General features: G+C 51.9%; 19 protein-coding genes, 3 long non-coding RNA genes and 1 pseudogene across 66 annotated transcripts; 8 read left to right on the forward strand and 15 right to left on the reverse strand.

Moving 5' to 3' along the window:
- Positions 1-46,878: 46,878 nt before the first annotated feature.
- Positions 46,879-70,990, reverse strand: ABHD5 (abhydrolase domain containing 5, lysophosphatidic acid acyltransferase). Of its 2 annotated transcripts, none has more exons than XM_084754223.1 (7): positions 70,828-70,990; positions 61,960-62,045; positions 59,018-59,390; positions 50,194-50,348; positions 48,878-48,989; positions 47,678-47,864; positions 46,879-47,207 (listed from the first exon to the last, which is right to left on the reverse strand). In XM_084754223.1, exons 1-7 carry the CDS (start codon positions 70,869-70,871, stop codon positions 47,118-47,120), a joined length of 1,047 nt encoding a protein of 348 aa, XP_084610349.1. In that variant the 5' UTR covers positions 70,872-70,990; the 3' UTR covers positions 46,879-47,117. The 2 variants fall into 2 exon arrangements, with proteins under 2 accessions (XP_084610349.1, XP_084610350.1); XM_084754224.1 differs by lacking the exon at positions 70,828-70,990 and adding an exon at positions 62,301-62,321.
- Positions 59,406-461,235, reverse strand: GASK1A (golgi associated kinase 1A). 2 transcript variants are annotated; one of them, XR_014773851.1, is made up of 6 exons: positions 461,015-461,235; positions 447,303-448,568; positions 435,633-435,755; positions 433,757-433,860; positions 432,703-433,382; positions 59,406-61,151 (listed from the first exon to the last, which is right to left on the reverse strand). XR_014773851.1 is itself a non-coding variant. In XM_084754209.1 (5 exons), exons 1-5 carry the CDS (start codon positions 461,015-461,017, stop codon positions 433,172-433,174), a joined length of 1,707 nt encoding a protein of 568 aa, XP_084610335.1. In that variant the 5' UTR covers positions 461,018-461,235; the 3' UTR covers positions 432,533-433,171. The 2 variants fall into 2 exon arrangements, 1 of the variants encoding a protein (XP_084610335.1); XM_084754209.1 differs by lacking the exon at positions 59,406-61,151 and having other exon boundaries at positions 432,533-433,382.
- On the forward strand, positions 108,805-243,288 carry ANO10 (anoctamin 10). 3 transcript variants are annotated; one of them, XR_014773850.1, is made up of 14 exons: positions 108,805-108,916; positions 119,580-119,732; positions 124,457-124,654; positions 125,514-125,648; positions 138,381-138,500; positions 141,951-142,520; positions 143,571-143,626; positions 144,286-144,360; positions 145,697-145,879; positions 149,539-149,730; positions 153,010-153,138; positions 213,680-213,796; positions 236,504-238,772; positions 240,555-243,288. XR_014773850.1 is itself a non-coding variant. In XM_084754207.1 (13 exons), the coding sequence occupies exons 2-13, from the start codon at positions 119,594-119,596 to the stop codon at positions 236,567-236,569; spliced, it is 1,980 nt and encodes a 659-aa protein (XP_084610333.1). In that variant the 5' UTR covers positions 108,880-109,031; positions 119,580-119,593; the 3' UTR covers positions 236,570-237,016. The 3 variants fall into 3 exon arrangements, 2 of the variants coding, with proteins under 2 accessions (XP_084610333.1, XP_084610334.1); XM_084754207.1 differs by lacking the exon at positions 240,555-243,288 and having other exon boundaries at positions 108,880-109,031; positions 236,504-237,016; XM_084754208.1 differs by lacking the exons at positions 108,805-108,916; positions 119,580-119,732; positions 124,457-124,654; positions 125,514-125,648; positions 240,555-243,288 and adding an exon at positions 136,087-136,289 and having other exon boundaries at positions 236,504-237,015.
- Positions 110,403-111,858, reverse strand: LOC311581709 (large ribosomal subunit protein eL42-like). The gene has a single exon (XM_084754228.1). It carries the CDS (start codon positions 111,775-111,777, stop codon positions 111,457-111,459), a length of 321 nt encoding a protein of 106 aa, XP_084610354.1. The 5' UTR covers positions 111,778-111,858; the 3' UTR covers positions 110,403-111,456.
- LOC311581707 (nucleolar protein 16-like) lies at positions 215,062-216,178 on the reverse strand (annotated as a pseudogene). Its single transcript has one exon. The product of its transcript is annotated as a nucleolar protein 16-like (transcript).
- On the reverse strand, positions 242,687-277,402 carry SNRK (SNF related kinase). Of its 2 annotated transcripts, XM_084754205.1 has the most exons (6): positions 277,348-277,402; positions 273,525-274,219; positions 254,065-254,206; positions 250,309-250,521; positions 248,050-248,184; positions 242,687-246,072 (listed from the first exon to the last, which is right to left on the reverse strand). In XM_084754205.1, the coding sequence occupies exons 2-6, from the start codon at positions 274,111-274,113 to the stop codon at positions 244,905-244,907; spliced, it is 2,247 nt and encodes a 748-aa protein (XP_084610331.1). In that variant the 5' UTR covers positions 274,114-274,219; positions 277,348-277,402; the 3' UTR covers positions 242,687-244,904. The 2 variants fall into 2 exon arrangements, with proteins under 2 accessions (XP_084610331.1, XP_084610332.1); XM_084754206.1 differs by lacking the exons at positions 273,525-274,219; positions 277,348-277,402 and adding an exon at positions 272,245-272,957.
- Positions 292,132-334,949, reverse strand: LOC311580358. The gene is made up of 4 exons (XR_014773439.1): positions 334,744-334,949; positions 333,725-333,801; positions 292,987-293,105; positions 292,132-292,677 (listed from the first exon to the last, which is right to left on the reverse strand). It is a non-coding gene; the product is annotated as an uncharacterized lncRNA (long non-coding RNA).
- On the forward strand, positions 316,742-341,484 carry LOC311580357 (uncharacterized protein). The gene is made up of 5 exons (XM_084751848.1): positions 316,742-316,843; positions 317,252-317,441; positions 320,702-320,790; positions 325,675-325,969; positions 340,792-341,484. Exons 3-5 carry the CDS (start codon positions 320,772-320,774, stop codon positions 340,826-340,828), a joined length of 351 nt encoding a protein of 116 aa, XP_084607974.1. The 5' UTR covers positions 316,742-316,843; positions 317,252-317,441; positions 320,702-320,771; the 3' UTR covers positions 340,829-341,484.
- POMGNT2 (protein O-linked mannose N-acetylglucosaminyltransferase 2 (beta 1,4-)) lies at positions 420,528-430,832 on the forward strand. 2 transcript variants are annotated; one of them, XM_084752830.1, is made up of 4 exons: positions 420,528-420,676; positions 423,994-424,101; positions 426,332-426,625; positions 428,595-430,832. In XM_084752830.1, the coding sequence occupies exon 4, from the start codon at positions 428,703-428,705 to the stop codon at positions 430,443-430,445; it is 1,743 nt and encodes a 580-aa protein (XP_084608956.1). In that variant the 5' UTR covers positions 420,528-420,676; positions 423,994-424,101; positions 426,332-426,625; positions 428,595-428,702; the 3' UTR covers positions 430,446-430,832. The 2 variants fall into 2 exon arrangements, with proteins under 2 accessions (XP_084608956.1, XP_084608955.1); XM_084752829.1 differs by lacking the exon at positions 426,332-426,625.
- A 2,542-nt stretch (positions 461,236-463,777) lies between the features above and the next one.
- KRBOX1 (KRAB box domain containing 1) lies at positions 463,778-485,288 on the reverse strand. 3 transcript variants are annotated; one of them, XM_084754227.1, is made up of 4 exons: positions 485,188-485,288; positions 468,109-468,191; positions 464,786-464,912; positions 463,778-463,949 (listed from the first exon to the last, which is right to left on the reverse strand). In XM_084754227.1, exons 1-4 carry the CDS (start codon positions 485,198-485,200, stop codon positions 463,876-463,878), a joined length of 297 nt encoding a protein of 98 aa, XP_084610353.1. In that variant the 5' UTR covers positions 485,201-485,288; the 3' UTR covers positions 463,778-463,875. The 3 variants fall into 3 exon arrangements, with proteins under 3 accessions (XP_084610353.1, XP_084610352.1, XP_084610351.1); XM_084754226.1 differs by having other exon boundaries at positions 485,112-485,271; XM_084754225.1 differs by lacking the exon at positions 485,188-485,288 and adding an exon at positions 468,959-469,022.
- CYP8B1 (cytochrome P450 family 8 subfamily B member 1) lies at positions 483,035-518,761 on the forward strand. 10 transcript variants are annotated; one of them, XR_014773852.1, is made up of 5 exons: positions 483,035-484,380; positions 485,265-485,664; positions 507,581-507,947; positions 513,197-513,551; positions 513,812-514,796. XR_014773852.1 is itself a non-coding variant. In XM_084754210.1 (2 exons), exon 2 carries the CDS (start codon positions 487,884-487,886, stop codon positions 489,399-489,401), a length of 1,518 nt encoding a protein of 505 aa, XP_084610336.1. In that variant the 5' UTR covers positions 485,528-485,664; positions 487,685-487,883; the 3' UTR covers positions 489,402-491,802. The 10 variants fall into 10 exon arrangements, 2 of the variants coding, with proteins under 2 accessions (XP_084610336.1, XP_084610337.1); XR_014773853.1 differs by lacking the exons at positions 483,035-484,380; positions 485,265-485,664 and adding an exon at positions 503,829-506,307 and having other exon boundaries at positions 513,409-513,551; XR_014773854.1 differs by lacking the exons at positions 483,035-484,380; positions 485,265-485,664; positions 513,812-514,796 and adding exons at positions 505,369-506,307; positions 516,565-518,761.
- On the reverse strand, positions 495,302-537,948 carry ACKR2 (atypical chemokine receptor 2). Of its 11 annotated transcripts, XM_084754216.1 has the most exons (3): positions 537,927-537,948; positions 514,157-514,248; positions 495,302-498,337 (listed from the first exon to the last, which is right to left on the reverse strand). In XM_084754216.1, exon 3 carries the CDS (start codon positions 498,325-498,327, stop codon positions 497,179-497,181), a length of 1,149 nt encoding a protein of 382 aa, XP_084610342.1. In that variant the 5' UTR covers positions 498,328-498,337; positions 514,157-514,248; positions 537,927-537,948; the 3' UTR covers positions 495,302-497,178. The 11 variants fall into 11 exon arrangements, with proteins under 11 accessions (XP_084610342.1, XP_084610340.1, XP_084610344.1 ...); XM_084754214.1 differs by lacking the exons at positions 514,157-514,248; positions 537,927-537,948 and adding an exon at positions 510,820-513,190; XM_084754218.1 differs by lacking the exons at positions 514,157-514,248; positions 537,927-537,948 and adding an exon at positions 510,062-510,813.
- Positions 537,949-550,998: 13,050 nt separating this feature from the next.
- On the forward strand, positions 550,999-560,066 carry HIGD1A (HIG1 hypoxia inducible domain family member 1A; the record flags this gene model as incomplete). 2 transcript variants are annotated; one of them, XM_084754229.1, is made up of 4 exons in its annotated part: positions 550,999-551,113; positions 555,646-555,764; positions 558,265-558,399; positions 559,023-559,176. In XM_084754229.1, 3 exons carry the CDS (start codon positions 555,668-555,670, stop codon positions 559,070-559,072), a joined length of 282 nt encoding a protein of 93 aa, XP_084610355.1. In that variant the 3' UTR covers positions 559,073-559,176. The 2 variants fall into 2 exon arrangements, with proteins under 2 accessions (XP_084610355.1, XP_084610356.1); XM_084754230.1 differs by lacking the exon at positions 550,999-551,113 and having other exon boundaries at positions 555,668-555,764; positions 559,023-560,066.
- On the reverse strand, positions 551,152-571,658 carry LOC311581711. Its single transcript, XR_014773861.1, has 3 exons — positions 571,524-571,658; positions 556,395-556,484; positions 551,152-555,451 (listed from the first exon to the last, which is right to left on the reverse strand). It is a non-coding gene; the product is annotated as an uncharacterized lncRNA (long non-coding RNA).
- A 1-nt stretch (position 571,659) lies between these two features.
- On the forward strand, positions 571,660-615,090 carry CCDC13 (coiled-coil domain containing 13). Of its 7 annotated transcripts, none has more exons than XM_084754198.1 (16): positions 571,660-571,768; positions 574,366-574,591; positions 577,929-578,077; positions 582,398-582,540; positions 585,859-585,979; positions 587,422-587,627; positions 588,554-588,658; positions 591,939-592,100; positions 598,011-598,187; positions 599,078-599,284; positions 602,298-602,425; positions 603,451-603,534; positions 604,341-604,463; positions 612,414-612,565; positions 613,704-613,846; positions 614,525-615,090. In XM_084754198.1, the coding sequence occupies exons 2-16, from the start codon at positions 574,371-574,373 to the stop codon at positions 614,711-614,713; spliced, it is 2,310 nt and encodes a 769-aa protein (XP_084610324.1). In that variant the 5' UTR covers positions 571,660-571,768; positions 574,366-574,370; the 3' UTR covers positions 614,714-615,090. The 7 variants fall into 7 exon arrangements, with proteins under 7 accessions (XP_084610324.1, XP_084610326.1, XP_084610327.1 ...); XM_084754200.1 differs by having other exon boundaries at positions 613,704-613,818; XM_084754201.1 differs by having other exon boundaries at positions 587,422-587,534.
- A 5,826-nt stretch (positions 615,091-620,916) lies between these two features.
- Positions 620,917-629,668, reverse strand: LOC311581937. Its single transcript, XR_014773938.1, has 3 exons — positions 629,533-629,668; positions 629,087-629,329; positions 620,917-621,461 (listed from the first exon to the last, which is right to left on the reverse strand). It is a non-coding gene; the product is annotated as an uncharacterized lncRNA (long non-coding RNA).
- Positions 629,550-638,715, forward strand: HHATL (hedgehog acyltransferase like). 2 transcript variants are annotated; one of them, XM_084754475.1, is made up of 12 exons: positions 629,550-629,682; positions 631,131-631,249; positions 631,921-631,988; positions 632,397-632,510; positions 632,641-632,835; positions 633,078-633,287; positions 633,449-633,617; positions 633,947-634,091; positions 634,206-634,241; positions 637,708-637,909; positions 638,169-638,310; positions 638,514-638,715. In XM_084754475.1, the coding sequence occupies exons 2-12, from the start codon at positions 631,144-631,146 to the stop codon at positions 638,636-638,638; spliced, it is 1,512 nt and encodes a 503-aa protein (XP_084610601.1). In that variant the 5' UTR covers positions 629,550-629,682; positions 631,131-631,143; the 3' UTR covers positions 638,639-638,715. The 2 variants fall into 2 exon arrangements, with proteins under 2 accessions (XP_084610601.1, XP_084610602.1); XM_084754476.1 differs by lacking the exon at positions 629,550-629,682 and adding an exon at positions 630,646-630,666.
- KLHL40 (kelch like family member 40) lies at positions 638,631-644,897 on the reverse strand. Its single transcript, XM_084754474.1, has 6 exons — positions 643,552-644,897; positions 642,494-642,654; positions 642,081-642,188; positions 641,807-641,992; positions 639,900-640,046; positions 638,631-639,343 (listed from the first exon to the last, which is right to left on the reverse strand). Exons 1-6 carry the CDS (start codon positions 644,701-644,703, stop codon positions 639,232-639,234), a joined length of 1,866 nt encoding a protein of 621 aa, XP_084610600.1. The 5' UTR covers positions 644,704-644,897; the 3' UTR covers positions 638,631-639,231.
- An 8,322-nt stretch (positions 644,898-653,219) lies between these two features.
- Positions 653,220-663,121, reverse strand: ZBTB47 (zinc finger and BTB domain containing 47). 3 transcript variants are annotated; one of them, XM_084754470.1, is made up of 6 exons: positions 662,640-663,121; positions 658,253-659,749; positions 656,290-656,437; positions 655,402-655,517; positions 654,895-655,039; positions 653,220-654,762 (listed from the first exon to the last, which is right to left on the reverse strand). In XM_084754470.1, exons 2-6 carry the CDS (start codon positions 659,666-659,668, stop codon positions 654,488-654,490), a joined length of 2,100 nt encoding a protein of 699 aa, XP_084610596.1. In that variant the 5' UTR covers positions 659,669-659,749; positions 662,640-663,121; the 3' UTR covers positions 653,220-654,487. The 3 variants fall into 3 exon arrangements, with proteins under 3 accessions (XP_084610596.1, XP_084610595.1, XP_084610597.1); XM_084754469.1 differs by lacking the exon at positions 662,640-663,121 and adding an exon at positions 661,919-662,129; XM_084754471.1 differs by lacking the exon at positions 662,640-663,121 and adding an exon at positions 661,836-662,122.
- Positions 663,122-665,900: 2,779 nt separating this feature from the next.
- On the reverse strand, positions 665,901-704,803 carry NKTR (natural killer cell triggering receptor). 4 transcript variants are annotated; one of them, XM_084754466.1, is made up of 17 exons: positions 704,668-704,803; positions 704,419-704,511; positions 696,084-696,158; positions 695,060-695,167; positions 694,136-694,180; positions 692,354-692,441; positions 682,698-682,727; positions 682,063-682,208; positions 680,797-681,019; positions 679,607-679,762; positions 677,449-677,536; positions 676,701-676,846; positions 671,916-674,762; positions 671,010-671,111; positions 670,364-670,420; positions 669,721-669,816; positions 665,901-668,303 (listed from the first exon to the last, which is right to left on the reverse strand). In XM_084754466.1, the coding sequence occupies exons 2-17, from the start codon at positions 704,474-704,476 to the stop codon at positions 668,216-668,218; spliced, it is 4,353 nt and encodes a 1,450-aa protein (XP_084610592.1). In that variant the 5' UTR covers positions 704,477-704,511; positions 704,668-704,803; the 3' UTR covers positions 665,901-668,215. The 4 variants fall into 4 exon arrangements, with proteins under 4 accessions (XP_084610592.1, XP_084610591.1, XP_084610593.1 ...); XM_084754465.1 differs by having other exon boundaries at positions 669,721-669,819; XM_084754467.1 differs by lacking the exons at positions 696,084-696,158; positions 704,419-704,511; positions 704,668-704,803 and adding an exon at positions 693,789-693,816 and having other exon boundaries at positions 669,721-669,819; positions 695,060-695,126.
- Positions 704,804-710,056: 5,253 nt separating this feature from the next.
- SS18L2 (SS18 like 2) lies at positions 710,057-712,684 on the reverse strand. The gene is made up of 3 exons (XM_084753407.1): positions 712,528-712,684; positions 712,322-712,398; positions 710,057-710,455 (listed from the first exon to the last, which is right to left on the reverse strand). The coding sequence occupies exons 1-3, from the start codon at positions 712,594-712,596 to the stop codon at positions 710,368-710,370; spliced, it is 234 nt and encodes a 77-aa protein (XP_084609533.1). The 5' UTR covers positions 712,597-712,684; the 3' UTR covers positions 710,057-710,367.
- Positions 712,685-716,717: 4,033 nt separating this feature from the next.
- SEC22C (SEC22 homolog C, vesicle trafficking protein) lies at positions 716,718-737,466 on the forward strand. 4 transcript variants are annotated; one of them, XM_084753404.1, is made up of 7 exons: positions 716,718-718,913; positions 724,336-724,544; positions 726,845-727,008; positions 729,283-729,462; positions 731,269-731,387; positions 734,977-735,042; positions 735,606-737,466. In XM_084753404.1, the coding sequence occupies exons 2-7, from the start codon at positions 724,363-724,365 to the stop codon at positions 735,804-735,806; spliced, it is 912 nt and encodes a 303-aa protein (XP_084609530.1). In that variant the 5' UTR covers positions 716,718-718,913; positions 724,336-724,362; the 3' UTR covers positions 735,807-737,466. The 4 variants fall into 4 exon arrangements, with proteins under 4 accessions (XP_084609530.1, XP_084609529.1, XP_084609532.1 ...); XM_084753403.1 differs by lacking the exon at positions 716,718-718,913 and adding an exon at positions 719,072-719,206; XM_084753406.1 differs by lacking the exon at positions 716,718-718,913 and adding an exon at positions 719,072-719,206 and having other exon boundaries at positions 735,759-737,466.
- Positions 737,467-747,312: 9,846 nt separating this feature from the next.
- Positions 747,313-777,255, reverse strand: VIPR1 (vasoactive intestinal peptide receptor 1). Its single transcript, XM_084754477.1, has 13 exons — positions 777,061-777,255; positions 766,088-766,193; positions 762,088-762,195; positions 759,996-760,102; positions 759,158-759,261; positions 758,752-758,884; positions 755,444-755,597; positions 754,921-754,981; positions 754,640-754,706; positions 754,273-754,364; positions 751,770-751,899; positions 751,522-751,563; positions 747,313-750,985 (listed from the first exon to the last, which is right to left on the reverse strand). The coding sequence occupies exons 1-13, from the start codon at positions 777,139-777,141 to the stop codon at positions 750,794-750,796; spliced, it is 1,377 nt and encodes a 458-aa protein (XP_084610603.1). The 5' UTR covers positions 777,142-777,255; the 3' UTR covers positions 747,313-750,793.
- Between the last annotated feature and the right edge of the window lie 60,245 nt (positions 777,256-837,500).

Genomic DNA, 837,500 nt, shown 5'->3' on the forward strand with positions numbered 1-837,500 from the left:
TGGAAGATTTATCATTTTACTTTCACACTTAGGTCTTTAATAAATCAGAAAATTATTCCCTGTACTGTAGGGTCCAACTTTATTTCATTTCTAATGCATAACAAGTGGTGACATTTTAATTTATCAAGGCACCATTGGTTAATCTAGACAGCACTGGCCCTGCACACTAAACCGCAGTGCATGCTGGGATGTATCTCTACCTTCCACTTCTGATTCACTCTTCCTGTCCATCACTACCCTGCTTTGACCACTGACGGCTTGTGGTATATTTTACCATCAAGTGAGGCAAGTGCAGCCTTCCCAGCTCTCATTCTTCTGTGGTACACATCCTCCTTGTGAACTGCGAGCCCTTGTGTTCCGAAGGTTAGCTGTAGAAGCCTGGACTCGGGCTGAGTGGCTTCACAAAGGTGAGCTGAGTCTTCTTGGCACTGGCCCGGTGGATGAATAATTCAGCTTTGGAGTCACAGGCCGCAGATGTCCCTTCTGTTCGTGTGTCACAGACCAAATCAAATTAGACGGAGAGGAAACTCCTACCCCGAGGGGAGGACAAAGGGAGGCTGGGATATTAACACCTGCAGGCGACCAGGTGTCTGAACAAGTCACCTGTTTCTTCACAGTCTAGAAGCTGAGAGTTTAAGATCAAGGTGCCAGGTGTGTTTCTGATGAGGCCTTCTCCCTTCCCTTCCCTTCCCTTCCCCTCCCCTCCCTTCCCTTCCCTTCATCTTCTCTTCCCTTCTCCCTTCCCTTCCCTTCCCTTCCCCTCCCCTTCCCTTCTCCCTTCCCTCCCCTTCCCTTCTCCCTTCCCTCCCCTTCCCTTCTCCCTCCCTTCCCCTCCCCTCCCTTCCCCTCCCTTCCCCTCCCTTCCCTTCACCTTCTCTTCCCTTCTCTCTTCCCTTCCCTTCCCTCCTCCCTTCCCTTCCCTCCTCCCTTCCCTTCCCTCCTCCCTTCCCTTCCCCCTTTCCCTCCCTTCCCTTCCTCCTTCTCTCCTCTTTTATTTCTCTTTCTCTTTCTTCTTTTCTTTTCAGACAAAGAATCAGAAGAGCTGAGGCCTCAGCGTCTGACCCTGGAGGGCTCTGCTGCAAACTCATCGTCTCTAGGACACTGTCTTAGGTTCTTTTTCGTGGCTTAAATTAAAATACCCCAACAAAAGCAACTTGGGGAAAGGGGGTTATTTGGCTCACAGATCCAGGATACCACTGGCCATGGCAGGAGAGATGGCTCAGAGGCTAAGAATACTGGCTGTTCTTCTGAAGGTCCTGAGTCCAATTCCCAGCAGCCCCATGGTGACTCATAACCATCTACAATGAGATCTGTTGCCCTTTCTAGCTTGCAGGCACACATGCGATAATAAATAAATAAAATCTTAAAAAAAAAAAAAAAGAAAGAAAGAAAGAAAAGAAAAGAAAGTCTAAAATTGGCCTCTTTCCTCAGGTGGGCAGGCATACTGAGGAATGCCTCACTGAGTCCACATCTATGCCTGTTTGGACTTGGAGAACATCTCCTGGGAAGAAGTCTGAACTGAAGCCGTCTCCTTAGCTACCTAGACAACAGGGAAACAGGAAGGTGGGTACTCTCCCATGGTGTCTGTGAAGATAGGTGCTGCATGTCTTATCAACTCAGACTCAATGAAATGAAAGGCTCAGAGGCCTCACGGCCCATGATTGCAGCATCCTCACTACCCAGAACCCTTAAGGCCAGAGCTGACCTCCCATGATTCCAGTCACATCATTGAAGTTTGTTGTGCAGCAGCCTGAAGTCAGAGAGTGTGATCCACCCCTGATAACCGTGAAGACTGAAGAGAAGCGGTGGCGGGCTGGAGTAGCGGTGACTGGCTGGAGTAGCAGTGGCTGGCTGGAATAGCAGTGGCGGGCTGGAGTAGCGGTGACTGGCTGGAGTAGCAGTGGCTGGCTGGAGTAGCAGTGGCTGGCTGGAGTAGCAGTGGTGAGCTGGAGTAGCAGTGGCGGGCTGGAGTAGCAGTGGTGGACTGGAGTAGCAGTGGCAGGCTGGAGTAGCGGTGGTGGGCTGACACTTACTGGCTTTGCATGTATCCCAGGAGTAGCTCAAAGCCCTTGGCGGCATTAATTTGTCTTTCTCTCACCCTGTGACTCTAGTCTTTTATCTCATACTGCAAAGGAGGAAACTGAGGCACAGAGAGGCTGAGTGAGTTGCCAAAGTACACCCCAATACTAAGTGGGGTTTGTGGGATGGGACTAGCACCGAGCTTTTAGCCTAGAGCTCTCTGTTTCAGAGTCCGTCCACAGCCATCCTAACTCATACCTTTCTTTTACAAAGAACTCGGGGTCTGAGGGACAGCTGTGCCAGCTGTGCCAGCCATGCTTAGGAGCTTTCTCTGACATGAGAGTTTGGTCAGAGAAATGAGTGTGAATGGCAGAATGCCATGGCGAGAGTCAACTTTCACCTGGTCAGGAACAGAGATAAAGGCTCCAGCCTCCCCTTCTCCTGGGAGGGAATTCTAGGTGGAGTCCCCTGGTGTGCCTTTGGGTTCCCAGGAGCCACTACACACTACACAGAGGATCCTGCTCGCTGCTTAGCACATTCCCATTGAATCCTCCTTCATTGATCCTACCCCACTGACCCCCAAAACCCAGGATGATGACTTGGGCACAGTTGGCTTGTCATGAAGAAGCCAGGAAAAGAAGAGAGGAGTGTGGCAACAGGTACACCGATGACGGGTGTCCTTTAGTGGGGCAGAGCCATTGGGGAGATGTTTTGAGCACCGTCAGTACTGCCCTGGAGAGGGGCGAGGAAGCTAAGGGGTTCATGTAGCCCCTCCATCCCTTGTTGGTGGAGGTGCCCCGTTACAGGAACACTACATTCCTGCTACCTCCCAAATCTGCTCCATGCTTGGAAAACCCTGGAGAAAAAAAAACACAAGAAGTAGGAACCATCTGCAGTAACATCCGGGGTGTTGCCTACAAGGTGTGGGCGTGGGGCCAGGGGCATCCATGGCTTTCTGGAGCCGTCCGTGAAGCTGGAGCTAAGATGGATGGCAGAGGCTGGCCTTTCCTTGGGAGCTTAACCTCTGCGCTCCGCTTCACCTCCAAACGGCTCTACTCTGCTTCACATGCTCACCCCAGGAATCTGTCCTGGATTTTGGGTGCTCTAGAAGTGGAAGCAACCCCTGCTTAGATGACAAACGCCCCTTCTCAGCCTTACTTCGGGTTACAGATGATGGAGTTGGGGTGAAAGGAGTTTGAGAAGCAGAATCCTTGGTTCCAGCATCGTAGGCTCTCGCATCGCATCTTTCGCTGGTGAATTATTAATAAGCCCTGTTTTTTGTTTAATGCCTGATAATAATTGCTAAAAACAGATCTACAACTTCAGCTGTAAATGTACGCCCATGAATCACTCGACTGAAAGATCAGTTGTACAGTTGGGGGTGGGGTGAGACAGCCAAAGCCTCTAGCAATGAAATAACCTTATTTTAAAACCTTCTGCCTTGCAATCCATACAAGTGGCAGGTGGGTCAACATGAGACCCTAGAGGCAGGTTGGGGGCTGAGAAAGTGCTCTGGAGAGTTTCGCCTAGCTTGCTTAAGGAGTGGCGCAGAGAAAGGACCTAAAAGCAGACCGCTACAACAAATGACTTTCTCACTGCTGACTTCAAGTCAGGATGAATTGGCCAGCGCCCCAGCTTCCATCCAGCTCCCCCAGAGGTCCGGCTTCCCACTCCTGCTCTCCCTAAGAAGCCCCTGGGTCCCTACAGGACTGTCCTGAGTATGTGCAACATATCCCCCGCAGTGTCTCCACCAATCCTGACAGCAAGTTGCTTGTTAGTGCCTTCTTGACCCTTGGAGTCCCATTCCTGATGATGCGGCAGGAGACTTAGCACACTGGCAAGTGCCAGAGCCAGGGTGTGAACCCAGCACAGTGTGGTGCAATCAATGAAATGGCTTTGAATTTCGTTTTCCCGTGGAGGGAGAAATAAAAAGTTCCTCCTCCAAGAATAAAATCAGGGATCAAAAGACCCCTTGCAGAGGTGCTGATGCCTGTGCCCCGCCCCCCCCACCCCTGTTAAGAACCATCATCTTTCCGGTGAGCCCACTGACCCGACCCCAGTGTCACAGGACTGGATTGTGCTCACGTGGAGTCATTCATGGGTGGACATTGATTTAGCATCTGTGGTGGCCAGATGCTGTATTAAACAAGGATCCAATGGCTGTCCGAACCAGATGTCACCCTTACTCACAGGCTACGTCAGGAATAAACATGAATCAGAACTGAAATTACATGCAGTACATCCTGAGTTCATCTCTGGAAGTGAGGCCTTCGGGAAATTGTCATCAAAGAGTGAATCAGAGCTCACAAGGGAAATGCGGGAGAAAGAGCATTCCTGGCAGAGGACACAGCGTGGGTAAAAGTGCGGTGCTGGGTGCTGCGCACAGACTCACGAGGCCACAGAGGGAAGGCGAGCCCCTGTGGGAGGTGGGTGAAGGCAGGCGGACTCTGGGCCTTCAAGGTCTCCCACCCCATGCCAGGATGGCAGTGAGAACACAGGATGAAAAGCAGAGGTGGGACACTTTGTATGGTGTCACCGCGATGTGGGAGGTGTGGCTGAGAAGGCAACTGGAGCCAGACAGGACACAAGCTCAGGGGTGGTAGTGAGCATCTAAGACAAGCGAATGGCAGCTTAGACCTGTGTGGGTGATGGAGACAGAGTCAGGGCTGCCGTGGGGACGATGTAGGTGGTAAATTCATCTAGACCTGGGCATGGGCTGGACAGTGCCAGGGTCTGAGGGAGAAGATGAGAGGAAGGCGCCAAGGATGTCTCCAACTGTTGCACCTGCGCGTGTGACCTGGAATAGGACAAAGGTCCAGATGTGGTGTTTGGGGGAAGGGGGAATCATGGGTACATTTCCGGTTTCCCAGAGGAAAGTGTCAAATAAGTAGCTGGGACGATTCAAGACTCACAATGTCTGTGAATCATGTCCTTCGCAGTGGAAGCTAAAGGTGTGGGCCTCTGTGGGAAGGAATGAAGATGCTTAGGGGCCCTCTGTGCCCTGTGAAGTCACCCCAACGGCCTCTACATTGTCAGAAAGCACATCCTCAGTGAAGTAGGAGTGATGTGGAAAACAGGTAACGCCATCACTGCAAAAGAATGAGTGGAGAGGGGGAGGTGGACAGCTACGTCCCCCGGTGTGGCAGGGTCAGCATGCTGAGAGCTGAGAGTGATCTAGTGGACTGACCAATGTGGGGCCCAGAGGGACAGGCCAGGCCAGCAACTCAGCAGGCTTGAGATGCCCGTGGGAGGGAGGCATGGGGGTAGTGACCACAGGGAGTGTGAAGGGAAGACATGGAGAACAGAAACGTGGATGGTGAGGGGACTCAGAGCGTGGAGATGACTGCCCTTGGTCCTCCAGAGCCTGCCCATCTTTAGTCCCCACGGGAATTGCTGTGTCTGGGCAGCTTGTGTTGTGAGGCCAGGATATGCAGGCACTGCTACTGGGGCAACACTCAGGCACAGAAGGGTGAGGGGCAGAGTGTAAACACCTCAGGCTGCAGATTCTCAAGCAGGATGGGCCTTAGCTGTGCCCCAGGCGGCTTCACAAAGGGCTCTGTCCTCCTCACTCCCTGCCACCGCCACCCCCAGATCACCAAGGAAGACAATAACCATCCTGAAGCTTCCAGAGGGACAGAAGAGGGATGGTAGAGATTGTGCTTGAGGCAGTGGGTGCCAGGCGGCAGCTGAGCGACTTGTCCCACTAATGACAGAGACAGAGATAATCTCCTTCTAGACCCAAAGAAGGTAAATACATTGTACAAACACTTCCATCCTCCCCCATTCCCAGCAAGGCTATCTGACCTCCTCTCCTCTGGACACAGAACCTTCCGTGGCTCACCACTGCCAAGGAGCATCCCACGTCTCTCTCCAACCTACTCTTCTAGTGCATTTCCCATCATGCCTCCCTCTCTGACTTCTGGTATGACATGACCCTGCTGGGACAGTATGACATCCACCCTGCTGGGACAGTATGACATCCACCCTACTGGGACACTATGACATCACACTGCTGAGACACTATGACATCACCCTGCTGGAACACTATGACATCACCCTGCTGGGACAGTATGACATCACCTGCTGGGACAGTGTGCCAGATGCTCCTTTCACCAGTCACCTCAGTAGAAGACACTCTTGGTCCACGATGGAGCAGTAAGGATCCAGGTAAGACTCCTACCTATAGGAACTGAATGTGTGATGTTCCTTAGTGCCTGACATTCTTAAACTGTGTTTTAACACTAGGGGTGGCGTACAGAAGGTGGGGGACACAGTCAGCAACACATCGCAGCCCCTGAGCAGACACGCCTAGGCGATGCTCTGGCACACAGCCTTGTGGATTCCCCAGTCCCCACACTCTCCATCTCGGACTGTGCCTCACCTATGCAGCCTTTCTTAAAGGACCTCTCATAGGCACCATCTTTTCCTTCCTCTTTCCCTGTGACTTGTCCCAGTATTAGATCTCTGGTTCTCCACCCTGTCTTACTTTGACTCCCGCTCCCAAGTGCTGAGGTTTGGGGCTGCCTACCTTTTACATTTTATGTGTCTGTGTAATGGTCCTGTGAGAGTGTGGGTGGCCAACTGTGACTTCTCCACCTGCCCCATCCTCTTGTCCCGCCCCCCCACCACACCACGGATCATGCTATGGATATGGAAGGACCCGCAGAGCTGACTCCAGGAGAAGAAAGAAGAACGCTGGGGCTTTGGGGGCCTGAGGAGCACGGCACTGGGTCCAGCATGGTAGTCCACAATGCCATCAGGGTAGCAGATGCTGCCAGGAAGCCTCACCTGGGCTTCTGTGGAGGCTCTGCCAAGATGGAGCCCAGCACTGGCACAGTCCTCACGGGAGCCCCAAGGTCATCATTCTTGGTCCCAGTCTCTCTGCATTCAGGAAGTGGGGAGCCGAGGGTCCAGCACTCCCGACTCTGTAGCCCTGCTCCCTCCCAGAGGCCCCTCAGAGGGAGCCAGACCCAAGGAGGAGAGCTTCCTACAATAGTCGGACCCTTCCACCTCGCCTCCTGTGGCAGTTCCCCATCTTGAAGACCCAAAACACTTCTTGTGGATGTGAACACTCAGGGCAGGGCCGGCTCCCTTCTCTTGGACTGGAATAATACGGAGGTACCCACAGGACCAGCACTGCTCATCACTTCTACATCTTCCTGAAAATGTACTTTTAAATGCCTTAATTGCATTTCAGAGATAACCCTGTAAGCAAAGTGGCCGGAAGAAAGACCGTGGAGAGAGCTTGGTGGTCAGGCTCTTTGTTTTAAATCAATCCAACATCTGCGACTAATGCAGCCTTGGGCTGCTCCTCCGGAAGCATTAGCTCTATTAGCGGGGGCTGGCAGGAACACAAAATAAGATATTTATGGGCTGGGCACGTGTGCATTGCCGTGGGGGACTGGGGCTGGGGAGGGCTTGTGAGGGGAGTACGCAGGTCAGCATGTTTGTGGAGCTTGCTTGGGTTCCACGCCAGGTTGACGGCAGAGAGCACAGGGTTGCTCTGTCCTCACACATTCTCACATTCTCACTGTCCCTGTGCAGAGGAGAGGACTGTGCTGCGCCCTCATCTGTCCGACCACAAGCAAGGGGAGGGGACCACAGGGTGAGGAGTAGCGAGAGATGTGATTCCATCTCCACCACAGCCTTGAAGCCATGCTCAGGACAGAGCGCCCACCAGAGCCTTAGTCCTTTCGCTGGGCTTCTCTGCCATCCTAGGGTGCGGCCCCTCATTCTTCTCTCAAAGATGGCTTCCTGCATACGGCTATTTCTGCCAGGAGGAAGTAGGAAGGGGAGATGTCACTCCTCATTAAGTGACATGACCCAAAGGCATGTGCTGCTGGCCAGGCTTAGCCTCGTGGATGACCGCACTTGGCTGCTGGGAAGTAGCTGAAAATGGCACACCATAGAGAGGCCAGGACGAAAAGTGACGTGGCGCTTTGTTCAGTCTCTCCCCACGAGGAGCTGTGGGCCAGGCTGGGAGGAAATGCATGTCTAATTTCAGACCCAGAACTAGGGAGCTAACAGAAGCAAGGGAAAGGATGCCCTGGCTAAAGGTCTAGGTGGGTTCCCCGGACCACATACACTCAGTTAGTCTCCAGCCCTGCCAATCTCCCCTCCTGAGAGCAACATCTGATCTTGCCCCCACCATCCAGTGGTCAGGCCAGCATCACTGCTCGTTTGGACACAGCGCAGGATCCTGAGTACCTCCAACCTTTCTCTCACTTCCACCGGGCCCCCTGCAACTCAGCCTGTGTCCACTAACCCATGCCTGCCACCTCCCAGCAGTGGACTCTCCAGTGCCCACCTCTTCCCCAAACGAGTCAAGCCCACTCTCCCCACCTACTTTTTGTGACTTCCAAGGCTCACTTGTCTGACTTCCAAGTGCTAATTTTTATGTTGTACTACAAATCACTGCAGCACACAGCTTTAACACGCCCTGGTCATCTCAAGAGTCTGTAGGGCAAGAGTCTGGTCACCATTGATCCGGAGCCTCTGCCTAGGTCTCACCAGATTGAAACCGGGGGTACAGTCATGGTGGGGTTCTATCTGACTCACCGTGGAAGAAACTGCTTCCAAGCTCACACAGGCTGGTGACGGCAAACGCGGAGATGGAGCTGAGGACCCCAGCTTCCCTAGGCTAGTGAGTGGAGCTGGCCCCCAGTTACCCATCACGTTCTGTCCCATCATGGGCCATCCCTCTGCAAGGCTCCATAGGGTGACTCGGCTCAAGCAGTGAACACTAAGCGGAGGGTATCGTGGCCACCTCCTTGCCAGGCTTCTCTGGGCCACTAGACTACTTGTGTGCCTGGCTCAACTGCCACACATGCCTCACCACAAACTCTCACGGGGTCAGGCCTATGTCACTCTGTCTGGACCTCCAGGGGTTGGAGTTGGGTCCTGGCATGCAGTGGGTATCCAGGAAATACATATATAGGGGAAATGTCTGAACGAAGGCTGCTGGGAGTCGAGGCTCTGGAGGTTAGACTGCTCGGGTCTCTTTCCTTTAGTAAAGTACAACAAGATGTTAACCCTGCCCTGTGTATACTGGACAGTAGATCCTGGCCAATGCATGAGGGCTTGTGGGAAGGACAGAGTTCCCAGCCCCACCTCGCCCCTGAATCCTCACCTGCTTTTTAAAGACGCTTGCAGTGTGATTTGCAACATGTGTGCTGAAGTTTCAGACGAGGTGGTCCAAACCACAAGCTTTCCTGCTGGTCTTGTTTTGTAGGACTCTGAGAGTTCCATCACTCCGCCCCCAGTACCCAGGGCTGGCCTTGCTATACACTGGGTGTCTTCTCTGGCTACATTCCTCGGGAGCCTTTCATAACTGTTCTCACTATGAAGAGATTTCTGCTGATCTGCATCCGAGTCCACGTCCAGCTACAGGCTACATATGACTTTCAGCAAGAACTGAAATCCAACGGGCAATCTTGCTCATCTACGGATCTGCGTGGGCAAGTCACCCCATAAGCAGGAGTGTGTGGTGCTGCTGGTCCTGGCTTTTGGGTTCTGTGAATTGAGGTGCCAAGAGCTCCTGGGATGAGTGTGTGGGTAAAGGGAAGAGTGAAGTGGCCACAGTGTCGCCATCTGTAACCCCAGCAGCACTGTTGTGAGGCAGAAGCCAGAGGATTAAGAGTTCCAGGCTAGCCTGAACCAAACAGCAAGACTGCGTGCTAAAAGAGGGGTGGGTTTAGAGAGATGGCTCAGTGGTTAAGAGCACTTGTCCTTGCAAAGGCCCCAGCTTGGTTCCCAGCACCCATCTTGGTTGGGCTTTCATAGGCACGGTCTTTTCCTTCCTCTTTCCCTACGAATTGTGGCAGCCTTCTTTCAGCCTCCTTAGGTACCTTAATGTACTGCACACATATAAATAAAATTAATACTTTTGAGAGAGAGAGAGAGAGAGAGAGAGAGAGAGAGAGAGAGAGAGAGGAAGGAGGAGGAGGAGGAGGAGGAGGATAACATCAAGGGCTCTTTCTACAGCATCTGTGGGGGATGTTTTTGCCCTCAGTGATCTGTGTCTCCCTGTTTGACGTCCGCTCTAATTCACTAGGCTATGTGAGCCCTTGACTTCTTGGCCATGGTTCTTTATGGGAGAAGCAAAGAGAAAACTATATTGTCAAATGCTATTGGAATTTGACTCAGGGGAGGGTTTCTTGTCGTCTCTTCTGGAAGGAGAAGCACCTTTAGAGCCGTGGGCAGCAGTGCAGGCAAAAGAAATGAGCAGCCATAAACTAAGCATGCCAGAGTGGGGCTTTGATAGCCACCAGGTCACTTCCAGGTCACACACCAGGAGACCCCACCCCCACCCCCCACCCCCCCCACCCCCCCCCCACCCCCCGCATCATCTCAGCCGCCTGGGAGAGCCCTAGCCGCCTGGGAGAGCCCTAGCCGTGGGAGAGCCCTAGACGCCTGGGAGAGCCCTAGCCGCACCTCACATGCTGCCTCTCTAAACCCTTGTCCCAGGGCTGAGATGAAATACCTAACAAACGCGACCTAAGGGATGGTTTATTTATCTTGGCTCACAGTTTGAGGGTGCAGGCCGTTGAGGCAGGGAAGTGGTGTCCCCAGAACTGCTGACCTTCCAGAAGCTGAGACCTGCATATAAAAGTGTCCAGAATTCGGAGGTTGGGACCAACTTCATCAAACTCACAAGGTCATTCAGCCAATTGGCTCTACTCAAAGTACAGCCTCTCTCTCTCTCTCTCTCTCTCTCTCTCTCTCTCTCTCTCTCTCTCTCTCTCTTTCTCTCTCTGTGTGTGTGTGTGGGGGGGTGTGTATGTGTGCGTGTGTGTATGTGTGTGTGTGTATGTGTGTGTGTGAGTGTGTGTGTGTGTGTGTATGTGTGTGTGTGTATGTGTGTGTGGTGTGTATGTGTGCGTGCGTGTGTGTGTGTGTATGTGTGTGTGTGGTGTGCATGTGTGCGTGTGTGTATGTGTGTGTGTATGTGTGTGTGTGTATGTGTGCGTGTGTGTATGTGTGTGTGTGTGTATGTGTATGTGTGTGTGTGTGTGTGTGTGTGTGTGTGTGTCTAGGTGCCCCTGCCCGCGGAGGTGAGTGCAGGGGTATTTATATGGGGAGAGTCGCCTACTTGTCTGGTGGATATGGCCCTTGGGGAGTGGTGTGCAGGTCGGAGTTAACTGATGGATAAAACTGCTTTGAAATCTTGCCAGAAAGTTTCATCCCAAAGCAAAATGCTGTGAGAGGCAGCCCTCCTCTGCATGCCTCTCCCTGACGCCGCCAAGGCTGGATCTCTGCAGACCAGCAGCTCGGAGGGGTGGAGGGCGGGGTGACTCGCAGCTTCTTCTGGCACAGCCATCTCCCTCCTAGCCAGATTGGGCCAGAAAACAGTGTCCCTGGGCCCTGCTGACTTGACCAAGCTTCAGGAGCCCTGTGGTGGTGGCTTGGGGCGCTGGTCTGGCTAGGAAAGGGGCTGTGAGTCCAGCTCTCACGCTTAGGGTGTATATGCCCCCAGCTCCCCCTTGGCAGACAGGCCTCCTTCCCCAGCGGCCCCAGCTGGAGACACGGTCTGTCTCTGTGGCAGATATTGGTTCATCGATTGGGTTTTTGTTGCACTGGGTCCAAAGCCTGTCGGGAAAGTCCTCAGCTTGTCTTTGAAGGGAAAGACGACGCGATGAGGGTGGGAGGCTTTCGCGTTGTCCTAAATTAAGCCCCTGTGGAATTGGGAGGGGCTTCATCGCGTTCTGCCCGCCCCCCACCCCACCCCCAGCGTTCTCCACCCCGCCCTCCCTCCTTCAGACCCTCTTGAGATCACCCAGATGAACAGGGCTCGCAGCATCAAGGTAAAACCACTCCTCTCTCTGCTTCCCCTAGAGAGAGCCTCCTGGACTGGGGTCTCCTCTCAGCAGCGACCACAGATGGGAAAAGCCCCCTTCCTTCACCTAACAGGCACTTACTTCTCCTTTTAGAATATGAATTAAAAAGGCCATTTCACAGCTTAAGGAAAAAAAAAACAACTTGTAATTGGAGGATCAAGAGGCTTTTAAGAAGGCTCTGTTGATTCGTCAGAGGGTTGAAAAAAATGGTGGCTAAAGTCAATGGTGCAGGAAGGGACAATTTGGATACCAAGTCTTTCTAAATCTGCGAGCCATGGAGTTTGCCCTACCATGATCTTTGTTTTTGGTTTTGTTTTTTGGACTCCAATCGGCTATAGCGAATAATGGCCTCGAGCTCCTAACCGTTCTGCCTCTGTCCCCCAAGTGCTGGGATTACAGGTGTGGTGTGCGTCCCAGTTTATGCAGGGCAGGGGGTGGAGCCCACTGAGCCACATCCTCCGGGCGTCCTCTGAGGCCCCGCACCCACACAAGTGAAAAAGCATGCACGCACACACTACACATCACACACACATGGAAAGGAAGGCTCCTTCCCAAGTGTGGGCATTAAGATGCTCAGACTGGAATTCTGTCCTGCTGTGATACTTGAGCAGACCTGGAGAGGTCACATGACCTAAATCCCAATTTTCTTTTAGTAAATGGGCTTCAGACAATGGGCCTTATGAACAATTAGGGGGCTGTGTGCCTACAATGGGAACACTTCTCTGCTCATATGATACGCTTTAAAGGTTTCCTTTTCAGTTTTCATTACATGAGTCTGTGTGGATTTCTACATTGGAGTGCAGTGCCTGAGGAAGTCAGAAGACGGTGTAGGATTCCCAGGAGTTGACATTGCAGGAGTGGGCTGCCCACCACGGGCACGGGAAGCCCACGTGGAGCAGTCGTCTCTCCAGCTCTGAGTTTACGCTCTAACAAGCTCATTCCTGAGGCTGGGGGTGTGGCTCAGCCCTGAGCCTGGGGGTGTGGCTCAGCAGTGGCCCGCCTGCCTGCCCAGCATATGCAAAGCCCTGGGATCCATCACTAGAACTGAAACAGAATTAAGAAATTAAGGCCGGGCGTGGTGGCGCACGCCTTTAATCCCAGCACTCGGGAGGCAGAGGCAGGCGGATTGCTGTGAGTTCGAGGCCAACCTGGTCTACAAAGTGAGTCCAGGACAGTCAAGGCTACACAGAGAAACGCTGTCTCGAAAAACCAAAAAAAAAAAAAAAAAAAAAAAAAAGAAATTAAGTTTGTTTTTCTTTCTCTCTCTCTCCACACACTCAGAACTGCCTTTGCCTCAGTGCACTGCAAGAGTCAAATGGGCTGACAGAGTTGATAAGGATCTCTAAGCTACCACATGTCAGCAGAGGACAGCCATTGCCATGGGACAGCCACCCACACCGTCAAAGGCAGTGTGACAGAATCAGAGAAGGACCTGGAAGATGTCACTCCACACCAGCTGGGCCACAGAGGCAATTCTCCTCACCCCAAGCTTATCCACTCACAAGGCAGACACAGTGACCTTCACCTCGCCTGGCAAACGCCCACAAGATGTCGCTAACTGTGCCGTAAGCCGTAAACCCTAGATCTGTGAATGAGACCTGCTGCTGCCCCCGCCCCGCCCTGCCCCGCCCCCCGCCCCGCCCACACACGAACATCTAGCTAATCTGAAGGGCTGTGCTCCGAGGAGCGAGCCCAGCCGCAGTCGGCTTGCCCTTACTATGCTCCTGCTGGCTGGTCATGGAGCCTTGAAGCTAAGCAAGATTGAGTGGAGACAGCAAAGCACCCTTGGCCTCCACGGGTCCCTCTGGGGTCCGGGGTCCAGCCTCCCCAGGGCCCCACTCTCCCTCCCCTTGGTACAGTCACGTGCGTGTCTCTCTCTCTCTCTCTCTCTCTCTCTCTCTCTCTCTCTCTCTCTCTCTCTCTCTCTCTCTCTCTCTCTCTCTTCCTTAAGGAGCTTTTCTTCCGCAAGCCTCCCCTACTCTCACGTGTGAAATAAAAAGCGACAGGCTCAAGAGAGCTGGCAGTAGGTGAGGACACAGGGACAGGCAAGAGGCTCCACCTTGGGAGCACCTTCTCCAGAGCCACAGAGAGCCCAAGCGGCCTGACCCCATAATCTTGTCTCTCTCTCGGTGTGGCTGTAGGGTGGCCACATGAGGATGCTAAACAGTCACAGGTTCCCATGGGCAGAAACACAGGGGCTCATGAGGTCCTTTTCCGAGGACCCCACAGATGGCAGAGCACAAGAGGTGAACTAATTCAGTGGCTCGGAGGTGGGCGCGTCAGGACACAGACCGGAGCCTCGGTTGGCGCACCACCTCTGTGCAGCGGCGTGTGCGTTGTCTCTGTAGCTGGTAGACTCTTTGGAGCAGGTCACCTCTGTGGAACACGTTACCCACGGCTGAGCACGTGTCACCCGTCTCCAGCATGCCACTTCCTCGGAGGATATTATATTTCCAGGCTTTGTGTCATCCCCGGAAGGTGGCAGGGACATCAAGGCACATGTTCTCCAGCCTAGAAGGAGACTTTGTCCTGATCTTGCCCGTGATGGTTTCTTGCAGGTCTCTAAACCTTGACCAATGTGGGAGGAGAGAGAAACAGGAACCTTTAGCTCAATGTTTGGGAGGTCTGACAAGGGTGGGGAGCCAGGGAGCCCTGTCAGTATTCTGGAAACGGACACAAGAGGAGGTTGCCCCCTGCTGGTCACAGCTGGGAAAGGCATATCAATAATCCTGCTCTAAATCAGGAGGATGGAGGGCGAGGGATTGCAGGGGTTATGGGCAGGCATCTACTTGCTGCTTTGAGTGTCAGTCACCCAGCTGCATGATTCTGTATGATCCTGTGTGACTCAGGGTCAAGAAGGTCCAGACAAACAGCAGTGTTTATTCTGGAACTGTGTGTGTGTGTGTGTGTGTGTGTGTGTGTTGGGGGAAGCTTCCTAAGATTGTGCAAATATGCGGAAGTAGTGTCACCAACATCTTCCCCACATGCCACAGTGCCAGCTGTGGGCTGAGACAAGAGCCGGGTGGGAAGGAAGGTGCTGGGCAGTGCCCAGAGTCTCATCCACAGACTCCTACATCATAGCCCCCTACATCCTACATGGCACACCCCGCAGGGTGGCCATGCACTGGCGGCACGCGTACCTCCTCACCGAGCAGTTGCCCTGGGCTCACTGGACACACGAGGAGACAGAGTCTGTGGGAATGACACGTCGAAGTAAGTTCTGAGCCAGGATCATAACCAGGTTCTAAAGAATCACACTTTCAGTCATGTCACTAGCCACCTCTGCATCTGGGAGCATTCTGTGTGAGGGGGCGGGGAGCTGCTATCCTACCTTCATGTGGAGCAGGCTTTGGGGGCAGCCCATGGTCTTGCCACACGGCCTTGGCTCCTCTGACGTTCAAATGGGGAGCAAGGTCAGATTTTTCCACATTCTCAGTATTCCGGCTCGTCTTGTGCATGTGCATTCTGGGACCTGAGCTCCCCTCACCCCTGCCTCTTGCCTAACTGTTCCCTAGATGAAATTTTAGTCTAGGCCAAGAGGGCACAGCTCCTACTGAAGCCAGAAGTCAGGGCCTCCTCCCCTGTGGCCTCGGCCTGGTTCCTTCAGAGCCCTCACAGATAGCCTGCTGCCTGGCCCATCAGCAGGGCTGCCTGGAACTCCACCAGCCACCCAAAGTGACACCGATCTTCACAGCTTTTCTGCAAGCTCCCTGCTCCCTCCCCAGTGTATGCGCTAGAAAGTTAACAGGAGAGCAAGAAGAGGAGCCCCCAGCCTTCGTCTTCGTCGTTGTAATTACCATGCAGAATGCTTTCCTGGCACCACACGGGCTGTGGTAAATCGGGAAACTTCTTAGCACAGCATATATTTAATCTGTGGCACTCGCTTCCACATGAAAGTCAATCAGATATTTTAAGGGAGCTAACAAGGACGCTCAGATTGAACTAGGAGCAAACGTAGGTGCTGCAAACACACCTGGTTCTATTTTTCTAGGACTTTTCTCTTAAAGATATGTCTCATGCAGGCCGGGCTGGCCTTGAATCCATGTAGCCCGGATGGGCATTGCATTTCCAGTCCTCCCTAACTCTGGGATTACAGGTGTGCACCACAACGCTCAGGTTTATAATGGCTGCGGTAGAACCCAGGGCTTCATACACTCTACCCTCCGGGGAATGCTGTGTGCCAGGCACCAGGGAGGCCATGGCAGTCTCCTAATGGGGTTTGGATGAGCATTTCCCAGTTTGACATGGAACTTGCATTCTGTGGTGGGTGAGACACCGGTGACCAAAGAGAAAACAAGGAAGGAAGCAAAGTAACAAAATCTCCAGTTGTGTGACGTAATAAGGAAGAACGTTCAGGCATGTCCCTTGTGAGGCACACCTGTCCGGGTGAAGCTTGAAGCTCCTGACGAGGAGGCTATGTGCCACAGAGGTGAGAGGACCTGGTCACACCCAGACAGGCAAACAGGAAGCCGCCAGCCGCATAGGTCGCTGAGGTGAACCTTCCTACAGATCCTTTTTCCAGAATTAAAGGTTTGGTTTGCTACAGGCCTGGGAGGAAAGGTTGTTTGGCCACTGGGGTGAGAAAAATAGCTCACTACAGGGAAAAGAAGCAAGCTGCACCTCACCTCACAGACAAGTGGAAAGATCCAAGACCTCACAGCATGAAAGCCAACAGAAATGGAAGCTAACCAGAAAGAAGTGAGGGGAAGAGAAGAGGATCGTCACGTGATCCGAAAACCCGCAAGCCACAGTCCCAGATAAAAATCGGATGACTTGCACTACGTTGAAATGAAGGATTTTGGTCAGAAATAAAGCTGTTGGCCAATATCTGAATGGGCTTGTGGGGACTACATTGCTTAAAAAGCAGGAGGTTTATGTGTAGAATAAAAGCAGGATACAGGGACAAATCCTGGTTGGTTGTTTTTATAAATAAAGTTTTATTGGAACGAATTTGCACTCACTCACACCTGTGCTACCTCTGCAAAGCTGCAGAGCTCTGATACAGAGCCACAAAGCCTACAGTATTTACTACATGGCCTCTTATGGAAAAAAAAATTATCATCCCCAACCTAGATGGTAAAGAGTAATGAGTAGGAGATACACCATAAAAAAAAAGTGGCAGCTAGGTGCTGAAGATATGGCCCAGCTCTTAAGAGCACTTGCTGCTCTTCTAGAGGACCAGGATTCAGTTCCCAGCACCCACATGGGGGCTCACAACCATCTCTAACTCCAGTTTCAGGTGACTGATGCCCTCTTCTGGCCTCCATGAGCACCAGGCACGCAGGTGGGGCATGTACATACACACAGGCAAAACACACACACACACACACACACACACACACACACACACACCAACAACCAAATATAAAACAAAACAAAACAAGGCAGTGATATCTTGGTGGTGTGTGACAAGGGCAGCTTCAAATTGCTGACACTGAACCTGAGTCCCTCAGAAGGTGGCTGTGTGCTCTCCACCCCCAGGCAACTGGTCAGTGAGGTCAGACCCTCGCAGGTTTAAAGCCAGCAGATTAGAACCGTACAGAATCATTCATCTTAGAGCTGCTGCCGGGCCGGGCCAAGGTCTGAGCCTTGTTCGCTTTGACAGAAGATGGATAAGGATACCATGGAGAGATTGCTGGGGAAGCAGAGGACGGCTGCCTTCCAACTTGCCCCCAAAAGCCACCCCACCTTCGGCCTCCCAGCTGAGTCATGTAGAGTGCTGTGAGGCAGTTTGGTTTTTGTGTATAAGTTGAGGCATCGGAACCAACAGAAACTTCTTTCGTTTTTCTTTTCTTCTCTTCAGTCCTAGAGACTGAAGCCCAGGTCCTGCACACTAGGCAAGAACTCTACCCCTGAGCGATATCCCAGGAGAAAATGTGGAGCGCTTTTGAGGACTTGAGGGCTGCTGTAGTTTCTTTCCTCATCTCTGTGACTTAAGCATCCGACAAGAAGCAACTTACGGGAGGAGGGTTCGGTTTGGCTCACAGTTTGAGGAATCACAGTCCTTCATGGTGGAAAAGCATGGAGGCAAACAAAGAACTTTGGGGCAGAGATGATGTGAAAGGAAAAAACAGAGTAGTCTCTTGCCCGTATCCCTGTGGACCAGGAACACAGGTGGGGCAGGAAACGGGACAGGTTATAAACCTGGACATGTCCCCCCTCTGCAGAGATCCACTCCCCCCAGCACCCGCCCACTAGGTCCCTAGCTCCTAAGTGCTCCTCGACCTTCCAAGCGAACACTATCAGCTGGAGACTAAGGGTACGAGTGGATGAGCCTGCAAACCACAGCAAGGGGTGATGGTGTCTGTACCCAAATGGAGGGAGGAAAGTGACAAGCATTGAGAAGAGCTTGCCCTTTTACTCCAGTCATGTGTATAGTCACACACATGCCTGCCAGCCCGGGGAGGGAGAGACCAGGGTTTGGGGTGCCTCACAGCCTCAGAGACATCCCAGCATGCTCTGCTTCATGGGATAAAACACTAGCTTAGGGCAGGTCCCTAGAAGCTGAGGCTGAGACAGAGGGTGCTGCGGAAGGTCATGTCTCCATAAGCACCTCCCTACCACCTACAAAAATACAGGAGTAAAAGGTAAAGAGTGAAGGAAGCAAGACAGAAGAAGGAGCCAAGTGATGACGCGGTCACCATCGGAGCGCCCAGGCCTTTCAAGGGTCCTGCAGTCTGTAGGGTCACACAGTTGCTCACTGTGAAGCAGGGACACTGTCTTTTACACACTACCAAACCAGTTGTTAGCCACGGACAACCCCAGGGAACAAGACTGACTTGCTTTCCTCCCATAGAAAGTTGGCATTGCTGGTTGACCAGAACAGTTGTTGACAGGGCAAGTTACAAACAGAGGCCCAGAGAGAGGGTATGGGGGAACCCAGGGAAAGGGTACGGGGGAACCCAGAGAGAGGGTATGGGGGAACCCAGGGAAAGGGTACGGGGGAACCCAGAGAGAGGGTATGGGGGAACCCAGGGAAAGGGTACGGGGGAACCCAGAGAGAGGGTATGGGGGAACCCAGAGAGAGGGTATGGGGGAACCCAGGGAGAGGGTACGGGGGAACCCAGAGAGAGGGTACGGGGGAACCCAGAGAGAGGGTACAGGGGAACCCAGAGAGAGGGTACGGGGGAACCCAGAGAGAGGGTACAGGGGAAACCCAGAGAGAGAGTATGGGGAAACCCAGAGAGAGGGTATGGGGGAAACCCAGAGAGAGGGTACGGGGGAACCCAGAGAGAGGGTATGGGGGAACCCAGAGAGAGGGTATGGGGGAACCCAGAGAGAGAGTATGGGGGAACCCAGAGAGAGGGTATGGGGGAAACCCAGAGAGAGGGTATGGGGGAACCCAGAGAGAGGGTACGGGGGAACCCAGAGAGAGGGTACGGGGAACCCAGAGAGAGGGTACGGGGGAACCCAGAGAGAGGGTACATGGGAACCCAGAGAGAGGGTACGGGGGAACCCAGAGAGAGGGTATGGGGGAACCCAGGGAAAGGGTACGGGAGAACCCAGAGAGAGCGTATGGGGGAACCCAGAGAGAGGGTACGGAGGAAACCCAGAGAGAGAGTATGGGGGAACCCAGAGAGAGGGTATGGGGGAACCCAGGGAGAGGGTACCGGGGAACCCAGAGAGAGGGTACGGGGGAACCCAGAGAGAGGGTATGGGGGAACCCAGAGAGAGGGTACGGGAGAACCCAGAGAGAGGGTATGGGGGAACCCAGAGAGAGGGTACGGAGGAAACCCAGAGAGAGAGTATGGGGGAACCCAGAGAGAGGGTATGGGGGAACCCAGGGAGAGGGTACCGGGGAACCCAGAGAGAGGGTACGGGGGAACCCAGAGAGAGGGTACAGGGGAACCCAGAGAGAGGGTATGGAGGAACCCAGAGAGAGGGTACAGGGGAAACCCAGAGAGAGAGTACGGGGGAACCCAGAGAGAGGGTATGGGGGAAACCCAGAGAGAGGGTACAGGGGAACCCAGAGAGAGGGTATGGGGGAACCCAGAGAGAGGGTACGGGGGAACCCAGAGAGAGGGTATGGGGGAACCCAGAGAGAGGGTATGGGGGAAACCCAGAGAGAGAGTATGGGGGAACCCAGAGAGAGGGTATGGGGGAACCCAGAGAGAGGGTATGGGGGAACCCAGAGAGAGGGTATGGGGGAAACCCAGAGAGAGGGTACGGGGGAACCCAGAGAGAGGGTATGGGGGAACCCAGAGAGAGAGTATGGGGGAACCCAGAGAGAGGGTACGGGGGAACCCAGAGAGAGGGTACGGGGAACCCAGAGAGAGGGTACGGGGGAACCCAGAGAGAGGGTACGGGGGAACCCAGAGAGAGAGTATGGGGGAACCCAGAGAGAGAGTATGGGGGAACCCAGAGAGAGGGTACGGGGGAACCCAGGGAGAGGGTACGGGGGAACCCAGAGAGAGGGTATGGGGGAACCCAGAGAGAGGGTATGGGGGAACCCAGAGAGAGGGTATGGGGGAACCCAGAGAGAGGGTATGGGGGAACCCAGAGAGAGGGTATGGCTAACCCAGAGAGAGGGTATGGGGAACCCAGAGAGAGGGTATGGGGGAACCGATGCACCAGCTGTCTTTTACTCCCTCTAGTGAAGCAAAGAAGGAAGTGACAGGAGGAGTCGGTGGCCCAGACAAGAACAGTGGGTATACAGGGTGACATAAACAGTGGCAGAATGTCAGCAGACCCTACCACATCAGAAGGCCATGAGGGCAGCAGCATAGGAGCCAGGTGCCCTGCTAAGCTCCCCTGAGGCCTGAGCATCCTCGTGGACACGGACAAGGGCGAAGAGTAAAGCCTATAGCTAACCAGAATGGAGCGTTCCACCAGAACGGAAATGTTGTACAGAGGGAAGGTTCCGTGGACCCCCATCCTGCCAGTGTGAAATCATCACACGAGCTCCACTCAGGACATAAAAGAATGCCATCAGCAGGACAGACTGTTAGCAAGCTCATTAACCATGGTCCCTTTCACAGTTCCATGGTCAAGGGCAACCCTGGTGGCTTAAAGGGAGGCCTCCCCACTTGATTACAGTGCGTACGACCACAGCCCTTCCCTGGCTTTCAGTAAAAGGCAAGGGGCCTGAATTGCAGGACTGCTCTCTTCAGGGGTCTGCAGCTCGGGCAGAGAGCCATGCTTGGTGTGAGTAAAGATGATCATATTTGTTGTCAGCAGAGCAGTTAGGTCACAGCCTAACCCCTACGTAGTGCGGGGGGGGGGGGCTCTTCTCTCTGACAACAGAGAATTAGATTTGAAGGTTTGTTCTGCAGCACCCCGTGTTCCACCTGTTGCTGAATGGACAGGTCCGTTTTTGTGGGTGTTGCTAACGGCTTAGACCCAGCCTCAAGGTAATAAAGACCATAAGCCACTGATTATTCCAGGTGACAAACAGGGCAGCTGAGTGACCCGATAAATTGTCCCTTACTGTCAACCAACCAACCAACCAAAAACAACCAAAGGACACCCTGCACGTGAGGTACCTTGGGGACCCCAGCCTGTGACACATGTGATAGACACTCTGAGGTGAAGGCTCAGTCAGCAAGATGCTTGCCAGACGGCGTGAGGACCCAAGTCTAATAACCAGATCCACATAGAAAACAAACTTGCTGTGCAGACTGCCATATTGTTCTGCTGACAGTGTCCTTAGCCTGACAGAAGCTTTTCAGTTTGGAGGTCCCAGTTAGTAATTAATTGAGCTTAGAGTCTGAGCTGATGGTGTTCTGTTCAGGAAGTTATCTGCTATGCCAATGAGCTCAAGGCTCTTCCCTACTTTTTCTTCTAGCAGATCTAGTGTGTCTGGTTTTATGTTGAGGTCTTTGATGCACTTGAACTTGAGTTTTGGGCAGGGTGATGAATATGGATCTATTTGCATTTTTCTACATGCAGGCCAGCAGTATTAGTTGAAGATGCCATCTTTTCCCCATTGTATGGTTTTTGCTCCTTCATCAAAAATCAAGTGTCTGTAGGTATGTGGCTTTATTTCTGGGTCTTTGATTTGATTCCATTGATCAGCCAGTCTGTTTTTATGCCAATACCATGCTGTTTTTTATTACTATTGCTCTGTAGTACAGCTTGAGGTCAGGGATGGAGACACCTCCTGAAATTCTATTATTGTATAGGATTGTTTTAGCTATTCTGGATTTTTTGTTTTTCCATATGAAGTTTAGAATTGTTCTTTAAGGTCTATAAAGAATTGTGTGGGTTCTTTTATATATATGTGTATATATATATATACGTATATATACATACATACAGTATTCTGCCCACATATGTGCCTGAATGCCAGACAAGGGCAGCAGATCTCACTGTAGATGGTTTGAGCCACCATGTGGTTGCTGGGAATTGAACTCAGGACCTATGGAAGAACAAGTGATCTTAACCTCTGAGCCAGCTCTCCAGCCCATGGGTTGGTTTTTTTTTTTTTTTTTTTTTTAAACAGGAATTGCATTGAATCTGCAGATTGCTTTTGGTAAGGTGGCCATGTTTACTATGTCGATTCTCCTGATCCATGAACATGGGAGACCTTTCCATATTCTGATGTCTTCTTCAGTTTCTTTCTTCAGATGCTTAGGTTTTTGTTATAGGGGTCTCTAACTTGCTTGGTTAGAGTTACTCCAAGATACTTTATATCATTTATGACTATTGTGAAGGGTGTGGCTTCCCTAATTTCTTTCTTAGTTGTTTATCATTTGTATGCAGGAGGGTTGCTGTTTTTTAAATTTAATTTTGTATTCAGCCACTTTTCTGAAGGAGTTTATCAGCTGTAGGAGTTCTCTGGTGGAATTTTTGGGATCACTTCTGTATACTACATATTATCTGCAAATAGTGATACTTTGACTTCTTCTTTTCCAATTTGTATCCCCTTGATCTCCCTTAGTTGCCTTGTTGCTCTGCTGAGGACTTCAAGTACTATATTGAGATGCAGTGAGGGTGGGTGGCCTTGTCTTGTCCTTGATTTCAGTGGGATTGCTTTACGTTTCTCTCTTTAATTTGACAGTCTACAGATTGGAAAAAGATCTTCACCAATCCTGCATCTGACAAAGGGCTAATATCCAAAATATATAAAGAACTCAAGAAATTAAAATACCAACAAACAAAATAATCCAATTTAAAAATGGGGTACAGAGCTAAACAGAGAATTTGCAACAAAGGAATCTTGAATGGTCAAGAAGCACGTTATGCTTTAAAAAATGCTCAATGTCCTTAGTCTTCAGGAAAATGCAAAAGGACTTTGAGATTCCATCTTACACCTGTTGGAATGGCTAAGATCAAAATCTTAAGTGACATCACATGCTGGAGAGGATGTGGAGAAAGGGGAACACTCCTCCATTGCTGGTGGGAGTGCCAACTTGTACAACCATTTTGGAAATCAATCTAGCGCTTTCTCAGAAAACTGGGAATAGGGCTACCTAAGACCCAGCTATTCCACTCCTGGGCCTATACCCAAAAGACGCCCCACCATACAACAAGGACATTTGCTCAACTATGTTCATAGCAGCTTTATTCATAATAACCAGAAACTGGAAAGAACCCATATGTCCCTCAACCAAAGAATGGATAAAGAAACCGTGAAATACATTTACACAATGGAATACTACTCAACTATTAAAAACAAGGAAATCATGAATTTTTCAGGCAAATGGCTGGAACTAGAAACGATCATCCTGAGCGAGGCAACCCAGACCCAGAAAGACACACATGGTATGCACTCACATATAAGTGGATTTTAGCCATATAGCATAAGATAAACAACATACTACAATTCCCAGACCCAAAGAAGATAGATTAAGTAATAAAGAGGAGCCAAGGGAAGATGCTCAAATCTTACTCAGAAATTGTCTCAGAGGCTTGTCTGCAGGCTGTAAGGTGAAGACATTATCTCAACAGAGGCTTCTTCTCAGACAACTCTGGCTTGTGTCGAGTTGATGAGGAATCAGATTCGTAGCCACAGAAGCACGTGGCTGGGGCCCCTCCCCCATCCGAGCAGAGAGAAATGAATGCCAGCACCTAACGCCCTTTCTCCTTTGTCTCTATTTATTTGGTCTGGGACCCCAGCCCGTGTGGTGGTACCATCCACACCCAGGGAGGATACGCCCTCCTCAGCAAGGCCCTCCCGAAACGTCCCTGAGCATGCCCAGAGCTGTGTCTCCTAGGCGATTCCAAGTCCAGTAGGGCTGACTGTTAAGATGACGTCATGTTACCTTTTCGTAAGGGTTTTGTTTTATTTGACTTCTGGATTTAGGAAAATATGCCCAAGGCAATAAAATATACAATCATTTGCCCCCTCTAGATGGCCTGTTCCATCCCCATCATTTCAGAACCTGCATGAAGGCTGGAGTGCTGGATGCTGCCAGGATCCGTACTGCTTTCCTGGAGAATTTTCTTTGCCTTGGCATAAGCTGGAAGTTCTGGGTGTTGGACCCTCCCTTGTGTCTCAGACAGTGCATCTCTGAGCATAAGCTCCACAGTGGCTCCCAGAATTCCCTGCAGGTTTCCAGGGTTAAGGTTTAGGCAGTTGGCCTGGTAACTTGTTTGACTGATAACATGTCATTTACTAGCTTGGCCCCACTCCACAGGTCACTTCCCCACAGCCCTGACGTGTTGCCTTCACTAACCAAATAAACCTCTCATGCCAGTATCTTTGTGTCAGGGCCAGCTTCAGGGGTCACGAGATTAAGACAAATAGTCCTAGTGCAGCAAAGACATGCAGCGTGTATTCAGCTAAAACTTAGATTGTGATTGTGATTGTGTGTGTCTGTGTGTGTGCATGCACACGTGTGCATGCACATACATGTACATACGCACTTGCTTGCTTCAGTGAAGGTGACAGAGAAAAATATAGCACCCGAGGAGACTTCTGTGGTATCAAAAAAATCCAAGTATGCAAGTCTATCAAATTAGCCGTTTCCAACTGGAGACAAGTAGAAATTGGTCACAAGGCAGTGTGCAAAGGGACAGACCAACCAGGCAAGTGCATGGGCAGGAGCAGCCACAGGACTCCAGAGGACAAAAGGAGAAGCATGGGTGAGGGGGTGGAACCCACCCTCTGCAGAAGTTCCCCGTGGCATCAAGTTCTATCCAGAAGCCCCTGGTCCCGACTTCCCACACACGTGCTCACAGGGCACCAGGGCTCACTCTGAGGTTTTACCCTGGATGCTACATTGGTGCGTTTCCTGAGGCGGTAATTCGAAAGCTGAGACGGTGCCGCCTGAACAATACACAGCACCCGGGAATAAAACAAGAGTGCGGAAAAACAGGAGCTGGAGTGAGACGTACAGAAAAATCCCATTATGTAAAGTGAAAACAGACGCAAGGCAGAGCATGCTTAAGGCTGGGGGGCAAACAGATCTGAGAGAACCGTGGGCAGGGGGGTGGGAGGGCGTTGTAGAACGCAAGGGAGTTACAGCTTGTGCCCCAAATCAGGTCTGCTCACCTGCCCTCAATCAGCCAATCAAAAGACCCCGGTTGTTAATAGCAGAAAAAGATGTATTCAGTGTGGCCATAGCAAGAAGAGGAACAGAGACAGCAAACCTCCAAGTCCATCTTCAGGGCCCTGAAGTGAGATCAAAGTTGAGGGCCAAGGATGTGCATCCCAGCACTCCTGGCGGCAGTGCCGTCCTGCCCGCGCTGACCGCTGCCTGCACTTCAGTCTCGCCTGTCCCGTGCACTGACAAGTTCTTAGAGCTGCGTGAAGTGTGTTTCCAGGAGACACGCTCCCCCTCTGGCCGGCACACTTTCCTTCTCTCAGTATGAGAACCCTAGTAGAATTATGGAGGTTTTTTTGGGGGGGTTCATTGTTTCAGTTGTCTGATACTGTCTTCAGAAATGTCTTCATTTCTGCCCGGCCTGTTAAAAGGGCACCTAGAGCAGCTCAGAAAAGGTCACTGGCAGAAGCAAATGACCATACAGTGGGAAAGAGTTCTTACCTGACCTGTGCAAAGCTGGGCAGGAGCATAGCTCCAGGACAGGACACCTGTCTGGCACATGCAAAGCCTTGGATTAAAATCACAGCATGTTGGTGGGGGTGGGGGGGTGGGGTGTAGGTGTGGGAGGTGGGGGTGGAGGCAGGGGTGGGGGTGTGGTTATGGGGGCAGGGGTGGGGGAGATGGAGGTGGGGGATATGGGGGGGGTGGGGGGAATCCCAAATTATAAGTATATACACATGTACTATAAAATACCCACACAACACACAGCGCTATCTTTATAATGATAAAAAAAAAAGCACAAATCTTAAAGGAAAAGATTTCACTGATCTGATGTCAGAACACGAAACATTTCTTAAAACACACACAAAAAAAACAACCATGTAAAAATGAAAGATGAGCCAGGTGTGGTGGCGCACGCCTTTAATCCCAGGACTCGGGAGGCAGAGGCAGTGGGATCTCTGTGAGTTTGAGGCCGGGCTGGTCTACAAAGCGAGTCCAGGACAGCCAAGGCTACACTGAGAAACACTGTCTGGAAAAACAAAACAAAACCAAAAAAAAAAAAAGAGGTGAAAAGATAAGCCAGGGCTGGGGAGCCCTTGAGAGGTTCGATAAACGAATCGTCTCCACACAACAGTGACTGTTCAAGGAGGGCATGCAGAGGGCAGGCACAGCTGAAGGCTGGTCATGTGGACAGTCACTGTCAAGTGATGACTGGCTGTGGGTCTGCACAGGCCCTCAGTTGGTCACCTTTGTGCCACCCCTGAACTCTGAGGGAAACCAAAATGGAAACCCAGCAGGCAGGCGTGGCTCACAGTGCTCCGCGGGGCTTAGCAGACCGTACATGCCTTGAAGTTGCTAAGCAGCAGCAGCTCCTGTGTGGCAGAGAGCTCTCACTCCACAGACGTGCCACTAGGCATTTTGCAGATAAAGAAATTGAACCTTGAAGCGGTTGGAAGGTGGTTCAGGCCACACAGCGGGATGGGAAGCCAGGTTCACATTCTGGGCCGTGTGTGTGTGTGTGTGTGTGTGTGTGTGTGTGTGTGTGTGTGTGTGTGTGTGTGTGTGCATGTGTTTGTGTGTATATGTGTATGCATGTGTGTATATGTGTGTGTGTGTATGTGTGTGTGCATGTGTTTGTGTGTATATGTGTATGCATGTGTGTATATGTGTGTGTGTGTGTGTGTGTGTGTGTGTGTGTGTGTGTGTGTGTGTGTGCTTACATGCACATGCATGTCTGGGGGTAGGACGGAGGTTTTAAAGCCCAAGCTGGCCTTGAACTCACTATGTAGCTGATCTTCCTGAAATGACAAGCTTATGCCACAGTGCCTGGCTCCTTCCTTTCTTATTATGAAGGCCACCTTACCCCTGAAATTTTGCAGAGAAGGCAGAACATGTCTCTGAAGGAGCTCTCCACTTTAACGAGGAGGGGAAGCTCATGGCAAGGTAGAGGCCCACTCCTGCCGCGCGCACTGCTGGGAGGCCGCAGAGGCTGCGCATCGTCCTCTCTGAACTCAGGCAGTCCCGTGGCTCTGGCTCTGCACCTCTCACCGTAGATCTGCTTCTAATGACCTCTGGCCCGGACATTACACATGAAGGAGGCGTGTTGCGATCTGTGTGGTGATCATGAGCTCAGCATTTGTATTTGTGAACAACAGGGTACTCTGTGGGCTTCAAAGGACAGCATGCTACACACATATACACACACCACACACACCCCTCCACAATACACAAACATACCACATATGTACACACACCCCATGCCCCCACACTACCAAATACACATAGTTACACCACATACCTACACACTACACATACCACATGCACCACACACATACACATACTACATAATGCCCTCACCACACAAACACACATACATACACCCACACCACACATACACCTCACATACCACACACATACACCACATAAACACCACACACCATACACACAGGTACAAATTCAGGCACACACACAAAGAGGCGTGTGCACACTTACATGCACAAGCACACATAGGCACACATGCAGACACACCCACAGACATACACACACATACACCGCATAAACACTACACACAGGCACACTCACACACTCACACACAGTGGAGACAGACTTCACCACACCAAGGCAGACTGGCACCAGGCTCCTCCGATGTCAGTCAGGACTTCCCTGGACTCTGCCCAAGTGTTATCAGCGGAGTCCCAGGTGGAGTGATGTGGCCTGCCTTGGCTCACCTCTCCCCTGCAGCTGCCAACAGGGAAGGTGTGGGGAGTTCAGGCACTGAGCCCAAGGTGTCTCCTCATCAGGGCCTTCCGGTCAGCTGAGGAGGAGGGGCTGGCTAGTCAGGGCAGACAGCGCACAACCAAGGCACTCCTCCAGGCCTCCCAACTGCTCTGCAGGCTGGCCTGACTATGTCGCCCCTTCACGTGTCACACTGGCCACCGACGCTGCGTCGGTGTACGTATGTGTATAGCATGTATGTGTATGTGTGGGTGAGGTGGCTTCATGCGAGCGGCTGGAACATGTCAGAAAACCTGTGGCTTCTGCTCCTCTGCGTTTCCAGCCAGGCATCATGTCCTTCTTTTCACCTGAACGCTTTTAAAGCCTCCCCATTTATCAATGGGCCAATATGGCTGACATGTGGACATGCCCCAGCTCAGCACAACAGCAAGGAGCGCCCAGGTTCCAGTGCAGGACCAGACCCTTCTCCTCAGCCATTGTGTCTCCACAGCCTCAGCCAAGCAAGCCGTCACCACCTCACGCCGAGGCCCCAGCTCTTGGCAACACCTTGACAACGGCAAAATGCATATGGACGGGGCAGATTCAGCCCAGGTCAGGGCAGATAAAGCTATCTCCTAGAGGGAGAGTTTTTGTTCCTACCCAGCAGTCGGGCAGACCCAGAGGAGTCTGTTGAGCATCACTAGGGATCCAGGCCTTGGCAGCAAAGCCATGAGTCTCCACTATCCCTGCATTGCTCAGAGTGCTTGCTAAGATGTGAGTGGTCCACGCTAAAGTAGATCTGGATTTTGAAACAGGTTCCCACTCTGCTAGAATATTTAAATGGTGATGATGTTGCCTGGCTCATACGAGGCTATGAACATTGAGTGATTAATGCTTTCCAAGCCCTTAGCAGACCGTGTGGCATGTAGTGTATGCTCAATAAACGGTGAACATGCTAGGAGTCTTCCACAAGCCAGGTGGGCTCTGAAGGAAAACAAGGAGGAAAGTTCCAAAAACAGTTGTTTGTTAAAGACAGGGTCTCACTGTGAAGCCCTGGCTGGCCTTGAACTCACAGTTATCCACCTGCCTCTGCCTTGAGGATGCTGGAATTAAAGAAATACGCCACTTTGCCCGGCCAAAAGATGTTTTGAGCAGTCTCCGCATCTTCAATGCAAGCAGCTGGCCTCTCAGTGTAGAGCATTCGGAAAGAGGCGCCCTTATAGGTGTGGGGATGGGGTGAGGGTGGGGGAGTGGGGGGTCTGGGGCGGAGTCACGTCAGAGGTCTCAGAATGGAGCCATCAGTCTTGGATGGGATTCTGTCTCTTTAAAGCCAGAAAACAACAACATTACCACCAACCCAGCCCAGGGTGGCTGACCATGGCTTCAGCTCCCACAGGACAAAGAGAGTAAGGATCCTTCAGCACAGAGTTGCCGGGATCTACATGGGCCATGTGTTCCACGCTGGAGGAGGGAGGAGAGGACTCGTCCACTACCTGAGTTCCAAGGCTGGCAGATGAGTCCAGAAGTCAGGCAGACCCAGAATTCACGTCTGTGCTGATCGGCGCCTTTACCCACTAAGCCGCCTTCCTGGCCCTGGTGAAATACTTTTATGAAAACAATGCTGACCTCCTGGTCTGCTTCTGCACCCAGACGCAGAGCATTGCTTGGTTGTCGGCAGCAGGCCTGTGTCTAAATTCAAGCTCAATCGTTTGCTGTAGCAATGTCCTCTAGAGGTCCAGAGGCCCAGCACCCAAGCGGGAACAGCTGAAGGACAGACAACAGAGCCCTGGCCTGGGATTACCGGCTTCCGTCTCCAACCCCTAACCCCCACTGAGGGGCTCTGGGGCTCAGACCCAAGCATGGTGTAGCTGTGAGATCTGCCTGGGGGTTCAGGACCCCTTCCAAAGTCCAGCAGGGAGCAGCGCTGTGGCCCTGGGAAGTACAGCCAGGCCATATGGCAGAGAAGGCCCTTTGAGCTGCAGAAGCCTGGTGAGTTTTCTTTCTTCTTCTTCTTTTCAGACCCCTCTGAGGAGGAGGTAAGTTGCTTGATCATATGAAGCCAGATGAAAGTGAACATCTTTGATGTGTGTGAATTTATCACCTTCCTTGGCTCCTCCCTCTCTCCCACAGCAGAGAAACTGCCGTGGCACTTAATAGCTGCAAGAACTGCTTTGGGGGTGCAGGTCGGAGCAGGAGGAGCGCTCTCTGCCTCTGGTACTATTTCTGGGGCGTTCATCCCAGAATAGGTAAAGCAAAATAGTATCCTAATTAATATGCAGGCTCTTGGAGACAGGAAACAGCTCTTTTGCTGCTAGTGTTTCCCTGCTAGGCTGAACTCCAGGACTGGCCCCACCCACTCTTGTCCATCCTCCACCCTCCCCAGCCAGCTTCACCCCTTCACAGCAAGGCCACACACTGGAGAGGGTCTGTGGGGAGGACTTGAGCTTCACCCCTTCACAGCAAGGCCACACACACTGGAGAGGGTCTGTGCGGAGGACTTGAGCTTCACCCCTTCACAGCAAGGCCACACTCACTGGAGAGGGTCTGTGCGGAGGACTTGAGCTTCACCCCTTCACAGCAAGGCCACACTCACTGGAGAGGGTCTGTGCGGAGGACTTGAGCTTCACCCCTTCACAGCAAGGCCACACACTGGAGAGGGTCTGTGGGGAGGACTTGAGCTTCACCCCTTCACAGCAAGGCCACACACTGGAGAGGGTCTGTGGGGAGGATTTGAGCTTCACCCCTTCACAGCAAGGCCACACACTGGAGAGGGTCTGTGCGGAGGATTTGAGCTTCACCCCTTCACAGCAAGGCCACACACTGGAGAGGGTCTGTGCGGAGGATTTGAGCTTGTCCTGGATGCATGGCCAGGGATCCAGGGATGAGGGTGGGGTGGCCGATGACTACGATAAGCCTGCTAACAAGGAGGAGGGCTTGGGACACCCCTTGTTTGTTTGTTTGTTTGTTTGTTTGTTTAAGATTTATTTATTGTGTATACAGTGTGCATCAGATCACATTATAGATGGTTGTGAGGCACCATGTGGTTGCTGGGAGCTGAACTCAGGACCTCTGGAAGAGCAGTCAGTGCTCTTAACTGCTGAGCCATCTCTCCAGCCCCATACACTCCCTGCTTTATTTGGAGAAGTTCCTCGGCTGTGCTGATGCTAGGCTGATCTGAGCTTGCTAACCTGGAAGCTGGACCTTCCCGGAGACCATGTGGCTCCATCAAGAGGTAACATCTCCAAGTTGGCTGATTGAGTTTCAACTTCCGGGAGCCGGGTCCCTGCAGTGTCAGAGCTGAATTCTGAGCTAGTCGGACCCGAGGTCCTTCCTCCAGCCCACTCCCACCCTGGAGCATCCTCACCTGCCCTAATCTCCTCCGCCTACAGATTCTGCATGTTCCAGGCCCAGCCAGCTGCCTCTCACTTCTTGGGGACCCTGAGGCCACAAATGGGGTGCTCAACCCTTTGCCTTCATCCCCCTAAGTCAGCTCAGAATTAGGTTGCTGTCACCAGATGGTAGTGAGGGAAGTCAGCCACCCTCCCTCCTGGATGGAGTTACTTCTCGCTTACTAGGTGGGTCACTCTCCATCTTCTTCCACAGGGTTACCTGTCCCAGGGCACACACATGCACACTTACTCACACGTTTGCAGCTTTTAGTAGAACCATTGGCACACTGATACTTGGAATCTGAGAGAACGCTGTTCTAGGGAAACCATCACCCTCCTTGGACCTATTGAAAGGAGCAGGGTCCCTTGATTCATGGTCATAGAGCTCAGGGTGTGCCCTGTGTGGTGTGTTCGAGGCATATTTACGAGCATTCTCCTGTTCCATCTCTCAGAAGCCCTAACAGGAGGCAGAGACACAGCCAGGGTCACCATCTCCCCTCGACAGCTGAGGAAGTTGAGGCAAAAGGCACGTGGTTTACTCAGAGTCCTTCCTAGTGTAGTCTGGGCTCCCTCAGGGCTCCTGTTCAGTGCTGGCTTCCCCTGACGTAGGGTCTTCCCACCATAGCTCCAGCCTCCCAGGAGTGACTGTATCTTGGAGGCTGCTCTGCCCCAGACCTGGGGATGGGGGGGGGGGGGAGGGAGAGACAGCTCCTGGGAGCTGCCAAGGTACTGGCCATCTCTGAGTCACAAGTGCAGAACTAAGATATTTGATTTCTCCACCAGCAAAAGAAGCACAGGCCTAGCCTCTCTGCAGCCCTGTGGGAGGCAGGCCAAAAGCTAGTCCCGGACAATGTGTTTTGGTAAAAGATTTGGGGCACTTGCAAAGGGGTCATGAGCACCAAAAAGCCCTACAATCTGAGAACTAAGTTCCATGTGGGGATGGTCAGCCCAACAGTCTCCTCTGCAGCAGCCTGGAGAGCAGCCAGGAAGGCGGGTCTTGGTATGAAGACAAACCTATTCCAGCAGTCAGTGACTGTACCGACCTGGGTGGTGATTACCAGTTCCTGGAGATCCCCAACGCTGGGCGCAGGGCGTGGTGGCAGAGGCAGGAGGATCTCTGGGCGTTCAAGACCACCCTGGTCTACAAAGTGAGTCCAGGTAGCCAGGGTTGTTACACAGAGAAACTCTGTCTCAAAAACCAAAAACAAAAAGGAAACAAAACAAAGCACTGGCTACTCTTGCAGAGGACCCAAGTTTGGTTCTCAGAACGCACTTGGTGGCTCACAACCACCTGTACCTCCATTTTTAGCAGATATGACGCCCTCTTCTGGCCTCTGCATGGTGCAATGTGCGTGCACATATGCAGCCAAACACTTATAAACTGAAAATAAATCTTTAAAAAGAAAAATCCATCTCTCTCTCTCTCTCTCTCTCTCTCTCTCTCTCTCTCTCTCTCTCTCTCTCTCTCCCTACACACACACACACACACACACACACACACACACACACACACGTTTTACATGGGCTAATTTTCCATTCCTATAGTGTTTCCTCTCATTAAACTAATAATTTTCTCTGTATACAGAACATTCATAGTAGTCTTAGCACTTTTTTAAAAATTCAATGACTTTTCTTTTTCTTATCAATTTAATTATTTCAACACATTGTTCAAGTTAATTAACTTTTCAGAGTTGATTTAATTTTGTAGTCACAGAGGATTTTTAAGCTCAAGAAAAGTGTTTTTTAAAGTCAATAACACAAAATGAGTGTGTTTGTCTGATCTGTAAAAAAAGAAAAAAAAAGATATATCTGCATTTTCCAATCAGTGCGCCAGCCACCACCCACATGTCGATCTCTTAATGTTTTGTGTACCTCTTTTTGTTGACTTTTTAAAAATATAAGTGAATGTATGCGATTAATACAAAAGTGTATCTTTTTTCCTCTGACATCATGAATATGTTGCAATACTATTGAAATCCGCACTGTAATTTCAAAGGCTCCTTAGCATTCATTTTCATATTCTGTGAGTTGTTTAGGCAACCCTCACTCGCCAACGTTTAGCACATTCTGCTTCTTCCTTATCACTGGGGCACAGAGACAAACAAGTCTGGGTGAACCTTTGACCCCAGTGTGTCTATTTTCTCCAGACAGCTTCTTAAAATGGAGGCTCCTGGGTGAAAAGGGCCCAGGCTTGCATTTTGGAGTTTCTCGATACCAGTTGCTAAATAGCCTTCCAAAAAGGATGGAAGAGCATAGTAGCCACCATGGTGGCTGCACGTGTCTCTGCTGGGCAAGAGCTTCGAGAGGCCTTGCTGGTTTCTCTGCTTCTTTTGGTGAGCTGAGAACCCTTCCCCACTGTTTCAAGTGTGTTGATGGTCTGTCCCCACACCCTCTGTGAGCCTGGTGTCATCGGCTTGCCTGACCGTAACTTGCTCACCCGTTACTAGGCATATTTTCATCTGTTGTATCACTTAAATTTATATTTATTTAATTTTTGTGCTTGTGTGTGAGAGTGTATGTGAGTGCTCCATGCATGTGTGGGTGCTGGGAATCAAACCTTCATCCTCCGCAAGAGCAGCAAGTGCTCTTAGCCACAGAGCCATCTCCAGAGGCCCTGCATGCTACGTCTTTGACAAACGTTCTCTGTCATTCACCCTTTGCCTCTTACTTTGGCTTATGATGTTTTTGGTGAATGGACAGTAGCTTATCGATCTTTTTCTCTGAAGTGAGCCAAACAGCAAAGATCAACATAAAAGCCGCAAATCAAAGCTTCAGATAAAAAACATAGAGTGCAGGAAGGTGCAGGTAAACGTTTTATTCTGGTTTGTCTGGGAGGCATTTGGGAATCCAACTGCACCTATGGCTCCTTGTGGGGTTTTCTTCTCAAGTAACTTTAAGATTTTTAATCCGGCAGAAGGATTCTTCACTTTTACATTGATGTGATAAGCTTTGCATGGATTGTGTCCTGCTGTGTGCTGAGGCTGTCTTGTAAGCGCAGGAAGTGTCTGGATTTCTTTCCCATTGCTGTGATAGAGCACCTGGCAACTTAAGGGAGAAAGGTCTTGTTCTGACTTAGATCTGGAGGGAGATAGCATCACGTCTGGGAGGTTAGACCGCAGGCAGGGAAGGCACAGTGGCAGGGGTAGCAAGCTGACTGGTCACATCACATCGCACTCCAGAAGCAAAGGGGAGTGGGGCCCACCCCTGGTAACACACCTCCTCCAGGGAGGCTCCACAACCCTGCCAAACAGTGCTGCTAGCTAGGGACAAAGTGCCCAAACACCTGTGCCTAAGGGACATTACACCTTCCAACCATGGTAAGTGTCTCCACTCTCAAAATCTACTCCTGAGAGTTCCCTTTTCCCTGATTCTCAGGAGGAATGGTCCAGTTCTGTGCTGCTGTCAACATTTTGCTAGGTGGGTGCTGGGAATTGAACCCAGGTCCTTTGGAAAAGGGCCAGCAGCCTTAACCACTGAGCCATCTCTCCAGCCCTCTGCCAACATTTTGCAAGACTGGCTTTTATGTTTAATATATAAAAATGACAAAAAGATAATAAGATGTCAGATAACAAGATATTAGATTATATGAGGAGTTTATTAAATGAGCGTGGGCAGAGAAGGAAAGGGGGAGGGGTACCCCAGAAAGAGGGGGGGGAGAGAAAGTGAAAGTAAGAGGGGGGATAGAGACTGAGACAGACAGAGGAAGAGAGGGGAAGAGTAAGAGAGAGAGGAGAGAAGAGCCAGGAGGAGGGTCTGTCTTTTTATGTAGCCCTGGGCGGGGCCACGCCCCCATGGCAGGTAGGCAATGACATCACAGGTAGGCAATGACATCACAGGTAGGCAGTGACATCACAGGTAGGCAGGCTGAAGGAGAATGCTAACTGTTGGGTGTGCGTGCTTCCCAGGGCTCTAGCCTGGGTGTGGCATCCCTCCATCCACTTCCCTCACTCTCAACACCCCTACCGCCTGACTGGGAGCTGCCACCTTTTTCCTAACAGATCTGTTTCTATTTTGGCTGTGCTGGGAGGATGACCCAAGGGCCTTATAACATACTAAGCAAGCAGCTGCCTGTCTGCCATTGACCTGCACTCCCAAACCACTGCGCAAGTCTTGTGTTCGTCCCATCCCTTCACCGTCAGCCTTAGATCAACCGCCTCCCAGGGGCCTGTGTGAGGCGAGATCTCAAAATCCACCATTACATGGCTGAGCAGTCACCTACTTTGCCTCAGCTCCTATGGCTCAGGGGCTATTTCCTCAGTCTGTATTTTGCTTATCATTTGACAGTGCTGGGGATCGAACTCAGCCAGCCAGGCTACCCTGAGCTACGTGCTCAGCCCCTAAGTGTGAGCCTTTGGTCTTTCTTTTCTTTCCAGGTTTTGCTGTTTGCTCTATGACCCCAAATCTTTATCAAAGCAAAGAAAAAGCTACTGTTTCTTTTTTCAATTATTCTTATTTTTTTTCTCTTTGAGAGGAAAAATGATAATTTCCAGCTCTTAAATGTCAGGTCTAAAGTTTTTTTTTTTTAAAGATTTATTTTTGTAGGGAAGTTAAAAAAAAATCTGTATTCAGTTTGCTTAATGGTCACAGGATGAGCAACCATTAAGGAGGTTGGATTTGTAAAGTCTCCTTAAAAAGCAAGCTCTGTGTGCCGGGGAGGATCAGGATCGTCAGGGGATTTTACCAAACCCCAAGCAGTCCTGAAGGAAGCTTTGATATTTGTAAGATGCTCTCTCTGGATGGGTTTGAGGCGTAATCCTCTTTACTTTTACCGCTGTAGCCTAAACTGCACTCCCACTTTGTGTATCTATATACTTTTGTCTTCAATATTGAACTTTAGAATATTCCGGGCTCGTGTGCTCCTTAAATAGTTACAGTATTCACTTTGTATTCAGCTGTATTCTTACCAGCAGCTGTGTTTCAGCTCACTTTCCTATTGTTCTCCTTGAATGGTATCTCCGCCCCCTCCCCCCCTCCCCCCTCCCCTTCTTCCTCCCCCCTTCCCCCTCCCCCTCCCCCTCTCCCCCCTTTCCCCTCCCCCTTCCCCACCCCCACCTCCTGGGGCTTTGTGGATGGACTTGAGGCATGAAAAGGGACATGGAGGGTCCTCTGGGCCTCTTGCCTGTGAGAGTAGCACGGCATCAGACCCAACAACAGCACAATGAAATCGAGACAGTAAAGCATGTCGCTGTGGGTGGGATTCCTCACAATCCCAGCACAGGAGAGGCAGAGGCGGGAGGATGGAGAGCTGAAGGCTTGTGATACCTGGCAGGTTCAAGGACAGCCTAAGATGACAAATCTGATTTTGCCGAATACGGAAGAGAGGAGACTGTAGGAAGACTTCCTGAACTTTTTCTTATACGTTCATTCAGTGGTTGGTGTCGTCTGTGGATGTGTGTGCCATGGAGCACGTGCAGGGGTCAGAGGACAACTTGTGGGGTGGGGGGGTCAGCTCAGCTCAGCTCTCTCCTTCCACCATGCAGTTCCCAGGGGTCACAGAGTCAGGGTGATGGACTTGTCATCTGTACCCACCGAGCCATCACTCTCACACGGTCATGTTGACCCGTGAGGGTCCCTGTGTGGCAGGAGCGGGGTCAGGAGGATCCTTGCTCTGTTCTCTCAGCCATCACAGAGCGAGGCAGCAGCTGGAAGCTTGGAGCGCCACAGCAGCTTTGTTCCAGGGCAGCAGAAGTCTGGTGCATCCCAGGGCAGTGCCTTCAGATCAGAACACAGGTCCACCTCACCCAGGAAATGTTCTCCCGCAGCCTGGGGGAGTTGAACTCATGCAGCTGGGGCCAGGTCACGTGACTGCACGGACCCCAGAGCAGGCCTCCTGAGACAACTCCTGAAGCCACGGGAAGGCTTCCCAGAGTAGGCCTCCTGAGACAACTCCTGAAGCCACGGGAAGGCTTCTTCTGTGTGTCTTTGTAAAACATCCTCTCTCTTGCCCTTTACTGGAAAACAGGAACCAAGGGTTTATCTCTGTCTATTATTTCCTGCTGAGCAGCATGGGTCCTCAGCTCCATCCACAGCCAAGACAGGGAGTCTGAAAGGCCAATGGAGAAGCTGCTGTTTCTCCCTAGAGCTGGGCCTGGCACCTCCCAGAGCAGCAAGCTAGACCCTGAAGAAGCAGTGTTTTTCTACTTAAAAATGTTTGTGTGTGCATGTGTGTGTGTGCGTGTGTGTGTGCATGCGTGCCTGTTTGTATGCATATAAACATGTGGACATGCACATAGACATTAGCTGTTGGTATCAGGTTTTTTAAAAAGATGTATGTATAAGGTTATCTGCCCACACGTATGTCTGTGCACCACATGCATACAGGTGCCCACAGAGGCCAAAAGAGGGTGCTGGATCCCTTGGAGCTGGATGGTCTTAAGCCATCATGTGGGCGCTGGAACTAACCCTGAGTCTTCCGCAAGAGCAACGACTTTCTTAACCTCTGAGCTGTCTCCATCTCCTCTCTACCTTTTCCACCTTTTGGGGGTGGGGGTGGGGGGTGGGAGACAGGGTCTCACTGAATGCAGAGCTAGGCTAGGTGACAAGAGTGCTCTAGACCCTACTCCCAGAACACAGCTTCTGTGTGGGGACAGGGGATTGGACTCAGACTCTCGAAGTATATGGCAAACACTTTATTAACTGAGCCATCTCCCCAGCCCCCAAAATGCCTTTTCTGTCCCTGACTGCCACCTCCCTGGCATGTCACTTCCTGCCTCCAACTCTATTTATCCAGTTTTGTCTCCTTTTACCTCCCTGTGTAAAGCAGATGCTCTGCCAATGTTCTGGAGCACATCTGGGGATGGGTTTCCCGTCTTACCTAACGTTGACAGTGCACACTGCCGACTCTCACATCTGGGGATGGGTTTCCCGTCTTACCTAACGTTGACAGTGCACACTGCCAACTCTCACCTGCACTTTGTTCAGTCCTTGTTCTGTTAATGCAGCCTATGGTGAGACAGTGGCCAAAGGTTAACTGACTTTGTCATGGAATTGCACTTCCAGCTGATCAGAGAAGCCAGGAATGGAGTTATGAGGAGGCAAGACCCGTCATTTGCCAGGTCCATACTTAGACAGAACATTCTTCTGGCTCTGCCCCGTGACAGCTTGTGATGTTATGTCAACATGGCCAAGTGCCATGAGATAAGGTGAATAAATTCTACAGAGCCAGATCAGCAGGTAGTGGGCCCACCTTCCTCCCCTTCTGGAAAATAGGACATCACAAGACCCCGTGATCTTCTGATGACCACGGGAGCTCAGATGTCCAGGAGATGAGTGGTCCTCACACTTTCTTCTCTGAGGCCTGTTTATAATCTGTCACCCTGCCACAGAGCAGGGTCCTTTCTGGGCCAGGGGTAGCCATTCCCAGATAGAATATTCTAGACTGTCATGGTAGTCTGAGGAACAACATACAGATTGTATACTGCACAGTATGGAGGCAGGGATGCAATGCACACAACCAGAGATGAACTGTAGTGCAATGTCTTTTTTTTTGCAGAAAGAGTTTATGGGTGTGGAGCTTTCTCGCTTTGGGGTCAGCCTCCAAGGCATATGACTTGTGCATACCTGGACTACCAAGCCTCTTTCAGGAGGTTCTACACTCACTCTCGTGCTCTGCAGCGGCCGTCTGGACACTCCTTGCACTTGTTCAACAGAGGTCTCTCCCATCTTCATTTGCACTGGGCTCCATCACCTCACGTACCATACTGAGTTTTGTATGCCCACGCTGCCCGGTCTTTCCTCCCCGTCTTAGGTGTTATTTATTTTGCTTTTTCTGTAACCAGCACTCTACATAGACAGTTTATGAAGGGTTTGTTTTGGCCGCTTCAGTCCATCACTGAGAGGAAAGGCACGGTGGGCCAGCCTTCCTCCCCGGCAGACAGAGCCACTTGCATGGTGATCAGCGAGCCTGGTACACCTGCAGCCGACTTCCGCCAGCTAGGTCCCCACCTCTCAGCATCCCCAAGGAGCAACACCCACCGGAGACCGTGCTCTCAAGACACAAACCTGCAGTGGACCGTCACGCAGAAAACACAACATGGGGGTCTAGGCTCAAATCCTCTTCCTTGAAAAGGGTTTCAAACTTTTCAGACAATCACTGCTTTTGAAGGCAATGCACCACCAGGCACTCTGCCTACTGATAGCGTGTGGCCTCTGGCTCTGGAGAGCTCATCAGCTCTAGCCAGAGACCCCCGGCACCTTTGCTATATTGTGACGATGCCTATTTGACCTCTCCGCCACTATCACCGTCCACCTCTTGAGAGCATCTCAGAGTAATTTGTTTTTAAAATGGGCAGTTTCCTATTCCCCCACTTAAATAAAAAAAGGAGGGAGGGTTCCCACCTCTCTATTTGGAACACCCGTCATGCAAAATGCAAACCAAGGCAGCCTAGTATCCGCCTCTCTTGTTGGGGAACCAGCCTGCCTCCATCTTAGGCTTAGGAGCTACCTTATAGTAAAGACAAGCTAGGTTCACCTCGTTTATGATTAAATCTGTTTCTTAGCAGTTGGTTCACCCGTAACCTTAGCTACAAATGGTTCCGTGCAGCCTGTTCCAGGAAACGAGGACCATGCCTTTGTTTCAAAGAGTTGCTATGCCCATCTTCCACTTTGCCTTTGTATCAAAAGGTTATTGTAACCACCTGTTGTTATGACTACCTTATGACCGACCATGACTAGCTTATTGTGCTATGTTCTGCCTCTGTGACGCAGCCTATTTGCCTACTAAATCCTCCATTTGGAACCTCCTTACCTCTGAGCTATAAAAACCTTATCTTCCCCAGGTCTAATGCTGACTGACCTCTTGAACCCCAACATAGGGAGAAACAGCCCGTGCACATGAATAAAAATGCTAGCTTTAAGTAATTAATTCAGTCATGATGGTTTGGGTCAGTGGTCTTTCTCCTCGAGTCTGTGGGATTGACATTGTCTCAGCAGGCAGGTGCTTCTCACCTTCTGTCTCTGTCAGGAAGGAGGTTTCCTTGATTCTGTCTTCAGATAACATCTTCAAACAAGACTCCCTTCAGAATATTCCAGGAGCCACCCTTGGAAGTTAGGTGGAGGCTGCCATCAGCTGGCTCAGGAAAGGCCGTCTGCCTCCACCCGCCCACGCCAACATCTGCTCCCAGCCAACGCTGTCTGTGCTTCTGGTCCTCTCCACTCACATAAGCTTACCTTCCTCTGCAGCCGCTGCTAGGACTAAAGGAAGCCACGTGGGAAGTTTGAGGGTGGGTGGCTCGTCAATATTGCTCCTTAAAGCCGGTCGCTTACTCGCCAGCTCCCTCCGTTCCTCGGCTCTGCCAGTCACCGGGTCAGATGCAGTCTTTGCACCTCCACAGCGGAGTTGACAGAAAGCACCCAAGGGAATTCGGAGCAGCCGTCTGCTTGTCAATTGGCTGTAATCCTGCAGGACGGTGTCCACATCTTGTTCGTGCTCTTGAGTAAAGGCCGTGGCACAGACAGTGCTGTGCGCGGCTGTGCTGCCTGTTACAGTTCCCAACGCAAGCTCCGGCACTCAGTCTGAACAGACCTGTTCTACCTTGCTGTGGCGCTGGCAGTTTTGTAAGATCTTGATCAAGACTTGGCTGAACAGTGAAGCTATCCATCTTCGCCATGTCTATAATTTTCTGCCTCCTGCAACCCTTGGCACACCCACCTGACCCTGCTATTTGCCGTCTCTGAGGATAATAGCACACAGTGTTGTACAGAATGGTACCCAGGCCCTAGACATGTGCTGTAGGTCTCACTGCCCTTCGAGAAAGGGAGGCTGACAGTTCAGAAATGTGCCTGGTCCCCTACCTCTCCTTATCTACAAATACATGTTACCCCTGGGATGAAATCCAGAATTTATGAGGTCTCAAGATGGATGGTAAGAGGAGGCATCAGTGGCAGCCTTCCCCTCAGCCTGCGCTCTCCTCCATCGTCAGGGTTTCCTGTCAATCTCAGATAAGCTGATCACTCCTCGCCTGGTCATTCCAGCCATGTATGCTGTTGTCTGCTCATTCTGAGGTCACGGCTACTGTACGACGTCATATCCCAAAAGGGGTCAGTTGCCATGTGAACTTCGACCGGCTTGTTGTCAACTGTCTCCTAGTGAAGAGATGCTAACCCACCATGCAGATGGCATTGCAGAAGTGCGAGGAGAATGCAGGTCCTCACGGGCTGGAGGAGAGTCTCCTGGCCCTCAGGGGACACAGCTGCATACCGAATGGCTGCTGCACTCACACTGGGCCTGTGGCCTCCCTTGTTCTTTCCTCCTCAGTCCCCAGATATGTCTGATAGCAAAGCTGCTGGGCAGGTCAGCATTTAATGCCTGCGCTCCCTGATGACAGGCTTCTGGAACCACAGGTCAGAAAGGCACGAGGAGGAGGCAAAATGGAGGGTGGCAGCTCCTGGGTCACAGGACGGTGATTACAGATCCTACTCTACCCGTCTCTGGGCATCAAGAAAAACTGGCACCAGTCCCACGTTGGTTCAGGTGTGGAGGAAGCCTTTGAGGAGCATTGCCTCGAGCTTCTGCATGAGGGGATGGGTTCAGGGGGTCATGGATGGTTTGGGTAGAATAGCAACCTGTAGGCTGAGGACTCTGCCCCTCAGAGACTAGCACTCATGTCAAACTGGGAGCTTGCTTTTACCACAGAAAGGGATTCAGGGGAGCTCAGAGTGAGGCTGACCTGGGTAACCCATGATGTGGAAATAGAAACAAGGCAGTTCATCCTTTCCACCATGGGGGAGGGGCTCCTGTGAGAGTCTGAACCATCAACAGTATCCTATGGTATTGACAGGATTTATGGGCTCAAGTGCTTAGGGAAGCATAATTTACAATCAGGTTCGAAGACTGAACAGAGTTTAAGGATTAAATAAAAATATATGATCTGGATTATTTCATTCAAATAATTTTGTTTGTTTTCCAACATTATAGAGAATGTTGGAGCATCATCTTCAGCCTTCTGTGCCAGTAGAAAACTCAGTTTTGAGTTCGGCCAAATGAACTGATAGAAATCTGCACAGTCCCATGTCCCCTGCCTGGGGAAGGACCCTGCTAAGGGCAGGCTCCCAGGCCTCACCCACCAGCTCCAGAGTGACACCTTTGTAGGAGCAGCACTGGTCTCTGCATCAATACCAGACTGCACAAGGACGCTCGGGTGCTCCAAGAGCAAGCATCACACGCAGGCCATGCTCAGACTTCTGCTGAGGAAGCTGTGTGGAGGCTCTTTCGTCAGCTACTGAAACACTGTGATATGAAAGGGCCCCAGAGGGAGGCGGTTGTGCTCAGCTCTCTCCTGTAGCCCGTCACCTTTCCTGTTGTCCTGACTTCTTAAGCGCCTTTAACTGCCCACATGCCCTTGCACTGTCAAGCCTTGAACAGATACCTGTGAAAGACCTGTCGGACTTTAGTCAGCAGAAACCTGTTCCGCTGGTTAGTTCCGCAGAGGGAAACACCTTCTGTCACTGGTGTCTGGCACCCAAGACTCAACACCCAGTTGTTTTTGTTGCTGTAGCATCTAAGTGTGGAGGCTGTCAAACAAGCTCCTGTGAGCACTGTAAACACTACAGTAGTGTGAGGGCACTGTCTCACCTTGCCGTGACTAACTCCTGCCTCACTCTACCTCACTGGACCACAAAAGAGGCTGTTCAGCTGGCTTTTCACACCCAGCATTAAACAATGTGACAAAGTGACAAAGAATGTTGCCTTCTCGGCTGTGTCAACCAAGGGACTCTTCCCTCAAAAACATATATTAAAAGAAAAAGCAGGCCTACTTTATTCTAAATCTTCAATTACCAGGCACTTTGTGGAAACATTTTAAGCCCTCAATGAATACACAAGTCTTTAAGGATTAAATATGTGCTGTAATAAAATGTCTTATCTAAACCACTTAGAAAAAAACTGATAAGGACACTCTTAATTAGCTTAGCTCCCAGATTTAAAACTTAAGTGACCATAAAGTCAGACCATTGCCTGTAACCAGGCAAGTAAATTCAGCCAGTTCTAAATTAATATATTGTTAAAAAAAAAACTTTTAAGGAGAACTTTTAGGGAAAAAAGCATGAGAAATATGCTAGCTTACATGAGATGAAGAAAGAGATGTGTTTTTTTATTTTCTGAGCTGTCTTATGCAGCTTTGGTTGGTGTCTGTCTTCCTCATATACGCTAAGAATGATCTCAAATTCTGCTCCTCCCTGCTCTGTCTCCCAAGTGCTGGGATCATGTGCCATTGTGTCTGCTTTTATGCAGTGCTGGAGATCGAGCCCGTGTCAGGCAAGCCTTCTCCCTCTAGTGAGCTACGTCCCCAACTCAGGAAATAAATCATAATATAGAGAAAAGTGGATTCTAGTGCCAGGAACCCTTTCAACAAGTTTAAGGCAAGGAAGAGGGCATGTTAGCACATGCTTGCCATCCCAACGTCTGGGCGATAGAGGCAGAAGGATCATGAGTTTGAATCTAGCCTGGTGACACAGCAAGGTCCCAATTCAAAACAACCAAGTACTCTGTGCTTCCAAGTCAGGCAGCGTAGCTCACGTTTCAATAACTGGTGTGCACACACTGAGTCTGACCCTGGCCACACAGAAGTCAGCACAGACGGTGAAACCCTGCAGCTGCTTTCTTACCTGCTTTACAGGAACCAGGATTTCTTCTCTGTACTGCATGTGGCTCTTATTAAAACACAACGAATGCACGAGGCTCCAAGGTTTGTGTATACACACACGCACACATACACACAAGCATCCTTTTTCAAAACCAACCAGTGTTAACAAACTCAAGTGCATGTTTCTCTCCCAAAAACTGTGTCTACATATCTATGAGCATATGTGTTGTAAGCAGAACTTTAAGAAACTTTACTCACTATTCTGCATGCATGCACGTATTTCTGCGTTCCTGCGTACACATACATGGAACATTCTGCATTTTCCTAGTTTTCAAAACTTGATGTTTCCATATCAGATCTACCTCATTTGTAAGGCTATGTAATACTCCAGTGTACCCTATCAGTGCTACTGATACGGATGTGAGCTTGGTCCCCAGCTGGCTACTGTTTTGGGAGGTCGTGCAAGCATTTAATCAAGGGGCCTAGGGCGGCAGATGCAGGCCAGGGATGAGGGATGTGGGCTAGCCTAGATTCCTGCCTGAGTGCTCTGCTCCCTGGTTGGCCAGTGACAAGCTAGGAACAGGTGGCCTGCCACTCCTGCGACCCTGAATGCTGCTGTGCCTTGCCTACAGCAAAGCTGAGGTGAAAGCATTCCTCCTTCTCTCAGCCGCTTCTGTCTCTTACTTTGTCCCAGCAGCAGGGGCATCGATACAATGATCGTGCTGGGGTCGAGTCACCGTGCTCCAGACCTTTAACTTCACAGTGCTTGGAGGCTTTCACTCTTCTAATCGGGTTATTGATCCATTCAGATCGCATCTCTGTACCCAGAGAAATGGACTCAGCATTACTTTTCGCATTGTCATGCACGCTTGGACCATTTTACGTGTCTTGGCATCAATGAGATGCCTCCTCCTTCAGCACTGTTTGCACTTGCTGTTTGGCTGTTCCGGAATCAGTCACTCCTCCTCCTCTACGGCTCTTACTTCCTGTACTGGGTACAAGAGTATGCTGGGGCGCGGCGTGGCTGCGCAACCAACAGCACATGTGAATAAAGACACTTCCAAAGAGTTCCGACGTTGTGAAATGAACCTACAGTGCAGATAACAGGAGCCTCTCAAGGACCTGCATGGCCATGAGTGAAGCCGTGTGCAGTGGCCACAAAACTGGCACCACACAGAGCAGCCGTCCCTCACAGGACATTCACTGGACCATGGTCCCGTCATAACCGTTCTAACTGATGGCCCCATGCCAAAGACTCAAGAAAACACACAGCTAACCCTGCTGGAGCCAGCGCTGTCAAGTTTATTCTGTAAAATAAGGCGAAGGTACAAATAACTTAGCAAAGACCAAATACTGCTTCAACCTTTACAAAATCACATACAGCAAGGAAATTTTAACTTTTACGAAGCCTCATGATGCTTCCAATAAACCAAGTCAGTAGGAGGGTCAGTCTCACTTAGCTCTGGAGTGGACCTTCAGCTGGCAAAGGCCAGCTGTGGCTGCTGAGTGTGACACTCTGAGCACTGCCCAAGCTCTGTGCCACTCCCAAGCCTGAATCTGGCCATCCAACACACTAACCTCAAAGGAAAATCTATTTTTATTCTCAAAGTGGAAAAACGAGCACTTGTGGTCTCATGTTGGCTTCTTCTACTTAATCTAGTTCATTTAATTAGTAGGATAAAGGGTCACATTATCCTATAGGTAAGGATGCTGAAAACACAAGAGTCCACCTTTCTGGCAGTTAAGTAACTGCGATGTAATTTTATATTTTCCATATAATTAGTAGATTTAAATTTTCCTAATTAGCCACTAAAGCTGACAGCCCAAATCATCAAGCAGTGACTTGTGCTGGTCTAGTTATTTGTGCCTCTGCCTTTCTCCTGGACAGACAATGCTGGTGACAGTCCTCTCTTCCCAGCTCCCAGCGGCCACATGGAGCTTTCACGTCGTTTCAAATCTTCCCTTATTTAAAAACTGTCAGAAAGTTATAATTCATTGGTGGTTTTTGACAAACAGTTCAAACAATATTATAGAAATTTATATAATCTTACTTCAAGTATATAAATGATTAGATTAACATAATAGTCAATGAACACAAGGAACTCCTGGTGCTAAGAGACATAACAGCACTGAGTACTTTTAAATGTGAGTGGTAAAGAGTAATCTAGCTTAAGCACCGTGTACATTGGATGTTCATGAGAGCACAGTGTGACGGAGTTCACTGGAGGAAACAGTCTTAAGATCCCCGTAAGTGAGGAGACCTGTTCGTTTGTTACACCCTGGCTCCTGGGAAGGAAGAGACCGACTTTGGGTTCGGGCCTCCCGGTACTTAAATCACTGAGTGCATGTATATGGTGTTTTCACAGAACCTAGAACTAGATCATACAGGCAGTTTCCAAGGAAGCTAAGTGCTGCAGGGCACACACTTGACGTGCCACGCCCAGCTCCGCAGCCTCAAACATCACACAGGAGAGCCAGAGAAGTTACTGCTGGTGACTGACCCCCGTCAACTGACTAGACTCCCGCCTACTGACCCCCACCTACTGACCCCTGCCTACTGACCCCCACCTACTGACTCCCGCTGACTGACTCCCACCTACTGATCCCCCCTTTTAAACCAAAACTTATCCTTCTACTACATTTCAAAATGAAATATTCTAAACTCCATTTCAAAATGAAGTGTTCTAAATTGAATTTTTTTTTTTTTACATAAAACATACTTGGGTTAACTGTGTTAGTTGTTAGACGGTAAATCCATGCAAAGACAGTAAAGTGCACCTCCCCAGCATTTAACATGATAGACCAGAAGTCGTTTAGTTAAATTGGCATATAAACCACACTATGAATAGCACCTAACTAGCAAAGTTAAAAAAAAAAAATCTCAGCTGAAAAATCACAATTTTTCAGTACATCAGAAGGAAAAATAACCTTTATTGGGCTGCTATTAAATTGAGAGACTCTTGTGTATTTCAATTTTGTGCAGGAGAAAGGAAACCTCTCTCCTAGAAGGCACTACTTGGTTTACATGTGGACATGACCTCGTAAGAAAACTGCAGAGTCCAGTCCAGGAGGTGGCCTGGTTCTAGGGTTGAACTTCCTGTTTCCTGTGGTTGTGGGGTGCTGCTCAGGAGCAGCGTCAGCTCCAGGGGCTCAGTCTACTGTGCGGCAGATCTCCTTGACTTTCTGGTTGAACTCTTCTGGCTGATCTGCGTACACATAGTGCCCTGCCCCGAGGATGGCCTGGGAAGGAAGAACCAGTGAGCGACAGTACAACTGAGTATAAACAGAGAGCACTGCACCCTGGGAGACAACGCCAGTGAGACTCATCCGAAACCCACCACTGATTTCCATCAAACGGCTCTGAGATAAACAGGAAAACCTCCTGAATCCTAACCCCACCACACAAGAGCCAACACAAATACCCTCTAGCCCGATGGGCAAACGCAGGAGCCAATAAAAACTGAGTGTGCCTCAGCAGTGGGTGGGTGTGAGCCTGTGTGATACTGGACCAGCCTTTCAGTATCGCCAGGGAGACTGGGAAGGCCCTCCCTCAAGAAGGTGATTCACACTGGGACATACAGGTGTGCGTGGCTCAAACCTCGCCCACATCGCCATGGACCACGGGACTATGCTGGGGAGTCCAGTCTGGAAACCTCAAGGAAGCAATCAGACGTCACCATGCATGAAAAACACGCCAGCTGCACACTCACGATTGTCTTCACATATGACTTCGGCCGCAGTGACTGGATGCTGGTGCCAGAGTTGCCATCTATGCAGGACCGGGCGCCGAAGATCACTGAGACGGGAATGTCCGGGTGCAAGCCCCCTATCCGCTGGAGCATCGGCCGCTTTGCCCACCCGTAAGGGATCGTCATGTTTTTGAAAGCTGTCTCACCACTGTTGAGAGATGGAGAGGAGCACACTACATGACCTGTGTCCGTGCTGCAGTCTCACCTGTTAGAACACACTCACGCCTGGCTGTCCCAGCATTTAAGAACATCTGTTTAGTTAAAGCTCTAAGCAATTTACTAGATAATGTGGGGGGGAAATCCACATGTAGGGGCTGCTCAGTAAGGAGGGCGGGGCTCTCCCAGAGGGCTGGAGAAGTATTACACAGATTTCTCACACGCACACGCCTACAAGGTTCTAGAAGCCCCTCTAAGCAGATCACTTCCTCTGTTTAATCTGGCACCTTTGTTGGGCAGCCTTCACACTCAGTTTGGGAAATACGCTTGAAGTGAAATTCTTTCATCTTTCACCCTAGACCTCCTCTTTGAGATTCCGACGCCTGCGTCCTCCTCAGATGAGACACACGCATGTAGGGGAGGAAGTGTATCTTATTTGCGATACTCGTTAGAACACATAGTGTCTACACAATGTCACTTTATGAATAGACAGGGGTGTATGGACTGGAAATATGTCTTTTAAAAATACATGTAACTACCAATAAACACATCCTTACAAAAGGAAAACATTGAAGCATGAGCAGCAGATTTAGAGCCTTAGTTTTCTAGGCACAGCAGGTCACATGTGAACTCACGGCGCCTGCGGCAGCAGGACCTACACAAGCTCACACAGACAAATCCCAGCGTGAGGGAGGAGGGGCTGAGGAGCCATGGTGACTGACTGGCAGCTGCTGGGAGAGGGAGGCCTGGTCTTCCTTAGGGGTGTGGTCCCTGGGGTCACCCGCCCTCTAGTAGGTCACACCCAAGAATATATGAGCAGCACCAACTGTATTTGGTGGGTTAGATAGAAATAAAAAATAAAAAGAGGCCACAAAGCTGGGTAGATAGGGAAGGGGAAAAGTTATGGCAGGAGTTGGGGGAAAGGTAAATATGATCAAAACAGATTATACAGAATGTTCAAAGAACTAATAAAAATGAGAAAAAATTCAGAACCATAAACCTTACCTTGGGGTCTGTACGTTACAGTGGTAGATGTACTCGGTCACAGTGTCATCCTCAAACATAGAGGAATACTTCCGTTTGAAATCAGGCCTTAAACGCTGCACTAGACTCAACCCTATGTGACAGAAAATAAAAGCACATATCTTCTAAGTTATAACTACAGGGTAAAGAACAGCATCTGTTTATATAGCAAGTGCTATCTATGTACATATGTCTATCCATGTCTTAAATATGTATTTAGGTTGGAAAAAGCATACATCCTGGAGTTGCTCTCCAGTTCCCTGAGGACAGATGGAAGTAAGAGCTGAAGGGTGTTCTACACTGACTTACAGATGTTAGAGGCTCAAAATATGTTCATATCCTAGAACTTGGTGCTGTGGAATAACTTTTCAAGTGATGTCACTGAATAAAGCAGCCTATACATAAAAACTCCACATTGGCCTGTGTTCTTTTCCCTCCATAACAACAAAATAACAGTATGTTACAGCCTAAATAAGCAAACTGGGATGTACACATTTTTTCCTCTATGATAAAATAACCTCAGAACTTCTGTTTGGGAAACTCGGATATGTCCTCCTGAGTCATGCTAATGGGACAAGGCATCAAGGACCACAGGAAGAAGAGCAAACGTCTCTTATAGGCGCAACTGTTGCAGGACTCCAGACTGTTAAAGAGTCACAGACACAGGCCAGGGCATGGCACACACCTCTAACCCTACCACTCAGAAGAGACACGGCGGGTCCCTGTGCACTTGAGGCCAGCCTGATCTACGCTCTGAGTTCCAGGCCAGCTGAGGCCAGCCTGATCTACGCTCTGAGTTCCAGGCTGGAGCTACATAGTGAGACCCTGTCTCAAGTTGAGAATTACCATCACCAGAGTCATAGAAACAAGCTCCAACATCACTAAGGAAACTACCAGAAAGTGCTGGAGCCAACCTTCCCACGCTGCTCATTAGGGGATTAATAAAATAACATTCAGTTATTTCTTGCTAAAAACACTTGTACAAGTTGTAAGGAGGCAAAGTGGTGGCATGTTTATGGCTGACTCACACTGGTCATCAGTAAGCACAGACGACCCCTTATCTGTGATGCCTCAACTTAGGACAGTAGAAACGCCACAGGTGCTCAGGAAGCTGCATTTTGACTGTTAATGGTTTTCTGCCTCTCTTGTGCTAACAGGAAGTGACAGTGGCCCACATGAGCAGCCATGTGGGCCTCCAGCAACCATGGTGCTGCTCCCCGCTGTCAGGCCGCAGTGAGGAAGCTTGCACTCCTCCGCTGTGTATCAGCCCTGCTGTTCCCCAGGACAGGAACACTCACCAAAAGGCCCTGCGATCCTGAGGCCAGCCAAGGGGTTAAAGGGAGTCAGTGCTGCTCCCAGGACCCTGATCCAAACTGGAATGGGCCTGTCTTGATCAGCAAGATCTGGTCGCTCAGGAAAACCCCATGGTTCTACTAAAATGAGGTGACTGACCCTGTGGAGGAAAAACAGACTTAAGTTCATTTGGTAAATTTGCCCTTTAACTGTAAAGAACTCGCAGTGGACAAACGCGAGGCAGACGGACCCTTCCAGAGAAGCCAGGCTTCTGCTCTATCAGCTCTCAGGGCTGGAAGGATCTGAGGGGTTATGGGGAAAGGCTCTGCTTACATGTAGACTTGGGTAGCAAAAGACATGCCAAGTATAACATATAACTGTATTTCCTGAAAGGAAAGACGAAGGAGAGGAGAAGGTGAGAAAGAAGAGGGGGGTTCTCTGCAGACGACCCCTGACCACTCAGAAGAAGACGGACACTGCGGAAATGACGAGATGTCAACATTACACTCATGAAAAGGCCCCGGATACGATGAGACAATGACTCTACAACTTTAAGCAAATTAGTATTCCCCCACAAACATGACCATAATGTAACAGGGCTAACAAAATGCATTTCAGTTTGGTAGTCGGGAACGTGGTGAAAGGAGTCTGTCTGTTTACTGCACTCACGCCATCATGATGGTCTAGCCATTCCCTCTCTTCCCAGTCCTCCTCACTAGCTGACTTCTTTATTCCAACTCCATACAAATACGCATTACACCATTAATAGTGTAATTCTGTCTTATGAAACTTATCCTGATAAAGAAAAGTCAGAACTGTGAGTTACTACCAGGTGACTGGTGTAATTTCCTCTATTCACCATAGAGATTATAATCAAAGCACGACCCCACCCTGACACAACAGCATTTGTGTCCACGGTAACCAGTGCGGTCACCCAACGCCAGGTCAACCCCAGGATGAGATGGCAACGTCTCTGATGGCCTCCCCAGTCACCGCTGAAAGCGTGGCGAACAACTGAAGACCGTCCAAACACAGAGTTCTAGAACACAGCTGCAGAGAACAGACTCAGGAGCATGGGGCAAACAGGCCACGCTCTCATCACAGATGGAAGGAAGCTGAGCCACACAGGACGTGCAGCAGGGTGCAATGGCTGCTAAGGCAGGAGGGGGCTGGCCGTCATCTCCCACTCCAGTATGCTAAGAGGACACCCCCGCTGGGCAGGCTTTCATTCCTAAAAGTACCAGAACGGTAAACTTTAGTTTACCGACCCTCAGCCAATTCAAGCCCTGACTTCCAGACTCTCTAGAGTCCTGAGACCATTGGTGGGAGAGAACTATGTAGCACAGGACAGCTGTGCACACTTAGTGTGTTTTCAAGTGTAAATTTTTTAAAAATGTTTTTAATAGTGTATGATAAAAATATCAGAAATACATTTTTTCCCCTCAATACAAAATGACAGGGCATAGGAGAGACATGCCAGAGGTGGGGCAGAACTGATGGAAACAGCAGAGGTTTACAGAGGGAAGCAATAGTCAGTTCCTGATACCTCCTAAACAAAGAAGTGGACCGTCCCTCCATCTCCCACTGTGCTGGAGGGAGGCAGCCTCGCCTGGCTCTGGGCAGTTACTGTGCTTTTGCTTGTCTGACTAAGTTCAACACATCATCATCCCTTCGGAACACGCCAGCCTAATGCACTGTGGGAAGCACATAGCCTAGAGGGAAGAAGCTCTGCTTGTTCTTGTAAACTGACGCAGGGCTGCTCAAGCCTGTCTTCAGGACCAGAGTGTCAACAGCGGCAGATGCTCGGGAAGCCTTTGCCGGTCTGGCTTTGGGCCTCAGTAACAATATCCGAAAGTTCAGTGGTGCCATCTTAGTCTAGTGTGGAGTGTAGTGGTCCCCCAGATGGCACAGGATCACGCTGCTGTTTGTTATGATAAAACCTCAGAAGTCATTACAGAGGTCAAGAGCTAGTGTGGTTTACTTTCAATAAAATGTACTATTTGGAATTGAAAAATACAACAAGCATGAGCATTGACATATATATTCTTTATAACATATGGCAAAAAAGAGTTTGAAAATAAAATTTCAAAGCCTGTAACATCAGAGATGTAGCTAGATTGTATCCACTTTAGCCACATGTGAGAGACCTCACAAAACAATCCCTGTTTTCCCTTGTGAGCCTCTGGAATACAGCAGACCAGGCAAAGCATGTGGTGCTGCCATGGGCCCTGTAAGCAGAATAATATATCCACAGAAGAATGTACACCGCAGAGGCACACTGAGGGAGGCTTACAGAAGAATGTACACCGCAGAGGCACACTGAAGGAAGCTTACAGAAGAATGTACACCACAGAGGCACACTGAAGGAGGCTTACAGAAGAATGTACACCGCAGAGGCACACTGAGGGAGGCTTACAGAAGAATGTACACCGCAGAGGCACACTGAGGGAGGCTTACAGAAGAATGTACACCACAGAGGCACACTGAAGGAAGCTTACAGAAGAATGTACACCGCAGAGGCACACTGAAGGAGGCTTACAGAAGAATGTACACTGCAGAGGCAGGCACACTAAAGGAGGCTTACAGAAGAATGTACACTGCAGAGGCACACTGAAGGAGGCTTACAGAAGAATGTACACCACAGAGGCACACTGAGGGAGGCTTACAGAAGAATGTACACCGCAGAGGCACACTGAGGGAGGCTTACAGAAGAATGTACACCGCAGAGGCACACTGAGGGAGGCTTACAGAAGAATGTACACCGCAGAGGCACACTGAGGGAGGCTTACAGAAGAATGTACACCGCAGAGGCACACTGAAGGAAGCTTACAGAAGAATGTACACCGCAGAGGCACACTGAAGGAGGCTTACAGAAGAATGTACACTGCAGAGGCACGCACACTAAAGGAGGCTTACAGAAGAATGTACACTGCAGAGGCACACTGAAGGAGGCTTACAGAAGAATGTATACCGCAGAGGCACACTGAAGGAGGCTTACAGAAGAATGTACACTGCAGAGGCACACTGAAGGAGGCTTACATCTCATTTTATTGTATTCTAGAGACCCTATGTAGCCTGGCCCAGCTTCAGCTCTGTAGTGCTCCTCCTGAGAGCTAAGACTGCAGACATGAGCCACTTCAGTGACCCACCCTGACAGGACTGTCAGCCTCACATGCAGGTAAAGAAGGAGTCTGAGAAGACAGCGCACCGGAGCCATCCTATCAGACATCTTCCTCAAGACACAGAGGGCAACTAAACTACAGGGAAATCACAGAGGCAGAAGAGCAGGAATAAGAGGACAGCCCATCGGCTTCACTGCATTCTTCTCATGGTTGTCACCAGCGTGCTGAGCTGCAGCACATACACAGCTTACACTGCTACACAAAGCAATGGGTCACATCCACACCAACAGCCCAGGATGGAGTGTTCTGTCTAAGTGAGCAGATAACTATGTACACTTGACTTCCCTAAGAGTCAGTCAGCTGCCGGCTGAATGAAACAACCGTACCAGTCAGCCCCAGAACTAAGAAGCCTCCTTGAAACAAGGAGAGGAACAAGGCAGGTGACCAGAAAGAATCCCAGCCCACGCAAAGCACTGCCAGGTGGGGGTACCCGGGCACTTCCTGTCAGCGCCAGGGCACTGGGGAGACAGGAAAGGCCTGGAACCAGAAAAGCACTTCCATTCTAGGTCAAGGACAAGAGCTTTCCTTAAGATGATTCCGGAAGCTGCTCAGCCAGGTCTGCATCGTCAGGAAGCAGTTAGGCAAGGGCAGCAGGAACTATTTGAGATAAGATTATCCCACAGTCTGTTATTAGTCAATACAAGTCAGAGCCTGGACTGGATGTCTTTGCTGGCTCCCTTCTTCTTGTCTCTTTTTGAGACAGGATCTGTGTGCTCCAGGGAGGCCTCCAGCCTCTGCCTTCCCTGCCTGTCCCCAGGAGCTGAGGTGGCAGGTTTGCACTATAGCACGTGGCTCATGAACCACCTTCTAAGTTTCCATCACATCCTTTTACTATAGCAAATACCTGTAACGCAGACATTTCCTTGCAAAGAAACGAAATCTATAAAGAAAATCTGAACAGCTGAGAAGAAGGGGCAAATATCTTGCTGCCAACACTGGCTACTTAAGGGAAGGCAGCTAACACTCCTCAGGAAGCAAGGCGCGCTAACATTTGTGACTCTGCATATTAATCTACTAATGAAATTAAGGTAGCATCTTCACTCACCACATTGTAGTATAAAGTGGGATGAAGCTAGGTACAGTGGCACATGCCTGTAATCTCAGTACTCAGATAGGCAGAGGCAGGTGGATCACTGTGAGTTTGAGGCCAGCCTGGTCTACAAAGAGAGTCCAGGACAGCTAAGGCTACACAGAGAAACCTGTCTCAGAAAACGAACAAACAAAATAAACAAAGTGAGATGAACCGAGGCCACTGTCTGGGAAGGAACAAGGGGCTGTGGCTTCCTTTGGAGTCATCCACTAACAGTTCACAATTTCTCTGCCCGCTGGCCAGCCCTAGACAGCCCGCTGGCCAGCCCTCGACAGCCCGCTGGCCAGCCCTAGACAGCCCGCTGGCCAGCCCTCGGCAGCCCGCTGGCCAGCCCTAGACAGCCCGCTGGCCAGCCCTCGACAGCCCGCTGGCCAGCCCTAGACAGCCCGCTGGCCAGCCCTAGACAGCCCGCTGGCCAGCCCTAGACAGCCCGCTGGCCAGCCCTAGACAGCCCGCTGGCCAGCCCTCGACAGCCCAGACGCCTGCCCAGCATGGGGCCTTTACAATGTTCACCTCATTGCCTATAATAATTCCTCTTTCAGATCTCAGCTCTAGAAATATTTCTTTAGGCCATCACTGGATCAGGAGTCAGATCCGGCTCTCACAGCACTGCCACCTCCTTACCACAGCATCATCGCAGCTGTTGCCGCTGTGCTATGTATGTGGTCATCGTAACTGTGGCAGCTGGAAAGCAGGTCATTTTGAAGTTCACCTGTGTCTGGCAAGTTTTATGAAGTCAAAAGTATGAGTTAAAAACAAAAATATAATTAAGCCAGGCATGGCAGCACACATCTTTGATCACAGGAGGCAGAAGCAGACAGATCTCTTTGAGTTCAAGGCCAGCTCGGTTAACACAAGTTCCAGAACAGCCAGGGCTATAGAGACCCCATCTCAAAAAAAAAAAAAAACAAAAAAACAAAAAAACAAAAAACAAAACCCAAATAAGATAATGTTACACTAGATAGAAAAAAAGAACAAAAGAATATAGCTTGAGTATCTTAGCGTGGGTAGCGCACTCTTCTGACAGCAAGAAGAACAATTTAGACACATTACATGGTCTGTGCATCCTCACATGTGCTGTAACCCACTGCTGAGCAGGTCTGGGCTCCCACAGTGCTCTGGCTTTGTTTCCAGCACTAGGCACAAACATTCATAACAATGTATCTGAAATGCAGTCAGCTCTGTGAGGAATCAATAGTTGCTACTCTCTCCCACAGATGGCTTTTACGCATTCCACTACTGCAAATGAAAAGGTCACCGACTCTCGTAGGCAGCAGCGAGCTGTACAGGGCTGAGAGTGTAACTGTGGAGCTGGGCGACCACAGTCTGGCCCACAGCCTCATCAGAGATGCTGTAACACACATGACCACGGCTGCTTACACAGCCAAGGGGCCGACCCTCACAAAGACGCTGCTATCTTAACTGTTTTCTTCCCTTTCTCACAAACATCAGTAGGTTTCTGTCACTGTGAGTAGGATGTGATCAAACACTAGCCTTAAAATGCCCCCTAAGAAAATAAAGTTTTGTTTTGTTTTTAATGAGCAGGTCTTCTGGTTGACAAGACTAACACTGTCAAGCATATAAGGAACTTTGAATCCACCAGAACACTCCAGTAAAAAGGGTAAAGTTTGCACACCAAATCTGGGGAGAAAAGGAGCTGTGGCAGAGACCAAACAGCATACTGTACCACATGCCCGCGGCTGGGCAGACCACACGCCTGCAGCTGTACAACAGGGCAGCCTCGTGGTAGGTTCAGACACTCTGAGAATGACTATGCATGCCTCCTCCATAGTCCTCAACGCCCATGATCTCTGCAAGTCTAGATGTAAAACACAGTCCAGTAGAAAAACCTACCAGCAACACAGACACACTAATATCCTTCTCTTCTGTAAAGAAGGCGCCAAGCAGAGCCAACTTCTTTTATTTTCTTTGGACTTAAGTGTGACTTCTGCTAGAACAGCAATATCATAGGAAACAGTACAAAAACAGTAGGAAGATTCTAGAGCGAACACCCACTGATTCAAGGACTGAAAAACAGTTCTGGCCGAGCATAGTGGGTTAAGTCCACAATCCCGACTCTCAGGGAGAAAAGGCATGAGGCTGAAGTTTGAGGTAAGCATGGGTTACATAGTCAGTCAGAGGTGAGCAACTGTACAGTGAGGGCCTAGACAGAGGTGAGCCACTGCACAGTGAGGGCCTAGTCAGTCAGAGGTGAGCCACTGCACAGTGAGGGCCTAGTCAGTCAGAGGTGAGCCACTGCACAGTGAGGGCCTAGTCAGAGGTGAGCCACTGCACAGTGAGGGCCTAGTCAGTCAGAGGTGAGCCACTGCACAGTGAGGGCCTAGTCAGTCAGAGGTGAGCCACTGTACAGTGAGGTCCTAGTCAGAGGTGAGCCACTGCACAGTGAGGTTCTAGTCAGAGGTGAGCCACTGCACAGTGAGGTCCTAGTCAGTCAGAGGTGAGCCACTGCACAGTGAGGTTCTAGTCAGAGGTGAGCCACTGCACAGTGAGGTCCTAGTCAGTCAGAGGTGAGCCACTGCACAGTGAGGTTCTAGTCAGAGGTGAGCCACTGCACAGTGAGGGCCTAGTCAGTCAGAGGTGAGCCACTGCACAGTGAGGTTCTAGTCAGAGGTGAGCCACTGCACAGTGAGGTCCTAGTCAGTCAGAGGTGAGCCACTGCACAGTGAGGTTCTAGTCAGAGGTGAGCCACTGCACAGTGAGGGCCTAGTCAGTCAGAGGTGAGCCACTGCACAGTGAGGTTCTAGTCAGAGGTGAGCCACTGCACAGTGAGGTCCTAGTCACTCAGAGGTGAGCCACTGCACAGTGAGGGCCTAGTCAGTCAGAGGTAAGCCACTGCACAGTGAGGTCCTAGTCAGAGGTGAGCCACTGCACAGTGAGGTTCTAGTCAGAGGTGAGCCACTGTACAGTGAGGTCCTAGTCAGAGGTGAGCCACTGTACAATGAGGTTCTAGTCAGTCAGAGGTGAGCCACTGCACAGTGAGGTCCTAGTCAGTCAGAGGTGAGCCACTATACAGTGAGGTCCTAGTCAGTCAGAGGTGAGCCACTGCACAGTGAGGGCCTAGTCAGTCAGAGGTAAGCCACTGCACAGTGAGGTTCTAGTCACTCAGAGGTGAGCCACTGCACAGTGAGGTCCTAGTCAGTCAGAGGTGAGCCACTGCACAGTGAGGGCCTAGTCAGTCAGAGGTGAGCCACTGCACAGTGAGGGCCTAGACAGAGGTGAGCCACTGCACAGTGAGATCCTAGTCAGAGGTGAGCCACTGCACAGTGAGGTCCTAGTCAGTCAGAGGTGAGCCACTGCACAGTGAGGTTCTAGTCAGAGGTGAGCCACTGCACAGTGAGGTCCTAGTCAGTCAGAGGTGAGCCACTGCACAGTGAGGGCCTAGTCAGTCAGAGGTGAGCCACTGCACAGTGAGGTTCTAGTCACTCAGAGGTGAGCCACTGCACAGTGAGGTCCTAGTCAGTCAGAGGTGAGCCACTGCACAGTGAGGGCCTAGTCAGTCAGAGGTGAGCCACTGCACAGTGAGGGCCTAGTCAGTCAGAGGTGAGCCACTGCACAGTGAGATCCTAGTCAGAGGTGAGCCACTGTATAGTGAGGTCCTAGTCAGAGGTGAGCCACTGCACAGTGAGGTCCTAGTCAGTCAGAGGTGAGCCACTGTACAGTGAGGTCCTAGTCAGTCAGAGGTGAGCCACTGCACAGTGAGGTCCTAGTCAGTCAGAGGTGAGCCACTGCACAGTGAGGGCCTAGTCAGAGGTGAGCCACTGCACAGTGAGGTCCTAGTCAGTCAGAGGTGAGCCACTGTACAGTGAGGTCCTAGTCAGTCAGAGGTGAGCCACTGCACAGTGAGGGCCTAGTCAGTCAGAGGTAAGCCACTGTACAGTGAGGTCCTAGTCAGAGGTGAGCCACTGCACAGTGAGGGCCTAGTCAGAGGTGAGCCACTGCACAGTGAGGTCCTCTTTTTCTTAAGAGGTCTGCAATGAAAAAGTTTAGGGAATGATAGTCAAAACCAGAAGGAAACTATAGTTCAGAGCCTACATCGAGTGCTCAGTCAAGGAAACCTAGCCTGCTTCCCATTATTACTTAACTTACTGCAATTTAGTGAAAAGTCTGGAAAAGCCTGCTGTACCCAAAGGCTTATTTGCAATAGTAAAAATAAGTAATTCCACCATGGTATTTTATTGGTGGCTTATGGTTATACATTAGGCCAGATGTAGTGTACACAGGACACAGAGGCAGGAAGATCTCTGTTAATTGGAGGCCATTATGGACTACATAGTGAGTTCCAGGCCAGTCAGAGCTACACAGTGAGAGACTGTCTCAGAAAATCTTACACATTAGATTTTGTATAATTATGAATAACAAGTATAATGTCCTTTGTCAAACTTATCAATATACAGTACATATAATAAGGAAATATGATTTCATTTCTCTAGCTATAAAATTGGCTACCAGTTGTGGTCATCTGTCTACAGGGTCGTGTAAGGCTGCTCAGTAGCCAGAGCCCAGCACGGGGCTCCCTCCTCTGCTGCTGACACTCACCTGGATGGGTACTTCAGTGCGTAAGCAGCAGCCAAGAACCCTCCCAAGTTGTGTCCAAGCAGGATCATTTTGTCCAAGCCGAGGGCACATCTCCACTCTTCGATGGACTCCACAAACTGATTCTCCACTTCTTCTGCATCACTGTCAAACCTAGGTCTACTGCTTCTTCCAAAGCCCAACAGGTCAAAGGCATAGACAGGCCTATCGGTGCTCAGATCCTCAAAATTCAGGGCCCAGAGTCCAAGCCCCCCTCCGAAGCCATGGAGAAGAACCAGTGGTGTCTTGTTGGGAACGCTGTGCGAGAACATCAGTGTCCATACTCTGTTTCCATTAGATATGCGGACAGGCTCTTTCTTGTAAGTGCAGGGGACACCTGGTGAAGAGAGCACGCCCTCAGCGTCACTGCTTCTGAGGACTCTCAGAGCAAGCACAGCCTCACTACGTTAGCTTCTATTCTCTCGGCCCCTAAAGGAGCGGAGACCTGACCGAAGCAAACCTAAGTGGCCATTCCTTGTAACTACGTGGGAAGACTTACCTTAGACAGGCCTCAAGTACCTGTGGTCAGAGCCTCTGGCAAGTCATGTGACCTCCTGACTTCTCCACACTCTAGCGCACTGAGGGGATTGCATACCCAGAACAGGACAAGAACTTCGTGGTCACTGAAGCCATTAGCTTTGCAGTCAAATCAAAAGAATGCCATCTTGAATTTCCAGAGCACTTGACAGATTAGCATGTGCGACTGAAGTCACACTTGAAAACATCATGGAAAGTCATCAGGAACTTGGGGACGTATCAATCGTATGGACAGCAAACACTAACCGGTGAGTGAGATCATCTTTTAGTAGAAAGGAGAGACCACAGGGAATGACCCCCTCATAATGAGGCGACCTGAGAGCCAGCAGTTGGCCAGAAAATAAAAACAATACAGTTCTGTAGACCAAACCCTTGTCCTCAAATGCCTTAAGACTAAATGCTTTAAAGCCCTCTAGTTGACCAAAGATAAAACTGAACCTGATTTAGATTAAATTATCAACTGAATAGCTACACTCTAAGGATGTTCTTAATTACCTGGGCACATTCATGTGCAACAGACAGAGTATGGCAGCCACATGTTTCTTCCCTTCAGTCAAAGAAGTAACCTTAGGTTTTATATATATAATGGCAGCAAAGACAAAGGCAGCATTTATTTGGAATTTTAACAAATGCCCTGCCCTTAACTGGGAAGAAATTCCCTCACTTAGAAAAGGACATGACGCAGGATTTGCAGCAAGCCAAGTCTCTTCAGCTTTTGACACAAGCCTGAGACCATCCCATTAAACTTGTATGTACATCTAGTGAGGGCTTATCCCAGTGCTCAGCAGTGCTCATGTCTGACCTCACATGAGGTCAGGGCCAGCCTCCAATCAGACAGTGGTACACCCACTGGGCAAATAGCATTTTAAATAAATCTCCTAACACAAGTTTTTATTTTGGTAAACCAGAGTGAAAATTCTGCTAGTTTTGTATAGACAACATTATCCAGGAACATGGAATAGAAATTAATTTTTATGTTAAAAGCACACAACCGGGCTAACTAGTCATTCCTAAGACTGTAGCCAGCTAAGGTCACTTACTCTGGAATTGTCAAATGTCCAGACAAGAAGCTCACTGATGGTGAGGACATGATACAGACAGACATCAGCAGAAACATCCAGTAATCACATACAGGAAGCCCTGACTTACCAACTCCTGTTGATTCTATCAGTAGAAGTCTGGGTCAATTCAGTACTCAAAATAAAAAGCAACAGGATCCCACACCAATGCGAACATTGATTTAAAGAGTGGCACAGGCGAAAGGAACGCAAAGGAGAGCCCTACCCCGCGGTTTAGAGTCAAGGAACAGGAGGCGAACAAGGTGAGCTGCCCAAGCGCTGGCGCCACCTCACAGCAGCCTGGGCCAGGTCACTTGTTCATGTCTAGAATACGCTCCACTAGCAAGACTCTGGAACATTAAGAATCTACTCTCAGCCGGGCGTGGTGGCGCACGCCTTTAATCCCAGCACTCAGGAGGCAGAGGCAGGTGGATCTCTGTGAGTTCAAGGCCAGCCTGGTCTACAAAGTGAGTCCAGGACAGCCAAGGCTGCACAGAGAAACCCTGTTTAAAAATTTTTTTAAAAGGATGTGTCCTCAAGTATATAGTTTGGGCACACTGGGAGAATCTCTAAAGTATTAAAGCTTTACTAGCCATTCTTTAAAAATATTTTGTTTTTAATTTTGTGCATATACGAGTGTGTGTGCATGTGTGTGTGTGTGTGTGTGTGTGCATGTGTGTGTGCGTGTAATGTGCATGTGTGTGTGTGGTAAGTGCAGGTACCCATGGGGGCCAGAGGCATCAGATCCTTTGGAGCTCCAGCTGCAAGTGGCTGTGATGCACCTGCCACGAGTGCTAAAACTCAACTCTGGTGTTCGGCAAAAGCAACACACGCTGCTACCAATTGAGCTGCCTCTCTAGCCCCCTACTTGCCCTTTTGTGACAAATGAGTCATAAAAACAAGAACCCAGCTCACTAGTGAGATCTGCATGCCAAATGCATTTTCGGGCAAGTAGGTAACGTTCTTATAAACACTTTAATATGGAATGGCTTGTTACTATTATTGTCAAATACATTAACATTAAAATTTTTTCAAATCAATTTCAATTCTTCTAATAAATATCAATAACTATAATCCATAAGCAATGCTCTTTGGAATCCTTACCACTTTAAGAGTTTAACAGGAATCCAAGACCCCAAAACCCAACAATCACTGCCCCTCCTCCTCCTGTGCCACACGCTGACACAGAGGAGCAAGAAGGCTCTTTTGCTGCAGCTAACACACCATACTCTAATCTTCAGTCAGGGCAGTATAACGCAGCAGGCCCATTTTAGTAACTAGCTCAAGGCACTTACAAGAGGAAAAGCTTACATTTTAACATTTTCTCTTCAGCTTCTTTAAGATGTGATGTAGACGTAGGACACCAGGTAGGAAGCCACCCGGTCAGCCATCCTGACCTAAAACACCGAAAACAAAATGCAAACAGGTGAGGCCACTTTTCTCAACCCTGAGCTCCTGCATCCTGAAGAAGCCTCAGAGCCTCCCCTCCCCCCTCTGTGTGAGGGCTACTACAGGCCTCACAAGTCACTGGGGCAGTCACTGAGTGCCTACAGGCAGGTGACAAGAGGCCATTGTGGCCTCAAGGGTAGTCAACTCCAAATAGTTACATAAAGAAGGGAGGGAGGGGGAGGGAGAGGAGGGACAGCACTCACACAGTAAGGCAGTCTCTCAACAGGACAGAAGTGCAAAGAAGCTGAAGACCATGAATGAACAGGTTCTCCTCATCTCAACAACAGGCTTAAAATGACAGGAGAACTTCTATTAATAATTCTAATTTAAAAAACATAGAAAAAAACAGGTTCAGATGTTGCAAGAAATTGCAAAGAGCTGCTGGCCTGTGTGCAAGCTCCCTGGCGCAGCTGGCTAGCTGTTAATGGGCAGGCCACCTTGATAAGGCTGATATGGCACCAAAGGAACAAGGAAAGCAGCACAGAGGCAACAGCGGAGGAAAGATATGGCGAGGTCACAGCTGACGCTTGCTGGGAGCCAACTATGAGGTGGGTGAGCCTTCAGCCTTAGGTCTGGCAGCAGACCAAAACCTTACTGCAGTAACTTGCTGCAACACAGAGTTCAGCAGCCATCTGCAGCTGGCAAGGATTCAGTCAGGGTAGTGAGACATTCCCAGTGAAAGAAAAATGAATTTGAAAAAGTGATCCATTCCGTATGAAAGTGGAGGGCCTGAACCAATAGCATTGGCAAGAGGGACAGAGACGTGAAGATTTGGCCAAAGAATACTTGAAACTGAAACAGGCTGCATGTGAGCAATGGTTGGAAGATGTAGTCACGAGTCCTGGGGTTCTGCCTCAGAGTACCACTAACATGACAGAGGACACACTACACACAAACAGGGACTGGGTACAGTCCATGGTAATCATTAGTCTAGCATGCAGGAGGCCCTGGGTCTGACTTCCTGTACCTCAAAGAGAATGAAACAAGCAACAACAACCTGCTGTGAGTAGAGAGCTAAGTTCGGGAAGAGCTGACTCAGCCACTCACTTTCCCTGGGCTTCTCGGGCTCTCCCTGCGGTCCTCGTCCCTGTAAACCACACAGTGTGAGACAGGTGCTCAGACACTAGTGTCGGCGCAATGATTAGGTCACTTATCTAGGTGTGCTTAGTCCACAGCAGGCCGGACTCACACCAGGATAAAGGATGCACAGCTGGTACCAAAATTGGACACTTTGAGCTCAATTTTGAAAGCCCCCCAAATCCCCAATGTCCACAGGGAACTACCTCCCTCAAAACGGCCAAGGAGTTGCCCATTGTCCAGACAGCCACACCCCTTGGACCTGCGTGGCAGGCACTTTACGATCTGTCTGCTTCTACTCAGCTTTTCTCTTGCTTTGCCTCGTCCCTCTCAACACTTCACACTACTGCATGCGTCTAAGGTGCAAGCAGCTCTTCCTCGGTCCTAATGCCTCACTGTCTCAGAGACAGACTTCCTGATGTCCTTGCTACCGACAGTTACTGTGGTCAGTGGCTATTTGTTTGCATGGTCATCTGCTCACTGCACGGTGAAAGGCTCTCAAAGCTGGCCTTACACCCAGTGGGCACCTGAGGCTGCCGTCACCAGCCCAGCGGAAGTGTGGTGAAGAGGGCAGACGGCTCTCTCCACACAGAGCACCTGGAGCACACCTCAGTGCATGGCAGGGCAAGAGCTGGAATCTTCCAAACAAAACCATAACCTAATGTTAACACAAGGAAGAGCATCAGAAAGCTGTGCACCACCAGGCCTGGATAATTTTTTTAATTTTCTAAACAGAAGGCAATGTAATTTTGTTTGTTGTTAAATTATCACTAAACCGAAGCTCTTCTGTCCTTGACCAGGCATCACGTCTCTATTTGACCATAAAATAATGAACAGGAAGCTACTTATAACTGAAGCTCATCACCTTTCCTAAACAAACATCCTTCAGAACATAGTATGGTTCTTCGCTAGAGACAATCAGAGGTCATTACAAACAAACGACCCTGAAGTAAAGGGAACAATAATCTACTCTTTCTCCAAACGGCATACACAGCTGGGAAAGCGCAAATGAAGCGTCAATCATTAAGACAACACATGGGCTGCCAACTTTCTTAGTACCAGGACTAGAAGTGCCATAGCTATGAAGCTGACTGACACTGGCACAGGCCTCCCCTACCACTTCCATGCTTGACAAAGCATACTTTTCCTCTGTGAGGCAGGCTCTTGGGTAGCCCAAGCTTGTAGAGCGGCCTGGAGGTTTTGCCTCACTTGCCTGTACGCCTGGAATCTCAGGTGTGAACCACCATATGTGGCCCACAAAAGCAACCTTTAAAGTCATGAAATTTTACCTTCTAATGACCAGTTAAATTTAGTGTTTGTAAACCTAGTGGGTTACATTAAAAATTAAGAGGCACTAAATATATATATTTCCATAGCTACTTTTCATCAATGCAGGGCCATTTTTATAAACAAGATTTCTCTATAGCATATTTAAAGTGGAAAACCCCCACATAATTTCATTCCTAATAGCACTGTGAAGACAGCATTTCCCCTAAGCACTAACAAGGGCTTCTGTCCAGGTTTGCTTTAATCAGATTATTGGCAGGATGGTATACAGAAGCTGACTTCTAAGTCTATCTCTAAGAGGAAGTACTAAACTCACACCAGCCCCCAAGGAATACTTCTGAAGAGTGAGAGGCAGCGGCCTGTCTGCCCTTCAGCCTTCGTTCAGGGTCCTCATCCCTTTCTTGCTGCCCCTGTCTTCCCTGGCCAGCCCTCTCGGCTGCCATTCAGCTGTCTGGCACTCCCTGGGCTTAGCATGTGGAGAGAGAAACCAAGCCTGTGAGGAGGTCACAGACTCAAAGTAACAACGACAAGGTCCAGGCGCAGACCAGAAAACTGAGATAGCTGTCTGCACAGTTGTGGAAAATAGAAAAGTATGACCTACTTAAGTAATAATCAATAAGCACTATTATCCATAGCCAAAGCCTGATTTCAGAAGAGATGGAGGTAACGATTGCAATACAAAGAAAAGCCATTCACAGCAAAGACTGTAACTTTGCCAGAGTAATCATATACAACACCAGGAAGGCTGCCAGCTGTGCCGAAGGGTTTCCTGTAAAAGTGCTATGACATGGGCACTGACCTTGTTGGTAAGGAAGAAGATATGAACCCTGAAGTACCTAATTTAAAATAGAAAATAATTAAAGATCTTGATCTAGATTTATAACCACTAAAGTAGAAACAAAAAAAATTAGGAAAATTTTAGGAGACCACACTAAAAGCGAAGACTCCCAGGAAAACCAAGTAGTTGTGATAAAACATAATATATTTACAAAGTGTCCTGCGTTCCCACTGAACTTTCTACCTAGTTTTTTGTAACTATCACTAACAATGTATTTGTTGCTCATGCCATGAACACTTAAGTTCCTGGTAATTCCTGTTTTGTTCTCTGAGGCATTTGACTATCTATAGTGTTACTAAACCTGAATTGCACAATCTGTAAATATTGTGAAATAGTGAAAGAGGTTTCAAAGTATCCTGAAGAAAATATACAGAGGTCTGGCCAATTTCCACACACTCTTTTGGCCACTTAAGATAATATTTTTAATTAGGTTATAAGTAAAGAGGATTTCATTATGTTACAGTTTTGCTTGAAATCGTCCCCATCCCTCCTGATATCAGCAAGAGGAGAAAATTTGCTTACTATTGTTCTCTGTAAAATAGTCTAATCATGAAACTGTTTATTTAAAGAAACCATGAACCTCTAAAATAATTCATCAATAAAAGAAGCTAAGAGCCGGGCATGACGGTGCATGGAGTCTAGCCTGGGCTACACTGTGAGTCCAGGACAGCCAAGGCTACACAGAGAAACCCTGTCTCAAAAAAAAAAAAAAAAAAAAAAGCTAGAAACTTCCAAATTGGAACTGCAGCACAATCAAAGGCCTTCTTACTGGAAACAGAATTTTAAACCCTATTCTTGTGAAAGAGGGGAGAGAATGTGCCTCTCATAAGTACAATTTATGTGATGAACACAACATTTTTAAATGCGTGACCCTTAAAGGAGTCAGGTTAGCACTGGCCACGACACCCACGGCAGCACCTGCCCTCTAATAATCTATATGTTCATTTAGTCTGTTAAAAGCTGAGTGGTGTGACTCGGGCCTGTAATGCCAGCACTCAGCAGGCTGAAGCAGAAAGCCTGGGATTTTGAGACCAGTCTAGGCTATACAGGAATACACCCTCTTATAAAGCCAAGAGCTTACATACCACATGCATACACATACACGCGTGTCCTCTCTGTGACAGTCCCTGCCTTCCTCACACAGTAAACCACCCTTGAGGAGAAGAGTCAGACACACGGAAGCAGCCACATGTGAACACTCACACTCACTGCTCAACAGGTCAGAGCAATATTTCTTTAAGTCAGTTCTAAAAGAAGATAACAAAATGAGAAGTCCCAGGTCTCAAAGCCAATAATTATTTTTAATAAAATTATCCTTTTTAAAGAAACTCACAACAGGGCATTTAGTTTAACTAAAAATTTAACAATTAGTCAAGGCTATTTTTAAAATAACAGTAATGTTTCAGAATAGGTGTTAAAATAGTCTGAGTCACATCTCTGAGTCCTGTAATGTGCTGTTTAGCAATGTTCTGCTTATGTGGCTCACTCCTGAGTGTATACTCTTTGGTTCCTGTCACAGGATTGATGTCTTCATTTGCTGGTCTGTGACAGGCATCCTGGAGTGCCACAACACAGGGACAAGCGCCGGTTCATCTGAGGTCAAGAAACAAGAGTCCTGCTTCTCGTGCCCAGGAGTTAAGTGTGGGATTCTAATCGCTGTCCTACTCTAATACAGACATTTCTGCGCATCTTATGAAAACATGCCATACAGTGAGCAGATCGTAAACAGTATTTAAGTGACACAAAGAGCTTAGAGCTGACTGTGGTGGCACATGCCTGCAATCCTGGTATCTGGGAGGCAGGGGCAGAAAATTCAAAAGTTCAAGGCCACAATCTTGTCTTCAAAAAAATATTTAAAGAAATGCCTTGGAGGCCGAGGAGATAAAAAGCCCCACTGTGAAAGCACAAGGACCTGAGCTCAGACCACAGCACTCACGTGAGGGAACACGGCCTAGCGTGCCTGTCACACCAACACTGGTTGCAGATGCCAGGCTCTAGACTAGCAAAACAGCAAGCTTCAGGTTTAGTGAGAGACCCTGTGTCTCAGGAGTGAGGCAGAGTGACAGAGGAAGGCACCTAATGTCCTTCCCCATCTGCCGTCCACAGGCAACACACATGCACACACACACACGCGCGCATGTACACACACACACACACACACACACACACACACACACACACACACATGCATCACACAAACCTACAAAACGCCATGACCTTAAAGAAGGATGGTAACAATCACAGGAAACACAGCGAAACACACCATGAAGAACAGCAGGGAAGCGCTGACTGTGATTACGAAGCGTGGACAACAAAGCTGAGTGGAAGCCACACAGATTCCAAGTGGCTTTGCAGTCAGGCCGGGGACGTGCCACAGCTACAATAAAGCCACTGTGTGTGGAGAAGAGTGTGGTTCCTCCTGGGGAAAGTAACAATGAGATGAAATATATTTGTGTGCTACTAAGCTTGCAAAAATCCAAGGAAAGAATGCGAAGGTTTTGAACTAAGTGGCCCCCGGATAACAGTGGGACAAGAAAGGGCAGGTTGTTAGACTCCACGGGGATTTGATCATTGATTTGTTATCCAGAGACAGTAAGGGAACAGATTTGATTGACAGAGCCAGTTAAAAGATGTAGGTAACCAGAACTCTGCAACTGTCTTCAAAAATTAGGAGGGGGGGGGAGCTGTGCACTTTGTGCTATTTAAAGGGAGGAAGACACACATGAGGGTGTGGCCGAGACATGTTAAACTGGAAAGACCTAGACACAAACAGCTGGAAACACAAACACACACTCATACACAGCGCAGAAGGGCGTGAGACCCCAGTCCTTCACAGACAAGATCGCTCAAGGGCTGTTCATAAGTTTATTGAAAAAGATGATGATCATAATAATAGTAAACTCTTAGGGAATTACTGTATTTAGAACATAGTTAAAAGAATAGAAGCTAATAAAACTAACTTTTGGTCTTGGGTAAGAGAGTAAACAAAATGTTTTGAGTTAGCTGTCTAGTAAGAGTTTCACTGTAGTACTGAATACTGAAAGGACTCAAACGCGGGGCTGTAGCTCCGTGGTACAGTGCTCATGTGAGGTCTTGAGGTTACTAAGTACTGGCACTGAAATTTTTCATGATTTTGAAGAAGTCTTGGCAGTAGCAGCAGGAAGGAATTACAGATCTTAACAGGTTTTTAGGAGGCAAGATGATGAAGCTCACTCTTCAATCTCCAACACAGGACTATACAGAGACTTTAACACGTGCCGCCCCGCATGACACTGGCAAACCTGAGGCAGCAAGGGAGAAATTCTCTGTCCTAGTTAATGCATTTGGTGACTTCTACGGTGTAAACACTCCCATGGTGGCTGGTCTCATAAGCTGGTGCTATACAACTTCTGAAAACCCAGCAAGGGGCTGCCAGTGCGGACCAACCACAGCATGCCTGGCAACGGCACACTTGTGTGGTGGCTTCCCCTAAACTCTACCAGCACGTAACTCTCTGGGACATCATTACAGCAATTCGCAGAAATCTACCCTATTCCTATTATATCTGGCTTTCTCAACTGTATTGCAACTGAAAAGGATAGGATTTTGAAAGCTTCCCAGTACACTTGTCTTCACAAAAAGCCACAAAGGGAAAGAAAAATAATTATATGCTCCAAGAAGCTGTGGACGACTGCTTTATAATTGTCTTATTAATGTCATCTCCCCATCTGTATTAAGTTACAAGAAAATGAGGTATTTTGGTCATAGTTCTGGAGATATAAAGTAGGGATTACTTCTCCTGTCAGGCTTCTCCTGATAAAATCCCAGGGTGGCACAGGGCAAGACACAGGGAGCTGAGAACATAGTTTGTACATAACCTGTCTGTCCCCTCTTCTCATAAAACAAGGATTCAGTCACCAGGACGCCACTCTCACCGTCTCACCCTAATCACTTGCCAAAGCCTTGCCTCTTCCAGTTAACTCCCCTCAATGAGGATTAAATTCCAACATGTGACGCCTCTTAGGACACTCAGATCATTGCAGCACCATCTAAGCTCAACTGTCCAGAAGAACTTGACTTAAACCAGGAGGCAGATAATCCCTGAGTCCAGATCCAGTCGCGAAGCAGCAGGCACACGAGGAAAATGCCTTAAAACTACACGCAGACACCTGAAGGGGTGGGTTCCAACTCGGCCTCCTGCTTGGGTGGTGGCAGTTTCTAATGAAAATGGGTGCGGTCCGATCTAAGCAAGGGTAGGTAGAGATTAGGATCACGGGAACACACTGGGGGAGCACCCGGTAGGCACTTAGCCTGCTCAGGCCTTGCTTGGTCCAGCTCAGAAGGCCCAGCACCGCTCAAGTGCCTGGCTAGAGCAGCACGGAGGCTGGTCCTGCGCTCAGTGACCTGCAGTCCTCGCCCACGCCCCGCGTCCCTCTCACTGGTGGGCTCTGGATTCCAGATCCTCACCATGTCAAGACCACAAAGGGTCCACAGGCTAGGCGTCAGCGCCTGAAAATGTCCCGGCAAATTTCACAGGGACACAAGCTGTGTCACGTGACACTCCGTGTTTCATATCGATGTAACTAGGCAGTTCAACAGCAAATCAAAACAGAGAGGATGTAGTTTCTAATCCTTAGCACCTTTCCAAAATACTTCCATATTAACACAACCTATCTTTCCTATAATATCTTCCCTATGCAAACGTCTCCACATATCTGAAGTAGAACTGTCAAAATACTTAATTTGTACAGGAGAGATGCATAGTCCCGTCCACACAAAACAGCCTTTTGAGAAGCGATGCAATAACTTTCACGTTGATTTAAAATTTCCATCAATTATTATTCTATTCACAAGGGTATCTGATATATATCAAAGTCGGAAAAGAATAACTTAAAATGAGTCTATTAAAAAGCTGGGTGCGGTGGATCACACCTGTGACTCCAACACTGGGTATTTTGGGGGTTGGATCTCTGCAAATTTGAAGCTAGCCTGGTCTATATAGATTTCCAGGCCAGCCAGGGCTACACAGGGAGATCCTGGCGAGAGAGAGTGAGAAAGAGAAACAGTGGAGAGGAGGTAGAGAGGGGGGAGGGAGGGAGGGGGAGGGAAAGAGGGAGAGAGAGAGAAAGAGGGAGAGGGAGAGAGAGAGAGGGAGGGAGGGAGGGAGGGAGAGAGAATATAGAGAATATGAATATGAGGCACCTGCCCTTCAACTTCCACAAAGTTTGCAGCCTAGAAGCCTGGCGCCAACTTCTCCAGTAAAGCTGGACGCCCGGTCACGAGAGCGCGCCGGGGAGTGGGACGATCGCCCGTCCGCCGCCCTCCCCGCGGGGTTCTGGTGTCCCGGGAGCCGCACTCCCACCCTCCGTCGCCCCGCTCCCCGCGTCCGGTGTCCGCGGCGCCGGCGGGAGGGGTGTCCGTCCCGGCCTTGCTCGCCGGCCGCTGTCCCCGGCGCGACCTGTCGGCCCGGACGCCGGGGAGAGACATCGCCCGTGCCCCCCGCCCCCGCCCTGTCCGCCCGGGATCGGCCCTCGCCGGGTGAGCCTCACCCCCCGCCGGTGTCCGCCGAGTCCACCTCCTCCTCCGCCGCCATCGCCTCCCTCGGCGCCGCCGCGCAACCGCAGGAACGCACCCCGGAGCCGGCTGACAGGCCGACTGGGCGGCCCCGGGCCGCGGCCGCCCTTAAGACCGCGCCGCCCGCGCATGCGTCGTGCGCCCGGGTCGGGCCACGCCAGGTTCCGGGTCCCCGCCGCTGCCGGGCCTCCCCGCCGCGCATGCGCCGCCGGCCCGCCTGCCGTGCGGAGGCTGGGGCCGCCGGGAAGGAAGGAAGGAAGGTCAGCCCATCCAAATAATCACCATTGATGCGTCATTCCGCCCGGGATGCACTGCCCGGGGCGGGGCGCTGGGCGAGCTGTCAGCTGCCTGGTGCCTGAAGTGAGACCGGGACTGGAGACAGCCAGAGTCACGGCAGAGGTGGGCGTGCTGTGCTGGTGGCCCAGGCCAGCCCTTCCTTTATGGTGGTGCTCACCGGGAGAGGGCGGCTCACTGCACCTTCAGGCCAACCGCAGCCAGAGTGGGCACTGCTCTGACCCTAACCTGCGCTTCACCCTCCAGGTTCTAGACACATGGGAAAGCTGAGAGCCTGTGTGAGGGTACTTAGAATTACACACACACACCATCACCACCACCCCCACGCCCCCATCCCCGCTACCATGGTCTCTAGAGAGCAGAGAGGGGGAGGGGAGAGGGAGAGAAAGGAGGAGGGCAGAGGGAGGATTCCTAGAGTACATTCTGAAAGATGGGTGGCCCATGAGGCCATGGTGGTACACAGCATAACAGGAGTCAGAGGCAGGCCCAAATCGGTGAGTTGGGCCAGCCTGATCTACCTAGTGAGGTCCAGGCCAGCCAGGGCTACACAGTGAAACCCTGTCTTTAAAATAAATTTCAAGTGGAGGACGGCTAGAGAGATGGCTCAGTGGTGAAAAGCACATACTGTCCTTGAGGAGGAGAATGGGTTTGTTTTCCAGCGCCCATGTGGGGCCCGCACAGCTGCTTCTAACTCCAGTTCCGGGGACCAACACCCTCTTCTGACCTCAGAGCTCCTTAATGCATATGGTGCACACACAGGCAAGAAGGGGCGCGCACACACATGCACATAACCTTAAAAATGAATCTTCTTTTTAAACCATAAACCACACACACACACAAAGGATAATTTTTTTTTCTGGCCAAAGGACATAAGAAAGTGTACAGGTAAATAAAAGACAGCAGACAGCAAGTAAGCCCAAAGCTGCATTTTAAAAATAGAATTCAAAACTGTTAATACTCGCTGTGATTAGACAAATAGAGGCATCCTGGTGTTGCGTTAGAGATCCTTCCCTTGGCCAGGGGCAGGTCCCTCAGGCCAGGAGAGAGTGGTGTAAAGTAGCTTAGCTCCTTGTGGTACTTAGCCAGCGCCAGCCTGAGGTGACTGGTCTTCAAACCGAAATGTAATAAAGCCGCATACAGGTGCCACTTTGCTCTTCCCCAGTGTGAATTTAGGTTTGCACAGAAATGTTCCTACCCTCTTGAGTTTTTTTGAAGACAGGTGGATTATGTAAATATCTTTTTTTTTTTAACCTCTTTCCCCTTCAGTCTCAGCCTTTGTGGTTGTCCTGTCCGCTCCATGCCCTCCTCACTCAGGGCTAGGGTGTTCCTACGCTGTGACGCCTGTGTTGTTGGGCTGCGTCAGCAGGACTCTGGCCTTCATGAAGCCTGCCCCAATTTACTACCCTCTGCCTAAGGCTCCGCTCATCACTCTGCATCTTAGACCATGTTCGAAGCTGCAGAGTCATTTATAACAAACGGATTTATCTCTTGTGGTGCTGGAGGCTGTGAGGAGCGCCATGTGTCCGACACACAAGAAGGGCCCTAATCCCTCTTTTTAAAAGAGACCCAATCCCCCAAAGCTGACTCCTGAGATGAAGGCGTTCATTAAGCCATGGAGGTAGCGCCTCTGTGGCCCAAATGCTGCCCACCAGGCCGCACCTTCCAACACCACCGTAGTGGGGCTGACTGACCTTCGGTATGAGGATTGGGGGACACATTCCTCCCTCACAGCACTTTGTTTCCTCTCTGAGCCCCACTCCCTGTAGATCTCAGCCTTCTATAATGGCAACCACTCTTAGACATGGTACATTTATTTTGTGAGCATATTTGTTGGGGGAGGTACACATGCCGTGACGAGCAGGCGGAAGTCAGAGGACAGTTTGCCGGAACCTGTTCTCAGGTTGCCAGGTTTGGCAGCAGGCACCTTTATGCACTGAGCCATCTTGCTGGCCCACAGCTACAGCTTTTTAGTGGATATTACCAGATCACCTTCCAGTGACAGCAGGAGCGCTTCAACAATGTGGATCTCCTCTGTGCTTTAAAGGGGGGGCTGGTGGGGAGCCAACTCATAAACATAGCAGTAAGTAGTACTTCTCAGCGTTTCTGACCAGTTCGTAAAGCGTTTTAGGAAGGTGGAAGTCCATAAAAATAGTCTGACGGAAACTCTTGGTTGTTGCCAGCAGCTTGTAATGTTTCTTCAGAAACTGGGCACTGTCTACCTCACTGGTTATATCATGCTGGGAGCCTTGGCTGGTGGACCAGCTGGAGGTTAGGGCCTCTGCTGCCACACAATTAGAGCCCAGTGATATTGAACTCAGTAACAAACCTCCAAAGTGAGACTCCAACTCCCATGGCACTTTGAAGAAGTTGGACCAGCAAGCTCGCACCCTTGGAAGTCTTCCTGGGCCCCGAGCTTGCTTGCATAGAGTGTAGCTGCTGCACAGTGAAAACAAACAAAAGCCACACTATTGAGTAGTGCTGGGTTGTGATGGAGCTGTGCCCTGGGATGTGGGATTTGAAGAGCTTCCCCAAGTCTGGGCATACCTGACTCGCCTTCACCTTGCTGCTGATAAAGCTTTTCTTGAATAAACTTGGCCACAGAGCGCTGAGGCGAAGCAGCAGAGTTGAAACCCTGCAGCTCCATTCTGACTGTGCCATTTGTGCCCTTTCACTGCATCTTCTTAACTGACACGGAATATAAGCCCTGATCCTTGTAACCTTGAGGGCACTCCCAAGCAACAGCTGCTTGGGCTATTGTTTAAACCCACTCTGGTCTTTAAGTAACCTACTAAACAATATGTTGTTTGTCTGAAGGAGACAATTGTGCTGAGGATTGTTTTATTTTATTCAGCGTATACAGGGGAAATATTGTGGCCACAGCCAGACCACTCTAAACTTGTACTGACTAAGTACACATCACTGTGGGAGCTTTTGGTGGACAAAGTGTGTTTACTTCATGCCTGCTGGGAGGCAGAGGTAACGGGTTGAGGGGCAAATCAATGACAGGCCCCCCAAACCCTATCTTTCCTTCTGCTAGGCTTCACCTCCCCAAGGGTCCACCTCCTTCCAAAGGGTCCACCTCCTTAAGTCCCTCCTCCCCAAAGGTCCACCTCCTTGAGTCCCTCCTCCCCAAAGGTCCACCTCCTTAAGTCCCTCCTCCCCAAGGGTCCACCTCCTTGAGTCCCTCCTCCCCAAAGGTCCACCTCCTTGAGTCCCTCCTCCCCAAAGGTCCACCTCCTTAAGTCCCTCCTCCCCAAGGGTCCGCCTCCTTGAGTCCCTCCTCCCCAAGGGTCCACCTCCTTGAGTCCCTCCTCCCCAAGGGTCCACCTCCTTGAGTCCCTCCTCCCCAAGGGTCCGCCTCCTTAAGTCCCTCCTCCCCAAGGGTCCACCTCCTTAAGTCCCTCCTCCCCAAGGGTCCGCCTCCTTGAGTCCCTCCTCCCCAAGGGTCCACCTCCTTGAGTCCCTCCTCCCCAAGGGTCCACCTCCTTGAGTCCCTCCTCCCCAAGGGTCCACCTCCTTGAGTCCCTCCTCCCCAAGGGTCCACCTCCTTGAGTCCCTCCTCCCCAAGGGTCCACCTCCTTGAGTCCCTCCTCCCCAAGGGTCCACCTCCTTGAGTCCCTCCTCCCCAAGGGTCCGCCTCCTAGTTGCTCCATACCTCCTAACCGCAGGCTGGGAATGACACCTTTATTTAGCCCGTGGGCCGTTGATAGGAGCATTTCAAATGCAACCCACAGTACCCAAGTTTATTGTAGTTCCAGTCCTGATGCCTTAGGGCTGATTTTCCAGAAAAGGAAGGCACCATAGGTGATTGTCCAGTTTCCAGCTCAGATGACTGAAGATAAGGCCAGGAGGAAGAGGCTAGAAGGGCTAACCTTTAACCTCCCGATGGTGTCCTCCTGCCCCAGACAATCTGAAGTCCTGGTGTTGGCAGGAGGCTCGGAGTCTTCTGTTTCTCTGCCTTGCATAGTGTTTGAAGCAACAGAAGCGCCTGGAATTGTGTTTTCAGTGAAATCCATTCTTTTACATTTTCCCTACTTTAGATCTGCTATCTTTTTTCCTGTGTTTCAGATCTGTTGTCTTTTGTTTTTTGTTCTAACTTTTTAATTTCTGGTAAATCCATGCTGAAATAATCAACATCCAAATGCATTGCCCTCCACACTGTAGCATTAAAAATGCCAATTGCTTTTCTGTGTTTGCAATTTCAAGGACAAACCCCACCTATGTGTACATTATGTTTGTCACTGACCAGTTTTAAGCAGGGACATGTTTACACGGCAGCAGAAAATGTTTATACCCATATTCCCCCAGCATTAACCCTGCCAACTCCTCTGCCCCTCACCACTGTGAAAGCCCACCCTATGGTTTAATATGGAGCACTGCATAGCCACCACGTTCAGTCTGCACTTGTGGCAAAAAAACAAGCAGGGATTGTTGTGTTGAGTCCACTCCGTCCCCTGGCACGTGGAAAGCCATCTGTTGTGAGTACAATAAGCACTTGGATCTGAGTAAGTCATTTCCAACCAGGCCTGCTCTAAAAAAAATAAAATAAAAATCCTTTGAGCCAGGCATGGTGGCACACACCTTTAATCCCTGCCTTCGAGAGGCAGAGGCAGGCATATCTCTCTGAGTTCGAGGCTGGCGTGGTCTACCAAGGCTCTGTGTAACAGGGAAACCCTGTTTGTCTGCTCTATACAGATGTAAAGTCACTAAGGCCATGGTGGGCAAAGAGCTTAAAGTTTTACTGGGAAAACTAAACATACAAGGTAGTTGTAGAACACAGGCCCAGCATGCCTGAGGCCCGGGCTCTGTCCTCAGCACCACAGAAGGAGCTGTAGGATGGGGAAAGAGTGAGAGGGCGGAGTAGCACATGAGCAAAGAGAAAACACAGCAAACAGAGGACCAAGTGTGACAGCTTTCTGTGACAATGTGGATAAGCTTTTCTCTGGATTTGACAGACACTGAGACTTTATTACAACACTCATTTATGGAAATAATTTGTGACAGTAAGCCTCAAATAAAGCTTTGTTTCCCTTTATATTGAAGTACAAATCATCATGGTCATCACCCTGTGAGCACACCCACATTAGCACCATCTAACACTGGGGTGGTGGTCCAGGAGCCGGGGAGCACTGGGGTGGTGGTCCAGGAGCCGGGGAGCACTGGGGTGGTGGTCCAGGAGCCGGCTTTTTTTTAATTAGATGCTGCAAAGCAGACATGAAGACACTTCTAGCTGTGCTGATGAATATACATTTGATAGCTAAATTTAGGGCTTTTATTTTAAACATTTTCTCCGTTGAAACCTGAAGGTGTTGCTTAGCTACCTTCCCCTCTTCTCAGTGTAGTCTCTGATTTAATGTAATTTCTTGTGCTGCAGGTGCTAGGAATGGGCTGTTGTGGAAACAGGAAATACATTGCTGTGACTTTTGTGTTATTAACTCCTTAGTAGCCTAAGCCTAAATTGTTGCTTTACATATGTGCATTCAGCGGAGTGTATTCAGCAAAAGTGACCATTGTGGTGATAAATAATGTGTAGTTATAATAGATCATCATCATCTTATTATGAAAGTTCGTTTTTAGCATAAGCTTATTTTGCACAGTGGCATGAGATTATTCCAAATGGCTTTCCAGAACACTTAGGCTCTCAACAGGGAGCTAGTTTGTGGCAGTTAGCCTCTAACCCTCAGCTTGATGGAACTTAGAACCACATGGGAGAGTCTCATTGCCGGGGTCTAGATCGGGTTGGTCCAAGGGCATTGCCTGTGGGGGCTGTGCTGTCCCCTGGAGAAAGCTAGCTGAGTGCTAAGCTGGTCTGCATCCTCTCTGCTCCAGACTGTGAGTTGTGAACTGAAGTCAGTCCTTTCTCTTACCCGTTGCTTTTTGAACCGGGCGTGGTGGCTCACGCCTTTAATCCCAGCACTCTGGAGGCAGAGGCAGGTAGATCTCTGTGAGTTCGAGGCCAGCCTGGTCTACAGAGCGAATCCAGGACAGCCAAGGCTACACAGAGAAACCCTGTCTCAAAACAAACAAACAAACAAACAAACAAAAAACAAAACAAAAGAAACAAAAAACCCAAACAAACAAAAAACAAAACAAAACTAACATCAGCTCCCCTGGTGCTTTAGATGCAGGCTGTTGTGAGCTGTCTGACATGGGTGCTGGGACCTACACTCTGGTCCTCTGCCAGAGCAGTGCGTGCTCTTGACCGCTGAGCCGGATCTTTAGCTCCTAGTTTATGTTACCATGGAACTAGGGCCCTGCCCTAAAGCACTGTGCGTCTTCTTCGAATCCCTCAGAGCTTCTACCTCACAAAAGCTAGATCTGGGTTTGGGTCGCCAGAGAACATGAGAGTCCTTGGTGGCAGCTGCAGCTGGTGATGGGTCTGTGACTGTGCTCACCAGCCCTCATGGACTAACCCTCTCTGGAGAAATCACTGCTTCTACTTCTTTTATAATTCCTACAAGTACTTGGAACATTGTTTGTAATCCGCACACCTTGGGGACTGGGTAACATTTTTTTTTTTTTGGATAGGGTTCCAGTTCAAGGAGTTTAGAAAAAAGTGCTACCCAACTAAGCCCACCAGTGCTCACCTCGTTCCTGGTAGTAACTATTTATGAAACAAGAAGCAAATGAGTGACTAGAAGGCTCTGTGACTTACTAACAGGAAGCAACAGCTCGAGATAAGGGGCTCGCGCCTCCCAGTGATGTTGCGTGTTGTGTGCCCTAGCATGGTGGTGGTGACTGTTCCTCCTGGGGACAGTGGTGGCTTAAAAGGGCTGACCCATCCCTGCCCTGACCCCAACACCACAGCTGGGGCACAGTTAGGAGCCATGCCTCAAATCTGCATTTGTGTTTGTTCAGCTTGCAAGACTCATTTTGCAAGCTCTCTCACCGTGGAGAGATAAGCACAGAGGCCGTAGTAAGTCTGCCAATGCGCTGAGCTGTCACTGCCGTCCACCACTTCACCCCCATTGGCACCCTTTCTATCATTCTGCAGAAGCAAGTGCTTGCCAGGACTTCAGCTGTCAACTAAAGTGCAAGTCCCTCACGCTCAGGAACGCCTAGGCTTCCCTTTCCCTTTCCCACTTGTTCTGGAAGTTAGATCAGAAAGGTTGTTTATACCCAAATTACCAACTGGGAAAACATCTCCACTCCTGTCATGGAAACACTGTCAACCTGACTAGATTTCGTATCCCAAGTCTCTGGGTCTGTCGTGAAGGCGTTTCCAGAGAGGATTAGCTGAAGAGGCATGAGCTAGCCTGAAGTGGGTGGTTCTGCCCCATTAGTTAGGGCCTGTTCCCACCCTCTGCCTCCTGGGCTACTAGGATGTGAACAAGTTCTTGCTGCCACAGCCACGAGCTACTTCTATCATTGTACCTTCCTCACTGATGGATTGTGTCTCCTTAACTGTGGGCCAAAATAAACCTCTCTTTTTAAAGTTGATTATTGTTAGATATTTGGTTATAGCAATGAGAAAAGTAACTAGTACAAACATGAAAAATATTAAAATCTGTTTTTTAAAAAAAACTTAGGCTCTTAGGCATAAATTAAATATTTAGGTTCAAATATAACAAAAGACTCAGAAAGTATTTGAAGGAAGCAATAAACTATCACTGACCATATAAAAAGCGAGTAGATCACCACTGCCACGGATAAGAAGTGAGCAGTGAGTGGATCACCCTGCCACGGATAAGAAGTGAGCAGTGAGTAGGTCACCCTGCCACGGATAAGAAGTGAGCAGTGAGTAGATCACCACAGCCACAGATAAGAAGTGAGCAGTGAGTAGGTCACCCTGCCACGGATAAGAAGTGAGCAGTGAGTAGATCACCACAGCCACGGATAAGAAGTGAGCAGTGAGTAGATCACCCTGCCACGGATAAGAAGTGAGCAGTGAGTAGATCACCACAGCCACAGATAAGAAGTGAGCAGTGAGTGGATCACCACAGCCACGGATAAGAAGTGAGCAGTGAGTGGATCACCACAGCCACGGATAAGAAGTGAGCAGTGAGTGGATCACTCTGCCACGGATAAGAAGTGAGCAGTGAGTGGATCACTCTGCCATGGATAAGAAGTGAGCAGTGAGTAAATCACCACAGCCACGGATAAGAAGTGAACAGTGAGTAGATCACTCTGCCACAGATAAGAAGTGAGCAGTGAGTGGATCACTCTGCCACGGATAAGAAGTGAGCAGTGAGTAGATCACCACAGCCACGGATAAGAAGTGAGCAGTGAGTAGATCACCCTGCCACGGATAAGAAGTGAGCAGTGAGTAGATCACCACAGCCACGGATAAGAAGTGAACAGTGAGTAGATCACTCTGCCACAGATAAGAAGTGAGCAGTGAGTGGATCACCCTGCCACGGATAAGAAGTGAGCAGTGAGTGGATCACCCTGCCACGGATAAGAAGTGAGCAGTGAGTAGATCACCCTGCCACGGATAAGAAGTGAGCAGTGAGTAGGTCACCACAGCCACGGATAAGAAGTGAGCAGTGAGTAGATCACCCTGCCACGGATAAGAAGTGAGCAGTGAGTAGATCACCACAGCCACGGATAAGAAGTGAGCAGTGAGTGGATCACCCTGCCACGGATAAGAAGTGAGCAGTGAGTAGATCACCACAGCCACGGATAAGAAGTGAGCAGTGAGTAGATCACCCTGCCACGGATAAGAAGTGAGCAGTGAGTGGATCACCACAGCCACGGATAAGAAGTGAGCAGTGAGTGGATCACTCTGCCACGGATAAGAAGTGAACAGTGAGTGGATCACTCTGCCACGGATAAGAAGTGAGCAGTGAGTAAATCACCACAGCCACGGATAAGAAGTGAACAGTGAGTAGATCACCACAGCCACGGATAAGAAGTGAGCAGTGAGTGGATCACCCTGCCACGGATAAGAAGGCCAGAGCTTGTCCTCAGAGCAGCTTGCTACCTTGATATACAGAGTGGACAGTGGTGTCACAATCATGACCCCAGCCACATAGTTTCTGGATATCAACAAACTCATGTTGAAGTTGCTGTGGGGAGGCCCAGACCTAGCAGGTCAATGCGCTATTGAAGGGAAAGAGCAGAGGGGAGGGCTGCCACTGGCTGACGCTGTGAAGGTAGAAGGAAGGTCCACTATTAAGACATTGTTGTAGTGGCAAAGGAATAGACAGTGGATCAAAGGGACAGAGAAGGCAGCTCAAAATCAACTCACAGCCGCAGACTCTGACAATGGCAATGAGTAAAGATAGAGTTTTAGTAAACGATGCAGGGGCCACTGACAGCGCTGGAGGGGTGGGGGTGGCATTAAACCCTGCACACTCACAAAAGTCAAACGCACCGTAGATTTAGATGCGATACGCAAACTATAAAACTCCTGAGAGATAACAGAAAAATCTAGATGGCCTTGTCTGTGACAGCCACTTTTAAATACAGTACAGAATCACAATCCATTAAATAATTGGCAAACTGAACTTGACTAAAATCTAAAACTTCTGCTCTGTTGCCCACTCAGTGAGTGTGGGTGCTGATGGGTGTAGTAATGTCAGTGTTAGTACACAAGGCATGCGTTCATCAAGTCATAACATTGTACCTGGAATATAAAAATATTTGTAATTAGATATTTTAAAATTAAAAGCAGGGCTGGAGAGATGGCTCAGCAGTTAAGAGCACTGGCTGTTGTTCTAAAGGTCCTGAGTTCAATTCCCAGCATCCACATGGTAGCTTACAACCATCTGTCATGAGATCTGGTGGCCTCTTCCAGCCTATTGGCACGTATGTGGGCAGAACACTGTGTAAATAATAAATATAAGGCCAAACACCGTCCCCTAAGCTGCCATTCCTGAGTTCTCACTGATGTCTGCACTACACTGGGCTCTTTTTACCGTATATGTCCCAGCAGCCTGCAGAGATGAACAGGGCATGTCCTGTCAGTGAGAGCTGCGTGACCTCTGTTTAGAAAAGAGAGGTTGGAAGCCTAAAGGTCACACAAGTCACTGAGTACTGAACTTGGAGTTCGGATTCAGGCCTCTCACTCCTATGTCATTTAAGATCATAAAGCATGCTAATATATGAAAAGGCATTTGCTTTTTACATTACAGGAATATACATACAAGTATTCACATGGATTATTTAGAATAAGAAACAAAAGTAATATTTTTATGTTGAAAATAGATTTTACCATAAAATAACCAAAACCTAATGATTTTTCAAAACATGGTGTCAAGCAAATGAGAAAGCAGACCATGGACCGAACATTTGCAAAGTGCACACGTGAGAAAATGACTACTACCCAGGAAATAAAAATATCTCAGAAGAGCCGGTAAGACGGCAAAGGTTATTGCTGCCACGTCGAGGATGGGGATTCAGTACCAAAACCAATTTGGTGGGAAGGGAAAACCAACTCCTGAAAACTGAGTTCTGACCTCCACATGTGCACACTGCCGTGAACATGCTAAGACACATACATATACACACATTAGATAGATGATAGATAGATAGATAGATAGATAGATAGACAGACAGACAGACAGATGTTAAAAACGTTTAAAGCGGTAATATGTGTATTCAATTTTAAAAGGCTTTAAAACCACAACAGTAAGAAAATGGACAACTGAAAATGGGCAAACGATACCTCACTAGGACAGCTCTCCGGACTGTGCAGTGCCTCTGTGGCGTGCGGACTGATTCCTTCAGGCGCCTAGAGTGTACAGCAGGGTCGTGTGGTAGCTGAATTGTCAGTTTATTAAGAAACACCCATAATTTACATTACACACCTGTGAGTGATGGGGTTCCTCCCCCACCATACCCAATCCTGCCCAAGATTTGTTGTCTTTATCTGCTTGACTGTCGAGGTGGACTCTCCATGTAGTTTTAATTTGCATTTCTTGATAGCTGAAGTTGTTCAAATTTTTCCAGTATTTATTTTTAATAAACTTTATTTTAAGGAATTTGCAAATAAAAATATCACACACTGAAATTAACCCCACCCAAAATCTATATAACTTGATAACTTTCTCTGTATAGTTAGAATAGCAGTTATGAAGTGTTAGAGCTTCTTTGGGTTTTACACGTTTACTATCTGATATATTATTACGCACTCACCCACCACCAAAACAAAAAACAAACAAACAAAAACCCACGGCAGAGTTCGAGCTAGACAACACTTGGCTTTGTGTCCTCTTCCATGAGTTTCACCCCTGATCTGTAGCCCCCTTGCTCTTCTGCACCTGTGTCCTGCACCCCCGTGTCCTGTACCCGTGTCCTGCACCCGTGTCCTGCACCCCCGTGTCCTGCACCCGTGTCCTGCACCCCCGTGTCCCGCACCCGTGTCCTGCACCCCCATGTCCTGCACCCCCGTGTACCACTGTGCCTCCTCACTCCATATGGAGCAGGTCGAACATTGACGTTGGGTCGTCTTTAAAATTTCAGTAGAATTTGGCAGTGATCAGTCTGGTCCTGGTTTTGTTACTTGGAATACATCTGTTTAAGTTTTGTACCATTTTGCCTTAATTTTGATAGGCTAAATATAGCTAACGGCTTTTTTCCATTTTTCTATATTTCCCAGGGTCCTTTTTTATATGGAAGTTTCTGATTCCACTTCTTCTTCAAAACTTTAACTTCATTATTGCCTGTCGTTAGCTTTGCACTCTGGGCTGGGCAGATTCTCCCACTGTCCCGCGATCCCCCCATTTGTACACTGTGCTATAGTTCAGCTTGAGGGGAGGTAGTGCTGGTAGGTAGGAGAAGCAACCACAGGGGTGAGCCCTGTCTGGCCCTGCTGGAGGGATGCAGCTGTGCGCACAGCAGTCCTGTGGAATATGAGAGCTTTCGGCCTCTACAGCAGCAAGTGAGCTTCGGGACAGACAGGCAACTCCAGAGTCAGTCCATCTGCAGACCTGGGGCTCAGGTATCAAAGTTCAAAGTTATTATCAAGTGATGAAATCAGCCCCAAACCACCAAAGGTATACCCCTGTGTACATCGCTGCCCGAGCGGAGCCTCTGCCACCAGCACTCCTAGCTCCTCAGTGCGCTGCCCTTCTGTAATTGTCTCTCACCTGGGACTGTGTGACGGCTGACCTGGGCTCCTGACAGCCCTGACTGCTGCTGTTCTTAGGCCCTTACGGTAGCTAGGTTTCTTTGTTTTGCTTTGTTGGTGTTTTGGGTTTTTTTGAGACAGGGTTTCTCTGTGTATCTTTGGCTGTCCAGGACTTGCTTTGTAGACCAGGCTGGCCTCAAACTCACAGAGATCTGCCTGCCTCTGCCTCCCAAATGCTGGGATTAAAAACGTGCGCCACCACGGCCTGGGCAGTAGCCAGGTTTTAAACAAAAGTCATTGTTGGAACAGAAGAGAACTCTTGTCCCTGCTAACCAACCCCACCAGAAGAGCCACGCGCTTCACCAAACCCTGCAACCACGTGTGAGGCTTAGAAGCTGTGGGAAGCAGGCTGAGCCTCTTCTCCCCTAAGCTGCCCGTTAGCTTCCCATGAGGCTTTTGCTGTCCCTTCGCCTGCCGCCGAGGGGGGGAGGCGAGGAGGGGGCTGGCGGGGGCTGGGGGGGGGGGAGCCACAGGCGAGAGCTGTGTGCGCCTTGCGCTCTCTTTCCAGGTTGCTCTTGGGCTTCTCCCCATCCCTGGCTGCCTTAACGTTTCCTTTATGCTTGTGTGGCGTTTTGTCTCTTGGTGTTTGCTTATCCTGACTCACCCTTCACTACACAGTGTGGAGACAACTTCTAACTCCTCACATTAAATAAAAGTCACAATCGGAAGCCGTTTATTTCCTGTGTGTGTGTGTGTGTGTGTGTGTGTGTGTGTGTGTGTGTGTGTGTGCGCGCATCTGTGTGCCATGCGCATGTTGTGCCAACTGAGGCTCGCAGAGAGCAACGGGTCCCACGGAACTAGAGTCATGAATGCTTCCACACCACCATGTGGGCCCTGGGAACCCAACTCTGGCCCTCTGCCAGAGCAGAGCGATCCTAAGCACTCTCTCCAGCCACAAGGAGAATTTAAAATGACAGGGTCTCACTGTGTAACCCTGGCCTGGCTGGAAGTTTTTTTTATGATGACCAGGCTGGCTTCAAACTCACAGAGATCCTCCTGTCTCTGAAGTGCTGGCATTAAAGACCTGGGCCCCCATGCCCAGACTGGCATCTTCATTGCTTGCTGCTACACTGCAAACCTAGAAAGTGGTTTATTATGGGCTGGCACTGAGGAGAATGGAGGTGACTTCTCAGTCAGCATCCCACAGAACATTTTTAAGGCGGCCACAACATTATTCTGATTCTGCAGATCCAGTGTACAGGTCCAGAGTGAATCTTCAGGTAGCACACAGGCTTCAGCCACAACATACCAGTAATGCAGGGCAGCCATTTCCAGCCTTCCCTGCGCCCTCAGGTGAGGGGGGACAGGTTGCATGCGGACTCCCGCTGCGTCTGTGCAGGTGTTCTCAGAGCGGCTTGACAGAGGAGGGAAGAGCCACCCTGAATGTGAAGAACGCCATGCCGTGGAGTGGGGTAAAGGGTGTGGAGTGGTAGTGTGGTCCTTAAGTCCCAGCGCAATGAGATGGTTTCTGTGAGGTTAGAGGTTAGGGCAGCCGGGTCTACATAGCAAGTTCTAGGCCGGCCAAACAGAGCTACATAGTGAAATCCTGTATGTTCAAGAGGGGTGTGTGTGTGTGTGTGTGTGTGTGTGTGTGTGTGTGTGTGTGTGTGTCAGAGAGAGAGAGAGAGAGAGAGGGAGAGAGAGAGAGGGAGGGAGGGAGGGAGGGAGAGTGCACGTGTGTACAGACACATAAAGTAAATATAAAATAAAATGAATGTGTTTGAAAAGGGGCTGCATGAGCGCATGGAGGGAGTTGTGGGAAAGCTGAGGGGAGCCGCTGTGACAGAAGCATGGCTCTTACCTTGACCTCTCTGCCATTTGTAAATTACTTGGGTGAATATGTTCTATTACAACAGCAAGAATGGGGCAATACAGGTGCATGGGCTGTAAGCTATACACTTTACAGTCAAACGGACCCACTGTCGTCGTCTTTGTCCTCTTTACTGTCTTATGATTGAATATTAATTATCAGGGCTTGATTGTTGATGAAAACAACTGAGAAGAGAGTACTTATCACTCTAGATGAAATATATAAACTATTGCATGTGAGCTACCACACTCACTAGGCCAAGGTTACCTAATATGGCCTCAAGGAATTAAACCAGACCGGTTGGAAGGGGCACAGCAAGACTGAGGTTGTGACAATCCTGTTGAAAGCAGTCAGACGTGTTATACCCTTGTCAGAAACAGAATATAAAGCCAATACGGTTGAAGTTGCCAGGATACAATGATGTTTGTGAGCTATACAGGGTACAAAAGATTAATGTCTAAAACCAATTGTCCTGCCAAGCCTCCTGGCTTCCTTGACTGCTGGAGGAACATACAGAGAAATGCGAAGAAGCTACCTGAGGGGTGCGTCAGTCTCTGGGAAACGGGGAGGCACGTTGTGCCCCAGGAGCCGTGGACTCTAACCTGAAAACCCTGTGACACATGCCTCTGAAGGCAGTTAGGTCAGGCCCACTCTGTGGTTCTCTGCAACTGTACACCGGCAAGTGCAGCCTCGGAAGGAGGCTGGGAGGAGCCACAGGCTCTGCCTAAGGCCTCACAGCATCCTATAGAGACTTCTGTTCTCGCAGGAGGTGGAAGGAAGTTGGGAACTAGTGTGTGGTAAATTCCAGAGCCATCCCTGTCAGTCCAGTTTAAATGAAGGTGCCTTCTCCAGACGCCGAGCGCAGGCCGACCCAGGGCATCCTGGAATGTAAGCGAAGCTGCTCTTTCCTAACTTATGCAGCCGTGCATTTGTTGTAGCAGCAGAGCCCTGCGTGCAGTCTTCCATCTGTAATGCAGGGTTTTTGATGACATTTTTATATGGAAATTATGGGCATAGTTTAGAGCCAAGTTTTTGTGACCCTTTTTATAAAATGATTTATTTATTTATTTAATGTATATGAGTGCTCTATCTGCATATCACACCTGCATGCCTGAAAAGGGCACCAGATCACATGATAGATGGATTTGAGCCACCATGTGGTTGCTAGGAATTGAACTCAGGACCTCTGGAAGAGCAGTCAGTGCTCTTAACTGTTGAGCTATCTCTCCAGCCCATGGCCGCCTTCTTCTTCTTCTTCTTCTTCTTCTTCTTCTTCTTCTTCTTCTTCTTCTTCTTCTTCTTCTTCTTCTTCTTCTTCTTCTTCTTCATGGAGTGACTTGTTTAGAAAAGCCTTTGACACTGGATAGTATAAATACTCAAGCATTCTTTCTTTTAGAAGCTAACATAAAACCCTAAATCCCTTGTAAGCTTTATTGAATTATAATTTACAAACCACAAAATCTCCCCATAATATGCTACACATAGTGGCTTTGTTCATCTTTGGAGTTACACAAATAGTAACTTGACCTCACTTTTGGGTTTGTATGTGTGATTGCTGCTGATGAGCCAACCCTAGGATATATAGATTTTTTTTTTCTTTTTCCTTTTTTTAGGCCCTAGAGCAATGGATCTCAACCTATGGGTCTCAGCCTCACCAGGGGGGTCAAACAGCTTTTTACAAGGGTCTCCTAAGACCATTGGGAAGCACAGATATTTACATTTATTATAATTCATAACAGTGGCAGAATTACAGTTACGAAGTCGCAACAAAAATAATGTTATGGTTGGGGTCACTACAACATGAGGGGCTGTATTAAAGGGTCTTCGCATTAGGAGGGCTGGGGAGCATTAGGAGGGCTAAGAAGCTCTAGAATATTTTTGTTCTGTTGCTATGGTTAAACAAACAAGCAAAAAGCAAAAACAACCCAGCAACAACTTAAGGGAACCGTTTATTTGTCTTAAACTTCCAGGTCACACTCCAGTATTAAAGCTTATACTTCCAGGTCACGAACCAGTATTAAAGCTTATACTTCCAGGTCATGTGCCAGTATTAAAGTTTATACTTCCAGGTCACGCGCCAGTATTAAAGCTTATACTTCCAGGTCACGCACCAGTATTAAAGCTTATACTTCCAGGTCACATGCCAGTATTAAAGCTTATACTTCCAGGTCACACGCCAGTATTAAAGCTTATACTTCCAGGTCACACGCCAGTATTAAAGCAAGTCAAGGCCTGAAGTCAGGTGTGCCTGCCAGTTCACACAGCACTTTCTTTGACCAGGGAATTCACAGCCAAAGCACAAAGAAGGAAGCCACAGAGAAATGCTGCTTGGTGCCTTGCCCACTGGATAGATCAGGCTTATGCTGTGCAGCCTCTCCCAGGACCACCTGCCTAGGGAATGGAGCTGCCCACAGAGGGCTGGGCCCTCATATGTCAGCAATCAAGACCACCCTCACGGACATGCCAAGGACCAACCTGACAACTGTTTCAGATAATCTGAAGCTGTGCCAGGTTAACAGTCATGCTAACTAGAAACAATTTCAATCTGGCAAATAATACATTTAAATCTATTATTCATTTTGGATACATATGATGTTTGGAAGTAGTCCAATTTTTTTCATTTTGCTTATGAGTATCCAGTTGTTTGAATATCACTTGCTGAAAAGCCTGCTTTCCTTTATTTAATCATGTAGGTGTTCTTGTTGAAAGTCAGGTGCCCCCAAGTTTACAGGGTTTTTCTGGAGCCTCACTTCTATTCCCCTGCTCTGTCTGTCTGTATGCCACTGTCTGCTACAGAAAGTCAGAAACCAGCAACTGTGAACAATCTACCTTTGGTGCTTTTGTTGTTGTGTTGTTTTTATTTGTTTAAATATGGTTGGCTGGTGAAGGTGCAGATATAAACAAACTTTGACCTGTTGATGGGAATGTAAACTAATCTAGCCATTATAGAAAATGGCTCAGATTCCTATTAGAATTACCATGTGAGGGGGCTGGAGAGTTGGCTCAGTATTAAGAGCACTTGTCTGCTCTTCCAGAGGTCCGGAGTTCAATTCCCAGCAACCACATGGTGGTTCACGACCATCTATAATGTGATTTGGTGCCCTCTTCTGGCCTGCAGGTGAACATACAGATAGAGCACTGTATATATAATAAATCTTTAAAAACAAAACACAAGATTACCATGTGACCCAACAGTTATGCCAGTGGGAGTATATCATACCAAACATCATACCAAACATATATGTGCAGCACATGTTTATTGTACCATATCATAACAGCCAACACATAAAGTCAGCCTGTGCGCCCACCAGTACAGGTGAACAGATAAAGTGTGGTTCATACACACAGTGAAATACTGTTATTATTCACCTGTAAAAAATAATGCAATCCTGTCATCCACAGCAACGTGGGTGGAGCTAAGGGTCATTGTGTTTAGCGAGAGGAAGCAGGCGTAGAGGGGAAGTAGCCCCGTCCCTCACTCACCTGTGGAAAGAGTTACGCTGGGAACTAGTGGGAAGGAGGTGAGGAGCAGAGCGGCTCAGGAAGGAGCTCGCAGGCCCAGAGAGGAAGAGCACAACAGAGTAACCTCCCTTCAAATGGTCTGTGATGTATTTCAAAGTGAAGGGGAAATGTCCAAAATTGCAAACACAGAATGATTGATGCCAGAGGGGCTGGCAGGGTGTGTCCCCTTGGGTTAGTAATTACACACTGTGCGCAGGTATCAGATCAGCTGACCACATTTCATACAGATGTACAACACAGACTCGGTGAGGAAGGAGGCTGGCTCTCCAGGATCCTCGCCCGCCTCGTTTTCCACATGAACCTTACAATCTGCTTCTCGGTTTCTGCAAAATAGGAGGCTGGATTTGACAGACACTGCACCAAACCTGCAGATAGTTTGAGGGTAAAGCCATCTTGGTATCATCGAGCCTCCCAGCCCGAGGAAGTGGGGCGTCTTCTGGAGGCAGGTCACCCACCCTCCGGCTTCCAGTTCCCTCTCCCCTCAGGGTTAGGGTTAGCCAAGGAGAAAGGTGGGAAGTGGCCTGAGGCGGTTCCCAGGAGGGAGGCAGGACTCTGGGCTTGGGATTTGATGGGACAAAAGCAGAGGTGCAGGATAGCGTCTGCCCTGGATGTGGCCAGTGCCAGGGAGGAGGTTCGTGGAGAATAGCTGGAGGGAGGGCTGGAGCCTGCGCAATGTTGTCCTTTTGTGCAACCCGTGGCCTGAGCCTTCAGGCAGCCAGTTTGCTAAGAGGAAGGGATGTTCTCCTCCTAAATTTCATCATCCTGCCTACACCCCAGTGCTCCCACTCACCCCTCTGTGTACACAATACAAGCAAAAGAAATCTCTTGTCCTAGATATTTTGCCCCATCTTTTAGAAGGTTGAATCTGCCTCATGTGCCGCACAAGCACCGTCCCTTGCAGTGTGGTGTGGACTGTGCACATGCTGGGCCTGCCTTCTTAGAGGAAGCTTTTTAGGGTCCGATGGCGTGCTCCGATGCCCTGGACTTTGCAGGACCTTACATGCCTAATTAACCCCTTCATTCGGGGCTTCCTCTGGGCAGTATGAAAGCCCCTGTCACTCGGTGGACATTTGTTCTTTGTTGACTCAGTTTGGGCAGACATAATGAATTGTGAGTTCACACTAAATTTGATCTGATTCCTCATCTGTCACTTCTAATATTAACTGTCCTCTCCCACAGTCACTGGGAAACAGCAGGAAGTGGGGAGAATTCCTGCTTCTTGTCCCGTCTGGGGCAGGAAAGAGTGTGAGAAGCACTTTGTTGTTCCTATTATCAAAGGAGGAAGAAGGCGCGAGGCTGGAGACTTTCTTTCGGAGACTGTAAATTGCGCACTCGTTGCACTAATGATAAGATAACACACAACACTAATGTTAAGATAACACACAACCTATCAGACGGCAAAGAAAGCAGCTGACCGGTCAGGAAGCCAGCAGCTGGCGCAGAATCAGAACAGCATCAAACCTGGAGAAGAGCAGACAGTTCAGTGAGTTAGCTCTGGTTTGTAAATCCGTCCTGAAGCCCCATTCTACCCCCGAAGCCTTCTGAGCATCGTCTCACTCTTAGTCAGTTTTAATGATCTACAAAGGTGATTTGTTAGGACTTTGTCCCACCCCTGCCAAGTAACTGCATACTGTTTTTAAAGTTTGATTTCTTGTTGGCTTTCTCTTCTGAGCACTCCCAAAGGACATCAGACTTAGTGTCTTTGATTATTCTCTTAAGTAACTTTGTGGGTTTCCTGGATTTTCCAAGTGTCGGGCTCTGCTGGAGAGGTCACAGTCTGGTGCTTCTGGGTAGCCTCTGAGCCTGGTATACAGTAACAGCACTCCATTTCTCAGCGGGGTTTCCTCCCTGAGTGTCACATAGACAGCAGGGAAGACTACAGGCCCAACCCCTTCCTGATCAGCAAGCACCAAGGTGTATTCCTGGAAATACCCGACCCTATGCTGAGGAGATCCCAGCCTTCAGCAAATGATGAGTCTGTAATGTGTCCTCCTGCTAGTGGTGGGACCCCCTGCTACTGCATTGCCTGAGATACGGAACCACTGCATATAAATCAGTTAATCAGACACACTCACCTTCAAACTCCTTCCCACTGCCTAAAGTTTATAAATTCCTGGTTCATGAAAATAAAGGCTGGCTGGCTTGCTCTCTCTCATGCTTGAACTACGCCTCCGCCATGTCTGTTCTGAGACTCCATTTATTCTGGGGAAGAATGGCCACTGGACAGCGGTGGTCAGGCAGCGATGGCGGAGCTGCCTTGGCAGATCACTTGAGCCGGCTCCATTGCTACCATTTGTTTGGTGCTAACTGCGGGTGAAGCACCTGCGAGGCCTGCAGGACCTGCATCTCACTGGGCCTGCGGCTGGTTATAAGCATCCGTCTACCCGCATCCTGTGCCATGCTTAGCACAGCAACTTAACCAAGGGTCTGTAACACTTTTATCCCCTTGGGCCTTTGGAAAGCCCCAGTTCCCGCTGCTGTCTGATGCCGGCAATGTCTTTCTAAAACAGCTAGCTAATTCTAACACTCAGTGGGAAACTCTTTCCACATCCCAGCCTAGCACATGGGCCTCGCGCTGAACACTCTAAGCCATCCCTGAGTGAGAAATGGGACCTTTGATCTCGAGGTCCGTCTGTTCTCGTCCGGAAGCGATCAACGCCTGGACCAGCCCAATGGATGTGGAACCTAGGCCACTGCCAGAGGCTGAACAACATCCAAGTATTTCTTTTCATCTAGGTATTTTCCCCACGTCACGCACACAAATCCTTTCAGATGCTTAAAATGTTCCTAGTGCCTCCCCGGTCCCACCCAGCGTTCACGTGCTCCCCCACCTTCACACGGGAGCTGCTGTGACATTCTCAATCCTGGAGTGGGTTCCTTCGAGTCCCAGGATGGTCTTTACCCATGTGGGTGAGAACCTTGGGGTGCTATGTTTAAAATCACCCCAGCTCCTTGCAAAGGGCAGATTTGTTTAGGCTCATAGTGTTGGAGGGGCTGTGCAACGTTGCTGACAGTGCCTGCATCAGTGTCTTCATGTGCTTGCCTGGTGCCCCCAGAGGCCAAAAGAGGGTGTCAGGTCCTCCAGAACTGGAGTTTGTTGGCTCTGTTTCTTAACAATTAGACTTTATTATACAACCCAACTATCCTATACAGGAGGGAAAAAAGGTTAAAGGGAAACACGAATGAACCTTCTGGTATCTGTTCCATGGGACAGATCCCCAGGTGTCCCTGGCCTGTGGGCTGGTCCTCGCCTCCATCCACACGTGCTCATCATCCAAGCCTGGAGCCTTCCCCGCTCTCTCTGCATCTTTTTTTCAGGAGCAAATGCTCTTAAACCCTGAGCCATCCTTCCAGCCTTTATTTTAAAAAATATTTTTAAGTCTTCTAAAATGAGTGGTTTACTCACTATCTATTGCTGTGAGGAGATACATGGCCAAGGCAACGCCTATAAAAGAAAATGTTTTGATTGGGGCCTGCTTACACGTTCAGAGATGTATTCCATTACCACCATGGCGGCAAACAAGGGCCTGGAGCAGTAGCTGAGAGACACAGCCTGACACGCAGGCCAAGGGAGAGAACTGGGCCTGGCAGGGGCTTCTGAAACCTCAAAACTGCGCACACTTCCTCCAACAAGGGCGCACCTCCTAATCCGAGCAAGTGGTGCCATTTCCTGGTGACTTAGCATTCGCATACAGGAGCCTATGGGGCATTTGTGTTTAAATCACTACAATCAGGAAGAGTCTCGTGTCCAAGTGGATTCACCTTTGCCTTGCTCATATCTCCCCTCTGTTGACACCCCCCCTTTTTTGGTTCTGTAAATGTCTTGTTTTGAAGATGGTGGGGGGCACAGACAATTCTGATAGACTAGTGTGTGCTTGTGACTGGCAGCTACAGTCCGTGTGAGTAGAGGAGAAGAAGGCACACTGGAGGGAGGTTCTCTTTGTATGTGTGTGTACTTGAGTAGGGAAGCCTCGGTGTCATTCCTCAGGTGCTGCCCACCTAGGCCACGCTTGTCCAGCAAGCTTCAGGTAAACCTGTCTCCACCTGTGGCTACAAACTGAAGCCACTGTAAGAGCTCACAGAAACTGAAGAGCTGTTAACACATCAAAGCAGATACAGGCCGGCTCTCCCAGCATCCCTCAGTGTCTGAGGCTCCTCCCAGCTCTCCCAGCATCCCTCAGTATCTGAGGCTCCTCCCAGCTCTCCCAGCATCCCTCAGTATCTGAGGCTCCTCCCAGCTCTCCCAGCATCCCTCAGTATCTGAGGCTCCTCCCAGCTCTCCCAGCATCCCTCAGCATCTGAGGCTCCTCCCAGCTCTCCCAGCATCCCTCAGTATCTGAGGCTCCTCCCAGCTCTCCCAGCATCCCTCAGCATCTGAGGCTCCTCCCAGCTCTCCCAGCACCCCTCAGTGTCTGAGGCTCCATCCCCCTCCCAGAGGCTGTGCTTCCCCTCAGTCCCCCAGCTTCACTGAGCTATGTAACTCAGCCATTTTAGGCATGTAACCTCTTGGTCCCTTGGCTCCTGGCTGGCTCCTCTCCTGGATCTCTCTTGGTCCACTTGCTCTCCCCACCCCCGACCCCCATGGCCCGGTTAGTTCTGCTGGCCATGTTCAGTCTGGATTCTTCCAGATGCCTCTGCCTATGCTCTCCCTCATATCTATAATACTCTCCCCCCGTTTTTTTCCCTTCAGCCACTACATCCATCTAAGCTCCCACCCCCAGCACCCTTAAGAGGCCTCTTTACAGGAGTATGGGCAGGGTGAAGACACATGGACTCTGAGAGGCACCATAAATGGAAAGTTGTTCCATTCAGGCCATGGCGGGGGATGGCATGGGGAGCAACCTCTGAGGAGAGAGCCACGGACAGAGTGAGACAGTGCAACCACTAGCTAACCTAACCAGGAGCTGGGAACGGGGCAGCTGGTATGTCAGCCTCCCGCACTGAGCAGGCCAGAGTGGGCAGGGCCTGAGTCCGGGGCAGTGGGAGAAAGCACCAGACAGGGCCGTGCCTGTCCCAGGAGAGGAGGGAGAGAGCCGGTGCCTTGTCGGCCTTTCTTCCCAGGTTCCTTGTCCCCGAGGTTCTGGGTGCATGATACCAAGTTGTCCCTGTCTGAGGAAAAAAAAAATGAGCCTTTTTTTTTTTTATAAAGGGAACAAGTTGGGCATAGAGGTGACAACTTCTTAAAATTAATTTTTTTTTATGCACTTTGGTGTTTTGCCTGCATATGTGAGGGGTTGGATCCCTTGGAACAGGAGTTACAGACAGTGGGTGTTGCCATGTGGGTGCTGGGAATTGAACCCAGATCCTCTGGAAGGTCAGCCAGTGCTCTTAATCCACTGAGCCATCTCTCTGGCAAAGCCCTGACCCCCTCTTTTGAAACAAAGTTTCTCTGTGTAGCCCTGGCTATCCTGAGACTCGACCTGTAGCCCAGGCTGACATTGAACTCAGAGATCTGCCTGCCTCTGCCTCCCAAGTGCTGGTCTTAAAGACGTGCGCTGCCGCAGCCTGGCCAAGATGAGCTTTGTAATAGATGGTACAGATGGGAAAGAATAGAAAGAAAAGGGACACGGGGTGGGGGCTGGGGGCGAGCCCCTCGCCAGCAGACACAAGACTCCCAGCACAGCTCCTGTTTGCTGCGAGGGCTGCTGGCGTAGAAGTGATGGTCCTGGCATAGACAGGACAGACTTCAAGGCCCTGTGTTTGTGGCCTTGGGTGGGGCTTCACTTCTCCCCCCAGATATCTCCCAGAAGGCCGCTGCCGGCCGACCTTCCTGACTCATGGGCTCTTATGGTTGTAATGCTGTCGGCTGTTCTGAGGAACCTGAATGAAAAAAAAAAAAAGAAAAGAAAAGAAACGGGAAGGAAATGACCTCTCTTAGGGATGGATGGTGGGGCAGAACATTTTCTGTAGATAAAAGGGGTGGGGGAGCATCTGTGAGTGTCCAGCGTGGGACATGACCACGCTGAGCTGGGCCGTGGAGGGAGAGGGGGAGCAGAAGGGAGAGAGGAAACCAGATCCAGCACACAAGAGGCCAAAGGTACAAAAAAGGGTGGGGTGTGACCAAAATGTCTAGATTACATAGGGGAGAGCCTCTGGAGGGAGGGTAGCCCAGCCTCTGAGCTGGAGAAGGTTGGGATAGTGGCGTGTGCCAGCCATGCCCTGTAACAGGAAGGGACTGAGGAATGCTGGGAGAACATGGAGGCCAAGTCTGCTTTGCTATGTTAAATAGGCACCTCAGCCACTCCTCCCGGGTTGGAAACTTAATAGAACCTCCCTGCGATGACTTTTAGGTTTCTTAGTTTTAAGAAAAGTAATGTTGCCAGGCATGGTGGTGCACACCTGCAATCCCGGTACTCAGGGAGGCAGAGGCAGGCGGATCTCTGTGAGCTCGAGGCCAGCCTGGTCTACAAAGTGAGTCCAGAACAGTGAAGGTGACACAGAAACCCTGTCTCAGGATAAAAAACAAAAACAAAACAAACAAACAAACAAACAAAACCAAAGAAGAGTTAACTTTAAAGCCCACACACGCAAAAAAATCCTATATGAAACAAAACAACAAAAACCAAACATAAGCCATGACTCCTGTGAAGAGCCCATCCCCACACTTGGGTTGGTCTTGGTCTCTAGGACTCTCTCAGAAAAGCCCATGCCCTCCCTGACTTTTGACTGTGTCTTGCTTTCTTCTAAATCTCTCTCTCTCTCTCTCTCTCTCTCTCTCTCTCTCTCTCTCTCTCTCTCCCTCTTTCCCTCTCTCTCTCTCTCCTCCTTGTGCCTAATCTTACATACAAATATCTATTATGTCCCAGTGTTGCTTTATAAGCAGGCTAGTCCTGAAAGCCTTTTCTGTTTTAAAGGTAGACTTTCCAGTTTGGCCCTGGCCTCTGTGTCCCCAAACAATGGCACAGGGACGTGATTGGCACAAGGACACAGGGAAGGCTGTCTGGAGATGCAGGAAGTGAGCCTCTGCTTGATGCTGAAGTGAACTGACTCCTAGCAAGTCTGGTGAAAGCAAAAGACACAGAACCAAAGAGTGAGGTGACCCTTTTAATCCCCACAAGCAAAAATGGGGAAAGACAACTATAGTATTGCCTAAAACACACAGAATAGCCCTGAATCAAAGGGCGAGTGACAAGGAAGAATGTCCGCACATTATCTCTCAAATTCAGCAAGAGCAGAGTTCTTGAAAAACAGGGAGCTTCGATACGAGAGCACGGGCAGAACAATTATCCCGTTAATAAGATCACGGTCCTGTCAGGGTCCCTGCTAAATACAGAGGCTTGGAAGAATCTAACAGCATGCGCCCGAGCCTCGGACCCCCGGTGGCTTCACCTCTAGGAATCCATCCTGGAAACGCAAACGCATCACAGTTTCCAGCTGTTTGCGCAAGGTTGTATAAGCGAGGCACCAGACATACAGGCAGTCCTACAAACACACAGGAAAATGTCGATCTTACATCTAAGATGTGAGCATAGAGCAGGACACGGAGGGATGAAGAGATAGATTTAGGTATTTCCACTAAACACGGTTCCCTGTGAGATGCGGGGAGAGGGGAGAGGCTGAGGAGAGAGGCTGCTCTGAATCCGGTTGCCTTTTTGTACAGTTTTTAACTTTGGCACTGTGTAAACATTTCACACATTCACAACTTAAAAAGATAAAAATAAAATCCTAAAATGGAAAACAAATTGGGACAAATGAGCCTAACTTCACTCCAAATGCGGCAGCAACAGTTACCAGACAAAAGAATTATTTCAGAAATCTCATGAACCTCAGCAGGGTATGGTCTCAGGCTAAACGAGAGCCATGGCATTTTGTTACTTATTGTTAATACAGGGTTAAAGTTCTAAGCTATTAGAGAAATATGTAATTCAGAATCATAAGAAGTGTTACACAATTATAAGCCCAGATTATCAGGGCAAGAGGAAATAAATACTAAAAGCAAACCTAGGCGCCTGGTGAGAAGGCTCGGCAGGAAAAGGCGCTTGCTTGCTGCCAAGACTAACGCCTTCATTCAATCAAGGGGACTCACATGGAACCAACTCCTCAAGTTGTCCGCTGGCCTAAATAAACATAATAAAAAGTTTTGTGTAAAAACAAAACCAAACAAAACAAAACCCTAGGTCAAAGTTAAACCACTATACAATGAAAATTGAGTTGAATCATTGAGTTGAATCATTCTTTTCTCAAATCCGTCCCCTGGAAGAGCCTACAAGAATAACACCACAGCGGCGTGAGCACACCTCACTCCAGATCTTAATACCTGCTTAGCATTCCTACCAGCAAAACTCGTTTCTCTGCCTTTAGGAGATGTGAGGTGAGCCACTTAGCATCCATTTCCCAGCGACTCAGCTGCCCTGTGGATGTGGGCAGGCTGCAAGCAAATTAGCTCATGGCTTGTGCTTGGTGGGAACACACACACACACACACACACACACACACACACACACACACACACACACACACACACACACACCACATGGCCTCCCAAAGGTAAAGCCAAGCGAATACTGTGGGAATGGTGGTGTTGCCAGTCCTTGAGATACAGAGATCTATTTGTTTGGATTTTATTTTTATTGTGTATGTATGGGTGTTTTGCCTGCGTGTGCATCTGTGCACCACGTGCACACCTGGTGTCTGCAGAGGTCGGAAGAGGGGCATCAGCTCCCTTGCAACTGGAGTTACAGATGGTGTGAGCTGCCACGTGGGAGCTGTGAACCAAACCCAAGTGCTCTTAACCTCTGAGCCCCCTCTCTAGCCCTGACATGCAAAGATCTTCACGGTGAACCATGCCAGGCGTGGGCGGATCTGCTAACGGCTATAGGCATACTTCTAATTGAGTTATTTATTTATAGGTGGTTTTTGTTGTTGTTGTTGTTTGTTTGTTTGTTTGACACAGGGTTTCTCTGTGTAACAGTCCTGGCTATCCTGGACTTGCTTTCTGTAGACCAGGCTGGCCTTATTTTCAATACGACCAGCAGTGCTTCAGCCTTGTCAGTTGAATGCTGTGTCCCAGAATTTTTAAGCTTTGGTGTTTGTTTCTCTGGCTGTGGTGGTGGGAGCTCTGCCTTAGCTTTGGGGTGGCTGAGGGCTTTACATAAAGGCGTCTGCCTGGGAATTAGGAAACACAGGTGTCATGGGGCCCTGTGACTGGCTTGCTATATAACTTCAGGGCAAGTACTGTCACGGGTTTTGGATCTTAGTTTTTTGTTTTTTTCAATTGCCAAACCTAGGTATGAGACTTGATTTTCTGCCTCTGTAAACAGTGATCTGAAGTTTTCTCCAAGTAGGGCAACATGTCTGCCAGTAACAGGAGCAGCAACAGAGACTATGAGAAGACCCTGCAGTCCAGTGACCTCAGCTCATGGCTCCTTGATTAAAAGACAGTATCTGAGGGAAGAGGGCCCTGGAGAGATGGCCCAGTGGCTAATAGCTTGTTGCCCTTGCAGAGGGCCGGAGCTCAGTTTCCAGCCCTCACATTATGTGGCTCACAACCACCTGTAACTCCAGGAAATCCAATGCCCTCTCCTGCACTGTAAGGCGTCTGCACTCATGTGGCACACAGACAAAGGCAAGCATGCACAAATAAATAGAAATATAGTCTTAAGAGAACAATATTTTGGTAATTTATAACTATCCTTAATTTTTTCTTTAAAGAGTATTTATTGCATATGAGTGCTTTATCTGCAGAAGAGAGCATCAGATCACATTATAGATGGTTGTGAGCCACCATGTGGTTGCTGGGAGTTGAACTCAGGTCCTCTGGTAGAGCGGGCAGTGCTCTTGACCTCTGAGCCATCTCTCCAGCCCCACCATCCTTAATTTTAATCACTATGAAAATATGCATTTGATTATGCCTCGTAAATAAATATTTGCTCTCCAATCTTTCCGTGGCTGTGACTGGTGATGGCAAGACTTTCATTACATCACAGAAAACAGCATGGCCGTGCCGCTGAAGCAGCAAATCTGTTTGCTTGCACGACTGGGAAATTACACAACTATCCGTGACCGTCCATTAAACCTTAGAATCCAGAACTCTGTAAGCATGAAATCTCATTGAAAACCATTTCATTCTCATAATTACTCATAAGTCTGACAGACCTTCAAGCTCATCCCTTGGACATTAGTTATCATTGTGATGCGGCAATAGGAGGAAAACATTTTGAAGAAGTTCTGGTTGGTAGAATGCTGCTGGTAAAAAAAAAAAAAACCCATCCCTTTATTGGGTCAGTGTGAATTTAGTTTTTACTACTTGGTGAGAAAAAAAAAATGGGAAGTGAATCTTCCAGAGGCTTTTTGGCACCTGGAATATATGCCAGTCTGAAAAGATTCCTGTGCAGGGACCAGCAAGGGGAGGTGCCTGCTGACCGGGGTGCTGATGCAGGATATGGATGAGCTGGAGCCGTGGCAGAAAATATTCTGGTCTGCCCGCCACCAACATGGCCAGCCGGCCGGATCCTCTGTCTGTGCAACATCCCTGCTGGTTTGGAGACAGTAGAGTTAATAGAGCATGTGGGGCAGCTTCAAGCAAATCCTTCCCACCATGTAGGCTAGGGTACACGTTTATCTTTTGTTTTCACTCTGTGTGTGTATGTGTCTGTGTGTGTGTGTCTGTGTGTGTGTGTGTGTCTGTGTGTGTGTGTCTGTGTGTGTATGTGTGTCTGTGTGTGTCTGTGTGTGTCTGTGTGTCTGTGTGTGTGTCTGTGTCTGTGTGTGCACGTGTGTCTGCATGTATGTGTGTGTGTGTCTGTGTGTGTATATATGTGTATGTGTATGTGTATGTATGTATGTATGTATCTGTCTCTGTGTGTGTGTGTATGTGTGTGTGTATGTGTGTATGTGTGTGTGTATGTGAGTATGTGTGTATATGTGTATGTGTGTGTATGTATGTGTGTATCTGTCTCTGTGTGTGTGTGTGTGTGTCTGTGTGTGTATGTGTGTGTGTATGTGTGTGTATGTGTGTGTCTGTGTCTGTGTGTGCACGTGTGTCTGCATGTATGTGTGTGTGTGTGTCTGTGTGTGTATATATGTGTATGTGTATGTATGTATGTGTGTATCTGTCTCTGTGTGTGTGTGTATGTGTGTGTGTATGTGTGTATGTGTGTGTGTATGTGGGTATGTGTGTATATGTGTATGTGTGTGTATGTATGTGTGTATCTGTCTGTGTGTGTGTGTCTGTGTGTGTGTGTATGTGTGTGTATGTGTGTGTCTGTGTCTGTGTGTGCACGTGTGTCTGCATGTATGTGTGTGTGTGTGTGTCTGTGTGTGTATATATGTGTATGTGTATGTATGTATGTGTGTATCTGTCTCTGTGTATGTGTGTATGTGTGTGTGTATGTGTGTATGTGTGTGTGTGTGTGGGTATGTGTGTATATGTGTATGTGTGTGTATGTATGTGTGTATCTGTCTCTGTGTGTGTGTGTGTGTGTGTGTCTGTGTGTGTGTGTCTGTGTGTGTCTGTGTGTGTGTGTATGTGTGTGTCTGTGTCTGTGTGTGCATGTGTGTCTGCATGTATGTGTGTGTGTGTGTCTGTGTGTGTATATATGTGTATGTGTATGTATGTATGTGTGTATCTGTCTCTGTGTATGTGTGTATGTGTGTGTGTATGTGTGTATGTGTGTGTGTGTGTGGGTATGTGTGTATATGTGTATGTGTGTGTATGTATGTGTGTATCTGTCTCTGTGTGTGTGTGTGTGTGTGTGTGTCTGTGTGTGTGTATGTGGGTATGTGGGTATGTGGGTATGTTCTAGTTTGTTTTCTGCTACCGTAATAAACAAGATGACCAAAAGGAGTTTTCAGGTGGGTTTATTTCAAGGGACACTCAGGCGGGAACTGACAGGAGAGAGCGTGGAGGAGTTCTGCCGCGCTTGGTTTTTATGCTTCACTTAGGTAGCTTTCTTACACAGCCCAAGCCCGTCTGCCCAGGGATGGCGCCACCCACAGGGAGATTACCAACTGAGGACAGGCCCCTTTGGCATGCCCACAGGCTAACCCGAGGGAGGCAGTTCTTCAGCTGAGGTCCCCTCTGCTCAGAGATGTCAGGTTGACAAGTAGATTAGCCATCATGCCCTAAATGCCCCAGTCAGTGCATGCAGGTCAAAGGGCAGCTTCGAGTGTTGGCGTTTCTCTGTGTTGCCAAAGCTTTGTCCAGCTGGAGGTGCAGGCCAGGACCGCTCACAGGGCCCTGTAAATCCTCTCTCCTTTCCACTCTGCCTCTGCCCCAGTTTACACTCCTTGCAAGCCCAATTCCCAACATAAGGCTTGCTTAGGCCAGTGACACGGCCATGAGTTCAACCCGTTGTGTCAGTGGTAATAACATACCCGTCCTCTGTAGGAACAGGGCTGCCACAGCTGCCTGCGCCTTCATCACACACCGATTCCTGGCGTCCTTGAAAAGTGCAGCCTTGACAGCCAGCCGCAGCCGTGAACACCAGAAGGCTGTAAAGGGAGCCCCACGGAGCTGCGGAGCCGCTGAGGCTGGCTGCGTGGTCTTGCAGCCCTGACTTAAAGTGCTAGTCTCTGACATTCCCCTCAAACAACGGAGCCCTGGGGTGTGGACTGGACTTGGTGATTTCTGCTAACAGAGGGGAAAAGGCAGGGACTATGCTGTGTGATTCGAGGGTTAGTGGATGCAGAGGTATCCTAGTCCTCAGTGCTGCTACCCCCCTCTCTCCCTCTCTCTTCTCTCTTCTCGCTTCTCGCTTCTCTCTTCTCTCTTCTCTCTCTCTCTCTCTCTCTTTCTCTCTCTCCCTCCCTCCCTCCCTCTTCCCCCGCCCCGCCTTTTCTCTCCTCTCTCTCTGCAGGCAGCGTGCTGCTATGTCATGGATATAAAACCTGGCAGCCGCTGTGGACTCAGACCCTCCAGCCTTCTGCCACTACAGCCTCCCACGACCGCTGGGTGGGAAGGACTCAGCGTGAAGCGCCAGGCTGAACCATCGTCAGTCCCGCTTCTCAGAAACTCTGTGAGGCCATCATAAATGTGCTGGTCAGTTGCTTTATCTAGGAGGACTGTTGTGGAGCGATGCTGTGCTCCCCCTTCCACCTGGGGGCGCTGTCGCACAGCAGCACAGCTTGTGAGTCTCCTCTTGGGCAGAGGAGAAATACTTCCATCTGGTCCCTCATGCTGGGGCTCAAACCCACACATATCATCAAGCTGTCACTGGACACTTGAGAGTTAAGTACTTTTACCTTTTAAATATGCAGTTCAATTTTCATGAATAGTAAGGTTTGTCACAATATCCCATTCATATTCCATTGAGCAGATTGAGTGTCCCACATGACATGTGTTAATTGCTTTGATTTTTGACAGCTAAAAAAAAAATCACACAATGACATATGCTTTCAAAGGAGTACTTATGATTCAAACATTTCTAATTTATATTCTTTTTATTAGCATTGTATAAAAATATCACAGGCAAGCTTTTCCCTTAAAGTTCTCAATTGTAATCAACAAAGATTTACATTTGCAAAATGTAATCAAGGACGCGTGGCAGCTCCCAGGTTTGCCATGCAATGGGGGCTGATTTTATTTCTGTTCTGTAATTTTGTTGACACAAAGGATGAAAATCAGTAGGAACAGGGGGCAGCTGAGCTGGTTTCAGCCTCTTGTCTCCGACACAGTGTGCTTCACACGGACTCCACCTCAGTGCTGCCCAGGCAGAGCAGCGTTGGACCTCTCACCTACCTGGTGGCCCTGACTCCGGCTGCCCATCGAGCGGGGTGAGGCTCTCAACCCTGACAGAAACCAATTGTTTTCAGGGAGAGGAACAGAGAGCACCTCAGCTGTTTTCTGTTGTTTTGGTTTTCCAGACAGGTTTTCTCTGTGTAGCCTTGACTGTCCTGGACTCGCTTTGTAGACCAGGCTGGCCTCGAACTCACAGCCTGCCTCTGCCTCCTGAGTGCTGGGATTAAAGGCAAGCTGTTTCCTGAGTGCTTTGGGCTTTGGCTCAGATCTCAGCGAGGCGCAATGAAGCTGGGAATGAGGTCCCAGTGAGACGGTTGCCCAAATGCCGTAGTGGAGGTAAATGTTTTTGTTTTGATCCCAAGTATGGGATGGGAAACAGACTTGTGAGAGACATCACCTGTCCACTAGAAGAGGAACAGCCTCTTGCGGGGACATGGTCTTTGCAAACTGATAAACATCCTAGTGTGGACTCTGAGAAGATACACACACACACACACACACACACACACACACACACACACACACACGGCATCGTTTCCTATTGTTTGGCTGTTTATTGCTCTACTTCCAGACACTCCTAGAGAGAAATGCTCCAGAGCACGCTTCGAGTTCCGGCTGTTGTTCTGGGTTTCTGCTACTGAGGTTGCTGTTGCCTTTGCTGAATTGCTTGTTTGCTGTTCAGCGGGTCCGCTGGAACCCTGAAGACTGCGCCACTGGAATCGCGCCCAGGAACTGAGTCTCCTGTTCTCATTAACCTCTCTTCTCTCCTATCTGGGGCAGGTGGGTTGGAAAGGCAGTATACGCACTAAATAGGAAGCCGGGCGTGGTGGATGTGGTGGCGCACACCTTTAATCCCAGCACTGGGGAGGCAGAGGCAGGTGGATCTCTGTGAGTTTGAATCCAGCCTGGTCTACAGAGTGAGTCCAGGAAGACAGAGAAACCCTGTCTTGAGAAAACAAAACAAAATAAAACAAAAGCCCTAAATAAAGACGGTTTGAAAAAGTTTGAAGCCTACAGAATGCCTAGTAGCTTGTGACACCGTCCCCCAGCTCCCCATCTCTTGCAGCAGCCGGAGCGCATCCCTGGAAGATAATTACCTTAGCACCACTTCAAGGTCCTCCCTTCCTCACCTGCATCCACCCTGCCTGGGCCCCTGCACCTGTTGTCCCCAAATCTCTAGGCCCATCCACCTGGTGATGTCACTATTCTCCTTTTGTGGTCTTCAGTAGGCAGTAAAGGAAATCTGAAGGGCGCTGAACCAAACGGGCAGACCCCGAGGGTAAAGTGACAGGTTTCCTTTTCCTGTCTTTTAATTTAAAAAAAAAAAAAATCTGAGGTTGTGTAGCAGGTGCCCTTCCTGTCACCGGGATGAAATTCCTCCCACAAAAGCAACTTAGCCTGCTGTCGAATTTCAGCAGCAGCCTGTCCTGCTGCTGGACACTGTTCTAATGTGCGTGTGTGGATGGGGAGGGGGTGGGGTGGCAGGAATGTGAGGTGCTGGTCACACCGCATCCACCGTCGGGGGCAGAATGAAATGGGCGCTGCTGCTCGGCTCAGTTCCTCCTTTTCGTTCAGCCGAGGATGCCGCCAGCCGTGGGATGCGCAGGCCCGACCAGGCTGCATCTTCACATGTCTGCCTGTCTCATCTGGACGCTCCCTCGCAGGCACCCAAGGTTTGTCCTCTCAGGTGTGACTCCAGATCCACTCAGTCGTTTCTTACCCCTCTTTCCCCCTGTTTTTATAAAAAAAAAAAAATTCAACTCTGCTTCCCACGGGCTAGCCTTGAAATTCTTGTTTTTTTCCAAAGCCATGAACCCCCAGTTTGCATGCAGTTCCTTTAAAAAAAAAAAAAAAAAACAAAAAACAAAAACAAAAAAAACTCGAAGCCTTCAGCTCTGAAGAGGACAGCACTGAGCTGTATGTTAGCAGAAGCCGCCCGATCTCCTTGTGACCCTGTAGTTAATACCAGGAACCATCAGGGTCACAAGGCCCCGGTGACAGCCACATCCTTTGTCTTGTCTCTGGCCCGGCTGCCCACTCATGCCTTTTGACAGAGTAACTTGTTAGCTCACACATGGATGGATTTCCAAATCCCTGCTGCCCTTGGCCCCACTGAAAGCACGCTCCTGTAGCTAAGTTACCCAGCGTTGACCATGTGTGCTTCTCCTCTGTGAGCAAGGTCACAGAGGGCTCCGAGCACGCCAATGGCTCGTCCTTGGAACATATTAGACACACAGAAGAAGGAAAGAGGCCTGTGGGCCGGTTAGCCTGTCCCGCTAAGACCAGAAACGGAAGAGGCAACTGGAGCTGACGTGTCTGGTTATTCCGCAGATGTGAAACAGCCCTGACCCAAAACACAGCAGAACTAACGGAGCGCGTTTAGTCAGATATTTAAAATACCTGTGTGATACATCGGCATCCCAAAGAAAGAGAGGGGGCAGCAGCCCATACTGCAGGGAGAGTGCAAAGGATTTCCAACATTCCTTTCCAGACAGACGGAACAGATCTTTAAAATATGAAAATAAGCTTCTGTTGTCCATTCCTCAATATCGACATGCAAAACATTTTTTAAAAATCATCTTAATGACATTTAAAGGTCATTTTCTTTCCCATTTATTTCTATTTGTTCTGTTGAGACATTTTAAACAGTGTGCAAAAAAAAATATTTGACTATAATTGATTTGGTTTAAAGGTTACTGTCAGATGTTACATTTTAAATGTAAATTTGTACATTCAGAGTAGTAATTCTCCAGCAACGTTGCTATTTATATAGCCTTTTTTTTTTTTTAATCCATCACTCTGCAGAACCTTATTTCTGGTGTCGTGTGTTTTCTGTGTGTTCCTGTGTGAGGATGCTCATGTGTGTGCCGATGAGCGAGTGTGTTTGTGGGGGGGGGGCAGAGACCACCCCTGGGTGTTGTCCCTCCTTGTTATTCACTGTGGGTTTTTTTGAGATAGAGCCTCTCACTTGCCTGGAACGCCATCATGCTATTCCGGCTGGCCTGGGCAGCCATCTACCATTCTCTGCTGCCTCGGTACCCCGGGCGCCCATCCAGTCCTTCTCTTTTTTTTTTTTTAAGATGTGAGTTGTACGAATGAACCAGGTCTTCATACTTGAAAAGCAAGTACTTTACTGACTGGACTATGTCCCAGCTCTAAGCTTTCACTTTAAAAATTATGTAATTTTAGAGGCTGGAGAGATGGTTCAGTGGTTAAGCACACGGCGGAACTGGCTGCTCCTCCAGAGTACCCCGGGTTCGATTCCCAGCACCCACATGGCAGCTCACAACAAATGCTTAGTTACCAGGGAGTGGCACTGTTTGAAAGGATGAAAAGAATTAGGAGGTGTGGACTTGTAGGAGAAGGCGTGTCCTTGTCGGAGGAAGTGTGTCACTGGGGGGTGGGGCTTCGAGGTTTCAAACGCTCAAGCCAGGCCCAGTGTCTCTCTCTTCCTGCTGCCTGAAGATCCAGCTGTAGAGCTCTCAGCTGCGTCTCCAGGACCATGTCTGCCTGCATGCCGCCATGCTCCCCGCCTCCCGTGTTTTGTTTGTTTGTTTTGAGACAGGATTTCTCTGTTCTGTGTAGCCTTGGCTATTCTGGACTCGCTTTGTAGACCAGGCTGGCCCCGAACTCACAGCGATCCTCCTGCCTCTGCCTCCCGAGTGCTGGGATTGAAGGCATGCGCCACCACACCCAGCTAGTGAGTCATTCTTATACAATGAGAATATTTAAAAATAATTCTTAGGAAAAAATGTGTGGCGATGTGTATGCCAAGTATAAAACCCTTTTAAAAAGCCAGAACTGTTGTCTCAACTTCTCTAGTAAAACTCCCATTTGTAGGCCTGGAAACAGCAGCTTGAAGAGGATGGATATTAGACAGTTTTTGTCATTTTTTTCTTAGAAAATATCCAGGAAGAATAAGCACGCTGAGACACAGAAAAACAAACCCCTGCCTTTGGCGACACAAGGTGAAACTTAAGGCACAGGAACCGCAGAGGGAGTGGTTCCCAGTGGGCGGGCTGGCGGGGAGAGGCAGGCTCACCGTTGGGGGTCTCAGATAAGGATGATAGGCACTCCAGGGTACGGAGCTTTCTATGTGGGTGAAGGGGACTGAACTCAAGTCCTCAGGCTTGTGTGCCAAACACTTCAGCAGCCGAGCTATCACCTCCTTGGCCCTTTAGTTGGATTGGAAGGTTTCATTTCTGACCCAAACTAGAGGAGATCCACTAGAGTTGATGCCTCACTCGCTGTTGCTAAAACATCTGGCAAAATACAACAGCAATGACATAAATGACAGTGGGAGGAATGGGCAGGGAACCCCAAACAGAGACCAAATAGGGGCCAGTATGTCTCTCAGTCATGAGATTCCTCTTGTGTTTGTTGTTTTGGCTTTAAAAAAAAAAAAAGATTTATTTATTTATTATTTATACACAGTGTTTTGCCTGCAAGAGCACCTGCAGGCCAGAAGAGGGCGCCAGATCTCACTATAGATGGTTGTGAGCCACCATGTGGTTGCTGAGAATTGAATTCAGGACCTTTGGAAGAACAGCCAGTGCTCTTAACCTCTGAGCCGTCTCTCCAGCCCTATTGTCTTGGTTTTTTTCCCTTCCTCTCAACTACCTGTTGGCTTTGATCTGAAGTCTGCCTGAAATGGGAACTAACAATCAGAAATAAAACAAGCCTGAGAATCCTTAGCACCCAACAGCAAGGAACAAGATAAAGTGATGTGAACTCCCGACTGCTTTCCTTTCTGAGACTGGCCTGGCCGAGAAGCACCTAAGACAGAGAGAGAAAACTCTGTCTTTGAGGGGCCATGGTTCTCAGGGTTCAACCCTTATTACAGCTCCTCATGTTGGGACGACCCCAACCCTAAAATTATTTTCATTGCTACTTAATATCTGTAACTTCGCTACCGTTATAAACCATAATGTAAATATCTGTGTTTTCTGATGGCCTTAGGCAACCACTGGGAAAAGTCATGTGACCCCCCCCCCAAAGGGGGTCATGATCCATGAGACCCGGTGTTCTAGAGGGAGCTCTTGGGAGCCTGCTGGAAAGCTCAGAGCCTGGGGAGCAGAGCTGAAGGGGCCTAGTTCCAGGTAGTGGCTGGTTATGCAGCAAAGGTTAACTAAGACATGCCTGTGCCAGCCTGCCTCTTTGCTGCTTTGCTCAAAGGCAGACCAAACCCAACTTAGGGAGGAAAGGGTCGGCCATGAAGGGGAGGCAGGCTCCTGGAGACAGGGCCTGAAGCAGAGGCCACAGAACACCGCTTGCTGCCTTGCTCAGTCGGCTTCCTTACACAGCCAAGTCCCACTCTCTTAGGAGGGTACCACCCATGGTGCCCAAACCATCCAGAAGATGCCCCACAGAGGCCAAAAAGCCTGTCTGATGGAGGCCGTTCCTTAACGCTCCTTCTTCAGGACGTGTCCGGTTCTCAAAACCCAAGCAGCACGATGCCTCACTTCAGTCTCACCTTCCGCGTGGGATCAGAACTTGTACTCTTTGTTTAACTGGGGGGGAGGGGGGAGGGGCGCGTCTCACTACACTGCTCAGGCTGCTCTGCAGCTCCCTAGGTTCAAGTGATCTTCCATCCAGTAGCTGAGACTGCAAAAGTGTGTGCCACCAACACAGCGGAACCAGGTTTTCTTAATTTGGAGGTGATAAGATTACCCTCGTGAGGGCTGCAGATACAGGTCAACGGAAAAATCTCTTCTCTAGCACATGCAAGGCTCTGGATTCAATCTCCAGAATAAAGACCGAGCAAAAAGGATTTTAAAAATATTCCGTCCAAACGACATTTTTCAAACTTTTCTAATGCCAAAAGATGAAGTTACGTACAAGGATGAGTGTAAGTTCAAGGAACGAGAAAACAGGACTCTGCAGATAGAGTCCACAAGGCCACCGAGTGGTCAATTGACTCTAATGGTTAGTGCTCATGAACGTTTTGCCTTGGTTTTCAGAAAGGAGCTTCAGGACCCTGCTGAAACAGCCCAGAACTGCTCCTTAGGGCGGTCAGGGGCTAGGGGAGCATCCTCCAGCACGGAACACCCCGGGGGGTCGGGGTGGAGGCCTTGCTTAGCTTGCCCTGCTTGGCCAAGGGAACCTGGATCAGAAGAGTGTGGAGGGTAGAATGTGCAGGGGACGGGGACACGATGCATCACCGCAAGGTGAGGTTTCAGTGATAAATACGATCTGAGCTTCTCATCACCTGGAAGTCGGGTACAACTAAAACGAGACTTGTGCTCACACTGGATTCTGGTCTAATTAAGAAAAAGGAGGCATAAGTGCCTTCCATTCCCAGCCCGTGAGGCCCCACCCCTTCCGCCGAGGCTCCGCCTCTCCCTCGGAGTGACTACAGACCAGGCCCCGCCCCTCCTCGCCGCCTTACCGCCTCTACCTGTCACAGCTGCTCCATCACTGTCTCACCACATAGACAGCTGGCGAGAGGCCCGCCAATGCAGCCCCGCCCCCTCCCACCAAAATGACAGCCCTCAAGGCCCCGCCCCCTTCGACAGACCTATAACCACTAAGGCCCCGCCCCGTTCACCGTGATCCCGCCCCCAGACGGAGTGACAGCCGGAAGGCCCCGCCCCTCCCGGTCTCCCATCCCCCGTCCGCCCCGCCCTAGCGCTGCGAGCCCGGTTCTCCCGGCTGGGGCAGCCCCGGAGGACGTTGCTTGGGTGGCTGGTGAGTGAGTGGGGGAGGGGGGTGCAGCCGGTGCGGTGGGCCCGCCGGGGATCCCTTCCCCCCAACCGCCGGAAAGAGACACAACCGCGCAGGGCGGAGCTAGAGATCCGCAAGGGTGAGGGAGCGTGCGGAGGCAGGGGGATGTCTGCCGGCTTGGGACTGGCGTCAGGCCTGGGGCGGGGCCGGCTGTGATTGACGCGTGGGGTCCCGGGGTGCCCGGCTGCTCTGATTGACACTTCGGGGAGGAAGCCTGGTGGCCTTGAGCGAGGCCTCGGCCAAGCGGCTCTGAGTCACACCTCCCCGGCGGCTCTAAGGTGGCGGACAGATCCGCTTCTGACTGGGCCCACTGTGTGCTTCCCTCAGCTGGGTGTTGCCAAGAAGTCCTGTCTTTTTCAGATCCATTCCTACTTCACAGTTGTATGGCATTCCCTGAACCCCTGGACGTGTAATTGAATCCTGTGGGTTTTAAAAGTTTCCAGTGCACGTGAGCCGCCTGGTTTTTCACTTAAAGTCACAGTAACCTCAGAGGACTAGCCGGTTTAAGGGTTCTTTCTGTCCTAACTTCCCACAGCTTTAAATGCAGCCTTTAGCTGAGGGCTCTGTCCACCTGGCGTGACGAAGTCCCGAGTGCACTCACACAGACTTTACCAGGCATATAGCTCATTTAAAAAAACTTTGTGTGTTCGTGTTCACGTGTGAGTGCAGGCACGAGGAAACCACGCGGGCCTGTGGAGGTCAGAGGGCCCCAGGTGTGGACCCTTGCCTACCTGCTGGCTTGAGACAGGATGCCTCTTCAGTGTTCGCTGCTGTGCCGCCTGCGCTGGGCGACTGGGCCTCAGTGGCTCTGGCTTCTGCCTCCCCAGCCTGGAGTTCCAGAAGCACTCTACTGCGTGGCTTAAGGTGCGGCCTGGGGTCCAAATTTAGGTCCTCGAGACCCAGAATAGTGGACAGGTGTAGACAAGACCTGGTGTAGTCAATGTGAGTTGATGTGGATGCATGTGTGTGTGAAGAGGATGACTAGACAAGTCGGAACAAAGAAAAAGTTGAAAGTGTAAAGGCTGTGTAGAAACGCTTTGTAGAAACGCTTTGTAGAAACGCCCCGAATTGTCTAGCCACTACTTAACATTTTGTCTTTCTTCCTGATTTGTATATTTAGTAGGGTGTGTGTGTGTGTGTGTGTGTGTGTGTGTGTGTGTGTGTGTGTGTGTGTGAATGTGGGTGTACACAAGCCATGGACTGTGTGTAGAGGTCAGAGGTCAAATTTTGGGAGCCAGTTCTCTCCTTCCATTTTATGTGAGATGTAGGACTAGAACTCAGTCTGTTTGGGTGGCAAACCCACCCCTTCCCCGCCCCCAACCATCTTGCCAAACCGATTTTTTAAAAATACTTTTGTGTATCTAAACATACACATTACACCGTGGGGCAGTGTTCCGATATTGACTTTTTTCCAACTGAACATTTTCTCATTATTCTCCCTTATCCTTGATCACTAAAAATTCACACTGAATAACCAGCTATTCGTTTAAAAGTAATATTAGTATTTCAGCTAAGTGTTTTATACATGCTGGAAGGTGAAGAATTAGAGATGATGAAGGCAGTTAGGTTTGCCGAGTGTTTAAGTGCAATCTCTGCTACTCTGAAGCTTTCTGCTTTTACACACAGTAACATCTTTGTTTTTGGAAGATGCCAGATCAGAATGCTGTTTGTCCTGGTTGTTGTTTTTCAGTTGTTGCTGCTGGTTTTTTTTGTTGTTGTTTGTTTGTTTTTGTTTTTTTGTGGTTGTTGATTTCAACTGGACACAAGCTATCCTCATCTGAGCAAATTGACTCGAAAAACAAGTCTTTGGGTTGTTTTCTTGATTACTGATTGATGAGGGAGCCCCGGGTCCTCTCCCACTGTGGGTGGGCCATCCCTAAGCAGCTGGGTGGGTTGTATAAGGAAGCGAGCTGAGCAAGCCAGCAAGCAGCACTCCTCCGTGGCCTCCTCTTCAGTTCCTGCCATCGGTTCCCGACCTGGCTTCCCTGATGATGGAAGCCGAGTAACCCCTCCCTCGCCCAGTTCCTTTTGTCCTGGTGTTTATCAGAGCAGTAGACACTCACAGACAGGGTCCCCTGTGGCCCGAGGCTGCTGTTCTGACTGTGTGGGAGCTTTTACGTGCACCTGTTGGAAAGGGATTTGGCGGGGAAGAGATGCCTTAAATGGTTTTTATTTTGAAATGATTTTGGTTTTTAAAATATCTGCCAAAATTTTAGAGTTCTCGTGTGTCATGTTCCCTGATGCTAACTCCTTGTATACTCTGAGAACAATAATTCCCAAACACAGAAACCCAGCATGAACCAGCTCCATTACGTGACCAGCAGACCACAGAATGAGGCAGTCTCTCGCTCATGCTAGGATCCAGGGTTGTACGCAGCTGTGGCGCGGCCTTAGCTTTTTTTTTTTTTTCTTGACCACTTTCTTTATTCCTTCCCAAAAGACCAACTGCAATGAAATGCAGTGAGTCAAAGCTCATGGCTTACTGTGTTCATAACAACATCACCTTAGGACTGGATCACTTGGCCCTTTCTCCTCTTATCGCTTCCCAGTTCAAAATGCCTGCATCTCTTAACAGCCAGCATCCTCTTAGATCTGCAGTTGGGCTCCACACCCTCCAGTCTCAGCACAATCTTCTTTGTAGTTTTAGCCTTTTTGCGGAAAACAGGCGTAGTCTGCCCGCCATAGCCACTCCATTTCCTGTCATAACGCCGCTTTCCCTGAGCATGTGAAGAATCCTTGGCCTTCGTGTACTGTGTCACTTTGTGGGGTTGGTGCTTGCCACATTTCTTGCAAAATGTCCAGCGTGTCTTAGGAACATTCACCATGTTGGCAGAAGTGTTATTGGCTCAGAAAGCTGTCCTTAGCTTTTAATGAAGGCCTCCTCCCGGACAGGACGGGCAGGTGCGGAGCTGTGCAGCAGAGCAGGCCTGCCACAAAGGCGTCTCCTGGACGCTGTGTCGATGGAGGGATGCTTACTCCCACCTCCATCCGCCATGCACACAAGCTGCTATTTGAGTGAATTACACACTAAAAAGGGCACTTTCCCTGTGTGTCCTCTTTACTTGCTCTCTACCTTGTTTGGTTGGTTTTGGTGGTGGTGGTGGTGTTCTTTCTTGAGACAGGGTTTCTCTCTGTAGCCCTGGCTGTCCTGAAACTCACACTGTAGACCAGGCTGGCCTCGAACTGACAGAGATTCGCCTGTTAATGCTTCCTGAGTGCTGGGATTAGATGTGTGCACCGTCACCACCACCTCGTTTCTACCTTGGATTTTGTTTTTTGTTTTTTTGTGTTAGGGTCCCTCGTTGTTGCAGAGTTCATCAGGTGGCTAGGCTGGCTGACTGGGGGAGCCCCAGGGTCTCACCTGCCTCTCCCTGCCCAGCACCACGATTACAAGCTTATGCTTAACTTGCCTAGTGTGGTTTTAAAATGTATTTTGTTTTATTTTATGTGCACTGGAGAGAGGGTGTCAGATCCTCTGGACCTGGAGCTACAGACAGTTGTGAGCTGCCACGTGGGTGCTGGGAATTGAGCCTGGGTCCTGTTGAGCCATCTCTCTAGCCCCAGTGCCCCAGTGTTTTATTGTATTATTTATCTATTTGCTTATTATTTTCTTTTTGAGGCATGGTTTCTCTGTCTCAAGAGACCAGCCTGGCCTCGAACTCACAGTGATCTGCCTGCCTCTGCCTCCGTAGTGCTGTGATTAAAGGCCTGCGCCACCACACCTGGCGCCCCAGCGTTTTAATGTCAGCTCTGGGGATTGAACTCGTATCCTCATGCTCCCGAGGTGAGCAACTTACTGACTGAGCCACCTTCCCAACAGTATAGCTTTCTACACTTAGTATCAATTCCAAGTCACCTCCACGTCCCAGAATAGGACTGATGAGGAAATCCAAGTGTCTTCACTTCTTCATTAGGATAGAAAGTCAGCAGGGATCCCTTGTGAGGCAGAGTGCCAAGTGCCAGCTCCTTCTCCATAAGTGTTTGAGCCTGGTGATTAAAATCAGTCTTCCCTCGGGCGTGCGCGCAGCACTCTCGTTTGCCTCACTCAGATGTTCCCACTCTGCTTCCCCGCTGAGTAACTTGGTCCTGCTTCTCCTTGAGCATGAAATAAGGTGGTTGTGTGTGGGTGAAATCAGGTGGGGCTGTTTGGAACAGGATCTCACTCTGTGACTCAGACTGTTCTGGAACTCTCTGTGGCCCAGCTGGCCTCAGTTTGCCACCCTCCGGCTGGCTTTAGCCTCCAGAGTGCTGGGAGCACAGGTTTGTGCCACCACTTTCAGCTTGATAAAATGGTGCATGACGACGCAGCTGTGCAGTTTCCTTCGTAGCCTGGGAATTTGTGACAGTTCCACTGTTTCACATAAACTAATGAAGGACATAACACCCAGAGAACACAGCACCCTTACTCTTTGCTGGGTCTTAGGTAGAATCCCTTCCATGCGCACAACTACTCCACCTCGGGCCTCCCCACCGGAGCGCCTCCCAGGGAGCTCAGCGACTTCTCCCCACTTGAAACACCCTTTGGAGCTGCCTCTTGTGGGCCAGTGTGAAAATGGGTGAATCCACTTCTCAAGCGGGTGTCTGTGCTCTGTTGGTAACATGTGAAAGAAGAGCCCAGCACAGCTGTCAGGAGCCCGTGCAGGCCCTGAGAAACCCTGGCTGCTCAGCTTTCAGGTCGCTCTCACTGTTGTCCTGATGGGGTGTGCTGGACACAAAAGAGAAAATCACCCTACCCCACAGTGCCCTGGAGGTTGGGCTTTTTAGATGGCCCCTGCCACAGCCATGGCTGCTGCGCTCACACTCCTGTCTGACTCTGTTCACTCCGTGTGGCCATGGTACAGCAAATGTCCACTGCGACCTTTGGTCACAAATCTCAGTGTAGGCCGAGGCTGTTTCTCACCACACACCCCTTACTCAAGCTTTCAGGGCTGCCAGGGGGCCAGGAAGAGTGGTGCAGACTAGTGGCCGCCTGCCAGTTATTACAACATAAAGGCCTGTCACACCCACACACCACCCCCACATGCAGAGCACAGAGAGGTATAGGGAACCCCAGACAGGGCCGCCAAGAGATGTCATCATATGAAAAAGGGGGTTGAGAGAGACCATGTTAGTGCTACTGTGCTGAGGGCACAAGTATTCTGAGCAGAGGGGAGGAGCAGAGACGGCTGGTGGTGGAGGGTGCGTGTGCTCTGTAGGCGAGCGGTCTGGTTCACTGTGGTCTGGTGGGGCACAACTGCCGTGTGGCTGAGCATAGCAGCAGGACTGATGACCAGGGCTGCCTGCTGCCCTTCCCCTCTCTCAGGATTTGTGTTACTGACAGTGGAGCCTAAGCCCTTCTGACACTTGTGATGGAACTAAAAGTGTGTGTGTGTGTGTGTTGCATGTGCACATGTATGATAGGTGTGTATGTTCACATGTATGGCTGGTGTGTGTATGAACATGTGTGGCTGGTATGTATGTATGTGAACATGTGTGGCTGGTCTGTATGTGTGTGAACATGTGTGGCTGGTGTGCATGTGTGTGAACATGTGTGGCTGGTGTATGTATGTGAACATATGTGGCTGGTGTATATGTGTGTGAACATGTGTGGCTGGTGTGTATGTGTGTGAACATGTATGGCTGGTGTGTATGTGTGTGAACATGTGTGGCTAGTGTGTATGTGTGTGAACATGTGTGGCTGGTGTGTATGTGTGTGAACATGTGTGGCTGGTGTGTATGTGTGTGAACATGTGTGGCTGGTGTGCATGTATGTGAATATGTATGGCTGGTGTGCATGTGTGTGAACATGTATGGCTGGTGTGCATGTGTGTGAACATGTGTGGCTGGTGTGCATGTGTGTGACATGTGTGGCTGGTGTGCATGTGTGTGAACATGTGTGGCTGGTGTGCATGTGTGTGAACATGTATGGCTGGTGTGCATGTGTGTGACATGTGTGGCTGGTGTGCATGTGTGTGAACATGTGTGGCTGGTGTGCATGTGTGTGAACATGTATGGCTGGTGTGCATGTGTGTGAACATGTGTGGCTGGTGTGCATGTGTATGAACATGTATGGCTGGTGTGCATGTGTGTGACATGTGTGGCTGGTGTGCATGTGTATGAACATGTATGGCTGGTGTGCATGTGTGTGACATGTGTGGCTGGTGTGCATGTGTGTGAACATGTGTGGCTGGTGTGTATGTGTATGAACATGTATGGCTGGTGTATATGTGTGTGAACATGTGTGGCTGGTGTGCATGTGTGTGACATGTGTGGCTGGTGTGCATGTGTGGCAGGAGTGCATTCCTGTGTACTTCCATTCTGAGGTCAGAGGAAGAACTAGGATTCTGACTTGACCCTTCCATGCCTTATCCCTGCGGGACAGGCCTCTTCCTGGAACCATGATGGTGGCCATAAGCCCCAGAGACCCCTTATCTCTGTTCTGCCATGGCTCTGAGGTCACACATGTGCAGGTCCACACTGGCTTTTTATGTGAATTCTGGGGGTTTGAACTCAGCTCACATCTGCTGACATTATTGTGCATTTAGTGTGCGTTCTACATGGAGTCCTGAGTACAGTTTTCTTACATTGTGAGAGCAGTCACCAGCTATTAATAACTAAGTGTAACTTTATGAACATAGTTGGATCCATTTCCTATCGTGTGTGGTCCTGCCGTGCCCCAGGTATTCAGTCAGCTGTTGGGCGATGTTTGGATATCAGGTTGTTTCTCTCGTTTCATTTTTCTTTCTTTCTTTTTTTTTTTTTTTTTTTTGGTTTGTTTTTTTCAAGACAGGGTTTCTCTGTGTATCCTTTGCTGTCCTGGACTCACTTTGTAGACCAGGCTGGCCTCCAACTCACAGTGATCCACCTGCTTCTGCCTCCTGAGGTGTGTGCCACAATGCGCAGCTCAGGATTTTTTTTTTTTGCATAAGTACACAAATAAATAAAATAAAATAATGAGCTTTTCATATTTCATTCCAAGACCCTTTAGAGATACATTTTATTAATATAGTAGTAATGAACATCTACATAAAAATGAACATTAAATAAAAATACATTTTATTTACTTTTCTTCTTGGAGTAAATTTAAGGGAATAACACTGCTGTTACTGTGTAGACATTTATCTTCTGGCAAATTGGAAATGGGGATGTATCTTGTTACCTTTTGTTTTACTAGTGACCTTGGATGTCTTTTCAGATGTGGTTGATACACTCCTTTTGAGAGTTGTGTTTTTGTGTTTGATGTGGTTTTTTTTCCCCCCTGTTAATTTCTAGAACTTGCAGGTGATATATATTAGCACTTGCTCACCATACATGCTGTTAAGGGTCTGCCTTGGGTAATGAGTGACACAGAGTCTCTTAGGTGAGATAGATGTTTTTTACGGGTTCTAGGGGTGTTCATAGACCTGCTTGAAGAGAGGCGTGTTCTGGCTTCTCAGCAAGATTGCTTTGCGACCCAGTAACTGTGAATGACGTAGGCGATTAGCCACAGCAGGCAGCGTGGACATGCTTTGCTGTGCTGACCTTTGATGCATGTCTCACACTCTGAGCACTCTGCTCTTTCTCCTCCCGGAGTTTCCACTCACTTCAGTTGGAAGCCTTGTGCTTATATGTGACTAACAGAAGGCTGTCACTCCCCGGCCACCATTAGAGACCCCTGGGGTCCCCTTTCAGTCTTCTTTGCCTCCTGGATCCTCTTCCCTGAGCTCACTCTGTGATAACTGGATGCTAGGATGCTTGCTGCTAGACTAGGTGCTTCTATTAGCAAGTGAGCCTCACCAGGTCTCACTTGTTGCTTTCTCTCTCTTACTCTTAGGCTCTACGGCTGTAGCAAGTACATAATGCATGTTTGTCGTGGTTGCTACTATGATGTGGAGGCCGTGAGCCAAGCCTCGCACTCTCCTATAGACCGCTGTTTCCCCACTTTAAACTCGCCATGTAGCTCAGGCTTCAAGCCCGTGGTCCTTTGGCTTTGGCCTCAGTAGTGCAGATGCTACAGGGATGCTCTGTGCCCCTGGCCTCCTGCTATGGAATCACCAGTGCCTCAGCCACAGGACAGGAGTGTGGCTCCGTGCTCTCCTGCTGGGAAGGAAACCAGTCTTCTGGTTCCAGTCGGCCTGCGACTGGCAGACTCCTCAGAGGCCTGCAGGGATTGTCGCCCCTGAGCAGGCACTGTAGGTCTGTGTGCAGACCTGCTTTCAGACTCTGTAGTCCTTGAAACTGATGGAGGCATACCTAGCCTTAAGAGTAAGTAAAGGGTCAGGCTTAGCCTGTGGATTGCTGTTGGGTCTAGCTCACTGTTTGATTGTTTATTGAGAAAAGATTTCTCTGCTTAACAGTCAGGCTGTTCTGGACTCACTCTGTAGACCAGGATGGCCTCAAACTTACAGAGATCTTCCTGCCTCCTGAGTGCTGGGATCCAAGGCGTGTGCCACCACACCCAGCCTAGCTCACAGTTTACACAGGAGGTGATGCATCATGGTTGAGAGGCGTGGCAGTGTCATATGCTGTGGCAGTGTCACAGGCCATGCCATCCCAAGTCAAGAAGCAGACACTGCGGGATGCAGGCGCTCAGCTTACTTCCTCTGCTTTGCTCGTTCAGGGTCCTGCTCTGTGGAGCTGTCGCCATCTCTCCCCACCATCAAAGACTGTGTCTCTGCAGACTGTGAGCCAGAATCAATTCTTTCTCCCTTAAGTTGTTTCCTGTTAAATTCCTGGTCACAGCCATGAAGAAAAAATTACATCAGGTGACAAAAGGCAGCAAAGCCCCAGCTACAGAAAGAAAGCAAAGGGTTTAGTAGTGAGAGAAGGCCAAGTGTATACTTGTTAGCTCTCCCAGTGCGCATCAGAGTTCATGAGCAGAAGCCGCTCAGGGGAGGTGGTTGCGGGTAGGGCAAGTCCTCTCTTGTGATATAGGAAACCAGACTGTTATGTCTCTACCATCCCATGCGTTCCTGGAAAGGGAAAGGAAGCCTGGAGGAGGGCTGGCCCCTCCCTGGAGGCTCTGGCCTCTTGGTTTCTCACATGCCAGTTGCTGGAATTTAGTCTGTGTCCATGTAACGCCAGCACACAAGGACAGGTAGTCTAGACATGTGCAAGGGTGAGGGGGGCAACGACTGCCATCAGTTCTGCCATTGGTTCAGCTGCAGCCACTGCGCTGTCAGTGGCTGGACCCTCTCAGTCCTTAGTCTCTCCTCAGAGTTGTAGACAGCATCCTGCTGTGTGTGTACTCCGCCCATTAGACCTTTGTTTACTCCCCAGGAAAGGAAAGCCTTCTGCCCAGGGAATGCCTCAGGCTAGATGCTTCCTTTTTCTCCTAGTTTAGCACATTCAAAGACTTTATGCAAACAGCCCCTTTCAGCCCCCCTGCGGTGAGACAGCCTGTCTGCCCAGAGGCACAGCAGGTGAAAGCCCCGAGAACTGCTCTGCTTGCTTACCATTGCTTCTCCGTCTCTAACCTGCAATAAGAAAGAACTTCAGGAGGAGCCTCGGGCTCCTCCTCCCCCCCCCCCCATAAGAAAGAACTTCAGGAGGAGCCTCTGGCTCCTTCCCCCGGCCCCCAGTCCCCCGGAGTCCCCTGGTTCTGTTGAGTCTCTAGTTTGAATCACTTTCTCTGCACCAGCAACTAGAGAGTGAGAACCCTCATCAGGTTGTTTTGTGGTAGATGAATAGTCTTTTTGGTTTTTTGTTTTGTTTTTTAATTTAAAAAAATTTTTTTAGCTTTTGTTATCTTTGAAACATTTAATTTTGCTGAAGGGTTCAGACCCAGCATCTACAATGTAACAAGCAAACTGGGGCCCCATAAATACCCCAAACTCTGAAGGATCCAAAGGCTTGCACACACACACACACACACACACACACACACACACACACACACACACACCCTGGAGCATATACTCACAGGGATGCATACAAATTGATTCATTCTTTTATAAAAAAGAAAGGAGGAAAAAGTAATAAATCGTGTATTTATGAGGAGGACTTGTGGACTTAGGTGAGTAGATACCTAGGCCAGCCCCTCCTGTGCCTTCGGTTAAGGGAGCCTCTCCCAGCTGGCAGAACCTTTGCTCACTTTTTTCCCGTGTCCTTGCCCTAGCTTGGCAGCTGCTCCCAGGGAACACAGCTCTACCGTGTTCCCCTTGCCTGTGGGCACCATCAGCAGTGAAGTTATAGTGCACACCTTTAATCCCAGCAGTCAGGAGGCAGAGGCAGGGGGATTGCTGTGAGTGTGAGGCCAGCCTAGTCTATGTACATAGCAAGTTCCAAGCCAGCAAGGCTACATAGTGAGACCTTGTCTCAAAATTAAAAAAAAAAAAAGTGTGTATGTGTGTATGAATGTACATATGCAAGTGTGTTTTGTCTTCTATAGAAGGGTTTGTGTGTGTGTCTGTGTGTGTGTGTGTGCATGAATGTGCATGTGCGTGCATGTGCATGTACAAGTGTGTTTTGTCTTGTCTTCTGCAGAAGGGTGTCTAAGTCCCTCACCGGCCGTCCTGAGGTAGAAGTCCTGGCTTGTGTTCTTCCTCAGTGGGTCATGTTTAGCTTGTGTAGTTCGAGAGGATGTTCCTCTAATGGCTCTGCCTAGCTGGGTAGCATATTGCTTTTCCCTCAGAATAACTGGATTTTGCTTTTTTGTTTTAATTTTCAGTAAGTTTGTCAAAGATGAGAGTGACTTTGTCAACGCTGGATACTTGCGAGAGCCCCTTCACACCTCTAGTGGTCATAGAACTTGCCCAGGACGTCAAAGAAGAAACCAAAGAATGGCTCAAAAACAGAATTATCGCTAAAAAGAAAGATGGAGGTTAGTGAAATAGTTATTCTCTCAGCTTGGTCGTGATAGTGACTGGTGCATGTCCGCAGCGTGTCACACAGCCATCTTGGGGCCCTGTATCTCCTGTCGGGGCTTGACAAGAGATCTTAAATCAACACTAGATTGTGAGCCCTGTAAGAGCTTTCCTCCGGTTCTAAAGGCCGCGCCTAACACAGTGCCCGGCGGGAGTCTGCACATGGCAGGAGGATCGGAAGTAGTTTCCGTGTGAGTAGACATGGCCATGGCTGCTTGTGATGCCAGTGGACGGGATGCATCTGGTCTCTGCCTGTAAACACTGCTGCCCGGGGTCGGGGGTGGGGGGGACAACAGACATGAAAATCCAGTTAGAGGCTGAGCTGTCAGAGCAGCGTGCAGCTCACCCACGTGAACCGTAATTGTAGCTGCTGTAATAAAGGAAGGGAGAGCGAAGGGTTGGGGTTGCTTTGACAGCGTGTTACAGGATGGTGGAGATAACGTCAGATGCTGTGGCTTATTCCTCTTGAAGAGCAACAGGAGCTTGGGCTGGTGAAAACATTAGGGTTTGGACCAGCAGACAGCCTTCAAAATACACAGAGCCACATGCTGTGCCAGCTGCAGACAGAAGTCATGCGCCTGACAGTGATGGTGACTGTAAACTGTTGCCTTAAGAATAGATTTCTTGAATGAAAGTGGGAATAAATCATGCTTTTAATAGTAATGAACCAAGCCGGGCATGGTAGTGCACACCTTTAATGACCGCACTTGGGAGGCAGAGGCAGGTGGATCGCTGTGAGTTCGAGGCCAGCCTAGTCTACAAAGCAAGTCCAGGACAGTCAAGGCTACACAGAGAGACCCTGTCTTGAAAAAACAGAAAAAAAGAAAAAAAAATAGCAATGAACCAAAGGGTTCAATTTTTGCGTGCTGAAATTTGAGATACTTTTATTTGGACTGGAGCCTCCTTTTCATATTTCTGTGATTTAGGAGTAATTCCAGTGAGTCTCCAGCTTCCTTTGCTCTGCTCCTGTGTCTTCAGGGACACTGGGGGGGAGGGGGGGAGGGACAGCTACAGTACCCCAGTGAGCTATTGTAGGAGAAAGCACTTTGGATCCCCCAGGGCGAGGATGCGTGTTCACTATCCCATGGTTTGATTTTATTGTCTCTAAGCTCCTGCCAAAACTGGGGAAAATAAAAGAAAACAAACAAGCAAAACAATAACAATAACAACTGTTTTTAAAAACAGAACTATTTTAAAAAGAACTATTTTTAAAAATATAAAATTCTTTGTTTGGCTCTGAGATGACTGAGCAGCAGCCTGGCATCCTAGAGGCCCCAGAATGGGGGACAGTGTAGCTCCTGGAGAAATGGGGGACAGTGTGGCTCCTGGAGAAATGGGGGACAGTGTGGCCCCTGGAGAGCTGCAGGATCTCCACAGCTTCCACAGGGTGCTGCCCAGGAGCCTCAAGTTCAGCTCGCTTTGAAGAGGATACAGGGAGATTCCACCCAACGGAAGATACCATTTCCCCTCCTCCCTCCACACATCTAACTCACATTCCAAAATGCAAGGACAAGCTTTCCAACAGTCCAGGAGGAATATTGAATTTCTCAGGGGTGTCTGATCCATCCAGGATGAAAGAAGGAGTCACAGAGAAAGCAGGAAGTGTCCCTCCAGGAAGTGTCCCTCCAGGAAGTGTCCCTGAGGCCTCTACCCCTTAAGGGAACATTCCATGAATGAACCTCAGCCACTTGGTGTTCCTTTCTTAAACAAGGAAGACTGCCAGAAGGGAACTCTTGAAGGGGTTGAAGAGCAGCAAGTGTGAGGAGCCGGCTGCAGAGCTCAGGGGCAGAAAGAGAAGCCACCACAAATGAAGAGTGACGCAGAAAGTCTTGTAGGAAAAGCAACTTTTACAAAGTGAAAACATAAAATCCCATGTGAAAAATCATACAGTGATTGAAATAACATTGGCAAGACCTCCAAGAACAAAAAGTAAAATTTGAGGGCAAAGAAACTAAGGAGGGCCAGCGTGGGGTGCACACACCAAGTCAAGGGACAGACGGGGAGCTGAGGAGAAGCAGTTAGTAAAGAGAATTTTAGGACTTAGTCCAGCTCTCTGGCAATGCCTTAGGATTTTATTGCTGTGAAGAGACACCATAACCAAGGCAACTCTTATAAAAGAAAACACTTAATTGGTGCTGCCTTACACTTTCAGAGGTTTATTATCACCGTGGCAGGAAGCATTGCAGCTAGCAGGCAGGTGTGGTGCTGGAGGAGCAGAGAGTTCTACACCTTGATCCGCAGGGAGCCAGGAGGAGGCTCTGGTTCCACACTGGCAGAGCGGGAGCACAGGAGACCTCAAGCCCACTGACCCACACTGACCCCCTTCCTCCAACAAGGCCCGGCCACCTAGCAACGCCACTCCCTGTGTGCCAAGCATCCAAACCACCACAGAGAGAGGGTGTACCCTGTGACCAGCTGCAGGACCCTGGGGACTAAGGCGCAACAGACTTGCAGGCAAAAAGGAAACAAAACTAGGTCCAGGGCAAAGGGTCAGACTTCTCAAGAGCTTCCGATGAGGCAGTGGGATGCTCCTCATTTTTGAAGGAAGGGATCAGTCCAGGGGTCTGGACATGCGGACAGCTTAGCCAACAGTGGGAGGGGCAGAGGACAGAGAGGCCATGCTAGTACAGCTGTTGACAGAGTTTCCCTCAAGTCAGTGTGTCAAGGGGAGATTTACCCAGAGTGCCTGGAATAGAACTGTTCAGTGTAGACTAGGCAATGGGTAAGGCAGAAACTGGTAAGTGAAAGGAGGCGGTGAGTGTTATGAAATCTAATGCGGTGAGGGGGAGTAGCTTTGGTGGCCTGTGCCAGGATGTGTCCCATGCAACAGAGCTTGTGTAAAAGAGGTTTATTGCGAGGAGAGGAGTGAGGACCTGGGAGAGGGTCAGAGGCGGACAGATGGGGACCAGAGCCATGGGGACAGCGAGGGAAAGAGAGAGGACAGGGAGAAAGCTGTGCTGGCTGGCCTTTTTATCCTTAGTACACACCTGACGGCAGTGGCAGGTGATGACGTAAGCAGTTGCTAGGTCCCTGAGAGCAGGCCAGTGGAACTGCCTGTATGCTAACAACGAGAATCAGTCGACATGCCACACTTTTTCAAAGCAGTATTGGCATCTAGTCCTCTTGGAGGTTACACCAAGACTCCTCCATAGAGTGGCCTTCCTCAAGCTTGAAGAGGAAGCTTCGGTTTTCTTTACAGAACACACAGAGCTGGGACTTGAAGGCAAAAGAGGTGCACACTGGGAAAGAAGAACAACAGAGCGCTGTGGCGATGTGACACCTGTGCAGCCCAGCCCAGCTCAACACCTGTGCAGCACAGCACAGCCCTACACCTGTGCAGCCTAGCCCAGCCCTACACCTGTGCAGCCCAGCCCAGCCCAGCCCTACACCTGTGCAGCACAGCACAGCCGTACACCTGTGCAGCACAGCCCAGCTCAACACCTGTGTAGTCCAGCACAGCCCTACACCTGTGCAGCATAGCCCAGCTCAACACCTGTGCAGCCCAGCCCAGCCCTACACCTGTGCAGCCCAGCCCAGCTCAACACCTGTGCAGTCCAGCCCAGCCCTACACTGTGCAGCCCAGCCCAGCTCTACACCTGTGCAGCCCAGCCCAGCCCTACACCTGTGCAGCCCAGCCCAGCCCTACACCTGTGCAGCCCAGCATAGCCCTACACCTGTGCAGCCCAGCCCAGCCCTACACCTGTGCAGCACAGCACAGCCGTACACCTGTGCAGCACAGCCCAGCTCAACACCTGTGTAGTCCAGCACAGCCCTACACCTGTGCAGCATAGCCCAGCTCAACACCTGTGCAGCCCAGCCCAGCCCTACACCTGTGCAGCCCAGCCCAGCTCAACACCTGTGCAGTCCAGCCCAGCCCTACACTGTGCAGCCCAGCCCAGCTCTACACCTGTGCAGCCCAGCCCAGCCCTACACCTATGCAGCCCAGCCCAGCCCTACACCTGTGCAGCACAGCATAGCCCTACACCTGTGCAGCCCAGCCCAGCCCTACACCTGTGCAGCCCAGCCCAGCTCTATACAAGCACCCGGCACTGCCCACCCCTACTTTAGTGCGTGGTTCACGTAGGAGTTAGAAGGTTCACTGGAGTCTGGGCAGATGGGCAAGGCTGACTGGAGTCTGGGCAGATGGGCCAGTAGGGGACAGTTAGGTGGAGGGTGCCGGAGGGAGTGTCAGGTGGGAGGGGATGTGCTCAGCCTGTAAGCACCAGCATTTCTCTTTCTCTCCAGTGCCTGCATTAAAGCGCCAGGCACACTGGTGCAAGTCTGTATCCCCAGAGCAGGGCTGCACACTCACGAGGACCCCTGGGAGCTGCTGGCCAGTCAGCTTAGCTAAACTCGTGAGGTCCAGGTTCGGTGAGAGACCATGTCTCAGATAATAAGAGCAGTTGAGGAGACTCTGGACATCAACCTCTGCACTGCACATACGCAGCCGAGCACATATGTATCTACACGTGTGCTCATACCTGTGCATAGCACGCACAGAAGAACTAACTTCTATTCCCAGCTTACATATGTTTCTTTTTACTTGGATCATAGACTTAATTTGCTAATATAATTTCTTTTCCTTATACCAATATAAACATTATATTTTTATAGAAGATTTTAATTTTTTTGAAAGTTTTTGTATGTTTTATTCAGTACTGCACTATCTTGTGTTTGACAGGTGCCCAGCTGCTGTTTAGACCACTGTTAAATAAATATGAAAAAGAAACACTAGGAAACCAGAATTTATACCTTGTCGGTGCCTCCAACGTCCGCTTGTTGCTGGGGGCCGAAGCCGTCGGCCTGGTGAAGGAATGCACGGATGCTGCCATGCGGGCCTTCACCTACGGAACCCGCCACAGCTTCAAAGGCTTCCGTGGTAGGCTGCGCGAGGAGATCCGGGGGCTGCACGGCACCAAGCAGTCACTACCTGGACCCTAAGTAAATGAGTGGACAGGCCGTCCTGGGTCCTTGGGCCGTTACTTACCCACTACACCCCACGCCCACCTGGGGTATATAAACACAAGTTAGAGGGGACACCTTTTTTATTTTCATTCTTCTAATTTCAGTAACAAATGTATATGGTCTCAATAGCAAATGCAAGCATTCAGTAATTTGAAACCTCACGTCTTGGGCTGTTTTGCTCCTGATGTGGTGCAATGGCTGGCAGATGTGTCCTGGCATTTAAGGGCATCTCAAGGAGAGTACCCTGTGGAGAGCTAGGGCCTCCTGCACTCTGTGAGGGAAGATGCTTGCCTCAAGTGTCAGAGCCGCGCTTCTCTGACAGACTTTGTTCTCCACGATGCTTGGTTCCAGGAGTGAGTGAGGCCAATGTGAGTTTGTGGGGGGCTTTCCCATTTAAGTCGGCTTGGCCATCGGGTTAGACACATTTGGGCATGTGCAAACTGACACAGCGTCACCCTCCTCCCCACTGAGAACATCTGCAACTCAAGGAGGGCAGCCTCTCGTCACTGGCTCCATGTAAAGCAGGACAGCGTGTGCTGATGGACGGTTGGGGCCGGAGAAGCCATGACGAAGGCTGAGTCAGAAATCAGGAATCAGAGGGTGCCTTGTACCTAATGCACTTTGCTATCTTTTAGTTGTCCAGGTTTGTACTTTGGCCACTGCACAGGTTTTTCCTGCTTACGGCATTTCCGTAGCCACAAGCATAATAATTAAGCATTATCAACTTCATATTGCTACTAAGAAAGTAACCAGCAAGTTCTGTTGTATTCCAGATAACAATGACGACTTCCTCACCATGGCCGAGTGTCAGTTCATTATCAAACATGAACTTGAGAACCTTAGAGCCAGAGACGAGAAAATGATCCCTGGCTACCCCCAGGCCAAGCTGTACCCCGGGAAGTCACTGTGTAAGTCACTGCCACCCACTCTTAACACCCCTCGTCAGCCACAAATCCGAATTGTTCGGCGAGTTCACAGCTTGGTTGCTGTGCCTCTAAGTGGCCTGTTTTGTTCAGCTTGCCACACACCAGGTTCTTGCAGCAGCCAGTCAGCTGCGAGCTCCGCTAGGCTGTCAGCTCACCCTGTGCCTGGGCACATCCTCCTGTGAGCGTCAGGATGGGTGGGGCTTCGGCCTGGGGTCCTGCTCTTGCTCCCTTGGCCATCACTGAGGAGACCATAAACAGACAGAGTAACTTAGGACGTCTTAAAGCATAGCACTGTGTAACCTTGATGGTGCTGGGCCTTCGGAATGGAAGCACCCAGGGTGTGCGGCAGCGTGGCCTTGAGCTCTAGGTCCCTGCGTCTCTCTCTCTCTCTCTCTCTCTCTCTCTCTCTCTCTCTTTCTTTTCTTTTCTTTTATACCTTTCCCAACACAGAGTTTCAATATGTAGACCAGGCTGGCCTCAAACTCACTGATCCACCTGCCTCTGCCACAGGAGAGCTGGGACTATAGGCGTGTGTCACCACACCTGGCCTGGTTTCAGCGATTACAGGCGTGTGTCACCACGCCTGGCCTGGTTTCAGCCTCCTTGCAGGAGGGCAGGGCTTCCTAGCTGTCAGCAGCTGTGTTGCCAGCCTGTCTGCTCAGGGCGAGGTCCGCAGACCCGCCCACCTGGCCTGCGCTCTGTGCTTTCAGCTCTTTGCTTAGGGCAGTTTCTCATTTGCATTTTCCTGGTACTGATTTCTTTGGACCTCTGGCCTTTTGCCTTCCATCCGTGTGTTCTGTTCACACTGTTTCAGGTGCTGGGTTCACACACCATAAAGCAAGGAAAGACTTGTTTGTGGCAGTTTTCACATTTCATGCTGTTTCCCTAAACGGTAATCATAGAAGAAGGAGGCATAAATTCCCCATCTGAGTTTGAGGACCAGTTGAATTTTTGTAGATGTGCTTTCTGCCCCATGCTGCACTCGCCCTGGCACTCCTCTTCCTTACTACACACCAGACTCTGGAGGCTGTGAGGTTTTGTAGTTTGTCTCTGTCATCAGTGTGGTCGATGGTGCCCCTGTGTGAGCCTTTTCTTGCCTCCTTCTGGTGAGTTCTGCCTGTCTTATTAACTTTGATGATGAACGCCATTTACTGCTTTTTCAAATAGCCGGAATATTTTATTTATTTTTATTGTATTTTGGACCATTTATTTATGTTTGGCCTACAATTTAATTTTGCCATTTACTTTTAAAATCATTTGTATTTTGTTTTCTCGATCAAACATAATCCTAGAGCTTGTTAACTGTGGGGATTTCATCACATTTCTACCAATTTGCTATCTTCAAGGTGTGTTGTTTGCTTGCTTGCTTTTTGCCTTGCATCTTTATTATTGGCTGCGGAAAGATTTTTGGCAGGTTTCCAGTGTAGACTGTGCCTTTTACAGTCATTAATTACTAATTGCTTCCGTGTTCAGTGCTGTATAAGGGTGAACTCAGTCTTATCTTGGGGTTCTTGCTTCATTCGGTGTGTCTGTTTCTGTGAATTCTTTTGCTCTTAGGACCTCTGAGGGTCATTTTAGCAGGATTTCATCTTAGGATATGTTTGGGTTTTGCATGTAGCCTAATCTGCAGACTTTTTTCCTTAGGAGGATATTTCTTTATTGATGCCATTTGGTTCAGTGGCTCCTGGTAGTCAAGGCCTGGGCTTCCCACACACCAGGCAAACCCTCACCGCTGAGCTGTAATTTGGATGTACACTTCGTACTGGACTGTCTCCTTTGGTGTTGTATTTCATGTGGAAATTGCTGTTTTCTGTGCTTTAGAGAAAATTTCTACCTCATGGTGTGCCACATTTCTCTTTTTTCAGTGAAAAAAAAAAAGCTAGGAAATCCTTGTATTTTTAAAAAATACCTTCAATCAAGTTTTACATCATAAAATTTTCTTAATTTCTTTGACTTTGTATCATTTTAAAACTTAAACCAAAAGTTAAAAATTTTTTTCATCACTGTTTAGTATTACAGCATAGTGGGTGTTGTGATATTTTCATACTTGTGTATCTCTGACTTGATGTTCCTTTCTCCGTGGCCTCCATGGCCTCCATGGCTGCCTCCCTCCTGCTGGTCGCCCCTCCTCAACTTGTCCCTCTTCAGCTTTCACATTAAATTTAGCCCTGCATATGTGAGAAACATGACATGTTTCGTCATTGTCCCCTGCCCCTTCTCCATGCCGACCCCTCCCTCCCCATTGCTTGGAGGACCAGTGCGCCATGCTCTCGGAGGCTGAACTTGATGCCCTTTCTCTGCAGTCATATGTAGACTGGATCATGGAGCCAGCCCAACATTACCTTGGAGGCACAGATGAGGTGGTGGGAGCAGCTCTCCTCATAAGGGAGCAGCTCATGTGTGGGAGCAGCTCATATGTGGGAGCAGCAGCTCTCCTCATAAGGGAGCAGCTCGTGTGTGGGAGCAGCAGCTCTCCTCATAAAGGAGAAGCTCATGTGTGGGAGCAGCTCTCCTCATAAGGGAGCAGCCCTTGGTGCTGGCCGGCTTGACTGTGTACACTCACTGGAGGCCTTCTGGCTCCTTTACTTCATGATGAGGCTTCCAGAGCCCTGACAAACTCTTGCTGTTTTATATCTTGGGGCTTAAGTGCTACCACCCATGGCAAAGGCTGGGGCTGGGGACGGTTATGGTCAGTTCTTCTTGGGCACTGTCCTGTCATCCTACAGGGAAAGACAACCATCATCTGAGGAAGTGTTCCTCCTTTTGCCTTTGGGGTCTCACTGGGTGGGATCTGCCTTGTGTAGGGGTGTGCACCATGTGTGTGTGTCTCTCACACCCTCTGTATAGCAGGTGTCTGAGGCTTGTGCATCATGTGTGTGTGTCTCTCACACCCTCTGGACAGCAGTTGTGTGAGGCTTGTGCATCATTTTCCCACCTGTGTTTTTTGTTGCTCCCTCATTGTAACTTTATTAATCTGGAGTTGGTAGTCATTTCATTTCCTCACATTGCTCTTGGGAGCCCTTTCCTTCTGTTCTCTTAGCTTATGTTTGACTTTTGATTCTGGAGATGTGTTTGCATGGGTCTTCGATTTGTCAGTGTTTCATTGTGTGACTCTGACTTGGTGGCATCGTCACTTCCTGCTGCTTCTTCTCTGCCCTCTGTTTGCATTGTGCTCCCAGCTCTGTTGCCTTGTTTTTCTGCAGTGTCACCAGTTTCTCTGTGATTATTAGTTATTGTTTTTTTTTTCAATCAGGAGCTCAGTCTGAATTGCAGACCAGCCTCAGATTTGCAGCAATCCTCCTGCCTCAGTGTCCTTAATGCTACAATTACAACCATGAGCTACCACTAAATCTTTTTTTTTTCTTTTTTGGTTTTTCGAGACAGGGTTTCTCTGTGTAGCCTTGGCTGTCCTGGACTCACTTTATAGACCAGGCTGGCCTCGAACTCAACATCGATCCACCTGCTTCTGCCTCAGGAGTGCTGGGATTAAAGGCGCTAAATCATTTTTAAAGAGTCCTGTTTTCCCCAGACTGGCAGTTTGGGGAGCCAGGACATGGGAGGCAGGGGCCAGGGTCTCCAGGGCCAAGCAGTGGCAGTGAGAGGTTCATCTCTCGTCCTGCAGTAGACTCCCCTTGAGGCACCTACATTCTGTAGAAAGCTTCTAGGGAGCCCTGTTCCTGCAGTGGTTCAGTGCCAGAGCTGATGCCTTCCCCTGGCTTTCGCAGGTGCTTCAGATGTGCACCTGTGCCTGTGTCCATGTCCCCACCGTGTCCCAGTTACTCCGGAACACTGGCCGCCATCCTCCTGCTCCATCCAGGTTCACAGACTTTTGTTTACTCTTGCTGATGTCAAAGGCTTTGTCTTGTGATTTGCATTTTTAAGTTTTGGCTTCCTAAAGCATGCTTTCTTCTGGTTTTCTTTGGTTTTAATTTTGTCCATGAACACGTAAGGTGTTGTTATCTCTGCTGCTCCAGGTTACCAAGCTTCCCACGTTCTGCATCAACACTTGACGATGCTCTTCCAAATGGCACATGTAATCTTTCTCGCTCGATTGGGTGGGAGGCGTGGTCCAGACCCTTCTAGGTAGTACTCTAGTCCAGTCCAGATACCCGTGGTCCTGTGCTGCTGGAAGCTTCTCGTCTCTCTCTGCTCACCTGTACCCATCAGTGGAGCAATTAGACATCACCAAATCGACCTGGGGTTTCCCAATCCCACCCCAGCTTCCAGTTCTTGTATGTTTCCTTGTTACTCAGCGTGAGTTCTCACCTGAGCTGAGCGATGGTGCTATGGTATAATCTGGAAATGTGATGCAAAGAAACCCTGTTTCTTACAAAGTTAGCTCACCCTAGGTCCTCTGTTGTAGTAACAAAAGGGCAGACTACTGTGTGTTCTAACACACCTGATGTCTTTAATGTTGTATGGATGATCTCCAGGACATCTTCTGTGTAAAAGGACGGACACGGTGGAATAGGTGGAGTTTGTCTCTAAAATCCCTCAGCAACATGGTAAGAGCAGTGGCTTAGTTCTCAAATACCACTACAGGAACATATGTAAGAATGTTCGACCAATGATATGTGTGTATATTAGATATCACACAGCACAAATGCACACACACACACACACATGCACGCGAGCACACATGTACACACACATACTGTGTTTGGCCATGTGCATTTGTAGTCTTTATGGTGAACAGGGAGAAACCCAAGTGAGAAACACAGGACACATGGGCACCAAATGAGAAACACAGGACACATGGGTGTCAGGGGAAACACAGGAGACATGGGTGTCAGGGGAAACACAGGACACATGGGTGTCAGGGGAAACACAGGAGACATGGGTGTCAGGGGAAACACAGGACACATAGGTGTCAGGGGAAACACAGGACACATGGATGTCAGAAGAAACACAGGACACATGGATGTCAGAAGAAACACAAGACACATGGGTGTCAGGAGAAACACAGGACACATGGGTGTCAGGGGAAACACAGGAGACATGGGTGTCAGGGGAAACACAGGACACATGGATGTCAGAAGAAACACAGGACACATGGGTGTCAGGAGAAACACAGGATACATGGGTGTTAGGAGAAACACAGGACACATGGGTGTCAGGGGAAACACAGGACACATGGGTGTCAGGGGAAACACAGGACACATGGATGTCAGAAGAAACACAGGACACATGGGTGTCAGGAGAAACACAGGACACATGGGTGTCAGCGGAAACACAGGACACATGGATGTCAGAAGAAACACAGGACACATGGATGTCAGAAGAAACACAAGACACATGGGTGTCAGGAGAAACACAGGACACATGGGTGTCAGGGGAAACACAGGAGACATGGGTGTCAGGAGAAACACAGGACACATAGGTGTCAGGAGAAACACAGGACACATGGGTGTCAGGAGAAACACAGGACACATGGGTGTCAGGGGAAACACGGGACACATAGGTGTTAGGAGAAACACAGGACACATGGGTGTCAGGGGAAACACAGGACACATGGATGTCAGGGGAAACACAGGACACAGAGGTGTCAGGGGAAACACAGGACACATGGGTGTCAGGGGAAACACAGGAGACATGGGTGTCAGGAGAAACACAGGACACATGGGTGTCAGGGGAAACACAGGACACATGGGTGTCAGGAGAAACACAGGAGACATGGGTGTCAGGGGAAACACAGGACACATGGGTGTCAGAAGAAACACAGAATACATGGATGTCAGGAGAAACACAGGACACATGGATGTCAGGGGAAACACAGGACACATGGATGTCAGGGGAAACACAGGATACATGGGTGTCAGGAGAAACGGAGGACACATGGGTGACAGGGGAAACACAGGAGACATGGGTGTCAGGGGAAACACAGGACACATGGGTGTCAGGGGAAACACAGGACACATGGGTGTCAGAAGAAACACAGGACACATGGATGTCAGGGGAAACACAGGACACATGGATGTCAAGGGAAACACAGGACACATGGGTGTCAAGGGAAACACAGGACACATGGGTGTCAGGAGAAACACAGGACACATAGGTGTCAGGAGAAACACAGGAGACATGGATGTCAGAAGAAACACAGGACACATGGGTGTCAGGGGAAACACAGGACACATGGGTGTCAGGGGAAACACAGGACACATGGATGTCAGGAGAAATACAGGACACATGGGTGTCAGGAGAAACAGAGGAGACATGGGTGTCAGGGGAAACACAGGACACATGGGTGTCAGAAGAAACACAGGACACATGGATGTCAGGGGAAACACAGGACACATAGATGTCAGGGGAAACACAGGACACATGGGTGTCAGAAGAAACACAGGACACATGGGTGTCAGGAGAAACACAGGACACATGGGTGTCAGATGAAACACAGGAGACATGGGTGTCAGGGGAAACACGGGACACATGGGTGTCAGGGGAAACACAGGACACATGGATGTCAGGGGAAACACAGGACACATGGATGTCAGGGGAAACACAGGACACATGGGTGTCAGGGGAAACACAGGAGACATCGGTGTCAGAAGAAACACAGGACACATGGGTGTCAGAAGAAACACAGGAGACCTGGGTGTCAGGGGAAACACAGGAGACATGGGTGTCAGGGGAAACACAGGAGACATGGGTGTCAGAAGAAACACAGGAGACATCGGTGTCAGGGGAAATACAGGACACATGGGTGTCAGGGGAAACACAGGACACATGGGTGTCAGGGGAAACATAGGACACATGGATGTTTGAAGAAACACAGGACACATGGGTGTCAGGAGAAACACAGGACACATGGGTGTCAGGGGAAACACAGGACACATGGGTGTCAGGGGAAACACAGGACACATGGGTGTCAGGGGAAACACAGGACACATGGATGTCAGAAGAAACACAGGACACATGGGTGTCAGGAGAAACACAGGACACATGGGTGTCAGCGGAAACACAGGACACATGGATGTCAGAAGAAACACAGGACACATGGATGTCAGAAGAAACACAAGACACATGGGTGTCAGGAGAAACACAGGACACATGGGTGTCAGGGGAAACACAGGAGACATGGGTGTCAGGAGAAACACAGGACACATAGGTGTCAGGAGAAACACAGGACACATGGGTGTCAGGAGAAACACAGGACACATGGGTGTCAGGGGAAACACGGGACACATAGTTGTTAGGAGAAACACAGGACACATGGGTGTCAGGGGAAACACAGGACACATGGATGTCAGGGGAAACACAGGACACATAGGTGTCAGGGGAAACACAGGACACATGGGTGTCAGGGGAAACACAGGACACATAGGTGTCAGGGGACACACAGGAGACATGGGTGTCAGGAGAAACACAGGACACATGGGTGTCAGGGGAAACACAGGACACATGGGTGTCAGGAGAAACACAGGAGACATGGGTGTCAGGGGAAACACAGGACACATGGGTGTCAGAAGAAACACAGAATACATGGATGTCAGGAGAAACACAGGACACATGGATGTCAGGGGAAACACAGGACACATGGATGTCAGGGGAAACACAGGATACATGGGTGTCAGGAGAAACAGAGGACACATGGGTGACAGGGGAAACACAGGAGACATGGGTGTCAGGGGAAACACAGGACACATGGGTGTCAGGGGAAACACAGGACACATGGATGTCAGGAGAAATACAGGACACATGGGTGTCAGGAGAAACAGAGGAGACATGGGTGTCAGGGGAAACACAGGACACATGGGTGTCAGAAGAAACACAGGACACATGGATGTCAGGGGAAACACAGGACACATAGATGTCAGGGGAAACACAGGACACATGGGTGTCAGAAGAAACACAGGACACATGGGTGTCAGGAGAAACACAGGACACATGGGTGTCAGATGAAACACAGGAGACATGGGTGTCAGGGGAAACACGGGACACATGGGTGTCAGGGGAAACACAGGACACATGGATGTCAGGGGAAACACAGGACACATGGATGTCAGGGGAAACACAGGACACATAGATGTCAGGGGAAACACAGGACACATGGGTGTCAGAAGAAACACAGGACACATGGGTGTCAGGAGAAACACAGGACACATGGGTGTCAGATGAAACACAGGAGACATGGGTGTCAGGGGAAACACGGGACACATGGGTGTCAGGGGAAACACAGGACACATGGATGTCAGGGGAAACACAGGACACATGGATGTCAGGGGAAACACAGGACACATGGGTGTCAGGGGAAACACAGGAGACATCGGTGTCAGAAGAAACACAGGACACATGGGTGTCAGAAGAAACACAGGAGACATGGGTGTCAGGGGAAACACAGGAGACATGGGTGTCAGGGGAAACACAGGAGACATGGGTGTCAGAAGAAACACAGGAGACATCGGTGTCAGGGGAAATACAGGACACATGGGTGTCAGGAGAAACACAGGACACATGGGTGTCAGGGGAAACACAGGACACATGGGTGTCAGGGGAAACACAGGACACATGGGTGTCAGGGGAAACACAGGACACATGGGTGTCAGGGGAAACACAGGAGACATGGATGTCAGGAGAAATACAGGACACATGGGTGTCAGGAGAAACAGAGGAGACATGGGTGTCAGGGGAAACACAGGACACATGGATGTCAGGGGAAACACAGGACACATAGATGTCAGGGGAAACACAGGACACATGGGTGTCAGAAGAAACACAGGACACATGGATGTCAGGGGAAACACAGGACACATGGGTGTCAGAAGAAACACAGGCCACATGGATGTCAGGGGAAACACAGGACACATGGATGTCAAGGGAAACACAGGACACATGGGTGTCAAGGGAAACACAGGACACATGGGTGTCAGGAGAAACACAGGACACATAGGTGTCAGGAGAAACACAGGAGACATGGGTGTCAGAAGAAACACAGGACACATGGGTGTCAGGGGAAACACAGGACACATGGGTGTCAGGGGAAACACAGGACACATGGATGTCAGGAGAAATACAGGACACATGGGTGTCAGGAGAAACAGAGGAGACATGGGTGTCAGGGGAAACACAGGACACATGGGTGTCAGAAGAAACACAGGACACATGGATGTCAGGGGAAACACAGGACACATAGATGTCAGGGGAAACACAGGACACATGGGTGTCAGAAGAAACACAGGACACATGGGTGTCAGGAGAAACACAGGACACATGGGTGTCAGATGAAACACAGGAGACATGGGTGTCAGGGGAAACACGGGACACATGGGTGTCAGGGGAAACACAGGACACATGGATGTCAGGGGAAACACAGGACACATGGATGTCAGGGGAAACACAGGACACATGGGTGTCAGGGGAAACACAGGAGACATCGGTGTCAGAAGAAACACAGGACACATGGGTGTCAGAAGAAACACAGGAGACATGGGTGTCAGGGGAAACACAGGAGACATGGGTGTCAGGGGAAACACAGGAGACATGGGTGTCAGAAGAAACACAGGAGACATCGGTGTCAGGGGAAATACAGGACACATGGGTGTCAGGAGAAACACAGGACACATGGGTGTCAGGGGAAACACAGGACACATGGGTGTCAGGGGAAACACAGGACACATGGGTGTCAGGGGAAACACGGGACACATGGGTGTCAGGGGAAACACGGGACACATGGGTGTCAGGGGAAACACTGGAGACATGGATGTCAGGGGAAACACAGGACACATGGATGTCAGGGGAAACACAGGAGACATGGGTGTCAGGGGAAACACAGGAGACATGGGTGTCCGAGAAACACAGGACACATGGGTGTCAGGGGAAACACAGGACACATGGGTGTCAGGGGAAACACAGGACACATGGATGTCAAGGGAAATACAGGACACATGGGTGTCAGGGGAAACACAGGACACATGGGTGTCAGGGGAAACACAGGACACATGGGTGTCAGGGGAAACACAGGAGACATGGATTTCAGGGGAAACACAGGACACATGGGTGTCAGGGGAAACACAGGACACATGGGTGTCAGGGGAAACACAGGACACATGGATGTCAAGGGAAATACAGGACACATGGGTGTCAGGGGAAACACAGGACACATGGATGTCAGGGGAAACACAGGACACATGGGTGTCAGGGGAAACACAGGACACATGGGTGTCAGGAGAAACACAGGAGACATGGGTGTCAGGAGAGACACAGGAGACATGGGTGTCTCCCAGAGCAGCTCAGTGTCAGTTGGGTGAGAGTGGTCTGCCCACCCTCTGCCCCAGCAGCCACAGGAAGTGAGGACTGTGCTGGTCTTCCCTTGCCCTGAACTTTCCTGTCCTTTACTCTCTGGTCAGATCCAGCGTGAGTGGCCCGCTGGTCCCCACTGATTGAGCCTTGGTCAGGAGACCCAGAGTCCTTTTCCTTTTCTGGGGAACACATCACATCAGCTGAAGGCGACAGCAGGGCCAGGCCGCCCACAGCCTCCCTTCAGATGGGCATTTGTCCACTAACCGTGGGCTCTCACAGTCACTCTGGTACTTGATGTGACTGTCAGAACCCTGCAAGGAGGGATCTGGCTCAAGCTGTGCCTTCTGTTGATTGGCACAAGCACCATCCTGTTTTCCTTTCAAGGTAAGAGCCCTGCCTTGTGATTACAGCGGGAGCTGACAGGAGGAGCTGACTGGAGGAGCTGACAGGAGGAGCTGGAGGGAGGGTGTTACAGAGCCAGCCACTATGTTTAGCGCTGAAACCAGAACCGTGCTCTGGCCTTGATGGTGACGAGAAGCTGGTGGTTTAGTACTCAAAGCCTCTCCCCAGGCTCCATTCACTGCCCTATTTTTGGAAATATACAAGTGAGCCTTCCGTAGTAGTCATCTTGTGTAGAAGAACCCGGAACTGCATGCCACAGGCCAGCCCAGCGTTTAAATACAGGTGTAGAGCGAGGACCCACAGGCGAAGACTGCTCAGTTTCCCCTCCAGTTGGTACAGCTGAGTGTGTGTCAGGTTGTGAAAGCAGTGGGCATGTCTTTCTGGAAGCAAATTCCATTGTATGATCAGCCATATTCTTTAGTAAGAGACTCTACCAAAGACGCAATGGGGAAAGTAGCCCAGCTCCCCAGTATGGCTGCTGGGATGGAAACCCCTCCACACTAGCAGGTCACTCTCCAGAGGGCGTGGCCAGGGGGCCTTGATCAGCTTCTGTCGGTCTTTTCCAGTGTGAGCACTCCAACCATACTTGTCACCCGACTGCACAGGAAAGGGGGAAGCTCAATGCAAGTTTTGAGGTTCCTGTCTGTGGCTGTCTTTGTCATTGGACTGGAAAGATAAGAAAGAGTGAAAACGCTTGCTAGCAACAGCAGAGCTGCGGTGAGGGGGGCAGTGCAGGGGCGATTACATAAGCAATTCATTTAAAGAGCCGGGCGTGGTGGCGCACACCTTCAATCCCAGCACTCAGGAGGCAGAGGCAGGCAGAGCGATGTGTGTTTGTGGCCAGCCTGGTCTACAAAGCGAGTCTAAGGCAGCCAAGATAACACAGAGAGACCCTGACTTGAAAAACAAACAAGCAAGCAAGCAAACAAAAACAAAACAAGAATAATTTAGAGTTTGTCATTGGCCCTGGAAATTCTATTTCTTTTTTTGTTTTTGTTTTTTCTATTTTTTTGAGACAAGGTTTCTCTGTGTAGCCTTGGCTGTCCAAGACTCACTTTGTAGACCAGGCTGGCCTTGAACTCATAGAGCTCTGCCTGCCTCTGCCTCCCTGAGTGCTGGGATTACAGGCGTGTGCCACTGCACCTGGCTGGAAATCCTATTTCTAAGTATATATATTGAGAAATTAGTGAAGAGGTGGGATAATGTGTATGTAATAATTTCAGGAGTTTTGGGGGACTGGAGAGATGGCTCAGTGGTTGAGAGCTGCTCTTACAGAGGGCCTGGGGTTGGTTCCCAGCACCCACAGGGCAGTGTACAACCATCTGCACCGTCAGTCTTAGGGAATCCAATTCCTCATCTGATCTCACATGGTCCACATACATATATTCGAGCAAAGCATCCGCACACACAAAATAGGTAAATATTTTTTAAAAAATAGACTTTTAGTATTATTCATGATGGCAAAAACCAGAGGTGTAGACTCAATCACAGCGGGTGCACGCAGGGAGATGCTACAGCTGTAAGAGAAGCCTTCCTTTAGATGCTTGGCGGTTCTGTGAGGCTTCAGGGGGCTCAGGAGAGTTGAATTCAGTTCCCAGCAACCACTTGGTGGCCAGCGCCGTCTATAGTAGGATCTGATGCCCCCTGCTGGCCTGCAGATGTACATGCAATAGAGTGCTCATATGACTCACGTAGAAATGAGTCTTTAAAAATGTTTTGATACCACGGCTCAAATGAGCAAGAGCACTGTGAGGTGTGTCAGACAATTCCTGTTCTGTGTTTAAACATCAGTACGTTTGTGCGTAGGTTTCAGTGTGTATTTTGACATCTGGTTACACATTACGCGGCTGTTTGTCCATAGTGAAGAGTGCAAAGCTTGGCGCTTCTGACCTACAGTGTGTAAGGGCTAAGTTTTTACTCAACTTGCACTGCTTTCATAGTAAGAGAAAATGATAAAGATATTTTATATTCTGAAATACACCGTTCACACCCAGAGCTGGTGGGCAGCTGTGACACGGCCCGTGCACTGTTTGCTGCAGGCAGCCTAAGCCGCTCTCACGCTTCCCTCTGCAGTGAGGAGGTTGCTCACGTCTGGCATCGTGACCCAGGTGTTTCCGCTGCATGACGCCGAGGCCCTGAAGAAGCTGGAGGACAGCTGGTACGCTCGGCGCGTTCTCAAGTACCAGCCCATAGGTATGTGCCACTTGCCCGGGCCCCACGTGCAGCCGCTCAGTGCCCCGCGTCCCACGTGCAGCCGCTCTGTGCCCCGCGTCCCACCCTGCAGCCGCTCAGTGCCCCGCGTCCCACCCTGCAGCCGCTCTGTGCCCCGCGTCCCACCCTGCAGCCGCTCTGTGCCCCGCGTCCCACCCTGCAGCCGCTCTGTGCCCCGCGTCCCACCCTGCAGCCGCTCAGTGCCCCGCGTCCCACCGTGCAGCCGCTCTGTGCCCCGCGTCCCACCCTGCAGCCGCTCTGTGCCCCGCGTCCCACCCTGCAGCCGCTCAGTGCCCCGCGTCCCACCCTGCAGCCGCTCAGTGCCCCGCGTCCCACCGTGCAGCCGCTCTGTGCCCCGCGTCCCACCGTGCAGGCGCTCTGTGCCCCGCGTCCCACCCTGCAGCCGCTCAGTGCCCCGCGTCCCACGTGCAGCCGCTCTGTGCCCCGCGTCCCACCCTGCAGCCGCTCTGTGCCCCGCGTCCCACCCTGCAGGCGCTCAATGCCCCGCGTCCCACCCTGCAGCCGCTCTGTGCCCCGCGTCCCACCGTGCAGGCGCTCTGTGCCCCGCGTCCCACCCTGCAGCCGCTCTGTGCCCCGCGTCCCACCCTGCAGCCGCTCAGTGCCCCGCGTCCCACGTGCAGCCGCTCTGTGCCCCGCGTCCCACCCTGCAGCCGCTCTGTGCCCCGCGTCCCACCGTGCAGGCGCTCTGTGCCCCGCGTCCCACCCTGCAGCCGCTCTGTGCCCCGCGTCCCACCCTGCAGCCGCTCAGTGCCCCGCGTCCCACCGTGCAGCCGCTCTGTGCCCCGCGTCCCACCCTGCAGGCGCTCAATGCCCCGCGTCCCACCCTGCAGCCGCTCTGTGCCCCGCGTCCCACCCTGCAGCCGCTCTGTGCCCCGCGTCCCACCGTGCAGGCACTCTGTGCCCCGCGTCCCACCGTGCAGCCGCTCTGTGCCCCGCGTCCCACCCTGCAGCCGCTCAGTGCCCCGCGTCCCACGTGCAGCCGCTCTGTGCCCCGCGTCCCACCCTGCAGCCGCTCAGTGCCCCGCGTCCCACGTGCAGCCGCTCTGTGCCCCGCGTCCCACCCTGCAGCCGCTCTGTGCCCCGCGTCCCACGTGCAGCCGCTCTGTGCCCCGCGTCCCACCGTGCAGCCGCTCAGTGCCCCGCATCCCACGTGCAGGCGCTCAGTGCTCTCCTGCCAGTGCCGAGCCGCAAGGTGCCTGGTGGCCTGGTCACCACACAGGCCTTTGTGAATACGTCTTTTAAAATAAGATATTATTTGTCTTTAGTTGTGCGTGTGCGTGTGCGTGTGCGTGTGTGTGTGTGTGTAGGTGCCTACAGAGCTGCAGAGGCCAGAAGAGGGTGTCAGAGCCTGGATCTGGAGTCGTTTGAGCTGCTATGTAATTTGGTGTGAACTTGGGTCCTTTGCAAGAGCAGCAAGCACTCTTAACTGCTCAGCCATCTCTCCAGCACAGGACAATCGATGTCTTATGAGTATACCTTGACTGTGACTATTTAGAATTTGCGATGTCCTTTTCCTATGGAGATGGTCAAGCTATGCTTAAGTTGAGCCAACTCAATGAGGGATCCTCTGTTTTCTCTGAATAAGATTAATATCTCTGATATATATTGAATAATACCTTGTGAAAGTTATCTTAATATTAATGTTCACACACACACACTTAAAAATAAAGCCTTCAAGTTTTATTTCTTTTTTTTTTTGAGTATTTAATATCAAATTTTGAAATTGCATTTTAAAGTTTTTCTTGTAGTCCCTGAAATAAAAAGCTCATTTTGGTAATTCTAGGTCACACAGCACTCACTTTTATGTTACACTTGAAAGATTTTTTCACTTTGTTTTAGTGCCTAAATAGCAGTAGTGTAAGCATTGCCTGAGGGCTGCAGGTAACTGGCTCTGTCAGCTGCCTAGTTCTTAGAAAGGGGATGAAAGCCCAGGGAGAAAGCTGGTGTGGGCCACCGTAGACTAAACCTCTGGGAGAGCGGGGTCTGTCGAGAGGGGCTGGCAAAAGGGAAAGCCGCTGCTTGGAGACCAGCACACGCGTGGGCCTTGTGTTTTGTGCAGCCTGGTTCAGACTTAGGATGTCGTCATCACACCACTGTTTTCATCCCTCCTGGGTCCGCCGGGAGAGTCAAGGGAAGGAGAAAACAGCTCATCCCAGTCCACTCCAGCCTCCTTCCCAGGCAGATCCCAACATCCTGTTCTCAACACCAGCGAACCAAGGGGGTGGAGAGATGGCTCACTGGCTAAGGGAGCTTCCCGCTCTTGCAGAGGACCTAGGTACTTCCTGACACCCATACCCGGCAGCTCACAGTTTCGGGCTGTCTGCCTCACACCCTGTTCTGCCTCCTGTGGGCACTCTGTGCGTGCAGTGCATACACACACTCAGGCACACACACACATGTACATAAACTAAAATAAATGGCAAACTATGCCTGATGAAATCTAATGTGTGGCTGTTAAGGACTGGCTCCTCTGACCATCTTTCCCCCTCCCACCCTCTGGTCCTGCTTGTGTCCCAGCCCAGCTGCTCTGAGGCCCAGGGACGCCCCTCCCCCCCCCCCCCAATGTGGCCGAGGCTCGCAGAGGTGCCGTGTGAGTGGCCTCTTTGGCTTGTCAACAGGCTGCTTGGGCCACTCTGTCCTGTGCACAGAAGTTCTCCGCTCCACGTGCTAGAGCTGGGAGTGAGTGTGGGATCCCGTTTCAAGTCTGTGAGTGACTTGTGCTGAATGCACTGGGGAATCTCTCCTGACTCACTGGTATCTGTCTGTTCACGATCTACTGTGAACATGACTCCATCTTTACAAAGAGTTTCACAGCAGGGACACTGATGGGAGCAAACAGGGCACACATCCACACTCACTCCATGGTCCAGGGTCTAGGACCTGAGGAATCCATCCAATCCCAAGATCTTTGTTTGGGAAGAAAGTATCTGTTGGATGAAGGGGAAAGGGGAAACTGAGCCAAGGCCCCTGACAGTCACTTCAGCAGCTGAGGCCTGAGCCATGAACTGGGGAGCAGCAAGGCTTGTCGTGCTAACAGGTGGGACTGTCACACAGGGTGTGCTCTACACATGACAGCATTGGTACCCCACACAGAATGGAAATGGAAGTGTAAAAGGTCTCCAACCATAGGAGCTGGAGACATGGCTCAGTGGTTAAGAGCGCTGTCTGCTCCTCCAGAGGTCCTGAGTTCAATTCCCAGCAACCATATGGTGGCTCACAACCGTCAGTACTGGGGCCTGATGCCCTGTTCTGGAGTGCAGGTGCACATATAGACAGTACACTGACATACATTAAAAAAAAAAATTCTTAGAGAAAGCTCTCCAGCCACCAAAAGGCCACACCTGCTGTGCCATGGTTAGATGTCTGTCCTTGGTGGCCTGTGCCTCACGTCTTCACTTCCTTCCACTATAGATGGCATCCGTGGCTACTTCGGGGAGACGATCGCTCTGTACTTTGGATTCCTGGAATATTTCACCTTCGCCCTAATCCCCATGGCTGTCATCGGACTGCCCTACTACCTATTTGTGTGGGAGGACTATGACAAATACGTCATCTTTGCCTCGTTCAACCTCATCTGGTCCACAGTGATCCTGGAGGTGTGGAAGCGAGGCTGCGCCAACATGGCCTACCGCTGGGGGACACTGGTCATGAAGAGGCAGTTTGAGGAGCCCCGGCCAGGGTTTCATGGCGTCCTGGGCATCAATTCTGTCACCGGCAGGGAGGAACCACTGTACTCCAGCTACAAGAGACAGCTGCGCATCTACCTGGTCTCCCTGCCGTTCGTGTGCCTCTGCCTGTATTTCTCCCTCTACGTAATGATGATATACTTTGACATGGAGGTCTGGGCCCTGAGCGTCCATGAGGACAGTGGGACCGAGTGGACCAGCCTCCTGTTGTACGTGCCCAGTATCGTTTACGCCATTGTGATCGAGATCATGAACCGCCTCTATCGGTATGCTGCTGAATTCCTGACGTCCTGGGGTAAGCCTGCACACAAACGCACTGCGGAACCTGTGCCCCCACACCTATGCACATTTGCACACATACTCAGCGCTCATACACACCACGGGAAACAAAAGTGAGAGGCAACCATTGCTGCCCTAACTGCTGCCCTGCTGGGGAGACCTAAAGTCCAGCTCACCTGTGCCCCCACTAACCCTGGGTAACACGTGAGCTCTGGGCGCCCCACCAAGCGCTGGGTTCTCATTTTCTCCCCCTTGGGTACCATGACTTCCCATCCTTTCATGGATAAGGAGGTTTCGATGCTTACCAAGGCATCAGCAGTATATAGTACAGTCAACGTAGTGTAAAGCCTGACCAGTACCTTACCAGTGTGGTTCATGCTGAGGGTAAAATAAATAGAAAGTGTCTCCCGAGGAAGTGAGGTTTGTGTCCTCCTGTCACTGAGGATGGCTCATGGGTGGGGTGGGGTGAGGGCTGATGTGTGCATCTTTTGAAAAAAGAACCTGGGTAGAGTGGACAAATGGAGTTCATAGGTCATTCAGTGTTTGTCCATTCAAGCAAATGCATTGTGTTATCCTGTGGGACGAAGTCTGGCCCTTAGCTTCATGGCCCTAACATTTTAAGTTTCTCTGTTCTGTAGTAACAGCAGCCAGTTTGCTGAGGGCTGTCTTTGTACTGGGTCACATGTCCCACAGGTAGCAGCCAGCCCTTACTGGCTGAGTGGCAGGAAGTGGCCCGGGTGGCCTGAGGTCAGGCGGTGTGTACCAGCAGAGGCCGCTGTGCCGCCCTCCACTTTAACACCTTGCTGATCCAGCGTCAGACTCTTCTTTTGGGTAGCTGGATGCAGTTTCCCAGATTTTCTTTTCCCATATTTAGAGAAAATCATTCCCAGCCACAGAGATATGTGGCGGATGAGAATGCTCCCTGATTGGTGTTCTGGTGGCACGGGGCAGCTGTGACTGACAGCCCGAGCTGCTGCTCTGAGCACAGTCCCACTAATTACCCCATGACAACACACCTGTGTTGCTCGTTGTCTGAGACATTGTCCTCTCCCTCTTATCATTGTAGAGAATCACAGACTGGAGTCAGCCTACCAGAACCATCTTGTTCTGAAAGTGTTGGTGGTAAGTAGCATCTTCTTTGCTGTGGTACCATGCCTCAGTCAGTGCCACCCAGTGCTTCCTGGTGTGGGACAAGAGTTCAAGTCTGTGGACACAAAGCAGCTTCCAGGTCTGAGCTACTCAGTGTAGTGGGGTCTTTCTGCCATGGTTGCCTGGGCCCCAGCATCTCCAGGGGGCAGGCAGCCTTAGGCTCCACAGAAGGAAAAGGAGAACCCTTCCCCTACAGGTGCTGCTGGCCTTGTGTGGGGCAGGAAGCAGGGCCCTGATCTCCTCTCACCTCCTGTGTTGATAGTTGAGCTAAGGCCTTGGGGAGAGGGAAAGCAATCCCCAGCCCTGTGTGTGTCAGTGCTCCCTCAGTTCCCCAGCCCCTCTGTGTGGCAGTGCTCCCTCAGTTCCCCAGCCCTGTGTGCGTCAGTGCTCCCTCAGTTCCCCAGCCCCTCTGGTAGTGCTCCCTCAATTCCCCAGCCCCTATGTGCGACCGTGCTCCCTCAGTTCCCCAGCCCTGTGTGCAGTAGTGCTCCCTCAGTTCCCCAGCCCTGTGTGCAGTAGTGCTCCCTCAGTTCCCCAGTCCCTGTGTGTGGCAGTGCTCCCTCAGTTGTAAATAGAGTTTGCATTGCACTGCCCTGCTGCAGAGCTCTTAACACTGTCGTCTTTTTTGGCAGTTCAACTTTCTGAATTGTTTTGCCTCGCTTTTCTACATCGCCTTTGTCCTGAAGGACATGAAGCTTCTGCGCCAGGTGAGAGTGGCTAACGGAACGCTGAGGGGAGGGTCTCACAGATGGTTCCCTGCCCTAGGAGTAGCATGTGGTACCCTTTTATTTTGTCGTTTTCTATCCTCCTTCAAACACGGACACCTTCACAATGCACTGTGCTCGACAGAGAAGTCGGTTGCCTCTAATTTTCTTGCATGTAGGGCAGCTAAGCTGACCTGCTCCCAAGGCAGCTCTGCTGCACAGACACCTGCAGTCGTGAGTGTCTGCAGTGACATGGGTGGTTAGGCCAACCTTTCACAGGCTTTGCAGATTTCATTTTTACATTAATAACATGTTACACTTGCGAGAGCAGCAGGTCTTGTGTGGTGCTGCCTCGTTGTCTGAAATGTCTGAGAAAGGCCTGCCTGCATTTGTAGTGACATAGTTTCTGGATCATAGAAAGCCAGTGACCAATAAATTGAATTCAAAGTGTTAACTTCTTAAATGTACTTTAAATGTATGGATGTCTTAGCCACACGTATGCCTGTGCACCAAGTACCTGAAACCAAGGCAAGCAGAAGAAGGTGTCAGATGCCCGGGAATGGAGTTACCGCAGATTGGGAGCGGCCATGTGGGTGCTGGGAATCACACCCTCACCCGCTGGAAGAGCAGCCAGCGCTGTTTACCACTGAGCCGTCTCTACAGTCCTTCAAAGTATTGGTTTCTTGTGTGTGTGTGCATACATGTGCACACTCAGAGGCAAGGTTGATGTCGGGTGTCTTTCTTGGTTGCTCTCCACTTTATTTTTAGAGGCAGGGTCTCTCAGTGACCCTGGGCTTGCCAATTGAGCAGGACTAGCTGCCCAGTGAGGCCCCAGGATTTCTCCGTCTGTGCCTCGGCAGCACTGGGATGCTGCACTGACCGTGCCCAGCTCTTTACTCAGGGAATCTGAACTTAGTCTGAGTGTTTACACACTAGAGTTCTGATGATCGTCTTCGTCACAGCGCAGAATTGTAAAATATTTCAGTCACAGTGATTCCCGCCCTGCCCCAAGCCCAGCCATGACATTTAGTAACAGAGTTGAGATGACAAAGCTACAGAAGACAAAGGTCATGGTCACAGTGTCAGGTTAACTTACTTTCCTCAGGACTCTGGACGGCTCTCATTCATTCGCACGTTCATAGGCAGGGCTCACTGTGTATGGCCCTGGGTGGTCTGGAACTGGCTGTGAAGACCAAGCCTCCCTCTGCCTCTGCCTCCAGCGGGCAGGATTGAAGCTGTGTCCCCCACACCCAGCCAGCTAGTCTCTTCTGATATTACTCATGCATTGGACACATTTCACTCACTCCCAGCTGGGCGCGATGCCTGTGTTTCTCCTCAGAGCTTGGCCACGCTCCTCATTACCTCCCAGATCTTGAACCAATTCGTAGAGTCTCTTCTTCCTTACTGGCTCCAGCGGAAGTATTGTGCGCAGGTGAAGAGGAAGGTGCAGGCTTTAAAGATGGATGGTGACACAACCTTGTATGAGCAAGTCCTCATGGAGAAGGAAATGGGAACTTACCTGGTAAGGGGTGTGTACTGCGTGTGTGTGTGTGTGTGTGTGTGTGTGTGTGTGTGTGTGTGTGTGTGTGTGTGCGTGCGCGCACGCGTGCACACTATGTGAGCTCTGCAGCAGGGTCCCTCAGCAGGAACCACTCCGAAGTTAGAAGGATAAAACTACACAGTAAGATGCTCTGTCTTGTCTCTTTAACACCAGAGGGCGGACGAGGATGGAAAGTTGCGCAGTGAGGGGTGCAGGGACGTGTGCTCCGGTGTGACAGTGCACACGGGCCCTGAAGCAGCAGCACTGCTCACCCACGACTACGAGGACGTCACATTAGTGCTGTTGTAACCGTAAGGCAGTCCTTTAGCAGTGGTTATTAGTTTGTTTATTGCGAGTGAGCGAACCTGTGTACATGGAGTCAGAGGACAGCTTTTGGAAGTCAGTTCTCCCCTCCCGCGCTGCCCAGGCAGTTTCATGTTTCTGCCGCTCTGCACACCCCAGGCTAGCTGGCTGAGAGCTTCCTAGTCGTTGCCTCTGGTGTCACAGTGGGTATGCTGGAGTTACAGATGTGTGTCACAGCATCCTCCTGCCTTCTGAGTGGGGGGTGAGTTTGGGGATTGACCTGGTCATGGAGCCTAATGCTTTTTCCTGCTGCTGAGCCATCTCTCTGCCCCAAGACAGTTTTAGAGGGCTTCTCAGTCATTTTGAGGAAATACACATGGCCTGTTAGAAGTTTAGTTGCTTGTAATAAAAATAAATCCAGCTCATGAAAACCTGACTCCTCCTTCACACTTACCTGCCAGGAGCTCCAAGCCAAATCTACCACCATCCCAGGTCTCTCTGCCACTCTGCTGCCTTTCCTAGGCTCACTGTGTGATGTGCAGACCACACACTCACACACACATACCACACTCACATATAAACACACCACAACAAACACACACTCACACACACATACCACACTCACATATAAATATACCACAACAAACACTCATACACACACACCACACTTACATATAAACACACCACAACAAACACACACTCACACACACATACCACACTCACATATAAACACATCACAACAAACACTCATGCACACACAGAGAAACACATACACCATACCCACATATACACAAACACATATAACACACACACTCACACATATACACACACCATATACATATACACACATTAACAGACACACACACACACACACATACACATACACTCTCACACACTCAGACTCAACTCAGCTCTTAGTCACCTGAGAATAAATGCCACTGAGGAGACACTGCCAGAATCTTAGCGCTGACCTCTCCAGTGCTCTCACATCTTCCTAGGGCAGCAGTGTGACCGCAGCCCACTCTTCTGTGTGACTCTGTGACTGCGACCACAGTCTACTCTTGTATGTGACTGTGACCACAGCCCACCTCACCCTTTCATGTGACTGTGACCGCAGCCCACTCTGGTGTGTGACAGCACAAGCTCTAGCGTTATCCTGAGCACAGAATAGGAAGTGCCTAAGTCAGGAAGTGGCTCCATACTGCGCTTCCCTGCTCCAGAGTTTGCATCTAAGAGGGAAGGGGAGCTGAGTGTGGGCGTTCCTCTCGTGGGTGCTGAGCTGTGGGAGAAGCTGTGCTAACAGACCTCACACACTCACTGTCTCCACTGAGGTGACACTGGGCCAGCTCCTCAGCTGTCTGCAGGCATAGGGAGGGCACGACACCCAGCACCCACTTCCCTGGGTGTTCTCCAAAGCTCTGTCCTATCTGGGCGCAGTGGCTCCTCTCTGAAGTCAAGTCCTGGAGCAGCATGCTCCCTGGCTCCATGTATGAGTCTGAGGTATTGTTGCCAAAGTTTGGAAGAAGGTCATTTGTTAGATTCCAGATCTGTTGTGAAACACAGCTTCCCGTTCACTGTAGAAAACCTGAGAAAAGACAGCGAGAGAGGTGGGGAAAATGAAGACTCCTCAGCAAGGGGGCCCTGGGTGTCCTGACCCTGACCTGAGGAGAGTTCAGCGTGCATTGCTGCTCCTACCTTGCACCCACAACTTTGTATCCATGTAGCTGTGGGTGGAGGAGTTTCTACCCCTCATGTCCCAGCCAGCAACCGCTGATGAATCAAGGAAACATTTTTCTGTCTTAACTCCTGGTAAGCCTCACGTAAGGGCGGCCTCAGAATCTGTAGTAACACTTAGGGACTGGGGCCAGACCTCTGGAGGACAAGGGCAGGCTCAGACTCCTCCCCTCCCCCACTTCTCAAGGCACTGGCTTCTGTGACTTTACAATGTGTCATTTTGCTGAAGCCTTACAGCCCAGCTGGGCTGACCCTGTGGTGGGAGGGGCCCTTCATTTGCTCACAATGGTGGCAGATTTTAGAGGAGTTTTTCTCGTTTATAGTGGCTGTGGGGAGAGGGGCAGATGCTCAGCAGCCATGCCCCACACCTGGCATCTTTCCGCAGACAGCCATGCCTGTTTCTTCCTTTCGTCTTTGCCTCGCCTTCCTCCTGACTCCATTTCCCACTGCTGGCCGTTATGTTTGTTTGGTAGGCATTTTTAGATCATGAACAATATCCAGTTTTATCAAGTTTTCTTGCTGTTATGACTCTTACCTTCTTAACTGTCTTGTCATATTACTACCCTTCTCAGCTGCAAGATGCTAAGATTTTATTCAGTGCTGAGACCATAAGCTACTCATTTTTCTTTTGTGGCTGTAAAGGCTGAGGCCCCATTTTACTTATCATTGAAACCCTATTTCTAACACACGCTTGGCATCCAGCAGCCGCTATATACGGTGTAAAGAGCAGTTTCAGAGTCTCACGGCCTCTGCCTAGACGACCGCCTTCACCCCGTGTCTGCTTTCTGTGCAGTTCAGTTGGCAGTGGGTAAACAAACTCTGTAAGGAACTCTGCAGTGTGACAGGAGGAGTGGGGGTGGGGTAGTGGGGGGTGGGGGAGGGGGGAGGGAGGGGGTAGGGTGGAGGGGTGGGAGGCTCCCTGGAACCTGAGCTTTGTCTTCAGATATTAATGAGTTAGGAATGTGAGATCACGATTTTGACTGACATCCCATAACCACTCCATCTAAGGTTGCAGGGCGCCTGTGAATAAGGACGCCTCTCCCTCCCCCCTCCCTCCCTCTCCCCCTCCCTCCCTCTCTCTCCCCCTCCCTCCTTCCCTCCCTCCCTCTCTCCTTCTCTCCTCCCTCACTCCCACCCCACCCCTGCTCTCTCATGTATCTGTGTAGCCTTGGCTGTCTTGGAACTCACTCTGTAGACCAGGCTGGCCTTGATCTCAGAGATCTGCCTGCCTCTGCCTTCTGAGAGCTGGGATTAAAGGCGTGCGCCACCACTGCCTAACAAGGCTCCATCTCTTAACAGAATCCTTAAGGGAAACCATGCTTAGATTTGCTGTCGTTTGCCTTGTGGTGGTGGTGGGTGGGGTGGGGTGGGGGGTATTATCAGTTCAATGATTTCCATGTGATGAAATGGGCAACTAAATTTTTGATTCCTCATCTCAGCAACTTAGTGCAAAATAACTTTTAAATTTAGATGAATTTGTGGTTGAGAAGAAAAAATCAGAGTAGATCCTGAGATTTTTGGCAGTTAAGGTCACCCTTTGCTAGCATTTCAGAGGTTGCTCCTGTCTGACACTAAGCGATGCCCCTTGTCTCTCTACATTGCAGGGAACCTTTGATGATTACTTGGAGTTGTTCCTGCAGTTCGGCTATGTGAGCCTTTTCTCTTGTGTTTACCCGTTAGCAGCTGCCTTTGCTGTATTAAATAACTTCACTGAAGTCAACTCAGATGCCTTGAAAATGTGCAGGGTCTTCAAGCGACCGTTTGCAGAACCTTCAGCCAGTATTGGTGTGTGGCAGGTAACTATATGAAAAACAATGTAAAAGTTGTTGGGGGAAAGAAAAACCCTAAAAGCAGAAAATGTATAATACCTAGAAGTTACCAGAAAATAAGCTCAAGATTTTTATTGATAAGTCAGGTAAGAAAAGCAAACAGTAAAAACAAGGATCAGATAGGAAACAAGTGTCTGACTTAAGCCCCAATATGCCAAAGATTACACTAACTATAATTGTCCTAAAGATACAGATTAAAGACTGAGATTGGCAGAGTGGATGAGACTGTGACCCAGGTGTGCCCAGTTCACCAGAAATCATTCACATGGGTTGATATACACAGGATGAAAGTCAAAGAAATGAGGAAACATTGCTGAGAAGAGGGAAAGTGCAAGCAGAGGCTGCTGTCATACCATCTGAGGCAAAAGCTACCAGGGAGGAATGCTCCGCCATGAAGAGAGGGACATGTTCTTAGAAAAACATCAAACTGAAATGTATATGGATCAAGTAACCCTTTTCAAACAGGAGAGAGAAAAAATTGAACAGAAAGGAGAAATAGATGAACCCATGTTGTACTTAGAGATGAAAATACTCCCTTCCCCAAGACAGAAGAAGAAAGTCACCCAGAACAGAGAAGGCTCAGTTCAGCGGTGCCATCAGCAGTGTCTGACAGGACATCCGGTTGTCACCGTGTCACCAAGGACAGAAAACACTTCAAGAGTTGGAGTTGTACATGGTTAGCCTGTAACAATGAGGTCATAGTGACAGAAGAGGACAGCAGGACGTCCAAACACTAGGAAACCAGACAGCGCAAAGAAAAGCCTGTGGGCGTGTCTGAGGAGGAGGCTGGCAGGTACTCAGCACTGATGCTTACGCCAGGGATGGAGCTCAGTGTTTGCTCAACTAGAGAAGGCAGACATGACCCAAAGCCAGTAGAAGACAGGAAATAAGAGAGAACAGATTCAGTGACAAGTGAGCAAAGATGCGGGTCCCAGAGTGAGAGCTGAGCGAGCGAGGATGCGGGTCCCAGAGTGGGAGCTGAGCGAGCGAGGATGCGGGTCCCAGAGTGGGAGCTGAGCGAGCGAGGATGCGGGTCCCAGAGTGGGAGCTGAGCGAGCGAAGTTGCGGGTCCCAGAGTGGGAGCTGAGCGAGCGAGGATGCGGGTCCCAGAGTGGGAGCTGAGCGAGCGAGGATGCGGGTCCCAGAGTGGGAGCTGAGCGAGCGAGGATGCGGGTCCCAGAGTGGGAGCTGAGCGAGCGAGGATGCGGGTCCCAGAGTGGGAGCTGAGCGAGCGAGGATGCGGGTCCCAGAGTGGGAGCTGAGCGAGGATGCGGGTCAACTAGTGGAGGGGACCTCTCCTTCAAAAGCAGTCTCCTGCTGCAGCTCAGCCAATGAGTGGGGAGGACGTGGAAGGCATCTCTGTGACTGAAGGAAGCTGAGTCTAGAGTCCACATCTGCAGAAGATAATCCTGGCTTAGATAACAATACCACAAATTCCATCATTTAAAAAGAAGTCACACCATTTTTTTTAAACCAATTTTTTACAATTCTAGACAGTGGAGGAAGAGTGAGCTTTCCCAGATCATCTTGTGTGACCTGGCCCGGGGGTTATTCTTCAGGGAGAGGTGCGTGAGGAGGAAGGTCCAGGGGATCAGAGAGCAGTGGGCTCGGGGGTCTCGCATATGGTATGTGTTATACCAAGCAAGCTCATCAGGAAGTACAGCATCCACATACTATTTCCAGGGAGGAAAAGGGGCAGAGTCAGCACAAACTGCCACACAACGGGGCGGAGTCAGTAGCAGGCTAGTCAGGCTGCACAGTGGGGCACAGGGTCCCGTGAGGGTCGCTGACCCAGCACACAGGGCTGTAGGACTGAGAAATCCAGCCCTTTAGCGTAGGAAGAGTTGGGTTCTGAGGACCCAGAGCAGCAGCCCCCCCACGGCCCTGGCTTCAGGCCATCATTGGCTCCTCAACCATGTTCGTGGTTAGAGAAGAAGCTGTGTGCCCTCTTCAGACAGTGGGGCCTCAGGGAAGGCCTCGTCAGTCTAGCCCTCAATTCTTAGAAACGCAGACTTACTGTGATGCAATCCCAGACACTGAGAGAACTCAGAAGCAATAGAGCCTCTGTGGATGGCAGGAAGCATGGCGCCATTGTGCACTGCCGCCGGGAGACCGCGCATGCGCACTGACGGGCACGGTAAAACTGACGCGGGGCACCGGGCAGCGTTCTTCCTGCCTGTGGCGTTGTGCTGCGGCTCCCAGACACGTGTCTTGTGAGAGAATGACATAAAGGTGTGTGGGACTTAATAAAGACGCATAGATCCATATGTGAACTTAGATACTTCATGAAGATATACATTCACAAAGTATAGACTATAGATCAGTTTTACTTAAAATATCAGGTGATATAAGGCCAAACAACTCAAGTAATACCAATGGATAAGGGGTGTGTATAGTCACTTCTGATGTTCAGTAGGATTAGAGTTACTGTCTAAACCAACCGGAGAAGGGAAAGAATTGTAAACATAAAACAGAAAAGAGAGAGAAAACTCTGGAGAAAATATAGTTTCATGATCATGTCCTTGGGAGAACCCAGAAAATTGCCAGAGGCGATAAGAACACACAGGCTCAAAATCACTCCACAGGACTAGGCAGCCATTTTGTAAACCCACGGAAGAAGAGATGGAAGCAGAGTCCTCATGCTTGTGAGGGTGAGCGGCTTCAGTTAGCAGGCAGTGGCCATCAAAAAGAGAGGAACACAGAGGTTCCCATAGTTACCCAGCGGCACACCCCAGGACACAGGACCTCCGTGTGGGACCCCAGGCAGTATCCTATGAGTCCCTCTGAGGCCCGGCTTCTCTCTATGCACTACAGTGACTTTGGTTCTTGTCCTCAGGAAGGGACCACCCACGGCGATCACTGGAGCTTGGTTATAGCTGAGGCCAGTGGAGCATGACCTTATCGAGGGAGGACAGTTTTACAAGATAGCTCTTTCCAGACATTGCCTGGTTTGGGGTGCGAATGCTTTTCTGCAATGGTCCTTAAATTCCCTAGAGATGTTCCACGCTGGTAGCCTGGCTGTCCCCAGGTGAGAAGGCTGGATGTACCGCTTAGCGGCAGTCAAGCCAAAGGAATCTAAAACGCCACTGAGGAATGGTTTTCTTAAGCAAAGAGAACCCTACCAGGATGGACAGAAGTTTAAAATGTATGTGGATTGTGTGGAACCCAGGAAATGGCTTTTTGGGGTTCAGATGAGGTGGACGTGGCTGTTGCCACTGCTGACGCCGTGCCTGTTTCCCCTTTCAGCTGGCTTTTGAAACAATGAGTGTTATATCTGTGGTCACGAACTGTGCGCTGATTGGATTGTCACCACAAGTGAACGCCCTCTTTCCAGAATCCAAAACGGACCTCGTCCTGATCGTGGTGGCTGTGGAGGTAAGCGAAGCGCCCATCCATGCCACGGGCCTCTCCTGTGTGTCTCACCTTCCTGTTTATCGTGGAACGTGGGTTCCCACTGTGTCTGGAAACTCAAGCTGGGACCGAGGATGAGCAGTCCTCAGAGCTGTGTCCACGGCTGCTGTGTTAGGACGAAAGAACATGACGCCCCTTTGTGCCTACTTAAAAATGTGTTGTGGAAGTTTACGGAATGTGGTAAGACTGTAGAGCAGCGCGCCACACACCCAAGGCTTCTGGATTTAGGGATGACCCAAGGAAATGAAGTTATGGCCTTGAATGTCCCCCCTGGAGGCTGGCCTCCTTCTGTCCTGCTTGGCAGGTGTGTGTGGTCTTGGTGGATGCCGCGTGGACAGCGTGCATTTGGGAGAATAAGTTTTAGACAGTACCACTGAGCAGGGAGGGGGAAGGTGGCTCAGTGGGTGCCAGGCCGTCGGTGCTGAATGTGGGGGTAGGGCAGGACTTTGAAGACCGTCCGTGAGGTTTATTACCTGCCGAAGGGAGGGGGAGAGCCCTGAAAGCGGCCTGGGCATGTAGCGAGAGGCTAGGGCTCATGAGGCCCTTGTGTGCCAGAAATGCTCTGCAGTGTGGTTTTGCTTCGTGTCTGGAGTCAGCCATGCTTTGGGGACTGACTTCGAGCCAGCCAGATCCAGAACAGGTGGCTGCAGTGCTAGGAGGCGGTTTACATGGGCATGTTTTCCTCAGTGCGGAGGCGAAGGTGGACCTGGCTCTCAGGAGGGGTGACAGTCCTGAGAGACACAGCCTGTCTGCACAGCGGGGCTTAGGGATGGAGTGCAGCCGACTCTGCTCCCGCCTTCCCTTCACCAGATCTGTCACAGGCCCAGTGTAACTCTGCTTAGCGATGTCCAGGGCTTGGCACATCTGCGCTCAGGTGGCCTGCTGACTTCAGGACAGTTCTGCGATAAGTTGAGTATTTTCCTGTGTCATCACAAAACCAACTTCAGAAAAAAAAAGCTAGAAATAATATTGAAAAAACAACAAAAATAAGTTAACCAGTGTTATTCTAGCTGAGACTTCAGCTGAACGCCACATGGCCTTTCAGTGAATGAAAATGGAGCTTTTAGAAATGAACGGAAACATGGGTTTTGGTTGTGCGACCATGTGAGTTTATAAAGTCATGCTGAAATCCAGGTTCAGACTTAGAGGTAACTGCGGGTGATGCGCACGTTGGTTAGCTCAGCTGTGCAATGTATACGTTAGTCACATGGACCCACTAGTGTGTTCATCTTTTGTCTGTTCCATCAATGAAGAACTGTCGCTGAGTCAGACTCTTTTTGGGGGGAGGTTTGGTTTTTCAAGACAGCAGCCTTGGCTGTCCTGAGCTCATTTTGTAGACCAGGCTGGCCTCATAATCGCAGAGATCACCTGCCTCTGCTTCCCCAGTGCTGGGATTAATTAGGCTTGCGCCACCACACCTGGCTCAAACTCTTTTTTAAAGTAAAAGCTTTCGCTTAAATCTGAATGATTTTAAAGAAAGGAAATAAAGTATTAAATTTTCTATAATTATAATTCTATAATTAAATTTCCCCCTGCAGTCTAAAAGTTTTAGTGTTCACTGAGGCTTTTGCTGCTGTTCTGGTTCTTTGAGGCAGCTTCTCGTGTAGCCCAGGCTGTTCTCTAACTCTCCACATAGCTGAGCGTGCCTCGAACCCGGATCTTCCTTCCTCTACAAGGGACCTTCACGATCAGCTTTTATTAGGTTTTTAAAATGTCTTCATCACAGATAATAGCATGTTTTACTTTAATGTATTTATTCATCATCTCTAAGCAAACTTTTGCTAATTAAAAAAGCCACAGTAAATTGTAAAACTATATAAATTATGGTTCAAATAAAAAACTTAACATATTGATGAAAAAAGCAATTAAAATGTTACATTTCTCTTTAAGCTCATTAGCATCTAAGTGTATCTATATGATTAAGGTTCCTTGCAGAACAGAGACCGTTAAGAGAGAGTCCCTGTCTTACAAAGTTGGGACTGTGCTCTTGTGACCTCACATTTCCAACACCTGAAAACTTCAGTGCTTTTACTTCTTTTTGATGCTTTGGGTTTTGCTTTTTATTTTAAAGAGTTGGATTTAGTGCAACCTCCAGTCAAGTGTGAGTCCCAAATGAGCCCTGTTGTGGCATTTGTGCGTTCACCTAGTGTTGCCCTCAGATACACAGCTCCTCACGGGGCTTGTACAGTAGACAGAGCACGAGAGGAGAGCACGCTCAGTGTGGCAGGGCTGCGGGTTAAAGTCGGTACTAGAAATGCCAAGATGGTCAGCCCTCAGATCAAATGGGTGTCCAGCCATTCCCGAGAAGCCGCCTCACTTCTGCATCATGCCCTCGGTCTCTGACGTGGTTTCCAGCAGTGAGGCATGTCTGTAAGTGAGGGTCGCAGAAAAAGTGCAGTTTGTAAAGACAGCAGTGGGCAGCACAGTCAGACGTCAGTGCTGGATAACACCCAGTTCTCTCTCGTGTGTGTGTGTGTGTGTGTGTGTGTGTGTGTGTGTGTGTGTGTGTGTGTGTGTGTTTGTATGGCTATCGGGCTGAATCAGCCCCACATGCCGGATGCTAACCATTTCCCCTCGCCCCTGGAGGTCGCCCCAAAGGTGAAAGTGAGCCAGCTGCTCACACTGGGAGCTTGCCTGTACTTCAGGTTCTAGTGACCAATGAGTCCGTTGACTGTAATTACTGATTTGAAAAATATCCCATAGGCTGGCGCGGTGGTGCAGGCCTATGATCCCAGCACTCAGGAGGCAGAGGCAGGCAGATCTGTGTGAGATCGAGGCCAGCCTGGTCTACAAAGTGATTCCAGGACAGTCAAGGTACACAGAGAAACCCTGTCTCAAAAAACAAGACAAAGAAAACAAAAACAAAAAACAGACAGACAAACAAAATAAAACAAAAAATCCTTTAAAAGCAGTCTCTTGTGGGTGTAGGTGAAAGTTATATGATGCATGCGCCGCCTTGTGGTTAAAAGTGGAACTGACTGCCATCTGTGTACTGTAGACCTTCTGTGATCTATGCGCTCTCCGACTTATTTTCCTAGTTTCAGACATAAAAATTGTAAGCTCACTGAAGACAATTGCTCTTAACCTTATATCAAGATTTACTTTAATTTTTGTCACATGTGTTCTCCCTCTCTGGAGTAGGGTGCGCGAAGGTAACAGTGCTTTCTACTGTGATTACCATGGAGTCTGTCGCTGAGCCACCTCTTAGAGCGAGTGCGCACCCTGTCCTCTGCAGCCTGCCCTGCAGGGACAAGTGCAGGGGTGAGCAGGGCCTGCTGCCACTCATAAGGGTGAGGACCAAATGAGGCTGCCTGTGTGAAGTAGTGAGCGCAGAGCTAGCCGAGACTTTGTCACAGGAGGCATAGGTGTTGCTCTGGCTGGTGCGGCATGCGTCTTCAGCAGGTTACCACGGCAGAGGTGTCCCAGGCAGTGTAGCTGAGCGAGAACCTCAGTTTCCTTTCTCTGTGTGTCTCAGCCCTCAGGTGTAGGGGACACTGGTAACGTACTAAACAAGTGACAGGCGCGTGCTTGACCCAGAACAGGAAGTTGGCGCCTTGTCTGCGGTGGCCATGTCTGCACTGGCTCATGGATGCGTCTCCCCAGCCTTGTGCTTCCATGATTTTGTTTGTATCACAGTTTGCTCTTCATATTAGTTTCCTCCTCCTCCTCCTCCTCCTCCTCCTCCTTCCTGCTGGCTTTACCTCCATGCCTCAGTCCAACCCTCCGCGCCTTCCCCGCCACGTCCACATCAGAGTAATGCCATATTTACATCACAGCCATGAGAAAGCAACACCCACGTCCACATCATAGCCACAAGAAAGTAACACCACGTCCACATCATAGCCACAAGAAAGTAACGCTACGTCCACATCACAGACATGAGAAAGTAATGCCACGTCCACATCACAGCCACAAGAGAGTAACACCACATCCAAGCTGTCTGCTCTCGGTGAGCTTCTTCTGGCTGTTGTTCTGACCGTGGCAAAGCTGTCCCCTTCTTCTCTGGTTCCCACTCCATCTAGGATCCCTGGGACCCTTCATGCAAGTCAGCAGCAGCAGCCACAGAACTTTCTAGTCGCCATTGTTTCCTCTCCACGATGGGACTCCCGGGGCCTGTGCAGGGGAGCTGAGGGTGTGTGCTGAGCCACGTCCTGAGTGACTCACCACTCCCCTTGCCCATGCTCTCTGTGACAGTTATTACAGGATTAACTTAGGAGTTATAATTGATAAGTGTGCTGACTCTATTAAGAAAACTTCCAGGCAATATCTTAAAATTCCATTATTGTAAGAGTAGGTAGGAACTGGAGAGATGGCTCAGCGGTTAAGAGCACACGCTGCTCCTGCAGAGGACCCAGGTTCAGTTCCCAGCACCCACGGCAGTTCTCCGTCTTGTCGTGAGTTCGGGTACCCTCTGCTTGCTGTAAGGCACTGAAACACAGGTGCCTAGAGAAGGGTTAGCCCCCCGGTATTTGTTGGCTGATGCTGTTCTTCTCAGAAACACAAACACACCCTGGTGGGCTCATTACATTCTGTGCCAGCTGTGCCTCTTGTGGGCGCCACTTCCCGGTGTCTTGCACATGTTGGTTTCAGGCTCTTCAGTTTGGGTCCTTTTGAATGGAGCCGTGAGTGGGATTTCACTCCAGATTTGTGCTTTGGCTTTGAGGCAGTGTCATGAGGTAGCCCAGGCTGGGCTTGAACTCTAAATCCACCTGCCCCACTCACCTTCCCGAGGGCCAGAGTTGCAGGTGTGAGCCCACACCCAGCCTGTCTTCCTATTTTTGTTTTTTTATTCTTATCCTATTTTATTTTTATTCTGTTATTTTGATGTTTTCTGGTCTTACTCTAAGCTACCCACACCTCCAGTTTTTATCCAGTTAAAATGTGGCTCTGTGCTCTTTGGATGGTTTTGGGACAATTAAAGGCAGGCAGGGTGGGTTCTTCCACTGGATGTATATTTATTTTATGCTTAAAACATACCAGGTATTAATAAGATAGAGTCCCAGCTTTGGGAGAATCTACAGACTTATCCAAGAGAGAAGTCCCAGCATGGTAAAGGCCTCTTCTCTGACCTCATCCCTGGTTGGCCCCATCTCCATCCCTGCTGGGGCTGCTGGGACAGGCTCCCCTGGCCTCTAGGAAGTGGTTGGGATGTATCCTCTTTGCTGCTCCCCAAGAGCAGCTCCAGGAACAGTGAAGAGGAGAGAAGGGAGGTGGATCTGTGAGGGAGAACTGAGCAGGCGGTGAACAGCTGGTTAAGGGAAACCAACCATTGGTTGAACAACTAGCTAGAGGACACAGTTGTTGAGGAGAGGTTGAACTGAGGAAAAAGAGACACTGGAGACCCAGGCACGTGCGGTACAAGCCCAGGAGAACTTTATTTTCTGGCTGTCTGCCTCCGTCTCACTTGCTGTCTGTCTGTCTGACTCCTTGCTCGCTTACCCGCTTGCTGTCTTTCTAACTATCCATCTCTCCTTGCTTGCTGTTCCCCATCTTTCCATCTCCTTCCTGTTCCCCATCTCCCTTTAGCTCACTCTCTCACGTCTGTTACTTGCTTGTCCATTCTCCTTGGGCCAACCCCAGTATTTTATTGAATTGATGTTCAGTTTTTTTCATTATAGATTACATCATGTTCCCCCCCCCCCCACATCTTTACAATCACTAGGGCAATCAAAAACCAGCAGAGCAACAAGGAAATACAAAAAGTTCTGTAACCTACAACAAAGCACACAACAAAAAGCAATCAATTTTCAAACGATGGTCAGCATGACCTGATCCTTATCTTTTAAATAATACATGGCAAAGTTTAATCATAATTTCTTTGGGCTAAAGCCACTGTGCTTACAAGATGGCTATAGCAACATAGCGTGAACTAGGCATTCTCTAAAGAAAAAACTTGACCCACTTCCAGTCCCAGACCAACATGTGTGCTGTCCACACCTAGGCTAACCACCAAGGGGTCCTCTACTGTAAAATATCTGTAAAGCATGACTTCCAAGCCCACCTTCTAGTGCTCTCAAAGCAGATTCCAAGGAAACGTTTCTACAGGTAATAGTATCTAGCCAGGCACTGTGATGTCAAGGTCCTAACACTCTTTCATGCAGTTTCTGCTTGGGTGCTCACAGTCAGAGCCCACACTCTCTCTTTGTCTCAAGCCTTTGGCCAGATGCCTCTTTCCACATTCTCTGTGGAAAGTTTTCCCTGTAGGAATTTCATTAGGGCTGAGAAATAAAGAGAAAAAACAGTTTAGGAGAAATAGCAGATTTCTAAACATTACACCTGGACCATACATAATATTTAGGGGCAGTGGTGATCAGCCTGAACTCTTTGGAACTTGGTCAAACAAAGCTCAACAGCTGCTCTGGATGTCTAGAGATCATGCTGGACAGTCAGCGGCCTCTGGAACTTTGTCAAGCAAAGCCTCCATGGCTTGTCCTCATGTCTGTGACATGCTCTGGGACAGCGCCTGCGTGCTAAGTGCTTATGAAGAGAGATCTTCCCAGATTGTCTATGCAGGGCATTCTTGTTACTGAAATTGATGTAACTTAATTAAATGAAGTGGAAACTGATGAAAATCACTTGCTAAAGTGGAGCCATCACTTTTGTGAAAACCTTTGGAAAGACTCCACAAAGACACATGGCTACCAGGCTGGATCAGGAGAAGTCAGTTAAGCAATGGGAGGTAAGCCGTACAGATGATGGCCACGGTCCAGATATGGCTTTCACACTGCTTCAGGGAAAACAAGCCTGGGAAACTGTCCTTGGCTTTGGGGTTGTAATGGTTAATTGTGATTGTCAGCTCTGGTTTCCAGAAAAGTGGAATTGAAGGAGGACCTTCCCTGGGTGTAGGTGGCCCCGTTGTGGCCTGGGGGTCCAGACTGAAGAGAAGGGAAGAAGGTGGCAGGCCTGAGCACCACTCCTCTCTCTGCTCTCAGATGGCAGATGTGACTCGCAGTGAACAGCTGCCCGTTGCGCTATCTGTCCTTTATAATAGCGCTGGAGTAGTGAGGGGCTGTGTGTGGCCAGGGACCCTCTGTCAGGAGCAGGGTGAGGGAAGACTGGCAGCAGAGGGTTTTCTCTAGGCCAATGAGGGCATGGGGGGGAGCGATGGGTGGGGCAGCCTCTGTCAGCTTAGCTTTTCATTTTCCTTTGCAGTATTAGCTCAGTGCCGTATCTTCCCACTACAAACCTGACCTCCATCCCAGCGTGCAGCCATGGAAGGTACAGGTGCGCGTGCTGACAGCCTCTCTGTCTGCCCCCTGCTGCTCTCCCTGTGTCTGGTTCCACTGCCCCCTCCCAGTTCTGTCCTCTTCCCTTTGCCCCATTCTCTGGCAGCTCTGTGTCTATGGTCCCAGCTCTTGGCACCTGCCACCCATGTTGTTTCTGCAAGGCTGCAGAGCTGCTGTAGTGTGACCCAGGAACGGCTGCAGGGCTGCCGTGGCGTGACGCAGGAACGGCTGCAGGGCTGCAAACCCTGGCTGAGGCTCTGTCCTAGAGCCTGTCCTAGGGAAAGAGGGAAGATAACCATCTCTCCTCCCTTCTCAGGAGGGCTTGCCTCAGGTCGAGCATCCCAGGGCTCGCTTTTGAGCTTGGTCTAAAATGCTCTTGAGATGTTTGGAATGTTTGCTGGGGTCCAGAAGGTCCTGTTACTCCTACATGTTGGATCTGCCCTGCCGAGCCTCAGTCTGTCTGCTCCTTCAGCAGATGGATCACTTAGTAGCTTCAGGGATCAACCTAGAAGCTCAGTGAGAATATGGCAGCGTGAGATGCTGCCGCCATGATCTGTCCCTAGTTAGCAAATCACTTGCCCAGGCTGTGCATTCAGGGTTATTAAAATGGACTGTGCCAAGAGGGACAAAGTGTTTGAATCTCTTGTTTTACATATATTGAGTTAAAAAACCAAACAAACTGAAGGTGCGTGCGTGCATGTGTATCTGTGTGTGTATGTGTGAGTGTGTGCACACGTGCATGTGTGTGTGTGTCATAAGATAGGCTTGAGCTGAGCCTGAAAGTCAAGGCAGCCTTGTGGCTACTTAGCACAGGTGGATAATGTAAAGTCACTGCTGTCCCCAAGCCTCGGGCATGAGAGCCGAGTGGCCACACAGGCGTCCAGTGCTCTCTTTGTATCAAAGCCTCACATGGAAGCTAATTGGCACCATCTGTGCTGACATTGAAGTCCATAATGTGGCTACTGGTGCGAGGAGTTCACAGTCAGGGTGAGCGGGCAGCAGGGGAGTAGCCTTTGTGGATGTTCAGTGTTAACCAGCCATAGAAAGGGACCTGAGTGAGGAGACAGCCAGGTGCCGCCCCACACCGAGTGCTCAGTAAGGACATGTGTCTGTGTTTGTACAGCACGGCGCTCACATCCGTATTGCCTCCTATGTGTTAGCGCTGACCTATGATTCCTGTAATATCCGTCCTGCCAGAATCGGGCGCCTCCTCTCTTACCGCTCTGTCTGGTGCGCTTTGCCCTCTGCCTCTCTTACCACGGCCACTCTAACCCATGCAGGCTGCCAGCGCTGGCCTTGAGCACCCTACCCGTCACTCCATTCCCAACCCTCCTACAGAGAACTCATTCACTGTTGGGAGTGTGGCCTAGGTTGCAACTACACACCACACACACAGAGACACACAGAAACACACACACACACACACACACACACACCATACCCAGGCATAAACACACTCACACAGACACCCCACACACAGACAGCCCCCATATACACACCACACACATATACACCCACACACAGACGCATTCCATAACCCCCCACAGGCACAGACACACATAGACACACACATACCAAACACACACATACACACACACACACACACACACACACGTGTACACATACTCACAAGTAAAAAGTAAGGTGTCAGGTTTTTTATCCATCGAGAGGAAAACCATCCCAGGCGTTCTGCCTCGACTTTCTTGTCTACACATGTGTTCCGTCTAGCTTTTAGAGAAGCTGTGATCCTTAAGGAGAGAACCTCTATGTGTGAGCACAGGCACGGCTGTCAGAGACGCTTACAGGTGTCAGGCATCAGCTTCCATCTCATTTGAGGCAGGATCGTCTGCTGTTCACTGCTGTGCACCCCAGGGCAGCTGGCCTCTCTCCGCTGGTAGGAATTGGGGATCACAGCTCTGTGCTCCCACATCTGCCCTCAGGTTTGCAGTGGGGATTGGAACTCGGGTCCTCCCACTTGCCCAGCAGATGCCTTACCCGCTGAGCCAGCTCTTGCCTCTAAGTATTTTCATGTGGTTAACAATAGGAAGCTTCCCTTTCATGGTTTTTGATATCTGCCTTTTGATACCATTTCATTTTGATGTAGTCAAAAGCATATGGAGAGGCGCTTCCTAACAGGAGGGTCTTTTCCTATGTTTAATTCATGCGCGTCATCTTTGACTAGTAATGTAGTCACATGATTCAGAATTCAGCAGTCTAGTGCACCAGCCCGCTGCCCAGCCCGCTGCCCAGCCCGCTGCCTGGCCCAAGTGACTGGTTCTGTCTGGGATTCTTTTACAGACCAGCTGGCTTGTGAGCACAGTTAATTCACCACATGGAGGGGGGCCACAGTGAGCACGCTCTGTAGCCCAGTGTCTGTCCAGGTGAGGATTTTACTGTCACTGTCAGTCATTTTATGTAAAGGAATGCACATGTCAGCTGACCCGATGACGCTAAGCTTTCAGATGTACAGCTATGGCCTTAATCAGCTCTGTGATGCCCCCTCGCCCTGGCCTTAACTGGCTTTGTGATGCAGCTCTTTACGAGGCATTGGCTTATTGTTTCTCTTTATTTTTTTTTCATGGGAAAAAACATTGAAATAATGTGGATGAAAATTTTGTTTCATATGTTCTAGGTGAATTTTGCTGTTAATTACATGTGCACCCATTACAGTGATGTTTAGAAGATCCTGTGTGTGTTCATACTTACAGGATTGCACACCAGAAGGCCAACTGTGTTACATGTTTAAAAGTTAAGGGGGTTGGAGAGAGACTCAGAAGCAGTGATGGCTCTTGGAGAGGACCCAGGTTCAGTTCCCGGCACACACAGCTCCCGCATCACAACACGTGCCTCTCCCTCCAAGGGAGGTGCTTTCTTCCTGTAGTGTATAAACACACAGGCAAAGCACACACAGACATAAACCTAAGTCTAAAAATATAAAAACAAAGAATTTTGAGACTCATGTATGTTCCTTGAAAATGGAGATGTGTCTGTAGCTGACCTTTTGGCTACTTTATTGGGTTCTTTTTCCTACCTCCCTGCACCACTCCTGTCCCTCCCAACCCCCCAACACTAGGTAGGAAAGAAAGAAGGTTAGAGGGGAAAGAGGGCACCAGCATTGTTAGACTGCTTCCTGCTGATTGGGGGCACCAAGTTCCTTGGGGGAAAATCTGATTTTTGTTGTCAGGATGTCTCTAACCAGCAATCCAGCAGCAGGAGCAGCAGCAGCATGGGGAGCAGCAGCAGGAGCACGGGGAGCAGCAGGAGAATAGGGAGAAGCAACAGGAGCACAGGGAGCAGCAGGAGCGAGCACGGGGAGCAGCAGCGGAGCAAAGGGAGAAGCAGCAGGAGCAAAGGGAAAAGCAGCAGGAGCACAGGGAGCAGCAGCAGGAGCAAAGGGAGAAGCAGCAGGAACACAGGGAGCAGCAGCAGGAGCATGGGGAGCAGCAGGAGCGAGCACGGGAGCAGCAGCAAGAGTACGGGGAGCAGCAACAGGAGCACAGGGAGCAGCAGCAGGAGCACGGGGAGCAGCAGGAGCATGGGGAGCAGCATCAGGAGCATGGGGAGCAGCAGCAGGAGCACAGGGAGCAGCAGCAGGAGTACAGGGAGCAGCAGGAGCACAGGGAGCAGCAACAGGAGCATGGGGAGCAGCAGGAGCACAGGGAGCAGCAGCAGGAGCACAGGGAAGAGCAACAGGAGTACAGGGAGGAGCAGCAGGAGCATGGGGAGCAGCAGCAGGAGCACGGGGAGCAGCAGCAGGAGTACGGGGAGCAGCAGGCACATGGGGAGCAGCAGCAGGAGCACGGAGAGCAGCAGGAGCATAGAGAGCAGCAGCAGGAGCATGGGGAGCAGCAGCAGGAGCACGGGGAGCAGCAGGAGCACGGGGAGCAGCAGCAGGAGTACGTGGAGCAGCAGGCACATGGGGAGCAGCAGGAGCACAGAGAGCAGCAGGAGCACAGAGAGCAGCAGCAAGCCTTTTGCAGCTCTAGCATTTATCAAGAGTCCCCAGAATTCCAAATGTAAACTATTCTCAGCTGGCAAAATCATGCCCCTGCCCACATGAGACAAAACATAGGCTGCTGCTGTGGACAATCTGAAGCAGCCCCATAACCCACGCCTGGAACTAAAATGAAAACATATTTCCATAATATTTCTGCGTCTGTGGATGTTACTAAGGTATCTCGGTTCTCCTTAATGAGCTGGTGCAGATAACCTGTCTCCTCACGCTGAACGTACAGTGAGGATGGCAAGGCAGTAATGGGCACTGGTTTCTCTAACTCCTTGGGAGAATTTGAGGCTTAAGTGCTGGTGTGAGAGTGAGGGCAGGTGTGAGCAGCTGAGCCCTTTTCTGACTGGGCGTGTCGCCTCGGCACTGAACCTGCGTGCAGCATGGACAGTCTGACCTTGGCTGTTTGTGACGGCACCCATGTCCTTGTTTGCAAGGCAGCAAGGGGCAAGACTTGGGGCTGGTGGATGAATTGACAGGTTTGGGCAGGATGGCATCCATGGTGGCTCTGGGGGACATTTCTGTCCCCTGGGTGAGACATCACCAGACTTGGACAGCTGTCGACTCCTTCGTTATATTTTAATTACCATGGAAACGACAGAATTGTGAGATCACACGTTATATTTTTATTTTTGAGACCTGCTATATATATTTATACAAATTAGAAAGCAGAAATATACAGTAGCATTCATTTCATATTTAAAGTATTAATGTAAGAAAATGTCCTTAGCAGGCACATCAAAGGATAAGTGTATCTGAGCCACGAAAGCCCCTGTTGTGTCTTCATTCTTATTAACAGCCCTGCAAAGCTATGGTAACCTATCAACTGATATTAACATAATATGGGTCTTGCTGGATTCTTAGACTATGAAAACCAGGGCTTAGGATTTAAAGAAGGTTAAGGCCAGGCCTGCAGCTTGCACACTGCTGAGCCCAGGAGACAGGAGGCCGAGGCAGCGAGACTGTGAAATCAAGGCCACCTTGGTCTAGATAGTGAGTCCAGGTCAGCCTGGGCCACATAATGAAATCCTGTCTCAAAGGAAAGAAAAAAAGAAAAAGAAAGAAAGCTGAAGCAACACCTTCACTGTAGTGCTGTAGGGGTGCCTTTGCCATTGACGTTGGTTCCCCAGAATCTGCCATCGTGTTTTGTCCAAAATACTGGAATTTGGTAGGTGTAATCAGAAGTTAGAAGTTAGAATCTGTGACTACAGATGTGTGTGTGTGTGTGTGTGTGTGTGTGTGTGTGTGTGTGTGTGTGTGAGAGAGAGAGAGAGAGAGAGAGAGAGAGAGAGAGAGAGAGAGAGAGAATATGTGTGTGAAAGTGTGATTGCGTGCACTTGCATGTCTTTTCTCCCAGAGCTGTTAGTCAGCATGTGCTGGTTTCTGCCCCACATGGCGCCAAGCACTGTCTAGAAGGCTGTGGCCCATGGCTCCCCAGTGGCTCCTCACGTGTGGGGATGACTTGTTTTGGGTATTCTCACTCATACAGCTGTTGATGTTGGATTTGAGTTCCCATTTAAATGTGGGCCCAGAGCTATTCTTGCTGGATCTAAATGTTTCTCGCCATTTTCAACAGGGCCAGAGTTCAAGGCCACCTTGTCCCTTAATCCTGTGGCAGGGCTGAGGGCGGGGCCTTCTCCTCAGCTTTTGTTTTCAGAGGCTCCAGTGTCTCACTGTAGTCAGAGCTCTGTGGGAAGAGCCTATGTCTTGGTTTTGATTTCAGCATAATATATTCACTGATGTACCAAGAACAGTGCTTCAGTTTCTGTTTAGCTCGCGATATTTTTAATGTTTAATGAACTACACTTACTCTGTTTATACTGAGGCCTCCTCAAAATCTGTTCTGGTTAATGTCATGGTAACTTTTGATATATTGTCCACAGTGTATGTGAGAGACAGACATGGTGTAGTACTTTAACAGGACAAAGGGCGTTCTGAAGTTGATTATTTTTTATATAAATATATAGTCATTGACAAATGTGAAAACCTTCCTTCAAGCAAGGTGGTGGTGGAGCATGCCTCTTTTGTTTTTTGTTTTTTGTTGTTTTGAGAGAGTTTCTCTGTGTAGCCTTATCTGTCCTGAATCTTGTTCTATAAACCAGGCTGGCTTTGAACCAAAACAAAAACAAAAAAGTTTTCCTTCAAAATTCATCACACAGATGAGTCCATGAATCTGTGATTTAGATCCTGTATCTGTGTGCCCCAAGCCACTAAAGAGAGCAGTGCTGAGTGTGTGTGCATATACGCATGTGTGCGTGCTTGTGCGTATGTATTTATCATATGTGAATTCATGCATTTGTAGATGTGTGCTTTAGAAATATACTATTTATATTGTTGAAGTAAAATATCAGAATTTACTTTAGACCCTGAGAGAACAGAAGAATCTCTATTACTGCTTAAAATACTCAGAAAGGGGAGCTGGAGAGATTACTCAGTGGTTAGGAGCACTGACTGCTTTTCCAAAGGACCTGGGTTCAATTCCCAGCGCCTACATGGCAGCTTGAGACTGTCTGTAACTCCAAGATCTGGCACCCTCACACAGACATACATGCAGGCAAAACACCAATGCACATAAGGTAAAAATAAATAAATAATTTTTTTTAAACCTCAGAAAAGAATGCAGTGCTGAATTTATAATGTTTATGGGGTAATCTAAGTAGAAATTCAAATGGCTTAAACTCAAGTACAACACAGTAGGCAGGTAAACAGGTGAAAGATAGATACTTCATGCATGCATGCATGCAAACATATACATGCACACACATATGCATGCACATATAATATACATGTGTAAAAACATGCACAAATGCATGTACACATACATGCTTACATACTAGTTGTGGACAGTGAGCTTGATGAAGTTCTAGGAAGTGGCCACATTCTTCAGTGTGCTTCTGCTTGGCCACTACTGTGCAGCAGTAACTTTTGTCCGCCGTCTGGCATTCATTTGGGTTCCTCCTAATTCTGTGGCACTGTAGGGTCTTCCCTGTGGTTTTCAGTCAGCCCTTCTTGGAGCTGCATCCCCACCAAGATACTCCGAGTGGATTTTCTTCTGGCTGGTTAGCTCACCGCCTTGCCCTGCTCTGTGGTGACCACTCTCTGGGGCTGGCGATGAGTTGAAGTAAATATCTTCCAGCTGTGCTCCACAGAGGTACTGTGTCTGGATTAATCACACATAGTGTGCCTCCAAGTCTAGTGACGAAGTTGCCAAAGTGATGGTTAATGAGTGAGACTGGTAGATATGGAGATATTTAAAGATTTGGTGACAGATAGGACAATCAAGGCGTTGCTAATTCTGAAAGTGATTCTTGAACGGGAGAGATGATTTTACAGTCTGTATGTCCACCGTCTCTGACTGAGGGAAGCCTGCCGGCCCTCCTCGGCATTGTTTCTCTAGGTGCTGACGTCACGATTGTTTACTTGATAGTCCCTGCGTGAAAGTGGAAGTGTAGACCGACTGTCTCTCACAGACAGGAGCAGTAATTCTGTCATGAAATAACAGAGTAACTGACTCCTGCAGGAGGAGACCGTGCTGACACTGTGGGCAAGCAGGAGGCCTCAGTCTGGAAGAAAGCGGCCCTCGGAAAGCTCTGTTGGGGTCTGCCTTGCTGACCGTGTCAGTGGAGAGGAGCGAGTGCGAGAAGGGCCTCGGTTCTCACAGCTCCTGCCCCTCCACACCACAGGGCTGCTCTTAGGAATCTAGACAGAGGGGTTTCTCAGTCAAAAACAGAAAAAATTCCCCTACAGCTGAGGTCACACTTAGTGGTGAAAAGCTGGGCACTGTCTGAGACTAGGAACAGGAAAAGGATGGCGACTCGAGCTTGAGCACTTCCTGGAAGGTTACTGAGGCATTCAACCAAGGAGATAGAACAGGGCACTGTGTACTGGGAAGAGGTGGACCGCTCCGTGTCTGCTAACGTCAGACAGTGTGTTGCTCTGTGGAGAAGCAATCCAGCAAGAAGGTCACAGAGTCTGGGAACAGCGTGGAAAAGGGAGCTGCCCATCAAAACAGACCGTGACTGAAGTGAAGAGTCCAGGGCTGCAGACCCGGCTCAGTGGGCGAAAGCCGCAGCCTCTCTGTCAGAGCCTCCTCAGCCTCTCTGTCAGAGACCCCTCAGCCTCTCTGTCAGAGACCCCTCAGCCTCTCTGTCAGAGACCCCAGGCTCAGTTCCTAGCATCCACACGGAGGCTGACAGCCATCTCCACTCCACTTTCAGAGGAGCCATTTGGCTTGTTCTGGAGTTACAGACCTTCCCTCCTGTCAGGATGATCAAAATGGCTTTGTTCCCCTGGCTGTGCCAGCCCCTAAGGCAGCAGCTCTCAACCTGTGGGTCTCGGCCCCTGTGTGTGTGGGGGAGGCGGGGGGGGGGATGGGGCGGGGAGGTTGCATATCAGGTGTTTACATTATAATTTATAACATTAGCAAAATTACAGTTATAAAGTAGTGATGTGATAATTTTATGGTTGGGGATCACCACTGTTGTTTTAAAGAAAGAAAACCCCAAACGTTCGATTTTACCAATAAAGACTCAGGAGCCAGATGCTGGGGTGAAAACCTGCTAGCTCAGAGGGGCAGAGACAAAGCACCAGCTGACCTCCCTACCCAGCTGACCTCCCTACCCAGCTGACCTCCCTACCCAGCTGACCTCCCTACCCAGCTGACCTCCCTACCCAGCTGACCTCCCCACCCAGCTGACCTCCCCACCCAGCTGACCTCCCTACCCAGCTGACCTCCCCACCCAGCTGACCTCCCTACCCAGCTGACCTCCCTACCCAGCTGACCTCCCTACCCAGCTGACCTCCCTACCCAGCTGACCTCCCCACCCAGCTGACCTCCCCACCCAGCTGACCTCCCCACCCAGCTGACCTCCCTACCCAGCTGACCTCCCTACCCAGCTGACCTCCCTACCCAGCTGACCTCCCTACCCAGCTGACCTCCCTACCCAGCTGACCTTCCTACCCAGCTGACCTCCCTACCCAGCTGATCTCCCTACCCAGCTGACCTTCCTACCCAGCTGACCTCCCTACCCAGCTGACCTCCCTACCCAGCTGACCTTCCTACCCAGCTGACCTTCCTACCCAGCTGACCTCCCTACCCAGCTGATCTCCCTACCCAGCTGACCTCCCTACCCAGCTGACCTCCCTACCCAGCTGACCTCCCTACCCAGCTGACCTCCCTACCCAGCTGACCTTCCTACCCAGCTGACCTCCCTACCCAGCTGATCTCCCTACCCAGCTGATATCCCTACCCAGCTGACCTTCCTACCCAGCTGATCTCCCTACCCAGCTCAGGTCCCAGAGAAAAGCCCTGCCGCCTCTTCCATGTTGTCTTAAATGCCGTTCAGCTCAGCGTCCCTCCATCCTGGTTGGTTCTGTTTGCTCTGCCTCTTGACCTATGGTTGACTTTATTAATCCTACTGACAGAAAGCTCTTGTATTAAAGGTGTATGCTAGGGCTGAGCCACATCACAACTAGAAATAGGTTTTTCCAGCGCACAATCTTGGGGTTCACAGTGAGTCAAATACCCTGCAACCCACCACAGCATAAGGAACTGAATTAAAGGGTCACAGCATTAAGAAGGCTGAGGACCGCTGCCCTGAGGCAATCTGTTTTGTGAGTTTGGCTGATATTCTTGACTGAAGAAGTAATTGTCCAGTTGTGAGTTTGTAATCCAATTGCCATGTGCTCAGTGGCTGTCATTACAGAGCCTGATGGAGGAGCTGAAGGGAAACAGACCCACAAACAGTGTAAACAGGCTGCTAGCTCTGTGGGACCTGTGCTCTGTGTGGTCCTGAGGGATCCTTTCCAGAAGAGAACGGAGCAGAGCCTGGGAGCTACCCTGCCCCCAAGGCCCATGTCTGTTTTTCTGGAGTATGAATTTAATGTCTTTGTTTGGAGTTCTGTGTTCAGTATTTCCTGAGACACCCAAGGACCACCCAGGGGCTGGATGCCATCTTTGCTGCAGGTGTGGCCTGCAGCAGGGTCACACATACACAAAGTGTTTGTTCCCAGAGCTGTGAGATAGGCACACAACTGAAGATGAGCATTTTGAAGCCAGACACCGACCTATGGGCTCCTCTTACTGGCCAGTTTGGGTGGCGGTCAGCTTATGCAGTGAGTTGCACACTACTGCCCAGGAGCTCAGCCAACAGGAAGTTATCTGCCCACCATTCCAGAGACCGGAAGTCCAAGTTGAAGGTGTGGGTGCAGCAGTCTGACCTCCGTGTGCACATGACCCAAAGGCAAGCTGAGCGCATGGGCTCCGTGATGTCCCTTCACTAGCATGTGGGTGCCAGGTCAGGGCTTTTTGTGCATATATGTAACCCTAATCACCTCACGGCTCTGTCTTCACACATGGTTGCGCTGGAGCCTGGGGCGTCAACAAAGAGATGGGCAACCCATTCAGTCCCTAGGACCACAGTGGGCTGAGAAACCTTCAAACGTGCCCTTCATGACACCATCTGAGAAGTGTTGCTGCGCAATCCACCCTAACTAGTGCGGAAGCAGGACCCTGCTGTAAGTCAGTCTGTGTATCGATGAGCTTTACATAGCCTTAGCATTGAGCAGAATTGTTCTGCGTGGAATGTTTAGAATAAAAGATTTTCTAAGCTGGACTGGACACTAGGAAAACTAATCGGGGAGTTGATTGCTGCAGAGGCCTGGGCATGAAGTTGGTGTGATCAGGCATCTGGCAGTCTCGGGTGTGCTCTGCTCTGGCCCCTCGAGGCACTGTGGCCCCTGCACAGGCTCCACTGCCTTTAGTGTGTGCGGCTCTATTGGATTAATTCTGCTTTAACTGTCTGTCTCATATGATGGCTTAAAGCCCTACGCTCTAAAAATGAAATCAGTAAAGACTTCATGAAATTTGTATGTTGCTTATAAGAATTCACCAACGGGCCACACTAACCAAACAGTGCTAGCTTACTAGTCTTCCAGCAAAGCTAAGGCAGTAGCTGATCCCGCCTTGAGAGCAGTGTGGTGGTGCGGACTCTAATGCAATTGCCCCTACTGTAAGATGCCTGTTCTGTGCCTTTGTCTACGTACCATGCAGAACACGTTTTTAAAAAAGCTCCAGCGAATTTCCGCCTTGGTAAGAGGTCTGTCATGTGCTGTTCCCGCAGACCAGCTCTGGGAACAGTGACGAGGAGAGAAGAGAAGTCGGTGGATCTGAGGTAGGGAGCACCGAGCAGGCAGTGAACAGCTGGTTAAGGGAAACCAACCATTGGGGAACAACTAGTTATAATAACTAGCTGTTGATGAGAGGCTGAGGAATGGAGGAAAAAGAAACACTGGGAGACCCAGGCATATGCGGTACAAACTGAAGGTTTTAAAGCCCAGGAGAACTTTACTTTTTGTTTCTTCTTACATGCGTACTGTCTGTCTGTCTCTGTCTTCCTGCTGTCTGTCTCACTTCTTGCTTATTGTCACCCATTTTTCTATCTCTTTTCTTGCTGGCTGTTCCTCCTCGGGCTAACTCCCAGTATTTTATTTAAAGTGAAATTCAGTTTTTTTCATAACAGATTACATCATGATTTTTCTGATCTTTTACAATCAATAGGGCATTCAAAAATCAACAAAGCAAGAGAACAGTCTAACAAGGAAATACAAACAGTTCTGTATAACCTACAATAAAGCATACAGCAAAAATCAGTCAATTTTCAAGCAATGGTCAGCATGACCTGATTATTAAAGCAGTACTCAAGAAAGTTTAATCAAAGTTTCCTGGACTAAAACCATTGTGTTTACAAGATTGTCATAGCAACATAGCCTGAGCTAAATGTTTTCTAATAAACAAACAAACTTGACCTATTCCCAGTCCCAAACCAATACATATGCTATCCAAGCCTAGGCTAACCACCAAGGGATCTTTATTATAAAATATCTGTAAAGCATGATGTTCCAATCCCACCTTCTATTGCTCTCAAAGCAGATTCTATGGAAATGTTTCTACAGGTAACAGTATCTAGCCAGGCACTGTGATGTCAAGGTCCTAACATTCTTCTAAGTAGTTTCTGCTTGGGTGCTCACAGTCAGAGGCAACACTCTCTCATCGTCTCAAGCCTTTGGCCAGATGCCTCTTTCAACATTCTCTATGGGAAATTTCCTTAGGGCTGAGAAATAAGGAGAAAAGACAGTTTTAGGAGAAATAGCAGATTTCAAGACAAAATTACACCTGGGCCATACATAATATTTAGGGGCCATGGTGATCAGTCTGAGATCTCCAGAACTTTATCAAACAAAGCCTCAGCAGCTGGGTGTCTAGAGTTCATGCTGGACAGTCAGAGGTCTCTGGACCTTTGTCAAGCAAAGCCTCTACGACTTATCCTCATGTCTGTGGCAGTTATTGGCAGGTATTTATGTAAATTTGATGGGTTTTAATTAATCATTCACTGAACCAAGTACATCCTTTTACTTCCCTCCCTCCCTCCCTCCCTCTCCCTCCCTCCCTCCCTGTTTCCAGCAGCACAGCAAGGACTTGGGGGAAGGCACCTCCTCCATCCATGTCAGTGTAGCAGTCTCATAGATTTTAAGTTCAGTTCTTAATTATGATAATTATAGACTCGCACATGATTATAATTACATGTGCAAGATCTCATAGCTGCTTATTCACTCTCCTCTAGTAGGAGTGTTTGCAGAACTGTAGCGTGTCAGGCAGTCAGAGTCCACTGGTGTGGTACTGTGTGCATGGTGTGTGCGAGTGTGTGTGTGTGTGTGTGTGCGCGCGCGCGTGTGCGTGTGCGTGTGTGTGTGTGTGTGTGTGTGTGTGTGTGTGTGTGGTGTGTGTGCGTGTGCTATTCTCCACAGTGTCATTGCTTGTGTAGGTCGTAACCGTAGCCACAGTGGAAATGCAGCACTGTTCCGTTGCCCCAGGGTCCCACTTGAAACTTGTCCCAAGGCTCTTTGTCAGGTGACAGATGCAGCTCCCATGATCCCCTTGGGATCAGGGCCAGTTCAGGTTACATATCCTAAAGTGAAAGCGAGGTGTGTTGCCTCTGCATCGCTGTGGTGGAGCCACACAGCCGACGTGGGAGGGTTTGCTTGGCTTATGGTCTGAGGTTTCATCCTGCTCTGCCACTCTCAGCCTGAGGCCAGGCAGGAGCCTGGGGTGGGAGAAACTGTGTCCCACAAGTGGCCACAGGTCAGGGAGCTGGGACTGAGGGACTGAGACAAGACACCTTTCAGAGCCCCCACCCCCGCCCCACAAGTGGCCTATGGTGAGATCCTTCATCATCCATTTGGTTATGAACTCATCCACGGCCTCATGATTGTCCCCTCTCCAGGGACCAGCTCTGAAGACTCCTACCTGGTGACTAACAGTTACATTTCCTGTCACAGTGACCAAACGCCTGACTTAAGTGACTTGTTGGGAAGGTTTTACTCTGGTTCATGGCTTAAGTTGTGCAGTGGATCTTAACAGCAGGAAAGCACAGCATCAGGGCAGCTCTAGTCAGACAGCTCCGGGCAGTGGAGCACACAAGGACATCCCTTATGTCTCAGTGGATCAGGGAGCAGGCGTAGGCTGCAAACTCACCCCGACCCCTCCTGCCAAGGCCTATCTCAGGGGACCTCCCAAAGGCTCCTCATGAGCCTGCAGGGGACATCTTGCGTTCATATAGTAACAGGGACCAGACCTTCCACACAGGACCTCAGGGGCTCAAATCAGGGGGCCAAGGTGATTCCCAGAGTCAAAGCTCTCTGACTGCCAGTCTGGTCTGCATCTCCAAATATTTTGTCTCTTAAAAGTTCTGTGTAAATGAAACTGCAGTGTCTAACTTTCAGGATGAGCCTCATTTGAGCAGCACTGTCCCCTATGGAGTTTCATAGGCTACTACACCAATATATTGCTAAATTTAAGCAATCACCCACTGCAGGGTGCATGCCACTTTGAACCCCGGTTGTTATAGACAAAGCTGCCGTGAATGTTTTTGTACAGGTTTCCATGTAAACATAAACCTTAGTCTCTCTGGTGCACAGGACCAAGAGAAGTGCTGTGTGCGCCTGGTCTGTGTGAAGCCGTCAAACAGTTTTCTGCGCAGCGTCGCGTCAGCGCTTGGTGAGGAGTGCGCATGCGCATGTTCCTCTCGTACGCACGTCAAGCCAGCTCCTGCATTGTGGTTCTAGCTTTTGTTTTCCGGGTGTCTGGGGATGTTGGCATCTTTTCAGGTCTTGTTTGCCATTACATAGTTCTTCAGTAAAATGTGTATCTTCCCTGTCATTAGTAATTGGGCGTTTTACCCCTGTGCTCTCTAGGGTGGCAGCTGTTTGCAGGGTGGGTACTCCGTCAACTGTAGATACAAGCTGCAGAAGTTATGGGTTTTGCTGAAATCCTCTTCATGGCTTGTTCATGTGTGATTGTTTTCAAAATACCAGGAGAATTAGCTTTGAATAAATTGGAGCGCGATTCCATTGTTACTGTTTTTTATTTTATACCCCTCCCAGGCACAGGATCCACCTCCTTCCTTCTGCTCCTACTCCTCCTTCAGAAATTGGGATGGTTTCTTGGCCGTAAGAATATTAAAGTTTATTCAAATTACAGTTAATTTCTACTGTTCTTTAAAAGTGTTCTGCCATCCTTTCTGCTTACAATATGTAGTACACCCTGCAAGCCTGTGTTCTGCTTCTCCACACGACTCCAAAGTGGCTTTAGTAATTTTTTTTTTCCTCATCAGCATGTGTGTAGCAACTGGGATCTCCATATCCAGAAGCAGGTGTGAGTGACATCACACCACGTCGTGGCTGTCAGTGACAACATGTCTTTTAGGGGTCCTGACACTGTGCACTCATGCGCTCTGGATCCAACAAGCCTATCTTTATCTGTCAGTGTGTCAAGCCCGCCTTCACACTGTCCTTGTCTCAGTGCCTGAGTCCCATGCCATGAGAGGGTGCCCCTTCCACATCTGTCCCTCTGTGACAGGCTCAGCCTGGCTGCTGCGGCAGAAGCTGGAGTGTGGGCCTGCAGCTGCTGGGTCATGGCAGCATGGGGGGGAATGGGGGGGCGGCAGCGAGCAGGCAGCTCAGAGCTCCTCTAAAGGAGGAGTTGGGGAGAGTAAGTCTGAGCCCCCCTCCCTTCAAGGGCATGGTAGAAGCGTACCCACTTACCTTTTTCTCTGTGTGGACTCTGAAGACAAGGCCACCTGGCGACAGTGTGCATCTGCCCACCCTCAGGTGTGAGAAGGAAGTCCACTCCTGTTGGACACCCTGAAGCGCACTGTCCTCTCGTGAAGATGAGGTGGAATCCTCCATAGATAGGGATTAGAGCTCGCTCACACGGCTCACTCGGTCGGGATCTGATGCACTGGCGCCTGTGTGGTGCCAGTCACTCTTGGCAGGGGTGGCCTGGGGGTGACTTCTGCACTCATGGGAGCTTCTGCTTCTGGGAGGAGTGCACCACAATTAGCTGCATAAAAACGAGTCACTGACAGGCATGAAGGAGAAAGTCCCCTGAGGTGCTGACATGGGCTGTGTCCTGGGGACAGCAGGCAGCTCCAGGACAGCTGCTGAGACAGGCTTCCCAGAGACCCGGAGGGAGGAACCACGCTGGAGCTGCTGAGGCCTGGAGACAGAGCAGCCGAGGCAGCATGGCAGCCTCACGCAGGCAGGCCTGGTGTGCCCTGCAAGCTGTGCATTTTTTGAAGAGAGATGAGGGAGGAGATGCCAGAAGCATGGAGGGGTAGGAGCTCAAATTGTGTGTTTTCAGGTCATGGCTTCACTTTGGACAGCCTGCAAGGGATCTGAGCCCTGTATGGGAGTGCGTGTGTTTGTGTGAGTGTATGTGAGTATGTGTGAGTGTGTCTGTGTGGAGTGTGTGTGTGTGTGTGTGTGTGTGTGTGTGTGTGTGTGTGGCTCTTTTTGTGAATGCAGTCACCCTCGTAGCACAGAAGACTATGGGGGAAGGAGGACAGTTATCCCTGAGGTGACATGACCTCTGTCTGAGGCAGGCAAGGTCTGGATAACGCTGGGAGCATGCTGGGCCAGTTCTCAAAGTCGAAGGTTGTGGGGCATCACACAAATTAAACTGCTAAGTTATAGCTCTCCCTGAGCACTGGGCCTCAATACATTTATTACCAAATTTTGAAAAAGTCTTTTTTTTTTTCTTTTTCATTTTTTTTAGTTACTGACTTCTTAAATCTCTTACCACTTGTAGCTGTTCTGAGGCAGGAGTGCTTGCAGCGTGCTGAAGTGTGGAGCTCATAAGCTCCACAGACTCTGTCTGCTCCAGACCCTGACAGTGTCACGGCCCTAGAGGAAGAATAAGAAAATCTAACCTGAGGCTGGAGAAGTGGTTTGTTGTTCTTGCAGAGGCCCCAGGTTCAGTTCCTAGCTCCTGCGGTAGCTCCAGACCCTGAGGGCACCTGTACACACACACACACACACACACACACACACACAGAGAGAGAGAGAGAGAGAGAGAGAGAGAGAGAGAGACAGAGACAGAGAGAGAGAGAGACAGAGACAGAGACAGAGACAGAGACAGAGAGTTAAAATAGTAAAACAATAATTTTAAAAGTCTAGCCTCAGCTTTTGGGGACAATATTATTTAGTTGCCTGTCAACAACATGGAAACTGGAGTGCCGTGCAAGGCTCAAGCGAACACACTGGCTGGCGCCTCCTGACGGACAAGAGACGCCTGCCACAGAATGAGTGCTTTGGCTTCCTGATCTGAAACAGGACCCGCTGGAAAGAGGACATGGAAAAAACGCACCGTATTGTCTTGATGAGTGACAATACCAACTGATCCAGTGACGCTGGCCTCAAAGAATTGGCTCTGGATTAGTGTGGCCTTGGCTCACGGGCACCTCAGCAAACCTCTGGAGACTGACATCTGTCTCCTCAGCCATGTCATGCCGGAAACAGTGCTGGAGGCACCTGCTCCAAGGCAGTCCCTATGCTGAGCGAAGAAATCAGCCTTTCCCATGGATGAGCGATGAGGGAAAATTCCAGTCTAACCTGATTCTGGTGCTTAGCAGTGTGCAGAGACCTCTGTGCACTTGCATATAAAAGCCTGGTGTGGCCGCTTCAGAGCTTTTGCTGTGTCTTCTGCTTTCATTTTAATAAAGCAAATGAGAGCAATATTAGGACTTCAGAGGAACCTCAGTAAGATCTTTCTCATCAGGGCTGCTCATTGCCCAACCATGAGAACCAGGGTTTAGGTCCCCAGAGCACACGTAAAAACATAGGGGGTGTGATGAGAACCAGGGTTTAGGTCCCCAGAACGCATGTAGAAAGATGGGGGTGTGGTGGTCCACCTGTAATTGCAGGGCATGAGAGGCAGAGCAGGACTCCCCAGAGCTAACTGGCTTACAATAGTTGACAGAGCTGGTTCCAGGTTCAGTGGGAGACTGCCTCAGCATGTGACCTGGAGAATGAGGATGGTGCCTCTGCACACACGTGTGTACACACCTGCACACATGTATACAGCATGTGTGTGCAGACTCACACATGGGTACATACACACTTGTATATGCACACATGTACACAGCATGCATGTGTGGGTGTACATACTGCACACACATGTGCACATACATACCTACACATGCGGACAGGTACACAGCTTATGTGTATGTGTGTGTGTATACATACACACATATGAAAAAAGGTTTTTTAGTATTGCCTATGTTAGAACCTTGAGATTGTCTGTGGTTTTGTGTGTTTGTGTGTAACACGTGTGGGGTGCACTCACTTGTGCCTGCATGTGTGGAGAAAAGAGGCTTTGTCACTTTGCGCCTCCTTGAGAGAGGCTCTCTCACTGAACCTGGATAGATCACCTGGCCGGCCCCCTGGATCTGCCTGCTCCACTTCTCAGGCCTCATGTTCAGAGACGCCTGGCAGCACCTGGCTTCTATGGGGTTCTGGGGACCTGAACTCTGTTCCCCGGGCTTGCATAGCAAGTGATTTACCTTAGTTCACATTTTTAAAATACTCACTTGAGAATTATTTTTTCTGTCATTTCTCATGTTTCCTTCTAAACTGAGAGAACTGAGATGGCTTTTAAAAATAGTTTCCCTCTATGCAGACAGTAGAGTGACAGGCTGGCTCAGCCTGGGACCTGCAGTTTTAGTGGCACCGTCCCACCCTTCATGGTGCTGCCGCCCTGGCCTTGTTTGTGTATTGATTTTGCTCACCCAAAGGTCCCCAGTGCTTGGCCACAGCTTTCTGCAACTGCGAAGAGCAGCTGGGCTCAGGGTTTCGGCACAGAGAATTTCTAAGTGCGCCGTAGGCAGTCCTGTCAGGACGGTGATGGTGACTGGGGCTGTAGGACCTCAGGGTCTTCACTGCAGAGCAGCCCGGCCCCCCAGAGTCCTATCACTGCTGTTTCCCGGATGCAGTTTCACATATGTGAGGAAACTGGTTTCTTATCTGGGTCTGAGGCTCAGTTTTCCTTTGCCTTGAGCCCGTCCTCCTCCTCCTGACACCAGCGTCACTGGCTGGCCTAGCTCTGTCCCCAGCCCTGTGCTCGTCCTTGCTGGGTGGGATTTCCAGGTCTTCCCACAGGGCCCTCACAGTGACGTCTCTGCCCATCACTCCTCCCCGCTGTGGAGAAGAGTGCTAGAAGTAGCACAGCTGAGAGGCAGGGTGTGCGGCAGTGTGTGTCCCACCGCTAGAGGGGGCCCTGTTCTGCTCTCTGAGTCCTGAACCCATAATGCCTGTGGCTTGCTAAAGGCCTGGTAAGTCCTTGCCTAGTTCACTCCTGCTGCTTGTAGCGCAGTTGGGAGAATGAAGAGACAACACATGAGAAGCACGGCTCTCCAGGAAGCTCCTCCCCCAGCAGGCGTCGGGGTGGTCTGTGTGGGTCCATGGAGACGCCAGGGATGCTCCCAGCTTGTCAGCCTCTAACTGGAGACTCACCGCCACCTTCACATCCAGTACCACTGTGTGTGCATGTGTCGCTATGTGTGTGCACAGGTGTGGTCTCTGTGTGTGCATCTTATGTGCATGTATGAAGGATTAAGTAGTTACATAGGAACGGGCACAAGATGGAAAAGCATCCTATTTTTCTGTAAAGTAGTCTGATTTGTGTGTTGATCACGTTTCCTGTCCTTCTCCCTGGAGATGTACAGAGTGAGAGCCAGGAGTGCCATTGGCAGAGATTACTGAGGCCGTGTTGTACAGTCCTGGCTGGAAGGCACAGGGAAGGAAAGGGCTGGTTGCCTCTGTGCCGCACCGCAGGCCTGGAAGCTTGCAGGCCTGATGTTTATTCCCCACAGAAAGGCCCCGTGCACCCCGTGCACCCTGAGAGAGCCTTCCTCCTTCCTGGGACACATGGGAGCCAGCCTGTCCTGTTGACGTTCCCTGAGATACACTTGCTCTGGGGAGGCTGCCTTGTGCCCACTCTGTGCTCCCCTTTAGTCAGTTGGGTTTGCAGAGGGAGTTTGGCCTTCTGCAGAGGCGCCCGAACCCCCACGGCATGACCAGTGGCGTCCCTGTGAGGGGGGGAAGTTCTGTCATCTTCCAGTTGCACTTATACAAGTGGCAATGGTGGTCCAGTCCTCCCTGCCCTCCCCAGCTCACACACAGAGTGAGGCTGCCACACTTCATGCCTTGTGAACATACCTGAGTGGAGGACTTTACACTACTAAACCCTTTACAGCTTGATTCACGGGTGGAAATCCCTCTGGAGGCTCCCAGGCTCCGTGTCACTGTGTAAGAAGCACAGCCATTGTCAGCAAAGATGCTCACATTAACTCTGTTCTGGTCTGTGGGTGTGCTTTGATAATGACCCATTAAAGGAGTCGTCAGGATATTATTGGGGTGAATTCTGCAGTTCTACCAGTGTTTTTTAGGCAGCCCCCCCCCACTCTCCTCTGCCCATGCCACAGTCCAACAGAACATGGCCGGGAAGCCTGATGAGTGTCCAGGGTCCTGGTAGCAGCTAGGGCCTCCTCCCCTTGCTGGGCGAGGGGCTGGAGATGTCTATCTGGAGATGTCGGTCTTGGGACGTCTTCACGGGGGTCTAACTGGCTGCATCCCTCTACCTTCTGCCCCGTTCCCACCCTAGGACGGGCTTCTGTGACCAGGGCAAGAGCAGCGGCAGTGCGTGCATTCTGTCAAATGCTGGAAGTACAAAGAGGAAGATGGGAGGAAGGGTGGCCTGGCTGGAGGGTGCTCTCTGTGTAATCTGTAGCTGTTGGTAGGGGTTCCCACCTTTGCTTACTTTTCCTGCCCAGTGCAAAGACTCAGGCGTGCTCACAGGCGTGCTCACAGGCGTACTCATAGGCATGCTCACAGGTGTGCTCACAGGCGTGCTCACATGTGTGCTCACATGCGTGCTCACAGGCGTGCTCATAGGCGTGCTCACAGGTGTGCTCACAGGCGTGCTCATAGGTGTGCTCACAGGCGTGCTCACAGGTGTGCTCACAGGCGTGCTGATGTGCATATTGTGATGCACACTCAGTCCCTGTTTTTCCTCCTCCGGGATGAGGGAACAGAAGTGGTCCTCACACATTTACCCACAGTAGGTTTATTGTCTCCACTTTATTCAAACGTGGAAGTCCTTTGAGAATTGTAAACAATGAAGCAAATGTGTCCCGTCCCCCAGAGAAAAGCCGCTGCGGGACAGTCTCAGCTCCCACTGTGCATCCGAAGCTGGCTTGTTCCCCGGCTCTGATGAAGCCAGAAATAAACAAGAGAGGACTTGTGGGGTCTCAGAGCCTGAACAAGAGAGGGACCTGTGAGGTGCAGGGAGAAGGGGAGGGCAGACCGGGGCCGGGTCTGGGTTTCCAGTTGGGCCTGGCTTTGCCAGATGCTGCCACTGATGCCAGAGAGAGACTGAAGGAGAAGCAGGGTGGGTGGTGTGAGGGGTGGGTGGTGTGAGGGGGCGGGTGGTGTGAGGGGGTGGGTGGTGGTGTGAGGGGCGGGTGGTGTGAGGGGGTGGTGGTGTGAGGGGGTGGGTGGTGGTGTGAGGGGCGGGTGGTGTGAGGGGGTGGGTGGTGTGAGGGGGCGGGTGGTGTGAGGGGGCGGGTGGTGTGAGGGGCGGGTGGTGTGAGGGGGCGGGTGGTGGTGTGAGGGGGCGGGTGGTGGTGTGAGGGGGCGGGTGGTGGTGTGAGGGGGTGGGTGGTGTGAGGGGGTGGGTGGTGTGAGGGGGCGGGTGGTGGTGCGAGGGGGCGGGTGGTGTGAGGGGGTGGGTGGTGTGAGGGGGCGGGTGGTGGTGCGAGGGGGCGGGTGGTGGTGTGAGGGGGTGGGTGGTGTGAGGGGGCGGGTGGTGGTGCGAGGGGGCGGGTGGTGGTGCGAGGGGGCGGGTGGTGGTGTGTGGGGCGGGTGTGTGAGGGGATGGGCACTCATTAAATACTGTGCCAGAAAGGTGACTAAAGGGCAGGGCTGCTCACGAGCTATAGTTTGCTTTCTGTTCTGCGATTCTGAACACCTCTCTGGGATAGACCGATGAGGAGCCGTGCGTGTTATGGCTGCAGCTGGGCCACACACGTGAGACTGCATCCTCACAACCACAGGATGCCCCACAGGGTGGCCTTGCCTTGTCAGGCGTTCAGATTAGCTTCAGGTATTTTGAATTGCAGTTAACTTTAGCACACCGTCTTTCTTCCAAAGAGTGTACGTTCCCAAAAGCAAAGCCCTGCCTCAAAGAATAAGCCCAGCTTGAGTGTAATGGCTATAACACGGCAGTTTTACATGAAGTTCCCTGGCCAGAGCCCCATTTTCCTATACCTCATGATGTCACACCCTTGTATATGCTATGCGCCATCTCTTTTCCCCTTCGGCCCCTCCTAGGTACCTTCCTTCCAACCCCTCCCCTGCCACCACACTCTCAAATTGATAGTCCCTTTTTCTTTAATTATTATTGTTCACACACACACACACACACACATGCACAAATATATAAACATAACCTTGCTGAGTCCACTCTTGTTGTTTTGTGTATGTCTGGTTTCATGGTGCCCACTTGGTATTGGATACCAATAAGGAGACTCACCCCCGGGAATGGCTAAAGCTCCTTCCCCCAGTCAGAGGTGGGGACACAGTGGAAATGTCCCCTTCCACTTTAGCATGTGACTTAGCAGTGACATTGTCATTGTTCTGGCTTAGTTTATGCAGCCATTTTTGGAAGACGTGGTTTCACAGCAGTCGTCTGGATTTTTCCCCACTCTTCCTTCCCGCTTCTCTGGGGTCTCCCTGACCTGTAGATCCAGGCACTGTGGTGTACATGGGCTTCCACGAGCTGTTGGTCTTTGCGTTGTGTGTGGGTTTACGGGCAAGATGTAGACTATAGTTAGAAATTATGCTGGTGGTTTAGCAACTGGGCACTTTTAATCCCAGCACTCGGGAGGCAGAGGCAGGTGGATCTCTGAGGTTGAGGCCAGCCTGGTCTACAGAGTGAGTCCAGGACAGCCAGGGCCACACACGGAAACCCTGTCTTGGAAAACAATACGTTGGTCTCTCAAGGCAATGGTGGTACATTCTCCTCAGAGAGCCGTGACTCACCAGCCCCAGGGCTGCGGCTAGGCTTCTGGTACCAGGCTGACTTCCCTCCTGCTGAGGGCTGCGAGACCAACTAGATGGCGTTGGTTGCCACCAACATTGCTAAAGATACCACACACTTGGGGCACGTGTTTGATGGTTTGAACTGGATCTAACCTAAAAGTTATCATCCTGTGCCCTGGCTTCCATGGTACCAGAAAATACTGTGCAAGCTGCCAGTGTGGCAAGCAGTCACTAGTCCTGGCACAGCCATGACCAGCGTGGCAAGATTCCCACTTAGTTTTTTGTTGTTGTTGTTGTTGTTGTTTTGTTTTTTTTTCTGACCTGCAGTGAGAATGAACTCTTAACTGTCAGGCTGTGTGACCATGTTTTCATTTTTGAATGGGTTGTCTTTTTCTTATCCACTGTGCTATCATTTCTGGTCTGAAATACTCCTGTTGGTAGTGTTGGCTAATGCGCCTACAGCCATCCATCCATCCATCCAAAAGTAAACATAGTAATCAGCAAGGAGCTGGGCCAAAGCAAAGGTGTTTCCTTCCTCTCAGATGATAAGCTACTGCAGAAGACCAAGCCAGCCGAGGAATAGTCCCATTCGCAGCATTAGGCAGTTGTTGATTTATTGTGAGATTTTTCTCTCTCCTTTTCTTCCTCATCTTGCTGTTCAGTGAGAAAATACTGATTCTAAATTAGGTTCAGCAATCTCAGTTTAAGGCCGTTACACTATGGTACCCCAGGGAACCAACCTTTTGTTTTGTCACCAAGAGAAGGTACTGTTTGGTTGTAGAATATTCCTCTAGCTCAAAGAAAGGAAAGCCAGTTCCCTGTGGCGTGCTAACTGAGCTGCAGCTGGTGAGCTGATGAGCACCCTGGCCCCTGTGAGGCTGAGAACGCTGCCTCACTGTGTCTCCCTGGGGAGGGGGGGTCACTGTGGTGGGCTGTAAACACAAACCACAGATGCATGGTTGGTTGGCATCCTGCTCCCTCCCCACCACGGGAGCTCTGGCTTTGGCATGTTGTGAGCAGCAGGAATGCTGGACTGGTTGCTTTTAGGCTTTTTTAATTTTTAAAAATGGTTTTATTTTATTGTATGTATGTGTGTGTACTTTGTGCACACATGTCTTTTGCTGACTTGGAGCTTGGCTGGAAGCCAGCAAGCCCCAGAAAAATCTCCTGTCTCTGCCTGTCACAGCATGTGTGCTTATGGCCGTGCCTGTCTTTTTACATGGGTGCTGGGGGTTTGAACTTGGGTCTCTGCGCTTGCCCAGCAAGCGCTCTTACACACTGAGCCAGGCCACGTAGTGTGTGTTGCCGCAGCCCACACCAACATGGACTATCCCATATTCCTAGCAGCATGGCTTCTCCCTTCACTGCACAAACAGCAATGACAAAGCCATAGCAGTGGACTGGAGATGCCCGAGCTCACAGACTCTACAAAGCTGTGCAGTCGCCAAACTCTCAGAGAGCAGAAGGTCAGCTCTGGGTGCAGAGTCATCGGGCGTCACAGCCACACGAGTGCCAGAGACAATGACTGATGTTGCCGCACTCGCTCTGTGCATCCCGTGCTGACTACTGTCAGGGCCTGGTGCACAGGAAACACTGTGCATACGGTTATTAGTTTATAAGAGAGGATATAATTAAATAGCTCTTAAACATGACCAAAAATCGAATCTCTTGAGAGACAAATTTAATAAGCAGACTCTCTCTTCAACAGTGGCGCCCTGTTGATTGGATTGCCTGCCCGTTACTCGCATTTTTTTTTTTTTTTTTGGACACTGGCCCCCTTTTTCCCTCAGCAGATGGCATTAGGTGTGCTCATGGCTCCTGTGGGAACTGTGTCCTCTGTCCACTCTGTTCGCCACCAGGTAGTAAGTGTCCGAGCCTCCAGACTGGGCTCACCATCCCAAATCTTCGAGGGTTTGGAGTTGCCGCCTAGGTGTCCGTCTTGGTGGTCCTGGTGGGGAGACAAGTGAGAACGCCTGCCTGTGGCCTGCTGGGCACAGTCTGGGAAGCAGAAAGAGGCTAGCAGAAAGGATGCAAGTGGGGTTACGTAGCATGGGCCTTGTGGAAGGATCTGAGGTGACAAGGATGCTGTGCCCACACACTGTGGGGTGCTGTACGACGCTGGGCCTGGTCTCTCTTCAGTTTTCCTTTAGCTCAGAGAAGAAATAGGATGTCTTGGATTTTTGTTTTTGTGTTTTATTTTAGATTTTAATTTTATTTTTTAATTGTGTGTGTATCACATGTGTGTACATGTGTGATGTGTGTGAGACATGTATGTGTGCATGTGTGTGTGTGTTTGTGACATGAGTGTGGCATGTGCAGGTACCAAGAAGGCTGTAAGAGGGAGTCACATCCCCAGGAGTTGTGAGCCCCATGTGGTTGCTGAGCACAGAGCCAGGTTCTCTGAAAGAGCAGCCACTCGTAACTCTTCTTATTTAATAAATAAAAGAAGCATAAAATTGATCATTAGAAGCACATTTTTAAATTAAACTCAGATACGCATTTCTGTAATGGTTTGGATGGAAGCTCTGATTTACATAATGATGTCCACTGTCCGGGGCTTTAGACAAGTAAGAGGAACGCAACTGGATGTTTTGTGCAGCGGAGGCTGTGGCGGCCTCTCCTGGGTGGTTGGCTTGACTTTTAAATGCTTTAGTCTTGTGTGTGTGAGAGGGGGAAGGAGGGGGAGGGGAGGAGATAGAGGACGAATGAGTGAATATGGATGCCTAATGATTGATTAAACTTTTTTAAAAAATGGTTTAGTTTTCAGCCTTTGCCAAATGTCAGATCACATTCACTTCAATACTGTGCTACCCACTGGCAGTTGTTTTGTGGGATTTTGTTTTGAATACCTTTGTTTTTGAGCTGGGTATGATTATATACACACTAACCAGACAGAAGGTTTCCAAGAGGAAACAGGCACCGCAGGAGGAAGCAATGAGTGCTGCAGTAGTGGCAAGTGGCCCTAATCAGATGTCGCACTGCAGTACCACACATCTGAGTTGGTAAGCGTGAGGCAGCGACTGAGCTCTGAGACCGTTGTGTGATGGGGGCCGACCCTGTCAACTGGCATCTTGAAAATATATCTTTTCTGGATATGGCACCCTTTATTGGCAGCTCTTTACATCTTTTTAACAATAATATTTTTATTTAATCTTTGGGCACTTTGCATCACACACCCCAATCACACTCACGACAAGTCCCTCTGTGCCTGGCCCCCCACCCTTGTGACCAACCCAACAACAACAACAACAACAACAACAACCAGTTTGTGTTGTTCATGTGGCCACCTCCTAAGGAAAGAGAGTCCTCCTCCACTGCACCCCCTCCAGAAGCCGCCATCACCTGTGGAGAGCTACGCTTCACCCCCCTGTTGCCATTTTAAGAGTTGTCTCTGATGGCTTCCTTTGGGGCTGTTACTTTTGGGGGTGCAGTGGGGGGCAGGGCTGTCACAGAAGCCTCCACGGTTCTCTTTCTCAGTTGTGCATCTGCAGTCAGTGACGTCACTGGAAAAGTGGCCTCCCCGCTCTTTACAGTCGGCTGCAGCTCGTGGACTTTCTCACGGTTCCTGCCGGCAGCACAGGCCACATACACGGCCCCCAGCAATAGGACCAGGGACCCAGACAAAGCTGGCAGAGGCAGCCTGGCCCCCGACATCAACACGACCCTGAGGTGGGGGCAGCACAGCCTCTTAGAAACATCAACATGACTTCAGGCCTCAGCACACACCACGGGCATCTGACGGGATTAGGTGGGCCTCAGCCATCGGCCTGGCCCCCAGCTGCATCAGGAACCACTGACCAAAACATGGCCTCAGTGGAACACAGACCATGGTGGTCCTCCGAGAGGGTCCAACCCAGAGCGGGGACCCTTCCTCATGTTAGGCCTCCAGCATTGCCTAAGCCGGGGCGGTCTGAGGCCAGGCCCGTGTGTTGGGGGCTCAGTCTGCACCCTCGGAAGGTCCAGGCTGCTGAGCACCACCCACTGTTGACCTCAGCCCTCAGCACACTACCATCTTGTTCATTGTAGTGATGTAGAGATGGGGGCGGGGCTAAGGCACACTGTTTGTGTCTTAAAGATGGTCAGTGCTCCAGCTTCTAGTCTTGTTGTGTCTGGGGCTGCCTGACGTGTTTGCCTTTGCACATGGTTGTCTTTCCTCTACAGCTGTCAGTGTCCCTGTGTGCGTCCTGGCTGTGATATGTCATGCACAGGCTCTTCTCTGCTGTATCCACTAGGGTCATAAGTACCTCTTGTGTCTGCACATGCGTACCCTGAGATGTTTCACGGAATCGGGGGCCTTGTCTTTAGGGTTTTTTGTTTGTTTGTTTGTTGTTTTGTTTTGTTAACACTCCATGAAGTGTTAAGTTTGGTCTCCTGATCAGTTCTTGGAAGTCTGGTTATAGACATTTATGTTTTCTCTATTGGTGTCTAAATGTATTTTTGTTTTTTAGCTTTTTCCTCTCTTATAGTCTTTCTTGTGCCATGTCGAGCTTGTTGGTGATGCCTTTCTGCCATGGTTTTTGTTCATTGAGCTTTAACTGTCCAATATTTTTATGTTTCTTTTCAAGTTTTTAATTTTCTGGATGAATGTCTTTCCCATGTCACCCACATTGCAGCAACCTCGTTGGTGTCACCTGTTTTTCATCCACGTTATATTTGCTCTTCTCCAGGTCCTGAGTCAACTTCCTTGTTTTTCCTTTACTTGCTTCTATCTTCCAGGAAATCTCTGGTCATTTGACAAGCAGAGTTCTGTATTCCTCATCTCGAGTGTTACTCACTTCAGCGCCTCTGACTTCAGACTCGGGGCGGAGGAGGCGTGCTGCTGTGTGCTTCTCAGGGTTCGTTCATCCCCATGTGGTGCTCTGCACGGCTGCTGTTCGGATGGCTCTCCCAGCTCTGTTTGGGAATCGTCTTACTCTTGGGGGCTCACTTACGGGTGCAACTCAGAGTACAAAGCACACTGTAGAGTCGGCAGCACCACCTAACTGAGCGAGGTACAGGCGTACACTTAGACCTTCTAAGCATGCCACCAGCCACCGCAAAGCAGAAAATAGCAACAAAGGTGTGGGACATGCTATGGAGTTAGAAGTGAACAGTGTGCGGGTGAGAGAGGGCGAGGGGAGAACAGGGAAGTAGAGTTCAGTAAAACAGAGAGAGGGTGGCCACACAGGCCGTTCGCTGGAGCCCTCTCAGTGGGAGGCGGCTGGGTGGCAGGGATGTGGAATCTGAACGTGGAATCGTGTATCTCGTTGATTTAGGCCGCTGCTGAGATCCCCTAGGTTACAGACTGGTGGCTGCTGGTGGCCACAGTTACCTTTGCAATAATTTGTACATTAGGCAAGTTCTCCCACCTTCCTTTGACTCCCCAGTGTGTATGGGTGGGTAACAGCAGCTGTCTCTCTAGGGGTGGATGAAGAAAACACGGCATTGTATGGCAGACATCTCACCTCAGACAGAAAAGCCACCTTAGACAGACCTGTCACTTAGACCTGTTACCTTAGACCAGTGTCTGTACTCTGTGAACCCTGTTGGGGAGTTTTTCTTTTAATTCACTTATCAAGATGCATTTGTGTTTCTGCATTTTACCATATTTATCAATAGTTTGTGTCTTTTGCTGGTGGGTGGTTCCTCATGTGTTACATTCTGTATAAGAGGGATGCTTAATGCTTGCCAGTCAGTCTTTGATTTTTGAATCATATAAGCATAGGTTTTAACTCCACTTGGGTACATATGTGAGAGTGGGATTGTCAGTCAGATATAAGGGACACTTGCCAGCACAGTAACCTTCCAGTGCTTCTCCCCCTGGTGCACATGCTGGGTCCACTAGGATGTGCGCTGTTGCCCCTGGCCAACACTTAGTGCTCTCAGCCTGTGTTTGCGCACTGATCAAGTGTTGTCATCGTCAGTCTTCTTGAGTGAAATGACTGTGGTGTTCATATTTGAAGAGTCCGGGTTGGTTTCCCTGGAGCCGTTCTATACCATGTCTGAATGGGAAGACTCAGAAAGTGATGCATGCTTTAGGGATTCACAGAATGCCTTGGGCCAGAGTAAAGGCCTGCTCACTGGTCCTTGTGCGTGGCAGTAGCTTCCTCAAGGATGGGGACCTAGAAGGATGCTATGCAGGACCCTGCATGAAGCACAAGCAGGCAGATTAAACCTCAAGGTTATGGGAGGAAGAGCAGATGGGGGCAGCTGCAGGGAGGTGGGCGTGGGGGCACTCTGCTCTCCTGCCAGATTGTTTGTTCTCTATTTAAAAAAGATCAGGGATGGTGCTGTCAGTGGGAGGGAGAGGTGAGTGAGGAGAGGACAAAGTATGGCGTCAAGCACATGGGCAGCTTCATAGACCTGGGGAAGGTGGCACAGGGCAGGTCCTGGCCTCCTCAGGGCCTGAGTTTCCGTGCAGCTGTGGACATTGATTTCTGTCTTCATCTGCTGCAGGCCAGAGCAGTGTAACCGGCTGCAGCATTGCATGGCTTAACAGCATGAGCATGTCAAGAACCCTGACGGCAGAGGGGCTGCGCCCTCACAGGCACCCCGGGCCCTGAGCTGACGGCAGAGGGGCTGCGCCCTCACAGGCACCCCGGGCCCTGAGCTGACGGCAGAGGGGCTGCGCCCTCACAGGCACCCCGGGCCCTGAGCCACCATCTCTCTCAGGAAGGGTGTATTGAAGTTTCAGATCAAGAGTAGAAAAATAGAGATTTGAAAACCATATTTTGTTTCCTACACCTAGATTTTTAATTTTTTAACTATCTCGCCTCAAAATACAATATATTTTTGGAAAGTAAAGGGAAAGTGTTTATACCTAATGTCTTTTTTAATTGGATGCACTCTGCTGTTAGACAAATCTGGGGTTGATGTTTCTGTAAATAGGTTTCCAACTGGGGAAATGCATTTTTTTTAAGTACTTGCAGGTCATCCCAGTGGTGTTATGTAAGAGAATTCATTAGCACTTCCTTCTAAAAACACTTAATGAAAATTATTGTATAATCACAGTATGTCTGCTTAAAGATGAAACCTTAAAATTTTCCAGTCTTGACTTAGAGAGTAACTTAAGTTAATTAGCTTGCATATTTTTAGAGCAAACTTTTTTTTTCTGCAAAAATGTACAGAAAATGTGGTCAGCATGTGCTGCCCACACACAGAGCTGCCCTGTTGCTGCATCTTACACAGTGAGTGCTGTCTGCGTCAGCCCTGATAACCCCGCAGACAGCCTGTTATCAGCTAAGACCCGCTTTACACTGGAATCCATTTTCTGGGTCATATGTTCCCTGGATTTTGACAAACTAAGAATGCCAAATTCCACCATTACAGACACCCCAGAAAGCCACAGTCTTCTGTGGCTCCCCATTCATCCTGCCCTCCCTCTCCAGGGCCTCACAGCACCTGTCTTGTCACTGTCCCTGATGTGCGTGCGTGTAACCACAACACTGGAGCCATTGTAAAGATGCAGTGCAGTTTCTTTAACCTTTCACCTACGAGGAGGGTGGGTTTGTTTTTGTTTGTTTTGTGTATGTGTGGTTTCTCATTTGGTATCCGTAGATAAAGCTGCTATAAACTACAATTTAATTTGAAGTAATGTGGTTACAGTTGCTGCATCCCTTAGGATGAGAGCTGTTTATGTTTGGTAGCCCTCCACCGACTCATCGCTCATCTGTGCAGAAGAATATTTCTAGACAGCAACCGTTAGCCATAGAGCTCTTGGAGATTGTGCGTGGCCTTGGGGGTTAGGGAGGGGCGACAGACAGACAGACAGACATACCAACCGGTGTGTGAACGCCTGAAAGGACTTTCAGATACTGTAGTTGGTGGATGAATAGTAACAGTTCTTACCCAGTTGGGTGTCGCCTATGAAGTGATGCCCGCAGGCTCCTGTTTGAGTGCTTGGTCCACAGCAAACGGCACGAGTGTGAAGGCTGTGGAAACGTGAGTAAGTGGTGCTGTGCTGGGGGACGTAGATCACTAGGTGGGGGCTCCTGGGTGTGTCCTCTGGCTTCTGAGCTTGCTGTGCTGTGGCTGGAGCTGCTGCGCCATGAGAAGCCGGCTTTGATGGCTCAGCCTCCGATGTGTGAGACCGTAAACACGCCCTGGTGTAAACGGTCTGCCTCACAGCAGCAGAACGTACCTGACACTGACGACTGACCACAGGCCCCTGTGTGGCCCCTCAGCCTGTTTCCTGGGAGGATCTGGATGGCTTTGACAGCCTAGAATCCTGGGAGCAGCTGACTAGATACTTAGTGCAAGTTCAGAAAGCCAGACGTGGGTGGCGGCAGTGCAGACGCCCAGGACTGCACTCGGGGCTGCAGATGGATGCAGCCAGTGCTTTGGCAGGAATCTGTCTCCGCTGTGCCCCAAACCTTGGGGGGAGATGAGTTGGAATGTAATGGACTAGTTAATTTGGCAGAGGAAGTTTCACATCAGCAGATTCGGGCTGTGGTGTATATACCGCCAGCTGCTTTTAGCTGTACTCACTCCAGAACTCTAGAATCTTCCTCCTTTCCTATTAGCCTGTGTGCAGGTAAGCCAAGTGTCAGCACAGGTCCTCCGTGTAGCCACTGCCCCTCCGGGTACCCCACAGCCGTCCCTGGACCAGACCCTCCCCTCCTCCAGAGCACACTGCAGCAGGCCAGAGTCTGGATCAAAGATGGGCCCATAATAACTCACACAGAAGAAAGAGGATCCACTTCAAAGGTTTAGTTTGATGGGTATTGACAGGTGTGCACAGCCATGGCTGCAGACACACCGAGAACATTCCATCACTCCGGGATTTCCCACAGCCCCTCACAGTCTCAGCACGGGCTGTCACTGTCAGGTGATGTGTTCTGGGTTGGTTTGGTTTTAAGTGCAGCCCATGTTCTACAAATCTTACTAATGGAATGACAGCACATACAGCCTCTGTATCTGGTTTTTTCTTATTCATCATGAGGTTTTGTAATTCCACTATTGTCACTGTGTGTGTAGTTTGTTCTAACTGGTCTATGATGTTGTATGCATACACCATGGCTTTCTTACTTGTTCATCCATATGGAATCCCTCAGGTGTTCTGTCTTGTGCCGCCGCGGACGAGGCTGCAGAGAATAACCGCTCTGACCGTGCAGGTGCCTGCATCTCTGTTCTCTCGAGCAGGCACTTGCCAGACTGCTTCCCAGAGCGGCGTTAGCATTTGACACTTCCACCAACAGTCAAGAGCGCTATGCATTCTGAACCTTGCCAGCATATTTGCTCTTTGGTTTTTTTCCCTCTGTTTGGGTTTCAGCCTCTCCTGGGTGTGCGGTGATTGTCCTTGTGGCTTCAGTTGACGTTGTCTTGGTGACAAGCAGTGCTGCGTGTTTCTCCATCTTCTCACCAGCATTTTACATGCGTGAACACTGTCTTAAGGCATTCCTGCTGCCTTCGACTGTGCCTTCCAGACTTGAGGGGTTGGAGTCTCGTTCTTCTGTTAGTGTGGCCAGTGCCGAGGTAGACGTGGCGAGAATGTGGCACACGTGGCTGCGCTTCTCGCTGGCTCGCTGCTGTGTTTTAGTAAACCCTAGTTTGTCATTCTGTATATATGTGTTATTATTTTTACTACATCTTGTTTTAGAAATGTCTGATTATCCCACAGCCCCAAAGATTTTCTTCTAGTAGCCCCACAGTTATGGCACTTCTATTCAGAGCCATTTCCTGTTAACTTCTGCCATAGCTGGGCGGGGCTGGGCTGGGCTGGGCTGGGCTGTTTTACTGGTTATTTCACTAGAGTTGGTTGAAAAGGCCCTTTGTGCTCACTGACTCCTTGTCATCTCTTTTTCTGACTATGTTTTCTCTTTTAGTTTTTGTATGGTGCAGGTTTTTTTCCTGCATGATGTCTGTGTATTGTGTGCATACATGTCTGTGTACTGTGTGCATACACGCCTGTGTACTGTGTGCATACATGCCCGTGTACTGTGTGCATACATGCCCGTGTACTATGTGCACACATGCCCGTGTACTGTGTGCATACTTTCTGTTAGCTGTAGCTTGGTACTGGGGATCGAACCTGGGTCTGCAGAGAGCGCAGACAGTGCTCTGTCCACTGATCTTTCTAACATCCCCTATAGACTATTTGAGTCTGACTCTTACTTTCTAATTGACGTGGCGTTTGGTCTCTGTATTGAGGGTGTTGACTCTCCTACACTTTGTTGTTTTCTCCAGTGGTTTCCCTGGTCCAGATTCTCTGCATTCTTGTATGGATTTTAGAATAAATATACCTACTTTTGCCCACAGAACACTTTCAGGACAGCATTGGCTCAGCAGTTCCAATTGGAGATGATATTTTTAACAATTCTTTAAATCCAAGAAAATCTTGTCCCTCTTTTTATAAGGCTCTTTTATTTTCCACAGCAGTATTTTACATGTTTTATTTTGTTATGGTTGTGCATCTGTGCATGTGTGTGTGTGTGCGTGTGTGTGCATGTGTGTACATGTGTGTGTGTGTGTGTGTGCATGTGTGTGTGTACATGTGTGTGTGTGTGCGTGTGTGCGTGTATAGGAAAATGGAGGGAGAGGATGCATGTGGAGGGAGAGGACAGTTCTCAGGAGTCGACCGTCTCCTCCACAGATGAGCTCTGTGGCTCTCGCTCAAGTGGCCAGGCTTGCACGGCAGTGTGTCAAGCACCTTTACACACCCAGCCATTTCTTTGGCTTTAGTTTTTTCTACAGTATTTGTACTAAATTCACCAATTGTTCTAGTAGATGAGTATATATTAATTTTCAATTTTAATTGTTTGGCAGAAGCTTTTATTTTTGTCTTGACTCTGTGTTCCCCAACCCTGTTAGCTCTGCCTGACCATAGCCGAGTCATCTGCAGATAATTTCCCCTCCTTCCGGTTCTCTGGATATTTCCTTGGCTGGCTTCATGGCTGGAGCCTCTAGTGTGATGTTGATGCCTTTGTTTTGTTCCTGGTTGTAAAGCAAAAGCAGTGAAGGTTTTGTTGTTTAATATGATACTAAGCTATGGAGTTTTTGGTGGTGGTGGTGGTAATAGTTTATGTGTGTTGGGGGTGTATGCCTGTGTGTGTGTGTGTGTGTGTGTGTGTGTGTGTGTGTGTGTGTGTGTGTGTGTGCACTCACCTGTGCATGTGTCTGTGTGGGCACATCCTGCCATGTGTGTGCATGTGGAGGCCAGAAGTCAACACCAGGGGCCCTGCCTCTTTCATTCTCCGCCTGGGCCTGTGGGGCAGCGTCTCTCCCTGAGCCCCGAGCTCACTGCTTTAGCTAGACTGGCTGCTCAGCACGCCCAGGGTCTGTCCTGCACCCTGGATGCTGGAGTCATGGACATGCAGTGCCATGCAGTGCTGGGGACCTGAGCACGGGCCCTCGTGTCTCCTTTTCCTCCTCAGCTCCTATGGTTTCTCGTCTTTCCCCTGACACATGTTAAGTTGAAGAAATTTCCCTCTGTTTGTAGTTTGCGGAGAGTTTCCATCGTGAGTACGTATTCTGTGTCAAACTTTTCTACATATGTGAATGTAATAGGTCATTTGTCTCCTGAGAGCAATGTGTTGAATGACATTAGCTTTCTCTTGTAAAATGAGCTTTGCATTCCTGAGATCCACATCAGCGGGCCTAACGTGCATTTCAGTTGCTTTCAGGAGCCGCACCTGCAGAGTGCTAGTGCTAGTCTTCCCTGTAAGGGACCTCGTGTTGAGAGTTTCAGATCAGCATCACCACAGTCTGGGGATTTCTCTCCCTAAATAACAAAGGGCACAGGCAGCCTAGGGTTCTGTCACCTTCCTTCCATAGTGAGCGAGCTCAGAACAACGGACAGACCTCCTCCTTCTCCCATGTGCCCGTTCACCGTCTGTCACCAGCTCCTTGCCACTCAGTGACAGAAGACGCAAACCACTGATGATCATCCAAGGCCCCCAGACTTGCACTGGAGTAGGAACGGGGGCCCAGTGTGCTGGCTGATCAGGTCTTGAGCTCTGGACACCCCACTACCCAGTGTTTCAGCTGTTGTCCCCTCTGAACCCGTAAGGCCGTTTGCCGAATTGCTGGCACTGAGCCCCTTGAACTGTGTCATGAGCATGTGGCCCACAGGAAACACATCTGTCTCAGGGCGAGACACATGTCGGGCGTGTGACGAACATGGATCCCACAGGAAGCATGCATCTGTCCCACGATTAGAAATGTACATGATCCCGCAGCGAGAGCTCATCTGAATTAACTCAGACATGAATCTTTGTGTTGGGCTCAGCTCTGTCGGCTGCCGTTCTCTCCTTTTCTCTATGATCACGTTGCACCACTCATTTGATTCTCTCCCCGTTAGCTCATTTCGCTTTTGGCTGCTTACCCAAGTTCCCATTAAATGGTGTCCGCAAGTTGAGTAAATGATGGAGTAAACACATGTCGAGCTCACAGAGTGGTGACACCGAGCTGTGTGCCTTGTCACGGCATGTTACAAACGGTTCTGAACACGCTTACAAGTAACAAATGCTGGAAAGACGTGGCTCTTCTACGTCCCTCACAAGAGCGCTGTGTCTCCTGCTCCTGCCACCCCTCAGGCGCGCTGACCCAGCTGGCCCTGCTCCGCTACGCACGATGAGGCGTCTTTGCCCATTTTTCATTCATTCCCACTTTTGTAGTCCTCTCCCTGTCTGGGCGCCCACACTAGTGCATATAGTGCGCATCCTTCTCTCGTCTCCCGCGCATTTATGTGAGTTGTTCTGTGGAGACAGGGACGGCTGGGGATACGCAGTCACAGTTGGGCCTCTGAACAGCTCGTTCTTCCCTCAGCATCATGTGTGTTGTGTGCACATCACAGTGTAAATCCAGTTTGTTGACTCTGCATTGCACATTTCTCTCTTAGTGCTCTACAGTTTCCACCCTTTTTGCATCTGGACACAGCCCTGTGCTGCACTTCTTGTGCCTGTGAGCAGACTTTTAGCATCTTTGAGGTAAACCTCTGTGTGCTATGAAACTTTTGGAGCCTAAAATACTCATGTTTTATCTAAAAGAAGGCATCAGCAGTGTGGTAGAGATTGCCATTAATCACACACCCGCGTCTGCGGTCTGTTCTACAGTGTCCTTTCCCTTCGCCTGGTGGCTTCCCTGCACCTGCTGAGCACCAGGATGCCAGGGAGTGAGGCAGCTCAGTTACCTGAGGAGCAGGCAGAGTGATGCACACTCACCTCTGGTTGGCACACAGCAGGTTCTTGCGTGGTTTGAAGATGTTAGCTACACCCCTTGCTTTTCCTCACTCAGGGTCAGAGTGAGCATCTCCTTGTTGTGCACTCACCTGAGAACAGCAGTGCGTGGAGGACATGGGCAAGCACACACTGCCTGGAGGACACGGGTGAGCACACACAGGCAAGCACACACAGGCGAGCACACATGCCTCATGTGCTGCAGGGTATTGTGACTCTTGTGGCTTTTATGTCAGGACCTAAGGTCAGTATGGGATACAGAAATGAATAAATGAGCATCTATGTAGCGGATGCCCAGTGTTGCCCTGCAGACGCTCACAGGCTGGGCGCAGGAAGCCGTTCAATCAGTCCATCGCTCACCTTGCAAGCACACTGACCTGAATCAATCCCTGTAGCTCATGTGGAAGAGCCAGGTGTGTTCATACCATCGCAGCAGTGGTGAGGTGGCGACAGGCAGATCATTGGAGCTCTCTTGTCAGCCATCCTGGCCTCCTTGGCAAGCTCCAGGCCAGTGATCTATACTGTCTCAAAAAAGAAAGGTGGACAGAGTGTAAGGAAGACACTGAGCTTATCTTTCACTTGACAAACACACAAGTATATACATGACACACATGTGCACACACATATACATTAGCACACACATGAGCATACACATGTGCACACAAGCAAGCTCACACATGCACAAACACACATGCACACACAGCAAGCAAGCTCACACATGCATTCCCTCACACAGAAACTCAGGAGGTTTTTTCTCTCTCTCCCTCTCTTTTTTTTTTTCAGCACTTGGGTTCAAATGCAGGGCCTCATCCATGTTGAACAGCGCTCTAAGCTGTGTCTCTGGCCTACTTTCTCTTTTCATTTATAAACAGGCCTGAGTTCTAGGGTGCTATTGAAGGACATAAACATTAATTCCAATAGTATTTGTCTTCAAAAAAAAATAGATGACAGGCAAACACAGAGATTTTATAGATGACCACACACTGCAGAAATGACAGACACATGAGGAAAAGAAGCTTCACAGATTTGCAGTGTCCTGTGGGAAGGAAGGCCTGAGCGTAGGTGCCATGGGAAGGACTGAGCGTAGGTCCTGTTGTACCCAAACTTGCACTGTCCTGTGGTCAGTGGCCACTGTCCCCTTGGTGTCACTCAGAGGGCTTCAGAGAAGCCCAGGGAGAGGAGGGGCTGTGGACACCCTCCGCAGCCTTTGGAACCCTTCAGCTCCAACAGCCGACAGCTGCATTCCTCCACAGCAGTAGAGGTGCAGCCTGGCGTGTGGGAGGCTGTGCCTCTGCTTTCTCCCCGCATCCTTCCCTGAGCTTCCAGGACGCTGTGTGTGTGATGGGAGTAAAGGGGGATGATGCCCCAAGGAAGACACCTGGGAAAGAGGAGGATGCAGGAGTCGTGGGACAGACAGGCATGAACACATAGACTGGTCCACACCACCCCGAAACAAGGAAGGAGGAGAAAGGCCATGTGTCGCCCCCTCAGCACACAGGAAGTTTGGTATGACAAGTTATCCCCAACAGATTTGCTAAACAAACAATTTTCATGGTTACAACTTGTAAATGAGAAAGAAAAACAAAAACTAGAAAAATAAAAAAGGGAGTCAGCCGGTCAAAGAGTCATCTGGGGGTACAGAGGTGCTGTCACCCATGAACAAAGGCTGACACAAGGGCTAGGACACCACAGGTGGCAACCCTGCCATTACACTGCCAGAGCCTTGTGGTACTCAGTGTGCCATTGGGCCAAGCTACATCTACTTCCCAAAAAATATATCTGCCTGTGGATTCCATACCTCAGTAATGCCACAGGCTGGGGAGAGCCATCTGCCCATGGATGAGATGCACAGAATCCAGGCTTTAACACCATTTCCAATCAGGCGAAGCCTCAGCCTTTGGTCCCCTTGCCTTGCTGTGGAGCTGCCCACTCATGGGGCCCAGCAGCACCCCACCTGTCCTTGTGACTGACCTTTCCAGTGCTGTAAATGTGTATTCCTAGAGGGATTCGGTTACCAGTAAATGCGGTACACCTCAGGATTCTGGGCGCGTGGCCTCCTCATCACTTCGCTCCCCACCCTACAGAACATCGCAGCACAGCTATTGACACACACAACACCCCATAATAAGACAATCTTCCCACAGACTCTGTGCGCACCCATCCCCCACCGGACCTGGCCTGGAAGCTGCAGTGAGCAGGAAGTGGCTCTGGGTGTCACTTAGGCTGCTTAGGAAGAGCTCTGAGCTAGCACAGCAGGGGCAGGGCCATCACTCAGAGCCCAGAGAAATGAGCCAGGTTGTTCTAATTGGCATCCCCACCCTGAGCTGCTGTTGAATGCACTGGGTGGGAGCAGAGAGCCAGGAGAGGGCTCTGGTGTTCGATGGTAGCCCTCCTGCGCGCCCACCCCTGCTTCAGTGCCCAGCTAAGCTGCCACGCCCAGCTCTTCACTCACTCACTTCCCTTGGGAAATAGTCCAAATAGCTGTTTAGAGACCCTGGCAGCCTGGGATGGCAGGGAGTCCCCATCACTGCCTGTGCCTGCCTGGTGTGTCAGGAGCAGAGAGCTTAGAGAGCTGGGAGGGGGGGGGGGCTACAGGAGCTGCCCTCCCCCTTCCCCCCTGCCCCTCTGCCCCTCCCTTGCCCCCAGCCCTTGGCCTCTGGCCCCTGGCCCCTGCCCTGCCCCTTGGTGCCAACAGCATCCATGAAGATTCCTTTTAAACTTGAAAGAAGCTGCTGGCATGGTGGCACACACCTTTAATCCCAGCACACTGGAGACAGATAGACAGGTCGCTGTGAGTTCGAGGCCAGCCTGGTCTACAAAGTAAGTCCAGGACAGCCAAGGCTACACAGAGAAACGGTTAGGATTCGTCCCCTGTCTGTCTACCTGTGATAACATCGCCTACCTGCCACTGAGCGTGGCCCTCCCCAGGGTATAAAAGGACAGACCACCTTGTCCCGCACTTTCTCCCTCTTATCTCTTTCCTCTCTTTCTCTCTCATTCCTCTTCCTCTGTCTCTGTCTCACTGTCTCTGGGCCACCCCTCCCCCTTTCCTTCTCTCCCCATGCTCATACAATAAATATCTTATTTTTTAAAATTTAAAAGAAACTCTGTCTTGAAAAAAAAACAAAACAAAAAACCAAACAAAACCAAACAAACAAAAAACCCAAAACTTCAAAGAAGCCTCTGTTCATTATCTCATAGGAACAAAGACAAACTGTGCCGTGGTTCATAGGGCGGCCTTCCCTGTGTGGTGGTTTGTAGGGCGGCCTTCCCTGTGCGGTGGTTCGTAGGGCGGCCTTCCCTGTTCCGTGGTTTGTAGGGCGGTCTTCCCTGTGCCGTGGTTCATAGGGTGGCCTTCCCTGTGTGGTGGTTTGTAGGGCGGCCTTCCCTGTGCCGTGGTTCATAGGGCGGCCTTCCCTGTGCCGTGGTTTGTAGGGCAGCCTTCCCTGTGCCGTGGTTTGTAGGGCGGCCTCCCCTGTGTGGTGGTTTGTAGGGTGGCCTTCCCTGTGCCGTGGTTTGTAGGGTGGCCTTCCCTGTGCCGTGGTTTGCCGGGCGGCCTTCCCTGTGCCGTGGTTCATAGGGCGGCCTTCCCTGTGTGGTGGTTTGTAGGGCGGCCTTCCCTGTGTGGTGGTTTGTAGGGCGGCCTTCCCTGTGCCGTGGTTTGGAGGGCGGCCTTCCCTGTGTGGTGGTTTGTAGGGCGGCCTTCCCTGTGCCGTGGTTTGTAGGGCAGCCTTCCCTGTGCCGTGGTTTGTAGGGCGGCCTCCCCTGTGTGGTGGTTTGTAGGGTGGCCTTCCCTGTGCCGTGGTTTGTAGGGTGGCCTTCCCTGTGCCGTGGTTTGTAGGGCGGCCTTCCCTGTGCGGTGGTTCGTAGGGCGGCCTTCCCTGTTCCGTGGTTTGTAGGGCAGCCTTCCCTGTGCCGTGGTTTGTAGGGCGGCCTCCCCTGTGTGGTGGTTTGTAGGGTGGCCTTCCCTGTGCCGTGGTTTGTAGGGTGGCCTTCCCTGTGCCGTGGTTTGCCGGGCGGCCTTCCCTGTGCCGTGGTTCATAGGGCGGCCTTCCCTGTGCCGTGGTTCATAGGGCGGCCTTCCCTGTGTGGTGGTTTGTAGGGCGGCCTTCCCTGTGTGGTGGTTTGTAGGGCGGCCTTCCCTGTGCCGTGGTTTGGAGGGCGGCCTTCCCTGTGTGGTGGTTTGTAGGGCGGCCTTCCCTGTGCCGTGGTTTGGAGGGCGGCCTTCCCTGTGTGGTGGTTTGTAGGGCGGCCTTCCCTGTGCCGTGGTTTGTAGGGCGGCCTTCCCTGTGCCGTGGTTTGTAGGGTGGCCTTCCCTGTGTGGTGGTTTGTAGGGCGGCCTTCCCTGTGCCGTGGTTTGGAGGGCGGCCTTCCCTGTGCCGTGGTTTGGAGGGCGGCCTTCCCTGTGCCATGGTTTGGAGGGTGGCCTTCCCTGTGCCATGGTTTGTAGGGCGGCCTTCCCTGTGCCGTGGTTTGTAGGGCGGCCTTCCCTGTGCCATGGTTTGGAGGGCGGCCTTCCCTATGCCGTGGTTTGTAGGGCGGCCTTCCCTGTGTGGTGGTTTGTAGGGCGGCCTTCCCTGTGCCGTGGTTTGGAGGGCGGCCTTCCCTGGGAAGATATGAACAAGTATCTTTCTGCTCACCCAAGGGTGCCAGCAACAGGCCAAAGTAGCAGTTCCACTCAAGTTTAGTTAGGTAAGTCAGTGTGTTTACTGAGTAACTTATCGGCCGTAAGTGAGGAGTATGGGTGGAGGCGCAGAGGAGTGGGATTTAGAAGAGAAAGCCGGTTAAGAGCATTTGCTTCTCCTGCAGGGGGCCTGGGTTTAGTTCTCAGACCTGTACAGTAGCTCACAACCATCTGTAACTGCAGTTCAGGGCATCTGGTTGGAGGAGGGCGCCAGGTCTACTTACGGCACACATAACACTTACACATATAAAATAAATCTAAAGAAATTAAAAATAAAAACGTGGGAATAAGTACAAAACATTACCAATGGATAAAGGAAAAAGTAACCTGTTTTTGTTGTTGTTGGTTGTGTTTTCAAGCCTTTTCCATGAATTGTTTCTACAAACTAGCATTTGTCCAGTAATCTTTTTGGCGATCAAAGGTGTTTATTTTGTGTTGGACTGAGGCTGCTGTGCACCCAGCAAGCCCTGCAGGAGTCACGTTTCTTTCCCTGGTCCTCGGGAATTCAGTTCTGATTTGCACTTTGTTTCAGAAGCCAGGGGGCTGGGCTCAAGCCCCTGGGAAAGCACAGCTGCTGCTCCCTGGCGCACCAACACTTTCTAGTTTTCACAAAATAAAGGGCTGCACTCGCTGGGCACCTGCAGGCGACTCCCAGCGCTCCCCATCCCCGCAGTGACCAGAGGCACCTGCCGGCTGATGGTCAGTAGAGGTCACTGGAGGTGTTGATTCCCTGGGGTCCTACGTTTTCCTGTGACCTCTTGCTTACTGCAAACTGCTGTGTTGAGCCAACTTGTTTATTAGCTTGAAAATTCCCACTGACCCCTCGCACACTCTCTTTTCTGTTCTCCTTTATTTAGTTTACGGTTTTGTGAGTTTTACCTTTAAGAAAGTGTTGCTGCAGTCTGGTGTGGGCCTCCCAAAGCAGGAAGATCATGAGCCAGAGAGGCCAGCCTGGCTGTGCATGCACAGCACCACAGTAAGGGGCATTGCTGACCAGAGCGCCTCCCTCCCTGCACATGCTCCCTCCAGCCAACTCTTCATGTGGGCGTGGCCTGCGTTTCTCCTCAAATATGTGTCCTGTTCTTGTCAGCGCTTCCCCTGAGTGGATAAGCCAGAACACCTGTGGTGCCCATGTACTAAGCGACTGGGTGAGGAAGTGGGGCTAGAGGCCAGCGAAGCCGAGTGGCCAGCCAGGCGGCCACACCCCAGAGCTGTTCCACTCTTGGATTTCAGGCTGTAAATTGTTTCCTGGGCAAACGAGCTGTCTTGCTCAGGTAAGGCAAGGGGCTTGGCAGAGCATAGCCCTCCTTTAGAGTTTAGTAAATGTCTTCCTTTATAAAAGTGATGCAAGTCTGTTGTTAAAGTCTAAGAATGGGCTGGAGGATGGCTTTACGTCCTTACAGAAGCCCTCACCTGAGAAGCCAGGCCTGTGAGGAGCTTGTTTCACTTTATTTTTTAAACTGACTGCCACCAAGATTCCACAGGGCCAAGCAAGGGTGCAGGTGTGTTAGGACACGTGTGTTAGGACAGGTGTGTTAGGACAGGTGTGTTAGGACAGGTGTGTTAGGACAGGCACAGCGGGCCAGGGTGGAGGCGATTCAGCTGCAAACCGTGAAGCGTCCTCTCCAGCCACTTACTTGTTTCTCGTGTGATGCATTTGATGCTGAGATCATCTTATTCAGAATCTATCTCTGTGCACAACAGGACGGTGGTGCCCCTGTGCCTCTCCTCACTGCTGCTTCGTCCTTTGTAGACCATAGCCGGAGTCTTTACTCATCTGCTGCACACAACAGCATATGAGCAGTGCTGACTCAGGCTCTGTTTGCCTGAGCACCTGCCAGTGTTGACCTTCGTGGCCACAGTCAATGTCACTGGTCCTCCACTCCTAGGTCACTCCAGATCACTGCTAATGTGGGGTCGGCCTGGGGGCTGCTGATTCCTAGGTCTTCTGGCTACAGCATCCTCAAGTCTAGCACTGTGTTTACTCCACCTTCTCCCACTCGTGTGTCCCCATCATCTCCCACTCCTGTGTCCCATCATCTCCCACTCGTGTGTCCCATCATCTCCCACTCCTGTGTCCCCATCGTCTCCCACTCCTGTGTCCCCATCATCTCCCACTCCTGTGTCCCCATCGTCTCCCACTCCTGTGTCCCCATCGTCTCCCACTCCTGTGTCCCCATCATCTCCCACTCCTGTGTCCCCATCGTCTCCCACTCCTGTGTCCCCATCATCTCCCACTCGTGTGTCCCATCATCTCCCACTCCTGTGTCTCCATCATCTCCCACTCCTGTGTCCCCATCATCTCCCTCTCCTGTGTCCCATCATCTCCCACTCCTGTGTCCCATCGTCTCCCACTCCTGTGTCCCCATCATCTCCCACTCCTGTGTCCCCATCATCTCCCACTCCTGTGTCCCATCATCTCCCACTCGTGTGTCCCCATCATCTCCCACTCCTGTGTCCCCATCATCTCCCACTCCTGTGTCCCCATCATCTCCCACTCCTGTGTCCCCATCATCTCCCACTCCTGTGTCCCCATCATCTCCCACTCTTGTGTCCCCATCATCTCCCACTCCTGTGTCCCCATCATCTCCCACTCCTGTGTCCCCATCATCTCCCACTCCTGTGTCCCATCATCTCCCACTCCTGTGTCCCATCATCTCCCACTCCTGTGTCCCCATCATCTCCCACTCCTGTGTCCCCATCGTCTCCCACTCCTGTGTCCCCATCATCTCCCACTCGTGTGTCCCATCATCTCCCACTCCTGTGTCTCCATCATCTCCCACTCCTGTGTCCCCATCATCTCCCTCTCCTGTGTCCCATCATCTCCCACTCCTGTGTCCCATCGTCTCCCACTCCTGTGTCCCCATCATCTCCCACTCCTGTGTCCCCATCATCTCCCACTCCTGTGTCCCCATCATCTCCCTCTCCTGTGTCCCATCATCTCCCACTCCTGTGTCCCATCATCTCCCACTCCTGTGTCCCATCATCTCCCACTCCTGTGTCCCCATCATCTCCCACTCCTGCGTCCCCATCACCTCCCACTCCTGTGTCCCCATCATCTCCCACTCCTGTGTCCCCATCATCTCCCACTCGTGTGTCCCCATCATCTCCCACTCCTGTGTCCACATCATCTCCCACTCCTGTGTCCCCATCATCTCCCACTCGTGTGTCCCATCATCTCCCACTCGTGTGTCCCATCATCTCCCACTCCTGTGTCCCATCACCTCCCACTCCTGTGTCCCCATCATCTCCCACTCGTGTGTCCCCATCATCTCCCACTCCTGTGTCCCCATCATCTCCCACTCCTGTGTCTCCATCATCTCCCACTCGTGTGTCCCATCATCTCCCACTCGTGTGTCCCATCATCTCCCACTCCTGTGTCCCCATCATCTCCCACTCCTGTGTCCCCATCATCTCCCACTCCTGTGTCCCATCACCTCCCACTCCTGTGTCCCCATCATCTCCCACTCGTGTGTCCCCATCATCTCCCACTCCTGTGTCCCCATCATCTCCCACTCCTGTGTCCCCATCATCTCCCACTCGTGTGTCCCATCATCTCCCACTCGTGTGTCCCATCATCTCCCACTCCTGTGTCCCCATCATCTCCCACTCCTGTGTCCCCATCATCTCCCACTCGTGTGTCCCATCATCTCCCACTCCTGTGTCCCCATCATCTCCCACTCCTGTGTCCCCATCATCTCCCACTCCTGTGTCCCCATCATCTCCCACTCCTGTGTCCCCATCATCTCCCACTCCTGTGTCCCCATCATCTCCCACTCCTGTGTCCCCATCATCTCCCACTCCTGTGTCCCATCATCTCCCACTCCTGTGTCCCATCATCTCCCACTCCTGTGTCCCATCATCTCCCACTCCTGTGTCCCATCATCTCCCACTCCTGTGTCCCCATCATCTCCCACTCCTGTGTCCCCATCATCTCCCACTCGTGTGTCCCATCATCTCCCACTCGTGTGTCCCATCATCTCCCACTCGTGTGTCCCCATCATCTCCCACTCGTGTGTCCCATCATCTCCCACTCGTGTGTCCCATCATCTCCCACTCCTGTGTCCCCATCATCTCCCACTCCTGTGTCCCATCATCTCCCACTCCTGTGTCCCCATCATCTCCCACTCCTGTGTCCCCATCATCTCCCACTCCTGTGTCCCATCATCTCCCACTCCTGTGTCCCATCATCTCCCACTCCTGTGTCCCATCACCTCCCACTCCTGTGTCCCATCACCTCCCACTCCTGTGTCCCATCACCTCCCACTCCTGTGTCCCCATCATCTCCCACTCCTGTGTCCCCATCATCTCCCACTCCTGTGTCCCCATCATCTCCCACTCCTGTGTCCCATCATCTCCCACTCCTGTGTCCCCATCATCTCCCACTCGTGTGTCCCATCATCTCCCACTCCTGTGTCCCATCATCTCCCACTCCTGTGTCCCATCATCTCCCACTCCTGTGTCCCATCATCTCCCACTCCTGTGTCCCCATCATCTCCCACTCCTGTGTCCCCATCATCTCCCACTCCTGTGTCCCCATTATCTCCCACTCCTGTGTCCCATCATCTCCCACTCCTGTGTCCCATCATCTCCCACTCCTGTGTCCCCATCATCTCCCACTCCTGTGTCCCCATCATCTCCCACTCCTGTGTCCCCATCATCTCCCACTCCTGTGTCCCCATCATCTCCCACTCCTGTGTCCCATCATCTCCCACTCCTGTGTCCCATCATCTCCCACTCCTGTGTCCCATCATCTCCCACTCCTGTGTCCCCATCATCTCCCACTCCTGTGTCCCCATCATCTCCCACTCGTGTGTCCCATCATCTCCCACTCCTGTGTCCCCATCATCTCCCACTCCTGTGTCCCCATCATCTCCCACTCCTGTGTCCCATCATCTCCCACTCCTGTGTCCCATCATCTCCCACTCCTGTGTCCCATCATCTCCCACTCCTGTGTCCCCATCATCTCCCACTCGTGTGTCCCATCATCTCCCACTCGTGTGTCCCATCATCTCCCACTCGTGTGTCCCATCATCTCCCACTCGTGTGTCCCATCATCTCCCACTCGTGTGTCCCCATCATCTCCCACTCGTGTGTCCCATCATCTCCCACTCGTGTGTCCCATCATCTCCCACTCCTGTGTCCCATCATCTCCCACTCCTGTGTCCCCATCATCTCCCACTCCTGTGTCCCCATCATCTCCCACTCGTGTGTCCCATCATCTCCCACTCGTGTGTCCCATCATCTCCCACTCGTGTGTCCCCATCATCTCCCACTCGTGTGTCCCATCATCTCCCACTCGTGTGTCCCCATCATCTCCCACTCGTGTGTCCCATCATCTCCCACTCGTGTGTCCCCATCATCTCCCACTCCTGTGTCCCCATCATCTCCCACTCCTGTGTCCCATCATCTCCCACTCCTGTGTCCCCATCATCTCCCACTCCTGTGTCCCCATCATCTCCCACTCCTGTGTGCCCCATCATCTCCCACTCGTGTGTCCCATCATCTCCCACTCCTGTGTCCCATCATCTCCCACTCCTGTGTCCCATCATCTCCCACTCCTGTGTCCCCATCATCTCCCACTCCTGTGTCCCATCACCTCCCACTCCTGTGTCCCCATCATCTCCCACTCCTGTGTCCCCATCATCTCCCACTCCTGTGTCCCATCATCTCCCACTCCTGTGTCCCATCATCTCCCACTCCTGTGTCCCCATCATCTCCCACTCCTGTGTCCCCATCATCTCCCACTCCTGTGTCCCATCACCTCCCACTCCTGTGTCCCATCACCCCCCACTCCTGTGTCCCCATCATCTCCCACTCCTGTGTCCCCATCATCTCCCACTCCTGTGTCCCATCATCTCCCACTCCTGTGTCCCCATCATCTCCCACTCCTGTGTCCCATCACCTCCCACTCCTGTGTCCCCATCATCTCCCACTCCTGTGTCCCCATCATCTCCCACTCCTGTGTCCCCATCATCTCCCACTCCTGTGTCCCATCATCTCCCACTCCTGTGTCCCATCATCTCCCACTCCTGTGTCCCCATCATCTCCCACTCCTGTGTCCCCATCATCTCCCACTCCTGTGTCCCCATCACCTCCCACTCCTGTGTCCCATCATCTCCCACTCCTGTGTCCCCATCATCTCCCACTCCTGTGTCCCATCACCTCCCACTCGTGTGTCCCCATCATCTCCCACTCCTGTGTCCCATCATCTCCCGCTCCTGTGTCCCATCATCTCCCACCATCTCCCACTCGTGTGTCCCATCATCTCCCACTCGTGTGTCCCATCATCTCCCACTCCTGTGTCCCATCATCTCCCACTCCTGTGTCCCCATCATCTCCCTCTCCTGTGTCCCCATCATCTCCCACTCCTGTGTCCCATCATCTCCCACTCGTGTGTCCCCATCATCTCCCACTCCTGTGTCCCATCATCTCCCACTCCTGTGTCCCCATCATCTCCCACTCCTGTGTCCCCATCATCTCCCACTCCTGTGTCCCCATCATCTCCCACTCGTGTGTCCCCATCACCTCCCACTCCTGTGTCCCATCACCTCCCACTCCTGTGTCCCATCACCTCCCCCTCCTGTGTCCCCATCATCTCCCACTCCTGTGTCCCCATCACCTCCCACTCCTGTGTCCCCATCATCTCCCACTCGTGTGTCCCATCATCTCCCACTCCTGTGTCCCCATCATCTCCCACTCCTGTGTCCCCATCATCTCCCACTCCTGTGTCCCCATCATCTCCCACTACTGTGTCCCCATCATCTCCCACTCCTGTGTCCCATCATCTCCCACTCCTGTGTCCCATCACCTCCCACTCCTGTGTCCCCATCATCTCCCACTCCTGTGTCCCATCACCTCCCACTCCTGTGTCCCATCACCTCCCACTCCTGTGTCCCCATCATCTCCCACTCCTGTGTCCCCATCATCTCCCACTCCTGTGTCCCCATCATCTCCCACTCCTGTGTCCCCATCATCTCCCTCTCCTGTGTCCCCATCATCTCCCACTCGTGTGTCCCATCATCTCCCACTCCTGTGTCCCCATCATCTCCCACTCCTGTGTCCCCATCATCTCCCACTCCTGTGTCCCCATCATCTCCCACTCCTGTGTCCCCATCATCTCCCACTCCTGTGCCCCATCACCTCCCACTCCTGTGTCCCCATCACCTCCCCCTCCTGTGTCCCATCATCTCCCACTCCTGTGTCCCATCGTCTCCCACTCCTGTGTCCCATCATCTCCCACTCGTGTGTCCCCATCATCTCCCACTCCTGTGTCCCCATCACCTCCCCCTCCTGTGTCCCATCATCTCCCACTCCTGTGTCCCCATCATCTCCCACTCCTGTGTCCCCATCATCTCCCACTCCTGTGTCCCCATCATCTCCCACTCCTGTGTCCCCATCCCCTCCCACTCCTGTGTCCCCATCATCTCCCACTCCTGTGTCCCCATCATCTCCCACTCCTGTGTCCCATCATCTCCCACTCGTGTGTCCCCATCATCTCCCACTCCTGTGTCCCCATCATCTCCCACTCCTGTGTCCCCATCATCTCCCACTCCTGTGTCCCATCATCTCCCACTCCTGTGTCCCATCGTCTCCCACTCCTGTGTCCCCATCACCTCCCCCTCCTGTGTCCCCATCATCTCCCACTCCTGTGTCCCATCATCTCCCACTCCTGTGTCCCATCATCTCCCACTCGTGTGTCCCATCATCTCCCACTCCTGTGTCCCATCATCTCCCGCTCCTGTGTCCCATCACCTCCCACTCCTGTGTCCCCATCATCTCCCACTCCTGTGTCCCCATCATCTCCCACTCCTGTGTCCCCATCATCTCCCACTCGTGTGTCCCCATCATCTCCCGCTCCTGTGTCCCATCACCTCCCACTCCTGTGTCCCCATCATCTCCCACTCCTGTGTCCCCATCACCTCCCCCTCCTGTGTCCCATCATCTCCCACTCTTGTGTCCCCATCATCTCCCACTCCTGTGTCCCCATCATCTCCCACTCCTGTGTCCCCATCATCTCCCACTCCTGTGTCCCCATCATCTCCCACTCGTGTGTCCCCATCATCTCCCACTCCTGTGTCCCATCATCTCCCACTCCTGTGTCCCATCATCTCCCACTCCTGTGTCCCCATCATCTCCCGCTCCTGTGTCCCATCACCTCCCACTCCTGTGTCCCCATCATCTCCCACTCCTGTGTCCCCATCATCTCCCGCTCCTGTGTCCCATCACCTCCCACTCCTGTGTCCCATCACCTCCCACTCCTGTGTCCCCATCATCTCCCACTCGTGTGTCCCCATCATCTCCCACTCCTGTGTCCCCATCATCTCCCACTCCTGTGTCCCCATCACCTCCCCCTCCTGTGTCCCATCATCTCCCACTCCTGTGTCCCATCATCTCCCACTCCTGTGTCCCATCATCTCCCACTCCTGTGTCCCCATCATCTCCCACTCCTGTGTCCCATCATCTCCCACTCTTGTGTCCCCATCATCTCCCACTCCTGTGTCCCATCGTCTCCCACTCCTGTGTCCCATCATCTCCCACTCCTGTGTCCCCATCATCTCCCACTCGTGTGTCCCATCATCTCCCACTCCTGTGTCCCCATCATCTCCCGCTCCTGTGTCCCATCACCTCCCACTCCTGTGTCCCCATCATCTCCCACTCCTGTGTCCCCATCATCTCCCACTCGTGTGTCCCCATCATCTCCCGCTCCTGTGTCCCATCACCTCCCACTCCTGTGTCCCCATCATCTCCCACTCCTGTGTCCCCATCATCTCCCACTCCTGTGTCCCCATCACCTCCCCCTCCTGTGTCCCATCATCTCCCACTCGTGTGTCCCCATCATCTCCCACTCCTGTGTCCCCATCATCTCCCACTCCTGTGTCCCATCATCTCCCACTCCTGTGTCCCATCATCTCCCACTCCTGTGTCCCCATCATCTCCCACTCCTGTGTCCCCATCATCTCCCACTCCTGTGTCCCATCATCTCCCACTCCTGTGTCCCATCGTCTCCCACTCCTGTGTTTCCATCACCTCCCCCTCCTGTGTCCCCATCATCTCCCACTCCTGTGTCCCATCATCTCCCACTCCTGTGTCCCATCATCTCCCACTCGTGTGTCCCATCATCTCCCACTCCTGTGTCCCATCACCTCCCGCTCCTGTGTCCCATCACCTCCCACTCCTGTGTCCCCATCATCTCCCACTCCTGTGTCCCCATCATCTCCCACTCCTGTGTCCCCATCATCTCCCACTCGTGTGTCCCCATCATCTCCCGCTCCTGTGTCCCATCACCTCCCACTCCTGTGTCCCCATCATCTCCCACTCCTGTGTCCCCATCACCTCCCCCTCCTGTGTCCCATCATCTCCCACTCTTGTGTCCCCATCATCTCCCACTCCTGTGTCCCCATCATCTCCCACTCCTGTGTCCCCATCATCTCCCACTCCTGTGTCCCCATCATCTCCCACTCGTGTGTCCCCATCATCTCCCACTCCTGTGTCCCATCATCTCCCACTCCTGTGTCCCATCATCTCCCACTCCTGTGTCCCCATCATCTCCCGCTCCTGTGTCCCATCACCTCCCACTCCTGTGTCCCCATCATCTCCCACTCCTGTGTCCCCATCATCTCCCACTCGTGTGTCCCCATCATCTCCCGCTCCTGTGTCCCATCACCTCCCACTCCTGTGTCCCCATCATCTCCCACTCCTGTGTCCCCATCATCTCCCACTCCTGTGTCCCCATCACCTCCCCCTCCTGTGTCCCATCACCTCCCACTCGTGTGTCCCCATCATCTCCCACTCCTGTGTCCCCATCATCTCCCACTCCTGTGTCCCCATCACCTCCCCCTCCTGTGTCCCATCATCTCCCACTCCTGTGTCCCATCATCTCCCACTCCTGTGTCCCATCATCTCCCACTCCTGTGTCCCCATCATCTCCCACTCCTGTGTCCCATCATCTCCCACTCTTGTGTCCCCATCATCTCCCACTCCTGTGTCCCATCGTCTCCCACTCCTGTGTCCCATCATCTCCCACTCCTGTGTCCCCATCATCTCCCACTCGTGTGTCCCATCATCTCCCACTCCTGTGTCCCCATCATCTCCCGCTCCTGTGTCCCATCACCTCCCACTCCTGTGTCCCCATCATCTCCCACTCCTGTGTCCCCATCATCTCCCACTCGTGTGTCCCCATCATCTCCCGCTCCTGTGTCCCATCACCTCCCACTCCTGTGTCCCCATCATCTCCCACTCCTGTGTCCCCATCATCTCCCACTCCTGTGTCCCCATCACCTCCCCCTCCTGTGTCCCATCATCTCCCACTCGTGTGTCCCCATCATCTCCCACTCCTGTGTCCCCATCATCTCCCACTCCTGTGTCCCCATCACCTCCCCCTCCTGTGTCCCATCATCTCCCACTCCTGTGTCCCATCATCTCCCACTCCTGTGTCCCCATCATCTCCCACTCCTGTGTCCCCATCATCTCCCACTCCTGTGTCCCATCATCTCCCACTCCTGTGTCCCATCGTCTCCCACTCCTGTGTCCCCATCACCTCCCCCTCCTGTGTCCCCATCATCTCCCACTCCTGTGTCCCATCATCTCCCACTCCTGTGTCCCATCATCTCCCACTCGTGTGTCCCATCATCTCCCACTCCTGTGTCCCATCATCTCCCGCTCCTGTGTCCCATCACCTCCCACTCCTGTGTCCCCATCATCTCCCACTCCTGTGTCCCCATCATCTCCCACTCCTGTGTCCCCATCATCTCCCACTCGTGTGTCCCCATCATCTCCCGCTCCTGTGTCCCATCACCTCCCACTCCTGTGTCCCCATCATCTCCCACTCCTGTGTCCCCATCACCTCCCCCTCCTGTGTCCCATCATCTCCCACTCTTGTGTCCCCATCATCTCCCACTCCTGTGTCCCCATCATCTCCCACTCCTGTGTCCCCATCATCTCCCACTCCTGTGTCCCCATCATCTCCCACTCGTGTGTCCCCATCATCTCCCACTCCTGTGTCCCATCATCTCCCACTCCTGTGTCCCATCATCTCCCACTCCTGTGTCCCCATCATCTCCCGCTCCTGTGTCCCATCACCTCCCACTCCTGTGTCCCCATCATCTCCCACTCCTGTGTCCCCATCATCTCCCACTCGTGTGTCCCCATCATCTCCCGCTCCTGTGTCCCATCACCTCCCACTCCTGTGTCCCCATCATCTCCCACTCCTGTGTCCCCATCATCTCCCACTCCTGTGTCCCCATCACCTCCCCCTCCTGTGTCCCATCATCTCCCACTCGTGTGTCCCCATCATCTCCCACTCCTGTGTCCCCATCATCTCCCACTCCTGTGTTCCCATCACCTCCCCCTCCTGTGTCCCATCATCTCCCACTCCTGTGTCCCATCATCTCCCACTCCTGTGTCCCATCATCTCCCACTCCTGTGTCCCCATCATCTCCCACTCCTGTGTCCCATCATCTCCCACTCTTGTGTCCCCATCATCTCCCACTCCTGTGTCCCATCATCTCCCACTCCTGTGTCCCCATCATCTCCCACTCCTGTGTCCCCATCATCTCCCACTCGTGTGTCCCCATCATCTCCCGCTCCTGTGTCCCATCACCTCCCACTCCTGTGTCCCCATCATCTCCCACTCCTGTGTCCCCATCATCTCCCACTCCTGTGTCCCCATCACCTCCCCCTCCTGTGTCCCATCATCTCCCACTCGTGTGTCCCCATCATCTCCCACTCCTGTGTCCCCATCATCTCCCACTCCTGTGTCCCCATCACCTCCCCCTCCTGTGTCCCATCATCTCCCACTCCTGTGTCCCATCATCTCCCACTCCTGTGTCCCATCATCTCCCACTCCTGTGTCCCCATCATCTCCCACTCCTGTGTCCCCATCATCTCCCACTCCTGTGTCCCCATCATCTCCCACTCGTGTGTCCCCATCATCTCCCACTCCTGTGTCCCATCATCTCCCACTCCTGTGTCCCATCATCTCCCACTCCTGTGTCCCCATCATCTCCCACTCCTGTGTCCCCATCATCTCCCACTCGTGTGTCCCCATCATCTCCCACTCGTGTGTCCCATCATCTCCCACTCCTGTGTCCCATCATCTCCCACTCCTGTGTCCCCATCATCTCCCACTCCTGTGTCCCATCATCTCCCACTCCTGTGTCCCATCATCTCCCACTCGTGTGTCCCCATCATCTCCCACTCCTGTGTCCCCATCATCTCCCACTCCTGTGTCCCCATCATCTCCCACTCCTGTGCCCCTGTGGAATAAACTTTACTTTTATACAAAACACCAAGAGTGGCACATAGTATCAATTTATGATAAAAACTTATTTAAAAAGCATAACGCTAGATGGGGAATTAAAAGGACCCATAGGGTCCTAGAAACCTACAAGAAGAACATTGTGATGGGTGGATCGGGGCCCGGGGGGTTCTGCTCAAACTATTGCACTAGCAAGGACAATACAAGTAGTAAACATCGAACCCGTACTCTGATCTAGCCAATGGACAGGACACTCTCCACAGTTATGTGGAAAGTGGGGACTGACTCTGACATGAACTCTGGTGCTCCATATTTGACCACCTCCCCTTGGTGGGGTGGCCTGATGGCACTCAAAGGATAAAGAGGCTGCCAAGATGAGACTTGATAGCCTATGACCATAAAGTGGGGGAGGAGGTTCCCCTCGGTCATAGACCTAGGGGAGGGCAATAGGATGAAAGCAGGAGGGAGGGAGGAATGGGAGGATATAAGTGATGGGATAACAATCGAGTTGTAATCTGAATAAATTAATAAAATTAAAATAAAAAAAGAAAAGAAAAATCATAAAGCAAAGTAAGGCAGTAACAGTTGGATGGACCACACCATAGTGGGATGGTCTTTGATATGTCAGAGCCCCTAGTTCAGGAGTCACTAAAGTCCACAGAAAGGGTGTGAGGCCCTTTGGGACCTAACTTTTCTGCTAGCAGCAGTGGGTGGAAGTGTCAGCGTGATGTCTTTGTTTTGCAGCATGCACTCTTGGCCTTGAAGTTCATCCTTGCGTTTGCCATCCCTGATAAGCCCCGGCACATCCAGATGAAGCTGGACAGATTGGAATTCGAGTCTTTGGAGGCACTGAAGCAGCAGGTAAGAGCCGTGTGTCGCAAACGCGGCGGGACTCTGTCTCTCTAATGCAGGAGCGCCTTAGCATGGGGTGGTCAGTTAAGTACACACAGAGGACTCAGTGGAGGATGGGATGGCCCAACCCGGATCCTTGATATCAGCCCGGCAAGGCTAAGCAAGGAGCAACAGCCGAGCAACAGAAATGATGAATGGAAGCTAAGAGCAACACAGGCTTCTGAGAATCACACCAGAGCTACTGCCACCATCTCTAGCCATGCCCTAGATAGAAGCCAGTAAGTATATGCCTTATATAGAAACCACTATATAGAAGCCAGTAAATACCGTGCCCTATACAGAAACGCTATATAGCAGCCAGTAAACAGGATCCTAGATAGCGTCTCACAGGCCGTGGTGAAAGACTGGAAGCCTGTGGGCGGAGCCTCGAAGGGTGCCATGAAGACCGTTTCCTTGTTCTACCAGATGAGAGAAAAGAACAGGGTGGGGGAGGGGGAGAAAGGGAGGATGTGGGAGAGCTCGCCTTGAGTAGGATTCCCCACTGGTGATTTTCTGCCTGTGGGGAGAACAAACAGAAGACAGTGAGTTCCTAGATGCTCAGCACGGTCAGCTCCAGCGTGGTGTCTCAGTTCAAGCCATGAGGCAATGAACTGGGCAGTGTCTCCTCAGGGACCAACTTCAGGTGAGCACCTCGTGGACCACACAGCATTTGGGGAATTGTAGCGGGGATATGAGGAAACGCTCTCTGATCCTCTGAAGGAAGTGAGGACCCTCAGGGCAGTGTTACAGGTGGGGACCCCACATTAGGAGAGTGCTGTGGCCAGATCTTGGGGTTCAACCCAAAAAAGAAGGCAAGAGACCTGGTCCCCAGCCAGCTGGGCTCCTTGTCCCATGGTGGGTGACAAGACTCAGTCTCTGGGTTTACTACAGAAATGGGTCTGACATGTTCTAACTTTAACCTCAGCCTCGTTCGGGCTCCTAATGCTCCATGGTGAGACAGCCCCGTGACAGTTAGAGAACTGAAGGGGCAGGCACATCATGGCTGCAGACATTGAGGCTTCCATATTTAAAGCCCATAAGATAAATTATTAAAGCAACAGGACTCTGAATGTTGTGGTAGGTGGGTAGGTGGGTATCTGTGAGTTTTAGGCCACCCTGGGCAGCCAGGGCTACAGCACAGTGAGATCCTGTCTTTAAAAAAAAAAAAAAAAAAAGGACTCAGGATATAAATCTTTTTTTTTTTTTTTTTTTTTTTTTTTTTTTTTTTTTACAAGTAGCGGTATACGCCTTTAATCCCAGCCAGGGCTACACAGAGAAGCCTTGTCTCAAAAACAAAAACAAACCATGTTACACAGGTAAAATACTCCACAATCAAATAAAGCATCCCCTCTGAACACAGAACAGCAAGCCCTAGCTTTCTGTGAGCCCCAACAGAACATAAACTATGGCCTCAAAACAGGTCCTTCTCCCAGAAGCGGTAATCCCAGCACTCAGGAGGCCGAGGCAGGCTGATCTCTGTAAGGTCAAAGCCAGCCTAGTCTACAGAACAGCCAGCAGTATTAGAGACCCTCTCTAAAAAAAACAAAAACAAAAACAAAAACACCCTGAGCTCCTTCTCCAGGAGAGAGAGAGAAAGTGTGTAAAACCTGATTCCACAGGACTTTGCCAGCATCATCTGAAACTGTACGTTCCTTGCCTTTTTAAAGCCTGGCTTTGGTTTCTTTGGTCCAGTAGGCCTGAGTCTGGGGATGTACACCACTCAGTCTTCCTCCATCTTCTTACTCTGCAAAGAATCGGTGAAGGCTTGCCATTCCGTTGGATAAAAGCGCTTATAGACGTTGATCTTATTCCGAATCTGTTTGGGGTATCTTGATAGTAATTCTTCTCATCTCGAGCGATGGCCTTGTAGTCCTCCCCATGACTCTCCACCATGTAGCGAACATAGTCAGTGAGGTCACGAGATAAGATGTTTCCTTTGTTCTCTGGGAGGCTGGCTTCTGCCTCCAGGTCATTTACCACATAGGGCTTCCTCACCAGATCCTTGGGTCTATCTTCCGTGTCTACCTCCATGGTCTTTACCTTCCTCTTATGGAGGGGAACCACCTTGTTGGGGTCCATGGCCAACCCCATCTCCGCCAGGTTCTGCTGCACGGATTTGGTGTGGTCCCAGGCATGTCGGATGTGGGAGCACTCGATCCGTGGTGCTGCCTTCCGACGAGCATTCCGGTTCAGACGCTTTCAGTTAACATTGTAACTGAACTTCTGCCTCCGAGTCTTTCCCTTGGCCTTGGGCATCGTGCACACTGCCGCACCAGCAGTTCAAACCCCGAAACAGCAGCTCAAACTCCAAACCACGCTCTCAGAGCCTCATGTTAACCCAGGATATAAATCTTATATAAAATCATTTGTTTTCTTTCATAAGAAAAAACTTAGTTTTAAATATTATTGAATTTTTTCATTTACCAAAAAAGTAGAGTATAAAGTATTTGGCTGGTAACTTACTAAACTAATACAGATATTCTGTATGAAGAATATTTTTAAAGCCTCCTGGGATCAGAAAATTCATCTTGGGCTGGGGAGATGGCTCAGTAGTTAGAGCGTGAGGACCAGAGTTCACAGAGACCTTTCCATAATCCCAACCTCAGAAGAGACAGGGACCCAGGACCCGCGGAGACGGGTAGCCGGCAAGATGAGCCGCGTCAAGGAAGTGGGGTTTGCCTGAGAGATTATGCCTCAGTGAATATGATAGAGGAGATTCCCAACATGAACGCTCAGCCTCTGCATGTACTCACGCACGTGCACAAACACAACCACACACACCTGCACACATACACATGTGTCCCCCCAACACACACAGAATAGAAAAAGAAAAAGGTATTCAGTATTGCGGAAATGCGCTGTCAGTCAGGAACATGCAGGAACAAACGTGGAGAAAACTCAGCTGTCCTTCACCTCTCCTGTTCAGCCTCACTGCACTCTCACACCACCCTGATTGTGCCTCTGAGCACGCCAGCTGGCAGACGCCTCTCCCAGAGCTGTGTTTCCTGCCTCCTTCAGCAGGGCGAGCCACCATCTATCTGCTTGGTAACTTAAGTGTGGCCTCCGCTCCCCGCTCTGCCCGTTGCCACAGACAGAGAGGCTTCTGCTGCATGGCCAGTTCTGGGCTCAAGTGAAAAACGGAGCTATGGAGAGTGTGTGCAAGAAGTCGCCCACATCTGGCTGCCCCTCACATGTCCTGTGAAGTGATTGGAGTTGGTAGTCTCTAATAGAAAGTTCTGGTACATCTCGATGGCCGTTTTATTACGTCTACTTTACACCAACCCAAGCCCATTTTAAGAACAAAATATGATTAAAAGTTTTAAGTCCTCTATTCCTAAATAAGGCTGTGCATTTCAGGCATAGAACTTTAAATTAGCACACTTGTAAGAAGGCATTTCAGCATAGGAGGTTAGAGCCCTCACCTTGCCCCGCCCCCTCCTTTGCCCCGCCCCTTCCTCCCGGTTCCCAGACAGAGCTAAGAGCAGCAGAATGTGTTGATAAGCTTGGGTAGCCACTGCCACCACGTTTGGCAGGTGATCCGCTTGCACTCAGTTTGGGGTTGGCCTTTTAACCAGCAGACCACGTGATCCTGACTTGGCGCTCTGGATGCGATCCAGGTAGAGGGCACTAGTGCCCTCTGTTGGATCCCAGGGTGAAGTGCACTTCGTGGAACTTGGGAGGGAAAGTGCAAGAAGCAGAGCTCTGTCCGTCACAGCAGGAAGCTGGATTCCTGAACACAGGGGAAACTAGACGCATGTAAGGTGAGAGCACGCACACCGGGCTCATGTGCTCTGCAAAGGGCGTTTGCATGACTCAGCCAGGTTGAGACCTTCAGGAAGAATTTTACGAACAGTGACCACTACCACCCGATGTTCTTACTTCTTTACAAATTGACTTACTTGGTATCCAGTCATTTTAACATCCAATTAGAAAATAGAAAGGAGTATTGTCTAAGAACCATTGGTACTGAAGTCAATAGCCACAGCTAGCTACCCGAGGCAGATGGGCCTTAACAAGTCCCAAGCACACGAGTGAGCCAGGAGCAGGGGCAGGTGCCTAGAGCACACACTTGTGAGCCTCATAGGAGCAGGGGCAGGGGCCTAGAGCACACACTTGTGAGCCTCATAGGAGCAGGGGCAGGTGCCTAGAGCACACATGTGTGAGCCTCACGGGAGCAGGGGCAGGTGCCTAGAGCACACTCGTGTGAGCCTCACGGGAGCAGGGGCAGGTGCCTAGAGCACACTCGTGTGAGCCTCACAGGAGCAGGGGCAGGTGCCTAGAGCACACGCGTGAGCTTAGAGCAGGGACAGGTGTCTAGAGCACACGCATGAGCCTAGAGCAGGGACAGGTGTCTAGAGCACACTCGTGTGAGCCTCACAGGAACAGGGGCAGGTGCCTAGAGCACACTCGTGTGAGCCTCACGGGAGCAGGGGCAGGTGCCTAGAGCACACTCGTGTGAGCCTCACGGGAGCAGGGGCAGGTGCCTAGAGCACACTCGTGTGAGCCTCACGGGAGCAGGGGCAGGTGCCTAGAGCACACATGTGTGAGCCTCACGGGAGCAGGGGCAGGTGCCTAAAGCACACTCGTGTGAGCCTCACGGGAGCAGGGGCAGGTGCCTAGAGCACACTCGTGTGAGCCTCACGGGAGCAGGGGCAGGTGCCTAGAGCACACACGTGTAAGCCTCACGGGAGCAGGGGCAGGTGCCTAGAGCACACACGTGTGAGCCTCACGGGAGCAGGGGCAGGTGCCTAGAGCACACACGTGTGAGCCTCACGGGAGCAGGGGCAGGTGCCTAGAGCACACACGTGTGAGCCTCACGGGAGCAGGGGCAGGTGCCTAGAGCACACTCGTGTGAGCCTCACGGGAGCAGGGGCAGGTGCCTAGAGCACACTCGTGTGAGCCTCACGGGAGCAGGGGCAGGTGCCTAGAGCACACTCGTGTGAGCCTCACGGGAGCAGGGGCAGGTGCCTAGAGCACACTCGTGTGAGCCTCACGGGAGCAGGGGCAGGTGCCTAGCATCTCCCAGGAAGAACAAGACAAGGCCTCAGTCAGCACGGGGCCATGGCCCAGATGGCTGCTGTTCGGCCCTCACCAGCCTCTGCGTGTCTAGCTGGGATGGAGCTCAGGGGTGGAGAGCTGGCTGAGTGTGCACGGTGTCCCGAGCTGCTCCCCAGCACAGGAAGAATGAAGATTGTGTTGGTTTTCTGGTGTTAAATACATTTTATCAACTTCTCCAGTATCTCCTTTCCCCACTGCCGTGGCCTTGCGTTATGGGAACACACAACATTTTTAACTGAACGTGTAATATTTCACAGCAGAGAATAAGGGTGAGAAAGCATTTGACTTAAACACAGAACAGCATGATGATCTGCCGGCACCTGGCTTGGAGTGCAGTGTTTGATAGAGGGTGTGTAGGGACCCCCTCCTGCCCATGGTGTCACTCTAGAAATCTAAGACTTCTAACCTAAGGCTTCTTAATTGAAATTTTTGTTTTGTTTTGTTTTGTTTTGGTCAAATAAAGAAATGGCAGTTGTTGAGAGCTGAGGACTCACAGTGACAGGTCCCTGGGCAGGAAAGGTCCAGTTCCCAGGAAGTAAAGGCCGGGTCAAGTCCAGGCCGAGGCCAACTTCACCAACTTCACAGGCTTGAAGAGCTCAGGTGCTCAGGTGCTCTGAGGCAGCCCGACCCACTTCCCGGGTCGCACAGATCCTCTCACAGGGACAAGTGGCTAAACCTACACGTTAGGTTTTTCTCATTATCCCACTGGGGCCGGGGGAGCCGGTGCCTACACACAGTCATAAGGTCATGAGGAAGATGCGATGAGACCATGTGAGCAGAGCACAGGGGTGCTGAGTGGGGACAAGGACCTCCTATGTGTGACCCAGCAGGCCCTGTGGAATAAAAGGACACCTGCCACCACTTCTGCGTGGTGTCTTAGTTTCTGTTGCTGAGATAAACACCCTGACAACAAGCAACCTGAGGAAGAAAGTGTTTGTTTCCACTTCAACTCTCACGTCACATGCCACATGCCGTCGCTGAGAAAAGTCAGGGCAGGATCCTGAAGGCAGGAGCTGATGCAAAGCTTCCTGGGGCAGGCAGCCAGCTTTCTGTAGCACCCAGGTCCAGCCGCACAGAGGTGGCACCACCCACATTAGGCTGAACCCTCCCACAACAATCATCAACCAATCAAATCTCTATTCAAGTACCCACAGAAATAAAAAGCCGGCCTGAGCCATGTCAGGCTCATTTTCCCAGTGCTGTGCAGGGCAGAGCCTGGAGGACCACCCTGGCTGCCACCCTTGCTCCAGGTTCAGAGGGAGAGAAGTGATAGGGCAGGGGACCTGGTGTTGTCTGCTGCCCTCCATGTGTATGAAGAGGTGGGGGAGGGGGAAGAGGAAGGGAGAGGATGTGACTCCTGCCACTGTATGATGTGGGCTCCAGGCCCAGGCAGTGTCCTACACAGTACGAGGCTGGCATCCAACAGTCTCTGGGTAAAGGCCTCAGACTTTGTTGACTTCCACATAGTTCAGAAGCCAGTGAACTATAAATAAATGGCAAACGATGTCCTTGGACAAAGCACGAGTTTAAAATACACACAGGCGAAAATGGAGGCAAGTCCCCTGTGTTCCTGGGGTCGCTAGTGGAAGGAGTGGCCAGGATTCCCACCCGAGCCCTTCGGAAGGACCCAGTGAGCTCTCCTTCCCCATCAGGAACGGGGAACGCTTAGTGAGTCCGCACTATAACCGCAAATTTAGCTCTTGTGCTAAAAACTAGCAAATTCAGGCTCCGGAGCAGCCCTGCGCCCCGCTGGGTCGCCTCTCCCTCGGCTGCTGTCGCCAGCGAAGTCTTCAGAGCCCATGCTCTCCTTCAAATGTAGCTGCAGCTCTCAAAGGCCTGTGACTGTTTGCCTTTCCCAGTGAGCAGTCTGTCCTTGTCACTGATCTCATTTGTTTTCTAAACAAAAGTTTGAAATCTGTCCATCTCAGTTCTCGCACCTGATATAAGGAGCACAGCTCCGCTGAGGAGCCTGGTTACGTGCTGATCATTTGCCTCATTCACCGCCAGCACCATCCGCCCAGGGATGGGCTCCTGTGACTGCTGGGCTTGAATTAGTCCAGAAGTAGCTCTGTGACAGTGAGAGGAGGGGCCAAAGCCATGCCGCCTGTGTCCGCTGGACTGTCAAGAGCTAGTCCTTGACTTTTGAATTACCCTCCGCTCCTTGTATCTGCATGTGGATTTAAGTAGCCACTGGTGAGCACTCTATTGTGCATCATAGGACACACATTTCATTGTTGCCTTGAGAAAGAGCCTCAGTGTGCTGCCCCGCAGCTGGCCGGCCTGCCGCCCCAGCCTGCCAAGTGCCCTGTGGAGACACACCCTGTGAAAAACGCATTTTTAAGCTTTTAATTGCTAAGATTGTAGATCTTTTAGAACAGAATAGTCCATGCTGTTTGTTCCTACTGGTTTACGTTGCCTGTGGGGTCTCACAGATATGACTGGTATTGTGGCGTGTGCTACCACAGACAGGGACTGCAGCATAGGTGGTGTTGCTAGACTAGGGTATATGGGGTTCCAGAGGAATCTCAGGAGCTACAATATGATATCTCTCTCTTTCTCCCCAAAATAGCAGAACACGGGGAAAATCTGAATTGCATAACTAGTGGGAAATGATCACACTAATGGTTCTGAAAGCATAAATGGCAATATTGCAATGCACAATTAAAATGCAGGTAATTAAAATTCATCCCCAAGGACACTCGCTTCAGTTGACCCTTGGTCCTGTGGGGTGACCATTTGCCCAGCTGTTGCTCCCTAAGCAGCACCACACAGCTGCCTCTGTGGTGCTCACAACGTGTCAAGTGCTGGTAGTTGACTAGGGGACAGTGTGCGGGTCAGATCCCGGGCCACTGTGCAGGGTTCTGGTGTCCACTGAAACAGTCCCTCCCTGACCCTGAGAGATGACCATATGTGGTGACCAAAGCTCAGACCTGAGGTAGGTCAGACATTAGCTGCACTGTGTGCTCAGCAAGGGTTATAAGCAGAGAAGCCATATCGAAATGATCGGACTCAACCCGGCTTCAGAGCAGCAGTGTCTCTGCCTGTGCGTGTCAGCGTGCACGATGCCCCCCCCCATCCCCATGATCCATGCCTCTCAGGGTTTGTACCTGATGGCATGTCTTCTCAGAGGCTGGGTTATAAAGCAGAAGGCTTTGCCTTTCTGCCTCCTGGATCGCTTGCTCATGGGACGTGATAGCTGCCATGTCATAAGGACACCCTGGCAGCCAGCAGTGAGACCTGTGTGACAAGGGGCGTGGCCTGCTGCCAGCCGCCCCCGAAGCACCTCAGATTGTCTGCACCAGACATTAGCAACTTTGTCTCTGTAAAGAGCCAGATAGTAAATAGTCCCAAATGTGCGGACCATGTCACACGTACTGAGTTCTGAAAACAGTCTGTCAACAAACGAGAATGCCTCTGCGCTGACAAACTTCACTCCAAGTGGATGACAAGTGGACATGACCAGTTGCAGCCGCCTCCCTCAGCCTCGCCAGCTTGGAGATGGCTGCCTGCCTCCACTCTCAGAGGCTTCTCAGAAGCTCCTCTCTGACCAGAGCCACCAGCTGCTTCCAGATTCCTGACCCACCTTATGTGTGAGGTGATGGTGTGGTAAGCCACTGAATTCTGGAGCGATTTGATTTGCACCAGCAATCCAAAAAAAGAGGCCAGCTGGGTGATCCAGGACTCAAGCTTGGCCAAAAGTTAGCTGTTGGTGCAGCTGGACCACGGCACACTGAGGGTCTTTTTCTATGTGATTGAAACAGAAAGGTCAGTCTAAAATCAGACACCCGTGTTCTCATAGCGCGCTCTCCATTCATAATCATCGTACGGATTACATAAGACATGTCATTGTCCTGTGTGCTGGACACACAGAGCTGCAGATACGTACAGTGGGTAGGGGCCCCAAAGATGTGTAAACACCAGAGGCCCTGACCACAGGGGACCAGAGGACAAGCGCAGTAGGAGACCTGCTCTTACTCCTTGAAGTTATGAGTTGACACCATCATCGACTGTGCCACCTGAGACCCCCAGCATCCACAGTTCCCTGAACTTAGGTGCCACCCTTGCCGCCATCTCTACCTCTCTGTGTTGTACACTAGTCAAAGCTAAGGCTTGTTCACTGCCGAGGTGTGGCATGCTTGGAACTTGCAGTCCAGCCGTGTCTCTCCTGGCAGTGTTCTAGCAGTCGGTCTTGGTCCTCGCGAGGTCTAGAAGGACAGGCCTGCCAACTCTCAACCCGTGTCATTTTATTTTTGTTTAGACTCAGTGTCTCTCTCTCTGTAGCCCAGGCTAGCCCTGACATTACCCTCCTGTTTGAGCCTCCTGAGCTCTGGGAATTACAGGCGCAACAACTAGCTTTATGGGCAAATAAAGTTCTGCCTGTTAGAGCGGTAGACAGAATGGTGGTGTTTGAAGTAACCCGTCTTCCGATGTGTTGTTTCCCCCACATATTCACCTCCCTGCTGGTCCATGAGTGGCTGATGAGTGACCCTGGTTCGGCAAGGGGCCCGGATCTGGGTCACTTGATCCTGAGGTTTCTGGAATCACCACAGAGTAAGAATCAGGCTGCACTTCCTGTGACAGGTTTTCTGAAAAGTTAGCCAGGTGTTCTTGGTAACGCCGTCTGCAGAGAACACGACCATGTGAGTGGGGCGTCCTCAGGACGCCGTGGGAGAGGGAGCGTCGGAAAGCCAGACCTCAGCCGCCCATCCTTCCCCCTTGAAAGTTCTCCTCAGTGTTAGGTTTCCCTGAGAGAAAGAAAGCCATTGCTGCCTGGTCACCTGTGGGCAGTTTGGTCCTGCTTTCTCGATGGCTCTCCATGTAGAGCGCTCAGGATGGTTGTATGGCTTTAATGCCGATCTTGACCCCAGCCAGTGTAGGGGAAAGACATCGCCTAGTGTGCGCTGTTTGCAGAGTGAGTGGCTGAGAGTCTGTGCACCCCCCTCCCTCGGGTTCCAGAGCCTCACTTCTGCAGGACATTTTAACTTTTCTGTTTGCATGGGCTTGACCAAACCTGACAGGCATATTCTAATCTGCAAACCGGGGTTTCCTGAAGACTGTGAAAAGAAACTATCCCGTGTCTGAGAGGCAGCTCCGCCCTGCCCGTACCCACACGTGATGGAGATTGTCTTGATAAGAGACACAGTAAATCTAGGTCACTTGGGAGGGGGATGGTAGCAGGAAATTAATGTGTTAGCTTTTTTTTTCAAGTATGTACTGTACAAACTATTTTTTGCACTTACTTTTTGTGTGTATGTTAATGTCTGGGGGGGCCTTTATTTCTATATGTGTAGGGGCCTTTTCCCTGGTAACAGCAGGCAGAGTGAAGCCAGAGCCTGCCCTGATGCTCCTCATGAACTTGAATGACTACTCTCAAAGAAAGCATTCTTCCTCTATAAATGAAGCTGATGCACATGTGCATGCACGTACATGCATGTGTGTTCACCTGTGTGCACATGTGTGCACTGTGCATTATGTACACATGTGCTCACATGTGTACATGTGTGCACATATGTGAATGTGTGCGTGTGTATGTACTGTGCTCATGTGTGAATGTGTATATGCTTATACACGTGAGCTTATACACATGCTTATACACAATGTGTACATGTGTGTTCATGTACCTACACATGTGAGTGCATATTTACATGAGTGTACACATATAAATGTGTGTACACATGTGTATGTGCATGTGTATTCATGTGTGCACACATGTGAATGCAGGTGTGTGTGTGTATGCATGGGTCTGTGGTACTGGGAATGGAACTGCTGCCACAAAGATCCACTGGACCTTCCCTCTTTATCTTGAGATAGGATCTCCCTAAGTTGCCCATGTTGGCCTCTGACGTGAGAGCAGGGTCTGTGTGTGCTCAGCCTCTCCTGGCCTAATTCACCTTTAGATGTCGCTGTGCTATAGGATCACAGATGTAAATGTACCCAAGGGGGTTAGAGAGGCAGCAGGAAGTGGAGGGTAATAGGTGAGCGCCCAGATGCTGCCGGGGCCTGGGCTGGGCCGTGTTGGGCCATGCTGGGGCCGTGCCTGTGTGCTGGGCAGTGCCTGTGCCTGTGCCGTGCCTGGGCTGTGCCAGGACCGTGCTGGGCCGTGCCCGGGCTGTTGCTTTCCGGTGCAGCCTCTTTCCCTCTTACACTCCTCTTCATGGCCAGGCTTGGAAGTCATAGCCACATTCTTGACATGTGCCAACAAGGCAGGGAAATTTCATGTGTGTGGTTTCTTTCTTCAAAGAATCCTCCATGAGTGAGAAGTGAGGCATGTCAGGGATGACGTCATTCCGGAACCTTGACCAGGTGAGGTGAGGTAACTGTTGCTTTCACGGCCCAGTTCTGTTCTCCAGGGAGACCCCAGGTCTGCACTGAGAGTCTGAGTCTTGCACTGAGTTTGTCAGCACTCTTAGGTCAAGAGATTCTGGCCCCAGTTCGTTTTAAGCGACTTGAATGTTTTGCAGCTGTGTTGGACACGGGGAATGAAAGTACCTGTATGTTCTGGCTCTTGATGTGCAGTAGCCGTGCCCTGTGCACGGAGTCAGTGTGAACCACGACCCTCGTCAAGACTCAGCCTGGAAACAAAGCCCACGTCCCCCATGGCGGCCCCGAGGCCATTGGAATATGGCATGGAGCAGTTTCCATGAAAATAGGATTTTTCCTGGGGCCGCAAGCCACGTTCTGTAATTCCAACTGTGTTTATGCTCTTTATAGAAGCACGTGGTAACGAGCCTGCCTTTTTTTTATGAGGATGATGAGGCAGAATCCAAACTTAGTCAGGAAGGCAGAGGCAGGAGGGGCCTGCAAGTTCCAGGCCGGCGTGAACTGCATAGTGAGTGAGCCCCATGCCAGTCTAAGCTCAAGAGTGAGCACCTGTCTAAAAACATGAGGGGGGGGGGAAGGAGAGGGGAGTCTGGAGGGGGTTCCGGGTACATAGGAAGGGGAGCCCCTCACTCCACAATGCAGCTGGGAGCCTGGATCCTAAACCCAGTGAGAGGTGAAAACTGGCTGTGGACCAATCACTGAAGGCCAGAGTGTTCGCAGCCTTCACTTTGTGTCCCCACCCCCCTCATCCCTGACCTCAAACTGGCCGTTTCATTTAGAGCAATTCCTTATGATAAAACAAAAATTAGTAAGCCCACTTGAGTGTTATGTTTTTTACTTAATTTAAAAAGTTTTCTTCATCTTGAAAGTTATGAGCAAAGTGACCTAGAAGCCACAGAATTACATGTGTAGTCCCTTGTGCAGACACCGTGGCACATGTGCCCCAGCCCCTTTCCTCCCTCCCCTGCCCCCGCCCCGTCCCCTGCTCCCCTCTCTTCCTCCCTTCCTTTGTCCCCCACCCTTTGCTCCTGATAAACCCAGGGCCTTCTTCACTCTTCGCAGCCACTCAGTTCAAGCTGTGTTGGACCCGTGTCCCCGGGCTGCTGAGGGCTGAGCTGTGTTGGACCCGTGTCCCCGGGCTGCTGAGGGCTGAGCTGTGTTGGACCCGTGTCCCCGGGCTGCTGAGGGCTGAGCTGTGTTGGACCCGTGTCCCCGGGCTGCTGAGGGCTGAGCTGTGTTGGACCTATGTCCCTGGGCTGCTGAGGGCTGAGCTGAGCTTTCACCAGCAGCTGATAATGGAGCCAGTTCTGGTATAAGGTTTCATTGTGTTTTTCCTTCTTTTCCACATCACACATTGAAGAATGCTTCAATTGGATATTTCACCTTAACTACTATGCTACTTGAAGTAAGTACAAGAAAATTGTTTTTTCTCTAGTCCCAAAGAAGTAGGCAATTACCTCTGGCAAAGTGGCTCTTGAGAATTGAGCAGTGCCATAAATTTGTCAGTAATTAGGCTGTGCGAACCATATATTTTAGGATAAAATTCTAGCGTGTGCTCTGGAATGCCAGTGGGATGCTACCTTCGTCCACTCAGTGGTGTGACAAAATGCCTCAGCCTGAATACGTTCTGAGCAATAGGTATTTATTGTTTGTAGTTTTACAGACTAGAAAACCCAAGATTAAGGCACACTGGACTCTGAATCTGGCGAGGGCTTGCTCACAGCCTCTAAGACAGTCTCATCCAAAGATAACCCTGTTGCTGCAGCCTTGCACAGTAGAGGGCAGAGGGGCATGCTCAGGTCTTTTCTGCCTGTCCGTCTCTCTGTCTCTGTGAGTATGTGTGAGAGAGAAATCCCCTTCACTTTTGAGTGTGAATTGCTGTGAACTGAGGGCCTTGACCCTCACACACACTTGGAAAGTACTCTGCCACTGGTGCTTAGTCCATCAAGTAAGGAAGAGATCCCAGCACTGGGGAGGTGCAGGCAGGAGGGGCAAGGGCTTCAAGCCTGGGCTGCATCGGGGACCCTGTTGGGAGGAAGAAGAGAGAGAGGAGGAAGGGAAAGTGGAGGGGGACAGAGGAACTGACAGGAATCTGCCCTAGTCGAGAGCGGCTTCCCTGGAGCTCAACATCCATTCTCCCAACCCCTGCCTCAACTCCCCCAGACCCAGACCCTGCCTCCCTGGGCTTAGTGCCCCTGCTGCCCCAGCGCTGCCTTTTACATACTGGTAGGAACTCCACAGATTGCAGTTTTCCTGAAATCCACAGAGGAAAGCCATAAAACGTGGGTAGTGAGGGATCTGCGAGGACCTGCGCATCTGTCCTGGGACCCTCCCTGCACATCTGTCCTGGGACCCTCCCTGCACATCTGTCCTGGGACCCTCCCTGCACATCTGTCCTGGGACCCACCCTGCGCATCTGTCCTGGGACCCTCCCTGCACATCTGTCCTGGGACCCTCCCTGCACATCTGTCCTGGGACCCACCCTGCGCATCTGTCCTGGGACCCTCCCTGCACATCTGTCCTGGGACCCACCCTGCACATCTGTCCTGGGACCCACCCTGCGCATCTGCCCTGGGACCCTCCCTGCGCATCTGCCCTGGGACCCTCCCTGCACATCTGTCCTGGGACCCTCCCTGCGCATCTGCCCTGGGACCCACCTCCAGCGTTTGTGGCACAGGAAGCATCTTGAGAGAAAGAGAGGATTGGTCTGTTGTCCTTGGTGGTTCTGTGTCATTCACAGCAAGGGAGCAGTGTGTGTGTGTGTGTGTGTGTGTGTGTGCGCGCGCGCACATGCACTGGTGCGCGTGCATGCACTTACAGAGTAAGACAGGATGTGGCCCCTTATAGGGGTGGACATGACTTCTCTACAAGGAAAGCCAGGAACTGTGGTCTTTCTGTAGGAAGCCATCAAGGTGGGAAAGGCAGGGGTGTGGCTGTTATTCCTGTACTTGTAGCCAGTCTTGGCAGAGCCTCTGTTTAGAGTGGCCCATCCTTTGCAAGATGGAAAAGTTCAGAGAGGAAGCCAGAAGCACAAACACCCAGAAGACGCTGAGGGTCAAGAGGTCAAGGGAGAAGAATTCCACACAGGGAAAGAAGATTCCAGAGCTACTGAGAGGGAAGATGGCAGGGAGAGGCTGGCTTTGTCAGGGGAGGCTGAGCAGCAGGGGAGAGGACCAGAGCTCGCTGGAGGACGCCTGGAGCGACCAGCAGAGGCAGGGACTGGAGGAGGCTTCCAAGAAAGGCCCAGAGGGAAGTGAGGCAGCTCCTAGACACGGGTTCCAGGACTGAGAGCCGGTTGGCCAGACTTGCTAAGGACCATAGCAGCCTCCCTCCCAGGGCAAATGAAGTGTGGTCCAGAGTCTGTTCCTGGCTGCAGCCCTGGGAGGCTTCCTGGCTGCTGGTGAGGCTGGGTGAAGCTTCCTCCCCTTGCAGTGGAAACAAAGATAGGGAAAGAGCTCCAGCTGTTGACTCTGACGAGAGCTTTCAACATGGCTGCGGGCTTTCATGTTGTCCTGTGGGAAGGGCAGCGCAGTGGCCAGACAGGCCTTCCCTCTCAGCAGAATGGCACCCACAGGCTCGCCAGAGAGGATACCAGTCATTTCCAGGAGAAAGAGAGGTTTTAGAGCTTTGACAGTATGGAATAGGAGTCAAAATCGCCAGGTGTGGTGGCACTCAGGAGGCAGAGGCAGTGGATCCCTGAGAGTTTGAGGCCAGCCTGGACTACAAAGTGAGTCTAGGACAGCCAAGGATAGAGAGAGAAACCCTGTCTCAGAAAAAAAAAAGTCAAAATCATTAAGTGAATTTGCCTGGAAATAAGTCCACACACCAACCTGAGCATGTGAGCACATGGGGAGCAGCTGAGCACGTGGGGAGCAGCTGAGTGCGTGACCTAGGCAAGCTCTTTGCTTTTTCACATCCAGCTATCCTGGGCATTATTGTTTATGATGATCTCAAGGTGGCTGCCACTGCTCCAGGCACCAGCAGACACACCTCTAGACACTATTATCCAGGGTTCAGTGATGGGGGGAGCTGGAGAAAGGGCTTGTAGTGTGCAACTTGTAGTGTGCAACGTGGACTCGTACCACCAGGGGGCAGGCTGTTGTGAGTGTCAGGAGAATGCGCCCATATTGGGAAAACCTGAAGCTGAAGGCAGAATGGCAGGACACACCCAGGAAACGCAGGAGACTGGAGACTTTGGAATGCTGGTGCATCAGAGCGAAGGAAAGGGAAAGCCCCCACAGGCTCCAGTGTGAAGTTCTGGGTATCAGAAAAACCAGTGCACCCAGTGGGCGAAGCCTGGACCCAGAAGTGGGCTGCAGCGTGAAGGGGAGGCAGAGACGCAGGCTCTGGGAGGAAGGCCCGCACAGAACAAGCTACAGTCAGTCAGCAGGAGCCAGTCGTCTTGTATTTCACTTGAATTTTTCCATTAACCACAAAAGTATAAGAGAAAGAAAGGAAAGGAGGTGAGGAGGAGAGCGAATGGGGAGAAGGGAAACTGGAAAGAAAGGAGACGGGGTCTGAGCAAAGCAGGCGTGGACAGCTGGTTCTCAGCTGCAGTAGCGAGGGCCAGGCCTGGGCCCCGCTCCCGTCAGCGCCATGTCTTCCTCTCAATTTCTACACAGCCTCACTGCTCAGAAACACACACACACACACACACACACACACACACACACACACACGCACACACCACACACACACACACTCACACACTCACACACCACACACACACACACACACTCACACACACCACACACACACATACACACACCACACACACACTCACACACCACACACACACACCACACACACAACACACACACACACACTCACACACACACATACCACACACACCACACACACACACACTCACACATACACACACACACACCACACACACACACCACACACACACTCACACACCACACACACAAACCATACACCACACACACACACTCACACACACACTCACACACACACTCACACACACACACACCACACACACACTCACACACACCACATACACACACACTCACACACACACTCACACACACACCACACACACACTCACACACACACACTCACACACACACACACCACACCACACACACACTCACACACACACACTCACACACACACACAACACACACACACTCACACACACACACTCACACACACACACCACACACACACTCACACACACACACCACACACACACACTCACACACACACTCACACACACATTCACACACAACACACACACTCACACACACACACTCACACACACACACTCACACACACACACCACACACACCACACACACACACACATACACCACACACACACACACACACACACACACACACACACACGCACCAAACACACACACTACACACACACTCACACACACACTCACATACACACCACACACACCACACACACACACACCACACACCACACACACACCACACACACACTCACACACACACACACACACCACACACACACACACACACACACACACACACACACCCTCTTCAATGGCCTGAAACACATCTGTGTAACCACAGTTGCAGAATGCAAGCAGTTTAGGAAGAACATTGTATCATATTCATTCGTTTTCAGTGGATCTTTGCTCCTTTCTTCTGTGGTAATTTTAGAAATAAGTGTCAAGCTGGGTGTGATGGTGCACAGAGACCCTGTCTCAAACCTCCCCCCCCAAAATGAGTGTCAAGTTGAAGTTAAATCTGTTAAGTTGGGTTTTGCTGCTGAATTCTGCACTGGGTCCTCAAACAAACTGATGTGAATGTAGCCCCGCCCATGTGAAGGAGCAGCCACACCCCCAACAGAACAGGAGGAAAAGTCTAGTTTTATCTTTCCGTATATGAAAATAAATAATAATAAATGAAATAACCTTGCTTGTGTCTTTAAAAACATGTAAATATTTCTTTATCTGTGTATTTGTATGATGTGGGTGCTGGGAACTGAACTTGGGTCCCTGGAGGAGCAGTCAGTGCCCTTAACCCCTGAGTCATCTCTCTGGCCCCTTATTAAGACTTCATTTTTTACTTTGTTATTACAGCAACTCATTCTGTTCTCTTTCCCTCCCCCTCTCTCTCTCTCTCTCTCTCTCTCTCTCTCTCTCTCTCTCTCTCTCTCTCTCTCTCCTCTATGTAGCCCTGGCTATCCTGGATCTTGCTCTGTAGCTCAGGCTGGCCGCAGAGCCACCTGCCTGTGCCTCATGAGTTCAGCTCTCTTATGCCCAGGTAGGATTCTCAGGACAAGGCTGAATGGAAGTTGACAGCAACAGGGCACAGCTAAAGGTTAATAGGGCGGGGGGTGGGGGGGGTGGGGGGGTGGGGGGGGGTGGGGGGGGAGGGGAAGTTATTCTTCTGTTGAAGGATGGTGTTTGAGGCAAAGTGAAGTGAAGGGGATGAGTGTGGTGAAAGCGCTTTACATCGTGTACAAAGCAGAGATGAAAACTGTCATTCCAATAAATGGTAGACAGTAGAAGGGACAAATAGCTTTTATTTTTGTTCTTGTTTGTTTTGTGGTTTTGTTTGTTTGTTGCTGTTGTTGTTTCAAGACAGGTTTTCTGTGTGGTTTTGCCTATTTTGTACTCACTTTGTAGACCAGGCTGCCTTAAACTCACAGAGATCCACCTGCCTCTGCCTCCCCGAGTGCTGGGATTAAAGGTGTGCGCCACCACCCAACTGAGAATTAGCTTTTAAACCTGTGTTTGGGGCCCTGAGAGGCCTGTGAGTCACCGTTCATCGCTGCCGCTCTCATCATTTTGGTCCTAATCTTTCCGAATTTATAGTACTTCTTTTTGGTCACAGACCAAAAGTTGGTGATCCTGGTGTCACCTAAATTCACTGGGTATTTGTGGCATAAGAACACCAGAGCGCCCCTGTTTCTGTCAGGTGGACAGAGGTGGTCTGTGATGTCTCATCCGGATACTAAATTAGCTGCCCTCCTGTTACCTGCTTAAGAAGGAACCATGGGAGCCTGTGGGATACGGTCAGAAATTGCCCTGTCATGACTTGCCACCCATTTCAAGGAGGCCGTGCTTTTGATTGCCAGTGGCCTCTGAGGACGAACTGGCTGCTGTCTGGCTGTCCTGCACGTCAGGTGCCACCCAACCCCAGGCTCTGTGAAGCCAGGCTGTTGTTTTCCTTCCTCTGATAACCTTGCGCATATAGGTCATGAAAAGGTCACTTTCTCCTCAAGGATGCAGCCATCCGCTGCCTTCCTGCACAGCTCACTTCACTGTACCCCACTCCTCTAAGAAAGGGGAGCCTCCACGGTAGGGTTGTGTTTAGAAGCTGGAAGGCGGACTCCACCCAGTGGCAGCTGTCCCAGTGCACCCCGGAGCCTTTACTTGGCCCACCATGTCTGCATGCTCCAAATGTGGCTACTGGACTTGGCACCATTTAAGCATCCTCTCCCCGGCCTGTCACATCTGCAGAGTGCATTACAGCGCTGCTCCCTGGCGCCCTCTGGGGCTGGGGTCTGCTGCTGCTCCCTGGAGCCTTCTTTCTGTGGGTTCAGGTGCTTAAGCAACTGCTAACTTACTTTCCCAGGACAGTTTCTGTCTTTTGCTTTTCTGAGGCTGGGGCTGTAGCTTAGTGGTCAAACATCTGTCTGTCAAAGGCAAGGCCCTGAGTTTGGTCCACAGAAAGATTTGAGACTCAGCCCCAGACCTAGCACATTTTCTGACATGAGGTCCCAGTAACTGATGGTTGGTCACAGTGAGCCCTGAGCGGCAGGCAACACTGGGCCCATCTCTTACCTGTCTCCATGTCTAGTTGCTCGCAAACCCAGTGGCAGTCCCCAGCCTCTGGGAAGGTGACACCGTGCTGTGGTGACCCCTTGCTCTTCCTGTCACCTCCTCCACTGGAGGCTCAGCTTTCTACTGCAGTGCAGGCTGGGAACCTAGGGAGCTTGTGGACGTCCCACCGTCTGGGCTGTGCCCTTGACCAGGAAATCAGGGCAGAGGTGAACAGTGAGCCAGTGCAAAATGGGGCGACTCTATCCCGGGCCAGGGCCCCTGCTCCCGGGAAGCCTTTGGGGGAGCCAGATGCTGTGGCTCGGCTGCCTTGAGGGGACCCCCTTCAAGTATCTACTGTTCACCAGCGGATGACACAGGGCTGCGCGCTCCAGGTGAACGGAGGCCCAGGAGGCCAGCAGTGTGTCCCTCCCCTTGTAACAGCACAGCTTTCAGCCCAGGGTTGCTCAGGTTCCTTCAAAATGTGACTGTTGGGGGTTGGGAGGTCGGGGTAGGTGCTGAGAGATTTTAAGCAAGGCAGGGGCTGAGTCCAGGAAGTTTTGAGGTGGGCTAAGTTAGGAAGTCTGCCATGAGTGTGGGAGGCCCAGGGGTGAGGTCAGCAGGATTCACTGCAGCCACCCCAGGTCTGGGTGAAGCATGGATATTCTCAAAAGTCCTTTCTGTAGTTCCCTACAGGGAAAGGGGACCCAGCTACACACCTCCCCAGGCCACGCTTAGGTACAGGAAGCCACCTGTACTTTTAAAGACCATTTGGAGCATGAGTCACAAGTTTAAAAAAAATTTTTTTTCCCATTCTCCCTTTCACTCTGTTGCTGTTTTACAGGGAAAGGTCGGCTGACGTATCTTACCCTGCCTGACATGTGCAGGCTTTGTTTTCAGGGTTCCCGAAGAGTCCAGTTGATGTTTAAAGGGGTGGTTTTGCTCCCTGCCCCTTACCCCCACTCCTCACAAACCCCAGGCCAGGGTGACCTGGGCTCAGCTGGCTGGCCCACTGGGCTCCGTTGTTCAAGGCCCTGCTCTGGGGCAAGGAAAGGTCAGACCACCTGTGACACCTGGCCCCCTACCCTAACCCTGAGCAGCAGCGCCCGAGACCCCAGACACCACTAGTCCCTTAGGCCTCTCCTGAGCCAGGCAGGCTACAGGAGAGCAGAGCCTGGCAGATCCTCAGAGAGTGAGTGTGGTCACTCACATGGGAGACCTCTGTGGGTGCAGTGATTCCAAAGTCAAATAGCAATGGCCGCTTAGGGTATCGTCACTCAGGGAAGAAATGCCATTTGCCTTGATGTGCATCCCAGCAGAGGCTCCTTCTAGGAGAGCTATGAACTCCTGTGGTCCTGTCGCCATCCGTCCTGTCATCTGCACCACGAGGCTCCTGGTGTAGCCGCACAGACACAAAGAACAGCTTGCACCTCACAGGACCCTTGGAGGCCGCCTAGTTCTCTCCCTGCCTGAACCGCACGGCCTTTTGTTTCTCGCGGTTACTTGTCAATCGGGAGCTTCGTGCCTACAGCTATCCAGTCATTCTTTGTGGCGCACGCCTTTAACCCCAGCACTCGGGAGGCAGAGGCAGGCGGATCGCTGTGAGTTCGAGGCTAGCCTGGTCTACAAAGTGAGTCCAGAACAGCCAAGGCTACACAGAGAAACCCTGTCTTGAAAAACAAAACAAAACAAAGCAACAACAACAACAACAACAAAAGCCTCACCGTTCTTAAGCGATACCAGGGGGAGGGTTGTGGTGAACCCGGGCTGCAGCGCTGGGACAGTTTCACACTGGTGACCAGCAGTCCTCGGGGCCGGGCAGACCGGATTCTCAGCCTGTGGAAGGTGCACCATACGTTGGGCCTTGCTACTGCAGGTTTGTGGACTAATGCAAACCAACTCCATCATTTTCCTGGGGACACATCATAGCTGTGGGGCCCTGGGCAGGACCAGCCCTGAACCAGCCTCAACTCCAGTGTCTACCCAGTGCCCCGGGCCCTGTCACAGAAATATACCCTGTAATGGTGAACAGGTCTCCCCACTCTACCCGTCCCTTCCCGTTAAAGGCTACCCACAGATCTGTCAAGGCAGAGCCGATTCTTGCTCATGGCCTTTGAGGGCCCTTCTGAGGCCCACGTGACACGCAGGTTCTGAGGGGGACAGCCTGGTACCTGCAGGCCAGCACTGCATACACTTGAAGCGTTTTGTTTTTCGTGGGTGAATGGCTGTTACCAGAAGCCTCTGCTTTAAGCTGCGTTCCAGAGCATGCATTCAGCAACGAGCTTGTCGGGCAGAACAGAGAGGGCAGAGTTCTCCAGCGCTGTAGGAAGAGGTGTCTGGGATCTGCAGGGCTGGGGGAGGGAGGGAGGGATGCTTAGGTCTTCTCAGGTCCTCTCAGCTAGGTCCCAGGTGTCCCCCGGGGAAGCTGTGGGCTCTGTGGAGGTGGCGCCATGGCTGTGGGCCAGCCACTGAGAAGGGTGGTAGGCCGCCTGCAGCATGGCTGTGGGCCAGCCACTGAGAAGGGTGGTAGGCCGCCTGCAGCATGGCTGTGGGCCAGCCACTGAGAAGGGTGGTAGGCCGCCTGCAGCATGGCTGTGGGCCAGCCACTGAGAAGGGTGGTAGGCCTGCCTGCAGCATGGCTGTGGGCCAGCCACTGAGAAGGGTGGTGGGCCAGCCTGCAGCATGGCTGTGGGCCAGCCACTGAGAAGGGTGGTAGGCCGCCTGCAGCATGGCTGTGGGCCAGCCACTGAGAAGGGTGGTGGGCCAGCCACTGAGAAGGGTGGTAGGCTGCCTGCAGCATGGTTGTGGGCCAGCCACTGAGAAGGGTGGTAGGCTGCCTGCAGCATGGCTGTGGGCCAGCCACTGAGAAGGGTGGTAGGCCGCCTGCAGCATGGCTGTGGGCCAGCCACTGAGAAGGGTGGTAGGCCTGCCTGCAGCATGGCTGTGGGCCAGCCACTGAGAAGGGTGGTAGGCTGCCTGCAGCATGGCTGTGGGCCAGCCACTGAGAAGGGTGGTAGGCCTGCCTGCAGCATGGGGTGCCAGACTTCCCAGGCACTCAGCTCCTACGGGCAGAGTAAAGACTCAGCCTTGCTTTGGCGTCCTGTTTTTCCTGCAGTCCTGCTTTCCCAGTGTTGTGCACTCACAGCAGTGCTTTTTTTTTTTTTTAAGATTTATTTATTCTTATGTATAGAGTGCATGTACACCTGCACGCCAGAAGGGGGCATCAGATCACATTCTAGATGATTGTGAGCCACCATGTGGTCGCTGGGAGCTGAACTCAGGTCCTTTGGAAGAGCAGGCGGCGCTCTCAGCCTCTGAGCCGTCTCTCCAGCCCCCACAGCAGCACCTGCAGTAATCGTTGTCTGCAAGCCAGGTGAAGAGCAGAGGACCTGAGCTGTAGGAACGGCCTAGCGGCATCGTCCTCCTGGGACCCCAGCCCTCTGCCTGCCTGTCTGCAGGCCGGAGCCTCTGCCATGTTGGTGCCGCCCCTTAGGTTTGCAGAGTTTATCTGTGGTCCTGTGTTCTCTCAACAGCAAATGAAGCTGGTGGCAGAAAACCTGAAGGAAGAGTCCCAGGAAGGTGGGAAGGAAGCTACCTGAGCCCGGCGTGCTGGCCGCCCCGTCCCCAGCACGTGAGAGGAGCACCCGCATCAGACCCACGCAGGGAAGCGGCACCAGCCTGAACTTAGGCCAGATTCCTGGCTTTGTGGCAGGGCTGAGATGCAGCAGGCAAACCATCCAGGCAAGGTCTGGCTCTGTGGGCGAAAGAGTCTGGGACTCCTGGTGCCTTCCTGGTGCCCTCTCACCTGGACCCTCCCAGGGCTCCACACACCCCTCCAGCCGCCTCACTTTGCTCAGGAGCCTTGGCTACCCTTGACCTTTGTCCCAAGGAGTCACCAGCTTCCCACATGGCATTCACAGAAGGTGTCAGGCAGTCACTTGCTACCCCACCGGGCCCCATGATGGAGCGGTGGCTTAGAGTTTGTGCACGTTATACCCATCACAGGAGCCGTGCTGGGGCGGGGCAGGGTGGGGAGGGGGAGGACATTCCCACACCTGAATCTCCTTCCTGGTTCTGACACTATGTACCTGAGCTATTAAAGGCTATCCCCTGCTCTGACTCTGCTCCCTCCCACTTGTCAAGTGCTTCTGCTGCCTCCACGACCAAAGGGAGACGTGCGCAACCGTGAGGTAGAGATCCCAGGGGCCAAGCAAAGCCCCAAAGCTCATAGCCAAGCCCGCTGCTGCTGATACCCGAGGGAGGCCCCATATGGGCCAGAACCTGCCACAGAGCGGCGGGGGTTACAGCCAGTGCTGCTATCGCCCTCCCCAGCTGAACCTACAGTGTCCAGTGACTTGCAGGTATGACCGCCTGCCCAGGTGGGAGCGGATGCCCTTTCTGGATGTGCGGGCTCGCCTGGCCGGCTCCATGGTCAACACCCCCAGCAGGAGCTCAGGTGTCCTGCTCCATGCAGTTCAGTGGTCTGGGCCCCACTTTACCCAGAGAACAAACAGCAAGCTCCTGGCTCAGTGTGGCTTGTTTTAATGAGTCCTGACTCTGACCTCTGTCCCTCTGCTTCCTGGGGAGGAGACATGCCAGGGTCACACAGTGGTTGTTGGGTCCCCACTGGAACTTTCTAGATCAGACTTGGGTTTTAAAGAGCCAGTAAATGCAGCCACCAAAGAAGACCTGAGATGCCGACGTCTTGCTCTTAGACAGCCTGGACTCTTGGATGCTCTGGTCCCTGACGGAGCCTGGACTAGAGGGGTATGCACAGGGACACGGTTGGCTGTGAACCAGCGACTCCTGGGTACCCAGTCTGAACCTGTCAGCCTGTCTGCCCACAAGTGGTCCCAGCTGCTGCCTTCCCGTGCATCCCCTGTGCAAACCCAGCCAGGCTTCCCTGCACTCATGACTCTGTTTCCGTGTGCCCCACTTGTGACACCAGAGAGAACAGGACCCTCCCCTGGGCCTGGGACCACAGAAGGTGATGTAGGGATGGGACGGGACACGATGTGGCAGGTGTTGATCATAGGCTCTGAGAAGCTCTAACTGTGCCCATGTGTTTCTGTTCCCAGGACGCAGAGCAGGTGGAGCGCTGTACACAGCGGCCCTCTAAGACACTATGGTGTGAGAGAGCGGATGTCGGTAACCCTGCCAGCTGCTCTGCATCCTGTTGTCCCTTGTCCCTGGACTGAGGAGGGCATCTGAGAAGGTGCCATCCCACCCTGTGCCCTGCACCTGCCCCACCAGACCCGTCCCTCCTCCTCCTCCTCCTCCCCCGCTTCACCTCATCCCCAATAATGTCCTGGCCACTGATCCCATTGCCTCATTGCTGGTCTCACCTCAGCCCTCAGACACAGGCCATGGCATTGCCTCGAGAGCCGGTGCCCCTCACTATTCCCCTGCTACCCACCCACAGACACACAATGACTCACACCTTCCCCCTGGCCTCTGAGGATCACCCGGGTGAAAATGCTCTGCCTTTGGTCTCTCGCCCACCCTGATTACCAAGACCCCAGCTCCCATTAATTAACAGGCTCAGACAACATGATGTCAGTCCCCACACCCCTTGATTGGGATAAAGAATACCAGGAGTCAGAACCCAGGATGGGGTGCCAGGGTCAGGCAGGGACAGGCCTATAAAGGCCAGGAGTGAAGTTTAACCCATTTTGCTCCAAGCAGGGTGCTTGAGGCCCAAGGATGAAAAAGGGGCAGCTATGCCCTGGGGAATGAAGGAGAGATACGTCCACACCTGGTGTCCTCCTGGTCACTCAGAGGCTTCGCAAGAGTCATTGGGAGGTACGCCATGTAGGCCAGTCGTGAGAGAAGAGCCTTGCCTTCAGGAGCCTCAGGCCTGAGGGAGGCAAGTGTCAGCCGAATCTCTCACAAGCCGGTCCTACAGGCCCTAGGCGTCCTAGAAAGATGTGACACTATGCAGCTGAGTTGGGATGGACTCGGGTATGCCCAGGGACAGCTACCTCAGCATCCGAGTCCTTGTACCAGCAGATGCCAGCTCTGTCCCCAGGCTCCTAGGCTCTAGATCCGAGACACAGGCAGGCCTAACCCACTGTCCCAGCAGCTGTGGAGCCTGAGCCCCACTTTTTCTAAGACTGGCTCCTCTCACCACATTCAACTTGCCTCCCTCAAGTGTGAGACACAACTGCCACCAGTTCCCACAGGTGGTCAGTAGAAATGGACGCTAGTGGGGTTGGCCCCAAACCAAGTCACTTCCCAGCCAAACACCCATAGCCTGACATACATTGACCAGATCTGTGTCTGAGGCACAGACACACCCTGGGCACCTCCCATCACACCCCTGACTGGAGCTCTTTCAGATGGGTGTTACGGTGTAAGTCCAGCAAACCAGAGCACACCACGGTGGTCCTAGGGCAGACTGGACCTGTGCTGGCATCCCCAGCTGGCCCTGGGAAGGGTTGTCCTCCCCAGCCCCAGTCTGTATCTCTCTGTCTATGGCACACCCACCGTTAACTCCCTCCTGGCAGCTCAAGCATCTCAGAACAAACTCTGGTAAGAGCAATGCTGAAAGAGACTTAGCCAGGCCGAGAAGCAGAGAGCAGGCTTTCCCTGACTTCCCTCACATTGGCTCCATTTGATGGGCAAGGAGGCGGGTCCACAGAACTTGAGTGACCTGCCCTTTGCCAATTACCAGGACTGGGCCCACTGCCTACAGCCCTCCACTCCACAGACTCCCTTCCCGGCACTGAGCACCCTGTTCCCAGCCTTAATCTCAGCCGCTCTTGCCTCATTCCAACAGGGTAACAGCCTGGGAAAGGCTAAAGGTCACAGGATGAGGACCAGAACAGTCCCTACGTTTATGAACCCTGTGGCCTATTGAGACCATGCCTGATGCAGGACTCCTGTCAATGGCCAGATGGTGTGAGCCCTGGGGAACTCCACACCTGCCTTCACGCTGTGCCCAAGGGTGGACTGAGGAGGAGGGGACCTGACAATCTGGAGACTGCTGGGGCAGCCATGTCCTCAGGTTCCCTGCCCTTAGTTTGAGAATACTAGAAAAAGATGCTTTTCTTAACCCCAGGAGAGGCTTGCCCAGGTTTGCTCAATTGGGCTCCAGGGCTGAGAATGGAGGCCATTTTCCCCAGTTCTCTTAGCGTCTCAGGGACTGGTAAGAAGGGAAAGTAGGCCAGGGGACCTGACGGGGGACAGAGAAGAACTGGGTGAAGAATCAAAGGGTGTAGTACATGCAACGGTCACACAACATTTACCACAGCAGGAAAACAATTTCAAAAGACCGAAGTGATGAAAAGACAGAACCCAGCTAGAAAACTCTGCAGGGACTGACATGGGCACTCATACTTGGAAAGTGAGCACCTCTTAAACCACACAATTTAAAGATTTGCTTTTTTATGTTATGTTATGGGGTAGTTGCCTGCATGTGTGTCTCTGTACACCAGGTGTGGGTTGCCCAGGGAGGCCAGAAGAGGAGGGCTCAAGAGGGGCCTGGGAGCCGAACCCAGGTCGTCTGCAAGAGCAGCCAGTGCCCTTAACCATTGAGCCATTTCTCTGACTTAGCTTAAAAGGATCTCTTCCATTTCTGGGTAGAGAAACCTGAAGGAACTTTGAGCGTGTGGAGGTGGAGTCCCAGACCAGAGTGCCAGCAGGAGAGGTGCGGACGGGACGGCACGAAGGGCAAGTAAGACACTTTGATGGAGACTGTTGGGACGAAGGGGAGAGGGGGTGTGATGACAGTGTGTTACCGTGTCAGAATCTGGAATCCCCTACGAGCCCAGGGGCCCTCAGCCTTGCGGTAGGTTCCCACCTCAGCATGGGAGGGTGAGCTGGGACGATCCACCCTAACTGCTAAGCTGACTCATTGCTCTCTGCACGGAGATCATGATGCCACGATTTCATGGCCAGGGTATTGGGCTAAAATAAGCCTTCTCTTAAATTGCCTTTATCAGATTTTGTTGTGGGGTTTTGGTTTTTCAAGATGGTTTCTTTGTGTAGCCCTGGCTGTCCTGCTCTTGCTTTGTAGACCAGGCTGGCCTTGAACTCAGAGATCCACCCGCCTCTGCCTCCTGAGTGCTGGGATTACAGGCGTGGGCCACGACGCCCAGCTCCTTTATCAGGTATTTTATCTCAACAAAATCAGAACTGAAAAGCAGGTTTGTGCCATGATCTGTGTGGTCGTTAGGCCGGTGGGACTATTTTGCAGGAGGAAAGAGAAGGTTTGGAACTTTGGGCCAGAACATTTCTCAGATCCCATAAGCAGAGATCAACAGACCGTTCTAGAGGAACCTGGAGGACAGGCACGCTGAGAGAGATGAAGGCAGCGGAGCCCCTGGGAGGTTGCAGAGACAGGGCTTTCCTAGGCCCCCGGCTGGAGGCTGTTGAATTACGCTTTGGCAAAGAATCCTGCTTCCTTCTGTACCAAGATCTTGAGAGCAGCTGAACTTAAAGAAAATTAACTGATTTATTGGATGGAAATTTCAAGACTGTAGAGCATTCAAGCTAGGGCATGGCTGCTACTCACTACACTTTTACAAATCTAGTGAAAAATCAGCAAAAACCTAGACAGATTTTTAAAGTTCATTTTGGTGGGGAAAAAGATTTTGAGCAAATTTAAAAGCCCCAGGCAGAGAACATGGTTACGGCAGCACTGCTGTGGCTGTGGGATGTGCACCAAGGAGGAGCTGGTGGTCCCCGCAAGGGGCCCTCGGGAAAAGACCCCAGCCGTGGAGGATCTGTCTCATGAACAAGAAAAAACCACACCCATGAGAAGAGAGAGTAAGCTCAGAGAGTGGCCCCTGCTCAGGGTCAGGAGCATGGCCCATGGGGTCCAAGCTGGACACCAACATGGTCTGCACAGTACTGCTGAGGCATGGCCGTCAGTGCCCCTGAAGAAAGGCCCTGAAAAAGGTTACTATGTGAGGCAGTGAAGATCAGATCCAATTTGCAGTGGAGACCCCAGTGGCGGAGGGCAGAAGAATAGGACCTCTGCTGAGGAAAGCTGCAGGAACGGCGTGGAGACAGCCCGAGAGAGACGTTGTGTCTGCTGCCAGGGCAGAGCTGAGAGCCCTGTGGAGCCCACAGACTCCAGTACAAGCCCCAGCTGCCAGCCACAGAGCGGCAGGACCAATGGCGTCCATCTCACATTGGTCTCTTTGCCACGCGCCCGTTTTCTCTGGGTGTGGGGAGGTTTTCTCTGAAGCATCGAATGTTGGAAGCATGTTTATTTTATAGACGCTCTCAGCTAAGATACTGACTGCCTTGAGTCTCACATGAGACATGGGCCCTAAACTTTTAAATAATGTTAGAACTGCTAAAGACTACGAGGCCTTTTGCAGTTGGACTGAGTGTAATTTGCACACCTCCGGAAAGAGGCAGCCGGCTATGGTAGAGTGTTGTGTTTGGATGTCAAGCTGGCAAGGGGTGGACTTGCGTCAGACTGACAGGGTCCAGACCTGGGGGCTTATGGCAGTTCTGGTAGCTTTGGTTTGCTATGCTGGGGACCAGCTAAGTGAGGAAAAGCAGAGGAAGAGAATTATAGTTTGTGTTCCTTCTGTCCAGATGGCGCCGATCGAAATGCTGTCCTTTGGGCAGTGTACTGGGCGCTCTGGGCCACCTGACACTGGTGGGCAGACTGTCTTCAGCCCCGCCACGTGGTAGGAATGTAGGGCCCACTGACACAGACACTCTCCTGTACTGTACTGAGAAGAAAAACAACACTCGGCTTCTATTGCTGAACACCAGTATGTCACTTTATTATTGGATTACTTCCCATATGTCACATACCTGTCAATGTTCATACAAGGAGAAAGACTGGCCAGAACCAGAGGCAACTGACCAATCAGCTGACAAGTTTGTGTTCTCAGCAAACGTCAACTCTGACTCATAGGACATCTCTGTTCAGTCTCATGACTATTAAAATCGGTGTCAAGATTGTCACATCTTTAAATACAGATAGAATTCCAGAAGTACATAATTATATATATACACACAAAAATACAAGACTAACTCCCCCACAATATTTAATTTATACACTACTGTAACTCTGTGACTCTGAAGACAGGTTAGGGGACAGTCACTGGTGAGAGCAAGGAAGTAGTTTGGTCCACTATTGGTGTGATGTGTTCTGCTCCCTCTGTGTGACAACATCCCAGGACATACAACACATGCACAGACATCCACTTGTCAACACATGGGTAAGACAGCACTCAACAGACACTTGTGTACCCAGAGGGTCACCAACCACACACAACTAGTAAGGCTGTGACACAGCTCTGCAGCATAAATGGCCACCACTGCTGATCTAAAGTGAGCACCGTATATACACCTGAATACAAAGACCAGACGCGCACGGCTGAGCTCAGAGGCGCGCTCCGAGGCTGGACGCGACCACAGAAGAGAGTATGTACATCACTTGGGAAACAGCTGCGACAGCTTATTGCAATGCCCCTAACAGACGCCCTCCTCGCTCACACAGCGGTGGCTCTGCCTCTGAGAGCCACACTGGTTTCCGGCCCCTGGAAGATCCCTGCTTAAGAATTTCACGCAAATGTGCTCTATGGCTTCACCATCTCTCCTCACAGCTCTCAACTGTGTGACTGTGTCACGCTGGATGGGACTGCAGCTCACAGCACAAGCAGTTAGCCTAGCGCTAGGAAGTATCTTAAGTATCATCTTACTTAGTAGAGTCAGGTTATACTGTGAAGTCTTGAGTAATATACATTAACCCTAAAGTAGCAGTGAGTGAGCACTGAAGAAAGTGACTGGCCTGTGCCCCGCCCGCTCCGAGTTACATGGTCAGCTAGCTGTAACTGTTGTCACCCAGAGCCAGGAAAGGCAGAGTGAGGGAAGGGCCCTGGGCCAGCCACACCCGCCCCACAGCTCACTTAAGCACTGCTTCCAGAACCCCTAGGGCACCGGGTGAAACCCACTGTCTGGGCTTCCCAAGATCAGGGAGGACAGGGCATCGGGAAAAGATGCCTCTGGAGATGGGTGAGTCCGGAGTCGTCAGTGTGGGAGAGGCCGAGCTAGCTCTGTGATCCGTGTGTGGCAGGAAGGCAGCACAGCACAGCCGGCTCCTGGCACTACCCCTCCTGAGCGGGCTCAGCAGCTGCTCTGTGCAGCTGAGCCAAACGCTACTGTGGGATGAGCAACCTGGGGCCGTCTAAAGCACAAGCTCCTGAAAACTCAAGCCAGGAAGTTCTGCTTCACCGTCAGTCGGATTTGCTGCCACCTGTGTGCACCGCGGCCCTCCAGCTTCTCCTGTCCACACAGACGTGAAGGAAACCCTGCCTTGTATCCTGCAGGGGAAACATACAGAGCCTCTTTTTTTTTGTTTTTTCTGTCAGACAGACATACATGCTCTAAGTAATTAAGATACGAGTTCACCTCATCGCCTCACAAAAGATTGTCTCCTTGTAATTCTACGGGGAAGCTGCCTCACAAAGCTAAGTAGCTGATCTCATCTATTATAAACAAGAAAATCTTTGTCAATGAAAATATAAGAGCCCCAACTGTTTTCACACTATCGCTTAAGACAAACAGGTGTGGGCGCTCAAACCGTGGCTCTAAGGTTCTCGGTGCACAGGCCCTGGGTGGCTGGCAGGAATGTCGCTCCTCCCAGGCCCGTGGGCATCACCACGTTATTGCTTTGGTTCTGTCTCGGGCACCAGCGTGCCTCAGAGCATGGAGTTTCCCTACCACCGGAGGCCAGGCCAGGCCTCGGCTTTTCCCTCCAGGTTAAGTGCAGAACATGAATCTCTAAACGCTCCGTTTACGTCGGCTCCAGGTACACAATTTCATCCTGGTCATCCACATTGAAAATCATGAATGTAAAATCACACAGTAGACTTTTCGGCTGGAAAAGAAAAGTAGCGTGTAGCAGCATGCACAGAGACCATGCATTGTCACGTCAGCACAGATGACGTGAGCGCGCTTTACAGGTCAGATGACGTGGCAGCAGCTGGCGGGGCTGGAGGCACAGAGCAGCCCCTCCTTCCGGCTGCGCTGGATGTTCACGGAGATGGTCTTTTCGCACAGAGGTAGCTGGAGAACACTGTTGCGCAGCTGCTTGGTCCTCACGGGGTCCAGGGCCGCAGAGGGGCCGGGGCCTGGGGCACTGACGCACATCTTCCACGCGGACTTCTCCTGCACCTTCACGCTGGAGAACAAGGCCTTCTGCGGGTCCAGAATGTACTTGGCGCCGTGCAGCTGTGAGCCCAGGCACAGGCTCACAAGTTTGAGGCTCTGTACCAGCTCGGCACCGCGTGGAGCAGCAGAAGCTGAGGCAGGGGAGGACGAGGAGGAGTCAGGGCCCGCACAGCGCCTAGAGGAGCCGGCTGCACCGGATGGAGTCCCGCCTGAGCCGCCCTGGCTGCCACCACCCGTGCCCTGCTCGCCTGGGCTGGCCTTGTCCGCACCCCCACCGCTGCTAGGCTTGCTCTGGCCGCCACCATCGCCCTCACTGCCTGGGGGCCCTTCGCTGCTGTCACGTCGGTGCCACGAGTAAGCAAAGCCGCTGTCCTTGTCCAGCCGGCGGCGGCTCTCAGAGTCGTCGTCACTGGTCTCAGAGCTGCTGCAGCTGGAGCCCCGGCCCTGGCTCTTCCTGCGGTGGTAGCGCTTGTGCACTGTGCCTGGGGACGCGATGTTCATCTTCAGCCGGCTCAGCTTGGGCGGCAGGTTCTCGTCCATGTCGAACTCATCGTCAGACTCGCCCTCCTCGAAGATCTGGTTGAGCACCGGGGCACTCTTCCGAGATGTCAGGCGGTTGGTGACGGAAGGCTTCCTGCGCAGCACCACCTGCGTGGACAGGGACACAGGCTTCTTGTCCTCCTCATCCTCTTCCTCATCCTCTTCCACCCTGAAGAGACACTTCCGCCCACTGGCTGTGGGCTTCAGGCTCGCAGGTGGCATGCTGGACACTGCTGGCCCAGCCAGCTCCGGGAGCTCCTCTTTCTTGGCCGGGTCACACAGGCCTTTGCTCCTGTGGCCATTGAGGACACTGTCAGCAGCCCGAGCAGGAGACTGCGGGACTGTGGCGTGTGACAGAGGAGTGGCAGTGAGGTCATCTTCAAGGTCTTGGGGTACATCAATTTTGGTTGGCCATGACTGCCTGTGTGACAGAGAAAAAAGAAATGTCGTGTAGTTGCTGGCCTGTCTTGGGGAGACAAACAGCCCAGTGGGTAGTGTTTGCTGCCCAGGTGTCAAGAACCTGCATTCAGATGCTAGCCACAGCAGGCAGAGCATCTCTGTAATCCCAGCACCATCACAAGAGGGGCGTGGAGGCGTTCCAGAATCACTGGCCAGCAGCCCCTGCACAGATGGCAGAGGAAACCCTGTTTCCAAGAAGGTGGAAGGTGAGTACACCTTGAACTTCTACAAGCCATGGCACATGCCTCACTCACAGAGCTGCACACACCCAGAACCAGGACAGAATCCACAGGTAATCCTCACACCACACACTTCCACATATACACACAGGCACACCTGCATACATGCGCGCAAACATGCATGCATACCTATGTGTATGTTCACATAAATATGAACACCTACAAACATGCTCACATGCATACACTATCATATATACATATGCATGCCTACATATATAATCCAGATACACTGTCACATATACACACATGCTACATACAGCCCATCTATATACACACGCACACCTACATACATGGGCAGGCTCATATGCACACACACTCTCTCCCCTCCCCTCCCCTCCCCCTGCAGCGCTGACGTGTAGACTAGTATGGATGAGACTCATCTGGAACGCCCAGCACAGACTGTACAGAATGGTGTAAAAACGATCAACCCAGTGTTGAAGACAGTGTACTGGAGAAAAATCTCTTCCCTAATGACTAGCCCTGCTGGTATAAACACCTAAATTCTCAACCCCCACACAAGGGTACTGGGTAGCAAAACTGTTAACACTGTCTTCTGGTCTGGAGTTGTGGACGTGGGGAGGCCATCCAGACAGCATCTCCTTGGCCTGAGGAAGGAAGGGTGTACAGAAGCAGTGACGACGCCACAGTTATTTACATGACCTGCAGTTGTAAAATATCTTACCACAGACATCTTTCCCCAACTTGGAGCAACTGCAGGGGAGGAAGAACTGCCTGCCACTGCTGGAGGTGGGTGTTCAGTAGAGCTTTTAAGGCCACAAAGTGAAGAAAGAACTAGCTGGCGAGCACTTGAGCAAGGCCTGGAGGAGCTAATGCGCAGGGCCTGCAGTCATGCCACTGAGAAGCAGGCACAGCATGGCGAATGCAGGCTCTCCTCTTCTCCTCTTTCCACCATGCAAGGATCCACACCCAGAGATAGGTTTGACAAAACCTGGTGAGCTGTCACTGTGTGAAAAATTACAGATTGGCAGTTCACCTTTCCTGAGCATGTGACTCACCTCTCCAAAAGAGTAACAATTGGTAGAGCCCAACAGGGCAAAGATCAAATCTTAACAAAAGAGAACTGCAAATGAGAACTGAACAGGTCTGGCTGGTGCTGCATGGAGGCGGGTGCTTACTCAGGGGTCAGCCACCAAGAGCCTGTGTGGTGAATTCTCTGAAATGCAGTCAGCAGAGGAGGTGCTATAGCTACCCCTTTCTGCAGGTAAAGAGCCTGATACTGGTCACACAGGCTTGCAGGGAGGCTTCATGCCATCAGGCCAGCCTGGCGATCAGCTTCCGTGAAGGCTCTGGTCAGAGGCTCCAGAAGGAGCCTGGTCTATCTCACTGAGCCCCTCCTCACAACCACAGGAAGTCAGCAGTGGTGCTCAGCTAAATCAAAACTGTTTTATGTTCCTGAGACCAAACAGCGAATAAGTCCCCTAACTGACTTAGCTGTCCAATCACTGAAACCCTAAATGCCCCTATTTAAAAATTCTTGCAAGTAACTAAAGGAAATTCATACTGCTCTTGGGAGGAAATCTTTTCCTGGGAACCACTTGGCACGCGCTCCCTCTGTGGAAGGCAGCGATCATGACGAGGTGAGGACCCTCCTGCCGAAGACTCATGAACCATCAACAAACAGCTCCCTATTTCATTTCAAAGTGTTAACTTACTAATATCAGTAAAGGTATTTTTCTCACCTAAACTGGGCCTTGATGTTGCTGGGGCTGGCAGACCTGGTCTGTATTTCTTTCTCTTGCTTTTCTCTCAGGATCCTTTCAGCAAGTAAGAAGTAAGTGGCGGTGATGTGGTTGTACCTGTTGGTTTCCAGGGCTCTGAGGAAACAAAACAACAATCAGAAGCCACACAGCTAGGTTTTTACAAGATTAAAAAAAAATGTATGGCCTAATATAATCCAATGTCTGCAATATCTGAGAAGCTTTTTAAATGAGACAAAAATACAAACTAGAAAGAACAAAAACCATGTAGTTATTTAGGTTGTGACTGAAATCCAAAAAAGCAACTGAATAAAAATGTTCAGTTCAGTGAGAAGAGAGGAAACTGCTGATGTAGCTGGATGGTGTTTACACCAGACATAAGAAAAGGCACTGAGGCTTCCAAGAGCACGTGCACCTTCTGGAAATGCGGCAGCATGTGCAGCTGATGTCTGCTGAGGAGGATCCTTTGCTTCTGAGAAGAACGGACTGAGGACGAGGCCCACACCACCTCAGACGCTCTGTGAGCACCCATCAACCCGAATGGCGGGAGGGCTGATGGTTTTATGTGCACAGGTAGCCTAGGCACAGGACAGCAAGTGCTGCAATGTACAGGGTGCTGCTCTCCTTCTCTCACTGAGCAAAATCAATGTGTCCTTTGTCCACTTGAGCAGCGGTGCTTACTGGACACCATGTCAGGCCAGGCACCATGGTGGCTAGCTGCTGGGGACATTAAGCCTACAGCCTCACCTCCTGAAGCTGGCTGTCATGAACAACCTCACAGCTTAGGAACATGCAGCTCTGCTTTCTAGAAGCCTCTGGCTTGGCAAACTGTAGCATGCATGAGAAACATGGGTTTGAGACCACTGCAAGAAACACACAGTGATTGGGACAGGGAGTCCTGGGGTGAAACTCAAGAGTGACTTCTCACAAATGTGACCTAAATGTGACCTTGGGAAAGCAGCTGTCTGTGTTCGTCCTTTAAACTCAGGTGCTTCCCTCAGAATAAGGAACTTCAGCATGAACAGGCAGCATGGAGTAAGCGCAGGAGCCCATGGGCTTGACGGGCTGGCGTGTAACAGAGGCTGCACACACAGCTACGTACATAAGCAACTCCAAAAATGGAAACAAAAATGCTCTGTACATATGCTGAGCGCGCGTGTCTGTGCAGAGACAGCAAGTGTCCTGTCCTTCCTCGGGTATGCTGAGATCCTGCAGAAAACTAAAGCCAACATCACAAGTCTGTCTGCCTTTATTTTTACTGCACTAAAACTAAGGGGTGTGTCTTTTCTGCAGATATGGTCCTTCCCAGAGACCACAGCTCCCCGTATGGCTCTACACATCCAGCCTGTACCCACCTCTGTCCCAGGTCTGGGAACTGAGATGCCACAGACAGCCTCATGTGGCCACTCCATGCGTCCCTGACTTGGGGAATCTATCTCATTAAAGACATGATGTGGCTGCTGCTCTTCGTCTGTGGACGTGCTCTGTTATTTTCAGATGGGCCTCTCACCAAAGTGACTGGCCACCAGGACAGAGCAGTGCTGCACTTTCCTGAGCTGCACTACTGAAGTTACTTCACATGGCTCTGGTTTTGATGTGCAGGTTCCAGGATGGTGCAGAAAGGCCCAAGGAGCAGACAACAAACCCTCGAGGCCAGAGGCAGCACGTATTCACCAATCCCCCTGGAACCACACTCACAAATGCATCCCGAGCCTGTCATGACGTTCTCATCTCTGCATTCACAGCGGGACCCAGGACCGATGGGACATTTCTACAGACACTGTGGACACAGAGACGAACCGTCCTAGTCCACTCCTCCTCCACAGGCATCAACTGCATCCCATGGCTGCCAGGCCCTGAGCCAGGGACGCTGGAGGGCAGTGATCCCATGGCTGCCGGCTGGGAGTTCCCCTGAGTTTGGGTTTAAATATGGACATCCCATAGGCTTGTGTCTGAACTCCTCAGCTGATGGCCTGCTTGGGAAGGCTGTGGCACCTTTAGGAGGTGAAGAACTGCGGGACAGACCTTGTGGTTCCTGAAGGCAGAAGCAGCATGACTGAGCAGCCTTCTGATCCTGCCACCCAGCCATCCCCACCAAACGGACTGTATCCCCTACACTACACGCCAGAAGGAAATCCCGCCTCCCTTAAAATGCTATTTGTCAGGCAGGCAGTCACAGCAGGCACGCCAGTGTCAGGGGCGCCCAGGCCTCTGTCCCTGCTGTGGTAAGCGCAGACGTACTCGACGATGGCATCTCTGTCCGCGATGTCCCCGAGCACCATGCGCTGGACGATGCTGTTGTGCTCCTCTTCTGAGAGGTTCTTGTAGGATACCAGGGGAATGTTGTACTTGGTGGCCGGTGACGGGTCCACTCCCTGGAGCCAAGGGTGGCTCTCAATCTCCTCCAGAGAGGCTCTCCTTTTGGGGTCTCTCTGCAGCATCCGTGTGATGAGGCTGTGAAAGAAGGTAGCCCGTTACTTAGGCAAACTGTTTACAAGACTAGTACTGGGGGGGTTGGCAACCAGCACTGTTTCTTACATAGTTGCAAACAATTTAACTAGGTTCACTGACAGATGAGAACCTGGCGCCACTGTGTGTATAAAATAAAACCACCTCAGCCTGCTGGTGTTCTGATGAGAAGTAGCTGCCGACACCAACCTCTGCTCCTGAGTAACAAGCTGGCTTAGCGCACACCTGACGGCACTAGCCCTCCTGCGTCACAGGAATGAACGACTCTCCTCATGAAAACACCATGTAACACATTCTTAGAAATGGATTGGCAAAAAGTAAACAAGGAATAGTTGATAGCTAAAAACATAGTGAAAGCAAGGCTCATGGGAAGACAGCTGGCAGCTTCTGCTTGCTGCTTTGTCTGGTAGGCTGCATTAGGCCCACGTGACTGAGTACAACGGGCAGGAAAAGCTCTTGGAAGGAAAGAGGACTCCATCTCAGGGCCCATGAGAAACGGGGAAGAATCTAGTGTTCAGAAAAGGTTGAGAAGGAAGCATGTGTGCTCAGCACTGGCTCTGGAAAACACACCACTCCTTTCTATGGAGTGTAACTTAAAGCAATTTTTGAATGATCCTTCAAAAATTAGCACAAGTAAAACCCACAAAGGAGATAAGGTGCCGTCAGCAAGACCTCACAATGCAAAGCAAGTAAGAGCCCCTGTCCACGGTGAGCAGGCAGCGCCGAGCCCCTGTCCACGCTGAGCACGCAGCGCAGACGCCCACTGTTAAATGCGGTTAAGACATAAACAAACCCAAAGTATGACCAGAGAGCAACAACAGGTAAAACTGTGCAAGAAAATCTTGAGGAAAAAAAAAAGTGAAAAATAGCCACTGCAATTAAAAAAGAAAACACTGGGCACATTTAAGCAATTAAATGTAAGAGAATTCATGAAATAAAATATAAAGCCAAGGAAACAAACTTGTCTGTAGGCTGAGATAGAAAATACCAAGAATTACGGATGAGACAGAGTGGAAATAGCTAACACGCACAGAGTTCCAAGGGGAAGGAAGCACATTGGGGAAAGTAAGGGCGGAGAGTTCTCCAAACTCATGGAAGAACACGGATCACAAGGGGAGCAGTTAGCTTGATCTTAAAGGTGAATCTAGACTTCCGGCCCCAGCTTGAAAATACACTCAGGAACTAGACTGTAACAATTATCCTCCCGATAGGTGGGAACAAGGCTCAAAACCTCGGGACATGGTGACACACCGCTATCTTCTCTCACCACAAGGTAGCAAAGAAAGCAAAAGCAATAGCCAGTTACAAATAAAGCCAGCGTCCAGTAAGATGACAAAGGCTAGGAAATACTTCAAGTAACAGAGTAACAGAGACCATGGATCAAACCCAGCGTGATGAAGCGAACCGTCTCTGAAGCGGCCTAGAGCCCTAAGTGTGAGCTAGCAGAGGCAGCCTGCTTAGCCAGGAGAAATACCAGCAGCACAGCAAAGTCACCAGTGCTCACGTGTCAGGAGCGGGGCTGGGACAGACAGCAGATGCTGACAACAGCAGAGGAGCACGCAGGCAGCGCAGGCCCCACACACACTCAGAACACACCAGAAAGTCAGATGAGATGGGAATGCTCCTTACAACACACCACTCAGAAAACAGCCTGCATGGCCCGATAGCTATTCTAAACAATCCTCTAGGAGGGATGTGTGGAAGCAAGCTCTCAGATCTCACGAGTGGGGGAGTGCAGGATGACTCTCTAACTAGGTGTTCAAGTGACACAGGTGATGTGAGTTGGTCCACTTTTGTTTGTTTTAACTGGGAGCACAGAGGACAACCTTGAGCTAAAAATATCTAACCTGCACTTGGTGTACATCTGCTTCTTAAGGGAATAGTAAAAGCAAGGACCTAAAATCACCACCTGCACGCATGCACACACACACTCATGGAGTTATATGTGATCCAGCCTAAAATCAACAATACCAACCAGTGCAGGATACAAGGCTTCCCAAGTGCCCTAGGCTAAGATCACTATCACAACCAGTGCACGTGTGTGCACACACGCGCACACACACACACATACACACACACACACACACACACACACACCCATGTGCTATAGCCTACAATCACACCACTCACAACACACACAGCCTACTGTGCTCCAGCTCCAAATCAATACCACAACCAATACATCGCCTAAGATCACTAACACAGAGCTTCCATAAACAAAATTACCATCACCACTACTGCACAAAGAACCTCTAATGTGCTCCAGCCTAAACCATGTACTTTACACTATCTCTTCATATAATTTTCACAGTAACCCCGTCAATACACTCTTCCACTCTTCGTAAGCAGGACGCAGAAAAGCCAGTATTTCAGTCCATAGAGCTGTGTGCCCAAGGTGGGTCCCACCTGAAAGGAACCCCAATCTGCCATAGTCCTCTTTACAGTCTGGCAGGAAGAACTCAAGCCTTGCTGATGCAAAACAAACATCTGAACTGGTAACTGCAATCTCAGCTGGCTCATTTAAGATGTCACAAACATCAAACAGTCAAACCCTGCTGCAGGGTTGTTTCTCTCACACGCAGGTGACTGACTGCACAGGAGGAGCCCAGTGCACTGGCCGGTGCGGCTGGGAACAGTGGCGCACAGCAAAGCATAGCCTCTCCTCTGCTGTGGGAGGGCGTGAGAAGACAGCCAGGAGACACCCTGTAATGACATCTTCTTGCCCAACTCTGTTCTGGAAGCTCAAACGGTTCAAGTCTTGCTTTTTGCCACTGGAGACAGAAGTAGCCACCAGGGAAGGGCCACTACTTCTGGAGGCTGAGAAGGCAAAATGGAGTTCTTGAAAACACGAGTAACATAAAAGGAATCTCTTGTGTATTGTATACATGCAGCACCCGTCAATTAAAAACCACCATGGCCGCCGGGCGTGGTGGCACATGCCTTTAATCCCAGCACTTGGGAGGCAGAGGCAGGCAGATCTCTGTGAGTTCAAGGCCAGCCTGGTCTACAAAGTAAGTCCAGGACAGCCAGGGCTATTACATAGAGAAACCTTGTCTCGAAAAACCAAAAAACAAAACAAAGCACCTCTGACCTATGGCTGAGGCGGGATACAGGTGGGACATGCAGCAGGTAGAAAGGATGCTGGGAGCGAGGCAGGTGTGCAGGAGAGGAGGATGGACACGTGGTGCCTGAGCTCAGGTGTCCAGCCACGTGGCAGAATGTAGATTAGTAACTGGGTTATTGTAAGCTATGAGCTGCTCAGGGAATGAGCCTACCTGTATGGCCAGGTATTTAATGAGTCTCATGAGTCATTATCCCAGGCATACCACAGAAATAAGCAAGCATGTTTTGTATTTTCCCATTGACTTTCTTATCAAATACTAAAGGGTGCTCCCAAACAGCAGCAGCAGCAGCAACATTAACCTCATAAATTAAACAGACTCAGACCCTTGCATGCTGAAGGTGTGTCAGGTGCCCCTGACGCGTTGGTGGGTCAGTCTCCCATCTGTGTGCGCGTGCTTTACTTACTCCCGGCACCCTGCAGACACGCGGGGTGGCACAGTGTACTTGCAGTCCATGATCATGGTCAGTGTCTCGCTGTCGTTGGCCTCTTGGAAGGGCGGCTGCCCACACACCAGCATGAAAAGGATCACACCCAGGCTCCATATGTCTGCAAACCAAAGACGAGGACGAGAGCATCAGGAAGAGTTAAGGTAAGATACCCGAGCGCCGCCACACCTCAACAGAGCAGGATCTCGCCCTGTCTGGTCAGAGGAGAACTAGTAGTCAGTGTGCCCTGCTTCTGAGCCAAGGGACAAGTCTGCTCTCCCCACTACAGAGAGGGCGCTAACTGTGAACTGGAAAGGATTTGCCAGAGGTCAGCATGACCCCAGCTGTTCTCTACCTCATGCTAGGGTGGTCACCTGGGTCACAGAACTCTTCAGAGTCACAGATGAGAAAGCTGCAGCTCAGAGACAAGCAAACAAAACAAAGCCCAAGCTGGGTCTGTACCACATCACACGCTGGGTCCCAAGGCTAAAGTGGCCAGCCTGCAAACCGTGAGAGCTGCTTATCAGAAGAGCTAAGATCTGGGGGAGCAGAGCAGACCCAGCTCAGCTGCTAGGAGCATGCACTGCTCTTTCCCGAGGGCCTGAGTCTGGTTCCCAGCACCCACATGGTGGCTCACAGCCTCCCCTAACTCCAGCTCCAGAGCATCTGGTCCCCTCCTCTGGACTCCTTGTGCACTGCACTCATATGCCCCTCTCCTCAACACACATTATTTTAAAAGGTTTTTAAAAATTAAAAACTTTAAAAGGAGAAGGAGTAAGTTCCTTGTCATTAAAGTTATCCCAGTCCTGCCCAGCTTGGACAAGCTTCTGTCCTGACAGGATCCCACCCAGTGTGACGCTGCAGGAGCCAAGACCAGAGGAACCGTAGCAGTAAACAACCTCCTCTCTTTAAACAAACCTATCAATTGGGGGGAAAGGTGATGCTTTTCTGGGGCGACTTTTTCTTTCAGATTGAAAAAAGGGATTTAAGACAGGCATCAAAAATTAGTTCATTCCAGAAATGAAAATATGTATGGTAATATAACACACACACACACACACACACACACACACACACACACACACACACACACACACACACACACACTCTGAGGCATCATGGGGCCATCCGTGTCATCACACCTGCTAACAAGCAACTGCTGTTTTCATGTAAGCCTAAACTACCCAAAATAATGGAAGTACCAAGCTAGAGAAATTAAAATTTGTTAGTCAAATATCATTTCCTTGGTTTAAATGAAGAAGAAAGGCAACAAATAAGAACCCATCCATCCCCACAGTGTGGCTTTTTGGGTGTGTGGCACGCTTTGCTGTGGGTGTGCTTATGAAAAGAGGTCAAACAGCAGCAGCACAGGCCCTGAAAGTGACGCACCCGTGCAGAGCACTCGGTCTGAGCCCAGCACACATCCTGCCCTGCTCTGGGGATGCACGAATGGTCTGACTCCCTGGCTGCCTTGACTGTGGACCGCAGACGTCTCTGCTAACTTACGTAACCTTTAAATCACCAATGACAAGTACTTAAGACCACAATTCTAGTCAGGCCGTAGTAAGGTTTTTAAAGGAAAGGTACGCAACTGGTATTTAACTTTCCTTGTACAATCTGTAAAAGATCTATCTGCATGTGTCTGAGTGCTGCATCTGTATGTATATATGCTGGATCCCCAGGAACTGAAGTAACACAAGGCCGTGAGCTGTGATGGTCGTGGACGTCAGCCCCCAGCAACGTCCTCCTTCTCCAAGCCGCCATGGCTGCCGCGTCTGAAGACAGCAACAGGAAAGGAAGCCTAGGGTCACTGCCTCAAGCAAATGAACACAGTCTGTCCACTGCCTGGTGAGAGGCCAGCTAAGAAGGGAGCACACCAAGGCAGAGCCCGCAGCCTGGCCGTGCGTATGTAGTTTACTCAGACGCTGAGGAACACGGTGACACAACAGACAGCTGCAGGAGCCCAACTGTGGACACTGTACACAACGTTAGGCATGTAAGTGGCCTACAGATTCCTTATAGTATAGGTACAGGAATGTCTGTGTAGGCACTGTTCTGGTTCCTTCTGTGGCTGTGATGAAACACTGACCAACAACTTACCAGAGGGCAGGTGTATCTGGCTGACACCTGGAGGTCACAGCCCATCACTGCGGGAACTCAGGCAGGAAGCACTGCTGGCTGCCCACTCTCTGGCTTGTCATCACTTAGCTTTCTGATCCAGCCTAGAGTCACCTGCCTAGGTAATGGCCACCCACATGGGCCGGGCCCGCCTACCTCTACGGCAGCCACATACAAATACGGTTACCATGGATGGATATACAGGGGCTTCAGGGTCTTGAAGTTTGAAGTGAGATGTCCCGGGACCAGTCCTCTGTGGACACTATTCCAGATTTGTTTCTTTTCTCTCTTTTGTCCTTCAATGATTTTACTTTTTTCAACACAAGGGCCAGAGGAAAATGATAAAAACAGGCTGCCAGCCATGCACAGCAGCACACACCTACAGCCCGAGCACTCAAGGCTGAAGCAAGAATAAGGGTCACAAGTTGAGGTCGCCTGAGAGAACCCATCTCACAACAAGCCAAGTACTAACAACAAGCAATCCTCTACACAAATGTGTGATGCCCACAGTGACTTAAACGTGCAGGCCTGGGCTAGAGAGAGGCTTCTCTGCACCATGAAGACTGGAGCCCACGTCCCAGAGCCCACAGTGTCGAGTGCGCACGACGGCACCTGTGCTGTCTTTGGAAGATGGACAGAGCATCCCCAGGATAAGCTGTGTAGTGAGATCAGCCAGAGCACTCCAGGCTGACAGAGACCTGCTTCATTGAATAAGGTGGAAGAGCTATCATAGGTGATTTTGGACATCAACCGTGGGCCTCTACATATATGTGCACACACCCACACACACGCATGTGCCCATATACATGCACACCACACACACAGAAAAATGGAAGAAAAAAAAGTATGACAGTAACCTCTATCCCTAGGAAGTGCTGCAGGCAGTGAAAGGATACACACTGAAATCTTGCTACGTGTTCAACATGAATGTTCAAAGTGAGCTCCCCTCAGCAGCAGCAGCACCAGGCACCATCCCAGACCCAGCCCAGGCGTGGTGAGCGGTGAGTGCAGGGAGCTGAGATGCCTTGACGATGACGGACTCAAAGCTCACAGACTCGCCCTTCATTTCTGTTGGGAATGTTGGTCACAGCAACACAAAAGCCAATTCAGAAAGTTGGTGCAGGGAGTGTGGTGCTGCTGTGACACACACAGGAGGTGTGGTGCTGCTGTGACACACACACAAGGGGTGTGGTGCTGCTGTGACACGCACACACACAGGGGGTGTGGTGCTGCTGTGACACGAACACACATAGAGGGGGTGTGGTGCTGCTGTGACACACACACAAGGAGTGTGGTGGTGCTGCTGTGACACACACACACATAGAGGGAGTGTGATGCTGCTGTGACACACACAGGGAATGTGATGCTGCTGTGACACACACACACACACACACACACACAAGGGTGTGGTGCTGCTGTGTATACAGAGTGCTGCCTGCATGTACACCTGCGTGCCAGAAGAGGGCGCCAGATCTCACTATAGATGGTTGTGAGCCACCATGTTGTTGCTGGAAATTGAACTCAGGACCTTTGGAAGAGCGGCCAGTGCTCTTAACCCCAGAGCCATCTCTCCAGCCCCTAAAACACTCATTTAAAAAGACAGCACGTATGGGTGCCCTGTGCACGCAGTGTCAGCCACATGGCCCCTAGAGGCTGCTGCAGCAGGGCTGCAAGGTCACCTGCCCGTGTGGAGCCGTTGGCACTCAGTCCTGTCTGTGTGGTGCTGGTTTGGAAGGCACACGAAATGCAACAGTGATGGGACCATGGAGGGCTGCACCAGCAAAAAGCATGCAAGGCCAAGCAATCTGAAGCAATCAGGCAGTTAGCAGGAAGCCCCAAAGTGGGGCCTGCAGAAAGCTTTGGGAGTAAAGCCTAAGCGACAGTGGAGATCCCAGGATGCTGGAAACCAGGACTCCTACTGGGTGAAGCAGTAGCCGCAGAGTATGTCCAGCCTAAGACTGAGCCTACCTTAGTCATGGTGACTCTTGCTATGATGAAACACCATGACCAAAAGCAAACTAGGGAAGAAGGGCTTATGTGGCCCACGGCCACTGCTCATCAGCGGAGGAAGTCAGGAAGGAGCTGATGTAGAGCCCATGGAGGGTGCTGCGCACAGTCTGCTCCCCATGTCTCACTCAGTCAGCTTCCTATACACCCCAGGACCACCAGGGCGGCTACACCTACAGTAGGCTGGGCCTCCCCACCAATCACTAATTAGGAAAATGCCCTAAAAGCTTGCCTACAGCCCAACTGACGTTCCCTCCTCTCAAATGACTCTAGCTTATGTTAAGGAGACATAAAACTGTGCAGCAGAACCCATGAGTGTTGCGAATGGCAAGGCCACAGAAGAAACCGGAGGATACCGGCGCACGCTCCCACCACCCGACATGCGGCTATGCGACTTGCTGCTTGCGGGGTTCCAATCTTTGGGCCAAAATTTCCTTGGTTTTCCTATTCCTCCCGTTTAGAAGGGAGTGTTCATTCTGTACTACTTACTGCATGATGAAGATATTTCACTTTCTTCTTGATATACAAGGCTCACAGCTAAGAGACATTACTCTCTAAGGGACTTTGAACTTTGGGCCTCAGAGCAGTGTAGGGACAGATATGACTATGGGAACTAGCCACATTTTACATTAGAGATGGTCACGACTCTTGAGGCCAGCAGCAAATGTTACGGCTCAAGTCTGGACTGCCCCCCACTGGCTCCTCTTGAGCACTTGGCTTGTGGTGCCATCTGCAAGGCTGTGGCACCGTTAGGGTAACCCTGGCAAAAGTGAGTGAGGAGGATCTGGCCTCCGAGGCTTTACACCCGGCCCTGCTTGCAGGCCTATTCTCTCTGCTGCTGACCTGCACCACGGTGTGCGGCTGGCTCTGTTGGACATGCCCCAGAGCTGCTTGGCCGCACCTTCCCTGTTGGAATGGCCTGACACCCAGACCTGAGACTAATCTTTCCTCACTTAAGCTGGTCACAGTGCTGAAAAGCAAATAAAGGTCCACAAGAGCAGAGAGATGTCTGGCATGAAGGCCACTAGGGATGACACCAGGAAATTTACACCTCACAAGTTGGAGAGGGGGGTGACATCATCTCAATAAAAATTGGTTTCAGACCTATTTTGCATTTTCATTAACGATTGCAATGCAATACAATGACAAGCTTCCAGGATGCAGATGGCAGCCTGAGCCTGAGGTGCAGTTGCTGCGAGCACCTGCCATGCACGTCCAGGCTAGAGACACTGGCACACCCAGGAGAAACACCACACTGCCCTCACCTAACACTGCACAAGGGGGTTGTGTGCAGAGATGTCAACAGACAGAAAGCATCTGAACCAGCCAATCAGACACACTGCTACCTCAAGCCACACTTTTATTTCAGAGCCAACTATAAAGGCTCTTGGCTAACACTTACTTATTTACTAAATGAGCATTTATTTTTCTAAGTGTCTGAGTGTATGTGTGTGTGCACGCACGTGCGCGCAAACCATCTTTCAATTCATGGCAACAAAGGAAGAAGTGGACAGAGCTGGACTCTGATGTTACAGAGGATGAGCGTCACTGGCTGCCTTCTGCAGAACTAGAGATGAAATTCTCAAACAAGTCCTGAACTCTTCCCCAGCTGGCACATGTAGCATTGTCAACCACAATGCAGGTGAATGACGCCAATTCTCAGGGTGGTGTAGAGATTACATTAGAAAGTCTTTTTTAGGCAAGAAAAGATCAAAATGAAAACAAGACAAAAAAAGAACATGCCAATTTAAAAAAATCACTTCTAAAGTGAATTATCTAAACTAAAAATGGGAAGAACGAAAGGTTTCAGGTTTTTAACTTTTAACAGAATTAGTTGTGAGTCAATAAATAAACAGAGCCAGAATGGTCAACACAATTGCTAGTGAAGCAGCAACATCTGCCACACGTCCTACAGCTGCCGTGCACACCCACTCTACAGCACTCACTGGCAACCAGCGTGTGACCTGTGCAGACACCCAGGACTCACGTCCTACAGCTGCTGTGCACACCCACTCTACAGCACTCACTGGCAACCAGCGTGTGACCTGTGCAGACACCCAGGACTCACGTCCTACAGCTGCTGTGCACACCCACTCTACAGCACTCACTGGCAACCAGCGTGTGACCTGTGCAGACACCCAGGACACACGTCCTACAGCTGCTGTGCACACCCACTCTACAGCACTCACTGGCAACCAGCGTGTGACCTGTGCAGACACCCAGGACTCACGTCCTACAGCTGCTGTGCACACCCACTCTACAGCACTCACTGGCAACCAGCGTGTGACCTGTGCAGACACCCAGGACTATTCCCAGAAGGATGTGGGTCCTGGGAACCTACAATCCAAGCTGGGTCCCTGGTTTCCTGTGTGGTCAGTCTGAAGCTTAATTGCCTGTGGCTTACCACACTGAATTCCTGTTCCCCAGCAAGAACTACTCGTCTGCATCCAAAATCACCCGGAGCACTGGTTACTAAAGATTCTTTCTTGATCCACACAAGGTTTGCGGTTAGTCCTGAGAACAGCACGGCTAGCCCACAAATGGACTCTCAGGTTATTTCAACAGACTGCCGAGTGTCGCCGGGCCAGGGCTGCAGCCAAGGGCAGCGCGTTTGCCAGGCATGTGCACAGCCCTGGCTTGGATCCGCAGCACCACAGAAGGGCAAACTCAGAGCACAGAGAGGAGGGTGGAGGAACCTGGACAAGTCCCTCACACATGCAGCCGTCCAGCCGGGACTCTCAGTCCAGCGATTCTCTACTCTGAAGCTCGGCTTCAAGGGAAACGGTCCTTCCTTTAGCAAGGACCAGAAGTTATGCGGTCATCCCCGTCCACGTCTCCACACCTACTCTCCAGCAAGACCGGAAGGAATCAAAATGCTCCTTGCAACTAAAACCAAGTGCCCCCTGAACTAAGCTATGGACTTTGCCACAAGCTGTCCCCATGTGTGGCCCAGCCTCACCACCAGCTCGTCTACACTGCTTCTCAGCTCAGGAAGCAGCACTGACTCTACAGGTCCCGGAACTCAGCTCCACTGCGCACTTCAGTCCCCAAGCAGCTCCCTAGAGCTCTGTTCTCTGAGCTCCGTCACATCGCCCTGGAGGCCTGGGGACCTCAAATCTGGGCATCTCAGCTGTGTGCTGCCATTAACATTCCCTGGCTGACCCTGCTACTGAGTCGAGCCAGAGACCATGGAGAACGCAGCCCTGCAAGTGCTGTGGGAAAGGCAGCCCATGGCTGCACAGCACGCAGTGTGTATTCCTAGCTTTCCAACACAAACCTAAGAGGGAGGCAATGTAAGAAGCACCCAGCAGGCTGCAGAGGATGAGCAGAGAAGACCGGCTGCAGTCGGCTTCAGTCAGCTGTTCAATATGTTCACCTGTGCAAACATATTGACTCACATCAAAACAGGGAAAGGCCAGGAAGCCCAAGAGCATCACACACACACCTCAGACCAAGCAGGCGAGCAGCAGGCACCAACTCAGCATGCCTCACATCCCACTTTACACACCTTAGGACCAGGCAGGAAACAACTTTCATAAATGAAGAAGTTAAGAAAAAAAAAGTTAAAAAAAAATCACACACCACTTCATTTAGCATGGCTTCATGAGAGAAACAGGCATGCTAGGGCAAGAGCCACCTTAGCAGGAGTGTGTGTGCGTGTGTGTGTGTGTTAGTTTTTACAGGAACGAAGACAGCCTCATCATAGTCTGTGTTCTTAAAGAAGAGTGTCCTTCCTTGTGATGGAGCCATTTGTGGGGTTCTCTCAGGGGCTCACAGACCAACCTCTCCATAGTAAGAGTAGTAAGAATTATTCTAACCCTTTCTTTTTGTTTTGTGAGACAGGGTTTCTCTGTGTAACTCTGGCTACCCCAAAACTCACTCTGTACATCACGCTGGCCTTGAACTCAGAGATCTGCCAGCCTCTGCCTCCCAAGTGCTGGGATTAAAGGTATGTGCCACCACTGCCTGGTGAATTATTTCAGTTTTTAACACAAGTAATTGCTTCAAAGATTAAGAAAACTCAAATAATAAACCCAGCTAAATTCCACAAAAATCTATAGCTGTCATAAAAGGTTTTTACAAAATCCCAGATTATTGACCATCTTTGTATGTATGCATAATGTGAATGTGTGTCTCTACATGTGCATGTGTGTGTGTGTGTTGTGTGTCTATAGATGTGCATATGTGTGTGCGTGATCTCAGTACTAACGTGTGGAGGGATCCATCTCACGCTCATGGACCAGGTGGGTACCAGGCAGTGTGGGAGGCTGTTTTGACTAACCCATGTCCCCGCTTCAGGACAGACTGGCATGCTCTTGGTGAAGGGGACACCAAAGTCAGAGAAAACACAGGCAGTCACCCAGTTACATCCTAGACAAAGTCCATCTGAATGCCCTGATTACCTCAAATTTTCTACCTAATCAGAACAATCTATCAAGGACTCCCTAAGGATATGGTGAAGAATTAGTTATAGAATTAGATCTTTTTGATAAGCTCTAGGGGAAAATCTCTAGCTGTTGACCAGTTTTATTGTAACACTGGTCTCAAAGTCTAAGGTGTTCATATCACTGAAGTAAAAAGCATGGAGACAGGGCGGGGCACAGCAGCGCGCAGCAGGGTGCGTGTTCAAAGGGGCACTCACTGGAGAACTCGGTCAGGCTGCAGTGACTTCACACCTGCTTCCAGGCAGTCACTGGACACTTCAAACCCCACTCAGTGCAAAACCACCAGCCTGACTAAGCACACAGCAGAGACGAGTCACGTCAAGACATATGTGCAGCAACTACAACACAACAGAGTATGCAGAACCAGCCCTGGACAAACCTGAAGCCTGTGCACACTTGACACCTTGGTTTAGCAGGTAAGATGGGGTCTGCTTCCAATGACTTTGTATTAAAGACGGGCGAGAAGCTAGCGGAGCATCAGCTGCAGAAGTCCCTTTCTTGGAAGACTCAGCTGAGACAAACAGGTAAAGGCCGCCATGCTCTTTTCTATTGAGGTCTATAGTCTTACACGTAGGCCTGGGAGCAAGCTTGAGCTCATACAACGGTGTGGGTACTCTGAGCCTCTTTACACTTGCAACCATACTGAAAAAAAGCCTCTTCCCCACTGAGTCACTTCAGCACTCTTCCTCTGAGGAGCAGCTGACTGTGTATGTGCGTCATGCATGGACTTTCCACTGTTTTTTTTTCTCAGTATGTTTACCCTCCATAGTCCCACAACCTCGACCACTACAGTTTCATACTACATCCTGAATACCACAATCACGTGTAAGATTAGACGTTTTCTTCTACAGTGCCTACTTATGTTATTTAATGAGACTCTTTTTATCTCCTCTGAAAGGCCAATCATAGATGAATGCTCACCTTCCCCTCAACTCTCCATATACAAACCCTTAGCTGCTAGAACTCATCTGACTGCATACCAAGGGGTCTGCCATTCCTTCTCCCCCACATAAACCGTCTTTCCAGTTAGCATGTAAAACAGTTCTTCTCCTGGTACCTCTTGAACATGTCAGTCACGTTACTTTGTCCACATGACATGAACTGCCAGGTGCAGAGGAACCCTCACAAGGCAAGGCCCCAGACCGCCACTGAAGGGCCACAGGCAGACACTGAGATGGCAAATCAATACATGTATGCGCTAATATTTACCACGCTGTGCACCAAGATCCCATCACCCCGAGGCCTGGGAGCGGCAGCAGCATTGCCCTTTTCCAGTCTGCAGGGTTCATCTGTCACCCACCACAGGCTTTAAAAACTGGGCTCACCAGATCACAAAGATCCTTGAGCACTAAACCCCCAATTCCTCCCATCACTGCTGCTAGCAGGAAGCCCACCTCTGGGGGGTCTCCATACTACCTACCAGCTGAAACTGGAGACAGGAAATACTGAGCTTGCTAGCATTTTACATTAAAAAAAAACTCCAAATTTGTAACAGACTCTGAATGGCAGCCATAAACAAAATACATGTGGCCTGTCCATTTTAGCTGCAAAGGACTGTGGGTTTGTCTGTTTTCTTTCTTTCTTTTTTCCCCCTGCTTCCTGGTACCCTGTTAAGTTAGGGCCAGCTCAGAAGTTGTGAGCAGGGTGTGGCGGTGCAGGGCAGGAGGCACAGGACGGCCTGGGCTACAGGGAGGACGTAGCACCCAGCACTCGGGAGGCTGCAGGGCAGGAGGCACAGGACGGCCTGGGCTACAGGGAGGACGTAGCACCCAGCACTCGGGAGGCTGCAGGGCAGGAGGCACAGGACGGCCTGGGCTACAGGGAGAGACTTAAGAAGGAAATGCACGAGCAGACACAGATTCACACAGCCTCCTCTCCGCCCTCAACAATGCTGCAGAGTCAGTCAGACAGAGGCCACTCAGACTCTCCACAATTAACCCCCGACCCCCTAATGATGCTGTCGTTGTGACCCTGCAGCTAGAGGGCTAATCCCAGCAATCTGCATCAAGTTGTTTTCTCTAATTTGGTAACAGATGTGTCCGTACTGGACAGGCAGCAAAGCAACCACCTGAGCACCAAGTTAGGGCTGAAAGGCAGTAGGACACCACCCCTCACGCAGGCCCCAGGCTGGCTGGCCCCACTGCATGGGTGGACTGAAGACAGAGATGGAGATCTCAAATGAAGCAGAAAGCAAGTCCTCAGAAGCCCAGAGGCGCTTCCTTTTGACAGCCAAGCCCAGTCAGCACATGGTGCTCTCTCATAAAGGCTCTTGTGTGCAGTATAAGAAAAGCATAAATCACCAAAACCCTCAAACCAAAAAGGCTACTTGGGAAGCTACACTACAAGCCTGGAGCTGACTTACACCTAACCTGATGCATTTATGCTGCCTGATTCTGGTGTTCTTGTAATAATCTGTTCTAACCATTTCAGACCTCTAAAAAGTAATTACTGCCTAGCACATAAACAAGAATCCCACCCTGGCACACAGTGCTGGGCCACACCGCAGGGACTGCCCTGGCCTAAGCTTTCAGCAGGTTTCCTACGAGCCTCAGCAAAGCTTTGGAGGTCCAGTGAGGAGCTGGTGTGGACAACCTTAGTTCGTGATAGCACACGCGTGTGAAACAGACTCCAAATGAGCTAACACCTGAGTCCACTGCAGTGTGCTCGCCGGCTGACGGCCTCCTCAGCGACAGCCCTGTCTAGAACCCTGAGCTCAAATGCCCATCATCATTTCCAAATCTCACCTAGATGATTTAAAGTGCAGTAGGAGAAGTGTGTCCATCTGAGGGGCTAGAGAGATGGTCCAGTGGTTAAGAGCTGGCTGTTCTGGTTCAATCTCCAGCACCACACACTGGTCCAGTCACCTGCGACTCTAATCCCAGGTTATCTGGCGCCCTCTTCTGGCCTCACAGGCACTTTACACATGTGGCATACCCAAACACCATGGCCCTCTTACCCAACCTCTCCACTACCCCTCCTTTGTTTTCAGCAATGAGGCATGCCCATACTTGGGCTCCAGGTCCTCGGTTTACCTTGGATGGTCTCTATCCCTCCAGTCCCCAGACACAGAGCCACAGTGGCTGGTAGGCTACAGTTTCTGCCTTAAGCTTCAGGGGCTAAACCTATAAGGACACTAATTTGGGCATTACTGCTGTAAACAGAGTATGTGTATGTGTGTACAGTGCCTGCAGGTGCACACATAAGTGTAGAGGCCACAGGACGGCCTCAGCTGGTGTTTCTCAAGTATTGGCCAGCCACTGTTTTTATTATTTTTGAGAAAGGGCTCATCTCACTGACCTGGAACTCACCACGCAGACTAGGCTGGGCACAGGGATCTATGCCTGTCTCCACCTCCTCAGCATACACAGTAACACACCTGACTTAAAAATGCGGGTTCTGGAATGAAACACGGGTCCTCCAACAATTTTACCAACTAAGTTATCTTCCTAATCCTTGGCTGTATTTAAAAACAACAAAAACAGAGTTCATCAGCAAACCTGGGTAAGTCAGGGTTGTAAAAAGCAGAAGAGATTATACAGGAGTGTGTACTAAAGGAAGACAGAAAAGCTGAAGAGGGCTGTTTGGACCGGAAGCTGTGAAGAGCCCTGTTCCTGCAGAACAGTCTGCACGGCTAACTCAGCTCTGCCCCTGACCTTGCTCCACCATGGCCAGGGTGGTGAGTGAGGAGCTGACAGGAACCACAGCCAAGAGAGAACGAAGTCACACACAGCTCAAGGTCATCCTCAGCTACAAAAGCAAGTTTGAAGCCAGCCTGGGCTACAAGACACCTGTTTCAAAAAACAGATTTGTTCTAACCACCAAATTCTTTGATTTGCAAGCTTCAAAACGCTTACATTTCACACATAGATGCACAAAGACCACCAGGCAAAGCAGGCCCATTCTACAACCTCATCACTCGGCAGGAAGGAGGCTCTGAGTTGGAGGCAGCCTGAAACTGCATACCCGAAGGGGAGGAGGGTGTTGGTGCTCCGAGCATGTGGCCTGGGGCAGTTCATGCTGCACCTCCATGCATGTCTGCAGCTAACGGCTGCTGCTGCCTCTTCTCAGAGCGCTCCTCAAGTTCCACATGGGTGTGGAAGAGAAAGATGGGTGGCAGAGACGTATGGTCTCGCACTCCTGGCCCGTCTCTCGAGTGCTGGGATTGCAGAGTGCCGCGCCAGCACGGCCTGCATCAGGCTCGTGCAGCAGTGAGTGGGGCTGAACCCAGGGCCTTGCGTACACACATCAAGCAAGCGCTCTACCAACTGCTACTTTTTTAAGACACAAATATTAACCAACTATACCACAAATACCAGCACCTTCATTTTCTTAGTTTACATTTGTTTTAAAATGGAAGAAAGCTCCCAGCTGTAAAAGCTGACCTAGTGTGCATATGTAAACAGCTTTCTGAAAGTTAAATACAACTAAAACCAACATGTGGGAAAAGCTCCCAGGCTCACCCCCCCTCCTCGTTTTCCCATGGCAGCCAACACTGTGGAAATTCCCCCAGGACAGGTTTCCAGAGATACTCTTTCTCCCACAACCAGAGGCAGCCAGGATCTCAGGCCAAATGTCCCCCCACGGGACAGCAGCCACTGCACTAAACCCCCAGTTTCTCCCATCACTGCTGCTAGCAGGAAGCCCAGCTCTGGGGGGTCTCCATACTACCTACCAGCTGAAACTGGAGACAGGAAATACTGAGCTTGCTAGCATTTTACATTAAAAAAAAAAAATCAAATTTGTAACAGACTCTGAATGGCAGCCATAAACAAAATACATGTGGCCTGTCCATTTTAGCTGCAAAGGACTGTGGGTTTGTCTGTTTTCTTTCTTTTTTCCCCCTGCTTCCTGGTACCCTGTTAAGTTAGGGCCAGCTCAGAAGTTGTGAGCAGGGTGTTTATTATGAGACAATTTACTTTGTAACTAAAGCTGGCTTTAATTCCTGATCCTCCAGCCTCTCTCCCTTCTTAGTGCTGGAATTAAAGCGTGCACTTCCCCACCCTTAAGATGGATTTCAGGGCTGGAGAGATGGCTCAGAGGTTAAGAGCACTGGCTGCTCTTCCGGAGGTCCTGAGTTCAATTCCCAGCAACCACATGGTGGCTCACAACCATCTATAGTGAGATCTGGTGCCCTCTTCTGGTGGGCAGGTGTACATGCAGGCAGAAATTTGTATAAATAAATCTTTTTTTTTTTAAAAGACGAACTTCAATAATGGGCATCTTTTATTGCTGCACAAACCCCCATGGTGTGGATAGTGTAGCTCTCCCCTCAATGGTGGACTTGTGGGTCCATGTAAGCACAAATATTCATTTCTTTGGGGCACACAAGTGTGATTACAGGGCTGCATGGTAAGTATACACTTCCGCCACACTGTGGCAGATTCTGGTTTTATTTCTGATTCCTCTGTAACCCTGGATACTGTTTTGTTGTTGCTAAGGTTGGTCATTCTAGGTTCTCTGCCTCTCCCTGCAGACTCTAGCCATCTCCATGGGAGCTGTGGCGTCTGCTGACGAGCACTGAGGAAAGGTGGCCATCCACACTGACCTCCAGCCGGGGGTGGGCATGCGCTTCATCTACTCAGGCCTCGGGCTTTCCCGTTAGCTGCTCATCCCTTTCAGTTAGGTGTGTCCACATACATTCCTATGTATTTCACTATAAATAATACCATTTAAATATTGGCCTCCGTGTGTGTGTATATTTTGTTTTTTCCAGACAGGGTGTCCCTGTGTAGCCTTGGCTGTCCTGGACTTGCTTTATAGACAGGGCTGGCCTTGAACTCACAGAGATGAGCCTGCCTCTGCCTCCCGAGTGCTGCGATTACAGGGGTGCCCTACCGTGCATGGTACGGTTATTACAGAGTACAACTGTGTTTTCTATGATGTAAACTTGTGAGCTGACCTCATTTATTCGTGAGTCTTCTGGAGTCTTCCCAGCAGTTAGCCATGTCAACTGTACTTCCTCTGTGCCACTGTGTGTGCTTTGGGGCACTTTAGGAGTAGCAATCAGACGTCCTTGCCTTGTTTCTGAAGACAGGAGCGAAGCATTCGGGCTTCACAGTCAAGGACCACGGTGCACAGGCTGCTCCTGGCTACTCCCGGCTTATGGAGAGGCAGAGTTCTGTAAAGGCCAGTACTTAGACGCGGATGGAGCAGACCCAGGAAGGATGCTACCATCTGTGTGCTACTATGCATGAGCTGCACAGTCAGGAATTCTCACGACCAGCATTAAATGCAGAGCCATGAGCATGAGAAATCCTGCAGACTACACATACACAAATATCTCCCCCAAAGAGCTACTTGCTTAATCTGAAGTATTATATTAACGTCAAGCCATGCTTAAAGTAACTTAGATCTCACTTCTGTTTGCTCCTTAACTGGTCATAATAAATCAGTGTCAACACTGGCTACCTCATCTCTGAGATATCTGTCTATAAATTAGTGTCAACACTGGCTACCTCATCTCTGAGATATCTGTCCATAAATTAGGAAACATATAAGAGTTTTCAGGTCAAGAAATGTAATAGCCCAGGAAGACTCTAAATCTCAAGAGATATTTTAAGAAGTCTCAGTGCCAAATTTAATTTTAACTTGGAACTTGAAACTTTTAGAGAAGTGGAGAAGCACTGAGCAACATCAGGGCTCTGCAGCTGTACAAGAGCTGAAAGCCGAGGCCCAGGACAGTCCTCACAGCTAGGAGTTTCTACAAGGAAGAAAACTTGAATAAGTGGTTTCCTAGAACTGTTTTGGGAAATAAAAACCATACCGAGAAATGCCCGTGCAGCCCCATTCTCCCATCGCTGGCAGCCGTGCGCCTCCTCCCCAGTGCAGCTCTCCCGTTCTTCCACAGGGGACCCCGCTGTGCATGGCCACACTGCAGTCTCCCCACAGTGCTCCTAGGCTGCAGTGATATCCGGGGCTTTCATGCACACCATCATTTTCTTCCCTCTCCAGTGAGGAGTCACCCTGACGCAGCTGTTCCAGAACAATCACTTCCCCTCCAGCCCTAGACCTGGCAGGAAGGGCTGTAGGTGGGACGGAAGGCAGGAGGAAGCAAACTCAGCTCTGAGGGCCTCCCATGGTGTTTGGTTCTGGTTTCCTAGAGAGTTACCCTGGAGCCAGGGGGGAACTGAACCAAGGGACGGTGCTGTGGCTTTTCTACCCTACCTACATGCAGACCCATGCTCCAGGTAGGAGAACAGACTGTGGGAGAGAGGTTGGCACCTAGAGGACAAGCTGGATCTGCCACACGCCAAGCCCAGAACCAGGACTCCCACCTAGGTCACAGCCTGCTCTTCTCTGTCCACTAGAAGTAGGGGCTACACCACCTTCCACAGCTAAGCTCTTGGAAAACCTCACGAAGACAACATCAACAAACAACTAACGCGCCACTGCACCCAGGAAAAATGAGAGCGGGAAGAACCAACTGAGAACCAACTGAGAAAAGAAAACCTGAGTAATTTAACAAAATGGAGAAAGAGGACAAGAGAACAACAAAACCAAAACCAACACAAAACGAGAATCAAGGTGGGCTGGAGAGATGGCTCAGTCAGTCAGAGCACTGGCTGCTCTTCCCGAGGACCTGCACCCACATGGCAACTCACAACTGCCTGTAACTCCAGTTCCTAGGGCTCTGACACCCTCACCCAGACATACCTGTAGGCATAACATCAGTGCACATAAAATGAGTAATTTTTACAAAAATCAAGTAAATTCAAATATTCCAGCAATAATACAGACTAAGTTCACCTTTTTAAAATGGACTCAGATTAGATACAAAAATGAAAGGTACATATTGCTGAAAGGAAACAAATCTCAGCACAAAGTACAGAGGAATAAGCAGAAATAAGTGTAGCCAAATAAGCATATACGTGAGCTGTTTTTCTACTAGCAAAGTGTATCTCACCACAGGAAACAAATGTGTAAGTCATAGCTTACACAGCTTAAAAGTAGCACACACCAAGCAAGAGCATCACGGGTCAGGCTGGGAGGCTGCTCCGTTCTTCTGGGAAGAGACAGGTACAACGGGATAGCTCACACGGTCATCAACTCCTCATGTACCCAAACCACAAACGCTTTAATCATACAGGGACCATGCAAGTCACCATTGTAAATATTATTATGATCAAGCCACTGAGAAAAAAGCCCAAAAATATTTCCCAAAGCAAACCCAATTAGGTATATTTGTTAGCATCGATGAACTAAAAACCAATAAGCTAAAAGGCAAAATTAAAATACCCTTTTAATTAAAAAAAGAACTCACTCTAAATAGCTTTAAAGTGCAGCATGAAACCAAACTGAAGGTCAAGATGGGCAAGAACAGCAACCACATGGTGAGGTGCTTGGGATGGGCAGAGCCTGTGGCAGAAGGGAGCACACACTAAAGAAATTCCCAAGACTCCATAAAAGAGAAACTCAGAGCCTAGAAAGTTATCAGGAAAAGAAACACTTACATAGCAACGAAAGACGAAGAGTGAAACCAAAGCGGGTTCCTGAAGAACAAAGGGCACAGGCAGGGCTCGGCCTGAGGGCGAGGAGCCCTGGACCATAAGGAAGGATGGCAGGGCTGGCTGACGCACATTCTGCTAAAACATCACTAATTCTGGCATAATGTCTTACTAACAGGAAAAAAACCTGTTAGTTTGTTTGTGGGAGCAATTTTGTATTTATCCCCATCACGTTACAAAGGGTCAGTTAAAATAAAAATTTAAAAAAAGAAAAGTAAAGAAAAGAAAAACAAAAACGGCTGGAGAAACGGCTCAGAGGTTAAGAGCACTGGCTGTTCTTCCTGAGTTCACTTCCCAGCAGGCACACGGAGGCCATGACAATCTATAATGAGATCTGGTGCCCTCTTCTGATGTGCAGGTGTACATGCAGCCCAAATACTGTATAAATAATAAATGAATTAAAAAAAAAAACAAATCAAATAACAAAGATAAAGAAGTAACATATGAACCCAAGCCACTGCCCATTTCACCAACAGAAAGTGACCACATCTGCCACTTGGTGACCATCTGCCACTTGGTGACCATCTGCCACTTGGTAGCCGTCTCCCACTTTGTTGTTTAACTTTTCTGAAGCTTCTTTAGGACAGAAGCTGGAGGAGGAGAGAACACGCCTGAGCATGCGTGTAGAAATGCCAGCACAACAGAAACACTAACCTTCCCGGGAATAATCTCCACATGTTCATTTTATGGCATATGCATTGCCCCTCAGCACATGCCGCTACACTGTACTTTAGACATAGAGAGAATTGGTATTGCATGTGCTCTTTACCAGTTTGCTTTCTGCCCTTATGTATACTTAAAGAAATCCATCACAATGACATATGTGCTACATTTTTACCAGCCTATAAAATTCAGTAAAGAATACTAAACAGTCTCTTCAACAGTGATATCATATTCCTTGAATGGGTTGGGATGTCACTTGGGCCAGGAGTGCACAAGTCTCTGGATATCACACACACACACACAAACACACACACACAAACACACACACACACACACAGAGAAGGGGGGGGGGAGGGAGAGGGAGAGGGAGAGGGAGAGACAGACAGACAGACACACAGACACACAGAGAGACAGAGAACTACCTGGTCACATGATATGTGTACATCTTTACCAGAGCATTGCCAAACTGTCCTCTAAATTATGCAACAGTTCCTGATTTTCACAATGTCCCGCTTGGTCTCACTTCAGGTGTGGAAAGCAGGCAGCCGTGTGACTGAAGCTCTCATCTGCCTCACCCTGTCCTACATATTTACATCCATGCCTAGCCTGTCAACCTGGCTCTATTTTCTGATTTAAACGTCTTCACTCTCTAAAAATCTCTGGGCCAAAGACCCCAACAAAAGGCTGCAGTGGAATCTGGTGGTCTCAGAAGGCAGGCCCACCCACCATCCCTTTTTTTCAGAACACAAGCATCTAACAAAGTCTGTCTCACCACGGTGTCTTACTATGACATCAGCAGCCTAATGTGATGGCGTGTTCTTGTCATCATGTATCTTCTGTGGCCTGCAATTCACATGGCAACATTCTTGTCTGTGGAGTCTGATGTCCTGTGCATGCACATCAGAGAACACGTCTCTGAGATTAAGGACAACATAAAGCTGACAGCACCTTCAGCTCAACAAATCCTTCTAAGACAAAACAACATCTTCTGACCTTCACAACTGGTTCAGTCCAAGGGGACAAAGCTGAACTAGCCTGAAGGGCACCACGCCCTCCCACCCAGACAGGAACGTGTGGACAAGCATGCAGACAAGCAGAGCTGGGGACGCCGAGGCCTGCTCGGTCAACATGCGCCACACACGGGCATGTGGCACAGGGCTTGCTGTTCTGACCTTTGCTTCTCCCATCTGCGCAGTAAAGAGCAGACAAAGTGTCTCCGGAAGCCTATCCATTTTACAGGCAAAGAAATGCGCAGAGCGGTCAGCTACTTAGTCAAGGTCACAGTTAGCGTGAGTAATTTCTGATTCTTCACACTGTGGGTAATATTCATGTTATCACTCCAATGTGGTGTGACAAGACTGTTAAAGGACATTTGCAGGAAGGGACAGCCAAGGCCACCGCTAGAAAACAACCTAAGAAGCCGGGAAGGAAATGAACTCAGACTTTAAGAACAAAGAGACAACGCGCGGCCTGAGAGGCCCCTTCAACTATACGCTAGCTACCTTTGTTTTTAAAATACTCTTAGACATTTGGAAACATCCTGCCTGCCGGCTTAGGAACGCACAGTATTCATGAGACCAAATTCTTAAGTAAGATACATATAATCAAAATCCTCTTTGAAATTACTTTCAGTTATGAACGGACTCCACCAACTAAGGGCAGCAGGCCACGCCCCGACCGCGGTCCTGGGTGGGTTACCTACCGACTGCAGGGGCGTCATACTCGTCCCCAAGCAGGATTTCCGGAGCAGAGTACGCAAGAGACCCACAGCTTGTAGTGAGCTTCTTCCCAGGCTGAAATTTGTTGCTGAAGCCAAAGTCTGTCAGCTTCACCAGACCTTGTTTTTCAAAAAAGACGACATTCTCTGGTTTCAAGTCCCTGTGGACCACATGGAGCTTATGGCAATAAGATATAGCATGAACTATCTGAGCAAAGTACTTCTTGGCCAGGTCTTCACTAAGACCGTCCTCGTGTTTCATTATGTAATCAAACATGTCTCCCCCATCTCCAAGTTCTAGAATGAGGTACAGCTTGGTCTGGGTGTCTATGACTTCATAGAGACGCACAATGTTGGGGTGCTGCACGAGCTTCATGCACCTCACTTCCTGGAAAAGATGTCCAGTGGCTAGTGTGTCCAGCTTTGTCTTGTCGATAACTTTCACTGCCACCTTTTCCCCTGTAAAGACATGTCTGGCAAGTTTAACCACTGCAAAGTGACCTCGACCCAAGGTTTTATCCAGATCATATAATCCAGCAATTTTTCCGTCATAGCCTCGCTTGAACCCTGCCATGCTGGTGTAACGAAGGGGGAAACACTTAAAGTGCTTGAAGTGGGTCTTCTCATTTGAGCAGATGTGCTGGAAATAAGACCTTCATTGTCAACACGGCAACGGGCATCTGTAAAACAACAGACAATCAACTGTGGGTTTTCTATTTATTTAATTATTTTGAGAGCTGTAAGTCAATTGAGATACAAAATGAGTCAGGGTCATTATTATAAACCTATTATTTACATACACAGAGTTTACAGTTCACAACATAAACTGAGAAGTTAAGTACGGTATTTCACAAAGTAGCAGCTCATTGGAAACAACGTTTTTTCTTGGGGCGTGGGGGGGGGGGGATGATGTGCTATGGAACTGAGAGACAAAGTCTGAGAAGCTATGCAGAACGACAAGTGTTTCCCAAAGTAAAAGTCATCAGTCTTCAAACACATGGTGAGGTCACAAGGAAGGGAGCAGGAAGCACACAGCAGAAACCAGCGAGCACTTCCTGTCGTCCGGAGACAGCCAGACCCCCTTAGACGCAGCTCCTCTTACCCACGTCTGTGCATCTTCAAGAGATGCGTGTGACCTCTGAGCGCCTGAAGGCTCCTGAGGACCATTGCTGTCATCGCCCCAAATCTAAGTCAGAAGGTGCCACAAAGAAGGCGGTCAGAAACATCTTGTACGTCTGAAGTGAAACATTTCCTGCCTCAGGACAGCAGGGATGACACAGCCTTGGGCACAGCAGGCTCTTGGTGACCTGGCTGGGAATCCCCTCTTCGTGCCACTCCGCCATGAGAGCTCTCTACCTCTCGCACACTGCCATGGCTGCTCACCTCCCCAGAGGACATAAGCACGCACTCTTACAGAGCATTCAAGTCTCAAAGAGTGTTTGGTTTTAGAAGCCAAATTTCTTATCATCCTTAAAATTTTCAACCTTTATAATATAAACTTTTAATATAGAAATACGTTCTTATAAAGGACTTTGACTCAGAAAAAACTAAAAACATAAAATTATACATGTTAAAATATCACTTTAAATCTCACAAACTGAAAAGACATTTTAGAAATGAGTACCAGAATCCAATGAAGAACTGAGAAGTATTAACTTCCCAGATAAGTTGTGACCTACTAATGCACACATGTGCACACATGCACCCCTTTGGTGAAGCCTTCTTGCATGTTCCCAGCTGTGCCCTATAAAAGCACACTGCCTATGCTGTTTAATGATGGAGGGGCACATACCTGTAACTGACTGAGGCACACCAGGGCAGTGTGGCACCCACTGAGACCCTGCCACGGGCGTTCATGGAGTGAGACTACTGTGTCACAGGCTCCTGAGGTCAGACTGCCTCATCTCAGAGCCAAAGAAACTGCGTCCAAGTGACAGGTGGTACCAGACCTACAGTACTGGGGAGGAAGCCCAAGGCTAGTATTTGGGAAGCTCCACCACTGAGCTACACTCTCAGCTCCACAGCCCACGCCTGGCAGATCTGACCACTCCAGTGACATCACACTGGGGACCTAATACAGTAAGAACCAAAATGCAGTTATGAAAAGATGCATTAAGTTTTGACTTTGCCATCACTCTACAACAGTAAAGTGGTCACTGGCGTGGTCACACTTCAGAAGCCACAGTGCGCTCGCACTCAGGACTGCCGTTCTGAATGCGCACTGCACCCCAGTCACACAGGGAAGGTGGCCTGGACCGCAGGGCTGGGATGAGGAGCTGGAGTCAACCTGGGCAGCTGCCGCCTGCCAACGCTCACACACCCTGCCTGCTGTTTCTCTACAAACTGACGTCAGAATCAAAACTGCATTAGTCCATCTCTAATAAGATCTTTAATTAATAAACCAGTATAGGAGCTTGAGAAACGGCTCAGTTAAAAGTCTAACTGCTCTTGTGGAGGTCCCAGGTTCCCTTTCCCAACCCAGTGTTAACTCCAGTCCCAGGGTATCTGCACCCTCTTCTGGACTTCAGTGGGCACCTGTACTCAGGAGCACAAACACAGACATAGAGGCAGATACACACAGACAGGCATACAGACACACACACACACACACACACACACACGCAAAATAACATCTTTTATTTATATATCCATGTATACAGTGCTCTGTCTGCATGTATGACTGCAGGCCAAAAGAAGGCATTAAATCCCCTTACAGATGGCTGTGAGCCACCATGTGGTTGCTGGGAATTGAACTCAGGACCTCAGGAAGAGCAGGAGCAATGCTCTTAACCTCTAAGTGTCTCTATGGCTTTTTAAAAAGAAACTAGTATGTAATAAAAGTGTTAGAAAAAGAGCTGACCTCTGTACTCCATATTATCCCGACTCACCTGAACTAATTTCAACAACCTGCATAAATAGGGAAATCTAAATTGCATCTGTATTTAGACAGCAAGAAACTAACTGGTATCTCTCAGGCAGAGACTGTTTGACCTCGGCTGACTCAGCATGCGCAGCTGCTCCTACCCGTCTACATGTATGGTGCATTTTTTTTTAAATTATTTTTTTTACAAATTCAACTTTCATCTTCAAAACAGACTTCTTGGGACTGTCTACCTCATTTTTTCATCTTTATTCTTTTCCTCTATATTTTTGTTTAGATTTCTGGAAAGTGGCAAATATATCAGATTAGATAAATGAATCTGAGGATTTTTAAAGGTAAACTTGGGGCTGAGAAAACCCAGGTTCAGTGCCCAGTTCCTATATTTTTAACCACAGCATGCAAAAGCTGAGGAGCACGGGGTGGGAGATGAGGGACAGACCGCAACAACAGGTGGACGGATCCCTGACCTCACAGCTTCAGGTTCAGAGAGAGACTGTCTCAAAAACTAAGGTGGAGACAGGGAAAGGGCTCAGGGGCAAAGGTCCTTGCGTGAGAACCTGGGCTAATTGTTTAGAACCCATGTGATAAAATAAAGAACAGCCTCCCAGAGACCATCCTTTGACCTTCACAAGAGACAGCTCTGTGTGTGTGTGTGTGTGTGTGTGTGTGTGTGTGTGTGTGTGTGTGTGTGTACAGAGAGAGAGAGTAATTAAATGAGTGTTTAAATTGGGGAGGAAGATCAGTTGGGCAATGATCAAGTAACACACTAATGGTGACCTTTGGCCTCCACACATGCATGCAGCAAACATGTGCATATCCACACACATGTGTATATGTGTTTGCTCTCTGGGGATCTCAGTGTCTCTGCCCTGCCAGTCACCATGCTAATGTTGAGTGGTGGCCGTGAGAGGTGCAGGTGAGTCTTACCTTACAAACTGCATGCCAAATCACGGCTCCACTATTTGTTAGCTGTTTCTTTCTCCTAAAGGGAAATACAGAAAATGATTTAAGTATATTCTATTGTTTCAACTTTGCTTCAAGTAAAACTATATTCCAGGACAGGACAAAGCTGAAAACCGCAACCCTGTCCTTGGTGAGCCCGCCTCCCCCTCCTCTTCCTCCCTCTGATAATTACCACTGCCCCTTTCCCTTTGCTCAGGCCAGCTCTCAGTCACTAAGGCCAGCACCGGCCCAGCCCGAACCACAGCGTTCAAGAAACAGCGGCAGTGAGTACCCAGAACACCTGCCACTTCGGAAGACCTTCTGGGCAGCAGGCCCTGACCTTGCACCTGCTGGCTCCCACTGTGCACCTACGAGGCAAAGCGAACCTCAATGTGACTAGGATCCTGCTCTGTCTGCCTCCAAGTCCACCCACCCCCAAGAGCCCTGGACAAGCTCACCAAGCTCCTACTACAGCAGCTGAGGAGAGCAATCCACATAGGACTTTCCTTCTAAGCGAGGCAGAAATGCACTGTGATGCCAGCAACAAGCAGCACACAAAATGAAACATGCTCACACACGCATGTACCTAGCTAGACCTAATGAAACATGCTCACACACGCATGTACCTAGCTAGACCTAATGAAACATGCTCACCCACACATGTACCTAGGCTAGACCTAATGAAACATGCTCACACACACATGTACCTAGGCTAGACCTAATGAAGCATGTTCACACACGCATGTACCTAGGCAACACCTAAATGAAACATGTTCACCCACACATGTACCTAGGCTAGACCTAATGAAACATGCTCACACACGCATGTACCTAGGCTAGACCTAATGAAACATGCTCACACACACATGTACCTAGGCTAGACCTAATGAAGCATGTTCACACACGCATGTACCTAGGCAACACCTAAATGAAACATGTTCACCCACACATGTACCTAGGCTAGACCTAATGAAACATGCTCACACACGCATGTACCTAGGCTAGACCTAATGAAACATGCTCACCCACACATGTACCTAGGCTAGACCTAATGAAACATGCTCACACACGCATGTACCTAGGCTAGACCTAATGAAACATGCTCACACACGCATGTACCTAGCTAGACCTAATGAAACATGCTCACACACACACATGTACCTAGGCTAGACCTAATGAAACATGCTCACCCACGCATGTACCTAGGCTAGACCTAATGAAACATGCTCACACACACACATGTACCTAGGCTAGACCTAATGAAACATGCTCACCCACGCATGTACCTAGCTAGACCTAATGAAACATGCTCACACACACACATGTACCTAGGCTAGACCTAATGAAACATGCTCACCCACGCATGTACCTAGGCTAGACCTAATGAAACATGCTCACCCACACATGTACCTAGGCTAGACCTAATGAAACATGCTCACCCATGCATGTACCTAGCTAGACCTAATGAAACATGCTCACACACACACATGTACCTAGGCTAGACCTAATGAAACATGCTCACCCACGCATGTACCTAGCTAGACCTAATGAAACATGCTCACCCACGCATGTACCTAGGCTAGACCTAATGAAACATGCTCACCCACGCATGTACCTAGGCTAGACCTAATGAAACATGCTCACACACACGTACCTAGGTTAGACCTAATGAAACATGCTCACCCACGCATGTACCTAGCTAGACCTAATGAAACATGCTCACCCACGCATGTACCTAGGCTAGACCTAATGAAACATGTTCAAACACGCATGTACCTAGGCTACACCTAAATGAAACATGCTCACACACACATGTACCTAGGCTAGACCTAATGAAACATGCTACCTAAGCCACCAGGGTTTGGAATCTGGAAACTGCTCTTGAGAAGCAAGGGCTGCAGGAGTTACGAGGATGCACTGATGCTCTCGCAGCTCAGGCAAGCAGAGCCGGCTGCGTGTGAGGTGTGGCTGGAGAGGAGGAAGGAAGTGTGGGTGGCCCTACACACTTTGCAAGCTGCTCACACAGCTGTAGAAGCAGCCTCAGCTAAACCTGCTGTCACTCTGGAAGCCACCGTTACTCTTGCTGAAACTCATTTGGAACTTTTTGTTGACATTATCAATGTTGCAGTGGGGCCTGTGCATCAAGCAAACATGTCTCCTGCAACTCTTCTCCCCCAGGAGAGGTGAACAAAGCTGTCACTGCACACAACTCTGAACTAACTCAGAGCTTGCTGAGAAATCAAACAAAACAGGCTGTGTGCAGAAATCAACCTACCCCTCAGCTTCTCAACATTTTGTTTAGAATATTCCCTCAAATGAGATGATCAGTATTTAAATACACAAAATCTCTCAAAAGTACTAACTACTAGGAAAACCCCAAAACAATAGGCCAGCACTTCTTCACACAACACAGACCAAAAGCTCCATTTCTGCAAGTGGACTAACACTGAATTTAAGCTTTCCAATAGAAACTAGCTGGTGTTTTCTTTCCTTTTTTCTTTTATTTATTTATTTTACAAATATCAAAAAATGAAAAATTATAATCTTTACTCATGGGAACAACCAGACGGAACAAGAGCCAGCTGAAGTCAGTGGTGCAGTCAACACTCGATGACTATTACAAAGTGATCTGCCTTTCTGCCAAAACCTTATCAACAAGGTGACTCAGGGACGGAGAAGACATACAAAGTCCTCCAGAAATACGAGAGACTTCAGACTCAAAACAGTGAGCACAGCCCTGCCACAGAGTTTCTACCATCTCTTTATCCAAAACAGGCAACATTCCAGCTTTCTAAACGCGCTTCCTCCTCCTGGGAGTAAGAATACAAATCAAACCCAAAAGCCAAACCAGCCAGTAGGCCGAGTTATGGAAGAGCCAGAGTCCACAACTGGGGGTGGTGCAGTTCAAAACTGCTGTGGGTTTACAGCTGCATCGGTCTGTACTCATTGGAAGGACTCGCTGTGGCATTAAAATTAAGAGGTAAGCTCCTAAAAGAAATGTCCAACAGGCAAAGTTAAACCTCCAAATCTAAGGACTTTGCAAAGGAAGCGATGCTACTAAGTACGTTCTAAGTGTTTGTGCTGGTGTTAATTAAAATACAATCATGTCATTTCCCCCTTCCCTTTCCTCCCCACAGCCTTTCCCATGACTCCCTTTACTCCCTCTCAAACTCAGGCCTCTTTTTGTTACTGATACATATGTGTGTGCATGCATGTGTGTGCGTGCGTGTGTGCGTGCGTGCATGCATGTAAGGCTGACCACTTGGCACTGGACAACCAATCGGGGTCTCATCCTTGAGAAGATGCGTTCTCCTGCTCACTCTCCCTGCACCCCTCAGTTGACTGCAGGTTTCTGCCCAGCGGTGCGGCCCACGAGACTTCAGAGACCATTACAGAAACCACTTTGCTCAAGCTGCAGAAAACAGCTGCTCTTGGGGTGCTCAGCCCCAAAGGACACAACTGCAACACAACTCCTGCAGTTAAGGCTCAGGAAACATCATGGAAGAGGGCAGAAAGACGATCAAGAAGACCAGGAAATGCACTAAGGAGATCATGTCTCCTAGAAACGACAGGGAAGCACCACTCTTAACTCCTCAACAGCATGGCTGCCTAAACAAGACCTGAGCAAAGAGGACACCGACTGACGACCGCCATCACGTCCTGTTTCCTTGCAAGCAGGCAACACTGACACACTCAGCAAGACAGCAGCGCCAGCTCAGAGGCCTGCTCCAGCCTCTCAAGGCAGCGTCTGTGTGCTCAGCGCAGACCGGGACTCAGCAGTGCTCTTCCTCTAAGTGTCTACGCGGATCACGTTGTAGCTGGAACACACAGAGGAGCCAGGCCAGTCCCAACAGTCCTGAGCAGATGGGCCACAGCACAGGCAACTTCAAACGCCTCAGCAGAGCCTGCCTTTGGCGGAGCTGCCACCACTTCCACCAGAAGGTGAGCACGGTGGAGGACCTGGCAGAGGTACTTACATAACAAATAATTACTTAAACAAAAGCTCATGAGTGGAAAACTTAAAACACTTGTTTAAACCTCCTCTCTTTTAAAGCCTGGGTAAACATTGTCAAATTCATTTTCCAACTATCCCTTCTCTCTCACTTGCGATGAAGATGACCACTAAAAAATGTTGGAACAGAAAAATACTCATCCACAAACTAAAAGCATTGGCTAATTCTGACTTAAAAGAGTCACTAAAAGTTCTTTACAGGGGTGGGACTGAATGTAACTTTCTGAGTAGCAATTTCAGTGCATGTGTCAAAAACCTTAACAAGATTACTGTCCCTGATTTATAGCCTTACCACAGGCTGGACAGCCCCAGCCCAGCCTGAAATGCTCCCACACCATCTGACCACAGGAGATAGTTTCACACCATGAAACAAATGTTCACAAGCAAATTTAAATATTGTGCAAAATTACCTAGAGGCTCTGGTAATGACTTTCAAATTTAGAGTTGGATCTCAGATATGAGACTTATGCAGACATTCTAAAAATCTATTAAAAAAAAAAAAAAGCAAACTCCAAAACATAGTTACGGTCCCAAGCAGTTCAGATGAGGAGCATCTACCTTGTTAAATGTGTCTAAACTAAAGATGAGAACAAACATTTTTACATTCAATAATGTTCAATAGTATTTTAATATGGCAACACTCAAAAGTAACACAGAAGTCCAAAAATAGAAATGAGTACTAAGCCAGTCCGCCCAGTGCTAACATCATGCTGTACAACACTCAGGAGGAGGAGTCTGGAGGCTACAGAGACAACTCAGTCAAATGTCTCTCACATAAGCATCACCAATGACCAAAATCCACATAAAAACCATGCACCCAGGGGTGGCTACACACACGTGCAGTCAATCCCAGCACCGGGGAGATAGAAACAAGGCGGCTACTGGGGCTTCCTGGCCAGCCAAGCCTAGTGTAAGTAGCACCCAAGGCTGCCCTCTAGCCTTCACAGGCATGCACACACATACATCCACACATACAAAATTCATTCACTAAGTCTCATAGCATGACATCCCATTTAAAAAAACAAAAAAACTATGCGCTTTGTTTGAATGTATATATTGTAAAAATCTAAAATGCTGTCATAAATCAGTAAGAATATATTTGCCTCCTTATGATTTCCTGTTCTCTTAGAATTTGTTAGTGAACGTATACTGCTTTTACAGCTCAAGAAAAAGATTACTAAAATTTTTATTTTCTATATATAATTATTTATTCAATGTACCTTTGCATTAGGAGATCCATGAAATAGGCCAACTTCATTGAAAGACATTGCCAAGGCCTATTGTGTGCTCTTGGGAAACAAGGCCCCAGGGAGCAGGGATGCAGCTCTTTTTGGGCTGGGGGCAAGAACTCCGAGTCACTTTTATTAAAAGCAACAGTTCGTGCCCTAGGCAGGACACCACACCACCTCTGTCTTTAGAACTAGCGCAGGAAACAGGATCTTCTAGAAAAGGCCATCAGCAGCTTTCAGATGTGTCACAAGGTAAGCAGGGGACCAAAGACAGGGACAGCCAGAGACCAAGGCTCCTGCGGAGGTACACAGCAGCACAGAGAATGCACTTGCGTGGCCACCTCAGGAAGGAGAAACACCTTTCTGACTCAAGTACAACTGGAGAAGACCTAAGTGAGCTCTGTGAGTTGAGGAGAAGGCAGCTGCTGAGAGATCCTAGTGGCTGGACCATTTACTTAGTAAGTTAGTCAAAGTGTCACTGACTAAAGTGTTGAAAAAGCCCAGGAAAGGCAACTCATCAAAAAGTCGATCCGAGGTCTCAGAAAAGAAATGGAGTTAGTAAGCAACAAAGACGAGACCATCAGAGATTTCAAGCTAATCTCAAAGGTTCACACACACTGATTTCTGCTGATGTGTCAGGTCTTCCGTCACCACCCAGACTCGACTCAGTAAAGACCGAAGTTAACAACGTTAAGGCAAAACCAGTGTCTTTATTGTCTTGTTTCAGATTTAAATGCTTCTTACTGTAACAAATTGCTCATATGAATTCCAGTTTGTTTGAAGGCGGCTTAAAAAAGATAAGCCAAGGGGCAAACAAGGTGGTTAGCAGGGCGCTGGCCACCAAGCCTGGCCATCTGAGCTCAACTGCCAGGCACCAGGGAAGGAAAGGGAACAAAGCAACTCCTACAAGCTGTACTCTGGCCTACACACATGCACAACATGAGCACACACGCGCTAGACACACAGACACACACACACACACACACGTAATTTAAATAATTAAAGAGGAACCAGAATTACTGGGCATCTATATACATAACAATGTGTTTTCGATTTGTTGTATGATTAAAATCCTCATGCTGGCCATTTAATGAGAAATAGGACAGCAGCGACCCACAAGTGAGTGAAGGGCTCCCTCTGCCTCCTTCCTGTGCATGGCGAGAGCTGCCTGGGATGGACTCCATGCCCACTGACCCCACCCAGGACTAGAAACTTTTCCTAAAATAATGCAGCACTTCCCGTGTACCCAGGCTTCACTGATTCCCAGAGAAACCAAAGCACTACAATTGACCTCTCTGGTCTCCTCCGTTTCTGTCACGTTGTGGAAGTGCTGGTCCCAGCAACCACTCAACAGACAGCACTCACAGAGCCAGCGAAGGCTCACCTGCTCAGCACCACTAACAAGTAAGTCTTGAGATGCTGAGAATCTGTGTTTAAATTAGGACCAGAACTTACGGACAAACAACGATGCAGAGGACAGACTGAGGCCACCACTGGTCACCTGGAAATGAAACAACCTGAAAGTAACAACTTGAAAGTAGCATCCCACAACGGCTTGCACACCATCTGTGGACAGCAAGACCTTCCAAACCAAGCAGGTCAAAAACAAACAAAACAAAACAAAAACAAAAAACAGGCAAATTCTAGTTATTTCTTCTAAGTTTTTATCCTTTTTCAAAGTGTAAATTTAATGCACTTTGTAAATCACATTTTTCCCATTTGTTTCATAAAAGCAGTTTCCTTCCTGAGGGAATTGACAAATATTCGTCATGTAAGGGAATAAATCAGTCCCTGAAACCAGACTAAACACTGTCATTCAAATTTCTCTAGCACTATAGTAGTCCTTATGCCAACAGAAAACTATATAGCCTGTAACTTTAAAACCCAGTCTCTCTGCTCTTACTCAGCATTGTAATCATCATTAAAGAGACGCACAATTGTACAATACAGCATGACAATCTATCCATAAACACACTAGCACATTGTCCTAGGTCCAAAATGAACTTTCATAGACAAGTCATACTGAAAATGTTTTTAGAAATCTAAACTATACTCTCTCCAACACAGAACCAGAGCCAGGCGGAGAACCAAGTTTCACAGATCACTCAAACTTTCCCCAGCTACGCAACTGTCCATGAAAGACAGTACAAAGGACACAGAAATGGAGCTGGCTGTGGGCTTAAGGCTCCATTTTTCAAAGTGTCCCCTGGTGAGCTGTTCCTTCCTGCTCTCTCCACAGGTTCACTTGAGCAAAGGCCAGAACTCACTTACTCAGCAACTACGCAGAAGCAAACGGCAGAGCAGTTAGGAACGGGACCCAGGGCCTGAGAAGCCATGCAGGCCCCTCACCAGCCTGCACGGCAGTCACGACGCTGGACAGTTGCATGGAGTAACACAGTCACCCTCCAGCTCTCCAGCCTGCGTCCACAGCTAACAAGGGCCACAGAGTTAGTCCCTAACCTGCTGTTACTCACTAGTGACCACAGCAACCTGCGCGCCCACACACACCTCCCCACCACACCAACGAGGAAGCTCTGTCTCACGCTGTTTACCATGTCTTGCAGGGACGGACATAAAAAAAGAGGTAGTCTTCCCTTAAATCTGACTTGGGGTTCACAGAAGGCATCTCAGAGAAATCTCTGCATGTGCTTGAGGTACAAATTGAAACCGTGATGTAGGAAAGAGGCTTTCCAGGAAAGACACCTGAGAGAGCCGACTGTGGTGGGGCAGTGTCACAAGGGGACACAGATGCAAGGGGCCTGGTACCAAGGTATCTTTCTCAGGTCTGCCAGCATTAAGTCATGCTTCACCTTGTAGCCTAGGAGTCACCATCCTGCTGCTTACGCCTGGCGCTGTCACCACCCCGCCCCATCACATGCCAGCGGCCCCGGGCCCCCCACCTCCTGTCAGTCACATGCCAGCGGCCCATACAGACTCACAGTACAACATCCTACGCCACTGCCACCATCACACGGGGTGTGGTCACTAGTCTGCACGCTCACTGCCTAAGTTAGTTCAGCTGTGGTACAGATCATGTCCGTGTTGTTCAGTTCTGAGGCCAGCTATAGTATCTGTACTATCATCTACCCAGAACACACTGGCGCATTCTATTAAATGAGCAAATGGAAGCAGACATGGGCTGCCTGAGGAAATTAGTCTAGCTGCAAAATGTGGATCTGACTGCAAGGGCAGACCTGAGCTGGGAGACGGCTAGCACAGCTGCTAGAAAAGTCTGCGGGTCATTATTACCAACGGCGTAAACTCAGGGTTCCAGAATCTGGGTGGTCAGGATGAAGTACAGGAGAGTCGCTATAGAGGCCGAATCCGAGAACACGGTGCCAGGGGCAAGGCAGAGAGACGCGAGGGACGGGGAGAGAGCTGGTGGTACCAACTGGGGACGGAAGGCAACGTCCAGACATGCTGACAGAGTGGAGGATTTCCTTCCAGAGCCAAGTAAAACACAGCCCAGCAGGACTAGAATGGTTATGTTTCCCATTAATAGGCTTACAAAAGTCACTTTAATTGATAAAGACACTTCTCAAGTGTACATATGTGTGTCAGGCACAACTCCCACCTGGGCATACAAAACCCAAAACAGTTAGCTTTCAAGAAGTTGCCTGAGAAAATAAGCACACATCAACAACTGAGAAGCCTCAGGCCGTGACCTGACCAGCTACCATATGCAGTCAGTGTTGCTGGAATGCTGACTTCATACCCAGCAGCAAATGAAGCAGGCAAATCTGCAAGTGAGAGGTGGACAGAAATGCACGGATGGACTCGCACTCTGCACCTGGAGACATGTATAGCATCATGTCCCTCGGACAGACCACGCCCTGTCACGGAGCCACCTCAGCAGCAGAAGGGGGTCTCCTCCTGAGAAAGGGACACAGAGCCGACTCACATGCAAGAGCCCAGCTGAGCACAGGCCGGACTCTGGAGGTGACAACAGAGAAATGAGTGTTCAGGGGAGACAGAACAGGGTTCTCTCCACCAATGGCAAGGAACGGTTACCTAAAGGGTCAAAGATCCCAATCCAACCAGACATGCAGAAAAGCTGGTGAGGAAATGATTCTGTGAAAATGGCGCAGGTCAGCTCTGGCCCGTCCCAAGTGAACCACACTTTCAGTGCTTGCTCCCAAGACCACCAGACCTCACGGGTTTGACAGTGGCTCTTCCCAAGCCACACAAAGAGTGAACACGACCCGAAGCTGATGCCAAACTCTCCTTCCTTTATGAGTGCTTTCTAGAACATGCAGCTATGTCTACCTCAGCTCCCCTCCACACACTTAGTCCGAGTTCTCTTACCCTGACCTCATCCTCCCACAACTCGCTGCCCGGAGCTCTAGGCTCTGAACTGGTTCAGCCTTGGCCGGCTGGGAGAAGCACCCCGGCTGGGAGAAGCACCCCGGCTGGGAGAAGCACCGTGGCTGGGAGAAGCACCGCGGCGGTCATGGCCTCCTGCTCTATGCAGTGCTCTCCTTACTTCACCTTGGTGTCCACAACAGCAGGAAGCTGGCTTCCGCTCTCTCCTGCGCTTCCCTAACCCTTGCGCCTCCCGAACAGATCAACACTGCAGGGATACATGATTAAGGTTAGATTTACCACCCCAAATCTGCTCAGCCTTTCCACCCAAGTAGATGTAGGGTTTCTGTCTGCACACCATGGGAAGTGCCTGCATCTGAACCAGGCCCACGAGATCTCATTCGCTATCAAAGTCAGGCTGGCCTCGAGCTCATGATCCTATCTCAGCGCCCCGAGTGCTGGGATCACACACGTGTGTGCTGTCACACTGGCTTCTGTTCTGGAGATGCCACACTCACTATGCAGCCTCAGCTGGACTCCAACTTTGGTCCTCCTTACCTCTGAATCTCAAGTACTGCTGTTACTAGGCGTTGAATTAGTTTTCTTACAAAACTGTTTCGGCTAAAAATTCTTATCTTGTGGCTGAGATGCTGTTACATTAGGCCTTCAGTATTGCTCACCTATGGGTTTAAGTCAGAAACCTCAGGCTGTGCAAAAAAATTCGTTTATCCCTTTTCATCCTGGACAGTGCAGTGAACCGATGCTCAGAAAGGTGCCGTGTGTCGTTTAGTGCCAGGGCTTAGAACCAGAGCCGCAAAGTATCCCCCAATAACCTGGCTCTACTTAGTGAGGGAAGCGTCCTCGCCAAGTGTGGGTGTGTCCAGTAAAAACAGCACAGGTGTCCTTCACTTTTAATTAAAGGACATTAAAAGGCTTCCTTTTAGGATGAAGTGACTAAGTCACATGACCACCATATAAAGACTAATATGCATATCTGTTCTATAAAAGTCAAAGTAAAAATTAGTACAACCTTTCAGTTCTCGGGTGTTCTAAACCAATGGTTCTCAACCTGTGAGTTGTAACCCCTTTGGTGTCCAACAACCCTTTCCCGGGGGTCACCCAAGACCATTGGAAAACATAGATATTTACACTGTGATTTGTAACAGCGGCAAAATTATGGTCATGACGTAGCAACGAAAATAGCTTTATGGTTAGGGGTCACCAGAACATGAGGACTATGCAGGTCACAGCATCTGGAAGGCACTATTGAGACTAATGTGCCACACCGCAATCACTCACAGAATCTACTCAGAGGAGCAGAAAGGGAGAAATTTTTGGCATACAGTAAAATTACTGGCTACACAACATTAAAAAAAAATGGCACTAAAGGTTTCTGATCAGAAAGCCTTGAAGCTGGGAAAATGAAGTCAGCGCTGGGCTCTTTTCCCCGGGTCCACTATGTGACCTTGAAAATGTCCTGTAATTCTGTCATCCCTAGGTCTGTAAAATGGGACAATTGTACACACAGATAGAAGAATGGCCATGTTATTGGTGTTTTTTTTTCCAAAGAAACTTGTCTTAATTAGTACGTTTTAATCACCACACATATAGAACATTCTTCTTTAAGAACCCAATTGAAAGAGAAATATTTAAGCAGACGTTGAAGACAGATTTCCTGAAGGGGACGGCTTTATAAATCTGAAGAGCACCGTTAACAAGATTAGAAATTAACAAATTGATTACATAATCCCTGACAACCTGGGCTTCCAACTACAGGGATTCGAACTGTGGCTAAGTTAAGGGCCGATCTGGGACAGGGTATCCCAGTCCCTACAAAGAGTCCAAACTGAGCCTTTTGGTGTTGGACAGGGACCTGGCGGACACTCAGCAGAAAGCCTTACACCTGTAGGTCCGCCACTGACTTCACCTTAAACCCGACAAAAACGTTTCAAGCACTGAGGTGGTTTCGCCAGGGCGCCTAAGACTTGGAGAATACGTTCATTTAAATGGAAGGTAAAGTAAGAAACCTGGCAGCCCGGAGGCCCTACACCCTCTGACTTCTGCAGTCTGAGGAACCCGGAGCTAATTTCTCCTCCAATGCGGCCGTGACCCGAACTCAAAGGCGCAGCTCCTAGGTGGTAGCTGACCCCACTGTTAAGAATAGCACAGCTGGAGGAAGCCACAGCATAAAAGGGCCGACCCTCTCCTGGTTCCCGGGTTCAAGCAAAAGGCAGCAAGGTGTTTGTTTTTATTTTAGATGGTGCGGGGAGAAATCAACAGGCGATGTCTACGGGAAATGACCGGCGTCTCCTAACGCGAAAAAGAAAAAATATAATAATAATAATAACAATCATCCTGGCAGCCGCACCGCTGCCCCTTCCGCAGCCCGGCGCCCTTCTCCACCGACCACCGCGTCCCCGTGCTACCGAGAGGCGGCGGCCGCCCAGCACGGCGGGGGGACCCCGAGGCCCGCGGGGAAACTGAGGCCCGCGGAGCTTGCGTCGCCCCGGGGCGCGGCGCGGGGCCGCGACGACTCCCGCGCTGCCGCAACCCCGCGGCGGCCGCAAGGGCAGGGCCGGGCCGGGCTGCACTGCGCGAGGCCCGCAGGCCGGGCTAGCTTGGGGCCGGGGTGGCGCCGCGGGCCGCGTCGTCCTCCGCGCAGGGCGCCCCGGGGCCGAGCGCGCAACTTACTTTCCGCCCGCGGCGGCGCCCGCCCAGCCCCGCTGAGGAGCAGCGCGGGCCCGGCCCACGCTCCCGCCCGGCGCGCAGCGCTCGCCCTACCTCAGCCGGCAGGCGGGCATCCGTCCGCAGCGGCCGCGGCGTCGACAACTCCCTCCCGGCCGCCGGAACCCCGCACCCAGCGCTAATCATAATAACCGAGCGGGCGGCCCGGGGGGTACGGCCGCGCTGCGCACGCGCGGGCCTTACGTCACCGTGACGCACGAGGTGGGTGGAGTCTGGTGTGGGGGCGGGGCCTCTGGCGGGGCGGGGCTGGCTGGGCGCACCTGCAGGCCAGCGCGGGGACTGCTTGAGGACGCGGTGGCCCGGCCAGAGCCCTAGAGAGCAGGGATTGCGCAGCAGGACGATGGACAGCGGCAAGGTTTAGCAGCTCGCGCTCCAGCTTTCAGAGGCTATCTGAGGGCAGGCACCGCCTCTTGGGGCGGAGGGCAGGGGACGCAGGCACTTTACCCCTGAAGGTTCACCCCCATCTCCTGTCCAGCTTCAAGCAATGAGAGCCAGCAAAAGGAATATGCGTATGCAATACATGCACATATACACAAACATGCACGCACATATACACATATATGTATACACATATGCACACATACATGCACACACCTTTTTTTTTTTCACTTTACTATTTCTTCTCTCAGGGAATCCATTTGAAAAATTCTGTCGGTTTTATTGCTACTTAAACAGAAAGGAGCAAAGCCTAGCACCTGAATGCAGGCTTGTCTGCAGAGAAAGCGGAAGACACTGGCCAGTCCAGGCAGCCTCCGAAACAGTACACATCAGGCGTGTGTGTGTGTGTGTGTGTGTGTGTGTGTGTGTGTGTGTGTGTGTGTGTGTATGCGCGTGTGTCAACACCCATGTAGAAGTCAAGGACAACTTGTAGGAGAGATAGCTCTGTCCCTCTGTCGCTCTACAGTATGAGTCCCTGGGATCCAACTCTGACCAGCAATCCTGCCAGCAGGCACCCCCACCTGCTGAGCCACCCCAGAAGCCCTGCCAGGGAGATTCTAACTTAGACACACATTGAGCAACCGCTCCTAACTAGGACTTGCAGAACCTTGCTCTTTTGCTGAAAACCCATAACCTTTGCCCTCACTAGTCAGAGACACTATGGCCAACAAAGGACTAAAAGCATCACTCTGACGGTCTCCCAAGGGAAGTCCAATAGCCAAGTTTGTACCTCAAAGGGACATCTGTAACACAGGACAGCGGCTACAGTACCTGAGCCCTTGAAAATGGGATGTTTATGTTGCTGCCCTGTACCACAGATCAACACATTGAAGTGAGCCACGCAGCTGCCCGAGGTGAGCATGCGGTGCTGCCCACTTGGTAGTCTTTTACTCATCTCCGGGGTTTCCCTGGAGGCTGGGGCGATGCTGGCAAGAAGGTGACCCAGTTTTAGTCCCACACCTTCAGTGTGTTAGTTAACGTGATATGATTATGCTTGAGCAATATTTCAAAATATTTAAATACAAATTAAGGTATCATTACTTTACTTGCCTTTTAATCAAATTTGCTTAGTTTAATGAAGAACAGCACCCACCCACCCCTTCTCAAACCTGCCCCAAGGCTTGCTGTAATACACACTGCTTCTTAAATGTTGGGTCTTTTCTATGGACCGGCAAGAAGCTTTAATTAGACACATGATACAACAAGATGGAGCTTGCAGGCTTGTGTTACAGTCTCTGTCGGATCTCAGAAACAACGGAGCGGCAACTACCTGAAGAAGTTGTTTGTTAGCTGAAACCAGGGAGGTGCCAAGGGTTAGATCAAGATGTGAGAACCAGGCAATTAGTGAAGGATCATTCATTGGTCTTCTCTTGACCCTCGGAGGCCACGCATTCAGTAAGGTCACCTTATCCAGGCAGCATTGTTTTCACCAGTTACCAAAAAATAAAATAAAATAAAATAAAATAAAATAAATATATATATAACACAACAGATACTGATTATCCACCTAAAATGAATGAATATTCTGAGTTGTGATTGATTTTTCTTTTACACTTTCAACTAATCATTTTGTACATCAACACACTTCTAAATTTGCTAATGCATTTGTAAATCCTGGCTTCAAGCCAGTTCACAGAAACACTTCTTCATTTGAGGAACGGCCTCAAGAGTTCCTCAAAGACTTCCTTCCTCGTGCTTGTGTGCAAGCACTTGTGTGTGTCTGTGTCTTTGTGTGCTCGATGTATGTGTGATCGTGTGTGCACATGCGTGTGTCTGTGTGCGCGTGCGTGCGTTGTTTTACACCTCCACACCTTTGCTTTCCTGCTCCTTCCCCCCCTTCCAACCCTTGCAACTTCTTTTACCCCGTACGTGGCGGCTTTAAAACTCAGCCATCTCCGGGGGTACCCACTGCTGCCCCTTCCGGCCTGATGCGGGAGTTCTCTGGAACTGTATACCCTCTACACATACCACTTAAAGACACTTTTTTTTTCTTTCCATGGGGCCCAGATGTCTTTAATTTCTTTTGCTTGCTCAACCGGCTGGCTATCACTTCAGCACAATATTAAATAGAACTTGAAGAAGGGAGGATACTTTGCCTTTCCCCCTCATATCTACACATAAGTGTAGTTTGCCACTGTTAAATATGATGTTTCTTTCTACAGATGCCTCTTGTCTGGTTGAGAAATTTCATGGTTTGTTGTGAGTTTTATCATGAATGAACACTGGATTCAGTTAAATGATTCTTCTCCATGTATTCACACAGCCATGTGGTTTTTGTCTAATTTATGGTGTGTGGCATTAATTTTCAAATGTTATGCTCTGAAGGCTTTGAACTTTTTCAAACCTGCTTTACTTGGGATTCTTTAATGCCTATACCTCCCTTCCAACCCACCTACCTTAGGAGAGAAAAGAAGTTAATGGAAATAAGGTAAGTAGACCTTCTTAGACTCAGTTCCTTGGAGAGATTCCACACTCTTCGTGATCAGGATTTCAGCAGACCCGTCAAACAGCAAACCAGCAATTCAGCAAAGGTGACTGGTACAGTGCCTGGAACCAGGGACCCTGAAGCATTCTCTGGAGTGTTTCTCTCTAGGAGCGTCACGAGGCGGAGTGATGAACAGTCAGACAGTGGGAAGCAATACCAAACCCAAAAGCCCAGCCACTCGTTTTGACTCTTCTCTCAGAGTCCCTACGAGGATGTTTATCAGTTGGTAAAGACCACGCCACCACCAGAGGCTGTTCATCTTCTAGTGGACAAACATCACCTGTCCTCTTACAAGTCTGTTTTCGGCGGAAAAAACACCCCACACCCTTACACAAGTCTGTTTCACATCCCACACTTGGGGCCAAAACGAAAAGATGTTTACATCCACTACAGTGCTCCTTGGATAAACCCACCTTGATGCTTTCTAGATGTTGCTAGATTCAATTTGCTGATACTTCTTAAGAAGTGTTGCGCTGTCTTCCAATGTCTTCGGTCTCACAGAATCAGCAAACTTGTATCTCTTCCTCTTTTTCTGAAAAAAAAGAACTTGTTAACATCTGTTATCATTTCTTCTTCAAATTATTGACAGGACTCACCAGTAAAACCACCAGGGCCCAGACTTTTGTTTACAGAAAAACTTCTAATTAGTAATTCAATTTTTTAAAAAAATGTATCCTGTTCCTCCTAAAATTAGCTTAGTTTGTCTGTTTCTAAAAATATCAGCCATCTTTCACGTAAGATGAATAATTCTTCTTAGTGCCGTCTCTTACCAAACCTCTTCCCCTCTGCTGAGCCACTGGCACCATCACTCGCTCACTCACTAAGATTTTTAAATTTTGTTTTTTCCCACCCCAGGAAGTCAATTTTTTCTTTTACTGTTTTGACCTTTTTACGTTTTTATCCACGTCCTTTCTGATCTTTATCATCTATCATCTGTTAGGCATTTAATTTTCTTTCCTTTAGAACCCTTTCTTTTCTGAGTTAGTCATTAAAAGCTACATTTACCTTGAAATTTTACTTAGTCACATCCCCTACATTTTGAGGGGCTGTGGCTCCGTTTCTGGTCCTCTCAAGGGACTTCTTCTTTGCTGTGTGATTTCCATGGGGCCCATGGCTTATTTAAAAGTCTGTTGCTTAATTCCCAATACTTGAGATTTCACAGTTATTTCTGGCCCCCGGGGTTTTGTTAGTCTGGCCTTTTCAGAGCATATACTTTGGTGATTTTGATTTTCTGAATAATACTGGGTTTGTTTTAGGGCCTTAACATTGATATTCCCCTTCCTTTTAAAATATGAGTGGAACTGTTTTACCTGGGATGTCACTCTTATGGTTACATAATGTCAAGAAAGTATATGCTGTGTCTCCTATAATCATGAGCCCCTCATCCACCAAGGGGGCAGGGTTTGTAGGTGGAAGGAGAAACCAGGGAAATCCTCTGCACCAGAAGAGTTTTCTTTAGCGCTTCTTTAAAAACGCAAGAGCCACATAGACAGGACCAGAGGGAAGCTATGTGATTACAGTCCAAGAGCCTGGGACACATTGACGTCATCCCTGCAGCTGTCAGGAACTGAGTTTTTTTTCTAACAACCTGAATGAGCTTGGAAGCAAACTTTTTTTCCCGGCACCTCAGACCCCAGTGATCATGGTGAGATACTAAGAATCAGATATGTGTTTTTACCCTGCTGAGCTTGTGGAAATTCATTGTGCAGCAATAGAAAATTAATATAATATATTATATAAATATATATTATAAAATATATTTTATATTTATTTATACTTTTTATTTTATTATTAAAATTTATATATTATATATTATAAAATAAATATGTAATATAAAATATATTATAAAATATATAATATAATATAATAGGTAGACATGGTGGTATACACCTGTAGTCTGGACACTTGGAAGGCACTGTCAGGAAGATTTGCTGGAGGAGGGTCTCCAGCACTGTGGTCTCAGATGCTGATTTCAGGGCCCTGAGATCTGGTTACTGCCCTGCCACAGGCATTGTTGTGTACGTTGAACCATCATCTCCTGCACCCATGTGATGTAAGGAATGTTCCCCAGTTATCCCTGATTTGTTACTAAAGATGCTAAAGCCTGTGACTGGGGTCACAAGAGAGGTGAGTGGCGTTTAAGTCCCCTGGCTCAGGGTCTGGGGACCAGGAGAAGACGGGGCCGAAGGTGAAGCAGGAAAGAGGGAGGGCAGAGATGGAGAAGAGAGAGAAGAGGAGGAGGATGGAGGACGGAGCTCAGCAGCTGACCAGGATGGACTAGGACAGAGTAACAGAGGAGAAGCTGCCCAGGAGTCATCAGACTGGCAAGTGATTGGCCTTTTGTGGGTTTCAGGGTAAAAGGACTAAAACAGCTCAGAATCTGCCCAGCATAGTTCCTACAGCTTAGCAATAAATCACAGGTCTCTCTGTATCAATAATTGGGGAGCTAGCTGGTTAAAGAAAACGGCTGCCATATTAATTTCCTGCATTTGATCAATATATACAGAATAATTAATATATACAAGGATCAACAACTCTAAGGTTGTCCTTGGCTACACAGCGATCTCGATGCCGCCCTGGGCTACATGAGGCCCCGTTTTAAAACAAAAACAAAACAGGATTGGGAGAAGAAGAGAAAAAAAGAGGTGATTTTTTTTTTTCTTAAAGGCAAATATGGTTTTACTCTGTCAAAATTAGAAGCCCTACCCCCTGGCAGAGTTAATGTGGAAAATAAAATTAGGTTTGAGATTCTCTGTAAAAGTCAGAAGCCCCATGCTTTGAGATTTTAATTTGTAGCGTGTGCAATATCTGCCCAGTGGCTCTTTACACCCTCCCTGTTAGCCAAGGTCTGGGCTTTCCAGCTCACGGTCACCCATCACACTCGGACGTTCCTGGGCCTGGCTCAGAACATGGCGCACTACAGCATCTAGTCAGCACACGCACAGTCTCTGGGAGTGGGCGCTCGGTAAGTGCTACCTGACATAGTGAACACACAGCTTGGGGAGAGTTTTCCCTATGAGCTTATGAAAAAAGCCTTGATGTGGTGAAGCCCTACGTCATCTGACAGGACTGAAGGATGTAGCCTCAAAGCTTGTCTGCCTCAAGGAGATAGTTTTTTAAGTCCCACCAAAATCTTTTGGTTACATCTCACTGGCCATGTATGTCACATGACCAGATAAGCATCTAGGAAGCTGTGAAGGCCCTTCCCCCCCAGGCAGCTACCCGATGTTTCACAGCACAGATTTTATATGTGTTTCCTCTTATTCAATGTTATATGGAAGAAACCACTCAGGGCTCCTCTGTGGTCTTCTTTCACTTGCAGACTGAATATATATATGGAGAGACAGAGACAGAGACGAGACAGAGACAGAGACAGAGACCAGAGTGGCTTAAGCTTCTTCAGAGAGAAATGAAGGCTGACTGTGATGGTTGAGCAGGGCTTGCCGAGTCCGTGGCCGCCAGTTATTTCATCGCCCTGAGGAGCCACTGGGGAGACTGGTCTTTCCCACCTCATACAGACAGGAGGCGACAGGGTGCCTGGGAGTGCAGACCCTGAGGCTGGAGTTGGCATCTGGCAAGTGAGCAGGACCGAGCTGAGCCATGTGGGCACAAATGTCGAAACTGCTACACTCATGTCCTAATGGCAGCTTTGCAAATACAGCTTTACTCATTTTTAGTTCATGACTATGTGTATGTGCGTGCCAGTGCACACATGTGTGCACGAGTGCATGCAAGTGTATGTGCATGCTGAAGCCAGAGGACAAGCTTGCCTGTCATTGTTTAGGTTCCATTTGACTTAGACAGGATCCCTTACCAGCCCAAAACACGCTACGTGGTCTAGGCTGTCTGGCCAAGAAGCCCCAATAATCTGCCGGTCTCTACCTCCCTACCGCTGTGGTTATAAGACGCATCGCCACATCTAGCGTTTTTACATGGGTGCTAGGGAGTGAACTCATAGGCACACTCAGGAGTCAAGGGCTGTACTTACTGAGCCACCTCCCAAAGCCCAGCAAGTCTTTTTAGCTTTCTTACTTCAAGATCAGGAGCATTAAGATATGTAAAATTAACCATAAAAAGCAGAGCAAGGAAAGTGGATTCAGGACCCTTGAACGGCCCCCCAGAAACAGTGGCCCTCAATATCACCGCTTCTGCCTTTCTGGGCTGTGGTACCAGAATAATTAATTGCTCGCTTTCCCAGCCTGTTTTGTGGCCAGCTATCTTCAGGCCAAGGCGGTGGGTTTGGGACTAGCTTTTGTTTTTCTCATACAGAAGGACAGCTGCCACTGGCCCCCGGCCTTCCCTCGTCCTTCCTGCCTGGCTGTGGGCATGCTGCCTGGAGCCGGGAGAGAGGCTAGGAAAACCACAGCAATGCCGGCTCTGGATCCCCGGAGCTGCTGAACAAAACGCTAACAGCTTCCTGCGTCGCACTTCCCACTCTGCGCCTAGACGGAAAGCTCTGTCCATTGCGGTGACCTATAGCTGGAAGCTATTCTAACCAGCACACATAGACATAGACGGGCCACCCGCCGTGTGTCATGGGGAAGCAGGAAGGAGGGACGGTGAGGGTGTTCCAGGTCTCACTCATGCCCCAGGAAGATGACACGGGTGCTCGCTGTTCCCAAAAGCAAAGGATGACTACAGCCAGATCAAGAGGACATGGAAGTGATGTAAAGGAAATTCTGCTGGCCAAAAAGGAAGCAGGAAACAGATTGAACACACACACACACACACACACACACACACACACACGGAAAAGAAAAAAAATTATTACAATGCATTACAAATTGACAAAAAAAAATAGATAAAGAGGGGAAAAATAGAATGTTTTCCCTGATTTTCAATGAAAAGGCCTAGGGAAATTTCCAGTTATTAACATGCTTACCATGAAGGCAGAAAGACCTAGGCTGATACCCAGAACCCGGCTGTGGTGGTGTGTGCTTGTAACCCCAGCACTATGGAGACAGAACCTTGGCGCTCACGGCCCGTCTAGTCTATCTTAATTGACACTTTTCAGATCAATGAGAGAGAGAGAGAGAGAGAGAGAGAGAGAGAGAGAGAGAGAGAGAGAGAGATAGGATAGCACCTGAGGAACAATAAGATTGTGTCCTCTAGGCTCTACGCCCATGTACACGCATGTGTATCCACACCTACACACATATGAACATGCTTGCACACACACACACACACACACACACACACACACACACACACACACTACAAGTTCTTTATAGGAGAACTTCAGAGCAACAGATTAGAAGGCAACACCTCCTGAAGTGACGGACTGGTCATTTAACCATTACCAACTGGTAGGTAAAGTTAACAGAACTGTCCAGAAAGATGGACCAGGCTGAGAACTGAACCTGTGCTGTTGTTGTTGTTTGTTAGTTTGTTTTCCTATCTCTTAAAGTGGGATGTTCTCAAAGTCCACAGCATCTCGATGCCATTTCCTAACCAAGAACCAAATCCAGTTTACAGGAAATGGAAGAGCGACTTAAATTACAGCAGCTAGAAAGAGTCAAATCCAAGAAGAGATCCTATTGGAACGTGGGGGTCGGGGGGCGATAAACAGAACCTGAGTCACTGTGTTTTACATGCAAGGAGTGTGGAGGCCCCCAAAGATGAAATTCTGGGTCTTGAACAAAAACTTGGCGAAACAAAGCATTGTCTATAACCCCAAATCCCTGGCCCCCTACCTGCTCTTTCTGACCATCACACCTGACCAGGGAGGCCGCTTTCCTGTGGGGCCATCCCTCCTCCTCCGCCAGCCTCGAGTGTACCCTTTTCCCTCACGCCAACCCCAGTAGAAACAGTCATGTTGACCACTCAGGCCAAACTGTAGCCTGAAGTCACCCTCTGTGCTCCACGTCGTCATCCACCTTCAGGAAGGACCTGAAGCCATCAAAGGAGAAGGACCACAGTGACAGATGCGCTGCCCATCTGTCTCTCATCTTGGTGGCTTGGGTTTTGAGTTTGCCTAGGCCTTAGCCTCCAGGGTCACAGCTCTGACTCCCCACCTGGATTAGCGGCCTCCTTTGCGCCTTCTGCCGTCACAACACAGCACAGCGCTGTTGCAGGGGGAAGGGGGGGCCCTTCCCTTTCTCTGGAACCTGTTGACTCCTCCCCAGGATGGGAACCTCCAGATGGTTACGTCTGGAGCCCTGGTACCTCGCACTTGGTGGCAGCAAGTTAGACACAATTTAGGGGATGGATGAGTAGCTGAGTGAAGTTCAAAAGTTCAGCAGTTCTGATGCCAACCTTAGACCATGAGGCCTGTTAAGAAAGCAGCCTTGTCCAAAGTTCCAGAGTGTTAACTTAAAGGAGCTATGCTGGGGGCAGGGGTGGGGGGTGGGGTGGGCGCAGCACAGTAGTCAGGAATAGTCGGAAATAGTCAGAAAGTGATTGGAAGGTCAGGCAGGAAAGATGGCCTGGGTTATGTGGCCCTCCTGAGCCCTTTAGCCTCCTTTTATCAAGAATCTGCCTTTTTTGGAATGAGCAACCCAAGGGCTGGTTGTCTTCAGTTAGTCCCCCTTGGCCTTAAATCCCAGGAAAGGTCTGAAGGGTGAGTCAGCAGTTCAGAGCACACACCTCTCTTTTAGAGGGCCTAAGCATGGCACCAACGGCAGGAGGCTCACAACTGCAGTGACGTCAGCCCCAGGATGAGCTGACAACCCTGGCTTCCAAAGGCAGCAGCACTTCCTACACACAGACACAGACACATAAATAAAAATAAACAATACGTTGTTTTGTTTTGTTTTTACAAAAATCCAGAAATGCTGAGGGGAAGGGTAGAGGTGAGAGGGACAAAACCGGAGGCAAAGGCCAAACCTTCCTTTTCTAACACTTCCCACCTTAGGGCACAGGGGAACCTGACTCACCAGAGAGCGACCCAACTCTGATCCTAATCGTCAGCTGCACCTGGTGCTGCAAAGGGTGGAGGCCAGAGCTATTGAGGACAACCTCAGTAGTCGCTCTCAGTTACCCGAGGTAAGAGAATGCTCGGGGGTTGGGGGTTGGGGCTTAGACCCAAGAAAAGGGAGAGACCGAGGTCAAGCCTAAAGTGATGGGAACAGAGCTTTTCTTTTACGAGCAGTGAACTCTGTCTGAGCCCACACCAAATGACATCAAGCAAATGTCCCAGTCCAGAGCTTTCCACGGTTGCTGTTCCTGGTGTAAACTAAGGAAGGAAGGAAGGAAGGGGACTCGGTAGACTACAAATGTGGAATTACTGTCTCCGCATGTTTACACACCCAGGCCTGAAGAGCACCTTTTCCACAGCTTTCAACAGTCTCTCCTTGTTAGTTTTGGAGGGGCAATGCCTATCCCACTGCCGCTGTCGTTTTATTAGCATGTACAGTACCTGTGCCAGCTACAAGGCCATTGGCAAAACCCTGGGACTTGGGAACTGGTTGCCACGTTCAAGGGTCCGAGCTGGCTACTCCCTAATGCTAAGCACTCTCATGCATCTGCTAGATTACAGTCCACTTGGTACCAAGTTGTAGTAAGTGCCAAAGCATAGCACAGACACTTAGAGGCTTTTATGTTAGAGATAAAGAGGGGCATGGCCCCATAAGCAGGCATAGGTGCTGCCATTGGTGATGCCTCAGCATTTTGGCTCTGCAAGACTTGCTTATGCAGCAGGAGACGGACTTTACGAGGGCGGTGCGTCTTTACTTGCCTTGTTGCTCTGACAAATACCTGACCAAAACAACTTAAGGAAGGACCGTGGTTTGAGGGGACAGCCCAGCATACAGAGAAGCCATGCGGCAGGAATGTGAGAGAGATGGCTGCTCACTAGCGTGTGCAGTCAGGAAGCTGCAAGTGATGACCGCTGCTGCTCGGCACTTCCCCCTTTCTCCTCAGCCCACAGGATGGTGCCATCAGCGTTCAGGGTACGCTGTCTCTCTTCAGTTAAACTTCTTGGAAATTCCCTCACAGACGTGCCGGGGGGGGGGGGGGGCTCCCTAGGTGATACCAAAGCCCTTCAAAGTGAGAGTCTGAAGTGACCCTGACAGGCAGGCCCCTCAGGTATCTTATCACCACTGCACCTCACACTGAGGCAGGAGGATCACTGTGAGTTCAAGGCCAGCCTGCTCTACAAAGTGAGTCCAGGACAGCCAAGGCTACGCAGAGAAACCTTGTCTCAAAAAACCAAAAAAAGAAAAAACAAAAACAAACAAACAAACAAAAAACCAGAGTCCAGAGTTCCATAAATACTTGTGAACTTGACAGACCAGTGTCACAGACACAGACAGACATGAGAGAATGGTGCTATGTCCTTTAGATTTTGGGGAAGGAAACCAAGGTTGGAGAGAAGCAAACTGCCGTGGCATGTGACTCCCAGTTACTCATGGAACACAGCTGAACTCCTATCCCAAGTTCCTCTGAGAGTTTCTAGAAGGTAGGAAAACATGAAGACATATGATTCAATGGCATAAATGCATAAAACTAAAAATGACATTGAAATTAAGGTCCAGACAGAGGCAATTACTGTTCACAGAGCTATAGGTTTCGTAGGAGGAGCCAAAGTGGGGTGTGGATGTAAGAGAGCGGTCCCCAAGTCCCTTTCCAGTCTCCCACACCACGAGCTTGTCCTGTAGCCACCGCATTCCCAGATAGCGTCCCCTTGCTGACAGAGGACATACGAAGCAGTTTATATAGGTCAGCCAATATTTTAAAGCGCTACCTGCTAATTATTTTGGATTGGAGTGTCTTGCCACCAGAAAAAAAAATGACAAGCCTTTTGCAAACACCTTTGGCTGTTTGCTCATCATGGAAAGTCACACATTTTTCTCTGTGTAAAAAGTGTCAAAGGAAAAAAAATGTGTGTCTGTGAGGAGCCTAGGAGCAGGACTGATTTAAAATTCAGCACTTAGCACAAAACCCCCAGAGAATCAGGAAGAAACTCTCTCTGGATAATGTACATCGGGTCAGTGTCCTTTTGTTCCATGACAGAGACTGGCCGCAACACGTTGTCACCCATGAGGCCATGACAGCAGCAATGGCTTGCTTGTGCCTTACTTGGTTTCAGTAGCACTTATGATGGCATTCCAGAAATTGGTATTGTGGCTGCAGGAGCTCTTTACCCCTTTACAAGCCTCCAGATAATGCTCCTGAAATGTGTTTTAGCTGTATTCCAGGACTGCCACAGTGCAAATCCTACCAAGCTTTTCTACACGCTAAGTCCCGAGGAGTCCACTATAAATATGTGGAGTTCCAAAACAGCCTTTAAAGCCAGGAACAGTAGCCCATGTCTGCTATCTCAGCACTCAGAATTCGAGGCAGGAAAACTGTGAGTTTGGGGTAGCCTAGGCTACATGATGAGACTCTGTATGAAAAAGTCCAAAGCTTGGGTAAATGTAGCTCAGTGTCAGGGTGCGTGCCTTAGCTTGGGAAAGTGGCTAGATTTGTCCTCTACTACTGTAAACAAAATTCAGAATCTTTTAAAGATTTCTTTTGATTGTTTTAATTACGTGTACATATGTATTTCTATGTGGGAGTATGCACACATGTGACTGTGAATACCGACAGAGGTCACAGGCATAGAACCCCCCGAAGCTGCCTGACATGGGTGCTGGGAACAGAACTCCAGCCATCTCTGAGGGCAGTCTCTGTTTGCAGCCACTGAGTCATCTCTCCAGCTCCTCCAACCAGGTTTCAAGCAGTTTTACTCCAGTAGGGTCTCGGGATTCCAAGAACCACGGAGGCGGGCATCAGACACTGACTGTGACAGGCTTAGCGTCTGTTTCATTGCTGTCTGGCCTCAGTTCAGAGGGTGCTAACATACCAGAGGGTTGCAAACTGAAGGGTAGACGAGGTCCAAGGAAGGCCACCGCGAGCTTCCCTGGTCCTGTGGAGCATAAGGAAGGCCACTGCGAGCTTCCCTGGTCCTGTGGAGCATAAGGAAGGCCACTGCGAGCTTCCCTGGTCCTGTGGAGCATAAGGAAGGCCACCGCGAGCTTCCCTGGTCCTGTGGAGCATAAGGAAGGCCACCACGAGCTTCCCTGGTCCTGTGGAGCATAAGGAAGGCCACCGCAAGCTTCCCTGGTCCCGCGGAGAAGTCTAAACACGCTTGCAGCACAGCAGAAGCTCTAATGCCAGAACAGAATGTCCAACTCCAAGACCAGAAGTCATGGAGATCTGAGGGCTATGCTGCTTCACGCAACACTCACCCTCAATAACCAGCAGCTCCACGAAGCCTGTCACAATCTTAACCCTAAAGAAGCCCACACCCCCTGGTGTGAGGCAGAGTGTTTGAGCGCGTTCACTAAAGTGTTACCCGTGCAGTCATGGAAACTTGTAAATACCTAAACCCCATGGTGTTAGTCGGTGTTCCATCGCCACAGCAAACACCCGAGATGACCAACTTTTAAAGATTGATCTTGCCTTGGAGTTTCCAGGCCATGGCTGCTTGACCCCATTGCTGTTGGACCAGAGGGGAGGCAGTACATTTGCAGCAGGAAGTACCTGGCAAAGGACACCCTCTTTTAAAACTCAAGTTGTGTCAGGTGATGTTTTTCTAGAAGCTGTCTTGTGAGAGGGCATGTGATGCTTTGCTGAAAACAGACACATTGCAGGGTGTGTGATGTTTTGTTTTGTTTTAGTTTTGGTTTTGGTTTTTCAAGACAGGGTTTCTCTATGTAGCCTTGGCTGTCCTGGACTAACTTTTGTAGACCAGGCTGGCCTCGAACTCAGAGATCTGCCTGCCCCTGCCTCCCGAGTGCTGGGATTAAAGGCGTGCGCCACCACATGTGATGTTTAAGAAAGAATATAAATAGAACTCTATAGACAGCGAGATGTCGCTTTTGCATGGCTACGCTGTGCCATGCTTCAGTGGTCTTCGCTGGTCTTCACTTCACAGAGAAAAACGTTCCAGAGAACTTCTCGAGGAACTCTGGCTGATTCTGGTGGCTTCCGCTGACTCCTCTCTGTCTGGCAGAGCCCGCTGTTGCTGCTGGATCTTGCTGCCACTGCAGATTCCTGTTGCTGTTGTTTGGTGTTTGCTACTAGACTGCACTGCTGGTGTCCTAGCCATGCAGAGTGGAATTGGTCCAAGAAACTACGACTAAAAAGGTCCACATCCTTTCACTCTCGCCTTTGTTCTCTTCTACCTCTGGTCAGTGGGTTGGAAGGAAGTTAGAGGCTTTTGAGAAGCCTAAATAAAGTAGGATTTCGGGGAAAAAAATCTAAGCCCACGCTCACCTCTCAACAAGGATGTGGGAGAGAGGAAGAGGCCAGGCCAGGGTTCCACAGTTCTTTTCAAGGGGACTTTCTTGATGACCAGAGACCTGCCATTAGGCCCCGCCCCTTGATTTTGCACCACATCCAATACCATGTCCAATACACAGGGCAATTCAAAACTGAACTCTGGCTGATGGGTTCCACAGTGCCCGTCCTTCCAAGGGAGCCCCAGACAGTGGAAAATAATATGGCAGGCTTGCTGTTGCTTGTCATAGAGGGTTACTCAGAGCATACTTTTGACTAAGAAAACTTTATAATAATACCATTGTGCCATTTGTATAAAAACAAATACAAATACCCAGTACAAAGTCATCATGAATTCGCATATGATCTCTTCAGATGTATGAGTCTGTGTAAATTAAGCAGCAGTGCTCCTGGAACAGACCAGCAATGGGGCCGGAGGACAAAGGGAGGTCAGCTATCTTGGGAATGTCAAAGTGCAGGAGATACATATTTCACCATATAAAATACCCAATATGGCAATGTTTAATAATTGATGATCGATATAATAAAATGTATAATCAAAATGATTTATTAATCTTTATATAATTTCCTTCCTTGTAACATTTAATACTTGTCCATGAGGTTAAGAGTTATCTTCATTTTTGTAGATGTGTGTTTCTGTGCATGTGTATAAGTGTACTGCGTGCCTGTAAGTGCACTGTGTGTGTGTAAGTGCCTGCAGAGGTCAAAAAGAGGTACTAGAGCCCTTGGCGCTGAGGTTATAGACAGTTGCTAGCTGCCCAAAATGGCTTCTAGGAACCAACCGCAGATCCTTTGCAAGAGCAGGGGGTGTTCTTAACCCCGAGCTGCCTCTGCAGCCCCTGTGGGTGAAAGTTAAAGCAATCACGTCGGACTGTCTGCCAGTGCCGGTTCCCACGTCTTCCTGGCGTCTTATGTTTCAGTTTGCAAACGGAGCCCAGGACCCCGTGCTCTGAGCAGCTGGATCATATACCGCTGGCAGCACAAGGTCTAGGTGTTAGGATGCTTCATTTTAACAGTTTCACTTTCCAGTGTGGGACACGTACACACTAGTCAGAAGTCCTGTTGACGTATGTTTCTCCTGGGATGGGGTCCTGGGTGGGGCCCATGATTCTGTATCTCTAATAAGCTGCCCCTGGTGGTCCTCAGAGTCTGTGAAACTTGACTGGAAGGAAGATTTCAAAGGAACAGCAAGTCGCCGGTAAGGAGAGGCTTAGAAGAGCAGGGACAGCCATGTTGGAGGGCGGATGAGGGAGCTGTGGTCTGATAAAAGGGGTAGTGAGAAATCCAAAGGGTGAAAGCCGAGGGGGCAGAGTCAATACCGGACACTCAGAACCTGGTGCCTGGCCCACTAGCAACTGACAGTGGCTTTCTGGGGAGAAGGATCCCAGCACTCCTGCTGGGAAAAGACGTGTGGGTGTGCACAGGGTGGAGTTTGGACCTAAAGCCATGGTCCAAGCCCAAGGGTCCGGTGAGCAGCCTGTGGCCTAGGGCTGGGTCTCTCCAAGGTTAAAGCTTCCCGGAGGCAGAGTCCTCGCGCTCCCAAGTCAGGAGAAAGTTGTTCTGGTTTCTCTCTGAGGATGGACGGAAGTCTAGTTCCAAATCACAGGAAGCCTCGGGTCGCTGTAAAGCAGAGACTACTCAGCCACACTCACAGGCCCCACCCAGCATCACGTTTCTTGTGTAAAACGGTACATTTCCCAAGCTGGTATAGGAAGCAAGCTCCCACTTAACAGGGTTCTGAGCAGCTCACACAGCGGTAGAGGGAGGATTCCTCTGTAGGGAGAGGTAAGGGCTGTGGTGAGGGTGAGACTGATTGAGGGGGCGGGGCAGGACAGAGCAGTGACTGAAAAGGTCCCCTCTTTCTCTGCTGTGCTTTGCAGGAGATGAATCCACTCTCTGTTGTCACCCAAACTCACATAGAGTGACCTCAAGCTAAGCGGCTGCCCCTGGGCTGGTCCCTTCAGCCTCCCGCAGACAGCTCCTGTGGATTAGCTCCGGGGCGGGGCAGGAGCACAGAGACCCTCCCCATCCTCTGTCAGACCTTGTATTGTGTTGCTTTCCTGGGCAGATCACATGTAGGGGACCAAAAACTGACCAATGGAACAATCCCACCCAAGCCCAGCTTGGTGAGCCAATGAATTCACCAAGGTTACTTATTTAAAAAAAAAAAAAGTGGGTGCGTTACTAAAAGATCCCACATCCCGACATGGGTGATGACTCACAGAAGCTACATGCCAGGGACTCCCTGCCCAACTTGCAGGCCGCGCCACGGTGGAGCGTTATCTTCCACAGCAGCGCTTACCACTTGTAGTACTTCCGGAAGGGGCTCTGTGAGTCTTGGGACATTTTGAGCTTTCTGAGCCCTCTTTGTTTCTGTAGCTGCCTGCGTCTCAGGACTCTCTCTCCCTACCCCAAGGAGGTTTCTGTCAGTGTGGAATAACCCGGTACACAGCCCCATGCTGTGTTCTTCCTGGTGGCCGTGGTGTGAGGTCTGGAAGGTGGCATGTCAGAAGCACCTCTCCACCCTGGCCACTGTGGAGCGGGGGCACTTCTCTTCTGGACACTGTCACCACGCAATCTGTTTTAATCACACCTGCTACACACACACAAGCAGGTACCTGCATTAATGTTTGACCAGCCGGCTCTGATTTACAGCATCAGAGAATCGCACCTGAGTTTGAGAAGCTGCACGCAAGACGGCAGGCCTAGTTCTGAGGTAACAAATTACAGGCTATTACATTTGCCTCTTACAAGTTGACTTTAAATGTTCCCTCAATTAAAGACAAAACTGTTCATATGTACAATTCCTAAATCACGTTATTTAATTATTTTTTAATAAAACACTTATTTTTTCCTTGTCTGAAAAGAAACGTGTGCAGTAATAGAAAACATCGAAGGAATAAGAAGATCGTTAAAGGCACTAATTATTACCCTACCCAGGAACGTAGATTTCTGTGGCACCTTAGAAGAAACTAGGCGAAGTCTTTTCTTAAATGTTCCCCTAGATGTAGTGATTTTAGGTCTGCATGGAAGTCTCAGGCACAGCGTCACTCTTATCTTCTCTCACCTGATTCCCCTGCTGGCAACCTCTTACGTAACTGGAGAACATTTGTCAAAACTAAGCAACTAGCAGTGGCAGAAAGCTGTTAAGAAAACCACAGAACCTGTTCAGATTTTGCCAGTTTCCACCAATGTCCCATGCAAGGTGCTTGGGAACGGGCTCCGGGCTCCATTTCACCTCACCTCTCCCAGACACAATGTCAGTAACCACCGGTCACGGCTCCGGTAAGTGCTAAAGGTGAGGTCCCATGGTCCAGGAGACTGGAGCTGGGTATTAAGGAAAGTTGCCCTATGGAAGTGAAATCTAAGCTGAGCCCCAACAACCACAGACAAATCCTGTTCAGACGAGGCAAAACATGCAATCCCGGAAGAAGACGCACCCCAATCAAGGTCGAGAGCGGAAAAAGTATGCTGACGAGATCCTTTCCCCAGAGGCCCTTGGTTGAACTGATGAAGGGAGTCCTTGAGTCATTGTGTAGTTAAGGGATATTTGCCTAAGAGACTATAAACCCCACCAGTAATGGTTGCAATAGGTCCCCAAAGGCCGCCATATCTCCATGTCCCTCTCCAACATCCCTTGGGTTCTTCCAGGAAACCTGCCCTCCCTCCCCAGTCAACTGAGGTCCCAGGATGCGGCCACCTGGCTTTTCTGGTCACTCTGGCTGGAGTAAATGAGTTGCCACCCTCTGGCTTGGCCTCAGCCACTGATGTTGTCGGCCACACTGACAATATAGTGACTCTGTGGTGTCACGTGATTCTCCTGCTGTCTAGCTGCAAACCCAGCATTGTACATTGGGCGCCACGGAAGCGAAGCTGAAGGGGGCCACTTGGTCAACTACCAGAGGCCAGCTCTGAAGGGTATTAGGGCTCTGTATTCAGTGGCAGGCTGGGAACCACTCCTGGAGCTGCAGGTGAGACAACAGAAACGGACTGGCCATGATGGGCACGTCCTGGCCCCGTCACGCCCTGTAAGTTCCCATCAGTCTCTGGAAGGGTGGCTAGGGTCGAGAGAAGGGTCTTTACTCATTCTGTTCCTCCAGATCCTCAAGGACACACGAAAGGAGACCCCCTCCCCCAAAGTGGCTAGGTTAGAACACACATAGGAAGTTGCATGCAAGACCGTCACATATACATATGCCCACCACTTGCATTTTATCGATTCTGTCCTTAGGACAGCCTGCTGGGATCCAAACCTACCTAGTCTTTTTTTGTTTTTGTTTTTGTTTTTGTTTTGGTTTTTCGAGACAGGGTTTCTCTGCGTAGCCTTGGCTGTCCTGGACTCACTTTGTAGACCAGGCTGGCCTTGAACTCACAGTGATCCACCTGCTTCTGCCTCCTGAGTGCTGGGATTAATGGCGTGCGCCACCACCACTCGGCCTTTAAACCTACCTAGTCTTAAGAGACCCCAGAGGTGAGGAAGATGCAGAGCCCTTGTTCCCGCCAGGAGTTGATTTTGCTGTTCCCTCTGTGTGTGTGTGTGTGTGTGTGTGTGTGTGTGTGTGTGTGTGTGTAGACCATGGATCAATGCCAGGCAGCTTCCTTAGGCATTGGCCATCTTATTTTTTGAGACAGGGCCTCTCACTGATCCTGGAGCTGGCCCAGGGGGACTGACTGCCTGGTGGTCCCAGGGTTCCTCTGCCCCTCTGCCTCCTGTTGCCAGGACTACAAGCACATGGTTGCATGCTGGGTGCTGGGGATCTGAACTCATGCCCTCATGCTTGTACAGTGAGCACATTGCAGACTGAGCAAGCTCTCCCTGCCCAGCGCTGATGCTCCTGAGAAACTCCCCAGTACTCTGTGCCTGAGAGGGCGGGGCTGTGAGTAACAGTGGACAAGCTGGGGAGGAGTGCGGGGAGGGGGTGGGATTTACGCCTAGAAGTTTGGCTAGCAGAAAGCTTGTGGGCGAGTTTAGGCAAGATGAGAGAGCATTCCGGGCAGAGAGAGCAAACAGATGTAAACGTGTGATAGGCACAACAGGCGTAAGCCGCTTCTTAGCGCTGCAATCCCCACGTGGAGTTGCAGCTGGGCTGGGGAGGGGTGGATGAGCCTAACCATCAGGCTTCCTGCTAAACTCCCTGTCTGATCTGGGAGCCATGAGTTATAGGTAACAGCTGGATTTAAATTAATTAAAATGCAGGTACCTCACGCTACCTATATCTCAAGGGCTCAATAACCACATGTGGGAAGGAGTTACACGGGGCCAATGAGGAGCGGCTGGCGTAGCAGCAAAAGCAGCTGTAGTGACAGCATCTGAGGAGGGGGCTGAGGGAGGAGCACAGGCTGTGGGGTACCATCCCAAGTTTGGATCACACTGTAGTGGCTGGAAGGGAACGGCTAGGAGGCTATGACCCAGGGCTGTGGAGATGGCTCTGGCCTTGAGGAGCTGAGTTTGGACTGCCAGCACTGTTAGTAGGCGACAGTGGTCTCAGCACTGGGGACGTGGTAACAGGGGCTGCTGGGACTGGCTGGCTAACCATTCTACACAAACCAGTGAGTCCTTTCCTCAAATTATTATTATTATTTAAAGAGCTGACAGAGCTAGAGGAAGACACCTGACATTAAGCCCTGGCCTCTACACAGGTACCATCACTCCCAGGCACAAACAGAAGAAGACACTTGACACAGCCTGCCCAGTTGGCTGACACTGCAACCGATTGTCTTTTTGCCTGGAATATGCAAAGCTGAGCAGAACAATGTTTCACTTTGGCTATGGCATCCTCCGGCCCACCCTCCTGCCCACCCTCCTGCCCACCCTCCTGCCCACCCTCCTGCCCACCCTCCTGCCCATCCTCCTGCCCACCCTCCTGCCCACCCTCCTGTCCACCCTCCTGTCCACCCTCCTGCCCACCCTCCTGCCCACCCTCCTGCCCATCCTCCTGCCCACTCTCCTGTCCACCCTCCTGCCCACCCTCCTGCCCACCCTCCTGCCCACCCTCCTGCCTACCTTCCTGTCCACCCTCCTGCCCACCCTCCTGCCCACCCTCCTGCCCACCCTCCTGCCCATCCTCCTGCCCACCCTCCTGCCCACGCTCCTGCCCACCCTCCTGCCCATCTTCCTGCCCACCCTCCTGCCCACCCTCCTGCACCATCTTAGAAGACAGAGACTCACAATGGCTCATGAACTAGAGCATCTACGCACCCACCCAGTGACAATGGTCTCACTTCATCTCCAGGAGAAGAGTTTGTGATGTAGACCCAAAGTAAATTCTCAAGACAAAAGGCCTCCCCTAATTTTCTAGAAATCACACAGGCCCACCCAACACCAGCCTTGTTAGTAGCACACAGGTGGAGAAGCCTCAAGTTTCCTGTGTGGGCAATAAGTCAGATGTTTCACTGAGCCCAGTTGCTAGAAGTTGGGAGGATCATGAAGGCCTGAAGATCATTTCAACACTGGCAAGTTTGTTTGAACAACTGTTGCTTTCCCCAGCTGCCACCACTGCAGCTGCAGATGTGGAATGGGAAAGTTGGTGCATCCTGTTGAGGGAACAATTAAGGACAACATGCCCGTGTGCTATCGGCTCAGAGGGAGCACCTGACAAGAACTTCTATCCAAGCTGCCTTGTTCTGAGGGTGTGGGCATCCCCACAGGGACCTCAGTGGGCTGTGAGAACATCACTGTGTGCTCCTGGCTGAGTCAGATGAGGGTCCTAGTTAAGGGCTCAGGGTTAGACGTCAACCACAAACAGGCCTCCCAGCAACACACTTGTTTCCTGGACCCCGAACTCCCAAGCCTTGTAAAGTGGCCGGAAGAATCCGTTTATCTCCACAGAAACTCAAGGACCTGGCCCTGTTGCTGTCTGTACAGAAAAGACGCTAAGGCGCACAGGGGAAGCCAGTTACCCGTGCATTTACGGCTATGTGTGTTCAAACCCAGCTTCTGGCTTGAAGACGTGCATGCATTATGGGCCTAAGCCCCGGGGACCCCCAGTTACACACTGAATGTTGTGTTGGTGCTGTGACTACTCTAGTGATGGCAACCCTCTGAAGGAGAGAACAAGAGCTCCCCCAAATAAGGAGGTCCTACTACCTACATATCAATGGACTCAGCCACGGTGAGGTTCCTTTCACGGTGACTCTCCTTATCCTGTGTGATTGCCTCACAAGCTTCCAGCCACCTTCCATAGGAAACATCTCTTTGAGGGATGTCTGTGATGCATGGTGTCGAAGCATGGCATGCAGGCACACAGCTGGTGATGCACACCTGCAGGCTTTCCCAGCAGAGAACCAAGCGCACTTGCAGCAGGCTCTCCCACATACCTCCTACTGCAGGGAGCTGGGCTCACCCCTGGGTCCTCACCACCAGCGCCAGTTGTTAGCATGTGTCTGTGTGAGAGTGTCTTTAACTTATTGGCGCACATCCCAGGGGGGCAATTGCCACCCAAGCCTGAGTCTATCCCAAGGATAATTACCAGCAAACTCTGGCACTGGGGTTGAGAGATCAGCATCTGTTCCTGTCACTGGCTACTCAGCATTGGGGTTACAAGTGCGAGCCACCATGCCTGGCTTCTTTCGTGGGTTCTGGGGACTTGAAGTCATGTTCTCACACTTGCATTGCAAGCACTTTCCAAGTTGCTGTCTCTGAAGACCCCCGGGCCCTTCTGCTTTTAAGACTGTGTCTAACTGTGAGTGTCCCTGTGATGGGTCAAGGGTTAGTGAGGCGCTGAGAGACTGCAGCGCTGCTCTGGGGCCTCTTTATCTTCATGGCAAAGCCTCACGTTGTTTCCGCATTTGTCGTCCCCACTGTCCCGGCCCCTGCAGTGTCTCCTGCATGACAAGATTCTTTTAACTACCATAACAGCTTCTAGCTCTGCTGCTTCTTTCCAACCAGTGTAGGAAGGACTCGTTCAGTCTTTACCTACTACAGCTGTTGACAGAGGGCTCTTTCAGGAGCCCTGCTGGCCCCCTGGGCCCTTCCTCTCCCACCTCCAACTCAGTGGTTCTACAGAGACGCTGAGCCCCCAAGCCACCGCTAGCTGAGGTAGTAGCCTCAGGGAGGCCTTGCAGAGTCAGGAAGTTCAACTCTCGCTGTCTCTAAAATTGCTTCAGGTTCCCGCCCCATGGCTCAGGGGATCTGGCCTTCCTCCTAAACAGAGCTGCATCATCCACTTAGAGACCCAGATGCTGTCCTTCTGTGTCCCTCCTGGGGGCAGGGCTTGCAGGTTTCGGCTCGCTGCAGGGGCATGCTCTGCAGGTCCTCCATCCTTATCACTGAGCTGGAAGCTTCTCCTGTGCTACAGCAGTGGCTGCTTCATCTCAGCGTCTTATTGTTTAGTCACAAATAACTGGAGCCTCGTTCTATCCCCTTATATTTGGATTTGGGATTAGGTTGCTCTTAGCATGTAGGAAAATCCCAACTTTGCAAGAGTGAAACCCAGACGTCCATTCGAGACAGGGCCACTGTGTCACTTTGGAGGTGGGGATTATTTTAAGATTTAAGGTATTTTAATTATAGTGATGCAAGTGGACGATAAAAACAAAAACAAAGAAGTTCACAGCGAAGAGCCAGTGTCTGTCCCCAGTTCCATCTCACTCTTGGTTTCTTTTCTTGTTGTGATAAAATGAAAGTAACTTCGGGGCAGGGGGTGGGGGGTGGGGGGTGGGGGGTGGGGAGTGGCTATTTTGGCTCACAGCTCAACTGTTTAGTCCGCAGCTGTGGAGACTCAAGGCTGCAGGAGTTTGAGGCAGTTGCTTACATCATGTCCACAAACAGGTAGGAGAGACCCATGAATGAACGCTTAGCCTGGGTGATTCTACAGCCTGCTGTTGACAGTGGACACTAACCTCACAAGCCTCCTCAAGGTGAGGCTCTGATCACCTCACTGTCAGCTCGTTGACTCTGTTCCCTTGACGCTTTTAGAAGTCTGTTTCTGTGTCCTAGACCAGGTTCCACAGAACCAAGGGCTGAGTGAGGACAGAGGGAAGGAAGCGATACAGAGCTCGCTAGACTCAGCTTCAAATTGCCTATGTGAGGGAACTCTGGGCGTGAACAGAACCAACCACGCTGAGGGAAAGGCAGCTTATCAGGCCGTGGACTCGGGGTGCCCTTGGTGGAGGGGAAGTGAGCCCTTTCCATGAGGTCAGGTGAGCTGTTCAAAGCCTACGATGCTGGCAGAGGAGCTGTGTGCCGGGTGACGGGAACGCAGGTGAGGCACCGAGAAACCGGGTTATTATCTGAGGTGGTAGGACAAGCACGGGACTCTCAAAGCCTTAGGAGGATGCAAGAGCGGGACATCTAGGCACAAGCTCAACATTCACACTTCACCGTAAATTAATCTGTCGGCTGTGACTGCCAGCCGAGGCAAGCCCTTTGGCTGATGGAGCAGAATGGGGCGTGGCGAGCCAGGTTCTTTGCAACGGTTTGGGGAGTGGAAGGACAGACATAAGGGATAGAGAGTCCCATGAGGAAGAACGACATTGGGGACTTCACGGGCTGCTAAGCACGTGACCCTGAGCAAAAGGCAGGAGCACCTAGAGGGAAACACCCCTCACACCTACCAAGAAGTAAGTGTTTCTCTCTCTTCTGTGTTCCGCTTAGCAAATATTGTCATTTTTTCACATATGCTTTCAAACAATTTGAAAATTACAACACACACACAAGCACCATGCACACACAGACCCACACACACATGCACACACCACACACACAAACCCACACATGCACACACCATACACACAGACATAAACATGCACAGACAGATACACACACACATGCACACACCACTTACACAGACCCACACATGCACACACCACACATATGTACACACCACACACACAGACACACATACATGTACACACCACACACACGCACACACCACACACACATATGCACACACACACACACACACACCCCTCCTAACGTCCATCTGTGAGTACTAGCCATTTGGTAATGAGAACTGCTCTTCTCTTGTGCTTGGCTTTTGGAGGGAGCTGGAATCTTCCTCTCTCTGCGGCTCGCACCAGTGTTTTCCACGCCCAGAGCTGAAGGACTCACATCCTAAGTGTTCCTACTAGGCAACGGGGCCTCTGGGAGCCCAGGCTGGAGACTTGTCCTCACAGCTGCTGTCAGGGGACCTGGCGCTTTGCCGTTCCTCGTTCAGCGCCTACACCTCCTGCCTGAGGAGCAGAGAGGCAGGCTTGCCCTCATCCTCACTGCATCCTTCTCAGCCAGGGGCCCTACTGTACTGAGATGCTCTCTCCTGATTCCCCCTCTCAAAATGCACATTCAGAGGCATCGCTCTGTTTTCACTCAAAATGACCAAACTATATATAGAGCAACGGGTTTCATCTGAGAGAGCCAGGAAGGAAGCTTCTGTTCACCTCCAATTCAAATAATAAGAAACTCAAAGAGCCAGAAGCCAATCAGCACAGGGCGGCCCTCGGGGAGAGACGGTCTGGACCAGAGAGTTAGTTCCAAAGCCGCTCCCTGTGCGCAGTCTGCAGCCTGGCCCCTAGCCCTATCTGCACTGATATTGAAAGGACATGCAAGGTGATCAAGCATTGAGAAAACCAACCTGCCAGTTTCAGCATCTTCTGATGCTCTGACAAAATGATCCAGGACAAGAGTTTACGGAGAGTGGGGCAGGGCATGGTGGTGTGTCCCTGTAGTGCATCTTCTCAGGAGGCCGAGACAGGAGGACCTCATGAGCCAGAGCACAAGGCAGAACACTAAAAAGGCCATCTTAAAGAAGAAAGGTTTGGGCTCTTGTTTCTGGAGGCAGCAATGTCCAGCAACTAGACACCAGCGTTAGGATTCCTTTTCTGTTGTTGGGGGAGGAGCCTGTTTTGCTTGAGGGTTCGGTCCATCACTGAGGAATCTGTGGCCCGCAGGAGCCAGAAGCCACTCGCTCTCAGCAGGTGGGGGCGGAGAAAGAATGTTGCCACCCAGTGCTTGCTCCTTTCTGTGTTTCTAATCCTTGGTTCTGCCCACACACAGGGTGGGTCCTCCCCACTCAGTTAACGCGCTTAGAAGACACACCCGAAGGCGTGACGCGCCTCAGTGATGTGCTAGGTGCTTACTATTAATCCAACCAATTAGCAATGGAAACTAAGCATCGCTCTCAGATCTGGCAAGGGCCATCTTACGGCCGCTGTAACAGGAGGAGGCACCATATGCCAAGGTAGGCCAAGGTGTTAACCCAGCTTCTTCTATTAAAACCCTGGTGCTAGGGGCTGCAGAGAAGGCTTGGTGGTTAAGAGTGCCGTCTGCTCTTCCAAAGGACCCAGGTTCAATTCCCAGCCCCCACACAGCGGCTCACAACTGTCTGTAACTCCAGTTCTAAGAGATCTGACACCCTCACACCAATGCACATAAACTAAAATTAAATAGTTTTTTTTAAAAATCATGGTGCTATCATGAGATGCCCCCTACTCAATTTTGCACGATGCTCATTGCTTCCCCAAAGTCCATCCTCCAAATACCAGCAATACGTCCATTTGCGGTTTACAACACATAAGCTTTAGGGGGAGGCATTTAAATCACAGCAGCCACCAGCACAGCCCGTCAGACCTCCGTCTCTTGCAAGCAAAATTTAATAATAGATGATTGTGTTTACTATACTCACTGCACATTCAGGTGCCTAGCACAGTGCTAAGGACTCAGCAGGATTTCATATAAATAAAGACAGTCCTCTTGTTTGCCTTTGAACTCCCAGTCAATACTCGTTGGTACACAGGACTCAAAGTTCCAGATGGTGAAGGAATTCTGTGTGTTAGGGTTTCCTAGACAGGTGTCTGTAGAGGGAGATAGGACAGAGTCCTAAGGATGGGTGACAATTTGACGGGCAGGTATGGGGAGGGGAACATAGGAGAGAGACATTTTCGTGGTGGGCAATTAGGAATAAAGACTTAGGATATCGGTATTACGAGGGATTTCACATACACGGTGCTGCACGGAGATGCCCTCTGCGGAAGAGGCTCTGTTGAGGGACTCGGTCTCATTTAAGAGCCAAACTGAACCACAGTGATCAGACACTGACACTCTGTAGGCAAAGACTTAAAGAAAACTCAGGCATTTCACCAAGAAGACCAGCAGAGAGGCTCCCAACAGAGGGTGGGGGGGGACTGATCTTGGTGCTACTGCACAGGCCAGCAACTCATGAAGGTTTACAGGCAGGATGCATACGGCTTTATAATGACTGGGCTACTGTAAATCCGTCTCCTCGTCACATGTTCTCCCAAAGGTGAGATGGCACACGTGTCCCATGTCCCTTCACAGGGGTCCTCACCACCAGCATTTAGGTCTCTGGGCTTCCTTGTGATCTGGGCAGTCAGAGGACCCCAGGGAACTTAGCTTCTGCCTGCAGGAAGCAGAGGCCTGATGTATCAGCCATGGCCGCCCCCTCCCCAGACCTCATGTGCTAGAAGCGGAATCTTCAGGTATGTTTGTTGCTGACATGTGGAGGGTGAGATCGGGGAGGTGGAGTAGAGGGCCCCACAAAGCCATCACGGCTCTATAAGAAGAGAAAGAGTAGCTCCGGGCATGGTGGCGCACGCCTTTAATCCCAGCACTCAGGAGGCAGAGGCAGGTGGATTGCTGTGAGTTCGAGGCCAGCCTGGTCTACAAAGCAAGTCCAGGACAGCCAAGGCTACACAGAGAAACCCTGTCTCGAAAAACCAAAAATAAATAAATAAATAATTCTTAAAAAAGAAGAGAAAGAATAATCCAGCTGTTGGGGCAGGGCTGCTGTGCATTGGGGTTTTCCTTGTACCCCTAGTGGGCCTTTTTAACGTAGTATTTCATAATACAACTATTTTAAATGAGGAGAAAACAGCAGCAATGTTGTCCAGTGAAGCTGGGGGTGGGGCTTGAGAGGAATCTGGAAGGGAAGGTTGGGCAAGTGGGTTGAGTGTGGAAGGCAACGGGATGCAGCTGCCGGCTTAGCATCAGGAGAGGAGAGAGGGCAGAACACACAGCCACTTGCTCATGGGCGGCCAGCACAAAGCCCTCGGCAGTGGAGGACAGAAGAAAGGAGAAAGGAAAATATGGATGTGAGCGACGGAGGTGGCGGCTGAGGTGGCTGGGGAGGAAAAGGGGGGAGGAAGGGCCTTGGTGGGAAGAGTCTAAGAGGGTCTTGGGCAGGGTGAGGCAGCAGCTGCGCCGTGCTGAGGTGGATGTTGGAGGGACAGCAGCCGCTCACAGACGCTGGGTGTGGGAGACAGCTCAGTGGTGCTAAGCGGCTATAAAGTGGAAGACATCCACGACGTGTGTAGAGTCTCACACGGGAGAACTATCAGGCCGCCCTCCTGAGCTGCCGGAGAATTAGTTAAGGAAGCAGGGAGGCTCCGTAACACGACAGGCCTTGCTGCTCTGGGAAGGCGAGCAGCCTCGCACAAGCTCCTGCAGGACCAGCTTGGCCCTGGCATTCGTGTCTTAACATCCTGTCTTCTGCTTTGCAGCCACTTAGCACACCAGTTGGCTCCCACACCCACTGTCTGTCTGTGGCTGGCGTTCCCTCCATCATCCGTGTCTTCATGCCCCTGATGAAAATCACGACTCTAAATCCAGGGGCCTCAAGATTGGCCAGGGCCAAGCCGTCACGGCACACTTCCGGCAGATCCCGCCCCCACTGAGCTCCACCCATGCTGAGTACGTGAAAAGTGTTTGTTCCTTTCTTTGAATTGAGGTCTCATGTACTTAAGGTTGGCCATGAACTTCAGATGGAGCGGAAGATGATCCCGAAGTTGAGGTCTGAGCTTTGCAAGTGCTGGGATTTCAGGTGAACACACTAACACCCAATTCAAGGTTTACCCCTCATATCTGAAAGCCACCGTAAGGTCTGGAGGCCCAGCCCTGTGCTGTGGTAACACATGGGGCTTCTGGGCCTGTGGCTTTTGACGGTGCTAAGCTGTAATCCTAAGCTTTACTCAACATCTTCAATGGCTTTATTTCATTTATTCGGGTGCCTACATGCCAGCACGCACACGTGGAGGTCGGAGGACAACCTCGTAGAGTCTGCCCTCTCCTTGCACTGTGGGTCCTGTTTGGGGACAGAACTCGGGTCATCAGGTTTGTGTGGCAAATGCTTCCTGTGGCGCCGTTTCTCCAACCCCTCGTTTGACTCCCTGGTATCTAATACTTTAGAGCTTGTGTCAAACCTCGGCCAAGACAACCTGCGAGATTCCAAGGACAACACTTACATCAAAAATCTTCAAAATATATTTTAAAACAAATATGAATTTGGTAGCGAGGGAATTCCCTGCCTTCTGTTTTCTGGATTTAACTTGTAAGTATTCTTACAGACTGGGGCACAGAGCTAAAGGGTGTGCCTCATGGTGCTCTGGGGGCTCGTCAGCAGCTCAGGGGATGGGAGGCAGCTCTGCCGCCTTCACAGGTGCGGAGAAAAACCACAGTGCATAAAGTAAAGCTTGAACACATGGCCAGTGCTACCTTACTCTGTCTCTCTTGACCCTATGTGGATGTTAAGGGCTGGGACAGATCCCTGGAGTTCAGATTACACAACTCCTCTGTTCTCCCTTTTCAGTACAGAGTTTACGAAATTGTCAGAAAATAAAGGACACGTTCTATGAAGGAAATGCCGTTGGCGTTTATGCTCCCTGTCCAGACTGGGAGCCATGTGCTTCGCACCCCTTTCCCTGGTCCTGACTGCAATTTTCTCTTCATTTAAGGTCATCTAATCAATAAGATATACAGGCAATCAGGATAAAGAACACGGGTCTTAGATGCTCAGTTCAGCAAGGCCTTTTTAAGGATGGCCAAAGGAAAGTGAGCAGAGCGTGCTTATCCAGAACTTGTCCCTGCAAGACAGCCAGCAGCATCACCAGCAATTAACAAAGATCCCAAAGCAGGCAGAAGTGGGGGGGGGGTTCACAAGAAACATGGAAAGGCGAGGACAAAAAAATAGGGGACCCCCAGCATGGCGACTGAATCCTGACGGTGCTAAGCTGTTTGGTGTGGGCTCCACGGGCTTTCGAGATGAGCTGGGCAGTGGTCACTGGAGCCAGGGCTATACTGTGCATGCTTATCCCCAATTACCACCAGTGCAGCACAGCTCTTGATTTGTATGTTAAAGATACTTTTACAATGTGCATATGCACACGTGGTGAAGGTCAGAGGTCACTTTATGGAGCTGGTCTCAAGAATCAAATTCGGGTTGTCAGCCTTTGCCACAGGCGCCTTTACCCACTAAGCCAACCCGACAGCCCACATCAACATGTTTTGAAATGTTGAGTGTCACACAGAGTACAGAGAGTGTCAGAGCCACTTCCTGCTGGCCCTCGATGCACCGAGGGAGGTGGTTGCTCAGTGAGCCAAGGCCAGGCTGTAAGACGGCATTCCAGATGCTCTTATAAGATGCAGTCAGAAGAAGAGAAGATGAAAGTAGAACAGGCGGGTCACAGTGTCTTAGTGAGGGAAGGTCCAAAGGTGCTGCAAGGGACAAGGAGAGGAAGGCTGGGCTCAGCTGAGGGAGAGTTGGGAGAGAGACTTCTAAAACAGAAGTAAAGACGTGCCTGCCGTCACACACACACACACACACACACACACACACACACACACACACACGCACACCTAGGTGTGATCATATGCTCGCACAACTACTTCCTGGCTAATGGGATTCCAGCAGAAGTGATAATTGAATGAATTGAATGTATCACTCACCAGGTTTCTCCCTAAAGATCCCTTCCCTTCTCCTTTCCCTGCTGGGACAAAGATGTTATCTGGAGAGAACGCCACGCTGGAGTTAGTGAAAGAACACGATTGAAGTGTTGCTACCAGGAAGCCATGTGTTTGCGCCGGATTGCTTACACCCAGGTCGTTACACGGGAGAGTCGCTGTGACTCCCAGCCACTGGGATGTTGGCTTTCCTTACACTCTGTGGCCACAGCCATCTTCTCCATCCACCCATCCGTTTTGTCTGCTGTCTACGTAAAAGTCGATGCACCTGTTACCACTGATAGAATCCTGGGAGTGTGCCCTGGGACCAATCTTGTCTCTCATATCCTCACGGTATCTGGCAGGATCCAATGAAGGGAGCACAAAGCATCTGTAGCAAAGGCCACACATGCCCTTGGCTCTGGCTCTAGGGCATCAGTGACAGCCAGTTACTAGAGTCCACCCTGAGAGTCCATCTCTCTGGCAGACTGGGGACCAGGAATTAAATAAAACTAGTTTGAAGGTTTCGTTGCCATGGTTTCTTGCACACAGGTTGGTGGCTCTTGGGCTTAGTACAACAGCAACTTTCTCCTCCTCCTCCTCCTCCTCCTCCTCCTCCTCTTTCTCACCTTTTCTCCTTTCCTCCTCCACCTCTTCTTCTTCCTCCTCCTCCTCCTCTTTCCCCAACTTTCTCTCATCCTGAAGGGAAATAGCTGTTCTAAACTTCAACCCCTGATTTTGCTCATCAGCTATGTCTATAATAACTTTGGTTGTTCTTTTCTATCCCTTTTACTTTCTTTTTTTTTTTTTTAAGTCTTTCAGCAATTCACCTCAGGAATTCTAGGTAAGCCCCAAGGAGTCCCAGCTCCCAGCATGCTTAGCGTTGGTAAAATAAGGACTTCTTACTGCCCTACCCTATTGCACAAATTAAACTAGCATTCACAAAACTTCCCAAGATGCTTCAGGAACAAGCTCTGGCCCACAATGCACCACTGTCTTTGATGGGCCCTTTGCTGAGTTCCCCAATTGCTTGCCCTTGGTTTGTGCAGAGGACAGCTGAACTGTGGTCTCTACCACTTCCGCTTGCTTGATTAATTATTGCCAGACTTTGCTGTTGTCCAGACTAGGAACCGTGCCGATGGACTGGCTTTGTGCTCAGGGCACTTCCCTTCCATTGCGTCAAATCCATTCTTGGCCCTAATTATATGAAATATGCTCCCACGATTTTCCACTAGGTGAATTACGATAATGCCCGGAGCGCAGCCCAGCCTCTCCTCCTCGCTATGACTCGATTATGAAACACTCATGGATCATGAAACATATGGTAGGTTTCTTCTTCCCATGCTATTATACTTGGGGGTCACCAAAGACGCTGCCAGGGCCCGAGTCTAGTGCCAAGACTCCACTGAAAGCAACTGCAAGAGACTGTGGGGTGAATTTTAAACTAAGAGTCTTTTTAACAACATAATCTGGGGTGCTCCTGTGTCCTGCTCTCGCTCTCTCTCTCTCCCTCCCTCCCTGGCGGTTTTAAGAATTCCCATTTTCTCTATGTTCCCATACACCCCGCTTTCTGTCTGTCATCCAGCAAAGCTTGGCCAGTGAGCTATTCCTCCTCAAGGCTGAGACCTGGCTCTCCATCTCTGCAGGGGGAAGGTTTTGTTTGCTCTTCGTTTCTGGCCGTGCTCCAGATAGATGCTTCCGGCCTCCCTCTTTTCCGCGAGGCGTGCACAGACTCTTGCTTCCCCTCATTCTTCTTCAGGCGCCATCTTTTTCTGAGCAGCAGTGGCCAGGGAAATCTCTCCTCTAAACACATCCTGCCACATACAAAGAACAAACTCATCCCAGGCTGGAAGAGGGAACCAACCGGGGTAGGTTGGCTCTGCTTCCTACTGCAGAAATTCACCAGTTTACACTCTGTTAGCCAACGGGGAGGGTAGCTTAGTCTGTCACCAAGATAAAAATGTCCTTTTGTGTCAGTTCTGAGGATCCAGGCTCAGGTTTTTCATGATTGCATGACAATCGTCTTACCCACTGAGCTATACCACCCCAGGCTCATTGTCTGGTTTTACTGGTTTATTTTATTTTATTATTTTTGCTTTTGAGACAGGCTGGCCTTGAGCTCACGATCCTTATGATTCAGCCTTCGGAGTGCTGGGATCCCAGGTCTGTGCCACCATGCCCAACTGCTGTTAGTGTCTCCTCATGGTTTTGCCACTGTGACAGTTCTCCCAAGATAACTGTCCGTACCAACAGATAACATGGTTGTTCAGGATGCCAGCTCACATTCTATGAAAGACCCGAGACTGAGCTTCTTTCTGCCTTTGATAGTTTAATTGACACTCAGATCTGGAGAGGGTATTGCATCACATCCATAGTCAAGGCCATGGGAAAACTGGAAATGTCTCTGTTCAGAATCCCATCAGAATGGGTAAAGGTGTCGCCAGGAGGGTGTCCAGACACCCTTCAAAACCTGCTTGATTGCATTGGCTTCTCTTGGTGTAGCCTGGCAGCTTGGTGTACAACAGGTATGTTTGCAGCCCTGTGGGCCAAGCGTTCAATCACTCTGTGACACCAGGGTGGGAGGGAGGAAGGGATGAAGGAAGGCTGGCAGACCAATAAAAATAAAAAATTAAAAAAAATCAAAGCCAGCAAAAACTCAAAGTCAGCAGTTTTCAAATGAGCAGGAGCCCAATTTATAGCTAACAACCCAAGTGGGAATGCTGGGTGGGGTCTACATGCCCTCCTCGAAGGGGCACTTCGTGGGAGGATTTAAGGACACATTCCTCCCTTTCACTTAGAAACATGTTGCATTAATCCTTTTTTTCGTCAGATGAGGAAACACGAAGAATTGCCTATTGAAGAATCCCCAAAGACACCATGTGAGACTAGAAGTGAACTTATGTGGAGTAGATCATAAGGAAGGACATTTGTATTGGGCTTGAGAGCAAACCTCAGGCTTGGGTAGATTTCCATTCTTTCCATCTCCGCAACAGCCCCGCAAGGCAGATCAAACTGACAGTTTTTTATTAATCTTATTATGGGATAGAAGAAAGGCTCCATGGGGTGTCCAGGATGACAGAGTGTCCTGTGTCCGTTCTGTGGCTTTCTTTATGCTGTCAAGGCATAGCAGAGGGAAGGGCTCTGGGTTAATAACTAAACCAAATCAGAGTTGGAGGCTTCAGCTCAGCTGGGGTCTCAAATCAAGGCCCAGAAGGGACCTAAATACAATTCCAAGCTCTGTGGGTCTCACGACCAAAGGGACAAGCATAGAACAGGCATGGGCAAGGGGTTGATGCCCAGGTTAGAAGAGTGGTCCACGAGGCCATCTCCTCTTGTGAGATGGAAGTCTTTGGTGAAGGATTCAAAACTGTCTCCATTTGCTTTGATTTTTGAGTCAGGGCTAGGAGTCCATTGATGAGGAGAAAGTCACAATTTCCTGTTTTTCCGGAGCCCTTTGTACAGTTTGTCTAGAAAAAATCACAGTGAAAATCTCTACATTGGGCTGGACGTGTACGTCAGTTGGTACAATGCTTGCTCGGTGTGCACAAAGCCCTGAGTCTGCCCCTAGCACTGCTTAAACCAGCCGTGGTAGCATAGACTAAAAGTAGCGGTCAGGAGGTGTGGAGCCAGGGGGACCAGAAGGTCATTCTCTTTGGGCCACATGGCCAGTTAGAAGCAAGCCTGGGATACACGAACTCCGATCTCAAAAACCAAACCCTGCATTGCAACAATGCTTGTCTTAAGCAAAATGGAAAGACAAAACAGACCACCAGAGCCTGTGCTAGAGATGCAAGGAGGTGAGCCTGAGGCTCAGCCCTGTCTGTTGGAACCAAGTGCAGTTCCCTCCTGCTGGTGCCGACTGGAACCAGCCATCCCTCCTTGGCATTGGGGATGCCACAGTTGGTTCCAGCTCAGGGTTTGGTTTGGTTTGGTTCTATCCTGGTTAGCTCAGGCACACGGTACAGATATTTCCCAGCATTCCTGATCTCTTCGGCAGACACAGGTGTGTGACTAGGGGTATATGTCCTGCAGTAGGACTTTCCCCTACTTGGCTTAAGACATGAGCTGCTGTCGTTTGTGAGGTTGCGACACCAGGACGCTGGGTGAGCATCTTGGCAGACTTGGTTAGAGTCACTTCTAGATCATTATTTCAGATTTTTCTGCACGGAGGGTAATTGTCTTTATTGTTGTTACTAAACAAAGATAGCTTCCCACCCCACCCCCGTGTAAGTCTGTGTGTCCTTTCAATGCTTCATTGCTTTTATTTGCACATGTGTGTTTGTGTGTGCTGCACATGTGTGTTTGTGTGTGCATGCATGTGAACGTCAGTGGACAACTTGTGGGGGTCACTTCTCTCCTCTCACGACTCTGGTCCCAAGGGTCCAGCTCAGGGTTGACCTCGGCTCACCAGGCTTGTGAGGTGCGCCCTTTGCCTGCTGAGCCACTTCTGAGGTCAGTGCTTATGTGTTTTTCTAGTAAAGGATTCCCTGTGTGCTCACACACTGAACAAGTCACCTACTAAAGGCTCATGGTTCTTGATTTTTCCGTCCTACCCAGAGCGGGGTTGCCACCGTCACTCCCCAGAGGAAGCCTTCTGATCCCTGGTGGCTGCTCATCTGCTTGCTGTCACTGTGGATTTAGCTGGACATGTCACCCACATTGAATCATTAAATCACTGACTCTAAAAATATGTAGCTTTTGTGCCTGGTTTCTTTCACTTAGCATAATGTTTTCGAGGTTCATCTGCAAGTCCCACCAATTCGCTCCCTTTCTGGGTGACTGGATAAGCCGTATTTGCTTACCCGGTTGATGGACATTTAGGTTGTGCGTACTCTTTGGCTCTTAAGAATAATACTGACAGCGAGCAGCCACGCATGTAGTTTTGTGTGGATGCTGGCTCCAGTCCTGTTGGGTGTATAGGAAGGAGTGGGATTTCCAAGTCATGTGATGACTCCATGTCTAACACTTGGTAGAAATGCCAAATTCTTTCCTTAACTAGCTCCTGAGACTTGCAGTCTTTATTGAATTAAAAATGCGAGTTCTACTAAGGAGCTAGCAGCTGGTTCCTCAGTTCTCTAAATATTTGCTAGCTTTGCTGCAATGATTGACATTTCCTGGTTTCGTACCTTAAAATGAACACACTGAAAGCTGCATTTCAAACATACACTTCTCTAAAAGAAATAAAATATTCCCAGGGGTGGATCACTGTCCAGGTAGAGTTGTGTGCAGAAAATGGTAGAACATTCCAGCTGCCCGGTCTTGTTGGAGTGAGGCCTGCTGAGGAGAGACCCAAGGGCTAAGAGGGGGAGAAGACTGTCCAGGGGAAAAACAAGACAACTGTGAACTTAAATGTGTTTGCTAAGGCCAGAAATCTCTTTCCAAGGCCAGAGCAGGACAGCCAAGCCCTTACCTGGGTGATGTCCACCCTAACTTAGAAAGACATAAAAGCAGACATTTGACAGCTGTCTCTGGGTGGCTGAGCACTGGTGGGATTTGCAGATATCTGTGTTGCAAATGCCCTCACCAAAGTGACGCTGCTGAAGGTAAAGGTGTTCCCCCGCCCCCACAAGACCCGTGGGCCTGAGTCTCAGAGCAGGACAGTGCTGGAGAAGTGGGGACTGAAACATTCACTTGGGTAGAATCAGGGTACAGCCTCTCACACAGCTGGAAGCCATGAGGGTGGAGAGAGGGAGGGAGGGAGGGGGGGAGAGAGATGGAGGAAGAGAAAGAGGGAGGGAGGGAGGGAAGAGGGAGGGAGAGGAATGAAAAAGTAAGTTGGCACAGAATGTCCCATACACAAGGGCTGGTCAGGTGACTGCCCATTCAGTCCCCCCTCCTTCCCTAACCCCTTCCCGCCTCCATCCTGCTCCCCCCACCACCCCATCCCCCCATCCCCCCCCCCCCAGTCCTCCCTCATATTCTTTAGGGTTTAAGTTCCTCCTCTGAAAGCAAACAGGTTTCAGAGACACAGAGGCCTGCCCCAGAAAGCTACACTAAAATGCCTGTGCAGGCAGCAGGGCTGAGCTCCAGTGAAGGTTCTAATGACTTGATGTTAAGGTTCTAATGACCTGATGTGCCCTCCCAGAGGAAAAGGACAAACGGAGTATGTCCTTCATCTCCATGTGAGCTATTTTCCACCCAGGAAGCTCTGTGTTTCAGCTACACGGGCCGGCAAGCTCAAAGGGTCCTCCTGTCCCTGCTTCCCCAGAGCTGGGATTAGAGGCAAGGACCACCACACCTGGACCACCACACCTGGACCACCACACTTGGACCACCACACCTGGACCACCACACCTGGACCGCCACACCTGGACCACCAAACCTGGACCGTCACACCTGGACCACCAAACCTGGACCGCCACACCTGGACTGCCACACCTGGACCGCCACACCTGGACCGCCACACCTGGACCGCCACACCTGGACCGCCACACCTGGACCACCACACCTGGACCACCATACCTGGACCACCACACCTGGACCACCACACCTGCATTTTCCAGGTAGGTTCTGAGAATCAAACTCCTTGTGCTTGGTTGAGTCCCCTCCTGGCCCCCTAAAATTCACACTTTAGCCAAAGGGAAGGCTATAGAACGTCAACACAGGCAACCGAGAAAGAGCAGGTGAGAGGAGCAGGCAGCCGAAGGCCATGAGATGCCAAATAACATGAATCCTTCAGAGTCAAGGGGTGTTCTGGAGGAGCTGCCCCAAGTGGCCCGTTGCTTAGGTGATGCCATTTTCAGTTAATTCAAAGTACGATGATCACTTTCCCCTTCCCCGTGAGACTCTGGGGGAATAAAACCCATATATTTCAAGCAGGTGCCTGTATTTGCATTGTGTGTGAAATGAAAGCAAGGAGATAATTTTAATGAATTATGGATGCTCGCGTCTTCTGACGGGCAGACAAGTGAGGCTGATTCCCCTTCCAGAGGGGTCTCTCCGTCTATCTGATCTATTAAGGAATAATTGAACAGGCAACAGTCCCTGCATGAAGCGTTGACTAATGATGCCTTTGCACAAACAGCCTCTGCATTCAGAAATGCCAGTTGCTAAAAACGGAGCGTGATGTCACCGAGGGTGCTGGTAGGGTTTTCAGCAACTGGCAGGCTCAGACGCTTGAGAAGTTGGGGCTGTTTCTGTTTTCTGCTCCCTTTCCTGACAGTGCCCCAGATCTCACCCCACTTGTTCTGAAACCTTTGCTGCCCACACACACGGATTAAAACCCTTTGTCTAATTTTGTGTCATGAATCTCATAAAGTATCCAAAAATACATGGCTCCCATCAACTGATTCACACTGCTTTCCTCATTCAGCAAGCTCCCAGACAGCTGACAGGATGAGCACCACAGCCTGGGTCTGCTGTGGTTCCTTCTTTCATTTTTAATCTTACAAATGAAGGATTTGGAATATATATGGATTGCAGTTTGTTTCAGCTATAGTAGAAACTAAAGTAACACTGGCTTTTATTAAATATAGGTTATTCTGTCTCCCGTGAGTTAAACTTAGGGCAAATTATACAGGCAAGGTAGCCTCATGGCCATCTGAGACCCAGGCTCCTTCGGTATTGTTGCTCTGCCATATTCCAAACATCTTTTGCCTCTTATTACAACATGGCACCACTGCTCAAACTTTTGAGCCAACATGTATGCCATCTGTCCAAAATCATAGCCACCTGTGCTGCTTAGTTTTTGTTGTCAATTTGACTTAACCTTAGTTACCTAGGAAGAGGGGATTCAATTGAAGACTTGCCTCAAGTCAAGATTGGCCTGTGGGCAGTATTGTGACTGTTATTTGACATAGGAGGGCCCAGCCAACTGTGGGTGGTAACCTGCTACCACGGTGGCCCTAGGCTGTATAAGGGAGGTAGCTGGGCAGGAAGCAGAGAACGACACAGAGAGCAGTGGCCCTTCATGGTTTCCGCCTCCAGGTCCCTACCTTGAGCATCATTGACCTGACTCCCTACAATGATGGCTTTGTGACATAGAAACTCTTTAATCCACCTAAGTTGGTTTTGATCTCAATGTTGATCACAACAACAGAATGCAAACCTAGAACGTCACCTCTTTAAATGTCACCACTAAAAGCCACACAGCATTTACAGTTAAAAAAAAAAAATCCATGTCATAGCTGCAAGAGAGTCCAGTAAATAGGACATGTACTCTGAGGAGCTCTTGGTTCACAAATTGTTAACCCTACAGGAAACCAGAAGCTGATACTGGGAAGAGCTAGCTGTAACTACCATAATGAGGTCAGTGCTTTAAAAACTGTGCTCTTTACTGTATCGTGGAATGGGGCCAGGACTTGTGGGGCTCCACCCTCCCTGAGAATGTATATGCAGTGAATAGTTCATGGAGGCGGGGTAGCTACTGTGAGATGCCCATGCTCCTGTAAGTGGCTCCTGAGGAAACACATTAGGAAGAGATGAATGCAGAAAGGGGAATGGTTTGGAAGGAGTGGATGACCCGAAGTTGGAGGGAGACAGGAAAGGGTGAGGAGAGGTACGTTCATTGGGTGCCTTTGTTGTCACGACAAACCCACATTATTCATAATTAAATTGACTAATACAACATTTAAAATTGTTTCTTTTTGCAGTCCTAGGTCTCAGGGGGTTGTACCGGGGCCACTGTGAATTTATGGGGTAGGGAGGAGTAGGTGAGTGTACATAATATTTCAGGAAAATGTCTCAAAATCAGGACATCTCCCTTTTGAAGTGCAGCTATTACAGAGAGCAGTGCTCATCCTGTCCCCAGCACCCCCTCCTACAGAGCCAGAACCAGGACGCTGAGGCAGAGGAGGACCGCACGGAAGGAAGTTGTTCTTTCCGTGGCACCGTCATCACCATGGGTGTGGGTGCCTGCCTGCTCTGCAGCCAAGGCTTATCAAAGACCGGAATTCCATCGTCCGTCCGCCTCACTCGGAACTCCTTTCTTCTGTCTGCACTTCCACCATCCTGCCTTTTGAGCATTGTGTGGAATACTGGAAAGCTCCTGGTGTTTGCTTTCAAATATCATTTTGGGTCAGCAAGATGGCTCAGTGCGTCAAGGTGCCTGCAGCTGAAAGTGATGACCTGAGTTCAGTCCTCAGGACCAATATGGTAGAAGGAAAGAACCCCCTTGGGTGTCCTCTGGCCCAGCTTTTCTGCCTCCTCAATTAATAAGTATCATAAAAATTAAATAACTTTTTGTGTTACTTGCACTTCTGTTGCTATGATAAAGCACCAGGGTCTAAGGCGACTTACAGAAGGAAGGGCTTCCCTCACTCCAGGTTCCAGAGAGTGAGTCCACAGTGGTGACTTTCTGATTGTTTACTTAGGATAAATCCCTGTACGTAGACTATTGGGCCGCTTCTTTGTAATGTTCTGTATGGTTTTGGTACACATGGCTGAACTTGTGGAAAAGCCACAATCACATATACTTGTACCTGTGTATGAGGGAGTCTATAGTCTATTTTATATATGGTAGCTTATCTCTCTAAAGTGGGAAAAGTCAACACTGCCCTGTAATTTGGGGTTGGGGATCAGCCCACAATTACAGATCCGTTACAGAATAGTTGTTCCCCTGGCCACATCGACCCTATTTTAGAATTGCTCTACCATTCAGCCTAGCTTGGGACTTACTAGGTAGCCCAGGCTGGCCTGAACATTACGAGTAGCCCAGACTGATCCTCCTGCTCCCCTTGCTCTGCTGGGACTGCAGTGGACACACGGCAGGGCCTGGCTCAGAAAGCTCTCTCTTCACAACTGCGATCGAAACTCAGGTTCAAAGGTCACTGAGAAATGAGGCAAGTGGAAACCAAGTTCGGCCTCTCACCTCCTCTCCCTTTCACAGCCTCACAACCCCCATCATCTGTGACCTGGGCTGGATCTGACACTGACCTAGATAACGCCTTTACCTCCTTACCAGCCCCCAGAGCCATCTGGCCCTGGAAGAGCTTGTTACCCACTCAGTGGGAACACTCTCCGCTCAGCAAACACTTCCTGCTGTGGTTTTCACACCTTTTAACCCGGTTGCATATTTGAAAGGTCTTGATAGTCCTACAGATTCTATTGTAGCCATTTAAAGGTGGGGGGGGGGGATACAGGATGGGGGGAGGGGGAGTGGGGGATGGGGGATGGAAGGATGAGGGGGGTATAGGGGCTGGGGGTGGAGGGAGGGGGAGGGGGATGAGGGATGGAGGATGGGGGTGAAGGGATGGGGTGTGGAGGGATGGGGTGGGGTACAGGGGGTAGGGGTTGGGGATGGAAGGATGGGGGAGGGGCAGGGGGAGGAGGAATGGGGTGGAGGGATGGGGGATGGGGGTTGGCGATGGAAGGATGGGGAGGGGCAGGGGGCAGGGGATGAGGGATGGGGTGGGGGAGTGGGGGATGGAAGGATGGGGGAGGGGCAGGGGGCAGGGGATGAGGGATGGGGTGGGGGAGTGGGGGATGGAAGGATGGGAGGTAGAGGGATGGGGAGGGGGGATGAGGGATGGGGGGTGGAGGGATGGGGGAGGAGGATGGTGGGGGGATGGAGGGATGGGGGAGGTGCTCAAAGGGGGAAACATCAGTTGCCAAAGACCACAAGGGTTTGGAGACAGCAGAGCTGCCTCTGTATGCTATCAAGCTTATTTAAATATTTAAACTATTTGAGGTTGACAGGAAGTGCCAATTATCTACAAAAATAAGATCCCGCTCTTGTTCCAAGTGTTTTTCCAAATTCCTAGGGTTGAAACAGATTGTTCTTCCAAGATCATGTGCTATTTTTATCAACAACGATAGGGAACCCACACACCTGTCTGTACTGCACACACCTGTGTGTCTGTGGTGTGTCTATGCACTTGGACACTGTGTTTATGAGGATGGGAGCATTACTAAATGTGTTAGGACGTGTTTGGAAGTATATCACCATGTCTTTTTACCTGTGTGTGTGTGCACACGTGTGTGCGTGTATGTGTGTGTGTGCGTGTATGTGTGTGTGCATGTGGAAGCCAGAGGTCAGCCTCTCAGCGTGGACCCCTTTACAACCAGTGCCTGTGCTTGCTTTCCTCAGAGGCGTGTGTGAATTTCCTGTCTTGTTTGTATCTCTTGAGGTGTGCCTTTCCAAACACTCGCTGACCATTTGTACATTATTTGGGGAAATATCTGTTTGGGTTCATGTCCTGCTCTTTGAATTTATTATTATTAATATATGACTGTCTGTATATGTATATATATGTGTGTGTGTGTATATATATATATATATATATATATTTTTTTTTTTTTTTTAATGGAGGCCAAAGGTCAACTTTGTGTGTCCCTCCCTCATCATCCATCCATCTTGTTTGTTTTGAGACAGGGTTTCTCACACTTACTTGGGGCTCACTGATCAAGAGGCTGGCTGGCAGCGAGGCCCAAGGATTCACCTGTCTCTACTTCCCTGGCACTGGTCGCACACACATCCCACTGTGCTCGGCTTTTTAATGTAGGCTCCAAGGATTAAACCCAGACTTTGTGGGGACCATGGGGTCCGTGTGGGGAGACACTGGGCCCGTGTGGGGAGACACTGGGCCCGTGTGGGGAGACACTGGGTCCGTGTGGGGAGACCATGGGGTCCATGTGGGGAGACACTGGGTCCGTGTGGGGAGACACTGGGTCCGTGTGGGGAGACACTGGGTCCGTGTGGGGAGACACTGGGTCCGTGTGGGGAGACACTGGGTCCGTGTGGGGAGACACTGGGTCCGTGTGGGGAGACACTGGGTCCGTGTGGGGAGACACCGGGCCCGTGTGGGGAGACACTGGGCCCGTGTGGGGAGGCCTCATTAGTCTTCCACACCTTCTTCCTGGCATAAGTTCATCTGGCAGGTGTCTTATTCTCCACCCTACCTGTTAGACTGGAAAATGGCGCTCAGGGACCACGGCCTGAGACTCAGGGTACCTGTCCCCACTGGGACTTTGCAATGAATAAGGGATACAGATAACTATTTTTAAAGCAAAGATGTCAAATTATGTTTGTAAAATTTAGTGTGTACGTGTAAGTGTTCATGTGTGTGCAGGTGCATATGTGTGAAGGGCAAAGGTCAGCCTCGTGTCACTCCTCAGGAATATCTACCATGGATTTTGAGACACAGCCTCTCACTGGGACCTGGAGCACACTGACTTAGCTAGACTGGCTAGCCATGAGCCCCAGGCTTCCTCCTGGCTCTGCTCCCATCTCTGAGGCTAAAAGCACGTGCTGCCAAGCCAAGGTTTTCACACAGTGCTGGGGATTGAACTCAGGTCCTCATGCAGGCACACACTCTTGGAGCCATATCTCCAGCCAGATGACAGGGGCTTAATTTACTCTTTTCCCCTGTGGAGGTTGATTTACCCAGCACCCCTATGGTATATAGGTCTGTGATTTACCCAGCACCCCTATGGTATATAGGTCTGTGATTTACCCAGCACCCCTATGGCATACAGGTCTGTGATTTACCCAGCACCCCTATGGTATATAGGTCTGTGATTTACCCAGCACCCCTATGGTATATAGGTCTGTGATTTACCCAGCACCTCTATGGTATAGGTCTGTGATTTACCCAGCACCCCTATGGTATATAGGTCTGTGATTAACCCAGCACCCCTATGGTATATAGGTCTGTGATTTACCCAGTACCCCTATGGCATATAGGTCTGTGATTTACCCAGCACCCCTATGGTATATAGGTCTGTGATTTACCCAGCACCCCTATGGTATATAGGTCTGTGATTTACCCAGCACCCCTATGGTATATAGGTCTGTGATTTACCCAGTACCCCTATGGTATACAGGTCTGTGATTTATCCAGCACCCCTATGGTATACAGGTCTGTGATTTACCCAGCATCCCTATGGCATACAGGTCTGTGATTTACTCAGTACCCCTATGGTATACAGGTCTGTGATTTACCCAGCACCCCTATGGCATACAGGTCTGTGATTTACCCAGCACCCCTATGGCATACAGGTCTGTGATTTACCCAGCACCCCTATGGTATATAGGTCTGTGATTTACCCAGCACCCCTATGGTATATAGGTCTGTGATTTACCCAGCACCCCTATGGTATATAGGTCTGTGATTTACCCAGCACCCCTATGGTATATAGGTCTGTGATTTACCCAGCACCCCTATGGTATATAGGTCTGTGATTTACCCAGCACCCCTATGGTATATAGGTCTGTGATTTACCCAGCACCCCTATGGTATATAGGTCTGTGATATATCCAGCACCCCTATGGTATATAGGTCTGTGATTTACCCAGCACCCCTATGGTATAGGTCTGTGATTTACCCAGCACCCCTATGGTATATAGGTCTGTGATTTACCCAGTACCCCTATGGCATACAGGTCTGTGATTTACCCAGCACCCCTATGGTATATAGTTCTGTGATTTACCCAGCACCCCTATGGTATATAGGTCTGTGATTTACCCAGCACCCCTATGGTATAGGTCTGTGATTTACCCAGCACCCCTATGGTATAGGTCTGTGATTTACCCAGCACCCCTATGGTATATAGGTCTGTGATTTACCCAGTACCCCTATGGTATACAGGTCTGTGATTTATCCAGCACCCCTATGGTATACAGGTCTGTGATTTACCCAGCACCCCTATGGCATACAGGTCTGTGATTTACCCAGCACCCCTATGGGATACAGGTCAGTGCATGACTCTCCCACACACTGGGCTCTGATGCCCTCAACTTCCTTTTGTTTCCTGTGCTCTCAGCACAATGCCCAAAGCACCAGAACTTGCGTGGATGATAGAATGTGTGACACTTCTGGCCCTGGATCACTGTCTCCTTTGACTCAGCCACAGCACCCAGCTAACAACCCAGCTCTCTCTGTGCACATCCAGAAGCTTGGTTGGCCCAGAAGGACGGGACACTTGTGGCAAATTGGATTGTCAACTTCTGAGCTCCACTTTTATGAGTGATAGGATTGTACCTCTTCGCCAATTAGCCATGAAGTTCACTGTCATTACAGGCAGAGTATACTGCCTCACCCATGAGTAGGAAGACTCACCCAGTTGACCTGTCCATGGAATGTGAGTGGACAAGGAGTGAGGTGAGGACTTCAGTGCAATTGTGGTTTTCCTGGGGTTTGTGCCTTCTGCCTCAGCTATAAGCCTGGTCACAATGTCTTGACCTCGTGCATAAAAACATGAGTGAAGCCAACATGTGGCCATCCTACAGCCTAGGACGCAATCCCAGCCTCCAGCAGGCCCAGCTTGTCAGTGACACTGTCATCGTCTTTTGAGCCACAGACATGGGAATTGACACTCACTGTTGGTAGCTCCTGAGCGATCACTGGTTTGTTAGCTGCATCCACCGGATCAAGGGGGAACCGCTGAAAATCAGCGCCTGAGGGAAAGGAAAGCCAAGGCTAGTGAAGCGTTTAACCTCCAACCATCTCCGAGGTTCACGCTACACTCACCCCTCCCCTCACTGTCCTTTATAAGCTTCTGGCTCTTCACCTCCCTGAAGCACAGAGGCCAAAGACGCTTTCAGTTTCCACAGCCCTAGGTATCCAGAAGTGGCCTCCTCTCTTTCACTTGAGGGTCCCCAGGGAATAGAAAGACAAAAACAAGCAACTCGAGACCCCACGCTAAAGTGACTCTGGTGGTGGTGTTAGTGAGCACTTTTGGTTTTATTTATTTTTTGTATGTGTGTGTGGGGTGTTTGCACACACACACATGTGTGCCTGATTGTATGTTCACAAGTGTACTTGCATGTGGAGGTCATGCTTGTGCCTCAAGTGTCTTATCTAGCCTGTTTTTTGTTTGTTTGTTTGTTTTGTTTTGTTTTGCAGAACCTCATCAGGACTAGAGGTCAGTTATTTGGGTAGACTAGCTGGCCACAAGCCTCAGGGGTCCTCCTGCCTCTACCTCCTGCACTGGGATTACAAGTGTGCTCCACCTTCCAAGCTTTTTTTTTTTTTTTAATATGGGTTCTGTGGCTGGAACTCAGGTCCCCACAATTGTGCAGCAAACCCTTTGCTGAGGCTGAGCTATGCCGGCAAGATCTTGTTGTGTGATCTTCCTGAGGAGATGTGAACAAACATCTGTTCACTCTAGATAGGGCGCCAGCAACAGACAGAAGCAAGGACTCTACTCACGTCCAATGTGGCCAAACAACTGGTTTACTGGGCTCACAGGAGAATGGGTGAGGGGCCATTCACAGGGCATGGTGATTCAAGAATGGCTGTGTCATCCAACCTCCGCCCATCATAGGTGATGACCTTATGGAGCCTACACCAGACAGTCCCGCCCACAATTAACCTTTTACCTATGTATAATCTAGCACCTGTGGAGATCACGTGCAGCTGGGGTCAGATCAGGAAGCAGAAATGGATGGAATCCCAGGTGACAGTCCTGTTACCTCCTGCCTCTCCTTGACTAGCAAGTGTTAACATCCCCTTTGCCATGCCTGTAAGCCCAGGATACTGTGTTGGCCTACAGAATGCTTGACCCAGTAACCATGGCAACACAAGAAGCAGGGAGAAACAGCGATGCTCAACGTCTCTTTACTTGTAGCAGAACTCAGGTGCTGGGAGGTCAAGGAAATCACCATCCAAATGACTGTCAGCCATCCAGACTAAGAATTTGAACCTTGTCAGCCGATTAGAGACCTCACAGTCTTAGCCATTGTCCTATGCCGTAGGAAGAGCAGATGCTCTTTCCCCCATCCCTGTATTTGTGGTTCCCACATCCCTCCCTCCCCACTCATCCCCTTCAAGTGTGAAGCTGCAAGCCAGGCCACCAAGGAAACACTGGGTAGGAAGAAGGCGCCATACTTTCAAGCCAACATGGGGACCTCCAGGCCTGACTTGGGTACACCCTCATTCCTCTCCTGCAGGTGATGGTAAGAGTCGTGAGGGGCTGAGAGGGGCACTCACCGTGTACTCTCCATGGCAACAGCATTTACTGTTAGCCAGATGTGAAAGGCACCAAGGATGACTGAGAAGGAACGTGGCCATTGCTGAGCTGAGAGAGGCTGAGATGATGTGGAAAACTGACCAGGATTTTGTGAGGCGTCCCTAGCTACAACAGTTTCTCCTTGAGATGTGGTGTTTTTTTTTTTTCTTACAGTTTAGGTTTTTCCATTTTACAAGTGAAAATAGCAGTTTCTCTGATGTCAGGAGCCATATATAATTTTATGAAGATATTATAGAAAAAGAAGAAAGTGAAAAGGAAAGAGGAGGAGGAGGGAGGAGAAGAAAGAGAAAGAGAGGAGGGAGGAGGGAGGAGGAGGAAGAGGAGGAAGGAGGAGGAGGAGGAGGGAGGAGGAGGAGGAGGAGGAGGAGGAGGAGGACCTCTGTCCCCTGTTACGAGTTACAGCAAGGATTTGGGTGGCTTAGGTTCCCTTCTAGAGCCCATATTCCCCACCACGCTGTCCTGTGGCCTCAGCAGCAGCTTGGGCCTCACCTAGGACTGGTGTGGCTACTTGGCCTGACTGAAGGACAGCGAGCAAAGCTGAGCATTGTGTCCCTAGCAAGGTCATCTTGCTGAAAGTCACTGCTCCTCAGGGGACTCAGGGACTTGACAAGCCAACCTGTCCTTCTTGTCTCTGGCCACTGTCTCCACTGGCCGCTCCTTCTGGACACAGGGAAGATAATCCTCAACACTTACTGCCTGTGTCCTGGGCTGTTCGTGTTTTGTAAGCAGCCAGCCTCGGGTCTTGTTTTGAGCATGCCCTCTGCTTTCTGCTGTGGGACAGGTGTATTTTCCAGGCCTTTCCTTTGGAGCGCCCACTGCCAAGAGTTCCAAAGCCACGAACAACATGGTAACTAAAATGAACTTGGGGACCCCAAAGGAAAGAAGGCATTTAATTTCCCAATCTCCTGATTCTTCCTTTGATCACCTCCCCGGGGCCACATCCCGAGATGCTCCAGCTCCGACTGCTAACAGTCTTCCACCAAAGACAATCCTTTGCTACCAGAATTAAGTCCAGAAAGAAAAGGAAAGAAAGGTGAGGAGTAAAAATGAGCCCTGGCTTGACCAAGATCTTTGGGCGTAATACAGCACTTCAGACCCTACCTACCTCTCAGGTCTCAGCTCCTATGAGGACTTTTCCATGCTGAGCTGAGCTGTGCATCACGCTCAGGGGACCCTTCCTCAGAAGGGTGTGGCTCCGATGACAGCCCAGGAGTGCATGACTACAGACAGGAACAGTGTCCTGTTTACCTTTCACCTGGGACCTGCTACCCAGGGCCACACCTTTGAGAAGTCTTCCCCAGTGACGGCCCTCCCCTTGACTGTTGTTAGCACCACCAGGCTTCCCTGCCCGCAAAAGTCTCGATTGTGGGGGGAGGGGAGGACTGACAGGTGTGCATTTTGGGAAGGTGAGGATGGGGCACAGAACAGAGGAGTCTTGTCAGAGACTCTTGTTTGTGGGGTTGTTGACCCACAAGCGTGCAGAGGAATGTTAGGGCACAGCTGAGGAGACAGAAGAGAACTATTTTACCACCTCAGGAGCCAGGTGTGGAAGGAAAGACGCTAACTCACTGGCATATTGTAGGAAGCCTTCAGGCTCAGCTTCAGCCAGCTGGGGTCATTTCTGAATTTATCTACTTTTATTTAACTTTACTTTCTACTGTGGGACCAGGGGAGCTTTATGTGTTCATGAACTATTTAAAAACTCCTTTCTAGAGGGAAATGCACATCTTTCTATTTCCAAATATCACTGGAAGAATTTATAGGAAACTAATAAAGTGGTGCCTCATGGGAAACAGGGTGTCAGACACCATGGACTGTGCAGCTGTGGAAAATCCCTCTCGATTGCTCTTTGGATATTGGTTTCACTTCAAAAAAGCTACGGCTTTGTAAGCTACTAAAAATGATATTACATATTTAAAATATTTACATTTCTTAAGGAAAGCAATAGCCCTCAACTTTAAAACAAAGATCCTCTCTAAGTGGGGCGAAGACCTTGGGTGCATTTTCCTACTGTCTCACGCTTTCTAGTTCGGCAAAGGGGAGACTTGTCTAAGCCTGTCTGATAGGGTCGGCGCAGGAGCGGGTCTCCTGTCGGAGAAGGTGCTATGTGAGCGTTTGCTCCTATGACCTGCTGGGCAGAGGGGTACCTGCCTGTAATCCTCAAATACAAGAGATCGGGTCAGGAGGATCAGGACTCAAGGCCAGCCTGGGACACATCGCAAGCCTGAGCCTACCTGGACTACATGAGGCCCTGATTCAGAGGTGGGGATGGGGTAGGAGGAGGAAGAGGAAGGAGAGAGGGAGGAGGAAGGGAGGGAGGGAGGGAGGGAGGGAGGGAGGGAGGAAGGAAGGGGAATTAAAGTGCAGAACTCATCTGTCAAGGTAAATCACACCTTTAACTGCAGCACTCGGAAGGCCTGGCAGATCATCTCTGACTGTAAGGCCAGCCTAGTCTACGTATGAAGTTCCAGGACACCCAGGGCTATGTGATGAGACTCTGCCTCAAAATAACCAAATAAACAAACAAAAAATTACAGCACCCTAGATCTGTCTGAGTCAGGGTATGGTGCCAAACTCTGTCTCTGCTTGGTCAATGCTGGCGTGTTAGTGTTAGTGTTAAGTTGTGTGCCAGAGCCACAGTTACAGAAGTTTCCACATTCTAAGCAAATGTAAAGGGAAAAGCCAGACGTGTGACTTCCTGGCCAAGGTTGTCCCCAGACAAGAAGACTTGTCTGTGACGAGCAGATGACTTCTTCCTCAGAGGCCTCTGGATGGATGCCTGTGGCCTGTGTAAGGTCATTGCTCTGGGCTGGCACGCAGAAAGGCATAGCTAAAGCCAGAGGGGATGTCAAGGCCTGCAACTCTTTTCCAAACAGGAAGCAGGGGCCTTGCCTCTTGATTCCCAGGACCTGGTTTCCTACCCGTGAAAGGTACATTTTATTAGTGTTTCAGGATTTCTAACAAATAGACAAAGCTCTCTAGAAAGGGGGCTCTCTGAATAAAGCACAGGGGCCTTAGCCTCACCCCAATTCTGACGGAGGTGTTGAGGCCCCTGGCATCCTGGGTAGGACGTGTTGTTCTGACTGAAGCTCTCCCATTAGATGTCCAGGAAGGTGACCAGCTTCCGGTCTCTCGGACAAGGCTCAGGGTGTGCTTTAGAGAGAACTTCCTAAGCCATAAGGGATGTATGTGCCTCCTAGGCATCCTGTGACAGTCCCTTCCCTACCAACCGGCTCAGGATGACATCTTATCAGTCCTATAGCTTAGAGCCTCGGAAGGAGGAAAAGGAAGAAAGGGAAAGTCAGGGGACCCGCCCTCCCTGGGGAGAGACTTCCAGACTGAATTGTCCCCTCTGCCCTTAGCACAGAATGCTAAATCTAAGCAGCTGAAGGAGAGATTCACTCACACTGAGCGGGAGAGGCAGGGGCGGGGATTCCCAGGACTGTGAGGGCAAACCAACTTTCTTGTAGCATTGCTGTTATTTGTGTAGCAGGTGTGTGCACATGGGTGTTCATGGGGTTCTCTGTCTCTCTCTGTCTGTCTGTCTGTCTGTCTGTCTGTCTGTCTGTCTGTCTCTCTCTCTCTCTCTCTCTCGCTCTCTCTCTCTCTCTCTCTCTCTCTCTCTCTCTGTGTGTGTGTGTGTGTGTGTGTGTGTGTGTGTGTTCTGGAACCTGGTGATTAAGTTGGGCTGACAGGACACCGAACCGCAGGGATCCAGCTGTCTCTGCCTCCTCCGTGTTTGCAGCCCTGACATACTTAGCTCTACATGGGTGTTGGACTGGAGTTCTATTCTTTGTACCTGTACAGCAAGCACGTTATGGACTGAATTACCTCCCAACCTCTATTTATATATTTTTAAGAGAAAAAAAAAGTGGTGCAGCTCAGAGTCCTGTCCTCCTGGTTGATGGAGTATAGAGGGAGCCCACGTCTTTAGTTTGTGTGTACTGTGTCTGCTCCCGAGGACTCTTGCAGGCCTTGGAAACTGTGGCCTAAGAGTTCCTGTGACTGGCAAACAAGTTGCAGGAATCTTCCCCTGGTGCTGTTTGGAAAATCAGACACAAAGAGACCTTGTGACTTGCCACCAGGGTCACAGCCAGTGAAGAGGGACCAGGACTCCAGACTCTGACTCTCAAGGCTGCACTGTTAACCTTTTGATTGATTCATTGCTTGGTTGATTGATTGATTGATTGATTTTAAATAGAATTTCAGGCTGAGAGATGGCTCAGTCCATAAAGTGTTTGTCTCAAAAGTATGAGGACCTGAGTTTGGTCCCCAGACACAGGTAAGAGTCCAAGTGAGGTCACACACACCTGTGCTCCCAGCTCTGTGGACACAGAGATGGGAAGATCTGAGAATCTGTCCCCTTAATCCACAGGTGCCAGCCCTCAAGCCTACACACACACACACACACACACACACACACAGAGAGAGAGAGAGAGAGAGAGAGAGAGAGAGAGAGACACAGAGAGAGAGAAAGAGAGAGAGAGAGAGAGAGAGAGAGAGAGAGAGAGAGAGAGAGAGAGGCAGACTTTCTTCTTAAAACTAGATTCACAGGAGTGGACAAGAAAGTGCTGAGGTTCTAGCACACTCCATCCCCAGTCCCCACATTATAAACATCCTACGATACTGTCGGTACTGTCATGAGCTTGTTACACTCAGTGGAGGAGATTGATACTAACTGGGACTTGCCAGTCATGTGAACCCCCTTGGCTTTTAGCTAATGCTTCTTGTCATAGCTGTTTGTTTAGCCCTTGGGTCCAGGATAGGACAATTTCCCAGTGTTCACTGTGTTGACAACCTTTGGGTGTGACAGTCAGATGTTTAGGGACATATATGGACAGTTTTCCTCACAGGATTAGGCATTTGTGCTAGCTCTGCCATCACTTGGTGGAATTCCACGCCAGGGTTTGTTTTCCACGTTTGAGTCATGTTGGATGGAAAGGCTCCCACTTTGTCCAGATCTGCATCATCAGGCTCTATGGAAGAGATGCCCCACAGCAGGTGAAGGACAGGGCCCTAGGTCCATGCCACCCTATGTCAGGATCTCAGGGTGTGTGCGCTCTGCAAACCGCGGCCTAGCTCTGTCCCTGTTTGGTTGTTTGGTTGGTTGGTTTTTTGAGACAGAGTCTCACTGTGTAGCCCTGGCTGTCCTGGACTCACTTTGTAGACCAGGCTGGCCTCAAACTCACAGTGATCCACCTGCCTCTTCCTCCCGAGTGCTGGGATTAAAGGTGTGCGCCACCACGCCCATCTTGTCCCTGTTTAACAGGAATGTATTACACAAGAACGTACAGGGAACACTGGGGGTGCAGGAAGTCGTGGTGTGGGGAGTTGGGGTGCAAGGAGGGGTGCAGGGAGAGGAAGGGGCGCTTTGCCCTGCACATTCACTCATCAGGTTCTGCTTGCTTCCCTGTAGCCGCCTCTTTCCCAAGCCTTTGCTGCACCTCACCTAGTAGTTGCCTCCTAACCAGACTCTGCAGCCTTCCAAGTCTGTAGTGACCGCAGGAGCGACTCCTGTTAGCCCTGCCTCCCTCAGCTAGCTGACAACAGAAGTATCCTTGTGTGCAGAAAAAAGAATATACATTTTCTTTCTTTTCTTCCTTCTTTCCTTCTAATGAATGGTAGCCATGGTTTCATGTGTCCCGTGCTGGCTTCAAACTTGCTCCATAGCAGCCAAGGATAACTTTGAACTTCTGATCTGATCCTTCTGCCTCCACCCACAAGTGCTGGAATTACAGCTCTGTGCTACCACGCCTGGCTTTACACAGATCTTGGGACTGAACTCAATGCTTCACATCGGCTAGACAAGCACTCTACCCCCCGAGCCACAGCCTCAGCCCTCTCTCTCTCCAGGGAGAACACAGATCATCAAGATGTTTACACAGGGGAGAAGAGCTCCAGCTTATAAAAATATACTCAACCTTTTAAAACCATAGCAACACGGGAGCCGAGAGCCTGCAGATGAAGGTGCATTTGAAAGACGGATATGGACTTAGGGTTTGAAAACGAAGTTTCCAAAGTTAAATGAGAGGAAATAGAACCTTGCTCTGTCTTTCACCTGTGTTACAGCCCAGCGCAGAGCCCAGTCTAAAATAAAAATTTTTTAAATAAATAAATAATAATAGAAGTATGGCACACATGCAGATGTCAGAGGACAACTTCCAGGCGTCAGTTCTCTCCTTCTACCGTGTGGGCTCCAGGGCTGGGAGCAAGTGTCTACCTGTTGAGCTGTCTCGCCAGCCCAATACCCTGTCCTCAGCAACATATGCCATTGCATCAGGGGGTTGCAGTGTCGATGGCATCCAGAAGGCCCTTCCTAGCTGTCGCCCATAGGTCATCGTCTGAACTCCTGGCCAGCCCCTTCCCCTATTTCCCTTAGTCTGTGAAGTCTGATAACAGCAGCGTAGCTTGTGCCACCTGCCCAGCCTTCCGTGAGTGCACCCACACTCTGCCATGAGACGGTACCCTGCGCCACAAACCGTGGATGCAGAACACGTTCCTGTCCTTTAGCTTTGCATGTAGCCATGGATGCTAACAGTGCACAGAGAGTGCTGGGTTGTGCTTGAGTGACCACAACTCCACCCCCCACACCCCCCAACTACACCCTACACCCCCTAACTCCTCCCCACCCCTGTGCATCTGCCATTACCCTGAGAAAATGAAGCCCAAGCTGCCTAACTTGTCCTAGGAGAAGCCACGTGTGTGGACCTTGGAGCTCAAGCCGGCTGATCCAGGTAATGTCCTGCTGGCCTGCAATGTGCAAGCAAGCAGCTGGGGCACGAGGTTCTCTGCTGGGGCTGCCCAGCAGTCGGTCAGCAGGGGCTGACATCACCATCTGGAAACCCATGCAGGCAAGGTTCCGGGAAGAGGATTCCTCTAGTGAAACCCTGGCCCTCCCCCAGGGAACCTCACTGATGATGTCACAATTGCGATGACTCACCTCTCCCCCAAAGCATCAGAGCATTAAAAACAACAGTCTTTAGCGCTCACCTGAGCACAGGCAGCTGCCACACGTGGTGACTGATTTAGGAGGCGGAGGGGCCAGGAGGAGATCCATTTGTCAAAGAGGAGTAATGACACTCTTAGACAGGGGTGGTGACTCACCGGGGCTGGACCAGGAGGCCACTATCTGAGGGACGTTTAGGATTGAATTCCTGATACCCATGTGTGTTTGAATTTCTAGAGCACCTTTATTGTCAAGGGGGTGCATACTTACTGTTGAATGTTAAAATTTTAAGAAAGTTACAGGAAGTATAAAAGGTTCCTATAATCTAAAACTCGCTGAATTTTGCTTGTTTTGAGACTGTGTCTCCCTGTACCCCAGGCTATGTAGCTTTGAAATCATGAACCTCCTACATTAGGGCTTCAGGTGCTGGGATGACAGGCAAGTATCACATCTGGCTTCTCAGTGGTATTTTTATTCCTAAAAACAGGGCCTCACATAGCCCAGATGGCTCCAAACTTGCCCCTGTATATAAAGATGACTTTGAAGCTCTGCTCTGCCTGCCTGCACCTCGCAGGGCTGGGATTGCAGGCACACACCACCACCCGCCATGCTCGGTGTGTGCATGCAGGCGCCCCACCCACTGAGCTGCACCCTCAGCCCCTTTTTCTCTTTGTTGTTTTAATGCGTGTATACTTCTTGCATGTATTCAGTAAGAAACATGGTTTATTTGTAAGGGCCATTTCCACGGCACCTAACAGTTTATAAAAGAATTTCTAATTTGGGCCTGGAGAGATGGCTTAAAGGTTAAAAATCACTTGTTACTTTTGTAGAGGACCAAGACTTGATTCCCAGAATCCATGTGGTAACTCAGAACTGTCTTGAACTCCAGTTCCAGGGGATCTTCTGCCCTCCCCCGGCCTTGGTGTGCATGCAGTGCACAGACATACATGCAAGCCAAATACTCATATACATAACGTAAAATTCAACGCATAGCATTGTATTCTGAGCACTAATTCCAAGGTCACTTCTGCCGTCTATCATGGGGCACGCAGTGTATTTATAATGTGTTACTACTAAAGCCATGCTCCGGCGAACATCTTTGCTCATATTAGAGAGGTTTTTTTTTTATGATTTATTCTTATTTCATGCACATTGGTGTTTTGCCTGCATGTACATCTATATGAAGGTGTCAGATCCCCTGGAACTGGAGTCGCAGACAGTTGCTAGCTGCCATGTGGGTGCTGGGATTGAACCTGGGTCCTCTGGAGGAGCAACCAGGTTTCTTAGCTGCTGAGCCTACTCTCCAGCGCCCAGCGATCTCTTTATTCAGGGTGCTGTGCAAGGCATGACCACAAAAGACAGGAGCCAATATAAATATTTGCCTAAATTCATCACAATTTCCTTAGAATAAGATTCTAGATTTTCTGGGCTAAGGGCTTTAACTTTTAAGTCGGGTTTTTGGTCTGTTTTATTCTGTGTTACCCGTTGTTGAACTGTTTTGTAAGGTGTTTGCTAAGAGTGCTGACGGCTCTTGCCTATGACCTCCTCACTAGCAGTAAGAATGCTCCTAATGCCAGGCGTGGTGGTGCACAGCTGTAATCCCAGCACTTGAGAGGCAGAGGCAGGTGGATCTCTGTGAGTTCAAAGCCAGCTTAGCCTGGTCTACTAGGTGAGTCCAGGACAGCCAAGGCTACACAGGGAAACCTTGTCTCAAAAAACAAACAAAAACAAAAAAAAAACAAAAAAAAAGAAAAAAGAAAAAAAAAAAAAGAAAAAAAAAGAATTCTTTTGATCACTAGTGAGGTTCAAAATTTCTGCTTACTTACTGTCAGTAAGAGGAGGGTGACAAGGGGACGCTCTTGTCATCCGCCAGGGCCTCATAAATAGTCACAACTGAGCAGGTAGCCGAGTGTTTGCACTGTGGATCCCAGCTCACGCTTCCTACATCTTGGGTGGACCTTTTCACCTCGCTTAGCTCACTTTAGAAACTGCCTCAAAGATGCCCAGAGGTTTGTTTCCATGGTGACTCTAGGTCCTGACAGGTTGATAGTCACAGGTCCTCAGCCCTGGAGTGGTTGAGTGTTGACTTTTAGGAATTTATTTCTGGTCCTGTCTGGTGCAATTTAAAAAAAAAAAATCTTTTTTTTTTTGAGTGTTAGGAATTACAGCAGGGACTTGTACGCATTAGGAAAGGGCTTTGCACTGAGCTGTACTGCCACCCCAGCGTACTTTCAAATGGGTACGGTCCTGAGGGTCAGTGGGATTGGAGGTTTCTTTTGATGTGGGGGTGCTGGGCTTTGGAGGGACCATCACTTTTTTTTTTTTTAGCACTGTGAAGACAGCCGGGTCACTCTCTGTGGTCAGCTCTGCTGTCCTGGGCCCTCCAGACCCACTCTGCAGGAGTGCCCGATGGTCCCCGGTGGCCAGGGACTGGTAGAGCCTGCAGAAAGGTCTCTCTGTGAGCGACAGGAACCTGAATGGCTGTTTTCCATCTGACTGTGTCAGCCATTAAACCGGCTGAGTTTGCACAAACAAGCCTGTGCATCTTCCCTCTGCCTGGCTGAGGCTCCTCCCTCCGCCTACCATCTCCAGTCCACCCTGCTCCCTTATGGGATTAACTGCTCTGCGTTTCATTTTCCCAGACAAGCCGCACACACACACTCCTCCTTGACACAAGCTCCCTGAGGCTGGAGGTGAGTTTTACTATCTTAGTGTCTTCAGCAGACAACAGTGTGATCATGAATCGATGAGGTTAAGCCTGTCAAGCCATAAGGAAGTTGGGTTTTCCGTCCTGGGACAGCCCCAAGGTAGCCAGGTGTCTCACCCAGCCCCTTCTAGGCAAAGCTCCTGAAACAGTCAGTCTGGTTGCCCTCTGTGGGCCATGTGCCCACAGGTGAGCACCCAAGTTAAGACTTGTTTTCTGGAAACTTCCTCACCACATTTCAAGTCAAATACAAACACCTGTCATGACCCAGGATTCCTGCACTATGGCCCCGATCTCCAGTGTGTCCACGCCACTCTGGGCCTGCTCCCAGCTGCCCCTCAGACACCAAGCTTTCTCCCCACTTGGATCTCTATAGTCATTTGGGTCTCAAGCAGAACAGGAAGCTGGCTGGCTGTGCAGATACCCCAGAAAGAGCTTGGCTTACCCTTCACATAGCACCCACCTCTCACCCGCACCTTTCGTCCCTATCTCCCAATACTATCGCTATCTGACCTAGGGTTTACTAGTTCATTCTGAAGTTCATCTTCTGCCTGCCACACCCCAGCATGAACCCCACAGAGGCGGAAGCCTCCGCTGCCATCCTGAAGCAAGTCACCAGCAGCCTAAGCGTGCCCAGCCCACTCTACAGGGTCCACAGATATTTGTGGAATAAATTTGTGGACTCCACCAGGTACCCCCACGGGTGACAAGGTCTGTGTCTTTAAGCCACATATCCTAGACTTTGGCTCCAGATTTCAGAATAAGGCTCCATGATCATGTCTGCTTTGCTTGTCCAATGGCAAGAGCTGGGCCATGAGTCAGGCCCAGTCCCCACCCTTCCTGGCCCCTCAGCTTAATCCCCTGCCAAGGCTGGGTATTTTTTGGGGTAGTCTGTTCCCAGAGTGAGTGGAGGCTCCTGGGAAAGTTAATGTTAGGAAAAGGGTTGGAACAAACAAGAGATTTGGGGAGTTTTACTTCTCTTTGGCTTTGTGACTTGCACATGGTGTTTAATTTTAGGTGAGCTTTTTGTCTCCTGATAGTTAAATTTAATTAACCACTGCTTATGTCCATGAGCAAGTGTATCGGCCACTTTTGTTACCAAACAGCTGAAGGGGAAGCCACCTAAGGGTGGAAAGTTTGTCTTCGCACACAGTTCCAAAGATAAGCCTATCACCACAGGAAAATCACGGCGCTGACACATTGTATCCAGTCAGGAAGCAGAGGTCAGGAGAAATGCAGCCCTGCTCTACAGTGACCCACTTCTTCCGTCTCTTAAAGCTTTTCCAACCTTCCCAAACATCCTATAAGTGGGACCATATGTTTAAACTCATGAGTCGACAAGGGGGCATTTCATATTTAAATTTCATTTTAATCTTTGAGGTGTGCTATGCATATGTGTAGCTCATGCGAGGAGCTCATAGACCAACCCCAGGTGTTGGGCCTCACTATGTCTGACGCCAAGCTAGCTGTCCATGAGCCTCTGGGGATTCTCCTGTCATTGTCTCCCATCTCCTCACAGGAGGACAGGGTTACAGGCCTCGCCTGGCTATTATGTGGGTACAGGGGATCTGAACTCACAACCTAATCCTTGTACAGCAAGCATTTTCTCACTGAGACATCTGGGGGGGGGGGCACATCTCACATTTAAACAATGGTATCAACAAAGAAGGAAACAAATCTAAGGACTTTCCTTCTTAGCCGGAATCCTGGAACTCCAGGCTGGCCATTCTCTGCCTGCACTTTACTACTCTGCCTGTGGCTGTCCTGTCACAGTGGGCTGCCTTTCTGTTGGCACTGGGGGACTTAGGTGTGACTTAACCAAACCTGACAGCCAACAGCCTTCACCCACAACTCGTGGGGGGAGGAATTTAAAAGGCTGTTTCAGTCGGCAACAGACTAATGGCTCAATTGGAAAGACCTGAGCTCTCTACAGTGATATGGTCCCCTGCTCCTCACTGTGGCAAGTGAGCTAGAGGAGAAAGGTCCTTCCTCACCCCTGGGTGCGAGGTGGCAGAGTGAGCGACGAAGGATGCAAGATGTCTAGTTACTTTTGACTTCTAGATTAGGAACAAGTAATAGTTCAGCATAAGTATGTCTCACGTGACATTCAGGCTGTGCTTACACTTTAAAACACTTAAACAGCACCAAACCAAATAACCCAATTGAGAAATGGGGCTCAGAACTAAACAGAGAATTCTCAACAGAGGAATATCGAATGGCTGAGAAACACTTAAAGAAATGCTCAACCTCCTTAGTCATCAGGGAAATGCAAATCAAAACGACTCTGAGATTCCATCTTACACTCATCAGAATGGCTAAGATAAAAAATTCAAGCGACACCACATGCTGGCGAGGATGTGGAGAGAGAGCAACACTCCTTCAATGCTGGTGGGAATGCAGACTAGTGCAGCCACTATAGAAATCTATCTGGCACTATATCAGAAAACTGGGAATAGGGCTTCCTCAAGACCCAGACTCCTTGAAATATACCCAGAAGATGCTCCAGCACACAATAAGAACATTTGCTCAACCATGTTCATAGCAACCTTATTCATAATAGCCAGAACCTGGAAACAGCCTAAGTGTCCCTCAGTAGAAGAATGGATAAAGAAACTGTGGTACATTTACACTATGGAATACTACTCAGCTATTAAAAACAAGGAGTTCCTGAAATTTGTGGACAAATGGATTGAACTAGATATGATCATGATGAGTGAGTTCATCCAGAAGCAGAAAGAGTCAAATGGTATATACTCACTTATCTGGACACTAGCACAAGAGGCATGTCCCATGAAAGTCTTCACTTACCAGGAAAGTGGGACAGAGGGGTGGATATCCTATTGGACTCTAGGTGAGTGAAGCAAGGGAGAATGGGGAAATAGAAGGATCCAGAGGGTCCTAGAAACCTACAAGAAGAACATTATAATGGGCAGCTCTGGGCCCAGGGGTCCTGCTCAAACTATGGCACCAGCCAAGGAATGTACATGCAGTAAGCTTCGAACCCCTACCCAGATCTAGCCAAGGGACAGGACATTCTCCACAGTTTAGTGGAGAGAGGGGACTGACTTTCACACGAACTCTGGTGCCCCATATCTGGCCACATCCCCTGGATTGGGAGGCCTGGTGGCACGCAGAGGAAGGATAGGCTACCAAGAAGAGACTTGATAACCTATGAGTATATACAGGGGGAGGAGGTCCCCCTCAGTCACAGTCATAGGGGAGGGGAGTAAGGGGAAAATGGGAGGGAGGGAAGAATGGGAGGATACAAGGGATGGGATAACAATTGAGATGTAATAGGAATAAATTAATAAAATACATATTTTTAAAAACCACTTGTTTATTTGAAGTTCAAATTTAACCATGTCCCATTTCTGCCAAAGTGGGCCTTGCTTTGATCTTTAAACCTTTGGCCCTGGAAATGGACAGACATATAAAGACACTGGTGTTTGGTTTTTTTCTTTGTTTGTTTGTTTGTTTGGTGGGCTTTTTGTTTGTTTGTTTGTTTTTGTTTTGTTTTGTTTTTTGTTTTTTCTTACCTGCTTTAGCCGAGAAGTGAAAATGCTTAAAAAATTCAGGCTTCTTGCCCGCCTCCTGGGTGTCAGCCTGTGGCTCACAGTCACTGGACATGACCTTCAGTAACCCCTATGCCTGGCTGCTGCTGAGACGCTGCCCACACAACCAAACCCCTCAGAACCAGCACGGCACTTACCAAAGCTTGATGCCAGAAAAATACTCAGGTCATAAAACAAACCAGGGCAGGACTGTTTTATAGCTGCTGGGGGCACTTGGTAGATAAGAGCCTAGGAGACCCAGAATGCCCTCCTAAATGCTGAGCGTGACTCCTAGGCTGGCTTATTTATTTTGCCATTGCTAAGCACCACTTTTATACTAATAATACCTTGCAGTCCTGATGGCCTTTTCATCTGTGGATATCTCGGCACCGTATTAATGTGAGGCAGCGTAGCCTCCTAATCCCTGGTTTGTATAACTATTCGGACAGGTTTTTCAAGAGAGACTTAAGTGAGGAGCACACGAACTTGACCTGGGTAGCAGGCATTTGGTATGTACTCCCCACCACACCTTGGTGGACTGCTGGCCTCTCAAGTGTATGACATCAGGGCTGCCAACATGGAGCCCTGCATGTGTGGTACACAGCAGATGCTCACGTGTTCAATGAGAGATAAGCAGTGGGTAAATGTGCCTGAAAACTCTAAGGGCTTCCTGTGGGTGGAGGGGGTGGCAGATATTGAGGGCCTCGGGCTCTTTTTCCCACCCTTGAACACACCAACGCTTCGGCTGACAGTACCTGCCCTTGTCACTAGATGACCACAGCTAGCTGGAGCCACCCTGCCTGTGGATGCTGCAGGCCTCCCCCACAGCAGGGATACAAAGTACCCAGCGACCTCGTCCCTTACGTGTCACCTGCACATGTCCTCCCCTCACCGAGGACCAGGCCTGCATTCTCAAGGGACTTGGCTGATATCAAAATCCTTAGGTGTTTCCCCTCCTGTCCTGGCGAGTTTACTGTCAACGTTATACAATCCGGAGCTGTGGGTCTCAACCCCTTAGGGGGTCACCTAAGACCATGAGAGAACACAGATATTTGCATTATGATTCATAGCCGCAGCAGCAAAATTACAGTTATGAAGTAGCAACAAAAATAATTTTATGTTTGGGGGTCACCATAACATGAACTGTATGAAAAGGGTCGCAGCATCACGGAGGTTGAGAACCACTGGTCTCGAGTCATTAGGAGAAATGAAGCCAGCCCACTGTGGGCAGCACCGTTCCCCACACAGGCTGGGCCCAACCCAGTGAGCAGCCTTCCTTGTGGTTTCTGCTTCAAGTTCCTGAGTTCGTGCCCTGACTCCCTCCGTGATGGACCGTGACCTGGTGGTGGAAACCAAATAAATCTTTTCCTGCCCTAATTTGCTTTGGCCAAAGTGTTTTGTCGCAGCAGCACACTAGAACCCTTCCCAGTCTTATTTGGTATTTCCTAAGAATGTCTCCCTGTGAAGCCAGCCAGAGATGGGGGCATCTGAAGGTTTTGACCGCAGCTCATTTGCCAGCTCTGTTGCCTCTTTCCTTCTGCACCAGGAAGGATCTTCTCATAGGAAACAAGCAGGCCTAGGGAGGTGGCTCAGTGCTTGCTGTACAAACGAAGACTAAGCGGCGGATCCCCCAGACTCACATCAAAAAGCGCAGGTACGGTAACACCAGCTTCCAACCCCAGCACTGGGAGGTGGAGTTAAGTGGATTCTGGGATTTGCCTGCCAGTCTCCTCACCTACTTGGCAGGCTCAAACAGGTGAGAGACGCACTCCTGAAAACAGGGCCTTAAGGGATGACACCCAGAGTTGCCGTCTGGCTTCCACATGTATGTACATGTGCGCGCACACTCACACAGTTTCATATCTACTTGGTCTTAATGTCTTCTGCACACGGGTGAGTGTCCCTTTTTAGAGTACCTACCTGTGAGCTATCCTCAGGGAAAGTCTGCACCCTCCGGGAGCCCAGATCCATGTGACTTAAAGATAGAGTCGGGGCACACAAGAAGAGCGCCCAGGCTGAGAAGCAAGAGTCTGCTGAGCTTTTCTCCTTCAGATCAGGAGCTGGTAGCAAGGTGGTGGAGACGGCCATGTTTCCTCACTCATTTTGCATGAGCAAGTCTGCATTCACCCTGCCTCCAAGAGCTGCCATTATAGAGGCAAAACCCAAGCAGTGTGTGTGTGTGTGTGTGTGTGTGTGTGTGTGTGTGTGTATGGGGCTGCCTGTTCCTCTCTACCACAAGCTTTCAGAAAGACAAAGTGGAATAGCATTTAGTAACCTGTCTGGCTGTACTCAAATGACCATGTGAGTCAGGTGTCCCCAACCCCCAGACATTTTGTTGGTTTGTAATTTTTCAGGGCTGAGGGTGACACTGCTCTAACCTACTTTGGAGAAAAAGCATTTATTATTAACACCAGCTTAACACTTAACTTTCTAGAGTATTTGCGGATGACACAGTCATACATCTGCCTTTTTATAGTTCTTTGTGGCAGAGCACAAGACCTTCCGCCTGACACCTCATAGATCATCAAAATTAAGACCTCTAGGCAAGTGGGGAAAGCAGGCGACGCAGGGCACAGGGACTGGGGGCAACTGGGAACAGCTCAAACAGCTTCCAAGTGGGTTTTCCTTTAGAGAGAAGCCATTTTCATTTCGGAGGAAATTATTCTTAACATTAAGATGCTCCCGTTTCTATAGCAACCTACAACAACTTGAGAGGAATGGTCTTCGGTGGCCACACAGCAGAATGACACTGCCTGTTTCATTCGTGGCTGGTGGAGAGCAGCTGGGCGGGGACTGTCAGCCAGCCAGAGGTCAACTTCCAACCGCCTGGCACGCAACGCCTCAGCCCAGCACACACACAAGGAGCCTGAGGAAACTTGAAGTCAGCCATCTCTGACCAGAGTTCACTTTGTCTGCAAAATACGTGACCCCATCACTGCATTGGAAGTTTTGCTGAAGACTTAAAACTTAAACTAGCAGAAAAATATGATCAAAGAAAGAAAAATCTTCAATTGTTTAAAGCTGTGCTTCCACTCATGGTCCAGGAGTAGCTGACAGAATCTCTTTTACCTGCCTGTGAAAAGGCAAGCAGCCCAGTGGTACATCCCATGCATGCACCACCCAGGAGGCCGAGGCAGAAGGATCCAGAGTCCAAGATGAGGCTGGACATTTTAGCAAGGCTACTCCTAACACACACACACACACACACACACACACAGAGAGAGAGAGAGAGAGAGAGAGAGAGAGAGAGAGAGAGAGAGAGAGAGATACACACATACACACAAAGACGAGCAAGAGATATAGTCATCTGGTTTTCAATATTCCTTTTGTTGTTGTTTTGAGACAGGGTCTCATGTAGCCCAGGTTTTCTTAAAGTTCCTTATGAAACTGTGGGTGACCTTGAACTTCCAGTCTCCTGTCTATTCCTCTGGGGGTTCTGAGATTTTAGGCATACACCACCACACCCGGTTTATACAGTGCTGGGGGTCAAACCCCGGGGCCTCACAGCACCAGGCAAGCACTGTACCAGCTGAGCTCCACGCTGGCCCTTGGCTTCACTTAGTCTTGGGCCTGCCAGTCCTCTTCTCTCAAATGGCCCAGTGGCAGCTGCGAAGGGTTTGCTTGTCCCCTGCTCTTTGGCAGATCTCGTCTGTTGGACTTGACCTGGGATGCAGACCCACTTTGTAACAAAACATCCCAGTGTCGAGAGGGAAGGATGGTTTTTATTGTTCCCTGGGACCAGAAAGGACTTCTGAGGAGGACAAGGAGGGCCAGTCATGGGGAGAAGGACAAGGCCGTTTGGGGAGGGCTCTTGTTGTGACAACAAACCCTTGCATGTTTCTGGCTCTGAGAATGGCTGCTGTTGGCTCCGGGTTGTCAAGAGTGGATGTGTGTTGCGTGAAACGTAAAGCCAACCTACCACAGGGCTCCCTCCTTGCCTTCTTCTGTCAGCACCATGGGATAGCTTCACGGTGCATCTAGTGTGTGCCTGATGCTTCCCAAACAACGTGTCCAGAGAAAAACAGCAACATCGCCCAAAGGGGAGGCTGGAGAGACACAGGAGCCAGCCCTGAGGGTTATTGGGCCAACAAGCACCCCCTCACAGGCACTGCAGGCCAGAGGACAAGAGACAGAGGACACCTGTGATCCTGAAGGACGTGAGTCACTGCAGCAATCAGGACGTCGGCGGGCCAGCTTCCTTCCCCCTTCCCTTCCTTCCAGCCCAGGGGACCAACTGGAGTAGTCTATCCTGGGCTAGGTACTACTTTTCACTCAACCCTAAGTGATGGGTTCAAACTTCTCTGTAAACAGAAATGCTGGTGAGAAAAACTAACTGCCAACCCTGAACTCTTGCCTTCACCTGCCACTGACTAAGTCAATCGTCATGGCAGCTGCAGTGGCTCACGACCCTCATGCTGGGTGGATAGACGCTGCCCTCACTTGGCACACCCCTCCGTGGGTGGTTAACCCGGAGCAAGCAGAACGTCCAGCTTTGTCGTGCATAAAGAGGAGCCCTGGGAGGAGATAGTGGCTGGGAACTAACCTCACGGGACTGGGAAGAGCACTGGGCAGCGTGGCCATCGACAGGCTCCTGGGAACCTTGGGACACGTGGTATTTGCATTTCTCCCATCCTCACTGAGCCCTGGCCTTCCATACTCTTCTCCCGTCCCTGCCCACACTTCCTTCTATGCGTACACAAGCCAACGTGGCTTGTCACTTCCTTCTGTCCAGCTGCCTTCCTCACTGCTGATGCAGCAGAGGCTGGGTGGTGCCCAGGAATAAAAGGTCTTCACCTTTGACCGGATGAACCTGGTAAATGATGCTGCTCCAGGCCAGAGGGCAAGGAATGCTCTGAGTCATACGGAGAAAAGGAAAGATGCGGGTCTGGCTAAGGGACATTCATTTCTTAAGGTGTGACTTGGAACTTGAGCTGTGGGGCGTGTGTATGTGTGTGTGTGTGTGTGTGTGTGTGTGTGTGTGTGCACACGTACATACATGCTTGCATACATATGTGCATGTGTGTATGTGGGGGGATATGTATGTATGTGCATGTCTGTATGGCAACATGCACATGCATGTGGTGTGTCTACGTGTGTGTGTTTGTGTGCGCGCGTGCACATGTATGTATGTATTCTGTTTACTAAAGGACAAGAAAAACCAAGCCACACTTAGGTTCGTAGGACCCCACGCCCATGTGCCATCTCTCCAGTGTAACAGCAGCAGCAGCTGGGAGGAAGGTCCCTGGGGCTCTTATTTGGACCGAGTCAACCTCAAGACCTCTTAGTAGGAGATCTACCTTTCACTCTTGTCCCTTAAACAGTCTCTAATCCCCTTGACCTGAGCTGAAGTGTGTGCGCTTGTGGCAGGACGAGGGGGGGGCGTGTCCCCTTCCCTGAGGCAGGGTCTCTCTTGTTCCTGTTGCTGCACTGAGCACTCCAGGCTAGCTCACCCATCTCACCGCGGCAGTGCTGGGGTGACGGACATGGCCCCAGGGACGACATGCAGATTTCCAGGCTTATGCAACCAGCTCTTTTGCCTGAGGAGCTGACTCTCCAAGCGAAGGTCATACGGTAAAAGAAGTCAAGTTTATCCCACTGGAAGGGACAGATACCCCAAACCTGATGTCACAGCCTGACTACGGCTCAAGGCGAAAGGATGTGTGCAGCTTCCCCAGAGTCCCCCTTGACCTATGCTGAGCAGCTGAGGGTAGTTACAGGTCAGAGCTTGGACTCTGGCCAGGCTGCCCTTGGGTGGGGCCAGTAACGCCTGCTGCGCTGCTGAGTGGGATGTTTGCCTGCTCCAGCCTGCTAGTGTCATGTTGAATATGTGTGAACATATACTTGTCGTGCTGGCCTGTCTGGATTCAGTGGCTAACACAGAGCACTTTACCCACTTGCTGGCCACTGTACCGGCTGCAGGTAGACAGGCTCCACTGGCCTGTGCGAGACTTGTGAGCAGCGCACTCCTGTAATGCTCTGCCGCCACTATTGTGGACTCCTTAACAATTTAATCTTCCCTCTTGTGATTTATCGGTGAAGTCCACGGCATATGAGAAAGAGCAGAGATGTGTGAACAGCACACGTTGTCACTGTTCCCTGTGGCCTGTGAGAACAAACCCCAGGGGAAGGCAGTGCCAGCCAAAGCAGTGCCAGAGAATATGCCACCCATACAACTGACAGCTGCCAGGGACCCAGAGGGGCCGTGCTCCTAGTCCACCATGATTTGTCTGGAGAAGCTAGAAAAGATGACCATGTTCTGAGTGTGGCTGTGGAGCTCCCCATATTTCTCTCATGTGACTTCCTGGTGAGGCACAGGTCAGGAGGTCAGGTGAGGATGGGGCACAGGTCAGGAGGTCAGGTGAGGATGGAGCACAGGTCAGGAGGTCAGGTGAGGCTGGGGCACAGGTCAGGAGTTCAGGTGAGGATGGGGCACAGGTCAGGAGGTCAGGTGAGGATGGGGCACAGGTCAGGAGGTCAGGTGAGGATGGAGCACAGGTCAGGAGGTCAGGTGAGGATGGAGCACAGGTCAGGAGGTCAGGTGAGGATGGAGCACAGGTCAGGAGGTCAGGTGAGGATGAGCACAGGTCAGGAGGTCAGGTGACAATGGAGCACAGGTCAGGAGGTCAGGTGAGGATGGGGCACAGGTCAGGAGGTCAGGTGAGGATGGAGCACAGGTCAGGAGGTCAGGTGAGGATGGGGCACAGGTCAGGAGGTCAGGTGAGGATGGAGCACAGGTCAGGAGGTCAGGTGAGGATGGAGCACAGGTCAGGAGGTCAGGTGAGGATGAGCACAGGTCAGGAGGTCAGGTGACAATGGAGCACAGGTCAGGAGGTCAGGTGACGATGGGGCACAGGTCAGGAGGTCAGGTGAGGATGGGGCACAGGTCAGGAGGTCAGGTGAGGATGGGGCACAGGTCAGGAGGTCAGGGGAGGCTGGGGCACAGGTCAGGAGGTCAGGTGAGGATGGAGCACAGGTCAGGAGTTCAGGTGAGGATGGAGCACAGGTCAGGAGGTCAGGTGAGGATGGAGCACAGGTCAGGAGGTCAGGTGAGGATGGAGCACAGGTCAGGAGGTCAGGTGACGATGGGGCACAGGTCAGGAGGTCAGGTGACGATGGGGCACAGGTCAGGAGGTCAGGTGAGGATGGGGCACAGGTCAGGAGGTCAGGGGAGGCTGGGGCACAGGTCAGGAGGTCAGGTGACAGTGGGCACAGGTCAGGAGGTCAGGTGAGAATGGGGCACAGGTAGGAGGTCAGGTGACAATGGGCACAGGTCAGGAGGTCAGGTGAGGATGGGGCACAGGTCAGGAGGTCAGGTGAGGATTGGGCACAGGTCAGGAGTTCAGGTGAGGATGGGGCACAGGTCAGGAGGTTAGGTGAGGATGGGGCACAGGTCAGGAGGTCAGGTGAGGATGGGGCACAGGTCAGGAGGTCAGGTGAGGATGGAGCACAGGTCAGGAGGTCAGGTGAGGATGGGGCACAGGTCAGGAGGTCAGGTGAGGATGGGGCACAGGTCAGGAGGTCAGGTGACAATGGGCACAGGTCAGGAGGTCAGGTGAGGATGGAGCACAGGTCAGGAGGTCAGGTGACAATGGGCACAGGTCAGGAGGTCAGGTGAGGATGGGGCACAGGTCAGGAGGTCAGGTGAGGATGGAGCACAGGTCAGGAGGTCAGGTGAGGCTGGGGCACAGGTCAGGAGGTCAGGTGAGGATGGAGCACAGGTCAGGAGGTCAGGTGAGGCTGGGGCACAGGTCAGGAGGTCAGGTGAGGATGGAGCACAGGTCAGGAGGTCAGGTGAGGATGGAGCACAGGTCAGGAGATCAGGTGAGGATGGAGCACAGGTCAGGAGGTCAGGTGACAGTGAGGCACAGGTCAGGAGGTCAGGTGAGGATGGAGCACAGGTCAGGAGGTCAGGTGACAATGGAGCACAGGTCAGGAGGTCAGGTGAGCATGGAGCACAGGTCAGGAGGTCAGGTGACAATGGCCACAGGTCAGGAGGTCAGGTGAGAATGGAGCACAGGTCAGGAGGTCAGGTGAGCATGGAGCACAGGTCAGGAGGTCAGGTGACAATGGGCACAGGTCAGGAGGTCAGGTGAGAATGGAGCACAGGTCAGGCGGTCAGGTGAGGATGGAGCACAGGTCAGGAGGTCAGGTGAGAATGGAGCACAGGTCAGGAGGTCAGGTGAGGATGGGGCACAGGTCAGGAGGTCAGGTGAGGATGGAGCACAGGTCAGGAGGTCAGGTGAGGATGGAGCACAGGTCAGGAGGTCAGGTGAGAATGGAGCACAGGTCAGGAGGTCAGGTGAGGATGGAGCACAGGTCAGGAGGTCAGGTGAGGATGGAGCACAGGTCAGGAGGTCAGGTGAGGATGGAGCACAGGTCAGGAGGTCAGGTGACGATGGGGCACAGGTCAGGAGGTCAGGTGACGATGGGGCACAGGTCAGGAGGTCAGGTGACAATGAGGCACAGGTCAGAAGGTCAGGTGACAGTGAAGCACAGGTCAGGAGGTCAGGTGACAGTGAGGCACAGGTCAGGAAGTCAGGTGACGATGGGGCACAGGTCAGTGCTGTGTGTTGGGGAAGGCACTCTGCTAACAGTAATGAGCATTTTCTACTGTTGCAGAGGCCCAGAGCAAGTGCCCAGCACCCATGTCCAACAGCTCACAACTGCCTGTACCTCCAGCTCCAGGGGATCTGATGCCATCTTCTGGCTTCCACACTGACACACACACACACACACACACACACACACACACACACACACACACTTAAAATAAATATTGAATAGCTCTGTGAAGTACTTTCACTATTCTTTCAGGAGTGAGCTTCACACTCATAGGTGAGTGCTGAAACTTAGACGTGTCACTCTGGGACACACACCTGACTTAAGCACTGCTATAGGTGCACTGGGAAGTATTACTGAGAATCATAAAGACCGACGGCAAAATTTAAAGTGTATTTATTAATTCAGCACTATGTAGCAAATTAAAATCATGGCAAGTGGGGACGGTGAAATGGCTCAGAGGTTAAGAGCACATACTGCTCTTCCATACGACCAAAGGTCAATTCCCTGCACCTACACGGGTCGCCACCCCACTCACATGCACACACGTACACAAACCTACATACTCACTCACATGCACACACGTGCACATACCTACATACTCACTCACATGCACACACATGCACATACCTACATACTCACTCACATGCACACACGTGCACATACCTACATACTCACTCACATGCACACACATGCACAAACCTACATACTCACTCACATGCACACACTTACACATACCTACATATTCCTTACATGCACACACATGCACATACCTACTCACTCACATGCACACACATGCACAAACCTACATACTCACTCACATGCACACACGTGCACATACCTACATACTCACTCACATGCACACACATGCACAAACCTACATACTCACTCACATGCACACACTTACACATACCTACATATTCCTCACATGCACACACATGCACATACCTACTCACTCACATGCACACACATGCACAAACCTACATACTCACTCACATGCACACACATGCACAAACCTACATACTCACTCACATGCACACACATGCACAAACCTACATACTCACTCACATGCACACAATTACACATACCTACATATTCACTCACATGCACACACATGCACAAACCTACATACTCACTCACATGCACACACATACACAAACCTACATACTCACTCACATGCACACAATTACACATACCTACATATTCACTCACATGCACACACATGCACAAACCTACATACTCACTCACATGCACACACATACACAAACCTACATACTCATTCACATGCACACACGTGCACATACCTACATACTCACTCACATGCACACACATGCACAAACCTACATACTCACTCACATGCACACACGTGCACATACCTACATACTCACTCACATGCACACACATGCACATACCTACATATTCACTCACATGCACACACATGCACAAACCTACATACTCACTCACATGCACACACATGCACAAACCTACATACTCACTCACATGCACATACATACACATACCTACTCACTCACATGCACACACATGCACAAACCTACACACATCATACACACTCACACATACCTATACAGGCATGCACACACACATACATTTAACACATGATAAACTACATAAAGTCGGCAGAGAGCACAGAACAGCAAAGCTTTACATGCTATACCTTACAATGAACCTCTTGGTTTTTTGAGCAAAGACTCCATGTCATTTTGTCCTGACTGGGCCCTGCAGGCCTTGTAGCTGGGGATACCTAAGAGGAAGGTTGGAGAAAGAGAAGGCAGCATATGTCAGCTACTGTCTGACTTCCTGGGGGGCCCTTGATCCCCCCAAAGAGCCCTCTAGGCCCCTCAGGAAGCTGTGAACAAAGATGTCATTGAGAAGACGACAGGAGCCAGCAAAGTGGCTGTCTGCGGGTTAAAGGAAAGTCCAGGCTGCAGGAAAGTGACCTGGAGAGCGCCATGCAGTGGGCACTGCCGGCCAGAGCTCAGCCAACGACCTGCCTCGGGCCGGGCACTGAGTGGCAGGAGCAGAGCCAGTTGTCATTTTTCTTCCCAGGCTCAAAATCAGACAAATCTCCTATTTGGCTTACCAGACACTAAGCAGATAACACCAGTGGCTGTCAGTGCAAATTACAGCTCCAGCCTCCTGTCATCAGCTTTGTGCTGCGGCTTGTCACTTTAATGCAGAGAGACAGCGCTGGGCTGATAACAAGTGTGTGTGTGTGTGTGTGTGTGTGTGTGTGTGTGTGTGTGTGTGTGTGTGTCGGGGTAGGGGGGAGGGCTTCCGAGATAGATTCCAGACACTGAAAACTCACAGTGGCGCTCTTCCTTCCTCGTTGTTTAAGGGCGGTGGGCAGCCCCCTGGCTCTGCACAGAGCAGAGCACCATGCTGTCTAACTGGCCACTCACTCCCACCTCTCTGTGCTAGCACTGGACTGGACCTCTAGAGTCCTGGGGGATCTGCAGGCCTTGAGTGTTTGGCTCCTGGTTAATTTCTCAGGGCTGCTGCTTAGCTGAAGCTTGAAGAACTCTTGAGAGGAAACACACATCCCTTCTTAGGAAGTAACAGGAGCTTTGAGGCCATCTAGTTCTGTCAGAAACAGCCCGGAGGTACTGAGATGCCCGTGCAAGGATGGGGACTTGAGTTACACTCTAAGAAGCCATGTTAAAAAAAAAATAAAGATGATAGATAGACAGATAGATGCTTGATAGATAAACAGATAATAAACAGATGATTCATAGATAGGTGATAGATAGATAATTGATAGATAGATGATACACACATGCATACATACATGCATACATATATGCATACATAAATACACATATACATACATACATACATACATACATACATACATACATACATACATACAAACATACATACATACATATATAATCATCAGGCATAGTGGCTTGCTTATAAATCCCAGAACTTGGGATCCAAGATGGTTTCTGAGTAGCAGAACCACAGTGGCTGCAGAGCAAGCAGAGGGCCATGCTGTAGACTCCAGAATGCCGCCACCTATGTTTCACAGGCGAGGGAGAGCCCATGGGTGGCAAGAACTAGCGGTTCCAGCCTCTGCCCACCCAGCTATCCCCACCTTCCCACGGAAAACTCCCAGGCTCAGAAGTGTAGTTCCAGCCTCCGGCCACCTGACTCTGGAAATGCAGGGAAACAGTCCCATCTTCCGGTCCACAGCACTACCCAACTCCCCTGAGGAGACCAGCCAGACCTCAGGAGCATACAGAATCTTGTTCCAAAATGGCAGCACCCAGCGCGCACAGTGTCTGGGCAGCTTGATCTCAGAGACGAGGGAGCAAGTGAGTGGTGGGGCTGCTGACTCTGGCAATTCCACCAACAAGAGGAGAGCTCCTGGGTTCCCGAGGAGACCCACTGGTCCTCATACAGGCTAGACACCCCCATCCAATCCCCTGCCTGTGCGTCTAACTGGGACACAGCCACCTGAGGAGAATGGAAGGCTAGTCCTTAAGATCCAGCAGCTGGTCCACAACCATATCCACAATCCCAAGGCGGGCTGCTCCAGGAACACCCAGGCTACTGCCCAGGGCTGTACCCACACCTCTGAGAAACACATCGGGCACCAGGAAAAACCAGCCAATGCCAGAGACAACTAGACGGCTAAAGGCCCTTGTAAGAACACAGTCAACAAAACCCAGGGCAATATGGCACCTCCAGAACCCAGTTACCCCACTGCAAGCAGGCCTGAATACCTTAGTACAACGGAAACACAAGAAAATGACCCTAAATCTATGCTTTTGAAGACGATAAAGACCTTTATAGATGAAACAAATAAACCCTTTAATGACATACAGGAAAATACAGTCTAACAGATAGAGGTCCTTAAAGAGGAAATGAGCAAATCACTTGAAGAAATACAAGAAAGCCAAACTTGGTGGCTCACATCTGTAATCCTAGCACTAAGGGAAGGAGAGGCAGGCGATCTCTGTGAGTTCAAGACCATCCTGGTCCACAAAGTGAGTCCAGGACAGCCAAGCCAAGACTACACAGAGAAACCCTAGACCTAGAAAGAACAATTCTCAACTTCATGGAAAAGCAACAGATCCAGAATACCTAAAAGAACCTGTGGCGGTGTCGCCATCCCCATCTTCAGGCTCTACTACAGAGCAGTAGTAATAAAAACTGCATGGTACTGGCACAGACTGGTTGATCAATGGAATTAAATCAAAGACCCAGAAACAAACCCACATACCTATGGACCTATAGTGGTGGGAGGGAAACACCAATCCACCTATAAAACCTGCAGCCCCAAATGTACCCTGGCTACCGGATGTGCAGCGATAAAGATAGAGCCTGAGGGAACGCCCAGCCAATGCCTGTCCCAACCTGAGACCCCCCCCCCCAAGGGAGAGAGCCAACCCCCGACACCATTAACGACTCCCTACTGTGTTTACAGACAGGATCATAACTTAACTATTCCCTGAGAGGCTCCACCCAGCAGATGATTGAATTAGATGCTGAGACTCACAATCAAGCATTAGGCAGAGCTTGGGGTGTCCTGTGGAAGAGTGGGGGGGGGAGCATAGAAGGACCTGGAAGGGATAAGGACACTGCAAGAAGACCAACAGAGTCAACTAACCTAGACCCATGGCGGCTCACAGAGACAGAAGCACCAACTAAAGAGCATGCGTGGACTGGACCTGGGCCCCCTACACATACGTCACACATGGGCAGTTACATCTTCATGGGGCCCCCTAGTAAGCTGAGCAGGTGCTGCCTATGACATGGACTCTGATGTCTGCTTTTGATCATTTCGTCCTAACAGGGCTGCCTTGCCTGGCCTCAGTGGATGGGGAGGAGCTCGGTCCTGATGCGAGTTGATGTGCTGGGGTGGGTTGTAGGGGGGAGGACTCTTCTGAGGACAAGGGGAGGGGGGAGGGGGAAGAGGGTGGGAGGGAGGGACCAGGAGGAGAAGAGGGAGGGGGCTACAACAGGATATAAAGTGAATATATAAATTAAAAATAAATCAATCAATCCCAGAACTTGGCCAACTAGTCTAGCAGAAGCAGAGACCACCAGATTTAGTGAGAGACTCTGTCTCAAAAATAAAATAAAATAAAATAAAATAAAATAAAATAAAATAAAATAAAATAAAATAAAATGAAGTTGACCTCTGGCCTCCACACACAGGCACCAGCTCCGAGCAGAATCAACTTCATTAAACTGTCATTTCTGAGCTGGTGGTCAATGTCTCAGGGGCTCCCTTTACTGAAAAAACAGGGCCCTACCTCCAGCCAGATCATATGTTCATGGACCTGCCAGGGTCTTGTGTATATCCATCTGTCTCAGAGCCTGCAAGGGTCAGCACACAAAAATACACAGCGTCACCTTATGTCCCGTCCACACCACACATCTGACAAACTGATACAGTGAAGACAGCAGATCCAGAACGTCCCACAGCTGCTGTGGGTCCCCGGATAGCGCTACGGGGACGACTCTTGCACCCACCTTTTTAGTTTCCCTCAGTAGGCTGAGGCCCCGCCCACCCCTGGAGTTCCCACCTCGGATTGGATGAAGGCACTTACTGCAGTGAACTCTGTTTTCCTGAGCGGCCAGCAGGGAGGTGGGCGCCGCCCTCCACACAGGGTTGTTTCTGCCTGGTTGATCCGAGACTAGTGGGAACAGGTGGATCCACACTTTCCTTCCTTGAGACCGGATGGTCTAAGTGTCAGCCTTTCCGGGCCGAGTGAACGAATAGCTCGGTCTCCCACCCAGCTCCCGGTGCGGCAGCACATCCTGGGCGCTCAGGGCATTACCTTCTCTTGTTCACCTCCTTGACCTGATCTTGCTTTCTAGAAGACAAAGACCAGGCTGACCCTAATGTCTGGTCTGTATGCAGACAGTCGCTATGCATTCAGACCCGCTAGGAAGCTCGGAGAACTCACTCACAGGAGCAAGAGCTGAGTCCCAGGAGCAACTGGGGTATCAGTGGCAGAGTGGGGGAGGGATGCTTGAAACTGTACTGAAATCCGCAGGTGAGAAAAAGAAAGGAAGGAAGTGAGGATGAGGATGTAGGTGAGCATGGCCGGGTCTGCAGGGCTCAAAGGAAGAAGAGAGGCTTCAGCTGGCCTAGGTCCTGGGCTGTTCCCCCCCCTTCTCTGTCCTCTCTCTCTTCTCTCTCTCTCTCTCTCTCTCTCTCTCTCTCTCTCTCTCTCTCTCTCTCTCTCTCTCTCTCACACACACACGTCTGGGGGGGGGGGACTTTTTCTTTATTAAAGGTTGATGTGGGAGGGCCCAGCCCACTGTGGGTCATGCCACACTGAGCTAGGGGTGTGTAGTTAGCTCTTGCTACTTTATGGGTTCTTCTTTCTTCCATCCTTTCAACCTCCCAACACTAGATAAGAGAGAAAAAGGTACAGAGAGGAAAGGAAAGAGATCCCTGAATAAAGCCAGGGGTGGGAAAGGGGGCGACGGCGTCAGTAGACTACTCTCAGCTGATTAGGGGTGTCGAGTTCCATGGGGGAAGTTTGATTTTCACCATCAGGATATCTAATTTCTTCTTTTTGTTGTTTCTTCTTTGCACATGACTACTTAACAAACCACAGCCAACAGCAACCAACAACAGCCATCCTCCTCTCTTGGGCCTCTATCATTTATTCCCCTCTCTGACCTTCTTTCTGTCCAGTGCTAAGGGTTTGAAAGAGATTTGGATGAAGAAGAGTAGTTGGCGTAAGAACCCAATAGAGGAGCTAAAAATAAAAAGGTACAGCTACGGAGCCCCATAGCAGATGATCACCAAGTTTAGTGGCTTAAAAAAACAGCAATCCATTCTACCCTCTCCCTGGGTCTGTGGGTCAGGAGAAGTTTGGCTGGGTAGCCACAGCCCAGGTTTCTCACGAGGTTAAGGTCAGACAGTGACTGGGGCCGCAGTTCACTGAAGGTTTGACTGGAACAGAACGATCCAATTTCAAGACTGGAGTCTTAGCAGGAACCTTGCTGTCTTCCTGTGAGGGCTTCCTCCTTGGGAAGCTTGAATATTTTCATGGTGTGGGACAGAGTGTCCCTACCGCAAGAAGCAGAGAGCAAGAGGCCAAACGCAGGAACTCTGAGTATCTTGGCTTGGCTTAGCTCTCTGCCCTACTGTGTCAGTTACCCTTAGGGCCCCAGTCAGCGCAGGCAGAACCTGCATAAGGACACAGCCACCCGGAGGTAGAGAGCCACAGAGGAGGAGGAGCAGCTTTGGAGAGTGGACTTCAACCAGCTAGGAGGGTTATAGACAGAACCTACCACAGCATTCCTCTGTAGTAGCTGAGGAACAGAAAACGCCGAGAGCTTATGCAGCTTGCTCTAGACCTTTCAGTGAGTCGTTGTTCACACTTTGTCATTCAGGATTCAATGAGGACTACAGACAGCACATCTTTATGCAATCACAAGAGGATCAAGGTCCACAGCTGGCATCACTATGCTAATGAAGAAGGAAGAAGGTCAGAGTGGCCAGGGCAGGCTCCTGAATGAACTAACTGTAGGGTTCATCCATCCATCCATCCATCCATCCATCCGTCTGTCAACTGTCCATCTGTCCATCCATCTATCCATCTGTCCATCCATCCATCAGTCAGCCCATCCATCCATCCATCCATCCATCCATCTATCCATCTGTCCATCCATCCATCTATCCGCCTGTCCATCTATCCATCCATTGTCAGTCTGTCTGTCCATCCATGTATCCATCCACTTTTATAGAGCACTAACTTCATACCTGACACTGCGCTGGGCCGAGCACAGAGATCATTGAAAACATCCTCTGCTCATGTGGCCCTCGAGCCAGAGGAGAAGACAGCTGTGCGTTGTATGGTCCCCTCCCTGTGATGGGAACAATGCACCCATGACAAGTGCTGTGCAGAGGAGACTGGAGCACGAGAGTGAGCAATGTTGGCCTTGTTGCAGCCTGAATGACTTCTGCAAAGAAACGAGGGCTCATTTATCCCCTGACAGCCTAGAATTATGTTCTAGTACCCATGAAATAATGATTCCTATTCAGATTTGTTTTCTTCAGATATTGTGTTTTCTACTCCGATCAGTTCTGTTTGAGTTTCTTTTATATCTTCCATTTCTTTCATAATCGACTTCGTGTTTCTTGGAACATCCTTGAATGTATTTATGAGGTTTCTGAAAAGCTCTTTCAGTGTCTTACCTGCTAGTTTCATGGCCTTGGCCATTCCTTGACTTCTTTCTCTTTCTTTTTTTGTATTTTCAGGTTGTGAGTCATGTGTTTCTGCTGTGTTTGTACGTTTGATGGCCTCTTATTGTGTGTCAGATAATAGGAGGTGTACAGGGTTGAGTTTGGGGTGTTTTATTGCTTTAAAGAGTTGAACTTCGTGGTTGATGAGATGGGTGAGTGTGCAAACTGCCTGAGGCATGAGTGTGAAGACATAAATTAACATCCCCATCACCTACACAAAAAACCGAGACACGAGGTACATGTTTGTGAGCCCAGTATTGAGAGGGGCTCAGCGACAGGTGGGCCCTGGAGCTCACTGGTCAACCAGTGCAGCCAAACAGGACAGCGTCAAGTACAGTGGGCAGCAGGCAGGTCTGCGGGACATTTCCTTGATTAATGTTTGATGGGGGAGGGCCCAGCCCATGGGGGGCAGCACTGTCCCTGCGCATTGGCCCTGGGTGGTATAAAAAGGCAGGCTGAGTAAGCTATGGAGAGGAAGCCAGTGGTCAGTGTTCCCCTGTGGCGTTTGCCTGAGTTCCAGCCTCCAGGTTAACCTCCTGCCTTGAGTTCTTACCCTGACTTCCCTCAGTGAAGGAGTGTGACCTGAGAGTTTAGCCTGAAATAAACCTTTTTCTCCTCAAGTTCCTTTTAGCCATGATGTTTTATCATAGCAATAGAAATCCTAACTAAGAGAGTGAGATACTGGTTCTTTTTTAAGTGGATCATGATAGAGGAACACACCTGACTTCAACCCCTGGCTTCCATGTACACACACACACACACAATATACACACCCCCTATCTTCTGGCGTATAAAACGACTGGTATATAAGACAACCCTCAACATTTCCAGCTAAAATATAGAGTTTGGAATATACTCACCATATAAGAATACCCTTTTCCCAACGCACACCCTGTGCAGCAGCTAAGTACCCGGGGTATAAGACGACCCCTGACTTTGGCACAGATTTTTCAGGGTTAAAAAGTCATCTTATGTGGCTGGAGAGATGGCTCAGAGGTCAACAGCACTGATTGCTCTTCCAAAGGTCACAAGTTCAATTCCAAGCAACCACATATTGGCTCACAACCATCTATAATGAGATCCATATACATAATAAATAAATAAATATTTTTAAAAAGTCATCTTATATGCTGGAAAATGTGGTATATACTTTACTAGACACACACAGAACACTCTCAGACTACAAATACACATTCACTCTCAATTTCTCTCTCTCTCTCTCTCTCTCTCTCTCTCTCTCTCTCTCTCTCTCTCTCTCTCTCTCTCACACACACACACACACACACACACACACACACACACACAGCACCCATCTCCCAAGAATATTAATCTTTGTCTCTGAACAGTTACCCTGGCTTTGGTATTTCCAACATTTACTTTTCCAACTTTGTTATGGTAGGCCCAGATGATCTTTAACTTAGACTAATTTATCCCATTAGCAAAGCAATACCACTGTAAAGACAGAACTCCATGTTACACACTTTGGCTACATCTGTGTTCACCAAGGAACATCTTCCTTCACTTTCAGTTCTGTAGAGTACTTTGAGGAACACTGTTGTTAGCTCATCTTTAAGGGTAGAAAAATCTCTTTGATCTTGAAGTTTTCTTTGTTGGAAGCTGTCTTGATTTCTTTTTCTATTGCTGTGATAAACTTCCATGAAAAGCAACTTAAGAGTAAAACGGTTTATTCTGAGTCAAAGAGTACAGTCCTTCATCAAAGGGAAAGTCGGCCATAGGAGCTTGAAGCAGCTGCGACAGATCCACCGTCAGGAGACAGAGCGGCGACTGAATGCTTGTACTCGGCCTGCTTTCTCCTGGTCACACAGTGCAGGGTCCCACCCCAGGGGACGGTGCCACTCAGTATGGGCAGGTCTCCCTGCTTCAGCTAACGTGATCAGCTAACCTAACTTAGCACTTCATGGTCATGTCTCCGAAGTAAGTCTCGACCCCATCAAGTTGACAACATTAATCATCACAGGACCCTTTTATTACTAATCAATTTCATTACTTATTATTGATCTACATTGGATTTTTATATTTCCTGGTCTATTTTGGTAAGTCATGCTGTCCAGAAGTATTTTTATTTTTTCCTCTATTTGTCAATTTAATGAAGTATGTTTCAAAAATAATTCCTAGTGATTCTTTGTATTTCAGTGGTTATCTGTTCTGATATATTATTTTGTCTCTAAGCCTGTGGATTTGAGACTTTTCTTCTGTTTGGTTAGTTTGACTAGCAGTTTGTCTGTCTTGTTCAGGCGTGCGCTGGGTGGTTTGGCCGTAGATTTGTCAGTCATATCAAAGAACCAACGTTTTGTCTCATTGATCCTTTGTGCTATTTGTTTAGATTCTAACTAATTTCAGCTCTGCTCTTTTTATTTCTGCTACTGGCTTAGTGTTTTCTTCTTTCCCCAAGCCCTGGAGATGCATTATTAGGTTTCTCATCTGAGACCGATCTGATTTTTTCATGTAGCCTCTCGTAACTATAAACTTCTCTCATCGAACTTCTTTGTGGTGTCTCATAGATTCTGTTATGTTGTGCTTTAATATTATTTTGATTCCAGGAATTAAAAAGCTTCTCCCTAATAATGCCCACCTAACCAGGAGTGACTTGCTCAGTCTCTACACTCATGTATAACTTCCCTTGCTGTTGATTTGTGCTTTTAGTTCATTATGCTCTGATATGGTGCAAAAAAGAAAAAAAGAAAAAAAAAGAATTTCAACCTTTTTTTTTTTCTTGCTTTGTAGGAAAATTTGCCTTATCACCTAAATTATCTATTTTGGTCAGATTCTACAAGCGGCTGAAAAGGTTTATTCTGCGGTTGTTGAATGGAATGTTCTGTAGATATATCTTAAGTCAGTTTAACCTGTGATGTGATTTTACTGAGGCTGAGTTTTAAATATTTTGGGCTGGATGGCTCGTCTAATAATGAGAAAGGGGTGTTGATGTCGACTCGCTATTGTGTGAGGACTTCTCTGATCCTTCGGTACTTGATTTGTGGAACTGAGCGCACTGACACTTGTTGCACATATGTTCACATGGCTGTATCTTCTTACTAGATTGCTTCCCTCACCAAAGCATACCTCTCTTCACTGTCTCTTCTAATTTTAGCTTGAGGTTGGTTTTGCTAGGTAGGATCAGCACTGTGCAGTAGCTTAGCAAAAGTGTCCCCATGGACTGAGACTTAATCCGTGGTCCACAGTCAGTGGCACTGTTGGGGGAGGCTTAGGAGGTGTGGCCCTGCCGGGGAAGTCTGCTGTTGGGGGTGGGGTGCTCGGAGTGTTTATAGTCTTACACATCCAATTTGCTCTCTATGATTCTTGCTCACATTTGAAGGCATGAGCTGGCTGCTTCATGTTCTTGGCCAGCATGTCCGCCATTGCTGGCATGCCTCCCTACCATAATGAACTCTTAACCCTCCGTAATGGTGAGACCAGATAAATTCTTCCTTATAGAAGCTGTGTCCAATCGTGGTGTTTTTATCACAGTAGCAGATAACTAATACATCCTGCTCGTCCTGGGCCTCATGGTCTCAGACCATAACTTCCTTTTTTTTTTTCCCCCCTTTCAGTCTCTGTATGTTTCTGCTGCTGTGTTTCTTGGATTTGTCTTTTCAGAATTACTCTGTGTGTATGTGGGTGTTTTGTCTGTGTGTATCTCTGCATACCAGACATGTGCCTGTGCCCACAGAGACCAGAAGAGAACACTGAGTCCTTGGGACTGAATTTACAAATGGTTGTGAGCTGACATGTGGGTCCTGGGAATTGAGCCCGGGTCCTCTGGAAGAGTGGCAAGCGCCCTTAACCACTGAGCCATATCTGCATCACCATCTTTTTAAAAAATATAATCAGCCAACCCATTTCTTTTCATTGGAGAATTAAAGGCATCAGCATTAAGTTACGATTGAAAAGCAGATGCCAATTCTTGTCATTTTGAAGTTTTGTTAATGGTTCAGTTCTTCCCGAGTCTCGTGTGTTTACCCATTCTTCTACTGGGTTTCTTCTTTCCTGGGCTCTTGTGTTTATCTTCGCTGTCTGTGTGTAAGATTCTTCATGAATTATCTGCAGAGTTTCGTGTTTGTTTTGGAAGGTCTTCATTTCTCCTTCAACTTGGAAGAACAACTTTGCTATCTATAGCCACCAAGGTTGGCAGCTATCTTCCCTCAGGGTTTGAAATGCACCGTTTCCTATCCCATGACCTTTGGAGCGTCTGTTGAGAACCATGCTGGTGTCCTGGTGAGTTCACATCCACAAGAGAGTTGGCACCACCTCCAACTCCGCTAGAATTTTTGGCCTAGAGTTTTGCTCTTGGAAACAAGGTTTCACCCCGTAGTGCAGGCAGACTTCAGACTCATGGTGGCCTCCTGCTTTAGACTTCTATGTGCTGTGAGCGTAGGTGTGGCCACAGCAACCGACAATGACCGTCAGGCACTTCTCTGTTCCACACTCGGCACTTTGGTGTGGGGAGGCTCCTAGCTGGTCACGTCTGTTGGGGGTTCTAAACACATCATAGACCGACATGCCCACTTCTTTACCAAGGCGTGGGTCCTCCTTCAGTTAGTAAGCGCTGGCCTTACGAACTTGAGGCCCTGAGTCTGAGCCCCAGAACCCAAGAGGACCTGGGTTTAGTTCCCAGCGCCCACATTGGGTGGCTCAGCCCCAGGTGCTCTGACGCCTTCTTCAGGCTTCCTCAGGCACCCATAAACACACACTGGCAACCACTCACACAGACACATAGGCACACAGATGTACACACATGCGCACACGTACACACACACACACACACACACACACACACACGCCCGCGCGTGCGCGCGTACACATAAGTACAAATCTTGTTTTAAAGGAAAACTGAAGCTAGAGGATCACAAAGTGGAGACAAGGCATGACTGCATCACTAGCTCCTCTTAAAGAGATACAAACAAGAGACAGTGTGTGTGTGTGAGTGAGTGTGAGTATGTGTGTGTGTGATAGTGTGTGAGTGTGTGAGATAGTGTGTGAGTGTGTGATAGTGTGACAGTGTATGATAGTGTGATAGTGTGTGTGAGTGTGTGTGAGTGTGTGATGGTGTGTGATAGTGTGTGTGTGTGACAGTGTGAGTGTGTGATGGTGTGTGACAGTGTGCCTGTGAGTGTGTGATGGTGTGTGATAGTGTGTGAGTGTGTGAGATAGTGTGTGAGTGTGTGATAGTGTGATAGTGTATGATAGTGTGATAGTGTGTGAGTGTGTGATAGTGTGTGTGAGACAGTGTGAGTGTGTGATGGTGTGTGTGTGACAGTGTGCCTGTGAGTGTGTGATGGTGTGTGACAGTGTGAGTGTGTGATGGTGTGTGACAGTGTGAGTGTGTGATGGTGTGTGATAGTGTGTGTGAGTGTGTGTGTATGTGATAGTGAGTGTGTGTGATAGCGTGTGTGTGTTGACAGTAATGGTGTTAAAATGAACCACGCATGATAACACACACCTATAATCTCAACATTCAGGAGGCTGAGGTAGGCAGATTGCCAAGAGGAGAGTTTCTAGGTTAGGGCATTTACAAATAAATGGCCACATACATTCATGGGAAAGTTTTCATATCGGTATATGTTTTCTGTTGTCTTGGGTAAATACCTAGGGTGGAACAGCCAACCATCTGGTAGGTGCATGCGTGCAATTCCAATGACATTTGTCTCAAAGCCAGTTTCTGTTTGCTTTTAGGCCCGTGTGGTGGATGGTAAGTCTGTGAGCTTACTTGGATGTTATTGTTCAACTTTTATCTTGATGCAGTAAATAAACACTCCATGGCAACTGTCACTTGATAAGTGCTGAACCCCATCACTGTGGAAAGCGACTGTGAGCAGGAGACGGAGGAACCAGAGGGGAGAAGGGAGGCCCAGTCTGCTGAACAGCAGCAGCAGGAGATCTAGGTGCTTAGACTTTTTGCTTTGAGGCATTTAAATGGAAATAACACTGAATTTATTCTTTTTGGATAGCTCATCTTTTTCTTGTGATTTTTCTTTTTTTTGAAAATGTAAAATGTTAGGTCAGAACCGTGTCTTGAGTTTTTGATCTATATCATTGATGTGTGGACTTTGAAGCTCTGTCTGTGAATAAATTCCGCCTTTGTTTCACCTTTTCCTTCTGAACGATGCTAGGAGCGAGGAGGAGGAGGAACAATCCCGGAGAGCGAGTCACTTATTTTTTTTTTAATTCCATGCGAATCTGGCCTCAGGCTTGATTGAGCCGTCACAGGCCAGACTCCCCAATGCCCACCCTTTTATGGGCCAGGCTCTGTGCTTGCCAGCGTGACCAGCGACGTGGTGGAGTCTCTCTTCTTAAGACTTATTTCGACTTCTTCTTACGTGTAGAAATATAAATTTCTATTTATCAGGCCCCCTGACAAACAGCTGGAGTAGCCGTCAGCTGTGAGCCTCCCGATGTGGGTGCTGGCAACTCAGCTCTTCTCTAAGAGCACTTGGTGCTCTTCCCTGCTGAGCCGTCCCCCCCACCCTCTGCAGATCAGTTTCCTTAAAGGAGCGTCCTTGTGACAGCCATGTCTGCCAGGCTCCATTTTCATACTCTGACACCTCACATAATTGGTGCTGTTGGTAATGAGGTGCGGAGAGCCTTGGACACTGCACAGGGAGAGGAGGGGCCGACGCAGAGTGGAGGTGGCGCTCCTTCCTCTCACTGGGCCGTTCCTCTTCGTCTTTGTCATCGTAACGCCCAGGAAGAAACAGAGATGGGACCTCCTACAGCAGCATCGGTCACCCACTTTGAAGGCAACTGTGCTGCCAGCTCCTGCAGGCCCTTGCTACCTTTGAGGAAGTGACAGTTTCTCTGGGGATGGTGGCCAACCCCCCTTAGAAGTGGCCCAGGCCACATGCACCACGTGAAGACTGAAACAGAGAGCTCACGCCTGCCTGCGTCCACAGGCTGACTTTTGCAATTTTTTTTTTTTTGTAACTCAATTGCATGATTCTCAAGTATGACATTTGTAAGACGATAACACCATGGGGTCTGTTTTACTTTTCTTATTTGTAAAATATTGAGCATTGTTGTTCGTGGTGGTGTGTGTATGTGTGCACTCACATGTGTGCCACAGTGCACATGTGGAGATCAGAGCACAACTCTGTGCAGTTGGTTTTCTCCTTCCACATTTATGCTCGCTCTGAGGACTTAGCTCAGGTGCCCAGGCTTGTCCAGCAAATGCTTTCCCAGCCCAGGAATGATGCTTTGCAGTCTAAGGTTGGCCACCCCTGGAGGCCCCCTACCTGCCTTGCTTGATTCTAGCTTTGTGATTTGAGGTTCAGCCCCAGATACTGTGTTTGCAGAAAGCCCTCCCAGGCCCAGGCACCTGGTGTTGACCTTGGCTCTGTCCTTTCCTGGAGGCAGAGGTCAAGTCCCCCAGCCTTCTTCCACTAGGCTTTCTTAGCTGGGCCCCAGTTAGTCCCAGTGGTCCTATACAAACTTGTTACCAGAGCTCGTTAGACACAAGACAGAGCTGAAAGGGATTGCAGTGGGCGACAGACTGAGGCAAAGTAAGACCAGCCCCTTGCCTGGTGCTTTACTTGTCTGGCTGGTAACTAGTAGGGCCCCCAAGACTTCTGCTCTGTAACTTCTTCATTTTCATGGATGCTAAGTCGTTGCCGGAGAAATAAGCATCCAGTTGATATTATTGGCTGCAAACCCATGGCACGGCAGCTGAATGCCTGCGGTTGCCATGGCAGCCAACATCACTTCATTATCATCTGTGGCCTTTCCCCTTGATGGGAGACGTCTAGCGTTATTCTCTTCTCTCTGGTTCTGTTCTTTGTCTTTGGGGGGGGGGGGTTCCTTATTTCACTTAATTCGCCTTTGTGTGCTGTGTGCTTGTGGGGGTGGGGTGTCACATGTGTCCATGTGCGCATCTGTGGAGGCCAGAGGAGGATCCAAGTGTCCTGTCCATTTCTTCTCCTCCTCCTCTTGGAACAGAGTCCTTCACTGAGCCTGGAGATCACTGCTTGGAGCCCCTGTGCTGCTCCTGTCACTGCCCTTAGCCTCCTCCCTGCTCTGGAGTTACAGGCATACACGACCAAGTATCATGTTTTCTCTCTCTCTCTCTCTCTCTCTCTCTCTCTCTCTCTCTCTCTCTCTCTCCCAACCTGAGTAGTGGGGACCTGAACCCAGGTCCTTAAGTTTGCACAGCAAACATTCTTACCCACAGAACCACGCCCTCAGATGAAGTGGACTTTTACTAGTTTTCATGGAACTCGTGGTGTAGGGAAAGGTTGGTGAGCGTAGAAGAGAAAATATCTGTGTTAGGGGAGGAAGTTGGGTGTAGGGATGGACAGCCATTGGGAGACAGAAAAGGAGTGACCTGTGGTGAGGGAGCAGGTGCCTCCCTGGGACGCACCTTTTCCAAGCACAGGAGCCCTCTCTGGACACCTCCCTGCTCCAGGCTTGTTTGATGGCTGGGGCAGTGGCACAGACACACAGGCTTCTGGGAGCAAGAACAGCCTCTGCTCTGTTCCCATCTCCCTCCCATAGGCGCTGGCCTCCATATAGGAAGCCACTCATGGCTAGGCACTCAAGCACCTTGGAAGGCACTATTACTGAGCAACACTGAGAGGGAGTGACAAATAGGATCCAGAATTACAGACACAGAGTGTGGGACTCAAACGTCAGTCTGTACACTGGCTCCAAGGGGAGCAACTTTGTAAAGTGGTTGGTGGTGGGCACACACTGGCCCTCCAGTCCTGGACCTTGCCCCAGTGTCCTCCTCAGCAGGGCAATGGTTCAGCATCCTTACCATCTTTGGTTTCTAAGATGCTGGAGCTCAAAATTCTCAGTTTCCTTCCTGACTTTAGAAAGTGGCTTCCTGTCTGCTCAGGGCCACGCCTTGGCTCCTCTGACTCAGTGTGCTCTGCAGTGTGTGCATGTGCCTGTGTGTGCACGTGTTGTAGCTCAAGCGTTTGGCAGGTGGCTGGCCTGAGTCCCACATCCTACAGGCTAGCCCATGCATCCAGACCAAATAAATAAATAAATAAAGGTCCCAAGGTCCCGATTCTTGCTTGGGGGTAGCTAGAGTGCTTTAGGGTGAGGCCCATTGTCCTGGGCACTATGTGATGCTCCTTACAAAATCTGGAGTTACCAGATCAGGTGGAGCGAGAACCTCCCCGCCCCCGCCGCCCCCAAGAAAAGGGAGTCTGCCTTCACAGACTGAGCACAAGACGGCTATCCAGATAAGTCAGGCTTTAACCTTATCCAGCAGAGCCCTACAGTGCGTGTGCATGTGTGCGTGTGTGTGTGTGTGTGTGTGTGTGTGTGTGTGTGTGTGTGTGCTCGAATGTATGGTGTACACCCAGAGCCTATGAAAGCACACTTGATCTTTAGTCACTATTCACTGAGAATATTTTTTAGACCCATTGAAAGGAGCTCAGGCTGGCAGCACACGGAACAGTTAAGACACCAACTGACAGAACAATCGGTGCCTCAGCCTGCCTCCTGCAGGACTCACAGGCACTATGTCAGTCTGCTCAGTCTTTAAATCCACCCACTCATTCAACAACTGATGCCGAACGCATCTTCAGTGCATCTTTCCAGGGGCTGGGGATGCAGCAGTGTGCCTGCCCTTGGCTCTGTCCAGCTACCATGCTGTGGCCTAGAGACTTGGAACAGTATCGTGAGGATTAGGGATGAGTCCCAAACAGAGAACACAGATGAGAAGGACTTCCAGGCATTGAGCTGGCTGAGGTGTCGCTGAGGCCGAGGACCAGCGGCCAGCCTGAGGGAACCGAGACACCTAAAGATTGCGGAGGGGGAGGATCCAGAAAAGGGGAGCATCATGTCCAAAAGCCCTGGAGTGTTCTAGGAGCAGCAGGGAGATGGGATAGCATAAAGAAAGTGGGAAGGTCAGAGGTGAGACAGAGGTTGCAGGGCCTCGAGGGCTAGTGACAGGATCCAGCCTCCCTCTGAGACTGGGGGCACCAGACAGTTCCATCTAAGCTGGCTTAAGGCAACCACAGGCAGGAGAAGACAGAAGCAGAAGATCTGATCAGAGACCGTTAGGACAACCTGGTGTGGGTGATGGCTACGTGGGCAAGAGGATATCAAAGGAGGGGGAGAGGGGAGAGTTTTGACTTGTACACTGCAAACATCTCACGTCCAAAATGCAAAGCTGTACCCACGACCTCCAACGCACCCTAACTAAGTGACACGGTCCACTAGGAAACACTGGCTCCCTTCCTCATGATCGCGCTGGCTTGCATGGAGTTTCCAGCTGCTGGCCAGCATCATGAGAGAGCATTTGATGCCATATTTACAGCTTGTCCAGGAAAAAGTTTAAATTCAAAATTTAAAGTATAGTTTTTTCTAGACATGTATTTTTTTTTTTAACATCTTAAATTCAACAAACCACCAGAATAACGTGTTGTGAACCGCAGACCATCGGCCACGGCTACAGGCAAACACGGTGGGCTCCTCCGGTGGAAATGTGAGCTCAGAGAGAAAGGCCAGGGACCATCAGAACTGCACCACCCTGAGCCATCCTGAGGCCAGAGATGTGGTCCTCCTCCTCCCTGGGGGGCTGTTGGCCACCAGCCCACCAAGGCAGGAGGAACAGAAGCCGAGACGCAGGGCATCCAAGGCTGTAAGCGCTATGGAGATTGAATACCGTGGGAACCACTTCAGGAGATAGTTCAACTTGACTCAGGGAGAACAGAGGTTGTATAGCCCCTGGGGAGTGGGTGGGGGCTTCCAGGATAGGCATTTACAAGTGGTTGCTTGTTTTGCATTCGACAGCACGCTCTATCATATGAGAGGGAACGCAGCACCTAATTATCCTATAGGCGCAGGGAGGGGAGAGCTAGCAGGGAGCTGTGTCAAGGGCCATATACCAAGTGTGGTTAGGGGCAGCTATGGCTAAAGACACTGTCCAGGTGAGGTCAGGCAGAGAGCCGGAGGTCCTGCTGGGGAGAGGGGGTCCTGTACCTAACCCTGAGCTCAGAGTGGCTATCTGGACGGGGAGGACTGCAGCCTCAAACAGCAGGGTCCTTCCAACAGAAGACACAGCCTTCTCTGACAGGAGAAACTGGGAAAGACAGAGAAGAAGCTGGTGTTTAAAAACACTGAATTAAGCTGGGCGTGGTGGCGCATGCCTTTAATCTCAGCACTCGGGAGGCAGAGACAGATGGATCGATGTGAGTTCGAGGCCAGCCTGGTCTACAAAGCGAGTCCAGTACAGTCAAGGCTACACAAAGAAACCCTGTCTCAAAAAACAAAACAAACAAACGAAAAACAAAAACAAACAAACAAACAAAAACCCCACCAAATTAAAGGTAGTGTATAACCAAAGAGGTTGCTGAGAAACCCCAGTCTGGAGAGTCTGGAGAGAAACTGGGTTGAGGTATGAATTTGTTATAAAACAAAGTGTTGGCTTGTAAAGCTGCGAGGTCATCAAGGGCAGACATGTGGCCAGGGAGCGAGTCCAGGGAGTAGGCGCAGGTCCCGGGCAGACTTACAGGAGAACCGGCAGCCCCTAGCGCCAACAGCCAGGGAGGGTGGAGTGGTCTCTTGGGGAAGCACGCTGAGTTAGGTAAAGGTACAGTGGGCAAAGAGAGCGAACTGAACTTGGAGCCAAAGACGAAGAGAACACAGCCTCAGGGGACAGGCCCATGGCATTCTCTGGAAGGATGAACCAGCCTGGGACCACAGACCAGTGAGTGATGGAAGACAGTAGGGCCAGGGGAATAATGGAAGCGGCCTGCGGCTAAGCTCCAAGCCCAATATCCTCTTGAGTGAGGTAGGGCGACCCGTTTACAGCGGGCAAGGCCTGTTTCAATCATTTCCGTTATATTAGCCCGTCAGTCCCCATGGCCATTCTCAGACCTGCTGCTGTTATTACTCCCACAGGGAAATAGAGGGGCAGAGAAGTTAAGAAACTCCAAGGTGAAGGTTGCTTAGCCAAAAACCGGTGTATCTCGGTTGCAGCCAGGACACTGCAGCTACAAAGCCACAGTCTGGTCTTACCGGCAAGTAGGTTCCCCTAAATCGGCGGCTTAACTGCTCGGGAACAGGACAGTCTCCCAGTGTGAGCATCCACTGGGGGGATTTGCTGCATCACTGGCCCAGGGCCTGTTTCTAAGAGTTTAGCTCCTTCTGAACAAGATCAGAGTACATGGTGGTCACTTTTGGGGAGCCTGCTCCTGCCTGCCACCACCACAGCAGTCTCCTCTGTGACTTGACATGGACCAGGGTACTGTAACTCAGCATGCTCTCCTCCCTGAGGCTAGGGACCCCAAACACACGTCAAAGGCCCACAGATGTGCTTAGCTTGTTCTCAGCATCTAGGGATGGGCTTGGCTGGAGTCACAGCCGGCAGCTGTTTGCAGGAACTTTCTCCAGGGTCTTTGGCAAACAAGAGGCCCAAGTGTGACAGGTGTGAAATGCCCCACCCCCAGCCTTGCCCTCCTTTCCTTGAGCTGTAGAACCAGGAACAGCAGTCTCCTTACCACAGGCCAGGGTAGGTAGCTGGGGACCAGTGGGACTTGGCAGGGACCACCGAGCCCCACACCAGGGAAGCAAAGCCACCTGCTCCTCAATTTGCCTGGGATATTACTGTGACTGCCAAGTCTTTACCTGTGCCAGCTCCTGGGGTGTGACCAGACCTATCACTGTGATGCCTGCCTGGCTTGGCTATGCACTGTCAGGACACCAGGTGGGTGGGCGAAAGGTCACCCAAAGAAGCCTGATTTAGCCGGGTGTGGTTGTGCATTCCTTTAATCCCAGCACTCGGGAGGCAGAGGCTGGCAGATCACTGTGAGTTCGAGGCCAGCCTGGCCTACAAAGCGAGTCCAGGACAGCGAAGGCTACACAGAGAGACCCTATCTCAAAAAACCAAAACTAAACCAAACCAAACAAACAAACAAAAGAAGCCTGGTCTATGGTTGTCATCTGATCCATGAGAGGAAAGGTCATTTGAGCTAAACTGGTCCCCTTGACTTTGCCAGGACATGACCTTGAGGCAGGGGAAAGAGGTTTTGTGCCTAGGGAACAGCAGTCACCGCAGGCCCAGAGCTGAGTGGAGCTGTGGCTCCCAGGGACTTAGTTTGTCTGAGATGAGAGCTGAGAGGTTCAAGTGACACATGACTCTACACCCACGCACAGTTCACAAGGAGGTCTGGTGCCTCTTATCCGCCACTCTGGTGTGAATGCTCGGCTTCCCTGTCCTGTGTCTGCTCTGGTCCTGCCTGGACAGGTGGGTAGGACAGCCCCAGAAGCAGAGGATGTTTCACCCTGACCATGCCATGGAGCCCAAATCATCTTCCACTATCCACAATCACTAAGGAAGTGTAGGTCTGCCATAACTATGACACTGGCCACAGCCTGAGCATCTGGGCCTTCCACTGGGCACACGTAAGTCACTGTGTGTGACAAGGGACCGCACGCACTTCCAAACCAGGGCTGAGCAGATGGCCGTGTCTCAGATGTCCTGGGCCTTCCAGGCTTCAGTGGCCACCTCTGAGAATCACTTCCTTTAATGGTATCTCCTATGTCAAACTGTACAGCCTAATACCCAGCTTCCCACAGGCATCATGGGAAACTGGTTAGAAATCCGTGTTCCTGCACCGTTGAATTAGAAGCTGAATATTCAAAGGTTTTCTGGAAAACCAGTGTGCGTGTGAAAGCATGCCTTTGAGTGGACCAGTGGTGAGCTTGGCTGCAGCCTAGAATCACCTGGGAGGCGCGTGCGTGCGTGCGTGTGTGTGTGTGTGTGTGTGTGTGTGTGTGTGTATACATGTGTATTTCCATGTGTGGAGGTACATGTGTGTGCACACACATACATATATGTTTGCATGTGTGAAGGTGTGTGTGGGTGCGTACATGTGTGCTTGCATGTGTGGAGGTATGTGTGGGTGTGGGTGTGGGTGTGCATACATGTGTGTTTGCATGTGTGGAGGTGTGTGTGTGTGCATGTGGGTGTGCATACATGGGTGTTTGCATGTGTGGAGGTGTGTGGGTGTGCATACATGTGTATTTGCATGTGTGGAGATGTGTGTGTGTGCATACATGTGTGTTTGCATGTGTGGAGGTGTGTGTGTGTGCATGTGTGTGTGCATACATGTGTGTTTGCATGTGTGGAGGTGTGTGTGTGCATGTGGGTGTGCATACATGTGTGTTTGCATGTGTGGAGGTGTGTGTGTGTGCATACATGTGTGTTTGCATGTGTGGAGGTGTGTGGGTGTGCATGTGGGTGTGCATACATGTGTGTTTGCATGTGTGGAGGGGTGTGTGTGTGCATGTGGGTGTGCATACATGTGTTTGCATGTGTGGAGGTGTGTGTGTGTGCATACATGTGTGTTTGCATGTGTGGAGGTGTGTGTGTGCATACATGTGTGTTTGCATGTGTAGAGGTGTGGGAGTGCATGTGGAAGTCCAAGGACAACCTCAGTGTCTCTCCTGAGACACTATCCACCTTTGAGACAGGATCTCTCACTGGCCTGGAACCAAGCAGATCAGGCTGGTAAGCCAGCGGCCACCAAGCGCTTGCTTGTCTCTGCTTCCCCAGTGTTGGGGTTACAAAGTGCTCAGCACTGTATGTGGTTCCTTAAGGACTCAGTTCAGGCTCCCCTATTCTCATGGCAAGCAAGAGCATGCCTCGTGAGTGGAGCTGCCTCCCTGTCCCTGACCTTGGAGATTGTACAGAGCAGCAGCACCACCAGGTCAAGGGTAGAGGATGGAGCCTCAGGGTCTACGTTCACACAGCTCCCAGCCTGCCTTTGGCAGCACTGGCCTAGAGGAGCCCATGGCAGGCACTGTCTGCTCTTTCCTTCGACCCCCTTCTCTCTGCTCCAAGGTTCCCATGGCAACGGAAGAAGCAGCTCCCTTCCCCTCCTGCTCTGCTCACCTCCCCTCACGCCTTTGATGGCTGGAGCTGTTTCCCCTTCTGCTCTGGGTGGGAATGGTAGGACATTCCTTGAGCCGGGGGCTTGTTCAGAGCCCTGACTCTCGCCACCGCCCTGAAGGCCCCATCTTGGTCTCAGCTGTTCCAAGGAGACACTGAGAAGGTGCACCTGGAAGACATGCGCTCAGAAGATGCCAGCCCAGAGCTCTGAGTTAGGCAGTGCATGGCTGGCACCTATGACCTTGCTCCCTCGCTGGTCTTCTGTGAAGCCATGCCAGGGTGCATCTGGGACAGAGGTCCCGGCAGAAGCGAACACAAGCTTGGAAGGACCAAAAGGAGGTTCCTGGCTCCGGCTCTCTTTCTGAAGATGAGAGCTGGGCAGACCACTCTGAGTAGGCGTATGAGCCAGAGAGAAATGGGAGGCCGAGAGGGGCATATGCCTGCTCCTAGCTGTGGGTCACAGAGAGGAGGACCCTTCCATGAACACCACCTGCCGAAGAGGCCCACAGAATCCATGGAAGAGTCACATGAGATCTACCGACTGTGCAGGGTCGTATTACACCAACTTCCACCGCACCCACCTTTTCCTTCTTCATCCACTTGGCCACAGCACTGCCCTCTCTTTCTAAACTTTTTCGAGCCAGAATGCTAAAAGGACAGAGCAGGTGAGCAGGAGCTTGGCAAGTCTCAGGGCAGGAGGCTTCTGGCCATCAGGCGTGAAGCATGTTTGCTTTGCCGCCTGAGGTGTTATTTTGTCAAAGGCTTAATTTAGGAGGACCCGATTTTCACCAGGGCTCCAACGGTGAGGAAAAAAATGTATTTTATGGCCTGTGGAGATGGCTCTTCAGAAAAAGGGCCTGAGTTTGGATTGCCAGCATCCAGCATCCATGTAGAAAGCCAGGTACTGACTCAGGCAACTGTCATCACAGTGCCGAAGGTGGGCACAGGAGGACCCAGAGGCTTGGCAGCCACCTGTCCGTGGAATCAGTGAGACACCCTGTCCCAAAAATTAGGTGGAGAGTGATTGACGAAAATCCCTACTGCTGATCTCTGGCCTCTACATTTAGGTGTGTATATGTAAACACATGTGTATATACACAAACACACACATGAATGCAAAATGTGTTTTAAAAGCCAACAACAAAAGCAAACTTCAAACCCATTCTTGCCTGCATCCTGGCCTTGGCCTTAAAATAGCTTTGAGTCCGAGAGGATAGCGTGTGTACAGGGTCAGGATTTCCTGAGCCTCTGCCTCTCCCTTTCCTCCATGCTTTTGAGCTAGTCTCCCACCCCACCCCCATCATATCTGTGGGAATGTTCTGGAAAGTTGTAACCTTGGGCTCCAGCTGGACACAGTTCAGACTCCAGCTCAGCCTCAAGCACGCTGGGCAGATAGCAGTCGGTTACCTTAGCATCAGGACTTGTCAGGTGTGAAAGGCCCTGGCAAGGTGACAGTGCAGATGATCCTTCCCCCAAAGCCAGCATCCGGGGGACCTGAGTCCCTGTGAGTTGAACAAACCCTGTCTCTCTAGAGTGTGTCTACCTGTCTCAGAAGTGCTGGTTGGACCTGGGGGACATTTGTCCAGGAACAGTGGCTCAGAGACACTTGAGGACAGTTGAGCCAACATCCCCAGGCCAGAAAACACCCCAGTGTACTCTCAAACCAGGAGCTGCCTTAGGAAGCCATGACCCATGCTCAGCTCCCACAGGGGACTCATGCTAGCCACCTGGGCAACAGCAGTCAGGCCATGGAGGAAGACTTTAGCCTTGAACTTAAATCACACTGTTGCCCACGTAGCTTGTTAGCCGTTCTACGTGTCCACCGTTCTCCTGTCCCCTGGCAAGCAGAAGGGAAAGGAAGCGGGCGGCTTGGGGCTACGTGCAGACCGTGCAGTTTCCCTCCCTCTCCTGTCCCTGGAGAGGATACAGGGCCGCACCAGGGTCCAGAGGGCAGGATTCCACTCTGCTGCCTCACGAGTCACATTTAGCCCAGTGGAGTCATCCTCCCAGCTGCACACGGGCTAAAGGGCTGTTATGGTGTCTGGCCTCTCCAGGTCTCTGAAGGACGGCCCAGAGGAGCAGAGAGGGAACAGCCTGGGGAGCCGCCCAGTTTTGTGCCCGTGAGAAACGGCAAAGGGCAAAGGGCAAAGTTCTGCGCGTGAGGAACAGGATACACTTCTCCCTGTGTGGTGCTGCCTCTCCCCCATGCCCAGGGGACACAGTAACAGTGTATGCAGGTGGGGTGGGGGGTGGGGGTGGAAGGGGGGAGGGGGAGGGGGGAGGCAACATGCTCCCGAAGCAGGCCATATGCCTAGGGTTTGTAGCAGGGCAAGTCAGTCAAGGGCGTGGATCTTGCTGGACATTTTGGAAGCTCAGCGGCTGGACAGCATCTCTGAAAGTTATCTGTGTCTCCCTGGTCTAGGATGGTTGGGTTTTTTGTCTGGGGGAAGTTGCTGTTGGTGGTTTGTTGTTGTTGTTGTTGTTGTTGTTGTTGTTGTGTTTTTTTGTTTTGTATGTAATAGTGTTGTCTCTTCCCTGGCACCTGGTCTACCACACTGGTGGCTCTGGGAGGCAGGGGGTGGGGGAGGAGCAGATGGCCACTAGCTGTGGCCCTCCCTCCAGGAGCCAACTTGGAGCAGCCCACTTCCTGCACCACTGTGGCTTTTCTGGCTGGAAATTGAGAGCTTCCTGAGTAAAAAAAAAAAAAAAAGTCTGGATAATGTCAGTCTGATCCCCAGCAATGGGGACAGAGCAGACTCTGGTTAATCTTGCCTGTGAGATGACAGTTCATACAGTCAGAAGCGTGAGAGCCCTTGCCCCCTCCTGCCTGGCCCTCCACGCCCACCTCCCATCCCCCAAGCTCCTCCTACAGTGAGGGAGGGACTTGTATTAGTTTCCATACTGCCTTCTGGTGTTTACAGGAATTCAAAGGTATTGTTTTTGTTTTGCCACCTCCCTTAGACGTACAAAGGCTGAGCGTGGAGGTGCCCATGTGTCCTCAGAGATCTGGGAAGAGGCTGCTGGCAGCTGAAACTGGACAGACAAGCCAGGGCGTGAAGGCGTTGTTAGCCAGGGGAGGGGGGGAGAGGGGCAGTCACTGAGTGAGGACCACCAGGAGCCAGGGAGCAGAGAGGAGGACGCCTGAGGGCCTGCTGCTGCACAGGAGAGGGGCCAGGGAGTAAACCACCCCTCAAGGCCAGCCGGGCCCCAGGCTGAAGCAGGACCTACTGGCAATGACCTCTCAGAAGTCCCTGGGTGAAGGAGGCCTGTGGACCCCACAGGCTGAGTGGACCCAGAGCATCTCACGACCACTAAGGAGAGCAGTGCAGAGGTCAGAGGTTACTCATGAGAACCGCCATGAGGCAGAGCCGGCCAACCCCCCTTCGCCCCTCCCTCAGGTACAGACACCACAGGAATGCAAGTCAATACACAACAGCCAGGAAATGGACCAGCCTGGACGCCCATCAACAGACAGATGAATAAAGAAAGCAGGGCAGGCAGGCACCATTGTGTTCAGCTATAGAGGAGGAGGATGGGATGGCACGTGATCACACTAAGTAAAATAAGCCAGACACAGAAAGACAAACGGCATGCACTTCTCTCACACACAGATTTACGCTTCTGTGATTGTGTGTGTGTGTGAGTGTGTGCATATGTATGTATGTGTGTGTGAATGTATGTGTCTCTATGTGTGTGTGAATGTATGTGTCTCTGTGTGTGTATATGTGTGTTTATGTGTGTGTATGTATGTGAGTGTGTGTATGTGTGTGTCTGTGTATGTATGTGTCTGTGTGTGTCTGTGTGTGTCTGTGTATGTGTGTGCATGTGTGCATGTGTAGGTCATGAAACTAGAAAGGGGACAAGGAAAGGGAGAAGGGAAGGAGCGGGGAATGGAATGCTTATGACTTGATTATGACGCTACTGTGAGAAAGCAAAGCCACTGAGGGGGAGATGGGGAGAGGGGCTAAGGGGGACGGCAGCCAGGGGAAGATTAAGAAAAGCAAAGTACACACACACACACACACACACACACACACACACACACACATGCGCATGTGCATGCACGCGAATGCACACACAGAGTCATAGCAAAACCTATCCCTTTATATCTGGACTTTTAATAATTAGCTAAAATAACAGGAGGATGTGGTGGCTAGCAGGGTGGGGCACCTCATGCTCTGCACAGCAGCTGTCTTCCATCACTGTTGCCCGCCCTTGGTGGGCATCTGTGTCGCTGATGCTGTGGGTTTTGCCATCGTTCATGTTTTTCCCAGATTCTTACTCTTCTTCCCCCAGCACTGCTGCTCTGACCAGGTGTGTAATATGTCCCCAGCCTGCTTCCCTTCAAAGTCACACATACACCTCAAACCCCTCGCAAATCCTTCCAGACCCTCCCAGGGACTCTGCTGAGAGGGTCACGTTGAGCTCCCTGCCTCTCGTTCTGTACCCTTGCTTCTGTCCCCTCATCCTGCCTGGATCCTGGGCCACGTCCTTGTACACTGCCACCACCCCAGGTTCTGCCTTGGTCACCGCAGATGCGCCTCCCCAGCCCCATGCCGTGCCTCCGGCCTCCTCAGGGGGTGACACGCTCTACCCTTGGGTGGGTGGGGGGGATGGCCGAACAATGTCACAATGTCACAGCACACAGCATAGCCCAGCAGAAGGCTTGCTAGCGGACCTCGCAGGCCACTACCTGAGCAGAGCAAACCTCAGGTCTGTGTACCCCGTGGAACATCCCAGAAAAGGTGCCAACGCAAGCCCGCACCGTGCCTTTCTGGCTCACCCTATCCGCCTCTGCCTCTGCTCTGCAGTTCAGCTGCTGGGATCCCCGCTGAGACACTTGAGCCCTCAGCCCCACAGCCCCACAGCATGCTGATTCTGTTGTACTTTGTCAGCCTGCCCTGCTCTGCCGTAGCCTCTTATTCCTAGAAATTCCTTAATATTCTGTATAGTGACCTTATGCCTAGATGTACCTATTCGTGACACTGTTTATTTCTGCCATGTTTGATTGCTTCTGTGGGGCTTGGGGAAGAAAGTCCCCAGTGTCCTAAGCCACACTGAGCTATGACATGCGTATTCTGCAATTGAAGTTACTTCATGAGAATTAGCTGCCAACTGCGGGGTTACTGGATCAGGGATGAGGAAAGGTTACGAAGCTGTTGATACATTTGTCAGCTGGCCGCCGGACTAAGAAGCAGATGAAGGGGAATATGTCACGAGTGAGCTGTTGCTGCGGCTCCTTCAGCTGAGCAGCCTGGTGGAGACCTCTCTGGGGCTGGAGACATGGCTCAGCCAGGAAAGTGGTTACTATTGCAAGCACAGGGATCAGAGCCCGAAGCTCAGAGTCAACATACAAACCAGGCGTGGGGAACATGCCCTTGTGATCCTGGCCACGGAGAGCTAGAGGTGTGAGAGAGATGCTGGTGCTCACTGGCTGGCCAGACCAGTCTAATAGGTGATATCCAAGCTGATGAGAGACCCTGCCTCAAAGGAGATGGACAAAGTACTCAAGGACAACACCTGAGGTGACCCTCTGGGCTCCGCAAACATGTATGCGTGCACACGCGCGCGCGCACACACACACACACACACATATGTATGATTTAACATTTTAAGGAGATCGGGCTGATCCTTTATCTCCTCATTAGTGAGCTTGGCATGGTCGCAGTGACGATGACGTGTGTGTAGAACGTCTTCCCGAGACCAGCCTTTGAAAGGGGCTTGGTGAAAACTAACAGTCAGCAACGTTCCAGGTAGGTAGGTGGTTTTTCTGCATCAAAGAACCATGGACTCGGCCAAGTGCTTGGACAGCACTGGGCTCCTTAGTCATCATCGTTTCACTGTCAGGGCAAGTCACACACACACACACACACACACACACACACACACACACACACACACACACGCCTCAGTATCTCCAGCTGCAAAGAGGACCCCCCCTGCAATGACTCCCTTGCAGACACTTGGGTGGATATCCCTGCCCAGACACGGGGCTGCTTTGGCGAGAATGCTCTGTCTCGAGTCCTCATCTCAAGCCTACACTAAGCAGAGACAAGATGTGTCCCTGCTGAACTCCAGCAGACATCAGCCTCTGTGAAAACGATAAGAAAACAGCAGGTGCTCTGGGGTCGGGGTGGCCGGCTTACAGCCCTGGGTTCATGTCTTAGCCCCACCAACAAGGAACCAACAACAACCTGGGCCTTGTTCCAGGCCAAAGCCCAGACATCTAACTCTTTCCTCATCTGGGACAAAGGTTCTTATGACATCTTTTTTCCTGTTTGTTTTCGTCAGAAATCCTCAGCAAGGCCACTCCAGGGAGGCAGGCTGCACCCTGACCTTGGCCTCACTCTGGTCTGAGCCCAAGATGCCAGAAAACAAATGTTTCCTGTGCATCCAGCTGAGAGGAAGGCCGGGGATGGTGTTCACCAGCACACTCCAAAGCCGCTGGCTCCCGATGCAGTGGCCTCGTGGTGTCAGGAAACACATGAGATAAGATTTTTTTTTTAAAGCCAGTTCAATGGCAAGGGCAGATTCAAAAGTATGCACTTCCAGAATGAAAGCTAAGCCAAGCAAGATGGTCAGCCAGGGCCAGCACTGTGAAAGGTCACTGAGGCAAGGTTCAGACAGAGAGAAACAAGGCTAAGTCAGGCATGATGGGAGTGTTTTAGTCAGGGTTTCTACTACGGCGATTAAACACCATGACCAAAAAGCAAGTTGGGGAGAGAAGGGTTTGTGTGGCTCACGCGTCCACAGCACTGTCCATTACTGGAGAGGGCAGGGCAGGAACCTGGAGGCAGGAGCTGGTGCAGAGGCCATGGAGGGTGGGTGCTGCTCACAGGCTTGCTCCCCGTGGCTTGCTCAGCCTGCTCCCTTATTGGACCCAGGACCACCAGCCCCAGGGGTGGCACATCCACATGGGATGGCCCCTCTCCCCTTGATGACTAACTGGGAAAACACCTCCCAGCTGGATCTCATGGAGGCCTTTCCTCACCTGAGGCTCCTTCCTTTGTGATGACTCTAGCTGTGTCAAGTTGACACACAAAGCCAGTCAGAATAACCCACCCCTTGACAACTTGACAACGCAAACACATCATTAAGCCACGCTCCTTCCTTTCTTACTCACCACCAAGATTTGATATTAAAAACATAAATATCATTAAAAGTCCCACAGTCTTTACAAATTAAAACACATAAAATTTCAACCCCTCAAAAACTTTCCGACCACTAGTAAAACCCAAGTCTTTTAAAAACTCACAGTCTCTCAACTGTGGGCTCCAGTAAAATGCTTCAAGAGGGGGAAAAAAAAAATCAGGGCACAGTGACAATCAAACGAAAGTAAGATCAGACTCCGACAGTCCAATGTCTGGACTCACTCACCGTCTTCTGGGCTCCTCCAGGCGGTGTGGGTCACGTCCCCAGCTCTTCCCACTGCAGCCACACACGGCTTGTCCTCTAGGCTCCCACCGGCTCCACTCCACTGCTGCGGCTGTTGTTGGTGGTCGTCCGTGGTACTGGCATCTCCAAAACTGCTGGGGTCCTCTGCTGCAACTGGGCTGCAAGTTCGCCAATAGCCTCTCACAGGCTCTCTTGGGGTGCCAAGCCTCCACTTCCCTGCATGACCCCTCCAGTCCTGGGCCTTCGACTGCTACTGAGGCTGCCCCTTCACCAACGGCCTCTCCTGGCCTCTCACGGTGCCAAGTCTCAGCTGTTCTCCATGACACCTTCACGCCTTCAATACCAGGACCACCTGGGTGACTCTTACACGTGACCAAATCCGACTGCCAGCACGAGGTACGACCTTGACCTTGGCTGCTTCTGGAACACAGCTTCTCTGTTTCCTCAGGAAACTCTACTTCAACCTCAATGGTGCTGGGCTCTTAGTTGCCGCTAATCTCTTAGCCCCAGCCAGCCGGCACCAACTGGCCCAGTAACGGTTCTGGTATTTTGTTACACACAGCTGGTTAACAAGAACCACAGCATCTTAAATCAAAATAGCAAATGGTGCTGAAAGAGGCTTGGATCTTCCCTGTGAAATTTCACAGGCCAGGCCTCCATCCTCTGCACTGTCCGCAACATTCTTATCTTCCAAGATTCCACAGAACAGCCCGCTGAGCTCTCAACACTCAATGGCTCTTCTAGCTCCAAGTTCCAAGTCCTTCCACTCCTCCCAAACACACGGTCAGCCTGTCACAGCAACACTCCCGCCACTACTATGGCACCCACTTGTCTTGGTTAGGGTGTCTATGACATCATGAAGTACTACGACCAAAAAAGCACATTGGGGAGGAAAGAGTTTACTTGGCCCACACTTCCACATCGTAGTCAATTGGAGGATCATTGGGTGACAGGACAGGAACTCAGGCAGGGCAGGAACCAGGAGGCAGGAGCTGGTGCAGAGGCCGTGGAGGGTGCTGCTTCCTGGCTTGCTCCTCACGGCTTGCTCCTCACGGCTTGCTCCTCACTGGCTTGCTCCTCCTCACGGCCTCCTCCTCCTCACGGCCTCCTCCTCCTCACGGCTTGCTCCTCACGGCTTGCTCCCCTGCTTTCTTACAGAGCCCAGGACCACCGGCCCAGGGGTGGCACCGCCCACAGTGGGTTGGACCCTCCCCCATTGATCACTAATTGAGAAAATGTCTTACAGCTGGGTCTCACGGTGGCCTTCCCTCCTTCCTCTCTGATGAATCTACTGTGTGTCAAGCTGACCCACAAACCAGCCAGTACAGGGAGCCTATTTTATTTGTATTTATTTTTGTTTGTTTGTTTTTACTCTGAAGCCCCAGGCTCTCATGATTTCACGCTGAGTCCTTGCTGGCTGAACCAGGCCCCCTGCCCAAGTTTAAGTCCTTGTTCTATGAGCTCAAATGGCTTCTGAGGCCCTCTAGTGAATGTACACCTAGTTATTGTACGTTTCAACTTCAAATTTTCTATTTGGTATCTAAAAATAACTTATATCTCTTTATTTAAAGTATTTACTTGGTAGGACATAAGTCTGGTGTTTTCTTTTCATTCTTTAGACATTATTTCCTTTAATTGTTTGAATAGTTTATAATAGCTAATTTAAAGTCTTTATCTAGGGGCTGGAGAGATGGCTCAGGAGTTAAGAGAACTGTCTGCTCTTCCAAAGGTTCTGAGCTCAGTTCCCAGCAGCCATATGGTGGCTCACAACCATCTGTAATGAGATCTGGTGCCCTCTTCTGGTGGGCAGGTGTACATGCAGGCAGAACACTGTATACATAAGGTTTTCATCTAGAAATATAACGTCTGACCTTTGTAGTGCTCTTCATTAATCATGCCCCTCATTACTATACTTTAATGCTTCTTTCTATGTCTCATAATAAAAAAAAACCAGAGTAGGTAGTATAATGTGGCAAAAATAAAAAAGAGATTCTTCCCCATTCAAGGCTTCTTTAAAAATATTTATTTTTATTATATGTGCTGGGTGTTTTGCCTGCACACATACATGTGTATATGTGCACCTACAGGGGCCATGCCTGCACACATACATGTGTATATGTGCACCTACAGGGGCCACACCTGCACACACATGTGTATATGTGCACCTACAGGGGCCACGCCCGCACACACGCATGTGTATATGTGCACCTACAGGGGCAACGCCTGCACACACACATGTGTATATGTGCACCTACAGGGGCCACGCCTGCACACACACATGTGTATATGTGCACCTACAGGGGCCAAGAGAGGCCATCAAGTCCCTGGAACTGAAGTTATAGTCGGGAATTGAACTTGGGTCCTTTGCATGAGCCCCAAGTACCCTTCAACACTGAGCCATCTTTCTAGAGCTTCTTATTGTCACTACTGATTGTGTCATTGTCACTACTGTCTGCATCCTGTGGCCTTCGGGGACTCCTGAGGTAGTCTGTACCTCCTGTGGTAAAGAGCATGGCATGGCACCCTCCTGCCTATCAGATGACTTCCTAGATGCCCAGACAGTGTCAGAGTCTTTTCTTCATCATAAATTTTTGGCCAGCTTTATTTGTGTCAATATTTTCCCATGAAACTTAATGAAAAATCAATTTTAGTTTTTTATTATATTTTTATTTTAATTTTTATGTGTTTTTCCTGCATACATGTGTGTGTCATGCATGCACAGGTCAGGAGAGGCCTTTGCATCCCCCAGAACTTGACTTATGAACCACCATGGGGCTTTTTGAGACACTCCAAGCCCAGTCAGGATTGGCAGCACCTCATAAGATGTTGGCTTTCCGTTCTCAACTTCTTTCTTGTATCCATGCACCCCTGCACTCTGTTTAAAATAAGGGACATGCCAAAGTGTCCGTGAATGTGTTCTTATTTTAAAACCAAAGCAAAGATGCCTTTAATGTGTTTGACGAGGCCGACGCACAGTGAGCCTGCCTTGCTCTCTGTTTTGGCTGACGAGATAGGACCCCGTTACCCCCTCACACTATAAGAGCTTTCGCTGCAAGATGGAATCCACACAAGTTATCTCAACCTGGGTTTCTTCTAATACCCACAGAGATGTCCCAGGCTGAGGAGCCGAAGGCACCTAGTTGGCATGCTGACACTGCCCCTCTCCTCTGCGACTCTAAGACCTGGGCGTGGGGAGACAGCAAGTGAGTTAGTGCTCAGAGAAACACCTACAGATAGGCAGGGCGGGACCCCACAGAGGTGGCATTTTAACTACACACACACACACACACACACACACACACACACACACACACAAAGCCAAGGACCCTGTCCTCAGTGTAGCTGTCCTCAGACCACACAACACAGAGAGCCAGATGCCACCCTTCTGCCAGTTCTCGGTGCTGGCTGGCAGGGGGCACGGCCAGCAGCAGATGGGAAAACAGGCAGAGGAGAGAACATTCTGGGCCGTCTTTACAGTCACATGTCCAACTTAGTCAAAAGTAGACACTTTAATAATATATAGGCTTTAAGCAACCAAAGGCTTGCCATTGGCAAACCCTGACACAAAGCAGCTTCTCACAGCTGGACGGCAAATCCCTACAGGACAGCGCTGACACAGCCCTTCCTTCTCCCTCCGTCTCCCTTGGGGAGTTAAGCTCACACATTTCAGTGTGTTTTTCTTTATTTTGAGCAGGAATCACTTACAAGCCCAGAAATACATCATCTCGATAGAAAACTAAATGCTGCCCTCTGTCGGGGCCCAAATGGAAGTGTCGTGTTTCTCACCACAGGTGCGCACAGTCACGGAGACCCAGGAAAGCAAATCCTGCAAGATTTCTTCTGTTTCCTAGGAAAAGTGAGGGAGGAAAGTGGGAAGGGAAGGAACGCAGTAGGAAGCAGCGCAGACTCCTGTGCCCTAAACTATACGTCGCAGACAAGCAGCCCAGAGAGTGCAACTCGCGACAGGAGTCAGGTGAGGCTGGGAACACCCGAAGGTCAGAATACAAGCGGCAGGAGAGCTCTGGGAAGCAGGCAGAGCAGAATCCGACTGGCTTTGCTGAGTTCACCCTGAGTCACTTTGTGGCCCACCCTACACCTGCACAGGTGTCTGGAATTAGCCCTTCCCGACTCACCTTAGTGACTCTTAAGATGCTATCATCTGTGACATAAAAGCACAAGGGTTTACTGTAGAAGAATCACAAAGCTGATGTCCTAATCTGCTTCCTGCTGCTGCCGTAAAACACTGACCAAAACCAGTTTGAGACTGAGTGAAAGGCGTCTGTTCCCTCTGAGAACTCCAGGTAACATGACGTCATCAAAGGAAGCCAGGAGCTTAAGGCAGGGGTCCGGAGGCAGGAATGGAAGTGAACTAGAGCGGGCGAGACCATAGCGGAGTGCTGCTTACTGGCTTCCCCCACAAAGCACGTTTCCCAGCCCAAAGCTCTCCTAAGGTTAGGTCTGTCACAACAATCCCCGCTTTCTGATACAATTTCTGTGCTAGTTTGTTCTTTGTTGCTGTGATAAGCTGCTGACAAAAACAAATGTGGGAGAGGAAAGCCAGTGTCAAAGGCAGCCAGGGAGGGAATTAAAGCAGAGGCACGGCTGCTTGCTAGCCTGTGCCCTCTGGCCTGCACATCTGCATCGGGTGGCACTGCCCACCGTGGGCTGGGCACTCCACATCAGCTGGTAACCAAGACACTGCCCACAGCCAGGCCAAGGCCACCTGCCTTTGATGGAGGCAATTCCTCAACAGGCTCTCTCTTCCCAGGCGGCTCTGCTTTGTGTCAAGTTGCCAAAAACTAACCAGAGAAGGGAGCAGAGGCCGGGAGGCACAATTCCCGGGTGTGGCGTCGGAGTCAGTCTACGTCTCCTGAGCTGCACTGCTCTGTGGCTCCTGATTCCAAGGTTTTATAAAAATAAAACTCACGTTTTATCTATGGAAGGCCAGAGAATCTTGATAACTTCCAAACCCCTCTAGCACCTGTTGGACCTTTATGGCCACAAAAAATAAGTAGGATGATGAGGAGAGGGGAAAAATTAGACTTTAAAATACTTCTTTTAAGAAACGTGGGGGTTAAATAAAACCCGTGAGTTTGCTTTGAAGATTAACCTAGAGCAGCTTTAATATTACTCCTTTGGGATTTGGTAAAGCACCATGTGGCTTTCTCAGGAATGGTGTTGTCAATGGCCTGCAGGAACAGGCAGCCATGTTAAGGGCGAGAGTTAGGACTGTGGAGGACCCGGAGAAGGAGGTGCCAGTTTCCAGCCCCTGTGAGCACAGGAGATCCTGCCTGTGCCTGCAGCTTGGCTGATTCTCAGGTGTGAACTCAGAAAGGGTCTGTGAGGAACCCAAGATCACACGGTGAACCAATATTTCCTGACAGTGATTGCCAGCCTCACACACTTCGAGTGTGACAAGGTAAAATTCCCCACCCTGAGCTTGGCATCTGAAGCCCCGTGCAGTCCGAAGCGGGGAGCATCAGACACCTTCTTTTCAAGACCGTGGCTTGTCTGGAGGGACTGAGAACAGCTCCAGTTCTGCCGCTCGGTGGCTGGAAGGCCTGTCTGGCAGATCAAAGCTCTGTGATGGGGGTGGGGGGGTGTGGGGGGCAGGGAGGGGCAGCCGAGGGTGCCCTGGCTTCTACCCTGTCTCCTTTGGCTCCCATAGCAACGGACAGTCCTCTGGGTCCCCAACTGTATGACAGTGAATCTAAGCTGACGTCACAGCCTCCATCTTTGTCACGAGCTTCGAAAGTCACCCTGAGCATTGTCCTTGAGCTGACAAGAGAACAGAGAGAGGATCACACAAGAAGGCAGGCATTCAAAACGCTGCCCTTTCTCATTGGCTGGAGGCCAGTCACGTGACCGACTCTCTCTGTGACACAGGAAGGAAAGCCCGGTGGGTGAGGCGGCTTTACCTCCCTCCTGGGTTCACCTTGCCTTTCACAGACGCTCAGCAGTAGCTCTTCCTTCCCCAGCCCATCCCCCTGTCCGTGGTCACCTTTGCTGTGCCCCTCACTCCACACACAGTTTATGGCCACTCCGTGCGTGTGTGCTAAGCTGGGCCCTGCAGGAACAGACCTGTAATAGCAATTACGCAGGAGGCTGAGGCAGAAGGGTTACAGGGTCACGGCCGGCCTGGGCGGCAGGGGTAAGTAAGTGAGCCCCTGCCTCAAGTTATTATTATTACTTCCAAAAGGGCGCATATGTGGTAGAGAACTTGGTTGACCCCGAGTTTAACCCCCAGTAGTGAAACAAGCGGGGGAGACTCTGGTGGCAGGCACAACCTGAAAAGCCAAGTCGGCATTTTCACTCCCACCAACTCCTGCCACTTTGGGGCCTCTGTTGCCCACAGTCCTTCACCCTACTCTCACCTGATTCCCTGTCACCCCAGCATGATGGCATGTCTTGGGGGGAGAGAGAGAGAGAGAGAGACAGAAATAGGGCCCTTGCGCAGAGTGTGAGGATTTCTGGTCCGATGGCTGAGCGCAGCTCCTGAGATCTGGGCGCGCACTGTGTTGCGGCTCCTTCGGCCACTAAAGGGTGTAGCACTGAGTGGCATGGCTTCCCGAGGGCATGTCTGTCCTGTTGTTGCTGCTGTTTTTCTTCCCTGTGCCCTCTGAACCTGGAAGTGTGCCTGAGAGAGCAAGAAGTGGGGTCTCCTCTGAGCTGCGGAAGACTCGTGTTTATTTACACCCCCGTTTCATGAACGTGTGCAGTGTACTCGGAGCACACTCTGCTCTGTAGCCCACCTCTCCCCTGGTTGAGCCTCCCCTCTTGGCGTTAGTCCCCTTTTGGTTCCTGCATAGCTTTGTTTCTATTTCCATCTCATCTGTTTATATGATCTTAAGTATTTGTATAACTCCAGAAGCCACAGGAGGAAATGCCGTATTTGTCTTTCTGAGACTGAGTCAATTTACTTGATATGATTAGGTCCAGTTGCAGACAGTTCCCTGTTAATTCTTCCTGGGCTCACGTTCTTCAGAGTTCACCCTGTTTGGGAGGATAGGCAAGGCAGAGCAGAGAGTCAGGCGCTGGCTGCGGTGGACAAGGTTCTGCAGTGCCCGCAGTGGAACACAAGAGTGCTCTCTCAGAGGCTGGCTGGGCACCCCAGGCCATCTGTGGCTGTGGGTGGAACAGGACTCTCACGTCCTCTAACGTGATTTAAGGCATAGAATGGTCCCTTCTCCTTCCTGAGCCTCGGTTCCTTGAGTTGGAAGATGCGGCGGTCCTTGCAAACTTGGATCCCTGTTAGATTTAGATTCAGCGGGGCTTGGCGTAATGAGCCTGTTGCCGAGGTGCAGTTCCACGACATGCCAGCAGAGGGAAGCAGGCAGTAGCCAGCAGGTGCCACCAGCATCCTGGCTCCCAGCGAGGGAGGCTGAGCATGGACTAGCCTGTAGGGTTGTGACCACCACAGTTCCTCTGTGTGGGCTGAGCCATCCCGCATGCCCGCATCTACTGACACCCAGTGGTCCCGCATTCTCTTGGCACCCGCCCCCTTGTCTTCTGCAAGGACAGCTGGATTTCAGGCCTTGCCTCTTGCAGCTGAGGACCTCGAGCCTACTGACTACTATCCCGGTGCCTTCTCTGAATGTATTTCATCCCCGTGTTTCCCCATCCCATCACTTCATAATCTGTTTCAGCCTTGCCTCCTTCACTCCCGCCCCACCCCCAAGGCACCCTCCCTCAGGGAAGACAGGATTTTGTCACCACCACCACCACCACCCCCTGCCCCACCCCCAACACAGTAGCTGGCTGCCATCATGGCTTCCAGGGAAGGGGAGCCTTGTTCTCAGACATCTACATGCAGTGCCTCAGTTCTGAGGACTTTCTCCACAGGCCTCTGCTCACCTGCCTACCTCCTGCCATCCTCTGGCTCTGTGTGATGGGTGTGATTCCACCAGGAGGTCCCTGGGTGCTGCCCCTTGGTGAGTCTCACTTTAGCGCTCAGCTCTGAGGGCCTCTTCTCTTTAGCTGCCTTCCCAGCCCCTCCCTCTGCACTCACGTCCTAAGCCAGTTAACTAAACAAAGGGGGCAATTGTGTTAGGGGTTTCAGGCATCTCCTAGTGTGGACCAGAAACTGTAGCATCAGAAGTGGGAACAGGACAGGATGGCCTAGTTCCTTAGTCTAGGTGTGTCCCTGGAGTGAGCAAGCTTCATGCATTGTTCCAAATCACTGGTCACTTGGGCTTCGGGCTGACCCCAGACGAGGTCTCCGTGTACAGCCTCTCCTAAGCCATCATCACGGAAGACAATTCTCAAAGATGAGGGCGTTGGTGGGCAAGAAGAATGGGTTCACAGCAACCCAGTCCACCACATGTTGGTGCACACCCATAACCCACCCGGGCTCTAGGCTTGCCTCCCTGGGCTGTTGTGTGGTGCAGTTTATTGGCTTTGTCCCTAGCGGATTGTATGCGCCTGAAGTTGGAGAGGCTGCTTTCTCGTACAGCTTGGCCTCCCATTCCAGTGTTGGAAAACCCTCACAGCTTTAAACCCTAGCAGCTACCCTAGCTTTTTAATTGATTGTTACTATGCATGTATGCATGTAGTGGGTGTGCCAGAGTGTGCGTGGTAGGCAGAGGACAACTTTGTGGAGAGAGTCCTCTCTTTATACTTTTACATGGGTTCTGGGATCTAACTCAGGCTCGCATGGCCCCTATGGGCTGAGCTGTCTCACTGTGTCTCACTGGCCCTAGGGAGGTGTCTGCATCCAGTATTTGTGGCTATAGCAGAATATACCCAATGCTGACGATTTATGAAGAAAAGAGGTTTCGTGGATTCACGATTGGCAAGATGGAGTGCTAAAAGTCCAAGCATTGTGTGCCTCTCCTTGGCTGCATCTCCCCCACAGAGGGTGGCAACAGGAGGTTTGTGCAGAGAGACTCGGGTGCTGAGATCTCTTCCAGGGCATACAGCCGTGACCTCAAAACTTAAGGTCTTACCTCTGACAGGTTCTGCGCCCCTACATTGTCACAGGCTTCCAACACACAAGGCGTTGGGGATGCACTCAACCCACGTAGCAGGAGGCTCTCAGGACCCACACCCGTGGGCAAGTGAGCGCGCGCACACACACACACACACACACACACACACACACACACACACGGATACGCGCGCGCGCTCGAGCACAGGAGCTGAGCAGGAGAGCTTAACGCTGAGCGGAGGGCAGCTGCCACTCTCAGCTACAGCCCTGGCTGACTGATGTAATACACTCCATCAGGTTTCAGGGCTACCACCCCACACTTTTATTGCTATGTGACCAGGGGTGTCAAATACATTGCTAAAATAAACTCCATTCAGGAAGGATCAAAGTCTAATGTAGTCTGTGTTACAGATGAGCTTGCCTTGCAGTGTGTGCACCCACCCTGTGTCCTCCATCAGGACAGTGAGCTGGCAGCTGCCTGGGGAGGAGGCGTCTGTGAGCAATGGTCCTCTCCCAACAGAGAACAGAGGGCCTGACTTTGAGGGGGGATTCCTCATCAAACAGTCAAGGCAGCTTGTTCTTAGCACCCCTTGAAACCCGAAAGTGAAACTGGGTGTAGTGGTGCATGCCTTTAATCCCAGCACTTGGGAGGCAGAGGCAGGAGGATCTCTGTGAGTTCGAAGGCAGCCTGGTCTACAAAGTGAGTCCAGGGCAGCCAAGACTGTTACACAGAGAAACCACATCTAAACAAACAAACAAACAAACAAACAAACAAAGAAGCCTCGAAGTCAGCCTGCCTCACTGCAAGGTCACGGCTGACATCCTGGGACCTGAGTCATCAGCTGAGAGTCCAAGAGGTTTTCTTGTCAGGCCCTCATGGATAGAAACAGTCAAACTGACACTCCAGAGGAGATGCACCCTTGACATCACCCCTGCCAATGACATCACTTGCACCATTGGCCTGGGACACAGGATGCTCAAGGCCACCAGTCACTCACATGTCACTCACATGTCACTTGTCATCATCCACTGTTCCTACCCGTTCTTATTGGAAGAAAGGCTGTCATAGAGGCTGTGCTTGGTGTGGGTGAGGGCCGGGACACATCAAGAAGGGCACTATTAGAAAAAATCTAGCAGCTTTAAATAACCACAGAGTTCAGTGAGCCCAGCGCATAATTTCAATTTTGCCTTTTGTGTGTGGTTTTCTGTGTCATGTATTTTTGCAAGTCACCCAGTGCTACCCTGCAGCTGCTTGGGGCTGCAGTAAACATGACAGCTGACACCTGGGAAGCGGCGGGCTGAGGGACCAGGGAGAGCAGGCGATTCACTTTCCTCTGAGCCCACCCTCTCCACACTGTGCGAGGGGGTGGGGTGGGGACACACAAAAATAACCTCAGAGAGATTGGAGGGACAGCTACCCTCAGTGCAGAATCTGCCTGCATTTCTGCCGCATTAGCAAGCCAAAGACAACTCCACCCGCAGTTTGTCGTCATTTCCCACCCGTGCCTTTTCGAGAGGACTCCACGGCTGAGCACAAGCCTCGGACAGGCTGAATCACAGCAGGCTGGAGCCAGGGACTGTCCTGCGCCTGCCTATGAAGCTGCATGCCCAGCTGGTGAGAATTCAGACCCCTCGACTGTGTCTGAGGCAGGCGCACAAGAGAAACACGCCCGCCTTAAAGGAACGGTGCTTTGCTGGCCGCGGTTGCAACCTTTTACAACGAGTCATCCTGAGCTGCCAAGGTTTTCTTCAGTGCCTGCCGGAGATTTGATTGGCTGCATCAGGAGCTGATGTTAAATATGAAATCTGTGCCATGCAACATACATGATATAAGATTTACTGTGGAAAAGGAAAAGGGAGAGAGGGGAGGGGAGGCGCCCCAAGGGAAGAGACACAGAGACAGGCAGAGAGGGGTAGGGGAGAGAGAGACACGAGAGAGAGAGAGAGAGAGAGAGAGAGAGAGAGAGAGAGAGAGAGAGAATGTGTGTGTGAGAGACAGATAGAGCAAGAGATGAGAGAGAAGGAGGAAGAGGAGGAAGAGGAGGGGGAGGGGAGGAAGGAAGGAAGGGGGGGGGGGATAGATGGTCCTGGTGGCACGCAGTTATAATTCCAGTGCTGAGGAGACAGAGGCAGCCAGACCTCTGGCATTTACTGGCTACCCAGCCTAGCCTACTCGGTGAGTTCCAGGCCACCAAAGCAAAACTTCTTTGTTCATTTGTTTGTGTATTAGCACCGGGAGTTGAACCCAGGAATTGAAACATGCCACCTAGGTTCTCCACCATCGGAAATCTTCATAAACACTGAGTCTCTACCCCGTATGAGGTCACGTGACTGAGTGTGGCCTGCTTGAGCGGCAGGCTTTTGAGTGCAGAAGCCCGCTCGCTCCTTCCACAGGGATCAAACTCAGGGCCTCAGGCTTGGTGTCGGGAACAGTAAAGGGCTCCTTACATCCAGGGACCCAACCACTAACTCAGAATCAGATGAAATGAGGTACCTCAGAAAGCGCTGGCGCGCTGTGTTCCGTGACTCCATGGCAACCTTGGCTCTGAACACAGTGTGTGCAGATTGCACTGGGCATGACATCATGCCACTCACCAGTTAGCCCTGTCTGAAACGAGCTGCTTAGATCTGACACCATGAGCTGCAGTGTTTTCACCACACATATGAATTGTTATGATCTTGTACTATGGGAAACACTGTTTTCTTCATTTGGCATCCTGTAAGAATCGAATTCAGTGTTTCCTAGGATGTGTAAGAAGCAAGATGTGCGCCTCATTAGTATGCAGATTTGTTTTTTATCTTTAGTAAAAGGTAAAATTATAAACACATCAAAAACTGGGCATGGTGGCGCACGCCTGTAATCCCAGCACTCGGGAGGCAGAGGCAGGCGGATCACTGTGAGTTCGAGGCCAGCCTGGTCTACAAAGCGAGTCCAGGACAGCCAAGGCTACACAGAGAAACCCTGTCTCAAAAAACCAAAAAGAAAAGTACTTCATGTTGTTTGTGGGTTTTGTGTGCACCAAGGCATAGTCGTGGGCTCCGGAGTCCTGTCCTCAAGTGGTTTCCAGGACCTTTGGCTAGGTGCCAGGTTCCTTAGTGCAGTCACCTCACTGGCCCTACAAAGAACTGTTATATATTTTTTATGACTTATTATCAGCAAATGTCTAATTTATAAGTCCATTTTACATACCTATATACTCGGTGTTTTGTAAAAAGAAAGAATCAGGTAAAAAGGATCATGGGTAAAAAGTCCAAGAAGCCTTGAAGTAAAGCAACATCAGGTGTAAATAAAGGGACTGTGGGGGGGGGGGGGCAGGACATTGACACAGACACAGAATCCAGCTGCCACATCCCAAATGTCAGAACCCCTCTTGAGCTCAGGAAGACCCCTGGACCCTCCTGTCTTCCTTGGGAAGGGCCCAGTGACACATCCTGCTGCCCTTGCTTACAGTAGCAGCCAGTTCCTATGCTAAATAAAAGTGTAATCAATGGATAAGCATAGCACATTAAGAGAACCACGGGGCCGAGCTGGCTGGTAGGTGCAGCGTTTGCTCCTGTTGTGGTAGTACACACCTATATAACCTAGTGCTGGGTAGGCGGACAGCAGGACCCCCGGAGGTCACTGGCCGGCCGTTCCAGCTGAGACAGCAAGCTACAGGGTTAGCGAGAAGCCCCGTCTAACACACACGGTGCTGTGTGATCTTTGAACCAGCTTTTCTGCAAACACTTCAAGGGATTCATCTCCTTTTAGAAGCAAAAGCAGCGTGGAGGTAGCGAAGCTCCAAGAAGCAGAAGTGGTGGGGTTTAGCATAATCCCCTCCCATGCACCTTCCCCCCTCATGTTATCCCAGCTGGCTCTGCCTTCCTGAATCTGACAGACAGGCCCAAGCGCTAAACCCACAGTGCATTCAGCTCTGCCCCTCACCTTGTTCCCACTTTGCCGTTGGCATCTCTGCCGGCTCTAGGGTGTGATCCAGCTGTCTGACCTCAGAATGGCCCAAGTGGTGTGAGTGCCCGGCTCGCTTCACACCATTCTGTGCACACACTCACTAGCCTGCCCGGTAGAAACAGCTCCTGGGGGGCGGGGTGGGGGTGGGGCGGTTCGCAGCAGAGGTAATTAAATGAACTACCCAGCTCCAAGCACAGCAACAGAGAGCCTGCCTCTGATAGTCCCCTGAGAACACAATGCTGGGCGATTTTTCCATTCTTCCTTTTTAAATCATCTGAGATACAGGTTAAATTGTGTTCCTTGGCAACTGGCACCCACGGGGTTGTCATGGCGACAGCTGGACCCAGAGACTGAGTAGTTAGTTACTTGCTAGGCTCTGGGCTCACGGAACATCTCAAAGACACACCCACTTCTTGTCATGACTGGAAGGGATCTGAAGGTGAACAGCATCCTTCAGCCGGGTGCCGCCTGCGGACACAGCACACGTGGAAAGTGGAGCCTCAGTCCTCTGCAAGTATGCTCTCTCCTGAAAGCCAAGGCAACGGGTCCACACTTCATCCATTCCTGCTCCAGGGGCAGGTGCAGGTGCCCTGTAACATTAGCTATGAATGAAAACACTAGTCAGACCTCAGAAGGGCTCCCTGGAGCCTGCCAGGCTGCTCCCTACAGAAACCCAGTGTGGGCCCCGGGTGCAGTCTGGATTTCCTGGAGTTCCCTTTTAAGTCACACTTAAAGGGGTTAAAAGAAACTACTGAAATTGCATGTGTGTATGTATGTATGTATGTATGTATATGTATGTATGTGTGCATGCATGTATGCATGTGTGTTTGTTTGTTTGCTCATTTGTTTTTAGCCTAATCTGTCCTTGCACTCTCAGCCCTCCAGCCTCTGCCTTCTGAGGGCCAGGGTTACACATTTGCGCAACCACACCCACCTCCAAAATTAATTTTAGTAAATGTATATTTAACTCAATGTATATAAAATACCACATCAGCATGTCATTGCGGTGTCTCTAGCAGAGAGGACTTCCCACACACAGGTTTAAGCCAATAGAGAGTATTAGCCACCGGCAACTACACTGTGTGCAGGGGATCCCAGCGTGGCCCCAAGCCTTTCATGGGGTGAGATTTTAAGCACAAAAACCGTGTCCTGGGTTGACTCATTTCAGTCAGCAAGAACAGTTAACCAGAAGTGAAACTAGGAAAGCCAAAAGCAAGGTTAGTGCATTAAGGGACTTTCCCAGAACTGTGGGGTTTGATGGATTAGGTCTCCGTTTTTGTTTTTGGCCAGGTGGTGCTGTCTATGGCCTGAGTGGTGCTTCCACCATGGAGTTAGTCATGCTAAGATCTGGGGCTGTTACAGCTTAGTTTAAAAACCAAAACATTTTACATTGGTTTTTTTTTTCATGATAAATCTTTGCATTGTGTTATTTACACATCTGAGTTTTTGTTCTATTTTATTTTAAGACAGTCTTACTCTGTAGCCCAAGCTGGTCTAGAGCTTACTATATAGTTCAGGCTGGAGTCCTACTCATGGCAATCCTCCTGCCTCAGCCTCTTGAGTACAGAGACTACAACCATGAGCCACATCATCTGACTTATTTCTCAATTAATCACAACCTGTAAATGTGTTATCAATATTGAAAATGCATAATATTTACAGCTCAAAACACTGATTTATATACTCAAATGAATTCAAATAATCAGTGTTTTAGATACAAAGTGAGTATTAAACCTTAACTTTAGAAAACTGAATGTACCTCTCCCATCTCACCAGCTGCTGCTGAGGCATCTGTGTTGCACAGCGTGGATCTCAGGTTCTAATTCTCTCTCTCTCTCTCCTCTCTCTCTCTCTCTCTCTCTCTTTTTTTGGTTTTTTTTTTTTTTTTTTTTTTTTTTGGTTTTTTGAGACAGGGTTTCTCTGTGTAGCCTTGGCTGTCCTGGACTCGCTTTGTAGACCAGGCTGGCCTCAAACTCACAGCGATCCGCCTGCCTCTGCCTCCCGAGTGCTGGGATTAAAGGCATGTGCCACCACACCCAGCTTCAGGTTCTAATTCTCAAAGTGACATCCTCGGCCCAGTGTGAAGACCCTTTCTGCACAGGGCCCTGCTGTGGCTGTGAACCTCACACCTGTGGCGCAGACACTGTGTTGTCCAGGCTGTGTCAGGCAGGGGGGGTCTGGGGGGATGGATTCCTCGCCTTCTATCAAAGCCTGGTCTCCACGCATCAGGTCACCCAAGCATACAGGCAGCCCCAGGGCACAAAACAAGCTCACGCCATTCCATTTCATTCCGATGTTGGTGGAACGGCCTCAAGACCAAAGAACACAAGGTCCAGGCCCACCATTTACACTCTCCTGTAGGCCCAGTTTTCTTAACCAATATATTTTATTACAACTTATTAACTGAGCATATGTCACTTATAACCTGACTAACCGACTGCCACTTATAACCCGACTAACTGAAACAATAGGAAAAGAAGATTAAGAACACCATAGCAAAACTGTAAGGATATCAGTTCCGAGGAATGATTCTCCTGGCATAAGCAGCAGGATTTCTCCTGCTGGAACCTGGAGTAACCAGAACCCAGAACCTCAGCAGGAGCCGGAGCCCCAAAGCAGTTCTCTCTAGGAGCGTCTCGAGGTGGAGCGATGAACAGCCAAAACCATCCCAAGTCTCCAAAGCCCCGCCTCCAGTTCTGGGCTCATTTATATATCTCCTCCCAGAGTCTGTTTCCGAGATCTTTTCAGCTGGCAACAATCAAGCTCCTGCATGAGGTGCTTGGTCTTCTAGTGGATTAACCTCACCTGTTCTCTCACAAGACCGTTCCGATCCCACACTTGAGATCATAAAAAACAGGTTTATCTCTCCTTCACTCTCCGTGGACATGAAGACACCCGCCCATGGCTGCCATGTGTCAGTTGTTTGTTAGGATAATTAGCTTGACTCTGCCTCTGTCCACCTCGTCATATTTGACTCTGTACCGAGAACACAGGGTGTATACCGAGAACACAGGGTGTGTACCGAGAACACAGGGTGTATACCGAGAACACAGGGTGTATACCGAGAACACAGGGTGTATACCGAGAACACAGGGTATGTACCGAGAACACAGGGTGTGTACCGAGAACACAGGGTGTGTACCGAGAACACAGGGTGTGTACCGAGAACACAGGGTGTGTACCGAGAACACAGGGTGTATACCGAGAACACAGGGTGTATACCGAGAACACAGGGTGTATACCGAGAACACAGGGTATATACCGAGAACACAGGGTGTGTACCGAGAACACAGGGTGTATACCGAGAACACAGGGTGTGTACCGAGAACACAGGGTGTATACCGAGAACACAGGGTGTATACCGAGAACACAGGGTGTATACCGAGAACACAGGGTGTGTACCGAGAACACAGGGTGTGTACCGAGAACACAGGGTGTGTACCGAGAACACAGGGTGTGTACCGAGAACACAGGGTGTGTACCGAGAACACAGGGTGTATACCGAGAACACAGGGTGTATACCGAGAACACAGGGTGTATACCGAGAACACAGGGTGTGTACCGAGAACACAGGGTGTATACCGAGAACACAGGGTGTGTACCGAGAACACAGGGTATATACCGAGAACACAGGGTGTATACCGAGAACACAGGGTGTATACCGAGAACACAGGGTATATACCGAGAACACAGGGTGTATACCGAGAACACAGGGTGTATACCGAGAACACAGGGTGTGTACCGAGAACACAGGGTGTATACCGAGAACACAGGGTATATACCGAGAACACAGGGTGTATACCGAGAACACAGGGTGTATACCGAGAACACAGGGTATATACCGAGAACACAGGGTGTATACCGAGAACACAGGGTGTATACCGAGAACACAGGGTGTGTACCGAGAACACAGGGTGTGTACCGAGAACACAGGGTGTATACCGAGAACACAGGGTGTATACCGAGAACACAGGGTGTGTACCGAGAACACAGGGTGTATACCGAGAACACAGGGTATATACACACAGAATGCTGGCAGCTCCCCAGGCCAGTGGCTCCCACAGCCCAGCCCCACCACAAGCCTGATTTCTATGTCCCTGCAAATTCCCAAACCCTCTCTGCTTATTACATTTAAGAGGCTTGAGTAGAAAGGTGGTTGGTTTTGACAGTCACAGAGAGCCCTCATCAGATCTGAGGCAGGTGGAGAGGGCGCTCAGCACAGCACGGCTCGGCACAGCGCATGGTCGCTGTCCATTGTCCTGAACAACAGCCTCCGTGAGCTCCGGCCTTTGCTTCTGTGGCACCCACAACACTAGTGCCTCCGGAATGTCTTCAGATTCTCAGCCTCAAAGAAAGAAGGCAGGGGTGTGGCTGAGGCCTGGAGATCTCAAGGCAAGGAAAGATTTAGGCATAGGCAAGGGTTTTCTGAAACCTCTCCAATAACAGCAAGTATTGACAAGGGCGGGTAACACGGAATCCAAAATGTTCCTCGCAGCTAAGGAAAGAGTGAAGAAAGGCACAGAATGGAGAGGGTCTTTACCGGCTTTGCTACAGAATCTAGAATACATAAAACTCAAAAAATTAACTTCAAACAATCCAATTAATAAACAACAAATCCACCAAATAGTTTTTATAAAAAGCAGTGAACATGGCTAATGGATGTATGGAAAAAAAAATCAACACCTTTAGCCACTGGGTAAATGCCAATCAAAACTGCCTTGAGATTCCATGTCACCCCAGTGAGAATGACAGTAATAGAGAAACACCAGCTGAAGGCGGGCGTAGTGGTGCACACTTTTAACCCAGCACTCGGGAGGCAGAGGCAGGATAGCTTGAGTTTGAGGCCAGCCTGGTCTACAGAGTAAGTTCCAGTACACCCAGGTCTACACAGATTTTGAAAGAACAAAACCAAACAAATGCAGGCAAGAAAGTGGGGGAAGGTGCGAACCAGCGCAGCTGGGGCAGAAACCACCGTGGAGGAGCCTCATAAAGCAAAACTTAGAACTTCGATATGACGCAGCTGTGCTCCTGGATACACAGCAGAGGCCGTCCAGCTCAGCACACTACAGAGATGCCAGCCTTCATACAATGCCATTCACAAGAGCTGCCGTACACAACCAGCTCAGGTGTGGACAGACGGAGGAAAAGAGAGTACGCGGCTGAGTTCTATCCCACTATAAAGAATCACAAAAATCACACCATTCAGCCAGGCATGGTGGTGCACGCCTTTAATCCCAGCACTCGGGAGGCAGAGGCAGGTGGATTGCTGTGAGTTCGAGGCCAGCCTGGTCTACAAAGTGAGTCCAGGACAGCCAAGGCTACACAGAGAGACCCTATCTCGGAAAAAAAAAAACCAAAAAAAAAAAAATCACATCATTCACGGGAAAGTTAATAGAACCAGAAATCACTGTATTAAGAGGGATAAGCCACATCATAAGTTTTCTGTCATATGTGGAATCTCGACACAAATACATCACCAGAAAGTAGAAGTGGGAGGAAGTTCAGAGAATTTGAGGAGAGAGAGCAAAGAGTGTGTTGTAGCTGTCTGCAGACACCACCACAAAGTCTGTGCCTCTGTGCAATTTATATAGACAGACAGCTAAACTACTAAGACAAAACAGTAGGAAAGAGATCATTAGGGGGCTACAGAGGCTGGGGCGGTGGGGACCTGCTAAGGTTGCTGGGCATAGGGAGAAATGAAGCTTGACTTCTGCACCCCCAGAATTTTCAAAGGACAAGAAAGGCACACTGCAGCCAGACACGGCTGAAACCCGGACGCCGACGGCGAGGGGCTATCTGTGCACCAAGAGCGTGCAAGTTCTGTGTGCACGGGAACAAACAAGCAAACGCCAGCTCAGTCACTAGCTGCCTGGCGTTTTGGTCAGGCTCACACCTGACACTGAGCCACGCCAAAGTGTGTCCAAGTTTCCTTCAGTTTTATTTTCTATCTGGGTAAAAACTGTTTGGTTTTGATGTCACAGTATAACAAACCCTACTAGAATATAGAGCCCAGGGCTGACATGACGGTTGGCGACAGACATTTACGTGACTGTCGTGTAACTGGAGAATGTTTGCCTGGAAGGACGTTGCTCCCACCCACTCCCACCCACTCCCACCCGCTCCCACCTGCTCCCACCCGCTCCCACCCGCTCCCACCCGCTCCCACCCGCTCCCACCTGCTCCCACCCGCTCCCACCCGCTCCCACCTGCTCCCACCCGCTCCCACCCGCTCCCACCCGCTCCCACCCGCTCCCACCTGCTCCCACCCGCTCCCACCCACTCCCACCCGCTCCCACCCACTCCCACCCGCTCCCACCCGCTCTCACCTGCTCCCACCCGCTCCCACCCGCTCCCACCCGCTCTCACCCGCTCCCACCCGCTCCCACCCGCTCCCACCCGCTCCCACCTACTCCCACCCGCTCTCACCTGCTCCCACCCGCTCCCACCCGCTCTCACCCGCTCCCACCCACTCCCACCCGCTCTCACCCACTCCCACCCGCTCCCACCCGCTCCCACCCGCTCCCACCTACTCCCACACAGCGCATCTTTTTCAGGTAAAAAAAAATCCATCTATTACAGCTTGAATGTAAAAATGTCTCCCACGGGTGTGTGTGTTTGCATACTTGTTTCACGGCTGCACTGTTTGGGAGGCCATAGAACTTTTAGGAGGTACAGCCTAGCTGGAGGAGGTGGGTTCTGGAGGTGGACCAGGTAGTGAGGGCTGTGGCCTGCCCGGATTCCTGTCCTCTCCTGATCCACTCAGACGTGAAGAAGCATCTGTTCCTTCGGCACTACGATGGCCTGGTCCCTCAAACCGTGAGCCAAGATGATGTCTCCCTCCCTGTGTGCTGGTTCATGTGAGGGATTTGGTCACAGCAAAGAGAAACGTGGCTGATGCATCATATTGTTGCAGGAGGGGTTTCTTCCTCCTGAGCACTTCCGGAATAATTATTCATGAGATTCAATTATCATTTACAAATACCTAGGCCATATAGTGAGGCTCTTCTCTGACCAGCTCATCACTTAAAACAACCCACTGTATTAATCTACACTCTGCCACGTGGCTGGTTACCTGAGCTCAGGCACCGTGCGCCCATCTTGCTGGCTCAAATCTCATGCACTTGGCTCTATCCCAGAATCCCTTCTGCCTGTTGGCATGTCCCATCTACTTCTTGCCTCAGCCATAGGCCATAGTGTTTTTAATTGACAGGTGCTGTATCCATACAACACGGAAGAGACTCTTTCAACATCATATGACAGCAAGAGGACAATAGCGATCCAGGAAGGAAGTGTTAAAGGGGCACGGGGGAATCAGATGATTTAAAACTACTGCGGCAGTCTCTTGTTCCAAAGAGAAAGTATCCTCTTATATTTGTGTGCACATGCACATGTGTGTATGCATGTGTGTGCGCATGGGAGCACATAAACACGTGAGCACCTGCATGTGGAGACTAGAGGCTGCCGTCGGGCGTCTCTTCACTCTCTGATTTATCTGTCTCCCGCTGAACCTGGAGTTCATTGTTTCAGCGTAGACCAGCATATAACACTCCCAGACTCTCCTGCCTCCACCTCCCCGGCACCTGGACTTTTTATATGGATGCTGGGACTAGAACTCCAGGGAGGTGTCATCAGAGGAAAGACTGGGAGGCTTTGGATAAGCGGCTCTCGATCCACCACCTCTCTGTTGTCGGTGATGGATGCAGACCATCCGTGGATGCTCATCAGGACCCACCCAGCCCCCACCTTGGTAGCTCTTAGCCCTGGCTTCATCTTAGAATCACATCACGGCTTTAGGAGGAAGGACGGGCAGCCACAACCCACCCTGGCCCTTCGCCTCCGCAGTCCTCCCTCAGCACACTTTCCTGCGTGACTTTCTACCGCTGTCACTTTTCTCTTGGATCCCTTTGGATCCTGCTCTGGCACCAGGAGTTCTGGTGCCACCAAACACCATTGCCAGAGTTTCTGCCCAGGATGTATGCTTTTCCCTACAGAGCTTAAATGGCCTGGGGACCCTGCCTTGCCACTGTGCCATATTCTCACATCTTACTTTCAATTTTCCCACCAGACAGAAACATTAGGAAAATGTACAGAGCTTTGTGGGCTTGTAAAGGGGGTTATTCTCTGGCTTTATGACTAAAATCCATCTCTTGTATCCTGCCTTGGACCTCAGTTCTCTGACTCACAGAGTAAAGGGATTGGACCACAGTGTTGATGATAATTTTGGATCTGAAAGAAGGAGCAATTATCTCACTTTACCGGTTCAATTACATTCACCTCAGTGGAGTAAAATATATTAATGTCGGAGAAAGTAAAAACATGTACCCATAGCAACAAAAAATTATAGCCTTTTTAAAAAATTTAAGTAATTTATTCAGATTGCATCTCAATTGTTATCTCCTCACTTGCATCTTCCCGTTCCCCCTCCCTCTTTCACCCTATCCCCCTCCCTAGGTCTGTGACAGAAGGGGACCTCCTCCCCCACCATATGATCACAGCCTATCAGGTCTCATCCTGGTAGCCTGCTTATCCTTCCTCTGAGTGCCACCAGGCCTCCCCACCAAGGGGAAGTGGTCAAATATGGGGCACCAGAGTTCATGCCAGAGTCAGTCCCCGCTCTCCAGACAACTGTGAGGAATGTGCTGCCCATTGGCTAGATCTGATTAGGGGTTCTAGGTTTACTGCATGCATTGTCCTTGATTGCTACAGTAGTTTGAGCAGACCACCCTGGGTCCAGACCCACCAGCCTTAACGATCTTCTTGTAGGTGTCTAGGACCCTCTGGATCCTTCTATTTCCCCATCCTCCCATGCTTCTCTCACCTGGAGTCCCAATCACAAGTCCCAGCATCTATCCCAATCACCTGCAAGGTGAAGACTTTCAGGGGACATCCCTATTGGGCTTTTTAAACATAGAAAAATATAACTTTTGAATGTCTGTGCTCATCTGCCTGGTGCGTAAAGGAAGTGGTTTCGGCTGAAGGTGATGAGCCAGGCCCTTCCTTCCAATACGTTTGTGATTCCCTGAGAACTATGGTCACATCTCAGTCCCCTGCCAAACACCACATATTTAGAAGGGCCGAGGGCTACAAAAAGGTGTGCACAGTGTGCCCTCATTTTCATATGCAGGTCCTACTTTCAGGGAGATTATTGGCCAAAAAAATCTGTGCAAGGGCTGCCTGGCTGGTGGTGCTAAGAATGACTTTAGATCACATCGTTTTAGCTTTTGTTGGCTTTGTCTATGTCTAACAAGTATATGCTGTGCTCTAATAAGAAAAGCACACACGCTTTCTCAGGGCACGTGTATATTTTCACACTCGCACGCCCTGAGTAGTTAAACCTTTCAGAAAGACTTCCACCCAGGTGTCATTTTATCAGCAGAGACCCAGCCACCTGCAACTGTGTGCTGGTTGTGATTGCAAGCTAGGTGCGGCAAGCCTCCTCAACATCCCCAGGGAGAGCAGAGGGCACTTCTGTGCTGTGCACACACCTTGGTTCCAGCCGCTAGAGCCTCACTTGCCTTAATCTCAGCTCAGAAGTGTGACCTTCTGTGCCACTGGGATGACAAATCCCATGCTCTTGCAATCCCGTCATACTCGTGAAAAGAACACATCTCAAAGACCCAGGCAAAGGGGCAGGATGTGGCGTGAGACCCCCCTGATCCTCACCAACCGACTTCAGGCAGCCTGTGCACACAGGAGCGAGTCCTGTGGGGATCCCCGGATCCAGGCCCTGCGGATACACAGATGTGTGCAGCCTGTGCACACGGGAGCGAGTCCTGCGGGGATCCCCGGATCCAGGCCCTGCGGATACACAGATGTGTGCAGCCTGTGCACACAGTAGCAGGTTCTATAGGAGTCCACGGAGCCAGTCACAGATGTGTGCAGCCTGTGCACACAGTAGCAGGTTCTATAGGAGTCCACGGAGCCAGTCACAGATGTGTGCAGCCTGTGCACACAGTAGCAGGTTCTGTAGGAGTCCACGGAGCCAGTCACAGGTGTGTGCAGCCTGTGCACACAAGAGCAAGTCCTGTGGGAGCCCACGGGGCCAGTCCCTGTGGATACAGGCAGCCTGTGCACACAAGAGCAAGTCCTATGGGAGCCCACGGGGCCAGTCCCTGTGGATACAGGCAGCCTGTGCACACAGGAGCAAGTCCTATGGGAGTCCACAGGGCCAGTCCCGGTGGATACACAGATGTGTGAGTTTAACAACGAATGATGCTCACTTTGTGCTCCTAAAATAATAGTTGTGTGGGAAGAGAGGGAGCAGGAGCAGACAGGAAGGAAACAAGAGAGGGTAATGGGGTGATTAGAAATCAAATCCACCGCACACATCTCTAAAATGCCTTAACAAACCATAACTTTGTACAGAGTACACACTAACCGAGAAGAGAAATGATTGCACAGTTACAGAGGCTGCGGGATGTGCATGGACAAGAGTAAGGGCCACTGTAAGAGAGACACAGACAACGACTTAAAATAACCCTAAGCTTCCCACCTAGAGAGCACAGGTACATGTTGCTACAAGGCCCCGTCACCATCACCATCTTACAGATGAGGACACAAGCAACTCTCCCAGATCACACAGCTGGTGAGTGGTGAGTCTAGCTACGAACCAGGCCTCTCTCATTCCAGATTCGCCCACTGAGCTGCTTCTACTGGAGCATCTGACTGGGGGATGTGATGGGGATGGAGGCATAGACAGGGTGTGGATGGAGGATGGGGTGTGGTGTAGATGGAGGATGGGGTGTGGTGTAGATGGAGGGATGGGGTGTGGTGTAGATGGAGGATGGGGTGTGGTGTAGATGGAGGGATGGGGTGTGGTGTAGATGGAGGATGGGGTGTGGTGCAGATGGAGGGATGGGGTGTGGTGCAGATGGAGGATGCGGTGTGGTGCAGATGGAGGGATGGGGTGTGGTGTAGATGGAGGATGGGGTGTGGTGCAGATGGAGGGATGGGGTGTGGTGTAGATGGAGGATGGGGTGTGGTGTAGATGGAGGGATGGGGTGTGGTGTAGATGGAGGATGGGGTGTGGTGCAGATGGAGGATGGGGTGTGGTGTAGATGGAGAATGGGGTGTGGTGTAGATGGAGGATGGGGTGTGGTGTAGATGGAGGGATGGGGTGTGGTGTAGATGGAGGGATGGGGTGTGGTGTAGATGGAGGATGGGGTGTGGTGCAGATGGAGGGATGGGGTGTGGTGTAGATGGAGGGATGGGGTGTGGTGTAGATGGAGGATGGGGTGTGGTGTAGATGGTGGATGGGGTGTGGTGTAGATGGAGGGATGGGGTGTGGTGTAGATGGAGGGATGGGGTGTGGTGTAGATGGAGGATGGGGTGTGGTGCAGATGGAGGATGGGGTGTGGTGTAGATGGAGGGATGGGGTGTGGTGTAGATGGAGGGATGGGGTGTGGTGCAGATGGAGGATGGGGTGTGGTGTAGATGGAGGATGGGGTGTGGTGTAGATGGAGGATGGGGTGAGGTGCAGATGGAGGATGGGGTGTGGTGTAGATGGAGGGATGGGGTGTGGTGTAGATGGAGGGATGGGGTGTGGTGTAGATGGAGGATGGGGTGTGGTGTAGATGGAGGATGGGGTGTGGTGTAGATGGAGGGATGGGGTGTGGTGTAGATGGAGGGATGGGGTGTGGTGTAGATGGAGGATGGGGTGTGGTGCAGATGGAGGGATGGGGTGTGGTGTAGATGGAGGATGGGGTGTGGTGTAGATGGAGGGATGGGGTGTGGTGTAGATGGAGGGATGGGGTGTGGTGTAGATGGAGGATGGGGTGTGGTGTAGATGGAGGGATGGGGTGTGGTGTAGATGGAGGATGGGGTATGGTGTAGATGGAGGGATGGGGTGTGGTGTAGATGGAGGGATGGGGTGTGGTGTAGATGGAGGATGGGGTGTGGTGTAGATGGAGGATGGGGTGTGGTGTAGATGGAGGATGGGGTGTGGTGTAGATGGAGGATGGGGTGTGGTGTAGATGGAGGGATGGGGTGTGGTGCAGATGGAGAATGGGGTGTGGTGTAGATGGAGGGATGGGGTGTGGTGTAGATGGAGGGATGGGGTGTGGTGTGGATGGAGGATGGGGTGTGGTGTAGATGGAGGATGGGGTGTGGTGCAGATGGAGGATGGGGTGTGGTGCAGATGGAGGATGGGGTGTGGTGCAGATGGAGGATGGGGTGTGGTGCAGATGGAGGATGGGGTGTGGTGCAGATGGAGGATGGGGTGTGGTGCAGATGGAGGGATGGGGTGTGGTGTAGATGGAGGGATGGGGTGTGGTGTAGATGGAGGATGGGGTGTGGTGTAGATGGAGGATGGGGTGTGGTGTAGATGGAGGGATGGGGTGTGGTGTAGATGGAGGGATGGGGTGTGGTGTAGATGGAGGATGGGGTGTGGTGTAGATGGAGGATGGGGTGTGGTGCAGATGGAGGGATGGGGTGTGGTGTAGATGGAGGGATGGGGTGTGGTGCAGATGGAGAATGGGGTGTGGTGTAGATGGAGGGATGGGGTGTGGTGTGGATGGAGGATGGGGTGTGGTGTAGATGGAGGATGGGGTGTGGTGCAGATGGAGGATGGGGTGTGGTGCAGATGGAGGATGGGGTGTGGTGCAGATGGAGGATGGGGTGTGGTGTAGATGGAGGGATGGGGTGTGGTGTAGATGGAGGGATGGGGTGTGGTGTAGATGGAGGATGGGGTGTGGTGTAGATGGAGGATGGGGTGTGGTGTAGATGGAGGATGGGGTGTGGTGTAGATGGAGGATGGGGTGTGGTGTAGATGGAGGGATGGGGTGTGGTGCAGATGGAGAATGGGGTGTGGTGTAGATGGAGGGATGGGGTGTGGTGCAGATGGAGAATGGGGTGTGGTGTAGATGGAGGATGGGGTGTGGTGTAGATGGAGGGATGGGGTGTGGTGTAGATGGAGGATGGGGTGAGGTGTAGATGGAGGGATGGGGTGTGGTGCAGATGGAGAATGGGGTGTGGTGTAGATGGAGGATGGGGTGTGGTGTAGATGGAGGGATGGGGTGTGGTGCAGATGGAGGATGGGGTGTGGTGTAGATGGAGGATGGGGTGTGGTGTGGATGGAGGATGGGGTGTGGTGCAGATGGAGGGATGGGGTGTGGTGTGGATGGAGGATGGGGTGTGGTGTAGATGGAGGATGGGGTGTGGTGTAGATGGAGGATGGGGTGTGGTGCAGATGGAGGATGGGGTGTGGTGTGGATGGAGGGATGGGGTGTGGTGTAGATGGAGGGATGGGGTGTGGTGCAGATGGAGGATGGGGTGTGGTGTAGATGAAGGGATGGGGTGTGGTGTAGATGGAGGGATGGGGTGTGGTGTAGATGGAGGGATGGGGTGTGGTGTAGATGGAGGGATGGGGTGTGGTGTAGATGGAGGATGGGGTGTGGTGCAGATGGAGGGATGGGGTGTGGTGTAGATGGAGGGATGGGGTGTGGTGTAGATGGAGGGATGGGGTGTGGTGCAGATGGAGGATGGGGTGTGGTGTGGATGGAGGGATGGGGTGTGGTGTAGATGGAGGGATGGGGTGTGGTGCAGATGGAGGATGGGGTGTGGTGTAGATGAAGGGATGGGGTGTGGTGTAGATGGAGGGATGGGGTGTGGTGTAGATGGAGGGATGGGGTGTGGTGTAGATGGAGGATGGGGTGTGGTGTAGATGAAGGGATGGGGTGTGGTGTAGATGGAGGGATGGGGTGTGGTGTAGATGGAGGGATGGGGTGTGGTGTAGATGGAGGGATGGGGTGTGGTGTAGATGGAGGATGGGGTGTGGTGCAGATGGAGGGATGGGGTGTGGTGTAGATGGAGGGATGGGGTGTGGTGTAGATGGAGGATGGGGTGTGGTGTAGATGAAGGGATGGGGTGTGGTGTAGATGGAGGGATGGGGTGTGGTGTAGATGGAGGGATGGGGTGTGGTGTAGATGGAGGATGGGGTGTGGTGTAGATGGAGGGATGGGGTGTGGTGTGGATGGAGGATGGGGTGTGGTGTAGATGGAGGATGGGGTGTGGTGCAGATGGAGGGATGGGGTGTGGTGTAGATGGAGGATGGGGTGTGGTGTAGATGGAGGGATGGGGTGTGGTGTAGATGGAGGATGGGGTGTGGTGTAGATGGAGGATGGGGTGTGGTGCAGATGGAGGATGGGGTGTGGTGTAGATGGAGGATGGGGTGTGGTGTAGATGGAGGATGGGGTGTGGTGTAGATGGAGGATGGGGTGTGGTGTAGATGGAGGATGGGGTGTGGTGTAGATGGAGGGATGGGGTGTGGTGTAGATGGAGGATGGGGTGTGGTGTAGATGGAGGATGGGGTGTGGTGTAGATGGAGGATGGGGTGTGGTGTAGATGGAGGATGGGGTGTGGTGTAGATGGAGGATGGGGTGTGGTGTAGATGGAGGATGGGGTGTGGTGTAGATGGAGGGATGGGGTGGGGTGTAGATGGAGGGATGGAGTGTGGTGTAGATGGAGGATGGGGTGTGGTGCAGATGGAGGGATGGGGTGTGGTGTAGATGGAGGGATGGGGCGGGGTGTAGATAAATGGCCAGAAGGAGACTGTTCTTCCCTCTCTATTCAATGTTTTGCCGAACTTATCAGTGTTTTCTCAAACATTTCTCCTTTAAAATTCAAAATTTGTCTTGCATGTTATCTCACACTTTTAATCCCAGCACTCACGAGAGGCAAGTGGATCTCTGTGAGTTCAAGGCCAATTTGATCTACATAGTGAGTTCCAGAGTAGCCTCAGTTATGCAGAGAGACACTGTCTCAAAAAAACAAAAACAACAAAACGAGCAAAATCACTGATGTTGAACATTATGCTAGGAGAAATAAGGCAACCAAAAGGGGCAAATACTGTGTCAGAGAGATGCCTCAGTGGATAAAGATACTTTCTGTCAAGCCTAATAACCTGTGTTCAATCCCTGGGGTGTACATAATGCAAAGCAAGAAGTGACCTCTGCGTTCCTCCCCCCCCCCAGGCACACAGGCACACAGGCATAGACACAATAAACAAACAAACAAATAAATAGTAAATGTTTTTTTGTTTTGTTGGCTTTGGTTTTTTGAGACAGGGTTTCTCTGTGTAGCCCTGGCTGCCCTGGAACTTGCTCTGCTGGCCAGGCTGGCCTTGAGCTTACAGAGATCTGCCTGCCTCTGCCTCCTGAGTGCTGTGATTAAAAAGGGGTGCTGCCACCACCTGTAAAGAAGTTTTCAAAGACACACACTGCCTTGCTCTACCTGGGTGGGAGAGAGGAGGCAGGCTCACGGAAGGCACGAGGTGGCTGTCTGGGAGACGTACACGAACTTGGAGGTTACTGTCTCATTCTGTATTTGAACATTGGTGCTAGTTACCCACTACAATGTGTTTGATGCCACCGAAGTGTCCTTTTAACAACTGGCATAATAAATTTTGTTGTGTCTCCCTTACTACAGTGAAAATTGAAAATATAAAATACAACCACATGACTTCTTAGCCTAATATGTTTCTGTGGTCTCTATCAAACTTCGAGGATAGCTTCCGTGACTGTGCACTCATCTCCCGCTGTGTTCTCACACAGCTCCAGTTCTTCCTTCTTGTTTGGTCATCTCTAGTGCCATCATTGTGGCTCTGGTACCGCAGGGCCTTTCCACGTGCCATCACTATGGCTCTGGTACCACAGGGCCTTTCCATGTGCCATCACTGTGGCTCCTGGTACCACAGGGCCTTTCCACGTGCCATCACTGTGGCACCTGGTACCACAGGGCCTTTCCACGTGCCATCACTGTGGCTCCTGGTACCACAGGGCCTTTCCACGTGCCATCACTGTGGCTCCTGGTACCACAGGGCCTTTCCACGTGCTTGTTGTTTTACCTTAAGTGCAGTCCCCATATCCCTCCTGCCTCCACAGTGCTAACTTCCAAGAAGCCCTGAGTTCCTCTGATAAGACTCTGTTGTAGCTGTCTCTTCTGAGCCCTCAGCTGTCCACCTGTTGTCACTGGTGCTACATGCACTGTGCCTATCTGATGAACGTTCATCTTCCACAGTCTAGGCTCAGTCACCGAGTACCTTCCTTATCCTTTGCAGCAGCCACAGTGTGCGGCACAGGCCTCCCTGCAAAAGGATACAGAGGTGGAGAGGCCACTGCCAGTGCAGCTGTTGGCGCCCAGCCAAGATCTCACTAATCTCCTAGGCGATAGTAAATCCAGTCAAGTCAGACAGGAGTGTCTCTGAGACCCAGGCTCTGCCAGGCACAAACACACTACGACCCAGAAAGAATGACAGGCACTGTGTGAGGTGGCTTCCTGAGTGGGGAATGGTGACAGGAAGCTGACCTCCTGACAGGCAGATGGCACATCTTGGTTCTTGGACACTGTCATCAGAGCAGACCCCAGATGCAGAGTCTGTTCCTGCTTGTCCCCATGAGCCCACATGTCATCCGATGTTCCTTCACACACACGGCTCTGCTCAAGCCAGCCACGTGGACACAGCGTCTGAAACGAAGAGCTCTCTGACACTGGGCAAAGGCTGACTCCTGAAGGGCCTGGGGTGGCTACACCAGGCTTCCAGAGACCAGTGAGCGCCCTTTATGAGACAACTTGAAGAAATGATTGTTATTTTTAAAAAGCCAATAGCCCAATGAGGCTGGGAGCAAAGAGGAAGCCTCAGACCCCTTTTCACATTATTTGCCTTGTGGTGAGTGGCATTGTCCCAACTCTACATTCTGTTTGATCTTCTCACGATTTTTGCACATGTGTGCACGCACGGGGGTGACAGGCCGGTTTAAATGAGCTCACAATTGTAACCGTGAGGGTGAAGCTCGCTGTACTCCTGAGATGGCTTTGTAGCCAACCAGACCAATGAAACAAAGGAGCGAGGAGGGTCCATTAACTTTCACTATTCTCCAAAGAACAAGGCTTTACGCGTGACATGTGTGCCATCATGTTAGCAGTGTCACGATTTCCATTTCCCAGGTGAGAAACTCTGGGTTTAAAAAGGTCACACAGTGACCCAGTTTTAGTCAGATCCATGTAACATCAAATCTAAGCTCCCACACTGTCCCCCCACACTGTCCCCCGACACTGTCCCCCCACACTGTCCCCCCACACTGTCCCCCGACACTGTCCCCCCACACTGTCCCCCGACACTGTCCCCCCACACTGTCCCCCCACACTGTCCCCCCACACTGTCCCCCACACTGTCCCCCACACTGTCCCCCGACACTGTCCCCCCACACTGTCCCCCCACACTGTCCCCCGACACTGTCCCCCACACTGTCCCCGACACTGTCCCCCGACACTGTCCCCCCACACTGTCCCCCCACACTGTCCCCCGACACTGTCCCCCACACTGTCCCCGACACTGTCCCCCGACACTGTCCCCTGACACTGTCCCCCCACACTGTCCCCCCACACTGTCCCCCCACACTGTCCCCCACACTGTCCCCCCACACTGTCCCCCACACTGTCCCCCACACTGTCCCCCCACACTGTCCCCCGACACTGTCCCCCGACACTGTCCCCCCACACTGTCCCCCACACTGTCCCCCACACTGTCCCCCCACACTGTCCCCCACACTGTCCCCCCACACTGTCCCCCCACACTGTCCCCCACACTGTCCCCCCACACTGTCCCCCACACTGTCCCCCACACTGTCCCCCCACACTGTCCCCCACACTGTCCCCCACACTGTCCCCCCACACTGTCCCCCGACACTGTCCCCCCACACTGTCCCCCACACTGTCCCCCGACACTGTCCCCCCACACTGTCCCCCCACACTGTCCCCCCACACTGTCCCCCGACACTGTCCCCCCACACTGTCCCCCGACACTGTCCCCCCACACTGTCCCCCCACACTGTCCCCCGACACTGTCCCCCACACTGTCCCCCCACACTGTCCCCCGACACTGTCCCCCGACACTGTCCCCCACACTGTCCCCCCACACTGTCCCCCCACACTGTCCCCCACACTGTCCCCCTACACTGTCCCCCACACTGTCCCCCCACACTGTCCCCCCACACTGTCCCCCGACACTGTCCCCCACACTGTCCCCCCACACTGTCCCCCCACACTGTCCCCCACACTGTCCCCCCACACTGTCCCCCGACACTGTCCCCCGACACTGTCCCCCGACACTGTCCCCCACACTGTCCCCCCACACTGTCCCCCCACACTGTCCCCCACACTGTCCCCCCACACTGTCCCCCGACACTGTCCCCCGACACTGTCCTCTCACACTGTCCTCCCACACTGTCCCCCGACACTGTCCCCCGACACTGTCCTCCCACACTGTCCCCCCACACTGTCCCCCCACACTGTCCCCCCACACTGTCCCCCCACACTGTCCCCCCACACTGTCCCCCGACACTGTCCTCTCACACTGTCCTCCCACACTGTCCCCCGACACTGTCCCCCGACACTGTCCTCCCACACTGTCCCCCCACACTGTCCCCCCACACTGTCCCCCCACACTGTCCCCCCACACTGTCCCCCGACACTGTCCCCCCGACACTGTCCCCCACACTGTCCCCCCACTCTGTCCCCCCACACTGTCCCCCCACACTGTCCCCCGACATCCACTCATAACACACTGCCAGTTTGGCAAGAAAGAGCATGTGACAGGCATGGCAATATTCCTGAGGAGGAGCCACTTAAGGGAGAAGAGCTCTGCTGACTCTGCTTTGAGGGAAGGCAAACAGCGAGTCACCAACACATCAGAGATGGCCGTGAGCAGTGCTGCCTTTGCGTTCGTCTGTGGTGATTATGTTTTGGTTAGAGGTTTTGATTGGGTGTTTACAAAGGTTTTAGTCTATTGCTAAATTGTCCTGCACAAATTTACCAACCTTCTGTCCCAACACGTGGGCACCATCCTCCTAAAAATAAGTATACAGTGGTGAGTGGCTCAGCGGGCACAGGCGCTTGCTACGCAACCCCAGTGAACAGAGTTCCAACCTTGGAGCTCAAAATAAGATAGAAAGAGAGAACCATAGCCATAAGATTGCCCTCTGACCTCTCTTGGTGTGCTTTGGCAGGCATCCAGCCTCCTCCAAACACAGACAATAATAATAATAATAGCAATCTTACAAAAAAAGTAATTATACACTAATGACAGGGTTTCCTCTGGGCAGAATTAAAGCATTGCATTTCTATGGGGTAGGATGGGTAGATAGTCCTGGTCAGTGAACCTCTGAGCAATTTAAACGTTTGTTGATTGGAGCAGAAAGTAAAGATCGTGAAAATGCATTAGCCCAGAAATGGAGGCACGTGCATTCTGATAACCACAAACAGACGTGTCCGATGGTTGAGGATGGTTGCACTCTTGAGAGTCTTCAGAGAGGAGGGTGTGGCAATGGCGCTATTGTATTTAAGCTCCCTATTGCGTATATTTCTAGTCTTTGTGTTTATTCTTTAAAGATTTGCTTTTAAGTGTGTGTGTGTGTGTGTGTGTGTGTGCGCGCGCGCGCGCACACACACACACACACACACACACACACACACACACACACACACACACACACACACACACACGCTCACACGCTCACACTCTCGCGCACTGCTCATGTGCCCTCAGAGGCCAGAAGAGGACTTCAGACTCCACATGTTTGGAGTTACAGGCAGCTGTGAGCACCCAGGACTTCTGGAAGAGCAGTAAGTGCTCTTAACCACAGAGCCAACTTTCCAACCCCTTCCTGAGTCTTAAAAGCACGTGAAGGAATTGATTATTTTGCCTCTAATAGGTGACATATAAGTGTATCTTGCATTTAAATTTATTATCAGATTTAGCAGCGCACGCCTATAATCCTACCACTTGGGAGGCAGAGGCAGGTGGATCTCTGTGAGTTCAAGGCCAGCCTGGTCTACAAAGCGAGTATAAGACAGCCTACACAGAGAAACCCCGTCTTGAAAAACAAAACAAAACAAAAAACTCACAATTGGATAAATTTATCGCCAAGTAAGTAGAGCTTCTGGTCTTCCGAGGATCACGCAGCCACTCGCTTGAAAACTACAATTCCCAGGATGCTGCGAGCCGAAGGGGTGGCGTCGGAGCCAAGGACCGAGAGGCGGATCCTGGGCCAGCGCACGCGTCCTAGCTCCCGTGTTGGCCTTAGCAAGCAGGTCAGAAACACCGCGAACACCTGCGACACCCGGCGGGCGGTGGGCAGCTCGGGGTCGGTGGCGGAGCGTGCGGGGCGCAGAGGCCGGCTTCAGGTGAGGTGCTGGCCGGGCTGGGCTTGGTGCCGGGCCCTGGGCTGCAGGGGAGGCAGGCGGGCTTGCAGGACCGAGGGCGACCGACGGACGCCGCCTGGAGCAGGCAGGCGCAGAGGTTGGGGGTGTGGGCCTGTGGCGCCCTGGCCCTTCCTCCTGGAGCCTGCACCGCCGCTGACAGTGGGGACGCACACGCTCGTGCCTGGGAAAGAATGGTGCGCATTTGGCACAGGTGGCGTAGAGCAAGGAGAGATGAGCAGAGGGGGCCTGGGCTGCGACAGCTGAGGAGGTGCCCGAGCTGGCCTGTCGCTGACCCTTGGGGCGGTTGGAGCTCCCAGCCCAGCCCCGGGATCGTGGTGTCAGGCGCTTGTCTGGCGAGGAGGACCCTGATGGGCTTGCCTGTAGCAACCAGCCTTCTCATCGTCGGTGGGAGACCTAGTTCAAAGTTTGGGACCCTCCACCAGAACCATGCCGCAGGTGGTGAGCAGCCAGGTTCCTCCGACCTTATGGCAGGCAGCCCCGGAGCCTGTTGGGGTAGATTAAGGGGCAGGTTGGTATCAGCACAGTTCGCTTTCCACTTGTGGACTGCTCCGGTTGCTGGACGTTAAAAGATTGCCTCCTTTACCGGTGTGTCCCCTTAAGTAACTCGCTCGTTTTCTCTGGTCCCCTCCTCATCCTCTGTAAAACAGAGAAGACAAAACAAAAAGAAACAAACCTTATTCGAAAAGTTGCTGTGAGGGTCCCGTGAGGTAACGCTGGCCTGGCTTTCTGTCTGGGGACTGAACACAGTGAACGCATCGAATGTTAACCATAGGAAAGATTGGCGTTCCGGTCCCAGGTCCCAACTTTTCCACAAGCTAGCCGCTTCCAGGCTGCCAGGATGTGGAAAGTCTACCGGCCTAACCGGTGGTGACAGAGCCAGGAGAAAACTGGGTCCCTTGTCCGCAGAGGTGCATGGTGAGCTGAGAGCCCCAGTTGTCTTGCTGTGGTGGACTGTGGGCAACATCAGTGGGGTTTTTTGTTTGTTTGTTTGTTTGTTTGTTTGTTTTTCAATGCTGAGGCTTGAATCCAAAGCCTCGTGCATGCTGAGCGAACAAGCTACCACTGAGCTCTACCCCTCGACTCTGTCTCTGCTTTTTGCTTTGATTCACAGTCTCATCACATTTCCCAGGCACACCTCAACTGTGGTATCCTGTATCGCCCTCCCTCGCCGGGATGGCAGGCCTGTGCTGTCAGCCCAAGCTGATGGGTTTCTAACCAACCTTCTGGTCACTAAGTTCTCGCTTCCTGAAGTAGCAAATAATAAGCAAAGGCTTCTAGGGGATGTTGAGGGATCCAGGAAATTAAATTGCTCAGCACTCCATCCCCAAGAGGCTGTGTCAGCTACCTCAACTTGGTTGTCCGAGGGGAGCATTCTCCCTCGGGAACTGATAAAATGATCTGTAGGGTTTTTCCAAGTTGGATGAATACTGGAGGGCAAGGAAGAATCCCCAGACGCCACCATGGGCTTTGCTGTTCCGGCTTGAGTTAGAACTTTAGCCCCATCCCATAATAGCTCCGTGGTACTGAAGAATCCATACAGCAGCCCCAAGTATATGTCCTCCAGTGTGAAGTGGGGTTCATAACACCTGCTTCAGGCTGGAGCGGGGATGAGACCCCAAAGGCAGAGCCCAGCACGCTGCCCGTGGGACGCAGGAGGCAGTAAGTGGGTCGGCACGTTGCTGGTGTCTTGGAGAATTGCTATGAAAATAATTGGCCGCACAAGTGCTTCTTCTGTTGGGATCATTGAGTCCACAAACCTGGAACCTCCCTGTGGAGTAGTACAAGTGTTCTGTCTCAGACCAGTAGGTGGAGGTTGAAGTGGTTAAAAATTAGCATCAAGGCCAGGCGTGGTGGCACAGCCTTTAATCACAGCACTCGGGAGGCAGAGGCAGGCAGATCGCTATGAGTTCGAGGCCAGCCTGGTCTACAAAGTGAGTCCAGGACAGCCAAGGCTACACAGAGAAACCCTGTCTCGAAAAACCAAACCTCGCTTCCCCCAAAAACTTTAGCATCGTTTGCTGCCACATGGTAGGGCTGGGCTGGAACTCACCTAACATCTCTGATTGGGCCATTCCATTCTCCTCTGGGCCCTGCTGCCCTGGAACCCAGTTAGGACCCATGCAGGTGTTTCTGGTGATGCAAATGTGTTGTCCCATTTGGATTAGAGCCTGGCTCCACGCGCCCTCCTGCCCCGTGAGTGCTGATGCTGAAAGAGGCAGCTGTCTAGAATGTTTCAAGTATGGAAGCTGTCTCAGTCTGAAGTGTCCTGGAACACCATGTTAACATTTCCATGTGGCTGGCTGGGCGCTCACTCAGAGGGCAGCAGCACTGTGATGACGTCAGTACAGCTCCACACCGAGGTGCTATCCAGAAGTTCAGTTCGGAGTTTGGCTCCTGGAGACCACATGGCAGTTCACAAACACCTGTCACTTTAGTTCTAGAGTGCCCAACACCCTCTGAGGCTTCCATGGGCACCGTACACACGGAACACGTATGCATGTGCAGGCAAAACACTCAACACATAAAAGCAAACTAAAGAAACAGTCAGTGTCTTAGGAAAGACTAAGAAGCTATCCCAGATTGGGAGATGAGAGATGTCATTTTTCATCCTTGCCTGGGTTTTGGACACAGCATAGGACCACTGATAAAAATTAGTATTGTCAATATTAATTTTCTTAATTTGCATTATATAAGAGAATAAATACTGTTCACAGAAATAGATTCTTAAGTACTAATGGCTAGAGAGGAAGACGCCAGCAGAGTAATTGTTGTTTGTTGTTTTGCTTTTGAGACAAGGTCTTGACAAACATCCAGGCTGGTCTTAAACCCTCCTGCAGCTTGGACATCCACGCTGCCCTCCCCAAAGCTTCCGTAGCTCAGGAATAAGCACGTGCTGCCTTTAGGCTAAACGCCCTTCTCAGTGTCAAAGAAAGGACTCCACCATTCCCAGTTGTAAGATCGGACAGCTCTGAACAGTCGAGTTGCTGGAACGTCGGTGTAAAACCTTGCCGTGGCCCCTCCTGGACTGGCCTGCTGGCCCGTGTGCAAGCCTCGGTCCCGCGGGAGCTGCAGACCAGACCCCTGTTGCCATAGCCCTGCTCTTGGAGTGACGGCTGGGCAGCTGCTGCTGACAGACCTGCAACTCTTTGGACTAGGGCTTTGGAGCGCGCGTGTAATTCTCCCAGATGGTGTGAGGCCAGTCACCCCGTTCTTGTCCTCACTCCGTTGGTACAGTTGGCAGAAATTACAGATTAGGGCTCTCAACATTTTACCTGCAGAGATCGGAGAGTGTTGGAGAGGCCGAGCTGCGTCCTCCCTGATCGTAAGTCGAAGCTCTGACCCACGAGTGTCAATGCTGGACTTGCAGCCTCCAGAACTGTGAGGAGGTAAGTTTCCGTTGTTTAAGCCCTCCGCCTGGGGTGGTCGCTGGCTGCAGCCTAAGCGGGCTGAACTGTACCTGCCCCACCCCAGGCTCTGGGTCATGTGGCCTTGGTTGGACCTTCCCACTCACTGGGAAGGTGAGTGTGCAGCCTTTGCTCTCCTCTCGGAATCCTGGGGCGCCCTCCTTATCAGCCCTCACAGCCATGTGAGGATTCTGCATCTGGGGACTGGCCAGGGCATTCAGGAAACGAGGCCTGTGCCCTTGCTACAGGTGCAGGCTGGCCGGCGAGTCCTGCCTGCAGTAGAGCCCACCCTCACTGCCTGGCTGTCCTTATTGCCAGCTGAATGGCGCCACCCGGGGGTCAGTAGGAAACCTCCTTATGTCTGCCTATATCTAAGGGCTATGTGGGCATATTTTTAAAAAGAGAAAGAAAAAGAAAAAGAAAAACGTTACTCTATCAAGCTTTGTCCTGGCCGAGCCACTAGGCTGAACTCACCCTAAGCACACTGCTGCTCACATTTCCAACCATAGCGGTAGCAGGCGACAGAGAGGCTTGAAGAGGAAAAGGAACCAGGCCAAGCCATGAGGCTCATTCTCAGCAGAGTCTGCAGATGGCGCACAGGAGCCTCTGTACCCGCCTGACCTTGTTCCTCTGGGGAGTATTATGGGCTAGCCGCTTGGGATGCAGGAATTACTAAACAAAAGCCAAGCCAGGTGACCAGGAGGCAGGGAGTGGATAGGAAGGCTGCACTCCTCACTAATGGCGTCCCTGAGTCGGTTCAGGTGTCTGTGGGGCCGCAAGGCTCCTCTGCCGCAGCGAACTTTAGCTCAGGGATCCCAGTCTCATTTTCCCATGTAAGGGGTTTAGTTCCCGAGGTCTGAGTCCCTTGGGTAAAGCAGCCAAAGTGTGGATTTTTCAGCACCCACATAAAAACCATGCCCGGTGCCTGGTGACATCTGTACCCCAGTGCTGGGGCGGGGCGTGGGAGCCAGTCAAGAGCCCTTGGTGGTTAAAAGCACTGGTTGCTCTTGCAGAGGGCCCAGGTTTGGTCCCTAGTTTCCACATGGTGGCTCACAGCCACTTGTGGCTCCAGTCCAGGCCGTTGGATGTCTTTTGCTGGCCTCCCGGGGCACCAAGCACTCACATGGCAGATAGACATACATGCAGGCCGTATACGCATGCACATATATAAGGGGTCTTTAAAAAATATGCAAGATGGAGAGTGACCAAGGAAGGTACTCGTTACTGACCACTTGCCTCCACAGGCATGCGCACATATGTGCGTGCACGCCCCCACATGTTTGCACACTTATCACACATAAGTTTGTTTCCAAAATGTTTCTTTACAGTTCTCTCCCTCCCCCACAGAACCCGTCCGATGAGGGGTAGGATCACAGTTTGACTCTATCAGAAGCTCTGGGCCGTGTCTTAGAACAGTGTTTCCATCGGAGCTGGCCTTTTTGAACTTCCCCGCTTTCAGCCAGGCTTGCCTTTAACCTGTCCCCTTGGTTGGGAAAAGCGGCGGGGGCCTTCCTGTCTCTCCTTTGAGCCTCCTCCCTGGCAGGGAAAGGTCACAACCCCCAGCCAGCAGCCATGGAGACTTCTGCGAGGGCATTGTGTATCTCTCTCATGGAGGCTGGGAGGGGGGGTTCCCGAATTGGGGTTCCTTTTCCTGGTGTGGTACAGGCTGGACTTCTGTTTCAAGTGTGGCTGTCATGGGTGCTACATACACTAAGACACTGTGCAGGGCCTAGCTGGGGATCTCTTTTCTCAGTATACGTGGTGGCCTTGGCCAAGCCTGAGGCAGGCAGGCAGGCTCTTCTTTCTCTGTGTGAGATGTCCACCATCACGGGCCCATCCCGTCCAGATCCATCTGTTGGGAAGCGCTGGGCCTTTTGGCGGCCAGAGGATGGGTGTTTCCTTCGGTCCTCACAGCATGCTCACCTGCAGACCCTGAAGCCAGCGCAGCTTCTTAGGGACAATAAAGTGTGCTGTCCCAGGAGGCCCCTGCCTTTCATTTAGGGAGCCTTGCCAGCCCCCACTGACCTTTAATTAAGGCAATTGCTGCCTTTATCTGATACCTTGGTTCTGCGGAAACATTTGATCTTGCTGCAGTGCGGGGTGGAGGGGTGCGGGGTGGGGGGTGGGGGTGGGGTCATGCAGGGGAATGTGGGAAAGACAGGAAGGATTATACCACGGCCACCGACTGCCCCACACCTTGGTTCCTCTACAGTGACAAAATAAGGGGCTCCATTGAAAGAGTCCACAGAAGGGAGACTCTGAAGCAAGCACGAGGGAGACCGTTGACACGTTCAGTCCTGGCTCGCCTGAGTGAGGGTAGGGAGAGACGGCAGGCAGAAGGGCTACACCAGCAGAGCTGCAGCCGTGCTCCGCAGGTGAACCCAGACTCACGCAGAGCAAGCCTCCACGAAGCCCCAGCAGGGAGGCGCGTGGGTCAGCTACACTTGGTTGCTCAGTTCCAGTCGCTCAGTTCCTGTCCCTTGGCCTTGGTTCGCGCTGCCTGACTGTAAGTAGCTAAGTTGGCTGAAACCCAGGGAGTCCACCCCACTCCTTAGACCATGCAGGTTCTGGCAGAATGTTTTCTCTCCTCTCATCAGAGCTTCCAGTTTCCCCCTCCCATACCTGCCTTGCCCTCTGCCAGCGCCACATTGGCAGGCTGTAGGGCAGTTTTCAACATCTCACTAGAAACACCTTCCCCAGGGCCGGAGTCACTGGGTGGCGTGGGCTGCCGCAGTCCTGCTACAGTCCAGCAGAGGGCGCTCATGTGTCAAGCTGCCAATCCTCTAACTGGTCTGCTGTGTCATTGGAGGGGTTGGGGGGGTTGTTTAGGGAGACAGTCTCATATACCCAGAGTGGAGGGTCCCAGGGAAGTGAGTGCAGCGTATTCTGCTGGGTCTGAGCAGCGCACCACTCAGAAAGCCGCTCCCTTCTGTCACGAAACTCAGTCTGGCTTCACAGGTGAACATCATGGTTCCTTTGTCTCCCCCATGTGCCATCCTTACGATGCCCTCTCGGCCCTCAAACCAGTTTACTTCTGGTCGGCAGACGGCAGCTCTGAGAACCTCCCTCCCTTCCTCCTGTCAGCTGGGTAGGAACCCAGACTGGCTTCACCTAGTCTGACCAGTCCGTCTGAGGCAGCGAGCCACTGGGCTGGGCCAGAGCTCCTCTGGGTCCCAGGAGAGTCAGGGCTCCAGGGAAGTGTGAACACACGGGGGAGGGCCGCGTTAGGAGGAGGGGACATAAGTGAAAATGAACACCCCACTGCTGACTTACCCTGGAGACCAAGAAGCAGAGGGTGGACGCTGCCCCATCCAGGGTACCTCGGTGGCACCTGGCCGCAGTCACCGAGTCTGCCTTTGGGAAGATTTCTGTGCCTAGGTTTAAAGCTTCAAACAGACGGGAGGCGCCAGCCCCTGCCTAGCACTGACCGCCCTTGGCTGAATCACATGAAGGCAGCAGCGTGCCCAGGGTGCTTCGGAACACACATGGGCTGTGTGGCCCTTTCTTTGCCACCAAGGGTCCCAAACCTTTCCTTCTACTGGAGGCTTCACCCATCAGGGAACCCAATTCAACAACACGGTTCTTTTTGCACATCAGAAGGCGGTCGGGTGCCAGTGCTAGGATTTCTGACCACCATAGCTTGTCACAAGGCTGCAGGACACTTGCCCTTACTAAAGAGTGCTCGGATTCCAAAAGACAGCTTCACCCGGGAGGCGGAGGGCGTGGATGTGCCTGCCTTTCAACCCCCAAATGCCTCGGTACTGGCACTATCTAGTCACTACACAAATGTAAGAGGGTGTGTTGGCCCAAAACATGGACATCGCTGGAGTTCTGCAGGGCTCTGGCGGTGGTGATGTCCTTGCATAGCACAAGTGTGTGTGGCACACTCTGGGCATCCTCCGGGGCTGTTGAAACCACAAGGTGCTTTACCGTAAAGCAGAGTGGATTCAGCTAGCTACTACTGTCTATTGAAAGCAGTGCTGCTCAGCACAGGCTGCTCATCCAGAATGAGGGGCTGCGGCTTCTTGCATCTCCCCCCCACCCCCGCAGCTGAGTGATGCTGGTGTGATTGGAGGGTAGTTCAGGATCATTTCATACAAACATGGTGAGATGGCTCAGTAAACGGCTGCCCGCTCCCACATGAAAAGTTGGACATGGGCGGTACACCTCTGTAAGGCTAGCACTGAGGAGACGACAGGAGGGTCATGGAGACCACTGGCCAGCCACTTGATGTTGACCTCTGGCCTCCAAATGTACATGCACACATGCGCCCGTGAGCACAGGCACACATGCAGAAAATGATATTTTTAAAAGCCTAACTTGTAACTTGACTCAATGACCAGTATTGAGTAAGTCACTTATTTTCATGCCACGTTACCAGGGAGCACTGCTGAAGAAGCAGGTGGGTGGGTAAGCACAGGTGTAGTGTGCCGACTCCTGCCTAGGCTGACGCCTCTCCCTCTGGCTCGCTGCAGGGTTTTCCTGGCCCTCCACCACACGTAGGGATGGATGGGTGAAGCCCGCGTGGGCTGTGGCACTGCCCAGCAGCCATCGTCTCACTGCGGCCCCCTGGCGGCGATAGGATGCACCTCTCCGCGGTATTCAACGCCCTCCTGGTGTCGGTGCTGGCTGCAGTCCTGTGGAAGCACGTGCGGCTGCGCGAACACGCGGCCACGCTAGAGGAGGAGCTCGCCCTTGGACAGCAGCCCCTGGATCCAGTCCCAGGGCCGAGGATCGACTACCCGAAGGCCCTGCAGATCCTCATGGAGGGCGGCACCCACATGGTGTGCACAGGCCGCACCCACACGGACCGCATCTGCCGCTTCAAGTGGCTCTGCTACTCCAACGAGGCCGAAGAGTTCATCTTTTTCCACGGCAACTCATCCGTGATGCTGCCCAACCTGGGCTCCCGGCGCTTCCAGCCGGCCCTGCTGGACCTCTCCACGGTGGAGGACCACAACGCCCAGTACTTCAACTTCGTGGAGCTGCCCGCCGCGGCCCTGCGCTTCCTGCCAAAGCCGGTGTTCGTGCCCGACGCGGTCCTCATCGCCAACCGCTTCAACCCCGATAACCTCATGCACGCCTTCCATGACGACCTGCTCCCCATCTTCTACACGCTGAGGCAGTTCCCAGGCCTGGCCCAGGAGGCGCGGCTCCTGTTCATGGAGGGCTGGGACGAGGGCGCCCACTTTGACCTATACAAGCTCCTGAGCCCCAAGCAGCCGCTGCTGCGTGCGCAGCTCAAGGCGCTGGGCCGACTGCTCTGCTTTTCCCACGCTTTCGTGGGCCTGTCCAAGGTCACCACCTGGTACCAGTACGGCTTTGTCCAGCCCCAGGGCCCGAAGGCCAACATCCTGGTCTCCGGCAATGAGATCCGGCAGTTCGCCCGCTTCATGACTGAAAAGCTGAACGTGAGCCACACGGGGCCGCCCCTGGGGGAGGAATACATTCTGGTCTTCAGCCGCACCCAGAGCAGACTCATCCTCAACGAGGCCGAGTTGCTGCTGGAGCTCGCGCAGGAGTTCCAGATGAAGACAGTAACGGTGTCCCTGGAGGACCATACCTTTGCCGACGTCGTGCGGCTGGTCAGCAACGCCTCCATGCTAGTCAGCATGCATGGCGCCCAGCTGGTCACGGCCCTCTTCCTGCCCCGCGGGGCCACGGTGGTTGAACTCTTCCCGTACGCTGTCAACCCCGACCACTACACCCCCTACAAGACGCTGGCCATGCTGCCTGGCATGGACCTGCAGTATGTAGCCTGGCGAAACACGATACGGGAGAACACAGTCACGCACCCCGAGCGGCCCTGGGACCAAGGGGGCATCACCCACCTGGACCGGGCCGAGCAGGCGCGCATCCTACAGAGCCGAGAAGTGCCCCGGCACCTCTGCTGCAGGAACCCGGAGTGGCTGTTCCGCATCTACCAGGATACCAGGGTGGACATCCCATCCCTCATGCAGTCCATCCGGCGTGTGGTGAAGGGCCGCCCGGGGCCACGGCGGCAGAGGTGGACGGTCAGCCTGTACCCTGGCAAGGTGCGGGAGGCGCGGTGCCAGGCATCGGTGCAGGGCGCCACCGAGGCCCGCCTGTCCGTGTCCTGGCAGATCCCGTGGAACCTCAAGTACTTGAAAGTGCGGGAGGTGAAGTACGAGGTCTGGCTGCAGGAGCAAGGGGAGAACACGTACGTGCCTTACATGCTGGCCCTGCAGAACCACACCTTCACGGGGAACATCAAGCCCTTCACCACCTACCTGGTGTGGGTCCGCTGCATCTTTAACAAGAGCCTCCTGGGACCGTTTGCAGACGTGCTGGTGTGCAGCACGTAGCCGGCGGGCCGTGGCCAGGCCTCAGGAGGCCGGCTGCAGCTTAGCTTCCCCAGGTCCACGGTCCTGCTGGCGACCACGGGGGTCCATAGTCTATTTATTGAGCAGGCCTGGGCAAGGCCTGTTCCCCAGCGTGTGCCGTTTGCAGAATTCCTCTTTGCCCTGAAGAGATGGTGCCTGCCCCCCACCCCACCCCCCTCTGCCACCTGGCCATCACCGCTCAGGAGGAATTCCTTAGTGGTGAGGCCCCAGGGGGTCTGCTCTTTGCTGCTGTGGCTGTGGCGCAGGTCCTGGCTTCTAGAAGCAGTGGTAGTGTGGTTGGTGGGCCGGGCAGATAGTCTGAGTGACAGCTGTGTTCGGAGCCGTCATTAAATGAGTCTGCACATCTCGGTCAAGTCTCCGTTAATGTCTCATTAGCACACATGAGCTACACCTTGTAACGGTTTCGTGTGACATTTTCATACGCACATTTATAATGCGCCTCAGTACTGTTCACTCTGTTGAACTTTGCCCTCCCCGTGAGCCTTTCCTCTTTCCAACACTCCCCTCTTCTGTTCAAGTCCTTTCGTGTGTGCCCTTGCTTACGTGAGCCGGGGAGTTTCCCTGGGGTTGCCTACAAGCATGTGGTTGTAAGTCCCCCATGAGGGAGAGGCCCACGAGCTCCCCGCATTTCCACAGTGAGGCGTAGATGGGCTAATGCCCAAGCCTGTGTTGGTCATCACGGCTGCCGAGAGTTCAAGCGTGCAACAGCCTCGTCAGGCCCAGGAGTCAGCATTCCATTCTTTCTGCCCCTCCCACAATGCTCCTTGAGCCTGATCCAGGACAATATAGATATACAGATGCCCCATGGATGGGCATTCCACAGTCACTAGGAGCCACCGACAGCTCACAACACCACTGACCCACAAACATGGAGTCATGGAGAAGGGACGTTCACAGGCACGCCACTTCCACGAAACACAGCCACCGTACCTTCCCTGTTAGAGCCCACAGTCTCCAGCAGGTTATGTGTCAAGCCCGAGCTCCCTCCCTGGAAACATCCTCAAATCCAATCGGGAAGCAGTGGGTTCCCAGGAACAGACGTGCCACTACTGCAGCACTGGGCCCATCTTGCCTGGCCGGTTGGTGTTATCTGTAGCCAAGTAAAGCTGTTGGTGTCCCCGTACCCAGCAGCCTGCGTGACATTTTATGCTGTTAAGGTCACTTCCAGTTCCATATTGATTTCTCTGTGCCCTGTGACAGGTGTTTGGTGTCCCCAGCAGTAGGGTTTTAGCAACTAGTTCTGGTGGGCAATTAACAGTGTCAACTACCTGCCTTTGCGACAGTCCGGCTTGGATTGGAACTGTGCTGCTGGGGCAGGACACAGGGGAGTTAGGAGGCCGCCTTAGTAGGACACAGCACAGCTCACAAATGGGCCTCTAAGAGCTCAGGAAATTTATCTGATAAGAGTATGCTTTTAGATGGGAACAGAATAGACTCTTGAATAAAACTGGAAGCAATGAAACTTAAGTTACACCCCAACTCAAACCACTCTCACGTGCGGGTTTCGTGCAAGTGTCCACTGAAGTGGAAGACGTGAACACAGGTAAGTGCTCTCAGGGAGCCTGTCTAAGAAGGCACAAACCCCAGGAAACTCACAGGCAAAATGAACAAACTTGACTGCATAGAATTACAGCTTCCTATTTCACAAGACAGAGCCAGGCCGTAAATGACAGACTGGGAGGAACCCGGGCAAGTCTAACGAGCTAGAGCTGACTGCAGCTCAGATCCAAAGCTCGCCGTTGCACCTCCAGGGAAGGCACAAACAGAAAGGTTGGCCCACAGAACATGCAAAGGCTAGCATGAAGATACTGTCTATAGTAATAAAGGAAATTCGGTTGTTATAGCAGCTTCTCCCTGCTGGAGAGGTGGCTCAGTGGACGCCTGCGCACACGTGGCATACACTCACACACACACACCATAAATAAACGTGAAGTTAGGGCTGGAGAAAAGGCTCTCAGGACGGTGGCTCACAACTGCCTGCACCTCAAGTGCCACGGGTTTGACACTGACTTCTGGCTTCTGCAGGCACTAGGTACACACATGATGCACAAATATACAGTCAGGAAAAACACCCATTCACATAAAAACACGTTTTTTTTAATTAAAAATAAATCTTAAAAAACAATAGACTCTTTCTAGGCCAGCCTGGTCTACAAAGTGAGTCCAGGACAACCAATGCTACACAGAGAGACCCTGTCTCGAAAAACCAAAAAACAACAACAACAAAAAAACAAGACAACAACAACAACAGTAGACTCTCCTGGCAGGCACAGAACTCGGTGGAGAACTTGCCTAGCACGTGTGAAGTTCCAGGTTCATTCGTGTGCCTACGTATCTCGGCACACAGGCACACACTCAGCACTGCATGTACATGCTCAGGGAACAGTGCACAGAACATTCTTGAACATGTTTATTGGTGTGTGTGGGTAATAGCCAGCGCTGAGGATGTAGCTGGGAATGTGAGACTGAAGGCCCTTTCCCCATCCCCAGCAGGTGAGCCAGGCCTGGCGCTGTGAGCTACTCCTGGCACTGTGAGCTACTCCAGCTCTGGCTTTTCCTATGCGTCATCTGGATGGCCAACAGTTGTCAAGGAGATGCTGCCGTTGGGAGGGACACTCACCAGCTCAGGAGGTTTACATTCCAGGAAATCAGCCAGCAAGGCGTGCTCTGCCCCAACAACGGTGGGCTCACGGGCCGTTGTCCGGGAACAGCGTGAGGTTGTGTTTCTGGATGTGTCTCAGCAGGACCTGTCCTCGCCTCTCCAGCGTCCCAAGGATGTGCTGCAGGCCTCCAGCTCCACCCTGGCTCGCCCAGAACACCTGGTCCATCTGCAGCGACTTGAGCAGCAGGTTCTGAAGACACCCTGATGCAAGAACCTTCACCGCGGACTCCGGAAAGCTGGGTCCAAAGCCCCAGAGGCCCGTGCAAGAAAGGAAGGGCAGAGTGAGCTCACACGGTCCCCACGAAGCGTGAACCCAGAGCTTGCCCAGCTGAAGATCCCAGCACAGGCACCCGCTAGCTCCTAATCAGAGAATTCTGTGCCCTGCTGCGTCCTGAAAGCAGAGGGGAGTGTCCTCAGGTAGGCCCCGCCCTACAGCGAAGACTGAAAAACCAACTCTACCCACTCAGAGATAAGCCAGGCACACTTGGGGCCTCAAAAGGCCCTGAGAAGGCCGAGCTGCCTACTGGGAGTGAATAGGAAGGGCAGGTCCCCAGGCCAGCTCTTTCACGTATGTCCCCCCAAACCTCTACCCAACACCCCAGATCCTCACCCACGTATGCCCTCCAGCAGCCGAAAGTTTAGCTTGTCCTCTGGATGCCGAAGGTTGCCGGCATTGTCTATGTACACTAAGTGAGACGGGTCGCTGCTCCGGACCTCGGGGAAGAAGATGGACAGGGACAGCAGCTATAGGTGAGGGCAGAGCTATAGGTGAGGGTGGGACCACTCTGTCATTTTCAAGGGACCCCCATGAGCATCCTCAGATGTCTGTGCCACAACCCCGACCCGCTCCAGTACTTATCACATGGCCCTATGGCTGAGGGCTTACTGTACACTGACACTGTAGCCTTAGGAGGCATAAAACTGCTAAGCAATTTAGATCACATCACTAATAACTAGCGGGGGCAAGCTCAAACCCGGGCCCATGGCAGTGAGCCATAACTGCACCTGCTAAAGTGCAAGGTAAGGGGGCTGATCCCCAGTACAGCAGCTAGCCGGGTCAGGAGCATGGGTGGGAACTGAACCGTCAGGTTCAAAAGGAAAACACACACACACACACACACACACACACACACACACACACACACACACACGTGCACACACCCATCTCTTGCCACCTTGCCTAAGACCACCAAGGACACACAGCTGTGTCCTTTATCTCTACAGATCACTGACCATACCCTAGTTGCACAGAGGAGGCTTTAGTATTTCTTAAATCCTTTCCACATGAAACTGGCAAGACAAAATTCTCCAGTAGTTAAAAACTATATGGTACGGGGCTGGAGGGATGGCCCAGTGGGTAAAGGGCTTACCATGCATTTATGAGGACCTGAAACTCAGAACCCTTATTTAAAAAATCCAGGTGAGGTTACGTGTGCCTGCAATCCCAGTGCGTAGGAACAGAGAGGATGCCGTCCCTGGGGCTAAAAGCCAGCCCAGCTGAATTGGAGAGCTCTGGGTTCAGTGAGAGACCCAGTCTCCAAAACTAAGGAGGGGAGGGGCTGGAGAGTTGGCTCAGTGTTTAAGAGCACTGTCTGCTCTTCCAAGGGTTCAATTCCCAGCACCCACATGGCAGCTCACAACTGTCTATAACTCCAAGATCTGACACCTTCACACCAATGCACATACATTAAAATTAAATAAAAATATACCAAAAAAAAAAAAACCAACTAAGGAGGGGAAAGCTAGGGGAAGACACCTGATGACAGCCTCTGGCCTCCACGTGCACACACTCACAGGAACATGCACATGACCACACACACTTTTAAAAATCTGGTGTGCTGGGCTGGAGAGATGGCTCAGGGGATTAGAGCACTGCTTTCCCTTCCAGAGGTCTTGAGTTCAATTCCCAGCAACCACACGGTGGCTCACAACCATCTATAATGAGATCTGGTGCCCTCTTCTGGCATACAGGGGTACATGCAGGTGGAACACTATACACACAATAAATAAATCTTAAAAAAAAAAAAATCTGGTGTGCTGTGAATACGAGGCCATCTCTTCCCGCCCACACCCCCAAGCACACACTCTGTTCCCACATTCTCCAGGACCCCACGGTACTTCGTACAGCCCTTCAATCTAGGATTGGACGGTGAGCTCAGAGCTTCAGGACCGAAGCCCTCCCCGTTTCTACCTCTCCTTCCACTAAGAGCCCAATAGTTATCAAAACTCTACTTCTAAAAGACCTCAGGGTTCCCTGAAGCGTCTTGGGGGCACCTCCACTCCACCTCAGCCACATTCTCAAACATCCATTTGTCTGTTTTATATATCTGGCTTCCTGGAAGCGTTAGCTAAGCCATGGTTTGCTGCTAAAGAAAGGGAAGAAGGCTGGGGAAGCCCTGTGTCTAATCGCTAAGAGTGCCCTCTGCGGGAGAGAGGGGTTCCCTCTGCTCACGTGACAATGGACTGCGCATGCTCAGGAGACATACCAGGATGTGGACCAGCCGCAGCTCCTCTGGGTTCCGGCATTTCTCTCGGAGCCCCTCTTCCACACAGGGGTCTGAGGGCTCAGGCTCAAAGCCACAGCAGTAGCGATCCAGGCGGTCATGGACCTGCGGAGAAGGCTCGCATGTCACCTGTCCTGCTGGGCCCCGCACCAGCCCAGGGTCACTCTACAACAGTCCTGGGGGGCTGCGTGTGCTGCTCAGCTCTGTACGGCCTCTAGCCAGGGAGGGGTCGTCTGCCCTAATGCTTTCTCTGTTTACGCCTGAAGCCCATGTCAGTATCCTGAAGATGAACTTGGGGTCACAGGACCCCTCTATCCGCTCTTTGCTTTCTCTGCTTTTCTCGTCAGCACTCATCTCTTTAAATTGGCTTGTTAGGAAGGATGGCCAAGGTTAGTCCGTTAAGGCCGCCAGGGCTAGGACCCAACATTGACCCCAGATACCGTCAGGCAGAGTTGATGGACAGCAGGTTGGTATTGCAGAGGTACTGCTGTGTGACGGAATGCCACCTGGTGGCCGACGCCGCGATCACTGCCACCCCTACATCACTCCCTCCTCCCTGTGGACTTAAGAGGCAGAGCGTCATCTGAGCTCAGACACATCCGGTGTCATAAGGAGAACACATATATTTGGATTTCAGGTTGATGACGTTGTTGACGCACAGGTTGTGTCCTCGTTTGTGGACGCGGTGGTGCTGCTGCATACGGGAAAGGGGGGAGGACGGTGGTACCCACAAAAGGTCACTCAGGTCCATAGTCCCCGCTGGCTGAGCAGCAACAGCAGAGGGTAGTCACAGAGCGTGTGTCACCACCCACGCTTGGTGCAGCCTCCACAGTCACCCCCTCCCCCCCAGAGCACCCAGACTTCCTGCACGGGAGCCCCCTTCCCTGCTGAGTCTTGTCTGCGGCCTTGAGGTTGCCTAGACTCAGGCACACAGTGCAGGTGGACCCAGGCTCCTCTCAACACACACCCTCCCTCCTCATCCTCTGTTCTCTGAAACCCGACTGTCAGTGCCGTCCCCCTAAGCCCTCTCCCTCAGGTCCAAGGTGCTCAGGTGCAAGGGCTTAGCAGAGGCTCTTTGTGTGTAGCCCATAAACCCAGGCTCACCCATAAGGGTCCCCATCAACCCATCCCCAAGTTCAGAGAAGCCTTCTGGATGCCGGACAGGCTTTGCCCACCGTGTGGCAGGCCGGAAGTAATACAGAATTACAGCTCCTTTCACGCAGAGCCACTGTCCAAGCAACAGCCTGTCAGAGGCAGTAAGGAGACACTCCGTCCTCAGGGGCTTAGTCCCCACAGGTCTCTGCGGTCTCACACAGACCCTCATTAGGGCTGGGGCTCGATTGCCCATGGTGTACCTGAAGGAGAGATAAGCCTGTTTTTTATGATCCCAAGTGTGGGATCAGAGCGGTCTTGTGAGAGAACAGGTGATGTTAATCCACTAGAAGACCAAGCACCTCATTCAGGAGCTTGATTGTTGCCAGCTGAAAAGATCCCGTGAACAGACTCTGGGAGGAGATTTATAAATGAGCCCAAAACAAGAGGCAGGGCCTTTGGAGACTTGGGATAGTTTTGGCTGTTCATCGCTCCACTTCGAGATGCTCCTAGAGAGACCCACTCGAGAGAAGGCTTCGGGGCTCCAGGCTCCGGCTGAGGTTCCGGGTTCTGGTTACTCCAGGTTCCAGCAGAAGAAATCCTGCTGCTTATGCCTGGAGAATTGTTCCTCGGAACTGACATCCTTACGGTTTTGTTATTGTATTCTTTAATCTGCTTTTCCTATTGTTTAGGTTAGTCGGGTTATAAGTGAGGTACTCTTGGTAAATAAGTTTGTAATAAAATATATTTGATAGGAAAATTGAGCCTATATGTACCCTTCTCATGCCCACATCTTCTGGGCTTTTCTTCCTGCCCTGCCTCTCTTTCCCATTATGCAGCAGAGGTCCTGGCACCAGCCACCTCCCAAATGAACTGCTGGTACTGGGGTCCCTACTGTGTCAAGGGGAGCCCCCGCTAGAGAGAGGCCCCTTACCGTCTCTGTTGCCACCAGGTGTGCAGACCCACCTAGATCCAGTCATACCACACACTGAAACACTCTCGCCTCCGTGTGGCCACGTGGAGAACCACACATGCAGAGCATGGATTTGAAACAGGGCACATGCTTTGGGCACATGGTTGCAAGACTTCCTGGCAGGGACTGGCCAGGGGTTCCCCTCAGGGAGTACAAGCTGTCCCTAGCTTTCCTACTGAGACAGGCCCAAGGCCCAGAGTCCAGCATGGAGTAAGGACTTTGGTGACATGATCACATCTGGAGAGCAGTGGTGTGTGCCATGGTTAGGGTCTTGTTGCTGCTGCTGCTGCTGCTGCTGCTGCTGCTGTTTTGACAACCTGACACAAACCAGGGTCATTTTGGAAGAGGGAACGTCGATTGAGAAAATGCCTCCATCAGAGTAAGTCTGTGAGGCATTTACTGGATTGATGTAGGTTGGGCCCAGCCCACCTAGGCAGGTGGTCCTGGGGTGTATAAGGAAGCGGGCTGAGCAAGCCATGGGGAGCAAGCTGGTAAGCAGCACCCTCCACGGCCTCCACTTCAGTTCCTGCCTCCAGGTTCCTGCTTTGGAATCCCTGACCTGACTTCCTTTCAGGATGTAACCGGATAAACCGTTTTCCTCCCGGGCTGCTTTTGGGCGTGGTGTTTACCACAGCAATAGAAAGCCAACTAGGACAAGTCCCGCAGAACCCCTGCTTGCTGCTTTGCCTTTGGCTGGAGGCTCAGTGCTAAGGCAGCCCTAGCAAGACTGGAATGTGACAGCGGCAACTGCTCTGCCCTTGGAACACAGTCAGAGCCAGCAGAGGACCCCTGGCTCCTGCCAGGCCCTCCCTGACCGTGCCTCCGGGCCTCCCCATCCAGATTTCCAGCCATGTGGCTTTTATTCACAGAGCAGGCTTCAAGGAGTGTCAGCCAGCACCACATTTTCAGCACTGGCCCTCTGAAATCTGTGCCCACCACGGATGCCTGGCAGGAAGGGGTGCCTGCCAAGGTGCCAAGTTGATTATTTTGCCATGCTTTGTTTTCTCATCAGCTCAAGCCACAACTCACATTCCTTCAGGACTTCGCATCCCCCCACTTTGAAAAATGAGGAGTTACCCAAAGAAATGATGATTCCTTGCAGTTCCAGTGCACTGAGCCAGCCCAGCAGTGCTGCAAAACTGTAACTCAATCCGGGGCTTTCAGTTAGCCAAGGCCTTGCAAAGCTCAGGCAGGCTGTGTATGTAGGCTCCACCCTGCGAGCTTTACCCAGACAGCCAAGAGGGACAGTGAGCTGTGGACAGAGCCTGGCTGTGTGCTTAAGGCGGCATAGCAGGAGTGGTGACCCCTGGATTTGAAGCCAGGAGGTCTGGCTCTGTCCCTGAAGACAGATGGTGTGGCAGGCATATATTTTCTGCATTTAGTCAAGGCTGTGAATTCTTGGACAGGAAAATGAATTACCAAAATTAACTAAAATAAACGGTCTGACCCCCAGGACCCAGAATGCATTCGACACAGTTGAAACTTAGTGAGGTCGTCTGAATGTAGGAAGAGCAACGCACGGTCCCCAAGGAGGTCTGCGGTCACTGGAAACCTGCCCACCATTCCCACTGCCTGGTTTCAGGGGAGGCCTGGCTCTGTCACCTCCAAGCAGACACCACAGTTGGCCAACAAGGCCACACTGACAGAGATGGAAGGCCGAGCCAGGGCCAGCACATGGTGTGGGTAGCCCTAGTCCCTTGACTAGACTGACCAGGCTCCTAGGCCAAGCCAGGTGGATTCCAGAAAAGATGTCTGCTTTCTTGCGGCCCACACCTTTCACCCTCCTCACTTCCCTTTCCACTTGGCAGCCCAGGTGTTGTGAGACCTTCGCTGGGGGGGTGGGGGGTGGGGCTGGGCCTGGGGGGTGGGGGGTGGGGCTGGGCCTGGGGGGTTGGGGGTGGGGATGGGGTGGGGTGGGGTGGTCATTCTCTCCTTATAGAAACACTACCTTTTCCATAGCTCAGGGCCATACACATACATGGACATGTGGATACATGCACGTACATATGCACACATACACAACAAAATTAAAATTATATAAGCCAACGGATAAACTAGGCATGGCAGTATATGCTTCTATATAAAGTGCTGGGGGCGCAGGGGGGGGGAGACAGAGGGATCCCCAGGGTGCACCTACTGCCAGGTTAGCCCAAGTTGACTAGTTCCAGGCCAAATGTTAAAAAAAAAAAGTTCAACAGGCACCAGAGGAATGGAATGCAACTCAAAAGTCGACAGCCTCTGGCCTCAGCATGTCCACCCTGTCCACACACCCATGCCATACACATAGGGGAGGGGACGGGAGAAGACGACGACCATACAGAAATCACAACCCCTCCACAGTCAGTGCACAGCCACCCGGGACGTATGCTGGAAGGAAGGACACTGACTTTGATGTCTCAGGATTACTACCACTATGACGGAAACGCCATAACCAAAAGCGAACGGGAGGAAAGGCTTTGCTTGGCTTACACTTCCAGCTAGCAGTCCATGGCCGAGGGGGAGCCTGGAGGCGGGAGCTGATGCAGAGGCCATGGCGAGTGCTGCCGGCTCGCTCAGCCTGTTCCTGTAGAACCCAGGACCACCAGCGCAGGATGGCACCACCCACAGTGAGCCGGGACCTCCCCCAGCAACCGCTAATCAAGAACACGCCTGGCAAGCGAATCTGTGGAGGCGTTTTTGTAATGGAGGTCCCCTCCTTTCAGATGACTCTAGCTTGTCATAAAACTGGCCAAGACAGACCAACCAGGGAAAATACCAGAAGATGCCTCCTGGAAGCAGAGGCAGATGGAACACAAAGCCTCTTCCTGGCAACTAGGAAACATGTCTTTTTGATTTATTGGTTTGTTTTGTTTTTAAGACAGAATTTCTCCGTGTAGCCCTGGTTATTCTGGAACTTATGATGTAGACCAGGCTGGCAGCAGATTCACAGAGATCCACCTGCCTCTGCCTCCCGAGTGCTGGGGTTAGAGGTGTGCACCACCACGCCCAGTGAACGGTACATTTTAGGGCACAACTTTGCTGTCAGTCCATAAGATTTTTTTTCAGTCCGTAAGAATTTGTTTTGTTTTGTTTTTCAAGACAAGGTTTCTCTGTGTAGCCTTGGCCATCCTAGACTCACTTTGTAGACCAGGCTGGCCTCGAACTCACAGCAATCCTCCTGCCTCTGCCTCCCGAGTGCTGGGATTAAAAGCATGTGACACCACACCCGGCTCAGTCCGTAAGAATTGATTTCAATAAAATTCAAGGATTTGGTGTAGAGGAATGTTAGTTCAGAACATGGCTGTTCTAGCAAGAGATCACATGCAAAGACTTTCTAGGTCTGTGCGATCCAGCTGAAATACAAATACACTTTTAATTCAGAAGACAGAGGCAAACAGATCTGAGTTCAAGGCCAGCCTGGTAAAGAGCAAGTTTCAGAAAGAAAAGCTTAGGCCCAGGCCTGGTGGTACATGCCTTTAATCCCAAAGGGAGGTACAATTTTTTGTAGAAGGAAGCACCCATGTTTGAAAGTGATGTCTAAGTGAGTGACAGAAAAGGTGACCAATCAGAGAAGATTTGACAGGATAGGACACACCCAGCTCTCACGAGAAGAGAGGAAAGGGAAGTTACTTAAGAGGCAGTTTTACAGAGAGAGGAGGCAGTTTTACCAGGACAGTAATAGAGAGATGGGTTGCAGAGAGAGAACTCAGGAGAAAACAGAATGAGCCAGAGACTGAGAAGAAGCCAGGAGATTAGAGCAGATGGCTGAGTTAGTCTGAGGCCGAGCAGAGCAATTCTGAGCCAAGAAATTAGCCAGATAAGTCAGCTAGGAGAGGAGTGTGAGCCAGAACAGCTGAGCCAAACCAGCCAGCCCAGAGCTTAGAAAGAACTAGAAAGGGTGAGCTCATTAAGCAGTAAGTCCCAGAGGCTGAAAACACTCTAGGCCCAGGTTAGATTGTATGTAGGCTAGAAGCTTCCAGGACTAGGCCTGGGTTAGCAAAAGCAGGCAGTTAGCCTCACAGACAACAATTGAAACAGGTGAATAAAAGTTACTTTTACAATTTGGGAACAAAAGAATGGAAGTAACACGCTGACTGTAAAAAATCACTTGAAAGCACCATTCCAGCAAACTCTGAAAATAAGCAATGAGGCAACACCCCACTTTGTAATCAAAGCATTGCGTCTCTGGCATCTGGAATAGTACAGTCTAGAAACAGCCCCACGTACGTAAAGACGTTGGCTCTCTGGGGAGCCTCTCAAAGGATGGCAATGAGTCTCCACAAAGGACACCAGGACAGTTAGGCTTAAAATACTTCCAGATGGATCCAAGATGGGTAAGAAAACAGAAGAGAACTTTTAAAATGACTGAAGCAAGGGCGGCCTTTTGAAAAACCACAGACTCACTGTTAGGATTCAGCTTCAATCCGCCTACCTATGACATCATTGCCTACCTGTGATGTCATCGTCTGCCTGTGACATCATTGCCTATCTATGATGTCATTGCCTACCTGCCACGGGGTGTGGCCCTGCCCAGGGCTATATAAAAGAACAGACCCACCTCGCGTCTCTCACCTCCCCCCACCCCCTCTTACCTCTCCCTCCTCTGCTTTCTCCCTCTCCCTCTCTCCCTGTCTGTCTCCCTCTCTCTCTGTCTCTCTGTCTCCCTCTCTCCCTCTCTGTCTCTGTGTGTCTCTCTCTGTCTCTCTCTGTGTGTCTCTCTCTGTCTCTCTCCCTCTCTCACCCTTCCCCCTTTCCTTCTCTCCCTATTCTCATTTAATAAACGTTTTCATCTAATATCTGTTGTCTGGCATCTAATTTTTTTTTAATTATTAAAACTCACCAGTTAGAAAGCAAAGCTTGGTTCATTTTTTACAGAGCAAAGTGAGATTTCCACACAGCAAGAAGTATACACAAAGCACTGACAATTGAGGCTGCGGTGGGCGGGGGGCGGGGAGGTAGTGCAAGCACCCTAGTCTCCTGACTCTCCCCAGACTAGCCCGGGACCAGTTGTCTCCCAGTACTCTTGCAAGCTTCACTGTGGGACTGGACCCCACGCACCCTTGGGGATTCCGACTGAGGCAGAAGCATCAGGTTTCCGTGAGGAGGAGACAGAGTTGGGCTGGGTGACAGAGACAAAAGGCACAATGGGAGCCCTTGTGTTGCTCCCCCCCCCCCCCAGGAAGTGCCAGACCAGAGTCCTGGCCGCTAAGCCTTCTGGGTCCTGGCCTTGGGGGCCATGAGTCTCCTTCAAATGCCAACACTGCCAACTGAACCCACAGCCCTCCTGACTTCTACACAACTCAGACTGTGACACGCTCCTGGAAGGCAGGCTGGAGGTCATTGCCAGCCTTACCACCCACAGGAGTCCCCACAAGGTGAGTCTCACAGTGCCCTGTGGAGGGCCAGGGAACACAACCCCCCAGAGGCTTTGAGCCCCACACCCCAGGTCTATAAGCAGTTCATAGTTGTGGGGGGCAGGAAGCTGTTCACGCTCTGGTAACCCCTCACCCTGTTCCTGGGAGCAACCCCAGATTCCTGGGACTTCAGTGGAACCATTTCCTCCCTCCCCACCTGTGTATGTGTGTGTGTATGTGTGTGTGTGTGTGTATGTGTGTGTGTGTGTATGTGTGTGTGTGTATGTGTGTGTGTGTATGTGTGTGTGTGTGTATGTGTGTGTGTGTATGTGTGTGTGTATGTGTGTGTGTATGTGTGTGTGTGTATGTGTGTGTATGTGTGTGTGTGTATGTGTGTGTGTGTGTATGTGTGTGTGTGTGTGTATGTGTGTGTGTATGTGTGTGTGTGTGTATGTGTGTGTGTATGTGTGTGTGTGTATGTGTGTGTGTGTATGTGTGTGTGTGTGTATGTGTGTGTGTGTGTATGTGTGTGTGTATGTGTGTGTGTGTATGTGTGTGTGTGTATGTGTGTGTGTGTGTATGTGTGTGTGTGTATGTGTGTGTGTGTATGTGTGTGTATGTGTGTGTGTGTGTATGTGTGTGTGTGTATGTGTGTGTATGTGTGTGTGTGTGTATGTGTGTGTGTGTATGTGTGTGTGTGTGTATGTATGTGTGTGTGTATGTGTGTGTGTGTATGTGTGTGTGTGTGTGTATGTGTGTGTGTGTATGTGTGTGTGTGTATGTGTGTGTGTATGTGTGTGTGTATGTGTGTGTGTGTGTGTGTACCCTTCTCCCTCCCTCCCTCCCTCTCTCTCTTTCTCTCCTTTCTCCCTCTCCCTCCTTCTCTTTGTCTCTGTCTCTGCCCCCCCCCCTCTCCGTCTCTTCCTCTCTGGAGTAAACAGAAATAGACTCCCCAGGAAACACGTAGGAGAAAAGCCCCTTGTGCAGGGAATCATGGGAAGTATCCTGGCCTCTGAGAAGGAGGTTTCTGGGTCCCCAGGTTGTGGGGGTTGCTAACAGTGTGAGGGAGCCTGGCTGCAGACCACTCTAACTAAGTGAGCCGATTCCGGGGTTTGTGGCCAGTTGAGCACCTCCGGTTCCCACGCAAAAGTGCGCATTCTGCAGGCCTCAAGGTTTCGAGGAAGGTGCCTTGAGCCAGGCAGCTGTTTTTCTTGACTACTGTCCAGTCAAGGTGGCATGATCCCAGCCCGGTGGTGTCTGACCACACAGCTGACCTGTGTGTGCCTTGGCTGCAGAGATTTCTGTCCCCACAGCAGAACTTGGCAGCTGAGCAGGATTCCAAGCTTCAGTCCCAGAGATGAACAGAGGGGCTCTGTGCAGAGCAGAGAGCGATTGTGAGCATGTCGCTGGAGTGCCGCGCGGCAGGGGGCTGCTCCCGGGTCTCAAGGCTCCAGGGCCTCCCAGGCCCCGTCCCTGGCCAGCTCAACTCTGTGAGAAGGGAGTGAGCTCTGGAGCCAGGCCAGTCAGGCTCTCCATCCCTGGCTGTGACCTTGAACTAGGAATCTCTCAGACCTCAATGGCTCAATTTTATTTTTCACTAATAACTACTGTGTCTCTGTGTGTGTGTTCACGTGCATGCTTCTACATATCTGTGCTTGTGCATACAAAAGCCAGCAGCCCTCCTCCCATGTGTCCTTCATGCACCTTCCCCCACCCCCCAGGGTCCCTCTCTGATTAGATCCCAGGGCTGTTTCCCTTCCCCACCACTGGGATTTCAGGCACACACAGCCACACTTGGCTTTCACGTGGGAGCCGGGGATTGAACCCGGGTCTTCATGTTTGCACAGCAAGCACTTTACCAACTGAGCTGTCTCCCGCTGCTAGCTTGGGTTTAGACCGTGGATAAAGATGGCATTTCACCAGTGAGGGTGCCATGGGCTGTTCCTGAATAGTACTGGGTATGGCGCCTACTGTTTACCAAGTTTATACCCCTCACCAGGTGCTTGTGTTGAGTCCGTAAAAGGCCTCGCACACAGAAGCCACTCAGGCTGGGATACCATCTGACACAGGCTGGGCCCACAGGCAGACAGGAGGACAAGCATCCCGCTGAGGTAGTTTATGTTTTACCTAACTTTAAGACACTCCAGCCCTCGAGCTGTGTGGAACACGCACACAGGGCACGTCTTGGTTTCTTTTCCCATTGCTGTGATAAAAATGCCCCCCTACAAAAGCAGCATAGGAGACAAAGGGCTTATCCTACCTCATGATTCAGGGGGATGGTCACATGTGTATACAATCAAAACGTTCCCTGCCCTCTCTCAGCTTCTCGGTTGTGGGTGTGAATCACCAGCTGATGCCCACAGCCCCAGTAGACCTTCACCTTGATGTCCAGTTCTGCCTCGGACCCCACCTCACCCTCCACACAGCAACTCTGAGCTTTTCTCTTGCCAGGCAGAGAAGCAAGACGCTCGATTGACCACAGTGAGTGCTCAGTGTCCAGACTGGGGGGCACCACCCACCCCTTTACACTTTCCTCTCATTCTCTCTGCCTCTCTCTGTCTCTCTCTCTCTGTCTCTCTGTCTCTCTGTCTCTCTCTCTCTCTCTCTCTCTCTCTCTCTCTCTCTCTCTCTCGCTCTTTCTCTGTCTCTCTCTCTCCATGTTGGCTCAGGGTTAAGGTCACTTGCTGACCTTGCAGTGAATCCAAGTTCGATTCCCAGTACCCACACGGCAGCTCACAGTCACGTGTGACTACAGCACCAAGGGGCTTGGAGCCCTCCCTCCTCAGCCTCTGTGGCCACCAGGCATAAATGTAGTAAACAGACATTCATAAAAATAAAATAAAATAAACACATCAAAAATTGTAGAGAGTGGGGACCTGTTATGTCAGCAATGGCATTTGGAGGAAGCGTCCTGCTTTCATGATTTGGGATTTAAAACAATTTCCAGTAATTTCTGTCATGGCCCTAAACAGGCTTCTGCTATTTCTGCAACAGGGCATGTGTGTGTGTGCGCACATGTGTGTGTCTGTGTGTGTGCACATGTTCGTGTGGCAGGTTCCCACATGCCATGAAGCTAAATGTGCATGTGTGAATTATGGAGACAACAGGTCACCTTGGAATGTCCTCCTCAGTTACTTTTGGAGGCAGGGGTCCCCCACTGAGCCCTGGCTGCCTGGCCCACCTCCCAGTCAGGAGCTACACGCATGCACTGCATGGCAGGCGCTTTAGTGACTGAGGCCTGTCTCCCAGCCCCCACGTCTGCCCTTTTGTGCTACTTATTTATCAAAGCAGTGCTCTCAGCATTGGTGACTAGCAAATCAAAGTACCAGTCATCCATGAAAAATGAAGTGCTGAAGATGCCCAACGTCCTATAGAATCAACATCTAAGCTAACACTAACTCTTCACTTAAAAATAAGCAAGCATAGACCTCTCATTAACATACACATTTGCTTTCATCTTTAATAGGTAGCAAGATTTTATGTATACTTGAGAATTGTTTTTTTAAATTATATATATATATATACATATATATATATATATGTATATATATATATATAATTGTTATTGTTGTTGCTGTTTCTCTGATAGAAGAGAGAGACAGGGTTTCTCTGTGTAGCCCTGTCCTGGACTAACTTTGTAGACCAGGCTGGCCTCGAACTCAAAAATCCACCTGCCTCTGCCTCCTAAGTACTGGGATTTAAGGCGTGTGTCACCACTGCCTGGCCTAACAAAATTTTTTAATAATTTATTATCAGTAAATGTTTTATTTATATACCTATTTTACATTCCTATATACCCAGGGTAATAAAAATTTCTTGGATAAAACAGGATCACAAATGGAATTTTTGTTGTTGTTGTTGGTAGTGGTTGGGTTTTTGTTGTTGTTGTTGTTTGGGTGTTTTGCCTGCGTGTTTGTCTGTGTGTGAGGCCAGAAGATGGCATCAGATCCCCCCCTGAAGTTTCAGATGGCTGTGAGACTCTGCAGGTCCTGAGAATCAAGCTCTGGTCCTCAATAGAGGCAGCCAGTGTTCTTAACCACTGAGCCATGTATCTAGTCCCTGAGTGGAAGACTATTTAAGAAGCCCTGTTCTAGAAGCACCGCAGGATAAACAGGCAGAAAATGTAGAACAGCAGATGCTGGATGGTCAAAGGCCAGCACTGTGGGACGTGGGCATCCTGGCTGGGCAAAGCCGGCCTTTGCCTGGAACCCCTTAACTCCCTAGCACTCCGCCCCACTGCCCGGCCACACCTACCTGCAGCAGGAAGTCAAAGAGAGCCAAACGTGCCCACTCAGCCTCGTGGATGCCCAGGCACGGGGTCTGGCCCAGCCCGCTGCAGCCCTGGGCCAGCAGGGCCTGATACTGCAGCCAGCCCAAGGCCAGAGAGTTCTGGTCCTCCTCTGGGTCTCCCAGGTGCTGCACGTCAGGCGCCCACCAGATGATGGGCCTCACACTGCCGTCTGTGTAGCGGTAGGGCAGAAGGGGGTCGCGGAAGCTCCGGGCTACAGCAGGCAGGCTCCGCTGGAGTCCCAGCACACGGTCCACATGAAAGGATAAGACTTCATGCAGGTCCCTGGGCCTCTTGATCAGGCCACAGAGGCCCTGGGAGCAGAACTGGCTGAGCCTGAGAGAAGACGTGTTCCGAAGGGCACCCCCAGCAGATAGTCCGACCTGCAGCACCTGCCCGTGGGCAGGGACCCTGGCTTTGCCTACCACCTCCCCGTGGGTCAGTAGCCAGAGAGTCTGTACGTCATGATCTGTAAACCACAGTGGAACCTGCCCCTCAGCCGCAGCGCTGGCCTGCCCAGGGGCCTCAGTATCACACCAAGAGGACCTTTGCAGCTCCTCAGCAGAGCCAGGCCACCAATGAGTCCCTGGCCCTGAGGTAATGCCCCCAGCCTTCCCACTAGTAAAGACTCCTGGCAAGGCAGGCCCCTTGGCTCCTGGCAAGGCATCCCCGGCATCCGCCCGCTGGGGCCTAAAGCTCACTGCAGCAGCACCGCTCCGTGCCTGGGAGGTTGCCTGGCTGCTCCCTGTGAGTGGGATAACTAGGGTGTCTGTCCTACTCTGCGTCTGGAGGCGAGGACCATCATGCCAAGGCTGGCCCAGGGGCGTATCTCCTGCATCTTCTGTTAGAAGTACGTGATGCTGGGCATTGAGTGTCCGATCTCCAGTCACCGTGATATCTCTCCTGACCCTCAGTGGGTGTCTGCTTCTGTCTACTTTCCTTTGGTGGCTTTGCTTCTCGGCACAGACCAAGACGGAATTTCTGGGCAAAGCCCGGCTCTTCCGGAGGCCCAGGTGCCTCGCCCGCTGCCTCCAGCTGGAGTTCAAAATCTGCTGGAAGCTGGGGTTAGGTGAGCCAATTTCCCCCCGAGGCTCCATGGAACCAAGTCCCGGGGTGAAAGCTGGATGCTCTGGGGGAAAGTGAGTGACAGCAACTGCAGACAGAAGCATCAAGAGGCAGGATGCCATCACTGGCCGCTTCCTGCCACGGAGCCTTCTCCAGAACCAAGATGCCTGGGGGTAGGAAAAAAAAAAAAGATAGCTGAGACCTGGGAAACTCATCAGCTCCAAAATACAGAACAATGAACAACGGCAGTGAACAGTGCTCGAGGGACAGAAAGCCACCGCAGAAGGACACCTAGCTGCCTCTCAGTGGGGAGCAGGACAGCCCAGCCAGCTGCACCCCTACCTCAGAGCTTGGCTTGCTTCTTAGCCAGCCTTCACTGAAGCTTGCAGACATACCTGGACCTCTCTGGATAAGCCAGCACACAACACTGCCGTGCCTCACAACAGACTCTCTCCACATCTGCGTGTGTCTCTACCCACCATCTAGGGCTGACACCATCCCTGTCAGTTTTGTGGTCTTTATTGCCGTTTCAAATACAAACACAAATAAAGCGTCGTTGGAAGCCATGCTAAGAAAATCAGAGCCAGGGGCCCAGCCACTGAAGCTCACACTGCTCTTCCGGTGGACGTGAGATCGGTTCCCAGCACCCCTACTGGGCAGCTCCCAGCTGCTCATAACCCCACTTGCATGAGATCTGGCCCCTCTTTCAGCCTCCATGGGGTACCCATACTGACACAGAAACTCATGTGCTTGTGCACGCACACGCACATGCACACACGCACGCACGCGCGCGCGCGCACACACACACACACACACAGAGAGAGAGAGAGAGAGAGAGAGAGAGAGAGAGAGAGGAGAGAATAAAATAAATCTTTAAAAAATAAAGAGTGAAGACAATTGGTGAGGGAAAAATCTCCTTCTCCTTCCCTGCAGAAATAAATCCAGGGCCCTGGTCTGAGGGGACACCACAGAGCGCTGTGCTGAGCACCCAGTGTGCGCATCTCTGCAGAAACACCTGAGAACCTATACAAACAACATCAAGAGAAGTTGTGGGGCCCACTTCTCTCCATCCCTTTCCATGGTGTGGTGACCCCTTTAAACATCAGGACAACTTGAGAAACTGGGATTATGTAAGTCTTACATTAAAGCTAAGAGCAGGAAGATCAGGGCCAACGAACTGGCAGCGATAGAAAAGGAAAGTGCCCGTGGGAACATCTGTTTGTGTTTTTCTTCTTCTAAAGAGAGGGGGGAAGGAGAGAGAGAGAAAGGAGAGAGAGACAGACAGACAGACAGACAGACAGACAGACAGACAGAGAGAAGTATTTTCAAGTTGAAATCATAATCTCTGTTCTCAAAGGGCTGGGTACCCCTGGGAAAAACAGATCACCTAAGATGGGCTGAGAAGGTGGGGTGTGTGGTGTGTGGACCCCGCTGTCAACATTACTTGGCTTCAGGAGACCTGGGGACGTTGGCAGATGTGCAGAGAGAGGGGCTCAGAATGTCCCACAGAGGCCACGGCCACACACACACGAAGCTTCGGGAAAAGAAAAGCAGCTTTGGTCAAACTGGAAAAAAACATCCTCTGAAGATAAATATTCAGCCAAATAACAAAGTGTGTGTGAAAAGGCAAGGGTGGTAACGCAGAATATTCTAGACAGTCTCCAGGAGGAACTTGAGCCGACTTTCCCTGTGTGCCAAGACCACGATGCTGCCAAGCGTGTGCAGTCAGCCCTGAGAGGACCGTGGCAGAAGGTCTCAGCAGCCACTCTCCTCTCTAACCCCCGCTGCCACCCTTCAGCAGGTTGCCTTTTAGTTCCTAGGGGAAGATGCCATGGGCCAATAGCTACATCCTCCCTGAGCTGCAGAGGTGAAGGGAGAGCCAGGTACCCGGCCTGGTCTGAGCTTCCAAATCTACAAACAACATGGAAGCCACACACCTCTGTCTTTGTGTTTCAGAAAATAAAACAGGATTACTGCTCCCTCAGAGGGCCTACTGTGAGGACCAAATTAATCAAATCATGTAGTGGGCCCACTGCACCCTTCCTGTGAGTGCTGGGGTCCCTGCTGCTCTCTCCGGCTGTGGTTTGATAAGTTGCCTGTGTTTGAACACTTGGTCCTCAGCAGTTGGCCCTGCTTCAGAATGTTGTGGGACCTTTAGTTAGTCTTGATGGAGGGAGTGGGTCATCGGGGTGTATGGGCCTTGAGGTTTGATAGCTGATCCCCACTTCCTGTCCTTCCTCAACTTCCTGACGGGGGGGGGGGGGGGATGTAATATGACCAGCTGCTTCACACTCCCGAGGCCTGGTGCTCCCACTGCCCGGTGCTCCCGAGGCCTGGTGGTCCCGAGACTCAGTGCTCCCACGGCCTAGTACTCCTGAGGTCCGGTGCTTCTGAGGCTCAGTGCTCCCATGGCCTGGTGCTCCCGAGGCCCGGTGCTCTCGCTGCCCGGCTTCTCTACCGTGCTTCCGGTTCTCCATCCGTGGGTCACATAAACCCTTCCCCCTTAAGCTGCTTTTGCAATGAGGACGGTAAGTAATACATGCCCCCAGTTTCTAGACACCGTCATCTTTCTGGGGTCTGAAAACTGCCCCCCTCAGGTTTGGGCACATCATAAGATCAGAATAAAAAGTGGGGATGTGCAAGAGGCATCAAAGGAAGCTTTTTTATTGTAAAACCTCAAGTGTGGGCTGGGAAGAGGCCACCTGGCAGGACGGCCCCGGCAGAGGTTCTGTGCAAAGATGAAGGGCGATGGGATGACACGCGGGAAGGAAGCGGGAAGGTGGGACCAGACGGGAGGAGTGCAGAGGGCGATGGGATGACACGCGGGGAAGGAAGCGGGAAGGTGGGACCAGAGGGGAGGAGTGCAGAGGGCGATGGGATGACACGCGGGAAGGAAGCGGGAAGGTGGGACCAGACGGGAGGAGTGCAGAGGGCGATGGGATGACACGCGGGGAAGGAAGCGGGAAGGTGGGACCAGAGGGGAGGAGTGCAGAGGGCGATGGGATGACACGCGGGGAAGGAAGCGGGAAGGTGGGACCAGAGGGGAGGAGTGCAGAGGGAGCGAAGGTGCAGCCCCCGGGGAGGATGCAGGTGCGCCAGCAGCCACGTCTTTTGTTTTAGCTTCTTAATATGTGTTGTTTGTTTATTTTGTGCTGTGTGTGTGCATGTGCACAAGTGTGTGTGGGTGTGTCATGTGACACTGTGTGGATATAGTCTGTGTGTGAGTGTGTAAGTCCTGTGTATAAGTCCCAAATATGTATATGTGTGTGAATCCTGTGATAGAGTGTGTGTGTACATGTATGTGAGTGTGTGTACATGTATGTGAGTGTGTGTAAATGTATGTGAGTGTGTGTACATGTATGTGAGTGTGTGTCCAGTGACAGTATGTCTATGAAAGTCTTGTGACTGTGTGTCTGTGAAAGTCCTGTGATTGTGTGTATGTGTGTGTATCCAATGACAGTGTTATAAGTCCTATGACTGAGTGTGTGTGTGTGTGTGTACATGTATGTGTGCCCAGTGACAGTATGTCTGTGAAAGTCTTGTGATTGTGTGTGTGTGTGTTCAATGACAGTGTGTCTGTGAAAGTCCTGTGACTGTGTGTGTGTGTGTGTGTGTCCAATGACAGTGTTACAAGTCCTATGACTGAGTGTGTGCCAAAGTGTGTGTGTGTGTGTGTGTGTGTGTGTGTGTGTGTGTGTTTAGTAAAAGCTGGCTCTGGCTCTGATTTTGGGGTCATTTCTAAAGATGTGCCAAGCCTTGATTCCTGACCTTTGTCCTCTTCTGACCCCTCCTTCCCTTACCACCAGCCACTGACTCATCCCTACTCAGTCTGGGGCTGGCGAAGAGTCCGGAATGTTGAGATCCTATGCCATTTCACTCAGGTTAAATAACTGTCCTGACAGAACTCTGGCGGGGTGAGAAAGATCACATGATCTGACTTTCAGAGAGTCAGATTAAAGCCACATGTCAGCACCGTCACACGTCACTGTAACTGTGGGACTCTGCCACTCTTATTTTCCAACACCAGACCCCAGGCAGGGAGCACACTATGGGCACCGGCCCAACCACAGGCGCACAGAGACCCTCTCCTGCAGATCTGTGGGGCATCTGGAGACTGAGCTGTCCCTTCCACGCGGGCAGAGGCCCAGGCTGCCTGTCTCCAAAGCCACCAGCTGCCCAGTGCGCAGCCCCTTGGGGGAATTGTGATTTTCTTACCACATCAGCGATTCCATGTCAGGAAAGGGCTTTCCCCCTGTAATTTCTGGCTCAGCCAATTTAAAGGAAGAAAAGCTAAGGGACAGAAACTAAGTGTTCACTTGGTGCTCCCTGTGTGCCTGGGGCTGTTTGAGGGACTCTCTTACGTTAGTTGTGATCGCCCTGACAAAGGTATAAGCCAGAGACTAGAGCAGTTATTTATTCACCACCCCATTTTACAGGGGTATCCAGGCAGCACCAGACACAAACCCACCTGATGCTATATGCTGGGAAAGCCCCAGCTGGAACTCACGGAGATCATGATGACTTTCAGGAATGTCCTGGCTCAGAATGCAGACTTAACTGTTTAGGGACTGGCCAGCTGGTCCGCAAAGAAAGAGGCACACAAGACAGAGGTGTGTGTGCGGCTGCCCCTGGGCACAAAGGCAAAATGTTTGAAGGGGAATAAAAAAAATTTTGTTATTGTTGTTATTGTTTGAGACAGGGTTTCTCTGTGTAGCCTTGGCTGTCCTGGGCTCACTCTGTAGACCAGGCTGGCCTCGAACTCACAGTGATCCGCCTGCCTCTGCCTCCCAAGTGCTGGGATTAAAGGTGTGTGCCGTCACACCCAGCTGAGAATAAAAATGTTTTGAGCTACACATTCATTCAAAACATAAGCTGCTGTGTCTCTTCTCTGTGTTTTTTCTTAATTTCTATAATCAGGAGGCTAACAACATCAAATTAGAAATGCCAGTTTCCTAATTATCTGTGCACTCAAAGCAAACAGGCAACAGAAGCCGGAGACTCGGGCAGGTTCTATACTTCCTTATTGTTCCAGAAGCAGCGCAACACTCTAGACTAGAGCCCAGAAAGTTAAAAACATCTGACTAACGTGGTGAAGCAGCTATTCCTGCTAACAGCCGCTGACTGCGCACATGCCCTGTGCCAGCCACTCTCCACACCAATGGTGCGCATGCTCCATAGTGACCTTGTCACCAGAAACATCCAGAGCATAGAACCAAAGAACCGCACTCAACGTCACCCGACTAGTATTGTGGCAGGCAGGCAGGAGTTAATTGTTTTCCAAGATCATAAACTTCTCAGCCATCACAGAGTGGTGGGGAAGACTGCCAGTCCTGAAAAGCAGGGATGGCCTTAGAGAGGAGCTGAACGCGGGAAAGCGCCACTGTGGTGCCTTCTAGCAGCTGCCCCTTCCCAGGCCTCAGGAAGGCCCAACTTCACACAGATGTTTTCTGCGGCTTCTCAGCCCTCTAGCCCAGAGCCATCCAACCCAAACTGAAGCAAATCCACAGCTGTAAAGAGTTCTAGTATCTGGGGCTGGAGAGATGGCTCAGAGGTTAAGGGCACTGACTGCTCCTCCAGAGGTCCTGAGTTTCAATTCCCAGCAACCACATGGTGGCTCACAACCATCTACAGTGAGATCTGGCTGGCCTCTTGGCCTGCAAGTGTACATGCAGGCAGAACACTGTATACATAATGAATGAATGAATGAATCAATAAACGATAAGTCTTTAAAACAAACAAACAAAAAACCTTTAAAAAAAAAAAAGAGTTCTAGTATCTGAATGTGGTGGCCAAAGGCTATAATCCCAGCACTGATGGGCTGAGGCAGGAGGATTGCTGCATATTAGAGGCCAGCCTGGGCTTCAGAGACCATCTCTAAAGTAGCAAACAAGTGCAGGAGCAGCTCCTATGCAAGACTGCAGCAAGGTGGTCTTTTTCAGTGACCTTACGGAAGTGTGGCTCCTGGCTGCCAGTGGTCTCCCAGAAGTCCCCAGGACAAACCCAGATCGTGTGCAGGAACGCCAGCATCTTTGTGCCTGGGAACCCTGGCCACCTGTGAGTGGTAGCTACTGAGTTAAACCCACAGAAGCAGGAACTGTCATGGTCTCAGAGAGTCCTGCCCAGCAATCCTGGGGGCCTGGGGATGAGACCTGAGAGTCCTCAGTGGCCAGGAGAGGCCCCCGGCCCAGAACTCAGGAGCCTGAGGTCAGAAGGAGAGAGCCTAGCAACAGCCAGAAAGGAGAGCAAGGGAGAGACAGAGAGGGGAGGGGAGGGAGGGGAAGAGAGAGGAGAGGGTGAGGGGGAGGGGAGGGGGAGGAGGGGGAGGGATGGGGAGGGGAGGGGGAGGAGAGGGGAGGGGAGGGGGAGGAGGGGAGGGAGAGAGGAGGGGGAGGGGAAGGAGGGGGAGGGATGGGGAGGGGAGGGGGAGGAGAGGGGAGGGGAGGGGGAGGAGGGGAGGGAGAGGAGAGGGGGAGGGGGAGGGAGGGGGAGGGATGGGGAGGGGAGGGGGAGGAGAGGGGAGGGGAGGGGGAGGAGGGGAGGGAGAGGGGAGGGGGAGGGGAGGAGGGGGAGGGCATGGGGAGGGGAGGGGGAGGAGGGGAGGGAGCGGGGAGGGGGAGGGAGGGGAGGGAGAGGGGAGGGGGAGGGGAAGGAGGGGGAGGGGGAGGAAGTGAGAAGACACGGGGAAGGGGAAGGGAGGGGGAGGGGAGAGGAGGGGAGGGAGAAAATTTTTGCACAAGTCTAGACAGTCAAAAGAGACATTTGCACAGTTTGCAGTCACTAACAGTAGCTCACAAGTCAAGGAGAAGGAGAGAGAGCTAAACTGGGGAATTATGCCATCAGAGCTCAAACCATGGTCACCGGGCTGGGGGGCTCACCTTGGGTCCCTGTTGCTTGGCTGGTAGTCAGGCTTGGTGAGTCTCTATCCACTGATCTTTAAAATAGCCCAGTAACCCATAGCCTATGCATCCAAAGGATCAAAGAGTCAATAAGATAATGAATTTTAAAAAACCTTGACATTTCAGCGTTTTAGCAGAATTATAGATTATTCTACAATGGTCTGCAGTCCAGTAAAGCCTTACAGCTGAGGGGAGTGGCCCTGTCATGGCCAGTGTGGTGCCCAGTGAACAGGAGATGCTTTCCAAGACTCTTTTGCTGTTTGTTTTGGTTTTTAGATGCCTGTGTTGTTTGTTTGCTTGTTTTAGTGGTTCTTGTGTGAGACAGACTCTTTGTAACCAAGCTGGCCTTGAACATAGAGCAATAATCTTCCTCAATCTTAGTGCTGTCTAGTTTTATGTCAACTTGACTTGGCTTAAGTCATCTGGGAAGAAGGAACCTCAGTTGAGAAAATGCCCCCTGTGGTGTCTGAATGAGACCAGTCACCAGGGCGTGGAACTGTTTGAGTGGATTAGAAGGATTAGGAGGCATGGCCTCTTTGGAGGAAGTGTGGACCTAGGAGTGGGCTTTGAGATTTCAAAAGCCGTGTCCCCTCCCTTCTCCCCATCTCCCTCCCTCCTTTCCTCCCTCCCTCCTTCCCTGTTTCCCTCCCTCCTTCTGTCCCTCCCTCCCTGAGGATCAGGATGGAGACCTCTCAGCCACTTCTCCAGCACCACGCCTGCCTGTGTGCCGCCATGCTCCCCCCATGTTGACGACGGACTAACCTCTGGACTGTTAAATTTTTTTTTTTTTTAAATAAGAGTTGTCATGGTCAGCTGTCTCTTCACAGCGATGGACACTGCCCCACTGGATTGGCCTGTGGGTAAGCCTAGGGTGCTTTTTCATAATTAGTGATTGAGGTGGGCCAGGGGAGGGCTCAGCCTACTGTGGGTGGGGCCACCCGTGGGCTGGTGGTCCTGAGTGGCTGAACAAGCCACGGGGAGCAAGTCAGTAAGCAGCACCCCTGCATGGCCTCTGCATCAGCTCACCCTGACTTCCTTCAGCGATGGACGGTAAACTAAAATACTTCCTTTTCTCAAGTTGTTTGTAGCCATGTTCATCACAGTGACAGAAACCCTGCAGGAGACTACTTCTCAAAAGCTGCGGTTACAGCCATCACGACAGATGTGTTTGTCTACCACCGGCGTCTAGTGGCCCACCAGCATCTAGGGGCCCACAGGCGTCTCGTGGCCCACAGGCGTCTAGGGGCATAAGAACTATTTTTAGGCAGAATGGCTTTTGATTCTCCCAATGACCAGATCCTATTGACGCATACAACATAGAAACCGTCCAAACCTCCCTAATACTAGAGATTCTTCGGTCTACGAGGCCACGGATGAGGGATTCCTAAGCAGACAAATGAAAGATGCAGGGTTACAAAGGTGCTCAGTGACCGCCACAGGGGCTGATTAAAACATGCTAAGGAAAGCAGGCGTGCACCCACGCTCCCCTAACATACTAAGCACACGGAGCCAGTGGGCTTTCACAGGTGCTTTAGCAGATGGTACTTCACAGTATGTTTCTACTGTCCTGACAGAAAATGTCAGTGTCTTCTGATGACAAAGCCACAGGTCACCACATTCATTATCAAAGAGATGCTAGAGTGAGTTAGAAGTCTGTAGAAATAAAGATGCTAGCATGTTTCAAATAAGATTAGGACTCTTGAATTCTGCACCTGGGCCATGGGTCGAGAGTCCTCCCCTGCTGCTTTGGGTCCATTTTCTCTAGTTTATGGGGGAAACCACAGGGCTGATGTCAAAAGCAGCTGTCGCTGTCCCAGTGCCCTCTTCCTGGGGGCTTACATCCCAGGATTCCCGATGCTTACCCCACCTGGTGACCTGAAGGATCGATCATGGCAAGGCTGTCCCAGAGGCCAGGCTCAGGCCGACTGTGCTGTCTTAAGGACGACAGCTTCCCTGGTCCCACTGCTGGGGATGGCTGTGTGCTGACACACAGGAGTTTCCCACCCCTACCAGCAGGCACTATTATCTGCAAGGGAAACTGAGGCCAGGGGCTAAATGTTCACAGACTAGCCGCAGGCGGTGGGCAGAAGCTGAACGCAGCCTCCATCAGAATCCACCTTCTGAGCCGTTCAAGGTTTAAAAAAAATAACCAAAGATGGCATTGTGAGAGTCTGACTCCATTGCCACAAAGGACAGTGTGTGTGACAGAGGAGCCAGGAACTTCTCCTGACACCAAGGGAAGTGACTAGACAGGGCACAACTGCATTCAGCCAGCCATACCTGTTCCCAGGGGAGAAGATTTTTTTTAAACATATTTTATTAATTTATTCATATTATATCTCAATTGTTATCCCATCCCTTGTATCCTCCCATTCCTCCCTCCCTCCCCAGGGGAGAAGATTTTAACTGGTGTTTCTGAAAGACAGACAGAACAGAACAGCATCACTGTAGTCTCAGCAGTATCTGGGGAGCCGTGGAGCTGGCTGGCCACTGGGGCCAACTGGACCAATGCCTGCAGAAAGTCTGCTGTGCAGAAGCCAAAGGAAGCTCCTGAGATGCCCACACAGAAGCCCTGTGGTGGCCAGTGCCTGAGCAGGGCCCAGGTCCCCAGGAAGCACACACTGTGGGGGAACAGAGCCTCTCTGTCCTGGAAGAAGACTGTGAGTCCCACATGGCCCCTGCAGAGCCGCTGCAGCCTCTGGCTCTCAGATGGCTCACAGACTCAGCTCCCACTGGTCCCAGAGTTCCAGACGCCCCAACCACAGCCTCACTAGGCCTCAGCCGCACTCTGGCCCTCACAGCCCACCTCGCACCTCTGCGTCAAACGGCTTTTACTGTGAGGTGGGCAGCCAGCCCCTCTGCAGCTGCTTTCCAGAGAGTCAAAGAGACCCAGAAACAGGTGGCATTCCACCAAGGAGGAATTTCTTATCATTAAAGAAAAGAAAGGTGACAGAACAAGAGCTTTTCAAAGCACGGGTGAGCCCTGTGGTGCTTCGTCTTCGTTGTCAAGGTAACTGGATAAGAGTCGCCTCTCTGGGGATGCCTGTGAGTGGTTTTTCAGAAATGTTTAACTGAAGAGGGAAGACCCACCTGAACAAGGGCAGGATTGCACAGCCTGGGGCTCTAGGCTGACTGAAAAGAAGAAAGCAAGCTGGGCCCCAGTATCTGTCTCTGCTTCCTGCCCGGGGATGCGGGGTGATGTGACCAGATGCCTGAAGCTCCTGTTTCCCCCCGCACCCCCCCATAGCGGACTGTGTACCCTCAAACTCCAAGCCACAATAAGCCTCCCTTCCTCGGCTTTCCTTTTATCCGGTATTCTGTCACAGCAGTGAGAAAAAGAACTAAGGGAAAGGGAAATGTGCGAAAATCAAATCAGCTGAAGCAGCAGCAAAATTTAAAAGAGCAAGTTTGTCAGAATTGTGCCTCAACTCTACACTCCTAAAAAAAAACAACAACAACAACAGCAGCAGCAGCATTTTGAATCCTACAAGGAAAACTCAGACAAAGGGAGAGAGACCAGAAACTGCACAGGAGACAGCTGGTCTGAGGCCACGCCCCACTCCACACAGACGTCACAGACACAGGCACTTCCCAGACACGGCCTACGGCAGAGCACCCCTCCTCTGGGCTTCACAGAAACCATGCCCCTTGCTCTTGACACCCCCTTTCCTTCTCTCCTTCCCTTTGTCCGTGAGAAGATTTCCTGGGAGCCCCGGGCCAGAGTCCTTCCTCTGCTTTGCAGGTTCTGTGCAGTTCTGAGATTACCACTCTGATACGCAGAACTCATCTGACAGAGACCTCCCATGCCACTTCAGATGTGTCCCCAGCACCCCTAGGAGCCAAGGCCACTTTATTCCTTGCTGGAAACTTGAGAGTCTCCTTCAGCCCAGAGCATGAGAAGTCACTTCACAGCGCGGTGGGACAGAGCCAAACTGGAGCTAGGAGTTAGGTTTCCCCTGTTGACGCTGTGTCCTCCTGTACCTGTGGCGAGACCACCAACAGGACCAACTACCCTCAACCGTCATGCCAGTGGGAAGCAACACCACTCTGCCAAGGGCAGTGCTGTGAGGAGAGCCTTCTCGGAGCAGCCTGTGCCGCAGCCTGGAGCCCCGCTCCCAGCACACTCTCGGGCTACCAGGACACTGCCTGCTCCCAGCTCGCCAGGCCAGCTCTCAAGGGAAGGTTCTCCACAGCTACCTATTGCATCTCCGCGCCTTCCTCCCCTTCTCTCTCCCTAGTCCCTGCCCTTCCCACAGTTGTTAGCCAGCTCTTGGCTGATGGCATTTCTGGAAAAATCACTCCCCCAACTTGGCTCCTAAGCACAAAGCCACAAACCAGCTGCCCGAGCGGAGACTGAGGCATTTGAACCCCTCTGGATGGTGCTAGGAGAGGATATTTTCCCAGTGCAAGCAAACGCCGTCCAAAACCAAACAAAAACTGCCCACAAGTAAACAGCACGCGACACAGCCCCTTCCAGCGTCCACTTAAGAGAAACCCAAGCCCATGGCCAGCGGCGGGTAGGTGGACTGAACGATGCAACAGCAGGGGTGGCTAGCGAGGCCTGAGGTCAGGAGGCAGGGAGCCAGGTGGCTGAGCTGGCATCAGGGACACAACTAACTCGTTTATTACTGGCATTGTTTCTGTTCTGCTCTTATGGTTAAAAAGGTAACCTTAGAAGACCACATCAGTGGCTATGAGAAGCATCACTTCTTCTGAAGGACTGTGTATTTTAAGAATTTTGTCCACTGAGATGGCTGAGTGGGCCAAGGCGTTTGCCACTGCGCTGAGTTCAATCCCCTGGCTCATACTTTTCGGACGGCAGGCTTGCTCCCAAACCAGGAATCCAGCAAAACCTCAGCTCCTACACTGCCCCTCAGCCATACCTCTTCTTGGACTTCTGAGGTCCTAGCTCAAGGGTCAGCATCTCAGGGAGCTCCCACCTGCCCCTCAAAACCCGGAGAGAGTGGGATCCCTCAGAGAGTCATGAAGCAGACAAGGGCCACTCAACACACACACACACACACACACACACACACACACACACGAACACTGGGCTTCAGGTTTTCTATCAGAAGCAGTCTGCCCTGAGGGTTTACATCAGTATCTCAGCTAGGCTGGGTTTTCAAATTCTTATTTTCCTCTCTTGGTCCTGTGCGGTTAGGAAAGACTCAGGCCCACAGGTCCCGGACTGTATCAGTGACTCCGCAGACCCACAGGCAACTCCACACCACTCTACAGTCCCCTGTCCAGCAGGTAGCGGGAGGGGCCATCAGCATCTCTGCAGAAACTTTAACTCAGTACACCACTAAGCCATATGTGTCACACACCTTTGAGAGGGAAGGAGCTGACTGAAAGGTTCCCCGCCCATCAGCTCTGCCTTGGAAGCCCAAGGGAATCCTCTCCTCCTGCAAGCACTTCGCTTAGATAACGATAAGCTATGAAGTGTGGGGGAGGGGGCTCGATGAAGACTCCTTTATCGATACTCTCTTCCAAGGGCACTTGTTACCCCAAGTTCTGGGCAGAAATGAGAGTCACTAAGGCCCCATGAGAAAGCTTGAGAGATAACTGTAAGCTGAGATGCCGTGCGTGCGTGCGTGTGTGTGTGTGTGTGTGTGTGTGTGTGTGTGCGCGCGTGCGTGCGTGCGTGTGCGCGCGCAGCCGGTGCATGCCTGCCCTGGCACCCACCTGGACCCACCACCCTGTCTTGAAACTCATACCATGTTCCCGCGGTGCTCCGGCAGGTTCCAGGGGCTCAGCCTACTGGCAGACTCATGCTCGGAGCCGGGACTTTCCAGGCTGTTGTGGGTTTGGGTCCACACCTTCCGCGCTGCTAGATCGCCGGGGGAGGACACACAGTGGGATGCTTCGCTCGGTGGGTCTGAGAAGTCCAGCGGCTGCAAGCCGCTTCCAACCTTTCCAGAGTTTGCAAAGCCCCAGCTAAGAGGCGAAGCCCAGCCTCCCAAGTCTCCAGAAAGCGCGGGAGGGGGAGGCCCCTTTCACAATAAAAGCCCTGCCCGCTTCTGGCCAGCAGCATGCGCCTGGAGCGAGGGCCCTGGAAGCAAAGAGTCCCCCTGCCCGTCCTTGCGGGCTTCAGCGCCACAGCGAGGCGCAGAGGCTCCCTACTCGCGCCTCTAAGGTGTGCGGGTGCAACCCATGGGGCGGGGTCCGGCCAGGGACTCCCCACACCGCCTCTCTGCTCCGCGAACCCCCAGGCAAACAAATCTGCTACTGACACCTCTCCAGTGGCTTTGAGAGCGATGCCCAGTGGCGGTTTGGGAGGCAAATCCGTTCACCAAGGAACGTCGTGAAACAATGGACAGAACCTCATTCGAGGGGTAAGGAATCAATACTGGACACTGCTCGGGCCGCAGGTGGCCCCTTTGTGTCCCCAAGGCCAGTTTCAGCGGGGACCAGCTAGAGGGTCTGTACTGTTTGGCATCTGTAGGGCGGGTTCTCGCCGGCCTCCCTGGCACCAGCTGGCGGCTACCGAGGAGCACCTGGACTCTGAGCGAGCGGAGGCCTGACGTCAGGGAGGTGGGCAGTGGGTGGAGGTGGGGGCAGAGCGGACAGTAGGTGAGAATCTTGGAACCAAGCGGAAGATGACCTGCTGGGATTTCAACTCTCAGGGTCAACACGAGTGAACGAGCCGCCCTCAGACTTCTCACGAGTCACCTTCCTCAGTCGAATTTCGGGTTGTTGCTGATAGCGGTGCACCGAAAAAGGGGGGATCCGGAGGAGGTCCGTGGGAGCGCACTGTGGATGCCGCGACAGGAGTAGCGCGGCGGATACTTTCTGTGCTTTGTGTTGTTGAACCACGGCAAACAACCCTAAGAGCAAACCTGCTGTAGAGTGAAAGCCTCGAGCTAACAGGACGCGGGGCGGGGCGGGGCGGGGCGGGGCAGGGGCGGGGCGGGGCAGGGGCGGGGGCGCTGGGAACAGCAGCCTGAAGGAAGGGCTGGCATCTAGGTGCTGGAGGAAGAGTGCAGAAAGGACAGGGTCCGCACAGCCACTCAGTGTTCTCTTTGGTCCTTAGGGAAAGAACAGGATTTGGTTTTGAGTCTGTCTACATTATATATACACGTTGTGCCCTGACCTCCTCACTACACAAACTTGTGTGGATACGCTTTATGAACTATTACAATGATGGCTAAACTTTTAAGATGTATTTATGAGTATCTGCCTACACGTATGTGTGAGCAGTGCCCATGGAGGCCAGGTGTCAGAGGCCCTGGAATTTCTGAGCTGTTCTGTGGGTTCTGGGAATCAAACCCCGCTCTCCGCTGAGCCACTCTCCAGCCTCATAGGGATAGTTTTAATTACATTGCCATAACTAGGATCACCTGGGTAGAACTCCCATCGGGGCGCCCTAGGTCCGGTCCGGGGCGCCCTAGGTACAGCGCGCCCGCGGGGGAGCCAGGGAACCGTATTGTTAACTGTAGTGAGGCAGGAGCCCCACTCTTGAGTGCACAGCACTGGCTCACAGTTGTAGCCTGAATAAAATGGAGTCGGCTGGGAGTGACACAGGCTCCGCTCCTGTGATTAGCCGCTCCCCATTCCTGCTGCTGTGGCTCTCCCTCGGTGATGAAATGTGGCATGGAAGGATGCGCCAAATAAATTGTTTTTCCTTGAAGTAGCTTTTGTTGGGGCACTTCATCTCAGCAACAGGAAACAATTCTGTCATGTGATACTCCCATAAACTTTTACATCTTAGTGCGTGCATTCATGCGTGTGTGCATGACTGTGTGGTTATGGAGGTCAGAGGTCAATGTGCTGGCGTGCGTTCTCCTTCCACCATGTGTGTCCCATGTATGCAACTCAGGTCGTCGGGCTTGGCGCCAATCCTTTACCTGCTGAGCCCTCTCACCACTCTCACTGCGATATTTTTTATATTTCATTCTAATATTAATAGTGATCTCAAAATATGGCTTTGCAGATACCTACTACAGAACCAAGTCTGATGAACCTCTGCTAACAAATCAAGCAGACGAGCCCTAGCGATGCTCCACACTTAGGGGCGAGCCCTGCTCTTACAGAGGACCCAGCCGGCTTCCAAGTCCCAGACCCATGGCGGCTGGCTCCCAGCTGACTGCACTCCAGCTTCAGCAGATCCGATGCCCTCTTCTGGACTCCACATTTCTCTCACCAGGCGTGGGCACCGAGCTTCCAGATTGACTGGCCGGGTTGGGTCCACCCAGGCTGCTCCCAGAATTGAAGGGACAATAAATGATTTTAAACAAAGTTTGGAAGGGAATGGCACCCCCATGTGGCCAATGTATCACACAACCGTAGTTCTGGGCTTTAACTGGTAGTCTGGCCAGGCTTCCTTACCCTGCCCTGGGCTCAGAGGGGAGACACAGAATTTGGTTTGAAGTGGAAGTGTCTCTGTGACATCCAGGTCAGGCTGGTCTACAAATCAAGTACCAGGACAGCCAGGGCGACACAGAGAAACCCTGACAGACAAACAAAAGGACACAGGTGCCTGCTGTGCATCATAGTGAACAACTTTAATGAACTAAAAAGCATTACATCTGCAAAAATCTTGGCAGCAGCGGCAGGGCTGTCACTCGACACACCTGACTTAGAAGATCGCCTTCACCCTGGATGCTTCTGCCCCAAGCAGCTGAGTGTACTTCCTCAGTTTTGAGAGGTACCCTGGAGAAAAATACAGCAGCTGAGGGCCTCCTTAACATATGTCACTATAAAAGTGGTTTTTAAAATTTAATGTTACCATAAAAAGCAAAAATAATTTCCTTGTTCTACTTGTCTGTACAAGATCGCACTGTGCACAGATATACACGTGTGCTCATCCACATGTAACCAGCCCAATATTTAACACTCTATTCTAAATATCCCTCTAAATGAAAGCATGTCAATATGCAAACGCTGAAGATGCTGTACGGAACTCCAAACAGATTCATTAGTGTACACACGACAAACTTACAGAGGGGATGTGTTGCAAAGAGGAGGGAGATTATGTAAGTAGGGATGCATGAGGGGTAATGGGGCAGAAATACATTTAGTCATGCATGAAATTGTCACAATGAAACATTATGTATGAGTACAATATATTAAAAACCTTTTCTTAAAAGATGAAAAAAGGGGGCTGGAGAGACGGCTCAGAGGATAAGAGCACTGGCTGCTCTTCCAAAGGTCCTGAGTTCAATTCCCAGCAACCACATGGTGGCTCACAACCATCTACAATGAGGCCTGGTGCCCTCTTCTGGCCTGCAGATGTACATGTGGGCGACCACTGTATACATAATAAATAAATCTTTTTTTTTTTTTTTAAGATGAGAAATGGGAGCATGGCTCAGGATGCAAGCCAGTGGTTCCACACTGACCTGGTGCACCTGCAAGGCCCTTAACAAGCTCCTGGAGAAGGTGCTGCCTGTCACAGCTCACAGGAAGCCCTGAGTCAGAGTGAGCCCGGGGTCTGCCATGGAGTCGGCCAATGGCTGTAAGCAAGCGCTTCACGCACAGAACCTTACCCAGAAAAGCCATGTGTGCAAAGTTCTCCAGCACCACATCCTTGTACAGGGCCTTCTGATCAAGCCTCAAGCTGGCCAGTTCCTGCTCCGTGAAGTACAAAGCCACATTTTCAAAAGTCACTGATTCCTGGAATGATAAACAACAGCTCTTCCCTGGACATCAGACAATAACGGGAGAAATTGTACTGGATGGCGGTTGTAGAAAGCTTTAGTAAAGCTAACCAAATGCATTCTCCATGACCTAGCCATCTTATTCACACACGCACACGAGAGAGAGAGAGAGAGAGAGAGAGAGAGAGAGAGAGAGAGAGAGAGAGAGAGAGGGAATGCCGCACGAGAGTGAGTGCCTGTAACCATCAAGACAATACTGCCTCTGGGGCAGTGGGCTGCTTGCTAGTGTCTTAGCATTGGTACCACTATGATATGTGGCTCCCACTTCCACATCACTGTCCATCACTGGAGGAGGGCAGGGCAGGAACCTGGAGGCAGGAGCTGGTGCAGAGGCTGTGGAGGGTGCTGCTTACTGGCTCGCTCCCCATGACTTGCTCAGCCTGCTTTCTAATAGAACCCAGGACCACCAGCCCAGGGATGGCCCTACCCACAATGGACTGGGCCTTCCCCATCAATCACTAATTAAGAAAAAGCCGGGTGTGGTGCCACATGCCTTTAATCCCAGCACTCCGGCAGCAGAGGCATGTGGATCTCTGTGAGTTCAAGGCCAGCCTGGTCTACAAAGTGATTCAAGGACAGCCAAGATTCTGTTATACAGAGAGACAATGTCTAGAAATAAGGGGGCAGGCTTATGGATTTTCTTTATTTTTATTTTACACATATGAGTGCTCTATCTGCACATACACCTGCAGGCCTGAAGAGGGCATCAGATCACATTATAGATGTGGGTGCTGGAATTGAACTCAAGACCTCTTACCCACTGAACCATCTCTCCAATGTCCCTTGAAGACACTGTGTTAACTAAGGTTTACTCCTCTCAGATGACATCAGCTGACACAGGACTGTCCACACAGAGCTGTCACAGGACTGTACTCACAGAGCTGACACAGGACTGTCCACACAGAGCTGACACAGGACTGCCCACACAGAGCCGACACAGGACTGTACTCACAGAGCTGACACAGGACTGTCCACACAGAGCTGACACAGGACTGTACTCACAGAGCTGACACAGGACTGTCCACACAGAGCTGGCACAGGACTGTCCTCACAGAGCTGACACAGGACTGCCCACACAGAGCTGGCACAGGACTGTCCACACAGAGCTGACACAGGACTGCCCACACAGAGCTGGCACAGGACTGTCCTCACAGAGCTGGCACAGGACTGCCCTCACAGAGCTGGCACAGGACTGTCCACACAGAGCTGACACAGGACTGCCCACACAGAGCTGACACAGGACTGCCCACACAGAGCTGACACAGGACTGCCCACACAGAGCTGGCACAGGACTGCCCACACAGAGCTCACACAGGACTGCCCACACAGAGCTGGCACAGGACTGCCCTCACAGAGCTGGCACAGGACTGTCCACACAGAGCTGACACAGGACTGCCCACACAGAGCTGGCACAGGACTGTCCTCACAGAGCTGGCACAGGACTGTCCTCACAGAGCTGACACAGGACTGTCCTCACAGAGCTGACACAGGACTGTCCTCACAGAGCTGACACAGGACTGCCCACACAGAGCTGACACAGGACTGCCCACACAGAGCTGGCACAGGACTGCCCACACAGAGCTGGCACAGGACTGCCCACACAGAGTTGACACAGGACTGCCCACACAGAGCTGACACAGGACTGTCCTCACAGAGCTGACACAGGACTGCCCACACAGAGCTGACACAGGACTGCCCACACAGAGCTGACACAGGACTGTCAACACAGAGCTGACACAGGACTGCCCACACAGAGCTGACACAGGACTGCCCACACAGAGCTCGCACAGGACTGCCCACACAGAGCTGACACAGGACTACCCACACAGAGCTGGCACAGGACTGTCCTCACAGAGCTGACACAGGATTGCCCACACAGAGCTGGCACAGGACTGCCCACACAGAGCTCACACAGGACTGCCCACACAGAGCTGGCACAGGACTGTCCTCACAGAGCTGACACAGGACTGCCCACACAGAGCTGGCACAGGACTGTCCTCACAGAGCTGACACAGGACTGCCCACACAGAGCTGGCACAGGACTGCCCACACAGAGCTGGCACAGGACTGTCAACACAGAGCTGACACAGGACTGCCCACACAGAGCTGACACAGGACTGCCCACACAGAGCTGGCACAGGACTGCCCACACAGAGCTGGCACAGGACTGCCCACACAGCTGGCACAGGACTGCCCATACAGAGCTGACACAGGATTGCCCACACAGAGCTGACACAGGACTGTCCACACAGAGCTGACACAGGACTGCCCACACAGAGCCGACACAGGACTGCCCACACAGAGCTGGCACAGGACTGCTCACACAGAGCCGGCACAGGACTGTCCTCACAGAGCTGACACAGGACTGTCCTCACAGAGCTGGCACAGGACTGCCCTCACAGAGCTGGCACAGGACTGCCCACACAGAGCTGGCACAGGACTGTCCACACAGAGCTGACACAGGACTGCCCACACAGAGCTGGCACAGGACTGCCCACACAGAGCTGACACAGGACTGCCCACACAGAGCTGACACAGGACTGCCCACACAGAGCTCACACAGGACTGTTCTCACAGAGCTGGCACAGGACTGCCCACACAGAGCTCACACAGGACTGTCCACACAGAGCTCACACAGGACTGTCCTCACAGAGCTGGCACAGGACTGCCCACACAGAGCTGACACAGGACTGTCCTGTACTGCTAATATGCAAAGCCCTGGGTCAATGCCGCCCAGTGCAGGACAGGGTGATATCTCTTGGCTGGAAAAATGGTCCAGTGAGTGAATGCTTGTTTCACAAACAAGCACACATGATTTTAGATCTGCACCACCCACATAAAAGCTGGGCATGGGGCAGGTATCTGCCACCCCAGTGCTGAAGAAGGAGCAATCCCTATGGCATAGGAAATGGCACAAAACAGAACATTTTACAGTATTAATATAAGTGATGGTTATGTGGATGTATGAATTTCAATAAGCTAAACCTCAGTGAGAACATTTCCAAGTTAAATGACATTAATGTAAATGCACATATAGATACACGTGTAGGTATATATTTACATATACATGTGTGCATCTATGTATGCATGCACATATATATCATTGTATATCCACACATATGTGTACAGAAAAAAAAGACAAACCAGCTCACCTGACATTCCGCTTTTACGGAGATATTTTCCATCATCAAGTCTTTTAGTCCTGTAGTAAATACAGCCGTAAAAACTTCAGGACCTGAAGGTGAGCAGAGAAACTATTAATGATAATAGCTCTGTTTGACTTCTGCACACCATGCCTGACCCACCCTGCCTTACAGCCCTGTGACGCACTGCTGCTCAGTACTTCCTACCAGTGGCGACCCCACCCACCAGCTCCGGGGACAGTGGAGGGGGAGAAGGGAAAGTTTTGGTGGATCCACGGCACAGAGAATTGAGCAGGCAGTGAACGGCTGTTTAAAGGACACCAACCGTTGGGGAACAACTAGTTAATGGAACCAGTTGTTGAGGAGAGGTTGAGGAATGGAGGAAAAAAGAAATACTGAGAACCAGGCATAAATTGTGGTTCAAAAACTGAAAGATCTTGTAGCCCAGGGGAACTTTATTTTTCTTCTGTTTTCCTTGTCTCAATGGGCCGCCCCCAGTACTTTAAAGTGAAATTCAGTTGTTTGGTGTTTGTTTGTTTGTTTATTTGTTTTTAAGATTTATTTATTATGTATACAGAGTTCTGCCTGCATGTAACAGCACCTGCAGGCCAGAAGAGGGCACCAGATTTCATTGTAGATGGCTCGAGCCACCACGTAGTTCCTGGGAATTAAACTCAGGACCTTTGGAAAAGCAGGCAGTGCTCTTGACCATCTCTCTAGGCCCTAAAATTCAGGTTTTTTTTTAAATTACAAATTACATCATGATTTTCTCATCTTTTACAATCAATAGAACATTTAAAAATCAACAGAGCAAAAAACCAATGTAACGAAGAAATACAAACAGTTCTGTATAACCTACAATAAAGCATACAGCAAAAGTCAAACAATTTCCAAGCAATGGTCAGCATAACCTGATTATTATTTCTTAAACAATACTCTGGGATGTTTAATCATAAACATCCCTGGGTTCAAGTCATTGTGTTTACTTGAAAGTAAACGTTCTCAACACAGAAAAGATCTGAGTTGCTTCTAGTCCTAAACAGGTGTGCTGTCCACGCCTAGGCTGACTGCCAAGGGGTCCTCTATTATAAAATATCTGTAAAACGTGACGTTCCAAGCCCACCTTCTAGTGCTCTCAAAGCAGATTCTACGGAAACGTTTCTACAGGTAACAGTATCTAGCCAGGCACTGTGATGTCAAGTTCCTAACATTCTTTCATGCAGTTTCTGCTTGGGTGCTCACAGTCAGAGCCAACACTCTCTCACTGTCTCAAGCCTTTGGCCAGATGCCTCTTTCCACATTCTCTGTGGAAAGTTTTCCCTGTATGATTTTTATTAGGGCTGAGAAATAAAGAGAAAGACAGTTTTAGGAGAAGAGGCAGATTTCAAAGTAGTTGAAAGGCAAAATCATACCTGGACCATACATAATACTTAGGGGCAGTGGTGATCAGCCAGAGATGCTTGGATTGTTGTCCAGCAAAGCCTCAACAGCCGCTCTGCATGTCTAGAGATCAGGCTGGACAGTCGGAGGGCTCTGCAACTTGGTCAAGCAAAGCCTCTACGACGTGTCCTCATGCCTCTGACAAGATAGCAGGCACACTGAGGAGTGCAGCGTGGAAGAACAGGATCATCCAAGAATTGTATGATGCTAATATGCACTGTTAAACTGTAAGTTCAGTAACACAAAGACAGCGCTAACATGTACTGTTAAAACTATGACTTCAGTAATCAAGACAGCAGCAAGGAAGGATGGTAACGTAGGGGAAACGGTGGACAGAACGCTATGAAGTGATCAAAGAAAACACTCCAGACAGCCAAGGCCCACAGGCCCCAGACAGGCGAGGGGTAAGTTGTGTCCATGAAACGCAGTGGCCACTGGAACCCTTCAGAACCAGCCTCTCCCGTGCTACGTCATATTAGTGCCTATCTTTTTAGTAATACAAATCAAACAGTGTAAAGATGGTTTTACTGGGAGCATTTTATGTTCTCTGGGTGTAGCCTGCTTCTGATATATTTGTCCCATTTTATGGTTGTGAGCAGCGAGGAGGGAATTGCTATCACGTTAGAGAAAGCCAGTCCCTTCCCACAGGGCTTCAAGTATCCTAGTGTAGGGAAGCAAAGCAGCTTCATTTCTTAAAATTTCCAGTCTTAGTAAATTCATGCTTAGTAATTAGAAAGCCTGTTGTCTCTCAAAAGAGTGGCTGCACAGAGCACGTCCACATGCTCTCAAGACAATACCTCAGAAGCGAACAACTGCCTGCAGCACAAATATCTAACACATAAAAACATGCAGAGTATAAACTAAGCCAAGAAAATGTTCATACAGGCATTGGAAACACTTATACCCAGCACACATCTGGCGCTTTATTAAAGTACCTGTTTTGGAATTAACATCAATAAAGTCTGATTTCTTTTTTCTTTTCCTTTTTGGGGGGAGGGGGTTTTGAGACAGGGTTTCTCTGTGTAGCCTTGGCTGTCCTGGACTCGCTTTTGTAGACCAGGCTGGCCTCGAACTCACAGCGACCCGCCTGCCTCTGCCTCCCGAGTGCTGGGATCAACGGCGTGCGCCACCACGCCCGGCGATCCAGTCTGATTTAAATTTCAGGTCTCTCCACATGAACTGTGCACTCCATCTTGGTGGGGGGAACTTGCACGCTGCAGGACCCTCAACTCTTCTGGCTGCCTTACATCTCAGTTGGATCTACATCACGCTAGGCAAATTAACTTATCACAGACCAACTTCCTGGGTCCGCTCGAAGGGCAGAAAACGTTTTTAAAACGTTGTCCAAAGACTGATCAGCCGCAGCAGCAGGGTTTGAGTAGTGGAAGGCACCCTGACAAAAGCGCCACGTTCTCCACCGGCCCCGTCCTGCACCTCGGGTCGGCCAGAGCCTTCGCACACAGCACATAGCCTCTGGGACCCACAGGCATGTTGACGGCGCCATTTTCCTGCGCCCCTAGCGGCTCTCCTTCCTGCCCCAAGCCTCCGGCCCTCGATGGCCGGTCCCCCCAGGCCCAGGCGTCATCTTCCCGCCCGCCCTGCCTCCCTCGGCGCCACTCCAGTCTTTCTCCAGTCCCTTCACACACACCTACCCAGGCTGCACGTGGCCTCGACGGCTTCGTGGCGCCAACCGCGACCTCGCTCGCTGGCTGCCCGGAAATACGTCATCACGCCTACAACCAGACCCCCCCCCCTCCACTACCGCAATTCCCATCTAGGCGTCTTGGAGGACCCACCCCGTCGCCTTGGTCGTTCGTGCCCTCTTAGGCTTCTTGGGCGGCAAGCCTTGCAGGGATGTGCCGCAGCACCACGTGCACGCAGTGCCCACAGAGGCCAGAGGAAAATGTTGGGTCCTCTGGAATGGAGTTACAGATGGTTGTGAGATGCCATGTGGGTGCTGGGAACAAGAGCCCAGTCCTCTGTTAACTGCTGAGCTATTTCTCCAGACCCTGAGTTAGTTTAAAGCACAGGGGTTCCAGGTGCTGGGGAGGTGGCCCAGTGGTTAAGAGCACTTGCTGCTCTTGCAGAGGACCAGAGCTCAGTCTCCACACCCGTGGCAGATGCGCACAGCTGCCTGGACCCCAGCGCCCTCGCCTAGCTTCCTAGCGCACCATACATGCATGCAGATGCGCCCACACATACACATGAATAAAAATAAGAATATTTTTGAAAGACGGGATACAAAGGTTAACAGTAGGAAAATAAAGCGAATAAATAGAAGGGGCCCCAGGAAGGGAGCCAGCCAGGGTAGCCATCAGCCCAGCCGAGTCAGTGTCCGTAGAGTTGGGATACTGGCAGGGCCTGCACGCTCTACTTCGACATTTTCTTCCTGTGTGTCAGACGGCTCCAGGCTGGTTTACATAGAGGTGGCATTGTTCCCGGAGGAGGAAATGGGTGCCCATTCTCAACTGGCAGCGGGCTAGGACCCTGTGATTTCTAAGAATGACGCCCTCAGGGGAGGCTCCTTGGTTCTGGGTGGTTGTGATGGCGGCAGCTTTCCCATCTTGGATTTCAGGAAGCTTTTGGAAATAAGAGAGCTGGGGAGGTGCCAGCTGCCTGTCCCAAGGACAGAAGAGACGCCTAAGGCACAGAAGGGAGTCAGCAGGAGGAGGTTGAGGCTGCGGACAAAAGTGCTGTTTGATTCCTTGGGAGGAATTCAGGGTCCACGCACTGGACAACAAGAGTGCAGACTGGTGGATGTAAACATGCTTTTGTTTTTGTCTCAAGTGTGGGATTGAAACAGACTCGTGTGAGGGTGTGCGGGGTTTGTGTGCGATGAACAGCCAAAAGATAGGAAGTGATGCCAAAACCAAAAGCCAAGTCTCATGTTTGGAGGTAGATATATAGATATCTCTCAGAGTCCATACTCGGATGTTTATCAGCTGGCAACGGCCATGCCCCTGCCAAGAGGCAGCTCCTCTTCTAGGGGCACAAACATCACGTGCCAAGTAGTCTCAGTTTCTAGCAGTTAACAAATATATGCTCTTTTATACCAAGTTTAATTATTCATATTATCGTGTGTATGTGTGTGTTGCAAAGGGGTTAGAGCGACCGTGGTAAGCTTCAGAAGTCTTCCCGGAGACTTCTACAAGTGGTTAGGTACAAATGATCACAGTTGTGGGGTGCGTAGAGCCAAGCTGGAGCTCAGGGTTGAGATGGGATGTAGACAGACGTGTGGACGGATGACAGTCCAAGTAGGCCAAATAACATTCCAGTGTCTGTTTTTTTACTCCGCTGTTGGTCACTGGCGTGGGTTGGTTCCACCTGGTGGCTCTGCTGAGTAACGCTGCAGGAATGCTGCAGGGACAGGGGTTCACTGTGCTCTACCTAACTCGTTTCCTTTCAGTCGAGAGTTAGAGTAGAAATGGCCGGGTCCCGTACCGAATGTCTGGCTTTCCGAGCCATTGCCACCCCTCCATTCTCGTCAGCAGGACACCGGGATCCCAGTTTCACCTCCGCATCCTAGCATCCTCGGGCCTCCAGCTGCTTTCTGTTCCTCTCTCAGCCACAGCCGCCTGCTCATCACAGGACGCTCAGAGGAGCTGCAAGTTAAAATCGCAGCACTGGCTTTCCTTACCAGCCACACGCTCAGCTCTCGCAAATCTTCCTTTCTTCACGTATCTTTGTACATTTATCCATTTGCGTGTGCGTCTGTGCCACAGCAGAAATGTGGAGGTCAGATGAGAATCCGTGGGAGTCAGTTCTCACCTCCTCCCTGTGGGTCTGGGTGGGGGTGGGGGGGCTGGGTGGGAGGGGGAGAGGGGAGGGGGAGGGTGGGGGTGGGAGGAGAACACTGGCTCAAGCCTTCAGTGCGCTTCTCTCCAAGCTGTCTAGCGGACCACTCAGCTTTGAGTTCCTATCTAGTTTCATTTTTATCTAAAGGACTTCCTGTGACACTTCTACCAGACAGGTCTAGGAGGAAAATCACCTTTCACAAATTTGAGAGTGTCACTCCTACGTATCTCTCTCCCTCCACTTGGAATGATAGGACCAGTGGCCTGTAGCCTCTATGTTCTCTGGTCTCCATGGTCTCTGGCCTCCATGTTCTCTGGTCTCCATGGTCTTTGGCCTCCATGGCCTCTGGCCTCCATGGCCTCCATGGTCTCTGGCCTCCATGGCCTCTGGCCTCTATAGCCTCCATGGCCTCCATGGTCTCTGGCCTCCATGGCCTCTGGCCTCTATAGCCTCCATGGCCTCCATGGTCTCTGGCCTCCATGTTCTCTAGTCTCCATGTTCTCTGGCCTCCAAGGTCTCTGGTTTCCATGTTCTCTGGTCTCCATGGTCTCTGGTCTCCATGGTCTCTGGTCTCCATGGTCTCTGGCCTCCATGGTCTCTGGTTTCCATGGTCTCTGGCCTCCATGGTCTCTGGCCTCCATGGTCTCTGGTCTCCATGGTCTCTGGCCTCCATGGTCTCTGGCCTCCATGGTCTCTGGTCTCCATGGTCTCTGGCCTCCATGGTCTCTGGTCTCCATGGTCTCTGGCCTCCATGGTCTCTGGTTTCCATGGTCTCTGGCCTCCATGGTCTCTGGCCTCCATGGTCTCTGGTCTCCATGGTCTCTGGCCTCCATGGTCTCTGGTCTCCATGGTCTCTGGCCTCCATGGTCTCTGGCCTCTAGGGCCTCCATGGCCTCCTTGCTTGGTGGTTTTCTGAGGGTCCCTCCTACTTGGCCTTTCCTTCTGAGCTTTCTTCCCTGTCAGCTGACTTTTGACCACACTTTAACCCCCTCTGGCATGTTCCTCCTTAAATTCACTTTTTCAGCTCCTGAATTCCTTCTTTTTATGTACAATTTCTACTTTATTTTTAAATAAGAGTTTACTTTTAGGAGCCAAGAAGGTAAAAAAAAAAGAAAAGAAAAGAAAAGAAAGAAAGAAAGAAAAAGAAAAGAAAAAAGAGAAAAGAAAGAAAGAATACTTGTGAAGTGAGGAGCAGACTGAGGCAAGTGCCTACGGCTGACTCCTTTGCTGATGTTCTAACTGTGTCATACGTTGTTGTCTTCCTTTGTTCTGGCTGAAATCTGGAATGCTCCCCCAAAGAAGGCTCAAGGCTACAGGCTGGATGCCAGGTCAGGGGGCTTCAGGGATGTGACTGAGGGCTCTGAACTCATCTGATTAACCCATTCATGGGTGGAGTCGTAATCGGAAGCCGTTGCTGAGAGGTGGCGGAAGGGAAGATATGAAGGTGTGGGCCCCTGGAGGCATGCTCTGCAAAGTAAATCCTGCCACCAGTCTCTCTTTGCTTTGTGGCTTCAATCATGTGCTACTGTTGTCCTATTCCACCTTTTCTTAGGCCCAAAGTGACAGAGCCAAAAGTAACTGAAGCTGAAAGTCAAACAAACTCTCTTAACCTCTGAGTTCAATTCCCAGAAACCACATGGTGCCTCGCAGCCATCTGTAATGGGCTCTCACACACTCTTCTGGCATGTAGGCACATATGATGCAGAACACTATATAAGTAATACATAAATACATCTTTAAACAAACAACAAACCTCTCTTCCTCTTTAACTAGTTTCTCTTGGGCATCTTGTCACAGCTAACACAGACTGCTTACACTTTCCTGCAGATCTCTGGGACCACGTTCTCTCAGATTTCAATGTTCTACATTCATTTGGGGTTTCAGCTACATGTGCAGAGAGCATCACTTTGGTAGAAATCTAAGATCCTCTCAAGTCCCCCAGATACGGTGGCCCTTTACCTATCCGCTGCCACAACTGTTACTTGATACAAGCAGAGGTCTTTATTCTAGAAACTGCCTCAGCCGTCAGTAAACCATGGTACACAACCTCTTGGTCTGCATCTTATCACAGCACAGAAGTCCAATACTTGGAGGACAAGATCCTTATTGAGCAGTCTGTCCCCAGCACGCAGGCCAGACACAGGCCACGTGCCTGTCATGGAGCTGGGCAGACACTGCCATGAAGAAGACTGAAATTGGCCAGGGCAGTAACACAGGGTCACACTCTCCCTTGGAAGCGGCTGGAACTCCGGAGTGGCTACATCTGTCCCTCCCCCTCATGTCACCACTGTCCAGGCAGAGTGCTATCTGGTGCTCCCACACCGCCAACACCTCCCGTGTTGCTCTGGGACCCGCTTTCCCGAGTGCTCTTAAAACATCCAAAACAGCTCCAGCTCCGTTCACCTTGTCGCTCGTAGCGTGCACTTCCTTGGGTCTTCTCTCTCTGGAGAAGCAGAGGCCTGTCTCCTTCTCCTCCCTCCCTTTGTCACCGACAGTTCTGCCTTGTCCTGTCCCTGGAGATACGTCATTGCTTCCACATTGACCTTCCTAAGCTTGCACAAACCTGCAGCTGCCCCCACTGCCTGTCCGATGAGCTCCACTCTCCCAGTGTGTCCCAGACACCCAGCACGGCCACCGAGCCATCTTCCCAGCTCTTCTGCCAGAGCACAGTGATCACAAGGAAGACAGCAGTTGATGGGGTGTCATTAAACACAGCCCACAGATGCCAATCTAATCTCTGCATGATATGCCAAGGTTCCCTGGCCTTCAAGTGCCCCACGAAGTGATCTACTGCTGGAAATATTGCCCAATGCATCAGGCATTACAAACAAATATTTCACAAAGCTCTTGAGCGGGGCTGTGGGAGTCATTTGTATCCTTCTGGCTGCTTCAAGTGCACTGGCGACCACAGCAGTAGGCCCCTTCCTCTGAGGCTGCAAATAACTGCTACGGACTCCGGCGCTCCCTGAGGGCTTGCCGTGGGAGGAAAGCGGAGGCCCGTGTTTCTGATGGGATATCCAGATTCCCACTGGTTCCTGGGCGTCAGTCACGAAGCGCTCTGCACTAGGCAGACAGGACAGGCTCCCCCATGTGCCTCAGCAGCTCTTTGAAGGCCTCTTATCCCACACTTCTGCCTCCGACAGCCGCAGCGTCCCTTTCACAGCCTGACCTTATGGGTCCAACTCGAACACTCGTCTTCATTAAATGCCGTCCCACCGTAGGCTTTTGGTCTTTTTCCAACCTATTTATTTGGGGTTCTTTAATGCCTTACTTCCCTCCCAGCCCACCTACCCTAGACAGGTGTTGGAGCCATGCAGGAGGAACAGCAAACAGCTTTAGAACTCATGGGCTGCGGCCCACGATTAACAAACCCACGGTGGGCGAGTCTCGGCGAGGCGTAACACGGAGAACCCCTTGTCCTGAGACTTCGCGCTGTTACGGAGCATCGCTCCGCTCTGTTACCTTTGTGGTCCTCATAATCCTCCTAATATGTGAATTGTGTGCGTCGATAAGGGGGACTTCCAGCCCCTCACTGGGCAGCACCACTGGCTTCACAATAACAATGCTTGATTGCGCTCAGGCGTTGCTGCTGGAGCAGACTAATGATTCAACTACCACCCTTGAAAGCCTACAGATGTAGACTGCTAGCAATGACCACGTCCCTTAGAAAGGATTCGGAAAAATAGATTGTTTAGCAAGGTTAGGTAAAGATGTTTTTGCTATTGGCCCTGTTGCAGGAAATCTTAGGGGACAATTGAAGTTAAGAGAAAGTACACTCTTTTTTTTTTCCCTCCATCTTTTTTTAAAATTTATTCATATTACATCTCAACGGTTATCCCATCCCTTGTATCCTCCCATTCCTCCCTCCCTCCCATTTTCCCCTTACTCCCCTCCCCTATGACTGGAACACAGTCCCCCACTACTGCAAATTATGCAGTCCAGTTTCCCGCATTTGGGGAAATCGCAGGGGTCAGCACATCCGGAGTGCAATGGATAAGCCTCGCCCTGGGAAAACCACCTTCATGATCATTGTATCTCCCTTGCCAGGTAAGTACGAGAAAGTACATACACTCTTATTAGTAAAGCTAGGGACTTTTTGAGGTTGGCAAAGCAAGAACAATGGCCCATAGCAGCACTGGCTGACGTGACTCTTTCAAGCTGGGCTGATGACTGAGATGACGATTGATTTCCTTATTCTGTTTTTCTGCCCTCAGCTTTGTGATATGATTTACTAAAGCATATTGATGAGTGGATGAGCACCTTTAGGACTTAAAGTAGAAATGGCTGATTATTTGTTTATACAAGTTTAGATTTGTGATTCTTTTAAGATCTTTATTTATTTTGTTTGTTTGGTGGCTGTCCTGGACTCGCTTTGTAGACCAGGCTGGCCTCGACCTCACAGTGATCTGCCTGCCAAGAGAACGGATTCTTTCTTTGTAACTGCGAATTGCAGCCTGCCAGGATATATTAAAAAAAAAAAAAACTGGCTGCAAAATCACCTTGCTTGCTTCTTCTCTGTTAATATGTAACAAGTTGCTTACTTACAAATGTGTGTGAGCTCTTGGAAAGAACTTGTTTTTTAGTGTTTGTTTCTCACCCATAACACACAGGGCATTTGACCATGTGAAGTCACTGAGGAACATGTTTTTCTTATGAACCCTCACTGTAATCATTCACTTAAAGAAAATGGAATACAAATACATGGGGATTTTTGTACCTGCTTAAAAGCTCTTGCTGGGATGTATAAGCTGTGGGAGAAGTAAGAAAGTTGTTGGAATCTTTTTCCATCCACAAAGATGTGTGTGTGTATGTGCATGTGTATGTGTGTATGTGCATGTGTATGTGTGTATGTGCATGTGTATGTGTGTATGTGCATGTGTATGTGTGTATGTGTGTATGTGCATGTGTATGTGTGTATGTGCATGTGTATGTGTGTATGTGTGTAAGGCTGTTGGAACTTGTCCTTAGGAGTTTGTTCCAGGCCGGGTGTGGTGGCGCACGCCTTTAATCCCAGCATTTGGGAGGCAGAGGCAGGCAGATCACTGTGAGTTCAAGGCCAGCCTGGTACACAAAGTGAGCCAAGACAGCCAAGGCTACACAGAGAAACCAGAGAAACCCTGTCTCAAAAAACAAAACACAAAATGGAAAAAAAAAGGAGTTTGTTCCATCCACCAAGATGAGTGTGTGTGTGTGTGTGTGTGTGTGTGTGTGTGTGTGTGTATGTGTGTGTATGTATGTATGTGTGTGTATGTATGTGTGTATGTATGTATGTGTGTGTATGTATGAACATGAATATGTAAAGTAAGAGAATCTTAGAAGAAGAAGCTTGTTGAGACCTACCTGCTGGAGTCTGTCTTACTTCATCATCAAGTGTAAATGTGTGTGTGTGTGTGTGTGTGTGTGTGAGAGAGAGTGTATGTGTGTGTGTGAGTGTGTGTGTGCACGTATGAGTGTGTGTGAGTGTGTGTGTGTGCGCGTATGAGTGTGTGTGCGCGTGCGTGCGTGCGTGTGTGTGTGTGTGTGTGTGTGTGTGTGTGTCTTTTCTCTCCTTCTTTCCCTTTCTTTATTAGATGCTTGCCACTATCAGTGGAAGCCCTTGCCGGTAACAGTTCCCGGCCTGAAATGGTGCCTCAGAGAAAATCTGCAGGGTCACCAGCCTGCCAGCCAGGGGATCCCCGCCTCAGTCGGCCCCAGTTGATGCTGAAGCTGGTCTTCGATAGGAGAGAAAAGAGGCCAGCGGGGACAGGAGAAGTAGATATTTTTAGACTCCATTCCATAGGTGGATTCCACTCTTCATGGTCAGGACTCCAGCAGATGCGTTTAAACAGCAGAAGTGACCACAGCATCAGCAGACAGAAGCTGGAAGTGGTCTCTGGAGCATTCTTTTCTCTAGGGTCATCTTGAAGTGAAGCAATGAACAGCCAAATGGAGGGGGTTGGTTCTTTTTGTTTTGGTTTGGGGTTTTTTTGGCTTTTCAAGACGAGGTTTCTCTGCGTGGCTTTGGTTGTCCTGGACTCGCTTTGTAGACGAGGCTGGCCTCGTACTCACAGTGATCCACCTGCCTCTGCCTCCCGAGTGCTGGGATTAAAGGCGTGTGCCACCACCGCCCGGCTTAGCCAAATGATGTAAAGCGATGAGAAAAACAATACACCAAAAGGCCAAGCCTCTGGTTTGGGGCTGCTATATCTTTCCTCTCAGAGCCCCTACTAGGAGGTTCCTCAGCTGGCAAAGACCACGCCCTCCAAGAGGCTGTTGCTCTTCTCTCCGACAAACATCACATGTTCTCACAAGTCTGTTTCCGGTAAACAAACACTGCACACCCTCACACAAGTCTGTTTCACATCCCACACTTGGGATCAAAACAAAAACATGTTTACACCCTTTCTACATCCAACCCCTATTCCTTTTAAAATTAACATTTTATCTATTCTCTCACAATTTCATGCATGCATACAATGTGCCCCATCATAGCCCCCTCCTTCTCTTGGGTCCCACACTCTCGTGTTCTTTTTTTTTTTTTTTTTTTTAACATCTATTTATGCATTCTGTCGGGGGAGACATGTCCCACAACAGTGTATGTTTGAGGCTCAGAGAACAACTTTCAGAAATTAGCTGTCTCCTTATGGGGACTGAACTCTGTTCTTCAAGCTTGTCAGCAACTGCCTTTGCTTGTTAAACATCTGGCCGAGCCATCTTGCTGACCCCACTGAGTCCAGTTAGCCTGCTGTCTTCACCCAGCTGTGCTGCCACCCACAGGAGCATGGGCAGCCTATCTATCAGGAGCATGGGGAGCCTATCTATCAGGAGCATGGGCAGCCTATCTATCAGGAGCATGGGCAGCCTATCTATCAGGCGCACGGGCAGCCTATCTATCAGGAGCATGGGCAGCCTATCTATCAGGAGCACGGGCAGCCTATCTATCAGGAGCACGGGCAGCCTATCTATCAGGAGCACGGGCAGCCTATCTATCAGGAGCACGGGCAGCCTATCTATCAGGAGCACGGGCAGCCTATCTATCAGGAGCATGGGCAGCCTATCTATCAGGAGCACGGGCAGCCTATCTATCAGGAGCACGGGCAGCCTATCTATCAGGAGCATGGGCAGCCTATCTATCAGGAGCATGGGCAGGCTGTCAGCAGCCACAACCCCAGGGAAGCTACCCAGCGCCAAGAGCTCCTTAGCTAGGCCGCAGTCCCAGGAACCTTCTCCCACCCATGTGGACACAGTGACGGCCTGGCCTTGTGCAGATAGCTACGGGTCCTGAGACTCCATGAATGCAACGGCAGTGCCATCTAGAAGGCAGCACTCCCCAGCACTCCTCCTGCCCCCTCTTCTGTGATGTGGCCTGAGCCTGGGGGTGGGGTGAGGGGGTGCTGACAGAGGCATCCCATTTCAAGTTCAGATTGAGCACATACTCAGTCTTACTACTTGGTAAGGTTCCTTCTACAGAAAGAAACTTTGCTGGTCAAGGCTGCAAGTAGCACTGTCACCAAACTTATTCCTCTTGATCTACTTGGATATGACAATGTCCAAAGTCCAGCGTTCGGTTCACAGTGCTTTCACAAGAGTCTGTTTGATGAAGTACTTATGTAACTGTCTTGGTCACCAGCCATTCTTGGAAGGATAATTTTTAATGCTGAATCCTGGCATTAAAGGTCACTCTACCACACTTGGCCATGAACTACATTCTAGTCAGCCTCTCCTCTGGCCTCACACATCAGTGACTCTGGCTTGTTGCTTCTGCCTGTGCCTCAAGGAGCCATCCTTGTCTCGAGTGCCTCTTGTTCTTGTCTGTAAAATACAGCAGGAGCTAGAGATGGTGTGGGATTACAGCTCTGCCCGTGACCAACCCTATGAACATTTGCTCTGTGCCAGGCAGAGCTTCCTTTAAGGAACTTCTTTCTGGCCAGGTGGAGTCAAGCACACCTTTAATCCCAGCATTCAGGAGCCAGAGGCAGGCAGTTCTCTGTGAGTTCCAGGCCAGCCAGGGCTGTATAGTAAGACCCTGCTTAAAAACAAAACAAAACAAAAAATAAACAAAAAGCAAAACACCCCAGCTCATGGGGACCCCTTTCCTCCTACTGGGTTACCTCATTCAGCCTCGAGAGGAGAGTTTGTGCCTGGTTTTACTGCGTCCGGTTATGCCATTTTGGTTAATATCCTTGGGAGACTTGTTTTTTTCTGAAGGGAAATGGAGGTGCAGTGGATATGGGGGAGAATGCATGATGTATTGTACGGTAGAAAAATAAATAAAAAGAAAACACACACAAAAAAAAGCTTACTTTGGCAGCAGCTCCTAATGACTCAGGACTACTGGCAAATCTTATAGTGAGAACAGCCAAGTTTCATCAGAGATTAGCAAAGCCACACGGGGCTTTTTCCCTCTGAGTTCCAATTAACAGCAGCATGGGGGTGGAGGGAACAGAAACAACCATGCGGGCTGACTTCACCTTGGAGGAACCAAGCTAGAGTGATGTGCATCAAGCACCCTCAGGAGAAGCCCACATGGCAGTGACAAGGCAGATTCCAAGTTTCCACTAAAGCCTGAAAGGTAACAAGCAACAAGCCACGCAAGGAGACAGCAGAGTCACGGTCCAGGCGGACAGAGGAGGGCAGGGAGCTGTCTGAGGAATGCACGGACCCAGCACAAGGTGTGGAGAAGAGCCCAGGCCCTGCAGCCGACTGCTCAGGACTGAGGCTGCACTGGACAGGCACAGCGTAAACGCAGACTATAGCAAGCTGAGACCCACAGAGGCTTTGCTTTCAAAACAGGCTGTTGACTGGTTACTGGGACTTTTCTCTGTGTCCAAAGCATACACCAATCAACGGTGGCATTACTTTATAGTTACCCAATGAGGCGTCTAACCATGCTTTCCTCTGGGAGACTGGAACCGGGGTGCATGATAAACAGGGGCTAAGTATGTGACCAGTCCCTGAGGCATTGTCCCTGTCGCCGTGTTTCCATTGCTAGAAGACTGAGTTTCCTGTGATCTGTCATGGAAGCAGAAAGCATCAGGACAGCTGGTTCCGTCAGTGTCTGGTCCCCTTACGATCTGGACAGGTGTCCTTGCTACACATTTGAATTAAGTCTTTCAAATACCTGCCAAGACCCATAAATTCTCCTTGGGGGATCTCTGAAACTGAGGGCCACCTTGGAGAACCCCTACATGGGTTAGTACAAGGGTTAAATGAGTAAGTACATGTAAAGCACTTAGCACAACACCTAGGAATCATAAGTTCTGAAAAAATAAAAACAATGATGTGCAGGAGAGATGGCACAGTAGTTAAGAATGCTTGATGCTCAACCAGAGGACCAGTTCAGCACCCAGCATCCATGTTGGGTGACTCACAGCAACCTGCTAACTCCAGCTCCAGAGGATCTGAGGCCCCCTGGCCTCCATGTGTATGGTACTCAGAGGCATAAGCCTACAGAAAACACACACACACATTGTGCATATTTTTAAAATTTAAAAACAGGAATGGTGGCCAGGTGTGGTGGCGCACACCTTTAATCCCAGCACTCAGAAGGCAGAGGCAGGTGGATTACTGTAAGTTCGAGGCCAGCCTGGTCTACAAAGTGAGTCCAGGACAGCCAAGGCTACACAGAGAAACCCTGTCTCAAAAAACCAAAAACCAAAACAAAACAAACAAAACCAGAAGTAGTGATTGTATTGGTCATGTTTCTGTTGCTGTCATAAACCACAACATATGGGAGAAAGTATTTTGGCTTACAGTTCAGAGGGGTGGCAGTCCATTATGGTGGGGAGGCCTGACAACAAAGGGCAGGGGCAGGAAGCTATGGACTCATATCCTCAACAGAAAGCACAAAGCATAAAGAACGAGAGCAAAAAGTAGAGTGAGACTGAGGACTCTCATGTCTGCCCCCAGCGGCACACTGTCCCCAGCGGCTGCACCACCCAAACCTCCCAAACTCTGCTACCAACTAGGAACTGTCCCTTCAAGTACCTGAGCCCACGGAGGGCACTTCTCAGCCAAACCACCGCAGTGATGGGCTGGGTGGCACGGGGCATGGCCACTGAGAACCACTCACAGAGTGGGATTTAGTGTTGGCGTTTTAGTTCCCACCCAGTGCCTCCAACGTCTCCAGAGCGTGCCCTTAGTCATCTTAGCCTCCCACTGAAGTGAACAGCCTGACCCCTTCCTAGCAGTATCTCATTGCTGGCAAGGATGACAAAAGTAGCCTCCTGTTGTGACCTGTGGGGCCCAAAGACAAGGAATAGTCTGGTATCAGACCATATCATATCACAAGTAGGTGATAGGCTGAGGGACGAACTCAGCTTTGCCTTTTTATATCCTGTGGTGGATTCACTGTCACCTGGCATATGTGACAGGCTAGGAGGAAGCACGGTACTTTTGGGGTCTACAAGCAGAACCCCAGCCTCCACCAACTCAAAAGCTAAACTGTCTGACAGCGTCTGAGGCCTACGGCAGAGAGCCCTGCTCCTCTGTAGCCTCCTTCCTAGTGTTTTCACCCAGGGATTTGAAAATTCTCTAGGGACATGGCCTTTGTTTTAAAACAAAAAACGAAAAACAAACAAAAAACTCTACAAAACCATCACTGTTGGGGGTTGGTCTGGTGCCATGTATTCTAATGCTCATTACTGGCCCCCAAGATCTGGTTGTTGCCCAAATGAACACTTGTACCCCAAAACCTTGCCTGAAAACTTACTCCTTTTTGACCAATAAGAAGCCACCGTCGCACCTGGGCAGGGCGAATGGGGTGGGCGTGGCTAAGGGTCCAGGGCTTGGGGAGGAAGAGGACCTTGGGAAGAGAGAGCAGAAGAAGATGGAGAGGAAGGAGGCGGCTGCCATGGTGGAGTAGGAAGCACATGGCCGGCACGGATGGAGGATTTGGCCCAGATGAAGAACATTAGTGAATATTTGGGATTATGGATGGGAGGTAGCTCAACAGAGATTATCAGAAGCAGATGGCACCGGATTGGGACGGAGAGATATGGGAGGCAGTTTAGGGGATCAATACCTGCCCTGCCTCAGGTGAACCAAGGCTACTTTGAAACATAACAGGTGTCTGTGTTTTTTAATTGATTGATTGATAGCAGGTTAGAAAATACCACCGTAAAAATTATAATAGTTATTATAATTATAAACATAATAACATTATAAACATTATTAGGCCCTTCCTTTAAATTAGCAGCAACACCTCACTAAATTGAAACATTAAATTTGAGGTAATCTAAGTCTGCCCTGCCTCTTTTCACTGCTTTTTGCATCATTTAGCACTGTGCACTTGTGTATCTGGGGCCAGTGGCCTCTTCCCTTTGGTTGGATGGTTAAAGTCCACAGCTGTGGAGACTGGCTGGCCCTGTTGCCGACCAGTTAAGCTCCCAGCTCTTAGCAAATCTCCCTCCATAAGAATAAGCCTGTCCTGGTAAGAGGAACCTCCATTGAGAAAAGGCCACACCACATTGGCCCGTTGGCAAGATGGTAATGTGTTTTCTATATTAAAGGTTGACATGGGACTGTCCATCTCACAGTCAACAGGGCATGTGGACCCGTGGTCTGAGGAACCTAAGTCCCTATTCGTGGATTAGGGATATCTATATATCCCTAATGTTGCAGGGTCAGAGCCAAATTCCCTTGGGGTTTGTTGGCCCCTAGTTAGCTATTCGATGCCCACAGTCCTGTCAGAGTGTACAAACAGACCCCTGAGTTTCCTCTAACCTCAAAGCTAAAATTGCCCTCAGGTGGCATCCGAGGCCGCAGTGAAGACCCCTTGGGTCTACTAACCCACCCACCTGCTGCTTCCACACTAAGCGCTTCACGCATAACTTCTTTGCTCTGTTCTCATAGAAGACTTCATCAGATTGTTACCAAGTTCAAACATGGCCTTTGGGGGAAGCAGCGCACTTCTGCTGGCTCCGCGATGCTGGATGTCCTCTACCCAACAGCCTCGCCGCGTCTGGTTGCAAACTGCCCGTGGGCCAACGCGACTGCACCGACTGGAGGTGGAGCCGGGCGCCTGGCTCAGGGTCCAGGGAAAGCACCCTGAGCGCAGTGAAGGAGCACAGCTGGCCAGCAGCGGGCAGCCTATCACCAGAGCTCCGGGTACCGTGCCTGCGCTACCTGAGGCTCCAGGTGCCGGCTGCGCCCCGCCCCCCCCCCCCCCCCCCACGCAGAGGCGGCAGGCTTTGTGTGCCTGGAACTGTCGGGGCAGGAACTGGGGACCCAGAAGTAGCAGCGGTGCATTGGCCACGCAGCTGGCCTTGGTGGACCTGCTGCGGCCGGAAGAGGCTCCGTACCCTTGCCAGGCTGCCTCCTCTTTCTGATTCTTTCTGCTCTACAACTTGGGTGAGTCAGGGTCCCAGACAGCAAAATGTAGGCACCTGAGGCTCGTGGGGGAAAAGCAGTTCCAGCATCAGCTGCGGAAGTGTAGCTTGGGAGTCCTTAAGTCAGTTCGTGGGACTTCAGGCCTGTCCATTCCCAAATCAGGCTGTTTGCGTCATAACAGAGCTGGGGAGGGGTATAGTACTGAGAGAGTTGGCCTAGAAAGCACTTTCCAAACTTTAAAAAACTACTCTGTGGGTTGGCCCATAAATGCACCTGAAAGAAGTTGCTGAAAGGTCCCTTCTATGAGTGGTTTATTTAAATGTATATGTTTTAAAAGAGCTGTTTCTATGTGTATACGGCTGGCAGTGCTGACCCAGGGCAGTGTGAAACACACCTACTGGACCAACAGGTTACACTGTTGTGTTGAACAAGCTTGTTTCAGGGTTACCGAGCTCTCCTGCAGGCTGGTGGCAGGAACCTAGCTGACATCTCGTGGAGACCCTTAAACAGTGCTTGGTTTGCTTCCAAAGCCCGAGGCAGGGCAGCTGTCAGAGGGACTCACTACTGAGTAGAGGGACTTCAAGTCTTCCCACTGTACGCTGAGCCACAGAGAACAAGACAAGGGCTTGAGGTTGTTGCTGCCCCGCCTCCCCCCCCCCCCCGACAAGTTAAGGCACAGGAGTTCATCTGTGTGTTGGAGAGAGCTGTACTGGTAAGACCCCGAGGGCAAGTCCAGCTCTGTGGCTCTGGGATGAGGGCCTGAGCCTCCCCTTGATGTGCCCCCCAGTCTAGGAGGTTCTCTGGGTTCCTCCGATAGATTGTTGAAGAATACTAACCTGAGCAGACACTGGCATCCCATGAGTTCTGCCTCCAGAAGAACCAGTAGGAGTGAGGTGCTGTGAATAGGAACGGCCCCCATAGACTCCTGCTTGAATGCTTGGCCCACAGGGAGTGGCACTAGGGGGAGGTGTGGCCTTGTTAGGAGGTGTGGCCTTGTTAAAGGAGGCGTGGCCTTGTTAGAGGTGTGGCCTTGTTAAAGGAGGTGTGGCCTTGTTAAAGGAGGTATGGCCTTGTTGGAGGTATGGCCTTGTTAGAGGTGTGGCCTTGTTAAAGGAGGTATGGCCTTATTGGAGATGTGGCCTTATTGGAGATGTGACCTTATTGGAGATGTGGCCTTGTTAAAGGAGGTGTGGCCTCATTGGAGGTGTGGCCTTGTTAAAGGAGGTGTGGCCTTATTGGAGGAAGTGTGTCACTGTGGTAGCAGGATTTGAGGTCTCCTCTGCTCAGGGGTAGGCACATTGGTGCACATTTGTAATCCCAGCGATGGAGAGGCAAAAACAGAGGATTCTGGGAGCTCAGTGGCCAGCCAGAGTAGTCAGTGGCTGGACTCCAAGTTCAGGGAGAGATCCTGCTTCAAAAAAAAAAAAAAAAAGTTACAGGGTCTGGAGAGCTGTTTCATCAGTTAAGAGCATGTTCAGCTTTTCCAGAGAACCCAAATTCAGTTCCCAGAACCCACACCAGGTGGCTCACAACCATCTGAAACTCCAGGCCCAGGAGGTCCAGTACCCTTTTTTTTTTTTGGCTCCCACCAGCAGCAGGCATGCATGTGGTGCACATACATATAAGCGGGTAAATGTGAATATATGTAAATAAAAATAATCTTAAAAAGAAGAGACAGGTAAGATTTTAAAATCTTAAACAAAATAAGGTGATTTAATAGAAGATACCTTTTTCAACCATGTACCCCCCCAACACACACACATGCATGCACACACGTGCGCGCACACACACACATGCACTTTAAGATTTTAGCTTAACAGATGAGGAAAGAGAAGCGTACAGTTAGTGGATGAGCTAGCAAATAAGTCGATATGTGAGTGAATACGAGTGTGGGCAGTCAGTGGGGATGGGCTCAAGGTCAGCGGAGAGATAACGCGCCAGACCTGCATCCGAGGAGTCAGAGCAAAGTGCACAGCTGGCCCACGACCTGCTTTTCTCTTGCCCGCTTTCTAATCAACCCCTCCTCCTCTTGCCTGACCAGGTTCTGCTGTGTCATGTGTTACACTGGGACCTCTTTCCCTGTGCCAGCTAACTAGGGTTGTTTATTACATCTCACAGTCACAGAGCAAAGTCCAAGGGCATGGACCTTTGCACTGCCAACTTCTGAAAGCCACATAAAGCGACGCAGTGCTGGAGAGCTGGGGAGTGCCTGCACAGCGCTCAGCCTGCTGGAGCTGGCCATGGTGCTGTGGGGGCCAGTGCTGGGAGCCCTGCTCCTGGTCGTTGTGGGATGTCTGTATCTGTCCACGCTGCTCAGGCGCCGCAGGCCCGGGGAGCCACCTCTGGACAAGGGTTTCGTGCCCTGGCTGGGTCACGCTATGGCTTTCCGGAAGAACATGTTTGAGTTCTTGAAGGGGATGCAGGCCAAGCACGGGGATGTGTTCACAGTGCAGCTGGGAGGCCAGTACTTCACCTTTGTCGTGGATCCCCTCTCCTTCGGCCCCATCCTTAAGAACACAGAGAAAACACTAGACTTCACAAAGTATGCACAAGGGCTGGTGCTCAAGGTCTTTGGTTACCAGAGCATGGATGGGGACCACCGGATGCTGCACTTAGCAAGTACCAAGCATCTGATGGGGCAAGGCTTGGAGGACCTCAACAGGTCCATGCTGGACAGCCTGTCCCTGGTGATGCTAGGGCCCAAAGGCCCGAGTCCGGGCGCCAGCTCCTGGCAGGAAGACGGCCTCTTCCACTTCAGCTACAGCATCTTGTTTAAGGCGGGCTTCCTGAGCCTCTTCGGCTACACCAAGGACAAGGAACAGGACCTGCGGGAGGCCAGTGAGCTCTTCGAGAACTTCCGAAGGTTCGACCTTCTTTTCCCCAGGTTTGTGTACTCTCTGCTGTGGCCCCGGGAGTGGACAGAAGTCAGGCAACTGCAGCGCCTCTTCCACCGGAAACTCTGCGTGGAGCAGAACCTGGCCAAGGACGGGGTCAGTGACTGGCTAGGCCACATGCTTCAGTTCCTGAGGGAGCACGGCATGGCTTCGTCCATGCAGGACAAATTTAACTTCATGATGCTCTGGGCCTCCCAGGGGAACACGGGGCCGACCTGCTTCTGGGCCCTGGTGTTCCTGCTGACGCACGGGGACGCCATGAAGGCCGTACAAGAGGAGGCCACCCGGGTCCTGGGGGAGCCCAGGCTGGAAGCAAAGAAGTCCTTTGCCTTCAAACTCAGCGCCCTGAAATGCACCCCAGTGTTGGACAGTGTGATGGAAGAGACGCTACGTCTGCGTGCTACCCCGACACTCCTCAGGGTGGTACAGAAGGATTATGTTCTAAGGATGGCCAGCGGGCGAGAGTACCAGATCCGAAGTGGAGACAAGGTGGCCCTCTTCCCCTACCTCTCAGTGCACATGGACCCCGAAATCCACCCTGAGCCCACAGCCTTCAAGTACAATCGGTTCCTCAACCCTGATGGCTCCCGGAAAGTGGACTTCTACAAGTCCGGCCAGAAGATCCACCACTTCAACATGCCCTGGGGCTCAGGCGTGTCCATCTGCCCCGGCAGGTTCTTTGCCCTCAGTGAGATGAAGATCTTTATACTGCTTATGGTTACGTACTTTGACTTTGAGCTCGTGGACCCTGGCACGCCCGTGCCCCCTGTTCACCCAAGGCGCTGGGGCTTCGGCACCTCACAGCCCAGCTACGAGGTACGCTTCCGTTACCGCCTGAAGCCCATGCACTGCGCTCAGGCCTGACCACACCCTGCAGCCCAGAGCAGCACTAAACACCTGTCCTTCCGGCTCTGTGGCACCCCTGCCTCTCACGGGACCCCCGACCTCTTGCCTCCTAGACATCTCACAGGCTTGTCATGCTCCCTGTAAGACCCCATCGCCAAGCTCCATTTGCAGCAGGCACTCAGCCAGGCTCCTTACATCCTGGAAGGTAGAACCGGCTCCCAAGCTCAAACAGCATCTTGCAAACGCTGCCTCACACCCTCCGCCTGCTTTTGCTCGAAGCCCTTACTCCACATCCTGCCGGTTCAGACTCAGGAGATGTTGCTCTGTGCAGTCGCTAACTCGCTAGTGCACGCACGTGCTAAAGGCAAAGGGCTGGAGTTGAGGCTCGTTTCTCGGCTTGCTTCCTGTAGCCCAGTTTCCAGACAACTTGCCCTTCGTCAATTCCCAAGATTCTCCGCAGGGGCTTTGGGTCACTGTGGTCTTGTCGTCAAACGCCTCGGTGCTTTTGAAAGTGGCCGAGCCAGTGTACAGGCCGGCCGGAGCCACCTCGAAGGCTGCTCCATGCCCCTGCCCCTTTCCTGCATCTTTTCCCTCGTGGCTCCCGAGACCACCACCGCTGAGCTGGTTCTCTCCACGAGCATGCCTTTCAGCTCCCTGTGGGGTCTCCCACGCAGCCCCTCGGATGTGCTTGGTCCACGCAAAACTCAGCATCTGCCCCACATTCTGGGAAGCGCTTTCTCTCCTGCTCCCTGCAGAGAATGCTTAGGACCCCTCTTCACTCGTGACCCAGAGCAGACACCAAAAACCTCACCTCCTCCCTCACAGACAATCAGGCCCAGGCCTGTCCACTCAAGCCCTGCAAATGCCTCTGAAAATGTCACTTCCTGCCTTCCTCTGCTGCCGTTTCCACACACACAGGCCTGACACCTTCACCCTTTGTTCACACAGTATCCCAAGGCCACTTTCAAAAAGTGCCTCTGGCTGCCACCGTTTCCTCTTCCTGGATCACGGTCACCTTCATGCACCTGTCATTTGATGTTTGTTGTGTTGTTTTGTTTTTCGAGACAGGGTTTCTCTGTGTATCCCTGACTGTCCTGGACTCACTCTGTAGACCAGGATGGCCTCGAACTCACAGCGATCCGCCTCTGCCTCTGCCTCCCGAGTGCTGGGATTAAAGGTGTGCGCCACCACGCCCGGCGCACCTGTCATTTGAGTTGCTTCATCTCTACGCATTTTCTGCCGGGGAGCTATCTCAAAGGCAGAGGCATAGCTTTTACCACAAGCGCAGGGCCAGGTACTCCCGGAAGCCTTCTTGGTTTCCATGTTCCCATCTTAGACACGCCCTTGGGCCCCTGGCTCCCCGAACATTGTTTATGCATGCCAGAGCATTTGGGCTACATCATTGCTGCCTGGGTTTGCCCTTCCTGCTCCTGGCCCGGAGCCACGCCCATCAGGGCTCTTTCCTAGGAGGTCCTGAGGGGCAAAGAGGTGAGAGGTGCAGGGATGAAGAAAGGGGGTGCAGCACTTGTGGGCCAGTGTGACCAGGCACACTCCTGACTCTCCTGTGCCTGGACTATGGGGTCCCAGAGTCAGCAGGACCAAGGAGTGAGCCCATCAGAGTGCGCTAACCCGTCCATTTGCTGCTGCCTACCAATTCTCTACATGTGCATTACATGGTAGAACCCTGATTTCTGGCCTTGGCGGTTTACTTTGTACTCAAATTATTTCTGCCCTTCTATGACCTCAGCATCTTGGTGCATAAAACCCGGGTAGCCTCATGGCTAGATGTGCTTCCCCAGGCTGGGAGGACGGGCAACTGCTGCCACAAGCTCTGTGGCTGGCTGGCTGGTGGCAGGGCCTGGCTGGGACTAGGATGGCCTGGGGAACAAGGGCAGCTGGACCGGGGATCCAGGAGAAGATGTGTTAGGGATAGACATGTGCGCTGTGTGGTCAGATGCTGAGCTCTGTGCCCCAAGATCAGGCTGCAGTCTGGACACAGGACTTGTATTGACTACTATGCTGTAAACAATGCTCCCCAATAATCTCTGATTGCTTAATAAAAGGCTGGAGCCTATGACTGGGCAGGAAGGCGGGACTTGGGATCGAATGACGGCTCTCAGGAGGGAGAACGGAAGGAAAGGAGGGTGAAGAAGATGGGGAGAAGGGTGTCGCCGTTAGACGGGGGGTGGGGGGGGACCACAAGCATGTGGCAGAGAGAAGTGCTCCCCGAGGACACACTTGGAACAGAGCGAGCCATGCCAAATCTAAGGTGGCAAGTAACTGAACATTTATCTGGGTACTAACAGCATAGTTGGGTTAGGGCACCTCAGAACCTGCCCAGCATAGTGCCAAGAGTGTGTTAATAAAATAGATTGCTTATATACACAAATAAATAAATCTCTTAGGAAATAAAATAAAATATAGTGCCTCTGTGTCATTCACTTGAGAGATAAATGGGTTAGATTGGAGTAGCAAGCCCCATAGATATTAGGGAGCAAAAGGATCATACAACCCTGGGTCCCTACAGCTGAGCAGTGCTGGGTGTCTGCGGCCAGGGCTCCTCCAGAGCTTTGCTGACTACGAGCCTGCCTTTCCCAGGAGGTGCACACCCACATGTCACAGACATGTGACAACAGTTACAAAGCCAGTGGGCATAGAGCAGATGGTTTATCCTTAACAGATCCGTGCCCACAGCTGTATGTGTTCTCACAGCCCCCACAATAGACTGCCAGGGACAGACATGGCCAAGGCTGCTTACAAGGCCCCTGGACTCTCTCACCTGGCACACCATGTCCCATCCCACCTGCGCATCATGGGCACACAGTGAGGGACTCACTCGGGAGACCCTGGAGCTCATCAGCCTGCCTGGTGCTCCAGCATCCATCCGCCATGTGCTTAGGCAAATCACCAGCTGCAGATAAGGAGCTGGTCAGCCTCGGGCCCCTCCCTACACAGAGGACCTGGGGCCCTGGACAGAGATCCAAAGGCAGCAGAGCTGGGGGGGGGGTAAGGAAACAACTGGGCATGCATGTGCGCGTGTGTATGCTTGTGCATGTGTATGCAGAAGTGCATGTGTGCATGTATAGGCGCATGGTTACTAAACTCAGACAAAAGAACTGGATGGGACATTGTCTTCCTTTTCAAGTCTCTGTTCACTAGTCATTCATTCAAAAAAGAAGTAGCAAGAAATCAAAAGGGGGAAAGGGAGGGGGAAAAAGGAGGGAGGGGAGGGGGGAGGAGGGAGGGGAGGGAGGAACAGAAGGAGGGAGGGGAGGGGGAGGGAGGAATAGAAGGAGGGAGGGGAGTGGGGAAGAGGGAGGGGAGGGAGGAGCAGAAGCAGGGAGGAGGGAGGAACAGAAGGAGGGAGGGGAGAGAGAGGAACAGAAGGAGGGAGGGGGAGGAGGAGGTGACGGGAACAAAAAGGAAAGCTTCCGCTCTGGTCACTAGGGTGTAGACAGCTTGTAGGCATGTGTGAAGGAGTTTGCAGAGTAGAGTAACTGAGGTAGACAGAGCTGCTCTAGCTATGCTACGGACAGGGTAGGAATGGATAAAGGAGGAAGCGAGCTGAGCATCAGCCCTCACCTCTCTCTGCTCCCTGACTACAGTTCTGTGCCTGTATTCCAGCATGTTCCGGATGCCTTCATTCCACTGACTTCCCGGGTCACATACAAAATGAATCACTGTGGTCATGAAAATATAAAGTTGTACAACAAAGTACCTGAGATCACAAATGATTAAAGAGAAAAGGTTTATTGAGCCTCAGGGTTGGGTAGGCTGCAGCCCAAGACACGCTGCTTTGAGTTGCTGGTGGCTGCACTAGCTGGCGATGGCAGGGAGCGAGCCAGCAACGCTCAACTCATAAGCCACTAAGGAAAAAACGGAAATGGAAAGAGGCTGAAGTCCATCATCCCCGCCAAGGGCACGCGCCTAGTGACCTAAGGGCCTGCTCCAAGGGGCCTCACCTGCCACAGGTGCCACCACCACCCAGCAGCAGCACCCTGTGTAACTCAGAGGACGCGGCAGACCCAATCATTAAAGCCGACCACTGTGTTCCGCTGGGCCTCCACAGGGCACAGTGCGGGGCAGCCTTCCACAGAGCGCAAAGCGAGTGGACTAGCTCGTGAGGTGAGTGAACACAGCAGAGCAGAATGAAGCCGCATTACAAGAGGGAGAAGCAGAGCAGAGGGCTGGGGTATGCAGAGAGCAGCAGGGAGTGGGGGGGGCATTAGGAATGGAGGACTTGGCAGGTGTCTGGGCACTGCGTGAGAAAGTGTTGTGGGGTGTGGGGGGCAGGATGAGTAGCTCAGTCAGGAAAGCACCTGCCACTCACAACCCAGGACCTGAGCCCCCCAGACTGCAGGGACAACCCAGGCATGGCGCACAGGCAGGACCTGAGCCCCCCAGACTGCAGGGACAACCCAGGCATGGCGCACAGGCAGGACCTGAGCCCCCCAGACTGCAGGGACAACCCAGGCATGGCGCACAGGCAGGACCTGAGCCCCCCAGACTGCAGGGACAACCCAGGCATGGCGCACAGGCAGGACCTGAGCCCCCCAGACTGCAGGGACAACCCAGGCATGGCGCACAGGCAGGACCTGAGCCCCCCAGACTGCGGGGACAACCCAGGCATGGCGCACAGGCAGGACCTGAGCCCCCCAGACTGCGGGGACAACCCAGGCATGGCGCACAGGCAGGACCTGAGCCCCCCAGACTGCGGGGACAACCCAGGCATGGCGCACAGGCAGGACCTGAGCCCCCCACACTGCGGGGACAACCCAGGCATGGCGCACAGGCAGGACCTGAGCCCCCCAGACTGCGGGGACAACCCAGGCATGGCGCACAGGCAGGACCTGAGCCCCCCAGACTGCAGGGACAACCCAGGCATCGCGCACAGGCAGGACCTGAGCCCCCCAGACTGCAGGGACAACCCAAGCATGGCGCACAGGCAGGTGCAGTCTCAGTGTGGAGCGGGCACAGGATGCTCAGCCTTGTCTGCTTGGTGAGTTCAAAGCCAGGGAAAGATCTGTCTCAGAAAACAAAGGGGAGCCAGGCACGGTGGTGGGCGCCTGTCATCCCAGCACTCGGGAGGCAGAGGCAGGCGGATCGCTGTGAGTTTAAGGCCAGCTTGGTCTACAAAGCGAGTCCACAGCAGCCAAGGCTACACAAGAAAACTTATCTCGAAAAACAAAACAAACAAGCAAAAAAAGTGAATGACACCTGAGAAGTGGCACATGCAGTTGTCCAGTGATTTCCACACACTGGCCCATACATACCCATGAACACCTGCATGCACACGCATGCACATGTACATGCGTACGCTCATGCATACACAAAATCCCGGCCTCACGGCACGCAAAGCTTATTTCTTTTTTTTTTTAAATACATTTTTATTAATTTATACATATTACATCTCAGTTGTTAGCCCATCCCATGTATCCTCCCATTCCTCCCTTCCTCCCACTTCCCCCCTACTCCCCTCCCCTAAGTCTGTGTCTGAGGGGGACCTCCTCCCCCTGAATATGCTCATACGGTATCAAGTCTCTCCTTGGTGACCTATTATCTTTCCTCTGAGGGCCACCAGGCATCTCCGTCCAAGGGACATGTTCAAATATGGGGCACCAGAGTTTGTGTGAAAGTCAGATCTCCTTCTCCACTCAACAGTGGAGAATGTCCATCGGCTAGTCCGGGTAGGGGTTCAAGGTTTTTACTGCCTATTTTTTCCTTGGCTGTTGCCACAGTTTGCGGAGGGCCCCAGGGCCCAGACTTGCCTGTAGTTTTCCAGGACCCACTGGATCCTTCCATTTCCTCTTTCTCCCAGGCTTCTCACACCTAAAGTTTCAATAGGATGTCCTCCCCTCTTACCCACTATTCTGGTAGGTACAGTTTTTCATGGGGACGTACACCTTGGACTAGCAAAGCTTATTTCTGTTGTGGTTATGAACTCATCCTGTGCAGACTCACAAGGTTCGTGTGACCTTTCCACGTGTGTGCGGCATGCTCTGTCCAGTTCCACCCTTGGGATCTTCCTCTCTCTCCCCTCTCCTGCTTTCAAGTGTCCTCTCTTTTGTCTTAATTTCCACACACCAGCAGAAGTAAGTGATATTCATCTTTCTAGGCCTGGCCTCTGTCACTTCATTCAACCAGAACTCTGTCCATTTTCCAGATTCTTCTTTCTTTCTCTTCCTCCTCTTCCTCAAGGCTGGGTAATACCTCACAGCATCTGTATGGTCACATTTTTAAGGAACAAGCAAATCCCTGCCTAGCATCTGTACCAGTCTACAAGGGTCCACTTCCCTCCGTGTCCTAGCAGAGTTGGTTGTTCTGCCGTTCTCGCTGCCGGTCTGACAGGGTGAGGTGGTTTGCGTTTCTGTGACAGACTAGAACGCAGAGAGCCTTTCGTGCATTTTTGAGAAATGTCTGTTCTCATCACTCACCCATTTTTAAAAATTGGGTTATTCGAGCTTACCAACTTTTTGTTCCCTGTACAGTCTGGATATCAGCCCTGTTAGGTGAAAGCTGCTGGATTGTCGGAAGGCTGTCTCTTTTCCCTGACAACTGCCCTGTGTGGTGGAGACTGTAATTCCATGCAGTCCGGGTGCTCGCTGGGCTGTTGGCGCTCTGCTCAGCAGGTCCTTGCCTCTGACGCTGTCCTCGCTTGTCTCCGCTGCGGTTCTCCCTCGTGGTTTCAAAGCTTTGGCTCATGCACCAGAGTCTTTGATCCATTTTTAGCTCATCTCGGTACCGGAAGAGAAATGGGGATCTAGTTTAACCTCTGCGTGTGGATACACAGTTTTCCCAGCAGGATTGCCGAGGGGCTGCTTTCTCAGCAGCATGTGTTTTAAAAAGTTCAGATGAAGCTTTGAACTTGATGACGGACCCCAGGAAAGTCTGAAGGCCCCGAGATTAGAGTGAGAGTCGGGATGGTCCCCGCCTTCTTGCTGCCGGATGTGCCCCTCTGGGCTGCTCTCCAGCTAGAGCACCCCAGTGTCTTCAGACCACACACTCTGGGTTGCTGTCAAGGGCAGGCAGGCATCCTCCTACCTGAGCTACAGAAAAAGGGGCCGTGGTGGACTGAGAGCCTGCAGCTTTTCCCAGGAACACTGCAAGGGAAGAGCTGCTCACATACCATAGATGCGCAGAGCCTCACACACACTAGCTTCTGGGGTGTGGGGGTGAGCGCTGCAGCCAGCCGTGCACTGGAAGCCTTGCTTTGCAGCTCAGCTGCGTGGACTGGCTTAAGGCGGCAGCCAGTAAGGACAACAAACCGGAGAACCCTGTGCCCTGAGTGAAGGTGGTGAGTGTGAAAACACAGAAGCACCGGGTGTGTAGACTGGGCAGTACGCAGGGCAGGCACGGGGCCCTTCCTCACCAACAGGGTGAGACCTCAACCAGGACCCCAGGAAGAGAAGGAATGAGCCAGATTCCTCACAAGGGAGATGACATCGCTGGACTCCTCCTACTGGAATAAGCCTGGCAAGTGGAAGCCAGGGTGTCCTGAACCCAGAGACCAGAAGGGAGTGCACTGAAGATGAGGGCACAGACAGCTCACATAGCCGTGAAGGTCTGGAGGCCAAGAGGGGCCCAGGAGGCCACAGAAACGCCGGTGATGGGAGCAGAGATCAGTAGGGACCGTTGCGGTGATCAAGCAGGGGGCATGGGGTACAGGAAGCAGACAGAGGAAGAGAATAGTGAGCGAGGATTGTGGGTAATTGAGAACACTGGAGCTAACAGCATGGGCATGCTGCCCCTCAGAGAGAGCAGTGCAATTCCCAGACTGTGGCACGGTCACTCAGGCCTAATTATTCCCCACAGCCCCCCTGTTAGGGGAGCCATCCGCTTGCCTTTCCCCAAGATCACTCATGCTGACCACGTCATCTAGGGCACTAACCCTGCTGCTCTCAGAACAGCTAGATGGAGGGGCCTGGGCAGTGCCAGGTTCCTGGCGCCTTCTCAGCACCACGGCCAGGAAAGCTTTCAGGTACTGGCGGAAGCGGCTACTGGAGAAGGAGTAGAGGACGGGGGTGAAACAGCAATGGAAGAAGGCCAGGCTCTCCGTCACCTGCATTGTGTAGTCCAGACGGTGGCTGACCTCACAGCTCCCAAACACTTGCAGGTCCAGCAGCGAGTGCAGAAACATAGTGAGGTTATATGGGAACCACAGCAGGAAGAAAGCTATCACCAGGCCCGCGGCCACCCTCAAAGCCCGGCCCTGGCCTGGCGGCCTCAGCCTGACCAGAACACACCCAATGCGGGAGTAAAAGAAGACCATGGCTAAGAATGGAAGGAGAAAGCCCAGAAGGTTCTGCTGGAAGCGCAGGTAGAGCTTCCAAATGGTTGCGTGTCCACCAAAATCTGCATAGCAGTGCCACCCATTGTCTATGGTCTGGTGGACCCGTACGAAGACCATTTCTGGGACAGATACGGCCAGGGCCATGGTCCACACGATGGCAATGAGAAGTAGGTTCCTGAGCCGGGTCTTCTGTCTGTGGAGGGATCGAGCGTGGACAATCTCCAGGTATCTGTCCAGGCTCATGCAAGTGATGAAGAAGATACCACAGTAAAAGTTAATGCTATAGAGGGTGCTCACCACCTTGCACAAAAAGCTGCCAAAAACCCAGTGCCAGGCCACAGAGATGGCCCAGAAGGGCATTGTCACCACAAACAAGAGGTTGGAGATGGCCAGGTTGAGCAGGTAAAGCTCCATCATCCGTCTTTGAGGCACGTAACAGAGCAGGACCACCAGGAGGAGGAGGTTCCCAGCCAAGCCCAGCACGAAGATCAGGCTGTAGATGAGCGGCAGGAAAACTCTCCCAAAGGACACGACCTCGTCCTTCCTGCAGACCAGGATGGCCACATCATCCAGGTAATCATAGTCATAGGTGGAGCTGTTGCTCTCAGAAGCAGCGGTGGCCAGCGGCGGCAGCAGGGAAGCGATGGTGGGCATGGCTGAAGCTCTGCCGGAAACAAAAGCCACAGGGAGGGCCTGAGGAGATGATGCGGTGGGTGAAGTGCCTGCTCGGGCAAACGTCCCCCAGCACCCGCACAAGCAGCAGGCACATCTGTAACCGTGGGACTCCCACAGGCAGAGACAGAGGCCAAAGCAGCAGTGGCTCACAAGTCAGCCAGCCTGCGCCACCAAAGAGGAGACCGGAACGTGGGTTTGGTCTCTGACATCCACATGTATGTTCTCATGCTCCCATACATGTACATGTAAACACACGCAAACACAAAGATTAAAGAAAGGAGCCTAAACCGTGAGAGGCTGTATCCTCTCAAACAACCCATCCTTTGGTAAGCTGAGGCCTTTCTCGATGCTGTGGCTAAACACTGGGACAGCAGCCTGGGAGATGCCCCTCAGCGCGCACAGCACAAGCTGAAAGAAAGTGCAGGTAGACTCCATATTCTCCCTGGGAAGATTAAGGGGGGCACTGTCTAGCCTGGGTTGTCACCTCTTGAAGGATTTTTAATATGTGGACATGGGGTGGCCGGAATATGGCCTCTGTCACCTTGTGGGTTTCAGTGGCCTATGGGGTGGCACGGTTGGCATATACCTAGTCTGGAAGTTTCTAATACAAGTGTCCAGGAGTGTAGCTAATGACCAAGCCAAATGTTCCCAGAACGCCTCTGATATGAGAGCAGGGCAGACACTGCATAGAACATGAAATTTAAGGTTGGCAGTTTCCTCTAACCCAGCTATCCCCCAAGCAAATGAGTCTTCAGTTTTATTCAGCACGTTTCTATGCACAGTAATGGAGCAATCTTGGTCTCCATCAGTCCTCTGAGCTAACCTAGCTACCTCCCGGCCAAAATCCTCAAGACATGTGAATTTTATGGCTTTCTCTTCTCCAGCTGTTTTTCCATCCTCTCTCCTTGACCTCTCTTCGTGGCTGAATACCTCTTTACCCATCTCATTGTTAGGAACAGAAGTCCAGCCCTATTCTGTCTTCTGCACAGTTATTGGCTAATTAGCTTTACTGACAGATCAGAAAACAAATTGGGAGCAATGTCTGCACAAACCTGAGACAGATTCTTAGAATAAGCATTACAGTGCCATATCTGGATTGCAGCCTCAGTATGAGGACAGAGAAATCAGCGTTTGAATAATACAGGATAATCTTTACACATAGCAGAGGACGGGGTGAAACAGCAGTGGACGAAGGCCAGGCTCTCCGTCACCTGCAACGTGAGGTCCAGATGGTGGCTGACCTCACAGCTCCCAAACACTTGCAGGTCCAGCAGCGAGTGCAGAAACATAGTGGGGTTGCATGGGAACCACAGCAGGAAGACAGCTATCACCAGGCCAGCGGCCACCCTCAAAGCCCGGCCCTGGCCTGGCAGCCTCAACGATTACATTCACAGCGAGACAAGGAGTTCAAAACTAGAACAGAATCAGCAACTGAGCCCAGTGCCTTCAAATTTGGCCCAAGAAACCACCAGTCTGCCCTTGATCAAAGAGACAGAAAGCACAGAGACAGAAGCAGGTAGAAACAGCAGGTTCAAAGCAGTCAGTCCAGGATGCCCAGGGCTACATAGGGTTTGGTTTAAAAACAAAACCAGATTTTTAAAAGAATGTTGGCAGTCTCTGCCAGCTGACTGCTGTGCTCCCTGCGCCCCTTTCCATTGTGACAGGGCAACAGAGTCCTCCATCCTGTTTTCCTGCTGAGGCCATTTTAGGCCTGACTAGAATCTAATCTCCTTGATGGAGAATCTTGTGGAAAATTACCCAATTCTATTCTAGAAGCCTGAGGTCAAATTTCCCCAGCTAGAAGCCCCCCTCCCTCCAGACAACTGCTTATCTTAGCTTCTATTAAACTGCTGGCTTGGGTAAAGCTCCTCTTCCTCACCCTTCCCCCGCCCCTCCCACAACTCCTCACCCCTGCCCCCGCCCCCCCACCACTCCTCACCCCTGCCCCCGCCCCCCCACGACTCCTCACCCCTGCCCCCGCCCCCCCACGACTCCTCACCCCTGCCCCCGCCCCCCCACGACTCCTCACCCCTGCCCCCGCCCCCCCACGACTCCTCACCCCTGCCCCCGCCCCCCCACGACTCCTCACCCCTTTCCCCACCCCCACCCCACGACTCCTCACCCCCGCCCCCTCCCCCACCCCACGACTCCTGCAGCTGCCAAGTGAGACGCCAGGGTGTGAGTCTTGCCTTCAGGAACCCCTTGTTTGAACACTCAGTGCTACACTTAGGCCCCGAAAGCCTGAATGTGGCCCCGGCCAGCTGAAAGAGACTCTCAGTTGGCTATAAACGGAGTCTGGGCAGCCTTCTCCGGAGGGTTCCTCTTAACACCATCACAGACCAAGCCCCCAGTTATGTAACGGCTCAGCAGCTCTGTATCTCTCTCTTCCCCACACCAAGGTGTCTGACGTACCCTCTCCCAACCAATCAGTGCGGCTGGATGTCCATGGGACCCTCACTTGCAGCTGCCCCAGGCTTATTAATGTCCAGGGTTCTTCAGAGCTGTGGCAGGGATTCCTTCTTTGCCTGCCTTGTCATACAGGTGTCACCTTTGATCAAATCTCCTGAACTATATTTAAAGCTTGGAGGCTTGTGGGGAAGCTGTCAGGCGCCGGGCTTCCCTTATGCTCACAGCGTCTGCTCTCTGTGCCCAGCTAGAGAGCCGAGGTTCCCGCGCTCTCTCTGCTCACTTTCCAGTTCTCCTCCTTGTTACACTGAGTCCTCTCCTGTGGGGCTGTGGGAAGGGTGCTTCTCCCTGGCTCTGGTGCAAATCTACTTTCAGGCTTTTAAAAATATACACAGCGCGCATAATCATCTATGGTCACTGCGCTGAGCGGCAGCTCCCCAGCACCTCCTCCGCTGACTGCATCCTCGCCATCCACCAGCCTCTCCCACGCCTGCTCACCTCTCAGCTTGTGTGAGGAGGCCCGCGTGTGCACACGTGCATGCATCTGGTGGTTCCAGTCTCCTGCTACATTCAGACCCTGTGTGCTGCTGGCCATGGCAGTGGGGCATTCCTCCTGGGCCTTGGCTAAGCTCAGGGCGCGTGGTGGCTACAGTTGTTACATCCCTGAGGCATGAGCCTCTCCTTTCTGTACAGACAACAGGGTTTTTTTTGCTGTTCTTGGTTTGGTTTGGTTCTTAAACCAATCCTCAGCTCTGTAGCCCTGGCTGGCCTGGAGCTAGCTCTGTAGACCAGGCTTGCTTTGAACTGGCTCTCGCTTTTTGTCTTTTTGATATTAGTCCTTCCTGGAGTTGTGTGAAGGAGAGAGAAACATGCTTTTTGTTTAGATCACAAGTGGGGGATGAGAAAAAGACTTATGAGAGAGCAGGTGATGTTTATCCCCTTAGAAGTCAAACCACCATGTGGGGGAGATTGGTTGTTAACCAGCTGAAAAACATCCTTGAACAAATTCTGAGAGGAGGTATAAATGTGAGCCAAAAACAAGAGGCGGGGCCTTGGGAGACTTGGGATAGTTTTGTCTGTTCATTGCTCCACTTTGAGACGCTCCTAGAGAGAACGGCTCGAGGGAAGGCTTTGGAGCTCCTGGCTCCTGCTGAGGTTCTGGGTTCTGGTTGCTCCAGGTTCCAGCAGAAGAAATCCTGCTGACTACTCCAGGAGAATCGTTCCTCAGAACTGATATCCTTATGGTTTTGTTATTGTGTTCTTTAATCCTCTTTTCCTATTGTTTAGGTTAGTCGGGTTATAAGTGAGGTGCTCTCGGTTAATAAGTTCGTTGTAAAATATATTTGCTAAAAAAATTGAGCCTACAGTGGTGTGATTACACAGTAACCACCAGTGTGGTGGTTACTAATGTTAACTCCCAGGGACACAGTTGAGTGCACTACTGTCCACTGGGCCAATGTTTTCACCCTTTTGTCTTTTGCTTGTTTCGCTCTGTGAGCTTTGATTACTTCTGACTTTGACCTTGCTGTGTAGCAGGGTGTCACCTGATCTGCCCACATCCCCAAGCACTGAGATTGCAGGCATGGAGTGTTAGGCCCAGCTAATCATTTGCTCATTTTATTTTTGTTTGTTTGTTTCAAGACAGGGTTTCTCTGTGTAGCCTTGGCTGTCTAAGACTCGCTTTGTAGACCAGGCTGGCCTTGAACTCACAGCGATCCGCCTGCCTCTGCCTCCCGAGTGCTGGGATTAAAGGCCTGCGCCCCCACACCCAGCCCCATTTGCTCATTTTAAAATCAGATGATGTAGTGGGGTAACAGCGTATGTCCTTATGTGCTTCCAGTATTAATCCCTCGTCAGATGACTGACGTGTGGGATCCCTGCAGGTCCTGATGAGCCTCTCCTCGGCAGCGTCTGCTTGCTCTAATCCCACCCCCCAGCTCTGGTTTTGGCCTGTGCTTTTGATGTCGTATCTAGAAAGCCTCCACCCATACCTAGGTACTGAAGCACGGGATGGCATGAACTGTGGCGTGGATGAAGTGAACTTAAAGTTGTGCTCAATGCTGTACAAAGTTACAGAGATAGAAAGGGGAGTGTGAAGGTGACCTGATGACATCTGATGGTCATCCCACTGACCACCAAGGCTGACATGGCCCATCTAGCTGGCTGAGCGGGTGCCCCCATCCTTACCCCCTGCCCCGTGTTGTCTCTCTCAAAGCTACATGCTTAGCCAAAGAGGGTGACCTTCCTTTATAGAGAAAGATGGCTCCCTGATCAGGGATGCAGGACTAGCCTCTGATCAGGGATGCAGGACTAGCTTCACCTCTCTGATCAGGGATGCAGGACTAGCTTCACCCCTCTGATCAAGGATGCAGGACTAGCTTCACCTCTCTGATCAGGGATGCAGGACTAGCTTCACTCCTCTGATCAGGGATGCAGGACTAGCTTCACCCCTCTGATCAGGGATGCAGGACTAGCTTCACTCCTCTGATCAGGGATGCAGGACTAGCTTCACTCCTCTGATCAGGGATGCAGAACTAGCTTCACCCCTCTGATCAGGGATGCAGGACTAGCTTCACTCCTCTGATCAAGGATGCAGGACTAGCTTCACCTCTCTGATCAGGGATGCAGGACTAGCTTCACTCCTCTGATAAGGATGCAGGACTAGCTTCACTCCTCTGATCATGGATGCAGGACTAGCTTCACTCCTCTGATCAGGGATGCAGGACTAGCTTCACTCCTGATCATCAGGGATGCAGGATTAGCTTCACTCCTCTGATCAGGGATGCAGGGCTAGCTTCACTCCTCTGATCAGGGATGCAGGGCTAGCTTCACCCCTCTGATCAGGGATGCAGGACTAGCTTCACTCCTCTGATCAGGGATGCAGGACTAGCTTCACCCCTCTGATCAGGGATGCAGGACTAGCTTCATCCCTCTGATCAGGGATGCAGGACTAGCTTCACTCCTCCTCTGCTGGAACCTGGGGGCAGGAGCCTTTATGTCCAACACATCGCATTGCTCACCAGTGAGGAGGGGCTCTGGGGGGAAGACAGAGGAACAAGGTAAAGATGTGGCCCAGTGGAGTCATGCCGAGCCACTTCAGAGGGGCCTGTGGGCTGGTGGTGCTAATGGATGCAAAACACACAGCAATCCTCCTGAGACTCTGTATTTTGTTTCCTGTTCTCAGATTCAACTGGTCTAGTTTGCATTCATTATTTATGTTCTAGTGGGTGGGAATCTCATTTCATAAGAGTTTAGGGTTGCAGTGATCCTCCTGCCTCACCTCTCAAGTGCTGGGATGCCGGCATGCACTGCTGTAACTCAGCTTTATAAGGGGATTACATGGGTGGCTTTACCTCTTCACGGATGTTGCAGTGTTCTCCCGAGTTCTTTCTGGTAGCAGTACTGTTTTTATTTCATAAGAAGAATTTTGAGAGAGCTGTTGGCTCAGGGGGCCCACAATGGGACTCTGAGCATCTATGAGGCTAGAGGCTAGATAAACTAAAGTGGGCTGGGAGCATCACCCCTGCCATGGACACTGGAGAACGCCCACTCAGTCAGCCTCTGCCGCATCCTTGGGCTCCCACCTAATAGCATGGAGCCAGATGTTGGGAAGTCTGAGAAGTTTTCTCTAGGACCCAGCCTCTCTCCTGGCCAGCCTCAAAGGTGGCTCTGTGCCTATCTTGGTGAGTTCCTGTTCCTCTCCTGTGCATATGGCCTCTCCTGGCCCCGAGTGCCTCCCAATCCTGGGCTGGTGTATGGAGTTGAGCTGAGGAGGGGTGCAGGTGAGGAGAACCTTTCTGAGGCTCAGGGCTTGTCAGCTGGGATGCCAGTAACCGCACTCTGGCTGCTCTCTGCACCCCCAGCCCTGGCCTTGATCTTGACCTGATTTCTCAAAGTCCCTGACTTTTGCTTTAGCAAATATGCAACCTAACAGATGCTTAGATCAAAGTCAGGGTCGGCAGCTTTAGTCTGGTCCAAGCCACTTCTGAAGGTCTCCCTCCCCCTACTGCACTCTGGGATGTTCTCCAGGTCCTCTGAAGCAACAAGCCTCTCCCAACACTTGGGTCAACTTGGCAACTATGTCCCTGTGGGCACCACGGGCGGATGGCACATGCCTTCCTGGCCACCATGCAGTCCTGTGATTCATGAGAAGGCTGTAAGCACTACTCACTTTTACTTCCCTTGCATGCATTTGGTTTCTCCATTAGAACCTTGAGAAGAATGAGTTGTTCACACCTTAGTGTCAGTTTGCAGGTAGTAAAGTGACTCTGCAGGGAAAGCTTGGGGACCCAGAGAGTCACCTATGGGCTTCCAGTCAGAGCACTGGCAAGATCAACTTCAGCTAAGCATCCCTCTCAAAAAGCTGGGGGCACAGAGGCAGATGCAAGGGTCTGCAGGGCAGTGATGTTGCTACATGTATGCGGGGCATGTAGGGTAGAAAGGTGCTTGCCTAGCGTGCGGGTTTGACCCTCAGCACTGGGTGGGTGTGGCGGTGCACATCTTCAGACCCTGAACTCAGTATGTTTAGGTGGGAGGTTCAGAAGACCAGGACCATCTTCAGCTACACAGAAAGTTCAAGGTGAGACTGGGGTACACTAGACCCTATCTCACATAAAGTAAAATAAGATAAAACCTCCTAAACCAAAATCAAGCAAACAAAACACAGTGCTATCCATGTGGCATGTGGCCTTGTAGGCAGTGCCATGTGAGCTTAATTTCAGGGAAAAGTGACTTTGAGGGCCACGTGACCTGAGCACTCTTGGAACTTCTTCAAGGACACTCAGGCAATTACAGTGACTCCTATGTTCCAGAGGGTGGGACAGCATGCTGAGCTAACACCCAGTCCTGAAGCCTCGAATGAGCTGGATGGATTAAAGACTCCAAGGGGGGAAACACCGTCTCTTAGCCTGAGGTCCCCTTCCAACACACTAAGCTGGAATCTGAAAGACATGGCTCCCACAGCAGGAAATTCTATTCCTGTGCAACTCAGGCCAGAGAAAGCTGAGGCGTCTAAGACAGCCCTGCAGGGTGCGGCAGGCATATGGATTTGGAAGACAGTCTGTGAGGTCTTGTGCACTGACCAATGCTGCAGTCAGTGACAGGAGACACAAAGCGTGTGGCAAATGCCACGGTGGGGGTTTCCCCATGCTTGGATACCCCCACATTCAACTCAAACTGCCTGTTGAACCTTTACCCGAGCCACAGATTCCAACCCCAGGACGGGAGGCATCCCTCCTCCCACAGTCCCCAGCCCCCAGCCAAGAGCTCTTAAGGACGAGGCCAGGTAGGGAGGTCCCCCAGGCACTGACCTCTATCCATCCCAGCAGAGTGTCCTGTGGATTACATAAGCCGTGAATGTGCAAACTGTTCAAACAAACAAGATGAGGCTGACCTCACAGCTTCTGGATTGTAAAAGCCACTGATCTGGTCAGTGCTGGTGGACAGTGCCTCGCGGGTTGGCGCGGGACCAGGAACCGAAGCCACGACTTATGCACCCCACAAAGCCACCCTCTCCGCGCAGCAGCCCTGCCCAGCCACCAGCACTCACACAAGGTACTCCTCAACGGCCTTACTTCCTCCTCTGGACACAGAGCTGGTTCCTCCTAAGTCTGGGGCTCCAAGGGTGTCAGCTGTGTCTCCAGGACTCCTCCGTGCACAACGGCGTCAGGGTGACACTAGCAGGATGGTGGGCGTCTGGGCGCCGTGGCCACCTCCTCTCCTCCCTCTCTCCACTCATCTTTTCCTTTCTGGGCTTATTGTTTCCTCCCAAGCACAGCTGGGGCCAACTCTGCCCCCGCAGCCTCAGGAGCCCGTGACCCGGAGCATGACCAGCACAGAACCACAGCCTACCCCTCCCTTCCCTAGGAGGCTCCCTGATGGCTTTTGGGATCCCCAAGCCCAAAAGGGCCACTCTTGCTCGGCCTCAGGTGGCCTCTCTGCCCTCAGCCCGGTGTCGCTGCATTCTTGATCTCACTCCTGGCCCAGCCATAGCTGGAGACACTGGGACAGCCCCAGCGACTAGCTGCAGAGCATCCTTTGATCTCAAAATAGCTACTCACTGATGCCTGGCACCAGAAGCCCGGATCCAGGGATCTGGGGGGCAGATCTGGCTCTCTCCTTCCTCCCTCTATCAAGGGCTTGGGAGAACATCAGTTATGAAGTTCTACCTGCACGTGTGACAACAGCCAGCAGTGACACACAGCACTTGCTACCGGCCAGGTCTGCTCTCAGGGCGCCTCAGCTTCTCCTTCCTGTCATCTCTGAAGCAGCCCTAGAGCAAGTGCACTTTTCTCTGTGTGAGGGGACCAGACGCAGAGAGGCCAAGGAACCAGCCAGTCACTCGGCTGAAGCCAGCTGAGCTAGACTCACTCCCGGAGGCCAGGCTAGTCCCTGAGAGGACAGAGTTGGGGACGGAGCTGGAGGTAGAGAAGTAATTGGCTGTTACACTGCTCCTGGTTAAGTAGCCTCACTGGGAGGAGCTTCAGGGCTGGTGGCTCCCGGATGGGAAGACAAGTCCAACACCCACGGGGCACAGGAAAGGCAACCACTGCCTCTGACATAACAAGTCAGCGAAGGGGCCTGGAGTGACCCCCACAGGGGCAGGACCATTGGAGGTCCTTTGGAAAGGTCCAGCCAGCCTGCAGACAACAGCCAGGCTCATCCAGGCCCCTGACCCCCACCAGTCAGTTTCACTGTCCAACCGGTTGGCCGTACACAGCTGAGGACTGGTTCCGCCTGCCGTGTCCCTTGCAGCCACTCCTGGGCCCTACCAGAGAGTGGCCCAGAGAGTCACTGTCACACACGAGCCTTCTTCATCTTTGCCCAGGTCTGACTTACAGAAAGGTCAACCTTTGACTCAAACCCAAGGCACGAGGATCTGTGGAGGTTACAGAACTGCCCCGAGGGACTGAACTGAGACGGAAAGTGACATTCCCGAGGACACTGTGTAAGAACCCAGCTGCTGCCCAGGCCACAGCCCCCGCTGCAGCCCGGCCTCTTACAGAAGACACAGGCTCCTGCAGAGACACTGTCTGTGAGTTCCTAGCCAAAGGACTTCTGGGTGCCAGGACCTCTCACTGGGCAGTGAGTTCACATCAGGGGGTGCTGGTGGCCACACATCCTACCTCCAGCCCCCTCCCTGCTACTCGCCTGGCTGAGGGTTTGTGCTGTCAAACCTCCCCGGCCTCAGAAAGGTATAAGAGGACATCTCACTTCTGCAGCAGGGTCCCGACTTCCTCTCCTCACGGCCATGCTGGTCTCTAAGTGTCTGTCTGTCTGGCCATTGAGTTATGGCTCTTCTAATAACCTCCTAAACCCCTACAATCTGCCTCAATATTCCCTTATGCCCACTTTTAAGACCTTTCAAGGGAAGCTTGGCTTTGCATGGTCTATACCTACAGACTCAGACAGAGTCTACCTGGCAACAGTGACCTTCGTGGTGTCCCCACGGGGCTAGGTGCTCCCCAAGGCCTTTCCACCCTGTCCTGGCTGCCCTTCCTGGGTCCCTTCAGTGCAGCACGTGTTGTTCAGGTTCCACAGGTGCATGCCACACAGAGCCGCCAGGACCTCTGGCCTCTATGGCCAGCTCACTACCCTCAAGCTCTGTCCCTGACAGTCTCTCCCTGTGAGCTGGCCTCAGCCTCGCTACCCTCCTTTTCTGTACCTGAGCACTGGCATTACAGATATGTGGATGCCACACCCTCCTTTTTTAACATGTTATTTTTCTTTCTCCCTCCTCCTTTTTAAATTTTATGTTACGTAGGTGAATATTTTGCCTGGATGGATGGGTGTGTGTGTGTGTACCACATGTGCTGGGTGCCCGTGGAGGCCAGAAGAGGGTATCAGAACCCCTGGAACTGGAGTTACAGGCAGGGGTGAGCTACCACTTGGGTTCTGGGAACTGAAGCTAGGGTATCTGGAAATGTCTAACCACTGAGCCATCTCTCCAGCCCCAAATGTTATCTTTCTTGATGACTAAAACAGCATATGGAGAGGGGGCAACTCAGCCTGTAAAGTGCTTGCTTCGTGAGCTTGAGGACCTGAGTTGGGGCCCCAGAACCCACATAAAAGGCCGGGCTCGGCAGCCACCTTAATCCTAGTTCTGGGGAGGCAGAGACAGGACGACCCTGGGGACTCATTGGCCAGCCAGTCTATGCTAATCAGCAGGTTCTAGACCAGCTTTCGACTCTGCCTCAATAAAAAAAACAGAAACAAAACAGCCAACAAAGCCAGCAGATGGCCACTAAAGAACAACACCAAGCTTGAGCTCTGACCTCCACAGGCACATGCACACACAAACAAGGAAAAGTAGGGTGACTGCTGTAAAATGTACTGTATATACAAGAGGAAAGTTAGAAATGCTGCTCAATCTCTCCACGCCCCTCCCTGGCAGGTAAGGACAATTCAGCATGCCTGCCTGCCTGCCGGTTTCCTGCCACTCTGTGCAGCCACAGCTGGTCTAGGAAGAGCTGCTTAACTAGTCCCCAGCACCACAGGGCCTCTCCCCCCACCCAGGCCCCCAAGGCCCCGGTTCCCATGTTCCCTGAGCCTGCATTTCTCAGAGTTTCCTGGTTTTATGGAACCGGCTGCGGTGCTGACACCGCCAGGGAGCAGCTGTGCTAGCAGAGCAGCCCTCAGCTGGGAAAGCAGGCGCTCCCAGGCAGCTCCAGCCTATTCCCTGACTGTTTCTTTTCAACCTGTTCGGTTTGTTGCTTGTTTTTCACCTCCCCCACTGTCATCTTTTTTTTTTAGTTTAAAATGAATCACCTCTCCCATCCCGAAGGGCCGAAAACAGATCAATGCACTTTCCAAAGACTGGGGGATCCCAAGACAGCTAATGAGCCTCTCTGAGCCACACATACGTTTCTCACCTGGAAAACACCTTGCCTGGGACTGCTGAGCTGTTTAAACCTAAAGCTTCATGTGGGAACCCCAAAGATGAGCTGGGGGAAGTCACTGGACCCCTTTATTTTCCTTTTCTCAGTGTGGCCACATCGAATGAATCTTTCTCTGCTTTTTACTACTGTCTCTCTAACCGGCTGGGAAGTGGTGGCCGAGTCTGGCTTAGCCAGGGCCCAGGCTCTGATTCTAAGTCCCGCAAGAAGATCTCAGAGGGGTGGATCCCAGTCCTGGAGGGGTGGGAGGCCCTGGGACCTAGACCCTCAGAACCCACAACAGCAGGGTCCCAAAGAAGAGGGAGAGAGCTCTCTCCCTGGAGGAAGACTGCTCCAAGCCTCCCTCTCTCCCAGCACTGGGGCCACGGCAGCCACAGAGCTCACCCTCCCCAAGCGCTGCCAGACTCACTTGCCTGGGGACATCCGCCGGAGTCTGTGAGAGGGCCCAGTGGTTGCTGCCTCTTCCTCAGGGACGTGGGGCGTGAGTGTGACTGTCAGGCCACACATCCTGGTTTCCTGGGGTTGGGGAAACATGCTCTTCTCTGCTAAGTCCTCCCATCTGCTGCAGCCAGCCAAGCTGTAATGGCTCCCACCTCGGGACGGAGTGCTCCGAGCACAGCCCAATGACTCTGGGCAGCACAGCCCTCCATTTCCCAGTGGCTGAGCTGTGCACACTGAACTCAGCCTTGCAGCTCGTGTTCAACGCCCTGGCCACCTCGCTGGTCTTCCCAGCCCCACCCAGCGTTCAGCTTTGTCCATCCCGGCCTCCTTAGTGGGATGCCCCCACTGTGCTGTGTCTATGCATATGGGTCAGCAAGCAGCAGCCTTTATCTCCCAGGCTCCCCACGCCATCTTGCCTGCCTCTCGCTTCTCCCACCGCCTCGTGGTGGTTTGCTAAGCTGTTCTGTGGTCGGCTCCCTCGGCCAGCTGGGAACTCTCCTGCAAGGAAGGATGAGTGAGTGCTGTGGCTGTGCACGCAGCAGGTGTGGCTGGCTCCTCTCTCCTGTGGTCCAGGACCGAGGTCTCAGCACCTCCTCCAGGCCACCAAGCTCCAAGCAGTCGGTGCACTGTTTCGTAAGTGCTTTCCTGCCAAAGGAGCTATACCACACAGCGCCTGTGTGACCGGCCTGCTGCTTACTCAGAGCTGGCCTTGCACCAGGCCCACACTCACCAGCTATTGGCTGAATGCTGAGACAGGTTGTCTCACATGGGCAAACCTGGCCTCCTGCTTCCAACTCACTAGCCCTGGGCTTCTGTGTGCATCGGCACGGCACAGCCATGCTGCTCTGGAGAAGGAGTCTCGCTTTGTAGTCCAGGTGACCTTGGACTTGCTACATGGCTCACGCTCCCTTTGAATCTACCATCTGCCTGTCTCTGGGGTTATCGCCTATGTTAGCGCTGGGCTGGGGGTGGGGTTGGTCCTTCAGACAAGACAAGTGAGCATGGCTTTAGGTGCTGCCTTTCTCTGAGTCCACAGGGCACCAGACTGGAGGGCGACACCTGCTGGGCTTTCCCTCAGACAGAGCACCAAGTCTTCCATGAGGCTAAACAACAGTCATCAGTGCGCCTGAGAATAAGGCCCAGGAAGTTTTCAACAGGAGCCTAGAGCCTGCTTCCCTCCCCGAGAACAGCTAAGTTTCTAGGGCCTGGGCTCCATCACCACTACCACCCACTCGTTCCTTATTTTAGAACTATTTTTAGGAACAGTGCTCTTGAATAGAAGTCAGTCTCCAATGTGAGGGTCAGGTCGTCACAGCAAAGAAATCTAATGACTGTGAGCCATGAGCCACACTATCAACTCACAGACGCCACCGTTTGGGCACAGCTTGAACATGTCCCAAACATGTTCTGGAAGTTTAGTCTCCAGAGTGGCTCTGCAAAGGAGGAGGTGGGGCCTCAAGGGAGGCAGTTGGGTCATAAAGGCAGAGACCTTAGAGGAGGGTGGGAAAGGGTCTCAAGCTTGGGTTGTTACTAATTGTGGTCAGTTGTCTGGGCTGTTGCTCTTGCCTCCTGCCTGGCCAAGTGATGTGCTCCCAGGACTGTAGCGCCATCTTCCTTGACACTTGTCACCAGAGTGGGTCAGACGCTGGCCCCCTACACTTGAACCTCCAGAGCATAAGCTAAGTCAACTCCTTTAAAAAATAATATACATATATATATACACACACATATATAATGTATATGTGTGTGTATGTACAAGTGTGTATGTGTGCATGTGTGCATGCCACAGCACACACGTGGAAGTCAGGAGACGACTTGTGAGACTCAGTTTTCTCTTTCCACCATGTGGGTTCAGAGGTCACGCGGGCCGTCAGGCTTGGTGCAAGCGTCTGGGCCATCTCACTGGCCCTGGTAGAGCAGCATACCGCGGCCAGCTTTCCAACTGTCCTGCTGATGGCGGGGGACCCAACACGGCACTTGTTGGGTTTCCCTAGTCCCGCCACCCTGGAACAGCACCATGGTCTGGCTTTGCCTTGACTAGCCTTGGAGGGTCGAAGGAATCGGGTCATCTGTAGAACTTCATGTTCCCACAGTGACTTTACCTTTCTCCCCCCTTTAATCAGCACGTGCCTGTGGACTGCTACTCACAGCTCAGGCAGATCACTTGTTTCTCGTCACAATGACTTTAGGTGCGCTGTTCATACACACTTCCGATAACCACACTGGCTGTGGTGTTAGCCAAGTGATGACATTCTTTGGCTGGTGGTCTCTCTGGTTGTGTTCCTGGAAGTTTACTGCAGAACCATACAAACCCTCCTCTTTTTCTGCAGATCATTATAGACTGGGTCATTTCTTTGATTCTGTGACTGTCACAATTTAGCTTGTTGGCTCCCCTGCTTAAATCAACACACCTGCATCCTGACCGGCTGAGATGCGGTCAGAGGCTGCCGTCTGGCCTGTGTGTCACTCCTCAGCTGGGACAGCTCAAATGGAGCGCAGAAAAGCAGCTGGGGAAGCTCACAGCCTGCATGGGCAGCCAGGTTTCCAGGGAACCACCACAGCCCCTTCCCAGCAAGGCTGGCCTTTCCCTGAAACTGTAGGGTACAGGGGAGTGTGGTGGCCCCAGAGACAGGAAGGAAAGAGCTATCTGGCCCTCAAGTGAAGCAGTGAAGGGCTCATGGGAACTAGAGAGTGAACTCTCTAGCCTGGGTGGTGCCTAACAATCCAGCTGGGTGGGGTCGATGGCCTGGCTAGAGGGCTCAGGAAGGACGGGCTACCTCTTGGAGGGCAGATGTACCCTAAGCAACGGAGACACTAGACCTCGTTTTCCCAGAATCCCCTTCCCTAACACAGTCCCTGCTCACTGAAGCTCCGTGAGGGTTCATTTGGATCTGTCCACCTTTATGAGGTGCCTATCTCCTGATGTCTTTTTTCTGTCTCCTTTTTTCTGACACCGGCCAGAACCTTTGTAGGGTTTTTGTAGAGGACCAGGGCTTCCGTACTCTCTCTAAAGCTCCCTCCTGGCCACGCGTCTGACCCCTATGCGGGCTTGACGCAGATGGGAGACTTAACACAGAAGGTGAGACTTTTTCCCTCTTTCCCTTCAGGCAGCTGCTGACACATATGGCCCCCAGCCCTGGGGAGCTGGAAACTGTCCTTGAGCTTCCGTTTGAGCTGCTCTGAGATTCCTTTTATTAATGAACTAAGAGCCTAAGAAAAAGCTCCAGGCTTTCCCACGCCGGGCACATGGCCCGGGCCTTCCTCTGCCCTCTGATCACACATCCACCTTCCATGCCCCGAGACCTTCCGTTTCCATCAGCCTCGTGCCAGCCTCCGAGTGACGACTAAGAAGGCCGCATGGACAGCTGCAGTGTTTGCCCCAAATCCCTGCCGCACTGAGAGGAAGGCACTCCACCCCGGAGATGGTCACCAGCTGTTTCGCACCAGCCATAAGGCCGGCCAGTGAGTCCAAACTGGAGCTCAGACCAAAGGGGTGGGGGTGGGGGTGAGGGCGGGGGCAGAAGTGGGGGCGGGGGCGGGGATGGGGGTGAGGGCGGGGGCGGGGGTAGGGGATTTTCTCTTCTGCAGAGCCCAGCTTGTAAACCCAGGAGCCTCTGTCTGTAGTCAACCGTCATGTCGCCCAGCACCTAGCTCCAGCTCCCTCTTCTCCCCTCCTAAGCTCTGCAGGCCTCCCTGAAGCCGCTGTTCTGATTCCTCTCCAGGTCTCGGACGGACGAGCTATTACTCAGAGCTATTATTATTCAGGTGTATGTCTGACTCCCTACAAGGCCACAAGTCGCTGACGGTCAGGAGCCTTCTTCCTCTGCACAGCATTCCTGGCACTGTCCCCATGCGGGGCTGTCTGTGATTTGCCACCGTTTGCCTGCGCTCAGCAGAGGAGCTGACGCTGAGCCCTGGTGGGACCTGCCTCACTCTCTCTCCTTTTCCCTGTCCTCCTGGGATGAGCTCAGCGCATCCTCACTAGGCACATGAGGGATCATCTGGTCCTCCTCCAGGGTCCTAAATGCCCTGCAGAAAACCCTGAGTGAGGGCCCACCCTTACTCACCGTGATGAGATGCTGTCTGCTGGCTACCGAGTGGCCCTCTCTGGCCTTCTGACTTGAGTGTCTCTTCAGCACATCCAGCCACAGGTGGAGCTCTGGATTGTAGAAAAAAAGGAGTTGCGTCCACTGATGGGATGAAGTGTAACCTTTCTCACAATCCTTAGTCTCTCGTCTTGGTTCAGGTTTTTTTTTTTTTCTTTGTTCATCAAAACACCTCCCAGAATAAGGGAGGTGGTTCAGTGGGGAAGACTCTTGCTGTTGGAAGACCCCGCTGTTTGAGGCTGCAGTCCTCCAAGCTGGGATAGCCACTCTGAGCTCGGGCTAGGTGGTGGACTCCCTCTCCCCCAGCAGGACCTCCTGCTCTCTGCCTGACCTCACCTGGAGAGTGTCTTTAGACAGATGCACCTAACCATGTCTGAGATATGGCCTTTGACACAGCTCCCTGCTAGCTCTCCCTGCGCCTATAGGAATATTCGGTACTGTGTTCCCGCTCATATGATAGGGGCGTGCTGTCAAGTGTAAACTAAGCATCCTTGGAATTTCTAGTTCCAACCAATTATGTACACCTATCCTGGGAGCCCCTCCCACTCCCCAAGGGCCAAATAGTCTTTGTCTTCCTCGAGTAAAGTTGAACTATGCGGTTCCCAGAGGCTCTTCCGTCTTGCCCGCGGCCTTCCGAGTCCTGTGCCTCACCTTCTGTCTTTGTGGGCTGGTGACTAACAGCCCCCCAGGGAAGGGGAGAACCACGCTGGCCTTCTAAGCAGAAGGGCCTGAGTTAGATACCTAAAACACAGGTGAAAAAAAACAAAAAGGCAAGCAAGGTCCGGCGTGCTTGCAATCCCAACAGCGGGGAGGCAGAGAACAAGCGGCAGCTGCTGACTCGCCGCCTGCCTGCCTGGCCTCCAATGGAGAAGCCCCAGGCCAACGAGAGACCCTGCCTCAAAATTGGGTGGATGATGTTCCTATGTACACACACGTGCACACACTACAAATGCCACTTAAAGCCCTTAGATGGACACTCTACGCTAGAGATCTCGGGATAGGCCGTGCTGCTCTCGGAGTGCGTCACCAGGAAGCAGAGAGGGTCACCATCCCACCCCACTACACCCCTCTCTCCTCACTATCTCTGTGGCTGTCCTGCTTAATTCTTTGCTCCCCCTCTTCCCAGACCTTCCAGACCAGGTCTGGATCACTCCTCCAAGACAGAACTTCCCACTTGCTCCCTTGAAGGCCGCCCCAACACTGCACCGACCAGCTAGAATGCACACCCCTAAACCCAGCAAGGAGGATTAGGGGTTTGGAGTCATCCTCAGCTACATAGCAAGTCTGAGGGTAGCCAGGGACCCTGTCTCATGGGGACTGGAAAGAGGACTCAGAAATTAAGAGTGCTTGTTGCTTGCTGTTCCAGAGGACCTGAGTTCAGTTTCCAGCACCCACATCTGTTGGTTCATGTGCTAAGCGCTAGGGCAGATTTTTTTGATCACATTACCAGCTGCTATCTGGGGCTCCTCTGGGCACCTCTTTGTCAGTGCACCAGTGAAACAGAGATGGCCATGGTGGCATCTGTACCTGTCAGCAATCACATCCTAGTTTTGGCTCTGAGGACCTGGCTTAGGCAGCTGTGTGCTCCCCTGCAGAGCAAAACACCTAGGCAGCCTGAAGCAGGATCGCACCAGTGGCTGCCAGCTCTCAGCTGTCAGCTCCTTTTCTCTGACTTGTTTTTAATGCTCTCAAGGCCTCTGGGAACTGAAGACACTTGTAATGAGAATTGTGTCATTTTGGTTTCTTTTTAAAAAGTACAGAAATATTATAAAACCATGTTTTCATTCTAATCTCAAATGTGGGGCTATGGGGCTGCTTCACAGCAGCTGCCTCAATTTGCCTCATGCTCTAGCAAAGGAATGTTTTTGCCAGCTGCAGATAGTTTCTGCGATTGTGTGATGTTTTGGATTCTGGGCAATTTTCAGGCGGTATATAAATGCTAGAGGCCCGATGGGTGTGTGGCTGGCTGGTGGTTGGATGCTGTTGTTGGCCTTGGTTGTTGTTGGTAGTCGTTGGATGCCACTGAATGATGTTGGGGATGCTGTTGGGGATGCCATTGGATGCTGTTGCTTAGTGTTGGGGATGCTGCTGGTTACTGTTAGGTACTGTTAATGCTATTGGTTGCTGCTGGTTGCTGTTGGATGCTGTTGGGTGATGTTGGCTGCCGTTGGTTGCCATTGGGTGTCGCTGGGTGCTGTTGGTTGCAGTCTGTCAAGTAGTCATGTACAAAGAAATGAGAAAAGGAAATCTGATATCCTGACAGTGAAGAGCAAACCTGCCCCAGGGTTTCAACACCCCTGATCAGCAGGAAGTAGTCTAATGACAATGTTGCCCTCTTTCCCCTCTCTCCATTTTTCTCTCCTATCTAGTACTAGGGGATTAGAAGGGGGGAAGAAAAAGGAGCCCACAAAGTAGCCAACGCTGGCTGCGGACACTGTGCCTACTGAACTGTGAAGAACAGGAAAAGGACTTCACCATCTCACCACCTGACCACACAAAACACAGCTCCCTCCCTCACGGAATCAAGCAAGAGCAACCGTGGTCCAGGAACATGGATTTAGGATGCCACAAATACAGTTTAATGAACTGTCACAAACACTTTTCACACAACTGGGTATTGCATAGCAGAGAAGTCTCTGCTGTGGGTCTCAGAGGCTAAGCAGTAACATTCTTAGTTCTTAGCTATTGTGCTAGTGAAAGCCAGAGGGCATATTCAGTTAATACATTTCAAAAGGATTAATCTGACAGTCACAAAGACGTTAGTTCGAATGCAGAGGTGGATGGTGAATGCCTCTTGCAAGAGCTAAGAATAGTCCAAGATAATTTAGCTCTGGATCTGCAACATTCCAACTCTCCATTAAGTTTTTATCCCCAAGAGCCTGTCCTGAGCAAGAGCCCAGATGAAAAGGAAGAACAGTAGTCTTTACATTTGCCCAGTACGTGGGCTGGAGGCACGCTGTTCTAAGGATGCAGGCATACGCCTTGTCTAATGCCTCAGCTCTGTTTTAGGAGGAGGAGGACTACACCCAGAGAGATGAGATCATTCAATGACAGGACTTGGGTGAGGACTTGACTGCTCCCAGCCACCCACTCAGCCTCCCCCCAGCCGGCTGTCTGTACCCCGTGTCCTAAATCCTGTGCCTCTGCGTGCTGCGGGTGCATGTTTGCATGTTTTGTTCACGCATGGAAGCGCCAGGCCAGCGTCGGGGGTCCTCCCGCACCCCTATTCTTGTCACTCTCACCCCTATCGACCGAGGCAGGCCTCCCACTTGAACCCAAGCTCCCCAACGCCGGAAGTCCCAACTTGCTCCTGGGAGCTTGGCTCTGCTTTCTGAGTGGTGACACCTCCTCCTGTGACCAAATACATGCGAAGAAGCAACTTAAAGGAGTCTGGGCTCAGGGTTCATGAAGGGACGCAGTTTATCATGGTGTTAGGGAGCCGGAGGTCACAGTGTGGCAGCCAGTGGACAAGAAGTGGGGCTTAGCTATCAAAACCTCAAGCCCTGACCCCAGTGAGATTCCACCTCCGTATCCAAAACGAGGCCCCCAGCACCCCTACGTGACTCAGTTGAGAAAACACCCCTTTCTGTCTCCTTCCACACCGTGTAGGGGCCACTCTAGCTGCTCTACCCAGATCACAGTGCACAGGAGACGGAGAGCAGAGAGACAGACAGGGCATGCTGTGCCTGGGGCAACCAACTGGCTCAGGGAGCAGGGGTCTGGCAAAGGGACACGACAAGACAGCTGTGGAGCGCTCAGGCAGTGTGTCCTGACTCATTTCCCTAGAAAATACGCATGAGGGAGTTGAAGGGCGCTTGACATATCAAAGGGCTCTGGAACACTCGTTCAGCCAGGGCTTCCAACACAAACTTTACTGAACCACCCAGCTGACTTCATCTGGTCCTGGCAGGAAGGCTACAGGCAGCATCGTAGTGCAGGCACAGGACAGGAGAAGCAGAACAAGTGAGGGGAGCTGGCCCGCTGCACGCACAGCGGGAAGGGTTTTCGATGCCGCCCCTCCCCCATTCGTGGCGCACCTGGAAGAAGAAATGTTTCCCAAAGCATGGTCCCCTGAGCTCCAGAGCACACGCCGCTGTTTTCTTGCCTCGTGTTTATAGAGGTGGCTGTGACTCTTGCCCTACTTTCATAAGCCTCTGCTGGGTGGCGGCCTAGGTTTTGCAATGCTGCCAGGAGCGTGTCCAGAAATGAGGGTTGAGGTGATCTCTGGCCCTTTTCAAGATTCTGCGTGCCTGCTGTCAGCCTCTGTGTCCCGTAAGGCTTACAGAAAATGCTGAGAACCCCCTAAGGTGAAGGTGGCTCCCCAGTCCTAACACACTCATGGTACCAGCCACCCCACCACGGGCATGCTGTTTGACATGTTGTGCCACCCGTGGTGTGTGACACGGTGTGAACTTTCAATTCTAGCCAATGTGTTCCATCTTGAAACCTAAACACTCAGCCTTACTAACCCCAGCTTATGGAAGAATCGTGGTAAAACCACAGCTTTGATGTTATCCCCTAATGTGATATGAAAATAAAAACATGATTGTCCATGCCTCACCTTAAGTCATCGAGTCATCAGCCAATTCCCTTCACAAAAAGGGGCCCAGTCTTGCTATCCGTGGGGCAGTGGCGATGCCTCAGACAGTGAAGTACTTGCCACACAAACGTGGACACCTGAGTTAGGGTTCCCAGCACTCAGGTAAAAAGCCAAGTGTGGTGATGCGTGCTTGTAATCTTAGCTTTTGGAGCAGGCTCCCACTGTGCAGCCCAGGCTGCCTGGGAAGGGAGGGTGGTACCTCGCCCTCTTCGTGACTAACTTTACACTGGGGACATGTCAGTCACCCCTCCTTAAGAATGAAGAACTGGGGCACAGAGACAAAGGAGATTTGCACGAGGGTATGATGGTACCAAGTTTTCAACAACAACAAAAAGTGTGACCAAGCTTGTGTGCCTAACTAGTAAGTAGGCTTTACTGTCCCCCTGAAGCTGAGATTTCTGGTGCATGAGTTATGGGAACTTCTCGGTCTCTTCAAAGAGAAAAAACTCAATAGAGTGACACGTAGTTTCGAGCAAAATTTTACTTAGCAAAGCAAACACTGCAAAGATAGATTGGAGTGATCTTCCCCAAGGCATGGAGCTACCCAGTGGGTTCTGTACTGTGAATTTCAAAGCCTTTTTTAAAAAAGTGTTTGTGGGGCAGGTAGCATACTCAGGGAGACTAGCCTGGGCACTTGTTCTGCCTTCACCTCACAAGTGCCAGGGCACAGGCCTGCAGCACCACTCTCAATACTCCCCTGACTTCTAACATCAAAGGTCAGCCCCTCAAATGTATCCATAGACGGTCCTGGTAGGGTATTTCTTCCCATAATCCTCTGAAGAAGCCTCCAAGAGGATGTTAACACCACAGCATAAACGACACAATGAAGTTGAATTCTTGTGAGGACACAGGCCCTTTGCTAGCGCACACAGATGGGAGGAGCCTGAGTGCCTGCAGCGGCTGGAGCACCCTGACTGCAGCCTCTGGGTGTCTACGCACAGGGCACAGGGGCGAAGGGAGCGTCAGGAGACCCAGCCTCCAAGGCAGAGCTGTGGCCCCTTGCTTCCTCACAGCTAACTGCTTTGAGCTTGCTCAGGCCTGTGGGTTAGGACCATGAGGCTGTGCCTTGAAGGCTGGGGTCAGAGTTTACAACAGACTGACAGGCTGCACAAACAGGAAATGGGACTTGGGCTGTCAGGAGGACTTCCTTTTCCCAGTTCCACTGCTCATGCCTTCTACCTAACACAAGGGCTCACATGTCTGTCGGTCTTGCTTTATAGGTCATTAAGACTTTTATCATAGCCAAGAGACACTGCCCTTCCCAGACTGGGGCTTCTGCAAGGGAGGTGTGTCTTGTTTCCCTGCGTTACTCTGGGTCCAACAGCTCAGTGGTTATACTGAGGCCTCAGGAAGGGTCTGGCATCTTGCTGGTTAACAAGCGCCCAGCACTCAACATTAGCGGACAGACAGGTTTCCAGTGACTCTGGGGAGTAGCTAAAGGCAAGGGAGTAGCTAAAGGCAAGGGAGTAGCTAAAGGCAAGGGAGAAACGTTGGAAGTGACTGAGGAAACCCGAACCTAGGGCTCCCAGACCCTCTAGAGGACCCACCCGGCATGCAGGAGGTCTGGAGACTTGGTGGAAGGAGCAGAACTGTCCCTCCTCATCACCGCTTCAGTTGGAATATGACCCTGACTCCACTAACACTAAAGCTGCACTTCACATCCCATGGTAACAGGCATCACTCACGACTTCCTGGAAAATGTTTGCTTCCCAGAACTACTGATAAAACGTGAATTTAAAAATACTAATTCACATATACAGGAGCTGGGAACAGCCGGGGGGGGGGGGGCGGCAAAGTGCGTTCCGAGCAAGCATGAGGACCTGTGCTCATGCTGCCAACGCCCACATAAAAAGCTGGGTGTGGGGGGCTGAGAGATGACTTGGCAGTTATGAGCACTGGCTGACCTTCCAGAGGACCAAGACTTGAGATGCCCAGCATGCACATGGTGGCTTACAACTGTCTGTAATGGTAGTTCCAGGGGAAACAGTGCAGCAAGCAAGACATTCAAACACACAAAAAATTTAAAATTTAAAATTAAAAAAGAAAAAAAGCTAGGTGGAGTGGCACGCATCTGTAATGCTGCTGTTGGAGAGAGACAGGCAGATCCCTGGAGCTTGCTGCCACCCAGCGGCTGGTGACCACTGGGTTCATCGTGAGCTCGCTGCCACCCAGCGGCCGGTGACCATCGGGTTCACCATGGTCATGTAGACACAACACACAGTGCACCAGCTTTTGTTTTTAAGTTGTAGCAGTGGAGCCAGGTGTGATGAAGCTCACCTATAATTTCAGCATTCGGGATGTTGAGGCAGGAGAATTGAGAGTTCAAGGCCAACCTAGGCTATCCAGTGAGCACCTGCCTCAAAGAGCAGACTACTGACAAATGTATGTCAATATGACTGGCTGTTTTAATAGACTCGGTGACCGCACGTATTTTATTCCATGCATTTTAAAAACCAATTATGAGAGAGCCTTATAAACATCACAGCTTTCCAGAGAAGCCATGCATCAGTCTGTGGGGAACATTAGTCTAGAGCTGGTTTTCAGAGTCAGAAAGACCTGAGTTCAAACCTTAGCTCTGTCATTTACCTACTAAATGATATGAGCCTGGCAGCCCCTGAGTAAAGATTTTCAAACACAGGCTGGGCTGCCTGTGAGGGTTCAGGGCCTGGGGACAATAGCGGGGTAGCACACCCACTCCTAACCATTCGCTGCCTTCCCCTTCAGAGATGCCATGTGGCATCCTTAGTATGACTGATCCCAGCTCTCCTTACTGAGGCAGAGAGTCTGGTGACCTAGACTCTCTAGGAGGTGTCTGACAAGATCTGTCACTCAGCCTTCACTTCCTGGGAAGAAAAGGTCCACACTCAAACCGAGTGTCTGGTATAAGCCTACAAGGAGGCAAAGTGGCTCTGACCGAGAGAGAGGGTGTGCGGTTGAGGGCTCCCCTACCACAGGCTGCTCCACAGAAGTGAGTCCCTGAAAACCTATGAGCTTGTGCGCCTGCAGGGCATGAGAGAACCAGGAGAAACGCTTGAAAGCTGTTGGGGAAAAACCCCAAACAGGCCCATCCTGCACTGTTCTTACACAGGCCTGCTGACTGGGCGCGTCCCTGGGCTGCAATGACTCTACCAAAGTACTGTATACCCTGAGTTGTCTGTGAAGTCTTTGTGTGCAGGGCTCTGGCTTCCAGGCTCTGTGTGTGAGCATGGCAGCTGAGAGGGCTGACATCTAAAGCCTTGCACCCTGTCAGCTTCCTGTGCTTGGATAAATACCCAGGAAGTAAACGTACCCATTGTGCCCTGAGTTGTTTTGATCACGTTCACGCCCACTCCTACCCCCCAATCCCACCCAGGTGCACCCACCAACTTGTTTGTGCTGCCCATAGACTCATAAACATGGAGCTATCCACAGGGGCGCCAACCTACAAGGGCCATGCCCTTGAAGAAAACTGCCTCCGCCTCTACCAGAAGCAGCCACCTGTCCACAGCACCGCAGTTATGGGGTACATACTACACAGCACTTCCAACTCCAAGACAGAACGCTGGCTGGCTTAATCTTTCATGGGTTTTGGGCAGGCAACAACAGCACGGTGAGCTCATGACTGTGGTCCCGACATGTGTACAAGACACTGTTTCAAGCCGGTCTTTCCCGACCTTTGCTCCCAACCTTCCTCCTCAAGGATCCCTGAACTCTGGAGACAGAGTGTGCTATAGATAGCCCACTTGTGTCTAAGCATCCCACAGACACTGACTTTCCACACTTTGGTCAGCTGTGGGTCTCCATGCTGGTCAGCGTCCACTGCGGGAAGAAGCTTCTTTGCTGGGGAGTGGGCTTTCGCGTCTAACCCTGACGCCCACAAACCCGTAATGGTGAACATCAGAGGCCGCTTGAAAGGCAACGCTGCTCACATGACTGTGGAAGAGATTTCTGAGGGCGGATGCGGTTCCTGCACACACTCATTGTTGAAGCTTTCTGTTAATGCAGAGTAACTTTAAGGGGAAAGACTGGCGATTCTGTTCTGTGCGGGAAGGCGGGGGCTTTCCCTTTGGCATCCTTCTTCTTACAGACGAACCAGCCACTGTATAGTCAGCAGATGACTGTGAGCACACGTGACGCACACAGTTCCTTCTACTCTGTTTCCCTCAGAAGCTCTCGATGTTGCTGCTGCATGTCTGTGTGCGTGCGTGCGTGTGTGTGTGTGTGTATGTGTGTGTGTGTGTGTGTGTGTGTATGTCCACATGCGTGTGTGGATGTTTGGAGGCCTGAGGTTGCTATCAAGTGTCTTCTTAGATAATTCTCCACCTTGCTCCCTGAGAGACAGTTTCTCACTGAAACTCAGTTCTTGCTAGCTCTCAGGTGACAGGAAGCCGCCACACGCACCCTCCCAGCATTTTCTTGGGGGCTAGGCGAAAGGTCTTTGATGGGGGCTCAGGGAGCCACAGAATTGATTCCTGGAGAGAAAGAAGAGTCACCAGTGCCATAACAAAAAGGCAGACAACAGTGCGGTGTGCTCTGAGGACAGTTCAGGCACCAGCACTGGACACACAGCATGGCGGTGGCTCTGAGGAGAGGAACTAGGACCCACGTGACAGCAGTGAGGGTCTCTCTTCCCTTCTGAGGATGGAGGAGGTTTGACAGCACAAGCCCGCTGCCGGATTTCCAGGCAGAAGGCAGAGAAGGGGTTGGAGGTAGGACGTGCGGCCACCAACAGCTGCCTTGTGTAAACTCGGCTCAAACTTGGTTCTCCTGTTCACTAGAGACTGTGGAGCCTGTGTTGTCTGTGAGAGCAGGGGCTGCTGCAGGCCTGTGGCCCGGGCAGCAGCTAGGTTCTGACATGATGTTCTTATACTCAAGACCTCTGACCTCTGACCTTCAGCTCCTGCTCTGCAGCAGGTGCTTTGCCCACTGAGCTACCTCTTAGCCTTCAGAGGCTGATTCTGACACGAGTGGGGCAAGAAGTCAGTGAACACCCACTCTGATTTCCAAGTTCTTACATTCTAGAAATGGAACTGAGCAGACACATGGGTCATAGAAGCAGAAACAGTGCGTAAAAGAAAAAAATAAAAGAAGAAAAGACTCACTTCCAAGGGAGGCACTGGGACCGAGCAGGAAGTACAGTAAGAGGCTCACTGGCAAGACTGTACAAAGGATGGGGCAAGACTAGGGAGACGCTCAGCAGCTACGGACACATGTTCTTGCCAAGGATCCGGGTTTGGATCCATCACTGGATGCTTGCAACTATCCGTAACACCACTGTAGGGAATCTGACCTCCACACATGCATGGTGTACACACACATATGCAGGCAAAATACCTATATACATACAAATAAATGCTTCTGAGCCGGGTGGTGGTGGCGCCTGCCTTTTATCCCAGCACTCCCAGCAGAGGTAGGCTAATCTCTGTGAGTTCGGGGCCAGCCTGGTCTACAAGTGGTGTACAGGACAGTCAAGGCTACACAGAAACCTTGTCTCGAAAAACAAAAAACAAAACAAAACAAAAAAAAAATAAATGCTTCTAATTTTTTAATTTAAAAAATGATGGGAGCCTGTTTCCATGCCTCTCTAGCAACTGGTCACGTGGTGAGGGTGGCGTGAGAGGGCCTCTCTAGCTCAAGGCCTGTGTCTATGGTCTGGTTCATAGAGTTCGGCTGCCCAGCCGATCCCCGGCATATGGCTCCCAGGCCCTGATAAAGAGCCACCCCCACAGCTCTAGGCTGGGCATAAGGAAATCCCCTGCTCTGAGAATGGCTACCTCTCTGTATGAACCAGTGGCTGAAACTGGTGTTGGTGCCTGAGATCCCCACAGTGGCCTCTTTGTCGTCTTCAAGAGTGTGAGAGTCCCTAATGGAATAGAGCTGGAGGGGGCCTTCCGGTCAGCACAGTTCATGAGGTGACCTTACTGAAGAGACTGGGAGCCCTTGAGCACCCCAATGTTGTAGAGCTGAGGGATGTCAACTGATCTTGATGTCAAGGTCACCCTAGTGTTTGAGCATATAGGCCAGGACCTAAGGAAATACCTGGAAAAAGTGTCCCCACCAGGCTTGCCCGCTGAGACCATCAAAGATCTGATGCATCAAGTTTCTAAGCTGCCTAGATTTTCTTCATGCAAATTGCATTGTTCACCAGGACTTGAAGCCAGAGAACATTCTGGTTATAAGTAAGGGACAGCCAAGCTGGCTGACTTAGGTCTTACCTGGGCCACCTACACTGACTGCCAGGAGCATCCTGGTCTTGCCTGGGCCACCTACACTGACTGCCAGGAGCATCCTGGTCTTGCCTGGGCCACCTACACTGACTGCCAGGAGCATCCTGGTCTTGCCTGGGCCACCCCAGCTGCTTCACAGTGCCCTGCCTCTGTCCAGGCTCCCGCTGTTCCAAGGTGTCCTGGTCTCTGAAGTGTATCCAGGCTTTGTCCTATCAGTCTGAGGTGTTTGCAGTTTGTTGTTTTTCTATCTTCAGAATTCCTCTAGAGCCATGTGAGTAATGCAGATGTTCCCAGAATTTCAGGATCAAAGTCTGGGCTCTGGCAGTCTCAGTAAGGTAGGCTCAGCCACCCATCGCCAATGTGCCGATTGAAGAGTCACATAATAGTGAAATGCGGAGGAAGGAGATTTACTCAGTGTGCAGCTGCATGGGAAGAGGAACAAACAGAGACCCGCAGTGGCCCCATGTCTGTACCTAACAGGAGGCTGAGAATGTGTGTCTATGTGCACATGTGGACGGCAGAGGCAGGCATCAGCCGTGTGTCTATGTGCACATGTGGACGGCACAGGCAGGCATCAGCCATGTGTCTGTGTACACATGTGGACGGCAGAGGCAGGCATCAGCCGTGTGTCTGTGTACACATGTGGACGGCAGAGGCAGGCATCAGCCGTGTGTCTGTGTGCACATGTGGACGGCAGAGGCAGGCATCAGCCGTGTGTCTGTGTGCACATGTGGACGGCAGAGGCAGGCATCAGCCGTGTGTCTGTGTGCACATGTGGACGGCAGAGGCAGGCATCAGCCGTGTGTCTGTGTGCACATGTGGATGGCAGAGGCAGGCATCAGCCGTGTGTCTGTGTGCACATGTGGATGGCAGAGGCAGGCATCAGCTGTCTTTCTCAGTTGCTCTCTACCTTATTTCCTCTCACTGACCCTGGAATGGACCCAGCTTGACTGGCTGGCCAGCAAGCCCCAGGGCTCCTCCTGTCTCCACTTGCCAGCACCAGCATTCTGCCACCACAGAGCCTCCGTATCAGTCATGTCTACTGCAGTCAGAGTGTTCTTGTGGTCTCAGGGCCATGTTGAGTCTAGCAGACAGAAGGAGCTCCCTGTGGAGTTGGGAAAAATGACACAGAAGCTGGTATCTTGCCCTCGTGTGTCCTAGTCCCAGGTGTCTGGTACCCTGAGACCTCTAAGACCGTGATTAGGGACACTTGCCACCAGGCCCAGCTTTGTACATCATGCTGGGGACCCAGACTCAGCTTCTTTCTCCCAGAGGCTCAGGTTTAGACAGAAGGCAAGCACAGTCCTGGCTGGTAAAGCCTGTCACGCCTGGGCTTGCTTCTTCTGTGGGGTGAGCTGACTAGTTGTCAGAGGCATTGTGAAATCTCTGTGGAGACATGTCGCACACAAGCTCCTCCTCGAGCTAGCACCAGCCCTTGAAGCACTCCCTGCCCCAGCATAGGATTTCTAGGGAGATTTTCATTGTTCTGGTCATTGTTCTGCAATCTCACAGCCAGAGGAAGAGACAAGATGAACCTGTGCTCCTGCCAGGTAGCTACAGGGAGGGCCGTGGTCAAGGGAAGGTCAGAAATGCTTTACATTGGCTCTTTCTTGGACTTCATCGTCACAGAGCCTGTATCTGCTAGAGCTACCTAGAAACTCTGAATTTAAATGACTAATTGATAATAAAAAATCAGGTCAATAAGGAACATCATGGGAGCTGCAGAGATGGCTCAGCAGTAAAGAGAGCTCACTGCTCCTGCAAAGGACCTGGGTCCGACTCCCGGCAGCTACATAGTGGAGCTCACAGCCCACTGTAACCCCGGCCCCATGGGTTCTGATGGCCTCTCCTGGTTTCCTTGGGTACCTGCATGCATGCGGTGCACAAACAGATAAGCAGGCATGTGCACACACACACACACACACACACACACACACACACACACACACACACACACAGCTCCTCAGGTAGAATGAAACTGCTGCAATGAGGGTTGGCAGCCAAGCTGCTGTGGCCTGAGTCCCAGGTTGCTCCTGTGTTCCCATGGCTCTAGAGATGATCTCAGATCCTGGAAAGGCTTCAGGCCTCTTATGCTGGTTACGATATTTTGTTTAGCTGTACTGAGTGCTACAGATGTGATGTATCTCATGAGAACTTTGGCGTTAGTAAGTGGTGTGTACTTTGTGATTTATACACAAGTTGGGAAAAACGGTCCCATCAAAAAGGGTCTTTTCCAGAGAGAAAGGCCCCTCGGCATTCTCCTAACTATATGGCTGTCTTGGGCTCCCCGAAGGTAAGCAAGCCAAGTTTGCAGAGGACCTCTACCTCCTAACAAGCCAACCATCCCTTGGAGGATGTGCCCCCTGCTTTTCCAACACTGGAGAAGAGGTGAATTGCAAAGCCATATGCACAGCCACAAGAAAGAAAAAAATACCTTGGGGCTAACACCAATCAAGCAAATGAAAGATTTATATGATTAAAAACTTCAAGAAACCGAGGAAAGAAATTGAAGAAGGTATCACAAGATGGGAAGATGCCCCATGCTCACTGGATCGATAGGTTTAATAAAGGAAAAGCATCCATTCTACCAAAACCAATGTATAGACGCAATACAATCCCCATCAAGACTCTAACACTTCCTCATGGAACTTGAAAGGACAAACTTCAGACTCATATGAAAACACGAGTTACCAAGAAGAGAACTGATACCCTATGAGCATATACAGGGGGAGGGGGTCCCCCTCAGGAAGTCATACGGGAGGGGAGTAAGGGGAAAAGGGGAGGGAGGGAAGATAAAAGGGAGGGGATAACCATTGAGATGTCACAAGAATAAATTAATTAAAAGAAAAGAAAACAGGAAATAAGCAAGGAGTTAAAACAACCCTGAATAATGAGAGAACCGCTGGAGACACTGCCGTCCTGGTCTCAAACTGCAGAGCTACAGCAATAAAACCAGCACTGCACTCCAGAGCTACAGCAATAAAATCAGCACTGCACTCCAGAGCTACAGCAATAAAATCAGCACTGCACTCCAGAGCTACAGCAATAAAATCAATCAACACTGCACTGCCATAAAAGCAAACGTTGGGGGACAAAACTGAATTAAAGACCCAGACATAAGTTTACATACCTATGGACATCTAATTTTGTTTATAAAGAAGCCAGAAATACGTACTGGAAAAAAGACAGCATCTTCAACAAACGTTGCCGGTCAAACTGGATGGTTGCGTATAGAATTGAAATAGACCCACACTTACCACCCTGCACAAAACACAACTCCAAATGGATAAAACATCTCAGTGTGGGCTGGAGAGATGGCTCAGCAGTTAAGAGCACTGGCTGCTCTTTCAGAAGTCCTGAGTTCAATTCCCAGCACCCACATGGCAGCTAACAACTGTCTGTAACTCCAGTTCCAGAGGACCAGACACCCTCTCACAGACAGACATGCAGGCAGAACACCAATGTAAGTAAGATACACAAATTATTTTTTAAAAATCTCAATGTAAGTCCAGGTGCCCTGAACCTGATCAAATAGGCTTGAGCATAGGAAAAGTTCTCTGAACAAAACCCTGGCAGCATAGGCACTAAGAACAACAGTGAATTAGTTAATGGGGCCACGTGAAATGGAGAGGCTTCTGTACAGGGAAGGACGCCATCGCTCCGACAAAGTGACAGGCGACAGGATGGGGGAGTTACCAACTACACATCCTCAGGGAGCTGACAGCTAAGACACACGGAGAACTATGGGGGAAACTAGACATCAAGAAAACACGTAAGCCAATTAAAAGTCAGGGTGCATGTCCCAAAAGAAGAAACACACGTGACCGAGAAACACTTAAAGAAAGGTTCAACATCCGCAGTCATCGGGAAATGCAAATCAAAACTACTTTGAGATTTCATCTTACACCAGTCAGAATACTGGAGATCAATAAAACAATCGACAGCTCATTCTGTTGAGAACATGAAAGAAGAGGAACACTCATGCGTTCCTGCTGGGAGTGCAAACTTGTACAGCCACTTTGGAAACAAGTATGGCAGGTCCTGAGAAAGGGGGAAGTAGCTCTGCCTCAAAACCAGTTACACCACTCTAGGGCGCATACCCAGGACCTTATATCACATGTAGAGACTTATACATAGGACCTTACATCACATGGAGAGACTTTTACACAGGACCTTACATCACATGGAGAGACTTTTACACAGGACCTTACATCACATGGAGAGACTTTTACACAGGACCTTACATCACATGGAGAGACTTGCTCAACTGTGCTCATTGCTGCTCTAGTCATCATGGCCAGAAACTGGAAACAGACTACATGTCTGTCAGTGGGTTAAAAATGAGGCACATTTATTCAATGGAGTATTATTCAGATGTTTAAGACATGAAATCATGAAATTTTCAGGTAAATGGGTAGAACTAGAAAAAAATAATCTTGAGTGAGGTAATCCAGACCCAAAACCACAAATATGGTGTGTATTCATCGCTTTTGTGTGACTGCAGCTGTTCAGGCTTTCAATAAGCAAGCTACACTCCATATAACCGAGGTTATGTATGAAGTTAGAGGCTGGGGTGAGGGCTCAGTCTCCATGGATGCACAGAGTCTGGGGCATTGGCATGGGAGGCTCACACAGGGAGGGACAGCTACAACTAAGGGCCTCTTGAGGGTCACGTGGAAACTGGACACAGTAGAAGCTCCCTAACTCTGAGCACACAGGAAAGTGACATAAACAGGATCATCAGGTAAGAGGGGAGACAAAGCCTCAGTGGACAGCGCTCACCCAGACAAAGCTTCCTGTTCTGGGAACTGGGTTACAGCTAACTGAGTTGTTGGCCGAAGGGCCCCATGAGAAGGCCCCAGGAACCCAGGGTTTGCCAAGGCTTGTCATAGCTCTGCACGAGCCGAGGCAGGGCCCTATTGCTGAAGACACCTAAACAACTCGCTGAACATGGAGAAGTCAAGATGGTGTCTACACAGGGCTTTCACTCCTGCTCATGTGTTCATGATTCCAGAAAGTTCTCTGTAGGCTACCAAAGGAGAACAGTAAACACCAACCCAGCAATAAACCTTTTGATGTACAATGGTGACCTGCCTGAAAGGTACACTAATGCCACAGTGACACAAGGCTTTGAGAGTAACCAGCCAACACCTGACTGAATGAAGGCCCACCCCATGGAAAGGAAGCCATCCCTGAGACTGCTCAGGTGGCCAAGAACCTGACACTAGTAGGCAGGGATGCAGCAGAAAACCAAATACTATTGTTCTGCTAAAGGAACGTGACATTAAAATGATATTCTGCTATACTCGTAGATCAGTGTCTTGCTCAGCCATCATCAGAGACTTCCTCCTGCCACAGATGGGGGCAACACGGAGATCCAGGGCCTGACGACATGCAGAGTGAGCGTGGGATGCCTATCAAATCCCCCTCCAGGGCTCAGCCTATCAAACCCCCCCACAATGGCTCAGCCTATCAAATTCCCCTGAGGGCGCAGGGCGCCAATGGATAACCACTCACAAATGGAAAATCAGTTTTCTCCACAGACCCAAAGAAGCTAAGTAGCAAGGAGGGCGAGAGGTCAGTGCTTGACTCCCACTCAGAAGGGGAAATAGAAAACACAGCACAAGGGGATGAAGAGAGGGCAGTGGGTAGAAGACGGGGTGCGGAGGGAAATGAGGATGGGATCGGATGTGGGGAGAGTGGGAGGGGGTTGAGAGGGCGGGAGAGAGAAGGGAAATGAAGGGAGGGGGCATCTCTGAAGCAATGGAGACCTACGACAGGGTAGATTCCCGGGGGGGGGATATGGGGATAGCTCTAGCTGAGCCTCAGAGTAGTGGAGTTTGGGGGAGGGAACACTTGGGGACTGGCGGCCACCTTCCAGCCAGGCAGAACTCCTAGTGGATGGAGGGGAAAACCAACACAAAACTTACCCTGCCTACAAAAAGTATAAGGATTAAGAGAGAGCAGAGATTGAGGACTGTCCAACCAATGACGGTCCCATCCAATGGCAGAGAGCCAACCCCTGACACTGTCAACAACACTCTGCTATGCTTGCAGACAGGAGCCCAGCATAGCTGTCCTCAGAGAGGCTCCACCCAGTAGGAATCAAAACAGATGCTGAGACTCACAGTCAAACACGAGGTGGAGCTTGGGAAGTCTTATGGAAGAGTGGGGTGGATGGGGGGAAGGTAGACAAACCCTGAGGGGACAAGGGCCTCATAAGACCAACAGAGTCAACTAACCTAGGCCCGCGGGGCCTACAGAGACTGAAGCACCAGCCACAGAGCATGCGTTGTCTGGACGTGGGCCCCTTTCACATTTGTAACAGATAGGCAGACTGGTCTTCATGTGGGTCCCTCACATTTGTAACAGATAGGCAGACTGGTCTTCATGTGGGTCCCCTCACATTTGTAACAGATAGGCAGACTGGTCTTCATGTGGGTCCCTCACATTTGTAACAGATAGGCAGACTGGTCTTCATGTGGGTGCCTCACATTTGTAACAGATGATAGGCAGACTGGTCTTCATGTGGGTCCCTAGCAAGTTGAGCAGGCCAGGGTGGGGAGTTTCTCACATAGGCTTGTCGCCAGCTTTTGTGGGGGCTCTCTCTGACATAGACTCGTTGCCAGCTCTTGCGGGGGCTCTCTCTGACATAGACGTGTTGCCGGCTTTTGGGGGGCTGTCTCTGACATAAACTCATTGCCAGCTTTTGCAGGGGCTCTCTCTGACATAGACGTGTTGTCGGCTTTTGGGGGGCTGTCTCTGACATAGACTCGTTGCCAGCTCTTGCGGGGGCTCTCTCTGACATAGACGTGTTGTCGGCTTTTGGGGGGCTGTCTCTGACATAGACTAATTGCCAACTTTTGGATTATTTCCCCCTAGCAGAGCTGTCTTGCCTGGCCTCAGGGGAACAGGATGTGCTCAGTTCTGATGTGACTTCGAGTGCTGGAGTGGGTTGACATGGGGGATCCCCTCCTTCTGAGAAGGGGAAGGGGCAAGAGGGTTGAGGGGGGAGGCCAGGAGGAGAGGAGTTAGGGGCCTGCATTCAGGGTGTAAAGTGAATAAATAAATAAATTTTTAAAAAGAAAAATCTATTTTCAGTTTTAAAAATGTAAGTCTAAAATGCTTAGACATTTCAAACTACAGTCAAAACTGTCATTCTATTGGACCAAATATGTCCCCCATGACAAATACATGAGAACACCAAATATGCAAAGTCCCTTCACTGTGCATACAAAAATGCAATGCTACGGGATTTCTTTTCTTAGGCATTAAATGATGAATCTCTTTTTTTGTGGCTAAAACATTTCAGAAAATTACAGTCCGTAGTCTTGGATCATTTCAGAAAATCACAGGTTTTAAGATACTTTGGTACATTAACCCCAAGTTAAACAGAATAAGAAACAAAGCACTGAGAACTGACTCTGGAGAGGTTGGAGCTCCTTTCTTCACAGAGTACACTGATTTTTGAAGTCTGCAAAGGGGAGTGACATGTAAGAAAGTGAAGACAGCCCAGGCAACCAGGAGGGTCCATTTTGGACACTCTCCTGAAGCAGCAAAGCCTTCCTGGAAGAACGCTGACCTGGAACGCAGGTGCGGCATCACTAATGGCCAAGAGAGGACACAAAAGCCAGACATTGCAGCCAGCCACCAGACAGGCACTGGTCACAGCCTGCATTACAGCTCTGCTTTTCTAGGGGGTGCTGCTGTTCCACACCTCGTATACTAAATGTTACGGAAATGCAGACAGAACTTTTGAGACAGGGCCGGGCGTGGTGGCGCACGCCTTTAATCCCAGCACTCGGGAGGCAGAGGTAGGCGGATCGCTGTGAGTTCGAGGCCAGCCTGGTCTACAAAGTGAGTCCAGGACAGCCAAGGCTACACAGAGAAACCCTGTCTCGAAAAACCAAAAAAAAAAAAAAAAGAAAGAAAGAAAGAAAAAAAAATAAAAACCGTTTTGAAACAGGATTTCTTTGTGTAGTCTTGGCTGTCCTGGAACTAGATCAGTATACCAGGCTGTCCTAGAATTCAGAGACCTGCCTGCCTCTGCCTCCTGAATGCTGGGGTTAAAGGTGTGTGCTACTACAGCCCACTCAGAGGAAATATTAAATGAGATTTGCCACTTTTAAGGACTGCACTGCAGAAGGCAGGTGGGTATTGTTCATTAGTCACGGGATAGCGATCTGCACCCTCGGCTCTATACTAAACGGTCACGTGTCCTTTGATATAGACAGGTGCCAAGAACCCTCTTTTGTCACATAGTCAGACATTAAAGCTCTTGAGACATTTAGCAGGAAACATACGTGTTGGCTATTAGACTCCCTTTGTTAACTTTGCAGACTTTGTTAGTTGCAGACTAACTTTATACACTTTGCGGGGGGGGGGGGGGGGGGGGAGGGGGATGGGGATGAAAGGGGGAGGTGCGGGAGGAGGGCTGCCCTGAGGAGCTCCGGCAGCCAGGCTGGGCAGCTTCAAGTTTTGCCTCTGGCCTTCCCCCACATCCTTCCCTGGGTGCCCACCTTCAGCTCTTCAGCGCCCCTGAGCGCCACTCCCTGTGGTCCCTGAAAGGGCTGCTGGGATCTTTGGACGGTGCTGCTGGCCTCTCTACCCCTCCAGACAGCAGCACCTCAGGACTCCAGAGCGGCTGAGGCTAAATCTCCACAGCCAGGGACCAAGATCAGACACTCGGAGAAACTGAGACGCTGAAGCCACGGAGAGAGCAACAGCACCTGAGGCCTCAGTTATGGCCGCTGCTGACAGGGATCTCGGGGAGGGAGGCGTGTTCAACTACAGCTAGTCTGTGGGCTCCAGCGCCATCTCTGTGGCAACAATGTATAAACTAGCCATTCCTCTGAGGCAGGGAGCTTTACACAGTCTGGCACTGTCAGCCGGGAAACAGGACCAGGAATCTGACCCCTTAGTGTAAATTCATAGTTTAGTTAAGGAAAGTTGTTTTCTTTAGCTTATAGTTGAAGTCTGAGTAAACCCCTTGACCCATGAGGTAACAGGCCTAGACCCCACACCTCTCTAACTGTCATCATAATGGCCATCTCCAGCCCCTTGGTGGGACCCTTCCCAGACCTATGCTAATTTTAGGTGAAAAAAATCTAAACAAAAACTCACCAGTCCCTAAGCTCCCCCAAGATCAGGACTTGAAATCCCACCAATCCTTGCTCTGGAAATCTCTGCCCTAGAATGTCCCGCCCCCTAAAAAACACTATATAAAGGCCGTGTCTGTCCAGTTCTCTGCTGTCTTCTCCTGGGAGCAGACACAGCCACTCCTGCATTCGCCCCTCCAATAAATCTCTTTTAAGAGATTTGCTGCCTGGTGTGACTCTCTTCGGAAGAAACTAAGAAGCCCAGAAGAGAAGGAAAGGAGCCAGGCTTAGGCTTCTGAGCCCCTCAGCTCAGTTGGGGTTGGGGAAACCCTCCCTGGGAGCTTCAGTGCCTCTGCTGAGGAGGCCTCCCCTCAGAGCTGTGTGGTCCCTGGGCTCCCGGGTCTCGGGGTACCCTTTTGTTGGGACACTGTCCCACCTCAGAGCTGTGGTCTCCTGGACACCTTCCCATCTGAGCAGGAAGACCAACAACAAGACTTCACTATATTCACAGGGGAGAGAAACATGGATCCTGAAGTGAATTCATGTTACAAAAGGTATCTGAAAGCAGATGCTGAAAACCCAAATTTAAACGCACCCCCTGGCATTTGTTTAGTAGAACGTCAGCGTCCTTAGAAGTCCCAGTGGGTGAGTTCAGAGCACCACTCTTGTTTTGCTTTTTACCTCTTAGACGCTGGGGAGTGAACGCCAGGCCTGTGTGCGCTAAGCGAGCGCTCTGCCACTGAGCTACAACCCTGGCCTAGAACTGAGCCCTGAGAAAGGAGTGTGGAGGCTGGCTCTCCCCTGCCCCCCCCCCACCCCCAGCCCACATACACACAGAACACAGCCATTGAGGACAAACCCTACCCTAAACTTCTCCTGCCTCTCCTGGGAGCCCCCAGGGCACTCTGTCATGGAGAGAAACATTCTGTTTCTGTTCTGTGTCCTTTCTGTCTCTTAATTGGCAAGATGAGGAAATAAAGAGACTAAAGTTGTGGGGCAGATGCAGGAGGCTGGTGGTCAGAGGACTCTCCCTGGCCACAGCTCTCAGATCCCTCAGCCCCTCCCGGTTTCAGGGTCTTCTTCATGTAAAACTGAGGAAGCTATTGTCACTCCAACCCTCGAGCTGTGTTACAGGCCAGTACTTACTGACAACCTGACAGGCTCTAGAATCATCTGCTTCCTGACTGCAGATGCAGCGTGCCGCACTGCCTCGCTGCCCTGCTGCCATGCCTTCCCTGCCATGGGGACTCTCCAATGTGCTGACTCCAAACTGTGAGTTCAAACAAGCCCGTCCTCCCTTGAACTGCTTCCTGTCAGGTGTTTCTGTCATAGCGACAGGAAAAGAATAAATAAACGGGAGAGAGCTGGCTAGTGCAGTGAGGACTGAGGAGGCGACAGGAAGAGAGAAAGTCACAGAAGCACAAGTTCTCATTTGGCCTCCAAGTTGGGCATAGGTGACCATGGCTCACACTGGCCCACCCCATAATACCCACAATAATGGCCAACCTCCTCCCCTGACTTCCTTGTGGAGAGACTCTCTAAGAATGTGTAGGTAATTACCTTAGACCTGAACTTAGCAGGGGGTATTGCCTTGAGTACAGAAAGTTACATGGACAATGCATTTGCACCCAGTGAGCTAATCTGTTTGTAGAGCTAACACACCCACATGTGTCAATTTTCCTGGGCTTTGACTCTTCCAAAGTCCAGCTGTGCCACAGCCTGGCTACCACCCTACTCTCCCTCTGTGGTACTGCCCCTCCTCTGGTCTCCCCTTCTCTCCACCCAAAGCTCACCCACCCTCCTAACCCACTCAAGCCCCCCTATCCCTGGAGACCTACTCGGAGCCATCTCTAGTGCTCTGACTCCTGATGTCAGGTGGCCACACTGTCCTCTCCCAGAGCCTTCTGTCCTCAGCTAGCTGCCAATAAATGCGACCATGATGGTCATCCTGAAGGCCACTCACGCCGGCCGCACTCACAGACAGCATGCACCATCAATCACACCCTCGTTACTGAGTGTGTGTGTGTGTGTGTGCGTGTGTGCCACTAAGCATGCAGGAGCTGCGCTTTGTAATAAATTCACCACCACCACCCCCCCACCCCCCCCACCCCCGTGTTACAAACAATAGCTGACGTCTCAACACCCTGTACACTGGTAAGAAGCCTCCGGGAATCCCCCAGGGAGCCCAGCCATAATCAGTCTTTGTCCTGAGTTAGGGAGCAAGTGTCAAGTTGGCATGTGGGACGCCTGTGTCTCTTGCCTCCAACACTCCAAGCATCTGCGTAGGCAATTTACTAGACCTATGAGAACAAGACGTCTCAGAAACAATTCTTTTTCCGGGAGTGATGGCAAACACCTAATAATAACCCCAGGATTCGGGAGGCTGAGGCAGGAGAATCTTAAGTTTGAGGCCAACACAGGCTACAGAGTAATACCGTGCCTCAAAAAGGAAAGGGGAACAAGAAGGGGACGAAGAGGAGGGGACAGTTCCACTTGCTTCCTCCAGAAGAGGTCCTGAGGGCCCCGCGGCCTGACACTCCTTACCTGACAGCCAAGTGCAGTGTCGGTGCCCTCTGACCTACCTCTCTGGGGTTAGGGTTTATGGCTGCTGTGCTTTCCTGTCCCTATTGACTCACTATATATTATTCCCAGCAAACATCTTCTTTTATGGAGAAGATATGGGTGTACGGTGGCTGATGGGCAATTCACCTTTCCCCCATTGCCCATGGCTGGCACACAGCTAATCGCCCTCCTCCACCAGGCCCTGATGGAGAGCTCTGGGGCCTCTCTTTGTGGAGGAGAGTGCTCAAGCACAGGCCAGTGACCAGCAATGACCGGTGGGTGGGAACCAGGAGCCCCGGAGCTGCTTCCAACCTCACAACTGTGAGTTCCCTTCCCAGGCCTAGGGAGGAGGGACAAAGGAGACAAGCTCCACTCCCATTGGTCAGATCCTGCCTTGAGAGTTTCCAGGACAGATATCTTGTCCTAACTAAGTGGTAGGTTCCATAGCACCTACAGGTACCTGGCCTCTGTTCCTGTCTCCATGGTATTTAGACCACAACTGAGTAGTCTCTTGCATCGGTCAGCTGGGCCTCTCTGACTCCTCCCCTCTAATGGCGGGGCCCTGGGAAACTGAGGTCACACGGGATGTAAGCAGAAGGGTTGAAGTGACCTGAGACAACACAGCATGTGGATCCTAAGGAACCCAGAGGATGCCGTCCAGAAATGGTGGTAGAAACCTTAGCACTGGTGGGCTGTGTTTCTAAGCAACAGCCCCACCTCCTGGAGGAAACACAAACTGCAGAGCACACCCGCCCAGCCTCCCTCCCTTGGGCCCTGGCAAGGCAGCAGGCTAAAGTTACTAGTTTGCTGCTGTTTTGACACCTGAGATCCCTAAAGCTCTCTCCTGACGGGCTTGAAGCACGGTGGAAGGACCCAGAGAGCATTCTGCTCTGGTCAGGCAGCAAGCTTCGCCTCTCTAGTCTACCCTGACAGCACGGGAGAACCACTCGGGGCCATCAATTTGAGTGAAGTGTCTGTTTGCATAATCCACTTTTCTCCTAGAGCTGTAAAAGTAATTGCTCATTCATCTCTGGGAAAGGGGACCATTACTGCAATTTGGATCCAATTTAAATGTCAGCTCCCTTTATGAGGCCTCACTTCATTACGAAGTCAAGGCAAACAGATGGCGCCTCTAACCGGAGTGAGGGCAGAGTGGCGTGGACAGCGCGAGATCAGTCAATAGAGACCTGTTTGCACAGCCATTGAGTGAGGTGCTCCCAGCTGGAAGAGACACCTCATGCAGAGTGAGCAGAGTATAAACAAACCTGAATCCTTGCTGAGGGAGAGTTGGCACCGTAGGCAGAGGAGACGATGGTGATCAGGAGGGCTCAGCCCACTGCGGGCTGGGAGTGGGGGCACACCCCCATAATCCCAGCACTTCAGAGCCTGAGGCAGGCTAGTTCACGGTCAGTCTGGACTTGGGTGAGATTCTGTCTCAAAAGAGAACAAGGGAAAAGTCCAACTGTAGCTGCCGTAGTGACAGGGCAGCCAGTGTCAGCACGCAGCTGCTCGGGCAGTCTGGAGTACTCGGCCAGGGTTCAGGATTCCGCGGGAGCGTCTGTGTGCAGGACACAGCAGGGCCTGCGTGCAGGACATGGCAGGGCCTGTGTGTAGGACATGGCAGGGTCTGTGTGCAGGACATGGCAGGACCTGTGTGCAAGACATGGCAGGGCTTGCGTGCAGGACATGGCAGGGTCTGTGTGTAGGACACGGCACGGCAGGGCCTGTGTGCAAGACATGGCAGGGCCTGTGTGCAGGACACCGCAGGGCCTGTGTGCAGGACATGGCAGGACCTGTGTGCAGGTCACGGCAGGGCCTGTGTGCAGGACACCGCAGGGCCTGTGTGCAGGGCATGGCAGGGCCTGTGTGCAGGACACGGCAGGGCCTGTGTGTAGGACACCGCAGGGCCTGTGTGCAGGACATGGCAGGACCTGTGTGCAGGTCACGGCAGGGCCTGTGTGCAGGTCACGGCAGGGCCTGTGTGCAGGGCATGGCAGGGCCTGTGTGCAGGACACGGCAGGGCCTGTGTGCAGGGCACGGCAGGGCCTGTGTACAGGACACCGCAGGGCCTGTGTGCAGGTCACGGCAGGGCCTGTGTGCAGGACACGGCAGGGCCTGCGGGGCCAGGATCGTGGCCACAGCAGCAGTTTTAATCCTGGGCACGTGCAAAGGAGAAGCCACTCATAACCACAGTCCTCACGGTGTGTCCATCCTGGTGCAAGCAGGGAACAAAGCTGTTCCCGGGAAGCGCCGTCTCCCTGAAGACTTCCCTGAGATGGGGGCTTTTCCAGCAGCATAGTCTCCCACCTGTGCAAGTGCAGGTTATAAAAACAAGTCATTCTTTTCAGTTATGGTTACTAAATTACAAGCCTTATCATCTAAAATGTCAACATATAGCCCATCTTCACCTGAATATTTAAAAAGGAAACTCTGCCGACATGCTGTCTACTGGGAAAAATGGTGACAAAATATGGATTAAGTGTGTGGTATAAAATTATACCCATTTTTACAGTACTGAGTGTTGAATGTGGAGCTTTGAGAATCACTGGCCAAGTGCTCTGCAGCTGAGCTACAGCCCCATCCCACCCAGCTGTATTTTAGTTTAAAAGACTTTGACATTCATGTGTACATATTTGTGCATATGTGATGTGAGTGGGTACACAGGCCAAGGCACACATGTTGACGTCAGGGGACAAGTCTGTGAGGTCATTTCTCTTCTCCCATCTTTACAGTTGCCAGGTTTTTGTGGTTCACTAGTGCACTCTTTACATTTTGTCTGTCTGGTCTCAGTGCTCAGAAAGGGCTTAAACTTGCCGTCTCCCAAGAAGCCAATACTACAGACTGCACCCCAAACCCAAAGAAAAACTACATGAAGTGCATAATGTGCATGTGCTGTTAACCCAAACGCAAACATTTGCAAAGCCAGTAAAAAAGCAAGAGACCTTCAGCTTAAAACACGCACTGTACCTGCCCTCTCCTGTCCACCCTGCCACCACTAACTCCAAAGAAGCAGGGTGCAAGCTGTGGTGAAGTCAGGAGGCTGAGGCAGGAGGATCACAAATGACAGCAAATCAGAAAAAAGGCCAGATCAGAAGGAGTTGGGGGAAGAGATGCCAGGGACTGTCTCATGTGCCCATGAGGGGGGAGCGCAGGCTATGCCTGAGACTGAAGGGGACCCACTGAACGGCAGCTTTCACAAGTATAGGTCCCGAGTGTGATGGGCACGGGAGCAGGCTGGGTGAGGACAGGGACGCCTTTCTTCCCCAGCCATGGTTTGTGAGAAAAAGAAGAATCAGACAGGTGTGGTGTGGTTATCCCAGCACGTGAGAGGCTGAGACAGAAAGATAGCGGCCTGCAGTAGAAGAGACGGCATCTCAAACTAATAACAACAATAACAGTAGTAATAATAATAGCAATCATGATAATAACACTAGAGGCTGGAGACTGGCCTAGTTAGAACGCTTAGTTAGGAGCGCTTGCTGCTCTTCTGGAAGACTGGAGCTTGGTTCCCAGCACCCACGCCACGTGGCTCACAACTGATGACAACTCCAGCTCCAGGGATCTGGTATCTCCGGTCTCCTTTGGCTCCTACACTCATGTGCACATACACACAGAGAGACATGCACACATGCACATCATAATAAAAGATAAATCACCCTTAAAGACTATAATTCCTGTCCTCTTATGCTAATCTTCCTTGTCAACTTGACTGGCTTTAGAACCACCTCAGAACCTGGTGAGGCCGCTCCAGGTGTGTCTGTGAGGGTGCGTCCAGGCGGGATTAACCGGTGTGAGTGGGTGACGCTACGCCAGAAGCTGGCCGCCCGCCCGGGCATTCACCTTCCGTCCCCTCCCTGGTTTCTGTGGTGCAGAGAGCACACTGCTTGTGAGCGCCCCTGCTGCCATGAACTCCGATAGACAAACCCTAAAGCTGTGAACCAAAACCAATCCTTCCTCCTTCAGCATGGTTATACCAGTGACACCGAAGTATCTGTACACATCCCAGCTCTGCTCTTGCTGTTTTTTTGTTTTTGTTTTTGTTTTTGTTTTTTGAGACAAGGTCTCTCTGTGTAGCCTTGACTGTCCTGGACTCACTTTGTAGACCAGGCTGGCTCCAAGCTCCACATTTTTTCTCTCTGGCATTTATTGGATGTTCTACTGCCCTGAACAATAACAAATTGCACTGTCCTGGACTCACTCTGTAGACCAGGCTGGCCTTGAACTCACATCAATCCTCCTACCTCTGCCTCCCAAGTACTGGGATTAAAGGTGAGCGCCACCACCACCCGGCTGCTCTTGCTGTCTTATATTAAGGTCATTTAGGACATTTAATTCAATCTTATAAGGTGTTCATTTAAAAACAAATAGTGTGTGTGTGTGTGTGTGTGTGTGTGTGTGTGTGTGTGTACACTGACCCATGCAAGCAAGTGTGAAGGCCAGAACTTAATGTCTTCCTCAGTTGGGCCCCACCTTATTACCTAGACTGGGGCTCTCACTAAAGCTGGAAGTCAAAGTCTCAGCTGGACTGGCACATCTGCCGGTGCCCATCGTCTCCAGCATAGCGTTGGGCTGCTCATGTGTGCCTCTGCACATGTGTGCCTCCGCACATGTGGGCCTCCGCATATGTGGGCCTCCGCACATGTGTGCCTCTGCATATGTGGGCCTCCGCACATGTGTGCCTCTGCATATGTGAGCTTCTGCACATGTGGGCCTCTGCACATGTGGGCCTCCGCACATGTGGGCCTCCGCACATGTGGGCCTCTGCACATGTGGGCCTCTGCTCCAGCCTTTTCACTTGGGGCTGGGGTCTGAGCCCAGGCACTCCTGCAGGCACAGGAAGCACTCTGCCCACTGTGCTGTCTCTCCAGCCACTGACGGGCCATTGTGTTAAGGAAAAGGTTCAAGTTCTAAGAAGGTAAGGCCACCTTCAAGGTCAGGCTTCTAACAGAAATTCTAGTGATCTCCAAAGACGTGTGTTTTGATGCCATAAACGGTAGCAATCCTGGGCCAAGTGAGCCCCAAGCTCCACATTTTTTCTCACTGGCATTTATTGGATTTTCTACTGCCCTGAACAATAACAAATTACACTAACGCATCAGTGAATAAGGAGATTCAAGACTAAAATGTCTAAAGTGTAATATTTGTGCTCATGGTTACATAAACACATAAATCCTGCTGCCCTTTTGGCTACTAATGGAAACATTTTCTACGCAGCTGACTGAAAGCAGAGTATAAAAATAAGAGATTATATAAACTAGAGATAAAGTCTGCCTTTTCTTCACTTTTCTGCCAGTATACCAAACTACTTAAAAGCATCCTGCATTTACAGTTTTTACGCACATTTTCAGTAATCAAAAGAAAAATTAAAATGCAAATCTTACAGACAAATGAAATTGTCTATTATGTTTATAGGTTAGATAGGTAGGACCTAAAGGAATACAGATGTGCGCGCGCACACACACACACACACACACACACACACACACACACACGTGCGTGCACATGCACACACAGAAAGAAAGAAGGGAGCAGGCAGAAATGTCATAACAATGATTGTTTGTACAGCACTTATAACACGCCAGGACTCATTACGGCTTTGCGTGTCATTTAACACTTAGCTGCCGGCAGCACCCTGTCACAGATGAGGAAGCAGAGGCACACTTCTTTCATATAGCTCAGAAGCAGCAATGCAAAGCCAGTCTGTAAACCTTGTACTGCTGGACAGTGTCCACACAAGACTGGACAACCCAGGCCCTTTTCCAGTCCATTTTACTCCTTTGCCAAGAACTACAAATGTTCTCTGTTCCTGTCAACATCCTGCCTGGACACCCAGAGAAATTCCTATCCATTTTAGGAGGTGGGCCAGAGTCTCACGTAGCCCAGGCTGGCCCTCCTTAAACTCACTGTGTAGTCAGGATGACTCTGAACTCCACTCTGCTGCCTCTGCCTCTTGAGTGCTGGGAACCAGCACACCCAGCCTATGCCGTGCTGGAGGCTGGATCCAGGACTTGGGTGTGTTAGCCAAGCAGTCCACCAACTGAATGAGCTTCCCAGCCCCTCCTCCGTGGACATTTATCAGAAGGGTCTCGTGTAGTCCACAGTGGCCTTAGGGTGCCTTAAAGTCCACGCCCACAGTGCTAGGACTGCAGGCGTGAACCCCCTCACCAACCCTGTCCAACTTCTTTAACAGACCTAAAGCAAAGTCCTCCCAGCTGTGGGCTTTCCTGAAGCTGCTCCCATTCCTCCGACCCCGCTTTTCTCACTGTGTTTTCCTTCCCGCTCACAGGTTCCACACAGAGCTACAATCCCATGGTTCCCTCCGCTCTCTGGCAGTTTGCTCTGTAAGAAGTACCTTCTGGGTCTCTGCATCCCACTTGTCCAGGCTCCTCCTCAGATCTGGTCTTACAGAGTCTTTGCTAAGACTGGGCACACTCAGGATGGTATGACCTTTGACCCTCTTCCCTGTACTGTGACAGCTACTTAAAATCCTACCCAAAGCACGCGCAGCCTTTCTTTGCTGCCATCTACAGACCCATTTCTTCAACCTACTCTGATGAACCTAATTCCAGGAGGAACTGAGTCCTTAAGTTTAGAGTCTAGTACGGTTCCCCTGAACCGTCGCACATCTGTACTCCCCATCAGTGGTCAGGTGCAGTGCTCTCAGAAGGTCTGACACACACTTAACACAAACAACCTAATATCTTTTTTTTTTGTTTTGTTTTTGGAGACAGGGTTTCTCTGTGTAGCCTTGGCTGTCCTGGACTTGCCTTGTAGACCAGGCTGGCCTCGAACTCACAGTGATCCACCTGCCTCTGCCTCCCGAGTGCTGGGATTAAAGGCGTGCACCACCACGCCCGGCCTTAAACAACCTAATATCTTAAAAGCCTAAAGGGACAACTGAACTCGGAAGCTTCTCTCCCTAGGACCGTGTACAAGCAGCTGCTTGGAGCATGAGCAATGGAGGCTCTCTGAAGAGGGGACGAGAGCAAGGCTGGAAGGTCCCCCTGTGACAGGACAGCTTTCCTTCTACAGACAGGTAGATGAGCTGAAGTGATTTATGGGAACCTGTGAGGTGGGTTGGGGTAAGGTGTTTGTAGCTATGCCCAGGGACCCAAGTTCCAGTCCCAGAATCCATATAGTAGAAGATATAGGTTGTCATCCGACTTACACACACACACACACACACACACACACACACACACACACCACAAATACATGAATATACATTTCTAGTGAGGAGAGTGTGATGGTGTACCTTCTATACCTGTTATCCATCTACCTGAATTGTGATAGATATGTCACACCTGTTGTGACATGGCGTGAAGTCACATGCAGCAGAACAACCCTGCTGAGTCTCCTGGGTGCTCAGGGGCAGTGAACTTGCTTGGCCCCAGGTCCCATCTCTAACACTGCAGGGGGAACCCAAAACCTCCTGGATCACAACATTGCATTTCACTGCCTAGCAGAAGGGTCATTTATCACAGCAGTGTGCAACGGGGCCTCATGTAGTCTGGCACAAACAGAAGCTGTCCCTGGTCACCACAGCAGGCTTAGGTGCAGCGGGCACTTGTCCCAATACTAGGGAGAACTGAGGGGCCCAGATCGAGACTGCGGTTACTCGTGATAACCATGCAAGCATCACTACCTCACTGCAGTGATTCCTCATGCTGCTCCAGGCAGCCTAAAACAGCAATGGTGTGGGACCAGAGGGACAAGTCCCTGCGTCTGTCTCTTGAGAGGGTGACACGGAAGACCTGCCGTCCTTTAACACTGCCCCTCAGCAGCCCTTTTAAGCAGACCAAAGCTGGGCTTGGTGCTGCACGTCTACAACCTCAGAATTGGGAAAGTCCAAAAATCAAGGACATCTTGGACTACATGAAAGTCCCAGCCTATCTTATTTTGACTAACTCTAACGTTCACAGCACTGTTCACATGATGTAAGTGTTTATTTAGCAGCCACCTTATTACAACCAACCAAAGTTTGAACCAAAAAAGCTTGGAAGCCGCCAGTTCTTTCTACCAAAGTTTTGTGCTGCACAGGTCTGAGCACACGACCTTGAGTGGGTTCCCAGAGGGCTCAATTAATTATTTAGTCTGCCTGTGTGTCATCTAAACCAGACATTTAAATTCTCAAAACTGGTACTGCCATAAAAAGAAAAGAAATGGACTGGACAGTTTTAAAGAATTTAAAAATATCTAACATAATCTAAATCTTTACAAAAATACAGAATGTGTTCTTTGAAACTTTTCTTAATGTCTATATTTGTCTCTCTGACAAATATAAAGTGTATCCAGTTCACGATTTTTTAAGGTGACTGCCATACCAAAATGTGCAGTCTTTATGTGTATGGGCGCTTTGTCTGCACACCTCCTGTGTGGCTAGTGCCCATGGAGGCAGGAGGAGAGCTTCAGATCCCCTGGAGAGTGTGAGCCACCACGTGGGTGCTGCGACTGGCATGCAGGGAACCCAGGTCCTTTGGAGGAATAGCTCTTAGCCACTGAGGCATCGCTCTAGCCCCACAAAGTGTAGCCTTATGAGAGTGCTCCAACCAGGCCTGGGCTGTTGCTCACTTATGTATAACCCTCAGGGAGAGGACAGGCCAGTGACATATCAGGGCCTTCTTTCAAAACAGGGAGGATGTGAAGCTCTTTAATAACAGCAAGTTGGTCTCAAAGTGATTTTCTATTTCCTACCTTCCTTCCTCCCTTCTTTTTTTCTTTCCTTTTCTTTATGTGTGTGTGTATGGGGGGGGGGGTTACACAGGCCTTAGTACAAGTGTGGAGTTCAGAAGAGAACTTCTGAGAGTCCTGGGATTGAACTCAGGTCATCAACTTGGCGGCAAGTACTTTCATGTTTGGCGCCACTTTACCATCCCTCGGTTTTTTGGTTTTTCTTGTTTTTTGTTTTTTGTTTTTCTTCTTCCCAAGACAGGGTTTCTCCGTGTAGCCTCTTGATTATCCTAGAACTCACTTTATAGACTGGGGCTGCCTTACAGTTTCGTCCTTTGTCATCGTGGCGGGAAGTGTGGCAGCATGCAGGCAGGCATGGTGCTGGCGGAGCTGAGAACTCTACATCTGGACCCTTGGCAGGCAGCAGGAAGAGACACTGGACCAGCCTGGGCATTTGAAACCTCAAAGCCCACCCCTCATGACACACTTCCTCCTCCAATAAGGCCACACTTCCCAATAGTGCCACTCCCTGTAAGCCTGGGGTGGGGGTGGGGGGTGGGGAGACAGGGGATGGGAAGGGAGAAACACTGTATTCATTCAAACTACTACATGCTTTTAAGCCCAAGCGATCTCCCTATCCCCACAAACGGTTTTAAAAGGATGCTCAGAACTGAGGAAATATCTATGCATACTGCTTATTTTCTGTCATTTTTTTTGGTGGGGGAGGGGGCAATGCTGGAGATTGAATCCAGGACCCTACATGAACTAAGAAATTGCTTTGCCACTGAGCCAAATCCCTATTGCTTGTCTTTCAGACAGTCTCACTCTGTAGGCCAGACTGGCCTCCACGCCATGACTCTGCCTCAGCTTCCTGAGTGCTGCGAGGACAGGTTTGAGCTACGGCACTAGCTACTGTAACATATTTGCCTGCTTCTTTCCATGCTTTGTGCTGCCAGCCAAACTGACAATGCTGCTACATGCCAGCTGAGAGCAGAGGCATGACGTACCTGTAATCCCAGCCATTGGGTGGGCGACGTAGAACTGTGAGTTCAAGGTCAGCCTGGGCTAGTCAGCGAAGGCCACCTTGGGCTATACTGTGAAATCTTGTCTCAAAAGACCACCAGTGGCCAGAGGTGGTATATAAGACTGTAATCCATGCTCTCCAGGAGGTCTACAAATTCACAGCTAAAATGTGAGCCTTCTTCTTCCTTCAAAACTCAAATCACTTCCAAGTGGGTCTGAACGAAGAAAGCCTTCCACAGAATTTAATAGTAGCCCAAAGAGAAAAGGTTTGAGGGTTATTAAATCACCTGTGTGATCTACTACGCCCCCTCCCCAAACTCTTCCCAAATACGTAAGCGAATGAGCTCGATATGTACAAAAATGTAAAAACTCACCTGCTGTGGGGCTGGAGAGATAGCTCAGCAGTAAGAGCACTGGCTGCACTTCCAAGGGACCCGGGTTCAAATCCCAGCACCCACATGGCCGTGCCCAGCTGTCTGGACCTCAAGTTCCATGGGATCTGACACCCTCACACAGACACACATGGAGGCAGAACGTAACATCAATGTAAATAAAATTCAAAAATACAAATAAAAAATATACTCTAACCCCCTTAAAAAAAACTCACCTGCTGCTGCAACAGGTTTCCTAGTTACAGAAGAAATGTCTAGTTACAATCTTGATCTCTGCTATTTCCCAGATTTTAAAAGTTGTTTATTTATTAATTTTATATTATCTGTGTTTTACCCACATGAATGTCTGTGTGCCATGTACGTAGTGCCCAGAGCAGGTGTGGGAGCCCCTGGAGCTGCAGACACAGGTTGTTATGGACCACGTGTGCACGGGGAACTGATGCCAGACCCTCATCAAAAGCCACAAGAATTCTTAAACTGCTGAGCCATCTTCCAGTCTCCTGGGTTTGTTTGTTTGTTTAACATTTATTTATTTTGTGTGTGTAAAAGTCAGAGAACAACTTCCAGGAGGTGGCCCGCCATGTGGGTCCTTGGAACCCAACTGAGGTCACTCAGCTGTGTCAGCACGCTGACCCTCTCACTGGTCTCATTTCCTAGGTTACAGCCTTTGTGCTGCCATCATTTCTATTAGTAACTGGTTTAATAGACACATGCACTTAACCACAGAAGCTCCAAGGAGCACGAGGTCTGCCTTGTCACACACAAAAAAGCTAAACTTCTCACACCAGGCACAAGGCTAATACCAAACAGGTCCTTTCCTCATTCACCACCACAATTGGTACCCATGTTTTATAAGTGAAAAAAAAAACAAAAACAAAAACAAAAAAAAACCAAGTGACATGTCCAGGCATGATCGCACCCACCTGAACCCCAACAGCACTGAGGCTGAGACAGGAACATTCCAGTGTGGGGCCAGCCTGGGTTACACAACGAGATCCCACTTAACAACAACAACAAAAAGTGACATCTTTGAGAGTGTAAAGCCAGGGTCGTTGTTAGGATGTTGTTAACTTGAGATTTCTACTATGGTCTAAATGAGCCTGTATATTTTGAAGTGTGCAAGTCCCTGTCAAAAACGAACATGCTTTGTTCATTGCTTGTGCTAGCCTCTATAGTCACAGGGTCACAGGACTTAATGACTTTAGGTTTATCTTCATTATTGGTCAGTGAGGTTAATTTTAATATTGCAAGCAAGCTATATCATGAATAAATCATGTTTCTGTCTTTCTACAAGGTAAGGGTTTATGGAATAACAACAAATCCACAAGCTATGCCCATTTCATTAGCTTCAAGGCACCAAGTAGTCTAGCTTTCATTTGCAACATCAGTTATTTTATCCCATTCCAATCTTTTTAAAATTTCTACTTAGTTTTATTTCACATGCATTGGTTTTGCCTGCAAGTATGTCTGTGTGAGGGTGCCGGATCCTCTGGAACTGGAGACACAGACAGTTATGAGTTGCCATGTGGGTGCTGGGTTTTGAAGCCTGGTCCTCTGCAAGAACAGCCAGTGCTCATAGCCACTAAGCCATCTCTCCAGCCCCAATCTTAGTTGCTAATGTTACTAACTCTCAGACTATACATTCCATGCCACATAAGATTATATAGATCCAAGAACTACCAAGAAAAGGCTATGACCATCGCAGGTTTCAGAGAGGCCCCATTACAGGCGGGGACAGAGAGCTGACATCTAGTGTCACTACAGATGGTGTCAAGGAATCACAGAGCTATTCAGGGCACGAGGCTGCCTAGGTGCAGAGCTGGTTAGAGGTACAGTGGCTCTAGACAACTATAGAGTTCTAGTGGGCAAGTCAGGCAGGGTGATGTGCTGAGCTGCGGCCTCAGGAACAGCATCAGGGTCCACCCAGTGACAGCCATGCTGTGACCCACTGACAGGACCACAGATGCCGGGGCCAGGTCCTCCTGCTCCTGAGGCAGGGATTACCATGTAGCCTGGTTGGCTTCGACCTGGCAACTCTCCTTCACCCTCCTAAGTGCTGGGCTTAGGAGTCACCACGCCCAGAACTGGCTCCTCTCATGACTCAGATGAGGAACCTGTGCCGTTCTTTGGTCTAGTATGTTTGCTCCGCTCCTGGGTCTGCTTTCTCTGATATGGTTTTGATATGCCCATGTGCTCTGATTTGATGAGTTCACAGACGGCGCTTTTTATTTGTGTAAGTCCGTGCCTTGTGTTCTGTGCTGCACAGATGGGGGTGCTCTTTGTGATAGGCTCTAAAGTCAATATCTAGTGGTTAACCTGCCCACCCAAGTAGGTTACCCTGCCTTAGCAAGTGCTCTGAAAAATGGAGCAAAGTGTTAACGTATACAATAGAGTCTCTCCGGGCAAGGCTCAGTCTCAAGGCTACTTTTCTATACCAAAGTGCAGTGACTCTGAGCAGGGCACCACTACTTTCCTATGGAGCACACTTTCTCCACAGTCAGGTCTTTCCTCATTCGCCACTGTTGATTCCTACTCAGCAAAACTGTGTTCAGGACACTCATACCAAAAACAGGCCTTCAACGACAGAATCACGGTATGGAGGGCTTGTTTTCGATTTTTGAGTCAGGGTCTCTCTGTAGACCAGGCTAGCCTGAAATGCAGAGATCCACCTGCCTCTGCTTCCCGGAGTGCTGGAATGAAAGGCCTGTGCCACCATGGCCCAGCGGAGGGTTTTATTTTAAGGATTTATCTTATGTGAACCTTGCCTGCATGTTACTTATGTATGATGTGCATCACATATACACGCCTAGTGCCTGAAGGGGTCAAAAGCAGGTGTTAGGTCCGTGGAACTGGAGTTGTGGGTGGTTGTGAGGCACCAGGTGGGTGTCAGGAACTGAACCTAGATCCTCAGCCAGAGCAGCAAGTGCGCTCAGCCTAGATCTTCGGCCTCAAATTATTAAGCCTTATCATGCACAGCATGATGTGTTTCCTACATATGACTAAACTCAAATAACCTTTAACCTGGGCTAGATTCTTGGAAGCCATGGTCAAAGGAGAGAACAGGCTCCTTCAAGCTGTCCTTTGACCTCCACACATTTGCCATAGCACGGTGCCCCTCCCCGCAATAAAAAGGTAATAAAAATTTTTTGATATTCAGTCATCACATGTGTTGTATTGTTATTGGAGGGTGGCTCATACAACTAAGGAAGCCATGGGAAAAGTTAACCCTCATGAAATTCAACTTACTGAGGGCCCAACAAGATGGCTCGCTGGGTAAGGGTCAGCAAATCCAACAGAGTTCTATGCCCGGAATTCATTTTTTTTTTTTTTTTTGGTGTTTTTGAGACAGGGTTTCTCTGTGTAGCCTTGGCTGTCCTGGACTCGCTTTGTAGACCAGGCTGGCCTCGAACTCACAGCGATCCGCCTGCCTCTGCCTCCCGAGTGCTGGGATTAAAGGCGTGCGCCACCACCGCCCGGCTATGCCCGGAATTCATAAGGAAGGAGACAGGGCTGTCCCCTGACGTCAGCAAACGCTCACACAAATGAATACGTGGGATGAAATTAGTTTAAAAAGAAAAGCATTGAGATACGGGGAACTTAGAAAGTTCCAAGGTTCACCAGGTTCTTCCTCCCAGTTCATATACCCAGTAAACGAATGGGAGAAGAGCCTCTCCAGAGCTGCCTCAAGCCTGGGCGGGGTGGTCTGTGGTCCGTGCCCTGTGCGGGACGCTGTGTGCCTACCCGCAGCCCACGCTTCTCAGCAGGCCGCCACGTTCTGCTATGCTGAGCCTCAACTGGGACACACAGGGTCCCGCGGTCAGGCCTCCGGTGTCAGCCATCGCTGCGGAGCCCCTGCCCCGTTAGCTGGCTGCCCAGAGACTTCCCCCATCACCCCTTCCTCAGCCCTGGGTGAGGTCACAGCACCCCACCACCTCCTGGGGACAGCGCATGCTCCCTCTCCGGGGGGGCGGGCCGCTCGGCTCACCTCGGCCGGGCGGGCCTGCGCGTGCGCGGCGCCCGCGGAGCTCGGCGAACAGGTCGTGAGACAGGAGGCGGCAGGGCACCGGATCCAGCGGCGGCCCCGCGCCAACACCGCCGCCCAGGCCTCACGTCCGACACGGACTGCGCGCGCCGCCGCCGGCCGAGGGGGGTTGTCTCCCCGGCGCCCCAGCCAATCAGCGCCTCGCTCCTGGCGGCCACGCCCACCGCGCCTCGGCACGTCAAGTCCAGTGGGCGGGACGGGGTGCGCCGGCTGCTGGCCTCTGATTGGCTGGGGGCGGGCGGAGGCGGAGGAAGCCGGGTGCTCGCTCTCCCGGGGGCGATCCGGGGCCAGAAGCCGGCAGGACTGGAAGGGGCGGCGGGTCTCCGTGAGTGATGCGCGGGGCGAGCGCCGTGGGAGGGGCGGGGGTCCTCGGGGGCGGCGGAGGCCGGGAGCTGCACGCGATGGGGCGCGGGGCCCGGCGCGCAAGAGCGGGGCCGGAGCTCCATCTCGGCGGAGGAAACGAACGGCGCCGAGAAGGACGAGGGACGCGGGCCCCGGCGGGTGTCCCACGTCGGGGATCCCGGGAGCAGCGGGCGTGGAGGGAGAGGGGGAGCGATCGGATGGGTCGCGCACTCGGGGTCAAGGTCACGAGAAGGGTGAGAGGAGGGTGCCGCGCTCGGGCACCTCGGCCTGGCCGGCCCCGCGCGCCACCCCGGGTTTGCGCCGCGGACCTTAGGTGACCCGGTGTCGCTGGATGGAGGGGGGAAGGCTGTGGCGGAATGCGAACGCCCCTGACGAGGGAACGTGGCTCGGAGATCGCGACGGCACAGCTGGAGTCCAGACTTGCCAGCAGCCCGCGTGATTATGCCTCGGGTGGAAAGCAGCCCCCTTGTCTTAGAGGGTGTGTGGTCCCCACCCAGGAAATTTGCTTCCGGAAGTACCGAGGCGCCGCACTCTGGCTGCAAAGGCGGACAGGCTCAGGTGTTCCCCGGTGCTCCCGCTAGCGGGTCCACTTTTCTCCCATGCACCGTTATTACTGGAAAGGGCTTCTTAAAATACAGACCCTTGTGTCCTGCGCCTGGGCCGTTTGAGTACGAATCTCCAGGCTGGCGCCTTAGCAGCCGTTTTTTCCACAAGCTGACTGGTAACTGATGGCAGAAATCAGAAATTGAGCCCATTGTTTGAGATAGTAGTTCTTGGGAGCAAAAGGATGTTATGAGAAGGGTCTTCGGCTTGGCCATTATTTTTTCATTTTACCTCTTCTAGCATTTGGAAAAGGCTGTCAGTGGGTCATACCTGACCGTACAGAATAATATGTGCTCAGCAAGCTAAGTTTAAGTATCTGGCTGCTGGTGACTTAAAAAAAAATATGTTCTACTTTCTGACAGATATAGGTCAGTCATTGGGTGAGTGAGGTGATAAAAGAAAGTCTGGTGGGGATAATTCAAATAACTAAAGAAAGAGGAGCCCATTTAACTTTAGGCGTGACTTGTACACAGTTTTCACAGTTCAAGGACAGTATTCGTTCTGTTAGGAATGAATTTTTATATTTTCAGCTCAAATTTGCACCTGTGACATAAACGTGTTCATTTAATAGTAAATATATCATCAAGCAAGAAAACCCGGATAGTATATAAGGAAAGCCAGATTCTAGTCCTAGCCTTCCATAGGTATAGTCCTTGTGTGGAAGGAAGGATTCATATGGCCCTTCAAACCCGTTTTTCCACCTGTAAAATAAGGATATTGGCCAAGTGCTGGTGGCTCACTTCTTTAATCCCAGCACTCAGGAGGTAGAGGCAGGTGGTTCTGTGAGCCGGAAGGCAGCCTGGTCTACAGAGGGAGTTCCAGGACAGCCTGGTCTACAGAGTGAGTTCCAGGACAGTCTGGTCTACAGAGTGAGTTCCAGGACAGCCTGGTCTACAGAGTGAGTTCCAGGACAGCCAGGCCTATATGGAGACATGCTGTCTCAAAGTAGTCCTCAAAATTTTTCTGCCCCTGCTTCCCCCTTCTCCCTTCTCTTCTCCCCGCCCTCCTCTCTCCTCTCTCCCCTCCGCCCTTCTCTCTGTGTCTTGCTGTGTGTACTAATGCATTGTAGCAAATGCCTCTGTTGTCTGGGTCATGTAATTATAGATCCATCAGCGAGGCTTTCTTTGAGCCTCAGACTCATCGCCAGCTTCCTGCCAGACATCTGCTGGGTCATGCCTGGTGGACGGCTTTTGTAGGTTTGCTTTCGTTATTTCTGTTGTCGTGAGATGGCGTGTCGCTGGGTAGCCTGGGCTAGCCTTGAACACCTCCCTCTGAGTGCTGAGATTACAGGCATGCATCACCACTCTGGCTGTCATTAGTCCCCCAAAACAAAAATGGCCACATGGTGTGCCAGGCCCGTTCTTAACTGCAGGGCCACATGCTGAAAGTGAGGTCAAGTGCCCTGCCCACACTAGCTGTGAGGGTGTCACCGGTGATGAAAGGCTGGGCAGCGTCTGTTCTTCTACATACAGTAAAGAGGCCGTTGTCTCTCCCTCATCGTGAAAGGAGAAGAAAGAGCATTTTGCTCCATGAACCCACTGGACAATAGAAGCCGACTGTGATTTGTTTCCCTATTTATTTATCGTTACTTGTTTGTGGACGGCGCTAGGGATCTAACTCACGGCCTCGTGGGTGCTGGGCCAATGCTCAGTCACTGGGCTGTAGCTCTGGCTGTCCCAGAACTCACAGAGATCCACCTGCTTCTGCCTCTTGAACGCTGGGACTAAAGGCGTGTGCCACCCCACTCAGCCACAAAGGGGTGTTTTTAAAGTAGATTGATAACGTTGTCACTTGTAGCTTCTAGGAATCAAGAACTACTCAGGGTATATACTCTTTCTCATAGATGCAATATAAGAATAGTAAGAGGAAACTGACACTTCGGTATATACAGCTTAATGTTTTCATGCTGCTTGACTAACCTCTTCCTATGCACAGGGCCTGGGGATATTTGCAAACAGGATAGATATAGCACCTTGCCGTCAAGGAATCAAACAGGTGTTTGTGTTATCACAAAGTGCCGGGTTCTGTAGGAATGTGTAGCCAAAGTTCTTACTAACAACCAAAGACAACGTTTCAGAGGAGGCAGTTCACGTGCGAACCTGCAGAACCAAGAGTTAGCTGGCAAGAATTGGGAGGGAGACAAAGGGGACGCTGGCCTGGCAGAGCGCTGCGCTCTGCGAATGCTTGGAAGAACACAGAACAGAAAAGACAGGTGCTGGCGGGAGTTCAGGGGAGCTGGAAGGATGCTCTGTGATCCACAGCCCTATGCCTGAGATCCTTACAGGCAGGGAGGTCGGAAGTGCACGGGCCTGAGCGCTGAGCTCCCCCTCCCTCTGTAGGCCCCGCCATGCCACGCCCGGAGCTTAGGAAACCTAACCTCTTCTAGCTAATTTGTTTTCCTGCGGCTCAGTGTGGATTATGTTATTGCCAATTAAGTACATTCTGATCATTCCTTTTTAAATAAAAATCTGGTTTTTGAGCCATCGGTTATTTCAGTGTTTGTCTTTAGATTTCTGTGCATTTGGTTTTTTCTTGCGGTCAGATACCCTCTGTGGCCTATTTAGAGATTTTTGTTTCTTTATTTGAGCTGGGGTCTCTTTGTAGTCCAGGCTTGCCCGGAACTCAGGATCCTCCTCCGTCAGATTCCGAGGGCTGGTGTTATAGCTGTGTGCCACCACGCCTAGTCAGTGCCTGTTTTATTTTTGCAAATGTGGCCAGCACCCTGAGCCTCAAGCTTACTGAGCCTTGTATATACAAAAGCTTAGTGCTGTTTACTGTGCTAGGAAATAACAGAGTGCAAAAAAGAAAAGACTTGGTTCTAACCTGAGTGTTCTAGCCAGCTAGTTTTCTTCCCTGTCGGATGATGGCGTTGACTCCTTAGGCAGGCACTGTAGGGCTTGGAGAGCTGAACTCACTTTTCCAGCTGAGCACCCACTTTAGCCTTGTGTCTTCCCTGAGGGCTGCCACTCAACCCCTTCGATAGCAAGCTGTTGCCTCAGACTTCTCCCACTGAGGATGTGTGCGGCACAGGCGGAGTCCAGGGCTGCATGTGGTGATGTGTGCACAGCAGCCACTGCCAAAAGCAGCAGTTGAACATGGACACTCGTCTATAAGGAACTGTTGCTAGCAGCATTAGTTAAAATTATTTTTTGTCTCCAAAGGAAGTAAATAATAACTAGGTAGAACTTTGGATATAACTACTATCTTTTCCCAAGGGGCAATAACCACAAATTAATGTAACAGACTGGAAACTATTCAAAGATAAAAACTAAAGCCAGGTAGCATGTTGGAGCTAGCAAGTCAGCAGTTAGGAACATTAAAGAACATTCCTGAAAGCACTTATGGGGGACCATGGCTCAGTAGTTTTAATATTTGTGTGTGTGGGGGGGAGGCTTGTTTTGTTTTTCCAGACAGGGTTTCTCTGTGTAACATCCCTGGATGTCCTGGGATCGCTCTGTAGACCAGGCTGGTGTAGAACTCACAGCGATCCGCCTGCCTCTGCCTCCCAAGTGCTGGGATTAGAGGCGTGCACCACCACGCCCGGCTGTCAGTGGCTCAGTGGTAAAGAGCATCTGTTGCCCTTGCAGAAAGTCTGAGGTCAGTTCCCAGCTCCCATGTTGAGTGGCTCACGTCCAGCTCCAGGGATCCAGTGCCTTTGGCCTCCTGGGGCCCCTGCAAGGAGGACACAGACACGTACCTACACATTGTTTAAAAAAAAAATTGTTATCTGGGGGGAAAAGGCAAAATGATGGAAGAATAAATGTATACAATTCTACTTAATTGTGAAAATTTAATTCTAAAATTGTTTTTCCAAGTTCACAGGTACCATGCATGGACAGTGGCATACTGGGTCATTTCAGTGCGAATAATAAAAAATCTCTTCTCTTTCAGGAAGACTCTTTAAGAAATCACAATGTCAACCAATACAGACCTTTCTCTTTCTTCATATGATGAAGGTCAGGGGTCTAAGTTTGTTCGGAAAGCTAAAGAGACACCATTTGTCCCCATTGGTAAGTTGGCTGACGCTCTGATAATCTGTGCTGCGAGCTCGAGGCAATGGCAGCATGGTAAATTTGTATATTGCATAGATCCTAAAATAATAACCAACACCATATAAATCTCATCACAAAAGTCCTGCGTGTGTGCAGATTCTTGGCTGTTACTTCAGTGACTCTTGGTATGTGTGGATTCCGAGGGCCACCGTCTGACCCAGAGATTTTCCAAAGCTCAAGACAAAAACCACTATATTCATGTTAAGGTTTTAGCACTGAAAGGCTAGAGGTGCAAGTCAGCAGAGACCCCTGAGGTAAAGTCGGGAGACACCTGCCATAAGCTTACAGGCATCTCCTACAGAACACTGCGCTCTCCCAGCAGTGATGTGTGGCAGCGTGGGCAGGGGAGGGCTGCCACACTCTACCATGTGGGTTGCGTTGAGGTCAGGCACAGAGCCCCCCAGTGTGCATGGAGGCCTTAGCACTCAGGAAACAGCCATTGATTGCCAAGGGAAATTCCAGAATCAGTAAATTGGAATAATTTATTCATTTAAAGGAGATACAAGTTATATTTAGTATTAAAACACTAGAAACATTCCCTTTAAAGCTGGGAGTGGCCCAGGCTCCGTGTGCACCTGCCGTACTTACCTGGGGATCCTGACCCTTTGCTGCGGGCAGTAAAGGAGCTGCACACGCACTTCAGGGGAAGCCCTGCTGGTCTGTGGGTGATGTAACGATCTGCACAGAGAAGACAGGAAAATCAGAGACAGCTTAGACCAGTGAGAGAAAGGATCACTGTCCGTGTTACATGGCTGCTGCTATAATAAAATCCATCGCCAAGAGCGTCAAAAGGAGGAAGCGAGAGGTCATTTGCTGTACACTTCAGGTGGCCGTCCATCACTGAGGGAGTCAGGCCAGGAACCTGAAGCGGAGCCAGCGGAGGCACACTGCTTGCCGGCTTACTCCCCGACTCACGTGCAGCCAGTCTCTTACCCACCCACCGTGGACTGGGCCTTCCCACTGTCAGTCTAGACCATATCTCACTGGTGTGTGTGTGTGTGTGTGTGTGTGTGTGTGTGTGTGTGTGTGTGTAGAGTCCCACACCTCAAGCCAGCCTGACCTGGGAAGTGCCTCAGTTCAGACTCTTTCACTTGACTCTAGAGCTGTGGTTCTCAGCCTGTGGGTCCCGACCCTTTCACAGGGTCACTGAAGACCATGGGGGAAACAGATATTACTTAATGATTTGTAACAGTAGCAAAATTACAGTTATGAGGTAGCAATTAAAAATTACTTTATGGTTGGGGGTCACCAGAACAGGAGGGATGTGTTTGAGGGTTGCAGCGTCAGGAAGGCTGGGAACCATTGACTGGAGTGTCAGTCACTGAAGCCAAGGAGGACAGTTACTCCTTCACCTAGCCAGATTCCATTCTCCCAGCCCTCCTATAATTATCTGGTTTGGGTCTGACAATGTTATTATTGTAGGGAGGAGTACTTTGTCTTTTGTCCTTTTCAGTGCTAACATAGTTATTTCCTGATTTATTTATTTCTGTTTTAACATCTAAGCCCAATTACAAGTTTAGCCTCTTTAATGTGTATATATTGCCCATTTTATATTGATTGCTAAATTTCAGTTTTAGGTCATGTAGTCTAGGTGTTAGCCTTTTTGAAATTCAGGTTTTTGGGGCCTAATGCATGATTGTATTTTGTCAAAAATTCCTAGATATTTGAGAGAATGTGAGGTCTGTTTTAAAGTAAAAATATCATTTCTTTATTACAGTGTATGTGTGCGTGCATGCGTGTGTGTGCCTGTGCTGCAGTGCTCGTGTGGTGGTGAGGAATTGGCTCTGTCCTTCTACCCTCTTGCGGCAGCGCTCTTGATTTCTCTGCACTGCATACTCCAGGCTAGGTGGCCTATGACTTCCTGTCTCTACCTCCCATCTGCTCATGGGAATTTGAGATACTCACCACATTTGGCTTTAGAAAAAAACTTGGGTTCCAGGGATTGACTTTGTCATCAGAGCAAGTGCCTTTGCCTTCTGAGACTTCTCACTGGCCCCTGGCATCCTTAAAATCTGTCTTATTCCACAAGCCCACGTTTTTCCAGAAGTAATCGTTAGCTGCGCGTTGTGGCACATGCTTATAGCCCAGCACTTGAAGGTAGGGGCAGGAGGATCAGGGTTTCAAGGTCATCACTGTTCATACCAAATTTGAAGCCAGTCTGGGGTACATAGGACCCTGCACATGCACGCACAGGTGCACATGCGCGCGCGCGCACACACACACACACACACACATACACACACGACACACGCACACACAGTGCTTGAGAGGCAGAGGCAAGTACAGTTCAGTTAGAGCTACACAGTGGGATGTGTATTTTTTAAAAAAGATTGTGTGTTAATTAATTAATGATCTGATAAAGTGTCCTTACAGAAATAGCAGAAGGTCGAGCAGTCAGTGGTGAGACTGCCCTGGCCCCGTCCGTGCATCTGACGCGCTGTGGCTGTCTGTTCTGTAGGAATGGCAGGGTTCGCTGCGATCGTCGCGTATGGCTTGTACAAACTGAAGAGCAGGGGCAACACGAAGATGTCCATTCACCTGATCCACATGCGTGTGGCGGCCCAGGGCTTTGTGGTGGGAGCCATGACTCTTGGTAGGTTCCAACAGATGTGTTTCTCATTGGTTTGCTTTCTCTACAAAGCAAAGCAAGTCCTTTTTGCTGACCTTGAAGCAGTTTGAAAATGCCTTTTATTCATTTTCTTTTTGGTTTTTTGAGACAGGGTCTCTCTGTGTAGCCCTGGCTATCCTGGACTCACTTTGTAGACCAGGCTGGCCTCGAACTCTCAGAGATCCCATTGCCTCCGCCTCCCTGAGTGCTGGGATTACAGGCGTGCGCCACCACCATGCCACTGGTAACTCTTAAATGTCATTGCTCAAATTCTGAACATAGGTTGATAGTAGCAGTTTCCTGAGAAAGATGTTTGTTGTGTTGAGTTTGGGGAGGTAGACAGGGGTCTAAAATGTGCTGCTTTTACTGGCCTCGTGATTTATTGACCTTATCTGGTATTGTGTGGTGGGTGCTTTTAGAATTGTCAGTAAATACTGAGTGTTCACTGAAACAGTGTGGCAGCGTGAGCCGCCTCTCCTGGCCCTACCAAGCTGGGTGGCTGCAGATGTGGCTGTCCTGTGGAGCGTGGTGCGCTTGCTGAGAGCTCAGGATGTGCTGTCCTGTGAGGCGTGGTGCGCATGTTCTAATGCTTCTCTTCTCTCCCTCAGGTATGGGCTATTCCATGTATAAAGAGTTCTGGGCTAAGCCTAAGCCTTAGAAGAAGCGCTGCTGCCGAGCCTGGGAAGCGCAGGCTGTAGTTAGGATCTCACATTGAGGTTCCATGTTTGTGTCTGTAATAAATAACTCGGGTTTAGACGACAACACAGTATTGGGTATCGGCTTACTTTCTTGCCAGCCTCACTTGCCTGGTGACCAAATTGTTAGTGACTGGTTCACTAACTAGCTCACTCAGGGGAGTCAGGTTAACACAAAAGAAACCCTCTGTCTGAATGCAGTTGGTAACTGTTTTCCTTACACCCTTACGAAGAAATCACTGTAAGGAGGGCAGCGACGGCACTGAGAGCGGCCGTGCTCTGGAGGCAGAAGCGATCCTGTTGGCCTAGCATGTTATCTTGTCTGCCTGGGGTCTGCCTCAGGACGTCAGGTTTCTCAGCTTCTGTAAATACTTCCTAAAGGGAGCATGAAATACAAGTAACTTATAACGCCCCTGTAACTGAGTGGGAAGGTGGGAGAGTGTGTGTGTGCTATGTGTGTGGGTGTGCGTGTGTGGGTGTGTACAACTGCAAAGGTGATAGAGCTGCAGAGAAGCCGTGTTTACTAGGCTCACACTTATAAAGTAACTGGGTTCCAGCTTTAGCTCTTTTATAATTGCAAAGTTATATTTTTGTTGCCTTATAACAGGATAATCCCTAAACATCATCTTGAAATAGAGGTATTTTTGTCTCTTTTTTGTGATGCTGGGAATTAAATACAGGGTCTCGCCTAGGCCAGGCCACTGAGCTACACCCCAGCAGAAATAGGTACTACAAAGATAAAGGAAATAAATGGCTGTACAATAAATGGCTTTCCTTTCTCTGTAAGAGTCACCAATAGTAAAAACTGAGGGGTGAGTGGCGGGCGGCCTGGGTCTTCGAGACACTGCACACAAATCTGGACAGACAATGCGTAGTGCGCTGTAAGCCCCGTCCAGCCTGACTTACATTCCATATGACAGCATGGCCTGTGAACCGTTATTAAAATAAATGAACGCACCAGGTGTCTTGTATTTATTTCAACATTGAAAAAAGGAAATCTTCCCTCAGAGCAGCACGAAGACCAGAACACAGAGTGTTTGTACCTATGGTGGGAGACGGTTAAAGCCATGCACGGCTAGGAGAGACTGCTGGCATCTGTGGGGTACTTACTGTGTGCCCCACACTGCTCTGAGAATATTTTAATTACATGCAGACATGAGTGTGTATGTGCATGTGACTGCAGGTGCCTTCGGATCCTGAAGGCGTTGAGTATCCTGGGAGCTGGAACCACAGGCAGTTGTGCCACGACCTGACTTTGCGTTCTCTGCAAGAACAGTTCTTAACCATTGAGCCACCTCGCCCACCCCTTCCCTTTCTCACCCTTGTGTGTGTGCAGCAGTCACAGGACAACTTTGAGGAGTCAGTTCTCTCCTGCTGTTATGTCCTGCGTTCATTGACAGGTTCAGTCTTGGTAGCAAGCATCCTGACCTGCTGAGCCATCTTGCTGGCCCTTTAAGAACTTAAGTATGCCGTGATGATCTGGGAGGTAGCAGCATCCCATACACAGGCCTGGGTCACAAGGCCTCACTCCTTATCCCTGTAGCTCAGAGTGGATGGACTCCTCTAGAAGAGTCCAGGAAAGGTGCTAGCAGGTGTTAGGGACTGGCTGGGGTGGCCTGTGTGGACCTGCAGTGGCAGTAGTAATTGTATTTAGTAAAAATTAACAAGAGGCTACAACTTGCATGGTGCTAATTATGGCCTGCACAGCCTGGGCCCAACCATGTCTTCCCAGCCGTGACCGGAGAGTGGACTAGCTGGCTTCCTGCTTTAATGGTGTTCTACATTTGAGAAGTTGTTACTGAGTAACACCTGTATTCATGGTCTGCCGCTCTGAGCTCCACAGCCATGTCCTCATCTAATTGGGGACACTGTCTAGGATTGCTTCAGTAGCTTGGTACGTGGCTTCTGCTATTGGCTGCTGAGTCTAGGGTCTAAAGTCCCAGCAGGCTGGCAGTTCGTGGTCACCACAGCAAAACAGCATGCCTGCCAGCAGAGGAAGCAACAGCAGCTTGTGGCCGGGACAGAGGCCAGGGTTGGGATTGGAAAACAGCATCCTACTTTGGTTCTCATGGATTCTCAATGCAGTGTTGGGTGTACTTGGATATGGCGTGACTGTCGCAGGCCTCTCCTCCTGTTGCCTGTCAGTACATACTGGTCTCTTTCATCCAAAGCGCTGGCATTAGTCCCTGCTCAGCCAATGCCTGATGACACCGGCAGAGTAAGTCTTGGGGTTTCGTTGTTCCACTTACCAAGTTTCAGTTGGTCCTCTGTCCATGGGTTCCACACCCATGGATTCACGCAGCCACCACACATCTGAAATAGTGTATGTTTGTGTCAGTAGTGAGCATGTGTGGACTTCCTTTTCCTGTGGAGGTTCCTAAGGATGTGGTGCACACCTGTTGCACAGCATTTGTTGCATTAGGCTGTGTTGCGACATGGAGGAATTTAAAGGATGTGGGGGATGTGCACAATTATGAGCAACACACACACACACACACACACACTCAGTTCTGGAACCCAACCCCATAGTAACCAGGGATGCTGAGGCTGAGCAACAGTGACACCTAGTGTCCACAGTTGGATTTGACCACATTTACAAGCGGTGGAGCACATCAGAAAATTAGAGGCCCAAATGCTCCCTGACCATGGTGGCCATGGAAACTGTACCTCCTGTCCCAGAGATGTCCAGAGTCCCTGGAATTCACAATTAAGACTCTATCCCTATATGATCTCTCACAGCTGCAAGGCCAAAACAGAGCTGAGCGATCATGAGGCAGACGGTGCCGTGCATCAAGCAGAACTCCATCTTGTTTAAACGCTCCTTGGGTTTAGAAGAGAAAGGTCCCCAGCTTTAGATCGAGTGCCCTGTGGCCAGTGAAGGATTTCCCTGGGCAAGCTCAGGTAGAAGCAGCACTACACGTGTGCCTATCGCAGGCTCCCTCAGCCGCCGGCATTGGGCACAGACACAAGAGGAGCGTTACCTGCCTGGGTCACAGCAAGGCCATTGTCGGTCTCCTCCTGGGAACCCAGTGGCAGGGCCTCTAGCATTCTAGGCTGTTTTCCAGTGTAACTGCATGACGACTAAGGGTTCATCTTCAGCTGAAGCTACTGTCTACCTAGCTGGTTTGTATGTCAGCAACACCACTTTCCACCATCTCCCCTTGCTGTGTGTGAATCTTAGAGCTAATCTTTCCTCCTCACGCTCTGTCAGCCTGTCTCACTTTTGTCCCCTCTCCCTTTTCCTGCTCCGTCCTGCTAGCGACCATTTGTCTCAGCCTTTCTAAGGAGGGTGCTGAGGAGATCCACACACAAACTTCACTCTGGCGGCAGTGATATCAACCACCACTAAGGCCCTGGGGGCCTAGACAGCAGGACAGACTGGTGTCCTCCATGTGCGCTGGGATGCTGCTCAATGACAAAGCACTTGCCTGGCATATTTGAACCTCTTAGGTTCAATGTCCAGCACCAGAAAGGAAAAGCTAAATAAAGACACTATACAACAAAAACCTATGACATGGGCTGAGAATAAAACGGGGAGATCTGGGGCTAGGGTGCCTCTCATCCATCTGGGAGGTCACATGAAACAGAGGTCACAGGATCTTGGCAGAACACTTGAGTTTTCTGAGAAAGTCAACAGATTCCCCACATCCATAAACACATCTTAGACATTAGTTCCATTGGTAGAGTTACTCCTGCCTGGAGCCAAGTGACGCACCCCTGAAACAGTGTTCCCGGGTCTGCAGGAACCAGGACCATCACAGACTTAAGTAACATCAAAACAGCTTCAAGCCAAAGACACTGAGCTTTTTAATCCTCTGGGGCTCCTGAGTAGGGAGTTGGACAATCGTAAGTCTGGGCTGGGTTGTGGTGGCACATGGCTTCTAGTGCCAGGACTTAGCAGACAGTGGCAGAGGGAGCCTGAATTTGAGGCCAGCCTGGTCTACAAAGGGAGTTCCAGGACAGCCAGGACTACACAGAGAAACCCTGTCTCAAACAAAAGAAAAAAATCTCAAACCTTCCATAATGAAACAACAACAGGTGTGCAGTTCTACAGACAGCGAGTGCTGCTGAGTGCGAGGGCATCTCTTGTTACAGAACTCATCCGCCTGTCTGATTCCCTTAACTGGAAATGCTGTTGTTTAAGAAGAAAATTGAGGAGACTAGAGAGCCAGCTCAGTAGCTAAGAGCATTGGTTGTTCTTCCAGAGAACAGAATTTCCAAGTTCAGTTCTACGTGCCCACATGGCAGCTCACAACCATCTGTAATTGCTGTCCCAAGGGATCCAGTGACCTCTTCTGGGCCTCCTTGAGCGTCAGGCACACCAGCACTCGGGAGGCAGAGACAGGCAGATCTCTCTGAGTTTGAGGGCAGCCTGGTCTACAAAGTGAGTTCCAGAGAAATCCTATCTTAAAAAAAAAAAAAGAGGAGGAGGAGCTATTACATTTATTGGCCAGTCTCTGAGTGCTGTGGAAGTGCAGGCTTATTCAGGGTCCAGACTAGAACAGTAGGGGATTGAGAGAGGGGATTCAGCCATAGGTAGAGGTCCAAGGAAGATCAGGAGGAAGGAGCCAGAGCCAAGGAAAGCTACGAAGGGCAAATTGCAAGCATCAGTGGGACGTTTGCTGGGAGCAGGACAAAATAGCACAGAGGGTTAAGAACAGACTTAAATTGCTCAGATTGTGTGGTGAAGCCTTGTATAACGAGAGACTCAATTATTTGTGTGATAGTTAAGAAATAAGCTAAGAGAAACAAATACTATTTTATAAAAATAAAACCAACAATTGGCATCCACTGTAGGGCAGGGTTTACATTAGTCTAGCAACAATTTATATAGAAAATAAGATTACAGAGCAGTTTCTTAGTTCTGCTCAAAAAGAGAGGACCCGCAGTTCTTAAGGCAGGAGCTCACAGTTCCTGAGTAGACAGACCCCCACCCCCAACTCCACAGAGCAGCAAGGCCTCCAGCCAGTTACAGAAAGGCAAAAACTGACATACAAATCCCAGAAAGGCAAAAGAAAAAAATTTAAAGTGGCTCTTTAAAACAAGCAAGCTTCTCCAAGTCAGACTTTCCTAGGCAAGACAGGAAGTTAAATCCCCCTGATAAGGGCCTCTTGCTGGCCTGACTCTTGCTCACCAGAAGAGCAAACACTTGTGGACCCAATAACTTCCCAGAGTATTGGAGGGGTCAAGATCCAGTACGGAAGGCAAAAAACAAAACAAAACAAAACAAAACCCAAAAGAACTCTGGAAGGAGGAGCCAAAGACAGACTGAAAAGCTTCAAGTACCTGAACTGGTAATTTCTAGAAAGGAAGCTGGGTCTAAGAAAGTAAAGTCAGGAGTAAAGGATCCAAGGTGGTGGCACCGACCACACACTGTGTCTGATCTGATGGGCAGGACTGAGCTGAGGAACCAGGCTGGGAGCAACAGAACACACCAGAGCTGGGTGAGAGGGGTCCACACTGTGTGGATCACAGGTGGGTCTGGCCTCGGGCCATCTAGCTGATCCACGGAGGTGTCCCTGGGTCCTTGCAGGTGGCTCCCTGGTCCCCAGAGTCTGGATGCACACCTGCCTGTGAGCTGCATCTGCAGTCTGCGTCTCAGACTGTGTGTCTTGGACTGAGCTGTGCACTGCCGAGCACCAGCGTCTGGGTCTGCTAGCCCAGGGGAGACCCCAGGGTGTGAAGCATGGAGATCTGACCTCAGGCCTACCAGCCAAATCTAGGGAGAGTTCCCCAGCCTGAGCAGGCGCAGGTGCCAAAGCCTCAACAGCCACACCCCTGTCAGTGAGCCGCACTGGTGCCCTGTGTTTCAGACAGAACTGTGGGCCACAAGGCGACAGTGTCTGGGTCTTAGAGGCCAGAGGAGACCCCATGGTGTAGAGCACAAGTGGATCTGACCTCAGACCACCCTGCCAATCCACAGAAAGTCCCCAGATCCGAACCCAAGTCACCTGCCTGATCCACAGAAGGGCTCCCTTGTCCCACGCAGGTGTGGATGTCAACCTATAGCCAACACCTAGGAGCCGCTCTCAACAGCCAGTGAAAGACGCCAGAAACTACCACCCAATGCCAGAAACAGCAAGATGAATAAAGGCCAGTGTAAAAACATACAAACAACAAAAGCTAAACTAATGGTATCTCCTGAGCCCAGTTATCCCAAAGCAATCAGCCCTGGAAACTCAAACACAACTGAAAGACAAGAAAATGACCTCAAATCCATCATAATGAAGATGATAATGAAGGAAACCCATAACATCTCTAAACAAATACAGGAAGATGAAGCCAAACAAATTGAGGCCCTTAGAGAGGCCATGGCAGAGCCCTACACAGAGGAAATGAAGAGATCCTGGAAGAAATTCAGGAAAATGCAAACAGTCAGGCGAAGGAAATCAATAAAACCTTCAAGATCAGAAGGTGAAAATGGAAACAATGATAAAAGCACAGACTGAGGAAAGCCTGGACAGAGAGAACTTAGAGAAGAAAACAGCAACTGCAGAGGAACTGCATCGCCAACAGAACACAGGAGATAGAGAAAGGATCTCAGGTGCGGAAGATACAATGGAGGAATTTGATACAACTATCAAGGAAAAAGTTAAATCTAAAATAATTCCTGACACAAAGCATCCAAGAAATCAAGGACGCCATGGAAAGATGAAACCGAAGGATAGTAGGAATTGAGGAAAGAGAAGATGCCCCACCTCCAAGGCCCAGAAAATATTTTCAACAAAATCATAGAAGAAAAAGTTTCCAATTAAAAAAAAAAAAGATGCATATAAACATACAAGAGGCCAAAAGAACACCTAATAGAATAGACCGGAAAAGAAAATCCTCCTGCCACACACATAACAATCAAAACATAAAACGTACAGAACAAGGAATAAAAATAGTAAAAGCAGCGAAGGGAGCAGGGCCACATACCATGCAATGGCAGATCTATCACGCTCACACCCAACTTTTCCTCGGAGGCCATAAAAGCCAGGAGGGCCTGGGCAGAGGTCTTGCAAGCCCTAAGAGGCCACAGATTCCAGCCCAGACTACTATCCCCAGCAAAACTCTCAATAACCACAGATGGAGAAAACATGACAAAAACAAATTCAAACAGTACCTATCCACAAATCCATCCCTACCAAAGACGATAGAAGGAAACCTCCAACCTAAAAAGGCTAACCACACCCAGGACAAGACAGGAGACAGATAACTTCACTTTAGCAAAACAAAAACCAGACAAACACAAACACAAAACCACAAACAGCATCAAAATCAAAGCACCTAACATTAATCTCTCTCGACATCAATGGTCTCAACTCTCCACTAAAAAGACACAGACTAACAGAATGGATGCATAAACAAGACACAACATTCTTGCTACATTCAAGAAACACATCTCAGCCACAAAGATAGATATTACCCGGGGGTAAAAGGCTGGAAAACGGTTTTCCAAGCAAACAGACCGAAGAAGCAAGCTGGAGTAGCCATTCTAATATATAATAAAATAGACTTTCAACCAAAATAACCAAAAGAGAAGAGGAAAGACACTTCATACTCATCAAAGGAAAATTCAGCCAAGATGACATCACAACTCAGAACATCTATGCCCCAAATACAAGGGCACCCACATTTGTAAAAGAAACATTAATAAAGCTTAAACCACACACCAATCCCCACACATTAATAGTGGCAGACTTCAATATTCCCCTTTAACCAAAGGATAGGTCAATGAAACAGAAGCTAAAACTGAGAAATAATGACACCAACCAGTGCCATGAATCAAATGGACCTAACAGATTTCTACAGAACTTTTCACTTGAACACAAAAGATTCTGCCTGCTTCTCGGCACCTCACAGAACCTTCTCCAAAACTGACCATAGCGTAGGTCACAAAGCAAGCTTCAACAAGTACAAGAAGATTGAAATAACACCTTGAATCCTGTCAGACCACGATGGACTAAAGCCGCACCTTTCTCTGTCTTGTTCTTGTAAAGGAACTGTGAAAAAAGCCATCTTTTAAATCAGTCACTATGACAGGCCGCTCCTCAGGTGACAAGGAAAGCAATGGGACAAGGGAAGCAGTAGGCTGCAAGGAGCCTCCTGAGTGGGAATAATTTTTTAGTTGCTCTTAGATCTGTCAACATCCTCCACTTTAGTTAGTAATGTGTCCATCTCGGTTAGGTTAATTATCTCCTTTTCTTTTCTTCGTCATCTTTCAACCATTTAAAAGAACATTACATAAGGCCCAAGAGCTCTGTGTTTCTCTTTATAATGCCTTATTTCTTTAAAATTATCAATTTCAAAATATACGTATACATATATAGAGATTTTAAAAATATTTTCCCTTTCCCCTTTAACTTTAATACAGTATTTTTACCTTCCCCCTTCTGCCCCCACCCCCACCCCACCCCCACGACCCGCTTTTTTTTTTAAACCTGTTCAGAAGTTTGGCGTGCTTCGGGGTTCTTTCGTGTGTCTCTGTCTCCCTCTGCTGTTCATCTGAGGACACTGCAGCCATCATTTCCCCCATCCTGCAGTCTCCAAGTGTGTGTAGTTGAGTTTGCCAAGCCCGCAGGGTTTGCCGGGGCTCTGCTTCCGTGGGCACCCGTCCACTGCCCGGCAACAGACTACCCACTTTCTTCCCACGTGGGTCGTGCACTGGCTTCTCAGAGAAGCGCACGGATCTGGGAGGCCTGAGCACTTCTGTCAGCACAGAAAGCAAAAGAGCTGCGGGGAGGAGCCCGGGGGCCATGCTCACCAGGTGACCCTTGTCAGTGAGGCGTCCGTTCTGCTCCCACCCGGCAGCCGGAGGCCAGTCTTGCTGCACCAAGGGGTGTGTGTGTGTGTGTGTGTGTGTGTGTGTGTGTGTGTGTGTGTGTATGTGTGTGTGTGCGTTCTCCCCCGCCCACGGAAACGCACGTGCCAAGTTTACTGTGCGAGCCTTCTCCGGTGGAACAGCTGCCTGAGCCTCTCTCCCAGCAGCCACTGGGGCATTGTAGTTTGGCAGGTGTTTGGGCGCGGCAGGGGTTCTCCGCAGCCAGAGGCTGCAATGCTTTCTCAAGTCTAAGCTTGGATTTTAAGAGCCCCAAATTGGATGCCAAGATGTTGTTGAATATTTATTAATTCTAAAAGGCTCTTCTATGACTCAATAAATGAGACAGAAACCTGTGAATTTATTTAAACAAGCTTTAAGCACAATAACTGGGCAGGCACGGGTTAAACTGATCTTCAAAGCTAATCTGCCTGCTTCCCAGACTGCACTCCCCAAGTTACTTGCCAAAATCCATCCTGTCTGGGCTGGATCGCTCCACCAGGTCACACCTCTCTCCTCTGTCCCGCCCTCCCAAGCCCTCGAGCTGAAGCTCCATCCTCAGAGAAAGTTTATACAACACAACTCAGGCTGTGTGTGTGTGTGTGTGTGTGTGTGAGAGAGAGAGAGAGAGAGAGAGAGGGAGAGAGAGAGAGAGAGGGAGAGGGAGAGGGAGAGGGAGAGGGAGAGGGAGAGGGAGAGGGAGAGGGAGAGGGAGAGGGAGAGGGAGAGGGAGAGGGAGAGCAGGCAATCCTCTGGACTGCTCTAGGGCCCAGAATTCAGCATTTGTACACGCAGCACCAGAGCGACGGAATGTGGGAGCTGGGATAACAAAACGAAGACATGAATACACATCCTCTCGGCTTCCTATATGATAGAGAATCAAACTTAGAAACTAAAGGAACTTTTCAGAGTCAAAAGTGAGCAAATAGTGGCAGAGGAGCCTCAGTGGGGAGAGTGGGAAGGTTTAAAAAGAAGAGAAACTAGAAAAAAAATATGTCGCTGGTTTTGTGAGAATGCGTTAGTAAAATACCCTGATCAAAAGCAATCCTAGCATCAGGATTCTGTCCCATCTGCCTAGCAACCTATGATGTCATTGCCTACTTGCCATTAGGCGTGGCCCCTGCCCAGGAGTATATGAAAGGACAACCCCGCCTACCTCTCTCGCTTACTGTCTCTCTCTCTCTCACCTCTGTCTCTGTCTCTGTCTCTCTCTGGGGTGCCCCCCTTCCTTTTTTTCCCATGCTCATATAACAAACTTCCCCACATCAGATCTGTTGCCTGACATCTTACTTTTTAAATCATTACCCCTAGGAGCTGGAGAGACAGCACCGAGGTTAAGGGCACTTGCTGCTCCCGCAGAGGACCTGGATTCGATTTCTAGCAGCCATGAGGCGAGGCAGCTCACAACTGTCTGCGACCCAGGGCCCCGGGAATCTCATGCTCCCTCTGGCCTCTACAAGCATATGGCAGGCACACGGTGCACAGACATGCGTGCAAGCAAACACTCACAAAATAATTAGCTAAAAAACAGTCCTTTGGCACAAAATGCTTCACACACACACACACACACACACACACACACACACACACAGTGACGTGCTAAGGATGGAACCAGGGCCTCATACACACTAGGCAGGCACTACCACAGAGCTGCATCTCCAATCCTTAGTCTCTCAGGACGGGCTTTCCCTAGGTAGCTCAGGCTGGCTGGGAACTCACTGTAGAGCCCTCAGAGGCCAGCTTGAAACCCTTTGTCCTCTGATCCGGTGTCCTAATGGAAGCTTGGCTTGCTTCCCGGAGCACTGCTTTCCAGAACCTTCTAAGTACATCTGGCTCCTGTGAGTCCCAAACCACACGGCTGGCTCCGTCATGATTCTGAAGGGAATGAGTGATGCATGCTGGGTAGAAGGCCCTGCTTCTCTGAGGAGCTGCCTACTGATCCCCTCTGCCTCTTGGCTGCCATGCAGATTTCTCAACCTCAGCTCAACAAACAGACAGTAAGACCAGTCAAAGAGGAAAGCCTGCCGGCTTGTGCTTTCTGGCCTCGTGAGCACACCTGGGGGTGGGGAGTGACACCAAGGGCCCAAGGAAAGGTGATGGGAGGCAGGTGGGAAGGTGGACGCTGGTTCCATTGAAAGTTTAACTTTACCAAAATGTATTCTAAAGGAGTTCTGTGGGTAGCTGGGGAGAGTTGGGGACACCACGGCTCAGCAGTGACAGACCCTTGTCAGGAGGCTCACAACTACCTATGACTCCATCGCCAGGGGATCCAAAGCCTTCCTCTGGCCTCCATGGGAGTGCACACACACACACACACACACACACACACACACACACACACACGCTGAGCCAGCTTGATGAATGAGGTGCCGTACGCCTGGGCACACTGGGCGGGCAGGTGGACGCCATGCTGTGGGGGCCCAGGCCTGAATCTTCACAGGTCATGTGGTACTTTACAGTGGATGGGAAATGAAAAGAAAAACAGCTTTAATGTAGCTGGAGTCTTTCATGGTCTAAGGGCTGCGAGAGTGTCTGGAGGCTTCCCTCGGGTCATCTTCCCTGCCTTTGCCTCCCGCACGGCCCTGAAATACAGCAACACCAAACTGGGAGGTATATTGTCAAAAAACAACAAAACAACAACAAAAACACAAAACAGCAACCAACAGGAAAAAACTGTTTATTTTTTTAAAAATAAAAACATTTCATTATTTTTAAGTCTTCTAAAATACGAAATATTAAAAAGCATTTAAAAAAATAAAATAAAAAATAAAAAGCACTAAAATTCTACCACACTGACACAGTCACTTGTATGTTGTTTCCTGTACAGGTTTCCTTAGCGAGGGTGTGTGCACGTGTTTGTGTGGGTACATATGTGCACCGGGAAAACAGAGGTCACCCTCGAGTTTTGCCCTCAACTGTTCTGCACCTTTAGGTTTCTGAAACAGGGTTTCTTCCTGAAGTTGCATCAGCTCATGGACTTGGCTAGACTGGCCAGGGATGCGTTTGTTGTCAGCAGGTGGTGTGACCCTAGCCACTTTTAATATTCCTTTTTTAGTTTTGTAGAGAAGAGCTTTTTTTTTTTTTAAACGGTATTAGTTTTTGGCCTGCTCCAATCACAGTCCTTCTCCCCACTTTGTTTTGTATTTTCCAAAAATACTACAGGTAACTCTGCATTTCATGATAGGCGGTCCACTTTCCAAAACCCTCGCAGGCCATAGGATATGCATCCCAGCGCTAAACTTTTTAGAAGACACTGGAGTTCACACGTGGCGTGCGGCCTGTGTCACCCTTCATTCAGTGGGGGCAGAGGATCGAAGTTCAAAGTCATCCTTGGCTACAGAGCAAGTTCGAGGCCAGCCTGGGACGCCTGAGACCCCCACCTTCAAAAATTAAGAATAAGGGCCGAGCGGCGGTGGTGGTGGTGCACGCCTTTAATCCCAGCACTTGGGAGGCAGAGGCAGGTGTATCGCTGTGAGTTCGAGGCCAGCCTGGACTGCAGAGCGAGTTCCGGGACAGCAAGAGCTGTTACACAGAGAAACCTTGTCTCAAAATACATACATACATACATACATACATACATACATACATACATACATACATACATACATACATACATTCCGGAAGAGTGAAGGCTTCAAGGGTGCGTTGCCTTCGGCCCAGCTGGTGTGTTCAGTAGGTTTTCTCCAACCCCGCAGCACCGTCCGCTCAGCCCTTTCTGAGCTCTCTCGACCGCCGTAGACAGGAGCGACCGGACTGGTTTCCCTGGTGACGGTTGCCAGGGTAGCGAGTGCTGGCGTCGTGAAGGGCGGAGAAAGAGCCGGTGGCCCTGAGGACAGACTTAGCCTCCAGCCAGGTCGCGGTACGTGCGGGAGGACCCAGGAGGGCAGGAGCGGAGCTGGGAACCGAACCCGGAGCCGAACCGGGGCAGATCGGGGACAGAACAGGGGCAGATCGGGGACAGAACCTGGGATCGAGCGGGAACAGAACCGGGGACAGAGGGGGGACAGAACCGGGGACCGATCGGGGACAGAACCTGGGATCGAGCGGGAACAGAACCGGGGAGCCAACGGGGACAGAACCGGGGACCGATCGGGGACGGAACCTGGGATCGAGCGGGAACAGAACCGGGGACCGATCGGGGACAGAACCGGGGACCGATCGGGGACGGAACCGGCCGAGCTTAGACTGGACTACATACCAAGATCTTGTCTTAAGGCAGGCAGATCGCTGTGAGTTGGAGGCCAGCCTGGTCTACAAAGTGAGTCCAGGACAGCCAAGGCTACACAGAGAAACCCTGTCTCAAAAACCAAACAAGAAAAGAAAAACAGCAGAGGTTTGAGCAGTTGTGGTGTCTGTGGTTTTCTAAGTGTTTGTAACTATTACATACAGCTTGCTTGTTGCTGATTTAGAAGTACAGTTGCCTTAAAAGGGCCAAATTCATCCACTTGTTCTAGAAATATTCGTTAGGCACCTACTGTGGCCCAAACCATTAGGTCCTGTAGCATGGCCTTGAACAAAGAGGAAGAAAGCGTGTGTCCTGCCAGGCGCGGTGGACATCCCTGGAGCAGGAGGATTGCCTGAGTCTGAGGCGAGCCTAGTCTACACAGCAGGCGGCAGGTCAGCGGCAGGAGGGGACCTTAAACTGCAGACAAGGAGGGTGACAGGAGACACACGGCGTGAAAGCGGGGCTGCTGGGAGGAAGTGGAGGAGGGGCCAGTGAGTAGACCCACAGCGAACCCCATGGTGATTTGTCCTTAGTCTGAGGTGCTGAAGACATCACACGGTGAAAGTCAGAGCATGTTTGCATACATGCATGGATGAATGTGTGTGTGTGTGTGTGTGTGTGTGTTTCTCTGTGTGTACGTGTGTACATGCATAGCAGTTTCTTAGAAAGTTAAGAAAGGTTTTACCACGGAACCAGCATTTTCACTTCATGTACTTTCCAGAGAAACGTAGATGTTCACAGCAATTTGATTCCGGGGCGTCCAAGTGGCAGCTAAGAACCTATAGGCGCAGGGTGGCTTCTGGGCTGCTTGGCCGTGAAAAGCAATGAAAAAGCCCAACCGCTGTGTGACTAGACATGTGAAACTCTGTGAAAGGCCAGCGGGTCAGCAGGGGCAGCGCAGGGTGGGGACAGGCGGGAGAATCTGCGAGCGAGGGCCGCTCGGGAGCTTCTGAAGTGGCTGAGATGCCTCCTGTGAGAGTGCTGGCCTGGCTGAGGCCACATCTGCCAAAGCAGAAGAGCGGCTGTGGTGTGTGAAGTGGCAGCTGGAGACGCTGAGCACGTGTCCATTGTGGTGGCTTAGGGACAGACGTACGGCTGAAGGTGTCTGGGCTCACAGGGGTTAACTGACAATAGGCTGTCAGACAGAACAGGCCAAATGCAGGGGCAGAGCCTGTGAGTCGCTCACCATGCCCACATGCGCTGCTGACTCTGTGCTGATGAGCATCCAGGGCAGAGGACGCAGAGACGTCAGGGAGAGATGCCCAGTCCCAGGGCACAGGAATCGTCTCCTAGATTAATTGTAACTGGGAGGCTGAGACTGACAGCATCTTGTAGCGAACTCCAACCTTTTTTGTTTTTGTTTTGTTTTTCAAGCCAGGGTCCCTCTGTGTAGCCTTGGTTGTCCTGGACCCACTTTGTAGACCAAGCTAGTCTTGAACTCACAGAGATCCGCCTGCCTCTGCCTCCTGAGTGCTGGGATTAAAGGCGTGCGCCACCACGCCCGGTGAACTCGGGAAATTTCAGAGCGGGGACAGAAGATAATGGTGGCTCTGTTGGTGTCCTGGGTCCTGGGTAAATAGGGTTTTCCGCATGCCATCGTGAGTCTCTCCTGGCCCATGGGAAGGAGGGACAGACATGGGCTCTCGAGAAGGCACATGTCAGAGAGACTTGATTGCACGTCAGACTCTTACCAAAGCAGTGCTTTGGAGTGTGTCTTCTCAGCCCAAACAGCGGGTCACCTCAGAGCTTAGCAGAAAGGTTTTCTGGTCTGTTTGTCCATGAGGTATGGGCTTTAATGTGTGTAAATTATAACTCAAGTAAATTATGTTTATGTACTTATTTGTTTTTGGTTTTTTGACACACAGTGTCATGTAGCCCAGGCTGGCCTCCTCACTCTCCTCTTGGGATCCAAAGCTGGGATTGTAGATAGGTGCCGCTCACCCAGACCTATCCCTTAACTCTGAAAGAAGTGATGCTGGGGCCCATTTCCAGAGGCTGGGATCTAGCTGGTTTGGGGATGAGCCCAGACAGGGTCAGTGTTGACGGCTCCTGGGAAATGCTAATGTGCGGCCAGAGTGGAAGCCGCTGACAGAAGGACATAGCGAACGCGTCAGGACAGTGAGGGCCCTGCTGCTGCAGTCTGGGCTCTAGGAGGGGACTCACGGACAGCTCAGTGGGAAACCTAGGCCTCAGTCGTGCCGCATGCTAGGTCATCCTGCTTCTGTTTTCAGGCAGGATGGCGGCCGATGAAAGCTCAGCAGACACTCTGCGGCTCCAGTTCAAGGCCATGCAGGAACTTCAGCACAGGCGGCTACAGAAACAGATGGAGAGAAAGAAGGAGAAAGAGCTGAGCTCTAAAGACAAGGCCAATGAGCAGGAGGGGTTTGCGGAGATCCCGGACAACCTCAGCCTCTTCAACATGGAGGAGCAGAGCCTGAAGGGCATCTTCGAGAAGAGGTACAGACCTCTCAGGCAGTGTTGCAGGCAGGCGGGGACGGCAGGGAGGAGGCGGCTGCAGATGGAGACATCTGGTCTACCCCGCAGGGGTCTGGAAGCTCAGAGTGGGGTTGACACCGATGGCTGAGGCCTCCTGTAATGACAGCGGTGCTTTCTGGATGAGCGTGCAAGGCAGTGTATTTAAGGCCAGAGGGAAGGACTGTAAACTCACCAAGACGTGGTTTGTCTGGATTTTCACTTTGCTTAAACCTACATCTCCAAGGAATAGGATGGAATTGATAGTCTGGCTCATTCTGTCTCTGCCTGGGGCTTTGATCTCTGCCAGTGCCCCCACACATGCCCTGGGAGACACCAGTACCCTCACACATGCCCTGAGAGATACCAGTGCCTCCACACATGCCCTGGGAGACACCAGCACCCCCACACATGCCCTGGGAGACACCAGTGCCCCCACACATGCCCTGGAAGACACCAGTACCCTCAAACATGCCCTGGGAGATACCAGTGCCTCCACACATGCCCTGGGAGACACCAGCACCCCCACACATGCCCTGGGAGATACCAGTGCCCCCACACATGCCCTGGGAGACACCAGCACCCTCAAACATGCCCTGGGAGACACCAGCACCCCCAAACATGCCCTGGGAGATACCAGTGCCTCCACACATGCCCTGGGAGACACCAGCGCCCCCACAATGCCCTGGGAGACACCAGCACCCCCACACATGCCTTGGGAGACACCAGTACCCCCACACATGCCCTGGGAGACACCAGTGCCCCCACACATGCCTTGGGAGACACCAGCGCCCCCACACATGCCCTGGGAGATACCAGTGCCCCCACACATGCCCTGGGAGACACCAGCACCCTCAAACATGCCCTGGGAGACACCAGCACCCCCAAACATGCCCTGGGAGATACCAGCGCCTCCACACATGCCCTGGGAGACACCAGTGCCCCCACACATGCCCTGGGAGACACCAGCACCCCCACACATGCCCTGGGAGACACCAGTGCCCCCACACATGCCCTGGGAGACACCAGTGCCCCCACACATGCCCTGGGAGACACCAGTGCCCCCACACATGCCCTGGGAGACACCAGCACCCCCACACATGTCCTGGGAGACACCAGCACATAAATGTCACTCTGTTCTGAAACTCCACAGTCCTCACTTTCCCCCCTTGTGTAAAGGTTGAAAGCTATCTAGAATTTTCTCAGTGCTCTGGACTTGACAGTGTCACTGGAGCACACATACCTATGCAGGTTGATGTGGTACATCCTGCTAGTGTGTGTGCATGTGAGTGTGCATGTGTGTGCATGTGAGTGTACATGTGTGTACATGCCTTTTACCAAAGACCATAGCCATTGATGAATTGTTTCTTTGCTTTTAGTTTTTCCCAGAATCTATATTTGCTTGCTTCTAACTCAAGTTTTTATGGTTTCTCAGTTTTCCAAATGACCTATTTTTTAAATGCCAATTGGGGAAAAAAAGGCTTTCCCAATAATTAAAAATATTGGCTCTTAAATATTAACTTTAGCTTGATCCAGACCTGTCTCTAGTGGGCCTGGCCCCAAACCAGAAAGAATGGCTTGTGGGCCACCCAGGCCTTTGGTGGAGTAATGTCAGGCCCAGCAGAGCTCATAATGGCTGTTACCCACAGTCACTGTCATCCATAAAGTGATTGCTCAGCTGTTTCAGGGCCTGTTGTATGCTGTGTCACTTGCCTTTTCCATCACTCAGATCATGAACCTGGCCTGAAGCAACTTCAGTGAGGAACAATTCACCGAGGCTCACAGTGAGAGAGCACAGTGCACAGCACACTGCACACAGCACACAGCACACAGCACACAGCACACAGCACACTGCACACAGCACACAGCACACTGCACACAGCACACAGCACACAGCACACTGCACACTGCACACAGCACACAGCACACTGCACACAGCACACAGCACACAACACACTGCACACAGCACACAGCACGCTGCCATCATGTCCGGACCATAGAGAAGGGCTCCAGGCTGTGGGTTAGCACACAGCGCATAGCACACAGCACACAGCACACAGCACACAACACACAGCGCACTGCGCACAGTGCACAGCACACTGCACACAGCACACAGCACACTGCACACTGCACATCGCACACAGCACACCGCACACTGCACACAGCACACTGCCATCATGTCAGGACAGTAGTGGGTTAGCTGGTTAAGGCAGGGAGCAGACAGCCCTACACCAGCCTCAAAGGCTCAGCTAAAACCCAGGGCTCTGCTTTGTGTCCCAAAAGTTCACAATCTCTGGTTCAGACGTGTGAGCCTGTGGGGGACACTTTATATCCAGTCTTTGCTGTGTGCCCGACACAGGAGCAATCCCAGACCCATCAGATTGTTTATAGTGCTTTGTGCTTCTGAAAAGAACTTCACAGGATGGCAGACAACATATAAACCTCATTTATCTGTATATGAATGTGTGTGCATGTGCATGAGTGCATATGTGCATATATGTGTGTACACATGTGCTTTTACATGTATGTGTGTGCATTTGTGGGATACAGCTGAGCACTGAGGAAATGTGTAGCCTCTGAGCTCTCGTGTGTCTCTGAAGCTGGGCAAAACTTCCGCAATGAGTCCAGTCTAAATTTCCTGTGGTATTTCTTCTTAACCAGCACGTGGTTTTAGTTTTTCTCTCAGCTCCAGATTTCAGTTTTTATGTCTTTCACTCCTTCCTGTGTTCTTTGTGCTGTTTTTAATCTTGTTTGGTTGCCATCAGAGACCATGGTCTGCAGTGGGCTTGGAGTTTGCCTTATGGCCTGCAGTCCTGGGGGGCTTGCAATAAGTGTGGGGGTGCTGGAGTGGGTCGGTCCCTAACGTGCCTGCTTGCAAGCAAGAAGACAAACGCGACCCCCAGAACCCGTGCAAACCCATGTTGTCACACAGATGCATTCATACACACATCCACACACATGTACACACTCACAGAGGGGGCAGGGATGCAATGCTACAAGGGCAGACCGAAATTCTAAGAACTAAAAATTGAGGCTGGTGTCTGGATTATAGGTGAGCTTGACTTACAGGCCCGCGAGAGACCCTGTCTCACAGAAGGCAGGTGTCGTCCCTGAGGGTAACCTCCACGCTTGTCCTCCCATCTCCAACACTGAGCAAGCCTTCGCACGCGGTGCATTTGCTCAGCTCCGGGGGGGGGGGGGGGGGGGCCAGTCGTATTTGTACAGACACTGTCTTGGTGCCCCCTGGTGCTCAGCCCTGGTACTACATGTCCAGACAGGCGTGGGTGCCTGTGGGGAGCAGCCGTGCACCTCTCCCTTGCAGGGTGCTGGAAGATGAAATCCAGCAGCTTCGAAGTGAGCTCAGGGAGACAGTCGACGAGAACGGGCGGCTGTACAAGCTGCTGAAGGAGAGGGAATTTGAGATCAAACACCTCAAGAAGAAGATAGAAGAGGACAGACTTGCGTTCACAGGTAACTCCGCCCATGGCTGGTGAGTCCAGGTGGGTGGGCCCAGTTGTCTGGAATCCCAGAGAGCAGTGCAGGGCTTCAGTGTGGCCACGGTGGTCTTTCTCTCCTTGGCGCTTGGCTTGGATGCTGCCTCACGTGCTGGTGCTGCAGAAGGGACGTGGCTGCTCTATGAGACACCCTCAGCAGCTGCGGTGCTGACGCTGGCCTGCAGGGCGCAGCTACACTTCCACTCTGTTGGTGCAGAGCTTAGCAGCCGAGGTGTGAGAACAACTCTGATTCTGCAGGTGTAGGCTAGGCACAGGCTCCGCAGTGATGCCTCTGACCCCACCACGTGCTGGCGCGGACTCTGCATACCTCCCAGGTGGGTGTAAGCAGAAAGCCCGTGACATCTACCGTGGACAGTAGCAGGGCTGGCCCTGAGTTTTCCAGAGCCCCTCCCTGTCTCCCCAAGCACATCTGGCAAAGTCCATCAGGGAAACTCCAGCAACCCGAAGGCCATGGGAGCTGGGTGCACGGACTCCAGCAACCCGAAGGCCGTGGGAGCTGGGTGCACGGACTCCAGCATCCCGAAGGCCAGGGGAGCTGGGTGCACGGACTCCATCATCCCGAAGGCTGTGGGAGCTGGGTGCACGGACTCCAGCATCCCAAAGGCCATGGGAACTGGGTCACCTACTCCCTCCGTTCTTTGGCTTTTCCTGTCCAAAACAGAAACTACAGAAAGACAAGGCTGTGGGGCTGCGAGTGGGGTGCGGATCTGGTTAAGCCAGTGGGCGCCAGGGAGAGCAGGGCCTGGGGTGGTTCCTCCTCCACAGCCCGCCCTGCTGTTCCATGTTTGCCATGTGACAGACATGTCGGCAGCGTCGTCCCAGGTCTGCTTAGCTCCACTCCCCATGTTGCCCTGGGTCTGGAGAGAGAAGTCTTGCTGCTCCTTGTTTTCTGTCCTTCCTCCCTCCCCTCCCCCCATCCACCTCCTCCTCCTCCCACCTTTTCTTCCCTCCACATCTCTGTGAAGCTGGGCAGTTCTGGAACCTGGGCCCTTCCTTAGCTTCCTGAGCGCTTGTCACCAGCTCACCACCAGGCATAGCTCGGTTTCTCACTTAACTTAGAATTACTCTAAGCACAGTGTACTACAGTTTGAATTACTTTCTCCACTTTCCGAAGGCTGCAGAAAGTTTAGCACACCACCCCCCCCACTAGGCCCCTTTGCATCCTGCTTGTGTTGTACGGTTTCGTGGGTTTATGACTCTTTTCCCAACAAGGTCTCATATAGCTGTACTCCATTTCTCTGAGCAGCTAAATCAGGCCTTGAACTCCTGTCCTTCTGTCTCCACCTCCCTCGTGCAGGGATTGCAGATGTGCCCCACATGTGGCTCGTAAGTGTGCTATGCCATCTGTCTGCAAGAGCTCACGTCAGTGACGAGGTTTTGCTTGTAGCTATTCTGCAGATTGTAAAGACTGCTTTCAGACAATAGCCTGTTTGCTACCTGCTCTGCTGCCGCGTCAGGAATGAAGCCGTCCTGGAGGAAGGCAAAGAAAAGGACTTTTGCCATTCTCCCCCGCCTTTTCTCTCTCTCTCTCTCTCTCTCTCTCTCTCTCTCTCTCTCTCTCTCTCTCTCTCTCTCTGTGTGTGTGTGTGTGTGTGTGTGTGTATATGTATATATTTCATTCATTTATTAATTTATTATGTATACAGTGCTCTGTCGGTATGTACACCTATAGGCCAGAAGAGGCATCAGATCACATTGCAGATGGTCATGAGGAAGCCACCATGTGGTTGCTGGGAATTGAACTCATGACCTCTGGAGGAGTAGTCAGTGCTCTTACCCTCTGAGCCATCTCTCCAGGTGCGGATCTTGGCAGTCTCACTGGCCTATCTTCCCTATTCCTTGGCTTCCTCAGACAGTCTTCTGATGGCTCAGTGTGGGGTTTTGTTGCTTTTGAGTCCTGAGAGGAAATTAACTACCAAGAAGACCAGGCTTGGATCCCTCATGTTTCCTCTATGAGTGTCAGCAGTTGCTTCCTTCTAGAAGCTTCCTGCTCCACACATCCTTTCGCGGGCTGTATTCCATGGGGACATGGGGCAGGGTGTTCGCAGCCATCCTGTCCTGAAACTCAGCTGAAATAGAGTTTCTTTTCCTGCTGGAGACAATGATTTCCTAAAGACCCTCCAATCTCCCTACTGTGTCTACAGCCAGTCTGAGGAGCCAGGGAGCCAAGGTCCCCTCTTGGGGCTGGATGGGGACAGTCTCCCTGGGTCCTTCAAGGTTCATGATCTGGGTCTGTCATGAGCTCGCTCTTGGTGAATCTCTTTAATGGTTGTAAGGCTTCAAGGGAAATGACTTTTTTTTTTTTCAAGAAGGAGTTTCTCTGTGTAGCCTTCGCTGTCCTGGAACTTGTTCTGTAGACCAGGATGGCCTGGAACTCAAAGATCTACCTTCCTTTACCTCTTAAAGTCGTGCACCACCATCACCACCTCCACCACCACAATCACCATCACCACCTCCACTGGCTGGGAAGTGACCTCTAATTGCCTCCCTCCTGGCCAAGCTCATGCTTTGCACAGCATCCTGGGCACAGCACAGAAAGGACAGCTGCACAGACTCCTGCTGCTCGCCCACCGCAGTATACCCTCCAGCATGCAGTCTGCTTCTCAACCACCGCAGTATACCCTCCAGCATGCAGTCTGCTGCTCGCCCACCGCAGTATACCCTCCAGCATGCAGTCTGCTTCTCAACCACCGCAGTATACCCTCCAGCATGCAGTCTGCTGCTGTCACCACAGTATACCCTCCAGCATGCAGTCTGCTGCTCAACCACTGCAGTATACCCTCCAGCATGCAGTCTGCTTCTCAACCACCGCAGTATACCCTCCAGCATGCAGTCTGCTTCTCAACCACCGCAGTATACCCTCCAGCATGCAGTCTGCTGCTCGCCCACCGCAGTATACCCTCCAGCATGCAGTCTGCTTCTCAACCACCGCAGTATACCCTCCAGCATGCAGTCTGCTGCTCAACCACCACAGTATACCCTCCAGCATGCAGTCTGCTGCTCAACCACCACAGTATACCCTCCAGCATGCAGTCTGCTGCTCACCCACCACAGTATACCCTCCAGCATGCAGTCTGCTGCTCAACCACGGCAGTATACCCTCCAGCATGCAGTCTGCTGCTCGCCCACCGCAGTATACCCTCCAGCATGCAGTCAGCTTCCCTGCACACCCTCAGGCCTCGCTGAGAGCACCCTGCCTTTCACCCACCCAGGCCGCTGTCTATGCTTCCTCTTCTCTCAGAGGCCCTCCCTGGCCTCCCTCTAGACTATCCCCTGTCACCATCCTCTCAGCCTCTGTCATTCTGTGGCACGTGGCCCTCCCGGAAGGTGTAGTGCATACCTGCCTGATGTTCCTGTGGCCTGTGGGGCCTGCTGGAGAGTGAGGTCTCCAGGAATCTGTTTGTCCCCACTAAGTCGCTACCACTGATGGGGTCAGCGCCTAGGAACTCAGTAAATGCTCTGTGAATGGATTTATCTTGGTCACATGTTGCCACAGCTCTGCGGAACAAACAGCCATGTGATGTCAGCAATATTAAGCACTAGGAATTTATTCAGTGGGGCTGTGGAACAGTACACATGCTGCCTTACACCTATAAAGACCCAAGTGTCATGTTCCCTAAAGCCAGGGGTGGTGACACTTGTAACGCCACACTTGAGAGCAAAGGCAGCTGGAGCTGGGATGCCCTGGCCAGCCCGGGCAGCTTCTTGTCCAGGCCAGTGAGAGACTGTGTCTCAGAAACAAAAGGATGGATGGCACCCTGAGGAGTGACACCACAGTCGGCCACCCTGAGGAGTGACACCACAGTCGGCCTATGATTTCCATACACATTTGGCCTATGTGTATATGCGTGCACACATGACACACATATCTAGGCGAATTTGGGGTTTAGCTAGGATGGCTTCGCTTTGTCCCATGTGTCCCTCCTCAGGAACCAGCCAGCTGGGTCTAGCCAACATGTGTGCGAGATGACATAAGCAAGAAGCCAGTTTGGCTGTATCTTCCTACACTGTCTCAACTGACACAGCATTGGCCAAAGCTGGTCTCGTCAGGGACTGTGCCCTGCTTGTTAGGGTTTATAGCCGGCTCTCTGCGGAACCAAGTCTCTGCTATCTTTATTATTTTTTTCTCATGTAGCCCAGGCTGGCCTCAAACTCAGTATGTAGCTTCTTTCTGGTCTTAAAGTTTCCCTGGGGACCTGCTGACTCTCTGGGCAGCCATGTAGATTTGGGGTGCAGGTTGTGTTTTTAATGGAACCTGCAATCTCTTTCATTTTAGGGGCGACTGGGATGGCTGGAGACCTAGTTGCCACCAAAATCGTTGAACTATCCAAAAAGAACCGGGGGCTGATGGCGGAGTCAGAGGGCGCGAAGGCCAGGGTGAAACAGCTGACCAATCGCATCCAAGAGCTGGAGCACGAGGTAAGAGCCCGGGCTGCTGCTCCTCAGGAGGGGACTCCAGGGAGAGCCACACGTGGTGGTCTACACAGAGCTCAGCATTTGCAGTGAGGTCCCCAGTATCTCCACGTCCCGAGAGAGGAAGTGTGTGAGACAGCAGCGAGGCAGCGAAGAAGCCTAGCATGGTGTGGCTGAGGGAGACTGACTCAGCGCTTCACTGTGAGATCTGTAGCTGCTGGCATGGCCCAAACGCCGCCTCAGTCCCCACCCATCAGTGGCTGCAGTAGTGGCTGTGCTGCCAGGTCTCCTGAGACTGCCAGCACGGGGCCCGGGGTGTAGAAAGCAGTAGGTAAACACGTGCTCAGTCAGTTCCCAGGAGCCCTGCTGACCTGAGGCACGGCCAGGAGCAGCGGCCCTACTGTGTGCTCAGTCAGTTCCCAGGAACCCTGCTGACCTGAGGCACGGCCAGGAGCAGCGGCCCTACTGTGTGCTCAGTCAGTTCCCAGGAACCCTGCTGACCTGAGGCACGGCCAGGAGCAGCGGCCCTACTGTGTGCTCAGTCAGTTCCCAGGAGCCCTGCTGACCTGAAGCATGGCCAGGAGCAGCGGCCCTACTCTGTGCTCAGTCAGTTCCCAGTAGCCCTGCTGACCTGAGGCACGGCCAGGAGCAGCGGCCCTACTGTGTGCTCAGTCAGTTCCCAGGAACCCTGCTGACCTGAGGCACGGCCAGGAGCATCGGCCCTACTGTGTGCTCAGTCAGTTCCCAGGAGCCCTGCTGACCTGAGGCACGGCCAGGAGCATCGGCCCTACTGTGTGCTCAGTCAGTTCCCAGGAACCCTGCTGACCTGAGGCACGGCCAGGAGCAGCGGCCCTACTGTGTGCGGTCCCTCCATCTCATCTAGCCACAGACCCATCTGCTCCAACAGCCGCACAGCCCAGTGGTTCTGCTCCCTTAGGAGTTAGAGTGGGTTCCTCAGGCTGGAGGAGCCTCTGCAGCCTTTCCCGAGTCCAGAGTCGAGTCCCGAAACCCTGCATGACCCACCTGGTCCTCATACTTGTCAATGAGCAAGGGTTTCTAGGATGTATTTCTAAAGAATTGCCTTGGGACCTGTGCCACTCACTGGAGGGCGTGGAGGGGGCATGGAGGGTCGAGTCCTGGGAGCCACGTGAGTGTGTGGCACAACACCCAGCCATGCAGGGGAAAAGAGAGCAACACCCTGACAGGCAACAGTGGCAGGGGCTGCTTGAAAGGGCCCAGCCAGAGTTTGTGGGAGCAGCACCATGCACTGGGCCCAGAGGCTCATCTTGCAGAATAGGAAGGAAGCACAGCAGGCCAGCACAGCCAAATGTGCAGGATGATGTCAGGGCCGGGAGAGGTTGGCCCTGCCCCAGTCACTGTGGCTACCATGTAAAAAGAACAATTGAAAAGTCACTGAAGGCTGGCTGCCTACAGCAGGCTCCATCACAAGGCTGCCCCATGTGTCAGGCGCCCTCTGCTCACCTGTGACCCACGTGGCAGGCACCTCTGCTTGTGACCCTGTGACCCACGTGGTTCCTTTATTCCCTACCTCCTATGCTGGAAGAGTGTCTTTGTTTGGGTTTTATTCCGTGACCACGCAACTCTTAAAAGGGAAACGTTTAATTGGGGCTGGCTTACAGTTTCAGAGGTTTAGTCCATTATCATGGTGGTTTGAATAGGAATGGCCCCACAAAAAAAAAAAAAGGAATGGCCCCACAGACTCATGTGTCTGATTGGTCCATGGGGAGTGGCACTACTAGGTGTGACCTTATTGCAGTAGGTGTGGCCTTGTTGCAGTAGGTGTGGCCTTGTTGGAGTAGGTGTGGCCTTATTGCAGTAGGTGTGGCCTTGTTGCAGTAGGTGTGGCCTTGTTGCAGTAGGTGTGGCCTTATTGCAGTAGGTGTGGCCTTGTTGCAGTAGGTGTGGTCTTATTGCAGTAGGTGTGGCCTTGTTGCAGTAGATGTGGACTTATTGCAGCAGGTGTGGCCTTGTTGGAGTAGGTGTGGCCTTGTTGGAGTAGGTGTGGCCTTGTTGGAGTAGGTGTGGCCTTATTGCAGCAGGTGTGGCCTTGTTGGAGTAGGTGTGGCCTTGTTGGAGTAGGTGTGGCCTTATTGCAGCAGGTGTGGCCTTATTGCAGCAGGCGTGGCCTTGTTGGAGTAGGTGTGGCCTTGTTGGAGTAGGTGTGGCCTTGTTGGAGTAGGTGTGGCCTTGTTGGAATAGGTGTGGCCTTGCTGCAGTAGGTGTGGCCTTGCTGAAGTAGGTGTGGCCTTGTTGGAGTAGGTGTAGCCTTGTTGGAGTAGGTGTGGCCTTGCTGCAGTAGGTGTGGCCTTGCTGCAGTAGGTGTGGCCTTGTTGGAGTAGGTGTGGCCTTGTTGGAGTAGGTGTGGCCTTGTTGGAGTAGGTGTGGCCTTGCTGCAGTAGGTGTGGCCTTGCTGCAGTAGGTGTGGCCTTGCTGCAGTAGGTGTGGCCTTGCTGCAGTAGGTGTGGCCTTGCTGCAGTAGGTGTGGCCTTGCTGCAGTAGGTGTGGCCTTGTTGGAGTAGGTGTAGCATTGTTGGAGTAGGTGTGGCCTTGTTGGAGTAGGTGTGGCCTTGTTGGAGTAGAACTGTGTTTCTGTGGAGGTCTGAGATGCTCAAGCTACATCCCGTGTGGCACACAGTCTCCTTTTACAGACTCTCAACTTCTTCGCCTTCCCCATGTCTACCTGCCACTGTGCTTCTCAGCCATGACAGTAACGGGGTCTGCATGTATCAGCTGTCTACAAGCATACTTACCAAGTGCATCCACAGCATCCCTAATGAAATATTTGCCTTTATAAGAGTTGCAGTGGTCATGGCGCACAGCAATAAAATGCTAAGTCAGCTATCATGGCAGACTTGGTGCTGGAGAGGGAGCTGAGACTCCTACATCTGCATCCACAGGCAGCAGGAGAAGAGAGTGGCACTGGGCCTGAGCATCTGAGACCTCACAGCCCACCCCCAGTGACACACAAGGCCATACCCCAACAGTGCCACCCCCAAAGAGTCTAGAGGGCCATTTTCACTCAAACAGCCCCAGAGAGTGTGGCTGCACTGTGGTGATTTATTAAGATCTTAGCAGATCTCTGGGCTGCCCTTCTGGAACAGCTGGGGAGCAGGGCTGAGCATCGGTTGAACCTCTCCTGTCACAGGGATCTCGGAATGGAACACTCCTTCCATTAGTGGTCCACGTGTGAGCCAGGGCCTCAGACATTAGAGCAGGTGGCCACACCCAGCAGCACTGAGTGCTTCCGTCGGCTGTGCAGCTGCTGAGCAGAACCACGTCTTAGCACCAACTTTGCTTTTTCAGCTGCAGATGGCACCAGCCAAGCCTCCAGCAAAGCGGGCCACTGACGCAGGGGCCAAGCCGCTGAAGACCCACTCGGGAGACAGAGCCTTGGTACGCATTCTCCTCATGCTGAGCCAGAGAGGTATCCATCACGTGGGCCTCCCCTCCCAGTGGGCTCTCAGGTACCCTCCCATAGGCGCCCCCCCTGCCCCCAAGGCCTCCTTTCTGCCCTCGTGGCCTCAGAGGAGCCCCAGGGAACAGCCCCCTGCCTGCACCCTGTGTCCAGATCACCCAGCAGAGGCAGGGAAGGCAGCTCTGAGCCACTTTCTGTGGGAACTGTGGGAACTGGGAGAGCTGGGGACCCCAAGCCTTGGGGACACAGACCAAGAGGGAAGGCTGGTCTACAGAGATGCCCGCTCCCAGACTGTTGATTTTCTTTTTTTACTTTTATCCTGGGAGTGGGGCTAAATGCAGGTGGACATCTGGGCCACATGGCCAGGCCAAGTCTCTTTGGCCGCTGCTTCTCAGGAGTTCCATGGACTTCCTACAGCTTACTCTGTTGGGCCTCTCTTTCATGCTAGCATTACAGGAGCCCCACCATGGCCACCCTGTTCCAAAAAGCCCAGGCCCCTTGGTCCACTGGGGCAGCATGGCCTGATGGGTACTTAGCTTGCTAACCAACCTCACTGTAGTCAGGACAGTCTGTAGCAGCATTGGCAATAGAAGCTCAGATTGGGAGACTTGGCCAGGACAGCAGAGGACCAGGGTTCTAATCCCACTGCGCTGTCCTCAGCCCTGTGCGTGCCAGGACAGCTCTGCTCCTTTGCAGACTTGGTTTTCATCACTGATAGGAGTTTGGCTGGTGTGGCTGTGGAGGCCCCAGGAATGTCTACAGAGACAGAGAGACAGGATATATTAGTCAGTGTCTCCCGACACTTGCTTTAAACATCATCTTCCCACCGTCGTTGTCATGGAGACTGTGTAGCCCTGGCTGACCTGAAACTCACTCCGTGGAGCAGGCCTTGAACTCACAGAGATCCTATTGCCTCTGAGTGCTGGGATCAAAGGCGTACACCACCACACCCAGCTCAGACATTTTTCAAAGAGAAAAGACAAAGCTGACGCCCTGGATCCCAGCATGCATCTTTCATGGCTCTTCTTTGACATCACAGACCGAGCACGTGGCCTGTGCTGACAGGCCCGTGGCTGGGGAGTCATGGTGTGCCTGCTGAGCTGACCCTGTCCCTGGGCACAGCAGCGAGTGGCCGTGCCCAAGGAGTATCTGGGAGGTGTGGACCCTGTTGCCTCCTCTAGATGCTCCGGCCTCTAGATGTGTATGTGCAACACCCAGGCCAGCCAGGGTCCGGTCCATGCTCTGTCCTGTCCGGCCAGATCGTCCAGGCCCCTCACGACTCAGCTCCTGCCCACCTCTGCTCTGCATCTCAGGGAGCTGGTGGTTGATGAGGGCTCCACCCCTGCCCAGTTAGATAAATACACGCCATGCACAGCTAAATAGTAGCCTGATTGTCCTCAGTATTTAGGCCACGAGTGACCACTTTGTTCCCATCCTTCCCGGCCAGCTAGAGAGCCCAGAAGTGAAAGCGCTGCAGGACAGGCTGGCAGCCGCCAACCTGAAGATGAGTGACCTGCGCAACCAGATCCAGTGTGCGAAGCAGGAACTCCGCGTGGCCCAGAAGGTTCTCCAGAGTCGGGGTGTGGGGCTTCCTGTGTGGCCAGGATTGGTCCCAGGACAATCCCAATGGCCCACTGGCTTCTTTTCCAAAGCAGGGGTGCTTACTCTTGCGTGTGCTGGGGAACGGGATGGCCGGCTTCCTGGCGGGGAGGAGGGGGGGCTGCCCACTACCCTGGGATCTGCCTATGCACTGAGGAGATTAGCTCTGCCCACCAGGGGGAGAGCTGGGAGCCTTCTGTGTGCCTCTCCCCACCTGCTGCCCTGCGCCCTGGTAGACCCTGGGTTTCCACTCAGTATGCTGCCTTGCCTGTGGCTCAGAAGGCTGCCTGGCCCACCTGCTGCATAGAAAAGGAACATAGAATGTGTGCACTGAAAACCCCTTCACAGGAAAATGGTCAGTGACAGAGTGTTGGCCTCCAGGGCCAGCTGCCCCAATCTTTGTTGGTGTTAACGTAGTGAATTTGGCTTGTACCCTCCTTGCTGGAACCACTCAGACTGGCCAAGAGTTACAAAACAGTGTTCCATCGTGGAAACGAGGCCAGAGACTTGTCCTGCTGGGTGGGCACCAGCTGGGTGACACGCAGAAGGTATTGGTTCTACCTCAAAGCCTTGAGGTAGGCCTAGCCTCGTACAGCTTTGGTGGCTGCAGGGTCAGGCCTTCCAGAAGCACAGCAGCAGCATTTGACTCTGTGCTTTCAAGAGACTTGGCAGAGGCCGTCACTGAGGGCCAGACCTCTGTGCCTCCTGAGCCACCCAGAATTTGTGGTAACAAGTAAGTAGTGCAAGGAGACAGGCACTGGCCAGCGCAGTGGCAACTGTGCTTGAATGTGTCAGGAGCAAGGGGCCCTCTGGAGCAGGGCAGTGCTGGAGTGTCACAGAGAAGGCTGGGGTGATGGGCAGAGCATGCTCAGGCCTTTACCAGCTGAGGTGGGGGGCCATGAGGGTCCCCACCACAGCGCTGCCCCAGTCCCACGCGTGGGTAGCCTTTCTCCCATGTACTCTGAGCACCTTGCTGTATTTCAGGTTCTGGCCAATGAGGTTGGCGAAGACGTGAACATCCAGCAGCTCCTGGCTTCCCCGGGCACCTGGAGGGGAAGGGCGCAACAGATTCTCGTCTTGCAGAGCAAGGTGAGTGAGTCCTCCTGGCCCTGAGCAGGGGCTTGACGGGCCCCCCCAGAAGTGCTCGCCCTGACCCTCACTAGAAGCTGGAGCACACAGTGCTGGCGCAGGCCTGCGGGCCCCACCCACAGCATGCCCTTGCCGAGTGGAGGGGCTCACACTCTCCTCCCCAGCTGATTTCGGTTCGTTACTGCACACGCATGCACTTATGTAACGCTTTCCACATGCCCAGCCCTGGCACGTAACCAGCCCTGCAGCCTTGAGTTTTTGTCTCTGCAGGCATGTTTTCCCCGAGTTCCTGCTAATCTGGGTGACTGCTGTAGTGCCTGGCTTCTTCCATTTCATGCCGGAGGCGTGCAGTCCTTTTGAAAGTTTTGTGAACCAATAACACAGCTGGCTCTCCCGCTTCATCTTCTAAATATTTTGGTGCACACCAGAGGTATTGGGAGCTGACTGGCCTGAGTTCAAGCCCTAGACTCCCCTCCCCTCACAAATTACTCTCTCTGTGCCTCAGTTTCCACATCAACATAATGGGGATAACAACAGCACCCCTGCCCTGAAATCCTTAGGCTGTTGGCAGGAAGGACTGTGTCGGCCTGTGTTGGGGCGGTGCTCCTCAGGACAGTGCCATCCTGGCGAGCACTTGGCAGAGGTTAGCCGAGGCTTGCTACCTCATTTGCCTGTAGACTGAGACGTGTGGCTCCCTCAATCCCCGAGGCACACCACCTGCATTCCCAGGCCTCAGGTCTGCACCCTCCTGGGTGGCTCTTTAATTAGGGCCATCCACAGAGTCCTTGAAGCCATCGTAAAGGGGAATGGCCCCTCTCCAAAACTTAGGGTCCTAGAGATGTGAGTTTGAGTTTCCTCACATTGAGGCCCAGCACATGCAGCCTCAGCAAATCTACCATTAAGTGTAGGCTGAGTGAGGAATGACAGATTTATTTTCCTGTCCTTATATACTGCCATACAGTATAGGACATGCATGATCTCATCTGATTCTTTATTGTGGCATAAGAAGCACATACTAGTGCCAGGCATGGTGGCGCATGTCTGTAATCCCAGCACTCAGGAGGCAGAGGCAGGCGGACCTCTGTGAGTTCGAGGCCAGCCTGGTCTACAAAGTGAGTCCAGGACAGCCAAGGCTACACAGAGAAACCCTGTCTTAAAAATCCAAAAGAAAGAAAGACGTACTAGAGAGAAGATCACCCCTGGCATGTAGCATGGTGCTGGAAAAACTAGGCAGCCACTTAGCATAAAACTAGAGCCCTACCTCTCACCTGTAAAATGCCGACTCAGAGTGTATCAAGCATCAGAGGTCTCAGCGTAAGACCTAAGACCCTGCAAATGCTCTGGGAAGAGATGACACATGGGCCTCTGAACAGGCGCCATATCACACTAAAAGGATCAGCAAATAAAACAGCCAGCAGAATGAAAAGACAGCCTGCCGAGTGGGGCAGCCTCAGCCAGTTGTTGCTCGGAGTCTGTATGTATGTGTGTGAATGCTGCTCAGAATATACACATATATTTTCTAAGCATATGTGTTATATTTTACATATGTACATTCTGAATATATACTGAACTCAAGAACCCTAACGAAAGAACAACTCCTGGGTGTGCACCCGAGGGAGCCTCAGCACAGAGTGCCAGAGCTCTGACTGCTCTCTGGCCTCGGCATGCCTGCCCATCAGTACATAAAGTACAGGCTCAGTGGGCACGTGCAGGGAAAGAGACGTGAACTGTATAAACAGTAGCATTTTAGCCATAAATAAAAAATAAAAATATGGTATTTTCAGGAAAGTGAATAGGCCTGATAGCATTGTGTTAAGTAAAGCAAGCCACACTCATGATGCAAGTATTTCATGTTTTCTCTCACAGAGGATTTTTAATGACTTTAAAGAAATAGGCAAGGAGGAGAAAAAAACGGGGTGGGGGCAGAGGCAAGGGGCGGGGGGGAGATGAGTGGGCATGGTTCAAGCAAGGTTACAGGTGTGAGGAAGTGTCACAGAGAAAACCACTGTCTTGTACATTTACTGTGTGTTAATATTTACAATAAAAAGGAAATATTTGCTTTAAGAAAGAAAATCACCTGTGGCTTTTGTTAAAATGCCTTCTGGGCCCTCCCTCCTGCTAGGGCCCTCGTTTTGGTCTGTAGTGAAACTTGGGGCATGCTAGGCTCAGGAGGGTTGATTGCTGAGTCCTCATGAAGCACTGTGCCCTCGGGCAGGCCGGTTTTCCTGACAAGACTGGCAGTTGGAGAGTGCAGCAGCCTGGGTGCAGTCGGAGGGTGCAGGAGCCTGGGTGCAGTTGGAGGGTGCAGGAGCCTGGGTGCAGTGGGAGGGTGCAGCAGCCTGGGTGCAGTGGGAGTGTGCAGCAGCCTGGGTGCAGTGGGAGTGTGCAGCAGCCTGGGTGCAGTGGGAGTGTGCAGCAGCCTGGGTGCAGTCGGAGGGTGCAGCAGCCTGGGTGCAGTGGGAGTGTGCAGCAGCCTGGGTGCAGTCAGAGGGTGCAGGAGCCTGGGTGCAGTCGGAGGGTGCAGCAGCCTGGGTGCAGTCGGAGGGTGCAGGAGCCTGGGTGCAGTGGGAGGGTGCAGCAGCCTGGGTGCAGTGGAAGGGTGCAGCAGCCTGGGTGCAGTGGGAGTGTGCAGCAGCCTGGGTGCAGTGGGAGGGTGCAGCAGCCTGGGTGCAGTCGGAGGGTGCAGCAGCCTGGGTGCAGTCGGAGGGTGCAGCAGCCTGGGTGCAGTCGGAGGGTGCAGCAGCCTGGGTGCAGTGGGAGGGTGCAGCAGCCTGGGTGCAGTGGGAGGGTGCAGCAGCCTGGGTGCAGTGGGAGGGTGCAGCAGCCTGGGTGCAGTGGGAGTGTGCAGCAGCCTGGGTGCAGTGGGAGGGTGCAGCAGCCTGGGTGCAGTCGGAGGGTGCAGCAGCCTGGGTGCAGTGGGAGGGTGCAGCAGCCTGGGTGCAGTGGGAGGGTGCAGCAGCCTGGGTGCAGTGGGAGGGTGCAGCAGCCTGGGTGCAGTCGGAGGGTGCAGCAGCCTGGGTGCAGTCGGAGGGTGCAGCAGCCTGGGTGCAGTCAGAGGGTGCAGCAGCCTGGGTGCGGTGGAACTGTGCAGCAGCTTGGGTGCAGTCACAAGGAAGGGGCTCCCTCACAGACCCCCAGAATCATCCCTTCTAAACTAAACCCCTTGGACAGAGTCTCTGCCGAAAATGTCCCTGGCCTGGGCCTGACCTGTGCCCATGGCATGTAGGTGACAGGACCCATGAGTGAGGACTGGTGGGACACCGAGCTTTACTGCCCTCAGGTCCGAGAGCTTGAGAAGCAGCTGGGACAACGTGAGAACAAGACTGCAGATGCGCCGAGCTCTGAGCTGCCTGTCAATTTAGACCCAAGAAAGCTGACTGCACAAGAGAAAAACCTGCTGAGGATCCGCAGCCTGGAGAGGGGCAAGCAGGAGAGCTGGGAGGTGAGGCAGGCCCAGCCACTGGCTTCAGCACACGGGGACAGAGGACACACAGCACCCAGCAGGGTGTGGCCACCCCTCACAGGCCACAGAGGAGAGGGGGTGCTTGAGGCAGCCAGCTTGAGCTGCCTGGGTCCAGTCAAAGAATGTAGGTGGTCCAACCATGGCAATTTGAGGGGAGTCACGCATAAGGAGATGTGTGGGTGTCTTTGACAGTGTCCTTGTGATAAAATGCCTGACAAGAGCGACTTGAAGAAAGGGTTGGTTTCAGCTCCCTGTCAGGTTAGGGAAAGGGTGGTGGCAGTGGTGGGAACCAGAGACGGACGAATGCAGATGTGTGGCTGGCTTCCTTCTTTTTTTCCTTTTTGTTCAGTCTGGCAAGCAGCCAAAGGAATGTCCTAGCCATATTCAGGGTGAGTCTTCCCTTCTCTGGAAACACCGTTGTAGGTATGCCCAGAAGTGTGTCTTCTAGGTAATCACAAAGCCTTGATAGTGATGGTGAACCCTCACACGGGCTCACACCCCTAACAGTGGAACAGGGTGGGCCTGAAGGGAGCCCGGCCAGGCTCTGAACAGAGTGCATGGGTCAGTACTTGAGGTGCTGACCGGGCCTGACAGAAGCTTCTAGCACCGAGGCATTCCGTACCTCCCCAATGGGAGAATCCCCATTTGCACATGCCTCTTCCAAGCCCTGGGCCAGGCAGGCCAGCTCCATCACAGCCTCTTCCAGCCTCCAGGGTAAATAAACACCAAGGTCCTTTGATTTGGGAGGAGACATAGTCCCCTGACTTTTGGGCAGGTGAGGGGAGGTGGAGGGAGATGTGAGACAGTGCTGACAGTCCCTCCGAGAAGTGACCAAGGTAGAAACATGAGACTGGCACCTGGATGCGAGGGATGCTGAGGCTACCCCCGGCCCTGATGGACTGGAAGGGGAGATGCGGAACAGTGAAAAAGGACTTGCAGCCTGAGTGTGAGGAGGAGGAGCTGAGATTAGGGATGCTAGTGTGGCCTGCTCCTGCGCAGTGCACGTCCTCTATGGGAAGATGTTTAGACAAGGTCTGAGTCACAGCGGCCATGGGAAGGAGCAGCACCAGGCCAGTGTCTCCCTCTGTCTAGGTTGTCACAAGAGCCTGGGAAGTGGCAGGTAAACACTAGCTGCTGCCCGCCCAGCCGGGCACACCCACCTGTCCCACCATTGTATCTGCCTATGACCCTGACCTAGGCGGGGTGACAGCACTAGCAGTAACGAATCATAAGCAGGAGAGGATGCCGCTTACTCCCCACTCACCCTGTCACACTGCCCACTCATCCCCATCACTGACCACTCACCCCATCACTGCCCACTCACCCTGTCACTGACCACTCACCCTGTCACTGACCACACACCCTGTCACACTGCCCACTCACCCTGTCACACTGCCCACTCACCCTGTCACTGACCACACACCCCGTTACTGACCACACACCCCGTCACTGCCCACTCACCCCGTCACTGACCACTCACCCCCATCACTGACCACTCACCCCGTCACTGACCACTCACCCCGTCACTGACCACTCACCCCGTCACTGACCACTCACCCCCATCACTGACCACTCACCCCATCACTGCCCACTCACCCCATCACTGCCCACACACCCCATCACTGCCCACTCACCCCGTCACTGACCACTCACCCCGTCACTGCCCACTCACCCCATCACTGACCACTCACCCCATCACTGACCACTCACCCCATCACTGACCACTCACCCCGTCACTGACCACTCACCCCGTCACTGCCCACTCACCCCGTCACTGCCCACTCACCCTGTCACTGCCCACTCACCCCATCACTGCCCCTCACCCCATCACTGCCCACTCACCCCGTCACTGCCCACTCACCCCATCACTGCCCACTCACCCTGTCACTGCCCACTCACCCCGTCACTGACCACACACCCCGTCACTGCCCACTCACCCCATCACTGACCACTCACCCCGTCACTGACCACTCACCCCATCACTGACCACTCACCCCGTCACTGCCCACTCACCCCGTCACTGCCCACTCACCCCATCACTGCCCCTCACCCCGTCACTGACCACTCACCCCGTCACTGCCCACTCACCCCATCACTGCCCCTCACCCCATCACTGACCACTCACCCCGTCACTGCCCACTCACCCCGTCACTGCCCACTCACCCCGTCACTGCCCACTCACCCCATCACTGCCCCTCACCCCGTCACTGCCCACTCACCCCGTCACTGCCCACTCACCCCGTCACTGCCCACTCACCCCATCACTGCCCCTCACCCCGTCACTGACCACTCACCCCGTCACTGCCCACTCACCCCGTCACTGCCCACTCACCCCGTCACTGCCCACTCACCCCGTCACTGCCCACTCACCCCGTCACTGACCACTCACCCCGTCACTGCCCACTCACCCCGTCACTGACCACTCACCCCGTCACTGCCCACTCACCCCGTCACTGCCCACTCACCCTGTCACTGCCCACTCACCCCATCACTGCCCCTCACCCCATCACTGCCCACTCACCCCGTCACTGCCCACTCACCCCATCACTGCCCACTCACCCCGTCACTGACCACACACCCCGTCACTGCCCACTCACCCCGTCACTGACCACTCACCCCGTCACTGACCACTCACCCCGTCACTGACCACTCACCCCGTCACTGCCCACTCACCCCGTCACTGCCCACTCACCCCGTCACTGCCCACTCACCCCGTCACTGCCCCTCACCCCGTCACTGACCACTCACCCCGTCACTGCCCACTCACCCCGTCACTGCCCCTCACCCCATCACTGACCACTCACCCCGTCACTGCCCACTCACCCCGTCACTGCCCACTCACCCCGTCACTGCCCACTCACCCCATCACTGCCCCTCACCCCGTCACTGACCACTCACCCCGTCACTGCCCACTCACCCCGTCACTGCCCACTCACCCCGTCACTGCCCACTCACCCCATCACTGCCCACTCACCCCGTCACTGACCACTCACCCCGTCACTGCCCACTCACCCCGTCACTGCCCACTCACCCCGTCACTGCCCACTCACCCCGTCACTGCCCCTCACCCCATCACTGCCCACTCACCCCGTCACTGCCCACTCACCCCATCACTGCCCACTCACCCTGTCACTGCCCACTCACCCCGTCACTGACCACACACCCCGTCACTGCCCACTCACCCCATCACTGACCACTCACCCCGTCACTGACCACTCACCCCGTCACTGACCACTCACCCCGTCACTGCCCACTCACCCCGTCACTGCCCACTCACCCCGTCACTGCCCACTCACCCCATCACTGCCCCTCACCCCGTCACTGACCACTCACCCCGTCACTGCCCACTCACCCCATCACTGCCCCTCACCCCATCACTGACCACTCACCCCGTCACTGCCCACTCACCCCGTCACTGCTCACTCACCCCGTCACTGCCCACTCACCCCATCACTGCCCCTCACCCCGTCACTGACCACTCACCCCGTCACTGCCCACTCACCCCGTCACTGCCCACTCACCCCGTCACTGCCCACTCACCCCATCACTGCCCACTCACCCCGTCACTGACCACTCACCCCGTCACTGCCCACTCACCCCGTCACTGCCCACTCACCCCGTCACTGCCCACTCACCCCATCACTGCCCCTCACCCCATCACTGCCCACTCACCCCGTCACTGCCCACTCACCCCATCACTGCCCACTCACCCTGTCACTGCCCACTCACCCCATCACTGACCACACACCCCGTCACTGACCACTCACCCCATCACTGACCACTCACCCCGTCACTGACCACTCACCCCATCACTGACCACTCACCCCGTCACTGCCCACTCACCCCGCCACTGCCCACTCACCCCGTCACTGACCACTCACCCCTCACTGACCACTCACCCCGTCACTGCCCACTCACCCCATCACTGACCACTCACCCCGTCACTGACCACTCACCCCGTCACTGACCACTCACCCCGTCACTGACCACTCACCCCATCACTGCCCACTCACCCCGTCACTGCCCACTCACCCCGTCACTGCCCACTCACCCCATCACTGCCCCTCACCCCGTCACTGACCACTCACCCCGTCACTGCCCACTCACCCCATCACTGCCCCTCACCCCATCACTGACCACTCACCCCGTCACTGCCCACTCACCCCATCACTGCCCCTCACCCCGTCACTGACCACTCACCCCGTCACTGACCACTCACCCCATCACTGACCACTCACCCCGTCACTGCCCACTCACCCCGTCACTGCCCACTCACCCCGTCACTGCCCACTCACCCCGTCACTGCCCACTCACCCCGTCACTGCCCCTCACCCCGTCACTGCCCACTCACCCCGTCACTGCCCACTCACCCCGTCACTGCCCACTCACCCTGTCACTGCCCACTCACCCCGTCACTGACCACACACCCCGTCACTGCCCACTCATCCCATCACTGACCACTCACCCCGTCACTGACCACTCACCCCGTCACTGACCACTCACCCCGTCACTGCCCACTCACCCCATCACTGCCCACTCACCCCATCACTGCCCCTCACCCCGTCACTGCCCACTCACCCCATCACTGACCACACACCCCGTCACTGCCCACTCACCCCATCACTGCCCACTCACCCCGTCACTGACCACTCACCCCGTCACTGACCACTCACCCCATCACTGACCACTCACCCCCATCACTGACCACTCACCCCGTCACTGACCACTCACCCCGTCACTGACCACTCACCCTGTCACTGCCCACTCACCCCGTCACTGCCCACACACCCCGTCACTGCCCACTCACCCCATCACTGACCACTCACCCCGTCACTGACCACTCACCCTGTCACTGACCACTCACCCCGTCACTGCCCACACACCCCGTCACTGCCCACTCACCCCATCACTGACCACTCACCCCGTCACTGACCACTCACCCCGTCACTGACCACTCACCCCATCACTGCCCCTCACCCCGTCACTGCCCACTCACCCCGTCACTGCCCTTGCCCAGCCCCTCTTCGAGTTCCATAACACACACCATGATCTGTTCTCTTCTCAGCAGCTCCTGCTCCCCTCAGTTGTCCAGCTGTGTTCTGCTGTGTCCCCTCTCCCATACCTGTCCCCTGCTGGGGTGCCACTCCTCAGGAACAAAAAGTGTCTTACTCTGCTTCACCCGAGCCCGTCATAGTCCCAGACACATGCTAGAGGCCCATAGGACACACAGGAGGAAGGAACAAGGGGCTCAGAAAACGTGGGCAGCGTGTGGGCTTCCAGCTCACTGCAGAGGCAGGTACAGAGTGCAGAGGGGCCCCCTTCCCACACCACAGGGGTGTCACAGAAGCTCTGCCAGCTGCGTGGTCCCGTGTCAGCCCCAACAGCGCTATGTGTCTATTAGAAACCACAAACAAAACAAAGGAAAGTGGATGCGAGCCATTTAGGTTAAGGAATTGGTTTGGTGGACTTGTATGGCCATCTAATTATCTGCTCTCTCACTGCTTCTCCCTCTCTCTCTCCCTCCCTCCCTCCGTCCCTCCCTCTCTCTCTCTCTCTCTCTCTCTCTCTCTCTCTCTCTCTGTGTGTGTGTGTGTGTGTGTGTGTGTGTAAACAATTGCAAGAGTCACTTCCACTCTGGCTTTTGTCTGCTGAGCCATCTTGCTGCTGCTGCTGCTGCTGCCATTCATGTTATAAAGCTGTCCCACAGAGCTGTCTACCACGTGCCTCTCAGGAGAAGGGGGTGCTGGGCCTGCCTGGGGTCGGCCATGTTTCCTCGCTTGTTTCTGGGCCCTCTAACAACTGTGCCCGCCCCAGCCTCTGCAGTGAGCGGGGTACAAGTTGCCCTGAGCTGCTGCGAGCATAGGCTGCTTCACTCTCGTCTAATTACAGAAACTGGCCAGCGAGCGGGAGGCCCTCCAGGCAGAGCTGGAGAGCCTGAGGAACAAGTGCGAGGGCATGCGCGCGCGCAACAAGGTGCTGTCCAGCGAGGTGAAGACCCTCAGGAGCCAGATGGTGACCCTGGTGGAGAAGGGCAGGCATGATGATGAGCTGATTGATGCCCTCATGGTACGCAGGCCCAAGGTGGAGAGAGAGAGAGCCACCCTAGAGAGAGAGCCACCCTAGAGAGAGAGAGCCACCCTAGAGAGAGAGACACTCTAGAGAGAGAGCCACCCTAGAGAGAGAGCCACCCTAGAGAGAGAGCCACCCTAGAGAGAGAGCCACCCTAGAGACAGAGACACCCTAGAGAGAGACACCCTAGAGAGAGCCACCCTGGAAGTGGGGAGAGCTGAGCCACCCAGTTTGCTTCCTACACTGAAGTCCAGAGTGCTTGAGGGACATGGCTGGGACTCTGCTACCCTTAGCCTTGGAACCCCAGGCGAGATGGGCCTCTGTAATGGGGAGGAACTAGGGTGCACTTTTAGGGGCAAGCAGACTGCAGGACAGGCCTGCCCCTGTGGGCACCTCACTAATGGCTCTGCACCTCGGGTGTTCCAAATCTCCATTTTTTTTCCAGAAATGAAAACAGGTGCCCTCTCTTGCACCACGTTGTTCTGTCCTTCGTCTTTGCCCCAAAGCAGGGAGCCTCTGTCCTTAGAGTCTCTTTGGGGCCAAGGGACTGGGGCTCAAGCCGGGAGCTGATAGGCTTCTTGTGAGATGTACGGAATCAGACCTTTGTACTCACATGTCTGCCTTCCAGCTGGCCACCTAGCCACTGAACCACCATCTGGAACCTAAAGGCCACCTGTCCTCTGTGGCCCCAGTCCCCCAGGAAGGGATCTGAGGCTCGAAGGCATCAGAGTTGAGCCTTGTGTCCCTTGTGTTCCTGGTTCTCAGAGCGGTAGCTAGTGTCCCCTGCTAAGATCTTCTTGGATGAAGGGAACTTGAATGTCTCAGGGGACTGCTCCCGTCCTTCCCGCCCCGCACCTGCCTCTAACTGCCCTCTGGCTTGGCCCCAGGACCAACTAAAGCAACTTCAGGACATTCTGGGCAGCCTGAGTGAGCAGGAGGCATCGAGACGCATGTCTCAGCACCACCAGGACCAGAAGGCCAACAGTGAGGCCCAGCGGAGCAGCAGCCTGGTGGCCCAGCTGCGGGCCATGGTGGCTGACCGCGAGGCCAAGGTGCGGCAGCTGGAGCTGGAGATCGGTCAGCTCAGCGTACAGGTGAGCAGGGGCCAGCCGGGCCAGCGGGTCTGCACACACAGCTCCTTCCGCCTCCTTACACTGAGCTCAGCCCTGGCCACACTGAGTCATCCTGTTTCCGTGTGGACTCTGCTCGCCTCTAGCTCTGTCTGACTCTGAACACACTTTTCCTCCCTGAACCCCAAGCCCCCGCCTACAGCCACCCCACCCCAAGCATGTCCGACCTTGTCTAAAGCGCCACCCTGACCACGCCCTGCTCCGCTTCCTGTCACCCTCAGCTTTACCAGGATCAAGAGGATCCAGACTCCTACGAGCTCTCCCTCTCCCGTCTGCAGCTGAGGCCCTCAACCTCATGATGTTGTGCGGCAGCTGCTGCTCCAGCCATTGTCACTACACAGTAGTCAGTAGGATGGCCACACCTTTTTTTAATTAAAAAAAATTAAAATCTTTGACAATGTCATACATGTATATAAGATATTTGGGTCATTTTCATACTCCACGTTAGTTACCCTCTCCCCACCCCCCCCAATCCCTCCTCACAGGTTCTCCTGTTTTCATGTCGTGGGGGAGGGGGGAGGGAGAGAGAGAGACCTAATGAGTTTAATTAGGGTCGTGTTAGCATTCAGGGGTTTGTAACTGGAGCCAACTCACCTGCTGGATGAAGAAAGCTAGCCTCCCTGCCAGCACCCACGTGGGCTGTCAGTAGTTCCTCAGAACATTCTGTGCGGGCCTTGTAAAGGTAACCACAGCTGGTATGAGGGCACAACAGTCATGTCTGCGAGACAGTGTCGCCCAGCCCCCCCCATCCTCCTCCTCTGCTTGTGTCCCCTGTCCTCAGTGGTCCCTGAGCCTTGGAAGGGGATATAGGTGTCCGGTTTAGGGCTGAGCACCAGGCACTCGTCCTCGGCACTTGGACCAGTCAGAAGTCTCTGTAACTATTGCCCACTGCAAGTAGAGGCTTCCCTGACCAAGGCTGAAGCCAGCACTAACCTATGGGCATAGCATACTCAGAAGGCAGCGTGACACCGTGTCCACTTAGTGAAACAGCAGTAAGAGTCCTTCCTGTGACCTGTGATTTTCCAGCCATAGGCTTTGTCCATGTTTACAGCATCAGGCATAAAAGTCCAGCCTGTGGAGCTGGCCTCAAATCCAGTAAAAAAAAATGTACTGGTTACCCTCCCCCTCCCCCCTCCCCTCTCCCCTTCCCCATCTTCGCCCCCCCCCAAGTGATGCCACGGTTGCACCAGCGGGCACATCCTGTCTGGCGGGCTGATACCGTATCTTGTAGGATCACAATTAGATCTGCCCTTTGATGGCTCTTCTCCCCCAGAACTGCCACATCACCTTCTGTCACCACAGCAGACATTCCCAGCTTTTCTCTAGCTTGTAACCAAAGTGCGTGGTGTCTTCATAGACACTATGCTGGACAGCAGTGCTGATGCCCTGTGTTGTGGGGGGGCTGTGCGGGAGGTCTCACCTGCCTGGCGCTGCAGTGTTCACGTAACAGCCCATGGACTCTGGTAGCTGCGTTGTCTGCTCATGCTGGGCACCTCTTCTTATTCTTAACTGTTGTGTTTTAATTAGCTTACAAAGCAGTGTTGTCCACGTGGCCTTTTCGTACATCCTTGGTTTCAGTTAGTCCCCGCATCTGTCTCCTGCTTGACTATTCTCCAGGACCACGTTTCACTCGGATGCTGGGCACCAGTGTCACCGAGTCTCCTGTCACCACTCCTCTTTCTACACGCTCCTCATTCAGCTCCTTCTCACATGGCCTCGCACATACCCTCCGCCGTCCTCTCCCTCTGCTCCACCCTGGCCAAGTGCTGCTCAGGGCACAAGTGTCCTCGGCTCCTTCAGGAAGCCCTGGGCTCCATGCTGGGTCTTGGGCCTCAGGTCCCAGGTGACTTCGCTCTGTCCTCATGCCGTGTGCCTGTGTTTTCCCTTGAACTTCCCTCAAAAGGCACAGGTTACAGCACCTTGGTGCCTGCTGTGGGACCATGCTAAGCTCCTGCAGATGACATGTTGGGTTGGACCTGGGAGCCTGCCCAGGGTGGCTCAGTCAGGTGCTCAGGGACCCCTCCTGAAAGCTGCTCTCGGTGATAGAAAACTCTTGCCCTTTAGACCTGCTGTGGTGGTGGAGCTGTGTTATACGGCAGCCCTGCCCGTGTTTCTAGTACCCTGGGTCTAGTCAGAGCTGCAAGAGCTCCCATCTCTCCCACCTCAGGCTGGCACTGACTGGCCTGCCATGTCCAGGATAGCCTGGGGCTGCAGAGCTGGCTGAGGGAGAGCTTTGGGCATCATGCAGGGACACACCAGCTTGCAGTCTTCAGTCCTGGTGCCCTTGGGTGGGGTGCATGGAACATTCTAGCATTGTCACCTTACTTCTGTCCTTGGTCCAGGCACCTAAAAGAAGATAGATTCTATCTCAAGGTTGCCTGCCAGTCAGCTGGTAACCCAGCTCCACTCACCTGAGGCAATTGCATGTTCCAATTTTCTCAGAACTCCTGGGGACATACCATGCCAAGCTATTAGAAGCCACACTCACTGTTGCCCTTTGATGGTGGCCCAACCACTGCTAAGGATCTTCTGGTACCCAAGAGAAGGAGGGTCTAAAAGAGAGAGGAGTCTGGGAAGCCTCCCCTACTCCCCACATAGTCGCTGGCCCTCCAGGCATCCCAGGTGTTAGGACTGATGGTGACACTGACCTCTGGTCCCACCACGTGTGTGGTGCTACCCAGGAAAGAAGGCCCTCACAGATGTCCGCTCGACATCTGTGGCTCTGGCCTGCCCTGTCCTCATACCTCCCTGTGGCCCCGGCCTGTGCTGGTCTCACTCTGGAGCCTCCTTCTGAACAGAGGCATTGTGAGATGGCATTGTTATGCCAGCAGTGTCTTCCCTGCCCGGGCAGCATTCACCCTGAAGAGAAGATTCTTTCATACTCCTGAAAGCTGGACCCTAGCCAAGGCGCTTTCCAGCCTTCCCCAGGCCTCTGCACCAAAGCTCTGACATCCAACCTCACATCTGTTCCCTGCAGTATCTTCACAGTAAAGGAGGGGGTGAGGGGGCCAGCCCCACCCATGCCAGGTTCCCTGAGGACCAGACCCCAATAACCAACTCTCCAGCCTCGGCAGGCGATCATGGTGGCAGGCTCGGATCCTCCCGGTAAGGAGAACAGCACAGAGGGATCCTAAGGACTTGTGTGTTGCTTTTGTCTGGTTTTTTTTTTTTAAGACAGGGTTTCTCTGTGTAGCCCTGGCTGTCCTGGACTCACTTTTTGTATACTCTCTTATGGAGAGCCCCTGAGTGCAATTTTGTCTTGTTTTATTTATTCTGAGACAGGCTCTCACTATATAACCCTGGCTGGTCTGGAACTTGATATGTAAACAAGGCTGTCCTTGAACTTACAGAGATCCTCCTGCCTCTGTCTCCCGGGGTCCTGGGATTAAAGTCACATGCCACTATCTCTGCCCTTTTGTTTTTGACGAAGCGTATGAAGTATCCCAGGCTGGCCTTGAACTTGAGATGTAGCCAAGAATGACTCCTGATCCTCCTGCCTCTACCTCCCTGGTGCAAAACACACAAACACACACCACACACACCACACACCACATACTCTCTCTCTCACATAGGCATACACGTGCATGCACACATACACACAAACACACACCACATACTCTCTCTCGTACACACACATGCATACAAACATACACCACACACACCACATACTTTTTCTCTCTCTCTCTCTCTCTCACACACATACACACACACACACACACACGCACGCACGCACGCACGCACGCATGCACAAGTGCGCATGCGAGCACACAACACAGTCTGAAGAGGGCTGCCTTGCTGTTGCTCATCTGACCCTCTTGTTCTGTTGCTTCATCCTGTCAGGAAGGAGCTGCCGGGCCTGGCTTTCATCACATTCCAGCTCTTGCTGCTGACCCCCCCCGCCCCATCCAGCCTCCTGCGCCAGCCTCTGCGTGCACTCAGTCCTAAGTCTGTTAGACTCACTGCTGTGGATCCCATGGGCTCTGTTTTATCTTGAGAAGGAAGGACAGCCAATCTATGGGGAAACCATGAGCCCAAGTGGCTGGCTCCATGGCTCCCTCGGTCCTGTCCATTGTAAGGCCCAGAAAAGCCCACTCCTTCCCTGCTAATGTCTCCCCTCTGCCTCCACACAGCTCTGTGACCAGCCTGGGCCACACACTGGTGGAGTCCGCTCTCACGAGGCCATCCCTGACTAGTCCCCATGGGACCTCGCCCAGGTAGGATACAGAACTCCTTAGCTGTTAGCTTCCCCTGCACAGCCTCCTCAGCCCACTGTGGGGACAGAGGACTGAGGCCAAAGTCCAGGCAATCTTCCAGGGTTACATAAGGCCAGAGAGGCCTGTGGCGGGGCCACCTGATAGAGTAAACAGCTTCAGAGCCAGAGCTTGGCCCCGGCGGCCAGGCTGGGTCTCTCCCCTGCTACTATGGAGTCAGCATGAGCTCCCTGGCCTGGCCCCAGCATCCACTGAGAAACCTTCTCCAAGGTCCCCACACGAAGTCACTGATATCCCCTCAGCTCTCCGGGCCCTGCTTTGTGCCTGTAAAGTAGGCTCAAGGCCTAAATGCTCCCTTTGTTCTCCTTTCGGGCTCATAAACAAAGGATGGCTTGTCCTGCCTCTGAGTTCTACCCACTGTCCACTGGAGACTCCTGCTCTCAGCACCCCATGCAGGTCAGCTCGGTCCAGGCAAGGCCTCAAGTGGGCCCACGCTCACTTAAGATTTACCATATCACTATAAAACAAGTTGCCCTGTCTTTGGAAGTGACTGTGACACTTCAGACTATTATGGGGACCATTAGCCACTTGACTCTGGCAGGGAACCAGGCCCTAGAAGCCATGTCCATAGGAGTTGGCAGCTGGTGGGGCCCAGTGACCCAGCAGAGCCAGGTATGGTGGCTAGGTTTCCCTGCCCTCTGGCCATCTCAGAGCCTCCGAATACCCCAACCCTCCTGCCATTGTATGCGGATGTGAATGTCTTTGAACGTCACATGACCTCTGCCCTCTGCCCTCCACTCTGACCCCAGGTTCTCGGACTCCCCAGAACAAAAAGGCTGGCAGGCACAAGCTGCAGAGATGAAGGCCCTTTGGCAGGCTGCTGAGGTGGAGCGGGACCGTCTCAATGAGTTTGTCACCGTCCTGCAGAAGCGGTAACGCACCTAGCCAGCTGTCCTTGTCACAGCCACAACGCACACAACCCTTCAGGGCCCACAGTTCTGGGTCTGTCATCATGGTAGGACTAGTCCTCAGGGACACACCACAAGGGGTGGTTAAGCTCTGTGAAGTGTAGCTATCCTCCCTGAGCTGCCAGAGCCTGATGCTAGGAATGGGGTGGAGGTGGGGGTAAGGGGGTGGGGGTGAGGGGGGGAGTGGCTGAGGTAAGAAGCCGGGGTTCTGAGAGGCAAGAGGGAGCGTGCAGCCAAGGCGCCCACAGGTCCAGCTGTCTCCAGAGGGCTGCTGACAGGTTCCACTCAATCAGTGCCCCTGCTCAAGTGACCCATATGGCAAGGACTGCAGGTAGCCAGGCCAGCATGGGGCACGCCACGTGACCTCTGTCCTAAAAACACAAAGGACATGGGCAAGCTCCTGTCCTCACAGCAGTGTCAGGTGGCAGTCAGGGCTCTTTGGTGACAGATAACAGAAACCAGTTCTGCCTAAGCTTAGTGGAAGGGAGACCTGGGAAGTGCTGTAAAGTACCGAAGGTCAGAGAGGCCCCAGCGGGAGCAGCGGCCTGGGGAGGGGGAGCCTCAGGAGCAGGGGACCGTTGCTGTTGTGTTCGTGTTTTTGGAGAGTTTTTAGCCCCTTGACCACCCCCTAGAGAGGGCAGCCAGGCTGGAGATACCTTCAGGTGCTCAAAGAGTTGGGGGGATTACTGAAGAAAACCAGGGTGTCGCAGCCAAGGGCGCTGGGGTGCCCAGTACAGAAGCAAAAAGAGCTGTACACGCAGGTTCTCTCAGGATTGCAGTCACATAGGTCAAAGGCAGCTGTGTCCTCTTCCTGGGGCTTTGGCCCCTAAGTCACGTCTGTGACTGGAGGGGCTTCAAGCACAGTGGTCAGTCCTTCAGAAACCCTGTACCCCACTGAGAGCTGCTCCACATGACAGGACATGATGTCAGCGACAGCACTCCCGTGGTCGCCTTCTGTCATGGAGCAGGTGACTCAGTCCCCCACCTTGCCTTTTCCTCCACCTGAAGTAGCCTGTCCTAGGGCCTCCCCACACCGAGCTGGGCAATCGGCCAAGACGTGTATAAGGGAGATCTATAAACCTCGTGTACCTCTGTCAGCTGATTGCAGCCTGCAGGTCCATTCTGATACCCTGTGTCGCCCAGAGCCACTGTGAGACCCATCGGCCAAGATATGTCACCTTCACTCCTGGGCATCAGCAGGAAAAGGTCCCCAAGCCAGGCCCTCCCCCCATCTGCACCCCCTGCAGTTTCCGGCTGCCTCAGCCTGTCCTCACCTTGTTCCCAGAGAGGCTGCTCTGCTCAGCTGGGACCCCCCTCACCCCAGGGTGCAGTCGGGAAGGGCCCTGACTGACACGCTGTGGCATCTGAGTGCGCTGACCTCAGCTGCTTCCTCCCTTCTCTTCAGACCTGGATCCAGTGTCTGAGAAATAACCTCTTTCTTAGATTTTTATCCATTAAAAATAGTTTGGGTCTTTTTAGGCGTGTGTATGCCTGTGCCTGTGCATGCATGTGCATGCATGCACACACGAATGTGCAGGTGAGAGAGCATGTGCCAGGACAGAGGCGGCTTTCAGAACTGCTTGTCTCCTTCCACCACATGGATTCTGGGGCCCGGCTGAGGTGGCCAGGCTTGGCAGCAGTGCCTTCACCTGCTGAGCCACCTCTCTCCTGGTTTACAGTGCGAGGCGCTGTCTCCCATGGCAGAGGCTGCTAGACATGTCTCTTTAAGAATGTAGTTGGCTTTGGTGTTGTGTTTTGCTTTGTGATAACAGCTCAGATGTAGCCCAGGCTGGCCTTGAACTCATGACCCACCCTCCTGTCTCTGCCTCGTCCTCCAACCCCCAGCATTGGGTATTTTCTGTGTCTCAACTTTTGCTGTTTCTGTGATTGCTCTCTGCTCTATTTCTCCCCTCTTTCCTCACGACAGGCCAGGACTGTGTTCCTAGCACCATCTTGGCTTTTAACCCAAAGCTCCCTGGACCACTCGCAGCCCCCACCTGTACTGTAGCCCCCCTGGGTCTCCTTCTGTCACTGTCTTCTGATGTGTCTCTTCCTGCAAGTGAGCGCCCACGCCTGAGTCCATTTCCTCCTGCCTCTCCCAGGTGCACACCCTAGTCAGGACAGGCACGGAAATGCCAGCTCTCTGGGTCTTTGTTTTAAAAAATATTTTATGGTGCCTTTCTCTTAAGTGAGAACTTAGAGAAACATGAGGCTTAGGATTCTAAAGAGACAGAACTACCTCGAAACCCATTTTAACAACTGTATTTTGTTTAAAATCTGTTTTTGTTTTTTGTAGCCCAGGCTGGCCTGCCTATGCAGGTGAGGCTAGCCCTGCTGCTTCTCTCTCTCCAGTGGCATTTCTGCTTGCTTACCTTTCTCTTCTAATAATGTTATGCCTACTTTGTTCTTTCTCAAAGCTATTCTTCCTTTAAAAGCCATTCCGTTACTGTTCACAGTTTTTCATTTTTGTGGGGGCTGGGGAGGCTGTCACTTGTTTGTTGGGGACAGAGTGTGCTGGCATGAACTTTTCATCCCAGAGCTGGGAGGAGACAAGGGATGGGTGCCGAGGCTTTCTGCAGCTGAGTCTACTTGGTCACTTCCAGGCCAGTAAGAAACTCTGTCTTGAAAAAGGTGTGGATGGTGTCTGAGGAGGGACACCAAGGTTGACCCATGAACTCTCCATGGGTAAGCACATGCATCTTTACACACACACACACACACACACACACACACACACACACACAAGCACACACACGTGCACATCCATGCACACATATACACACTATGGAAACTCACATTGTGCTTTGCCATTTTCCATGATGACAGCTATTGGTTTCCTGAGTCTGTGAGTGTAAATGGAATCCACAGTTAAACAAAACACATTCCTGAAACATTCCAGAACATTCCTGAAAGAGCAGAGACAAAAGCCTTCCTGCATCACATGAGTCAGCTTCACACTCCTGTTTCACTCCATAAGCAGAGTGACAGTGGCCTTGGATTTGTTTGTTTTTAAAATTTTAATTTGTTATAAATATTTAAACGGCACCATACATTATGCATGATCTGCTTCTCTCGCCTGCTGACACTGCACAGTCTTCCTCTTCCTCCTCCTCCTCCTCCTCCTCCTCCTCTTCCTCCTCCTCTACGGCTTTCTGCACGGCTATGCAGGTGATGTCATGCTTACTAATTACTTGTCATCACTGTGTCCGAGTTACCAGCTTCGAGTTTTCAGACTTCTGTGTGTTAAAGTTGTTTACTTCTGTCCTCATTTTACCTAGAAGTTTTTGTGGGTGTTGTTTGTTTTTGAGAGACAGGGCCTCAGGCTCTCTGTGCTGCGGCTAAGGTGGCATTTTGTTGTATTTTGCTGTGGTGCTGGAGATGAAGCCAGGGGCAACCTCACTACCCAGCTACACCCTATGCAGAATGGATGTTACACACACAGAATGGATGTTACACACAGAAAGGGTGTTACACACACAGAAAGGGTGTCACACACAGAAAGGGTGTTACACACACAGAAAGGGTGTCACACACAGAAAGGGTGTTACACACACAAAGGGTGTCACACATAGAAAGGATGTCACACACAGAAAGGATGTTCCATACAGAAAGGATGTCACACACAGAAAGGGTGTTGCACACGCAGAAAGGATGTCACACACAGAAAGGATGTTCCATACAGAAAGGATGTCACACACAGAAAGGATGTCACATACAGAAAGGATGTCACACACAGAAAGGATGTTGCACACCCAGAAAGGGTGTTGCACACACAGAAAGGGTGTCACACAGAAAGGGTGTCACAGCCTTCCAGACAGATTCTGATGCTGATGCTGCGAACTCCCCTGAGGCCAGAAGGTGGTTGTCCCAACTGTAGCCGTCCCAGTGGATTTGAGGTTTCCCTAGTGATGACAGATACTGAACATTTCTTTCATGTGCTGATGATAACTCATGTATCTTCTTAGAGGCATAGTATTTTTTGCGTACTTCATGGGGTTGTCTTGAATCCTGTTGCTGTTAAATTGCAGACTTTTCTTTCTTTCTCTGCAATTCTTGTGTTGCTTGAAGACAGCAAGTCTGCGGTGACAGTCATAAGAAACTAGTTCATTTGGGCTTGTGAGATGCCTCAGTAGTAAAGGCTCAGGGTTGTCCCCTGACCAATACATGCATGTGCACACGTGTGCACACACACACACACACACACACACACACACACCCTACACCACATACACATACGTTCACAGCACACACACATGTGCACATCGCATACACATATACACATGTGTGCAGCACACATACCACATACACACATGTGCACAGTACACACATACACACGACATACATGTATGTACATGTGCACAGCACACACACTACATACTATACACACACGCGCACACACACATGCACACACCACATACACATATGCACAGGTACACGTGCACACACGTACCACATACACATATGCACTGGTCTACACACATACCACAAACACATATGCACCGGTCCACACACACACACACACACACACACACACACACACAATCACTCAATGAGTGGCAGGGCTAAGAAGCTCTGGTCTCCCCTTAGTGCAGGGATTTTGCCTCACAGCTTCCCCTGGAGGCGTCAGCTCCCTCCTGACTTCTGAGCTGCTGTCCACAGGATCCTTTGACCCTGCCCACTGCCACTCAGTGTTCACACGTGGCTGCTCTTCCTTGCGGTGACCCTGCCCACTGCCACTCAGTGTTCACACGTGGCTGCTCTTCCTTGCGGTGACCCTGCCCACTGCCACTCAGTGTTCACACGTGGCTGCTCTTCCTTGCGGTGACCCTGCCCACCTGCCACTCAGTGTTCACACGTGGCTGCTCTTCCTTGGAGTGCTTTTGCTCCGGATTCCAGAGTGGTTCCTTCATTTATCTTCAAGACCATAGGTCTTTGTTTCACTTAGGACTGCTGTGTGTGTCAGGAAGGGCAAGTCCATGATTCTTGCTGAACGCACCAGGCATTCCTGATTTTCCTCCTGTCAGGTGCGTGTGCTCACCTTCAGCCTGCATGTCCTGTTCTAATGCCCCACACTTTGCTGTCCCCCAGGGGATCAGCCAGCCCTGGGAACAGTGTCGGGCCTCATGTGGGGCCTCACTGGGATATGGTTAGCAGCCATGGACAGTCCCCGTTCATAGTAGCTCCTCCTGTCACCTGACGATGCCAACTTCCTTGCATGCCGCACTTTCTTCATGGCAACTTGCCCATTCTGATGTGATACTTGTGTGACAGGGAAGTCCACTGAAGGCCATTCTAGGTGACCCAGAGAGCTGTGGACAAGCAGGGCACACGTGCCGCTGCCCCCACATACGTGCGCCTCCCCCCATCCTCAGTAGAAAGCATGTGAGTCCTTGTGGGTAGGTTTTTAAGGGGCATGGGGTACCAACCCCAGACAGCATCACCACTTTATCTATTTGCATGGCTGCAGCCACCTTCCTGCCAGTGGGCTGTCCTGGTGACATCGCACAGGGCAAGTCCTTGGTCTTGCTGCACCTCTACTAAGACAGGCATGAACCAGAGCCATCTTGCCACTGTGACAAACAGCAACCAGGATCAGCTGTGTGTTACTTTCAGCTCTTACCCTCACCACCCCGCCCTGTCATCCAGGACCTTGTCCCAGCATTTGCAGGCTTTGCCAATGTGATGCCATCCTTAGTGACTGCATCCTTGTCATGGCGTTGTCCTTGTCTCACTGGCCCTGTGATATGCAGGGGAGCCATGTTTGTGATGATGGATAGAGCAGGACCGCCTTGCAGAATGGACAGAGGTGTGGGTCTGTAGCAGCCACAGAAGTCTTTCCAAAGTCTGCGTTCTCTGTGTGCCTGAGGAGCAGGGCGCTCGGTCTAATCTTCACTCGCTACATGTGGGCAGCAGGCACGGCCACTGCACTGGGCGCTCAGCTCAGCTCGCCTGTGCTGGGGCTTGTGGCCTTTGGCCTTTGAGTTGCAGTGCTTCTTGCTTTTGAAGATAAAGTTCCAAGGAGCACGTGTCTATGGCTGCTGACTGGTCACTGGTTTTTTGCTTAGTAATTGGATTCTCTTCAAACTTCTTGCTCTTCCCGTCCTTTGTTGTCCCCTCACCTGTGCAGAAAGATCACCCATGCCCAGCAGTCCGCCATGGATTCGGGCTGCAGCTCTGATCTGCCACTGGTCCTGTAACCTTTAGCTCGGATTGGGTCTCAGAGATTCCTTGGCCTTCTGAGCAAGGCTCGTGGGATGGAACCATCTTGCATGTGAGATAAGAGAGAGCGCAACGTAAGAAGCAGATGACACTAAGTCCAGGCAAACAAGGAAGTCAGGGTGCTGTTGCCCCTGTGTCTGAAAAGTCACAAAAATGTGGCCATAGAAGGCAGGGTACGGTGTCTCTGCCTGTGAATACTTTGTAGTGCATCATAGGCCCCAAAACAAGGTTATCCTGGGTGATCACTTCTCCTGTAAAAGCAGAGAAAGGTTCCTACCTGGCACCATTCAAAAGAGCTGTGGGAATGAATCAGGTCAGAACGATTCAAAGCCAGCTTTGAAGATGGAGGGCACCTTGAAGCCAGCAGGAGGCACGGAGGAAAGGCAGCTGCTCTTGGCGCTCTGAGTGGTCTTGAAAGGGAATTCTGCCCCCACCTCGCACCACCCCACCCCCGCTGCCAGGGACTCAACCTGTGGTGCATGGAGCCTGCTGGCTTCAGACTTAGAGAACCATGAGACACTAACTTTGTGTTGTCCTCAAGCAACTTTTTGCTAATTTTTCTCATTAGTTTCTGCTGCTCTGGTGGTGGGTGCGTTGCAGCAGCAGTAGCTGAATCACCTCTTGTCAGCTCCGTCAAGAAGTGAAAAGGGGACTGAGCTTGATAGGGGATAGTAAGATGAGATGACATCATCGTCCAGCAGGGTAGGAAGCCTCAAAGCTAGGCACATGAACATCTGCAGGGGGCAGCAGAAAGTTCTAGAGGCAGCAGCAGAAACATCAGAGAGGTGGTTGCTGTGAGGATGAGGGTTGGGGTGGGGGATGGGAGCAAAGTGGTGAGACACCTGTCCGCCACCTCCACAGTGTGCCCACCACGCCCACAGTGTGTCCACCACCCCCACAGTGTGTCCACCACCCCACAGTGTGCCCACCACCTCCACGGTGTGTCTGCCACCCCCACGGTGTCCCCGCCACCCCCACAGTGTGTGTCCGCCACCCCCATAGTGTGCCCACTACCCCCACAGTGTGCCCGCCACCCCCACCGTGTGCCCGCCACCCTCACGGTGTGTCCGCCACCTCCACAGTGTGTCCACTCCCACAGTGTGTCCACCACCCCCACAGTGTGCCCGCCACCCCCATAGTGTGTCCACTACCCCCACAGTGTGCCCACCACCCCCACAGTGTGTCCACCACCCCACAGTGTGCCCACCACCTCCACGGTGTGTCTGCCACCCCCACGGTGTCCCCGCCACCCCCACAGTGTGTGTCCGCCACCCCCATAGTGTGCCCACTACCCCCACAGTGTGCCCGCCACCCCCACCGTGTGCCCGCCACCCTCACGGTGTGTCCGCCACCTCCACAGTGTGTCCACTCCCACAGTGTGCCCACCACCCCACAGTGTGTCCACTACCCCCACAGTGTGTCCGCCAACCCCACCATGTGTCCACCACCCCCACAGTGTGTCCACCACCCCACAGCGTGTCCACCACCCCCACAGTGTGTCCACCACCCCACAGTGTGTCCACCACCCCCACAGTGTGTCCACCACCCCCACAGTGTGTCCACCACCCCCACAGTGTGTCCACCACCCCCATAGTGTGTCCACCACCCCCACAGTGTGTCCACCACCCCACAGTGTGCCCACCACTGCGGGGTCCCGGGCTTGGGCAGGGTGTGAAGCTTGTGTCTGCCGGCCAGGGTGGAGGAGAGCAGCGGCAAGCTGCTGGAGGCTGAGCGGCGGCTGCAAGAGGAGCGCCAGCGCGCGGTTCTGCTAGAACAGCACCTGGAGAAGATGCGCCTGGAGCCCTCCAGGACCTCGGTGTCCCAGAAGGCTGCAAGGAACAAGCCAGGTAGGAGCCCAGAAGGTGCTGTGACCTTGGCAGACACCTGTGCTCTTCCTCAGTGAGAGTAGGGAGCTCTGCCTGTCCCTGCTATGGGGGCTTCTTGCCCCATATCCTACTCAGGGCCCAACGGATGCCATCTATCAGGAAATGGCAGTGCCCCTGCTGCATGACCTCAGCCACTCAGCTGCCACAGCCTTTGCTTGGCCTGGGATAGAGCCTAACTGAGCCCTGATCAAAACTGGTCTCGGGCAGACCTGGTCTGATGGGCCAGCCACAGCGAGGAAACACTAAACAGGGCTCTGGTGGACGCTCCACACTGGAGGCTCAAGTTCCTGTCTTGGGTGTCCCTTGCCTTGCATAGGTAGCTTCTGTCTCGTGGGCCAAGATGCCTGAAGGGCTCATGTGGCCTCTCACTGACCCACTCACTGGCCCATTGGGGAGCACAGCTCTCCTGCTCTCCCACCTGCCTCTGGACAGCTCATGGGACAGATTGTGAAGCTACTTCCCTGGGCAGAAGTGAGGGGCAGGGAGGAGGCTGAGCACACAGGGACCCGTAAGTACAAGGACAGCGGTGGAGCTCAGCTAAGTTCAAAGGAGGCCAGGGGGGGCACAGAGGCTCTCAGTCAGTGGTCCAGCCACAGTGGCTCTGAGGACGAAAGTGACTCCACTGTCCTCGCAGTGTCAGGGTAGTGCTGTCCCTTTGTGCCACCCAGGAGAGGTCCATGGTTTACCCAAGGCCACACAGCAGGAGAGAAAGCCAGTTCTGCTAAGGCTGTGAGTTTTCTGAGGCCTTTTTAGCTCAGAATATTTTGATGCCATGACATCATCACTCAAGGTCACAAATGGCTTTGTCCTCTTTCTCTGAGCACCCAGCCTCCCAGAGCTTACTAGAGTTGCTAGGCTGCGTGGAAGCCAGTGGGGGAGCCAGAATGTGGGCGTCAGAAACAGTAGCAGCCAAGTGACAGGAAGGAGGAGTGGACCTGGGTGGCCAGGTGAGGACCTCCACGCACAAGCAGGCAGAGCCAGGGCTGGAGGTGTGGCGCGAGCAGTCAGGGAAGCCTCCGGAAACCCTGCAGGAGAGGGAGGAGGGAGCGCTTGCATAGTTCTGATCTCACTACAGAAAGTGGCTGCCGTCCCTCCGCAGGTCCACCTGCTACCAGCACCAGACACAGCTCAGCTGGGAGCACCAAGAAAGACTCGTCCCCCACACAGCTCTCTGACATGCCTGCGGAGTCCCAGATAGAGGAGCTGACCGCCAGGTGCTTCCTGCCCAGCCTTCCGGAAATGGTAGAGATGGCCGAATGGAGGCTTCCGGGGCAGAGGGAAGTCCCTCACCCTTGCACCGAGGACCTCTGCTTGCCCTGAAGGATGGCCATGCTAGGACTGGCCTGCGGGGGTTTCCATAGTAACCTAATGGCCCTAGGGTTCCAAGAGAGCCTGTATCAATACTGGGCTGCACTTCCACTTTCTCCAGCAGTTACGCCCTAAAGAGGAAGTGAGGTGTGCCCCAGTCAACAGAGGCTGGCACAGCACACACAAGGCCCTGGGTTCCAGCCTCAGTGCTGTGTACAAGGGCGTGGGGTGCACACCTGCAGGCCACACTCCAGCAGTGGCGGCGGCAGGACGATCAGCTCGATCGAGCTCACCCCTGGCCACTTACTGAGCTTGAGGTCAGCCTTGAGTACGTATCTGCTTGTCTCAAAAAGTATGGTAGAAGAAAAAACCAAACCAAGACAAAAGGAGGGCACATAGGAGTCCAGGTAGCCGAGGCTACTGGAGCATCTGGGTCAGTGCTGTGGGGGGGCCCAGAGAAAGGCTCACTTGGTATGTGTCCCTTGGGGGTCCAGAGAGGAAGGGGCAGGTGGCAGGGGAACCTTCTGCCTGCACCACAGCCTCTCCTCCAGGCCCTGGGCCCCAGGACACCTGCTGGCTCTGTGCACTCAGCCCCATCTCCCTCTGGTTCAGGCTGGCCATCCAAATGGAAGAGAATGGAATCCTGAGGGACGCCCTGGGCAGCGCCCTGCGCGGGAAGGAGGAGGACTTCCGTATGTACCACCAGACCCTGGGCCAGGTGAAGGGGGTCTTCCTGCAGGCCCTGCGGAAGCAGAAAGCCAGCAAGCAGTAGACGCAACGGCTGCCTCAGCTCCCAGATGACAGAGCCCTTGGAGGACTGGCCCCACTGGTGCAGGCAGCACCCACACAGCTCCTCCTCGGTCTCCTAGCTGAGCTCAGACCTGCAGAGCAGGCAAGCTGAGGATGCCTCGGCAATGGCGGTGGCTGGCCTTAGCTGATGCATCTCCTTAAGCAGGTGCTGTTGCCCTTGTCCTAGGGCCTCTCCAGGACCTGGCCTGCTATGGGCTTTCCACACACAGAGGAGGCCCTTGGTGCTTCCTGATGGGGCATCCATCATAACCCCTCACTTGGGCCCTAGCACCCACTTGGCCATCCCTCCGTTGTGCCCAGCCTCTGTTTGGACTTACTGCAAAGGGCAGAGCCTTGGGCTTGGAATCACAAGTCTTCTTTCAGTCTTTCCAGCTTTGGGTGAGTGTGTTCCTACCCCTGCCGGGGAGGCTGGGCCTTACAGGTGCGAGCCCAGTCCTCCGAACAGAAGCTGAGCCAGTGGGTCATTCTGGTGTCCTGAATGCAAAGCCATGGCCCCCAGCTAAGTGGACACCCAGAACTCTGGCCTACCCCAAAGCTGCTCAGCTCCACCCATAGCTGCTCCCAGAGGTCTAGGTGCTAGAGTCAGAAGGCAGCTGGCCAGGGCTGGGGCGTAGGGTGGACAGGCAGTGGGTGTTGGAACTGGTGAGCTAGGAGGTGCTACAGAAGCAACCTAGGACCCCCTCATCAGTGACCTTGACACTCGTCCCTTGGCTGCAGTTATAGACAGCCACAGGAGTGGGGGGGGGGGCCAGGGAAGGTCACCCATAGCTACATCACAGCCACAGGAGTGGGGGGGGGCCAGGGAAGGGCACCCATAGCTACATCACAGCCACAGGAGTGGGGGGGCCCAGGGAAGGTCACCCATAGCTACATCACAGCCACAGGAGTGGGGGGGGCCAGGGAAGGGCACCCATAGCTACATCACAGCCACAGGAGTGGGGGGGCCCAGGGAAGGGCACCCAGAGCTACATCACAGCCACAGGAGTGGGGGGCCCAGGGAAGGGCACCCATAGCTACATCACAGCCACAGGAGTGGGGGGGGCAGGGAAGGGCACCCAGAGCTACATCACAGCCACAGGAGTGGGGGGGGGGCCCAGGGAAGGGCACCCAGAGCTACATCACAGCCACAGGAGTGGGGGGGCCCAGGGAAGGGCACCCATAGCTACATCACAGCCACAGGAGTGGGGGGGGCAGGGAAGGGCACCCAGAGCTACATCACAGCCACAGGAGTGGGGGGGGGCCCAGGGAAGGGCACCCAGAGCTACATCACAGCCACAGGAGTGGGGGGGGGCCCAGGGAAGGGCACCCAGAGCTACATCACAGCCACAGGAGTGGGGGGGCCCAGGGAAGGGCACCCATAGCTACATCACAGCCACAGGAGTGGGGGGGGCCCAGGGAAGGGCACCCATAGCTACATCACAGCCACAGGAGTGGGGGGGCCCAGGGAAGGGCACCCATAGCTACATCACAGCCACAGGAGTGGGGGGGGCAGGGAAGGGCACCCAGAGCTACATCACAGCCACAGGAGTGGGGGGGGGCCCAGGGAAGGGCACCCATAGCTACATCACAGCCACAGGAGTGGGGGGGCCCAGGGAAGGCCACCCAGAGCTACATCACAGCCACAGGAGTGGGGGGGGGGCCCAGGGAAGGGCACCCAGAGCTACATCACAGCCACAGGAGTGGGGGGGGCCCAGGGAAGGGCACCCAGAGCTACATCACAGCCACAGGAGTGGGGGGGCCCAGGGAAGGCCACCCAGAGCTACATCACAGCCACAGGAGTGGGGGGGCCCAGGGAAGGCCACCCAGAGCTACATCACAGCCACAGGAGTGGGGGGGCCCAGGGAAGGCCACCCAGAGCTACATCACAGCCACAGGAGTGGGGGGGGGCAGGGAAGGGCACCCAGAGCTACATCACAGCCACAGGAGTGGGGGGGCCAGGGAAGGGCACCCATAGCTACATCACAGCCACAGGAGTGAGGGGGCCCAGGGAAGGCCACCCAGAGCTACATCACAGCCACAGGAGTGGGGGCCCAGGGAAGGGCACCCATAGCTACATCACAGCCACAGGAGTGGGGGGGGGCCCAGGGAAGGGCACCTATAGCTACATCACAGCCACAGGAGTGGGGGGGGGGGCCCAGGGAAGGGCACCTATAGCTACATCACAGCCACAGGAGTGGGGGGCCAGGGAAGGGCACCCATAGCTACATCACAGCCACAGGAGTGGGGGGGGCCCAGGGAAGGGCACCTATAGCTACATCACAGCCACAGGAGTGGGGGGGGGGCCCAGGGAAGGGCACCCAGAGCTACATCACAGCCACAGGAGTGGGGGGGAAGGGAAGGGCACCCAGAGCTATGTCACAGCCACAGGAGTGAGGGGGCCCAGGGAAGGGCATCCATAGCTATATCACAGCCACAGGAGTGGGGGGGCCCAGGGAAGGGCACCCAGAGCTACATCACAGCCACAGGAGTGGGGGGGGGGCCCAGGGAAGGGCACCCAGAGCTACATCACAGCCACAGGAGTGGGGGGGGGGCCCAGGGAAGGGCACCCAGAGCTACATCACAGCCACAGGAGTGGGGGGGCCCAGGGAAGGGCACCCATAGCTACATCACAGCCACAGGAGTGGGGGGGCCCAGGGAAGGGCACCCATAGCTACATCACAGCCACAGGAGTGGGGGGCCCAGGGAAGGGCACCCAGAGCTACATCACAGCCACAGGAGTGGGGGGGCCCAGGGAAGGGCACCCAGAGCTACATCACAGCCACAGGAGTGGGGGGGCCCAGGGAAGGCCACCCAGAGCTACATCACAGCCACAGGAGTGGGGGGGCCCAGGGAAGGCCACCCAGAGCTACATCACAGCCACAGGAGTGGGGGGGCCCAGGGAAGGCCACCCAGAGCTACATCACAGCCACAGGAGCCATACACGCTCACACAGGCACACAAGCAGCTCCACACAGAGGCACTGACACACACTCCCTCCCATGAGACACAACTTCCTGTGAAATTTGTGCAAGATACACTATGACAGTCCCCTCCCTGGAGAGCCGGGGTTTCCTGAGACCTATGTGCTCCGTCCATTCTCAGGGGGCTGCAGAAGACTCCATGCAGCCCAGGGAGCCTCGGGTCTCACAGCAAGATGCAGCCAAGGCCTTTAGGATAAAGTGACAACTCAGACACAGTCCTGAGAGGCTCAGGGAGGGAGAGTGTCTCCCCCTCCACGCCCCTGCCCCGGCTTCTTGTGAAAAGAGGGGACAGGAAGGCTTGTGCCAGGAGGGGACAGTGTGTGACAAGAAGTACAGAACTTTCTCTAGGCACTGGGGAGCCCGGAGAGGTCTGGACATGTCGGGGTGTGGGTGCCAGACCTCAGCAGAACCCCTGCAGTGAGGGGCAGGCAGTAGGGAAGCACAGGTAGGGCTGGACTCTGGCCTGGCGTCTGCAGCCTGGCCTTACCTGGGAGCCAGGAAGCTCCGCCCACTCAACAGCAGCCAAGCTCCGCCCACTCAACAGCAGCCAAGCTCCAGCCTCTCCTCTACCGCCAGGTCTCCTCCATCTGTGAAACGGGACAGCACTAGAAGCCTGGCTCAGAGCAAGCCGTTCTGTACAAAGACAAGTGTCCATAGGCTGAAAGAGTGGGAGGGAGGGAAGTCCTGCTGCCAGATGCCACAGCAAGTCCTTTTGTGCCCTGTGGGGTTGGGGGAGCTGGTTTGTCTTCATAGGCGGTCCTGACATATGCCAGCTCCTGCAGGCACTGGAGTTAAAGGCCAGTGGGTAGAGTTTTTAAAAGCTCCAGGCAACCTACAACAGGTGCATGGGGTTTTGTGCCGGGGTCCGTCCCCCACCTCTGTTGGTTGAGGCGAATCAAATTCCCAGAGTCCCTCACTGTGGCTCCCTCAGCACTCACTGAGCAGTGACCAGCACACAGTGAGCACTCAACAGAGGCTCACTCTGCAGTCTCCCTGTTAAGTCAGCACACACTTGCTGAGCAGCATCCCAGGCACTGAGGTGAGGCCGACAGGCTCTCCCGGTGGGTCACCGTACAGTCATGGCCTTGGTAGGCCTGGCAAGGGCCTGAGCTGAAAGTGACCCAGACAGAGGGACGTGGGGAAGAAGTTGTTATGAGTCAGGTGGATCTGGTAGAGAGGACACAGCCAGGCATAGAGGGGTCTCCCCAACCTGGCAGGACTCTTAGGTAAAGGGGCTGGGAATAACAGACGAAGCACTCTTAAGGAAAGGGGTTGTCAGGGGACCAAGGACCTGGGCCTTGAGGGCTCTCAGCTGTGTGAGGTGGGGATGAGGGCAGCTTGGCCTGTCTACCTTAGTGTCTCCCTGGGTACAGCCTGTCCCTGGGGCCCTGATGATGAACTCTCCATCCTTCGGCATGTGGGCCAGATAAGGGAGGGGTGCAGGTGACTTGGGCGTGGAGCGTATGTTCCTACACTGATGGGGACACCCAGTTTGCCATGGCTGTGGTTGGGCCACTGTCCCTTCGGGGGCCTCTGGGACATAGAAGCTGGGCAAGATTGCAATCTGGGTCCTGCTGACCCAAACAAGCTCCACTGTCACCAGGTCCTTTCCCCACACCCGGGGAGTCCAAGGCAAGGTGGCATCCTGTGGGAGTGCCCAAAGGGCAGCCTGTCTCACACCCCCAAGTCCCAATGATCCAACAGCTGTCCCTCAGCACAGGGCAGTTTCCTATCCCCTCCATGTGCAGAGTCACTCCTCATCCTTGAGTCTCCACACATATACAGTTTACATCACACTCATGCCTCAGAGCACACGCACATAGCTGTAGAGCACCCAGACACCTCAGAGCACACGCACATAGCTGTAGAGCACCCAGACACCTCAGAGCACACGCACATAGCTGTAGAGCACCCAGACACCTCAGAGCACACACACATACAGCTGTAGAGCACCCAGACACCTCAGAGCACACGCACATAGCTGTAGAGCACCCAGACACCTCAGAGCACACACACATACAGCTGTAGAGCACCCAGACACCTCAGAGCACACACACATAGCTGTATAGCACCCAGACACCTCAGAGCACACACACACATAGCTGTAGAGCACCCAGACACCTCAGAGCACACGCATAGCTGTAGAGCACCCAGACACCTCAGAGCACACGCACACATAGCTGTAGAGCACCCAGACACCTCAGAGCACACGCATAGCTGTAGAGCACCCAGACACCTCAGAGCACACGCACACATAGCTGTAGAGCACCCAGACACCTCAGAGCACACGCACACATAGCTGTAGAGCACCCAGACACCTCAGAGCACACACACATAGCTGTAGAGCACCCAGACACCTCAGAGCACACGCATAGCTGTAGAGCACCCAGACACCTCAGAGCACACGCACACATAGCTGTAGAGCACCCAGACACCTCAGAGCACACGCACATAGCTGTAGAGCACCCAGACACCTCAGAGCACACGCACATACAGCTGTAGAGCACCCAGACACCTCAGAGCACACGCACATAGCTGTAGAGCACCCAGACACCTCAGAGCACACGCACACATAGCTGTAGCACCCAGACACCTCAGAGCACACGCACATAGCTGTAGAGCACCCAGACACCTCAGAGCACAGTAGTGCACATCCAGGGCACTTGCCCACATATTTATTTTTAAGAAACAACACACAAAAGACTGAGTTGAAGAGCCCCTGAGGTTTGGTAAAACTAGGATCTTCCTCTTCATAACTTGCCCGTGAACCTTGAGGCATCAAGAGGTAGCTCACAGTCCTGTGCAGGTCTCAGTTCAGTCAGCTTCCTGTTGTTTGCTGGGCCAGCACGTGACCTTGCAGCCCCTGGCATAGTGGTAGGGACTCACCTAGTCTCTCCCCTCTGCTCTCCCACAGGCCACATCCCTGCATGTTGCAGTGCCAGGGTCACCATGGTGTGTGCCAATGCCGAATGGCTCTGCCTGGCTCCCTAGCACCTCTGTGGGCAATGAGGTGTGCCCTGGGGTGAGTCACTGGATCCCCAAGAGCACAGAGTCCAGTATATTTGTTAAACCCACTTAACAAGTGAAAATCGGAGGCCCAGAGCAGTGGCTGTGACTTTTCAGCCCTCTTGGCACCTCCTGAGGGCATCGTGTTGTGTGACACCTTCCTGGGGAGACACATCTACTCACCCCAAATAGAAAACAGCAGCAGACAGAAGTAAGGACACCACCAAGTCCAACTCAGTGAATTTTATTGGGGTCATTTACAGGAATATGTGTGAGAAGCAACTTACAGGAGCAGAAGTGACTCAGACAGCTGCATCACCAAAGCCCACCCCAGCATGGGTGACCGCTCACAAAAGCTGGGTGCCCGGAGCACACCGCACACCCTGCAGGCAGCTCAGCAGGCCGGAGAGTGACCTTTTCAGGGAGCTTAGTATATCCGAGGGTCCTTACTGTCCTTATTCAGAAGTCCGTACTGTTTACCTAAGTTGGGGAGGGAGGGTCAGTTTACACTTGGCGTATCTGGTCAGTTTTGGGGACTTGCTGAAGCTGCTGAGTGATTTACTTCCTTAGTCATACGGCGCTCCCCTGAAGGGTGAAGTGCCTCACCCCCGAGGAGATTGCTACACAACACACCAAGTGCCTGGCCCACTCATTGTGGCCCACATGGCCCGCTGTGGATGGACTGAGTTCTCATCCTGTGGTGCAGACTCTCCCAGAAGCTTCTGGAGCTGACCTGTTCCACTTCAGTTTTCTTTCTACCAGCTGGAGATGATCTTCGATTGTGGGGACATTAAAAAGGGTTATTTTGCACACTGAAATTAATCCATGTAACGATAATTAGTCCACCAACCAGTCCAGCTGGTCAGTTATTGGGGGATCGAGGGGGGTCGCAACCTGTACATAAAGACATGGGCGGGAGAGAGACAGTAGCTCAAGCGAACAATTGCTTGTCAAGAGCTCGTTTATTAAAGGTAAGGGCAGGCTTTTTAAAACCTGCTTTAGTGAGGGCGGGGGTACGCAAGGAGAGTAGTGGAAAAGTACAAAATCTTCTGGGTTGAGCCCCGGGAACATTAGCAAGGGGAGGGGTCTTTCAGGTGAGACAAAGCAGGATATCTCTGTGGTTATCTTAGGATCAGATCGCTGTCTTCTCAGGGCTAAGCCGGATGCCTTGCATACCTAATGAGTGGCCCAGCAGGATGTTGGCTGCAAATACTGAATGGGTGGGAGTCGGCCTCAGGCCTTTTGGTCCCTGGCATATTCATCCCTTTTGTTTACTTTGGCCTGAGGGAGACCTTACAGCCCAGCGAATGACCTTTAGGAGGTCACCAGTCATTGTTACAGGATGGCGGTATATTTAAGAATCACTAATGTCCAATGTTTCAGGACAACAGTTATTCTGGACCGGCCAAATTCCCAAGGAGAGGGGGCCTCGCGATGGCCTGAGCCTGCTAGAGGATCGATGCTCAATCTTACCACGCCTATGGTCTGTCCTCCCACCAAGGACCGACCGACGTCTGATAACCGAGGCTTATTCGAACGCTCCGTCTCTGACTTACCAGGCACTATCGCGGGTCAGGTCAAGGTGGGCTCAGGCCAAAAGATATAGGGGAGGGCTTGCACAGGTTTACCAAAGGCACCGAGGGCACAACCAGGCTCACCATCCAGCATTCTGCATCCTCGGGAACTGCAAAGGCCGCCCATAGGAACTGCAAAGGCCGCCCGTAGTTAACCGACTGAGGCGTAGGTGAAATCTCCTGGATGGAAATAGAAGTCTCATTTGAGTCCTCAGTCTCCAGGCTGCGGTAGTGAACCTGGATATTCTTGGTGGCAGCTTCAACCTGACTTTTAACAAACCCTGTAAGACGGTTTAAAGTCCATGGGCCAAAGGATAATAGAAGGAGAACACCAACGAGGGGCCCGAGCAGGGTGGGGAGAAGAGTAGTAAGCCAGGGGGAGGCAAGGTTAGGGTTGGGGAAATTCCCCCTTTCAGAAAATTTAAAAATGAGTCGGGGTCATGAATAGTAAAACGGGGAAGAAGAATAACAAGGACACACCAGTCTTTGGAGGAAAGGAAGGTAGGGGCATAGACGATCGAGGTTAAACCAGAGGAACAAGCAAAATGGGTGTTATTTGGCGCGAGAATGTAGGGGAGGGAGAGGTCGGGAATGACAGTCTGGGCGCGAACGTCGCTGAGGGGAAGAGGTTGGGGGAGGGAGCATATGGGGACCCAGGAGGCAAGTACCTATGCCGGAAACAGGCTGGAGGGTAATGCGATTGTCGGGAGCTAAGCCGGTGAGGGTGGGGTAACATTAGTAAAGAGCAAGGTGGAAAGAAGAGCAATACCCTCGTAAAAGGGCGGGGAGGGGGAGAAACACATCCAACATTCAGGAAATGACAAGGAGGAGTCATTCATTTTTTTTTTTTTTTTTTTTTTTTTTTTTTTTTTAAGGCCCATATGGAGGCATTTGTCAACTGGGGAATGACATCAGCCGAACTGGGGGGGGGGCCCACGGGGAGGGTAGGTCGGAAGGGAGGGGGTGGGAGGGGAGGGAGGCATGGGGGTGGCGGGTTTAGGCGGGGGGGGGGGGGGGGGGCGGGTCAGGAGCAGGAACGGGAACAGGATGATGGAAAATATGATTAGGCCCAACCACTGCAGCGCCCTTACTGGGTACCTTCTTTCAGGAGGTGTAACCTGAACGTAAGTTCAAAATCGTACTCTGATTTATAAACACGGAGGCCCCATTCAAATCCACGACCCGTCCAAATGGCACGTTTACCGGGCTCAGTGAAGCGAATGGTCAGGGGGTTGCACCAGCCATTGGTGACTGAACGAGCTACATTGCAAAGGTCTTTAAGGGTCCCAAGAAGAGGATGGCTTCCAGTACGTGTCGCCAGTGGTCTCACACCCCCAAGAGGCACAGTAAAAATCTTGGGCCCCACCACAGCGATGAGAGGGTCCCGGGAAAACATAGAGCCCTCCGGCCCAAGCAATCCCATCTTGGTGTAAGGTTTTGTGGAGCATGATGCGCTCCAGGTCATTACAGCAGCCGGGACTGGGACCACCAACCGAGCGAGAGAAAAAAAATGTCTTCCACGCCCCAAGAAGAGGGGCCTCCCAGGGCCAGGGCACAGAGGTCAACCTGTAAATCGAGCCACTGGGGATTAATGCCCTGAGAGGAGGAGGAACTAACAATATCTCCCGCTTGGTTAATAATGACCCAGATAAAATTATAGATTGTATAAGGCTGAGGTTGGCGCAGAAATGCGGCGAGAATCACTTCAGGGAGGCAGAGGCAAAGGAGCGACGTGGTGAGTAGCAACGTGATGCATCGGCGGTATCTTTTTTTATCCTAAAAAAGAGCACAATTACATCTTTTCCTCAGGGGAGTTCCCTGGGAGAGGGGGGTTAAAAGGTTTGACTAGGCGCTCAGGTAACCAGCGCGCATTTTGTTCTTTCTGATCATAAATGCAGGCATGACCTTTGCCCCAAATAAGGACTGGGTCGGGTCCATGCCATCGGTGGGTCAGTGGATCCTTCCACAGAGCCTTGGCATAGGTGGAGGAGGTGGAGGAGTGCCAAAGGCGATCGGCCGCCGAATGGCCAAGATCATCCTTTTGTAGAAAATTTAGGATGAACAATGCATGATTGAGAAGCAGGCGAGGCCCTGCTGTAGAGGGATATAGGATTCCTTTGGAAAACTGTAATTTATTAAGCATTGTTTTAAGTGTCTGATGGGCCCTCTCGACAATTCCTTGTCCTTGGGGATTGTAAGGTATCCCCGTAACATGTTTAATCTGTAGTTGGGCACAGAAGGACTTGAAGGCAGAGCTTGTATACCCAGGGCCGTTATCAGTCTTTAAGGTATAGGGTTTGGGGGCAACAGTAAGGCAATACAAAACATGATCAATAACATCTCTAGTAGCCTCTCCAGCGTGCGGAGAGGCGCAAATAAATCCACTAAAAGTATCTATAGACACATGAATATACTTAAGTTTCTTAAAAGAGGAGAAATGAGTAACATCCATTTGCCAGACCTGTCCAGGCATGAGGCCACGAGGGTTGACTCCCGTATGTGGCTCGGGAAGAAAGGTGACACATGCCTGGCATTCTTTAACAATAGCCCGGGCTTGTTCCCGAGTGATGGAGAACATGTGGCGGAGGCTTTGGGAATTAAGGTGGTGGAGGGCGTGAGCCTCCCTGGCCATAGCAACGGAGTCGCTGGCGGATGGAACGGCCAGCCCTGAAAGCAGGGGGCGCGTGGCTGAGTCCACCTGGGCATTAAGTGTAGTCAGAGGCCCTGGCAGGGTAGAGTGAGCGCGAATATGACCAACGAAAAAAGGCTGAGAGCGCAAAAGAATAAGCTGTTGGATACGGGAGAAGAGAGGAGAGGCATTAGTAGCAGGCTTAATACGAGGAACCGTCTCGAGGAGTGGAACAGAGGATGCTACATAGGCACTATCAGTATATAGATTAAAGGGAGTATGGGGAAGCAATGTAAAGGCGTGTGCAACAGCTTCCAGCTCAACAAGCTGAGCAGAGGTATGGGGGGTTTGTTTTTGCAGGATAGCTCCGTCCACAGAAAGGGCAGCAATCCCGGTAGAGTAACCATCAGTAAAAACCAGGGAAGCTTGGGGGAGGGGTCTGGAGCGGGTGACTCTCGGGAAGATGACAGGTTGTCGCTGCAGGAATTGAATTAGTTTATCTGGGGGATAATGATTATCTAATAGGCCGCAAAAAGAAATACAGGAGACCGCCCAATCATCTGAATTTTGAAAAAGCCACCTTATTTGTGTGGCCGAGTAAGGCGTGATAATAGAGTGAGGGTCCCTTCCGAAGAGCCTGGTGGCCGCTTCCTGCCCCTGCCAAATGAGAGACGCAACCAGAGTAGGGTAAGTAGGAAGGACCTTAGTGGAGGAGGAGGGGAGATGAAGCCAAAAAAGAGGGGCCGTTGCCAGAGCAGTCCTGTGGGGGCAAAGAGGGAAGGAAAAATTATGAGCGCGAAAGGCTGGGTAGGGTCAGGAGCCGTTCCACCACCTTTCTGTTCTCCCTCCGAACCTGAGGACTCATGCTCACTATCAGAATCTACAAGGGCCGCGGACGACTGGGAGGGTATAGGGGCAGGTGGCTCTCCCGAAGCAGCGCCTGAATCAGTGGCCTCAGTTTTCGCCCCGCTCAGGGCGGGTTGGCTCTGGGAACGGGTGACAGGGAAAATAAACGGGGCTGTGGAGGAAATGCGCGTTGTTAAAAGTGAAAGCCGTTGTTGAAGTTGAAGAATCTTCGTCGCATGGGAGATCTGGTGTTGGAGATGGGCCTCCGTCTGGCAAAAGCAGTTTGGGAGGGAACAAGGTGGCGGGAGCCGGGAGGCAGGGTAGGGTTTAGCAAGGGGAGAGGGAAGAGTGAGCAAGGTAGAGGAGGGAAAGGTTGGCGCCGCGCGGAGGAGGCCATCATCGGAATGATATCGAGCAGCCTCCTCCTCAAGGGTGGCAGCAGCATCCGGATCCAAGGGCTCATCTGGGGCCTGAGAAAGGAAAATGGCGGAATGGCGGGAGGCGCGTGAAGGGGCGAACAGGAGAGGTTGGCGGACCGGACCGGACAGAGGGTGCCTTTTTGGGGGAAAAACAGGGGCACAAAGTGGTGAACACCCGCGTTCCATAGTGGAAATGGGGTCCTCATAGGTGGGAGGAAGCGACGGATAAAGATGGCGGGGGGAAAGGGAAGGCTTGGACGCAGGCACAGGGGAAAGATTTTTTAAGGGCTCCGAGGATGTAGGAGGAACAGAATCGGGGGGCATGTCAATGAACGTAAGAGAGGAACCCTGCAGAGAGGAACAGGAAGGAACACGAGAAGGAGGGAGAGATTCGCGCAGGCAGAGTTCAGCCACGGAGAGGAGCTGCCTCTGTCCGCTTTCGTTTTCTCTGGACTCAATTATGTCCCGTATAAGGCCCCAATAAGAAAAAATACTGTTCGACACCGCTGTATTACCATCTTTTTTAATAAGTGCATTAAGCTCACGCCCCACCTTTTGCCACTTTTCAGAATGAATAGTAGGTCCATCAATCATGAACCAGGGACAGGTCTGGTCAATAAAAACAAAAAACTCAATCAAATGTTTCTTTTTTACCCTAATACCCCTCTCTCTGAGTACGTCCTTTAAGCCTCTTATGAACTTTGCTTCCTTGGACAGCGAATGGCCCATTCTTGAGATATGCGAACGGATGACTCACCTAATGACGAAGCCGGCCGGGCGAACTCGGCTGGTCATGAAAACTCCTGTGGACCGGTCCCTTAATCCGTTCGGGAAGAAACCCGCTCCTCGAGCCCCACGTCGGGCGCCAGATAATCAGAAGATTGGGGGTTCGTGTCCCTTCGTGGTCGCCAGATGAAATTAATCCATGTAACGATAATTAGTCCACCAACCAGTCCAGCTGGTCAGTTATTGGGGGATCGAGGGGGGTCGCAACCTGTACATAAAGACATGGGCGGGAGAGAGACAGTAGCTCAAGCGAACAATTGCTTGTCAAGAGCTCGTTTATTAAAGGTAAGGGCAGGCTTTTTAAAACCTGCTTTAGTGAGGGCGGGGGTACGCAAGGAGAGTAGTGGAAAAGTACAAAATCTTCTGGGTTGAGCCCCGGGAACATTAGCAAGGGGAGGGGTCTTTCAGGTGAGACAAAGCAGGATATCTCTGTGGTTATCTTAGGATCAGATCGCTGTCTTCTCAGGGCTAAGCCGGATGCCTTGCATACCTAATGAGTGGCCCAGCAGGATGTTGGCTGCAAATACTGAATGGGTGGGAGTCGGCCTCAGGCCTTTTGGTCCCTGGCAGCACACATCGTTGTTAGAGGTTTTATGAAACAGTGTTTGTTCTTCAGTTTCTCAAGCCAGCTATCACAAAAATTTATTACTTTAACAAGCTTCACAGCATAAGAACTGAGCAGTTTTAATAGCTGGGTGTGGTGGTGCACGCCTATAATCCCAGCACTCGGGAGGCAGAAGCAGGTGGATCGCTGTGAGTTTGAGGCCAGCCTGGTCTACAAAGCGAGTCTGGTACAGTCAAGGTTACACAGAGAGACCCTGTCTCAAAAAACCAAAAAAAAAAAAAAAAAAAAAAAAAAAAAACCAGCAGTTTTAATTATATTTTTAAAGATTTATTTATTATTATGTATACAGTGCTCTGTCTGCATGTACAGCTACATGGGAGGAGAGGGCATCAGATCTCACTATAGATGGTTGTGAGCCACCATGTGGTTGCTGGGAATTGAACTCAGGACCTCTAGAAAAGCAGGCAGTGCTCTTAACCTCTGAGCCACCTCTCCAATCCTTAATTCTGTTCTTAGCCCTCTGGGCTAAGGCTTCCTCCCAGTGTGCATCCCAGAGATACTTGCACTTTGTAGCTTTCTCTGTTCCAGCCCCTTCCCAATGTCTCCTGGACATCTGCTCCGGCTGACCCCCCTAATGCCTCTTCTAACTCCTCCCCCTGGCTGGCAGGAAGTCCTGCCCTATTCTCTCTCCCCTGCTCTGCTATTGGCTGTAAGCTGCTTTATTGACAATATCAGGGGACAATTGGGGAGCAGCGTTTATACACCACTGAGATGGGAGATTCTCAGAACAGGGATTGCAGCTAGATTTGGGGGACACAGAAACCAGCATTTGAATTACACAATAGCGTATGCCCACACAACCTGGCTATTGTCGTTCACTGTCCCTGATAACCACTGGCTGCGCCTCAACATTGCTGCCCAGAAGGCCAGAACCTGGCTTAACCTCCCCTCTTCCTTCGGCACTAACCTCCTCTAGCTTCAGGACCCAAGCACATCCCTGACGGCCCCTCCACAGCAACCCCTCGCCCAACACACTGTTCAGGGTCAGAGGCCAGCATCGCCGCTTCTGAGCAGTGCTCAGGAGAGAGTGCATGCTGCCCTCCCAGCTGCCTTCTCTGGGCCGGTGTGCCTGCATTCCTGGGAGAAAGTTCTGGGCCTAACCCTTCCCCCAACAGATCCCTGATGGGTGGAGACGCACCTTCTTGTCCATCCTCTGCTGAGCTTAGGATGGGAGAGCGACAGTCACGAGGCTCCCAGGACCTTTCCTCAAGCCCTTGTGCATGAGGGCAGCCCATGTAGGTAGGAGGCTCACACCCAGCCCCTCCCCCAACTGTGAGGATCTCATCCTAGAGAGACTCAAGACTGGAGTCTCCAGGGACTTCAGTTGCTTAGGGATGGGATTTCCTGCCTGCCGTTAAGAGGACACCGTCCACGCAGCTGACCCTATAGAGTCTTTCCACCTAGACAACTCTATGTGATGACAAGGCTGGGATGCTGGAGCCCCCCATCTCCTCAGCATCATGGTCCATGCTAGTTCTAATTCTACTAGAACAGCCAACCCTCCCCCGAGCACGGATACCTGTTTAGTCCAGGCACTCTGTCAGGATGAAGACACAGGGTGTGGACTAGATGGCCCTCACCCTGCACAGCCTCAAAGAGGTCACAGGTAAAGATGGTGGTTGGAGATCACAGGGCCCAGATGTACAAGCCTGCTCAGGCAGCGGGGGCAGGGCTGACTAGTTGTCTTCAGAGACTGCCTGGAGGGCTTCCTGGAAGAGGACGTCCTGGCACAGGGTGCCAGGGATGCTCAGGCTTTCCAGGGCTAAGGAGAGTGAGGTCAAGTGAGGCCCAGGTGCCCCTGTCTGAGCCCTTTCCCTCTCCCCACACCCCCACCTCCTCCCTGCCACTCCCTGCAGCTCCCTGTGGCCAACAGCACTGCAGCACTGGGCTCTGCTCCACAAACGGTCTGCTCCACTCAAGGAAGGCCACCTCCTCCCCCCTCCCCCTCCTGCTGTCACCACTCACCGCTCTAGCCTCCAGGGGGTGGGGACCCCAGAGTTGGACACACCTCACCGTAGCCCCACAGCTCAGCCAGCCGGACAGACTCACGGTTGGACGCAGGACCCCGGAGCCTGAGGTGGGCTGTGTGCCAGGGTCCCTCACAGCCTCTTCAAGGTCAGTGCAAGCTGGGTGTGCAGCCCTTCGGGAGCCCTTGAGGCCTGTGGGTCAGCCTCAGAGCCCTTATCCCAGACCAGGAGCCCCAAGGTGGGCTTCGCTCCAGAAGCACCTGAGCCAAGTGGTGCTGGGCAAAGGGCACCCTGGGTCCACAGTCAAAACAGGACCGGGGGCCCATCAGGAGGGGCCCCAGACTGGGGGCCAACCCCCTGCTGAGGCCTCACCGGGGACACTTCCCACCGGCCATGGGGAGCTAAAATTGGAAAGTGGCGAGTGGGAGGCAGCTGACACAGCTATTCTGTACTCTCTCCATCCGCTCTGGTTTCACTCTCCTGCTCCACTAACCTGATCCTTCCCTTCCCTCCCCCACCTTACTGATGGGGAGGTGTCTCAGCCCTCAAGCCACAGTGCAGAGGCTGTCCAGGGGGGCCAGGGCCTGAAGCAAGCAGAGGGGGGCAGCAGTGGTTGGTCTGAGCCAGAGCTCACCAAGAGCACCTGTCCTGTAGAGAAGCTCACTGAGTGGCCTCACTGGGTCCCTGTCCCTTTCCGGACAGCCTGCCCTGCTCTGTCTGTGTAACAAGGTGTGGGCTCCCAGAGCCCTGGCTGCAGAGCTGGAGAAGACACCTGCAATTTGGGAGAAGATCTTGGGTCGGGGAGATGGGGTGACCCTACCCATCTCCAAAAGGGCACGGAGTTCCTCTCTCTCAGCCCCAGGGCTGTACCTCCTCTGCCATTGGGAAGACTGGAGGCCTGGCTGGAGAGGGTGGGAGGGGCCTTAGGTACTGGCCCAGACCCCAGAGATGGCCCAGCAGGGGAGCAGGAGGGGGAGAGAGCAGACTCCTCCTGGGCCTGATACCGGTCAGCACCTTGGACAGCAGCCAGAACCCTCCCAGTTCCTGCCTGGCCCTGCCTAGCCCAGCTCTGGGGCCCCAAGGAGCACAGGCTCCAGCCAGCAGCAAGAGGCTGACTCCAGGGCACTTCAAGGTGGACAGTGGTGACCTGAGATAAGCTGCTCACGGGGGAATGGGGTCAGGCAGAGTCTGGAGTGGAGTGAGGCTCGGGGTTTGGTGCTAGGGGAGGCCACAGGATCTTGGGGAAGAAGGACCCAGAGCGGGGTAGGAGGCTCACTGAGATGGGGAGACTGACTGATGGGCCAGACATCAAGTACCCCCACGGGAAAGACTCCAGGCTTGGGGAGGCCTTGCAGGGGCAGAGAGGATGATGGGGCGCTGTGACGCCTGGACTTTGGAGGATCTTCAACGGACACAAGAGTGGCAGCTGTGGAAGAAGGAAGGGGGTGCTTAGGGCAGAGGAGTGACTGACACAGAGTCCCAAGGGATGAGCAGAGCAGGGTCTCCTCAGACGGCCCCACCACCCTAGTGAGGGTCTGTAAGGTGAGGCGAGGCAACGCTCCGGGTGTGGGGCCCTCACCCATGCTTCTCCTACAGCCTTGTCCAGGCCATGGGCATCAAGACAGCACTGCCTGCAGCTGAGCTTGGCCTCTACTCCCTGGTGCTGAGTGGAGCCCTGGCTTATGCCGGCCGAGGCCTCCTGGAAGCATCGCAAGGTAACGGTTGGCCCGGGACAGGGGTGTGGAAAGCCTCAGAGTTCCAACCAACAGGGCCAGGAACTCAGAGGCTGTAGACCCTGAGAATTCTCTAGGCCCTGGGTCTGGACACAGTCCCAAACACCATTACACACATGCACATGCACACACCCACACCCACACACGCACACGCACACACACACACAGAGGCACACACACAAACACAGACACACACACAGAGGTGCACATACACACAGGCACACACACAGGCATACACACACAGGCACATGTGCACACACACAAAGGCACATACACAAACACACACAGAGGAGCGCACACACACAGGCACACACAGGCATACACATGCACACAGGAACACACACACAGGCACGCACACAAACACACACACACAGAGGCACGCACACACATACACACACAGGCATACACACAGAACACACACACACAGAACACACACACACACACATATACACACACAGGCACATGCACACTCAGAGGCCAGGGAAGAAGAGAGAGAAGAGAGAGAGTGCCTAACCTGGGCCCAATCAGCAGAACACACAGTAGTCCTGGACCCAGAAAGCCTCATATCCCTGACCCCCACTGCAGCTCAGGGCAGGGTGGCCCAGGGGAGGCATGTAAGAGGCCCCTACCCAAAGGCCACACTTTGTTCTCAGATGGGGCCCACAGGAAGGCATTCCGGGAGTCTGTGCGCCCTGGCTGGGAGTACCTGGGCCGGAAGATGGTAGGTTTCCCACGCCTCTTGGGTCCCTGACCCCTGGACAAATCCCACCCCACATCCCTCCCCACTCTCTACTCTTACACGTGTTTTCATGCCTTACGGCAAGGAGGGCTCTGCCTTGAACTCCAGGACCTTCTGGCTAGTTTAGAAAATGGGTCCCCTAGGGCAAAACGTGCTCAAGCTTGCCTCTGGTGCCGCCTTCTGGAACTAGGCAACAGGGGTTGAGTATCAGCAACGAGCTGAGTGCAGGCGGGGCAGAGATTTGAGGAACAGGCCTGTCCATTCCCTCTTCCTGGGCACCTCCCTCAGAGCGATGGCAGACGCCTGAGCCCCTGTCCTCAGAACGTGGGGCAGGAGCTCTGAGTGGCTCTTCCCTCTCCGCTGCTCTTACTTCCTGCTTGGGCTGTCCAGGATGTGGCTGACTTCGAGTGGGTGATGTGGTTCACCAACTTCCGAAACATCATTGTCTTTGTCCTCTCGGGACACGTGCTGTTTGCCAAACTCTGCACGATGGTCGCCCCCCAGGTGAGCTGGGCCTCGCACTTGGCCTCCTACTGTCTGCCCCTTTCTTAGCCCCAAATACTGTGGGAAATCCATCCCAGGATCTCCTCCCATGTGCACAGAGAGGTTAACTGAGGCCTGCTTGTGCCCACAGCTCCGCTCCTGGATGTACGCCGTGTACGGAGTCCTGGCTGTGGTGGGCACAATGGGCCCGTGGTACCTGCTGCTGCTGCTTGGCCACTGTGTGGGCCTCTATGTAGCCTCACTCTTGGGCCAGCCCTGGCTGTGCCTTGCCCTTGGTCTGGCCAGCCTGGCGTCCTTCAAGATGGACCCCCTGATTTCTTGGCAGGTACACAAGAGTGGAGGGGGTAGGGATGAGATCCCAAAGGCCTGAGTGTTCCCAAGTGTTTCTTTGGCTTTGTCACCTGTCTTCAAGCCTTTGAGTAAGGTGACCATTTGCACCTCGGCTTATCTGTTGCTATGTCACGTTGCTGGGGTGACGTCAGCCAGTGTAACACGGGAAGCTGGGAAGGAGCTCTCCCCAGGAGCACGGGCCGGCTAGTGAGCCAGGGGCTTGCTGTCTCCTTCCAGAGTGGGTTTGTAACAGGCACCTTTGATCTTCAAGACGTGCTGTTCCACGGGGGCTGTGGCTTCACGGTACTGCGGTGCACCAGCTTCGCGCTGGAGAGCTGTGCCCACCCTGATCGCCGCTACTCCTTCGCTGACCTGCTCAAGTACAATTTCTACCTACCGTTCTTCTTCTTTGGGCCCATCATGACCTTTGACCGCTTCCATGCTCAGGTGAGGGGAACCCCGTGGGCTCGGCTGGGTCTCCTTTTCCTGAGACAGCTCCTGTCTTAGACCTCACTCCCCGAACATGAGAACCCCACCCTCATGGAGCTGGGCCTCCTCTCCCCAGGCCAGTTGTGGCTCCTCTCTCAGACAGGGCTCTGCCCCTCCAGGTGAGCCAGGAGCCAGTGCGGCCGGAAGGTGAGCTGTGGCGCATCCAGGCCCAGGCAGGACTCAGCGCGGCCGCCATTGTGGCTGTGGACGTCTTTTTCCACTTCTTCTACATCCTCACCATCCCCAGTGATCTCAAGTTTGCCAGCCGCCTCCCCGACAGTGCTCTGGGTGGGTCCCTGCAACAGGACGGAGGCAGGGCTGCCTCCAGGAATGCTGCCGTGATGCAGCACCCGAGGGCGCTAGGGCTTGGAACTGACTCTTCAAGATGTGCGGGAACCACATTTGCTTCATCACACAAAGCCTTTAGTCTCCCAAACCACAGGCACCACCTGAGGGGTGCAGCTGATTCTCATGGGTCACTGCAGCCTGGCACACAGTTCTGGGGGGCAGGTTGCAGGGTCTCCATGGAGGTGGGGTTGGGACAGAAAGATGAACTCTCTGCCCATGGGAAGCGGTCAGTGCGCTGACCCCAGACAGTGATGTCACCTGTCCCCCAGCTGGCCTGGCCTACTCAAACCTGGTGTATGACTGGGTGAAGGCAGCCGTCCTCTTCGGCGTCGTCAACACTGTGGCGCGCCTAGACCACCTGGACCCTCCCCAGCCTCCTAAGTGTATCACCGCACTCTACGTCTTTGGGGAAACGTGAGTAAGGAGGACGGCCTGCTACCCCCACCCTTCCTTAGCTTCGTTCCCCCCACCCCTTGCCCAAAGCCTCCACACCTGGCGGATTCACGCTCCCATGTGCTCTCCCCTCAGGCACTTTGACCGTGGCATCAATGACTGGCTTTGCAAGTGAGTTGGAGAAGGAAACCAGCCTTCCTCCTGGGTGGACAAACGGGCTGGGGCAGGTGGCTGTGAGGAGGCTGTAGCAGCTGCTGGGATGACCAACACAGAGCTTCGGGCTTTGTGGGGCACCAGAAATGGTGGGAACAGAGACGCAGCAAGCAGTGTGGTAGGAGGCCATGTTTAGTGGGGGGACCCAGAGAGTAAGTATGGGTTGGGTGAAAGGGACTCCTGGATCAGGCCCCAGAAAACCCACATCCTAAGGAGAAAGAGTGAAGTGAGAGGGCAAAGGGCAGCAAGACGGAGCTGCAGGGACTGAAGTAGACCCAGCAGAAAGACATGAAGAAAAGCGGTCAGCAGGAAGGAACACACGGCTTTATGGAGCCCAGGAACCAAAGAGTGCGCAGGCACGGAGACTTGCTTCCACAAGCCAAGGAGAGCTAGTGCTGGCAGCATGAGGCTTCCATGTCCCCTCGAGAGACAGGTCTCGGGAGGAGCTGAGGACTTGCTGGGGCATGTGGCACCCTGGGCCTGCATCCTAGCTTCCTCGGGCACCCTAGGCCTGCATCCTGGAATCCTGGGGGCACCCTGGGCTGGCATCCTGGGTCACTCTAGGCCTGCATCCTGGAATCCTGGGGCACCCTGGGCCTGCATCCTGGCATCCTGGGGCACCCTGAGCCTGCATCCTGGGGCACCCAGGGCCAGCATCTTGACATCCTAGGCCTGTGTCCTGGCACCCTGGGCCCCCATGCTGGCATCCTGAGCCTGCATCCTGGCACCCCGGCCCCACACCCTGGCATCCTGGTGTCCTGAACCTGCATCCTGGGGTACCCTGGGCCTGCATCCTAGCACCCTGGGGCACCCTGGGTCTGCATCCTGGCATTCTGGGAGCACTGGGGGTGTGCATGGGAAGCCAGAAAAACAGTTTCAGGGAGGAGGGATGCAACGGGGCAGTGACGTAATGCAGAACAGAGGTGTGGCCGATAGAGCAGTGTCGTGATGCAGAACAGAGGTGTGACCAATAGAGCAGCGAGGTGATGCAGAACAGAGGTGTGACCAATAGAGCAGTGAGGTGATGCAGAACAGAGGTGTGACCAATAGAGCAGTGAGGTGATGCAGAACAGAGGTGTGACCAATAGAGCAGTGAGGTGATGCAGAACAGAGGTGTGACCAGTAGAGCAGCGAGGTGATGCAGAACAGAGGTGTGACCAATAGAACAGAGGTGTGACCAATAGAGCAGTGAGATGATGCAGAACAGAGGTGTGACCAATAGAGCAGTGAGATGATGCAGAACAGAGGTGTGACCAGTAGAGCAGCGAGGTGATGCAGAACAGAGGTGTGACCAATAGAACAGAGGTGTGACCAATAGAGCAGTGAGATGATGCAGAACAGAGGTGTGACCAATAGAGCAGTGAGATGATGCAGAACAGAGGTGTGACCAATAGAGCAGTGAGGTGATGCAGAACAGAGGTGTGACCAGTAGAGCAGTGAGGTGATGCAGAACAGAGGTGTGACAAGTAGAACAGAGGTGTGACCAACAGAACATCGAGGTGATGCAGAACAGGTGTGACCAATAGAGCATCGAGGTGATGCAGAACAGAGGTGTGACCGATAGAGCAGTGAGGTGATGCAGAACAGAGGTGTGACTGATAGAGCAGTGAGGTGATGCAGAACAGAGGTGTGGCCAATAGAGCCAAGTCCCTGAGGACAGAGCTCACCTTGAAAAGCAGGTGGGGAGGGCTGGAGGGGAGTGAGAATGGGGAAAGAGGAGGACAGCCATGTTAGTCACAGATGCTGAGGTAGGCAACGGTTCCAGCTGAGAAATGTAGGGTGAGACCATACATCACTCTCGGGTCCTCTTGCAGGGGGCCAGGGGTGCAGTAGCCATTTCCAAGCAGGACGATGAAACTGAGTGGCGAACGCCCAGGAGAGAGACTTCCCACGGCCTGGTTTGGGGGTGGCCTGAGTCTCCTGGTGGGAAAGCAGGAATAAGCAAGGGTTTGTAGTGACGGTGGCGGCTGTGAGTCTATTGGGAGGACAGTAGATTCGAGGGCAGTACACCCAGTGGGCATGAACAAATGAAACATCAGTAGACACAGCAGGAACTCAGGGGGGGTGAGATTTCAAGTCAAGGTGTGATCCTGGGAGTATGTGCATGGAGTGAGGAGGGGAAGAAAGCTCTAGAAAATGAGATCAGGGAGTGAAAGGTTGGTGTTTATCGAGCACCTACTGTGTGGCAGGCAGTGTGCATGGCAGGCACTCTCTCTGTGCAGCAGGCACTGTGTGTGTGTGTGTGTGTGTGTGTGTGTGTGTGTCAGACACCTCGTGGTGGGTGCTGTGTAGCAGGCACCCCACATGCAGCAGTGCACAAGGCAAGGACCCTGGAGCTTACAGTCCAGTGAGGAAAGCAGGTGAAGAAACACACACACACACACACACACACACACACACACACACACACACTTACACATATAGAGTGGAAAGTGTGGGAAAGAAGATGGTGTAACCGAGTCAGGCAGATGGTCCTGGCTAGAAGCTTCTTTAGCTCAGAGTCTGAGCAGGCCTCTAAGAGGCTTTGACTCAGGCTTGTGTGAGGTCAGAGGAAGAGGAAAGCATAGACTTTGAAGTGTGAACCAATTGTCTCTGAAGACCCAAAGGGCCCGTGTGGCAGGCACAGCATGTGAGTGTAGGGTATGAGGTCAGGGCAGGAGACAGACACACGGCTGCATAGAGTCTTCACGCCTTAAAGAGCTTAATTTATCATGGTCGGGTGAATGACGCACTGATGTGATCTGAGCCACACTTTAAAATAGGTTTACTTTATGTGTACACATGTGTATATGCACCACATGTTAGCAGGCACCTACAGAGGCCAGAAGAGAGCGCCAGATATCCCGAAACTACAGTTACAGGCGGTTGTGGGTGCTCAGAAATAAGCCCAGGTCCAGCGCCACGAGCTGCCCTCTTAAAGCATTTGTGGAGAACGGAGTGGGTGGGGGCCAAAGGCATCTCAGCCCGCTGAGATGGGGCTGGGAGCTGGCTTGAGTGGTGGGTGGAGTGAGACTTGTGCGAGGCCTCTAGTAGCCAAAGACACACACTTGGGTCATCCACAGATTCTTCTGAAAATCTCGGGTCTGGGTGAGACAGAACTAGGAACTAGAAAAATCCAGATGCCAAAGTCCAAGCACACCCCTGCAAAGTTTGGAGCTGGGCAGAGGTGTAGGCATACCGAGATCCCTCAACAGCTTGGAGCTGGGCAGAGGTGTAGGCATACCGAGATCCCTCAACAGCTTGGAGCTGGGCAGAGGTGTAGGCATACCGAGATCCCTCAACAGCTTGGAGCTGGGCAGAGGTGTAGGCATACCGAGATCCCTCAACAGCTTGGAGCTGGGCAGAGGTGTAGGCATACCGAGATCCGGCGGAGGACGGGCCACGGGCCACACTGCTCCGGCCTCTTCTCTCATCTTTCCTGCAGATATGTCTATGACCACATCGGCGGGGACCATTCAGCTGTGATCCCAGAGCTGGCTGCCTCCGTGGCCACGTTTGTCATCACCACTCTGTGGCTTGGGCCTTGTGACATCGTCTACCTATGGTCTGTCCTTAACTGCTTTGGCCTCAACTTTGAGCTCTGGGTGCAGAAGCTGGCTGAGCGCGGGCCACTGGCACAGATTGAGGTGGGCAGGAGGAATCGGTAGGGTAACAGGAGATGGTGGCACTGTGCTTTCTGTAGGGTCCCTGGTCCAGAATTTTCTCCCTGAGCCACTTGTGTTTGCCAGGGCAGTTTCACACAGTGGGAAGCTGGGTTTGCCTGACCTCCGAGTGGCAGGGCCTGACTCCATTGCTCAGCTCTTATCATCCCTCGGGGCCTGAGTGACAATAACTGACCACATCCCTCTTTCCTGGCTCTCTTGTCAACATATTCTTGGATGTCAGGCCCGGCTGTCGGAGGGGATGTCTCGGAGGGTCCGGGCCCTCTGCGGGGCTGTAAACTTCTGGGCTATTATTATGTACAACCTTGTGAGCCTGAACAGCCTTGAGTTCACGGAGCTGGTGGCCCGACGCCTGATACTTACAGGTAAGGGGCGGGGTGAGAGAATGCAGCATGTGCCCTACCTCACACAAAGGACGGGAGCCTCTGACCTACCCCCTCCCCGCAATACACACACACACACACACACACACACACACAGAGAGAGAGCACCCAAGGGACTCAGCTGGGGCAGGGTGAGGAGTCTCTAGGGTGGGGCGCCTCAGGTGTCACAGCTCCTCCTCCAACAGGGTTCCCCCAGACCACACTGGCCATCTTGTTTGTCACCTACTGTGGCGTCCAGCTGGTAAAGGAGCGTGAGCGAACGCTGGCACTGGAGGAAGAGCAGAGAGAGGACAAGGAGAAGCTGCAGTAAGGGTTTCTGCTCAGCTGCTTCTGGGCCCCAGCCCAGGCCACGGAGCAGGACCAATAGAATAAAAGACTTTTCTACCATCGCTGTCCATTTCCTGGCTTCCTGTCCACTCTGGGGGCAGGGGGGATGGCAGTTCCAGGCTTTGGGGGAAGGGTGTCCTGTGAGCACCTGATTATACCAGCCCAACACTGGTGTAATCAAAGCCTTCATCTTTAGCCCTCTGGACACTGGCTCTTTGTGGTGGCTGACTCTAGACCCTGGGCTTGATGCCCACGGGGCAGTTTATTGTACCAGAGCTCCCTAAGGGAAGCCTGGGCTAGCACTAGACGATGCCATCTACAGAGACACTCCCACCTGGCCGGCATGGACACTGAGTCCCTTGGGAGACTTTACGGCACACGCAGCCAGCCTAGGCAGGGCCAGGACACAACCTGGGATGCTGGCAGTCCTTGAGGAGACATGGCGACCCCAGGGGGACATGGAGAACCAGGTAGCCGTGTCCCTGGCTCATACTAGGAGCCAGAAGGGTTCTGGCCTCTCCCAGCTCCTCTCTGTGAGGCCACAGGACAGGAAGCAGGCTCAGGGTCCTGTGCCAGTCACATCTTGGTCAGGCGAAGGACGTTGAGGCGAACAGGAAGGAAGGTGGCACCAGCTGCATAGGCAATCTCCCGCAGGACGCCCTCCCACTTCCTCTCATCCTCGTTGAATCTGAGGGGAAGGGAAAGTGGGGGGGGGTGGGGGGGACACAAGGATGGGAGCTTCATCAGCTGAGACCAGCCAGGGACCTGCAAAGTGAGGGGGCTGGTGTCCTAGGCCACCGCCATGACACACACCCTAGGAAAAGACCTGAAACCCCTCCCAGGAAAGGCCACCTCCACGGTCCCCATATTCAAGGCCACTGTCTTCTGGGAGGACTTCCAGCCCCCAGCTGAGATCTCTCTTCCTGCAACTCAGATCTGCAAGAAGTCCCCTGACACGAACCCCTTAGTCCCCACCCCAGGAAGGAGTGTGTGGAAAAAATAACTCTCAGAGCCTGGAGCCAGCCACCTCCCACTCCTACCCTCACTATTCTAGACAAAGCACCCCAGGAAGTGGGTAGAACAGACTCTGGTCTGAGGATTGTCTCCTGCCTGTGACCTGCTGGTGCTCTGCAGTGGCAGGCCACCATGTCACTGTCTCATGGGCTGGTGAGAAGCAGGGGTGAGGGAGGTATGCTTGGTGACCTTGCCTTGGGACTACTCAGGTTCACCCCTCAGGTCCTCACCTCCATATGTCGTTGAGCTCCGTGGGGACCAGCTCCCCAGACTCCGTCTCCAGAGTGGCAAACCCACCCAGGGCGTAGAGAGTGCCAGCCAGGCTGACCAGGCTGAGGGAGCTACGCTCCTGCGGGAAGGCCTCGAAGGAAGACCACCTGGGAATAGGGGAAAGGGGAGTGACGCAGCAAGCCGGGCCACTGTTCCCACTGCCCAGTGTCCATCACCCTTGCGAGTCCTAATACTAGGTTGCACCCTTACCTGGGCAATCTCTGGCTTACTCACCTTCCCCATCCACACTTCCTGTTTACTCACCTTCCCCATCCACACTTCCTGTTTATTCATCTTCCCCATCCACACTTCCTGTTTACTCACTTTCACCCAGCCAAACTTCCTGTTTACTCACCTTTTCCTTCCACACTTCCTGTTTACTCACTTTCACCCAGCCAAACTTCCTGTTTACTCACTTTCACCCATCCACACTTCCTGTTTACTCACTTTCACCCATCCACACTTCCTGTTTACTCACTTTCACCCATCCACACTTCCTGTTTACCTCACCTTCCCCATCCACACTTCCTGTTTACTCACCTTCCCCAGCCACACTTCCTGTTTACTCACCTTCCCCAGCCACACTTCCTGTTTACTCACTTTCACCCATCCACACTTCCTGTTTACTCGCTTTCACCCATCTACACAGCTCTGCTCCCCCTTTCCCGTTAACTTCTGGTTCCCTCCCCATCTTCCTGCCCCTCCACCTCCCCTTCGCCATCACCTCGCCATTCCATCCGACCTGCTGCACAGTGAAGCACCTGGGAAATGAACCGAGTCCCCAGTGCTGCTGGACTCAGGCTGCGGTGACCACTGGTGGCCCTGTCCTTACCGTACCCCTTCCCTCTCCTCCTGGACGTCCTGATGGCTCTCCTGGTGTCTTACTCCCTGGCTGTCTGCTGTGGGGAGCTACTCCTCCATACCTCATTTCCTGAATGGAGCCTAACTCCAAAGCTCCCTCAGACTTGCTCAAAAGCATCCATTTCATCTTTAGCCCCACCCACCGCTAATCCCAGCCCCACCCACTGATAATCCCAGCCCCACCCACTGATAATCCCAGCCCCACCCACCGCTAATCCCAGCCCCACCCACTGATAATCCCAGCCCCACCCACCGCTAAATCCAGCCCCGCCCACTGATAATCCCAGCCCCACCCACCGCTAATCCCAGCCCCACCCACTGATAATCCTAGCCCCACCCACCACTAATCCCAGCCCCTGCCCAACATTAGTCCCAAAGAATGTCAGTTGGAAATGCAGGTCCTCTGTCCCTCCCCGTTCCTAGGAAGCCACCCCAGCGGGTCTCCTCGGCCCTTCCTAATACATCTCCACCTTCAGAACTCTGTAGCCTCTTGTCACAGCTGCAGCCAGACCCCTCTGTCTCTGAGAAATTCTTGAATCTTCTGTCCTGTGACAGCCAGTGAGTAAGGTGTGGCGTTTAAACCCCGAAGGGACATGTCGCTGGCCTTAACCCGTCACCTCTCCCGTCCCAGTGCCTCCCCACACCCCTCCCCCGCTGACCTCCATCCTGAGCATGGCTTTTCCTCTGGGGAGCCCCACCTTTTGCTGTTGGGCACCGCTAACCTCCATGTTTCCTGGATGGGTCCAGCTGGCTTCTCTTTCCTGAACTCCTAATTCACTGCCAACATGCGAGCCAGTCCTCTGCCTGGCAGTGGTCTCCGGAGGAGGAACCTGTCACCCCCAGACCCCACCGTGGGAGCTCTTCCTCAGAGGAGAGGGAACACTACTTCCATGCCGAGGTCCCAAACCAACATGGCGACCTGAGCCTAGGACCCTCCGCGGGGGTAAACAGGGCTGACACAGGTGCGCAGCCGCAGAGGAGGGAGGGGCGGGGCGAAGGGGCCTACTTGTTGTCTGCGATGCTGTACACCTCTGCGGAGCTGGTCAGCCCTGTGTCTGTCACCCCTGCGGCCACGAAGATACGGCCGTCGTGGACGGTGGCCCCAAAGAGAGAGCGGGCGGTCTGCATGGGTGCCAGCTCCTTCCACTCAAACTTCTTAGGGTCGTAGACGCTCATCTTGCTCAGACATTTCCTGTGGGGTGGGCAGGGTGAGTGGAGAGAGAGAGGCGAGGACAACTGCCAGCAGCCCCCCCCCACCTCTCCACCAGCCTGAACCTCACCTGTCCTTGCCTTTGCCACCGATGACGTAGACGAGGTCCATGTGGGAAAGCACCGCGTGGCCGTACACTGCATAGGGCAGCGGGTCTGACTCCCCCCATTTGAATGATCTGGGGGGTGGGAGGGGGAGGGACAGGGGTGGCTGGACGAAGCGTCAAGTCTGGCTCTGTGCACTCGCAACCACAGCACACGTCCAGATGGCATTCCGTACATTCCTGGAATATCCCCCCCCTCACCCCGGATCTCTTGGGCCTTTGCACCTGCTCCCTCTGCTCAAGGATTTCTTTCCAGGTCTTCACCCGATGGGTGTGTCCCTGTGCGGGCCTTCTGGCTGCTGCTGTGATCCTAGCCCCACCCCAGGGCCCTGAACCCAGACCACCCTGTCCCCAAAGGAGGCCCCACCCCACCCACTCACTGCCTGTCGTAGCACAGGACTGAGTCCAGGCTGTCCTCGCTGTCCTTGAGTTCACGGCCGCCGACCACATAAATGGCATTGAGAGCCTCCCCCAGGCCGAAGAGGCAGCGAGGTGAGGGGAGCGGTGGCATCCCTAGCCACTCAGAGTCCAAGTGGTCAAACTGTGGGCAGGCAGTGTCCTCCGTTAAGCCTCCATCAGCACCCTCCTGTGCTTACCCTCCCGCTGTAGCTCAGCCCAGTCCTGCAGAGAGCTCCCCCCTCTGAGAGGGAGGACCCCCTGTGGCCTTGGCTCTTCGGTGACCCTCTGCTGCAGGCTTCTCACCCCTTAGACTCTACAGTTTTCTGTCATGCCCTCAGTATCTGTCTAGCCCCGTGCTCGCAGGCACAAGGGTCCCACTTGGAGAGTTTTCTGGGGTCTGAACTGTGTGGGTGGACAGCTGGTATTATTCAACGAGTGAGTGGCCCAGAGAGAAGAAACTTCTTACCTTAGCCTGCCTGGGGGAGCTGCCCCTCACCTACTGCTACTTCGAGTCCTGTGGACGTAACCTTGGCACCCAGCTGCCCATCGGCCTGGGCCTGTACCTGTACTGGCTCACCTGGCTCTGCTCTGTCACATGATCACCAGTCCAGTTGAAAAGAGCGCTGACCCCACCCCCTTCACACCTCCAGACTTCACCCAGCTCGCAAGGCTCAAAACCACAGGGCCAGGCTATGTAGGTTTTCCCGGCCTTCCCCTCTCCCAGCCTCTCCTGAGCTCCAGCTCCCTCCCCTGACAGTGAAAGGAGAAGGCAAGGTGCTCTCTGTGTGATAGTGTGTGTTCCCACCCCTGCCGCTCCTGTGCAGAGCCAGGACCTCCAGCTCCCCAGATTGCTGCTGCCCTAAGGACCTCAAACACAGACTCCTGATTTACATCTCTCACCAAGCAAGTGGCTGTCAATCAATGGTCCTCGAGCCAATGACAGCCGCCAAGTAGACACAGGCCCCTCCCAGGTCCCCAGGTTGCCTCCTAGTACCCAGAACCCAGCACTAGTCCCTCCCTCCCGCGGCTGGTCCGGCACCTGCAGGAAGTAAGAACTCATTGGCTCCTCCTTGTTGTCCTCATTGTAGAAGAGGCCACCAGCCACGAAGACCTGGTTCTCCTTGGTCACCAGGCTGACGTGGTTCTTGGGGATCTGGGTGGACAGGGATGCGCAATAGCACTCGTTGGTGGCTGGGTCGTAGGCCACCGCCCCCTCCTCACTGATCATGAAGATAAGGTCCTGCAGGAACATGCCGAAGCGCAGGGTGTCGTTAAGGATCCCCGGCAGCACTCGTTCCTCGTCGTCCTCAGCCTTTGCGTCTGCTGTGCCTTGGTTGGCCTCCTTGGCCCTACCCGTCTCCTCGCCTTTCTCCTTCTTCTTCTTGCGCAGCGTAGTGAGGCGGCCCTCGTGTGCGTCCTTCACCATCTGCACCTTGCGCAAGAGCTCGGGCTGGGAGCGCACGAGTGGGTGACGCTCTACGCGGCTCTCCAGGAAGGCGCGAGGCAGCAGGCGGCAGCGAATGCTCTCGAAGACCGTGGGCAGAACGCGCTGGCGCTCGGCCTTTGCCTCGGCATCGCCGCTGCCGGCCCAGCGCATCACCGCCTCGAACACCGCCTCCTCTTTCTCCACGTTGAGGCCGTCGCTGGAGATGATGGCGATCAGCTCATCGGCCGAAAGTCCTAAGAAGTCGCTGTCGCGCGCCACCAGCGGGAAGCGCGCGCAGATGAAGTCGCGCGCAGCCACTGCCAGACGCGCGCAGTCCAGCAGAAGGCCCAGGCGGAAGACAGCCAGGCAATTGGCCAAGCACAGGCGCTTCTGCAGGAACGACACGCAGATGGTGAAGATGGACGGGATCTGGAATCGGTGTGCTGCGGCGAACAGGTCCTGCACGCTTGCCTCGTCCAGCGCGATCTCCGATGTGTACAGGTAGTGCAGCACCTGAGACACTACATCGGGTGACACCTCCTCCAGACACAGCTCTCCCGCGCCATCTGGCTCGGCTAGGAAGCGCGCGCGGAAGTAGGGGCTGCAGGCCGCCAGCACTAGGCGGTGGCAAGGGAACTCGCGCTCGCCCACACGCACCACGCAGTCCAGGAACTTGCCGTGGTCCAGCATGTCCTTGAGGCCGTCCTGCAGGAGCGTCTGCTGGTACAAACGCTGCTCCTCCGCCTGCTCCAAGCCCAGCGTCATGGTGAGGCTCCCTTAGAACTCAGCAAGCCTGTGTGTCAAGGTGTCTGCACACTTCTGCTGTCCTGTGGGGCTGCGCACTGACTGTGCAGCTGTCTGCGCTGGGCTATATATAGGGGATGCCCAGACCCTGTAAGAGGAGCCGCCTGGCCTCCTGCACATGACGCACAGGGGACAGCTGGGCAGAGGCCCTCTCTCTGAGCAGCCTTGACTCAGCGCTGGGGGCTCCTGGGGGGGGGGGCAAGGGCCTTTCGAGAATGTTAAGGTCTTTTGGCCCTACTTGCCACGGGAACCCAGGGGAGCCTTGCTTCTGGGTTTCTGCTGCCCTGTGAAGGGAACTCGGGACTCTGGCCCCAGGCGGAAGTTCACAGAGTGAGAAGCCCCTCTTCCGGGACTCCCCTTTCTTCCCCCTTCCAGGCTTGAGTGCCCACAGCTTTCCTCAGGGTTCGTATATCATGTGATCACTCCTGGTTACAGTATGTTTGGGTTTCCTTCCCTTTCCATAAACAAACCTCAGTTTCCCCTTCCATTCAATGAGGGAGAATCTAAGCCCTGCTTAGGGAAAGAGACCCTGGAGTAACATGTCCCAGGGGCCACTCAGGGGGCATCAAGCCTGCTAGAAAATTAATTCCCTAGGATTCCAGGATTTTGGGGGTGTTTAGACCTTCAAATTTTTAATATTCTGGTGACATTCTGAACTGTAGTGTTCACACAGTGGCACTTCCCAGAGTCTGGTAGGTTCTTGGGGACTTAGTACATCTGTCTGTCCCATTGTCCTTGGTCCTTCAGCTTATCATGTTCCTGCCCGGCCTTGGGGGTGGGGGTGGGGCCTTCAGCTGTCGTGGTTTGAGGGGTGGACACTGAGGATAACCAGCCTCAGTGCCCACCTTGCTCTGGACTCCTGTCCGCTCCTACCCCCACCCCCACCCCACACATCAGTTTCAGCCTCCAAGATTAATGCATTCTCCAAGTGCCAATGGCTGCCGCTGTGGGTTAAATTTAGCCCTGGGACACTGGCAGGAGCTCCCCCCCAACAGTGCCTGAGTCACTTGTTTATAACCTTGGGCTTGTGGGGGATAGGAGAAAAGACCTGGGGGAGGGCGGGGGAGGACTGAGTCACGTCCCCTTTTGTGATTCCAGAAACGTCACTGTGTATTCCTCATGAGTAGTGGCCATCACTAAGTCCTCTAGGCTCCAGAGGTGGGCGCCCACCTTTCTGCAACCTCAAGGGCTAGCATGGGGCAGATTGGGGACGGGGAGTTCCCATCCCAGATCTGGACACTGGAGCATTTCTAGAAAACATTACCAGTGATGTGCTGGGTCTCACAACTGCTACATGCGTGAGCCGAGAGCAGACGTGACGTCCTCTGAGTACTTGGGGACCCTTCCCCAAGCAAACAAAAATGTTTTTGATCACAGCATCACTTTGCAAGGATCTGAATAGAAGACACTGACTAAAACTAGTCTATAACCAGCAGATGACCTAAAGCCATATTTTGGGTGTATGACACGGATTCTAAGGAGCTCACTACCAGGCTTCCCAGAAGAATGTTTGAATATGGCTCCATCATCCATCCAGAGCCTGCTGAGCCTGTAGCTAACAGAGTTTAGCAATGGTTGAGTCAGCCACTATTACTGCCCTTGTGGAGCTTAGTTCTGTTGGAGTGGTCATCATGGAAGGACAGCACAGAAAAGTACTTCTGTGGTACAGCAGGTGATCGTCAGTGCTACACACACAGGTGATGCACAGCAGGTGATCTCCAGTGCTACACACACAGGTGACACACAGCAGGTGATCTCCAGTGCTACAGACACAGGTGATGTACAGCAGGCAATCTCCAGTGCCACAGACACAGGTGACGCACAGCAGGTGATCTCCAGTGCTACACACACAGGTGACACACAGCAGGTGATCTCCAGTGCTACAGACACAGGTGATGCACAGCAGGTGATCCCCAGTGCCACAGACACAGGTGACACACAGCAGGTGATCTCCAGTGCTACACACACAGGTGATACACAGCAGGTGATCCCCAGTGCCACAGACACAGGTGACACACAGCAGGTGATCTCCAGTGCCACAGACACAGGTGATGCACAGCAGGTGATCTCCAGTGCTACAGACACAGGTGATGCACAGCAGGTGATCCCCAGTGCCACAGACACAGGTGACACACAGCAGGTGATCTCCAGTGCTACAGACACAGGTGATGCACAGCAGGTGATCACCAGTGCCAAAGAGACAGGTGAAGCAGGCGACGTGATGGGTGGACACATCTAAACAGTAACGTTGGTCCATGACTGCCTCCAGTAGGAGAAGATGACCCAGGCCTGCTGGTTCCTGTCCCTGCCTAGCAACATATGTATAGGAAGACTCATTCCTGATACACACTGAGCCCACATGCCTCCATGAATCCATGCAGGGACCACACAGGGTGGTAAGGCAGGACCTCCAATTGCAGGCATCCTAGGGAGGTAGTGACCTGCATACTGGGCTCTGCTCACCGAGATTGGCCTACGGGGTCCTGTGTGCTCGGGCAACACTGGTGGGAGTAGGATTGGAAGGGCCTGCACAGCCTCTGATAACTCACTGTTCTTTAAACTTGAATTCACAAACACAGACCAGGGCCAAACTGGAGTGAGCTGAGAGCAGGGGACTTGTCCTGGAACTGGGGAAAAATAATTTAAGAAAGATCATGTGCACTAAACTTAAACAGTCTGACCACCTATTACAATAAAAGGCCAGAGAGAGAGAGAGAGAGAGAGAGAGAGAGAGAGAGAGAGAGAGAGAGACAAAGAGAGAGAGAGAGAAAGAGACAGAGACAGAGAGACAGACACAGACACAGAGCATGAGACCAAGAATCAAGTGCATCACAACAAGCATCAATTGGTGCCAACACCCAGAGGAATATTAAACGCTAGTGTTATTTGGAAAGGATTTGAAAGCAGTAATCACAAAATGTTTCGATCAATTAAAAACCATTTTAAGTTTCTCAAAGCAGAAAAATCTCACCAAAGAAACAGAAGCCATACAGAAGAACCAAGTTGCAATTACAGAGCTGAAAAAATACACTAACAAAGAAAGAAGCTTCTTCAGTGGCCTTGATAAAGTAAACGAACAGCCAGGGAACGGTGGCGCACGCCTTTAACCCCAGCACTCGGGAGGCAGAGGCAGGCGGATCTCTGAATTTGAGGCCAGCCTGGTCTACAGAGTGAGTCCAGGACAGCCAAGGCTACACAGAGAGACCCTGTCTCCAACAGAGTGGGAGGATAAATTGCTGCAAGAATAGGCCTGGAGCCTCCCCGTCCAGAAGGCAGTGACGCTATGGCGAACATGCACCGTAATCAAGAGGGTCCTGGGCCCATGGAGCACAACCATCGCCAACAGCTGCACTGTGTCCTACCCCAGAGAGAGAGCGAGCAGGGGAGGAAGCTAAGCAACAAAGGCTGAAAATCCCCAAAACTAGTTAAGACAAACCAGGGGAGGCAAGATGGCTCAGTGAGCAAAGGTGTCTGAAGACCAGGGTTTTATCCCTGCACAGACACCTGGGTCCCTCACGCATAGAGTGGACACACACACACACACACACACACACACACACCAAATAAATGACTTCATTTGTATGAGGCTCCTAGAGTGACACTTTTCAGACAGAGTGAGTGGACAGCTGATGGGCAGGCTCTGAAGAGGATGCCTGGAGCGTGGGTGGCAGTGAGGGTGCACACAGTGTGGGTGACTTTGACGACACCTATCTGTACCTTTGTCAGTGGTTAAAATTCAAAAGGTGGGGCCTGCAGAGATGACTCAGTGGGAAAAAAAATCACCTGCCATGCAAGACTCATGACCTGTGTTCAGATCCATGTAAAAACCAGATGCACATGTAGTGTGTGTGCAGATGCAGTGTGTAAATATCTGTAATCCGTGTGCCTCCCAGGAGATGGGAGGTGGAGACAGAAGGACCTCCAGAAGCCAAGGGGCAGCTAGCCTGGCACCTGCATAAAAAACAAAACCAAACAAACAAACAAACAAAAAACAATATCCTGTCCCAAACAAAGTGGAGACTGAAGACTAACACCAAGGCTGTGCTGTGCCCTTCTGAGGGACACTGTGACAGGCATCCACCACCACACACAAAATTACAACTCATATGTGCGTCTTATCATCACTAAACATATTTACACATTGTGGGGCACTTGGATTGTGCCAACAGGGAAACTGGCACAGAGCTAGCTCAGTCTTGAGACCCGCAGGAGTAGGGATGGCTCCCTCCCTGTTCTGTGCCTGCATGCCTCCAGCCATGCAGTCCTGCGACCCCACCCCCACCCCAGTTCTCAAGGTGGTCAGGTAGCCTGGCTCCTGGAATTCTTCTCCATGCAAATGGAGCATCCCCAGCACCTCAGCCCAAGCGAGTCATGTACAGTCGCCCCGAAAGCCTCTACCAACTTCCCCAAGGCTTACGCAGCCCTCATTCCTCCCACCACAGAGAGCTGCTGTACAGCTGGGAGAGCTGTGATGCTAACAGTGCTGTAACACTCCAAGGGCTTTTTTGGAGGTTTTCTCTCTCCAGGGCCTCACCACTGGGCTGGGATCCTCGAACCCACCCACTTGGCTAAGCTCTGTTCCTTCCTGTCCAGTGCCTGCAGGTTCTGGTGCCTGGAGGCTCACTCTGAAGGGAAGAAGCAGACCCCCGGCTCCTGACCTACATGTGCTTACAGGGGAGAAGCCCAGAGGGTGCGCTTTGGCAGCCCTGAGACTAGATTTGACTCCCGGAGAATAAAATAAACAAGTGTGGCTTAGTAATGTAGCCGTGGGCTGGACACGTTTTGGGGGATGCAGGAGAGTGTCTTTTGTATGTTGGATCAGGGAGTGAGTCCTCAGCTCTAAGAACATAAAAGGGAGAGTGTGAACAACTAGACCTCACTTGCAAACTTTTGTCCTATACAAGCCTGTGTCAAAGTGTGTGGGGATCTCCAGAGCAGGAGAAAGCACGTATAAACACACTGTAGACTCTGTAGAAGACCGAGCAGCAGTCACTCCTCCCTCGGACAGGGCTGAGTTTGCTTCGGGTGGAGTCCTGGTGGTTGGAAGACTTAGCTGTGTTCAGTCCTTGTGTGCAGCCACTCTCTGACTTGGATAGATGGGTCCTGCCATTTTCAACTAACAGTCCCTGTCCTGACACCTGTCCATGTCCCAGGGCAGAGGGGGCATGGTGAAGGATTTACAGTGCAAGTGGCTTGGCCTTGGACAGACCTGGGATGTAATTCCTGTGTCAGTCAGTGTTTATTTATGCAAGTGGCTTCAGTTCTGTGTTTCTGTTTCCTTATGCAGGCGGGGCAGCTACAGGGAACTTTGGTCTTTCCCAGAAGCCCCAGCGGGGAGTGGAAAATGAGGTGTAGCCACAGGGCGTCAAAAGCCTCACCTCCAGCTAGGCAAGGGTGTGGAAATGGAGTTCAAGGTGGGGTGGTGCTCAACTGCACCTGGGCTCCCCACTCCCCAAAGGCCCCAAAGACCACCATCTATGGAGAGATAGCAGGTTTCTCCTTCCTCCACCGCCTTTTTATCATGTCCCTTCCCCATATTTTATATTACACACACACACACACACACACACACACACACACACGCACGGAAAGTAGGTGTATTAGGGGAGGGTGTTTGCCTAGTGTGCACAAGACCTTGAGTTGGATTCCCAGTGCCTTGGGGGCCACAGAAGCAGGATGAGCAGCTCAGAGTCATATTCAGCTGCAGAGGATGAGTGTGCGTGTTCTCACACATGTGGGCGTGTTCCCACACATGTGCACATATATGAATTTGGGAGATGACTCAGTGGTCATATTCAGCTACATAGGGTGTGTGTGTGCCCGTTCCCAGTTCCTACACACGTAAGCATACATGAATTAGTTTGAGAGATGAGTCAGTGGGCACATATGAAGCTAAGCACGGTACACAAATCTGACATCCCAGTAGCTCTGTGGGAAGATGGGAGATTGTGGTGTAAGAACACACAAAGGCTCAGAGGCCAGGAAACCAAGAAATCCTGCCTCAACCCCCAAAACGTAAGAATTGACACTGGAGGCCGCCCTCTGACCTCTACGTTGGCTCTCACACACATGAATGCACATGCAGGCGCGCGCGCGCGCGCGCACACACACACATATACACTCTCACACACACACACACACACACACACACACACACGATATTCATTTTGAGACAAGGTCTATGTTGTAGACTGGCCTCAAACTTTCTGGGCTCAATCAATCCTCCTGCCTCAACTCTCAGCCACCTGGGATTTCAGGTGTCCCACTGCCCTCAGACCAGTAGACTGCCTGGCAGCTTGGCCTGAGGAAACCCAAGACCAAGGTGCTTTTGTGTCCATAAGAGATTCTAGAAACATGCTGCTGAACTGGGGGGTGGCTTATCACTGCCGTGGGACCCAACTTTACCCGTGTGACCAAACACAGCTAAAAAGCCACATCATAGCACGGAGAGGATGCAAAAGTACCGCTAAGCTGCAGTGTAGGTGTCACTCTGGTTGCTACTACTTACCAGGCCTTAGAACCAAGCACTCATAGACTGGGCACATGGCCTTCCCAGCCAGGCTTGGGGCAAGAGGTGAGACAGAGGGACCTGGGCTAACTGAAGTGCCCAGACATGCCACGGCCTAGCTAGCCCAGGGCCCTGTGTGAAAGTAGCGCCAGGCTGAAGGACAGAGTACAGAGGCGAGAGAAAGGAACACAACACGACCCTCCCAAGAAGTCCCCTTGTGTCCCAGCCTCGTGTGTCTTCCCTTAGGCTTGAGCCTGGGTGTCAGTTCCACAGGGCAGGCTGGCCTGGAACTCACTATGTGACCAAGAGTGGCTTTGAACTCTTAACCTTCCTGCGTCTGCTTCCTGCGTGCAGGTGTCACGGCCATGATCCCGCTCACCCAAGCTTTCAAGGATGTGAGCACAGCCTGTTTCTTCTGAAGCAGGAGACTGCAGCAGCCCTACCCACGGCTTCCCACACCAGGCCTCCAGGTCTGCCTGAGGCGTTGCGCACCTGTGGGTGACAGGTCACAGTTGTAGAGATCTTCCACCCATGTCCTCCCCGCGGCCCAGAATTCCACCAAGCACAGCACCAGCAGCAGGAAGTATACGTGAGGACTCTGACTCTCAACAGCTTCTGGGGTCCCAAAGTGCCAGACAGGGCTGAGTAGGTGGAAGAGAAGAGCGGGCCCTGCTGTCCAGGCTCCTGTGACCAAGGCCCTAGACTCTCATGGGCTCCACCATGGGGGTGACCGACTCAGCAGACCCCAGTACTTTCAGGCCCTTCTGTGTCTGACCCCAAACCCAGACCCAACACGGGGGCCATGTTGTCCCAACCTTGAAGGACAAAGATGGGCCCCATGGAAGGCCTAAGTGCCCGTAGGACTTGTGCGCTGGGATGCTACGACACCTGCACGTAGTAAAGAAGAGGCTGGGTCAGGGGCCAGGAGCGGAACTGAGTTTATTCCTGTCACCCAACGTGCTCAGATGCCTACTGTCCCCACTGTGGGACCATGGGAGTGTCGTACACAACCCCTGTGAAGGGATGCACAAGTGGTCATCCCTGGGTTCTGGGCCCTCTGTGCCTTCATAGGAACTCCCCACCAACTGCCCCAAGACCAGAGCAGCCTGCATTGTCTCAGAAGAGACAGGCCCAGGCCCAGCTGGGCAAGAGACCCCAGCAAGTCTCTCAGGAGGTGGTGGTCCCAAGGTTACCGTCTCTTGGGCCGGGCAAGTAGCCACTATGTTCCGGTTCCCTCACGTCAACATTCATGGACTTGACTGTCTCTTTAAAAATAAAGTGTAAAAGCTGTTGAGAGAAGAACCCCAATTCTGCCTCATGGAGGGGCTTATTGCATCGGGTAGCGGGCAGAGTGTTGAGTGTAGCACCAGGCACGCAGGAGCCTCAGAGAGACGGGGCTGTACCCACCTTCCACACAGCAACCATCCCAGCCAGTGCCCAGGAACCAGGTCTGGCCACTGGGGGAGGGTGTGCTAAAGTGTAATTAATCTGCTCTTCAGATTGCTGCTTATTAATGAATGGCCAGATAGCCCAGGGTCCCTGGTCCCATGAAGGCCACCAGGACCAGCCAGTGATGAGTTGGTGACCCCTTGCAGTGGGTTGTTTTTTGGGGTGGGGGGGTGGGGGGGGTAATGTAAGCCAGCTGTGTAGAGCTGCCAGGCAAGAGTTCCCTGAGGACATCATGGGAGCCCAGAGATTAAAGGTGCCAGTGGACGAAGAGCTACAGTGAAGGAACTGGAAGCCCAACCTTGGGCAGCAGCTCAGGAGTCGGCAGCCAACTGGAAAACCTTGCCTTCTCAACAGGGCCCCCACCTGTCTCTTCAGTGGCCACAGGAGACCTGAGGGCATGTTTCTAAGCCTGACTCTTCAGGCTGGGAAGAGGCGCCCACACAGGCAAACTGCTCGCTCAACCCCTCCCCGCCCAGAGGACAGCCGAGTCAGCCGGGAACCTTGGGCCTGCCCACACCTGTACAGAATAAAGTGCTTCATTTATTGATGATTAAAATGTCCCCAGCCCTCTGTCCCAGCTCCATGGGCATCTGACGTCCAGCACTCTCTGCCAGTCCCCTGGGGCACATGCCGGGGAGGGGGAGGGGGGGGAATAAGGTGCAGAGTGTAACAAACAGAAGCTAATAAACAGTGAGGGATCAGAACCAGGAAACGTAGCTTATGGAAACCTCTTCCCGTTTAAACCCAGGAATAAGGACATTAAATGACAACAGAAAGGGTCACCTGTTAGTGCCTGCCTCCCCAGGGCAAGCACTGGGCACCGGCTGAGCTCCCTGCTCCCATAGGGGCCTGAACACACTGGATTCTCTCCCTGGCAGGGCTGTGGAGCGGCACCCCAGACAGTGCAGAGTGCAAAAGGGACCAGGAGCCAGCAAGAGGCAGGTATTGGCCTGGCCCCAGGAGGGGCTGAGGCCTCATGTGGGCCTCTGGGGAGCAGACATAGACATGTGTATCTCCTGGTGAGAGGGGGGCAAGGGGAAGTCCAGCTAGGCAGGCTGGTAAGGGACAGGGGTGCCCTGTGCCCCACAGATAGCACCGTGAAACCCTGAACTACTCGCCTGAGGCCCCAGTGGGGCCCACCCCTGGAATCTTCTCCTCCTGCAGGACCCCTGGAAGAGCTGGGGCTGGCAAGTTGGGTGTTCTACCCCCTGGAGGTTTGGTCTCCAGCACCCAGATATAGTCTCTCCAGGGTTTGGGGCTGTTTGCCCACTGGGGATCCCTGAACCTGCCTGGTAGGGATGTATTAAGGAAACCCATGGAGACCAGCCCCCAATGGCTCTGCTCTGCACCATGCGGGTGGGGGGCGGTGTCTGCAGCCTTGACACCCCGCCCGCTGCTCCCCTACCCAGCCATACCTGGCATCCTGTCATGCCTTCCTGGGTCTACAACTCCTGCAACAGGGGGGAACCCAAATTCTCCCCAAACCCTCCCATCCTAGGGAGTAAGTTAGGGGTCACGGTAGCGGAGGATGGGCAGGTGAGGCTGGCCCAGGCCCTGCCTGCAGCCCAGAGGTCTCCCTGCCCTGCGTTTGCTACCTCTAGCATCCCTCACCTGGAGGGGCGCAGCCAACCGGGTCCCTCTCTGTTCCTTTACTCCCAGAGATCAGGAGTAAGATCTCCAAGGAGCTGCACCAGGACCCAGGGTATCGAGCTGCAGCCCAGCCCCCAGAGTGTATCTGCTGTCCTGGCTGCGGGGCAGGGGGGGGCCTGTCCTGGGGAGGGGGGAAGGTCAGTTAGTGTCCAGCCTGGGGGCTGCCGTGGGGAAGAGTGAGGCTGTGGGCTGCTGGTGCGCGGCAGGCAGGGCAGCAGGGTCGCTGGGCAGCGGGTGGCTGACGCGGAAGCACTTTTCTTTGTGTGCCTTCAGCATGTTGGAGAAACGGAAACGCTGGCCACACACGTCACACGGGTAGGGCTTCTCTCCCGTGTGTGTGCGCCGGTGCCTCTTCATGTTGGGGCGGCTGGTGAAGCTCTTGCCACAGATCTCACAGATATACGGCTTCTCCCCTGAAATTGGAGGGGGCAGCAGGGGTGTTCATGGCCCGGCCCTGGCACCCCACCCCACCCCACCACACCCCCTCCCAGCTCAGGGACAAGGAAGCCCAGGGGTAAACCGAGGCCCAGGTGGAGCGCACGTACCTGTGTGCGTCTTCATGTGCTCGTCAAAGTATTGCTTCATGTTGAAGTCCTTGCCGCACCACTGGCACATGAACTGCTTGTGGCCAATGTGGATGCTCATGTGCGACCTCAGCTGGTACTTGTACTGAAAGCGTTCGTTGCAGTTCTGTGGGGGGGGGGGGTTGGGGGGAGATGGAGAGCTACAGACACTGTCGTCCTTCGTGTGTGTGTCCACACTGATGGACACTGATGGACATACCCCGTGTGGAGGCCAGAGGCCAACCTCTGGTGTCTCCTCAGGTGCCTTCCACATTAGCTGTTTTTTGAGACAGGGCCTCTCAGTGGCCCGGACACTCTCTGCCCAGTCTCTGCTGACTAGCCAGCGAGCTCCCCGAGCCCACCCGTCTCCACCTCCCAAGCGCTGGGATGGCAGGTGTGTGCCGCTGATCGAGGCCTGCAGCTCCTCCTGACCTCCCTCCCCCCACCCCCCATCCCTGCGGGTGGAGGTGAGACCAAAGCAGAGCTCACCTCACAGCGGAAAGGCTTCTCTCCCGAGTGCTGCAGCGAGTGCACCTTGAGCGACATGCTGCGCTTGAAGGACTTCCCACAGGTCTCACAGGTGAAGGGCATGTCCTTGGTGTGGGCTGCGGGTGGGTGCCGGCCGTCACTTCTCCAGGGCACCTACCTGAACCCCCACCTGCAGACCTGCCTTCTGGCAGACCTGCACCCCACAGTCTCCTGGGGGGTGACACTGAACTCAATGGAACACAGCAGCAGGTGAAGGCTTCAGTCTTGGGTCCAGTGACACCAAAGGCCAATGAAAACAGCTGGAGACAGCCCTCCCAGCTTAAAAGCTGGTTACCCAGCATGCCCCTGGCCAACACTTAGACCCCAGAGTCCCAGTCCAGTCCAGGTTACACTACGCTGTGGAGCAAGGCAGGTACGTCTGCTGGGGACTGTCGGCCTGCCTCGGTTAACTCCTCCCTAGTGCTTGGAGCCCAGAATCCAGACACTAAGCCAGGCCCACCTAGAGGGTATGTGGCCTAGCATGAGTGGGGTGGCTAGCATACTTGGGGAGGCCTCCTTACTGTGTCCAGGTGTGGCCCCTGGAGAGCAGCCTGAAGCCCTGTGAGGGCCAAAGGTGAGAAAGCCTGAGAGGCCTGATTGCTGTCACACCGAGACAGGACCGTGTGACTCAGGAAACGCTGTTCTTTTCCTTGGATCCACAGCCTGGCCACCAGGGTCCCAGCTGGATTCCCACCTGCCAGCCTGCCCAGGCACGGCACCCCGGCGCACGGGGCAAGCTGCCCACCTGCGGGCTGCTTCCCGCTCCCTACCACCTGGACGCAGAGTCCTTTCTGACACGGCGAGGAGCCGGCCCATCCTCTGCCCACACCTGCACTGGCGGAGACTTACCAACCATGTGCTTGCGCACGTGTGCCATGGTGTAAAACTTCTTCTCACAGATCTCACAGGAGAACTTCTTCTCCGCGTAGCCGTGCACGATCTTGTTATGCTCGTGCAGGGACCAGAGCTTCTTGAAGGCTTTGCCACACGTCATGCACTAAAAGGGAACAGCCTCAGCTGTGACCTGGAGCTAGCCTTGGCCTCTCTAGGGCCTCAGTTTCCCCACCTGAAGTGTGCTGGTAAGAAGGCGGCTGGCTCTAATGCTCCCAGGCTGATCATTCTACACCTGCATGCAGGGATGCTGGGTGCCTCTCCCGGGATCTCCCCTCTAAGGCTTTCCCCAGGCAAGAGGCTGTGGCAGCTGTGCTGGTTGGTGGAGCAGCCTTTTGGTTCCTGTCAGTGTTGGCTGTACAGGCTGCAGAGGGTACCAGGGCCCCCCCCCCCAGGCAGTGGAAGGCGGGTGGACTGAGGGTGGTGCTCCTACATGCTTGTCTGTTTGTGCCACCTGAAGCCCCAGAGGCTGGGGTCTGGGGTCTGGGCAGGAAGTGGGAAGGGCTTCAGCCCCTCGGAGCGGCTCAAGGTGCAGCAGGAATAGCTGAGGGGCAGCAGGGGGCGGGGAGCAGGAAACAGGTGCACAGAATGGTGGGGAGGCAGGAAACAGGTGCACAGAATGGTGGGGAGGCAGGAAACAGGTGCACAGAATGGTGGGGAGGCAGGAAACAGGTGCACAGAATGGTGGGGAGGCAGGAAACAGGTGCACAGAATGGGGGGCAAGAAGCAGGTGCACAGAATGGGGGGGCAGGAAACAGGTGCACAGAATGGAGGGCAGGAAACAGGTGCACAGAATGGGGGGCAGGAAACAGGTGCACAGAATGGGGTGGGCAGCCCAGGGGCAGGAAACAGGTGCACAGAATGGAGGGCAGGAAACAGGTGCACAGAATGGGGGGCAGGAAACAGGTGCACAGAATGGGGGGCAGGAAACAGGTGCACAGAATGGGGGGGCAGCTCATCAGGTTACACCTTCACCACTGGCATCACAATTAGCAATTAGTACAGGCAATTAGCACCCGCCTACCTGTGGCCCAGGTTTCCCCCTCCCCCTTCCTGAGCCAGAAAAAGCACAAGCCTTTAGCCAGTGCGCTGTGTGTATGTGTGTGTGTGGGGGGGTGTATGTGGGGTATGTGACGTGGTGTGTGTGTGTGTACACATGCTGGGGTGTGCTCAGACAGATGCAGCCTGGCAAAAGCTTTTAGCCAGTATGTGTGTGTGTGTGTCTATATGTGTGTGTTTGTGTGTGTGTGTGGTGTGTGTGTGTGTGTGTGTGTGTGTAGTACACACATGCTGGGGTGTGCCCAGACAGATGCAGACTGGCAAAAGCTTTTAGCCAGTGTGTGTGTGTGTGTGTGTGTGTGTGTCTATGTGTGTGTGTTTGTGTGTGTGTGTGTGTGTGTGTGTGTGCGCGCGCGAGTGCACATGCTGGGGTGTGCTCAGACAAATGCAGACTGGCCCAAGGCCTGGCAGCCATCCCGGCATCCCCCCCCACCCCACCCCTGCCCCCTATACACAGCTCTTTCCAAATTTCTCATCCAGTCTTTTTTTCTCCAGACCCAGGGCAGCTGTTGCTTCCAGAGTTGACTTCCTCCCGACTGGCTATCTGCGGCTCTACACAGTGGGAAGTGAAGGGTGGGGCCCTCTCTAGGCCTTTCTCCTCTGTGCACTTTGGTGTAGTGTACAATCCATGAAACTCCACAGGCAGCTCTGCGGCCCTACGGAGCTGTTAAGACACATCCTTCCCAGTTCCTACTGTGCCCTGGCCTCAGGTATCTCTCCCACACACCCCTGCAGCCCCTTCGGTACGGGTGCTGCCACAAGCCTCTGCTCCCCGTCCCCCACCCCCACCCCCGTGCGCCACCCCCTCCTCTGACAGCAAGTCTGGCCCAGCCCTGGACACTGCCTGGGCAGCGTGGCTCACCTGGATGTTGCGCTCGCAGTCGGTCTGTCTGTGCAGCTGCAGCTCGCTCTCCAGCAGGAAGCGTTTCCCACACTGTCCACAGATCTGCATGCGGCTGTGGGTCACGTTCATGTGCTTCTCCAGGTACCAGCGGTTGTTGAAGACCCGGGGGCATTTCTGGCATGGATGCTGCTGTTTTTCCTCCAGTTTCACCTTGGCCCCCAGCCCATCAGCTGCCTGGGCTGCCGGAACAGCTCCAGAGGCCTTGGGTCTCTTCCCACCTCTACGCCCGGCCTCTTCTGGCTCTGGGGTGGCTCGGCGCCGGGTGTTCTGTCCCCGGGACCTCGTGGACATTCGGCTGTGCAGTGGAGGGTCCACCTGGCTGCCCTGACACCCAGCAGGAGCCGCAGGGTCCTGCCTGCTCTCCGCCTCCTCCTCAGAACTCTCAGCATCCTGCTCGCTGGGCTCCTCCTCCTCCTCCTCCTCTTGCTCACTGGGCCCTTCCTCCTCCTCTTCCTCCTCCTCTCCATGGCTGCCTCCTCCTTCTTCTTCCTCTTCTTCCTCCTCTTCCTCCTCCTCCGCTCCCTCTCCACTCCCTCCTCCTTCCTCCTCTTCCTCCTCCTCTTCCGAGTGTCGTCCCTGCATCCCATCCTCCTGGCCTAGTACCACAGTGGCACCTGGCTTGCCCTCAGGCCCAGTGGACACATGCAGTGTCTGGTTATTAAGATTCACCTCCACAATGATCTGTGACTGCTCCTGGCGCCCATAGGTGCCGGAGGCACCCAGTTCTGTCTCCAGCCCCTCTCCGCTTTCCAGCTTGCACAGGCTACTGGGGGCCTCAGCCTCCTCAGGTGCTCCTTCCTTCTCCTCCTTAAAGAGCGGCTGTGCCGGCCCGGGCGTGGCAGAGCTGACGTCCCCAGCTGTCCCCGCCCCATCCTCCACACGCACAGAGTAGGGGTCAGGGCCCTCCCGGGCATAGATCTTCGGCAGGCCTGGGGCGTCCGCCTCCTGTTTGATGTCACAGTAGTAGGGTGGTGGAGGCACCGGGGCACAGCTGGCAGCTGGCTGCGCCAGGGCCACAGGGCTCGAGGGCGACAGAGACCGGGCATCCAGCAGCTCCTGGCAGGAGGCCGCGATGTCGGCCATCTGCAGCAGCGAGGCCGCGCTGAGCACCTCCTGCACGTTGGCCGCGTTCACCAGCAGCTTGGACGTGTAGATAAAGTTTAGGATCTGCTGCAGGCCGCCAGGCGCCAGCGCCTCCAGAGACAGCTCGACCCTCTGCAGCTGCTTGTTCTGCGTGAAGAGCGAGTGGAAGAACTGGCTGTAGGCGGCCAGCACACCCTTGTGTGCGGGGAACACGCTGTGCTGGGGCACCAACACCAGGTCCACGTCACACAGGTCCGGCTGGAAGAGGCGCTGCTCGTTCAGGCGGCCCATCAAGCAGGTGAAGTGCAGGGCCACGTCCTCCACCAGCGAGAACTCTGCCGCCGGGGAGTCTGTAGTCTTCTCAACCAGCAACTGCGGGGCCAGGACACAGGAGAGGTGAGTGAGGGCCAGCCGCTGCCCGCACCTGCCCACAGCGTGGGAGGTGCCATCAGAGATGGTCTGCTCTAGTCGCCAAGGCAGGGGGTACCAGCTGCACGGCAGGGACAGGTGCTCCTAGGGCTACACTGTCCTGGGATCTGAGCCCAGGTGGCCACTCTGTGCATACCCTAGGGGTCACCCCGCTGTCCCTCAGTGTGTCCTGACCTTCCTGGGCTTGCCCAGCCGCGAACCCCTGGACAGCGGAAGACCCAGCTTCCGCGACAACACACAGCCTGTATCTGGGGGACCCTTCGCTTGGACAGTGACCAGTAAAGGCCTGTAGGGCCTACAGAAGGCAGCAGGCTAAAGACATCCAGGCCCCTCCAGCCACAGCAGCTTCTTGTACCCAGGAACCTTCTCAGTGGGGGGAATGGGCTGTTTTTTCTGTTCACTACACTCCCAAGAGGAGACCCCAGCCCAGACCCAGAAGCTCCAGGGTGGCCCTGTCCTGGAGACACAGCTCCTGGAGAGGCCCAGGGACCTTAGAGACCACTGGACCAGACTGTCAGGTCTTTTAGGCTCAGGCGGAGCCTGTAAAGGGCCCAGAACAGAGGCCTGATTACTCCTACCATGAGGCTGCGTGGTAGAGACAGGCCTGGGGCTCAGCATACACCGGCCAGTCCAGCCCCACAGGCCAGCTTTGGATGCTCCACAGGCTCTGCCTCCTGTGTCTGACTGATTTGCCCCAATGGGCCTTACAGGCCCAAGGATGCAGCTGTCCCCTGTCAGTCCATTCTCCTGTCAGCAGTGGTTAGTCTGGACAGAGGGGATGGCGTCTCAGCTCCCTCGTCAGCTCTCTTAGGGAGAAGCTGTTTGGGCTGCAGGCGAGCCCCAGGGAGCCTTCTAGCTACCTTTCCAATCAGTAGCGTTGGACATGTCCGCTCTTCACCCTCAGCCCCACCAACAGTGGCCATCACCTTCCTCACGTTTCCTCACCACCCAGGACACCTATCTTTGACTCGGTCTCGGACTGCCGGCCATCTAGCTGGGACGTGGCACGGAGCCCCGCCCATGCCTCGGCTCTAACTCACTGATTCACCCTCTGGGACCAAGTCCCGCAGCAGATGGAGAACCTGAGGCCCAGAGAGGCATTGCCGGGGACACTCCGAGTGGCCGGACAGCGAGGTGTGGGCGGAGGTGCCGGGTCTGTAGCTGCATCCTCCCCAGTCACTGCACCTGCGGGTGACTGAGGGGCTAGATGGTGACAGGGAAAGGCCCTTGTCCTTCCTTTACAGATCTCACCAGGCCCACCTGCTTGGGAAGGGTCACCTGAGCCTAGCAGGAACCCACGCATCCCTAAAGACACACCCAGCCTGCCCAGCCATGGACCCCAGACACTGCAGGGCCAATCCCACTCAATGCCCACCAGCTGTGCCGCCTCTGGCCAAATGCTTCAGGTCCCTGAAGCTAAGGAGGCCTCTCTCCACCTGGCTATGCCAGCTGCAACTGCAGCCTTTCCCTACAGGAGGCCACCTGCAGAGGCCACAAGCTTTGGACTCCTGAAGGCCATGGTGAAACCTGGGGGCAGTCAAGACACCCGGTTCTCCCTGGGCAGCGTGGGAGTGCCCAAGCCGAGCAGGGTTACAGGCTCACGGCTTCTGGATGCCTTCTTTGCAGAGGCCTGAGAAACAGGCTCAGAGACGGCAGGGGACCGGCCCAAGGTCACACAGGAGTTTCCACTCCAGCTGTGGGCGCCCCCCGCCTTTTGGCCCAAGCCGTCCCAATCTCCGGCAGAGCGGCTGCAGCGCCCACGTGGCCCAAGGCCCGGACGGGAATCCGACTCTCTCCTCCCCCGCCCTCCCGCACCCCCTATTACCAGCCCCGGGGCGGCGCCGTCCGGGCGCAGAGAAGCGCCCCCCTTCGCCCGTGCGCAGCAAGACCTCGGCCTTCCACGCCAGCACCCCCACCCCAGGAATTTCACCCCCTAGCCGCGCCACCACGCTGCACTCCCGGCCCGGGACACCCAGCAGATAGGACCCAGGGCCCCGGGGAAGGGGCCAGGTCGCCCCAGCCCCCGTACCGGGTCCCGCGGGGCCGTGCGCTCCGAAAGGCAGCGCTCGCAGGTGGGCGGATAAGCGGAAGGACAGGCAGGGCCCGGCGTACCATGGTGCCGCGGCGCTGGGAGCTCACAGGGCCCCGCAGGATCGCGCTGCCCCCGGCGGCCGGGCCCGGGCCGCTCCATGAAGCGCCGCGCTGGGGGCCGCCCCGGCGCAGGGCCCCGCGACCATGGCCCCGGGGGCGCGGCCGGGCGGGCGGGCGGAGGCGCAGGGCCGCGGCGAGTCCCGGCCGAGCAGCTGAGGCCCGGGAGCCTCGGGCGCGGCGGGCGGGGGGCGCGGGGCGCCGATTGGAGCCCGCGCGTCAGCTGGGGCCGCCGTCTGGACGCTTAAAGGGCCAGGCCGCCCCGCGTGCCGGCTAGGGGCGCGGACGCGCGTGGCGCGCGCGGTGCCGAGGCAGCTGCCCTGCAGAGAGCCTCGGGGGTCCCTGGGCCGACTCGGCTGCTGACGTGGGAGCGTTTGGGACCGCGGGACCCCACCCTCCCGAGCCCCTGTCTGCTGGGAAGTTCGCCCCGGAGTCGAACCGGGGTGTCCTCCTGCTGTTCTGCGGGGGCGGGGCCAGGCTAGGCGTGAGGTCGCTGAGCTGGGCGCGCTGGCCCCCGACCCACCTGCCCCCCTGAGGCTGGCGACGTAGAGGGCCGGTGCCGCGCACCCGAGTCGCCCTCACCGCCCGCCCCCTGTGGCCTCAGATGCTCCGACTTGGGGGTGAGTCTGGGATCCCCAGCTACTCCGGCCTTCCACGCGCTTTGCTCTGCGCCTCCGGGACCTACCTGATGGCCTCTGGCTGCGCAGGGTCTCCGAGCCACCGCCGCTGCGACAGAAGCCGTTCAGATGACCTGCCGGAATCAGCCGGCTGTGGGGCCAGAGGCCCAGTCCCGGCCGAATGGCCCTTCTGCAACTGCACAGCCTCCGCGCTGGGGAGATGCAGCCCGGCTTGCGGAATGCTGCTCTGGCACCGGCTCCGTGGGGGCAGGGGGCTGGCTGTGCTGGCAGGAGGCTGCGAAGGAACGCTGCCAGGCTGAGCAGCGGCAGGGCGGGACCACGGGCTACTACCGTGGTCTCTCCTGCTGGGCGCCCCGCACCCCTACCCAGCTGCGGCTGTTCAGCCTAGTCACTCTCCCAACACTGCTCCTGCCGGACCACTCCACTCCAACCACAACAGTCTCCTTGGGTGTACGCCTTCCTCCCTAGTGTGTGCAGAGGGCTGTGGCTACTCCTTGAGGCAGGCAGGTGTCATCAAATAGCTGAGGGTCTGTTACCTAAGAATGAAAGATCTTGCACGCGGACACTAGGCTGACTACCCCCACCCCAGGAGGGGAGCAGAGTCGTGTGGGGTGGAAAGCCTGCGCAGGACATGCCCCCTAGCTGGCACAGTGAGCTGGTACTCCGAATCTGCATGAAGTGGGGCTCTAGGCTAAAGCTGCAAGAACCTGCCAGTGCCCGGTGATGCCAACCACCCAGTTTCTCTTCTGACTCGGAGTGGATTGCTGCACCGGCCTGGGAGGTGGGAAGGGCAGGGCTGTCTACCCACTGGGTGGACAAGGACATGAGTCTCACAGGGAAAGACTTGTAGACAGAACTCTGTGCTGGGAGAAGCTGGGCAGAGTGGCCATGGCGCCTAAACACAGGAAGGATGCTGGGCCCTTCATGATGGCATTAGCCAAGGTAAAGGAGTGACACCCCCTGCCCCAAACTAACGTCCCTGCCCCTGTTTAGAGCCGGACCCGAGCTCTGACTGAAGGCTCCAAGGCACACTGGGCTTGTCACTGGCAGCAACTGCAAAGGCCAGAAGGGCCCTTGTGTTCATGGCTGCAGAATTGGGTGGTCAGGGGGTGGGGTGCAGCCAAGATTTCTGAGGGACAAGGAGAGATTAGAGAAGAGTTCCAGGCCACAGCCGCAGCTCCACTGGTGAGTGGGGAAGGGGCACACTTCCCTGCAGAGGCCAGGGTTGACTCCAGCCCAAACTTCACTTCTGAGAACAAGGAGACAGCCCCAAACTGCTTGAGGTCCCCGTGCTTGGCTGGGGAAGCTAAGCTCGCCCAGGTAACAGAAATACAAGTTATGTAGTACGTGAGGCAGTGCAGGCTGGAGGGAGGAGGGTGACGGTGGACTGTACAAACATGGGGCCCCCTCCATCTGCCTGAGCTCTGGCTGCTGAGCCCAGCACTAATGGGCTACAGCTGCACAAGGGTGGGAGCCTAATGCAAACCAGCAGTTCCCTGTCCCACACCGACTCCAGGGCCTTAGCAGCAGAGCTCCCTGGAGCTTCTACGCGGCTTCCAGAGACCCTAGTCCTCCACAACCTTGGGAGGCTCCATTTCTTGCAGAAGCCTGCCCACCCACAGTTCCTCAGTGAAGTTACCAGCAGGAGTGGCAGCAGTTGTGTCAAGGGCTGTACCTCACAGGTGCTCAGGGTCCTGAGGGACAGCCTAGACGTCTGTCCTGTGGCCCTAAGTGCTTCCTGGACACAGCCTTCAGGGAGGCCGACTTCTCCCTAGACTAGTGCAGAAAGGTTGGACCCATTATTTATACCTGCTCACCAGGTCACAGGCATCCTTTGGGATTATCGGCTGGGAGACGACAGTTCTCAGAATCGGCATGTGGGCAGCAGCGATCAAGGGTCAGACAGGATTCATCACACACAGTTCTGACCCTGTCAGTATCCACTTTCTGCCTTGGTGTCTCCAAGTTGCTCTGCCTTGGGCTATGGAGCTGGGTCTTCCTGCTTGTATGGGGTGTGTTGTTGAGGAAGACACCACCTGGGCTATTCCAAGCCACAGCGAGGAAGCAGCTACGGCAAAAGAGGCCCAGGCCTCAGAAGAATGCAGCCTGTGTTGTGTTGATCCCAGGGTGCCAAGCCCCCTTCACACCTCCAGGTTCCAGTAACTTCTCTCACCTAAACCGTGGTGACCTGCCTATCCCAACTTTTATGTCTGCACTACTTGCATGAAGAGGCCAGGAATTGAGTCCCCTGGAGTTGGACAGGTGACCATGAGCTGCCATGTAGATTTTGGGAAGTCACACCATGCCCAAGTGCTTCATCTTAGCAAGGGGGCTCTTACCAGACACAAAGTTCTGTGAACTGTAAAAAAAAAAAAAAAAAAAAAAAAGTCTCCAAACTCTTGTGTGTAAAAAGACCACAAGGAGCCGGGTGTTGTGGTGCTCACCTTAATCTCACCACTCGGGAGGCAGATCGCTGTGAATACAAAGCAAGTCCAGGACAGCCAAGGCTACATGGAGAAACCCTCTCTCCAAAAACAAAACAAAACAAACAAAAAACAACAACAACAAAAAACCCAAACAACAAACAAACAAACAAAAAACAAGGGACTTCCCGGTTATCCTCCCTTCTCTTTTGAGGGTGTGGAAACAGGGTCTCATGTAGCCCAGATTGGCCTTCCCTGGATCCTCCCAAATGCTGGGATTATAGGCTTGTGAGGCCAAACCCAGCTAATTTCCTTCCTGTCTGTCTGTCTGTCTGTCTGTCAATCACTAGTCTTACTGTTGAGCCCTGGATGGCCTTCAACTACAAGTTACCTGCCTCTAAGTGTGGGCATTAAAGGTGTGTACTACCACACTTGGCATGTTTTTTAAATTTTAAAGGAAATCACTCACATCTGACAATTTTCAATTTCCCAACTTGGAAAAACACTATTTAGAAAAGGCAGCAGGGCAGGCGTGGTGATGCACACCTTTTATCCCACCACTCAGGAGGCAGAGGCAGGCGGACTGCTGTGAGTTCAAGGCCAGCCTGGTCTATAAAGCAAGTCCAGGACAGCCAACCCTGTCTCGAAAAACAAAACAACAACAAAATTAAAGAAAAGGCAGCCAGCTCCAGGGGTCAGATCCTCACCCATGCTCCACATGCCACTGTGGTCTCGTTTCAGGAGCTGAGGGCTGCGGGCACTGCAGCCAGGTGACTTGGCCGACGGGAATGGGTGCTGCTTCTGCCAGGCTCTCCCTGGCTGCTGCCATCACACTGACTGGAGTCTAAGCAAAGAAAGGCCAAGCAGGCAGACTCAAACCGCATATATTTTCATCTCTATAAGACCCTTTTCAAGTTGTAGGTAGGTTTAATTGACGTATATACAAACTAGACACTGCTGGTATATACAAAAGTATTTTCTACATTTTTGAACAATATCAACTATGCCATTTGCAGTAAACAGGATGTTACAAAACCGCTCAGCAAAGCATTTTCTATTAAGTGCATTACACAACATAATTCAATTTTATTAAAAAAATAACTTTAAGATACAGAATGATTCTGGTTAGGAAGAGAAGCCATTTCTGTAGTTCACTTGAGTACAAACAGCACGCTGACACTGAAGATGAGAGCCTGCCTGCACAGGTAGGCGGCATGCCCTCTCTCCCTCCATGTCAACCCCCAGGACCTGCCAATGTCCATAACCCTCAGGCCACTGGACTTGAGTGATCACAAGTCTCTCTGGGGTTTTATCTGGTCACATGGATGTGTGATCAGGAGGAAGGCAGGCTTTTTTGTTTTTTGTTTTTGTTTTTGTTTTTAAAAGACAAAGACTCCAAAGGGTCCCTGTTGGTTGAAGATGGCAAGGCCTCCAACAGGGGATATGGGCAGCCTCTGAGGAGCCTAGAGAGGCTCCAGCTGAGAGTCTACAACAAAGTCACTCCTTCCCAGAGTCTTCATGAGGAATGTGCCCTTCCAGCTCTGAGCCATAGCTTTGAGACACTGATGCACGGCCCTGTTGTAGGCTGTGAAATCTGGGATACTTTGTTAAACAGCAACAAAACAGCACATTACCCAATAGTGACCTTTTCTTACTAATTCCATTTGGCAGTTTGTTTGGGCTCTGAATGCATTCTTCCCAGGTCTAGTAGATTCAAACATCCTTCTTTGTAGGCAACGTAAAAAAAAACCCCACTATAAACCATGTTTAACCTTCAACCCACTGAACCCTGACTTCTGATGCCACCCTGCTCTCATCAACATATACTTGCTGACATGTTGAACAACGCTGGCTGGCTGGCTACCAAGATGCTGTTTACGTACCTCGTAGAGCGGCAGCGTTATTTATTTTTAGGGTGCTGGTCACTGAACCCAGAGCAACTTACATGCTATATACACGGAGCCACACGGCCCTGGAAGACTATCTGTATACATCTAGGACCTCCTCCACCCGGCCAGGGCTTCAGCTCCTCCAGCCTTTCCTCTTCCCACATACATCAGCAGGCCCGGGGTTGTGTGGTATAGACTTCTGCACCATGTACCCAATAGGAATTCTGTGACCTGATCAAACCGGCACTAAGGTGATTAAGTACACTTGGGGATAGAATGCAAACTGAAGAGTAAAACAAAACAAACAAACCCACACTAGTTTTTATAGGTTAAATTCCTCTTGGAGGAACCATGCGAAGCCACAAAAACATTTATCTATGCAGCAGCCTGGGACCCATCTGCCCACAACTCTTGTCCTGGGGTTTGCTCTGGTCAGGCAGGGTTTCCCGCCGGTGGGAGTCTCCACACAGGCGGCGAGGCGGCGGCTGCTGCAGTTAAAGAATGTGGCCTTGCTTCTGAAGCCCACTCTTCAGTTGGCTCTTCTAGCACACATGTGCACAACAAGATGGCCAGCCTTGCAGGCTTGGGTCCAGGACCTCCACCACACGTCTATGTTTGGAAGAAGCCTCTACCCACATTGAACCCAGCTTAGAAAAAATAACTTTTGGTGCCAGTGAATTAAAAAAAAAATTATGATTCATTTCCTGACCATCAGGACATGTATTTGATGTAAGGTGTTAAGAGGAACCAAAGGCACCAAGCACCAAGGCGGGAGCTGGAGTGGCAGCACAGCCATCACCTGAGCTGCTGGCAGTCTCTGTGAAAAGGCAGAGCCCTGACAGGTAGCTGTCCCCGTCCTGCACAGCTGGCCACAGTCAGTGTGGACGTGGACAGCCTCATCTGACAGCACACACCAGGACGACAGAGGGCACGGGGTCATGGGGTCGTGTGGCTGTGACAGCTCTCCACAGCCCTGTTTGGCAGCATGGCTACTCAAACCTCAAACACTGACCAAAGAAACCTGAGCTCTATGGACTATGTGAGCTACAGAAAACCCTATCTAAAATAACACTGCAAATTACCTTGACATCAAATTTACCATTTCTCGATTCAAGAAAATGAAAATTCCATAGGTGTCTACTGTAAAATAGGGCAAAAAACATTTGTGGGGACAGCTGCACCGTGCATTCTTCTGCACACATGTGAGTGGCCTGTAATACCCACCACTGGATTGAGCTCGAATACTGAAACACGACAGACGCCATCAGTTTCTTCAGCTTTAAGTTAACAGGTATTTACAGTTCAGGCACCTCAGCTGTATCTGCTGCTCTCACTGGGGCTCCGGTGATGAGAGTAACTTCTGTCACTTTCACTGTCTGAGCGATAGGATCTTCCGCTCCTGCATAACAAAATGACACAACAAAAAGCCTTCAACTCCCATGTATTGGGTTCTAACCACAGGGCAACGCTATGGGCTTTTCAAGGATGTTTTAAACTTTTTTTTTTTTTTTTTTTTTTTTTAAAAAACAGAGGATCTTTGGTTTTTTGAGACAGGGTCTCTCTGTGTAGCTCTGGCTGACCTGGACTCACTCTGTAGACCAGGCTGGCCTTGAACTCACAGTGGTCCGCCTGCCTCTGCGTCCCTGAGTTCTGGGATTGTAGGCATACGACACTGCACCAAGGCTCAATAATGTTTTAAATGGTAAATGGTAGTAAAAATCAATAATAAGATAACAATAAAGAAACCTCACAACACTGCAAAATTTACTTGAAATCCACTCATACAAACAAACAAACTACTTTTCTACTCTGCCCCTGGGAGCACTGCGTTATACTAAAGCTGGAAGGGCTTCAAGTACAGCATCTCATAAAGGAGTGGGTGTGTGTCTGCATGCGAACAAAACCATCAGGGGCCTAGCCAGGGGGCGTGGTTATGGTCGTCACTCAGCTCATTTAAAACCACTTTCTGAGAGCCACTCCACACGTCCACGGTCAGCATCACCCCACTACCAATGAGTGCAAGTACAAGGAGGGCTCAAGGCAGTGGACAGGCAGGTCAATGCACTGAGAACCCCAGGGGTACATGGGCTCTCCAGGAAGCGATGCACTTCCGAGCTGGCAGTGTGACTGAGGGACGGGGCTCCCAGGGCAATGGGCTGCAGTGGGCCCTACTGAGAGTGGGTGCTGGGGGACACGGGGGACTCAAGACACAGAGAGAAGTGATAAAGATGGCACTTGGGATTCGGGGCAGAAGGAAAAGTTCTAGAACGTTAGAGAATGGAAGTCAGGAAGAACTGGAGCTGGAGCTGGAGCTGGCAAGTGGTTCATGTACAGTGAGTGTGACGGCACCTAGACCTGTGGGAGACAGCTGGCAGCCCGAAACAGTTCCAACACAGGAGTGTCCACGTGCACTGACTGTAGAAGGGTTTCTGAGGTTGCAACGGATGAGAATGACAGCAACCACCAGCAAGGGACAATGCAACAGTCATTAATAAGGTCATTATAAGATACAAGTCCTAACCCTGCTAGTGGAACAAAATAACTATAACTGGTTTAATAAAACAACCACCTGGCTACTGTAGTAAACCAGCCTGACCCCCAAAAGTGAGCCTCGGTCTGGTCCTCTGATGCCCTCCACAAAAACGTTTACTCAAAGCTGTGTGAGTACCTGAACACTCACTCTAGCTCCAACTATAAAACAACAACATAAACAACACTTAACAGCTGTCCGCTGTCTGTGCTCCGCTGAAGGCCATTTGCACCAGTGTCCAGCCACTCACAGTGCTCTACTCACAGTGCTCCACAGCAGGACCCACCTGGACCGCCTCTTGTAACTTCTACCCCGATGGTAACTGTCACTCCTCTGGCTGCGGCTACGGCTGCGGCTGTAGTAGCTATCGTACGTGTAGGATCTGCTTAAACAGCAATGGCATACACTAAGTACACAAAGTACCCTCTGGAGGGCTGTCTGAGAGTGCTAGCTCACATGGGCACCTACTGAGGTGTGAGGACAGTTGCATAAGAAGTTCTAGAAATATCCAGCAATTGCCCCCAAATGGACTTACCACGTTAAAGAGAAAAATGTTAATTTATTTTCTGCATTGAAAAATATCACAAAATTAACCCTGAGCTGGTTTGACTGAATCTGGATTTTTCTTATTAGGCAATTATAGTCACAAGCACCTACCATTACAATTTGACACTGTCATTTCTGACACTGCAGCACAACAGGCCAACAGAATAAAAATTGTCAGAAAGATCTCTTTTTTTTTTTAAAGAGTGTGATTTCAGAAGATAAACAAAGACATTAAAGCTAATTTTAAAATGCAACATAAAAGGCCGAGGAGGTAAGTTTAGTGGCAGGAGATGCACTGTGTACTGTGCCTAAGGGTCTGGGATCAATTCCAAGTCCAAGACAATCCCCTACCCAGCAACCTGGGGCCTCCCACTCCCACTTACCTGGAGCGGCTACGGGGGTCATAGGAAGTGCTCCTGGACCTGCTCCTGCTGGATGTCCTAGTGTGAATCACAGAGGGACCATCACCTTGTGCTTGTGGGCACAGGCCACAGTGACAATCTAGACATTTTGTCCATCAAAGTGAAAATACAGTGAAATCCTATAAGTACTGTTTTTATCCCAAGTGTACTGGGTTTTCTTTGTAAAACTTTTGTATTCTGTAAGAAGGTTATACTTTATGTAGTTCTCTGGGGAGACTCTCAGCTGGAAGGAAAGGGAAAGGCCACTTACGCGAGGGGGCACACAGGAAATACCTCACGGCCAAAGGGAGAGCCCCGTCCCTGGAGCACACACTTCACTCTTGGTGTCCTCGCCAGAACCTGTCTTAACCCCCAAGTCCAGAGGTGGCTGTGCTTGTGGCCCCTCAGTAGCATCCCTGCGTAGAGGAGGCACAGGGCATGGCCTCTCGGTGCTGGTTCCTTGCCTCACGCGGACACGATCCCAGCAAGGACAGCAGAAGAGTTCCAGAATCCCAAAAAGTGGGGTGACAACAGTCCAGTGTGGTACTGGGCAAGGACACATCAACAGCTGTCCTGCTCTGTCCCAGAAGCGGTCCCCACACAGCAGGGTGAGAGACCACGAGCTCACCTGTGGCTATGGAAACTTCCGTAGGAACTGCTCCGGCTGCGGCTGCGGCTGCGGCCTCTGCTATACCAGCCTCTGCTCCGACTTCTCGAGTAGCTTCTTGAGCTGCACGGGATGGGTGAGAAAGCAAACAACGTGTGCACCCCCACTGTTGGGATGGGCAGTAGGGCAGGAGGGGACACAAGCAGGGGGAGGTCGCTTACAAACTAGGCTGGGTGGACACGGTCATGTACAGCAAAGGAAGAGATCCAGAAGCCACCAAGGGTTGCTCGTAAGACTGCACTAGGTGCATTTACATGCCCACGAACACACCCACTTATTGGCTTCCTGCTTCCCCTTGTGACCCCTTCTCTTAGCTTTCACTGAGCTCATTCTCTGTACTCTTCAGTCGATCCTGAGGACAAATGCTGGGTGGGTCCTCAACAACAACCTGAACATGGTCACAAAGCCTGACTTAGATGTGTGCCTTGGACAGCAACTCTGCCTCTACGGCCTGGACCACCTCCATGTATAAAAGGGTAGTACATCAGCCACCTGAAGCCCTGCAGGGTCTGCTCAACGGATTCTTTGCAAAGGCATGGCAACCTGGGCAAGACAGCCAGCTACATCACACCTGTGAATGTGGAGAACTCACCACCAGCCACGGCAAGACCGTTCATTGTACAGGTGATGAAACTAGAGATAGTGACGGTCTTTACAGCTGAGCCCACATCACCTGTCCTGACACCCTGGCAGGCCCACTTCCTATCTACGTCCTCTACTGGGAGCTTTGGTCATATGGACTAACACTTTTTACTCCCTTGTCACAGACTTGAGGACAGTGACCACGCTTCTAACGCTGGTGTTCTCCTGAGCTAAATGACAACAGATACTCCTTGGGGGAAGAAGAGGAAAAGGAGTATTTCTTACCGGTAAGATGATGTGGAACTTCTAGATCGACTTCTTGAGTGACTATAGGAGACAGACCTTGTTCTGTGTCGAGATTTGGTTTCAGATTTACTTCTCGATCTGTGTGGACTTCTGGACTGGCTATCACCATCTTGACTAGGAGTCTGCTCATCACTGGAACTCTCTTGATTCCGTGGCCTCCGGTTTAGGCGTGCTGTCTTTCTTACTTCATCAAAGAGAGACCCAGGCCGAACTTTATTTTTGCTTTTAATTTCTATTCTCAAGCCTTGTGGTTTGACTTCAGGCACATTAGCCAATGCCTTCACATCCAGAGCACTGGATGTGGTTGCAGCAGGCACTGCCAGATTCCCTACACCTTGCAGTGGCTTCCACTTATCTGTGAGGTTCATCTGGTTCTTCTCAGCCCCCTCCGTCTTTCCAGCAATTTCTACAGGGCTTGCTAAGCTGACAGAGCTGTCCTGTTTTCCACCTTCGCCCAAGGTTTTGCTTTCAGGCTTACTGCTTTCTTGCTTCCCTCCTGCTCTGGGCTGTGCCATGTGCTCACCCTGCTCTGGAACACTGCTCACCTCTGGGCTGTCCGTTCTGTGGTTTGCTAAAGGGTATGCCCCCTCTCCCTTGGCAGGAGAACTCCTATCAGGGGTACAAATCTCCATGTTGTCATCTGTCTGAAGCACGTCCTCCCCTCCGCCTGGGGCATGCTCTTCAATGTGCTGGGTGCTACAGGGGTAGCTGGTGGCATTCTCCTGCACTTTCGGCGGTGCAGGGCAAGAGCTGGGGTCATGCTCACCCTCTGCAAGTGGGCCCTGCTCTGAAGAACCCCTTTTGGGTTTGCTTGCACAGCTGCTTTCCTCACAGGCTTGCTCTGGCTTTGGAATACTGTCTTTTGCAGCTTCACACTTGTCAGAAGCATGCTTGGTCTCTTTTGGCTCCTGGGCAACTTGCTTTCCACTCATTTCCTCGTCGTCGTCGTCACCGAACTCCAGTGGAGGCTGCCAGTGGAACGCCGGCTTCCGTTTTGGGGCCTTACGGTTTTTGTCCTTTTTGGCTTTCAGTTTCTCTCTCACCTTTTTTGTGTGATACCCTTTAAGACTACCCTTTGGGTGTCTTTGCTTCTGGGGCTCCACTCTATCGTTCCCCAAGTTGGAGCAGGAACCCTCTGACTCAGAAGCTGAAGACCGTGGTCTCCTGGACCTCCGGGCCCCATCACTGTCAGGCAGAGAAGTGTCTGCTGAAGGTCTGACTGGGGGTTTGGCTTTGCTGTGACCCTGACCAACCTCTGACGCGGTGTCTGAGGAGGCTTCCCCCTCCTCCTTATCAGAGCACGTCCGGGGATCACTCTTCCTGTTCTTAGTCACATCTTGCTCTGAGTTTGATTCAGAGTCCCATTTACTCCCAGCACAGCTCTTCCCTTTGGGCTTACTGTCGTCTCTAGAGTGAGCAGAAAGGCGCTCTGTCAGAGCTCTCTTTGTAGAATGAGGACACTCCCATTCAGGCCTGGCGTGTCCTTCTCCTCTGCCCTTCCCCGGCTTATCATTCACGACTTCCTTCTCTGGGACTGAGTGCACTCCTTGAATGCGTGACGGTTCGCTGTCTGAAGAGTCCTCTAAAGACAACCTGCTTTCACTGTACTTCCTGTGACATGAGGACTTCTCTCGGCCTCTGACATATCTGCTGCCAAGTGTCTTTTCAGAGCTGCTGTGGTGCCTTTTATTTGAAGTGACACTTTCTTTCCCACGGGATCTGAGTGTCCTCTTGGCTCGTCGCCGTCGTCGTCCATCATTGCTGCTAACAGAAGTGTATGAAGATGACCTAGTGCGCTGGGAACCATCACTGTACCTATTTTGTGAGCGAGACCTAGAGGATGGAGACCTGGACAGCGAGCGCGACCTCGTGTAGGACCTGCAGGACGACCTGCTCCTACAGGACCTGCTCACTGACCTTCCTGAGCTCCCGGAGCTTCTGTCACTGTACTTTGAATAAGCGCTCCCATCACTTTCTGAGTTGTTTTCTCTTTTGTGATAGGATGATGCACTTGCGGTCTCTTTAGTATTTGCTAAGCTGTATGTGCTTTGGACGGGCAGCAAGTGGGTTGTTTTGGCCTTCATCTCCTGAATCCGCTCGTAAGAGGGCTTCCAGGGCTTCTGTCCAGGCTTCCACCTAGAAGGGGGCGGGCTGTCACTCAGTGGTATCACAGGAATATGTTCTGCTGCCACTGGCTGTACCAGCACATTTCCATTCTGTGGCATCGATGGTCTTAAAGGTTCTGTCTTAACTGGCTTATTTTCACTCAGCGGAGTGGGTTTTTTGGGTGATTTTGATGCTGTTCTTCGGTGCCCTGACCTGGAACTAGATCTGGACTTTGATCGGTTGTGAGACCTCGATGAACACTTTGACACGGCCCTCGATCGCGAGCTCCCTCTAGAGTCTGACCGTGAGGGGGACTTGGACCTGTAGGTGCCCCTGCTTGAGCGGGTTGAGGCACTCCGCTCATCCTTGTCTGACCTAGACCAGTCCTGCTTTGATGAGCGATGAGAGGACGAGGAGGAAGCACGGCATCTCCTTTCTCTATCACAAGAGGACTTCACTCGGCGGGAGGGAGACCTGGAGGGCTCCCAGGCAGGGGGCATAACCACTCTTCTCTTCTTCGTCTGTCTGTGTCTTCTGCAATGTTTCTGCTTTTTAGATTTTTTTTTATGCTTAAACTTCTTTTCCTTTCTGCGTTTCTTGTGGTGACCGTCAGAGTGTCTTGCTGTACTAAGATCTGAATAACATCCATTGTAAGACCACGATCTAGACCTCTGGGACAAGCTTCTTTCATCCCATCGGCTTGAACAAGGGTCACTTAGCCTATAAGGCAGGGGCATAACGTGCATGCAGTTATTTGTGAACACTTTCTGTGTCTTACAACACATTTCTTACTAACAGAGGCCCCAACTCCACCAATACATTTACATGAACCAGAGTAATGACAACTATTCACAGACTCACAAAAGATCCTTGTTTTTAAGTGAAAAGTTGTGACAACCACACTAACCAACCCTGAGTTCTGTGGAGACACACAGCTCCTGAAATAATCTGCTGACACCAAGCAATCTCACTTGTCTCTGTAGTGCTGGTCACCATACTCAGGATCTCATGCACGCTAAGCAAGCACTCCACTACAGAGCTAGACACCCAAGCCTTGATTCAATGTCATTTTTAAGAGTTTTTTCTCATTTTTTTTTTAAATTCATGTGAAGAGCACCTCAGGTGTCATTCCTAGGAACACTAATTTCTTTCAGAGTGTTTCTCATCTTCCTAGGGGCCAGCAATAGTGCTGGCCCAGCCCCTATGGCCCAGCCCCCAAGGCTCCTCCTGCCTCTCCTCCGCAGCACTGGGGTATAAAGTGCTTATTTACACCGGCACTGGGTATAAAGTGTTCACTGCTACACCAGCACTGCGTATAAAGTGCTTACTGACACACCTAGCTTTGCACACATAATTTGGTGTCCTCACACTTACAGGGCAAGCCCTTTACCAACGAGCTCCCTAATCCCTTTCCTTCTTTGGAGACAAGGTGCTATTATGTGGCCTAGTATGGCCTGAAACTCACTATGTTGTCCAGCTGGCCTTAACCTCCCAAGTACTGGGATTACAGAGCCATCAGGCCTGGCTAAAAAAGCTGTTTTTCTTTTTAAAATTTGATTATTTTTGAGATGTCTCATTATACAGCCCCAACTGGCCTGGATTGTACCATGTAGACCAGGCTGGCCTTGAACTCACAAAGATGCATGACCCTGCCTCTGCTCCCCAAATACTGAGACTAAAGGCAAGCATCACAGCACCCAGCTCTCTTTTCTTTTCCTTTCAGAGACTTATTAACTATGTAAGTCACACAAACACAGACATGTCTTAGTGGAAAACTATTTAAATGCTGGCATGACAACTGTATACTCTCCACTTCATTGTGGACTTAACACTTTCTCCTAAGCTCCTAATAAGACAGACATCACAGGCTGGAGAGATGGCTCAGCAGTTAAGAGTACTGTCTGCTCTTCCAGAGGTCCTGAGTTCACTTTCCAGCAATCATATAGTGGGCTCAGAACTGTCTATACAAGGGTTTTTTTGTGTAGCCTTGGCTGTCCTGGACTCACACTGTAGACCAGTCTAGCCTCAAACTGACAGAGATCCCCCTGTCTCTGCCTCAATGAGTCCTGGGATTACAGGCATACGCCACCACACTTGGCTAAATAAATAAATCTTTGAAAAAATAAAACAGAAATCAAATACAACTACATGAAAACTGACAAAGAATTTATAATCCAGGCTTGCAGATGAGAGCCCTCGGCACCACCATGTCTGTGCTATTCTACAAAGTGGCTCTTTGCCTCTTCCTTTTTGCATTCAAAACCATTCTAAGATGCCTGTAAAGAAACCAGAATTCCCCCATGAAGAACTACTTTCCCACAAGCTACTCTGAAGCCAGGCCCTCTGGAAAGAAATGACTACTCCTACTCCACTGCAGGGCACCTCTGTCTTCAGAACATGTTAGAGTCAGAAATTAACTCTCATGCTGTGCAGGCTCTCCTAGTGGCCAATCCTCCTACCTGTGACTAAGGTGCCTGTCAAGTCAGACATTACCATGTGATGCCTAAAACCAAATCACTTCTCAGCTAAGAGTCCATTCAAAGGCTCAGCACAGGTCTCGGTGGCAGCAGTGCTGCCCTGGCGGCCTGCCACCTGGCCATCGTGACTATGCCCGCAGCACTGAGCCCCGGCTGTGCTCACACCCCGGCAGGTGCTTACTTGTCTCCTTTGCTCCACTTCTCTCCGCTCGGTGGCCTGTAAGCTCTCAGCCTCTGCATCTCCTCCTTCCAGTGAGGAGGAGTCTCACTGCTGTCGTCATCTTCCGACTCAGAGTGGGATCTTGACCTTGGAGGTGTGTGATAGCGCTTTAAACAGAGAGGATAGTAGTGATTCTAAAAATGCCTCTTGTGGGACAGAGTCGGGTAATAACGTTATTTCAAATATAAAACATGGAGATGCAGAAGCAGCAAGACACTCATCTGGAATCCTGAAAAGTCCCCTCTGAAGTCCTTACACATTCATGAGCTTCCACTGACTCATTTTTTAAAAGAGGAACAATTCATTCATTCATTCATTTATTTATTTATTTATTTATTTATTATTTATACAGTGTTCTGCTTGCATGTAGGCCTGCACACCAGAAGAGGGCCTCAGGTCTCATTATAGATAGTTCTGAGCCACCATGTGGTTGCTGGGAATTGAACTCAGAACAGTCAGTGCTCTTAATCTCTGAGCCATCTCTCCAGCCCTCCATCACTCATTATTGCCTGTACTGCATCACTGGATAATTAAATATAACTACAGCTGTGTCTACTAAATAGCGGTACCTTCCCAAAACTAGGGGAATTAAAACAATTCCTTGAGTAGGAGAAATAGTCTATCTAAAACTAAACCTTTGATTATTAAAATGTTAAGAAGTTAGCATTTAGATAAATAATTTGAAAGAAGAAAGCTTTAATATACGTACAATTGTGCCTCTTCCTTTAATTTTCCGTCCAGACTTTGACACAGATGGCTTCTGATCATTTACAACAGGTGCAACATCTGGGATGTTCCTGAAAAAATTGTTCTGACAATTAAAAATGTGTAAGTGGTCATTAAAGAATGTCTTCCCAACGTTCAGAGGCAGAACTACAGTCTTTACAATATAAAGCTTTATACTTCATGGCATGAGAATAGCACAAAACTCTAAGGTCAATATCAAGTTTTATAGGTGCTGAGTCACATCTATCCACACATTTCTGGGCTCACTCAGCTGTGGGGTGCACCAACACATCTCCAGATACAGCAGTGACTAGCATTTCCTGTACCACAAACATGACCCTGCAAAGACGAGGTGGGTGTACGAGCTCTCACTGTGGACTGTGAGCTAACAGCTGAGAACACTAACCTGAGCTCTAGATAGGAGCGACTCTGCCCCAGGAGAACTCCGTTCATCCCATTCGTAATTATGTATTTGGGGGGGGAGGAGGTGTGTTTTGTTTTGTTTTGTTTTGATGAAAGATTTGTTTTTTGTTTTTCAGAGACAGGTTTCTGTGTACCCTTGGCTGTCCTGGACTCGCTTTGTAGACCAGGCTGGCCTCAAACTCACAGCAATCCGCCTGCCTCTGCCTCCCGAGTGGTAGGATTAAAGGCGTGCGCCACCATGCCTGGCTAAATGAAAAATTAGTAAAGGAAGCAAGTTAACAAGCAAAGAAAAACACACTGTGAAGGGCTGGGACTCAGCTCAGCTCGGCTTCTCAGCTCTTTAAACTCTTCCTCACAGGAACTTATGACGTACACCAGACACTACAGCACTTCTGCTCACACACACGCTCTTCTCTCCTTCTCCCTCTGTATATGTCTCTCATGTGTCTAGGCCCTGTTATGTTCAGGACAGACATCAATCCTGTGGGCAAAGGATCTCTCCAGAGCTAGGGCTACGTGCATATGCTACCATGCCTGGCTCACATCCTTTTCTTTCCTTCCTTCCTTTCTTTTTTTTTGGGACAGGGTTTTTCTGTTTCTCTGTCCTGGAGTTGCTTTGTACACCAGGCTGGCCTAGAATTCACAGAGATCCGCTTGCCCCTGCCTCCCCAGTGCTGGGATTACTCATGTCCTTTTAATATTTCTGAATTTAACTCTAATATACAAAGTACATTAAATAGTATTTTCTGAGACTAAATCTAAAAACAGTGCAGGGAAACTAACTACAATCATATTTATGATACTAAATTGTATCTCCAGCTACTGTGTAATTTACTTTGCCCTATTAAATTTGAAACAGATGGGGCTGGAGAGGTGGCTCAGAGGTTAAGAGCACTGGCTGTTCTTCCAGAGGTCTTGAGTTCAATTCCCAGCAATCACATGGTGGCTTAAAAAAAAAAAATCATGAGATTTGGTTCTGCCTTCTGGTCTGAAGGCACACAAGCAGGCAGAACACTGTATAAACAATAAATAAATAAATAAATCTTAAAATAAAAAATTGAAACAGATTTCACCACTTAGTTGGACTTAGAGCTCTATTCTGAAAAGACTCAACTCTTTAACAAGAGCCAATGCAGCAAGATCAGTAATATAACCTTCCCAGACTTCTAATAAGCACTTCCCACCCTGCCAGGCATGGCAGCCCACACACCTGCAACCCTAGTACTCTGCAGAATGAAGGAGAAGGATTGCAAGTTCAAGGCTAGCCTGTGACAGTGCACACCAAGCAGCAATACAGAGCCTCCTGACAGCCTTGCCCCATCTCCTTTACCTGCTCTTGTGCTCAAGCATGGATTCTGAAAAAGAGGTGCACACCATTCATTAATTTGTGTGTACTCTTGAACATGGGTCATGGTGAGCGAGTATCAAGTTGCAATGAGCTGACAGACTTATCCATTTCAGAGAAAAAAAACCAAAACAAAACCACAGTGTAACAACTAAGCATCCTTGCTGACAGAGCTGGGCATACTAACTATCCAGGTACTGGGCCAGCGCCAATCAAAGGAGGCAGGGGAAGGCAGCCGAGTGGCAGCACCCTGCTCCCCCTGCTTCTTGTCTACTGCACTGGGAGCTGCTCCTCTGCAGAGAAAGCATGAACAAGATGCTTCTGTCAGGTCCCGCACAGAGTGGGTAGAGTCACACGACACCAGCCTACTTACGGCTCAGGCTCCACTTTGATAGCAGGCATATCTCTTCTAAGTAAAAATCGGTTCTCGGGAACTGGAGGAATCTCTTCTGGGCGGACAACAGGCTTTTCTCTTTTAGCATTTGAGTCACCTGATCTTTTTTCATTCACATCACTCCTTTCAGAATTACTAAAATAAATCAAGTCATCAACTTAGATGTCAATGCTAGTATTTCATAAAATAAAGGCACATAAAACAACAGCAAAACCCTAAGTGTTGATTTTATATAATATATATATATATAATATAAAAATCAATGAGGTAAAAAATCCAGAGCAAAGAAATAATTTAAAAAGAAAAATGAAAAACAGAAAAACCAAATACTAAAATTTTGAAATAGAACTTGTCAATTATTCTAAGTATAATGCTTTCCTTCTTAAAAAACCTTTCTCTGTTTGCTCACTTATTTGTGTGTGCTGCTGTGGCGCGTGCCACAGTGTGGCTATGAGATAACACCCTGTGGGGATGGCTTCCCTTTGCACCACGTGTGTCCCTAGAACCAAATTCAGGTTTGGAGGCTTGGCGAGAAGTCCCTGAGCTCAATGGCCCAAGTTTTGCTTTAGGGAGAATCAGTTTCCTCCAGGGTGTGGCCTCTGGTACCTGCCTGTGCTGCAGTGGGTAGCCCTGTACCCCTGCATAGACAGGACACAGTACGTAGACTCTGAAGGTTATTGAAAGAAAAAACCAACAACAAAGAGGAGGGCGATGTAGTGAGTGGGTAGAGAATTCGAAGGAGGGATTAGGAGGCGGAGGATCAGATTACTTTGTAGACATGTATGAAATTCTCAAAAATTAAGTAAAAAATACTGAGGATTAAGAGAAAAACTTTCAGACATTAGGGCTGGCAGGACGGTTCAGTGAATAGACCCCTCTGGGAGAAAGAGAGAAACGGCGCCTCCAAATTGTCTCTGATCACCACACATAGTGCACTACACACGTCTTCGGATACACAAGACAGAACTGTAAAACTAAAAACCCAAAACCAACCAACAAAACAACAACCCAACAACAACAAAGCGTGTCTAGAATTTATTTTCACCTGAAAACCACACCAAACTGATGCCCAAGCCGCTCTCAGATTGTTACATCAGTGTAAATCCCGCCCGCCCCCTCTACGTGCCGAGCTTACAGAGTGTCTGTGCGGCCCTGCCGGGCACACTTACCCTTCAGGGCTCACGGCCTGCTTCCTCCTTGGCTCCTCCGAGCCACTCGTCCCTTTCCGTCTCTTCCTGGTGTGTCTGACCTTTGGCCTCCTCTTACGTCTCCTCCTTCTGACTCTCTCTCGTTCAGCTTCACTTTCTGAGGATGATTCTGAAGAGGAAGAGGAATTGGAAGAAGAGTCCGAGTCTTCTGAATGTGTTGGTTTCTTCCTTTTTTTCTCAGAAACTTTGAACAGATATTAACAAAGACATTAGTACTTGAGTCCAGGGCACGTCACCTAGAGTGAAATCTGCGGCTGCTGACTATTGTGTTAATTGCTTCATGCATAGCAAACCAAACTAAGACCTAACTAAACTTTTAACCAGTTAAGTACAATACAGTTGTCTGCAAACTTGGAAAATACCAAAGCCCTTACCCAACATGAAGCCTGGATCTAAACAAGCGTGACACGTGACGAAAGCTGAGACAGGAAGCAAACAGTGTAAGGGAACACAGACACAGCCACCTTACGATGACGCCACAGCAGAAAGGGGCGCACAGATTTCTGACAAAGAGTGCTCTAAACACGAGGGTAAGCACAAAGTCCCCTAGTGTCATAATAAAGGTCAGTGTAGCTGAGGGCAGTGAGTGTGGGGAGGAGCCACAGGCCTCTGTGCTCAGGGTACCACTGCAGGTGCCTGGGCAGGAGGGATGCGGATGTGAAATGTGGCTTAAGGGGATCACTTTGGTAGCTACTTAAGGCAAACCAAAGTAAAACAAGGACGCAAGCAAGGAAATAAGTGGGCACACTCCTGTTGATAAGTGGTCCTAAAAAGGCCAGGGAGGGGCTGGAGAGTGGCCCAGGGGTTGAAAGCACTGCCTGCTCTTCCAGAGGTACCGAACTCAACTCCCAGCAACCACATGGCGGCTCACAACCATCTGTAATGGGACCTGGCGCCCTCTTCTGCAGATAAAGCACTCATATGTAATAAATAAATAGATAAATATTTAAACAAAACCAACCAACCAAACGAACAACAAAACACCAGGGAGACACAGATAAGGTAGACAGCTGTGAGTACACTGCAATAACCGAGACATAAGAGGGCTTGGATCAGACAGCAGCCGGGCAGTAGCGAGGAGGAGGAGCTGACACCATCTGCTGGTGGACAGGATAAACCATGGCATAGGAACACCAATGCTTCCAAGGTCTACACTTAAATTCAGAAGGTAGCTGCCATACGCTTTACACCTCTGTCTAGATTTCTCCGCCCTCTAAACTCTCTTACCGTCTTTTGTCAACTTTGTAGCAAGCACACCACAGTCAATAACTCGGACATCTGCATAAGGTCTGCTTGCAGCGTCCGTTTTCAGATTTTCAATCTGTTCAATTACTTCAAAACCGGAAATAACCAATCCAAAGACAACATGAACCCTGTCGTAATTCATAAATTCAAGACATAAATTAGTCTGGTAAATAATCACATTATGAACAGTAACTGAGGACAACTGCTGTTTAAAAAAACAAAACAAAGAAACATCCCCACAAAACTGGAAGCAGATCTAAAGCGTCATGAAGCAACCAGAAGGGAGTGACAGCCTGAGGTCACTTCACACTAGGAAGCAGCCGCAGCAGCTCATCTGGAGACAAAGGGGACACGGTGTCTGCTGCTATTGCAATGGCTCCCAGCCTTTCCAGGGTTAAGGACCTTTAAGGACCTGGTGCTAACAGAGTACACTTTACACTGAGAAGCCCACCCGGGGCAAGAGTGAGAGGCCCTTCAGTAACCCAAGGCAGGCTCTCAAACCACTGTGCCCAATGCCCCTGTGGGGAGAGCTCAGCTTTGAGAGCCTACCCTGTTGACCTGTCTTTCAGGTTCACCACCCAGACAACTCCCCAGGAGTTTAACCACTTGATGCTTACCCATCCAGGTGTGGAGCAGGCTTTGTAGTTCTGTACAATAAACATCAACACAAAGATGGTATCAAAAATGACGTATTCAGATGAAGAAAGCAGAGGTTTAAACACAGCACGTAGTGAAGAAGTAAAGATAAAAAGACAGAAAAATGTTAAGCATAATATACATCCAACTTTACAGACCTACATACTAATAATAGCAGCCATTTCACTTACTAAAAACACAAGATTACAATGAACTATAAAACCAATTCTAATCGAGTATATGATATAGGTTTCATTTGAGTTATAGAAAGAAATATATAGCATACACACTGAGGTTAAATTTAGTCTAAAATAAGAAGTCAACAAAAACAAACATTAAAACAAAACAAAAACTTCCCAGCAGAATTAGACAAGGAGGAAGGCACTGTCCCATGGGAAGAAGTGATGGACACTGGCCACACACCCACTAGGCTCTTTTGTTACTTAAGACTGAGCCAGACTGCATATCCTTTTTAAAAACAGGATTTCTCTGTGTAACAGCCCTTGCTGTCCTGGAACTCTCTTTGTAGACCAGGCTGTCCTGATACTCAGAGATGTGCCCACCTATTCTTTTTTAAGGCAGGCAAATGGAGGCGCCTCGGGAGTCCTGTCTACAGAACCTCCTGCCCCTCTTCTTTCACTTGAAGTGAAGTTTACAGCTCACATTCTGTAAATGCGACAGGAAGGGGCTTTCAAACTGCTTATGGTCCTTGTAGGAAAATGGGAAACGAGGGCGTATGATTGACATCTTCAATTTTCATGGCCCAGGAAACACCCCACCAGCTGCTCTGTGCTTGCCCCACTGTCAGGGTATCTGTGGGGTACACTTGGTTAAGGTATTTTGAACCCAAGTTGGTTTTCCCATAACATTTTCAAAGAACTTTACATGTGAATTGTAATGCAAAACTTGTAAAAGTGGATCGCTAGATGAGCATTAGACCACCAGAACCTTAAGTAGTAAGGATGAAAAACGTGATACAGACAAGGTTACTAGCTATCAGGCCATATTAAAGCAGTCCCTTGTATAAGAAAAACCCTTATGAATTTTAATGTATATTTTAAAGCCATTCTAAGACACATAAACAGAACACAATTTAATCTTTACAACAATGACAAAAACATCACTGCGCAGGAGTTTGTAATGTTTATACTTACTTTAAGAATATCCAGGTCTGTAAGAGGACTACAAATAGTATTTAACTTAAAATTTTTAATGTCAACTTAAGTCTCAGAACTTTAAATGAAGTTTTGAGTTTTAAAGTCACTAGTCTCAAATATTTCTTAGAAAATTGAGTAGAAATTAAGCCAGTGTAATTTTAAAAATAAAAACAGGTAACAAACAAAGGGGAAAGACATGAAGACAACCTACCACCACCTGGTGAGCACAGACACTCAACTACGAACCAAGCACCTGGGTCATGGTGACAACAGCTTTAAAACAAAAATGTTTCCCCAACATCACCAAAACAGACACTGTCTTAAGCTAGACAGAAACCCTTTATGAGAAGGCGTAGGGTGCTTCCAGAAAGGTAAAAGGTTGTTTGCTGACTAGATGTACCCCTCCCCCCTTTTCTTGGACCTCACTCTCAGACATCAGCATTGAGAAAAGCCTACAGGTTTTTCTAGCACACATGAAGTCCAGTTCAGCTGCCACCTTAGCGACAATGCCGTGAGGCCCTGCAAGGCGGCCCTGGAACGAACGTGGTATCTAGCTAGCTGCAGCAACACACACTCAGGCCACCTGAGGATGAAGAGTGATCTTAGGGCATCCAAGCCTGGGATACATCACCTGTCTCATGGTGAGACTGAACTCAGGTCGCTCATGTGTGCTAAGCACATGCTCAGCCACTGAGACACTGGCCGGTAACCAAGCTCAGGCCTTGGTGCACTGCGTCTCGAGCACGCCATGACTAGAGGAAAGAGCCATGTCCCCTGAGGACAGCTTCCAGTCTGGCCAGGGTCCAAATCAATGTCAATCATTTAATCTACCGGTACCTACAATTCAGGATCAGAACTATCAATTTGCACCTTAACTGGGATAGAATACACAGTAAGAACCTGGAAAATATTTCACAAAAAAGGAACTCGCTGGACCCGGGCCCACAAACCCCTGGCCTCCCTGCACAGCAGGCTCCGGGGCACTATGCTGACAGTACACACAACGGTCAAGCAGGTGACACAAGGGCAGGGAAGACACATGCTCAGAGGCCTTGCCCACCAACTCCTCACTCGTGACAGTGATGTGCATGCAGGAAGTCAGACTTAGAAGACCAGAGCCGAGCAGAGACGTGCACATTTACATGCACTTACTAAAACAGACCCAACAAAGCTTCAGTGCTCATAAGGTTCTATTTTCTCCTGTCACTTAGAGAATCTACTTAAAACAGTTACTGCAAGGGTCATTTAAGTCACCAGTTCTAGAAACTGAAAGGTACTGCTGTTGTCCCTAAGAATAAACTTACTTACAGTATCATCAGAGCAGTGTTTGGACCTTACCAGCTCCTAAAGTCCTAGTGTAAAACAGCTATGGTGCACACTGAAACCAAACTGTCCTTCCTGGGATAACCACAGCAATCAACACCCATTTTTATAAACCTTTTCCCCCCTTAGCATGTTTCAATACACACAACATTAGGATTAAAGAAACAAAGGCAAAGAAAGAGAGCCTTAGAGGAATGAGACATTACCTTTGGAGCGCACGATGTAACACTCTTTCTGTAAATTTTACACAAAAATGGCAAGAAATAAATTGTAATACACTTTTAATACAAGACTGAATTTATGTTTTAATATCAATATAACTTTGAAACTAAAATTTTAGAGTTTTATGCAAAGCAAGAAAGCTTTTAAAAATGGAGGGCTCTAAATTTTCTTTCATAAGGTATTTATGAAGAGACGAATTTTGTTTTGAAAAGGCCTTGTGGCGATCTTCTCAGACCCATGATATTTGATATATTTTAACACGGGGTTTAACAGCTCATAAAACATTAATTAAAGCTCCTTTTATAATATCAGAGGCTAGCTACGCCATCTTTCTCAAAAAGGTAATGCATCTTGAGTATAGACACAGATAGACAAATCTAAATACTGAGAGATTGAGACTTCTGGTAGAAGGCAAAGGTCCCCCCCCCCAAAAAAACCCTAAGCTTATATCATTTAAAACAAAACTTGAGGAACTCGGCCAATTCACTCCATTTTCATGCTTGCTTCTGCCTTTCCCATCCATTGCTGGCTGTGTGTCACAGCAGCAGAGCCCTGAGAGTGACTTGGGCGGGGTCTGCGCTGCGCTCACTGCTTGGTGCATGTGTTCCAGCTCTTAATCACTGACAAATTAATAAAAGAACAGTAACAAGGGCAAAATGGAAACATTTGGTATCTTCTGAGGCTCAAGAGGCAACAGAGGTGACAGTCTTAGACCACCAAGTCAAATCCTGGCCAGAGGATTTTGATTTCTATTGTTATTTTTTCCCCTTTATGAGAATTTATAACTCTGATGAATTTTAACTAATGAAACGAAAAATAATCAATGACTACACAAACCCAAAACCCTGTTATACCATGAACAAAAATTTGATAGAATTTTAGATATACTAAGTATTAAAATGTTATAAAAATTAAAATCTCTTATGTAGGCAAGGATACATGCCTTATTGTCACAAAAACCATTTGAAATCATGCAGTTTCCAGAGGGTAAAACAGAAAGGAACTTCAGGCCTAAAGTAAGGGGGTACTAAAAGCAACTGTTCTAATGTCACCGCTGACACACTCCAGCTGTCACAAAGCCGGGAATCCAGCTTGAGTGGCGCAGCTGGTGTTCATGCAGTGGGCAACCACAATGCTGTGTTCCCAATGCCACTCAGACATAGGAGTCTTCTAAATTTCAGCACTCATATTAAGGAAATATACAAATTATAGATGGATGCAACATTGCCTCTGACTGCTAACATGGGTATCAACAAACACTGAATAATTCTAAGCGTGGTGTTGAGATAACATCTGATATTCAGTCAAAGTGGTGCTGAGGTTCAAATATCACAAACTCTTTTCCTCTCAAAAAATTTTGAAACTAGCACGAAGTTATCACCATCTCTAAAAACCAAACCAAACCTAGAGCAACAACAAACAAATCCCAGTGGGCTGAGGTCATGACATTTACTACCACTTCCTTTCACAGATTTTGACTGTGTGAGACATTCCTATCCCAAATTTACTTCTGCTTGCCAAAGTGTTTCGACAAAGATTTATCAACTCCTTCAATAGTCACCTATTTCCTCTACTTGCTTCCTACCTCAGTATGACATTCCCCTCTCATTTAGAAGAGCTACTTGTCTGCTTCTTAAATGATAGAACACCTAGGAACCGGGTGGTGGTGGCAGCAGCGGGTGGTGCACACCTTTAATACCAGCACTCAGGGAGGCAGAGGCAGGCAGACCTCTGTGAACTCAAGGACAGCCTAGTTTATAAAGCTAGTCTAAGACAGCCAAGGCTACACAGAGAAACCCTGTCTCGGGGGTGGGGGTGGGGGGACATGAAAAAAATAACTAACCACACACTCCCATTCAACAACCTAAATTGTGTGCCCTTTCCCTACTTATGACTGCTGTAATAAACAGGGAGCCGGAGACATGGCTCAGCGGGTTAGAGCACTTTACTGCTCTTCCAGGACCGTTTCCTAACACCCACATGGCAGCTCACAACCAGCTATGAGAAATTCTCAGAGGACCTGATGCCTTCTTCCGGCCTCCAGAGGCACTGTATCCATGTGATACACAGACACACACACAGGCAAAATACGCACATACACAAAATAAAATGAATAAAAATAAATGAAGGGGAAAACCAGAACCATATATATAAAAAACACCAATGGGTGCGGTATGGTGGCACATGTCTTTAATGACAGCACCTAAGAGGAAGAGGCAGGCAGGTCTCTGAGTTCCAGACCAGCCTCAGTTTAGAGATTTGGCACCTAGATTTACAAAGTCTGATCACCAGCACTGAGAAAAAGAAAAAAACAGAAATCTTATTTTAAGGTTAAGTTGGGCTTTTCTGTATTATCTTGTTTTCATAAAAATTAGCATGACCAGAACAGTGGCCAGTGACAGCCTATTCTTTGAAGCCATAAGAGGCCTATCCTGGGCTGGAGAGACGGCTCTGTGTAAGAGCACTGGTTGCTCTTTCAGTAGACCAGGTTCAAGTCCCCAGGGCTCACATTGGCTCACGACAATAAGTCTAGTCCCAGGGGGCTCCAGCACCCTCTTCTAGCCTTTAAGGGCACTGTATGCACATGGGACACAGACAATCCACGCAAACACTCATACGCAAAAAATAAATATTGAAAGAAAGAAAGAAAAAAAAGGTCAGCACTGACAAATATTTTAGTCGCAGCTGAGGGAGGGGCTGCCACCGCCCCTGGGTTAGACAAAATGAGTCCAAGACTTTTTGAGGTGCTTTTAGACTGGTGAAAATTAGGTAGCTACAGAATAATTTCTTTTAGACAAGAATGTTTTTATACAAATCATTCAATTTATTCAGAAATGTAAGCTCTTTCTGTAAGACATGCTCTTTCTTCTATGACATTTTTTCTGCCAAAATGTTTTTAGTTTACGTTAAAAGCAAGGCCCATTGAGGCTAGGTAGACGGTTCAATGGGTGTTCCCTCTGTTACGCATGAGGGTCCCTGGTTTGAAAACCAAGTGTAGGAGCATGTGCCTGCAACATCAGCAATGGGGAGGGCAGAGAAAGGAGGACCCCTGGGGCTTGCCAGACAGCCAGCACAGGAGAATCCAGAGGTCCAGGGTCACGGAGAGATTGTCTCAAACAAACAAACAAAAACAAGGGTGAGGCGGTTAACAAAGACACCTGATTTTAAATTCTAACTTCTCTCCTCATGTAGTTGTGAGAACACACACACAGCTTTTATAAATGAAAGATTTTTAAAAATAGTAACTCAGTACAAAAAAAAAAATCCAGCTAAAACCAAGATTCCTTTTGCGTGTAGTCTTGTTTTGTTTCTGTGTGTCCTATGCTGACTTGGAACCCAGCCTGTCCTCAACTTCACAGCCCTTCTCCTTCCCACAGCCACGCGCGTGCTGGATCTCAAGTATGAGGCACCGCACCTGGCTAACACCAAGGTTTCCTGACAGCTAGGTATCAAGTCCATCCCAGGAAAGAAGTAAGTTATAAACTAGCCTTTCTAGTCACTGTCTTCCACACTGCTTTCCTGTCTTCTCAATGACTAAAGACAATAAAAATTAATACCGGATTTATCACTAACGACTGCCCTTTTCTTTCTCAGCAGAATGCCCCTGCCTCTGACACTTAACTACAGTGACTCAGAACACAGTGCTTATAAAGCCTGCACCAAGTCAGCAGCTTTCTTCCCCTGTGTGACAATTTCTTCCAGAAGGTGAGAAAGGACTGTAGAGCAACCAGGACTGGGCATGCTTTTCTTCCTTCCTCAGTTTCACCCTCTACAGAATGTAGAATCTGTTCCACATGATCTCTGAGCTCTGTCCTACTCTCACTCCAACCCACGCCTTCCCGTTGTCTGCAGTGCTAGTGATGAGCCTGTGGCCTTGTACATACAAGGCAAGCTCCCCATCAGAGGAAGGAACTACCCTATCCTTCCTGTTCTAGATTTTTTTATTGTTTTTTTTCTTGTTTTCATATTTGACCAAAAAAAAAAAAAAAAAAAAAAAAAGCAGAAAGTGACAAGGAACCACTAATGCAGGTTGGCGAGTGCAGTCCCAGGAGTCTAACTAATGTTTCAAAGTGAACAAATCCTTATTTCTTATTTCCTTAGTAGTTTATAAGGATGGAGCCACATATCATTTCCTTCCCATTTCTCAAGCAGCACTATTCCAAAGAATGTCTCTTCTTTTATATACTCTCTGAAAACAGAAGCACCACACTTCATACACCAGTCAATACAAGCAGTTAATGGTAAAAATTCTCTCCACAATCATAAAATATAAATATATCTACCTGCTAGTGTGTGTGTATATATATATATATTTTTTCTTTCGTCACACACAAAGACACAGAGTTATGACCAAAGAAAACAACTTGTGTAAAATTATGTTGAAGAAAACAGCGCACACCTTAGGAAGGCAAGTTGCTAAATTAAATCTGTGAGACTCAAGACAAGTTAGCACACAGCACACCAATCCACAGGACCACCATGTGCCACACTGACAGAACCAAACTCACTGGCCAGGAACTGTAGGAGATTTGTGGCACACAAACTGAGTCCTGTTTTGTGCAGATGTTTGCAGGCCCTTGCAAGGGCAATAAAACAGTCCATAAGACACACGGGAAGCCCCTCCCACACCACCCGTTCTGCTCAGAACTGCAAGCATGCATGGTGCCACACCAAGGGTGCGGTGACAGGAAGGAAGGCCAGAGCTGCTCCTGGGAAGCCCCTGGGCAGGCCTCAGCTAGGACTACACACAGCCAGCGACAGTGTGTTATTCTTTCAACACTTCCAGCGCCACGAGGACGGAGGCTTGCAAGATAAGAGTCTCAAAGATTTCTGCTCTATTGGCTGCCATCTCTGTCGGATCTATCCTTTCCATAAAAGCCAGGATATATTTTGTTGAGAAATGTGAACATTAGTTTGATTTTTATCTTGCCACTCATTGGGAAGTGGAATTTTCAGCCAGCTAAAGCAGCACACAGACACACAAGTTACCTTTTAAGAAAAACTTTGTGGGTGCACAATGTTCAATTACCTCCAAGACTGCAAACTCCTCTCCACAAGGAAGTTTCAAATACATTTTCACCAAATTAAAGACAGAAAGTTTCCTTTTATCATGCATTCAGTGATTTTAGTGCTATCTACAGTTAGAGAAACTAGCTTAAAATTTTTATTCGTAATTTATTGATTTAAATGTTTCTTTTGGCACTCCTCTTCAAACAGCAGTCCAGTGCAAAATTAGGCCACATAGAAAGCAGCAATGGCTTTTACTAAGTTTTCTTAGAGATTTACGTAGCTATTAAATAGTAAGATAAAGAGGATAGAGTAGGTCATGTCCTAGATTCTAACAGATGTCTATATGGAATGATGGCAAGAAATGACAACTGCCCGGTAAGGCATATTTTAAATGTGATGATATAAAAAAGAAAGTTTAGAGCTCTGTCCTGACCAATGGATCGTCAGTGTTTCATGTTCACAGTTCAGAGAAGCTTAAACATGGAAACAAAGAGGCCTCAGAGCGGACAGCTTTGGCATGGAGGAGTTACTTCAACAAGCTTCTGACAAGGCAGCTCTTTAGTTTGCACTGGCCCAGCCCCCACAAAGGCTAAGATAAGCAAGCACTGCAGTGAAGGAGTGTGTAACTAGCCGTCTCAGGCACGGTCACCCACCAGCTCTGCACTTTAGGACACCCTTGTACAGAACGCCCCGATCTGACCTGCTTCACATCATGCTGAGAATCCTTCAGACAAACTTAGAATGTGAGGTTCTTAGATGAATAACTGACTCTTTTAAAGACAGGGAAGTGCCATTCATATTTATCCATTCAGAAAGATGTAAAAGAAAACTTGTGATAAACTATGAGTAAGATATTTCTCCAACATACACAGAACAACAGAGATTACCACAAGTCCTAAGGTGCATGCTGGACAATTATCTTTCATATTTTATATGATGAGATAATACAAAAATAAGTTTAGATAAGAACTTAGTGTTTAGTTGTCTATGCATGTACAAATAAGATATGTTCTTTTAAAAAATATATTGTATATGACATACATGCATATGTAAAGTGTGTGTGTGTGTGTGTGTGTGTACATATGTAAAGATCAGAAGACCACTGAGGAGCTGGTTCCCCCCTTCTCCCTTTATGTGGGTGCTGAAGATCAAACGCAGGTTGCCGGCCGGGCTTGTGTGTCAGGTGGTTTACCCACTGAACCATATAGCCAGTCCAAAAGGTCTTTGGCTCTTGAGAAGTAAATTTAGTACTTATAAAGTTTGCTGAGTAATAGCTATACATTCTGGCAAAAATGACAGCCAACAGTGGGTTAATTCATTATGCACAGAGAACTTATAATTTTTGAGTAGTTAAAAATGCTGACTCACTTTTCTGTACCTCATCGGAAACACTGTTACCTCTCTCAGGGCTGGCTGGCAGTGAGAAAAGAAAACAAGGACACTCACACGATGGCTCTTGTGCCTCGGGTCCACCATCTGGACTCACCACATGGTCAATCCCCTCCCCCCAAGACAGGGTCTCACTATGGGGCTCTCTTATCTGTCCTGAACTCACTACGCAGACCAGGCTGGCCTCAAACTCAGAGATCTGCCTGCCTCTGCCTCCCAAGTACTGGGTTTAAAGGTGTGCACCATCACACCTAACTACACCATGGACAATTTTTGCCATATTCCAATCTAGGTTTTTAAACTGAGCCTTCCAATGAGGAAGAGGCTACAGTAACATTCTTTTCTCAGGATGACAGCACATTCTGAGAACACTGGCCTCAAGTTACAGTTTTAAGCTCCAATCTCCAAATCCAGGTGTGTGCTGCGTGCTGAAGGCCCTTAGAGATCACAGGAGTACAAGGGTATCAGCCACCCCATCTGTCTCATGAGCAGCGCTTCTCTGTGGAAGAGCTCACGCCTGCGTCACGCCTACTCACATGAAGAACTGGGAACCATTGGTATGCTTCCCTCGGTTTGCCATTGACAAAAGGAACGCTCTGTCATGTTTGAGAATAAAGTTCTCATCTGTTTGAAGAAAACACAAATTTGTTAGTCTCCAATTGTAAGCGGCTTTTAAAGTAATGCTCAAGTACTAAATTGAAAGCAAAGGATGAAATTCCTCTTCTGGTCAGTAAGTATTTGTCAATATTTAGAAAAAAAAATTAACTAATTAAATAACAAAAGCACAAAAAGGCTGAAAAGGTACTAATTAAAGCCTTGAGGAAAAGAGCAGATATTTAACACTTTGTACAAACAGCCTTAGAACAGTCACTTCCAGCAACAACGTATGTGGCTAAATAATACAGAAACTACTGACTCCAAGAAATTTTTAGAAAACTCTCTACAGAAAAAAGTATTTCCTTCATGTTTCCAATTAGCCTGACAAATGAGCTACACATAGGTGAGTTTTAGTGTGCCTAATGTCAGATGCTTAATGTTTATATGGTAAATGTACTACCCTACTGAAGTCAAGCGGGTCTATGAGAACAAAAATATTACATATGTTAAGTTTTAGGAAAATGTCAAATAACAACAGGATCACAAAATTACCTAAGGAAGAAAGTTATATAAAAATAACATTTTAAAAGGCAAAATATAACTTTAGGATACAAAACCATCTGCCACAGAGAGTAGCCACATTAAAGCAGCCCACAACATTAAGTGTAAGTTGCCACATGCCACTAAAGGGGGAAATTGTCACTTAGAGATGGCTTTAATTCAGTAGAAACATCTTTAAAACTGTAGAGCCATTTCACTCTGAAAGTGCCTGATCTCTAATATCAGGAGCTAAGCAGGGTCAGGCCTGGTAAGTATTTGGAAGGGAGAAAAATCTTTAAAACCAAATTTCATTTTATATTCATACAACCAAATTATAGAACTTTAAAGAAACCATCACCTTGGGGACAGGCTTCTGAGAAATAGCAGTGATCCATTTCCCCCAAGGAAATATAAAGGAAGTGCTGGGGCCCACGGTGAATCCCTGCAACTGACTTTTCTAAGGCTTTTTGGGGAAGTGCAGTAGTTAGACTTAATGAAACGTTACTACTGTAGGAATAAAATACAACCGCATAGTTCTAGTACACAAAAGAAAACATACAAACCTTTGAGGAAAGAAAAAAATACCAACTTTATTCAAAGAAACTGCTTGGTTTGGGGGGGAAACCACAACTAGATCTTTTTTTCCCTAATGTAGAACTAACAACCCATCGTAAAGAAACAAAGGCACAGATGCATGTATGGAGTCACATAGATTTTCCAAGTCTTCAAATAATATAGAAATCCAGGCACAACCTGACCAGACTGTCCGTGGATTTATTAGGAGGGCACAAGGGAGCAGAGTGGAGTTTGTGTTACTGAGCTTCGTTCTCTTACCTTTTCATTTTGCAAAAGACCACATTCTCTATAAACAAAAGAATATGTTGACAGTTTTAGGCAGGAAGATAGGAGTTTTCATGTATATAGTTGCCTAACCTCCATGCTGAAAAGTCATGTTTAACCTTAAAGTTAGCCTTAATTAATCTTGTCAATTAAAAGTTATATATTACAATATAATTTATCCCCAAACTCATGCAAATAAAGTATTTTCATGCAGCATTAGTTTCATGCAAAACGTGAACTACAAGTAAACCTCTTCTCATTAAAGTATATGACCAAACTTGCTTTATATCAGAACTGAAACAAAATAAAAACAAAAAACAAAAAAAAATACCAGGCCTTACCTTTAAAGTATCCACCATAAATTGATTCTCCACCTTTTCCATTTCCTGAAAACAATGAGCCACAGTGAAAAATTTAAATATTCAACACATAGTAATGATTATCTTTCTAACATTTGTTGTGTGCACACACACATGTGCACAACAGCGTGAGTGTGGAGGTTAGAGGACAAGCTGCAGGAGTGGGCTCTCTGCTTCCACCATGTGAGTCCCAGGGAGAGAACTCTGCTCGGCAGGCTTGTTCACACCTGCCTTTACTTGTGAGGACCTTGCCGGCTCCATTTGTTTTGAATTTGAGACACAGTCTCACTATTGCAGGTCAGGGTGACCTTAAGCTCAAAATTCCTGGTGTTGGGATTACCGGTGTGTGCCATCACCTGCCCCGTTAGTAATTATCACTGCAGTACTGGAGATTGACACTAGGGCCTAGTCCACACCAAGCAAGTGCTCTACAATTCCGCTACAGTCCCAGCCTAATAAATTATTTTTGATGGCCTCAATATGCTGAAGGAACCCTCCAGCCTTTTCATTGCTACACGCCCCCCCCATTATTCTAGGCACATTCAATTTACTTAATCTCTAAAATATTATGATAAATTCTATCATTAAGATTATCTCTATAACCCATGTATTTCAAGTATTCGCATCAAGAACTTTCTAGAATAGATGTAATTAGACAGTACTGTGGTGTTCACTGGAAGGTAATCTATCAGATCATTATAATGTCACTAAAATAAATTACATAAAATAAGATACCATAGTGTTTACTTTTTCACAAATTCTAGATATGTAACATCTGTTCATAAAACAATGATGCACACAATATTCTCATCAATATGTGACATGATTATTTACAATTAAAAGCAATAATGAGATTCTTTAAAAACTGATGGATGGATTTATTAGGAATATAACTTTTAGCTCTACCTTCACTGAAGTCCCCACCCTGAATCATAAAGTTTTTAACCACACGGTGGAATGTAGAACCTTTATAACATAACTTCTTCCCAGTTGTTTTCCCAAGGCCTTTCTCCCCTGGGGAAAAAAAAAAAAAAAGAAGTTTAGCTACAAACCCATCATTCCGTGGAAATAACCAACCAGCTAATCTGTGGTCAAATCCCTCCCATGTGCTGATACTCTGAGAGATATAAGACACACACACACAATGTATGTAGCACACAGACATGATGCACAAACCAAATAAATAATGCAAAGCAATATGTGTATTAAACTGATCCAGAAACAATTTTACGTGCTACAGGAGATAAGAATGGTGATTATTTCACTAAAGAACAAAGTCAAGGAAATGGGTTCAACCATAGGTTTTAAAATTTTAAAGTTTGGGAGATGGAGAGACGGCTCAGAGGTTAAGAGCACTGGCTGCTCTTCCATAAGTCCTGAGTTCAATTCTCAGCAACCACATGGTGGCTCACAGCCATCTACAGTGAGATCTGGTGCCCTCTTGGGGTGTGAAGGTGTACATGCAGGCAAAAAACACTGTATACATAATAAGTAAATAAACCTTTAAAAATGCAAAGTTTGCCATTTTTAATGTTTAACATTAACTATTTTTCTGCTTGGCTAGGGTATATGCAATGATGCATAATGAAAAGCAATTTTTTTTTATAATTTGAGGTGCTAAATTTATTTAAAGAATTGAAATTTGGATAACATTTTTCTAAGACATACTTTTAAAATGTCTCATTTGACAAACTAATATATCAAGATTGTATTACAAAGTAGATTCTTATCATTTTAAAATTATTTCTTGTTCCTCCTGTCCTCTTAAAAGAAATGCTTCCTTCATTTCATATGAAGTAACTATAACATTGTAGCTGTAAAACTCACTTCATGGGCCATTATATTTGTATGATGGTTCCTCTGCTTTAAAGCAGATACAGCTGCAAGTAGCCAGGCGTTGCCACTAGAAACACATTAAAAGCTCACTCACCTGAGCACAGGCATAGGAAGTTTTTGCATGTTTTTGGACATATGTCTGAGAAGAGCTGAAACATAATTCGACCAACTGAAAAATATGTGAGGGAAAACCAACAGTGAGAAAGTTGATAACACACCAACTTTTCTTTAAACAGTCCTGGAGATCAACCCCTCACACTGTTAGTGTTAAATAAAACCTATCGCTCTAGCACAAAAATGGTAGGGTCTGAAGTGTTTTTAACAGGCTTTCTTGTACATTAGACCTCTTTAATAGATAATTAACAATCTTTTAAAACATGTGTTTGTTTTTGCTAGGCTAAAGACCAAACCCAGTACTTCATGTACGCACAGTCTACACACAGTCCCAGCTCCAAGTGCTCTTCTTCAGGGCTATTTATGGGGCCTGTCAGGCCCTGTCAGAGATGAGCACATCCCTCCTCAGCCTCCTCCCTGAGCCAGTCGCCTCAACGGTACTCCTCACTCTTAAGGCTCACGCTGCACTCCCTGATAACCAGGGAACAGGCTGCTCAGAAGAGCCAATGCTCCCTACAGAATACAGCAGTGAGGATGAACAGGTCTGTATCTGAGCTCCTTTTCCCTGGAAAAGAGTTCTCAAATTCTGGTTTCAAGATTCTTTTCAACTGTTCAAAATGACTAAGCGGTTGATTATGTGTTTACATTTGTTAACTCATATATATAAATTAAAACTGAGACATTTCCTTAAGACACAGTCCACTAGCCCACAGGTCAGTGCAGTGAGATCTTCCTGAGGGAAAATCCTATTTTAGTATTATCATAAAGACAGTTCTGCCTGTACAGATCTGCTGAAAGAATATCAGTAAAAGAATATTTAAAAATTTATTACATTTCCTTTTACTTATTTGGGAAGTATGCACGTGTGTTGGAAGTCAGAGCACAACTTGCCAAAATGAGTTTTCTCCTTCCACTATGTGTGCTCCGGGGATCAAACTCAGAGGCCAGGCTCAGCAGCAGCCGCCCCTCCCCCTGGCCCTGAGAACAGCTTTAGTTTACCATTCCCTCCTAACCTCGCTCTACACAACCCTTTCCCTTATGCACATTCTACTTTTGTTGTTGTTGTTGTTTTTCCAGACAGGGTCTCTCTGTGTAGCCCTGACTGTCCTGGACTCGCTTTGTAGACCAGGCTGGCCTCGAACTCACAGCGATCCACCTGCCTCTGCCTCCCAAGTGCTGGGATTAAAGGCGTGCGCCACCACTACCACCCAGCTACTTAAAGACTTTGACAGAATAAATCAAAACTAACTGCAGATCGAATGTAAGTCCTGCTTAGAGCAAACAGAAACTGAGTTCTGCTGTTCTTACTAACAGTGTTAATCCATCCCTTGCTATCCTGTGTGTCCTCTGGGCACTCACTACACATGCCTGCCACGAGTAAGAAGAGCGGCCACTGCTCAAGCTGCTGAGGAAACTCTACTAAGTCAACACTCCACAACTGACGCCAACAAAGTCACAGTGTAAAACAATTTCAAAGCTGTAGTTGTTTCTTGAAGAAAAAGATGTACAAAGGAAACTAAAAGAAAGACTTTTAGGTACTGAATGACCAATGTGTGTCAAGACACGTCAGAATATTTCAAGAAGACCTTTAACACCAGAAACACAGAAATACTTTACCAGTGCAGTACGGATCTCTGCATCTACTCTCAGAAATGCCTGAGATGGCTGAGGCAGACATCAAATCCACAATCATAAGCTTTGCAAGTCAGAACACACTTATCTTTGGAACCATTGTACAATGTTTGCCTGCAGGATAAAAAGACATGAAACAAGCTGGGTGTGGCTCACGCCTCTAATTCCAGGACTAGGGAGGCGGATCTCTGTGAGTTCAAGGCCAGCCTGGTCTACAGAGTGAGTTTCAAGAGAGCCAGGGCTTACAGAGAACCCAAGAAACCAAAACAAACCAAACAAAAAACAAGGTCGGGTACTGTTACCTCGTGTTTAATCCCAGCACCCAGCAATCAAACGACAAAGACAGATCTCTGGATAAGGTAAAGACCAGGCTAGTCTACAGCGAGTTACAGATAAGCAGGGCTATGCAGAGATCCTGTCTCAGAAAAGAAAAGGAAAAGAGAAAAGAATGACACCCTAGGGCTTTCTTAGGACCACAGTACCCTATGCTTGCCTGCTTGCTGTTTTAGTTTTTTGAGACAGAGTTCCTCTGTGTAACAGCAGTGGCTCTCCTGCATACTGGCTACTTACTTGACCATTCACAACAATAACAAAATTATAGTTATGAAGTAGCAACGAAAATAATTTTATGGCTAGAGGTCACCACCACTTAAAGAACTCTACATACTAAAGGGTCACAGCATTAGGGAGGTTGAGAGCCACTGTCTTAGAGCAAGGGAGATGGCTCAGTGGGCAAAACCACTTAGACCACAAATGTGAAGACCTAAGTCTGAAACCCATGTAAAAATGACAGATGCAAATTAGGGACAAAGGGACTAATGTGACTTATGTGATGAAGTTCCAATCAAGGAAAGACCCTGTCTCAAGACAAAATATGGAAGGTGCCTGAGAATTGACACCCAAGACTGTACTGACTTCCACACATGCTGTGTATGTGTAGACCCACACACATCAGTTCACATGCATGTTACACACACATACACACCAGGATAAACACATTAACCCAATCAGGTTCCTACTGCATGACAGAGCATACGTGGTACACGCTCCACCACTGAAGTGCATGTCTAGCCTTCCATACTGAATGAAAGATCAACAAACCTTATCAGAAAAGAACTACCATAGCTTCTAGCTATAGAGACGTATAAAACTTGAGACTCAGTTCACTACATAGCAAAAAAGATGTGGAAATTGATCTCTGTAAAAACAAATGAGAAGGCTGGGCGTGGTGGCACACACCTTTAATCCAAGCCCTCAGGAAGCAGAGGCAGGCGGATTGCTGTGAGTCTGAGGTCAGCCTGGTCTAAAAGGGTGGAAAGTCCAGGACAATCAAGGCTACACAGAGAAACCTTGTCTTGAAAAAACAAAAAACAAATGAGATAACATTAACCTGAACTATGCTCACTAATGAGACAAACTGTAGGCTTTCAACAAATGGCAGTGTATTATTTATAGAAAATAGGTAACATTTGACACATTAGTTTTTGGAACATGAAACAGAAGGCATTCTGCAGGTGTGATCCCTGAAGAAAAGTACGTCAATGTGGTTCAGTAGGCTCTTTTCAGTGGCAAGGCATTAGCTTTGACCATGAAACAAAACAAACCCCCCCTCAAAAAAAAAAAAAAAACCCAGGATTCAGGGCAGGTGAGAAGGAAGAGGCTGGGGATGTAGCTCCAGAGGTAGGTGCCTGTTAGTGCACCTGATGCCCTGGGTCTGACTGCCAGTGTCAAAAGTCAAAGATAAAACAAACTGAGAATAAACTTTATCCTCTCAAAGTTTCAATAAACATGCACGCACCCACCCAGAACTTCTTTCATTAGCCTTCAAAACTTGCCCATCAACCCTGCCCTGCTTATACTTTGTGATAGGTGGTCTCCCTTATGTTGCTCAGACTGGCCTTGACCCTTGAACTCAATTTGTAGCTCAGGGAGACCCTAAACATACAATCTTCCAGTTCAGGTCAAACTTTTCAGAAAACTAAAAGAGGAGCTGCTGAGACATCTGGGCAAGTCCAAGCGCTTGCTCCAAGCCTGACCATCCGAGCCTGATCTCCAGGACCCACATGCTCAGGAGGACTGACTCCCTGCCTTTTGTCTTCTGATCTTCACATGTACGTTCCCACACACATTAAATACATAATTAAAAACATCTTTTTCACATCACTGCTGGGACAAGAGTGAATGAGAATACGAGTGCTACCCAATGGATTTTCCTCCCATGCCACCTGTTTCCCTAGCTGTTTATCTAATTGTGTTATAACAAAGAGTATTCTGTCTAATTAAATTGTGCTCAGTTATTCTCTCTCTCTCTCTCTTTTTTTGGGGGGGGGGGTTCGAGACAGGGCTTCTCTGTGTAGCCTTGGCTGTCCTGGACTCACTCTGTAGACCAGGCTGGTCTCTAATTCACAGCGATCCACCTGCCTCTGCCTCCCGAGTGATGGGATTAAAGGCTTGCGCCACCACGCCCGGCCTTGTGCTCAGTTATTAATGTACCCCTTTAATCCATGATACAAAACTATATTCATGAAGTTATATTCTTAGTAACTCTCTTCAACACCCTTATCATATTAGAACTATCACAGAGAAGTCTTATTAATTCATGAGCAATGAAAGAGTGGAGACTGTTTAAATGTATTAATAAAGGTGAGATATAAGGAACAGTTCTCCGGCTGGAGATATGGCTCAGAGGTTAAGGACGTAGACTGCTCCTCCAGAGGTCCTGAGTTCAGTTCCCAGCAACCACATGGTGCCTCACAACCATCTGTAATGTGACCTGATGCCCTCTTATGGCCTGCAGGCCTACATGTAGACAGAGCACTGTACACATAATAAATAAATTTTAAAAGAGACATTTCTCCTGTTCTCTCAGTACAGGTCTGACCTCATACTCTATCCTGAGTGTGAGTCTCAAGTTTAAAGAGTAAGGATCAAGGTAAGTAAACTCCCACACTATTGTCTTTAGAACCACAAAAGACCAAGGGCACAGGCATGCGCCTGGCATTACCCTTTAATTTCTTGATATAAATTTCAAATACTTTACACTGTTTTCTAAGGATATACTGTAGTGTTTTGTAAATCTTAAACAGGAAAGTAAAACATCCATTCTAAGGCAGGTGTGGTGGCGCACGCCTGTAATCCCAGTACTTGGGAGTTAGAGGCAGGTGGATCACTGTGAGTTCGAGGCCAGCCTGGTCTACAAAGTGAGTCCAGGGCAGCCAAGGCTACACAGAGAAACCCTGTCTCGAAACAACAACCACAGCAAAAAAAAAAAAACCAAAAAGCCATTCATTCTAATCATGTCCCCATTTTTATTGAATTTGATAAACTGCCAAGGGTTTATGATCTTTCTCTTGGGCCCACAGAAAGGAACCATAAAGCCAGTAAACCCTTTTAAAGAAATCATCCTGGGCCTAGGACCGCAGCTTAGTTGTCCAGTGCTGGACTAGCATGCACAAAGCCTCACTGAGTAGGAGCAACTGTTCTGGAACTTTGATCTTCTTCTTTCAGCTAGGATCCTAGACTACCCCACCATGCCTGGCAGAAGAATATCCCTATACTTAGGCATACACACTAACGTATTTCAAAGTAAAGAACCATGATGTAAACACCCTTGGACATGGTCAGAATAAAAATGACTTCTGTTAAGAGAACACATTGGCCTTGAGCAATGTAAGGCTAGCCTGGGAAACAGTGAGATCTGGTCTCACAATAAAAGGAAATGGCAATTCCAAACACAGAACTATTATGTTTAATAGTTAAAATATAAAAGAAGAGGTGGTCAGAATTTTAAAAAGGTCATTTGTTATCTATAAGTAACTTATTTTAAAATTTGATATAGCCAGAACTGGTGGAACACATTTTTAATCCCAGCACTGAGGAGGCAGATGGAGAAGGATCTGTGAGGCCAGCCTGGGCTATACTGAGGAGGCAAATGAAGAAGGATCTGTGAGGCCAGCCTGGGCTACATACTGAGGAGGCAGATGGAGAAGGATCCGTGAGGCCAGCCTGAGCTACATACTGAGTTGCTGGACAGCCAGAGCTATGTTAGAAAGACCCCATCTCAAAAAGAGAGATGGGGTAAGAGAGAAAAGGTTGAGCATCCCTATCCAAAAAAGTTTAATTCTTACACCATTTGAGTATCACACAATAGCACAAGTGACAAAGTTCTGCCTGATGAAGTAGCAGTCACAACACACATACACACCAACATTAAATTACCTTACGGCCATATATATATATATCATGTATATGAAACAGAAACAAATTCTCCCAAAACATCTTATATATGCAAAGGTTTGCAAACTTCAAAGCAAAATCTGAATTCTCAATTACTTTTTATCTCAAGCATTCTAAATAAAGGTTATCTAATCTATACTTAAAAAGCAAGCCACTTCTACATTCATGAGGTAAAGACAATCTCAGAGAAAATTAAATATTTTGGGCTGAAAGAGACTGAGGAACATCAAATTTTGTGGGATACATTTACACACACACACAGACACAAACACTCTTTACATTAAAAAAGGAATCAAGTGAGCAACAATTGAAGCTTCTGCTTTAAGAAACTAGAAAAGACAGGCTGGAGAGATGGCTCAGTGGTTAAAAGAACTGACTGCTCTTCCAGAGGACTTGCATTCAATTCCCGGCACCCACACAGTGAGTCACAACTGTCTGTAACTCCAGTTTCAGGAGATCCAACTCCTTCACACAGGCAAAACACTAATGCACATAAAATAAAAATAGGAAAGAAGAAGAAAAAAAAAAGAAACTAGAAAAGAAAAAACCAAAGCAAGCATTAGAAGGAAATGATTTTTTAAAAATTGATAAAACTGAAGAAGACAGAAAATATTCAATGACACTGAAGTGTGGTTCTTGAAAACTGACTTGGTAAGCCGCTAGGTGGACCAACTAAGGAAAAAAGACAAGAGGTGCACACTGTCCAAGAACGGAGAGAACTGGGTGCCTGTGACAAAACTCTAAGAATCATGACCTCAGTCTCCTCAAACACCGCTTGTTCTTGGAATGTGAGTCCCCCTGACTATCCCGGCTGTGCTGGACAAGGGCTCACTTTAAATTACTCACTGTAACTAGCTGTTGGTGTCTATTTGCCTCTATGAAAAACATGTCTTTGACATGCATGGCTTTTGTCCTTGTGACTGTATTCAGGTGATTCTTCTTAATCCTTGGAGTGGAATTTGTCTGATGCTCTGAATAAAGTTAATCTGTTTTGCCCTGTATTGACAGTAATTAAAATACACACTATGCTGTTCTCAATTCACACATCTTGATTTCTGTATCACCTCTGCTTATCAAATTACATCAGATACTTTTATCTGTGGTGCTGGAAATTGAACTTTGACCCTTAAATAAACTAGGCAAGTACTCTCCCACTAAACTATATTCCTGGCTGATTCTTAATTCTTCATTCCTGATCAGCAGTTAATTCATGTTCCAGAAAGTAAGCTGTGCAGCGGTGGTGCACATCTTTAATCCCAGCACTTGGAGCTCTGTGAGTTCAAGACCAGCCTGGTCAACACAGAAAAACCCTGTCTTGAAAACAAAATAAAACAACAAAAAAGATAAAACTAGAAGACGCCCTTTAAAAAAAAAGAAAGAAAAAGACAAGACATTAAAGTCAAGATTGTGTGGCCATGTCAAACACTTCCTTTTCAAGGCTGGTAACTGCCGTGTTGGGGATCAAAGCCAGGTCCTTGGTCATGCTAGGAAAATACTTCCAAGTTACACTCCTAATTAACCAATTATTGCTGAGTATGCTCATACCTTGGGTTTGCAAAAAATCTCAAGAACAAATTTGGTAAATGATGAATAAACTGCAGATCCAGTAAGGGTTGAAGTGTTAAATGGGAAAACCACAGCTCCTTTGTTTGGAGCCCTATCTTCCTCTATCGGGGTCAAGTGCTCCTTCTCTTCCCTCTACTCCAGCCACACTAGGCTCTCCGTGTTCCCGCAAAAACACAAGTGCTGTCACGGAGCCTGAGCTACGTGGTGTCAATACCAAGCATGGTTCTCAAACACAGGCACACTATTCAGTCTCCCACCTACTTAAAAAACGTCATCTTCTGCAGAGGACCTCTCCTCACCACCTCACTAAGACAGCACTAGAGGGAATGGCTTTACCCCTTTGTTTACTTCCCGTCTTCTTCCAACAGGATGTAACTTTCAGTCAGTGCTGTCATTCCAGAGCCTAGGACAAGCTCTCCTGACACTCTACAACATAAAATGTGGCACACACCACATACCCCCAAGTAAAATGTTTACAACTCTGCGCCTTGAAACAAGCACTTCAGGAAAACGTGTGTAAGTTTGTACATGTGTATATATCTTTACGCTGTGTACATGTATGCTTACATGTGTGTGCATGTGTGTGTATCTGCGCATTAACGAGTGGCCGGAACACTGTGGAACTCCCACCATAAAACACCACGGCTGCAGCGTATGCTCGCTGCAATTCCCGGGCTACAAAACACACCCGAGCCGCTCTGTCCCCCTAAGCCGCCTTTCCAGGAGTCAGGACATTCTAGGCGAAGACTCTCGAGGGACTCAAGTCGGAAGGCACCGCGCACGGCTACTCCGCAGCTGAGCTGCAGCGCCGAGGCGGCCGGCACCCGCCGCCCGGGCCCGCCCCGCCCCGCCCCGCCCCGCCCTCAGCACGCCCCGCTCACCCGGCTCCCGGTTGATCTCGATGTCGAAGTGGCACTGCGGCCGGTCCTGGGCGCCCATCGCGAGCGCGGCGGCGGCGGCGGCGGCGGCGGGAGCTGCGGACCGGGAGGAGAGCGCTGAGGGCGGGCGAGCGGGCGGGCGGGCGGGGCCGCTGGGCAGGGGCGCGGCCGAGGGGAAGGAGGGAGGGAGGGAGGGAAGGAGGGAGGCCGCCCGCCCGCCCCGGCCTCCCGCGCTCCCGGGCAGAGCCTCACCTGGCCGCACAGCTCCGGGTCAGCGCAGGAGAACGCCCTGCCAGCGCCGCCGGAGCCCAACGTCACCAACGGAACGCCACCTCCTCCCGCCCGGGGGGGGTCCACGCCAAAGCTCGCGAGACTGGCGGCGTCACGGAAGAGTCCAATCTCGTGCCCCGCCCCTCCAGGATCGGCGGTCCAATCCCGAGCGCCCGGATGTGTGCGGGCATCGCGAGACTTCGTGCTCTCGGGCCCGCGAACGAAGGCGGTGCGGAGCCGAGGCTTCCGCAGACTACGTGGCACTCCGGCCGGTCTGGCGCGCCCGGTTGGGACGGGCTTCTGTACACCGCGGTCACGCCGTTTGTCTCGCGTTAGATAGACTCGCGGGAACCGGTTATTCCTCACTTACGCCTGTCAGGCTGAGGCAGGAGGCTGGCCGCCAGCTCGAGGCCACCCTGGGTCACTGAGACTTTCTCGGAAACCAAACCCCGAGCCGCGGCGTCCACAGCGCAGCTCCGGCACGGGGGAGGTGAAGGCAGGAGACGCACAAGCTGGAGGTCAGCCTGGGCTGCCCGACCGGGGCTCCTGAGCGACGGCCCAGCACTGGCTGAGGAGCCGGGCTCAACTCCGAACGCGAGCACCTGGCCATGCACACTGCGCACAGACATGCACGCCGGCACCTGGCCATGCACACTGCACAGACATGCACGCCGGCACCTGGCCATGCACACTGCGCACAGACATGCACGCCGGCACCTGGCCATGCACACTGCACAGACATGCACGCCGGCACCTGGCCATGCACACTGTGCACAGACATGCACGCCGGCACGTGGCCATGCACACTGCGCACAGACATGCACGCCGGCACGTGGCCATGCACACTGCGCACAGACATGCACGCCGGCACCTGGCCATGCACACTGCGCACAGACATGCACGCCGGCACCTGGCCATGCACACTGTGCACAGACATGCACGCCGGCACGTGGCCATGCACACTGCGCACAGACATGCACGCCGGCACCTGGCCATGCACACTGCGCACAGACATGCACGCCGGCACCTGGCCATGCACACTGTGCACAGACATGCACGCCGGCACCTGGCCATGCACACTGTGCACAGACATGCACGCCGGCACCTGGCCATGCACACTGCACAGACATGCACGCCGGCACCTGGCCATGCACATTGCACAGACATGCACGCCGGCACCTGGCCATGCACACTGTGCACAGACATGCACGCCGGCACGTGGCCATGCACACTGCGCACAGACATGCACGCCGGCACCTGGCCATGCACACTGCGCACAGACATGCACGCCGGCACCTGGCCATGCACACTGTGCACAGACATGCACGCCGGCACCTGGCCATGCACACTGTGCACAGACATGCACGCCGGCACCTGGCCATGCACACTGCACAGACATGCACGCCGGCACCTGGCCATGCACATTGCACAGACATGCACGCCGGCACCTGGCCATGCACACTGCACAGACATGCACGCCGGCAAAACACTCAAAAACCTTGACAGGTGTGTGAGCGATAACACACACCTTTTAATCTCAGCACTCTGGAGGCAGAGACAGGTGCATCTCTTGAGTTTGAGGTCAGCCTGGCCAGTCAGGGCTACATAGGCCCTATTTTAAGAGGAAAAAAGCACATATTAAAATATATGTTGCCTTTGGAGAGATGGCTCAGCTGTTAGAGCGCCTCCTGAAAGCTGGTGTAGCAGCACACACTAACCACAGCACCCACCCACACCAGGTGGCTCAGGACCACCTGACCTCAGTTCTGGATTCCAGCCAGTGTAGCACCCTAGGCCCCCCAGACACAGACATAGGGCACATAAACTCTTGGAGACACATCCACCTAAGTTTTAAAATAAAAACGTAAAAAACAAGCCGTAGCAGGTTTGGAGGGTTGGTTCCCGCTTTGTCTTCAGTGTTGGTGGGCAGCTGCTTCTGTCAGGTGTCACTTCCAGGATCGTGTTGACCTTAGCAGTCCAGGCCCCGGTCTATGGAACACGAGGGGTCAGGACACAGATGCCTTGGTAGGAAGACACACGAATGCTCTGAACAGAACCCTTGTCATATAAGGTGGCAAACACTTTCTCACAATCTTGGCCCTGCCTTCTCCCTGCCTTTGACTGTTTTCTGCCAGAGGTTTCTATTTTATTTTTTAAAGTCCTTTTATCGATGAAAAAAAATGTTCTTTCCTAGAGCTAACATTGTAGGAGTTTTATATTTTTGTTTGTAAAAACTTTATTTTGGGGACAACAGACTTATACCACATTGCACTTCCCTTTCCTTCCTCCAAGTCTTCCCATAAACCCTCCTTGTTCTCCGTCAAATCCACGGCCTTTTTCACTAATTGGTGCTACATGTATCCCTAAATACAACCTGCTCTGCCTGTTACTTGCAGTATGTTTTCAGGGCTGACCACTTAGTGGGGTCTTCCGGGAGGACTGTTTCTCCCAAGCTCATCGTTCCTCAGTTCCGTGTTCAGCTTGTGCCTCGGCAGTCACGTTGGTGAGGTGTACTAGAAGACAAAATCTTGACGCAATCTTACAGCAAACGGCCTGATCCCGTGGCTCTCCACAATCTCTTTGTCCCTCCCTCTACAGGAAGTGTTCCCTCAACCTCAGGTGCAGGAGTTGTTTTATAGATGTATCTGTTGGGAGTGGACTCTGCAACTCTTGAGTTTCAATTGGTTGTGGTTTTCTGTAACGGTCTCTGCTTATTGCAAAGGGAGGAAAGAAGGTCCACCTTGATGGGTCAGATGGAGAGGGTGTGGCCCGACTGGCATGGATACAGGAGATGGACATCAGCACGTACTCATGGGGTATGGATGGGAGGAAGCTCAGGACGAGTTAGCAGAAGCAGATGGCATGGGATGGAGGCTGGGAGGTAATGGAAGGTAGTCAGGGGATTAGTATCTGCCCTCCCCCAGGTGAACCAAGGCCATTCTAAATACAACAGGTGTCTGTGTCTTTGATTGATAACGGGTTAGAAAATACCACCGTAATAACTATAGCCTAATAATACTTACTAAGCCTTACTTTTAAACTTACATCAACAGAGGGATAAGAACTACACTAGACCCTGGAGAAGAATGTCCACCAAAGCTTGTTATTTTGGTGGTCGGTTGACCCAGCATTTTGTGGTTGGTTTGTGCTTCTGAACTCAGAAATCCCTGGAGGCTGGGATGTAGCTTAGAGTGTGTGAGGCTCTGCGCTCCATCTGCACCACCAGAGAACAGCGAGAGGAGGCAGGGGAAGAGGACAGAGAAGGGGAGGGGAGAAAAAAATGGACGTGTGTAGACTCCAAGTTCAATAAAACATTCTCCGTTTCCATCTGGGACTTGACATTTTTTCTTTTGTGTTTAAATCTAGTCTTCATGTGTCAGCTATGGTGGGACTCACAACTTGGAGGTCGCAACAAATGTCCACTTGTTAAAGACAATGTTTTTAACCCATGAATTGCTCGGCTTTATGACCACATATAATTATCAGTGCCATGCTGTTGCTTTTATACAATTGTAAAACTTGCACTATCTTTACCATTTTTAGGCCAGCTCTAAGTGCAGTTTAGTGACATGAAGGACATTTTCCTTATGGTGTAGCCGTCACCATCAACCGACTTAGATAGTTTGTTACATAGAATAGCATCCTCGAGCTCATTCCCCTCGCCTTTCCCCCGCATGCACAACCACGCTTCTCCCCGTGCATAGAGCACACTGTTGAAGTTCTACTGTGGTTGTCAACTTGACTGCGTCTGGAAAAACTAAACTTAAGCTGGTGGGCACTCCTGTAAGTTTTCCCAATTGGGCTATTTCAAAGAGGAGGAGTCACACTAATCTGAGCCTCACTTTCTTGTGGCTCTCAGATTAAAAGGCACGGAAGGAGGAAGCACTGCTTTTGCCTGCTTGCAGCCTACCACGAGCCGGTTCGTCTCTCCTACGGGCCAGTCATTCCTTTCTGCTTGTTGAGGCTTCCCACAGAGACAGACGACCAGCAGCTCCAGGACTCTTCAGGCCTCAGTGAAAAACTGCGATAGCTGAGACCCCGGGCTGTGGCTGGTCTTTGCTACTTTGTGGGTTCTTCTTTTTCCTACCCTTTATTTCCCCCTCTATCACTAGATAGGAGAGAAAGAAGGACAGTGAGAGAGCCTTGAATTTGATTTCTTTCTCTTTCTTCTTTAAACACGACTAACAAGCCGCAGCCAACTCCCTGAACCACCGCCAACCCTGCCTCTTGGGGCCCTAGCATTTATATACACTTGGGAAAGCTCGCCGAATTCCAAACGTCACAGTCTCAGAAACTACCTTCAGCTGGGAAAACCCATGCCTCTCCTAGAGCACAAGTCATAGTCAACTTCTTTGGACAGTCTGAAACAGCCCTACATCCCCAAATCTGGAGTTAAAACAACAACAACAACAGCAAAATCCTTATTTCTGTGTTGTTGTTTTTTTTAAAGAAACCAAAATTCCAGAATTGTCACTGCTTCCAGCCTCATGGGCTGAGCAACTGATTTTCAGTCTTTCAGAGAGTAAGCCAGTGAGCCACTGTCTCCCAAGGCCTCTGCTTCAGCTGCAGGCCCCAGGAAGTCCTGCCCCGACCTCCCCTCATGACGGCTTGGGAGCAGGACATTGAAGCCAAACTCTTTCCTCCACAAGGTGCTTTTCATCATGGTGTTGTATCACAGCCACAGAGAACAAACTGACACAGATGGTTCTGTCTTTACAGTTGGCTGGTTTCACAGCACAAAAGCAAGATATATTTAAGTTCTTCCATGTTGAATATCAAGCTTCCAAGTAGGAAGGAAACAAGAGGGGAGAGATAGGGGTGAATACGATCAAAGCATATTACTTAATGTAAGAAAATGTCATCATTAAACCTATTGTGTATATGCTAACAAAAACATTTTCCCATGCCCGGGCGTGGTGGCGCACGCCTGTAATCCCAGCACTTGGGAGGCAGAGGCAGGCAGATCACTGAGTTCGAGGCCAGCCTGGTCTACAAAGTGAGTCTCGGACAGCCAAGAAAACACAGACAAACCCTGGCTCAAAACAACAAACAAACAAACAAACAAACAAACAAAACCCAAAAAAACATTTTCCCTTTTTCAGGGTTGCATGTGGCCTAGGGTGACCTTGACTCCTGTCCCACTCCAACGTGTGCCTATGCTGCTTACTAGGTGGGTTTTTTGTTTGTTTCTTTTTTCCTTCTTAGCTGGGAACACTCCCTTTGCTTGATTGTTTTCAGTGTGTGTAATTCAGCCTCAAGCAAGGACACCTGCCTCAACCTCCCTCCCCACAAAGAAACCGTGTACAACCTAAGAGAAGAGTGAAAGAGGAGCAGATAGGGTTGTGAGGATGGCATTAGTTAGAGAGGGACATTTCAGGATGCTGAAGTGCACACCATTTATTATAACGTTTTCTGATAATTAAGAAGCACCCCTGGTTTACTGACAATAATGGCACTGCTGTCACATACCTCAGGTCCTTAGAGTTTTACCGTGGGACCTGCTTTATTACTAAAATATTTACACTAAGAATATAGTGGAGTCAGTAGCAGCTTTCTTCACAGTGTAAACTGAAGCACAGGCTTTCTGCCCATGTCCTACGTAGCTCGGTTGCTACTGATTCTGTCTCTGTTTCACAGGAGAAGGGTTGCATTCAGTCACGCTCAGCACGGCCTCCCGGAAGGCTACTCCACCACCTTTGTAAGGCCACTTGTGTTGGCATCTGCGATGGTAGCTAAGTAGATGAGATTTCTATGCAGCACGTGCTGGTACCTACGGGTGGAAGCAAACAGTAGAAGCTTGTTTGTATTCACCACGCAAGCCACAAGAGAGCCTACCCGCTGCAGTGGAATGGCTGCTCAACTGACTGATGGCACAGGCTACCAGCCCTTTTTATTTTTGGAGACAAGGTCTTCCTATATAGCCCTGGCTGCCTCCAACCTCAGAGATCCACCTGCCTCTGCCTCTCCAGGACACCACTTGGCTTCCCCAAGCTTCCTGTTTAACTTACCTTCTCATCCGTTCCCACTTCTCACTCCACGTCTGCCCCTGCGATCAAGCAACTAGGATGGTCTCGTGGACTACAACAGCCATCTCCTCTTCCCCATGATCTACTTTGCAGGCCTGCTTTCTGCTACGGAGTTGAGGTGACCACAGCAGCTTAAATCAAGGTCCTGTCATGCTGTTCTCAAAGCCTTCAAGATGCCGTCTCACTCCTGTGTCTTACGTGATGGGGTCTCCGGTTATGCCCGCATTCTCATCTCTTGGTTCTGAGGAGACCCAGCACCTCACGCTGCCTTGCTTACTTCCGGGGCCGGCCTGGCTTCACTCAGTGTTGCCTTATTAGAGACGCCCTGCACTCTGCCTCCCTCCCACCTATCCTGCCTGGTTTCTGCAGTGCTGGAACTGAACCCAGGACTTCCATGCACAGAAAGCCCTCTACCACGCCCCTGACTTCATCCTGCCCAAGGCATGACATGCCTATTGTATGTCTTCCCTCTGGATTCCAGAGTCTAGAACGTCAGCTTCCCAAGAGTAGGAATCTTTCATGCTGCTTTTCCCCAGGTTCACACACTGCCTTCCAGCCCATAGCACCGCTGCTGGGTGTGGTGGCACATACCTTTAGTCTCAGCACACAGGAGGCGTGGCGGGGGGGTGGGGGGGTGGGGGGGTGGGGGGGTGGGGGGGTGGGGTGTCCTACGACCAAGGTGAGCATGTGACACAGCAAGTGTTAGCTGCTTTTTTGTTTAGGAGTCATCAGACATGGGAAGCAACTTTTACAATGTTTAAAAAAAAAACAGAATAGGAGATTTGTAGTACTTTCCTATCTTTGCACAGGAGTCAGCATGCCAAGGAGAATGTGCTGTAGGCATTTTCTAAAGCTGAGAATGTTTCTACAAACTGTAAAAAGCAAATCATCAAATGTTGGAGTCAAATATAAACACCTCAAAATGGCATTCTGCTATTCCATTAAGATACTTGTAGAAAGGTTGTAGGTGACTTTTTTTTTTTTTAAAGACAAGGTCTCTCTGTTTTAGGCCTGGCTGTCGTGAACTCACTTTGTAGACCCAACTAGCCTGGAACTCAAAGATAGGCCTGCCTCTGAGTGCTGGGATTAAAGGTGTGTGCCACCACGCCTGGCTTAGTGATTTTTTTTTTAGGAGGCACAAAAATTATGGCACTTTTAAATATTTAAGTAACAATAAAACATTTTCTGTAAAAATGGGGCCTATTTCTTAGGAAAAGCTCTCAGATTCTGTTTCTTCTCATTCTGATAGCCAATAGAGAACACATTAATTCTATCCTGAATTAACCTTTGTTGTTCGTGTGTATCTCCCACAGACAGCAAAGGGGCCACGGCTCTAACCTGAACCTAGCTTTCGGATGCTTCCCCCTGTGGTCAGTAGACAGGACTTTATGTGGAAAAACTCCAGATTCTACCAACTGTCTATATTGCCTTGACTCGCAAGTAAATAACCTTCAGCAGGCGGGAGAGGGAGGTGAGCGAGTCTTACTATGTAATCCCAGCTGGCCAGCCTCCGGCCGCAGCCGGCCCAGACCTAGGGTTACAGGCATGCAGCACCCCCTCTCCCCTCGGCGCTCCAACACCCAGGACTGCCGCGCCCCCGTGCCACTTACTGGACGCACTCGTTCGCCCGGCCCTTGTTCTGGTACTCCACGATACAGCGGATCAGCTGGTCGTTCTCCTCCAGGAGCTGAAAGACGTGCGAAGGGGGAAGCGCAGGGTGCCCTGAGGCGGGGGTCCTTTCCCGGCCCCCAGCCTGCCCCCACCACGGTCCGGCCCTGCAGCTCCAGCACCAGGTCTCCGCCTCCGGGACACTCACCCGCTGTATAATCTCCTGGTTGACCTTGGCCTTGCCGCGTAGCCAGTCAGGAGCAAAGATGACCGACATGCTTGACAGTAAGCTGGGAATCCCCTAGGCGGGAGCAGCCAGGTCGCGCGCTGCTGACGCAAGCCTGCGCCGAGGCGTGCCCCGCCCCCTGAGGGGGTGGGGAAAAGCCACAAGAGAATCGACGCTGATTGGGTGCACCTGTGGGGCGGGGCGTAACCTGTGATTGGACGCGCCCGGCTTGCTATTGCGTAGTCTGTGACGGAACTTGGTTGATGATAGATGGCCAAGGGCTGGCTGGTGTCTCTGTATCCTGGCTCCGTGTTCCAGTGCGGTGGGACCCGAGGGTGCTGCCTCCTTAGCTTTTCTCTTTTCCCGAAGATATATGAATGTGCCCAGATGCTCTCTGGGAACCAAGAACATGTGTATCAGGGGTGTTGTATGATTATTAATATTTAATATTTATTATTATATTAATAAATAATAAACCAAGGAGTAAAGCTGGTTACTCCTTGATCAGCTTTATACTCAAATAACCACACAGAGAGACTAGGATGTATTTAATTAGCCTAGAGCACAATGATGAACAATAATTACTCCATCCTAAACCGCCAAGCTAGTAGAATTTCCTCCCACTCAGATTTCCCACACCATACTCGCTTTTTACTCATATCCTAGGTCTAGCTCATTTCTCCTAGTGTTTCCTGGTCCTCTCCAAGTGCATTCCTCCTGTTTTTCCTGCTTTTTCTCCTCCCCTCACTGGCCCAGGATGTCCCACCCTATTCTCTGTTATTGCTCGGCATTGGCTAGTTGGCTTTTATTGGCAATACAGAGAACAAATGGTGACGTGTTTACACAAATTTAAGACAGGAGATACTTAGAATAAACACCACAGTGCAGTCCAGATTGAAACCAGGCAGTGGGGTAGAGAAATTACCATATGAAAGAACAAAGGCTAAACTGTGCACAGTCCATATGAACATTATGCCACCATAGGGGCTAGTTGTCAAAAACCGGGGCCTGCTCTTCTAGAGGACCAGAGTTTGACTCTCAGCACCTATACACACACACTTGTAACTTCATCTCCAGAAGATCTATGGCCTGTGGGCACACAAACACCTGTGGCAAACACACATGTGCACATGAATAAAAGCGTGTTATGAAATCATATTGATTGCTTGTTGCTACCCATATAAAGTGCTATTTTCTCCATTAATGCATTTTTCTCAAGTCCTATTGGCCAGCAATGACCATCACACTCTGAGCCAGGGCGATGTGACTTTAGAACTTCATTTAAGGGGGAGATTTTGAGGACCTCCCTAGAATTTGCGGGGGGGGGGGTTCCCCTGCCCTAGAGCAGGTTTGCCTGCCCCTATCCAGGCTTATAAAGCACCGTCTTCTACCTCTTTCACAAGCATGGGGGTCCAGTGAGAGAAGTTGGGATGATCTGCTTGAGGTGGGGTCAGGACTCAGAGCTCCTTGCTTCTCAAATTCCCTTCCGAGACTCAAATCTCCCAGGGATTCCACAGAAGGGAGGATGGGCAGAAGAGGAGCCACGGAGCCGCCAAGCGCAGGGTGGAGACCTTGCTCAGTAGCACTCTGCCCTCAACAATTCCAGTTTAGACAGTAGAGGAACGATCTTCACAGGAGGTGGTGTGGAAGAGGGGCCGGTGCAGGGAAGAGCCTCACAGAACACGACTCTGAACTTCCTCCTGGGAACCACGCGTGTTGTTAGGCAGAAGAGTGGTAAAGTGTGAGGTGCGCCTGCGAACTTCCCTGGCAGCAGTGCGATGAAAGGCAGGAAGGGCAGCTGGGTGGGAAGAGCAGGTAGAAGGTGGCCACGGGTGTGCACCCCAGAGGAAACGGATACTGCTGTGAGAGTAACGTGCATTTGAGGCAGCAGACTTGGTAGGCCTCAGGGACTGAGTGGGAGCATGATGCAGGAAGGCTGGGCGGATGGTGCTCGGGAGTTCCAGGTTTGGCATCCGAGAGAGGTGCAACGCATTTATGGAGGTGGGGAACAGGTGTCGGGGAGCCAGACTGAAGGCAACAGAAATGTAGTCTGAGGTCATCCCATGTGAAAATACTGAACCTCATGGCTGGCTGTTGGGTCTGGAACCATGAATAGGTCTGGAGGGAGAGAGCTGTGAGGAACATCACTTTAGCAGACTGATCTGGATGGTGTACAGGGTTAGCCTGCCTAAGGAGCGTGTGACAGCTTCCTGCAGGCAGAGGAGAAGAAGACACAGAACGCGTGGAAGGAGAAGGGAGCTGTGAGGGGACAGGACGTAAGGGAAAACAGAGAGTGACCAGTGCTGAAAGGACGAGTAAGGTCAGACTAGGTCTTTGATACGATAGGCAGAAATCAGAATTGCAACGTGCTCAGATGTGGTGGGAAAGGTGAGGTGTGGAGTATCCAAACACTGACCACGTTATCCAGGAGGATGGGCCGAACGGAAGGCAACGTGGGGGAAGCTGGAGGAAGACTAGCCGACACACATCCAGCAGCCCCACACATCATCACCTTTATGGTCACTTGCTCTTCAAGGAAGGAAGCTTCCAGAAGGGCAAAAACAAGCGACCTAAAGAATGGGAGATGGGGGTGTGGCCTGAGGGGGATTTCAAGATGGGGGTGTGGCCTGAGGGGGATTTGGAGATGGGGGTGTGGCCTGAGGGGGATTTCAAGATGGGGGTGTGGCCTGAGGGGATTTGGAGATGGGGGTGTGGCCTGAGGGGGATTTGGAGATGGGGGACTGGACAGAGAGCTGACTTGGTGTCTGCTGGATGGTGTCACCAGCCTGGCTGAAGCTGGCATTGTGCGTGGCACGGATTCCCGCGGCATTAGCACGTACGGTCCAGCAGGCGACTGATGGTCGATGGGACAGAAGGCGCGAGCGTGTCAGCACACCACAGAGAGAGCTGGGAGATGTGAGCACCCCTGCACTCCCAACTTATGGGGAAGGAAGCGAACACAGAAAGGAATAAATGAATAGAACAAAACAGAGGGCCACTGGGCTAGAATTTCCCCAGAAGAGTGTGTGGGGGGGGGGGGGGGGAAGCGGGGTAAGCAAACGATCCGGAGGGGAGGACAGAGAGCAAATGTCTAAAGTTACAAATAGCCGGATGTGGAAGTTGTCTGTGGAGATGTAGGGATTATGGGGTGTGGACAGCTGAGGAGGTTTGGAACGGGAAGTCTCTGAAGGTGACATTGGTCATGAGTGGTCAGGGACCTTACCCATTTCCCATTGAGTTCTAGTGCCTGAGACCCACCAGGTGTGCCAGTCAGAAGGCGAGGGCACGTTCTATCTAAATCACTCACATCTCAAACACTAATATTCCCAAGGCTCCAGCAACATTTAAAAAGACCTTATATTTTGTTCGTGTACTTTGGTTTTGAGATAGTGTCTCACAAAGGATGACTTTGCACTTCTAACTCTCCTGTCTGTACCTTCTGAGTGCTGAGATTACACCTGTGCCTGTAGTGCTGGAGGCAGAAGCCACAACTTCATGCTTGTGCTCCATAAACACTCCCCACAGGAGCCACAAGAGCCACATCCCAACCTGGAGTTTCTTAATTTTGCTTTTATTTATTTATTTATTTATTTATTTATTTTTATATTTTATTATTATTATTATTATTATTATTATTAATATTATTATTATTATTATTTGGTTTTTTCAAGACAGGGTTTCTCTGTGTAACATCCCTGGCTGTCCTGGACTCGTTTTGTAGACCAGGCTGGCCTCCAACTCAGAGATCCGCCTACCTCTGCCTCCCAAGTGCTGGGATTAAAGGCGTGAGCCACCCCAGCCTGGCCCTACTTTTGCTTTTTAAAACAAATTTTTTAAAGATTTACTTATATGTATGAATGTTTAGTCTGCATACATGTATTGCAGCACATGCCTGTGGAACAAGTTTTGGTTTCTTTAAAAACTCAGTTATGTTATGTACATATGTTTTTGGGGGTGCTGGAGAGAGATGGCTCAGCAGTTAAGAGCACTGGACTGGCTGCTCTTGCAGAGTTCCTGAGTTCAATTCCCAGCACCCATATGGTGGCTCACAACCCATCTGTAATGGAATCTGATTCCCTCTTCTGGTGTGCAAGAAAACAGAACACTCTCGTACATAAAATAAATAAATTAATTAAAAGTATATTTTTTGTTTTAATCCCAATTGTGTGATATAGGACTGCCTTAGTTTACCCACAGCTGATAACAGCCTCGTGAGGTTTGGAAAGGGATGTGGTCTTTGCCAGCTGGAGTTAGTGGAATTCTGAGGACTTTGGGAGAGTATAAATATCAGAGCCCAGAGAGAGGCAGGGGCTTTGAGGAGACGGATGGAGGATGCAGAAGGTTCCTCCTGCTGCGTTTGCCGTTTGCTGCTGCTGGGCTGCTGGGTATCCTGACGACAGAGATTGGTATTTTCCCAACGAATCCGGTGACCCTAACCAGCCGGAACTACGTCTAAAGAGGTCTGCGCCCCCTTTCTCTTCTAACCTTCTTTCTCTCCTACCTAGGGTCGGAGGTTGGAAGGGAGGAACAGGCATTAAGGAACTCCAAATAAAGTAGACTTTAAAAAGCAACACCTACACTTGCCTGTCTGGTGCCGGTGGACGTCAGGAGAGGGTGTCAAATCCTTCTGGAGTTACAGATGGTTGTGAGCTGCTGCCAGTACAGGGAGTCAAGGCAAGGTCCTCTGCAAGGGTAGCAAGTGCTCTACACTCCCAGGCCAATTCTCTAGCCCCACTGATTTTTCTTTTTTCTTTCTTTCTTTCTTTCTTTCTTTTTTTTTTTTTGAAATGGGGTCTCAAACTATAGTCAAGCTGGCCTACAATTCACAATTTCACCTAGGCTAGCTTCAAACTCATGATTTTACTCCTGTGGTAGGCCTCCTTAATTCTGCCAACACAGGTGTGAGCCAGTACATTGCCTAAACATCGAATTTTATAGGTCTAGCAGCAGATTTTCTCTGCCTAGGCAGGGCACACAGTGGACAGGGGCGTCAGATACTCCTGTATCTACCAGGTTTTCTCCTTTGTGAATGTTATGACCCAGCCTTGCTGAGGCTTGTTACGGACCAGCCCTGACTCAGTATAGGAGGGGACTATGGCAAGACACAGTAACTGCCCGAAGGCGATCCTGTGTTCGTTTTGTAATTTGTCTGTGGTTATATAAACCCTGCTTCCATTTCCACCCACAGGAGAAATACCACTTAGAAGTAAGTCTTCACTCAGCTCAGGTCTCTCCGGGGAACCACAGCCTGGCTATCCAGCTGCCATGCTATGTCGGCAGCTGCAGCAGGCTTCTCCATAGAGGCACAAGTAGCAGGCTGTCTCTGTCTGTTTGACGTGTCTATGCCATGTGCTGACGGAGGCTGAGAAGCCTACACACTAGGGAACCAGGCGAGGCAGTTCTGGGCTTTCCTGACTTGCCTTGGCCTTAGAATCAGGGACACTGGGACTGGGGCTGTAGCTTAGTGGGCACTGCTCTTGTCTAGAAGGCAGGAGACCCTGGGGTTGAGCTCCAGTGCCACATAAACTGGTCATGGAGCCACATGTCGGTAATCCCAGCACCCAAGAAACGGAGGCAGGAGGATCAACTTCCGAGTCACAGTCGGCTGCAGAGTGAGTTCGAGGTCAGCTTGGGATACATAAGGCCCCGTCTCAAGAAATAAAAATGAAAAATCAGCGAAACTGCTGGTGTAGCTTTAGTGAGAAGCTAAGGCCCTGAGATCCCAGGGAGTGGGAGTCACTGATGAACGTTCCAAGATCAAAAGGCCGGGGAGCTTGGAGTTCTGACGCACGGAGAAGAGAAGACAAGGCTGACCCCTGTTTTTGTAGTTCAAGTGTTCTATCAACGGAGCTACATCCTCAGCCTCGCGAAGTACTCTGCACAAGCCAATGTCTCTGAAACACACCAACTCTCCGTTGCCCGATGGGCTGCGATTTGAGGAAGCTAAATGCTCCTTTAAATTCTCTTTAGAAAACGTGATTCGTGTTTAGACAGACACCGGCCTTCCTGCCTGGTGCTTAGACCCTGCCCTCTTCTCTTGACTCGTTTTCTCTGCCAGGAGTTCCTCGCGTACTCAGCACTTGTCAAAAACAGTAAGGGCCTATCTTTGCTGCCAGATCTCCCTCCAACCTAACCGCGAGGGTGTGTCGCTCGGCGGACCGGACTTTGGCACCTCCTCCAGGCTGGCAAGAGGCTGTGCTCTTCGGATCCTCTATCTCGGGCCTCCAGCCCAGCTGCGTAGCCTGCAAGAACGCACGCCCAGGGAGTGCCATTCCAGTCACGAGGGGCCTGGACGCCTCCGGAGAACAGCCCTGTCCGCTCCTGGCCAGGCACCGAGGGGACGTCGGAGCCTCTTCACACCGCTCGAGGTGAGACTCGCGCGTGGACCTCCCAGCCCAGGGGACGAGACGCGGGCGGCGGGGAGCGGGAGGGTGCCAGCCCTTTAAGGCTCACGCAATTCGGGTGTCTGAACGGCTGGACCGCAGAAACGCCCCACGATTGGTCTGTTTGGGTGTGAACGTCGCCTAGCAGCAGCGAATGGGGAGCTCAGGGTGTGCGCACGCGCGCCGCATCCCACCGCCCGCAGCCCGTCCGCGGGTGACCTGCACCCCGCCGCCGGGTGGGCTGCGGTGGCCGAGGCGGAGGTCGGCCGCGGGGCGAGGTGAGGCTGGCGGGCCAGGCGGGCGTGGGGAGGCAGGGTCGCGGCCCAGGCCATCGGGCTGCAGCTCGAGGCCCGTGGGACTCCGCCGAGGCCGGGTGCCCCCGCGCGCCGCGGATCTGCGGGGATGCGCTGCCGCTGCGCCCACTGCCCGGGGCGGGGCCGGGGCGTGTCCCGGGAGGGCGGGGCGGTGTGCCCTTTTCCGACGGAGCTCTCTAGTCCTGGCAGTGGCTCCTTTTTGAGCGCAAACTTCCCTTAGCCTGCGGACTTGGTTTCTTCAAGGCCTGGTCACCTCTGCACTAACTTTCCTGGACTTGAATAACGCCGGGACAAAGAACCTACAGAGCAGGGCGGCGTCAGGCTTGCAGAAAGTCCAAGCCACGGAAGGAAGAGTTGCCATTGATGAAAGGAGTTGGTACAGCTTGTGGTTTTGTGAGACGTTGTCCTATATAACTGGAGTTTGGCCTTGAGCTCAGAATCCTTCTCCCTCACCCCCACTGCCGCCCCCCAAGTTTTGGGATCACAGGTGTGTGTGTCCTCCATGTCCAACTCCGTTGATGTAGCTGGTGACAAGATCAGAAAAACAAAGGCAACACACAGCGCAGAACCAATGGGTAGGGCAAGCGCCTGTAAAAGTCTACGCCAAGAGTTTCTTTGCGTGGAGTGCCTTAGGGAAATGAAAACGCGCAGCTTTGCTCTAACGAGGATGTGCAAGGTTCAGCCGCACAGCAGCTTTCTGGGGGAAGGCGATTGTAGACGGCCCCCCGGAGAGAACACTTAAATTTACAGACAACAGAAACGACATCTTGAGGTCCCATAAAGAATTTCAGAGCAAGCCGGGCTGAGATGGTTCGGTAATCCCAGCACTGAGGTGGCAGAGGTAGACACAGTGTGTGGCCAGACAAGACAGCTGACTTTAGAGTGTAATACACCAGGGAAATTTTTCTGTTTAGACTACTTAGTGGTTTTTCCTGGAATCTGGTTCAGCCCTTGGCCCGGTTTAACACAAAATGGAGTTTGTCTAGTCCTCACATCACAGTAAGGGGAAGTGGGTTTATTTTGTTTTAGAGACAGGGCCTCACTCTGTAGCCCTGGCTGTTCTGAAACTTAACTGTGTAGAGCGGGCTGGCCTGGAGACCCACCTGCCCCTTCCTCCCGAGTGCTGGGATTAAACGTGTGTGCCACTGAGCTGTAACTCCAGCACTCCTTTTCAGACAGGGTGTCATGTAGCCTAAACTGGCCTTGAACATGCTACTTAGCTGGGGCCCAAAGGTTTGGTCCAGAGGTCACACACCATGGAAGGCACATGGGGGTCTGAGATTACAGGAGCAGTTTCCTTGCCTGTGCATTGGATGGTAGGAAGCTCTGGGCACTTGGTAGCCTTATCCACATGGAGGTCCCAGACTCTCTGCCTGCTTGGCAGACTGGGCTCAGCCCACTGCACACACGGGCATCGTGTTTGTGGGTAGTCTGTGCACATGCTCCTGTGAGCCTCCGATGACATCTGCGTTGACTATCCCGTCTACACAGTGCGCTGTGGATGTGCTTGCTGCATGCTATTGTCTGGGCAGCGAGGGCAAGCCTGTACGCGGTCAGTTGCAGGTGCGGCTTTTGTTTTTGTTTTTCGTGCTTTCCGTCTGAGGTTGGTTGACTCCGCAGGAGCGATACCCACAAGTACAGCAGGCGGGTTGAGTTGCTGAGATCAAGTGTGGAGGGGCCGCTGCGATATTGCACACGCCCTGTCTACTTCAGCTTCCTTCTGTTTACAGCTCTTAAAGATGACACAGTTAACCTCGGTCTCCCTCCCGGACCCATTGGTCTTAGTCAGGGTTTCTATTGCTGCGACGAACATCATGAACAAGAAGCTAGTTGGGGAGGAAAAGGATTGATTCGGGGCCTTGCACTTCCAGGTCATAGTTCATTACTGGCGGAAGTCAAGGCAGGAATTCAAGGAAAGCAGGAACCTGGAGGCAGGAGCTGAGGGAGAGGCCATGGAGGGTGCTGCTTACAGGCTTGCTTCCTCATGGCTTGCTCAGCCTGCTTCCTTATAGAACCCAGGACCACCAGCTTAGGGGTGGCACCACCCACAATGGGCTGGGCCCTCCCACTTTGATCACTAATTGAGGAAATGCCTCACAGCTGGATCTCATGGAGGCTTTTTTTTTCCTTCCCTCAACTGAGGCTCCTCCCTCTCTAGATTGTGTCACACACAGAACCACCGGCGGGTACACCCATCCCCAAGCAACTTGGAGCCTGCAGGATCCGGAGTTGGGAACCAGGCTCACTGTCCCCTCAGAATGCTTTCCTCAGCAGCGTGCCTGTGGTGGGCTCCTGTACTTGGACTCCACAGAATTCAGCTAGTTTTGTTCGTTTAAATTTGTATTTTGCCCCTCCCCCTATGTCCTTAGGTTGGGGGGATGGGGGAGCTAAATAGTAAAAGTGGGGGGAAAATGACAGTAAAAGAGTGGCTTGAGCCGGGCGTGGTGGCGCACGCCTGTAATCCCAGCACTCGGGAGGTAGAGGCAGGCGGATCACTGTGAGTTCGAGGCCAGCCTGGTCTACAGAGTGAGTCTAGGACAGCCAAGGCTACACAGAGAAACCCTGTCTCAAAACAAACAAACAAACAAACAAACAAACAAACAAAAAGAGTGGCTTCAAAGTCTGTGGATGGAGCAGGGAAATCTGTGATGTATGACAGTTGCAAATACACTAAAGAGAATTTAGGGTGAAGGAACCGGATTAAGACGTGCTATATAAGCCTCTGAAGATTGCTTTATAACAGAGGTTCAGGGTTTTATCTGCACTCAGTAGGGCTAGAAAAGCCCTACCCTGTGCTTCCAGGGCCAGAGCAGCCACACCTCCCCTTGCTGCCTCTTTTCTAATCTGTGTTTTGGAGGCGGGGTCTCACTTTGTAGCCCAAGCCGGCTTTGAACTCAGCATCCTCCTCTCTCAGCCTCTGGGGGGGCATAGGGTGGGGGGTGGGGGGGCTGGGGGTGGGGGACCAGGGGGTGGGGGGCAGGGGCACAGGGAGGACACACGGCTCCCCTCTTACTCACAAACAGATTGAGTCATGGTAGCTCAGGTCCCAAGCTCCCAAACACAGATCCCCCCAAAGGTCAGCCCTCCCAGTGTTAAAGACTCCTATTCGCGTTTCCGAGCTGTGGTTGCGTGCTTGCTTCAGCACTGAGGGCTTCGTGCACACTAGATGGGACTGCACCGCAACCACTGACTGCACCAGCCCCCCCTCCCAGCCCTCCCCCAGCCCCCCTCCCCCAGCCTGCAGGCTTCCTCGGTGGGTGTGACGCCCTCGGCCTCTTAGGCAGGCGCGACGAGGGCATTGACACATCCGTAATGCCGCCTTCATTCAAGCATGGAAGGTATTTCGAAGGATTTGAAGTCTTGGTAGTTCTCACACCACTGGGCAGAGCTGTAAGCAGCTACCACTTTTAGTTACCTGGGTGAGGAAAAGCAGGTTTGGTCAGTAAAAAGTCTTATGGGTGCAGTTGAGGTCTTCAGGGTCCCTCTGATAGTGGCCAAACAGGTTCTTAGGATTTCTGTCGCTTGGAAACAGCACCCTTTCAGTCCTGCAGTCTCAGTGGGCAGTTGACATACGGTAGGTGTTTGCACTGGGCGTGGGCGTGGCTTAACTCTTCAGGTATATTTTTGTTCCATTGTCATATATATATATATATATATATATATATATTTCCCCCCCCCCATTGTCTTTTTTATTCTTCTTTCCTCGCGCCGTGTGAGGCCATACTGACCTTGTAAGGCCCTTGTTTGGAGTTTGAACCTCTGGCCCTGTTCTGTTCTCAAACTGATCTTGAGTTCTTGCTCTCTCAGTCAGGACTTTTAAAAAATGTTTTGTTTTTTTTTTTTTTTTTAAATCAGTATTGCAAACACAGAAGTGTGGCAGATTTTGACCTCGGCGCCCAGCGCACTTCCTCCCTGGGGTCAGTCACAGCATCGGCCGTTGTGAGGTTACAGAGCCTACAGTGCCCTCTGGTGGTCGGCCTGGCCCTGCAGCGGCTGCAGGGAACTTGAGGCCTGACTTTTGTTCCCAGCAACTTTAGGGCTAAACTTGTGGTGCCGTCTGGGATGAGAAGGAGTGGTTATATCTGACAGAGGGCAGGAAGGCTTTGGCATAAGGGGTTCGAGATCTTCTGTGCATGCGGGTGGGTGAGCAGTGAGTGAGTTCTCTGAGAAGGACGCAGGTTGAGTGAAGCCAGGGACGGGGTTAGAGTAAGGCTGTCTCCCAGGGGCAGCGCCGCTAGTGTGCCCACTAATCCCACTAAACAGAGGGCCCAACAGACGGGATCACCAACAGGGACAGGGACACGCAGCAGGGAAAGACCTGGCCGCCTGGGTAACTCTGTCTGCAGGGCAGAATCCTACAAGATGTGTAGGTGTGACCTGTGCAAGGGAGTCTGCGGGGAGACCAAGCCCCTGCTGGGCTCCGCGGCTTTGCTGACACAGGTCTCCTTCCTCCCTCAGAGCCACCTTTTTCTAATCTGCCAAAGGCACTACGAGGCCCAGAGCTATTTCTTAATGTGTTCACGTAGCGCGACCAAATATTTAATATCTTACCATAATGTGATTTGCTAACTGACTCCCTTCAGCCATCTGTAGGGGCTGGCTTTGTGTCAGATGACAGAAATCCTGGAGGATGTGCTCTCTCAGAGCCGTAGCGGCCTTCCGCCTGTCACTGTCACCGCCACTGCAGTGCCCAGACTCCCCCACGCCCCTCCTTTTTTGGTGTGTGTGGCGGTTGAACTGCTCAACACGCCTTCCTTGGGTAACCTGACACACACCTGCCACAGTGTTGGCACTTCCTGTCCCTTTGGGGTCTTGAACTCTGCAACCTGCTACCTGCTGCTGCTGCTGCTGCTGCTGCCATTGCTTCTGAGCCCTGCTGGCCTCCCCTCCTGCTCTGTCCCTTTGTCCCTCAGCCCCATTGGCTTAGTTCCTGGGAGGGAGTCTTCAGTAGAGAGAAGGCTGCAAGTGAAAGAGGGAGGAAAACAAAGCGGAGAGAGCCACAGGGGCAGAGGGGAGGCGATGTGCACTTCTGACAGCGGGGTGTCTGACACCACCGCCTGGCCTCACTGACAAGGCGTCCTTGCTCTCCTCAGGTGTCCTCATGACTCCTCTTGCGGACCATGTCCATGATTCTCTTTGCCAGCATAGTACGGGTGAGGGATGGCCTGCCCCTCTCAGCCTCCACTGACTTTTACCACGCCCAGGAGTTCCTGGAATGCAGGAGGCAGCTCAAGACCTTAGCCCTGAGGCTGGCCCAGCATCCAGGCCGAGGCTCTGCTGAAAGCCGTCACTTCCATACGTAGTAAGTGGACACCTCTCCGGGACGTCAGCGCGACTCGGGTGCTTTTACCAGAATGTCGAAGGCAGTGGGTTAAAGGAAGGTTTGGTCCCGGCCAGCAGGTAAAGGTTGTGTGCGCTCACAACAGATTAGGGAGGGAGTGGGGATCCATCTTCAGAGCATCCATTCAGCACTGTTGACTCATCTGTTGTCATAGAACACCTGTGACTGTGGGGAGACCTGGCTCCCCACTAGGCAGCACTTCGCCCGTTTTATTTTTCACTTAGGTACAGTGGAGGGAAGAAGCTATTAAAAGCCAGTGGTGGAAAAGGAGTGGAAGAGCCCAGACACAGAGCTCCCTAAGCCACTTGGACTGTAGCCAAGGATGGCCTTGAACTTCTAATCCTCCTGCCTCCTCTTCCCTGGTGCTGGGGTTACAGGCACGTGACACCACACTGGGTTTATGCATGCTCTCTACCGGCTGAGCCTGGACCCCAGCCCAGCTTTTCTATTTACAGGACAGGGACAGGGGAATGAAAAGGGCTAAGGGCAGGTCTCTTGTTCAAAGAACTTCAAGTGAGAAACAGATTAGTGATTACTACAACAGGGGGAGACCCGTGGTAGCGTGGGTGCCAGTGATAGTGCTAGAGGCTGTGACTCCTCTCTACCCTGACGGCTTTCCTGTGCTGCCAGTGGCTTACGGGGCACATGCGGGGTCAGGTGGGTCAGGCCGGCTCACGTGTTTTACAGCGAGGAATTGAGGTCAAGCGACTTAACCAAGGCTCCAGTGGCGGAGCCGGGATTTGAGGGCAGCCAGCTGGACCCCAGGTCTGCTGCGCCATCTTCCTTGTGCTGAGACTTGAAGCAAGAAACCCCCAGGGCCAAGGCAGGCTTTTAAATAGAGTTTACTTAGGTCTTCGTTTACCAAGTCCCTTGTGTTCCCCTTTTTTGTAATTCATATAACTGGCCCAAGAAGTTGGGGTCATTTTAGGGCCGTTTGGTCTCAGAATCATGAAAGCAAAGAGGGTGCCAGTCGTGCTGGGTGGAAGGCCGAAGGGTCCTGCCAGGCAGGCACAGTGGTGGCTGCAGTCCTGAGCTCCACCTCCTGGGGAAGACTCCCTTTCTGAGTTGCTGACTCTTTTTTGTTTTTTTGGTTTTTCGAGACAGGAAACAGGGTCTCTCTGTGTAGCGCTGGCTGTCCTGGCCTCGCACTATATACCAGGCTGGTCTCGAACTCACAGGGATCCACTTGCCTCTGCCTCCCAAGTGCTGGGATTAAAGGTGTACGCCACCCTCAGCACACCTTCTACACCAAGCTCAGAGAATCTGGTTGTGCAGGATACCCTTTTCCTGGGGGGGGGGAGGAATCCACAACATCACAATCAAATCAGGACTATAAAACATTCTCCTCTGTTGCTTTTTCTTGTTCTGTTTGTTTTATGCTGCCGAGGCTAGACCCCAGTGCCTCTTGTGCTAGACCCTTGTGCACAGTAGAATACGTGTGCACACACTAGAAAATGTGTGCATACACGCACATATGTGCACACATAAATGTGGTTATTCGAACACCACAGCATGTACAGGGAGGTCTGATGTCAACGTTTGGGACCTGGTTCTGTCCTCCGCCTTGCTGAGAGGTAGCTTGTTGTTTCTGCTGCACTGGGTGTCAGGCTAGCGAGCCCTGTGAGACTCTGAGCAATTCTGCCTTCATCTCCTATTTGCCCTGGGAGTCCTTGGGTTGCAGGTGCATGCTACCACATCCAGTTTTTCTTTCTTTTCTTTTCTTTTTGTTTTTCTTTTTTCTTTTTTTTTTGGTTTTTTGAGACAGGGTCTCTCTGTGTAGCCCTGACTATCCTGGCCTTGAACTCATAGAGATCTGCCTGTCTGTGCCTCCGCAGTGCTGGGATCACAGGCATGTGCCACCCCGCCCAGCTGACATCCAGCTTTTCAATGTGCATTCTGGGGAATTAACTTGGGGTCTTCAGCCTTGGCAGCTGAGCTATCCTATCAGCCTTGGTCTTTCCTTTAAAAAAAAAAAAAAGTTAATTTAGATTTATTTTTACGTGTATGGGTGCTTTGCCTGCATGTATATGTATGTGTGCACCAAGTCTACGCCTGTAATCCTAGCACTCAGGAGGCTGAGGCAGTAGGATTGTCAGTTAAGGCCAGCCTGGGCTACATGATTTGGAGCCAGCCTGAGTTACGTAGAGAGATCTTATCTTTAAAGCAAAGAAAATAAAAATGCAAAGAACAGCGACAAAGGTGAGTTGGGAACGCCTGGTCTGTTTCCTGGCACTTCAGACGGCACTTTCTTTCTCTTTCAGCTTTTTATCGTCGGGGGACGTGGCCTGCATGGCTATCTGCTTGCACCAGTGCCCAGCAGCCATGGTCTTCTGCTTCCTGGAGACGCTGTGGTGGGACTTCGTAGCTTCCTACGACACCGCCTGCATCGGCCTGGCCTCCCGGCCCTATGCTTTTCTTGAGTTCGGTTCGTAGCTATTCATGCTTTGCTTTTCTCAAATGTTATGTGTATAAAAACTGAAGTTTAGGTTTGGCTTTAGCCGTCCAGGGAGACCAAGGGAGGTGTGACCACATGCCATTGATTTCATAGCAGTTAACCACAGTGGCTTTCCGTGTCTCCAGACACCTCCCCTGTGGAGATGTGGAGGAGGAAAGAAGCCTGTGTGGGCTGTTCCCCACAGGCCCCTGATGCTGGGGTCAGCAAACCGCAGCCCGTATAGACCAGAGCTGAGCCGCATGAGTCGGGGCTGTTATCTGTGCGCAGATGCTTTGCCCAAGGCAGGGTGTGCCCAGCACCCTGAAGTGTCCACTGTCTTACACTTGTGGGGAGTTCTGTCGACAGCAGCTCTGGGCAGAACAACTCAGGGCGCTCTTCCGCGGAGAGAGGCAATGTTTCCCACTTCTGTGGTGCTCTCACATTTCTACAGTATTTTTTCCTGCATTTTGTCAAAGCTTCCGGATGTAACAGGGGAGAAATGGGAAAATGTTGGTGCTTCCCTGAGCAGGTTGGCAAGGCTTCGGAAGAAGATATTTCTGTCCCAGGCTCAGCCAGGTGGGCCTTTGTGGTCCCAAGTCTACAGAACACAGCCTGGTCATCACGGGGTGTGCTCGGCTTGGGCTAAAAGTGTGTCATCTTGAGCTGTAGGGCAGTGCCTCAGCCCCTTGGTGGGGGAGGGGGGTGACCGCGGAACAGCCCTTTGCCTAAGACCATCGGGGTCGCAGCACTAGGAAGGTTGAGAACCGCTGCTCTAGGGAGCCAGAGGGGTGGGCAATGGGTACTCGGTGTCTGGGATGGCCTAGGGCAGGGGTCCGGCAGTGTTTGGTATAGGCTGTTGGGTATGAAGCCAGCATGGACGCCATCTGGCTAGGACTGCCAGAGTCAATGCTGACCCTCGGGGCCTCCAGCCTGGCTATCGGCAGTCGCTAGGAGCCGCAAGCACCTGGGTGTCCTCAGGGGCAGGCCTCACTGTGGCAGATCTGGGGTGCTCTGGGAAGCTTTTGTGAAGCGGCTGCCCTGGGCTTCCTCTTCCGGTCAGGGTGGTGGTGGCTGTCTCCAAGCAGGCCACAGCTGTCGCTCCCTTGGCATCGGTTGGTTTGGAGAAGGGTGAGGCTGTGCTCTTTCCCCCTCATCGCTGTATGTGCCTTCCCTGCAAAGCAGAGAGCTGGGTCTGGCAGGGGACCTTCTCCAGCGCCACCCATGGGGCTCCATGGTGTGTGGGGGGCTCCATGGTGTGTGGGAGTACAGTGGGTCAGAGAACAGTGATGTTGGAGCCATGTGTGGTTGGGCTTTGAGGTTCCTCTTCAAAAACTCGTGAGGCCGGGCATGGCGGTGTGGTGTGATCCTAGCAGGTGGGCACATCTGGAATTCAAGGCCATCCTTGGCTCCAGAGCAAGTTTGAGGCCAGCCTGGAGTGCACAAGCCCTTGACTTAATAAAGCAAAATAAAACCGTGCTGAGATGTGTTGTTGGAGTGGCTTAACGGTAACCTAACTAAGAGGGTCAAAGCTGACACTTCTGTCCTAGTTGGCTTGCGATCGCCACTGCGGCAAACACCGTGCCTTATAGGGTACATACGTAGCCAACCACGGAGGGGGCTCAAGGCAGGAGCCTGGAGCAAGAGCGGAAGTGGAGACCTTGGCAGAACGCTGCTCACGGGCTAGCTCTCCACCGCTTGTACAGTCTGCTCTCTTCCGCAGCTCAGGGCTCCCTCCCCAGCGGCGGCACTGACCACAGTGGGCTGTGTCCCCCCCACATCCACTGTAAGTGGAGACAGTGAGTCACCTCTCAGCTGTAAAGCCCCTTCTTCCCAGGCGACTAGCTCCTGTCAAGTTGGCAGGCACAACCAGCACACCGTCCACACACGCCTTCCCGGCCTGTACCACACAGTCATATTTATTTGTGATTTTTTTAAAAAAAGCGTTTGATACAAGACAACCAGGAATAATAGCCCGTTACCATTCTCAAGCTTAGAAACGGTCTGAGGTGTCAGGTCCAGTGCCTCCTGCCGACTCAGGCCCCCCCTGCCCCCCCGAGTTGATCCTCTTCTCTGCAGCCACACTTGAATTATTCTGCTTTGAAGAAGTGGATCAGACTCCTGTTAGTACACAGCAGTCACCTGACGACCCAGCTGTAACTGACTCTGTTCAGAATCTAGCTGACTTACTGGTTGCTAAGCAACGGGCTTCGCTTCCCGTATGCACCGTTCTGATGATGCTCGGCTTGGGCCTCTCTCTTTCTGCAGACAGTGTCATTCAGAAAACAAAGTGGCATTTTAACCATATGAGCTCCTCCCAGATGAAGAGTGGCGTAGAAAAGATTCAACAGGAGCTTGAGTTACAGCCTCCAGCAGTTCTGTCCCTGGAGGGCACAGATGTGGCAAACGGCGTGCTGAACGGCCACGCCCCAGTGCCCTCGGAGCCTGGTAAGTGCCTGCCGCTCTCTGGTGAGGATGCAGGGATGTGTGGCCACCAGGAATGGGCTGGTTTGGTGGTGGCATGTCAAGTGCGTTGGGGAGACTATGGATGGACCCTGTTTCCAGATGTTTGTTATATAGAACAAAGTGGAACCTTACTCAAGTGATAGTAGCTCAGGGGAGCAAACTGGTGCTATCCAGACCGACTTGGCAGGTTGTTCAAGGTGAAGTTTACATGTTGACATGTTTGAGAATTACTGTGTTGTTGGGAGCCCCTCGTTGGGCTGTGCTGCTCCTCCTTGGCTCCTCGTGTTCCTGAGACACTGGAAGCCTGCTCTGGAAGGCCCGACCCTTTTGTTGGAGGAAGGCCGTAGGGAAAGTGTTTGTGCAGCATCTAACAATTCTGCAATGAGGACCAGTGACACGGCTCTGTGTGATGTGGTTCTTCGTGACATGGCTCTGTGACGTGGTTGTGTGACATGGCTCTGTGTGATGTGATTCTGTGTGACGTGGCTTGCCTCCATGCCTGAGCACCTGGGTTTCATCCCTGGAGAACACACGATAGGAGGAGACTCCTCCAGTTGCCCTCTGACCTCTGCCCACAGGCCATGTGCATCTCCTGAAGAGCTGTCTACATCATAACAGTCTAATTTTTAAAACTGTACTAAACTTACGGCTTAAATTTAGGTGGCATATTAGAAATGTTTTGTTTTGACTTAATGTGTTTAAGCTAGCACGTCCCCAGGTTGGCTGGCCTGCCAGTCAGTCAGCAGGCTGTTCCAGTTCATGTTGGGGGACACTGGGCCTTGGGAGGAGGAGACTGGGTAATTGAGCCCAAGCGTCTCCCTTGTCATGCATGAGCACAGGCACACCTTTGTGACATATGTTTTGTTTTTTTAAACACTTAGACAAGAGGAGCAAATCCTGAAAGTGCCACGTTGCTCACCTAGGACATTTCACTGTGGTTTGCCTCACCTTACTGTCCCAAGGCTAGAGTCCGTGAAGGTAGCATGCTCTGTCCTAACAGGGACTTGAATTGCACTGTGGGAACTAACACACTAACAGTAGGCGTTAGCTGGGCACGCGTGTGCGTGTTAATGTGCAGGGAAATGCCAGGATCAGAAAGGATGCTTAGGAAGGAACCCAGCAGGAGGATGGACGGGAGGACAGAGGACAGGCTGGACAGGTCCATGAGCCTCCTGTTCCCATGATGGCCCTGGCCACAGCTGTGACTTCTAGGTGAAATGCCGTCTCTTCCTGGGTATTTTAGAACTTAAACACTGCCTGCTGGGGGTGTCTCTGGATGCCCACATGGCACCGACCAGTGAGCGTCCTTATTGGGAAGAGAGAGGAGCAGTTTACAAACTGAGGATGGAGGCGAATGGTGGAGATACTTCTAGAGTCTTGATCCCGTCCCCGGCATCTCAGCCTGACCTCTCCTCATGCAGTAGCGGGTGACTCTGCAGCTGCACCCTGTGTCCTGAGGGATGCTTAACAGTGCCACGACACTCGTCTCTCTCCTGCTGACAATCACAGGTGTCTCTGGACACCTCCCTCTGGGAGCAAGTCGCCCCTAGTTAAAATAAAAATTGCAACTTTGTGTGTTTTTTTTTTAAAGGAGTTTATCTCCATTTCTGAGATCCATTCATTCTGGCTTGCCCTGCTAACTTATGCTGCTTTATAACTGTTGGTGTTTGTGGTTCTGTGTGAGGTGTCGTGGGCCTGTTAGCAGAGGGCTAGTGAGTGTCCTTGCCCGCCTTTCTGTCATGGAGGCAGTTCTCACAAGACACTTCTCTCCCTCTTTTTGTTGTGAAGCTCCGAATCTCCGAATGGAGCCAGTGACAGCCCTGGGAATCCTCTCCCTTGTCCTCAACATCATGTGCGCTGCGCTGAACCTCATCCGTGGAGTTCACCTCGCAGAACATTCTTTACAGGTGACCCATGATTCCGGATTTATTTGTTTGTGGTGGTGGTGGGGATTGAACCCAGGACCTTATGAACACCCTGGCATGGGCCCTTTACCCTGGAGCTTCTCCCGCAGCCCTTCTTTACAACTGAAAGACGAGTGACAGAGCTGATGATGGGAAACGTTCTATTTATCAGATTGTTAGGTTTTTTGTGTGTTTGTTTGTTTTCCTCGGCCAGGTTTCTCTATGTAGCTCTGGCTGTTCTGGAATTCACTCTGTAGACCAGGTTAGCCTTGAACTCATAGAGATCTACCTGTCTTTACCTCCCCAGTGCTGGGATCAAAGGTATGTGCCACCACTGCCCAGCACAGGTAGGTTTTATGAATGCTAAAAATTCAAATACAACAATTTTGAAATTTTAAGCCATAAATTGGACGTGGTGGTGCTCCCTTGAGTCCTGGCCCTGGACGTGGTGGTGCTCCCTTGAGTCCCGGCCCTGGACGTGGTGGTGCTCCCCTGAGTCCTGGCCCTGGACATGGTGGTGCTCCCCTGAGTCCTGGCCCTGGACATGGTGGTGCTCCCCTGAGTCCCGGCCCTGGATGTGGTGGTGCTCCCCTGAGTCCCGGCCCTGGATGTGGTGGTGCTCCCCTGAGTCCCGGCCCTGGACGTGGTGGTGCTCCCTTGAGTCCCGGCCCTGGACGTGGTGGTGCTCCCCTGAGTCCTGGCCCTGGACATGGTGGTGCTCCCCTGAGTCCTGGCCCTGGACATGGTGGTGCTCCCCTGAGTCCTGGCCCTGGACGTGGTGGTGCTCCTCTGACTCCGGGCTCTGGAGGGATAGAGGCAGGAGGAGCAGATCAAGCTCGTTTTTGGCTACATAAGAGCCTGGGCAGCTTAGAGTGGTGTGCTGAATGCAGGGCTGGAGAGACGGCTCCGCGGATAAGAGCTCTGTCTGTTCTTCCAGGGGTCGGGAGTGTAACTCCCAGCAACCACGTGGTGGCTCACAGCCATCTGTACCGGGATCCCACGCCCTCTTCTGACATGCAGGTGTACAGGCAGATAGAGCACTCATTTACATAAAAAGTAAACAAATAATAAAAGAATAAAACTAAAAGTTACTCTTGGTAGGAGGCTGACCAGCCCTGGAAGGGTCCCTTTTGTGACCGGCCTGGGGAGTTCTGGCTTGTTGTTGCTAAGTGGACAGCTGTGATGTGAGGGCTTTGGGTGCCTCTGTGCCCTTCGGAGCCCAGGCTGCGTGATTCTCACACTGTCAGGCCACAGGGAAAGTGCTCCCACTGTCAGGCCCTAGGGAAAGTGCTCCCACTGTCAGGCCCTAGGGAAAGTGCTCCCAGCGGGTGATCTGTGAGGCGCAGAAGCCTCTTCTCTGTCAAGAGCCACGTCCTGGGCTGCAGGAACGTTCCTTTTGTTGGCCTCAGATGGTGAAGCAACTTTCTATTCAAATGGTTTTTTCAATTTCTTTAAAAATATTTTTGGAAGTATTTCAAGCAGGTAATTAAAAAAAAAAAAGATAGAGCCATAATGCTTTTGTAGTTTCTTTTTTTCTTTTTGTCTCATATTGCCTTTTTTATTTTTTATTTTTAAAATCTTACTAGTCTTTCACTTGTACGTTATGGTTTCTGTGTGTGTGTGTGTTACTGTGCTTCTCTCTCTTTTGCCTTTTTTTAAAAGAGAGAAGAGAAAGCCTAGAGTGGTTGGGGGTAGGTAGGGAGGATCTGGGAGTGGGTAGGGGACTGTAAATTGTGATCAGAGTATATTGTTTGAATTTGCAGTATAAAAAGAAAAGAGTCATGTTGTGCACCACAATGTTGTGCTGTCTAGAGAGTAAAGGGTGGTGGTTTGTGGGTGTTGCACTCAGGAGGCTGACGTAGACTGACCCCTCTGAAGAGCATCATCAGCTTGTCAGGAGAGCGCTAGCGGTGATAACGTTAGGCCAGTTACCACATCTTAGAGCAGTGTGTGGCGTGGATCAGGCCCTGGCCCGCTGCTTGTAGTAGAGTTGGTGCCTGGCAGGCAAGGGGGTCAAGATAGAGTCTGCCTTGCCGTTCTCATGGCACAGAGAAAGGGCAGCACTGAGGGGGTGACAGCACTGAGGGGGTGACAGCACTGGGGGGTGACAGCACTGGGGGATGACAGCACTGAGGGGTGACAGCACTGGGGGGTGACAGCACTGAGGGGGTGACAGCACTGGGGGGTGACAGCACTGAGGGGGTGACAGCACTGGGGGGGTGACAGCACTGAGGGGGTGACAGCACTAGGGGTGACAGCACTGGGGGGTGACAGCACTGAGGGGGTGACAGCACTGAGGGGGTGACAGCACTAGGGGTGACAGCACTGGGGGGTGACAGCACTGAGGGGGTGACAGCACTGAGGGGGTGACAGCACTAGGGGGTGACAGCACTGAGGGGGTGACAGCACTGAGGGGGTGACAGCACTGGGAGGTGACAGCACTGAGGGGGTGACAGCACTGGGGGGGTGACAGCACTGAGGGGGTGACAGCACTGAGGGGGTGACAGCACTGGGGGGGTGACAGCACTGGGGGGGTGACAGCACTGAGGGGGTGACAGCACTGAGGGGGTGACAGCACTGGGGGGGTGACAGCACTGAGGGGGTGACAGCACTGGGGGTGACAGCACTGGGGGGTGACAGCACTGAGGGGGTGACAGCACTAGGGGTGACAGCACTGAGGGGGTGACAGCACTGGGGGGTGACAGCACTGGGGGGTGACAGCACTGAGGGGGTGACAGCACTGAGGGGGTGACAGCACTGAGGGGGTGACAGCACTGAGGGGGTGACAGCACTGAGGGGGTGACAGCACTGGGGGGTGACAGCACTGGGGGGTGACAGCACTGAGGGGGTGACAGCACTGGGGGGTGACAGCACTGGGGGGTGACAGCACTGAGGGGGTGACAGCACTGGGGGGTGACAGCACTAGGGGTGACAGCACTGAGGGGGTGACAGCACTGAGGGGGTGACAGCACTGGGGGGTGACAGCACTGAGGGGGTGACAGCACTAGGGGTGACAGCACTGAGGGGGTGACAGCACTGGGGGTGACAGCACTGGGGGTGACAGCACTGAGGGGGTGACAGCACTGGGGGGTGACAGCACTGAGGGGGTGACAGCACTAGGGGTGACAGCACTGAGGGGGTGACAGCACTGGGGGGTGACAGCACTGAGGGGGTGACAGCACTGAGGGGTGACAGCACTGAGGGGGTGACAGCACTAGGGGTGACAGCACTAGGGGTGACAGCACTGAGGGGGTGACAGCACTGGGGGGTGACAGCACTGGGGGGGTGACAGCACTGAGGGGGTGACAGCACTGGGGGGTGACAGCACTGGGGGGTGACAGCACTGAGGGGGGACAGCACTGGGGCAAGAGGAAGCCTCACATTAACAGAGGAGAAAGACTTTGAGGGGTGCAGGCGCGGGAGCTCATTCCATGTTGAGGACTTATCACGGAGCCCTGGGGCAGGAGTTTGTAAGGGCTGTCAAATCACGGAAAATGGTCACATGTTAGTCCTGGATCTGGCTGGGCAGATCTATGCCTCAAGTGGTTCCTTTCGGCCAAACCTTCCCTCCATGTGCCCTGATCTGTTTCAGGTTGCCCAGGAGGAAGTTGGAAACATCCTGGCTTTCTTCGTTCCCTCTGTGGCCTGCATTATGCAGGTAGGTGCAGGGCCTGACTGGGGCTTTTGCAGATGGCAGGCGGGCGCCTGAAGGAACTGTGCGACACGCAGTGTGGCTGAGACTCAGGGGAAACCACAGCAGGAACGCATGGCTTTCCCCCACACCTCGCTCAGCTGTCACGGCCCCTGAGGAGGACCCCACAGAGAGGCCACTCAGCCCTGGGAGTGCCTCTCCACCTGGTGTCCCCCTTTGCATCCCTCTCTTCTCTGCGTCCCCAGTCTGGACAGCTGCCTGTGTCTCCAGCATCCCCTCCTCCCATGACGCCTGTGTCATTGTCCTTGAATCTCCCGTTCATCCGGTAGTTGACAGCAGCTGGTCCCAGCTTTGCTGCAGCAAGTTCAGTTAATGAGTGCATGCAGGTGTCAGGTAATTAGTGAGTGCATGCAGCTGTCAGGTAATTAGTGAGTGCATGCAGGTGTCAGGTAATTAGTGCATGCATGCAGGTGTCAGGTAATGACCGAATACATGCAGCTGCCTGCGGCTACGTCTGCCCTGAGGCGGTCTGCATCTCTCCGACTGGATGTCATGTGGTCTCGTTTCAGTGTCATCTCTACCTGTTCTACAGTCGCTCCAGGACTCTGAAGGTGTTGCTGATGCTGGCCTTCATCTGCCTGGGCAATGTGTATCTGCACGGGCTGAGAAACACCTGGCAAATCCTCTTTCACGTAGGGGTGGCTTTTCTGTCTTCGTATCAGATCCTGACCAGGCAGCTGCAGGAGAGGCAGTCCGACTACGGAGTGTGAGCACAGCACCGTGCCGTGGATGGAGCCTTTGATTTTTTTTTCCTGGAAGGCCAGTCCATTTCCACTCCTGCTTCTCAACTGCACCTCACATCTCCATCCTTGACACTGCTGAGGTCACAGACCCTGGCAGGTGCAATGGAGGACCCAGAGCTGCTGGTTCCGTCTTGGTCTGTGTGGAGCGTTGTGCAGGACCGCCAGCTGCGCGGGGACAGGGCAGCCAAGGCTGGAGCTGGCTCACAGAGCATCTTTGATGGTCAGGGTGGCGATATTTGGTCTCCTAAATCGAATGATAACTGCAGACCACTACATCCCATAATGCTGGTTTTAGTAATCGGCAGGTGTCAAGGAAATTCTTTAAAGCTGAGATCCGTTTGCAGGTTCAGTGTGACTTCAGTCAGTTTCCTGTAGAGTGTCAGTACAGGGTAAATTAAAAGCTTGAAGATACAGTTCGTAAATATAAGCTAGGTAAATTTTGTTTACATTTTTGATAACTTGGGTTCGATATACTTTTGGAATATTTAAGTATATTTTGGATATAAACTGAACATTTAGAATGAAGGCAGACAGGCTGAGAAAATGCTAAGGAAATCCAAGTTTATTTAATTTACAGAGACCTTTTATGGTGGTGGGACTATGTGGATACAGCTCTGGTTTTATATTTATTTGCAGGATCTATTGGAATATCTTAAAATTAATAACTAATATCATTGAGCCATAAGCACATGGACGTGAGCAGATGCGAGGGCTTCAGGGTCCTGTCAGTGGGGCAGAGTGGAGTGGAAGTGCCGGGGTTTTAGAACTTCTCCACAGACATGGGGGCGCCTGCTGTCACCAGCCTTTGCTGTGACAAGCCTGTCCCTGTGCATCGCTGGAGATGTGGCCCTGTGTACCCCCTGGAGAGGCTTGATGACTCCTCTGCACCCCCTGTGACATCTCAATTAGATCCTGGGCCTCGATCCCTGGACGGGCATTAAGTAGGTGGTAGTGCTCTGGGAAGCTAAGTGTGCTTCTGACTAAGACCCACTCCTAACCCTGAGCGTGGATTATCTGGTGGCCCTCAAGAAGCTACCCTGGGGTTCACTCTTCGGGCTTCTTCTCGGAACAGTGACCTACAACTGTGTGTGTTGGCTCAGGAGGGACAACCCCTATTTTGATAGTTTTTGGAGGAGAAAACCATCCCAAACGTTAGTGAGTGGTGGGGAAAGCCAGAGCACAGGGTTGGAGAGTTCTGTGCTGTGTGGCTGCCACTGGCACTGTGTGTTAGTTAAGCCACCAGGTGTCATTTTGTTTTTTGTTTTTTTGTTTTGTTTGTTTGTTTTTTTAGGAGCTCACGGGACTCACAAATAGATTCTAAAAGTATCTACATTGTGATTTGGCTTCCTTATAATTTTCTATTTTTAATCAAATCTACAGTGTCTGGGTATGAATATATTGGCAACATCGCTGGACATGAACTTTTCAGCCTTGTGGCTTCGTTGATCTCGACCTGTGTAACACACCTGTGTAATTTTGTGTATACTGTGTAGGCAAATGTTCACTCTTCCTGAGAGAGAACTCTGAAGTGGCAAAAGAGAAAGCCAGAGGAGGAAGAAAACTCTTTTAATCCAAAGCACATATTTTTTAAAAAAAATTTAAAGTAATTAAAAAATTAGCCTAAAAATGCATTGTTTTCTCTTAAGCTTTGTGATATTGTGTTGCCCTGTGTGTGGACACTGCGCACACTCTTGGCCTGACCCCGTGGCCATCCGTCCACAAGCGGTAACAAAGCAGTCCCTGAGGGTGGGCCCTTCCTATGCGTGCTTCACACCACGTAGATGCTCACGGGGGCGCTGTCTTAGAACAGCCTTCCAGACTGACCCATCAATGGAGGGAAACAGAAAACACTGACACAGAATGCAGCGGAGGGACGCCTCACTTCCCTGGAGGACGACAGTCCAGGGAAGCCCAGGCTCCCGGTTCCTCCGTTCACTCTTAGGAGTTCGCAGCCAGGTGGGAACTGGCCCCAAGGTAGGAGCGTCTCTGTCCACCATCACCGGCACTGTTGACTGTTGTTTTTGTTTTTCGAGACAGGATTTCTCTGTGTAGCCTTGACTGTCTTGGACTCACTTTGTAGACTAGGCTGGCCTCGAACTCACAGCGACCCACCTGCCTCTGCCTCCCGAGTGCTGGGGTTAAAGGCGTGTGCCACCACCGCCTGCCCAGCGAAGCTACACTGTTGAAAACAAAGCCTTCCAGGTGCTGTCCTGTTCAGTTGCTGACAGATCTTGAGCTTCTGAACGTGCTGCCTTGGTTGGCTGTTAGCCGGGTGGGAGCGACCCAGCGCTTAGGCAGAAAGCTTTAGATTTGGTACAGAGCCTTACCCTGCCAGGAATTCTAACAGGCTTTCCTTTTACGGGGTGGAGACAGCTGGGCCATCTGGGGTTGAGAGCCCTCTCTGTCTCAGATGCCTCACTGACCATGGACACTCAGGGACACCGCACACCTGTTACATCCAGGTCACATGTGTCAACAGGGCTCATGCATAGCGAGAACCATAGCTCTGCGACTCCCAGGGGTCAGTGAGGCTTCTGCCTAAGCACTGGGTCACCCCCACTGACCCTGGGGAAAGTTCTGAGCAAACGAGGCTTTTATAGACTAGACACCACTACCCAAATACACAAGATCCCAGCCTTAAATTCTTAGTAATAGCTACCCAATAAATACTATATATGCTGAATATCTCCTTTGCAAAAGCCATGTTAAAAGCAACAAATCCACTTTAAGAGCCAGGTTTCATGTGTTACCTCATCCAGTCAATACCACAGCCCTATGGGACACACACCACTGTCACAGGTCAGCCAGCCTGGCCTGGACCACGCAGTCCTGTGTCAAAGTGGAAGTCCCTGCCTGCCCTCCTCAGCATCTTCCCCTGCAAGAGGGCAGTATCCCCAGTTTGCAGTCCCTGTGTGCTTCTGTGAGGATTGCAGGTGGTCGCAGAGGGGACTGTTGCATTTTAGGCTGCTGCAGTATAGACACTTCATTCCAGAAAGTGGCTCCGTTCTTCCCTTGTGCCTGACTCGTGGCTTTTGTGCATGGGCCCCTGCTACAGTCAGGATCCGACCCGCTGCTGGATCCACGGAAGTTGGCTCTGTAGGTTGGATCTCAGCAAAGCAAGCGCCTGCTTTCCCCGCCCCGTCCGCACGGAAGCAGTGCCGGCACTCTTCTTAAGCAGGTTTCTCCGTGTAGCTCTGGCTACCCTGGGACCCGCTGCATAGACCAGACTGGCCTTGAACTCAAGAGAGTCAGCTGCCTCTGCATCCCAAGTGCTGGGATTGGAGGTGTGCGCCACCACTGCCTGGCTGGCACTGTCACTCTCTCGAGTTGCTGGGGAAATGTCAGCAGGACAGCTGTGGGAAAGGCTTGTAATTCACACCTGGGATTAGTCGGCTAGGGAGATGCCTGTCTACATGGAGGGATCGGCAGTGCTGTGGCCCACAATTGCCTTTTAATGAAAACAAAAAAACCCAAACCCATTCTTTTGCTTTGACCCGTGTTTGCTGTATACGTGCGCCCTTAGCCGATACATTGATAGGATTCTTACACTGCTGCAGAGCTGTTCCTAGTGACTCAGCCTATAGGATTTGATTTGATTTAATGGCGGTTTTTTTTTCCCTACTAAGCACATAAAAACGTGAGGCTACTTTAAAAGGCAAAACCAGTAACTGCTCACAGTTTTCCTGAGTGTGTGCTGCCCATATTACAAGCGACTTTTCAGCTGGGCCACAAAGGTCTACTTTGAGCACACGCATTTGAACTTTCACATACTCATAAAACTGAACCGTGTGTCAATCTTGTTCAGCCCGGTATATATACTGTGTATATCAAAGTGACATGAGGTGGCTTCAGAAGTGTGGAGAATAAATGTGTGGGTGTGCGGTGCTGAATCGGGGTCCATTTCTCTTGTTGGTCTGAGGTGGTCTTTGGGAGGCATTGGGGGGGACGGGATACGACATCCCGGTGTGAACAGGGTTAGGGGTGGAGCTGAGTTCTGCGCTTCTGTGCTAGGGGTGAAGGTTGGGTTTCCACAGGCCTGCGCTACCGGGAATGGCCACCAGGAGGCGCAGAAACCAGCCACATCGCCCTGGCCCAGCCCAGGGTGGCCGCCCTTCTCGGAGGCTGCTTTGAAACAGCTGTCAGAGTTCCCAGGGCCGGCTAGGGGGCAGCCTCTTTGGACCAGCCTTCTCAGCTGTTTTGGTTGTGTGCTCCCAACGTCTCTCCTTTGTCTGCCCTGAGTCCCAGACATTGCAGGAGGCCAAGGCCACTCTCCAATATGCATTTGAGTTGCTGGACTGGGATTTGAAGGTTAAACAGATCCTGTTCTCAGGTAAAGAAGCTGAGGCCTGGCCTGGGAAGCCAGTCAGAGAGCAGCCCAGAGACCTGCCCCCATCTGACAGCGCCCGCTGATAGTAAATAGCAATAGCCTCTTCTGCACCAGGTGATGAGTCTCCATCTTTTCCTTGAGCCTTATCCTTACAGGAGGCCTGGTGACAGCTGCCAAGCATGCGCACTCCACGCCAGAGGAGGGAGGACTCGGGGCAGGCAGAGGCTCTGTGAACCAGCTCTCAGACGGAGGGGGCAGCTGAGCGAGGCTAAGTCTGGAGTTTGCCCAGTGCCAAAGAGAAGATGCTCCGTTCTAAGGGTTAGGGCCTGCCCTTCAAAGGAGCTCCAGGCTTGGGGCTGGAGAGAGGACTCAGCCGCGCTGGCTGCTCTTCCAGAGGACCTGGGTTTGGTTTCCAGCACGCACATGGCAGCTCACAACTGTCTCTATCTAACTCCAGTTACTGGGCGTCGGATGCCTTCTGACATCTGCAGGCACCAGGCATGCGCGGACATACACACATGGAAACCCCCATAGGTATAAAAATAAACAAGCCAGGTGCGGTGGCACACACCTTTAACCCCAGCACTCTGGAGGCAGAGGCAGGTGGATCTCTGTGAGTTTGAGGCCAGCCTGGCCTACACAGTGAGTCCAGGACAGCCAGGGCTACACAGAGAGACCCTGTCTTGAAAGAACAAGACAAAAATAAAATATTTTAAATTAAAAATAAATAAGTAAAACGTTTTAGAAAGATTGACAAGTGTGATGACAGGAGGTCCTGGAAAAGGTGAGGAGTGCGAGAGGGCCCTGTCACAGAAGTAGAGGCAGTAAGGATCAGAGTAGGAGTGCTTCATGTGGATCGGCAAGAAGCAGCACTCGCAATATAAAAACCCTGAAGAAAAAGGCCTAAAAGGCCAGTGAGTAAGCATAGAAGAGATGGCCATTGGGACATTGGCCAGACATAGGACAGCAGAGAGATGTCGCCTTCGACCTGTGTGCTTTGCCACAGAGAAGGCTGAATGGTACGGCTGGCGCGGCTGAGCCCACAGAGAAGGAGGGGCCCTCGTGGAGCCAGGGGTCAGCCTCGCACCCCAGGACCCAGGGTCAGTCCTCGCACCCAGGAGCCGGGGTCAGTCCTAGCACCCCAGGAGCCAGGTATGCTGCCTCAGGACTGCGCTCAGCACAAGGAACAGACGTTCGAGGTTGGCCTTGGTACTAGGGAGTTCAAGGCCAGCCTGGGCTACATGAGACCCTGTGTCAAAACAACGAAAGGTGTCCATGTCTGCTTCAGGGGCCAGGGAGGAGCCTAATGAGAGGGTAGGGGCTGAAGTGGTAAGGGTGGGCTTCTGGGGACCATGAGGGGTGGGGAAAGGGGAGAGCAAAGAGGAGGCGATCTCAAGGGGAGAAGAGTAGCGGCTACCAGGCTGACCCCTCCCCACCAGGGACTGTCCTCCCCAGATCCAGGCCGACTGAGGTAGTTTCCCACAGGAGGCTCCTGCTGAAAGGCTCACACGAGGAACTGCTGCAGGGGGACAGAGGTGCCCTAAAGTCAGCCCTCCCTCTCACCCCATAAATAGCCTGAGACTAGAGTTGAGCCTGAGGAAGTGAAGCCAGGCTGGTGGAAAGCAGACCAGGACCACCATGGCCCCCGGGGCTTGTTCCAGGCGCATTTTCCAAGGCCCCAGGGATCAGTGCAAGGGCCAGAGGCAAGGAGCATGGGGCCAGCCAGAGTGAACTTTCTCACGGGACTGTCCAGCAGGCTTCACGAAGGCAGCGGGGAGCTCACTGTCCTGGAGGTGTGCAAGCCAAGGGGCTGGGCGCGAGTGGACATTAGAACGTGCTGTCCTCACAGGCATCGCTCGTCCTGTCTTACCGCTGGTATCTGAGGGGACATCTGCTTGTCTCCTGGAGCCTCCTGTTGTGTCCATCCTCGGGTGAACCAGACGCCAGCCACAGGAAACAGCCTGTGCCAGTTCCCTTTGGAGAGTAAATATTAGTCTTCGCAAGAGCTGCCCGCTGTTCTTTGTCATAGAGGGCGCTGAGTTTGGGGTGGGGACCTCTTGGTCTACACGCACGCTGATGGAGCCATGGCCCTCGGTCACTACTGCAGTGCAGCCCTGAGTTTCGTGGGGGGGGGGGCAGGCAGCGGGGAAGAACACTCTGAGACCATAAGCTCAGACCTTACCCTGCACCCCTCTGTCTTCAGGCTGCTTCTACTGATGAAAGGGACTGGAAAGTTTGGCTCAACTTGACCTTGAGGTATCTAGGCCTCAGTTCTGGCTTATGTGACCATGAAACACACTGCTTAGCAGGAAGTGGGACAGCCTGCCCATGTCTTGCCATTGGTGCATGCAAGAGGCCCCCTACCTCACCACAAAGCCCAGACTCCAGCCCCTAACCTGTTTCTTCCCTCTCTTATCACTCCTGGGGATACAGTCTCAGCCTCACTCCCATCCTCAATGCCTCAGCTCTGCACAGGGTGAGTGGTAGGCACATGTGGTGGTTACTCTTTGTTGCAGTGACTTGTGGGAGTTTTGGCTTCTTAAAAAACAAAACAAAACAAAACCCAGTTAAGTCATGTAAACATGTTTTTGGCTTAATCCCAGGTGTATGGGGCTGCTTTAGTTTGTCCACAGCTGTTAACTGTGATCCTCTCGTGCTCTGGCAGGAACGTGATCTTTGCCAGCTGCAGATAGTTTAATTCTGAGGACTCTGCAGAGGGGATGAATGCCGGAGCCCCAACACCCCCGAGGTGGGCCGGGGCTGAGAAAGGAGGCTGCTGGTGTTCCCCGCTGCGGCTCCCTGTTGCTGGTGATGCAGTTTGATGAAATGCCCTGAAATGAAGATTTGACTTGCCCCAACGAACCCGACGCCCCAAGCCAGCAGGAAGGAGCTAAAGAGACCAACGCCTCTTCTCCCCACTAGCCTTTCTCTCCTACCTGCTGTTGGGGTGTCGGAAGGGACTGGGGAGAAGAGAGGCAGAGATATAAGATGCCCCAACAAAATAAGACAGAATAAAGAGTACGGCAACCGTGACTGTTACTGCCTAGATAACGCAAGGGCCCCTGGGTGTCTGTGAGGACATTTCCAGAGAGGATTCACTGAGATAGGGGAGCCCCGCTCTGAATGTGGGTGTCTCCATCCCCGGGCCTGGGGTCTCAGGCCGAGTGAAAAGGAGAAAGAAGTTGAGCACAAGCATTCACCTCTCTGCTTCCTGTCACCAGCGGCAACACTCCTCCTCCCGTGACTTTCCTGCCAGCATGGACTGCAGCCACTAATGCCGTGCGCCAAAGTAACAGGTTCCTTAAGTCACTCTTGCTATTTACTTACAATAATGCGGAAACAATGATTAACCAGTTAGCTCTGCTGAGTGAATGTGAAAAAAATAATAACGTGAAAGCATCAAAGAGCTGTGATTCCCAGTCCCCACTCCTGCGAGCCACTGCCCTTTGCTGTCCCCGGGAAAGGTGGGGAGAGGGGCTTCCGTCCCCCTTCAGAAGAGGTGTGGAGGAGGTACTGTAAAACAGCTGGGGAGGGGAGGGGAGGGGAGGGGAGGGGGAGGAGGCGTCTCACTACCTGGAACAACAAGCCCCTCCCCCCAACTCCTAGGCAGCTTTAATGGACAACCGAAGCCGCAGCCGCAGCTTGAGTAGATGAGGATTTGAGTGAAGGTAAGAAGTGCACAACTGACCGCCTAGCGCGTGGGAAGCCAGGGCAAGAAGATTCAAGGTCAAGGCTAGCCTGGGCTGCTTAGTCAGATCCCTTTTCCAAAAAGTTCATATTAAAATGTAAAGATTGGCTGGAAGCCGTTGGTAGCCGTTGGTAGGGAGCTTGCCTGGTGTGCATGAGGCCCTGGGTTCGATTCCCAGTACAACACAAGCAGGGTGTGGGTGTGCATATGTGGCCTGTTATCATAGCACTTAGGAGGATCAGAAGTTCAAGGTCATCCTCAACTACAAAGTGAGTTCAAGGCCAGGCTGGGCTACATGAGATTCTTGCTCACTCCCTTAAAAAAAAAAAAAAGAAAAGAAAATGGCAGAGAGCCTGCTCCCAGAGGCCTGGTACCTCCTGAGGGGCACAGGGCGTGAGCAAACTGGAGCTTGTAGGCCTGCGCTGCTGCTACAGGATGCATGGTGGGGTTCCACACCTAGGCTGAGACTGGGGCGATCTGGGGTTCCCCAGAGGAGCTGGGTCAGCCAGACCCTATGAACAACAGTTACATGGGAGTAGGGGGTGCCAAGAGGGACGCCCCAGCCTCTTGTGCAGGCTATGCTAGTTTGAATGTGAACCGTCCTCCATAGCCTCATGCATCTGAGTGAGCCCTTTGTCCCCAGTTAATGACACTGTTTTGGAAGGTTGTGCAGTCTTAAGGAAGTGAGTCACTGGGGGGGGTGAAACGTTGATTTGCAACCTTGCACCACTCACTTCCTGTCAGCCTGTTGCTTCCTGCCTCCTGCTCCAGCCCTCATGCCTCAAACTGCCCTCCTTACCTAAAAAGTGTGTTTTTAAAAAAAATTTATTTATGTGTACGAGTTTATGTAAGAGAAAGCTACATGTATGCAGGTACCTGCAGCGGCCAGAGCAGGGCATGAGATCCCTTAGAGTTGGAGTTGCTGGGAGCTGGCTGAGGCGGGTGCTGGGGACTGAGCTCAGGCCCTCAGAAAGAACAGAGCTCTTAACTGCTGAGCCATTTCTCCGGCCAAAGCAAGCACTTCAGCCCTTACACTGCTTTAATTATCTGTTTTATGGCAGCAACGGGAGTAACTAATCAGAACCCTTGCCTGGAGCTGTGATGACCTGACCCGGCCACGCCTTGGGCAATAGGCAAAGACGGTTAGGGACTGGCACAATTTTCCTGACCGTCAGGCAGCAGCGCAGACTCCCAGTGGTCATGAGTCCCTGTTTTGTGTGGGCTTTCTTCACGCCCAGGCTTCCCCACCCTTGCTGTGGGGAATGAGCACCACAGTCTCACCCACCCTGCTGCACTAGCGGTGGCATCCAGCCTTTCCTCTGGACCCTTTGTGCTCCTGCGTGCCGCCGTCTGGAAGGCTCTAGAAAAGCCTCCCAGATCCTGCACCCTGGATTCTACTGGATTCTAATAGAGAGAAGCCCTGTCAATTATGAGAAGGTAGAGGCAGTTCCTGCTGGAGTATGGCAGCCACCGGCAGGCTCTGGTGGTCACAGTGTTTTCTGCCACTAGCTCAGTGGATGAGCACAGGGACGCTGGAAGGAATTTCCTGGGTGATGGGTGCTGTGGTGCTGTGTAGGACTTCTATTGTCCTACCAGTCCCCCCATGTTCCCCCCACCCCCGCGCACACGCCACCCCCTTCCCCTGCACATACCCCACCCCCACCCCACCCCCTGCACACACCTCACCCCCACCCCCACCCCCACCCCCTGCACATACCTCACCCCCACCCCCACCCCCTGCACATACCTCACCCCCACCCCCTGCACATACCTCACCCCCAGCCCACCCCCTGCACACACCTCACCCCCACCCCCACCCCCACCCCCTGCACATACCTCACCCCCACCCCCACCCCCTGCACACACCCCACCCCCACCCCCTGCACACACCCCACCCCCACCCCCTGCACACACCCCACCCCCACCCCCTGCACATACCTCACCCCCACCCCACCCCCTGCACACACCTCACCCCCACCCCCACCCCCTGCACATACCTCACCCCCACCCCCTGCACACACCTCACCCCCACCCCCACCCCCTGCACACACCTCACCCCCACCCCCACCCCCTGCACACACCTCACCCCCACCCCCACCCCCTGCACATACCTCACCCCCACCCCACCCCCTGCACACACCTCACCCCCACCCCACCCCCTGCACACACCTCATCCCCACCCCCACCCCCTGCACACACCCCACCCCCACCCCCTGCACACACCTCACCCCCACCCCCACCCCCTGCACACACCTCACCCCCACCCCCACCCCCTGCACATACCTCACCCCCACCCCACCCCCTGCACACACCCCACCCCCACCCCCTGCACACACCTCACCCCCACCCCCACCCCCTGCACACACCTCACCCCCACCCCCACCCCCTGCACACACCTCACCCCCACCCCACCCCCTGCACACACCCCACCCCCACCCCCTGCACACACCTCACCCCCACCCCCACCCCCTGCACACACCTCACCCCCACCCCACCCCCTGCACACACCTCACCCCCACCCCCACCCCCTGCACATACCTCACCCCCACCCCCTGCACACACCTCACCCCCACCCCCACCCCCTGCACACACCTCACCCCCACCCCCTGCACATACCTCACCCCCATCCCCTGTACACACACACCTCATCCCCCACACACCCACCACCACTTCCCTCCCCCCACCCCCTCACCCCCCCCTCTCATATTTTATTTATTTTATGTACATGAGTGCTCTATCTGCCTGTACACCTGCAGGCCAGGAGAGAGCATTAGAGGCCGTAGATGGTTGTGAGCCACCATGTGGTTGCTGGGAATTGAACTCACGACCTCTGGAAGAGCAGACAGTCTCTTAACCGCTGAGCCATCTCTCCAGCCCTGAATCCCTTCTCTTGATACACACATTATCTCTCCTGTCTTGTGTGGAGACTGGGGCATTGACAAGATGGCCTTGTGACCTATCCTCCTTATCCTTGTGGCTTACAGAAGGTAAGTGCTAGTTGGGTTATCTTTTCTGATAAGGGGTTGTCCTTCCTTCCTGTGGATGTTCTTCTGAGGCCAGGATGCTTGGGGCATTGACAGGCACCTTACAGGAGAGAGGGGGGGGGGAGGGAGGGAGGGAGGAAGGGGGAGGGAGGGAGGAAGGGGGAGGGAGGGAGGAAGGGAGGGAGAGAGAGAGAGAGAGCGAGAGAGCGCACGCACGCACGTTGAGAGGGGAAGCAGTGGAAACACTGTGGGCTAGGCTGACACAGGCTGCTGGGCTAGCCCTGAGGCTGCCATGTCTGGTTGGCAACACTCTGGCCAGGTGCTTTGTGGGAAACACACAGAGGCCATCCTGGAGCTCTCAGTGCTTCTACTACAGTGGCATATCCTGGAATTCAGGGATGTTGGGACAAGGACCAGCAAGACACTAACGAGGCAGGCGCAGGATCTGAGCAGGTAAAACAGCAACGCAAGAACCAAGGTAAATAATATTTTAATGCAGTATTTTAAAATATCAAAATTAATGCAAAAATACAGGATAAACAATGTATCAAGACAGAATCAGGACTGCTTAACTGGTTCACCTCTTCTCACGTCTCAAACCCAAAGGAGCCCACCCTTGGCAATGTGTAGACTATCGGAGGTGCGACTATGGGATTTAGAGAGCTGGGTTCAACATCAGTCTCTACAGTGACTTCCCTTCTCTAGTTTTTGGTTATCCCATCTGTCTTGTGCAGAGGCTGAGGCATTGCCACGGAGTCCTCCTGGCGCATCCCTCTGGCCTGCTGAGGTTAGTTAACGCTGTCCCTTTCCTGAGAGGCAGTGTCTTCAGGGCCACAGACTCCCAGGGCTATTAATGTCTTGGCCGTCCCTGGCTGGAGCAGGGCTTTTAATTATTGCCAGCTGTGGCTCCGCCCCTTCCCCTTCCCCCAGAGAGATAAGAGCCAGTCCTGTTCCCACATGGGGGCAGGGGAACTCCGCCACTGCTCACTGAAACCGACAGTGTGTGTCAGCTAGGACGGAGGGGTTGAGTCACACTCCTCAGCCCACTGTGTCCAGCACGCACCATGGGTGCCCAGAGACTTAGCTCTTACACTCACTGTTTCTTCCGAAGGACCAGCCTTGGTCTTCCCACCTTTTGTTTGTTCCTTCACATCCTGTTTCCAACAGACCCTGAGGGTCTTTCCTCAGATACGCTGCAGACGGTACATTCTGCATGTCCCAAACCAGGTCATTGTCTTTCCAACTGACCTCCTCCCTTTCCTGTTGATGGTCTGGCTCCCTTCGCAGACCTGCACCCTGGATCCCTCTCTGCATCAGCCTCCCACCATCTCTCGACCTCATCTGATACACTTTCTCTTTGTCTCTACTGGCACACGCCCCCAGCATCTACTCAGCAGGATTCAGGTGTCCTCGATGCCAAGCACATTCCTTTGGGACCCTAAAACTTTTCAGTGATACTCTGCTAGCATGTGGACCAGCCTCCTTGGACAGGCTATGCTAGCGGGTAGGAGGACCACCTGCAAACGAGCCTTTCCCACAGAGCCGAAGGGGCCTCGCTGGGCTCAGATGGTACAGCTCCCTATACATACCCACCTCAGCTAGCTGGGCTTCGCCCTTGGGAAGTGTGGAGTGTAGAGTGCAGTTTTAAGAAGCAACAGAGTCTGGGTCGCATCAGGCAGGACTCACATGGGACCAGTGGTTTGATCTGAGGGAGGTGTGGGGCTGGCCACAGGTGCGATCCTTACCTCACCCTCTCTCTCACTGTTGGGAGCTCAGTATGGAGGCCTGCTGGTGTGAGAGCTACTTGGCAGTATCAAGGCCTAAGGTGGCCAAAGTTGGCAAAGCCTTTGAAGTGCCCACCCAGATGGCAATGGAGATGAGGTGGCCTGGCTTGACAGGTGCCGGGCAGGACCGGAGGGACCTGGGTCTTGGCAGAGGAAGAGGGGACTGGGGTGACCCTGGCTGTAAGCTGGCTGTCACTAAGGCAGGATGCCAGCACACGTTTCCTTAGCCCCTCACCCAAGGCTGTCAGTCTGCCTTTATCCCAGAACGTCCTCCGCTGAGCGGGTCACTTCCTAACCCTTCTCTCAGCAGTGCCCCAACTCTGCCCTTCCTTTCTTGAACACACTTTGGGTTTCACTCCCTCTTGGTCCTATTGGCCGATAACTGCTCCCCACCCAGGGCTCTGTGCCTTACCCCAGTGCCACAACACATTACTGCTGGGGGAATTCCAGGTCCATTCATTTAGGCATGGGGTCCCTTCTGATCTGTCCTGGGATGGTACTGACTGGGCAGTCTTTGAAGGGACCTGGCAGACAGATCTGAGCCTCTGCTAGCCCATCCTGGCTTCTTTACACCAGCCTGGCATCGACCTCTGGTTTTGCCAGCAAGACAACCTCAAAGTTTACAGAGTGGAACTAAATGAAGTGTGTTTGCACACACCCTTGGGAGCTATCTCTCACTGACCAACCAATGCTACCTGCTTTGCCCCGCTGCTGTGCTCACATCTTTCCATTAGCCACACACACACAGCCTCTCCCCACTGACGTGTGCAGTTATTGCATTCTCTGTCGCTGTGTTTTCCAGGATGATTGTGAACCTTTGCTGTTTCCCACGGCTCTATTGGCTGCTCTGATGTGGCCTGAGGCAGAGTCTGTCTCCTTCAGGCTGGGTTTTGGGGGAGGGCGGAGAAGGTCACAATGGGACCCATTACAACCTCTTCACACTCCGGTGTGAGTCAAAGGCTTTTGGGATAAGTCCTCACATGGAAATGTGGGGCTCCTGTCCAAAGCCAAAAGGGTGGTAGCTTTCGTGGGCCACCTCTCTCTGGAGCAGGGGTGACTCAGCTGCTTAGAGGAAGCAAGAGGCCCACAGTGGCCAGGGGGAACTAAGCCTGTCAGAGCCAATATTTACTGTCATACAAGCCTGGTGAAGCTCTGAGGGGATTTGATGGTACTAGCCTGGGTTAGAAGCCACATGGCTGTAAGATGCCTTGACCCCCAGGCTTTTATGTCAAGGACACACTCAGCCACTCTCCAGGGTGGCACAGGAACTGGGCAGTAAGGGCACTAACAAGAGAACCCAGCAGATCATGATATGTTAAAAAGTAGTCTTAAAAAAAAAAAAAAAGCAGTCTTTATGCTTGCACTGGGGACAGGAAAAGATCCCTGCTCTTTCTGAGATTGCGTTTCACCCAGTGATGTCTGAGAGACCTCAGGATGAAGGGGCCCGTGTGTTCCTGTGTCTGACCTTTGCTGCAGTAGTTGGGCATGTAGGTGAGCACCCAGGGTGGGCAGCTCGCTATTGCTTTGGTTGTGTGTAAGGCTAGTGTGACTGATCCTATTGATGGACAGAGACATTTAGTAAGCACTGGCTGGGGCTGTCTTCTCGCTTCCCAGACGAAGGTCCCTGAGCTCCCAGGTCCAAGTATACACTGGGACAATTCCATCCTGAGGGAGGACCAAGAGACAGCTGTGATCCCCAAACGAAACTCCAGGTCACAACCATATCTGCCTGAGGTAGAGGAACTCACCCACTCAGGAGGAGCTGGCAGATAAAAGCAGGGCGCTCGGGGAGGGGACTGCATCCTCAGAGGAGGCTCTCATTGGCAACGCTTAACCCAAAGCGACTCGTGAGCCACAGTGGAATTCTAGGCACAAACAGGGCAGAGTCTTTTTGCCCTCAGAGTTCCAAAGCTTTAAGGACAGGCGGTTGCTTTTCGGGAGATGTATGCAGATTTTGTGCGCACGACTGGCAGAGAGGCCTTTGGAGGCGGAGTGTGAAGCTGGCTGCTCCCAGCATCCTTCAGGGTTAGGCTTCCCGGCTCTCCAGCTAGCATGGACCCAGTCCTGGCTGCAGCAAAGGACCAAAGGCTGGAGCCAGCGGCGTGGCGGCAGACCTCTGCTCCAGGGGCCAGCTTGGGGAGGGTGCGAAGGGGCCTGGCGGCCTCTGGCGGTCAGACCAGGGAGACCTCGGCTTGGAAGCTGGAGGAGCGACGCGCGCTGGGGCTGACGCGTGTCAGCATGGACACCTGCGTGCTGCACGTAGCGCCATTGCTGCCTCCCCACGGGTGCTGGGATTTGGATCTCCAGCCCAGAACACCCTGCGGATGCCAACGCCGCCACTTCCGCCGCAGCTCCGCCTGCACCTGGGGGGTGGGAAGGGTGGTCAGGCCCCATAATGTAGCACCGCCTTGTTCAGCTAGCCACAGATGTTCCTAGCTTAAATTGAGAGGCCCCATGCTATCTTGGGAGGGCTGGAACAGGGCTGGGAGCCAAAGAGTCAACTCAGGATCTTGGGGGTGCAGAAGGTCACAAAATGCAGAATAGGGAGGCAGAGTGGTGCTGCCCAGCTGGGGAGTGTACCCCTGATTCACCCAGGGTACCCACTTGAATGCATTGTTGTGGCAGCAACTGCACCTTCCCTCAATGTCCTATCCCGAATTCAACCAACACCCCCTCAGCTGGAGGAATTGTTAAAGTGACCAATAGAAGTCCTCAGGTTTATAGTGGCCCCAAGGAGCATTTTAAAATGCGAGTCTAGGCAACTAGGGTGCTGTAGTCTGAGAACCATGCTTGAGAGAGGCAAGGATCCCACCAAGGTTTGTAGACACCCTCCACTCCCACCCCTCTACCCCCCACCGCCCCCCCCCCAGCCAGGAGCCAAAATCTGGGACGTGCTCACCTCGCCATTGAGGAAACAATAGAGGACAGCCACCACAAAACCCTGAGGAAGAAGGGGACAGCAGAGGTGAGGCAGAGACTGCAGGCATGCCCAGTCCCACCCAGCCCCACCCCTGGTTCCCTGGGTTAAGGAGAACACTGAACACAAAGCAAGAGCTTATCCAGAACTTCTGACAGGGAGAAAACCTGGAATCCAGGGCCCAGGGCCCAGGGCAGTCCCAGGTGGATTCCTTAAGCCCGCACTCATACCTGGAAAGACCCCATGACAAGTTCGAAGACCAATTTCACCTCGGCCTTAAAGTTGTCGGGGAAGAAGGCAAACATGATATAGTGGACTCCAAACAGTGGGATGAGCAGAAGAGTGGACTTGGTCAGTCTCCTGGGGACAGGGAGAGGCAGGGCGTGGGCATGCACATCCACATTGGCAGATGGGTGTGGGCACACCAAATGCTGACCGTGACCAGACCCTGTGAGGACGAACAGTGCCTCCTCCAGCCCCATGTCAGGCCCCCTGGCTGCCAGCGGTCCTGCTCCCTTGTCCCTCCCTCCTTGCCTGAGGTGGGGGGGGGGAGGCACATGAGAGACTTAAATTCCCTCCACTCTCTTCCTTCTGGAGAAAGGCCACTGAGGATGACGTGTTACATAAGGCAAGACTTCCAGGTCCCCCTCCTCCTGGTGTGTTTCCCCAGCCGGAAGAGTGGGGTGACACACGCCCAACATAGGCACACTTCGGGGATGCTGTCTCCTTGAAGTGCTCTGGGCATACAGCAGCGCACACGCTCGTTCCTTTTTGGGAATGAGAAGACCTAGGCATGAAGTCTTCGCAGCTGGGACCAGCCTTACGCCTGGTCATCGGGTCAGCACGTGCGGACTCCTGGCTCTGTCTCTGGGGGTTGCCACTTTCCCTGAGCTTGCATTCCCCTCCCCCTCACCACAGCCGTACACAGAGTCCTGCTCCAGAGGGCCAGCAGGGCCACCATCCCCTCCTGTCCCTCCACTGTGTACACTCAACTGACCTCATAGATGGTCCGGGCAGTGAGGGCCGTGCTTTCCTGATTCCCTGGCACAGGGTAGGTCAGGGTGGATGAGGGTGGGATGGGGACACATGGAGGCCCCTGCCTGTCCTGCGGTGGCCCTGAGATGCCACTCCAGGTTCTACGCAGATGCACCCTGGCCCTTCTCCTCCTTCCTGGGCCTGGCTCCCAGCCACACCCATCCCACACTCAGAGGCCGACAGATGGAGGCTTTCTTTAAATCGAAGAGTGGGAACTAAAAACCCCTCCTTGGGGGATCAGCAGCGCCAGTCCCCCCCCTTTCTGCCTGTGACAGCTGTTCCCTTCCATCTCACCCACACAGACCTGGCCATGACCAGTTTGGGCTCTGCCCCCCAGAGTCTAGCCCACTGCAGCTGGACTTCTGGGAAGCAAGTTGCCGAGGTAAAGGGTACCCATGTGTGCAGGTCAGGAACGCTGTCTCTCTCGGCAGCGGGCAAACCCCACACATCTCCTTCTGGAAAAGGAAAGGGATGCTCTGCCCACACAGCCTGCTGGGGACAGAATGCTGTCACACCAGGAATGGGGAGGAGGAAGCGCCAGCCTCAGTCACCGTCTTCCAGAACAGAATCCCAGATCCGGCAGCTTGTGACTCCGTAGCGGGGAGTCTCCCAGCCTGACAGGACAGTTTAAGACCATCTAGGACCCCAGGGCTGACTGGCCCTTGTGGGATTCCAGGCTTATCTGGCATGCATGGTGGGTCCATTCTCCGCTGTCACCATGTGTGTGAAGGTTCCGTGGGCGTTTGTGTAGGTGCCCTGGTCATGTTTTGTGTTTCTTTCAGTTGCCTGTAAGCTCTGATTGGTCTCCCCAGTGCCCAGCCCAGGGGAAGGCCCTCCTCTCTTTGCCAGCAGTGAGCTAAGGTCTTGTGGTGATTAATATCAATTGTCAACCTCACAGGACTTGAATTACAGGGGAGCCAAACCTCTGGGAGTATGTGGGAGGGGATTCCCAGGTGGGGCTGAGGTGGGAAGACCCACCTTGACTGCTGGTGCCACCATTCCATAGGCTTGGGCCCCAGACAGAGTAAAAAGGAGAAAGTGAGCTGAGCACCAACATTCAACGCTGTGCATGTGGTACGGCTAGCTGCCCTGTGCTTCTTCATCCGTGTCTCTGCCATGACGGCTGTGCCCTTGAATCATGAGCTAAACCAGACCTTCCTTAAGCTGCTTGTTGTTATTATTTTTTTAACAGCAACAAGGAAATACCTCCTCTCTTCCTGCCCATAGTGGCACACTCCAAACCTCAGAAGGTGAGCAAGTGTGCACATGTCTTTTGCACAAAGTGAAGAGCATTTTACACGGGATCCTGAGTGGGACAGGGCCTGATGCATGGTGACCTCTCGGCCTGTGCCTGGCATGAACTCTGCACATAAGATTCTTATCATTGGGGAGTACTGAACATGGTCACCTCAGCGTGTAACGGGGAGCTCCCCGGAGCATCAACTGCTGGGCTTTTACTGTATCCCCTTTCTCTGCCACCCAGGCTAGGTCAGAGACTGAGGACGGTGGGGGCAGCAGATTTGAACTTGAAGGACAGCAAGTGTGAGAACAGCAGGTGCTGGTGGATGGTGCACGTTGGGCCTGGTCACGGGGCTGGGTAAGCGGGGGGCGAGCATAGGGCGTGAGGTGAGCATAGGGGATGATCTGAGGACCCGGGACGGAGGTTTGCAGCTGGGGTGCTGCTGGGCCCACACTTACGAGTATGGGCTGCTGTCATTCTTCCCAATGTTGGGTGGCCGTAGTTTCTGAACCAGGATTCGGATGATGCAGACGAACAGGATGAAATTCACCTATGGATTGAGGGAGCCCCAGTTTTGGTCAGTTAGAGGGAGGAGGCTGGCGTGGGTCGTCTTCTTCCCCAGGCTTTGCCACCCCCTCCACAGGACCACTTAGCAGCCCTTCCCTTTGGGGCGCATCATCCGGGAACTCTCCTCTGAATCCCCAGGACCCTCCCTCAGGGGAAGCACGCATGCAGGAAGCAAGGGTGAGTGATGGAAACCAGAGGCTCCCGTGTGTGCTCAAGTGGGTTGCCTACTCTGGGCTCGGTGGTGAGAGGAGGGCTTACCAAGATGGAGGTGAGGATGGGGCCCTTTATGATCCACCACAGTGGGGAGTGGATGGTGTCCCAGCACCTGAACAGAGCACGGAGCGTCGGCCATCTCCCAGGTGTCTCCGGCTTGGTCCCCAAGCCCAGAACCCGCTACTCCCCACATCTCCCTCCAGCCTCTCACTTTGGGCTTGGTCCTGTCGTCTGTCTACCTGCCAAACCTGGGCAGCATCGTAAAACCCAGGGACTCTGCTCCCACGTGATAGCGGCCAGAGGGAGGGGATGGGACAACAGCTCACCCGAAATTCTCAAAATACATCCTGACAAAGGTCCATATCACGATGAAAACGATGGGCACTCCTGGTAGGGCCGAAGAAGAAAGGAACAGAAGGGAAGGGGCAGAGAGCACAGGGGGGAGGGTTTGGAGGAGGGACCAGAGAGAGAGAGAGGGAGAAAAAAGGGTGGATGCTTAGGGCTGCTCCCTACAGTGGCACAGGTTGTTCATGGTGCAAAGACTCACTCCCCAAGAGTTAGTGGGACTATAAGCCTGAGGGTCTGTGACCACTTAGACAGTTGGGTTTGTTTCTCTGATTTTTAACCCCTTAGAGATTGGCAGTAGCCCTGTCAGGATCAGAAAGGGAAATGGATGCTTTTGCTCAGACTCTGCACCATAAGCAGTTGCAGGAGGCTGGGAAGTGGGGTGGCCCTGGGAACACAGGTTCTGGGGACATTCATCAGTGACCAACCTCATAAACAGACTAGGGTTGCACCTCCCACTGCCCAGCGAGCTTCCCCAGCCTTAGCCCCTCCCCGGTGCCATACCCCAGCCGATGACTATGTACCCCCGGAAGTACTTCCGCTCAGAGAAGAAGGAGACGGCCAGCAGGGTGTGGAGGTAGAGGCCCTCTACCAGCAGCCAGAAGAAGTTGGCCATGATGCAATACTGGAAGAAAACCACAGCTGCCTTGCAGCCTACCTGCAGGGAAGAGCGAGGGGAGGCTCAGGGATGGCAGGTCCCTCCTTGCCCAACCTCTGGTTGCAGGGGACAGACACAGCTGTGGCCCAGCCAACGTCAGCGTTGTCAGTTCCCAACCAGGCTCTTGAGACAAATATAGTGGCTTTTCCTGTGATCTTGACTTTACATGCTTGGGTACTTTTGGCCAAGCTGGTAATTTAAATTATCCATCTGTCCACGTGTCTTCTGCAGGTCTTCTGGCTATGGATCCCAGTGTCTCTGGGTATGTCCAATCCTCAGCCTGCGCCTGGCTGCATGTGGCTGAGAACAGCCATGGATACAGTCCAATGCGAAATGGTAAGCTTATTTAAAATGTTATGGTGTGTGTGTGTGTGTGTGTGTGTGTGTGTGTGTGTGTGTGTGTGATATTTTTGGCAACTGAATTTTGAGGTTCTCCAGCACGAACTTGATTTATGACAACATGCTGTCACAATGTTAAAAGATTGACAAAAAGGTGTAGACGCACTCCCTACCTGTCTACCCACCTGCCCGTTTACCCATCCACCAGAGTTTGTCTATTTGTGTGTGCACATTATGTGTGCCTGAGTGGGTTTTCAGTCAGTCTGACACTGTAACTAGACTAGTCGAGAACTCACTGTGTAGCCTTGGCTTCCTTCCACCTCACAGCTACGCCTCGGCCTTCTGCATGGGGGGTTATAGGTGCCTGGCTATTATTCATGCATTGACCTCCTAACCCGTCCCACTCACGGCAACTCAGCTGCCTATTCATCTGTCATCCAGGCATCCACTCATCAACTGTTTACCTGCTCATCCATCAACCCACCCGCGCACCTCTCTGTCTGTCCACCCACTCACTTAAGTCTGTCTCTCTACTCACCCAGCTATCTCTCCAACTGTCGACCACCCCGCCCACATAACAGCCATTTTTTTCCATTTGTCTGTCCACCTACCTTTGAGCCAGGCCAGGACTTATACGACCCTGCCTCTACACCCCCTCACCTGCTCCCTCTACCAGCCTTGTTTTCTTCCCTCTCTCACTTTTGTTCTCTGTTCCCCCCAGGACCCCCCCCCCACCTCTTACCCTCCCCCCAGCCTGCTCCCTGGCCTCCAGTGAGGACTAGGAGCCTGAGGCTGAGTTCTTGCTGGAGACTTCAGGAGCTTCCTGACCATAACGTGTGAGTTGGGGCTTTGGAGGGGCCCCGGAGGCAGTGTGGAGGGGGGCAATGGGCTGCTGGCTAGCTTTCTGTCAACATGACACGAGCTGGCATCTGTTTGGAAGAGGGAACCTCAGTTGATACAGCACCCCCACCAGCCTGGCCTTTGAATAAGGCACTCTCTTGACTGATGACTGATGGGAGATTCGGTTCACCACGAGTGGTGCCGTCCTTAAGAAGGTGGTCAAGAGCTCTATAAGAAGGCAGCTGGGCAAGTACAAGGAGCAAGCCAGTCCTCCGCACTCCACCATGGGCTCTGCCTCGGCTCCTGCCTCCAGGCTCCTGCCCTGCCTTCCCTGGATGACGGACTACAGCTGAGAGATGAAATGAGCCTCTTCTCCTTGATTTGCTTTTGGTTGTAGTGTTTATCACAGCAAATGGGAAACTAAGAGAGAAGGGGCTGTGAGTGGGGGAAGGAGCAGGGGACGGTGGGTCTTCCCTCTGGGGCCACAGGGACTGGTGATGAATGGCCGAGGCAGGTGAGGGCAACAGGAGATCCATGAGGTGGTGACCAAGGGCTCTGGGTGCCCTACCTGGCATGGGCTGGATAAAGGGCTGCTGGGCCTCTGTCTCCTCCCAGAAACACTCGCTCACTCCACAGCATCAAGCCACCCTCCCAAGGGCACCATTTCTTTTCCACTCCCCCTGAACACAGAACCTGGGCTGCCTCCCTTCCCTCTCAGGCCTTTGGCTGTCAGGCATCCTCACGGACCAGCCTCCCCTCTCCGCCACATGACTGGAAAATCCTTCCCTGGGCCACACTCCTGTCTTATCAAGCTCTGTGGAGGGTGCAGGCCTCTCTCTGGCTCTCTTTTGGCCCCAGCTTGTGGAGTCACCCTGGGCTTTTCTTCCCACTTGAGACCCCACCATCCTGGGAAGCAGGCACTACTGATCTGGAGATAGCATGCTGCCTCTCTGGCCTCACTCAGAACACAGCACAGGAGGGAGTCCTGGCTGCTTCAGGCTCTGTCCCTGGGAGCCTACAGTGGTTAATATTGTCAGCTGGCCAGAAGCTGCAATACCCAGGAGACAGACCCTCAGCACTGTCCAATTTGTCTGAGGGGGAGTGTTTGGATTTAGTCAACTGAGGAGGTGAGCAGCACCAATCCAGGGGCCACAGTCCCTAAAGTGAGGTGAGTGCCAGTGTTCATGTCTCTCTGCTTCCTGATTGTGAATGCAGCATGGCCGCTGTCTCACCATTGCGGCCGCCATGCACCCCTGCCATGTTGGACTGCACCTCACACCACGAGCTGAACAAGCCCCTTTCCCGTACATTGTGTCAGGTGTTTTGTCAAAGCCATGAACAAACAGCCTAGGGCTGGGCTGAGGGAGACAGTCCGCAAGGAGAGGTAGGACAGACAGTAGTGTCAGAGATAGCATCTTGGCTGAAGAGAACAGAAGACTGAGCTGGGAGGAATGTGGTGGTGGGGGACTTGCATAGATGGGGAAACTGAGGCAGGGAGTTGCCTGATGTTAGATCAGAAACTGGTCGACGGGGCCAGATGGGGGCTCTGGGCTCTGACCATGAGGAACCAGCCTGCATTTCTTACTAACAGAGGCAGATATATGAACTCCCAGATGGCCCAGCTGCCTGCTGCTGCACTGAGAGGAGAGCGGGATTCGATGAGTGGTCAGGGTGCGTGTGTGTCTGTCCTTGAGAAGAGGAGAGAGACAGACAGAGGAAGGGAATGAGGGAGAGAGAAAGAGAAAAAGGAGGAGGAAGACAGAGATGGAGACAGAGAGACACACAGAGAAAGACACAGAAGAAGGGAGGGAGGGAAAGGAGGGAGGGAGGGAGAGGAGGGAGAGAGAGAAAAAAGGAGAACAGAAAGAAGAGGAGGAGGAGGAAGAGGAGGGGGAGGAAGAGGAGGGGAAAGAAGAGAAAGGCGAGGAACACAACCATGAGGATGAGGAGCTGGGGGAGTCAGGTGGGTCCTCACCGGGGCCTCAGAGCAGTGGTCTACCTCCTCACTGTCGAAGAGGGCCATGTCCTTGATGAAGACGGAAGTAGCCCTCAGGATGAAGGACACGAAGAGATGCATGTGGATATAATTCCGGGTACAGTGCAGCTTCCTACAAGAGGCAGGTACATCTGGGATGCAGAAGGAGCCTTGGACCAGCCCACACTGGCTGGCATGGTGCCACGCTTTAGGCAAGGTGGTGGGAGGAGATGTGGCCTCCATGTTACAGGCCCTGGAGGTGACAGGTACCCAGTCCCCAGCCTCCTGTGCACCTGGTGCCCAATACACAGGACAGTGGGACAAGGCAGCTCTGAAGGCCACATCGTGACCACCTGCTGCTGGGGTTGGGATGGCTGGTCTGGAAGAGGTAAGGGCAGGGACTCACCTGAACAGGCTCAGGATAGCCACGGAAACCAGGAGGCTGGCAAGGGACAGGCTATAGCCAATGGTGTAGCCAGTCTTCACAACACTGTAGAACTCGGACCGTTGCTGTGTGGGAAGGGCAGGCAAGGGTCTTAGGTTGGAGTTGGGGTTGGGGGGGGGGGAGCTCAGCTTGGGGCTGCTGATGGGGATGGGCTGGCTATTGCTCTGCCTGGTGCACTGCCTCACTTAAGGAAGATGTGCCTGGGGCTCCTAAGAGCACCTGAGTGGTGCCCCTGGTGTCCATGGACAGGGATTCTGTGCCCAGAGGGTAATTAGGAGGTAAATGAATTCTTCTTCCTGCTGTGCATGACGGATACCACATGGGAGACCTCACATCTCCCACTTGTCAACCACTCAGTATTTTTATTTTTTGGTTTTTTAAGACAGGCTTTCTCTCGATATCCTTGGTTGTCCTAGACTCACTTTGTGGACCAGGCTGGCCTTGATCTCACAGCAATCTTCCTGCCTCTGCCTCCTGAGTGCTGGGATTAAAGGCATGAGCCACCTATAGTTTTGAGAGAGTCTCCCTGAACAGTCCAGGCTAGCCTCAAACCCATTGTCTTTCTTCCTCAGCCTCCCAAGTGCTGGGTTGCAGACTAGAGAGGCAAACCATCTGGGAGGGGGGGGGGACCGGGGTTGTTCTCATTTGGGCGGCTCAGAGGACAGCTCCCCTTGAGTGTGATTCTCATAGAAGTCCTGTGTGTGCTCTGTTGGGGGAGGGAGGCAGGGGATGGGCCTTAGGGGATGTGAACTTGAGGAGGGTGGACCCCAGCATGTACAGAGGCACACGATGCCCTCACCTCATCCAGACCAGATGCCATTTCATCCAGGCCGCAGGCGATGGGGTAGGGGTCTGGCCCCAGTTCTGACCAGCCTTCTTCAGTGCAGCTACGGCTGATGTTATGGCCTGGAAGCAGGGGACGGAGGGAGGAGTTTGGAGTCAGGAGGCAGACACAGGGCTCTGCCTTGCTCTCTCTCTCTCCGTGCCGTGGCGATACCAGGCTCCAGCTCCCCAACCCAAACCCTTGGGGTTCCCTTGAGGTGAGGAGAAGCTCCTGCAGGGCTGCTGGGGGCCCATTTGCCCAGGTGACAGACTTAGAGCTGATGTTACTATGACTCCATTTTAAGGAGCAGAATTTGGCTCCTTGTTTAGCGTAAACACAGGGGCAGAAAGACTCTGGTTTGTGTACTTAGTCACCAGTGTCCAGCACCAACCTGAAGGCACAGACTGATGACCGACTTGGCTGTGCAAACAGAAAGGTCTGCTCTGCACTTATCAGACACATTAGGAACACGTGACCCCGTGGATGTATTAAGTCCTTGTCAGAAGAGCCAGGCAAGAAACCGTCAAACACACCAGACCAATGAAGGGTGGGGAAAACTCCCTTGCCTGAACTCCATAGGAGGACCCCAACGACCTGTCACCCTAACACCCAGTGTGTGTGTGTCAAGGGACAGAGAATGTCTTATTGTCCCTGGGGCCGCAGCTTCCCACTGCTTGGCATGGCCCACTCAAATTGCTATCTACTCACCTGTCCATTCAGCCACTTGTCTACCTGTCTGTCCATCTGTACCTGGTCCTGTGTCTTGCCTGGTACCTCTGCCAGACTGGGCTCTGTACCCCCAGTAGCCCCCCAACTGAGACTTCCACTAACTTGTCTAGCCACCTGATTTTCCTTTTGCACTTTTACTTAGTCTCTGTCTTGAGAATTCTGGGATGGCAGGTGCACGCCACGTGTCTGTATTTACAAGGTGCTGAGGGTCGGAACTCCAGTCCTCACGTTTGCACAGTGGGAGTTTTACCCGCCGAACTCTTCTCCCAAGCCCTCCTGAAGGTGTTTTATCCGGCCAAAGTAGACATCCTTCTAACCCTCTGATTTTCATCTTCCTTTAGAACTAAGACTCTTTGGGGAGGAGGTGCATGCTCACCAAAGCACAGGATGGGGGTCGGCATCAACCTCATCCACTCTTGCAAATGACCCTCTTGGGATCGGAAGGCCAGTGGCTTACACCCTTTCTTCCACACTCTTTCCTGTAGATCCAGCCACAGCCCTGCATTTCTCCCCACCCACTTCATAGTGGGGTGGGGGGGGGGGGGAAGGGGGAAGGGGGAGGGGGGGCGGTCTACTGCTGCACAGGCCGTTCACTTCACAAGGTCATATGGCTCTGGGTACTGGGGCCTCAGCTCTGCATAGTCAGGTGCACTGTGGGTAAGAATGACTGTGCCCGCGGAAGAGCTAGCTGTTCACGTCCCTTCAGGCCCCTGTCTCCGAGAGCACCCCCAACACCTCGTCTCTTCCTCCCCCACAGAGCCCCTGGCCATTTGCTGTTCATTTGTTTATTGTCTCACTTGAAGGTGTCTCCAGCTGGCACTGGGACTCCCAGAGGGCAGGCAGGTGGCAGTTCCCTAAGTCCCTTCCCACGGTTTGTGTAGCATAGAGCTCGGCGTGATGGAAGGTAGGTACTTCATCTACTGACTGGGTGTGGTCTAGAGGTCCCGAGGGAGCCCCCTTTTCCTTTTTTGTCTTCCGTGAAAATGTTGGAACATGACAAGGTGTGATGGCAAAGATGTGTGGTGGCTTCCTAGGGCCCCGAAGGTCACGGGTTCCAGGCCGTGATGACGAGAACATGGGAGCCGCAACTCAGTCAGTCGGTTATCAATTGCTGAGCAAACATTTAGTTTGAGCCCGTCCCACAGCCTTATCTCTAGGTGAGGAGCTAATCAGATCCCGCGAGTCCTCTCCAGACCCGATGCCATTCTCGGCCACGAAGCCTCCAGGTCCCGCTAGGCCCCTGGACAGCTTTCCTGTTTCCTTAAGTGGAAAAGCCCCCCTGGCTGGCCCCATTCACGACACATGGTCCATCTTCTGGCCTTCAGCCCAGGGCTCTTACCGTGAACCGGGGAGAAGAGCTGGAAGATGAGGGGGCAGCCCAGGACTACCACCTGGCCGCGAGGGGTAGCCGGCCAGCAGGTGAGGTTGTCCCACATCTTGCTGCAGCCTGTGGGGGTGAAGGCAGAGGGCACGTGTCACCATATGAGCACGGTGGCCACTCTCTTCTTCCTCCTGACCAATGCCTGCCCAGGATGAGCAGGTCTCGTGTTGATGGGACAGGCAGAGGCTCCTCTTACTGTAAGGGAAAGAGCTCCCCTATATGGCACCATTTGTTTATTTATTTTAGACAGGCTGGTCCCCAGGGAAACCTTGAACTTCTGGGCCCTCCTGTCTCTAGCTCCTGAGTGTTGTTGGGATTCCAGGTGTGTGCCGCTATGCCCAGTTCACATAGTGCTGGGATCAAACCCAGGGCTTGTGGTGCACGCCAACTGCCAACTCAGCCACATCCCCACTTGATAGACAAGCCCCAGAGATACCAGGCACACAGCCTAGCTGGTTCTGCCCAATGGCAAACTGTCTCTCATCCGGGATGAGCTCCTGGGCACTTACATAGGTGTCAGTCTTTTTGAGTGACAAGAGCTGACGCTCTGGCATCCAAGTTCTCAGAGCAGTCAGTGGCTTTAACTCTGCGGGGTGGTCCAGGAAAGCGGTCACTGAGAAAAGGGAGCAAAGCCTGCGTTTCATTTTGTTCGGAACTTTAATGGGGAGTTGGTCAAAGTTTCAGGAGGCCGTGTCACCTACTGCAGCCTGTGGCATCTGAGTCAGTGACAAGCACCAGCTGTATACTTCAGTCTGCGTTTATAGCTCTCTGGTTCCCAGAGCTTATATTTATAGGCACAACCTTCAGACTGTCTCTTCTTATCTTTTACTGCCATCCTGCCTGCACATGCACACGGCATTTGATTATAAATCACCCTCCATTCTGGTTTTTTCTTTTATAGAGCCTTGCATATATTTCTAGCAGCACAGTGAGTGGCCTTCATTTTTATGGTTTGTAAGAAAAAAGACATTTAGATTTCAAAACCGTATATTACCAAATTACCGGCAGCAGTTTCAAGCAGTTCAGCCCCACCGTCTGAGCCTGCCTTCTAGACACAAATAAGGCTATCAACCCACGTTCAAAACAGCAAGCTCCATCCCAAGAGGCTCTGTTAGGGACCATTCGTTTTATAATAGTAAAGGCAGTGCCTGAGATGTCTGCCACAAGACGTCCGGGGACAGCGGAGCGCACTGGTGGCAGCCGCCTCCTCACAGAGCTTGCAAAGCGCTATAGTGAGCGAAGACTTGTTGCGGTTGGAGACTGTTAGTTGAGGATGCCAAGGGGTGCCTCGGGGGGCTCTATGAAACTGGGTGCCCCTGTGGTGAGATGACTTCTCTGGACCCCTCTCTTGAGGGTGTCAGTCTCTTTGCAATGCTGCCAGCCCCACAGATTTGCTCAGGAAACCCCACCCCAGAGTCAAAGTCGATGCCAGCTGGGCCAAGCCCAGGACCAGCCCAGGTCCGAAGGTTCACAAGTTCTCAAGAAGGGGCCTGGGAAGAGGAGGTGGAGAAATGCACCCACAGAGGGGAAGAGCCTCCAGGCTCAGTGCTGTGGTCATGTGACTGCCAAGGAGGGGAGTGGGTTGGCAGCGGATGGGCCCTCCTGGTACAGCAGCAGTCAGGTGGCACCTGCAGCCAAGGCTAATGAAGTCACTCTTCCTGTGGGCCACCGCTTTAACATGTCCCTCAGTCTATCCCACATTTGCCTCTGTCCCTAGGAGGACACGTAGGAGCCCCCCCCCCCCCAAGCTGGGAAAAGCTGCTCATGATTTATGAGCTGTTTCAATTAACATCAGCAAGAACCAGCTTTGGAATGTCCCAACATTGTTTCAGCCTTTAAATGAGTCGCTTATATAACCGGCCCATTTTACAGGGCGGGAAACGGAGGCAAGGTGGCAGGATGAGGTGTGGCAGGCCTCTCGCCTACTTACACACATTCCTCTCCTGGCTTCTAAGGGCTCAGTAGCATTTCTCTGGGAATCTGGCTGCCACTGGACTTTATGTGCCCTTGATGACAGTGTTGGGCACACCCTGTTTCGCAGGCCAGCTATTGTGTCTGGTCTGCGCCAGGCCTCAGCCTTTCAGAGTTGCCAGTCTGAGCGAAAGAGTTATGTGTGTTGGGGCGGGGAGGTGGTGAAGGGTCCTGTGTGTGTGTGTGTGTGTGTGTGTGTGTGTGTGTGTGTGTGTGTGTGTGTGTTTCGGGGCAGGGGGGTGATGCTGGGTCCTTGCTTAGCTTCACCAGAGGTGGAACAGAATAGAAGAGACTGGGCTCTGCCCAGTGGGGAGGCTGCATTTGGCCTGAAAGAAGTACAGCACAGCGAAGGCCACACTGAACTGCCAGTGTACCCAGGGCAGCAGGCAGGCAAGGAGACTGAGGAAGAGAGGCCTGCAGGGGTGTGCGTTGGGAGGCTCCTTGCAGGGGGCAGCTCAGGGCTGGTTTGCTGGGGCGGCTGGGTTTGGAAGTCACGGAGTAATGACAGTCATGAAAATGCTTGGTTTCTAGAAATGACTGTGTGTGGCCAGGAGATTTCTCCATGTGTCTAGTCACGGCTAAGGCTCCAATAGGAAAACCCAACTTGAGGCTGAGATGAGAGATGGAGAAGTAGGCGGGCAGGCAGGCAGGCGCAACAGCCCCAGTGAGTCAATTTTATAGAACTTCTTACACATAATGACACACACTCACATGTGCTCTCAGGCATACTGACCCCAGATATACATGCAAACATACATGCATGCACATGGGAAGGCTGCCAAGTGAGCAGACACAGCCTGAACACACACCCAAACACTCACACACGGACATTCAGGGACACCACACACCTGTTACATCCATGTTTACACGGATACAGGCCTCTGTCTTACAGAGACAGAGGCAGGAGGAGAGAAGGTCAGGCACAGCCTCAGACAGACCAGGGCCAGGGGTGCCCACCTGCAACTACGGGGGTGTAAACAGCCTCAGAGGCAGTCAGGACAGACCTTCAGTTTGGACACCTACACCTGCCATTTTCTAGATCCCAGTCTGGTTGTTATGTACAAGGAGCTGGCAGTCCATAAGAACCCTATGCCAGCAGTGACCTTATTGGGATCATGAGGGTGGCAGGTCCCCACTTGGGGAGCAGGTAGGGGGTGCCATACATAAAGTGTGGCTCAGGCCATGCCCATCTGTGAGAGTATATGCCCACATGCAAGCACGAGCACAGGAGGCCTGTGCACCAGTGTCAAGGGCCTCAGAGTGGAGTTGGGAGCCAGGAGCCAGCAAGCTGGACAGGTGCTTCCTGCTCCCATTTCGTAACCGTAAGCCCAGCCTCGGGAGCTGGGATGGAGACCCAGCTGCCTTTCTGCCTCCGCTGTGCCATGCTAGCTCTCCCCAACACAGTGAGCCTTGGACCTCCCACCCTCCCAGCCCTGCTACTTCCCTGGACTTGTCCATCTTTTCAGGTTTGCTCAACCCTGAGTGACCAAGCCATATAGACAGAGCTCTGTTCTTGTTCGGCCCGGTGGCCGCTGCAGGCCTTGGCCAGCCGGTCTCTTCTAAGCTGTAGGTAAGTCAGGGGCCAAGGAAGTTGACTTGGAGTGGCCTCCATGGTGGGTGTGGGAGAGGCTGGGGTTCCTGGAGCCCACCGGCCTCATCATGGAAAGCCTTTGTCACTGAGTGGGTAGTCGGTCCAGCAGCCATGGCTGGATGGACCCTTAAAGTCAGAGCTGTCTCTGTACGTTCAGAGCCGTGGTTCACCATGTGGTTCCCTGATAAGAGCTGGGAACTCCCCAGATCTGGGTGGGGTCAGGGAAACATGGAAGCCTTGTGGATGCTTCTGCCATGTCTCAGACCCAGAGCTCTGTGGTGTGATCTCTGCCCAGCCCCCGATCCCCGGCTGGCTGACTGTTGTGGAAGGCACACACATTGGGCTGGGCTCATGACAAGAGGGAACTTGGGACTCCTCTGCCCTCCCCCGACTCACCTGTGGTTTCATTCTCCAGCTGGGCCTCCTCCAGGCACTGTTGGTGCTGTAGCTCCAGCATCTGCAGGTACTCACACTCCTTGTGTGGGTTGGCTGCCCAGCCGCGCTGAGGACAAAGCAGACGGAGGACGTGAGCCTCATCCAGACTGGGGGAGCAGAGGGCCGAGCTGGGTCAGCCAAGGTTGACCCAGCTCTCAGCCTGGGGATCTGAGTTCCACACTGGATGTCCACTCTGGCCAAGGTCTTCACCCTAGCCTCATACTGACCCCTAACCCTGACCTCAGCCTATAACCCATCCTAGGCCCCGATGAACCCTTATCCCAACTGCAGTTTGTACCCTACAGAAGCCCCAGACTAAACATCGTCCTGACCCCAGACTGTACCCCTACCTCAGCCCTAGGGAGCATCCTGATCCTGACTGTGTGCCCCAAATGTTCTCACTGACCCCCAGCTTCTGCCTTGAGGACCCTCTCAGGTCTCTTGGGCCCCAAGTAATGCTGCTACTGTAAGGCTTCTGGCCCCGGGGGAGGTAAAGAGCCTGTCCCTAGAGTCTTGAGCTGATTACTAGGCTCTGCTACTCTGGCCCTGCCTCAGTTTCCCTGCATGGGTAGGGCCAAGCTAGTGACTCCCTGTTATAAGACTCGGGGTATCAGCCTCTTACTCCTGGGGCCAAGCCAGGCAGGGCAAAAGGGCTTGTCAGCGCCTACTTCCGACACGGGGCCTCTGCTCACTCTCGTTCATGACGATGGGACAGGGACACTGACCCTTCTGGCCCAGACTTCACCATCTCCTTCCCTTCTCTCCCGCCCTCCAGCATTGCCCTGGCCCGGAAGCAGGGTCGGGTGTGCAGACAGCACAAGACAGGACACCGGGGCAGACGTGAGTCTACAGAGTCTGGGATCCGTGGGGGGCGGGGATGTCAGGCCTTGGGGGTTTGTGGGTGTGAAGAAGGCGAGGGCCTCTGTGGATGAGCAGCTGGATTGGGGCGGCTTCTGTCTGCTCTGACTTTAGGAAGTGGCTGCCGCTCTTGGACCCTCTGTCAGTCTCCTCATCTCTGCCTGGGTTGGAGAGTATCGGTCTCCACTGGGGTCCCCTAAAGCTGCAGTGGGAGACCTCACAGTTAGAGGCCTGAGTCTCCTCTGCGTCGCTCTTACCTTGGACTCAGTCCTCCCCTCCCGACTCAAAGCCTTGTTGAAGTTAAGCCCGCTGACACAGCAAGGACATAGGGGCTTCTCTGTGTGTCCTTCCTCCAAGGGGACCATCTGGCTGGCAGCATTAAAGAACACAGAGCTCGACCAGTGGCCTAAGAGAGTCAACACCAGTGGCCAACCTGCAGCCAGGCAGCAGAGTCCACCAGGAGAGAGGTCTAAGCTGCGGCTTACCACGATGTCCCTTCCACCACAGCAGGTCTCTGTTCCTGTGAGCCTCGTCCACCTAGCGCTGCAGTTGCCCTCTGCCTTCACATGTCCCGGCCACCCACACCTCACTGTCAAGGCCTGGAAGCCACACAGTGAACGCAGGAACCCGGCCAGTGGGGGGTCCAGACACAGTCTACTGAAGTCCCTTTCAGCTTGGCATGTGGCAAGCAGCGCAGAGTTGTCAGCAGAACTGTTTGAGGAAACAATTGAAGGGGACCCGCTGCCTGTGTGTCCTCTCAGGGGTCACACGCTTCACCTCTTTATGTCAGAATGCTTGCAGTGGTGTGGCTTGGGGGATCTGTGACTGGCTCATGCTCAGGTGTGGGGAGCAGGGTGGTCCTGGGGTTCCCGAGGAGACCTCTGAAAGAGGAAGTCGGGACTGGCCGGCTAGCTGTGTCCGTCACTGTTCCGCCTTGTTTGGTACGCCCTCAGGCACCAGTGCCGGCCACCTTTGGACCTGTGACTTTGTCCCAGACTCTCACATTTTCACCGTCTTGTCACACTGTGCCATGGTAATGCAAGCAGGACGGGCTGTGTGGGTACCTGCTGTTTCTGTGCACAGCTCCCATGAGCGTTCCTCTTCCCTGGTGCCAGGTTCTCATTTGGAAGGACGCCCGTCACCCCTCAGCCTCCGCTCGCCAATCACTGTTCCCGGTGAACCCCCTTGCAGGGGATTGGTGTGGCCAAGACTTAAGGCAGTCGGCATTCCCAGCCTCGGTGCCTGGCAGTTAGCCCAAGCCAGGCTCCTCTGAGGCAGAAGGCTCACACTCCTGGGACTTCGGATTAAGCTAGCAGGCAAGTGGGTTTAATTCTCCCCACTGGACTGGAAAAACCTCAGAGGACCCAAGGCTGGGGTTTCTGTGGTAATCTTGTTGACATATACAACATGAAGATGAAGGCCACTGAGGGGCAGCGGGATGGAGACAGAGAAAACCCAGAGCTGCCTGACAGGGAGGGCAGGCCATGTCTGAAACAAGATCTTCCCACAACATGAGCCAATCGCCTTGTTTATGCTTCAGCCAGTTAATTTTCCTATCCCAGGACAGAACAATGGCTGTCCCTCACTTTTGGCCTCCTCTTTTTTTCTTTTCTTTTCTTTCTTTTTTTTTTTTATAACAGTCTTTCCTTCTTAAAATTTTGTGTATATGAGTGTTCTGTTTGCATGTACACCTGCATGACAGAAGAGGGCATCAGATCATATTATAGATGGTTGTGAACCACCACGTGGCTTCTGGAAATTGAACTCAGGACCTCTGGAAGAACAGACAGTGCCCTTGACCGCTGAGCCATCTCTCCAGCCCGCTGGGCTCCTCTTAAGCCAGAGTAATGACCATACGGATTGCCAAGTGGTATTCCATAATCGTGGGAGGACAGAGCAGGGCAGCTCCCTCTGGCCCTTATCACTGAGGAATTCAGGCAGGCCTTGGACTTCCTCTCCCATTTCTTTTCCTTTTCTAAACATCCTCAGTGTGTACACATACACACAGACACATACACACACACACACACACACATATCTCTATCATGTGTGTATGTGGTGCGTACATGTGCACACATGTGTGAATGTGCACACAGAGGTCAGAGATTACCCTCAGGGGCTGGTCCTCAGACATTATACTATCTACCTTATTTTTTGAGAGAGGGGATCTCTGTCATCGGCCTAGAATGTGCCAGGCAGACTGAGGTGGCTGGCTTGCAAGCCCCAGGGGTCTACCTGTCTCTGACTTCCTACACTGAGATTTCAAGTTCCTGCTAGGCACCCAGTTTTGTGTTCTTTCACTCTTTCCCTCATTCCTTTATTCCCTCTACTGCTTCCTTTATTTTCAGCATGGGTTCTAGGGATCTGAATCAAGGACTTGTGCTTGGAAGGCAAGCCGGTTACTGATGACCATCTCTCTGGATGTTCCTTTTTAATCACTATGGGGCACCTAGCTCTTAGCCACGTTTGCTTGCTACTCCTTAGTAGAATTCTGGCTGACGTCACGTCATGCAACTGTCCCTGTAGGCCCACTGCCCCGGCGCTTGGTTTTGGGTCAGGGGAAAAGAGGAGCGTGGGTCCAGGAGAGGCCAGAGTAACTTGGAATCCTGGACAGCTCTGAAGCATGAAGAACCATGGCATCCAATAGTTAAACTGCTTTTGCCAAAATTTAGTTGAGTGAGATACCCCTATCTGGAGGAATGTAGAGAAAATAGTGGCCCACACAGGAACCTAAGGTCACCCAGCGAGTCACATCCCCAGACAGGACCCAAGTCTCTGGCCCTAGTCTGTGCAGAATCAATCCTTTGCCAGAGATTTGCCTTTGGCCATCTGGTCAACCCTGGCCCTTGGGAGGACAGAGCAGAGCAGCTCCCTCTGGCCCTTATCACCGAGGAATTCATGCAGACCTTGGACTTTCCTTTTTCTAAACATCCTCATTGTCCTCCTGGACTTCAGACACACAGTGGACACTGGAAAATTCCCTTGTCAACTACAGCCAAGCTTGCCTCCGATCAGGGCATGAGCTCCAGGATGGGATCTAAGTAAACAGTGGGCATCAGAGTGGGTCACATAGTTTATACAGCATGAGGAAAGGTTTAGACAGTGAGGGGTGGAGTCGGCATCCGGGGATACACACAGACAGGGGGACATAGGACCCCACCATGTTGGAGGTTGCAGGAAACCATGCTATGAGGAGTCCTAATGGGGGTGACGCAGGGTGAGGCTTGGGAAGGGGCCTGGAGGGCCAGTTTTGAAGTGTGAGCCTTGACTCCTAGGCGTTGGGGACTCTCAAAGACGTTGCTTCAGAAGCATGAGAGTAGGGGACACACTTTGCAAAGACCCATCACATCATAGATGGCTGGATACCGGACAACAGGGACCTTCTAGGGGACAGGTGGTCTCTGAAGGGAGTATGAGGTAGACTGAGTCAGAAAAAGTGTGCTAAGTACTAGGAATTAGTATGAATGACTCAGGCTGTTGTGACTGTTACAGAACTTGGGACCATCAGAGGAGATGGGGAATTGGCAAGAGCCGGTAGGACACTCTGGTCCTATTTGCTATCTTCCCACTGCACTAGCCCTATATAAAACCTGATATTCATGAAGTGTCCCCACCCCCCAAGATCACATGATGGCAGGCAGAGAGGGAAACTGATGACCCAAGGAGAAGAGAAGCTCTGTAGAAGACTAAGTAGAGACCTTATCTCATTGGGGAGGGCATGAGAAAGCCTGGCAGGAAGGTAGGAAGGTGCAAAAGTTAACCTGTGTGGTTGTCACACCAACACATACACACACACACACACACACACACACACACACACGCACATACACCAACATGCACACCAACACACACATGCACAGCACACCAACTCACACATGCACACATGCAAGCACACACACCAATATGCACACACACACACCAACACACCCATGCACAGGCATACCAACCTACACACACATGCACACACACAAGCACACATACCAATATGCACGGACACACCAACACACACACGCACAGACACACATACACCCCAACACACACTCAAGCACACCAACACGCACATGGACACCAACACACACACGTACATGCACACATACCAACACATACACACATGTATACTCACACGAACACACACAACAATTTGCTGAGCTCCCACTTCAGATCTGTACATTTTTCTAATTAAAAAAAAGGCATTTTCAAATATTGAGGCAGAACATGTCACAGCCACATCCCCTGAGAAAGATGCAGTCCTGAGGAGGCAGCAGACTCCTGTGAGGACTGGGTGGCAGAGCCCTGTGGGGACCACAGATTCTGGGCAGCCGAGCCCTGCGGGGACCACAAGTTGTGGGCAGCCGAGCCCTGCAGGGACCACAGGTTCTGGGTGGCAGAGCCCTGCGGGGACCACAGGTTCTGGGCAGCCGAGCCCTGTGGGGACCACAGGTTCTGGGTGGCAGAGCCCTGCGGGGACCACAGGTTCTGGATCAGACTGTCGGCCATTACTTGGATGAGTGACTGGGCGATTTACCCAAGCACATCTGCACAATTGAGGATGACAACGGCATCACGTTCTCCCTTTTCCTGACCCAGTCCACCTCGTGCTCCCCTCAGAGGCCGCCTGTCCCTTCAAGCACCCTCATTCCCAATGGCACAAGCATAGCGTGTTGGGTTTCACATGCTGAGGACACCAGCCTCACAGACAGGAACGCTGTAAGCTGGTAGCAAGAACAAAGCCGGGCCTGCCCTGCCATAATGCCTTTCAGATGCCCGGATGCTCTGAATGTCCTACCCACTGACACGGAGAGGTCTCAAGCCTGTCTGTTCCCGCTGTCTCTAGCACATTTGATTTCTTTTCCCTTCCTTGTATTTTCGTGCCTCTTTCCCGAGAACAGAGCCTTCCCTCCCTGCTAACCTACATTTCATGAAATCGGCTCCCCTTGAGGACAGCTGCTTTCTCAGAGTGTGTGCGCCTGTGTGCACGTGTGTGGAGTATGTATGTGTGCACACACATGTGCACTAGGCGAGGGAAACAGAAATCAGGGCACAGAGTTGCATTTTGGGATTTAAAAAGCTTTCCAGGGAGTGTAGCATTTGCTGTGTGAGCATGAAGGACTGAGTTTGGGTCCTCAGCACTCGTGTAAAAACCACATGTGGTCGTGTGCATCTGGCTAGCCAGCCCAGGCATTTACCCAAGAATACACAATCTATGCCCCTATACAAGCTTTTCTGTGAATATATGTGGCGACTTATTTACAAGTGCCCCAAAGTGGAAACCATACTGGCCATCCTCCTGCCTCAGCCTCCTGAATGCTGAGATTATAACTGTGTGTCACCATCCCAGGTCATTCATTTTAAACTCAGTCTCTCTCCCTACACACACACACTCTCTCACACACACACAAACACATACACGTGCACACTCACACACATGCACACTCACACACACACGTGTGAGCACACAGGGGCTGGTTATATATCCAGAGCTCAGCTCTAGTGACTCTTTGGCTTCAGCCTCCTCAGTGCCAAGACTACAGGGGTGTCAGCATGCCCAGCTCGGTTTAACAACACACAGACAGACAGACAGACAGACAGACAGATGAGAGAGAGAGAGAGAGATTTTGAGAGAGAGAGAGAGAGAGAGAGAGAAACAGGCAGACAGATAGAGAGAGAGAGACGGGACACAGAGAGAGAGAGAGAGAGAGAGAGAGAGAGAGAGAAAGAGAGAGAGAGAGAGAGAGAGATGGAGAGAGACAGACAGACAGACAGACAGAGAGAAAGAGAGAGATGTAGAGAGACAGAGAGAGACACAGAGAGCGCTTTCGAGAGCTCTCACAATTGCTGGACTCAGCACAGCCTGCGCCATCTCAGTACACTTGTTGGGAGATTCCTCTGGGGTAGGAAGCCTTTCGAGGCACACGCTCATTGTAAAGCCCCTATTGTCCTGGGTACCTCTGGGGAAGAGGACCAGGATCTGTGGGTGCTGCTAGAGTGCTGCACACCAACCACCCAAGGAGCCTGAGGACTCTTCCCCTCCTCCAGTGACCTGTTGTGCAGGAAGAACTTGTTTTACAGTAGCTAGGAGAAGGCACTTCCTGAGAGATGCGGATCTTGAGCCACATAAGGTAGAATGCTTAGAGGGCTCCCGTGCCCAGGGCTCACTGCCGAGGCACCTCACTCTCACCCCAAATGCCTGCCAGCTGGCTGTGCGACCCCATCAGTCAGACAGAAGCGTCTCGCAATAAGACAACCGTCTGAGTGTCACTGTTCATCTTGTGGTGTTTACGTGTGGCAGGAGGATATGCATTGGAATGAGGGAGACTGTTGTGCAAATCGTGTTAGGTGTGACCGGAATATCGTACTTGTACAGGAAATCGGTCTTTGATTTAGAGATGCATTTTGAACGAAGGGGGTTAAAGGTCAACGTTCCTCTAATTGACTTGGATATACTTTAGCCAAAACAAACAAGTGATGTAAATATTAAACATTGAAGTCACCCAATGTCAGACCTAGGGGATATTTGTATGCTCACATACCTGCAGGTGCCCAAAGAGGGCACAGGAGGGTGTTGGGTGCCTAGGGACTGGACTCTGGGTGGTTGTGAGTGTACCAACATGGGTCCTCTGCACGAGCAGGATGCTGCTCTTAACTACGAAGCCATCCTCTAGTCCCTTATTATGCTATTCTTTTTTTTTTTATTAATTTATTTATATTACATCTCAATGGTTATTATTATGCTATTTTTATTTACTTTGTTTGATATATCGTATATACACTCTATCTATCTATCTCTTGCTTATCACTGTGGAACGCAGGCAGCCGTGAGTTCAGTCCTGCCTCAGACTCTTGAGTACTGGAATTACAGACCCACAGCCTTTTCATAATATTCTTTCTATTTGTTCATTTATGTTTGAAACATTTTACAGTAGAAGAAAGAAAAAAAAAAACCCTATCATGCAGTGGAGTGATTGAACTCTTTTCTTGAGGAGTGAGCACCTTTGAGAAGCAGGGGAGCCTGTCTATGCATTGTAGCTCTCCTTTGTACAATGGCGTCCTTTTTATGCTGGGAGTCCAAATCAGAGGACAAAGTTTAGGAGGCTGAGAAAATGGCAAGGCTCGCTTTAGTTCCCAGCGTCCAGCCATCATCCATGAACCAAGAGGCCAAGTGGAGGGACTGGCCACGGTAGGAGGGTGGCTGGGTACAGGCCTAACCACAGGAATTGTGCCCGCGTTGGGTGCCATCAAGGTTTTCCTCACTATGAGATGTCCCACCATGCCAACTCCTGCCCACTCTCCTCTGAGAGGCACTGTCACTCCCTGGAAGACACTTCATGAAGACGCCCCACTTGCTCCACTTGTCTGCCCTGGTTAGCTCGGGACCAAGGATCAGGGATGACCTGTCACATGGGCCATGCAGACCTTGTTTGGATGCTTAGCTCTATCTAGCTGGAGACCTGAGGTTCAGAGAAGATCAGGCCCCAGCCGGAAAGCGGAGCTGGCTCCAGCCCGGCGCTGCCTTCCCCGTTCTCTTCCACACTGGGCCAGGGTTCTTTTGTCCCTTCAGAGATGAGAAAACCAGGTCCTTCTAATGGATGAACATGTTCCCAGGCCAACGAGCTGTGGCTGTGTGGTGGGGCAGCATCCACGGCTCTTGTGCCACGCTGTGGCTCCCACGCAAGTTACAGCAGCCTCAGAGGAGGCTGGACCTCCAGATTCCAGAACGTGTAAGTTTAAACCTCTTGACAGAGTTCTGTCTTTCAGCGTGCCGCTGGGAGTCCTGGGCAGGCATAACTGAAGTTGTCTCTCTGTTTTAGAGCGTGGTCTGTCCCGTGCTGTTTCCTAAACGCCACAGTATGATCTGCCTACGCCAGAGGCCTGGGTAGCAGTAGGCAGTCCGTGGAAAGGCTGACAGTAGTGGCCAGAAAGGGCTCTCCCGGTGAGGTGTGGCCTCCGCCTGCCTGGCGGACGCTCAGCAGGGCCGGCCTTGCCCTCTGCCCCAGCCGTCCAGGTTCTGAGAGAAGCTGGGGACTGGGATTCTCTCTCCCTGGAGCCAGGCTAGCCATGGCTATTTTAATAGATTGGCCAGTGCAGCCAAGCTTCAGGGTGCTGCCTTGCTTCTTCCACAGGGGTTTTCCTGTCTGTCACAGCAATCCCATCACTCAGTTTTAAGAGCTGTGCCCCACATCCATCTGAGGTCACTTGCCCCTCCAGTGGAGACTCTTGCAAGGTAGGTATCTCAGGCTGTCTCTAGTCTGAGTGTCCCCAGCAGCCTGGCACTGAGCACTTGTCTGCTGCCTAGGGGGCAGGCGCTAGAGAAGGCCTTGGGACACACTTTACTTCCTCCTCTGGGACACTGGAGGTTTTCTGCCCCCCCCTTTTTTTGGCTTCCCCGTTCAAAGATTTCCCTTCCTAGGCCGAGGCAGGGCCCCATAAACAGAGTGATAAGACTCTATGCCTTCAGCGTGAACTCTGCAGCTGCCACTTTATGACCCTGATAACATGTCGTCGTGTCCCCCCCCCTAGTCCGGCTGGAGCAGGAACACTGGGTGTCCATTCCAGGAGGGAGCATGTGAGGATGGAGAGGCTGCACCGCAGGAACTGGGGCCCTCCTCTAGCCCGGGCTGAGCCCCTTCTCCCTTTTGTGGGCCACCCCCTGCACTGGGCCAAGAGGCCATCGAGTCTGACTGCACATGGTGGGCAGAACGGCTCAGGCTAGGAGGCTGGTAGAACCAAGGCAACCAGGGAAGGCTCCCTGGAGGAGGAGGCAGAGTGGGCCCTGAATGCATAAGATTTGGGAAGATGAGAAGGCGGGTGCTGGAGGGGCTGGGCTCCAACTGTGTCTGGATGAGGTCAGAGAGAGACTCCCTGGCTTATCCCAGATGAATCGGAGTAGTGGGACTTGGAGTTGGGAAAGCTGGAGGGTTGCTGGTGTGGCCTGAAGGCTGTGGCACCGAGCGAGGGCCAGAGTTTGAAGCTTGGAGTGTGAACTGAGGGAAAGGGAGCAACACTTGCCAATTCTCAGAGGGCTGCGCCTTCTCCAGGGTGGGGTGTGCCAGACACCCTAGGTGGAAACAGATTCTGACCTGATTCCTGCCCTGGTGGAAGCGATGATAAGGGAGGTAACTGCGGGGTGGTGCCCACTAGGTGACCAAGACTCCCCACACTCCTCCAGGTAGCCTGCTGGTTCCAGACCTGAATCCACTTAGGAAAAGATGGTCTTGTAGTAACAGCTGCACAGGCCCGAGCAAAGGGAGTCGGGGTAGGTGGGGGCAATCACCTTTGTCCAAGTGCAGCAGACAAGGACAGGTGTGGCTCCTGTGGCCTCATTTTGACCTTCTGTAAAACGGGTTTAGGAGGACTCTGAGTCTTGAGATCTTCCTTACTCTCAGGTGACCTAGCATCTGCCCCATTGCCCTGGTGAGCCTGCCATAACCACTGAAACACACACAGAGAGAGAGAGAGGGGGGGGGCAGGTGTGGGAGTAAGCAGAGATCGGAGGTAGAGCGAGGCCCCTGCTTTCCCCAGCACATGCCTGTCGGTCGCTGACACCAACTGTGACGTTTCCCTGCCCACCTGCATCCTATAGTTAGAAGAGATCATCTCGCTCCATCAGATCCCAATGACCCCTTCCCAGGCCGCGGGCACCAATGCCGAGTAGGCTGCTGAGCCGTCTCATCCCACAAGTTCACAAAATGCCCAGAGACGCTTCCAGACTCTCAAGAGCCTTCTTCCTACCCAACATTGTACACTATCTCCCGTCTCACCCGACCCTGCCACCTACAGCTTTTCTCTCCCCACTCCCAGCCCGTACCCCCACAGATACTCCTCTCGCAAGGCAAGTCTGGGGCTCCCTCTCGCCCCCAATCTCTCCAACACTGTTAGGAACCGCCTGGCGGTGAGCGCTCTAGTAGTCTGCGCTAGTAGGAATCCAGCGCCACCAAGCTCCCACGCCTCTAGGCTAGATCCGGTCCCAGGCGAAGAGAGACCAGAACCGCGCTCCTGCTGCCCCCCATGACCGGGATCCGCCGCCCCCGCAGTATCCCCATCATCCCCGGCATCCGGGTGGAGGGGCGCACACTCACCACGGATCCGAGGGCGCAGGCGAGGAGGGCACCTGCCAGCATGCAGAGCCAGCGGGCGCGCGGTGGGTTCGGAGGGCGCATGGTTCGCCCTCAGCCCGCGGCTGGAGGCCGGGGATCGGCTACGGGGGTCTGTGGCAGGCGCAGCTCGGGAGATTGGCACGGGCCCGCGGCCCGGGCGCTAAGAGGCGCAGCTCCAGGCCGAGGGAGGGTGGTGGGGGCTTAGCCAATGGCGCACCGGAGGCGGGGCCTCGGTGCAGGTAGGGGGCGGAGCCTGAGCCCCCGGGGGCGTGAGCTCGGAGTCCCGCTGGAGGTGCGCGTCGTCCTGAGCTGGGGAGCTAGCCGTCGTCTATCCGCTCCGCTGCGGGGACGCTGGGCTCCGCACCGCCCAGGGCTCCCTGCGCCCGCTTCTCCTTTCCCAACCCCGGCCGCCCCCTCGGCTCCCAGCAGCGCGCTCCTCCAGTTGTCTGCTCCAGGGGCGGGGGCGGCGGCGGGGGCGGGGGGACCAGGAGCCACACCTCCCCGGTTCCCACACTGGCTCGTAGCCCAGATTCCTGGACGAGAAGGGCCGCAGCTTTCCGGGGCTGCAGGCTGGGCTCCAGTGGAGTCCGGCAGATGGCACAGCTGGAGCCGTCTGTGACAAGGAAGAAGCAGAGGGGAGCACAGCTGGAATCGGGGAGTCCCGACCCGGGACTCCTCCAGGCCGCTCTCGAGCTGGGGCAGAACCTCGTGGCCCTTCACATGGTGAACTTAGAGCTGGACGCGTCTCGGCCAGCGCAGCCCGTGAGGAACGCGGAGTCGTCGTTCCAGCGCCCCCGCGCGGGGACCGAAGCCCGAACCCTTTCGGGGACCCAGACTGCCCACAGACCCGGCTTCCCTGAGTCTGAGGTCCCAGGAGCTAGTCCCAGGGAGCCAGCGTCGCGCTCTGAGTCTCCAAGATCCGGCTGGAGGGCAGCGGGAGATCCGGGGCAGCTCCCCACCACCCCACGACGCTTGTCTTTAAGGCTCGGATTATTCGGTGCTAGCGTGGGGCGCGGGGTCACCGGCTCGGAGCCCTCTGCGCGCAACTTCTTAGGGAACCAGTGCAGATGGCCTTCTGAGAGCTCGAGTGGCCACCCTGAGAAGGTGATGTGGTGGTGGTGGTGGGGCGCTGAAGGCGCGAAGGGATAGGAGGGAGCAGGGGCGGAGTTCTGTGCAGAGGTGGAGAGGGCCGCGTGTCCCTGCGCGAGGTGGAGTGTGCGATCCGCTTGAAGAAGGTCCGACTCCGGGCGCTTTCTGGCCAGCAGGAACGCGAGAATTTCCCCCGAGGACTCTACGGCCTTCCCAACCTGCTGCGTGGGAAACTAGGGCTGTGGGCGTGGCCTTGAGGTCCGTTACTGAAAAGCCTGGAAACGACCCTGGGCCTTCCTCCGTTTTTCTGCTGGCTGGGCGGAGCTTTCCACCCTCTCCTTCCCCACATCTACCGCACCTCTCCCAGTTCTCTCTCCCCCTATTGTATTAGTGTCTGATCGGAGGCAGGCCCCTGCTACGCAGGTAAGAGCACACGGGAGGCGCTCCTGCAATTCCTGCTTCCGCGTGGACAGTGCGCGAGTTGTGGGGGTGTCAGAGGAGGGAGATGTTCAGTAGTTACCATCCAAGGCTTCCGGGTTAGGATTTCGGGAGCCACCCTGAGCTCAGAAACCGGGGGTTCGCCTCCCTCGTGGCTCGGGGTTCCCTCATCTCAGGCCTTACATTCTTGAGGGGGTATGTTAAACCTGTAGGCTTTGACTCTTAACCCTGCCCACCACTACACGTCACCTAGGCAGCTGCAGAAGGCTGATATGCCATCAGCAAGTAGGACATGGTGGCACAAGCCTGTGATGCCAGCGTTCTGGAGGCTGAGAGAGGGCTGCTGTGGATTGCAGACAGCCTGGGCAAGCGCCTGCGATGCTTCGCGGGCCTGTTAGCATGATCTTGTTCCCTGTGGACAGTGATCTTTGAGGGTTGTAGGGTTCAAGGAGGGGAGGGAAGACTGGAGGCCGGGAGGGAGCCAGGCCCCGGGGTTTTTGCTCTTGGACCCCTTACCAGGTAAGTGAGGCAATTAGGTGGGAGGGTGAGGCCACCGGTGCCGAGGGCTGCACTGATCTTTTTTCCTACAGAGGGTGGAGGGCTGTTGCCGGGCTGCAGCTGAGAGGACAGGCAGGGTCTGCCGGTGACTTCCCAACCCAATCCCCACGGGAGGATGATGGCTCAGGGAGAACAGTTTTCCTTCCAACTCTCTGCTGTGAAAGCCACTCTTGGTTCTTTCTGGATTGTTCCCTGGGGGACCCTTCCTTTCTTACCATCAAAGGACATAAGACATGTTGAGAAATAGAAGGAGCAGGAAAATGGCAAAAACCGAGCCTCAAAAACCCAAGCCAGGCCACACCACCTGTCAGCTCCTCTGTTCTGAGACATTGGGAGGTCAACCATGTGCCTACTCTTGGGGAGCCTTGTGGAATCTGAGGAGAAGGAGGAGGAGGCCATCTGTTGTTTACCTAGGCAAAAGAAAAGGCTGGTGGGGGGATGTCAGAAGCAGAGATGGTAGCAGATGGGCTTCCTGAGACTAAGGGAGCAGGTACCTGAGCCTGAGGGAGCAGACACCTGAGGCTGAGGGACCAGGCACCTGAGACTAAGGGAGCAGGTACCTGAGCCTGAGGGAGCAGACACCTGAGGCTGAGGGACCAGGCACCTGGGGCCGAGGGAGGAGACACCCGAGGCTGAGGGAGCAGACACCTGAGGCTGAGGGAGCAGACACCTGGGGCTGAGGGAGCAGACACCTGGGGCTGAGGGAGCAGACACCCGGGGCTGAGGGAGCAGACACCTGAGCCTGAGGGAGCAGACACCTGGGGCTGAGGGAGCAGACACCTGGGGCTGGGGGACCAGGCACCTGGGGCTGAGGGAGGAGACACCCGAGGCTGAGGGAGCAGACACCTGGGGCTGAGGGACCAGACACCTGAGGCTGAGGGAGCAGACACCTGGGGCTGAGGGAGCAGACACCTGGGGCTGAGGGAGCAGACACCCGGGGCTGAGGGAGCAGACACCTGAGGCTGAGGGACCAGACACCTGGGGCTGAGGGAGCAGACACCTGGGGCTGAGGGAGCAGACACCTGAGGCTGAGGGACCAGACACCTGGGGCTGAGGGAGCAGACACCCGGGGCTGAGGGAGCAGACACCTGAGGCTGAGGGAGCAGACACCTGGGGCTGAGGGAGCAGACACCTGAGGCTGAGGGACCAGACACCTGGGGCTGAGGGAGCAGACACCCGGGGCTGAGGGAGCAGACACCTGAGCCTGAGGGAGCAGACACCTGGGGCTGAGGGAGCAGACACCTGGGGCTGAGGGAGCAGACACCTGGGGCTGAGGGAGCAGACACCTGGGGCTGAGGGAGCAGACACCTGGGGCTGAGGGACCAGACACCTGAGGCTGAGGGAGCAGACACCTGAGGCTGAGGGACCAGACACCTGGGGCTGAGGGACCAGACACCTGAGGCTGAGGGAGCAGACACCTGAGGCTGAGGGACCAGACACCTGGGGCTGAGGGAGCAGACACCTGGGGCTGAGGGAGCAGACACCTGGGGCTGAGGGAGCAGACACCTGGGGCTGAGGGAGCAGACACCTGGGGCTGAGGGAGCAGACACCTGGGGCTGAGGGAGCAGACACCTGGGGCTGAGGGAGCAGACACCTGGGGCTGAGGGACCAGACACCTGAGGCTGAGGGAGCAGACACCCGAGGCTGAGGGAGCAGACACCTGAGCCTGAGGGAGCAGACACCTGGGGCTGAGGGAGCAGACACCTGGGGCTGAGGGAGCAGACACCTGGGGCTGAGGGAGCAGACACCTGGGGCTGAGGGAGCAGACACCTGGGGCTGAGGGACCAGACACCTGAGGCTGAGGGAGCAGACACCTGAGGCTGAGGGACCAGACACCTGGGGCTGAGGGACCAGACACCTGAGGCTGAGGGAGCAGACACCTGGGGCTGAGGGACCAGACACCTGGGGCTGAGGGAGCAGACACCTGAGGCTGAGGGAGCAGACACCTGGGGCTGAGGGAGCAGACACCTGGGGCTGAGGGACCAGACACCTGGGGCTGAGGGAGCAGACACCTGGGGCTGAGGGAGCAGACACCTGGGGCTGAGGGACCAGACACCTGGGGCTGAGGGAGCAGACACCTGGGGCTGAGGGAGCAGACACCTGAGGCTGAGGGACCAGACACCTGGGGCTGAGGGAGCAGACACCCGGGGCTGAGGGAGCAGACACCTGGGGCTGAGGGAGCAGACACCTGGGGCTGAGGGAGCAGACACCTGAGGCTGAGGGAGCAGACACCTGGGGCTGAGGGAGCAGACACCTGGGGCTGAGGGAGCAGACACCTGGGGCTGAGGGAGCAGACACCTGGGGCTGAGGGAGCAGACACCTGAGGCTGAGGGAGCAGACACCTGGGGCTGAGGGAGCAGACACCTGAGCCTGAGGGAGCAGACACCTGGGGCTGAGGGAGCAGACACCTGAGCCTGAGGGAGCAGACACCTGGGGCTGAGGGAGCAGACACCTGAGGCTGAGGGAGCAGACACCTGAGGCTGAGGGAGCAGACACCTGGGGCTGAGGGAGCAGACACCTGAGCCTGAGGGAGCAGACACCTGAGGCTGAGGGAGCAGACACCTGGGGCTGAGGGACCAGACACCTGGGGCTGAGGGAGCAGACACCTGAGGCTGAGGGAGCAGACACCTGAGGCTGAGGGAGCAGACACCTGAGGCTGAGGGACCAGACACCTGGGGCTGAGGGACCAGACACCTGAGGCTGAGGGACCAGACACCCGGGGCTGAGGGACCAGACACCCGGGGCTGAGGGAGCAGACACCTGAGCCTGAGGGACCAGACACCTGAGGCTGAGGGACCAGACACCTGAGGCTGAGGGACCAGACACCCGGGGCTGAGGGACCAGACACCTGGGGCTGAGGGAGCAGACACCTGAGGCTGAGGGAGCAGACACCTGAGCCTGAGGGACCAGACACCTGAGGCTGAGGGACCAGACACCTGAGGCTGAGGGACCAGACACCTGAGGCTGAGGGACCAGACACCCGGGGCTGAGGGAGCAGACACCCGGGGCTGAGGGAGCAGACACCTGGGGCTGAGGGAGCAGACACCTGGGGCTGAGGGAGCAGACACCTGGGGCTGAGGGAGCAGACACCTGGGGCTGAGGGAGCAGACACCTGAGGCTGAGGGAGCAGACACCCGAGGCTGAGGGACCAGACACCTGGGGCTGAGGGAGCAGACACCTGAGCCTGAGGGAGCAGACACCTGGGGCTGAGGGAGCAGACACCTGGGGCTGAGGGAGCAGACACCTGAGGCTGAGGGAGCAGACACCTGAGGCTGAGGGACCAGACACCTGGGGCTGAGGGACCAGACACCCGGGGCTGAGGGAGCAGACACCTGAGGCTGAGGGACCAGACACCTGAGGCTGAGGGAGCAGACACCTGGGGCTGAGGGAGCAGACACCTGAGGCTGAGGGACCAGACACCTGGGGCTGAGGGAGCAGACACCTGAGGCTGAGGGACCAGACACCTGGGGCTGAGGGAGCAGACACCTGGGGCTGAGGGAGCAGACACCTGAGGCTGAGGGAGCAGACACCTGAGGCTGAGGGAGCAGACACCTGAGGCTGAGGGAGCAGACACCTGAGCCTGAGGGACCAGACACCTGGGGCTGAGGGAGCAGACACCTGAGGCTGAGGGAGCAGACACCTGAGCCTGAGGGAGCAGACACCTGGGGCTGAGGGACCAGACACCTGGGGCTGAGGGAGCAGGCACCTGGGGCTGAGGGAGCAGACACCTGGGGCTGAGGGAGCAGACACCTGAGGCTGAGGGAGCAGACACCTGAGGCTGAGGGAGCAGACACCTGAGGCTGAGGGAGCAGACACCTGAGCCTGAGGGAGCAGACACCTGAGGCTGAGGGAGCAGACACCTGAGCCTGAGGGACCAGACACCTGGGGCTGAGGGAGCAGACACCTGAGGCTGAGGGAGCAGACACCTGAGCCTGAGGGAGCAGACACCTGGGGCTGAGGGACCAGACACCTGGGGCTGAGGGAGCAGGCACCTGGGGCTGAGGGAGCAGACACCTGGGGCTGAGGGAGCAGACACCTGAGGCTGAGGGAGCAGACACCTGGGGCTGAGGGACCAGACACCTGGGGCTGAGGGAGGAGACACCTGGGGCTGAGGGAGCAGACACCTGGGGCTGAGGGACCAGACACCTGGGGCTGAGGGAGCAGACACCTGGGGCTGAGGGAGCAGACACCTGAGGCTGAGGGAGCAGACACCTGGGGCTGAGGGAGCAGACACCTGGGGCTGAGGGAGCAGACACCCGAGGCTGAGGGACCAGACACCTGGGGCTGAGGGAGCAGACACCCGGGGCTGAGGGAGCAGACACCTGGGGCTGAGGGAGCAGACACCTGGGGCTGAGGGGCCAGACACATGAGGGTGAGGGAACAGGCACCTGAGGCTGAGGGAGCAGACACCTGAGGCCGAGGGACCAGACACCTGGGGCTGAGGGAGCAGACACCTGAGGCCGAGGGACCAGACACCTGAGGCTGAGGGACCAGACACCTGAGCCTGAGGGACCAGACACCCGAGGCTGAGGGACCAGACACCTGAGGCTGAGGGAGCAGACACCCGGGGCTGAGGGAGCAGACACCTGAGCCTGAGGGAGCAGACACCTGGGGCTGAGGGAGCAGACACCTGAGCCTGAGGGAGCAGACACCTGGGGCTGAGGGAGCAGACACCTGAGGCTGAGGGACCAGACACCTGGGGCTGAGGGAGCAGACACCTGAGGCCGAGGGACCAGACACCTGAGGCTGAGGGACCAGACACCTGAGCCTGAGGGACCAGACACCCGAGGCTGAGGGACCAGACACCTGAGGCTGAGGGAGCAGACACCCGGGGCTGAGGGAGCAGACACCTGAGCCTGAGGGAGCAGACACCTGGGGCTGAGGGAGCAGACACCTGAGCCTGAGGGAGCAGACACCTGGGGCTGAGGGAGCAGACACCTGAGCCTGAGGGAGCAGACACCTGGGGCTGAGGGAGCAGACACCTGAGGCTGAGGGAGCAGACACCTGAGGCTGAGGGAGCAGACACCTGAGCCTGAGGGACCAGGCACCTGGGGCTGAGGGACCAGACACCTGAGGCTGAGGGAGCACACACCTGGGGCTGAGGGAGCAGACACCTGAGCCTGAGGGAGCAGACACCTGAGCCTGAGGGACCAGGCACCTGGGGCTGAGGGACCAGACACCTGAGGCCGAGGGACCAGACACCTGAGGCTGAGGGACCAGACACCTGAGGCCGAGGGACCAGACACCTGAGGCTGAGGGACCAGACACCTGAGCCTGAGGGACCAGACACCCGGGGCTGAGGGACCAGACACCTGAGGCTGAGGGAGCAGACACCTGGGGCTGAGGGAGCAGACACCTGAGCCTGAGGGAGCAGACACCTGGGGCTGAGGGAGCAGACACCTGAGGCTGAGGGAGCAGACACCTGAGGCTGAGGGACCAGACACCTGAGGCTGAGGGAGCAGACACCTGGGGCTGAGGGACCAGACACCTGAGCCTGAGGGAGCAGACACCTGGGGCTGAGGGAGCAGACACCTGAGCCTGAGGGACCAGACACCTGAGGCTGAGGGACCAGGCACCTGGGGCTGAGGGAGCAGACACCTGGGGCTGAGGGAGCAGACACCCGAGGCTGAGGGAGCAGACACCTGGGGCTGAGGGAGCAGACACCCGAGGCTGAGGGAGCAGACACCTGGGGCTGAGGGACCAGACACCTGGGGCTGAGGGACCAGACACCTGAGCCTGAGGGACCAGACACCTGGGGCTGAGGGAGCAGACACCTGAGGCTGAGGGACCAGACACCTGAGCCTGAGGGACCAGACACCTGGGGCTGAGGGAGCAGACACCTGAGGCTGAGGGACCAGACACCTGAGGCTGAGGGAGCAGACACCTGAGCCTGAGGGACCAGACACCTGGGGCTGAGGGACCAGACACCTGAGCCTGAGGGAGCAGACACCTGAGCCTGAGGGACCAGACACCTGGGGCTGAGGGACCAGACACCTGAGCCTGAGGGAGCAGACACCTGGGGCTGAGGGAGCAGACACCCGGGGCTGAGGGACCAGACACCTGAGCCTGAGGGAGCAGACACCCGGGGCTGAGGGAGCAGACACCTGAGCCTGAGGGAGCAGACACCTGGGGCTGAGGGAGCAGACACCTGAGCCTGAGGGAGCAGACACCCGGGGCTGAGGGACCAGACACCTGAGCCTGAGGGAGCAGACACCCGAGGCTGAGGGACCAGACACCTGGGGCTGAGGGAGCAGACACCTGAGCCTGAGGGAGCAGACACCTGGGGCTGAGGGAGCAGACACCTGAGGCTGAGGGAGCAGACACCTGGGGCTGAGGGAGCAGACACCTGGGGCTGAGGGAGCAGACACCCGAGGCTGAGGGAGCAGACACCTGGGGCTGAGGGAGCAGACACCCGGGGCTGAGGGACCAGACACCTGAGCCTGAGGGACCAGACACCTGGGGCTGAGGGACCAGACACCTGAGCCTGAGGGACCAGACACCTGGGGCTGAGGGAGCAGACACCTGAGCCTGAGGGAGCAGACACCTGGGGCTGAGGGAGCAGACACCTGAGCCTGAGGGAGCAGACACCTGGGGCTGAGGGAGCAGACACCTGAGCCTGAGGGACCAGACACCTGGGGCTGAGGGAGCAGACACCTGAGGCTGAGGGAGCAGACACCTGAGCCTGAGGGACCAGACACCTGGGGCTGAGGGACCAGACACCTGGGGCTGAGGGACCAGACACCTGAGCCTGAGGGAGCAGACACCTGAGCCTGAGGGACCAGACACCTGGGGCTGAGGGACCAGACACCTGAGCCTGAGGGAGCAGACACCTGGGGCTGAGGGAGCAGACACCCGGGGCTGAGGGACCAGACACCTGAGGCTGAGGGAGCAGACACCTGAGGCTGAGGGACCAGACACCTGAGCCTGAGGGACCAGACACCTGGGGCTGAGGGAGCAGACACCTGAGGCTGAGGGAGCAGACACCTGGGGCTGAGGGAGCAGACACCTGAGGCTGAGGGACCAGACACCTGAGGCTGAGGGAGCAGACACCCGGGGCTGAGGGAGCAGACACCTGGGGCTGAGGGAGCAGACACCCGGGGCTGAGGGAGCAGGCACCTGAGCCTGAGGGAGCAGACACCTGAGGCTGAGGGACCAGACACCTGAGGCTGAGGGAGCAGACACCCGGGGCTGAGGGAGCAGACACCTGGGGCTGAGGGAGCAGACACCCGGGGCTGAGGGAGCAGGCACCTGAGCCTGAGGGAGCAGACACCCGGGGCTGAGGGAGCAGGCACCTGAGCCTGAGGGAGCAGACACCTGAGGCTGAGGGACCAGACACCTGGGGCTGAGGGAGCAGACACCTGAGGCTGAGGGACCAGACACCTGGGGCTGAGGGAGCAGACACCTGGGGCTGAGGGACCAGACACCTGGGGCTGAGGGAGCAGACACCTGGGGCTGAGGGACCAGACACCTGAGGCTGAGGGAGCAGACACCTGAGGCTGAGGGACCAGACACCTGAGCCTGAGGGAGCAGACACCTGAGGCTGAGGGACCAGACACCTGAGCCTGAGGGAGCAGACACCTGAGGCTGAGGGAGCAGACACCTGAGGCTGAGGGACCAGACACCTGAGCCTGAGGGAGCAGACACCTGAGGCTGAGGGACCAGACACCTGGGGCTGAGGGAGCAGACACCTGGGGCTGAGGGACCAGACACCTGAGGCTGAGGGAGCAGACACCTGAGGCTGAGGGACCAGACACCTGAGCCTGAGGGAGCAGACACCTGAGGCTGAGGGACCAGACACCTGGGGCTGAGGGAGCAGACACCTGGGGCTGAGGGACCAGACACCTGAGGCTGAGGGAGCAGACACCTGAGCCTGAGGGACCAGACACCTGAGCCTGAGGGAGCAGACACCTGAGGCTGAGGGACCAGACACCTGAGGCTGAGGGAGCAGACACCTGGGGCTGAGGGAGCAGACACCTGGGGCTGAGGGACCAGACACCTGGGGCTGAGGGAGCAGACACCTGAGGCTGAGGGAGCAGACACCTGGGGCTGAGGGAGCAGACACCTGGGGCTGAGGGACCAGACACCTGAGGCTGAGGGAGCAGACACCTGGGGCTGAGGGAGCAGACACCTGGGGCTGAGGGAGCAGACACCTGAGCCTGAGGGACCAGGCACCTGAGCCTGAGGGACCAGACACCTGGGGCTGAGGGACCAGGCACCTGGGGCTGAGGGACCAGACACCTGGGGCTGAGGGAGCAGACACCTGGGGCTGAGGGAGCAGACACCTGGGGCTGAGGGAGCAGACACCTGGGGCTGAGGGAGCAGACACCTGGGGCTGAGGGAGCAGACACCTGGGGCTGAGGGAGCAGACACCTGAGCCTGAGGGACCAGGCACCTGAGCCTGAGGGACCAGACACCTGGGGCTGAGGGAGCAGACACCTGGGGCTGAGGGACCAGACACCTGGGGCTGAGGGAGCAGACACCTGGGGCTGAGGGAGCAGACACCTGAGGCTGAGGGAGCAGACACCTGGGGCTGAGGGAGCAGACACCTGGGGCTGAGGGAGCAGACACCCGAGGCTGAGGGACCAGACACCTGGGGCTGAGGGACCAGACACCTGGGGCTGAGGGACCAGACACCTGGGGCTGAGGGACCAGACACCTGAGGCTGAGGGAGCAGACACCCGAGGCTGAGGGACCAGGCACCCGAGCCTGAGGGACCAGGCACCCGAGGCCGAGGGACCAGACACCTGAGCCTGAGGGACCAGGCACCTGAGCCTGAGGGACCAGGCACCTGAGGCTGAGGGAGCAGACACCTGAGGCTGAGGGAGCAGACACCTGAGGCTGAGGGAGCAGACACCTGAGGCTGAGGGACCAGACACCTGAGGCTGAGGGAGCAGACACCTGAGGCTGAGGGACCAGACACCTGAGGCTGAGGGAGCAGGCACCTGAGGCTGAGGGAGCAGACACCTGGGGCTGAGGGACCAGACACCTGGGGCTGAGGGAGCAGGCACCTGAGCCTGAGGGAGCAGACACCTGAGGCTGAGGGACCAGACACCCGAGGCTGAGGGAGCAGACACCTGAGGCTGAGGGAGCAGGCACCTGAGCCTGAGGGAGCAGACACCTGAGGCTGAGGGACCAGACACCCGAGGCTGAGGGAGCAGACACCTGAGGCTGAGGGAGCAGACACCCGAGGCTGAGGGAGCAGACACCTGGGGCTGAGGGAGCAGACACCTGAGGCTGAGGGAGCAGACACCTGGGGCTGAGGGACCAGACACCTGGGGCCGAGGGAGCAGACACCTGGGGCTGAGGGAGCAGACACCTGGGGCTGAGGGAGCAGACACCTGAGGCTGAGGGAGCAGACACCTGGGGCTGAGGGAGCAGACACCTGGGGCTGAGGGAGCAGACACCTGAGGCTGAGGGAGCAGACACCCGGGGCTGAGGGACCAGACACCTGGGGCTGAGGGAGCAGACACCTGGGGCTGAGGGGCCAGACACATGAGGCTGAGGGAACAGACACATGAGGCTGAGGGACCAGACACCCGAGGCTGAGGGAATAGACACCTGGGGCTGAGGGACCAGACACCTGAGGCTGAGGGAATAGACACCTGGGGCTGAGGGAGCAGACACCTGAGGCTGAGGGAGCAGACACCTGGGGCTGAGGGAGCAGACACCTGGGGCTGAGGGACCAGACACCTGAGGCTGAGGGAACAGACACATGAGGCTGAGGGACCAGACACCCGAGGCTGAGGGAATAGACACCTGGGGCTGAGGGACCAGACACATGAGGCTGAGGGAACAGACACATGAGGCTGAGGGACCAGACACCCGAGGCTGAGGGAATAGACACCTGGGGCTGAGGGGCCAGACACATGAGGCTGAGGGAACAGACACATGAGGCTGAGGGAATAGACACCTGGGGCTGAGGGGCCAGACACATGAGGCTGAGGGAGCAGACACCCGAGGCTGAGGGAATAGACACCTGGGGCTGAGGGACCAGACACCTGAGGCTGAGGGAATAGACACCTGGGGCTGAGGGAGCAGACACCTGAGGCTGAGGGAGCAGACACCTGGGGCTGAGGGAGCAGACACCTGAGGCTGAGGGAGCAGACACATGAGGCTGAGGGAACAGACACATGAGGCTGAGGGACCAGACACCCGAGGCTGAGGGACCAGACACCCGAGGCTGAGGGACCAGACACCCGAGGCTGAGGGACCAGACACATGAGGCTGAGGGACCAGGCACCCGAGGCTGAGGGACCAGGCACCCGAGGCTGAGGGACCAGACACCTGAGGCTGAGGGACCAGACACCTGAGCCTGAGGGACCAGACACCTGGGGCTGAGGGACCAGGCACCCGGGGCTGAGGGAGCAGACACCCGGGGCTGAGGGACCAGACACCTGGGGCTGAGGGAGCAGACACCCGGGGCTGAGGGAGCAGACACCTGGGGCTGAGGGAGCAGACACCCGGGGCTGAGGGAGCAGACACCTGAGGCTGAGGGACCAGACACCCGGGGCTGAGGGAGCAGACACCCGGGGCTGAGGGAGCAGACACCCGGGGCTGAGGGAGCAGACACCCGGGGCTGAGGGAGCAGACACCTGGGGCTGAGGGAGCAGACACCCGAGGCTGAGGGACCAGACACCTGAGGCTGAGGGACCAGACACCCGGGGCTGAGGGAGCAGACACCCGGGGCTGAGGGAGCAGACACCCGGGGCTGAGGGACCAGACACCCGAGGCTGAGGGACCAGACACCTGAGGCTGAGGGACCAGACACCCGGGGCTGAGGGAGCAGACACCCGGGGCTGAGGGAGCAGACACCCGGGGCTGAGGGAGCAGACACCCGGGGCTGAGGGAGCAGACACCTGGGGCTGAGGGAGCAGACACCTGGGGCTGAGGGAGCAGACACCTGAGGCTGAGGGAGCAGACACCTGAGGCTGAGGGAGCAGACACCCGGGGCTGAGGGAGCAGACACCCGGGGCTGAGGGAGCAGACACCCGGGGCTGAGGGAGCAGACACCCGGGGCTGAGGGAGCAGACACCTGGGGCTGAGGGACCAGACACCTGAGGCTGAGGGAGCAGACACCTGGGGCTGAGGGACCAGACACCTGAGGCTGAGGGAGCAGACACCCGAGGCTGAGGGACCAGACACCTGAGGCTGAGGGAGCAGACACCCGAGGCTGAGGGACCAGACACCTGAGGCTGAGGGAGCAGACACCCGAGGCTGAGGGACCAGACACCTGAGGCTGAGGGACCAGACACCCGGGGCTGAGGGACCAGACACCTGAGGCTGAGGGACCAGACACCCGGGGCTGAGGGAGCAGACACCCGGGGCTGAGGGAGCAGACACCCGGGGCTGAGGGAGCAGACACCTGGGGCTGAGGGAGCAGACACCCGGGGCTGAGGGAGCAGACACCTGAGCCTGAGGGAGCAGACACCCGAGGCTGAGGGAGCAGACACCTGAGGCTGAGGGAGCAGACACCTGGGGCTGAGGGAGCAGACACCCGAGGCTGAGGGAGCAGACACCCGGGGCTGAGGGAGCAGACACCCGGGGCTGAGGGACCAGACACCTGAGGCTGAGGGACCAGACACCTGAGGCTGAGGGAGCAGACACCCGAGGCTGAGGGAGCAGACACCTGAGGCTGAGGGAGCAGACACCCGGGGCTGAGGGAGCAGACACCTGAGGCTGAGGGAGCAGACACCCGGGGCTGAGGGAGCAGACACCTGGGGCTGAGGGAGCAGACACCTGAGGCTGAGGGAGCAGACACCTGAGCCTGAGGGAGCAGACACCCGAGGCTGAGGAAGCAGACACCTGAGGCTGAGGGAGCAGACACCCGGGGCTGAGGGAGCAGGCACCTGAGGCTGAGGGAGCAGACACCTGGGGCTGAGGGAGCAGACACCTGGGGCTGAGGGAGCAGACACCTGAGGCTGAGGGAGCAGACACCTGAGCCTGAGGGAGCAGACACCTGAGGCTGAGGGACCAGACACCTGAGGCTGAGGGAGCAGACACCTGAGGCTGAGGGAGCAGACACCTGAGGCTGAGGGAGCAGACACCTGAGGCTGAGGGACCAGACACCTGAGGCTGAGGGAGCAGACACCTGGGGCTGAGGGAGCAGGCACCTGAGGCTGAGGGAGCAGACACCTGAGGCTGAGGGAGCAGACACCTGGGGCTGAGGGAGCAGACACCTGAGGCTGAGGGAGCAGACACCTGAGCCTGAGGGAGCAGACACCCGAGGCTGAGGGAGCAGACACCTGAGGCTGAGGGAGCAGACACCCGGGGCTGAGGGAGCAGGCACCTGAGGCTGAGGGAGCAGACACCCGGGGCTGAGGGAGCAGACACCTGGGGCTGAGGGAGCAGGCACCTGAGGCTGAGGGAGCAGACACCTGAGGCTGAGGGAGCAGACACCTGGGGCTGAGGGAGCAGACACCTGAGGCTGAGGGAGCAGACACCTGGGGCTGAGGGAGCAGACACCTGAGGCTGAGGGAGCAGACACCTGGGGCTGAGGGACCAGACACCTGAGGCTGAGGGAGCAGACACCTGGGGCTGAGGGAGCAGACACCTGAGGCTGAGGGACCAGACACCCGGGGCTGAGGGAGCAGACACCTGAGGCTGAGGGAGCAGACACCTGAGCCTGAGGGAGCAGACACCTGGGGCTGAGGGAGCAGACACCTGAGGCTGAGGGAGCAGACACCCGGGGCTGAGGGAGCAGGCACCTGAGGCTGAGGGAGCAGGCACCTGAGGCTGAGGGAGCAGACACCTGAGGCTGAGGGAGCAGGCACCTGAGGCTGAGGGAGCAGACACCTGGGGCTGAGGGAGCAGACACCCGGGGCTGAGGGAGCAGACACCTGGGGTGAGGGAGCAGACACCTGAGCCTGAGGGACCAGACACCTGAGGCTGAGGGAGCAGACACCTGGGGCTGAGGGACCAGGCACCCGAGGCTGAGGGACCAGACACCTGAGGCTGAGGGACCAGACACCCGAGGCTGAGGGACCAGGCACCCGAGGCTGAGGGACCAGACACCTGAGGCTGAGGGACCAGACACCCGAGGCTGAGGGACCAGACACCTGGGGCTGAGGGACCAGACACCTGAGGCTGAGGGACCAGACACCTGAGGCTGAGGGAGCAGACACCTGGGGCTGAGGGAGCAGACACCTGAGGCTGAGGGAGCAGACACCTGGGGCTGAGGGACCAGACACCTGAGGCTGAGGGAGCAGACACCTGGGGCTGAGGGACCAGGCACCCGAGGCTGAGGGACCAGGCACCCGAGGCTGAGGGACCAGACACCTGAGGCTGAGGGACCAGACACCTGAGGCTGAGGGAGCAGACACCCGAGGCTGAGGGAGCAGACACCCGAGGCTGAGGGACCAGACACCCGGGGCTGAGGGACCAGACACCCGAGGCTGAGGGAGCAGACACCTGGGGCTGAGGGAGCAGACACCTGAGGCTGAGGGAGCAGACACCTGAGGCTGAGGGAGCAGACACCCGAGGCTGAGGGAGCAGACACCCGGGGCTGAGGGACCAGACACCCGGGGCTGAGGGACCAGACACCCGAGGCTGAGGGAGCAGACACCTGGGGCTGAGGGACCAGGCACCTGAGGCTGAGGGAGCAGACACCTGAGGCTGAGGGACCAGACACCCGGGGCTGAGGGAGCAGACACCCGAGGCTGAGGGAGCAGACACCTGAGGCTGAGGGAGCAGACACCCGGGGCTGAGGGAGCAGACACCTGGGGCTGAGGGACCAGACACCTGAGGCTGAGGGAGCAGACACCTGAGGCTGAGGGAGCAGACACCTGAGGCTGAGGGACCAGACACCTGAGGCTGAGGGAGCAGACACCTGGGGCTGAGGGAGCAGACACCTGAGCCTGAGGGAGCAGACACCTGAGGCTGAGGGAGCAGACACCTGAGGCTGAGGGACCAGACACCTGAGGCTGAGGGAGCAGACACCTGAGGCTGAGGGAGCAGACACCTGGGGCTGAGGGAGCAGACACCTGGGGCTGAGGGAGCAGACACCTGGGGCTGAGGGAGCAGACACCTGGGGCTGAGGGACCAGACACCTGAGGCTGAGGGACCAGACACCTGGGGCTGAGGGACCAGACACCTGAGGCTGAGGGACCAGACACCTGAGGCTGAGGGACCAGACACCCGAGGCTGAGGGACCAGACACCCGAGGCTGAGGGACCAGACACATGAGGCTGAGGGACCAGACACCCGAGGCTGAGGGACCAGACACCCGAGGCTGAGGGACCAGACACCCGAGGCTGAGGGAGCAGACACCCGGGGCTGAGGGAGCAGACACCTGGGGCTGAGGGAGCAGACACCCGGGGCTGAGGGAGCAGACACCTGAGGCTGAGGGACCAGACACCCGAGGCTGAGGGAGCAGACACCTGAGGCTGAGGGACCAGACACCTGAGGCTGAGGGACCAGACACCCGAGGCTGAGGGAGCAGACACCTGAGGCTGAGGGACCAGACACCTGAGGCTGAGGGAGCAGACACCTGAGGCTGAGGGACCAGACACCTGGGGCTGAGGGAGCAGACACCTGGGGCTGAGGGAGCAGACACCTGAGGCTGAGGGAGCAGACACCTGAGGCTGAGGGAGCAGACACCTGAGGCTGAGGGAGCAGACACCTGGGGCTGAGGGAGCAGACACCCGGGGCTGAGGGAGCAGACACCTGGGGCTGAGGGAGCAGACACCTGAGGCTGAGGGAGCAGACACCTGGGGCTGAGGGAGCAGACACCCGGGGCTGAGGGAGCAGACACCTGAGGCTGAGGGACCAGACACCCGGGGCTGAGGGACCAGACACCTGGGGCTGAGGGAGCAGACACCCGAGGCTGAGGGAGCAGACACCTGGGGCTGAGGGACCAGACACCTGAGGCTGAGGGAGCAGACACCCGGGGCTGAGGGAGCAGACACCTGGGGCTGAGGGACCAGACACCCGGGGCTGAGGGAGCAGACACCTGGGGCTGAGGGAGCAGACACCTGGGGCTGAGGGAGCAGACACCCGGGGCTGAGGGAGCAGACACCTGAGGCTGAGGGAGCAGACACCTGGGGCTGAGGGACCAGACACCTGAGGCTGAGGGAGCAGACACCCGGGGCTGAGGGAGCAGACACCTGGGGCTGAGGGACCAGACACCCGGGGCTGAGGGAGCAGACACCTGGGGCTGAGGGACCAGACACCTGGGGCTGAGGGAGCAGACACCTGGGGCTGAGGGAGCAGACACCTGAGGCTGAGGGACCAGACACCCGGGGCTGAGGGACCAGACACCTGGGGCTGAGGGAGCAGACACCCGGGGCTGAGGGACCAGACACCTGAGGCTGAGGGAGCAGACACCTGAGGCTGAGGGAGCAGACACCCGAGGCTGAGGGAGCAGACACCTGGGGCTGAGGGACCAGACACCTGAGGCTGAGGGAGCAGACACCCGGGGCTGAGGGAGCAGACACCCGGGGCTGAGGGACCAGACACCGGAGGCTTAGGAGAAAGTGCCTAAAGTCCAGGGAGCGTCTACCTGTGGTGGTGGTAGTTGTAGTTACCTACCCCTGCCCCTGCGACCATGTCCTTAAAAGAGGTTTCGGCATCGTCTGCGTTTGCTTCACTAATCTATGTTGAAAAGTTGCAGAAGAGAGCCTGAGCCATGGTCACCTCCCATTTCTCAATCTCCTCTTGCTTGGGTCCTGTGCTAGTCTGATCTGTCCTGGATCTCTGCCACTGGTTCCCAGATTTTGGCTCAGCTCCTCACCCCATTCTAGCTGTCAGAGTCGTGGGGGTTCTGCGCATGAGGCGGGGGAGGGGGAGACAGTCACTTGCCATTCCCCGTGACAACAAGCTCAGCAGAGAGAATCTACAGTTACTCATCCAAGCCTGTCTGGCTTCCACCCCCTGCATCCCCGTGGCGTGTGCCACCCTCGCCTCCTCCCGGCCTGCAGCCACCTCTCGGGATGTGTCAGTCAGTGCCTTGTGCTGCGGCTGATGAGTCAATGGTGAGGAGGTTCTGGTGAATGATAGGGCAGCTGTGACCTGCATAATGGGACCAAGTCAAGGTCATATGACAAGCACGGCCCGGGCAGCCACTGCTCCAGGGCTCACAAGCAGATCTACTCACTGAAGGCAGCTTTACCTTCCCTGAGCTTCCGAGTTGGAGGGACGGAGAGCTTTAGGTCCATATCCACACAGGGTGCTGGCAGCTGCTCCCACCTCCTCGGTGTGCCCCTTCTTTGGGGGGGGCTAGCCCTTTCTCAGTGTTTGCAGGGGAGCAGGGAGGCCTGAGCAGATGCTTAAAGGATATCCCTTGTGTGTCTTCTGTAACATGGGTATTTGTCGGTCCACTCACCCACCTCTCACCACATATCACCATGTCTGGCCCTGTGATGGGGCCAGGCTTGTCACTGATGGAAACATGGTCTGTACCTTCCGAGGACCCTAGGGTGACTTGAGCAGGGGCCAGAGGGGTCTTGAGGCCCACTGAGGAGCCAAAGTTCGTGGAACTTAGGGTAGGGGAGACCTTGTAATGACTGGTGGGCATACCATTGGAGCTCAGGGTGTAGCCGTGAAACAGGCACCCTTGGTCCTGGAGGCCGGAGCCTAGAGCTGTGGGGAGGGCTGGTGCACAGACACGTGTTGGGTCATTTCAGGTGCTCGAGGGAGCACAGACTGAGCTGGGTCTTGGAGAATGGACGTCTATTGCCTTGTGTGTAGTAAAGGAGAAGAAAGCAAAGCTGGGTGAGCTTTTCAGTGTGTGCTACAGGAGACCCAAAGATCTCCTCTCCACTTCCCCCACTCTTTCTTCAACAGAGCCCCCTAACCCCCACCCCCGCATAGCCCAGGCTGGCCTTGAACTTGCTGCGTAGCTGAGTACAGCTGTTAGCTTCCTCCTCCTTCCACTCCCTGACCCCTCATGTTACGGCACGCCTGGATTCTACAGTGCTGGGCACTGACCCCAGCGCTTTATGTGCTCTCTGCAACAACTCTGCTGACTAGGACACATCCCCAGCCCTACAAATTCTTCCTCCAGGGAGGCCCACATGACTTACTTGTATGTCCATAGAAAGCTGAGGTCTGGAAAGTGGAGGGGGTAGGAGAGGTTCAGTCCTGCTCCGAGGGACTGAGGAAGAGGCCCTGCTCCCAATCTGAACAGAAGGATTGCTTGAGAACTCCCCTCCCCCAAAACTCAGGGGTCAGCGGTCCATCCCCAGGCCCCTTGGCATGAGGTCCATGGTGTAGGAGTCTGGAGAGAGGGGCTGCCCCCTCACACTTATTCTCCAGTGGCATCGTTGAATGTGTGCAGACACTCACATGTGTCTGTCTGTGCTGCCCACTAGGGCTTCAATTGCTGTGAGGAGACACCATGATCAAAAGCAGGTTGGGAGGAAAGGATATATATGACTTCCACTTCCACATCACTGTTCATCACGGAAGGAAGTCAGGACAGGAACTCAGCATGGCAGGAACCCGAGGCAGGAGCTGGTGCAGAGACCGTGCAGGAGTGCTGCTTACTGACTTGCCTGCCCATCATAGCCTGCTCGGCCTGCCTTCTTATATAACTCAGGACCGCCAGCACAGGGATGGCTCCACCCACAAAAGGCTTGGCCCGCCCCCATCGATCACTAATTAAGACAAAGCCACACAGCCAGATCTTATGGAGGCATCTTCTCAATTGAGGCTCCCTCCTCTCAGCTTGAGTCAAGTTGACATAAGACTAGCCAGTACAGTGATATGAGTCTAGTTTCTGTAAGATCATGTGTCCGTGCCCCAGTTCTCCCCAGAGGGCCCCAGCCTCCAGGACCAAGGGTGCCTGTTTTCATCACTGGGCCCTGAGCTTCCCGGCCACGCCCACCAGTCATCGCAAGATCTCCTCTGCCCCAGGTTCCATATGCTTTGTTTCTGAGTGGGGGCACATGGTCCCTCTGTCCCCTGCTCAATGATACTAAGCTCTGAGAGAGAGAGATTGTGTGCCAGGAGATGAGAGAGCTAGGAGTACGGGCCAGGGGTTAGAGGAGTGTGCTCAGAGCAGACAGAAGTAGGCTGTCTTTCAGAGCTCATTTCTGCAGCAACGGCCCCCTCTTTGGTTCCCCACCCCAGCAGAGCTCAGAGTTACACTCGCCTCGCCTCGCCAACCTTGCGCTCTTGCGAGCTACTGCACAGGTGACTTGGGCAGAGATTCTGGAAGAGGAATACAGAGTAGGTGGGACAAAGCACACATGGAGTTTCAGCAGCATAATTAATGTCACCAGAATTTAAAGAGCATTAAAGCTTATAGCTAAGTGCCGGGCATGGTGGCACACGCCTTTAGTCCCAGCACTCGGGAGGCAGAGGCAGGTGGATCGCTCTGAGTTCGAGGCCAGCATGGTCTACAAAGGGAGTCCAGAACAGCCAAGGCTACGCAGAGAAACCCTGTCTCAAAAAACAAAACAAAACAAAACCAACCTTATAGCTATCCACTGGGGAAATAAAAATTCTCATATAATCCCTAGACAACCAGGAGAAGGGAGAAGAGAAGAAAGAGGAGGAGGAGGAGGAGGAAGAGGAGGAGAAAGGGCAGAAGGAAGGGAAGGAGGAAGGAGGTGGAGGAGAAGAAAGAAGATGGGGGAGAAAAAAGCCGAGTGATTCTAACCATCCAATAAGAGACTGCACTGCAGGAGAGTTAAACCAAGACTCTGCCGTCTACAGACACACTATATCACAGATTAGGAATAGTTTCTCATGGACAATGTGAACGAGTGAGAATTTAACATGAAAGGGGAATCTAAAAGCACAAAGAGAGAGCTCTATGTATTGCAGAGGTCAAGGACTGTAGCTCCTCATCCTGGAGGCTGAATCTCTCAGCCGTCCCAGCCCAGTGCTCAAAGTCTGAAAGCTCCCTGCCTGCAGCCTGCGGCCTGCAGTCTGAGTCTGGAGGCGCCAGTCTCCCTCGCACCTTCCTTCACCTTCGCTCTCGCTCCACAGGGAACCTGAGAGCAGGCTAGCCTTCCTTTCCTAGAGTTCACGTTTGCTTGACTTCATCTTCTCCATACGTTACAAAAAACCCAACTCCAGCCTTTCCTAGTCCCTGGGTGGTTTGCATGGGAAAGCAAACCTCCCGCCTGCCCCTTCCATGGCTGCTGCAGGATCCTAGCAAGGGCAGAGATGGACACTCTAGGGCCTGAGGACCGTGGTGAGGCTGAGGCCTGGTGTCCTATGTGCCCTGCTGCTGACTTCCGGGGACAGGAGAAGGAAGGAAGTCCTGAGCTGCTCATGGGAGGCAGCCTGAGGGGTCACAGAGAAGCCACCACTGCCCTTGTGTTCCTGGGCTTGGCACTCCAAAACAAATGCCCAGGCAAGAAATGTCTTTATCTACTTCAGCCTTTCTCCAGTTGCCATTTTCCTCCATGGTAGCGTACTGTCTATCCAAGACAGGAACCATCACCTGTGGCTGCAAAGTTGGGCCCTACCAGACACTCCTGAGTGCCATCTCCAGATCTCCTTAGGCTGTTCTGACGGAACTATCTCCAGCAAGGAGAGAGCAGATCTGGGGGCCCGGAGCTGGGGGGGGGGTCAGAGGACTCACAGTGGAGCTGCCTGGCAACCGTGCTGTTGGGTACGACGCCCTGTCCAGGGCTGGGAGGCAGGCCTGGAAGATGGAGAGCCATGGAAGAAGAGAGATGGAGAGGGAGTGATGGAGAGGAGACTGGTGAGCAGAGGACGGAAGCTCAGAAGGAAAAAAAGCAACAGGCGTCTGGGAAGGAGGAGGAAGCTGGATGCTGAAGCCAGGAGCAAGGGGTGACTTTTCTGTCCCCTCCTTCCCACTCTGCATCCTGCTCAGGCAGCCTTTGTCTCCCTTACCTGGCCCTCTGCTCTCCTGAGGACCTTTAGCTGCTCCCTGGTGCCCAGCTCTGTAGTCATAGTACTGGGTTGAATATTCATATTGATTTGAGTGTGTGCATTTGTGTACATATTTAGCATTCTTTGTCATTGCCTGCATGACAGCAAAGTGTGTGTGTGTCTGTGTGTGTGTATGTGTGTGTGTGTGTGTGTGTGTGTGTCTGTGTGTGTGTGTCTGTGTGTGTCTGTGTGTGTGTGTCTGTGTGTATGTCTGTGTGTGTGTCTGTGTATGAGTGTGTGTGTGTGAGTGTGTGTGTGTGTATGTTCAGAACGAAGGCTGCAGTGAAGTCATGTCATGAAACATGGTAAGCCAGAAACACCTCAGATTCCTGACACGTTTGATTTTGAAATGATGCTTGGTCACTGTAGCTCAGAACCCTTTGTGTTTGACACATAATTTTCTACCCATCACAGTCCATTTGTGACCCATGTGGGGTCACCACCCACATTTAAAGGAGCTTTGCTCTGAAGGATGAGAGCTGGGGTGCACCAGGCAGCACCCCTCTTTCTGTCCTGGAGAAACGCTGGGAATCCCTCCTGGCTCTGGAGCTACAGCCATCATTTAATTTATAATTTTCCTTCCCGGCCTTACAATGCCTTTAGAAATGGCTCGGTGGTTTGAACAAGCTGCACACATTAAACAGAGCCCTGGGCGCTGCCTTCATCTCGAGCATCAGCTGCCCAGAAGCTGGCTGACTGCCTCTCTCTGGTGTTAACATCTTTCTGTTTTTGTTGTTTGCTTTTTTTCAGACAGCGTCTCTCTGTGTAGCCCTGGCTGTCCTGGAACTCGCCCTGTAGACCAGACTGGCCTCGAACTCCAAGATTCCCCAATCAGGACGTTTTTCATTTTGCTCCATTTCTGGAACATCAGCCCCACGGGGGCAGGATTCAGGAATACAGCCTGAGTTCCTGGATGGCTACCACACCCTGGCCAGTTGTGGTGCAGACCCAGTGCTGACTGCACCCTCCCTTTGTCTGCAGGGTTCTAAAGTTGCCCCAGGTTCCCTGCTCAGCCCTCCCTTCTGGCCTTCAGTGCCCTTTCTTACCTGGGTCCTAAGGACCATGGCCTCCAATGAGGAGGGGGCTCACGCTCTCACCCTAGTTCAGGTCCTTCTGGGGACCCCACATTAACACCCCGGCTTCTCAGTTCCGAGCGGGGCTGTGTCAGCCACGCCTATGAGGAGACTGAGGGTCTTCCGGTGCAGATGCCAGGCCCAGGGGGCTGTCAGTATGGCATGAAGGAGTGCGAAAAGGTCGGGCTGGGAGTTTTTCTCGGCCTCGTTCTCCCTCTGACTGGCCCACGGCCAAGCCTCTCTCACGACTGCAGGCTAATCCCCAGTGCCAATCCCAGGCCTCCACCCAGCCACCCATGACTCTGAGTTCACTTCTGACCCCAGCGTGACCCTTGACCTGATGACAAGCTCCAATTCAGACGGAGCCCTGATCCTGGTAGTGAGCCCTTCAGTCCACATTGACCCATGAACCACACCGGACTATGATCTCTCTACCCACTCTGACTTCTGACCCCTGCACCCTGACTGCAGCCCAGCCCACATGCCTGATATGGGATCTCAGAGGGTTCAGTTGGCCCCTGGCAGGCATTGGTGAGGCTAAGCCCACCTCACCTAGAGGGAATGGCTCCTTCAGATAGAAAGTCCCCGAGGGGCACCTGCAGGCACTCCTAACTGCCTTTTCTCTAGCTGTCCTTTCTGCCTTTGTGGCTCCCAACCAAGCGGGCACTGCCTGCCTGGTAATGGCCCTGTAGGCCAGATGCCAGGAGAGGGAGAATGTGGCTGGGCCAGCTGCACCTCTGTTTGCACAGGTCTTGGTAAAAATAGCCTCATGTACGCACCTCTGCCATTTCCTCTGTGACCTGGATGGTGCCCCAGACCCAAGACACTTGCCAGCTGCTCCCATTTCCCGCCGCCCCCACCCCGCCCCCAGGCCTCTTTTTGCTGGAGCAGGACAGTGCCCAGAGGGCAGTGGGCCCTTGCAGTCTTGTCAGAGCCCCTCTACCACGATCTGGATCTCAGGCATCTACATGTCAGAAGTTAATTCCTGCTGTTCCAGCCTCTCTGTCTTTGTGATCCCCCATCATGCTAAACCTAGAAACTCACCACGATGGCTGATTCATGTGACACCCATGGGGTGGTCAGTACAGTGGAGACAGGAGCACCCTGGACCCTCAGCATCCTGGCAGGAGCCCCCTGCTAGCTCAGGAATAAAGGAACAGAGGCTTAGTTTCCTATGAAGTAAGATGTCCCCCAGGCAAACAGACAGGCCGCACAGTGGTTGTGTGGAGGTACAACACACATAAGAATGCTGACATTCCCCCTGCTGTAATTTAATTTTTTCATGTTCTTCCTATGAGAGAGAGAAAGAGAGGGAGGGAGAGAGACAGAGTCAGAGACAGAGACAGAGGCAGAGACACAGAGAGAGACAGAGCAAAGGAGAGAGACAGAGAGACAGAGAGAGAGAGAAGGAAAGTGCTCATCACCGCCATCCTGTTGGTCCTTTTTTTCTGACAGGCTCTGCTTCTCACTGATTTAGCCAGGCTGGCTGGATGCTAAGGCCTGAGTGGCCACCTGCCACCAGAGTCTCCAGTGCTCAGCAGCATACTTGACTGTTTTATCTCTGGGTTCTGGGGATCAAACTCATGCCCTTATCCTTGTGCAACCAGCCCTTTTCTGATGGAGCCATCGCCCTAGTTTAACAACACCCTTTTTATAAGGTTGGGTTGGATTGAGGCCCACCCTACAATCTCGTTTGAACTTGGTCACCTCACTAAAGATTTCCAAACGCCACCACATTCAGAGGGCATGGGGGTGTCGAGCAAGGCTTCAGCATTCCAACTCACAATAGTTACCTGATTTAGCAAACGCCCCTAAGACTGAGTGGTTGTGACAACCCGTTGTCATCCTCCTCCGCTTCTGTGGACCAGGGTGAACTTCCAGCAACGTCAGCTAGACACTCCCCTGCCTCATTCCTCAGGTGTATGGCCATGGTCCTCTGGGGGAAAGCCTGGGCGGAGGATCTGTTTCCAGGGTGACTCACTCACGTGGCTGTTGACCAAAGGCCTCCGTTCTCACAGAGGAGGCACCAAAGGGTGTGAATGCCAGGACAAGACACTTGTCCCCATGGCCTCAGCTGGCCACCACCTCTGCTTTCCAGTCAGGAGGGAATGGTCAGGGAAAGGAGAGGACATGCGAGAGGACGTGCCTTTTCCAGAAACAAGATGGCTTGAATGTTCACAGCCATCTCTTTTTGTGTCTCACTTGTGAGTGTTCACGTGGCTGTGTGAGGATGAAATCACAGCTGAGAAACATAGCCTTCGTCAGGGACTTAAAAATCCCCTGCCTGTTCCTGGTAGCCTGCTATCCTTCCTCTGAGTGCCACCAGGCCTCCCCATCCAGGGGACGTGGTCAAATATGGGGCATCAGAGTGCGTGTGAAAGTCAGTCCCCACTCTCCACTCAACTGTGGATAATGTCCTGTCCATTGGCTAGATCTGGGTAGAAGTTCGAAGTTTACTGCACATATTGTCCTTGGCTGGTGCCATAGTACAGGAGGAAGAGCTCTCCCTCAGTCAGTCATAGGGGAGGGGAGTAGGGGGAAAGTGGGAGGGAGGGAGGAATGGGAGGATACAATTTAGATGTAATATGAATAAATTAACAAAATATTTTAAAAATCCCCTGCCTCAGGAAGTCACAGGCCCTCCTGCTCCTGGCATAGGTACTGCTGTTGTATCGCTAAATAGGGCGTGCTGGTCAAATTGCCTCTCAAACACCTATGCTCACGCCCCTGGGTCAGTGCCTGTCAGCTTCCTCAGAGAAGCCTCCAGGGCAGCAGCTTGGGGGTGGACATGAACAACACACAACTGGTCAAACTGCTGAGAATAAGTGACTATTGAGTGCTCAGCCACAAACAGGATGGACGTGTTTATCTCCCCGGCAAGGTTCGGGGAACCCTGGTGAAGAACGGTGGGAAAACATAAGAGCTGGAGGTGGGGGTGGAGTGTTGTGGGACACTGCCTCCTGGGCATGCTGGGCCGGTGCACTCTTGAGGTCATAAGGTCATGGCTATCTAAACCAGACTGGGCCTGTCGGGGTTTCCTCTTGGATCCAGAAGGGGCTCCTGAGGCGCCTGCCATCCTCGAGGTGTTCTAGGCCCTTAGTGCTGGCTGCTTTCTTCAGCGCTGTAGCCCCTGGGAAGTCGCCCACACCCCTGTGCTGGCTCCTCTGAGGGCAGAAGTTGGGACAAAGGACTAGAGTCCTTCACTTGGCCATGGCCTTTTGAGGACGGGAGGAGGAAAGCTGGCAGAGTGCTGCGGAGTCTCTGCCTGGTAGAGCCCAGGCCGCAGACATCTCCCAGAAAGAGCTAGAAGCTGGGACACCCCTGCACTTCCTGGTCACAGCACACCTCTGCCAGATGACTACGTGAGCAGGATAAAGGGAGAACAGTATTGCTCTTAAACAGGACCCCAAAAGAATGTGCAGAAGCACCCCGACTTCTTCAGTGGCCACCTGGCAGCCCTGACATGGAGTTGACCACTTCTTTCCCAGCTGTGTGGGGATTCGGGATTCGGGATGTGCCATCCACCGCCTTTCTGGAGCAGGTACCTTAGTGGGTGCCAGAGGCCAGTTCCACATTGTGTTCACCAGCCTGAAGGACAATCACCACGGATGCACTCCACACTTGTCACTACCGAGCGCCCCCCTACCCCCCCCCCCCCCGTCTGCGAGGCTGAGGGCTGCTGTGTGGTCCCTAGCCACCACCAGACCTAGTCCAGAGAGTGGGAAGAGCTGGTGCCCACCAAGCTCCCTCTCCTGCGACCTTCATGCCAGGAGCTCTTCCTCTGCTCAGCTGAATGTCAGGCAGAGAGGAAACATGCAAAACTTGAAGCCATTCACATGGGCTCCTTAGAGAAGGAGTTAGAATACAGAACGGAATAAAGTCTGTTTCCAGGCTGTCCACCCAGGCTTGCCCCAGCCCCGTAGCCACCTCTGAGTGAGGATCCGTCTTAGCTGCAAGGTGTCTCCATCCGTTTTCTGTGGCGGGGTGGTCTGTCCATAGCAGAGGCTTTGACCTGTGGACTTGACCATGGATCTTCTAGAGCCTAGGGTTCATATTACAGTTTCTTATCTCTGCCGTCAGGAATCAACCCTTGGGGCTTGCACAAGTTGGGCAGGTGCTCCACCCCTGAGCTGATCCCCAGCCCGGCACGTTTTGAAACACAAACATAAAGGATGACTGTCAATTGAAAGATAGCTAATGAAAACATTACAAGTGGGCCTTAGAGTCGGCTCAGCAGTAACAGCACTAGCCGCTCTCACGGCGGACCTGGCTCAGTTCCCAGCACCCAATGGCGGCTCACAGCCATCTGCAGCTCTAGTCCCAGGGGATCTCATGCCATCTTCTGGCTTCCATGGGCTCTGTACACATGCAGCTCACAGACAGACAGACATGGAGGCAAAACACTCACACACAAACTATAAAATAACAGTTTGTTTTTAATTTAAAAAAGAAAGTTAAAATTTGGTCATAGTGGATGCTTGGGGGAATCCTCACCCCAAGTGGCTTCTTCAGAAGCCATGGGCCCAGGGTGGTGGCCAAATTCGAGTCTGGATTAAGCCCAGGAGCAGAGGGCATTTCACACCTTACAGTGACTTCAGGCGGAGCTGTGAGTCTAGGCTGGAACCTCAGCCTGGGCAAGGGGCCACATCCTGCACAGCTTCAGGAGCACTGCAGACACAGGGTGGGGACCGGCTCCGGCTCTGGGTAAGGTCACAGCACGCAGAGTTCCACAACAGAAAGCTGCAGATCCAGGCAGGAGGCTCCCACTAATGAGACAGTATGTGTCCTACAGACGAAGACCGCAGACAGAGCCTCAGGCCCTAAAAACCAGCCTCTCAGGGGGAAATGTACCTCAACCTTACACTAAGGTGGCAATAAATAAATAAATAAATAAATAAATAAATAAATAAATAAATAAAATTAATAAAACAAAAAAACAAACCACATTGAAAGAAAAGGGGAACTGAACTTTAAAAATACAAAGTTTAAAAGAAAAATGCAACCAACTAACTTCAGATATATGCTCAGATATGCAAGGCTCAGCACAGAGATATAAACAACGTGAAAAGACCAAAACCTCCTCAAACAACCACCCCTGATAGCCGCACCTATGTAGTGACCTGGAAAAGCTATCAGACAAAGAATTCAAAAGACCAAATTGTAAGTATGATCAGGTGAGTCGAAGAAGTCATAAATAAAAGCCAAGTGAATGAAGAAGAAAAGAGGAATGAAATAAAGAATCAACCCCAGATATGAAAATATAACTTGACAATTTGATATAGACTTGCTGAAGGAAACCCAAAGTGAAAAGATGCTGGAAGCAAAAAATTCAACGAGATAAATAAAGCGGAAAGCCACACATGGGTCGTGAAGAAAATAGAACCAGGGATGGGGCTGGATTCCTCTGTAAAGGTGAATGATCTTTTGGGTTTTTTGTTTTTATTTTTTCAAGACAGCCTTGGCTGTCCTGGACTCGCTTGATCCTCCCTGTCTCAGCCTCCCTGAGTGCTGGGATTACAGGGCATGTGCCACCGTGCCCAGCTAAATGACCAACCTTAAATTAAACAAAAGATACATTTAAAGAAATATGAACAGAAATTGGGAGAACTGTGGGATACCAGGAAGAGCTTTGGGTTATGGGTGCAGAACAAGAAGAAAGCCACAGCAAAGGCTTCAAAACCACTTTCAGTAAAACTGTAGAAGAAAATTTCCAAAACCTAAGTGGAAGAGGCCCATAGTCACACCAAATGAGAAAGAGCATGGCACAGTCAAAACATTAAAAACACACAATAAAGAAAGAGTATTAACATCCCAAGGAGGCAGAGAGGGTGGAGCGATGGCTGCACTGTTAACAGCACTGGCTGCTCTTGTAGAAGCCTGGGGATCGATTCCTAGCACCACCATGGTGCTTTACAACCACCTGTGACACCAAGTCCAGGGAGGTCTGGAGCCTTCTTCTGACCTCTGCAGGCACTGCAGGCCTGTGATGTACATACATGCATACAGGCAATACTTATACAGTAAGATTAAATTAAAAAAATCTTAACTCTTCAAGAGAGAGGTCAAGTCACTTATAAAGGTTGTCCTGTCAGACCACCACGTGACCACTTGGCACAAACTTTTAAAACTGAAAGGGCCTAGAAAAATGTGTTCCAAGTCCTAGAAGATTATAACTGCCAAGCTAGACTATTATACCCAGCAAGATTATTTATTAAAATTGAAGGAGACCACTGGGCATGGTGGCACACGAGGCAGGCGGATCTCTGTGAGTTCCAGGCCAGCCTGGTCTACAAAACGAGTCCAGGGCAGCCAGGGCCAAAACAGAGAAACCCTATCTTGAAAAAACAAAAACAAAAACAAAAACAGAGAGAGAGAGAGAGAGAGAGAGAGAGAGAGAGAGCGTACAAAGCACCCTCCCCGTGACACACCTCCTCCAACAAGGCCACACCTCCTCCAACAAGGCCACACCTCCTCCAACAAGGCCACACCTCCTCCAACAAGGCCACACCCCCTAATCCTTGCCAAACAGTTCCACCTACAGGGGACCAAGCAATCAAGCATTGGGCCCATTCTCACGCAAGCCACCACAGCATCTACATAACATTCCATTCAAATGCCCAAGAATTCATATCCTTCCAGCAGCCTGTGGAACTTTCTCCTAAATTGACCACATATTAGAGCTCAAAGCCTCCACAAATATAACCCTCCACCCACGCACATACAGGCAGCGCTACGTTGGCTCAGTGAGTTAAAAAACAAAACAAAACAGGAAAGTGTGTGTCGGGGGTACAGGGAAGAAGTTGGAGGAGAGGAAAATGTGGGGAGGGATTTGATCTAAACATTATATACATGTATGAAATTCCCAAACAATGCCATTAAACATTTGGTTATTTATGTGTTTCTTGTCCATGTGACACAGAGCAGGACCCAGTGGTGGGTAAGAACTCAGGGATTTCCAGAGGAGCGGCCCCTACTTTTGCTTTCTGCGCTTTCAGTGACTTGGCAGCGTGGAGCCTCTTCTGACTCCGCACGGGGCCAACCTCTGCTCAAGGCTGTGTCACAGTGTCCAAGTCATTCACCTGGTTTCACTTTTTGGAAGGCATGTTGCCACCTCACACCACCTGAGACGAAGAAAGAGCCAGGGTATTGGGTGGGGTGGGGGGATGAGGCAGACGAAGAGTCAGATAATGTTTTACTACGTGTGTTGCTCTCTTATTGGTAACATCTCACTACCGTGCTTGACTTATACGTTAAACCTTGCCATAGGAATGTGAGACGCGGTGCGCTGGCTCTAAGCCAATCCATATTGTGTGAAATATCCGCTTCCAGGCTGCACCTTGCCCTGAGGGACTCCATTTGTGCCCCCCCAAACTTGAGTTGAGTGTCATTGCAGAGGCAGATGACTTTGCACTCTCCTGTGCATGTTGACACCTCCCCCACCTGTCCAGCCAGTACCCAGGACTCACAGACTAATAACTTATTCCTAGAAGTAAAAAGTGACACCTATACATTGATCAAAAAGGATTGGGATATTGTGAACACACGGACGGCTTAAATCCCTACCAGAAAAACAAGGCCTGAGACTTTACCCAACACAGCAGACCATCAGGAGTGTAACACTCACCTGTGCCCCATAAAGAGAAGGACACCTACCTGTGGGATGGTCCCGTGGCCCGCCATCTGACCTCACAGTGTGCACGTCAAGGGACCAACCGGCAGAGAATTTCCCAACTGCTCCTGCGGCTTTCTTGCTCAACTCAAGCCCGCAGCTTGGCTCTGTTCTCGCAGTGCTCCCCTTGGCTTCCCCACTCTCTCACCCAAACCCCTGCGATGACTCTCTTATCTGTACCAGCTCGGCCTCGGCCTTCAGCAAGCCCGCTTTAATCTGTTTGCCGTTATTTTCCAGCCCCTACACACACTGTTGTGTTAAGGTATGATCTAAGAGATAATATTAGCAACTAAGGTGGAAATAAAAGCAAACGTGATCGCTAGTGGTAGCCATCAAGGGAAATCTGGATGATTGGGTCAGTTTCAGGCAATGAAATCAACACAGCTTGCGCATTTATTGTTAGTCGCTGAATTCTGACCCTGCGGAATGTCCGCGGCACAGCGTGCTCACTACAGTGTGTTTGGTTCTGTTTGAACTTTCAGGCATCCATGAGGAGCCCTGGACAGCAAAGGCTCTGTAGAACAGGGCTTCTTCTGGACCAATGAGAGCAAATAACTGTGAGACACCCTCACCAGTGATGAAGACGTCTCCAGTGGGGACAAAGCCGCAGCTGTGGCTCGTGGTCTCTGTCTGTCATCTCCTTTCATGTAGGAGAAAATGCTAAATAAAGTGGCTGGTTTCTCACTCAAATATGGGAACTCCCAGTGTTTCATTTGGGTCTTTCATGAGGTTGGTGGTGCCAGGGCTAAGATCATATCCATGGGAATCTGCTCGAGGATGGATGCTTTCTCGGGCCTCAAGGTTCCATTAGAGACCCTTGCCCTGCCCGGGCTGGCTGCTGGTGAGCCGAGAGGGTTGAGGACCTGCCAGCACATGGAGCTGGTCTACAGATGCTCTGTGTGAGACCTTGGAGAAGAACAAGAGGTTCCAGCCTTAACCCACAGAGGCTCTGCAGCTTTAGGGGAGAGGCAGGGTGGGGCTGGGACTGAGGAGCCCTGCAAACAGGACTCTCACCCTGAGAGACGGAGAGCAGGGGCCTCTTCCTGGACGGTTTGGTGGAAGCTCTGCACCCAAAATGGAGAAGAGATGGAGGGGATCTTTGTGTGGCAGGGCTCTTTGTACTGATTGCAGGTGGAGTCACTCAGGCAGCAGCCATGGAGCTAAGACAGCCCCTCATAGCAGCTGATGTCCCGGATTCAGAGCCCTCCACGGAGGCTCCCACCTCTACACTGCAGTGCCCGCAGAGGCGTGTCAAGGGGGCTGGTCCACTCTCTCTCTTGGCCAACCTGCTTTCCTCCTTTGCTAACTTTGCAAGTCACCCATGGAAGGTCTCCGGATCTCACTCTGCCTGTTCTCCCGCCTCAGTCCTAGGCAGCCTGGAATGACGTTAAGGAGCAAGGGCTGTGCGTTCAGTAGCTGCACCGGCCTTTACGCTCAGCTGCACAGGAAGCTGCTTCCATAATCTGCACTGTCTATTCTGGGCCTTTGTCCCAACTGCAGAATGTGCAGTCCTGGTGGCTTCCCACGCCCAGGTGGACTGACCCAGGCCTGAGAGCCGGTGCCAGGCATGGAGGGTGTCCTGAACTCTGACCTCCAGGAATGACATGGCGTTGCTATTTGAACGAGAGAGCAGCAGGGCATAGCCAAGGAGGCCTCTCACAGCTGTGACTGTTAGCATTCATTCCTCTGGGGGCTGCGGGCGGAGCTCGGTTGCTGGAGTGCTTGCCTAGCATGCTTGAAGCTCGGGTTTGGTCCTAAGGACTCACAAACTCGGCATGATGGTGCGTGCTTGTAATCCCAAGTCTGCACAGGCAGAGGCGTGATGGTGCATCCTTGTAATCTCAAGTCTGCACAGGAGGAGGCAGGAGGGCCAGGCATTAAGGATTATCCTCAGATGCATATTGAGTTCAAGACCAGCCTGGGCTACATGAAACTATTTATAAAACCAAGAAGTAGAGGCTAGTGTGAGGTGATGGCCCAGTCATTAAAAGCACTGTCGGCTCTTGCAGAGGACCTGGGTTCACTTCCCAGCACACACATGGCAGCTCACAATGGTATAAACTGACAACATGACTGCTATGGTGTGGTCCAGGGGAAGGTTTTTATTGTAGATGTAAGAGAGAGAACAGCCAGAGGCATCTGGGAGAGTCCAGAGTAGAGAGAAAAAGTAGTAGACTAAATATGGACCTAGCCATGAGAGAAACAGGATCAGGGCTGAGGAGAGAGAGAGAGAGAGAGAGAGAGAGAGAGAGAGAGAGAGAGAGAGAGAGAGAGAGAGAGAACACTTGGGAGGAGGGAGGGGAGGCCAGAAGGCCAGCATGGGCTTGAAATACATGACAGGAACTTGTGGTGCTGAGGGAGCCAGACAGTCAGCACATGCGCTATGGCGTGCTAATAGGCACCGCAGAGAGCCATTTGTTTCGTCTGCCAGTGATGGGAGATTTTGGTAGAAGGGAACCAGCTTCTCAAGCTCCCAAGGAACGCGGGCTTCTGTCTCACTGCCAGAATCTGGGGAAGTGGAGTCTGCTCTGGACCCAGCAGTAACCATCTGGGATTCAAGTTCCGGGGCTCCAGTGCCCTCCTCTGCTCTCTGGAGACGCGAGGCACACATGTGGTGCAGCTGCATACAAGCGTGCCAAACACTCATGCATGTAGAGTAAAATGAATAAAAATCTAAAAAAAAAAAAGAAAGAAAGAAAGAAAGAAAGAAAATCAAGCAAGTAAAAAGAATTGCCTTGTAGAAAGTGGGAGAGTCACCGGCAATTGCAGCTCCACCGTCCATCCGCCACAGCAAGCAACCCTCACCACCTGCACCTACACTGGGAGGTGCTCAAATGTTCTGGCACTGATGGGAAGTCCACTGATTCAGCATTTGGGAGTTGTCTTTCACGCTGGGGTGGACACACAGCTGTCCCAGATGCTACACTCTTGTAAGTAATCCCAGAAACCCACCAGGCATTCCAAGCTGGACTGGAGAGGATTGTTTCTTTGCTAACACCCTCTAACTGGGGTAAGTAGAAATAGACAACGAGATCCCACCAAGGGGGGGCGCCTTCAAACCCTCCTTCAGTTGTGGGGTTCTCTCCTGCTTTGTCCCTCCGTCTCTGAAGAGTTCCTGGCCTCTCACATCTTTACAGCTAAGTGTGGGGACAGACCCTCTGCCCCGTGGCTCCTCCTGAGACACATGGCCTTGTCCTTCTGCCCACGCTGGGTTTCATATGCAGGTTTAAGAAGCTGGGGGGTTTTCTCCACGGCCTCCTGTCATCTTGAGGGCTGATCCTGGAGGAAACTCTCTAGCTCCCAGGTCTGTTCTGTGAGGGATGTTTGCATACCCTGGGGCCAAGAAGAAGTGCAGGTAGCTGACTGTAAAAAGTTACAGGGCTGTCTTGATGGGGGGGGGGTGCATTGGAGATCATGGTGGGGGCACATCCTCATCCTTTTCCAATAGTCCCTTCCGGTGTTCCCGTGTCTATGCTTTTTGGGGAGTCCCTAAGTACATCTTTGTGGGCAGGTCAGGGGACAGGACACAGGTTAGCCCTGGACACAGGTGGCTCACTCAAGGAAGAAGGGAAACTGAGGCAGCCTGCTGTGGGCAGCATCTGAAGGGGCTGGAGTGCTGAGGGGCAGGACAGAAGGGAGCCAGCCTGAGTGGGGTGGAGGAGGTGGTAGGACGTCCCATAGGTGGCACCGGGACAGCACGGGGCAGGCAGGACACGATAGGAAGGAGGAGGAGGACACAGTCAGGGCAGCGTTGAGACAAAAGCAGAGGCTTAGGTTTTGGCAGGCTGGCTGGGCCCCAGCTCTGTCCTACTGAAGCCTGGGGCATTTCCTCCTGTGGAGGCCACTGGGAGAGCCGGTTCAGCCAGCAGTCTTGGCTCTGGGGCATCTTACTGGCACTCCAGCAAGAAGCCATTGTCCTCTCTTATTCCAGTGGGATTGGCCACTCTGGGGCTCAGGGTCTTGGTGCTACAAAACCTAAGGGCTTGTAAATCATCAGACACAGGACAGACGTAGGACAGTCCGGGTGCAGCACTTGCGAAGCCTGGTCCAGTCTGCCCCAGCTCTCTATATCTGCCCGGGGGGTGCTGTGTTACAAGATCTCCCACCCCCACTTCCTCCTCCTTTTCTCCTTCTCCCCCTCATTTCCTTTCTCCATCTCCTCTTTCTTCCTCCTCTTCCTTCTCTCTTCCCACTTCCTCCTGTTTCTCCTCCTCCCCTTCTTCCCCCTCTTCCTCTGCTCTCTCTTCTTCCTCTTCCATCTCCCTCTCCCTTCGCAGCCTCTTCATCCTCCTCTTTCTCCCGTTTGTGTCTTGGAAACACTGTGTAGCCTGGGCTAGACTATAACTTTCCATCTTCTGGGTTCTGCCTCCCAAGTACCGGGATTACATTACATCCCCAGCATGCTAGTTCCATTTTGCCCAGCCCGAGGCGCTGCACCCGAGTCCTGTGTTGGCCGCTGGGGCCACATAGTCAAGTCCACGAGTCACCGTTTCCAAAGCGCTCCTCAGGAGCATCTCTGTAAAACATGACGCCTCGTTCTGTTGTCCCCACAATAGCACTGCTTGTATAAACACCGTCTCAATGGATCCCAGCCTCCACAGTGCCAGGGCAAGTCTGCGTCAAGGTCAACACTTGCTTTGAATCTGAGGCTGAGTGTGGAGCTCTGATTCCTTGGGGTGGAACTGAGAATGCTTTTGTTTTTGGTTTTGTTTTGTTTTGTTTTTTTCAGGTTCATCAGTGAGAAATGATCAGATTGTGTTCAGAAGCAGCATAGATCTTTCCAGAGCCTCATGAATGCAGAGTGACTGGGCCCTGGTTCTCTCTGTGATGTGCAGGAAGCAACAGCTGACAGCACATCTGTATGTTCCCACTCAGAGATGATGCTCTGCATGTGGAGGATAAAGGTAGGGCCTGCCACCTGCAGCTGCTCAGCACCACCATTTCCCTTTGGGCCCAGAGGGGAGTGTCCTGACCTCTACCAGCTGGGCTGCTGCAGTAGGGTGATGGGGCAGACAGGTCTTGTATAACTCGAGGAAGGCCGGTGGGCTGGGGCTTTCTTGCAGCGTGACAGTAAGTGCAGAGCAACAGAGGTGTGATCTGCAGGCAGGGGCCAGACCCAAGTGAGTGCTTGGTCTGGACTCTTCTGGGCCCACGCATGTGTCCATTATGTTGATGGGAAAATCATGTCTGGAAGAAGCAACAGGACACGGGGAAGATCACGTGGTAAATTGGGGCAGGTGGTCCTCACAGCCTGGTTCTCTCTTGTGTGGTTGTCTGGCCGTCTTTTTCTGGTTCCACATCCTTCTTGGGAAATGACACTGAGAGATGGGGGCAGGGCTTAGTTCAGCAGCCTTCTGGAGCTTCTAGAGGGCTGTGCTTGGGAGCAGGTTGAGACTTTAGTATCTAGTGGAGAGTGGGTTAGGCTTGCACGCCTGCCCCACAGATGCGAGCGTAGAGTGGGATGATGCAGGGGACAGGCAGGTGACACTCTAGTCAGAAATGAAAAGTGTCGGTCCCTACGTTATGGTTTGGGTCTGAGTCTGGGTGCAGGAGCCCCCTTAAGGCAGCTATGCTCAGCCCGTTGTCTTCCATAGGCCAGCTGAGGGAGGAGTTAACAGCTGAGAAAGACTTAGTCTATGTGGGTGCGTCCCGAAGAGGAACAAACTAAGCGAAGTTTGTCTTCAGGGTCCTGACGTGGGGTGTAGAGTTTACACAGTAGGCCAGCAATGTGCCCAGCTAAGCAGCTGACCTATCAATCCTGGCTCTGGTCTGTCCTACGAGGCGGTCTGAGAAGTTGTCATGGCCCCATGAAGTCTGGTCCCAGAGATGTAGCCCCTTCCTCCCCCCAGCATAAGGCTCCTGGAGAAAGTGCAACCTCTTGTCTCTATAGTCTGACTGCCAGGAGGAGGGACTCAGATGTCTCTCTAGAATATCATCCGTCAAGACAGCCACACCTTAGCTGCTGGGAAAGTTTCTCGGCCCGCCTCTGCAGACCCTCAGATCTCCGGAAGCCAAACAGCACTCAAAGTGAGACTAGTCTGTGACCGTCCTTCTCCAGAAGGACAGACAGCCTCTCCAGAAGTGCAGGGATGCAGGACACACCTTCAAATCCATCTTCCCAGCAAAGCCAGAGGGTGGTCTTGTCTAGTTACAGCTGGACTTAAAGCCTCTCCCCCTCACCACCATGCTGTGGCCCTGGAGGAGGGCTGGACTTCCTGTGAGATGGTGGGGGTCCCCATGACACCTGGGATCCCACGCCGAGGCATGGCATCTGGATGGCATGTTGGAGCAGAGGCAGACCCTAAGCCCTCGGGCTGTGGGCTGAGGCCCAGGTTATCTGACCTGGACAATGGACACCCATGTATGGCCTTGCTGAGCAGTGTCCTGGCTTGTCACCTGCAAAGGAACACAGTACTTGCAATTACATAGTGGGCTTTCCCTGGAGCCTGAGGGAACTGGCTGGAAGTAGCAGGTGTGAGCCAGGGGTGTCATGGGGTAGGGACTGTGCCTTGCTGCCAAACGCCCACCTGGGAGGAGGGAGAGACAGGTCCACCCTCCCAGGGTCTCCTCCCAAGGTCAGATGTTCCTCACCACCAAAGCAGCCTCTTTGTATTCCGTAATGAGAGAGAGGGATGCCTGGGACGGACAGCTGCCCCTGGACGCCTGCCCCTAACAGGTTCCGTGTAGAAACTGGATGGCACTGGTTTGTCTAGGAACAGACGGGGCGGAGCTTTGTTCTGAGACTTGGGGTGCATGTAGTAGATGAAGTCCCTGGAGTGTTGACCTCCTGGAATCTGAGGCGGTTCGGGGCTTGCTGCAGTATCCCCAATAGCCAGCCAGTTTGGTGAGCAGGTGGGAGATTTTATTCAAGGGCCAAGCAGTGGAGAGCTGGGTCTCACTCTTGAGAGACATCGTCTGCCCAGCAGGCCTGGGGCTGGATCATGTTTGGTTGTGCTGTGCAGTAGGCATCACCAGAAGCTGCCTCTGTCTTCCCTGATTTGATCATGGTTGTCTCTATTACGGCACCACTGGTGTTACCGCAGCCCAAACACGCCAGGCTCAGCCACCTTCCTCCACACCGCTGTTAAACAAACAACAGTGAAAGCAGGGGAAGGAAGTTATTAAAGTGGCCACGTTCCTGATGATGCCCAGACTCAGAGGCCCATGGTACGTGCTGATGCTGGAGGCCGTGTGTCCGTCCGTCATTCGTGCTCCCGCTGACTGTAATTCGCAGTGGTACCGATGACTGCAGACTCACAGTTGAGGAAAAGGGACAGAGAAGGCTTCTGTGACAACTCCTGCCCCACCCTTCACCCACAAAAAAAAAAAAAGCCACAGCCTAGACAGGAAATCATGGAACGGAACTCTTTTAAAAAATGTGATTAGGATGCTGAAGTGTGGCTCTCCACAGCTGATGGCTGCCGGTGTCGTGTGGGTGGGGAAGGACTCAGCTCTTCTTAAGGAGCGGGCTACTGGGAGTTCAACTGTGCTCCAGTGAGCATGAGTATATGGACAACACAAAATAGACTTATGGTTGTTGTTATTGTTGTTGTTGTTGTTGTTGTTGTTGTTGTTGTTGTTGTTCTTCTTCTTCTTCTTCTTCTTCTTCTTCTTCTTCTTCTTCTTCTTCTTCTTCTTCCTTCTTCTTCTTCCTCCTCCTCCTCCTCCTTCTTCTTCTTCTTCTTCCTTCTTCTTCCTTCTTCTTCCTTCTTCATCATCTTCTTCTTCTTCCTTCTTCTTCTTCTTCTTCTTCTTCTTCTTCTTCTTCTTCTTCTTCTTCTTCTTCTCTCTTCCTCCTCCTTCCTCCTCTTCTCTTTGTGTGTGTGTGTGTGGGGGGTAGCTCACAAGAATAGAGGAAATGGTTCTGGGAGGACCCGGGAGTGGGTGTGATCAGGGTACATGCTGTGAAATTCCCAAATAGTCAATAAAAATATTATGTTGGAAAAATGTGGCCACATTGAGGAGAGATTCAGAAGATGCCCCTCCCCCATTAGTCAAAATCTGGGGTCCTGACAGGGGTCCAGGTTTAAATAGAAGGCCAGAAATATGCATCACTAAGCAGATGCCACATCATTGTCCAGGTTCTAGTCTGCAAGATCTCAAAACTGTGTGAGATCTCTTCCCGCGACGCACTCTGGATAGCTCTTGGCTCCCAGGCTTTCTCTCCCCCAGCATAACAGTCTTGAACAGATTATAATTTCTTGAGATCCATGTCTCTAAAGTCTGATAGCCAAAAGCAGTGGCATAAATATCTTTCTTTACATTATCTTTGCTTTAGCCAGGACAGTGACACTGTGCAAGTGTGTGTGCTCGTTATAATGTTATAAAGAAGAGACTATAAAGATCCCAAAGTGATCAAGAGTGTCAGCATAGCTTTGAAACCAGATGGAGTCAGTCCAGAGCTCCGTTTGCTGCCAGGGACTGCATGGTGTCAGTGGCCTACAGCTGGGAGCTCCGGCACCTTTGCAAGCCAGAAGCCCTGCAGGCAAGACAGGGGACCCTGACATGCCTATGACTGCCATGTAAAACTGAGTACATTCTCAGTAGGCAGCTAGCCCAAAAGCTTAGACTGTCAACAGAGCACATCTGACACCTGCGACAGAGACTTCCCCACTGTGTTGCAGCTCACCTACTTCCTGTCCCCACCAGTTTAACTGTCAGATTTACGGCTTACTTTTGGGACTATAAAAGCTAATGTGACCCATTCCACGCTGGACCACATCATTTTGGGCAATCCTAGACCATGTTCTCAGGCTGCAACCATTCATTTTTGGCTCAGAACAAACTGAGCTACTTTGTGGAACCAAAACGGGATCCTGTTCAGGGAATGGCCAGTGCGTTTCACTGCGGGTCTGTCTCTCCAGCTTCCTAAGGAACCCAGACCTTGAGGCTTGGCGGTAAACTCTTTAATCTGAGCTCCCGCCTCTCAGGCGGCATTCGTGTGCTTGGATGTAGCCTCAGACCAGCATGAGCTCGTCTATTTAGGTCCCGACCTGCTTTCAGATTACCACTCTGTCTAAAGCAGAACACTGACTTTTTATAGAGAGATGGCGTTGTAGTTGGTTTTGTTTTGCCATAACAAAATTTCCAGGGCTAGGTTATTTATAAAGAAAAGAAGTTCAGTTAGTTCATAATCCTGTTGACTCGAGGTGCCAAACAGCCTGGGACTGGCATTGGTATAACACGGGGAGGGGGGCAGGAGGAGGGGGTTATGGGATCAGCAGCATGCAGGATGGTCCACACCTGTGAGTGGCCTCACTTGGTATAGATACCCTCTTGTGAGGGCTAACCCAGGCCCGAGAGTACTTTCTAGATCCCTAGAGGCAGCGCTTCCATGACCCAGTCAGTCACCCTTCCCCGTGTCCTACCTCTCAACGCCCCTCCACCCCTCGTTATTGCCACATTGAGGACCAACTTTCTAGTGCATGAATCTTTGGATCACACACACACATGAACCACATGCCCACCCTAGCCATGGGTGGTGTAACATTTGGCCCACTGACACCTGACCAAGGGAAAGTTTGGTATTGCGATGACTTGAATGGCAGTGTCCCCCATAGCTCACGCATTTAAGTGCTTGGTCTCCGGTTATTGGTGTTGGTGTTGGTTTAAAGGAGAATGGCTCCCATAGGCTCATATGTTTGCATGCTTGCTCCCCCAGTTAGTGGAACTTTTGAGGCAGGATGAGGAGGTGTGGCCTAATGGGAGGAGGTGTGGCCTCATGGGAGGAGATGTGGCCTCATGGGAGGAGGTGTGGCCTTGTTGGAGGTGTGTCGCTGGGAGGGGTGAGCTTTGGAGGTTTAAAGCCTATGCCAGGCCCAGGGTCTCTCAGCCTGCTGCCTGTGGATCAGGATGTAAAGTTCTCAGCTACTGCTGTAGCCCCATGCCGGTCTGTTTCCCCACCATAATGATTGTGGGCCAGCCCTCTGAAACTGTAGCAAGCCCCCTGTTACATGCTTTCTCTTATAAGAGTTTCCTTGGTCATGGTGTCTCTTCACAGCGATAGAAGAATGACTCAGGTAGTGAGTGTGGTTTTGGGAGATGTGTAGGCGTGGCCTTGCTGGGAGAAGCGTTTCCTGCCATTCCCAGGGGCTTTCTCTCTGCCTCACCTCACGCGCTGGTAAAGGGGAGTGAGCTCTCATTGGCCTGCTCTGCCTGCTGCCACACCTCACCTTCACGAATCCTTAAAAGCTGAAACAAACACACGGTCATGGTGTCTTATCACAGCAGTGGTACAGTAATACAGGTACCAACTCAGGCTGCCTTGCTGGGAGCGAGAGTTTGAACTCAGGTCCCCACTGACATCAGAGCAGACCAGCTCTCTCTCTCCCTCTTCCCCTGTCTCTCTGTCCCTCGCCTCTCTACATGCTGGGAACTGAACCAAGGAACTTGCACATGTGTCCCGTCACTGAACTGCGGGGGCTGGGCGAGCTCACTCTCCGCTGGGCTCTGACGAGGCATACAGTGGTGATGTGGGTTTCTTGCTCTCCCTCACACAGCCTTCTTCAGGCTCTTTGCTGCTGGGCACAAGTGGAGGCTCCACTCCCAGTGAGGCCTCACTGCCACCAGAGATGGGAGGGAAACGGAATGGTGGCAACTTCCGTCTTGCAATGCCTCGAGGGGTTTGACCGACGCAGGGTAGGGCCGGAGGTTCAGTGCCCACCAGGACCTGGCTGACACCAAAGGAGGAAGTGAAAGCTCCTGGTGTCGAGTCTTATTTCGCACCATCTCATTAAGTCTTGCGGCTGTGTGGCAGCGGAGGTTCAGTTCCTGGTTGGATGCTCCCTTTTAGGGAAGTTGGAGTGCTGCCTGCTTCTGCCAGGTGAGAAGGGACTATTAGCTCCCTGTTCATTCTTACTAATGTCACCTAACATGATGACCCAATTGTGCCTGACTTCCGTGAAAGGAGAGGGTGGGTGGCACGGCCCCTCCTCCCTGAGCAGTTCTGCAGAAACTGCCAAGGGCAGGTTGTGTTTGGCCGCAGTAAGGGAAGTATTGCCAAAGTGTCCTATTGTGAAGCCACTTTTAGCCCCTGGTCCTCGGGCTACAGAGAAACAGGGTGTTTCTTAGAACTGTGTGTCTGTGCTGCTGACGGTTCTGGGTTGGAAATGTTTGTAGTACCCAGTCCAGGAGATCCGAGAGCCAATGAGACGGGCCAGGGGACTCACTGTGGGCTGGGTTCCTCAAGTTCACCTTTCAGATTCTCCCTAGTCTTTCAATCTGCTCAGGGTTTCTGTCATTAAAGAGAAGATGGAGGGCTGGAGGGCAGGAGGCCTGGCTCAGCTACTCTTCCAGCAGACCAGGGTTCAGTCTCTGCATCCATATGGTGTTTTACAGCTGTCTCTAACGCCAACCCCAGGGGGATCTGACACCTTCCTGTGGCCTCCCTGGGTATCAGGCACACATGTGGGACACAGACATACATACAGTCAAAACATTCATGACAGACTGGGGAGGAGATAGATGGTGGCTCCCTCCAGGTAGAATTAGAAAGCTGCATGGTTGTGTGGTTTTATTTTTATTTTATTTTATTTTTTTTTACATGAAGCATCTTCCTCCACGTTGGCCAGGGAAGCTTCTCTCTGCAGAGACTCAGAACTGGCCAAAGAGGAAAACGCCTCCAAGGCTCGGCAAACACTGGAGGGCGCGGCAGGAAGAATGTGCTAGTCGGAGGACGGGGAACAGGGCCATGACGTGCTGTGCTCTGGACCTGGCATGGCTCTCGCTCTCGTGAACTCACAGGCAGCTGTGGTCACCTGCACCAGGACACAGCAACAAGACCAGCCGACCTCTAACAGGCAGCACTGACTGGAACACGGGGTTGCAGATGATGGTAGGAGGTGGGGCGTGCCGGTGGCTCCTGGGGGACAGCAGGAGGAGGGACATGCAGGTAGATATGATCGAGCTACATGGCCGTGTCCAGGTTCAGTCGTTTGCTGGAAGCATCCACGGAGCTGTTGCACTCACGGCTGCTTTTTGCCACAGGGAAAAGATACAGGTTACAGTGAGAAATACGAAGAGGCACAGAGAGGAAAAGTCCAGGAAAAGCCAGGCGGGAGTGGGAAGTGGAACTCCAGCTGCTCTCTTTCAGGAGAGTCATGAGGACATTGCTCACGTCTAACAACAAATTGTGACAGTGCACAAGAAGCAACGGCAACCACCAACCTCCATACGGCCGGCTTGCACCCGGCACCGATGTTTGTCCTCACTCAACCAGCTGGTACCACATGACCCAAGGTGCCCCAAGTTAGTCAGTGGGGCAGCTGGACAACTGGGTGATCAAAAGATACCAGGGTGAACAAAGACACTCAGGCAGAGGCTTTCGAGTCTCAGGAGGAAGCCAGAGGCAGAGGGCCAGCTCTTTCTTTGGGCAAGGTTGGCCCTTATTTTCTGTGCTGGCTGGTTGTACGCCAGCTCGACCTAAGCCGGTGTCATCTGGGAACAGGGAACTTCAGCTGAAAAAATGTCCCTAACAGATTGGCTTGAGGGCTAGCCTGTGGTAGGTTGGCCTAACTGACGGTTGACGTGGGAGGGCCCAGCTTACTGTAGGAACGCGCGCTGAGCAAGCAGTAAGGAGCGAGCCAGCAAGTCCCTCACAGGCTGCTGCCTCCAGTGTCCTGACCTGACTTCTTTGATTAACCTCATGGAATAAATCGTTTCCTTCTCGGTTGCTCATGGTCACGTGTTTAACACAGTAATAGAAACACTAAACCATTTTCCAAGAGTGTATAGCATCCTCTGGTTGGCTGGTTGTGCATCATGGCAAGCTCAAATCACACCTAATGCCCAACTCACTGTCCAACACAGTGACATGAGCAGCAGCCCTGGATGAAAAAACAGCACCGCAAACGCACTCAACAAGGAAGTGGGTGTCATTTTTTTCTCATGTGTTTGCCAAGTGTCTTCTATCTTGCCTGACTCTGTCTGATCTGGTGCTGACATGTGTCCACTCAGCTATTATCCCAGACTGACATTGGTACCGTGTCGAAAAGGAGCTGTGGAGGCCGGAGCGGAAGCACAGGACATGGCCACTGGGTTGCTACCCAAAGCTTGTTCAGCTTTCTTATCCCCAGCACCACCTTCCCAGAGGTGACACTGCCCGGAGTTGCCTGGACCTTTCCACATGGCACATCAATCATTAATCAAGAAAATGAAGAAAAAGAAGAAGAAGAAGAAGAAGAGGAGGAGGAGGAGGAGGAGGAGGAGGAGGAGGAGGAGGAGAAGGAGGAGGAGAAAGAGAAGAAGAAGAAGAAGAAGAAGAAGAAGAAGAAGAAGAAGAAGAAGAAGAAGAAGAAGAAGAAGAAGAAGCCCCTACAGAAGATTTGGCTACAAGAAATCTGATGACTTTCTTTTCTTTTCTTTTCTTTTCTTTTTTTTTTCCGAGACAGGGTTTCTCTGTGTAGTAGCCTTGCCTGTCCTGGACTTGCTTTGTAGACCAGGCTGGCTTTGAACTGGTATTTTCGCAATTGAGGTTCCTCTTCCCAAATAACTGTAGCTTGTGTCAGGTTGACAAACAAACAAACAAAAGCCAAACAAAACAAAACACCCCAAACCAAACACACAAAACCAACCCCCCCCCCCAGGACAATCACATCTGTTCATGTTGTATCTGTCACACGCCTTGGTCACACCTAATCATCCTAGTGTGGCTCCGTGAAGAGCTCAGCGTGACCACAGGCAGCCTGAGAAGTCACTAGGAGTAGCACGAGGAGATGACCAGTGATAGAGGCCTCAGGGAGTAGACACCTCCATCACCGTGACAGAGGTGCCATGAATGCCACAGCAGAGGTCTCAGGTCCTCCCAGACACCTCACAGAGAACCCGTCAGCCTTCCCTGACTCGGCCAGTTTCGCATAGACACATGGCTCCCTTGAGTATTTTCAGCCAACCGTCCAACCTCAAAAGAAAAGTCAACACTCCACGCCCACACTATCCTGGTGAGTTTTGCTCTACAAATTTGCCTCTGTCCTGTTGAGAGTGACAACTTATGTGTGTTTGTTGTGCGACTTCTCCAGGGGAAACACAGTGGGCTGGACCTTCTCACATCAATTAGCAATTAAGAAAATGCCCACAGGCCAGTGTGATTGAGGCTGTTTCACAACTGAAGTTCCCTCTCCCCAGGTGTGTCATGGTTTGTGCTAAGGCGACAAAACCTAACTGTGAAACAGTCCTAGAGCCAGGCGGTGTCATGGTGAGGAAGACATGGTGGCTGGGCCATGAGGCAGCACAATCAGCAAGGAACGCGCGCTGTGAGCTGCTGCTCAGCCTGATCAGCCAGCGTTCTCCTCTTTAGCAGGCCAGGCTCTCATCCTGGGAGACGGTACCACTGTTACTGTGAACCTTCCAGCTCAGTAACTGGCAGGTGAAGTCAAAATAACACTTGGCAGGCATGGACAGGAGCTAGCTTAGTCCAGACACCCCAAAAGGGTCGAGCTCAGAGGCCCTTCTCCAGGGCAACCCCAGGGCCCATCAAGTGGTAAATATCCTCTCTAAGTGTGGCACTGTCCTAGGTGTGAGTCTGAGCATCTTGGCTGGATCTAAAGGGTCGTGTCCTCCTTAGGGGCTCCCTCCCATGTTATCCCAAGTTGAGGGGTTGGCATAGAAGAGCCAAAGGTTACAGCATGACAAAGGGGCTTCAGTCACTTCAGTGCCCTGAGCTAGTTATTCCTCACTGTCAACTGGACTGAGTTTGAAATCACCTCAGAGACAGGTCCTGTGAAGGGGATTGGCTAAGGAAGACCCACCCTGGATGTGGGCAGCACCTTCCCTGGGTGAGGGCCTGCATAAACAGCAGAAGCCAGTGGGATACCAACATCTGCCTCCCTCAGCTTCCTGCTGGTGGAAACAGTATAGCCAACTGCCTTACAGCCCCCACATCACCTCACAGCCCTGCCTCCATGCTCCATGACCTCACAGCCCTGCCTCCATGCTCCATGACCTCACAGCCCTGCCTCCATATTCCATGACCTCACAGCCCTGCCTCCATGCTCCATGACCTCACAGCCCTGCCTCCATGCTCCATGACCTCACAGCCCTGCCTCCATGCTCCATGAACTCACAGCCCTGCCTCCATGCTCCATGACCTCACAGCCCTGCCTCCATGTTCCATGACCTCACAGCCCTGCCTCCATGCTCCATGACCTCACAGCCCTGCCTCCATGCTCCATGACCTCACAGCCCTGCCTCCATGCTCCATGAACTCACAGCCCTGCCTCCATGCTCCATGACCTCACAGCCCTGCCTCCATGCTCCATGACCTCACAGCCCTGCCTCCATGCTCCATGACCTCACAGCCCTGCCTCCATGTTCCATGACCTCACAGCCCTGTCTCCATGCTCCATGACCTCACAGCCCTGCCTCCATGCTCCATGACCTCACAGCCCTGTCTCCATGCTCCATGACCTCACAGCCCTGTCTCCATGCTCCATGACCTCACAGCCCTGCCTCCATGCTCCATGACCTCACAGCCCTGCCTCCATGCTCCATGACCTCACAGCCCTGTCTCCATGCTCCATGACCTCACAGCCCTGTCTCCATGCTCCATGACCTCACAGCCCTGCCTCCATGCTCCATGACCTCACAGCCCTGCCTCCATGTTCCATGACCTCACAGCCCTGTCTCCATGCTCCATGACCTCACAGCCCTGCCTCCATGCTCCATGACCTCACAGCCCTGTCTCCATGCTCCATGACCTCACAGCCCTGCCTCCATGCTCCATGAACTCACAGCCCTGCCTCCATGCTCCATGACCTCACAGCCCTGCCTCCATGCTCCATGACCTCACAGCCCTGCCTCCATGCTCCATGACCTCACAGCCCTGTCTCCATGCTCCATGACCTCACAGCCCTGCCTCCATGCTCCATGACCTCACAGCCCTGCCTCCATGTTCCATGACCTCACAGCCCTGTCTCCATGCTCCATGACCTCACAGCCCTGCCTCCATGCTCCATGACCTCACAGCCCTGTCTCCATGCTCCATGACCTCACAGCCCTGCCTCCATGCTCCATGACCTCACAGCCCTGCCTCCATGCTCCATGACCTCACAGCCCTGTCTCCATGCTCCATGACCTCACAGCCCTGTCTCCATGCTCCATGACCTCACAGCCCTGCCTCCATGCTCCATGACCTCACAGCCCTGCCTCCATGTTCCATGACCTCACAGCCCTGTCTCCATGCTCCATGACCTCACAGCCCTGCCTCCATGCTCCATGACCTCACAGCCCTGTCTCCATGCTCCATGACCTCACAGCCCTGCCTCCATGCTCCATGAACTCACAGCCCTGCCTCCATGCTCCATGACCTCACAGCCCTGCCTCCATGCTCCATGACCTCACAGCCCTGCCTCCATGCTCCATGACCTCACAGCCCTGTCTCCATGCTCCATGACCTCACAGCCCTGCCTCCATGCTCCATGACCTCACAGCCCTGCCTCCATGTTCCATGACCTCACAGCCCTGTCTCCATGCTCCATGACCTCACAGCCCTGCCTCCATGCTCCATGACCTCACAGCCCTGTCTCCATGCTCCATGACCTCACAGCCCTGCCTCCATGCTCCATGACCTCACAGCCCTGCCTCCATGCTCCATGACCTCACAGCCCTGTCTCCATGCTCCATGACCTCACAGCCCTGTCTCCATGCTCCATGACCTCACAGCCCTGCCTCCATGCTCCATGACCTCACAGCCCTGCCTCCATGTTCCATGACCTCACAGCCCTGTCTCCATGCTCCATGACCTCACAGCCCTGCCTCCATGCTCCATGACCTCACAGCCCTGTCTCCATGCTCCATGACCTCACAGCCCTGCCTCCATGCTCCATGAACTCACAGCCCTGCCTCCATGCTCCATGACCTCACAGCCCTGCCTCCATGCTCCATGACCTCACAGCCCTGCCTCCATGCTCCATGACCTCACAGCCCTGTCTCCATGCTCCATGACCTCACAGCCCTGCCTCCATGCTCCATGACCTCACAGCCCTGCCTCCATGTTCCATGACCTCACAGCCCTGTCTCCATGCTCCATGACCTCACAGCCCTGCCTCCATGCTCCATGACCTCACAGCCCTGCCTCCATGCTCTCTCCATGACCTCACAGCCCTGATTCTGCTCAAACCAGGAGCCCCAATAGACTCTCTTTTCTTAAGCGTTTGTCGGGTGTTTTGTCACAGATGGGAGACAAGTAGTGAGCACGGGCTCTGTAGCTCCAGCCTTCTCCATCTTCCTGCTGAACAGTGCCCGTCCTGCATCTCATCCCTGTTTCCTGCACAAGAGCTGCTGGGTCTGGTGAACAGCTGCATGCAGATGTGAGGAACATTGGTGTCAAGTGTCTTCTCTTTGCAGGGGACACCCTCATTATAGAGTCCTGAGCTTTCTGGGAGCAAGGTTTCCAGAGAGAGTTGGGAGCCTAAGGTATTTTATTAATGTGTCTGTCTTGTCGCGATCCTGAGTTCTGAGGACATCTCTGTGTGGCTGTCCTCAGTGGAAGCAGCCCTGGCTATGTGTGGCACACAGTCCCCCGGCTGTGCGACAGAGTACCCACCAGGTGGCAGTGGCATCTTGCTCATCAGTCCCCAGGAAGCCAGGCAGCTGCTTGACCTGAACACAGAAAAGCCAGGCTCTGCAGCCACCAGGAAGTGTCAATCACTGCTTTGTCACTTAATGGCTCTGGGCCTGAGGCAAGGCGTTGGATTTGTGGATTTCTTCTTGTGTAGTGTGGTGGTGTCTCTCCAAAATGCAGAGTAACCGAGGAGCCACTACTGCAGGCAAGCCATGTGACACTCGGTTCATACTGTGGTTTTCTTTGTATTTCTTTCTTTTCTTTCTTTCTTTTTCTTTTCTTTCTTTTTTTGTTTTTGTTTTTGTTTTTTTGAGACAAGGTTTCTCTGTGTAGCCTTGGCTGTCCTGGACTCACTTCGTATAGCAGGCTGACCTCGAACTCCCAATGATCCACCTGCCTCTGCCTCTCAAGTGCTAGGATTAAAGGCATGCCCCACCACCGCCTGGCTTCTTTGTATTTCTTTAAACTTAAGTTTTTGTTAAGAACTTAACAAATAAACATGTCACACAGCAACACTAACCAAAGTCCACGCATCTCAATGGCTTTCTCTGTTACAGCAGCCGTGCTAGAGGCATGGCGCGCCACAGTGTATCCTGCGTGCCCACTATCTCTACTTTATTATCCACTACCGGAAAACAGAGGCCCCATTGCAGAGCTAAACATTAGCTCTATATCCTCTTTCATGCCTCAAGCATCCGTTACCTGCAGTCAGCCCTTCATCTCCTCTCTACATGTTCTCTGTACCGTGTGCATTTGTTCACACAGACACACATCATTGTTCATGTTCTTACATGTACATATTACCGTATTCATAGATGCATGTGTATGTTTACGTACATACATGCATAAGTTACACTATTTCAAAAATCTTTGCAATAAATCTAAACCACTACAATAAAATATGAATCTGAATATGTAATCCCAGGGTGTGATGGTGTAGTTTCTTTGTTTTCCAAGACAGGGTTTCTTTGTGTAGCCTTGGCTGTCCTGGAGTCACTTTGTAGACCAGGCTGGTCTCAAATTTACGATTCGATTCATCTGCCTCTGCCTCCCAGGTATGGGGATTAAAGTCCCAGCATGGGGCCAGGCAGGTCAACTACACACTGTCTCAAAAACACAAGGCCGCTCCTGAGGAGCTGTCCTGCACTGTCTGGTCCTGAAAATCTGCCCAGGGTAGTGAGTGACTGAAGAAAAGACAGACACATGGACACTGTACAGAGAAGCTGGGATCAGGTGGCTGTGCCTGCTCTAACGGAGCAGCACCAACTACGGAGTCCCCAGAGCCCCAGTGCACTTATTACCCACAAGATGGGAAGGAGAGGTAGCTAGCTGGTCACTGAGGTCTCTGTGTGGGACACATTCAGGCTGCAGCCATCCTGGGGGTGGGGTGGGGAATGCTGCACTTGCTAGTGCTTGCACACGCTGGTCGGTTGTTAGTAAACACTTGCCCTTGGGCCACAGGAAGGCTTTGCTACATCCCACGCGTTGGTGTCCTTGGCATGGTTGCTGACTCAGGTCTTCATGCCCTCCTCAGACGTTTCACTCAGGGCTTCCTCTGCTCCCCACAAGCACCCAAGCCTCCACATGGCTGCACATACACATTTGTGAACATCTGTACATACGCACACACACATATACACAAAAACTAAAAACTATCTGCTCCAAAATCTTTAATATATTCAATCTATTCACATTGAATCCAAAAAACCCTGTAAAGGAATCTTGTTATCGCCCCAATATTCCAGCTGGGGAAACTGGGTCACAGAGAATCTCAGAACCACGTTCAACATCACAGTGCTAAGCAGAGCTGGGATTTGAACCAGGCAGGCTGGCTTCAGAACCCCTCTCACCTAAGCATTTGTGACATCAGTAAGTTACATTATGCCTTTAAGCTGCTGCTGTCATTAGCAACAGCCCACGGCAGAGACCCGCTTTCTGAGGACAAGACTGCAAAATCAGAAGAAACAAGGAGAGATGCTTCCTCCCCAGGCCACCCCACAAACAGCCTGTCTCCTTTCCAGAGTTCCTGACCTGGGGGCTTAAGGCACTGGGCATCTGTGAGACTTTGCTGTCCCGCCTCTGGGAGAACTGGCTCCCAGCACCCCTGCAGGGGACTTCCACTGTAGACCCAGGAGGCTCCTGCTGCCTCCTGCTGCCTGGCTTCCTGGAGTGTGTAAGGGCTTGTAACCAGCATGGCTGGCTCTCTTTTGGGGCTATTGTTGCTCTCTGGGGCCCACCCTAAATCTCCACACTGCAGCTCCTCCCCCTAACACAACCTAGTGTGTTCCTGCCTCCTGGATAAGTGAGTGCTATGTGAAGGGTGGCAAGAGAGTCCAGCACTGTGCTTGCCCTCTCCACTGGTGAATGTCTTCCCAACACAGGGCCTGCTCTGCACTGCTCTACACTGCTCTGCTGCTCTACACTGCTCTGCTGCTCTACACTGCTCTGCACTGCTCTGCTGCTTTACACTGCTCTGCACTGCTCTACACTGCTCTACAGTGCCCTACAGTGCTCTACACTGCTCTACACTGCTCTGCTGTTCTACACTGCTCTGCACTGCTCTGCACTGCTCTACATTGCTCTGCACTGCTCTACACTGCTCTGCACTGCTCTACACTGCTCTGCACTGCTCTGCTGCTCTGCTGCTCTCTGCACTGCTCTGCTGCTCTGCACTGCTTTGCACTGCTCTGCTGCTCTGCTGCTCTGCTGCTCTGCACTGCTCTGCTGCTCTGCACTGCTCTGCTGCTCTGCACTGCTCTCCTGCTCTGCTGCTCTCTGCACTGCTCTGCTGCTCTGCACTGCTTTGCACTGCTCTGCTGCTCTGTACTGCTCTGCTGCTCTGCACTGTTCTGCTGCTCTGCTGCTCTACTGCTCTCTGCACTGCTCTGCTGCTCTGCACTGCTTTGCACTGCTCTGCTGCTCTCTGCACTGCTCTGCTGCTCTCTGCACTGCTCTGCTGCTCTGCACTGCTCTGCTGCTCTGCACTGCTCTGCTGCTCTGCACTGCTCTGCTGCTCTGCTGCTCTGCTGCTCTCTGCACTGCTCTGCTGCTCTGCACTGCTCTGCTGCTCTGCACTGCTTTGCACTGCTCTGCACTGCTCTGCTGCTCTGCACTGCTTTGCACTGCTCTGCACTGCTCTGCTGCTCTGCACTGCTCTGCTGCTCTGCTGCTCTGCACTGCTCTGCTGCTCTGCACTGCTCTGCTGCTCTGCTGCTCTGCTGCTCTGCACTGCTCTGCTGCTCTGCACTGCTCTGCACTGCTCTGCTGCTCTGTACTGCTCTGCTGCTCTGCTGCTCTGTTACTCTGCACTGCTCTGCTGCTCTGTACTGCTCTGCTGCTCTGCTGCTCTACACTGCTCTGATGCTCTGCACTACTCTGCACTGCTCTGCACTGCTCTGTACTGCTTTACACTGCTCTACACTGCTCTGCACTGCTCTGCTGCTCTCTGCACTGCTCTGCTGCTCTGTGTGTCCTGAGGTTCTGCTTGCTGATCTTTCCAAGGCTTGGCCTCTGGAGCTTCAGGGGAAGTGTCCTAGTTTGCTTTCTGTTTCTGTGATAAACACCATGACCCAAAGCAACTTGGGAAGGAGACGGCTGATCGAAGCTAAACTAAGCTGAGATGGTAACAGCTCATCATTGAGTGAAGCCAATTAGGGACCCAAGGCAGGAGCTTGAAGCAGACACCACAGGAGATTGCTTACTCACCTCCCCAGGCTCCTGCAAAGTTAGCTTTCTTACACAGCCCAGGACTATCTGCCTCGGGGTGGCACTGCCCACAGTGGGCAGGACCCTCCCATACCAGTCATTAATCAAGAACATGTCCACAGACCACCCAGTGGAAACAATTCTTTATCTGAGGCTCCCTCTTCCCAGAAGACTCATGTTTGTGTCAAGTTGACTAACCCACATAGGAGGACACTGTGCCATTTTTGGGTTCCAGCCCAGAGCTTGAGTGGTGCCCCACAGACTCTCCCGACCCAGAGTGTTTCACATACAGGCTGGAGTTCCACCTACACATCTTGCCAGGCCTGGGCCCTCCAGGTCCAGAGAAGGACAGTGAGCTATCCTTAGGCCCTTCCCAGAGCACCCCATGTGGTCACCTGGACACCTGCATGTGCCTCTGGGAGTGAAGAATGCAAAGCCACTTCAGAAAATGACTTTGCAGCTACACAGGAAGCCGAATGTCTCTGTGCCCTATGACTCAGGTCCACCTGCCCTGCGGTTCCAATTGTGACTTAACCAAGAGTGGTGAAAAGCAGTGAGCACAATGCAAGAACAGCCTGAAACTGGAGATGCGCAGAGGCCTCTCAGCAGATGAGTGGACCAGCAAATTGTGGCTCAGCAACAATGGGCAACAGGCTGCTGGTGCAGAGGCTGGATGCTGAGGCAGAGGGCTTTGTCTTTCTATAAGTCCTAAGGAGTGCAAACCCACTCTCTGGTGACAGAAACCACACAATGGCGCCATTGAGTGGAGGCACTGCCACCAGGCCTGACAACACAGGTTCAACACCCAGATGCACGTGTGGAAGGGGAGAACCAGCATGTGTGGGCGTGGCTCACCATGAGAGCCCACAGAGAGTAAAAGTAATAAAAAGAAGAAAAGAGAAGTCACATGGCAGCAGCTTCAGGGTTGGGGGAAGGGATGGGAGGAGACAGGTTTTAACTGGGTAACTTAGACTAGTCCCAGACTGATGATCCTCCTGCCTCAGAGTCCTACATGCTGACTATAGGTGTGCACCACCACACCTGGCTCCTGGCAACTGGGCTGTACCTCAGTCTTCAGGTTTGCCACCTTTTCCCTCCTTCTCTCTCTTCCTCCCTCCTTCCCTCCCTCCCTCCTTCCCTCCCTCCCTCCTTCCCTCCCTCCCTCCTTCCCTCCCTGCCTCCTTCCTTCCCTCTCTCCCTCCCTCCCTCCCTCCCTCCCTCCCTCCCTCCCTCCTTCCCTCATTCCTGCCTTCCCTCCCCACTTCTTTTCTCCCTTCCTCATCCCCTCCCTCCCCACTTTTTTCAGACAGAGTCTTACGACGCCCAGAATGGCCTCAAACATTCTATGTAGCTAAGGGTGACCTTGAGCCCCTGCCAAGGTGAGAAACTTGAGCCATCTGGTTTTACTCGATGCTAGGGATTGAATCCACGTGTGCTAGGATTCTACCAACTCTGCCCCTCCCCCACCTGCAGGCCCTTCTCTGCTTTTTGAGGAATCCTTGAGGAGCTGTACTTAGTCCTTTGCTGGCTCTACCCATGGCAAGCCCAGGGGAAGGATCTCAGCTGCAGTGAACCTACCAGAATCTTCTTCCAATGATGAGGCATCCTACAAGGGACTCTGGAGCTGTCAGTCATGTCAGCCCTGACTGGCTTTCCTCCAGATTAAGAATCTATTTATCCCAGGCACTGATTGGAGTTTTCTATTATCTACAGATACCCTGCAAGCACCGCCTAGGACTCTGAGCACTGGTGCGCCGCTTGCTTAGCACACAGAGAGCACCTGGGCTTGATCCCCAACACGGAGTAGAACCAGGAGTGATGTGCAGACCTGCAACCTCAGTGGTTGGGAGGCAGATGCAGGAGGACCAGAAATTTAAGGTCATCCTTGGCTACATAGCAAATTTGAGGCCAGCTTAGCCTTCATGAGACACTAGCAAAATAGCATAAGGTGGGCGGTGGTGGCGCACACCTTTGACCCCAGCACTCAGGAGGCAGAGGCAGGTGGCTCTCTGTGAGTTTGAGACTAGCCTGGTCTACAAAGCAAGTCCAGGTCAGCCAGAGCTACACAGAGAGATCCTGTCTCTAAAGACCAAACAAATAAATAAGTAAATAAACTCAAAAGCCGGGTCAAGCTTTGGCTCCTGGTCCTGTCCGGACTCCCTGCAGGTTTCTCAGCTGCTAGAGCTGAGCAAGAACTCAGACGCAGGAGGAAATGTCCCAAATGCGTCCCAGCTTGCTCCCCCAGCTGCCCACGGTGGGGCTCTGTTACATCTCCAACACTTGTCCCTTCCTGTTCCAGCTTGTTTCCATGGCCACTGGGGCCCTGCTTGTCACAGCTGTCGGATTGCAAAGGACAGGGGAACCTGGGCCATCCGCAGTTCCCTCCTGCATCATCTGCCAGAAAACCGGCTTCCCAGAAGGGGGGCTGTCACTGTGTCAGCTCCACCTGCCGATGCCAAGTGTGGGTGCTGGAGATCCCAGTCTGCCTGTCGTCCAAACGCTGGTGATCAGAACCGAGACGTGGCGGAGACGCCTGCTTTGCAGCAGCCAGCCATTTCACTTCTGGCAGATGTTTTTCTCTCTCCATTAATTTATGTATTTACTCACTTTACATCCTGATCACAGTCCCCCCCCTTTCTCCTCCCAGTTGTACCCTCACACCTCATTCCCTATTTCCCTCTACCATTCTCCTCAGAACGGGAGCTCCTCCCCCGACGGGTACCAACTTCCCCTGGCACATCAAGTCCCAGCAGGACTAAGCACATCCTTTCCCACTGAGGTTAGACAAGACTTTGCTGCACAGTCCCCACGTCTTCCTAAGGAAGCAGCTACTGAGGTAGCTGGGACCTCACAGCCTGGTCTGTGCAGACATGGTCAGGGGGCTGAATCGGCACAAGCATGCCACTCGTCACCTCCGAGGCATCCTGAGCCTGCAAGGCAAGGGAGACGGGGTGTGATGCCGGCAAGAGTTTTTCCTCAGCCGTCGTGCTAAAAATGTACCCATTTGTGTAAAACACAGGTCTTAGTCACGAAAGAAAGTGAAGAGATGACGAAGAGAAGCGTCCCACACTCGGCAAACTTGCGATGAGTTTGCACCTCCTGATTTAAGTCGCTGACATTTTTGGAAAATCCAAATTTAATCAAGGCGTTTTAAAAGATCTAAACTGAATCAAAGACTCGAGGCCCATTAGCATAAATCTCAACCAAATGGAAAACATTTTTTCTGGGAAGATCAGCTTTCACTGGAGGCGAAGCGAGACTCACTTTCCCAAGGCTGGGGAAGGGGCTGGCTTGACATCACACTGTTAAGATTGGAAAGAGCAAAGGCACCCTGGCTGCCATGACACCCTGGCTGCCTTACTCACCCCAGCAAGGAGCTCACAGTCTGGGGAATGGAGTGGACCTGGAGACATGATATGAGCGCCTTGAGGCCCTCTGAGCACGCAAAACAAACCTTATTTAAAAGCCAGGTGAGCAGCTTAGGAAAGCAGGCTGCTTTTCTCAGAGGTCTGTGGCAGCCTGAGCCATGTTTGTCTGCCTGGCTGCAATTCTTCTCTCTGGACCACCCTGCCCCCTTGCCGAGTGTGGTCAGACACTGTGGCCTTCGTGTGTACAGGCTGAAGCTGCTGTGCAAGACACACACTTTAGTTAGCTGTTAGGTTTGGGGAGGGAGAAGAGCAGGGGTGGAGAGACGAGCTCCTGGTTCAGCCTCCAGCTAAGAGCTTCATGAACCCCACCTCAGCCAGCGTCACAGGGGCTGAGGGGAGACGCTTCAAGGCTTCAGGCCTGCCAGGAAAAGGGGATTCCTGCTCTCTTAAAGATGCATCTGTATGCATGAGTGTCTCTGTGTGCGAATTCTGTGCGTGCACATGTGCCATGGTGCGCATGCGGGGTTGGAGCACGGCATCGGATTTTGGCCCTCATCTTCCATCTCATTAATGCTGCCCTGTCCTCAAGGCGAGCTGGCCTGGCAGCATCAGGCCCCTCTGTGTCTGTCCTTCTCCCACTTGCTGTAAGAATGCTGGGTGACAGGGGTGTGTTGCCGTGTCTGGTCTTAGGTGGGGTCTGGGTGACAGGGGTGTGTTGCCGTGTCTGGTCTTAGGTGGGGTCTGGGTGACAGGGGTGTGTTGCCGTGTCTGGCCTTAGGTGGGGTCTGGGTGACAGGGGTGTGTTGCCGTGTCTGGCCTTAGGTGGGGTCTGGGTGACAGGGGTGTGTTGCCGTGTCTGGTCTTAGGTGGGGTCTGGGTGACAGGGGTGTGTTGCCGTGTCTGGTCTTAGGTGGGGTCTGGGTGACAGGGGTGTGTTGCCGTGTCTGGTCTTAGGTGGGGTCTGGGTGACAGGGGTGTGTTGCCGTGTCTGGCCTTAGGTGGGGTCTGGGTGACAGGGGTGTGTTGCCGTGTCTGGTCTTAGGTGGGGTCTGGGTGACAGGGGTGTGTTGCCGTGTCTGGCCTTAGGTGGGGTCTGTGAACCTGTACTCAGGTCATGCTTTTGTAGCAAGCCTGATATCCACGGATCTGTGTCCCCAACCATCCAGGGATCTCCTCTATAACACTGCTAAGGAAGGTGGGCATCCTGCACCTGAACAGAGCAGCTTAGAGAACTCATGATCTGTGCTGGGTTATCCCAGGAGGCCGGGGTGTTGGTGCTGAGGACTTAACCGTGAGCCTGAAGGGTTGCAGGAGCTGGGCGTCCATCAGCTCTCCACAGTCTGACCTACGAGCCCTCACTTCCACTTCTGCTCAGGCCTTGGGCTCACACACGTGACTTCATCATAACCCTGCACAGTGGGATCCAGGCTGCTCAGACCCTGGCCGCCCTCACTGACTTCCAGCTTTCCAGTCTCTCAGCTTATTATCAAAGATGCTTTCTGTGTTTAAGGGGAGTCCCCCGCTGGACAGACTGGCAAACCCAGACACCTGACCTGTGTCTGAGGAGCTGGCGGCTGACAGATAGATCTGAGATGTCTCTGGGGTTGAGGTTCTTGCCTGGAACTGAGATTTCTTCCCTGGTTTCTCTGTTACCCACACCTACATCTAGCTTGTCCCCTACATCTGCCCCTCCCCACAGTGTATGTGTACATGTGAGGTGCTTATGCATGTGTGTGTGTGTGTGTGTGTGAGTGTGTGTGAGTATGTGAGGGTATGTGTATGTGAGTGTGTGTGTGAGTGTGTGTATGTGTGTGTGTGAGGGTATGTGTATGTGAGTGTGTGTGAGTGTGTGTGTGTGAGTATGTGAGGGTATGTGTATGTGAGTGTGTGTGTGAGTGTGTGTATGTGTGTGTGTGAGGGTATGTGTATGTGTGTGTGTGTGTGAGTGTGTGTGTGTGAGTATGTGAGGGTATGTGTATGTGAGTGTGTGTGTGAGTGTGTGTATGTGTGTGTGTGAGGGTATGTGTATGTGCGTGTGTGTGAATGTGTGTGTATGTGTGTGAGTGTGTGAGGGTATGTGTATGTGAGTGTGTGTGAGTGTGCGTGTGCATGTGTGTGTGTGTGTGTGTGTGTGTGTGTGTGTGTGTGTGTAGCAGTACTGGGGATTGACTCCAGGACCCTGTAAATGACAGACTCCTGATCTATCACTGAGCTATAGCCCCAGCCATATTCTGATGTTTTAAAATTTTGACAGAGTTACATTACATTGCCTAGGCTGGCCTTGGACTCTCTGTGCCCCCATGCCAGGTGACTGGTATTGCAGGTCTGTCCAGCAGCCTGGTTAGTAGCCATAAACCCACAGAGATGGGTCTTGTGGGCTTGTCTAACATGCCCAGGGCTCGTAGGGAGGAAAAATAAGTGGGATTTAAAAGGGGAGTTTCAATAGCTCACAGCCCCTAGGAAGGCCTATTTCCAAAGAGCCCTCCACTTTGCAAAGAGTTTATGACTTTTTATGCTCGTATGTGGACATGCACACACACATACAAGCACACATACACACATGCACCCATGCACACACATGCACACATACACATATCCAAACACAATTGCACAATACACACACACATGCACATATATACGTGTGAGTACACACACATGCATGCACATGCTCTGAGGTGTTTGATTTTCCTAAACCCAGAACCTTCGGTATGTCTCTCCAGTTGTGATCACAATTGCACTGAGCTCTGACTGGGCTGCACTGCAGTTCATGATAAATTTATCAAAGCCACAGGAGCCGGGTCTTTGTGAATGACCCTGGCATGTGGCATTGTTATTTGCCTCTAACCCGTTGGGTGCAGTCAATCTCCATGGTGAGGAGAGGGCCCAGGATTTGGTTGTCACGCCTCACACTTATTCCCTCAGACTCTGGAGTGGGTTTTCATGTGTTGGAGGCTTTCTCTCGCATGAAGACCTCACAGCTGGGTCGTGTGGTGCACCTCACGCAAAGTAGCAGCGAGAGAGAGAGGAAGCTGGGACTCAATTTAATTCCTTCCTTTCTCCCCTTTACTTGGAGAGGGCACCACCCCATGGCCTGGGAGCCCCATCTCACCTGGGCCAGTCCTCTCTGGACGCCTAAAGGTGCTCGTCACTATTACCATGGATGCTTCTCAGTTCGTTTACACTGACAATGAAGACTGACGTCACACCCGTGATAGATACAGCGTCCTTGTGATGGCTCATGCAACCTCGTCGACAGGCTCTAGACCACTTAGGTAGGGGACAAGCTTCTGGGCTCGCCTGTGAGGGGTTGTCTTGGTTCGGCTAATTGACGTGTGAACAGCACTAGTCTCGGGGCTGGGGTCCTGGGTTACAAAAAGGGGGAAGGGAGCTGAACAGTTTCCGGCCTCTGCTTTCCAACGTTGCGCTCGGCGCCTCCAACTGTGAGCCAAACAACCCTTCCTTCCACTGCCGTCATCAGGATATTTTATCACAGCAATAGCAAAAGCAGAGCACAGCCCTCTAAGCCCAGCATGGTGGAGCCTGAAGAATTAATACCATATATCAAGTACACTCTGAAGACACCTCAAAGAGCTGTGGCCTGAACTCTCAAATAACCTGGCGCCTCTCGTTTCTGGGTTCTGCTTATTTTGTGTTAAAGACAGATTCATCCCAAGAGGGCAAGTCCCATTTTCTAACCCCAACCAGCTATGGCAGGAGTAAAAGATTAACGAGCTTTCATAGACTTTTCTTGAAAAGGCCCAGCTAGGTCACGTGCCTAACCCTGAACTAATCCGTGCAGCTAGGAAAATGCAATGCTCAGACTGGCTCAGCTCCAGGTCACATGCTCCCATCTCGGGCCCAGAGGCTAAAGGAGGGCGGATTGTAGAAGTAGTGTGGTGAGTGCCATCGGAGAAGCGAGGAACACGGGAAGCCCGCCAGTAACATCCCACCTCAGGCTCATGTAGGACGGGATTAGCTCTGAGACTGTGGATACAGTTCTCAGATTATGTCCTCCTCAGGGAGAGGACTGTCTTTAAACGGCTTCTTACCAGAGCCACGAACTAATGAACGGGTTGTTCTGAGATCACGGCACAGTGAACAAGACTGAATTGCTTTCCTCAAGCTAAGATCCCATATTTATATTATTTTTAGTGTTTTCCATATAAAAAGTATAATTTGCTGTTTAACACCTTCCCACACCCCTGCTTTGGAGAGGGGGGTCAGGTTATAGAGTCGCTACCTCAGGCTGGCCTCCAACTTACTATGTAAACTGAGGATGGCTTTGAGTACCCAACCTTCCTGCCTCTACTTGTTGCTGAGCAGCGCCTTACGGACATGTACCAGCACACTTAGCACACACTTGTGCTCGTGCTAATTCTCACAGGTTTCCAGAATTCCAGAAAGTGTGGAATACGTGTCTTCCTGCCTCCCCCCTGTGTTCCATGGCACCTTGGTTTGACCACAAGGGGCTGACTCCTGTCTGTCTGGGGAGCCAGCACCCGGCTCTCACCTGTCTTAGCAGCCCCATTTTCTCCACACAGCAAGCTGCTCATATTATGATTTAAAAAAAAAAAAGCCTTTTGGGAGCTAATCCTCACAGCGGCTCTGAGGCCTCTCACAGGCTGATATTTTCCTACTAATCCCCGAGCTGGGCTCAGTGCGGGCACTATTGGCACCAGGTGATGTCATTCTGGCTGATAGAGTGACCGGTGAGCAAACATAGGCTGCTGGCAGAATCACCTACTTCCTGAGCATCCACAATCAGAGATGCACTGAAGTTGAAACACGGAGACTTGCGTGTGCCCCTTGCATGTGCTGCCAGATGAGGTTTTCCCTGACCGACCATGGCAAACAGCCACCCCTCATTCCCCCCTCCAGCCTGAGCTGTGGACTTATTTGGGTCCAAAACCTGCCTGGCATTTTGCTCATGTTCCGTGTCTATAGGACTCAAAGTCTGGTCCAGAGGGCTTAGACTTCTGTGTGTGCACAAATCACTATGCTCACTCTGGTGTGCATTCGTGTGTGTGCATGTGTGTGTGTGTGCATGTGTTCGTGTTTGTGTGTGTGTGCATGTATTCGTGTGTGTGTGTGTGTGTGCATGTGTGTGTGCATGTGTGCAT

The sequence above is a fragment of the Acomys minous genome (genome assembly GCF_964271855.1).
Source record: "Acomys minous genome assembly, chromosome: 13".
In the NCBI taxonomy this organism is placed as follows: Eukaryota; Metazoa; Chordata; class Mammalia; order Rodentia; family Muridae; genus Acomys; species Acomys minous.

Bases quoted from the DNA above. Each gene is read 5' to 3' on its own strand.
- ABHD5 (XM_084754223.1), bottom strand. From the start codon at position 70,871: ATGGCGGCGGAGGAGGAGGTGGACTCGGCGGACACCGGCGGGGG. The intron at 50,349-59,017 runs GTGAGTGTCAGC...TTTCCTCCACAG, and splicing joins GCACTGAAGTACCCATCCAG to GGTCAGTCACCTCATTTTAG. The intron at 47,865-48,877 runs GTAAGGTTTATG...ATCTCTCAACAG, and splicing joins TGTAACGTACAGACCCCAAG to TGGTGAGACAGCTTTCAAAA.
- LOC311581709 (XM_084754228.1), bottom strand. From the start codon at position 111,777: ATGGTGAATGTTCCTAAGACACGCTGGACATTTTGCAAGAAATGTGGC.
- ANO10 (XM_084754207.1), top strand. From the start codon at position 119,594: ATGAGAGTGACTTTGTCAACGCTGGATACTTGCGAGAGCCCCTTCACA. The intron at 125,649-138,380 runs GTAAGTCACTGC...TTCCCTCTGCAG, and splicing joins GTACCCCGGGAAGTCACTGT to TGAGGAGGTTGCTCACGTCT. The intron at 144,361-145,696 runs GTGAGAGTGGCT...GTTTCTCCTCAG, and splicing joins ACATGAAGCTTCTGCGCCAG to AGCTTGGCCACGCTCCTCAT.
- SNRK (XM_084754205.1), bottom strand. From the start codon at position 274,113: ATGGCAGGGTTCAAGCGAGGCTATGACGGAAAAATTGCTGGATTATAT. The intron at 250,522-254,064 runs GTAAGTAAAGCA...CTTCTTTCACAG, and splicing joins GTGTCTGCAGGGTGCCGGGA to CCTCATCACACGGATGCTGC. The intron at 248,185-250,308 runs GTACGTCTGCGC...TTGTTTCCTCAG, and splicing joins GACAGAGATGCCATCGTCGA to AGCCCTGGAAACCAACAGGT.
- LOC311580357 (XM_084751848.1), top strand. The intron at 325,970-340,791 runs GTAGGTTCTGAG...GCTTCCCTGTAG, and splicing joins ACCACACCTGCATTTTCCAG to CCGCCTCTTTCCCAAGCCTT.
- POMGNT2 (XM_084752830.1), top strand. From the start codon at position 428,703: ATGCACCTCTCCGCGGTATTCAACGCCCTCCTGGTGTCGGTGCTGGCT.
- GASK1A (XM_084754209.1), bottom strand. The intron at 433,861-435,632 runs GTATGTCTCCTG...TTCTTCCCCGAG, and splicing joins TGCGGCTGGTCCACATCCTG to GTCCGGAGCAGCGACCCGTC. The intron at 433,383-433,756 runs GTGAGGATCTGG...CTTTGGACCCAG, and splicing joins CTGCTGGAGGGCATACGTGG to CTTTCCGGAGTCCGCGGTGA.
- KRBOX1 (XM_084754225.1), bottom strand. From the start codon at position 469,007: ATGCTGACCATTGCTTGGAAATTGTTTGACTTTTGCTGTATGCTTTAT. The intron at 464,913-468,108 runs GTGAGCTGGTTT...TTATCATTCCAG, and splicing joins CCGTAAAAGCGGAATGTCAG to GAATCAGTGACTTTTGAAAA. The intron at 463,950-464,785 runs GTAAGGTTCTGT...ATTTTTCTCCAG, and splicing joins TGCACACATGGCTTTTCTGG to GGTACCTCTCAAAACTGAGG.
- CYP8B1 (XM_084754210.1), top strand. From the start codon at position 487,884: ATGGTGCTGTGGGGGCCAGTGCTGGGAGCCCTGCTCCTGGTCGTTGTG.
- ACKR2 (XM_084754212.1), bottom strand. From the start codon at position 510,182: ATGTTTCCCCAACCCCAGGAAACCAGGATGTGTGGCCTGACAGTCACA. The intron at 498,338-510,057 runs GTGAGTCTGGCA...TGTTTCCGGCAG, and splicing joins CGGCGGATGTCCCCAGGCAA to AGCTTCAGCCATGCCCACCA.
- CCDC13 (XM_084754198.1), top strand. From the start codon at position 574,371: ATGGCGGCCGATGAAAGCTCAGCAGACACTCTGCGGCTCCAGTTCAAG. The intron at 582,541-585,858 runs GTAAGAGCCCGG...TTGCTTTTTCAG, and splicing joins TCCAAGAGCTGGAGCACGAG to CTGCAGATGGCACCAGCCAA. The intron at 612,566-613,703 runs GTAGGAGCCCAG...GTCCCTCCGCAG, and splicing joins GGCTGCAAGGAACAAGCCAG to GTCCACCTGCTACCAGCACC.
- HHATL (XM_084754475.1), top strand. From the start codon at position 631,144: ATGGGCATCAAGACAGCACTGCCTGCAGCTGAGCTTGGCCTCTACTCC. The intron at 631,989-632,396 runs GTAGGTTTCCCA...TGGGCTGTCCAG, and splicing joins AGTACCTGGGCCGGAAGATG to GATGTGGCTGACTTCGAGTG. The intron at 634,242-637,707 runs GTGAGTTGGAGA...TCTTTCCTGCAG, and splicing joins ATCAATGACTGGCTTTGCAA to ATATGTCTATGACCACATCG.
- KLHL40 (XM_084754474.1), bottom strand. From the start codon at position 644,703: ATGACGCTGGGCTTGGAGCAGGCGGAGGAGCAGCGTTTGTACCAGCAG. The intron at 642,655-643,551 runs GTGCCGGACCAG...GCCTGCCCACAG, and splicing joins TGAGTTCTTACTTCCTGCAG to TTTGACCACTTGGACTCTGA. The intron at 639,344-639,899 runs GTGAGGACCTGA...CCTTCCCCTCAG, and splicing joins GAGCTCAACGACATATGGAG to ATTCAACGAGGATGAGAGGA.
- ZBTB47 (XM_084754471.1), bottom strand. From the start codon at position 661,997: ATGGAGCGGCCCGGGCCCGGCCGCCGGGGGCAGCGCGATCCTGCGGGG. The intron at 659,750-661,835 runs GTACGGGGGCTG...CTGGCCCCGCAG, and splicing joins GCACGGCCCCGCGGGACCCG to TTGCTGGTTGAGAAGACTAC. The intron at 655,040-655,401 runs GTGAGCTCTGCT...CCCCCCCCACAG, and splicing joins AGAAGCCTTTCCGCTGTGAG to AACTGCAACGAACGCTTTCA.
- NKTR (XM_084754465.1), bottom strand. From the start codon at position 704,476: ATGGGCGCCCAGGACCGGCCGCAGTGCCACTTCGACATCGAGATCAAC. The intron at 677,537-679,606 runs GTAAGTAGGCTG...CAATTTTTTCAG, and splicing joins ATCAAAGTGGAGCCTGAGCC to GAACATCCCAGATGTTGCAC. The intron at 669,820-670,363 runs GTAAGTGGGAGT...TTGCTGTTTAAG, and splicing joins GACCCCCGTAGCCGCTCCAG to CAGATCCTACACGTACGATA.
- SS18L2 (XM_084753407.1), bottom strand. From the start codon at position 712,596: ATGTCGGTCATCTTTGCTCCTGACTGGCTACGCGGCAAGGCCAAGGTC. The intron at 712,399-712,527 runs GTGAGTGTCCCG...CACGTCTTTCAG, and splicing joins ACCAGGAGATTATACAGCGG to CTCCTGGAGGAGAACGACCA. The intron at 710,456-712,321 runs GTAAGTGGCACG...TTCCACCCGTAG, and splicing joins CGGGCGAACGAGTGCGTCCA to GTACCAGCACGTGCTGCATA.
- SEC22C (XM_084753404.1), top strand. From the start codon at position 724,363: ATGTCCATGATTCTCTTTGCCAGCATAGTACGGGTGAGGGATGGCCTG. The intron at 729,463-731,268 runs GTAAGTGCCTGC...TTTGTTGTGAAG, and splicing joins CCCAGTGCCCTCGGAGCCTG to CTCCGAATCTCCGAATGGAG. The intron at 731,388-734,976 runs GTGACCCATGAT...GATCTGTTTCAG, and splicing joins TCGCAGAACATTCTTTACAG to GTTGCCCAGGAGGAAGTTGG.
- VIPR1 (XM_084754477.1), bottom strand. From the start codon at position 777,141: ATGCGCCCTCCGAACCCACCGCGCGCCCGCTGGCTCTGCATGCTGGCA. The intron at 762,196-766,087 runs GTGAGTCGGGGG...TCACCCCCACAG, and splicing joins GCTGGAGAATGAAACCACAG to GCTGCAGCAAGATGTGGGAC. The intron at 751,564-751,769 runs GTATGAGTGCGG...CTTCTTCCTCAG, and splicing joins TTGTCATGGGGTCTTTCCAG to GGTTTTGTGGTGGCTGTCCT.